General features: G+C 44.9%; 1 protein-coding gene across 1 annotated transcript; it reads left to right on the top strand.

Moving 5' to 3' along the window:
• Positions 1-259,324: 259,324 nt before the first annotated feature.
• On the top strand, positions 259,325-863,296 carry LOC138267863 (collagen alpha-1(XXI) chain-like). Its single transcript, XM_069217091.1, has 30 exons — positions 259,325-259,499; positions 516,553-516,675; positions 551,491-552,060; positions 608,202-608,367; positions 618,292-618,517; positions 619,310-619,483; positions 622,615-622,692; positions 639,832-639,843; positions 639,933-640,016; positions 662,132-662,185; positions 662,610-662,663; positions 671,229-671,282; positions 674,527-674,571; positions 677,482-677,535; positions 680,954-681,007; positions 686,205-686,258; positions 726,612-726,665; positions 732,389-732,433; positions 741,182-741,235; positions 788,524-788,577; positions 788,688-788,741; positions 791,401-791,472; positions 819,847-819,882; positions 847,131-847,175; positions 847,267-847,299; positions 848,717-848,863; positions 852,094-852,148; positions 854,342-854,530; positions 857,235-857,312; positions 862,221-863,296. The coding sequence occupies exons 2-30, from the start codon at positions 516,555-516,557 to the stop codon at positions 862,412-862,414; spliced, it is 2,910 nt and encodes a 969-aa protein (XP_069073192.1). The 5' UTR covers positions 259,325-259,499; positions 516,553-516,554; the 3' UTR covers positions 862,415-863,296.
• The last annotated feature ends 79,785 nt before the right edge of the window (positions 863,297-943,081 follow it).

A 943,081-nucleotide genomic window follows, 5' to 3' on the forward strand; every position in this document is an offset into this window, starting at 1 on the left:
GCTGTCAGAGGCTCAAAGGGGGCACCCGTCAGGCCAGCCAGGGTGGCACCAACCCCTGCCAAGGCAAAGAACATTCCGCCACCTGGAAAGGTGAAGAAGGGGACAGCATCCAGTAAGGTGAAGGAGCCACAACCACCCAGCAAGGCCACTTCAAAGACTCCAGCTGCCAGGCCCAAGGTGACACCACCATCTGCCAAGGGCAGGAAGGGGCACAAAACACCAGCAAAAGCACTTCAGCCGACCGAGTCTGCAGGTGAAGGCCTGGTGGCTACCAGTACAACCGCCACCTGCACCGCCACCTGCAGCGCCACCTGCACCGCCACCTGCACTGCCACAAGCACTGCCACCTGCACCGCCACCTGCACCGCCGCAAGCAACACCACTGTCAGCACCAACAGCCCCAGTGGGCAGCCGTTCGAGGCTGCAGGAGAAGGGCTGGAGCCTCCCCCCACCACTGGCAGCACCGGCACCCGATCCGCGGCCAGCACCGCCACCTGCACCACCGCAAGCACTGCCCCAAGCACCGCCACCTGCACCGCTGACAGTAGCACCACTGCCAGCAGCAGCAGCCCCAGTGGGCAGTTGTCTGAGGCTGCAGAAGAAGGGCTGGAGCCTCACCCTACCACTGGCAGCACCCCCACCGGCACTACCACCACTGTGCAGTTTAGCCGCCGGCAGAAGGAGTGTAGCCCTGCCTCCATGGACTATCATGCATCCTGACCACTGCAAATCTCGTGGCTCTGACATCCAGGTGAGGAACTATGACCTGGCACCCCCCAAGCGCTGCATCACTGGGCACAAAGGCCCCTCCAAAGGCATCCACTCACCCTATCCTTGGCAGGATGAATCACACTGGGCACAAGGCCCCCTCCAGAACCAGTGGATTAAGGCATCCACTCACCCTATCCTAGGCAGAATGAAGCACACTGGGCACAAAGGCCCCTCCAGAACCAGTGGAGAAAGGCATCCACTCACCGTATCCTTGGCAGGATGAAGCACACTGGGCACAAAGCCCCCACCAGAACCAGTGGAAGAAGCCATCCACTAGAGAGACTGTGGCCTTTTACTCCCCAGGTCCGAACAGTGGGCAAACCACCCACTTGAGAGACTGTGGCCTTGCACTCCCCAGGACCAAGCAGTGGGCAAACCACCCACTAGAGAGACTGTGGCTTTGCACTCCCCAGGACCAAGCAGTGGGCGAACCACCCACTAGAGAGACTGTGGCTTTGCACTCCCCAGGACCAAGCAGTGGGCAAATCACCCACTGGAGAGACTTGAGAGACTGTGGCCTTGCACTCCCCAGGACATCGCTGTGGGCATGGAGCCCCCTCCAGGAGCAGTGGCATTGTACCATCTTCCGGCTGAGGTGTCCCCCTTTCCCCGTCCCCCTGCGGTGCCTGTGTGTTTTCGACTTGATGCCCCTGCAGTGTTATCTCCGTTTTGAGGCAGGAATCAAGTATGGGCTTGGCCTATGTGTCATGGCCCAGTGGGCCACGGACTATTTTTGTTTGGACATTGTCCCTCATTTTGTATATATTGTACTTACTGTTTATTAATTTATTTCTCTAAATTTCTATTACTATACTAATTTGACTCAATTCCTTTTGTCCTTGGGTTATTCCAGAGGGTTACGGGGTGTATATGTAATGTTGTTGCATGTGTTTTGTGTATGGTGTTGGGGATGTTGCGTGTTTCGTGTGTGTGTCACTCTCTTTTTCCTCCCCCCTCCCCTGTCTACTAGGTGCTGTACTCACCGTGGTCGTCGTCGTACTCCTGATATATGAGAAGATGGATAGGACGTGCAGTTCGGGCTCCATGGCATCCTGGTTCTTCCTTGAGTGTCGAGAGGTGAGTGGTTTCCCTTCCAAGTACTGTTTCCACTGTGCTTTTGATGGCGTTGGTACCGCTCCGGAAAAGCTGGGGGATGGGTGTGTTGTAATGGGGTGGGCAGTACATTGTCTTCCACCTGGCTGTTGGCGGTTACCGCTGAGGTGTTTGTTGCTACAGCCGTGGCAGTCGAGTGCTAAAGTGGCTATATGTGTTGGCGGTTTCTGCCGTGGTCGTGATGCCATTTTTTTTTACCGCTGGCCTGTTGGCGGTTTTACCACTGCTTTAACTACGACCGCCAGGGTTGTAATGAGGGCCTATGTGTTGTCCGAAAAAGGTTTTCATGCATGTTTGTGGCTTGAGCAAGGGCATTAGGTTACTGAGAAAGGAGGTGCATTAGCATTTCCTGGCTATGTAACACTTAGAAATTACTGAGAACCTCAGGCAAGTACTTTATGAGATGAAATCCCCTCCAAGACTCGCACAATTTGAGGCGCTTAATACTTGGGAACATATGGGTCATCAGAAACAGAGAGATAAGTATGAGAGTGAAATGGGAAAAATTGGAACACTTACAGAAGCACAGTGGGGTAGTCAGCAGAAACGCTTGGAGAGCAGATGTCATTGAAGGAGTTAGGCTGAATCCAGCCATTACTGGTAATGAAGGAGAAAGCACCAAACTAAAGAATAGGAAAAATACAGAAAAAGCAGAACAGACAACAGATACTTAAAATAAATCTGAAACTTCTGAAAGTGGTTTGGATGATAATTTTATAAATCAGTTATTGTTAAATCATCCGCCTCCATACAATTCTGAGCAGATAGGAGTGCCAGGTGAGACGTTAAGAAATGTGACATTTGATGTGCCTTCTGCACCAGTTGAAAAGACCACAACTCAGACAGTGCTAGTTTTAAATGTGAGTTCAGTAGGACATCCTTCTAATGCAAATCAACCAGTTCAGAGCTTTACTAAAAATCAGTCAGTGCAGAGTTCTAACACGAATCAGCCAGCACAGAATTTTAATTCAAATCAGTCTGTGACAAATTTCAGTTCACATCAGCCTGTTCAGAATCCTAACCCAAATCAACCATGATAAGGCTTAAATACTGTCTTGGCAGGACAGAGTGTATGAATGACAGTTCCACAGAATCCAATTAATTACATGAACCCAGATGCATTAACAGTTCAAGTGAAAATAGGTCCAGTTATTCCTTTGAATGATCCAGAAATGACTGGGAATAATTCACACACATAAAGGGCCTCATTACGAGTCTGGCAGATCGGATTACTCCGTCACATACGTGACGGATATCCTGTTCACTGTATTTCAAGTTCCATTATATTCTATGGAACTTGTAATAAGGCATACAGGATATCTGTCACATTTGTGACGAAGTAATCCCCTCCGCATAACTCATAATGAGGCCGTAAATGTCCCAAATGTTCAGAATGTGCTGAATGCCTCAGTTGCATCAAATCAAATCAGTGCACAGGGATTTGTAAGCCTCAGTGGTTCAGAGGTGGAGAGAATGAATTAGCTTCTAAGAACTTTGACCCCTACACAGATTTCAGGTCCGACTTCAAAAGCAAGTCAGACAGGATTTACCCCTTACTTTGTGCCAAGATCAGAACCTGCTAAGCAAATCAACTATAGTACCCTGAATAGAAGGTTACTCTTTAACACTCCAGAAGATATGTCTATTACAAGTATCTGAAATCAATCAATTACAGGTCATCCAGGAACTGACACATTACAGAATAATCAAACCATTTTCAGGCGTTACTGCTCAGCAGTTAAATGGTTGGCTGAATAATTTGATTCCTGAAGGTGCAACAGGATGAATGAGTTGCAGTGCAAGAGCAGAAAACACCAGAGAGAGAGATAGACTTTTGGATATACCCTGCTTGAAATTAGAATGAAACTAGATGATATTGGGAAATGTAGACATAGTTTACTTAGAGATTTAGATTGTAGACGAACTGAGGTTTGTGTACAAAGACATTACAAAACATGCAGGTCAAGCACATGATAGACAAGCTGAATTATCACAGAAATATGATGTTGATTTAGAGAAATTGAAACCCTTGAAGAGTATGTACAGAGTAGATTTCAGTGACAATGACATATTGAAAATGTAACCTCCTGAAATGAGATTGCAGATTAGAGAATAGGCCACTTACATTCAGAAATGGGGAGCTTTAGATAAGTGGGAAGGAAGAAAAGAAGAACAGAATTGCCTCTGCCAGGAGCAAATCAAGCTGAGGGACATGTAAAGATGCTTCCCATTAGTGAAACTCCTGGTAGAGGATATGTGCATGCACCTTTGAATAAGAGTGATATTTTGTCTTTCACAAATGATTACCCGAAATTGAGAGAGAAACCAGTGGAGTGGTGTAAGCAGACAGAACAATTTGTGAAACTTTCAAGGAGCCTGTAGGAATATTTGAATACACTGTGTGTCATTGTGGTTCGGAGTGATTTATGGACTGAGTGCAAGGTTGCTGTTGATTAGCCTGACAGTCAACCTCCCAGAGATCCAGTGACAAGTGAGCTGTCTGAAAAGGTGATGAAAAAGTATCACAAAGTAATTGGCTTTCTGAAGAACAAGGTGTCCCCAAAGATACTGATTGGCTGAGGATTGACAGGACGACTCAGGATTCTAAGGAATTGATACATTCCTATTATGAGAGATAAAAGCAGGCTTTCAGGCATGTCAGTTATACTGAAGCCATAAAAGTGAACAATATGGGCCATTTTGCATTCAGATGTATGCAAGGATTGAAGCCAGACATAAGTAACATGATACAGCAGCATTTGATTTGTTGGCAGAACAAACCAATTGATGTGATCCTGTGGTATTCAAGATACTGCAGCGATGAATTGGAATTGAAGCAGAAAAAGTTGAAGGAGAAAGAAATGGTGATGCAATTCAAAGCTGCACAGAAAGCTTGTCAGAATCAACAGTTTGCAGGAAATACTGGTGAAACGCAGGAAACTCAGGTGATGCAAGGTAACAATTTCCAGTAGCAAGGTAGAGGACATGGTGTTTCCTCAGATCAGAATGGAGTTATTGATGTCTAGGCCTTAAAAAGAACCAATCGGTGTCACAGGTGCGGCCAGTTGGGCCATTGGAGAAGGGAGTGTCCCCTTAATGGTATGAATAATCAGGTAGAGAGTAATGGAGCTGTGCAAGTGCAAGGCAATAATCAGGCTCAACTGCAGAGAGTTCGGAGGCCTAGATGATAGAATTCAATTTGTTTTAAATACAGCAGATGCAAGTTTCACAGTTACCGATGCCCCAAAAACAGACAGATGCTTTATGACAGAATTTGAATCAGGTTACAAATGTAGATGTACATCAGTTGACACCACAATTTCCCCTAATTGATCTAAGTGATGATGAATTTGAGACATTTTTCAGTTAAAATGCCCCGAAGAGGAAGGGGAATGAAAGCTGGGTGCTTCCTTGGAAGTGGATCAACATGGTCCATATGTGGATGGTGATGTAAATGGTCACCATGTGTCCTTTCTACTAGACACAGGTGCCACACGTTCTACTGTTAGAACAGCAGAAGTACCAAACTTGCCCCTTTCACGAAAGAGAATTCAAGTTGTTGGAGGTGCCATTAAACAATTATCCAACCCAATAGAAGAATCTGTGTATGCAAAAACAGGTTCCTTTGAGGATGAGCATCAATTTGTGGTATGGGACTCAAGTCCTGTACGTCTTCTTGGGTGTGACTTGCTATGCAATTTAAATTGTTTCATCGTTTGTACACCATGTGGTATTGAGACCCACATGAGTGATGAAGAAGCAGCATTTAACATTGTGAATCAAATCCAGAGTGTCACATTGTACCCAATGTTGACATGTAATGACTTGCCCGAAGATTTAATAGATACTGTGTCCCCTGAAGTTTGGGACTTTTCAGGTAAAGAGATAGCACTCATTAAATGAGTTGAGCCTTTCAAAATAACTGTGAAACTGAATGCTGGGTACCCGAGAACACCCCAATACAACATGACGCCTGAAGCAATTGCAGGAATTACTCCATGATTGATTAAGTGATAGAACAGGGAATTCTAAGAGAGATAATGGGAAGTCCATGTAACAAATACTACATCATCCAGGATTAGTGCAGAATCAATGAGATTGTCGTTCCATGTTGTACCAAATCTAGCAGTGATTTTATTTCAAATTCCATGTGAAGCAGAGCGGTTCAATGTGATTGACTTGTGCCAGGCATTCTTTTCCATACCCTTGCATGAGGAAAGACAGTTTCTCTTCATGTTTCAGTTTGGAAGTCGTATTTTGGCATGGGGCTGAGTCCCACATGGGTATACTGAGAGTCCATCAATTTTAAACAGATCTTGAAAAAGAATCGGGAGTTACTAAAAAGGCCCGATCATTCAGTCTTAGTTCAGTGCATTGATGACCCACTAGTGACATCAAATACTCAAGAATCCTGTAGGAGAGATACAGTTGCCCCGTTGAACCACTTAGCTGAGAATATTTGAATACATTCATTGGGGGGGACATAAAGTTTCCCCAACTAAATTGCAGTAATGTCAGAAAGTTTTGTACTTAGGTCACCACATTTAGAAAGGGACAAGGAAGGTGTTGCAAGAAAGAATCTCAGCAATTCTGAGAATCCCCCAAAGACACAGAAAGAAGTCAGGATATTTCTGGGAATGGTTGGCTACCATCACAAGTGGATTTTAAACTTTTCCTTTTTGGCCACACCTTTACAGAGGTTGACACACAGAGATGTGTCTGGTCCGGTACCATTGGATGACTACTGCAAACATGCATTCTCAGAGCTGCGAGAAAATCTCTGTTGTGCCTCTGCTCTGGGAACACCTGATTATAATAACGTTTTTACTTTGTACTGCTGTGAGAGGAAGGGATGCGCTCTCTCAGTTTTGACTCAAATGCATGGAAATACCAACAGACCTGTGGCATATTTTATCTCTTGATCCTGTGGCATCAGCATTGCATTGCTATCTGAAGTCAGTTCCTGCAGTAAGCGCCAGCATAGACCAGTGCAAATGCATTGCTGTGGGTCACCCTTTGAATGTTTTTGTGCCCCACTCAATAGAAAGTTTGTTAACCCGCACCAAAACTCAGCATCTTATAAGTGCACGTCTGGCCCATTATGATCAGGTCATACTCACTGCTCGGAATGTCAATCTCAAATATTGCAATATTTTGAATCCAGCTACCCTTTTCCCAGTTCCTGTGAATGATAAGGATGTAAATGATGATTGTACTGATGAAATTGAGCCTAACTGTCTAGATGCTACTGAACTATGCACCAAGCCAAGAACTGACATTCAAAGTATTCCCCTACCTGAAAATGATTATGTAATGTTTGTTGATGGCTCCTGTTTAAGAGACAATGATGGTAGCCTGAAAGCTGTTTATGCAGTCTGTACAGTCTCAGGTGTAGTCTAAGCCTCCTGGCTTTAAGGAGTCTTTTCGGCTCAAGTATCGGAACTAGTTGTTCCTACTAGAGCATGATATATTTCAGAACAGTTGAAGGTGACAATTTTCATCGATAGTCAATATGGCTTTGGTGTTGTTCGAGATTTCGGACAGTTGTGGTCCTAGAGAGGATTTATGACTTCTTCTGGCTCACCAATTCACAATGGAGACAAGATAAATAACCTCTTAAATGCCTTACAGTTGCCTGCCCAAATTGCGGTTGTGAAGTGCTCTGCTTACTGCAAAGTCACTGATTATGTAACTCTCTACAACAACTATGCTGAGGAGGTGGCAAGACACTGTGCTTTGAATTGTTCTGCCTTGATGGAGAGTACTCTTATGAGCCAAATGATGAGACATTATAATCCTCTATTAACTGCTAGAGGTACCTGGGAAGACGTTAAGATATTGTAGGAAGGAGTGTCAGAGGAGGAACAGCAAGGTTGGATTAGGGCAGGTTGTGTCAAAAAAAGATGAGAATTGTGTTTTGGTTTCAAGTGATGGAAGAGTTGTGATGCCTAATAGTTTGTTTCCATCTATGGCTAGGCACTACCATGGTCCCGCTCATGTTTGTTGAGATACTATGGTTAGGACTTTCATACAAACTTGGTTCAACTTCAGATTCAGATTGATGGCAGAGGCCCTATGTCATAGATGCATCACATGTCAGCACATGAATGAAGGTAAATGTACAGCAGTCACACTGAGTCACATAGGCAGATCAGTAGGACCTTTCAACAGGATGCAACTCGGTTTTAGGGTGCTTCCCATGTGCAATGGACTGAGATACGTCTTGGTTATTTTATGCATTTTCTCTCACTGGGTTGAGGCTTGCCCAACCAGGAGGAATGATAGTCTCACAGTACCAAAGCTGTTACCTGAGTTGATTCTGAGGTTCGAATTTCTGACTTCTTGAGAATCAGACCGAGGGGCACACTTTAACAGTGAAGTCCTGAAATTATTATGTGCAGCATTACAAGTTGATCAAAGACTACATTGCAGGTACAGGTCTGAGACATCTGGATTGGTGAAGTTAATGGAACTTTGAAGTCCAGATTGGCAAAAGTATGTGCCTCCACCTCTCTGAAATGGCCTGACACATTTCCTCTTGTTTTGATGAGTTTATGTAGTACTCCAGACAGAAAGACTGGCCTGTCCCCACATGAAACCATCATGGGGTGCTACGAGCTTGCCAGTTGTACCTGCAAATGCACTTGTGAACATCTCAGATGACTTGGTACTGGTTTATTGAAAAGGACTAGCTGATATGGTTCGTTCTGTGTCTCATCAGGTTGAAAAGGCTACCGTACAGCTGCAGCAGGAGCTCTGCCTTGACCTGTGCACAGGTGGCTGAGTGATGGTAGAAAAGCACGTGAGGAAATCCTGTTTAGAACTACATTGGAAGGGTCCACACGAGGTTGTGTTAGTGACTACAACAGCTGTGCAGTGCGTTGATCTCCCCAATAGGGTACAGGCGTGTCACACTCACAAAGTTCCAGGTTTCCCTGATGATACAACACCGGTCCCTGAAGGGTTTGTTACAGTGAGACAGAGTGACCAGGTTAGTCAAGTTGTTGGGGATGTGCAAGTGACTGATACAGCACAATTGCCGTCTGAGCAAGTCAACAGCAGTGGTTGGTACACAAGGGTCGAGAGAGAAACAGTTGCCTCTGCAAAGCTCAGATGCTAATGAAGGACCTAGTGATGTAGCAAAAAGAGTTGTGTTCAGAGACAAATGGCTAAATGAGAAAAATGGTAGTACAAGTGCCCCTTCGATACCAGAAGAAACCGAGGAATCTGGTGAGAGCAACAGTGATACAGATAAACCAGTAGCTTGCAGATCAAAGGGAAAGAGAGTTCCTAGTCAGACGTACACATCACCTGAATGGACATATTTTGCAGTACATAAATGGGGAAGGAATTTACAACCTTTTGCTTTAAGAATACATATTCAGTTGAACATTCTTGGATTCATTCTTGTGGCAGAAATGAACGTTGAAATTTTGTTGCCACTTGATGAACTGAGACATTATATCCTGGGTGTGTTTATTGACGGTTTTTGAACCGCGCATTTAATAGAGACATTTGCTCTTTTTTTAGAGGCAATTTAAAGAAGAGTTTTAGTTTTAGTTTTAGTTTTCATGATTTTTGCTTTGCTCATAATTAAAAAAGGACTGAGACAGTTGATATTTTGCTGCTGCAACTGCATTTTGTCATTGATAGATTTTTGATTTTTTGGTCTGAAGTTAGAGAACTCATGAAGTAAAACAGAAATAAGAGTAGTAAATGTAAACACTTATGTGTAGGATTGCTAGTTGTGACAGTGATAATATTATTTTGTTGCTCATACGAATGAGTTTACCAACATCTATTAGTTCAGAAAAGGTTAAATCCACAAGTGCCCCAAGTTTAACAAGTCCTATAGCAATCAAAACGTCCTTGTTTAATGAGAAAGATTTACATGCAGATGGTTCCAGAGGTGATTTGTCTACAAATGTATATTATATGAATATGTAAATACTGGAGAAGTTAAAGACTGTTACCTCTGCACTCAATTGCCTTCATTAGTTACTGAGGGAATACCTTATCACAGTATCTGTAGGAGGCTGGATCTTTATATAGAGGATAAAAAAGATGTGCACTGTGCAGAGAGTCCAGGCAACTCCACTTTGGTATCCAGAGGTAAAAAGCAGACCACCTGATGCTCTGTTTTTGTGGTGGTGTGGATGAGCAGTTAGGCTTATCTTGGAGATGTGCTAAGCATTTGTTTTACTCACAGTATCAATAAATGTGGACACATACTCAAAAGAATAACTTGAGACCAATTTACAAACATACATACTTCAGATTTTTATCAAATGTTTGAGACCAAGATCATCAATTTATTGTAAGTACTTTTTTGATTATGATTTTTCAAAGCTTAAAAAAAATGTTCAGTTTTTGTGTATAATTATGCACCGTAGGAATGAATGGGGAATCATTAAAAATGCATATAAAATCATGCAATACTTTCACAAGTGTCACCTTCTATTTTTAGGTTGAGGTCATTGAAATGTCCTGCGGGCCAGGTGGAGAAGTTTGGGCAGTTCCCAGGTTCAAGCGGGAGAAGCAGCTGAAAGTCTTAAAGTTGGTACACAATGGAGACGGGGACCACTTGGAAACACACTGCATAGATGGACTTAAAGGTAAGTCCGGTTGGTCTTCTTGGAGGGTTTAGTCGCAAGGGGTTAGGGACTGCTACAGCACAGCTAGTTTGTTGATGCAGGAGTCAGGGGGGCAAGGTGTAGCACAGTTTAGTCAGCCAGGTGTCGTTTATCTTGGGGTTCTTGGAGCCAGGAGCAGGTCACTTTGGGGGTAGATTGCAGGTCAGCAGGGCCACTCTGGGGGGTGGTTCTTGGGTGCCCTGAAGTCCCTTGATTTGTGCTTGCTTCTATGCTTTTGAGCATCTGGAGTGGACTTTGCTTCTGGGTGTTTGATGTTAGGGGACCAGTACCCAGGGAAATAGTACGTCTCAAGCCCTGAAAGTCCCAGTGCCACCAAACTTTGCACACTGCTAGGTTTAGTCCTGGTCTGTTGTGTGGATTTTGGTTGGGCTGCCTCATCCAGGTCATTGGTCATCAGCTGGTCAGCAAAATGAACTTCACTGGTTCCTTGCCTGCAATGTGCAGTAGAGTAATACCTTCACTTTGAGAGAGATTCTTGGCAATTGTCAGAAGTCTGGAGGTATTCTGGGGTGTTGTAGAGTCCTTCAGGCTTTGAGGGACACCTCAGCAGTGATTGTAGAGTCCTTGGAGCAGCAGGCATGGTGTGGAGCCTTTTTCTTTGTGCAGCAGGACTTCTGTTCTCGTGCCTTGGGTCTTTTTTGTTCCTGGTTTTCTTGTGTCTGTTGAATCTGATCTGTTAATCTAGGGATGCCCACTAAATATTGCATTTAGGGGGCACTAGGGGAGTACCTAGCAGTGGCCAATGGGCCACTTATCTTAGTGTGGCTACACCTACTAAGTGACCACTTCCTGTTTGAAGGGGTCACCTCCCTAACCTTGATCGGCTATTTTCCTGCCATCCAAGATGGAAGAAAATGAAATGGAGTGGTCACTTCACCTGCACACCTGATGGGTGGTGCAGGCTGGGGATGGCCACCACTCCTGTCCTTGCTAGTTTTCCTGTCTGTTTTCCCACCCAAAGTGGTGGGAAAACTGTTGGGTGACTCTGATTCCTGAGAGCAATTCTCACCCTAGCAGTTCAGAATTGTTTCTGGTGGTGACAGGCTGGTTAAGATCAGTCAGCAACCATGCCAGGGCTGTTTAGGCTTTGCAGGGGGCACCACTAAGTTGTCCGCTGGGTACATTTTATAAAAAATCGTACACTGGCAATAGTGTGGGTTTATTATTCTGAGTTGTTTGATACACCAAACAATCCAGGGTTCAGAGAGGCCATCATGTGGGGGAGGAACTTGAAATGACCAGCACCCAGCACATGCATTTGCTATGGCTCCTCTGTACACTTACTATGTCTTAAGGTTTAGAAAAGACACAGTAGGAGCAGATTTCTTCATGCACACATATGCTTTCACATGCATTATAGTGCACCCTGTATTGGGGTTGTAAGGCCTGCAGAGGGGTGGCTCACCTATATTGCATGTAGGGTTAATGGATATGGCTCTCTGGGAGAGTGCCATGCTGAGTTAGTGTGAGAAAACAGGGCTGATTGCAGAGGCCCCATAACTTTTTGCCCCCATTCTCCTCTTTTTGCTGGTGTTTTCCTGACTTTGATGGTGCCCTGGGTACTGCTAACCAGTCCCAGGGCCTGTGCTCTGTGTAAAATGGATATGCAAATTAGGCTAATTATAATTGGCTAAGTTAACCTACCTATAAGTCCCTAGTATATGGTAGGGCATGTAGGTTTAGGGACCACAGCATAGGTGGTGCACACCTAGGTGCACTGCTGAGGTGCCCAGTGTCATTTTAAAGGCAGGCCTGCTTTGCTGGCTGCTTTTAAATTAAAGTTATATGCAAATTCGACTTTGGAATTAAAGGTACTTCCAAAGTCTTAAACTACCTTATTGTTACATATAAGTCACCCCTAAGGTGTGCCCTATGTGCCCCTAGGGCTGGGTGCCATGTAACTATAAGCAGGGACTTTATAAAAATAGATTTATAAGCCCTGGTGAGGTAAAAACAGCCAAATTCGTTTTTCCCTCATTGAAGTAAATGGCCTTCATAGGCTAGAATGGGCAGACTTTATTTTAAATTTTAAAGTCTCCTTAAATGTTGCATACCAAGAATTTGGTATCAAATTAATTGTTGTAATAAATCCTACAACTTCCAGTTGTTGGATTTAATATAACTAGTTCAGGTAAAAAGTTTAGACTTTACCTAAAAAGTTGCCAATTTCAGCTCTGCATTGTTTTTGCTGCTGTGCTCTGATTGGCCAGCCTGCAGCAGCTTCTGCCAGGCTACTTTGATGAGGTGTGAAGTGGCCTGGCTTCACACAAAGGAATGTGCTTGGGGGAGAGAATCTCCCCTCAGCAGATGGTGAGGCAGGAAGGGGGAGGGCTGCCAAACTGGTCTTCAAAGGCAGAGAAGGACATTTGCAGCACCCAGCAACACCCCCACATCCTGCAACCCCAGACAATTAGGTGCCCCCTTGATTAGATTAGGAGAGGGCAGGAGAGGGGTGTGTTTATGATTTTTAGCCACACCAGTGGGTGGGCTCAGCCAGATGTAACCTCCAAAAATCAGATTCATCCATGTTGGATTTTTAGAGACTGTTGCCTTCTGGGATGGATTTTTGCCACACTTCCCAGGAAGTTGTCATCACAGGGGGACGACCCTGTCCCTGATTGGAGAACCAGGGCCCCCCTGCTTTTCACCCAGGAGCAAGGATAAAACTGGCAGACCTGCACCCACGCCTCAGATCCCCACCAAATTTCAAGAAGAAAGAACTTAAGGAGAAGAAGGACTGCCCTGCTGGACCCCTGGCCTGCACCTGGAACCTGCACTCAGAAGGACTGCACCAGCTGCACACTTGGGCTTCACCACAAGAAGGACTTCAACTGGTTCAAGGAGGGACTCCCTGTTTGCTACAGGTGAAAAATTGCTAACCAGAGTCCCCTGCCCCAACTCCTGAAGAAAGCGACCAGCTGACCACTGTCCAGTGGCCAAAAAGGAGTTTGCGCCAGGTGCTTTCTGGGAGTTGAAGTCCGCACCCCCCAAGGACCATCACAGAACTTCTGGACCCTTGGCGTGAGCTGTGGACCCCAAAAGAACCTTAAAAGAACATCTGGGTGAAGCCCCAGAAGTTTGGAAAAGATTTGAGAATTTTTGGAAAAAAGCTCTAGAGAGGGACCGACCCGCCGCGGAAATTCTAGCCGGCTTGCCTCAACCGCGACCCGGCCTGACTTCGTGGTTCGTCCCGGTAAAGAAAAACATCCAAAAAAGAGACTAAGTCCGAAGGTAAAAAGTTGACCGGGACCTCCCAGCCATCGTATCCGAGAAGGGCTCCATGGACGTCGGATCAAGATCCAGGTTTACCCCGGTCGAAGGATTTTCATCTCGAAAAAGCGACTAAGTCCGAAGGTAAAAGTCTCCACTGAGGAAACCCACATTGCGTATCCGGACAAGGGCTCCAGGAGGTCGGATTCAACTGGCAGGTTCGTCCCGGTGAAGAAAAACTTCCAAATAAAGACTAAGGGGGTGATTTTAACCTTGGCGGACGGCAGAGGCCGTCCGCCAAGGTACCGCCGTGAAATGACCGCACCGCGGTCAAAAGACCGCGGTGGCCATTTAAACATTTCCGCTGGGCCGGCGGGCGCTCTCCGAAAGAGCGCCCGCCGGCCCAGCAGAAATGCCCCTGCAACGAGGACGCCGGCTCAGAATTGAGCCGGCGTAGTTGCAGGGGTGCGACGGGTGCAGTTGCACCCGTCGCGTATTTCAGTGTCTGCAAAGCAGACACTGAAATACTTTGCGGGCCCACTTACGGGGGCCCCTGCAGTGCCCATGCCATTGGCATGGGCACTGCAGGGGCCCCCAGGGGCCCCACGGCACCCCCTACCGCCATCCTGTTCATGGCGGGTTTCCCGCCATGAACAGGATGGCGGTAGGGGGTGTCTGAATCCCATGGAGGATTCAATGGGGCAGCGGTAAACCGGCGGGAGACCGCCGGTTTACCCTTTCTGACCGCGGCTGAACCGCCGCGGTCAGAATGCCCTCGGGAGCACCGCCAGCCTGTTGGCGGTGCTCCCGTGGTCGGTGACCCTGGCGGTCACCGGCCGCCAGGGTCAGAATGACCCCCTAAGTCAGAAGGTAACTTTTTAACCGAGGCCTCCCACGACCTGTAGCCGAGCAGGGCTCCATCGCGGTCGGCCTGAAAGTTTGACTTTGCCCCGGTTGGCGCTTTTTGTTTCTAAGCGCTAGAAAAATAGTAATTCTTTAAAAATTCATATCTCCGGTTCCCCTGAACCGATTTTAATCATTTTTGTGTCATTTTAAAGATAAAAATATAAACTATTTTTATAAATTGGTTTTGGATTTTTAAACTGTTTCCTGTGTTTTATTTGATTACTGTTTTGTGATATTTGAATGCTTTACACTTTGGTGGTCATTCTGACCTCGGCGGTAAAAGGCGCCTACCGCCGGTCAGAAATCCTCCATAATCCCGCCGCGGTCGCGGAAACCCGCCACGGTCATTCTGACCCGCAGAAGGCAAACCTCCGAAAATCCGACAGCCACAACAGACCGCCAGACCAGCGGTCGGCGGAAAAGTGGAGGTGACAAAACCTCCACCGTCACGCCAACAGAAATACGCCCATGCCATTACGACCCACGAATCCACGCGGCGGTCTTTCAAACGCGGTATTCCATTGGCGGGACACACCGCCGCGGTCAGAATACACACAAACGAACAAAACTCAGCCACATTGGCCGATTTGAATACCACACACCTGATACACATACACACACCACTCCCACACACACAATACAATATAAAACACACACCCACATCACCCACAAACCCCTACGACCAAAAATTCTGAAAGAAGGCCAGAGCGAGACACCACCATCCACAAACTAGCAGCCACAGCCACTCCACACCATCACCCACACACTATCCACACACAAAACAACACACACCACCACACTCAACACACTTAACTACACATACTCCACCCCACACATCATACACACCACCCCATGGCACCCCAAAGACACCCCCGCTTCACAGACGAAGAACTCAGGGTCATGGTGGAGGAAATCGTTCGGGTAGAGCCCCAGCTGTTCGGCACACAGATCCAATACACCAGCATTGCCCGGAGGACGGAGCTATGGCAGAGGATTGTCGACAGGGTCAACGCTGTGGGACAGCACCCCAGAAATCGGGAAGACATCAGGAAGCGATGGAACGACCTACGGGGGAAGGTGCGTTCCATGGTATCCAGGCACAACATCGCCGTGCAGAAGACTGGCGGAGGACCCCCACCTCAACCCCCACAATTTACAACATGGGAGGAGGAAGTCTTGAACATCCTGCATCCTGACGGCCTCGCAGGAGTCGGCGGAGGAATGGATACTGGTAAGTTGAAGCTTCACTACTGCTTCCCCCCCACCTGCATGCCAAATCATACCCCAACCCTCACCCCCATCCTCGAACCCCACCCTCACCCCCACCCTCATCCTCACCCCCACCCTCACCCCCACCCCCATCCTCACCCCCACCACCATCCTCACCCCCACCCCCAGCACACCTATTCCCTGCCAATGTCTCACCATCACAACCCACACATCCAAAAACCTAGGCCTGCATGCGTCCACTAAGCATGGACACCCATCACCAAAGCATGCCCAATGCATATACACATCCCCCCCACAAGCCACCCTCACCAAAGCACCCACACACGAATGCCAGCACTTGGGGACACGGGAACCCACAGATACACCCATATGCCACACATTGAAACTATAACCATACCTCTATACCCCTGCAGGACCCGACCGTCAACACACCGCCGCGGAGGGCCCAGAATTCTCCACACCCCCCACCCAAGAGGCCGTCAGCGATGACAGCTGCTCTGTCGACCTGGACACCGATGACCAGCCCGGACCATCGGGGACCTCTGGACAGTCGGTTCCCCTCACACAGGCCCAGGCCACTACAGACCCAAACCCCTCTGGGAACACCAGCACAGCTCCCACCCAGCGGGCCCATGCCTCTGTCTCCAGGGCGCGTCAATCTGCGGTGTGTCTACCACTACAGGGCACCCAGGATAACCCACCACCCCAACAACAACAGGGACCTGGGGGCAGTGGTAGTGGGCACACCGGCCAGGGGGCAGAGGCCCAGGGAAACAGGGCAACTCGGAGGGCAGCTGTGCGACAGGGGGGGGACGGGCCCAGGGAACCCACTCTCCACGAGGCCCTCACCACCATCATGGGAGCATACAACCGCTCCCAGGAGACGATGGCGACGGTACTGGCCCGGTTCCAGGAGATCCAGGTACTGCAGGAGGAACACTATCGGGGGTACAGGGAGGACATCAGAGCCCTCACCTCCACCCTGGTTACCATGGTAGGGCTGCTGCAGGACCTCATCAACACCAGGACGGACACTCAACAACACCCAAGGGCCCCTGCCACTAGCCTGGACCAAGAACAGCCAACCACCTCCGCCGGCGCTAGTGGACAGGAGGCCCCCGCACAGCAGCAGCCCACCAGACCCCCACCTCCTGCAGGAGAAGAACCACCCCGCAAGAGGGCCCTGAGATCTCGCAAGAAGACAGAGTAGGATGTCAAGACCCCCGCCAGCAAAGGATACCACCTGATGTCATCCCACTGTCCCACATTGTCACCCTGTCCATCCTTGAACTGCCCATGCTCCATCTCTCCACAGGCCTCTGGACAATGCACCTGTGTGACTGTTACTCTGGACTCTGCCATGGACATTCCTTCACCATAGCCCCCACCCACTTGAAACCACCCATCCCATTTTGAGCACTTAAATAAACACCTATTTGCACAAAACTATCTGGAGTCTGGCTGTGATTTCAATATATTGTAATTGACATGACAGTGCAAATATGTCCTTGTACATAGTGAAGTCAACAAACAGCTGCCACAAAGCTGTAGTCCATGGGGAAACGAAGCACAGGACTCGTAGTGGGGACCACAGATCTGAAATAGGGAGGGAAAAGCCACAACTCAGTCATCATACACTGGGGCAAATAGACAGGCAGCAGAGATGCAGGAGAGTAGTTCACATTTACTAAATTATCTTTGAATTGTTACCTGTGTCCTATTGGAAGTACTGTTCAATGATTCTGTCCCTGTTGTCTGTTTCAGCCCCGTCGTCTTCCTCCTCATCACTCTCCTCAGGTTCCACCGCTGCCACAACACCACCGTCTCGACCATCCTCCTGCAGGAAAGGCACCTGGCGGCGCAAAGCCAGGTTGTGAAGCATGCAGCAGGCCACGATGATGTGACACACCTTCTTAGGTGAGTACATTAGGGATCCACCTGTCATATGCAGGCACCGAAACCTGGCCTTTAGGAGGCCAAAGGTGCGTTCGATCACCCTCCTAGTACGCCCATGGGCCTCATTGTACCGTTCCTCTGCCCTGGTCCGGGGATTCCTTACTGGGGTCAGTAGCCACGACAGGTTGGGGTACCCAGAGTCCCCCAATAGCCATACACGGTGTCTCTCTAGCTGTTCCATCACGTAAGGGATGCTGCTATTCCTCAGGATGTAGGCGTCATGCACTGACCCTGGGAATTTGGCATTTACATGCGAGATGTACTGGTCAGCCAAACACACCACCTGGATGTTCATTGAATGGTAACTTTTTCTGTTCCTGTACACCTGCTCCCTGTCTCTTGGGGGAACCAAAGCCACATGGGTCCCATCAATGGCACCAATGACGTTGGGAATATGTCCAAGGGTGTAGAAATCACCCTTCACTGCAGCCAATTCGCCCACCTCAGGGAAAATGATGTAGCTCCTCACGTAACACCTTCGAAAACATGGGCTGAGACATCCCAGAAGCAATTCCCACTGTTGTCTGAAATGAACCACTTGCCAAGAAATGGAGTACTGACAGGACCTGCACCAGAGGGGGAATCCCTGTGGGTTGGCGGATGAGGGACATCAGGTCGGGCTCCAGCTGGGCACACAGTTCATGTATAGTGGCACGGTTAAGACGGTAGGTCAGGATAATGTGGCGTTCTTCCATTGTCGACAGGTCCACCAGCGGTCGGTACACGGGAGGATTCATCCGTCTCCTCGCCAAACCCAGCGGACGGTGCCTAGGAAGGACAACATGGAGCACACAGTCAAGCAACCCACAGGTACGTACTCACAGCTAGCACAGTAAACGATTCCCTATGCAGTGAATGGCGTGTCTGAGTGGCTATGCAAGGCCTAGGCCTGTGTGACGCAGTTGAAATTGAGCCATGTGGACCCTCGAAATGGCGGCTGCCTGACCTGTGAAGTGTGACAATGGGATGTGAGGTCAATGCGCTGGCGTGGCACACCGCGGCGGGCGGCGGGCGAAGACCGCGGCGCGAAGCCGCATTGGTTAACATTGAAGCCTATGGGTTTCAGGAGCCAATGGCGAAGGGCGCCGGCGGTGGCGGTACGCACCACTGCGGACGTGACCGCCATTTTCTATCTACTTATCCACTTGCGACTTGAACTTTCACAGGAGAGGACCTATACTGCAAGTGTTGCTGTGACCTCGGTCTGGAAGGGACAATGGCTGCTGCGCCTGGGGAAAGGGCCCCTGCCTTCACTGGAGAGGAGTTGGAGAAACTTGTGGATGGGGTCCTCCCCCAGTATGCGCTACTCTACGGTCCTCCAGACCAACAAGTGAGTTTAATTCAATCTGGATTTGGGGCCACTGGCTGGCTTGGGGGCCTGGCGGGGGGCCTGGTGAGGATGGGGGGGCATGTTGGGCCTGGTGGGGGGCCTGGCGGGGATGGGGGGCATGTTGGGGCTGGCGGGGGGCCTGGCGGGGATGGGGGGGCATGTTGGGGCTGGCGGGGGCCTGGCGGGGATGGGGGGGCATGTTGGGGCTGGCGGGGGGCCTGGCGGGGATGGGGGGCATGTTGGGCCTGGTGGGGGGCATGGCGGGGGGCCTGGCGGGGATGGGGGGCGTTGGGCCTGGCTTGGGGGCCTGGCGGGGGCCTGGCGGGGATGGGGGGGCATGTTGGGGCTGGCGGGGGCCTGGCGGGGATGGGGGGGCATGTTGGGCCTGGTGGGGGGCATGGCGGGGGGCCTGGCGGGGATGGGGGGCGTTGGGCCACTGGCAACGAAAATGCAGACAAACTTGAACGTGGTATTTCTCCCTCCCTGTACGTGTCACATAGGTCCGCGCCCATGAGAAGATCGGGATTTGGCGTGCCATCGCCAAGGAAGTCCGGACCCTGGGGGTCCACCATCGACGGGGCACCCACTGCCGCAAGAGGTGGGAGGACATCCGCCGCGGGACCAAGAAGACCGCCGAGTCTCTGCTGGGGATGGCCTCCCAACGTAGGTGGGGTGCCTGCCATCAACTGACCCCCCTGATGTTCCGGATCCTGGCGGTGGCCTACCCTGATTTGGATGGGCGCGTGAGGGCAGCACAGCAGACACAAGGGGGTGAGTACAAGCATTATCTACTCTGTTGTCGCGCAGTGGAGGTGTCTGGGTGGGGGAGGAGGGCTGTGGGTCCCCCTAGGCCAGGGCGATATCTGTAGGCTGGGCACCCCCGTAAGCCCCTGTGTCCCCAGCCACCACCCTCAGTAGTTTGTCAGTACAGCCATCCCTGGGCCGTGTCATCCATGGGTGCAGTTGTCAACTCTAGGCGTGTAGGGCATGTTCCACGGAATGCGTAGCGGACCCCAAGTGCGCAACTTAGTGCAGGGGGCATCTGTGTCTGTCATGTCCGCTAACTGTACCGGAGATCCATGTACTCAATATCCCTTTATTTCTCTCTCCCCCCCCCTTTTTGTTTGTCTTTCTGTGCTTGTGTGCATCAGCATCATCAGGCGGAGGAGAAGTGGCATTGGGGCAGGAGGGAGCTGCATCTCACATGGCCCAGGAGGGCCATGCCACAGAGTCAGACTGGACCAGTGAGACGGAGGGCGAGGGGAGCTCCACAACGGGGACGACTGGACCCTGCAGCGACACGGACACGTCCTCGGAAGGGAGCTCCCTTGCGGGGGTGGCACCATCCGTGCCCCCCGCCATTACAGGTACAGCCGCCACCCAGCGCACCATCTCCGCCCTCCCAGCAGCCCCTCAGCGTTCGCCCCGTGCCCGCTCTGCCAGGAAGCCGGGCATCTCCTTCGCCCCAGGCACCTCAGGCCCTGCCCCTGTTACCCCCGCTGCCCTCAGTGAGGAGGTCATTGACCTCCTCCGAACGCTCATTGTTGGGCAGACTACCCTTTTGAATGCCATCCAGGGGGTGGAGAGGGAGGTTCATCGCAGCAATGCGTACCTGGAGGGCATTCATTCGGGTCAGGCTGCCCATCAGCGATCGTTCCAGGCTCTGGCCTCAGCACTGACGGCAGCCATTGTCCCTGTCTCCTGCCTCCCTCTACTAACTCCCTCCTCCCAGTCTCCTGTTCCTCTGCCTGTCCCACCCACACCATCAGACCAGCCTGCACACACCTCAACACCCAAGAGAAGCTCATCCAAACATAAGCACCACAGATCACGCAGACATTCACACACGCAACATTCCGATGCAGACATGCCAACAGTCACTACCACCTCTGTGACCCCCACCTCCTCGTCTCCCTCCTCCCTCCCTGTGACGTCTACACTCACACCTCCATTCACCTCACCATCAGCCAGTGTTTCCATCACCAGCACACCCTCCACTCCAGTCCGCACACGTGCAGTCACCACCCCCACTGCCATTTACACGTCCCCTGTGTCCTCTCCCACTGTGTCTGTCACCCCCTCTTCCACACCACACAAACGCAGCCACCCACCCACCCAACAGCCATCCACCTCACGACAGCCTATCCCTCCTGCACCTGCACCCAAAGACAGCAAACGTGACTCACCTACAACCACATCCTCTCCCTCCACTCCCATTCCCACTGTACCTACCACTCTCCATTGTCCCAAGAAACTCTTCCTCGCCACTGCTAACTTCTTTCCTGACCCTGAGCCCCCCCCTCCTTCTCGTCGGGGTAAGAAGAGCACCTCAGCCACCACCAGCCCTGCAGCCCCCTTGACAAGGGTGCAGGGGTATTGGAGCCCACCAGCCCGCATGTCTGGATCTTCGCCCAGCAGCAAGGGGACAGCCAGCCCACCCCCTGGGAAGAGGAGCAGAAGGCGGAAGGGGCGCCGCAGGAGCCCGGCTTCTACATCCCCCCCGGACACCACCCAGAGACAGTCACCAGCCACAGCTCCAAAGGGAGGAAAGGGCCACAGACTCCCGACTAAGGAGGGCAAGGGCAGCAAGTCGGAGAGGTCAGGCAGCAGGCCTGCTGCCCAGGAGGAGCCCACCACCCCCATAGCCGCTGCCCAGGGAGGACCCAGCCCAGCTGGCCAGGAGGGCCCCACCACCCACAGCCCAGGTGGGCATTGAAGGAGCACCATCCCCGCTGCCCAGGAGGGCACCACCAGGCAATGAGCAGTTGGCCATAGACCGGCCGCCGTCTCAAGCCCCGCTGAACTGGGCCCCGCCGTCTCAAGCCCCGCTGAACTGGGCCCCGCCGTCTCAAGAACCGCTGAACTGGGCCCCGCCGTCTCCAGCACCGCTGAACTGGGCCCTGCCGTCTCCAGCACCGCTGAACTGGGCCCCGCCGTCTCAAGAACCGCTGAACTGGGCCCCGCCGTCTCAAGAACCGCTCCGCTGGGCCCCGCCGGGCCCCGCCGTCTCAAGCACCGCTCCGCTGGGCCCCGCCGTCTCAAGAACCGCTGAACTGGGCCCCGCCGTCTCAAGAACCGCTGAACTGGGCCCCGCCGTCTCCAGCACCGCTGAACTGGGCCCCGCCGTCTCCAGCACCGCTGAACTGGGCCCCGCCGTCTCAAGAACCGCTGAACTGGGCCCCGCCATCTCAAGAACCGCTCCGCTGGGCCCCGCCGTCTCCAGCACCGCTGAACTGGGCCCCGCCGTCTCAAGAACCGCTGAACTGGGCCCCGCCGTCTCAAGAACCGCTGAACTGGGCCCGCCGTCTCCAGCACCGCTCCGCTGGGCCCCGCCGTCTCCAGCACCGCTGAACTGGGCCCCGCCGTCTCAAGAACCGCTGAACTGGGCCCCGCCGTCTCAAGAACCGCTGAACTGGGCCCCGCCGTCTCCAGCACCGCTGAACTGGGCCCCGCCGTCTCAAGACCCGCTGAACTGGGCCCCGCCGTCTCAAGACCCGCTGAACTGGGCCCCGCCGTCTCAAGAACCGCTGAACTGGGCCCCGCCGTCTCCAGCACCGCTCCGCTGGGCCCCGCCGTCTCAAGAACCGCTGAACTGGGCCCCGCCGTCTCAAGCACCGCTCCGCTGGGCCCCGCCGTCTCAAGAACCGCTGAACTGGGCCCTTCAAGGCAAGACCCGCTGAACTGGGCCCTTCAAGGCAAGAAGCGCTGAACTGGGCCCTTCAAGGCAAGAAGCGCTGAACTGGGCCCTTCCAGGCAAGAACGGCTGGCCCTTTGGCAGACGTGGCAGGGCAGGATCTGTCTCGGGCAGGGCTGCAGGATGTCCTCTGGCCAACATGCCTCCTCCAGTGGCAGTGGGGTCTGTTATGGACTGTTTGGACTGTGGCTTTGCACTCCCCAGGATGGCCCAGTGGGCAGGCCACCCACTGTATGGACTGTATGGACTGTGGCTTTGCACTCCCCAGGATGGCCCAGTGGGCAGGCCACCCACTGTATGGACTGTATGGACTGTGGCTTTGCACTCCCCAGGATGGCCCAGTGGGCAGGCCACCCACTGTATGGACTGTATGGACTGTGGCTTTGCACTCCCCAGGATGGCCCAGTGGTCATGGAGTCCCCTCGTGGATCTGGCGTCGTGTACTCAAGTCGCTGAGGTGCCCCCCCTTCCCTTCCCCCTGAGGTGCCTGTCCTATTTTCTTTCTGATGCCCCTGCAGTGTTCTCTCCGTGGAGTTCTTGTCGTGGGACTGGGCCTTGCCCCTTTGCACAGGACCCCTGTGGTCCACGGACAGTGGTTGGACTACATTTAGTAGCTGTATATATTTTGTACATAGTTTATTTATTTATTGGGATTACTGGTGTCCATATTTCAATATATCTGCCCGTTTATGATCTCTTCTTTTGGTCTTTGCATTATTTCGGGGGGGGGGGTTTGTGGGTTGTGACAGTGATCTGTGGGAATGCATTGATGTGTGTGTTGTAGTGGGTATGGGTGGGTGGGTGTGTGCCGGTAATCTTTTCCCTCCCCTGTGTCGTAGGTGCAGTACTCACCGATGTCTTCCGCGCCGCCGGGCGTGCTCCTGGTACATGAGCAGGTATAGGAGTGCGGGGATGACCTGCAACTCGGGTTCCATACTGCCGGAATCTCGCGTGGAGTGCGTAGAGGTGAGCGTTTTCCCGTTCGTAGTCTGTTTCCGCCGTGTTTTTATCGGCGGTGCTCCCGCCCCGGAAAAGGTGGCGGATTGGTGGGTCGTGATAGGGTGGGCGGTACATTGTCTGCCGCCTGGCTGTTGGCGGGGACCGCCGCGCTGTTTGTTTGTTCCGCCGTGGCGGGAGGAGTGTTAATGCGGCGGGCTGTGTTGGCGGTTCCCGCCAGGGTCAGAATTGCATATTTTGGACCGCCGGCCTGTTGGCGGCTTGGCCGCCGCATTATCACCGACCGCCAGGGTCAGAATGAGGGCCTTTGTCTCCTAAGTTAAGCCTTGACGCTCGTTGCCAAGCTACCAAGGGTTGAGCTGGGATTAATTTACTGAGACCTAACTGTACCTAGGTGGAGGTTAGTGGCTTGTTGCTAGGTGTAGGTACCTACCTGCCCTACCAATAACCCATTTTCCAACATAATTGGAAGCAGCGACGGGATCCTGTACTTGTGTTCAATATCGCGTTACAGTTTTAGGTAAAACAAATTAAAAATCCTTTAAATTGTCCTAGTGCAAAAATTGTTTTTAATTTTTAATTTGGATTAATTTCAATTATTGAATTTTTGTAATTTTTCTAAATTCTTGTTTCCAATTTTTGCAAAAAGTTTTTGTTGACACAAAACTAGGGAACCATGGAGCTTGATCTGGCTAGCCTACCCACACTGACAGTAGTCCAGCTTAGGGGGTTGTGTATTGAAAGAGGGTTGCCTGCAACCACTGATCTCAGGAAGCAAATCCTGATCACATCCCTGACAGCATGGGCTGAGGCCCAAGAGGTAGAGTCAGAAGAAGCTCCAGAGGAGGGAGAAAGAAGGGAGGATGCAAGCTCTAACCACTCAGGGGAGGGAAGGCATCTGAGCCCAAGTGAGGATGAGGAAGAACGGTCCTCAGTAAATACAGTCACTAGGGGCAGATCCAAAGCTAGTGGTGGGAAGGGGGTCCTTTCAGGAGGAGAGAACCCATCCATCAGAGAAAGAGAGCTGGAGGCCCAGCTAGCATACATAGCTTTGGAAGCAGAGAAGCTGGCCCTAGAAAAGAAAAAGTGGGCATACAAAGAGAAAAGAGATGGAAGCAGCGATAAAGAAGCTGAGGTGTCCATGGGTGGGGGAGTTTGCCCCAGATTACCCAAGGGGGTAGTTCCTGCTTATGTAGAGGGGGATGACATAGATAAGTGGCTGGGGGCCTTTGAGAGGGCACTCCAAATGAGAAGGGTTAGGCCTCAATACTGGGGTTCCCTTTTGTGGGATTTGGTCCCCAACTTAGGGAGGGATAGGCTTCTGACCTTAAGGGGGGAGGAGGCAGATTCATACCCTAGTATGAAGAGGTGCTTAGCCAAGAAGTTTGGTCTGACCCCAGAGCAATATAGAATGAAGTTCAGGGACACCCAGAAGGTCAGTACCCAGTCTTGGGTTGACTTTGTGGACATTTCACTAAAGGCACTAGAGGGCTGGATTATTGGTAACGAAGTAGATACTTATGAGGGGTTATACAATCTGATCATGAGAGAGCACATCTTGACCAATTGTATCCAAGAAAGGTTACGCCAGCATCTAGTGGACTCTAAGCAGACCAACCCTAGAGAGCTAGGGGAGGCAGCTGATGAGTGGTTGAGAACCAGGGTGGTTGTCAAGTCCCAGGGGGAAGACTTCAAGAAGGGGGGGACAGGTCCCCAAGAACCTAAGGAGGGAGGTGGTAAGCCCACCACAGAGACTCCCTCTGTACCCCAGAACCCTAAGAAGGAGGAGAGTAAATCCCACTCTGACCAGCAGAGACAGTTAGACCCAGGGTTAAAAAAGCTCTTGGACAGTAGGGCTTGCTTTGACTGTTAGCAGACAGGTCACTTCAGAGGAGATGCAGCCTGTCCAAAGAAGGTGGTTAGCACTGGGCTGTCCAGTGTAGCCATAGAGGAGGATTCCTCAGATAATGAAGTCCTCCTAGCATTGTGCTGGGAGACAGGACCAGATGGTAAGCTGGTGATCCCTGAGGGTGGGAGTAGGCACTTCCACCACATTCAAGTGAATGGGATCCCTACCACTGGCCTGAGAGACACCTGTGCCAGTCACACTATAGTGAGTGACCGGTTAGTGACCCCAGACATGTATGTCCCAGGAAAGACAAAGAAAGTCAGGATAGCCACAGGGGAGGTCACCTCCAAACCTGTAGCCATAGTGCCCCTAGAGAGGGAGGGTATCCTTGACTGGATTAGGGTGGTAGTCAGTGCTGACCTTCCCCTAGATTGTATCCTGGACAAGGACCTCCCAGAGGTGAGTCTGATCACAGATGGGGTTGTCGCCCAGGGCGCCCCCCCAACCCAAAGTCCTGGGGAGTCAGTCCCTACAGTTAGGAGACAGGGGTCCCCAAGAAAAGGAAAGAAGAAAAGGAAGGGTAGGCCACTCTTAAAGAGAGTTCCAGGGAGCCAAGGGGCTTCTGCCCCAGTAAGGGGGGAGCCCAGAGTTGGCACTGGTGAGGCCTCACCTGACCCCAAGGAAGTCCTGAGTAGTCAGGCAGCTGTCCAGATGCAAGGTGTTGCCCCTGCACTGACAGAAGGGAGAGTGGAAGGAGGGTGTCACCCACAGGAGGTGGTAGCCCCCCACTCTAGACAGCAAGAGGGGTGCCAGGACCCCAAAGATGCCCCTAAAGCAGCTCAGTCACCTGTCAGTGGAGAGCTTAGGGTGTGGTTCTGGGTACTGACAGCTGTCAGTAGCCTCTGCTGGGTGCTAGCCTTTCTGGCAGCACTATACTTGGCCTGGGAGGCAGACCCCAGGGCCAATAGCAAAGTAGGCCCCCTGACCCTATTGGTCATGGTGGGGTTGCTCAAGTGTTGGGTGACCTCTTTGGGTAAGCTAGGTGTTGCCCTAGCAAAGTTTGGAGTAGGGGAGGTGGGCACCTCACTACCCAAGTTGGCAGAGAGAAAGGAGGAAGACCCCCCTAGAGGAAAGTTTCAGTTTGAATTGGGTCCTTTTACTGTTGGGATGGCTTCACTACCCATAGGGAGTGACCCTGACAGGAGGATATAAGGCAGAGTAAGCCCTGCAAAGGGACAGCCAGTTTTCTTCACTGTCTTCCTCGCCTAACAAGCCAGGAAGACTCTCCCAGGGTTGGGCTGAGTCTCCTGGGCGTGTGGGCTGGGGGGGGGGGGGTTGTGTGAGAAAACAGGGCTGATTGCAGAGGCCCCATAACTTTTTGCCCCCATTTTCCTCTTTTTGCTGGTGTTTTCCTGACTTTGATGGTGCCCTGGGTACTGCTAACCAGTCCCAGGGCCTGTGCTCTGTTTAAAATGGATATGCAAATTAGGCTAATTATAATTGGCTAAGTTAACCTACCTATAAGTCCCTAGTATATGGTAGGGCATGTAGGTTTAGGGACCACAGCATAGGTGGTGCACACCTAGGTGCACTGCTGAGGTGCCCAGTGTCATTTTAAAGGCAGGCCTGCTTTGCTGGCTGCTTTTAAATTAAAGTTATATGCAAATTCGACTTTGGAATTAAAGGTACTTCCAAAGTCTTAAACTACCTTATTTTTACATATAAGTCACCCCTAAGGTGTGCCCTATGTGCCCCTAGGGCTGGGTGCCATGTAACTATAAGCAGGGACTTTATAAAAATGGATTTATAAGCCCTGGTGAGGTAAAAACAGCCAAATTCGTTTTTCCCTCATTGAAGTAAATGGCCTTCATAGGCTAGAATGGGCAGACTTTATTTTAAATTTTAAAGTCTCCTTAAATGTTGCATACCAAGAATTTGGTATCAAATTAATTGTTGTAATAAATCCTACAACTTCCAGTTGTTGGATTTAATATAACTAGTTCAGGTAAAAAGTTTAGACTTTACCTAAAAAGTTGCCAATTTCAGCTCTGCATTGTTTTTGCTGCTGTGCTCTGATTGGCCAGCCTGCAGCAGCTTCTGCCAGGCTACTTTGATGAGGTGTGAAGTGGCCTGGCTTCACACAAAGGAATGTGCTTGGGGGAGAGAATCTCCCCTCAGCAGATGGTGAGGCAGGAAGGGGGAGGGCTGCCAAACTGGTCTTCAAAGGCAGAGAAGGACATTTGTAGCACCCAGCAACACCCCCACATCCTGCAACCCCAGACAATTAGGTGCCCCCTTGATTAGATTAGGAGAGGGCAGGAGAGGGGTGTGTTTATGATTTTTAGCCACACCAGTGGGTGGGCTCAGCCAGATGTAACCTCCAAAAATCAGATTCATCCATGTTGGATTTTTAGAGACTGTTGCCTTCTGGGATGGATTTTTGCCACACTTCCCAGGAAGTGGTCATCACAGGGGGACGACCCTGTCCCTGATTGGAGAACCAGGGCCCCCCTGCTTTTTACCCAGGAGCAAGGATAAAACTGGCAGACCTGCACCCACGCCTCAGATCCCCACCAAATTTCAAGAAGAAAGAACTTAAGGAGAAGAAGGACTGCCCTGCTGGACCCCTGGCCTGCACCTGGAACCTGCACTCAGAAGGACTGCACCAGCTGCACACTTGGGCTTCACCACAAGAAGGACTTTGCCTGGCTTCAACTGGTTCAAGGAGGGACTCCCTGTTTGCTACAGGTGAAAAATTGCTAACCAGAGTCCCCTGCCCCAACTCCTGAAGAAAGCGACCAGCTGACCACTGTCCAGTGGCCAAAAAGGAGTTTGCGCCAGGTGCATTCTGGGAGTTGAAGTCCGCACCCCCCAAGGACCATCACAGAACTTCTGGACCCTTGGCGTGAGCTGTGGACCCCAAAAGAACCTTAAAAGAACATCTGGGTGAAGCCCCAGAAGTTTGGAAAAGATTTGAGAATTTTTGGAAAAAAGCTCTAGAGAGGGACCGACCCGCCGCGGAAATTCTAGCCGGCTTGCCTCAACCGCGACCCGGCCTGACTTCGTGGTTCGTCCCGGTAAAGAAAAACATCCAAAAAAGAGACTAAGTCCGAAGGTAAAAAGTTGACCGGGACCTCCCAGCCATCGTATCCGAGAAGGGCTCCATGGACGTCGGATCAAGATCCAGGTTTACCCCGGTCGAAGGATTTTCATCTCGAAAAAACGACTAAGTCCGAAGGTAAAAGTCTCCACCGAGGAAACCCACATTGCGTATCCGGACAAGGGCTCCAGGAGGTCAGATTCAACTGGCAGGTTCGTCCCGGTGAAGAAAAACTTCCAAATAAAGACTAAGTCAGAAGGTAACTTTTTAACCGAGGCCTCCCGCGACCTGTAGCCGAGCAGGGCTCCATCGCGGTCGGCCTGAAAGTTTGACTTTGCCCCGGTCCTGGTGCAACCAGATGACCCGATTGGCGCTTTTTGTTTCTAAGCGCTAGAAAAATAGTAATTCTTTAAAAATTCATATCTCCGGTTCCCCTGAACCGATTTTAATCGTTTTTGTGTCATTTTAAAGATAAAAATATAAACTATTTTTATAAATTGGTTTTGGATTTTTAAACTGTTTCCTGTGTTTTATTTGATTACTGTTTTGTGATATTTGAATGCTTTACACTATGTCTCCTAAGTTAAGCCTTGACGCTCGTTGCCAAGCTACCAAGGGTTGAGCTGGGATTAATTTACTGGGACCTAACTGTACCTAGGTGGAGGTTAGTGGCTTGTTGCTAGGTGTAGGTACCTACCTGCCCTACCAATAACCCATTTTCCAACAGTTAGTTTGCAACTATAGATTCACCTTGTCAGGCACTTGCAATGGCAGTCTGCATGAGGCTGGTGTGGGGCCTCCCAGAGTGGCACAATTGGTGCTGCAGCTCTGGCAGTTCCTCTTCAGTACCCATGCCCTAGGTACCAGGGGTACCATTTACTAGGGGCTTACAAAGGTGGTTGATGTGCCAAACATAGTACAGTTCTGGGGAAAGAGATTTGGCCCTGGGAACCTGTTTAACAGGAGCCTAGGGCACTTACAGTTTGAAACCACATCACTTTCTAGGCAAAAGGTGGGGAGCTACCATGACAAATGAGTCCCTTTCTCACAGTATCCCCTTGACTTATGGAATGTTATCTAGTTTATTATTGACTCTTTTATATCAGCAAGAATATTTCTAGTATTATTATTCAAATAATGATCTTGTGTTCTCATTTGCCCTCATTAGGAAAGATTTGAGCAGCATTACCAAAGCTAAAAACATTGACACAGTGGGAGGATTCTCTGAACCTACCTTGCCATTTTGTTCAGTTTATGCCCATAGAAACAATCTGACCTGTATTCTCATCACAAGAGAAAAGGAGTTTATAGGACAAGTTGAAGACAGAAGAAAAGCAATGAAAGCTAATGTAAAGAAAGGAGTAGTTCTACACACTTGGGGTAGCGAAGAAGAAGCCTATTCATTAGTAGAGAGTCAATGATCACTTGCCTGATATTGGCAATATGTAGAGAAACTGCGTGTATATAGACCTAAATCAAAGACCGAGACAAAATTTGTAGGGACTAGTGAAAGTAGACATCTATTTTTGCTTAAGAGTGTTTGGACGTGCATGTTAACTGGACAAGACCCCGCCATAATAGGTGTTTATTTCATCTGTAGGGAATATGCTTATTATAAACTACCTAAAAATGGGATTGAAAAGATTTTCTAGCAGTAGTTTTTCTAAAGATGTATCATGTGGAGCATTTCAACGATCATGTTTGGGATGAGAAGTCAAATACCAGAGTTAAAACACATTCCAGTGCTTCAGAGAATTTAAGACATAACTCTGGTGCCATAATTCCATCTGTGGGAGCGATCCTGAATATTCATAGGATATGGAAGCTGTAAACAATTGTAGATAAGCTATCTACAGATGCAGCAGCTGCCTTCATGTTTGTAGATACAGAAATAGTTAACGTAAGATCAATGGGTTTTCAAAACTGACATGCATTAGATATCTGTCATGTGAAAGAGGGTGGAGTTTGCAAAATGTTGCAGGTTCAACAGTGCTGCCCTTACATTTCGGACAATAGTATGGAGCTGGTAAGTATATTCTGAATATGACAAATCTGTAGGAGGAAATGAAGGAGTTAGAGACAACAAGTGTCTGGGAAGCTACAGGTAGTGTTTTTTCAGCAGTTGGAATGTGTTTTGGAAGCTTAGGGAGAGGAATCGTTGGTACTTTTCTGAGACCTATATTGGTAATAGCTTCTTGTGTCTTAATTGCACCTGGCCCCTATAAGTTATAAAAGAAGCTGAAAGAGATGAGATCAAAGAGAGGAAATGAAAGGAAGAAATTGAGCTGGAGATTAGGAGGAGCATATATCATAGTGACATTAAACAGGGGAGTCCAGAATATCTTTCCTGGAAGATTTTGATCTGTCTCATTGAAAATGAGAGATGGTATCCTGATGTGATGCCTTGGTTTGTCATCAGAGGGGGGATTGATGTAACAGACATGGTATTGCTACCTTTGATGTAACAGTGATCATATGTGACAATCTATGCATTGTGTTAATTGAAGCATTAATAGATTTGCTGTAAAGTGGTACACTGAAAGCCTATATTGATGTGAATTCACTGTAGGTTACTAAATTTGAGAGTGGTGGTATAACCTTAAAACTTCATGCATAATCAATTAATTAAATTCCGTGTGAATCCCTATAGTGTTAATTAATGGTTTGCATTAAAACAATAATGATTTTTTGAATAGTAATGGTCTACAATGTTACATGCAAAAGTTGAAAATGCAGCTTTGCACTATAATTAAAGCAATGTATTAACAGAATTATTTATTTTTAAAACTATTGTAACATGGACACCGACAAAAGAATAATAATTGTGAATTTATAATTCTGAATGTTATATTTGCATAAGTGAATGTGCAATTTTAATTCACTTTAGTTAGCTTAAGTGAGGCCTCCAAGGCCCTGTCTTCTGGCTGTGTAGAAAAATGTTTAGTCACTTTTCTTTCAGACTTCATTCCCATAAGAATCTAGCTTGGAAATAGATTGCCTATTGTTTTAGACATAGTGAGCCTGAAAAACTAAACTTGAGTCCAGTACATTCAGGAACTGTAGAAGTAAAATGTCTACATTTTTTTCAACCCGTCCGGATGATCTAAGATGGATGCCATTCGTATGTGGGTAGTGGGAATCTTTCCTGATATTGCAGTTCCATGTCGTAGGATTGACAATGTTTGGACAATCCCAGCTTCCGAGTCATGTGGAGTGATGGATACGAGAATCATCTTGCACTATGGACTTTAATATACCGTTCCCCTTTTGGGCCAGTGGCAGTCTCTCTCCAGACCCCACTGCAGCAGCCTTCTCACCCTTCCCATTAGGAGCAGACCCTTGGACTCTGAGACCTACAGACCTCTCTACCCTTACCCTTTATTCAAATGCTTTGCTGAGACTTAGTATTTGTACCCTGTCCTCAAGAAGAAGACTCTTGACTGAGCTTCTGAAATGCTGATGCCCTCCTCTTTTATTTACTTTTTGGCAACCTTGGTTAGTCACCTTTTTCCCCAGATGTCATTTTTCCAAATTCTTTTTTCCTTTTTTTTTTTACTTTTGTCCACGTGTTTTAGCTCAGCAAATATAAACTTTTAACTTGCTAATCTGTAGGGTTTTCTCCTGCCCTGGCAAGCTGACTTTACATTCCCTTGATACTTAAAGGAACGGAACAGCACTTATTTTCTGTACATCATATTATTCCTTTGTTGAACGTTTAGTACTTTTGATATTCGTTTGTTTGAATCTTTTCCATAACCTTGGTCAACCAATGGGGATTCTTTTTCTTTATAACTTTGTTTTGTGAATTGTCTACATGACTTTGAATCTGAGTTTGTTTTAAAACCCTTAACTTTATTTCAGACTGGAGCTCTCCTTGTGTGGTCAAAAGAGATATACTGTAATTTAAATTGTGTTGTTTGAATGGATCTTGATTGAACGATTCCTCCACTTCTTCATGCTGGGTGAAAAAATGTATTGACCTTGATTAAAGCATAACCTTTGGGAAGAAATGCTTAAGCATTTGTGTATTTCTGAATTCCTGTGAGTTGGGTAGGACACACTGAAAAATGGAAGAAAGAGACTCTCCCTTTACCCTTCCAAAGGTTGCTCTGATTGATATCTTACAAAGAAAGGGCCAAGACATATCTCAGGAAGGAGATGGAGCTTATAAGAGAATCATAAAGAGTAGGGCTAGGAGCCTGAGATTAACTGTTTGATGCACATATCACTGTGGCTGACATCCAGGTGTGAACTCTGGTCACTCCCATGAATTGTATTGTGAGTCAACCAGCTACAGCTTGTTACCTGCTATGACAGACATCCTTTCAAGGGGAAAGAAGAAAACTAGAGGTGAATACTTCAAAAGAAGCAGAATGCCAAAACAAAACCTAAAAACTCAGACCCCAAATCAAATTTTCGTGTCGGGAAATCGGCTATAAGAAGGTGAGGTTGAGACCCCAAACGTTGTCATCTGCCAAGCAACCAGGCGGACTGTGTGAGGAGAGGAAGCTCTACAAGACTTTTCTCTGTGACCAGGACTGAGGACAAAGGCCTACTTTTCTCTCTGCTGGGTGAGGACACATCACCCAAGGAAACTAAGGCCACCTGCTCTGGAGCCTGGAGCACCAGTGGCTGGCCGCTTGCCAAGACCAGTGTGTCCTGTGAGGAAGGATAGAACTTTAGAGGGAGTGAGGTCCAGTTGGAGCCCTACTTTGATGACTCCCTGTGAGAGGTGTGAGGATTTGGTTGTTCACCAATTGGGCAATAGCCTGAGCAAAGGACTGTCAATTTGATTAATTCAGAGAAACATATTTCAACCAAAAAGGTTAAGATAATTGTTACACTAACATATTTGTAGTAACAATGATATGGTTGGAGACAAGACCTCTGCCTTCGCCATAACCAAGAATGTCCACCTGGCAAAGCTAAATGATCCCTCGAGTATCTAGGGAGTGTGTGCTACACTAAAGCCATGTTATTACATCATGCTGTATTTAGCTGGAGGGTGGGCCCATCCTCCACACTGCACACTATGGTAGCTGGAAACAACCTCATACCATGGAGTGATAGTTACTTCATTACTATATCCAATAAAACAAATAAATCCCGGACAATTCAAATACTCTTCATAGAAGACTTAAAAGATAGACCCTCATCTTCCGACTCAAACAACGTTTTTAGTGAGGCTGAAAGCCCTATAAGGGAAGCATGCAATGTATGCCTTGTTTGAGCTATTCTATACGTCATTTCATGGTATAGTGAATTTTGAAAATTTGATTATAACAGGCGACTGAAATATTCGTCAAAATAAGAGACAGCTATTTAGATAGCAATTCATTAAGCAACCGCACGCTCGACGTGCCCAAGAACTTCTCCTTTGTCCCGTTTCTGTGAGTTAATGTGATAACACAATGAACTTGAGCCTCTTCTACTCGTAACGTCCCGAGCAGTGGAACGGGTATGTGAGTCTTGCTGACAGATGTGGATTAATGAGGCCTCGTGAGTTCGGATTTTGGTGAGATACGGATCACGCAATCCCGTTTCGCTTTTTCGACTCGGCGCCATGTTTTTTGTGTTAGGGCTGGGTAGCAAAAAGACTTCGCCGAGGACGCTATTGCAGGACTTATGAAGCTTCTCGTGAGGGTCTTTTTATTACTGACCAGGCTATATGCTAAAGTGGCTAAAGTGCATACATATTTAAGGGCAGGCCCCCAAAGTTTTACTGAGGAGGTCTCTGGCATTTGCCGTTGTGGCTTACTTAGTTTTGATTCCACTTCAGGCCTCTTTATCCAGCACACTACATGCCCTATTTCTTTACCTCACTTTTGATGTTCTCTTTCGCCTTTATCGTCATGGTTTTGCTATAGTTCCGTTCCTTTTCCATTCTCTATGTTGCTCTGGGCCAGAATCTGATGGTGAACAATAAAGTCCCCAACCCCCAGATAAAGAGTGTAAGGGCACATCACTTGCAAACAACCGCATACATTCGCACTCCATGTACACTGCTTTGAAACGGAGGAGAAACTCTGTACAAGTTGCTCAGGTTTTATGTGAGGTGTGCACAATGGCTGGAAATGCTATATAGGTAAGGAATAAAGCAACATATTGTGTACTTTGTTTTTTTAAGTAACAGTCGCATGTGATTTTTCAGGGCGGAGAAAAATGTAAAGTACGTGCAAGACAGTAGCACTCAGGCGTGTCGCGTGGTGGGCATTATGGCTAACCACACCATGCATGTTTTTCAAGCCATCAAGCAATCATTAAAACAAAGTCACTTCTTGAAGGCGTGTTACTTGTCGAAAGGATCTAGCAGATAGCAAGCCGCTCGGCGCCTGCTTAACTAAGAGGGAGTCTGTCATCACTAACGTGAGTGGAATGGAAACGAACTGTTACCTCGGTAACAGTTACCTACAGCATGTACATTTACTTCTTGGATGCTCCTATTTCACATTTATAGGTGCCTTATATTTCTTTTCTCAAGTTATGCATTAGAGTATGACGTTAACTCTGCAAGGTTTTGGTATATTTATCTTTCATTTATATATTTGATGTGTTGCACAGCGCTACAAGCTGCTTAAAGTGGCGTCAGAGAGCTCAAAGCCGTAACAGTCCAAGTGTATGTATGTCAGTTTGTAGAACCCTTATAAATTACCTAAGTCTTCAAAGTGCCACTCAGGGGCATATTTATACTCCGTTTGCGCCGGAATTGCGTCGTTTTTTTTGGCGCAATTTCGACGCAAAACTAACTCCATATTTATACTTTGGCGTTAGACGCGTCTAGCGCCAAAGTCCATGGAGTTAGCGTCATTTTTTTACGTGGACACCTACTTTGCGTTAATGAGATGCAAGGTAGGCGTTCCCGTCTAAAAAATCGACTCCGAGGCATGTGCGTCAGATTTATACTCCCGGGCAAAAATCACGCCCGGGAGTGGGCGGGTCAAAAAAAATGACGTACGGCCGCTTTTGCGCCGTTTTTTTAGCGCCTGCAAAAGGCAGGCGTTAAGGGACCTGTTGGCTCTGAAGGAGCCCAGAGGTAACCTCCCATGCCCCCAGGGACACCCCCTGTCACCCTTGCCCACCCCAGGAGGACACCCAAGGCTGGAGGGACCCATCCCAGGGACATTAAGGTAAGTTAAGGTTTTTTTTTTGTGGCATAGGGGGGCCTGATTTGTGCCCCCCTACATGCCACTATGCCCAATGACCATGCCCAGGGGACAGAAGTCCCCTGGGCATGGCCATTGGGAAGGGGGCATGACTCCTGTCTTTGCTAAGACAGGAGTCATTTCTATGGGGGTTGGGAGTGAAAAAAAAATGGCGCAAATCGGGTTGAGGCGCAAAAATTGCCTCAACCTGACTTGCACCATTTCTTGACGCCCAAGCTCCATTTTCCCCTACGCCGGCGCTGCCTGGTGTACCTCGTTTTTTTTAACGCACACCAGACGGCGCCGGCGGCTAACACCGGCTAACGTCATTCAATAAATACGGCGCCCGCATGGCGCTTCTGAATGGCGTTAGCCGGCGCTAATTTTTTTGACGCAAAACTGCGTTAGCTCAGTTTTGCGTCAAAAAGTATAAATATGGTCCTCAATGTCTTACGGCCAAGGAGCACAGGTCACGTTTTGGGAACAGGAGAGCGACGACATCACATGAAAGGCCCAATCAACAACTATTTGTTCAACCTGAAAACCTTTTTACTTGTAAGATGTTTTTCTGAAATGTCTGAATTTTAATAATACAATCACTCTGCTTAGTGTTTTAGCTACCTAGTATCTATTCATTAGCCGTCATCTCACCTATTTTTTTTAAAAAGAAAAACTGTTACACTATTCCCGTTTTTCCTAACCTCTCAGTTCCACTCCTAGAAACCAATACATTGTAAGGAATACTGCATTTTCTTTCTGGTTTTACATGAATGAAACAGGAAAGATACCTATTGGTGTTTAATCACTGCCTTTTAATCTGAAAAAGTTTTATTTAATCCAAATTCCATATTTCAAAGTTCATTCTAAACATAGAGGTCAATTCTCCGAAATGTTAGGCATTTCAAAAGTGACCTCACACACCGTCTGGCAACCAGTGACATCACAGGATTGATGCCTTCTGCCTTCTTGCTTCCTGATTTCAGGAGTAGCAAGGGCTGTTTGAGGGGCAGTTGAAGTGCAAATCAGAGCAAATCAATTGATGACAATGAATATAAGGATTGTGACATGATAAAACGTATTTTTTCACTTTTACAAATTAAATATGGATTGAAGTATTTTGAGTTATAGAGTGTACCACGGTGTATGTCAAAATACCAATCACAACAAGCATTGGCAAATCTAATAGGTCTCGCCTATGCAAGAACTATTGGCTTTGTCAACGTGTTTTAGCCATGTTGTTCAGCTGGGCGGCTGCTCAATCGTGACCAGCGGATGGATGCTAATTAAGCAAACGAAGTTGAAAGTGAAACCAGGCATGATCACCAATGTGAAGCAAGGACACAAGTCTGACCATGATGCCAACCAATGGTAACTAATGGATGTGCTGAAAGCTCCTCTTTACAGGTATTTTTTTTTAAGATAGAAGAGATCAATGCCAAGTAGCAGGTCCTGGGCGCTGCCTGCAGGCTAGACCTAAACATGTTGCTGGACATTAACATTGTGACCAGAATGCCCAATATATCACTTACAAATCTATCGCCCATTGGTTATAGATTTTTTATTGTTATCTCCTATGGGGAGATATGTTTTAAACAATAGTTATGGCATAATATTTTTGTCAAACGATATTTAGACAACAATATTCTGGTACCGTACTCTATGACTCAGTGTGCCCTCTTTAGTTAGGGAATAGCTGAACATTGTGTACCTTAATTGCAGTCTACATTTCCTAGCTACATTCCGTAGTTACTTTAGATTCCATTAGTATCACTGCTAAGGCTTCTGGGTAGGGCAAACTGAGCTATACTGAGGATACTTCTATGAAGAGAATTGTTTAGATTGTTTTTACAGCTTTCAGAGGGTTTTGGACAAGCTGCAAGTGCAGAGGAGTAAAATCTGAGTCTCTGAGGCAGTGCACTGCAACATTCTATTTTTTTCGAGTCTGGTGCCAGGGTTCTGGGAACTCAACAAGCAACACCCACCCATCTCTCACCTGTAACCTGTTGGAACCCTGGTGGTGTTTGGCATTGGATGGTGCCAGCCAGGGCTTTACATGGGCTGAGTCCCTCAGGGTCTCAGAGCCACTAGTAATTTAAAACAGACTTAGAAACTGGGTTCCCATCTGGACACATATGTATTTCCTTAACGTTATTAGGAAAAACACTGATAATTTCAGAGCAACTAATTGAAAAAAGCCATTTAAGATAATCAATGTCAATGATTTAGTTCCTGTTTATGTTTCACATTTGGTCTAATTTTGCACTCCAGAAAAGTGCTAGCTATTTCCAGGATGTTTTGTTTTTGTATTTTTTTTGGGTAGCAAATTAGGGCCTCATTACGAGTTTGGCAGTCAGACTGGCAGACCGCCATGTTGGTGGTCCTGAAAAGACCGCCATGCTGGTGGTCCCCCAGGCTGCTGCATTACGAGTCATACAGGCAGGGCCAAGTCCACCTAGCAATAAAGGTAGACCACCAGTGGTGCGGCGGCATGGATATAGGCGGTCCGACCTGCACCGCAGTCAGCACCGCGGCCAACCACAGAACATATTACAATCACACATTCGCCATGGTAGTCCCCTTTCGGCAGTCAGCCAATGGCGGTCGACCAACTGCACATTAGATGTATTAAAAAACAGTACAACTGACACACATTGGCCAAGTGGAGACACCTGCAAAGGACACTATAAAACACACCCATTCATTGACCACAATCCTTTGTATGTCCACTGGAAGACAATGAAGCCCAAGCAATTTTTTTTGTAGAGTACATAGATTAAGCACCCCTTTTTTGTCCAGTCACACCCTATTGCACTTCTTCTATTAAGTAGGTCCCCATCACCCTTTTTTTCCCACCGTGTCACGTGTAAAAAATCCCAGTTTTTCTGAAGATGAGTTGCGAGTCATGGTGGATGAAATCATAAGAGTAGAGCCACAATTGTTTGGAGCTCAAGTCCAGCATACTCCTCTCAGTAGGAAAATTGAAATGTTGGACAGGATCAACACAGTGAGTGCTTTAGACAATACCCTGCTCACAAAGGAGGAAATTAGAATTCCCTGGTCTACAGCTACTAGCTGCAGGCCAAGAAGACTGCCAGTGCCCCTACCAGTGCCCCATTAATACTCTTTCCGTGGGAGGAGAATATCTTGGTCATCCTGCATCCTGTGAGCTTGTCAGGAATACCTGGGGGGAATGAAATCTGGTAAGTTATAACACAAAAAATGTCTCAAAAATGCTGTATCATGATTGATCACAGCTTACCTTTTGCCACTGGCTTGCTCATGTAACCCACCAACATTCAATACCCAGAGTATCTGAGTTTAAACACTGTCAATGTGTATCATAGGACCCAGCATCACAGATACCAAGGCCTATCATATGCCATATGTCCAAATGCGCCCTGGAAATCTCAAAATAACAAAAAAACATTCCAGGATCCATTGTATGTCCCAAAATAAAAATGTATGCTTAAACATAAATGCAGCCTGCCTACAGATATGTAATTCACAGCAGCTGTCGAGTGTTGGGGAGTAGAGAGAGCGACCTGACTGCAGCTCCCAGCATGACCTGTTTCAGTATCTCCAACCACCAGCCCACTGTTCACTTGTCCAAAAACCCCTGTTTGTCATCTCACAAATTAAGTTTACTTACCTGGGGGGAGAACATTTGTCAAGAATTGAGGTGCAGAGAGAGTGACCTGACTGCAACTCCCAGCGGGCCCTGTTTCTGTAACTCCAACCATCAGCCCAGTGGTCACTTGCCCCAATACATCTCTAAGCAAACTCACAAATGCATTTTACTTACCTGGGAAAGAACATTGGTCAAGTGTGTATAGTAGAGAGAGTGACCTGACTGCAACCCCCAGCATGCTCTGTTTCTGTAACTCCAAATACCAGCACATGTTCCCATGTCCAAAAAACCCTGTTTGTCAATTGAAGTGTACTCACCTGGGAGTGATCAAGCACAGATCAGGCTCAAATCAGAGACATGTCTGTCTACTTAGCTCCATCTTGACTTGCTATGCCAAGATGAAACTATTGAAGACAGGAATGACACCTTACTCAGTGTGTACAACAAGTTTTCCTAAGGTCTTAAGATGCATCACCAGATTGGAATCAGCAGCAGACATATTGACACAGCACTGCACACATGACCACTCTAGTCACATATAGAACAAAGTCCTGGGTCTGCATGCATCCCACTCAACAAGGGTTCCAAATTGTCTAAGCCATATCTTGACTCTCCACTGTGTTGGCTGCATTGGTGGTACAATGCTATTTTCAGGCCATCCTCCAAAGTGCAACTGATCTGCACATCTTAGCAGCTGCTTGATTCAAATTGGGTTGGCATGCTTCACACATGTCATGTCAAATCTCCCAATACCATGGTTCCTTGCCACAATTGAGTTAACTACAACTTAACTTTGTCCAAGATCTCTGCTTACTGTAATACGAAACCGTTGGAGGTAGGTGTCACAAGGCAACCAGTAACAATGTATGTTTTACATCAACAGGTGGGTCTGTCGCTGGGCACCCAAAGGCCATGGAACAGACTGACGCTACTGCCCTGGATGAAGCCCTCAGTGACAAGAACACTCCTGGACATCTGGATGTGGAGAACGGTTCTGGCCCATCTGGGCAACTTGGTCAGACGGCAACAGTGAGTCTCACTATGCCCACAACATCACCTCCCAGGCCTGTTGCTTCAACATCCCAGGCAACCATTTGCCCCTTCAATCTGTGTACCTATACAGTGTACACCATTTCGTGCCCCCCAGTCCTGGATCTTGAGTTGCAGGAGAACGCTTTGGGCAATGAGGGTCGAGGAACAAGTTGGAGAGGGCACCCTGTGGCAAGGGCATATGCCAATGGGGGTAGGGTGCATGGGAGGGATAATGCTGTCCTGTGGGGTGAGGCCACTGTGGCTACTCTTGGCTAGGACACCATCAGCCTCGCCTTGGGGGTCTATCAGGAGTCCCAAGGCATGATGGGTCAGGTGTTGACCGAACTCTGGCAAATCAAGCAGCTACAGGGGGACATGCAAAGGGACATGCGTGAACAGATGGAGGCCACAAAACCAATATGGGCTCCCAACAGGGGTGTTGAGGGACATACACACCACCCTGAGAAGGGCTTTTCAAAACCAGTCTACACCTTCCTTTGGCTCATCACAGTGTCGTGTGGTCAGGTTTATGTATCCTTTGCGCGTTGCTTCAGGCGTTAGGCCTTTGTGCACCTTGTCCTGGATGTATTTTATTCCTTTGCTTGCAGCATTGAGCCTTGTTGCACTTTGCTCTAAATGCATTTTATTTAGCTTCGTACTGTTATTTTTCAAATAGCCAGTTCTACGGTCTTGTTTTATTTGTGATACTGTTTAGCCTACTTCAGCGCTGGAGTTCTCAATAACACATTTTTTGCTCACTCTGGGCTCCAGTCAAGGATACAGTCTGGTACATTGCCGATAGACGTGGTAGGAGTTTAGTCTTTGGATACATTCTTGCGTAGGGACATTTTGTGATCACACTGACATGTTAGTTATAAAAACACTTCCTTGTCCTAATGCACGGAAGAGGGAGATTCCGACCAGGGAACCACAACTAGACGCTGACTGCCTTGTTGCAGATGGTGAACCAGATCACAGACCTTTGCTCAGGTATGAGGGTTGATATCTTCCTGGGGAATCTGAAAGGCAAGTTAGTAGCTTAACATGCTGTGCTCGAAATATAACCTACTGAGAGAGAATGGAATCTATTAACACCATTATAGTGTTGTTTTTATGTTTCACTCTCATCGTGACTATTTCAATTCTACTGTGTTGTATGGTTCTGGTTATTGCGGCCCACGCCTTATTATCTAAAATGCAGTCGTTTTATTAAAAACAATATATAAAACTTAAACTGCCTATGTAATTTGTATATGAGATCATACTGTAAATGAGAGAGTTGGTTGGGACCTGAGTGACCACGACTTCCCTGAGAAGTTCTAAAGATGTCATGCGCTCGGCTTGCTAATCATCCCTCCCCCTTGGGAGAGATGAGGCACTGCTAGTTAGCCGGAGCAAAACCGGATTGAAGGTGACAGAGGTCCTTCCAAGTGGGTCAGACTCAGTCCCCCACACCAGGAACGATCCTTCTACCTAGAAATCCAGTAGTCTCATTTAGGATAATGAGAGCCCATGCGACATGGCGCCACCAACGATTGGTCTGGCTCTAATTTTCGGGTCCGACTGACTCTCCTGGTCTCATATATATATTGACTCCTCGGTTCCGTTAATGGAGACGTCCGTGGCACTGAGGACTTCCTCCACCGCAATATAGGTAGATCCTATTTTTTTGTGGTTGGTTGTTCAAGCTTGAACTCTGAAAGGAAAACCCCGATATTGGTGTGCCTTCTCTGAACTAGCGCTGTTTTCATAATGGCGAATCCCAAAGTAATGAACATCGCAGTTAATATGCGACACCCGCTCACGGTGCATCTGTTGGCACATGGTCTGACGAACCAGGGGGGTCCGGTCACGTTTGTGGTGGACGCCCATGCAGCCTATAGAACAGAACTCTTTTATTCTTGGGTCGTATTTCCGGCAGTTGATGGGGCTTCACACACATTTCATGATTACACTGTTGCGAATGCCCCTGGACAATACAGGGCATATGCATATTTAGAGATACCTTTATCTTATCAAGAACATAATAATTGGCTTGATGGCGCCCTCCCACACACCATAGTATCAGTTAGGTTAGGTCCACTAAGTAATGATGGTCCTACCTGGCCTTTATTGGCTACATATACACCACATCCTGCGGTTGCTCAATTGGCAGTGGCTGAAGTTCGTCGGTTATATACAGAATTAACGGCTACATATAGATGCTTAGTTCAATTTGTGATGCAGACACTAAACACAAACCCAGCATGTGCTGCTCCGGCACTACCACATGCAGTGGTTCCGGGTATCAATCCGGCCGCTGTGCACTCAGTTATGGGCAAAGTACCGGCTAAACGAGAGGAGACTCCATTTTGGCTGGCGCAAAAAATTAATACGCTGGAAGCAGTATTTCCCCATACGGGACCTCAGGATAAACATAGAATATTGACAATGTGTTTGCCGTTTGGTATGGTTCCTACCGTGGACCATTGTAATACATGGGGCACGGTGTTTGCCGCGCTCTACACTACAGCACACGGTACACCGGCATTGGCTAATTTACCGGAAGTGCTCAAACAAATTCAGGATGAATATGGGGCTGGCCCAGCCTTAGATTTAGGGATGCAACTGATGGGTAATTTTGCCACGGTTTCTTCTATTATATTGAGTAATATAAAGGGGGAGGCAGTGGCACTAGCAGTGCTTATGCGTCTTCGAGACGTCCCGCAACTAAATCAGGAGCGGGAACTGCCGAGAATAATAGCGGAAACATATTCCAGTATCAGTCGTGATAGCCTAGGGGCTAGACCGCAAAAACCACAGTTTCAGGGTAAGAGTAGTAGGGATGCTACTAAACAACAGCAACCTGAGGGTGCTAAAAAGCGCTGGGAGAAAAAACAGCAAACACCTAAAAAAGAAAGGGGAGAATCTCCGCGACCGGAGACCCCGCAGGCTAGGTATAATCTCAGAAATAGGGATAATTTGAAGACGCCTGATAGATATCAATATACTGATACACGCCAATCTCGTTCCTTTCAGGACTCATCGGAAAAGAGAAATGAGAGAGGTGGGCGGTCAGAGCGGAGAACTGAGTACGTGAAACCGAGACAGGACTCACAACGCTCATCGGAGGTTTCTGTCAAGAAGGACGAGAAACCGGTCCAACAAAAACAGCAGTTTAAAAAGAAAAAGGTGGCGGTGGTCTCAGTTAGACATGCCGCACAAGAAGAGTGTTCTCTTGAAGAACAAGACATGGGCAATAGCGCTGTTAGACAGCGCGGCAGAGGTCACAATAGTTCACCGGAATCTTCTAGAGCATCTGGAGGTGAAAGCAAATGATGACTTCATACAAGTCGAAACAGCAGATGCGTGTCTCTGATCCCGATAGAGTTTATATAGTAACTTTACAATTGGAAGGGGACATTGAGCGCACTATAAACGCCATCTTTTGGGTTCGTGTAGTCTAACTGTATGACATTCTGCTAGCCGAACAGGATTGGCCCCCAGACTTTGTTCGCGACTGTCCAGTTGGGTAGGAGGTGATTACACCTTCATTCTCACCACTTGTTCCGGGAGAACTCACAGAGTCCTATAGCATCAAATGGGCTCTGGCACAAGCACCCGCCTTATATAGAAATCATGTGGGGTGGGATAGGGATTCACCTTATCATGTATTTCCAATTAAGGGCGAACCTCAGCCACAACCGCAATATCCTATAAAACTTGAAGCAAGGGCATCGGTAAGGAACATTCTTACAGAATTGGAGTACCAGGGAGTAATTGAACCCTGTGTCTCGCCGATGAATAATCCCTTATTCCCTGTAGCTAAACCGGACCATTCTTATAGGATAGTGGTGGATTATAGACATTTAAACGGACATGCACGCACATATGCTATACAAAATTCACATAGCGCGGCACTCATGAATAATATTGTGCGTAAAAAATACAAAACCACTTTGGATATCTCGAATGGTTTCTTCTGCCAGAATATGGCGTCTTAAAGTAGGGATTTTACTAGTTTTAGTGCGTTTGGCTCTCAGAATTTTTTTTGTCGTTTGCCTCAGGGGTATAAGAATAGCCCAGGACTGTTTTCGGCTCGTGTCACTGAAATTTTGCACGAGTTGGACCCTGAAGCTTTGTCATATGTCGATGATATATATCTGACAGATGACGAGTTGCTACAACATTTAAGGCGGGTAGCCCGCATTGTTGTGGGATTTGCCGAAATTGGCTACAAATTTAACTTAAAAAAGTCGAAAATTGCCTTCCTCAGCGTCATTTTCCTGGGATATGAGCTGTCGAATGAGGGTAAGAGTCTAGCGCCACACTTTTTGGAAAAATGTGCACGATTGCAACCTCCTAATACGATTAAGAAACTCCAGTCGTTGTTGGGATTTCTAAATTTTGGCAGAACTTACATTCCTGATTATGCTACACGTATAAAGCCTTTATACGAGTTGATTCGCCCAAATTTTTCGAGTGGATTTTGGACGATTGAGCATACACATATTCTTCGAGACTTGCAAACTGATCTCTTAGCTGTAAAACATTTGCACACACGGGACAATAAGACACATCTGGTCATCAGAGTAATAGATGGGGCCGTTGGGTTTACGTATGTCACCTTTAATGTGGGTGAGACAGTCCCGATAGGATACAAGTCTCACTTGTATTCTGCTGCAGAACAACGTTTTGCACAAACGGAGAAAATTATCACTGCTGTACAGATGGCTGTGATTAAAGAAAGACCTCTTGCCCAGGGCCAACGCACCATTGTCGTTTCCCCGATTCCAGCCTTAGAGGCTGTTACGAAAGCGAGTGTTCCTAATGCGAAAGCACTACACCCGCGATGGATACAATGGGCTACGTCTTTGACAGCCACTGATGTAGATTACATTTTTGACCCAAAACTGCAGACTCAAGAATTTCTTCAATATGAAATGGAGTACCCAGTTCCCGCTGGCACGTTGCCTATTGATCAAAATCAAGTGGTCATGTATACTGATGGCTCTGCGCTACCTGCGGTGGGAACTAAACAGCAGTATTCCGCTGCATGTGCGGTGGTGAGCGGCTATATGGAGGGGGAGAAGTTTTGCCCCCAACATACTTATACACAGACCTTGGGAGACTGTACGGCACAGTTGGCTGAGCTGAAAGCTCTGTTATTAGCCTTGGAACATGCGGATCCAGCACAGTTTACACTGCTTGTTTGTGATTCCTATTACTGTGTTTAGTCTTTCAATGAATATTTGCATTACTGGATGTTAAATGGGTTCAGAGATTCCAAGGGCAACACCATCAAACACAGGTTACTGTGGGGCAAGGTTGTGGATCTGAAAGAAACGCTTCCTAAAGTACATGTTGTGCATACACTTGGACACCAGCGTGTTGGAATACACGTTGCTGGAAATACTTTGGCTGATGAAGCCACGAAATCGGCAGTGGCAGTTGCCACTGTAGCCGCAGTAACTCGTTCGAGTTCCAAACCAGACACAGAGATTTTGGCTGCCATAAGGGCTACGGCTGATGGCACGCCATATCCTAAAGGATTCCCTTCAAAATATCATTATTCCATGGTGGTATGCTGAACGCTGAGGTTAAAATCCCAGGCGTTGGTGTACGCGATATGCCCAATAAAATTGTGCGACCTCAATTGATCACTGCAGCTCATGAGGGGGCGGCATCTGCACATGCTGGCGTGGCTGCCACAATTTCACTCTTACAGGCCCGTTACTGGTGGCCTGGTCTCTATAAAGAGACGAAGCAGTATGTCCTTTGTTGTGTCATTTGTCAACAAATTAAAGTTTCCATGGCTAGACGCCCGCAGCAGACGCCCCTTCTAATATCGAATAAACCATTACAGTGTGTGTACTTGGATCATTGTGGTCCGTTGACCCCAGATAGTGCATACAAATATATATTGGTAGCTGTAGATTGGTGCTCCAGATTTGTGTCGGTCTGGCCACAGCGCTCGGCTGACGCTCAGACTGTTATTAAAGATTTGCGCATCTTTGTCGATACATATGCAGTTGCGGCTTTTCATTCGGACCAGGGCCCTGCTTTTGCCTCTAAGGCATTCAGGGACACCATGGCTTCGTTGGGGGTCCAACTCCAGTTCTTGTCTCCATTTCATCCTGAGGGAAATTCTGTCCTGGAGCGTTTAAGTCACGATTTAAAGCAATCCTTAACGGCCAGAGTTATAGGTACGGGTCGTAGCTGGCTAGCCCACTTGTATGGAGTACAGAGAGCACTGAATAACTTGCCTAGAAGGTCCCTGGGGGGGTCGTACTTCATATGAGTGCCTGTTTGGAACACAAATGTATGTTCCTGATCTAGATGGTCCTGGTGTGGAGGCGGCGGATACGCCCTTTGACATAAATGATCGTGTCACTGTTTTGCAGGATTTACAACAATTCCGTGAAGATAACTCTTCTGCCAGTGCTGCCTCCACAGGAATTAAGGATGAACCAGTAACGCCTACTGGTTGGATTCCCAGAGTTGGGGATCTTGTGCGTGAAAAGGTCGCAGTGAAAAAAGAATTTGGCCCTTCATATCGAGCGCCAGTCCCTGTACTAGGGATCCACGGCACAAGAAGTGTGATTTTGCCGCCGTTGCAAGGGGCCAAAGGAAATCGCTTTGTATCCATCGACAATGTCAAGTTACAACATGTGGCCGATTCTGCACAGCAGACCAAGAGGAACGCCCAGTAGTTCCCGAATCCCTCTCACTACTGGGGATGATGTTCCGCTGCAGGTGATTTGCACCGATGCTGTTTCCTCTCCGAGCTTGGGGAGGGTGGAAGATGATCTTGCGATTGCTCCACACACGGCTAATCATTTGGAATATTTTGATCAGGTTGCTGTGACTACTGATGTTGCTGAAGCTGTTATCTACAGTGTACCACGCCGAGAGACGCAATCTGCCCCTTTGTTTACGGTTGCACCTTTTGCGAGAACTGCCTCCGGCTGCATTAATAACAATGATGATGCCGTGCCGGACTCTTCGTCCTCCTTAACACCAGCCCTGGGTCCATGTAAGCTGTTGTATTGGCTCAAACATATGTATTTTGTTTTTCCTTGGAACTATCTGTGGCTTTTTATGACTGTGATGGCTTTTTTCCTGTGGCTGGGGTTTGTTGTCACCTTTTTGTTGGTGATACATGGTCATTTTCTTCCTGAACGATCTGAGATTGAGCAGGTGGAGAAGGTGTTGAAACCGCATTTTTCATCACACATGGTTCGAAGGGACTTGTCCTCTGTGAACATTTCTGCTGTACCAATTCCGGATGGGATTGTGTGGGATAGAGTAATGTTTGATATATATGGTCCCACTGAAATAATTCAAATACCGTATGTTCTCAAATTATCAATGAATTATATCATTATACCAGGCATTGTATCTGACGATTGGGATGTGAAGACAGTTGATTCTATGTTGACAGAATTGCAGTATTATACTGTCTATGAGAATGAAGATGCTTACCAGTTTAGAGATAATTATGGTGACATGTTTTGTTATAATTATTATGGACACCACTTTATTCATAAAGCCAGTAGCCCTAAATCAATATTTGAGTATATGCAATGGGAAAATTGCCCGACTCCTCCACAGGGGAGTTCTAAAACTTATTATGATAAATTTGCATATTTTTCTGGCCATCATCAACAGAATGCTAAGTCATATTATTTTCGAGTTACTCCGCATGCTAATAGGCAAATGTTGTTGACTGATACTAAGGGCCATATTTATACTTTTTGACGCTAAACTGCGCTAACGCAGTTTAGCGTTAAAAAAATTAGCGCCGCCTAACGCCATTCTGAAGCGCCATGCGGGCGCCGTATTTATAGAATGGCGTTAGCCGGCGTTAGCCGACCGGCGCTGCCTGGTGTGCGTGGAAAAAAACCACGTACACCAGGCAGCGCCGGCGTAGGGGAAAATGGCGTATGGGCGTCTCAAAATGGGGCAAGTCAGGTTGAGTCAAAAAAATCGCCTTAACCTGATTTGCGCCATTTTTTTACGACGCCCAGCCCCCATTAACATGACTCCTGTCTTAGCAAAGACAGGAGTCATGCCCCCTTGCCCAATGGCCATGCCCAGGGGACTTCTGTCCCCTGGGCATGGTCATTGGGCATAGTGGCATGTAGGGGGGCACAAATCAGGCCCCCCTATGCCACAAAAAAAAAAAAATACTTACCTGAACTTACCTTAATGTCCCTGGGGTGGGTCCCTCCATCCTTGGGTGTCCTCCTGGGGTTGGCAAGGGTGGCAGGGGGTGTCCCTGGGGGCAGGGGAGGGCACCTCTGGGCTCATTCTGAGCCCACAGGTCCCTTAACGCCTGCCCTGACCCAGGCGTTAAATTCAGGCGCAAATGCGGGTTTTTTTGCCCCGCCCACTCCCGGGCGTGATTTTTGCCCGGGAGTATAAATACCACGCACATGCCTGGGAGTCATTTTTTTAGACGGTAACGCCTCCCTTGCATATCATTAACGCAAGGAAGGAGTTCACGCCAAAAAATGACGCTAACTCCATGAACTTTGGCGCTAGACGCGTCTAACGCCAAAGTATAAATATGGCGTTAGTTTTGCGTCGAATTTGCGTTGAAAAAAACGACGCAATTTCGGCGCAAACGGAGTATAAATATGCCCCTAAATTACTGTATTCCAATTTGTTTATATCCAAACTATCTGTTGAGGGGTATGAATACTGGTCCAAAACTGTTTGAAAAGGGTTTGGGGAACGAAAAATTGGCAAATGCGGGGTAGGGACACATTGGGCCATATTTATACTTTTTGATGCTAAACTGCGCTAACGCAGTTTAGCGTAAAAAAAATTAGCGCCGTCTAACGCCATTCTGAAGCGCCATGCGGGCGCCGTATTTATAGAATGGCGTTAGCCGGCGTTAGCCGACCGGCGCTGCCTGGTGTGCGTGGAAAAAAACCACGTACACCAGGCAGCGCCGGCGTAGGGGAAAATGGCGTATGGGCGTCTCAAAATGGGGCAAGTCAGGTTGAGTCAAAAAAATCGCCTTAACCTGATTTGCGCCATTTTTTTACGACGCCCATCCCCCATTAACATGACTCCTGTCTTAGCAAAGACAGGAGTCATGCCCCCTTGCCCAATGGCCATGCCCAGGGGACTACTGTCCCCTGGGCATGGTCATTGGGCATAGTGGCATGTAGGGGGGCACAAATCAGGCCCCCCTATGCCACAAAAAAAAAAAAAAAAAAAACTTACCACAACTTACCTTTTCTTCCCTGGGATGGGTCCCTCCATCCTTGGGTGTCCTCCTGGGGTGGGCAAGGGTGGCAGGGGGTGTCCCTGGGGGCTTGGGAGGGCACCTCTGGGCTCATTCTGAGCCCACAGGTCCCTTAACGCCTGCCCTGACCCAGGCGTTAAAATCCGGCGCTAATGCAGGTTTTTTAGTCCCGCCCACTCCCGGGCGTCATTTTTGCCCGGGAGTATAAATACGACGCAATAGCATCGCAGTCATTTTTTTAGACGGGAACGCATACCTTGCATCTCATTAACGCAAGGAAGGTGTTCACACAAAAAAATGACGCTAACTCCATAAACTTTGGCGCTAGACGCGTCTATCGCCAAAGTATAAATATGGCGTTAGTTTTGCGTCAAATTTGCGTCGAAACAAACAACGCAAATTCGGCGCAAACGGAGTATAAATATGCCCCTAAATATGCCCCATTGTTTAGGGCATTTATTATACCTGTCCAGATGATTTTCTTAAATGACACTGTACAACAGACTCGCTGTTTAGGCTTAGCAACGATTAGGGAATTAAATATGCCTGGCATACCTGTCCCTTCCAAACTGAAAGATTGGCAACATTATATTAATGCCACGTTTAGTGAGCTTACAGACTGGGTCCAGAATGGTACGCTTAACACTTCATTGACACGTCCAGGCGGGTGGTTATTGTGGCCCATAGACACTAATGAGTGTCATCAACGTTTTGTCACCTCCTCAGGGGGTTTCAGGACTAGTAGGGCAGACCCTCGCTACATATCACCAGAACATGCTGATATCATTACTACATATAGCGTGGGGAAACTTTGTCAACAATGGTTAAAGTCATCCACGCTGGATGCAGTTAAGACACATCTCACGTTACTATCTAATTATACTGACTTACAAGGTTTTTTGTCAGGTCCAAGAGTGCCCCAGAAGAAAAGGTTTTTGTATGAAGTTTATAATGAGATATGGAAACTTTCACAACAGGAGGCACCGGCCCGGTTGAGGCAGATAGATCAGGAGAATTTGAAACAAGCATTGTCTGTTGTAGATAATGGAATGCATACCTTGTCCGACCGTGTATATACGATTGACAACATTGTTTCCTCTGCTATAGACATTATTAGATCGGATATGTCTTCTTTATATCATGGGCAGAGTCAGACGCGGTCCATTATGCAGTTGGGTTGGACTCTACAGACATTGAAGGCGGGTCGCGTTCCGTGGCAGCACATCAAAGCCAGGGAGATTTTTTTTTCCTATAATTTGACGCGTCAGCAGCAGCTGATGGCAAAAAAGGAGGCAACATATGTGATGTTGAATATTGAAAAGTTGGAGAAGTTGCCTTTTACTGTGGCTGAGATTCCGTCAGATGAATGGTTGATACACGGGGTTATAAATTTGCCTATTTCCACTCTGCAATTCACTTCTTGTTTGAAGCATATTCCGGTGGGCAGATATGAGAAGTTGGGAGACAGTTACATACATGAGGTGTGGGAGCTTCCCTTTTTATACAGATGTCTTAATGGTATGAGGGAGGTTTTTCTTAGTGGTAGCGAATGTGAAACTTCTGTCAGCCATTCGATGGTTTGTAAGCAGCTGTCCTTGCATGGGGCGTGTAATGCCTCGGTTGCCAATTTGGCTTGCTATCTGACGGGAGTTCCAGTCCCCGTGATTAAAAACACATTCCAGGTGCTTTCAAACGGCAGCTACGTCCTTCTTAACAGTGAAGCCTGTTGTGGCATGCGTGCCGGAATAGTTTACGTGGTCGTTGTCACCAAGGCCGTTATGTGCTGCGGAAATGTGTTGTTTCCCCCCACTCAATTTAGGGAGGTAGCAGACATCTGGCCTCACATTACTACTTCCAAGGTGAATTTCGACAAGTTGAGTCGACTAAAGGCTCTATTGTTTCAAAAGCATGTGGCCCTTACATCTGCACGCGAGACCTACGCACTTCAGGTGGCGAGGTCATCAGCAGAAATACAGTCCCTTTTAAATACTAACTTTCCGAGTCACTTTGGTGAACTCGTGGGACGTATATTTAATGCTTCCAATGTGCTGGAATTGCACATTTTTTAAAAGCCGTTGGTGTTGGGTTTGCTCATGCCTTCTCTTCCATATTCGGTTTGATACCTTTGGCTATTCATTCTATTTTCGGAAGCATCTTTGGGGGATTTCCGATAACTTTGGCTTTATTGTCTGGTGTTTTGCTGTTGCTGTTGTTCTTCCGCAATGGCTGTCCCACCGCGACAAGATCCAATATGGGCGCTCCCATCAGCGCAGCTGTGTCGTGAGCGCATGATGCAGCATTATGGAACACACCTGCTCCATGATAGTATTTGGAGTGGATTTTCCGGTGTTGACATCTGCCGAAGTGGAGGATATCCTGCTTTCCGTGACTTCCATTTGAAATTGGGTTGTCCTCTAAATTGACATTATTTTGATTCGGCTTTTACCGTCACATGCTTGAAAAATGTAAATATAGATCTATGCTTTGCTGTCCTCTGGACTTGTCAAAATATATTGTGTGTATTTTTGTATCTGGGGCATATTATTAGTGTTTTTCGTTCTGTTTAGAACCACTTACTACCGACAAGGGGAGGGTGTAGTGTGGTCAGGTTTATGTATCCTTTGCGCGTTTGCTTCAGGCATTAGGCCTTTGTGCACTTTGTCCTGGATGTATTTTATTCCTTTGCTTGCAGCATTGAGCCTCAGTGCACTTTGCTCTAAATGCATTTTATTCAGCTTCGTACTGTTATTTTTCAAATAGCCAGTTCTATCGTCTTGTTTTATTTGTGATATCACACTGGTTAGCCTACTTCAGCGCTGGAGTTCTCAATAACACATTTTTTGCTCACTCTGGGCTCCAGTCAAGGATACAGTCTGGTACATTGCCGATAGACGTGGGAGGAGTTTAGTCTTTGGATACATTCTTGCATAGGGACATTTTGTGATCACACTGACATGTTAGTTATAAAAACACTTCCTTGTCCTAATACACGGAAGAGGGAGATTCCGACCAGGGAACCACAACTAGACGCTGACTGCCTTCTTGCAGATGCTGAACCAGATCACAGGCCTTTGCTCAGGTATGAGGGTTGATGTGTTCCCGGAGAATCTGAAAGGCAAGTTAGTAGCTTAACATGCTGTGCTCGAAATATAACCTACTGAGAGAGAATAGAATCTATTAACACCATGATAGCGTTGTTTTTATGTTTCACTCTCATCGTGACTATTTCAATCCTACTGTGTTGTATGGTTCTGGTTATTGCGGCTCACGCCTTATTATCTAAAATGCAGTTGTTTTATTAAAAACAATATATAAAACTTAAACTGCCTATGTCATTTGTATATGAGATCATACTGTAAATGAGAGAGTTGGTTGGGACCTGAGTGACCACGACTTCCCTGAGAAGTTCTAAAGGAACTATCCTGCTACCTAGAAATCCAGTAGTCTCATTCAGGATAATGAGAGCCCACGCGACATGGCCCATCAACATCGGTGCCAGCCACTGGAAGGTAGGCCCTGCCAGAGAAACAACAAGCCCCAGACACCCCTGCCTCTGTAGCAGCAAATTACCCCAGATGCAAGCGGGGTCGTCCAGCAAAGAATCCAGGAGGTGCGGATGGCAAGATACCCACACTGCCAGTAAAAACCCTCTTCTTACACATTCACTCTGGACTGAACCACCTACCATTTCCAATGGGAGGAGTACTCTGGACTTTGGACTCCCAATAGTATGTCATCTAATCCAATGATTTAATTCACCAGGACTGAACCCTTCACATTCGATTTTCTGTTGAGACATGTCATGTATATCTTCTGATAATTATAGCTGCACAATGAAATCACCCTTCACTGACTACCTGTCTGCTGTTTTGATTTCATATTTAGCCATGTAGGTATATCAGACCATGTGAACCATACAATGATGATCCAAGGTACTTGTTCAAGATGGGATATGTTGCATGAACACAGGGTCCAGCTCAGAATTACAACCCTTCCACACAAACACATACATACAAGGGTCTGCTCAAACTAACATTTTTATCACAGTGTTCAGCACATAGGCTGTCAATATGTCTGCACTATTAGAAATCATGAATGATTAACTCATACAGAGTAAAAGAACATATTGACCGGTACAAACCACCAAAACACGGAAAGAAGGGATTTATCAGACATTGGCACTCATTACACCGCCCGCCAAGTTGGAACCACCGTGGGCCGCCAATGCGGCCGCACTCCCGCGGTGGCCATTATGACATCCCCGCTGGGCCAGCAGGGATGTCGGCCGCAACATGAGAGCCGGCGGTGTTGCGGCTGTGCGACAGGTGCAGTTGCACCTGTCGCGCATTTCACTGTCTGCTGTGCAGACAGTGAAAAGCTGTGTGGGGCTGTGCCAGGGGGGCCCCTGCACTGCCCATGCCAAATGCCTGGGCAGTGCAGGGGCCCCCAGGGGGCCCACGACTCCCCTTCCCGCCAGCCTTTCCATGGCGGTTCCTACCGCCATGAAAAGGCTGGCGGGAAGGGGACTCGTAATCCCCTGGGTAGTGTTGCAAGCAGCGCTGCCCTGGCGGATTACAACCGCCGGGACCAACGTGGCGGAAAACCGCCGGGACCAACGTGGCGGAAAACCGCCGGTCCCGGCGGTGCGACCGCGGCGCTTCCGCCGCTGTCGTAATCCCCAAGTTTGTACCGCCAGCCTGTTGGCGGTGCAACCTCCAAAACAGCCCTGACGGTCTTTGACCGCCAGGGTTGTCATGAGGCCCATAGTCCTGTAGAATAGGCAAACATTGATGTGGTTGAGGTCATCAGCTTGAGCCTTATCAATGTACCAAAGTACCAAAGTAATTTGTCACATAATCCAAGATACAGACAGATGGCAGTACAACAGTTCCTGATCACAGGGCCATCATAATCCAATGCCCATGCATCTGGTGGTATGACACAAACATATGCCAATGTAGTGGCACAGGCACTGTGGCCTACAATGATGAAACACATCTACAGCTACATACAAGTGATACAAAAAGAGTGTTACGCCAATGTGAAGGAAAAATGTCCTGGTCTTAAGCTATGACTACATATTTTATGACCACATGATGACACATATGATGCATCAGGCCCACTATAGCACACAAAACAAGTCCAATGGGCACTTATGACCTTCCACCCAAACACTGTGCATGCTGTCCTGGCACAGATCTCATACACCCAAACTCTGTGCCCTACATTATCTGGAACAATCCATGTCCACTTCATATGTCATAACAACATCACATACCTGCCAATGTCACAACTCTGACATGCCCACATGAAGATGTCATGGTGGTGGTACCTGTACAATGAACAAAACAAGGAGTATAGGCTTGAAACCATCCATATGACACAAGTCACATAGCAAGCATCTGGAAATCAAACTACATTGCAAGGAAACGGACACAAACAAAGTAACATCATCAAGGTAGGGATGTGTCAAAAGCTATCTTATCAAACAGCCTTTGGTTGATTATTGCAGAGTATCAGCTCCCTAGCTGTATCACAAACACTCAACTCCACACATTCTTACAACTACTGATTATTGTACAGTCACAATCATCACATACACTTATGAGAAGTTACTGTGGATTAGATCCTCTCCCATGTCAGCTCCTTCCTCCTCACCACTGTCATCCTCAGTTGGCATATCAGGATTTTCACCCGGTGGCACTACAGGCTCACCATCGTCTGGGATATGCAGGATATTTCTCTGCAGGGAGATGTTGTGGAGCATGCAACATGTCACAGTGATCTGGCACACTTTCCTGGTAGAGTATAGGAGGGCTCCACCAGTCCTGTTCAGGCACTGAAATTTGGCCTTAAGGAACCGAAAAAGCCACTCCACTTCCCGCCGTGTTCTTCCATGTACCTCATTGAAGCAGACTTCTCCTGGAGTAGTTGGATTCCTCAGCGGTGTCAACAACCAAGGACGGTTTGGATATGATGAGTCTCCTTTTAAGGAATGAGACATAAGTGCAACAATGAGTCATTCACTTCATGATTGTAGTATCTGACATTGCTCACACACAACCAGGACGGACGTGACTAAACGACCAACCAGACCCTCTTTGGGTGCAGTTGTGACATCAGCTGGGGTATAGTGCTATTTCACATTATGAAGGAATCATGGGCTGATTCAGGATAGCAGGCACCCACATTTGAAATGTAGAGATCCGCCAAACAGACAACTTGCACATTGATGGAATGGAAGATCTTCCTGTTGCGATAGGCTTGTTCAGTGGCCTGCGGTGGCACCAAGCCAACATGTGTGCCATCAATGGCCCTCACTACATGTGGGAGGTGAGCAAAACCATAAAAGTCAGCCTAAATATTGGCACGTCGGGGGAACCTGCTATAGCTGTCCATGTGTTTCAACATTGCTGAGAGGAAATCCTTCAACACCAGACTGAACATAGGATGGGACATACCAGAAGTTAGAGCCACTGTATGTTGCAAGGACTCTGTGGCTAGGAAGTGCAATACTGACATGACTTGTACATTGGGTGGTATGCCGGTTGGATTACTGTTAGCTGGCATCAGGTCTGGCTCCAACTGACGGCATAAGTTCACTATTGTTTGCCTTTTCAGCCGGTATAACTGGATGATGTGGCATTCTTCCATGGTCTGAAGGTCTGGCAGTTGACGGTAGACAGGAGTTTGTCACATCCTCCCTCTCGTAGGTGTGACAAGACATGATTTGTAACATTAGCCAGTGTGTCCACAGCAACATACATGATGCATGGCAATAATATCATGTGACAAAGCATTTCTGACTGGATAGACATGACACACAGTACACATCCCAGCTGGCAAGTACATAAGGGTCACATGTGACCCCCATGGTTGTCAGCACATGTCCAAAACATGGATTTGGGCGAAACCCAACTATCTGCTACACTATTGCCCCTCGAAATGTGACTCTATTTTCTGACCGCCAAAAATACTGTTGCGATGGTGGCCTGTGCACCGCCGTCATATGTCATCTATGCCCTACAACACACTACTCTAGTGGTTGTGTAGTCGCACCTACATGACAAGACAGATTTAGGATGTTGCTGATGATATAACACTTGTATTGTTGCTGTGACACATTTTATAGGGCCATATACAGCATTTCAAGCTGCCAAAATGGCAGATGTCTCACCTACTCCATTGGACATCAAGAACCGCCCGCGTCTGCCAGAGGAAGTCGATCTTGCGGTAGGCAGTTCCAACCGTGGCAGGCACAGCCATAGGCTAACGTTGTTGCCTGTGGCAGTCGCGGCCCAATGGCTGTGTCCATCAGTGGTGATGGCCGTGTAGGTGGCAGACGTGTACACCGCGTTGTGCAAATTCAATCACTTGACTCCTGACACTGCTGCCAGCAACACCTCCACTACTTCAGCTGCTGTGTGTCACCTCTGGGAGCAATCATGCCACGTCCAGCAGGTGAATGGGCCCCTGCCTTCTCTCAGGAGGAGCTGGAGAGGCTTGTGAGTGAGGTCCCTCCCCTGTATGGACAGCTCTATGGCTCACCAGAGGAGCAGGCAAGTACCCCATTGGCACAATTGACTCTGTTCAACACCATCCTTTTCCTCTTCACAGCCTACAATGATTCCCTGTGTGCCAGTTAGACTTCTTGTGTGCCTGTTGTAGCAGTCTGTGTGGCATCAATGGGATGTACATGATTCAGGTATTGGTGAACAATTGTACGTATTATGTCCATTCACACTGTGTTGTGTGATATGTTTTGGGGTCCTAGATCCTCTTTGAGTTGGATGCACATAACTAGGCAAGAAAACCTTACTGCCATGCAATGACATTTCTTTGTTTATGATGGTTGTACATGTTAGACAACATGTGTTTACATGACAGCATGAGCTGTGTATGCATCTTGTCTGTGTAAAAGTGATGATTTTGTAAGCAATGTGTATTGTGCCACATATCTTTCATCCCACATCTGGCCTTTCCAAGCTGTTGTTTGGAATGCATGTCCTGATTCACTGTGGCCTTCAGGTTGCCACACAAGCGGCAAGCCACATTCCTGATGGCCACATGATGTACTGTCATGCACTGATGTGATGGAAATGTGAGTGTGATGTAGGTTCTGTATGCACAGCTTGCAGAGACTTGGGCCTGTAAAATGTATCTCCCAGTATGGGACCTATTCCAGGCTGTGGGAGAGACACTGTGGCTATGCAACTGTGGCACTGTGCCCAGTCCCCGTAGACCTGTAGATCCTGTCATGTGGCCAATATGAGGCTCTAGAGGCAAAACTTGCCCTAAATGCCTCAGTTCATTGACTAGATTAGGAATGGGTACTGAGGTAAATCCCAGAAGTAATCCATATGTGCATTTTGCATCATTGGCAATGTGTGTCTTTGACTAATGACAGGTCCCTTACTCCCACAGCTTTGTTGTCACCTTCACAGAAGTCATATTTGTCCTATACAGGCTTATTGCATAAATTACAGACCCACAGTGCAGACAGTGTGTAGATTCTTAGGGAGGCCATGACATGTGACTCAGTAGCTTGGTTACATAGCAGAAATTGTACAATTGTATGTTGGATGCCATCTCTGTAGTTTAGAAACATATGTCCAGAGGAGTGTTCTGTGGTACAGGTACATACCACAGAAACCCACCTTGAAGTGGCATGATTCTGCATTTGGTAGGCCACATGTACACACATGCACAGGAAAGACACTTTCCGTACCCACCATGCCAGACATGTCATTATCAGACAAATGTAAGGGTGAAGTCTGTACTATGCTAGGGACTAGATGAAATGAGTCAATCTTCCAGAGTGTAAATGTGTTAGTCCAGTCAGGCCCAAGGAGTTTACATATAGGTCACATAGGTTTGTAGTGTTTCATTGTGGCTCACATCACAGTAGTTGTTGCTAGAGCATGGGCTACCTGATGTCAGTAGGCTTCCTTAGTCATTGTAGGTCATGAACAGGGTAGTGGTTTAGTCTGTAGATGGTTACAATAGTGTGTAGTCGTCCCTGTAATTATTGGCATGTGTACTTTACACTTGTGGTGGGTTGACAAATTGACAATTTTTTGCTTGGTGTTTCAGACATGTGCGTGACAAAAACATTTCGGCAAAAACTTGTGATTGTAATCACTTGATTTGTCTCTTGCATCCATACAGGTAAACGCCCATCAGAAGAAGGAAATTTGGAGAGTCATCACCCGGAAGGTGAGAACCTTGGTGGTCCACAGCTGGTGCTGCACCCACTGTCGCAATAGATGGGAGGACCTGAGACGCTGAGCCTGGAAGATCATGGCGGTCCAACTGGGGCTGTCCTCCCAGCGAGGACGGGTGCACGTCGGACTATGACCCCCCCAATGGCCTGCATTCTGGCGATGGTGTACCTGGACCTTGATGGGCATTTGAAGGGAACAAGCAGCCACAAGTGGGTGAGTACAGGGCCTATTCCTGCCTGTCACATTGGCAAGTTAATATGTTAGGTTCTGACATCTCCCCCTGGTGATTAGGGATGAGCCATGGTTGGCATAGTAGAAGAGTAACTTTTTGTGTCGATATGTGATGTGGTTCATACTGATGTGCCTTGCCTATTGGCCCAGGGACCTAGGACCCAACTGTGTACAATCCACAAACAATTTGCTCTCCAGGGACAATACACATCTGTGTACATTGATCAATCAAATAATGTTTGTGGTTGTAGTGGGTGTAAATTCGATGCTACAGACAACTACTCCTCAGTGTTACAGGCTAATGATAAAGAAGTGATGGATCACTGTCCTCAGCCCAGTGTCTGGTCAAATGATTAAACTGGCATCTGCCCCCCAGAGGCCACTCGTCTTCAGTGTGTGACGAGTGCTGGTGCCTCACTACTGTCTCTACTGTGAAGATGGCCATCATACATGTAAGAGGGCATACATTGTTCTTTCTGTGCAGCTACAGAGTAATACTTTCCCTTGGTAAGTGGGGAATGTCTATTGACATGATTTATGTGCCATCATTTCTTGTGATATTGTGTTAGCATGTGTCCCTTTCTATTGTGACAAAATGTGCACACTGCTGTTTCATGTATGGTCTACCTGTGTTTATGGGATGACTTCTGTATTCCTTCACATATATGCATGACAACCTGTGTTTGGAATAGGACATTTACAATGGGGCTACATTTCATGTGGTGCCACAGACAGGAGTAGGTCACCATTGATTGTTGGCTCACAAATACCCTCACCCATCATACCATGTCATTTGACATGCACAACTGAAGTAGCAATGAGGGAAATGACAGGTGGGACTAGCGTTTTACACACAATGTGCATTTCCATGCCACTGATGTGGTATCATGTGGAAAAGTGCACTGCACATGTGTAATGGGGAATGTTTGTTACCTGGCTGGTGGCATGCATCATGGAGTGACTTGCAGTTATGTTGGAATCACATGTGGTTGGGTATAACCATTCATGCACAGACATCTGGATTTGCAGGACCAAAATGGAGACAGTAATGTAGCTTCCCATTGGGTAACATGTCGGGGGCCTTCTACAAGTACTTGCAAATCTCTGGGCCTCTCCAAAATACAAAGGACTAATGGCATCTACTGATGCAATCAGACTATGTAATTGTAAGGGGTGCCAGACATTATTGGTGATTTACCTGGGGCTTGCTGATTCACTGTGTGGTGGATTTTAGAGACATATCTCTCTGACAATTTGCACATTTTGTCTACAGTGTACATTTCCATTCCAAATGTGTAGACTATCTGAGTAGCATTAGTACTACCTCCATGACTCAGATAGGACAAATTAGACATGGCGAAGTGTACATTGATGATGTGTTTCCAGGTTGACATGAGTATTTCCATGTCACCTTCTCCAGGCTGCTGACTGCTGTCAGCAACATGGCAGATGTAGGGAGCATCGTTTCTTATGGTTGTGTTATTGTGTATGTGACAAATAGATGTCTGCATGACCTTGTTTGGGATCTGTGGGAATAAACTTGGCATTGGCCTATATTGTAAGCTAACAGGTAACTGAGGTATGCTCCATGAGGCAACACATTGAAGGTGATGTGGTCACCTACTTGTTCAATGGTTACTGTGATTGCACATCTTCAGCCATGCAACTGTAGTTGTCTGAGATCCTGATTTTCCTGTGGGCAACTGTTGACTGTTCAGATGGCATGCATGCATATAGTATGGTACATGTAGGAGGCACTTTGATGTAGTTTGCTGCTGGGGTCTACTTGACGTCATGGTAATGTTTGCTAATCACAGCTGTTGTTCAGGTGGGATCAGGAACATGTGGTGACCCTTTTCCTCTTTGTATTTGCAGCATCAGCCTGGGCAAGTGAGAGACACAGGGTGCAACCATGTGGGAAACCATCTGGTTATGGTACCTCAAGGTATGACACCACCAACATGGAGGAACCCAGTGGCCCGGAGGGTGAGGGGAGTGCCACGGAGGAGACAGGATCAACATCATCATCATCATTGGATTCTTCCTCCAGTGGCCACCCCCTAATGGTGGCGGACCCATCAGCACCTGATCCTGTACCATCATTGTCCGCCACCCCAGTTCTATTGCCATCTTCCCTGTTGCTCCCCACCCAGTTGGCCGTGCCCGCTCACCCAAGAGGGTTGGTGTCTCCTTCGCCGCAGGCACCTCACCCCAGCCCCTGTTGCCCCTCCTGCCCTTAGTGAGGAGACTATTGACCTCCTGAGGAGTATCTCTGTGGGGCAGACTGCCATTGTGAATGCCATCCAGGGGTTGGTCAGCCAACTTCAGCAGACCAATGCTTTCCTGGAAGGCATTCATAGTGCCATGCTTGGCCTACAAACATTTTTTCCGGCTCTGGCCTCCTCAACAGTCACCCCCCCCACAGTCCTCCCCCTTCCACTTCCCTCATACCACTCCAAATCCCTTATTCCCCTACCTGTCTGAAGCACACAAAAACATCAAAACGCACCCACCTCAACACACACAAGCAGCCCACATTGACACAAACACCACAAGACACACTGGCATGCAGGCACTCAACATACACCCAGACACACCACATCAGCCACCACTTCACCAGACACCCCTTCACCCCCACCAACCCACACACCATATCCAGCATACCCACAGACACCACCGCAACAGCAAGTGACACATCCACCACACCCACCATACACCCAGACACCACCCCAACACACACAGACACATCCACCACATCAACCATACCCACAAACACCACCCCAACACATGCAGACACATCCACCACATCCAGCATTCCCGCAAACACTGCCCCAATAGACACACAAACATCCACAACATCCAGCATACCCACAAACACCACCTCAACTGACACACACACACATCCACCACTCCCACAGCACCCAGCACCTCCTCCTCCCAACCCCCAAAACAATCAAACGCCCGCACACAAAACAGACACTACCCAAACAGAAACATACCTCACACACACACACACACGCAAGGCATCTACACCCACACACAGGCACACAGGACGACCACTCCCACAACCTCCAAAGCCCCAACCCTTTCTGCATACCCTACCCGTTTTCCCAAGGAGAGTTTCCTTTTTGAGCTTACCCCTGTTCCCCCCAACCTCCTCCCAAACCCAAAAGGCCATCACCCACATCCCAACCCATCCCTTCCACATTTAAGTCCTCACCTGCCCTCCCCGCAAACACCCATGCCACTCCCCCCAAGAAGAAGCCCACCCCTCGAAAGAAAAAAAAACCCTGCTAAACCCAAACCCATCCATCCCAAATCAAACCCCACCAAAGGATGATCCCTAAGATGCCTGCCTTCCCACTTGATGCACCTACCTGTAGAGGTCCCCTGGCAGAGATTGGAGTCAAGTGTAGGCACAGTAATGTGCATGGACATCCAATTAGACTGCATTTTTTCTAACTCATTTGGATAGAATAAACCCACGTTTTTGTTTTCTGGGTACACATTTGTCCTGCAACTCCTTTTCCATCTTTATGTTGTTCCTGAGTAACTTGTGGTATATGCCTTCAGTTGTGTGTGTTTCAACCTGATTGCTGATTCATTTGCTGTTGTTTGCAATATGTAACTTTGTGGGCAGTGCTGGTGTCACTCAAGGCAAAGGTAGATTTTGACTGTTTGGATATGTGGGTGTTAACCCAAATGGGGTGTCATTGTATTGTGTTATGTTTGGTATGGTAGGTATTTCATCTTGTGTTGTTCAATGTCAGCATGTATCGGTTTAGACTTGTCCCCCGATATGGACTGCACATTAATCTCATGTGTGGAAGTTAGAGTTTTGTTTGTCCACACATGGAGGGTGTTCAATTGTTCTAGCTTCCTTTGCATTTGACTGAGCATGTGTCCATTTTGATGTGTGCACCTTGTTGCTGCTTTATTTAGTTGTATGGCTCATGCAATTGCTGTTGTATTTGCTTACTTGACTTGCACTTCCACAATATGCAGATAGGCATGTCACTTGGGTCTACTATTGCTTGTCCCTGAAATACATGAAGGGCCAATTCGTGTGCAAATTCTGTTTTAGGGGCATGTGCAAAGTGTAATGCGACCCAGGGCAGGGTCCTACTATGAGTGCTCCTGATGCCCCTATCCCTATTGTGCAGGTATTATTTGCATAGTGAGCTTTGGATATTTGCCTCTCAAACTATTGTGCATCCCATTGACCTTCCATTATGTAGCAATGTGGGTGATGTGTGGGTCCATTGCAGGGCTGTTTCATGGAAGGGGTATTTTTTGTTCCATGACACATCCATACATATGCGAGTTCAATCTGCTGACAGTCCATGGCATGCGTGCAATATAAGGGTGTTAGTTGAATTGGTAGATGTGATGCTGATATGGTGTTGCTGTTGTGTGACACAATGTTGTATACACTTCATTGTGCTCAAGATGGGCAGACATGTGTTGTTGTGCAGTATGGAAGTGCAGTGCCAGTGACCTGCCCAAAGGGGGCGTTTTGTGGCTGTGAATGTGTCATTCTTTGGGAATGACTCCGACTGTGTACTTGGTGCCCATAGCGTGACCCCCATATCATGTGGACAACGGTGTGACGACCTGTTGTTGAGATTCATTACACATTTAGGTGTGTGTACTTACTGTCGGTTGCATTCATGGCAGTGTGTCTTTTGGGCACCTTTGATGAGCAGCAGCAGGACGTGTATGATGGGCTCCATGGCAGCACAGGATGTGTGAAGCTGCCTGCAGGTGAGTTGCTTCCTTTATGCACTCTGTTTCCGCCAGCTAGGACATGGTGGTTGGACCGTCACGGTCACATTGTCGGTGTGCAACATCGGAGCCAGTGAGCCGGTGGAAACATTGGCCCTGATGGCCTGTTTGCCCTGCCTCGTCACCTTGGCGGTCTGCCCTGCCTGGCGGTGCCGGCAGGACTGTGACAGTCTTTGCTCTGTGGACCCGACAACATTGTAATACAGTGGTCAGGCCGCCGCGGTGATGACAGTTGAACCACTGCCGCCGCCATGGCAGTGCCTAGACTGCCAAACTAGGAATCAGGCCCTTAGTCTTGTACAGTGCATACTTTGACCTGAGTCACCTGTAGGTGTTCATAAGGGGCTATGATTGAGAGCTCAGGAGTTGAGGCTGAAGGCAGTGTGAGGTTCTAACATTGTCTGTCAGTGGGTCAAAAACAAGTTCAGAATACATGGTTGTCCAATCCTTCGCCCCTCTCAAGTTTGCAGAGACAAACATTGACAAAGCCAGTAATCCTGGCTGGTTTTAGGTATTTGTCAGTTGCTGTGTTTTATATATCTGGGTGTAATAGCTGAAAGTTCAGTAAGACACCAATATACTGAATGGGTTGGATACTATGGAAATCACTGAAATTGAGTTTGCGTTTTAAGCTATGCCTATAATTACATAGGCCACGTCCCTTTTAGTGACCTCCCCACACACTTTTTTAATCACACTTAAAGGCCTGGGGCCAGCAGATGGACAACAAATTCTTTGCCCAGGCCCCTGTGTCCCCATGTCATAACATTACAATGTTTACTAGGCAAATAAGACAGCCCACTCCACATGATACTGAATTCCTCATGTGTGTGTGGTCACCCCTTCCCACTGCCTAATCATACTGAGGGATGGGTAAAGCCAGTGAAAGCACCATATTTGTCTGCTGTACTCGTATTTTTCTGCTGCACAAGTGGTCCCAATTTACAACAATTTTAACTTACATTGCCCTATGTTGTTTGTTCTCCTTTTTTAAGGTAGTTTATCAGATGTTATCACATTACAATCTCATGAAAAAGGATTATTTGATCTCATGTTGGCCTTAGCTTTTCAGCAAATCACAGTTAATTGGAAATCTCCTTTTAACATATCTGCAGTTTTGTGGAATAACGTATTAGATACTGATTTTGCTTCTTCATGCAGACCACATGTTAATATTTGTTTATATTGGTCTCCACTAACAAATGTTCGAAATAATATTGCTAAACAATGTGTTCAATACATAAATTCAGAAAATTGTAAACCTCCATAATTTGTAATCTCTCTGTTCTGTTTTCAAATACATGGTACTTATTTTTCCTATTATATTTATTTATTACTATATCCTTCTACCTGTTCTCCAAATGTAGATTTATACTTCCTCCCCCTTTTTTGTTTCTCTCTCTTTATACTCTTTTTCTTTTCCCGCTGAAATCCTAAAATGTATACAGCTTTTATTTTTTTATGACTGTTAAAAGTTCTATAATTTTATCGTTTATATTTGTTTGTATTGAATAGTTTTTCCATCGTTTTTATTCTAAAATAAAGCTCTTTTTTCTCTCTATTGCTAAGTAGATTTACTGCTGTCTTCCTCTCTGTATTTATCTTTGTCTCTGTCAATCTCTTTCTGCCTTTTTCCCGTCTCCACTATATATGATTTTCTCACCCTATACATGTCTCTGTTTTTTTCTGATTCTGTATACTTTTCTCACTAATTCGCGTGTTTTATCTCACCCTCCTTTGTTGCGTCGTCTCTCCTCACTCTATTTCCCTCATTATATTCCCTCTGTCTTCCTTTCTCCTTTTACTCTCTCTATTTCAACACCCACTTGTCCACATATCCACTTGACGCGCACCTCAGTGTCCTGTTGCACCCACATGTTTGTGAAAATGACACGTGGAAAAGCTGAGTTTCTAAAATATCGAGCGATTAACACTGATCTGTGGGGTTCAGAGGCCGCTATGCTGTTAATCAGGAACGTACTCTGACCTTGTTGATATTATTTCTGTTCTACCTATATACTTCCAAGCTTGACCCGAAGTTCCTCTGAAATACCACACACATTTTTTTCACTTTTTTATAGCGTGATCCTGGCCGAGGGAGTGGCATTAGAGAGCTTTACAACAGAATCATACTAGCTCGCTTTTCTAGGCAATGCGAGATTAAGTGATTCCCCCAGAAGGACGTTGAGGCAAGACCGAACCTGTTGTCCCATGTTTCAAGGTTGACTATGTAGTCACTAGGCCTTGTGTCTCCCCGTAATCGCTAACCATATGAAGCCTGCAGTAATTTATTATTTCGACACCTTATAATGTTTAGCAGCAGTTTTTCCTTAGGTCCCAGTTGACCCCTCTGACCTCTGCCAGACACAAATACATCCGTTCTTCACCCTTTGGCTTCTCTGTCAGGGGCTACTGAGTTTGCACAATTCATCAGTACAGTGAATTGTCAGCAGCCGTAATTGAGTGGGGCAGGGAAGGAATTTGGGTGGTTTTGAGTTTGGGAAGAGTCTATGCAGAATGTGGTGAACACTCACACTCACACGCATGCAACATTGAGGGTATTCACAAAACGTTTTTAGGTCATATCTCACAGCGGAATCGAACACAAATATATCCCCACAATGCTGGAGGAAGTTATTCAGGAAAAGAATGGTAGTCACTTAATTTTCTTGGGTTTCTAGAGGCTCAGGGGTGTAGCTTGGTCAGTAAGATTCGGAGGGGGTTGAGCTTCAGATTTCCCGCCAATCACGCTGACTTACAATGTTATAGTAGGCATGGGAGGGGCTTAACAGACAGTGGAAAGGGAGAGGTATGTGAATTGGTAGGAGTACAAAGTAAGAGAAATACAATATTTCGTAAAATAATTAACATTTTTAGGGCTTTCAAAACAGAGATGAGAGAGTTTGAGTGTGTGTTTGTCAGTGTGTGTGTGCATAAATGCCAGGTGAAATCCAACAGACACCTCACCATACCCGACTGAAAGCACCTGTGTGCAACTCTTCTTCAGTAAATACATCAGGTGGGTGTAACACTCCAACCGTCTCCCCTACCCCCTGAAGGTACGCCCCTGCTCAGGGGAAGGGTTTCTATGTGGGTAGAACTGTGCTTTTGCACGTCTGCCAAATGTTCTACAGTTCATTGCTATTTACACAATCTTCAAATAAGCTCATGAAGAGCAAAGAGCATGACCAGTGCTTGTTTTGTGAATAAGTGCTATTGAATGTCAGGATTGCAGAACACCAAGGCTGCCTAGTCTTGATTCCACCTTGTGTCTCTTCAACCCACCACCAGATGCTCACTGCCTGTTTTTCTCACTCTTATAGGTAATTTTTTAATTCCTGCTTTGTCCCTTTGTCATTGTCTGTCTTTCTCTGCCTCCTTCTTTTCCCCATTTGTGTTTCTCCCTCTTTTGCCCATGGTGAAAGTTTGATGATTAAAAAAAGTGCAAGTCCCCAATAATGACTGCTCGTGGGCCCACCCTGCACCCAGCAGCTCAAATTAAGCACTTAGACCCATATTTATAGGTTTTGTGGCGCAGGACACCTTGCTGCACTGCCCTGCGACACAGGGAAAGTACAGGAATACTCCTTATTTATCCAATACGGTGCATCCTGTCCTTTCTGCCTGCTCTGGTTCCCTTTTGGCAGCCCAGCGCCAACGCAGATACTCTTGCACCAGGGTACAAGGGTGCCTGCGTCACATGCAGGATTGTTTTTGTGTAGTGCAGGACACCTTCCTGCACAAAAACAATCCTGAGAGGCTTTTTCCTATTTCGTTGTGTGCCTCATAAATAAAGATATTTTGTCTCTCCTGGGGAGGACTATCTTTTTGGTGCATTCCGAGGTTTATCAAATTTGGTTAATCTGGAAATGTATCAGAAACCATGGGAGTTGGCTGGCAACACCCACGCAACGCCCTTGGCTGACCTACCTTGAAAGATAGTAAGGCAACACAGCTATTTGCGCTGTTTTGCCTTAGTCCATATTTTTGAAGTCATTCAAAACCATGCAAACTGGCTTTGTATCGCTTCAAAAATATGACTTAGTGGTTTGCCCCACGTATGTGGTGTGCAAGCATGGCACAAATCGCTCATAAATATGCCCCTCATTAGGACTGAAATTCTATTAATTGCATAGATTTCCATATAAGCGACTATTGAAAACTGGCAATCAGCAAAAAGGCTAAAACTGTGCAAACCATAGAAGTCCATGATGTGTGGATGTAGATATGTTTCCATGACTCTGGCCTATATTTTTCTATTTGTTGGTTAGTCACAGTTTGCTTGGGGTTAGTCTAATGTCTATAACGTTTTATTTGCCCTATAAGTTACTGCGTGTTGAATACATGTAATTCCACTTCCTCTTGCATCAAATTGTTTTGCAATTTGATAAATTCAATTTTAATTTTCAAACCAAACAGTTGTTTTTTTACTTTGTTGCTTCGTTAGGGTATAATAGTTCAATCAATATTAGTAGATATACAGGTAGAATAGAAATGACTTACTTGCACTGTACATTTGAAATACTATGCTACCTGTCCTATAGAAACGGTTTTACAAACATACATGGTATTGCGTTAATAAATGCAATACTTTATTTCTTTAATCAGGGGCAGCTCCTCCATAAGGGCGGAGGAGCGTCACCACCCCCCTCGCCAGCAGCAGAAGCTGCAACGCTTTCACCACAAAGGAATAATAAATTAGGTTTATTATTCCTTCGTGGTGAAAGGGGCAGGGCGTAGGGGATGACAGCCTCGGAGGCGAGTGCACAGAGCACTCCTCTCAGAGCGCATGTGTGTTTGGCCGTCCATCTCGGAGTGCAAGGTAGCTTCTCTCCAGCCCAGCAACAAAGTCGCTGGGCTGGAGAGAGCCTACACAGGCTCCCAGTCCGCCTGGGAACGCCCTGGCTGGGTGCTCCCAGCCAATCCTGACGCGCTCTGAGCAGCGTCAGGATTGGCGCAGGGCAGGCTGGGAGCCTGTTCCTGTAGCAACCATGAGGGAAAGAGAAGCAGCATGTTGCGGCAACGGATGAGATACGTTTTTTCCTTTATTTATTTTTTTATTATTAGTAAATATCCTGTTCCCCCTCCATTCCCCACACGCCTCATCCGCCCCGCCACCCCTTTTCAATAGGAGGGAGCCGCAACTGATTTTAATGCTAACCGATTTTCAGGATACTTCCTCACGAGCTGCTTGGTCAGAGACCACATGGATGGAAACTTCTTAGAAGGTGTTTGAAGCAACCTGGGAGTACCTTCCCCACCATGACTGGAGCAAAAATAATTCACGCCCTTAATCAGAAAAAAATCTATAAAGCAAAACTCGATAGTACTTTCATAAAGAGAGTGCCTGGACTCTTTCAGCAAGATAACCAGAATGAATGTTAAAAACAAGATTAATAGAAGCTAGCAGAAGCTGGCATTGCAACCAAGGGAAGGGATAGTTTGAATGTGGAGGGCAATATTATGTAACATGACTGTCTTTCTGCCAAGCAAATAGCAGAGCTTCTGCAGGGTGCATAATGGTGACAAGAAGTGACAGCCACTAACTTCAGTTTTTCAGTGTAAGGAGACAACACCATCACTGCCATCAGCTGTGCAGTCTTTGCCTGTGGGAAACCCTGTGGAAATGTAGTACCGCTCTTTACTGCAGAAAGACACACATTCTGAATGGTAGAAAACACCACGATTACACCAGTCTTATCCTAAATGTTTTTTTTGTGAAGCGGAGGGATGTTGGGGAGCCTTACTGCTACCACTGGCATGCGGTGGCAAATCCAATTGCGCCCCTCTAACCTAGGCTCAATGTAGGGTGGGAGGAGATACCACATGCTGCAACCACCAAAAAAAACACCTTTTTGACCCGGTAGGAAATCTCCTTGGCCAACCACTGGAGCAGAGATAGATTCCTCCCGTAAACCCTCTCTGCTCATGATTTCTGGTGGGGGCTAATAGATGCCACCTGTTTTGGTGGGCAGTATTTTCAGTAAGAAGGATCATGTTTTGATTTGCTGAACTAGCTGACTTTCATTCTTAACAGGGTAAAGCTCCATTGACAAAAATATACGCTGCTTCAGTGATTAGAAATGGATATAAATGAATCTGGGAATATTGGGAGGAGTGGCAAGCAGAGTTGTCTTTAAAGCTAAATACAGCAATCAAAAAGAAATGAAGGAGTAGTAAAAAAGTTAAATCATCTATTTGTGACATGGGTGAAATGTTCATAGACCAGACAACAAAGCCACATATAATCTATTTGATTTTATACTCTTTATAAATCTGTGGGCACCCACTAAAGATATCTGGGTCACAAGGCGTATAGAAATTTTGGTTCAACATTCATTGAGATCACGGTGTGTAAATAATTATAAAGAGTATTCCTGGAGCACATATTGATATTATATGCTACCTAAAACACGGAGAGGGAGGTTTCACCTTCACCATTGAGATTTGATACTTGGCTACAGTGAGCGAAACTTACTGACTTCGCACTGGGGTGTTTCCAGTCATATCTGTGAAAGGCGAGACATCCTTCCCGCCTATCAGGCGGAACATCTGGTGACATAAAAATGGCATTCAAGGTATGGCAGGAAATGGTTCACGGCATGGGGATTGGCGAGTGAGTGGAATAAAGCTTTCGGGACAGTGCACGGGGCACAAATCGGTCTTAAAAAAGGCATTTGTACATGGATGGAAAAGACAGCTCATTTACCACTGTACTGTACAAAAGGCGGGGGTAGTGCAAAGAACGTGCCTGGGGTGGGGGCTCTGATGGGGGACAGCCACTGAGCAGCAGCTGTCCACCATTTTTTCCCCACAGTAGTGAGAATGCATTTCTAGATTATTTTATTGGGGTCTGTATTTCTAGATTATTTTGATTGAGATCTGTATTTTGCACGTTAATGTTTTACATTTTTTAATACGTATATAAAGGGTGGATTAACTTTGTGACCTGTGCACCTATACCTAAATAAATAATAAATCTATTTCAGAGTTTATTCAAACTTTGTGAGTCAATATATTTCGCGCAGTGGTACAGAGACCTTCTCGAATACTTACATACCCAAGGGACAACATGCCTAACGAGCATTCGCTGGACCATCGATGTTTAAAGAATGTGCACCATAACAATATACATTTAAAGACATTTTGAAACAGCTAGCATTAGCAGAGGCGCTATCGAAATCTCCTATGCTCAATACACGTCCAAAAACAAGAGCTAACCAGCCCTTTCAAAGACAGTTTTGCGAAACAGTTTGCCAAAGGACATGGTAGAAAATAAATCAATGTCAAGAAAAGCAAAAACTCTTCAAAGGACATCCCTTCAGGCATTATATTCTAATAGTTTTCCAACACATATCTCCTTTCAGTGAAGCCGTTACCTCTGAACGAGTTCTGAAGGTGATATTGTATGCTTGTCTATCCTGAGAGTTAGGTACATCTTCCAAAGATGCTCGATTTGCTCTGGAATATATACGTAAGTATTTACAAGCAATAAAAATATAAGTATGTAATCTTTAAAGAGAATGAGTTGCTACTGCTGTCAGTAGGTACTACTCAGAGGACATTTAATGACAGCACTCACGACATACTATACTAAATATAGCGGCTGAGGTACTCTGGCCATCCATCCATCTATCCATCTATCCATCCATCCATTTTTCTTTCTTTCTTTCTTTCTTTCTTTCTTGCTTTCTTTCTTTCTCTCTTTCTTTCTTTCTTTCTTTTTTCTTTCTCCACAAAAAGACTCCACATAAGGTTAGAAAAAGAGATTATATTTGTATGAGCTAAACAAGACCGAAACAGAAAAAATCCAATAAGGAGAAGTCAAGATATGAAATGTTAAAGAATAAACTGAAATGTAGTGAATAAAAGCATAAAGTGCCAACCAGAGATATCTGGTCGCACTAGACTGGGTTAAATCCGGAAGTTCAGGCTGACTGTGATTGAGTGTGAGTCGTATACCATCCCAGACACGTCCCGCTGAAGTTTTACCTTCTCAAGTATTGGCGTGGAAGAAGTTTGAAGGCACAAAAAGTCATCCTGGTGTCATGGACAGGTGGAGTAGTGCCTCGTGGATGTGAGCTGCGATGCTTGTTCTGTGAAGAGACCAACTTGAGGTGACTCACCCTGATTCTTTGGGTGAGCGACGTGGTTCAGGGCCGAATGAGCCCATTTGCGTTTGCGAAGAGCACAAAAGCTTGATTTCTGGAGCCCCAAAACCACTTCCCTGGGCCTAGGACCTAGGACCTAAGAGGCACCTCTTAGGGTCAGGAGCTGATTGAATGTGGGTCCAGGAGCAGTGGGTAAAAAGTTAGAAGTCTTATGTGTCCCTGAGACTTCAGTAGAACAGAAGGCCAGCAACCTATCCCTTTGAGTCACTCTCGGGTCCAGGGTTCAAGATGAAGTTATAGGTCCAGTTCTTCTTCCTCAGGTCAGCAAGGCATTGGACAGCACAGCAGAAAAGCAATTCTTCCAGAGCAGCAGTTCAGCAGAGTAGAAGTCCTTGTAGCAGCATAGCAGTCCTTCCTTAGAGAGTATCCACAGGTCCAGAAGTGTATTGAGTTGATAGCGTCAGAGGTCAGGTTCCACTTCTTATACCCAGTTGTGCCTTTGAAGTGGGAGTGACTTCAAAGAAGGGTCACTGAAGTGCACAGAGGTCCTTTCTTCCTGTCCTGCTCAGGACTTACTACATGGGGGGTATGCTGCTCTTTGTGTGGGGACATAACACTATCTATCCAGGTGTAAGTGTGAGGCTATGCCCTGCTCCTCCGTCCTATGCTGCCCAGGAAGGCCCATCATGATATTGATAGCCCATCAGTAACACCTAAGCTCCCTTTGTGTGTGGCTGACTTGAGAGAATGCATAAGCCCAGCTGTCACCCCCACCCCACACTTGTATTTCGAGACAGGCTGCAGGCACAGGGAGCTAAGAACTGGAAAATGCTAACTTTCTAAAAGAGACATTTTGAAAATTGTAACAATAAACCTGACTTCACAACTAAAGAGGATGTATCATTACAAATCCATAAATGCTAAACATGAAATAGCTACTCCTTCTCAACTAGGAATTACAGCTTATTAAATGTAATAAGGAAGCCCCAATGTTAACCTATGAGCGGGGTAAGCCTCACAGTAGTGAAATATGATTTTGGGAGTTTTCCACTACCAGGGCATCCAAAACTTAAAAGTATATGTTTTACCTTTCAAATATATAGCACCCTGCCCTATAGGCAACCTAGGGCCTAGCTTAGGGGTGAATTATATATAATAAATGGGAAGTTTAGGGCCTGGCAAGATATTTTAAATGCCAGGTCGACATGGCAGTGTAAACTGTACATACACATTCTTCAATGGCAGGTCTAAGATATTTAAGGACCTGCCTTGAGTGGGTGGCACAAGCAGTGCTGCAGTCCCACTAGTAGCACCTAATTTACAAGTCCTGGGCACACATAGTGCACTTTACTAGGCATTTAAAAGTAAATTAAGTATGCCAATTGCGGATGTACCAATCAAACCATATTTAGGGGAGAGAGCACATGCACTTTAGCACTGGTCAGCAGTGGTAAAGTGCACAGAATCCTAGAGTCAACAAAAACGAGGCAAAAAAAGAAGGAGGAAAGCAAAACGTTTGGGGTGACCCTTCAGAGTGGGCTATTTTCAACACCTAAACACCCCAATTTATACCTTACATAGTTGTGCCTCTGGATCTCTTCTTGATCTAGTGGTAAGCGACTACCCTCCCCATCAATAACTGAAAAATGTAGCAGAGTAGAATTCAAAATAGAAACGTGGACTTAATAACTGAGTTCTAGATCAAAATAAAGGGTTTAAAATATTTATTACAGAATTGTTAATATAAACAATACATAAGAAATGCATAGGTTGCCTTGAAGGCGCAAATACAGAGCACAGAATCACAAATCATAATAAAACCCCAGTTTTAGGCAATTAAATCTCTCCAGATTCTATGTGTCAAACTCATAAAGAGCACTGACAGCATCCTAAGGGAGAAAAAGAAAGTATGAAAATAATTCAACAGAGTTTCGGAGGAAAATGAGAAGTCACCTCCAAACGTTCAAAACCAAGGATTTATATATACAATCTATGCATAACGACTGGCAGAACTGTAGATTTAGCATGGTATGATCATGGTTAGTTCACATTGGCAAATCCAAAAACATCCTTGTAATTACAACATCTTAACATTAGCCCATTTCTTAAGGTAAGAGAAATCATCCGCTTGCTTCCTCAGCAACTGCATTCTGTGGATGTACAATATGATACCTTTCTCATACATTAGTTCATGGAATTGTGTTCCTCTGCAAGCCTGCATCAGAACTTCCAGCGGAAGTCCTGCAAAATGATATCCAGGTACACAATGGAAAGTTTCAGTCACAATACATGCTTTTCATATACACTCACTGTTAGAAATGGGGTCTTTGGTTGACAGTCAGGTTACCCCCTGTTCAAGCAAGGACCCTCACTCTAGTCAGGGTAAAAGAGAATCACCCTCAGCTAACCCCTGCTTACCCCCTTGGTAGCTTGGCAGAGCAGTAGGCTTAGCTTCAGAGTGTTAGGTGTAAAGTATTTGTACCAACACACACAGTAACTTAATGAAAACACTACAAAATGACACAACACCAGTTTAGAAAAATAGGAAATATTTATCTAAACAAAACAAGACCAAAACGACAAAAATCCGACATACACAAGTCAAGTTATGAATTTTTAAAGATTAAACTCAAAAGTAGCGCTTAGAAACACAAAATTCTTTGATGAGGTGTTAACACGGCATCATGACGGAGTTGTTCCCAACAAGCTGACACCAGCAGCGCCGGACACGGAGTCATGTAGACTCCCAAGTACAGTATCTTTGGTGAAGAGTGAAAACAAGCCGATGCGTGAAGTCGGGGATCGCGGCGTCTGTGCGAAACATTGAATCCGCGCACTTCGAGCGGCGTCAGTCACGACGTGGTGCGGCGACTTCCACGGAGTCGCGGACATCAGTGGGGCTGCAGCGGCATTGGGCCTGTGAAGGTCATCACGTTCCAGTAAAGATCACAGAGTCGGGTGAAGGCGGTGTCACCAGATTCAGCAGCGGAGTCGTCCGAAGTCGATTTCCTTCGATTTCCACCAGATTTCCTTTCTGGGGCCCAGGAACTGGATAGGGCACCACTTGTCAGAGCAGGAGTCTCTCCAGAGACTCCCTGCTGTCCCTGAGACTTCAAACAACAGGAGGCAAGCTCTAAATCAAGCCCTTGGATATTTCTTCACAAGAAGGAAGGCACACAAAGTCCAGTCTTTGCCCTCTTACTCTGGCAGAAGCAGCAACTGCAGGATAGCTCAACAAAGCACAGTCACAGGCAGGGTAGCACTTCTCGTCAGCTCTTCAGCTCTTCTCCAGGCAGAGGTTCCTCTTGTTTCCAGAAGTGTTCCTAAGTCTGTGGTTTTGGGTGCCCCTCTTATACCCAATTTCTCCTTTGAAGTAGGTCTACTTCAAAGTAAAGTCTCTTTTGAATGTGAAATCCTGCCCTTCCCAGGCCAGGCCCCAGACACTCACCAGGGGGTCGGAGTCAGCATTGTGTGAGGACAGGCACAGTCATTTCAGGTGTAAGTGACCACTCTTCTCATCCCTCCTAGCACAGATGGCTCCTCAGGAAATGCAGACTACACCCCAGCTCCTTTTGTGTCACTGTCTAGTGTGAGCTGCCACCAGCCCAACTGTCAAACTGACCCAGACAGGGAATCCACAAACAGGCAGAGTCACAGAAATGGTACAAGCAAGAAAATGCTCACTTTCTAAAAGTGGCATTTTCAAACACACAATCTTAAAATCATCTTTACTAAAAGATGTATTTTAAATTGTGAGCTCAGAGACCCCAAACTCCACATGTCCATCCACTCCCAAAGGGAATCTACACTTTAATCAGATTTAAAGGTAGCCCCCATGTTAACCTTGCAACAGTGAAAAACAAATTTAGCAATATTTCACTGTCAGGACATATAAAACACATTACTATATGTCCTACCTTAACCATACACTGCACCCTGCCCTTGGGGCTACCTAGGTCCTACCTTAGGGGTGCCTTACATGTAAGAAAAGGGAAGGTTTAGTCAAATTTACAGTTAAAACTGCACACAGACACTGCAGTGGCAGGTCTGAGACATGATTACAGAGCTAATTATGTGGGTGGCGCAACCAGTGCTGTAGGCTCACTAGTAGCATTTGATTTACAGGCCCTGGCACCTCTAGTGCACCTTACTAGGGACTTACTAGTAAATCAAATATGCCAATCATGGATAAACCAATCAACCATACAATTTACACAGAGAGCATATGCACTTTAGCATTGGTTAGCAGTGGTAAAGTGCTCAGAGTTGAAAAGCCAACAGCAACAGGTCAGAAAAAATAGGAGGCAAAAAGATTGAAGATGACCCTTCATAGGCAAAAAAGTCCAACACTCACCCTTTATTTTAGAACAGGATGCTCCACAGAAACTGTGAAATGTGAAGACTGTCAGTGGGTCTCTGGAGAGGGAACGTGCAAGAGCAGGATGAGCAGAACATCAAAAACGTCATCCATTCTATTAAAATTGAGTCTTGTATGAAAAAGGTGGTCTGACTAAATTACATTATTAATCACACTTCTAAAAACTGTTACAACCTTATGTATCATTAAAATCATTAATTCACACAAGTAATTTGTCACCTAAAATTACACATGAAAATCTTTAACATAGGTACATGATCCACAGAGCAAGGAACATAGATACAGCTCACCAGCAGCACCTGCTGAACCTGTGAAAGATCCTTGAACTTTATAATAGAAGAACTGAGGCCCAGATTCAAGAGGGCCTAGCGCCTCCTTTCACCACATCAGTGACATTTTTTTATGGCACTAATGTGGCCCAACAAGGCCAAATTCACCATGCCATATTTACAAAGTGGCACAATGCATGCACTGTGCCACTTTTTAACCCCTTGCGCCATATTAAGCCTGAGCCAGGCATAATGTATGCAAAGGGGGCATTCCCCCGTCAGGGGGCCGCAAAAATGTCCCAGTGGAATCTATGATATTCCACTGTGCCATTTTTAGCGGGTACTTTTAACACCTGCACAGAGCAGGCGTTAAAAGGGGGCATACCATTGTTTTCAATGGGCCCCTATGTACTCTGCAGGATTAGTGCCAGAATTCTAGCCCTACTCCTGCACAGTACATAAATAGTGTCAAAAATGTTGATGCTATTGGTCCTCCCCTGTGCCATGGTGTGCCTTATATTAAATACGGCACACACATGGTGGCGGTAGGGGGTTCTCGGGGGCACAAGAAAAGAGGCACTGCATTGGATGCAGCGCCACTTGTCTTAAATTCGGGCCTGATTGTGCTAATACTTTGACCAGAACCATTCCTCTCACATACGTTTTTGGTTGCCAAAAGGGCATCCTCCTGGCTGAAACGTTCCTTTATGACTCTGCCTGGGTCACCAAACTTCAAAGGTCCTGACCTGACTTTAAAGTCACATTGCCAGCACAACCCCATGCTTCATCCTGCCTGACAGATTTTTCATCCAGAACAGAAGTTTTAGAATTTCGGAAGTTAAAAACCATGACCAACAATAGCCCCAGCTTCACTCTGTCCCCATTCACTCCTTGGTTTCAAAGTTCTTTTTAGGTCCTAAGATGGAAATTTGTTATTTATAAGGAGGTTTCTTGTATCCCAATGGCTATCAATAAAAGGTGATTCCCATTGTTCCTTAGAAAACAATTTTTTTAAATGTTATATCCCCCGAATTGTTTGATTGTTTTCATTTGTTTTGCATTTTACCGATAACATTTTCTTGTTTAAATTGAACTTCTTGTGACCTCCTGAATTTTTTATTTCTTTAGGTCTAGTGTTTGCTTGTTGTTTTATAACAACAGATAATTTGCATACTTGTCTCTGAAACATTGAGTTAGCACTAAGGCAAAGCCATGAATACAGAATCAAAGACACCCATAGGGAAGCCTGTTTTATCCCTGTGGATATCTCTATTTAGACAGTGTTTAAGTTTATCCGCAGCTCACATCAAGACAAGGGCCTCTCTATTCATCAGTCTAATAGTCACGTTCCTTACAACTAGCAGTTTGTTTGGGCAAACTACACATTAGTATGTTCATCTGATTTCTTTTCTTGTTTTTTTGTAGAATTAAAACCTGGTCCCAATGCAAGGGTACTTGAGTACTTACTGCAAGAGTAATTGAGTGCTTTATAGTAGATAATATGCCAATGTCAAAAGGGAGTATAGTGAACATAGTGACAACTGATCAACTTAACAAGGATATGATAGGTAACATCAGAGACTCAGGTAAAAACACAGTTGATCAGTTGGAGTTGATCATTGGCAGATATATCATAGAAAGACAATACATTTGTAGCCATCTTTTGAAAATGGGAAAAGATAGGAAAATGAAAATCAGACGATGAAACGTACAAGTACATCTCCACAATGTAACACCCTCCCTTTCCAGCCACAGGTCCCACTGCCACCTGGCAGCCAATGCCAGAGACAGACAGCCCTCCACAGGATGAAGGCCCCAGTGGATGTCTGGAAATTGTCGACCTGCCTGGCCCCTCTGGGACAACTGGACAGACAACCACCACAAGCCTCACCCATGTGGAAACCACAGCACAGCCAACCCTTCATCCCCAAACCTGTGTCCCAAGGACAGGTCAATCAGAACTGTGCCCCACAGTACAGGGACCAGAGTCAAGCCCACACACCCAAGAAGATGAAGGTCCTGGTGCAACGGGGAGTGGGAACACTGTGCCAGGGACACAGGCACAGGGGGCCAGGGGCAGTGGGAGGGTACCCACAGCAACCAACGGGCCAGGAGGCCATCTCACAAGTTCTGGGAGCATACCACCAGTCCCAGGACACTATGGGCAAGATCCTCGCAACCGTCCAAGAGAACCAGAAGCTGCAGAGGGAATACCACCAGGAGGCCATGGAGCAGTGGCAGACCCTCAATGCCACCATGACCTCCATTGCAAGGATACTGAAGGAACTGACCACTATCCTGCGTGCGTCCTCCACTCACTAGCAGGCCCCTTCCACTAGCCACATGCAGCAGCTAGTGGAATGGAGGCCCTGCCAGAGGATCCGCAAACTACCAGCACCCTTCACCCTGTACCTGAGAACCCCACACGCAAGAGAGGACATCCATCCAGACATCCTGTAGGACCAGATGCCAAGACCAGGACCACTGCCAGGAAGCAACCCTCTCCTGAACATTCTCCCTTGTCTGTCACTGACACACCCTGTTGACTGTCCACTGTTATGTCTACATTTTCCCATGGGCCCTTGGATACTGGACCTAGACTACCTACAGCTGGGACAACTACTCTGATGATTACACCAACCATGACACCACTCATCCCCCGTTGCACTTGTGAATAACATTAAATTTGAGCACAGCTACTGCCTATGTGTCTTTATTGTAACAAGTAAGATTTTCTGTTGTATAACATGTCATTACTGTCAAACCATTGTCCTGCAAATGTCTGTGAGATAGACAGAGGAGGGCGCAATATGCAGCATGGTAGAGCAGACATATTCAGGATACATGTGTCAAGGGAGCCAGCAGGCAAGGCAGGAACCAGAGTTACACAACACAAACGTCCTGCAAATAGAATGAGACAGGGACAACTATCACAATAGGAGTCAGTGAAGGCCATTCAACACACATGCTGTACAATTCTCAATCCCTAATGTGATTTGGCAGGTGAAATCACAAACCATATGCCCATGTCAGATATACATTTCCAAGACATCCATACCCAATGGTTCTTCCCCTCACAGCTGACAAAACTCAACTAAAGGCATGTTCCACAGTCAGTAGCAGTTGGGTTACACATTCTCCCATTGTGGACTGTGAGGACAAATAGCAATACTGATGACACCACTATCTTAGGCACTACAATTGCAGGTGACAAAGCAGTAGAGGGACATAGCACATGGACAATAAATTACATTAGTGATGCTACACAACAGCAGAGTGACAATAGCACTCACATTTGAACAGTAACACCTCCGCTGATGAGCAAAATGCCCCTCCCCCCAAATCCACCCAGAGGGTGAGCTGCACTCAACACCTCCACTGATGACGGACACCAGGATGAGCGTACAGGTCACATACAGAACACTTCACACACACCTGTTTCTCATGGGAAGTATTGTTAAATTAACTCTGCTCTAGAGTCAGCTGCATCCTTATCATCTTCCTCCTCATCACTCACTATGTCCCCTTCATCAGCCACTGGTCCAGCTGTCACCTCCTCTACATCCAGCAATGGGATGTGATACCTCATGGCCAGATTGTGTATCATGCAGCAGGACACAACAGTCTGGCAGACTTTAAGTCGTTTGTAGAGTAGGGCACCTCTGGAGACATGTAGGGAGCGTGGAATCTGGCCTTAAGTAAGCCAAATGTCCTCTCGATGACACACCTCATCCTACCGTGGGGCTCATTCAAATGGTTTTCACCATCTGTTGTCAAATATCTCACAGGTGTCAGCAGCCAGGGGAGGTTAGGGTACCCAGAGTCACCTGTGTGCACAAAGGTAGGACACATCTCAATACCGGTGGGGACACAGGGCACATTTTGAAGAGAGGAGAGTTTACAGTGGCACACATTCTATTGGATACATACCGATGAGCCAGGCCCGGTCCCTTTGTAGTTGTGTCATCATGTGTGGGAAGTTGCTGCTCCGCAGAATGTATGAGTCATGTACAGAACCAGAGAACTTGGCCATAACCTGTAAGATATATTGGTCAGCGAGACACCTGCACATTTATGGAATAAAAGATTTTCCGGTTCCTGTACACTTGTTCGTTTATCCTGGGTGGAACCAAGGCAATTTGGGTGCCATCTATGACCCTTATCATATGAGAGACATGTGCCAAATGGTAGAATACAGCCTTAATAGTGACCAAATCCGCACGATGAGGGAACCTTATGTAGCAGGACAGATGTTTGAGCAAAGCACGCAGTACATCCTTCAACACATAGATGAACATCGGCTGTGACATCCCTGCTACCAAGCCCACTGTCATCTGAAATAAGGCTGAGGCAAGGAAGTGGAGAACTGACAACACCTGTACTAGGAGAGGATGGCATAGGAATGATGTATGCCAGGCAACAGATCATGCTCCAACTGGCTACACAGCTACATGATAGTCTGATGGTTCAGACGATATATCTGTATGACGTGCCTCTCTTCCAGGGTAGCCAGGTCAACTAGGGGCGGGTACATAGGGACATGTCTCAACATCACCATTGCACCATATCTGCGAATAGGAGAGAGGAGAAGTCAAAAGTTGATGTATACGATGTGTGGACATTGTCAATCTATGCAGTAGTCATTATATATCATCCATGACGCACCTAAAATTCATCTACTATTCACTTATTGCATGTAAAATGGCAGCCGCCTGTCCTGCATGCATAGGACAGTTAAAAGTGACCTAATTCTGCCAGCTTTAGATATCATGGCGGTAGACAGTCTAAACCGCTGTGTAACTCCTCATTGGAAAACATTGTTGCGTATGGGAGACTAGGGCCAATGGTGATAACCTCTGGTGGTGACGGTCATGTACGTGTCGGGCGTGACTGCCATTTACTGTTACATAGCTCACTTGACTCCTGACACCTGTGCAACAAGACCTCCACTGCATGTGCTGCTGTGTGCTGACTCTGGAGGCCAATATGCTATGTCCTGCAGGAGATAGGGCCTCAGCCTTCACCCAGGAGGAGCTGGACAAGCTTGTGGACGGGGTCCTACCCCTGTATGGACAGTTGTAAGGGGCACCAGGGCAGCAGGTGAGTCTCATGTCACTGTCATGTGTGATTGTAATGTGTGTTAGGATGAAAGGCGTTGTGATGAGGCAGACGGAGTAGATGCATAGAGATGGGTGAGGTCTCTGAGTGTCTGAGTGTTAGTGGTGTGATGACACGTGAGTGTGGTCATGAAATGTGTCTGATGTGTGATCTCCACTGCTGACCCTATAATACCACTCTACCTGACTTTGTCCTTCTATTTATGTGACCCATGCAGGTCAGCACCCATCAAAAGAATGGCATTTGGCATGCCATCACCAAGCAAGTGCAGACTCTGAGGGTCCACAGCCATCAGAGCACCCACTGCAGAAAGCGGTGGGAGGACCTGAGACATTGGGTACGTAAGACCACAGAGGCCCAGCTGAGAATGTCCTCCAAACAAGGTAGGGATCCCGTTGGACCCTGACCCCTCTAATGGCCCACATTTTGCCTATTCTGAGATGGACAGACACTTGAGGGCAGCACAGAAGCCACAACGGGGTAAGTACACACTGACATCTCGATAATGTTATGCCTGTATGGTTTGGGTTAACTACTAGTGGAAAACTGTAGCGTAGGTCATTGTTAGTTGCACGCCGTCTATGGGTATCAGTCTCCCTGGCAGGATTGGTTCAAAGATGTGTGCCCATACCTTACAGACAGTGACCTCTGAGGGCATTAACTTCCAATTTGGGATTTGTGGGGTCAACCTCAACAAGGTTTAAGAGTCCAGCTCCTACCATCAGCATCAGTACAAGTGAGATATCAGGGCATTGCCATCAGTATCAGCCTACCACTGTGACAGAGGTAATTGGTGAGTCCTCAATCAGCTGACATGTACTGTATGTGTAGATAGCCACAGTGGGCCCAGATGCCATTGGATCAGTGGGCATGCTACCTAACCATGCAGGATTCTGTTGAGTAAGGGATACAGGAATGTCTCCACACACGACCATGATTATGTGCCAAGCACTGGGCATGTGTGACTAGGATGACCCTCATCAAGTACATGAGTGCTACTGTTCCACCATTAGCAGTTTACTTTAGCATTGCTGTAGGTTCCTGCATGGTGTCCTACTGTTGTAGCATGTATAGGTGAGGGCATGGCCTGCCATGGCATAGCCGCAGATAATTATGTTGTTACTCTGTGTGTATGTAGGGTTGGTATTGACCCATTGTACCCTGTCTTTCTCTGCCACCCTCCCTCCCTCTCCCCCTCTGTCTTTGTGTGCATCAGCATCATCAGGCGAAGGAGAAGGGGCACCAGCAAATGGGGAAGCTGCAGCCCACGGGACCCAGGAGGCAGATACCAGCAGAGCTGAGGGGACTAGTGGGACAGAGGGCGAGTGGAGTGCCACGGGGGAGACAGGATTGACGACTACATCTTCGGATTCCTCCTCCAATGGATGCTCCCTGGTGGTGGTGGACCCATCTGAGACAATCCCAGCACCATCCTTGTCTGCCACCCCCCTTATCAGCACCGCCCTTCCTGTAGCTCCCCACCCAGTTACCAGCTCACCCAGGAGGGTGGGCATCTCTTTCACCACAGGCCCTCAATGAGGAGACTATTGACCTCCTGAGGTCCATCTCTGTGTGGCAGTCAACCATCGTGAATGCCATCCAGGGACTGGCATCTCAGATGCAGCACTCCAATGCCTACCTGGAAGGCATTCACAGTGCCCTTGTTGCCCTGCAGAGATCCTTTCAGGCTCCGGCCTCCCCATTGATGGCAGCCAGTGTCCCTTCTTCTTCTGTACCTCCTCCAACTACCTGTTCCCAATCTCACAGCCCTCTCCTCTCACCCATCCAAGACACACCTTCATACCAACATGCATCCACATCAACAGACACGGATCGCAAGGAAAAACACAAGCACCACAAAATACACCACCACCATGCACACCGCCATGCACACACACAACAGACACATGCAGACAGAAGAACATCCACTCCCTACATGAACTCCCCCACCACCTCCCCCTCACAGACACTACACCACTTATCTCTGCAGTCACCACATTATAGCTCCCAGATCCTGCAACAAGTGCCCTCATTCCCACCGTCACAACAATAGCAGACCCCCATTCATGCACCCCATACACCCCATGCATACTCAGCATGACGGTCAACACCCCCACATGCAGCACATCCACCCTACCTGCAGACGCCACCACAACATACATTCACACATCTACCCTGCCATCTTCCTGCCTCTCCTCCCTCCTCCTCCCACTACAGCTAAACACCCACACTCACATACCCAACAGTCACACAGCACACACATGACATCCACGCTTGCACCTGCACCCAAGGCACCTCACCGTACATATCTCACAATTACTCCATCTCCCTCCACTCCCATTGTTTCTCCCATGACCAACCTTATGACCCTAAAAACATTTCCTTCATGAGTTTTCCCTTTTCCCTCCCACTGACCCAGTACCCCCAAGTGCCCTGTTCAACTCCCCAAATACCTGCCTTCCACATCCCAGTCCTCCCATGGTCCACCTGGTACTAGCCATGCCGCTCCTTCTACCCCCACAAAGCCCAAGGTTACCCCTCCCAAAGCAAAACCTAAGCCCCCTCCCTCAAAATCAAAGTCCAAACCTAAACCCCCACCCCAACCCAAACCAAAGAACCCCCTCCAAACCCAGACCAAAGGACCCCCCCCTCAAAACCCAAGCCCCCCACCTTGGTCCCCCATCACCCTGAGGCGCCTGCATGCCCCATTGATGCCCCAGCCATGTGGAGGCCATTTTGCAGTCAGGAGTCAAGTTGGGGCCATGGACATTGCCCTGTGTGCCTGGGGCACACGGTCCAGTTGGACTGGCCAGTAGGCCTCTGTTGTTTATAGTTTTCATATTTATTCAGATTGCTCTTTAATATATCTGCACCAGGGACCCCTTGGTGTTGAGGGTAACATACTTGTCCTTGCTTTCTCTCAATGTGTATGTGTTGCTTATGTCCGATTTGTTGTGTGTGGTGTGTGTATGGATGTGTGTGTTGGTTTGGTGTCTTCGTCGCTGGTTCTGGAGTTGTTTGGCCAGCAGGAGCATTGGGAAGACTTCCAGTTCAGGTTCCATGGTGGCTGTGGATGTGCCTGTGTTCCTGAAGGTGGGTGTCCCCTTTTATGCTGTTTCCGCCAGGCTTTTAGTGGCGGGGCAACAGCGGCGGATATCCTTGAGGTGTGCGACCTCATAATATGGTCGGTGGAAACATGCTCCCCATCGGCCTGGAGATGCCTACCGCCGGCCACCGCGGCCTGCCTGCACTGGCAGTACTGGTGGTGACTTGGCTGTGTTCCGTTGGAACACCGCCGTGGTCATAATATGGTGGTCTGCTGTGCCGGGCCCATAGCGGTGCGAGCTCCACCTCCACTGCGGACCGCCAAACTCGTAATGAGTGCCTGATTCTCTTATACTGCTTCTCATCCACTCATTCTCTCTCAATCTCTCCCTCTCTCTTTCTTTCATCCTGCCTGTCTCACTCTCCCTGTCTAGCACTTTAAAGTGCAAGCATGCATGTGAAATTATGAGGCCTATTTCAATTTAAATTTAGCTGTAAATGTACATTTATGACTAAATTTACATTTTTCAAGCATTCCAGGAATTCACAATGGGACTACTGATAGGCATAAATGGTTTTAGCAACGATCTCTGCATGCATAATTCAAAATCATTGAATAGTAAGTAGGAGTGGGCAGAGCTCAGGGAGTTCCACTCCACGGAATTCCACAGAATTGGTTTAAAATTCTGTGGAATTCTGCAGAGTTTTGTGAGCTTTGGAGTGCCGTCTGCCCTAGTGGCACCCCAGCTTGAATGCACCTACTCTCAGAACCGCTAAGCAGGGCCAGGCCCGACCCTGCTTAGTACTTCTGAGATCGGGCACATTCAGCCTAGGGCCATAGGCAGCAAAAGCTGCTGTTTCAGGCCTCTTGTGCACCAGCCATTGCACCAGCACTAAAATAAATGATGATTTACCCAGGGCGTTCCAGGGTCCTCGTTTCCAGCGGCCTGGCTCTCTGCCTCTCTCTGCTCCCTGGCTCCTGGCAGAGGGAGGCCTGGATCAAGAGCTGTCACTAGAAGCAGCTCCATGTCGCCGACATGGAGTGAGTGCACACTGTCTGCATCCCAGTTATAGGCCACACAGTGCAAGCGCAGACTGTGTGTGCTTGCGCTGTGTGTCACATTACTGGGCTGCAGTGCAGACGCATTGAGCTCCACTCCGCTGCTGGGGCAAGCGGAGTTTTTGGTTGAATTCTGTGCTCCAATTGGAGAGTGGAGCAGCAAAAACTCTGTTAGCTCTGCCTGTGGAGCAGGGCACACTGCCCACTCATAATAGTAAGAAGGCATTGCTGTTTGTTCTTTGCCTTGGAAGTTTGGGAACAGTCACAAACATATTCTTTTGTGGGTATTTCCAAACTTCTGTACAACCCTTTCACATTCTAGAAATGGTCACAGATTTACTCCTTCACATACCAGGAGTAATTCCCTGTCCAGGGTAGGAAGGGACCCTCAGATTGGGAGGGTTTAGAAAAAGGGCTTTGCCCAACGAGTAAAATATTTGCCCCACAGAGAAAAATTTTGCATTTTCACAGCAGGCTGTATTCCCCCTGCTAGAACTCACAGGTGAGAATTCCACACATGAGGAGAAGGATCCAGTGGGAAAGGTCACTGTAAATAACCTCTGGTACGCCTGCAAACCTGTGTGTGACACAGCATTCTAGTCATACTACCAGGATGTTTGTGAAGCAGAGAATGCACATAGGAATATGTTCAGACCGAGGTAATAATCTTTGTTTATATTTCATGTTTATTTTAATGAATAGGCCCCTCTGTCATTTGGCTGTTGTACAGGCAATATTATAGCTGTTCCATTTGTGCATGATCTTAATCTTAATATAGTGCACACATATTGCAAATAGCTAATATCATTGCAGTGATATTGTGATGTTATTTACATTGTGGTATTTTTTTATTGCAGGTAAGAATATTTCTTCTACTTTTCTATGTTAAATTATCATTGTATTTAATATGTTTATAAATACTGGTGTACATGATGTGGTGTATTATATTAATTGTTTAAGGGATTTATTAAGCATTTTAAATGTTTTCATTATGTATAATATTTTGATTTTTTATGTGTTTGGAGGGGGTTGTAGCATTAATAGGGGAATTAGTAGGAAGTGTTTTAATATTTTTTTGTTTCTTACATTTTTTTAAATGATTTAGTTTGAAATGATATGTCTTTATTGTTTTGGCAATAATGTAAAATGCTATAATTATAACAAACTGCATTATGTGGGTATTTGGTAGTCTTTAGTTTTTATGATAAATTATGTTAATTAATTGTTAAATATTTTTGCACTGTATATTTTTGTGCAATGTGTTTGTAAGTGTTTTCACTGTAAGAAATTATAGAAATAAAAAATGTTATGTTGATAGAATGCGATTAACATTGGAATGTGAATATTAAATGTACTGCTGTACCCCTCAAAGAATAACTTTATCCCCAGTGTAGTTACATTTGTAGTGGGAATTGTAAATCTGTCCCCCAAAAGTCCAACATTTTCTTAAATGTGGTTAAATCTGGAGACTTGTAAATATGAGCCCCAGTAGTCTAACACTTCCCCAATGTGGTTAAGTTTTGAGTGGGAATAGTGAATCTAATCCTCCAAACTCCAACGCTGTCCCCAATGTGGTTAGGTTTGGATTGGGAATAGTATTTCCGAAATCCCTATCCCCAAAGTCAAACCCATTTTCCCAATGTGGGTACGTTTGGAGCGTGAATAGTAAATCAAACCCTCCAGTGCCATACACTTTAACCAATGTGATTGAGGTTGAAATGAAATGCTAAATGTATGTTACATAGCCAGGGTTTACTTTGGTTAAAATGGTTAGTCTGAGGTTGATATAATTATATTTTATTTTTTAAATAATACCAACTTTGTTTCACATTTACTATTTGTAAACTTGTTTAAAATAAAAAAAACTGTTTATTTTAAGAATTACTATTCAAATCCGTTATTTTTATAATGTTTTTCATAGATATTTACATGCATTCAGGTTTCAATTTTTCATATCATATTTTCATATTTTCAGTGTTTATATAATAACAAATAACACATACTGTAATTAAATTTGTTGTCATTTTTGTCACAACTCAATTGTGTGCCCTATGTACAGTGGGTATTACTTGCCAACATCACATCATTACTTCCACTTCCACTGTTGCACCTTTCCCTCTCAAATGCTCCCTCACATCTACCTTCCATTAGGCCTGAACCATTGATCCTCCTGTGTGTGTTGCTATGCAAGTCTCATCTAGTTTGCACTGAAGATATCACATGTCAGTAAAAGTCAAGCTCAATTGTGAACCATTAGGTTGTATCATCATGCACTTGGGTTCCATTCTACTTGTTGTTGTCAATTACCGTTCGCACCTGCTGCCTGTTCCTGTTAAGCCATGACATTTGTATTTAACAGGTCACTTTTCCCAGGTTCCTTTGGAAGCCTCATGTGAGACAGGTGCCCCTTTGGAACACTCTTGACTTCCTGTATAAATAGCCTCTCTGAACTGGCATTGGCGCTTGACCTCGTACCTGTATCCGAAGCTTCGCGAGATTCTTGCACTCACCTCCTGAGTCGCCTGGATCCCCAGTGTTCCTGTTCAGTGCAAGCGTCATTTCTGCACTCATCTCCTGAGTCGCCCCAACCTACCTTGCTTTGTTCATGTACAACTTTGTTTCTGCACCATCTGCCAAGTCTTTCAGAAACCACCTGATGTTCTAGTCTTCAAGGTCCTTTCCGGTTACTCTGAGATCTTGACTACAGAGAACCCTCCAGTGTCTCCCTCTATGAGCTATGATTCCATCTCCTCTTAAATGTCTAGGCAGGACACGCCTGCTACCTCCAAACTCCCATAATATGCTTTCCAGGTTAAGTACTTGGCCCCAGATCAGTGCACATGAATCTTTAGTAGTCATAGCAGGCCTGTCTGTTATCTCCTTGCTTCTGCCTCTGGACTGTTGCTCCAAGGCTTGTTTTTCTGAACTAAGTTGATCATAGACTAGAGACTGTTTCCTGAAACAACCTCCAATTTATGTACAGAATGTGTTACCGTGTTTTCTACCAAGTCGTGGGAGTGTTTATGACCCCAGCCTTGAAGCAAGTGTTACTGTGTTTTCTAGTGTACCTTGGGAGTGCCCAAGTAACATAAGGAATTTTTGTTTTTCGATTGCCTTGAGAATGCCTTTTAACTCTAATCCATGTTTCTAGCACAACTTTGGAAGTATCAGTGATTCCAACCTTGTGGCTAAAAGTAATCTTGTTTCATACATTGTCGTGTTTTCAAGTGTAAGTCAATGTACAGAGTATAATCCTGGGAGTGTCAATAACTCAAACCTTGTGACAAGAAGAATTCTGTTTCATGTGAATTTACATTTTCGAGTTCTGACCAATGTATAGAGCACAACCTTAGGACATTCAGTATCACAACCTTGTGACACACCCAGTTTTGTTTTGAGTTCATGTAATTCTGAATATAATCCATTTCTGAGAAATAAGCAGGTCTCAAACATAGCTTGAGAGTGTTTACCATCCAACCTATGTACCAAGAGAAACCTAGGCCCAGATTTAAGAGGACCTAGCGCCTCACTAAGCCACATTAGCATCATTTTTTTTTACGCTTATGTTCCCAACGAGGCCAAAATTGTCGCACCATATTTACAAAGTGGCACAATGCATGCATTGCGCCACTTTGTAACCCCATGCTCCACATTATGCCTGTGGCAGGCATAATGTATGCAAGGGGGGCGTTCCCCCATTGGGGGTACCTCAAAAATGGCACAGTGAAATCTAAGAGATTCCACTGCGTCATTTTTTGCTGCTACTTTTAACGCCTGCACAGAGCAGGCATTAAAAGGGGGCACACCATTTCTGTCAGTGTGCCCCTATATACTGTGCGGGATAAGCACCAAAATGTTGGCACTAATCCTACACATTACATCAATAGTGTCAAAATATAGACGCTATTGCCCCTATCCTGCGCCATTCTATGCCATATATTAAATACAGCGAACACATGGTGGCGGTAGCGGGGCGCTAAGGGGTGCAAGTAAAGTGGTGCTGCATTGGATGCAGCACCACGTTTCTCAAATCAGGCCCCTAGTTTTGGAGTGCCATTAACTACAATCTATGTTCTGAGTTTTCGGTGGAGTGACTTAACTCTACCTAGTACTTCCAGTTCTTTTTCAAGAGTTCCAGAAGATTCCAATAGGGTATCTGATTCATCTGCTCTCATGCCATGATTATTTAAGAAACATGTAAGTCTGAAATACCAACAGTATCATCTTGTAACCTATGTAAAGAATTTATGCACTGATGGTAATTGCCTTTTCTTGTTCTTTCCATGGCATTGTGTTTTCACGATAACGAGAAGTGCTGATTCGCAAATATCCATCTTCGATTAAATCAGAAGGTCAAGATGTAATACCCTGTTAAGCAGAGTTGCACAGTGCAGAGCAGAAACAGTGCCACAAGTATTCTCCTTTATTATTTTGTCCCGTCCCCTTCTAGAGGTCAGGGAGCATTAGGAGTTCTATCCTAGGCTAGGCTTCTTCTAGATTTGGGAGTGGGGTCCTAGCATTGAATCCAGTGTTGCCTCCGTGGTTGGAACAAGGTAAGTGTGTGACAATTTGGAAAATTATTTTTAATATATATTTACATTTTCTAAGAAAATGTATTAAACAGTTTTTACATATATTAAAATATTTCATCTACTGTCTACATTAATTAGAAAATAAATACATAATTTTCATTTATTTATTCCATTCATTGGTGTAGGAAGAAAGTATTTTTTCATTTCCATCTTTCCACCATTTCTTTTTTACTGTTTGCTTTAGTTTGTAGTTTGTTTTCAATGTTTTTGAATGCTGGAGGCTCTGCAGATTAGCAGTTCTCATTTACTGTTCTCTGTTAAAGGTAAGCTTAATTTTAATTTCTTCTCTAAATTTATTTGAGCTTTAGGAGGAGGTATATGGTTAGCTAAGTTAGTATTTGTATACTTCTTTGTTTTTAGGCCATTGTTAATGCATGTCTTTCCTGTAGTTGTTTGAGGCACATGCGCTAGACCTAAATCTGTTTTTATTATATATGTATTTTAATTTTAGAGAGTATGGTATATTTTAACTATTTTTATATATTTTGAATTGTTTGTTATTCTTTTTATATCAGCATATTTGTTTTTTTTTCTGGAGTTGAGAGTTTGTTTTGGGTAGTGGATGTGTTTATTTGTTTTACATGGAAAAATATTTGGATTTTTTTAAATAAATGTTTATATTTTTCCTGTTTTTTGTGTTTTGATAGAGAGAGGGCTGAGTTGACCTACCCGATCTCCTTTTGGTGCTTGACTTGATGGTGAAACCAACTGCATCCCCCCTCAAGCTCTAACACTAAAATCTTGCCAAGTCACTGGGCTCTGTAACTGTTGTTCACACAAGCAAACCTCACACAAGAATCAAATACATATTTTAGTGAAAAGGCGGGATGTATAATATTGAATGTGCTTGAATATAACTATAAATGTAATAACTAAAGTTACCTGGGGTACACCTGAAAAAACATGATGTCCCAAAAACGACTCTTGTGAATTCTTTCTTTCCTTACATGGGAAATAAAAAGGAAAATACTTAATTTATACTAGAATTAAACAGCATAAAATTATCTAAGGAAGAAGAAAAAACTTATGGCATCTATACAAAATTGGGTTGTCAAACCAAAGCTCCTGTTTGTAGCTCATAAACTCAGCAAGGCTGCTCCCAGTCTTCCGACTGGATGCTTGTGTGTAACTAGAAACACCTGTCATGTTACAATACACTTATATACTTATAAGCATACAATCTGTGCTCAATTTCAGTACATTGTTGGAAAAGACGCAGAAAGGTTGCAAGAATATGTAAATTTATGTGTGGGTTAGACCACACTGAGCACTATATTAGAATGATTTAAGGAAACAGCATTGTGGTGCCGTAAATGTGGTCTCAATCTATATTAGCATGGGGGCTAGTGGCTACTAAGTGAATCTTTGCAGAACCTTGGAGACTGCATTGTTGATATGGGCAGGCAACCATATTTATATACTTTCTAGTGTGGTCCTATAAAAGAGAAAGAGTCACACACAGAGCAAACTTCTGAGCAAAGTAGACATCACTTCCTCTTAAGGCGGTGCTGCGTTTTGATATTGCTGAGTTTTCTTGATAATGGGCATGTTCAAGAGCTCCGTTGAACGCTTAAGGCTTTTTTATTTAACCCCTTCACTGCCAGGCCTTTTTCCCCTCAGGTGCCAAGCCTTTTTTTGGCTATTTGGGGCAGTTCGCACTTAGGCCCTCATAACTGTTTGTCCACATAAGCTACCCAAGCCAAATTTGCGTCCTTTTTTTCCAACATCCTAGGGATTCCAGAGGTACCCAGACTTTGTGGGTTCCCCTGACTGAGACCAAGAAATTAGCCAAAATACAGCGAACATTTCGTTTGTTTTTAAAAAAAATGGGAAAAACGGCCTGCAGAAGAAGGCTTGTGTTTTTTCCCCTGAAAATGGCATCAACAAAGGGTTCACAGTGCTAAAATCACCATCTTCCCAGCTTTCAGGAACAGACAGACTTGAATCAGAAAACCCAACTTGTCAACACAATTTTCACATTTTACTGGGACATACCCCTTTTTTACAATTTTTTGTGCTTTCAGCCTCCTTCCAGTTAGTGACAGAAATGGGTGTGAAACCAATGATGGATCCCAGAAAGATAAATGCTTCTGAAAAGTAGATAAAATTCCGAATTCAGCAAGGGGTAATTTGTATAGATCCTACAAGTGTTTCCTACAGAAAATAACAGCTGAAATAAAAAAATATTGAAATTGAGGTGAAAAAACTACAATTTTTCTCCACGTTTTACTCCGTAACCTTTTCCTGCAGTATCAGATGCTTGAAAGCAATATACTGTTACGTCTGCTGGACTCTACTGTTTACGGGGATATATAGGGCTTGAGGTTCATCAAGAACCCTAGGTACTCAGAGTCAATAAATGAGCTGCACCTTGCAATGGGTTTTCATTCTATACCTGGTATACAGCAATTCATTTGCTAAAATATAAAGAGTGAAAAGTAGGTATCAAGAAAACCTTTGTATTTCCAAAATGGGCACAACATAAGGTGTTGAGAAGCAGTGGTTATTTGCACAGCTATGAATTCCGGAGTGCCCATACTACAATGTGAATTACAGGGCATTTCTCAAATAGACGTCTTTTTTACACACTATCTTACATTTGGAAGGAAAAAATGTAGCGAATGACAAGGGGCAATAACACTTGTTTTACTATTCTGTATTCCCCCAAGTCTCCTGATAGAAATGGTACCTCACTTGCATGGTTAGGCCTACTGCTCGCAACAGGAAACACAAAATGGACACATCACATTTTTACATTGAAATCTGACATGTTCTTTGCAAAGTGCCTAGCTGTAGGTTTTGGCTTCTTGCTCAGCCAGCACCTAGGGAAACCTACCAAACCTGCGCATTTTTGAAAACAAAACACATAGGGGAATCCAAGATGGGGTGACTTGTGGGGCTCTGATCAGATTTTGTTACCCAGAATCCTTTGCAAACCTCAAAATTTAGCCCAAAAAACACTTTTTCCTCTCATTTCGGAGACCGAAAGTTCTGGAATCTGAGAGGAGCCACAAATTACCTTCCACCCAGCATTCCCCCAAGTCTCTCGATAAAAATGGTACCTCACTTGTGTAGGTAGGCCTAGCGCCCGCAAAAGGAAATGCCCCAAAACACAACATGGACACATCACATTTTCACAAAGAAAACAGAGCTGTTTTTTACAAAGTGCCTAGCTGTGGATTTTGGCCTCTAGCTCAGCCGGCCCCTTGGAAAACCTAGCAAACCTATTTTTTCAGGCCCTGGATGAGACGTACTGTTGCATGCCAGTGTGGAGTCTGAGAGACCATGGAGCAAGGCTTTATCATCATCCAGATATAAGGGTAGAAACACTTAAACAGCAGTAATGAAGTCACTTTCTGGAATAAATTGTTTTACTTTCTTTAGGAGAGAGAGCTGGTACCAGGCTGTGTTTTTTTTGGCAATGTGTTCTTTGGAGGGTGAGGCTGATATCCAGGGTGAATCCAACCAACTTGGCATTGAGCGAATGGAAGGGTTCCAAACCTTCAAGGTTCATGTCATTGAGTCAGGTTTTTTAGTGTTCATTGTTTGCTGTTCTTGCAAATAACATTAATTCTGTCTTGATTGGACTGAACTTCAGGTAGGGGGCAGACATCCAGATCTGAGTGAGTGCAGGGAGTGCTTGGAATGTTGAATGTCTGAAGCAGAGGAAACTTTCCAAGTAGATTTGTGTATCATCTGCCAGGCAAAACCAAGTATCCACAAACCAATTAAGTGTTGGTTTACATGTGGGGTGGACGTAACTGGCATAATTTGTTGTAGCCTAGTTATGGTAAAATAGTGCTAAATGCAACAGAAAAGAAACAGCAGCAGCCAGAAAACACGTGTGTTCTGTTCCTGTGCTCTTGGATAGGCATTGTTGCCCAAAATGATACAAAATTACATGAAAGAGTGAAATTGCATAATTTTTTGCAATTTTGCATTGGAAGAGTAGTGCGAAATTACCAATATTACTCAGATTACTCCTGCATAGTTAATATTTGGACAGGCCTTGTTTACATGCTATCTGAGCTGATGTGGAAAAGCTGTTGAATGATTACCTTTTCAAGGTGAAGTTAGCTCAAGAGAAGAGTCAAATCTGCTTATAAAAACAGGTTCAACAAATGTTATTTCTGGAAAAGAAATGTGCATGTTTAGTTGGCATTACAACTAGCGTAATGCCTGGGTGACAGGAAGTAATTGAAAGAACAACTCAAACTGATAAAATGGCAAACAAGTAAGCCGAAAAACAGCATCCTGGGAAAGCCTATTTACATGCAAATATCACGGAGGAGTGTTCATTAAGCCAAAAATTAACTTGTAGTTCCACTTTGTGATGGAGCGCAGTAGAAGTACTTCCTTTTTTAAATATATTTGAGGTTTGGTGGCTTTTTAATAAATTAACTAGTTTTCTCAAGTTCATGAGCTGCAGAAATGCTATACTAAGCCAAGTCTACATCTGATCAGTGAAGGCTTTAGATGGACCTCACTAACTAACTGTCAGCACGTCTATGAAGAGCATCATTCAGAAGCGCCAATTGCATGTCAGCATATCATTAGCAAAAATATTGCCTGAGAAAAATATTGTGTCCTAAATATTATCCACAAAAATAATGCCCCATTGGATATAGGGAACAGATTTTCTATTACTAGGAGGTGGCTGTTGTCAAAACATCAATAGTCATCTCGGGGGGGGGGGTGAAGCTCTGTAACAGAATGAATAGAAACATATCCCTACTATGTTGCTAGATTTGTACTGCAGACATCATAAGTTTACCAAGCATGCTGGAAGCTTAACATGTGAGAATTATAGCAAGGTACAAGGCACGCGCAATTCCAAAAGACCATGACCTGCATCTAGGATCCATGGGGATTACTGCATGCCATCCACAGTTGATACTGTCCATAGGCATATTGGGCAAAGAGCATGGGCACAGGGCCAGGCTATGTGCCCTGTACCATCAGCATGGCAACAACCTGTGCTCTGACAGCATTACAGAGATAGCAAAAGTATGTTGTTACACACCCCAATCAATTAACTAAATACTTTTTCAGGGGGTGTTAATTAATTACTGTCATTAAACACGCATTGGCAAAGCCAATAGGTCTGATGTTGGTCCCCAGCCTTCTGGCAGTTCTTTTTTTTGTTTTGTCATGGTTTCACAAAACTTTTTTGTTTGGGAATATACCAGGCCCTCATCAATCTTGGAATTCCCAAATGAGTCGCAAGGGAACTGCCTCGTCAATATTCATGAGGCAGGTCGCAATTTTTGACCCCTTCAGAATGGCCTGCACTCAAAGGGATGGTGGTCTCTTGGAGTTAGCAGACCACCATGTCTGTGATTGCTTTTTAAAAAAAAGCATTTTTTTTAATGCAGCCAATTTTCCTTAAAGGAAAACGGGATGCATTTCAAAATTAAAAATGAAAAGTGTTTTCCCCTTCCCATTTGCAAATGGGTTACCACCTCCTTCAAGCTGTCGGTAAAAGATGAATGTTTTGCGACCACATTCTGGTCTCAAAACATTCATACATGCCCCTGTGATTCGCTATTAGGAAGGGACACCTTTTACACACCCTTTCCTAATACCGAATCGCTAAGTAGGGTTGGTTCATGTCCAAAGGATTTTACGTCTGCAAAAACATTTGTATATGTGGCCCTATGTTATACACATAAAGAAAAAGAAAGAAAAAATAGAAACAAAGAAACAAAGAAAGAAAAATTGAAAGAAAGGAAGAAAGATGTTCAGAGCACCCCAGCTGCTGTTGTTTGTAGTGCAGTATGGCATGAGTATTGTCATTAAATTTCTTCTGAGTAGTACCTACTGAAAGCAGTAACAACTCATTGTTTTAAAGATCACATAAATATTTTTTCAAGAAAGACAGAAAGAAACAAAGGAAGTGCCCTGCGATCACGTTAGGCTCAAAACACAGGCAACACTAAAGTAATTATAAAGTAAAAACAAAAAACACTGGCACTAAAGGGGTTAGCTTGTGTGCGGATATGCTCCTTGTGAGAGAGCACAATGCAGTCACTCAAAGTGAAGTTAACTAGTGCTTAAGTAGGCTGTCCCACTGCCCCATTCTATATGCAGTAGTGCATGTAAGCAAAATGTGAATGACATAACAAAAGATCAATTGATTTTGAGAGGTGGCTGAATTCCCTTTATGTAAGTATATTATACATATTTTAGTAAAGTTAAAAGGTCTTGATTAATGTCAGACCTAAAAAGGACCTACCTACTCACATTGTTAATTGCACATGTGAGTTTATCTCACGTGCACAAATAACCTTTTTTATGAGTGTAAATGCATTTTGCATTTCTAAAAGGAGGTTTTAAGTCAAAGTTCAACAAGACTGCAGTAAAACTTCCAAAATGTACAACCTTATAAGCTATGAGCCTGGAATGTCAGATCTGCTGGCTAAGCGACAAGCAGGCTTGTTCCATAGCATTTTACAGTGTCAGTTATAAAAGCTTTCAACTTTGGCACTGGAAGCTTCCTCGAAAGTATGAGCGCAAACATAATAAAAGATTAACAAATAAAATCAGTAGTCAGATATATTTTGCTATTATTCTCAAAGACTTTAGTAGGTCTCTTAGAAAAACACTCGTTCACACAAAAGTGAAAGGTAACCTTGTATTGCTTGATAAATCTTATATTACTGTTCCTTAGCCCCCCCCCTCTTGTGTGGCACAAAGACAAAGCAATATCAAGGGGTTATTGGAAGCAATTTGCCAGAAAAAAGTCTCTTTCTGCTATTTTGACTGTACACACATTACCTTCTTCTGGATTGTCTCTTATTTGTTTATTTGAGCAATGTCTAATATTTTTAAAATTCACTATTCATACACGAAAAACTATTATTGATTTATTTGGCAAAATGTGTGACTTGGAAGTGCCTGTTGCACTGAGGATGTATTTTCCTTCCCTGGTATTGTCAGTATCAAAGTGTAAATTACTACAAAAGTGTAATTTACTGCAAGAGTGCAGTGTGTGAATACCTAAACAGTAGTACATTTACTCAGAAGTGTAAGTTACTATAAAAGGGCAGTCTGTGAATAGCACTTTGCAGCACATTTTGTAGTACTACTGTAATACTGCAAACCTTACCACAAAGTTCATGCAGTTTGTGAATCAGGCCTATAACCATGACGCATGCTGTACCCAGTAATTACTGTACCACGTGGTAAGCATCATTACAGTGTGCAAATTTCTGACTCCATTCCCTCAATACCTATAATGTGCGCCGGAGGGTATTGACGACTTCACAACTGGAGTTCACCCCTGAAACATGTCTAGAAGTTAATGAGGTGGGAGAATCTGATATTTAGGTCAGATTTTGTAAAAAGTGCTAATTTTTAACCATGTTTCTGAAACTACATTGCTCTGAAAGAAACATCTGTTGAACTCATCTCATGTATAGATATTAATAGAATCACAGGCCCTCATTATGACTGCAACTGTCTTTTCCCAAGACCGCCGCGGCCGCCGGAAGACCGTCAGTGCTGGCGGTTTTCCGACCACCGTATTATGACTGCCACCGGATATCCGCACCACTGGCGGTCGGATATCCGGCAGCATTCACTACTGCGGCGCGTAGGTGGTTCCACTGCGGACACTGCCATGGCAGAAAAAGAGCACCCACAGAATTGCAACCAGTAATTCTGTATGGCGGTCTTTTTCAGGAGTAGCGGTGCAGGCAGTGGGAGCGTCGAGTCCCATCCCCTCACAGAGGAGCACTTTGTCAGATAAGGTAAGTGTTGTACGCAAGGGGAGGGGTGTGGGGGGTGTTAATGGGTGTGTGTGAGTGTGTGTATGCATGTGTGTGCATGTGGATGGGGTGGGGATGTGTGCATGGGTGAATGTGTAAGGAGTAAAGGGGGGTGTTGGACTTTTTTGCTTTTGCAGGGTCATCCCCAATCTTTTTGCCTCCTGCCTCCTATTTTTTTTCTGACCTGTTGCTGTTGGCTTTTGAACTCTGAGCACTTTACCACTGCTAACCAGTACTAAAGTGCATATGCTCTTTGTGTAAATTGTCTGTGATTGGTTTATCCATGATTGGCATATTTGATTTACTAGTAAGTACCTTGTAAAGTGCACTAGCTGTGCCAGGGCCTGTGAATCAAATGCTACTAGTGGGCCTGCAGCACTGGTTGTGCCACCCACACGAGTAGCTCTGTAATCATGTCTCAGACCTGCCACTGCAGTGTCTGTGTATGCAGTTTTAACTGTAAATTTGACTTGGCAAGTGTACCCAATTGCCAGCCCAAACCTTCCCTTATCCTACATGTAAGGCACCCCTAAGGTAGGCCCTAGGTATCCCCAAGGGCAGGGTGCAGTGTATGGTTAAGGTAGGACATATAGTAATGTGTTTTATATGTCCTGACAGTGAAATATTGCTAAATTCGTTTTTCACTGTTGCAAGGCATGTCCCTCTCATAGGTTAACATGGGGGCTACCTTTAAATCTGATTAAAGTGTAGATTCCCTTTGGGAGCGGATGGACATGTGGAGTTTGGGGTCTCTGAGCTCACAATTTAAAAATAAATATTTTAGTAAAGTTGATTTTAAGATTGTGTGTTTCAAAATGCCACTTTTAGAAAGTGAGCATTTTCTTTCTTATACCATTTCTGTGACTCTGCCTGTTTGTGGATTCCCTGTCTGGGTCAGTTTGACAGTTGGGCTGGTTGCACCTCACACTAGACAGTGACACAAAAGGAGCTGGGGTGCAGTCTGCATTTCCTGATGAGCCATCTGTGCTAGGAGGGAGGGGAGGAGTGGTCACTTACACCTGAAAGGGCTGTGCCTGTCCTCACACAATGCAGTCTCCGACCCCCTGGTAAGTGTCTGGGGCCTGGCCTGGGCAAGGCAGGATTTCACATTCAAAAGAGACTTTACTTTGAAGTAGGCCTACTTCAAAGGGGAAATTGGGTATAAGAAGGGCACCCAAAACCACAGACTTTAGATCACTTCTGGACATCAAGAGGAACCTCTGTCTGGAGAAGAACTGATGAGCTGAGGAGAAGTGCTGCCCTGCCTGTGACTGTGCTTTGTGGAGCTATCCTGCAGTTGCTGCTTCTGCTAGAGTAAGAGAGCAAAGACTGGACTTTGTGTGCCTTCCATCTTGTGAAGAAATCTCCAAGGGCTTGATTTAGAGCTTGCCTCCTGTTGTTTGAAGTCTCAGGGACAGCAAAGACGTCTCTCTGCCAGCACCTGGAGTCTCTGGAGAGACTCCTGCTCTGACAAGTGGTGCCCTATCCAGTCCCTGGGCCCTTGAAAGTAAAGATGGTGGAAATCCAAGGAAATCGACTTCGGACCACTTCGGACCAACAGCGCTGCTGAATCCAGTGACGGCACCTGCAACCGACTGCGTGATCTTCTCTGGAACGCGACGACCTTCGCAGGCCTGATGCTGCTGCAGCCCCGCTGAAGTCCGCGACTCCGTAGAAGTCGCTGCACCACGTCGTGACCGACGCCGCTCGAAGTGTGCGGATTCAACATTTCGCACCGACGCCGCGATCCCCGACTTCGAGCATCAACTTGTTTTCACTCTTCACCAAAGGTACTGCACTTGGAGGTCTACACGACTCCATGTCCGGTGCCGCTGGTGTCGGCTTGTTGGGAACTACTCCGTCACGACGCCGTGTTAACACCTCATCTAAGCATTTTATGTTCCTAAGCGCTATCTTTGAGTTTAATCTTAAAAAATTCAGAACTTGACTTGTGTATGCCAGATTTTTGTTGGTTTGGTCTTGTTTTGTTTAGAAAAATATTTCCTATTTTTCTAAACTGGTGTTGTGTCATTTTGTAGTGTTTTCATTAAGTTACTGTGTGTGTTGGTACAAATACTTTACACCTAGCACTCTGAGGTTAAGCCTACTGCTCTGCCAAGCTACCAAGGTGGTAAGCAGGGGTTAGCTGAGGGTGATTCTCTTTTACCCTGACTAGAGTGAGGGTCCTTGCTTGAACAGGGGGTAACCTGACTGTCAACCAAAGACCCAATTTTTAACAGGGGGTGTGAGTGAGTGTGTGCAGGTGCATGTTTGTTTGTATGTCTATATGATGAGTGTATGCATGCGTGTGAGATGTGTATGGGTATGTGTGTGTGTCTATGGGGTTGTGTTAGACTTGGCATCCTTTGCGTGGTCTCCCCTAACTTTTTGCCTCTGTTTCCCAGGTTGTTGATGTGTGCTGGACTCTGTTTTTGCTGTTTTTGTTACTCTGGGCACTTTACCATTGCTATCCAGTGCTAAAGTGCAAGTGCTCCTATGTAAAATGTATGTGTAATTGGATTTCAATGATTGGCATATTTGATTTACTGGTAAGTCCCTAGTACAGTGCACTAGGGGTGCCCATGGCCTGTAAATCAGGTGCTACTAGTGGGCCTGCAGCACTGGTTGTGCCACCCACATTAGTAGCCCTGTAAACATGGCTCAGAACTGCCACTGCAGTGTCTGTGTGTGCAGATTTTAACTGCCAATTCGACTTGGCAAGTGGACCCACGTGCCAGGCCTAAACCTTTCCTTTTCTTACATGTAAGACACCCCTAAGGTAGGCCCTAGGTAGCCCCATGGGCAGGATGCAGTGTATGTTTAAGGTAGGACATATACGAATGCGTTTTACATGTCCTGACAGTGAAATACTGCCAAATTCGGTTTTCAATGTTGCAAGGCCCATCTCTCTCATAGGTTAACATGGGGGCTGCCTTTTAAAATGATTAAGGGGTAGATTCCCTTTGGGAGCAGATAGACATGTGGAGTTTGGGGTCTCTGGGCTCACTACTTAAAAATGCATCTTTTAGTAAAGTTGGTTTTGAGAGTGTGTGTTTTAGAAAGTAGGCATTTTCTTGCTTAAACCATTCTGTGACTCTGCCTGTTTGTTGATTCCCTGTCTGGGTAGGTTTGATAGTTGGGCTGGTTGCACCTCACACTAGACAGTGACACAAACGGAGCTGGGGTTTAGTCTGCATTTCCTGATGAGCCATCTGTGCTAGGAGGGAGGGTAGGAGTGGTCACTTACACCTGAAAGGGCTGTGCCTGTCCTCACACAATGCAGTCTCCGACCCCCTGGTGAGTGTCATGGGCCTGGGCCAGGCAAGGCAGGATTTCAAAAACAAGAGAGATTGTCCTTCGAAGTAAGCCTACTTCAAAGGCCAAAATGGGTAGAAGAAGGGCATCCAAAACCACAGAGTTTAGCTCGCTTCTGGACATCAAGATGAACCTCTGCCTGGAGAAGAGATGAAGAGCTGAGAAGAAGTGCTGCCCTGTCTGTGATTGTGCTTTGTGGAGCTATCCTGCAGTTGCTGCTTCTGCCTGTGCAAGGGGACAAAGACTGGACTTTGTTGTGCATTCCTGCTTCTGAAGAAATCTCCAAGGGCTTGTCCTGAGCTTGCATTCTGTTGTTAAAGTCTCAGGGCCATCAAAGACTTCTCCTGCCAGCACCTGGACTCTGCTGAGACTTCTGCTCTGCCAAGTGGTGCCCTATACAGTTCCTGGGGCCTTTGAAGGTGAAGCTGGCAGACCAAGGCTGAAATTCCATGCACAGACCGCCGTGCGGGGAAAATATTGATGCACGTTCTGAGACGGCCCTGAAAAACAACGCGCCGCCAGCTTCGCTGCTGAAATCAACGCTCCACCTGCATCGCAGCTGGAAGATCGACACATGCAGCTGGAGAAACGACGCGCAACATCCGCTGATGGAGGCTGATAACGTCTCAACCCACACAGCGCGGTTTTGCTGATACCGTGTGGCAGGATTTTCTACGCAAACCTTGCTGGGTGCAGAAAAATGATGCAAAGCCTGCCCAGCCCCCAGTGCTTGGACGGATCAACGCATTGCTCTCCTGCGGAGATGAAAAATGACACACGCCGACCCGACCGGAGGAGAATGATGCACGGTTTTGCTTGTGGGTGAGAGATCAACGCATTGCTAGCCTTTTCCGACGCACACTCACTTGTGCGTTTTATTTTTACGCTACCCAGGTACTTTTCAATGCTAACAGTGTTTTCACTGTTTTCTCAAGGATGTAAGACTCTTTTGCTTTTAAAATTGATAACTGTGTTGTGCCATTTTGTATTGTTTTCACTGAGTTACTGTGTGTGTTGGTACAAATACTTTACACCTAGACTCCGAATTTAAGCCTGCCTCCTTGTGCCAAGCTATCAAGAGGGTGAGCGGGGTTAACTGAGAGTGATTCTCCTTTACCCTGACTAGAGTGAGGGTCTTTACTTGGACAGGGGTTAACCTGACTGACAACCAAAGACCCCATTTCTGACAGGGTAAATGTTGTGAATGCTGGCAGTGTCTCTACTCAGAATAACCTCGTTGGTTATCTGACTCCCACCGGGCTGCAGGTGGAAACCTCCAGCCTGATGAGGACGCAGTAAAGCGGCGGTATGAGCGGGGACGCTGCGGTTTGGAAGTGGCCAAACTGCCACCGTCGTAATATGGAGGTCCCTCATAATGAGGGCCATAGTCTTTTGTCGTTTTCTTTTTTACAAATGTCATACTTTGAAATATTTTGTTTTATTAAGGGGTCACCTAGCCTCATGTATGGGTCTACCAGTCTTGGGGGCATATTTACAAGAAAGTGGCGCAATTGTTCCAGATGCACCAGTTTTCTTGCGTCGCCCCAGCCCCACCTAACGACACCATGGTTGCGCCGTATTTGCAAAATGCCCCTTGGTGTCTTAATGGAAGCACGTGCGTCACATGTTCAGGCATGCAACTTTTTTTGTTTCAAATATTATAGTCTGAAATGCTTTGCATCATATTTATGATGCTACTTGTACTCATAAATATGTTTGCTACTGCAATGCTGTTTTCTCTCTGTTTCTTTCTCTTGGGATTCAAGCACAGGTTCACCACAAGGGATGGATCTATCTTGCGTTTACATTTTAGAGTTCAGAACAAAAAAAAAAATCTTTCCATGCTTCTCTGGAACAACAATTCTGCACCCTAAACCTTAAATTGTTAGTGGGTCAGGTTGCACCTAGCTCCTGGCGTTTCGTGCTCTGGAAAATAACCCTAATCACATCTCTTTATTAGAAATGTAAGAAATATACCCTATTTTATCTGCAAAATTGTTGCTAGACAGCTGCTTCACTCATAGCAGCTGGCTCTTGATTTAGAGTTGGATAGTAACTGAAAGTCCTGTGATTTCTTGAATAAGTGCTAAATTTAGAGGAATGTCCGACAGTGGAATTTCCCTCATCATACCTTCTCTCCCGTAGACAAAACAGTGGATTATCCACCAGACTTAGGTCTGCGTACAGGAATCAGGGGGTTTAACATTTCCCATCAAACTCTAAAATAGGCTATTATGGTCTCACTTAGAGATGACATGTCTGGCAAAAATCCATTGAGGTGGTTTGCTCCGCATCTCCCGTCCCAGTGGCATCCAGCCCATCCTATTTGCAGTTACCCACAGGTAGGGATTTTTTTGTTCAAAATGTTTTTTGTCGGCACGGAGCCCGCTATTTTGTAAGAGCTTTGGTAACAAAAAGTATTTCTTACCATAATTGACCAGTCTGCGTGGTGGCATGGCAAACAGGTCAAAGAGATGGTCTGCATTTGAAAAAAAACGTTCCCTTAAATGCTTCTGTTTTTTTCCCCAGTTCAAAGGGGAACATTGTATTCTTTTTCCTCTCAAGGACCATCAAGATAATGGTGGCTATGTGCAGGCAAAAACATAGTGAACATCTAGTTGAAGGCCCTTTATCTAAATCTGATACGCCTTCCAAAAGCATTTTCACTGGTGTTTACTGAGTCCCAGTTTTTGTAAGACTGGAACCCCTGGAAACACTATTTTCATTAAATATTCTCTTCCCTCACTTCTAAATAAGGCAGACCTATATGTGGCAGATGACCTGATGCCACTCCTTAAACTATGCCCTCGAAGTCTTCACTAAAGTGAAAGCAGCTGCCCATAGCGCCACCTTTCTTCCTGGTAGTAATACATGTCAGGGTACAGCTGAAAGAAAGCAGAATGCTGTGTACAGACTTATCATCCCTCAGATGCAAGTGTATGAGTGGGGTTAATGACATGACCTAAGATTTTCCAAAACAAAAAGAACCACTGGTGGTGTTGGATTGTTGGGAACGACTCCATCAACGACACCATGATAGCCCTGGTTGGAGCTATGGTGTTTTCTAGGCGCTTTAGTTGGATTTAATCATTAAAAATTCATAACTTGACTTGTGTACATTGGATTTTCATTGTTTCAACAGTATCTTAATCAGATAAATATTATTTATTTTTCTAAACCTGTGTGGTGTCTTTTTGTGGTGTTTTCACTATGTTATTGTATAAGATCTGCACAAATACTTTACACATTGCCTTCTAAGTTAAGCCTGGCTGCTCAGTGCCAAGCTTCCAGAGGATGAGAACAGGATAATTTGGATTGTGTTGTGACTTACCCTGACTAGGATTGTGGTCCCTACTTGGACAAAGGTGTATACCCCTGCCAACTAGTGACCCCATTTCTAACATTGGTGACAGCTGTGGGATAGGACTTGTGTTTGTGCAGTGCCATACAATAGCTACGTGTACATTATCTACCCAAAGTCAAAGGAAACCAGAGCTACTGGTAGATGGCTCTCGCAATTGTCGGCGACTATGACTTGGTGGAATGTGTTCGGTAGGACCTGCTCTGTTGACAACAGCTGACTCCTGACACTGATCTTGCTGGCTCCTGGGTCACGCATAGCCTCCACCGTTGCCCATTAATGGTGACCCACTGCCTATACTTGGAAGTATTAGCAGGCATGTGGGCTTTTTGAATAGAATATTGTTTTGTGCCAAGTATTGAACATTGTCCTTGTGTTTCCAGAAGTGTCCTTTCAAAGGTTACCGCCCCAACACCACCTGTACTTACATTACTCTGAGCAAGTATTCTGACCACAATGTTAGAATGAATCCTACGTGGTCACTGATCCAATTAGTTCCTGCATGTTTATGCTAACACAGTACATCTTGATACCCAATATTGTTAAGGGTAGTAACTCATAAATGCTTCTGCTCGCTGTGTTTCGTTTGGTAACACAGCCATACTGAATCATCTCAGTTTATTTCATCTGTGACTCCTGCTTGTTGATTCCTGAGATTTTTATAAGCTACTACATTAGGCACATGGCTGTGGGAGCATCAGAGGACTAGGCACACAACAATCTAATTTCCTTCCCTGGTGTATAGTTGTCTTCAGTATCCCCTATAATTGTGAAATAAACCTGCATTCATGGGTTTTGCATGAGTTAGGATATTTATGAGGGGTCTCAACTCACTCATATTACTCCTGGCCTCCCTCAATAAAGGTAATAAGTAACATGTTATACTCTGTGCATCTGCATATATGTGTTATGCTTTGGTACTATTTCATGTGTATTTGTTTTAACAAAAGATATTTAACCAAACCCAGAATGCAAGGGTGTTCATTTGTACAGCTCCGACAAGATATCATGACATCTAGTAGAGAGATTTTTCATGTGGTGTGTAAACTAATAATTACCTGCAACCTGTGAGACAGTAAAATGCCTCATATCCATTTTGCTGTACTGTGGTAGTAAATTTGGGTTTGCCCATTGCACTACAATCATAAATATGTTAATGTGCCAAGTTAGATGAAAATTTAAGTACACATGTTACATTGTAAACTTACTAAACGTGGAACTTCACCAGTTATATTTAACTGAAGTAACTATAACACTCCCTTGCGATGCACTGCTTCTTACCTCACATATTACATCACTCATGACATGTTCTATGACATCATTAATAACATGAATGCAACATCCTAAATGACATCACTGATGACAACACTGTGCATGACGGGGTCAAGGGTTATAGTTATTTCAGTTAACTATAACTAGTGAATTTTAGTGTTATTTTTAATTTAACATGTAAAGTTTTAACAGATATTTTCACCTAGCTATAATATCACTTTAACCTTTGTTTTTCCAGTGGAAAAAAGGAAAAACAAATACATATGTGTATATATATATATATATATCTATATATATATATATATATGTACATATATATATATATATATATATATATATATATATATATATATATATATATATTGGTTTTATTCATTGCCATTACTATGCCAAAATGCCCGTCAATGCATCACAATGCTTGCAAATCTGTGTATTACATTGCATGAAGATTCATATATCACGATGCATAACTGTACTGTTCCTGGTGATACATGTGTGTGCACTGTTACACTTAACACAACAGCAGTCATTTTGGCATTTTTAATTTACCATTCTAATATGGCCGATGGTCATTTTAGAATACTACATTAAGGCCCGTATTTATACTTTTTTTGCGCCGCATTTGCGTCGTTTTTTGACGCAAAAACGGCGCAAACTTGCAAAATGCCATTGTATTTTGTAGGTTTGCGCCGTTTTGCGTCAAAAAGCGGCGCAAATGCGGCGCTAAAAAAAGTATAAATACGGGCCTAAATATAAAAAAAGAACAAGAAACTGACACAGCATTACAAAAAAAGTCAGTGGATGTACTTTGCTGCAGTCAGTGCCTTGTAAATAAATAAATAAGTAAATAAATAAGTATACATTAGTAATTGAAAATGGAAAAATAGGGCATCTGAGAGCATGGGAGAAAGAGAAAATAGAGTGTGCATGGAGGGACAAAGGAACAAGCGAGAGAGGGACAAAAGTCAAATGAAATAACGTCCTTTCCATGGAGTGCTGAAAGTTAAAGAAAACATTTTCCCTCTAATTTATTTTTAACACATTGCATTTTTCATATACAGACTTGCACTACCATGTGTCAGTGATTAGCGGAACATAACATCCACCATAGCCATCAGAGTGATGAAAGCATACATTGACCACAATTACAATATAAATGCACAAACTTATGTAGGAAGTTGAGTCCGTCATACATTTGGTTATTAAAATTTATGAAATGCAAACTGTGAACTAAGGCGAACAATCCCATCACTCCCCTTCTCCGAGCTAGACATCGTCACTGTGTTGATCCGTGTGTCTGTATCATGCAAAGGGGTCGTAACTGCAAAATGAAGGTGGAGCTAGTGGGAACAGTGATCCCACCGTGTCCTGCCAACAACTGTAGAGCGAGTCATAAGAACTTGTCTGTGACAATGTCCAGCGATGAACACTCGTTCGACCAAAACTGCAAAAGAAACATTAAAACAAAAAAACAGTGTGTGCATTCGCTCTTGGGGTGCGTGGCTATAGGTCTGCGAGCTTGTTCTAACATGGCAACCGCTCTGGAATCCAATAATTGCAGGTGGGGCATATATGGAAAATAGCATTTACGGAAATGGTGAATCTTAGTGCAGCTGTGGGGGCAGCATACAGACACAGTTATCTGTCACTGAAGGACCGCCACCACTCTCCTTTATGGGGTTACTTTCATAATGTCATTTGCAGTAGTGTCTAAAGGAGGTGGCACCACAAGTCCCCCATACCCACTTATGCCCCCCAGGCAACAGTACTCGCAAAATTTAGCCCCAAGACTTTGTTGGCAGTCTGTGGGGTGATCGATGGGAACAACGCCATGCTGCCCCTGGAGTCAGAGTCCAAGGCACTGCCCAGTGATGAGCTGGTAGTGGGGTGGCTTGGTGTTTTCAAGAGAAGTTACTGACATAAGTGCAGCTCCCTGGCCCTCGAGAGCCTGCCGTGGAGATGGAGCTATACTCACCTGAGTACGGGACATAGGCCCTCAATGTCGTTTCTGAGGTGAACATTGTCCCTTTAGCATCATTGGCTGTGAGAACCCGGGGTTGCATGAATTGGTAAACTGCTGTTCCACCCAATCTCATGGCACCTCCTGGGTGTCGAAAAAGAAGTAACGCTGCTCATGGATAACTTTGAGTCTGGCTGGGAACAGTAGGCCGTAGTTGAGACCTAATATACTCAAGTGTCATTTAACTGCCTGATAGGAGGAGTGTTGATGTCGGACTGCAAGCGTATAATCTGGGGTTAGTGGGATTCGTACATTATCCGTTATGGTGGAAGGCGTCTCTCTTGTGCTCCAGAGGAATACATCCTAGTCTTTGAAGTTTAGTATGTGGGCCATCAAGGGGTGCAGTGGTGCACCCGGCAGTGACCTCCTTGCAGGGACACAGTGTGCCATCTCCACTGTGAACATGCCTGAAAAGCCTGTTGATGCTACTGTGTTCTGGAGCCAGATCTCCATGTATTGTGTTGCATTGGGACCCTCAACTTCCTCCTGAATATCAATGATTCTGATCAATGAATGATCTTGGCCAGCCCGCCTTTCTGCATCCTCTTCTTGCATCCTCTTCTTGCTCCTGAAGCATATCAACCTGTCTATGGAGTTGGGCAACAGTGGATGTCTGTTCCATTTGCCAGAGTGTTAAGGAGGAAAGGGTTGCCTCATTAGTTTTTAGTATGTCAGACAATTTCCTATGATCATCTTGAAGTACACTAATATCAGTGGTGATAGCGTCTAGCCGCTGCTTAGTAACCACTCTGGAGTCACGTATCTCCTGCAACGTATCTCCTGCAATATGACGTCCAGTTTATCCAATGGAGGGCACAATATTGTGGGCGGCATACAGACTTTTGGCTCCATTACAGGGGAGTATTCTGATGAGATGGACTGGGAGCTGGAGTGATTGAGAGGCTTAGTAATTTTGTCTCTAATGCAGCCGATGCTGCATATGATATGGTGGCAGCATGTGGGGAGATATTAAAGACAGGCAACAGTGCGCAGTGCCCTGGTTAGTCCAGCTCTGGAAGGCTGTGATAGCATTCCTCAATACTTTGATGGAAGGGTAGGCAGTGCAGATGAGAATAAACATGCACAGACTTCTGCTTTCCTCATGAGGAACGTTGTGGGAATTCAAGTATACTGCCCAAGGTAGCGCTCCAGTTCGTGGCTCATGTGGTGACAAACAATATAGGCCTCCTTCGGTAGGGTGAGGTAGTAAGGCCACTCTGATTCACTAGTCTCTGGCCGGGACATCTCATTGTGGTAGGGGCATTAGGGAGGGCATAAGGAAGGTCTCCTGCAGTGGCAGCGTTACATTGGATATGCCAGGAGGGTAAGGATGATTTGCAATCTCTATTCGGAACTGGGCTATGCATGATATATTGAAGACTGAACAGTAAGTGTGCTAGGCCCACCGGGGGAACATCCCTGTTCAGCCTGTCCATCCCAGACCAGGGTGTGAGCAAAGGGGCTAGCCAGTGGCCTCCATGATCCCGGGTGGGGTGGCATCAAGTATCATGCCTCCCGGGTGTTCAGGTGATGTCACCACCAAATTTGGTAGGGGAGCGGTCGCCGGCCTCCAGTGCACACTGCTGTACTGCAGGCAAACAGGTTCTGTGCTCATCTGCAGCAATCACTTCCGGCTCACTGTTGGGTGCAGGGCTGCCTCCAGTGCCTCTTCTCCCACTGCATTCCTTCCCACTACCAGGCCCTTGTCTCAGCCTCCTGCCATTTCCTGTGGCTCTTGATGGCATAGAGCTCTGCACTGTAACGTTTGTGGGCCTCGTAAGTCTCCACACATAGACAGGGGGGATATACGCCAGCATTCTCACTGTGTCTCTGGTGACCCTGAGGCAATGTCTTTGGGGTTATTCTGGCCAGCGAAGCCGCACTGCAACTTCCCCTAGTCGATGCAGATGGAGTCTGCCAGGTTTCATGTGGGGCATGTGTGATGATCAGTTGATCAGTGCCTGTCTCACTTGTACGCGGCAGCATCGGCCTTCACAGGACCCAACAGACCCAGCTGAACATTGGCGGGCCATGAACTCCGTGCAGCTACGCCCTTATCGGTCCCTCAGCCTTGCGACATAAAGTATTTTCACTGCTGACGCCAATTCTCACTCTCTGCTTCCCCGCTCCGTTGACACCACCAGGACACCCTCATAAAGGATCAGTTGCCCACAGCTTTGGGGGTTTCACAACAAATCTTTAGGTGATTGAGTACGCAACTGGTGATATAAGCCTATTGGTGCAGCAGGCAACACCCTTGGGCCCGCAGGACTTCAGAAACTGGGCATGCCGCCTTGCTGCTAGGCCTGGTGATCGCGGTGGTGTCCCAGGCAGTAGAGTTTGCTCGCTGACAGCAGCATCTGGTGCAGTAAGGATGGGCGGCCTAAGGTGCTTTTCATCATGTGGGATGCCCCCTCTTCTGCCTAATAAATAAGGATGAGAATTAATGAGGCAATACAGGAATTGTGATCACTTTCCACTCTAGGATATACTTTCTACTGAAAACATATGCCAATTTGTAAAAGTTACAAGAAGATGGCCCCAGCACTTGTAATACTGATGACAGGATACCATCCATGTTTTGATTGGTTTATCACGACCACCAATCTTTAAATAAGCACCTGGAGGAGAGGGTAAGTATTCTCCACCCACTGGTGAATGCAGTATGTTATTACACCCACTTGCAGAGTGGTGCTAGGAGGGGTGATTTTAGGGCCACTTTGTATGTTGCACAGAATCAGTTTGCCTCTCAATAGCCTCTTTCCCCCAAAGCCTAGCTCTACAATAAGCCCACCATATTTCATGGAATGAGGACTTTGAAAATGAAGAAACATACAAAATGTGCATACAGTGACCCATTTTAGAAAAGGGGGCACACAAGTGATAATAGCAAAGAGCATGAGCACTGCACACAATTGGATCAAGTGGCTGTTGCACTCTCAATGCATTTTCAGGAATATGGTCTCTGGAGTGTGCACCACTATAAAAAACTGGAGTATTGGTTGAGGGTGGTGAGAACCCACCTCAAATAATAATCACAGTCCTTGTCAGGGTGACCCAAGTAAATAAATAAACCTGTGCTTAACCCTTTAGTAGCTTGGCACAAATACAGTCAGGCCTAACTTATTTTTTTTTTAATTTAAAGTTCAAAATAGCATTAAAAATGTTTGACCTAGACCTGGTCAAAGTCAAAAGTTAAGGCTGACAATGACGCAGAGTGGGCTGGATACATGGACCAGGTTCATCACAGTGAAAAGATTTCCCTTCTGACATAGGGCCTGATTTAGGATTCGGAGGATGAGATACTTTGTCACAAATGTGACAGATATCCTGTCTGCCGTACTACAAGTGCATTATATCCTACGGCACTTCTAAAAGGGTGGACGAGATATCCATCACATTTGGGACAGAATATCCCTTCCTTCAAACTCTAGATCAGACCCTTTGTCTCAAGAATGGAAGTCAAAAATCCTCAGCGAGGAAAGGCAGGAGGCTGTGACTGAAGAGGGCTCCATGTCATCGGAGAGATGCTAGACGAGGTCTCGATGAAGCAACTGGCGTTTGGCAGGAAAAATCTGAGCGGAAGAAATTTGAATTCTGCATCCAAAAAAAGGTCCCTCAATCTGCCGGATAACTTTCATATTTTGCCCATTCAAGGTTTGTAACTGCGGACTTAGTAACTTTTTTAGAGCTTGGATTCTTCCAGCATGGCAAGGCTGCAAGCTGTAGCCAAAGGAGTCTCCACAAGGCCAGACACCTTCTCCACAAGGTCTCCCTTAATCAGGTTTGCTTCTGCAGAGAAAAACATAGCTGGATCAACCTTAATCTTTGGCCCAGCGTTGATGCAGCTTCATTGGATCACATTGCCAGGATGGTAGTGGTCCCCGTCAGTTCTGAGAGCAAAAAGCTGCCAAAATCTTTCTAGGTCCCAGAAATCTTCAAAAGAACTACATTTTGACACAAGGCCAAGGGTCGAGGACCTTCAGGACAGCACTTGGAGCTCAAGGCTCACAAGAGCAGAAGCCATCAGCAGGGCCCAGGGCAGGTCTGGTTGGAACTGATCAATTGGGCAGTTGCAGGAAGAGAGGCCTCCGGAAACTTCTTGTGCCGCTTTAGCTCAAACAGGAAGTCAGCCAGAAGTGAGCCTTAGAGTCACTTCTGAGGTCCTGGTTCAAGGCAAGCAGATCCAGTGTTCTTTCCGGTTCTTCAGACCAGAGGGCAGTTCTTCTAACTCTTCAGAGGCCCAGTACTCAGAAGTAGGGCACACGGGATGCCACTTTTATGCCCAGTTCGAGCCTTTGGCAGGGGGAAACTCCTGTTACTGAATCAGATTCAGGAGGCTGAACATGGGGACAGCCGCACATTCCTGATACCATATGATTGGGGGAATGATGATATGTAGAGACATATTGACAATCAATGGTTGAACCTCTATGTTCTAGCAAAAGCAAAACATTTAAAATGGATTTAAATGATTTAGAAATCATTTTAATAAAGGACTGTGGAAAAGAACATTTCCATAACAGAAGTTTGTGCCATAATATATGTAAATAAGATCTCCTAAGGATGTGGATGATCTATGTCATAATCATTTTTTGAAACCCTATTAAGAGGCAGATATGGATGAAAATCTCAAGAAGGTAATATGAAATCATTTATTCAGGGAGTATGGATTGCCATTTATTTCTCAAAAACTCTGAGGAAATCCGTTGTGATGGCAGTGATATTTAATGAATGCTTGGACACATGTATGAAGCAGAAGGCAAGTCGTACGCTAGCGTGTGATTACGTTTCCTGTCTAGAGATCAGGTTTACTCTAGGTTTGTGCTTGCGCAAGTTTAAGCCGTGCAAATAGCAATGTTACTCCACTTCCCAAACAAAAGGTTTTTACTACTGAAAGTTGACTTTTGCACAGCATCAAAGCTGGTCTGGGTCACAAGGTGGCAGCTATGTAGTAGCTGACTGTTTACATGACTAAGTGCTGACATTCAGAAAGATATTAAAAGGGGAAGCATCTATTTATGTTACTAAATTAAAGGGAAATAAGCACAGAAGGTGTCCCCACCACTAAATTTTAAGAGCATCTTCATAGTAAAGACATTGTGCAACAAAAATGAAAATAATATGGTAAAGAATCTTCAGAACTCAAAAAGGTGTGTTTCTCTGACATGTGGAAGTGTTTTGCCTTAGTTCACCGAGTATAGTACTTCTCTGAGTGGCATTTATTAGAATTGTTAGTTTTGAAACAAGAGCTTAGAAACATTCACACCCTCCATCCCATTTCTGATGACAATTCGATTAATGAACCAAGAGCCAAGTCAGTTGTCAGGTACACCCTCTCCGTGGCCTACGTTCTTAATATACGTAGAAGAACATCATAATCCATTAAATCAATCACGAGAGACGTTTTGTACAGGGCACACCTTAAACTCATGTGTTTCAAGGTGTTCTTATGTGTGATAATGAAGAAAAAGGTTTCAGAGTCCACACCATATACATGCGTCACTCCCCTATGCCTACCTTACTCCCCCCCTGCCAGCCCAGACCATACTTTAGGCCCCTGGATAAATGTTTGCGAGGAGCCATGGTATATTGCATATGTTTGCGAGGATCCATGATATATTGCATATGTGTTATATTATATGCAATATATGATTTATGCAGACTCACACAGCCTACACAGCTTATCATTGTGGGGGTGTATGTGCATGGGAGGTTGTACCTCAAGATAAAATCTTATGCTAGACATTGATGGCTCGTCTTTGTGCTAAAGCACAAGACTGAAGATCAGGCAAAAAAGGCGTTTTTGTGTGACCAGTGCTCCACTGCGTGAAGCATAGTACATCTTGGGCTTGGTTGTTTCAATGTGAATGTATACTTGAATTGGTGATTGGTGTTTCAGGAATGACTCAATAGCTTTGCTAGAAGAAAATAAGCATTGGTCACTAATTGCTATTGAGGATCTCAAACAGCTTTAAATTTGATGTCCACTAAATAGTTCAAGACACAGTTTTCTATTTCAAAGGCTCATCAACTTGATTGCTTCTCTGGCCTCGAATGCCATCTGGAGGCGATCTCCCCTCAATTACTTTACCTTTTTCTTCTCTTCCTTCTTCTTACTCCTGCATTGATTACAAATTTACAAATACATGTGGCCAGGCCTTGCTGGTTAGCTTCGAGCTTGGATCAATTACCTTTTTCTGATCATGCACATGCGAATGCCTGTCTTCACCCGATGAACGCTTCTCCTCAATCAAGGAATGGCATTCCAATAATGTGCTTCTGTCAGATGTAAGGCTACTTGAAGAGAAAATACATTCCATTCCAGAGTATTTTATTCTCAGTTCAACCCCATAAATGTCGGTTCCAACAAAAGAGGAGCGCTGAAATCAGCTTGGTGGGAGAAGAGGAGTAAACGTGCTCGAAAAATATAAACAAGAGAGCAGAGAAAATTTTTAAAAGCGTCAAAAACTCAACAGTAGGAAGAACAAACGCACTATATTGCTGTGAGAGCAAAAGATGTTAATGCTTTGAAAGATCGTAAGGAGAAGTGTATCAATTGGCCGTATTCACCAATTGATTCAGTTACTACTTGTGTTATATTCCTGAACTAGGTTTCATTTTCCCTGGCCTTCAGGGAATAAGACATGGAAAGGTGCCTTGTGTATTGAGGCCAACATGCACAGCCTAAGAGCATACGTCAAGGCAACGTCTCACATAAGCCAATCTGAGCAGGCAAACTGGTGATACGTTTTTGAAATCCACACACAAAGAGGAGGATTAAGGTTTTGTGTGATGATAATGAGAAAACCTTAACAATAAACGAACAACAGTATGGGCGTTTTATCAATATAAATAAATATTCTTCCACCTGACAGAGGCCAAGATGGCTCTGGGCACTGCCCTAACTCAATGGCGTAGCCACTTTGGTTCAAGCAAGAAAAATGCCACTTGACTGCTTTTTGAGTTGTAATATGAAACAATATTTACGGTTCAGTGCCCCCTCCCCCCAGGCTAATGGACCCCTGTGCCACTATAGTTATGCCCCTGCCCCAAATGAAGATTATTTGAGCCAGATAGTATAGTTCAAATGTTCGACCTATCCATTGACATTTCGGGGGCATTGTGATGTAAGGGCCTTCATCAAACTTTATCTTGTGGAGTAATCACTCGCATTGAGATTTTTAAAACGGTATGCGCTCAGTAAGCCTTTAAGTGTTTCTTTTTTTGCTCCACTACTTGCCAAAGGCGTGCATTTTGTCAACAGAAATAACCTTCCCCACTGTAGGCTAAGTAAAGGCCATAAGCGGGAAAATATATTAACCTCCATATTTCTATTTTGACCTGGGCCTTTTTTGTTCCTAATTTGGGCTTGGCCCTGTGCATGTTGTATTGTAATATAGAGACTGTCAGATGAAACTTTGAGCTCATGCTGATGTTTCGCTCCTGTGTGTGGCACGCATAGAAAAATTGTAGTCAACAATGCCTGCAGTAATTCATGATTCTCAGGTGGTTACAAAGTGAACTGGGTAAATACTGAAGAACTCCCATTGGCAGCTGCATGTCTTCCCCACAGCTTGGTACTCTTGTTCTCCAGAGGGTTTAAATCAGCTGGGTGTCTCCCACATTTTCACTACTGTGGAAATTTTGTAGGTCATATGTTTTTTGTGATTGTAATTTTACCAGTTACAACAACCGGAACAGTGTTATGACAAACACCGGTCATGATAGCAATAAATCCAGAGGGACTCTTCGTCCACCGATCCCTCCCAAGCAGTCATTGGATAAAGGCCAGTGACCCACCTTGACAGTGTACCAATGAAATGCATGCGCCACAGTTATTAAGGATCATGGCCCATCTCAAGGTCCACGTTGTGTGCTCCGTGGTAAGGGTTACTGTTATGGATTACCAGAAAAGGGTTGGAATCAGGTTGCACATGTAAGATTGGGTCTGTTGGATATTTCTGCAAATTGGTGAGTAAGGGCTACTAAATGTCCCAGGGCGTGGAAGAGAGGGACGGGAGTTCATAATACAATGTTAGTTGCTCATTACAGTGTATTAAATCTGCAAACCAGTCCTTGAATTCGGGTGAGCGCCCGCTTCCCCAGTAACATGCCATCCTTCTCTTGACTAGTAGTAATGCAGTGCCGCATACTGCCTATATGAGGTGGATTGTTTCTTGACATGTCCTAGTAGGGCCAACAGTGGAGTTAACTGCAGGGCTTCTTCCAGCACGATAGACAGCACAGCTTATATTTCGAGCCAATAGGATTGTATTGCCCCACTGGACTATGCTAAACCTAAAAAATCTGCACTAGCCCTCCCACATCAAATTCACTTATTGTCCGGTTGCTGTCCAAATTTATATCGGCTGGTGGGGATATTATCAGCTCTCTGAAGAAATTTATAATGAATGATTCGGAGGCTGCTGCTTTAGGATATCTGGCCTTTCTGTGAACAACAATGATGCAATTGCTCATACGAGATGGCAGCGCCAAGTTCTGCCTCACATTTCTGTCGAGCCTTGCCACTAGAGTCTGATAGTTTTGCCTGTGCAGTTTGATAAACAAGAGAGACTATATGTTTGGTACTCCTGACCTGTACATGGTATACGTGTATGCAGGGTGGAAGGAGAATCATACTCTTGCTGTACGTTTAAGTCAACTTTATTCTGGAGAGCAGGTAGTAACAATTATCCCCATGCTAGTCCAGCTGCCAACTCCCTGTCTTAGCTGCCGTGTCTCTCAGCTCCCCTTCCGTTCTAGAATGGAAGCTGTCAAACACTGGCACGCAACAGCTTACATATACAACGCATCCCACTCCTTAAAACGAACATACAATACATAGAATACATTTGTTATACACACTATACACAATATACTGTAGATCTTTCCTAAGGTATCTAGGAAAATGCATAACAAAACACAATTACCCCATGACAAAATGTTGATTTTTTTTGGTTATACAACAGGTCTACGCTGTGGGTAAATGTGGTTGGAGGTAGTTCGGTATGTTCCTTAGAACCATTCCCATCATCTTGTATTCCTCTATATGTATCTCCCACTTCACATCCATTACTGCCTTGCATTCTCTCATTATCACTGACAACCTCCGACTACAGCCACTCATAGGTAGCAGTTGACCCATTGTGCATATCTTTATTATGTTTCCACTTTAAAATCTTACTACACTTTGCCAACCTCCCCATGTGCCACACCTTACTATCACTCAATAAGGCTGAAAACACGCATTGTTTTAACTTGAAGATGACTAGAAAACTTGTTGTTGCCTTTTTTGTCTTCATTCCCAGTTTTACCTTCAGCCTATCTCCTGGTGATAACTTTACTTATTTCACATTATGCCTTTGGCTGTAGTTAACTTTTTGTGCTTTCAAAATGTTACTTTTGACCATAGCAGGAGACCATTTGCTCTGAACCTTCAAATTCATCCAAGCGCTATTGTCTTTAGTGAAAGGTTCTCTACCCCTGAGTATTTTAAAGGGACTATAACCAGCAAGTGTAGGATTTATCCTATAAGCCCACTTCATACTTGCCAGTTCCTTTTCCCAGTTCATGCCCGCATTGATTGCTGCCTGTACAGAACCCATGATAACTCAGTTAAATCTCTCAACCATTACCAGCAGGATAATATACTGGGGTGTGTTTCTCTTTTATTCCATTCCTCACCAGGAAATTTTTCCACTTTTCAGATACAAATTGAGAACCATTATTACTCAGTATTAATGTAGGTATTCCTTCTCTCAAGCATACACAAGCATACACAAACAAAATTACTTCTGACGTATCGACTTTCTCACACACCTTACATTCAGACCATTTTGAGTAAAGATCTGGCAGGACTATGATATACTTGGGTTCACCCACTGAATTTAAAACAGGTCCTAGAATGTCAATAGTTAACTCCTCCCAACGATTATCAGGGCAACCACATTCACCCAAAGCCTGTCTACAAACCTTTAAGGACTTGTCCGCATTGGTGCACCTCTCACAAGCACGTACCATTCTTTCAACATCACCATCTAATCCAGGCCACCAATATGGAGCTTTCACTCTTCTTTTTGACTTTACTATGCCGACATGACCTTTGTGCGTAAGTTTAAGAATTTTTTCTCTGAGATCTACAGGGGGAATTATCCTATCACTTCTCATGAGAAAACCCTCTAAAGACAATTCATCTTTAGCTTTCCAAAATTTCAGGCATTCTTTTGGTAACTTGTTTTTACCCAACCATCCGTTAGTAACAAATTTTGTTACTGTTTTCAAAACTTCACCATTGCCATAGGCTGTCATCCAATCCTCTTTTTTTTATAATATCACTGTCAATATTTGCAAAATGTATTTTTTCACCCCCATAAGAGCCACACTGTATTCATCCCATTCACTTTCAAAATTGTTTTCCAAGGGTAATGGTGACCGACTTAGGAAATCAGCCACTTTATTCTTGTTGCCAGGTAGATATTCAATGTTATAGACGAAGTCTAATAACATTTTAGTAATGCGGGGCATAGCTTTACCTATACTAAAATACGTTAATACTTTAACTAAAGGCTTATGGTCAGTCTGTAAGGTGAACTTAGACTCCCATAAATATTCCCTACATTTTTCCAAACCCCCAAATGGCCGCCAAGATCTCTATTTCTATAACAGAATATTTCTCTTTCGTAGAGGTTAGTGCATGCAAAGCAAATGCTATTGTGTTTTCTAAATCTTCATTTGATTTTTGAGTCAGAACAGCACCAACCCCTTTACCACTAGCATCAGTGGTTAGAATGATTTTTTTTAAATTGTCAAAACCGTGTAAGGAAATAGCTGAACAAATATTGTGTTTAATATGTTCAAACTCTTCATTTAAACTTCTGTTCCATATCAATTCTTGTTTGTTCTTAAGTAATTGTCTCAACTCATAGGTTTTTGAGGAAAAGTTTCTTACACATTTAGAGCAGAACTCAACTAGTCTTAAGAAGGACCTCACCTCATCCTTTGATACTGGAGCAGGAGCTTCCCTGATCGTTGTCACAATACTCTTTTTTTTGTGAAATACCATTTCTTTCAACATCATGTACTAAGTATGTCACAGATTTCATAGCAAATTTGCATTTTTTGAGTTCAGTTCTCAACCCATTGGTGGCAAGTCTTCTTATTACTAGCATCAATCTAGAATCATGTTCTTTTTTAGCCTTTCTATAGTGAGTAGATCATCCTGAAAGTAGGTGGCACTATCCAAGTCACTGAACAACTTGCTGCTGAAGCAAGTCCAAAGGGCATGCGAACAAATGTGTAACAGCCAAAGAGTGTAATAGAGGAAGTTAGTTTCTTACTAGATTCATGTTGGGGAACTTGATGGTACGCAGATATTAAATCTATTGAAGAAAACCACTGAACACCTTTAGATTTTGCTAATAATTCATCTATGTTTGGGAGTGGAAATTTATCCACTACAATGTTTTTGTTCAGTTCTCGTAAGTCGACGCAAAGTCTGATCTGCCTGTGATTCCCGGGCTACCACTAAAGGAGCTAACCATTCGGCATTTTCTATGGGCTCTATAATTCCACTCTTTCCAATTTATCTAGATGCTGCATTCCTGCTTCTCTTATTTTCTTAGGGATGTTCCTCACTTTGTTGGATACAGGCACAGCTCCATCCCTCACTACTATTTTATGTTTACATTTCAAAGGTTTCCCAACTTTGCCTGAAAACACTTCTGTTAACTTCCTTAGTAAGTCTTCTTGTATTAATTTCCCAGGTTTCACTAGTGACAACACTTGAGTTTTGCTGTTGGGATCTAGTATAATGCCTAAGGCTCCTTGATCCATCCACCCCAAGACTGAAGGTCCTCTTTCAGCTACATACATGTTCCTTGTGCTTTCCTCCCTCTAAATTTAAAAGTTAATATTTTATATCCTACCATAGGAATTATTTCCCCCATGAACGTAACTGGATGTTCATTAGAAGGTAAAAGGTCATTCTCCACAAACTTTGCACATTTTTTTCCCCAAATCTCCTTACATATAATAGTATATGGTGACCCTGAATTGGCTACAATTTGATTTTGCACACCACCAATATTAACATTACAAATCGTTTTCCTTTTTTTTATCAACTCCTTACAATGTCCTCAATACGCAAAATACGGTCTTCATCTTCAGATTCATCAACTACAATGGGATTTTATTGCTCAACCATTTTACACTCGTTGTTTTTTTTTTAACAAACTTTGGCAAAATGTCCTAAAATGCCACAAAATTAGCATTTTGATTTTATTGCTGGACAATATTTATCTTTGGGAAAGTGTCCTTTATCCCCACATCTAAAACAAACTGGACATTTATCCACTCAATATTTCACCGGTCCTGGTCTTTGTACAAAATTCTTGGTATTATCACCTCTTTTCTCCTCATTGAATACTTTACATACAGATTCTACTTCTTTACCATTTTGTATCACTGCTTTAGCACGACGCTTAGAAAGTTCTGCCTTCTTTACTATGACAATTATCTCATTCAGAAAGGCATCTACACAAACCCATAACTTTTCTTGCACGCTGTTATTATTAGAGTGCATAATGATTTGATCTCAAATGAGTTCATTGTCTAATTTTCCAAATTTACATGTTATTGCCAATTTTCTGAAGGCAGATACATAGGCCCTCATTACAACTCTGGCGGTCGGTGATAAAGCGGCGGTAATACCGCCAACAGGCCGGCGGTAAAAAAAAACAGAATCATGACCATGGCGGAAACTGCCAACACAGACAGCCACTTTAACACTCCGACCGCCACGGCGGTAGAAACAAACACCACGGCGGTTAATGCCAACAGACAGGCGGAACACAATGTACCGCGCACACCAATACGAGGCACCAATCTGCCAGCTTTTCCGGGGAGGTACCAACGCAATCAAAAGCAAGGTGGAAACAGGACACAGAAGGGAAACCACTCACCTCTCGACACTCAACAATGATCCAAGACGCCATGGAGCCCGAACTGCAGGTCCTGCTGATGTTGGTCTACCTCCTCATCTACCAGGAACATCAAAGATGGCGGCGGCGACGACGATGGTGAGTACTGCACCTAGCACATCGGGGATGGGAGGAGGGAAAAGAGAGTGACACACGCACGCAACACCCGCACCCCCCACTCCCCACCCACAACAACACACACACACACATATCCAATCACAGATACACCCCGTGACCCCCTGGAAGAACGCAAGGACAAAATGAGATGAGTTTAACAAGTGTAATATTCGAACAATCAGATAGCCCAAGATAACTTAAAATCATCAGTATATACAAATATTTACAGCAAGTACACAAGTCCGTACACTGTCCCATTAAATGTCCGTGGACCAGTGGTCCCGAAGCCCACACATGACACCTGCCTCAAAACAGAGAGAACACTGCAGGGGCATCAGGTCGAAAAAAAACAGGCACCTCAGAGGGAAGGGGAGGGGGGCACCTCAGCCGGATGATGGGACGACGACAATGCTCCTCGAGGGGGATCCATGCCCACTGCTTGGTCATGGGGAGTGCAAAGCCACAGTCTCTCAAGTCTCTCAAGTGGGTGCTCTGCCCACTGCCTGGTCCTGGGGAGTGCAAAGCCACAGTCTCTCAAGTCTCCCAAGTGGGTGGTTTGCCCACTGCTTGGTCCTGGGGAGTGCAAAGCCACAGTCTCTCAAGTCTCTCAAGTGGGTGCTCTGCCCACTGCCTGGTCCTGGGGAGTGCAAAGCCACAGTCTCTATAGTGGATGCCTTCTTCCACTGGTTCTGGAGGGGGCTTGGTGCCCGGAGTGCTTCATCCTGCCAAGGTCTGTGTTAGTGGATGCTTTTCTCCACTGGTTTTGGAGGGGGCTTGGTGCCCAGAGTGCTTCATCCTGCCAAGGTCTGTGTTAGTGGATGCTTTTCTCCACTGGTTCTGGAGGGGGCTTGGTGCCCAGAGTGCTTCATCCTGCCAAGGACTGGGTTAGTGGATGCTGTTCTCCACTGGTTCTGGAGGAGGCTAGGTGCCCAGAGTGCTTCATACTGCCAAGGACTGTGTTAGTGGATGCTTTTCTCCACTGGTTCTGGAGGGGGCTTGGTGCCCAGAGTGCTTTATCCTGCCAAGGACTGTGTTATTGGATGATTTTCTCCACTGGTTCTGGAGGGGGCTTGGTGCCCAGAGTGGTTCAATCTGCCAAGGACTGTGTTAGTGGATGCTTTTCTCCACTGGTTCTGGAGGGGGCTTGGTGCCCAGAGTGGTTCATCCTGCCAAGGACTGTGTTAGTGGATGCTTTTCTCCACTGGTTCTGGAGGGGGCTTGGTGCCCAGAGTGGTTCATCCTGCCAAGGACCGGGTTAGTGGATGCTTTTCTCCACTGGTTCTGGAGGGGGCTTGGGGCCTAAAGTGCTTCATCCTGCCAAGGACTGCCTTAGTGGATGCTTCTCTCCACTGGTTCTGGAGGGGGCTTGGTGCCCAGTGATGCTGCACCTGGGGTGTGGCAGTTCCCATTCCCTCACCTGGGTGTCTGAGACACGACATTTTCTGGTAACAGGTAGCATGATACTCCATGGAGGCAGAGCCACACTCCACCTTGCGACGACTTAGGCTGCAAACTGCTGGTAGTGCCAGTGCTGGTGGTGGTGCCTCAAGTAGTGTGTGCAGGGTCCAGGACGTCTCCTGCAGGCTCGGACGGCTGCCCACTGGGGATGCTGCTGATTTCTGCTCTAGTGGCACTGGCTGGGCACCTCGTGGGGCAGGTGGCGGTGTCTGCGGCGGGGTCTGCGGCGTTGAGGCTGCCGGGACTGCCCGTGGTGCAGGTGTCTGTAGTAGTGGAGGGAGACACCAGGCCTTCTCCAGCAGCCTCGGAAGGCTGCCCACTGGGGATGATGCTGGTGACTGTCATTGTGGCAGCTGCGATGCAGGTGGTAGTGCAGATGGCAGTGCAGATGGCGGTGCAGGTGGCGGTGCAGGTAGCGGTGCAGATGCCGGTCGTTGCGGCGGTGCTCACCGTGGTACAGGTTGCTGGCCTGTCCTGAGAAATGGGGGTCACCAGTCCCTAACCCGGAGGCTTCCTGCCCTGAGGTGACTTTCCTTTGCTCTTGTGTCCCTTCCCCATCTTGGAAGTTGCTGCTGGGACCTTAACACTGTCCTCTTTGGTTCTGGATGAGGCCTTGCTGGGTGGGTGGTGCGGCTTTTCTCTTCTGCATGCTAGCCCCTTCTTAACCTAGGCAGGTGGCGGAATAGGGTGGTCCTTGGCTTCAGTAGGTGGCACACTGGCAGCCCTGATCGGTGCCCCCTTCTATCCTCCCGGGCTTGCAGGGACCAGAGTCAATGATGATTTGGTGGCTGAGGTGCTGGTCTGGCCTCTAGACAACCTGGCCCTAGGTGAAGGATGGGGGGAGGTGTAGGGAAGAGGTCAATGGCAGCCAGGAAAAGTTTTTTTGACACACTGGGACAGGAAGATGGAGGGGGTTTCAGAGTGGAGGAAGAGGTATTGGTTGTAGGAGTTGTACGTCTGCTGAGTTTGGGTGAAGGTGCATGGGTTGGAGGTTGTTGTGAGGTGGATGGCTGTTGAGTAGGTGTGTGCCGGTGTTTGTGTACTTTGAGGGGAGGGCTCACAGACACAGGGGACGTGTGAATGGTAGTGGGGGTGGTGATTGCACGTGAGGGGTGTGTAGTGATGGGCGTGCTGGTAATGGAGGTAGTGACTGTGGATGTAGTGCATGCAGGTGTGAGTGGAGACGAGACTGGAGGGGAGGTCGAGGAGGTGGAGGAGGGGGACACAGTGGCAGCAGTGGATGTTGGTGTATCTGCATGGGTATGGTGCTTGTGTGAGTGCCTGTGGGATGTGTGGTGCTTATGTTTGCCTGAGCCACTTTTGTGTGTTGATCTGTGTGCATGCTGGTCTGATGGTGTGCTTGGGTTAGGCTGAGGTAGAGGGGATTGGGTCTGCGTAGTGGATGTTGGAGGGAGAAGGCTGGACACAGGGACAATGGCTGCCATCAGTGCTGAGGCCAGAGCCTGAAATGCTCTCTGTTGGGCTGCCACGCCAGAGTGAATGCCCTCCAGGTATGCATTTGTTTGCTGCAAATGCCAATCGACACCCTGGATGGCATTAAAAATGGTTGACTGCCCACCAGTGAGGGATCTCAGGAGGTCAATCGTCTCCTCACTGGGGGCAGCAGGGCTGACTGGGGCAGGGCCTGAGGTGCCTGGGGCGAAGGAGAAGCCCACCCTCCTGGGTGAGCGGGCACGGGAAACACGCTGAGGGGCTGCTGGGAGGGAGGCGTTGGTAGGGGAGTGGCGGCTGTACCTGTTGTTGCGGTGGGCACAGAGGTACCTGCCACTGCAAGGGAGCTCCCATCAGAAGAGGAGTCGCTGTCGCTGGTGTCCCCTCCTGTCCCCATCGTGGAGCTCCCCTCGCCCTCCATCCCACTGGTGCCTTCAGACTCCGTACATTCACCCTCCTGGACCAAGTGGGATGCAGCTCCCTCTGTCTCCGGTGCCTCTGCTCCTCTGCCAGATGATGCTAATGCACACAAGGACAGGGTGAAAAAACAAAAAGGGGGGGAAAGACAGAGGAGACACATGGTCAATGTCAGCAACACCACTACCGTTGGTGGGCACAACACACAGGGAGCAACCCTATGCACTAGGCCATGCACTAACAGTTCTGAGGAAAATCACCTGCCCATGGGGGACTATGCCTAACCCCATATGCAGCACACCTGGAACCCACAGGAGGCTGACTAGTTGTAGATGGCCACTACCACTATTGGGGTTGGAGTGCCACATAGCCTGCCTAACAAGGGACCTACCCTACCAAGTTCGCCCTGGCCTAGGGGAACCCACAGCCCACATCTCCCACCCAGACACCTCGTAAAGCGCGCAGAGTCAGCTGAATGAGACTGTACTCACCCCCTTGTGGCTGCTGTGATGCCCTCAAGCGACCATCCAACTCCGGATATGCCACCGCCAGGATCTGGAACATCGGGGGGGTCATGATGCGACGGGCACCCCTTCCACGTTGGGAGGCCATCCCCAGCTGGGCCTCTGCCGTCCTCTTGCTCCAGCCGCGCAGGTCCTCCCATCTCTTGCGGCAGTGGGTGCTCCGTCTGTGATAGACCCCCAAGGTCCGCACTTCCCTGGTGATGGCACACCATATACCCTTCTTCTGGTGGGCGCTGACCTAGAGGAAAGGTAAAGTATGAAAGGAACTTACTCCCCCATCCGGTTCGTCATACTCATTGGCCACCAGTTCCCACCCATGCCCTACCACACATACACTCACCATCCTCACGTGCAGGCCTCAGACCCCCCACATGTACCTTCCATCCACACCACTCCATACATTCATGTCCCACGCATCATGCTCACAGTTTACTCACCTGTTTGTCTGGAGGACCGTAGAGTTGCATTTACTGGGGGAGGACCCCATCCACTAGTCTCTCCAACTCCTCCACAGTGAAGGCAGGGGCCCTTTCCCCAGACTCTCGAGCCATTGTTGCTTCCAGACTAAGGTCACAGCAGCACTTGCAGTGTAGGTCCTCTCCTGATGAAGGTCAGGTATCAAGTGAGTGAACAGATAGAAAATGGCGGTCACGTTCGCGGCAGTGCGTACCATCACCGCCAGCGTACAGTCACCGCCAGCGTACATCGTCATTGGCTCCTGGAACCCATAGGGCCCAATGATAACCAATGCTGAATTGAGTGGCGGTCTTCGACCGCCTACTGCGACATTGCACAACGCCAGCACAGTTAACTAATTTCCCCTTGTCCCTCCTTACAGGTCAGGCAGCCACCATTTCAGGGTGGCACATGGCAGGGCACCTAACTGTGTCACAGCACATTTGGGCACAAATATGGACAGACAACGCCACACACGGATTTATTCACATTAGTACAAAAACCGTTGTGCAACCTATGTGGTACATGACCCACTGATCACCATTCTCCTCCATAGGGCACATCCACTGGGGCAGATGATGAGATGGCATCATCCTCCAGTGTTACAGACCCTTGGTGGACCTGTCGACAATGAAAGACAGACACATCATTATCACCTACAGACTGGATCGTGCCACAATCCAAGAACTGTGTGCCCAATTGGAGCCAGACCAGATGTCAGCTATCTGCCACCCCACAGGTGTCCCCCCTCTAGTGCAGGTCCTGTCAATGCTCCATTTCCTGGCCCGTGGCTCCTTCCAAACAACAGTGGCCATGGCATCAGGGATGACTCAGCCAATGTTCTCTAACTTTGTTGTCCAGAGTGTTATCTGTCCTGCTGAAACACATATGCAGCTACATCGTTTTCCCCCAGGTGGAGGATTTGGCCACAGTGAAAGCTGACTTCTATGCCCTGGGACATATCCCCAACATCATTAGTGCCATTGATGGTACACATGTGGCATTTGTCCCCCCGCAGGAATGAACAGGTATACAGAAATCATAAAAGCTACAATTCAATGAATGTGCAGATGATGTGTTTGGCAGACCAGTACATCTCTCATGTGAATGCCAAGTATCCTGGCTCTGTGCATGACGCTTAGGCCCATATTTATACTTTTTGACACAAAACTGTGCAGGCGCAGTTTTGCATCAAAAATAATACCGCAGGTTAATGCCATTTTGGTGTGCCGTGGAGGAGTCAAATTTATACTTTGATGCACGGCGGCGCAAACCACAGGTGTGAGTCATTATTATTGACGCACACCGCAGCGTCAAGTCGTAAAGCAAAACACCGTTAACACGGCGGAAATGACTGTGGGTCGATTTACAACAGTCCCATGGGGGCATGCTGCCATGCCAACGATGGAGCAAAGGTAAAGCCACGCCAGGAGGGAAGGGCACAACATAAAACTGACATCCCGGCACACGTCAGCCACCATACCCCCTACATTAACTAGGGCCCTATTAACAACCTCTAGCCATACCGACAACTGGAATGTAACTGCGAAAACAGTTGCCACTACCACCTCCGCTCTGTGTGCAGCTCAAGTAGCCAATTGCAGTAACTTCCCCATGGATCATAAACACCTAAATTAGTGGGTTGATGATGACAACTCCAGTAATCCCCTGAAACAAGACAAAGGCCCCAGTCCTGTCAAATGTCAATGCCCATAGTTGTCGCAAACATCAGCCAATGTCATCAACAATAGGAGCTACACAGCACTAAGGACATATCCATGCTGCATATGTCAGGGTCCATCCTGTGCCTGGGTCACAATGTAACATCCCAAACGTCATACTGCTCAGACAACAGCATTGAGGGGGAGGACACATGTAACTGGTCACTGAAATACACCTGCACAATCAGAGGAGGAAATAGGACACTGATACGATTATCAGGGCAATCCAATGTACCACACATTCCCAACATCAGCTGTACACATTACCAATGCCAACATCCATATCGTGCCATAACAATGCAATGCATAGGATACGCTACATGTCAACTACATTTAAGTGGATGTGAAAGATCAGAGACTGGGGCAGGTCCAGATTGTCAAGTGTGCTTCCAGGGCCATCAGAGCACCCACAGCCAGTGAAAGGCCTCACCATGAGAATGGATGTAGACGGAGGGTTGAGTAGGACAAGAAGGTGGCAATTCACTATTTGGCCTAAAATAAGACTAGAGGAGATGATGCTGAGAAGTCCAATAACTTAATACTATACATGTGACATGCAGGTGGGCCATTGGCCTGGGAGAATGCCCATCTGAAAGACTGGAGCAATGAACACGAAACAAGATCACAATGTGAAATCATCACAAGGCAGGCATGTCACATCACTAATGCCACAACACAGACACACTAATTGTACCCCATTTCTTTGCAGAGGAAGATGGATCTCCTGCGGACATGCCTGTCCCAGAATACCCTGATGACATGGATGACGAGCTGACAAACATTCCCCAGCAGACCATCCAAGAGGTCCTTGGAACCCTCCAGACCCCACCTTCAGTCACAAGGAGGAGCACAGAACAAGCAGCCATCACAGAGGACCTTCCCACCACCCCAATTGTAAGACTTGCCAGCTCCAATACAGTTGAGGACTCAGATGACACAGGCATCAGCTTTGAGAGAACTGTAGTTGGGAACAGCGGGAGCTGGCCAATGAGGTGTGAGTAGGGATGCAAACTATGGAAGCCAGCCTAGATGGAGTGCGTTTGTGCATGATGTCATCTGCAGATCAGGCAGCAGCTATGCAAGCCCTAACATCTATCTTGCAGGAACAGCAAAAAAGCCTGAAGGAAATCAGCACAGCTGTAATATAGTTGACCCAACACCTACAACAGCAATCCTGTCAATGCGTGCACGAATGCAACATTGAACCCCTCAGGGCCGACCTGGCTGCCTACCATCGTGATGTGGCTGCTATTCTTAAGAATCAGCAGATCCTCCTTGCTGTAGTACTGCCCTTAAGTCCTTCACAGGTAGCAGCGACCGGGATGTCTGACTCCACGTCTTCTAACACTGAGGTGTGTGTTGCCCCTTCACAACTACCGCCAACAAGGACAGAGGAGGCAACACACACATCAGAAGAAGAAGACATGGAACAGATCACATTCACACGTAAAAGTACCCGGAAGCACTAGTCCCTGCCACATGGCCAACTATTACCACGGTCCTGCGTTTTGTAACATGCCAGTCTTACAACAACTCTACTTAATGGCTGTTCTGCTAACCACTGTATATCTTGTCAGCCTGCCCAGTGATTGTCTCTCTCTTACTCATTGGCAAATCCTGTCCCTCTGCACTGTCTGAAACATCACCCCAGCATGTCAAAAGCATTTTCTTAACCCCTTGTGTAGGATCACAATGTAAGATGTCACTCTAATGGACTCACAATCATGGACAATGTACATATAGCACTTTTCAATAAATAGCACTTACACAACAAATCTGTCTCTGGGTAATGTGACACATCAACTGTGCAGTAGATAACTAAAATAGGCCTACTGTCAAATAAGGTAGCTTGTCAATACAATTGTCCTGATATTATGTAGTCAGATAAATCTGCACAGTGGCCAGGATTGCATCAGACTCTGCCCTTCCTGAGGGTAATATCGGATGAAGTGAGAAACCATACACCATCATGCTGTGTTGGACAGAATAATGCTTCCTCAAGGGATATCTAAGTCATCAAATAGTGGCAGCAAAATGTTGTCACCATGCAATACTAACACATATAACAGTGCACACAAATCTAAGCTAACACTACAAAAACTGCATGAATTAAGCTGTCTGAATTTACATCCAAATAGGTAATCATGCTGAACAGTGTCACAAATGATCTATGTGAGTCATGAAGACAAGACTACAAGAGTGCTTACGACAACTCATCTTATAAGGGTGTCCTTGAACATTACACTGCAGTCAGACCTAAAAATGTTCCCAAAATACCAAGTCTGAAAGCACTGTTTGTGACGTAGAAAACATACTTATCAACAAAAACATGTTGGGATCCATATTAACTGTGATTGGTGGTTGCAACAAATGGTGGAATCTTTGCAAGGTAGCTCTGGGGTAGCTGCCAATCTTACAGCTCAGTTGGGATTTGTTCGTAGCATGGGACACAAATGTAATAGAACAAAATTCATGTACACTAATGCCAAGGCCATGATCAAGTAGCATTTAACACATATTGTAAAGGGTTAACTATATATTTATTAAATGGTAATCACAGAAGAGGAAACTGAGGGAAAAGTCTTACCTACCCTAATCTACCCTGATTACTCATTACCTACAACTGTCCGTAACTAACCTAACCTAACCTAAACGTACCTATCACATGTAACAAAACGTTCTAAACATCAACCCCCAACCCCCCTTATGAGACGGGACACATGGAGGACAACACATACTAACCTAAACACATAATACTATACTATCCTAAACAAATATATATTTGTTTGTATTTCTTTAATTTTTGTTTTTTTTGTTTTTTTTTATTAAATACACAAGAACCCCAGCATGGCCCCCCCCACCCACCCATCCACACACTTAATAAGTAAAAATAGAAAGAATCAGGACCCCCACCCCCCACCCACTAACACTAAATAAACTAACAGACGATACTAACCTAACACTAAGCCCCATAAGCCCACTAAGTATGAGAACAAGGAAAGAGGAGGGAGGGGAGGGAATCATGTACATTGTCATCAAAGTCTAGAGGTTGGCCCTCCGGAGGGTCCACTTTATGGCCTTCACACGCCTGGTAATATGATGAACATCCCGGATCAGATTACTGATCTTCCTCAACATACAGTACATCTTACGATCCATTTCGTGGAATGCTGCTGGGTCAAGTGTTGGAGCTGGGGCAGTCTGGGTACTGGCGGAGGAGGTTTGTGGTCGTGTAGAGCCAAGGCCAGTGGGCTGTCCTGAAGCTGTTGCAATGCTGGGGCCTGGAACTAAAGCAGACTTTGGGACAACAGTCCCAGCTGTGGGTGGTGCCACCTGGGTGGAACTGGTGGTTGTGCTGGTGGTGGCTGTGGTGGGCAAAGTAGGGTCACCCTGTGGAAAAGCCCTCCATGCTCTGGAGGCCCGGTCATGGCGGTATCGACGGGCCATCCTCCTGAACCCCGACTCTACCAGCAGGATATGTTGGTATCGCATGGCCCGCTGCTGGAACTCACGGACCTGGTTGGGTGTCATGTTTGCAGCTGTGAAGACAAAGGAAAATAATGGACATTAGGAACTGCATTGTCTGAAATGGCACAACAAGTAAATCAGACAATACATCTACTGTACATGTAACAGCTCATATCACCATACAGATCACTGAATGTCCCTGAGGAAGAACATGGCAGGCCAGCCTACAAAGGTCATATCATACATAGCACATCCAAAACCTACGAGATGGGTAACAACTGGCATTGACTTGCCATCTGAGTTCTGCAAGTTATCAGCTATCAATCATGCTGCATATCCTCCGCCAATACCTGGGCTACAGATGTCAGTGTACAGAATGCAAAACTAAAGCCACATGGTCTGCAAGTTGTAACTGGACTTGCCAGTATAGTACCCATGTGCCATACCTGAGTGTGTATACTAGGTTCCGACCAAACAATCACTTATTCAGATGTATATGTAACATACTGGTAGCATCAGTCCTAGGTACCCTATTCACAAACCCATGCCTGTGTTTGGGGGGGCGGGAGGTGGAGAAACAACGAACAATTCCAAACAACATGGACACCCAGGAGTGTATAGAAAACTCCACACATGTTTGGCTCTACACACACACCACAGGTAAGGTCTATCAACAATTAGGAGTCTGCAAACCCTTGACCAATCATAGCACCACACATGTTAGGAAATGCACAGCTTGGTACACAACACATAAATCCAGTAAGGCATGACTTACACCAGACACAGAGTTGCAAGAACACCCATGATCATGATTAGCATGCACACCTAGGCCATTACACTCAAGTTCAACATACCTGTAGCACTACATGTGGAAGTACATGCTGCTAGGAAGTTATACCTACAGTTGAATAAGTACTTTGGTGAATAGGGAAGCAGAAGTCTGTTGGAAAGCGATTTGCAGTACCAATCTGGGAGAATGTGGGTCTGACAGGCTGACTAAATCTGAGCTGAGTTCCAGTGGGACTCTTGTTGATACAAGTGTTAACCACATGTCTCACCCCAGGACTCATTGTGGGGCCTACAGGAATGACCTACAATCCCTAGATAATACAATCGGATAAGCCTTGGCCAACTCAACATTTTTAAGAAACTGAAATCCCACTCATGGAACAAGACAAACGATTGGCCAGCGCATCACACCTTGCTATGTGTTCAACACACAGGAGTCCATCACACATCACCAGCAAACACAACACATAACAGACATATCAACACTTACTGGAGTGGTCGGGGTCCTCAAATGTAGCCACCTCTCCCACAGTGTAGGGTGCCGGTCCACCTGTAGACATGGAAGGAAGAAATGTGCTCAGAATCTGTGCACTGATCAACAATTTCAAAGACATATACAATGTGTAAGCTGAATAAGGAAATGACAGCCATTCAGACATGATGATACTGCATCTGATATATCACGGCCAACATGTACATAGCATGGGTCTCCTGTGACAGTTACACACATATCTGCACACATGCAATGGCCCTAACTATCATGTGGTAGCAAACATGCTCCGTCATTAGTGATCAAAAATAATAATGGAGTGTAATTGTCTCATCATGTGCATCAAAGAGAGACATCCAAAGCCTGGTTACGTGAGGACTGCATTACCAGTCAAACAGCCAATGTGTCCATGACACATTTATTACACATAGGTACAATGTACAGAGGGGCAGGGACTTTTGTAAGCCCTCCTGTTGTTACAGTTTCTTCATTTGATGTGGGCCAGCAATAGTGATTTGCACCAACCATGGGGATGTGAACCCATGTGCATACCTTTGGACTGCCATCCCTAATTGGAATGTGGCACATCAAACTCCAAATACCAGTCTAAGATGTTAGCTGAGGGCACCTTACACCTTTTCACGATGTTTTCAAATCCATATCTGACATGTATCCAAAAAGATGAAGGACCACAATGATCCCTAACATTCATAGAACTTCCGTGAACGCTTTCCTTCCACACTCACTAGAATCACATGAGACATGTGTCTGGGCCACTTTGCTATCATCAATTGACGTTAAGCCAGCACTCATTTTCTGCATCATGTAGTGTTTCTAAAGTCAGTCTAGCTATTGCGTCAACAAAGTTAGCCAATATTTTAGTACATCTTTACTTCTCTGGCAAATGTGACCTATATAGACATGATTGGCCCCTATTTTGTTTGGTTGTCTGGCACAAAGGCGGCACCAATTTACTTAATGGAAAAGTATCCTGTAAGTTTGCAGAGCACGTGCTTCCTGACAACTAGCAATTGTGATCCTTCACATAGTGCATCAATCACCTGTATGTTTCCGCAGCATTACACACAGTCAGCAACTTAGCTGGCAGATATTGTACAAATCATCTGATGTCACTACAGAGCATTTAATCGTGCACATTTACATGATTAGTACTCACAAACAGGGCCACCAATCACGATTCCCAGGTTGTCCAGCAGATCTTGCTCCCTGGTGATGAGGTCAGACCACTGGTGCTTCAGCTGGTGGTCACTCCTCTGGCTGGCATACACGTGCTGCAGGTGATGCAGCACCTTTCCCCACCGGATTCTGTGCGCCTCAGTGTGGTATCACCCTGCCTCGATCATGAGTGGTAGGAAATGGCACACAAGCCATATAAAGCCCCCCAACTCCTCCTCACCCATCCTGCCTAGACGTGGCCTACCAGACATCTCGGCAATGAAAAGGGGAATAGGGGATAAAGAAGTAGAAAGGGGAAAAGGGGGAAAGTAGGGGTACAAAAAAAGAAGAAAAGTAAACTTAACCACTAAAAGAGCCCAACTATTCCCAAACTAGCACTACCCACAACAGACTCCCACAAACAACAAAAACACTAGAATACTGGACAAATGTAAACAAAACACACTAGTACACTATACAACAACAATATTTATTTCACAAAATGACAATTGAGATAGCACACAGGACACAAAATCACTGGACACCACTCTAAAAACAGCCACACAGTCTAGAAGATTCACAAACTTCAAAGTGAAAGTGAAAGTACACCCACTGTACATAATCTGTAAACAGGATATCCTATTACATCACTTCCTGCATAAAATGGCCGCCGTTTTTCGCGTTATGCGTCATATTTTTTCACGCATACAGTTTGTGAGTCATATTTTTCGAAGCACAAGAGTGAAAATTAGGCCGCATCCAAATAATGGTAAATAGTCTGTACAATTATTTGGATGCAGGCTAATTTTCACTCCTGTGCATCAAGAAATATGACGCACAATCTGTATTGGTGGGAAAAAATGATGCATAACGCTAGCAACGTCAAAATTTCAGTGCATGAACTGGTTTTGGGCATTTTTTCACTTTTTATGTTATGTTACATTTGTGACACATCAGAGATAGGCTGATTGCATCCACTTTGGTGTTGATGGTGTATGTTCACATGTGAGACATCATACTGCAGCGGACCATTACCCCCTACTTCCTTAACAGGATTTTGACGGTTTGCTGACGCATGAGATGGCCATATGTGTGGCCTACATATATGTATTGCACAAATTGGGCATGTTTGGCATCAGGAGAGGATAGCAAGGTGACGCACATAAGTACAATTCCTCAATGCCTATGGCTCAATGTCTGTGCAGTGGCAACTAATGTAGTTGTTGACCGAGTGTATGTGCATCACAAGATGCATTATTGAACATATGCTTGTATGAATGTGAAGTTAATGTGTCCATACCTTAGATGCAAGTCATTGTGGAAATGAGAGAGGACATGTGTTAGTCATACATGTAGCAACATCCGTTATGTGCACTTCCAAGATTTTGGGTAACGTAGACACCACAAATGACAAAGCATGCACCAGATAGATGGCAGACGCTTGTTCATGTCAATGGTCCACAATTTCACCATCCTATGTCCTCGATTTTTGGTAACAGCTTCCTAGGCACTTGTTGGCGAATCCCACAGTGAGTCAGACACATGCATTGATGAAGTGGGTACCATGTAATTGGCCCAGACAGCCAAAGGTGAACCACAAATATATGATGACGCCACAGTGGAGGTCATATAACTGAGCCACAACTCTCCAGTGGCTGTGGTGGACCAGCAGACAAGGCAGCACGTGTCCACATATTTCCAGTGATCAATTCCACAGAGGTGTCTTGTTCATGTGTGTGGTCCAATGCTGATCCTGTATATGTTAGGGGTGTATATTGTCATAGTTAGGTCCAGGTCTCATCATGAGTCAGTCGCAGCTATTCATATATCTACTGAGGATCCTTTGTTGATCAATGTGAGTAAAGTGGATGAGGACATGAGAACCTACATGGAGATGGTCCCACCCTGTCACTGAAGACGTGTAATGAGACTGTCAACAGGGCAACCCTGGTGTGCTGAGTGAGATATTGTCTCAGGTGTCATGTTCCGGCAGGTGTCATTACAACATTTGTACACTGGTTGGCCTCTGCAATTCCCACTGCCTCTGGGAAAGTCATAGCCTCTGTGCTGATTATTCTTGCAGCTAATCACCACACACGGCCCATCAATATGTTGTGAGCAATGTAATTCTGTGTGTGAACTGTCAGGGTCCTGACATGTGTGGACTTTTCATGGACATTATCAGAGGTTGCTGATTCTGCTGAAGGGCCCGTAACCAATCCCTGCATTCGGCCCTGGAACACTGTCACACTTTGTCGTTCATGCATAAATGAGACCCAGACAAGGGATGGGCCATGATTTTTGGTATTCACAGAGGATTTAACTAATATGGTACAATTAAAAGGCAGATGATGCTATACAAAGTATTTGGGTATGCATTGATGAAGCACATGACCAAATACCCTCTGAGGAATGAGAGGTTTGGTAAAGCAAGTGTGGTACATATCTAGCCACAGGGAAACTTTAGGGTGACGCACAGACAGATGCCAGTCAGGCTGACAGGATGCAGGGTGAATCAGGATCCAGCAATTTCACAAGTTACATAATCAGTGTTCTGACTAAGACTGTTTGGAGGACAAACTAGACTGTTGACATGTAAAACTGTATATGTCCTGTGTTTTTGAAGGTGACACATGAACCCAAGGGCTGTGTTACACGGCTAAATTAGTAGCAATGCTTAATGATGTATTTGACAAAATGGCAACTCCTATGCTGTTCCAGGCTTCAGCAGGGGCAGTGCATGTTGAGATGGGTAGTGTGCATGGAGGTGATCACAGGTGTGGGCTGCATCAGTTTCTCACAAGTCCTGTAGGAGAGATTTGCATTCTAATGGTCAACAGACATTTTCACATGGGAAGCAATCTACAGGTGCTAACAGGGCTTATAAACTAGAAGCCAGTGTATTAATTAACCTGACGTCCATGCCGTCAGATGTACTATGACAATGGTATACCATAGGAAAGGGTGTGGCACACTGGAATGCTATTATTAGTCTGTGTGTGTGGAGGAGGGAATATCGGGGTACACATCTTACTATTCCAGGGACCTCTTCAGACAGGTGGGTTGTGACCAGGTGCATGGGTGTGTCAGGAGTTAGGAAATGAGCTGACATGTACATGAAATGTCAAGTGCACAATGCTGCTCATATGTGTGGCACTTGTGCTGTGTATGTTCTGATTCTAGGGAACTCTAGTCACAGATAGTCCTTGCAAAGATTGGATGCAGTTGGACTTACTGCTGTCAAGGGTCTGGTCATACATTCTTGTTACTGATGCAAAAGCACATCAACTGCCTCATGTATGAGGTGTGTTTTCCCCTTATTGAGTGATGGTGTCTTAGTTGTGAGCCATATGCTGCGATGAACCATGTTTCCAACATGTATATGTGAAATAGGTGTGGTCCTCTGCTATTGCCTTTCAAAGGTAAAATGTACAGGATGTATGTCATTTACAGCGTGTGTGTATGTAAACCGTTGTATGGTACGCATCACATTTGCTCTGGGATTTTCAGTGTCCTAATCGGTATATCAGCAATGCTCCATGAGGCAACACTCTTATTCTGATAGTTAGAGATAAAGGTGTGCAAAAATGAATAGCCAAACCATGATATGGTGATTAATATAGGTATTTATTTAAATTAGTTCATAAAGTGGTGATGGTGATTATATTTAAAAGAAATTGTTCACAATATGTTGCCGCCTACGCAAACCAGCGGCCGCGTTTTGTTGTTCCCCCTCATGTTGCAGGCCACCATCCTCCTCTTCCTCCTCTTCAGGCATGTGTGGCTCTGGTTCCAGGAGGGGAATGTTCCTTCTTATGCAAATGTTGTGCAGAATGGCACATGTTAGAATGATCTTACAGACCATTTCCGGGGAATATAGGAGGCTACCACCAGTGATGTCGAGGCACCAGAATCTCGACTTGAGGATGCTGAAGGTCCTCTCGACTATGGTGCGTGTCCTCCTATGTGCGTCGTTGTAGGCACGCTCTACTGCAGTACTCGGGTTGCCAAATGGTGTCATTATCCATGGCTGGATGCCATACCCCTGATCAGCTGCAAGAGAACATGAATGGGATCATGTTGATGTAGCTAGCCCCATTGAAATAACCTTGTATGGCAGTAGTTTTCTTGTGTTGTCTGTGACTCTTTTGTGTTATTGTGTCGCATCCTAGGCTTGTAGGATGTACCATCTGCATTGTATTGTTTCCTTGGCTGGACGAGTGTTTGGCTGCTGACCAGCTGTCAGCAGTATGTTTTGGGATTTGCAGCACAGTGTGCCCTCCCTAGAATTGTGACTTGTGATACAGGTGTCCCTGTGTCTTCATTGGGGGTGAGATGATAGTTCCATACACATGGTTAAAATCGACAGTGTTGTTAACACGTCCATATCAATGTACCCTGGACATCACATACCTTGAGACTTATGCAATGGATTACTATAAACATAATTGAGACGCTTACAATTTGCAAGGTGACATTTAGGCAACCCACTCCAAACGTTGTGATCATTGACGTCTTAACATTAGGCTGTACAGTAATTTCAGATGTGTGACAGGTTCAACGGTGACCTAAGAAACATGGCTAGCGATGTCACAACCTCAGTGTGATCCTGTCGACATGTTGCTGTTGTGGTGTATGTGTTGTGTGTCCTAGAGTGTTGCTGTGCAGTGTGTATATAAGTGGGTTTTTGTACTTACCAACAAGTAGTCCATTGCCATATCGTCCATCCTGGAAGTGTTGATTGATGGTGCTGTGACGGAGGATGAATGAGTCATGGACACTCCAAGGATATTTTGCCATGATGCTGGTGATCAATCCTTGGTGATCGACAATGGCATGCACATTGATGGAATGTGTGTGCTTCCAGTTGCGGTAGAGGTGTTCAGTTGCAGCAGGTGGCACAAGGCGTACATGTGTGCAGTCGATTGCACCAAGGACGTGTGGGAAGCCACTAATGAGGTAAAACCCCTGTTTTGTTTACTGCTGCTTCTGCAGTGTGTTAGGGAAGCAGATGTGGCGGGTGTGAGTCCAATGATGGCTTCCAGTACTTTGGGCAAAAAGGCAGAGAATGATGGCTGTGATATTCCGGCAACCAGGGCACCGGTTGTTTGAAAAGAGCCACTTGCCAGCATGTACGGCAAGCAGCTTGGTTTCTGTTGGGATGGTGCGGGGTGTCAGCAAGGTGGGTGCCAACTGTGGCTCTATGTTTTGCAGCAGCTGCTGAATGGCCTGCCAGTTCACCCTGTACCTCTGGATGATGTAATGTTTCCTGAGGTCATGAAGGGTTGTTCTGGTGCAGAATATCCTCTTGTGCCTTCTGCGCTGCCTTTGGGGTCCCTGCTGGTGTTGTGGTAGCTGCTGTTGTTGCTGCTGGGCTCTGCTTCTGCGTGCACGCTGGATGAAAAGCACCTACATTTCTCCCTTTTGCTGCTCTGCTGCTCTGCTGTTGCTTCTGTGTGTTCTGATTAAATACAGGTGTGTTTGCCCCATTTTAACGCCTGCCCTGACCCAAGCGTTAAATTTTGACGCAAATCGGGCTGTGCGTCATTTTCTGGCTCCGCCTCCCGGCCGTGTGTCATTTTTGCCCGAAAGCATAAATACGACACACAGGCGTTTAAGTCATTTTTTGGACGGGAACGCCTACCTTGCATGTGATTAACGCTAGGCGGGTTGCCGCATCTAAAAAATTACGCACACAGCGTAATTTTGTCATCCGCGGGCATCAAAGTTTAAGTACAGGGCAAGGCTTGCGCTGAATGTGCGTCAAAACTTTTGACACACATTCAGCGCAGACGGACTATAAATATGCCCCTTACATTTTGAGGAATAGCAGTGTCCCTTATGTGGTAGGCCAACTCCAGAGGCACTGGGTGTGGCTAATAGGTGAACCCAAGGTCCCCACACAGTGTGAGTAGGTGTCTGGGTATGGGGTAGTCCCTAAGGGTTGGTATATGTCTAACAGATATCCCTTGACATTTCCAGGTGACTCTGGTTACCACAGCCTCTCATGGCTACTGAACCCAGTGAAGAATGCCAGGACAAGGGCAGAGGAACGCTATAATGAGGCACATGGGTGAACTAGGAGGATTATTGAGCGGACTTTTGGCCTCCTGAAGGCCAGATTCGGGTGCCGCAATCTAACAGGTGGCTCCCTATACTACTCACCAAAGAAGATGTGCCAGATCATCGTGGCATGCTGTATGTTGCACAACCTGGCTTTGTGATGACAGGTGCCTTTTCTGCAGGAGGATGGCCCTGGTGTTGGTCTTGTGGCAGCCTGTGGACAGTGAGGAAGAAGAGGCAGAGGAAGAAGATGTTGAGAACCGAAACAACATCATCATGCAGTACTTCCAGTGAGACACAGGTAAGAGACTGTTACTGCTCATCTCCTATCTGACTACTGTATGACATTGTATAAGTCAGCCTTTTTACCTCTGTGTATGGACCCTGGCAGTTCACTTTGGCTTTCCTTTTCACAGATCTGGGTCCCACATTCTGCCTTCTATATGTTTACTGCTGCCCAACAACTGTCATACTTTGGTATGTGCAAATGAACATTTACATTGATAATTGTCTAAGAGGTTGTCATAATATATTTGTGAAAGTATAGACTGACTCCAGATTGTTTTGTAATTTGAGGGTGTTTATTTACGGGCTAATATGTAGAGGGGGTTGTGCAATGGGCTGGGGTGATAGTGGAGGAATATCCATGGTAGAGTCCAGTCTCTTGGTATCACAGGTGCATTATCCAAAGGGGCATAGGAAGTGGACCAATGGCAGTTGAAGGTGGACAGGGTGACAGAGTGGGACAGAAGGATGACAATCAGGAGAGTCTTATTTCCTGGCGGGGTCTTGGCAATGTTCTCTGTCTTGTGCCTGGATCGCAGGGACCATTTGCGGGGTGGTTTTCCTTCTGCAGGGGGTGGGGTGCTGGTGGCCTGTTGTTCCTGTGGCGGGACCTCCTGTCCACTAGTGCCGGCGGACGTGGAAGGCTGTTCATCATTCTGCTTGGTGTCAGGGGCCCGATGGCATGCCACTGTCTCCCTCATGGTGTTGGCCATGTCTGCCAGCACCCCTGCAATGGTGACCAGGGTGGTGTAAATGGACTTCAAGTCCTCCCTGTTCCCCAGGTACTGTTCCTCCTGCAACCGCTGGGTCTCCTGAAACTTGGCCAGTACGGTGCCCATGGTCTCCTGGAAATGGTGGTATGCTTCCATGATGTTTGATAGTGCCTCGTGGAGAGTGGATTCCCTGAGCCTGTCCTTCCCCTGTCGCACAGCAGTCCTCCCAGCTTCCCTTTTGTCCTGTGCCTCTGTCCCCTGAACCGTATACCCACTGCCACTGACCCCAGGTTCCTGATCGTCCTGTGTTGGTGGGTTTGCCTGGGGTCCCTGTAGTGGTGGACACACTGCTGATTGACATGTCTTGGGGACACTGGCATGGGCCTGCTGGGTGGGTGCTGTGGCGGTGTTTCCTGAGAGGGGAGGTTCTGTGGTGGTTTGGGACTGTGGCAGGGTAACTGACTGTCCAGAGGTCCCTGATGGGCCGGGCTGGTCATCTTGATCCAGGCGTGCAGAGCTGCTGTCGTCACTGTGGGCCTCTTCTGTGGGGGGACTGGATATGGCTGGCACCTCCTGTCCGGTGACGTTGTGTAGGGCTCCTGTTGGGTGTAAATGCATTGTTATTGTATCTGTGTGTGCCATCTTCTGCAATGGGTATGTTTCCCTCTACTACTGTGCTTGCATTATCGCCTTGGCCCTTGTGTGAGTGGTGATTGTGTGGGGTGGGTAAGTCTCTCCCTTGGACATGCCTTGGTGGTGGGTGTCCATGCATTGTTGTCAAGTGCATGGCTTGGTTATAGGATGTGTGGGTTGTGCTAGTGGGGTATCTGTGAGGTGTTGGGGGTGATCGGTGTGAGGGTAGGGGTAGACGTTTGTGAAGGCATGCAGGTAGGGTGGGGCGGATATAGTAGTAAAGATATGACTTACCAGAGTCCAGTTCTCCTGCTACTCCTGCGATGCCCTCAGGATGCATGATTGCCAAGACTTGCTCCTCCCATGTTGCTAGGTGTGGGGGAGAAGGTGGGGGTCCACTGCCAGTCCTCTGTATGGCTACCTGGTGTCTGGATACCACCGAACGTACCCTGTAGGTCGTTCTACCTCTTCCTGATGTCATCCCGTGTTCTTGGATGGTGTCCCACTATGTTGACCCTGTCGACAATTCTCAGCCATAGCTCCATCTTCCTTGCAATGAACGTCTGCTGCACCTGTAATCCGAATAGCTGTGGCTCTACCCAGATGATTTCCTCCACCATGACCCTGAGCTCCTCCTCAGAAAACCTGGGGTGTTTTTGAGGTGCCATGATGTGGTGTGAGTGATATGTGTGAGGTGATGGTTGATGTGATGTGTGGGGTGATGTGTTGGAGTGTGTTCTTTGAGGTGCGTGGATGGTGTATGAGTGATGGTGTTGTGTACCTCTGGATGCTGGTGTTGTCGTAGCTTTTCTGTCTCCGCTTCTTCCAAAAATGTTGTTGTAGAGGTTGTGGGTAATGTGGGTGTGTGTTTTATAGTGGTGTGAGTATGTGGTGTGTGTGTGTGTGTATCAGATTTGTGTATTTTGGATTGTCCAATGTGATTGTGTTTTGTAGGTGTGTGTGTATTTTGAGCGCGGCGGTGTGTACCCCCAATGGATTACCGAGGTTGAATGTCCGCCGCGTTGATTCGTGGCTCATGATAGTGTGGGCATATTCCTGTTGGCATAACGGTGTGGGTTTTGGTACCACCAGTTTATCACTGACCTTTGGTGTGGTGGACTTGTATGGGTGTCTGTCTTGTGGAGGATTTCTAAGTGTGGGTCATAATACCCGTAGCGGATTTCCGCCGCGGACACTGTATGGTGGTGGCTGTTGGCACGGCGGTAGGCGGCATTTACTGCTAGGGTTTTAATGAGGGCCATAGTCTTCGACTGTTTCATCCTTACTTTGCTTATGTTGAAAGAAATTAAGGGGGTTATTCTAACTTTGGAGGAGGTGTTAATCCGTCCCAAAAGTGACGGAAAAGTGACGGATTTACCACCAGCCGTATTACGAGTCCATTATATCCTATGGAACTCGTAATACGGCTGGTGGTATATCCGTCACTTTACCGTCACTTTTGGGACGGATTAACACTCCTCCAAAGTTAGAATAACCCCCTAAATCTTTCGATAGCAGCACAAACAATAGGTTGGTAATATACATCCAGACCTTCCAGTGCATATTTGAACACCTCAGGATCATCAGAGGCTCTTGTTTCTTTCCATTTGTGTATACACTCTTTGACCTTCAGGTCCTAAGCTGTGTAACAGAATTCATTTTTTCTGACATTAGAAAATTCTTCCCCACTTTCATCTTCAATGGCAGCAATATAATTAAGGAAATAGTCCTTCCAATCAGACCATTTTATTGCTTGTTCGTTGCCGTGGGAAGACAGGGAGCTGGGGATGTAAGTCAAAATGCTTGTGCACATGTTTCCTAATCCTACAAAGTCCAAATGAATAATTAAACTTGGAAGTTCTACATGCAATATACCTAGCTAACACACAATTATAGTACAGTATACCTAATGATTTATAATATAACGTGCTCAAAATATACTCAAAATAATTGCTTGTATACCTCTACTACCCTTGACCTTACTGGTGTGTGCATCACCGAATTAAATTCTGGACAGTATTGTGCGCAATGGTGATGTACTAGTGTGATGGTGTGCACCACACGATTAATTCTTAGCTATTTTAATTTTTAACCGGTTCTGTGCCTTGGACAAGATGATCTTGTCCAAGGCTACAGTTCCCCTGTGCCTTGGACGAGATCATCTCGTCCTAGGCACAGGGGAACTTGGGGGCGCGCTAGCGCGCCCCCGTGCACCCCCCTCCCCCCCAGGCGGGGATGGAAGGGGAAGACCTTCCCCTCCCACCCCCGCCCCCCTCCACTGCAATCCGATGACGTCAGCGCGCGCACAGCGCGCTGACGTCATCTAGTGCTGCCGGGCGCGCTGGAAGCCATTTGCTTCCAGCGCGTCTTCGGAGGAGGACCTGTAAGGTGAGTCCTCTCTGTTTTTGGGGGGCGGGGGGGTTGAGAAAACAGACACGGTGGGAAAGGAAAGGGTTTTTCCTTTCCCCCTGTGTCTGTTTTCACAAGATTCCTGCTCCACGATCGCGGGCAGGGCCCGCGATCGTGGAGCAGGAATCTCCACTAGCCACCAGGGATTTTCTTTTTGGGTAAATTTGGGGGTGACCCCTTGGGCAAGGGTCGCCCCCCCCGGGGGCAATTTTTATTTGTATTTGGCCCCCCCCTGGGGGCAGATCTGCCGATTTTTCAGCGGATCTGCCCCCAGGGGGGGGCGAAAACCATTAGACACCAGGGATATCTTTGTTTATGTGTGTTTTTGGGGGCGACCCCTTGGGCAAGGGTCGCCCCCCCCCGGGGGCAATTTTTATTTGTATTTCGCCCTCCCCTGGGGGCAGATCCGCCGTTTTTTCGGCGGATCTGCCCCCGGGGGGGCGAAAACCACTAGACACCAGGGATATGTTTGTTTATGTGTGTTTTTTGGGGGCGACCCCTTGGGCAAGGGTCGCCCCCCCCGGGGGCAATTTTTATTTGTATTTTGTCCCCCCCTGGGGGCAGATCCGCCAATTTTTCGGCGGATCTGCCCCCGGGGGGGGGGGGGCGAAAACCACTAGACACCAGGGATATGTTTGTTTATGTGTGTTTTTGGGGGCGACCCCTTGGGCAAGGGTCGCCCCCCCCCGGGCAATTTTTATTTGTATTTTGCCCCCCCCGGGGGCAGATCCGCCGATTTTTGGGCTGATCTGCCCCCCGGGGGAGGGGGGGAAAAACCACTAGACACCAGGGATTTTGTTTTTATTGTTTATTTTGGGGGCAACTCCTTGGGCAAGGGTCGCTTTTTTTTTCTGTTTCGGCCCCCCCCCCCGATGGCAGACCAGCCATTTTTTGGATGATCTGGCCTGGGGGGGGGGGGTGGAAGCACACTAGGTGCCAGGGATTGTGTTTGGTGTGTGTTTTGGGGGCACCCCTTGGGCAACGGTCGCCCCCCTAAGGTGGGGAAAATTTGTATTGCCCATCTCTGCCCGTAATTTTGTAGGGCCATCTGCCCCTAAGGAGGGCAGAGACCACCAATACGGCAGGGATTTTTTTGTTTTGTGTTGTGCTGGGGGTGCCCCCTTTGGGAAGGGTCGCCCCCTGAAAGGGGGCACAGAGGTGTTGTCCATTTCTGCCTCCCTTGGGGTCAGATTGGCCAATTTTTTTACACCCATCTACCCCCGAGGGGGGCAGGATCCACTTAGGTACCAGGGACAACTTCTAAGTTCTTGGTGGTGGGGTGTTTGTCAACTGGCAAAGTATTTGTATTTGTGATTATAACAATTTATTTCTTCTTTTTCTTCTAGTTCAACGCTTTTGCTTCCTTTGCTGTGGATCTTTGCGGTTTTGGCAGTAGTTGTCCTGTGGTTTGCATAGTTGCATGTTTTAGGTAAGTGAAAGCAATTTACTCCAAAGGAGTATTGTTGACATGTTTGTAGGTGGTGTACTAAATGTTTGACATTGTCCTTAGATTTGAGCACAGTGATGTTTGTGTTGTCATATGTCTAAATTGCTTTTTTCTTTTTTCTTTTTAGTGGGATATCATTGGTGATTGCTGTCTGTGCAGAGTAGTTGCTTGGTGAGTAGCTATTTCAGGCAACTGAGTGGTATAGTTTTTTGTAGTACATAACTCTTTGTGATAAAGCTACACTTTGTTTATTACTTATTTTAGTGCTAGTTGTTGTTGGCAATCCATTTGTTGTTAGGATCATGGCTAGCCGCAAAGTGACCGCTCAGCAGGTTGTTCGCATGCTCTTTGAGTCGTCTTCAGACCATGATTACGACACTGACTCTGCATCTGAGGCAGAGGAGGAAGCAGGAGATTCTGGAAGTGAGTTTTCTGTCCGAGAGTATTCTTCTGATGAGGAAGCTACTTTCAGTGCAGACGAAGGGCCTGTGTTAGAGGAGGACATTGATGTGCCAAGAGTGCAGCAGCCTGGGGCTGCAGGGTTTCCCATTGGAAGACCTGACACCTGGATTGCCCCAAACATGGAGCAGCCACAGTTACCTGCATTTACTGGTCTCCCAGGGTGTAGAGTTAATACGGAAAACTTTCTGCCTGTCCATTTCTTTCACTTGTTTATGGACGATGTATTTTTGGAAGAGATTGTGGAGCAGACAAATGTGTATGCAGAGCAATATTTGCGGGACAACGCTGCCAGACTTAAGCCTCAGTCTAGAGCTACTCATTGGGTTCCCACATATCTGGAAGAGATGAAAAGGTTTTTAGGTTCGTCTTTTTTGATGGGGTTGATCAGGAAGCCGTCACTGGCTTCTTATTGGTCTACTAGTCCCTTGATGGCAACTGCTATATTTCCTGCAACTATGACACGTAATCGGTATTTGCTTCTTCTTCGTATGCTGCATTTTGTAGACAATGCTTTAGCCTTGCCACGAGATCACCCTGATTGTGACCGCCTTTTTAAGATTAGGCCTGTCCTTGATCATTTTGTGGATCGGTTTTCAGAGGTCTATGTCCCAGGCAAAGAGATAAGTGTGGACGAGTCTTTGGTCCTTTTCAAGGGGCGTTTAGTATTTAAGCAGTACATTCCTAGTAAGAGGGCACGGTATGGGATTAAATTGTATCTGCTGTCAGAAAGCAGTACAGGATATGTGTATAATTTCCGGGTCTACACTGGTAGGGATTCCAGTATTGACCCTCCTGGTTGTCCGGCCACTTTTGGAGTTAGCGAAAAAATTGTGTGGGAACTTGCTAGACGGCTGTTTAACAAAGGTCACCATTTGTACGTAGATAATTTCTACACTGGAGTGCAGTTGTTCAAGGAGTTGTTTAGGGTGGACACTGTTGCTTGTGGCACAATCCGTTCTAACCGGAAAGGCTATCCAAGGGAGCTTGTCTGTAAAAAACTTGAGAGGGGACAGTGCAGTGCCTTGCGGAATAATGAGCTGCTAGCTCTGAAATTTTCAGACAGGAGGGATGTGTACATGCTATCGACCATCCATGATGAGAGTACTTCCCCTGTGGCTGTTTGGGGTCAGGTTGCGGAAGTGCGCAAACCTGCGTGCATTTTGGACTACAATAGGCACATGGGTGGTGTTGATAGAGTAGATCAGAGGTTAGAACCTTACACTGCTCTTCGTAAGTCATATGTGTGGTATAAAAAGTTGGCCCTACATTTATTTCATTTGGCAACTTTTAATGCCTTTATTGTATACAAGGATTGTTTACCCGAGTCAAGGATGACATTTGTTCAATTTCAGGAGTCGGTGATAGAAAGCCTTATTGTGGTGGAACCGGCAAGAGTTCCTAGAGTAGAAGTGGTGGAGGATGTGGCTAGATTGAAAGATCTGCACTTTCCAGATGACATTCCTCCCACTCCCAAAAAAGACATGCCCACAAAGAAATGTAGAGTATGTGCCCGGAGATCAATCCGGAGGGAGAGCCGGATGTACTGCCCCGAATGCCCTTCAAAGCCTGGGCTGTGTGTGCCCAGCTGTTTTAGAAGTTACCACACAAGGAAAAACTTTTGGGAAATACCGTGAGCGTAAGCTGTCTGTTTTATATTTTCATATGTTTCACGGTTGGCATCTGTTGTGTATTTAGTTAGAGCTTTTGTGTTTGTAGTTTTGTGCTTATTTTATAATTAGTAGTTTCTTTGTTGTTTATAAATTAAAAAAAGTGATTGCGGTGTGCGTGGGTTGGCGCTTGGCTGGCGGTGTGCGTGGGGTGGCGCTTGGCTGGCGGTGTGAGTGGGGTGGCGCTTGGCTGGCGGTGTGTGTGGGGTGGCGCATGGCTGGCGATGTGCTTGGGGTGGCGCTTGGCTGGTGGTGTGCTTGGGGTGGCGCTTGGCTGGCGGTGAGCGTGGGGTGGCGCTTGGCTGGCGGTGTGCGTGGGGTGGAGCTTGGCTGGTGGTGTGCGTGGGGTGGCGCTTGGCTGGCTGTGTGCGTGGGGTGGCGATTGGCTGGCGGTGTGCGTGGGGTGGCGCTTGGCTGGCGGTGTGCGTGGGGTGGCGCTTGGCTGGCGGTGTGTGTGGGTGGCGCTTGGCTGGCGGTGTGTGTGGGGTGGCGCTTGGCTGGCGGTGTGCGTGGGGTGGCGCTTGGCTGGCGGTGCCAGACAAACGGCAGTCCACACTCCCATCAGCTGGTGTGATTCTTGTATCAGGCATGTGGGCGTATGTAAGTGATGGGCCCTTGAGTGGCGCGGTCTGTCGATGTGAGTGTTGTAATGTGCTGGGCCCGTGGCTGGCGGTGTGAATGGTCTTGTGCGTGTCATGTATGAAAGGTGTGTGAATGGACTGTAAAGCGGTTGGTGCCTTGTCGCGGCTTTACAGCTCACGAGCTGTGAGTCATTGGTTCACTTTTTTGCCTTTCACTTATTAGCAGTGCATTTCATTTTTGTGAAATCTCTTGTTAATAAAATTTGATCCACTGAACCATCACTCACCCTCGTGCCAAATCCAACCAGTATGTGTTGTAAAAAATGACAAAACCTGCTCCGCTGTAATCAGGCGTCGCAGCACACCTGTGACACGCTAGGTGCCTCGGGTGGGACCCCGATGATGAAGCATGCCACCAACTTGGTTGGTGGGTGAGGGGTCTTCTTCACATAACCTAAGTGTGTTTCTTTTCACAATTTTAGTGTTTGGCACATCACGGATGTATGTGCACACATCAAAGTGATATATTCCAAAAATACCTGTGTTTGGGGGGGAGGGCCCACCTATGTCTTTGGTCCTGGGTGCGGCCTTCATGTAGGGAAACCTAAAAAACCCAGAAACTTTTTAAAACTAGGCACCCCAAGGAGTCCAGGGAGGTGTGGCTTGCGTGGCTCCCCTAACATTTTCTTACCCAGACTCCTCTGTAAACCTCAAAATTTGCATAAAAAAGCATATTTTCCTGATTTTTCTTAGTAGGATCACCGCTCCAGCACAAAATTCCTACTCACCCAGTTTTCCCCTCAGTCTCCCAAGTAAAATGACACCTCACTTATGTGGGTCCCCAAAGCAGAGTCCGTCTCAAGATGTATAAAAGAATATGCCCTTATAAACTTGCTGTGCTATCCCTTCTATCCCTTCAGGTTTTGGGCCATATTCTGTTGCAGGCACCTGGCCCACCCACACAAGTGAGGTATCATTTTTATCGGGAGACTTGGGGGAACGCTGGGTGGAAGGAAATTTGTGGCTCCTCTCAGATTCCAGAACTTTCTCCCACAGAAATGTGAGGAACATGTGTTTTTTTAGCCACATTTTGAGGTTTGCAAAGGATTCTGGGTAACAGAACCTGGTCCGAGCCCCGCAAGTCACCCCATCTTGGATTCCCCTAGGTCTCTAGTTTTCAGAAATGCACAGGTTTGGTAGGTTTCCCTAGGTGCCGGCTGAGCTACAGGCCAAAATCCACAGGTAGGCAATGTTTTCTTTCAAAAATGGGATGTGTCCACGTTGCGTTTTGGGGCGTTTCCTGTCGCGGGCGCTAGGCCTACCCACACAAGTGAGGTATCATTTTTATCGGGAGACTTGGGGGAACGCTGGGTGGAAGGAAATTTGTGGCTCCTCTCAGATGCCAGAACTTTCTGCCACAGAAATGTGAGGAACATGTGTTTTTTTAGCCACATTTTGAGGTTTGCAAAGGATTCTGGGTAACAGAACCTGGTCCGAGCCCCGCAAGTCACCCCTCCTTGGATTCCCCTAGGTCTCTAGTTTTCAGAAATGCACAGGTTTGGTAGGTTTCCCTAGGTGCCGGCTGAGCTACAGGCCAAAATCCACAGGTAGGCAATGTTTTCTTCCAAAATTTTGGATGTGTCCACGTTGCGCTTTGGGGTGTTTCCTGTCGCGGGCGCTAGGCCTACCCATGCAAGTGAGGTATCATTTTTATTGGGAGACTTGGGGGAACGCTGGGTGGAAGGAAATTTGTGGCTCCTCTCAGATTCCAGAACTTTCTGCCACAGAAATGTGAGGAACATGTGTTTTTTTAGCCAAATTTTGAGGTTTGCAAAGGATTCTGGGTAACAGAACCTGGTCCGAGCCCCGCAAGTCACCCCATCTTGGATTCCCCTAGGTCTCTAGTTTTCAGAAATGCACAGGTTTGGTAGGTTTCCCTAGGTGCCGGCTGAGCTAGAGGCCAAAATCTACAGGTAGGCACTTCGCAAAAAACACCTCTGTTTTCTTCCAAAATTTTGGATGTGTCCACGTTGCGCTTTGGGGTGTTTCCTGTCGCGGGCGCTAGGCCTACCCACGCAAGTGAGGTATCATTTTTATTGGGAGACTTGGGGGAACGCTGGGTGGAAGGAAATTTGTGGCTCCTCTCAGATTCCAGAACTTTCTGCCACAGAAATGTGAGGAACATGTGTTTTTTTAGCCAAATTTTGAGGTTTGCAAAGGATTCTGGGTAACAGAACCTGGTCCAAGCCCCGCAAGTCACACCATCTTGGATTCCCCTAGGTCTCTAGTTTTCAGAAATGCACAGGTTTGGTAGGTTTCCCTAGGTGCCAGCTCAGCTAGAGGCCAAAATCTACAGGTAGGCACTTCGCAAAAAACACCTCTGTTTTCTTCCAAAATGTTGGATGTGTCCACGTTGCGCTTTGGGGTGTTTCCTTTCGCGGGCGCTAGGCCTACCCACGCAAGTGAGGTATCATTTTTATTGGGAGACTTGGGGGAACGCTGGGTGGAAGGAAATTTGTGGCTCCTCTCAGATTCCAGAACTTTCTGCCACAGAAATGTGAGAAACATGTGTTTTTTTAGCCAAATTTTGAGGTTTGCAAAGGATTCTGGGTAACAGAACCTGGTCAGAGCCCCGCAAGTCACCCCATCTTGGATTCCCCTAGGTCTCTAGTTTTCAGAAATGCACAGGTTTGGTAGGTTTCCCTAGGTGCCGGCTGACCTAAAGGCCAAAATCTACAGGTAGGCACTTCGCCAAAAACACCTCTGTTTTCTTTCAAAAAAATGGGATGTGTCCACGTTGCGTTTTGGGGCGTTTCCTGTCGCGGGCGCTAGGCCTACCCACACAAGTGAGGTATCATTTTTATCGGGAGACTTGGGGGAACATAGATTAGCAAAACAAGTGCTATTGCCCCTTGTCTTTCTCTACATTTTTTCCTTCCAAATATAGGAGTGTGTGTAAAAAAGACATCTATTTGAGAAATTCCCTATAATTCACATGCTAGTATGGTCACCCCGGAATTCAGAGATGTGCAAATAACCACTGCTCCTCAGCACCTTATCTTGTGCCCTTTTTGGAAATGCAAAGGTTTTCTTGATAGCAATTTTTTACTCTTTATATTTCAGCAAATGAATTGCTGTATACCCGGTATAGAATGAAAACGCACTGCAGGGTGCAGCTCATTTATTGGCTCTGGGTTCCTCGGGTTCTTGATGAACCTACACGACCTATATATCCCCACAACCAGAGGAGTCCAGCAGACGTAACGGTATATTGCTTTCCATAATCTGACATTGCAGGGAAAAATTACAGAGTAAAACGTAGAGAAAAATTTATGTTTTTTTCACCTCAATTTCAATATTTTTCTTTTTCAGCTGCTATTTTCTGTAGGAAACCCTTGTAGGATCTACACAAATGACCCCTTGCTGGTTTGCAAAGGATTCCGGGTAACAGAACCTGGGCCGAGCCCCGCAAGTCACCCCATCTTGGATTCCCCTAGGTCTCTAGTTTTCAGAAATGCACAGGTTTGGTAGGTTTCCCTAGGTGCCGGCTGAGCTAGAGGCCAAAATCTACAGATAGGCACTTCGCAAAAAACACCTCTGTTTTCTTCCAAAATTTTGGATGTGTCCACGTTGCGCTTTGGGGTGTTTCCTGTCGCGGGCGCTAGGCCTACCCACGCAAGTGAGGTATCATTTTTATTGGGAGACTTGGGGGAACGCTGGGTGGAAGGAAATTTGTGGCTCCTCTCAGATTCCAGAACTTTCTGCCACAGAAATGTGAGGAACATGTGTTTTTTTAGCCAAATTTTGAGGTTTGCAAAGGATTCTGGGTAACAGAACCTGGTCAGAGCCCCGCAAGTCACCCCATCTTGGATTCCCCTAGGTCTCTAGTTTTCAGAAATGCACAGGTTTGGTAGGTTTCCCTAGGTGCCGGCTGAGCTAAAGGCCAAAATCTACAGGTAGGCACTTCGCCAAAAACACCTCTGTTTTCTTTAAAAAAAATGGGATGTGTCCACGTTGCGTTTTGGGGCGTTTCCTGTCGCGGGCGCTAGGCCTACCCACACAAGTGAGGTATCATTTTTATCGGGAGACTTGGGGGAACATAGATTAGCAAAACAAGTGCTATTGCCCCTTGTCTTTCTCTACATTTTTTCCTTCCAAATATAGGAGAGTGTGTAAAAAAGACATCTATTTGAGAAATTCCCTATAATTCACATGCTAGTATGGTCACCCCGGAATTCAGAGATGTGCAAATAACCACTGCTCCTCAGCACCTTATCTTGTGCCCTTTTTGGAAATGCAAAGGTTTTCTTGATAGCAATTTTTTACTCTTTATATTTCAGCAAATGAATTGCTGTATACCCGGTATAGAATGAAAACGCACTGCAGGGTGCAGCTCATTTATTGGCTCTGGGTTCCTCGGGTTCTTGATGAACCTACAAGACCTATATATCCCCACAACCAGAGGAGTCCAGCAGACGTAACGGTATATTGCTTTCCATAATCTGACATTGCAGGGAAAAATTACAGAGTAAAACGTAGAGAAAAATTGATGTTTTTTTTCACCTCAATTTCAATATTTTTCTTTTTCAGCTGTTATTTTCTGTAGGAAACCCTTGTAGGATCTACACAAATGACCCCTTGCTGAATTCAGAATTTTGTCTACATTTCAGAAATGGTTAGGTTTCTGGGATCCAGCATTGGTTTCATGCCCATTCCTGTCACTGACTGGAAGGAGGCTGAAAGCGCCAAAAATTGCCAAAATGGGGTATGCCCCAGTAAAATGCCAAAATTGTGTTGAAAAATTGGGTTTTCTGATTCAAGTCTGCCTGTTCCTGAAAGCTAGGAAGCTGCTGAGTTTAGCACTGCAAACCCTTTGTTGATGCCATTTTCAGGGGGAAATCCACAAGCCTTCTTCTGCAGCCACTTTTTCCAATTTGTTTGAAAAAAACGAAATTTTCACTGTATTTTGGCCAATTTCTTGGCCTCCTTCAAGGGAACCCACAAAGTCTGGGTACCTCTAGAATCCCTAGGATGTTGAAAAAAAAGGATGCAAATTTGGCTTGGTTAGCTTATGTGGACAAAAAGTTATGAGGGCCTAAGCGCGAACTACCCCAAATAGGCAAAAAAAGGCCTTGCACAGGAGGGGGAAAAGGCCTGGCAGCGAAGGGGTTAAGTGTGCACATCACCGTTTGCATAATTTGTCGAGGGAGAGATAAGCTTTACCATCTCATAAGTCCCTTACGTGTGCGTGTAGATGTCCGATTACACACTAGCAATATGCACACAGTGTAACCTTTAAACTCTCCGTACATCCATGCTGGAGGGAAAGATGCACGTAATTGCCTGATTCCAAGATGGCACCACACACGCAAAGCACGTCAAAGACACATTGTATCACCCGCAGGAAGTTTAAAGTGGACAAACGGCAGGTCGTGTGACAGCCGTATATAAATTCACGCGCAAGGAAAGTGTGGCATAATGTCCACAATTGCCATTGGCAATAACATCTCACCAAATATTGGTGTGCTTTCAGTTGAAGTGGAGATTGAAAATCCAGCACGCCGTCATCCGACAGCCACAGATACCTGCTCTCCAGAAGCTGTCAGGGAACGAGTGAGGTAGAGGCACTGTGATGGGTCCGCTCATCGTCAATTTGTAGAAGGAGAATCGTACTATTGCTGTAAGTTTAAGTCAACTTTATTCTGGAGAGCAGATAGTAACAATTATCTCCGTGCTCCTCCGGCTGCCAACTCCCTGTCTCAATTTACAGCTACCCTTCCATTCTAGAATGGAAGCTGTCAAACACTGGCACGTGACACCTTACATATACAACATGCAGGTAGGAGGTTCTGCCGGGAAACCCAGAACAGCAGGCCTGGAGCTAAATTTCAATTTAAGGTATGTGAATGTATCTAAAAGGGTTACAGGTATGTTGCCCAGGTAATCCAATTTTGTGAAAAAAGGGGCTATTTCGAGAGAGATCTCCTCAGTGAGTAAGCCTTCTAGTTCTAAAGTGAATCCTTCACAAACTGGCAGTAATGGGTGATATTCAAGTGGAAGAGGTGGAGAATAAATAAACTTCTTACCTACCATCTGGAAGAACCCCTCCTAAGCTTTATTGTTATAGGCAACCATGGACGAACCCACAGTGGTTTCGTTAAGGGGATCCCTATGAAGGGGGAGGAGGGATAGGTACCATGTAGCCCATCTCAACAGCTAAATGGGGAAAGAAAGAAGTAGGGTTCCTGTTCCCTATCCGCTGCCTCAAATCCACCCTTCTGTAATGAATAAAGGAGCGTTTCCCATTTGATCCAGGGTTGTCCACCGGCCTATGTCAGGCAGATCAGCTGAGCTCTCAATGCGACAAAAATTATTGTGAAAGGTCAATAGAGATGTTTAGAAAGAGATACAGGAGCTCTGGGAAGAGTCCCATCTTCATTAAGGCTATACGTATTGCAACAGATGGATGGAGGCAGATCCAGTGGGTGATCTGATCTGTGATGGTATTTAATGCTGTTCCGTAACTACCCTCTAACACCTTATCTTTGTAATAATGTATCTGTACTCCCAGATATTTGAGGTCATCAGTGCACCAATGTGGAGGGAAATCTGGAGTGAAGGGAGTTGTAACAGTGGTTAAGGGAAATTGTTGGGACTTTTCGTAGTTAATATGTATGTCAGTTAGGCCTCCAAATACGATTAATTCCTGCAGCATTCTATTTAAGCTCAAATGTGTTCCCCAAGATAAAGTGTGATGTAACCAGCGTATTGAGATATTAATAAGTGCTGACTAGGGTCCCGCAGCGCAAAGTCTTGGTAGTTTTGCTTTTGTTTGGAAGCTAAGGGTTCCACAGTCAGGTCAAATAACAAGAGTGAGAATGGGCAGCCCTATCTGGTGGCCCTTGATAGCTGAAAAGGGTCTGATACTGCCCCATCAGTGCGTACTCTGGCAGTAGGTCTTGTGTATAACAATTGAATCCAGGATAAAAACAGTCTGGGAAAGTCAATTTGAACAAGCATTACCCGCAAATAATCCCATTCTAGTGAATTGGGTGCTTTGATGGCATTTAAAAATACCACCACTGCATTCAAACTAGGGTCTCTATCCTGTATAACTGATTTTGTTGGTCATATATAACCCCACACAACATTATCAGCACTATGCAAGCTATTGAAGTGATCCATGACCATGGAGAGACAAGACACCGCGGGCCGAGTGCCTTTGTATATCATGAAGGTGACTTAAAATATCCTTATAATTTAATGTGGAGGAGTATGCTGTCCCTTATAATATGTAGGTTTTCAGTGTTTTAAAAGTTATTTTCAAATAACTCGATCTATATTTTTTTGTGGGACATAAGCAGAATGCATAGAAATAATCAGTACTGGCCAAACTATTCACTCATACATCTGGGAAAGTTGAAAGCTCTGTGGAGGGTTTAACTGGTTCTCCCGCTCCTCTTTATTTCTGGATACCATTTTCTACCCTTAATCCTTTCCAATACTATCCTATATATACCTATTTTACACGTCTCTTTACTTCACCTCTCACCACCTTCCCCCACACGGAGCCCTGAAAATGTTGATGTTTTATGTAACACTAATGCCCCCTGTCTCAATGTTCACTGCAGCTTCCTGGACAGAAAATGTAAGGCCATGCGTGGAACTCAGAGCACTTTCTCTGTGTCCCCAAAGAAATAAAACTATTTTACCAACTCTTGACAACACGCAGAGACAGTGTTTGTGATTCTGCACTCGAGGTTCCCTCATACAGGTGGAAGACAGCCATAGCATATGTTGGGTCATAGTGACGTCACCACCCACCTGTAATGAACATTATAAGCCACTCTGTGTCTAAGTTGCTAATACAGTGGTTTTCTGACTGTAGACTGCCTTTGCAATAAAAACTAAAACTCAAAGGATTATATGGTGGTAATAATATAGCAATATTAGTATTGCGACTGGGAATGTAATGCGGGCTCAAAGCCAAGGATGCTAAACACTAGAGAGTCTGTCTCCTTCAAACTTGCATCTAGGCCCACCCTTCATGGATTAAATCAGTAGGTTTACCCACTGATCTGCCTCCACTGGAAGAAGGAAGCATAATAGACAGAAGGGAAAGTAACTGGAGGTCTTTCCTTGTGTAGGACCTGTCTCCCCCAACATCCTGGTTGGGTGTGCGAGGGATACAGCAGTTTTTCCCTCTATTGGTGATAGGCTAGTGCACTGCCCCTCCATTTGCCCCACCACTGGAGAGAGTAAAGCACTGTAGGATCTGGGGACATTTTTGTCACCTTTCTGTGAAGTGTAAATGTGAATAATTCAACACCTTGGGCACTGAGACTGGCAGAAGGACACTGTTGAAAAAGGAACTACTTTTTCCAAAAGTGCATCTCCTGAAAAACTTTTTTTGCTTGGACACTGTGGCAGGATATTAAAACCAAAGTAAGAATCTTTCTGGAAAGGCCATTCATGCTCTTCTGTAATGACTACTGGTCAGGAATCACGGGCCTGCTGCAATGATCAAGCAGCTGCTCATTTGGAGGAAGCACCATTAGAAAGGGTAGAGTCTCCTCCTTCCAACAGGACAGCTTCCATCCATCTGTATGTCTGAGGTTCCATCAATTCAAGCCCTTTTTTGACCCTATAAGACTTTAACGCATCCCTACTGGTTCGCTGGTGCGAGAAATTGGGTTGTTGGTTGAGGGGGGTGAAACACTGCTCAAGCAACGGCCATAATCCTTGCCGGGGTGAATCACAAAAAGTCACTAAATTAACCTGTGCTTAACTGTCAGTTATGTTGGCACAAAAGCAGTCAGCCTAATTAGGAGGCAATGTATGAAATATTTATGCAGCACTTAAACAGTGATAAAGTGAAAACAAGAGACAAGAACAATCCAATGCCAATTCATAAAAATAGAGTAAATGTTAATAAATTATTTGACACCAAAATGACAAAAATACAATTAGTAGAACTGGAGTATGAATGTTTAATGTTTAAAGTGAAAAATAGAACCTAAAAGATCAAAGCACTACAGCAGACATCTAGTTATGTCTGGGGCAAGGTCGAAAGTTATGGCCGACCACAATGGAGCTTGGTTCAGATCCACAAAGTAGATTGGGCCTAGTCTCCGCTTACCTTCAAACTTAGAAGAAATGTTTTAAAAATAGTGCAAGAAGGTAAAGTTCAATGAGGCAAGGCAACCAGTGGTGTCTGAGGAGTAGGCGTCACTATCGGGGAGACTTTGGAGGAAGTTTCCTTTGTTTGAACTTAATCTCTTTTATGGATGTTGAAAATCTCCAGTGGGACGGAGCTGCAGGCTGTAGTCAACGAGGGCTCCACGGGGCGTGTCCTGGCCGTCCCGCAAGATGGCCGCCACACTGTGAGGCTCTCCCTTGTGGGGGACTTTATCAGCGCTTTTATCCTGGCAGATCAGCTGCCCGCCTCCTAATCCTTCCTGAGTGCTGCAGGGGAAGGGGTGGGGAGTCTGCGGGCCGCTGTGAGGTGCCAGTTAGGTGCCGGGGGCCGTGCTGTCCTGTGTGGCCCTGCCGGGTGGGCCCTGATTGGCGCACGGTGCACGTGGGCCTCGGCGACGCCTGCTTCTTCGGCTGCTGGAGGCCGGGCTGGTGAGTGGCGTGGTGAGCGGCCCCTTTCTCCCTTTCTCATCTTGCCCCCACGATTGGGAGACGGGGGACCCAACGGCAGCCCCTTCGGCCTATTTGGCCGACACCCTTGATGTTCTGCTCCCGCGTGACCTGGTCAACGGCTTGGTCGGGCTGCAGACTCCTGCAGGAGCGTTAGCCTGTGGCTGGTCTGAGGGCTGATGCCTCCTGGCGCCCCCTTGCTTTGGTGGACTCGGGGGGGCTGCTGGTGCCCTGTGACAGTGGGGGGGGGGCGCCTCTTGAGACACCTGGGCTGTGGACCTACCCCCCCTTTCCTGGAGTTGGCAGGCCAGCAATCCTGAGCCTGGCCTCTCTGGTTAGGCAGGGGCCCTGCTACTGGTGACCTGCGGGGCCTGATCGGTGGCTCGGTTCGAGCCACATGGCGACATGTGTGGGAGTGCTGCTGCTGTGGGCCACTGTGACGGACTTCTGTGGCTGCTGCTGGGTGTGGTGGATGTGGGCCTGGTGCCTCCCTCCTTCTTTGCTGTGGTATGAGCAACGGGCGGGAGTGAGTGCCCGGGAGGAGCTTCTGTCCTTTCATGGCCCTATTTATCTGGTGACTTCTATTGGTGTGGAGTGGTGGGCGTCTCTTTGGCTGCCAGACTGGTTGGCTGGGTAGAGGATGGGAAGGCGGACCAGAGGCAGCCTAAGCTTACTTTTAATGGTGGGAAAAAGAAAAGCGTCCAGGCCGGCCGGTCAGCCGATGACCTGCCGCTTGAGAAGGATGCCTCCGCGTGCTCCGTGAAGGTTATGTTCTTAGACCTCAAGCATAGCCTGGCTGACATTGACGCCAAGCTCATCCATTTAACTGAACAAATGGATTGTTTAAAGGAACAGGCAGATGGTTGTGATGCCCGCTTTGAGCACCTGGAATCACGCACCTCCGATCTGGAGGACAATCGCCACGGAGACAGGGAACAGTTGCTGTGCATCGAGCGCGTATTGGAGGTGATCCAGAATAAAAATGAGGTCCTTGAGGCCTGCTCCCACCATAATAACATCCCATTTTGGGCCTCCCAGAGTCGACAGCCATGTGACGTATGGAGGACTATGTCAAGGCCAGGCTTTCTGCGTTATTCCCTGGCAAGCCCTTCCGAGTGTTGATGGTGGAGAGGGCCCACAGATCTTTGGGGCCGTGGCCTCCGCCAGGGGCTCCGACACACCCTATTATTGTACGCTTACTGAACTACAGAGATAGGGATACTATACTTAGACTGGCCAGATAGCGTCGACCTGTGATCTATAATAACACTGAACTGAGTCTCTTCTCTGACTACACTCCTGGGGTGCAGGAGGTCCATAAGGCCTTCTTGCTGGCCAAATGCACTCTGAGCCAGACCGATGCCAAATACTCCCTCATTTATCCAGCTAAACTAAGAGTGCAGCATAAGGGCAAGCTGCACTTTTTCCCTGACCCGAAACTGGCTGCTAAGTACACTAAATCTGTCTGTAGGGCTGCTGGCGGAGAGGGTGACGCTCTTAGTGACAATGACTGAATTAATTCTACTGTTTGGGGTCCCTGTGGCCCTGTCTGGTGTCTTGTGGCCTGCAAATTTGTTGTTGATTTAAATGTTGGTGCGGTCTTTTCTGCTATACACCTTACATTGTGAGTCCCCTTGCCCTTCCATTCCATTTGGGATGGTTCTCGGATGGCCTCGCTGACGGCCCATTGGATGAGTCCATTCAAGCTGTTTATTATCATGTTGTGGGATGTGTTTTGGGGCGGGATTGTAGTACTGACCCAATTGGGGGGTCAGCGTGGGTGGAGGTCGGTAATGTTGTGTACTTTATTTACTCTCCTTGCCTTTTTTCTCTCCTGTTCCTTTCTCTGCATGCAGCTGATGCCTCTATTGAGATGGTACGGGGAGTTGTGTCTTTTGATAGATTGCTGGGATGGCACAAAAAAGCGTAAAGCCTGTACGCTGCCTCACTTGGAATGCTCGTGGGCTGAATGATGAGGGGCGTAAGACGAGGTTGCTGTCTGCCTGTATGCAGCGACATGCGATCAACATCTGTATGCTGCAGGAGACTCACCTGGTAGAAGCCACAAAACACTCGGTGAAAGCTGGTTGGATTGGTGAGTGTCACGCTGCCATTGTACACAAGATATGCACAGGGAATGGCGATCTTGATATAGAAGGGGCTGCAATGGCGTACTTAAAAGGTGCCTGTGGATCCGAATGGTCACTATGTAATGTTGCAAAGAACACTGCTAGATAGACCATGTAGGTTGGTGTTGATCTACGGCTCAAATACTGATGACCCTGAATTTTTTGGGGAAGTGTGGTGACTGATTAGCTCACTGGGTCCCGGGTCCCTGCTGTTGGGGGGGGGGGGGACTTCAACGTGGTACTGGACTTTGTGGCAGATCGTGAAAGCCAGGCTAGACCACAGCACGTGGCGGCTGCTAAGGCCTTGTTTCTTGTGATGACTGCAGGTGCTTTGGTGGACCTATGGAGGGCAAAACGTGAAACTGACAGGGAGGGTACCTGTGTCAATTATGTGCATGGCAGTTGGTGCCGTATAGGTATATGGCTCGGCACCTGGGACATAGAGCTCTGGACGCATTCAATTGAGCATAAGGCCCGTACCTTGTCGGATCATTTGGTGGTCATGCTGGAGTTGCTTGCTCCTGGAGGCCCCGGTCGTGCCTTTATGTGGAAGCTGCCCCATGGTGCACTTGGAGATCAGGTTTTTAGAGATGAGATCCGTGACACCATTGTGCACTACTTTGCTGAGAATCAGGGTTCTGTGTCCTCTCCGAGCACCGTGTGGGAGGCTTTCAAGGTAGTAATTTGCAGGCTTTTCCTCTCTAAACAGCATGAAGTGCTGAAGGCGCTAAGGCAGGACTTGGCAAACCTAGAGGCCCAGCTTGCTGAGCTCGAAAAACGATTGGTCTCTGACTAGTCTAGTGACCTGGCTGAACTGAGAGGAAAGATAACACAGTATGAGGAGAGCGCTCTTCATGAGGTTTGTTTCCTTGGGAAAGATGCTACAGAGAGAAGATATGGTGAGAGGTTCGGCCAAACGCTGCCAACAATGCTTCGTAAGCCGTGGGCCAGTAATTATATTGTAGAGCTGACTGATTCGACTGGTGTGCGGCGTACCAGCACTGAGAAATCAGTCGAGCCCTCACTGATTTCTATTTTGACCTGTATGCTGAGCACTCGGGCTGAGATCCGCGGCTGCCACTGACTACTTTGAGGATATCAGCCTGCTGTGGTTTGAGAATTCACAAAGGCAATATCTAGACCCTCCCTTTTCAGTGGATGGTGTGATCCAGGCTATCCACAGTCTGCCTGGTGATAAGGCCTCTAGGCTGGATGGCCTGACGCCGTCCTTCTATAAGGAATATGCAGATATATTAGCGCCGCACCTCCTGGAGGTGTATACGAATGCTCTTGAGAACAGTGTTCTCCCGGCCTCGTTGCAAGAGGCTCTCATTGTGACTATTTTGAAGCCTGGGAAGGGCCCGTGCTGTTGCGATTCGTATCGGCCCCTATCATTAATCAATATAGATAATAAGATTCTGGTGAAACTTATTGCGGTCCAACTGCAGCTCTGCTCTCTTCCTTGGTGCTGCTGGATCAGTCCGGCTTTGTGACGGGGCGCTCTACTTTGTATAATCTCTGCACCTACTTTGCAGTATCTAGCATGATCGATCCTGATGACCATGCAACAGCTGTGTTCCTTGATGCCACTAACACCTCTGTCTGTCTTGCATGGCCGTATATGTTCACTTTGTTAGCTCGTGGGGTTGAGTCCTAGATTTATTCAACTGAATCACCTGCTGTACTCGCAGCCATCCGCCTGGCTGAGAGTCAATGGGACTATTTGTGACCCCTTTTCGATTGCTAGGGACACTCGCCAGGGATGCCCACTCTCTCAGCTGCTTTTCACAGTAGCGATCAAACCGCTTGCGGCACGCCTGAGACAGCACCATAACCACAGGGGACTGGCATTTCAACAGCGTCCAATATTGATCTCTATGTATGCAGACGATGTCACCCTATACTTTCGCGATCTGCAGCTGCACCTTGATGCTCTGCTTGATGAGATAGTTTCTGGGATCATCATCAACTGGTCCACGTCGGTAGTGCTGCCCTTGTCCGAGGCTATGGTGCGGTGCCCCTCTAGATATCCCCTCAGCTGGGCTGATGGACCGGTGTGGTGTTTAGGTATCTGGCTGAGTAGGGATATTAATACGCTTTGGTCAGCAAATTATGGCAAAGCTATTGCATGGTTGGAAGATAAGGTGGAGGTGTGGCATTCATTGCCACTCTCACTGACGGGTCACATAACGATAGCGAAGATGGTTATTCTGCCCAAATTTCTGTATTTATTTATCAATCTACCTCTTGTCCTTAGAGTGAGGTTTCTGAAGCGGCTTAGGTCTGAGCTTGTGGATCTGGCCTGTGCTGGTCGGCAGCCCAGAATTTCATGGGAAAAACTGACACTTCCGCTTGAACTGGGCGGTTTGGCGGCCCTGGATCTAGAACTTTATTATCATTGCATGCAGGCTCATTTTCCACATTTTTGTCTGCACCCTATACGATACCTGCTACATTTGGCACCTGAGTGTGACGCAGTGTGGCCTGATAGGCTGCCGCGGGTGCTTAGCAGCCCGATCAGACCGAGACCGTGAGGGGTTGATACTGTAGCTTGTACAGCGAGGGCCTGGACTGCGCTGTTGCAGCACGCTGTTGTGCGAGAGCCCTTTGCGCCTTCGATGCCGGTGCAAGATGTTGCGGGCATGCCGTTGTCGGAGGATGTCCGACTCTATGAGAATCTTCGAGCATCCAACTTAACTACTTTACGATCTTGGTTTTCTGATGGGATGTTTATCTCCTTGGAGGCTGCACTTGGTGATATGCATAATACTGCACTGCACCGATTATTCTTTCTCAGAATTCGTGCCATGCTCCGTGTGCATTACCCCTGCTATCCTGGAATGCTCCCGGTTTGCAGAGCGATGGAACTTATATATCAAAAGCGATCCCTGCGCAGGCTTATCACAGGTCTATATGTTTGCATGCAGAATGCGGTGGCTGAGACTGAGATTAAAGCTAAAGCCCACTGGGAGGTGGACATAGGTGAAACCATTCCTGATGATGAGTGGCAATGATGCTGCGCACATATGAGAGAGCTGTCCCCTAACTATAGACTGCACTTTATTCACTTCAATTTTTTACATATTCTCCACCCTGTAGATTGAAAAGTATGGGTATTCGAGCTGATGCGCACTGCAAGAGGTGTCTGGCTCCTGAGGTGGACTTCTTGCATCTCGTGTGGAGTTGTACGACGCTGAGAGAATACTGGACAGAGGTGTTGCGGGCGACTGAGGAAATTACTGGACTCCTTTTGCCGCTCACCCCTAAGCTTGCTCTTTTGGGATATGTCAAGGGGATTCCCTCCACGCACAGGCTCCCTGTTGCTGTGACTGGTTGCAGGATGCTGCACACTGTCAGGAGTAACTAATGATATACAGGTAACTTATGCATGAGGGTTCCTGTACGAGAGATATATGGGCCCCCCTGCGATCATTTTTGGAGTCCCGAGCATCGAACAACATAAGGTTGCCCAACGCTTCCCACTGATTATGCAATAGCTACGGTCCCCTTACATGCCATTCAATTACTGCTTGCACACCTGTTGGTGATTTGACGGCTGCGGTGTTCCCTGTCCCATCTCTTTTTTGTTTTCTCTTTTTCTTTTTCATCATCTTGCTCTTTGCTCTTCCTCCTTTCCTATTCCTCCCCTTCCCCTTCATTGTCTGCATCACGATGTTTTAATGATGCGGTTCTGTTTATACAGCGCCGAGCGGCGGCATGCGCCTTCTCCTTGATTTATACTTATGATGGTTCATGCGACTCCAGTTGCGCCTTGTACTCTACTCTTTCCATAATCTGTACATGTTAACCTCAGAGCTTTGTTCTGTTTGAGTTTTGTTACTAATAAATGCAAACTAAATAAAAACAATTCTTAAAAAACAAGGACTCCACGAGGTTGGATACCCCTTCTATGAGGAGGCAATGAACAGGAATTGATGCTGCAGAGAAAAATGTAGCGGGAGCTACTGCAAAGTCAGGCTGACCGGTTATGCACCTTGGATGGAAAGGCAAACAGGTAGGTCCTTGTCTCCTGTTGGTTCTCAGAGCACTTTTTGCCTGAAAATGTTTTTAGTCCCAAGTTTAGGATTTGGGTTATCAGTTCACCTTTGCACCACTTCTAGCGGTTTAGGACTGGAGGGGGCAACACTTGGAGGGTCAGGAGTCACTCAGGCTGGGTCCAGGATTTGGTTTCGGATGGTTGGAGCCTTTTATGTCCTTGAGGCTCTGAATAGAAGGCCAGCCAACCAGCCCTTGGAGTCCCTCTGAAAGTCCTGGGTACAAGCAGAAAAACAGGTTTCAAACAGCAGGGCAGTCCAATGAAATACAGGTTCCCAGTCAGTAGGACAGTTCTGTAAGAGCCCTTACACAGGTCCAGAAGTGTACTGAAGTGTGGGTATGAGGGTCCTATTGTTAAACCTGATGCCAGATTTGAAGTGTAAGAAACCTCAGAAGTTTCCCCCCCCACAGAAGTGTTGGACATTTTCTATCTCATTGTCCTGGCCCCAGTCTGTCTACAGTCATGAAAGGCTTGTTTGAAGTTCTTTGTGTGTGAGCTGAGACAGGGTCTTTGAAGCGCAAGTAGGGATGTGCACACCCCTGTACCCCCTCATCCTGCTCCTAGTTCCTCCATTGTGTGGCTGTCTGGGAGGAATACACAAAGGCCAACTACCCCTAGTTATGTGACCCACAAAACAGGCTGCAGACACCAATAGCTATTACATGAAAATACCAAATTTCTAAAAGTGCTATGTTCAGAATTGTGGCTTAAAATCTGACTTTACCATTAAAGCGAATTTTAGATTACAATTCCCTAGAAGCCAAATATGACATTTCCACCAGCTCCTACGCAAACATTTCACTTTTGAAATGTAATAAGGTAATCCATTGTTATTCTATGGGAGAGGTTGGCCTCACAGTAGTGAAAAATACATTTAGGAGTTTTTCATCACCAGGGACTGTAAAGTGTAAAAGTACATGTCCAGCTTTTTAAATTCAATGTACCCTGTCCTAGGGCTTTTTTAAGGCCTACGTTAGGGGTGAGTTATCTGTAGTGTTTATTTTGCCAAGTTGATTTGGCAGTTTAAAGCTTCACTGGTAGGCCTGGTTTAAGAAATTGGGTTACTGATTGAGAGGGGTGAAACCCTACTGAAGCCGCAACCACAATCCTGGTCAGAGTGAGGCCAAGCAGACTCCAAATTAACCTGTGCTCTACAGTCTGGTAGCTTGGCACAGAGCAGTCAGGCTTAACTTTGAGGCAATGTATGAAGTATTTATGCAGCACTTCAAACAGAAATAAAGTGAAAACACAAGTCTTTAGAACACCCACAAACATGCTGAACACCCCTCTACAAGGCCTCTGCGAAAGCATCTCCAATTTGTTTCACAACAAAATCCTTAGTATCTACACCAACATCAACCCCAACACAATACACAAGAGCTGATCAACCAGCTTCCCACCACCACCATACTGGACTACCAGATCACAAACTGAACACCCTTTACCCCAGAAGACAATGCTGAAATCATGAGAACAATCCACACCGGGGCCCCCACTGACACCTGCTCCCATCATCTCTTCAATTTTGGAGGAACTATGATCAACTACCACCTAATCATCATCATCAACACCTCCATCCATAGTGGAACCTTCCCTGACAACTGGAAACATGCAGAAATCACAACTCTCCTGAAAACCCCCCACCACTGATGCAAAGGAGGTCTGCAACTAGAGCTCAACCTCTTTAACGTTTACATGGCACTGTTTGTTCATATCATAAGATCCTACAGAATTAACATTTATCTTAAGCAAACAACACCCAGCTCAGCCTCTCCCTCCGAGACAACAACCATACTACCAGGACCAACTTTAGCACCTGCATGTCCCAAGTAGCTAACTGGATGAAACAGAACTGCATAAAGCTCAACACAGATAAAGCTGAAGTTTCTGATTTTCCGCAACACACGCTCTCCATGGCCCAACAGCCCTGTGGCCCACCCCCCCCAGACCATCCAAAAAAAACTCAGTATCATTGTTGATGACAAACTCACAATGGACAAGCAAGTGAATGCTATCACCTCCACCTGCTTCTTCATCTCTTGCATGTGTCTCTAAATATTCCACAGATCTCCACAGACACAGACACCAGGCGCACGGTTATCCAGGCCCCCATCACCAGCAGACTGGACAATGGCAACGCACTCTATATCAACATCAGAAATCAGCTCTTACAAATACTCCAGAAACCCAAAATGCCACTCATCCTCATAATCCTGCACAAAGTTCTCATTACACTCCACCTCACAGAATTACAACGGCTGCCAATCCAGAAGTGATGCCAATTGAAACTGCTGACCTTTGTATACCAAGCTCTCCACTATGTCGGACCTGCCTACCTCAACCACCGCTTGAACTTCCATCACCCACCAGGCATCTGTGCTCAGCCTCATTAATTCTCGCGCACATACCCAGCATCTGCAGGAGCAAGTCGGGAGGGCGCTCCTTTTCCTATATCACCTCCAAATCCTGGAATGACATTCCACACCACATTAGGACTTCCCCATCCTTTCTCAAATTCTGTAAAAAACTATTCAACTAGGAGTCTGCTCGGCCCACCCACCTATTCCTGCACAAGGACACCCCTTGGACAATAAGTGTGCTCCACAAATCCTCATAAAATAACATAACATAACAAGGAAAATCTCACACCAATTTAGAAAAATTTTAATAAATTAAACAAGGTCAAATGACAAAAATCCAATCACTTGAACGAAAGATATGCACAGGAGATATGCACTTTTAAAGATTTTAACTAAAATAGTGCCAAAAAAGACAAAGCCCTAACTGTGGGTGTCTGGTCGTGCCAAGACGAGACAAAGTCACAAGTTCAGGCTAACCACGATGGAGCACAGTCCAGGCGCAGGGACCCAGTTAGGCCCGCTGAACAAGAGTACCTTAAATCCTGGAAGGAGAAACCAGCGTATGCCCTCAAGAAAGACAAGAGTGTCTAGAACCATGTAGTAAGTGATTTGCTCAGATCACAAACCAATTCCAATCTACTTTCACATTGGAATTTAACCCCTTTGTAAGCCATTACAGCTATGGATGTTGCAAAGCATGTGCACTCACATTGACTGTAGGAAAGTGCCCTTGGTGGCATGGCTACCAGCCCACCTTTTGCCTGATATGATATTGATGCCAACTTTGATTGAGAGTGTGCTGGGACCCTGCTAACCAGGCCCCAGCACCAGTGTTCTTTCCTAAAACCTGTACCTTTGTTTACACAATTAGCACACCCCTGGCACCCAGAAAAGTCCTTTGTAAAAGGTACCCATGGTACCAAGGGCCCTGTGGCCAGGGAAGGTCCCCAAGGGCTGCAACATGTATTATGCTACCCCAGGGGACCCCACACCAAGCACATACACATTGCCTTTATAGCTTGTGTGTGTTGGTGAGGAGAAAAAGACAAAGTCAATATGGCACCCCTCTCAGGGTGCCATGCCCACAAACCACTGCCTGTGGCATAGGGAAATCACTCCTCTAGCAGTCCTTACAGCCCTAAGGCAGGGTGCACTATACCACATGTGAGGGCATAGCTGCATGAGCAATATGCTCCTACAGTGTCTAAATCCATTCTTAGACATTGTAAGTGCATTGGAGCGATATTTAGTACATGGTCTGGGAATTTGTCCTTACAAACTCAACAGCTCCATAATGGCTTCACTGAATACTGGGAAGTTTGGTATCAAACTTCTCAGCACAATAAAAACACACCGATGCCAGTGTTGGATGTATTGAACAATGCACCCTTAGGGCATCTTACAGATGCCCCCTGTATTTTACCCAATCCTTTAGTGCAGGACTGCCTGGTCTGTGCCAGCCTGCCACTAAGAGTTTCTGGCCACATGGGGTGAGAGCCTTTGTGATCTCGGTGGCAAGAAACAAAGCCTGCACTTGGTGGAGGTGCTTCACACCTCCCCCTTGCAGGAACTGTAACACCTGCAGGTGAGCCTCAAAGACTCAGGCCTCTTGTTTCAGTGCCCCAGGGTACCCCAGTTAGTGGAGTTGCCTGCCCCCATGCAAAGCCCTACTTTTGGCGGCAAGTCCGTTGGGAAAATTAGGGGAAGGAGTGACCACCCCAGCTAGGACCACCCCTTAGCGGTCCAGAGCTGAGGTGTCCCCCTCCCGGTAGAATCCTCATTTTAGTTTGGAGGACAGGGACCAATAGGGTTAGGTTTGTGCCCCCCTCCCCAAAGAGAGTGGACACAAGAAGGGTGTTGCCACCCTCAGGGTCAGTAGCCATTGGCTACTGCCCTCTGACCCCTGTAACGCCCCTAAATCCAGGATTTAGGGGCTCCCCTGAACCCAAGTCGTCAGATTCCTGGTGACCTCACAAGAAGAAAGACGAAGGACTGCTAAGCTGAAGCCCCAGCAACGAAGAGGGAAGATGAAAACTGACTTGGCCCCAGTCCTACCGGCCTGTCTCCTGCTTCAAAGAACCTGCAAAAGAAAGCGTTGCATCCTGTGGTCCCCAGCAACCTCTGCCAAGCTTCCAGAGGACTGCCTGCATCACAAAGGACCAAGAACTCCCGTGGACAGAGGTCCTGTCCAAGAAGAAATGACATCTAAGGACTCAAGAGCCAGATCACTCTGCACCTGGCACCCACTGCCTGTGTCCAGGTGGCCCAACCAGCTAGAGAGGATTCCCAGGCGATTCCAAGCAAGTGCCCACCCTGGGTTGACCTCTCTGGTCCCCCACTATGACGCCTGCAGGGTCAATCCAGTGGACCCTCATGACCGCGAAAGCTCTTGACGAAGATATCTGACGCCAAAAGGTACACTTCACCCGCAGTCCCCAGGCCTAGGATAATCCATCCTTCAGTGCATCAATGTTCAGCAGGCAGCCCTCCTACTTGTCCATCCTGTGGTTTTCCAGAACCGACCCCCAGGAGCTAGTCTGCAACATCTAAGTAACCCCCGGGGTCCGCTCATAGGAAAGCATCGGGAGCCTGATGCTCTGTTTGCACCCTGTGCCGCTGAAAGTGTGAGTTTGGTGCCTACTTGTGGCCCCCCGGTACTCCTCTAAACCCCTCAGGTTTGCCCTCTGAAGGCACGGCTACCTACCTGCAAGCAGATCTGAAACCAAGTGCCCCCAGTCTTCATAGGAGCCCATGTTAAACTTGACCTCTGCACCCGGCCGACCCTGTGTTGCTGGTGGTGGGTGTTTGGGGTTAACTTGAACCCCAAACAGTGGACTTCCTAACCCATAAAAACTGGAACTGTAAGTGTTGTACTTACCTTCAAAGCATACAAAATTTTCTTTCCCCTAGGAACTGTACTGAAAATTGCACTGTCAGCCTTTAATCCAGATTATTGCCATGTATTAAAATTTTTTACAATTTACCAATTCCAAACAAAGTGGTATTGATACATATGTGAAATGCGTATTAATATATGTACTTACCTGCAACTTGAACCTTGTGGTTTATAGAAATAATTAACAAAATATATATTTGCTATATTAAAACCATTGGTCTGGAGTTAAGTTACACCATTTGTAACAGTATGAACGTATTCTACATCATTAATAGTCCCTGTGATCAATGGTATGTGGGCCAAATGTGCCAAAAAATGAAGGCCAGTATATTGGAACTCTATAGCAGGAAATGTTACAAGGTGTAGGGGGCCCCTCTCGTAGAACACTTTGCCACTCTTAACCACCCTGTAGAGATTTTTAAGTGGTTTGTGATGAAGAAAATTACATCTAACCCAAGAGGAAGGGATGTTTCCAATTTACTAAACATGAGAGAATGAAAATGGATACATCTTCTAGACACGGTCTCGAATGGGCTTAATGAGTTTGAGGAAATTACTAGACAGGTGGCGACAATGAACAATGGCTAAACTGCTTTCTAGCTCCTTTGTGGCTACCTGTATGCCAAGTGATTCATCCAATTGTTTTGACCTCAAACACCATTGGTGTATGTTTCTCATAAGTTCTTATCACTTGTAACTCTGCATAGCGTCTCTTTCCATATAGTAAGGCTAATGTTAGATTGGCAAACTGTTCTCATATTTGGGCACTTTATAATGTGCTTAGTCCAGAGATGCAGATTTTTTGTGATACATGTACCATTACTGTACACAGTAACCTCTCATACACCTGAGAGTAGTCTGACCCACCATTTTATATTTGTTGCCCAAATGTGTGATCTAATTATCCTTTGTATGGGTGCATGATTGTTTAAGCTCTTTTAGGATTTACCAATATTTTGTTATAGGGGGATATTGGTATCGACTGCTAAAATAGAGATCTTTTGTTTTTGATTTATTTGATCTCGGCTCACCACCCTTGTGATTTTTTGACATTAGCATAAGTATAGTGATGGTTGCAATTAGATTTTATCGGGAGACATAGGTATAGACTGCTATAGAATGGATTCATTATCTTGGTTCTAATTGGTTTCGACTCATCTCCCTTAAGATAACTCAATATGGTTATTTAAGAATCTATGGGAGTTTTTGATATGACATTTTAGTTTAAATATGGCGCCTTTAATGAGTTTTTATTTCTTGCTCCATTCTCTGTTTTTATGAACCACTATGGAATAAGTATGTTGACGGTTTCAATGAAACGTTATGGGAAGACATTGATATCGTTTGCTAGAATAGTGTCTATTGTTTTTGATTTAATTGGTTTTGACTCACCTCCCTTCAGATTATTTGGAATAATTATGTAAGATTTCATGAGAGTTTGGATATACAATGTTATTACAAGACAGGAGGCTCCTATTATGCTTCCTTCTCTTGCTTTAATTTCAATAGCAGCCAAGACAAAATTGCACTAACATAAGAACTACAAATCCCATGAATCAAGAAAGTAGATGTCATACATAAAGTCATAAAGAAATAACCAATAGCAAGCCCGCAAACCCAATAACTGTCTTAACTGCAAGCAACAAGCCCTCTTTTCTTGCTGCTCGCAGTCAAGATAAGTTCCATTTCTTCTTTGATGTGTATAGCTTTTCTTATAGATATTCTCAGTGTTTCTGGTTTGTTTTTCTTTCTCTTTAGTATAGTGGTAATCTAAAGCGAACGCCTCATTCGCAGGCCGTTCCGAGAGCCGAACGCTCTTTCAGAATGTTTGGCTCTCCCACCGTTGAACTTCTGAGGTACGCACCTTCACTCAAACGCTTACCTCAGTGAGATTCATTTTGCTTCGACAGAGCGTCCTGTCAGTTATTTCTTCTTGTTTTCCTCTGCAATCCAAAGGCGTTTTCTTCCGGCTCTACGAGCGGTTCAACACCGCATTTCCTTCGTCTTTGCCCGATAGGCAATTTCTATTTCAGACGGAGTCGGAGAGCAAGTCACACCTCCTCGAGCCTTTTTTGGCTTTAGGGGGAGTGTCTTTCATTCTTTACACTCCCCCTGCCCGCGCCCATTGCCCACAGCTCATTTTAACCCTTTCTTTTCTGTTTCTGGACTTTAGTGTATAATTTACTTTTTCTTTAGCCTATTTTTCAATTTGTGAGCTTTTCTGCCTCTAGAAATTATTGAACTTTAAAGAAAATGTCTAAGAATTCTTTTGAGGCTCCTAATAATATTGATATTCATGATTTGAATACTTTTATACATGATACTGTTCAACAGGCTGTGTCAACATCCATGTTGCAGATGTCAAAAAAGCTGGAAATATCTTTAAAAAAATTGGCTACCCAAAATGCTAACGCTACTGCGACCAATTAAAGGGAAAAAGCATACTTTGCCCAAAGTACAAGCTATGTCAGGCGCTGATGAGTTTTCCCAAATTTCTGGCCCTTCCCCCCGTAAGGAGTTTCATACGGTGGAAAAGGGTCCCTCTCCCTTAAATATTATACAGTTGAGGGACACAGATGATCATTTGGAGTGTGATGATGGGGAAGACGATGATATCCAGGGTTTTGATGACCTCTGGCAAGGGCCTCTAGAGAACAGGCAAAAAATGTCTCTTTCTGACTCAGATCTTTCTTCTAACTGGAATGATCTCACTGTTCTTGATGCTTTGGGGGAACCAATGTTTGATCCTACTTTAATACACCATCCAAATTCTACTGAACGGTTCCCGTCTGAACATGTGGCGGATTATGTGTTGCTTCATTTAAGACATTCTTTGGACAAATCCACGAGAAACAAACTGCGTTCTGAATGTCCCCGTCCCTCCCTTACTCATAACATCACTTCCACTCCCGTTATTGACCCTAATATGGTACTGTTTTTCTCCAAACATGGTAAAGACCCTAAAAAAGGGGTTGATAGGGTGTGGTCCGTTTGCCAGGACAGACTTTTAGACCTGGTTGGTCCTCTGACTACATTTCTTGATTTGGCTGAAGAAGTCAGGTTGGAAGCCTCACAAATTGACCCAGCTACCCATTCTAACTGGGCCCAATGGGCAGTATTCATTTTGGGCAATGCGAACACCGCTATTTCCCAGGAGAGACAAAAGAGTATTTTGTTAAAAATGGATCCTAAGTTGGGCAGCCTTGCTTCCAGAGAGGAAGGACAACAAGCTAATGGTCTGCTTTTTGGGGACTCATTTATAACAGAACTTAGTAAATAAGTTTCTACCTTCGCGACTATGGATAAGGCTCAGGTCTCATTGAAGAAGATTTTCAGCTCCAGGGTTTTTGGCAGGGCCGGTAAAGAGAGGAGCCGCTTTACTAGCCGCTTCACCTCCCGTGGTGGCAGTTCCCTCAGAGGCTCCTCGTTCTATTCCCCTGACTTCAGACTTCAGTTCTACCCTCAAAGAGGGAGGGGGTTCAGGAGCAGAGGCGTCCATCAAAGAGGATGACAAGTCTCAGGTAAGACATTTAGATTTTGGCCCTCATCCTGTGGGAGGTCGTTTGGCGCATTTTCTTTCAAATTGGTACCACATTACTGCGGATCCATGGGTTCTTCAGACCATTCAAGGGTATTGCATAGACCTGTATCAAGTCCCCCGCCAAACTCGTCTTCCTTCCCCTCTAAGGTTTTCCCAGGAACAATCATGTTTAATCAAACTGGAGATTCTGTCTTTGATTTTTTAAAACATAATAGAGGAAACATGCCTTCACCCCTCAGGGTTTCTCAGTACTATTTTTCTGGTCCAAAAGAAAAACAAAAAATTTCGTCCTGTGATAAATCTGAAATCGTTCAGCAACTATGTCATTTACAATCATTTCAAGATGGAGACTATTCTCCATCTCAGAAACATTTTGATGGCCGACGACTGGTTTGTTCATCTAGATCTCCAGGACGCTTATTTTGCTATTCCTGTCCATCCTTTTTACAGGAAATTCTTGCAATTTCAGTGGGAAGGCTCGATCTTCCAGTTCACAGCTCTTCTTTTCGGCCTCGCTTCCGCTCCTTGGTATTTCACAAAGGTGATGAAGCCGGTGGTAGCTCATCTAAGAGCTCAGGGAATAAGATTGATCATTTATCTAGACGATTTTCTCATTATGGCTCAGAACAAAGACACCCTGTTAGAGCATTTACACATTTGCCTTCATCTCTTGCAGTCCCTAGGTTTTTTAGTAAATATGGAAAAGTCTTCTCTGGTTCCCTCAACTCAGGTGGAATTTTTGGGGTTCCTTATAGACTCCAAAACTACATCCCTGTCTCTACCCCAACAAAAAGTGAGTCGTATCAAACACGAACTTCGGCAAGCCCTCACTCTTCCCATTCTCTCTCTTCGATCTCTGGCAAGAACTGTAGTCCTCCTAGCCTCTTCCATTCAGGCCATATTTCCAGTTCCTCTACAGTACAGAGCCCTTCAGAGGTTGAAAATTCATCATCATTGCAAAGGTCTTCGTTACTCGGATATAATTCAGTTGGATCAGGACTCTCGAGCAGAGTTACAGTGGTGGCTCGACCATTTGGAAGCATGGAACAGAAGAGCAATTTTCTCTTCGGCCCCAGATCTAGTATTAGAATCCGATGCAAGTCGGACAGGTTGGGGTGCAAGATGTGGCAACGTCTCAACTGGGGGCATATGGTCAGGGAAGGAGTCTGCACTGCACATCAATTGTTTAGAGATGCTTGAAGGCTCCTTTGCACTGAAGACTTTCGCAAAGGACAAGGTAAGTTGCTCTATTCTTTTGAAGATGGACAATATTTCTGCAGTAAAGTACATCAATCATCTTGGAGGAACGAAATCCAAACCTCTTGCGGATCTAGCCATAAGCTTTTGGGAGTTTTGCCTTCTTCGGAAGTTGTCGGTCAGGGCGCAATATTTACCAGGCAAAAATGAACACAATAGCGGGTTGGTGTTCACGGCATCTAAAAGATTCCAGCGAGTGGCGTCTTCATCCTTCAATATTCAATGAACTTTCTTCGAAGTTCGGTACCTTGATGATAGATTTGTTTGCTTCTCGATTGAATTCTCACCTTCCAAAGTTTTACAGTTAGAGACCGGATCCTCAGGCTTTTGCTACAGAAGCTTTCCTCCAGGATTGGTCTTTCCATCTCAATTATGCCTTTCCTCCTTTCATGATGATAGCCAGGGTATTGGCCGAGGTTCGTCGTCAACGAGCCTCCCTGGTGCTAGTGACTCCCTTTTGGCAAACCCAGCCTTGGGTCCCTTTGGTTCTGGAGTTGTCAATCGACTTTCCGGTTCTGATTCCAACCTTTCCCGAGCTCCTTCTCGATCTGGTGGGTCGTCCTCATGATATGATTCTCGACCATACTTTAACTCCGGTGGCTTGGAAGATTTTGGGTCAGCCTGGAGAACCCCTGGAATTTTGGAAGAAGCTGCCCAGTATATCCGCCACTCTTGGGCTCCAGGAACGTCTAAGGCTTACAAGTCTGCTTGGTTGGTCTGGAGTAGCTGGTGCTTGGACAGGCATTCAGATCCCTTTTCAGCCGATGTGACTTTAGTCATTAAGTTTTTAGCTTCTCTAGCCTCCCAGGGAAAGGCATATAGAACAGAGATCTGCTATTTCTGATGAACATATTCAAATAGATGGTAAACCTGTTGGTGAACATCCTTTGGTGTGCCGTCTTTTGAAGGGAGTAAGATTTTCCAATCCTCCTGTTCCTAGTTATGGGATGTAATTTGGTTTTAAATTTGTTTAATTCTTGGCTCGATAACAAATTTCTCTCTCTGAAATGCCTTTCAGCAAAATTAACACTGTTGTTATGCTTGGTTTCTTTGAAACGTGTTTCTGATGTTAGAGCTTTGGATGTATCATCCGTTCAGTTCTCTCCTACTAATGTGTCCTTCAGAGTTCATAGAAGGACAAAAACAAATATTTCCCTGATTCAGTATCCGTATTTTCCTTCACATCCTAAACTCTGTGTTGGTAACTGTTTAAAAGTTTACATTGCAAAAATTGCGGATTTAAGAACGTCCTCCTCTCCCCAGTTACTTATTTCCTTTTCCAAACCTCATAAACCTGTCTCTTCCCCTACCCCTGCTCGTTGGGTTAAGTGGGTTATGACCCTCGCGGGTATTGACACCAGTTCCTTTGGGGCACATTCCGCCAGAGGTGCTATGGCTTCTAAGCCCCTCTGGGCCGGAGCTCGTTTGGAGGACATTCTTCCAGCAGACTGGTCTAATGTTTCCACTTTTAGAGCTTTTTATTGTAAAACAATTTCTACTGTTGCAGATTCTGTTATTAACATGCTTTAAACAAGCATAATAGGAGCCTCCGGTCTTGTAATAAAATTCAGATTCTCCTAGCTTTAGTGAAGGAAAGTCTAGATTTTATTAAAGACACAGAGGCGAGTATAATCCCACCGCTTTTAATAACCCTCCCATTTCTTTTTTCAGTGCCGGCTCCCCATGCACAACTCGCTTCGTCTTGATGATGTTTGTTCTATTTCCAAGACCCTTCCTCAGGAAGTCTCTCCATCTGACTCTCTTCAGGATCATCGGTTAATGCTTTCCTGTCGTTCTGAAGACCACCCGAATTCAATTTCTCCATCAACCCTGGACTTTGCGAAATACCTTTTTACGCTATTGATGGGGTTTTCCTTAATTTTGGTTATTATTCCTTTGTTTCGTTTCCCTTGACCTGCTCTAGCAAGAAAAGAGGGCTTGGTGCTCGCAGTTAAGACAGTTATTGGGGTTGCGGGCTTGCTATTGGTTACTTCTTTATGACTTCATGTATGACATCTACTTTCTTGATTCATGGGATTTGTAGTTCTTATGTTAGTGCGATTTTGTCTTGGCTGCTATTGAAATTAAAGCAAAAAAAGGAAGCATAATACTCGCCTCCGTGTCTTTAATAAAATCCAGACTTTCCTTCACTAAAGCTAGGAAAATCTGAATTATAACTTCAATATGGTGCCCACAATGAGGACTAACCTTTTGGTCCTTTCTCAGTTTCAATATGGCGCCCACAATGAGGGCTACCCTTTTGGTCCTTTCTCAGTTTCTTTGTATTACTATTGAAACATTGTATTATTAACCTTCAAGTTTCAACACCATTGGAGGGTGTTGGTGTCTCAAATTTGTATGTAACAGGCAACATATCATTAACATTTTGGGATAGGTTTAGTTCTGGTAGTTGTTCCGACCATTAAATTGCTTCGCGTTATAGGTCGTTCTGAGTTTTTTAGTCCGTTTTCTATGACCACGTTGCTTTGAATATAAGCTCTTCCGCTTTTGACATTGGTTAGTGTACTCGTGACCAATACATACTTGGCATGGATTTTCCTCATTGGACGCTATTAGATACATAGGTGAGATGACTAATGTCATTATATTTTAATTTTGATGCGATAAATTAGTAGGTCAGCTTTTTCATATGTTATGTGTCATTAATGTGTTGAATTTAAATATAACTTGCATGCTAGAAACAGCGGTACAAACAACTAAGGTGCTTTTATAATTTTTGTTTACCAGTCATACACGTCATGGATTGAGATTTTGGATAACTGGCACTGAGCTGATTGGCCGGCAATTACACATTATATGTTGATCAACGTATTTGATATTACTATTAAAGAATATTTTTGATTTTCTGAGTTTCCAGGTATTATTTTAAACCTTTTTTTCACTGAAAAAGCATGTGAACACGGTTGCTGGTAAGGGTGTTTTTTTTAGGGGAAACTATATCTTGTTTACTTTTATTTTCAATCATTTCGTTCTTCATATTCATTGTGGTTTCTGCGCTTTGTCTGTTGCATATTTTGATACATCACTTGGGTATTCGCAAGTTTTTACTAACTTCATGGAGTGATTTTCGGTTGTGATCTTATGGGCAGCCACAGATCTTTATTTTGTGAACATTACACCTTGAAGTCTTTTAATTTAAGGTGTTTGAGTCTTATATTTTCTTTTGCGGTTCTCCATTCCCACTGGGTTTTGGTGGAGGTTATTTACGGATTATTATTTTGTACTATCATGCTTATATGGAGTTGATTTGATGAAATTTCAGCCTTGAGGAAGTCATAGGGGTCTTCCCCAAGACGAAACACTTGTTGGCTGTTTAGCTGTATCAGAAGGATATTGAGAATATGCTATCTGGCTGAGATAGAAGAACACTGTCATAGTTGGAGAACAAAATGTGCAATTATATGGAATAAATCACAAAGACTAAAGAACCACACGGAGGACTCAACACATTTCTTTTCCTCTTTATTCTTGAATGGACTTTATTTGAAGATTATGATATCTTGCTATGTGGATGTGCTTGTTATTCTCCCTTTCAGGTTCCAAAAGAATTGGTTGTACCAAGATTTGTTACTAATTATTTAATTTATGTGCTACTTTAGCGAGTGCCCTTATGTTAATGTTTTTCTGGGGATACCTAGATAAGCTTATCCTTATATGTTCCTGATAATGCTTTTCACAAAGCAAGGAAAACACACATCCTTGTTGCCATTTTTTGGTCCACTTGAAAATTGATGCAATGTATTCATATTCAAATCATTAGACCAGCATCATCACAAATTAAATGGTTTAGGCATACATTGCCTTTACCAGTACCCATTTTCGGGAATTTTCTTGACAGGATCAGCAGCACAGACCTATCTTGCATGATTATGATTCTGTGCACAGCATTAGAGCGTGCATTGAGGATGCAGCCATTTTGGGAGTAGGCAGTTCCCCTGCGACACTGGTGTGCATGCTCACGTTAAGGGGGTAATCCTTTTTTATTTTCCGGTAGAGTAGCGCCCTTCGCTTAGCCATCCTCTTTAGTATCAGCAAGCGGCCTCGGGCAGTTAGTGTTTTCTAGTGTTTCCCTGTCCGCATTTTTAAGGATTATTCTATACCCACTTTTAGGTTCATTTGCACATTGTCACCATGGTTTTATGTAATTTTTGCGGGCCATTCCGGCTAACGTTAAGAGAAGGGTTCTCCACAGCATTAATTCTGCACACGGGAAATAGGATCTTCTTTTCAATGTTCTCTCGTGGGCAAAATATTTTTTCTCATGTAGAAGACTCTGTTTCTTCTTAACCAGCACATCTGGGCCTGCTCTATTCCCCTAAGACCCTGGAGAAGAATGAATACCTGTCCTTGATTGAAGTAAAAATCTTACAGTTTCCAGGGTTAAAAGGGGAATGAGAAGAGTTTCTGAATGCCAAATAACAGGGCATTCACAAACTTCCAAAGCTAACAACATTTTGGAAAGTCAATTTCGCCCCTCCTATCTTTTCAGACTTATTTGTGGGGAAAGCTCTCCACTTGTGGCTGAAAACTATAAACACATAAAAGGGCCTACATCTATCCGGAATTCCTTTGTCAATTTTTGGCAGGCATAAACTTACAACCAAATTTACCTTAGCAAAACAAAGGTCCATCATATTTTTGAAGGAAGAGTGAGAAAAGGAGTGTGATGATACTATGACTATTTCATACAGGAGAAATCCTTTCAAAATGTGATATCTATTATATTGAAAATTAGCAGAGAGATTCTCTTTATATTCAGTACATGTTAAATTATGTAATATGTAGGTCTGAGCCGAACTCGCAGAGATTTACTCTGCTGAATTCTTCAGAGTTTCAAAAAAAAAACAGTAAGATTGTGTGGAGCTCTGCGAATGGGCGGAAATCATGATCATCTGACCATTTAAGATTCTTTTCCAGGCCAGTAGAATGTTCCTTAGTGAAGTTCAGTGTAAATGGCACCAAGTGGTACACAAGGGTGCGGTCATTTTGTTTTGTCTGCTTCTTTTCCTCTTTCCTTGCTGGCTGCAATCCATCTCAATCCAAACACATCTGCTCTTTCTTAGCCTGAATCTCACCTTTTTTGTACTTATTTTGTTACTGCCTAATTTTCCCTGTGTTTATTTTTTTGTTCACTTTACGTTTTTGTTACTTTTTTGTACTTTGTTTTTGTTTAATCCTTATTCCTCTTTCCTGGCTCATCCTTTGTCTGTTCTCCTCCTTTCCCTCCCAACTCCGCCTCAATCCTTCCCCCTACAGCCCAAATGACAGAAGCAGTCGGCACGGGTGTCACCTACACCGCATGCAGGCATCGCAGAAGGGAAGGGGTGCGGCCCGCACCATATTTAGTGAGGCAGAGGTGGCAGCACTCATTTTTTGGGTGCAGCTCCACCTCCCAGACATGCTGGCAACAGGTGTCAGGCCCGACAAGGGCTGTGGGGGTGAGTGTGGCAGTGTATGCGCCACTGCACTAGAATCACTCACACCCTGCAGCAGCTGACGCACCATTCAGAAGATATCATTGACTAGAAACAAGACCTGATTGACCTGCTGGGCACTGAGGTTGCGAGGCTCGAGTAAATATTATTTTTTTTCTAGAAATTATAATATTTTTTTTTCAAGTAGCATGATCACAGGTAGGTAAGTTTATGTCATGGTTTTTATATTATTTATATAAGAGGTTGGTATTTTGAGGTAGTTAAGAGATAAATTAGGAAGTACAGATAAATAATAATTCAACATTTAAAATTATCTGGATTTGGAAAGAAGTCAATAATATGAGTTGGGTTATGTTTAAACTTTTTATTAAATCTTTTAGTCGTTAAGTTCTTTTATTAGCAATTCATCAATATTCCATACAACTACAGAACAATGCCTGAAATGTGTTCCATAAATCTAATCCCTAGAAAACATTAACATTACTCATATCGAACTCTAGTCTTGAAATGTGAAAGCATAAAAACTGTAATAGAACTTTCCATGTAGAGAGGCTCAAGAAACTCTTTAAAGTTTCAATAGCCTAAAATCAGAGAAGAATTAAGTTACTCTTTGAGTGAATCTAAGATGCATCACAAAAGAGTCAAATCAAAAAGTATCTGAGGAAAGTGCTCTCGAGAGTGTCAAAGAGAGTCTCAGACACACTTTTTTCCATAGGGATTTTGAACAGCAATAGTACCCAAACCACTGGATGCAACTACTCCATATTTGGCAGAAAGGTAGCTCTTGGTTCAGAAAGCATCCTTTCTCAGTAGTTTTTGAGAAATTAAAGAAAATACAAATTTGTATGTATAGGGACGCGAAGGGTCTGTGAACGCTCATGATCTCGTGCTGCGATCTGATTGGCTGGCAACACTACAACGAGGACATTTTGGCAGCCCTGTTGGGAACTTTGCTGCAGCGGAGTCCCAGAAACAAATGTAAAAAACAATAAAAAGGGCCAGAGTAGGTACATTCTGACCCCTTAGCTCTGGTGCTGGGATCCCAGAGGGGTGGGCTTCCTGGTGCCATTCAAGGCTTGGGGAGGCGGGAAGGCGTGGCCTCCTCCTGATATTATAGATTAGTGGTTTCGGAAGGGGAGCCACCTTGCCCCCTCCCTTAAAAGAATCAGCCCAGGGGGTGGGCTTTCTGGGGCATTTTCAGGCTTGAGGATGGGGGGTGTGTGCAGTCCCCACATGTTATACATTTTGGCCCTTGTGGTGGGATTCTCTGCCCCCTCAATGCCCCCAAAATAATAAATGTTGACCTCAGGTGTGGCTTTGGAAGGGAAGCTACAGGGTGGGTTCTCTTGGGCCCCTAGTGGCTGGGGGAGGAGGGCACATGTCACCCCTCCCCATAAAAATAGACATCAGCTCCAGGTTGGGCTCCCCTAGATCTCTAATGGCTCAGGAAGGGGGTGACACTCCCCCTAAAAAAAAAAAAAAAACCCTGGGGTAGGCTCCCTGGGGATAATAATGAACAAAATGCAACCCAGACACCATCTTTTTTGATTTCACAAGAGTCTCACAGGATCACTGCATTTTTAGGCATTTTTTTGGCTCCAGGTGGTCCATCATGGGGCCTAGGGGGTCAGAGTATCCCTAACCTGCCCCATATATAGTTTTTTAAACAACTTCAGAAGAGGGGACAAAGTCCAGAAGTTCTTAAATTGCTACCGCCAACATTTTTGCATGTAGCTTACAGCCAAACAGGGCACTTGCTCTTGCGGGGGTGTCACTTCTGTGGGAGCGAGATGGCCCTGGGGAAATCCTTGGGCCAATCAAAATGCTATATTTTTATAACTGGTGCTCCAGGGAGAGTCTTTGTGACTCTTGTGTTCACATCCGCCAGAATATACCATTAATTTGCACCCTTACTTTGTCAAAAACTACTGGACAGATTTACACCAAATTACAAAAAGCACAATCTCAGGACTAAGATTTAGCTTTCTGCCGAATTCTGTGGAATTCTTTTCAGCAGTTTTTGCTATAGCCTTGTCTAATGAAGTCTATGGAAAATGCATGGTGATTTTACATTTTGGGACTCCCCAACCATTTTTCTCTGCCCCCATTAGGCAGATCACCCAGAGCTTTCCAGGAAGGAACTGAGAGGAATAAACTTTCGTTTTAGAAAGTTTACTGATGATTCTTCAAATGGGAACAAAGTTATAAGCAAACCAAAACATTTTCCATTTATGGAAAAGCAGACCTAATTATAACTAATTATGTATCATATTAGTTGAATTTACAAAAGTACATATATCTTACACCGGTTAATAATAGTGTGCATAATCATTATTCACAAACAATGTAAGTATATATAAATATAATTATTAATGTCAATGTGTTCATTTATTTAAAAGAAATTATATGTATGTATTGATTGTGTACTTTGTGTGTGTATCTATATAAATATTCACTGAAGCAATCAAAGGTTACAGGGACGTTATAGCTAGGTTCTGAATTTACTTGTACAAAACCATAGAAATTTAGCAGTTATAGTTAGAGTTATGTTAAGTAACTATAACTCACACCCTAAGGTAACTATAACTTGCGCCCTTGCCATGAGACATGAGTTTAAGTGTTGGACTGCTGACTCCACAATTTTAGAACACTACTAGATCAAGCTTGTGAAGATTCTCCAAGGACATGGACTGAGCTTGTCTGCTGTTTAGAAATCTCAGGGACTTCATCGGCCAGCACCTGGGCTCTCTTGCTGAGACCCACTAATTTGCCAAGTGGTGCCACATCCAGTCTCTAGTCCCCTAGAAGGAGAAGCTGGCAGAATCTGTGGGAAAATCCACGCATCGGAGTTGAGCAGCAGAAAAATCGACATAGTGCCTGTACCACAGCTGAAAAAATCAACGCAGCGCCAGTGAAATTGACCTATCGCCAGCTCAGCATGGATTCATCGCTGCTGTGCATCTGGATTTTCTATGCATTGTCCCTGGGCGTCAAAATCTTCAACATCATCGCACTGACCTGAGGCTGCTTGTCCGGAAACCGACCATTGCTTATCTGGTGGAGAAACAATCGGCGCCCGGCCTCACTTGCGAGTAAGAAATAAATGCATTGCTTGCTTTTTCGATGCACGCTTGCCCATGCAGCTTTATTTTTGATGCATACCAGGTACTGTGTGCTAAAACAGCACATCCATTGATTTCTATGGATTAAGACTCTTTTTTTACTTTAAATATTCATATCTTTGCTTTTGTATGTTGGATTTTTGTCATTTTGGTCTTGTTTGATTTGGATAAATATTGGTTATTTTTCTAAACTGGTATGGAGTAATTTTCTGGTGCTTTCACTGTGTTACTGTGTGTGTTTGTGTAAATACTTTACACATTGCCTCTGAGATAAGCCTGACTGCCTGTGCCAAGCTACCAAGGGGGTGAGCAGGGGTTATCCGAGCTGTATACCTCCCTTACCCTGACTAGAGTGAGGGTCCCTACTTGGACAGGGTGCAAACTGACTGGCACCTAGAAACCCCATTTCTAACACTGACCAATTGCCCTCATTCTATTTCTGTGCTGTTTTAGGAACACGTAATCTTGTGGTATGAAGGGTTTGTTCATTTTAATCATGGGCAATCGCTACACAGTTTAAGGTAAGAGACTGGTTCTTCTGACTGTGACAACTGCGCCAGCTGCACTGAACACACGCTCAGCAGACACACTGGCTACCAGACAAGCTGGATATTTTATTGCCAGCCAGCTGAGCTCTGGCCATTGGTGCATCTTCCCATACCAAAAGACCAATGTTTTTTGGTCCACGTAGACCTCTTTTGGGTCATCCGGATAGTACTGGACCATCCTTTGAATGGTCATTTGTGCTGCTCCTGCCTCATCCTCTTTTGCCTTTGCCTCTGCACTTGACTTAAGCCCTGCCACTTGAAACCAAGCCATTGCAGAGGTTGGGTAAGATGCTTCTGTTGCTGGTATTGTTGTTGCTGGTGTTGGCTGCTGTGAGACAACAGCCTTGCCCTCTCTGGAGGTTGAAGGCTGCACTCCAGTACTTCTGCCTGGGACTCTAACCTCAAGCCATTTTCTCCCATGTCTCTCACTTGTTGAACAATCCACATCTTGTATAGTGAAACATCCCCTTCTGAAAAATAAATTTAAATGGCCAGTATTTTTGTACCGTGGATCAAATATTGTGGCTTAGATGTACTCTTTGGAGGACAGGAACAGCAATTCTGGTGAAGTAGGTCTGGCTGGGAACCTTCCATTTCAGGTAGATGGCTGCCACAAATAAATCCCACTCTTTCCACAAAAGAAAAAGAGAAGAGATCCAGCGCTAACAATTTAGCCACCTTCCGGTTCTATAAACATTGGTGGTTGCATTCATAGGGCCCCTCCTGCCTCAACATGCCTATAGCAGTAGCTTGGGGTGCAACTGATGCAGGTGGCCTCCAGAGAGAACCAGGAACATCTTGGAGAAATTGCTGTATGCGGTAGGGTCTCCATCTGAGTCTTGTGCCATTTCGAGGTTGTTGATGCAGGTGATGCTGGCACACTGCTAGGGACAGGGTGGTTCCTTTTAGAGCTGTCACTCTCTTCTTCCTCATCACCTCCCACTGTTATCAGAGCTGATTCCCTTCTCTCATCACCACCACCAGGCATTTTTTAAAGCGTTCCTCCCACCAGATTGCACAATGTTTTTTCATATGGGTTGTTTGTCCTCCAGTACCATAATGTGAATCTAAATGGAGCATATTGCAATGTTATCCTCCTGCTTGCTAATCATAAAGAAGTTCCAAACTAGGGATGAGAACCTTTTTTAGGGTGCCACTGCCAATACCTGAAGAACTGGAGGTCTCAACAGGGGCCTTACAAAGATGGAAGCTGGCGGTTGTGGTTGAACCAGTGCCACATCCCTCTGAGCAAGTTGAATAGGAGGGGTAATGTTGGTGTCCTCTGAGCTGGGTTCCATACTAACAATCACTGGCTTGTCCCCATCCCTTTCCATAATTGCAAGACTTTCAGAAACATTATTTTTCCCTTACCTCTCATGGCAGGTCTCAGACTCAGCCAGGATCCAATCCATGTCTAGATCATCAAAAGGGCAGCTTGGAGAAAATGGTGGAGGACCCTTTCTTTTTCTTGCTTGAGATCGTGAAGCCAAAGGTTTAAGAAGAAGTACATCTTTGCTCAGCAGGAAGCTCAACATCCTGTTCTGTTCCTACTTCAGGAAGAAATATTGCTGGCTGTTGTCCACATTGCTCAGTTTCCTGCAACGATTGGGTACTTTCTGGCTGAGACAATTCAATTTCAGTCTCACTGCTCGTTGCCATTATTTCAGTGGCTGCCTCACTGTGAAACATGGGTTTGGGCTTAGGTTAGGGTGGTGTGCCGCTGTTGTTGCAAGAGTGCTGCTTCCAGCTTGTTGCCCAGAGGATGGTGTAGAAGGCACACAAAGGTGCCTGAAAAAGGAGGAGTGTGGCAAGCCAATGCAACAATCTGCTTCTTCTACTCCTGCCCACCTTCTTGGCAGCATTTTTCTTTGGGGCTATCTTCAAGCTCTGTCAGTTGACATGTACCTGTACAAGCAGAAGAAAAGGAGGAGGCATATCACATTGTGTGGTCACATCACTTTATGATGGCCTTCTGTCTGTCAGTACTGTAGGTGATGTGTCTTGTGTATCTAAAAGCAGACAAACCAGAAAAACATTTAGTGAAACGTGGCATTTTTGCAGTTTGAATTATTCATAGTGTAGACACTATAATTTAGCGAGGTTATCCTAAATAATTAAAAACAATAGCGTATTGATTCCAATCCACACCATAACATAATATTCAAGAATAACAACACATAGATGTAACTGTTGCTTTATGTGCATCTAAGAGGATACATCTGTGGCAGACAGCGGGGTGCGGGGAATATGGAATAATTCTTAAAAAATGAATACTGGTGTGTGTTGATGGCAGACAGGGGGTGCAGAAAAAATTGCCCCCCTGCCTGCCTGCCTGCCTGCCATAATGCTGGCGTGCACCTGTGGCAGACAGTGGCATATGGGGAAAATGGATCCTTAAAAAATGAATGCTGGTATGTGCCTATGGCAGGCAGAGAGGGTGAAGGGGGAATCATCCTTAAAAAATAAATGCTGGTGTGTACCTATGATAGGCAGTGGATGCAGGGGAAAATGGAATAAGTCTTGAAAAATAAGTGCTAGTGTGTGCCTATGGCAGGCACAGAGTGCAGGGACAGTGGAATAATCCTTAAAAATGAATGTATGTGTGTACCTATGGCAGGAAGGGGTGCACAGGGAAAATGACATAATCTTCAAAAAAAAAATGAATGCTAATGTGTACCTATGACAGAATGCTGATGTAAGCCTAAGGAAGGCAGAGGGTGCAGGGGAAAATGGCACAATCCTTACAAAATTAATGCTGATGTGTGTCGATGACCTATGTCAGGCAAGGGATGGAGGGAAAAATGTAAAAAATAAACATTTGCTGGTGTATCACCAGGGACTGTGAGAAATCCATTGGGAGACAAGGAGGTGCATGGATAAATGGAATATTATATAAACACTGTTCATATATATACTACAATGATCCCCAAGCAAATTAAACTGATATCCTGAAAAAAAATAAAAAATGAACAAAAAATGGCAAACACCTCTTCTATCAGTGTCCCTAGAAAATGGTTTAAAATTGGAAAGAAGGGTTAATACACTAGGTGGCTGGCTGAAAATGGCCGCCGGCCACATGTTCAAACAACAGGCAAGCAAGGAAGCACAGACAACAAAGAACACATGCAGGCCTATGGCAAAAGCACACTGACTGGCTGCAAAAAAATGCCCGCTGGCCACATGGTCAGACAACACCAACAACCATGAAGGAGGCATGGACAACAAAGAACACATGCAGGCCTATGGCAAAACCACACTGACTAGCTGCACAAAACGGCCACCGGCTACATGGTCAAACAACAACAGCAAGCAAGGAGGCATGGACAACTAACAACATATGCAGGCCTATTGCAAAAGCACGCTGACTGGCTACACAAACTTGCCACTGCCCACATGGTCAAACTATAACAAAAAGCAAGGCAGCATGGACAACAGCAACACATGCAGGCCTATGGATGGACATTGACTACACAAAATGGCCACCAGCTACATGGCATGGAGAACAAAGGCAAAATAGTGGTGTATGCCAAACACACACAAACCCGAGCCAGACAAAGGAGCATGATGAACAATTAAGAAAATGCTATCATTAATTCGGCAATGCCAAAAATCAAAATTAAGGCAGCTATAAAAATGTTTACAACAGCACACATCCTCTCAAGGCATGATATCACCTCACCAAAATACACTTTTAGCAGAAAAAAGTGAAATACAAACAAATCATCTTTCCTTTAATGCAGTGCCATCCATGGTCTAAATCATAGATGTTTTTAAACAGCATAAACCAATGATTAGTAGTGGCTGGATGGCCCATAGGCAGAGTAGGCCACATAGTAAAATAAATGGATAGTGCAAATTTAACAAGCCTGGAGAAAATTTACTTAACTGTACAGCCTTTTTCCCTGATAAAAGCCAGGCCACCCACCACAACCACAATCAAATTTAAAAAATGTATAAAAGTACAAATAAAAATATCTGTGCATGCCCTTTATCAGAAAACAGCCTTATCCAAAAGTTTTTGAACTTACTTGTAATGTCACAAAAAAAGTCCTTTAAATCCAATAGTATAAATGCAGCAGGAATTGCAGACAAAGGGAGTGATCCTTTCCCCTTGAGTTCCAAATGAAAAGTGACCAGGAGATAGACAAAGCACTTGGAGGAACCTTCTAGACAGAAAGAGGAAGTTGGTGTCTCTGGGGCACATCCCTCATGCTGAATAGAATAATAAGATAAAAAATGCTTTTTGCACTAAAAAACATCCTGAACCATCCATTGTGTAGAACATCAACACAAAGATGTGTTTTCAAGTTGATTTAGCTGCTTCTTGAGTAGAAACTCTACTCAAGAAGTGGTTCCGGCAGCTCGCAATTGCTGGCATCAGAAAATGGCACCAGACGGCTCTGTGGCAACCAGAAATCGAGCTAATGGATGGCAAATCTAATTCGCATTCACAAACGTGCGTTTATGAAGCCTCATGTGCACTAACAGGAATATAATTCTACCAAGCGCCGGATGGCAGAATTTGACAGAAACTCCATTTTATATGCTTAATGCAGAGTTACCAGAATTCCACCAAGTCTGAGAGCGGGATTATATTTCCACCCGGGCATAGTAGTATATACTGTATATATGGAGGTGCATATCTACTAACAAATGCCGTTTTTACAGCACATAATACACAGTGAATTGTTTTTGACCCTTATTAAAAATGTGTTAGTTACTATTCAACTCAATATTTCTGATTTTATTGACCTAGGAATATTACATTTTGACCCTACAAACAATCAAACATACACACTGCTGTTTTCATGTTGATGTTTACAGTGTGTTAATACTCCACTTTTCACTAGAGAGTAACATGTGGGTTGCAGGCCACATAATATCCACTGCAACAAAATCCTGAACCCACTAAGCTAACCTAGAAGGATTTGAATCTGACCTGCATGTTACATTCAGTTTAAATCTGATATATTAACCCATTAAGCAATTGCATAATGATAGACAGCTGCAGTCTGAAGATCATATACAGGTCTCTACAGGAAGCTCATCAATCACCTGAGCTATCTTACTGGTAATACAATCCAAGACTTGCTGGATATAAATATATCTCAGCAAGTGCTTTTTTATTTTAAGCTATCCTCCCAATGAATACACAATGGGTAAAGGGTTATTTGCTTAAAATCCTTACTTCTATGGTCGATTGCAGCCGGAAGGCCACAGATTAGAATCTTGTGACAAAACTAGTTTCATGGTTCAAGGTTGAATGTAGTTGGATAATAGTAACATCTGTGTTTAACAGTGCTTTCAAACATCAGGGCTCTGGTAGCAAAGTAAAAAATAACTTCACATTTATGAGGTCACATGCATACGTACATGACTATTTATGTGCTTAGTGATTGTATGTGACAATGTGTGCTGCTAAGGAGCAGGTCACTTTATTTGAAATGGGTGGGACTGTAAATCCAGACTATGCCCTCTACAAAAAGTAATGCACTGGTACCCCAAGAAAACTGTATTAGGACTCAACAAATGTTAACAAAAAAAAATAAAGTTCACCTCACCTCACATGGTTCTCCCACAAACATAATTGCTCAACAAGGCACCCTCCTCAACATCAGTTTAGCAGAGTATCAAAATAAGTAATTCGGACTACTCAATAATTAAGGTCTAGACCAGAAGGAAAAGTTAGAGTTTTATTACAAAAATCATACAATTACAGAAAGATACCATGAAGGCTAAAATGCAGAGCTATTACAGAGGACTCAAAAATCTGAAATTATTCTAAGTCCCAAATGAGCATCAAATCAGAAAAGGGTGGGGCAGCATCCCTATTAGCATCTGCAAAAGTCAGAAATCTTTTTGCTCACCCCCAATATCAAGGGGTCCTTATACCCACTTTTTCTATGCAAATTAGTTTAAACTGTGGATTCATCACAACATGATCACAAGTAACAACCCTTTAGCAAATCAACAGAAATATAGTCAATACTTTAGCAAATAAGAACTATCCCATCTAAGGAAAGCATATTGCATCATGGCAAACATGACAGCACGATAATGTTGACAAAATAGCGGCATTTGGAAGGTAAGCGAGTCGGGTTAATCACAAATATATTGCCAACCTTAGCAGGTTGGTTTGTAGATTGGTGGATATCGTTTGATTTGTAGTTCAAACATGGGGCAGCCCTATAAATAAATATAGAAGTGCTATTAAGTGCTAACATTGGCAACATCGGCAATTAAACTCCTATACGAGCAATAGGACGCTACTATTATTAACTGGCAGTACAGTTTGTGTTAATGTTTTATAACATCATGATACTAACAATATTTTGACCAACCTGCACATTATTATATAAAGAACCTCATTAATTTGACTAGGGGTTGATTCATATCTATAGTTAGTAGTTTGAAAGACTATCAACAATACATTGTAGAAGTAAGTTATATTACTATTGATATTTTAGAGGGATGGAGTGCAAACAATGGTGCTCCCAGATGACCATCTATTGATGAACTAGCAAGGTACGATAATCTTAGGACTAAATACTGAGAATAAGTATTCTTATGATCATTAAAGGTCAGTTCATATAATTTGGCAATACTCACATTGGTGTGCATGTACATAGGGTATGCATTACCTCACCTAGTATAATTTTAACTTGATGCAATTCAAGAGACAAGTATTTAACTACTTTGTAGTACACATTATATTATATATTACTATTTAAGTTATACACGGGTGATTAATACATACATAATTCTAATTGGAATTCTGGTGAGATTATATCACTACCCACTTAACACCGCAAGGTGAACTAATATGATTAAAACCATTGTTGCATTTCATACTAAATTCTTTTGCTATATACTATCACAGCCCTGATGAAGACCAGAGGGAGATACCCCTGAGGAAACACGTGTTGGCTAAATTGATGAACTCAAGGCTGTGGCCAAATTGATGAACATAAGGTTGTTTTACGTTGGAGATGTGAAGTTCATATTACCTGAGTTAATGAACATTTGATGGATCTATGTCGGACTTACTAAATTGATAAACATTAGGTTTCTTTAGGTTGGAGATCGAATGTGAAATTCACATCACTTGATTTGATGAGTACTTGATGGTACTTTGTTGGACTTACAGTGGATGCCACTCATATGGACTGTGTAGATAATTGCAATAAACATTGTATAAAACAAAAAAACGATTAATATTTATTATATATTGTGAGATTCACGAATTGTAATCTAAAAGCTGGGTGAGTACCTGATAATAGGAATTTAGTTAAAACTGTGGATTCATCATAACATGATCACAGGTTATAGCCCTTTAGCAAATCAACAGAAGTATAGTCAATATGTTAGCAAATAAGAACTATCCCATTTAAGGAAAGCATATTGCATCTTCTGTACTGCTGCCATCAATATGAAACCCTTTAAAAATATCAGTTCACACAATGAATGGGGCTTGTTTATCCAATGGAACTACACTCGACCTTAAATGTGTCAACATCTCTGGAACACTACAAATTTTATCAATATGCCTTGTATTCATTACAGTGAGAAAAAAACATTGCATCGGATGCCTTTGCTATTGCAGAACCTTTAAAAAGAGAGATGTGCGGGGAACCTGATGAGAGGGATGAATGCACGAGTGAATGAATGAATCAGCATCAATGTTATTAAAAAATCAGCATCCATTTTATCAAATAATTTCACCTAAATGTGGAACACCTAATTTATGTTAATAAACACATTTTTATATCTCATAATAAACTAATTTCAACCATAAATACAGTAACTTATCAATTGCATACTGGAACAATCACAAAAACATTAATACTCCTTTTTTATTTATTGCACAAAAGGTTATATTTTAAAATACTTCCACATTATCTATCAATCATATTCATTTTGATTGCAGGGAACCAGTGCATACAGCAAGTGTTTCTTCAGATCAGCAACATAACTCCAGTTCAAAAGACCACATGTAATTAACACATGCTTTGTGGCAATAAACTACTTTCTTAAAGCTGCAGGAAAAAAGAAAAACATAATAAATATAATGCTCATATTTTTAAACACAAAAACATACCTATGTTATACCGTTATAAACAAAGAGGCATGCAATATGTGCAGAGACTATAAAATGGGTGTGGCCAAAGAAGCATACCTAAGACCCCTCCACCAATAATGTGACCTATATAACTAAGAGTGTGGTCTAATACTTCTAAAAAGGAATAATGTAAAAAAACAAATTTGACAAATAACTGTGATAAGCAGGCAGCAAACTAAGGAGCTCATTTACAATAAAATGACGCAGTGTGGCGCTGCAAGCCAGCTTGCTGTGCTGCGCTGTGTCATTTTGAAAGTAAAGGGATGCATTGTATTTACAGAAATACGATGCATCCCTGTACTTTGCTCAGCACTGGCGCACAAACTTCTGCCTACCGCCAACGCAGGTACCCTTGCACCATGGTGCAAGGGTGCCTGCATTGCAGGGATGATTGTATATGTGCAGGAAGGGTCACCTTCCTGCACATGAACAGTCATTAATGGCGTGTTCCTCTTTCTATGCATGCTGCACAATGCAGCATGCATAGAAAGAGAGAAAAACTTCAAGAAATAATGTTATTTATCTCCCTTGCACCTCTTTAATGCCACCCCTGAGCATGGTGTAGGATTCAGACGAATTCCCAACATTGTAAACCTGGGAATGCATCAGATTCCATCAGGTTCCATGAATGTTGCGTGGGAACATCCACAGCAACACCCCTAAATGCCCCTTTCATGCCATCTTATGCATGAAAAGGGGCCATATTTACAAGGTCATTAAAAGCCACGCCAGGTGGCTTCTCATGGCCTTGTAAATCTGAGCCAGCACACTGCTTCACTGGAGCATCTAAAAAATGACGCTCTGGGGGCGCAGTGTCACTCTAGGGCCTTGTATATGAGGTCCTATGTATTTAACAGTTTAGGTAGAACCATTATTATGGGCCATAAGTTATAAAATACCTGACAAGGTAAATCTAAAAGTGACCAGTGCCAATACAGTTTGCTACCTCTACCCCTGGAGGGCCAAGCCTGCAAAGAGGATAACCTGGTTATTCAACTGGGTAAAAGTATCTTAGGCCCGGGCAACTAATGGTAATCAAAAGTATACACAGTGTTACTTTGTCACCATACCACAAAGGGGATGTCAGGTTGCTTTGTATTGCAACACCAGCATTTGACACTTAGGCACAGACGCTGTTTGATCAGCAGATGGAAAACAGAAATAAGGTCCTGGGGCAATATCTGTTTTTTCTTTTCCAGGGCCCAGACTTGGCAGGTTCTGGCATACATAAATCATTGGCTATATAGAAGAAATGTTGCTTCTTTCTCTAGTCCTGAACAAAAGCCTGAATTAAAGCCATCATTACAAAACTAGGTACGAATATGATTTGGCAAACAGTGAAACCAGAAAACAATAACAAAAAATAGACATGATCAAGATATCAAAGGTGTTTAGGCTCCTGATTGCAGATGAATAGTCCAAATCATACATTTAGGGGATCCTAAATGTGTCAAAAGGCTTGTTCAAAAAATGTACCTTCTGTGCTTTCGTGAAGGGGGGTAGACTGGGAATGCTCTCTAGAAAAAGACAAGGGTTGTTGCATAGGTGTGAACCTAAAAACCTTTACGGGCTTTCCTTGCCCGTGGAAGTAAACTTTTTGTTTTATTCTTCTGATCCCCTGGGAGCAAATCTAACAATTGTAGGACCAGAGTAGTGGTGTGTCCTGGCTTCTGCAGATTGAAAGATATCCTTGCCTTTTGATTTGGGATCATCTGAAGTTCTGTATATTTTTATTTGTTGCACCACCATTGAGGGTAATGCTATTGGCCAATCAGCAGATTATGAATACTTTGGTGAGTCAATGCTTTGTCTGGAGGAGTGATGAGAAACTCCTTAACATTGACATCTGGCACATTTTATGACAGCTGGGAGTTTGTGCTAAAAAGAGAAGGCCTGATTGACCCAAAGGTATTTTTCATTTTGTGTGTTCGGATCAGGATATCTCTATATTCCCCATGGGAAAGAGATAGTGGTGTTTATTTCTTACCAGTTTTGGTTCCATTAAGGCCTGGGATGTTTTCCTTCGTCCAATAATGGATAAGAAATCTGACTTCATTTCAATGTTCCTTCCTGTTTCTTTTCCAGATGTGTATATGAGTATCATCTGTGTACTTTCAAATGGCAGACAGTGCTGTGAAATTATCTCCACCTGGTTTCAGATATTGAAAGAGAAGAGGAGAGAGAAAGGTGATCTCCATAGGAAAATAATTTAAAGGCTGAGATGGAGGGACCCAATCTGATCTGCTGGATCTGATCTGACATGAAGGATCAGGCCCACCATAATGTTGTGAGTAAGATGCCAGTCCATTTTCCCAGGCAATCAAAACGAACCTTGTGGTCCACTGTGTTCTATGCAGCTGACATGTTGAGCAGAATTCTGGACTTCCACTGTCAAATGAGATTATGAGATCCTTCATAGACTATGGCCCTCATTACTACCCTGGCGGTCGGTGTTAAAGCGGCGGTAATACTGCCAACAGGCTGGCGGGAAAAAAAATGGGATTACGACTGTGGCGGAAACTGCCAACATAGACCGCTACTTTAACACTCCGACCGCCACAATGGTATAAACAAACAGTGTGGCGGACACCGCCAACAGACAGATGGGAGACAATGTACCGCCCACCCTATCACAACACGCCTATCCACCACCTTTTCTGGGGCGGAACCAACGCGAATAAAAACACGGCAGAAACAGTACACAGAAGGGAAAACACTCACCTCTCCACACCCCACGAGGAACCTGGACGCCATGGAGTCCGAATTGCAGATACTGCCAGCGATGGTCTTCCTGCTCCTCTATCAGGAGCTCCAACAACGGCGGCAATGACCACGGTGAGTACTGCACCTACAACACAGGGAAGGGGGGATGGAAAAGAGAGTGACACACACGCAATACCCCCACCCCCACCCTCACCCACAACACCATACACACAAACACATGCTGCAACATCACATATACACCCCCAACCCCCTGGAAGAATGCAAGGAAAAAAGGAAATGATTTGAACGAATGTAATCATGTGAAATATCATTATCAAAATGCAAAATCCAGTATATACAATTATGTACACCAAATACACAAGTCCGGATAGTGCACCAATCATTGTCCGTGTACCACTGAGCCCAAAATACATGTGCGAGGCCCACACTAGATACCTGACTCCAAACGGAGAAAACACTGGAGAGGCATCACATAGAAAATATACAGGCACCTCAGGGGGAGGGGGAGAGGGGCACCTCAGCCTGATGAACGCACAACGCCACTGCTCCACGAGGGGGCTCCATGCCCACAGTTTGGTCCTGGGGAGTGCAAAGCCACAGTCTCTCAAGTCTTTCCAGTGGGTGGTTTGCCCACTGCTGCATCCTGGGGAATGCAAAGCCACAGTCTCTCAAGTCTTTCCAGTGGGTGGTTTGCCCACTGCTTTATCCTGAGGAATGCAAAGCCACAGTCTCTCAAGTCTCTCCAGTGGGTGGTTTGCCCACTGCTTTATCCTGGGTAATGCAAAGCCACAGTCTCTCAAGTCTTTCCAGTGGGTGGTTTGCCCACTGCTTTATCCTGTGGACTGCAAAGCCACAGTCTCTCCAGTCTTTCCAGTGGGTGGTTTGCCCACTGCTTTATCCTGGGGAGTGCAAGGCCACAGTCACTCTAGTGGATAACAGTCTCCACTGGTTCTGGAGAGGGCTTTTACCCAGAGTGCTTCATCCTGCCAAGGACTGAGGTTGTGGATGTATCTCTCCACTGGTTCTGGAGGGGGCTTTGTGCCCAGAATGCTTCATCCTGCCAAGTTCTGAGGTAGTGGATGTATCTCTCCACTGGTTCTGGAGGGGGCATGGTGCCCAGAGTGCTTCATCCTGCCAAGGACTGAGGTAGTGGATGTATCTCTCCACTGGTTCTGGAGGGTGCTTTGTGCTCAGAGTGCTTCATCCTGCCAAGGACTGAGGTAGTGGATGTATCTCTCCACTGGTTCTGGAGGGGGCTTGGTGCCCAGAGTGCTCCACGTGCAGTGTGGCCGGAACAATACACTCACCTGGGTGTGTTTGCCACGAGATTGCCGAGGTACAGGTAGCATGATACGCCATGGAGGCAGAGACATACCCCACACTGCTGCGGCTTCGCATTCCATATGCAGGTGACAACTGTGATGACAGTGATGCTTCATGGAAGTTGCCCAGGGTCCTGGAACTAACTACCAGCCTTGGACGACTGACCACTGGAGATGGTAGCCATGTCAGCGGTGGTGCCACTGTCTGAGAACGTTGCGGGGCCGCTGGTGGTGCTTGCGGCGGTGCTTACGGCGGTGTCAGTCGCGGCAGTGCTTGCGGCGGTGTCAGTCGCGGCAGTGCTTGCGGCGGTGTCAGTCGCGGCGGTGCTTGAGGCGGGGTCTGTGGCGGCGGTGCTTGCGGCGAGGCCTGTGGCTACGGTGTTGGCTGCAGGGTCTGTGGCGGCGGTGCTGTCTGCCAGGTCTGTGGCGGTGCAGGTGGCGGTGTTTTCCAACGTGCAGGTTGGCGTCGACGTGGACAGAAGGTGTGACACTGGTCCCTCAGTCAGTGCCACGATGCCCTCTCCTGACCTGACCTGCCCTTCAGTTTTTGGCCCTTCCCACCTTTGATGGTGGCGCAGCTGTCTTGCCACTATCCCCTTTCGTTTTTCCTGACCCCTTGGTGGCAGGTGTTTTCGGCTTCTCCCTCTGGGATGTGAGTACCTTTTTCACCTTGGCAGGTGGCGGAATGTCCTTGCCCTCAGTCCGTGGCACACTGGCAGCCCTGATGGTTGGTGCACTCCATGACCCCGCAGTTGCTGGCACCACTGTGCCTGGGGATGTGGTGGCTGAGGTGCTGGGCTGGGACCTGGAAAGCCTGGCCCTAGGGGGAGGACGGGGGGGAGGTGTAGGGAAGAGGTCAGTGTTAGCCACAAAACGTTTTTTAGACACACTGGAAAGGGTAGATGGAGGGAGTTTGGGAGTGGAGGTAGAGGTAGTGGTTGTAGGAGGTGTACGTCAGCTGAATTTGGGTGAAGATGCATGGGCTGGAGGCTGTTGTGAGGTGGATGGCTGTTGGGTGGGTGTGTGTCTGTGTTAGTGTACTTTGGGAGGAGGGCTCACAGACACACTGGTAGAGGACACTGGGGATGTGTGAATGGTAGTGGGGTGGTGAGTGCACGTGAGCGGTGTGTGGTGATGGGCGTGCTGGTGATGGAGGTAGGGGCTGAGGATGTGGTCCATGCAGGTGTGAGTAGAGACGAGACAGGGAGGGAGGAGGGAGATGAGGAGGAGGGGGACACAGTGGAGGCTGTGGATGTTGGTATGTGTTGCATGGGTTTGATGCTTGTGTGAGTATCTGTGAGATGTGTGGTGCTTATGTTTGCCTGAGCCACTCTTGTGTGTTGATGTGTGTGCATGCTGGTCTGATGGTGTGCTTGGGATAGGATGAGGTACAGGGGATTGGGTCTGGGTGGAGGAAGTTGGAGTGGGGAGGCTGGACACAGGGACAATGGCTGCCATCAGTGCTGAGGCCAGAGCCTGAAATGCTCTCTGTTGGGCTGCCTGGCCAGAATGAATGCCCTCCAGGTATGCATTTGTTTGTTGCAAATGCCTCTCAACACCCTGGATGACATTCAGAATGGTAGACTACCCAACAGTGAGGGATCTCAGGAGGTCAATAGCCTCCTCACTGAGGGCAGCAGGGGTGACTAGGGCAGGGCCTGAGGTGCCTGGGGCGAAGGAGATGCCCACCCTCCTGGGTGAGCGGGAACGGGACACACGCTGAGGGGCTGCTGGGAGGGCGGTGCTGGTAGGGGGTGGTGGCGGCTGTACCTGTTCATGCGGTGGGCACAGAGGTGCCCGCCACCTCAAGGGGGCTCCCAACAGAGGAGGAGTCGCTGGTCTCTTCTCCTGTCCCCGCCGTGGAGCTCCCCTCGCCCTCCGTCCCACTGGTGGCTTCAGACTCTATTGTTTCGCCCTCCAGGGCCAAGTGGGATGCAGCTCCCTCATGCTCCGCTGCCAATGCTCCTCCGCCTGATGATGCTATTGCACACAAGAACAGGGAGACTACAAAAAGTGGTGGGGGAGACAGGAGAAAGACGTGTCCAGTGCATGCAATACCACTATCATTGGCGGACACAACAGACACAGCAGCCCTCTGCACTACGCCATGCACTTATAGTTCCTAGATTAATCACATGCCCATGGGGTACAAGGCCTAAGCCCGACTGCTGCACACCTGGAAGTCACAGGAGCCTGACTAGGTGTAGATGGCACTAACCACTAGTGGGTTTGGGGTGCCACAGAGCCTGCCTCACAAGGGACCTTGCCTACCAAAATCACCCTGGTCTAGGGGAACCCACTGCCCACCTCCCCCACCCAGACACCTCGTAATGTGCGCAGAGTCAGCTGAATGAGAGTGTACTCACCCCATTGTGGCTGCTGTGATGCCCTCAAGCACCCATCCAACTCCGGATACGCCACCGCCAGGATCCGGAACATCAGGGGGGTCATGGTGCGACGGGCACCTCTCCCACGTTGGGAGGCCATCCCCAGCTGGGCCTATGCCGTCTTCTTGCTCCAGCGGCGCAGGTCCTCCCATCTTTTACGGCAGTGGGTGTTCAGTCTGTGGTGGACCCCCAGGGTCCGGACGTCCTTGGGGATGGCACGCCAAATAGCCTTCTTCTGGTGGGCGCTGACCTAGAGGAATAGTACAGGGGGAAAGGAAAATCATTACCCGTCTGGACCGTCATACTCATTGACCCACGTTCCCACCCTTGCCCTGGCGCACATACACTCACCGTCCGCACAGCAGGCCTCAGCCCCCCCCTCCATTTATCTTCCATCCACACCACTCCAAACAGGCATTGCCCATGCAGCATGCTCAGAGTGTACTCACCTGTTTGTCTGGAGGACCGTACAGTTGTGTGTACTGGGGGAGGACCCCATCCACTAGTTTCTCCAGCTCCTCCGAAGTGAAGGCAGGGGCCCTTTCCCCAGACACATGAGCCATCGTTGCTTCCAGACACAGGTCACAGCAGCACTTGCAGTGTAGGTCCTCTCCTGTTGAAGGTCAGGTATCAAATGAGTAAACAGACATAAAATGGCGGTCACGTCCGCAGCGGTGCGTACCGTCACCGCCGGCGTACATTGTCATTGGCTCCTCAGACCCATAGGGTCCTATGTTAACCAATGCTGGATTGCGCCGCGGTTTTCGACCACCCACCGGGACGGTGTACAATGCCAGCGCAGTCACCTCATATCCCCTTGTCCCACCTTACAGGTCAGGCAGCTGCCATTTCAGGGGGCCACATGGCATTAATATTAACTGCGTCACACCAATGTAGGCCTTGAATACACACAGTTACAGGCACATTGCAGATTAATAAATGTGTGGAAATGACATTTTGTGATACCTCAGAGTTGGCTGACTCTCTGCTCGCTGTTCTCCTCCATAGGGCATGTCTGCTGGGGCAGGTGATGAGATGGCGGCATCCTCCGGTGTACAGACCACTGGTAGACCTGTCGACAATGGTAGAGAGACACATAATTGTCACCTACAGACTTGATCGTGCAACAATCCATGAACTGTGTGCCGAGTTGGAGCCAGACCTGATGTCAGCTATCCGCCATCCCACAGGAATCCCCCCTCTAGTGCAGGTCCTGTCAGTACTCCATTTCCTGGCAAGTGGTTCCTTTCAAACAACAGCGGCCAGTGCATCAGGGATGTCCCAGCCAATGTTCTCTAATGTGTTGTCTGTCTTGCTGAAACACATGCGCAGCTACATCGTGTTCCCTCAAGTGGAGGATTTACCCACAGTGAAAGGTGACTTCTATGCCCTGGGACATATCCCCAACATCATTGGTGCCATTGATGGGACCTTGGTACCCCCCCCGTAGGAGTGAACAGGTCTACAGAAACCGGAAGAGCTACCATTCTATGAATGTGCAGATGGTGTGTTTGGCAGACCAGTATATCTCCCATGTGAATGCCAAATTTCCTGGCTCAGAGCATGACGCTTACATTTTGAGGAATAGCAGCATCCCTTATATGATGGGGCAACTCCAGAGGCACAGTGTGTGGCTAATAGGTGAGGACAAGGACCTTATACACTGTGAATAGGTGTCTGGGTATGGGGTTGTCCCTATGGGTTAGTGTGTGTCTAACAGTTCTCCCTCCATATTTGCAGGTGACTGTGGTTACCCCAACCTGTCATGGCTACTGACCCCAGTGAGAAATCCCAGGACAAGGGCAGAGGAACGCTACAATGAGGCACATGGGCAAACTAGGAGGGTGATTGAACGCACCTTCGGCCTCCTGAAGGCCAGATTCCGGTGCCTCCATATGACAGGTGGTTCTCTCTACTACTCACCAAAGAAGGTGTGCCAGATCATCGTGGCCTGCTGTATGCTGCACAACTTGGCTTTGCGATGCCAGGTGCCTTTTCTGCAGGAGGATGGGCCAGCTGGTGGTGTTGTGTCAGCTGTGGAGCCTGTGGACAGTGAAGAAGAGGAGGCAGAAGAAGAGGATGTCGACAACAGGAACAACATAATCATGCAATACTTCCAGTGAGACACAGGTAAGAAGATGTCACTGCCTCCCATATCTCATACTATTATTGGAACTAGCATAAATCTGTCATTTTCACTCAGTGTATGGACCCTGACTTGTCACTTTGCCTTTCCATTTCACAGATGTGGGTCCCACTTTGTGCCCTCTGCTATATTTCCTCCTGGTCTACAGCTGTGTTACATCGGCATGTGCACAAGTAAATTGCCATTGCTATATTCCATGGTTATTGCAATTACACGTTTGTGAAAGCACAGACTGACTCCAGATTGTTTGTAATTGAAGTGTGTTTATTTCTGTGCAAATAAGTGGAGGGGGGTTTAAAATGGGCCGGGGGGATGGTGGAGGAATGTCCATGGCAGAGTCCAGTCTATTAGTTTCACAGGTGCATTGTCCAAAGGGGCATAGGAAGTGGAGCAATGGCAGTTGAAGGATGGACAGGGTGACAAAGTGGGACACAAGGGTGACATTCAGGGAGGTCTCATTTCCTGGCAGGGGTCTTGGCAATGTTCTCTGTCTTGTTCCTGGATCTCAGGGACCGTTTGCGGGGTGGTTCTCCATCTGCAGGGGGTGGGGTGCTGGTGTCGTGTTCCTGTGGCGGTGCCTCCTGTCCACTAGCGTCGGCAGAAGTGGAGGGCTGTTCATCATCCAGGCTAGTATCAGGGGCCCCTTGTTGTGCCACAGTGTCCCTCCTGGTGTTGACAAGGTCTTGCAGCACCCCTGCAATAGTGACCAGGGTGTTGTTTATGGACTTCAGGTCCTCCCTGATCCCCAGATAGTGTTCCTCCTGCAGCCGCTGGGTCTCCTGAAACTTCCAGTACCGTTGCCATCATCTCCTGGGAATGATGGTAAGCTCCCATGATGCTGGAGAGGGCTTCGTGGAGAGTGGGTTCCCTGGGCCTGTCCTCCCCCTGTCGCACAGCAGTCCTCCCTGCTTCCCTGTTTTCCTGAGCCTCTGTCCCCTGAACCGTGTGCCCACTGCCACTGCCCCCAGGTCCCTGATTTTCTTGGGTTGGTGGGTTTGCCTGGGTTCCCTGTAGTGGTGGACACACTGCTGATTGATGTCTTCTGGGGACAGAGGGATGGGCCCGCTGGGTCGGTGCTGTGCTGGTGTTTCCTGAGGGGGGACACTCTGTGGTGGCTTGTGCCAGTGTCAGGGGAACCGACTGCCCCGAGGTCCCTGATGAGCCAGGCTGGTCATCTTGATCCAGTTGTGCAGAGCTGCTGTCATCACTGTGGGTCTGTTCTGTGGGGGGACTGGATATGTCTGGTACCTCCTGTCCAGTGACGTTGGGTTGGGGTGCTGCAGGGGTGTAAAGGCATGATTATTGTATCTTTGTGTACCATTGTGTGCAATGGGAGAGTGACCCTGTACTCCAGTGCTTGCATTCTTGTCTTGGTCCTTGTGTGATATTTGGTTTGGGGTCTGTGTGGGTATCTGTAGTGGACATGCTTTGGTGAGGGGTATCCATGCTTTGGTGTTGCATGCAGGGCTTGGTATTGGGATGGGTGGGTTGTGATAGTGAGGCATATGTGAAGTGTTGCAGTGATGGGGGTGAGGGTGGGAGTATGTGATGGCATGCAGGTGGGGGGGTATGAGGTAGTAAAGACTTGACTTACCAGAGTCCAGTCCTCCTGCTACTCCTGCGAGGCCCTCAGGATGCAGTATTGCCAAGACCTGCTCCTCCCATGTTGTTAGTTGTGGGGGAGGAGGTGGGGTCCACCGCCAGTCCTCTGTACAGCAATCTGGTGTCTGTAGACCACGGAACGCACCTCCCCCGTAGGTAGTTCCACTTCTTCCTGATGTCATCCCTAGTTCTTGGATGCTGTCCCACTGCGTTGACCCTGTCGACAATTCTGTGCCATAGCTCCATCTTCCTTGCAATGGAGGTGTGCTTTACCTGTGATCTGAATAGCTGTGGCTCTACCCGGACGATTTCCTCCACCATGACCCTGAGCTCCTCCTCAGAGAACCTGGGGTGTCGTTGAGGTGCCATGATGTTGTGAGGGTGATGTGTGAGGTGGTGTGTGTTGTGATGTGTGAGGGGATGTGTTGGTGTGTGTTATTTGAGGTGCGTGGATGTTGTGTAAGGGATGGTGTTGTGTGTCTGTGGATGCTGGTGTTGTTTATGGTGGTGTCTCTGGCGTGGTTTCAGAAATCTGGTAGTAAGGGTTTGTGGGTGATGTGCGTGTGTGCTTTATATTGGATTGGGTTTGTGGGTGTGGTGTGTATATGTGTGTCAGGTGTGTGTATTTTGAATTGTCCAATGTGGTTGTGTTTTGTAAATATGTGTGTTTTGAGTGCAGCGGTGTGTACCGCCAATGGAATACCATGGTTGAAAGACCGCCGTGTGGATTCGTGGGTCGTGATAGTGTGGGCGTATTCCTGTTGGCGTGACAGTGGACGTTTTGTTATTGCCAATTTATCACTGACCTTTGGTGTGGTGGACTTGTGTGGGTGTCTGGATTATGGCGGATTCCGAGCTGTGGGTCGTAATAGCTGTAGCGGAATTCTACGGCCGCAGCGGTATGTTGGCGGTCTTCTGCACAGCGGTAAGCGGCATTTACCGCCAAGGTGGTAATGAGGGCCTATGTGGCCCTATGTGTTTGAAACCTCACCTGTAATTGCTGAGAAATTATTCTTTTGTAGACGGTTCTAAAGCTGGCAGGTTACCTCACCCTTTCTGATCTTACTCAGAAAAAGAGGGATTAGATATAAGTGTTTTTTTTGTTGCTTTTTGTCACATTAACATGTTGGTGTGACCCTTCTTGGAGACAAGAGTTCATCAGATCAGTAAGGGTTGAGGCTAGTGTTGATCACTGCTGTCAAGCAAGGTTTGAGTAGAATGTTTTTACCTCTCCATCCGAATTAACAACTTGGTTGCAGGCTATTGTTGAAATAGAGAAAAATGATCTCACGATTCTAGGCAATAGAGATTTTGCTTAGTCAGCCACAATGAATTTCTGCATTGTCATGACCTTTGCCTTAAAAAAGAAGTGTAAATGGCCCTCACCGAGTTGATCCAAGAGTGATGGAGATTCTTAGTTACTTCAGCTTTGGTCATTTCACTGATAATCCTAAACAGGCTTCTGGCTCAGGTAGCTGTCATCCCAAGGCAGATTTGCATATGGCTGGGTCTAGTCCGAGGTGGCATGGTAGTCAATAAAAACAATGATATGCGGCCAATGTAATTACCAGTGGCAGAGATTAATTCAAGCATTCAGCCCATCCTTTCTTTGAATTCTTTAAAATGCTGTCCTAAATTTGATGGGTTTGCTCAGTAATTGGCCCCATGTTCACTGTGCCACTGGAATGAAGCACATCTGACTGAAGAGGCCCAAATAAGCCAAACCTGGCTTTGGGTTCCTTGTGTTTCAAGCCAGAGAGGATCTGGCTTGGCAGTCCGAACTGGACTGTTCCTGTTAGAGCAGGACCAGGGCGGATTTGCATATGACTTAGATTAATCTGAGGATACAAGATGGGCCAAAAAAATGATGGCCTAGGAAGCTGCCCGATTAGTTACTAGTGGCTGAGATTTATTCAAACATTGAATCCGTAACTTTCATATATTCTTCAATGTGAGGCACAACTATGTGGCATCATAAGATCTCCTTACAAACCATTCTGCATTATTCAATTTCCTCAGAAGTGTTTTTCAACATGAAATTCATGTTTTAAAAGGTACTGATATTTATCATCTCAAATGCAGACATATGTGTATTTATGAAACTTTGTGCAATCTCTTCTTTTAAGTGATAACTACAATGAGCGGGAAGGGAAGGAAATTATATTTTAATTAATCTTGTAAGCATAGTTATGATAGTTACATTTTTATTAGAAGCCTGTAGTTTTCAGGAAACAAAAGACTTGGCTGACTAGTCACATCAAATATGATACCTATTCTGCAAAGTTCGGTGCCTTCAGTAAAGCCTCCACACACATATTTCAACTAGAGGTACGGCACAGATATGCCCACCTGTCTGGTGGTGATCTCTTAATTGAGCAGGCGGTCTCCACCTGGGGAAAGAAGACATGGCCTTGGTTGATGTTACAGGACTCCTGCTAGGACCTAATTTACCCCCTTCAGATCTGACATCCATAATTGTTGAAGGTGTTGGGATGTTATAGCCAGCCACATAAGGAGAAATAAGAACCAGACATTCATTCCACACCGAAATGAGATGCACTAAAAGAATATATAGACTGTGAGCAAGACCTATATATCCTGAGCATGTGTAGAAAACTGTATCAAAGAGGAAAATAGGGAAAGCGAATGATAGCCAGTGTGGCCACAAATAAACCAATAGACTACTCTCCAAGCCTTGTCTGGAGAAGTAGCTTTGCAACATGGCGTTTCTTTCAAAACAAACCAGTCCAATCATGTGATGACTAGTTTTGTGACAAACTTCTAGAATACCTGCGAAGGAGAGACAAGTCAAGGGAGGAGGGTGGGGAAGTGTAATTGCAAGTATATTTGTAGATATGCACCTCCATAAGTACAATTGATGAGTCAGTATACTTTTCAGGCATGGTATATAAGGAGGTTGTAGACAGTGCAGTTCATGCTTTACCCAGAGCAGCATGTTCCTGACTACCTTCTTCTCCAATGATAAAGACCTGGTCCCCCTTGCTAGATTACTCAGGATCATATTTATAGGTTGTATATTCTTATTAGCAGTGCTGCTTGCTTCTTCCAGGACACAAAGACCTCACTTGCCTGCCCTACAGACCCAGTTTTCACCATTATAGTGGTTTCCCTTCTTTCTCTGGAGTCCGTAGAACCTGATGCAAAAAGCAGGGTTTTACAATGTTTGAGGCTGAAACATACTGTGGATACTGTTTGATTCTCTACAACCAGACACCATTAAAGATTTACTCTGATCAACTGGTTGTAGTCAAGAGTGAGAAATACACTGTGATGTTTCTGAGGCTTGAGGTGGACCCAGGTCAATGCCTCTACAAAGACACAAAAAGTCAATGGTAACCTAAAGCAACCCCTAGTCAAGAATGCTTACAGCATTGCACTCATCTTTATAGTTCTCAGCATACCATTCCCAACTGCTAAACGTGTGTCACTGGAAGAAGCTGAGCTGCCAATTGAAGAACTTAAAAAGAATGAGTACATCTCTTCTGTCTACCTCAGTCTGATGTCATGATTACGCATGCACCTGCTATTCATAAATCTATAAATATATCTTGATAGAATGGTAGATAAAGCCCATGAGCAAGGGATGTTATTGCTGAAAGAGTGATTAAAGACAGTGGTGATTAGAGGTCCCCACAGATCAATATTATACTTGATGAGGTCCATCAGTACACCATCTGGCTTTTCTGCCTGGGCTCTGCCGAATACCAACCTTCATTTCCGGTACTGGTACAAGAAATGGTGCTGAGTGGGATAATCTGCCATGCAGAAGTTCCCCCAGACTATGCTGGGGCTAGACAGCGCTAAAATGCGAGAGGCACTCTCACCCTGAGATGTTACAACTCAAGAGTGGGCTTTCCAGGGCATCCCTTTGTCTAATCTTGTTGACTATGTCCCAGAACATGTATTGCTATTTTTTGCTACTATGGCATGTTCCAGAAGCTCTCAGTCCCTCCTATGGAATTCATCCTTTCCAGCCTTCAAGTTGCTTTTATAAAACTTCTGGGCTTCTCGAACCTCGACCCAGCCTTTTGGGATAGATACAAAGGACTTTCTTAACCTGTGGTTTGCTGCTGAACAGTGTCTATCAAAACACCGTTGATCCCCTAAGTTAGACCGAATAGGTTTCAACAAAACGTTTCAGGTATCCTGGGTTAAATGTTCATAATGAGCTAACATGGTGTCCCTACTCGTACCTGACAGACAATTGAGGATAAGCCTGAGCTGTGTCTTCAATAATGTAGCAAGGGTGTCCCTTGGTTCCTCTACATGCCAGATAAGCCTGATTTCCTTGTTCGCAAGATGGGTGATAGAGATGACCTCTGTGGGATGATTAATCTTACTCACTAGGAGATGACCCATAGCTCAAAAAGCACTGTGGTTCCCCGATTCTGTCTCCACAACCACCCCCTTAGAGAACCAGACCAAAACATATAGTTGATGTCCTAGGCCTGACTGTGTCCTGTGTATGAGGCTATAGGCAGTGGCCACTGCAAATCTCAATGGGGTTGGGGGACGGGGAAATATTTTTTCAAAAAACGTCCCGGTCCTACTGCCAGCCGCCTCACTCCTCTTTGCTCCTGATGGTGACCCAGCAGTCCATGTGACACCAGCTCAGTCTACCCCACGCAGTCCTGGTGCTGTTCTCATGTTATAACTATCATGAGAGCAGTGCCAAGATTGGTGTGAGCGGCTTGGTCAGCCACTCAGACAGTGCGTTGGAGTCTGTGCTGATTCTCCAACCCTGCTGTGCAACGCAGCTGGGTTGGAGAAACCTAAGTAAGCATGTTTGTGTGGCCGGCCTGAGACAGCTGGCCAAACTGACATGCACACTTAAGTGCACTCCACTCCTCACCCTCCCTCACATGGCCCAGCCTCGCCCCTCCCTGCACAAGTTGGCTCAGTCAGGAGGTGAAAAATAAAACAATAATAAAATATTTTTTAGCTGCTGGCTCTTAGCCAGTGGGACAACGCTCCTGCGTCACTGCGAAACAACCCAACCCATCTAAATAAACCCTTTTGACAGGAGAACATCTCCCTTCTATAAGTTAATAGCCTAGCCCTATTTTAGGCCTAGAAGTACTCAAGGCAGAGTGCATGTTATTGAAAAGTAGGACATGGAGAAATTTAAAGTTAACACACCCTTATAGTGACTACCCTAAAAGCTATTTTCACTGTAGAAAGGTTGGCTGGCCCATATAGACGCACTGGTAGGCAATATTAATATTAATTCTGCTATCTCAGGGAAGGGACAAAGTAAAAATAATAAAAGATCTGTAGTTAATCTTTATTAAGAGCCTTACTTAATGGTGAAGTTAGATTTCTCATAAATAGTAACGAAAATGGACTTACGTTTTCCTTGCCTGAATCTTCTGAAGGCTATATTACACTAGTCTCCAACTGCCACCCGTATAGTAAATGGCCCTGATGAGGTGTGAAATTTGCTCCCAGGAACAGAGTCAATGGCCTGGGTGTGGTGTGATGTTTTGTCCTTCTGGCAGAAAAGACCAGTTGGGCATAGCTCAGGAACTTACTTACTTCAAAGGGGCCTACCATGTCACAAGCCAATGTCAGATGACAACTGCACAGGGCCCATCCTTTACATACCAGTCAGGCAGTGGGAAGAAAGCTGCACCCAGAACAGGTTTGGAGTGACCAAAGAGGAAGGGATTTCCTGCTACCCTAGCCACACCTCTGAGTGGGAACACAGGCTCTGCACAAGGGAGAATGGTTTCTCCATCTTGAATTTAGTGAGTGAGGGGCATTGTGGGATTGCTCGCAGCAGGACACACAGGAACTGCAGTAAAAGTGGGCAGGGTTAACCTAGGGAATCTTATAGCCCTTTTTGCTAGGGAGATACCAGGAGTCAACCCCTAGCTCCACCCACAAGTTAGTGCTAGGCACAAATGTAGCATCCCAAGACATCTTCTTCAGAACACATATGGACCTGTGGAAGAACATAAGAAGGACTGTGCCGCCTCTGTGAAACCTGTAGGAAAACCTAAAGAGCTGGGCCTGCTCCCATGTGTAACTAGGACAAAAAAGATGGGCTTCAAGTGTCGGTTTCTGACCCTGTGTGTAAGCAGCACGGCCACAACAAGCTGCAAGAGGCCTTTTTCTGAAGAGCTCAGCTGACCAGTACCAACTTGACCTGTGCTGGACCCTACTGCTGACCTCTGCTGGAGTGAGTCTTAAGTCCCAAGTAGTGTTCCTGAGGTCCTGGGACCAATGTATGTGTGTAGCTCGACTTCTCCTATCATCACTGAAAAGCTGGGACTTAGAACATTTTTGGATTACAAGACCCCTAGAGAAGCAGGACAAACCTGCCAATTCAGTCCTCCCAAGGAAGGTTGCCAGTCAGTTGAAGAAAGAGGTTTACCCTGCTCAGAGCTTCTCCATAGCAGCAGGACCTGGCTGAGAAATTATATCATCTCATGGATCCCTCTTCTGATACAACCCACAATCTTGCGCCAATAGAGGAATCTGAGCTCCAAAAAACATACTAACAGTCTGATTTAGATATTGACGGATGTATTACTCCGTCACAGCGTCCCATCCGCTGAAATCTAAATTCCATTATATCGCATGGGATTTAGATTTCGGTGGACAGGATATCCTTCACTGTTGTGATGGAGTAACATGTCCGCCAATATCTAAATCAAGCCCTAAGTCTGAAGTTAGAAATAGTGACTGAATGAAGATGCCAATACTATCCAACTGGTGAAGGACCGCCATGGAACCAAAATTTAAATTTTTCCACCCCAAGCAGTTAGGATCAAACCCAACGGCTTCAACAGGACCTCGTCCAAAGTCCCCCTAGGCATCAGACCTATTCCCCACCTCTAAAGACCCAACAGCAACCCTGGAACCTAGAGCTTCTCCATTCTCATAGCATGTGAGAGAAATGTGGATTCATTTGGCCATAGTTTTGACATAATAGGTAGAGAGGGAGCAAAACCCAATTTTGTCTCGCATGCAATGATGAATGGCAACATTATTCAGGCTCTGGGTCAACCAGCAGCCAGGGATTCCTACAAACTTTCAGCAGTGACTGGTGCTTTTAAAAAGTGGTGGAGCAGAAAGTTAAATATAAAGTCCAAGCGAACATGAATCAAACATGGGGGCGGGAGGGGGCAGAGCTCTTTTTTCCATCACAATAACATTTGAGAAAAAAAAGCTGGCTCTAATTTTGTTTTTGAAAAGTGAAGCTGTACTCACTGTCTCAGCACTCTCAGTGCAGTCACAAAAACACATCACTCACCCTGCACTCACACAGACACACTGCCCCGCTTACCCTGTACTCACAGACGCACACTGCTTCATTCACTTTACACTTAAACAAGCACATCACTCATCTTGCACTGGCAAGGGCACACCACTCATCCAGGACATTTACATCACTTACTCAGCACTCATGAGGCATACTGCTCATCCAGTGTGCTCATACAATCACACGTCTCACTCTGTGCTCACACAGGCGAACCATTTACAACACTCACACAAGCAACCCATTCACAACTCTCACTCAGGCAAACCTTTCACCCATACAGTCTTACCACTCACTCAGTGGGCTCTCATTACTCACCCTCCACTCATACATGCACACTGCTGACCCTGCACTCATACAGTCACACAACGCACCCTACAGTCACACAGGTTCATCACTCACCATTCCACCCTGCATGCACACACACAGCTCAATAAGTGGCAGCTCTAAATCCCTCCCTGCCCCCCACCCACTTAAGGAGAGCCCTGCAGTGTGTTGAAGAGGGGGTTTTGTTGCGGGTGCCAGGCAGAAAACCAAAACGGATGGAGCTGATGGCGACCGCCTTGGAAGTGCTGATTGGGGGCAGGGCAGATATGTTCTATCCTCTGTCTTTACAGGCTGTGCTGAGCCCATGAGACCAGTATTCAGAACAATGACTGCTGTTACATAGCAGAGAACTGACGTTCCAGAACTTTTTAAAAACATAGCAACAGTTTCTGTTCTGACTGCTTGTCTCTTAACCCCTTGTGTGCCTGGGATGTAACGTTTACGTCCTGGGCAGCACCGCTCGGGTGCCCTGGACGTAACCATTACGTCCTGCACCTGGCCCTCCGGGGAAGCCCTAGCGCTCCCCCGAGGGCCTCCCAACCCCCTCCCATGGGCAGGGATGGAAGGGGAATCGCTTCCCCGTCCACCTCTCTGCCCCCATCTACTGACGTCAGCGCGCGATTGCACACTGACATCATTAGAGGCTGCCATCACACTGGTAGCCATTTGATTCAAGCATGAGGAAGGAGAAACAAGGTGAGTTTCTCAAGCGGCCATTGGGGGGTTGTTAGTGGAAGAGTCATCGGGGGAAAGGAAGGGCCTTTCCTTTCCCTTGATGTCTTTTTCAGCATTCCTGCTGCCCGATCGTGATACGATCGGGCAGCAGGAAAGCCCACTAGACACCAGGGATTTCAGTTTTGGTCAGTTTAGGTCAGTTTCATTAAGCGGGGAGTGGCCCCTTAGGCAAGGGTCGCTCCCCTAAGGAGGCATATTGGTTATCGCTGTTTCTGCCTCCCTTGGGGGTACATCGGCCTCTTATTTTTAGGCCGATCTGTCCCAAGGGGGGCAGTAGCCACTGGAAGCCAGGGATTGTTTTTGTGTGTGTTTTTCTGTGTGGGGCGGAAGCCCCTTGGACAAAGGTCACCCCGCAAAGGGGGAAAAGCACCTGTTGGGCAGTTCTGCCCCCAAGGGACCATCTGCCCCCAGCGGGGGCAGAATCCACCTAGCGCCAGAGATCTTGTGTGTGTTTGTGGGGGGGGTCAGCCCCTTGGGCAAGGGTCGCCCCCCAAAGGGGACAATATATTTTATGAAATTTCTACCCCCTTTGTGGTCATATTGGCCTATTTTGTTTAGGCCCATTTGCCCTCAATGGGGGCAGAAACCACTTAGCACCAGGGATCTTGTGTGTGTATGTGTGTTTTGTGTGCGTGGGGGGTCCCTTTTGGCAAGGGCCGCACCCCCAAAGGGGGCACAGTACCGATGGCCATTTGTGCCCCCCCCCCTCCTTGGGGGCAGATTGGCCTAGTTTTTTTAGGCCCACCTGTCCCCGAGGGGGTTAGAGACCACTAGACACAGGGGAAAATTTCTAAATGTTTGGTGGCAGGGTGTTTGTCACCTGGCAAAGTATATGCATTTGTGATTATAACAGTTTATTTTTCCTTTTTGTTCTAGTTCAAAGCTTTTGCTTCCTTTGCTGTGACTCCTTGCAGTTTTAGCAGTGGTTGACCTGCAGTTTGCGTAGTTGCATGTTTTAGGTAAGAAAAAACAATTGACCTCAAAGGAGTACTGTTGCCATGCATGAATGACATTTTTGTAAGTGGTGTACTAAATGCAGGCTTGTGTGTGAAATTGTCCTTTGATTTGTGCACAATATTTGTTTTGTCTTATGTCTAATTTTCTTTTTTTTCTTTTTAGTGGGATATCGTTGGTAATTGCTATGTCTGTGCAGAGTAGTTGCAGGTGAGTCCAGCTTTTTTAGGCAAGTGAGTGGTATCGTTTTTTGACTACATAACTCTTTGTGATAAACCCACACTTTGATTATTACTTATTTTAGACAGTGCTGGTTGTTGTTGGCCATCCATTTGTTGTTAGAAAGGATCATGTCTAGCCGCAGTGTGACCACTCAGCAGGTTGTTAGTATGCTTTTTGATTCATCTTCTGATCATGATTATGAAACTGACTCTGCATCTGAGGCAGAGGAGGGAGGGAGAGATTCTGGCAGTGAATTTTCTGTCCAAGAGGAATCTTCTGATGAGGAAGCCACTCTCAGTGCAGATGAAGGGTCTGTTTTTGAGAAGGACACTGATGTGCCAATAGTGCAGCAGCCTGAGGCTCAAGGTTTCCCATTGGAAGACCTGAACTCTGGGTTGCCCCACACATGGAGCAGCCACAGTTGCCTGCCTTTACTGGTCTCCCAAGGTGTAGAGTGAAAATGTTTTGTCTGTCAATTTCTTTGAGTTGTTTATGGACGATGTATTTTTGGAAGAGACTGTTGAGCAAATTAATTTGTATGCGGAGCAATATTCGAGGGATAACCCTGCCAGACTTAGGCCACAGTCTAGAGCTACCCAGTGGATTCCCCCAAATCTGGAAGAGATGAACAAGTTCTTGGGTTTGACTTTTGTGATGGGGTTGATAAGGAAGTTGTCACTGGCTTCTTATTGGTCTACTAGTCCCTTGATGGCAATGGCTTTATTTCCTGCAACCATGACTCGTAATCGGTATTTGCTTCTTCTTCGGATGCTGCATTTTGTTGACAATACTTTAGCCTTGCCACAAGATCACCCTGATTATGACCGTCTTTTTAGGATTAGGCCTACCCTTGACCACTTTGTAGATCAGTTTTCAGAGGTCTATGTTCCAGGCAAAGAAATAAATGTGGACGAGTCTTTGGTCCTGTTCAAGTTTTGGTTTTTAGGCAGCACATTCCTAGCAAGAGGGCACGGTATGGAATTAAATTGTATATGCTGTCTGAAAGTAGTACAGGATATGTTTATAATTTCCGGGTCTAAACTGGTAGAGATTCCAGTATTGACCTTCCCCCGGTTGCCTGCCCACTTTTGGAGCTAGCGAGAAAATTGTGTGGGAACTTGGTAGACGACTGTTTAACAAAGGTCACCATTTGTATGTAGATAACTTCTACACTGGAGTGCAGTTGTTCAAGCAATTGTTCAGATTAGACACTGTTCTTGTGGCACAATCCGCTCTAACCGGAAAGGCTATCCAAGGGAGCTTGTCTGTAAAAAACTTGAGAAGGGACAATGCAGTGCCTTGCGGAATGTTGAGCTGCTAGCTCTGAAATTTGCAGTCAGGAGGGATGTCTACATGCTAACTACCATCCATGATAAGAGTACTTCACCTGTGGCTGTTTAGGGTCAAATTGCAGAAGTGTGCAAACCTGTGTGCATTTAAGACTACAGTAAGAACATGGGTGGTGTTGATAGAGTAGATCAGAGGTTGGAACCTTACACTGATGTTCGTAAGTCTTACGTTTGGTATAAAAAGTTGGCCATACATTTGTTTCATTTAGCAACTTTTAATGCTTTTATTGTGTTCAAGGATTGTTCCCCTGAGTCAAGGATGAACTTTGTTAAATTTTTCGAGTCAGTGATAGAGAGCCTTGTTGTGGTGGAACATGCAAGAGTTCCTAGAGTAGCAGAGGTGTAAGATGTGGCTAGATTGAAAGATCGCCACTTTCCTGATCAGATTCCTCCCACTCCCAAAAAAGACTGTCCCGCTAAGAAATGTAGAGTCTGTGCCAGAAGAGGTATCCGGAGGGAAACTTAGATGTATTGCCCCGATTGTCCTTCAAAGACTGGGCTGTGTGTGGCCCGCTGCTGTTTCAGGAGTTACCACACCAAAAATAACTTTTGGGAAATACCATGAGTGTAAACTGCCTGTTTTATATTTTCATATGTTCAGTTTCATGGTTGGCATTACTGTCATGTATTTGGTTAGAGCTTTTTGTTTTTGTAGTTTTGTATTTATTTATAATTAGTTAGTGGTTCTTTGTTTTTTTTTAAAAAGTGATGGCGATGTGTGTGGAGTGGTGCTTGGCTGGCAGTGTAAATAGTGGCTTGCTGTTGGCCACTGCAACACACTGCTAGTCAAACACCAGTCCACACATTCCCATCAGCTGGTATAATTGCTATGTCAGGCATGTGGGCGTATGAAAGTGATGGGCCCTGGAATGGCGCTGTCTGTTGATGAGAGTGTTGTGATGTGCTGAGCCCGCGGCTGGTGGCGTGAATGGTCTTGTGCATGTCATGTATGAAAGGTCTGTGAATGGACTGTAAAGCGATTGCTGCCTTGATGCGGCTTTGCAGTTCATGAGCTGTGAGTCATTGATTCAGTTTTTTGGCCTTTCAGTTCTTAACAGTGCATTTCATTTTTGTGAAATCTCTTGTTAATAAAATTTGATTTACTGAACCATCACTCACCTTCATGCCAAATCCAACCAGTATGTGTGGTAAAAATGAAAAAACCTGCTCCACTGTAATCAGGCGTCAAAGCACACCCGTGACATGCTAGGTGTCTCGGGTGGGACCCCGATGATCAAGCATGCCACAAACTTGGTCTTTTTAACATAACCTAAGTGCATTTCTTTTCACAATTTTAGTGTTTGGAACATCACAGAAGGACGTGGACACATCAAAATGATCTATTACGAAACTACCTGTTTTTCTAGGGGTGGGGCACGTGCGTTTTTGGTCCCAGGTGCGTTGGTCATCTGGGGAAACTACCAAACCCAGACATTTTTTAAAACTAGACACCCGGAGGTGTGGCTAGCATGGATCCCCCAACATTTTCCTACCCATGCACCCTGCAAACCTCAAAATGTGCTTAAAAAAGCATATTTTCCTCACTTTTCTTTTTAGGATCACCATGCCGGCACAAGTTTCCTACCACCCAGCGTTCTCTTCAGTCTCCCACGTAAAATGATACCTCACTTGTGTGGGTCCACAAAGCAGAGTCAGCCTAAAAATGTATGAAAACAATTGTGCTTATCAACTTGCTGTGCTATCCCCTCAATCTCTACACGGTTTTTGGGCCTTTTCCTGTTGCAGGCACCTGGGCCACCCACACAAGTGAGGTATCATTTTGATGGGCTCATGTTGTGTTTTGGTGCATTTCCTGTTGTGGGCACTAGGCCTACCCAAAAAAGTGAGGCACCATTTTTAATCAGGAAACCTGGGAGAATGCGGGGTAGAAGGAAGTTTGTGGCTCCCCTCAGATTCCAGAATTTTCCATCACCGAAATGTGAGGAAAAAGTGTTTTTTTTGCCAAATTTTGAAGTTTGTAAAGGATTCTTGTTAACAGAAACTGGTGAGAGCCCCACAAGTCACCCCATCCTGGATGGGCGAAAATCCACAGCTAGGCACTTTGCAAAAAACAGGTCAGTTTTCTTTGGGAAAATGTGATGTGTCCCCATTGTGTTTTGAGGCATTTCCTGTTGCGGGCACTGGGCCTACCCACACAAGTGAGGTACCATTTTTATCAGGAGACTTGGGGGAATGCTGGGTAGAAGGAAATGTGTGACTCCTCTCAGATTCCTGAACTTTCTATCATCGAAATGTGCGAATAAAGTGTTTTTTTTGCCAAATCTTGAGGTTTGCAGAGGATTCTTGGTAACAGAACCTGGTCAGAGCCCCACAAGTCACCCCATCCTGGATTCCCCTAGGTGTTTAGTTTTAAAAAATGCACAGGTTTGGTAGGTTTTCCTAGGTGCAGGCTGAGCTAAAGGCCAAAATCCACAGCTAGGGACTTTCAAAAAAACACGTCAGATTTCAAAGTAAAAATGAGATGTGTCCATGTTGTGTTTCCTGTCGTGAGCATTAGGCCTACCCACACAAGTGAGGTACCATTTTTGGGGGGAGATTTGGGGGGACAAAGAATAATGGAAATGTTATTGTCACTTGTCTTTCTCTAAATTTTTTCCTTCCAAATGTAAGACAGTGTGAAAAAAAGACATCTATTTGAGGAATGCCCTGTAATTCACATGCAGGTATAGGGACCCCAGAATTCAGAAATGTGCAAATAACCACTGCTTTTCAACACCTTATCTTGTGCCCATTTTGGAAATACGAAGGTTTCCTTGATACCTATTTTTGACTCTTTATATTTTACCAAATAAATTGCTGTATACCCAGTATACAGTGCAACCCCATTGCAAGGTGCACCTCATTTATTGGCTCTAGGTAGCTAGGGTTCTTGATGTATATCCCCACAACCAGAATAGTCCAGCGGACGTAACAGTATGTCGCTTTTGAAAATCTGACATGGCAGGAAAAAGTTACAGAGAGAAGTGCCTGTTTTTATCACCTCAATTTCAATATTTTTTTATTTCAGCTGTTATTTTCTGTAGGAAAACCTTGTAGGATCTACCCAAATGACCCCTTGCTGAATTCAGAATTTTGTCTACTTTTCAGAAATGTTTAGCTGTCCAGGATCCAGCATTGGTTTCACACCCATTTCTGTCACTAACTGGAAGGAGGCCAAAAGCACAAAAAATAGTAAAAATGGGGTGTGTCCCAGTAAAAATGCCAAAATTGTGTTGAAAAATGTGCTTTTCTGATTCAAGTCAGCGTGTTCCTGAAAGCTGGGAAGATGGTGATTGTAGCACAGCAAACCTTTTGTTGATGCCATTTTCATGGAAAAACCACATGCTTTCTTCTGCAGCCCTTTTTCAGTATTTTGGCTAATTTCTTGGTCTCCTCCAGGGGACCCCACAAACTCTGAGTACCTCTAGAATCTGTAGGATGTTAGAAAAAAAGGACACAAATTTGGCATGGGAGCTTATGTGAACAAAAAGTTATGAGGGCCTAAGCACGAACTGCCTCAAATAGCCAAATAAAGGCCTGGCACCTGAGTGGGAAAAGGCCTGGCAGTGAAGGGGTTAAATGTCTGTGGGTGTCAAAGAGGCAATAGAGGCTTCCTGTGGTGTTTACTGACATAAGGAATGTGTTCAGAAAGCTGTTAAAGAACTGCCTTGCGCAAAAGGACTTTCTCTGGAGCTCTGTCTCTTCAAGCTCACAGGTGGTGCCTAGTGTAATGGCGGTTCCTGAGTACTTGTGTGAGCAGGGGGGACGTCTGTCAATGAAGCAGAATTGGAGGGGATGTAAACCCAAAGAAGAATGTTTTGCCATGCTAATGCCACCGAGCTGCTATGAAAAGATCCCTGCAGTATGGGCTGCTCCGTACACTAATTTGTACCTATTGTTCGTGTACTTCCTCGAAAATTAAAAGACAGATTTAAAACGTTGCAGTGTAAACAAACAGCTCTCGGCTCTCACCTTGAGAATAACAAGTGGCAAATCTGTTTATCTACCACTGCGCATAATGTTCCCACTTCCTTCCAATACCTGTGGTGATGAGGGACTGCTGTTTTTATTCGTTCTGGCGATCAATAATCTTCAAATGTGGCCGCCCTTAAATATGTCTTGGGGCTAGAATGCGCTGTAGACAGAGGACTTAACAAAGCCTTTTCAGCACATGAAACGAGAGTATGCCTGTAATGAAGTCAGAAAACAGCTACTCGCCAGGGCCTAGAAACACACTCTGGGCTAGAGATGACACAAACACAAATCTCTTCTCTTCAACATCATGTGGGGAAATTAATCGCGGAAAACTTTACAAGGAACAGAAGCATGTCCAATCACTGTATGTCTTAAAATTAAAGTCATACATAGATTGGCCGTGTTCTGTACCAGCATTGCCTTCTGAGCACTGACAGTGCATATACAATCCAGCCTCAACTATATTAAAAACAACCAATCCGTATGTTGTTTTCACTACTAAACAGGATGAGAGCACAGCAAGGATTGGTGTGAGTGGGTTAACCCAGCGCTCCAAAGGAGATTGGGCAGCAGTGCTTCCATCGGCTTCTTAGCAGCGTGGGTTCAAGAAGCCTAAAGTACGCATGGCTAGTTGGCCACAGTTGAAGGCCTGTCCAACCCGACGTACACCAGGCTTTGGCTGCTTACTGCCAATCAGCAGGATTGGCCACGACCAGCCCTACCTAGGAACTTGAACAACACAACACTGAACTAATGCACATTTGGTTAATGCCAATGCATGTGGGGGCTTGCCACAGGGGTGGGGGTCAACGGCTCCACACTCCAATGAAGAAACCGCCCCTGCAAACTCTACATATTTCTGAAACCTAGGTACCCAGACAAATCCAGGATAGCATAGCTTGCATGGATCCAACTATGTTTTCTTACCGAGAATGCCCTCAAATGTCAAACATTTGCTAAAATCATGCATTTTCCTCACATTTCTGTGAAAAAAAATCTGAATCTGCAGGTAATTCCAAAATTCCTACCGCTCAGTTGTCCCACAATTCTCACAATAAAAACTACTCAGTTGGTGTGGCTGGCCCTATCGGAATAGGACAGGAACTGATGAAAGCATAGACCATGCAAAAACTGCATTAACTTCATATGGTCACCTTTTGAATACATTTCTGTTGCAAGCAACACACGTTCTAGCACAGCACCTTGCCAGGAAAAAAACAGAATTTTACTGCATTATCGTTATTTTCTCAGTTCCCTCCAGCAGAATCCACAAAGTGTGGGTCCCTTTATAATCCCCAACCTGTGGAAAGACAATGATGCAAAATTAGCCTAACCTTTAGTAGAAAAACATTTATAAAGGATTATGCATGAAGTGCTCCAAACATCAATCAAAGGGCTCAGAACAGGGGATGGAAAAGCTTCAGAAGCTAAGGAGTTATAGTGTTTTGTGCACCTGAAAAGTTCCAAAGCACATTTGTGAATGGGTAGCACCACTGTGAGAGTGTTGTAGGGGGCAGAATGTGGGTCTGTCATGTGGTTATATGGGTAGAATTTCAATGAGCAGAGGTGGCTTAAATGCGTAGCTTTACTAAGAGTGCGGGAATGAGGAATTGAGGGCAAGAGTTGTGCTCTTATTACGATTATTATTGGGATATGATGCTTAGGGATTTCAGCTGGTGTATGAAAGAGTACAGAGTGTGGCATATGTGTGAAGTGTTTTGTCTTCTTGTGTGTGTGTCCGAGACTGCTCAACTCTGTTGGTGCAAGGGTTATGTTACACATAGGCAAGTGTTTTGGAAATATGGAGGAAGAGGCGTGGTTTGTATCATATAGTTGAAACCATTTTGAATACGTAGCACCCAGAGGTGAAAGTTTCTACCCTTAGTGGTCCATGCTTCCATTGACTATGGAATAATTTCTGGGTTCAAATGAGGAACGACCCAGACTTCTTTAGGACATTCTCTAGGGATTTACCGAGGGGCAAACTGTAGGAATGGGCCCCTTCAAAATGGACACCGAAACATGCTAAAGTTTGGATTGAAATGACCAATGGCAATGGGCATCATTCAGCCAAGTAGATTTTCCTGGGGCCCACCCAAGAACAGCAATGGAACAACCTGCAGGAAAGGTCTTTAAGCAACTAGTCTTACTGCACACTTTGAGTGGCCGACCCGGGAGTGTCCCGGAAGCATACAAATGATGGTGTTGCTCCGAGAAGTCTCTCAGCAATGGCACGGAGCAACACTTGATCAAGTGTACTACTGGGCCTGAAAAAGGGAGGATTCGTAATAGTTTGTCAATAAACAACGTTTGATTATCCTTTTATCAGTGCATCTGGTAATACTTTTCTAACAACAAATAGGACCTAAATGCTCTTTTCCTGAATGACTCGTAAATTAACTGCAACTAGGTTTTGCATGAATACCAGGCCTGCATATCATCCCTTTTCATTGAACACATGTTAATGGGGTCAACGGCAATAATTAGGCATAACATAATGTTTAGATCTCTCTGTTATTTTAAATAAGTGAGCTCTTTCTAAAATAAAACACGTGCCCTCCCGGTGCAGTAGGATGTTCCTTTGTAGGAAAAAAACCCACACCAGATGAAAAATAGAGCTGAGAAAACAGCTTTTGGGACATAAACAAAACGTGGATCCCAACCTGTGTGGCACACAAAAGATTGAGGGATGTTTGGTCCTATCTATGCCAGTTTTTAAAAGCATTGGCCCACATTTACTAGGATCCACACAGTGCAGCACGGCACTGTATCTGCAGCGATGCAATGTGTGTACTGTGATCAATAGCGCAGAGCTATATTTGGTAACAGTCGCGCGCTGATGATGCCGTCAGTTGCTTTAAAAAAGCTTTTTTGTGCAATGCTAAACATTGCATTAGGGCGAAATGGCAACATTGTAATTGTAATTATATTTATATAGCACTTACTAGCCTTGATGAGGTGTCAAAGCGTTTTTTGACGAGTAGCACGCTACTCCAGAACCCAAGAGGAATTAGTGTTGGATTAGTATAGGGAAATATGAGTATAGTATTAGTATGAGTTAATTTGAGAGAAGGATATGCGAGTTTGTTAGTTGGATTGACAAGAGTACTAAAGGGATAGTGGAAGGAATAATCCAGAAGTGTTAATTGAGAGTTTATCGGAATAGAATGAGGGATGGGAGATGGAGGAAGCATGAGTCTGTGGAAAGGGGTTAGGAAGATCATAGTGGTAGAAGGTGTTTTGGATGAGTCAAAGGTGGGATAAATGAGGAAGAATTTAGTAGGGCTGTTTGGAAGATCATACTAGTAAACTGAGGTTTGGGGTGAGCTACATGCAGTAGAGGAGGGAAGAGCTTAGGCAGGGTTATTTTGGAGAACAAAGTAGTAGAATGGGTTTGGGATGAGTCAGAGTGGGGATGGAGGATAGATTGATAGAGACATAGGGCCTGATTACAACTTTGGAGGACGGTGTTAAACCGTCCCAAAAGTGGCGGACATACCACCTACCGTATTACGAGTCCATTATATCCTATGGAACTCGTAATACGCTAGGTGGTATATCCGTCACTTTTGGGACGGTTTAACACCGTCCTCCAAAGTTGTAATCAGGCCCATAGTGTGATGGGGAGACAGAGTAAAGATTACAAGAAAGTACATTTTATCTTATTGTTTTTTTTAATTAATTTATTTTATAATGTTTTTTTATTTATTTAATTTAATTTTTTTCTATAGTACAGTAGGACTAGAGTGATAAATACATAGATATGTAACTACATAGTAAGGGAATATATGTGTAAGGAATATAATAATGGGAATAATAATATGAGATGTAAAGTTTTATTCTATAAACACAGACTCATGATTTGCAATATTTGATGTTCATTTATAGGTGTACTTTTCTAACATTCATTTATCTTTCCTCAATTTTTCAATGGTGAAATGCTTGCTGTTAAAATAGTGGAGATAACATTTGCTCATTGTGATATAAAAAAGAAAGCAGGGATTCATAAGTATCTGATATAACAACTTAACTAGGAGATGTGCAATGACCTATGAACATGTTAAGCATAGAATAATATACACATATACATGTATATGCCCACACATATACATATACACACATGCACACAAACACACACATATATATATATTTAACCATGAGTAAAATACATTTCTTAAACCAGCTTAAAGAGTAGGTGTATATTTTATTAATATGAAATAGTAACTATACATATTTCTTAAAGAACTATATATATCTAGAATATACACATGATCAGATTATAAATATTTATCAACAGAGGCATATGCAGTCCATTGTTGTTTGGACATGGTGGCTATAAAGGAAAGAGCCAACTCTTGAGTAGTCTCCTGAAGACAAGATTGTTATTAGTGGGTCTTATATTTGGGGATAATGAATTCCATAATTTGGATGCTTGAACAGAGAAGGATGTGCCACCTATTGTCTTTTTCTTGTGCAGTGTTTTCTTGTCAGACTGCGTGTCAATCTTGAGTGGAGGTTTCTTTGTTGAATGTATTTTGTCATTTTGTTTTTGATGAAAAGCAGTTCCATTCCATGTATAGCTTTGTGGGTGATACAGAGCACCATCTTGCTCAATATTTGCCCACTAAGTATACTCTCCAGAACAAAGTTCAACACAAGAACAACTGTTCAAAGGCAACCCATCTTAAAAGATAATTTTATGCAAATAATACATCTTCCATACAGGAATGTCATGTGATATTCCTCTGTTCTGGTTTGGGTTGGCGCTAGGATTTCATGCAAAGCTAGGTCACGCTGTTTTAGTAGATTTGGGTTTGTGAAAACCTACAGAAGTTTGCACTGTTTCTCCCTTTATGCCCCCTTTGAATGGATGCTAGAGCTGCTCCACGAGGAAAAGCCAGGTTGGCCTTGGCTAGCTTCAAGATTTCAGCATGAAATAGATTTTGTGCGTGAAAGCTGATTGATTCTGAATTACAGAGCACTGCTCATCGTTGTGTATATGTTTATACATTCATAAATTAAAATGAGGTAACTTTACAATTTAAAAAATTAACTTACCTGCAAAGTAGAAACCTGCAAAGTAAAAGTCTTAAAATGTACCTGCAACTTAATATGTCCCTGTGTAACTCCATGATGTAATAATTCCTGATGTGAAAAAATGCAAAGTAATAAAGTAATGCTAAGCCTCTGAGCCACCTCCTGTCTTCCCGTCAGCTTAATGCTTCACAAGATTATTTAATGATATACTTCACAACAATCTCTGATCAAAAGAGGTGGCATTTTTTAGGTTTCAAAACCTCTAGCTTTATGATGGAATTAAAGGTGATGACATCACATGATCTTTGGCCACATAAATATCACAGGGGCTATCATCAAATGGCATGAATCTAAAATTCAGATCAAATGACTAAGCAACTTGCCATCTAGATACAATCAAGATAAATAAGTAAATTGTATGACTTAAAAGAGTAACCATTGATCTTGTGAGAGGTTTTGTGCATTTATAAAATTATGTATTATTAACATTGTGCAAAATGCCGATCTACATTTGAATTACATGGATGTACTTATTTGATCCACTTACCTTTGAAACAAGTTCACTATGACATGTTAACATGCCTTTTCCTGACTTTTAAGCAAGCCTCGGTTAAGCTTCAATATCATTTTGTTCAAAATTGATGTCTCATCCAGCACATTCACCATTAACTATTTCAACAGCACATAGTGCAGTGAAGTCATGTTTGTTTATTTCCATTGATGTTGTTCTTGCTGGTCTCAAAGAAAGCGTTCCAACACGGACTCAGCAGTGCTTTTATCATTTAAGGTCTTCTACTGGCTCCCTGTACTTTATTTACTCACAATAGTTCCCTATTATTTTGTAACTCACTTGTCTTGCCATTTTCAGACGATATTAGGATAGAAGGGTTCATGCTAATGTAGTGGGATAGTGCTTAGATAGAAAAGCAATTTGATATTTAATTAAACTGTGCTGAACTGAAATCTTTTCTGCACACACCAAGATGAATTTGCACTGTTAGTTATGTTCTGTGAGAAAATTTTAGCTATAACCCCTCACATTTGGCTGTGAGACAGATGACTCTGATGCTACTAGGGATACTGTCCAATTTCTTATTGGTTTTGCTGCTCATTCGAGACATTTTTCTTCTCATTGAGCTTACTGATATGTATTCCTCTATTACCAACAGCCTTCATGGCAATGACCTGTGCCCCTACTTTTTACAATTGGTGTATTATACTTTTTGAATTGTGTAACTTATCTTTCTAAAGTACTCTAATTTCTTCCCTACAATTCACTCAACGTGTCTCTTCACACTTGATTGACTATATTTTTGATATGTTATGTCGTGCCTTGTTTCAGAACGCATTGCCTCATGAAATTGAGGTTTAACAACGTCCCGACCAATACACCTGTGGGCATGTTATTAAGGTGCCTTCTTGGTTTATAAGAATTTAGGGGTTCCCCGCACCCACAATCTCTGTTTCTATTCTTAACCTCACTACTATCAGTGCAATATGGTGATGCAAAGCATGATTATTAGAGTTTTGAGTGGTATTTAGCTGGCTATTGGTAATTCTCTTCCCGCTTAAAAATGTGTCTATGACTTCCTATCGAGATCAACCCACAGCTTTCTCAAAAGTAGAAGGATAAGCTTGTTTTTTCTGCATGCTGTAACATTGCTGACAATGCAGAAGCTTGCCTTCTAAGTGGGATTGGCAAGTATCATGCTAACTCTAAACCAATCAGCTATGCACTGTTACATCTCATTTCCTCAGTTGCCTGGAGGACCTCAGCTGTAAATATCATCAAGCTAATTAATCCCCTGGTTTAAATCTACACGCCAGTGCTGAATCAGCTGAGCTCTAAGATAGCCACCAAATAACTTAAATATTCCAACCATATTGCATTGATCAGACCTATTCTGCCCTTTGATCATCACATTTTTAGGCCTGTCATCATGCGTAATAAAATCTTTTCAAGCAGACCATAACAATCAGCAACAAACCTCAGTTCTGTAAGTCAGACGTAGTTCAGCCATGCTGAAGAAATCAAAAGCCAATCTTTCTTCTTTCTTCTAAGTAATGCCTTGTGTGGCAGCTGTCTTCCTTCTCCAAATTCATGGAGAATCTGGCATTTCACAGACTCATACCCAATATGTGCACTTAGGTCGATTTGATCCTTTCAATCCTTGACTCATGCTCATCAATTTAGTGCTGCCGCTCTCTATCATGTCTTAAACTGTATTATATCGTCTCTTCGAAAACGTTCTATCCTCCCTGACCACCTAAGTTTAATGGTTGCCTTCAACACGGTAGACCATTCGATCCCATAAAACACTCTTTGAACTCAGGGATTGTTAGCACTGCCCTTGATTCATTCATCACAAAACTCTTATTCGATTCTCTCATTGTGCTCAGCCTGTGCATGCTCAGTGGGTATCCCTTCATATCCACTTCTAACCCATCTACTATTAACATGTTAAAACTATGAAGTACATGTCCTCCCAAGGTGACATAATTTCCTCTTTTTGCTTGTTTTATATTCTTTAACCTGGTGAAATCCAGACTTTCTTCTCTGTCCCCTCCATCAAACCTCTGATTCGCAAACTGTCTGCAGTCATTACCCACTGCATGGTTTTATGCTATTTTATGCTCATCTTACCTAAAACTGAAATAATCTATTTTTCAATCCCCATCAACATCATCTTTATCTTCCTTAAACCCTCTTATCCCTTTTCTTTGGTTGCCCTTGCTCCTTCTACGTGCTAAAAAGTATGGTGTGCATTTTGACACAAAAATTCACCTGAAATCTATAATCTGTGCTATCGGAGTTTGTGGTATCTGCATTTGCTGTGGGGAGTGAATCTGCTGTTGGGGAAACTGCACTTGTTGCTGGCGAACCTGCATTTGGACTGTTCCAGTTGGAGCATTCATGCTTTGATTTCGGGGTCTTTGAACTCTCTGATTTTGAAATTGAATGTTGTCAACCATCTCTACAACACCACAACCTTGCAGCTAATTATTTACGTTACTAAAGGGACACTCCCATTTAGAAATGTCTGATATTGTAGCGTGCATGACAAGGAACCATTTTCTTCATGTTCTGGGCATCAGCCAAATTCAGATCTACTTGAATTCCACGACCTCTACCTCTGAACTGAGGCACCACATTGCCCTGCTATTGTGTTCTCTGCATTACATTCACCAATCCCTGTAATCCCTGCATATCTACTGCTTGGGCAGACTTGATTTGCATCACCATTGCCTTTTCCCTCAACCTTTTCTGCTTCAACTCAATTTCATCACTACAGTATTTTGCGTAATGTAATACTTCATCAATTGACTTTCCTTGCCAGCAAATCAAATGATACTTAATCATATTGCTAATTTAAGGCTTCAATCCTTGACTTAATCTAAATACAAAATGAATCATGCCTCTTAGTTCAATAATCTCTGTGCCACTGGACTGCTCAAATGCGTGTAACAATCTCTCACAATAGGCATGAACAGTCTCCTTTGACCCCAGAGATGTCCAGTCAATTCCTTGCCAGTCAATTTCTTTAGGGGAAATTTTAGTTTTTAGAAATGAAATCACCTTATAATAGGTTTTCATCACCTCTTCAGATGAAGCACCTGTTACTGAATCCCTTAGCGGCTCAGACATTGGTCAATCAGCACTCTGCTTACACTCGACCCACAAATCTGCTGGAGCCACAATCTCAAATAAAGTGTTCTAATCTTCCTTCAAACACTTTGTAAGCTTGACAGACCTCTCTGTTTTTTGGTACGATTCCACTGGTTTTTCCCTCAACTTTGGATAATCATTTCTAGACCACAGTGTTTCACTTCTGTTCCATCGGACATGAACAAAATTCTCTCCCAGAATTTATCTCATTGGTATCATTTTACAACTTGCTCAGCCTGTTGTACATCATTTGAAGATGCAGTCAGCTACTTCTTCTGATCTCTTTTCTTTGACCATCTGCCTTCCCATTGATCTAATGCTCCCCATGTTTGAGTGCTCTGAATCAACTTTTTAATGTGGATTTTCATTCCAGGTAATATCAAGCTCGCAATGTCGCTCAAATCAAATTCTAATCTGTAAATCTTCTTCAATTGTTTAGATTTATTCATTTTGATTTTATATTTCTCAGCCAAATTAGTTAATTTCTCATAAATCTGTCCTGCTTGAAGAGTAAGTAACATCCTTGCCCATGAAGTACAACTCATTTTCATTGTAAGAATCTAATCTGTCCAGTTCAAGTGTTCCCTCAATTATTTCATTTAATTCCAATTATAATCTGGCCACGTTCAATGTTTTTTCTTCCCCCGGCATGTTTCCTGGAATTGATACTCCACTCAAGTTGTCTAACTATTCAGTCAATTGTACTGATTACCCTTGTAAACTAATGTTATTACCTCTAGTTAGAGACTGTGGCTGAATACAGGATGTTCTCTTAACCTGCTCCTGAGCTAATACAGAGGAACCTGTAGAGCACGGGTGACATGTCACATCAATCAGTGGACCTACTCTATCATATGTTTGTTCCAGACTAAATGAATCCATAAGGGTCATGGCTGGTACAGTGGAGCTCAGTCTCTCCATTTCTGCATTAGCTCCAAAAGGTGAATTCATTGCTGATACTGGATTTAGAATCTGAAGACCACTCTCATCATTACCCTGAGCATACAACGGGACTACTTGACCTATGGTTACAGGAACTGTTAATGCTTCTGGTCCTGACACATTTGACTGATTTTGCAGGAACATTAATCCTTTACTTTGGCCAGTTAATACTTTACCAAAAGCTTAATTTGACTGATTCGGGTGATATTCTGTGGTGTCATTACTGGGGAATACATAGGCATTGTCTGTCTCTGGTTCATGACTTGTGCAGCTGTCTGTACATAAGGCATGGACTCAAATTGAATCATTCTTGCATTCTGTATTGGCTGTGGCTAACTGGAACTGGGGCATTCTGAACTTTGTTAACATATGGAACTGTCGGATAAACTGCTGGCACCTGTGCAACATTAGCAGTAGGTACATTTGGAATGATCTGAACCTGGCTTTGCCAAACTGAGACTGGGACAACATTCAGGACTACACTCTGACTTGCTGATGAAACTGCATTATGTGGTGTGGGACGATTCTGCAACAACTGAGTTATAAAATCATCATCCGAATCACTCTTGACATGTGCTATGCTTTTATTTTCACCCAATTTCTGTTCTGTATCTTCCTCAGATTTCTTTTTGGCTTTAGGTTTAACACTTCCATCACCTTCCTGAGTAATTGTTGGGAACAGCTTCACTACGTTTAATGTATCTGCTCTCCACATTCTTCGCTCTGCATCCCACCTAGCTTCTGCTACTGTTTTTCTGCTTTCCTCATTCTCCTTTCAAATTTCTGAGCCTCTTTTTGTCTTGCAACTAATTCCCAAATAGCAAGTGCTTCAAATTCTGCAGGTCTAGGAAGGGGCTCTGACTCATACAACACCCTCCTCAAATCCTCCAATATTCTCAAATTAATGGATCCGTCACAGGGAAAAGCTAAAGTATCTTCCCTCTCAGTTATTTTGCACAGTTGATCTAGCCAAAGACATGCTGAAACTCCTCTCTCCTCCATTACCTCAAATGGTGGTGTACCCTCAGGTACAGTAGGCTCACTCTCTCTAACTGGAATAAAAACATCTCCTCTCAACGCGTTCATTAAAGCTTTAAAAAACCTAATTTTTACACAACTTTAATTCACAAACACAAATACTACCACACTATCCAAGCGTGGACCAAATGACATCACACTCAATTCGTTCAGCAGCTGCGACTCACTTCAGATCTGTCTCATACACCTCTCACACAAAACCCTAAATCCAAATATTCTGAGAACAAAACCAAATCCTGTCTGCTCACTACAAGCAGGACTCAATTGCTTTGAAAGCTGTACAGAACTTTCAACTGTGGCCTTTCGTGCATGGCTTTCTTTTCTGGCTATGGCTTTCTCATATGTTCTGTTCACTCAGGATTCACCAAATACCAACCAACAACACACATTCAAGGGAAATCTACTGATATTGTCGACAACGTTCAATTGACCAACACCTTACCTGCAGACAATGAATTAACCAAGTATCTCCATACACTTTTACAATACTCCGTAATCTTAGGCCTTCCAGGGCCTGTCAACAACAACAACCACATGGGCAATTTATGAGCACAAAGTGCAACATTCACTTGGAATACACCAACACCCCACTCTCTTACTTGGAGTACGCGAACTTCCTACTCAATTGCCTGAAATATGTAAACTCCCTACTCATTTCATACATCACATTTCAATGTGATTTAGCCAAAACATTGCAAGCACAAACCCTACTCAAAACACACGTACACTTGTACCACAACGCTGGAATTTCATCAACCCTTACACTTCACCAAGAACAACTCACAATGTGTGCAAAATTCTGACTCTCCTCACAAGACAAAACCATAACTCTGCTACCCAAAACTGTTGGCGCATTGTGCCAGGAAGATTTTCTCCCCGCATTAGGTTCAGAGACCACAAACGCGCAGGTGAGACACAATCACTATTTTCACCTATTGAGGTTTACTCGATCTTTGGACTTGATGAAGAGTGTAGTAGTCAGAATCATTTAATCACAAATTAGTGCCGTAAACCATAAACAATTTTATACACCATGAACAATTTAACACAAATCAAACTCTAAACTGGATAAAATTTCAAGCTTTATTCAATTCCAAATTCAATGTTGCATATAGGCTGCACAAAACTAAGTTATAAACATACATAAGAACCGTGGGCTGAGCAAAACGTCTGAAAATATTTAACCTACTAAACATCAATACTGTTAAATAGTCCTAAAGATTAATATAGATTAGCAATAGCACAATATGCATAATGTCAGATTTCAAAGCAGACGATGGTGAAATCAGTAAATCATCAAAATACAGTTTTTGACATTCAGATTTCGGATTTCAGGGCTGGGCCATTCTTATCACTAACACAAATTCAGACTTGCATGAGTAGAAACTGGCTAACACATACGGGCAAAAAATAAATTAATAGAAAGACAAAAATAATTTGAAAAAATCATCTCATTAGGGCAACTCACTATAAAAATATGCTGGTGTAATTATCTAAACTGAAAACAAGACAAGAAACCACATTTAGTTATACCTCTCCTCATGGGGAAGCAGACAGTAATACTTCATCAAGGAGGACGGTCACTTTGTTCCGGCGTCAGTTGACAACAGCATGTGGCCATGCTGGTGGATGGCGGTAAAGTGTTGCTGCTGCCAGCAGCAGAGCCTCACCAATAGACCGCCGCTCGCCATATTGTGAGAATTAACACAGCCTTGCAGTGTTCTGCTGGCGGACGCTGCTGCTGGCAGCAGAGCTCCGTCCCCTCTCCTACCGGAGGACCCCCTGAACACAGGTAAGTGGGTGCTCTGACAGGGGAGGGTGGTGGGGGGGTGTTGTGTGTGTGTGTGTGGGGGTGTGTGTGTATGTCTGTGCATGCGTGTATACAGGTGTGTGTTGCATGTTGTATGTGTATGCATGTTTGGGGGTGAGAGTGCATGTATGTTGAGTTGTGTGAATGCATGTCTGTGTGTATGTATGTAAGTGTGTGCGGATGTGTGTGTGAATGGATGTATGCATGCACGGATGAATGTGGGAATGGGTGTGTGTATGCATGTGTGATGGGAAGGGCGTGTATGAGGGGGGTCTGGAGAGGAAGGGGGAGGTGGGGGTGAACCTGTGGAGGGGGGTGGGTAAGATCCCTATCAGTGACAGGGAAGGGATTCTCTGTCACTCATAGTGCCTACTGCCATGGTTTTCGTGGCGGTAAGGAAGCCTCGTAAACCATAGCGGTAGGCGGGGTCATAATCCCGTAGGTGGTACAGTGACGGCTGCCGGGATGGAGATTGATGTCTCCAGCTGACACCTGTTACCGCCGTGGCAGTCAGTGTGGTACATTGGCGGTTTGGCTTCAGCCAAACGGCCAATGTCATAATATGGAGGAAAGTACCGCCAGCCTGTTGGCAATACTTTCCTCCATATTACCGCCGACCGATGGGGTTGTAATGACCCCCATAATGTTTACCCGATGGTGGCCACATGGTCCACCATCATTTAAACGTGCACATTTTACAACTCGTGTTATTTTCTTTGTTAGGCTTTTAAATGTATGTTAATTAATTAGCATATATATATATTAACAACATTTGACCTCTCTCACAAGTGAACAAGTTTTTACCTGTCAATGTTACATCTTCTTAAGCCCTCAGAGCCGTATGCCTAGTCCATGAATCTGCAGTGTATGGGAAACAGACTGGGTTTCACCGATCAAAGCTTCAAGAGATGAACAACTATTAATATTGTCTCATATTTGTCAGAAACCCATCAGGATAATTTAAAGATATGGGATCCATATTTTGTTCTGAGAAATCAGAGATAACCACAACTGCATTTACATATTACAATAAATTATTTTTTACAAATAATCAAGACCATAGTAGAAGCAAGACGATTAGCGTGAATATAAGTATCACATTACTGTAAGGAAAAATGTAGAAAACGTAAACCAATAGGAGACACAAGAAATGTTAAAATGTGTTCATTCATGATAATGATTATATGTTTTGTGGTGTATGAAAACTGGGACCCACTGACTCTGAAGTGGGTAAGGATCAGTTAAATAATGTTACATAGTTCACAGTGTAGCCTTCAAGCAGTGCTTAATATTTGAAAAGGTAAGTGCAAGGATCCATTTTTGCCATAGGAGCGTATCATTGGCACGGCTGAACGTGGGGAGGTGCCATTTATCAGGAATCCTAATCTTGATTTCGGCTCATGACTTTTCTGTCCATCACCCCCCTTTGCCTGTCTCTTCATTTCACTCTTGCTCTATGTCTTAATCCATGGTTTCTCGGATTATGGCTGGTTTCCTATATTTCTCTTCCTCCTGCCAGCCGCGGCTCCTCCATGAGAATGGAGGACCGTCACCTCACTGAAATGCCCAAAGAAAAGCCCCAGAAATGAAAAATAAAATGATAATGAAGTTAATTAATTACCATTACCATTTTATTTTTCGAACCCATCCCGAACTGACTGTCAGGACGGAGTGGGGGCCTGCTGGGTGGCAGCAGCAGCAGGGAGCAGTGGTGGGCTGCTGTGCAGTTTAAAAGTGCACATGCATGCCTCTTTGGCCAGCCGTCTTGCGACAGTCAGCCAGACACGCACATTTTAAACCTCTCTAACCTGTCGTAGACAGCTGGGTTACAGAAAGCACAGGCCTCCAGAGCACTTGAGAGTGCTGAAAGAGGCAACTCCCTCCAATTCTGACGCTGCTCTCATGCTGATTGCCAGCATAAGAGCAGTGCCAGGATTGGTTAGGGGAATTTGCAGGAGCTCTCGTAACCTGGAGAAGACAGAAGAGAGCACGCACCGGAGCAAGGACGTCATGCAGCAAGCAAGGTAAGTGACTCTTTTTATTTATAGTTGCCACTCAGCTTGCATGCATGCACCCACCCACAACCCACTTGCCCGCCCCCAACTCTTACTAGTTGCCAGCAGCCGCTGCTCCTTCTTTCTCCCTTGTCTGCCTTTATGTCTTCAAGCAAACTCACCATGAGAAACCATGTACACAGCGGGGGGAGGAGATGGGGTTTGCTAAAGTCTGAATCAATGCAGTGCAACATCCAATATTTGAAAATGTTTAGGGAAACATCGATAAATTTCTATTCTCATCACAATGCTTTTCCACAGCTACAGATGTTTACCCAACACAACTAACAACATCTAAATGGATTTATCATTGATGTGAGCACTAGGTAATTCAAGATGGAAAACTAACTCTCAGCTGTCAGTACGATCGACAAGAATGTTACCCTCAAACGACTAACCTTGAATTACCAACTGTGTGGGTCTCGCTGACTCCCTAAAAAAATATTATTTTAAAGAGCTGTGTTTCTTAGAACAAACTCATATCTGTCCATCCCAGACTAAAAGAAGACTTCTTGGTAGGTAACAATGGTAATCCTTGGATTTGAACAGTAACACAAACACATTCCTGAAAATGTTGGTATAGCCACATATTTTTCAGTAGCCCTTGTGTATTTTTGTCAGAGATCTTTCAAATGGGTGATAGTGTTTGTCTGCTTGTTCCATGAACATGTCTTACTTTCCAGGAGTCAAACACTGACAAGATGACTGAGCTTCTATTTATGTCTCTCAGAGCTGACCCCTGGCTGCTTTATTGAGGGAACCCTCCAGCCCAATGTTTGAACCTAAACTCATTCTTGCACATTTATAAACTGCTGCTGTTCGATTCCATCAGCAGAGGTCACGCCATATCAGTAAATCATCCAAGACATGACTGATTCCCTTTCAGCTGACACGATCACAGATGGACATTGCGTGCAGCTTTGATTGAACTGATGAGTTAAGAGGTCAAATTGGAAAGAACTAGGAGTTATTTATTAGTGAGAGACCCTTGGGGTGAAAAAAGCTAAAATGTTATTACTTCATTTTTCCTGTAAAGTGGGCAAAGTGGTAACCTAACCAAATTAATGTCCACCTGAAAGAGTTTGAAAAGCAAAACATAGTAACAACACAAAGCTACGCGGAAGGCAAAATGCCCTGGTTCTGAGGGAGTGATTATGCTAGAAAAGTGCGTAATTATAAGAGGAATGGAATACCGATATAAACATTGCTGCATATTATCCAAACACCTTTTCGACACTATTACCATTTTATTAACTTAATGTGAAATATATTTAATAACCTACATCTCTACTGTTAACATTGCTTCCTTCTTAGCACTTGAATTTTGCCTAGTGGGCGCCATGTTTAAGGCCCCCACTCGACAAACACTTTGTTCAGTAACAACAGCCTTCCAAAGAAGGAGTTCGTTTTCCTTGAATCAATACGAAATTGCCCCATCTGCCAGCCGCTCTATGTACCGCTGATCATAAGATGGTGTAAGCCAATTGGAGGGCTTTTTTACACCAATTTTTATTGACAAAGGCATGATAGCACAATGTAACAAGTTGCATGGCTGGGTATAATTACAGTTGGCATACAAGGCAGGCCCAGAAAGTGATAGTCAATTCAGGAGTGTATTCAGGATCAAATATGTCTCTCGCAATGGGCCAGAATGGCGGTGTGAATGCGTGGTAAGGTCAATTGGTCTTCAAAAGCAAGGTTAAGCCTTTAGAAACTAGCAATAATAAAAGGAAGTAGGCCCCGTCCCTAGGCCACTGGAAACTCACCAATACCCTTTTTTTTAAACACGGCAAACAAGGACATTGATATCAAAGTTCAGGTCCATGGCGTCAGGAGGGGATTGGACGGGAGAGTAGGCAGCCAGGCAACAACACATAGAGGGTGAGGTTCCATATTAGCCTAGGGGAAGGGAGGGTGAGTGAGGGAGGTTCAAGTGCCAATATGTGCAGAAGTCTCTAAGAAGACAGGTACTGTCTATGGTACGAGGCATGAAGTCACTGAGAACCAGTGACCTGATTCAGGGAATTTTTGCAGCCCTCTGTGTTCTTCTCTGCAGAGCATGGTGGTTTCCATTTGCACCCAATTGGTGGGCTCTGTGCGCTAGTATAGAATCAAGGGAGTACTGGCATACTTCCACCACATTGGTATGGCTCTTTTGGCTTTAAGAAGTGCAAGGTCAGTGAAGTGGGTCATGGCTTTGCCAGTTTTGGGGGGGCAGGCTCAAGAGGCATTGCTGGGCATGGTCCAATCATTCCCTTCCTGTAGCTCTTGATATGTCAAACAATATGGCATCCCAGTAGGGCCGAAGGCCCTGCAGGTCAAGAACATATGGAGTAAGTCCGCCAAGCTTGCTCTACACCTAGAGCATTTGTCGGTAACTCAAGGATAGATGCGATGTAGACGTTGAGGGGGTCAGGTAGGTCCTGTGTAGGATACAGAATTGTATATGTTTGAATCTGGGATTGCTGGCGATCTTACAGCGGGTACTCTAACACTTTGAGCCACTCTGAATTGTGAAATGGTTGTCTCAGTGAATCCTCTGACCTTAGGTGGGGTAGTGCCTCTAGATGGTTGTATGCAAAGGCTCAGGATTTCCATGTCACAAAGCATCTGCCATGCCCTATGGAGTGTAATGTGTGGAGCAGGTGTTTGGCCCTTTCTGAGCCATTGACTCCCCAGTGTCGCTGTAGCATCACCTGGAGATCCCCATCGGACAGGAAGGGTCCCTCCTGCAAGCTGTGAAGTTCTTGGAGCTCCTGAAAGGGCAGCAATATTGTCTCTGCAAAACCTTGGCAAGTGTCGTGCTACCAGCTTCTTCCCATGGCCCCACCCAACAGCTGTTCATTCTGCCATCTCCCAAGGTCAGGCCCTAGAGCAGTATTAACATGGTGTAGGATCTTGTAGTGGTGTCTCTTGGAAAGCCCCTTTGCAGGCACTCATGGGCTTTGTGTAGGAGGAGTGAGCAGAGGCCTCATATTTGGCAGCCCTGGAGGCGCAGGTGTAATAGAAGGCCCTCTCGAATCCCATCCTGGGGAATCCCTGTCCCGTCTATGTGGTATCCTGCTAGCCAGAGGGCCACCCACTAGAATTGGGCAGCCAGATAGTAATGTGTGAAATTGGGGGCTCCCATGCCTCCTCCGGTGATGGTAATTGCATTGTATGTAATGCCACTTTTTTGCCTCCCAGGTCCAATATGAGGTCGAGGACCAAAGAGTCTAAGCATCAGAAGGTCCTTCCTAGGGTCGCTACCGGTATGTTGATAAAATAGTACAGCAGCCAGGGTAACATCACCATTTTGGATAGGGCCACTCAGTCTGCCTTCAACAGGGGAAAGACCATCCAGATTATGATCTGGGAGCATAGGGACCCTAGTCTCCTACCAAGATTCCACTTCATGATTTCTACCGCTTTGTGATAGATTTGAATCCTTAAGTAATTCAGAAAAGTTGAGTATTATGCAGTGAAGTTGGTTATGCTTCACTATGTAATACTCTCACAATAAGCCAAAGATGATCCTTTGGATTCACAATAATAAATCCTTAGCTCAATCCTGGTGGTGTGGCAAAGAGCCGTCAGCCTTTACTAGAGGAACATGTGCTAGCATTTCAGAGTACCAACATGGATAAGTAATTGACATGGCTCAAAAGAAATCTGACAACAATTTATAAAAATAAAGCAGATGTTTATATAAATTTAAACACCATAACAAAATAAATCAAATATGTGTAACCAGAGTGATGGATCTTAGAGTGAAAATAAAATCAATACATTGACAAGCTATTAGAATTTTACCATTATGTCAATGGGGAAAATCACTAGTGACACTCTGCCACTTGCAGGGTGAGTTCAGGGGAGCCCACTGGTAGTTAAGGTTGTGCAGGTCGGAGAACCAAGCTGCAACAGTCAGACCAATTTTACATGGCTCATGGGGCCCGGGTGCAGAGGTGTCCTGGCTGTCCTTTATGCTGATTTCGGGAGCCGTGGGTGCTGAAAAATTGTACTTGTGACTCTCGGTCACTTGGAGTTCGAATTTGTGGGAGCCCCCTGGGGATTAAGCTTGTGTGGGCCCCTCCTTCAGGATTCACCAGGCAGAACAACTCCACCTAGCTTGGTGCAGAGGTGTGCTTGGCTATCCTTGGTGCTAAACGGGAGCTGCGGTTGCTGATTTTACCACTGTGGTGGTGCAAGTGAGGCAATGGATGCAAAAGCTTGACAACAAAGCCACTGGTGATGTCGGATGCAGGTGTTGCGGAGTGCTCTCAGGTTGCAGCATGGAGTAAAGATGGTGAGAACTGAACTGGCCACCAACAAGCCTTGGCAGTGAAAACAGTAGCTGGGATGACTGTACATCACCCCACAAATGGCAGATTGCCTTTAGCAAACCAGACTCTGATAAAGAGTCTGGGAGGTCCCTGTCTTGTGGGAAGACAGGGGTTGATCTAAGGGCTTCTGCTGATCTCAGGCCAACTGTCCATTTCTCAGTGGCTTGGCCTGTCATGGAGCCACTCTTGTCCATTGCCTCCTGCAGCATCAACTCGGGGAGAGGTTGGGAATGTCTCAAAAGTTGGTGGGCCTTTTTGTCCATGGTGGAGCTCGAACTACACCCAGGCCCCAGCTTGGTTTTCAAAGAAATGAGTGAGGTTGTCTGTCATTATTCACAAGTGTGAGGGGAAGATGAGGACATACTTAAGGCCAAGTTCCCATAGCTCCTTCTTGACCTCCGGATAGGAGGCTCTGAGCTTTTGGACCACCAGGGTGAAGGCAGAGAAAAGCATCCCTTTGGAAGAGTCCACTGTGATGGGTTCTGATAGCCTGGCCTTGCGGAGTACAGTCATGTTCTCAGAAATGTACCATTTTAGCCACCACTGGTTGGGGGCTATCTGGTTGGTGTGCCCATTCCATGGTGTACATCAGTAAGAGGCCGGTAGGTTCCACCAGGCCCTTCAACCAGGATTTCACATAAGTGGTGGAGTTCGCTCCCTCTACACTCTCAGAGAGGCCCACCACTCAAATCCTGTTGTAACACACCTTGCCTTCAGCGCCTTTGGCTCGGTGTTCCAGGAGCTGCACACGCTCTGCTAATTGTGTAAGCTGGGCTGTTTGATCCTCGGTCTGTGGAACAATATCTTGCAGCATAGAGGTGTTGTGGTGTATTTTTTCTGATAATTTTCAATGGTTTTTGCTTATCGCCTGCAGATTCTTTATTTTGGGTTCTAGAGTGTTTTGTGAATTGCAGATCTCAGCCAGTATCAGGTCAAGTTTATCCGGTGCAGAGTTTGTGGTGTCTGAAACTGAGAAACATGATTTCCTCTATAGCCATACAGTGAGGCCCAGCTGTAGCCCTCAATTTGGTTTTTACCTGGACCTGCACACTTTATCCCAGGGTGAAATGGCTCCAAGGGTCAGCTGACTGACCTCCTGTTTTGAGCTACAGGGACATAACAAGCACCAGAGGCTCCCTGCAACTGCCCAGATGATCTGCTCCCTGGACCTGACTGAGCCCTGCTGGAGGGAGTTCCTGACCCCCAAGAAGTGCCACCTAGGTCATGGGCTCTTGGTTTGACCTCATATGAGCACCTTTCCAAAGAAAAGGAGAAATTCTGAAACTTTGGGCTCTTTGCAAACGTGAACGGGTCATGTGGAGCCAAGATGTTGCTGCCCACTCCACCTACCAACACAAAGTTCCAGCAAGCTTCACTCTTGTGTCACAGTGACCATCAACAATGCCCGACAGCGCAAGGTCTGCACTTTGCGTTACAGCATTGACAGTTTGTGGTAACTGCCAATGCGAAACTCCAGCAATGACCATCTGCAACACCTGACAGGATCTTCACACTACAGCATGGACTGTTCGTGATGCCCGACCTATTCATCACACTATATTGACAACCATCTGTGTCACTCTCCCTGGTCCTCGTAGCACGTTCCACCATGAACAGAACTCTTTGCACTACACTTTGAAGTTAGCTCCTGTAGCGCGGCTTACTTGGTCACTGTATCTGGCCCACCCTCCATATCAGTCGGCCTGAACTTGCGACTTTCGCCTGGTCTGGCACGACCAGATGACCGCAAGTGGTGATTCATGCTTTTAGGCGCTTTACTTACCTGAAATCTTTAAAACTACATATCTCTGATTCTACTGATTGTATTTTTGTTGGTTTGGTGTTAAATAATTACAAAAGTTTACTATTTTTTACTAAACTGGTATGGGATTTTTCTTGCATTGTGTTTTCACTTTATTTAGTATTTGAATTGCTGCATGAATACTTTAAAATATGTATGTACGTTAAGCCTGACTGCTTTGTGCTAAGCTACCAGAGGGTTAAGCAAAAGCGAAATTTGGGGTTTGCTTGTGACCTGACCCTGACAGAAATTGTGGCTGCTGGTTGAGCAGGGTTTCACCCCACGCAATCAGTAACCCAATTTTCAATAAGTTGAAGAAGTGATAAGTCCTTTTCTTCTTCCTTTTTAAATGATTTTATTGAGGTTCATAATGCAACAACAAAGTATTTAAAGTATTATGTTACCATGTCAAGAAGCAAAGGAACAAGTAGTCCTGTGCAGCTATGTGGTCTCCCCCAGGCTATATTGGTGTGTCTTCTAAGCATTATGATATTCAATGGAGAAGATTGATAGCTGATTGATAGCTGTCAGCTATAAGCATAATAGGAGTACAGGGCCTACAATGTATTTAACTAATGGGTGATAGCGGGAAGAGTAGGAAGGAGGAGTGGGAGGGGCAGGAATACAGATATAATGTCAAATGCCATAACTGAGGAGAAGGGATTTCACTCCGCAGCATGTCCTAAATGTCCCAGATCCTCAATGCAATTTATTGGTTTCAGTAGTCTGAAGCTGCAAGCAATAAGGGACCACATAGTGCAGGGGTGAGAAATGGGGCCAAGGAGACCTCAGGTGCTGTTCCCACACATGTGGGAACTTGCCATTATGTAGGAGGAACATAACAATGTAGGCAAGTGCCCCATATGTGACCAAAACCCTCTGTTTTGTCTTGTAGCCTATGTTTGAGTCTGAGAGGTTCTATTGTCCATTTGTCCTATGAGTGAGTCCAGGGCAATCGCCAGTGTCTTCTAACATAAATGTTGGTGTTGGACATGGTTGTAACCATCCATCTCTGCTAATGGAATATGGATCAGGCTGAGTTTGAGGTGTTGTGTGGGAAGGTTAGTGGCCACCAGCACACATCAAACTTCCCTTCAAAGTCTGACACTCAAGGCCATGTCACAATATATACAACAAATCAGAGGCTCAGGACCTGAACCTCCAGCAGGGATCATTGGAGCAAAGCTTTGATTTACATAATTTGGAAGGGCACCAATATAAATTGTGCAAGATATTGAAGAAGGTATATTTAAGATGGGCCTCATGTTATTCCATGTCGTGTGTTGTGCAAGGATAGCCATTATTTTTCTGAGTGTTCAGTATCAAGAAATGCTTGTTATGGAACCCCTTGGTTTGTTTTTCGGTAATTCAGTAGTACTGATAGGTAAGTATTACAGTTTTTATCTTGCCCCATTTTTCGATATGAGAAAGTATAAAAGATATTGGGAGAATAATCGGGCCAGGCCGCTACCAATTAAACAGCCAGTAAATCAGTTGCCAGCACCGTTAGCAATGGGAAAATGGCAGGTTGAATTTCATACATGGTTCTTCAACTGATTTAACTGTGTAGCCTTGTCTCACATCATCTAGTGAAGTTATGCCCACATCTGATTTTGGAATGTCCATCTACCTATCATCAATCTTGCATTGCATCAGATCAGATCCCCATTATGTATGTACCTGTGTGTTTTGACCATTTTATGAACAGACATCAGTGATCTGATCTGTGGGAGGGGTGTTGGATCACATGAGTGATATTTATAAGGATATCCACGTTAACCCGATTTTATGCCCATATACAGTCTCTCAAGTTTGTCCTACAATTGGGGGTGTTTGCTGTCCCAGATCAGGTAAGTCAGAGTTGATGTATCAGGAGGTAGAGAACATATCCAGTAGTCTTAAGCCTCCAGATCTCTTGTCTGCATGTAGCTTTGAGGTTGTAACCCATTATTTCCTTCCCATCCATACAGAGTCCTTCATGTGGTCACTGATTGTCCTCAATATTGATACTGGCATTGGGAGAGACAGCATCTCAAGTAGGTAGGTATGTCATAGGGCTACCTCATTTTAATCACCTTAATTGCCCCAACATGGAGAGTTGTAATTAATACCACCAAGTAAAGTCACTATCTGTCTTGTCCATTATTAATTGTAAGTTTCCAGTACTGTATTTATCAGGCCCCTGTTAATTATGGCTCACAGATATTTCAAGTTAGACGTCAACCATCTGAACCATCTATTGCTGCTCTTATGATGGCTTTGGATGGAGGGGACCACAAATTTATCCAAGTGTAATTTATACCCCCAAAACTAGGAAAAGGACCCAATCAGCAACATTAGACTAAACATTGCTGAGTTTGGGCCTTTCAGTGTGAGAAGTATGCCATCGGTGTACAGTGTAATCCTGGAGTGTCTCGCAGCAGTGTTCACACCCCTTAAAGACTCATTCTGCCTGATAGCTGCTGCCCGTGGCTCTAGTTCAAGCAGGTACAAGAGGACGGAGAGTAGAAGTTCCTATGTCACATCCCTATAGATGGGGAAAGTGTTCAATATGAAGCCCCACAATCAACCTGTAAAAAATGTAAATGTAAATTTGCACTTGTATAGCGCACTACTCACCCGTTAGGGTCTCAAGGCGCTGTACTCATACCGCTATGGAACCCCTCCTGGCTTTTCCCTGTGAGGTGCCCACTCCTGGGCACCCCCAGGGTGAAGCCAGGCATCCAAGAAGCTGTTGGGGCCGTTGTGGAGATTAAGCAAGCTATTGCCCAGAGTTGCAGAGTGGGACCCATTAATTAGATTAGGCACGAGGCGAGAATTATCCGGTCCAAGGGAATTGAGCCTAAGACCTGCCAAAGCCGGACTTGAACCCTGGTCTTGAGCCAGATCTCTGTCTCAGGGTCTGCCGCTCTAACCATTGTGCCACACTTCTGCCAACCTGTGCCATCGGGTCATTGTAAAGCCATTTCACTTTTTCCAGAAAGCACAGAGCACTCTTTCAACATGGTCAAACTTTTTTTTCTGTGTCTAACGAAATTCTCATTATATCTTTGGGGCCCTCTTTCAAATGCCTGAGTTTTATAGTATCTGTAAATGATTTCTAGATGTTCTATCTGGCACAAAGCCCACTTGCTAGTCATGCATTAGTCTAGGGATGACTTTCCTGGAGTAATTCAACACGATTTTCAAGTGCATATCAAGTAGGGAGATAGGTACAGTGTTATGATTGCCTCGCTAAATTCTGCACAAAGGGCCCATATGTCCTCTGCCTCCTTAAAAACATTCTACAGGATGGGGCAATCAATGTTTTGTTGAGCCAAAAGATTTTGTTCAGCAGGCTATGACCATCCAGCCCCTTGCCCTACGGCAAGTCATAGACCATTCCTTCTATTTCATCAACTGTAATCTCTCCATCTAATTGTGTCTTGCCTTTTCAGACAGCATAGGATGGTGAATGCACTTCAACAAGGCCATTTCAGCGTCTGATGTATCTAGGAGGTTGGAGTTAAGAGAGATGGATAAAACTGCAATGGTTTTTGTGATTTCCTTATGCAGATGTGAGGGTGTGGGAGCTATCATACACCACAGATATAATTACCTTGCCTGGGTTTCCCTCTGCCTAAACTGTATGCCAAAAGTTGGCTCCCTTGTTTGACTGGTTCGTAGAGGTGCTACCACATGTGGGTTATCACATATTCCACTCTTTTCACAAATAACCCCTTCAGGTCAAATTTCCAGTGCTGAAGATATGTGCATAGGTCTAGGGAATGGGCTCTATTGCACCCAGCCTTCAAAGATCAGATGTCATTCTAAAGCAAGGAATGTTTACCCCTAAATTTGTTCTTGGTCAGGGCCGCATCTGTCCTTATGCATTATGTTGTCTCTGAGAACTGCCTTGCCCTCTCCCTACAGAGTGTGAAGGAGAAGAGAGAGCCCTTATTCAGACACAGGGATAAAAGTAGGTGGTCCCCCAGTATTAACTTTTCCATCTGATATTTAAAGTGGAAAAATTTCTCCTCTGCTGTTTGGAAATAGGGAGAGATGATCCAAGCAGAGACCCAACATGTTTAGTGAGTGGTCACAGCTACTTTCCTCCTATATGGAGCAATCCCGGTTAGTTGCAACAAAGGACAACAACATGTCAAATATGGAAAAGTTGAATTCAAGCCAAAAATGACTCTAAAGCCAGACTGCGTATTTTCAAGAATTTGCCCTCATATGGACAACTTCTGAGCTCATAGATATTTACTACTCCAACATTATTCCCTACCAGCACATATCTTGCCCACAACCTTTAAATTAAAGATGCAAAAACAGTGATTTTGGAGCGGAACCCATCACCCAGCAACTCCAACTTGTGTTTATGAGCTGTTACTTAGAACCAGCAAGCACACTGTTGTAGATTTGGGACAATTTGCATAGACACAGAGAAGGCAGACATATTCTGTCCTAATATCACTCCATGGACGTAAAACTAGAAAAACACACCAATGGGGCTATTTTCTGTAAACAATATTTAGGAGACAATATTTGTATCAGGTGATATTTATATATACAACCAACTGAAATTCCCTGTGGTCTATTATGATGAAAATGGATTTCTTCATCCACTTCGATGAGGTTTCATATCGAAAAAGCAAAGCCAAAATAATTTTCAGTCTGACAAAATACCCTCCTTTCTCTATTCTCTGAGGCATGAAACCAGAATGTCCCACGTCAATAGGATATTGGAATACACAGCTTAATACAGAAGACAGGCTGCAAAATCAGACCTATGAAGGAAAATTCTACGCTGGTGACCATGCGGTGACCACAAAAAGGGGCCATGATGCTATGAATTAAATATAATGCAAAACATCTGCAAAACATCTGAGTATGTGATGATATCCTCATATAACGTCAATATTAAAACAGCAAACTACTGACAACCACTTACCAAGACAATGGCAAGTATGTTATTACATATCTGGGCATTTATAGACCGGCCATTTTCTCAAGCACATATTAGTTCAGTTTTGAATAGAAGAGAAAAATGTTCATATTTCTTTCAAAAACATAGTTCAAACAATCTCTAAAGAAGATCTTTTCTGTTCATGTGATTGTGATTTAAGGCCTGCTAATTTGTGTGAAATACAATTACAAATTGGAAAGAACGTACAGAAAATTGTTTACCATTACTTTTCAAAAAAGTATGTTTTAGGGCAATACAGGATAACATTAGAATATAGCACAATTTAAAAAAAGTCATAAAAATTCCAGAAATGCTTGCCGGTACACCAACTGGGAACAGCCCATTTTCCCTGGAGAATTTCAAATAGTACCTATTCAAGAGGATTTGTACCAAAGGCTAGCATAATTCTGTCAGCTATTCATTATTTGCCAGAAGCTATATGTCACACAGGAAGATGCAGAACAAAATTCTCTATTTTTATACTTCTGACTATGGTACTGCACCATAACTAACCTCTGTTTACCAGGTAAAAAGCCAAATTGGAAGGAGCTAAATTTTAGTCACAAGGGACCGATTAATGAAGAAGGAAATTCTGCAACTGTATGTCTATGAACAGTTGCAGATGTATTGCCTTTTCTTAGACACTATTAACCCCAGTAGTGTGACTGAAAAGCTACGCCAGGTTCAGATTGCCAGATGTACTATCCAGAATATCAAGCCATTCTTTCCAGGGTACTGTGATTCCTACTGTGTAGAATTATCTATAGCAGAGAACTTAACACAGTGGAACGGCGCTCCCTGCACAAATGCAAACTTTTTTTCTACTCAGGGAAAACATATTTACCCTTGGAGAAAGCTCTTCAGCAAATATTAAGGTTGCCCACTCCCCTCCACCTCTTGTACGGAGTTCCACCAACCACTGGCTGTAGAAAATGTATGACGCTATATGTGGAAAGCCTGCAAAAAAGTGTTTGGTAATGTCCAAAAGTATTCCGTTTCCTGGATCGGAAAGGCACAGAAATGAGTTTTGGAATGCCCACAAACGTACAAGTTTCTGTGTATTTCCAAACCTCTAAAGCAAATCTCACCTTGGAAAATCTTCTCACCCTTTATGGAAGATATTCAAGAGTGTATTTCTCTCCGCACTCGCTGTATAAATCTGCACTCATATATTTATTTATACAGTGCAGGTATCCCCTTGTGAATTGGAAGCTATAACAAAAGCACATTTGGTCACGAACTAACATTTGTGAACAACTTTATGTTTGTGAATAGGGCCCAACTTTCCGAAATAATTTTTCAGTTTTTTAGAACAACTGTAGGTAATTTTTCGGACATAACGAACTCTACATTATGAGTGTGGCACTGGAACGAATACAACTATCCAGGGAATTTTTGAATAGATTGATTGGGTTAATGCACATATAAACATACACCACGATATTCGTCAGGCAACACTTTTTTGTCACATGGAGAATGTACTGCACAACCAAGCACATATGTGGTAATCTATAATGGCAGAAAGGCATCAAAGATGCTAATTATTTACACATGATCACTAGTTTCCAACAAATTAATTCGTCATGTGAAACGAGCCTCTAATCATTTTGTGGGAAAATAGAGGAGAAAATAATGGCTTTGTTTGAGACAATTTTAATTGTATTCTGCAAAAATGAGCAGACAGCATAAAAGCCAAAGACAGTACAGAAATTGATATTCAATGTCTACGATACTATAGGAGAAGCATTAGATCACACAAGTTCAGTTTAATCACTGCTGGCAAGAATTTCAGGACAGCTCTGAATTAGAAAGGTATTTTATTAACAAACCTCGTTACATCTCTTCAATATACACTTGTGTGACATTTGCTATAACTCTCTCTTTTTATTTGAATTAGAACTGCTACTTAGAGCAAAGAGTGTTTTTCACATTGACTTTAAGCACTCTTCACGAAGGGCAATTGTTACACGACATTTTGGTAAAATTACATCTTTCACCTTCTTCAACCACATCTTTCCCAGCTCCATCACCATGGACTCTTCTGTTTTCTTTCTCTTCACTGTCTAGCTGACACTGGAGTTTATGACCTCTAGCTCTTACACCATTGGTAATGGAAAAGGTCTAACACAACCTCATACTTGGCCTCTTTCCTATGGGTGGCATAATTTTCCTTTTGCACTTTTAATCTGATTATTACTGAAGATAATGCAACCTCGCAAAGGCTACTGAGCAATAAGCAAATATACTAATCAGACTTGTTGCTTCATGTAAACATAATATTATATGTCCTTCTCTTTCTGAAGCCCGTCAAGTAACTGCTAAAAATCTTTCATGAGTGTGTCGATGGGGAGCAAAATATTGTTGTGAAAAGGGAACTGGAGGACAATTGCTGTCAAAGTTTTGTAGTGTTATAAATGGAATGCGGAGATAATACCACCAAAAATGAAATCCTGCATGCCACTGAGCTGCACCTATAGATCTCAAAATAATTGTTACTCAGTTTCCATGCTGGAAACCGTGTGACACTCCGGTTCATATTTAAGGCATGATTGCCTGCACAAGGAGACAGGCAATGAGACCAGAAGTCATGCCCGTTGCCAGATGCAAAGGAGAATGGCATCTGGGGTTCAGATATGTTGAAATTAATGTCCTACTCCTCTTGTATAAATAGACATTTTAAAAGCTGCCGGAGCACTGCATAGTTTCCAAAACGGCAAATAGCAACACGTTTGCTGCTGATAGGTAGTTTGGTCTGTGTAATGCTCATGCTTTCATCTTGGTGGTCTTAGATCCTGCATCCTGTGTGTCATGGTACTGAATTGTTATGTATCTCTGGGGATTCTTGTTCAGATGAGTATCATTTTGCTACCACGAAGGAGGTAGTTTTGCCAGGTTTTATTTACAAAAAGTTTTTATATAAATATTAACAAATAGCCAGCAGCCAATAATACAGGCATGGACACCTAGCTATTGTGATTCCACCTATAGATGATACATACCATTACAACTTGAAAGGGGGAATTGACATTTACTAGAAATCTCACTGAAGTTTGCAAATTGTGTGACAATGAATAGGGCAATGCTGTGAAGTTTTTCAATCACTATGTCTAAAATATGTTAGAATACATGGTCAGATTTATCACTGTATTCAGCTGCCCTTGCATCATGCATGGTGTTGTAAGGGTAACACAATACTTAAGTCAGATTTACCATGTAACGAAGTTCACCTTTTATGGCACTGCGTTGCTTGGTAAATCTGGAGTAATATTGCTGCCTTGCATTACTCTGCCCTGGGAAGGTATTCCATGGGGGTGGGGTCTGGGTGTTCCCACACATCCAACCATGGACTTTGGCACATTTTCCAAGACTGGTAAACTTTGGAATGAGTCAAAATGTTATGCATTCCCAGGGAAGGCTTAGTGAGGAGAAATACCTTTATTTCTCCTTGTTGTTTCCTGCTTTATGCCACACACTTAGAAAGAGGAAAAAGCCTCTAACTGCAGGCACCTTTGGTCCGTGGCACAATGGTGCCTGAGTTCGTACTAGGGAGCAGATTGTGTGCCAGCGCAGGCAGAGAGCAGGAATGTGCCATATATTGGTATTCCTGCATTTTTGGTATTTGCATTCCTGCTCTTTCACTCAGTGCAGCGCAGCACGTTGTCTTGCAGTGATGCCCTGTGTGAAACATTAATAAATCTGGCCTACAATGTCCATGGATTTGTCCTTGAGTCATAATTAGGACTTTGCTATACATGTTGGGGCTACTATTGGACAGACTGACAGTGGATATGTTTAAAGTTATACTTTTTCTTTGATTCAAAATAGTACATTACAATGACTTACTTGTTTTTTATATGTCACTGATTACCTCACTGGATTTGCTGAGTTTGAAAATGATTTGAACATACCTTGTGGGCCATCGCTTACTTAATAGGATATGCAGAGCTTGGATCACATACACAGTAGAATATCCATTTATAAATGCGTAATTGTTATTTTTTTCAATACTTTTTTTTTGCAAGTTTTTTGCTTATTTATAAAGAGAGTTGTGAAATCAAAACCTCATTTCCTGGGTCCCACAAATACACATCAGCCAAAATGTCTACCTCCACAGCCAGACACCTAAAGCTCGTAAATCAATCAAATAAAAACATGAAGGTTATTCTTGTCCAGATTTTAATATAATCCATCATTGCATTTGTGAATGCCTTTCCAATTCAACAGTCTTTATGGTGTATATTCATGAACACACACAAAGTTTTCATTATAAAGTCTTTTATTCCATTTTTGTCATGATTGTTACAGATTAAAGGGAAACAGCCAACGCATTTTTCCCACAATGTGGGGCTTCTTGAGGGACAAATGTATTTAATATTCTATCAATATATGTTGAATCTGGATGGGAACCTATTTTCAACACCTGTTGAAAAAATTGAAGAAAGCCCAATTTGGCACTGTTTTATGAATAAATGCAGTTCTATTGAAAGTCTAAATCTATGTGCAGATGTTCTTTGTTTATAAATTTATATTGAATCCCAAGCATGTTCAGATGCTTGATGTATGCTGTTTGTACACCAGTGTTAAGACATAATGATATATCAAAGTCATGGAATACTTTTGGTTCTTAAGATCTGCTAATTGTATGGAGCACACCAAGATGTTATAGGGCATGACTATATTTATTCTGGAGAATTCTGTTTTCTCATTCAAGGATCACTGGGGCCAGTGGACTGCCAATGGCTCAAAGTATGCTTCATCTTATGCAAACCTTTTATACATCAATATAAGACAAAGCATGCCTAGGCTAAAGATTTTACCCTATTTATTAAATGGAATCACTGTTCTCGCAGATTTATCGATGATATCCTGATGTTTTGGATGTGCACACTATTTGAATTAAAATTGTATTGTTGATCATTAATGCTAACAATTACATTAATCAACTGAAATGCTAACAGTGAATGTCAGCAACTGTTGTTTTCCCGAGTGTTGACTTTTACATTAACAGTGGCAAAAGTGAAAGTGGTTTGTCTACAAAAGAAAGTGCTACAAGATAAGTATTACTTGTGAAACATAATGAAACTATCCATGTAAGAAATTGGTTTGTTTGGTGATTGGGATGGGAACCCTGGTCAAGCAACAACCACAATCCTTGTCAGGGTAGGACACAACTTAACTTGTGCTCACCCCCTTGTTAGCTTGGCACAGATCAGTCAGGCTTAATTTAGAGGCAATATGTAAAGTATTTGGGCAACACTTCAAACAGTGAAACAGTGAAAACACCACATAAAAACTATCCCATGCCAGTATAGAGCAATAGAGCAAAATTTTATAAATAAAGCAAGACCATATCGTAAGAATTCAATCAGTAGAACCGGAGTTATGAATTTTTTAAGAATAATCTGCAATATAGCACCTAAAAGCATAAAGGAACAACCATGGATATCTAGTCGCATTGGATTGGTTCAAAGTCAAAAGTTCACATTGACCGCGATGGAGCACAGGTCATATACAGTCCTAGGTCAGTCCCACAGAAGTTTTATCTTCTCAAGTTTTGTGCCAAGAGTCCCATTCTCACTGGAGAGGGTCACAAGGAGCAAAGAGAGCATCTCCGGCAGTGGTCAGCATGGCGCGAGGAGCAGGCAGGGTGGGCTGGAGCTTCGTGTTGGCGGTCCTGTGCGTTGATTGATGCTTGCTGTATGAAGAGATGGGCTGAAGGTGACTTGCGCTGGTTTTCAGGGCAAGGGCCACGGTTTTAGTGCAAACTGTCTTACTCAATGTCACAAACAGCCCAAAAGCTTGATTTAAGAGCCCACTTAGCCACACCAAGGGTCCAGAACCTGAAAGGTATCACTTAGGGGGTCAGGAACTCACTGAAGACAGGTCCAGGAGCTGTAGGGGAGCCTTTTTTGTCCCCAAGGCCCAGATCGGGAGGCTAGTAGACTTGCTCTTTGAGTCACTCTGGGTCACGGTTGCAAGATGGGTGACAGGGCTAGTTCTTTCTCCCCCGGCAGGAAGGCAGCAGGTCAGCACAGAAGAGCAGTAGCTCCTTCAGAATAGCAGTCCAGAAGAATGGCAATCCTTTCAGCAGCACAGAAGTCCTTCTTCCTGTCAGAGACTTCACAGGTCCAGACGTGTACTGAAGTGGTGGTGTCTGATGCCCTTCTTTTATACCTAGGTGCCCTAGTTCAGGAAGGTGGGAGAAGCTTCTAGACAGTGTCTTTGAAGTGCATGGAATTCCCTACCTCCACGCCAGGCTCCAAGCTGGATGAAGTGCAATGCAGCGTCATTCAGCTCTTTGTGTGAAGAGAGGACACAGCCTATTGATGTGTAAGCTGGGCTGTTGTCCAGCTCTTCCCTCCCATCCTGCCAGTGATGACCCATCCAGTCCGCCTAAACTACCATTGTCTGTGGCTGTTTAGGAGGAATACACAAAGCCCAACTGTCAGCTACACTCAGTCATGTGACCCAGGGAAGCTGCAGGCACCAAATGGCTAAGGCTAGAAAATGGTAAATTTGTAGAAGTGGCATTTTCAGAATTGTAATTTAAAGTCCAACTTCACCACCATAAGGTAGGATTGTTCATTACAATTCCAAAGACACCAATCATGACCTGCTCCCATTTGGAAATTACAGCTTATAAAATGTAATAAGGCAACTCCAATTTTATTTTATGGGAGATCTGGCCTTCTAGTGGTGACAAATGAACTTAAAGGGATTCTGCTACCAGGACAGTTAAAAGTTAAAAGTACGTGTCCTGCATTTTGAAGACATTGCACCCAGCCCTCTTGGTGAACTATATTTAGTAAAAAAGGAAGGTTTGAGCCTGGCAAAAGCTTATTTGTCAGGTCGAAATGACACACAGGCACTGCAAGGGCATATCTGAGACATGTTTAGAGGGCTACTTAAGTGGGTGACACAATCATTACTGCAGGCCACTAGTAGCATTTAAATTACAGTGTCTAAGTACATATATAACCACTTTACAAGGGATTTATAAATAAATTAAATATGGCAACTGGATGCAAGCCAACATTACCATGTTTAGAAGAGAGAACACATGCACTTTAGCATTGATTAGCAGTGGTAAAGTGCTCAGAGTCCTAATGCCAGTGAAAGTGAGTTAAGAAAATAGAGGAGAAAGGCAACCTAGATCTTGAGATTTAATTCTATAGAGCACTTTCACAAAACAGAATGTTAAGTCACATCCTAATGAAAGGCATTACTCACACAGCAAGTGGCCTGCATACCTTGTCGAAGCTTGACTATTTCCTGGTGCCCCACATGCAGGTTTCTGATATAGGAAACCCTGCTTCCTTTCCAGCGGGATTTCAAACATTCATTGCTGTGTATGACGTAAAACACCAAGACGATGATGCAGGAGATGGGGTGGAGACTGGATGCCCATCCAGTAAAAAAACAGGCACAAATAAAATGTAAAAATGTGGGCTCAATGGCTTGTGCATTTTTTTGCCCCTGGTGCACTTGGGTACTGCAGAAGGGGCAGAAATGCAGAAGTTCATAACCAAAGGACCATTTAAGGAGGTAGTGCAGGGCTCACAAAAGTACTCCCCAGAATTCCACATTCCGATCCATTCCCCCTCCTTAAAGGGAGCTGGACAACAGGCTGCAGTGAGAGAAGGAATGGTGAAAGAAGAGTTTGACTTGGTGACTTTGTCTTTCAATGTTGCCCTAATCCCCAGAGCACACAATAGTTCGTGATTACACTTTCTACATTGTTGCAATTCATTTATCTCTCCAGATCTCTGCTAGGTGCACCTAAAGAGAGTGGGTCGAGTGCAGACAAGGTCAGTGTGACAATGTGATTTAATACAGCTTTAGGATTGACCAATTAATATAGAAGAATAAAAGAGAGGATGTATGGATTAAGGTTTACCTTAACGCAGACAGGTAATAAAGAACTAGGGGCCAGATGTACCAAAGGATTTCACCCATTCTGTGTCTATGGGAAAAAGCTTTCGTACATATGGCCCTAAATGCAATGTAAAAGTCCTCCAGACAGGTCTAACTCTAATCCATGTAGGGTCTACAACCCTTCTGCAGCATGACTCATACAGGGGACACACACTGTCAACTACTCACTCTCCTACATCCAGTGTTTAATTTCTAACAAAATAAGTGCCAGGGGCCTTGTCAGGACCCCACTACAGTTTGCATTTCTAAATGAGACAAACAGTGCCACTATGTGGCAGACTTTCCTAAGTGCTGGTGTTGACAATTAACTGCCAGCACTGGAAATCGCCAGCTCAAATTATTCACTGCCTGCGTCTGATTGTGTCAGAGTCATATCTAATTGTTGTCACAGTGGCAGGTGGTGTCTTAAAGAATGCAGTGTCACATTCTCTCAAAAGACATTTCAATCTGGCTTCATAGCTTGTTTTGAAAAAAAGACTTCCTTACCTGGCATGTGGGATAACTACCTTCAATTCATTGATGTGGGTGCTGCATCACTATGTTAGGGTTTGTACACAGCAAAGAGCATGTCCCCTCTCACTGCACTAGTGGGTTCTGTAATAGCTCCCTTTTAAACTTACTATTGAAAGCCTTTCTTGTTATCTCACCTTCCCCCCCCCCCCCTAGGCTTCTGTGTATGTTGTTTAATGTGCTGTTTTGTTTACACATTGGGCCTTGCTTTTACCAAGGCTTCTTTAAAACACTCCTCCCTAGGCCATGTGTTAATCCAACTCATTTGCATAATAACTGAAACTCTGCACACCTTTCAAGAACATGTGCAGCATGTGAGGACCACACCCAGCTCTTCAAACCACACCCAGCTCTGCACACCTTCCAAGAACATGTGCAGCATGTGAGGACCACACCCAGCCCTTCAAACCACACCCAGCTCTTCGAACCACACCCAGCCCTGTCTATAAAAGGCATCCCCCGAGCCTCACCCAGTGCTTGTGCTCGTCTACCTCCCGCTTACCTGAGAACAGATCCCTCGGCGCTGGCACTCCTGCTCTTTACAGACTTTCTTTGACTTCAATTGGCGCAGCTGCTGGCTCTTCCTTCTTCCGGTTTCCGGTTCCTCTTTGCCTCAGCCTCTCTCCTACGAGTAACCTGCAAAAGAGAAAGAAGACAAGGTTAGACTGATCAGTATCTCTTGCCAGCAACAAGTAAGTGCAAAACTTTTTATTACCTGAGGGAGCTTTGACGGCAATTTCTGGATTCGTGTATAGACAGTTTGAGGCGAAGTGCCTTCCACGAGCATTGTGATTAAGGCTCTTTGTTGCAGGATTATTTTGCAGGACTTTGTGAAGCGGACATTGGTTTTTTTCATGGAACTTTTGGGAATCGAACAGTGGAAACCATTGACAGCAAGGAAAACAGTAAATCATGGACTTGCACAAATTACATGCTGTATTTTGATGTAAAAGTACAGTTTGTTTTATAAAAGATTCTGGAAATATGCGAAAAGTGAGTCTGCTATTGGGAATTTAGGCTTTAGTTATATTATGATGAATGTTTGATATTGGTAATTCTGATAACGGTATTTGTTTAATTTTTTAGAAGCTTAACAGTAATAGAAAACACATCCCAGAGCAGTAACACATTCCAAACCTGGAAACTAGAGACCAGGATCCAAGAGGTACTTTTAGAAGAGAATTTCCAATAAATAAAGGGATAGTCAGGAACCCATTTAGGAATAGGTTGCACTTATCTGTTCTTTGTTTATGTTTCATTAGGCACCAGTTTCTACAGAAGTCAGAAAGGGCCGCAGATTTGTGCAGCACTTCAACAGTGGAAACGCAAGAACGGTGTTGTCTCTCTTTTTTTTATTTTATCCACTTCCCCCCTTCCCTTGAGCTTCTGTTCTTAGTGCACTGTTTTAAAAACTAGTGTGCTGGAACAAGCAGTTTCAGGGTGGGGTCGGATTGTCTTCAACCTCCATCAGAACTGAACAAGAACTCAGGTGAGCTGGGCTTTGACAGAAGCACAAGCCTTAAAAAATAATTTCAGTTCTGGTGGACGATGAATACCGGGGAAGAAATAGAGGGCATTGACGTCACGGATATGGCGCAGGCCCTAAATGAGGACTTGGCTCATAATGAATCAGTGTCTGGCATCTTGCAACATATGCAAGAGGAAATAGAGAGATTAAAGATGGAGAATACCTCTTTAAAACACGATTTAAGCAGGTATAAATTTAGGGGATCTCAGTGGAACACAGCTTCTACGCCTTTGTTTAAAACCTCCTCAGAGACAGGGGCGCCATCAAAACATACAACTTTGCCTTCCCCAGTTGAGGTTACTGTTAATGTTCCTAATGTTGTGCCCTTAGCAGCACCTGAACGTTTTCATGGAGATAGTAACAAATTCCATGTTTTTATCAATCAATGTCAATTACACTTCATTTGTAAGCCACAACAGTTCCCTACTGATGATACGAAAGTGGCATTCGTCTTGTCTTATTTGGGTGGCACAGCAGCCAATTGGTCAATTCCTTTCGTGGATAGAGATGATCCCATCCTCCATAATTAGAATCAATTTAAACGTACCATGACCAGCCTTTTTGCAAAACACACTGTCATGCAGGCAAGTGATAATGAGCTTTTAAATCTTAAACAAGGTAACAAGGATTTATTGACCTATCTCACTAGTTTTAATCGTTTACTCACCGAGACACAGTGGCCAGAAGAAAAGCGTGTCTCCCTTTTTTATAAAGGTTTGAGAGACGAGTTAAAAGGCGCGCTGGCTCATATCGTTGATTTGCCAAAAGACTATTCAGACTTTGTAGATTTAGTTGTGAAATTAGAACATAGACTAGGAGAAAGAAAGAGAGATAAATACAGACTGGAATCACGGTTAACTTTTATTAGACACGAGAAGAAAGACACAGATAATAAACTCCCTGAACCAGAGCCTATGCAAATAGGGACACTCAGAGGTCCACTCACATCAGAGGAAAAAGAAAGAAGGAGAACATTTCAATTATGTTTATATTGTGGCAGGGCAGGTCACTTTGCCAGAGAATGTCCAGTAAAGCCTAAAACTCCACGAAAGGGTGCTGTTTCCTCCACCTCCTCAACTGAATCGGGAAACGATTAAGCTCGACAAGGGGAGAGGTTACTTGTTCGAGAAAACATCTTAATCAAACCTCTAATGCTGCAGCCTTCAGGGTACCGCACATACCTAGACATTTCATAATTCAGGTCGTTTTAATTGTTACTACCCAAGTGAGGCATTCTCTCCCTGTCCTACTGGACTCAGGGGCGACAGGAAATTTTGTGGATAATAAGTTAGCTGAAATCTTAGGACTTCCTATGTGCCTAAAGCCTTGTCCAGAAGCAGTATGTGCAGTGGATGGGTCAGAATTGACCTCTGGATTAATCACAAAACAAACAAGTCCACTTGTTATGGTCTGTCAGAACGGGCACACAGAGGTGATTAGCTTTGATCTGATAGATACTCCTAATTTTGGTTTGATTCTCGGGGTACCCTGGTTAACAACTCATAACCCAAAAATTGATTGGGTGAATAGAACTGTTACTTTGGATTCCTCTTTCTGTAGAACCAATTGCTATCAAGAAGCAGGTACAGAACAGAGCACAGTATTACACTGTGCTAGTGTTACACAAGATGAACCAAGTCTCCCTCCTGAATATTCTGACTTTAAAGACGTCTTTGATCCAGTAAAGGCTAGTGTGCTGCCCCCACATCGGTCTTATGACTGCCGTATAGATCTTATCCCAGGGGCCCCTTTACCTAATAACAGAGTATATGCTTTGACTGACGAAGAAACCAAATACTTAAGAACCTACCTAGATGACCTACTACAGTCTGGGTTCATCCGTCATTCCACATCTCCAGTGTCATCTCCACTCTTTTTTATCCCGAAGCCGGATAAATCCCTGCGCGCGTGTATCGATTATAGAGGACTAAATAAGGCTACAATAAATAATAAATATCCTCTTCCTCTAATACCTGTGTTGTTGGATCAATTAAGACATTCTACTGTATACACTAAACTAGATCTGCGGGGAGCTTACCACCTGGTCCGAGTAAAAGAGGGGGATGAGTGGAAGACAGCTTTCAAGACAAAGTTTGGTTTATTTGAGTACACAGTAATGCCCTTTGGGTTATGTAATGCCCCTGCGGCCTTTCAGTTCTTTATAAATGAGGTCCTACACGAATTCCTGGACGTTTGTGTCATAGTATAGATAGACGACATCCTCATTTACTCTAAGAACTCAGAAGAACATACCCAACATGTTCGTGCAGTATTATCAAAGTTAAAAGAAAATCATCTTTTTGCTAAGTTAGAAAAGTGTACTTTTAATGTCAACAAGGTGGACTTTTTAGGATACTGCCTGTCACCTCAAGGAATAACTATGGATGTAAAGAACATCAGTGCTATTGCTGATTGGCCAGAACCATCCTCTGTAAAAGATATTCAGAAATTTCTGGGTTTCGCCAATTTTTATAGGAGGTTTATTGCACATTTTGCAGACATTGCAGCCCCAATAACTACCTTGTTGCGGAAAGGGCAACGATTTCTTTGGACTGATGAGGCGGCACACGCCTTTCAACTCCTAAAACAAAAGTTCACTTCAGCCCCAATTCTGAAACATCCTGATCCTGACTTGCCCTTTTTTGTTGAAGCGGATGCTTCACAAGTAGCTTTAGGAGGAGTTCTCTCTCAACGAGATGCAGTAGATGGCCAGTTACATCCTATAGCCTTCTATTCCAAAAAGTTATTACCAGCTGAACAAAATTACACTGTGGCTGAAAGGGAACTACTAGCTATCAAAGTAGCCTTTTCAGAATGGAGGCACCATTTAATGGGAGCCAAGTACCCAGTTACAATCTTTTCTGACCATAAGAACCTACAGTTTTTTGGATCACTTAAAGCACTAACACCACGTCAGATGCGCTGGTTAAATTTTTTTAGCACATTTGACTTTGTTATAACCTATAGACCAGGTGCACAACAAATTCAATCTGATGTGTTATCTAGATACGGACATACCTCAGACATGAAACAAGATAAAATAGGAGAACCCATTATTCCTCCCCAAAAGTTGTTGGCACCAGTACAACAGAAGGATTTCATCATAGATCTATATAATGCACACATGCAAATAGCACCTCAGGATTGGTTAAAGGATTCCCATAACACAATACAACGAGCTTTATTGTATCACGACAACATGCTGTTAGTGCCCACCTCTGAATTACAAATACAGGTGATAATTTGGCATCACGCCTCACCGTTGGCAGGTCATCCTGGTTGGGTAAAAACCCTGGAAAATGTGCAAAAACACTTTTGGTGGGACACTATAAGAAAGGACATTAAGCAATTTGTCACTACCTGTCCAATTTGTGCAAGACATAAATCTTCTCATAAGGATCCTGACGGCTTGTTAATACCAATGCCAACACCCAAACAACCTTGGCACACTGTGAGCGTAGACTTTATTGTAGGTTTACCACCTGTAAAATCCTTCACAACAGTGTTGGTTATAGTGGATTTTTTATCTAAAATGGCACATTTTGTACCATTACGGAAATTACCCACGGCGGCAGAATTTGCCGATATTTTTATAAGGGAAATTGTGCGATTACATGGTTTGCCAAGCAAAGTGGTCTCAGACAGAGGGAGCCAGTTCAACTCCAGATTTTGGAAAAAATTATGTGAAAAACTGAAAATAGATGTGGCCTTATCCACTGCTTTCCACCCAGAGACAGATGGACAGACTGAACGACTGAACCAAACCTTACTTCAAACGCTACGTTGTTTATTGGCTGATTATTCTAGTGAATGGTTGGAAGCTCTTCCTGTAGCAGAGTTTGTTTATAATAATACTGAGCATTCAGCTCTACTTTGCTCACCATTCTATTTCTTCCAGGGGTATCATCCAAGAGCTATACCCATTTTGTTAGAAGATTCCCTGTTGCCTACAGTAACGGATAGACTAACGAGGTTAGGTGACATACAAGACAAAGCCAGGAAACATTTATTAAAGTACAAGGAAAGCATGAAAAGACAAGCAGACAAACACAGGTCTGAGGCCCCAATGTATAAAATTGGTGACAAGGTATGGCTCTCCACAAAAAACCTAAACATAGAGGGATCCCGAAAGCTGCAACCACGTTTCATTGGACCCTTTAGTATAACTGCCATAGTAAACCCGGTAACAGTAAAATTAGATTTACCAAAAGAATATCCAGTACATACTACATTCCATGTGTCCTTGCTTAAGCCGTACAACTCAAAAACCCGACCTGAACCACCACCTCCACCCACACCAATTAAAGGAAATCTGGAATATGAAGTGAAAAGCATAAAAGACTCAAAAAGAATTAGTGGACGTCTGTTTTATTTAGTAGAATGGAAAGGATATGATGAATCTGAGAATTCATGGGAACCAGCATCATATGTACATGCCCCACAGCTGATTAGACGGTTTTATTTAAAAAATCCAGGAAAACCCCGTCCTGTAGGAGGGCCTTTGAGGGGGGCAACTGTTAGGGTTTGTACACAGCAAAGAGCATGTCCCCTCTCACTGCACTAGTGGGTTCTGTAATAGCTCCCTTTTAAACTTACTATTCAAAGCCTTTCTTGTTATCTCACCTTCCCCCCCCCCCCCTAGGCTTCTGTGTATGTTGTTTAATGTGCTGTTTTGTTTACACATTGGGCCTTGCTTTTACCAAGGCTTCTTTAAAACACTCCTCCCTAGGCCATGTGTTAATCCAACTCATTTGCATAATAACTGAAACTCTGCACACCTTTCAAGAACATGTGCAGCATGTGAGGACCACACCCAGCTCTTCAAACCACACCCAGCTCTGCACACCTTCCAAGAACATGTGCAGCATGTGAGGACCACACCCAGCCCTTCAAACCACACCCAGCTCTTCGAACCACACCCAGCCCTGTCTATAAAAGGCATCCCCCGAGCCTCACCCAGTGCTTGTGCTCGTCTACCTCCCGCTTACCTGAGAACAGATCCCTCGGCGCTGGCACTCCTGCTCTTTACAGACTTTCTTTGACTTCAATTGGCGCAGCTGCTGGCTCTTCCTTCTTCCGGTTTCCGGTTCCTCTTTGCCTCAGCCTCTCTCCTACGAGTAACCTGCAAAAGAGAAAGAAGACAAGGTTAGACTGATCAGTATCTCTTGCCAGCAACAAGTAAGTGCAAAACTTTTTATTACCTGAGGGAGCTTTGACGGCAATTTCTGGATTTGTGTATAGACAGTTTGAGGCGAAGTGCCTTCCACGAGCATTGTGATTAAGGCTCTTTGTTGCAGGATTATTTTGCAGGACTTTGTGAAGCGGACATTGTTTTTTTTCATGGAACTTTTGGGAATCGAACAGTGGAAACCATTGACAGCAAGGAAAACAGTAAATCAAGGACTTGCACAAATTACATGCTGTATTTTGATGTAAAAGTACAGTATTTGTTTTATAAAAGATTCTGGAAATATGCGAAAAGTGAGTCTGCTATTGGGAATTTAGGCTTTAGTTATATTATGATGAATGTTTGATATTGGTAATTCTGATAACGGTATTTGTTTAATTTTTTAGAAGCTTAACAGTAATAGAAAACACATCCCAGAGCAGTAACACATTCCAAACCTGGAAACTAGAGACCAGGATCCAAGAGGTACTTTTAGAAGAGAATTTCCAATAAATAAAGGGATAGTCAGGAACCCATTTAGGAATAGGTTGCACTTATCTGTTCTTTGTTTATGTTTCATTAGGCACCAGTTTCTACAGAAGTCAGAAAGGGCCGCAGATTTGTGCAGCACTTCAACAGTGGAAACGCAAGAACGGTGTTGTCTCTCTTTTTTTTATTTTATCCACTTCCCCCCTTCCCTTGAGCTTCTGTTCTTAGTGCACTGTTTTAAAAACTAGTGTGCTGGAACAAGCAGTTTCAGGGTGGGGTTGGATTGTCTTCAACCTCCATCAGAACTGAACAAGAACTCAGGTGAGCTGGGCTTTGACACACTACTTGTGCTTTTGGAATTCTTTGTAGCCTTTGGCACGGTGGATCACCACCTGCTAGTAGAGCTCTTACCACAGTTTTATGGACACCAGAAACCCCCTTAAGATGTTTTTCTCTTTTTAAATAACAAACATAGCAGGTCACAATGCTTCTAACAAAACAAAATGATGATGGACGGAGTGCTGACAATGCAAACACTCACCCCCAGTCACAGATCTGGGTTTAATCCATCGTTTTTTTGCTGCCCATGCCATTTCAGTTTGGACCCAGCCATATGCAAATCAGTCTTGACCCTGTTCCCTATGGGAACAGTCCAGCCCGAACTGCCAGGCCAGGTCTTCCCTGGACTGGAAACAAGCATCCTGGGACCGGTTTCGGAGTTTCACCCCTCATCAGCCAGGCTAGCTTGAATCCAGTGGCATGGGAAGCACGGGACCCACGTCTGGGCATACCCTTCCCACTTAGGGCGACATTAGCAAAACAAAATGATGATGGACGGAGTGCTGACAATGCAAACACTCACCCCCAGTCACAGATCTGGGTTTAATCCATCATTTTTTTGCTGCCCATGCCATTCCAGTTTGGACCCAGCCATATGCAAATCAGACGTGGGTCCCTTGCTTCCCATGCCACTGGATTCAAGCTAGCCTGGCTGATGAGGGGTGAAACCCCGAAACCGGTCCCAGGATGCTTGTTTCCGGTCCAGTGAGGACCTGGCTTGGCAGTTCGGTCTGGACTGTTCCCATGAGGAACAGGGTCAAGACTGATTTGCATATGGCTGGGTCCAAACTGGGGTGGCATGGGGAGCAAAAGAACGATGGATTAAACCCAGATCTATGACTGGGGGTGAGTGTTTGACAATGTTCAGCATTCCGTCCATCACTTGTTGTTTTTCCACAATGCTTCTAAGACAGAGTTAATTATTCTTTGTTGTGAAGGGAGACCTTCCTTAACTTCTCAACCCTCAACCAACAGAGAAAATCTTGACATAATTTTAGATGCTGAATCGTCCATTGAACCACTGATCACTGCTGTGGTGAACTATTACTTCCAGTCCTGGCACCAAGCAATGGTACCACACCTCCTCAGTATTGTAGGAAACGGACTTTCTACCATGAAAACAGTGAATTATCTTCAAGGCTCTTCCAATGGAAGCAAAGAAATCAATAGTTGAGAGTGATGGTATTGGGAGGGGAAACTTTGGTTAGAGGGGTGTGACTCCGACATGGAACAATAATTTGTGGCATCTGCCCCTGTCAGACTGCAGTGCCGTGGTGGATGGATTGCTAGGCCTATGTTTTCCAGAGGTAGGAACAACAGAAGGCCCCCCCCCGTCAAAAATACAGCAATTCCGCCATCCCAGAATGAGAACTGTGAGGTTGGTGATACAGGAGCTCTCCTATATGACCTGAGAGGTGAAAACACCCCGTGGGCAAATCTGGTAAAATTACATTTTACCCATTTTTTACAACCTCATCGCACACAATAGTGGAAAAGATATTGAAACAATACACCACTACATTTCATAAGATACAATGTTTTCAAAAAGTTCGTCTTGACTGTACCTGGTTTGAGTAATGGTTGGCGTCTGGAAGACACTGACACATTTCTATGCAAAATTCATTGAGCTTGACTGCATAGAGGGGGATAGACGAAAATGTAAAACAAATATCTTTTCAAATGTCATACTAATGATAAATGTTCCCACATGGAAACCCACGTGTAACACCCACAGTTTACGCTCCCTGGGTGCTTCCTTGCTTAGCACACGTCTCCCTGCGTTTCAGTGTCTTTGCCTCACACTGTAGATTGGTAAAGAGTGGGGCGGGGGTGGCCCCTTCAACGGTGTGTGCTCGCTGTGACGTCAGGGCGTGGGTAGCCCCAGGGCACACTTTTTATGCTAGACCTGCGGCATGGTGCTGTGTTCTGTTACATGCAGCCTGCAGAGCCTCGCGCTGATTCCTTCCAGCAGAGACCAGCACCTGGACAGCAGGAGCTCCGCGTCCCTCACAGCTGCGAAGATTCACTTCATCCCTGCGCTCCATTCACCTACCATCGGAAACACTGTGTGTGCTCCGGCAGGGTGAGTTATTTTATGGCCTCAATCTATGTCTCGTTGATTTACGACCACGAGTCCTTAGTAGTTTAGGCAAACTGTCTCTTAAAGCAAGAAAAATACCGGCTTTAGTAAAAGTGTATGGAACTCAATGACAACTTTCTGCTTCTGTGAGAGTACTTTGGAACAGCTTTGCAAAACATTCGTCAGGCTAGCACAAAGTACAGGGCCATGGCATGTAGTTCTTTTATGGTATGTGTAGAACTCCGCGTGCAAGTGCCATTGCGCACTTAAGAGTTAAAGTGAGTAGTCGTAGTTTTGAAATGGTGCAAACCAAATGATCATCTATAAAGATGTGTTTATGACTACTTTAAAGGGTGGGGACTCGATGATTACTTCGACGCGATGACGCCGTGGCTTTCGCTTGTACCGCTTTATAGTATAGATACGTTTACCTGCACATTAAGTACAGCTTATCACCCCTCCTGGCGTGACCCACTGTGCCTGCACGTGTACCTGCTCCCTCACCCCGGTGTACTGTAGGCAGCAGCTTTCCTCATGAGCACGGCGCTAGCACCTGGACATCACTGTACCAGAAATTATTTCACTTCTGAAAATGGAGATTGTTTGGGGGTGGAGAACACCTGGCCATGGCTGAAGATTCCATCCGCTTGCTCCTTAAACAGTTGGTGCCGTTAGGGATGAGTGGCTGGCCATATGAAGCGTGTGCTTTGTAGTTCAACATCATGCTTAAAACTCTGTCACTCAATGGCAATCGAGGGCAGCTATACCTTCGTTTTCATTGTCAATGGTTCTGACGTTTGTGCCAGGTAAACGGTAGCCATAAAATCATTTTGTATTACTACTACCAATTCAAATTGTGAGCGTGATCCCAAGGTATGTGTCAGCCATCGTCCATTTAAAACGTGCGAGTGAGACTTGTTGCAATAGTTCCTTCCCCAATTTCAGCTCCGTAAAAGCAACTGCCTAACACATTCAGTATAAAACAAGCATTGGCAATGTCTGTACGTGTGGCTTTTTTGTAGAAGCAGAGTGACACACAAAATCCATTCAAACGATGTAGATGGGATGTATGTGAGCTGTGTGCATTTATTCGGGGCTATGCACAAAGGTATCTTACAATTGTGAGTAACTTACACGTGTAAGTTTACTCTTACACTTTTGAGTAACTTTATTACTTTGAGCTGTTCACAAAATTAGAGTGTAAACTTACTCAACATTGTAGACTTACACGTCTCCCCCCCCCCCCCGAAGAAAGGGGTGGAGCCAAATTTAAACTTATATAAATATCATACAGGGAAACCTACACAAGTTTAACCTGAAAGAAGTGTCAAAATATTTTTAGATTAAGTATTATTTTAAAACTTTATATATATTTATTGATTGAACTTTATATTTTTATTTTAAATGTAGAACAAAAGAGAAACACTGTAGTAACTTTAGAAGTGCAGTTTGTGACTAGCAATAGGCTTACTCTTTTGTAGGTAGTTGCACATCCCTCCATAAACCCCTGCCTGACCCTCCCTCAATCCCCCGTTACTCCTTCCTAATCCCCTCCCATTTAGTTGTAAGTATTGCCCAATTTCCAGCCACTCCCTTCTATCCTGCCCACATTTACTATTAAAACATGTACTACCTTTGCGGAGACTCTGCAGTCGGGCAGAGATCTCCGCACAAAAAAATATAGAAGAGGTGGAGGTGGAACATAGGTTGTGAGAGAAAATAAGTGCAAAGACCAGTACTACCTCATGCTTACTGTATCTATCGCCCCACTGGACAGCACTCAGCAGAGGATATCGCCCACCTATCCTCATTACAATGTGATGGTTGGAAAATTCGAGCATGCCCTGACAGCTACTATTGGAAAAGGGGAAACTTGAGAAGGCCATGATGATTACTAAGTGCCACACTCTGCAGTCTATAAAGAAAGGAGCAACACACTTTATGTTGCCAAAACACCGGCATGACCATGGGATGCAGTCAATTAACATCACCCTGTTGCACCACACTAATGTCCTTCTGCCATGCCTATAAGCGCTTCATGGGCACCACACACAATGAGACCCCTCAGGACTGGCTTTAAAATGTGTGCACATTGCAGAGGCAGGTCGCACACTATCATACAGTGAAGGTTACGGATTGCATCCTGGCATACCTATTGAGTCAATTTGTGTGTGCCCACCTCTTGCTAATAAAATCATGGCGAAGACAGAATAAAGGCACACAAGTGTACATCACACATCGCCCGCACAGATAGTGAAGCAATTTCTTTTTTGTGGAAATATATGAGTGCACCAATTCACAATTTGACACACCGCTATAGTGTCATCCTAATTTATGGAGTAGTGAGGGCAGATATTCAATGACCAGGTAACTCTCTGCTCCCAAGTTCTGGCAGTTAACCTTTTGTTGTCGCAATCACCCCTATCTTTTTGGGCTGCCTGTCTGTCACGGTTTGTTGAAAAGTTCATCAATCATTCTGAAATACTGTATTTAAGTTGAATAAACAGGAGAACGTACTCTGGCAGGTTTGAGCAAAAACATTTGATCTCTCATTGTGGCAAAATAAACAAGGTTTAGGGAATCAAAACGATTCAGTGCAGCTCTTTCTGGCAACATGCTAAAATTAAGTAAGATTTTAAAATGGAAAAGGCAACCATTAAACTCGGCTGTAGTTTTTCGTCAATGTGTTGCCAATTTTTTTTCATATTCTTGAAAGTCTGGTTTCAGGTTACATGTAGCGCACACATGCAGTGCATGAGGTCCCTCCAGAATTACTAGGGGGCTCCGAGTGAGACGAGTGTGCGTTACAATATGTTAAGTTATTTTCGTTTGGGGACGTATTTTGAGAACGAAATAGAGCAGCACATTATTTTATTAGTTGTTTTTCTAGAAGTGCTTTGTATATTTTTCTATTAAAAGATACTTAAATAGATAATACACATGTCGGCCCAGTTTCTCTTAAGTCTGGGAGGTGATATTTTCCATTCCAAATGAGACAGTGCGTGCCTAAACCTATACATAAAATAAGCACTTGGTTAACATGCGCCAGCTATTGGGTGAAGGACTGGAACCGTCGAGTACGAAAACAGGTTCCAGGGCGGCGGGGTTAGCCCCCCTGCACGGGTTCCAGTTCCCACCAGGCCTGTGTGTCACTCGTGGCACCCGACGCAGCAAGAAGGGCATCCGGGTGAACCAGGAATCAGGGACCAAGCCAGCGAGTGCAGCCATATCAGGATACATACAACCAAGGGGCCCCTACGACCCACTACAGCGGGCCAGGCAAGTCCACTGAAAGGTGCTTCACTTCTCCGTCAGTCTCAGGGGCAGCATGCAGGTGAACAGGTATGGGCAGACCACAACACCGCAGTTCACCCAACGGACTTCCGTAGAGTACTCACTGGTCGCAGCCTAGAGACAGGAGGGTGAGCCCTCACTGGGGAGCCCAAGGCTCACTACCCCCACAGGTGGCGTCACCTGTCCACCGAGGCGAGGCCTGCAGCACCACATGAACATGTCCACAGGGAGCCATGGGCGCCCCCGCCCCCCCCCCCCCCCCCCCACTCACCCCCGCGTCCCCACTCAGCGCACAGCAGGGGCTGGACATTTACAGTCCAGCCACTGCTGGGGCTCCAGCCGATGTCACCCCAGTTCGGCTGCACCCTGGGAAAGACCAAGCCTCAGGCATCCGCGGCCAGCACTGGGGAAGAGGTGTCCTGTCCACTCAGCCTCCCTCCAATCTGGACTGTCCTGCTCCTGCAGCAACCGTCTCGCAGGGCCTCACCCTCCACCGGCTCCAGCAGGGCTTGCACGGGCCCCCAACACCAGGTCAACCTGCCCCTCGTGTGCTGACCAGGGGGCCCGCTCTCATGCCCCGCCTGCCTTCTGCAGCTCCTCACCTCCTCTCCTCCCATCTCCTGGGGAGGGGGGGGAGGGAGGGTAGCGGTCATTACTCCCGGTAGGTCTCCTAGTCGCCTTCCACACGGCAAGAGGTGCGCGAATTTGGCCCCGGGGTATCGTCCAACGTGCCGACACCAAGGCCCAGCCCCTCACATCAGGGAGCCCAGGTGCAGGCAGCGCTGGTTGCACAGGCAGTCCCAGCGTCCCCGGGCTACACCGCCCAACAGGCCCACGCACAAGAAAGCCCCGACCCCACTTCCAGGCGGCTGGGCTCTCGATCGCCGGGTCTACAACAGGATATTTGACAGGCTGACCCAGAGCTCCTGAGTTAGGTGGTCGACATCTTAGCCAGTTAGACTATGCCCCAGCCATGGTTTTTCTGAAACATTGTCGTGGCAGCTGCCAACCCCTTGCAAAAAAAATAATAATAAAATAAAAAGCAAAATATATATTTTTGCTCTCCAAAACCACACTTTACCAAAGTAGTCAGTGGCTCTAAAGGGAACTAGTTTGTGTGCAAAAGTGCTGCTTGTGAAAGAGCAGAATGCCATCACTCTCAGTGAAGTTAGTCAATGGCATAAGTTGTCTGACCTGTTGCCCCATGCTGTGTGCTGTAGTGGGCGAAATTAAAATCTGAGTGGCACAACAATAGACCAATACATAAAGAGGCGGACTGAAAGCCCTTATAAGTGAGTATATTATACACATAATTGTACTCAATTTTTATTACACTAATAGTGAATAATACAATGTCATTTACTACTAGTATAACAACACATTTGCAGAAAACAAGGCGTGGAGCCCCAAATGACACACATAAGGATGAGCAGCCCCTGTGTTTCTGGCACTGATTTTGCCACCTGAGTCCGGGGTCGCAAGTGCTGTGCCAGTGGTTGCAAGGCAGAAGCCAGGGGTCGCAGGTACAACCTCTGACACCCCCTAAAGGACATCCATGATTGTAATTTTATGGCCACAATGGTTAGGTGGCAGTAAGTTTTTTCTTTTCCTTTTATATTTGTGGCATATCGTTGTTTAAAAGTAAAAAAAAAACTATTGCTCCAGCTTGTGAAGGCCATACTTATTGGCTTTGCCTACCTTTGTCAGAGCTAGCTTCAGTAACCTATTGCATAGGTTTACTTTGTCGGAGGGTCACCAGTTCAGGTTGGGGCATCCCTTTTGGGGCAGAGCCAAGGCTAATTTGCATATTGTTGGCCATGTCTAAATTGGCATAGATGAGCTAAAAAGCAGAATTAAATACAGATGGTTTGTGGTATTTAAGTGCTTCTTAGTGTAAATCTGATAAATTATTGCCTAATTTCGATGATCAGAATGGGTTGAGAAATCTTGTGAAATTCTGGTGCTATTCAGGACACTGGTGCCAGTGTCTGCTGAGCGATGTGTGAAATATCAATATCTTGCAGCATTTTTATGGCAGAGCATAATGACACACATGTATTTGTGTCACAGTTTGGGTTGTAAGCAACTAGAGTTTAACTTTCTGCCAACCTATTTCTTTGTCTGCTTCTGTTTACTAAATTTGCCCCACCAATTTTAGGTTCATTTGCAACATTTCAAACAGACATTTTTTTACCCTGTTTAGGACTGGCTTGAGAGTAACAGTGAGTGAGTCACAAAAAATATATTAGAGTAGGAGTGAGTACAAGTGAGTGACACAGTATGAATGAGTCAGAGGAAGAGCGAATTTGAGTGACTGTGAATATGTAAATGCTAGAGTGAGCTATAGTATGTGACAGTGAGAGAGAACTATAGAGTGAGAGTAAGAGTGAGTTCAAGAGAGTTAGTGACAATGAATGAGTCAGAGCAAGTTAGTAATGATGAGTAGGTGAGAATGAGTGATTGAGTCAGAACACGTTAGTAATGATGAGTAGGTGAGAATGAGTGATTGAGAATGAGTGATGAGTGAATATATGTGAGTGAACATAAGTGAATATGTGGTATTATGCTTGTGATTCCGCACCTTGCCCTGACATATTGAAAGTAATTATTGTCTGTTGGAAAATAGCAACTCTTAGCATGATAGGCAACTGTGACAAAATGCTGAAGCCTAGAGGTAATTATTGACATAAAGGTAAAACACTTGTACAGGCATACTAGAGGTAATTGAAACTGAAAGCAATTATTTGGATAACGGCAAACTACTGGTACTGACATACTAGAGGCAATTCTTGGCATATAGGGCACACATGGAAAATGCTGGAGCTGGCATAATTGATTAAATTCTTGGCATATGACACCCATAGTAAAATTCTAGCACCAGCACTTTGGAGGTAACTATTGCCATGACTGTGGTCAACAATGGCATATTAGAGGACAGTAACCATGACAACGTGTTGGCCCTAACACACTGAGGTATTTTTTAGATACTGGTCACCCATGGTATATGGATGGCATTAATAACAACATTCTGGCCTTGGTATATTGTATGTAATTTCTGGATGAAGAGGGTACCAATGGCAAAATGCTGGCTCCTGCACAAGTGAAGTCATGTTTGGCAAATGGGGGGACACCCACAATGCATTCTGAAAAAAATATTTAACTCCTCTGGAGTGACAGGTTTCATTGAGTTGACACACTATGAAAGAACTTGAACGTGTAATGAGTGTCTTTTCAGAGCTTGTGGCTTTTTAACAAATTTATGTAAAAACTGTGGTTTAAAATGCACTTTTCAACCCCATTAAAAAAACAACTCTTTGCACTTGCTTCATGCACTTACTACATTTGAGGGCTAGCATTATGCCTTTTAAATTTTAAGGGTCACATCAGCACCCTAATATAGGATATATCTAAAAATAAACATGTGTCCCTGATGCCTTGCTATAGTAATAATTCAGTTATTATAGAACTTCAGTGATATTACTTACTGTGGTGTTGTCAGTGTTAAGGTCATGTGACTTGACCTCCTGGGATCCTTCAGGGTAAAAGGTTATATGATGCCAATACAAGTGATGTCTATAATGTCAAAAGGCATGTGGAGTCACTGTAACCTAAAGACATAATTTAAACACAAAAAGATGATTGACAAAATGAAAAAAACAGTTAAAGGATGAAAATAAAATTGCACTGGAAAAAATAAAGTATTGGTGGCTCACCAACCCTGGCACTGAAGTGTGCTTCTTTTTAGGTGTATGCACATATGTAATCAGGTGAAACATTGTCACTTGTGGTGCAAGAGTAGCTAAAGTGGGCTGACCCATTGTCCCATTCTTGATGCTGATGTGGGCAGAAGCTACATGTGAATAGCAGTTAAGCAGGCAATGAGTAAAGACGGCTGACTCAAATCCCTCTAATATGTTTATGTATTTTTAAGTATTTCGTTTTAAAGACATGATGCTAGCAAAACAGTTTAAACTGTTTCTAAGTCAGTCCTAGCAAACGATGGACATATCTTTAAAGGTATAGGGGTGTCACTGCCTATGAGTAGAGAATGTGATATAGGTGCACAAAAAGCAGTTTCTAACTAATCCATTCCTGACTACCCTGCTTTCTAGAAATTATCTGTATGAACGGAAGCCTCAAAATCGATGAATGCCATTTGATAAATGTACTGTTTTTCAATATGTATTCATCAAATGGCTTTTACATTAGGATCATATTGTATCTGTCTCTTTATTTTGTATTTGTTTGTTTGTTTTAAAAGCTTATCAGCCATCTTCTCCTACAGTTGACCTCTTCCTCTTAAATGTTTCTGCTGTTTTTTGTTGTCTGCTTCTGCATATACCTTAACTCCTCCTGCACCTCATCATTTCCTCCCACTTACCATCCATTTTCAAATGTTTGCATCTGCCCCTCTCCCTTTCTTCTCAAGAATAGATCTCCACTTCCCTTACCTCCTCTATCCCACAACCCCTTGCCACTTTCCTCTTTTGCTACTGTTCCTCTAGCACCCTCCTTCACTTTATTTTCTTTCCATATTGTCCTCTTCCTTTCTTAATTCACTTTTTTGCTGAGATTTATACCGTACTATATTCTTGGTCTCCATTTCTTCACTTCTGTCATGGTAAAAACAGAAAAAATACTTTTGTTATGTAAACCTAACACAAAATGTTATGTTGACATTTACTATCCAATTCAATTCAAATCATTGTTTCTGTTGGATAGTTTCAAAACGTAACACAGTGTTCTATGGGTGGCACATGGGTGTTGCTATATCACCACCCATGGGTTGTGATGCAAATTCCTGTCTACAAACATTCGCAGATAGGAATTTGTACCAAGCTCTTAAGACTGTGGCCCTCATTCTGACCTTGGCGGGCGGCGGAGGCCGCCCGCCAAAGTCCCGCCGTCAGATTACCGTTCCGCGGTCGAAAGACCGCGGCGGTAATTCTGACTTTCCCGCTGGGCTGGCGGGCGGTCGCCTTCAGACCGCCCGCCAGCCCAACGGGAAAGAGGCTTCCACGATGAAGCCGGCTCGGAATCGAGCCGGCGGAGTGGAAGCTGTGCGACGGGTGCAGTTGCACCGTCGCGTATTTCACTGTCTGCGCAGCAGACAGTGAAATACATGTAGGGGCCCTCTTACGGGGGCCCCTGCAATGCCCATGCCAGTGGCATGGGCACTGCAGGGGCCCCCAGGGGCCCCGCGACCCCCCCTACCGCCAACCGGATCCCGGCGGTCCGACCGCCGGGATCTGGATGGCGGTAGGGGGGGGTCGGAATCCCCGCGGCGGTGCAGCAAGCTGCGCCGCCGCGGAGGATTCAATGGGGCGGCGGTACACTGGCGGGACCCCGCCAGTGGTGCCGGTCCGACCGCGGCTTTACCGCCGCGGTCGGAATCCCCATTGGAGCACCGCCGGCCTGTCGGCGGTGCTCCCGCGGTCCTCCGCCCTGGCGGTCAAAGACCGCCAGGGTCAGAATGACCACCTGTGTCTTTCCTATTGTACTACTTTTCATGCGTGCTGCATTGAAGAGCACACACACAAAGCAGATAAATTGTTCAAGGATGGTTTTTGTAATGAAATGTTCCACTTCCAGGAACTATTCCTTACAGAACATACGCACACCCTTTCACTATGACACAAGGGTGTGTGCATTGGCACATAGAAGCCTAAGCTGCGCCAGGGAGAGAGAAAAACAGCGTCACATCCTCGTAGACATAGGGCCTGATTCTAACTTTGGAGGACGGTGTTAAACCGTCCCAAAAGTGGCGGATATACCACCTACCGTATTACGAGTCCATTATATCCTATGGAACTCGTAATATGGTAGGTGGTATATCCGCCACTTTTGGGACGGTTTAACACCATCCTCCAAAGTTAGAATCAGGCCCATAGTGCTGTCTGCTCTCTATTTTCATGTGACTTAGGGTAACAACTTAAATTGCTGTGCTGGATTGTGTGAATTTTTCATAAATCTTGGTCTAAAATGCTCACTTAGAAACTGATGGACTGGCCACCAAACCGATGGAGTGTCAGGCACATTTTCATCAAAAGTGCTCCTGTAGAAACAACAGAAGTACTTCAATTAAGAATGGTCTCCATCCTAGCAACTCAGTCAGCATTTGTCTTTTAATTATACAAATCCCCAAAGCATGACTTTTTTTTACTAAACAAAGAAACAACAATCAGGCACCAAGGGTGTTTTCTTCTAATGCATAGGTGACAGTTTCTCTCGTTCCTGACTGCCATGCCTTTGAAGGCAGGTACCAGTAGGAGAATATATTACTGTCATAAACAGGGCAGGCTTGTCGATGCTGGTAAACCGAACGCCATGTAGCAGTTGGATCAGAGACAAAGGCCCACATTTAGGGGGGCCTAGCACCATTCCAATGCCACATTAGCATAATTTTTGTTATGCAAATGTGGCGTTCGACGGCCAAAAATGCTGCGCCATATTTATAAAGTGGCACAATGTTCAAAAGGCTGTATTACAAACTAGTATACAGGTTAATGTAAACAATCCTCAAAAACAGACTATAGAGATACTGGACCACCATAGGGTGACCTAAACATTGGAAGAAACATAGGGCCCTCGTTACAACCTCGGTGGTGTTCTCAAAAGATCGCCGAGGCAGCGGGTGCCAGAATACCACCAGTGCTGGCGGTATTTCTGTCTCCCTATTTCGACTTTTCCGCTGGGCCAGCGGACAGTAACAGTGTTACCGTCCGCTGGCCCATCGGAAAAGTCACATCAACATTGCTGCCAGCTCGTAATAGAGCCTGCGGCAATGCTGATGTGCAGCGGGTGCAAATTCGGGCAGTGAAATGCGCGATGGGGCAATGCCTGGGGGCCCCTGCACTGCCCATGTCAAGTGCATGGGCAGTGCAGTGGTCACCAGGGGCACCCCAACTCCCCCTTACCACCAGCCTTTCCATGGTGGTGTTTACGACCGTGGCCAGGCTGGCGATCAGGGACTCATAATCCTCAGGACAGCGGCAATATAGTGGAGGGGCCGGCGGTATGGCCGTGGCCATTGCGTCATAATAGCTGGACGAACAATGGCAGTCTGTTGGCGGTGTTACCGCCAGCTTAATGCCGGCCGCCAGGGTCATAATGAGGCCCATAGTCTTATCAACATTGAACATACAAGGCACTCTATACATGCTACACAAAACAATAACAGAACTACTTGATTGTTACTAAATACATGTAAACCGCCACTCAACATTGAAACAAATCAAATGCATCAAGTTAATACCAATTAGGAAATCTCTAAAGGAATGTCACTAACTGCCGTATACCGGGTAAGTTAGATTTGGAGGCAAAAAGTAAAAAGCAAAAATATTTTGGCAAAGTAACCTCTGGGCCACCTGAAGACTAACTGAGACTGGTAGAACATAAGTAAAAATAGACAGCATCAATATTTGAAGTTCTTTAGAGAGTCTTCTCAAAGGGTCAGGAAAATCCTAAGTCTAACTTTCAGGATAAAAGATAGTTGAAAAGGAAAACACAAGCATTTATACCTACAGAAGTCCATAGGGATATTTAGTCCATGCAAAATGGTCACCAGAAATAGTGACAAAAAAGGGCAAAGGAATTCAAGAAGGTCTTTGGTCATCAGCTTTAGAGAAAAATGACAAAGTGCCCTTGGGGAATGAGCAATGCTTGAGGATTCAAGTGAGGCAAAAAGAGGTCTGCTCTTAAGCAGGACCAAGCAAAGAGTGCTCTGAATTCATCCAGGAATGATCAATTAAAATCCACAAATTGTTCTGATTCGTTGAAAAGTTCCCAATTTTGGATCAAACAATTCCATCCTCCAATCGGAAAATATCACATGTTGGGCATCTGCACCAATTCAAAATTCTCCTAACATTGTCATGGGAAAGAGGTCCATCTTCTTCGCCTGTACTCAGTTTATAACTATTTTATTAGACAAAGGAACATGCTGTAGAGTATTTTGTAAAAGGTCTCTAGCATCAAACGTTACAGTAGTTGTATGGCCTCAAGAACAGTCACGTTACTTACCCATTATAAGAGCAATGAAGGCTGCTAGTACTGCAACATAGCTAGGTCTCCTGGCCTTCAACGTCTCTTAGTGGCACATAGAAACATCTTTGGATTTATGCACAAATCACAATCATTTTTGAATGTCTAGCAATAGGCAAATGAATGGCTATCTGCTAAACATTGATTAACACCTTAGTTAATCAGGATTTTTCACAGCCAGTGCTGAAACTTTTTTTTTCATGTTTTGGGCACTTCGTGCTTAGGTCTTCATAGCTTTCCTCCAAATGCGCCTCCCTTTTTAACAGCATCTTGGAAATTCTAGATATGCACATGATTTGTGGATTGCCTTGGTGGAAACCGAGAAAAATAGGCAAAATACAGCAACTGTTTGCTTTTTGTAGAAAAAAGAGCTGTGCAAGAATATATATGCATTTTCCCATAAAAATGGGAGTCAACATAAGTTTTGCTATTTTAGAATAATCATCCTCACCTTTCAGAAATAAGCAGAGTTGTAAAAGTTTTTTTTTTTTTTTTTAAACCATAGTTGTAGTTTTTCACACTCATGGCAGTTTCAATCTCCTTATGGTGCAAACTGGTTTGAAACCAATAGGTAAACCTCAAAATCTACACATTTCCGAACACTAGACAAAATTCCAAATTCAGCAAGGGTTCATCAGGATAGACATTTTTTCCCTTTGTCACTAAAGAACTATTTTTCTGAAATGCTGGAGAAAACACAATAAACAGGCCTGTCACTGACAGGGAACTAATATCATGCAAACATGATCAAACCTCATAAATTCATTCACAGCCCTCCTTAGCCATGCAATTTTGCACATCGGTAAGGAAGCTGATTCAAGTAAAGGCATTGGTAAAGCTAATAGGTCTCGCTGACGTCCTATAGGCATTGCCAATGTTGTTTGTCTTGTTTACAGCAGCGTGGCTGCTGTGCAGCATGGCTGAATGCATAAAAAGTGCTATGATGCATCATGTAAGGGCTGCAATGCTTGGTCCTGCATCAGGTTGCATCGCTATGTGTCTGTTCTGATGAGGTGCTGTGAGCGCTGTGATGTGAGGTCCTGTGTTGAGTTGCGGCGGTTCTGTTGAGGCAACTGTTCAGGGGGCTGCGAGGTGCTGAGATGTGAGGTCCAGCATCGCTCTGTGTTGAGTTGCATTGCCCTGGGTCGGTACAGAGGAAACCCACAATTGAACCAGAAGGAATACACACTGAAGCCAACCAAGGGTCTAGGACCTCATGGGGCACCTCTTGGTAATCGAGAATCACTCAAACAGAGGCTAGCAGCAGGGCACAGGCATGTCCTTTTGAGTCTGGGCAGATGCAGGGCAGGTCTCCGGAGCTTGTTATGTCCTTGTAGCTCAGAACAGGAGGCCAAACAGCTAGCCCTTGGAGTCGCACTGGTGGTTCTGGGTTCAAGGAAGAGGTCCAGTCTTCCTACCTCAGCAGCAGGGCAGTCCTCCATGCATCAGGGCAGCAGAGCAGTTGTTAGACATCTATGCTCTAGGCTGGTCCTCCCATAACATTTTGCCTGTTTCCACCATCTTTTCAGGATTTTTACTCTGTTGGCCTTGGGTCTCTGTGCACTTTATCACTGCTGACCAGTGCTAAAGTGCTTGTGCTCACTCCCCTAAACATGGTTTGATTGACATATACCTAATTGTATAATTTAATTTACTTGTAAGTCCCTTGTAGAGTGGTGTACCATATACCCAGGGCCTGTAAATTAGCCGCCATTGTTCCTCCTGCAGGATTCTGACCCCGCCTACCGCCATGGTTTTCGTGGGATTCGTAACGCCACGAACACAATGGCAGTAGGCCATATCAGTAACTGAATTACTTTCCTGTCACTGATAGGATCTCCCCCCTTCGTTCCCAGTAACCTCCCCCACCCCCTACCACTCCAGACACCCTCGTCAGCCCCCCACATTCACACTCCTTCACACACATGCATACACACACCCATTCCCACATGCTTACACACATGCATACATCCATTCACACACACGTCCGCACACACTTTCAAACATACACGCAGACACGCATTCACATAACAAAACATTCATGCACTCACACCTCCATACATGCACACACGCATTCAACACGCAACACACACCCACATGTATGCACACACATTCACACACCCCCACACATTCACACAACACCCGCACCCCTCTCCCCTGTTGGAGACCCGACTTACCTGGATCCAGGGGGTCCTCCGGCAGGTAACGGGATGGGGCGCTGCTACCGCGAGCAGCGCCCGCCAGCGGAACACCTTCAGGACGTATTATTGGTCATAATACGGCTGGCGGCAGTCTATGTCATTACCGCCATCTGTCGGCATGGCCACAGCCAGAATTCCGCCATTCTTGTGGCGGAAATCCGTCTGTGGTCATAATATAGCACGGCTGGTAGCTGCAGTGACAGTCTTTTGGCAGCAGTCGCCGCGGCGGTAGGCGGTTTTTAGCGCTGATATCAAAATGAGGGCCTAAGTCTTGAGGAACCATGGGAAACTCAGTTGGGTTTCACTCTAAGGAAAAACCTAGCACCTACATTTTTTCAGCTGAAAGATGTGATTGCAAGAACTTTAAATAAAATGGGTAATGTCTGTACCATAATTTATTTGTCTCTTAACTGCCAGGCCCAAGAAGAGTTTTTCCCAATCCGCCAGGACAGACTCCCATCATGTCTCATTGGAAGGCAGAAGAACTCTCACGCTGTAAAAGAGAGCTCCAAGATCTCTGCTGTGTCGTTACTATTCCCATTACCTATTCAGCACTCTATCTCCTTGTGAGTGGGTTTACTCCTTGCTGTGTATTGTCCTCATTGTAGGACATTTACGTTTTACGCACATTGAGGTAGATTCCTACCACTGTGCATTCTCACTCGAACGAAATGTTAAGGAGGAGTGACCATCTTACAGCGAAGGCCATTCATGAACGGGACACTATGGCAGGAGGTTGAGAGGGGGAGCATGAAGTCAAGTGTGACGTTTACTATGTGTGGATTGTGGATTTTAATTAAGACGGAGTTTCTTAATTCGAGGGACGACACCTGGTGTGCTAAGAGGCATGCAGCAGAACAGTGATAGTAACTTAATAAGTTGTACCTCACTAATACTCATTCAGCATACAGTATATAGGCTCTTCTAGACAGAATAGATTTTTCTGACCTGTTCTTAAACTATACAACAATTGTTCCTTAAAGCAAATGGAATCTCTCTGTACTGTGATGCACTGTTGAGCGGACGCTATATGTTTGTATGTGATTATTTTCATTCGCATGTCAAACGACAGCCTGTGCTGTTCCAGCATGGGGTGTCATTTCTTCTTCCGACATCCATTATCTACTTCCATGATGAGGCTTCACTTTAGGCGGTTCCTATTTAGTCCTACTGTGCAAGCGTTCATCCGTGAAGGGATATTTCCATTAGAAGCCCCCCCTTCCCCTCACAAATATGTGGATCCTGACAGGATAAGAATTGCTCACGCGGGCACTGGGGACTTGTGAATAGAACACATCAAACAAAGCAGACACATGACAAACGCTTCCTGCACATCATGAAGGAATATTCATGCAGCAAAAAGACAGACATCTGTTGTATCTTTAACAGTACTTTTAAACCATCTCGCTGGAGAACACCAATTTTGGAAAGCTGGATAACAATACAGACATGCTCGTATTTTTTCTGTAATTTATTTGATACAGTTTAACTTTTTCTTAATACTTTTATTTAAAAAAACAAGAAAAGCAAAAAAATAACGTACCATGTTGTACATCTTGTTCGACGGCTAGATGAGTCTACTTGCCCAAGTCATCGAATTGAGAAATCTTCAATTTCAAATGTTTAGTGACACGTCCAGGTTTGCATATGACTAGATAATGCGCCAGGCTGTCAGGGAATATTGTAAAGGGCCTGCAGTACTTGTATTTTGAAGGAGAGAAAGCGTCCTTTGTCTGAATGACACCATAACAACAATGTTATTAAAGGGAAAAGGCAGTGTAGTCCTTTTCAATTGGCCGGTATCAACAGCACTGGCCCCAACATCTACAAAAAAGTGAAAAAGCTTAGCATCATTTTTGACCCAATTAAATGAATTGGTCAAAAGTACTAACTTTCAACCCTCCATACTCAGAAACAGCCAACCATTCCTCCAGGCTTCCCATCAGGTAGAACTGACGAGATGGTTGGTGACAGACCTAACTTGATTATTGCATTAGTGAATGTAATTGCCTCACAAAAAGATCTCCAGGACCAAGTGGCAAGGCTTTGGCTCGAAAGAAGCGACCACATAAATCCTTCCAAAGGCTACTAACCTACAAATTACTGGGAGAACTGGTTGCTAAGCAGCCACATTACCAAAGAAAGTACCTTGTAAAGCGTTCCCACCATGACTCGGGTTGCACAAACCGAAAATGTTCAAAGGAAAGCCCTTGTACCTTCAAGTATGAAGTCTATCTGCCAGCATCTACCAAGAGAGATATTCTCATACCATCCCATCTGTACCTCACTATACTCTCCTATGAGCCGCCATTTCTTAATATGACCCAACAAAGTCACTCGGGCACAGGTGACCTCATCTTTACCCCCCTGTACAGTCAGTTCCAATAATCTCCTGATAACCATGCAGAAAAATTACCAGTGTACTGGAGTGCTTTGAAGTGACTGTAAATCAACAAAATAGTTCGACAGTAAATAATTAGAAAGAAAGAAAGAAAAACAGTAAATTTGTTCCTGCAAACAACTAACCAAATACCCATCAGAGTAATAAAAAGGTACTGCACTAGTTATAAATAAACAGAGAAATAAAAAAAAGCATTTAACGAGAGAGCAAAGTAAACCAAGCCAAATAGAATGGAGTGGTGGTAGGCAAGAAACGAATTATGGATGAAATGGAAAAACAAACTATGTAAAAATCCAATTGTGGTGGTGAAAGGCAAAACACGTCAACCAGAAGTATTTTAGAAGTGGATTAAGGAATCCATCACTTTATTTTTCTATTTATTAAAAAAAAAGCCTTGTTTTCTAAACAGCAGGTGGTATTATAAAAGGCATTGTTTAAACATAGAGACTTGCTTTATTAAAAGGAGTATCACATATATTATAAACCTCCAAACGCAGAGCGCTAAGTCACTCACTCTTGTCACCAGACACTGCGGTAATTGCATAGGTAGTACTGAAAAACTGTATAAGTATAAAGCAAAATCCCACTCCAATTTCTGTCCACAGAAACTGTCAAAAATTACTAAAGTATACTCTGGGCCTGATTTAGATTTCAGTGGACGGGTTACTCTTTTACACCAATAACGGAATAACCTGTCTGCCGAAATCTAAATCAGGCCCTTTGCCTGCATTCAGAAAATTCACTAGGGGAACATTGTACCCAAAAAAGGACCTGGTGCAGCATGCTAGAGACGCATGGTGGCAAGCCCTGATTGGTACGGATTCAGTGGCATTGTATGGTTTTGCATTAAACTTGCTTCTTCCTCTTCTGCTAGTAGCATAATATCAGATGCGGAAGAGGTCCAAATTGTGCCTTTGTTGCTCCAGTCACAAGACTGAATGAGTTCCCACCTGTTTCTTAAAATAAAATGCTCTATTGTCAGATTGGTGTAGTGCTGGCGGCAGGGTGAGGACAGGCACCGGAAAGTTGCCCCCTTACCACAGGCCTCATCGCCCCACAGGTGCTCTATTCCTGCTACATATTGGGGGCCAAATTTATTAAAGGTTTTGCATCAGCCTGCACCTGGCAAGGGGACGCAATGTGATGCAAAACCTAAAATGAAATTTACCCAGCCACGAAAGGCCACTCACCTTGCGTGCTCCTGCATGGCTTGATACATCTAGAGTAATGCAAGGCAGTCAGTGCTTGAAATGGAAAAATAGAAGTGCAGGTACTCTGTACCAGACTACCTACTTGTTTCTGAGAAGTGCCGGTACTTTCCTATGGAAAGAATTACGTTTTTCTGGAGAAGTGTAGGTACTCTCTCTCAAAATAAAAAAGTGCCGGCACTCAGTACCGGAGAGTACCGGCTCATTTAAAGCACTGAATGCAGTGCAGATCGCTGTCTTGTGTTACTCTGAGGCAGGGAGGTGTCCCATGGGTGGAAAGTGGGCGTTCCCACGTATCCACCCATGGATTCTGACACATTCTCAGATTTACTAACACTGGTAGACCTGGGAATGCGTCAGAATTGCATGCCTCCCCACCAGAGCCGCAGTGAGGAGAAACATCTTTATTTCTCCTCGTTGTTTCCTCTTTCTACATGTGCTGCATTATGCAGCACACTTAGAAAGAGGAAAAATGTCCCTGAGGATTTTTTTATGCAGGAAGTTGTCCTTTCATGCCCAAAAACAATCCTGCTAACAATGCAGGCGACCTTGCACCATGGTGCAAAGGTGTCTGATTTGACGCTAGGCAGCACATTGTGCACCAGCATAGGCAGAAAGCACTAATGCCCCACGTAACGTTACATATGGTGCATTCCTGACCTCTCCCTTTCAAGTGCAGCAAGTTCACTTGCTCCATTGCGCTGTAGAAAATTAGATACATCTCTCACCAGTCCTAGCAGATAAATATGCAAGAGTGAGTTTTCTGTCCATTTATGCCTTGTGTTCGGTGCTGGCCGCCTACACCACAGCATCCATCATTGTATCTTTGAGAAATGAACACGGACAGTCGCCTGACCTTCCACAAGGCTGATGACAAGCTTCCTTCCACAGATTTTCCCGACTGGATTTAGATAACAAACTGTAAACATCACTTGTGTGAACCCTTTATTTGCGGGCTTTTTCTGCATCTTTGTGTTGAGTTTCTTTGGTGACAATTAGGTAATCTCTTCACAACTGCACAAACCACGCTGGTACAGTAAGCGTCACTTGGTGGTCAGTTTGGCCTGTTTGTCCTAATAGGCGGATTTTACATACTCTAAAAGTGCAAATCGAAAATGTTCTTTAGGCATGCGAGTGTTAGCGCCACCATTTTCAAAATGGACTTGGAGAGAATGTTTTCATTTTCCTATCTTGTCTGTGATTATTTGCTGAATCTTTATCTCATGTAACACAGAGATGCTATGGAGTGATGACGCAGAAATGAAGGTTTTACATTTATTAGCGCATAAACGTAGTGCTGCAATAATCAAGTGTGACTTTAACCGAACTAATAAAGATTGTACGGGGACAAAATGTGCCCTCAGAGTAGTTTGCCAACATTTATAAGCGTGCTTTATATAACGTGATGTATTAGAATTGTGCTAATTTGACATAATCGTAAACGTGTGCCATGATTTGCTTGTTTGAAATGTTTAGCTTAGCATAACTTTAGTGGAGGCTTTGGCCTAGTTGCCTTGTCTCACGGTTTAGATGCTCGTGTTTTTCCAATGTGCTAATAAAACGTGTATTCTTGCTTGAAGCTGTACTTTTCCAGTGAGATCGTTCACATGCTTATCTTTAAGGTTTCGTGCCAGCCTGGCATCTTCTTCTTTCCTCCAAGGTCAATCTGCAGGTGCGGACAATGGAAGCTCTGAAAGTGAGTTAATTGGTAAAATATGTTGCAACTTACGTTCCCGACTCCAAGGATAATGTATGCCTAGGTAGAAGCTTGTGAACTGTAGTTTTTGATTGGACAATTTGAAGCCAACCTATGAACCCTCCACTGGAAGACCCTACTGGATTTGAACTGTTGTCTATTTAAACCCGGTGCACGAGAAGAAAGCAGCTATTTTTTTTGAGGACATTACCAGCCATTTTTTAGCCATTTGCATTAGCATTTAGCGGACATTATAGCCATTAGCCATTATTGCCATTTTTGCCAGACATTTGACATTGGACACTATTGCCCATTGCAGCTATTATGGCCCATCTTGCTGCGACGCCATTTTTGAAAGAAACTTTGATGCTTTCTCTAATCGAGAGAAAGAGACTTTAAGAAATTCTCGCCCTAGAGACTTTAACTTTGATTTGCCCTTTGCATGAAGTAGTAGTTTTGTCCTTTTATCTTGCTGCTGTGAGGCAATTGCCCCGTCCACCCTGCCCCTTTGTCCCGTCCATGCTGATCGGAAACCAGTACCTGTGAGACGAAGACTTCCTTGAATGCTGATTGAATTTGGTAAATATGAAAGGAAATTGTACAATTGCATTGTGTTTTCTTTTTAGGTAACCAACTGCTGATTTTTGATAAGAGCCCTAGTTAGGAGTTTTCCAAATTAATGTTGCTAAATTGTTTTTGCATGAAATCCCACATGCAGATGCTAATTTGAGGTTAGATGAGGATTCATTTGGTGCACGATGCAATTTGAGACCTTGTTATGCTGACTAATGTATGCAATTAGCCCATTACAGATTGTAGTTTTAGTGGTTTGCGTTGCTATTATCGAATGCATTGTTATTCAAATGCTGCATAGATTGCATCTGTTTCGTCATTATGGACAGCTATTAATGTTCATTTACATATATCATTTGGTGTTGAGACACATTTATATCGTGCTAGCTTTGTTAATATAGGGAAATAAATGCATTAACTTTGAATAAACTGGTGTGGTTATTCATGACCGAAATGTCATGGTTCGCCGAAATGTTTTCTGGATTAATTGTGAAGTGTTATGTTGATCAGGGCATTGCTTATGTTCGTTATTGATTATTGATTTGATTAAATTGATTTCTCTCGGGTGAAGAGAGCCCCACTTGGTCAAAAGATTCATCGACCTAAGAGCGTCCAAATACAGGTAATTTATTAGGTCGGAACGCTCTATCAGTAGATGGTAGCAGAGGACGGTTTCGCTCTTTGGGACCCCATTCGAAAGGTATATGGTGTTGAATTAACGGTTACGCTCTTTGAGACCCCACTCGAGAAGTTGAATTAGATTTTTCTTGGGTAAAACAGATTGAGAGAATGATGATGGGCTAAGTCCCCCGCGACTTTCCTGGGATCTCGGAGCTTGCGAATGGAGAGAATAGAGGTGTGGAATCAGCGTTGGCGGTACTAGTGATGGTATGAGTGAAGTTAGGATTTTGCGCTTGCACAGCTTATTGCCGCAGATTGTTTGAAAAGGTTGCGAGGATTTTAGAGAATAGCGGAGGTGCGACTCCGAGTGTGAGAGTAGGGAAGTCGTCGAACTTCATGTGCGTGTGGCGCTTTGTGCAGAAAAAGGTCCACGTGGTTGTTGTTGTTGAGACGGGCCCTGCGAGGTCAAGAGACTCCGGAGTATGTTGAAAAGTGTATGAGACACTTGTTTTATGTTGTGGTCTGGTCGGTTTAATAGGTTGACCGGGCGTGGGCAACGAGTCGGTACGTGTGTTTAGGGAGTGAAAGAAACTTCGACTTCGGGCTTTGACAAATTCTAAGTGCACTAGAATAGATCATTGACAAGTTGAGAGCAAAGTCTGCGGGTCAGATTTGCTTGCGAAAGTGGGGACCGAGAAAGATGGAATAACAGCCGAGGCTAGTGAAAAATCCCTAAGGTCCTGAAGCGATTGTGTTACCCTTCCTGTAGTAAACCGACGGATCTGTTTTATTATTATTTGGTTGCTCGCGATACATGCTAGAAGTTGTTACGAGAGGAGCTGAGTGAAGGAGGACAAGCCGCGAGGCTTTGTCAGCCGCAGTGTGTGTGAGTGTGACGTCACTAGGAGCCGCGCTGGGATAGGTTGGTTGGTGAGACGGGTCGCGCACGGATTGGACGCAGTCCGTGGGGCTCGATTGGAAGGGGAAAGGCAAGTGAAGAGTATTCCGGGAATTAAAGTCACCTATTGATTACAAATTTTGTGAAATAAAAGACGAGAAAATGAAATTTTTTAAAGCATTAAAGAGCGCGATGAAGGGGGAGTCTTACATTAAAGCGAGCGTAGGAGAGGAGACGCCACCCGAAGGTACACCAGCTTACATTGTAATGGAGGAAAAGGGGGTAGCTCCGTGCCTTTGGCTAAAGCAATGGCACAAGCTGACAGAGAAACATGGGAGCGTAGCGTTCCCGATCCATGGGACATTCAATATAAGGATCCTAGAGAATTTGAGATTCGCAATGTACGACATGAAGGTACCTCCAAGGCCAGCACAGTTTGAGGCTCTAGCGATTTGGGAACTAATGGCTAGACAGCAACAGCAAAAGAAGTTCGAGACCAGGATAAGAAAGGTAGAAAAGACACTAGCGGACGCTAGGTGGGATAATGCACAGAAGGTATGGAGGACAGATATATTGCAGGGGATAAAATTGTTCCCCGCAATTACTAAGGAAGAAGAGGCGACAGGCAAGAAAGCTACCTGTAAGACAAACAGGAGGTGTTCCAAAGATAGAGAAGACGAGTCAGATGATGAGGAGTTCATCATGCAATTGCTGAACGACCGTCCACCACCTTATGTAGAGAGAGAACAAGGTCCAAGTACCAGTTCTGCCCCTCCGGCACCGGTACAGAATAATGAAATTCCGAATTCAGAAACGTCATTGGGATCTAAGGACCCGAGTTTACTGTTCACCCCGCAGATACCGCAGGTTAGGAGAATATATCCAGATGTGCCTATGTTGAAAACAGCAGAAAATTATCAGCCGCAGGTCCCAAGGTACTACAGCAGTGACAACAGTACAGGAATGATTCTAGATCCAACCGTAATGGGAGTACAGAATGGTCGCAACCCAACATTGGCACAAGCTGAGTCAACCCAGCTTTTGATGCCTCAAAAGCAGATGCAGGGGGGAACCGCACATGCTCAGATGACGGGGAGTCAGACGGGCATGCCGGCAATGATGACCCTTAGTGTGGGAATGAACATGCCTCAGAATATGGGGAATGGACAGAACCCAGATGCGATATCCCTACCCATTACTGTAGGTCCACCGGTACCTTTGTACACCCAGCCTAACTTGGGTATGAGCGGTCAAGGATTAGTGGTGCAGAATGGGACGGAAAGGAGGTGCATAGAAAACACTCCAGAGACAACTTCGATAGTGGCTCAGCCAACTGGATCTGGGTCCTTGATGGAGTTTAGTCCCATATGTGCTCAGTCAACAGTGGTGAGGTCGAGTCCCCCACTGATGATACCGCTATCATCGCACACTGAAAAGTTGCCGCAACCATCAATGGCAGTCGATGTGAATGCTACACTGATGGGGTTGAATGCGCAACAGCTAACACAATGGTTCAACAGTCTGAATTCCACACAAAGCTCAGCCAGTGGGAAGGGAGAGGACTATCTGAATAGGGTCAGATTGAACATGGAAGCAGAAGAATTGGTGGAAGGGACTATGGGTTTGAATAGGTTAGAGTCCTATTCGGAAGAAGAGCTGAGGTATCTATGTCCCAGGATTACGAGAGAAGTGAACAAGGTACATAGAAGGTTGCAAGAAATAGCTGACAAAAACGGGGTTGAGATAGACAAAACAAAACACTTGAGCAGGAGCTATAGATTGGATTTCGGGACCACAGACTTTGAACACATGAGGTCAGCAGGCATGAAAACGCACCTTAGAGAATTGCTGCAGAGTGCACAAGTGTGGAGGTGCTTAGACAAATGGGAAAGCAGGTGGGCAAAGAAAAAGGAAAAGAAGAAAGACAGTGTCCCAGAGCACAATGAGAAAAGACCACAGAGTAGTGATGCAATAACCATGTTACCAATGAGGGAGACAGCAGGGGGAAAATTAATACATGTACCGTGGCACAGAAGCGACATTCAGTCTTTTACGGATGATTTTCCCAAACTGAGAGAGAAACCGATTGAATGGTATCAGCAGACTGATAGGTTTGTGAAGCTTGCGAAATGTCTTTGGGAAGACCTGAACACCCTCTTTGAAATTGTGGTTCCGGCAGATTTGTGGGAAGACTGCAAAAGGGCTGTAGGTTGGCCGACAAGTGAACCAGAGAGAGACAGGGATACGGGTGCACCGTCACCTATGGTGATGAGCTTGTACTATAAGGTGATTGAGCATTTGAAGACGAAGGTTGCCGCGAAAAATGTGGATTGGCAGAAGATTGATCGAACTGCCGAAGAGGCTAAAGAGTCGATTCATGGTTACTATGAGAGGTTGTTGAAGGCATTCAAGAACTACAGTGGCACGGAAACGATAGAGGCGAAGGACATGCTTCATTTTGTGTTTAGATTTGTGGAAGGGCTGAGACCAGAGATAAGTCAGATGATAAAGACGCATTTGATTTGTTGGCAGTCGAAACCGATTGATGAGGTGTTGAATTATGCGAAATACTGTAGCGACGAAATTGAAGTGAAACAGAAAAGGTTGAAAGAGAAAGTGATGATGATGCAACTTAAAGCAGCTCAGACAGGTTTGCAAGGGTTGCAAGGGTTCCAACAGCAGGTACCGCAGCCGCAGGGAAATATGGTGTTTCAGCCACAGGCGAGAGGCAGAGGCAGAGGAGGCTTTGGGAGTAATGGTCCGGATTTGAACACTGTTGCGATTCCGAATGGTGTGCAGGCAATGAAAAGGGTGATGCCGTGTCACATGTGCGGAATCGTCGGACATTGGAAACGCGAGTGCCCGATGGTGGTGCAGGAAGGTGCAGGTGTTGGTCAGCAAAACAATGATGTCAATGCATTCCAGACAATGAGGGGACCGAAAATGAGAGGTCCAAACCCAAATTTTCAGACCATAAATCAGCTGCAGGGATTACAGCCCATGCAGCCGCAGCAGATGCAGACGCCCCGTATGCAGATGACGCAAATGCAGCCAATGCAACAGCAGTTTCCTATGGTACCTAATCAGCAAATGCAAATACCTTTGGCACCAATGAGTCAGCAGCAAGTGATGGTTCCTCCACAGGTCTCGGGTCAGGTGATGAATACAAATGGCACAGTACAACAGTTCCCATTACACAGTGAGAATGGAATAAACAATGTATGGGGGAGTGAAAGTTCAGATGAGGAGGGAAACTGTGTGCTTGCAGCATCCTTGGAAGTTGATCAAAAGGGTCCGTATGTGGAGGGAAAAGTTATGGGTCATAGTGTTTCATTCTTGGTTGACACAGGAGCCACACGTTCCACTGTTAGGAGCATTGAAGTACCAAATTTGCCACTCTCAGGGAGAACAGTTCAAGTAGTGGGAGTAGCAAACAGGCACCTGACGAACCCAATAACAGATCCAGTACCAGTCAGAATTGGTAACTATCAAGGGTCACACAGTTTTGTGGTATGTGACTCAAGCCCGATAGCACTGTTAGGGAGAGACCTATTGTGCAAATTGGGATGTTCGATTATGTGTTCGGTCGATGGAATTAGAATTCAGACGAGCAGTGATGGGGAAGAAGAGGAAAGTGTAGGAGGCGATGAGATGGAAACTGTCGATGAAGAATATCCTCTGATTAACCTTTTTCCGATGATAACTGAAGAAGATATTCCAGCTGAATTACGGGAAACGGTCGGAAAGGAAGTGTGGGATATGACAGGAAAAGAGGTGGGATTGGTGAAAGGAGTGGAACCAGTGAAAGTGACAGTAAAACCCAATGTAATATTTCCCCAGACCCCACAATACCACATGGCACAAGACACCCTCATGAAAGTCGCCCAACTCATTGACGAGTTTGTAAAACAGGGAGTGCTGAAGGAAGTGTTAAGCAGTCCATGTAATTCACCAATCATGGGACTAATAAAGCCGAGTGGGAAGGTCCGAATCGTGCAGGACTTGAGGAAAATAAATGACATCATAGTTAAATGTTGCCCTGTAGTACCGAATCCAGCTGTGATAATGTTTCAAATCCCTTGCGATGCCGAGTGGTTCTCAGTCATTGACTTGTCACAAGCGTTCTTTTCGGTGCCTCTTCATGAGGACAGCCAATTTCTCTTTTGTTTCAAATTCTTAGACAGAGTTTACAGTTGGTGTCGAATTCCTCAAGGGTTTTCGGAGTCACCATCAATTTTCAATCAGATTCTAAAGAAAGACTTGGAAGCGTTAGAATTGCCATTTGAGTCAACCCTAGTACAGTACATTGATGACTTACTGATTGCAGCTAAGACAGAAAGTGGCTGCACAGCCGACACTATTGCTCTACTGAACCATTTGGGAAGGAATGGACACAAGGTGTCTCCTTCAAAGTTGCAGTTCTGTCAGAAGAAAGTGAAATACTTGGGTCATCAAATAGAGAAAGGGTCACTGAGAATAATGAAGGAAAGAATAACAAGTGTACTTCAAATGAGTCCACCAAAGACGAGGAGGGAGGTGAGGAAGTTTTTGGGGATGGTGAGCTACTGTCGCCAATGGATTCCCAACTTCTCAACTCTAGCAAAACCTTTACTGAAACTGACCCAGAAGGATGCCTTGGATGAAATTGAGCTGAAAGGAGATGAGATGGATGCTTTTATTGAATTGAAAGAATGCATGTGCAGGGCTCCAGCTTTAGGTATGCCTGATTACACAAAGCCTTTCACATTGTTTTGTCATGAACGTGATGCATGTTCTTTGTCTGTCTTGACCCAAGCCCATGGTGCCATAAACAGACCAGTAGCGTATTTTTCAGCTACTTTGGATCCGGTCGCAGCAGCACTTCCAGGGTGTTTGCGCGCCGTAGCAGCAGTTGGTATCAGCCTCACTCAGAGTGAAGGAATAGTGATGGGACATCCATTAACAGTCATGGTCCCTCACTCAGTTGAGATACTTTTGACCCGCTCCCGAACGCAGCACATGACTGGAGCAAGACTCACAAGGTATGAAACAATAATTCTGGGCTCACCGAATGTGCAGCTGAAAAGGTGCACTACGTTGAATCCAGCAACCTTGCTTCCCGGTGAAAATGCTGAAATTGAGAACGCTGAAGACGTCGAGCATGACTGCCTTCAGGTGACTGAATTTTGCACAAAACCCCGACCTGACAATAAAGATACTAAGCTTGATGAAAATGACCAAATTGTTTTTGTTGATGGGTCATGTTTAAGAGATGCATTGGGAATATTGAAGGCAGGATATGCTGTATGTACTGTAACAGGTGTCTTGGAAGCGTCCTGGCTTCAAGGAGTCTATTCCGCACAAGTAGCAGAGTTTGTAGCCCTTACAAGAGCATGCCAACTGTCCACATTGATGAAGGTTACCATTTATACTGATAGTCAGTACGGGTTTGGAATAGTGCACGACTTTGGGCAACTATGGTCACAGAGAGGTTTCCTGACCTCTTCAGGTTCCCCAGTGAAAAACGGGGAGAGAATAAGGGAATTGTTACACTCCATTCAAATGCCAGCCGAAATTGCAGTGGTAAAGTGTAGTGCTCATACAAAAGGACAGGACTATGTTTCCCTGGGAAATGCATATGCGGATCAAGTCGCAAGATTTTGTGCCTTGAACTGTATATTGCTCAGGGATGAATGGAATTTGATAAGTGAGCCAGAGCTCGAACCAGCTGAAGCATTTGCCTTGAAGGTCGTGGATACAATGGATGAACTAAAAGCATTACAGAATAGCGTCAGGGAGGATGAGAGAGTTTCCTGGATTAAGTCACAATGTACAAAGAGACCAGATGAGTTATGGGTTTCAAATGAGGGAAAATTTGTTTTACCAAATTGTCTCTTATCGCAGCTAGCGCGGTTCTATCATGGGCAGGCTCACCTAGGGAGAGATGCCATGATAAGATTGTTCAAAACTGATTGGTTTAACCCCAAATTTCGTCAAGCTGCAGAAGCAGTTTGCCATCGTTGTGTCATTTGTCAGCAGATGAACCCAGGAAAGGGAACAGTTGTGAACGCGAGCCACATTGGCAGGGCGAGCGGCCCGTTCAGCAGAATGCATATGGACTTTATTGAAATGCCTGTGCATGGAGGTCTGAAGTATGTGTTGGTGATTGTGTGCATTTTTAGTCACTGGATTGAAGCATACCCCACACGTAGAAATGACAGCCTTACAGTTGCAAAACTATTGTTGAGGGAGTTGATACCACGTTTCGGATTCCCGATCTCTTTAGAATCAGATAGGGGAAGTCACTTCAATAACGAGGTGATAAAGTTACTTTGCGCAGCGCTGAACATTGAGCAAAAACTGCATTGTAGCTATCGCCCAGAGGCCTCAGGACTGGTGGAACAAATGAATGGTACACTGAAATCAAGAATGGCGAAAATATGTGCATCGACAAATTTGAAATGGCCTGACGCATTGCCTTTGGTGTTAATGTCAATGAGAAACACCCCTGACAGAAAGACTGGATTGTCCCCGCACGAGATTCTCATGGGCAGGGCCATGAGACTTCCTGCAGTTCCCGCAAACGCGCTTTTGAATATTACAGATGATATGGTATTAGACTACTGCAAAGGTCTGGCTGACGTGGTTCGCTCTTTCTCTCACCAAGTGGAAGCAACCACCTTGCCACCGATCCAAGGTCCAGGACACACACTGAAAGCAGGTGACTGGGTCGTGGTAAAGAAGCACGTGAGGAAGTCGTGTCTGGAACCCCGTTGGAAAGGCCCTTTCCAAGTGATCCTGACGACCACTACCGCTGTGAAGTGTGCGGGAGTTCCCAACTGGATCCACGCCAGTCATACAAAGAAAGTGTTGTGTCCCACAGATGAGGAAGTTGAAGCGCTGAAACTGCCAGTTCCTGATAACAAAGTGACGAGCGCTGAGACAGAGCAAAACAGAACTAGAAGCGAACAGGCAGAAATAGAGGAGAGAGAAATATTCTCTGAGGACGAAGCAACAGATTCACTTGGGGAAGACCAAGGTGAAACCTCAGACAGCGACGAAGCAGCTGAAGGCAACAAAGAGCCTGAAGCAGCTGAGGGTAACAAAGAGCCTGAAGCAGCTGAAGGTGACAAAGAGCCTGAAGCAGCTGAAAGTGACAAAGAGCCTGACGAAAGTTACGGTGACAAAGGGCTCGAAAGAGGTGAGGAAGCAGGAGAGCCTGATCAGAGGAGGGCTTTCCCAGAAGCAGACGGTACAGAAAAAGAAAAGGAAAACTTGATTGACTCCCCAGAAAGAGGGGATAAGGCAGAACAGAACGAAACTGTTCAAACTTCTTCAGAAGAGATCGCAGGTCCATCAAGTGGACACAGTGCAAAGAGAAGACCAAGTATATCGCCAGTAAAACTAAGAACTAGAGAAAAGTTGAACGACAGTGAAGGGCCAAGAGTGAAAGAGAAAAGAAAGGTAGTGTCTGTCGTGGTACCAACATCAAGTGAAGGAAAAGACTTGGCCAAAGAGGAAAGTACCAGTGAGGCAGAATCAAAGAGAGAGGCAAAATTGAAAAGGAAAAGGATACCAAACAGGAGATATTCCGGTCCAGAATGGGCATATGCAGTCAATGACGATTGTACTGACAAATTTGTATCTCTTAGCCTCGAGAACGAAGAAGAAGAGATAGCAATAGAAAAGAAAAGTTTTATGGACTCTATTGACTGAAAAAAAAAAAAAAAAAAAAAAGGAACTGATAAATGACATTGCTTGCTATAATCTAACGTGATACAACCAGCTGAGACATTGCTAAACCGGATGAGACATTTGCTAACTTGATAAGACTTTGATAACCTGATTGACTCTTAAACCCGATTTGAGACAATGTTGAACTGATAAAAGACTGAGTTATTGATTGAACTTTGAAAAAAAAAAAAAAAAAAAGGAGACTGAGTTATTGCCGAATTGAGACAAATGCTGCTAACCGATAAGTGACTGGGCTCCTGAAGAAAACTGTGTGAACATTGCGCTCGTTCAGCTTTGTAACTAATTGCTAAATCGTTTTTTTTATAAGTGCTTCTAGCTCTCTGATTCTATACAGATCATGACACAAAACAGTAGAGTGAAATATTGTAAATATGCGTGTATAGGCTTGATAGCTGCATGTGTACTAATAATAATGGCAATAGTGCTTGCAACGCGTGGTAAGGGTGAGAATGAGAAAGTTGATGCTTCTACTTCTGTTCCTGTTACTGTCACTGAACTAACCGCATTGAAAAGACTAGAATTAGATGAGAGACACTTGCATGATAAGAAGGAGCTTTCGTATAATGTTTTCTATCCCTTACTAACAGAATATGTTGAGACTATGGATGCAAAAGATTGTTATGTGTGTACACAGATACCGACATCGGTAAAAGAAGGGGTGACTTATCACCACATGCCTCTTACATATGGGATTACATGTAGTATAGTAACTTCTAGGTTTTATGGTCAAACTAACATACAGTATTTTTACTCAAATTATGATGTTACCTTTGCATATGTTCCTATAATAACGCAACTAAGCCAGATTGCTAAAGATTGGGATGCTAAAATAATGAGGGAATTTTTCGAGCCAATGCAACCTTTTGAAACAGCTCACGCTCATAGGGAAAACCTTACCTGCTCGCTCTCTGCAGTAGAAATACGTTTTTTAGATCGCACAGATGATAGAAGGGCACAAATGAATGCGAAATTAGAAAAAGAGTTAAGTAAAAGGACTTCAGTAGATAATTATGCTTTTGCCGCAATAAAAACACAAGGAAGAATAGCTTTAGATGGTTGGCATGTAGGGAAATTTTGTATATATCGTGGTGAATCTTATTATGATAACATTTTCGTGGGAGCGAGTGAATGTAAACATACGTTTATCTTTAAGGCCAAATGGACATTCATGCTGAACGGACTTGACCCTGTCATACCGGGTGTATATTACATTTGTGGGCATAATGCCTATTATCGTCTTCCAAAAGGATGGTGGGGGAGATGTTATTTGGGTATAGTGTTCCCAAAGGTTTATCAACTGGATGACCTATCAGTGATTCCAAAGACGTCTGGATCTCATCGTATCCAGAAAAGAGAGACCGCAGCTGCTGTGGTAGGAGATATATTTGGAGCCATGATTCCTTCATTGGGAGTTGTGTTGAATTCCATCAAAATAAGAAAGTTGTCTACTATAGTGGATAACATGTTGACAAAGTTTTCAGGTGCTATAATCCTGATGGATGCTGAACTTGCAGCGGAAAGAGCTATGACTCTTCAAAACAGGCTTGCCCTAGACATTCTTTTAGCAAAGGATGGCGGCGTTTGCAAAATGCTTGGTGCGCGCCACTGTTGCACGTATATACCCGACAACAGTGTGAAGATTAAAACAATGCTTGCAAATTTAACAAAAGAGAGTGCAGACTTGAAGGAATTGAAAGAACAAGGAGTTTGGGAGAAGGTTGGAAAGGGAATTGCGTCAGTGGGAAATTGGCTTGGTGGCATTTGGAATGGAATATTATTAAAAATAATACAGGGAATACTAATAGTACTGATTTGCATCTTTGGAATTTGGGGAATAAAAAGGGGAATATTAATGATCATGGCAAGAATTAAAAGAAGGAAGGAAGAGAAAATTATGAAAAGAATGGCAGAAGAATACAAAGCAAAAACAAGGGGAACTAAAAGGCAAAGAGAACTGACAGAATTTTAATGGAATAAAATTTGTGGGCATAGTTTTGTGTGATGACAAGTAGTCATCAGAGGAGGGATTGATGACGCAGAAATGAAGGTTTTACATTTATTAGCGCATAAACGTAGTGCTGCAATAATCAAGTGTGACTTTAACCGAACTAATAAAGATTGTACGGGGACAAAATGTGCCCTCAGAGTAGTTTGCCAACATTTATAAGCGTGCTTTATATAACGTGATGTATTAGAATTGTGCTAATTTGACATAATCGTAAACGTGTGCCATGATTTGCTTGTTTGAAATGTTTAGCTTAGCATAACTTTAGTGGAGGCTTTGGCCTAGTTGCCTTGTCTCAGGGTTTAGATGCTCGTGTTTTTCCAATGTGCTAATAAAACGTGTATTCTTGCTTGAAGCTGTACTTTTCCAGTGAGATCGTTCACATGCTTATCTTTAAGGTTTCGTGCCAGCCTGGCATCTTCTTCTTTGCTCCAAGGTCAATCTGCAGGTGCGGACAATGGAAGCTCTGAAAGTGAGTTAATTGGTATGCACAGTCCTTTATTTGTAGATAAAATAAGTGCAGGTGCCTGTCTTTTTTACGATACTGCCGTTCGCGCTGCCAAATGCCGGGCTAGCCGAATACAACCCTGCCTTGTTTTTATTCTTTGGAAACTGAGCATGGTATAATGCGAAGTGGAGCAAATAACAGCATCCATCAACTTTCTTACACAATATGTATGTATTTTGCCAAAAACATTGCCGCAATCACAACCACAACACAAAATGACCTGGTCTCTTCTAGTGGTGAACCCTTGCGCATACATGCAAAATGGGTGTACCGGGACTGGAACAGTGTTAACATTGGTAGGAGTTGGGGCCATGACCGGTCACAAAAGAAGATGGTGGCGAACTAGGGAGGCTCCCACACCCGCCACGTACCCCAGCGGTAATCCGGAGTCAGGAGCAGACCTGAAGGTTGGCACATCCCAGAGCTTGCCAGGGGATGTTAGCGGGCATTCGCAGGGTGACACCAGAGCTGCCCAGACGGCCGTGGGACCTAGTGTGAACTTCCTAAGTGCAGAGCAGCGAGCGAGGCGCTGCGGCGCCCAAGCTTGTGGGTGACAGCCGTGGAGGCTGGACCCGGGGTCACTCATTGCAGTGGTGGAACACAGAGGGAGTGTTGTATTCTTTTATTACGTTTATGTGGGGTCTCTTTAAAGAATCTGGAAGTGGAATGTAAATACGTGGGGATATGGAATGGAATGTGAGGGTGGAACGGGAGGCCATTGTACGTTGGAAATTGTAGAGAAGAGAAGCGCTTGTTGACACGGAATAAAACCTATAAAATATAACCGGTTCCTGCGTCCTGCTTACTACTGAAACTGGCGACGAAAGTCTGGAGAACCCTTTTCTTTGCTGCTGCCAGATGAAGCTGGAGTTCGATAGATCCTACTAATTATCGGACACCCCATGAAAGACGTCGGAAGGGAAAAGACGTCAAATCGCCAAAAGACGCTAGTTTCAGAGACGTGCCTACGTCTTCCGACGGGCAAGTATACTTCTGCCCTCGGGTGTTTTTTTTTATTTTTTGTTCCTTTCGACAACGTTACGGGAAGCAGGAAACTGTTGCAGTTGGGGTTGCCTAGCAACCAATGATGCTTCTCTGCGCGAGCACGTTTTGTAAAATGCTCGCTTCGTGTATTTCTCATTCCCAGTGTTTAAGCCTATTATAGTTGCTTGGCAACCGAAGATGCTTATCATTGTGGACCCCAATTAACTTTGATTGTTACTGCGAAGTACTGTGATGTGGCATACACCTTAAACAACTTAGGAACTATTGGATATTAAAAGCCTCTACTAATTATTTACAGACTATGGGGGTCAATCCAAGCTTGGCGGGCGGCGGGAGCCGCCCGCCAAGCGGGAACCGCCAGAAGACCGTACCGCGGTCAAAAGACCGCGGCGGTCATTCTGGGTTTCCCACTGGGCTGGCGGGCGACCGCCAAAAGGCCGCCCGCCAGCCCAGTGGGAAACACCCTTCTACGAGGAAGCCGGCTCCAAATGGAGCCGGCGGAGTGGAAGGTGTGCGACGGGTGCAGTAGCACCCGTCGCGAATTTCAGTGTCTGCTAAGCAGACACTGAAATTCAAAGTGGGGCCCTCTTATGGGGGCCCCTGCAGTGCCCATGCCATTGGCATGGGCACTGCAGGGGCCCCCAGGGGCCCCACGACACCCCTCACCGCCATCCTGTTCCTGCGCCGCCATGGGGGATTCCTCAGGGCAGCGGAAAACCGGCGGGACACCACCGGTTTTCCGTTTCTGACCGCGGCCATACCGCCGCGGTCAGAATGCCCTTAGGAGCACCGCCAGCCTGTTGGCCGTGCTCCCGCCGACCCCGGCCCTGGCGGTCAAGGACCGCCGGGGTCGGAATCACCCCCTATGTTTTTTTTTTTAAGGAACTGTATTGTGGCAAGATCTATAAACTGCTCTGATACTATTTTTATTTATTTTTTAAAAGGGAAAACAAACAAATCTTAACCAATATGCAATTTGAGCTTCCTGCGAAATTTTTACAAATAAAAGGGGACGCACCCATTCCTTGGTCTAGGTGGAAGGAAGAATTTTTGACTTACTTAAAAGCAATTGATGAAGATGGGATGTCTCAAGAGAGGAAGAAGAACATTCTATTACATTGTTTAGGCTCGGAAGGGCAGCTCATTTTTAGAACATTACCACAAGTAATAGTTAATGATGAGGAAATTGATTTGTTCAATGATGCATTATAAAAACTTGAAAATAGATTTAAGCCAACCACAAGCATTTCATTGAACAGATTTAAATTCTATACTAGAACTCAACAGGAAGGTGAAGCGTTTGATGAATTTTTGACGAGTTTACGCAGTCTACCTATGCACTGTAATTTTGGACCCAGGACTGATGAGATGATCAGGGATCAGATCATCGTACATGTGAGGAGCAAAAGGATTCAAGAGCAATTATGGGTGATGGGGGATCCAAAGTTACAAGACGTAATAAATACGGCCAAAGCACTGGAACAATCGGAAAAGTGGATGAGGACTGTACAAAAAACTGAGAAAAGTAACTCATCGAACTGGGATGTGGTCGGAGCTGTTGGCAATAATACTGGCTATAATAGATTCACATTAAAGGGTACTACAGGAAACAAGAAGGATGATAGAAATAAGAAAATAGGTAGAATGTCATGTTATAGGTGCGGGAGTTTGAGTCACATTGCAAATTCTACTCAATGCCCTGCGATTGGTAAAGAATGCAACAAATGTGGAAAGTCTGGACACTTTGCCAGAGTGTGTAGGGATATCAAAGGTGGTGATGGAAATGATAGGAGGAAAATATCGTATATACAGGATGAGAGGGAAAAAGGGGTAGTGCTTTCTGTTAAAAATGATGTTATTGACAAAACTGGAAAAATTGGGAAACAGCCTAAGTGTACAATAGTTGTAGAAGGTCAGGAACTGATGGCGGATTCTGGTTCTCCTTGGACAATCATCACGTATGATTATTTTGTGGAAAAGTTTAAGTCGCTGTGGGGTGTATCTGACTTAGCATCCTCAGATATAGTGGCTGAGGGGTTTGATGGTACAACAATCAATATTCTCGGATTTGTGGAGACATCTGTGGGTTTTAAAGAGCGTGCTGCTGTGATCAAAATGTGTGTTGCTGAGAAAGGTGTTAATGTCCTGGGATGAGGGATCAAGTTGAATTGGGCATAATTCTGAACCCCAGGGCGATTGAACCAGTGATGCTGGTGGGGAGCTCCTGTGCAAGGCGCTGACCTCCTGGAGTACTTAGGGTCCCAGAGCCGCCGCAGGACAGCAGCAATAGTTGCAGCCTAGGTGGGTTCCGGGGAGAAGACTGAGATGGTATTGCCACGACTCCTGGAGGGACGATTTGAAGCCCGAAATGTGGCAGCTTGACCGTGCACCCACTATAAGCACAGGCGTACAGTGAGCTGCACGGTCGACTTACTCCTACCCTGAGGCAGCAATAGCAGTGGAGGTGACTGGTGAGACGGAAGGCCATGGAAGGAGAGTTGCCTCGGCAACCAGCTGGGTGGTTCTCCCAGCAGAATTGCTGAGCAGGGCCCTGAGCCTTTGGGCGAGGCCACCCTCGAGTAGAGAAGCGAGACTGAGGCCTCCAGCACGGCACGTGACACAGGGATAAGAGATGCCATCCTCTAAGGGGGCACAGGGAATCAATTAGCCCAAGGGGACTTTCCAGCTTTTTTGTGGATAGCACCCTATCCCCTTGCTGAACAGGAGCTTCGAGGGAGCACAGCGCCGTCATGGGGTGGACAAAGGCAGCTAAAGTGGTAAAAAGGGTGCAGAGAGTGAGTTCAGTGACTATTGGGGAAGCATTCGGGGTTGCACAGCAGCAGCAAGCTGGCACCCAGGTTAAGCTGGTCTTGATCCTGAATTGTGTGACTGATGCCCAGGAGGTGATGGGGTGTAAAACTGACAACTTTTCTGTAAACCTAGGCATACTCCAAGATGACCACTGTAAATTTGCAGACAAGGTGAAACGTAAAGCAGAGAATTTCAAGGAAGTGGGCCCTACTTTTAAGGGTTTGCAGACCAGGGTGGCTGACCGACTGTACACACTGGAGCTCTTGGATCAGTAAGCCAAGGATGTCAAAGGGTGCAGTTGATTCAGTAACATGCAGATCGATGGGCTGCGCAAGAAAGTGGAGGGAACAGGCATGGTGGCCTTCCTTGAGGCATGGCTGAAGAAGAATGTTGCAACCCAGGGAATGTCACCATTCTTTACCCTGGAGCCGGTACAGAGGGTGCCTATGTACTTGCCACCACCAGGAGCACCCCTGGACCTGTTGTGGCCAGGCTGTTCCATTACTGGGACAGGGATTTGATACTGCAGAAAGCCCGGGAGACACATGACTTCCTCATTGACCAAGCCTCAGTGGCAATATTCCCAGATTGCACTGTGCTTGTTCAGCCATAGCATGCCTGTTTCCTTGCAGTGAAAAAGGAGATAACGGAGGCTGGAATAAGGCATATATTCTTGTTCCCTGCCAGCTTCAAAGTCATGCTAGGGGACAAAATGTTGTTATTCAATGATCTCCGATTGGCTTGGAATTGGATCTTACAAGGCCAGCATTGGCTGAGAGCATGGCAGGGAACTGCCCAAATGGAAACATCAGTGTCAGAGAAGCCAGCAAAAGAAAAGGGCAGTGAGCCCAGACCACAAACAGGCTCAGAGGGGAAGGGCAGCGACGCCGAATGTGGCATTATCCTTGTCAAAATTTATCAACCCAATCTTTGGAAGACAATAGTGCAATGACTTCCTCAGAACATTTGGATTCTGACACTTTACTGGAGGAAGTCACGGTTCAACTGCAAATCACCCCCAGGATGGCAGATGACATGTGATGTGACTGCAGCTACCTTACTAAATGAGTACTTTCTGTGCCCTTTCTGGCCTCGAGGGATAGGCCTTCTATGTGAGTGGACATAAGTGGTGCAGCTGCATGAAACGGCTGCCTGACTGGCCCTTCGGACAGACAACCTTTGTGTTACAGGGCAAATTGACTCCGGATTCAAATGATCCTGCATCTTCTACATGTGTGTGGTCGGTGGTGGAAAGCTTCCCAGTCTGACTAAGATGGAGGCCACCTCTTCTTGGAAACCACAATGCAGCATGGTGGCATTAGGAGTTTCGGTTGTACCACTCTGTTTGCATCAGGATTGGCACAGGGCAGGCTGGGAGCCTGTGCCTGGAGAGACAACACGGGAGAGAAGATCGACGCGCGGCCAGAAACGTACTTTTTGAAAATGTTATTTTAATAAACTTAAATGTATTAATGCACCCCAATGCCCCAACGCGTGCCGCCCCTCCCCAGGAATCCCCGCGAGCTGCAACTGCCTTTGGAGGCCCTAAGGACACATGTCAACAAGGATGGTCAATATGTGATAGTGGTGGGGAGGCTTAATGGACTTAGGATAGTACTTGGTATTGTTTATGCCCTTAATATGGGCGAAGTGTAGACTCTTACAACCTTGTCTGTGGCCATCTTGTAGAACCCTGATGTCCCTATGTTGCTGGGGGGTGACTTTTACTATGTACAACTAAGTGCTTGATAGATCTTCTCCCCCATTTGCAGATTTTCCATGGTGAGATTTGCACTGCCAGATTAGCAGGACCACTGGTTGTTACGGGATGTGTGACATGAGCGCAATCCGAAGCTGAAAGAGTACTCTGTTTACTTCCCAGTGCATAACCTGACCATCCGCTTGGAAACAGTGTTATGCTTAGCGAGCCCTGCTGTACAGGTTGACAGTGCTTAGTACCTTAGTCCAACACTGTCCAACCATAATCATGTGCGTGTGGACCTGCAGTGGGAGTACTGTATAGTGCCTATACCTATCTGGTGACTTAAGCCTTGCTACCTATCCGAACCCACTTTTAGGGACTCATTGGTGTAGGTGATTCCAAATTATTTTTTAAGAGAGAATATACACTTAGGCCCTCATTCTGACCTTGGCGGGCGGCGGAGGCCGCCCGCCAAAGTCCCGCCGTCAGCTTACCGTTCCGCGGTCGAAAGACCGCGGCGGTAATTCTGACTTTCCCGCTGGGCTGGCGGGCGGTCGCCTTCAGGCCGCCCGCCAGCCCAGCGGGAAAGAGGCTTCCACGATGAAGCCGGCTCGGAATCGAGCCGGCGGAGTGGAAGCTGTGCGACGGGTGCAGTTGCACCCGTCGCGTATTTCACTGTCTGCGCAGCAGACAGTGAAATACATTTAGGGGCCCTCTTAAGGGGGCCCCTGCAATGCCCATGCCAGTGGCATGGGCACTGCAGGGGCCCCAGGGGCCCCGCGACCCCCCCTACCGCCATCCGGATCCCGGCGGTCGGACCGCCGGGATCTGGATGGCGGTAGGGGGGGTCGGAATCCCCTCGGCGGCGCAGCAAGCTGCGCCGCCGTGGAGGATTCAATGGGGCGGCGGTACACTGGCGGGAGCCCGCCAGTGGTGCCGGTCCGACCGCGGCTTTACCGCCGCGGTCGGAATCCCCATTGGAGCACCGCCGGCCTGTCGGCGGTGCTCCCGCGGTCCTCCGCCCTGGCGGTCTTTGACCGCCAGGGTCAGAATGACCGCCTTAGTCTCCCATACTAACATGTAATGGGACACCTTCAAAGCAGTCATTTGAGGGCATTGCCTCAGGCAGTCTGAGGGGGTGGAGCGATCACATCGGGCAGAATTAGCCACACTTGAAGTAACCCCACAGTGACTTGAGAACGAGAGAGCCCTGAAGCCCAGCAGACCTTTAGAGAGGAATGTGAGAAGCACCTGGAGATATAGGGAAGGTTCCACTCTCTGAAATGAAGGAAACACCTCAATATGACGCTTCCTCAGTATGACTGATGTGGAGGGTGGGGGTATGCAGGTCAGATGCTGACTTGGTTCATCCAACCAGGGGCTAGGGGGAGTCCTGTTACACAAATAACTGACCCGGTGGGGGGGCCAAGATTTACTCTCAAGGAGAAATCCACAAAATATTTATTGACCATTACAGAGATCTATATATGAGAGCACTCCATCCTCAGAGGAGATGCTGGAGTCATTTTTGAGCAGGGCCACACTAATTAATTTACTGGATGGGGAGCGGGAGGTGCCGGGGACTGCTATTGCAGAGCCCAAAATTAGATTTGCTTTTCAGGAGCTGTCCCAAGGGAAAGCTCCAGGGATGTATGGTCTGCCGGTTGAGTTTTACCAAATGTATGCTTCCCATTTGGGTCTGAAACTAGCATAAATGTATGCTAATGCAATGGATTGTGGTCACCTCCCGGGCACGACTAGAAAAGCCCCCATATCATCGATACCCAAACCCATGAGTGATGCTCTGGGTGCAACAGCCTACCAGCCTCTGTTGATGTTTAATTTGAATTATACAATTCTTAGCAAAATACTGACGAAAAAGGCTCCAACCCCATCTTGCAAACCTGATCCACGAAGACCAAAATGGATTCATCCCTAAATGTAATACCTCACACAATACACAACGCTCGTATTGTATTCTTGATGAAACATCGGGGGCACTGCATCCTGAGGCAATGATATTTTCTGTAGACCTACAGAAGACATTTGACACAAATGCAGTGGCAACACTTGTAGGCTGTCATGTATAGAATGGGCTTGGGGGAGGGATGAAACAGATGGGTTGGACTGCTGTATGCAGATGTGCAGGCACAGGTACATACAGGCAAGTGCATTTCTGTTGCTTTGGAGGTCTATTGAGGCATGAGACAGGGTCATCCTCTCTCCCACATGCCATTTGCACTGGCTGCAGACCCCTTTGCTTGTTTGTTTGAATTCATTGCATGAGAGGGAACACATAATTTCACTATATGAAGACAAACTGCTCATATATTTGAGACAGGCGAGTTTGGGATCCCGCAGAGTGTCTCCTGCGTGGAGGCCTTTGGCCACATTCCTGGACCCCTGATGAATTGGTGAAAATCTAGTGCTTACCCTGTGTCCCCTGGGCTTGCTGAGACCCTGGCAGTAGTATTAGATCTTGGCCTAAGATCGGAGCCTAGGGTCCTTAAATATCTGGAGGTAAAGGTATATCATTAAGACAGGGACATCAAGGAGGGAAATCTGGGAGGAGTGCTGCATACACTCTGGAGTAACATCACATTTTGGAGGACTGAGGCCCCCCATTATGGCTTGTGTAGCGCTGACTAAAGTGGCCTTGCTGCCTAGGAGGCTTTACTATTTTGTACTATTTTTCCTATCTGGATACCAAGGGCATGGTTGCAGACAGTCAGCAGCCTGCTTAGGGATCTGATCTGAGCTGAAGAGAGCACACAGTTGTACGTCAGTACTGATAAATCATGAAGTACACTGTTCCAAAGAAACAAAAATACAAATAAGACACAGGGGTACTTTATTATCAGGAGCAAAGAGAGCCCTCACACATTCTTTCGGATGTCAAGAATCATCATTGGGCAAGCTCCTCGTCTGACTGGCGCTGCAATGTCTGACAGGACATTGGAACACTCCTATAAGTACATCCACAACATGCGGTTAAAATTCACAACAATTCAGTTATCTGCACTGCCCATATCTTGCCCTACGCATATTTTGCTAGATGCTACAGACTTGGGCAGTTCCACATGCTCCCAGGTAGATGGAGATTTTTTTCACATGCAGGGCTGCCCCATCATTGAGCGCTTCTGGATGTTGGTGACAAGGGACCTAGAGTGCACCCTACCACGGTAACAACTCCAGGCAGCCGATATATGCCTGCTGGGATTATATAAACAAGACTAGAAAAACAGGCAGGAAATAGGTATCTTGACTTGGACCTGGTAATTGTCTACAGAGATACCACAAGGTATTGCAAATCCCCCCAGGACCCCCACACAGTTGATGGTGAAAAGAGGTGGAGACCTAGATGCTGGCAGAGGAATAGGCACTGCGGGCAGAGGAATATCAGGGGGTCTGCTAGCGACCTCTCGCAGACTAGTGGGCAGAGGTGATAGCCAGTTTCCTGGACCAGAACCCATAGGCTGTGGTGGCTTGGGGCAATGGCAGGTGATGAGTGCCCCTGGCCTTCTCTGTATCTCCAACCTAGGGCATCAATTCTCCCATGCCATGCACAGTGCCAGGGGAACCAGATGGCCCTGTCATTTATTAGGCAATTAGCTCCATTGGGTTACCCACAAAATGTTTGGGATATTGGTTTCAGTGTATGTTTACTACGCTTTAATTGGTGAAAGTTGAAAAGTGGAGTATTGCATGTCAAGCATGATTAAGGCAGCAATGGTAGATAATTGGAACATTCTAACTGGAATGATTTGTAAGTAGTACAATGATAAGATGCATCCGGGCTGGGCAGATGTGCTGCATGCCACATTACTCACCCCCTGTTTGTCTGTCAATTACATTTAGGCTGTATGACATCTTGCATGTACTTGGATTGACATCCACAATGTGTAAATTTCAAAAGCTAATCCAGAAACTTTAAAAAAAACATTGCTAGGATTTCATGTAAAGCTAGATCTTCTAAAATAATACTAGCTGGCTTTGTGTAAACTCCTAGCCCAAACTGAACCCAGGTACAAACTATCAGCAAGCGGAATATCACATACTATTCTCACAAGTAATGTATACTTTTATAAGAATTAGACATTAGAGGCCATATTTACAAGAAAGTGGCTCATCACTAGTGATGCGCCACTTTTCTTGCAGCCCCCTTGTGGCCCCTAAAGGCACTATGGTAGCATTGTATTTATAATACAATTCACCATGGAGCATGTTAGGGTAGTGGCGTCATTTTTTTTATGCTATTGTAACACTATACTGGATTAGCGTAAAAAAATATATGCTATTCCAGTATAGTGTTAAGAGGCCTATTGAAATCAATGGGAGCCTTATTTTAACACCTGCTTTAAGCTAAAATAAGGCTAGAAATGGTGCAATGGAATCTTGTAGATTCCCTTGCACCGTTTTTAGCAACCCTCTAATGAGGGAACACCTCGTTTGCATACATCATGCATATAATGTGCATGATGTGGTGGAAAGGGTTTACAAGGTGGCGCAAACTTAGCTTGTGACACCTTGTAAATATGGGACTATGGTAGTTGCCCATTAGTGTCACATTTATGCACAAATCTTGCCACAAATGTGATGCTAAAGGGCGCAAGGGCCTTGTAAATCTGGCCCAAAATGTGGCTTACCCTTGGGCAGTCTTTATCATGTAGAATTAGTTCTGGGGAATGGACCTCAACTACAAATGTCACACAAGAACCTTCTGCTTTGTACTGTGGCTCAACGCATAGTATCATGTTAAAACCACAATATTTGTATAAAGGTGACCACTGACACTATGGCCCATATGTATGAAAAACGATGCACACGCAGTTGTGCGTCATTTTTTTTTTTTACACGAGCTAATGCCATCCTTGCGCTATATTTAAAAAGAGACGCATGATGGCGCTAAAGAATGGTTAGCGTCTAAAAAAAAGACACTAGGTGGTGATGGATGGTGTGAGGGGAAATGGAGCTAGTGGGCCAAAAATGACAGTAGGCTGATTAGCGGCAAAATAACTGCCACTAGTCAACCAAGCATCATTTTTTGATGCACAAGCAGCTAAAAAATTACTCCTGTCTAAATATAGACAGGAGTCATTACCACAACCCCAATGCCACCCACAGGGGACCAGTATCCCCAGGACAATCCCAACAGACCCAGTGCCAGCCAGGGGGCCCCATTTAAGGCCCCCCCAGAGGCACACAACACACATACACGTAAACCTACCTGGGATGGGCTCCCTCCTCCAGTAGTGTCCCTGTGGTGTGGGTGGTGGTGATGCTGGGGTTTGGGGTGGGCATCTGTGTGCGCATTCCATGGTGTTCCCCCATGGAAATGAGCCAACCAGCATTTTAACGTCTGGTCTGACCAGGCTTTCAATTTTGACGCTAAACGGCCTTGGCGTCATTCTTTAGTTCCACCACCTGGGTGCTCGTCGTTTTAGCGTCGGGAGTTAAATATGAGGCTGGGGGGCTAGCGTCATTTTTAGAAAGGAAACGCCTACCTTGTATATCATTGTCACAATATGACGTAAGGTGGGTTGTTGATTCCTAAAAATGTCGCTAACTCAGATATTTTGATACCAGATGAGTCTAGCATTAAAATATAAAGATGGAGTTAAGTTAGTACTGCTTTGGAGTAACAAAAATGTCCCCTAGGTGGCTCTAACTTTACATAAATATGGAACTATCAGTGCAAGACTATTTGTAAATATGACACTTCCCAATTTTTTTCTGTTCATGTAATGGAACACAGCAAATGTTCACACTACGATAAACAACTTGCATTAAATCTTGGCCTTAGTTTTGGGTTGTAAATGAAAGTGCATTGTAAGCAGTGCAGGGCAGAGTTGAAAGCATGTTTAATACGCCAGCAGAGTAAAGTGGATTAATTTAGCCTGATATTTCTCTGAGTTAGTGGTTTATTTTCAGAAAGCTCAGCTTGGAAACAGAAAAAGACAAACCTTGTCCATTGTTTCCGAGTTGAATTATTTGGCCCGGGTCCTATAGACTGATGTTGCGGAAATCACTTGACAGAAAAAAAGCACAAACCAAGTTGCATGAAACAGGGAACATGAATCATGATGACTTGTGAAGAAATTGGAAATTCAGGTCAAGACCCGTTTCCGCGTTGCAATGATAGGTGCTGGCCTCTGCCTGTCTGAATTCTATATGCCTGCACTCTCGGGGGTAAGAGCGTATGACAGCAAGCAGGGGCCCAGTGAGAAGCATCCCGCGGGGGTCCCCACACATTAAACAGATATTTTCCCTCTTCAGTGGCCCAAATCAGTGGAAACGCTTTGCTAATGCAGGGGTGCAGCTGGGGACTTTCAACATCTGCGTGCATGGAAAGCTGTACTCAGTCTGAAAGTCATTAGGAGTCTTCAGACACTTTTTCGTCAAATTCTGACCTAAACTCAAGTGAAACCCGGCTACATTCAGTGTCCGAAGGGAAGTTTGCCTGTTGACACCTTTAAATGCAGATTAATGCGCTTTGGTCATGCATGCTTCCGAAAAGACCAAATAGCGATTGGTTAACATAATTAGGAGGCCCAGGAACTTCTGGAAATGACTCCAAGAAGAATAGTTGCACGAAATGTATAGCCAGTGCCAGTGGAATTGTGCATCGGGAGAGCCTAATTACGCGGCAGGGTTGAGCAAGTTATGCAGTAAGAAAATGCTAATTATGCGGCCTAAGGTGGCAATTTTAGTGATAGTGTTACTTAATTATTTTGTGATTTTTAAACTTGCTAGAACTGTCTGGGCATTGGTTACACCTCATTTTCGCCAATTGAACACCCAAATATAGCAATAAGCAACATAAAAATGGCCAGTCAACCTTTGCAAAGGACCTTCCACTTCACCACACCACAACACTGTGTTTTTAGTAACTTTTGAACCGTCTATGCTAGAAACAATTTTTTTGTTAAAATTTGCAGATTATGTAGCATATGATGAATTAAGTGGCAAATGCAGCAAATTTATAAGTATACAAAAATCACTGCGGCCGCACAATCACATAATTCCAGGTGCCCTGTTTATACAAATGAAAAGGTGTGGGTTCACTAAAGACCCCCAATGCATATTTAATTGCTTCTAGCCACTCCTAAGTCACCGATAAATGATAGACCAGTGGCAGATGAACCCATGATCACACAGCATGTCAATGGCATAGCTAATTCAAAATCCACTGGCTTCTCTGCTCGACTACACCTCGTTTGTCTCTCACAAAAGCAAGGGAAGCATTCAAATATATTTTTGATATGGTGGTTGAAGGAGCTGAGGATATAATTCAGATAATTTTGTTTATATTTTAAAGAACCTTCGAAAGGCAGTAGGAGTAACTTGTATGGATCTGATTAAAATAAGAAATAACTAAAATAAAAGCATGGACAAAGACCTCCACCTCCTCCTAAACGTGCTTTCCTACTTTCTTCTATTCACTGCCATTCCCAGTAACACGTCTGGAAAGGTGATCCCGTTGGCCAGTGGTCTCTTTAGCAAATCTGGGGGGTGATCAGTTTTCCACCCCATTCTGGAAGGAGAGTTACTCCAGGCCTGTGCTAGATAATATCTCCAATCATTTCCCGGGTTGTAAAGGATCAGAATGGAGTTTACAAATGCTCACAAACATATGTACTTCTGGGTGTTCTCGAACATCCGAGGTAAACCATGCCCTGGATCGCCCACTTACCACCCCTTGAATGAGATTTACGTCTGTGAAGTTCTCTTTATGAGTGGCCCAGATCTCCACGTTCCTTAATTAGTTTATGTGTCCCAGAAATCAGTTTCTGAGTTTGTAGCAAGAGTAGAAAAAAACCTCAGACGTAGATGTACGTTTAAGATTGATTTTAGCTTTACGATGACTAGGGCCAAATAAGTATACAAACATGTCCTCTGCTTTTTAGAATGGAATATGCATTTGAAACAATGCTTAGTTGGTACGTTGTACTTGTGTACAACAAATTCAAGAAAAACCAAAGCCTCAGAAGATCTACTTAAATTAAAATGGCACCTGTTAATAATAACATAGAAACGAAAATATGTTTATGAAGTTTTCTTCTTTGTATACGCACCACGAGCAAACAATATGTGGTATAGTTTGGGAGCTCTAAGGTACAGTCACTAGGTCATTTACCTGGATATTTCTACCCTTTCAGATATGTATGGTAAAGGCACTTTTCTATCTGCCCACTGTGCCTTTATTTGCAATTATGTAGGAGTGGTGGAGATGCTCACACTGAAACAAATGGTGTGGTCCTTGGAACTCAGACAAACCTGAAGAAACCTAAACATGGGTGAGCAACTCTCCTGTGGGCTACCAAGGATGTTTATGGAAACTACTGCGGGGAATAGCATAAATCTTAATGCAGTCAGTTAAGTCTCATTTGTTAATGGTCTCTTGTCTTGGCATGACCTTTTGAATGTTTGATGGAGGAGGGCAGGATCTGTCAGCTGCGCATGCGCTGTCTGCACTTTAACACTGCCCTATTGCCTTTCGTTCTTGTTGTGCTTCCTTTTTATTGGTGCATTTTACTAAGTGTCCCTCCTTTGTGTGCTTAGTTCCCTCCTAGGCGATTTCAGTAAGAGAACATTTTTGTTGGCCATTACAATACGTTCATGCAAGTTCATGCTTCCTCCTGTTACAGCGTGCAATGGCCCCTCCTCCCTCCTCTCATCTGGTTTCTTTGTGCAATTATCTCCTGCATTGTACCTACATTAACGTTTTACTGTTATATACTTTGCAAAGCAAAATCACATTGAAATCAATTTGAAGGACATAAAAGTGAATTCACATCATTAGCAGACTTCCACTGTTTCCAGAACATCACCCTATGCCATTTATACATTATGCGTACAGCCCAGCACTTTTTTCAGTTGTTCTTCTACCAAGAACAATCTGTTTTTGACCTTTCAATGATTGTTCTGTTTTTAACTCATATGTGGCCGTCATCATTTTAATGAAATATTCCTCTCTCCCATTTTTGATGACTTGGGCTTGTTATCAGTTTTACTTTGGTAGTAGTTGGTTTGTTTTGGGCTTGTTTTCAGGGTGAAATGCGCTCATTTCAGACATGGAAACACCATTTTCCTAGGATGAGTCATTTTCCTGACTATTCCCTTTGTGACTTTGGCTGTTGCTTGTTCAGAAGCTCTTGGAAGACCCTGGTGTGTCTTTACTTGTGGAGACCCAACCCACTTGTCCTTATCTTGCAGCTGCATCAGTTCAGTCTCTGTTCGAGAGAGCCTCCTGGTCTGTAACTGAGTCACAAGAATGTCACCACCTATAGCCCCTGCTCTGCCCACCCTCCCGAGCATCCTGACTCTACCCCAGGCTCGGGACAAGTACTGAGTTGCTGTTGTAGAAAGGGACTTGGGAGCACTGGACTCGGGCAGCCAGGTCCTCTCCATTTCTTCCATCTGACCTTGGCTGCTCGTCACTGTCCGGGGCCCTACCAGAGAGGTGAGGATGACCAGCTGCTCCCGTCTGCACCTAATGCTCTAGGGCACTCAGTTCGCATTTAGATTGTGCACCCAATACAACACAGTAATGCTTTCTTGGCATTGTTACACTTAAAGGTATTCCTGGAGTTTGCTTGTGAATACTGTTTATAGTTTTTGGATGCATAGTTTGAACATTATATACTGAAAGGAAAGGCACAGATTCTTTGTGTAACCTACAAACTTGGTGAAAGGTTCACCTCTGGCAATGTTAACCTTCTGTGTTGCGTATCCTTTGGGTATGAAATATATTGGTACACGCAGTGACATATGAAGAACAATAACACTGAAGTGTTTTCACATAGGCATTCCCATTTTGACAGTATACCCAACATTGTAATCATTAACAATATCCAACATGGTCAAACATTTCGTACTTTTTAAAATTGGCATAAAGGTCTTCTCCTTACTGATTATGTTGACTTAATCAGCTTAAGTCAGGGTCCTCCCTTATAAAAACATATTAACTATTATTGATGTATGTCTAGTCGGTGAATATCATCAAGCCGTGTCAGGTAATTGCAGACCTGTTACAATTATCTGTCAACTTTTCAAGCAAAAATTAGGGTGATTTTTTCCAGTGCTACAAAAATCCTCGGACTGGCCGATATACTGACGGATGTTCCCGCGTGTTTGCCTGCTCAGTCCCTTGTTTGCTGTAGCCAAAATTGCCAGTCTGTTTGTTCATATTTTCCACAATCATGTTTTGCTCTTGCTTTCAATGGATTAGTGCTCATGGTGTAACTGCATAAAGGTACATTTAGGAGTAATATTTTACATTTTTTCTCCACATTTATATTGAGAAACATATAGTTCAGGTTTCTTGCAAGGATAACGAAGAAACGTGTAAAAGGCAGAGTGAAACAGGTATACATTCCAGAGTAATTTATACAAACGCCCGATCTGCAGCTCTAAAGTGGACATGAAAATGAGAGGACTAGATTATTCCGGGATAATAGTCAACTTTGATATGTTATGTTAGTTGCTTGAAGAGCTCTCAATGCTGGTCATCAGCAGTACAAAATGTATCCACCAAGGAGATATCTATATTCTTTCTTTAAAAAAGCTGTGCGTTTTCGGTCTTGCTGCTGCTGATGTTACCACAATGCTGTGCAAGTTCTAATGTGAGATAACATCAATGAAACTGAAACTTGTGAATGCGCCAATATCTTGTAGACCTTCTCAGGGGGATATTTAGATGATGAGTTTCAGGGATGCATAAAAGGTATTGCATTAGATTATTAAACATCATTTAACTTCTTGGGGCAATTACACTTGGACATAAGATGATGGTAATATTCCCCAAGTCCAGCTCATTGACATCTACGCATAGAGCACAGCTAGATAAATGTTTGGAAACACTTGTATAAAGTTTCTAAGCAACCTAGATCCATTTTATGCTAGCTGCCATCTCTTTATGTTTCCACTTCTTTCTTATGGCAATTGGTAAGGACAAGTAGAAAGGAAGAAAAAACAAATGGATTACACTAGAGGAGGTTGCACTTTAGAGGGCTTCACTTTCTTGACATGATTTATTTTAGCTAGTTATGTGCTGTTATAGTAAATTAATGTATAAAGCATGCATACCTAGAAGCGCCTTGGTGTTGAGAAAGACACAACTGCTGTCCAGAATGCAAAAAAAAAAAACCTTTCAACTAGTCAGGCCAAACACATGCTAAAACAAGTCAATGTACAACCCCATCTGTAAAAGTTTGTGGAAAATTAATAAAGAGGCTTTAGTTCCGACAGCAATAGAAAAGTATTCCAATCCCTTGGTACTGAAAAAAACAGCTCGCTAAATACAGGTATTCTAACTTTGGAAACCCAGAGAACAAAGATGGAGTCTCTGTGTAAATGCCACCCAAATTTAGCTGCAAGTAAGTGTGCGCCGAGTAAAAATATGACCATGGCTTTAAAACACACTGTGGAAGACTAGAGGCCGTTTGAGGGGCTAAAATGGCTATTTCCGGACTGAAATGGGGTACTACGCAGTCTCAGTTCCCAAAATCCAATCTGGAATGATCAATGCATTCACTACTGGTAAATGATGGCAGGTGGATTAGGGTGATGAAGTCCTGGGAGCTGTGGAGCCTGCCTGCACTTTTTAAAAATATCCGTCTAACCATGGTTCTGTGTGGTGTTTACAGCACAAAGCACACAGTGCACACAAAGTTTGCCGGCATTCTCACAGACAAGCCCTCCAGATTCTTTTACATTCTCCCTATGCTTTTAGGGCATCACAGTGCCTGAAAGCCCCATATTTACTTGTAAAACAAGAGCATTAAAGAGGCTGCTTCCTTTCATGGCCACATAAAAGGCAGACAAATGGATGTGGCTTACTGGTGGAAATCCAAATATTTTTCACGTGTACTCCTAATGAAAACAGCAGTGCAGGAAATGAGGGGGTCCACCCAGATCCTGCTGCTGTTATGGGTCTGGTTTTCTACCTGCCCCAGTGAAGTAGGATGAATTTGTCCTCCTGTAATCTGCTGATGCGGGACACATTCGTTAGCACGCATACGTTCCATGCATTCCGTCAGGAGAAGCTACCTGCAGGTGCTGACTATAGGTTCTTAGTTTAACCTCCTGTCATGTCCAACACAATGGCCTCACTTAAAGTAAAGCGCTATCAGCCCTTCTTTTGTTGGAGTCTCATCCTGGCTGGGAGCTACATGGTGCAGAGAACCCAAATTCCATTGAAATAAAGGGAAATAAATGGCAGCTTGTTATCAGTTCACATGTGCTTAAAAGAAACTATGAATTGGAGGCAGGATTTTGACTTTGTTCAACCCACATATGTAAAACATATGCGTGTACTGTAATAGTATCAGATGTTTCTGCCTCTTTGAGAAATTACACTAATATACATTTAAATAGCGCATTTCTTTCATAATATTATTCCTTTATAACTTAGGGTGTTAGCGCACATATTATGCAGAGACAATTATTCATACAAGTGTATAAATCATAGTACAGGAAATGTTTAATAAGACAATGAAGGTTATTACAATGTGTAGGATTCTCATGTCCTCAATATGTTCAGACATTATGGGCCTGATGTACGAAAGGATTTAGGATTTCTTAATGGACCGAATCACAATTTCGGTCCATTAAGAAATGCTAAATTGCCTTTTCAGATGTACAAAGGCCAATGGGGAATCGCAAAAAGGAAATAGGAAATAGGGATTTCCCATTTGCTATTTCCTAAGCACATGTACAAAGCATTTCCTAAATGCAAAATGGGCATTTAGTAAATTGTATGACCATTGAATTAAAGTTGATGGTAACCACGTGCAAGTTTACAAAATGCAGAAAAATGCATAATGCATTTTTGAAAGTTCCATGTAGCGTGCAAATGCTAGGGCATTTGTGCACTTTAAATGTGCACCACTTTTTTCTGGGTAGCATCCAGGGGGTACGTAGCTCTCTAGGCACTCTTGGGTTTGCATTTCCTAATTTGTGATTTCCTATTAGGAAATGGCAAATTCGGAAATGCAAAACCATTTCTGCCTGTGGACCTTTAGCCCTCTAGGAATGGATAGGGTGGCATTTCTTAATTAGTGATTACTTAATAGCAATTCCTAGTATGTAGGAATCACTATTAGGAAATGTCTATTTTTCTACATTGCATTTTGCATTTCCAAAATAGCTATTTCTTATAATTCACTATTTAGGAAATGAACAATAGGAATTACGTTTACCAGGCCCTATATGTTGAGTGCTTGGTTTGGAGAAACAGAGTCAGAATTTAAAATGTAACACAGCGAGGTTTGTCAGTACTAATAAGGCTTTATTACTACCCAAAGGCACCCTTTGTAGCAACATTTTAATGACTGCTGGTTCCTGCAGCTCACTCCAGCTGGCACCTTAAGCCTAAATATTTTAAAATGTTATTTGTGAAAAATGAAGTCAGGATTTATTGTAAAAGTTGGCCTTTTTGCCAATAACTTTGCAGCTGTTGTTTTCAAATAAGTGTATTAGCTGACTGTAAGCCTCTGCTTTTCATGGCTCTGCCCATCGTGACTCCACCCCCTTTTCTGCTGCCTCAGCTTAATAGTGTGTTATTTTTTTTGATTACCATCACAAAAACAGAGCCTAATGTGGTGCGACCGTGATTTTTCTCAAAGGACAGCATAAAGTCACCTCATCGTCTCCTAGATATGGCCGAAAGTCATCTAAATTTGGAAATGCTATTTAAAAATGTCTGCAACTTTAAATGAAATGGTGGTATTCATTTCAGTATTATCTCCTAATGCAAGCCAACAGTTAGAGAGAAAGCCGACCATGAGGTTTTATGATACTTGTTGAAGACGCCGCCGATTTTGCGTCAAAAAACGACAAAAATGCCGCGCTAAAAAAGTATAAATATGGGCCTTAGTGCGCACACACTTTATCAATGATCTATGTCTAACACGTTCATTGATGTGAAGCTCTCCATCGTATTCAGTCTTCATGAGATTTCCCGCACCTCGCAGAAAAATCAAGGCCCATATTTATGGATTTTGACGCAAGACAGAGTTAGCACATTCTTGCGTCAAAATCTATTGTGCCTGCTAGCACCATTACATAGCGCCAACCGGGCACCATATTAATGGAATAGCACACAGTGGCGCAAAGGACAGGTTAGCGTCTACAGAAAAGACACTAGCCGAGGGGAGGAAAGAATGTGTAATCATCAATACATCAGTGAAACTCTAAATCAATCACTGCAAGAACAATCAATTGCTACATTTCATTTAATGATGTTCAATCAAACGATAAAATAGCCTAGATCAAACAATATTGGACATGTCAAAACACTTCTAGACAAAAATTACATGTCATACAAAACATATAGGACAAACATAATTGTGCATAAGTAAACAGAAACTATTATTCATACATTTCAATTCATCAAAAATGTACTCCAATGGATTTTTGGGACACGTCGAGCTGCAAAGATAAATATGGAGTTAATTTTGCACCGTTTTAGCCTCAAAATAAGGGGCATATTTATACTCCGTTTGCGCCAAATTTGCGTCGTTTTTTTCGACGCAAATTCGACGCAAAACTAACTCCATATTTATACTTTGGCGTTAGACGCGTCTAGCGCCAAAGTTCATGGAGTTAGCGTCATTTTTTTGCGTGAACACCTTCCTTGCGTTAATGATATGCAAGGTAGGCGTTCCCGTCTTAAAAAATGACTCCGATGCATATGCGTCGTATTTATACTCCCGGGCAAAAATGACGCCCGGGAGTGGGCGGGTCTAAAAAACCTGCATTAGCGCCGGATTTTAACACCTGGGTCAGGGCAGGCGTTAAGGGACCTGTGGGCTCAGAACGAGCCCAGAGGTCCCCTTCCCTGCCCCCAGGGACACCCCCTGCCACCCTTGCCCACCCCAGGAGGACACCCAAGGATGGAGGGACCCACCCCAGGGACATTAAGGTAAGTTCAGGTAAGTATTTTTTTTTTATTTTTTTGGTGGCATAGGGGGGCCTGATTTGTGCCCCCCTACATGCCACTATGCCCAATGACCATGCCCAGGGGACATAAGTCCCCTGGGCATGGCCATTGGGCAAGGGAGCATGACTCCTGTCTTTGCTAAGACAGGAGTCATTTCAAATGGGGGTTGGGCGTTTTAAAAAAAAATGGCGCAAATCGGGTTGAGGCGATTTTTTTGCCTCAGCCTGACTTGCACCATTTTTGGACGCCCATACTCCATTTTCCCCCTACGCCGGCGCTGCCTGGTGTACGTCGTTTTTTTTCACACACACCAGGCAGCGCCGGCGGCTAACGCCGGCTAACGTCATTGAATAAATACGGCGCCCGCATGGCCCTTCAGAATGGCGTTAGCCGGCGCTAATTTTTTTGACGCAAAAATGCGTTAGCGCAGTTTTGCGTCAAAAAGTATAAATATGGCCCTAAATGAGGCTAAAACGTCGCAATGCAAGCATAAATATGCACTCAAGTGTCCTCTTTGTCAGGGCATGTCCTGGCATGAAGAGCCTGCGCCCCTTTGACTCCATATCAGTGTAAGCAAACGTATCCACTCAACGCTGTCAGCTTTTGTGATATTACTTCAGCAAACATGTCAGCGGTTCACTGAGGTGCTAAAATGGCGCCGGGAACATGCCTCGCCGTTTCCAATAGACCCTTAACAAACATCGGTACCGAACGGAAATAAATTAAATTTTTGCAGTGTACCGCTTAATCCTTCACTTTTATAAACAATGAAAGCGTGTGGAATTTTCGTACTTAATGAGCGTGTTTATGTATTCTATTTCTAACTCAATTTTTATATGCAAAAAATCACAAAGGAAAGATTAGGTACAGACAAACGAGTTCATTGTTACAAGAAAAAGGAGCAGTACGCCAGGAATTTTCAAAGATCTAAAGAAGTAGCTTTCAAGGTGTGGCTGTTTTCTTTCCTGTTTTAGTAAAAGAGAGTCGTGCCGAGCCCACTCCATCATACTTGAGATGTGAACATTTAGGATACCTGCTTCTGGCTTCAAGTGTTACCTTTGGCCATTAATAACTTACCTTACGTTCGATGACAGACAACAAAGAACTAAACAGACCTCAATCTTGCTGACTGCTAACGTAACGTGCACATAGCACCAATGTAATCAGATTTAACTTTCATAGAGAAACCCACTACCTGTAAATGTCCCGTGAAGATGTTCTTTATTATACCATAATAAATTCGAATGATATCTTGTAAGAAGTTAAATATGAAACTCCAACAAGAACAGCTCAGATAAAAGGTCAAAGACCCTGGGTTAATAGTACGTGTTAAGGAAAATTCCACATACTTTGCATTGGTGGTTGCACAAAAACCCGAGGAAGGGAAGAACGATTTTCAAACCCTGCTCATGGTGTGAGTTTATAAAGTTTATCTCACCTACAAAATGGGGAGCTCATGAGAATGACAGTATTATAGAATGTGGCACGTGAAGCAACAGGTCTCAAACCTGCGTTTAAATGTACTAGAAATCACAACACGTCTAGCATTGAGAGCACATCAGAACCAGCTATGTGATAAGGAATCCTGATTTCCATAAATATCACAAATAAGCAAGGAGTAAATTGCAAGGAATAAGTAAAAGCGCACAGACACCCTAAGACCTTATGATTATGTCGATTTTACTAGTTGGTAGTTTCCTCCATGGGTAAATGTTGATTCCACGCAATTCGAGAGTTCCCCATAGGCAGCATTTCTCTAGTATTCTGAGTTCCAGACGCTTACTCACACCCATGCATTTACAAACATGCACATACACACCCATTCACAACTCTCACTTATAACAAATTCATACATTTATACATACACACACACACACCAAATATTCCAAAACATAATACTTCTCTGCCCTTTAGCTCGCAAATAGGAAGCCTTGGAGGTCCCAGGAGGGTTGGGACTGCTATCTTCCCTCAATGGCTGACCCCATCCCACTCTTCACAGGGTGAAATGGGGTCAGTGAGACTTGCTGACCCCACCCCACTCTGTGAGGAGATGTCACAGATTGGCACTCGGCCCTGGGCACTTCAGGGCTTAAAACTGAAGTGCTCAGGTCTGAGGTAATCAATGACTCTCGCCCTTATCACAAGGGGAGGGCCTAGAGGCACTTTTGCCAGGCCAAGAAAGCCACACCCACAGGGCTGTGAAATCCTCAGCCTAACAAAGGTCTGATCAGGCAGCCACGAGCCTGCACATTTAGTGCATATCAAGCTTCTGGCTGCCTGGCCTGAACAAGAAGAGTGTCTGTCAGGCTGCCCTTTGCTCAGCCTGACAGACATTCTTCTTCTCTGGAGAATGGTTAGGGGGTGTGGCGCCTTCCCCCTTATGGTCATGCTGCAGCTGGTCTGCAAACTGATTTCCAAATGTTCCCTCCTAATTCTGAGGACTTTTCCTGGTATACATTTCATTTTCTTTTCACGGGTGATATGGAAAATAATCTATAGGTGCTACTTTTCCTACTCCATTGGCAATCCTGAATCAGACAGAATGTTCAATAATTTTCAGCCAAATTGTGATTATCTCTAAACCTAAAGTGCAATTCGAAGTAATACATTACAGACAATCCATGAGATGGAACTGAATCAGGAAGTTAACACGAGTCTTTCAGATCTGGGAAATGACCATCATAGATTTATTTACATCAAAGGAAACAAGATTAAGGTTAAAGCACAAACAACATTAAGCTTAAGGGAATGTATGGTTGTAGAATTGCTACAGGATATATTCATTTGTTTTCCACTGATCCCACTGATTCCGTAGGTGATTGAGGGTTCAGACACTGTCAAGAATACTCATTGCACCAATATGGCCCTGGTAAACCTCGGGACGTATCCCTTGAAGTGATGCATGGTCTTTTTCTGAGCTGGGCACACCCTTAGTAGATGCTCCTGATGCGGACCATGATGGTACACCATATTACAGACTACACAGCTCTCCCTAATGCAGGTACAAAATCACGACAGCACTGGGAAGAGTACACTAATGAAAAACAGACCAACAGTCTCAACTTGTCAGATTTTCTCTGAAGCATGAGTGGTCCAACTTCAAATAGGGGCACTGAAACCCCTACAGGTGGTTTCAGAGTGTGACTGCATCCACCTAAGCAGGGTTTACTCAGGGGTCCCAGAACCTGAGGCACTCTCTCAAGAGGCCAAGGCAGGGTGCACCAACTGTGAACCACTTCCTATGTGAAGCATAGTCAGTGTGAATCCCACAACCCTTTTTCACATTGTACCTATTTCAGTAAAGGGACATAGACATAGACACAAATTAGTTCCTTGTGTACATGTGACCATGTCCATATACAATTTAGAGGATGACCACTTTTCATTATGCTGGTGCATATTTGCATTAATAATTAAAGATAGTAATATTTCCAATGGCACGTCAGGTTTGTAGTTTCAACTTTTTATTTCATTTTTTACTAGTTGCATGCAGAGATATTTCATTCATATCCCAAATGCATATTACAAAACATATGTCCCTTGTCCTTTCTATGGGTTTGGTTCCCTTAAGTCTGCATGGAATTTGCTGGCATCTAAGGTCTGCTTTTTGACTTTCCCTGTGGTACTTAAATCAAAATCAAGAGGATGATCAGTTTCTAAAACAGCTGCCTTCTTGTGCAATTCTCTCTCTTCTTGCCTATGCCTTACTGGTGATCATTTGATTTCAATAAAATGCCTAAAACCCATCTTTTTACTTTCTAATTCTATCAGTTTATGCAGTCTTATTGCCAGGGTGCTTTGTTGGAAATTGCATGCTTTACAAAACATGATTCAACATAGCACGTTCCAGAAGGAGATCACGGCTTATCCCTTTTGGCCCACAATATGGTAGATTAAATAGTGTTGTCTCCATTGTCTCTAATGCTGCTGCAGTTGCATGACACAATATTGTGGAAAAAAAATTTGATTCACCAAACTTAGTGAAAATAATATTGTTTTTAAATAAAATCGCCATTCTATACTTAATTACAAATAACAAAAATGTTGATGCAAAAAATATTGTCATCAAAATAGTATATATATGTATATATATATAAAACAATATCAAACACACGTTATGTGTATATTGAAACCAAAAATATTGTCTTTTAATTAAATACATGAAAAATATAAAAAAAAACTAAACACACAATTTTGACTACAGTGATATCATTAAAACTAAGTAAAATATTTTAAATCATAAACTCCTTTTTCTAATCAAATAAATATAAAAAATAATAAAGAAACTATATAAAATCAATAACATTACAACAACAAACATAAAATTATTCACATATATAACCGTATCTATTCACGATACATTTACTATTAAACATAAACACATTTAAGAAAACAAACATTATTACAAGAAAATAACTATTACAACCTGCATTCAAAATAAATACATAAAATTAAGCATTTAAAATATATTAATAATAAACAACATACCAAATACACTAATTTAAGAGTAAAACAGAAATACTAATTAGCATCCACCAAAAAGGTAATAACTAGTAAAAATTTAAATCAAACCAGACAGAAAGTACCTATAACATTTACCATAAAACAAACTAACCAGTAAAAACATACACATAATTAAAATAAATCGCAGAACAAAACCTCACTATTTTTCTCATAAGAACTTAACAACTGCAAGAAAATAACAATCTGCCAGACTGCATGAAGAAAAGCCAGAAGGAGTACTTCAAGAAAATAACAAGGCACCTTCACAAGTAAGATTAATATTTCAAAGAACTATAATGTAATCTGATACAATTTAAAACACAAACCTATAAATAAATTATTAATAATGTCTCTCTGTTAATATTTATATTAACCCTTAGATACTAAAGAACCACTTCATCAAAAATAAAGTACCGCACACCGAGAAATCCAACCCCACAATGAGCACCTGGAGAAAGACAATTTAAAAACAAGTAAATTAAACAGTTATATTAATGAAACAATTCCTATAATTAAACTGAAAACTTAAATCCCACCACCCCCAAAACTAATCAAGCCTATACTTTTAACATGTGATTAAAACAAGCATTTTCTCACCAACAAAAAATAAAAGCCCACCTGACCCAAATTTTGATGACATGAAAAAAGGATAATCAAGCGTATCTTAAAACAACAGCATGTTTAAGTATAAAATGTAAAGCATTTCAGAGCATATTTAAATTACATTAGCAAACAAAACAAATGGTTTTACCATGATCATTAATTTTAAAATGATACTACTTTCAGACAGAATGGTAAAGAGAGGCATATGTAACACATCACAAAAGGCAAACAACTGCTTTTAAACATGGGAAACACATACAGCCAAGAAATCATGAGGTACGAGAAAGTGAATTGGAAATGTTCTACATTTTATACAAATGCTTGTTATCGGAGGGCTAAAACCAAAATAGATATTGTAACTAACGTGAACTAATACAACCACCTTTTAATATAACAGAGATAGAGGTAAGGTCTGTACTTCAAGATCTAAAAGAGGCACGCTCCAATTCCAAACAGACGACTGCTAAAATTAAAAAAGAAATACTCCCCAAAGTACCTAAGCACATTAACAGGTTGATTACAAGTTTGGCAGTTGGAAAAACCCAACCGCCAAACTCCCAATGAGGAGACCACCACGGCGCTGGCAGTCTCCCCACCAGTCCATTTCAAGTTTTCCACTGGGCTATCCGCCAGTCAGCCCAGTGGTAAACATGCCGCAGCATTGGACTCGGCTCCACACAGAGGTCAGTCCAATGCTGTTGCACAGCCCCCCCCGCACCATTGGATTGCGCACCGTCTGCTAAGCAGACAGTGCTCATTCCAGCAGTGTTTAGGAGGGGGCCCCCAGCACTTGTTCTCCACCAGGCTTATCATGGCGGTTTAATCACCATGAAAAGGCTGGTGGATAACATGGTTGTAATCAGCACAGCGGCGCTGACTTCAGCGCCACCATGGCTGATTAAAACCAAGACCGTGGTCATCCTGTTGGGATCAAAGATCCTGGTGGAGACAGTGGTCTTTTGGTGGTCCGACTGCCAGGATCGTAATGTGGCAGTCAGACCACCACAACCACAGGGGTCTGACCGCCACCGCGAGTCTGGCTGTTTTCGGCCTTCCAGACTTGTACTAGGGCCCAAAATGTAAGCTACTAGCAATTCCTACTTTAAAATGACTAATATAATGTACTACAAAAGCCACAAGTCAAACTCCTGCTGCCCCTAGACAATACCTAGACAGATAAATTCTAGAAGACCTAACCAATTCACATAACAACAAACTCTTTCTCCTACACAACAAACATAATAACTACACAAGAATGATCATACTTGCAAGTTAAACTAACCTCTTAAGACTAAGCCAATGTGAAACATAGAAGATGGGCAGAATGTTTAAAGTAAGCCATTCATGTTGAATATCATAATATATCATTTATTCACTACTGCCTAACAAACAAAGTGCAACTTTTAAACCACATCAGAGTAAAAACTAACAACTACTCTCCTCACAAAATCGTAATGGATTTTAAACAGACAATGATACAAAAAATGCATAAACTATACCCACACACAGACAAACAAAGCTGATAATACCACTTCAACCAAAACACTTGGAAACCTCTGCGAAAATCTGCCTTAAGTGTACAATAGGCAACAAACAGCCAGTTAGCCTTTGAAATTAAAATGTTAATAGTTCTTGCATATGTACCTGTAACAGGCACAGCTAATGACTACAACATGCTAATAGAATCACCATTTTCCAAATAAATAAACAAAAATATAGTCAACTAATGGACTACTTTGAAGACACTTGGGTTGACAGACAGCATCACTCCGGATACAGACGCCAACCCAAATTTCAAATACCATGGTGGAACGTTTATCACGGCACCATGGCTCACCAAGCCAAAGCCAACAACACAGTGTAATGATCATGCAATACCTTCCAAGCCACACTAGCAGGAACCCAAACAATACTCTTCAGATACATAGAAGTCCTCGAAAAATTCAAAGCCGCCAACAACTAAGGATAGGACAGTCAGTAAATCAAATCAAACCAAAAATCACTAAACCAACCAGGGAAATATATGAAATGCTGTAATTCAAAGTTAGACTCTTTGTAAATAATAAAGAGGTAGAGTACCTAGAAATGATAATTAAATCACTATTACAAACTTCCTATCTACCAATCTACTCACAATTAAAATACACCAGAAACAAACACCACTGTAACATAAAAAGTGGTAAATATATATATATATGAGAATGATTATTTTTATAAATCAATAAAGTACAAAAGAAGACTGAGAAATAAAAAAAATATATTTTAGAACTTAATTAAGAATACTCTTAGGAAAACCAAAAAGATACAATATTAAAAATATAGAAAGCTGCTCAGGAATTAGAAGAAACACATATAAAATAAAATGTTCCAGTTGAGTGACAGCAAAATCAATACACATATTAAAATATAATATTTCCCACCCATAAATACATAAAATATCATACCTACTGGTGTTTAGCTGAAGTTGTTGGCCCAGCACGAAAACCCAATCCACAAAACTGTAAAAAACAAGTATAAATGTACATTAAATATAATAAATAAAATACAAAAATTAAACATATCTAAAAGTCTTGATATATAGTTATTATTGTAAAAAAATATAATACAAAAGTACAAATTATAAAATATTTTTCTGTAGTCTTTGGACAGTAAGGGGCAAAATGTACTATTTCCAATCCAATGTAAATAATTTGGGGAAGCTGTTAGACACTGAAGAAGTTCAACCTATTCCCACTCCATGGTAAGTCATTTTCGGGAAAGTGTTGGTCACTAAAGGGGTTCAACATACTATTGACACTTCAACGTAAACCATTTTGTGGAAGGTGTTGGATACTAAAGAGGATAAATGTACTGTTCTCGCTCCAAAGTAAACCATTTTGGGGGAAGGTGTTGGTCACAAAAGTATTCAACATGCTAGTACCACTCCAATTTAAGCCCTTTTGGGGAAGCTCTTAGACACTAAAGGGGTTCAACTTACCATTCACACTTCAATCTAAACCATTTTGGGAAAGCTGTTGGACACTAAGGGGGATAGACTTACTATTCCCACTCAAATTTAAACCATTTTAGGAAAAGTGTTGGACACTAAAGGGATTCAATTAACTATTCCCACTCCAATGTAAAGCATTTTGAGAAATGTGCTGGACACTAAGGACCATATTTATACTTTTTTAGTGCCGTATTTGTGCCTGTATTTTGTAAGTTTGCGCCACTTTTGCGTAAATAAATATGGGCCTAAAGGGGTTCAACATACTATTTCCACTCCAATTTAAACCACTTTAGGGAATGTGTTGGAAATTAATTGGTTCAATTTAATATTCCTTCTCCAATCTAACTGATTTTGAGAAAGGTGCTGGAAAAAAGGGGTTAAGTTTACTATTCAGACTCAGTTCTAAACCGTCTCTGGAAAGGCGTTAGATACTAAAGGGATTCAGTTTATTATTTTTACTCTCCTGACATGACAATGGCAGCTGCTACTTAATCTGGGTTTGTGTAATGTGGGACACAGAGATTTGCAATTACATACAGCATGCTCCATGCTCTTTGAGTATGCTTGTGTTTAAATGACTGAAAATACCCTCATATCTTGTCCGAGTGAAGACTTGACAATGTGCATTTCTCTCCTAGTAAGGTTTATGGCATCATTGAGCCAACCAGAAGCTGAATAATGAACAATGGTGTCAGAGCTGGCACACACTTTTGGTGTTACGATTTGCCCTGGCCTTCTGTCTAGATGTATTGCAAGTGCGTCCAGTTTGCCATTTTGGTGTCCACCCCACCAGGTGAGCACATGACATTATTAGAGATGTTTTCTCTGTGTTCAGTTTGGTATGGGGCACAGCTGTAGCTGTGATTACCCTGCAATGGTACTGATAGTGGGCCATTGCATAGCTTTCATTGCCATGGACTGTTACATGGTAGACAATTCAATTTTGTTTAAGATTATTTGGTTCACATGCAAGACATTTCAAATTTAGTGCACAGTTCTGGTTTTGTTAAAGTTGAAACAGTGGCTTCTGGGAGTTGTAGTGCTGTCAGTTCCAGGACTTCACATGCCCTTCCCAAACCCTGTGGCCCAAGGTGAGTTTACTTGACCTATGGCATGGCAGTGAGGAGTATTTGGAGATTTGGACGGGGGTGGGGAAAGGTGATGAGTAAGCATGCAAGATATAACTGTTTGGTGACATGAATGTTGTTGTGACTTACCCGACTCCACTCTCCCAGCTATTCCTTTCAGGCCCTCAGGATGCAGGATGTCCAAGACCTTCTCCTCCCATGATGTGAATTGTAGGGGAGGACGTGGGAGCCCACCGCCAGTCTTGAGGACTGCCAGCTGGTGCATGAATGCCGTGGAACGTACCTTCCTCCTGAAGTCGTTCCACCTCTTCTTAATGTCCTCCCTTGTCCATGGGTAACTGCCTACTGAATTCACCCTGTCGACTATACATTTGCCACAACTCCATTTTCCTGACTATTGATGTTTGCTGGACCTGTGCTCCGAATAAATATGGCTATACCCTGACAATTTTGTCCACCATGACCCTCAACTCATCATCAATGAAACATATGGGGGGTTTTTGTGGGGAAATGGTAGTGGTGGGAAAGACGGTGAGGTAGTGTTTAAATTATGAATAATGGTTGTGATAAGGTGTTGGTGCTGAGATGTGAGTGGGTGACATTTGTTGTGTATTGTGTGCGTTGTAAATTGTGTGATGTGTATGTTGTGCAAATGTGGGATGTGTGCTGAGTTTGATGTGTAGGGGTGTCTATTGTTTATTTTGCTATTTCTTTCAATTTTGTTTAGTGTCTGGCTGTGAGTGGCATTCTGTTTGCAAAGGATTGCAAGAGTGTAGGTGTGTCGGGTGTGTGAATGTGTGTCAGGTGTGGGGTATTCAAACTATCTAAAGTGGTGTAGTGTTCTGACTGATGTGAATTCAGACTGCCGCATTTTGCACCGTCAATGGTTTTCCGCCATGGAAGAACTGTTGTGGTGATTTGTGGATCGTATTTAGATCAGTTGATTTTTGTTGGGCTGGTGGTGCTGGTGGTCGGACCGCCTTTTTTCCATCCTCCAGTGTCCTGGTGGTTTCGGGATTTTGGCATTTCTTTGGCAGGCTGTGTAAATCTTAACATGCCGGTCGGATGACATGGCAGTGTTTTGGCACCCCCAACCACAGACATCTTACTGTCAGACCACCAAACTCGTAATAACATAACTTAAACAAATAAACATTCACTCATTTTTTTACAATTGAAATGAACAAATTTAAAACATAAAATTTAAAATTAATTAAATCAAAAACCATTTACATATAGATATTTATAACCTAAGATTTTAAAAATCTAAAACTATTAAATATAACATTGAAAATGTAATTTATAGAAAGAAACATTACTTATGCAAACATACTTGAAAATCTTCCAACCCTTTGCCTGTATCCACGTGGTTTCCCGCTATCAAAACAGTTATTACGCAAATCATTTTATTTAAACATCTGTCAATAAAAACATTTTAAAATTAAATACAATACATACTATATTTACATTTTAAAATAAATATACATAACATTAATATACATAACATTAAACTATTTTAAAACGAAAAACATATAATACATTTTAAAACTACCTACAAGTATTTTACAAAAATATCTTTAAAATGACTTTCTATACAAGATTATTTTAGTAAACTGTATATTTTGCAACTATATTAAAAACAACACTAAGAACAATATTTATGCCAACAATATTTTTTACATCACAATATTCCTGCGTCATGAAATATTTTTTCCAATATTCTGTCCAAACACTGCTGCCACTGCATCATCTGTAGGAACTGATCACGAGGCAGGCAGCATTGATGGATCAGAAGACTATTAGGTGTGTTTAAGATCCCTTTGGGGAGGTGGAAACACCTGGCATGTTGTATATGTGCCTATGAAAAAGAGAGTGTGTTTTTGTCTTCTAGCAAATCATACTTGGCTGACACGCAAACCATGAGACAAAACTTAAGGGCTGATCATGTGCTCGGCGGACAGAACCAGGTCATAATCAGCAGGGCAAGCTGGCTGATTGTGACCTGCATCCGCCGTCAATCCATCGGATCACCAATCCCGGCAGAGACGGCAGTACCCTGGCAGTCTGGCTGCCAGGGTCATAATGTGGAGGTCAGACCGCCACAGCAGCAGCGGGCCTGACTGCCACTGCAAGTCTAGTGACCGCCAAACTTGTAATCAGGCCCAATGTGTAGCTGCGTCTTCAGACACAACAACACTCAGGGCACATGTGTGACAGTCTATGAGAAAATAATTTATGCAAGCGGCCGCCATTCCCACAATGAGTCATTTAGAAGCATTAGTGTTTTTTGCATTTTTAATTTTACATTGGAGTAGCAAGGATGCCATGGGTCCTAAATGCAAACAACAAAACCAGCCAACATGCCCTGGTTGGGTATTAAAATAAAGGTATTAGTGTGTTGCAGAGAGCCCCTCAGGCCCTTGAACACTTGCCTCTGCACCTACTGTGCTGTTGATAGTTACTCCGTGTATCTGCAGCTACAAAATAGAAAACATTTTAGTAATTAAATATTTTTAGCTAACCTTGAAATAATGATCCCTTCAATGTTCTACCACTCAAACCTTGGAATATAAATGTAGTTCTTACTGTGTCACCTCCATATATGGTTACGCACATAACTCTGGTTTTGAATTTTAAGTAGCTTTTTAAATAGAAATCGCTTAGTTGAATTAAGGACTTACAACCGAAGGCACCTTCTTGCAAATCCAAAATGACTTCCAAAATTTTTGATAAAGATACTATCCTTTTTTATATCAACAAAACAGTAGTTAGCAGCATTCTTTCTAAGCCCCACCTGAGATGCCACTATATATTACATTTTAGAAGGACACACATAATATTTGAGAGTTCCAATCTCTGGACAACTACCTGTAGCTTTTAGACCGCCACATGGATATAATGCTGTCAATAAGGCTGGGTCTTTTAGATACAGAGTAACCCACATTCATGTAAGTTATAAATTAGAAAACAATTACAACAAGAACAGATTTTATGAGGAAAAGAGCCACAATCTTGACTATTTTAGGTATCATATTCCAACAAGGAGAAGCAGCCACATGAAGTTCTGACAATATGTTGACATTACATTAATGCACGTATTTGCAACAAGAACAGGAAGCAGAAATAGGAACTCTTCATTCCCTTGCACTTTATACACCTCTTGCACTCTGTAGTCACCTCATCTCTTTTCACTCTACATCCTCCCACTTTCATTGTACCAGTAATGTTAGTTTTTTTCTAGCAAAAATGTGTTTACCAACGTTCACTAACAAACAACACAAGTACAATAGGGACAGAGGCCATACCAGCTTCCCTAACACAAAGAGAGTCACATGAAAGGTAAAAAGCAACATATGTCTTCTGACACTAACAAAACAGTTAGATGTGCAACAAAAGTGCAAAATTCTCTATATGAGAGAAACAAGCATCATCTGCTTCAAATCTTGTCCTGCCTCTTAAAGTTATTATTTAAGCTTGTGAACATCATTTGAAAACTGCAGGGAAAGTGAATTATTATTTGGGGAGGTTGACAGCCCACTTCAAGGAATAATCAGAACTATTGTCAGGGTGAACCCCCAAAATCAATAAATAGACCTGATTTCAATCTCCTGGTATCCTATCATAGGGAGGATACAGGCTTCATTTAGAGTGTAAAGTATTTATGCAGTATCAAGTCAAAGTGCAAATTAATGAAATTCCCAAACTAAATTAGATAAATTGAGTTAAAATGAATAAACACAATGACACCAAAAATGACAAAAATCCAAAGTGGGAATCTGGAGATATAACATTTTAAAGTTTGAAATAGAAATTTCACAGAAACAAGTACATTTCCGATGCTAATCAATTGTCACAGTAGACCAGGGCCTAAGAGTAATTGGAGACAGACAGCAATGGATCACAGGTCGGACACTCCAACCAGGTTAGTCATTGTCAAAGAATTTACCTTCTGACTATAGTTCGTTCAGTCCCAGTACACCAAAGGAGTATAATTCTAAAGCCCTTCAAGACCTTTGGGGATTCACTTTGAGACTCAAGCTTTGTCAGGTAGAGCCCAATAGCAGGGTCCAGTCTTGGTTCAGTTGCTACTGGTCAGCTGGCTACTTCCAGGAAAAGGCTAGCAGCTTGTTGCTACAAATAGGTGGTCAGCTAACTGATCCTTGAGTTCACTTCTTTGTGCAAGATGGGGTAGGCCCAGTCCTCCGGGTCCCTCTCAGGTCATAGACAGCATGACTAGTCTTCTTCTGATCTTTCATAGGTCCTTCAAGTGTTTTGAAGAGGGTGCCTGGAAATCAACATTTATGCCTGGAACCAGCTAGTGGGGGTCTAGTGACTGACTCCTGGGCATGCCATAACCAACCAATGGGGTAAATGTTTTGGAGGCCAACCCTACTAACGTTTTCAGGAGTTCCTGTTTGCCTTTGTGGAAGCAGAGCCAAAATGCCATGTGTTTGGCATTTTCAAGATGGTTGAAGGTTTTGGCCACACCAGACTTGGGCTCAGGTGGCCCAGGTTGTAGGTGGTGAGAGCACTATGGCAATCCCAGTGTCCTCCAACACCTAACAATAAAAACCCACAACATACCTAGAGACAAACGCAGGCTCCTTCAGCAACCAGACAGTGGGGAGAGAATTATATTTGGCATCATGTTCTCTTCCTTTCAAATTTGCCCCAAATGTTACATGTGGCTCAACAGACTTGTCAAGCAGGATTTGTGGGTGTGTTGTCAAAAGCAGTCTCAGAGACCCCACAGTACATATTTTGTGGAGTTCAGAGGAGTCATCTCTGCTTATTCAAGTCAGCCGAATATTTCATCCTGCAAATGATTTTATCTCCAATTTCAGACCTATTGAAACCTGGGCATTGGCTAAGAGCTGGCAGAGGCTTATGTTATTTAGCCTTTGACAGTTCAGGCAGGTAAGGGGTAACTCTCTAAAATTTACTTTTCCTTAATATTGAGTCCGCCATTGAATTTAAATTTTTAATATCTATTAAACATATTTGTACTCTGTTTTCTACACAGGACAGTGAATTGTGGGCATTGTCACTGTAGGGATATGGTAAATTAATATTCTACATGTCCTACTTTCAAAACCCCATGCATCCTGTCTTGTTGGATACAAGGCCTACATAGGAGTGACTTATTAAATGTTGTCAAAAAGGATTATTTTAACAGGCCACACTACAGTTTTACCCTGCAACAGTCAGGCTACACAAGGTAGACCTGAAGCTATGTTTGTACTGCAATGTTGGTGGATGGCACAACAGGTGCTGAATCCTCAATTAACATTTAACTTCCAGGCCCTGGATGCACTTTTACACCATATACTCGGAATTCAGAAAAAGGTTGATTTTCTATGAATACCTAGCCCAAACAACCCTTTTCACTTTAAATTAACAATGCCCTTTCCACATATGACATGGAAAATAATGCCTACTCCAGTGGGATGGTTGTTTCCCCAGAACACAGGGCATGTTCAGTTGCATATAGCATTATGCTGCCTCTTTAGATGCCTTATATTGCAGTTCAATAACAACTTCAGAATACACACAAGGCAGCAGCATTGACAAAAATCTTGAAGACAAAGCATGATATGGGAAGAGAGAAAGCAAAGCCTGCTTCTGCATATTGGTAGGGAGTCTACAGCTTATATACAGCATTGAAGAAAAGAAAGCACAGGGCTGGACAGGGACTAATTTGACATCTGTCTGTTGGAGAAGAGATAAGCGCACACAACATTTCTTCAAATAAAGGACTGCCATCTGTATATAGGTAGGAACAGCTTTTAGTCCAAGCTCATATACATTATTTTCCCGTCTTTTCAGTTGCAGGGTGAATACTGTGCACATTAGGGTTTGCATGCACAGGGCCTTGTGGACATTAGGACTGTAAATAAAGTTTTTTGTAGTTGATTTTCAAGTGTTCAAGGCACAAAAGACCATACAGTGCAAGAATTACTTTCATATTATTGATTACTATATAATTTGCTTCACATAAATAATTCTCTGCACATGAAGCTCATCAAAACTTTCATGTTTAACTGTTTTTGCTCAAAAGCTCTTTATAAGGTTTTCAATAAGCAGTACAGTAACATAGCAAAAAGTTGCATAGTATTGGTGTCATTTCTGAGGCAAACTTGATACATATATTCACATTACAGTGTTGAACAGGTGCAACATATAGAATAGGAATAATAAGCTATGGAGATAGTGGCCAAAGAGGCTTACGATAAAGGAGACATTCCAGGGAAGAAGCTGGGAGACACCATGGACTTTACATGCAGAGATTTTAAAATGGATGTCTGTGCTGACTGACATGGGAACATAGTTGCAGGGCCCTCTAAACAATACCTCCCTCCCCTGAATCTGGTATTCTTTAGATCTCTGAGAAAGAGCAATCAGGCTGTGTTTGGCAGAATAGAGACATGAAGAGCAAGAGACCACCAGGCACAAAAGTGAAACAGAACAAATTAAAAGCATGAGAAAGGGGCTCATGTGTAGCTTTTTGGCCCTCACATTGAGTTTAGCGGATGGGAAAGCTCGTCCACCAAACTCACAACAGGGTGGCCGCCGCTGTAGTGGTGACAACCCCACCGGACCTACTAGGAGTTTCCCGCTAGGCAGTGGGCTGAAACCTTGTAATTGAGCCTGTGGCAATGCTGGTTCCTGCAGGGTGCACCACAACCCTCGCAATGTTCACCCTCTGACTAGCAGACAGTGAACATTGTGATGGTTCTGGGGAGGCGGGGCCCTGCACTACCCATTCCAAGTGCATGGCCAGTGCAGGGCCCCCCGTAACCCCCTGCACCTGTTCTCCACCAGCCTTTTCATGGTAGTTTCATCGCCATGAAAAGGCTGGCAGAGAACAAGGTCATAATTTGCAGGGCAGAGCTGAATACAGTGCTGCCCTGGCAGATTACGGTCTCCACCACTGCCAGGCCATCAGGATCATGGATTCCGGTGGTGCTGGCGGTACCCTGGTGCTGTGACCGGCAGGATTTTTATGTGGTGGTTGAACCACCACAGCAGCGGAGGTCCTGACCGGCACAATAGGGCTCGTGGTCTGAAGACCGCCAGCCTCAAAATGAGGCCCTTAATGTGTAATAAATGTGTAGTAATGCATCCAATGTTATGTTAGGCTCAATTTAAATGTATTTTCTAAATGTCTTGTATATATCAACAGAAAGAGTTGGCAGCAAGTGTCCTTCTATGTATGCTGTCTCCATCTCCATTATTGCAATTATATGAAATTCTGCATATGCAAATTAAACAGCCAACCTATTGTTGGAGTTTTCTTGGGCTCCTGAACAAAATAAGCTCATGGCAGAACTTCTCCCTCTGCTCCCCTTCTGCACTCTCAATCTCAAAACCCATAGAAAACAGCTGGGACCAGCATGTCACATGACGTAGCTTCTCTTTTTTTACAAGATCCACAAGGCCTTTGTACGTCTGCTTCCACACAAGGGGAAAACCACCTCTAATAGATTGCCTGGTGTAAGAACATGGGTTATTACCAGAGGGCAGTAAATACCCACCTCAAGTAATAATCACATTCCTTGTCAGTGTGAACCACTTAATTCACTAAATAAACCAGAGCTCAATACCCTTGTAGCTGTGTCAAAAAGCAGACATGCTTTACTTAGGGCATTGTGTAGAGTGTTGATGCAGTACCAAAAGAGTAATAAAGTCAAAATATGAAATAATGAAATTCTAAACCGAATTAGAAATATAGAGAAAATTAATTAAGCAAAATGAAACAAAATTACTAAAATCCAAGTGATATGAATCTTTAACGTTTTAAGTAGAAATAGCACCAAGTAGAAAAATGTCAATGATAATCAATGACAATTGAAAACAGGACCTAAGCGCAATTCGATGGTGACATAGATGGAGCGCAGTACAGATACACTAACCTGGTTTTCCATGGTCAAAGATTTTACAGTCTGACTTTAGTCCTTTAATTACCAAACAACCACAGGAATACACTCCTAAACCCCCTGCCCCCAGTACTCCAGTTGAAAGCACCAACAGAAGAGACAAGTCCAGGTCTAGTTGCCACCGGTCACCTGGCCAGTTGCAGGAAAAGGTCTCTGGTAGCTTGTTGTGTCTCTGTAGCTTTAAAAGGAGGCCAGCCTTATGACTCTTGGAGTCGACTTCTTTGTCCTGGGTACAAAAGGGACACCAGGTCTAGTCTTCCATGCTACTCTCGGGTCTCACACAGCTGGTTCAGTCCTCTTCTGATCTGACACAGGAGTGTTTTGAAGTTGAATCCTGGAGATGTCACATTTATGCCTGGCACAAGCTTGTGGAGGGAATGATCCACAAGCCATCCCATCAAGGGCACAACATAACCTTCCCACACCGAAGGCCATTTATCTCCATCTAGGGAACAAGTTTGCACCTTGTTCACACCAATGAAATGCTAATTACTGGCTGGCAGAAGTAAGAGAGCAAAATTCATATTTAGCTTGAAGGGACTTCAGACAGGGCAAAGGTGACTTTCTGAAAGTAATTTTTCCAAAATTGTTATTACAAATCCTACTTTACTAGTGAATTGGACTTGTAATAGGTATCTACAAATGTCCAAAAATTACAATTCTAGCTGTGTCCTAGGCAGCAATAACATTTAGTAAACTTAATATTGTATCCAAATGCTTTCCTTTGGAACAGCAAACACTGCTACATTGAAAATATGTTTAATATTAAACTTGCATATGTCCTATTTTTAAATACCATGTACCAAGAAAGATTTAGGCCTGTCAAAGGGGGTTATTTTGATAGGTTGAATTTGCAGTTTACAACTGCACAGCCAGCTTCAATGGTATGCCTAGAGAAATGCTTTACAGTGCAACTATAGTACAGCACAGTGAGTGTATCAGTCCAGTGTTTACATTTAAATTACAGATCCTGGGTACGCTTGGTGCTATTTCCTCAGGACTTATAAGTAAATTAACTGTACCAATCAGGCATATACCTGTCGCGTAGGCTCTCATTATTCTAATGAGACTACTGATTTTGAGCAGCAAGATCGTCCACAGTGTGGGAGACTGAGTCCGACCCACCGTGGGTGACACCTGTCACTCCAAATCCAGGTTTTGCTCTGGCTAACTAGCAGTGCCTCATCTCTACCAGAAGATAGGGATGATTAGGCAGCCGAGCGCATGACATATTCGGCTTCTCAGGGAAGTCGTGGTCACTCAGGTCGCATCCGGTTTTCTCATTCACAATACGGTCTCATATATAAATGACAAACAGAAGCAGTATTTGTTTCAATGATTGGTTTAATAAAATGACTGGATTTTAGATAGCAAAGTGTGAGCTGCAATAACCAGGACGACACAACATGACAGTATTAAAATGGTGACGAGAAGAGTGAAGCATAAGAATAACGCTATCATATTGTCACTATGATTGATGGATTATTTCCTATCTAAATCATAATCTGAGCACAGCATTTTATGCTCTAATTCTGCCTTTCAGGTTCCTCTGGGAGGACATCAACCCTCAGACCTGAGCAAAGGCCTGTAGTCTGCGTTAGCATCTGTAGCGAAGCATTCAGCAATCAACATACAGTCGTGGTTCCCTGGCTGGAATCTCCCTCTTAATGTGAAATGGGACTAGGAAGTGTTTTTATAATAACACAGATGATGTTGTAAGAAAATGTCCCTACGTAAGGATGTGTATTCCCTACGAATGTTGGAGACTAAACTTCTACCACGTTCACCGGCAATGTACCAAACTGTAGCCTTGAATGAAGCACAGAGTGATCAAGAATGTCTTGTTTGAGAACACAGTGCTTAACTAAGCAAAAACAGTTAGATAGATTAAAATAAAACAAGACCGTAAAACTGGTTATTGTAAAACTAACAATGCGAAGCCGGATAAAGTATATCTAGGTTAAAGTGCACAGCGGCCTAATGTGTCAAACTAACGTGCATGGAGCTATTTCTAAAATGGCTACACAACATACCAATTTGACATGCTGAAAGGAGGAGCTTAAGTACTTTACCACTGGTTAGTCAGGGCAAGATGCATACAGTGATATAGTTAGCAAGAATAGGGTTCAGCAAAAAAGTCAAAAGGGGTGACCCTGCAGAAAGGACAAATTTCTAACACCTGGGTAATCCTTGTTTGGTTTTGAAGGGCCTGTATCTTCAGTTATTGTTCTAAGGTTTCTATGACATAATGTCACCAAAGAAATATTGCAATACTAAATATAGCCCAAAAACATTGAGGACACAAATATCAATTTTAGACACTTTTTTTTATAGAAAGTAAAACATATTGGCTACAAAAATGAAGTGGACTAAAATATCATCTATAAGTAGGTAAATACCTACAAAGCTACAATTAGAAGCATTAGCAATTGGTGCCATAAAAATAGAAAACACCTCCTTAAGACCCCTGAATATAAATATTTTCCATTAGATTAACTTAAAGAATATATCATCTTATAAAAATATTACACTTACAAATATGTAAATTAAATATACATCTTAGAATTTTAAAACACCAGGGGCGGCTCCTCCATTAGAGCGGAGGAGTGTTACCTCACTAACTAAAATGTCCCGAACCAAGCGTCGGGCCTGCTGAATGGCAGCATCAGGGAGGAGTGATGGGCTGCCCTGCACTAGTTTAAAGTGTGCACGTCTCTTTGGCCAGCTGTCTTGTGACAACCAGCTAAACATGAGCACTTTAACCCTCTGACGTCTCTTGAGAACAAGCACAGGCCTCCAGTGTGCTCAGGAGCATCGAGAAAAGCCTCTCCCTCCAATCCTGGCACTTCTCTTGTGCTGGTTAACAGCATGAGAGAAGCACCAAGATTCATTAAAGAAGATGGCAGGGACCCGCCCTCGAAGCTCGATGAGAGAATAGGACCAGAGCCAGGAGGACATGTTGTCTGCTGCATTTGAAGTAAGTGGCTTTTTATTTTATTATGTACCACACGTGCATGCACCTACCCTTGACCCATTTCCCAACTCTACCTCTTTTGGAGTTGGCAGCTGCCACTGAAAAAATTCAAATATATTCTTTAGAATAAATGTAAAAAACATGATAAACATAATATTGAAATGTATTTTATTATTGAATAAATATGAATAAACATGAACAAAAAATACTAAGAATAATTAGGAGTCATTTCTGGTAGAGTGTCACTGCTAGTTTGTGAGGGATGTGAGAGTGATGAGTGGTGGTTTAAGACTACTACTCTGTGAGGGGGTTGGGAGTGCTGTTGGTAGAGTGTGACTGTTAGTCTGTATGATGGGTGAGAAAGCAATATGTGATTGCAAGCACATGGGGGCTTTGAGAATGCTGTCACTAGTGTCAGATTGTTACTCTATGAGGTTTATGAGTGCTGTCCGTAGTGTCCGACTGCTAGGCTGTGAGGAATCGATGAGTGCTTTTGGTAGTGAGTGACTTCTACTCTTGTAGATGTGGGTGTGCTAGAAACTGAGAGGTGTAAGAATGATTCTCTTAGTTTGTGACTGGGACTCAGTGAGTGTGTGAGAGTGCCTCCAAAAGTGTGTGGCTTGTAGTCTGAGAGAGGTGTGAGAGCCCTAATATTTTGCTTTTTTACAATAAGGACTTTAATAGTTAGCTGTGCATTTTCATTGAGGCTGTGGCTGAAGACACTTTGTGAACTTATTTTTGATAGATACATGCTACTCTTGAAACATGCTACCGCAATTGTTTCCAAGTGGAGTCTACTTCCTCTACTTGTAAGTCTATCCAATAATTTGGTGAGTCATTAATGATTCTGGCTTTCTGAAAATGTGCCCCCAACTCACAAGCTTCTCCGCACAGATAATTGACCCCCCCACTTCTTTTGCCTAACCAGTTGTGCTTATTGTTATCACCTAGCACAAGTGAAGAGAGCCTCGGACAACTTTTTGCCTACAGGCACTCACCCACTGCTCTGGGACTCTACCTCTGACCTCACAGCAGATTATAGCAGCTGCTGCTCTACCTAGCTGATGCTGGTCCAGGTGCACCACTGCTGAAGCCACTTCTGCTTGCTCGCACACAGAGGGTCTGATTCACGAATGTGAATTAAAATGTTTTGATTTACTCATGTGTAAATCTACTCCTACATCCATGTGTAAATCTACACTTTTTTGCTATCCAACATTTCCGAGTTCACATTTACACTTCAGTGCATACTTACATGTCTTCACCCCCTTAAGTCAGGGTGTGGAGAATCTAAAAGGATTTACAAGTGTAAAGTCACCTCAAGTAACTTTACATACCTAGGTGAAGATCTCCAATAAAAAGGCACAAATCTTATTATTGAAAAGTATAGGAAAAGTTATTTAAGTTTACTATTCTTAAACAAATGGCAAATATTTTAATGTGTAATATGAATGTAAATTAATTAAAATAAAATATTATTAACCCAGATCTAATAATATAATGTTACAGCATATAAACTCATCAAATAAATGTGAATCAAATAATTAATTGATTAAATATATTATTTTGAAAATATTTAAAAAAATAATTAGAAATGTCCCACTCTTGCTAATATTTTTATTTTGTATTTAATATTTATATATAACATCTGAAACTTGAGAACCCTAGGGTTCCCTGCTATTTTTGCATAATTAATGTAGAACTCTAAGCCTCAAAGGGTATTGTTTTGACCTATACGGTTGCTCCCTTGTGTCTGAACCAAAGCTATCCCTCTCTGACAACCTCTAATAAAAGCAAAATATATCAGGGTTTTCTTTTATTCATTGCAGGTTGACTTGAATGCCACTGTACCAATCTAAAGCTGTAATACTGTGCCTGAAATGTTAAAAGGATTTTGGCATTTTTCAGCTCAGCTTGTCTTAGCATGTTTCTCCCTAAATCCCTTCTTACATTTCTTTGAACCCCACCTCATTTAGTAGTAGACAACTAAGTAAGAAACAACCATGGCCAGAGATCTCTGCATAGAAAAGACCAAAGATGCAGCGAGGGAGATCCCCCCATTAAATGTTTGACAATGTTCAGCATTATATCCATCATCTTTTTGTGTTGCTATATGTTTACACAATTATATATTAGCAAGGAGGTGATTAATTAGAGCCCAGCTTTCCTTTTGTTGCTCTTCCATATCTTTCCCTTGGCTATACCCACACAGATTTACCATTAGGGAAACATTTCTTGCTCATTCATGTTGCTGAGACTTTAAAATTGCATGCTGCAAAGCTCTAATTTAGCATTTGTACCTCAAATGTGTCGCTTAGCACAATGCCAAAATATTGATCTGCCAATCACATACGAAACAACTCCTTTAACATGTTTGTTCATTTTTGTACAAATACTTCTACTTTAAACATGATTGCTGATATCTGTAACACGGGCAAATAATTATACCAGTGTTTACAGCAACTCTGCTGTTTTACACTGGAATGGTTCAAGTTGAATTCATCGTAACTAATCACTCACAAATGTATCCCTAGGATGTATTTCCCGCGTATTGCGTTGTTTTAGGTCTGGCCTAGAAACAACCTTAGCTTAATACCAGCATCATGTTTTCCAAAAATAACCACAATAAAATGTCACGCATATATAAATAGAAGGGCTTTTTGTCAGCCCTTTTTATCCAGTGGTCTGTTAAAGTGTCATCCACATTTTGCATCCACCCACCGCAGTATGCAGCATAGGGCAGGACTCAGCAATTTTTTTCCAATGGCTGTGCTGCTTAGTGAGTGACAGCGTTTTGACTGATCACCTCTGTATAGGCTGCTCTTCAGTGGCATGGTGGATATGCCTTGGCTGCTGGGCCTTTCCTTTATTTATATCTGATTTCCATTTTAGTTTTTTGCACATTGATTTTCACATTGATTGTTTGCAAACAAAAGTATATAAAAATGCATCACTGCCAAGGCCACAATTTTAGGGTTTGCCAATGCCTGTTTTGTTTTGCTAATACAAGGGTGAGGTCCCCTTGACCATTTTGAGTTGTTTTCTTGCTAATATCCCTCTCCTTTATTTATATCTGATTTCCATTTTAGTTTTTTGCACATTGATTGTTTGCAAACAAAAGTATATAAAAACGCATCTCTGCCAAGGCCACAATTTTAGGGTTTGCCAATGCCTTTTTTGTTTTGCTAATACAAGGGTGAGGTCCCCTTGACCATTTTGAGTTGTTTTCTTGCTAATGTCCCTCTCCTTAACATGTTGAAGTCAACAGCATTCTTTCTTTTGTGACCTATCACCTGACCATTTCCCATGGTCGGTTCTTCTCTGTCTGCCACATGGCCATAAATTGACCTGAGAGTAGCTTCTTGGTGGCTGGGCTCACGGCCCCGTTCCTATTCCTTGCACTGTCTAACATAATGGATATGGTTTTAGTAGGGTCTTAATCTGCTCTGAAATATACATGATGAGCGTGCCACTTAGCATCTCAAATGTATTGAAATCAATGGCCTGAGAGTGGTACCTATGTTGATCCATTGACCATCCCCAGTGCTTAATTTGAGGCAGTGGTTGGTTGTGGGGGCCACTGGTACTCATTTTTGGGGACTTGCATTTATTTTTCCCCATTGGACCTTTCTCGAGAGCAAGAGAGGCAAAAATATGCAAAGAAGAAAGATGAAGGAAGAGAAAGACAGAAACAACACCACAAAGGGAGAAAGAAGGACCTATAGGGCTGAAACAAAGGGGAAATGGATGTCTGGTAATCGATTAAAGATACATGAGGTGAATTCCAGTCTATGCAGCCTTGCTATTCAGCACACTAACATTTAATAGCGCCATCCATGGCTTCTGAGCAGAGCTTCAGGTATTGCTTCTTTTACAAATTAAGCACTGACCACCCCCACTGCTCACCAACACACCTTTATTTACCACTTGTCATCTGTCAGTTTTGATTCCAGTTTTTCTCATGAGCTTCTATACCACTCCACCTTTGCTTTTTCTATGCATGGGTGCTCTTTAGTACACATAAGCAAAATGCATTGTAGTGATAAGGAATGGGACATGTGGATGTGGGTATTGGAAGCACATATTTGTCACCTAGATTCAAAGAATGCATATTTCTGCTTCGCTTATGGTTGCAAACAAGCTGAATTGTTCCTCCTGCATGCAGGCCACTGCTGTTTACCTGCTTTTCGCCTCTAAACGAAAAAAAAGCCATAAAAGGAATGATACATTGCTCACAAAGTTGTGAAGATTTTGGCAGGTGTTTAGTAACATGTGAGGATGAAAATAATGCAATTATTATAAATGCAATTTAATCGACTTATACTGTCCTATAAATATAGTGAACATGAACAGAGCTTGTGGTATTCTGGTGTTCTCCACCACTCAGGAAGTTGGAAACAGCTTCTGATAGCTGCGGAGAAGTGTACTGACCTTGGACTGGCTTGGGAAGCGCTTATTGTTAGTTTTTTGGCCATAAATAAGTACGAGTGAGTTAGAGATGCTGTTTTTAAGTCTGGGTTTTTTCAGGTCAAACAGACTCATTGCTAACAACATAAAAAGAGTGGGCTTTGGCCCCATCGCGTGAAATCATTGCCTTTCTTCCACTAGCCTCCTTCAGGCACTGGCTTGAGGCTTTGTCTTGGTTCAGAAAAGTGCTACTGACTGTTTGGGTGCATCTGTCTGCCTACATTCAAGTGCTTGCACTGAACTGCATGAGAGGCTGCCTTACAACAATAGCCTTCTCTGACCACTTTGCTGTCTGTCCACAGCACCATGTGTTAGCACATGAAACAACCTAGACCTATTGACTTTGCCAATGCATGCTACTGTCAAACAGTCACATGCTTCAAGCTGCCATTCCTCTTATCTTTGTCCTATCCAACTGTGAGAGACAGGCCTTCTGACCAGTGGTAGGGGTTTCCATGCTCGCTATCTCATCCTTTCTCCAGAAAGTAGTTGTTTTCAGATAGGTCAATCCCTTGAACAGGCTAATAGATTTGGGGCACAGTGTGCCAAACACCTGCCTTTAATTGACAATGCCCCAAGCCAAAGGGCCTTGTAAAGGTGCTACATCTTTTTATGGTCTCCAAACATGCCTTTAATTCAGGCTGTGTCAGTTTATGACAGGCTGTCAAAGACAAAAAAGGTAATGGGAGGAAATCTTGTAATAAGTCTAACCACTCCAACCACTCAGAGTAACATTTCAATCCATCTTTCTTTTGCTCACCATGCTGCTTCAGTTTGAACCCAGCCATATGCAAATCAGTCTTGACCCTGCTCCAACAGGAACAGTCTAGCCTGAATTGACAGGCCAGGTCCTCCCTCACAAATCAAAAACAACTAGAGCACTAATCCATAGAGTATGCTAAACCTCCTACATGGAAGGAAAGTGCAAGGCTCATTTTTTTGTATAACCCTCACCCACCAGGGTTACCCCTTGGTGGCATGCTTCATGATAGGGTTCTTCCCATTCCGCTGCAAAAACAAAACGGCATGATCAAAAGGGGAAGAAATGTAGAAAGTGTTTGTGGTTTTAATGTCCCTTCTTTCTACAAGGTCTACATGTTTCAAACTACCCTTCCCAGTGGCTTTCGTCAGGGCCAATGATACCACTCCTAGTTAGACTATCCAGCAACAGAAAAGTGTAGCAACTTCACACACTTCACATGCACAAATACATTTTTCACCTACTTGATGATATATTCTGCGGTACCAGTAATATATAAGGAGATAATTAGCCTGCCATGTTATATGGCACATTCATATGAAACAAAATGCTTCACACCAGTATGATAGGCATGGGGTATCATGCATTTTGCCTAAAAGCACCTTGAAGTGGCTATAGATGTGTTCAAATCAATTCACTTGTCACTGGAATTTACATTTTAAAGATAATGGGCCTGATCTAGGATTTGGCAGATGGATATTCCATCACAAACGTAACACTTGTAACAATGTGGATGGGAAGCGTCCACAATATCTGTTACGTTTGTAATGGAGGACCTGTCTGCAAACTCTAAATCAGGATCATAGTCATATTTGGTGCATAATTAACTAGTGGAGGCTGGTGACACTTGAAAGCGGTGTGGTCAGCATGATGAATATTTTGACCCATAGACAGGCACTGTGAGAAACCAGTAATGCCTTTAGGCTCAGGCCCAAAGCTCAGGCCCAAAGCTCTCAATCGCGGCTCGATATAAACATTGTTTGTAACGGACCATGACTAAAAACTGTGGAGTTGAGGGTGAGGGCAGCGTGATGTTCAATTCTCACAGTGCCCGTCACTGTGTCAAAATGCATGGTTAACTTAAAAATGAATAGCACACCTACGCAGTGGTTGTGCGTCATCTGTGTTCTTTTTCCAGACGCAGCAGTCTGTGGCTCTGAGCACGGGGTCTCGGAGCCAACTCCCCTAACTTATGCAGACTCTGCTCTCATGCTATAAATAGCTCAGATTCAGAGGTTTAAAGTGTGTATATTAGGCTGGCCATCCCAAGACAGCTGTTAAAACACATGTGCAATTCAAAATGGAGAGGCCACCATTGCTCTTTCCTGCTGCCAATCAACAGCAATGCCCCAACCTTGCCCTCACCCACAGCTCGGGCTGGCAGCAGTAAAAAATAATATTTTTCACGTTTGCTGCGCTGCAGCAGAGGAGAGGTGATGCTCCTCTGCCCTAATGGAAAGGCTGCCACTATGATTAACGCCCAATTTCCCATGTGGAGGAGCACTGATAAAGGAATGAAATGCTTCTGTTCAAGGAATGTTTATTCTCTGGAGTTCAAGTTCAGAGAATAGACCTGAGTGGGTGTAGGCTTTTAAAAATGTACCCTACCAGCACGCCTATGAGGTTCCGTGTAGGCACTGACTTGGGGCCTGATTTAGATCTTTGTGGAGGGAATACTCTGTCACCAAGTGACGGATATCCACCTGCCTTATTATGATCGCCATAGGAGGATCACAATAAGGTGGACGAGTTATCCATCACATTTGTAACAGAGTATTCCCCTCTGCCAAGATCGAAATCAGGCCCATGTGCTTCACAGGAGCAATAGAATCTTTACATGAGAAAATTTTGAGCTTTTTGAATGTCAGAAGAGATGTAAAATGTGAGCCGTTTAGCTGAAAATCCTTAAAATTAAATCATTTTCACCCCCATAAGTTGCAAAAATGCAGCCCACTTCAGCGTGGCATTTAAAAAAATGTTTTGGATGTCCTCCCTCTTAGTTCCTAATTTAGCACATTTTCCAGACAGTAACTTTGGCCTTGTCACCATTGTGTATTCTCCTAAGTCCGTTGGTGCCCCTTAATTGTACTGCATCACTTTAGTAGCTTGTGGCGCAATCTTTTACAGTGAATAATTGACAGAAGGAGGCTGTGGTATTAATAGCAGGTGACACCATGCCAGTCTCCAGTCATAAGTTTGCATCACACACTTTGGAAAATAGTGTAGTCTCTAGTGAAAATCCCATGATGAACCATGTTGAGTAAGATTAATGCCTCAAATCTTCCCATGGTTTGCATCACTTTGGCAGTTTTGATGTTTTATATTAAATATAAACTAGAGAGGTAAATCACCAACTGCCCATTTGCCAGAGGCATAATGCATGCTCCAAGGAGTACACAGCATGGTGTAAGCTATCAATAATTCATGTTTATTTCAGTTAATTCTAACCACTACATACAAAACAATACAACTGATGGTTGCATAGTAAAAGAAAATATGACTGTTAATAAAGAAAAAAAATGCAGAAAACACATATTATATGTCTAGCCAACGTGCATAAAAAGTGCAAAAAACTGTAATGTGCCTCTTAACATGATGATAGCTATTATGCATTAACAACTACCCTTGATCTGAATTTGTAAAAGAACAGACTACACTTGGAGGGAATTTGGAATGAATGGACAATAGTCAGGGCCACTGGAATTATGCAGCAGGGGAGGGCCAAATTATGTGGCAGGGTTGTGTAGATTATGCAACAAGAAACGGCAAATCATGTGGCATAATGCAGAACATTTTGTCATAGTATTACTTCATTATTTTGTTTTTTTTACAATTGTTAACACTGTCTGTGAATTGGTTTCACCTCATTTTAAAACCCACATACAGCAGGTGCAGTCGAGTGAACTTTCTAAAGCACAAGCAGCCCACATTGACCCAGCACAACCATCACCTGTCAGAGAAGAATTACACTCAAAAGTTATTTCAAGGCAATCTCCATGTTACCCTATGAGAGAGATAGACCTTAATAGTGAAAAACGAATTTAGCAGTATTTCACTATCAGGACATGTAAAACACACTGGTACATGTCATACCTTTCAAATACATTGCACCCTTCCCATGGGGCTGCCTTGGGCCTACCTTAGGGGTGACTTGCATGCAGTAAAAGTGCCAGGTCGAAATGGCAGTTTAAAACTACACACACAGGCACGACAATGGCAGGCCTGAGACATGTTTGCAGGGCCACTCATGTGGGTGGCACAATCAGTTCTGCAGGCCCTCTAGTAGCATTTGATTTACAGGCCCTGGGAAGCCCTGGTGTACTTTACTAGGGACTTACTGGTAATCAAATAGGCCAATCATGGATAAATCAATCACCAATACCATTTAGACTTGGAGCATTGGTCAGCAGTGGTAAAGTGCCCAGATCCAAAAGCCAGCAAAAACTAAATTCAGCCCAGCATCAAAAAAAGGAGGTCAAAAGCCAAAAAGACAGGTCGGAAACATTAGGAGGAAGAAGGCAAAAGGTTTGAGGATAACACTGCAAAAAGGGCAAGTCCAACAACCACTCTTTGACAGCACTGGATGTCTAGAGGGCAAAGTCATCCTTCTGCATATTGACGAATCAGTTACTTCAGTAGCGCTCTGACATTGATGAATAGCTTTCCACCTTTGCCACAAGGTTAAGAAAGAGTTGAAACTTCACAAAGTAGAAGTCCTCATTGAGAGGGCACAAAGAAACCTAAGCAACCTGAAACTGTGTGGATCTGCATTTATTTGAAGGTGCCCAGCAGATGATCAAAGAGGTATTAAAAGGTCTCCTTGGTGTGCTGAACGTGAGTGATGACATTTTGATGCATGCACAATACTAGACAGGCACTTCCCTCTCCTCCGGGTGATGTTTGCCAGGCTGAAAGAACATGGTTTAACTCTCCACTGGGAGAAGTGTGAATTCCTTAGAGGTGACATCAGTTTTTTGGGTTACTCATTCTCTGACTGGGGCATAGGTACTGACCCGGACAAAGTTAAAGACATTTGAGACGCCCCTGCACCCTCATCTGTGTCTGGTGTCCACAATTTCCTTGACATGGTAACGTTCCACTGGTGTTTCATGAAAAACTTGTCAGATATCACAGGTCCCCTCCGGGAGCTCATCAAGTCCACCAGCCCATGAGTGGAGGGGAGGAGCAACAACAGGCATTCAGAAACACTAAGGAAGCACTGCCGGCAGCAACTACATTAGTATACTTTGACCCTAAGAAAGGCTCTCAGCTGGTGGTGGACGCCAGTCTCACAGGGCTAGGAGCAATGCTAGCCCGACATCAGGAGTACGGAGAGTGGGCACCAATCACATACATGAGTCAGACACTCACGCCACCCAAGCAAAGATATTCTCAAATAGAGGGAGAGGCCATTGTGATTCATTGGGGGTGCCATCACTTCTACATATACTTGTATGGACATCCTTTTACCATCTTCACAAACCATAAACCACTTATTCCTAGTTACGGGGGTCCTCATCCAAACCTCTCCTGAAGAGATTCACAGTAGAATATCAGCCAGGTACTTACAATCCAGCTGACTTCTTGTCACGCCACTCCTGCCAGGCTACCCCCTCTTAAGCAAAGAAAGCCCAAGGCTCCAAAGAGAACATCCGTCTGGCACTCAACAGGTCCAAACCTATCCCCATGTCCATCTCAGATGTTGTTGAAGCTATCAAACATGATGACTGTCTGCAAATTGCTATATAAGCAACTCTGTCAGAATACTGGTGGCTTCTCTGTTGCCCATCTGTGTGTCATACAAAGGAGGCCAAATCAACTCCCCATCATTGCATCATGACAGACAGAAACTATACATCACAGGGGAAAACGGCCTCATGCCGGGGTACACACATAATCCTCCCTGACAGTGAGGCAACGATCCGTTCTCCTAGCGCATGGAGCCCATCAAGGTGTGGTCAAATCCTAAAACAGACTGAGGAGCAGGGTCTGGATTCCACGCCTTGATCAACAAGTGGAGGAAATTGTCAAATGCTGCTCCGCCTGCCATGCAACTGGCCAGCCAGAGCCTCTAGCACCATTCATAAAAAATGTGGTCCTACTGATCCAATGAGTCAGTGCGGATTTTGGGATTCTCACTGATGACTCCCACATGCTCTGACTAGTGAATTAATTTTCTCTGTATCCCGAATTGGAAGTTGTGCTGACCACTTAGGCATCAGAAGTCATCCCAAAGATTGAGAAAATGATGATCACCATATTTTCTTGAGGAAATGTGCACTGACACCAGCCCACCTTTCAGTGGCTATGAGTGGCCTAGTATCTACGTACTAGGAATATGACACACTGTTGCATAACACCTAAAGGCCTCAAGCCAATGGGGAAGTGGAACGTTTTGTAAGAACACTAACAAATGTTATCTGTATTGCTGTGGGAGAGACTAAGAATGTAGAAGGTCTGATCTACAATTTCTTACGAGAATATAGACTCAAACCTCACTCCACCACGGTATTGGTCTGAGCAAGTTGTGCTTTGGACATACATTGACAGACACCATTCCCCATTATCCCATGTGGGCTAACCAACCAAATCCCCTTACCAGCTATGACTCCAAAATAGCCTGCAACAATGAATATGATTCACAACAGCAGCATGGCAATAAATGCACTCTCCATTTGGGAGATAGAGCCCTCCTAGTCAAAGATCGCCATCCAGGTGGAAAGTTCCAAGTGCCTTTTGACTTTGTCCCTTGGACAATTACTGACATTAAAGGCACATTGGTAACCACCAGGAGAGGGGCAGACACTGTCACCCAGAACATCTCTCAGTTTGAAAGAGCACCTGGCATGCAGTAATCTGTTAGATGGAGACACGATAGATGATGTGTCCATGAACAGCCCCACCACCCTGATGAAGTTGTGGACAGGGCCACCAATGGCACTACAGTGACTGAGAGGTCACCCCTGGCCCAACCAGCTCTATCTTCACCAACCATGGAGCCGATTTTGAGTGAGCAGAGCCAAGCAGCGGTCCAGCTCCCTCACCAATAGGGCTGCCCACGAATCTACCTGATAAGCAGCTGAGGGTGGTATCACTTGAGGATCAACTCTGGTCCCTTCTGGTGTGATGCAGACTTGCTATTTGACTGAAAATATTCAGCCAGAACAGCTGTTCCAGAAGTCATGCACATGCCCATGCCAGTCTGCGGATCCTGTTTTCAAACTTATTGATTCTGTATTATTTGTGTATTCTGTTTCATGTAGCTGTTTTTCATTTCTATTGCAAAGGAGAAATGTAGTTCTCTTAAAAGGAGCACATTCAACTTTCCTACTCTTTCTGCCTGACACACTGGGATCGTGATCAGACCTCCGACCTACCCGTCCTACCTGTCCCTGCACCATAAGTGCATAACTTGGGCACTTCACAAAGTCACTACCCCTCTGGCATTATGGGGGGGGGGGATTTAGCCACACGGGCAGTGGCCTCTGTTCTTCTGGCATTCTGTGTGAGGGGGCCCGAGGAGGGCCAGCCTGTGGTCCTCTGTCAAGTCCATATTTCCCCCCACCCAGGGAAGCATATGAGGGGAGCACCTGCTGGAGACAGTTCTTTGGGGAAAGACCTTGACAAAGGCCGGGTGGATGCCGAAGATGTGACGGCCACATATGTAGCAGCCGCGCAGGGACTTGGGCGGCCTACTCGTGTTTCTTTCCATCTGCTAATAATCGTATTGCACAACATACACAGTTTTTATGATATATGGGATACTGCTCTATGATTTGTGCACAATATATATTATATATATTTGTATATAATATTATGTGGAGTCTCTTTTGTGGTGTATTTATTGTGTCACAGGTGTGAGTGTATTGCGCAAACGTTCACACATGACCTCTGAGGATGCCTGACTGCTTTATGCCAAGCTACCAACTGGATGAGCACAGGTTCTCTTTGGTGTGTAACTGACTCAGCCTGACTTGAGTGGTGGCTCGGCCTGGCTTGGGTGCATAACATAGCCAACCAGAAATCCCATTTCTAACACCACACAAAGCCACTTTGTATGGCCTTGAATGGCCCCATAAATATGGAGTAAGGCAAGGCAGCGCAAATTGCTGTGTTGCTTTACTCTGCATTAAGGAGGTGTACCATCGGTATTGTGGTGGTTGTTTCCACGCAAAACCTATGTGTTTTGACACATCCCCAGATTTACAAGACCTTGTAAACCTGGGGAGGCACCAAAACCCTACGCCTTCCCAGGGATGGTGCAAGGAGTAGAAATAGGTATCCCTTCCTGCACAAAAACAATCCTGTATGCGACACTGGCACCCTTACACCATGGTGCAAGGGTGCCTGCATTGGTGCTAGACTGCTGAAATTGAACCAGTGCAGGCGGAAAGGACAGGAATGCATCACATGCCATAGATACAGCATGTTCTTGCCCTTTCCTTTTGACGCAGGACAGCGCAGCAAGGTGACTTGCCGCGCTACCTAGCACTGAAATTCTCTGTGTCCGTGTCGTTTTTTAAAAGCGCTTCACCAGAACGCTACAGTGCTTACTTGAGGATGGTCTGCTTCCAAACAAAAGGTAACAGAGTCGTGACAAGTTTTAATGTTAAAACTAGTAAAGGTAGTGCTTAGCCACGTTCTGCGCTCAAAGAGTAAAGAAGGGCAAGAACATAAACTATGAACTAGTGTTTCCGTTTGCCACACACAGAGTTTGAACTCTGCGTGGCTGAATGCTCAGCCAATTTTGCTAAAAGGTCCAAGGCGGGGAAAAAGACCACAACGTAGCTGCATTAGTCTTATTTTGTAGGACGCTTGATAGGTGTCAGCTAGGTATTTCTGGGGGCGAAGGACTTTGTAGGTGTTAAAGACTGTCCATGCATGGGTTATTTTACGGACTGGTAATTTATCGGTGAAAAAGGTTATTTGTTTCACCATTTGTGCGGCACCCTCTTCAATGAGTCAAATGAGGTGTTGAAATCCCACAGACCTTCTGGCCCTAAAGTTGTTACGACTGAGTTAAAATAAAAATACAAATAAATGTTTCAATAGTTTGTTGGATTCTGATGCCCTGGCTTCATTTCTACCCAGATGTAATATTTGAGGAAGTATTTGTGAGGGTGGGGTATTAAGCTTCTGGGCATCTTTTCAAAATACAAGCTAAAACAATTGACATTTTTGGGCTTTTTCAAGTGTTCCAAGAGGGAGTGAAAGGATTTACTAAACATCGAAGCGTCCCAAGCTATTTTACTCCCTGATATAATTATCTTGTCTTTCACTTAAATGGGTTTTGAGATGACTTTGCCCTAGCTAAAACATTCAGCATGAAAAGACTAACATCTGCTTTTATCATGATCTGCAAACAATTCAAAATGCCCAAAATATGCATCAATGCTGCGTTCATAGATGAAGCCTGACATGGTGCAGTTTTTATAATGATGGCCTATCTGCTTCTTAAATATGATCCAATTAAGCCTGACATTTGAGATAAATACAGAGAACTGCGTTTTCTTTTGAGCTGTTGCATCCCGGTGAATTAACTATCACTGCGTTTTGGACACCAGTTCCATGCTGAAAACGTGTTTTGAGTTGAGATTAGCCAGCAGAGAATACAATTGCTCACAGAGTTCTGGAAGGCCCCTTCTTGTTATGCGAGCTCTTAACACGTTCTACACATGTTTACATTTTCAGTCTTAGAAGCAGCATTAGCAAGAGACAAATTACAAATTATGAATAAGGAAAAAAGAATTTGTCACCTGAAATTTTCTTTTTGAAACATTTATAGAGAAGGTGCTGCCAGCTCAGCTAGCTCCTAAATTTCACCTCTTTACAGGAAGGAGTAGGGAGGTATTCGGGTGCAGTACATTCCCTTGGCAAACCAATGCTTAATTGAAGGAAAAAAGGTGCAAAGGACAAAGGGGCAAATTTATACTGTTTTTGCACTTAATTTGTGTCATTTTTTCATGCAAATTGAGCGCAAACTTAACTCCAAATTTATATTTTGACACTAGACACGTCTAGCGGCAAAATATTGGAGTTAGCACCATTTGTTGTATGCGTGCACCTACCTTGCGTCAAGGAGATGCAAGGTAGGTGTTACCATCTAAAAAATGGTGCTAACCCAGAGCCCCATATTTGTCTCCCCCGTGCTAAAACATTTATAGAGAAGGTGCTCCCAACTCAGCTAGCTCCTAAATTTCACTTCTTTACAGGAAGGAGTAGGGAGGTATTCGGGTGCAGTACATGCCCTTGGCAAACCCATGCTTAATTGAGGGAAAAAAGGTGCAAAGGACAAAGGGGCAAATTTATACTGTTTTTGCACCAAATTTGTGTCATTTTTTCATGCAAATTCAGCGCAAGCTTAACTCCAAATTTATATTTTGACACTAGACACGTCTAGCGGCAAAATATTGAAGTTAGCACCATTTGTTGTATGCGTGCACCTACCTTGCGTCAATGAGATGCCAGGTAGGCGTTCCCATCTAAAAAATGGTGCTAACCCCAGAGCCCCATATTTATCTCCCCCGTGCTAAAATGATGCACGGTGGGAGGAAGGCTCAATAATTTGCACCATTATTTAACGCCTGGGCCAGACCAGGCGTTAGGGGACCTGTGGACCCATTTCAATGATTAAACACTATGGAATGGGCTCACAGGCACCCACCACAAGCCCCAGGAACACCCCCACCCACACCAGTGGGACACCAGAGGTTGGGGGACCCCATCCCAGCTAAGTAGGGTAAGTAGAGGTAAGTATTTTTTTAAAATTAAGTGCAGTTGGGAGCCCTGAAATGCCCCCTCCTGCATGGCACTGCATGGCACTTGGTGCAATGGCCATGCCCAGGGGGCCCTGGTCCCTTGTGCTGGCCATTGGGGTGGTGGGCATGGCTCCCGTCTTTCCTAAGACAGGAGTCATGTTTTTGGTGGTTGTGCGCCAGGAAATGGCTCTAGTCTTAATAGAGGCAGTTTTTGCCTCTAACAAGGCTAGCTTCATTTTTTGGCGCATAACCCCCTCATTCCCTACCGCCACCCCACCCAGCTAGTATCTTTTTTTAAGATGCTAGCCCAAGTTTAGCTCCGGCTTGCGCCATTCCATTAATATGGCACCCGGCTGGTGGAATGGTGGAAACCGGCGCTATACCTTTTGTCACAAAACTGCGTTTGCACAGTTTTGCAGCAAAAAGTATAAATCTGGCCCAAAAACCTCTAAGGTACTAGACACTTGCACTGCCGAATGCAGAGGCTGCTGAATTCCAGGGCTGCTTAGTTTTGATTCCATCTTATGTCTCTCTTCCACCTCCCTATATTGCTTGCCTCTTTCTTTAACTTTTGCAGATTTCTTCTATCGCTATTATCTCCTTTTGTCACTTTTTTCCTTTCATTCTATTCCTCTTTATTCATCCCTTCGTATTTTCCTCTTTTTTGCTCTGTTCAAAGTTAGGTGGTAAAAAATAAGCTTTGATCCTAACAAAATGAGTGCAGGTGCCTACCAGCTACAGTCTGCAGCCACTGGCACAGAATAAGTTCTGCAGTACCAATTACAGTGCTTAATTTGTGCTGGTGTTTTCTGTTGTTCGGTACCAGCATTTATTTATGAGAGCACACTACATGGTCGCACTCTCAGTCTACTTGTTTTAGCACAGCATGAGTGTTTAGCAATTCATTGTACTACAAAATATCAAATCCCACACTTCAAGACCATTCTTCAGCTTGGGATGATCTGCAATAATCAAAATGTCACACTTATTTAAGTGTGATGGTTAGTAGGTAACCATAGTCTGCCATTTGGCAGCAGCTGGTGCCCACTGTTATGCAATACCTTGGGCCCTGGCACTTATTGTTTTTTTTAGCAAACACAGCACTGACCAATTCCTCCAATCCCTCCCTCAGGTAAACGGCAATCCTCCTTATGTGCTGTACCCGTGTGAATGCGGAGGTAGCCTACCATGCTGGTTTTGTGCTGCACCTCTTGTAAAATGAGGAAAGTTGCTATGGTGGAGAAATATCTAGATGCCCGCTTACGCTAGCCATCTGCCTAGGCTTGTGAAGGTGATCCTACAATTATAGTACTATCTGGGAGGGAGGAGCTGATAGTGGGTTTTATGGTTGATGGGTAGGATTCTAGACACTTTCAGACAGGCCTTTGTCTGGGTTTCCTTTTCCTGGGGAAGGAAGATACAGCATATTTGGTTATTTTCCTTACAGTGTCATCTGATTGTACTGCTAGCAATTAGAGGTGCCACAAAGCAAAATGTCACCCATACTGTCACCATTACTACATTTGCACTCTTAACTACTATTAGAAATGGGTTCTCTGGTTGGCAATCAGTTTGCACTCAGTCTAAGCAGGGACCCTCACTTTAGTCAGGGTAAAGGAGAAACACACCTGGTTAACTCCCAGCTCACACCCTTGGTAGCTTGGCATTAGCAGAAAGGCTTAACCCTAGAAGCAATGTGTAAAGCACTTATACCAACACACACTGTAATACAGGTATAGGTAATATTTATCTAAATCAAACAAGACCAGAACAACAAAAATCAAACCAACACAAGTCAGGATATGAATTTTAAAAATAATAAGAATCTTAATCCTTAGAAAACAGTGAGAATGCTGTTGTTACACAAAGTTCCTGGTTTGCATCAAAAATAAACCCGCACGGGCGAGCGTGCATTGAAAAAGGCCAGCGATGCATTGATTTCTCACTTGCAAGCAAGACCTTGTGTCGTTCCTTCTCCGGTCAGGTTGGCGTGTGTCATTTTTCTCTCTCCCACAAGAGAGCAATGCGTTGATTCCCAGATGGGCACATTGGGTCCGAGCAGGCGTTTTCAAACCCAGCGACGTTGCATTCAAAATCTGGTCGGGTGGTATCAAGAAACCATGCTGCATGGGGCTTGAGTCGCTTTCAGCAACCGCTAGCGGGTGTTGCGTGTTGTTTCTCCAACCACGATGCATCGATCTCCCAGCTGCGATGCTGATGGAGCGTTGATTTTAACTGCAAGGCCGGCGGTGCGTAGTTTATCAGCCGCGTTGCGGATGGTGCGTTGAAAGTTTCTCTGCACGGCTGTCTGTGTGTGGATTTCTGTCCTTTTCCACCAGCTTCAACTTTCAAGGGCCCAGAGACAGGTAAGGGCACCACTTGGCAGGGCAGGAGTCTCAACAGAGAGTTCAGGTGCTGACAAAAAGAAGTCTCTGATGTCCCTGGGACTTCAACAACAGGAGGCAAGCTCAGTTCAAGCCCTTCGAGAGTCTTCACCACTGGGAAGTCACACAAAAGTCAGTCCTTGTCCTCTCTCAGGCAGAAGCAGCTACTGTAGGCCAGCCCAGCAAAGCAAAGTCACAGGCAAAGGGGCAGTACTCCTCCTCCAGCTCTCCAGCTCTCCAGCTCTCCAGCTCTCCAGCTCTTCTCCTTGGCAGAGGTTCCTCTTGGTTCCAGAAGTAATCTAATTTTTTGGGGGTTTGGGTTCAGTACTGATACCCCTTTCTGCCTTTGAAGTTGGCAAACTTCAAAGGGAAGTCTCTCTTGTTTTCACGATCCTGCCTTGCCCAGGCCAGGCTCCAGACTCACAACATTGTGTGAGGGCAGGAACAGCTCATTCAGGTGTAAGTCATTGCTCCTCCCTTCCCTCCAGCTCAGATGCCTCATCAGGATAGGAAGGCTACACCCCAGCTCCCTTCAACAGCTCAACTGTCAGTTTGACCCAGGCAGGCAATACACAACCAAGCAGAGTCACAGAATGGTTTAAGCAAGAAAATGCCTACTTTCTAAAAGTGGCATTTTCAAAGTAACAACCTAAAAACCCACTTCACTAAAAGATGTATTTTTAAATTGTGAGTTCAGAGACCCTAAACTCCAAATTTCTATCTGCTCTCAAAGGGAATCTGCACTTTAACGTTATTTAAAGGCAGCTCCCATGTTAACCTATGAGAGAGATAGGCCTTGCAACAATGAAGACTGAATTTAGCAGTATTTCACTGTTAGGACATGTAAAACACATATGTACTTGTTCCACCTTTAAAATACACTGTGCCTTGCCAATGGAGCTACCTAGGGCCTACCTTAGGGGTGCCTTACATGTAGAAAAAGGGAACGTTTAGGCCTGGCAAGTGGGTACACTTGCCAGGTCCAATTGGCAGTATAATAACTGCACACACAGACACTGCAGTGGCAGTTCTGAGACATTTTTGCAGGGCTACTCATATGGGTGGAACAACCAGTACTACGGGCCCACTAGTAGCATTTGATTTACATGTAACATCAAGGAACAAGGTGACAGTGAAACACACAGCAACATTTATCAACAAATCCAAGGGCAGAGGCCATGCCATGACTTATTATAATCGTAAAAATTGGTGAAAAGTCATAAGACGAGATCCCCTTTGGATATGTAAATAAAGATAACCTACAACATTGCAGATTATTGTCAGTGGGACTGGAAGCACATGGAGAATAAGAGCAAGAAGATAGTAGAGGTCTCTAAAGTTTTGGCAGGCAGGCGACCAACCTGTCCATTGGGTTGTCAAAGTCCCTGGCCTCTGTCACTTCCTTGGTAGAAGACCACCCACCATATTTATAGCTCTCCACCTGCCTGGGGGTGATCTTTATACCGAAAGTGACTCCGCTCTGAAGGTTTATGCATCAGCTCGATGCTAATTGGTGCTTTTTCCATCCGCTCGGAACTCTATTTTAATTTTCTCAAATAAACTTAGGAAGAGGAGGTTAGTGTGAGAAAAACAAAAAAATAATGGCCCTGATGTGCAAGTTCATTTCTCCTAATGTGAGTACCCTTGATTGTTTTCCCAGGGCCCTAATGTTTTACAAATCCGATCCAGGTAGTGAAGACATGCATCCGGACTGTGACAGACTTAAATAGAGCAGATTAAAATACATGAAATACAGTGACCCTTAGGTAGAAGGATCACATTCTTTAAATGGTCGGTTCAAATGGAGCAGGAGAAACAGGAATTTGATAGGTTGGAAGAACCACTGATTTATGGTGGCTCTCTCATCAGGCTAATTCTAAATAAGTCCCAAAATTAAAACCTAAAGTGCTTCCATGGGCCAAAACCGCTATTAGATCAGGTATAAAAACACACTTTTGAGTATTGCAGTGGAAGCTTGTGAGATGACACCACCACATAGAAAAACTGTTCAGTGGTATGGCCTATTAATACTCTGTAAAATGTAAAGGCTCTGATTTACCAAACGGTTGTACAACAGACCACAGCAACTAACATTATTTTGTTGGGTTGCGTGACAGGAAGAGAGCAGGAAAGTGCCATATCTTCACAGGTATAGCACTATCTTACTCCCTCCATAGCACTGGCGCTCAATCAGGCTGCCGAGCGCCACACACAAACCTTTGCACCTTAGTGCAAACATGTCTGTTTGAGTCTAGCATAGTTTTATACTTTGAAGGTTCACTTTAAGTATAAAATACTATGCTTAGACTAACTTTAAAACCCTTCTCACTTTGAAGTGTCTGCTATACTGTGCGGCACACCTGCAAAATGAGAAAAGTTATGAGAAATAAAAGAACTTCTCCTTTTTTAACACCTTCTTCAAAGTGGCATTCATTTTTGGTGCAAAACCCTTTCTGCTGGTGTTACTAGGCAGCGTTTTGTGCCAAAAGCCATGGGTGATTGCATGTGAATGGACTGCTCCCTTGGCACAGAGTAGTGCAAAACAAATCTTCGAGCTGCTTTTTATTACTTTCAGGCAACTTTCAAGGAAATTAAATCCAACAAAAAATATTTTGCACAGGTTTGTGTCACTTTTGTGATTCAAGCCCAATGCAAAAGGTTTGTAAATCTGTTCCTATTAAATTTTTTACTCAAGTAGTACAAGAGGCACTTGAAAAAGTAAGCAATAATCAATCGATTGGGAAACCAGGCTCGTTTGTCGGCTAAACATTTGGTGGTTCTGGGGAAAAATCATTTAAATGCCCTGTGCCTAAAAACCTAAGGCCCACATTTGTGGGAAAATGATGGAGAGCGACGCTGCGCAAAATTGGCAGCAACGCTCTCCGTCATTTTTGCAATGCAGGGATGCGCCTTATTTAATTCAATATGGCGCACCCCTGTGTTGTCCCCTGTGCTGGCACTAAATTTAGCTACCAGCACCAACGCAGACATCCTTGCACCATCGCATCACTAATGGCACTTTGGCACTTCTGTGTGTGCTGCAGAATGAATTAATTCAGAATTTGTAAAGTGCGACATATCACTTGTGAGAGTCTCAAGGTGCTGATTTGTAGGCACGCGGAAATTAAGGGCCACATGTAAAAAGATCCGGTTTGCGAGTCGCAAAACCGGATGTACAACAGTGTACTTTACACTGTTTGTGAATCCCAATGGAGTCGCAAATGACCTACCTCATGAATATTCATGAGGTAAGTTGCAATTTGCAACCCCATTGGGAATGGCCGCCCTCACAGGGATGGTGGCCTGCTGGAGACAGCAGACCACCATGTCTGTGACTGCTTTTAAATAAAGCAGTTTTTTTATTCCCTTAAAGGAAAACGGGATGCATTTCAAAATCAAAAAATTAAAAAGTTTTCTTTTCATTTTTTCAGAGCAGGCAGTGGCCCATGGGACCACTGCCTGCTCTGAAAAAATATTTTCGCTGCCATTCAGAAAGGGGAAGGGGTCCCATGAGGACCCCTTACCATTTGCGAATGGGTTAGCACAAGTTTGAAACTGGTGCTAACATCGATTGTTTTGCGACCTCATTCATGGTCCCAAAACAATCATACATACCATTTGGATTTGGTATTAGGAAGGGATGCACTTGACACACCCCTTCCTAACAGCGAATCGCAAAACGCAAACTGCGATTCGGTAACAACTTACCGAAGCGCAGTTTGGGCTTTCTACATCCCAAAAATCATTTTTCAAGTCGCAAACGGGCTGATTCTGCAAATCAGCCCCTTTGCAATTTGAAAAATGCTTCGTACATCAGGCCGTAAGTGATTTGCCCAGAATCACAGAATGTTAAGCCGACATTGAGACTCAAACATGGTCCCCCCAACTCAAAAGTCAGCAGCTAAGTCCGTTATTCCACTCCACATGTTTTCAGTTATCCATTCGTCAATCCCTCCAGTCTCATGTCCTCATTCACTCATCTGCCCAACCATCCAAAACGCACACACTAAGAACCCACACACAAAGACACACACGTACACACGCTCTAACACTCATAGATCAATAAACATGCAAGCATGTTCATTTATACAGAGGTCTATTCTTGGCTTTATCAATGCATATTATAATGGGTAACATTACGGTTTAAAATTCTAGAGAACATTGTATGAATTAATGGATATTTAAAACATATCCTGCCACTAAGTGCAAGAAACCTTTCTTCTGAGCTTGAAAGGAAAAACCATCTACCTTGGCGAAAGTTTGATTGAAGCATCTGCAGTGAGGTATATGTTTCCTGTTACTTGTCCCTTCCGGGTCACAGAGTACGCATTCTTCACTTTCACCGAAAGCTCTTTATATGTTCAGGAAGTTATTTCAGCTGCCCCAACAGCCTTTCTTGGATATTTCAAAAAAACGACATAGTGAAAAGCATACGCCTTTGTGACGTGACAAAGCCTACAACAGAAATTAATTGTTTTTGTAATTTGAGCGTTGAACTCATCACGTTTCATTTAAAAACCTTTCTGAAATGTGCTCTGATGTGTAAAAAAGTGAAACTGATTTCCATGTAAACCAAGGAGTTAAATCTTTTTAGACCATTTTTCTTACATGTATGTGTAAACCATAAAGTTTTTCATTAACACATTGCCTAAGTCTGCCAACTCAGGCCAGAAAAATAAAATTCAAGGGCTAGTGGGTCAATCACTTTGCATTTATTCTCGGCAATTACATTTAGTATAAGTCACCAAACAACGAAAAGAAAACTTGTGCAGTACTAACAGCAATATATCAATAGATCAGCAGTCGAACTATTTTATGAGGAATATAGCCGCTCTGTTCCCTTTGTAATTGAACTTGGTCGGTGAACAAGACGAGCAACAGGCCTCTTATTTCCACGTCTTTCGTGTATTCCAACTGCTTAAGGCATCCAGTGAGTGTACGACTACCCAGTGCTTAATTTGAGCCAGTGGTTGCAGTCGGGGTCCGCCAGCACTCATTTTTGGGGACCAGCACTTATTTTTGCTCCTTAGACTTTGACCCAGAGCAAAAGAGAGAAAACACACAGAAGCAGAAAGAAGGAGGAAAAGAAAAATGGAAATATCATGGCAAAGGGAGAAAGCAGGGTTGATAAAGAATATGCAACTGTGACATATAGGTAGGCTCTCCTGTTTCAGGTTTAAAACTACAATAACTGATAAAACCACACCAGAGGGCAAACAACCCTCATAGGTGCAAAAAGATAAACACTGATAAACACCTGCACAACCACTTTCTAAAATTACATTCAAAGAAAGGAAAGTGAGAATGAGTCATTTTTTTCTTCCTGAAGATGTAACTTTCTTTTAGAAGGTAGTGGTAAGAAAGACTGGTCTAAGATTATTCTTATTGTCTTTTGTTCTTTAGGTATGTAACTAATATTGTTTCTTCTCCCTTTTGTTTCCAAATGTGTGTGCTTACATTAAAAGTGTGGGGTTTAGTAGCATTTGTAGGTCTGATCTAATTATTATGTACACTTTAGAGAATCTAGGAATATTAAAACCATATTTGATCTTTTGGCAGTGTATAATTGTGTCACTGATTTATGAAATGGCTGGCTCATAGGAATTTTGGACATTATGTACTATCACATTTACCTACAGACACTGAATGGGTAAAACATTTGATGCATCAGTACCTTTTTCTAATAAGGTAGTATTGATAGCAGACCACCTTCCAAACACCTCAGGTTTTAAACATTGCATGCAAGGACTTATGACAGGTTCCTGTGAAAGACTGATGTCATAATGCTTTTGGGATAGTGGTGAAAACATGAAACAAGGCTTTCTGCATACAAAATTCATAGCTGCAAGGTGCCTCATTGTTATGTGTGATACAATAAGCTCATCTTGATTTTTTTACCCAACTTTTCATTACTGCTGTGGTCTTTGAACTTATAGTTACAATGTTAAAAACAAAATCAGTCCCAGAATTAAATATGATGCCTGGTAAAAGGTCAGGACTGACTTAAAGTGAGACATTTGTCATGGGAACAGTTGCCAGCTATAAATGGCCACACTACAGCAGGACCACCTTTATGTAGCCAGACAAAGAGCGCAGAAAAGCAGTGGTGAAAATGTTTAGAATTTCACTTATCAGGTGTCTTAGAATACAGGGCTGTGAATTAATATGGTGTAATTGAACACACTCACACACACACACACACACACACAGACGCTTTGGGCCATATTTATACTTTTTGACGCAAAACTGCGCTAACGCAGTTTTGCGCCAAAAAAAATTGCGCCGGCTAACGCCATTCTGAAGCACCATACGGGCGCCGTATTTATTGAATGGCGTTAGCCGGCGTTAGCCGACCGGCGCTGCCAGGTGTGCGTGAAAAAAAACGACGTACACCAGGCAGCGCTGGCGTAGGGAAAAATGGCGTTTGGGCGTCCCAAAATGGGGCAAGTCAGGCTGAGGCAAAAAAATCGTCTTAACCCGATTTGCGCCATTTTTTTGGGGCGCCCAGACGCCATTAACATGACTCCTGTCTTAGCAGAGACAGGAGTCATGCCCCCTTGCCCAATGGCCATGCCCAGGTGACTTATGTCCCCTGGGCATGGTCATTGGGCATAGTGGCATGTAGGGGGGCACAAATCAGGCCCCCCTATGCCACAAACATTTTTAAAAAAAATACTTACCACAACTTACCTTTTCTTCCCTGGGATGGGTCCCTCCAGGGGTGGGCAAGGGTGGCAGGGGGTGTCCCTGGGGGCAGGGGAGGGCACCTCTGGGCTCATTCTGAGCCCACAGGTCCCTTAATGCCTGCCCTGACCCAGGCGTTAAAAAGAGGCGCAAATGCAGGGTTTTTTGCCCCGCCCACTCCTGGGCGTCATTTTTGCCCGGGAGTATAAATACCACGCACATGCCTGGGAGTCATTTTTTAAGACGGGAACGCCTACCTTGCATCTCATTAACGCAAGGAAGGTGTTCACGCCAAAAAATGACGCTAACTCCATGAACTTTGGCGCTAGACGCGTCTAACGCCAAAGTATAAATATGGAGTTAGTTTTGCGTCGAATTTGCGTCGAAAAAAACAACGCTGATTCGGCGCAAACGGAGTATAAATATGCCCCTTTATGCTTAAAACAGTTTAACATAAATACATTTGTCATGTTGTCTATGGGAAACCACTAACCGCACTAAACTACTTCTTCTCCTTTAAATTAAATATGTGCTTTATAACAATCACTGTAAAAAACAACTAAGGGTGATCATAACTGCTGTATAGTAATTACGTGAAATTACAACAAAATAACAAGATTACACAGAATTACACAATGACTGTAACCATACATTTAGCACTATTTTCCTAGTGCAAAATGCACCCTTGCATCCAAACTGGACCAAGGGATGCATTTTGACCTAAGAAAAGTGCAACAGAACATGTACAGTAGCAGGAAGCTGCCACTCACACAGTTCCTGTACGCTTAGTGTAGGCATTTTTGTGCCAGATTACTCTAAATTACACTAGTGCACATATCACATAATTTTCAGTAATTTCACATCACAAATTTAACACGAAATTGCTGAAATTACTCTGATTACCACAACATAATTAAAATTTTGCTACACCTAAAAACAACATATTTTGTGAGAGCTGGAAAAATACAGTTTTTGTCTGTTTTGGGGTTGGGACAAATGAATATCCACTGATAACTAATTATTTCAAAAGGTTTGAAAAAAACTGAGTAAACACCACTGAAATCCACAAAAATAAACACTGAAAGCTAGTCAGCCTAAATAGAGGATTATGGAATGGCTGGTGGTCGAATAAAGAGCCATCAGGTGGAATCAATATTACACTGCTTTGTTATTTGGCATGCCAACAATAAATAGTGCCAGCTGTGGGATTCTGAGCCAAAATTTGGGCCAGGCATTTAGTTTGTTTACAAATAAAGCACTGCGGCACAGCATTCCTGCTTAATGATTATTACACTAATCCAGCCAGTGGCCTGTGCCCCATCCTCTCATAGCTCCTATTGTGCCTCAAACCCTCTCAACATCTCATCCTACAATGATACTATGGGCGCCTCTTAAACTTTTTTTCCCTGATTATGTAATGTGACACTCAATTTGTGCCTACCTTTGTAATGCATTCTACTATGACATTGCTATGGCTCTTTTCACTAACATCATGGCCAAGTCCAGGAATCTATTGCCCACCTTGCACTTTGGGCATCAAAATAGCAGCCCAGGCAACGCTCTGGTGTGTAGATGATGATGCTGAAGATGAGATGTTTATCCCTCAGCTCTGATTTAATTAACTACACAAGTAGTCCTCCTGGTCACGTCAATATTTTTGTTGTTTATTCAGTGTGATTGAGGCTCCTTGATGTTTCAATTAGAGTAGCATATTTTCCCTCTCCACCAATAATTTCTGTTGATATTAGCCATCACCTACCATGGCTAGTTATTGGTTACATAGTGATGTGTCTTGCGGGTTTCAATCATCATCTTCCTAATTCCCAAAACTGTTCTAATGCAGTGCCCGCTGACTGCCATTGTAAAGGCCTTCCATTGCAGGAATGTACTTGACCAAGTACCTTTGCTCTCCCAGAAGAAATGTTGCATCACTTTGCCCAGCAAGTCTCTGAATGCCTGATCTCCCAGTGTGGCATTCTGAAGCATCCAGGATGGAATAGATGTGTTGTGTTTAACTCAAGTGATAGCCAGGAGTAATGGATGATGACCAAATAATGTTCTACTAAGGTATTCAAAGTGAATTTGTGTAGACTGAAGCAAGGTTGAACACTATATAGAATCAAATCTGATTTGGAGATTTGCATGGGGAATAGAAGGATTATTCTTTTACCCCTGGAAGTAATAGCCTCTGTGAGATTGTAATCCGTTTGTCCCATCTAAGTTGCTAGTCCTAGTGGCCTTCTTGACAGTGTGCCCATTATTAGGGAGCACAATTGATCCACACAGTGTCCACTGTAGAATTATAGGGCCCCTCAGGACCAAAGGCACATCAGGCCACTGAGCCAGGCATCCCAAAAGAACTGCAGGAAAGTTTTATTAATTTTGGGTGTGTGTGCTACTCAACACCATTACCATCCCATCTAATCGATATTAACCTTCCTTCTTCGTGAGGTTAAGCCCCTCTAAGCACAATAAGTAGAAATGAGAGTTATTTAAATCTTTGGTGACCGAGTCTATTCCCCAGGCATTCCATGTTAGGATCATGTACTTATTTAGTTTAACTCATGTCTGACTTGCTGGGCCTTGTTCAGCAGCTGTAATGCAGCTGTTGCCATCTTTCTGGTTAATCTTTTTTACCAAGTGTTTCTCATCCCAAACATCTTCACCCTCTCCAATCATCTTCTGATTTTGACAGCCAGAATTTTGGAATGAAGTAAACCCAATTCCATTGACTTGGGTCAGGGAATCAAATATGCTCCACCTAAGAACACTTACATAAAGGCTGTATTTTATCTTCAATCACAAGGGCAAATATCTAGGGGAGAAGGTTGCCACTATCTATGCAACCTCTGATAAAGTGCAGCTTATCACCCAGAGGATCTCAAGGCTCTGTGGAGAAGGATGCGGATCAGTTACAGAGCTAGGTGTTGTGGTCCTTCCTGAACCGGATAGCGAGGGGGATTGCCTGAGTGGAAGAGGCAGCATGTTCCAGGTCTTGCCCGCGAGATAGGAAAAGGATCTTCCTCCAGCTGAGTTCTTATGGATCCTTAGGGTGGAGGCTAGGGCCAGCTGGGTGGAGCAAAGCTGTCTGGTGGTAGTGTAGAAGGAGAGGCTGTGGTTGAGGTTGGTAGGTCCGATGTATAGGGCCTTAAATGCGTGAGTGAGGAGCTTGGAGGTGATTCTTTTGTTGACTGGTAGCCAGTGGAGGTCTGTCAGGTGTGCGGGGATGTGGTTGTGGCTGGGAATGTCCAGGATGAGTCTAGCCACAGCGTTCTGGGTTCTCTGGAGTCTTGTTTGGAATTTCTTGGTGATGCTGGTATAGAGTGTGTTGTAGTCAAGCTTGCTGCTGAGGAGAGGCTGGGTGACTGTTCTTCTTGCATCAATGTGGATCCATATGAAGATCTTTTGGAGCAGGTGAAGCGCGTGGAAACACAATGACGAGAAAGTTGATGAGTCCCTAAAGAGTAGGGAACTGTGATTTCCAAACAGGACAGAGTGAAGGGAAGGAAGTGTGCTCAAAGGTCATCTGCCAATTTTGAGGACACAATGGGAGCTCAGGCTCATCGGTTGTGGAAAATTAAGAATCATATTTGAAACTCGAGCAAAACAGAGTGTTGCCCTGGATATCCATTTGGCAATCATTATGTATGAATTAAATTCACTGTCTCCATGGCCGCTGCCTCTTTCAGCCTTGGTCTGACCCTGATTACATTCCTTTGTGTTGTGGTGTCTGTTTTTTCTCTATCTTTGGAGCTTCGGGGGATTGAGGGCTGGCCAACTGTAAGCCATCTTAACCTGCTTCATATATGTTGAACCAGTCTGTTTCGTGATGCTCAGTGAAGTTTTGCCACCAATGATCACCTTCAGTGCCACAGAGAACAATAGCATGTTGCGTATTCCCACATCATGCAGGTACATCTTGACCTTTGTGAATGATAAACTTTTATATTGTACCAATGCTGTGTCATAGGAGAAGATGATTAGTGCTGTTTTTCACCTTGAAAAATAATCCTATGGAGCAGATGTACCACCAATGGACTGGAAGCTGTCCAATGGAGAGTGATGTACCAGAACCCTGTTTGCTATCTCTAGTACATAGAGGTTAGGAAGTTATTGATGTGCCACCTTACTTGACAGCCAGTTCTCCAGATAGCTCAGCATGTCCAGTGCACACTTCCACAGTGAACATAGTGAGTTCACTGTGATATTATTCTTCCCACCCCTAGGATGCTGACTTTATTGTCTCCACTACTGATTTAGGGCTATCCAAGCTACCCAATGATGCTCCTCAGGTCTTGCCATGCCCGCCTGCTGCTTCTTTGTGCTGCTGACTGCCAACCTGTGTGCCCTCTGGGCCTTAAGCTAGGCTCTGCTCTCTCCTCTTCTCTCTATGGCACTACCAAGGAGTAACAAGCCAAAAATGTTTGAGGAGAAGGGAACGGGTGGTAGGCGAGATGGATTGCCCCTCTGCTGTTTGTGCACTAGTAGCTAAGCAACTGTTCTGCTCACTTTTGTGCACGTACATGTCCTAGACTGCAGTTAGCTTCTGAGGCTCACAGCATGTGGGCCAACCTCTGTCCTTGCTGTACTGGTAGCTACTCGCTTGGACCTCGTTTGTCCCTTGTGGAGTCTGACTCCGCTCCAGTATCTGCAACATCAGTCAGTTGACCACTTCAGGCTTTAACACAACTTTGCCTGTTATGTCAGAGGACCAAGATTGGTCCTTCCCTTAACATATAGATTATGGAGACTCCAAACCATAGATGGAGGTAAACACTGTTACATCTCACTTTCCAGAACCCCTCTCTATTAGCCAGTGCCCCTATAAATAGACCTGGTTATGTCACTTGGCAGCCACATCCATTCTAAAAAGACATCACAAGGTTGGGGATTAAATTCCTCCTAGAGCCAAAACAAAACAAAGCATACAGCATGCAGTCAAGAAAAACACAATGCCAGTCCAAACACCAACCTATGAACAACTTTAACTCATGATGTATCAAAGTCTCGGCACCGCTGAGTGGGCATAGGATTCACACTCAAATTGTACCTGCCGGTGCTGATGACCCACTCTCATCTCTTCTGACTCCATCCGCCCTTCACCTTGTCCTCCCTTTCTTCTTCTCCTCTGGGGAAACTTTAGGTTGATTCTCCGCATGCAGATACAGTGAAATTACACTTTATCACTGTCATCCACCTCTGCATCATTGCCTACCAAGTCGCACTCACTAAACCTCTCATAGGCTGCACAAACTTCTCGAAGTAGCTCACATTTTGTGTCATCGTGCCCTGTCTTCTGCTGGCATAAACCATTGTACCATCTGCCTCACCTCTTCTGGCTCATGGTGCCATTTCACTGACGACAAATGGTAGTGACGTCTGCACTATCAAGAGATGTTGGTGTCTAAGTTGGGTGATGGAGGATCACATCCTGAACAGAAAGCCCAAAACAAAGCTGACTCAGAGTCCACCCGATGGTGGCATTGGGCACATGCCTGTGAATGGATGCTCTATTCCAGGATATGATTCTGTGCACGAGAAATGGGGATCGTCTTTGTAGTGCAATGTACAAATATTTCAGCTTCTGTCAGTAGGCTTGGGGCCAGCTGGGCATCACTTTCACATACCATATTCCTAGAGGGATGTATAACAGAATCCTGAATGCCATTACAACGAATGGCTTTATAACGCAAACATTTACAACAAAATGTATTACGATTCTGTCTTTACAACGAAAGTATTTAACACTTAAGTATAAACCCTATATATATATATATATATATATATATATATATATATATATATATATATATATATATATATATATATACTGGAAGATGCAGGATCACAAGAAAACAACAGCCAGCCAGGGCAAAAATCTGGATCCCAAAGGATACAATGAGCCACAAGAAAATGTAATATCCAAGAAAATGTTGCCACCAGGCAGTTATAGTTAGGACCTAGTTTCCATAGGAAGAGTGTTTTTTGTTTTGCCTACTACTTTGGTGTCGCTTGATGAATCTTCACACATTTTTCAAAATGTATACTTTGGTAAGTTCTTCTTCTGTCAGGAAAGTTTTGGGGTGATCCATCAAGTGGGGGCTGAGAAAAATGGGGGGGTTCCAAAACACGTTTTCCCCATTAATTTTTCCGTAGGACATTTAGACGCGCCTACGGCCTGAACCACTGGACAGAATTACACCAAATTTGGAATGAAGCTAGATTCTGTTCCACAGATCACACTTTTCGTGGTTTGGTGTAAATCTGTTTAGTAGTTTAGGAGTGATTTAAGGCCAAAAATATAGGAATATAGGGTTGCGAATCCTCTACAAATCCAACTGTCCCGTACTGATATCTGGTTGGCTGCCAACACTTAAACAAGGAAGTGTTGGCAGCCATCTTGGGACTCAGCTTCAGCCGAGTCCCAGACAACGCCAGGGCGAAAAAGCATTTTTTTAAAAATCTGACAAATCCACAGGTGGATCTGTGGATTTTTCCAAGATCAAAAAATAAAAACGTCTCCCAAGCTTTTTTTTTTATTTGCCCAATGGTAGGCCAGGTCCCGGGGGCATTTTGTGTTAATGTAGGGGGGCATAGGGCCCCCCCTTCTTGAGGACCACCACCTCCCTGGGGCAATTGAGTTAATGGGTGCAGGCCGTGTGGCTTCCCCGCACCCCCGGGACCGTCCACCAGGGCAAAATACTTTATAAGGTGGGGGAGGCCCTATGGCCTCCCCCACAGCCCCGGGAATCACCACCCCAGGGCAAAAATGGTTTGATTTAGTTCGGGAGGCCCAATGGCCTTCCACACAGCCCCGGGAACCACTCAGTGTAAAAGTTTAACAAAACAAAAGGAGGTCATTTTGGGACCCCCAAGAACACAACCTCCCCGGGGCTACACTAATTTATGAGAGGGAGGGCTGTGTGACTCCCGCACTACCCCGGGGATGACCACACCCTGGGGCAAATATTTAAAAAAAGAAAGGGGGTACGTATGAGACCCCCAAGCCCTGGGGACTACCACCTCCCCAAGGCTATGTCCTTGTTGGAGGGGGGCTGCGCAGCCCCCATGGAGCCACTGATGGCCCTGGGGACGGCCACCCCCAGGGCTGGCTCCTGCTATATCCTGGGGTGCCCAACCAATGCATGCAGAGGACAGAGATGAAAGGCTTCAGCAACCACGGAGATGCTGCTTAAAGCAACTCCCTGCTTGCTGAAGCATTGTCAGCATGAAGGAAGTCCTAAGACTTCCCATGGGCTACCAGATAGCCCATAAGGGCATTTTTATTAAATATATATTTTTTTAAAATAAGAAATAAATAAATATGGATAGCTCCCCCACGGTCCCTGACAGCCCATAAAGGACTAAGAAAAACATTTAAAACAATAAAAACGTTTGGCTCAGTGTGAAGGTCGGTAGACCTTCCCACTGTATAGTCTGGGTTCAAGTCCAGGTGGACTCATTTCCCTTTTTAAAAAAAAATAAAAGTTAATTACTACACATTTTTTAAAATAATAAATACATTCTTTATTGTAAATTGTACAGAAATATCTCATTCTAAGTATATCAGATATCAAAGCCTAAAAACAATTCTCTCTCTCCCTCTCACTTTCTTTCCCGCTTTTTGTCTCTCTTTCAATCAATTTCTCCCACTCATACACCCACTCAGACACTTATGCACCCACTCACAGACCCAGTATTGCACCTACTCACAGACCCACTCAGACCCTCATGTACTCACTCGCTCACGGCCCCAGTCAGACCCTCACGCATCTATTCACAGACATAGTCAGACAGTTACGCACCCCCTGACACACCCTCTCAGACTGACACACCCACTCACAGAGCCACTGACACCCTCATGCACCCACTCACAGACCCGCGAACACACTGACACACTCACTAAAACACTGATGTTCGCACTATCACACCCAGACAGACAATCTGACAACCACTCTCACCACCAGATACACCCTTTTTTACACCTATTCTTACAATTCCTGCCTCGCACAGGCAAAGGGCAATGTGCAGTATGGGGTTGGGTAGTATTTAAAAAAAAACATAGAAATTCACTGAAAATACCAAAGGTTACAGGCACGTTATAGTTAGGCTCACATTTTAAATGTACAAAACCTTAAAAATTTGCCAGTTATAGTTAGTTACCTCAACTAACTATAACTCATGCCCTAAGGTAACTATAACTTGCACCCTCGCCATGCACTGCTAATTATCCACAAATTACGGCACTCATGACATTTGATAACATCATTGATAATACAAATGTAATATTTTCAGTAAACTTTTTGGCAAAAACCTGTGCATGGCGGGGGCGGGAATTATAGTTACCTTATGACACGAGTTATAGTTAGTTGAGATAACTCTGATTATAACTGGCAAATTTCTAAGGTTTTGTGCATTTAAAATGTGATCCTAAATATAATGTCCCTGTAACCCTTGATTTTGTAGTGAATATATATCTATATATAAATATGTATATATATATATATATATATGTATATATATATATATATATTTCAAGAATATAAATAGATATAGTTTTTTATTTTTATTTATATATGTATATATATGTATGTATGCATGTGTATATATGTATATATATATATATATATATATATATGTATATATCTATTTATATCTTATGTGTGTATATATATATATATATATATATATATATATATATATATATATATATGTAGCTTTTAGCCAACAACCCCTAAACCCTAAAATAAAATCCTTCCCACCCCAAAATTCCCTTACCACCCAAAAATTCATACTCACCCTAAACCCTAAAAGTTCCCTTACCACCCAAAAACCCATACCCACCTGAAAACCTATAAATGCACTTAGCATTCAAAATCCCACACTCACCCTAAACCCTTATCACCCAAAAACCCATACCCACCCTAAAACTTAAAAATTCCCTTACTAACCACAACCCCATACCCACCCTAAAGCCCGAACATTCATTTACCTCCCAAACACCTATGCCCACCTAAAACCTAAGAGTTCCCTTACCACCCAAAAACCCAAGCCCTTCCTAAAACCCTAAAATTCCCTTTCCACCTAAAAATGAGTACCAACTCTAAACCCTAAAATTTCCCATACCACCCAAAAACCCATACTTACCCTAAAACCTGAAAATTATCTTACCACCTAAAAACCCATACCCACTCTAAACCCTAAATATTCCCTTACCACTTAAAAACCCATACCCATCTAAAACCTAAAATTTCCCTTATAACCCAAAAGCACATGCCCACTCTAAACTCTAAAAAGCCCCTTACTTTACCACCAAAAAAACAAAAAATATTATATACACACATATATATATATATATATATATATATATATATATATATATAAACAATATTTTTTTTTTTAAATATATAGACAGATATAATATACTTACCTTTACCATGATTTTATTTATAAAAGGCATCCGTTGTAAAAAAATGCTCTTTGTAAATAATTTCATTGTAAAAGCCTTTCGTTGTAAAAGCATTTCCATTATCAGGCCTTCATTGTAAAAGCTTCCAGTTGTTCGACGTTCGTTATAAATGCTGTTTCGCTTCGTAGAGATCTCAAATATGCAGCAACCTCATGCTCTGGAAATAGGGACCCGTTAGTGGTTTCCAGCTGTTTGACCAAACCATGGGTTGGTAGTATTTTTTTCCAGCTTTGGGATGATATCCTCAGCTGAGGTGCTTGTCGCAGTCTCTACCCCTGAGTATTTGGAGAAGGCAAAAATTGCAAAGAGTAGGTGCTAAGCATCTGGAAAACTGCCAAAATCAGCACAGCCCAGACCCAGGGCTACTCTGGAGTAGCTTGGTTTACCTCTGGGCAAACCTGCTTCCTCCCCATAGCTTGACTGGCACACTCTTTGATGAAAGACTCCACTCCTTCATCCGTGAACAGGAATGACACCTTATTGCTCAAACAACCCATTGGGCTGGCATCAACCACCACTTCCTTCTAGGGTCAAAATACACTAAAGTGGTATCAGCTGACACTGCCTCTTTGGTGAGCTCAAACACTTTCTCTTGTTCCTCGACCCAGAATCAGGGGGTGTTCACTTTTAATAAATCTATTATTGAAGCAGTGAAAGTTGTGAGGTTACTGTTGAATCTCCTGAAATAATTTATCATGACTTGAAAACTACGCACTACTTTTAAGGAAGATGGAGCGCCCCATGGCCTTTGCGTCTTTTACCTTCACAGGGCCAGGGACCACTCTAACAGAAGAAAACTAGGACCCAAAAAAAACTGAATGAGTTTTTGAGGAACTCACACTTTGTCTTGTCTAGAGTCAAACGGCAGTCTTGCAATCTCTGCAGTACTTTTCTTAAGCATCCATGTTGTTTCTCTACTGTGGTGGCACTAGAGATACCAAAGATCAGAGTCTTGTACAGTTTCATCCTCACATGGGTCAAGAAGGTGGAGATATATCTTGACTCCAGGCCCAACAGTATTTGATGGTAACCCAAAAGTAGATCATTCTTGGAGAACCGTGGCCCTCCACTGAGCTTCCCCACAATGTCATCTACGGTAGGGGTACAGTGCCTTTCTTTTTGAATGGCAACAATAGGAGTTGCATGAACACACAAATACCCACTTCCCCTTGTTGTTGGGGATTTGTGTCACTACAATTGGAGACACCCATGTGTTGGGTTCTTCCACAGCTTTGATGATGTTGGCTGCTTCTAACTTTTTGAGTTCCTCCTCCACTTTAGGGCAAAGGTGAATGGCCACCCTTCGATGCCACAGCGCTGTGGGCGAGACTATGACTATATGATCAATATAGAGCTGAACCTGTTTACCTTTGAGACACCCTATTCCTTCATACAGATTTGGAAAACTGTCTAACAGCTCCTCTAGCCCAGCATGATGGGCCTGGAGGGCAAAATGTTTCAGGTTCAGTTCTTGAGCTGTGCAGCAGCTCAGAAGAATGTCTTGCCCAGCTTATATGACATACACTGTGGTAGGTGTCCTTGATGTTCAAGTGTTGTTGTAAATACTCCTTGGAGCTGCCCAGTGTGAGGATGTCGGCCAACGGCTTGCCCGATTCTTGCAGGATTTACTCACATAGCTTGGTCCATGCACCTTTATATTACCTCTGTGTGCATCTCTTCTGGTCTGTCTTGGAAAGTGCAGGGTCTGGCCAGCTCTTATTGTTATGTGTTGAATCTGTAAATGGATTTTTCGGTTTCTATATTCTCCTGGAGAAACACAAACTTCTCGTAAGCTGCATTTGCCATCTTCTTGAGGTGCATATTAAGAGCTTCTACCAGTGTGGCTTAGTTGTCTGGGGGCCCAGCTGCGCTGAGGGTTTTCAAAAGCTTGTATATTTCAGCCCCTAGCAGGTGCATAGGGAGTGAGCATTTCTTTTCGTTGTCCACAGCAGTTTCTGCTAAATACAGGTCTAGACGTTCCACCCATAACTTCCATCTTGAGGCTTGCCCTGATGGAGGGCGAGAGAATATAAAACGTTCTAACACGGGGATATTTGCCATTGACACTTGTGCAGTTCGCTGCCATAGCTGCTGCCAGTGAGACCTGCTTATTTGTGCTGTTTGATGGAGGCCCACTCACTGCGTCTTGTCCTGGCAGTATTGACCATCACATTCCTGCCAGGGGATGGTGATTGGTTTTGCTTCTGGTTGTGTTTTATTCTGATGGGTTTACTTTTTCTCCCTTCTGGGTCAAAGTGATTGTTTCCTCAGTACGTTGTTTGTTTGTTTTTCTTTGCGGATGGGCGGCCTCTTGTAGAGACTTGTACCTGCCTTGCCCTCTGTTAGCCTCGAGTGTTGTCATCATTAGTCCCCCTCTAGCCTGCGGGCACGTCTGCCTGCCGCTCAGCCGAGCATCAGGTGGGCTCCTTTCTTCCGCGCTCAGCTGCGGCAATGAGCCCAAGAGACTCGCACCTTTCAGTGATTTTCGTGGTGGTACTTCTCCCCGGGGATGGCGGTGACCCCGTGAGCGGGGCAGCTTTCCGGTTTCTGCTGGGTTCTTGGTTGATCTTGTGATTGCCTGCGTTGCCGGAGCTCTCCTTTCAGAGGGACGGCCCCCCTTGCCCTGGGCTCCGTCTCCTGCTTGTGGTGAGTGCTCAGTCTCTCTTTGGGCTGATGGCACTGACAGTCCTTCAGTGAGGCGGACATTCCAGATCCCGCCCTCGTCTGCCAAAATGTCAGGGCGAAACGTCGAGGCGGGTCTCTCCCTTGACTTAAAAAATGACGGAAGGCCATACAACATGGCTGGAGGGAAACACTCCTTTAACCCTAGCCTTATCGACTTGTGGTTGGCGTCAGGTGCCCCGCTGTTTTTCCTTGTTTTTTTCTCCCACATAGAGTATCCTTCAGCTCCAGATGGAGTCCAGGATGCCCTTTCCCTCATGTTTAGTTTCCAGGATGTATGGGGGTGTATGGGAACGGGCCGTGAGTTAATTTTCTGGTACATGAGCCACCGGCCATACCTCTCGCTCAGTGTACCTTACTAGAGCTTCTAAAGAACGCTGAAAGGGGCTCCTTTGGTGGGAGAACACCGATCTGACAAAATTCATGTTGGAAGTAAAAGGATTAAAAAGTATTGTTCTATAAATTTACAAATGTACAAATTGTAGCTTGAAGTTTCTGTACTATTGCAATGTATTTAAAACCAGTAAGACATGGCATGTATTGACAAATAAAGATGAGGTTTTATTCAGTTTTTATCACTTTACCACCAATGGACATTTAGCAACGTAAACTTCCGTATCCTGAGTGACTTGTACCCGCTTGACAGCATTTCAGCAAATGTACAACTGCTTTATTAAAGTATTTGCTGACACGTATTTACACATGCTTAGGAAAAATTGTGCAAATAGGGTTGGTTCTGTCGGGTGAATTTTCACCTCCATCAAGAAAGAGACCACCTGTAAAAGTGTTCTTATTCACGGTGAACAGTCAATCGTATATATATTTGTTTGCATGCATGGCTCCTTGATTATTACATTCTTCAGAGGACAATGCGAGAACTGGACTGCATTGTGCATCATAAACAACCCTCCTTCTTACTTCGGTACCTTTGAGAACAACCATTGGCAAAGTCAATAACCTTGGCTATTTTATGTTAAAAGTATTTCTTCATTGATTGGCAAGTTTGTGTGCATGAATGGGTGACTGAGTGGGTGAATTTGTGAATGTGTCAACAGTTAGATAGGTGAGAGAATGCACAGATACATGTGTGAAGGCTGAATGCATGCATCAGTTTTCATGGGTATATGGTTGGATAAGTTCGTTTAGGGGTGGATGATTGGATGAACTTGTGAATGCATCAGTATAGGGGTAGATGTAGGCAGGTAGTAATGTTATAAAAATGACAGGAAATAACAATGGTATGCCCATGCAAGCATTACACCAGGGCTGATGTAATATAGCATATTATACTGTAATACATTATATAGTATTGCATTTCATAGTATTGTTGCATTCTACACTTTAACTGCATTTTAAAGTATTTTGCATTGCATAGTACTGCATTGCATAATATTGTTGCAGTCTATGTTACTTTGCAATTTATAGTATTCCATTGACTAATATAGATGCCTGTTGTTGAACAGTATTGAACTGTATAATATTTTGCATTGTTGTATAGTACTGCATTTAATTGTATTGTTGCATTGCATAGTATTACATAGCGTATTTGTATTGCAAAGTATTTCATTTGCCCTGATTAGTTGTATAGTATTGCAGTGAATTGTAAAGTTTCACTGCACCGTGTTGCATGCACTGCACTGCACTCCAGCCTCTGGTGGAAGCAGCCGAGTAGGCTCAGAGAAGCAGAGTTGAGGCACAAGAGAGAGGAGAGGTGAGCTATAGCTGTTAAGTCAGCAATGGTGTGTAATATTACAAGTCTACTTAGAAGCAAAATAAGTTGCTTCAGCACCAGAGTCACTGGTCAAAACATAACTAAAATGCAACATTAAAAAGGAAAATACATGCTAACAATCTAGTACTCCAAAGATTAATCCTCAGCGTTTCATGCAGAATAAAAGGTGAACTCATTCTTGTGCTGAGGACTGTGATGCCCACCGCTGTTCTGTGTTTTATGGCTCTATTTTCTCTTCCATCGGGGGAACATCCTTTTTTACGACTTTTTTTTTCCGAAAGTCGTGGTTAACGAAAGCGCAACAACGCTTTTTTTAACCACGACTCCGTTTTTTTGTGCCTTAACTACGTATGTTCTGAACAACGAACATGCGTGGTTAAGGTACAAAGAAGTGAGTTGGCGAAGGTAAGTGGTGGGTTTAGGTTTTGGGGAGGGGGTGGGTGGTCAGGGGATTTTAGGTTTTGGGGTGGGGTTGGGGGGGAGGGGTGTTTTTGGTTTTGGGGAATGGGTGGGGGGTCAGGGGGTTTTAGGTTTTGGGGTGGGGTTGGGGGGGTGGGGTGTTTTTGGTTTTGGGGAGTGGGTGGGGGTCAGAGGGTTTTAGGTTTTAGGGTGGGGTTGGGGGGGTGGGGCGTTTTTGGTTTTGGGGAGTGGATGGGGGGTCAGGGGGTTTTAGGTTTTGGGGTGGGGTTGGGGGGGTGGGGCGTTTTTGGTTTTGGGGAGTGGGTGGGGGTCAGGGGGTTTTAGGTTTTGGGGTGGGGTTGGGGGGTGGGGCGTTTTTGGTTTTGGGGAGTGGGTGGGGGTCAGAGGGTTTTAGGTTTTGGGGTGGGGTTGGGGGGGTGGGGTGAGGGATGTAGGGTGAATGGTGCCTATTGCTAATGATTTTATCAGGAATGCCTTTACAACGAAATATCGTTGTTAAGCCATTCGTGGTAAAATCATTAGTAGTAGCAACGAGGTCGGTGTTCCGACCTCGTTGTTAAGGCAGTAGTTGTGTTTGAAGTCGTTGTTTCGTCGTACAGTCCTTCCATCGAGCACATAATGGTTCATGTAATACAAAAAGAAATGAGTACTGATCCTCTGGCATATAATCAGCACCCTAAATAAACTATAGGTGGTACATAAAACAGGCCTTTATCTGTGTTCTGTTGTTACACTAGTCATGGTTAATAGGAAACTTCAGTGATTCCACTTTTTGTGATGGTGTAAGGGTTAAGGTCAGGTGACATCAGCTCCTGGGAAGATTGAGGATCAAAGGTCAAATTATGACACTTCCAGTGATGTCACTAAAGTCAAAGGTTATGTGATGTCACTTCTGCTGCACCCGGCATTTTGGCTAATCAACGCCCATGGCATTCTCTGTGTATAGTGCCACCCGGCATCTACTATACATTGCTGTCAGCACATACCCGAGGGCCAGGTGCAGTTTGAGGGGATAAATAAAGGCTGAGTGGTCGCTCAAGGTCTCTTTGAATACAGTCCACTCAACACATGTTATTGAGTCTTTTTAAATCCCTGGGGCCTGATAGTGTATAAAAGAGAGTGTTGCACACCGGTGACGAAGGCAGTGATGGCCCGCTCACACAATGCATTGCCATGGCATATGGTTTCAGAAGCCACCCACGTAGCTGAGGTTAGGGAGAGTTGTGAGCCGCTCCATGGCCTCATCGAGAGTCAGTGTCTCCCCGCCGCATGCTGCATTGCCCCATGAAGTCAGGAGAGCCTCCGTCCACATCTTTCAAGGCCATACTCCTGGTGGGCGGTCCAAGTTTCCTTGCTGTGGAGGAGTGTCTTAGCCTCCTGTGCCTCCCAGAAGGCCATACACTGTGGCAGCTACCCACCACGCCCATTTCCTGTCAGAGGCGTGCTGGGCCTCACTCTGCTGCACAGCATAGCAGCATTGCCACCTGTTGGTGGGCGAACATCACTTGACCAGGCCTTGTGGCAGCCCAATAAGGTGAGTCCAGGCATGCCTAGTGAAAGTGATCACGGAATAAACAATAAGGAAAACAAAACAAAACAAAAAACTGAGGGGGAGGTCAAGAACAACACGGTGCAGGAGACACCAAGGCAGTTGAGAACCCAAACTGTGCACACCTCAGGAAGGTTAGGCGGGCATACCAGCATACAGACAACGGTGCCTCATCTGGGCATTGCAGATGCCCAGATGAGGCACTTCATGAGACTTTACATTAAAGTACTGTGTTTTGGCCACATGCGCCATATTAGTGGCGTAAGGATGGTGCTCCCCAGTCACCCAGTGGAAATTCCATTTAAAGTGGGGCAGGAGGCACAAGGGTGCAGGCGAACACCAGTGGCACTGGAAGGGCGTGGCAGGAGAGCTGTCCAAGTGAGCAGAGGACAGCCCCCCAGCCTGCCCTAACAGTTGAGCCTCACCACTGCTCACACCCGTACACACCACCTCCGAAGGAGAGGGCCCGCAAGCTGACCACAATGTCTCAACAACAATAGGACCAAGCCCAGGCTGCCCCTGCCTGATGCACTTGCTCTTTTCTAGCTGCACTACCACCATTCAATCAGTTGACAGACCCTGTGACATCTGCCCATGCTGGAGCAGATGGATTGGGCGCCTGCAACATAACGTTTGCACCACCCAGGAGACAGAAGGTTCCATAAAGAGGTCTCTATTGCTCCACTTTGGGGGTGCCGAACAGTACGACCTGTTTGAACATCTACCAGAGACTGGTGGAGTTGAGAACTTTGACTCCCCAGGTGTGGCACTGAAGCTCCACTTTGACCTCCAACTCAATCAGGGATATGAAAGGTTGAAACTAAGACAGGCTTGGCAGGAAAAGGATAAGTTTGTGGATGCCTTTTATTCATGATTCTGTAAACTACCAAGCACCTGCAGAGATATCAACCAGACCAATGAGATTGGGGAACAACTAATCCAAGGCTGCTGATGAAAGGTTCTGCAGAAGCTCATACTGAGTCAGCTGGGCATTTCCCTGGACAACATCCAGATCTTGGCAAGATCCTATGAGCTAGCTGACAGCTGCATGGGCGATGTGGAGGCGGCACTGGTAGGAGGTGTGACTCCAACAAATACGGCCCAGGGGCTGAAAGTACAGGTAGAACAAATAGATACCATTCAAAAGAAGCCTGGAAAACCCTGAGCCTTGCCTTTGCCCAAACAAAACAAGAAAAGATGCAGTAACTGTGGCCTAACACATTGCATGCCAAATGTGTGCCTGGCTCAGGGAAAAACGTGATCAAGATGTGGGCATATGAACCACTTCGCCAAGGTGTGCAGGAGCAGTGGACACAACACAAGCACCAGTTACAGAGTAAAGGGAAAGGCATCCCTTTGACAACTCTCTCCAGGAGGATAAGACGGGACGCACAGGAATGGCACGGAGCCCGACAGGGTGCCCAGACGATGATGATGAGGAGGTATTCACTATCTCTTTTGCTGGTAGGAAAGGTAATCGTAAGCGACCCCCATCAATGTCGGTTGTTGACATCGATGGAACAAACATCAAGGCGCTAATAGACACCGGCACCTCATTAAATGTCATAGATTCAACCCAATTGATCACTCCACAACCAAAGTTAATGCTAACAAAAGCCAGGATCTACAAGTATAGGGGTACCATACCACGGTCACTGAGAGGTGTAGTAGAGGTCCTGGTGGTGAGTGAAGGAGAGTCAACGAGAACACAGTTTCACAAGACAGAAGGGGACACTGACACTTTCCTGGGGTGCCACATCACAGACGACCTGGAGCTTGTGTTCCTCACGTAGCAAATATATGAGTCGCATGCTGCGAAAATTATGTGTGAGATCCGCCAGTTGTGCTAGGAGCTAGGGCGGCTGAAAAACTTTCAAGTTAAACTACAAATTGACAATGAGGTGAGACCCACAGCGCTCCACCTCCAGAGGGTCCCATTCCACTTAGGGCTGCTCGTGGAGAAAGAACTATGGAACCTAGAACAACATGGATTAATTGAGAAGGAGGCCAAGCCTACCCCATGGGTCTCCCCTCTAATATTATCCCCCAAGCCGAAACACCCAGGGCAATTAAACTATGTGTGGACATGGGGCTCCCAAATAAAGCCATTCTAAGTGAAAGACACCTGCAGTTGACGAGATTGTGGCAGACCTCAAGGGGCTCAGTATTTTTCAAAACTAGACTTTAATGCACGATACCACCAATTGGAACTCACCCCATCAAGTAACTATATAACCACCTTTTCAATTCATGTTGGGCTCTGTAGGTACAAATTACTAAACTTTGGCATATACGTGAGACCCTCTCCGTCCTTGTCCAAGTGCATAACATCAGTGATGACACCTTATTACTCTCCAACACGCCTGAAGAACACCGTGTGTGGCTCTTGGCGGCCCTGAAGCAGCTGGCAGACTGTGGACTGACATAACACAAAAAGAAGTGTTCATTGTCAGAGAACTCTGTAGAGCTCTTTTGGCACTTTTTTCTCGTGAAACTGCCTGCAAGTCGACACGAAGAAAGTAGAGGCCATCTCAGACATGACCATACCACAAAATGCATCTAAAGTCAGAAGCTTTCTCGGGATGGCCACTTACTGTGGTCGGTTCCTTCTAAATATGGCCACCCTATCAGAACTGCTGCAACATCTGACAAGAAGTAACGCCTCATGGAAATGGAATGCCTGCACAGACCTTCCATTCTGGAGAGTGAAGGAGGCACTATTGAAAGATGCCACTATAGCCTACTTTAACCTAAGGTGTTGAACGGAGTTAGTGGTGGATGCTAGCTGCTGGGCCTGGGATCAGTCCTCCTGCAAGAAAAACACAAAAGTATGTGGGTCCGATCGCCTATACAAGCAGAGCCCTGTCGGACACAGAGAAAAGATAAGCACAGATCGAGCTTGAGACGCTAGCCATCTGGTGGACGTGCTGCTACTTCCACTTGCGTCTCTGTGGACAGCAGTTACGCATTGAGATGGACCACAAGTCTCTAATCCCCGTTTTTGCGGATATTTCCCGACATGTGACCCCGGGCATTGTTCCTGGAGGAGATAATAGAAGCCACCATGATGGACACCAGCATATCAAAAGCCAAGGATGCACTCCTAAAGAAGCAATGGCGCAACTTCCTAGATGGCACAAAAATCTGACAGCCGTCAAGCAGACATCCATACGCAAAATATGGAGAGTCAGAGATAAACCAAGCACACATGCTGAAGGACTGCTTCTGCGAGGGTGGCAAATATTCATACCCAAAAGCCTGTGGGAGATAGCAGTTGATCTGGCACACCAAAGCTATCAGGACATCATAAAAACTAAAGTAAGACTCAGAGACAAAGTGTGGGTTCCCAGCATGGGCAAGTTGGTGGATGATAAGGTCCGATGCTGTCACTAGTGCACAATGAGTGGAGCTCCTCTGCCCGCTCCGGTGATCACAGAAGAACCAAGCTTGGCACCATGGTCACGAATAAAAATGGACTTTGACAGTTTTCCCGATGTCTGACTGACGGCTGTGATGATCGACAGTCATTCTAAATTCCCTGTTTTGGAGGTGGTGTTGCCCACCACTTTCTCAAAACTGAAACCAGTGCTGGAGAAGACATTTGCAGTACTGCGCATACCGATAAGATAAAAATGGACAACAAGGCCTCCTTTCAAGGAAAGTACTTCCAGTGATATCTACTGAGCCACAACATCAAGCACTGGAAGGTAATGCCACAATGGCCACAAGCCAATGGACAAGTGGAGCGTTTCATGCCCACCCTGAACCAAGCCCTACGAATTGTTGTCAACCAAGCGAAAGATGCGGAGTGCTGCCTATATTAGTTCCTAAGAACATTCAAGCAAACACCACACAGCACCACAGACTGTGACAAGAGTAACCTGATAATGAGGAGACCCCCCTCGGGACATACTCCTAACTGGTCCAAGCTAAAGTCCAAACTTTCTTGACATCCAAGTCACACAGTAAAGAAGGAAAACCACGAACAAGAGAGTGAGCCGAGATTGTCATACAGCAAGCCCAGATTATGCGATTGGGAACCAGGTAGTTATGCATTACAAGTACCCAGGTAGGAAGTTCTGTACTCGATTCAAGAAGAAGGTGTGGAAGGTGGTGAAAATAAATGCACTATGAGCACAGTACAGCGTGGCCGTACCACGGTCAACAGAAATGTATCCTTGTTTATGTGTGTTGGAACTCTGGAAAAGGAGCAAGAGAATGACTAAGATAGGATGGTTAAAGTGCCTTGTGAGGATGAAGTAGTACCTGTCCTGTGGCCTGAAGCGGAACAAGATGGCTGGGGAAGTGCAGAAGCAGCGCTGAAGACTAAAGGCCTGAGGTATCCTGGTGGGCATTGCAAGAGGAAAACACACACGCCCAAGAAAGCAGCACAACGACCAACCTATCTGTGGAGAAGGAGCGGGAGCGAAGGAGCCAGAAATATGACTTCCAGCCCAATCCTGCCACCCAGTCAGAGACTGAGAAACTATGGGGCATATTTATACTCTGTTTGCGCCGGAATTGCGTCGTTTTTTTTGACGCAATTCCGACGCAAAACTAACTCCATATTTATACTTTGGCATTAGACGCGTCTAGCGCCAAAGTCCATGGAGTTTGCGTCATTTTTTAGCGTGGACACCTACTTTGCGTTAATGATATGCAAGGTAGGCGTTCCCGTCTAAAAAATTGACTCCGAGGCATGTGCGCCGTATTTACACTCCCGGGCAAAATTCACGCCCGGGAGTGGGCGGGTCAAAAAAAATGACGTACGGCCGCTTTTTTGCCGTTTTTTAGCGCCTGGACAAGGCAGGCGTTAAGGGACCTGTGGGCTCGGAAGGAGCCCAGAGGTGCCCTCCCATGCCCCCAGGGACACCCCCTGTCACCCTTGCCCACCCCAGGAGGACACCCAAGGCTGGAGGGACCCATCCCAGGCACATTGAGGTAAGTTCCGGTAAGTATTTATTTTTATTTTTTTGTGGCATAGGGGGGCCTGATTTGTGCCCCCCTACATGCCACTATGCCCAATGACCATGCCCAGGGGACAGATGTCCCCTGGGATGGCCATTGGGCAAGGGGGCATGACTCCTGTCTTTGCTAAGACAGGAGTCATTTCAATGGGGGTTGGGAGTCGAAAAAAATGGCGCAAATCGGGTTGAGGCGAAAAATTTGCCTCAGCCTGACTTGCCCCATTTTTTGGCGCCCAAGCTCCATATCCCCCTACGCCGGCGCTGCCTGGTGTACGTTGTTTTTTTCCACGCACACCAGGCAGCGCCGGCGGCTAACGCCGGCTAACGTCATTGATTAAATACGGCACCCGCATGGCGCTTCAGAATGGCGTTAGCCGGCGCTTATTTTTTTGACGCAAAACTGCGTTAGCGCAGTTTTGCGTCAAAAAGTATAAATATGGCCCTATGTATACTGCACAAGCAGTGGAATGTCTTATGTTTTTTATTTGTTTTTGTTTTTGTGTTTATTTAGTTCTACTGTTTTAATAAAAGTTGCAAGGGATGTAGAGTGCCAACTGGTCTCTACTTTATATTGTTGTCAGCACACACCCCGAGGGCTAGGCGCGGTCCGAGGGGATAAATAAAGGCTGAGTGGTTGCTGGAGGCCACACTGCATGCAGTACACTCAACACGTGTGATTGAGTCTTTTTTTAACCCCAGGGCCTGGTGGTGTATAGAGGAGAGCATCCACACTCTGTTTATGTTCAAGAAGTAAGGTGTTTGACTGCACCATTACTAAATAAATCAGGGGGCTTATTTACGAGGGATTGGCATAGGGCAGTGCTGCAAGTCTTGCTGTGCCGCCCTATGCCAATGTGAAAGGGCAGGAATGCAACATATTTATGAAATATGGTGCACTTCTGACCTTTTCCCTTGCACTGGTGCACAAATGGCTGCCTAGCGCCAACGCTGGCATCATTGCAACTTTGCACTGTTGCATGCAGGACTGTTGTTGTGAAGGAAGGGACACCTTTCGGCACAAAAACAATCCAACAAGACGTTTTCCTCTTTCTTCTTTGAAGGAGAAATGAAAACATTTCTTCTGATTGTGCCTGCTCTGGGGGGTAGTAAGGTTTTGGTGCTTCCCCAGGTTTACTGGCTCTTGTAAATCTGGGGAAGCATCAAAATCCATGGGTGTTGCATGGGAAAACCCATCACAAAACCCATGAAATGCCCCCCTGGCACAGAGTAAGGCAACTCAGTGACTTGGGCTGCTTTGTCTTAGCCCCTTATCTATGAGGCCATGCAAAGCCACGCAAAGTGGGTTTGTGTGGCCTCATAGATATGGTTGAGAGGCTTGCGCTGCCGGAACATCAAAAAAGTGACGCTCTGGCAGCGCAAGCCTCTTGGAAATGTGCCCCTGGGTGTGTACATTATGTTCATTTGAAATACACCTCCCGCTGCATACAGTTTGCTACAAAAATAACATAATACATTATCAGTGCACCACATTGTATGCAGTAAAGATAAACTTACAAAATTTCAAAAGTTCACCAATTTTAATGTACCATGCTTATATTAAAAAATTATCTCCCTAATTTAAAAAAGTTTAGAAGTGCAAATAAGCATTTCACATTCATTTTTTATTTTTTATGAAGAGAAATATATTACAACACTAAGAAATGTACTAGTATAAAAGTAATAAAAGCACATTGCATTATTGTTAAATTGGTAAAATTTGTATTGCAAATTGATGTGGCTACGAGTTTGTGAATTTCTACCCACTGTCGTATTAAATTCTGTGAAAGCACGCTTTTTTATTGCACAATTCACAAATTATTTATCCGTTAATTTTAATCGTTGGAGCACACTGAAATGCATAGACCTGTGTGATTTCGAAATTTTAAATCAAAGCCACGTTCGATTTCTACATGCATCAAAAATAATGGCTTTGAAAATTGCTCATGAGCTCATGTAGGCAGCATTTCTGGAGGTATGGAGAGCATCCAGACAGATTAAACTTGACTAACTGGTAAAAAACATTAATCCTAGGCTTTCACTGCCAGATGTGCAGCAAACAGAGTGAACAGTCATCAGCGCCTGCACACATTTTCCTGATCAGCTTTGAGGCACAAAAGAGTGTTCCCAATTCACCACGCGCTATCGAGTTTCAATTTTTCTTTCTTCCAACTCTCTAAAAAAAGTATCATTGGTCCTACAAAAGAGGGTCTGGAGTCAAAGTCTGTGTGCTTTTTAGGTGAAGCATAACGTTCGACTTGTTGTATACTTTTAAGTATACTTATACTGTAGGTTCAAGCGATTTCAAGCAATTTTGTTTGTTGGTTCCAGTGTCATTTAAAATTCCTTGCTTGCTAGTGGTCAGTTCTGCCTCCTTGTCCTGAATTTTTCTCTTTGGGCGCAGCACCATCTACTATCTAATTACGCTATGTCCTGTTTATCTCTTTTGTAGGGGACTTTTTTTTCAGTATTTGCTTGTTGGTCTTACACTGTGGGAGTGTGTTCAGTCCCTCTTCCCCACCAGCTCCCTCTGCAAACATAAAACCAACATCAGAGGGAGGCTTTTCCAGTCCCCCTCCTTTATCTGAGCTCCCAGTTTGGCTTGGAATGGAGAGCTTTAATTTCTTCTTTGCCTCTGACATAGCCATAAAAGACCAGCTGCTGTGCTCCGATCGGAGCTGCTTCTAAGGTGTGCCCTGCTGATAGTGACTGAAAGCACGATGTTTGTATGAACATGATCCCACAAGCCTGCATTAAAATACAGTTAAAATGAAACTTACAGTTTATTTACACAAACTAAATACACTGTAAAAAATGAGAAACAGGCACAAAAACGTACAGAAAACACTGCGAGGGCCGCTCTGGGCCCCACAAGGCTATAACTGGCATTGCCTCTTTAAGGGGTCCCTTGAAACCACCCTCGCGCTTCACGTGTTACATACAGAAAACACTGCCTGTGCAGCTCTGGGTCCCACAAGGCTATAACTGGCATTGCCTCTTTAAGATGTCCTTTAAACCGTCCTCGCTCTCTAAATGTTGTCCTTTCTGTCCTCCCTTCCCCTGCATCAGTAATTTCTGTCACCTTTTGACGTGTTTGTTAACTTTTTTAATTCTTGGCAGCAGTCGAACGCTTTGCATGACCCTGTTACATGGATAATTGCAATTTTGCCAATACGTTTCAGTGCGAGTGAACTTCTGTTTCCCTTTCTGAAAGTGCATTTTTATGCCATAGTTTGTACTGAATGAGAAAAGTTTTAACAAAAGGCGCGCTTAAATAAATGAAAACAACGTGTGAGCGGTGTCACAGACGGTGCCTCGAAGCCTATCACATCAAACCGTACTAGCGCTAAAGAAAGAAAGACTGCAAGGCAGTCTCCAAAGCCCGCAAGACAGCTCGTTTATGTGAAACTTTTACTTTTCAGTTTATGTGGCAAGAAATGTCCGGTTAGTTATGTGAAACTCTTTTACTTTTCATATTCAATTTATGTGGCAAGAAAAGTCGCTTGTTTTTATTGCCAGTTTCCTTGTGTCTTCTCCCTCTGCCTCCTTTAAATCTATCCGGTCCAGGAGGGCTGGAATTTACAGAGTAGAGGCTGCAGCGAGACATGCACTGTGACTTTACATCCACAGCCCTCAGGAAGCCACCCAGCCAAGGCAGCCGATTGAACATATTTTTCGGGGAGCGACTGTCATTTCTTTTGATGCTCAGACTTTTTAAGTATTCTATCTGGCCAGAATTTATCAGAATATTGGAAAAAGCAGACTTCATAAAAGCTACTTATACTAAGAACAGCTTTTCCCTGTAGAATGACCATTTTCTTCATTTTATGGCAGCGTTTGGCATATTTCCACTTCCTTTTACATTAGTTAATAATTTTTTCTTATAGCCTATTATACATTCTTCTTTAAACAAAATTAGAAAGGAAACTTGATGGGTGGTAAGGAGTCTGGGGGCATATTTATACTCCGTTTGCGCTGAATTTGCGTTGTTTTTTCCGACGCAAATTCGACGCAAAACTAACTCCATATTTATACTTTGGCGTTAGACGCGTCTAGCGCCAAAGTTCATGGAGTTAGCGTCATTTTCTGGCGTGAACACCTTCCTTGCGTTAATGAGATGCAAGGTAGGCGTTCCCGTCTTAAAAAATGACTCCCAGGCATGTGCGTGGTATTTATACTCCCGGGCAAAAATGACGGCCGGGAGTGGGCGGGGCAAAAAACCCCGCATTTGCGCCTCTTTTTAACGCCTGGGTCAGGGCAGGCGTTAAGGGACCTGTGGGCTCAGAATGAGCCCAGAGGTGCCCTCCCCTGCCCCCAGGGACACTCCCTGCCACCCTTGCCCACCCCAGGAGGACACCCAAGGATGGAGGGACCCATCCCAGGGAAGAAAAGGTAAGTTGTGGTAAGTATTTTTGTAAATTTCTTTTGTGGCATAGGGGGGCCTGATTTGTGCCCCCCTACATGCCACTATGCCCAATGACCATGCCCAGGGGACATAAGTCACCTGGGCATGGCCATTGGGCAAGGGGGCATGACTCCTGTCTTTGCTAAGACAGGAGTCATGTTAATGGCGTCTGGGCGCCCCAAAAAAATTGCGCAAATCGGGTTAAGACGATTTTTTTGCCTCAGCCTGACTTGCCCCATTTTGGGATGCCCAAACGCCATTTTTCCCTACGCCGGCGCTGCCTGGTGTACGTCGTTTTTTTTCACGCACACCTGGCAGCGCCGGTCGGCTAACGCCGGCTAACGCCATTCAATAAATACGGCGCCCGCATGGCGCTTCAGAATGGCGTTAGCAGGCGCTAATTTTTTGGGCGCAAAACTGCATTAGCGCAGTTTTGCGTCAAAAAGTATAAATATGGCCCCTGATATTTACAACAACTTCTAAAATCTCCTCAACGCATTAAAAAAAAGCTCATCCAGGCAGTACTGATTTCTTTTCAGCAGTAAACGATGGGACGGCACATTCCTTACTGGAACCGAGTGATCGCAATGTGTGTGGCACAAGCAGTTTGTGCTTCAGTGCTTATGAAGGAAAGGGGATCGAAAGGCAGAGTGGAGAGGATTCCCACTTACCCATGATGCCTTCCTTCCTAGGTACCAGTGAATCCGTCTATCCACCATCTATCCACACACCTCACCCGCTGCTAATTTTGCCTATCGATCTACTGACTTAGCTGCCTCATAAACCTATCTACACTCTTTTATTTGAGAAATCTGGCAGTTCTTTAATATAGGTCATCTCCCATCTTACTTTATATTAATATCTTATAGCATATTATAACAGTACCTCATGTTTTGGTAAATGGCTGACGTTCTCCTTCCATTTCAAAGTCATATCCAAACAATACACTCGTTTCTAAGTGCTACTCCAAATTATATAATTTCATCAGTTTGTTATAGGAGTGCTTTGTGGTTAGAACAGCAGCAGCACTTCAAGGAAACTTCACGGTGTTGTTTCAATGTCAATGCAGCAGCAGGAAGAGCTCTTGAAACATCATTACATCAGAGTGACTGAGTTAGTGGGGGGTTATACAGTGAAGACTGTCTGAGGCGACTGAGGTAGGTTATCACTGGAGGCAGCCAAGAAAAAGCCAGATGCAAAATATCATAGAGACTTAGGCCCATATTTATACTTTTTTAGCACCGCATTTGCACTGCTTTTTGATACAAAAGTGGCACAAAATTACAAAATACAATTAGTTTGCGCCGCTTTTGCATCAAAAAGTGGCGCAAATGCAGCGCTAAAAAAGTATAAATATGGGCCTTAATCTTGGTGCTTTGTGAAAACTTGATGCTGAGACACCAAGCAAATCAAGTGGGCAAAGAGCTATTGTCAAGCAGTAAGAACTATGGCCCTCATTACAACATTGGCGGTAAATGCCACCTACCATCCGCCAACCGCATTATGACCGTAGATGGAATACTGCCAGAAGGCTGGCGGTATTCCGTCAACGGACATGGCAGCGGACGGCAGTAAGGTGACGCTGCTGCCAGCAGCAGAGCCACGCCAGAAAAACACCACCAACCGTATCATCAGCAATGATACGGCCTGGCGTTTTGCTGCCGGACGCTGCTGCTAGTAGCAGTGCACGTCCCGTCTCCTGCTGAAGGACCTTCTGCAAGCAAGTAAGTTGGGTTCTCTGACAGGAGACGGTGGTGGGGTGTGTGTGTGGGGGGTGTTGCGTGTGTGTGTGGGGGGGGTGTCTGTTTTTGCATGCGGTGTGAGTTGCATTGAATGAGTGCATGAATGACTGAATGTGAGTGTACGTGTATGTTGTGTGTTGTGAATGCGTGTGTGCGACAATGTATGTTGTGTGTGTTGCGGTGTGTGGGTATGTATGTGTGCATGCGTGGGTGGATGTGGGTATGCGTGTGTGTATGAGTGTGTATATGTGTACGTGTGGGTGTGTAAATGTGGGGGGGCAGGAGAGGGAGGGTGAGGGATACTCTGGGGAGGGGGTGGGGACGGGGGTGACCCCTATCAGTGCAAGGGAAGGAATTCCCTGGCACTGATAGTGCCTACCGCCATGGTTTTCGTGGTGGTACACTTGCCACGAAAACCATGGCGGTAGGCGGGGTCATAATCCCCAGGGTAGGATTGTGACGCCCGCCTGGCTGGGTACCAAAGTCTCCAGCCCAGCGGCCATTATCACCCTGGCGGTCGGTGTGTTAAAGTGGCTGTCTGTCTGGGCAGTTTACGCCGTGGTCATAATTCCATTTATTTTACCGCCGGCCTGTTGGCGGTATTACCGCAGCTTTATTACCGACCACCAGGGTAGTAATGAGGGCCTATGTGTGGCCAATGGTTCTTGAGAGTGTGACGCATGAGCAAGAAGCCCTCTTCTGTTGCTAAATGGGTGCAGAGCCACAGGATCTTTTATTCTAAAAAAACTAGCAAATCAGCATTCAACCAGAGGAGTCACGTATACGCAGAAAATGACTTTTCAGAGCTAAGAAGTTTGACAACTGTTAGACCTGGCATCCTTGGCGTAGTTTCCCCTGAACATTTAGCCTTCAGACCTCCTGTTTCTGCTGACTTCCCTTTTTTCACATGTAAGGATTCTACCTACTTTATCACTGTTAACCAGTGCTAAAGTGCTCGTGCTTTCTCTAAAACATGGTAACATTTGCATAAACCCAGTTGGCATATTTTATTTACTTGTAAGTCCCTAGTAAATTGCACTATCCGTGTCCATGGCCTGTAAATTTCATGGTGGATGTTTCACCTGCTAAAAGCAATCCTTGTACTTGTTGTTTTTGTGTGCTACCGAAAAAACACACAAAAATGTGTATTAGCTAGTGCATGATGGTCTCTGCTGAATTTTATGGTGGCTGTTAGCCTGATAAAAGTAATCCATGAGCTTGTTTTCGTGTCCCATTCCCAAAATAATAATATAAAAATATAATAATTAATGACAATATTTTAATTTTTTGCTGCAGATAGAGGAAGTAGGTAGATGGAAGTGCTTTAGTTATATGTAGGGCCACTGGATTTATGTGGCAGAGAGGACCAAATTATGTGGCAGGGTTAACCAATTTATGTGGCAAAAAAAGTCAAGTCATGCATTTACAATACCAATAGCTCTATCTCAAGCAATTGTGAGACCTATTGCATTGCAAATGCTTGCTGGTAAAGGAACCAAAGTTTGCAAAAGATGAAGGCTCAGATTATGGACTGTCCAATTAATTAGGATAGGTGCTGTAACTCCAATCAGCACACACATACCAATTATGAATTATCCGATAAGGAGACCATCCACACATTTTTCCCTGATAGGTTTTAGAATGCCGAGCCTGCCACAATTTAGCAGGTTAAAATGTCCAGCAAATAACATGAAACGTGGGTTTTGGTGAGGTAAACTAAAAATCTGCATGTTATGCCTCATTTTGAGGTCAATAAACATCACTGGGTGTTATATCGATAAATTCTGCTCCCTTTGTTGTTGGAATATACTGGATAAAATAAATAGTGCACCTTTTTCCTGACAGCCTCTAATCAGGCTCTTAATGATGTATTTTTAAAAGCATTAGTCCTTAGCATCTGTCGAATTTCACATAAAGCTGTAAGAGTAGCCCTTATGGATGTCAATTCTGCGAAGTGCCAGGGTTAACAGAAGTGAGATCATGCGCCCTTTGACCTCCACTTTCACTCCCAGACACATACTTACACATACACACAAATAGTACTTACACACACTCTCTCTCACATAAACACACTCACCCGCAAGCACACACACAGCATAAATTTAAAAACATTTACTTACCTCAGCTGCCTTGGAAAGGCATATTCACGTTTTATTTACACTAACAGTGAATCATTTAAAACCATTCACTATTAGTGTAATAAAACATTGACAGAAAACAAAGGGCGGAGTCCCAACTGGCGTCCATAAGGACGAGCTGCCAATGTGTTCCTGGCACTGAATTTGCCACGTTTGAAGCAAGGGGTTACAAAGGCAGTGCCAGGGGTTGTAATGGAGGGGGAATAAACATTCATTTAATTAAAGAAAAAACGTACCTTCTCTCGCCGTCGCCCCACTCCTGTCCTCCCTCACTGCAGGTAGACACGGGCTCCCAGCCTGCCCTGCGGCCAATACTGACGCTGGTCAGAGCAACATCAGAATTGGCTGGGAGCGCCCAGTTAGGGCACTCTGAGGCAGGCTGGGAGTCTGTGCAGGCTCTCTCCAGCCCGGCAACTGTGTTGCTGGGATGGAGATACCCTACTGCGCATGTGTGTTTGGCCGGCCTGAGACAGCTGGCTAAACATACAAGCGGAGTGAGGGGGAGTGCTGAGCACTCCCCCTCGCTGCTCGTCCCCTCCTTGGCCCTACCCATTTATCAGAAAATGGTAATAAACTCAGTTTATTCTTATTTTCTGGTAAAGGTTTAGCAGCTGCCACTTCTGACAGGGGGGTGACGCTCCTCCGCCCTAACGGAGGAGCTGCCTCTGCTCCCTTCTATGTTTAGATCTGGTCTTAGCCAAAACCTTGTGATTTCACTTAAATATGAGTAATATACTTACATAGAGGGCCTTTCAGCCATCTCTTCATCCATTAGTCTGTTGTTGTGTCATTGTTCACCCACTACAGCATACAGCCTGCAGCAGGAGGTCAGTCAATTACCTTCACTTTGAGTGACTGCATTCTGCTCTCTCACAAGAAGCTCATCCCCACACAAGCTTCCCTTCAATGCCAGTGTATTTATGGTCGAGATTGACAGCAGCTATTGCCAGACAATTATAAGAGCAACACTAGAGAGGAGCTTTGAATCCACCCACATTTTGAGAGCCAGGAGTATATGGTTTGATTGGACAAAAGTGACTGAGCACACAGATGATAATTTTGTTTATTTATCCAGCTGCTTGAGTTAGAACTTTCTAGGGCACCAACTTAACTTGTAACCCCAGATTGTGGCCATTGTTCCATATTAAGTTTTCCTCGTTTACTGTTTTCTTTCTATCCGTTTTCTTTCCTTCTTTCTATCCTAATTTCCTTCCTCCCTTCTTTCCTAATTTATTTTCTTCATTCGTTCATTCTTTCCCTTTCCTTTCTTTCTTTCTTTCTCTTGCCTTCTTTTTTCTTTCTTCCCCTTTCCTTTCAATCTTGCCTTATTTGATTCTTGCCTTGCCTTTCCTTTTCTCTTTTCTTTTCTATTTCCTTCTTATTTTCTGTTTCTTTGTTTCTTTTTCTTTTTTTTCTTTCCTTCTTTTCTTCCTGCCTTCTTTCTTTCCCTGCTTTAATTCCTTCCTTGTTTTTTTCTTTTTTTAGAAAGAAAAGAGGATTGCAGTCAATGCCAGACTGGTTTAATTTTCAAGGTCTGTGTTAAACAAGACATTTCGATTCAGCTAAAATTATGTATACCATAGTTATATATAGGGGTTTCAGCCAAACATTATTCATTAGTCTGTTTTTACATTTGGCTTCAACCCACTCCAGCATGCATTACGGGGCAGTGGCTGACTTAATTGTGAGTTATGGCATGCTGCCTTTTCACAGGGAACACATCCAGATAAAAAGTAATTCCCTTCAATGCATGGGACTACAGCGGTAGTTTGTGCGTCCTTCTCTCTTTCTTTCCTTCTCTTTCCTTTCTCATTTTTCCATTTTCTTTCCTTGTTTCTTTCCTTTATTCTTTCCTTCTATCTTTCCTACTTTCCTTCTCTTTCCTTCTATTTCTTTCCATCCTACTCTCTTTTTTTCATTCTGTTTCCTTTTTTGTTTCTTTGTTTCTTTCTTTTTTTTGTTTCTTTCCATTGGCTGACTTCACTACAAGTTATGACATGCTGCCCTTTCACAGGGAACACATCCAAAGACAAAGTAGTTTCCTTCAGTGCTAGGGGGTACTATGGTAATGTGTGTGTGTTTTGAGACCCAAAAACGTTTTGCCTGTGTAGGAAATTGGAATATTAGTAGTGTGGCATGTACAAGCAATAGGTCCACAATACAAGCAATAGGTCCACAATTGTCCTTACTGGGAACCAAACACCCCACTGTAGCGCTTGACTCTCACAGGGTAGCGGAGCAGTCCAAGGCCTACTCAGAGGAGGTGGTGTGGTTTAGTAATCACCATTCACTGACACAAAATAATAACACTCAATAAATGATTGTCCAGTCAGTACTTTTTCTTTTGTAAAAGGTGAAGTACACTTATTACACACACACTACTAAATGCTATGGAGAAATATACAAGCATATACATTGGCAAAAGGAAAATACCACATATAACATTGCATGATCACCAGTGACCTCCTAAAGGGGACACACAAAAATATCAAATGTGTTCTGGGATTTGTCATGGTTCATAGGTTAACACCACCATTTTGTACTAAATTAAAACACACACACACACATACACACACTCATATATATATATATATATATACCTTTAGCAACGAATATTGTCATCATTGTTGTAACCAGTAAAGCATTTGTCATGAGTGGAACATGTGTTTGTGTATTCTTTTATACCACCCAGCTGCGAAGATAAAAACAGCCCCTCAAGAGAATCACATTGACATAAAACTGCATTGCGCTATGCACTTTGCCCCTAGAGAGCACTTTAATACCAATACTGCATTTACCCATCCTTAAGCATTAACATGGCCCTTAAAGGGTGCAGCACTCCCAGTGTAGAGCAAAAGCTCTAGCCTTAGGAGTGCTTGAAAACCTAAGGAGAATCCAGTGGTGGTGGTGAATGTTTTGGACTCCCCACCCCCCCCCCCCCCAAATTAGGGTTGGGACTCCTCAAAGTTGACCTGAGGAAAGGCTGCACCTTCCTTAACTCATTGGTGATGACCCCCTCATTCTAAGGCTACCACAAGGGGAGAAATCGTTGAAAGTAGGGCAAAAACATTCCAAAATGAGCCGGTTCTGCAAGTCATTATGGGATGCTTCCTCGCGAGTGAAGTGAATATTTTATCGATGGCTCTCCTGCAGTACTGGTGAGAGCTGCCTCAAATTTTCAGTTTGTTACTTTTTATTTTTTACTGGCCTCAAGCTGCGATTCCGGTCTCGGGGTGCCCGGTCCCACCTGGGTCACCCTGTGTGGATTGTTTCCTGCATAGGGAGACAGCTCGGGGAGCCCAATCTGGATGTTCCTGCTGGCTCTCCACAACACTAGTACTCCAGCATGCTGCTACAGGAGTCAGCTGCACTCTTCTGGCCTGCATGCTCCTGCCGGCAGACACGCGTGGCTGTGGCTGGCCTCTGGCTCCCCTCATTCATGGGCATGGGGAGAGGTGTGGGCCAATTACATGGGAGAGCGCCTCAGCACTTCCCCTCCTCTCCTCCTTTCACTGGGGCGAAGGATGGTGTCCTGACACCCTCTTCTGCCTTTGTGGGCCCTTCACAGCTTCAGGTAAGTGCAAAGGGGCTTCTCCACATCAGTCAGCACTCGGGTCCGAGGATGGGGTCCCGGCCCCCTAAACAGGAATATGCCAGAGGGATGGGATCCCTGGGTGGCAAGAAGAAAGAGGAGATAGGGTCCTCACAAATGTCCTTTCCCCAGAAGTAAAAAGACAGCTTCTTTCCACCGACCCCGAGCCCTGGCCCACCCCAGGGAAAGTTACCTGCCGGGCTGTGGAGCCTCATGTGCGACAAGGCAGTTAAAGGTCAAAGGTAGCCAAACTTTAAAATGCCATAACTCAGGCCCCTTTGAGTTTATTTGGTGATCCTGGGCTAATTTTACTCCTGGTGATGATCTCTAGCCACCAGGGGCAGTTGCAACAACCCTCAGCTCCAAATTGGTGCAGTTCTCAAGAAACCGACCCTCCTGGTTTCCATTACCAGCTCTCTTTCTGATCTTGGTTTCTGGGCACAGAAAAGTCCAGAGCTTGCCTCCATCTGGTCCTCAAGGGGGGTAAGAGGTCCAGCCTTAATGGCCCTTGGGAAGACCAACTGGTCCTGGGGTCAATGGGGCAGAGTCCTTAATCCTAAATGCGGGTTAGGGGGTCCCTCCTCCCAGTTCTCCATGGAGGTCCAGGATCCAGCAGTGAAGTGTATAAAAATCTGCAAGCAAGAGAGATTCTCCCACTTCTGCAAGAGTTTTTAAAGGGGAGAGGAAGGTTATGGAAGTCAGGCACCCCAGGCCAATTATAGGGTCACACATCACCTCTCCACTTCTTTCCAGCCCTCCTGTACAGCATGCTGGGACACTCCAAAATGGCATAATCCAGGAGTTACTGGTCACATCAGCTCCTTAGGTCTCAGCTTCACCCTTCACTGCCAGGGACCTGAATACTAGAATTTCAAAGAGAGCCCTCCAGTGGATTGACCACCATTGTCTGCGCGCTCTCCTTTGTTCTGTAGGCTTGAGCAGGCTCATCCGTGGAACAGTGTGACAGCTGAGTGATTGATGTACATCATCCTCCCACCTCTTTCCTCCTCTGGAGCTAGGATAGGTACTGCTAATTGCTTCTTTTGTGTGGGCAGCCTTTGTTCCTGCTGCTGTAGAGAGATGTAATTAACTGGGCACAACAGGGTGACAACACGCCTGGACTCTGATCCTGAGCTGCGCCAGGGAAAAATGAAAACGCTGGATGATCCATAAGGATTACATATATCATTTTTAGGGGTTACATAATTGATTTTTCCGCATAGGTTACATTACAATTCAAGACGTCAATGGTCTCTGTAGGCTAAAGGAGGGTTAAACTGCACTCTAAGGCAGTTCTCTCTCTGTATGTAGAATGGGTTATCACTGTAAACAAAACAGTAAATCAAACTGACTTTCTTTATTAGTGTACACCATCCTTATTAGGCCTATCCTGAGTGAATACTTAATTCTGCAGAGTCCCCTTTGTGCCAGGTTACGTATAAGTAATTGCTGGGCTGTGCACAAAAGTAGTTTCCCACGTTCATCCTGCATGTGTGCACTTGTTCACCTGTAACCAGCCAAGTTCCCCTTAGCCTTGCTGTGTCGCAACAACCTTGTTTTAAAAAGTGAACACTGGCAGTAAACATGCGCAGTCTGTTTGCCATGTTTATTACTGTGGGTGAGACACCGTTAGTGAGACTCACCCACAGTAAAAAGTCCAAACCCAGGTAGTCAGAAAAAGCAAAAAAATCCAGGCATACAGAAAGGACAGAATCGAATTGTAACAGCATGTAGCAAATCATTTTCTTAGATTAATGAGGGCCCAGATTTTTTCCAAACAAGGAAGTTTTGTAAAAACCATGACAAAACAAGAATTGCCAGAAGGCTAGCTGCCAACACTGGCCTTATTGGCCTTGACAATGCTTGATTTGCATGTGTCGTCTTCTAAAGATAATGCACGATGCATGGCCACATCTACATAATGTCGTGAGGTTACTGCAAGGTAATCTGGCCTCTTTGTTAAGAACCTTGAAGATAAAGAAGGGAGTGTTGAATTGGATGTAGGTTTAGGATAGTAGCAAAAAAGATCTATTAGAGTTATGGTTAGTTGACTACATGGTATGGGTACATGATAGACTACATTCAGATGTCCATTTCAAGCAATGATGTGCCTACCATTGGTTTCTGGTTTATTAGAGGTATCCCAAAGTATGCACAGTAGAGATATCAGCTGTCACACAGATAATACAAAGGACAGGTGACACTAACTTGCCATTAACAAATGAAAACCAGAGTATGTTCTCTGTATCCGTCACAAATCAGGTTAAGCACAGATGCCTGAGAACCTAGGATATCCTTTTCTACTTACTTCCTCAGTTTTTCACTAGTTTGGTTTGCTATGGCATCCTAAGACCTCTGCTGTTATCCAGAAGTGTTTACGTCTCAACACAGTCCTATCTGGTAGCTCCACCCACTGAACACCCTCTTGATGCAAAGTATAGCAAAGCAGTGCAAAGCAGCACAAAACACTGATTTGTATTCTAGACATTTTTCTAGTGAAAAACAAGTTTTGTGCAGAAAATTAAACAACAAGCCAACACTTTGCACTAGTTTGCATTGCTGTTGGTGACTTTTGCATCCATGCAAAATATTGCTAAATCTCGCCCTTCATGTGTTGGCGAACTGGCACTTTGCTTTCGGTTTTAAGGTCAATTACTTACCTAATTTGTTCTGTTACAGAAATTAAAATGTTTCTTTGGGATGTTAAAGGCACAATCAGTTTACTAATTTAGCACAACTACTTGTGCTGTTTTTGCCAATTAATTTGTTTATTAGAGGATTATATGCTAGTTGTCATCACCATTCAAACAAATCATTACCGCCACATCTTCCATTCCTTGTTCCCTTCCTGACAGTGACTCATGCTGCCTCTCCAAAAGCACCACTGAAGTTCTTTGCTTCTTACCTAGAAGGTATTTTTCTCCTTTAATTTCTCCTTGCTTTCTTTCCCACATGTGACCCAACTGTATCTCCTCCTAAGTTGTTTTCTCTGTCCACATAGACCTTGGACAGCAAGTCTGTGGGAAAGGCATCATTTTATGGGCAGGCTACTTTTCGGGCCATTTAGGTCTCCCTGAGTTATTTTTTATTTTGAGACAGATTTTATTTTTATTTTCTCTTTCATGGGTTTTTTGTCTCTCCAGTGAAGCTGGGTCAAGCAGAGGTAGGGGGTGATATTATGGTCTGATGGCATCTGGGTAGATGCACCTGAATGGCACCCAGCTGTTATGCACTGGTGCCTGATGAAGATAGTATTTGAGCAGCAGTACATGTAAATTGTTAATTGAGTGCTGCTCTTTGCTGAGTATTTTTGTGGACTTTGCATCTTGTCAAGGCCTCCTGTACATGTTTATGTAAGTGTGTGGAAGGCCATCACAGGCACCGCAGATGATGCCATTTCCATCCTGTCTCTCCTAAGACAAACCAGGCTCCCATTTGTTTGCACAGGATGCCCCGCCATCTGCAGAAATTAGGGCACTGGTTTCCAAGGCTGTTGCTGATTCTTTGTCTACTGGTGTATGGGACCAGATGCACTCTTCCTTTACGTCCTTTGTGGAACAGGGCAAGGGCCAATGGCACAGTCCCATTTCATTATTATAGACTAGGTCAACCTGATGTAGCAACATGTGAGTTATAATCTAAGGGATAATGTTGGTCTTCCTGCCTTACAGGAGTAGCAGAGGGATGGGGTGACATTTTTGACAGGTTTTACCAGCTCTTTTACTAACATTTCCCTATCCAGAAGTCAGAATGGAAGGACCCTGAGAAAATGATTCAAGTTCATGGTCAAGGTTATTTGGTTGATGGGGAGGATATGGAGCTGGCTGACGCTGCTTTTGTGGACTCAATGCCACCAAATCTGTCCGGTAGGGTGTCAACGGTTACTGTGAATATGACATCTAAGACTCTGTGGGCTGCAAGGTGAATGCCACCTGAATGACAGACTATGTAGGGTCCAGTTTGTCACTAAGAAATTGTGTTCATGAAGCCTCTGTGGCTGAAACCTTAATGAAGAACTTTGAGTCTCTAACTTGATGCAGGGTGAAATGTACTGTTCTGAAGTGCTTTCCATGGTGGAGTAACAGGTGGATTATTAGCCCAATGTGCTGCTTTAGTCCAGTTGGGACAGATTCATTTACTAATGGTTTTGCTGTGGCTGCATGAAGGAAAATCTGGGTCAGAGATGGCATACTGATTCCAATCGTAATGTGTATCTTCCCCATTTGGGGGATCTGGAGTAATTGGCTTTGAAGGCATTTGAGAGCAGCACGTTTGCCTTCACTTTCTGAGCAGGTCCAAGTCTGACTCTTTCAAGTCTTCTTTTATGGCAACCATTCTAAAGGCTCCTCATTCAAGTTTTATATTGGTAAATGAAATGTCTCACTTTCCAGCACAGGCTCTAAAAAATCAGCAGTGCCGGTGGCACTGACAGTTTCTGTGGACTATCACACTGAGATTGGTTCAAGCAGTGGAGCCCAGGCTGGTTTGTCTCTAAGAATAAGTCATATGCAGGGTCCTTCAGGGTGATATTCTTGATGTAATCAGGAAGCGTGCTCTGGTTCCGGTATCTCAAGCAGGGTCTTTATTTCTATCTATAACAGTAGTGGCCCCGGGTCACCAAAGTTAAGAAAGGGCTCAGATTTGTGCTCAACCTGAAAAACCTGAATACATGAATTTTTAACATCTGATTCATCTGTATCCCCAGTTTTCCTGTGCATGAAAGGCAGTATAATTTCACTGTGTTGCATCTGGCCTGAAGACAGGTTCCACAATGTTGACCAAAATCCTGGTCCTGCTGGTTAGGCTTGTGCATGCATAAGCCATTGATAACTTCACTGGCTTATCAAAGATCCATCTGTGAAAAGGGAGGACCCTCATAAAACGACGGTGTGTGGTTTGTTGATGAAGCTCAGCTTCCTGGACAGTCTTCCAAAATTACATCTCAATCCAGAGTCCTGGTCCTGATCCTTATCCTACAGTCCCAGTTGACTGCATTATTGGAGTCAACAGTGGCTTCTGTCCAGATCTAGCTCATAATCGTGATCCTGAGGCATGTTACAATTTGCTACCATAATTGATGCATCTAATGGGTTATTGGAGCCAGAGTCGGAGGACTTTGATCAATTGGGGGTTGTGTTTCTTGCTCTCTGATGTCTGTATTGTCGGATTTGTGAAAGGGCGGACCACCTAGGTCTTGACCATGGATGACAGTGTTTCAGGCTGTGGTATGACTCTCAAAGACTCAGGGCCTGATTTAGCTCCTGGCAGTAATACCGGCTTCCAGTGCAGCAGCGGTCCCAAGTACTCCATCAACCCAATGGTCTTCCATTCCTCCACATTTGGATGTATTGCAGCTGACCCGCCGACCAGCGTGACAGAGTGCTTTTCTTAGCCAGCTGGCTGGTGGTCTCCCGATGACCATATTCAAATGTTACAGTTCTTCAGCTTGTATGCTGGCGGCGGATTGCTGGTGACACAAGACCATTGCGGAAGGCGTACAATGGCAGTGGCTATTGAATCAAGGTGACTGGCACACACACACACACACACACACACACTGTACCTTAGCCCTCTGTGTCCACCTACACAACACAGTCTGTACACACTATTATCCATTGCCATTCAACCACAACACAACATGTTCATGCTGGAAACACACATTGTTATACATCCATGACACAATATACACGCACCATTGATACCACACACATACAACACAACCACAACAACCAACACAACTACACACCCATTTACACAAACACACTCACACAAAAGCACAACTGCACACATCATGACAATGACAACCACACAACAACACTCACCTGAATTTTGCACACAGAAATACAACACACCACCAAACATACACAACGTCAGACCCATATGCAAGTAGCACATGTACAGATACAACCACATCACCCACTCCCGCTCTCCCCACTTCGACCAGCTAATCCAATCCCACACACACTTACACATACTGACTCACATACTCAACTGGACTCACAATATCACAGGTACAAGTTCCCTTCCAATGTGCACACATGGAGATGGTGACAAGTTTGATGCCAGCATTCATTTGGAAATGAATACTGACACCACAATAATAATTGTGAATGTGTTTGATGTGTGTCTTGTACCAGTGTGTCCCGATCAGTCTCTGACACAAATGTGTTCCCTACATATGAATGTCACAGGTATTTAAAAAAAATAATGGTGACATGTATAAGACTGCAGTGGCCCTGAGAAAATGTGCAGTGACCAAACAATGTACACAGGTACACAGATAATGCGGGATCCCTACCTTTGAGTCCGGTGATGGCAGGGTTGTTTGTCCTCTGTTGCCCAGTGGCAGCAGTGATGGCGGATCCTGTCCAGTTATGTCCAGTCAAATACAGACGTGGAAACAGGAAAAAAGGTAAGTTATTTCCTAATTTCCCTTCAAATCCACCAACTCAGATGTGGAGGTAACACCGCGCAGTTGACAGGAAGGCACACCGTAATCTGCTCAGCAGGAAAGGTGGCTGGAGTCCCGCTGCCAGCCACTATTTCCAATGGCTCTGATGACATGGGGGAAGATTCCTGGAAGAGTCAGCAGTTCATCAGTAGTCTTTCATCTATGAAACCGCCAACAGTTGAGAAATGTAAAAAAAGACTGGTAAGTGAAAGTAGGAGTCGAGATTTCTGATTTCCCCATGAGAAAACTATCGACAGAAATCTCTAATGTGAACATTAAAGCATAACTTAGGCTAGGACAGCAAAGATTTCTTTAAATCTTTGGGTGTGTCAGACGGCCAGGAACTGTCCGACACAACTGTGCTCGTATGCGTTGGACAGCTCCTGGCCATCTACGCACATGACACTAGAAATCCCGGGCACCAGAGGGATTTCCTTTACAAAGAAACAGCCTCCCCAGCTCCCCACGCTGTTTCTTTGTTTCATTGAAATGATGATCAGCGCATGTGGTGCGCTGACGTAGTTTCAATTAAAACAAAAGTGAAATGAGACAATACCCTCATTTCACTTTCTCTTCAGCTGTGTCTGTGGTGCTATCTCAGCCCCCTCCAAGCACCAATCCAGATGGGAATGGTATTGTTGGAAAGGGGAGAATCTCCGCTTCCAATGGTACTTTTTCAAAGTGGATCCTTGCTTGGGGATCGTCCAATAAGGGTGATCCCCAAGCAGGGATTCTCCCACTAGACACCAGGGAGGGGGAGCGGCCCTTTAGGCAAGGGCTTTTGCACCAAGTATTTTTTGGGGCATAATTCTGTCTTTCTGCCCCCAACGAGGCAGATGGGGGCAATAGCCCCCGATCTGCCTTATGGGGGTGGGGGGCAGAAAGCACACTAGTACACCAGAGAATATTTTTTATAATTAGTGTAGGGGTTAGGGCTGCCCATGATGGGCCTGTTAATGCCCCATCCCCCCAAAAATGGGCAGTATTTCTGCCCTCTCTTGGGCGGCAGATGGATGTAATAACCCCTGATTGGGGGGGGGGGGGGGCAGAAAGCCCACTAGGCATCAGGGAAAAAAACTAGTGTAGGGGTGGCGGGCTGCCCTGAATGGTCATGACTATGACCCCACCCCTTCAAAAATTGGGCACAATATTTCTCCTCTCTGTTTGGAGGGATGGGACAATAGCCCCAAATCTGCCCCCTCCCCTGGGGGGGGCAGAATGCCTACTAGACCCCAGGAGCTATTAGAGGTGGGCGCTGCCCAGAACGGGCATAGCAATGCCCCCACCTCCCAAAATAGGCACAGTCTTTCTGCCTCCTCAACCCCCTGCTAATTAAATCATCTCATCCCAGTGGCAAGCAAAAGGAGATTAGTTTTTTTTTGGTATTGATTTCACATATGGGCCAGCAGAGCTTGTCTAATTCCCAATATTGTCCCACTTACAATGGTGAACTGCTGAACATTTTGGGCTTGGGTAGACTGCTGCCTGGAAAAACCTACCAGACTCAGTCACTTCTGAAAAAAAGACATCTGGGAAAGTTCAGGGTGGTGTGCTTCAAATGCACCCCACACCATTTTCTTACCCACAATGCCCTGCAAACCTCCAACTTGGCTTAAAGTCAGGCATTTTCCCTACTTTCTGTGATGGGAACTGTCAGAATCTGCAGGAATCTACAAAATTCCTCCCACCCAGCATTGCCCTACCTATGCTGATAAAACTCTGCCCCGCTTGTGTGGCTGGGCCTAGCACCAGTGACAGGAACTGATCCAATAACGGTCAATAGGAGTCTCTATGTAAGCAGTCCCATGGTCCTTGGTTTGACCCATTCCTGTCATGGCACTAGGCCCAGCCACACAAGTGAGGCAGCCTTTTTATTGCCATAGGTAGGGCAATGCTGTGACTTTCTACAGATTCCGTAGTTTACAATCACAGAAATATAAGGCAAATGTGTGATTTCAGGAAAAGTCTGAGGTTTGCAGGAGATTGTGGGTAAGAAAGCCTAACAGGATCTATGCATGTCACACCACCCTGGATTCCCCTAGGTGTCTAGTTTTCAAAAGTGTAGAGGTTGGCTAGGTTTTCCTATGTGCCGGCTGAGATAGGGTCGAAAATCTAGAGATACCCACAACTGAAAAACAAGGTCAGCTTTCAGTGGAAAAATGTGATGTGTCCATGTTGTGTTTTGGGCCACTTCCTGTTGCAGGCACTAGGCCTACCTACACAAGCAAGGTACCATTCTTGTCAGGTGACTTAGGGGAATGGCAGGTGGAAAGAACTTTATGGCTCATCCCTCCATTACAGAAATGTGAGGGAACTGTGTTTTTAATCAAGGTTTGGGGTTTGCAAGGGATACTGGCTTAAACAAACCTGGTGAGACGCACACAAGTCAGCCCACCCTGGATACCCCTTAATGTCTAATTTTCAAAAATATATAGACTGGCTAGGTTTTCCTAGATGGCGGTTGAGCTAGGGTCCAAAATGTAGAACTACCCACATTGGGGAAAAAGGGTTAGATTTTGGTGGAAAAATGTGATGTGTCCTTGTTGTGTTTTGGGCCATTTCCTGTTGCAGGTACTAGGTCTACCCACACAAGTCAGGTACCATTCGTATCGGGAGACTCGTGGGAACATAGAATAGTAGAACATTTGTTATTACCTATTTGATGTTGCTGCATTTGTGCCTTTCAATTGTAAGAAAGTGTATAAGAAAGATGACATTTTAAATGATACCCAAAAATTCAGAGAGGTACAAAATACCACTGCTCCTGCACTCTTTTTCTTGTGACATTTCAGAAATACGTAAGTGTGCATAATACCCATTTTTCACTCTGCCTATTTTGCTATAAGTATTGGTCCATACTTGGTACTCAATGGAAAACCATTTTACAGTGCAGCTCAGTTGTTGGCTCTGGGTACCTCAGGTTCTTGGAAAACCTGCAAGCCCTATACATCCCCACAACCATAAGTGCCCTGCCAATGTGACAAAACGTTGCAGATGAAAATGTCTTCACAAATGCCCATTTTTTCTACTCATTTTCAATATTTCTTTATTTCAACAGTTATTTTCCTTTTGAAAACCCTGAGGGATCTACTAATATAACCCATTGCTGAATTCAGAATGTTATCTACTTTTCAGAAATGTATAGCTTTACTGAATCACCCACTGGTTTCACACCGTTTTTCACCACAAACTGGAAGTAGGTTGAAAGCACCACAAACGGGGCAAAAATGCTAACTTCTAGAAAAATTCTTAAATTGTGGTACAAAATTTAGTTTTTTGATTCAGCTCTGCATGTTCCTGAAAGTTGGGAAGATGGTGACTTTAGTACAGTAAACCATTAGAAGATGCCATGTTTTGGGAAGAAACCAGACGCTTTTATCCAGAGCACTTTTTCAACATTTTTCTCAAAAAAACAAAAATGTTGCTATATTTTGCCTATTTTTTACAGCCCCGTCCTCATATCCTTGGCACCTATAAAATCCCCAGGATGCTGGATACCTTACGTGTACAAAACGTTATGGAGGCCTAAGCATGAACTGCCCCAAATAGCCAAATAAAGGGCTCAGCACTGGGGGGGGGGGGAGGCTTAGTAGTGAAAGGGTTAAGGACATATTGATCCAGTCACTATGTGCAAGCTAAAACTTACAACCTTTCAGTGAAGATAGCTGGAAATTTCAGAACGATAAATGAAATCTCCAACATCTGTTAATTAAAAGGCCAACGTTTGAGGATATTGGAATGAGGCATTAAAGAGTGTCCAGGGGCTGTATTACTCGAAAATGGTTCACTGTCCCAATCCACACTGGGTGCATCTTAATCAGTTGTCCCTGAGACAGTCCATAACAGTGAACAATTTTTTTTTTAAATGTTTGCTGTTCTTAGTTCAAGAGTGAATTTGAGCCTTATCCAGGGAATGAGGAGCATTGAAATACAGACTAAAACCGCTAGTAGAAAGTTCTTAATCTTTAGACTTCGGTAGAATCTCATGAATTCATTACTGAAAACGAGGATCCCTGTCAAAGCAATTTCTTTGCTTTGGACCTCAAAACAATAGGCAAAAATATATAAATAAATATACAGCAAACAAATACACAAATTATGATATTTATTTTTCAATTCACTAATAAAAATGTACAAATCGAAATTTTGTAATTTTGTTTTTAATAGGAATGTAGGAGCTTTTCAAAATGTTGCTTTACTTCTAAAAGACGAAGCGATAAGCTAGACATAATCATATCACTTTGTCTTTTTAGTTCCTAATGCACATTCTCTTTTTTGTCTGCACATAACAGAGCTGCTTTCAATTACGCCACCAATCCCTCATACTACATAACTTTTGCTGTTTAGCATCAAGATAGGGATTGCAACTTGATGTTTTGCTTATAATTTCAAATCCCTTCACTTTTACAGTGTAACATGGTGCCACTGCACCTGTTGCACATATGTAAGCTATGCCCCGGAACTCTATCTTTCAGTATAGGGGCACTGGGCTGCTTTTATAGAAGGGTCAGGGATCCTCAGCAAATGGGTGAACTATGTGACTGTATTTGCCTGAAAGTTTATGCTGGGGGGTGAGTAGGGCACTCTTGCTGCATCCCAAAAGGGATCCTCCTAGGGGGCACTGAGTATGTTCCTCTTCCGCTGTGGTCCACAGTCAATGTTCCTCTTGCTCTGTATTCCAGAGTCAATGAGGCTGCTGAAACAACATGTTTGCCCTTGAGTCCATGGCAGTAAAATGGCATGGGGACGGAAGCAAAGCCATTCCCTTATTTGCATGGGACCACACCCCTATGCAAATGAGAGAACTCACTGTAGAGGTAATTCAAACACAAAATGTTTGTAAGCTTAGACTGCATTATAGAAGGGGACTTGCAACCATCTCAGGCTTCTTGTGTAATTCGTAAAAGCCCCAGGGTGTGCAAATGCGTGTTGCACCCCTGAGGCACATATGCAGTATAAAACTAGGTGGTGTCGGGCATAGATCGCCTCAAAAACTTAACTTCTGATCTGCTTTAGCTTTGTAGATAGCATGTATGCATTAGGAAATGAGACAATATAGAGCCAAAAGTCTGGCCCCACTAGAAAGAGACTAGGCATCCCAAGCAGAAGTGGCTCGAGCGTTGACCCTGCCAGCAGCAGCAGCGGCAAACCTTTTACAATAAAAAGATAATAAACTGTGTTTCTTATCTTTTTATTGTAAAAAGGATGGGACCATGAGGCGTGACAGGGAAGAAGGGGGAGTGCACAGCACTCCCCTCAGTGTGCATGTATTTTTGGCCGGCCGTCTCAGGCTGGTCAAACACACATGCGCACTGTGCTCTCTCCCGGGTTGGAGACAGCAGGCAGAGGCTCCCACTCTGCCTCGCTGCACCAAGCCAGGGTGCTCCAGCCAATCCTAATGCTGCTTTCATGCTACCAGCAGCATAAAAGCAGCATTAGGCTTTGTCGCAGGGCAGGATGGGAGCCTGTGCCTGCTATAACGACCAAGGAGCGACGAGGAAGGTACGTTTTTTATTATTGTACAGGGAGTGCAGAATTATTAGGCAAGTTGTATTTTTGAGGATTAATTTTATTATTGAACAACAACCATGTTCTCAATGAACCCAAAAAACTCATTAATATCAAAGCTGAATATTTTTGGAAGTAGTTTTTAGTTTGTTTTTAGTTTTAGCTATTTTAGGGGGATATCTGTGTGTGCAGGTGACTATTACTGTGCATAATTATTAGGCAACTTAACAAAAAAAAATATATACCCATTTCAATTATTTATTATTACCAGTGAAACCAATATAACATCTCAACATTCACAAATATACATTTCTGACATTCAAAAACAAAACAAAAACAAATCAGTGACCAATATAGCCACCTTTCTTTGCAAGGACACTCAAAAGCCTGCCATCCATGGATTCTGTCAGTGTTTTGATCTGTTCACCATCAACATTGCGTGCAGCAGCAACCACAGCCTCCCAGACACTGTTCAGAGAGGTGTACTGTTTTCCCTCCTTGTAAATCTCACATTTGATGATGGACCACAGGTTCTCAATGGGGTTCAGATCAGGTGAACAAGGAGGCCATGTCATTAGTTTTTCTTCTTTTATACCCTTTCTTGCCAGCCACGCTGTGGAGTACTTGGACGCGTGTGATGGAGCATTGTCCTGCATGAGAATCATGTTTTTCTTGAAGGATGCAGACTTCTTCCTGTACCACTGCTTGAAGAAGGTGTCTTCCAGGAACTGGCAGTAGGACTGGGAGTTGAGCTTGACTCCATCCTCAACCCGAAAAGGCCCCACAAGCTCATCTTTGATGATACCAGCCCAAACCAGTACTCCACCTCCACCTTGCTGGCGTCTGAGTCGGACTGGAGCTCTCTGCCCTTTACCAATCCAGCCACGGGCCCATCCATCTGGCCCATCAAGACTCACTCTCATTTCATCAGTCCATAAAACCTTAGAAAAATCAGTCTTGAGATATTTCTTGGCTCAGTCTTGACGTTTCAGCTTGTGTGTCTTGTTCAGTGGTGGTCGTCTTTCAGCCTTTCTTACCTTGGCCATGTCTCTGAGTATTGCACACCTTGTGCTTTTGGGCACTCCAGTGATGTTGCAGCTCTGAAATATGGCCAAACTGGTGGCAAGTGGCATCGTGGCAGCTGCACGCTTGACTTTTCTCAGTTCATGGGCAGTTATTTTGCGCCTTGGTTTTTCCACACGCTTCTTGCGACCCTGTTGACTATTTTGAATGAAACGCTTGATTGTTCGATGATCACACTTCAGAAGCTTTGCAATTTTAAGAGTGCTGCATCCCTCTGCAAGATATCTCACTATTTTTGACTTTTCTGAGCCTGTCAAGTCCTTCTTTTGACCCATTTTGCCAAAGGAAAGGAAGTTGCCTAATAATTATGCACACCTGATATAGGGTGTTGATGTCATTAGACCACACCCCTTCTCATTACAGAGATGCACATCACCTAATATGCTTAATTGGTAGTAGGCTTTCGAGCCTATACAGCTTGGAGTAAGACAACATGCATAAAGAGGATGATGTGGTCAAAATACTCATTTGCCTAATAATTCTGCACTCCCTGTATTTTTTGTTTGTCCTCCACCCTAAACCCCCATTCCCCCAACCCCCGCGAGCTGTAACTGATCCTAAGAGCAGTTAAAATTCATTAATGGGTTTTTGAAACTAGCACTTTAACCATGATGAAGAGTAACTTTCAGACTGAAAAAGGGAGAGGGAAGGACCCGTTCGAGGACATAGTTTGTGACTTCCTTGGGAAGCAGATTTAAATGTTTCCTAATAATGTGTATTCCTTTCTGGAGGAGGTGGAGTGATGTGACAGTTGGAATTTAACAAGGTAGGAAAGGAAGACTGTTATCACACCTTATAGTCAAGTAAGTTATTGGCAATTCACTTCCAGTGAAAGACCTGATTATTAGTATGTATACAATAAATACGTTTAAAAGGAAAAAATACCTAGTACATGAACAGCAATAAGCTTCATCCGCTAAGTGGAAATTCACATGACTAGGTGAAGTGACGCAAAAAGAACCAAGAGAAAACAACTCAGAAAGGCTTCCTACACCTCTATTATGTGAAACACAGACACAAAACATTCAGCAATATTTTCTTTGTGAGCAGAAAGTTCTAATAAACTCCAGAATGCCCACAAGAAAGGGAAAAGATGCTTACAGATAAAGTGACTGGTAGTGCCCACTATATCAGAGCAGGAGAAACATAATTTACAACACAGTCTTTACCACACAATGCCTTTACCCCACATCCTTTACTACGCAATGCCTTCACCACGCACCACTATATATATATTTCACAACCAAGTCACTTCATAACAGACGGGAACCAGGCTTCCTAAAATTCTCACCGCATGAATGACGCCGGCACCGCCAATCCAAATCCAAAAAGTTTTCTCTTTATTTCATTATACAAAGTATAAAGTGCTGAGTGCTAATTCCAAAATCAATGGAAACGCATTTCGGCCTGAGCCTTCGACTGGCCATAGTGTTGTGTGCAACACTGGTGTATTTAAATCATGTGACCACCCACCATACACCAATTAAAATCCATTGTTTAGTTTTGATTGCTAATTCTTTCATTGTCTCTCTCACTTTCATTTGTCATACTTCTTGCAATTTTATCCATTTCACTGATTATGATAAGGTGCTGTTATTCAATATTATTTAACAATTTAAAAGTCTTTTAAGCATTATTATCCATGTCCCTATCTCCAATTTTAACCTTTTCTTACAAACAGGTAAAGTACCCAGTTCTACATGATTTCATATTATGAGACATGGTGAACAAATCATTATAATTAATACCTAGACTCCTGTATCATATTTTAGAATTTTATCAGTAGTTTCTCATTTTCCTACCTCATATCAAACAAGCTTAGTACGAATGTCTTACCTTTTCTGGAGAACACATTTATTTCTTTAGATCTGGAGGTGATAAACCAAAGATCTTATTAACGGATCTTTGCCAAACTCTCCTTTTTACACCTTATATATCATCATCCCAAAGAATTTTACCAGCACTCAAGGGAGCCATAAAAGGTTCAATGGACATCTAAATCTAATCAAGAATCTGGCTACATTTAAATACTCACAACCCATATATTATATCTATCTGGTGTTTGTTTTTGTGTTTTCATGTACTCTTCCCATGTACACAATAGTTCCAAAACATGTAAATAATATGTTTTTTTCCAAAATACCTATCTAGGTCATTTGTTCTCAGTGAAGTATGTCTGAATCATATGCTTTCAAAATCACATTCTATTCTCAAATGATATGTTTATGAATCCATTTTCATTCCCTTTTTGGTACTTTTTTCATTTAGCAGTGGCTGGTATTTATTTATTCCATCTGAGTCATTACAAATATTTATCTTTCATAAATGTCTATGTAGTTCTGCATCCGTGTTTAGACTCCAGGGCATCTCACTTCCAATCAGGATAATCCACTTAGATTCCATTATCCTTAATGTGTGTTCACTATCTCCTCCTCTAGCATTCTGTTTGATATGTTGAATGCCATAATATTTTAATCCCTTTTGTTCACCCTGAAGTTGTTACCAAATATGTTTTACCATTGGATATGTTGGATCCTGATTGTTTATTGTCCTGAGGTGCTGTAATATGCACATTTTTAGTTTATTCACTGTACTACCCATGTATTTTTGACCACAGACACACTCCAGTACATAGATCACATAGGGAGTTTCACAATTTATTATTTCAATAATTTTCATTATTCTACAGTAAATTGTTTTAAACTGCGTCATATTCTTCCCAAAGGTGCATGCTTTACACTTTGTACATTTCCAAAAGCCTTGTTGGTTACACATCCGCCAATTTGATCTATTTTTCTTCTGTGGAATCATGTAACTGCTTGTTAAGTGGTCACCCAATGTCAGTGCTCTCCTATAAGTAATTGATGGACAATTAGGCAAAGATTCATATAATGTTTCATCCAATAGTAACAATTTCCAGTTGACTTATAACAATTTCTTCATTTGACTGCCTGCATCAAAGCTCATGATGTATCTCACATCATTCATTTTTGAGTAATCATGATTATTTTAGATTTTAGGTATCAATAATTAATCTCTCCTACGTTGCATTGCTCTTCTTAAATCATCATTCAGGACTGATCTTGGATATCCTCTTTTGTAAAATCTCTCATACATATCATCCATTTGGACTTTCAATTTCCATTTCCTCTGTACAGTTACGTTTCACTCTCAAAATTTCTCCACATGGTTCACTCCACTTTAAAGCCTTCGGGTGTCCACTATTTGCATGTAACAAGCTGTTTGCACTTGTTTGTTTCCTATGCATTTTTGTACATATTTTCTATTTTTAATATACACCCCAACGTCTAAATAATTGATCTCCATCATTTCATATGTAAACTTCAGCTGTTGAGGGTTACCATTGAGAGAAGTTATAAACTACACCAAAGTCTCTTGTCCCCCTTCCCATATGAGAAAGAGATCATCCATATAGCGTACCCACAAGATAATATGATCTAGTATTTCTTCGTTATTCTCTTGCCACACTACTTCTGATTTCCATATGCCCATCAAAAGATGTGCATATGTTGGTGAAAACGAAGTCCCCATGACCGTTCCTTATTCTTGTAAGTAATATTTACCATCAAATATGAAGGCATCGTGGGTCACACAGTACTATAACATTTCTATTAACATTTCTGAATGTTCCAAAAGGCTGATGGATCTAGATCTTAAGAAATATCGACAGGCTTCCAAACCATCTTTATGTTTGATTGAAGTATAGAGAGAAACAACATCAATCGTAGCCATTATATAGTTATCTTCCCAAGGTATGTTATTAATCCGATTAAAAAAATCCATAGAATCCTTTAAGAATGATGGAAGGCTTGAAACATATGGGAACAAGAAGATGTCTCTGAATCTGGAAGTGTTCTCAAGTAATGATCCAATTGAACCTACAGTTGGACGTCCAGGTGGATTAAATATATTTTTGTGAATTTTTTGACAAAAAGTATATTGTGGGAATGATTGGATGATCCGTTGTAAGACATCAATATTCTTCTTTCTCCAATAATCCTTTATCTAACCATATCTGTAATTTCTGATGATACTCCACAATATATGTTTCCATGGGGTTCCTTTTCAATTCACTATAATTTTCTTTTTTTTACAGTTGTCTTTTGGCTTCCTTGATGGAGTCAATGCTATTTATCAATATGATATTCCCTCTTTTATCCGATGGTTTAATGACGATTGTATTGTCTTCTCGTGAATCTTTCAATGCACTCCAATCTTCCTGGGTCATGTTCAAATATCTACATTTTCTAGATTTCTTTGACAATCCTACAGCCATCTTTGTTAATCCATCTGTCATTATTTCTTGAAAAATATCTATCTTATTCCCAGCTGGAAGTTGGGGGAAGAATTGTGATTTAGGTTTATATTGACTGGAAATAGTTACATTTGTTGGTAAACCCAAAGAAGGACATCGTTCATGGTCAGATACGTTTTTATAATTTATTTTCCTTGGATTTACTTCTGATTCTTGTTCTAAGGCCAGCAAAGTTCTTAATGATCCAAAATCTGATGTTTCCAGTGGAGATATCCATTGAGATTTGGTTCTCAATTTTAATTTCCTGGAAAATTTGTATAAATCAATCCTAGCAGTTGCTAGGTCCATAAATGTAATCTGACAGAAACTCTGTCCCGTATTCAATAGTTTCAGATGTTTGTCTTCAAGGCATTTAGAGGAAAGATTAATCACCACATTCTCATCTATTATCACTTCTTTCACTCCTAAGCTACAACTCAGTTTTTGCCCCTTCCTTTTCCTCTGTGATCTCCTTGTCCTTTTTGCCCCATCTTGTTATGTGTTCCTCTTCCACGTCTTCTTGTTTCCATATGATACAGCCTCATTTCTACAGGGAAGTCCAATTTTGGTTCCCCCACTGTTTGTGACTCGTCCCCGAGCTCACATTGGAGCTTTCAATGCTTGAAGGGGCTTTATCTTTTTCGATTGTTCTATCCATGTTTTGCTTACAATAGAAGGAGTCAAAACGCTTTGCAAATGTGAATATTCTTCCTGTCGAATAATCTATCTTATCCCTATTGAATTTCTTTGCTTTTTTTTAATTGTATCTCCTTTTCATGTTTCTCCAATCTTTTCTCCATTTCTTCTATTATCTTGCTTACATCTTCCGTAGCTTGTATGGACTGTGCTTGATCTTCAATATCCTTAATTTTCAATAGAGTCTTCTCCAATTTACGCTCCGCTTGTGTTATAAGGGTCTGCATCAATTTCATGGAGCATTCTGTTGTATCTGTTTGCCACTATCTAAGTAAGTCCAGATCCATATCATTTAAAGTTGGTAATACAAAGATTCCTAATCCTCTTGGAACTCTTCCATTTTCAATGTATTTTTGTAATGTGGACTTCTCCCTTTATTTATCTCCATTATTTTCGCTTGTTCCAATTCTTTCATTAGTGTATTAAGAGGTAATTCACAATTTCTTGAAGTAGTTAGTTCTTGTACATTTGTCTCTCCTCCTTCCTCAAATAAGGTTTTCATAATTTGTTCCCGTTTTGAAATTCTTTCAGCCATCATTAGCGATCTAGTAGTAATTCTATATATAACTAACTCAAATCTGGATGCACTCCGCACTTATATCTAACATATACTTGTTCCATTTCTTTTCCCAGGTTTGGTGTTGGCTCTCTCAATTGTTAACAGTTTTTTGCGTGTTATAATGTAACATCTAAAAAGGAGAGATAACAGTTTGAGGTACACTTCCAATATTTTTAGACAAAATCCTTCCAAATATTTTCATTTATTTAATAGCACTGATCATTCATCTGTTTTTAAGCCTCAAACTTAGAGGTATTACTTTATAGAGTTCTGTCTTGTGAATGTTCTTTTATTAATTCAAGCAAGCACAGTCATGATTATCAGGCATCACGTCATCCCACAAGAAGACAACAAATTAATTGCAATTTCTATCGGCAACGTTCCCCAAAGTAATTTTAGGTCAATGCTTACCGTCGGTGGTGCTGGAGGAAAAGCTCATACTGTCCGTCTTCAACATAGGATTCTTTCCTTTTCTTGCTTATCCAGAAAAGACATAAACCACACTCAGAGGTCACTCAGCTGGCAATATGTATTTGGAAAATTGCTTATTCTGGCACAGAAAAAGCTTTACGCATTCCAGTCTCACCAACCTTGTTCACAAGCATATTTACACAGTCCATCACCAGTGTTTATATGTCATTACCATTACTTAAACAGACATTACCATGTTAAGAAAAAGGAAAAAATGAAAAAGCCCCTTGTGTTGTGTTATTTATCTACAATTGCATGTTTTTAATGTGTTTTGCACTTTTTTTTTATTGGACTCTGATACACCGGGAATTAATAAAAGTGACATTATATCAAATTAAATTGAGTTGCAGTTTGTGCCTTTGCCGTTGTGTTTGTCAGGAGGAGAGACTGTGCTTATTTTGAATAAATATTTATATTTTTTTCACTAAAAAAATAAAGGTTACAGGGACATTATGGTAAGGTTCAAAATTTACAGGCACAAAAGGAGAGAACTCCAGCTGTTAGAGCTTTTCAACTAACCATAACTCATGCCCTAAGGTAACTATAACTCGCAACCAGCAATGCACAGTTTTCTCATCAATAGTTTTACTGAAAATGTTGCAGTGATATTATATGTAAGATCGTAGAAGATGTCATGACTGATGTAGTTTGTGGGTAATTAGCAGCGCATGCCGAGGGCCCAAGTTTCTATGGTTTTGTACATATAAGTTTTGAACTTAACTATAATGTCCCTGTAACATCTGTTTTTAGTGACATTCTAAGGTTTTTTAAATTTTGTTTCCTAACTTAATGCCCCTGCAACTTTTGCTTTTTTCAGTCAATTCTATTTTTTTATATGTAAAGTAAATTGAATTACCATACATTAATTCAACCTCAGCCGCACACAGCAGCTAATCCCTCAAAGGCAGTCAGCACAGGAGGGGAAACACAGCCCCCATTCGTGGGACAATTCCGTCCCCAAGTACCCATCCCCCTTGGCCTGCCTCCTTTTAAAGGGGAGGGGAGCATACAGCCCCTCTCCCTGGACCAATTTTGGCACTGGGGACCCCATCCCTTGGGGCCTACTCAGCATCATTTAAATTGGGAATAGGGGTAAGCAGCCCCCCTTCTCAGGCCAACATTGGCCCCGAGGACCCCATCCCCTGGGGCCTGCCCAGTATTTAATGGGGGGAGAGGGGCACGCAGCCCCCATCCCCGGGCCAATATTGGCCCCAGAGTCCCCTTCCCCCAGTGCCTCACCACCATTTAGAGGTGGAGGGCGGCATGCAGTGGCCCCAGGAAAACCCATCCAATGCAGGCCTTACCTTAAATTGTTGAGTGTCAAGGACCCATCCAGGGCACCCATTTCCTCCTTGTTGGAGGCACAGGTGGGGCCCCAATTCCCCTGCAGCCCCAGCCGGCTCCCAGCCTCTAGCAAGAGCCAGCATTGCTCCCAGTAAGCAGAGAGCAGGTAAAAATGCAGCTCTCTCTGTGTGGGAGCAAGCTTTCATCCATGTCCCATTCTGCAGAGCAGCGGGCACAGAAACAGTACTCCACTCCCAGCAAGGGGGAGAAATGTTGACAGCTCCTGCTTGCTGGGAGCGGAGTTAGTTTGCTCTTTCTTGGAAGGAGCAGTCATGGCTCATACCAAGCAAAAGCAAACAGCTATCTCCAGAGGGTGAGCACCTCTGGAGTTAGCAGGAGTCAGCCCTGAGGGGTGGTGGTCTCCAGGGCAATTAATGGCTCCAGGAGCTCCTTAAACTAGCCCGTGCCGGCCCGGGTAGGTGGTGGTCACTGGGGCTGTATATGGCCCAGGAGGGGAGATGTGCAGCCCTATCCCATTTTTAATGCATATTTGGCCCTGAGGAGGTGGTGGTCCCTGGTATCCATGTAGTCCACTCAGGGCCCCCATTAGTGATTATTTACTCCTTGGGAGGTGATGGTCCCTGTGGCAGGTCACTGTGGTAGACCCTGTGGTCCATGCCAATTCCCTCCTTTATTATAAAGCCGCAGGGAGGTGGTGGTACCCAGGGCTCCATCAGATCTATCGAGGGAGCTCTAAACACCCCCTCTCATTTCCTTATAGAGCCCTGGGGAGGTGATGGTCCTATGGGATAAAAAGAGCCCACGGAGGGGGGTACCCATGTGCCCCTTCTTCATTTTGACAAATACCCTCATGCCCCCTGGGCCTGGCCCATTAGGGGGCTTTTCTGAAAACAAGCGCAGAGACCACGCTTGTTTTTGTTAAATTTTTGCCATGGATTTACGAATCTGCAGTGATTTTGCTGCAACCGATTTAAGAAAATGTTTTTGAGCCCTGGCCGGGCCCAGGAGGACCCCAGAACCAAGGCTAGGGGATCAGGGCATTAGTAGCCTGCACCTTTTTTCTTTTTTTAACATTTTTGTTTTGAATGTGAGCCCCAAAATGGCTGCCAACACTTCCTGGCTGAAGTGTTGGCAGCCAGTCAGATCTCTGCACGAGATCGGGAGGATTCACGAAGTGTTCAAGCACCTGGATATGCAAATTTGTTTTTTTAAATATCACAAAAACTACTGAATGTATTTACACCAAATAACAAGAAAGGGTGCTTTCTGGACCAAGACCTACCTTCTTGCCAAATTTGGAGTAATTCTGTCCGGTGGTTTGTGCTGTAGTCGTGTTCAAAATTCCATGGGAAATCGCACGGTGAAAAAGCATTTTAGGACCCCCCCCTTTTATACGCCCCCCCCCCCACTTCACGAATCACGCCAAAACATTCAGTACTGCAGCTTAACCGGCTGTCATAATAGTTTTGAAAAATTTGTAAAGATTTGTCAAAAGGCGTCAAAGTTATTGGCAAAACAAAAAACACTTTTTCTATGCAAACTAGGCGCTAACTATAACTACCTACTGGAGTATATGTATAGATATAATCATATATATATATATATATATATATATATATATATATATATGTATATATATATATATATATATTTGATAGATAATCACTGAATAAAACTACTGAAGGTTATAGGGCTTTATAGTTAGGTTCAGATTTTATACATGCAAAACCGTAGAAATTCAAAGTTGTACCTATCTCAAGTAACTATAACTTGTGCCCTAAGGTAGCTATATCTCATGTCCCCACCATGCACAGTTTTCTCATCAATAATTTCACTGCAAATGTTGCAGTGATATTATCAATGCTGTCATATAAGATGTCATAACTGATGTAATCTGGTGGGCAATTAGCAGTACATGAAACAAGCAGTGCACCCAACCCCCCCGCATTCAGCCAACGCCACACTCCGCATGGCCTTTGAGTCGGTGTTCAACACCCGAATGCAACCAACTGCATGCTATGCACCACATTTGGCCATGTGGGGGGGGGATGAGGGGTTGACCAGGGCCCAGTGGCCAACCCCCCAAAGGTGGCCATTTCACTGTGTGTGCACAGAGGTAGCCACAGGGCCTGTCCTTGTTGACCTCCGGGCCTTTTTATTTAAAGAGAAGAGGGCTGCGCAGCCCCCCTTCCTGAGTTTGTAGGGCCCTGGGGAACCCATTCTCTAGGCTACTAATCAAAATTAATGGGAGGGACACACAAATCTGTCAAATTCAACCCCAAGCACCCATCCCATCCCCAGGGACCTGGCACAATTTTAAGGGGGATGGGGACACATGACCTGCCTCCCAGTCCCCCTTTTTGCCCAGGGGACCTAATCACCCAGGGACCCGCGCATTTTTTAGAGGGAAGGGGCATGGGCCCTCCCTTCCTGGGTGTATGTGGCCCAAGGGACCCACCAGCACCAAGCAACAAATTTGAGGGGGAGGGGAGCACACAACCCCTCTTCCAGGTCTATTTTGACCCGGGATCCCATCCCCAGGGCCCAGTCAACCAAGGGTGGGTACTCTGGTGCCCACCTAGGGCATCAACCACACTGGCCCTGCATCCCCAGCCAGCTCCCTGCATCCAGTAGGTGCCAGCATTGCTCCAGCCTGCAGAGAGCAGCTAAAAACGCTGCTCTCTTCATGTGGGAACAATCTTTTCATCTGTTTCCCTGCCCACTTCATTGCAATTTTCAAGCTCCCATCCACTGGGAGAGCCTAAAAAGGGAAAGAGCCCCCAGGCAGGGGATGCCGAGAAAATCCTGCACTAGCATAGAAAAAAAACCAAGAAAGACCACCCGGACTTCCCAATCCCTAAACAAATTAACTACATCCTGTTCTGTTAGTTGGGGGAAGATATTGACCTGAGGTGTGGGGTCCTGTTGGTGATGAAGCAGGGCCTTCTAAAAACATGTGACCTTTAACCTGGGATTTGAAGTGAAGTTAAAGCCAGAGAGCTCGTTGACTGGTCACAGCCTATGCTGTGAAGGTGCTAGGACAGTGAATTTATTTTGATAAGGGAGAGTACATCCAACCTGATGACAGTGGCAGTCTGGCCCTTATTACACCGGTATTTCTGAGGCTGAGCACTTTTGCAGTAAACCTCACAGGCTTGGAGATCAGGTTATCTACCAATCTTCTCTCCCAAGAGCAAAAAAGTTAGCGAGTTGCTGACACCTCTAGGTTTCCACCCATACTGAACAGTGGGTCAGCCCCTCCATGAGTTTGAATAACTGAAAACTATATCCCAGTACAACACTCTTATGTAAATGTCTAGAGTTTAACCATTTTTGCCTGTGTGTGCACATCAACACTACTAAAAACCGTATGCACTTCCTCATGGCATATAGGTTGTGCATTTGTGCATTATGTGTTAGTTGTGGTGAGACTCAGTGTGCCCTAAAAATAGTAATTGGGTCATACTTATAACTGTGCAAACATGACCTTTGTTATTTTGCACATGCACACTTTCAAATTAATGCACACACTTGGACATAGACTATGTCAAATTGACCTACACTAGCACTTGTGAGTGTGATTGAGGTGCAGCTCAATAGTGCCTCAAAACGTGCTGGCCAGATACCACAGTACCTCTCACTGAAAAGTAACCGAAGGAGACGCTGGGGAGACCAGGGAAAGAGTACAATGAAGCCTGGAAATTAGCGCCTACAAATGTGTCACCTACGAACTAACAAGAGCTGGAAGTTGGTACCAAGTACTTTGTTGCTAGAATTACTTATTGTGCTATATAGTTAGTAATTTTGTGTCAATGTCCAAGAAAAGCCTCCGGTGTTGTTGAGGTGACTGGAAGGGTTGACTTTGGAATGGACTGTGCAGTGCTCATTCACTAGACCAGTGACATGTCAAAGATATCCTTTTTCAAGTTCTTCATGAACGCCTTTCTTTGAATTGATTCAGACTCACTGCCACATGCAGCTATGGACAACACATGTGGTTCATTTTCCGGCAGCGCATGACTTAAGCATTTTTCTTCAAATACAAGATCCTGTAATACTTTTTCAAGCTAATTCAGGTCTGGGAATCTCCCCTAGGATGTGGCCTTTGAAGGTCCTGCTGGAATGATTCTGAGAAACTACTAAGAAATTCGCTGAATAGGTTATGCACTCATGTCACCTGCTACATTTTGTACTATTGAGGTGTTGTCATTGAGGGCTTCTGTTGAGTCAGTCTGAGACTGTATAACCAACACTGGACAATATATGAGACTGGGTCAATAAGTCATGATCGAAGATACAAAAAAGACCAAAGTGAACTTCTCTCAAAGTTTCAAACCTTCACACCCAGACAAGGCACTTTTACTCGTAGCTAAGCCTGCGCTTTGAGCCCTTACCCTCTAAAAATATTCATAAGGGCAGTAGGACTTTTATTACAAGTTCCTCAGAAATACTTGGATTGGATGCACACTGTGTTTGCGCTGATCTCAATATTCGCGGTTACGTGGAATTACCACAGATCTGAGATTTTTCCTAAAACCATATTCCACCCGGTAACACCATGTGAATTTTGCACGTGGAAATGGGTCATAAACAGTTATATTTTGATATCTATGGTATCACATTTATTCTGAGGTGAAATTGCAGCAGATAATGGCAGACCTCAATTTAATGAAGGCCCGATGAGAAGTTCTGAGCACGTAAATCCTTCTTGAGATTATAATGGACTACCTTTAAAAACGCCAATAAAACAGTTGTCTATCTGTATTTTTTCTTTGTTACTTTCATCCCTTCTTTTATAATTATAAGTACGTGATGCAAATTTCATTTTTAATGCTAACCCTCGCCAGGCCCGTAACTTCTATATGTCTTCACCAGAATGTACTATTCTTATGAATTTCTAGATCTGCGTACACTTTGGTCAAGTTAGTGCTTCAGTTCGGCCACTGTACTCAGTAAACAGGCAAGGGGACACCTCTTACCACACAACTGTCCGAAAGTATCTGGGGTCTAGTGTTACAGAAGCTCAGCTACAGTGTGTTAAGTCTCCAACGCTTTTGCACCCCTTATCCCAGCCATTGATTTACTCACGATGCTAAAGATTTTCATTACATTCATATCCTCCAATGACTCACGTGTCTCTTGCTCGCCCACTCTCATCTTCACCAGCGTTCTGAGTGCAGGAGGCCTTAAGGAAAACTGTAATTAGTACCGTATCTGCTCCATAGGGAAGGGGTGTAGGTGCAGAACGGCATAAAGAGAGAAGGTCTTCCGCAAAAGGCAGGATTTCCGTTTTTTTCACGAACCGTGTCAGAATAAAAGCCATTCTAGGATTTGGGTCCAGACATTTCAGAGTTGCGTGCACAGTACACACATTCAGTCCCTTCTATACTTGACATTCCTTGTTAGATTTCAGGTTGCAGCGGGGAGTATATAGGAGAAAAGGGGACGGTGACGTTTTGAATTTTATTCTCCACGTTACTAGAAGTGAATGAATGTGTTTGAGGGCCATATAAAAGTGATCCGATTTCATCATATAGTCTGACTGCTTTATTTTGTGGTCTTTGAAGTTTGTCAATTTCTTTCTTATGGGTTCCGGTGTAAATTGTAATGATATAGTTAAACTTAATCCAAACCAAAGACTTGGCTAGCTGAATTTGACGTGGTACATGGAACAGAGGGAGGCTCCTTTTTTAATAGCATTCTGTAAGATTGGTGTTTTTTTCTACTCTTGAAATCTACTAGTTGTGTTGTTATTTTATGCCAAACTTCAAAGTCTTTATAACTTTCTTCTTTTGAAAACCGAAGTCATGGCAGGGCATGTGGTGTTCAGAATCTTTGCAATGACTACCTGTTCCTGGACGATTCCAGCTTTTTCCTGTTTGTGGTTTGTGTTAAAGTACCAGAGAGAATGTGTTTTGCAGTAGTGTTCTGTGTAGCGCCCTTCAGCCAATCACCGGGGCCTGTTAACACAAATGGTGTTTGGAAGTAGCATTGTGATCTACTCCTTTGCTAGCCACAACTAATTGTAGTGTTGGACAACCAGTTTGCACACAGCTCGCTTCCCCCAATCTCATGATGATGATATAATCTGATAATGGAATAATTATTGGTATTATGATCTGTTGATATGGTTAATAAAACCATAATAAACCAACAGATAAGCAGCAAATAGTAAACACTTATCATGTATTATCTTTCTAGTAACAGATAACAGGGATTGTACTTCACAAAATCGACCTGCAATGATATAGACAGTAAGATATCTACTACAGAATATCTACTACCACAATATAATCTACTACCACAATATCTTCTGAGTAAGCTTACTTAGGTGAGAGTAGATTTACTATTCGAACTCCACATCTATGTACCTTGATGATAATGTGTGAGTCGATATTTTACAGTGATAGTGTTGCAGGTCGATACTTGAAATCCAGCATTCAGGGGCAGCGGCTCTTCCCCTCAGTGCGCATGTATGTTTGGCCAGCCATCTCTGGCCCGCCAAACACACATGTGCACAAGGGCTCTTACCCGGCACTGTGTTGCTGAGTTGGAGAGAGTCTGCGTTGGAGTGCCCAGCCATGGCCCTCCAGCCAATCATAACTCTGCTCTGCGCAGCGTCATGGTTGGCTTAGGGCAGGCCATGAGCTCAAGGTGACCTCAAGGTAAGTTTTTATTTTTATATATACTTTTTTATTTGTGATTTGCTCCCCCCTCTCACGCACCGTCACTTTGCCCAGTCACCAGCCGCGACTGCCAGGACTGTGGTATCACCCCGCCAGGACATTTTCATATTCATTGTAACATATCCTCTGTTTTGTTGACAGAGAGTCTACTATTATGACTTTTATTAACCCAGGTGGCACATGCCATTCCAAATTCAAGAGTGAGTAACTAGACAAATCCTGATCTTTAAAAGTGCTACCTAAGCCAAGAGAGGTTACTCATAAAGTACCTGGCAGCTTTAACGATTAGTAAGAAACTGCAACATACTCTGCTGTTAACATGAGCTCTCAAGCAATCCACTCTCCATCCCACTGGAGCAACCTTGATTACCTCCAACACAATTCCTGGGAGCGATAAATCTCACCACCATCGATGAAAGGATTGCTAAAAGCAATATGCATTTAAAGTGTAGTCCCAGTGCCCTCCTTTTCTGCCTGTGATAAAATGCCCTTAGTTGTATTCTGGTTGTGTTGCATAGTAAAAGATTGCTGAGTCTGGGTACTTGTAAAAGAAGAATGTTTCAATATTCAGACCAACTGAGGAGCCAGTGGTGCTATCCAAAGGCATGCCATTTTCTTTCCTTATGCTGATAGGGGACTCTGGGACTAACGGTGTAAAAGGTGGTGCAAGCACCCAAGATATCCTTGATGGAGTACTTACAGAGATCGGGCAATAAAGGGGACACATTTAATTTCTTGCAGTGCTTGCTTTGAGTTCAAAAGCAGCCTTGCAAAAGTAAGGCTATTTCGTCAGATAAACTGCCCTAATTCTTTAAACATGGACATCTGTGCTTGCTTTGACTTTTTCTGATTGGAAAGTGAGAGTATTTTTGTAGGTTGAACCCAGTGGCTCTGAGGTACTGGAGAGTGGAAGTAGGTTAAAGTATGTAGAAGATTTTGAAATAGACATGCAAATAAAAACATGTGTGCTCCACAAGCTAAGCTTTGAAAGATTTTCTCCATATTAGGAATTCACAGATGAGTTACATTATCTATTAATTTTCAAGTGTAATGTGAATAAATATTTTAAGGCCAAAATAAACCAAGAAACAATCATTTTAACTTATGTGATGTATACAGGAGTACAACTGCTTGTTAGAAATGGGGTCTTTAGTTGGCAGTGGTTTGCACCCAGTCCAAGCAGGGACCCTCATCTAAGATAACCCTGGTTCATCCCCTTGGTAGCTTGGTACAAGCAGTTAGGAGTATCTCAGAGGCAATGTGTAAAGTGTTTGTACACATACACAGTGACACAGTGAAGACACCACTAAAGTACTCAATATCAGTTTAGAAAAAGAGCCAATATTTATGAGTATAACAAGACCAAATCGACAAAAATCCAACATAGGCAATCAAAGATTTGAATTTGCAAAGATTAAATCTTAGTATAGCACTTAGAAACATAACAGTTCCAACTGGGGCTATCACAATGTCTTGATGGAGTCGCTTCTAAGGGAACAGAAGAGCGTGCAGGCCGGTCACGGAGTCACACGGATCCCAGGGACAATACCTTGGAAAATGAGAAAATATTAACGTTGCACAGATTTGGGGAGGTAAGGCGTTGCTAGAGATGATGCAGCATTGGTTCCTTGCTGTTACTGGGGAGGTGAGTTGTTGGTTCCTTACGGTTGCAGGAAAGGTGATGCAGCATTGGTGGTGAGGTGTTTGTTCCTTATAACAAGGTGGGATCAATGGATCCAGCAGGTCAAGACGCAAGGTGTTGACTTTGCGGTGTCACAGTCCCGCGGCAGACATGGCTGCAGGTGACTCAGTACTCTGGACTCACCTCAAGCTGTGGTGGGACTTCAAAGGCACTGCAGAGGCATTGGGCCTGTAGCATCAGTCGCGGTTGTTGCACTGAGCTGAAACCACAGCTCCGGTGCAGGCAGCTGCACTGAGTCTGACAGTGGCACCAGTTCCAAACTCACTCTGGGGTCGATGTGCTTGTTACTTCTTGGTTACACCAGAACTCACTCCCAGGGGCCCAGGTACTGGATCTGGCACCACTTGGTGAGTTAGGATTCTCAGCAAGAGAACCAAGGTGCTAACAGATGAAGTCTTTGATGTCCCTGAGACTTCTTAACAGGAGGCAAGCTCAGTCCAAGCCATTGGAGATCATTTGGAAGCATTATGTAGAAAGCAGAGTCCAGTCCTTTCACTCCAAGGATAGAAGCAACAAGCAGCAGGCCAGCACAGCAAAGCAACAGGCAGATTGACAGTCCCTCTTGCAGCATCCAGCTCTTCTTCCTGGCACAATGTGCTCAGTGCAGAAGGATTTTAAGTTTGTGGGGTCAGAGATCCAGTACTTATACCCATTTCTGCCTTTGAAGTAGGCAAACTTCAAAGAAAAGTCTTTGTAGTGAACAAGACCTGGCCTTTCCTTCCCTGGCCCCAGACACACCCCAGGTGGTTTAAGACTGCTTTGTTTAATGACAGGCATAGTCCTATTCAGGTGCAAGTGTCACCTCCTCCCACCACTCTAGTTCAAGAAGCCCATCAGAATATGCAGGGAACCCCTCTGCTCCCTTTGTGTGACTGTCTGGAGTGAATTCACAAATAGCCCAACTGTCATCCTGACCTGGACGTCTATTCCACAGACTGGCAGAGTTATAGAATGGTTAAGGAAGAAAATGCCCACTTTCTAAAAGTGGCATTTTCAAACTTATAATTTAAAAACTAACTTTTCCAGAGTTGCCAACTTGCTTTAAAGTCATGGCAAACACCATGGTCCCAGTCCTGCGTTTCAATTAAAGAAACAACTGCACTGGATGAGTTGCAGCCTCATCGGCTAGAATAGCACGTAGTAGACAAGCTCACGTGGGGATGTATTAGGCATATGGCACACTTTCCCTGTTTGCACCATAGTGCATCTTTCGAAAGGTGCGCCAGCACAATCAGGGACAATGTTTCTATTACAAAGAACGTGCGGCCCCCAAGGCAGCTGTGAACTTGAGCTGCCCTCGGGGCATGGCATTCAAGCAAAATACGGAGTGGCTGCTTCAAAGCAGCCCCATGTTTCACAGTGCAAGCAGCCTGCCACCTGCACTTGGGAGAGGGGAAAGAGATCCTTGCAGACGGGTGCAGTGGTTTACTGCACCTGCCTGCAGGTAGATGTCTGTGGGGTCCATGGACCCACTTTCACCCCTTGAGAGGGTGAATTTAGGAGTTGCACTGAAAGTGTGCCACTATTTTGTGGCACACTTTCAATGCACCACATAAGGACAATTTTGCCTCTGCTTCCCCTGCCTTAATACAACGAGGAGGCAAAGTGATTCCCTCATTTGCGTGTTGCATGTGCACCAGTGTTATCTGTATTACCAAAAATAACACACAAGCATCTGTGCCCCCTTCTTTAATACCATTTTGCCCCTGGGGTGCACAGAGCATACACATGAGAGTGGCACCCAATGTATAATATGACACCTGGTAGCAATGATTTTTGTCCTGCTGGTAAGGCATGATCTGGCACCCCCATTAAGGAAGCATGGGATGGTATGCCTGTTTGAAACTAGTCTCAGCACAATATTTTGTGTGTTTACTCATGATGCATTTCCGTAAAACCACATTTTATACCATTGTATTGGTACATGCATTGCCCTATATGACACCTTGTTTATTGGGTACATAGACCTACAAATGGCAGCACTTGTCAAGCAAAATAGGCCACTCTGGTATTTTTACTACACAATAAGACAATATTATTGCCAGCTGATGACACTCAGATCCTCCTCTATGGGTGGTGAGGACCTCAGTGCATCTGCAGACTTCGTTATTTCTTGGAGCTAGTATGGAATTGGATGACACACACTTTTCTGAAGCTTAATGTGTCTAAAGTATTGTTGATTGCTTGCCTTCCCATGTGTGGGACGGCAGGTTATTGCATCAATACATACTTTAGTCTGAGAAGAATTCAGGAATAGTGGTTGATTCTAATCTTGATCTGTCCAAACAAGCCTGGCTGATGGAGGGCGATACCCTGAAACTGGTCCCAGGATGCTTGTTTACGGTCCAGGGAGGACAGGGCCCGGCAGTTCCGGCTGGACTGTTCCAATGGGGAACAGGGTCAAGACTGATTTGCTGGCTAGGTCAAACTGGGGTGGCATCGTGAGAAAAAGACTTGATGGATTAAACCTAGATCTGTGACGGGCGGTGAATGTTGTTTGGTTCAGCATTCCGTCCATCATTTGTGTTTTTTGCTTTTGTCGCTCTAAGTGTATGCCCAGACGTGATTTCCGGGCTCACTGTGCCACTGGATTTAAGCTAACCTGGCTGATGAAGGGTGATACTCTAAAACCAGTCCCAGGATGCTTGTTTCCGGTCCTGGGAGGACCTGGCCTGGCAGTTAAGGCTGGACTGTTCCCATGAGGAACAGGGTCAAGACTGACTTGCATATGGCTAGGTCAAACTGGGGTGGCATCGTGAGAAAAAGACTTGATGAATTAAACCCAGATCTGTGACGGTGTGAATATTTGATTGGTTCTGCATTCTGTCCATCATTTGTATTTGTTTGCTTTGTTGCCCTAAGTGCTTCTGTATGCCCAGACGTGGGTCCCAGGCTCACTGTGGCACTGGATTTAAGCTAGCTTGGCTGATAAAGGGTGATATCCTAAAACCAGTCCAAGGATGCTTGTTTCTGGTCCAGGAAGGACACAGCCTGGCAGTTCGGGCTGGACTTTTCCCATAGGAAACAGGGTCAAGACTGATTTGCATCTGGCTAGGTCCAAATTGGGGTGGCATGGTGAGCAAAATAATTGATAGATTAAACCTAGATCTGTGACTGGGGTGAAGGTTTGATTGGTTCTATATTCCGTCCATCATTTGTGTTTGTTTACTGGAGCCAAGCTAAAGCCTACTCTACGCATATTTTAAAGAATTGTGAAAATATATATATAATTCAAACAGCTGCTGTTAAGCCAGACCTGAAAAGGGATCTTTGCCTTACATTGCTAGCCCATTTTTATGAAACATTTAAAATTGTCATGCACCAGCATTTGGTGAATTTCGCCATTCACAGACATACTACTGAGGTGTTGATGAGAGTATGTGGGAAGCTGTAAAAATCTGGTGAAAAATACAGAAAGTGGTTTTGAGTGCACATAAAGCTATTTTCACATTTAGAGAAAAGTAATGCATATCATGCCTATTAGTACTAGACCACAAGCAACACGCTAGTGCCAATTTTACACATTTATTGCAGAAAAACATACAGAAGTAATGTGCGGTCCTCTCTTGGCCGTGACAGACAATCCTGAGACTGGAATGGGGTTCTATATTGCTTTTATTGTACTTTTCTCCAGGTCATTTAGAACTCGGTCCCGGTTCCAGTGGTCTCAATGAAAGTCCTGCATCCCCAGGCAGTTCTGCATCTTCCATCCTCCTGACACCAGCACTAGGCAGTCTTGGAACTCCAGCAGGTTTAACGGGTCTTGTCCTTCTACCTGAAAGGAGGTGTACAGCAGCCTTTAAAACAAAGTATAGGACTTGTATTAATGGGGAGAATAAACACTACTTTGCCACCTTTTTCCTCGTGCTGTCACCAGTAGTACTCAGCATAGTGCCCACAACTCACCACCTGATGTACATGTGAAAAGACACCTGTGTGTTTTTATTTGGTGGGTTTCCCCAATTATTCACTGCTTTGTGACCCGTAGTCCTGCCCACCTCCTCCATATGGTGCATGCACCAGCCCAAAGGACTTTCCTGAGGCTGTGACCCTCCTCCAAAGCAGCGTTCGGTGCTACAGTGTCCGCCTGCTCTCCTGGATGACTGGACCTGAATGCAGTGCTCTTATTGCTCCCATCATTTCTTTGCCCGAAGCAGGTTCCCTTACTTCTTCTTTGGCCTCCATCTCCATGTTACTTCCATCCTTGTCTTTTACCTCCTGACACTCCTGGTCATTTGTCCCCATTGCCTTGCTCACCACAATCCTGACAGATTCCATGGAAACATGTGCCACTCCCCAGTGTCCATGCCTTCCTCAGGCCACATGACATAATTGAGGCGCACTAGAGCACTGGAGTGTTTTCTGCTCTGCCTAACATCCACGGCCATGTTGGAAGTCCCAGGGATCTCAATCACCATACTACACAATGATTGCACATTTATCTCTAATTTTGTGAAAATGTAATTGTAGCAAATCAGTTTTTTCTGCATTTCAACCCAACATTTTTCATAATTTTCTGGTACCTATAGTTGTGGCTTTTCATCTCTGTGCACTTTAACACAGCTAAACAGTAGAAAAATGGTTGTATCCTGACAACTGGATGCTTCTGCTGCTGGATTCTAGAGTATGGATTCCAGGAGGCAGAATGCAGACAGTTATGGAGGAGATAGGACTGAGAAGGGGCTGTTCCATGAAACGTAATAAATCTATAGCAACGTTGTCTGTCCACAAGTCTTAAGAAAATGGCAAAGGGGATAGGATGTGGTAAAGCTGGCTGCTGCAACAACATGTTGTAAGAAACTTGACTGAGGACATTGTGAGAGAATGACCCCCTGGCTCAGGTGTCTTGTGTGGTGCAAGCAATCGGTGACTTGGCCCACATTCTGACATGCAGTGGTGTGACTCTTGTAATACTGGTGAGTTTAATAAGTAGACTTCATAGGGATAAAAATTTGGCAAGTTTGCAAAACCAATAGGTATATGTAAAGTCGGATTGATGAAGGTCTGTTCTGTGCTGTTAGACTGTGTTTGAGCCAATATCTGTGCATGTATGCACATGTAAAGGCAGGTCTTGTTGGGAGCCAGGGACCTGCAAGTTCTTGGTGCATTGACGTACGTGCTGTGTCCAGATGCACAAAGTACCATAGATATAGCCTCAGAATCCACGTCAGCACATTGAGGGAAAACAGGCTAACACCACTGCCTGAAGATAAAACAAGGGCGTGCTTACAGAGACGGGAGATTCATTGAATGCAGTCGGGGGCATAACCTACCCTCAGGATTCAACCCTAGGAGAATACTGTGAAACATTCTCAGACAAGACTGAAAAAAAAAACTGTGTCATTAACCCCTTCGCTGCCAGGCCTTTTCCCCCTCCTGTGCCGAGCCTTTTTTTGGCTATTTGGAGCAGTTCGCGCTTAGGCCCTCATAACTTTTTGTTCACATAAGCTACCCACGCCAAATTTGCGTCCTTTTTTTTCCAACATCCTAGGGATTCTAGAGGTACCCAGACTTTGTGGGTTCCCCAGAAGGAGGCCAAGAAATTAGCCAAAAAACAGTGAAAATTGTGTTTTTTTTTAAAAAATTGGAAAAATGGGCTGCAGAAGAAGGCTTGTGCTTTTTTCCCTGAAAAGGGCATCAACAAAGGGTTTACGGTGATAAAATCACCAGCGTCCCAGCTTTCAGGAACAGGCGGACTTGAATCAGAAAACCCAATTTTTCAACACAATTTTGGCATTTTACTGGGACATACCCCATTTTTACGATTTTTTGTGCTTTCAGCCTCCTTCCAGTCAGTGACAGAAATGGGCATGAAACCAATGCTGGATCCCAGAAACCGCAACATTTTTGAAAAGTAGACAAAAATCTGAATTCAGCAAGGGGTAATTTGTGTAGATCCTACAAGGGTTTCCTACAGAAAATAACAACTGAAAAAGAAAAATATTGAAATTGAGGTGAAAAAAACATAAATTTTACTCTACGTTTTACTCTGTAACTTTTTCCAGCAATGTCAGATTTTCGAAAGCAATATACCGTTACGTCTGCTGGACTCTTCTGGTTGCGGGGATATATAGAGCTTATAGGTTCATAAAGAACTCTAGGTACCCAGAGCCAATAAATGACCTGCACCCTGCAGTGGGTTTTCAATCTATGCCGGGTATACAGCAATTCATTTGCTGAAATATAAAGAGTAAAAAATAGCTATCAAGAAAACCTTTGTATTTCCAAAATGGGCACAAGATAAGGTGTTGAGAAGCAGTGGTTATTTGCACATCTCTGAATTCCGGAGGGCCCATACTAGCATGTGAATTACAGGGCATTTCTCAAATAGATGTCTTTTTTACACACTGTCTTTCATTTGGAAGGAAAAAATGTAGAGAAAGACAAGGGGCAATAACACTTGTTTTGCTATTCTATGTTCCCCCAAGTCTCCCGATAAAAATGATACCTCACTTGTGTGGGTAGGCCTAGGGCCCGCGACAGGATATGCCCCAAAACACAACGTGGACATCACAGAAAACAGAGCTGTTTTTAGCAAAGTGCCTACCTGTAGATTTTGGCTTGTAGCTCAGCCGCCACCTAGGGAAACCTACCAAACCTGTGCATTTCTGAAAACTAGAGACCTAGGGGAATCCAAGATGGGGTGACTTGTGTGGCTCGGACCAGGTTCTGTTACCCAGAATCCTTTGCAAACCTCAAAATTTGGCAAAAAAAACACATGTTCCTCACATTTCTGTGGCAGAAAGTTCTGGAATCTCAGAGGAGCCACGAATTTCCTTCCACCCAGCGTTCCCCCACGTCTCCCGATAAAAATGATACCTCACTTGTGTGCGTAGGTCTAGCGCCCGTGACAGGAAACGCCCCAAAGCGCAACGTGGACACAGCCAAATTTTTTAAGGAAAACAGAGGTGTTTTTTGCAAAGTGCCTACCTGTAGATTTTGGCCTGTAGCTCAGCCGCCACCTAGGGAAACCTAGCAAACCTGTGCATTTCTGAAAACTAGAGACCTAGGGGAATCCAAGATGGGGTGACTTGCGTGGCTCGGACCAGGTTCTGTTAAACAGAATCCTTTGCAAACCTCAAAATTTGGGTAAAAAAACACATGTTCCTAACATATCTGTGGCAGAAAGTTCTGGAATCTGAGAGGAGCCACTAATTTCCTTCCACCCAGCGTTCCCCCACGTCTCCCGATAAAAATGATACCTCACTTGTGTGGGTAGGCCTAGCGCCCGCGACAGGAAACGCCCCAAAGCGCAACGTGGACACATCCAAATTTGTGAAGGAAAACAGAGGTGTTTTTTGCAAAGTGCCTACCTGTAGATTTTGGCCTGTAGCTCAGCCGCCACCTAGGGAAACCTACCAAACCTGTGCATTTCTGAAAACTAGAGACCTAGGGGAATCCAAGATGGGGTGACTTGTGTGGCTCGGACCAGGTTCTGTTACCCAGAATCCTTTGCAAATCTCAAAATGTGGCTAAAAAAACACATGTTCCTCAAATTTCTGTGGCAGAAAGTTCTGGAATCTGAGAGGAGCCACAAATTTCCTTCCACCCAGGGTTCCCCCACGTCTCCCGATAAAAATGATACCTCACTTGTGGGGTAGGCCTAGCGCCCGTGACAGAAAACGCCCCAAAGCGCAACGTGGACACATCCAAATTTGTGAAGGAAAACAGAGGTGTTTTTTGCAAAGTGCCTACCTGTAGATTTTGGCCTGTAGCTCAGCCGCCACCTAGGGAAACCTACCAAACCTGTGCATTTCTGACAACTAGAGACCTAGGGGAATCAAAGATGGGGTGACTTGTGTGGCTCGGACCAGGTTCTGTTACCCAGAATCCTTTGCAAACCTCAAAATTTGGCTAAAAAAACACATGTTCCTAACATATCTGTGGCAGAAAGTTCTGGAATCTCAGAGGAGCCACAAATTTCCTTCCACCCAGCGTTCCCCCACGTCTCCCGATAAAAATGATACCTCACTTGTGTGGGTAGGCCTAGCGCCCGCGACAGGAAACGCCCCAAAGCGCAACGTGGACACATCCAAATTTGTGAAGGAAAACAGAGGTGTTTTTTGCAAAGTGCCTACCTGTAGATTTTGGCCTGTAGCACAGCCGCCACCTAGGGAAACCTACCAAACATGTGCATTTCTGAAAACTAGAGACCTAAGGGAATCCAAGGTGGGGTGACTTGTGTGGCTCGGACCAGGTTCTGTTACCCAGAATCCTTTGCAAACCTCAAAATTTGGCTAAAAAAACACATGTTCCTAACATTTCTGTGGCAGAAAGTTCTGGAATCTGAGAGGAGCCACAAATTTCCTTCCACCCAGCGTTCCCCCACGTCTCCCGATAAAAATGATACCTCACTTGTGTGGGTAGGCCTAGCGCCCGTGACAGAAAACGCCCCAAAGCGCAACGTGGACACATCCAAATTTGTGAAGGAAAACAGGTGTTTTTTGCAAAGTGCCTACCTGTAGATTTTGGCTTGTAGCTCAGCCGCCACCTAGGGAAACCTACCAAACCTGTGCATTTATGAAAACTAGAGACCTAGGGGAATCCAAGATGGGGTGACTTGTGTGGCTCGGACCAGGTTCTGTTACCCAGAATCCTTTGCAAACCTCAAAATTTGGCTAAAAAAACACATGTTCCTCACATTTCTGTGGCAGAAAGTTCTGGAATCTGAGAGGAGCCACGAATTTCCTTCCACCCAGCGTTCCCCCACGTCTCCCGATAAAAATGATACCTCACTTGTGTGGGTAGGCCTAGCGCCCGTGACAGAAAACGCCCCAAAGCGCAACGTGGACACATCCAAATTTGTGAAGGAAAACAGAGGTGTTTTTTGCAAGGTGCCTACCTGTAGATTTTGGCTTGTAGCTCAGCCGCCACCTAGGGAAACCTACCAAACCTGTGCATTTCTGAAAACTAGAGACCTAGGGGAATCCAAGATGGGGTGACTTATGGGGCTCGGACCAGGTTCTGTTACCCAGAATCCTTTGCAAACCTCAAAATTTGGCTAAAAAAACACATGTACCTAACATATCTGTGGCAGAAAGTTCTGGAATCTGAGAGGAGCCACAAATTTCCTTCCACCCAGCGTTCCCCCACGCCTCCCGATAAAAATGATACCTCACTTGTGTGGGTAGGCCTAGCGCCCGCGACAGGAAGCGCCCCAAAGCGCAACGTGGACACATCCAAATTTGTGAAGGAAAACAGAGGTGTTTTTTGCAAAGTGCCTACCTGTAGATTTTGGCCTGTACCACAGCCGCCACCTAGGGAAACCTACCAAACCTGTGCATTTCTGAAAACTAGAGACCAAGGGGAATCCAAGATGGGGTGACTTGTGTGGCTCGGACCAGGTTCTGTTACCCAGAATCCTTTGCAAATCTCAAAATTTGGCAAAAAAAACACATGTTCCTCACATTTCTGTGGCAGAAAGTTCTGGAATCTGAGAGGAGCCACAAATTTCCTTCCACCCAGCGTTCCCCCACGTCTCCCGATAAAAATGATACCTCACTTGTGTGGGTAGGCCTAGCGCCCGCGACAGGAAACGCCCCAAAGCGCAACGTGGACACATCCAAATTTGTGAAGGAAAACAGAGGTGTTTTTTGCAAGGTGCCTACCTGTAGATTTTGGCTTGTAGCTCAGCCGCCACCTAGGTAAACCTACCAAACCTGTGCATTTCTGAAAACTAGAGACCTAGGGGAATCCAAGATGGGGTGACTTGTGTGGCTCGGACCAGGTTCTGTTACCCAGAATCCTTTGCAAACCTCAAAATTTGGCGAAAAAAACACATGTTCCTAACATATCTGTGGCAGAAAGTTCTGGAATCTGAGAGGAGCCACAAATTTCCTTCCACCCAGCGTTCCCCCACGTCTCCCGATAAAAATGATACCTCACTTGAGTGGGTAGGCCTAGCGCCCGCGACAGGAAACGCCCCAAAGCGCAACGTGGACACATCCAAATTTGTGAAGGAAAACAGAGGTGTTTTTTGCAAAGTGCCTACCTGTAGATTTTGGCCTGTAGCACAGCCGCCACCTAGGGAAACCTACCAAACCTGTGCATTTCTGAAAACTAGAGACCTAGGGAAATCCAAGATGGGGTGACTTGTGTGGCTCGGACCAGGTTCTGTTACCCAGAATCCTTTGCAAACCTCAAAATTTGGCTAAAAAAACACATGTTCCTAACATTTCTGTGGCAGAAAGTTCTGGAATCTGAGAGGAGAAACAAATTTCCTTCCACCCAGCGTTCCCCCACGTCTCCCGATAAAAATGATACCTCACTTGTGTGGGTAGGCCTAGCGCCCGTGACAGAAAACGCCCCAAAGCGCAACGTGGACACATCCAAATTTGTGAAGGAAAACAGAGGTGTTTTTTGCAAAGTGCCTACCTGTAGATTTTGGCCTGTAGCTCAGCCGCCACCTAGGGAAACCTACCAAACCTGTGCATTTCTGAAAACTAGAGACCTAGGGGAATCAAAGATGGGGTGACTTGTGTGGCTCGGACCAGGTTCTGTTACCCAGAATCCTTTGCAAACCTCAAAATTTGGGTAAAAAAACACACGTTCCTCACATTTCTGTGGCAAAAAGTTCTGGAATCTGAGAGGAGCCACAAATTTCCTTCCACCCAGCGTTCCCCCACGTCTCCCGATAAAAAAGATACCTCACTTGTGTGCGTAGGCCTAGCGCCCGCGACAGGAAACGCCCCAAAGCGCAACGTGGACACATCCAAATTTTTGAAGGAAAACAGAGGTGTTTTTTGCAAAGTGCCTACCTGTAGATTTTGGCCTGTAGCTCAGCCGCCACCTAGGGAAACCTACCAAACATGTGCATTTCTGAAAAGTAGAGACCTAGGGGAATCCAAGATGGGGTGACTTGTGTGGCTCGGACCAGGTTCTGTTACCCAGAATCCTTTGCAAACCTCAAAATTTGGCTAAAAAAACACATGTTCCTAACATTTCTGTGGCAGAAAGTTCTGGAATCTGAGAGGAGCCACAAATTTCCTTCCACCCAGCGTTCCCCCACGTCTCCCGATAAAAATGATACCTCACTTGTGTGGGTAGGCCTAGCGCCCGTGACAGAAAACGCCCCAAAGCGCAACGTGGACACATCCAAATTTGTGAAGGAAAACAGAGGTATTTTTTGCAAAGTGCCTACCTGTAGATTTTGGCTTGTAGCTCAGCCGCCACCTAGGGAAACCTACCAAACCTGTGCATTTCTGAAAACTAGAGACCTAGGGGAATCCAAAATGGGGTGACTTGTGTGGCTCGGACCAGGTTCTGTTACCCAGAATCCTTTGCAAACCTCAAAATTTGGCTAAAAAAACACATGTTCCTCACATTTCTGTGGCAGAAAGTTCTGGAATCTGAGAGGAGCCACGAATTTCCTTCCACCCAGCGTTCCCCCACGTCTCCCGATAAAAATGATACCTCACTTGTGTGGGTAGGCCTAGCGCCCGCGACAGGAAACGCCCCAAAGCGCAACGTGGACACATCCAAATTTGTGAAGGAAAACAGAGGTGTTTTTTGCAAAGTGCCTACCTGTAGATTTTGGCCTGTAGCACAGCCGCCACCTAGGGAAACCTACCAAACCTGTGCATTTCTGAAAACTAGAGACCTAGGGAAATCCAAGATGGGGTGACTTGTGTGGCTCGGACCAGGTTCTGTTACCCAGAATCCTTTGCAAACCTCAAAATTTGGCAAAAAAAACACATGTTCCTAACATTTCTGTGGCAGAAAGTTCTGGAATCTGAGAGGAGAAACAAATTTCCTTCCACCCAGCGTTCCCCCACGTCTCCCGATAAAAATGATACCTCAATTGTGTGGGTAGGCCTAGCGCCCGTGACAGAAAACGCCCCAAAGCGCAACGTGGACACATCCAAATTTGTGAAGGAAAACAGAGGTGTTTTTTGCAAAGTGCCTACCTGTAGATTTTGGCCTGTAGCTCAGCCGCCACCTAGGGAAACCTACCAAACCTGTGCATTTCTGAAAACTAGAGACCTAGGGGAATCAAAGATGGGGTGACTTGTGTGGCTCGGACCAGGTTCTGTTACCCAGAATCCTTTGCAAACCTCAAAATTTGGGTAAAAAAACACACGTTCCTCACATTTCTGTGGCAAAAAGTTCTGGAATCTGAGAGGAGCCACAAATTTCCTTCCACCCAGCGTTCCCCCACGTCTCCCGATAAAAAAGATACCTCACTTGTGTGCGTAGGCCTAGCGCCCGCGACAGGAAACGCCCCAAAGCGCAACGTGGACACATCCAAATTTTTGAAGGAAAACAGAGGTGTTTTTTGCAAAGTGCCTACCTGTAGATTTTGGCCTGTAGCTCAGCCGCCACCTAGGCAAACCTACCAAACATGTGCATTTCTGAAAACTAGAGACCTAGGGGAATCCAAGATGGGGTGACTTGTGTGGCTCGGACCAGGTTCTGTTACCCAGAATCCTTTGCAAACCTCAAAATTTGGCTAAAAAAACACATGTTCCTAACATTTCTGTGGCAGAAAGTTCTGGAATCTGAGAGGAGCCACAAATTTCCTTCCACCCAGCGTTCCCCCACGTCTCCCGATAAAAATGATACCTCACTTGTGTGGGTAGGCCTAGCGCCCGTGACAGAAAACGCCCCAAAGCGCAACGTGGACACATCCAAATTTGTGAAGGAAAACAGAGGTGTTTTTTGCAAAGTGCCTACCTGTAGATTTTGGCTTGTAGCTCAGCCGCCACCTAGGGAAACCTACCAAACCTGTGCATTTCTGAAAACTAGAGACCTAGGGGAATCCAAAATGGGGTGACTTGTGTGGCTCGGACCAGGTTCTGTTACCCAGAATCCTTTGCAAACCTCAAAATTTGGCTAAAAAAACACATGTTCCTCACATTTCTGTGGCAGAAAGTTCTGGAATCTGAGAGGAGCCACGAATTTCCTTCCACCCAGCGTTCCCCCACGTCTCCCGATAAAAATGATACCTCACTTGTGTGGGTAGGCCTAGCGCCCGTGACAGAAAACGCCCCAAAGCGCAACGTGGACACATCCAAATTTGTGAAGGAAAACAGAGGTGTTTTTTGCAAAGTGCCTACCTGTAGATTTTGGCTTGTAGCTCAGCCGCCACCTAGGGAAACCTACCAAACCTGTGCATTTCTGAAAACTAGAGACCTAGGGGAATCCAAAATGGGGTGACTTGTGTGGCTCGGACCAGGTTCTGTTACCCAGAATCCTTTGCAAACCTCAAAATTTGGCAAAAAAAACACATGTTCCTCACATTTCTGTGGCAGAAAGTTCTGGAATCTCAGAGGAGCCACGAATTTCCTTCCACCCAGCGTTCCCCCACGTCTCCCGATAAAAATGATACCTCACTTGTGTGCGTAGGTCTAGCGCCCGTGACAGGAAACGCCCCAAAGCGCAACGTGGACACAGCCAAATTTTTTAAGGAAAACAGAGGTGTTTTTTGCAAAGTGCCTACCTGTAGATTTTGGCCTGTAGCTCAGCCGCCACCTAGGGAAACCTAGCAAACCTGTGCATTTCTGAAAACTAGAGACCTAGGGGAATCCAAGATGGGGTGACTTGCGTGGCTCGGACCAGGTTCTGTTAAACAGAATCCTTTGCAAACCTCAAAATTTGGGTAAAAAAACACATGTTCCTAACATATCTGTGGCAGAAAGTTCTGGAATCTGAGAGGAGCCACTAATTTCCTTCCACCCAGCGTTCCCCCACGTCTCCCGATAAAAATGATACCTCACTTGTGTGGGTAGGCCTAGCGCCCGCGACAGGAAACGCCCCAAAGCGCAACGTGGACACATCCAAATTTGTGAAGGAAAACAGAGGTGTTTTTTGCAAAGTGCCTACCTGTAGATTTTGGCCTGTAGCTCAGCCGCCACCTAGGGAAACCTACCAAACCTGTGCATTTCTGAAAACTAGAGACCTAGGGGAATCCAAGATGGGGTGACTTGTGTGGCTCGGACCAGGTTCTGTTACCCAGAATCCTTTGCAAATCTCAAAATGTGGCTAAAAAAACACATGTTCCTCAAATTTATGTGGCAGAAAGTTCTGGAATCTGAGAGGAGCCACAAATTTCCTTCCACCCAGCGTTCCCCCACGTCTCCCGATAAAAATGATACCTCTTGTGGGGTAGGCCTAGCGCCCGTGACAGAAAACGCCCCAAAGCGCAACGTGGACACATCCAAATTTGTGAAGGAAAACAGAGGTGTTTTTTGCAAAGTGCCTACTTGTAGATTTTGGCCTGTAGCTCAGCCGCCACCTAGGGAAACCTACCAAACCTGTGCATTTCTGACAACTAGAGACCTAGGGGAATCAAAGATGGGGTGACTTGTGTGGCTCGGACCAGGTTCTGTTACCCAGAATCCTTTGCAAACCTCAAAATTTGGCTAAAAAAACACATGTTCCTAACATATCTGTGGCAGAAAGTTCTGGAATCTGAGAGGAGCCACAAATTTCCTTCCACCCAGCGTTCCCCCACGTCTCCCGATAAAAATGATACCTCACTTGTGTGGGTAGGCCTAGCGCCCGCGACAGGAAACGCCCCAAAGCGCAACGTGGACACATCCAAATTTGTGAAGGAAAACAGAGGTGTTTTTTGCAAAGTGCCTACCTGTAGATTTTGGCCTGTAGCACAGCCGCCACCTAGGGAAACCTACCAAACATGTGCATTTCTGAAAACTAGAGACCTAGGGGAATCCAAGGTGGGGTGACTTGTGTGGCTCGGACCAGGTTCTGTTACCCAGAATCCTTTGCAAACCTCAAAATTTGGCTAAAAAAACACATGTTCCTAACATTTCTGTGGCAGAAAGTTCTGGAATCTGAGAGGAGCCACAAATTTCCTTCCACCCAGCGTTCCCCCACGTCTCCCGATAAAAATGATACCTCACTTGTGTGGGTAGGCCTAGCGCCCGTGACAGAAAACGCCCCAAAGCGCAACGTGGACACATCCAAATTTGTGAAGGAAAACAGAGGTGTTTTTTGCAAAGTGCCTACCATCAGATTTTGGCTTGTAGCTCAGCCACCACCTAGGGAAACCTACCAAACCTGTGCATTTCTGAAAACTAGAGACCTAGGGGAATCCAAGATGGGGTGACTTGTGTGGCTCGGACCAGGTTCTGTTACCCAGAATCCTTTGCAAACCTCAAAATTTGGCTAAAAAAACACATGTTCCTCACATTTCTGTGGCAGAAAGTTCTGGAATCTGAGAGGAGCCACGAATTTCCTTCCACCCAGCGTTCCCCCACGTCTCCCGATAAAAATGATACCTCACTTGTGTGGGTAGGCCTAGCGCCCGTGACAGAAAACGCCCCAAAGCGCAACGTGGACACATCCAAATTTGTGAAGGAAAACAGAGGTGTTTTTTGCAAAGTGCCTACCTGTAGATTTTGGCTTGTAGCTCAGCCGCCACCTAGGGAAACCTACCAAACCTGTGCATTTCTGAAAACTAGAGACCTAGGGGAATCCAAGATGGGGTGACTTATGGGGCTCGGACCAGGTTCTGTTACCCAGAATCCTTTGCAAACCTCAAAATTTGGCTAAAAAAACACATGTACCTAACATATCTGTGGCAGAAAGTTCTGGAATCTGAGAGGAGCCACAAATTTCCTTCCACCCAGCGTTCCCCCACGCCTCCCGATAAAAATGATACCTCACTTGTGTGGGTAGGCCTAGCGCCCGCGACAGGAAGCGCCCCAAAGCGCAACGTGGACACATCCAAATTTGTGAAGGAAAACAGAGGTGTTTTTTGCAAAGTGCCTACCTGTAGATTTTGGCCTGTACCACAGCCGCCACCTAGGGAAACCTACCAAACCTGTGCATTTCTGAAAACTAGAGACCAAGGGGAATCCAAGATGGGGTGACTTGTGTGGCTCGGACCAGGTTCTGTTACCCAGAATCCTTTGCAAATCTCAAAATTTGGCAAAAAAAACACATGTTCCTCACATTTCTGTGGCAGAAAGTTCTGGAATCTGAGAGGAGCCACAAATTTCCTTCCACCCAGCGTTCCCCCACGTCTCCCGATAAAAATGATACCTCACTTGTGTGGGTAGGCCTAGCGCCCGCGACAGGAAACGCCCCAAAGCGCAACGTGGACACATCCAAATTTGTGAAGGAAAACAGAGGTGTTTTTTGCAAGGTGCCTACCTGTAGATTTTGGCTTGTAGCTCAGCCGCCACCTAGGTAAACCTACCAAACCTGTGCATTTCTGAAAACTAGAGACCTAGGGGAATCCAAGATGGGGTGACTTGTGTGGCTCGGACCAGGTTCTGTTACCCAGAATCCTTTGCAAACCTCAAAATTTGGCGAAAAAAACACATGTTCCTAACATATCTGTGGCAGAAAGTTCTGGAATCTGAGAGGAGAAACAAATTTCCTTCCACCCAGCGTTCCCCCACGTCTCCCGATAAAAATGATACCTCACTTGTGTGGGTAGGCCTAGCGCCCGTGACAGAAAACGCCCCAAAGCGCAACGTGGACACATCCAAATTTGTGAAGGAAAACAGAGGTGTTTTTTGCAAAGTGCCTACCTGTAGATTTTGGCCTGTAGCTCAGCCGCCACCTAGGGAAACCTACCAAACCTGTGCATTTCTGAAAACTAGAGACCTAGGGGAATCAAAGATGGGGTGACTTGTGTGGCTCGGACCAGGTTCTGTTACCCAGAATCCTTTGCAAACCTCAAAATTTGGGTAAAAAAACACACGTTCCTCACATTTCTGTGGCAAAAAGTTCTGGAATCTGAGAGGAGCCACAAATTTCCTTCCACCCAGCGTTCCCCCACGTCTCCCGATAAAAAAGATACCTCACTTGTGTGCGTAGGCCTAGCGCCCGCGACAGGAAACGCCCCAAAGCGCAACGTGGACACATCCAAATTTTTGAAGGAAAACAGAGGTGTTTTTTGCAAAGTGCCTACCTGTAGATTTTGGCCTGTAGCTCAGCCGCCACCTAGGGAAACCTACCAAACATGTGCATTTCTGAAAACTAGAGACCTAGGGGAATCCAAGATGGGGTGACTTGTGTGGCTCGGACCAGGTTCTGTTACCCAGAATCCTTTGCAAACCTCAAAATTTGGCTAAAAAAACACATGTTCCTAACATTTCTGTGGCAGAAAGTTCTGGAATCTGAGAGGAGCCACAAATTTCCTTCCACCCAGCGTTCCCCCACGTCTCCCGATAAAAATGATACCTCACTTGTGTGGGTAGGCCTAGCGCCCGTGACAGAAAACGCCCCAAAGCGCAACGTGGACACATCCAAATTTGTGAAGGAAAACAGAGGTGTTTTTTGCAAAGTGCCTACCTGTAGATTTTGGCTTGTAGCTCAGCCGCCACCTAGGGAAACCTACCAAACCTGTGCATTTCTGAAAACTAGAGACCTAGGGGAATCCAAAATGGGGTGACTTGTGTGGCTCGGACCAGGTTCTGTTACCCAGAATCCTTTGCAAACCTCAAAATTTGGCTAAAAAAACACATGTTCCTCACATTTCTGTGGCAGAAAGTTCTGGAATCTGAGAGGAGCCACGAATTTCCTTCCACCCAGCGTTCCCCCACGTCTCCCGATAAAAATGATACCTCACTTGTGTGGGTAGGCCTAGCGCCCGTGACAGAAAACGCCCCAAAGCGCAACGTGGACACATCCAAATTTGTGAAGGAAAACAGAGGTGTTTTTTGCAAAGTGCCTACCTGTAGATTTTGGCTTGTAGCTCAGCCGCCACCTAGGGAAACCTACCAAACCTGTGCATTTCTGAAAACTAGAGACCTAGGGGAATCCAAGATGGGGTGACTTATGGGGCTCGGACCAGGTTCTGTTACCCAGAATCCTTTGCAAACCTCAAAATTTGGCTAAAAAAACACATGTTCCTAACATATCTGTGGCAGAAAGTTCTGGAATCTGAGAGGAGCCACAAATTTCCTTCCACCCAGCGTTCCCCCACGCCTCCCGATAAAAATGATACCTCACTTGTGTGGGTAGGCCTAGCGCCCGCGACAGGAAACGCCCCAAAGCGCAACGTGGACACATCCAAATTTGTGAAGGAAAACAGAGGTGTTTTTTGCAAAGTGCCTACCTGTAGATTTTGGCCTGTACCACAGCCGCCACCTAGGGAAACCTACCAAACCTGTGCATTTCTGAAAACTAGAGACCAAGGGGAATCCAAGATGGGGTGACTTGTGTGGCTCGGACCAGGTTCTGTTACCCAGAATCCTTTGCAAATCTCAAAATTTGGCAAAAAAAAAACATGTTCCTCACATTTCTGTGGCAGAAAGTTCTGGAATCTGAGAGGAGCCACAAATTTCCTTCCACCCAGCGTTCCCCCACGCCTCCCGATAAAAATGATACCTCACTTGTGTGGGTAGGCTTAGCGCCCGCGACAGGAAACGCCCCAAAGCGCAACGTGGACACATCCAAATTTGTGAAGGAAAACAGAGGTGTTTTTTTGCAAAGTGCCTACCTGTAGATTTTGGCCTGTAACTCAGCCGCCACCTAGGGAAACCTACCAAACCTGTGCATTTCTGAAAACTAGAGACCTAGGGGAATCCAAGATGGGGTGACTTGTGTGGCTCGGACCAGGTTCTGTTACCCAGAATCCTTTGCAAATCTAAAAATTTGGCAAAAAAAACACATGTTCCTCACATTTCTGTGGCAGAAAGTTCTGGAATCTGAGAGGAGCCACAAATTTCCTTCCACCCAGCGTTCCCCCACGCCTCCCGATAAAAATGATACCTCACTTGTGTGGGTAGGCTTAGCGCCCGCGACAGGAAACGCCCCAAAGCGCAACGTGGACACATCCAAATTTGTGAAGGAAAACAGAGGTGTTTTTTGCAAAGTGCCTACCTGTAGATTTTGGCCTGTACCACAGCCGCCACCTAGGGAAACCTACCAAACCTGTGCATTTCTGAAAACTAGAGACCAAGGGGAATCCAAGATGGGGTGACTTGTGTGGCTCGGACCAGGTTCTGTTACCCAGAATCCTTTGCAAATCTCAAAATTTGGCAAAAAAAACACATGTTCCTCACATTTCTGTGGCAGAAAGTTCTGGAATCTGAGAGGAGCCACAAATTTCCTTCCACCCAGCGTTCCCCCACGTCTCCCGATAAAAATGATACCTCACTTGTGTGGGTAGGCCTAGCGCCCGCGACAGGAAACGCCCCAAAGCGCAACGTGGACACATCCAAATTTGTGAAGGAAAACAGAGGTGTTTTTTGCAAGGTGCCTACCTGTAGATTTTGGCTTGTATCTCAGCCGCCACCTAGGTAAACCTACCAAACCTGTGCATTTCTGAAAACTAGAGACCTAGGGGAATCCAAGATGGGGTGACTTGTGTGGCTCGGACCAGGTTCTGTTACCCAGAATCCTTTGCAAATCTAAAAATTTGGCAAAAAAAACACATGTTCCTCACATTTCTGTGGCAGAAAGTTCTGGAATCTGAGAGGAGCCACAAATTTCCTTCCACCCAGCGTTCCCCCACGCCTCCCGATAAAAATGATACCTCACTTGTGTGGGTAGGCCTAGCGCCCGCGACAGGAAACGCCCCAAAGCGCAACGTGGACACATCCAAATTTGTGAAGGAAAACAGAGGTGTTTTTTGCAAAGTGCCTACCTGTAGATTTTGGCCTGTACCACAGCCGCCACCTAGGGAAACCTACCAAACCTGTGCATTTCTGAAAACTAGAGACCAAGGGGAATCCAAGATGGGGTGACTTGTGTGGCTCGGACCAGGTTCTGTTACCCAGAATCCTTTGCAAATCTCAAAATTTGGCAAAAAAAACACATGTTCCTCACATTTCTGTGGCAGAAAGTTCTGGAATCTGAGAGGAGCCACAAATTTCCTTCCACCCAGCGTTCCCCCACGCCTCCCGATAAAAATGATACCTCACTTGTGTGGGTAGGCTTAGCGCCCGCGACAGGAAACGCCCCAAAGCGCAACGTGGACACATCCAAATTTGTGAAGGAAAACAGAGGTGTTTTTTTGCAAAGTGCCTACCTGTAGATTTTGGCCTGTAACTCAGCCGCCACCTAGGGAAACCTACCAAACCTGTGCATTTCTGAAAACTAGAGACCTAGGGGAATCCAAGATGGGGTGACTTGTGTGGCTCGGACCAGGTTCTGTTACCCAGAATCCTTTGCAAATCTAAAAATTTGGCAAAAAAAACACATGTTCCTCACATTTCTGTGGCAGAAAGTTCTGGAATCTGAGAGGAGCCACAAATTTCCTTCCACCCAGCGTTCCCCCACGCCTCCCGATAAAAATGATACCTCACTTGTGTGGGTAGGCTTAGCGCCCGCGACAGGAAACGCCCCAAAGCGCAACGTGGACACATCCAAATTTGTGAAGGAAAACAGAGGTGTTTTTTGCAAAGTGCCTACCTGTAGATTTTGGCCTGTACCACAGCCGCCACCTAGGGAAACCTACCAAACCTGTGCATTTCTGAAAACTAGAGACCAAGGGGAATCCAAGATGGGGTGACTTGTGTGGCTCGGACCAGGTTCTGTTACCCAGAATCCTTTGCAAATCTCAAAATTTGGCAAAAAAAACACATGTTCCTCACATTTCTGTGGCAGAAAGTTCTGGAATCTGAGAGGAGCCACAAATTTCCTTCCATCCAGCGTTCCCCCACGTCTCCCGATAAAAATGATACCTCACTTGTGTGGGTAGGCCTAGCGCCCGCGACAGGAAACGCCCCAAAGCGCAACGTGGACACATCCAAATTTGTGAAGGAAAACAGAGGTGTTTTTTGCAAGGTGCCTACCTGTAGATTTTGGCTTGTAGCTCAGCCGCCACCTAGGTAAACCTACCAAACCTGTGCATTTCTGAAAACTAGAGACCTAGGGGAATCCAAGATGGGGTGACTTGTGTGGCTCGGACCAGGTTCTGTTACCCAGAATCCTTTGCAAACCTCAAAATTTGGCGAAAAAAACACATGTTCCTAACATATCTGTGGCAGAAAGTTCTGGAATCTGAGAGGAGCCACAAATTTCCTTCCACCCAGCGTTTCCCCACGTCTCCCGATAAAAATGATACCTCACTTGAGTGGGTAGGCCTAGCGCCCGCGACAAGAAACGCCCCAAAGCGCAACGTGGACACATCCAAATTTGTGAAGGAAAACAGAGGTGTTTTTTGCAAAGTGCCTACCTGTAGATTTTGGCCTGTAGCACAGCCGCCACCTAGGGAAACCTACCAAACCTGTGCATTTCTGAAAACTAGAGACCTAGGGGAATCAAAGATGGGGTGACTTGTGTGGCTCGGACCAGGTTCTGTTACCCAGAATCCTTTGCAAACCTCAAAATTTGGGTAAAAAAACAAACGTTCCTCACATTTCTGTGGCAAAAAGTTCTGGAATCTGAGAGGAGCCACAAATTTCCTTCCACCCAGCGTTCCCCCACGTCTCCCGATAAAAATGATACCTCACTTGTGTGCGTAGGCCTAGCGCCCGCGACAGGAAACGCCCCAAAGCGCAACGTGGACACATCCAAATTTTTGAAGGAAAACAGAGGTGTTTTTTGGAAAGTGCCTACCTGTAGATTTTGGCCTGTAGCTCAGCCGCCACCTAGGGAAACCTGCCAAACCTGTGCATTTCTGAAAACTAGAGACCTAGGGGAATCCAAGATGGGGTGACTTGTGTGGCTCGGACCAGGTTCTGTTACCCAGAATCCTTTGCAAATCTCACAATTTGGCAAAAAAAACACATGTTCCTCACATTTCTGTGGCAGAAAGTTCTGGAATCTGAGAGGAGCCACAAATTTCCTTCCAACCAGCGTTCCCCCCCGTCTCCCGATAAAAATGATACCTCACTTGTGTGGGTAGGCCTAGCGCCCGCGACAGGAAACGCCCCAAAGCGCAACATGGACACATCCAAATTTGTGAAGGAAAACAGAGGTGTTTTTTGCAAAGTGCCTACCTGTAGATTTTGGCCTGTAGCACAGCCGCCACCTAGGGAAACCTACCAAACCTGTGAATTTCTGAAAACTAGAGACCTAGGGGAATCCAAGGTGGGGTGACTTGTGTGGCTCGGACCAGGTTCTGTTACCCAGAATCCTTTGCAAACCTCAAAATTTGGCTAAAAAAACACATGTTCCTAACATTTCTGTGGCAGAAAGTTCTGGAATCTGAGAGGAGCCACCAATTTCCTTCCACCCAGCGTTCCCCCACGTCTCCCAATAAAAATGATACCTCACTTGTGTGGGTAGGCCTAGCGGCCGCGACAGGGAACGCCCCAAAGCGCAACGTGGACACATCCAAATTTGTGAAGGAAAACAGAGGTGTTTTTTGCAAAGTGACTACCTGTAGATTTTGGCCTGTAGCTCAGCCGCCACCTAGGGAAACCTACCAAACCTGTGCATTTCTGAAAACTAGAGACCTAGGGGAATCCAAGATGGGGTGACTTGTGTGGCTCGGACCAGGTTCTGTTACCCAGAATCCTTTGCAAACCTCAAAATTTGGCTAAAAAAAGACATGTTCCTAACATTTCTGTGGCAGAAAGTTCTGGAATCTGAGAGGAGCCACAAATTTCCTTCCACCCAGCGTTCCCCCACATCTCCCGATAAAAATGATACCTCACTTGTGTGGGTAGGCCTAGCGCCCGTGACAGAAAACGCCCCAAAGCGCAACGTGGACACATCCAAATTTGTGAAGGAAAACAGAGGTGTTTTTTGCAAAGTGACTACCTGTAGATTTTGGCCTGTAGCTCAGCCGCCACCTAGGGAAACCTACCAAACCTGTGCATTTCTGAAAACTAGAGACCTAGGGGAATCCAAGATGGGGTGACTTGTGTGGCTCGGACCAGGTTCTGTTACCCAGAATCCTTTGCACACCTCAAAATTTGGCTAAAAAAACACATGTTCCTAACATTTCTGTGGCAGAAAGTTCAGGAATCTGAGAGGAGCCACAAATTTCTTTCCACCCAGCGTTCCCCCACGTCTCCCGATAAAAATTATACCTCACTTGTGTGGGTAGGACTAGCGCCCAGCGACAGGAAACGCCCCAAAGCGCATCGTGGACCCATCCAAATTTGTGAAGGAAAACAGAGGTGTTTTTTGCAAAGTGCCTACCTGTAGATTTTGGCCTGTAACTCAGCCGCCACCTAGGGAAACCTACCAAACCTGTGCATTTCTGAAAACTAGAGACCTAGGGGAATCCAAGATGGGGTGACTTGTGTGGCTCGGACCAGGTTCTGTTACCCAGAATCCTTTGCAAACCTCAAAATTTGGCTAAAAAAACACATATTCCTAACATTTCTGTGGCAGAAAGTTCTGGAATCTGAGAGGAGCCACAAATTTCTTTCCACCCAGCGTTCCCCCACGTCTCCCGATAAAAATGATACCTCACTTGTGTGGGTAGGCCTAGCGCCCGTGACAGAAAACGCCCCAAAGCGCAACGTGGACACATCCAAATTTGTGAAGGAAAACAGAGGTGTTTTTTGCAAAGTGCCTACCTGTAGATTTTGGCCTGTAACTCAGCCGCCACCTAGGGAAACCTACCAAACCTGTGCATTTCTGAAAACTAGAGACCTAGGGGAATCCAAGATGGGGTGACTTGTGTGGCTCGGACCAGGTTCTGTTACCCAGAATCCTTTGCAAACCTCAAAATTTGGCTAAAAAAACACATATTCCTAACATTTCTGTGGCAGAAAGTTCTGGAATCTGAGAGGAGCCACAAATTTCTTTCCACCCAGCGTTCCCCCACGTCTCCCGATAAAAATGATACCTCACTTGTGTGGGTAGGCCTAGCGCCCGTGACAGAAAACGCCCCAAAGCGCAACGTGGACACATCCTAATTTGTGAAGGAAAACAGAGGTGTTTTTTGCAAAGTGCCTACCTGTAGATTTTGGCCTGTAGCTCAGCCGCCACCTAGGGAAACCTACCAAACCTGTGCATTTCTGACAACTAGAGACCTAGGGGAATCCAAGATGGGGTGACTTGTGTGGCTCGGACCAGGTTCTGTTACCCAGAATCCTTTGCAAACCTCAAAATTTGGCTAAAAAAACACATGTTCCTAACATATCTGTGGCAGAAAGTTCTGGAATCTGAGAGGAGCCACAAATTTCCTTCCACCCAGCGTTCCTCCACGTCTCCCGATAAAAATGATACCTCACTTGTGTGGGTAGGCCTAGCGCCCGCGACAGGAAACGCCCCAAAGCGCAACGTGGACACATCCAAATTTGTGAAGGAAAACAGAGGTGTTTTTTGCAAAGTGCCTACCTGTAGATTTTGGCCTGTAGCACAGCCGCCACCTAGGGAAACCTACCAAACCTGTGCATTTCTGAAAACTAGAGACCTAGGGGAATCCAAGGTGGGGTGACTTGTGTGGCTCGGACCAGGTTCTGTTACCCAGAATCCTTTGCAAACCTCAAAATTTGACTAAAAAAACACATGTTCCTAACATTTCTGTGGCAGAAAGTTCTGGAATCTGAGAGGAGCCACAAATTTCCTTCCACCCAGCGTTCCCCCACGTCTCCCGATAAAAATGATACCTCACTTGTGTGGGTAGGCCTAGCGCCCGCGACAGGAAACACCCCAAAGCGCAACGTGGACACATCCAAATTTGTGAAGGAAAACAGAGGTGTTTTTTGCAAAGTGCCTACCTGTAGATTTTGGCCTGTAACTCAGCCGCCACCTAGGGAAACCTACCAAACCTGTGCATTTCTGAAAACTAGGGACCTAGGGGAATCCAAGATGGGGTGACTTATGGGGCTCGGACCAGGTTCTGTTACCCAGAATCCTTTGCAAACCTCAAAATTTGGCTAAAAAAACACATGTTCCTAACATTTCTGTGGCAGAAAGTTCTGGAATCTGAGAGGAGCCACAAATTTCTTTCCACCCAGCGTTCCCCCACGTCTCCCGATAAAAATGATACCTCACTTGTGTGGGTAGGCCTAGCGCCCGTGACAGAAAACGCCCCAAAGCGCAACGTGGACACATCCTAATTTGTGAAGGAAAACAGAGGTGTTTTTTGCAAAGTGCCTACCTGTAGATTTTGGCCTGTAGCTCAGCCGCCACCTAGGGAAACCTACCAAACCTGTGCATTTCTGACAACTAGAGACCTAGGGGAATCCAAGATGGGGTGACTTGTGTGGCTCGGACCAGGTTCTGTTACCCAGAATCCTTTGCAAACCTCAAAATTTGGCTAAAAAAACACATGTTCCTAACATATCTGTGGCAGAAAGTTCAGGAATCTGAGAGGAGCCACAAATTTCTTTCCACCCAGCGTTCCCCCACGTCTCCCGATAAAAATGATACCTCACTTGTGTGGGTAGGCCTAGCGCCCGCGACAGGAAACGCCCCAAAGCGCAACGTGGACACATCCAAATTTCTGAAGGAAAACAGAGGTGTTTTTTGCAAAGTGCCTACCTGTAGATTTTGGCCTGTAACTCAGCCGCCACCTAGGGAAACCTACCAAACCTGTGCATTTCTGAAAACTAGAGACCTAGGGGAATCCAAGATGGGGTGACTTGTGTGGCTCGGACCAGGTTCTGTTACCCAGAATCCTTTGCAAATCTCAAAATTTGGCTAAAAAAACACATGTTCCTCAAATTTCTGTGGCAGAAAGTTCTGGAATCTGAGAGGAGCCACAAATTTCCTTCCACCCAGCGTTCCCCCACGTCTCCCAATAAAAATGATACCTCACTTGTGTGGGTAGGCCTAGCGCCCGTGACAGAAAACGCCCCAAAGCGCAACGTGGACACATCCAAATTTGTGAAGGAAAACAGAGGTGTTTTTTGCACAGTGCCTACCTGTAGATTTTGGCTTGTAGCTCAGCCGCCACCTAGGGAAACCTACCAAACCTGTGCATTTCTGAAAACTAGAGACCTAGGGGAATCCAAGATGGGGTACCTTGTGTGGCTCGGACCAGGTTCTGTTACCCAGAATCCTTTGCAAACCTCAACATTTGGCTAAAAAAACACATGTTCCTCACATTTCTGTGGCAGAAAGTTCTGGAATCTGAGAGGAGCCACGAATTTCCTTCCACCCAGCGTTCCCCCACGTCTCCCGATAAAAATGATACCTCACTTGTGTGCGTAGGCCTAGCGCCCGTGACAGGAAACGCCCCAAAGCGCAACGTGGACACAGCCAAATTTTTGAAGGAAAACAGAGGTGTTTTTTGCAAAGTGCCTACCTGTAGATTTTGGCCTGTAGCTCAGCCGCCACCTAGGGAAATCTACCAAACCTGTGCATTTCTGAAAACTAGAGACCTAGGGGAATCCAAGATGGGGTGACTTGTGTGGCTCGGACCAGGTTCTGTTACCCAGAATCCTTTGCAAACCTCAAAATTTTGCTAAAAAAACACATGTTCCTAACATATCTGTGGCAGAAAGTTCTGGAATCTGAGAGGAGCCACAAATTTCCTTCCACCCAGCGTTCCCCCATGCCTCCCGATAAAAATGATACCTCACTTGTGTGGGTAGGCCTAGCGCCCGCGACAGGAAATGCCCCAAAGCGCAACGTGGACACATCCAAATTTGTGAAGGAAAACAGAGGTGTTTTTTGCAAAGTGCCTACCTGTAGATTTTGGCCTGTACCACAGCCGCCACCTAGGGAAACCTACCAAACCTGTGCATTTCTGAAAACTAGAGACCAAGGGGAATCCAAGGTGGGGTGACTTGTGTGGTTCGGACGAGGTTCTGTTACCCAGAGTCCTTTTGCAAACCTCAAAATTTGGCTAAAAAAACACATGTTCCTAACATTTCTGTGGCAGAAAGTTCTGGAATCTGAGAGGAGCCACAAATTTCCTTCCACCCAGCTTTCCCCCACGTCTCCCGATAAAAATGATACCTCACTTGTGTGGGTAGGCCTAGCGGCCGCGACAGAATACACCCCAAAGCGCAACGTGTACACATCCAAATTTGTGAAGGAAAACAGAGGTGTTTTTTGCAAAGTGACTACCTGTAGATTGTGGCCTGTAGCTCAGCCGCCACCTAGGGAAACCTACCAAACCTGTGCATTTCTGAAAACTAGAGACCTAGGGGAATCCAAGATGGGGTGACTTGTGTGGCTCGGACCAGGTTCTTTTTCCCAGAATCCTTTGCAAACCTCAAAATTTGGCTAAAAAAACACATGTTCCTAACATTTCTGTGGCAGAAAATTCTGGAATCTGAGAGGAGCCACAAATTTCCTTCCACCCAGCGTTCCCCCACATCTCCCGATAAAAATTATACCTCACTTGTGTGGGTAGGCCTAGCGCCCGCGACAGGAAACGCCCCAAAGCGCAACGTGGACACATCCAAATTTGTGAAGGAAAACAGATGTCTTTTTTGCAAAGTGCCTACCTGTAGATTTTGGCCTGTAGCTCAGCCGCCACCTAGGGAAACCTACCAAACCTGTGCATTTCTGAAAACTAGAGACCTAGGGGAATCCAAGATGGGTGACTTGTGTGGCTCGGACCAGGTTCTGTTACCCAAAATCCTTTGCAAATATCAAAATTTGGCAAAAAAAACACATGTTCCTCACATTTCTGTGGCAGAAAGTTCTGGAATCTGAGAGGAGCCACAAATTTCCTTCCACCCAGCGTTCCCCCACGTCTCCCGATAAAAATGATACCTCACTTGTGTGGGTAGGCCTAGCGCCCGTGACAGGAAACGCCCCAAAGCGCAACGTGGACACATCCAAATTTGTGAAGGAAAACAGAGGTGTTTTTTGCAAAGTGCCTACCTGTAGATTTTGGCCTGTAGCACAGCCGCCACCTAGGGAAACCTACCAAACCTGTGCATTTCTGAAAACTAGAGACCTAGGGAAATCCAAGATGGGGTGACTTGTGTGGCTCGGACCAGGTTCTGTTACCCAGAATCCTTTGCAAACCTCAAAATTTGGCTAAAAAAACACATGTTCCTAACATTTCTGTGGCAGAAAGTTCTGGAATCTGAGAGGAGCCACAAATTTCCTTCCACCCAGCGTTCCCCCACGTCTCCCGATAAAAATGATACCTCACTTGTGTGGGTAGGCCTAGCGCCCGTGACAGAAAACGCCCCAAAGCGCAACGTGGACACATCCTAATTTGTGAAGGAAAACAGAGGTGTTTTTTGCAAAGTGCCTACCTGTAGATTTTGGCCTGTAGCTCAGCCACCACCTAGGGAAACCTACCAAACCTGTGCATTTCTGACAACTAGAGACCTAGGGGAATCCAAGATGGGGTGACTTGTGTGGCTCGGACCAGGTTCTGTTACCCAGAATCCTTTGCAAACCTCAAAATTTGGCTAAAAAACCACATGTTCCTAACATATCTGTGGCAGAAAGTTCAGGAATCTGAGAGGAGCCACAAATTTCTTTCCACCCAGCGTTCCCCCACGTCTCCCGATAAAAATGATACCTCACTTGTGTGGGTAGGCCTAGCGCCCGCGACAGGAAACGCCCCAAAGCGCAACGTGGACACATCCAAATTTGTGAAGGAAAACAGAGGTGTTTTTTGCAAAGTGCCTACCTGTAGATTTTGGCCTGTAACTCAGCCGCCACCAAGGGAAACCTACCAAACCTGTGCATTTCTGAAAACTAGAGACCTAGGGGAATCCAAGATGGGGTGACTTGTGTGGCTCGGACCAGGTTCTGTTACCCAGAATCCTTTGCAAATCTCAAAATTTGGCTAAAAAAACACATGTTCCTCAAATTTCTGTGGCAGAAAGTTCTGGAATCTGAGAGGAGCCACAAATTTCCTTCCACCCAGCGTTCCCCCACGTCTCCCAATAAAAATGATACCTCACTTGTGTGGGTAGGCCTAGCGCCCGTGACAGAAAACGCCCCAAAGCGCAACGTGGACACATCCAAATTTGTGAAGGAAAACAGAGGTGTTTTTTGCACAGTGCCTACCTGTAGATTTTGGCTTGTAGCTCAGCCGCCACCTAGGGAAACCTACCAAACCTGTGCATTTCTGAAAACTAGAGACCTAGGGGAATCCAAGATGGGGTGACTTGTGTGGCTCGGACCAGGTTCTGTTACCCAGAATCCTTTGCAAACCTCAAAATTTGGCTAAAAAAACACATGTTCCTCACATTTCTGTGGCAGAAAGTTCTGGAATCTGAGAGGAGCCACGAATTTCCTTCCACCCAGCGTTCCCCCACGTCTCCCGATAAAAATGATACCTCACTTGTGTGCGTAGGCCCAGCGCCCGTGACAGGAAACGCCCCAAAGCGCAACCTGGACACAGCCAAATTTTTGAAGGAAAACAGAGGTGTTTTTTGCAAAGTGCCTACCTGTAGATTTTGGCCTGTAGCTCAGCCGCCACCTAGGGAAATCTACCAAACCTGTGCATTTCTGAAAACTAGAGACCTAGGGGAATCCAAGATGGGGTGACTTGTGTGGCTCGGACCAGGTTCTGTTACCCAGAATCCTTTGCAAACCTCAAAATTTTGCTAAAAAAACACATGTTCCTAACATATCTGTGGCAGAAAGTTCTGGAATCTGAGAGGAGCCACAAATTTCCTTCCACCCAGCGTTCCCCCATGCCTCCCGATAAAAATGATACCTCACTTGTGTGGGTAGGCCTAGCGCCCGCGACAGGAAACGCCCCAAAGCGCAACGTGGACACATCCAAATTTGTGAAGGAAAACAGAGGTGTTTTTTGCAAAGTGCCTACCTGTAGATTTTGGCCTGTACCACAGCCGCCACCTAGGGAAACCTACCAAACCTGTGCATTTCTGAAAACTAGAGACCAAGGGGAATCCAAGGTGGGGTGACTTGTGTGGTTCGGACCAGGTTCTGTTACCCAGAATCCTTTTGCAAACCTCAAAATTTGGCTAAAAAAACACATGTTCCTAACATTTCTGTGGCAGAAAGTTCAGGAATCTGAGAGGAGCCACATATTTCCTTCCACCCAGCTTTCCCCCACGTCTCCCGATAAAAATGATACCTCACTTGTGTGGGTAGGCCTAGCGGCCGCGACACAATACACCCCAAAGCGCAACGTGGACACATCCAAATTTGTGAAGGAAAACAGAGGTGTTTTTTGCAAAGTGACTACCTGTAGATTGTGGCCTGTAGCTCAGCCGCCACCTAGGGAAACCTACCAAACCTGTGCATTTCTGAAAACTAGAGACCTAGGGGAATCCAAGATGGGGTGACTTATGTGGCTCGGACCAGGTTCTGTTACCCAGAATCCTTTGCAAACCTCAAAATTTGGCTAAAAAAACACATGTTCCTAACATTTCTGTGGCAGAAAATTCTGGAATCTGAGAGGAGCCACAAATTTCCTTCCACCCAGCGTTCCCCCACATTTCCCGATAAAAATTATACCTCACTTGTGTGGGTAGGCCTAGCGCCCGCGACAGGAAACGCCCCAAAGCGCAACGTGGACACATCCAAATTTGTGAAGGAAAACAGAGGTCTTTTTTGCAAAGTGCCTACCTGTAGATTTTGGCCTGTAGCTCAGCCGCCACCTAGGGAAACCTGCCAAACCTGTGCATTTCTGAAAACTAGAGACCTAGGGGAATCCAAGATGGGGTGACTTGTGTGGCTCGGACCAGGTTCTGTTACCCAGAATCCTTTGCAAATATCAAAATTTGGCAAAAAAAACACATGTTCCTCACATTTCTGTGGCAGAAAGTTCTGGAATCTGAGAGGAGCCACAAATTTCCTTCCACCCAGCGTTCCCCCACGTCTCCCGATAAAAATGATACCTCACTTGTGGGGGTAGGCCTAGCGCCCGCGACAGGAAACGCCCTAAAGCGCAACGTGGACACATCCAAATTTGTGAAGGAAAACAGAGGTGTTTTTTTCAAAGTGCCTACCTGTAGATTTTGGCCTGTAGCACAGCCGCCACCTAGGGAAACCTACCAAACCTGTGCATTTCTGAAAACTAGAGACCTAGGGAAATCCAAGATGGGGTGACTTGTGTGGCTCGGACCAGGTTCTGTTACCCAGAATCCTTTGCAAACCTCAAAATTTGGCTAAAAAAACACATGTTCCTAACATTTCTGTGGCAGAAAGTTCTGGAATCTGAGAGGAGCCACAAATTTCCTTCCACCCAGCGTTCCCCCACGTCTCCCGATAAAAATGATACCTCACTTGTGTGGGTAGGCCTAGCGGCCGCGACAGAATACACCCCAAAGCGCAACGTGGACACATCCAAATTTGTGAAGGAAAACAGAGGTGTTTTTTGCAAAGTGACTACCTGTAGATTTTGGCCTGTAGCTCTGCCGCCACCTAGGGAAACCTACCAAACCTGTGCATTTCTGAAAACTAGAGACCTAGGGGAATCCATGATGGGGTGACTTGTGTGGCTCGGACCAGGTTCTGTTACCCAGAATCCTTTGCAAACCTCAAAATTTGGGTAAAAAAACACACGTTCCTCACATTTCTGTGGCAAAAAGTTCTGGAATCTGAGAGGAGCCACGAATTTCCTTCCACCCAGCGTTCCCCCACGTCTCCCGATAAAAATGATACCTCACTTGTGTGCGTAGGCCTAGCGCCCGTGACAGGAAATGCCCCAAAGCGCAACGTGGACACAGCCAAATTTTTGAAGGAAAACAGAGGTGTTTTTTGCATAGTGCCTACCTGTAGATTTTGGCCTGTAGCTCAGCCGCCACCTAGGGAAACCTACAAAACCTGTGCATTTCTGAAAACTAGAGACCTAGGGGAATCCAAGATGGGGTGACTTGTGTGGCTCGGACCAGGTTCTGTTACCCAGAATCCTTTGCAAACCTCAAAATTTGGCTAAAAAAACACATGTTCCTAACATTTCTGTGGCAGAAAGTTCTGGAATCTGAGAGGAGCCACAAATTTCCTTCCACCCAGCGTTCCCCCACATCTCCCGATAAAAATGATACCTCACTTGTGTGGGTAGGCCTAGCGCCCGCGACAGGAAACGCCCCAAAGCGCAACGTGGACACATCCAAATTTGTGAAGGAAAACAGAGGTGTTTTTTGCAAAGTGCCTACCTGTAGATTTTGGCCTGTAACTCAGCCGCCACCTAGGGAAACCTACCAAACCTGTGCATTTCTGAAAACTAGAGACCTAGGGGAATCCAAGATGGGGTGACTTATGTGGCTCGGACCAGGTTCTGTTACCCAGAATCCTTTGCAAATCTCAAAATTTGGCTAAAAAAACACATGTTCCTCAAATTTCTGTGGCAGAAAGTTCTGGAATCTGAGAGGAGCCACAAATTTCCTTCCACCCAGCGTTCCCCCACATCTCCCGATAAAAATGATACCTCACTTGTGTGGGTATGCCTAGCGCCCGTGACAGAAAACGCCCCAAAGCGCAACGTGGACACATCCAAATTTGTGAAGGAAAACAGAGGTCTTTTTTGCAAAGTGCCTACCTGTAGATTTTGGCCTGTAGCTCAGCCGCCACCTAGGGAAACCTGCCAAACCTGTGCATTTCTGAAAACTAGAGACCTAGGGGAATCCAAGATGGGGTGACTTGTGTGGCTCGGACCAGGTTCTGTTACCCAGAATCCTTTGCAAATCTCACAATTTGGCAAAAAAAACACATGTTCCTCACATTTCTGTGGCAGAAAGTTCTGGAATCTGAGAGGAGCCACAAATTTCCTTCCACCCAGCGTTCCCCCACGTCTCCCGATAAAAATGATACCTCACTTGTGTGGGTAGGCCTAGCGCCCGCAACAGGAAACGCCCCAAAGCGCAACGTGGACACATCCAAATTTGTGAAGGAAAACAGAGGTGTTTTTTTGCAAAGTACCTACCTGTAGATTTTGGCTTGTAGCTCAGCCGCCACCTAGGGAAACCTACCAAACCTGTGCATTTCTGAAAACTAGAGACCTAGGGGAATCCAAGATAGGGTGACTTGTGTGGCTCGGACCAGGTTCTGTTACCCAGAATCCTTTGCAAACCTCAAAATTTGGCTAAAAAAACACATGTTCCTAACACATCTGTTGCAGAAAGTTCTGGAATCTGAGAGGAGCCACAAATTTCCTTCCACCCAGCGTTCCCCCCGTCTCCCGATAAAAATGATACCTCACTTGTGTGGGTAGGCCTAGCGCCCGCGACAGGAAACGCCCCAAAGCGCAACATGGACACATCCAAATTTGTGAAGGAAAACAGAGGTGTTTTTTGCAAAGTGCCTACCTGTAGATTTTGGCCTGTAGCACAGCCGCCACCTAGGGAAACCTACCAAACCTGTGAATTTCTGAAAACTAGAGACCTAGGGGAATCCAAGGTGGGGTGACTTGTGTGGCTCGGACCAGGTTCTGTTACCCAGAATCCTTTGCAAACCTCAAAATTTGGCTAAAAAAACACATGTTCCTAACATTTCTGTGGCAGAAAGTTCTGGAATCTGAGAGGAGCCACCAATTTCCTTCCACCCAGCGTTCCCCCACGTCTCCCAATAAAAATGATACCTCACTTGTGTGGGTAGGCCTAGCGGCCGCGACAGGGAACGCCCCAAAGCGCAACGTGGACACATCCAAATTTGTGAAGGAAAACAGAGGTGTTTTTTGCAAAGTGACTACCTGTAGATTTTGGCCTGTAGCTCAGCCGCCACCTAGGGAAACCTACCAAACCTGTGCATTTCTGAAAACTAGAGACCTAGGGGAATCCAAGATAGGGTGACTTGTGTGGCTCGGACCAGGTTCTGTTACCCAGAATCCTTTGCAAACCTCAAAATTTGGCTAAAAAAACACATGTTCCTAACATTTCTGTGGCAGAAAGTTCTGGAATCTGAGAGGAGCCACCAATTTCCTTCCACCCAGCGTTCCCCCACGTCTCCCGATAAAAATGATACCTCACTGGTGTGGGTAGGCCTAGCGGCCGCGACAGGAAACGCCCCAAAGCGCAACGTGGACACATCCAAATTTGTGAAGGAAAACAGAGGTGTTTTTTGCAAAGTGACTACCTGTAGATTTTGGCCTGTAGCTCAGCCGCCACCTAGGGAAACCTACCAAACCTGTGCATTTCTGAAAACTAGAGACCTAGGGGAATCCAAGATGTGGTGACTTGTGTGGCTCGGACCAGGTTCTGTTACCCAGAATCCTTTGCAAACCTCAAAATTTGGCTAAAAAAACACATGTTCCTAACATTTCTGTGGCAGAAAGTTCTGGAATCTGAGAGGAGCCACAAATTTCCTTCCACCCAGCGTTCCCCCACATCTCCCGATAAAAATGATACCTCACTTGTGTGGGTAGGCCTAGCGCCCGCGACAGGAAACGCCCCAAAGCGCAACGTGGACACATCTAAATTTTTTGACGGAAAACAGAGGTGTTTTTTGCAAAGTGCCTACCTGTAGATTTTGGCCTGTAGCTCAGCCGCCACCTAGGGAAACCTGCCAAACCTGTGCATTTCTGAAAACTAGAGACCTAGGGGAATCCAAGATAGGGTGACTTGTGTGGCTCGGACCAGGTTCTGTTACCCAGAATCCTTTGCAAATCTCAAAATTTGGCTAAAAAAACACATGTTCCTCACATTTCTGTGGCAGAAAGTTCTGGAATCTGAGATGAGCCACAAATTTCCTTCCACCCAGCGTTCCCCCACGTCTCCCGATAAAAATGATACCTCACTTGTGTGGGTAGGCCTAGCATCCGCGACAGGAAACACCCCAAAGCGCAACGTGGACACATCCAAATTTGTGAAGGAAAACAGAGGTGTTTTTTGCAAAGTGCCTACCTGTAGATTTTGGCTTGTAGCTCAGCCGCCACCTAGGGAAACCTTCCAAACCTGTGCATTTCTGAAAACTAGAGACCTAGGGGAATCCAAGATGGGGTGACTTGTGTGGCTCGGACCAGGTTCTGTTACCCAGAATCCTTTGCAAACCTCAAAATTTGGCTAAAAAAACACATGTTCCTCACATTTCTGTGGCAGAAAGTTCTGGAATCTGAGAGGAGCCACGAATTTCCTTCCACCCAGCATTGCCCCACATCTCCCGATAACAATGATACCTCACTTGTGTGCGTAGGCCTAGCGCCCGTGACAGGAAATGCCCCAAAGCGCAACGTGGACACAGCCAAATTTTTGAAGGAAAACAGAGGTGTTTTTTGCAAAGTGCCTACCTGTAGATTTTGGCCTGTAGCTCAGCCGCCACCTAGGGAAACCTTCCAAACCTGTGCATTTCTGAAAACTAGAGACATAGGGGAATCCAAGATGGGGTGACTTGTGTGGCTCGGACCAGGTTCTGTTACCCAGAATCCTTTGCAAATCTCAAAATTTGGCTAAAAAAACACATGTTCCTCACATTTCTGTGGCAGAAAGTTCTGGAATCTGAGAGGAGCCACGAATTTCCTTCCACCCAGCGTTCCCCCTCGTCTCCCGATAAAAATGATACCTCACTTGTGTGGGTAGGCCTAGCGCCTGCGACAGGAAACGCCACAAAGCGCAACGTGGACACATCCAAATTTGTGAAGGAAAACAGAGGTGTTTTTTGCAAAGTGCCTACCTGTAGATTTTGGCTTGTAGCTCAGCCGCCACCTAGGGAAACCTACCAACCTGTGCATTTCTGAAAACTAGAGACCAAGGGGAATCCAAGATGGGGTGACTTGTGTGGCTCGGACCAGGTTCTGTTACCCAGAATCCTTTGCAAACCTCAAAATTTGGCTAAAAAAACACATGTTCCTAACATTTCTGTGGCAGAAAGTTCTGGAATCTGAGAGGAGCCACAAATTTCCTTCCACCCAGCGTTCCCCCATGTCTCCCGATAAAAATGATACCTCACTTGTGTGGGTAGGCCTAGCGCCCGCGACAGCAGACACCCCAAAACGCAACGTGGACACATCACATTTTTTCATTGAAAACAGTGCCTACCTGTAGATTTTGGCCTCTCTCTCAGCCGGCAACTAGGGAAACCTACCAAACCTGTGCATTTTTGAAACCTAGAGACCTAGGGGAATCCAAGATGGGGTGACTTGCGGGCTCTGACCAGGTTCTGTTACCCAGAATCCTTTGCAAACCTCAAATTCTGTCTAAAAAAACACATTTTCCACACATTTCAGTGACAGAAAGTTCTGGAATCTACCCAGCGTTCCCCCAAGTCTCCCGATAAAAATGATACCTCACTTGTGTGGGTGGGCCAGGTGCCTGCAACAGAATAAGGCCCAAAACTTGTAAAGATAGAGGGGATAGCACAGCAAGTTTATAAGGACATATTCTTTTATACATCTTTAGACTGACTCTGCTTTGGGGACCCACATAAGTGAGGTGTCATTTTACTTGGGAGACTGAGGGGAACACTGGGGAGTAGGAATTTTGTACTGGAGTGGTGATCTTACGAAGAAAAGTAAGGAAAATATGCTTTTTTAAGCACATTTTGAGGTTTACAGAGGAGTCTGGGTAAGAAAATGTTGGGGGATCCACGCAAGTCGCACCTCCCTGGACTCCTTGGGGTGTCTAGTTTTAAAAAATGTCTGGGTTTGGTAGGTTTCCCTAGATGAAGGCCACACACAGGACCAAAAACATAGGTGCCCTCTCCCCCCCAAACACAGGTAGTTTTGTAATATATCGTTTTGATGTGCCCACATACGTCCGTGATGTGCCAAACACTAAAATTTTGAAAAGAAACACACTTAGGTTATGTGAAAAAGACCCCTCACCCACCAACCAAGTTGGTGGCATGCTTCATCATTGGGGTCCCATCTGAGGCACCTAGCGTGTCACAGGTGTGCTGCGACGCCTGATTACAGCGGAGCAGGTTTTGTCATTTTTACCACACATACTGGTTGGATTTGGCACGAGGGTGAGTGATGGTTCAGTGGATCAAATTTTACTAACAGAAGAGCTTTCACAAAAATGAAATGCACGGTTAGTAACTGAAAGGCAAAAAACTGAACCAATGACTCACAGCTCGTGAGCTGTAAAGCCGCGACAAGGCACCAACCGCTTTACAGTCCATTCACACAACTTTCATACATGACACACACAAGGCCATTCACACCGCCAGCCACGGGCCCAGCACATTACAACACTCACATCGACAGACAGCGCCACTCAAGGGCCCATCACTTACATACGCCCACATGCCTGATACAACAATCACACCAGCTGATGGGAGTGTGTGGACTGGTGTTTGGCTGGCAGTGTGTTGCAGTAGCCAACAGCAAGTCAATATGTACACTCTCAGCCAAGCCCCACTCCACACACAATGGCATCATTTTTTTTTTTTTTTAACAGAGGCACCCCTAACTAAGTAGAAAGAATTAAGGGCCAGATGTAGCAAAAATAAAAATTGCGACTCGCATTTTGCGAGTTGATGCGACTCGCAAAATGCGAGTCGCAAATTGGAATCTCAGAAACAAAAGCGATCCGATTTTGCGACTCGCAGCCGGACTCGCAACGCTGTGTGCGAGTCCGCAGTTTGCGAGGTCGCTGTTTGCGAGTGTGCAAAAAACGAACTCGCAATTAGCGAGTGGGTGTCGCAAATTGCGAATACCTTCAAAATTGCTTGCAGGTGCAGCAGAACACTCCATAAATCATACCAGAACACTCTGGAAACACTTCCTGGCACATGATGATGACATCACAGCCAGGAAGTTAACAAATACACCTGGGAGGAGGGCTCAACAGTGAGCAGTGTCTCTGCCACTGACAGTAGGGTGCTGAGGAGTGGTAGGCACAGCACCATGGACGCAGCAGGGACCAGCCAGGCTGGCAGGAGGGGCAGGAGATCATAGATAACAGCCAGGACAGATTAATGTGGCACATGGCGTTAATGTGCCACATGACTGGTTGGCATTTTCCTGCCCATGGACAATTTCAACTTGTATATAGTTTCTTCATGACATTAATAAAACAGTTATTTTTGTTCCACTTAACAAATGGTTAATAGGTGAGTATGGTGGGAGTTGACACGTACCGTCCAAAATATTGCGTTGCAATGTGGTCCCGTCTCAGTCTGCCTTGATTAGCTAGACTCCTATCCCCATGATGGCGATGTGGTTGTTCTTGCTCTTCATCATCAGGATCTGGGTCTGCAGGGGTGAGAGGTAGCCCACGTCGGGTGGCTATGTTGTGGAGGATGGCGCATGCGACCACAATTTTGAAAGCGGTAATGGGGGTGTATTGGAGGGCGCCTCCACTGCGGTGGAGGCATCTGAATCTTGCCTTCAGCAGTCCGAAGGTGAGCTCGATCAGGTTCCGGGTCCTCTTATGCGCATTGTTGTATTGCCTCTCTGATTCAGTTCTGGGTGTTAAAAACGGAGTCATGATCCAAGGCCTGAGAGCATATGCACTGTCACCTGTTGGGCACAAAAGTACACGGTTAGGAAGTCCAGATTGTCGTGCACAGTGACCTGTGTGTATGTCTGCAAGTTTCTGTGGCTCTACCTAGGAGGTAACCGTCTCCAAATTCCCCACGTTCCAGGCGTTGATGTATCCCACTATGCCGAAAAATGTGTGAGTCATGGGTACTGCCAGGAAACTTAGCTACGATGTCCGTGATGACATAATGGGCATCACAAACAACCTATATGTTGAGTGAGTGGGTACACTTCCTGTTGCGGAAAATGTGTTCCAGATTAGCAGGGGGGGCATATTTGAATGTGTGTCCCATCTGCACACCCTATGACATGAGGAAAGTGGGCAATGCGGTAAAAGTCCAGCTTGGTGCTGTTAATTTCTGCCTCATTCCTTGGTAAGTATATGAAGTGAGACATGTGCGTGACTAAGGCATCTAGGAATGCCCTGAGGAACCTTGACACTGCACTTTGGGATACCCCACCTGCCACGGCAATGACCCCCTGATAGCTCCCTGAGGCCAAGAGGTGCAGTGCGCATAGTACTTGCACATGCGTAGGGATGGCGCAGCCACGCAGAGTCTTGTGTTCTAGCTGTGGTTTCAGTAAATCTATTAATTCTAGAATGGCTGCGCTGCTAAGGCGGTATTTGTCATAGATCTCCTCTTCAGTTTGCTGAAAAAGAGTCTGCCTGGTTCTATATATCTTCTCCTGTCTGTGGCCCCTCCTCCTCCTCTGCTGGGCTGCGTAGACTCTCCTCCTCACTGCTATCAGGTATATCTCCGCCATCTTGAGTAACCCAGATGCCTTCTGGGTCCCCTTTTATACTTTGGTAATGGTTACCACCTGCTCTGAGTTAGTGGTAAATGGGACATGCAAACTGGGCTTTTTGCGACTAGTCGCAATTTGCGAGTTGCTATTGCATATGGGTTGCGACTCGCAAATTGCGACTTGCAATTTGCGGGTCGCAAAATGGGGTCGCACCGGATGCGACTCGCAAACGGGTCCCATCGCTTTTTGCGAGTCGGAAATGGGCTTTTTGCATCCCATTTCCGATTTTGCACTGTCGCAAATTGCGATTCGGCCCGTTTGCGAGTCGCAATCGTTTGCTACATCTGGCCCTAAAAAACTACAAACACAAAAGCTCTAACTAAGAACATGACAGAAATGCTAACCATGAAACTAAACACATGAAAATACAAAACAGACATGAGTTTACACTCATGGTTGTTCCCAGAAATTCTTCTGGGTGTGGTAATTCTTAAAACAAGCACTGACACACAGCCCAGGCTTTGAAGGACAATCTGGGCAGTACATTTGAGTCTCCCTCCGGATACCTCTTCGAAAACACACTCTACATTTCTTAGCTGGAAAGTCTTTTTTGGGTGTGGGAGGAATGTGCTCAGCAAAGTGGCGATCTTTCAATCTAGCCACATCCTCCACCACTGCTTCTCTAGGAACTCTGGCCTGTTCCACCACAATAAGGCTCTCTATCACTGACTCCTGAAATTTCACAAATGTCATCTTTGACTCTGGAGACCTATCCCTAAACACAATAAAAGCATTGAAGGTTGCTAAGTGGAAGAGGTGAAGTGCTAACTTCTTATACCAAACGTAAGACTTACGAATAGCAGTATAAGGTTCCAACCTCTGGTCAACTCTATCTACATCTCCCATGTGCTTATTATAATCTAAAATGCACACAGGTTTGCGCACTTCAGCAACCTGGCCCCAAACAGTCACAGGGGAAGTACTCTCATCATGGATGGTACTTAGCATGTAGACATCCCTCTTGTCTGAAAATTTCAAAGCTAGCAGCTCCTCGTTCCGCAAGGCACAGCACTGTCCTCTCTCAAGTTTTTTACAGACAAGCTCCCTTGGATAGCCTTTCCGGTTAGAACGGATTGTGCCACAAGCAACTGTGTCCACTCTAAACAATTCCTTGAACAATTGCACACCAGTGTAGAAGTTATCTACATACAAATGGTGACCTTTGTTGAACAGACGTCTACCAAGGTCCCACACAATTTTCTCAGTAACTCCAAAAGTGGGAGGACAACCAGGGGGGTCAATATTGGAATCCCTACCAGTGTACACACGGAAACTATACACATATCCTGTCCTACTTTCAGACAGCATATACAATTTAATTCCATATCGTGCCCTTTTGCTAGGAATGTACTGCCTAAAAACCAAACGACCCTTGAAGAGGACCAAAGACTCGTCCACACTTAACTCTTTGCCTGGAACATAGACCTCCGAAAACCGATCTACAAAATGATCAAGTACAGGCCTAATCTTAAAAAGACGGTCAGAATCTGGGTGATCTCGTGGCAAGGCTAATGCATTGTCAACAAAATGCAGCATCCTAAGAAGAAGCAAATACCGATTACGACTCGTGGTCGCTGGAAATATAGCTGTTGCCATCAAGGGACTAGTAGACCAATACGAAGCCAGTGACGGCTTCCTTATCAACCCCATCAAAAAAGTCAAACCCAAAAACTTTTTTAACTCCTCCAAATTTGTGGGAATCCACTGGGCAGCTCTAGAGTGTGGCCTAAGTCTAGCAGCGTTGTCCCTCAAATGCTGCTCCGCATACAAATTAGTCTGCTCAACAATCTCTTCCAAAAACATATCATCCATGAATAACTCAAAGAAATTGATAGGCATAAAGTTCTCTGTATTGGCGTTAAACCCCGGGAGACCAGTAAAGGCAGGCAACTCTGGCTGCTCCATGTTTGGGGCAACCCAGACATCAGGTCTTATAACGGGAAACCTTTCAGCCCCAGGTTGCTGCACTATTGGCACATCAATGTCCTCCTCTAAAACAGGCCCTTTATCTGCACTGAGTGTGGCTTCATCATCAGAAGATTCCCCTCCAACAGAAACATCACTGCCAGAATCTCTGACTTCCTCCTCTGCCTCAGATGCAGAGTCCGTCTCATAGTCATGATCAGACTGTGACTCAAAAAGCATACCAACCACCTGCTGAGCCGTCATCCTGCGGCTAGCCATAATCTCTCCTGCTAAAATTAACTGTACAAATTCACCACCAACAACCAGCACTGTGTAAGACAAGTAACAAAGTGTAGCTTTGTTAGTAAGAGTTATAAACTCACAAACTATACCGCTCACTTGCCTGAAAAAGCTTGATTCACCAGCAACTACACAGCAATCACCAATGATATCCCACTAAAAATAAAGAAAGAAAGGCAAATTAGAAATAAGACAAAACAAATATCATTGTGCACAAACCTAAGGACAATTTCACACACAATCCTGCATTTAGTACACCCCCTACAAACATGTCATTCATGCATTGCAACAATACTCCTTTGGAGTAAATTGTTTTTACTTACCTAAAACATGCAACTGTGCAAACTGCAGGTCAACCACCGCCAAAACCGCAAGGAGCCACAGCAAATAAAGCAAAAGCTTTGAACTAGAACAAAAAGGAGGAAAACATTTTTTAGCACAAATGCAAAGACTTCTTCAGTTGACAAACACCCCACCATCAAACATTTAGAAATTGGTGCCTAAGTGGATTCTGCCATAGGGGCAGATGGGCCTACTAAAAGAATAGGCCTGTCTGCCCCAAGGAAGCCAGAAAATACCTTTAGTAGTGTGTCCCCATGGAGAGCGACCCTTGCCAAAGGGGACAGCCCTCAAACAAACAAAAAAACAAAAAAACACACACAACACTATCCCTGGTGCCTAAGTGGCTTCTGCCCCCCTTGGGGGCAGGTGGGCCAAAGAAAATAGGCCCATCTGCCCCCAGGGGGTGTAGAAATGGCCAACAAGTCAATGCCCCCCTTGGGGGGGCGCCCCGTGCCCAAGGGGACGCCCCCCCACAAAAATAAACAAATAAAAAAAAATCCCTGGCGTTCTAGTGGTTTCTGCCCACCTTGGGGGCAGACCAGCCTAAAAATAATAGGCTGATCTGTCTCCAAGGGGTGCAGAAATGGCCTGGGTACATGTGCCCCCAAAGTGGGGGGCGACCCTTGCCCAAGGCCCCCCCCATCCACTAACACACACACACACACACACTATCCCTGGTGTCTAAGTGGCTTCTGCCCCCCTTGGGGGCAGGTGGGCCTAACAAAATAGGCCCATCTGCCCCCAGGGGGTGTAGAAATGGCCAACAGGTCAATGCCCCCCTTGGGGGGGCACCCCGTGACCAAGGGGACGCCCCCCCCACAAAAATAAACAAATTTAAAAAAATCCCTGGCGTTCTAGTGGTTTCTGCCCCCCTTGGGGGCAGACCAGCCTAAAAATAATAGGCTGATCTGTCCCCAAGGGGTGCAGAAATGGCCTGGGTACATGTGCCCCCAAAGTGAGGGGCAAACCCTTGCCCAAGGCCCCCCCCATCCACTAACACACACACACACACACTATCCCTGGTGTCTAAGTGGCTTCTGCCCCCCTTGGGGGCAGGTGGGCCTACAAAAATAGGCCCATCTGCCCCCAGGGGGGGCAGAAATGGCCAACAGGTCAATGCCCCCCTTGGGGTGGCGCCCCGTGCCCAAGGGGACGCCCCCCCACAAAAATAAACACATAAAAAATAATCCCTGGCGTTCTAGTGGTTTCTGCCCCCCTTGGGGCAGATCAGCCTAAAAATAATAGGCTGATCTGCCCTCAAGGGGGGCAGAAATGGCCCTAAAAGACATGCCCCCCAAAGGGGAGCGACCCTTGCCCAAGGGGGCGCCCCCCCCATCCACTACCCACACAATCCCTGATGCCTAAGTGGCTTCTGCCCCCCTTGGGGGCAGATGGACCTAAAAAAAAAAAAGGCCGATTTGCCCCCAAGGGGGGCAGAAAAGGCCAACAGTTCTCTGCCCCCTTGGGGGGGGCGGCCCTTGCCCAAGGGGGAACCCCCCCCACATAAATACACATAAAAATAAAAAACCCTGGTGATCTAGTGTTTTCTGCCCCCCTTGGGGGCAGATCTGGCTAAAAAGTAGCCAATCTGCCCTCAAGGGGGGCAGAAATGGCCCTAAAAGACATGCCCCCCAAAGGGGAGCGACCCTTGCCCAAGGGGGCGCCCCCCCATCCACTACACACACAATCCCTGGTGCCTAAGTGGCTTCTGCCCCCCTTGGGGGCAGATGGGCCTCAAAAAAATAGGCCGATCTAAAGGCCAACAGTTCTCTGCCCCCTTGGGGGGGCGCCCCTTGCCCAAGGAGGCACCCCCCAACACATAAATGCTCATAACAATATAAATCCCTGGTGATCTAGTGTTTTCTGCCCCCCTTGGGGGCAGATCTGGCTAAAAAGTAGCCAGATCTGCCCCCAAGGGGGGCAGAAATGGCCGTAGTAATTGCCCCCTAAAGGGGAGCGACCCTTGCCCAAGGGGCCGCTCCCCGGAAGACAAAAACACGAAAGAACAACAACAACAAAAAATCCCTGGTGTCTAGTGGGCATTCCTGCTGCCCGATCGCAATGCGATTGGGCAGCAGGAATGCTCAAAGAGACACCGGGGAAAAGGAAAAGCCTTTCCTTTTCCCCGGTGCCTCTTTAGCCCCAACCCCCCACCCACCGGGAAGAGGAACTCACCTCTTTACTCGTCGCCGCACAGGAAGCAAATGGCTTCCTGTGCGGCGAGGATCCCATAATGAAGTCAGCGCGCGATCGCGCGCTGATGTCATTATGGGGGGGTGGGGGGTCGGGGGTGGAAGGGGAAGGGCTTCCCCTTCCATCCCTGACTTTGGGGGGTGGGGGGGAAGCACACAGAGGGAGCGAGAGCGCTCCCTCTGGGCTGTGTGCCGAGGACGTAGTGGTTACGTCCTCGGCACAGCAGCACTGTGCCGCGGGACGTAACCACTACGTCCGCGGCACAGAAAGGGTTAATAATCGACAATGGAGGGTACCTTTACAATTTTAAGTTGTTGTTTGAGGGTAGACATAGTGTACAGTGATTATTTCCACAGCATTCAGTATTTATTGGTGATATTATAACCTACCTATAGTTAGCCCCTAGAGTGCGGGCGTTGGCCACTGGCCGATGCCAACTCCACCACCCTGATGTGGGTCACGACTAGTGGGTGACACCAGGGAGGGGATTTTTTTTTTTAAGTACCACGGGAGACACGGAAAATCTTTTGTGTCTCCCCCTGCCCCCCCACCCGTCCCTTTGTGACGTCTGCGCGCCGCGAGGTGCGCTGACACCATTGTTTTGTTTTCCCCATCAGAGCAGGAAGCGGCCTTGTCGCAGCGTCCTGCACCAATGGGGCAAATGGCCCCAAACGGCCTTCCCGACGTTTGGGAAGGCCTCGTTTGAAAGTTTTAAACAAGGCCTTCCTGAACAGGTTTCCTCGCCCACAACTGCAGCATAGCTGCAATCAAGGGCCAGGAAACCCCACTAGACACCAGGGATTTTACTTGGGGGGGTTTGGCCCCCTGTGGTATCCTAGTAATGCGCAAGTACGTGTCTTCTGTGCGCGAGAGATGAGAGAATGTTGAATTCATTATGGAATGCGGTGTGAGGCTTATGGAATGGAGAGAGTGAGAGCGACAGTTGACGGGAAGCGGAGAGGACGGTGGCTGGTGTAGGGATTTATACGTGTCTACTATCTTAATAAACCATCTTATCAGCACTTCGGTTATTGGTGTTCTTCCGGCGCCTGTAAATACCCTGCTGACAATCTTACACCCCCTCGGGAAACGGGCCGGTCCCACCTGGGGGCATATATATATATTTTTTAAATAGGTAAATCTAGATCCAGGTAGATAGATATAGATAGATATAGATATAACTATCTATATAGATATATCTATCTACAAAGAGTGTCCCCAATTTAGTTCAGCCCCAAATTCCACCGCCCAGATCGTATTGTGGAGACATCAAAATTATCTATCACAAAGTGAGTGTAAGGCAGGCACCTATGTTTTTGGTCCTGGGCTTGGCGGCCATATAGGGAAACATAATAAACCCAGACATTTCTGGAAACTAGATATCCTGGGGAGTCCACAGAGGTGTGACTTGTATGGATTTCCCAAAGTTGTTTTACCCAAAATACCCTGCAAAGCTCAAATGTTTAATAAAAGCTCTATTTTTTCTTGCATTTCTGTCACACAAACTACAGGAATATGCTGGGATTCACAACATTCCTAACACCCAGTGTATCCCCACCTGTCTTGATAAAAACACTACCCCCCTTCAGTGCCTGTAACTAGTGCCTGCATCAGGAATGGATCACCCCAGGGTCAACAGTTGCCCTCATGTAAGGACCAACATTGATCGTTGTGTAATCTATTCCTGTCACGGGCATTAGGCCTACCCTCACAAGTGAGGTACCATTTTTATCGGGAGACTTGGTGGAATGCTGGGTGGAAGGATATTTGTGGCTCCTCTCAGATTCCAGAACTTTCTGTCACCGAAATGTGAGGAAAAAGTGTTTTGCCAAATATTGAGGTTTACAAAGGAGTCTTGGTAACAGAACCTGGTGAGAGCCCCACAAGTCACCCCATCTTGGATTTCTCTAAGTGTCTACATGCACAGGTTTGGTCGATTTCCTTGGGTGCCGGCTGAGCTAGAGGCCAAAATCCACAGCTAGGCACTTTCCAAAATAACACGTCAGTTTCCAATGTAAAAATGTGATGTGTCCATGTTGCGTTTCCTGTAGTGGGCATCAGGCCTACCCATGCAAGTGAGGTACCATTTTTATCAGGAGACTTGGGGGAATACAGAATAGCAGAATAAGTGTTATTGCCCCTTGTCTTTCTCTACATTTGTTCCTTCCAAATGTAAGCCAGTGTGTGAAAAAGACGTCTATTTGAGAAATGCCCTGTAATTCACATGCTAGTATGGGCACCCCAGAATTCAGAGATTTGCAAATAACCCCTTCTTCTCAAGACATTATCTTGTGCCCATTTTGGAAATACAAATGTTTTCTTGATATCTATTTTTCACTCTTTATATTTCAGCAAATGAATTGCTGCATACCCGATATAGAATGAAAACCCATTGCAAGGTGCAGCTTATTTATTGGCTCTGGGTACCTAGGGATCTTGATAAACCTACAAGTCCTGTATATCCCCACAACCAGAAGAGTCCAGCAGACGTAACGGTACATTGCTTTAAAAATTCTGACATTGAGGAAAAAAAATAAAAAATGGAGAAAATGGCTGGGGTTTTTTCAGCTCAACTTCAATATTTCCTTTATTTCAGCTTTTATTTTCTGTAGGAAAACCTTGTAGGATCTACACAAATTACCCCTTGGTGAATTCAGAATCTTGTCTACTTTTTAGAAATATTTAGCTTTCTGGGATATAGCATTGGTTTCACACCCATTCCTGTCACTAACTGGAAGTAGGCTGAAAGCACAACAAATAGTGAAAATGGGGTATGTCTTAGTAGTATGCCAAAATTGTGTTGAAAAATGTGTTTTTCTGATTCAAGTCTGCCTGTTCCTGAAAGATAGTGATTTTAGCACTTCAAACCCTTTGTTGATGCCATTTTCAGGGAAACAAATACAAGCCTTCTTCGGCAGCCCTTTTTTCCCATTTTAAAAACAAATAATGAAATTTGTGTTGCATTTTGGCTAATTTCTTGGTGTCCTCCAGGGGCACCCACTAACTCTGGGTACCTTTAGAATCCCTATGATGTTGGAAAAAACGGACGCAAATTTGGCATGTATAGCTTATGTGGACAAAAAGTTATGAAGGCCTAAGCGTGAACTACCCCAAATAGCCAAAAAAGGGATCAGCACTGGGAGGAGGGGGGCCCCAGCAGCTAAGGGGTTGAATACAGATGCCTCATCTACAGTAGAGCCTCCCAATGTTCTGGAAAACCCTGATTCTCCAGTCATCGTGTGGGAAGAATTGTGAGAATCTTTTGAGACGTATCTTGAAGCCATAGGTGGGGAAGCATTTCTAGCCACCTGAAAATTAGCCATATTGAAACACAGCTTAGGCATTGAAGGAAGAAAACTTTTTAAAACCTTGCATAAGCCCACACAAGGAGTGTTAACAAAACATGACGGGTGGAAGCGTCAGATGTTGAGGAGGTGGAAAATGATGAATACGCACACGCCATAAAGGCGTGAGATGAAAATTCCGGCAAGAAATTGAGTGTAGTGGTAGAGAGACACAAATTCTCTTCCAGGTTGCAACTACCTGGGGAAAATGTGGAACAGTACATTTCTGTGTTGAGAACATTAGCCGCAATGTGTACATTTAAAGATCTACATGAAGAAGTTATAAGGGACCAATTCATAAACAGAACCAGCAGTGTTAAAATTCAAGAAAAACTGCTGGACTTATGAGGTCCTTCTTTATAGAGGGTCATAAACATAGCAAGATGTATAGAAAATACTTTAAGGTATTTGAAAGAACTTAGGGGGTCATTACAACATTGGCAGTAAAAGGCGCTTACCGCCGTGCAGAAGACCGCCAATACACCGCCGCGGCCGCGGAATGCCGCCACAGCTATTATGACCCACATCTCGGAATCCGCCGAAAGTCAGACACCCACACAACACCGCAACACCGAAGGTCAGTGATAAACTGGCGAAAACAAAACCTCCACCTCCACGCCAACAGAAACACACCCATGCTATTACGACCCACGAATCCACGCGGCAGTCTTTCAACCACGGAATTCCATTGGCGGTACACACCGCTGCGCTCAAAATACACACACATCTCCAAAACACCGCCACATTGGACAATTCGAAATACACACACCTGACACACATACAAACACCACTCCCACACACCCAACACAATATAAAACACACACCCACATCACCCACAAACCCCTACGACCACAAATTAGAGACGAAGGCCAGAGAGACTGCACAGCCAAGACAACACCACCATACAGAGGCACACAACATCATCACCCAACCCACATCCACGCACAAAACACCACACACCACTACACATCACCACACACATCAACACTCACACCGCCCCACAAATCACACACACCACCCCATGTCACGCCAAAGACACCCCCACTTCTCTGAGGAGGAGCTCAGGGTCATGGTGGAGGAAATCCTACGGGTAGAGCCACAGCTTTTTGGCTCACAGGTACAGCACACATCAATAGCCAGGAAGATGGAGCTATGGCAAAGAATCGTGGACAGGGTCAACGCAGTGGGACAGCACCCAAGAAATAGGGAGGACATCAGGAAGAGGTGGAACTACCTATGGGGGAAGGTGCGTTCAACGGTCTCCAGGCACAACATTGCGGTTCAGCGGACTGGCGGCGGACCCCCACCTCCTCCACAACTAACAACATGGGAGGAGCAAGTCTTGACCATCATGCATCCTGAGGGCCTCGCAGGAGTCGGTGGAGGATGGGACACTGGTAAGTCAAATCTTAACTATCATATCCCCCACCAGACCTGCATGCTATCACACACCCCCACCCTCACCCCCTCCCCTATCACTACAACTCCTCACTAATGTACTCATTACACAAACCACCCATCCCAACACCAAGCCCTGCATGACATAACTAAGCATGGACACCCAGCACTAAAGCATGCCCACTGCACATACCCAGAATACCCCCCTCAACCACCATCACACAAGCTCCCACACAGGAATGCTTGCACTGGGGTACACGCTCACCCACCCATTGCACACCATTACACACACACATGCAATAATCATGCTCTTATGCCCCTGCAGGAACCCGAAGGACCGTCACCACACCGGAGGGTCCAGACAACACCACTCCACCCCCAGAAGAGGCCCACAGTGACGATAGCAGCTCTGCCCTACTGGATCCTGATGACCAGCCCGGACCATCGTGGGCTTCGGGACAGTCGGTTCCCCTTGCACAGGCACAGCCCAACACCCACCCAGCGGGCCCAAACCTCCCTACCCAGGACAGGTCAATCAGCGGTGTGTCCACCACTACAGGGAACCCAGGCTAACCCACCACCACAACAACAACAGGGACCTGGGGGCAGTGGTAGTGGGCACACCGTCCAGGGGACGGAGGCACAGGAACACAGGGGAACTGGGAGGGCTGCTGTGCGACAGGGGGCGGACAGGCCTAGGGAACCCACTCTCCACGAGGCCCTATCCTCCATCATGGGAGCATACCACCACTCCCAGGAGACGATGGCGACGGTCCTGGTCAAGTTTCAGGAGACCCAGCGCCTGCAGGAGGACCAGTATTTGGGATTCAGGGAGGAGCTCAGGACCATCAGCTCTGCCCTGGGCACCATCGTAGGGGTGCTGAAGGACATACAGCAGACCTTGAGGGACACCGTGGCACTCCAAGGGGCCCCTGACACTAGCCAGGACGATGAACTGCCCACCACCTCCGCCGGCGCTAGTGGACAGGACGCCCCGCCACAGGACCACCACACCAGCACCCCACCCCCTGCAGACGGACAACCACCACACAAGCGGTCTCTGAGATCCAGGAACAGGACAGAGCAAGATGGCAAGACCCCGCCAGGAAATGACACCACCCTGATTGTCCTCCCACTGTCCCACCTTGTTACCCTGTCCATACTTAAACAGCCCCAGCTCCACTTCCTATGCCCAGATGGGCAGTGCACCTCTGAGACTAATAGACTGGACTCTGCCATGGACATTCCTCCACCATCACCCATCACCATTTTACCACCCCCTCCAATAATAAGCACTTCAATAAACACCCTTGAAACACAAAACAATCTGGAGTCAGTCTGTGATTTTGAAAATGTGTATTAGCAATGGCGGTGTGATAATGCATTTCCCATTGTAAAGCTAACATACCTATGTCACACATCACAAGTACTTGAAGGATGCAAGCAGATGACACGTTGGTAACCACACCTGTGAAACAGTAATCGAAAGGTACAACTCAGTTACCAAATAGTGGTTGAAACCGACAGACAGGATAGAGGTAGACCTGTGAAAGTTAATGTAATGTCAAACATGAAAATGTTCTCACCTGAGTGTCACTGGAAATATTGCTGTATGACTGACTCCCTGTTGTCGTTGTCTTCTTCCTCAGCTCCCTCCTCATCACTGTCCACAGGCTCCACAGGCTCCACAGCTGCTACAACACTGTCATCTGGATCATCCTCCTGCAGAAAAGGCACCTGGCGTCGCAAAGCCAGATTATGAAGCATGGAGCACGCAATGATGATGTAGCACACCTTCTTCGGTGAGTAGAATAGGGATCCACCTGTCATATGGAGGCACCTGAACCTGGCCTTCAGGAGGCCGAAGGTGCGTTCGATCACCCTCCTAGTCCGCCCATGGGCCTCATTGTACCGTTCCTCTGCCCTGGTCCTGGGATTCCTCACTGGGGTCAATAGCCAGGACAGGTTGGGGTAACCAGAGTCTCCTAATAGCCATACACGGTGCCTCTGGAGTTGACCCATCATATCAGGGATGCTGCTATTCCGCAGGATGTAGGCGTCATGCACTGAGCCAGGGAACACAGCATTTACCTGGGAGATGTACTGGTCTGCCAAACATACCATCTGGACATTCATTGAATGATAACTCTTCCTGTTCCTGTACACCTGTTCACTCCTGTGGGGGGGGACCAGAGCTACATGGGTCCCATCAATGGCACCTATGACGTTGGGGATATGTCCAAGGGCATAGAAGTCATCTTTCACTGTAGGCAAATCTGCCACCTCAGGGAAAATGATGTATCTCCTTACGTGTTTCAGCAGGGCAGACAGCACTCTGGACAACGCGTTGGAAAACATAGGCTGGGACATCCCTGATGCCAAGGCCACTGTTGTCTGAAAAGACCCACTAGCAAGGAAATGGAGCACTGACAGCACCTGCACGTCAGGGGGGATTCCAGTCGGATGGCGGATTGGTGACATCAGGTCTGGCTCCAACTGGGTACATAGTTCCTGGATTGTGGCACGGTCAAACCGGTAGGTGACGATGACATGTCGCTCTTCCATTGTCAACAGGTCCACCAGCGGTCGGTACACCGGAGGATTCCGTCATCTTCTCAACTGTCCCAGCTGACGGTGCCTACGAAGGACAACAGCCACGAATCAGTCATAATTCCTCCAGGTAAGTACCCACAGTTACACACAAGACTACACCACTCACAAAACCCTTCCTGTATGTGTGTTGAGTGTAGGCCTAGCTATGTGTGACGCACAGGTAAATTAAGCCATGTGGGCCCCTGAAATGGCGGCTGCCTGACCTCTAAACTGGGACAATGGGATTGTGGGGTAACTGCGCTGGCGTTGCACACCGTCGTGGTAGGCGGTCGTAGACCACGGCGCAAAGCTGCATTGGTTAACATTGGACCCTATGGGTCCCAGGAGCCAATGAACAGGTGCTCCGGCGGTGATGATGCGCACCACCGCGGACGTCACCGCCGCGGACGTCACCGCCATTTTCTATCTGTTCAATCACTAGATACCTGACCTTCAACAGGAGAGGACCTACACTGCAAGTGCTGCTGTGACCTCGGTCTGGAAGCGACGATGGCTGCTGTGTCTGGGGAAAGGGCCCCTGCCTTCACTGTACAGGAGTTGGAGAAACTGGTAGACGGGGTCCTCCCCCAGTACACGCTACTCTACGGTCCTCCAGACCAACAGGTTAGTACACATGGAGCATGTTGTATGGGCTAGGCCTGGGTGGAGAGGGCTGGTTGGAAGAGGGAAGGGGGCAGAGTTCATAGAACATTAATGCATGGGAATGAATGGGCCACATGGCCAGAGTAGAGAGGGGGCCACTCACAACGACGGTGCAGTTGGTAATGACTGTTCCTCTTTCCTTTTGCATGTCGTGTAGGTCAGCGCCTACCAGAAGAGGGACATTTGGCGTGCCATCGCCAAGGAGGTCCGGACCCTGGGGGCCCACCAGAGATGGGGCACCCACTGACATAAGAGATGGGAGGACATTCACTGCTGCAGCAAGAAGACGGCGGAGGCTCAGCTGGGGATGGCCTCCCAACGTGGGAGGGGTGCCCGTCGCACCATGACCCCCCTGATGTTCCGGATCCTGGCGGTGGCCTACCCTGAGTTGGATGGGCGCTTGAGGGCCTCACAGCAGACACAAGGGGGTGAGTACAACCTCATTCTGCGGACTTTGCGCGCAGTAGAGGGGTCTGGGTGGGGGAGGTGGGCTGTGGGTGTCCCTAGGCCAGGGCGAGTTCTGTAGGCAAGGCCCCTACGTAATGTAGCCCATGTGGCACTCTACCCCACCTCAGCAGAGTGCCAAGTCGAGGAATAGTTGCCCCTGTGGCATCCATGTGCGCAGATGTCCACCATTGCCATGTAGGCCATATCCCAGAAATTGCATGTGCAGAGGGCAGGAGCACGGCGTAATGCAGGGGGCTGCTGTGTCTGTCTTGTCCGCCAACGGTAGCGGTATGCCATGCACTAAAACTCTCTTTCTACTGTCTCCCCCCCTTTTTCTGCTCTCCCTGTCCTTTTGTACATCAGCATCATCAGGCGGAGGTACAGTGGCACCGGAGCACAAGGGAGCTGCATCCCACATGGCCATGGAGGGCCACACCACGGACTCAGAATGCACCAGTGGGACGGAGGGCGAGGGGAGCTTCACGTTGGTCACCGGATCACCAACCAGCGACACGGACTCGTCCGTCGATGGGGGCTCCCTGTGGTAGCGGCACCATCTGTGCGACCCACTTCTACAGGTACAGCCGCCACCTCCCCTACCAGCACCACCCTCCCAGCAGACCCTCAGCGTTCGCCCCGTGCCCGCTCACCCAGGAGGGTGGGCATCACCTTCGCCCCGGGCACCTCAGGCCCTGCCCCAGTCACCCCTGCTGCCCTCAGTGAGGAGGCCATTGACCTCCTCAGGTCACTCACTGTTGGGCAGTCTACCATTGTGAATGCCATCCAGGGTGTAGAACGAGCGTTGCAATACGGTAATGCATTCCTGGAGGGCATTCATTCTGATCAGGCTGTCCTTCAGCGAACCCTGCAATCTCTGGCCTCTGCACTGATGGCAGCCATTGTCCCTGTGTCTAGCCTCCCCCCTCCAACCTCCTCCACCCAGACCCAATCTCCTGTACCCCAGCCCATCCCAAGCACACCTACAGACCAGCATGCACACAAATCAGCACACACAGGTAGCTCAAGCAAACATAGGCACCACACAACCCACAGGCACTCACGCAAGCCTCACCCACGTACAGACACAGCAACATCCACTGCCTCCACTGTGTCCCTCTCCTCCTCTTCTTCCTCCTCCCTCCCAGTCTCGTCTACACACACACCTGCATGCACCACATCTACAGGCCCCATGAATCGCACAAGGACACCCAGCACCACAAGCCGCTCACCTGCACTCACCACCTCCACTGCCATTTACACGTCCCCTGTGTCCTCTCCCAGTGTGTCTGTGACGCCCCCTCCCAAAGTACACAAACGCCGGAAATCACTCACCCAACATCCATCCACCTCACAACAGCCTCCAGTACCTGCACCTGCACCCAAAACACCTAAAGAGACACCTCCCACAACCACCTCCTCTTCCTCCACTCCCAGACCCCCTCCAACTACCCATCCCAGTGTTCGTCAGAAACTGTCCATCTGCAAAGTTGACCTTTTTGCCCCCACCCCCCCTCCAATTCATCAGTCCCGTCGTAGCGCCTCAGCCAAAAAGCCTCCAATACCAGTGGTGCCTGTTCAAGGTTTGTGGAGTGCACCGGCCACCAGGGTAGGCAGTATGACCAGGAGCCAAGGCACTGGCAGCCCACCCCCTGTAAAGGCTCTAAAATTGGAGAGTGGACGACGGGACCGTGTGAAGACTCCTGGTGGGAAAACAACTCACATGGGTTCCAAGGGGATTGGAGAGTCAGCTGTGACTCCCCCAAAGGTGGTGAAGAGCCAGAGGAAGTCTGCCCAGCCTGTTGTGAGTGTCACGGCGGAGAAGTGCGCCATCATTTCCGGCGGTCGAGACACAACCGCCAGCACCGTCGTCACTGGTCCAGAGACCACCACCAGAGTCATTGCCCGGGAGGGCACAAGTATCGTCACTGGTCCAGAGACCACCGCTGTAGTCATTGCCCAGGAGGGCACAAGTATCGTCACTGGTCAGGAGACCACCGCCGGAGTCACAGCCCAGGAGGGCACAAGTATCGTCACTGGTCCACAGACCACCGCCGGAGTCATTGCCCAGGAGGGCACAAGTATCGTCACTGGTCAGGAGACCACCGCCGGAGTCACAGCCCAGGAGGGCCCAAGTATCGTCACTGGTCAGGAGACCACCGCCGGAGTCATTGCCCAGGAGGGCCCAAGTATCGTCACTGGTCAGGAGACCACCGCCAGAGTCACAGCCCAGGAGGGCACTTGTATCGTCACTGGTCCAGAGACCACCGCCAGAGTCAATGCCCAGGAGGGCCCAAGTATCGTCACTGGTCCAGAGACCACCGCCACCGCCGGAGTCATTGCCCAGGAGGGCCCCCGCTGCCACAGCCCAGGTGGGCTATGATGGATCGTCATGCCACACACCAATGCCCAGTGTAGGGAACGTCATGCCACACACCAATGCCCAGTCTAGGGAACGTCATGCCACACACCAATGTCCATACCAGAACCGCCATGTCAAAGCACCGCTGAACAGTCCAGAACCGCCATGGCAAAGCACCGCTGAACAGTCCAGAACCGCTATGGCAAAGCACCGCTGAACAGGGCAAAGACCGCCATGGCAAAGCACCGCTGAACAGTCCAGAACCGCCATGTCAAAGCACCGCTGAACAGTCCAGAACCGCCATGGCAAAGCACCGCTGAACAGTCCAGAACCACCATGGCAAAGCACCGCTGAACAGTCCAGAACCGCCATGGCAAAGCACCGCTGAACAGGGCAAAGACCGCCATGGCAAAGCACCGCTGAACAGGGCAAAGACTGCCATGGCAAAGCACTGCTGAACAGGGCAAAGACCGCCATGGCAAAGCACCGCTGAACAGGGCAAAGACCGCCATGGCAAAGCACCGCTGAACAGTCCAGAACCGCCATGGCAAAGCACCGCTGAACTGGGCAAAGACCGCCATGGCAAAGCACCACTGAACAGGGCAAAGACCGCCATGGCAAAGCACCGCTGAACAGGGCAAAGACCACCATGGTGAAGATCGCTGAACAGGGCAACGACCGCCATGGCAAAGCACCGCTGAACAGGGCAAAGACCGCCATGGCAAAGCACCGCTGAACAGTCCAGAACCACCATGTCAAAGCACCGCTGAACAGTCCAGAACCGCCATGGCAAAGCACCGCTGAACAGGGCAAAAACCGCCATGGCAAAGCACTGCTGAACAGGGCAAAGACCACCATGGCAAAGCACCGTTGAACAGGGCAAAGACCGCCATGGTGAAGACCGCTGAACAGGGCAACGACCGCCATGGCAAAGCACCGCTGAACAGGGCAAAGACCGCCATAGTGAAGACCGCTGAACAGGGCAAGCACCGAGTAGGAATGAATAGACCGCCACATCAGGCATCCTTATCCCATGTGCAGCTGGGACAGTGACAGGACAGGTACTTTCACGGGGAGACTCATCCAGTCTGGGCACCAGTCCCCCTCCAGAACCAGTGGAGACCTGCATCTACTTGAGAGACTGTGGCTTTGCACTCCCCAGGATGGCACAGTGGGCAAGCCACCCACTGTAGAGACTTGAGAGACTGTGGCTTTGCACTCCCCAGGATGGCACAGTGGGCAAGCCACCCACTGTAGAGACTTGAGAGACTGTGGCTTTGCACTCCCCAGGATACATCAATGGGCATGGAGCCCCATCGTGGATCTGGCTTTGCTGTCATCCGGCTGAGGTGCCCCCACTTCCATTCCCCCTGAGGTGCCTGTAGTATTTCTATCTGATGCCCCGGCAGTGTTCTCTCCGATTGTGGTCAGGTTTCCTTTGTGGGCCTCGCCCATGCATTTTTGGACTGTTGGTGCACGGACATTGTTATGTACAGATCTGCACTACTTCTCGTAATGTATATATTTATGACTGATTTTCATATATATCTCTGTATATTTTTGTATGACATGTATTATGCCACATTACAATGTTTGACCGAATTTCGCTTTGTCTTTTCATTCTTCGGGGGGGGTTGTGGGTTGTTACTGTGATTTTTGTGAATGCATTGGTGTGTATTTTGTATTATGCGAGGTTGAGGGTGGGGGTGGGGGTGTTTGGTGGGTGTCCCCCTTACTTTTGTCTCCCCCTCTCTTATATCATAGGTGCAGTACTCACCGTTGTCTTCGGCGCCTACGTAGATGTTGGTCGTAGAGGAGCAGAAACACAAGGGCAAGGAGTATTTGAAGTTCCGGGTCCATGGAGTCCTCGTTCCTCGTGGGATGTGTTCAGGTGAGCGTTTTCCCATTGTAAAAGCTGTTTCTGCCATGTTTTTATCCACGGTGAATCCGCCCCGGAAAAGGTGGCGGATTGGCGGGTTGTAATACTATGGGCGGTACATTGAGTTCCGCCTGTCTGTTGGCGGTGACCGCCGCGCTGCTTGTCTGTACCGCCATGGCGGGCGGTGTGTTAAAGTGGCTGTCTTTTTTGGCGGTTTCCGCCAGGGTCATAATTCCATTTTTTTATCCGCTGCACTGTTTGCGGTATTACCGCAGCTTTAACACCGTCCGCCAGGGTTGTAATGACCCCCTAAGTGAGGATCTGCACATGGAAAACAGTGGCAGTAGCAAAGTGAATGTGGTACAGAAATCTAAGAGAATGCTGTGGGTGTCGGGCAAAGCATCTGCTAAGAGAAAAAAGGGAGTGTGTTACCGATGCAGTAGTATTTAACACACCACTGATGCTGAGATATGTCCAGCCTCAAAATTAAAATGTTTCATATGTAAAAGAATGAGACATTTCTCCTGTATGGGCAATTCAGAAAATCAAAGTAAAGGAAAAAGAGTTGTAAATGTGATATATGACAACGAGGAGGATTACTCTGATGAGGACAGGGATGACGACAAAGTTGAAGTTTTAGTAGTGTGCCAGAATTTTGTAGGTGATATACAAGAGGGATATCATCCTCCAAAGTGTGCCATTATAGACAAGAGCATATGGAAGGATTTAGGGAAATGCAGGTTGACTTCTCCTGACATAGAACCCGACGGATATTGTGGAATGAAATTACCATTGCTGGGTAATTTCATTAGTAGAATTGCATACGAGTGTAGATAAGCAGAGGAAAAATCTATGTGGTGGAGAAAGGGGAAGTTCCTTTGGGGTGGAGAGATCAGAAAGTGATAGGTATTGGTCTTAACTCCAATCACCCTGAACAGGTGCTGCTTACTGAAGAAACAGACAAGACACATTGGTGCATTATATATCCCAAGTTGTTCAATGACAGCTGTGGGTGTCTACAAAATGTGAACATAGCATAATACTAACATCTGGTAGTGTTCCAAAAGTACACAAGGCAAGGAATTTACTTTGAGGGGATCTGTCAAAGAAGAACTGGACAGATTATGTGTGGCTGGGGTGATAGAGCCTATAGGATCATTGGAGTGGCTTAGTTTAATTGTTTTAGCACGCAAATCTAATGGGAAGTTGTGCATACGAGATCTAAATCAAAATGTATGGGTTGACCGTCACCCTTTGCCACACATAAACAAGATGATTTTGAGTATCAAGGAGGGCTACATAGCTTTCCTCCATAGACCTGTCTAGTGCAAATCATGAGGTGATTTCCACCATAAGTCCAAACACCTCACATCATTTATAACACCCAAAGAAGCATATCAATTTGTGATCATGCCATTCAGGTTAGTATCAGCTTCCACAGTCTTTCAAAGACCCATAAGTAGTGTACTGAAAGGAATTCCAAATGTAATAGTCTTCCAGGATGTCATTTTGGTGTGGGGTGCTAACTTAGAACATCACAATTGTACCTTAGATGTGGTGTTAGAAAAACTACAAGAAGTTGGATTGACAGGTAGCATGGATAAATGCAAGCTAAGAGTAAAGCAAGTAGAGGGTCTGGGGCACACTCTGTCTGGAGAAGGTGTATGTCAAAAATTGAAGCTGCTCAAAGCCTTTGAGTGTGCACCTGCATCCATAGATAAGGAACTCGAAGATGCTTGCATGTTGGTGGGGTGTAAGTTACTTTAAAACATATTTTTGGGGGACTACTTTTGAATTACGGACTGATCATAAACCTCTGGTCGATGTATTCTCAACAAAAGGAGCAGAAAAAGCTACACCTAGGATCGCTAAGTGGCTGTATCGATTACAAAAATACAATTTCACATTGAAATGTGTTCCTGGCATACATTTTGTTAATGCGAACTGCTTGTCGCATTTACCCTTGCAAGACACAGAAGAGAATGCAAAAACTGATGACAGTGATGAGTGGTTAGTAGCCAGTGTGAATGAGTCATGTGGTGGAGCAATAATTGAGGATGAGTGGAAAAAGGCAGTGGAGGATGATGACATATGGAAGCAGATTAAAACATGTTTACCTAGTACCACTAGTCAAACTACGAGTGTCAAGAAAAGTTTGGAGGATGGTGTGGGATGAGTTATCCTAAGTGGGGGGAGTATTAGGGAGGAATGGGAGGTTGGTGATGCCTACTGTGTTGAGGACCAAAATATTGGAATAGTTGCTTGAGGGTCATGGAGGTATGACTGGTATGAAGAAAAGGGCCCACATAAATGTTTGGTGGCTGGGCATGGACAAGGATATAGAGAGGTCTGTGAGACATTTTGTAGCATGCGCATGCGGTGACAAGCCTCACAGAGTAGATAAATCTGCCATGACACCTACTTAGTTGCTTGAGAAACCTTGACAAAGTCTTTCTATGGGTCTATTTGGACTGCTCAGTAGCAGCGGATTTGAAAGAAAGTATGCAATTGTGTTAGTAGATTATTACTCCAAATGACCAGAGGTGGTGTTTTTGAAAGAAATGAAAGCTTCTAGTGTCATAAATGTTTATGAAGAAATCTTTAGAAGGGAGGGCTACTCTGAGTGTATTGTAACTGAAAATGGGCCACAATGTGTTGACAGTGAATTTCAGGAATGTGTGAAGGAAAAGGGGATTCTACATCATAAGACAGCAATTTATAATGCTAGGAAAAATGATCTTGTTAACACTGGTAGGTAGATGTCCTCCAATTGGTGGCTAGTGCAAAAGATAAATCTAGTACCTCTACCATGAAGATGAAGGCCCTGCTGGAAGAAGAATCCTGACTCCTGGTTCCTGCTGGACCAACTGGACTCCCACAAGGGCTCCTGACTCCTGGCACTCATGCACTGCAACTGCTTTCCAAGGGTCAAGTGATGGGCCTCCTGTTTACCTGCTTCAGGGACACAAAGCAAGAAAATGCCTTATTCCAAGAAGAGCCAGGTGACTGAAGAGGACTAGACCCTGTAACTCTCCTGTGACTCAGAAGACATCTGGTGCCCAGAATCCTTCCCTTCCCTGAGGTAGTATGGACTGCAGGACTGGCCTAAGCAGCTTTTCCAACAGCTGGAGATTAACTCTAATATTTCACTTAATATAGATTGTCAACCAACAATCTGTCTTATTAGGGGAATAATTTGTATTTTCAGCTTGATACAGCTGCCTCAGCTTTAAAACAGTTCTATCGGACTCAATCTAGTTGACTAAATCTAGCTAAGCAACCCTCATTGTCTCCTCGATTCCCTTTCTATCCATCTTGGATCAAAAAGACGAAATTGTTGGTTTTCTGATGAATTCAAATCACTGTAGCTGGAAGGAGCAGAAAGACAGTGGTGCAGAGAAGATGACTTAGGTAAAAGAATAGTACATACTAATTGTGCTGCAACATTCAAATCCAGTCAGGAAAACTAAGACAGTCGATTTGTCAGATTGCAACATTCAAGCTCCCAATTTATTAACATGTTTTCATATCAATGCAGAACAACAAGCACCCGTAGCTTCCTTAAGCAATTTACAACACTTTTAACAAATCTGTGACAACCTTGCAAGATTCTTCCTCAGTGAGATAACAGTGAAGTATAAAAACATCCTTCCACAGATAAGCCCCCTATCACAACTCATGGTATTCGAACTATGGCGTCTTTAAACTTTTTTACATCATGTAAGTAACACTATCTTGATGTTGCCTATGTGCGTTGTTATCCCTCTTGGTCCTGTCTGGACGCACTCCCAGGCAAATGTATGACATTTATCTAACCTTATTACAAAACGCAGCTCCTTTTTTTGTTCAATTGGTTTTAGGGCAATCTATCTTCTCAACTGCCTGAAAACCACCATTGAAAAAACATTCTTTCAAAACTCAAGATATCAACAACCTTCAAATTTCCCTTTTGCCATTTCTTGTGAAACTATTGGAAAACTGTTTTATACACTTCCAGCAGTTTACCAGATGGAATAACCTTGTGGATGCCTACCCAGTTGGATTTCTTAAAGGTCTTAGCGAAAAACTGGTGATTACATTGGTTTTCGATGACCTACCCTGTTTAGTGAACAAGGGTGATGTTGGTGTGCTGGTACTTTTAGACATCTCAGGGGCCTTAGGCTCAATTGCCACTTCATGCTGAACGAAATCCTACTGAAAGCAGTGCAGTAAAGTTCAAGTCAACAAATGGATGTGTCATTTTTTTCTGGACAGTGCAAGTCTCGTAGTGGTCAATTCTGTTGCCATTGATTGTCAACTCATCTATGTGACCTAGCTTCCATTCTACAACATATAGAGGCCAGCATTTCAATGTATGCAAACAACACCCCATCATTATTGGCTTGTCCAAACTAAATGACGCGTCCCTAAAAAAAGTTCCAAATAGCCAGACTTACAGTCACCATTTAACATGCTGTTCGATATCAGAAAGAGACAAAATTGAAGTTACTTATTTTCAAGGCCCACTCGTTCTGGTTCACGACATGCTGTCTTGAATGTATGCAACCTCTTCAATTCCCAGCAAAGCCTGCATGTAATCTGTTTATTTACCTTGATACTAACCCTACACTTGAGTCACAAGTCACGGTTGAGAGATGTTAGGCTACATTATCAATCAGAGCTGTGTTCACCACATCAAATATAACGAATGTCTGCTTTGTTATTGAACTCTCCCCTTGGCTTCTCCCATTGGGTGCCACTAAATCTACATAAAGCTTACACCACGATGGCTGTCCTGGTCAACGAAGTGCCAGGTGGGGGTGGGGTGGGGTGTTTACTTGAACTCGAAGGGAGGGGTGAAACAGCCCAGGGCTTCCTGGTTGAGCCTGGGCCTGCTGGTCCATTCTTGTGCCTGTTTTCATGAATGCTGACTTGCCAGGTAAAGACATCTGACAATCGCCTGTTGCCCCTTCTGACCCTCGGCCGTAAATCCAGAGGTGGGTTACTGGCAGAGTAAACGTGCCTTTTGAGAAAAATTCTGCTGCGAGACTTTCTTTTTTGTAGTTACTGGATATTTGAGCCAGAAAAATGTAAGATATTCTAAGTGTGATGAATTGTTTTCAGCGGCTACTATTAGGCAGCTTTTATTTGACCGTCACTTGGCCCATAATGACAGCTCATGCTAAAGTTGCAGTAAAAACAGAAATCCTTTGACTCTAATTGCCACGTGTCGAACAGAGACAGCTGGACGGAAAACAATAATATCTGGAACCCGGAAATCTGAAATTCTATCAGGACATGCAATGAACGTATTTGACATGTTGCAGTGCATCACAGTAATATGCTGGACATGTTCACCTAGCAGAGAGTGGGCGCAGGACCTGGATCATAATGTGCCAAGAGACGATTTGCTTGGTAGTGTGAAAATTACAAATGTCCATTTCAACTCAGTTAAGTACTCTAGATGTAAAACGTAGAAAACATGAATTTTGTTATCTGTTCTAGAATTGCTGAATGTCTGCCAACTAACAGTTTAAGCTGCTAAACTGTTCAAGAGGTCATTGTCAATAGTCAGAAACGATCCCCTACTGCTCTTTTGTTCTAGGGCAACACTAATTAAGTATTAGAACCCTTAGCTGAGGGAGCTAACAATGTTAATGTCCTTTACTGAAGAGCTTTGACTGCTGGTTTTTGCCAATCAATACATTATCAGGAAAGGGGCATATACATGCTGCTAATGGTAAGCAGCATGTGAGTCTTCATAGAATTAACACTGATCCTCCCAATCCTACCCTCTCTAAAGGCTACAAATATGCAAAATTCCCCTTTCTGCTTTAAATTTCTGCCCAAGACTTTCACTGAGCCTAGAATGCACACAAATAGCATTTGGCATTTCTACCATGGCCCAGTACAAATGATAACCTTGGTATTTAGTCACTTTATTGGTTCTCAAAATCCTCCTGCAAGCATTGACACCAAAGGCCAGGCAGAGCAATGAGACCTGGGGCTGTATTGGAAACAGGGTACAGAAGTGCAGCCAGTAGGCATACCAGTCTTCTGCACCCCGGGACACTGCAGTATTACAGAAGAAGGTACAGACGCTTGTTCGCCCTCTTCTGCAATACAGATATCGCTGGTGCACATAAAACGTCCATACTATTTGCATGGTTTGCTGGGGTTTTACATATACTATGTGAGGTGCACTTCAAGGGACGAGAACAGGAGCCAAAACAATTCTTGTGTATCCACCTACTGTCTGCTTGCTGGAAACCCCTGCTAGGTTCTACCAGTCTTCTGTCTCGAGGTTTATTGCGGCTACAGTGACTGCTTCAAACTGGATTTTAGTGATAGATGTGGAAGAACACTAGTATTACCATAGTACACTCCCCACCCACACACAACACTCAGAGACCAAGTTTTTTGTGACTTCCGCCATCCTGAAAATGTCCAAAGTGGGTAGGATTGGCCGAAGGAACTTTTACCCCATTGGTTAGCAAATGCTCAGGAGTCATTCCCACCCACTAGTTTGTGCCTGGCATAAATTTAGGATCCCCAGTCATTCATTTCAGAGATCTCCTGTGTAAGACCAGAAGAGGACTGAATCTGTTGTCTGAGACCTTAGAAGAGCTTAGGAACCTTGAAATGCTTTCCGTTTTGTTCCTAGGACAAAGAAGTAGACTCCAAGGGTCATAATACTGCCGTTCTGTTAAAGCTACAGGGGTACAATAAGCTACAAAGAGGCCCTTTTTGCAGCTGCGTGGGTCCCTTGCTCACTGTGCTGCTGAATTCAAGCTAGCCTGGCTGATGAAGGGTGATACCTTGAAACCGGTCCCAGGCTGCTTTTTTCCGGTCCAGGGAGGACCTGGCCTAACAGTTCGGGCTGAACTATTCCCATGGGGAACAGGGTCAAGACTGATTTGCATATGGCTGAGTCCAAACTGGGGTGGCATGGTGAGCAAAAAAACAATGGATTAAACCCCGATCTGTGACTGGGGTGAGTGGTTGAAAAGTTTCAGCACTCCGCCCATCATCCTTTTGTGTTGCTAAAGTTGCCCTAAGTGGGAAGAGTATGCCCAGACGTGGGTTCCTTTCTCACTGTGCTACTGGATTCAACCTAGCCTGGCTGATGGAGAGTGATACCCTGAAATTGGTCCAAGGATTCTTGTTTCTAGTTCAGAGAGGACCTGGCCTGGCAGTTTGGGTTGGACTGTTCCCATGGGCAATAGGGTCAAGACTGATTTTCATATGGCTGGGTCCAAACTGGGGTGGCATGGTGAGCAAAAGAACAATGGATTAAACCCAGATCTGTGACTGGGGGTGAGTGGTTGAAAAGTTTCAGCACTCCATCCATCATCCTTTTGTGTTGCTAAAGTTGCACTAGGTGGAAAGGGTATGCCTAGACGTGGATCCCTTGCTCACTGTACCACTGTATCCAAGCTAGCCTGGCTGATGAATGGTGATACCCTGAAACCGGTCCCAGGATGCTTGTTTCCGGCCCAGGGAGGACCTGGCCTGGTAGTTAGGGCTGGACTGTTCCGATGGGGAATAGGGTCAAGACTGATTTTCATATGGCTGGGTTCAAATTGGGGTGGCATGGTGAGCGAAAGAACAATGGATTGAACCATGATCTGTTACCTGTTACTGGGGGTGAGTGGTTGAAATGTTTCAGCACTCCGTCCATTATCCTTTTGTGTTGCAGCTGCTGCTCAGCTGACCAGGGTCAACTGGACCTGGACTGGAGCCTCCGTCTGGCCTCTTTCTGTCACCCTGTGAGCCTCTGAGTCTCTAAGGCCCATATTTATACTTTTTTTTGCACAGCATTTGCGTCAAGTTTTGTTGCAAAAGCAGCACAAACTTACAAAAAATAATTGTACTTTGTAAGTTTGCGCCGCTTCTGCATCAAAAAATGAGACAAATGCAGTACAAAAAAATATAAATATGGGCCTAAGTGCCTCCCTGAGGTCCTGGGCTCCTGTAGAAGTGAACTACTCTGGTGGACTGGGACTCAGAACTAAGGGCCTGACTTAGAGTTTGGCAGGCAGGTTATTCCGTCACAAATGTGATGAATATCCCGCCCCGTATATCTGACCTAGGCTTCACTGCAGTCAGCGTCAAATTGTACCTATCTTACAGTCTACTTCGACCATTGACTACTATTGGAATTTTGTGCTTCTTGGTCCTATCTTTACTCAAAACATTAAAAATTGAAATCTCCAGTTCTCCTTATTTAAGTATTGTAATTTTGGTGTAATTTTGTTTATTACATTTTTTTATATTTTTTCTAAATCAGTTTTGTATTTTTTTCTTGTTTTGTATTTCAACTTTGTTACAGTTTTGTAATTGTATACATACTTTACACATTATCATAAGTTTATCCTCTCTGCTCTGTGCCATGGCTACCAGGGCGTTTAGCTCCTATTATTTGGTGACAATAACCCCTTCCCCGCCACAGACGTAATGGTTAAGTCCAGTGGCACGGCGCTGAGGCGCCAAGGACGTAACCATTACATCCTGGTATAGGCCCTTGGGGAAAGCACTGGCGCTCCCCCCAAGGGCCTCCCATTCCACCCCCCCCGGGGCAGGGCTGGAAGGAGAATCGCTTCCCCTTCCTCCCCTGACCTCCCCCGCCCCCGTGACATCTGATAACGTCAGCGCGCCAATACAAGCTGACCTCATCAGAGGTCAACTCCCGTCGCGCTGGACCCAAGAAGAAACTGATTAGTTTCTCCTTGGTACGAGGGCAGGGGAGGCAAAAAGGCATGAAAAGGGAAGGAAAGGCTTTTCTTTCCCTTTTCATGTCTCTCTGTGCATTCCTGCAGCACGATCCCACCATTTTCTTACCCACATAGCAATCGTGCTGCAGGAAGCCACTAGACATCAGGGAATTTCTTTTTTTTTTAAAATTGTCATAAGGGGAGCGGCCCCTTGGGCAAGGGCCGCTCCCCCAGGGGGGTATTGTATTTAAGGCCATTTCTGCCCCCCCCCCACTGGGGGCAGATCGGCCTATATTAATTAGGCCGATCTGCACACAGGGGGGGCTGAAGCCACTAGACACCAGGGTTTTTTTATTTATTTTTATTTATATTGATAAGGGGAGCCACCCCTAAGGCAAGGGTCGCTCCCCGGGGGGGGGGGGGATTTTTTATTAGGCCTTAACTGCCCCCCAGGGGCAGATCGGCCTAAATTGACAAGGCCGATCTGCTCCTGAGGTGGGGCAGAAGCCACTAGACACCAGGGATTTTTTAAAATTTATATTGATAGGCGGGGGCGACCCACTAGGCAAAGGGTTGCTCCGGGGGGGTATTGTTTTTAGGCCATTTCTGCCCCAAGGGGCAGATCCACCTATTTCTATTAGGCCGATCGGCACCCGGGGGGGGGGCAGAAACCACTTAGGCACCAGGGATTGGTGTTTGTGTATGTGTGTGGTTTGTTTGAGGAGGCAGCCCCTTGGGTAAGGGTCGCTCCCCATGAGGGCACATTACTGTTAGCCATATCTGCCCCCCATGGGGGCAGATCAGACTATTTTTGGAAGGCCAATCTGCCCCCAAGAGGGGCAGAAAGCCCACCAGAGACCAGAGAAGATTTATTGTTCAAAATAAGAGGTTGAGGGTATGGCCATACCCCCATCCCAAATAAATGGAGGCAAAGTTGTTCTGCCCACCAGTGGGCAGATGGAGCAATTACCCCCAATCGACACCCAGAGGGCAGAAAGTCTACTAGATGCCAGGGAATAAAAAATAAAACAATTGTGTAGTAGGGGCTACCAACTAGTATGGGAATGGTTATGTCCCCACCCCAAATGAAGGGGCTTACAGTCTTTCAGCTCTCCCCCCACACACTAAAACATCTTATCCCATGGCAAGCAAGAGGACATTTGATTATTTTGGGTTTTGGTTTTACATTTGGGCCATGAGAGCTTGGTTAACTCTTAAAATCATCCCACTTGGAATGGTGAGGGCTGCACTTTTTGAACTTTGGGACGCTGCCATGAGGAAAAACTAAACCTTTGCGTGAGTCTAGGGTGGTGTCCTTCACATGCACCCGCACCATTTTCTTACCCACAATGCCCTGCAACCTCCAACTTTGCTGAAAATCACACATTTTTTCCACATTTTTGTGATGGAACCTTCCGGAATCTGCAGGAATCCACAAAATTCCTACCACCCAGTATTGTCTCATCTATACCGATAAAAGGTCTGCCCCACTTGTCAGAATAAAAAGTTTTTTTTCAAACTGGCCTTTTGGACCCGCGTGGGTTCCCCCTCAATTTTGATATGTTTTTGGTTCTTCCCAGTCACAGGCACTTGGCCCACCTACACAAGTGAGGTATCATTTTTACTGTTAGACTGAGGGGAACGTTGGTTGGTAGGAAATGTGTCCTGGTGCGGTGACCCCGCACAGAAATGTGGGAAAAATTAGATTTTCTAGCTAAATTTGAGGTTTTCCTCAGGTGTTTAGATTACAGAAATGTTTGGGTTTGGTAAGTTTCCCTATATAGCGGCTGAGCCCAGGACCAAAAACGCAGGTTCCCCCGCAAAAACGGGTAGTTTAGTATTTGATCATTTTGATGTGTCAACATAGTGTTCATAAATTTAAAGACTCAGTGACGGCCCTTCCTTTAGGGCAGAGGGGCCACCCCCCCCCCCCACCTTTTGCCCCTCATGAAGGGTGTCTGTCAGGCTGAACAGAGGTCAGCCTGACAGACACTCTCCATGTTCAGCTCAGGCAGCCAGGAGCAGACATACGCGATTTGCACACACTTCTGGCTGCCTGAGCTGAACTTTGCTGGGCTGAGGAGGTCACAGCTCCTATGGACGTGACCTTCTCGGCTCAGCAAAGGTACCTCGAAGCCCTCCCCTGGGTGACGAGGAAAGCGTCACCAATTGACCCTCTCCCTGGGCGCTTCAGGTTTAAGCCCTGAAGTTCCCAGGGCGAATGTCAATCAGTGACACTTCGTCACAGAGTGGGGTGGGGGTCAGCAGTCTCACTGACCCCATCCCACTCTGTGACGAGGCTGGGACTGCTGCCTTCCCTCATTGGCTGACCTAAGATCAGCCAATGAGGGAAGGCAGCAGTCCCAACCCTCCTGGGACCTGGATGTTTGGTGCGCGCGTGCATGTTTGAGTGTTATGAGTGTTGTTAATGGATGTGCGTGCGTGTCTGTGTGTGAAAGAATGAGTGTGTGTGTGTCCCGCCCGCCCCTCTCCCTCCTAAAGCTGCCGGCCACCACTGTAAAGACTGTGATATATGATTATACCGCATTTAAGTAGACGAGTAATTTTCCATCAGAGACGGTATTAATCATCACTACCTCAATTGGAGGTTTGAAAAGGATTCTGGGTAACAGAACCTGGTGAGAGCCCCACAAGTCACCCCATCTTGGATTTCACTAGGTGTCTAGTTTAAAAAAAATTGCAGGTTTGGTAGGTTTCGCTAGGTGCCGGCTGAGCTAGAGGCCAAAATCCACAGCTTGGCACTTTGCAAAATACAGCTCTGTTTTCTTTGGGAAAATGTGATGTGTCCATGTTAAGTTTTGGGGCATTTCCTGTCACAGGTGCTAGGCCTACCCACACAAGTGAGATACCATTTTTATCAGGAGACTTGGGGGAACGCTGGGTAGAAGGAAATTTGTGGCTCCTCCCAGATTCCAGAACTTTCTGTCACCGAAATGTGAGGAAAAAGGTTTTTGATGCCAAATTTTGTGGTTTGCAAAGGATTCTGGATAACAGAACCTGGTGAGAGCCCCACAAGTCACCCCATCTTGGATTCCCCTAGGTGTCTGGTTTTCAACAATGCACAGGTTTGGTAGGTTTCCCTAGGTGCCCGCTGAGCTAGAGGCCAAAATCCACAGCTTGGCACTTTGCAAAAACCAGCCCTGTTTTCTTTGGGAAAATGTGATGCGTCCACATTGTGTTTTGGGGCATTTCCTGTCAAGGGCGCTAGGCCTACCCACTCAAGTGAGATACCATTTTTATCGGGAGACTTGGGGGAGTGCTGGGTGGAAGGACATTTGTTGCTCCTCTCAGATTCCAGAACTTTCTGTCACCAAAATATGAGGAAAAAGTGTTTTTTTAGCAAGATTTTGAGGTTTGCAAAGGATTCTGGGTAACAGAACCTGTCGAGAGCCCCACAAGTCATCCCATCCTGGATTTCCCTAGGTGTCTACTTTTATAAATGCACAGGTTTTGTAGGTACCCTAGGTGTCAGCTGGGCTAGAGGCCAAAATCTACAGCTAGGCACTTTGCAAAAAACACGTCAGGTTTCAATGTAAAAATGTGATGTGTCCATGTTGCGTTTCCTTTCGCAAGCATTAGGCCTACCCACGCAAGTGAGGTACCATTTCTATTGGGATACTTGGGGGAACACAGAGTAGCAAAACAAGTGTTATTGCCCCTTGTCTTTCTCCAGATTTTTTCCTTCCAAATGTAAGACAGTGTGAAAAAAAGACGTCTATTTTAGAAATGCCCTGTAATTCACATGCTAGTATGGGCACCCCGGAATTCAGAGATGTGCAAATAACCACTACTTCTCAACACCATATCTTGTGCCCATTTTGGGATACAAAGGTTTTCTTGATACCTATTTTTCACTCTTTATATTTCAGCAAATGAATTGCTGTATACCCTGTATCGAATGAAAACCCATTGCAAGGTGCAGCTCATTTATTGTCTCTGGGTAGCTAGGGTTCTTGATGGGCCTACAAGCCCTATATTTCCCTGAAACCAGAAGAGTCCAGCAGACATTACGGTATATCGCTTTAAAAAATCTGACATTGCAGGAATAAGTTACAGAGTAAAACGTTGAGAAAATGGCTGTTTTTTTCATCTCAATTTCAATATTTTTTTGTTTCAGCTGTTATTTTCTGTAGGAAAACCTTGTAGGATCTACACAAATTACCCCTTGCTAAATTAAGGATTGTGTCTACTTTTCAGAAATGTTAGCTTTCTGGGATCCAGCATTGGTTTCACACACATTTAGTTAAAATGGGGTATGTCTCAGTAAAATGCCCAAATTGTGTAAAAAAATTGGGTTTTCTGATTCAAGTCTGCCTGTTCCTAAAAGCTCGGAAGCTTATGATCCTTTGTTGATGCCATTTTCAGGGAAAATACCACAAGCCTTCTTCTGCAGCCCTTTTTTCCCATTGTTTTTTAAATTAAAGTTTTTGCTGTATTTTGGCTAATTTCTTGTCTCCTTGAGGGGAACCCACAAACTCTGGGTATCTCTAGAATCCCTAGGATGTTGGAAAAAAGGATGCAAATTTGGCATGGGTAGCTTATGTGGAAAAAAAGTTATGAGGGCCTAAGTGGAAACTGCCCCAAATAGCCAAGAAAAGGCAGCAAAGGGGTTAAGGGTTCAGGCTGACAAGGGTTGTGGCTATACCTTGAAGTGGGTAGTCAGCCACCCCAAATAATACTTGAATGTCCTACAGATAGATCGTAGAGAATCAAGAAATACCACAAGTAACATGAGTGAGCTTACTTGTAAAACGGCTCAATCACAAACTTGTAATATTGAAGGCTGTGAAGTTCTTGACCTGCCCCTTTGCTAAAAGGCTTGTTTTTATGCCACATCAGTGACAAACGTTGAAAATTGCGAAAGGTAACTTTATGTGATAATGTTATGTTATGCGATTTGTAAAGCGCATGGCTACCCTGAGGCTTCCCAGCGCTAGCGGACCAGATCAAGACTAACATGAACAACAATCAGTTCTATAACAGCCAGGTTTAATGCTGCCACATCCGTGTAGATCTCTTTTTAAATTACTCTTTCATACCTGGTATAGGTACAGAATACTTACTGACACGTCATGACACATGGAATGATAGACAGGCACCAATTGACTAAAAGTAAGGAGATTTGTGTTTATCCTGAGCAGACACAATTGTAATTATCCTCAATGATAAGTATGGAGCTTTTAAGGCATTTAGAAGAAACTATGGCCCATATTTATACTTTTTTGCACCACATTTGCGTCACTTTTTGACACAAAACCAGCACAAAAAAAGTATAAATATGGGCCTATATTGGTGGATTGTAGGTTTGTGATGATGCACGTGAGTGAGTGTATTGAATAAGTTCATAAGACCTTTTAAGATGGGAGGAATACATTGATTTGCATTACATTATTCAGTGGAAGGGACCTACTTGTCATTTTGCACATTAAGAAGTATTGATAATTTCTGTAGGGATAGGTGGAAGTGAATTTTTACTAATGTGTGCATGCGCTTCTGGCAGAACTACAGGTGTTTCAAGAACTATGTGCGGGCACCCACGTGAAAACTGAGAACTTTGCAATACTTTTACAAAAAATGTCAAATGTTACTTTGGATATCATTACATCAAAAGTCAATACTTCACATTAATTACACTGAGAGTCTATACATTGGAAAGGATTTTACATCGAGTGTTTTTACTTTACATTACTAAAGATGTTTTTAATTACATATGTTTTTATTTTTTAATAAATTATTTAATATATTTTCAGTCTCATTATGTAATTTGAAATTTTAATTTTACATTACTTAGATCGCTATGTCTGTGTTTTTATATCTATCTATCTATCTATCTATCTATCTATCTATCTATCTATCTATCTATCTACATAGATACAATAACATTGGCACCGTTTTACAGATCTTCACAACATTTTCAAAATGTATTCTTTGGTCAGTTCAGCTGCAGTTTTGAAAGTTTCGGGGTAATCTATCAAGCAAGGTCTGAGTAAAAAGGGGGGGGGTTTTCAAAACACTATTTCCCCCTTCTATGTCAATGGGATTTTTCAAATTTGTGAAGAGCCCGAATCGCTGAATGGAATTACACCAAATTTGGCAGAAAGCTAGCTCTTGGTCCAGAAAGTGTGCTTTTTGTGGGAAGAAAGTACACACCTGCTAAACTTCTATTGGTGTTTAGTAACGGAATGCTCCCAATGCTTGGGAGCCATTTAGCGAATCCCCCCTACCTTTACTGATTCATTGTTCTATTCTATTTTAACTCTTTCACCTCTGAGATGAATTACTTGTAATATAAGGGAATGGCAGTGAGGTTGAATTGCCTTCATTCTATGGTGATAAAAATGCTAATACAATGTATGTATGTTAATATGTTTGTTGGCGCACAGGGGATTTTGCCCACATGAGCTTTATTAGACCACCCACACATACAGCCACTTTAACACTCCAACCGCCACGGCAGTAGCAACAAACACTGCGGCGGTAACCGCCAACAGACAGGCGGAAGTCAATGTGCCGCCCACCCCATCACAACCCGCCCATCTGCCAGCATTTCCGAGGCGGTACCAACGCCATCAAAATCACGGCAGAAACAGTACCCAGAAGGGGAACCACTCACCTCTCGACACTCAACGAAGAACCAGGATGCCATGGAGCCCGAGCTGCACGTCCTGCCCATATTGGTCTACCTCCTCATCTACTAAGAGTACGAACAGCGGCGGAGACGACCACGGTGAGTACTGCACCTAGTACACAGGGGAGGGGGGAAGGAAAAAGAGAGTGACACATGCACACGCAACACCCCATCCCCCACCCTCGCCCACAACATCATACACACAAACATATGCATCAACATTACATTTACACCCCGTAACCCCCTGGAAGAACGCAAGGACAAAAGGAATAGAGTCAAATTAGTGATATTTTAGAAATAGTCAGATATACGTAATAATTTTAAAAACAGTATTTACAAAAATATGCAATATGTACATAAGGCGGTACATTGTCCACTCAAAATGTCTGTGGGCCATTGGGCCAAAACTCATAGGCCAAGCCCACACTTGACTCCTGCCTCAATACGGAGAGAACACTGCAGGGGCATCAGGTCAAAAACACACAGGCACCTCAGGGGGACGCGGAAGGGGGGGGCACCTCAGCCGGAAGATGGAATAACGCCACTGCTCCTGGAGGGGGCTCCATGCCCACAGCGATGCCCTGGGCGGAAAAGGCCACAGTCTCTCAAGTGGGTGGTTTGCCCACTGCTTGGTCCTGGGGAGTGCAAACCACAGTCTCTCTAGTGGGTGGTTTGCCCACTGCTTGGTACTGGGGAGTGCAAAGCCACACTCTTTCTAGTGGGTGGTTTGCCCACTGCTTGGTCCTGGGGAGTGCAAGGCCACAGTCTCCCAAGTGTTTGCATATCTCCACTGGTTCTGGAGGGGGCTTTGTGCCCAGTGTGCTTCATCCTGCCAAGGATAGGGTGAGTGGATGCATATCTCCACTGGTTCTGGAGGGGGTTTGTACCCACTGTGCTTCATCCTGCCAAGGATAGGGTGAGTGGTTGCCTTCTTCCACTGGCTCTAGAGGGGGCTTTGTGCCCAGTGTGCTTCATCCTGCCAAGGATAGGGTGAATGGATGCATATCTCCACTGGTTCTGGAGGGGGCTTTGTGCCCAGTGATACAACACTTGGGGTGTGGCAGTTCACAGTCCCTCGCCTGGGTGTCTGAGGCACGAGATTTGCAGGGACCAGGTTGCATTATAGTCCATGGAGGCAGGGCTAGAACTCCATCCAGCGGCAGCTATGGCTGCAAACTGATGGTAGAGCCGGTGCTGGTGGGGGTGCTGCCAGTGGTGGAGGGAGGCTCCAGCCCTTCTCCTGCAGCCTCGGACAGCTGCCCACTGGGGCTGCTGCTGCTGGTAGTGGTGCTACTGTCAGTGGTGCTTGCGACGGTGCCTGCGGCGGTGCTAGCGGCGGTGCTAGCGGCGGTGCTAGCGGCGGTGTAGTTGGCGGTGCTGGCCGTGGTGCCGGTGCTGCCAGTGATGGAGGGAAGCTCCAGCCCTTCTCCTGCAGCCTCGGACGGCTGCCCACTGGGGCTGCTGCTGCTGACAGTAGTGGTGCTTGTGGTGGTGCAGGTGGTGGTACAGGTGGCGGTGCAGGTAGCGGTGCTTGTGGTGGTGCTAGTGGTGGGCCTGCTAGCGGTGCTGGCCGCGGTGCAGGTAGCAGTGCTGGCGGTTGTGCTGGTAGCCACCAGGCCTTGACCTGCAGCCTCAGACGGCTGAAGTGCCTTGGCTGGTGTTTGTGCCCCTTCCTCACCTTGGCAGATGGTGGTGTGACCTTGGGTCTGGCAGCTGGAGTCTTTGAGGTGGCCTTGCTGGGTGGTTGTGGCTCCTTCCCCTTGCTAGATGCTGTCCCCCTCTTCACCTTGCCAGGTAGCGGAATGGTTTTGGCCTTGGCAGGGGTTGGTGGCACACTGGCTGGGCTGACCGGTGCCCCCATTTGATCCTCTAATAGCTTCAGGAACCACAGCGGACGTTGACCTGGCGGCTGAGGTGCTGGGCTGGATTCTGGCCACCCTGGGTCGAGGGAAATGACGGGGGAGGGGTAGGGAAGAGGTCAATGTTTGCCAGGAAAAGCTTCTTAGGGACACCAGGGCGGGAAGAGGCAGAGGGTTTGGGAGTGGAGGAAGAGGGAGTGGTTGTAGGATGTGTCTGTCTGCTGAGTTTGGGTGCAGGTGCATGGGCTGGATGCTGTTGTGAGGTTGATGGCTGTTGGGTGGGTGGGTGCTTCCATTTGTGTACTTTGGGAGGAGGGGTCACAGACACAGTGGGAGAGGACACAGGGGACGTGTGCATGGATGTGGGGGTGTCGACTGCCAGTAAGGGGTGTGTTGTGATGGGCGTGCTAGTGATAGAGGTAGTGGATGAGGATGTAGTGCATGCAGGTGTGAGTGGAGTCGCTACTGGGAGGGAGGTAGATGACGAGGAGGAGGGGGACACAGTGGATGTTGGTGTGTCTGCATGGGGATGGTGCTTGTGTGAGTGCCTGTGAGATGAAGTGTGGTGCCTGTGTTTGCCTAAGCCACTTTGTGTGTTGATTTGGGTGAATGCTGGTCTGAAGGTGTTCTTGGGATAGGCTGGGGTTGAGGGGATTGGGTCTGGGTAGTGGAAGTTGGAGGGGGGAGGCTGGACACTGGGACAATGGCTGCCATCAGTGCTGAGGCCAGAGCCTGAAATGCTCTCTGTTGGGCTGCCACTCCAGAATGAATGCCCTCCAGGTATGCATTTGTTTGTTGCAAATGCCTCTCGACACCCTGGATGGCATTCAGAATGGTTGACTGCCCAACAGTGAGGGATCTCAGGAGGCCAATAGCCTCCTCACTGTGGGCAGCAGGGCTGACTGGGGCAGGGCCTGAGGAGCCTGGGGCGAAGGAGATGCCCACCCTCCTAGGTGAGCAGGCATGGGAAACATGCTGAGGGGCTGCTGGGAGGGCGGTGCTGGTGGGGGGGTGGTGGCTGTACCTGTTGTTGGGGTGGACACAGAGGTGTCTGCCACCGCCAGGGAGCTTCCATCGGAGGAGGAGTTGCTGTCTGTGGTGTCCCCTCCTGTCCCCGTCGTGGTGCTCCCCTCACCCTCCGTCCCACTGGTGCCCTCACCGTCGGTGGATTCGGCCTCCAGGGCCATGCGGGATGCAGCTCCCTCCATCGCCGGTGCCTCTGCTCCTCCGCCAGATGATGCTAATGCACACAAAGACAGGGTGACAAAACAAAAAGGGGGGGAGAGACAGAGGATAAACTTGGTCAATGCCAGCAACACCACTACCGTTGGCGTACACAACACACAGGGAGCGGCCCTATGCACTAGGCCATGCACTACCAGTTACTAAGATGGTCACCAGCTCATGGGCTACAATGCCTAACGCCATTAGTTGCACACCTAAAACCCACAGGACCCTGCCCAGTAGTAGATGGCCACTAACACTATTAGGGTTGGAGTGCTTCAGAGCCTGCCCAGCAAGGGACCTACCCTGCCATGTTCGCCCTGGCCTAGAGGCACCCACAGCCCACATCCCCCACCCAGGTAAACATTAGCGCATGCACAGTCATGATTCTGAATCTGTACTCACCCCCTTGTGGCTGCTGTGATGCCTTCAAGCGCCCATCCAACTCCACATAGGCCACCGCCAGGATGCGCAACATCAGGGTGGTCAGGGTACGACTGGCACCCCTTCCTCATTGGGAGGCCAGCCCAAGCTGGGCCTCCACCGTCTTCCTTGCCCAGCGGCGCAGGTCCTCCCACCGTTTGCGGCAGTGGGTGCTCCGCCTGTCAAAGACCCCCAGGGTCCGCACCTCCTTGGCGATGGCACGCCAAATACCCTTTTTCTGATGGGTGCTGACCTGCATGGAAAAGACAGCAGAAAAGGGAATTAGTTAACCATCCGGAACGTCACACTCATGGCCCACCAGATCCCTCCCATCCCCTGACACACATACATTGACCACCATATATGCAGCACTCTGGCCAGGACGCCTCAGCCCCCTCGCCCCCACATGTGGCTTACACACACAGCAATCCATACATTCATGGCCCACGCATCATGCTCACAGTGTACTCACCTGTTTGTCTGGAAGACCGTAGAGTAACTTGTACTGGGGTAGGAAACCCCATCCACCAGTTTCTCCAACTCCTCCGCAGTGAAGGCAGGGGCCCTTTCCCCAGGCACATGAGCCATTGTCGCTTCCAGGCACAGGTCACAGCAACACTTGCAGTGTAGGTCCTCTCTTGTTGAAGGTCAGGTAGCAAGTGAGTGAACAGATAGAAAATGGCTGTCACGTCCACAGCGGTGCGTACCTTCACTGCCGGCGTACATCGCAATTGGCTCCTGGAACCCATAGAGCCCAATGATATCCAATGCAAAGTTGCACGGGGGTCGTCGACCGCCTGCCGCAACTGCACACAACGGCAGCGTAATTACCTCATTTCCAGTGGTCCCTCCTCAGAGGTCAGACAGCCGCCATTTCAGGGGGGCATAGGGCATGGCACCTGACTGCGTCACAGCAGACATTGGCACAGCAACTAACTCTCGGATTCACATACAGGTTCTGTAAAGGAAAAGATGCATCACTATTTCAATTGATGTGTGAATATGACCCTCTGCTCACTGTTTTCCTCCATAGGCTTCAACCGCTGAGGATGAATATGAGATGGCGACATCCTCCGGTGTACAGACCCCTGGTGGACCTTACGACAATGGAGGACAGACACATTATCATAACATACAAACTTGATCGGGTCACAATCCAAGAACTGTGTGCCCAATTGGAGCCAGACCTGATGTCAGCTATCTGCCAGCCCACAGGTATCCCCCCTCTAGTGTAGGTCCTGTCAGTGCTCCATTTCCTGGCAAGTGGTTCCTTCCAAACAACAGTGGCCATGGCATCAGGGATGTCTCAGCCAATGTTCTCCAATGTGTTGACAAGAGTGTTGTCAGGCCGGCTGAAACATATGCGCAGCTACATCGTATTCCCCCAGGTGGAGGATTTGGCCACAGTGAAAGCTGACTTTTATGCCCTGGGTCATATCCCCAACATCATTGGTGCCATTGATGGTACGCATGTGGCATGTCCCCCCCCCCCCGGAGAAAAGAACACGTTTTCAGGAATAGAAAAAGCTATCACTCTATGAATGTGCAGATGGTGTGTTTGGTGGACCAGTACATCTCCCATGTGAATGCCAAGTATCCTGGCTCTGTGCATGATGCATTTATCTTGAGGAATAGCAGCATCCCATATGTGATGGGCCAACTCCAGAGGCACCGGGTGTGGCTATTAGGTGAGCCCAAGGTTCCCACCCAGTATAGGTTGGTGTCTGGGTATGGGGTTGTCCCTAAGGGTTAGTGTGTGTCTAACAGGTATCCCTTGATATTTGCAGGTGACTCTGGTTACCCCAACCTCTCATGGCTACTGACCCCAGTGAGGAATCCCAGTACAAGGGCAGAGCAACGTTACAATGAGGCACATGGGTGAACAAGGAGGATAATTGAAAGAACCTTTGGCCTCCCGAAGGCCAGGTTCCGGTGCCTCCATCTGACAGGTGGATCCCTGTACTACTCACCCAAGAAAGTGTGCCAGATCATTGTTGCATGTTACATGTTGCACAACCTAGCCTTGAGATGCCAGGTGCCTTTTATACAGGAGGATGAGCCTGGAGATGGTCTTGTGGCAGCGGTGGAGCCTGTGGACAGTGAGGAAGAGGAGGCAGGGGAAGAAGATGTGGACAACAGAAGTAATAAAATACAGCAGTACTTCCAGTGACACAAAGGTAAGACACTGTAACTTCACTTTACATTTCAGTTTTCTATTGGAAATTGTACATGGCAGCCTGATTTCCCTATGTCCATGGCCACTTACTGTACATTTTGGCATCTCTATTTTCAGGTCTCTGTGGCCCACTCTGGCTCCTGGTATGTTTACTGCTGCCCACTAAAGGTAATTACAGTGTAAATTTAACTGTACCTATGACTTGCAATGCTTTGATGATGTTGAACTAATACATATTTGAATCATTTGACAGACTTCAGATTTGTATTTGTTCCAAGGGTGTTTATTTACGTGCTCATAAGTAGAGGGGGATGTGCAATGGGCTGGGGTGATGGTGGAGGAATGTCCAGTTAGAGTCCAGTCTTTTGGTATCTCAGGTGCATTGTCCAAGGGGGCATAGGAAGGGGGGCAATGTCTGTTCAAGGTGAACAGGGTGACAGAGTGGGACAGAAGGGTGACAATCAGAAGGGTCTTATTTCCTGGCGGGGGTCTTTGCAGTGTTCTCTGGCTTCTGCCTGGATGGTAGGGACCGTTTGCGGGGAGGTTTTCCTTCTGCCGGGGGTGGGGTGCTGGTGGCCTCTTGTTCCTGTGGCGGGGCCTCCTGTCCACTAGTGCCAGTGGAGGTAGAGGGCTGTTCATCGGTGTGGCTAGTGTCAGGGGCCCTTTGGTGTGCCACTGCCTCCCACATGGTGTTGGCCATGTCTGCCAGCACCCCTGCAATGGTGACCAGGATGGTGTAGATGTGTTTGAGGTCCTCACTGATTCCCAGGTACTGTCCCTCCTGCAGCCGCTGGGTCTCCTGCAACTTGGCCTGTTTCTGGCCCATGGTCTCCTGGGAATGAGACCCAGGATGTTGGTGAGTGCCTCCTGGAGAGTGGGTTCCCTGGGCCTGTCCTCCCCCTGTCGCACAGCAGTCCTCCCAGCTTCCCTGTTGTCCTGTGCCTCTGTCCCCTGAACCGTGTGCCCACTGCCACTGACCTCAGGTCCCTGATCATCCTGGGTTTGTGGGGTTGTCTGGGGTCCCTGTAGTGGTGGACACACTGCTGATTGATGTGTCCTGGGGACAATGGCATGGGCCCGCTGGGTGGGTGCTGTGGTGGTGTTTCTTGAGGGGGGAGGCTCTGTGGTGGGTTGGGACTGTGGCAGGGTAACCGACTGTCCAGAGGTCATTGATGGGCCAGGTTGGTCATCGTGATCCAGGCGTGCAGAGCTGCTGTCGTCACTGTGAGCCTCTTCTGGCGGGGGACTGGATGTTGCTGGCAAGTCTTCTCCGGTGACATTGAGTAGGGGTGCTGTGGGGATGCAAATGCAGTGTTATTGTATCTCCATGTGTCATCTTGTGCATGGGTGTGTTGCCCTGTATGGTTGTGATTTCCCTGTCAGTTTTGCCTTGTGTGCGTGGTGATTTTGTGGGTTAGGTGATTCTCTCTACTGGGCATGCTGTGGAGATGGGTGTCCATGCAGGTCTGTGATGGGGGTCCGTGCATTGGTGTTACATACAGGGCTTGGTATTGGGATGGGTGGGTTTTGATAGTGGGGTGTGTCTGAGGTGGTGGAGTGATGGGAGTGAGGGTGAGGGTGGTGGTATGTGATGGCATGCAGGTTGGGGGGTGATAGTAGTAAAGTTTTGACTTACCAGAGCCCAGTCCTCCTGCTACTCCTGCGAGGCCCTCAGGATGCATGATCGCCAAGACTTGCTCCTCCCATGTTGTTAGTTGTGGGGGAGAAGGTGGGGGTTCACCTCCAGTCCTCTCTATTGCTACCTGGTGTCTTGCAACCACGGAACGTACCTTCCCCCGTAGGTCGTTCCATCTCTTCCTGATGTCATCCCTTGTTCTGAGGTGCTGTCCCACAGCGTTGACCCTGTCCACGATTCTCCGCCATAGCTCCATCTTCCTTGCAATGGACGTCTGCTGCACCTGTGATCCGAATAGCTGTGGCTCTACCCAGATGATTTCCTCCACCATGACCCTTAGCTCCTCCTCAAAACATGGGGTGTCCTTGGGGTGTAATGGATGTGGTGTGAGTGGTATGTGTAAGTGTGTGTGGGGTGATGTGTTGGGGTGTGTGGTGTGAGGTGTGTGGATGGTGTATGGGTGATGGTGTTTTGTGGCTCTGATTGAGTGGGTGCTTCTGGCTGGTCTCTCTCTGTTTGCTATCTTTCTTTTCGTAGAAAGGGTTGTGGGTGTGGGTTTTATTTTGGATTGGGTGTGTGGGGTGTGTATGTGTGTCAGGTGTGTGTAGATTGAATTGTCCAATGTTGTGTAGTTGTGTTAGTGTTTTGTTAGTGTGTGTGTATTTTGTGAGCGGGTGTGTACCGCCAATGGTTTACCGCGGTTGAAAACCCACTGTGGTGATTCGTGGGTCCCGATACTGTGGACATATTCCTGTTGGCGTAACAGTGTGGGTTTTGCTACCGCCAATTTATCACTGACCTTTGGTCTGGCGGACTTGTGTGGGTGTCTGTATAGTGGCGGATTTCTCAGTGTGGGTCATAATACCCGTAGCGGAATACTGCCGCGGTCACGGTATGTTGGCGGCCGTCAGCACGGTGGTAGGCACCATTTATCGCCAGGGTTGTAATGTGGGCCTTAGTCTGTTAACTATGTTTTGTTGCTCTCGTGATTGGCTTGCACTATATATTTTTGAAAGGAATTAGACCCTCTGTGGACTTTTTTTTTCTCCATTTGCAGGGTCATCTCCAATCTTTTTTCACTGCCACTTCGACTTGGCATTTAAAAGTGCTTGCCAAGCATAGAACTCCCCTTTTTCTACATATAAGTCACCCCTAATGTGTGCCCTAGGTAACCCCTAGAGCAGGGTGCTGTGTAGGTAAAAGGCAGGACATGTACCTGTGTAGTTATATGTCCTGGTAGTGTAAAACTCCTAAATTCGTTTTTACACTACTGTGAGGCCTGCTCTCTTCACAGGCTAACATTGGGGCTGCCCTCATACATTGTTGAAGTGGCAGCTCCTGATCTGAAAGGAGCAGGAAGGTCATATTTAGTATGGCCAGAATGGTAATACAAAATCCTGCTAACTGGTGAAGTCGGATTTAATATTACTATTCTAGAAATGCCACTTTTAGAAAGTGAGCATTTCTTTCCACTTAAATCTTTCTGTGCCTTACAATCTACGTCTGGCTGGGCTTGGTTGACAGCTCCTTGTGGATTCACTCAGACACACCCCAAACACAGGGTACTCAGCCTCACTTGCATACATCTGCATTTTGAATGGGTCTCCCTGGGCTGGGAGGGTGGAGGGCCTGCTCTCATACAAAGGACAGCCACACCCCCTACTGGGACCCTGGCAGACAGGATTGAACTGAAAGGGGACCTGGTGCACTTCTTAGCCACTCTTTGAAGTCTCCCTCCCTTCAGAGGCACATTTAGGTATAAAACAGGGCCTCTGCCCTACCTCATCAGACACTTGCTGGAGAAGAAACCTGAACCAGAAACTACATCCTGACAAGAAGAACTGCCTGGCTTCTCAAATGACTCACCTGTCTGCTTTCTACAAAGGACTGCTGCCTTGCTGTTGGCCTGCTGCCTTGCTGAACTCTTGCCTGGCTGTGAAAGTGCTCTTCAAGGGCTTGGATAGAGCCTGCCTCCTGTTCCCTGAAGTCTCAGGACCAAAAAGACTTCTCTTTTTCACTTGGATGCTTCGTGCGCCGAATCTTCGATGCACAGCTTGTTCCGCGGCGAGAAAAACGCTGCACGCTGATCGACGCAATGCCTTCGGGACGACCGGAACTTCGACGCACGGCCTCGCAAGGACAATGCCACCCGACCTCCAGAGGAGAAATCGACGCGACGGCTGCCGTGAGAGCGAAACTTCGACGCGCAGCCCCGCAGAACGACGCGCAGCCGGAAAACAAGCAGAAGAATCCACACACAGACCCGGGACTTCTGGTAATCCCTGCGATCCACAGAAAGAGACTGTCCGCGCGCCAGAAAATGACGCACGACTCCCCCGTGTGAAAAATAACAGCGCAAGTACGTGTGTGCTGGAGAGAAATCGACGCACACACCATTTTTCCACGTATCTCTTCTTCTGTGGCCCTCTGAGGAGATTTTCCACTCCAAACCAGGTACTTTGTGCTTGAAAGAGACTTTGGGCCTGATTCTAACTTTGGAGGACGGTGTTAAACCGTCCCAAAAGTGGCGGATATACCACCTACCGTATTACGAGTCCATTATATCCTATGGAACTCGTAATACGGTAAGTGGTATATCCGCCACTTTTGGGACGGTTTAAAACCGTCCTCCAAAGTTAGAATCAGGCCCTTTGTTTTTTACAGACTTAAGACACTTTATATCACTTTTCAGTGATATCTCTACAAATTCACATTGCAACTTTATTCGTTTTGACCTACAAATATCCTGATAAATATTAAATATTTTTCTAAGCACTATGTGGTGTATTTTTGTGGTGCTATATGGTGGTATTGTATGATTTATTGCACAAATACTTTACACATTGCCTTCTAAGTTAAGCCTGACTGCTCGTGCCAAGCTACCAGAGGGTGGGCACAGGCTAATTTTGGATTGTGTGTGACTTACCCTGACTAGAGTGAGGGTTCTTGCTTGGACAGAGGGTAACCTGACTGCCAACCAAAAACCCAATTTCTAACACCAGGCCTAAACCTTCCCTTTTCTTACATGTAAGACGCCCCTAAGGTAGGCCCAAGATAGCCCCATGGGCAGGATGCAGTGTATGTTTAAGGGTGGTCATATACTAATGTGTTTTATATGACCTGAAAGTGAAATACTTCCAAAATCGGTTTTCACTGTTGCAAGGCCTATCTCTCCCATAGGTTAACATGAGGGCTGCCTTTAAATATGATTAAAGCGTAGATTCATTTTGGGAGCTGATAAACATGTGGAGTTTAGGGTCTCTGAACTCAAAATTTGAAAATACATGTTTTAGTGAAGTTGATTTTCAGATTGTGTGTTTGAAAATGCCACTTTTAGAAAGTAGGCATTTTCTTGCCTAAACACTTCTGTGGTTCTCTTTGTTTGTGGATTCCCTGTCTGGGTCAGTTTGACAGTTTGGCTGTTTGCACCTCTCCTCTAGATAGTGCCACAAAGGGAGCTGGGGTGTAGCCTCCATATCCTGATGGTCCAACTGGGCAGAGGGGAGGGGAGGAGTGGTCACTTACACCTGAAAGGCCTGTGCCTGCCCTCACACAATGCGGTCTCCAACCCCCTGGTGTGTGTCTGGGGCCTGGCCTGGGCAAGGCTGGATCTTGAAAACAACAGAGACTTTCCTTTGAAGTAGGCCTACTTCAAAGGCAGATAGGGGTATAAGAAGAGGACCCAAAACCCCTGCAAATCAGATCACTTCTGGAATCAAGAGGAACCTCTGCCAAGGAGAAGAGCTGAAGAGCTGAAGTGAAATGCTACCCTGCCTGTGCTTTGTGGAGCTATCCTGCAGTTGCTGCTTCTGCCTGTGAAAGGGGACAAAGACTGGACTTTGTTGTGCATTCCTGGTTGTGAAGAATCTCCAAGGGTTTGAACTGAGCTTGCCTCCTCTTGTTGAAGTCTCAGGGCCATAAAAGACTTCCCCTGCCAGCACCTCGAGTCTCTGCTGAGACTCCTGCCCTGCCAAGTGGTACCTTATCCAGTTCCTGGGCACTTGAAAGATGAAACTGGCAGATCAAGACTGAAAATCCCTGCACCAAAGTGCGGGGAAATTTTCAACACGCCTTCCGTGGCTGATAAACGATGCGCTGCCAGCTACACAGCTGAAATCAACGCTCCACCTCCATCGTGGCTAGAAGAGCGACGCAACGTGACTGGAGAAACGACGAGCAACACCGGCTAACTGAGGCTGATAACAATGCAAACTTCACGCAGCACAGTTTTGTGATACCGTGCAACTGGATTTTCAACACAACATCTCCGGGTGCGGAAAACAACACAAAGCCTGCCCGGACCTGAGGTGCCTGCCCGGATCGACGCATTGCTCTCTTGCGGGAGAGGAGAAATGAGAGATGCCGACCCGACCGGAGGAGGAACGATACACGGTCTTGCTTGCGAGTGAGAAATCGACGCATCACTGGCCTTTTCTGACGCACACTCACCCATGTAGTGTTATTTTGATGCTACCCAGGTACTTTTGTACACTAACAACGTTCTCACTGTTTTCTAAAGGATTTAAGACTCTTTTGCTTTTTAAATTCATAACTTGACTTGTGTATGTTGGATTTATGTCATTTTGGTCTTGTTTTATTTAGATAAATATTACCTATTTCTCTAAACCTGTGTTGTGTCATTTTGTAGTGTTTCCATTGAGTTACTGTGTTTGTTGGTACAAATACTTTACACATTGCTTCTGAAGTTAAGCCTGCCTGCTCGTGCCAAGCTACCAAGGGGTTGAGCGGGGATTAACTGAGGGTGATTCTCTTTTACCCTGACTAGAGTGAGGGTCTTTGCTTGGACAGGGGGGTAACCTGACTGCCAACCAAAGACCCCATTTCTAACACCCTGCATTTGAGAAAGGCTGTGAAGCCAAAACGCGTTGTTATTGGCATCACAATAAATCAGCTTTTTGACCTTTCAGGAGTGCCCTGGTTTATTAAAATAATTAATTATTAATATATATACATTCAATGAAAAAACAAAGGTTAAAATGACGTTATTGTTATTTGAATATTTCAGTGATAACATTAACATATTGAACAAAAATAACATGGATATTCACCATCTATAGTAAGGAGCGCTAGCTATAACTTGCAACCCCGCCATGCACTACTTAGGACCTCACATATGGCATCACCCATGACATGTTCTGTGACATCATTTATGACATCACTGACAACATCTCAAATTACATCCTTATTGGCATCACTGATTACCCGCATATTGGTCTATAAATTACCATGACATTAGAAGTCTGACAGTAAGTACAAAATAGCTCAGCAGAATATCAGCCATCATTACTGCCATCACAGATACAACGTCCTTAGGTGTAGAAAGCATGAATTACGCACAACATTGACCCTATACATACACTTCACAGCTAGCAATGTTCACATTAACAATCAACCACAGATATTTAGGAAACTCTCATTGAGTTTGGTGTTCAATCTGTATACAACTGTTCAGACAAAGCCAAGTTCCTAAAACTAGTGAATGTCACCTCCACAAAAAAATGACCTACTATGGACAGTTTCTATCTGTATCAAACACCTAAAACTCACTGAACCTACATTAAGAAAGGAAGGTGAAATGAGTAGAGAACTGGGTGTTGTAAACAGCGCTTACTCAGTGGAGAAAGTTTACTTTATACTACAATGTTTGCAAACAGTGAAAACTTTCATAAGAAACACACCCCAGAGTAATAACAAGTATCTACTAAGAACAGTAAACACTCTAAGCCAGTGGTTCCCAACCTTTTGACTCCTGAGAACCCCCACTGAATCATTACTGGAATCCGGGGACCCCCAAGCAATTTGTACGATTTAAATTTCAAACATTAAAACAGTAATTCGCAAAAACTACACCAACAAGTACACACCAAACAAATAGTCGAACTACTAAAGATATTGAGGCCCATATTTATACTTTTTGACGCAAAACTGCGCTAACGCAGTTTTGCATCAAAAAAATTAGCGCCGGCTAACGCCATTCTGAAGCACCATGCGGGCGCCGTATTTATTGAATGACGTTAGCCGCCGCCGCCGTCTGGTGTGCGTTAAAAAAAACGACGTACACCAGGCAGCGCCGGCGTAGGGGAAAATGGAGCTTGGGTGTCAAGAAATGGGGCAAGTCAGGTTGAGGCAATTTTTTCGCCTCAACCCGATTTGCGCCATTTTTTTTCACTCCCAACCCTCATAGAAATGACTCCTGTCTTAGCAAAGACAGGAGTCATGCCCCCTTGCCCAATGGCCATGCCCAGGGGACTTCTGTCCCCTGGGCATGGTCATTGGGCATAGTGGCATGTAGGGGGGCACAAATCAGGCCCCCCTGTGCCACAAAAAAAAAAAAAAAACACTTACCTGAACTTACCTTAATGTCCCTGGGATGGGTCCCTCCAGCCTTGGTGTCCTCCTGGGGTGGGCAAGGGTGACAGGGGGTGTCCCTGGGGGCATGGGAGGGCACCTCTGGGATCCTTCAGAGCCCACAGGTCCCTTAACGCCTGACTTTTGCAGGCGCTAAAAAACGGCGCAAAAGCGGCCGTACGTCATTTTTTTTGACCCGCCCACTCCCGGGCGTGAATTTTGCCGGGAGTATAAATCCGACGCACTTGCCTCGGAGTCGATTTTTTAGACGTGAACGCCTACCTTGCATCTCATTAACGCAAAGTAGGTGTCCACGCTAAAAAATGACGCAAACTCCATGGACTTTGGCGCTAGACGCGTCTAACGCCAAAGTATAAATATGGAGTTAGTTTTGCGTCAAAATTGCGTCAAAAAAAACGACGCAATTCCGGCGCAAACGGAGTATAAATATGCCCCTAATTATTTTATATTGAAAAAATATGTAAAAATCAAAACATATTATTGGGAAGCTTGGAGCTGTGCCTCGGCGACTAACTTTTTAATGTTTGGTTTTATTTAGGAAATCTGAATCCTGAAGTCAGTTTCTATATTTCCAAACTGATTTCTATTTTTATATTTTAGGTACATAAGATATGAGAAAGCTTTTTTACATAAATATTTGGTGGAGAAAGGAAATAAAACCATAAGGACCTCTCATCTTTCCATAGTCTCTTTGTCACATGTAATTCATTTGTTTTATAGCATCTCTCTTAGCAGTGTAGGGTGTTGGAGCACTTTATAGGGGACTACAAGGTGTAAAATTCACATGTCATCCACAATGGTAGGTATTTTCTAATAGTGCTTGGTCTGGAGAACCACAGACTCAGGATTCAGAATGCAACACAGTGGTTAGCATTGACTTTAATAATAAGAATGTATTTCTACGCAAGCAAACTGGGAAATAGCAACTTTCTTATTTTTTGTCATGCAGTTTGCATGCAGCTCTTTAATGGAAGTTCATAGCTCACTGTGCTAGATTAAGATTGTAACTGCACAGTAATAAAAGAATCTATGTGACAAAAGCAGTAACCCACGGTCTTATGCACATAAAATACTATTCTTTGCATGATAAACGTTCTTTGCAGCAAGCATATTAACCATCTGCACTACCTTTGGGTCAAAACTGACACTAGAAAAAACTCCCATCTCTCTCCAGTGGGTACGTTAATCACCAGAGTTATCTAGACCCTTTTATTTTTGCCTGAAATCTGATGGATGTATTAGGAACTTTGCAGTGCTTTTAAAGCTGCTACACATAGGAAGTAATAAATATAAAAACATGCATGTGTTTGTCAGAGACCGCAGCTGGAGAAGTGCCTCCTTGCAGACCCAGGCGTGCGGACCCCCTGGGAATGTGTCACTGACCACTGCGGGTCAGTGGACCTAAAGGTTGGTAATCGCTGCACTATGCAACAGTTGTCAAACAAGGCACTATTTGCTAAAAGTAACCACGGGCCAGATGTATGAAAAAGTTTTGCACTCGCAAACTGTGCGGATCGGTAAATTTGGCCGTTTGCGAGTGCAAAACAGTGGTCTGCGATGCATGAAAGGCATTCGCAGACCACAAATCAGAAATCACTAAAATTGCGATTTCTTCCGTTGCGACCTGGAAATTGCGAGTCCCAATTTGCGATTCGCAAATTCCAGGTCGCAAGGCTATGCTGCAAAAAATCACAAATTGCGATTTTTCTCAGAATGGCATTTTGCACATGCAAAATACCATGATATGCAACCAGGTGGTAACCTGGTGCAAAATTTTAAAATGCAGTTAAACTGCATTTTTAAATTGAACATGTAAAGCACACATGCCCTTTTGGCATGTGTGTACCTTACATGTTGCAAAAAATGATTTTGGGGTGCAGCAGAGGGGGCCTTAGGCCCCCAGCACCCTGGCCTTTTGCATTTCCAAAATTGCGATTTCTGGTTCAGAAATCGCAATTTTGGAAATGCAAAAAATTCTCAGCTATGGGCCAACAGGCCCGTAGCTGCGAATGGCGCCGGTATCGCAATTTGCGATTCGGTAATAGCATTTGCGATTTTTAAGAAATCGCTATTACCGAATCGCAAATGTGATACATGGCACTTTGCGAGTCGGTAATAGCGATTTCTTAAAAATCGCTATTTCCGAATAGCAAACGGCCGTGATGATACATCTGGCCCTTAGTTCCTATCGACTCATTCAGCTTTACCTGTGATGGAAAGCAAATGTATTAAACTAAACTGTTATTGTGTCTCTGTGATAAAAGGGAATGAAGGGAATGTGTGTTATTTCATTATTGCCTCATCCTATTCTTCAGTTTCCAGTAAGACACTAAAAAAGGGAAAACAAATATTGGGTGATCTTAATCTCTCACTTGTATACACTAGTCATGGCCAGTTGTTGCTTTGACAAATGGCAGTTTTGGAGGAGCAGACCTGTTGCTACAGATCATTTGCCCTCAGAGAACCTTTTTCACCGGTTTTTCATAACTCATTTAGAAAGATATTATATGCACTTAGTCTCTGTTTTAAAATTGTAAAAGATCAAACGAATATAGCTTTCTGGGGCTGTGATGAATTTCTATGTTTGCACCGAATTATATGCTCTACTGACGGATAACATAAAAATATACATTATAGGAAAATAATTTAGAACTAGAACACCAGGGCGCATCAGGGTTTCTGGAGCTATTCTGACTGATGTCTCTGCAGGGCAGGCACCCAGAAGGTTATAACAACATATGAACTTGTTCGAGAGGCCAGTAGAATTGTTTTGGATGTAGTGCATGCAGAGGCACTCTCCCTCAGACACTTTAACAGTAAACACAAGTGTGTTCATAACTCTTGACCCACTCCACAGACTCCTTTCGAAATGAAATACGTAACATTACAACTTTTGCACACACATCTCCATACACATAACGTAATATATAGCTCAATGACTGTATCAGGCACTTCCAATTCAACCCATTAACCGATGCAAACTATTAATAAAAAATAATTAATGACAAAAGACAGCTTTGATTTCAGTCGACGAGAAACTCACTAGCGTAATGGACACAGATCACCTTATCTGAAGAAAATCAAACCAGACATCTGTGAACCAATGCAGATCTCCCACTAGACATACAAGGACCCATGCAGATAGACCCACACACAAAAGGGGATGCCCCCAGATTTTCAGGAACCTATGCACTCAAACAGCATATCCACATCCAGCTACCCACACAGATAACATTACATTCACGGACGTAGGCACACAGACAACACAGCGAGGGTCACACATACGAAGAGTATGCCAAGATACACACACACAGCTCCACACAACACACACAGACCTGCCAACTTAAACAAGCCTATGCAAGAGCCATTGGATTTACCAGTGTCTATTAGCCATGTTGTAGAGCAGTGCAGCTGCTGGGCAGCATGGCTAAAAGTTATAAAAATGCGGACAGTGAGTGACATATAACGATTTTTTTTTCTTATGGTGGGTGGGGGTGAACAACAAGGACAAATAAGGAACAGGCAACATAAACAATGAGCAGAGGAATGGAGGAAAATGGTAACAGGACAAAAAGGTTCAATGACCAGCCAGCGCTGCCTGCTGGAGGCTTTATAGAGTCCTAGTAAATGCTCTAATTCACAGGAAAATACACTCTTCAAAATAAATAAGTCATCCCGTTTTCAACTTAGGAGTCAAACTCTAGAAGTCACAACAGAAAGGCAGATAGATCAACCTGTAACTATCCTTTCTTATACAAAGAAACAGTTTGTAAAGATATTGTAGTTGTGTAAACGGTAATGCCTTGGGTATTCACGTTCTAAACCTTACTTAGAAATTTGGTTGGTTTGTAGGTAAAAAGTCATCCCCATTCTCAGATTCACCCTGTAGCAAAAAATACATTGATAGCTTCTGCTGGCTTAGGATATGGTGGAACTGACGTCAGAGGTGGCCTGGATGATAACCCATGTGTAATGATCTCGATGCAAGATCATCACGAATGGCATGCATTTATTTTTATAGCAATTATAGTGGACAACAGGGAGTGGGGGCGGGAGTGGAAGAAGCAGCACGGACAAGGGGGTATGGAAGTTGGAAGAAGCAATACAGACATGAGGGTGGGAGGGAAACGAAGCAGCATGAACACTGGGGGGTGGGAGGGAAAAAGCAACACGGACAAGAATGCCAGGGAAAGAAGAAACATATAAAAAGTACCTCAATCACAGAGCAATCAGCAAAAGAACAGAATTGCACTTGATCCATGCTCCAGGCAAGAGAAGAAGAAGTGAAGCTGTCACATGCTGGTCAATTAGAAGGCAGAAAATAAGAGTTACAACGAAGCCAACTAATGGTAAGGAAGCGGGCTTACTCCTGTAAGAGACCGCCAGGGGCTGCATCATGTGCCTGTCAATGAATGAAAGGCAAAATCAACATATACTCAGGGAGAAGACCACTGGACTACGGTGCAGCAACTGGTGCTATGCTTGGACTCAGACCCTCGTCAGTCAAGCAACGGTCACATGTCTGTCACAACTCACACTTGTCTGCCGTAAGCCTCATCTTAAATAGTGCCTCAATCTCAGTGTGGTGCCACCAAGATCTACTTTTTTGCCTGACAATACCTCTGTGATTGAAGCGGTTTACCTACCTAAGACAGTTCATTCCTTGCCTCCATAATATATTGTGTCTCTATTCACCGCCTCCCCTGCAGAAAAGTCCCTGATGTATCTAAGAAGGAACCCTTGCACCGCATGCTTGCAAGCACCCCTCTCTCTATGCTGATTGGTGTAGAAATGTTCAGTTGTGCTTTGAATTAGGTTGCAGTGCAATGGTGCTGGATGACGTTCAGACTGTTTCCTAGCAGACCAACAGCTGGCTACCAGCAAAGCCTAAGGTGTTTCTTGTGGCGCATTAACTTTTATCTGGATCTGGCCACCTCCATGGCACCTGTGCCTGTGCTCTAAGCATCTATGCCTGACCTGCCAGTCTTTGTAACAATCATCACTCATATATAGTGCTTGGAGGATTGAACTCCCAAAGGTTCCTCTATAGCAACATATTTGTTAAATATGAGACAGTGAAAAAAGAGGTGGCACTGTGTCTGGAGCTTTCCCACAATGCCTGAGAAGGTAGGGGCTCATACCAAGCGATCCCTGTGGCACTGCTTCTCTTCAACTGACAGCAGTGGCCTGGGGAACAGATGGTACTAGGGGAATGGGAAGTTGAAATACAGGTATAATGGGAGAAAGAAAGGGTGAGAAAGCAAAGGTGAGAAGAAAAGGCAAGGCTACTTGCATAAGGACTAATGTATTAAGAGTCCTATGCAGGAGCGTAACACAGGCCCATGCAGCCCCTGTGGTGTGTGGGGGGTAGCCCTTAAGGGTCCCCCAAACCTTGAGGAGGTCCACTCAGCCCAAGTCCAATTAATATCTGTGGAATATGGGAGACTCAGGAGCCCTTCATCACATTCTGCAGTAAGACTCCATCATTTTGCATTATGGCACAGGCCCCATGGGAATGGAAGGGTTTGTGATGCTGTCTGTGCAGGATGACAGAGGAAGTGACAGGCTGTGACTGTTGGAGAAAGGATGGAGTGGTCACATTTCCTGAGATGGGAGAACATAAAATATGGTTTGTCAGAATGGGAAAGGAAGTGCTAGGGTTTGTGGGGATGAGAGAGGGGTGGATAGGCTATGTAGAAATGAGTAGGTAAGAAGGATGGGAGAGGTGTGGTAGGAGCTGTGAGAATAAAAGAGAGGGAATCATTATAGGGTCCGTATGGAAGAAAGAGGGAGTGATAAGATCTTTAGAGATATCTGAGTTAGTGAAAGGGGCTGTGCAAGTGGGCAAGCATGAGAGAGGGATTGTGAGGATGGGAGAGGGAGTGACAGTGACTGAAAGTAAAAGAAAGGAGGTGGTCAAGCTAAAAAGAGGGGCATTATGAGGAATTTAATTTCAAGCCTGGCATAGTACTGTAACTCGGCATCCCAAAATATCAAATTGTTTTATCCTAGAATAGAACCCATATAGAGGACAAAGTGGTGAACAAGGCACTCAGTGGGGAGCTGTGGATTGAGTCTGAGGGTAGTTGGGAACAGATTGCTATGCATGTATGAGGGACCTACCGCACCCCAATCAGGGCTACTTTTTAGTGCATCCACTGAGAGGAAGTAGGGCTTGTTTTCCTTCCTTCCTTGTATTAGGGTCCATGGCATCCTTGCTGTGACACGTATACACGCAATCAAGACAGGACACAAGTTGGCACAAATATATAAGCACAGGAGAGACAGACTGATGGACAAAAGGACAGTTCACAATATTTATTTGGGAAGATTCAGAGTCAATTACCACTAAAATCACACTTGTAATGAAGAATGTAGTGCTGGGTGAATGCATCTTTAATACCTGGCCTTTTGCTGAAAAAAATAAATTCTACTCCTTGAAGGAAGATCACTTGTAAGTTGCAATTCTCTGCTCTCTATGAATCCATTTAGTCCTTGGTCACTTTGTTATGAGTCTACACATGCAGCACTGATTTTCGACACTTGCATCCCTCTAGGATGAACATGTACTAAATTTAGAGTTGTCAGATCTCTTGAGGGATATTTAACAATGAAACATAATATCCTAGGACTCTCGTTATTTGAACAAGACTGCTGGATTCGGTGCGGTGGCACCACTGCTTGTGGGTGACTGATTCAGTCCAACACCATCTTGACAACTGTTGACCCAACCCTTTCAGCTAGCTGGCAGCACTTCACCCACACATAGAAAGCAAAGGTGATTTTTGGCAACCTGACACATGATACTTAGTGACCTCTCAGGGAAGTCATGGTTGACAAATCATACCCCTTTCTCTCCTTAGCAAAGGTCTCATACACACACGTAGGCCAAAGAAAAGATGCAAAATGGTTTTCAATACATTTACTGAAAAGACTGCAACCTACGATAAAATAAATGAGCTTCAATTATTAGGGCAATGAGACATAGCAAGATTAGGACTGTTATGATCAGTGAGAGAAAATACGCAACCCAAGCAAATTGGAATAGCATGTACATAGGAATCCTACCTAACCCCTAACTTCTAGTGAGAGCATAGCGGTAATAGCCCAATCTGTCCGTACTTAGTCCATGAGAGGAGCACCCACCCTCACTACCTAAGAACAGGGGTCTGCCCACAGTCTCCTTGGCTGGCTGTAGAGACAAGGCTGAGGTCAGTAGTGAAATGGCATACATTGTGGATGGGTATCCTGGCTGGAATGACCTCCCTTTTTTTCCTTGGTCTGTACGAAGGTTTTATGAGAAACATGTTTCAGTTCTGTGATATAGGCCTAACGTGGTCATGTGCCTAAGTGTTGGACTGTTTATGTACTCTTATGGAGACAATCCTAGATGGATTATCATGTACTGTTCTCGTCAGCCTTGGGCAGAAGTACATGGTGAAATGTTGTGCACGAAAATAATCATAACACTTTGCAGAATCACAGCTGATTAGGAAAACAACCTCCCCGCTGAAAAGCAGTCTGACGAAAATGAAAACATGAAATTAGAGCATACACCTGGGTAAAAGGACACAGGTTGCATGCCTAATCTAAGCTAAAGCATATGTGCCCAAGCACGGTGCAAAAATTAACCCACAACAATATGTGGAACCTTTGTGTGCAAATGCTGACATTTTGGGTGGAAACTTCCTTATTCAGATTCTCAGTATCAGTGGATGTTTCCATTAGCAGAACGATTTACATTTGTGTATGATTTATCCAATTTTGTTGATTGCTTTTTGAGATAACTCTCCGACTAGGGGGTGAAAGAATTGTCTCCTGAGCAGTTTTTCTCCAAAATGGTGGTGGGAACCAAAAAACCTGTATGCTTATGGGTATTCACAAATGTCTTGCAGATTCTTTTCTACCTCAGTAATCAGGAACACACCTCAAATGTAAGAAGCAAATATAACCAAAAATTGCATATGTGTGTAGAGGTAGACGATTCTCCACAAGAAAAATAGATTGCTTTTAGCAGAGAAGTTTTTAAAAATTTGTGTTTTTAAGTAATTGTTCGTCATACAGACCACCAATTGCAATGCAGCTAAGGAACCATAACTATGCTGGAGCACTATGATTTGTGCACATTTCAATTGCACACTCATCCGGATTATGTGAACACCTGAAAATAAGTAAATCTTAATTGTACATCTATTATCAGCACCATTAGAATAGTGTGATCTATGAATGTTGTTTTAATCTCAATACATGAAACTTTGTCACACTTAGCACACGTAGCCCCTGACATACTTGGCACACAATGCAACATCTGCTTACTAATTTGCATGTGATTCTAGCATAAATGCATCATAATATTTAAAAAGTTGCATAAAGGGTTTAGTGGTGATTAACTCATTTTGATTAAGTTAACTGGTCAATTTTGAGGTGTTTATTACTGTTAAAATGGTGACAATTGTTCCCAGATGGTGTGAACATCCTCCATTGATCTATAAGGCACCTTCTGGCGAGATAAATATATAAACAAGCAATGACAAAGCAACAGCTCTGGGGCCGACTACCATTCCTTTGGCTTGGCCATGCTTGTTTTGTTTTGTAATGAGTTTTGTAAAAATGTATTAGGAGTGGTGTTGGAGGCAGGCTGGGGCTCCACAATTATAAAAAAAAACTGAACATGTTAGTTAAAAACAAAAATATTTTTGGTCTAATAAAGCATGCATTGCCATAGTGGTCCCTAGCATTGAAGGAAATTGCTTGGTGTGTGGATGTGCTCCTTGTGAACGAGCAGAAAGCCACCCCCCACGTTGAGGTCAGTAATGGCTGAAGTGGACTGACCAATTGCCCCCTGCTGTATTCTGTAGTGTGTAGAAAAAAATGTGGATGACAGAGCGACCTACAAATGGATGAAGCAAGCTGGCTAAAATCCCCTATTGGGAAGTATAGTATACATACTATTTTAGAAAATCTCTAAAGATCTTGGCAAACGCCTGACCTAAAAATGTGCATTGTAGAATATTATTCTGCAGAGCTGTTTCTTAATGAAAAGAGGTGCTTCCAGATGTATTTTAGTCTTAACACATTCTAAAACTGAAACTGATGAGAATTGTTAAATCACAGGATGCACAGAATAGTGCTGTACATGTCAGGAAAAGAAGTGAATACACATAAGCTCACTGCGAAATTGTACTTTACTTCGGGGGTACAAAGGACAGTGCAAATAATATAGCGTTTCTTTACAATCTTAGGACAAAAAATCATAATTTTTTGGTAAAAGTCGTTCTTAATAGGAGGTTCTGTCTGTATACTTTTCTTTCGCAGGAATAATATGCGTTTTGTATAGCAGTTGGTTTCGTTTTGTAGCAATGAGAGCTAAACAGTGAAATTAGCTCAAAATTATTGCTAGAGATTGTGCTGTATAAATGAATCATACTTCGCCTCTCCTTTGCCACATCATTTGGTCAACATTTGTTCATAAATTCATCCTCCATTGCCACATAATTCTAGTAGCTCTGTCTATGTCGCATGGATTTCTGTATCATTTGTGACTTCAGCCCAAAATATATTCAGTCCTGGCCTTTTCTTTTCTGCATCATTGGTATCAAGGTTCCAAATGAGTCAAAAGAAGGCAAAAATATTACAAATCCTAGAAGTTACTAATTTCATAAGTGAAAACCAATCACAAGAAAACTGGATACTGATTCACAAAGATAAACTGACACTTTTTTATTTTCACAAACTTTGATTTAGTAAGTTTATGACTGTGGAGACTCTGCAATCAGGGCGGAAAAATCTGCCCATGAAAAGGTTTGGCAGGTCTATCTTTTAATCTGCAAAGTTGTCTGCCCTGACTTACTCTCCGCAGTCCTAAACCTATTATTAACTTCTAGTTTGTGAATACAAAAAATTTAAACTTACACAAAAGTGTGATTATACCTGTGTGAATCAGGCCTATAGTTTATGCGTGCATGGAGAGAGCGTACAACTTTAGTTATACACAGCAGTCACACAGCAGTCACATGCATTAACAGTAACAGGTTTAATTGTCTCCAGGAAATATACATTTGATGTTTACAATGTTGCCTATTTTACTCAATTTAGTTATCCTGCTTTGGTAATTACCATTTTGTTTCAAACTTGCTACATACAACATAAATCTTTTATTTATCTTTTAATCTTCTTACCTGGGAAAAGGTGGGGATAGCACTTAGCTGTTTGTAATAACAGAGTTGAAGTTAGTGAATGAGGAGGGAACCTAACATTTCTTAAAAAGAAAAGATATGGACCCTCATTACAACCCTGGCGGACGGGGGAGAATTGGCGGTAATACCGCCAACAGGCCGGCGGAAAGAAAATGGAATTATGACCATGGCGGTTACCACCATGGTCATCCTCCACTCCGACCGCCGGGCTGGAGACTTCGGTCTCCAGCCCGGCGGCTGTCACCAGACCTCCGGCGGTATCACGACCCTGCATACCGACATGGATTTTGGGTGGTTTGGAACCACCACAAAATCCATGGCGGTAGGCACTATAAGTGCCAGGGAATTCCTTCCCTGGCACTAATAGGGGTCTCCCCCACACCCTTTCCCCACCCCGGGGTCCTCCCCCCACACCTCCAAAGGTGGCAGGACCCTCCCTCCCCACCCCTACCCCAACATGCACAAACACACACCCCCTCCCCACCCCCACCCCTAACATGCACAGACACACAACCCTACACGCACACATACACTGCAACAACACATACCCGCACACATACAGACATGCACACAGACGACCTGCACACATTTCCCATACACACAACACACCCTTGCATGCATACACGCACTCACACAACCCACGCACACCCCCATGCACACACACAACACACAACACCCCCCGACCCCCCTCGCCTAACGGACAATCAACTTACCTTGTCCGTTGATCCTCCGGGAGGGGACGGGATCCATGGGGGCTGCTCCACCGCCAGCTCCCGTCACCAGAACACCGCCACACCGAATCATGGGATGTGATTCGGTGGGCGGTGTTCTGATGACGGGGCGGTGGAGGTGGAGCAACCTCCACTTCCCCGCCGACCGCCAGTATGGCTGCTGGCAGCTCTCCATCCAAAATAGGACAGAGGGCTGCCAGCAGTAATAATACGCAGCGCAGAAAACCGCATGCACTGGCGATCTTCAGCGCAGCGGTTCATGAGGGCCATAATGTGAACCAAATATCATTCTCAAAGACCTTATAAAATAATTAACAATGATGGAGTCAAATTGTTTTGATGTACCCTATTTTTACACACACAGCTAATTGGTGAAATAAAGAGCACCAGCAAAGCCAATAGGTCTTGTCCACTAAAACTATTGGCTTTGCCAATTCTTTTTGGTTTATGGAATAGGAATATGGCCACTGCAAATGCATGCGCACCTATGGTGGCCAATTGTGAAAGCATTTTATTTTTACAAATTCTGTGGAAAGTTGGCCGCTGTGTATGTACGTGCATCCATGGTGACCATCGAGAGTGCCATCCAAAGATTAGTAAGGCAACTTTCGGGGAAAAGAGTATGTTGTGTACAGGTGGAAAAAGAAGAAGGGAATAAAATAAAAAAGGGATGGACCATTAACAGAGAGGGGGGAAGGATGGGGGAGGGAAACAGAGCAAGGAGAACAAAATAATGCCTCAATTGAACTGTATCAAAAGGTGGTGGCTCCACCAGTGGAAAGGTACTTCAACCAACCAAGACACTGTGAGATGAAAATGCATCTGGGTGGGACAACCAGAAAAATAAGGAGGATCGCTATTAAATTAAAAAGCCGGGAGGTGAGACTGACCATAATCCATCCAGTAATGAGCAGAGGCGGACTCAAAACCTACTCTATGTATATGTAATGTATTGGAAGTGATAGGTCTTGCCAACAGACAGCTAAAGATGTCTTCAGCGGAGACCATACAGGAGACTTTGATTTCTTGTTCAGTAGGTCACTTGGGCTGATAACAAAGAGATGGAACACACTAGTCATTAGAAGCTTTGATTATCTTTATAAAGACACTAAAAATGTGTGCATCATTTTGTTCTTGAAATATGTAAGTAAAAAAATATAATCAAGTATTTTTCATATTTTTTTCAATCACCTTCAAGGCATAATTGTGCTTTGATGAGTGTAGAACGAAACATCTACAGCCATCACTTTCCTACATATTTAATAACTTTTGGAAGTTAGTGATGTGCATAAACTCTTATGGTTATGTTCTGATTCTCTTAATGTGATGTAGCATTATGCACTCAGGGGCATATTTATACTCCATTTGCGCCAAATGTGCTTCATTTGTTTTACGTAAATTCAGGGCAAATCTAACTCCATATTTATATTTTGATGTTAGACATGTCTAACGTCAAAATATTGGAGTTTGCACCATTATTTAGATGTGTGAACCTACCTTGCGCCAATAGGATGCAAGGTAGGCATTCCCATCTAAAGAAATTGTGCTAACCCCATAGCCCCATTTTTATCCCCCGTGCTAAAGTGATGCATGGGAGGGAGGTGCGGCTAAATAATGGTGCAAAGCTTGCTTTGCACCATTATTTAACACCTGGGTCAGACCAGGCGTTAGGCACCTGTGGACTAATTTCCATGGTTAAACACCATGGAATGGGTCCACAGGTGCCCTCCTCAAGCCCCAGGAACACCCCACCCACTCCAGAGGGACACTAGAGGATGGGGGACCCCCATTCCAGGTAAGTAGGGTAAGTATAGGTAAGTATTTTTTAGAGTGCCATTGAGGGTCCAACTTAGGGCCCCCTGCATGGCACAGGGTGCAATGGCCATGCCCAGGGGACGCTGGTACTCTGTGCTGGCCATTGGGGTGGTGGGCATGACTACTGTCTTTTCTAAGACAGGAGTCATGTGGTATGGATGGTTTTGCATCAGAAAATGACTCTAGGCTGGTTAGAGGCATTTTTTTGCCTCTAACCAGACTAACGTAATTTTGTGGTGCAAAACCCCCTTCTCCCATACCGCCACTCAGCTCAGGTAATTATTTTTTTTAGATCACCCTTTGCACCGGCTTGCACCATTCCATAAATATGGCACCTGGCTGGTGCTCAGGAATGGTGCAAGCCGGTGCTCAACGTTTTGATGCAAAACTGCATTAGTGCAGTTTTGCATCAAAAACTATAAATATGCCCCTCGGCCCCAAACAATTTCTGACTGGTGTTATTTCACACTTATTGTGGTATCTTAAGCCAGAGCTAGGTGTAGGCAGTTTTACCAGCATATTACAATTCCTTATTTCTGAGGAGTGTAACATTGGCAAAATGGGGTTTCTTTTTTATTTTGTGGAATTTTGTTGTGTTGTGGTGGTGATGGGTTCTTTTGTTTTCAGCTGCTTTATTTTGGTTCTTCAATATTGGAATGTGATGCTGTATTGTACTATAGTTACTGTGTCTCTGTTCTGGCTTGACTATTTTCTTGTGTTGTTTATTTCTAACAAATGAAGCAAAAATTCCATCAAAAAGCAGCACATGTCTTTACAGTTCCTACAATATGTAACCATTTACCACTGACTAAGTCGGTAAAATAATCCTGCTCCTACTCTTTAACTGTTTAAAAGACCAATCAACTTAAAACTGAGGCAGGGACTATGAACCTTATTACATAATAGGAGCATTGCAAGTGCTAATTCAGGACAAGGTCTTTGCCACAGTTTTTAGTTGACTGGTGTCTTAAATAGCTAACGAGTCGGAGCAACACTATTTTACCGCCTTGGATACTTCTAGCAAGTATTTGCATGTCACTGAAAGTTTAAAAGGCTCAGCAGGTTTTATCTTGTAGCTGCATTTGTTGAAATGTCTAAAGTAAACTACAGAACATGCCAACATAATCAAAACATAACAGGGCAAAAACAACAGTCAAAAGAGAATGCAACACAACAACTGTAATACAAAATAACAAATGTCACATTGCAATAATGAAGCACAAAACACATAAGCACAAAAATACAGCAGAACATATCACCACCAAAGACATGAAATAGAGCAAGTCAAACATATTTTGTGATCTGTCCACATTTCATAAGTTAGCACTTCTAGTGTTTATGTTATATAACCCAATGCATATGAACACTATGAACACTACATATAAATATTGGATACTTGTGTTTTGTGTTCAGTTCTTTATTTTGTGTCTAAGTCATATTATGGTCACTTATATAAAAATCAAATCATTTGTACTGTGGTATTAGTCATATTGCTGAAATACAAAAACACAGAATGGGTCCATTATTGGGCATGAAAAACCTCACATAATTCTCCATACTTTAACTGTTAATGTGTAGTGTTTATTCTGTTAGAGCAGTGAGTCTACAAAGGTGGATTTGTAATAGTTATCTACAATGAATGCTCCAGAGAGGCAGTCTGATTTTTGCTGTTTATTTATCTCTCCTTTACAGCGATGACAGGAGCCCAGCTGGCAGTCAACATGAGGTTATGGATTGTAAAATTAATAACAGTATCTTTGTCTATCAACTTGCTGGTTGCACAGGATCTAGAGGAGGTGGAAGATATCCAAGCTGGTATGTATGCTGTTAGTGGAAAAGTAAGAACATCAATGTATTTTGTTAAAAACTGCATTGAATTGGGGGCATTTTCTCATCTTTCCACAAATGGTTCCTTCTACAGTTCCATGCTTTCATCAGATTACCTTCTTATACCACCCTGGACCTACAGATAGATGCTTGCTGTGTTCTTTCAAGTGCAATGCCCTCTGAGTGGTTTTATGATTTCCAAATTAGGTGCATCAGTTGTTGCAAAAGACAGTATCAAAACCTGTATTTTCCTCTAAACCTTTTATGGAAGATATAAGTTTTTTAAATATAGGCCTTTCCAATTTAGAAACATGCTCGTTGTCAACATTCTACAACCACATTTCTACTCATTCATTGACGTATGTAACAGTTATATTAGCTGTTCCAAACAATACTGTTACACTGTTCCAAAAAGTGGTTTTCATGCAAAACAACCAATGACACTGTTGAGAGCAAATTTAAATGTTTCAAAGGTGAAGGCAGAATTCTTGATCAATTGCTTACATATTCTTCCCATTTTCTATTCATTCATTTCAGCAGCAATGAAACATGAGAAGAAAGAATAGAACTAAACCTATACTGCACTTTATCACAATTGAGATGAAAAAGAGACCATTCTCACACTGATTTACAGAATTTGAAATGCAAAACTGTGTAACTCTGCATGCCTTTCACAGTATCCTACTCCTGTACTTCTCTTGTCTATTTATTGATCAACAAGAACTCAAACTTCCTTGATGAAACACACTTTAGAGCCTTTTCACAAACTGCATTTTGTAGTATGTTTGTAGAAACACTAACCAACATGCGGAGGTTTATGCCTTTGTCTCTAAAATATATTTTATGCGGAGATCTCCACCCTGTCTGTGGAGATCTCTGCACACGTAGGTGTATGTTTTACCTGGGGTTGGTAACATGTAAGTGCACACTTTTGGGTCACTTTATACTTGTGAATGGTGAATAACTAAAAGTAGATCAAAAGGGATCAAAGTGTAAGAGTATACATGTGTATATTTACTCACATGTACTTTTACCTTTGTGAATAACTGCCATTGTATTTTAGAAAGTACAGTGCAAACAAGTGGAGTACAAAATTATAAAGGTTAAAAAGTAAATTTTTAAATGTTGTGGTTAACTTGTATGTCTAAACAAATTCAAATATATAGAGGGAACAAAACGTAGGTTTTTTACAACAGTTTTTCCGTTACAAAATGTTGTCTCTTTACTGCCTTTTTTAACACTCTCCTGCACTTTCTTTTTTCACCATCACTTACACCTTCATTACATTAATACTAACTGTAATCCATCCAATCCTTTAACCCAAACTAACCTTAACCTCATCCTGTATTCAAATCATTATTCGGTTTGTAACACCAACCCTTACTCAAACACCAGGTCCTAGTCAAAGCATGCAGCTTGTAGAACTGTCTGCCTTGGTGGAAGCCACGAAAGGATCAAGATGGCCTACTGCTTAGTTTAAATGACGTTTTTAATGTATTATTATGCATGAGTATGCATAAGGAATTGACAAAAAGTGAAAATGCCAGTGCTTAATTTAAGTTCAACATAACACTTTACAGTGTGCAACAATGTGCAAACCAAATCCTGCTAGGGTTACTTGTGGCATCCTGAATAGGCTTCTGTGACCATCTCCGTCCGCTACAAGTAATGTACATTCCATCCACAACAAGCACTGGCAAAGCGACTAGACCTGTCTTAAAAATGAAAGTGCCTCTTCAGCCACTGATGAGTGCAGGATCTCAGCAAGTCAACATACATGCCCCCTTTCACCCTCCTTGCACTTACACAACCCTGTATCACCCTACTTATTCATTCTTGCATACACACTCTAACCAATAAAACAGGCACAATTTGAACAAGCATGCGGAAGATAGATTAAAAAAATAAAAGTAGAAAAAGGAAAATATGCCACCAAAACTTGGTGGAACTATGTTTCCAATAGAAAATTTAATTAAAATTAAACATAGAAGCCAGTGGTTGTCTTGCAGCGATATTGTATATGACACATCATTATTTTAAAATCCAACATACCTACCGCATTTAAAAGCAATGTGCTGGTCATCTGGGAGCAAAAAGAACAATGATGCACTAAGCCCAATAGCATTCCAAAATGGCCACTCAGTATACATTGCACTGGGTGGCCAACTTTGAATGAAAAGTATACTTTATATAACTATTACAGAGTGGCCAACATAATGCTTCTAAACATGATTGTTCAATTGGAACAGTAAATTCAATGAAACACTATGAAGAGTGTGATTCTAAGGTGGCCACCTAGTTTAGGAACAGTGGCCAAAAAGGATGCTGCACACTTAAGATGAAATAAGTGGCAAGCAAGCTGTCTCATAGGTTTGTCCCAAAAACTAAATCTCAGGCCACATTTACAGAAACTGGAGCACACACATTTTCAGCTGGATGTGCACGTGTGATGAGGCAAAATACATTTTCATAGGGCAATAGAGCCTTTGGCAGAAATGGGCTAACCCATTGTCCCATGAAGTATTTTGGCATGGGGCAAAGCAATGACACCCAAACAGACACAAGAGAGCTGATTCAAAGGCTCTCTCTGTATGTATATGTATGTCAGCTACACCTGCCAGCCCTATCCCCCAAGATGGTCAAGCAAGGATAGTCACAGTGCAAATCTTCTATCTCAGGGTTTGTCAAAGGAAATAACCAACACCAAAATCATTGCTTGCTACAGTAATCTATGTGATCCCATGTAATAAAATGCCAGTCTATAGCCTTCAACAGAGTGTAATAATAATCCACCCTTAAAAAACTCCTGACTTTAACAAATGCATTTCACAATAAGTAATACAGCCTTCTATTTGTGTTATAACTTTTCATAATAATCACCTGATTTAACTTTCACAAATGAACCATTCAAGCATAGAGCCTTCCTCACTGGTTGTTCACCAAAACCATCTGAGGCATCCTTCATTAATTAACCTGCCACGCATCAGGTAGACAGTCATAGAATTACTTACATATATATAGATATATATTTACAGTTGGGAATACAGTATACCACCCCACTGAAAAGGGCCTAACAATGATTGGCTCACAGCAAACCTTTAACTCCTAGTGTATCTCAGATGGGGTTAACCAACACCAAAACCTTGCCTTCTACAGTATTCTGTGAGATTCCATGTAACAAAATATTTTGTCTGCAGCCTTTAACATGGTGTAATGACAATACAGACTTAAAGACTACTGTTGTTAGCAAACACTTTTCACAATAAACTGAACCGGCTTACTGCCTCTGTCATAACTTTCATAATAAACCTTTCAGACTCTTTACATCTGACTTAAATGTACTGAGAGAACCAATCAAGCCTTTAGGCTTAATCATTAGCTTGTCACCATAACCAATGCAGGCCAATGGAATTCTGCATAGGCTTTCCCGTAAGGCAACCCTCAGGCATACAGTCATACAATTATAAATATACACAATATTACAGGAGACAAATCAATAATCCACTGCTCCTAAAAGTATTAGCAGAACTAGCAAAGTGCATATCTTCTAACCGAAGGTTTGTCAGAGTGGGTGACTCGGGTGGGGCGAGGGGGTAATGGGGACCAACACCAACCTACAGTATATTTGAGAATCCATTTAATGCAGTACCTGTCTACAGGTTTTAGCACAGTGCAATAAATAGCTACTCTTATAGCCTTAAAGCCTTTTGGCTTTAACATATTATTTTCATAATAAATGTCAGGCCCACTGAGTTTGTCATAAATGTTCATAATAAAAAGATTAGACCTGTGGCTTCTGAAATAACTTTTCCAAATGAACCAACAAGACCTCCAGTGTTTGACACTGGCCTGCCATCATAACCAGCTCAGGCTTACTGGAATCCACATAAGCTTTCTCAAAAGGCAACTATTGGTATACAGTCATAAAATGACACATATGTACAACATTACAGTTGACAAACAAATATACAAGCCTTCCTAGAATGGCATAATAAAAGTTTTCAAAGTGCACCGTCAACAAACTCCTTGCCTTCTATGGTAATATGTGAGATCTGTGTAAATACCTGTCTCCAAGCCGTAAGAATAACAACAATCCACCATGAAAGGGCTTTTGGCTTTAACACATGATTTTCACAATTAATAGTTTGTGCCTACCACCTTTAGCAGAAATTATTCATAATAAATAGATCAGCCCAAAAGCCTGAGCAACGGCTTGTAACCATAAACAAGTCAGTCCTGCTTTAAGGCGCACAAGCTTTTCAACAAGGCACAAAACTGCAAAACAGGCACACTTTTCAAGGGAAAGCTCTCGACTTCTTCCCAATCAAACTCTGAACTCAAGGAGATCAATATTTGTGTGAAGCCAAAATTCCTCTCTCAGTAGTCATAAAATTACAACTATGTACACAATACAGCTGGCAGAACAATACACACCCTTTCCTTAAATTGTATAGCAAAAATTCCCAAAGTGCAAATCTTCCAGCTCGAGGGTTTGTAACGCGGATTAACCATGACCGAATCACTTGCCAACTATGATTTGGTCATATAAAAAAATACCGGTCTGCAAGCTTTAATACAGAGTAAAAACAATCCACCTTTGTTTGCTTCTTGATTTTACTGTAAGTTTTTCACAATAAAAAGTCAGGACAATTGCTTTTATCATAACTTCGTAATAAACAGATCGGGCCTACAGCCTTGATCACTGGCTTCCCAACACATCCAACACCAATATGAGTCCTGCAACAGCAGCACTCTCAAGCCAGACCTTAAAAGAAACAATGTGCTGGAGATATACAAATATTAGTTCAATTCTATCTATAGAAGGAAGCTGAGATTCGTTTGAACATACATAGCATCCAGCTTCCTGTCAAGATTTCAAGAGCTTAAATCCAGAGGGGAAACCTTTTATGTTTTAAGCGACTCCATGTGCTACAGGTTGAGAGGGCTGTGTGTTGTATTCAAGTCTTCTGTAGTGGTGTATTTACTATTTCCATGGATGTTTGCCAACCATGCAGTAGAAACAGATTCTCCTCCAGAGTGGGTCCAGCTTGGGCTCATTACCATAATTTACAGTGACTGTGAATGAAAGTACTACAATGTGAAAACAGATGGATCAAAGGGCATGAGTGGGGAACCAAGTGTAAACCACTATTCCAGCTTTGGCAACCTGTGACTGCTCAATTTACGATGCATTTTAAGAAAATCCCTTTGGTTAATGAGCCCGCTCTACACAGGGACCTGGAGCCAACAGAAAGCTGTGATCAGCCAACAATGATCCGATGACTACACACAATACACAGAAAGGAATTCACCCCATGCCACAATGATTACCATACTTCGGCTTGATGAAGAAGTTTGCACTCGTGAATTAAGATGCTTTTGAAAGTGCGTTGGGGGTTTCTTTTAGTTGTTAGGTCGTAGGAACAGCAACACAAATCGTTATTTTCTAAACTCTCACGTGTTTAATGGACCACTCAGCATCTTCTGGTCTTTCACAAATGAGCAGAGCAAAACATGCTTCTACAAAATTGAAAAATGTAAGCCTTTTTAGAACCATTTAAGCCTTCTGAAGAGGAGAGTCATATATTGAAGATGATGTTGTGTTTTTTTCTACAATTGCACTGCAAGCTACAAACCGAATGCTTCTAGGCCCTTCAGATGTAGATTTATCCCTCGTGAATGGTGCAGTGGAAAACACTGGAGCTTGTAATGCTGTCTTTTTATACCTGTCGCAAAGCGACCTGACTAAATAATTAATTTGGCAGGTCACAGTTTGTGACCCCCTGTGAAAGACTGCCAGTGCATGGGATGAGGGACTGCAAGGTACAGCAGACCCACAACCCTGCATTTACTTTCTGAGATGGGAAACTTTTTCAGCAGCCTGTGTCCAAAAAAGGCAAAAAAGGACGAGCTGCTTCAAAAAATGTTTCTTTCTTGGGTGGGGGTGGGGGTGGGGGAAAAGAGTGGCAACTAGAAAGAGGATGCTGCTTTCACGCTCAACCAATCAACACACGATAATATGGTGCAAGTTTTTAAAAGAATTTTGAGAGACATCTGTTGAATATAATAGAAAATCTCATGATTTTGCATTTGATGAACTGTGAAACATGAAATATTTTGGAGCAGGCATTGGGACAGGAATACAAGAAAATGAGCATGAGGTATTAACCCCTTTTGCTGTTGAAAGCTGCCAATCGGTAAAATCACAGGCTTTGCGGCTGCAAAGGGTCATTTCGTAGTGTACGAAGGATACATTGAGAGTCGGAAATAACTTTTTGACTCAAAAAATGCTCTTTGGGACTGATTGCATTTTGGTTGGAGGAGGGACAGTAGAGGGGGTTCGATCTACTCCAGTTCCCTTCCTCCTACCGAAATGCAGTGGAAGGGTGCTTTGTGGCCGCAATTAGATGAATTAGGCCCTTTACAAGGAACACAGCACTATCTCCCCAGATGAGGCATAAGCCAACTTACTCCCAGAACATTTCTAAGGAAATGATAACACTGATTACTCTTTTAACCTATTAATGTGATCACTGAATGACTCTAAAACCCTGACCCAATACATTCTCACAAGAGGCATTGGCAATGCCAATAGGTATGGTTTATGAATGTACTGACAAATCAGACCTAAAAATCCATGTAGGTTAATACCTGCCCTCCTTCCATCTGTGCTGTTGCCAGAGATAAGGACCATAAATTATCTAGATTTCTAAAACACGCTGGGGCTTATTTACAAGCCGCCACCGGACCATCACTTTTAGTGACAGTCGGGCGGCGCACAGTGGCGCATACTGTAAGGCCATATTTTGCAAGTCCACCTAAAGCCACCCTGTGGAGATTTTCATGCCATTGTAAATATGGACTGAGGCAATGCAGTGCAAATTGCTGCGTTGCCTCATCCTGTGACAGGGACTCGTGCCATGGGCGTTTCGGCTGGTGTTCCCATGTAACACTCATGGCATTTAGCACATTCCCAGCAGAGGCGTAAGGGAGGTGCAACGAGAAGAAATGCCTTTATCTCATGATTGTTTTTGTGTGGAAAGGTGTCCCTTCCTGCCCAAAAACAATCATCCTTTGAACCATGGTGCAAGGGTGCCTGCATTGGCGCATAGCAGCCCATTGTACACTAGTACTGGGGAAAAGGACAGGAGTGCGCAGTATCTCATGGATATGGCACATTCCTGCCCTTTTTTCTTTTACACAGGGCAGCTCAGCAAGATGGCTTGCGGCGCTGCCCCATGCCAAACACTTGTAAATATGCCTATTTGATTACATTGAAATGGCATGGGGTGCCTCTAACATTTCAAGCTCAGCAACTTGATTAATAAACAAAATGAACACCGCTGTGTGGAGGGCAAGTACTTTTTATGTAAGTACACAAATTCTGCCTAATTAAAATATGTGCTCCTGGCTCCCAACATGTAGGCGGAGTCAGAGGCGTTCTCTTGGTTATAATCACATAATTGTCTGGTGACAGTTGCAATGTAAATCCAGACCATAACCAGGGATTCATGTAAAAGGTCTGTGGGATTCATGGATGTTCCTCAGAGATAATAAAAGGGGCCACCTTCACGTAACTAGTGCTGTCCGTCAGCTAGTCAAAGATGTTTATGCCTAAAACATGCAAAATGCTCAGATATGATGTATTAAGAAAGCATTCAAAAAACATTAACAAAATCTTGCATAAAAACACATTCACTTACTGCCAATTAGAATTTTGAATATGATTATTTGATGCAGTGCAATTAGTTTGTCTGGGCCAAAACAGATTTACAGGCAGCAATGTGCATTTCTCATTACCTAAATGTAAGGCATCTATGAGTAATGTTCCAAGGAGAAAATTAATATCTTGATGTTGCCAAGGTCGTAGGCACTCATGTCTCAGTTTTACAAACCCTGACTGGCACACAATAATTCATTACTCCAATGTTTCTCATAATTGGTAGCAATCACCTTCTACCTTGTGTTTTAGACATAAGAGAAAAAACTGAAAATGCACCTCAGAGTCTTCAATTCCGGAACATGTATACAATGTTGAGAATGGAGAGCAAGGAATTCCCAAAACTGGGTAAAAAGGCAAGAGTTATTGCGCCACACCAAAATGTAATATATAGGGCTTTGGCCACCTTGGAGTCTACCACATGTAAATGTTTTGTCTCAGTTAGCCTGCACAAGCTTGGGCTGCTTAGACTTTTAGTTTTGGACCTACTTTTATAACTAGCACTGCCCCAGAGAAAATCGACTCAGAGCTAACCACAGAAGTGCAATATCTAGATGCACTGAAGACTTTATACATATTTAAACTACCTAAGAATCGGGCATAGACATGCATGACTGACGCTCTCTTCCTGGGCTCTTGCATGCTGGGCATGTGTCCTGCCGTCTGAGACGCTGGTGATGCCGAAGAAAAGAGGAGGTGTAATCAGAGGATATCAGTATGCTATCAGTGGAGGAGCCTCCATGACCATAAAGGAAAAGAAAGGAGAGTGGCCTCGAAGGACTATCAAATGGCAAGATGACAGTAAGTGGTGTCTCACAGCACCTGAGGTGAGAGAGAGGGCACCAGGGCCTGCCCAATATGCTAAAAGACATAATGATCTCCCCGGCAGATGTTTGTGCAAGCTACACTGGAGCACGTGTGGATTGTGGTGAATTGGGACAAAGGGAGTGTGGCTGGGGGGAGCCCCAGTGAGAGGTGGCAGCTGACAGCAGGCTTGGTAATAGGCCTTCCCACTTTATGAAGGCAGAGAAAGTAAAGTATAAAGGAGCAGTGGCCATCATGATGGGGAAGAGAACAAAGAGCATGAAACAAGTTTTTATTACCATTAAGGCAAGGACCAACAGGCCACTGAGTTAAGGGACACTACAGGGATGAGTGAATTAGCCAAGAGTCAGTAGGAGATAATGGGAGCACTGCATGCTGTTGGAAATTGGGCTATCAGTTGTGTGGTCAGCACAAATAATAGTTCCTCAATTGCTCTCAGAGGGGGCCAAACACCTTATTGTAGCACTTGACTCTCACAGGGGATGGGGGGGGGAGCAGTCTAAGGCCTACACAAGGGAGGTGGTGTGGGCTTAAAATCACCAATCACTGGCACACAATATTAACACTCAAAACATGATTGTCCAACCAGTACCCTTTCTTTAGAAAAAGGAAACACACATTTAGGGGCATATTTATACTCCGTTTGCGCCGAATTTGCGTCGTTTTTTTCGACGCAAAACTAACTCCATATTTATACTTTGGCGTTAGACGCGTCTAACGCCAAAGTTCATGGAGTTAGCGTCATTTTTTGGCGTGAACACCTTCCTTGCGTTAATGAGATGCAAGGTAGGCGTTCCCGTCTTAAAAAATGACTCCAAGGCATGTGCGTGGTATTTATACTCCCGGGCAAAAATGACGCCCGGGAGTGGGCGGGGCAAAAAACCCCGCATTTGCGCCTCTTTTTAACGCCTGGGTCAGGGCAGGCGTTAAGGGACCTGTGGGCTCAGAATGAGCCCAGAGGTGCCCTCCCCTGCCCCCAGGGACACGCCCTGCCAACCCTAGCCCACCCCAGGAGGACACCCAAGGATGGAGGGACCCATCCCAGGGAAGAAAAGGTAAGTTGTGGTAAGTATTTTTTTTTAAAAAAATTGTGGCATAGGGGGGCCTGATTTGTGCCCCCCTACATGCCACTATGCCCAATGACCATGCCCAGGGGACATAAGTCACCTGGGCATGGCCATTGGGCAAGGGGGCATGACTCCTGTCTTTGCTAAGACAGGAGTCATGTTAATGGCATCTGGGCGCCCCCAAAAAATGGCGCAAATCAGGTTAAGACGATTTTTTTGCCTCAGCCTGACTTGCCCCATTTTGGGACGCCCAAACGCCATTTTTCCCTACGCCGGCGCTGCCTGGTGTACGTCGTTTTTTTTCACGGACACCTGGCAGAGCCGGTCGGCTAACGCCGGCTAACGCCATTCAATAAATACGGCGCCCGCATGGCGCTTCAGAATGGCGTTAGCCGGCGCTAATTTTTTTGGCGCAAAACTGCGTTAGCGCAGTTTTGCGTCAAAAAGTATAAATATGGCCCTTAATATGCACACTCTACTAAATACTACACAGTAAGTTACAAATCTATATTGGCAGATGGAACATAACATAGATGATATTGTGTAATCACTGGTGACCCTCTAGAGGAGTTCCAATCCCTGGACCCCCCAGCACCGAAAGGTGACCCTTAAGAGCGGTTACCCAAACATATTAATTGAGTTCCAACAGCCGTTATGTAATCACAAGATATTACTTGGGCATGAATCATTATTATAATGGTGATAGCACTGTACAAATAAAACATATGCAATCATCATGAAAGCCAATAAAAGATTTATCAAGAATTAACATTGTTTTTGTGTCACTTTTCATAAACTTGGCATGAACTGTAGTGATCAGAATAACTCCATCAGGACATCACAATAAAACAACATGGTGAAAAAGCATTGCACGATAACCATACAATCAGCCACTAAAAGGCATACCACATGAAACAGCATTACAAAATAGCCATAAAATCAGCCCCTAGAAAACATAGTGCATCATACAGTTTAAGGCCCTTTGGATATTCTAAAATGCCATCATATACAAGGACTCTAGAAAACAAATTATTCCCAGCTGTAGAGCAAAAGGTCCAGCCTTGGGAAAACTTGATAACGGTATGAATAGTTGAGGAGGTGGTGATTTTGGGGTCCCTCTCAACCTAGGGTGGGGACTCAGAGGATGACCCAAAGAGTAAGAACTCCTCATGCTGAGGAATTTGGTGGTGGTCCGATTGTCTAAGGACCACCACAAACAAAGATATGGGCAAAACTGTGTTTTGAAAGAAATGCCCCACAATGCATTATGAGGCGAGTTTCCTGAGTGCAGTGAACATTATAGTATCGGCTCTCCCGCTGAGCTGGGGAGATCCACAGTGATTTTAGAGTGGTGTTTCTCCTTATTTGGGCCTCGTGCTGCATTTTCCAGGCTTTTGGTTGGGGTCCCCGGTCCCAGCTGGTCACCTTAGAGATTGCCTTCATTGGAGAGCAGCACAGGAAGCCCACCCCAGCTGCTCTCGCCAGCTCCCCCCACTTGCAGCATGACTGCATGCTGCAATGGGAGCTGGCACCATTTCTGTGTGTCTGCTCACTCCAGCAGGCAGATGTGTAGGGTTGGGGTAGCCTCCTGCTGCTATCATGGGGCCCAGGTATGCGGTCCTGGGTCCCTTCGATTTTACGATGGGGAAGTGCGACGACGCATCCCTGCATCATTGCGGTGCTTGGGGTTCCAGGGATGGGGTCCTGGTCCCTACAATATGAATCTGCCCAGGGGATGGCATACCGAAGCAAGTTAGGAACACAGGGATGGGTGTAGCAAGGAGATGTGGAACCAGCGTTGGTGGCCTGATGAATGTGGGAAGTTACCAGTCCCCACTGTGGCTACCAAAAATTTGGGAGTGATCTTTGATGACACTTTGAGCTTTAAGCCACAAGTTAATGCAATAGTCAAATTTTGCTTTTGGACATTAATAATCCTGAGGAAAATGTTACCTTTTCTGAAACAGGAGGAAAGAATCACTGTGATTTTAGCCTTGATTATGTCCAGACTGGACTATTGAAACTCATTGCTGCTGGATATTGATATGTTATCCTTGGGGAAACTTCAGCTAATCCAGAACAACGCTGCTAGACTGATCTTGAACCTTCCACCCTTGGCCTCGGCCACTCTTAGTCTTAAACGGCTACACTGGCTCCCGGTGGGTAAGAGGATTATTTTTATAACCCTCTGCCTAAGTTATAAAGCGCTACATGGGGGCGGAGCAGAATATTTGGCTGAGAGACTGAGGTGGATTCTCAGATCCAATACTTCCTACCGTATTCAGGTTTGCCATACTCGCAGAGTCAGATGGGGAGATAGAGCCTTTACGGTAGCTGCAGCCAGGTATTGGAACTCGCTACCTTTGGCTGCTAGGAAAGAACAGAATTTTTTGACATTTAGGAAGCGGCTGAAGACGTGGCTGTTTCCACAGTAATCCTGGTATGCCATCTGAGGGGGTTCTTCCCTTCATGCCTCTTTTAGCGCTTCGATGCCAAGGCAGGAACGCGCTCTATAAATACCCATATACATACATACATACATATAAAGTGTATTTCTATGATGGGACACAAATGAAACACACCAAAATACCACAGTAAAGTAGGCAAGGTGTTTCTACACAGGGAAAATATTTTTCCTGTGGAGATAAAAAAAATCAAGTGTGCAATTGAACATTTTTACACACTAGAGTGAAGGAGAAGTTTTTGCCTGGTCCAATTCCTGCTTGAGAACAATTTTCAAATTGAAGTACTCCTGAAATACTAACACTGTTTAAGATTTCCAGTGTCAGGATACCCTCGAGGGTGATAGTACACTTAACAAATACACATAACATAACATATTCCTGGAAGTCTTTGTGAATTGAATAATAATGTAAAATATATTCCAAATGTAGGAGCGATACAAAGTTATTAAGCCTCTGACTTTTAGAATCCTAGAGCTTCATTTATGAAGCCAGTGGTGCAGGGTGGTGAAGCAAGTGCCTTGCTGCACCACCCTGTGCCCCTGGGTGAGGGCAGAATTGTGCTGAATCTTGTAGATACGGCACATTTATGTCTTCTCCCTCTGCGCTGGCATACATATTGCTAGCTGGCGCCTATGCAGACACCCTTGCACCATGGTGCAAGGGTGCCTGCATTGTGGAGATGATTGTTTTTGTGCAGGAAAGGACACCTCCCTGCACAAAACCAATCACAAGAGGTGTTTCCCTCTTTCTGCTCTTTCTGTGTGCTGCAGAATGCAGCACACATAAAAAGAGGAAAAAAACAGGGCAAAATAAAGATATTTCTCCCCATTGTGTCATTCTTACGCCACCCCTGAGGTGGTGTAGGAATCTGACACATTCCCGGACTTGTAAACCTGGGAATGCATCAGATTCCTTTCGGTTCCATGGGTGTTGTGTAGGAACACTCCAAGCAACACCCATGGAACGCCACTTTCATGCAGTGCTATTCGTTAAAGGGGGTCCATATTTGCAAGGCCATGAAAAGCCAAGCAAGGTGGCTTTGCATGGCCTTGTAAATATTGCCTGGTACACTGTGCCACCGGAGCATTAAAACAATGACGCTCCAGTGGCGCATTGTGCGCAGTGTACTAGGGCCTCGTAAATGAGATCCTGAGTTTAGTGATTTGGGCCTTTTGTGTGATAGTAGAGAACTGTCATCCAACCAATTCTCATACCATACAGTATAAGGCACAGTGATTTTTCCCAACATGAAGCAGTATCTAAAGATGTGGAACTCAGAAGAAGCTCAGATTCCTATACCAGGGGAACATTACACACTAATTTAGAATATTTAGTAACATTAGTGTCTTTCTTAATCAAAGAGACTGCTTGCTATAAGTAGGCTGTGTTTATTTTTGGTTTTAATTCTGACCTCATTAGTGATTGAAAAGCTTATATTGTAAAAGGGTAAATCAAATAGATGCGTGCATGTGTGTGTTCGTGTGTGTGTTCGTGCGTGTGAATAAAACAACCTGCACTCTAGTTCAAGTGTGAAACAAGAGAGATGATGAATGTATACATGTTTTATGCAGTGCTTAATTTGTAAAATAATGAAGTCCAAACCTCTGCTCATAAACCAGTGTTTTTTAAACGTCAGAGCACCTAATACCAAGGCTGTGTAGTTTTGAATCAACCTCATGGCTTTTTCAATCACTAGCAGACAAAAATATACAATTTTAGCTTTTTGGTGCAGATTCCTGCACTTTCCTTTTGCAAAGTTTTTAATACCTTTCTCTTCCTCCTTCTTTCCTCTGGTGATTATTCTTTTGTTAATTAAATGTTTTGCTTCAATATCAAGTTATGTGTATCTCTTTCTTTCAAAAGAAGCTGTATCAGCAATTTCAAACAATGTATCTATTGTTGTCTTTTCTTATGAGAATTTTACTTTTATGCAATCCATTTAGCATGCAGTAACGAACACCTGTGGAAACACTTTGTGTGCATTCTTATTTGACTCAAGCCCACACTTGGGGATGGAGGAGCACATCTGTGCATTCCCCAGTGACATCTATAAAACTTGAGCACACAACTGGAATGAAGACATATGTCATTTGTGGGCCTGCCTGGATAGATTGGAGAGAGAGGTTATGACACTTGGCCTCCCTGAGGAGAGTTGGTCAAAAGAGGCAAAAAACGCTTAGCCTCCTATCCACATTACCATGGTGTGTTCAATATATCTGAAGGGACACTGCTTCTCAAAGAAGGCGCCCGAGCCTCTCCACTGGCGGAAAATAAATGCCGGCTAGTGGTAGCACGTAAAATAACTCTAAACGCCGTCGCATTTGAGACGGAGATATTGGCTGAGACGAGACGCGAATAGTAGCAGCTCCGAAGCTCTGCGTTAATGCAAGAGCCGTGAATCACACGTGTGTGACTTGATAGCACAAGTAAGTGGATTATTTTTGCCGCAATGGGCCTCGGATATAATGATAATTTTTCTGGGAACATTTAATGATTGGTTCCATCGTTTGTATGTGCTTTATATATATTTTTGTAGAGACAACGCCTCCTCATATAAGACGCCTGTATTGAGGTAGTGATACTCTAGTAGATAGGTAAGAGAATTGATACCAGACACAACACCACCTTTGCATGTATACCTGTGGTTTCGACAGCAGTAATGAGCGGTGGCTCTGTTGGTTTCCTTCCTTTTCTGGGCAGAATTAATCAAGAGCATTAGCAGCATTTGAAAAAGTGGAAACTAAACACAACAAAAATAAAGGTATGACTCACTGCTTTCTTCACCGCGGGGGCTACATGGCTAACCTGCATGTTAATTAGTAAATTGAGATACGTGGTGGTTGTGGCATTTTTTCCAGCTTAGGTTTGCACATACATAAGACGGCGGTGTGAGTAGGGATCAATTGAGGCATGTTCTTCTGTTGGGTGCTTACAAAGAAATTTCACCAAAGGGATATTGATGTATTTTTGGTTAACTTCGACACTGATACATATTACACTTGGAGATGCATGATGTAGATATTTGTTGAAGAGGTACGATTTTAATTTGTGTGTTAATTTTTGTAGAGGTGCCAGTGCCCCCTGACAGTCCTGATGAGGCCCTGAATGACGAGGCTGAAAGACGTCAACATCTTTCTAGTGGGATCAGGGGCTATGAAGCTAATGAATTTATAAACAAAATTGTTGTTGCACTACACAATACCTTTGAAAAAGTATTTAGGTATTCCACATCTGGGTGCAGTTAAAACCCTTGATCATCACAGCTTGTGGGATCACATTGTTAATTGTGTAATAGTGACCGCAATACAAAGTAATGTTGATGGGCATAACCCTCCTTTTGGTTATTTATGTTATCTTTGTTGATTCATGTGACAAATGTTTGTGATGTAAATGTGATGTGTATATTTATGTTGTAGAGATAGAATATGTGATGGATGATGTTATTACGAGTTGTCCTTTACAAATAAATTAAAAAATAAGGAAAGTAATTTACCCATAAAATCAATAGTGAATACTGGTTTCTTAAAGTAATGAGTAGATTTGTCCCTGCCTGCTACTCTTTGTTATTGCACTTGGCCTCTCTAAGCCAGATCATGGCCCCACTAAAGATTAAGACCTGCATTCCACAGCCCCATGGCTGACAGGTCTGAAATTCAGGGGAGATATCTGTGGTTCAAAGGGTTACCCTCTAAACCTTCCCTAACCTCAAAGGCACACTACAGTATAACTACTGGTGCCCCACTGCAGCAAAGTAGAGACACACTTGCAGGAATGTGGTGCACACTGCCAGAAGAATCTATTGTACACAAGGAGTAACTACTGCCCTATGAAAGGATCACACACATCTTCCCTGCATTGTGGTTGGCCTGGGCAAACAGGTTGCTGCTGTGTGGCACACTGAAAGGTGCTCTCCAAGGGCGTGCTGGCTTTTCCCCCTGTTCTTTTGTGGAGGTCTCAGGGACTTTAAAGACCTCCAGTAAAGGATCTACATCTTCTACCTGTGTCATCTGGAAGGCAGTGTCCTCTTAAGTGACTACATCATCTGCTGGACCTCACCTGGTAGCAGCAGTGTGGGTGTGGAACTAAGTATTGAAACTAGAGACCAGATTTGCCTGGTGAGGAGCCTTCACAGTACTGTCCGCATTCAAGGAGTGGCCCTTCATCATGGGGGCATGACACGCATCTGTCAAGCGTCTGGTTGGAACTGAGCAGATTAATGGGTTGCGTGACACCACATGGCCTACCTTTTTCTCTTGTGCGACACCTGACTGCATGCTCATTGTGTGCAGTGCGGTGTCCGATTCACCCGGAGGTAGAGGGTGTACCCTGAGCAATGTTGCATTCTACCTCGTGGGGCACAGCTTTTCCTGCATCTGTGTGTGTGTGATCGGCTCTGTCTGGTGCGACTCAAGCCAATGCACACCGGATGTTGTGCCTCATTTCAGGGAGGTACGGCATTGGTAACTTTCTGTGTGTGACTAGAACTGGGTGGTGCGACTCATTTCATTACACACCAGAAGTTCTGCCTCATTCCAGGGTGGTACGGAACTGATAACTTTTTGTGTGTGTCTGGAATTGTCTGATGCGACTCAAGTCATCGTGCACCAGACGTTGTGCCTCAGTCAAGGGAGGTATAACATTGGTACTTTTTCTGTGTGTCTGAAGTTATCTGGTGCAACTTAAGTCATCTCACACCAGGTGTTCTGCCTACTTCCAGGGAGATGTGGACGTGGTAACACTTCATGTGCAACCGGGACTGTCAGGGGTGACTCGAGGGAGGTGAAGATTTGGTAGCTGTATATTGGAGTGCCTGGCTGGCCTGGGGACCACTGTGAACAGTGGGTGTCCCAGAGAGACCCTCTCCCGTGCTTGTCAGACCCGGGCCCCTACCAAAGGCACGGTGCGGAGACCTTTGAGTGAACTCCCCAAGTGGTGGCCAGATCTCCATTTGTCAACTATTGCTTGAACAGCTATTATTTCTTTGCTTCCCCCCACTCTGGCTCTGATATCCTCAATAACTATAATTCCAGCCAAGAGTGGCCTAGTATCCATGAAAAGGATCTTATTATCTCTAGCCCATGAGGGGGCGGGTAGTAGAAACTGGTTGTAGGATGGAGGAAGGTTTGGACGTGGTGGGGGCTCTGCGAGTGCAGTGATCACTAGCCTACCAGTTATCAGTGCACCGCATTATGGAGCTTGGAGCAAGCGTGAGTGAGTGCATGTTATACTAGCCTGCCTGATATCCATGGCACTGCATAGTGGTGCAGAGCGACTTAGTGGGAGTGACTGCCTGTGATCAACTAGACCACACGGTGGAGTGGCGTACACATTGTTTCTTGGTCTAAGGACTATCACGGTTGACATTGGGTTTTATCTGTGTGGCCTAGGCCAAGGAACTATCTATAAGTTCTGCTGTTCTCTGTATGCACACATTGCTGCTATCGTTGTGATCCGGGGTTCATCCTAGAATTGTGTGACATTGAATTGGGGAAATTGTTATAGTGGGTCTCGTGCTGACAGCGTGTTGGCACCTCATGAGGATGCTGGGAGGGAAAGTATTATTTTTCTCACGTGTACATTCTGCTAATGTCGTTTTAACACAGTTGGATCCGGACCTGCTAGTAATATTTCAAATTGTGAGTTATGCCCATATTGACATGCTGTTCATGTTGTGTTAATTAATGTGTGTTGAATACACACTTTATTTACATACACCTCATGTGAAGTCTCTTTTGTGACACTCATTGTATTTATTGTGTGGTAGAGTTCTGCCAATACTTTACACATTGACCCTGGGATAAGCCTGACTGATCTGTGCCAAGCTACCCAAGGGTTAGCGCAGGTTATACAGTTAGTGTAATCAGCCACCCCTGACGGGAGTGGTAGCTTCTGCCTGGCTAGGGCCATACCTAAGCCAACCAGAACACGCCACCTCCAACACCAGGCATCCATAATAAATAATGTAAAAAATGTATGTTTTTACACATGGTCATGACATTTCAGGATGGAATGAGAACTAATGTCACCTACCCAACACGAGGTAAGAAGAGGTCCACACTGATGACTCCTTGTTTACTACCAGGCGCTGGTGTTAAATGGAGTAAAAGCATGGTCTGCAGAGGACTTTGGTCATCATACAAAAACATTCTACACCAGATAAACAATTTCTACAAAATACATTGCTATCTAACATCCTTAAATGTACCTCTTCTAATATATAAATGGATTTAAAGGTGCCTTGCGGCCCCAGAGAGACCTCTGACCGGAGGGTGGAGGAATAAAAAAAATGAACAATTGCATACACTTATCTCTCTCTTAAACTAACTAAACAACGACTTTTAAAAAAACAAAAAGTAAAACTTTACACAAAATGATCTCTCATTATGTGTGATCATTATCTACTAAAACTGACTGAAGAACATCGACCAAATAAACTTCTCGCTAAAATTACTCCTTCTGCTCTTCACCATTCATTCTACATCCGAACTGCTGAAAAACCTATTTTCATCACAACAAATGGTCAAGATTCTCTCTCAGAATATGCCTGCCCACTTGACTAGAGAGATTACACATGTTCCACTCTTAAGCTTCATAACTTTGGTATTCACTTGCTCACTTAGCTCATTGACTGTTCCAGTGATATTAGAAAGAGCACTGCAATCACAATGCCTCTCTTGAAATAAATGCTTTAGTAGATCCTTCACACTCCAAACAATATTTGACTTACTGCTAACATGCCATAACCCCGCCCTCCTTATGGCAGGGCAATGGGGATATTTTATCAGCTGCATTAGTATGGGATTGACTCTCTCAAGGAACAGAATCAGGACCCAGTTCCATTACTGACGATTTGTGGAGTGAGCTTAAGCATCAATGACAATGACTTTCGGCTAGGTCATTTCATCTCACACAGCACTTACCGGCAGAGACTATCTTTGAGTTACTTTTTCCTCGACTGTAGATCATAGGTAATCAGAATGGCACTTGTAGATTCTTTATTGATGGATATTACCTTCTGCAATCCACAGGGGTCTATTTCATCCACCCTTCTTCTTAAACTTTAAGTAACCAGGTTGATTTTGAGCACTTGAGTATCACCTATGTAAATACCCCCCATATCGTGATGAGATTCCATTATGACAGTTCTCAACAACATTTTAGATATGCACATTTGAAAATGAATCGTGAATGTGCAGAAATATATTTAAGCTTTAACTTTGACACATCTAAGATCCTCTTGGATGACACTTTCAGATGTGGCTAGAATTCTAAAATTCTATTCTCACCCTATCCTTCAATTAACATCCTGAGTCATATTTGATTGAACTGAGTCAATGCAGCCCAAATTTCGATAGTTATCGAGGAAATCTTCAAGTATCTAAAAGTCCTCAAGGGGATTTAGAGTTGCTAGCTTCCCCCAGCATGATACCCACCCTGAATTTTTACTTTTGCTATTGGATTTTGCTCATGCCATTTATCTTTGCTAGCCCAATTACCAAATTAGGCATACTGAGCATACACGCATGTTCACTATTGAGAGCCAGGGTGTCTGACCACATCTCATTGCCTCTGTGATCACACGATTGGGTGGCAAGTACTCTTCTTCGATTTACAAGCCAGCCACTCTGACAGCCCCCATTTCACATACAATAAAACACTAAGGGCCAGATGTAGGAAACGTTTAGCGACTCGCAAACGGCAAAATTTCCTTTAAGGAAAACGGGCTACACTTAAAAAAAAAAAAACTGCTTTATTGAAAGCAGTCACGAACATGGAGGTCTGCTGACGACAGCAGGCCTCCATGTTTGCGAGTGCCTATACTCGCTATGGGGCCGCAATTTGCGACCCACCTCATGAATATTTATGAGGTGGGTCATTGCGACCCCATAGCGAGTTGCAGTCGGTGTCTGAGACAACGTACTGCATACCAATTTGCGACTTGCAAATTGCGAGTCGCAGGGACTCGCAATTTGCAAGTCGCAAATTGGTTCTTTGCTACATCTGGCCCTAAATACCTTCATCTATTAAATCTGTGATGCAAATAACTATCACTATTCTTACTACAAATCACAAACCTCTGGCGATTCTGTGCAGGTGAGAAAAGAGGGTGAAAACTTAGACAGTAAAAGCATACATTCAAATATATAAACTGCAAAAATACCAGCTATACATTATTATACGCCTACAAAAAAGTAGTTTTTTACATTGCTAAATTCATCTACACTCAATCCTCAGCCATTATAATACTAATTAAGTTTACTATTCCTATTCCAATAGCAGTATATTTGTTTGTATGGGCTATGGCACGTTTTCTAGTGCAATATTTCTGTGTAATCAATGTTCTGTCAGTCTTTTGTGAGTCTATAGTTTTAAGTCTATACATTTCAGCCTGAAATTCCTTTTGCTACAGGTACTAGGTCCTTATCGTAATTCTCTGGAATCTGGATTACGATGGACCTCCTAATGAGGCCCTCATGGTGTGCCTATGCTTTGAATGCCAAGTAGATCAAGCAGTGTCTACTTTTATAAGTAGGGTACATCGTTGATACTCAGAACTGTAAAAGGTTTCACGAATGGCTATCAGGGAGGAGATTTCAACCTTATTTAGAGCTTGATAGATGGGATACTGCTTCAAACGTTGGACATATCCATTCTGCTGCAGCACAAGTATTTTAATACAGCTTGTGGGACATCTGTTGGGTTCTGTCCTTCGTGCGTTCTGCGCGACAGGACAAAGGAATGTAGAATGTGGGCAAAAGAATGTTGGGTCGGATTTGGTTTGTGGCTGTTGCGACAGGGAATGGATGCGGACAGTCGGAGGGAGAAGCTGTATCGTTGTAACTTGAAATAAAATTATACTTCAATCAACAATTGTGTCCGACATCAATACCTTTCAGTGGCGACGAGGGTCCATGTGCTGACATCGTCCCATGGCCGTATGAAGATTCATATTTGCCTTGAAGATTCGTGTTGTCAGCTTTTCCTTCCAACGGTGTGTTGGCTTCATTTCAGAAGTTCCTTGCAGAGAACCGCTTTCTGCCATCAACGTGCAGGTAAACTGGAGGTGCTGTGCCGTTGGGAGAGAGTAACATTTTTTAAGGAACTCTCTCTCCCACCCCTACGTCATCGCGTATTTAGTACGCGCCCCTGCGCGTCTAGTGCGCATTCTGGCAGCCATATTTCTGCGGTGACACCACTCCTGTGTCATCGCGCGCCTAGAACGCGCTTCCGCGCTCTTGCATATTACGGTGGCCATATTACTGCGGGTCACGGTGACATGCACACCTTTAGCGGCCATTTTGGAAGTTTGACCGCGCAAATGGCAGCCATATTACAGCGTGTCACAGTGACACGCACACCTTTAGCGGCCATAGTGTGGTTTATATTTGGCGCTAGACCACGCAGTTTGATTCCATCACTTCCTTGTTCTACGGCGCGTCACAGTGATGTGCACACCTTTCTTTTCTATTCTAAGGTACAATTAAACTAGAGTGCACGTTTTCTTCGTCATTTTCTGGAATTTGTTTCTGCTGATGTAGTTTTCACCACGCTTTTAAAGGATTTGGAAAAAAAGAAGAGAACTATGAAACACTTTGGGGGTGATTCTAACCCTGGCGGTCGGTGTTAAAGTGGCGGCCAACCCGCCAACAGGCTGGCGGTCCAAAAAATGGAATTCTGACCCTGGCGGGAACCGCCAACACAGCCCGCCAACTTAACACTCCGACCGCTGCGGCGGTACAGACAAACAGCGCGGCGGTCACCGCCAACAGGCAGGCGGCAGACAATGTACCGCCCACACTATCATAACTCACCAATCCGCCACCTTTTCCGGGGCGGGAGCACCGCCGATAAAAACACGGCGGAAACAGACTACGAACGGGAAAACGCTCACCTCTACGCACTCCACGAAGACGGAGGACAGCATGGAACCCGAATTGAACATCATACCTGCTCTCGTCTACCTTCTCATCTACCACGAATACGAAGTCCGGCGCAGACGACAACAGTGAGTACTGCACCTACGACACACGGGAGGGGGAGGACGAAAGGTTACGGGCACACACATATGGGCCCCCCAATCATGTACTCACCAATGCAGAGCACCAAGTCACAGTGACACCACCCAAACACCCCTGAAAAATGCTAGGACATAATCATATTTGGAATAAATATTTATGTACCAAAAAGCTCCTGAAAATTATCGTACAACCATGAAAGATATCCACAACAAAACAAATGACATACACATCAGTGTATAACTGAAGTACCAAGTCCTGCACATCCTACCAATTCAGCATGTCCGTGGGCCAAAGTCTTGAGAAACAAGGGCAAAGCCCACACAGGAGACCTGAGTCCTTTGGAGAGAACACTGCAGGGGCATCAGATGTAAAAACTACAGGCACCTCAGGGGGAAGGGAAGGGGGGGGCACCACAGCCACATGAGTCCACAACGCCAGATCCACGAGGAGCCACCATGCCCACTGTTCAATCCTGGGGAGTGCAAAGCCACAGTCTCTCAATGTCTCTACAGTGGGTGGGCTGCCCACTCGACCAACCTGGGGAGTGCAAAGCCACAGTCTCTCAATGTCTCTACAGTGGGTGGGCTGCCCACTGTGCCATCCTGGGGAGTGCAAAGCCACAGTCTCTCAAGTCTCTGCAGTGGGTGGGCTGCCCACTGGACCAACCTGGGGAGTGCAAAGCCACAGTCTCTCAATGTCTCTACAGTGGGTGGGCTGCCCACTGTGCCATCCTGGGGAGTGCAAAGCCACAGTCTCTCAAGTCTCTGCAGTGGGTGGATTGCCCACTGGACCATCCTGGGGAGTGCAAAGCCACAGTCCATCATGTGGATGACAGTCTCCACTGGTCAAGGAGGAGGCATGGTGGGCACAATGAACCATCAACGGTGCTTGAGACGGCGGGGCCCAGCGGAGCGGTGCTTGAGAGGAAGGGCCCAGCGGAGCGGTGCTTGAGACGGCGGGGCCCAGCGGAGCGGTGCTTGAGAGGAAGGGCCCAGCGGAGCGGTGCTTGAGACGGCGGGGCCCAGCGGAGCGGTGCTTGAGACGGCGGGGCCCAGCGGAGCGGTGCTTGAGAGGAAGGGCCCAGCGGAGCGGTGCTTGAGACGGCGGGGCCCAGCGGAGCGGTGCTTGACAGGAAGGGCCCAGCGGAGCGGTGCTTGAGACGGCGGGGCCCAGCGGAGCGGTGCTTGAGAGGAAGGGCCCAGCGGAGCGGTGCTTGAGACGGCGGGGCCCAGCGGAGCGGTGCTTGAGAGGAAGGGCCCAGCGGAGCGGTGCTTGAGAGGAAGGGCCCAGCGGAGCGGTGCTTGAGACGGCGGGGCCCAGCGGAGCGGTGCTTGAGACGGCGGGGCCCAGCGGAGCGGTGCTTGAGACGGCGGGGCCCAGCGGAGCGGTGCTTGAGAGGAAGGGCCCAGCGGAGCGGTGCTTGAGACGGCGGGGCCCAGCAGAGCGGTGCTTGAGACGGCGGGGCCCAGCGGAGCGGTGCTTGAGAGGAAGGGCCCAGCGGAGCGGTGCTTGAGACGGTGGGGCCCAGCGGAGCGGTGCTTGACAGGAAGGGCCCAGCGGAGCGGTGCTTGAGACGGCGGGGCCCAGCGGAGCGGTGCTTGAGAGGAAGGACCCAGCGGAGCGGTGCTTGAGACGGCGGGGCCCAGCGGAGCGGTGCTTGAGAGGAAGGGCCCAGCGGAGCGGTGCTTGAGAGGAAGGGCCCAGCGGAGCGGTGCTTGAGACGGCGGGGCCCAGCGGAGCGGTGCTTGAGAGGAAGGGCCCAGCGGAGCGGTGCTTGACAGGAAGGGCCCAGCGGAGCGGTGCTTGAGAGGAAGGGCCCAGCAGAGCGGTGCTTGAGACGGCGGGGCCCAGCGGAGCGGTGCTTGAGAGGAAGGGCCCAGCGGAGCGGTGCTTGACAGGAAGGGCCCAGCGGAGCGGTGCTTGAGACAGCGGGGCCCAGCGGAGCGGTGCTTGAGAGGAAGGGCCCAGCGGAGCGGTGCTTGACAGGAAGGGCCCAGCGGAGCGGTGCTTGAGACGGCGGGGCCCTGTTCAGCGGTGCTCTTCTGCACCGCGGGCCCTGTTCAACGGTGCCTATCTCCACGGCGGGGCCCTGTTCAGCGGTGCTTGAGACGGCGGGGCCCTGTTCAGCGGTGCTCTTCTGCACCGCGGGCCCTGTTCAGCGGTGCCTATCTCCACGGCGGGGCCCTGTTCAGCGGTACTCTTCTGCACCGCGGGCCCTGTTCAGCGGTGCCTATCTCCACGGCGGGGCCCTGTTCAGCGGTACTCTTCTGCACCGCGGGCCCTGTTCAGCGGTGCCTATCCAGCAGGTCAAGGGAGCCCGACCTGGCCTGGACTCCCTGTTCAGTCGCCCTCGGACCGTGACGTATCTGGACCCTTCGGGGACGGACTCCTGGCCTCCTTAGTGTCCTCCTTCGCAGCTGGGATGTGGCATGTGGGGTCCACCTTCTCTGCGCTCCTGCTGCCCTTCCGCTCCTTTGATGGGGCTCTCGGGCCCTTGCCTCCCCCAGATGGTGTGGGTGGTGAAGTGGCCGCACATTGCTCCTTGGGGGCAGCCCTGTCGGTCCTCGCACGGCGGTCCTTGGTTTTGCGGGTCCTCTTGCCGGGGGGGGGCTGGACGTGTCCTTGCTGCAGCTCGATGTGTCACTGCTGGCAAAGGGTGGGCTCCAGAACCCAGGCACAACAGTGACACCCGAAGCTGGGCTGGTGGTGGCTGCGGTGCTCTTGGGACTCTTTGAAGATGGATGGGGGAGGTCATCGGGGGGAAAGAGGTTAAGGTTAGCCAGGAAAAGTTTTTTAGGGCCAAGGTAAAGGGTAGGAGTAGTGGAGATGGAAGTGGAGGTAGAGGAGGTGGTTGTAGGAGAGTCAGGTGTGCTGTCATTGGGTTAAGGTGCTGGTGCTGTAGGCTGTCGTGAGGTGGATGGCTGTTGGGTGGGTGGCTGCCTGCGTTTGTGTGTCTTGGAAGAGGGGGTGACAGACACAGTGGGAGAGGACACAGGGGACGTGTACATGGCAGTGGGGGTGGTGACTGCACGAGTGTGGACTGTACTGGAGGGTGAGGTGGTGATGGAAGCACTGGCTGATGTGGGGGTGCATGCAGGTGTGAGTGTAGACGTCACAGGGAGGGAGGAGGGAGACGAGGAGGAGGGGGACACAGGGGTGGCAGTGGCTGTTGGCATGTCTGCATCTGGGTGTTGCTCGGGTGAGTGTTTGCGGGATCTGTGGTGCTTGTGTTTGGATGAGCTGCTCTTGGGTGTTGAGGTGTGTGCAGGCTGGTCTGATGGTGTGGATGGGATAGGCTGAGGAACAGGAGACAGAGACAGGCTGGAGGCAGTCAGAAGAGGGAGGCTGGAAACAGGGACAATGGCTGCCGTCAGTGCTGAGGCCAGAGCAGTGAACGCTCGTTGATGGGCAGCCTGACCCGAATGAATGCCCTCCAGGTACGCATTGCTCTGTTGCACCTCCCTTTGCACACCCTGGATGGCATTCAGAAGGGTCGTCTGCCCAACAATGAGCGTCCTTACCAGGTCAATGAGCTCCGCACTGAGGGCAGCAGGGGCAACAGGGGCAGGGGCTGAGGTGCCTGGGGCGAAGGAGACGCGCGCCTTCCTGGGCGAAGCGGCACGGAGCGAAGACTGAGGGGCTGCTGGGAGGGCGGGGCTGGTGCGCTGGGTGGCGGCTGTACCTGTAGAGGCGGGGTGCACGGATGTTGCCGCCACCCCTAGGGAGCTCCCATCCGAGGACGTGTCGCTTTCGCTGCTCTCACCAGCGGTCCCCGTCGTGGTGCTCCCCTCGCCCTCCGGATCACTGGTGCCCTCGGTGTCTGTTCCTGGGCCCACCGGGGCCTTGTGTCCTGCAGCTCCCTCGTGCTCCGATGCCATATCTCCTCCGCCTGATGATGCTAATGCACACATGCACAAGAAGATGAAGAGAAAGGGTGGGGGGAGAAAAAAGAAGACCAGGTTGAGTGCTTGCAATGTCAACACCGTTGGCGGAGAGGACAGACACAGGTGCCTAATGCACTAAGCCGCGCATTCGGGGTACACTACTCAGTACTACTGACTAAGACAACAGGCCAAGAGATGTCAAACGCGCACATGGGAGATGCTGGACCTTCAATGGCTGTACTTGTCACCCTACAGAGGTGGGGGCCGGGGGCACAGGGCCATGCCTAAGGGAGAGGACTACACTACAGAAAGCGCCCTGGCCTAATGTCACCCACAGCCCTCCTCCCCCACCCAGACGCCTCCACTGCGCAGAAAGATAGGAGAATGTTCTGATACTCACCCCCTTGTGTCTGCTGTGATGTCTTAAAGCGCCCATCCAATTCAGGGTAGGCCACCGCCAGGATCCGGGACATCAGGGGGGTCATGGTGCGACTGGCACCCCTCCTAGGTTGGGAGGCCATCCCCAGCAGTGTTTCAGCGGTCTTCCTTGTTCCGCGGCGGATGTCCTCCCACCTCTTGCGGCAGTGGGTGCCCCGTCTGTTGTGGACCCCCAAGGTCCGGACTTCCTTGGCGATGGCACGCCAAATATCGATCTTCTGATGGGCGCTGACCTATTAGACATGTACAGGGTGGAAAGGAGGAAATCATCAATGGCCTGCATGTTAGATGTAATTGCCCCCCCCCCCCACTTTGCCATATGGCACATGCTCTCATCTGTCGGGCGTTGTACTCCTCATTCGCCCCCCACCCCACCCCACCAACTTACATCCACCCCAATCCACACAGGCATAGCCCATTCCATTAGCACCCGGGGTACTCACTTGTTGGTCTGGAGGACCGTAGAGTAGCGCATACTGGGGGAGGACCCCATCCACGAGCCTGTCCAATTCTTCAGACGTGAAGGCAGGGGCCCTTTCCCCAGTCACAGCAGCCATTGTATCTTCCAGACCGAGGTCACAGCAGCACTTGCAGTATAGGTCCTCTCCTGTGGATGATCAGGTCTCGAGTGATTAAGCAGATAGAAAATGGCGGTCACGTCCGCGGCGGTGCGTACCGCGGCGGTGCGTACCGCGACCGCCGGCGCACTTCGTTATTGGCTCCTGAAACCCATAGGCTTCAATGTTAACCAATGCGGCTTTGCGCCGCGGTCTTCGACCGCCTACCGCCACGGTGTGCCCCGCCAGCGCAGTGACCTCACATCCCATTGTCCCACTTCACAGGTCAGGCAGCCGCCATTTCAAGGGCCCACATGGCTTAATTTTGACTGCGACACACAGGCCTAGGCCTTGCATTGCCACACATACACGCCTTTCAACCCATTGCCATTCTTTAACTGTGCAAGCTGTCTGTACGTACCTGTGGTTTGGCTGACTCTGTGCTCCATGTTGTCCTTCCTAGGCACCGTCCGCTGGGACTTGGGATGAGAAGGAGGAATCCTCGCGTGTACCGACCGCTGGTGGACCTGTCGACAATGGAAGAACGCCATATAATACTTCGATACCGACTTGACCGTGCCACTATCCATGAACTGTGTGCCCAGCTGGAGCCAGCCCTGATGTCCCCCATCCGCCATCCCCACAGGGATTCCCCCTCTGGTGCAGGTTTTGTCAGTCCTCCATTTTTTGGCCAGTGGGTCATTCCAGACCACAGTGGCCATGTCATCTGGAATGTCTCAGCCTATGTTTTCAAAGATTTTGAGCAGAGTGTTGTCTGCCCTGATGAAACTCATGCGGAGCTACATCATTTTCCCCGAGGAGGGTGACTTGCCCACAGTGAAGGGTGATTTCTATGCCCTTGGACATATCCCCAACATCATTGGTGCCATTGATGGGACCCATGTGGCTTTGGTACCCCCAAAAGACGATGAGCAGGTGTACCGAAACAGAAAGAATTATCATTCGATGAATGTCCAGGTGGTCTGTTTGGCTGACCAGTACATCTCCCATGTAAATGCCAAGTTCCCAGGGTCAGTGCATGACGCGTATGTGATGCGAAATAGCAGCATCCCCTATGTGATGGAGCAGCTACAGAGACAACGTGTGTGGCTAATAGGTGACTCTGGTTACCCCAACCTGCCGTGGCTACTGACCCAAGTAAGGAATCCCCGGACAAGGGCAGAGGAACGCTACAATGAGGCCCATGGGCGTACAAGGAGGGTGATTGAGCGAACCTTTGGCCTCCTGAAGGCCAGGTTTAGGTGCCTGCATATGACTGGTGGATCCCTAATGTACTCACCAAAGAAGGTGTGCCATATCATCGTGGCGTGCTGTATGCTTCACAACCTGGCTTTGCGACGCCAGGTGCCTTTCCTGCAGGAGGATGGTCCAGATGGTGGTGTTGTAGAAGCCGTGGAGCCTGTGGAGAGTGAAGAGGAGGAAGACTCTGAGGACGACACAGACAATAGGGACAGAGTGATACAACAGTATTTCCAGTAACACCCAGGTAAGAATCACCCACGCCATTTCACAATTGCTTCTAGCCTCCTGCATCTATACTTTCTGTAGTTCCCCACAGATGTTTTTTATTAATTTATGCCTTTCCCTTCCCTTCTCAGTGCTGTCTGACTCAGTACCTGACTTCTGCTTGGTTCGCCCATGAAATACAGCGTATTGACATTGGTATGTTGTCATGACTAATTGACAGAACAGAAATTGAACAGTAATATGTTATCCCTTTGTTAATAATACAGCATGACTCAAAACAGGTTTGTGTGCAAAATGTGATTTATTTACAGTGCTAGATACCGGTACATGTGATTCTAAGGGTGATGGGTGGGGGTGGAGGAATATCCATGGCAGAGTCCAGTTCTCAGTCTCACAGGTGCATTGTTCTTTTGCCTGTGGAAGGATGGAGCATAGGCAGTTCATGGTTGGACAGGGTGGCAATGTGGGACAGTGGGAAGACTTGAGGGGGTATGTCCTGCTGGCGGGGGTCTTGACATCCTACTCTGTCTTTTTCTTTGGTCTCAGGCTCCTCTTACGGGGTGGTTGTTCTTCAGCAGGAGGTGGGGTTCTGGGGGGCTGTCGAGGTGTTGGGACCTCCTGTCCACTAGCGCCGGCGGAGGTGGTAGGCTGTTCCTGGTCCGGCCTAGTGACAGGGGCCCTGTGTGGTGCACCATGGTCCCGCAACGCGTCCTCTATCCTGTGGAGGGCCAGGACGATGGTCCCCATTGCGGTCCCGATGATTCTCAGCTCCTCCCTGAAGCCCATGTAGCGTTCCTCCTGCTGTGCCTGGATCTCAGTGAACCTGGCCAGTACCGTCGCCATCGTTTCTTGGGAGTGGTGGTAGGCCCCCATGAGGGTGGTGAGGGCCTCTTGGAGAGTGGGTTCCCTGGGCCTCTCCTCCCCCCCTGTCGCACAGCAGCCCTCCGAGCTGCCCGGTTTCCCCCGGCCTCTGTCCCCTGGCCGGTGTGCCCGCTCCCACTGCCCCCAGGTCCCTGTTGTTGTTGGGGTGTCGGGTTAGCCTGGGTGCCCTGTAGTGGCGGACACACCGCTGATTGAGCTGTCCTAGAGACAGAGGCATGGGCCCGCTGGGTGGGAGCTGTGCTGGTGTCGGCAGAGGGGGTCGGGTCTGGTGTGGCCTGTGTCTGGGTGAGGGGAACCGACTGCCCAGAGGTCCCCGATGGTCCGGGCTGGTCATCAGGTTCACTGTCGACAGAGCTGCTATCCTCAGTGTGGGCCTGTTCCGGTGGTGGGATGGACACTTCTGGACCCTCCTGGCTGGTGTGTTGTCGTTCGGGTCCTGCATGGGGTAAGAGAGTTTGGTTATTGTTTCTGTGTGTGCAATAGCATGCGTGTTGTGGGTGCCCTTGTCCCCCAGTGCAGGCATTCCCTGGAGGGAGGTGTTGTGAGGGTATTTAGTGGGGGGGAGGGGTTAGTGCAGTGGTCATGCTTAGGTGATGGGTGCCCATGGTTTGTGTTGGCATGCAGGAGTTGGTGTTGGGATGGGTGGGTTGTGCTGGTGAGACATTGTCAGGAAGAATGTGTGCTGGGGGGTTGGGGGTGAGGGTGGGGGTGTGGGTTGGCATGCTGGTGGGGTGTGGGGGATATAGTAGTTGAGATGGGACTTACCAGAGTCCATTCCTCCGGCTACTCCTGCGAGGCCCTGAGGATGCAGGATGGTCAAGACCTCTTGTTCCCACAATGTAAATTCGGGAGGGGTGGGTGGGGGTCCGCCACCAGTCTTCTGGGCCGCGATGTTGTGCCTCGAGACCATCGACCGGACCTTCCCCCGTAGGTCGTTCCATCTTTTGCGGATGTCGTCCCTATTCCTGGGATGCTGTCCCACCGCGTTGACCCTGTCCACGATCCGCTGCCATAGCTCCGCCTTCCTGGCTATACTGGTGTGCTGCACCTGCGAGCCGAAGAGCTGGGGTTCCACTCTTAGGATTTCCTCCACCATGACCCGGAGTTCTTGGTCCGAAAAGCGTGGATGCCTTTGGGGTGCCATGGGGTGGTGTGGGTGAGGTGTGGGGTGGTGTATGTGATGAGGAGTGTGTTGGTGAGTGGTGCTTTGTGCTACTATGTGGTGTGTGTGATGGTGTAGTGTGCCTCAGTGTGTCTTGCTTTGGATTGTCTGCTGTGTCTCTCTCTCCTTCTCTCAGTATTTGGGGTCGCAGGGGTTTGTGGGTGATGTGGGTGTGTGTTTTATAGTTGGTTGATTGTGTGGGAGTGGTGTGTGTATGAGTATCAGGTGTGTGTTTTTCAAATTGTCCAATGTGGCTGTGTTTTGGTGATGTGTGTGTATTCTGACCGCGGCGGTGTGTAGCGCCAATGGAATACCGCGTTTGAATGACCGCCGTGTGGATTCGTGGGTCGTAATGGCATGGGCGTATTTCTGTTGGCGTGACGGTGGAGGTTTGGTCATCTCCAGTTTATCGCTGCCCGCCGATGTGGCGGGATGCAGTGGAGGACGGATTTTTGGAGGTTTGGCCGTTATGGGTCAGAATGACCGTGGCGGTTGACCGCGGCCGCGGCGGTGTTATGGCGGTCTTCTGACCGGCGGTAAGGGCATTTTACCGCCGAGGTCAGAATCACCCCCTTTATTGTATACATGTTGTAATCTTATTATTTTAATTTTTCTTCACCTTCAGTTTATTTTAGGTTCAATTTCTTGTTGTATTAAAACGCTGTGCTATGCAACAATCTATTTCTCTGCCACCTCCTTTTGTTCCCAATCCGTCCTCCCCTGACGCTGATTGGGAACAATGGAAAGAGGCATTTGAAGCATATTTAGATGCTCTTGCCTTGTCAATGAAGGACGGAAAATTTTGAAATATATACCTAAGGTGTCTGTTTTAACTATTGAAGGTGAAGGGGATGGTGTTGAAGATGAATATGGTACTGCTATTGAGTCTTTGGATGTAAGATTTAAGAAATGTAGAAATGTTACTTTAGAAAGGCACAAATTTTACAATAGAAATCAAGCCGATGGTGAGTCTGCGTCCAGTTACGTTGGAGCTTTGAGACTTTTAGCAGTCATGTGCAAATATAAAGAATTTGAAGAGGAAATGATAAAGGATCAGCTAGTGAAAAAAACTAACAACAAGAAAGTACAAGAAGCTTTATTGTCTACGCCAAATTTAACTTTACAAAAAGCATTGGAAATTGCCACCAGAATAGAAAGTACTGTTTCGTTCATGGAACAAATGTCAGTTTCGGAGATCAGAAATCAAACCCCCCATTCAGACGTATTTGCTGTGAAACCTAAATATAAAAAAAACAACAAGAGTGAGGGTACTTTACAAACTTCTGGGGGAAAAAACGAAAAAAAAACTTTCAAACCCTTAGAATGTTACAGATGTGGCAGCACTTCTCATTTGGGCAATGCCAAATTTTGTCCGGCCGTCAACAAAATGTGTGGCAAGTGTTACAAAAAAGGTCATTTTGCAAGAGTGTGTAAATCTAACAAAGTTAACAACGCTGAAAGATCGAATTCCAACCGGGTCAATAGCGTGGTTGCTAATAATTGTGTTCCTTCCAGCAGCGATGAGGAAGAAGTGTTTTTAGTGCAAGAGAACGAGAATCCACATAAGAAAAGACCATTCTGTTCTGTGGAAATAAATGGTATCCAAGTCCAGATGATGGCTGATTCGGGTTCGCCATTCACACTTTTGAGTGAGAATAAGTGAACGATTTGATTAAAAGTCATGGGGTTATTTTGAATCAGTGTCATATTCGGCCAATAGGATATGGAGGTAGTTCAATTGATGTGCTCGGAGGATTTCAAGCTGAAATCAAATTTAAAAGTAATGTCATACGGTCTACCATATACGTTGCCAAAGATGATGCATGCTTATTAGGTTGGTTTGACCAAGGTAAATTAGAATTAATATTGGATCCAAACAATCCGCAACAGGTTATACTGAAAAGTGAGTTCATGCAAGTCTCTACTGTTATGAGTGATAAATGGGAAGCGTGTTATCCTGAAATCTTTAATGGTGGTGTTGGTGTATTCAAGGGATTCACTCATAAAATTAAAATTAACGAGGGTGCTCAACAGAAAGTTCATAAAGTAAGTAAAGTTCCACTCACCCTTAAAGATGATTTTAAGAAAGAACTGGATAAATTGTGTTCTCAGGACATAATAGAACCAATTGAGTCTTCTGATTGGGTTGCTCCTGTAGTCCTGGCTCGCAAAACGAATGGACAGTTGCATATGTGTGTTGATTTACGCGATCTTAATGATCAAATTTGGGTGGATCAATTTCCTCTACCGGACGTATCTGAAATGTTATCTTCAATTAAGGGTGCTAGGGTATTTTCTTTGCTCGACATGACGTCAGCATAACATCAAATTAATCTACATCCTTACTCTAGACACTACACTGCTTTTATTATACCATTTGGTTTGTTCCAATTTAAACGCATGCCTTTTGGGCTGGCGTCTGCATCCGCGGTCTTTCAGAGGACTGTAGATAGTATGTTTAGGGAACTGAGTAGTGTAAAAGCTTTCCAGGACGACATTTTAGTTTATGGGAAGGATGTGCAGGAACATGATGAAAGATTGGGTTGTGTTTTAAACACCTTAAAATTGAAAGAAGTAACTTTAAGTCCTACAAAATGTCGTTTTGGAGTATCTGCTGTTAATTATCTAGGTTTCGAATTGTCGGCTGATGGTATCAAACCCAAAGGGAGTTTAGTTCAAAATTTTGGGAGTCCAGAGAACAAGGACCAATTGAGGTCTTTCATGGGTTTGGTAGAGTTTTACGCTCGATGTATTCCAAATTGTTCAGAAAGGATGTATAATTTGAGGAATCTCCTAAAAAAGAATGTTAAGTTTGTGTGGGACGAACACTGTAATCGTGAGTTTGAACATATCAAATATGAAATTGCTCAGGCAATTCCCTTGAAACCGTTTGACACCAGGAATCATACCATCATCATGACTGATGCCAGCCAAAAGGGGTTGGGAGCTGTGTTGTTACAGAGAAGGGATGGCAGGGAAGAAGTGGTCGCATTCGCATCAAGGAGTCTGAAGGGTGCTGAAGCGACGTATTCAGTAATTGAACGCAAGGCTTTGGCATGCTGGTGGAGCATTAATCACTTTAAACAATATGTGTGGGGCTCGAGATTCACAGTAAGAACTGATCATAAACCGTTGGTTCGATTGTTTACTACTAAGGGTGCTGAGAAAGCTACTCCTAGGAAAACAAAATGTTTTGGCTGATTGTTTGTCTAGGTTGCCTTGCACTGATCTGTTAGCTGAGTCTTCTGCTGACAATGATCCTAAGAACGGTGATAATGATATCGTTGTATGCTCTGTTAACGAGCAATTGGATGGTGCGTTGAGTGAACATGAGTGGAGGAATGCGTGTGAAGAAGATCACAAGATGAAATTGGTCATGAATACTGTGGTCTCAGGATGGTCACATTGGTCCTCAGATGATGAACTAAAGAATAAGTATAAACATGTCTTTGACGAGTTGTCAGTTATTAGAGATTTATTATTTAGGTCCAAGCAGTTAGTTGTGCCAAGTGGGATGAGGAAAAAAGTTCCATGTTTAGCACATGAGGGTCACATTGGAATGCGAGCCATGAAACAGCAGATAAGAGAAGGTATTTGGTGGCCTGGGGTTGATAAGTGTATAGAACATTTTGTAAGAGATTGCATATTTTGTGCTACCAGTGATAAGTCCCAAGTTACTGTACCAAGTCCGATAGAAGCAGTGTGTGTGCCAGACAAACCGTGGAGTAAACTTGCGATTGATATTATTGGGCCAATGAAGTTGTCTCATGGGATCCAAGAATATGGGATGGTTTTAATTGACTATTACAGCCGATAGCCTGAAGTGGAATTTGTGAAGATTCCTGACACTAATAATGTGATCCAATGGTTAGAAGGTATTTTTGCTAGAGAGGGCATCCCTGATGAAATTTTGACTGACAATGGTCCCCAGTTTACTTCTATGCAATTCATGAAGTTCATGCAGTTTTTGGGAATCAAACATTTGAAAACCTCTTTGTACCATCCAAGGAGTAATGGCCTTGTGGAGAGGTTCAATAGAGTCTTAAAGGACAAAATTCAGTTGTCCAAAGCGAGCGGACTACATTGTAAGTCTGAATTGGCAAATGTTGTAACTTGGAATAAAATTATACTTCAATCAACAATTGTGTCCGACATCAATACCTTTCAACATCCACCATATTGTTACAGTGTTTCCTGTCCACCAAACTCTAAATACCTCTCTTTTTCGTCATAAGCACAGTGTTTTCCGAATAAGTATGCTCGTAATTGCAAATACTTTTTTGGTTTTCTTGGCAGGTTGCAGAACTGCAGTCAATGACCTGGTTTTCATCGTGGATGGGTCTTGGAGTGTTGGCTACACCGATTTCAATACCACTAAAAACTGGCTTGTCAATGTTACCAGTGGATTCGATGTTGGCCCTTCCTACACACAGGTGGCTGTGGTACAGTACAGCGACACCCCTCGTCTGGATATATCCCTAGGAGAGCACACATCTATCCAAGAGCTGATACCCGCCTTAAGGGCGATAAAGTACATGGGCGGAAACACACAGACTGGTCATGCCATCCAATTTGCAACAGAGAAGGTTTTTCCTTCATCACAAAGAAGTAATGTAGCCAAAAGAAACAGAAACAGAATTGCAGTTGTAGTTACCGATGGAAAGTCCCAAGATGTTGTTATAAACTTCGCTGAAACTGCTAGGTCCCAAAACATCATCATATTTGCAGTGGGTGTGGGTTCTGAAATAACAAAATCTGAGCTGGTGGCTATTGCCAACAAACCCTCATCGGCATATGCCCTGTATGCAGAGGATTACACGACAATAGAGAGGATTAAAGAAGCGATGCAGCAGAAGATATGTGAAGGTAAGTCATTGTTTTGTTTTTATTATTTGCGTGTTTAATACAACGCTCTTGTATTCCTTCTCCTGCACTCTTTTCAGCACGCTATCAAGCATTTATTGCTTGTGGGTGGGAATCGTAGGGTAACCTTTATAAGAATACGATTCTTTCGGTAAGGAGAGATCTTCGGATTGGACTGGTGAAGGCGGTCCTGTATCTCTTGCAGAAAGGGACTGTGCCAGCTTGATTTCTTCAGACTGGAAATACTGCCATGATCGCCATTTCCAAATTCATTTTTTTTAAAACACTCTATTTGTTAACAAGAGCACACCCCTAGCAACAAATAGCCACACGTTTTTCAAAATTTGGCCAGGAACACTTCCAGTCTTGCACAAATAATATATAAGAACAACTGACTTCTCATATTCACAGGGAGGTAATAAGGTCTTAGGGGCCTTCTCCAAGGTATGATGAGAGGGTCATCACGCACCGTCAGCCACTGGCTGTGTGCAGGTAACATTCTTCTCTGGCTCCTTTCATCCTTCTTTTACCCTGTTTTTTTATTTTCTTCTGTGCGCTTTATTTTTCCTTCTTTCACACTCTGATTCAATTCAAATCACTTATTTTCTTTTCTTTGCATTTTTGATCACTTCATGTTTGGTTCCATTGCCACCCCACCACTGTGGCATGGTATCTACTTTCTTGGAGTGGTATTTATCAGCTCTTGTTTCTGTCTTGTGACCTGCAAGTCACATATTGAAGGTTCAAATAGCCATCAAGAACTGTTTAATCTGTCTAGTGTGTGGATGTGTTAACGCAGAAATTTTACTAATAAATATTCATGTACTCTGAATGTTAAGTCTGCCTAGAAAATGGATTATTATAGATAAATAATTCACAACATTGAAAATGTGCCCACTTGAGTGACTGCCAGTCATCACGAAGTCCTTATTAACTGCTTATTAATATGAAATGTTGTGCTCATGTTTAGATTAATGTAGTAGTATATTATATTAATGGTCATGTATTATGTATTTGCTCTACAAATCATTGGCCTTAAGTTAGCAAGGTCTTGGGCCTAGTTGCACAGCCTCATGTCAAGTTGCACTGTTTAAACGAATCACACAAAATGGCTGCATAGAGAGTTAGACTTGTATTTTCCACCACGTTGAGCAGATGCTAGTAGCTAAATTTCTTTCCCATGAGAATTGCTTGCTAGAATATGTTGTACAGGCTACTGAAACTGTTAAAGCAGAAATCTTGGCTATATTTTAGTTACAACAAACTAGATAGCGGATTTCATGCTATAGGTCAATGAATCTTTTAAATTTGCTTTAAAGAAAACATCAGAGGCAATAAATCAAATATCAAACCACGTACCATACATCATTATAAAGCCAATGAAGACTCACCATGATCAATGCGACCATTAATAACCACACCAGTTTATTAAGAAGTTAAAATATTTATTTCCCTAAATTAACAATGCTAAAGTCACAACTGTTATTCTCAAGTTCAATTGATACATGTGAAGAAACAATAAAGGCTGATTGAGTTGTCATATAAATCTAAGCTTAATCAAAGCATTGAGAATTATTATTTCAATAGAGAATACACAAAACAATAGCAATAGAATCTGAGCAAGAGAAACTGAATACATTTAATCAACAAACAAACTGTTCATGAGCATGAGAGTAACACCCCACTAACCACTAATTAGTATAAGCATGTTGGGCTTCAGGTAAAAAATTTAGGGCCATATGTATGAACACTTTTTCCCATTAACACAGAATGGGTAAAAACCTTTGCTACATCTGGCCCTTAGTAACATGAATTTAGAAAACATCTAGCTATGGCACTATCAAAACAGCATCAATTTTAAAACAGTAGCAGTTGGTACCTGGGAAACAAAAGACAAATAACAATGCACAGATCTCTCATAATTACCTAGACCTAGGGTAATCAGCAACCAGGTTATAACTTCATCAGGAGGACAACAGTGACAGTGTCAGCATCAGGACAGGAACAGGGAAAGGGGGATGGTTTAGAATTTGGACAATAAGATTACTAAACCATCAGGGCATTAGTTCAGTATTGAATTATGCATAGTAAACTCAGAAAATAATGATAATAAATCACCAGAATGTCAGAAGACTGACCGGCAAAGCATTAAGATCCTCATTACAACCCTGGCGGTAAATCCCGCTTTCCTCCGTGCTGAAGACCGCCAACATACCGTTGCGAGGGCGGAGGAATTCTGCTACAGGTATTACGACCCACATCTTGGAATCTGCCACAATACAGACACCCACACAAGTTCGCCATACCAAAGGTCAACGATAAACTGCTGAAACCAAAACCTACAAGGTCACGCCAGAAAGAATACGCCCACACTATCACGACCCACGAATCAACGCAGCGGTCTTACAACCGCGGTAATCCATTGGCGGTACACACCGCCGAGCTCCAAATACACACACATTTACAAAACACAACCACATTGGACAATTCTAAATTCACACACCTGATACACATACACACACCACACCCACACACTCACAACACTATAAAACACACACCCACATTACCCACAAACCCTTACAATGACATTTTTTTAAAACCACTGAGAGAGAGAGAATACCAAACACAACACCAGCATCCACAGGCACACAACACCATCACTCATACAACATCCACACACCTCAAACAACACACACCAACACCACACATTACACAGCACAATAAACAGCACCTCACACATCACCCACACAACATCATGGCACCTCAAACACACCCCAGGTTTTCTGAGGAGGAGCTCTGGGTCATGGTGGAGGAAATCATCGGGTAGAGCCACAGCTTTTCGGATCACAGGTGCAGGACACCTCCATTGCTAGGAAGATGGAGCTATGGCGGAGAATCGTTGACAGGGTCAACGCAGTGGGACAGCATCCAAGAACACGGGATGACATCAGGAAGAGGTGGAACGACCTACGGGGGAACGTGCGTGCAGTGGTATCCAGACACCAGATTGCTGTACAGAGGACTGGCGGTGGACCCCCACCTCCTCCCCCACAACTAACAACATGGGTGGAGCAAGTTTTGGCAATACTGCATCCTGAGGGCCTCGCAGGAGTAGCAGGAGGACTGGACTCTGGTAAGTCATATCTTATTTTCCAAATACCCACACCCCACCTGCATGCCATCACATACCCCCACCCTCACCTCCATCACTCAAATACCTCACATATGTCCCACTGTCACAACCCACACATCCCAATACAAAGGTCCTGCATGCAACACCTGTGCATGGACCACCATTACCAAAGCATGTCCAGTACAGATACCCACACAGACCCCAAACCAACTATCACAAAAGGGCAAATACAATTATGCAAGCACAGGAGTAGACAGTACCTCACTCAATTCACAATATGGCACACACAGATACTAAAGCTATGCATTTACACCCCAAAAGGACCCATACCCAACATCAACAGACAGGAGGTGCGAGACATATCCAGTCCCGCTATAGAAGAGGCAGACAGTGATGACAACAGCTCTTCACGCCTGGATCAAGATGACCAGCCCGGCCCATCAGGGACCTCTGGACAGTCGGTTCCCCTGCCACTGTCACAAGCCACCACAGAATCTCCCCCCTCAGGAAAAATCAGAACAGCACCCACCCAGCGGGCCCATCCCTCTCTCCCCAGGACACGTCAATTAGCAGTGTGACCACCACTACAGGGAACCCAGGCAAACCCACCAACCCAAGAAAATCCAGGAACTGGGGTCAGTGGCAGTGGGCGCACAGTTCGGGGACAGAGGCACAGGATAAGAGGGAAGCTGGGAGGACTGCAGTGCAACGGGGGGGGACAGGCCCAGGGAACCCACTCTCCACGAGGCACTCTCCAACATCATGGGAGCATACCACCATTCCCAGGAGACCATGGGCACGGTACTGGACAAGTTTCAGGAGACTCAGCGGCTGCAGGAGGAACACTACCTTGGGATCAGGGAGGACTTGAAGTCCATTAAAAATACCCTGGTCACCATTGCAGGGGTGCTGGCAGACCTTGTCAACACCATGAGGGACACAGTGGCCACAAACGGATCCCTGACACTAGCCTGTAGGATGAACAGCCCTCCACCTCCTCCGTCGGTAGTGGACAGGAGGCACGGCCACAGGACCAACAGGGCACCAACACCCCACCCACTGCAGAAGGAGAACCACCCTGCAAACGGTCCCTGAGATCCAGAAACAAGACAGAGAACATTGCCAATACTCCCACCAGGAAATAAGACCCTCCTGAATGTCACCCTTCTGTCCCACCTTAAACTGCCATTGCTCCCCTTCCTATGCCCCACTGGACAATGCACCTGTGAGACCAAGAGACTGAACATTCCTCCACCATCCCTCCAGCCCATTTCACACACCCCTCCACTTATTAACACAGACAGAAACACCCTTGAATCACAAAACAATCTGGAGTCAGTCTGTGCTTTCACAAATGTGTAATTACAACCTCTCTTAAATATAGCAATGTCAATGTACTTGTTCGCATACCAATGTTACACAGTTGTAGACCAGCAGTAAACATAGCAGAGGGCACAAAGTGGGACCCAGACCTGTGAAATGGAAAGCCAAAGTGACAAGTCAGGGTCCATACACAGAGGTAAAAAGGCAGATTTATGCCAGGTCCTACAACAGTATAAGATGTGGGAAGCAGTTCCATCCTCTTACCTGTGTCTCACTGGAAGTATTGCATTATGATGTTGTTACGGTTGTCTACACCTTCTTCTTCTGCCTCCTCTTCTTCACTGTCCACAGGCTCCACAGCTGCCACAAGACCATCAGGCCCATCCTCCTGCAGAAAAGGCACCTGGTGTTGTAAAGCCAGGTTCTGCAACATACAGCATACCACGATGATCTGGCACACCTTCTTCGGTGGGTAGTATAGGGATCCACCTGTCAGATTGAGGCACCGGAATCTGGCCTTCAGGAGGCTGAAGGTGCGCTTTATTATCCTCCTAGTTCGCCCATATGCCTCATTGTAGCGTTCCTCTGCCCTTGTCCTGGGATTCCTCACTGGGGTCAGTAGCCATGACAGGTCGGGGTACCAGAATCACCTGCAAATGTCGAGGGATAACTGTTAGACATCCTCCAAACATTAGGGAATCTCCCATACCCAGACAGCAAATGAAACTGTGTGGGGACTTTAGGCTCACCTATTAACCACACACAGTGCCTCTGGAGTTGCCCGATCACATAAGGGCTGCTGCTATTCCTCAAAATGTAAGCGTCATGCACTAAGCCAGGATACTTGGCATTCACATGGGAGATGTACTGGTCTGCCAAACACACCATCTGCACCTTCATTGTATGGTAGCTTTTCCAGTTTCTGTACACCTGTTCATTCCTGTGGGGGGAGGGGGACAAATGCCACATGTGTCCCATCAATGGCACCAATTATGTTGGGGATATGTCCCACTGCATAAAAGTCACCTTTCACTGTGGGCAGATCCTCCACCTGAGGGAAAATGATGTAGCTGCGCATGTGTTTCAGCAGGGCAGATAACACTCTGGACAACACGTTAAAGAACATTGGCTGTGACATCCCTGATGCCATGGCTACTGTTGTTTGAAAAGACCCACTTGCCAGGGAATGGAGCACTGACAGGACCGGCACTAGAGGGGGTCTGTACACCGGAGGATGCCGCCATCTCATCAACTGCCCCAGCGGATGTGCCCTATGGAGGAGAACGGTGAGCAGGGGGTCATACACCACATAGGTTTCACAAGGCTGTTTAGCTCAATCGTAAGATTTTCTCTGTGTGCCTTTGTCCGTCCGTATTCCTGGCCTCAATAGGTGTGATGCAGTTAGTTGGCCTGCCATGTGGCCCCCTGAAATGGCGGCTGCCTGACCTGTAAGGTGGGACAAGGGGATATGAGGTAACTGCGCTGGCGTTGTGCAGCGTCCCGGTAGGTGGTCAAAGACCACTGCGCAATTCAGCATTGGTTATCATTGGGCCCTATGGGTTCCAGGAGCCAATGACGATGTACGCCGGCAGTGACGGTACGCACCGCCGTGGACGTGACTGCCATTTTCTACCTGTTCCCTCACTTGATACCTGACCTTCAACAGGAGAGGACCTACACTGCAAGTGCTGCTGTTACCTGCGTCTGGAAGCGACAATGGCTACAGTTTCTGGGGAAAGGGCCCCTGCCTTCACTGCGGAGGAGTTGGAGAAACTGGTGGATGGGGTCCTCCCCCAGTACACGCAACTGTACGGTCCTCCAGACAAACAGGCGAGTAAACTGTGTGCATGGTGGATGGCACATGATTGTATGAAGTGTCGTGGATAGAAGAGACAGGGGTGGGCGACAGGCCAGCATGTGAGGATGGTGTGTGCATATATTTCTGGCCCAGGGTGGGAAGTTTGTGGCCAATGTGTGAGAAGAAATGTACGGGGGAGTAACATCCATTCTTACTTCCCTTTTCCTCTAGGTCAGCGCCCACCACAAGAAGGGGATTTGGCGTGCCATCACCAAGGAAGTGCGGACCCTGGGGGTCTACCATAGACGGAGCACCCACTGCCAGAAAAGATGGGAGACCCTGCGCCACTGGACCAAGAAGACGGTGGAGGCCCAGCTGGGGATGGCCTCCCAACGTGGAAGGGGTGCCCGTCGCACAATGACCCCCATGATGTACCGGATCCTGGCGGTATCATATCCTGAGTTGGATGGGCACTTGAGGGCATCACAGCAGCCACAAGGGGGTGAGTACACTCTCATTCAGCTGACTCTGCGCACTTGACGAGGTGTCTGGGTGGGGGAGGTGGGCTGTGGGTTCCTCTAGGCCAGAGCAGACGCCCAAAGGTAGATCCATTGATTTGCAGCCTCATTCCTAGTCCAACCCCAAAGGTGGTATTTTCCCTCTACACCTAGTCGGGCTCCTATGGGTTCCAGCTGTGCATGAAATGGCTCTCAACAGAGTCCCCCATGGGCATGTGCTGTTCCCCTGCCCTGTTAGTGCATGGCTTAGTGCATAGGGCTGCTCCCTGTGTGTTGTGTCCGCCAACGGCAGTGGTGTTGCACGCATTGACCATGTGTCTCTTGTGTCTTTCCCCCCCTTTTTGTTTTGTCACCCTGTTCTTGTGTGCATTAGCATCATCTGGCGGAGGAGCAGTGGCACCGGAGCAGGAGGGAGCTGCATCCCACATGGCCCTGGAGGGTGAATTTACAGAGTCAGAAGGCACCAGTGGGACGGAGGGCGAGGGCGAGGGGAGCTCCACAACAGTGACAGGCGCAGACACCAGCGTCAGCGACTCCTCCTCTGATGGGAGCTCCCTTGCGGTGGCATGCACCTCTGTGCCCACCGCATCAACAGGTACAGACGCCACCCCTCCTACCAGCACCTCCCTCCCAGCAGCCCCTCATCGAGTTTCCCGTGCCCGCTCACCCAGTAGGATGGGCATCTCCTTTGCCCCAGGCACCTCAGGCCTTGCCCCAGTCAGCCCTGCGGCCCTCAGTGAGGAGGCTATTGACCTCCTGAGATCCCTCACTGTTGGGCAATCAATCACTTTGAATGCCATGCAGGGTGTTGAGAGGCATTTGCAGCAAACAAATGCCTACCTGGAGGGCATTCATTCTGGTGTGGCGGCCCAACAGAGAGCATTTCAGGCTCTGGCCTCAGCACTGATGGCAGCCATTGTCCCTGTGTCCAGCCTCCCCTCTCCAACTTCCTCTACCCAGACCCAATCCCCTGTACCTCAGCCTATCCCAAGCACACCATCAGACCAGCATGCACACTCATCAACACACAAAAGTGGACATGGCAAACATAAGCACCACACATCCCACAGGCACTCACACAAGCACCATCCCCATGCAACGACACCAACATCCACTGCCTCAACTGTGGCCCCCTCCTCCACATCCTCCTCCTCCCTCCCTGTCTCATCTCCACTCACACCTGCATGCACTACATCTTCATCCACTACCTCCATTACCAGCACGCCCATCACCACACACCGCTCACGTGCAATCACCACCCCCACTACCATTCACACATCCCCTGTGTCCTCTCCCAGTGTGTCTGTGAGCCCTCCTCCCAAAGTACACAAACGCAGGCACACACCCACCCAACAGCCATCCACCTCACAACAGCCTCCTGCCCATGCACCTTCACCCAAATTCAGCAGACGTACACCTCCTACACCCACTCACAAACCCCCTCCATCTTCCCTTCCGAGTGTGTCTAAGAAACTCTTCCTGGCTAACATTGACCTCTTCCCTACACCTCCCCCCCATCCTTCCCCTAGGGCCAGGCTGTCCAGGTCCCAGCCCAGCACCTCAGCCACCAAATCATCCAGCACAGTGGTCTCAGCAAGTCCGGTCACATCACGGGCAGCACCCATCAGGGCTGCCAGTGTGCCACCTAGCGAGGCTAAGTAGCAGGCCATTCCGCCACCTGCCAAGGTGAAAAAGGTGCCCACATGCCAGAGGGAGAAGCCGCACCTAACACCAAGCAAGGGCTCCTCCAAGCCAAAAGGAGAAAGTGGCAAGGGACCAGAACGACATCAAAGATGGGGAAGGGACACAAGGCGAAGAGCAGGTCAGGACAGGGCACGGAGGTTCCGGCTGCGGGACCAGAGTCACCCCTTCTGTCAACCAGAACATCAACCTGTACGGCCTTGGACACCGCCACCTGCACCGCCACCTGCACGTCTGGTGCCTCAGCAACAGTCACCAGCATCATCCCCAGTGGGCTGCCATCCAAGGCTCCAGAAGACGTCCTGCTGTGTCCTGCCACAGGTGCAGACACATGCACCACCCCCAGCACCTCCGCCACAGACACCGTCGCAACCACCGCCACCAGACCTGCGACGTGTTCAGACAGTGCCACCACAGCTGACATGGCAATCATCCCCAGTGGGCAGCTGTCCGAGGCTGCAGGAGACGTCCTGGACCCTGCACAGCGTACATGAGGCACAACACTAAGCAATGTTTGTACCTGCAGGTGGCAGGCTAAGTCGCAGCAGGTTGGAGTGTGCCTCTACCTCCATGGAGTATCATGCTACCTGTTCCGAGGCATTCTCGTGGCACACACACCCAGGTGAGGGAATGGGACCTGCCACACTGCATGTGAAGTACTCTGGGCACAAAGCCCCCTTCAGAACCACTGGAGATTCACATCCACTACCTCAGTCCATGGCAGGATAAAGCACTCTGAGCACAAAGCCCCCTCCAGAACCAGTGGAGATTCACATCCACTGCCTCAGTCCTCGGCAGGATGAAGCACTCTGGGCACAAAGCCCCCTCCAGAACCAGTGGAGATTCACATCACATCCACTACCTCAGTCCTTGGCAGGATGAAGCACTCTGGGCACAAAGCCCCCTCCAGAACCTGTGGAGACTGACATCCACTTGAGAGACTGTGGCTTTGCACTCCCCAAGATAAAGCAGTGGGCAAACCACACACTGGAGAGACTTGAGAGACTGTGGCTTTGCACTCCCCAGGATAAAGCAGTGGGCAAACCACACACTGGAGAGACTTGAGAGACTGTGGCTTTGCACTCCCCAGGATAAAGCAGTGGGCAAATCACCCACTGGAGAGACTTGAGAGACTGTGGCTTTGCACTCCCCAGGATAAAGCAGTGGGCAAACCACCCACTGGAGAGACTTATGAGACTGTGGCTTTGTACTCCCCAGGATAAAGCAGTGGGCAAACCACCCACTGGAGAGACTTGTGAGACTGTGGCTTTGCACTCCCCAGGACCAGTCAGTGGGCATGGAGCCCCCTCGTGGAGCAGTGGCGTTGTCCGTTCATCCAGCGGAGGTGCCCCCCCCACCCCTTTCCCATGAGGTGCCTGTTTATTTTCCATCTGCTGCCCCTGAAGTGTTCTCTCTGTTTCGACTCAGGTATCTTGTGTGGGCTTCGCCGATGCATTTTGAGACACTGATCCACGGACAATGATTTCATTCATATCCGGAACTGTGTAGTTGGTGTACATATTTGTATATACTGATATTTGAATTTGGCCTATCTGATATTTCAATGATTACACTTGTTACAATCATTTCCTTTTGTCCTTGCGTTCTTCCAGGTGGTGACGGGGTGTATATGTAATGTTGCTGCAAGTATTTGTGTGTATGGTGTTGTGGGTGAGTGTGGGGGTGGGGGTTTTGCGTGTTGCGTGTGTGTGCCACTCTCTTTTCCCTCCCCCACTCCCCTGTGTGCTAGGTGCAGTACTCACCGTTGTCGTTGCAGGCGTCTTTGCTGCTCCTGATACAAGAGGAGGTAGACCAGCATCAGAAGGACCTGTAACTCGGGCTCCATGGCGTCCTGGTTGTTCGTAAAGTGTTGAAAGGTGAGTGGTTTCCGTTCCAAGTCCTATTTCCACCGTGCTTTTGATGGCGTTGTTACCGCCCCGGAAAAGGTGGCGGATAGGCGTGTTGTAATACAGTGGGCGGAACCTTGCCTTCTGCCTGTCTGTTGGCAGTTACTGCTGCGGTGTTTGTTTCTACCACCATGGCTGTCGGAGTGTTAAAGTGGCTGTCTATGTTGGCGGTTTCTGCCATGGTCATGATTCCATTTTTTTTACCGCCGACCTGTTGGCGGTATTTCCGCTGCTTTCACATCGACTGCCAGGGTTGTAATGAGGGCCTAAGTGTCAAAGTGACAGATCACACCAAATACACAACATGAAGTCTCGGGAGACCAGGAAAGAATGTGCTAAATGACAAGTGGTGACTGATAATAAATTAAACTTACTAAACATTTTTCATTGGACAAGAACATCATGCAAAGAAAGAACATCCAATTACAAAGACATTAGGTATCAAAAATGCACTGAAGGTGATACAACAATTATTTGCAAGCCACAGATTGGCTTCTGCTCTATTGGTTATGCTAAATGTATCCTGCACACTTCCTTCTCTGGCCGCGATCTGTAGGCCCTTTTGTTTGGCATCTTCTGGATTTGCTTCTACTAGACAGTGGTTACAAAGATATGGAAAAAATTTCTCCGCACCATTTCCTAGAGAAAAACCCATGGCTTAGAAACATAACTACAGACAAATATACAAATTCAATGAATGAAGTCTGTTAAACAACTGACGTGAAAGTATACAAATGTTTCAACAGTGGGAACATCAAGTGTTAGATAACTTCGCACGGTGGCCTTGTCTGCTTGAGGCCCAACAGAGAACAAGAAATACTCGTATTATTTCAGCATTTATTTTAGCAGAGAACATGTTCTTAGAGACAGAATATTTTTCATAACAGCGTAAGTTCAATGTGCAGGCCTTTCACTTGATGGTTGACAATAAAAAGGCACTTTTTGTTTTTAACATTAATTTTTATAGTCAAATTATTACACACATTTGTACATAAGTATGATTATGTAAAAGTCAATTATTCATGCTATTTTTCGGCTCTCACAATCGCTCCTCTGATGACTATTTATGTCATCACAGAAAAACCCCAAATAAATGTATTTATTTCAATGCACAATTTAAAACCTAGTTTCATTAACATTTTGGAAAATGTTCTTTCTTCTTGAATTTTTTCCATAAAGTTCTTCCATTTGAATATCTACTCTCCTCTGATTCTTTTCAAGTCTTCTTATTTTGATCATTCAAAATAATTTGTACATTCCCCAAATTCCAATTAGACAAAACACAATAATTGAAATCCATTTTACTAATTTTAATATAATACCTTCTCCCAGGTTGCCAATCCAAGTTCCCAATGATGCAACTCACTTGCCTGCCTTTTACCAAATATTATTTTCAGTTCATTCTTTTAGTTCTGATTCACGTTTCATTAAATTATTCAAACTTCTAACTAACTTGCTATTGTCCGGTATGTATGAGCAACAGTGACGCAGACCAAGCAATTTACAAACTCCGCCCTATTTTGCTAAGAGTATGTCTAACTCAAGGCGGTTCTGAAGCGTCATAGCTCTTGTCGCAGCCATTTCAATATCTAAAAGGAGAAGAAGCTCCTGAAAAATACATTAACATGTTATCCACTATTGTAAACAACCTTTGTATTTTCATTGAATTCAGAACAACTCCCACTGAAGGAATTATTACTCCAAATATGTCACCCACAATGCTAGAAACTGATTCTTGCTTGTGTCTAGGTTGTAATTCTGTAAATTTAGTAAACGTACTCAAGTCATCCAGTTGGTACATTTTCAGGAAGACCATTCCCAAACAACATGTGCCATACCATCCTCTAGGAAGATGGTAATAGGCATTTTTCCCACAGATGTAATAGATACCAGGCATCGCTGGATCCTGACCATTCTGCATAAATGTCCATTTACTTTGAAATAATAACACGTCTACATTCACTCGTTCCTACATATATTCCATTAAAATATGATTGCGGCCTATATATACAAAGTTTACATATATGTTATGCATCTAAAGCTAACATCCCTTGTTTAGTGATGTCAGTGTAAGCATGATCATTTCCAGGGCTTTGTTGAACTATTCCCTTATCTATCTTAGCTTTCATCACCCTTCTTCTTTCCTCAGTGTTCTCTAAGAAGCTCTTTTCAACAGGTGTTGGTAAGCAGGTTAGGTTATTACGGTATGCATACACCGTCCCAAAGGTTAATGTAGGTTTAAAGAATCCTCTTAATAAAACTATGTCATTATTCTTAGCTACTCTACTCAAATATCTGATTATGGGTACAAAGGAAAATACGAGGTCATGATTCGAATACAAATATTGAATACTCTCGATTATAGAACCTTGTTAGTAAAGGACTTCAAGTTATGCCATAAGTTAATGGCAGACTGTGATATGAAATTCCCTCCTCAACAGAAATTGCCAAACCAATACCTTGCAACGTCTATTCTTAATGTGTTGTTTGCTAAAGTCTCCCATGGTCTTTAAGGAATTAAAAGTAAACGCATATACAAAAGTATGACTATGCAGCAAAAAAACAAAACAAAATCAAAAGACAAAAAATAAATATTCAATTCTTCAATTTTCAATCTTCTTTCATCAATCCCTCCTGATTTTTCTTTTCTTTTTCAAAAGTTCATTCACACTATCAGGACCCTTTGTCAAAGTTCGGTATAAGTTGTCAAAATCAGTTTAGCAGCTTGTCAAATTAGGTTATCAAAGTCTTTTCAGGTATGATTCACCAAAGTCTTTTTGTCTTCTTCTCAAATTCATATGTATTTATTTCCACTCAAATCACTTTTATCTTCATGTGCCAAAATATAGACCTGGAATGTCTTTGTCAAAACAAAAATTCTTCTTGCCATCCATTAGTAGTTGCAAATGCCCATTCAGGACCAGAGTATCTTTTACTGGCAACTCTTTTCCTTTTCAATCTTCAACCACTGTTTGCTTCTCCTTCACTCAGATCTTCTCTGTTTAGCTCGTTTTCTTCCTGAATTGGTGACACCACGTTAATCTTCCCTGCCTCTGAGCTTGTCTCCGGCCAGTTGTCACCTTTCAGAGGTTTTCTTGTTAATGCTCTTTTCAGAATTGAACACAAATTCTTCTCCTTCGATTTTCCCGCAACTGGTTCAGGAGGAGTCAAACGCTCTTTGCTTGGACCTGTCTTAACTACTTTTCCATTGGGGTCAGTCACTTGTTCAGTCTGGGTGTTCAGACCACCTTCTGTAACCGATACCCTCCTCTGAGCGGGTTCAGTCTGGAGAAGTTCTTGCTCTCTCACTGTTTGATTTGAGGATAATTCCTCCTAATCTTCCAGGACACCCTCCACTTCCTCTGACACAGGAGTGGACAAATTGACTGTAGTATTTTCAGGTGCAGCCTCCAGCTCTTCTCTTTCTCTTTCTTGACCTGAAATACGCTTAGGTGCACGTAATCTCAACAACTCTTCTTCTTGCTCTGTTGGATTATTCACTTTCCGAGTGTGACTTGTGTGGATCCAGTTTGGTAGCCCTGCAGACTTTACAGCTGTGGTTGTTATTAATATTACCTGGTAGGGTCCTTTCCACTGCGGTTCCAAACACAATTTTCTCAAGTGCTTTCAGATCACAACCCAATCACCAGCCTTCAGGTTGTATCCTTGGCCTTGAGGTGCATGGAGTTTGGTAGTTTCCACCTGATGACAGAATGATTGTATCACATCAGCTAGACCCTTGCAGTAGTCTAACACCATATCATCTGTAATATTCAGAAGAGTATTTGCAGGTATAGCTGGCAATCTCATAGATCTTCCCATGAGAATTTCATGGGGCGATAGTCCTGGTTTCTTGTCGGGGTGCTTCTCATTGACATTAGAACCAACGGCAAAGAATCTGGCCATTTCAAATTAGTGGATGCACACATTTTTGCCACTCTCGATTTCAGAGTGCCATTCATCTGCTCTATGAGTCCTGAAGCTTCTGGGCGGTAACTATAATGGAGTTTCTGTTGAATATTTAAGGCTGAACAGAGCAAATTAATCACTTCATTGTTGAAGTGGCTTCCCCTACCTGATTCCAAAGTGACAGGGAAACTAAAACGCGGAATTAACTAAGTAGTAACTTTGCTACTGTAAGACTGCCATTTCTCCTTGTAGGGTAAGCCTCAATCCAATGACTGAAAATGCACACAATTACTGACACATTTTTCAAACCAGCACGTGTAGGCATCTCTTTGAAATCCATTTGCATTCTGCTTAATGGTCCTCCAGCCACGCTAATATGTCCCATATTGACCACTGTCCCTTTGCCAACACTCATTTGTTGACAAACAATGCACCTATGGCAAATTGCTTCGGCAACCTGTCTAAGCTTTGGATTGAACCAATGCTGCTTGAAACAGCGGACCATAGCATCCCTACCTAAGTGGACTGTCCATGATAGTATCTGGCCATTTGAGTCAGTAGACTACTGGGCAGTACTACCTTCCCTCCTCCTGTAATCCACACATTATCATCTCGCTACACACACTTGAGTTTCTGCCAGTCTCTGCGTTCCTCTTTGGGAATGTTATCTTAGAGATCCTTTAACTCTTCTAAAGTGTTAATAATTAGCATGCTAAAACTCGCATAGACCTCATCATTTTCAGGCAACAATCCCCAGTTTAATTTGAAGGATATGCCATTCAATGCGCAAAATGTTGCGACTTGATCCGCATATGCATTACCCAATGACAGGTAATCTTGTGGTCTCTGATGTGCACTGCATTTCACCACAGCAACCTTTTCTAGCATTTGAATGGCTCATAACAATTCATGAATTCTCTCACCATTCCTTATTGGTGAACCAGGAGAGGTCAAGAAGCCTCTCTGTGACCATATAAAGTCATGCACAATGCCGAATCGATATTGACTGTCTGTGTAAAACTTTCATTTGATTTGAAATTTGGCAAGCTCTAGTAAGAGCTACTAATTCTGCCACTTGTGCAGAAAACAATCCTCGAAGCCATGAAGCTTTTAATATGCCAGTAATACTACATACTGCATGTCCTGCCCTTAATGTGCCCACATTATCTCTCTCAAGCAGGAACCATCAACGTAGATAATTTGGTCATTTTCTTCCAGGCAAGTATCTCTAATATCGGCTCTTGGTTTTGTGCATAATTCTGTAATTTCCAGACAATCATGTTCAGTATCATCCAATTTGTCAGAGAAAGTATTCTCAATCGGGAGCAAGGTTGCTAGGATAAGCACCGGCCATCTCTTAATGGTAAAATTTGGAGACCCCAAGATTGCGGTCTCATATCAGGTCAGCCTAGAGCTGGTCAGATATTGTGTTTTAGACCAGGTAAGCAAAATCTCAATTGAATGTGGTGCCATAATAGTGAGAGGATAACCCATCACTATGCTCTCGCTCTGAGCGGGGCTCTGCTCAACTGCTGCAACAGACCTAAAAATTCCTGTTAAGGCTGCTGTGACCGGATCCAAAGTGGGTGAAAAATATGCCACTGGGCGATTTACACCGCCATGAGTCTGAATGAAGACGGACAAAGAACATGCATCACGTTCATGGCAAAACAGTAAGAAAGGCTTAGTGTAGTCAGGCATACCTAAAGCTGGAGCTTGATACAAACTTTCTTTCAGATCATCAAATGCTTCCATACAAGCTGCCTCCATCGATACAGGATCAGAAACATCTTTATGAGTCAGCTTCTGTAGGGTTTTTTTAAGAATCGAAAAACTCGGGATTCACTGGCTGCAGAAGCCAACCATTCCTAAAAACATCCTCACATCTTTTTGTGTACTCAGTGCTGTCATTTGTAAAATTGTAGCTACTCTCTCTCAAAAAATATTCCTAGCTCCCAAATATTTTACTTCTTTCTGACAGTACTGCAATTTAGCAGGGGACACTTTGGGGGTCATTACAACCCTGGCGGTCTTGACGGAAGCACCGCCAACAGGCTGGAGGGGCTTCCAAGGTCATTACGACCGCGGCGGAAGCACCGCGGTCGCACTGCCGGGACCAGCGGTTTCCCGACACATTTGCCCCGGAGGTGATAATCCGCCCGCTGCCCGGGGGATTACGAGTCCGTTTCAACCGCCAGGAAAAGGCTGGTGGTACGGGGACTTGCGGGGCCCCTGTGGGCCCCTGCACTGCCCATGCCACTGGCATGGGCAGTGCAGGGGCCCCCTGACAGGGCCCCGTGCAGCTTTTCACTGTCTGCATAGCAGACAGTGAAAAGCACGACAGATGCAATTGCACCCGTCGCACGGCCGCAACACCACCGGCTCCATTTGGACCCAGCTCCTGTGTTGCGGCCAAGATCCCAGCTGGGCCGGCGGGCGGAAACCAGGAAAATGACCGCAGCGGGAGTGCGGCCGCATTGGCGGCCGCCCGGCGGTCAGATCTTCGCCAAGGTCATAATGAGGGCCTTTATGTCCATTGTCTCCCAGGAAATTTAACAAAGCAATCATATCATATTTACACCCTTCTTTTGTCTTGGATGCAATTAACAAGTCATCAATGTATTGCACTATTGATGACCGATAAGGCATCACTAATGATTCCAAATTATTTTTCAAGATCTGGTTGAAAATGGATGGTGACTCTGAAAACCCTTGTGGAATTCTACACCAGCAGTAGACTTTGTTCAGAAGTTTAAAACAGAAGAGACATCTGTTGTCCTCATGAAGAGGTACATAAAAGAATGCTTAACATAGGTCCACCACAATGAACCATTCAGCATCGCATAGGATCTGAAACATAGTCACCACTTCTTTTAAAATTCCTTTCTCCACAAACTGCTCTATTAATGGTATCACACCCTCATATACTTCAACTGTCATTGGATATTGTGGAGTCTGAGGGAAAACTGCATTTGACTTAACTACGACTTTAACTGGATCTGCTCCTTTAATTAACCCGATGTCCTTCCCTGAAAGATCCCAAACTTTTAACTTAACAGGCCTTCACAAATCAACAGGAAGATTTTTTACTTCAAAAAGAAACTAATCAAAGAGTTTCCTCATTCACTGGCTCATGAAAACTAATTAAAGGAAATTCTTCGGACTCTGACTCATTGCCGACAGTGGGTGTCAAATCTTCCTCATCATCACTGTTTGTTTGAATTTCAATTCCTTCATCAGTACAAGTAATTGAACATTTTGTTTTGCACAGTAAATCTCTTCCCAGTAAAGACACAGGACTTAAATCACAAACCACGAACTTGTGCAAACCCTTAAAATTACCCATTTTAACCAAGACCGGTTCTGTAATTGGGTTCATCCAATATTGATTAGCAACTCCCATAATCTGAACTGTCTTCCCTGACAAAGGCAAATCTGGAACCTCTGCAGATTTCACTGTCAAGCGGGTAGCTCCAGTATCAACCAGAAAAGAGACTTTGTGACCATGCACTTTTCTCTTAACATAAGGACCTTTCTGATCCACTTCTAAAGAAGCAGCCATCAAACATTTTTCCTCATCTGAACTATCCGACAGCCAGACATTGTTTATTCCATTCTCACTGTATAAAGGAAATTGGTGTACTGCATTATTACTCTGATTCATTTTCTGAATTGTGACCACTTGAGAAAGCATCACCTGTTGCTGATCTATAGGAGATTGTGGTTCCTGTAATTGTCTAGGCATTTGAATTTGTTGTGCAGGCCCCATCTGCAATTGTGGCTGCATCTGTTGTAATTGGGGTAATTGTACATGTTGTTCCTGTGGTTGTACATGTTGCATAGGCTGCATGGGTTGTAAGGGTTGGAAACACTGCATTAAATTTATATTATTCTGGAAAGTTGACCTCTTCTTCTTGGTCCTCTCATATTCTGAAAAGCATTGACATCATTCATCTGTTGGACAACACCTCCCTGATTTAACTTTGGACACTGCCTTTCCAGGGTCCGACGCCTCCGCAAATGTGACAAGGAAAAAATTTATTTCCCTGAGACTCTCCCTGTATCATGACAGAATTCAGATCCACACCTCAACACTTCCCATCGACATTCCTCCATGTCCTCTACCTCTGCCTTGATTCTGAAACATGCCACTTCCCTGTTGCTGCTATTGAATTGGAATCCTCCCTGAATCCCTGTTTATATAGCCTTGATCTGCATCACCATTGTCCTTCAACCTTTTCTTTTTCAATTCAATCTCATCACTACAATATTTTGCATACTGCAACACCTCATCAATCAGCTTTGCTTGCCAACAAATTAAATGATTTTTGATCATCTGACTAGTTTCTGGTCTGAGTTCTTCAACAAACCTGAACACAAAATTAATCATGTTTTTCGGCTTAATTGTTTCAGTTCCACTGTAATGTTCAAATGCTTTTAACAAACTCTCATAGTATGCATGAATTGATTCCTTTGCTTCCTGAGCTGTCCTATCTATGCGTTGCCAACCAATGTTTTTTGGCAAAATTCTCATTTTCAGGAACTCAATGACCTTATAGAAATATTTCATTACTTCAGGAGATGGTGCACCTGTTGATGAATCTCTCAGGGCTCACTTGTTGTCCAATCTAAACTCCTCTTACATTCAATCTATAAACCTGTTGGAACAACTATTTACAAAAGAGTGTTCAAATCCTCCCACAGGCATTTTGCAAGTTTCACAAAACTATCTGTCTGCTGATACCATTCTATTGGTTTCTCCCTCAACCTGGGGTAATTATTTGTAAATGACAAGATGTCACTCCTTTTCCAAGGGACAAGTACAAAATTCCCTCCTGGAATCTCTCTCATTGGTAAAACGTTTATTGGCTCTTTAATTTGTGATTCATCTACAGGAGGAGTATCTTCACCTTTCTTCGGCCTTTCTCTTTTTTTGACCCATCTGCCTTCCCATTTTTCTAATGCTCTCTAAATTTTTACTTTCTTAAGTAGCTCTTTAAGATGTGTTTTCATCCCTGCAGACCTCATGTGTTCAAAATCTTCATCTTCAAAATTTAATCTATAACTTCTTTTCAGGCTTTTAGTTTTCGTAAGCTCTATTTCATATTTATCTGCTAACTCTTGTAGTTGCTGGTGCACTTCTGCTGCTCCCTCTCTAATTAATGGACACAAATATCTCAACTCAACTTCGGTGTAAGACTTGAGTCTATTTACTCCCATTGTCCCTTCAAGAAGCTCACATGCTTCCATCGACAATCTTGTCCGATTTATAAATTCCTTTTCTTTGGATCAATTATCTGAGGCACTCATTCCTCTTACCACACTGTTAATTGTTGTGCTGTCAAACCCTGTAATGAACTATTACTAGGTTGCATACTCAGTAACTGCTGCTGGTTCAAACTAACAATTTGAGGAGTTAACATTTTCAGCTCAGAAACAATTTGCAATCCTGCCAAATCCGAATTCCTAATAGGGGTTAAGTCTATTAGTGATCTCTATTTTTTTTTTAAACTGTGTTCTCGGTGTAATTAACCTAGTGTTTTCATTCTGTATTTGAACTCTTTGGTCATCTGCACTATTATTGCCTTGAGCAAATAAAGGTACAGATGGACCAATTGTGATAGGAATTGATACCGCATCCGGATTTATTCTTGCCCCAACGTTCTGTGTTTGTGTAACACCAGTATTCTGACTCATTAATACAGACATGTCAGTCTGTGTACTTGTTGAGGGAGTAAACTTCAGAATTTCCTGTGTCTCCATTCGTGGCAACAGTAATGGAGTTGGTTCTGTCCAAATCAACATCGTCTCCTGTAAAGTCTGTCCTGAGGATACTACTAGATTAGTAGCTGTATTCATAATCGGTACATCTGGGGAAATCCTAGGAACACTAAGTTGTGTCAGCTGTCTATTCTAGTGAACCTGCAACTGTATTTCTCACGCATTCGGCAGATTGAAGCTGCTCTGCCTCGGTATTTGCATAGAAGGACCATTCTGCACTGAGCTCTGGTTCATGTCAGGATTAACCTGTATGGAACTCTCAGTCAGATTATTCTGTACAGGACTCTACACTAAATTCTGTATTGGACTCTGTGCCACTGTAGTTGGTATTGGCGCAGTAGGGTTAATACCACTTGTACTCAGACCTTCTTGAGCCACATAAGGTGGTGAACGATTTCTCAGTATCTGTAAAATAAACTCATCATCATTCTATTCCTCATTATTAATCAAAGACCTTTCAGGTTCTTTTGATGTCTGTTCCTCATCTGATGAAGAAAAACTCATTTTAGATTTCTTTGTAGCTTTCTTTGCATCTTTCTTACTGTCTTTAGACATTGCAGGAAGCAACCTAATACCTTGTAAGGTATCCATTCTCCCCTGTTTTTTGGTCATATTCCCACCTAGCTTCTGCTAGTGACTTCTCTGCTTTTCTCATTTTCAGCTCAAAATTGAATGTCTGTTGTCTAGGTACTAGCTCCCAGATCGCTAGTGCTTCAAACTGAGCTGGTCTTGGTGGAGGTCTTAGACCATACATCAACTGTCTCAAATTTTCCAAAATTCACAAATTAAATGTCCCATTTTCAGGAAACGTTAAACACCCTTCTTCCTCTGTGATTTTAATCCAATGTTTTAGCCAAAGACATGCTCAGGAGCCTTTCTCCACAATTACAATGTATGCCAGAGTACCTTCTTGCGGACAAATTTCTCCTCGTCTAGCCGCAATGTACTCATCTCCTCTAAGAGCACTTTTTAAAGCTTTGAAGAACTTCACTTTCATAAATTTATTTTAAAACTCAATAACCAGGAAGTGACTGTAATACCACAATCCTTTTCATCTCTCTCCTCAATCAATTACGCTTCATGGTTGTCCACCAAACCATATGCAACCATTCTCACTAACCAATCTATCCCAGTGCGGCACAGAAGTGACGTCACTGTCACACACAGTGGCTGACAAAGTCTTGCGGCTTGTCCTCCTAAACTCAGAAACACTCAAAACTAATACTAAATTAATTGTGAGCACTTCATCAAAACTCAATAATAAAACAAATTTGTCTGTTTACTACAGGTAGGGGAAATCACAACCACTTCAAGAACCTGATGGATTTTTCACTGATGGCTTTCGCTCTAGCAGCTTCTCTTTCTTTCTCAGTTGCACAGATTCGTAAGCAAACATTTACCTGCAAATTTCACTCTCAACCGACCATTGGATACTGTCCTGGTGCACATAGGACTCGCCAAATCTCAGTTGAAAAGACCTAACACTCAATTTGACTCATAAACTCGACTTACCAACCACGCTCGATTGGCCTACTAAAAGACAAATTACAACAAAAAAAACAAGTGTCTCATTACACTTTTCAATATACTCCGGAGTCTTAGACCTACCCTGCAAGGTACGTATACCAATAACCATGTGGACAATTTTTGAGCACCAAGTGCCACACACATGTGAAGTTCGCCAACTTCCCTACTCTCACACTTCAGAGTACGCTGACTCTTCTTTAACCACATTTGGAGTGTACCAACTCCCCTAAAGTCTCACAAACAACTTAAATTAGCTAAAGCTGTGCAAGCGCATAATCTACTTCATTCAAACTGACAATAGAACGCTGAGAACACTCCCCATCAACATATGTAAACTCCAAGGACCAGGGAAAATCACTTTGGGCATTTAGGGACACATCTTCTCCATATCATACAACTTCAAAAACAATAATCAAAACAATCAAATTGATTTACAGAAATTCTGACATCATTTAAAGGGATACTAACCATCAAATTCTGCTACCAAAACTGTTAAAGCAGAAATCTCGGCTACATTTTAGTACAACAAACTAGATAGCAGATTTCATGCTATAGGTTGATGAATCTTTTGGATCCGCTTTAAAGAAAACGTCAGAAGCATCAAATAAAAAATCAAATAATGCACTATACATCATTATAAAGCCAATGAAGACACACCATGATCAATGAGACCATTAATAACCACACCAGTTTATTAAGAAGTTAAAATGTTTAGTTCCCTATATTAGCAATGCTAAAGTCATGAATATTAATCTCAAGTTCAATTGTTAAATGTAAAGAAACAATAAAGGCTGATTGAGTCGGCGAATTAATCTATGCTTAATCAACCCAATGAGAATTATTATTTCAATAGAGAATACACAAAACAATGGCAATATAATCTGAGCAAGAGAATTTGAATAGATTGAATCAACAAACAAAAAGTCAGTAATTGTTCCTGAGTATGAGAGTAACACCTCACTAACCACTAATTAGCATTAGCATGTTAGGCTTCAGATAAAATATTTAGTAACATGAATTTAGAAAACATCTAGCTATGGGGCTATCAAAACAGCAGCAGTATTAAAACAGTAGCAGTTGGTACTTGGGAAAAAAAGACAAATAACAATGGCCAGATTTCTCATAATTACCTAGACCTAAGGTAATCAGCAACCAGGTTATAACTTCATCAGGAGGACAACACGTCAGCATCAGGACAGGAACAGGCAAAGGGGTAGGGTTTAGAATTTGGACTTTAAGATTACTAAACCATCAGGGCATTAGTTCAGTATTGAACAGGCATAGTAAACTCAGAAAACAATATTAATAAAGCACCCGAATTTCGGTAGACTGACTGGCAAAGCATAAAGTGTCAAAGTGACAGTTCACACCAAGTACACGAAGTGAAGTCTCTGGCGACCAGGAAAGAATGCACAAAATGGCAAATGGCAACTGACTGAACCTTGCCTTCTGCCTGTCTGTTGGCGGTTACTGCTGCGGTGTTTGTTTCTACCGCCATGGCTGTCGGAGTGTTAAAGTGGCTGTCTATGTTGGCGGTTTCTGCCATGGTCATGATTCCATTTTTTTTACCGCCGACCTGTTGGCGGTATTTCCGCTGCTTTCACATCAACTGCCAGGGTTGTAATGAGGGCCTAAGTGTCAAAGTGACAGATCACACCAAATACACAACATGAAGTCTCTGGAGACCAGGAAAGAATGAGCTAAATGACAAGTGGTGACTGATAATAAATTAAACTTACTAAACATTTTTATTGGACAAAAACATCATGCGAAGAAAGAACATCTAATCACAAAGGCACTGCATATCAAAAATGCACTGAAGGTGATACAACAATTATTTGCAAGCCACTGATTGGATTCTGCTCTATTAGCTACACTAAATGAATCTTGCACACTTCCTTCTCCAGCTGCGATCTGTGGGCCCTTTTGTTTGGCATCTTCCGGATTTGCTTCTACTAGACAGTGGTTACAAAGAAATGGAAACATTTTCTCCGCACCATTTCCTCAAGAAAAACACATGGGTTAGAAACATAACTACAGACAAATATGTGAATTCAATGAATGAAGTCTGTTAAACAACGGACGTGAAAGTATACAAATGTTTCAACAGTAGGAACATTAAGTGTTAGATAACTTCGCACGGTGGCCTTGTCCGCTTGAGGCCCAACAGGGAACAAGAAATACTCGTATTGTTTCAGCATTTATTTTAGCAAAAAACATGTTCTTAAAAAGACAGAATATTTTCCATTACAGCGTTACTTCAATGTGCAGGCCTTTCAGTTGATGGCGGCCCATCAGAAAAGCACTTTCTGTGTTAATATACATTTTTATAGTCAAATTATTTCACACATTAGTACATGAGTATGATTATGTAAAAGATAATTATTCACGCTATTTCTGGGCTCTCACAATACTTTGTAGAATTTACTGTGTAAAGGCGATGTTCCCAGGAACTAACAATAGATGCACTGACTGGAGTATAGGGTGATACAAAATTGTTACCTCACAAGCCCGACGATGGGAACAGGAGAAGAGGAGCTAATCATCGACATGTGAAAGAGAGTATATTTATGTCTTAGATTTGGGGTTCTACTTTCATTGGATTAAATGTAAACATAAGATTATTTGACCAACAACAACGTGGGAAGATGTCCTAGGGAATCTAACTTAGCCAGACTGTACTGAGAAGAAAACACACTTTTTTTCCTAACTGCACGGAGAGGAGAGAGCTCACTTTTTTCTAACTCTGTTGCCAATAAGCAAGATTCTGATTATGTCAGTTCCTGAGACATTTCTATCTTGAACTTTATTGCTGAGTCCCGATGCCTTAATGACAGAACAGATGTCCAATTGACGAACACTGTTGCAGCTTGCTGAACCGCACTGAGGCAAGGTATAAGGCTAAATTATTGATCTCAATGTCATTTGCTTTTGTCTTTAGGTACCAATCACTAATTTTGATAGAGCCATAGCTAGATGTTTTTCCAAATTTGTGTTGATTAAATTGTTTTGGATGAAGCCCAAAAATGATGTTCTAATCAGAAGGTTAGCTAGGAGATTCCCAGAAGATGCTTGCTAACTATTAACAACAGTTGATGTATTTTCTTTGCCACATCTAAATGTATACTATTTCTATTTCACAGTTATTCTTGCTATTGATTTGTACTGTAACTCTTGAATGTGCAGTGATCCATGCATTGATTAAATTGAGATCCTTTAGATGATTCGGTCAATCAGTATTGTTCCTGTCTGTTTACCCTTTGATTCTGAGATACGTGATATTCGCATTGTTAATATATATATTTATGGCCAAGGGGTAATGGTGCATGGACATTACTGACTCCCAAGATTATTGATCCCATTGATTGCTATTGTTATTGATTGGTATTGCAATTGAATATTATGGTGGGAATTACTCTTAGCACAGTCAAAAGGTCCATCAAACTTATAAATCAATGACAAGAAACCAAATGAGGTCAGACGCGCTAACAGGTGCTTCCCTACGCCCTTGCCTCAGGTTTATCTGTCTGGCAAAACTGCGAGCACCTGTAGGTGATGCGGTGTGCATTAGAGGCAGTTGCACCATACAATCCACCCCACGGTTTGCAATCAAGACTCCTTATAGCAGGTTGGGAGTGAGTTGGTGGATCACACCCCCTAGAGCATTTTGAGAGAAATGGGCCTAAATGTTATTTCTTGTAGAACTTTTTTGAAAATGTGTAGGTTTTAATTCCCAGGTTTTTCGGATCTATTTGAATAGAACCAAAGTAGTTAGAGGTGTGCCACACTACTGTCGTAGATTACCTATACATTACAGATCTTGCAGGTTCGAGCAGCATTTTTATCCCTCCAATTAAATATATTGGCATAGTTTAAGTTGCCCATGACCCCATAAGTGTACACATTGGCATTTAGGGGGTGATTCTCACCCTGGCGGGCGGCGGAGGCCACCCGCCAGAGTTCCCCCCTCCAGAATACCGCACCGCGGTCATTAGACCGCTGCGGGTATTCTGGGTTTTACACTGGGCTGGCGGGCGACCGCCAAAAGGCCACCCGCCAGCCCAGTGTAAAACAACCTTCCCACGAGGATGCCGGCTCCGAATGGAGCCGGCGGAGTGGGAAGGTGCGACGGGTGCAGTGGCACCCGTCGCGAATTTCACTGTCTGCAATGCAGACAGTGAAATTCATTGTGGGGCCCTCTTACGGGGGCCCCTGCAGTGCCCATGCCTCTGGCATGGGCACTGCAGGGGCCCCCAGGGGCCCCACGACACCCCATACCGCCATCCTGTTCCTAGCGGGCGAACCGCCAGGAACAGGATGGCGGTATGGGGTGTCTGAATCCCCATGGTGGCGCAGCGAGCTGCGCCGCCATGGAGGATTCAGAAGGGCAGCGGAAAACCGGCGGGAGACCGCCGGTTTTCCACTTCTGACCGCGGCCGAACCGCCGCGGTCAGAATGCCCTGCGGGGCACCGCCAGCCTGTTGGCGGTGCCCCCGTCATTTTAGCCCTGGCGGTCGACGACCGCCAGGGTTAGAATGACCCCCTTAATGTTTGTTTGTGTTGCCACAGCCCCACAACATGCAATTGGCATTGTTTACAGCAATAACAGAGGGACATACTTGGTTGGTAGGCGCAACAAACCTGTCTATTATCTTACTGCTGATAAATTGCATAAAACCAAACCATAAAATGTCTGTTTGGAGAGGTGAAGGGTCCTGAACTGCTGTGGCGCCCTGCAGGTTAAAAGTATAGTGGGGCGCGATGGTGCCAAGCTCACCATACTTTAGGCTCCCCCAAGTGCAGCACTTCTCTCCCGTGTCCACTAGCAGGAATGGAAGGACTTCCTTCATGCTCAGTGGAACGGGATTCCAATCAATCCTGGAGCTGCTCTCATGCTTGCTTCCAGCATGAGAGCAGCTCCAGGATTGGTGGGAACAGGCTAATCCAGCACTCATTTTGAGGCTGGGGGCCTGTGCCAGCAATCCCCCACCAGTTTGATAGCCCTGGCATTGCTGGGTCAACAGTGCGAATGTCAGGCTGGCCATAGCTAGACAGCCAGACAGCCTGACATGCGCACTGTAAGGGGCAACAGTGTTCCTGCAATTGCATGATTCAGCCCCAGCCCATTCCCTAACACTTGCACTGTACACAGCGCGAGAATGAGAGCAAAATTAAATGGCATCATTATGCCATTTTGTTTATGAGTGCCTGCTGCACTTGCAGCAGGTAGGGTGGCGCTTTTCCGCTATTAAGGAGGTTCAACTGCAAATAAAGCTGAACTATATTCATTGTCTGTAAGGAACAGCAGCCTAACCAGCCTCAATATTCTGGGTTGGCTTAAACTACATACTTATTTATGGGGCCTCACAATGATGGACATATATACCATTGCATCTCAGGCTTTAGTTCATGCAAGACTAATGTTCACCTTGATTCCCCTTTAGATTCTTCACACCTTCTCCCTTTATTTGTTAACATTACTTCTACCAGTTCACCTGTAACTATCAAAACTACTGCTTTAATTCGCTCACATTCTCTTGCATCACTCTCTCTTTGTCCGTCTGTCCTACGCTTACCTCTGCATGTTCCAGCTTTGATCCGCACCTCCCCCATGTCATTCTCCCCCTCTTATTCTCACCCAGTTGTGTCTCATCTGCATATCTTGGATTCTCTCAGCTCTATATCATCCAGTCTCCATTTCACCTTCTTCCATAATTTTGACCACTTAGTTTCCCTAAATCTCTACTCTCTCACTTAGTAAACCTTCTCTTTATCACTGATTTTCTCACCATTGTCACTGTATCAAGCTCACCTCTGTTCGCGCATCTCTGATCTTCTTATCATTATATTTCTTTTTCCTGCCTAACAGCACCTCTTTCATTCTTTTCTCCAAACCATTCTAGTTTTTCTCACCTCTTCCTTTCTCATTATCTCCTATTCCTACTATAATTTCCATTTTCGATTATCAGGCTTCTACTGTAATATCCACCCTGTTGTTCTCATCTCTGTCACTTCAAATGTTTTCGGAAGATCACTTAATCTCCCACACAACTGTCCTTTTCATTTGCATCCTTCCCATACTGTATACCCGATCACTGTTATCTCCCTTTTCCTTGCAGTTTCTCCACTCATCCTGGAAAGCCTCTTTGTACTCATATACCTCGTTATCAGTCTTGCACTGAATATATCTATCAATGACCCTCTTTCTATCTGTCTCCTACTCTATGTCAATTTCCCTATACTGAAACTTCTTTCCTGGCCTTTGTCCCATTCTTTATCCTTTCTCTTACTCGAACCATTATTACTTTCAGTTTCATTTTCCCTTCTTTTTGATTCCATTTGTTCTCTTTTTTACAGCACACACACACGTCGTCCCTTTTCTCACATTTCTTCATTCTCTCTTCCTACTCATTTTGTTCCCTTTTTCATCACGGTCTTGTCCGTTTATTTAGTTTCCCCTACATGTCTTCCTTACTCTGCTTTTACTTTACTTATTTTAGTTTTCATGTTATCTCCTTTTGTTCCATCTTGCACTTTCTCACTGTCTTTTTCCTTGCTGTTACTTCCTTCGGTTTCCTTCTCTTCCTTGTTTCTCCCATTGTTTTATTTCCATTTCCATTTCCTCTTCTCTTTTATCCTTTACTTTCTTTCCACTCCCTTTATTTTCCTATTCATTCTTTCTCCCTGAACGTCCTTTATTCAATGTCTCTTTTTGTTTCATTGGTCCCCCAGTGCTTTACGCATTTCCACTCATCTTCACTGTCTTATCCTGTCAGCATGTTGAGTCATTTGTTCCCTGGCCTCTCAACAATGTTCAGCTAGCAGCAGCAGTGCAAGTTTCATTCGCACAACCAAGTACAGAACAGGCAGTGTACAAATTCCTGCATGAATTAAACACAGAGTACAGGTACAGCACAGGGAACAGCAGGTATGCTAACCCGCCGTGCCATGCCATTTCTGACACCTTCAGCAAGTCCTGGCTTTTTATCCTACAAGACTTTACAAATTTAAAATGTTAAGACCATGTTTCTAAAGGAACCTTAAAAACACCAATCCCAGAAATCAGTGTCATTGTCTGAAATGCTAGGAAGGTTGAAAGCATCATACTTGACATGTGCAGTTATTACCATTATAAACAGAGCTAGACTGCCATCTGTATAAGTGATAAACACATAAGCGAGGACAGATGCTCCTAGAGTGGAATCAAGTGCTAAACAGTTCGATCATAATCTACCAAATACATTTTCATTAGTCAGCAACAAAACTTGTACATTAAAAGTCAATTAGCTTTAACATACAAACTCCCCAGTGATGTGTATAATTCAAAATGTGCATGTTAAAAAATACTTTAAGTTTATTTTAGGGATCTATGAAATCTGCATTACAGTGGTGACTAGGGCTATTAAACCGATAAAGTAGCCCCATGACTGTCACTCATATGATTTAAGTGATCAACTTACAGTTAGAGTACAGCTGCTGAAAGATGGTTAGCCAACCGGTGGCCTCAATGTGCAATGCTGCGAGACCTGGGGTCACCAGGCCTTGGTACATGATAAGCAGCTGGTGCATTGTCCGGGTCAGTGTAATCTCTAAAAACAACAGACAATAATTTGTAGGGCAGTTAGTTCCCTAAGGCATGGGTAGAATTCTCCAAGTATATGAACTGCCCTGAAAAAACATTCTCTATCCGGACGAATGGTGCAGCTCCCCAGCACTCCTATTACAGTAATTATGGTAATCTGTAGGGCAACACAGATACATGCCTCACAATGACCCGGTGTAGGCCCAGGGAGCCCGGTGCCCCTATTCAGTGGATTACAGTATTTTTGGTGGAGGGTAAAATCTCAGATGGCGGCCTGGTGCAGCACTCATGGTTCCTTATCGAGGGCTTCTTCCTTCGTGGTTCAGATGGAACAGAGAACCAGACCCAGCGCCAAGTGAGGAGAACCTGGGGAGACATGCAGCAGGAAAACTATGTGAGAGACTTCGCTCAGTCCCTCTGGCCTCGGATGCGCAGGCCACTGAGACTACTGCCTTTCTTCAGTCGCAGCCCACGTAGTGAGGGTAGTTGCCTCGGGTGGGAAGAGGAGGTCCCTTGTCCAGGTCACACCAAGTTCTCCTCTGCCGGGGTGGAGAGCTTGGAAATTTGACGCTGCAGTAGGTCCTTGGCAGCAAGAACAGGAGGTGGGGTGGTACGTCACAGAGGTTCCGGCTGCCAGTTGGCTGGAAGAAATGGCACTAGCAGGCCTCTTGTCAGCCCGGAGTCCCCAATCCAAGTCGGGTAACAGTTTCACTTAGGTGGAGCTGTGGTCGCTCCCTCTGGCTCTTCTACAAAGCAGCGAATCTGAGAGGGTCGCTGAGCAACAACGCAGCCTGCAGGCCCAGAGAGCATCAAAGTGCTCTGCATGCACTGGGGGAAGCAAAGCTATGAACCGCTTCAACCTGCGCTAAGATCACCCTAATACAAGTGCTCTTCATGTGCTGCATTAAACCAACCTCAGGAGCAGGACCCAGCACTCCCCCTGTGCAGGACTCCTTGTGGGGGGCACTTGGAGGGGGCACAACAGGTGTACGCAGGCCAGCTCACATAAACCAAGGATTGTAGTGGTGGTTCCTCCTGGCAGTCCTTGGAGTGCAACCACAGTCAGTAGGGCAGCTGGCAGAAGGGCAACATACAGAAAAGCAATCTGGATGAATACTTTGGGCCACCCAACAGACACCAGGCAGCAAGGCAATAGAAGAAGAGCAGTCCAAATGAGTGCTTTGCGCAGTCCAGCAGTCCTTCTGACAGAGGTTCAGTCCCTGATCCAAAATTCAGGGGTCAGCCCCCTGTACCTATACTCAAAAATGCCTGGTGGTAACTTCAAAAGAAACCTCTCAAGTGAAGCACAACACCCTCTTAGTCCCACCCTGTCTCCAGACATCAGTAGGGGGTTTATTCAGTCCATTGTGTTCAGGTCGGACATAGCCTATTCACATGTAAGGTGTGAATGACCCTCCCTCTCTCCAGCCCAGGAAGACTATCAGTATGCAGATGCCTCTTCTGTCACACCCAGCCCCTCCTGTATGATGGCTGTCTGGAAAGTATGTGCCAAGTGCAGCTGCCACTCTGCCCTAGACATGGATTAGAGTCAGGCTGCAAAAGCACTAGAGCGATAAGCACAGAGAATTGCCCACTTTCTAAAAGTGTCATTTCTACAATGGCAATAAAAAATCCACCTGTACCAATAAGCAGGATTTCTCACTCCCATTCCAAACATGCTAAACATGCCCACACTATCCCTCATAGATCAGAAGATACCACTTAGACATATGTCAGGGCATTTCCAATGCAATCCTATGAGAGGAGCAGCACTCACAGTAGTGAGGAACTAAATAGGATATTTTTCACTACTAAGACATGTAGTACATAAAAACATGTGCCCTACATTTTACATACTCATCACCCTGCCCATAGGGCTATCTAGGGCCTGCCTCTGAGGTGACTTAGGTGTAGTAAAATGGGAGTTTAGGCCTTGCCTAGTAGTTTGACTTGTCAAGTCAGTGTGGCAGACAACTGTGCACACAGGCCCTGCAGTAGCAGGCCTGAGACATGTTTGGAGGGCTACATCTGTGGGTGGCGCAATCTGTGCTGCAGGCCAAAGTAGCATCTAATTTGAAGGCCCTGGGAATACGTTATACCACTTTACAAGGGACTTACAGGTAAATTAAATAAGCCAAGCAGGTGTAAGCCAATTAAACCAAGTTCTAGGGGAGACAGCATGTGCACCTTAGAACTGATAATAAGTGGTAAAGTGCCCATAGGGGTCAGGAAAATTGGAGGAGAAAGGCAAAAGGTTTGGGGATAACCCTGCAGGAAGGTTAATTTCCAACAAGTGTGATTTCAGTATGAACGTTTTAAGATAATACCCACTAATGCACAGCTAGCGTAAGATTCTTTGGGCTGGCTGCACAGGAACATGTGCACTAACGGTGGTGCACAAGTGTGTAGGTTGAGCATGTGAGACTACCATGTGACCTAGCCTGGTATCTGCACACAGGTAGCCTGTTGCTTAGGCCACACTTCAAGACGTGGTGCTGACCTGTTCAGGCCTTATACTATATATGGGAATTAACAGTCTGAGTATGTCATTTTTGCGTGCTTAGGGTATGATACACTATGGGAAAACTCTACACTAATGTACAGTTATGCCATACTTAGTCCTAGAGAAGAGTGCGATACACCATTCAATTGGTAAATCAGGATACCAAATGAGATTCTATCAATAATGTCCACATATCTGCCCTCTATGTGGGACATCAAGATTTATCATTTTTCCATGACTCAGATTCTAAATAGATTTGAGGCTCTTGTTTCCCTTCCTGGGCCAAGTTAATTACTCTGCTGGCCAGCTGGAGGATAAAAGGCCTCCCCACACAATAGGGCCATTTGTCACTGCGTTGCCTCTTCCTGAGAAAGGAAAGGCTAGGAGCAGAATCTACATGTGATAATTACTTTTCACACTAAGCCTGGCCTGAGAAGGTTCCACCCCACAAAAACTAAGGACGGCAGCACGACCTCTGGACCAAGTCACAGGAGAGGCTCTCCTTTGATGTTTTTGGTGGGAGGAATCAGGAAGCTGTGGAAGTTAAGGATGATGCTCAAGCTCTCAGAGAAAGTCTTTCACTATACCACTTGAGGGCACATCTTCCTAATCCCCAAAATGATGTTCATGGAGGTTTGGTTAGGAATGGATGATGAGGTATCACTCTTGGATTGGGCAGAAGTGCCTTGTTTCTGAAACTTTCAACCCCCACCTAAAAATGTTTGCATGAAGGATATACCTTCAGAACCAGCGCATCACTCTTGGAATCAACACATCCTCTGCTACAGGAGCAGAAACAATGCATCGCATTTGGGACCAGTGATTTGCCCTCAGAACTAATATCCCACTTTCTACTGGCAACTGAACAAATCATTCTTTGGGGTCAACCAATCCAACTGTGTGAACGTAACTGGAATGAGCATCTGTGGTGGGTTCTCAGCTTAGAGAAGTTGTTGAAGCTGGTGCGGAGGAGGAGAAAACTTTCACTAAGCAGTGGAAATGCCTCTTAAACTACTTCAGTAAGGGTTACAGGGAGCTGTTGTGCCCAAAGCGCCTCTGGGCACTGAGACTCCTTAGCCCCATCAAGCTTGAGGCCTATTGAACTGCAATCTGTCAGGGTCATAGAGACCGGCTGGACCCTGGTGTGGTTTGCAATGAACTCTAAATGGCCTACTTCACAATTGACGCGGTGTGGAAATTTTGTGCGGGCTAAGTGCGTGGGGGAGGCAGGGCAGACCTTAATAAAAGCAGAAATATGTCATAATAGATCAATGCAATGCCATTAAAATCATTAAGGATTGTACCATTTTAGAATTAACCTCATTTGGGCCTGTAATAATGCACTATTCAATGTGTGGTCAATAAAGCATTTCAAAACATTACAATAAATAGTATGCATAGTCTTGCTTTTATTATTATCCATGCTGCAGTAGTTTTAGGATCCATCAATAGGAGCACAGTGCACAGGCTCCAAAAATGTTGAACCATGGCCCAGCTTTTTACACAGTCATCTATGTGTCCCCATAGGAGACTTAGGGCAAGGCATTTTGGGTACACTTTTGTTGGCTGCTACAGATCTGGCAGCTCCTACAATGCACAATGAAACCATTGGTGATGCCTTTGCCCTGTTTGTGGTACCAGCAGCAGAAAATGTTCAATGGGTAGGCCTCCTCCACTGAACGACCCAACAGAATCATCTGTATGCACTGAGGAAAGTCAGAGCCTGTAATATGCTTTATAGTAGAGAGAATTGAGGTCCAGAAGGGTTGTATCTTGGGTCAGGACTAGAGGATGTGTGTTAGTGAACCCTCCTCCCTACATTCCTTCCAACCAAGAGGACCATGACCTCTCTTTTATTTTAGTTAGATGGGTCTGAAGGTAATGCCTTCAATAGAGTATCTGAAGGGTGGTCTCCTGCCATCCCGAATGTGGAGCATAGTTGGTTGCCAACGTCAGAATTTCCACGCACTGCTGATTGTTCAGTGTGATAACTAACTCCTTCTCCTAGGCTCACTGGTAAGGGTGTTTAGTAGGGCGTGGCCTAGCATGGAGCGTAGCGTACACATTGGAGATTGCATGCTTAGCATCTGTGCAATGCAGGAGATACTTTTCAAAAGGGGTGAATGCTCTTGTACCTCCTTTCCGGATTCCAGGATCTAACAACCAGTGATGTAATTGCAGATAACAATATCTCTAAGAGGTGACACTCTTACTTCAAATGATCAAATGACTTGAGGGAACTGTGTGTGTACATCCCAGTTTGTGTTTTACACCCTTTCGTGTTTTTCACACCTTGTTGTATGGTGTTCTAGTCAAGCCCAGAATAAAGTCACTGTTGCCCCAAAGAAGTCAGAAGGGGAGGGAAAGGTGGTGAGACCCCATCTGACCCCCACCCTGTCCCAGACCGCCAAGGTCACCCTCATGAAGGGAGAGATGTAGAACGTTTCTTTTCTCAGACCTAGGTTGTCAGGGAATTTCCAATAAGGGATCGCCGCCACAGTGTGATCAATCATGCATAAATGTTTTTCCGTTTCCCTTCAGGTCAAGTGTATAACATAATGTAAATTGACCACAACATAATAGTAGGTCAAATTAGGAACCTCTTGACCCCACCCATAGATGCAATGAACTCTGTCTTTGACTGATCCTCTCTGCGTGACCTCCTCAGATAAAATTGGCACATAACGATTGGAGGTCAGCTATGTATTCCTTCGGTTTTCAAAGTGCCAGTGGCTTCAAAAGATGGAACAAATAGGACAGATTCATCATTTTGTATGCAGCAATCTTTCCAAGAAGTGAGAGGGATCTGTGCGTCCAACTATTACATTCACAGCGGATACTACATTAAATACGCTAGAGGTTAGAGCTCTAGTTTTAACCGGTGTAGGAGCCAACGCAAGGCCCACGTACTCAATGTGGGTTGTTGCCCATCGGTGGGAGGCGACTGCCTGTGCCTGTTGTATTACTGAATGTAGGGTTATATATTCATAATTTCAAATTTGTTAACGGTAATCTTCAACCTCAAAATTTCTTGATAACGCTGTAATTCTTGCAGCACCCAGGGGATAGAGGCTAGGGGATTGGTCAGAGACAGGAGGATATCGTCGGCGAACATAGTCATTTTAAGGTCCTGTTTGCCATACCTGATTCCCTTAATCTGGGGATTGTTTCGGATATGTTGCACCAATCATTCCAATGTGAGAGCAAAAAAAAGAGAGGAGAGAGGGCACCCCTGTCATGTGTCTTGTTTTATGTGCACCCAGTTGGATAAGAGACGTTTGACCCTGATTCTAGCTTGAGTGGCCTGATAGCCAGCTATGAGCCAGGACATGAATGTGAGATCAGACCCACCTCCATCTCACTCAACACGTCAGCCGTGAAAGCCCAGTCAACGAGGTCAAATGCTTTCTCAGCATCCAGTGTGTCCATGACCACATGTTTAGTGCCGGTGGTGTCAATGTCAAGGAGGTGAAGGGCCTTTTTGGTATTCTCACTTGCTTGGTGTGAAGGAATAAAACCCGATTGGTCCGGGTGTACCGGATTCTCTAGCATGGATTGTAGCCTCAAGAAAGCTTTCTTACTGAGGACCTTGGCATCAGTATTAAGAAGGGAGATGGGTCCAAATGACTCGTAATCCATGAGATTTTTATTGGGTTTAAGAATAAGAGCAATAATGGAGTCATTCATGGAGGATGTGACTGCCACGATACTCAAGAATCATGTTATATACTTTTAGGAAGATCTACAGCAAAGTGCAACTAAAGCTACTGTAAAGCCATCTGGGCCAATCATCCTGGAGGATAGTAACTTAGATATAGCTATTAAGATTTCTTCTTTTTCGGGGCGTGGCCACGGGCGTCAAGATGGCGGTCGCACTCTAAGAGTGCTCGGGACCCCTCCGTCATCCGCCCGAAACCTGCCACCATAATTGACCCCCTCGAGTCTTCAGCCGAGATTCGGGGGCTGTAGGGGCGCTTCCTGGCCCCCGTGGGTCCAGGTCCGAGGCCCGAGGACGGCCGAATAGCGCGGGGAGAGAGGCTGTCGCGGGCTCCGGCCCGCACTGCGGAGAGGAGGCGTCTGACGCTCCGGACCGGAGCGCGCTCCCGCGGCGAGCATTGCCGGCCGAGAACTCCTGAGGCCGCCGAAACTGCGGCGAGGGATACCTTCCTCCCCCAGCGCACCTGGGGGGAGCCGCAGCTGTCTGAAGCCGTGAGAGACCACAAGAGAGGAAAGCGGAGTTGCGCCGCGGGGCTCCGTGATCGGAGCGCCCGAGAACGGGCGGGAGCTTGGGACCCGGAGGACCGAGCGCCCAAGACTCGAATCTGGAAGCAGCAGGGCGTCGCTTGAAGTGGTGAGGCCCGGAGACCAGGAGGTAGGAGTGATCGTACCCTAGGGCCGGAGCCCCAGAGGTTGCAGGGAGACATAGAGGAGCGCCGCTGCGGGCCCGAGCAGGCGCGGTCCGCGAGGTGGGGTGCTCGCGTGTCCCGGGGCGTTGCCTGACCGGCACCTGGATGGCTGATAAAGGCAGGAGAATACAATGAGAGGCTGAAACAAGTGAAGAGGAAGCGGGGGAGCGCTTGGGGCCCACCGACCCTGCAGGGGACACTGCATCTATAAAAGGACCTAAATACTAAGGCAGACCCTGGCTGGCGGAGGGGGTGAACCCTAATCAACATGAGTCTGCGGGGGAGGAGCGGAGAGTCGTAGGAGAACCCGTGCCCTCCTGTGCGGGGGCCGAGGTGGCGAGGGCCCGGGCGCTGGAGGGGCTCGCCTTGTGGTCTGCGCCCAGCGAGGCATCAACTACTTAAGACTGGCCACGAGACACTACCCTCTGAAGGCGCGGAGGTAATAGGAGGGACACCCGAGGAGGGTTCGAGGTGTCCGAGAGGACCAGCGGATCGCCAGGGCCCTTGACTTACAATCGAAGAAGGAGGGGGACCCCCCGCCAGCCAGCTTGGTCTTGGAACCTCCAGGCAGTAACACAATCAACCCTCTTCCCCCCATGGACTGACTGGAGACTCTAGTGTCCTTTTGGTGGGGCCATCCGACTAACGGACCCCCTGCCAACCGAGTCCCCCCCGGAGGTGATCAACTAGATTCGGAGCGGCCTCGGAAAGAAGGGGCACGAGATCCTTGACGCAGCTGAACTTCACACACACAAAGGCGTAACTGCGCCCGATACACAGAGCAGACACCATGGGGAAAGACAGAGCCTCCAAGCAGACGCAATCATCCCAGCAGAAAATAGACCAATTTACTACTCCGGCAGCTCCCTGAGCCGGAGGTGATGCCCCACCCTCTGACCAGGCCGCAGAAGGGGTCAGCACCATCCTGCTTGTAATTCAAACCTCACAACGTGCAGTGGAATCCAAAATTGGACAGGTGAGAGAAGAGATGGGCCTTGTGAGGCAAGACCTTAGAAATGCGGTGGGCCGAATCACAGAGGTGGAGACCCGCATCTCGCAAACCGAAGATGACCTGGCGGATCTAAGAACCAAAGTGGCCCAGCTGCAGGCGCGGACTGGAGAACTCCACGCAGAGCCGAAGATGCCGAGAACCGCTCCAGGCGCAACAACTTGCGCTTCGTTGGCGTGCCGGAAGGAGCGGAGGATGGTAGGCCTGCCGAATTCCTAGAAACATGGATTAAATACTGGATGCCAGAGAGCTCTCTTTCGCCATGGTTTGCGATAGAGCGAGCGCACAGGGCCCTGGCCCCAAGACCCCCACGGGGGGCCCATGACGACCCCTGATTGCGCGCTTCTTCAACTTTAAGGATCGTGATGCCATCCTCAGGGAAGCCAGACGCTCCCCCAACTTCCTTTGGGACAATCAGAGAATCTTGGTTTTCCCGGACTACACCTGTGAAGTCCAAACTAAACGCCGCTCATATGAACAAGTGAAGCAGAAGCTGAGAGCGATGCAACTATCATACATTCTCCTCTTCCAGGCACGCCTGAAGGTAATGCTAGCGGGCAAGGCACATTTTTTCGAGTCACCCGAACAAGCGTGGGACTGGCTGACGGAAGAGGGTTTGGGAAATCGCAGAGGCCCAACTGACCCCCCCAGGAATTCAGGTGGGACGCAACCGGGTGTCCGGATGGACACGAGGAGGGGTCGGAAGCGTACCAGATCCAGACGTGGTAGGCTCAGAAGCCCCAGCCTCCGAGCAGAAGAGGAACCCCACCTTACTCGAGACCCCCCGCCGTGGGGGGATCCGACTGACTGCCCAAGAGATCGGGCTATGGGGGAGGACAAGATAGAGGATCGTCTGAGCCAATCTCCTGAACTTGGTTGATGGTGTCCCCGCGCATACCGGGCTCCGGCTCACTGAGACCTACCGGTAGCCCCAGGTACCATTCCACGTTAATGAGACAGGGTAACATGGATGTCGCCAATTTGCTGCACACCCCAAAGACTTTACTAAAGGTGGGGGTTTCTCACTAACTAATTGCAACTGATCCGACACACAGGAGGGGTCCACCACTCCACTCAATGGCAGTCTATACGACTGTATTGCCCGGTTGGGCTCTAGGGGGACAGATGCTTCAAGGGTAGAAGTATGGGGTGGGGGGAGGTTGGGATGTTTAAAGCTCACGTTAGGGCTTAGTGTAGTGGTTAAGACAAGTTACCGTAACAACATCGACACCTATCGTATAAACCCTCCTCAGTCAGTATGTCCATCTCTGGTTCCCAGATTGAGTCCTCGAATCCTCACCACAAAGGTATGGCACAAGTAAGTCCCCCACTGACACAGATTCTATCTTGGAATGTTAACGGCCTTCTAGATAAGATCAAAAGATCCGCAGTGTTTAGCGCGCTGCGCAGATACGCCACCACAGTGGTCCTTCTGCAGGAGACCCACCTACTTGGAATCAAATGCCCCTTCCTTGCACGGGGGGGTTTTGACAAGGTTTTTCATGCAGGATTCGCTAGAGGTTCCAGGGGGGTGGCCATCCTATTTCATCGCTCACTTCCAATAGTAGTTACCTCCACTACATCGGACCCGCAGGGTAGATTCGTAACGGTGACGGGTACACTACGCGGATCGACAATTAACTTTGTGTGTGCATACGCTCCCCCAGTTGGCTTTGAGGCCTTCTTATTAAATCTACGCCGGACGCTCACTGACCTCCCACAGGGACTCACGCTCATAGGGGGAGATTTTAATTCTGTGTTAGACCCCAACTTAGACGTTTCTGGCCCCGTCTCCTCGGTTAGAGCCGGGAGAGCATCCAGCTTAAGCGGATGGGCTACTAAGCTGGGACTGTGTGAGGTATGGAGGACATGGCACCCCAGGGCAAGACAATACACCCACACTTAAGCGGCTCACCACTCTCAGGCAAGAATTGACCTGGAGTTCATGCCTGCACTGGACATCTCTAGAGTCACTGGCGCAGAGATATTGGCCCGAGGAGTCTCAGATCACTCCCCAATACGCATCTGAATGGGGAGTGCAACCCCCAATCAACGCCCTACGTGGCGCATGAATGCATGGTATTTGCAGGACGATGATTACACCTGTGAAATAAGGGAACACCTTACCCAATATTTTGATCACAACTTGGGATCAGTTCAGTCTCCAGGCACGATCTGGGCGGCATGTAAAGCCACTCTTAGAGGCTACGCGAAGCATCGCGTTCGCGCTCGGGAGAGAGCTCGGGACCAGCGGGTGACAGCCCTTGAGACAAGGGCCCTTGCACTGGAGCGGTCTACGACCACTGCCGCGTCGGCTTCAGTTCTGAGACGCCTAACAGTAATTAGTGAGGAAATAAAGCAGACGGTACTCGAGGCCGCAAAACATGCTTGGAGGGCATCGGCGGCCCGTGTCTATGGATGGGGTGATGAAAACGGCAAACTCCTTCATTGGTTGGCCTCGAGCCCCTTGGCCAACAGAGTTGTCCCCGAAGTAGTGGACGAGGCAGGCTTGGTCGAGAGAACCCCCAGTGGAATTGAGAGGAGCTTTGCCTCCTACTACGCTAAGTTATATGCAGTGCGTCACCGCCCGCTAGCTGAAAGGGAGTCCCCTCTCCTGAACGATATTACTCTCCCTAGTATCTCACATACGACTAGGATGAGCCTGGATGAAGCCATAAACCTGGCCGAAATTACAACAGCCATAGCTGGCCTGGCATCGGGTAAAACACCCGGACCGGATGGCTTTCCGGCTGAGCTCTATAAAAGATGCGGGGACATCTTAGCCCCCCACCTTCTTAACATGTTTGATGAAGCAGAGAAGACTGGCCGCTTCCCCACTGGAATAGACCAAGCCACAATAGTGGTGATCCCAAAGACACAGCCGCCCTCACCCAATCGCTCGACTTACAGACCAATCTCCCTGCTAAACGTGGAGATCAAAGTGCTATCAACAGTACTTGCTACAAGACTGAAAGCGGTGCTCCCCACACTGGTACACCCAGATCAGTGCAGCTTTATGCCTTCCCGCAGCACGAGACACTGCATAAGGAGGTTGCATGTCTCGCTGGCTCAACACGGCACCCTGACTCGATCCCCCCTTGCTCTCCTCCTGATAGACTTTGAAAAAGCCTTCGACACAGTGGACTGGTCATATCTAGAGCAAGTCCTAAGAAAAAACAGCTTTGGGCCCAGGTTTTGAGGCCTTGTTAAACTACTTTACTCCAATCCAACCGCCTGTATTCAGATAAACGGTGTGGCCTCCTATCCATTCCCTATCCGTCGCGGGACACGGCAAGGATGCCCGTTGTCCCCGCTGCTCTTCGCCCTAGCGATTGAACCGTTGGCCACGCTGTTGAGAGAGGACCCGCTGGTGACGGGCTGGGCATGGCCAGCGAGCCCGGAAGACCGGGTAGCATTGTACGCAGATGACGTTCTCCTCTACCTTTCCAACCCAGCGAGGAGTGGCCCCCGTGTCTTAGAACTCCTGGAACTCTTCTCACAGGCCTCGGGTTTAACCTTAAATCCTAGTAAATCCCTGCTGATCCCCCTGCACCCCTCTAGAGACTGCATAAGCTGGCAGGAAAACATCCCAATCCGCCGTAACAGTTTTAAATATCTAGGAGTCCATATAACGCTGCTTCCTGAACTAACATGGGAACTTAATATCGCACCACTCCTTAAGAAGACCAAAAAAGATCTTCAACGCTGGCGGGATCTACCACTCAACATACTGGGTAGAGTCGCATTATACAAGATGATGATACTCCCCAGGTTTTTACACCAACTGCAGAACTTCCCACACCGAATCCCCCGGAAATGGTTTAGCGATATTGAGTCGACTGCGCGTCAATACCTATGGTACGGCTCCCGAAACAAACTATCCCTTGTTACATGTCAAAGGGACATCTGTGAAGGGGGACTGGGGATGTCCAACATTTAGTTTTACTACCTGGCCATGCGCCTACAGGTGATTAACGACTGGCTATCCGGGGGCTGGATGGACACCACATATAGATTGGAGCTCCAGGCGCTGGGTTACAATGGGGTTTTCGATGCTCTATACGGGGGAACGATTCCACAAACTATCCCTGAAGTCACTGGGCTGGTGTTGATGGGGTGGCGAGCGGCACAGAAGACCACGGGGTGGTGGCCTTGACTAACGCAACAGACACCTCTCTGGCAGGGGAGGTGGCTGAGGGAAGTTTCCACGCTGGGGGGGTTCCGGAAGTGGGACATTATAGGGATATCCACGCTGGGGGATGTCTGGGGAGACTCACAAATCCGGTCTTTTGAGGAACTTCACATTCTTTAAATAAGACCCAATTTCATAAGTACCTTCAACTCAGGCACGCCTTGTCAGTACACTTACAATTGGGGGACAACATCCCAGAACACAGCCCTCTCGAGGCGAAGGTCATGATGGGACACCTAAACAAAGGAGGGATCTCCCAGATTTATCGAGTCATCCTTACAAATACCTTCCCCCCCTTGAGAAACTTCACCGGAAATGGGAGGGTTGGGTGGTCCCCTTGGAAGACCTAGATTGGAGAGACGCGCTGGCAACACCCCGAACATTGGCCATATCTTCACGATTTCAAGTGTTACAAACCCTCTACTTACACTCAGCCTACCTCACCCCCAAAAGGCTCCACCAAGCTCACCTCCGCCCCACAGATGAGTGCCCCCGTTGCTTTCAGGTAGGCGCTGACTTCTTCCATATGATTTGGACCTGTCCAATTATAGAGTCATACTGGGGGTCAGTCCTGGGGGAGATCTCTGAAGCCCTACAGACTGAGATAGAGGCATCCCCGATCCCGCTTTTGTTGGGGGCCATGGATGGGATGGGGCTAAGCAAAGCCAGTCGCACTTTCCTGGGTAGGGCATGCTTGGTGGCGAAGAGAGACATCATGTCAGATTGGAAGGCCGCAAAAGCTCCGACCCTCGCCAAATGGAGACGAGGAATCGACTGGTGCGCAAGATGTGAAAAACAAATATATGAGGTGAGGGGATGCCCAGACAAATACAACAGAGTATGGGGAAACTGGGACAGTCAACTGGACGGCTGATTAACTTATTAGAGTAGAACTCCCTGGAGACTCCCTAGAGATACCGTTTGACCCGCAGGAAGTGACGCAACTAGCTGCAAGCCCTGATCTGTAATAACGGAAGGGCCAGACCCACAAAGGGTGGTGTGATGACGAAGTGGAACCCCAGCAGATAATGTGGCAACGGGGACTGCAGACCCCACGCTCGAGTGATGGGACCAGACCCAGACTCTAATCCACATCCTAGACCACAAGGAACTGGACAGGGTCATTAAGGTTATTAAGGTCATTAAGACTATTAAGACGAACATCTAGGATGTAGAAGATGTTATATCCTAAAGATGGTGTTGAGTTGTCGGTGGTTGTCGGTATTTGTTTACTTTGTTTTCTTTGTTTTCATTGTTGTAATGTGTTTATGCTGTTTCATTTAAAAAAAATGAATAAAAATCTTTATAAAAAAAAAAAAAGATTTCTTCTTTTTCAAGTGGGCAGGCCAGGGTCTCCCTCTCTGAAGGGCTTAGTTTGAGTAACTGAGCCTCCACAAAGTAACTCAATCCCTCCTAGAGGTCAATGCTTTGGTTTGTGTATAGCTGAGTATCAGAGTAATGAAAGCATGCTGTCTTTTCGTGGGTGTCAGTGCACATGGTGCCCTGTTTGTGCTAAACTTAAGGTATAGTAGCCCTGGCTCAGTGAGCCCACAGAAGATTTTCCATCATCCGGCCTGATTTGTTGCTGTGGTCATAGTATTTATTGTCAAGTTGTGCAAGAAGGTACATGGACTTGTTGGCTTCAAGGCCCCTGAGTTAGACCCTAACCACCAGGATTTTCCTCCATATTTTAGGGGAGTAGGTTTGCTTATGTTTCATCTCGAGGTCCATGCCCAGTTTAAGGCGTAGAGCCTCACGGAATTTATGGAGGCATGAGGGCTCCACTATGAAAAGACCTTGGAGGACTGACTTCAGGGCATCCCAGAGGGTGGACACACTGACTTCTCCAGTACCATTATGAAGGAGATACTCTTTGATTCCCTTTGTGGTGTTTTGCTGTTGACGCCAGGTCCCTTGGGAGATCATCTCAGGCCCTCCAGGTTCCGACTGCTCTTGGTCTCATACAGACCATATCCGTCAACTTGCAAGAGACTGAGTTGTGATCAGAGAGTCTGATAGGGTGCTGGTTGGAATCCTTCAGTGTCAGGAGAAAGCATTTATTTAAGACTATGTAATTGAGTCTTGAGTACGTCTTGAGAGCACCTAAATAATAAGAATAATTTCATATGAGAGGGGTGATGGGTTCTCCATGCATCCACCAGCCCCAGGTCCTCTAATTGTGTCTTGCCCACCACTGGCAATGCTGCAGATTTTCCTCTCCCAGTGTTGTCAGCAACAGGGGTAGGGTCCATAACTAAGTTAAAGTCTCCAACAATAATTATAAGCATGCTAGGCCAGGCCAATAAGGTGTGGATCATCTCTGTGAGAAAGGGTTCTGGTTCCTGATTGGATCTATACACTGATGCTATTGCAAATGGCTGCCCATGAAGTGTAACTCGAATGGCAACAATGGACCCTCGTTATCTCGAAGTTGCTCTTTCCCTATCATAGGATGGATTAAGATACACACACCATTGGTTTCTTGTGACCGGAGGAGAAATATTGACCCGGGAAGTCCCCAGATTTCAGAAGGTAATGGTCTAGCTTCAGTAGGTGGGTTTCCTGTAGTAGCATTATATCAGCTCAGAGAATGGAGAATTTGCATACAATTAAATGCTTTTTGCTAGGGCTGTTCGGGCCCTGAACTTTGTAAATAAGAAGGTGGTGCGCATTACAAGGTTACTAAGCGACAAGGCGGGGCCACAGGTAACCAAGATGACCAGCAGAGTAGTGGCTGGATGCAGACGACTGTTCCCTCCCAAAGCCCTAATTTCCCCAAAACAACACTGAATAAGAACACAAAACAAACAAAGAAGAACAATGTAGCTGGAACATTCTCTATGTGCCTTCTGAATGACATCTGCACTCCAATATGGAAGAAACGTTCAACCCTGACGGGAATAACGTCTATGTCAACACCATTCAAGGACATGTCCCACACAGGCCAGCCATGCCTGCTTTCACAGCAAAACATTCCTAAGTCTGCTGTGGGCCCTGGCAGTACTTACATCGTAACTCAAGCACCTTGACGATCCGATGTCAGGATCAATTAAAGGTCATCTTATGGTCTGTATTAGACCTGACAGCCTTAGGTCTGGGGGTGATCTTCCCCCAAACCTTTTGCCTGCTTGCCTCATATTTTTGCTGACCAGTGCTAAAGTGCATGTGCGTCTCCCGTAAAACAGGGTAACATTGGTGTGTACATAACTGGCATATTTAATTTACTTATAAGTCCCTTGTAAAATAGTATACCATATCCCCAGGGCGTGCAAACTGAATGCTACTAGTGGGCCTGCAGTACTGATTGAACCCACCTAAGTAGCCATTTAAACATGTCTCAGGCCTGCCACCTTAGAGCCTGTGTGTGCAGTTTATTGCCATTTTGACTTGGCATTTAAAACCCTTTGACAATTCTTAAAATCCCCTTTTATTAAAAATAAGTCACCTCTAAGGTAGGCCATAAGGTAGGACCTAGGTAGGCCATAGGTCAGGGTGCTCTGTAAGTAAAAGTTAGGGCATGTAATTTTAGATTTTGCATGTCATAGTAAAGAAAAACACCTAAATGAATTTCCCATCACTGTGAGGACTACTCCTCTCATAGGCTAGCATTGGGAATGCCTTAACATTTTTTAAAGCTGTAATTCCTGATTATAAAGGGGTAGCAATAGCATGTTTCATATCTTCGGAAAGGTAATGATAAATCCTCTTTACTGGTAAAGTCGGATTTAACATTACTGTTGTGGAAATGCCACTCTTAGAAAGTAAAAATGGAGCAGAATAGGAAAACTCCATGCAATTCTTGAATAAATGAATGATATAATGTAATTGTGTTTATAGTACTGTGTTTTGTTATTGGTTTGATGTATAATATAGGATTGATGTCCTTTGTTTTTTTAGTTTGTGGGCTTAAAATATTGTCCAAAGTGTGGTGTTTGTCTTAAGAATATGGAAACTGTATAAATGTGTTTCTTAAAATGACTAAAGGTTTAACTAAATAACTTAGATCAAACGTCTAAGTTTACGACTTTGGGAATTCACAAAGGACATTTACGAGTATTATCTTTACATCGCACTCTGGATAGTGTAGTACTCGTAAATGCCCTTTGTGAATTTCCCAAAGTTGCAAACCCTAGACTGTTGTTCTAAGTTTAGACCAAAAGTTTAAGTTTACCTTTGTGAATCAGGCCCTGACCCCACCAAATAGGACACTTCTGGACCTACTGCTGCACTCTGTCAGAAGAATCGCCGTATTGCATCAAGGACTGTTACTCTGCTGGACTGCTGACCTTGAACGACTGCTTTTCTGCTTTGCTGACCTGCTGCCTGCTGCTTTCTGACCTTTCTGAGGGAGAGCTGGACTCTGCCTTGCACCGCAAAGTGCTCTCCAAGGTCTTGTTGGCTTGCCTCCTATTGCTTGAGATTCAGAGATATCAAAGTCTCTACCTCTAGTTCTGTGTCTGGTTCACTGGAAGAGGATCCAGATACTTGCACTAACGAAATCAATGCATCCCCTGCCTGCTGGAAGCAGCAACCGATGCATCGACCTTGCTGCAAGAGTGAAACCGGTGCATCACAGTTAGGGCCTAAGCAGCACTTCTGGAACCCCTGCATCAACCAATGCATCCCCTGCCTGCTGGAAGCAGCACCCGGCGTACCGGTGTTGATGCAGTACTGAAATTGCTGCATTGCGGCCATCACTGAAGGAAGATTGACGCATCCCTTCAACAGCATGAAGACATCTGGTACATCGGCTTCAAAATCATTGCATTGTGGATTCAACATTTGTCTTAGGAAACCAGAGCATCGCCATCAACAGAAAAATCAAAGCATCCCGCGATTGCGGGAGTGACATTAGCGCATCTACCGACGCAATGTCCCCGCATCTCAGGCTTGCAACCAGGATTTAGGTACTCTGGGGCATATTTATACTCCGTTTGCGCCGAATTTGCGTCGTTTTTTTTCGACGCAAATTCGATGCAAAACTAACTCCATATTTATACTTTGGCGTTAGACGCGTCTAGCGCCAAAGTTCATGGAGTTAGCGTCATTTTTTTGCGTGAACACCTTCCTTGCATTAATGATATGCAAGGTAGGCGTTCCCGTCTTAAAAAATGACTCCGATGCTATTGCGTCGGATTTATACTCCCGGGCAAAAATGACGCCCGGGAGTGGGCGGGACTAAAAAACCCGCATTTGCGCCGGATTTTAGCGCCTGGGTCAGGGCAGGCGTTAAGGGACCTGTGGGCTCAGAATGAGCCCAGAGGTGCCCTCCCAAGCCCCCAGGGACACCCCCTGCCACCCTTGCCCACCCCAGGAGGACACCCAAGGCTGGAGGGACCCATCCCAGGGAAGAAAAGGTAAGTTGTGGTAAGTTTTTTTTTTATTATTATTTTTGTGGCATAGGGGGGCCTGATTTGTGCCCCCCTACATGCCACTATGCCCAATGACCATGCCCAGGGGACAAAAGTCCCCTGGGCATGGCCATTGGGCAAGGGGGCATGACTCCTGTCTTTGCTAAGACAGGAGTCATGTTAATGGCATCTGGGCGCAAAAAGAAAATGGCGCAAATCGGGTTAAGACGATTTTTTTGCCTCAGCCTGACTTGCCCCATTTTTGGACGCCCAAACGCCATTTTTCCCTACGCCGGCGCTGCCTGGTGTACGTTGTTTTTTTTCACGCACACCAGGCAGCGCCGGTCGGCTAACGCCATTCAATAAATACGGCGCCCGCATGGCGCTTCAGAATGGCGTTAGCCGGCGCTAATTTTTTTGCGCAAAACTGCGTTAGCGCAGTTTTGCGTCAAAAAGTATAAATATGGCCCTCTGTTTTCCAGGCCTGCGGGGCTCCTATACCTGGCCCGCATTCCATCGCAGGCAGCTTGAACTGGTCCAGTGTGAGCTCAAGTAACCTCTACATTGGTAAGTGCTAGAACTCTTTTATTCTTCTAAAATTCATATCTCAACTTCTACTCATTGGATTTTTGTTGTTTTGGTCTTGATTTATTTATACAAATATTGTCTATTTTTCTAGCCTGGAGTAGAGTCTTTTTGGGGTGTTTTCATTGTGTTACTGTGCATATGTATTGCACAAATACTTTACGCATTGCCACTTTAGATAAGCCTGATTGCTCTGTGCCAAGCCACCAGAGGGTGAGCACAGATTATGCTTTAGTGTATATCTGACTTACCCCGACTGGAGTGGCCATCCCTACTTGAACTAAGTGCACACCCCTGCCAACTAAAGAAACAATTTCTAACAGTCTGAACTAGAGGTCAACAAGGACTGCAGGGTCAGCATCAACATGCCACTAACTTTGCACATGTTCAAGGGCTGTCTACCATTCTACAAGGATTTCCTCCTTTGTGGTGATGCCCCTTATGTGCCCCTTTGGTACTTGTGTTCATTCTTGGCATTTCGGTTGGAGTGGCTCTCTTGGGGCATCTGTCTCTGGCACTGGTGAGGGTATATTTGAAAACTGAGCACAAGTCTTCCAGAGATGTGAGGGACCAATTCTTACTCTGCCATTCGAACAGTATACGAAACGAATGTCCCCAATGATATTTAACCTTGTTTTCACACAGTAACTTTGTAATTGGGTATAACAATCATCTCTTGATCAGTGTGATCGGAGATAGATCCTGAAAGATTTGAATATTGTTGCCATTGTATCTTATCGGGCCACTGCACCTCACAGCTTCCAATGACATCTCTTTATCTTTGAAGTAGTGAAAACACATAAGAATGTCAGGAAGGCATTTTGAGGCCACATTTCAGGGCCTGCATCTGTGTACCGTAACAATGCACTGGGGAACTGGCCCATTGAGGAGGGAGTCCGCCAGGTTTTGAATGAAAGCTTTCATGTCCTAGCCGTCTTTGCCCAGGGACATCCCCAAATCCGAAGGTTGCATCCGCGAGACCAGTTTTCAAGATCTTCCTGCTTCTCTTGGAGTGTAATCAATTGGTCAGTCATAGTGACCAAACTGGAGTGATATTCCTCAGGCTCCAAGGTACGCTCATTTTGGGTTGTTTCTAGTTGACCACTCTAATCCCCAGTTCTTGTAGGACTTTCCGGAGCTGTGATCAATTCTATTTAAGGTTCACCTGGACTGTGCCCAATTCAGCCTTAATCTCTGCAAAGATGTGGGTCACACCTGGTTGCTCCCTGCTCTCGACCCTGGACCACTGCAGATGGCACCGGTGCCACAACTGTGGAGTTTCCTTTCTGGGTGGAGGGAGTGAGTCTGGAGTAAGACCTTGATAGTAGAATCATGTTTATGCCTAGTAGTGGTCATGCCGCAGGTCTTGCTTGCAGCCGGAAGCCTCTAGTCCCATACACTGGCCAGGGACAGTCATAAGCCAAGTGTACCCACCACCTGATCACCCGAGTTCCCCTAGAGGGCTGTCGGAAAGGGGCACCATGGTCAACCCTCTTGGTGATTGATGTGCTAGCGTCATTCGATCTCAAGAGTTTGGGAGGGGCACAGTGGCGTAATGAAGCTCGGCAACAGTCTACAAAGTCACCACTCACGGTCCCTCTGTCAGTATCACCGCAATCCCCCAGTAGCCATTACTATACTGTCAATTAGGGGGATATAAATTCACACTCCTCCATCTCTGCTGGCCAAGGGGCAAGGAATAACCCAATCCTGTCCAGCACCACTGCAGGAAGCTCACCATGTATGGTTTGGGTCCTTCTGTAACACTGTCTTCTACCACGGCAGCTCCGGCAGCCTGAAATCTCTGAAAGAAGTGTACATGTCCCCAAGCACACCTCGATCACAGGGGCTCAGATCTCTGCCTTCTCAGTCCCTAGCACAGTCTGATACTCAGAGGGCTCTGATGGTAGAGGAGAGGGCCCGTCCCGGGCTGCAGCCCTTCACCACTTCTCTGGGGTCTCAAAGCAGGTTTCCAAGTTGTGTAAATGTCCAAGTAAGACATGGTTCCATGTAGCTCATGCAGTGCCGGGCCTACGCCCCTCAGAAGCCTCCCCATGCACCAGCCCCTCTCTCGCTGGGGCCATGCACGCCAGCAACCTTTAGGGCACAGCCATCTTGCGACATCCCCTGTGACCCCAGGTTTTGTCCTCCAGTGCTTCAAGGAGCCCAAGACTGCACATCAACTGGCATGGGGGCCTCACCCGCCAGTTGCGATCAGTGGGGACCTCAGCTAGTGTTGTTAGAGATGCGGCCTGTCCAGCCCCGGGTGAGTGCTCCCACCTTGGGCTTGGCCACACCCTGATCCTTCTGCTTTTATTAAAGTAGTGACACCCTGACAAAGCTGTTATGACTGCCTTTTGATGAATGGTTTGTATTGAATGGTGTATGTGTAGGGTTACTGTGGTTATAGCAATCATGTTTCTCTAGGGATGTGACCTATTAGGAAGGGGGTCAACATAGGTATTTCCACCTGCCATCATGTATATATTTTTTTAATGAATGTGCAGTATCGAGTACTGTGCACATAATGAGGTACTTTTCCTTGCAAAAGGACCCAAGCTGCACAAAACTGAAAAGGTTCAAATAGGCCAAAACTGCTTTTCAATTGTTTGGGTTCCTGTTCAGAGTAGCTCTGGCCTTGCCGTTTGGGCTGGAATGTTCCTTTCTTGATGAAGACTGATTTGCTTATGGCTGGATCCTGTCTGAGGTGGCATGTTGGGTGAAAGAATGATGCAGTGGAATGCAGCCTAGAGTAATTACCAGTAGCTGAAATTAATTGAAACATTTCACCCCAATACTTTTTATATAACTCAGAGTGACATCATATTTGCGAGGGAAATGCCCGGACATGGGTCCTGTACTCACTGTGCCTTAGGACTCAGGCTACACCTGATTGAAGAGGCCAAATAGGTCGAAACCAGTACTTGCTTGTGTTTCTGTTCAGGTAGGGCCTGGCCTGGAGGCGAGATTTGGACTATTCCCACTCGAGCAGGTTCAACTCTTATTTATATAGGGCTGGTTCCTGTCTGGTGTAGTATAGTGGGTAAAAGCACAGTGGACCAGAACATGGCCCAGAGTAATTACCAGTGGCTGAGATTCATTAAAGCATTTCCCCCATAACTTTTGTGGTGTAACTCTGTACTATTTGTAATGAGGGCCTTAGTTGTTTTTGTTGCTTTTGTGTCTCACACACTGTAAAAACAAAGGGAAAAGATAGTTGCCTTAATTTGCCTCAGAACATTTAATGATGTATCATTGATTTAATGCTCAGATCTGCTCTAGTATGCCTATTTAGGCACCATTTTATTTATGTCTGTGAATGGAGTTGTCCTTAGGCAACCACAGTTAATACAAAGGACAGGAAGCTCTGCTCTTATGTCCTAGTGTTTATAATAGCCAGTCTCACACCCTCAGAGAAGGTTCTCAAAAGAAGCTTCACCTCTTAACCCAATGCAGTCTTTTTCTCGTAGGATTCTCATACCTAAATGATGGTGGTTGGGGAATTAAATAGACAAAATTGGTTCTGTGCTCTTATATTACAGTTCCTAGGTTGAACTAGCACAGTTAATCCCGACAGCAGATGAGTTGGCCTTTTCCTACTCTCCCCCAGCACTTATAGAGGTTACTGATCATGAGTTTCCAATCATTTTAATTTGTGAGCATACAGACCAGGATATGCACATGGCAATCAGGATTGGCTGAGTCCAAGGCTTAAAGATAACCTGTTTGGAATCCCTTTAAAATGGATGGGAGAATAATATACTGTCACCCAAACGTTTGGCACATACAACCCAGTATTTTCTGGCTCAGATTTTTGCAACACTTTTGGAATGTGTGTAAATCACTAAGCCCCTCAGATAAGAGTCTCAAAAGAAGCTTCACCTCTGAACCCAATGCAGTCTTTTTCCCATAGGATTCTCATACCTAAATGATGGTGGTTGGGGAATTAAATAGACAAAATGGATTCTGTGCTCTTATATTACAGTTCCTAGGTTGAACTAGCCCAGTTAATCCAGACAGCAAATGAGTTGGCCTTGTCCTTCTCTCCCCCAGCATTTATAGAGGTTACTGATCATGAGTTTCCAATCATTTCAATTTGTGAACATACAGACCAGGACATGCACATGGCAATCAGGATTGGTTGAATCCAAGGCTTAAAGATAACCTGTTTGGAATCCCTTTAAAATGCATGGGAGAAAAATATACTGTCACCCAAAAGTTTGGCACATACAAGCAAGTATTTTCTGGCTCCATTTTTGCAACACTTTTGGAATGTGTATAAAGCACTAAGCCCCTCATTACAAGGCTGTGATGACGGTCGGACCGCCACCGATGTGGCGGTCCAACAGCCACATTACGACAGTTGTGCTTCGGTATGACTGCCAGCACCGCCACTTCTCCTCCACTGAAGGGGCTGGCGGCGCTGACAGTTCTAATCCGCAAGGACAGTGCTGCAAAGAGAACTGCCCTGGGGATTATGAGTCCCTTCTCAGCCCACAATTACCTGGCAGTAGCCCCGCCATGTAAAGGCTGGCGGAGACAGGGAGCCCCATGGGGGTCCCTGCACTGCCATGCACTATAGCATGGGCAGTTCAGGGGCCCCCATGGCCAGCCCTGTCACACTTTTCACTGTCTGCTTTGCAGACAGTGAAAAGCCCAATAGGTGCTGGTGCACCCTATGCATCGCAACATTGCCATCTGCTCTAGTATAAGCCCGTACTTCAATGTTGTGGGCTGTTTCCTGCTGGGCCAGTGGGTGGAAACTCTGTTTTCACCTGCTGACCCAGCGGGAAACTCTAAATGGGGGCTGTGGGAAGGGGACCGCACTGGCAGTAACCCGACCGCAGGACTTTGGCGGAGGGCCTTTTCGGTGCGCCAAAGTCATAATGAGGAGCTAAGAGTTGTAGGTTCCCAGAGAGGTAAAACTAATTTTGTTATACTGACTAGATCACTGTCAGAACCAGAAATACAAGACAGTGGGACACCACTTGCATATAGATTAATGGAATTCTCTCTCAGTTAGCACTAGAAATGATAATCTCTGAGAAATCACTTGTCTGAAACTGTATCCTTGATGCTGTAGTACCTGGGCTTTGCTGTTCTTGTGTGAGGCGGAAATAAAAGATTATTGAATAATAGAGGGTTTTAAGTGGGATGTTATTTTAACATCTCAGAGGAGGATATCTATGGTTTAAATACAATGGCTGTTGCCAACATAAACAGGCCATTCTCTCCAAACATTAGGAGGGTAGATTTTATGTCTCAAAGAAGTGGAAGACTTTGGGGAAAATAATATACCCTAGGACAAGGCCTGTAACTCTAGTAGCCACGTAACAGATACACTGTTTTTTATTAACATACGTTTATTAAAGGGTAAGGAAGAGCATAAGGAGTCTCACTTTAGGTCACTTTTGTGGAGAGAGGGATCATGAGAGGTGCTTGTCTGTACAGCCACTTTTTTCTGGCAGGGTATCCTGACTTTTTTTGTTCCTCACCAATATTTGTCAGTACCCTCTATGAATTTGACACTGAGAATTTTGAAGGACTTTATGAACTAACTAGGATTCCATTATAATTTATGATTCTATATTATTGAGCCTTCTTGGCTAAAACTTTACATTTTTCTGTAATGTTCTATTAGTAATTCTTTATTAAATCTTATAGCCTAATTCTGATCTAGAGCTCAGTTCTTGAGTGATCCTAGTTTCTAAATTGGTTTTATTTTGCCAAATTTGCCCGATTGAAGGTGAGGGTGGTCTTTTACTGCAAGATCAATGAGAAGGGTTGCATAGCTGAATTAAAATTTTAGGGTTTTGTGATATTGGGTTTCAGGAAATGATTGGGGTTCGGCTCACACAATAGTCATAATCAGTAATGTAAAACTGTACATTTTCATCGAAAATGAAAACAGAACACTACATTTGAATATTATAAGAAAGGTGATTTCTAATTTTATTTGAGCACAAATATTACACCTGAGGCGCTTTTAGGTCCCTGCAACTACGAACATACTAAAAAAGACTTAGGCCCTCATTCCGACATTGGCCGGCGGCGGTCGCCGCCGGCCTGTCGGGGGCCGCCAGAATACCGTTCCGCGGTCGAAAGACCGCGGCGGTGATTCTGACTTTCCCGCTGGGCTGGCGGGCGGCCGCCTTCAGGCCGCCCGCCAGCCCAGCGGGAAAGAGGCTTCCACGATGAAGCCGGCTCGGAATCGAGCCGGCGGAGTGGAAGCTGTGCGACGGGTGCAGTTGCACCCGTCGCTTATTTCACTGTCTGCGGAGCAGACAGTGAAATACATTTAGGGGCCCTCTTACGGGGGCCCCTGCAGTGCCCATGCCAGTGGCATGGGCACTGCAGGGGCCCCCAGGGGCCCCGCAACCCCCCCTACTGCCATCCGGTTCCCGGCGGGAGAACCGCCGGGAACTGGATGGCGGTAGGGGGGGTCGGAATCCCCTCGGCGGCGCAGCTAGCTGCGCCGCCTTGGAGGATTCCTATAGGCGGCGGTACACTGGCGGTTGCCGGTCCGACCGCGGCTTTACCGCCGCGGTCGGAATGCCCATTGAAACCGCCAGGGTCGGAATGAGGGCCTAAGTGATGAAGGCAATACACAGTTGCAGGCTTGGCAAGTTAATCTTCATCTACGTACTACTATAATGTAAGATCACCAAAATACTGAGGTGCATAAAGGAAGCTGGCCACAGTGTCAATACCTTGCAATAGTTAGCACTAGACAAACCAGGAAGACCAGATGACAGTTAAAAAAGAAGATAGAGGCTTGCATTACTGTTCATGAGTGATAAAACAAAAGCTGAAACCTAGAGACTGTTGCCTTGACCTTCCCGCTATGTGAGCGATTGTACAATTTTGGGATAGGTAATCTCAGATTACAACCATCATATTTATATTAAATATGTACTTGTCAGAAACGAACCACAGAGAACATGATAAAGAAGAGGAAATCCATATAGAGTTGGGCAGAGGAAGTGGTAATCACACAATGAATAATTCTCCAACGGCAGAGAATCCTTGATTGGAGTATTTATCACTTCCTTCAAAAAGCAGTTCATTTTTCGTTACCACACAACTCTATATTAGGCCTTTACTTTGGGATTAGTAAACAATATTCCTGACTGTATGGAGGGCAAGCATTAGGAGAAAACGTCCAAGAAAAATAACTGTGGCAAAATGAAGCAGAGAATTGAAACGGGTAGTGGAAAGAGAAACAGGAGAACAATAAAGGCAATATGTGGTACATTCCACCACAGCGTATTCCGAAGTGCTAGGCACCGCCCAGTAATTGATGAACTCTATTTTTTTTAATTTAGCAGGATTTATACCATACTGGGGTAAAGCAAGAGGTGCAGTAAATAGAACATGATTGAGGCATGAGGGATGAAAGTGGTATATATCTGACAAATTCATAGAGAGTAGGCCACTCATTGTTTCCTACAGACGAGGAAATATTAAAGACAATGAAACAGAAGGACATTGAGAAATCTTCGTAAGGCACAATGCCAATGGACTTCTCCAGTGGAGTAATTATCTCATTGCTTTCACAACCACACAGGTGAGCTCAGTTAGCTCCACGCTTTAAACTATATACCATTACAGCTCACTGTTTTTATTTCAGCAAAAACTATGTGAGGAGTAGAAGTGACACCACACCATCACCACCAAGACAATATCACAAGAATTCACTTTACGTGGCTGTTCCCTAAAAGATTTGAAAGATGTGACATCATTTAAGCTTTGGCCCTCTGAAAAAGTAGAAAAAGAATACAATAAGTGTAAATTACTCAATATTCTCAAAAATGCTAAGACTGTAGTTGTGGATGACAACAGGCTCTCTGCAGGTCACACTTGAAACACACGATTACCCACAACCATCGGTTCTTGTTGCCCAGAATACCTTACCGATAGCACTTAGATTGTTTCTATTTTTGAAGGATGGATATCTCGGGAGTATAGTGTTTTCAGTGGCAAACCCCTAGACGACGTCCATGCTAAGGCCATCTTGGTAATGAGAATCAGCAGCTCATGCAGCAGTAAATTACTGCAGTTCTGCAAAGGTCATTGGAAAGCATTGTTCTAAACTGCTAGAGGCACATTACCCAATACATGCATTTTAGTACAATAGTTCTCATCAGGGGAGGCTCCTCCACTATGATGGAGGAGCGTCGTCCCACTGCCAGCGGTAGCATCTGCAAAACCTTTACAGTAAAACCATAATATTATTACTGTAAAAAGGGGTGGGGCCACGGGCGTGACAGGAACAGAGGGGGAGGGCACAGCACTCCCCTTCAGTGCGCATGTATGTTTGGCTGCCGCCTCGGGCAGGCCAAACATACATGCACCCTAGGCTCTCTCCAACCCGGCACTGTCGGGTTGGAGACAGCAGGCAGAGATCCCCACTCTGCATCTGAGTGCCCTAGCGGGCACTCCGTCCCATCCTAACACTGCTTTCATGCTGTCAGCAGTATGAAAGCAGCGTTAGGATTGGATTCAGGGCAGGCTGGGAGACTGTGCCTGCTGTGGAGGACCGGAGCGGATCGGAGCGGCAAGGTGTGGTGCAGCAAAAAAGGTACTTTTTTTTATTATATATTTTTTTGCCCTCCACGTGCTGTGTTGCCCAGCCCCTTTTCCCTCACGTAAGCTGTGACTGATTCTCACAAACGTTCCCTATGTTGCACAGAAATGGGCATAGTTTATTACAAAGTAAAAATATTAAAGTGAAGGTAAAACACAAGTTGGGTTCTTCTTAAATCTGTGTTTGCACTTGCACAAGTCTCCTGATTGCATTAGAGCAACAAAGAGAAAAAATGATCTACAGCAAGTCAATGAATATAATGCCGACCCTAACCTGAACAAATCCCAATTAGCAGGCCGAAGAATAAATCAGTGCTCTTTTATCTCCCACAGAATCAGTGTGTCCCACCAGAATACCTGTTGCATCACGAGACGAGAAAGGATTTGAACTTCTAGTGGGGATGAAAATTCACAAGAAGGGGAGAAAAACTGCTGGATCCTTACTTTCTGAAAATGCATATCTCCTCACTCCTGATGTCGATGTGACGGAAAACACAAGGTAACATTTTGAAACCCATTGGGCAGGAAAGTTTACTTCATTTAGATTAATCTGCTTATCTGGCATCATTTATGCACTTTTCAAATATTTCAATTTTTCACCTTTTTTCAATTACCATCGGCAGTGTCTAATGAAAATTGATTGACAGGCATGAAGCACACGGGACACCTGATCAAGTTATGAAAATAATTAAATATTTTTATCTAAATGGATATACATATACATCCAAATATATATTTAGATATATATGTATATGTATATATATATGTATATATATATATATATACACACACACATATATATGTATATATGTATGTGTATGTATATATATATATATATATATATTTATATATATACATACATATAGATATATATACATATAGATACATATAACTGAAAGTAAGCCTCCTAGGCATAAAAGAAACTGCACTCCAAAGTTCTTAGATGAAAAAATTGATTTAATGGCAACGCGTTTCGATCAAACGATCTTCTTCACAGCCCATACATATATTACCTTAGGCAGTTGCCACTAGGTAGTTATAGTTCGGACCACGTTTTTTGTTTTGCTAATAACGTTGGCACCGCATGATGATTCTTCACAAGATTTTCTAAGAAAATACACCGCTTACTTGAACTACTGTCTGGAAAGTTTCAGGGTGATCCATCCCATGGGGGCCGAGGAATAGGGGGGTCCCAAAACACTTTTTCCCTATTCATTTTTCCGTAGGGATTTAGAACAGGATAGTGCCGAAGCTACAGGTTGGAATTACACCAAATTTGGCAGAAAGATAGGTCCTGGTCCAGAAAGAGACCTTTTCTTCTTTTGGTGTAAATCTGTTCAGTAGTTTTCGAGAAATTAAAGAAAATCCAAATTAGTATATCTCGGGATGCAAAGGATTCGCAACACTCCCGATCTCATGCTGAGATCTGATTGGCTGCCAACACTTCAACAAGGAAGCCGTTAAAGTGTTGGCAGCCATCTTGGGACTCGGTTGAGGCCAAGTCCCAGAATAAAGGAATTAAAAAAGGGACCATGGTACGTAAACCCTGACCCCTTAGCTCTGGTGCTGTGGACCTCCCCCAGGACTAAAAAGCATGTTTTTAAACATTTTTACCACAAATCTGCAACAGGATCATGAATCCGCAGTAAAGAAAATGTAAAAAAAAAACAAGAACAACTCCTGTGCTTGTTTTTAACTGAGCCCCCGGGTGGGCCAGGTCCCTGGGGCACTTTCTTCTTTTTAAGAGGCCACAGCCCTGGGGACCACAACCCCCCTGTGGTGAATTATAAAATATGAGTGAGGGACTGTGCACCCCCTGTGCACAGGAGAACACCAATCCCAGGGAAAAAATGATTTTAATAAGTGGTGGAGGCCCGATGGCCTCCCACACAGACCCAGGGACCACCATCTCCTGGGGCTATAATGAAATATGAACAGGGGGTTGCGCAGCCCCCTGGTGCCCTGGGGACCACCACCCCTGTGGCAAAAATGCTTTTAATAAGTGGGGAGGCATGGTGGCCTCCCTCATAGCCCCGGGGACCACCACCTCACAGATGCCATAATGAAATATGAGAGGGAGGCCACCTTGCAGCCCCGGGAATCACCACCTCCCTGGGGCGCATTCTAAATAATGTAAAAGGGGTCCGTTTCGGACCTCCATTATCCCCAGGGACCACCACCTCCCCAAGACTATGCCTACGTGTGATGGGGGTGCATGGCACCCCTTGAGGAGCCACTTTTGGCCCTGGGGACCACCACTCCCCAGGGCCAGCTCATACTGTGATCCGGGGAGCCCAGCCCTGGATATAGCTGCTTGCTGTGGCTTGGCTTCAGCTTTCAAGCTGCAGCCATGTCAAAGCAAACAGGCTGATTTTTGACAGAAGTATCTGTAAAACAGGTCCCGCTGTCAAAAACGGGACCTTACATCTCTGTTCCCTGCACTCAGGTATGTGTGCAGGGAACAAAGATGAAAGGTTTGCTTCAGCAACCATAGAGCTGCTACTTAATGCAGCTCCATGGTTGCTGAAGCTATGGGACCACGGGGAGGCCTTGAGACTTCCCCTGCAGTCCCAACTAGCCCGTGAAGGGATTGTTTTAAAAGAAAATAAAAAAATGCATGGACAGTGGGGGAGCCTTTGAGGGCTCCCCTGTGGTCCCAGATAGCCCATAAGTGGCTAAAAAATGCAAAAGAGATATTTATAGCTCAAATGTGAAGGTCACAGACCTGCACACTGAGCACTCAAGGTTCGAGTCTAGCCGTACTAATTTCCCTTTTATTAAAGTAAAAATATTTAAGGCTCAAACTGAAAGGTGATCTTACTCTTTTCAAATTGTGCAAAAATATCTCATTCTGAGTATGTTATATATCAAAGCCTAAGAAACTTGCTATCGCTTTCTCTCTCACTTTCAATCTCTTTCTCCCACTCACATACCCACTCAGACATTTATGCACCCACTCACAGACCCACTCAGACATTCATTAAGCCACTCGCAGAGCCACTCAGAGCCTTGTGCACCCACCCACAGCCCCAGTCAGGCCCTCACTCACCCCCTCACAGACCCAGTCAGACAGTTATGCACTCACTCACAGACCCACTCAGAGACCCTCACTATGCACTGTTACCTTAGGGCACGAGTTATAATTAGATGAGATAACTCTAACTATAACTCGTGAATTTCTTTGGTTTGGTAGGTTTAAAATGTGAGCCTAACTATAACGTCCCTGTAACCTTTGGAAAATAAAAATGTATTTGTCAATTAAAAAGAGTAAGATGACCTTTCAGTGTGAGTCTTAAACATTAGAATAAAAAAAAAAATACTGGAGAGAAACGACCAGGGCCACACCTGGATTCAAACCATTAATGCTCAGTGTGAAGGTCAGCGACTTAACACTTGAGCTATTTATCCTTTTTTATAATAGATATTTTTAGCAGCTTATGGGCTATCTGGGACTATGGAGGAAGCCTCTAGGCCTCCCTCGAGATCCCTGACTATATTTATTTATTTATTTTTCTTTTAATGCCCTTGCAGGCTGTCTGAGACTATGAGGGAAGCCTCAAGGCCTTCTCCGCGATCCCTGACTATATATATATATATATATATTTTTTTGTAATATACCCTTATGGGCTATCTGGGACAGCTGGGGCCCTCAAGGCCTCCCCTGCAGTCATGGTCTGTATTTATTTATTTATGTTGTAATATGCCCTTAAGGGCTATCTGGGACCGCAGGGGGATTCTCAAGGCCTCCTCTGCGGTCCCATTGCTCTAGCAAGCGGGCTTTTAAGAGCAGCTGTCTGGTTGCTGGAGCAATGTTTTTATCTCTGTTCCCTGCACACATATCTGCATGCAGGGAACAGAGATGAAAACTCTGCTTTTTGACAGCGGGACCTGTTCAACAGGTCCCACTGTCAAAAAGCAGAATGTTTGCTGTAACTTGGCTGCAGCTGTCAAAGCTGCAGCCAAGCCACAGAAAACAGCTAAGTCTCTGGGGTGGGCACCCTGGGACATAGTAGGAGCCAGCCCTGGGAGGTAGTGGTCTCCAGGGCCAATGGTGTCTCCATGAGGGGGGCCATGTGGCCCCCCTCCAACGTGATAGCCTTGGTACAGTGGTGGTCCCCAGGGCTTAGGGGTCTGAAATTGACCCCCTTTACATTATTTCATATTTGCCCCGTGGAGGTGGTGGTCCCCGAAGCTGTGGGGGTGCTGGGTGCCCCTGTGTTTTAAATATTTAAGGCCCCGAGAGGTGGTTGTCCCCAGGGCTGTGGTGGGCCACGTTGCCCCTGCATACTATTTACTTATAGCCTTGGGTAGGTGGTATTCCCAAGGGCTGCAGGGGGCCCTGCTGCCTCCCCCACATTAATACTGCAGAAAGCCCCAGGCAGGTGGTGGTCCCCTGGCCTGTGAGGGAGGTTTATGGGCCTCCCCTACACAATTTAAATATAGCCCCGGAGAGGTGGTGGTCCCCAGGGTGTGACAGGGCTGGGCCGCCCCCTGTTACAAATAAATGTTGTCCCCGGAATTTGGCCCACCTGGGGGCTTGATAAATATGAAGCACAGGAGCCCCACTCACACATCCAGTCACATTCTCACACACCCACTCACTCTCACACACCCACTTACAGACCCACTGACAGCATCATGCACCACTCACAAGCCCATGCAGACACTGACACACCCACATAAGCACTGATCTTTCCACTCTCACACCCAGACAGACACTCTCACAGTCACTCTCACTCTCAGATACACACTCTCACACTTATTCTGACACCCAGAGAGGCTGAGGTCAACTTCTGCTGCTCACGGCCAAAGTGCTGTGCACAACATAGAGACGGGTGGTTAGGGGAGTTGGTTGAGGGTCTGGCTGCAGGCCAAGTCTTGCAGGCAACCTCTGCTGCACATGTGTGAAGGCTGTGCTGGGTGTAAGGTTGGATGCTTATAGGGAGTTGGCCTCAGGGGCTGGCTGCAGGCCAGGCCCAGTGGCCAACTACCGGCATGCCTGGCCAAAGGCCATGCTCGGCGGTGTTTGGATTAACGTGAAGTAATGAAAATAACTATCCATTAAAAAAAACATAGAAATTCACTGAAAAAAAAACAAAGGTTACAGTGACGTTATAGTTAGAAAATAGAATAAAAAAAAAACTGAGAAATTCACTTACAAAAAACAAAGGTTACAGGGACGTTATAGTTAGGCTCACATTTTAAATGTACCAAACCATAGAAAGTCACCAGTTATAGTTAGAGTTATCTCAAGTAACTATAACTTGTGCCCTAATGTAACTATAACTTGCGCTGAAGTTGGTCGCAGCCTCTTTTTCTAATTTGTAGGGTAATTAGCAGTGCATGGCGAGGGCCTGTCAGTGGGTCTGTGAGTTGTTGCATAAAAATCTGAGTGGGTCTGTGAGTGGGTGTGTGAGGGTCTGACTGAGGCTGTGAGTGGGTGCACAAGGGTCTGAGTGGGTCTGTGAGTTGATGCATAAGTCTGTGAGTGGGTGTGTGAGTGAGAGAAAGAGATTGAAGGAGAGAGAGAGAGAGAGAGAGAGAGAGAGGGGGAAAGAGAGTCAGAGGGAGAGAGGTAATTAGTTTTTTATGCTTTGATATGTGATATACTTAGAATGAGATATTTCTTCACAGTTTGAAAAGAAAAATAGATTTCTCAATTAAAAGGGTAAGAGCACCTTTCAGTATGAGCCTTAAACACTTGAATGAAAAAAAATGAAAAAAAAGGAGGCAAACGACCAAGGACACACCTGGATTCAAACTCTCAACGCTCAGTGTGAAGGTCTGCGACATTCGCAGTTGAGCTATTTATTTTTCTTTTATATATTTTTTTGCCCTTTGTGGGCTATCTGGGACCACAATGGGGAGACTCAAGGCCTCCCCAATGGTCCCTGACTATATTTATTTGTGTTTTTGTAATATACTTTTACGGACTATCTGGGAACATGGGAGGAGCCTCAACACCTTCCCTATGGTCCCTGACTATATGTATTTTTTTTTTGTACTATGCCCTTACAGGCTATCTGGGACTGGAGAGAGAGCCTCAAGGAAGGCCTCCCCTGTGGTCCCTGACTATATTTATTTATTCATGTCTGGTGGAGCTTCAAGGCCTCCCCTGTGGTCCCATTGCTCCAGCAAGCATGCAGCTGATTTTAACAACAGCTGCCTGGTTGCTGGAGCATAGCTTTTATCTCTGTTCCCTGCACACATATCGGCTTGCAGGGACTAGAGATGAAAACTCTGCTTTTTGACAATGGGACCTGTTCTACTTCAACAACATCACTATCAGTACCACTCATAACTTTCCTTACTTCACTCTTCAACAACTTTGAACATCCATTGGTTTCTGTGTCTTTCCAGATTTCTCAATAACTTCACAATTCGTCTCAAATTTGCACCCTATTGTATAATTGTCTTTTTTGCATTTTAGCTTTGTCATCAGCAGTACATAAGGCTTACAAATCCTTCTGGTTTGTAAATTCACTAGCAGTTTACTATCCACACCCTCTAGCTTCTCATATCCATGACAAGCTCCCTTTCCTGCTTTCAAATTGATAAGCATCATCTTATCAACCATCAACTTCGAAGTCATAGTACAATTAGTTCTTGAATCATTAAGTTGCTGCAAATTCACTTCACTCGTTTAATCCCTATTCAGAGCATCTTTTGTTACACAATTTTGTGGGCCTCCGGATTTTTAGTCTCCAAGCTACTAACTCACCAGCCTTATTATAAGATGGTGGTCTCAGTGTCAATAATGCATTCAACACCTCATCCTTTCCATCAGAGTTATTATTTTTCTTCATAAGCTCCTTTAATTTACTATTTGCCTTATCCTCATCTCTCACAGGGAACACACCCATAGTTTGCAACATTTTGGTATACCATACCTTCTTCTTTAAACACAACTTAGCACCCTTTGTTTCCTGAACAGCGTTGCCAACTTGGCCCTTCAACATTTTCTGAAGTGCCTTGATATTGGCTCTAACACCCCATTCAGTCAATGCTTCAAACCGTGAAGATTTGGGATGTGAACCTGTATTAAACAAGCATGATCTCAGGCAAATAGTTTTCTTTATATCAAAAGTATCATTCACTGGAAAATAGAGCTTTTTATCATTCTTAGTAACCGTGTGCCATTCTTTAAGCCACAAGCAAGTGTGCATCCCATGGTTCACAATCATCTCATAGGCAGGACTTCTAACTGGCTGTGTGGAGTGTGCTTCTGCTAGTGAGTTTGATTTAGATTTCAGCCAACTAGCACTCATTGTAAGTTTCAAACAGTCTTCACAGAATACTACACAATCAATGCAGCATAACCACAACACAAATCCTCGAACACAATGATTCATAAAAAACGACAATAAACCTGTGTCTATGTACAGGGAAACTGGACAGGTATCAAATTCACTACAAGAGCAGTAGCGCTTCAAGGTAGTATGTAATTACATATTGAGAAAGGCTTTGACCAGCAATGGCGTACCCTTGGACTTGGAATAGTTTACCTTCAACGTCTGCACACATAAAATACCACTTTTCCACTTCAAATTAGTACACTCACGAGTAGAATCCTAAGGAAATCATAAGCTCAAAAACTTGGCACTGAACCTTTTAACTTCCACAGACATTATTCTCTCACTGGCCAGTTCTCCAAACTCCAAAATTTCCAGATTAAATGCAAAGCAGGAGGACAAATGAATCACAACAATATTTCCAGACATACCATCACCAATGGCCAAAAATATACCAGTGCACAAAACACAATACCATAACCCAGCACAGAGGCAATCATCAACAACAAACCCAGTGCCAAAACAAGCCATGATATACACACCACATCACCATGAACTCATACTCACCAATCTTGAGAAGATTGGATTGAACCAGCAGTTCACCTCTCTGCCAGACTCCAACACCGGACCTCTTCACACCAGGACAGTCCACTTGTCCATGGATCATCAATCCACAGGAATCTCCACAAGGGTCTTATTGTCTATTAATTAGCCTCCAATTAACCTTTTTGTTCACATTCCTCCAAAAACTGATTTATATTTAATAAATAGGCCTACACTAATTATAATTAACTGCCTGAAATTCTCCACCAGAAATAGTTGCTCCTCAAACTCAATTAGCATTGAGGAGAGTACATTTGTAGGAGTGGGAGAATCCTGTGCTCAAATAATCAGTCAAGACCATAAAGGAAAATTGTGCACAAATAGGTATCTTCCAATTATCAGGCTGCAGATTTATTCAAATGTCAAATTAATAAGTAAAATGTTAGCATAAGAAGACAATTCATCAAATAATTAAATAATAATTTGATGTGCCCTTTTTCGAAATTACATAGCCAAAGCACAAATGGCAATCATCAACTTAATAATAACACGCCCTAATACATAACAAACCTCACAACATGTAGCCCTCTCTGGATAACAAGCAGTTCTATCTAGTGCAGCAATGGAATGATAAATGAAAAAGAGAGAATGAGTGTGTTTGTGCATGTGTATGTATTCTCCTCCCCAAATAGCGGTGCAAAAGCGGCGCAGACTTACAAAATACAATTGTGTTTTGTAAGGTTGTGCCGCTTTTGCATCAAAAAATGACGCAAATGCGGCGCTCCAAATGTATAAATATGGACCATGGTCCTCTGTACCTTAAACGGCATAAGTACCTAGAGGATTGATGTAACACATATTCTACTTGGCTGTAAGTGATTCATCGGTGTTATATTAATTTAGAAATACATTTTGATGCATTAGCCAATAGCTTTGAAAACTGTTTGCCTCGACAAAAAGTTTCAAATGTTAAGAAACAAACCAATGTTTAAGTTGATAACAGTCTGTATGTTTGGGCAGTCACTGGTGTTCATCAGTGCAGGCATTCCCTCCCTGTCCACTAATGGGTTCGTTTAAAAACGATTTGACTGCTGAGAAGAACACTTAAGTGATGGGTGTAATGCTTGCAAAAGTCTCAGCCACTTGTAATCACTTGAGCATATAAAGCTCTGGAACGACGCCGAAGCGATTGCAAGTGGGTGAGACTGTTTCAAGCATTCCTCTCAATACCTTTGTGTTTCACTCCATCCAACGCCGTAAGTACAACAGGTGTGTCAAGACATGATCCCTTTGATCACGGTGCTGCAAGGCTCAAGCTGTACCTCACTGATGAGGTTCGAACTAGTCCGAAACCAATTTGGGGGTAAACGTTATGTCTAAAAACAATTAGCTACTATTTAGACAATAACGTGGCGAGGGAGCCTAGATAACCGATTACTGCAAAAAAATTAGAACGTGTGAAAGCAAGTAGGTTCCTATAGGTAGAATATATTTCAATTGTACTTTAAAATTCCAGTTAGAGATCAGGCACAACTAATTCTGCCAACACAATTGGTCCATGTCACAACTTATTAGTTGGCTGATATATCAGAATACTCTCACAATAGTGTTTTGGTGGCCAGGAACAGAAAGTACCTCTCCACCGGAGTTGTAGGTCAGAACGGTCCTCTCAAAGTATCTGACTATTGTGGATCTCAACCACATCTCTGTATCCAGTGCTTAATTTGCTGATGGTAGACTGGCTCCCATTTTGGCGGGCTAAGACTTATTTTTCATCAGCAGGCATAGGGGAAAGGTAGAAACAAGAATAAAGAGAGAAAACAGAAAAACAATGACTTATGGAGAATCTAAAGATGGAAAAGAACCTGTAGGAGTGAGATAAAGAGACAGGAAGTGTGGAGTGGTTGAAGAAAGAAAAATGAGGTGCCACCAGGGAAACATGGAGATGGGTGGTTAGGGGTGTTGGTTGAGGGTCTGGCTGCAGGCCAGGTCTTGCCGGCAACCTCTGCTACACACGTGTGAAGTCGTGCATGGTGTAAGGTTGGATGCTTATGGGGGTTGGCCTCAGGGGCGGCTGCAGGCCAGGCCCAGTGGCCAACTAGAGCCAGGCACGGCCAAAGGCCATACACAGCGGTGGTTGGATTAACATGTAGTAATGAAAATGACTATCCATTAAAAAAAACAGAGAAATTCACTAAATAAAACAAAGGTTACAGGGATGTTCTGGAGAATCTAAAGATGGAGAAGAACCTGTAGGAGTGAGATAAAGAGACAGGAAATGTTGAGTGGTTGAAGAAAGAAAAATGAGGTGCTATCAGGGAAAGACAGCCATGGTATTAGGCAACTCCAGACTTCGGTGCTCCAAAAAAAAAATTGGGGCCGCACACTTATGTTTTTCCAAATTGAGCACAGTCTATTATCCAATCCTAGACCTTGTGAATTTGCTTTATGACAATACTTAACAAGGAAGTGACTATAATTACAGAATGTTTATGACAGATGTTGCTAAACAGTGTACATGCAGACTTAAATACTGATTATGAGAAAACATATTTACTTTCAACAGAAAACGTATTTTCTTTAAACAGGGACATATTTCCAGAAGGCCTCCCCCCTTCCTATGTTTTTGTGGCGACCATACGTTTAAGGTCTCTCGCCAGTGCTGAGAAGTTTGACCTCTGGAGGATATTATCCAAGGCTGGGGTGGTGCAGGCAGCTGTAAGTCTGGACAGACCAGGAAGTTCTGTCGTGGTCACTGCCCCACGGACGAACTCAGCGTCTCAGACATTGCGCTTTCAGAGCCCCAAATTACAGGTACTGTATGAAGTTTTTCTTTTTGCCGTCCACGCTCGTTCTAATTTCATCAGAAAATATGATGCTTTTTAATTCAATGAGAACTCAATTACGTGCTGGTGAAAATGTGTTTTGCTGCACCTTGTCAGCTACAGGAGCCAACCTACGATAAATATGCCATAATTTATAAGTTTGTTTCAAAGCTTTCTAAGAAGACTCGGCTAGCCCTTACAATAGTCCTTCTATCCCCTATATTTGGCCCTTCCTTAGTTCGAGTTTCTATTGGCTTAGTTGAGTATAAAAATTGTTGCCTGCATTCTCCGCCTCTTAAAAAAGGAGAATTCTAATTATCTGACGTTTTCTTCAACATGAGTACGATTCTTATTTTAACGTTTTCCCCCATTCTGGTGGAAGAACTTATCTGCAAGTTCTAACTAGAGTGGTGGGTCCATAAGGTACAGTCGTAGAACAAGCAGCCTTAGTGTGCCACCTAGCCAATTTTCCGAATGATAACAAAGTGCCCTTTTTGCTTGTGGTTGAGGAGCATTCTAGAGGCAAAATGTTGTTTTGTCTAGAGCGCCCATTATCTGTACAATGATCATTGTTAAGACACTTCTTGCTGATGATTGTTGTTACTATGCGCATCATTCAAGGTACACTACTTTATTTCACATGACCTGATCTTGTCTGAGATGCAAGTTTTGCGTTTTTGCTCTATTTTACTATCCAGGAAACCATTTTCCGTGGGTGGAGTTCGCTCACTTAGCATTTGCATGTCTCGTCTTATCCTCTTCCTTTTCAAAATGTCTCCAGAAACTATTCGACGAGGAGTGGCATCAACTCAAGATCCTGGTGAGAGAGAAAAATATCAGTGTATACCTGGATGACGTTTTCATTCAAATGGGAACCCTGGAGGAGAGCTTGCCCATCTTCATTAATGGCAAAACTCAAGTGGGGAAGCTGGTGGCATCAGACGCGTCAATAACAGTATGTACTGCAGTGTTTGTACAGTGACCCCCCTCTGTTTATCGAAAGGTCCTCTATACTTATGCTATTTCAAAATGTCTTCTGAACTTTATTCTTGTCTCTGCCCTGGGGATCATCGACACAATGCCTTTGAGTAAAGGGGCTTCTACCTGATAGTCATTCACTTATTTCTTTTACTCTGTAAAGATGTGAATTGTGTTTTCAGGGTACACTGTGGCTATCTGAAATTCAGAAATTATAAGTAATTGAAGAGTCTTAAATTACAAAAATGTCAATATTTGTGCTCTGTATCATGCTAGCATGATTTTCTATATCATATGGAAGATTGTGCAAAATCTACAGATAAGGATTTTGTTAAGATTGAGCAATCCGTGAATGTTTTAAACACACGAGTAGGTTCCTTCCCTTGTTACTTCCCTGCCCCACAAATCCCAACCATGCACATTAAGTTTATGAGAGAAGCAACATTTAATGGTGCTCCCCATTCTGTTAAACTAATGTGCACTGGATACACTGGAAGCAGCGGACGCTGGAGTTGAAGTGGTTTGATTTCCATATAAATATTATATAGTACAATGTTCACAAACTATTGGAAAATACATTAAATAATTATCATATGTGTCTCCATTTCATAGATGAATTGGAGCTTATCATGTCTAGACCGGATGATAAGGTATTGCCATCGTAAGCGCAGCACGCACTCAGTGGCCATCTTAATGCTAATGGTACCTTGTGAAATCAACTTCATTAGTGCAAGTACAACCTAGGATTTTAAGGCATTCCTAAATCTAAAAGTCCCTTTGGTGTTTTGGATCAATTTGGTGTGTTCACTCCATAGTGAAGACTGTCATCTACAGGAATCGTTTTAGGAAGTGGAATAACCAATAGAATAGCAGAGGACAAGTAAAGACATGTCTGGGGTGATAGAAAACAGTTTCCCAAAAACAGATGGAATGCTGGGGGGGATGCGCCCAATGGCTTTCTTGCACAGATGCATTTAATGTTTTTGGTGATGTTATAAATGAGATCCTCACTGCTGCATCCCCATTCCTGAAATAAAGAACATAATCACAAACTGCTCTTTGGCTCACTTCGAAGATTAAAAAAAAATGAAACCACCTGATCAAAGGGCATACACAAAAGTAAGCTCATCAGAGTCCCCAAGACAGAGTGGTATATGCGGTGATCTAAAAGAGTGCACTAAAGCATCGCTGAGGCATCCTGGGATGGTTCACCCTATGGGTTAAATGAGGGACTCAGCCCTTTACGAGATATATCGGTGCTCCCTGAAGCCTTTGACACCAAGCGCCACCATATTGTTTTTGACAGTTGGCCAAGGGTGATTTCACTGATGCCCAGACAATTAAATTGTTTGTGGATGAAATATTGTCTCTTTTTACTAAGAGAAGCCTCTCCCATATGTAATGCCCCCGAAGTTCTTCACTGTCTACTATGATCTTCGATTACTAATAACTCACCTTTTCAATATCATTTTCGATTAACCAGTCTCTGCACTCAGGGATGCAGATAACACCCAACAATATTTTGGCGCAATAATACTTCTGTCAAAGCATTACAAATATTATATTTTATTTACAATTTGTGGCAATTGCCTACAAAATAACAACTAAAAAAAATATGGAGCAAATTATTTTGGGTTTGAAGGTAGAAATATTTTGTCGCCTTACCTTCTTCTGAGTTTCATGGCATGAGATCCCAGAATTTAAGAACGTTAAAAACTAGGGGTCATTTTGATCCCTCACGAATTAGCACTATTATTAGCAGCTGATTTCTTAGCGGTGTCAGCAGCCAGTAAGTTGTATCTTAGCTATTGCAAGGCCCAGTACTATGGCTTGCCTTCCTGCCAACCTAGAAATTTGCAAAGAGTGCAAATGCTCCTCGATGTATTTATCTGGGCTTTGGGAAGAAAAAACGAATAACACCAGAAAGGAAACCTATTTACTATTCTCCTGGTTGATGATAGAATCATTTTTAAAATCACCTGCTTGTTTTCAATTGTAATCATTATTTACATTTTAAATGTTAATAATTTTGCTGTCCCCACCCTTTTAATACGTAGGCTAGCCCCCATCTTCCTACTCACCACTTGCAGAGTAAAGATAAAATTACTTTAGTCATCCCTCCCTTTTCACATTTGCTAGGGAGATTCATCAGCTTCATCATTTGTGACCTTCAAAAAGCAATGGAAACTGAACTGATATAAGCAGTAGCATGTTAGAAGTGCAACAAGCGACCATTGTATGGTCCATTGCTAAAGTGTAATCAGTCAATTAGTCAGTCAGATAGCCCTGACCAAAAGCCACAGAGATGTTTGCTGAGTACATTTTTGGACAGACAACCAGTGCAATGATGATAATGCAGTGGACATGTGCACTTCAGTGTTCTGCAGCACCTGTGCTACTCCATTTTGAATCTGTCCCAATCAATCCTTAGCTACAGTGAGGTATAGTATGCAGCAGTAATCCAAGTGAGATGAGGTGGATTGATTCAAATGAGCATTTTTGTGGGAGAAGAAGACTATTTCTTGTCAAAATCCACAGTAAAAAAAATGGTTGTGAAACTGCTTTAATCTGGTGGGGAATAACAGTTTTGTATCAAATTTCACTCTAAAGTCCTTCGCGTCTTGTATCTAACTTCAGGATGGTCATAAGGCCAAAAGGAATTATTGACAAAGTTGTTTTTTAGATGGCAGTCCAATATGTCTTAATGCCCGTCAATGTTATCCATTGTGGTACCCAAAATCCCCGCTGTACCGCTGAAGAAGCTTCTGAATGTCAGCAGTGTACAATGGAACAGGAAATCCAAATTATTGAAATAGGCAAGCAAAAGTGGACGAGGGGGAGAAAGTTCACAGGTCGAAGGTGCCCCAGATATTAATCATTTCTTTGCTGAATAAGAGGGAAGAACAGCACCAACTGAGAAATGTTAACAAAATATTTGGTTTGAGGAAGAGCTTCGTGAAGGATCCCCACGGGGTAGAGATCGACCAAGAATGATAGATGGTCGAAGGAAGCAAACATCAACAGGTCTTGTACTTGAAACTATAAAAACATTTCACATGAGACTGTGCTTTGCTTGAATAACAAACATCTTTTTGTCTTATCATTCAGATAGAAATCCAGAAATTAAGACTGTACTGCGACCCCCACCAAAGCGAGCGAGAAACTGCTTGTGAAATTTACTCAGTGGTAAGTTGTAATTCTTCCCCACTTTTAGTCCAGAAAGTCAGTTGTCATTGTTTCCCAGTCAGAAGGAATGGAGGGGATTGTCTAACTTTACTACATGGGTCAGATCCACAAAGAAATTTGAAGGAGTGTAAAATGCTCCATTTGCATGTGTGCTTATAAATGTGTATGTGATGGCTTTCGTAATTAGAGTGCAGTTATGCTATATGTAATGCAATGACTGTTGTGGAATAATTCAATTAGCAGTGTTCGAAAATCAGCATTTAAAGGTATACAATGTGGTGCTTCATGTCCATTACATAGCACATGATTAGTAAAGAATGCAACTTGCAAAGTGCATGTATAATATATGCAGGTGGTGTCTGAAAACACAGTAATGGAAATGCCAAAAAAAAAGCTGTCAGGATATATGTCAAGTCAAGATGAAACAAGTGAAGATCTAAAGCCTGCAAGAGGGGAGCAGGACAAACACCTAGGAAAATGTTGATTGTCATTGTGGAGGTGATCTCTTCTTTATACTTGCTGCAGCTACGCTAGCAGGCATGCAAATGAGTCAGTGATGCAAAATAATACTGTAAAACATCACATGTGGATTACCTTTCAGCTGCTAAATGCAACAATGCAAATTCCAAAATCCATTTCCAATAATCAGTTGGGCACCTGGACCTGAAATGATCATCATGTCTTGTAGGTTACCACCCCCCCCACCCCCCCCACCCCATGTTCTTGTTTGAGCACTGATTGCTCAGGTCATGTCTGTATAATTGATTTGAGACTTAAATGCTCTAAATTGGAATATATTCCATGTTTTTGCATGAACTTCCTTGAGTTTATTGATTGTTGGAATCTGTTTAGATGCCATTTGGACTTCTAAGCAGCGAAATTACTAAATAGTCCCCACTCCATGTCAGTTCTCTGATACATTGAACGTTTTTGCCTTCAGATTGGCTATTTCACATTTTTGTAAGTTAGGTGCCTCATAATTACCATTAGTACAAGGTGCTTAGAAGTTAAATTCCAAAGTGAGCCTCTATCAAAAGCTTTCACCATTTACATTTAGAGAAAATACTAACAATAAGAGCTGAGAAGCAGTGATGCCACACTGTAGTTCATAATGGTTGTTAGAAGTGAAAATAAGTCACTTTTGTACAATTTAAATAATGTATACACTACTGTGTGAATCAGCTGTAAGCCTGCATTTAAAAAGTATGCACAATAGTTCACTGGTAATTCAATTCGATCTTCATTCATGGTTTGGAACTCGAAGAGGTCCACATTATCAAAACAATACAATTCCCAATATCATATTCATACCTCATAAAAATAGAAATAAGCAATAGTAAAATTAATCAATGCCAACAATAAAACAAATATTGCAATAATTAATTCATAAAGATTCATTAATTCATTAAGTCAGCTACCCAAAATCCCATAAATAACAGCCTTTTTAAATTCCTAACAAAAATATAGGAGCAATCCAAATCCTAGATCGAATAGGTACATAGACCTTAAAACAATAAAAGTGCAACCTAAAGGATTATGGGGGTTATTCTAACTTTGGAGGAGGTGTTAATCCATCCCAAAAGTGACGGAAAAGTGACGGATTTACCACCAGCCGTATTACGAGTCCATTATATCCTATGGAACTCGTAATATGGCTGGTGGTATATCCGTCACTTTACCGTCACTTTTGGGACGGTTTAACACTCCTCCAAAGTTAGAATAACCCCCTATATATATATATATATATATATATGTATATATATATATATATATATATATATATATATATACACTATGTACTCCTCGATACTCTTGCCTTAATAAGCCCCCCCCTTGACATGGCAATAAGTCTAGGATGTACACATGGAACCCACCCCGTCACCTCAGCAGTAATGAGAATTCCATTAATATAAATTCATAAATCATTCAAAAAATGTAAAATACTAATATAAATGACAGCATTCTTGGGAGAAAAGAGAAACTCTTGTGCAGATTCAACAGATGTTAACCTAATCTGTAAAAACATTGGACATAAGTAACAACATCGTAGTGGTAACATTGCAGGATAGACAAAGACGGCATGATTAAGATATTGACATCCTAAATAACAAAAATTACATTCTTTCCCCATTTCTCCGAAAGAGGACCAGTTTGCAATTATATAATTTAATGGAAGAAAATACATTTGGAATAAGACCATAAAGTGCCAGAGGCCATGGTCCAAATTCCAAAACATATGCTTCTGGGCTACCTTTGGACCACTATCCGCGGTTATCACCTGTAACCTTTTCTTACTAATAAAGTATGTAAGATCTCTTTGCTAACTATCAGAACTTATAAGGCCTTTAAATAAAAATTTCAATTCTAGAGAAGAAAGAGAGGCCATAGCCTCTTCCTGCAGGCCTAAATGAGTCAAGGTCAGGCCAAAATCACAAGAAAACAAATATTTTCATACCTCAGTACCAAAACTCTTTCGATTCATGAGGCTTCTCATAGACTTCTTTTCACTGTTCTTCAGCTGGTAGCCCCACTGAATCACCGTGGCCAGACCTTGTACATAGGATATTATCAATCTGAATTCCAGCCTAATTGCTGGCATCGGAACAACTGAATTAAAACTACAAACCTTGCATAGTATTTCCCCCTCCATTTGCTCTGAAAAGCCCCATGTAGCCACATTATCAGATTCTATGGCATACAACAGAGTCGGGAGGACTTTCGCCTTGAAGACGGAGAGTAGGTGCATAAAATGCCTTCGCCCCATTGCCTTATAAAAGGCACATGAACCATTTGCATGTGAGGAAGCCTTGTCTGAGCAGTTATCAATATGTGCCTTATCGAGGATGCTACCTGAAACCACTTTCCCTAAATAGGGATAGGATTTTACAATTTCCAGTTTGTCTGTGCCTATGCCCCAGACAAGACTGTAGAGCTCCAAATTTTCTGCTTATCATTATTAGGATCATACTCTTGATGTTGTATAGTCTTGGAGGGACAACATTCTGTTCCCCAAACCCCAGGTGTTAAATCCATAATTACAACATTGTCAGCATACATCAGACAAGGCAAAGGATGGCCTCCTATATTTGGAGCATCTTCATTACTGGCTGCCAGAAAACTGGGGAGATTTGAAACATATAAGAAACAAATTAATGGGGCACCCTTGTTTCAGCCTGTTTTGTGTTGGAACCACCTCAGATAAACCATGGTCACCTCCTAACAGCACCTGGCATCAGGTAGAAGAGTACAGGGCAATTATTAATGAAAGAAGTGTGTCAGGAATACCCAGATTCAATATTTTTTCCAGAGAAATGGCCAGTTGACCCTGACAAAGGCAGGAGAGAAATCAATGATTGCCACTCTAATCACTGTATACTTTTCAGCAATAAGTTTTCAACGTACAGATATTATCCAAGATGCAATGTTTTTCCCTAAAACTGGCTTGCTCCATACGGGGGATTTTTCCTTCTGCCACCCACTCTGTAAGATTCTCCAATAAGCTCCTGGCAAAAACTTTCCCCATCGTAACTAGTAAAGCAATTTGTCGATAGTTAACAGGAAGATGTCTAGGACCCTTTTTATGAAGAGAGATTAATATGCAGCTAGACCAAGGAGGGGGAGTAACCCTCTGCTGGTAACAATGAGAAACAAGCATTTGCAATGGGTTTCACGTTTGCTCGAGTTAGAGCTATTCGCGTTGTAAACTCCTAACCGGACTTTTCTTGCCTCATAAACTGGAAATTAAAAGTCATGTAATTTCACATAAGGGAGTCAATTTAAAGTGCCACACCATGAGCGTGAAGGTGACTAATCAGAACAATCAGAACAAAAGGACCGGTCTGGTTTCGCCTTTGCATAGTCAAAAACAAAGCACTGTGTAAAACCTTGAATTTGCGAAGGAGTAATAGGATAAACAATAGAATTAAACTTGTAGTCATGAAAAGCACTCAATTACTTCAGTGTGTCCTGGTGCTCCACAATTCCCTAAACATCCGGGGAAGGTTATTGGACACAAAATTGTGGGTGGGAAAACACCATTGCCCACCTTTTAAACTGGACTGAAACCACAATTCTGTCATCACTGATTTTGCTGTTTTATTCTTCTAGAGAGATGGTGTTGTCTCTGTTTCTTGTACCTTCTACATGTCTTCCCTTCATGAAAGAAGTCCTACAGCAGGCAGTGTTCCTTCTTGTGAGTCAGCATAAGGCCATCTTTCTTGGCCTTCAGAAAAGCTTTTCAGGTACAAAGATTTAGGATGAAACTGGAATCAGCAATCCTCAGTCCTTCACCGTGCAGAAAGAAATTCTTCCAGCAGGGTTGACTGTTTCTATCTTAGCACAAAGATCTCTATTACTGGAAAATTGATAAGCAAATTAATGAAAAGGTGTCCCTCCTCTGGTCTAGGGAGATCCTCTGCTGGGACAGAAAAGTCCCTTACATAGTGAGGAGCGTGCACCAGGCACTGAGTACCCCATCTGCAATGATTTCTAGATCCCTGATGTTCATTTTGTTGTCCTGGGTGAACACGGATCAAGTGTGTGCACCATGACATAAAACTGTCTTATGGATTGTGTTACTGGAGCCAGGCATGGGTGCCCAAAATCCACCCTCATAGTGGTGAAAGGCTACTGCCTTTTCCAAGAGCACAGTGGTGGCAGCATGCTGTGTAGTATCAATTAAAATGAACAGGCCTTTTTACCTGTGTCACTGAAGAGGCCTACAGGCTTACTCATGTTAGGTTCTGCTGCTCTGTGCTTAACACACCTTTGGCCTACACCATTAATATGTAGTGCTGTGCGGTGCATGTGTGTTATATACTTGTGCTGGGTGTATGTGTGCCTGTGAATGGTAAAATACATGGAAGAATCTGGGTTTCATTTTTGAAGACCCAGGGCTGACTGGAGGAGCACGAGGAGGTAAAGGAAACCCCTAAGGCAGATTTGTGGATTCCTGCATTCCTGGGAGCTGCATAGGACACACACTGGAAGAAAGAGAAGCAAACCCTCCAGCACCTTTTAAAGGGTGCTCTTTGATTCAGAGAGAGGCCACTGGAAAAATGCCTGGGCAAATATCAGGAAGGAGATGGGGCTGAGTAGTGTTGCGGCACTGAGGTAACCTTTTGATATGCATATCACTGTGGCTGACATCCAGGTGTGAAACTCTGGTCAATCTATGGTCTGTGTTCTGGGGCTATAAGATTTGGAGTCCCTCCTTCTATGACAGTCTGCTTTCTGGAGGAAGGGCAGGGCCAAGGAGTGAGCACTTTTAAAGGTACCAGACCCCCTACATCAACTTCAAAGATTCAGACCCTAAATCACATTTGGTGTTTGGAAATTGACTATAAGACTAGGTGAGCGAAGACCCCAATATAGTCCACTGCCAGGCAGCCAGATGGGCTGTGCATGGAGGGGAAGCTCTGCAAGACTTCTGCCTGTGACCAGGGCTGGAGGCTAAGGCCTGCCAATCCCCCTGCTTGGTGAGGGGCCATCACCCCGGGACAATCAAGACCACCTGCCCCTGGAGCCTAGAGCACCAGTGCCTCCCTGTTTGCCAAGACCAGTGAGGCATGTGAAGAAGAGGAGAGTACTGGATGGATCATGATCCAGTGAGGGATCCTGGTGAGTGGATCCCTGTAGAGAGGTGTTAGGAGAGGACTGCTGCAGGGATCAGGTCATTGACCATGTGTAGTTTCAAGTTGGCAACCTTGTCTCACTACCATTCTGATTGGGTCATCGGCAGTGTGTGGTGTGTAAGTCGGCAACGCCATCTGCCAGAGGGCACCACTGAAAAATTGACCATGCCGATTGAGCCATCGCTCATGTGAGGTGTGTGAGCTGGCAACACCATATGCCAGAGGGGCCCACTGTAAAGTTAACCATGCCGATCAGACCATCATCTTTATGCAGCGTGTAAGTCGGTGACTGCGCATGCCAGAAGGGCCTGGCATGAAGTTAACTGTGCTGATCGGGCCATCACCCATGTGTGGTGAGTAAGCCTGTGACCCCTTATGCCAGAATGAGCACCGTCAAGTTAACCATGCCAATCAGGCCATCACCTGTACGCAGTGTGCAAGTCTGTGACCCCACATGCCAGAAAGGGCTGCTGTGAAATTAATTGTGCAGATCAGGCCATCACCAGTGTGCTGTGTGTAAGATGGTGACCCTATCTGCCAGAGGGAGTCACCATGAAGAGGAATCTCCTGCTGTGCCAATCGGGCCATTTGCAGAGTACAGAGCAGGTATGGTGACCCTGTATGCCAGAGGCCACAAAAAGGCACAAGGATCATAGTTTGGTACATACCATTGTTGTGAGGAGAGGCCGCCATAATGACCATTCGGGTCAGTGCTGCAACTGAGAATCAGAGTCAGAATCTGTCAAATTCTGGGCCGTATTTATACTCCGTTTGCGCCGAATTTGCGTCGTTTTTTTCGACGCAAATTCGACGCTAAACTAACGCCAACTAACGCCATATTTATACTATGGCGTTAGAGGCGAATAGCGCCAAAGTTCCCGGAATGTGCGTCATTTTTTAGCGTGAACCCCTTCCTTGCGTTAATGATATGCAAGGGAGGCGTTCCCGTCTAAAAAATGACTCCCAGGCCTTTACGTGGTATTTATACTCCCGGGCAAAAGAGACGCCCGGGAGTGGGCGTGGCTAAAAACGGCGCATTTGCGCCGCTTTTTAACGCCTGGGTCAGGCATGGCGTTAAGGGACAAGTGGGCTCAAAATGAGCCCAGAGTGCCCTCCCCTGCCCCCAGGGACCCCCCCTGCCACCCTTGCCCACCCCAGGAGGACACCCAAGGCTGGAGGGACCCACCCCAGGGACATTCAGGTAAGTATTTTTTTATTTTTTTTTTATAATTTTTTTTGGCATAGGGGGGCCTGATTTGTGCCCCCCTACATGCCACTATGCCCAATGACCATGCCCAGGGGACAAAAGTCCCCTGGGCATGGCCATTGGGCAAGGGGGCATGACTCCTATCTTTACAATGATAGGAGTCATGTTGATGGGGGATGGGCGTCGTTAAAAAATGGCGCAAGTCGGGTTAAGACGATTTTTTCGACGTAACCTGACTTGCCCCATTTTAAGACGCCCATGCGCCATTTTCCCCCTACGCCGGCGCTGCCTGGTGTACGTGGTTTTTCTCGCGCACACCAGGCAGCGCCGGTCTGCTTGCGCCGGCTAACGCCATTCAATAAATACGGCGCCCGCATGGCGCTTCAGAATGGCGTTAGCCGGCGCAAAACTTTTTGACGCTAAACTGCGTTAGCGCAGTTTAGCGTCAAAAAGTATAAATATGGGCCTCTGTCACCCCACCTGTGATGAAGGCAAATGAAACCAATGGTCCCATCATAGGAGTGCTGAGGATGCCGAGCCCTGGCCCCTGCACAGCCACGTGTGTAATACAACTGAAGACAGCCGGTGTAACCGCCACCTCCAATACCTGCTGGTGTGAGTAAGACTGTTTCAAGGACAGGAAGGCTCTACTGGAAGATGTCTGCCAAATAGGACTTTTGGAACACTTTTGATTTGTTTAACATAGTCGAGGTGGGTTTCCTGAGACTTAGCTGCTAGTGTGGCTTAACCTGAGTACCATCAATAGTGAATAAGGAATAGCCACTTCTGCTAGAGAGAGGACTTAGTGAACCAGTTGTGAAGATCCGGGCATACATTCTTCAGCTACTTTTGTTACAAGCACATTTATTACAAGTCAATGAAACTGATTTTAGTAGGCCACAGTTTCTCAAAATGCATTCACGTTTCAAGTGTGGGAAATTGTTTTGTTTAAGCTCAAAAACTCAATACAGTTATCTTTCCATGTGGCCCTAATTGAGCAAGACAGGTCATCTCTGTACTTACATTTTTACTTCCAAAAGACCATTTTAAATAATCCATGATCACGTTATTAGATCTATTTAATTTATGATTATCTCATTTGTGTCCTTTTAACTAGAATTGTATCATGTCTGTTTACTGACTAATTTCTTAGAGGGAGGAGTTGGTGCTACATTTTATGTATCAAATATATTTTTGACGAATGTCTTACTGCTTGTGCCAAGCTCCCACGGCTAGGTTTGTGTTTCCTCAACCATGCCATTTTTTACTCAGTTCTGCAATACAGATGGATACTCACCTGTGGAGAGGAGACTGCATCTCCTCCACTCACAGATTGTCTGCCAATTAGATGCTTGTCAGAGCTCCTGCCCATGCTCAGAGCTCCATTGCTTTGCGTAGGGCATAACCCCCTACTCGAATGCATCATTGTGCTTTGCTAGTTGGATTACTTCCACCACGGTCCCTCTGAATAGCCCGATGTAGATATTTAAGTAATTATCTTAATCACTTATACGTTTTATCCTTACACTTACAATACGCTCTTCTGGTGTCATTTTAATGCATCCCCCGTTGACTGGAGAAGTTAAACCTATGCATCTACATTTTCCCTTCATCGTTTTCCAATACAGTTTGTATTCAGTAGCTCATAAAATGTCCCTTTATTTTTATGATGTTGGTTTGGACTTTACAGTCATTATTCTTTACCTGCACCGCTTTGTGGTGAGTTTTATTCTTTTACCTGCCTAGCATTTTCTGTAAGAAAACTTTCGACCTCAGCCTTGCTACTGAGTCACAATGATACTTAAATGCTCTCTTTGGTTTTCCTCTCGGGAATCTCAGTCATCCGATTGCTGATGGAATAGTCTGCCTGAAGGCTATCATTCTTTCATGTTTATTTCTTTTTTTTTAGATGATAGCCGTGCCTAATTGTGTATTGGAATGCTGCAAAATAAGACGAGATAAAAATGAATGCAACAAATAATACAGTAATAAAGTAAAGAGTATAGAAACGTTAAACTATACAATTTCCAACAAGACATTCATATATTTCATAAAACACAAGAAATTTAAATTTGTTTCAACATTGGCTATTAGTTTAGGATCTAAATTACAATTTAACATCATTTTTAATCTTCCAGCTTATGATTTACTGGAAAAGGCACCTATGCTGAACTGTGAAGTACCAGCAAGTAGCACATTAAAATGCATGTCAGTGCAGTTTTCTATGCTAGCTTTTATCTCTTCTACATTTATGACTGAAACTTGTCACAGTCTGCCGATGCCACTGACACGAGGAACAGATCTAAACTTTACGCTCTATCAGAAACAAAACGTCTTCAGAAAACTAAGGCCAGGGTCATTGGAATTATGCCTCATTTGCCACATAACTAACAACTGCTACATAATTTGCAGATTAAAAAAAAATCAAATCCTGTCTCAAACAGATCAAATGTTGATAAAAACGCAGGCAGATATGTTGCTGTGCACATATGTGCACAATGTTGAGCCTTACCCCAACAAAGGGGCACTTCAAATTCAGAAACTGCATAGCCTGCAACACTACAGCCACTACAAAAACGTTTCAATACAAAGCTTTACTCCAGGAATAGGATGTCTTTTCCAATTATAATTCACCAAATATGATCTACTGTGTCTGTTGCCCTTGTAAGCACATTGATATTGGTCAAACTACTCAAAAAGATCAATCTTATGAATGATGACCAGTGAATTTTCAGTAGCTGATTGTGATAGATTTCGAGTGGTAAAGTAGTACTAATGCGGTGAAACCTTTGGCAACGTAGTGTTTACATGGGTAAAAAAAGACTAATAATGAAGTAATACTGTCACAAAATGTGGTGCATCAAGCCACAAAATGTGCCTTCTCTTGCTGAAACGCAAGTTAGTCCCCTCCTGCTTCATAATTGCAATGACCCCAGTTAAGCCTTCGCAGACTGCATAAGTGGAAATATACAGCTACTGTTAGAAATGTCAGTCAAGCCAAGTATATTTTATGACTGTTCACTTGACTGATATTGGTAGAAATTAGGATGTGCACAGTGGTTCACAGAAGGAAAAAGAGTTCTTAGGCTCTCACTGCAGGTGGCCTCAATCTAGGAATTGCTGCATGTGGTAATATTGCATCTGGTGTTACAGATGCTGCAGGCATCAGTAATATTGGATAGGTGTTTCACCGGAGGAACTTAATCTGATTTAGGTTTGTAGGAAATTAGGCATGAGATGCAAAAAGCAGTTCAACTGCACCAATTTCTGTAAGCAAACTCAGCTCCAGGCCCTTTCCCATACATAAAATTCCCAGCTCAACTTGTAGGTCTTGACCCCAGAAAGAAATGTGGTATTATCACCACTGCTTAATTTGAGCCAGTGGTATTGGTGCTCAGCACCAACACTTAACTATCAACACTGGGCCTTATGACAGTCCTCTTTATGGTGGGGCCGTGTATCTAATTATGGGTTGAAAACAACAACAGTTAATAAGTGGATATATATTAAAACAGACTAATACCTGCCACCCAAGCCATTTTTGTAGCATTTGATGGCTTGGAGTAGTGTGAATTATCACACATATAAGAGTGTGATGATTAGAAGTTGTGTTGGTACTGTTATTTGCAGCACTGGCAGGGGGAATTGGTGGTGCAAGCTCAGTGCCCTCCTGACAAGGGCCCTGGCACTTATTTTTTGACAAATTAAGCACTGGCCACATTTGGTAATACTGTTGTCACTATAGGGCAATTTAAGGTGGAGAATCATGTTTCTGTCCATAGGGCTACACTAGAGATTGGTACCTGATGATTCAGAAACATGTTTTGCACACTTAGGGGCATATTTATACTCTGTTTGCGCCGAATGTGCATAAAAAATGTTGACGCACAATCGGCACAAACCCTGCCCCATATTTATACTCTGACGTCCGACCCAGCGGGCGTCAAAATTCCACCATGTGCATCATTTTTTAGAAGGGGGAACCAGCCTTGCGTTAATTATATGCAAGGTAGGCGTTCCCTTCCAAAAAATGACTTTAAGGCCTGTGCCCCTTATTTATACTCTGACGTCATTTTGACGCACAGGAGTGGGTGGGCCTTAAAAAACAGCGCACGGCCTGATGTGCGCCGTTTTTTAATGCCTGGGTCAGGGCAGGCGTTAAGGGACCTGTGGGCTCGAAAGGAGCCCAGAGGTGCCCTCCCCTACCCCCAGGGACACCCCCTGCCACCCTTGCCCACCCCAGGAGGACACCCAAGGATGGAGGGACCCATCCCAGGGAAGTAAAGGTAAGTTCAGGTAAGTATTTTTTCCGATTTTTTTTGTGGCATAGGGGGGCCTGATTTGGGCCCCCCTACATGCCACTATGACCAATGACCATGCCCAGGGGACATAAGTCCCCTGGGCATGGCCATTGGGCAAGGGGGCATGACTCCTGTCTTTGCTAAGACAGGAGTCATGTCAATGGAGTTTGGGCGTCAAAAAAAATGGCGCAAATCCGGTTTGAGGCCTGAATTTTGCCTCAGACCTGACGTGCACCATTTTTTGACGCACAACCCCCATTTTCCCATACGCCGGCGCTGCCTGGTGTGAGTCATTTTTTTTTTACGCACACCAGTCCGCAGCGCCGGCTAACGTCATTCCATTAATAAGGCGCCCGCATGGTGCGTTGGAATGGCGTTAGCTGGCGGTAAAAAAATTTACGCACAACTGCGTTGGCGCAGTTGTGCGTCAAAAAGTAGAAATATGGGCCTTATTGCCTTAATTCCCTTAATAGAGATTGGCTACTTACAGAAGTTTATTGGAGTAAAGCACATGCCTAGTTAACGGACAGACACCTTGATTTTTTTCATATAACAACAGAAAAAACAGGGTGGCCATTTAAACAACTCAACATACTTCATCTCCATGTCAGCAGCCTCAAAGCGGAGAGGAGATTGCATCATGAGAGTCAAACAATAATGAGTTAACTTCATTTGTATTATCCCAACAGCAACTAGGGAAGCAAATCCAACTTTACACTGGAGTGTCTACTGTCAGTGCTCACACAGGTGTTCCTGCCAGGACAGGTTTTAACGCTGGTGACGCCCAGTGCAAAAATCTTCGTTGGCACCCCCCCATGACCTTCTCCTTGAATTCCCTCACTGCCACCAGACAAAACAGCCCCTCATTGCTCATATGCCCCTCACTCACATACATTTAGGGGTAGATGTATGGAAAGTGGTGCTGCACCAAGTGCAGCGCACACTTTCCCTGCATCCCTTAGTACCCCCCTACCATCACCATGTGTGCACCGTATTTAAAATATGGTGCACCATGGCGCAGGGTAGGGGCAATAGCATCATTTTTCATGACGCTACTGATGTACTCTGCAGGAGTAGTGCCAAAATGTTGGCGCTACTCCTGCAGAGTACATAGGGGCCCATTCCCTCTTTTAATGCCTACTCTTGAGCAGGCATTAAAAGTGCTGTATAAAATGGCACAAGGAAATATCATAGATTTCCTTGTGGCATTTTTCCGGCTCCCCTTACGGGGGAACACCCCCTTTGCAAGCATTATGCCTGGCACAGGCATAATGTAGCGCAAAGGGTTACAGAGTGGCGCAATGCATGCATTGCTGTACTCTGTAAATATGGCGCTGGGATTTCGGTCTCATTGGGCCACATTAACATAAAAAATGATGATGTTAATGTGGCGCAAAGTGGCGCTAGAGCATTATAAATATGCCCCTAAATTTGAATAACAGCACTAGCAAAGACTGGCTTTACAAATCCACTCAGCTAATCACATAAAACACAGATCTGTTCTATGGGGCAGGCATAACCCTCTGCGCTACTTTATGAAGAATCAAAACTGCCACTAGACAAAACTTCCATCTATCTCTGTAGTAGAAACATTAATCACAAGAGTTATCTTTATATTTGTTTATTGCTGCCTGAAAGCTAGGCAAGGGGACGCAACATCAGGTGCTTTTATAACATAACGTATTGCTAAACAAAGCCACCCCTCCCCCAAGTAACTACTCACCCCCTCCAGGTCAGCGCCCAGTGCCACCACACCAGTCGCCCCCCCAACCAAAGCCGGCCCCGGCTCCTACCGTATGGACATGCGCAGAAGTCAGTTGCATGTTCGACAGAAACTAGTGTGTAAGAAAACAGCGAAATATAACTTTGTAGATGACAACAAAATCTGCCATTTCCAGATATGAAAAAAACGCGTCCATCTTAACACACTTCACTGGCCAAACATCCATAATGCCTACATATTGAATGAAACTACAATGTGACAATAAACATGGCAGGGCATGTGACCTCTAAATACATCCTGTGCACCTAAAAGCATTTGGCCGCACTGTTTTCATAAATGAAGAGGGGCACAAGCAACAATAAACATCGCCATGCCTTCTGATGTCATTTGTACACAAAAACCACATCTACATGTCACAAAACTGCCGTGGGTTAAAAGAAAATTCACTGGTAAAGTGATAACACCTCACATGGGCCCACGTCTCTCTTATGCGTGCTGAGGCACAATCCCACTAACTACAGACACACATATCTGTAACACGAATTATTGGAAAAGGAATAGAAGATATGTTTTTATGAAGCACACTTCGTATCTCCATCAGATGAAGTGTAAAATAGAGTTTGAGAAATGTGCCTAAAACCCACAAGAACCAGTATGTAGATTATTTAGAAACAGTGCAGAGTACATTCCAAAATCATGTCCAGCCTTGTCTAGGATATACAAAATGGAAGATAGAAATACTGCTTCCACCACTGTATAGAAGAAACCACAAATTATGTTTTTATATGTTATTTGTCCTGGATGGGAAGTTTTTGAAGGTACTGACTACATATTAGGGGTTCCTTTAGAGGTGAGGGAGTAGAAGAAGGAAGAGAATATGAAACAAATAGAACCTGCTCAAATTACAGACTATTAAAGCCCTGTGCTAGGGTGTGTCATGGGGGTTACGGTGGTACAGAATAATTGGTTAGTTAGCTGTTTGGACTAAAATTTACTCTGCAGGTTAGACTGCCCTGAATGCTTGACTGCATGTGAAATTGATATCCCGACTTTCACATTTGCCCTGACATCCCAATAATGTAGTGTGTGCATGGAGGCCTGTGTCTGTTTCTTTTAATGAGAGTTTTAGAACCTGTTCCATCACCTGGAGGGGTGCACAAAGCATGCACTCATAATGAGTGTAAAACTACTGTTCATGCCTACGGTGAATCACGTAATCCGGTTGTGGCAGTATACCAAGTGTGGTCATAATGTTGTCTCTGTAAGGGTAAGAAGAGTCTACAGAGCCCTCTCATTTAAAGCTCCACTTTTATGTGAACCCCAGAACCTTGCTCTGACATTCTGTGTGCATTTTGAGTTGTGTGTATGTGCAGTGACTGTGTAACATGTATATAGTGGTAGGAGTCTGTGTTTGATAGGAGTCTGAGTACTAGGACCAGTAGGCTCCATTTTGAATGGCCTCTGGTGTAGCATGGCTCAAGATGGAGATTTTTACAGTTTTACAAGACAATGAAAGTGTATTGAGCATTCCTGTGGATGGAAGGTGGAGATCCACACACTGAAGAGATGTCAGATGGAGACAGAGCTGACTTTAGTAATTCAATGAGGATCTTGTTAGTAAAGGGCTGCTGATTAGTTCTTCCTGAGTACTGCTATTTGAAAGATGGTAGGGGTGAGTGGTGGGACTGCTGCTGACAGCTATGTGCACAGATCTCACAGTCCACTCTGCCCTCATTTTAGATACTCCTGCTTACAGCCAGCCACAGTGCTACCTACTGTGACACCCATCACCATGCACCAAGGCTGTGTTTGAGGAGCAGTCAGAAAATGGCATTTAAATTTAAAAGAGAGCCTCCCTTTCAGTTCCAAGTTCTTGATGAACAAATAAGGGAGTGCTTTGCAGAGATCCAAAAACATTGTTGTGCAGCCAGGGCTGCTGGACACAGGACAGCCGGTCTCTGAGTGGAAATCAGCTGAAGGCTGCACAAATTGTTGGAGAAGCCCAAGGCCTGCCTAGCCCCTTGAATCCTGTCTGCCTGCTCAAAGAGGGAACGAGAGTGTCTGGCACTGCAGCAGGAGAGATTACCCAGGAGGAGAAAGCAGCTGTATCCCCGGTGTGCAGAACAGCCAGATTTTGCTGACTGGCCTTTGGCTTGAAGCTGGAGTCGACCCATGTCCCCACATTGGAATCAAGTCTGAGAAGTGACCATGTGCTGCAAAACCTGGTGCTGCTATTCCCAGCTCCAATTGAAGCCTTAGGAGGAGCTGCCATCACCTCTAAAGTGGAAGCCTGGTGTCCGCCAAGAAGCTACACCTGCCACATGAGCAGCCTGTGTAATCCTGACTCAGAGGCTGCGACTGCCCTCACTGTGCACTTCTTGGTTTCTGCCCAAAGGTCACATATGACAAGGTGGGCACTGACCAGGCAGCTCTGACATCCTCACCTTGAGTCCTGAGGGAAGCCGCTGCTAAAGTCCCTTGTCTCCGGAGTTGCTGCTGATAGCGCAAACCAGATGAATGCCCACCAGTACAGCACGCCTGTGAGCAGGTAACAGGGCCACACACATGAAAGACTGAGCTAGTTGGGCAGATGGTATTCTGCTGCAGGAATATTGACTGTTACCTCTACAACCCCTTTTTGGATACGAATTGCCAAACTGAACTATGAAATACTCTGCATGACTAGAGACCTAGTGAACTGCACCTATGTCTATGCTTAGTTGAAGTGTATGGTCCAAAAGATATATGGAGGGGGCCATATAGGCGTATTCCTTCCATTGTGAAAATGCATGTCAGATGTTAGTTTTTGTGTTGACTGAAGAATATATGTGACAAAGACAGTTCAGTCACTTCTACTGTTAATTTGTGACTGGTGCTCACAGCTAGGGAGTAGTGGAACAGAAGAGTGAGAGTTACGGACTAATTAGAGGATTGTTTAGTGTACTTGACATGTAGCGGTTGTGGCTTGCCTCAAAACAAACTTTAAAGTCGCAGGATGTTGGTTGGCCTTGCCCCATAGCTAGGGGCGCATGCTCGAGTGCCCATTCACCTCAAATTCCAGTTTTCTTTTCTAAAATGTTGTGAAATCTCTCATCTCCCCCTTTGCATATACCTTCCACAACCAGAGGCCTTCTACCTCGATACCTGTGACTGCTGTCTCAAGGCTTTGCTTCATGCCATCCATTGCGGTAAACATCCTGGGGACTGCTTTGATCCCTTGACACTACCCAGTGATGCTGCTCAAATGACCCCAGAAAGTATGTGCACTCATAGCAGACAGTGGCGTTGACCTAGACTAGATGTAGGAGTCTCCTCTACCTGCTCTACCTTACACCTTCAAGAGCACATGGTAATATAGGTAATGCACGCACATCCTCCTATGTCATGTCAGTACCCCCTGAGCCGGATTGGGGAACCAAAAGCACCTCTGGTAAAAAGAAATGCTCAAACCGGCCCCCATTGTTCAGTCTCTCTCTCTCTCTTTCAAGCCATCCATTCTCTTTCACCCATGGTCTACTCTCTCTCTTTTTCATGTCTGATCACTCTCTCGCTCTCTCTCTGTTCTTCAGCCTCCCTGTGCCTATTGCAATTAACTTCTAGGGAAAGTGACAGAGGCACCAGGAGCGGTCATGGGCTCCAGCCCACGGGGAAATGCTTGGTGGAATAACGGGCCTGTGAGGCCCCGAGTACCCTCTTCCATAGTAGACTCAGCAGTCAACCAAGCATCCATGATACTTGCCTTCAACATGAAGCCTTCTGCCCTCTCTCTGCTTAGTGACACTCCACATTTCCCTTGGCAGTCGCTGTTCCATTCTGTCCATACCCAGCTGTGTTTGCATATGCATCAAAGAAACATCAAGGGATGGGCTGCTTCAATGAAGTGCTAATAGTCCGTGAATTCCAAAGCCACTGTAACTTTTTTCAGCAAGTTATACAAATACGCAGCATAAATATTCGTCTGGATCCCTTTGGTAAATGTGCTGTCGATGTTTCCATTGGTCCAATTCCATAATGTTGTCCCTATGATATTAAACAGCGACACCGGGCTGCGAAAGGTCCTTATATCAAGTGTACACCCAGCCTAAAAAATAGAGACCTGATTGTGAAGTTTTTAGGGGCATCTGGCAAGAATGAAAGCTGAGAAAACACTCCTACAGGAGGAGTAATGTTCGGCATGTTTTGGGAATAGTCCTATGAGCCTTCTGCATTCTCTCATGCGTGGCCAGACTCGGTAGTGATATTAATGAACTTTTCTTTTCCTTCTATTTCTGGCAGGATGATAAAAGGGTAAGTACAAATCAAATTACATGTCTTATTTACAGTATAACTTGAGAGAAGTTTACTTGCCTAATTTTTTTTAACTTTTCCTATGGCAGTGCCCGTTGGAGAGAGTCTTACCTGCCTCCAACTGCCAGTGCCCTGATGGTCAGCCAGGAATGCCCGGTGTTGCTGGACCAAGCGTAAGTCTAGAGAGCACCGTTCTTTGACCTGTAACAAGTTATTTCAGATTGCAAAGGTGTTGTTTTTAATGGAGCCCAGTGTGGAATAAGTGTGCAAGTCCCTGAGCAAACAGTTGCATTTATAGTTGTGGTGCGCAATTTGCATAATTTATAGATGTAGCAAAGGTTTTTACCCATTCTGTGTCTATGGGAAAAAGTGTTTGTACATATGGCCCTAGTTTCTCGTAAACTTTTCAGGAAAAGTACGTGAAAATACATGGGATTTTGCAAAGTCCAAATCTGGCATTTAGAGCTGTGTTTTAGAGTGAAATATGCCGTTGTGTCCATTTTGAACAGAAGGATGTATTTCATTCAAAAAATAGTGTCAAAACCACAAGCTGCGCTAACAACCATTTGCGTTCTGAACCTGTGCATTGTTCCCATGCTTCTGCGCTATAATTTTGCAATGAATATAGCATCAGAGCCGGACTGACCGAAGCGGGCGTCGGGCATTTACCCAGGAGAATGGGAAGGTTGGGGCCGGTTTTACAGAGATGGGGGGGTCGGGGTGCAGTTTTTCTATTGGAGCCGGTTTTGCAAACGTGCTGTAATATTGGCTTTCAGTAATAAAAGCAGCAGAGCAGCAGTCTCCACCTCATCTCCCCAGAGATGGTCCAAGAAAATTGCCAGGGCTGCTTTGGGTTCCCAATCCGGCCCTGCACAGCATAACTATATAATGTGGAGTAATGTCCTAATTTCAGGAAATTCGGGTTAGAGGGGTAAATCAAAAATCACGGACTAACCTGAATTACATGGGCTTAATTTAAATTTCGCCTGAACTAATTCATAATTCCAAGGATATGCTTTTCTGTGAAGAAGCAAGCTTGTTCAACATCATTCAAACATTTACATTCTAAAAAACGATAAAATTATCCATTCCTCACATAATGGTAATCAGGTGTAAACATACGACACCCCAAAATACAATTGTGGGTTTTTGTACTGTACACTAAAAGGCAACAGTGACCCAGCACGCGCTTCACAACATTATTCAACTATCAATAGTATGTATCATACTCAACTTCATTCTCAGATGTATGGACAAGGAAATAAAGCATGTAGGAAGAAAAGGTGCATACAATAAAAACGAGTATTGGCAAAGCCTTTAGGTTTGACGTTTGCACTCGAGTGCTAATAAAAGTAATAAAAAAAGCCTAATCTAGTGGGAAACTATTTAAACAAGCATTGGCAAAGCCAATAGGTGTCACGTATACAAGAACTATTGGCTTTGGCAAAGTTTTATGCCATGTCGTATACCAGTGTGGCTGCTGTTCAGAATAGCTAAAAGTTAGTGGTGTGGACTGTCAGAGTGGAAGGAGGGAGTAGAGTGTTGTAGAGTTGAGTAGTCGGGAGTAGAGTTCAATGGTTCAGTGGCAGAGAGTGTTGGAGTGGATTGGGGCAGTGGAGGTTTGGATTGGAGCAGTGTGGGGTGGATTGAACTGGGGTGGATTGCATTGAGGTGAGGTGGATTGGATTGGTGTGGGGTGAATTGCACTGGAGTTGGGTGGACTGGTGTTAGGTGGATCAGATTGGGGTGTAGTGGAGTGGATTGGAGTAAGTGGGGTGGATTAAGGTTGAGTGGGGCGAATTGGGTTGAGTGTGATGCATTGGATATGGATGGATTGGAATGCAGTGGGGTGGAGTGAATTGGGATGCGGTGGATTGGATTGGGGTCAATTGGAGTAGGTGGGGTGGATTAGAGTGGAGTGGATTGTGGTGGTTTGAAGTGGGTTGGATTGGACTGGTGTCAATTGGATTGGAGTGGGGTATTTTGGATTAGTGTGGGGTGGCTTGGATTAGTGTGGGGTGGATTGATTGGCAAGGGGTGTACTGGATCGAAGTGGGATAGATTAAGGTGGCTTGAAGTGGGGTGGATTCATGTGGACTGAATTGGACTGGAGTGAGGCAGATTAAAGTGAATTGTATTGGAGAGGGGTGGATTGGATTGGAGTGAGATGGACTGGGTAGCAGTGGACTTGATTGGAGTTGGTGATTTGGATTGAGTAGGATGGGTTGTATTGAAGTAGGGTAGGTTACATTGGAGTGGGGTGGAATGGACTAGAGTGGGGTGGGGTGGATTGGACTGGAGTGGATTGGGGTGGGGATGATTAGATTGGGGTGAGGTGAGTGTGGAGTGGTGTAGATTGAACTGGGCTGGATTGTGGTGCATGGTTTGGTGTGGGGTGGATTGGATTGGTGTGCGGTGGACTGGAGTGGAGTGGAGTGAATTGGGATGGAGTCGGGTTGATTGGATTAGGTTGAAGTGAGGTGGATTGGAGTGAGGCAGATTGTTTGGATTGGAGTAGAGCAGATTGTTTTGAATTGGAGTGGGGCAGGTAGGAATGGGCAGATTAGGGTGGTTTGTAGTGGAATGGATTGGAGTGGGGTGTATTGGGTTTGTGTGGGGTAGATTGGATGGGAGTGGTGTGGATTAGAGTGGGGTGAATTGGGATGGAGTGGGGTGGATTTGATTGGGTGAGGTGGATTAGATTGGAGAGGGGCATATTCATTTGGATTGGAGTGGGGCAGATTGGAGTGGGGTGGATTTGAGTGGGGTAGATTGTTTTGGATAGGAGTGTGGCAGATTGGAGTGGGACTGATTGGAGTGTGGGAGAGTTGTTTGGATTAAAGTTAGGCAGATTGGTGCAAGGTGGAAATGAGTGGCGCAGATTGTTTTGGATTACAGTGGGGAAGATTGGAGTGGGTCATATTGTTTCAGATTGGAGAGGTGCAGATTATTTTTGATTGGAGTGAGGAGAATCGGAGTGGGGCAGATTAGATTGGGGTGGGTTGGAAGGAATGAGATGGATTGGAGTGGATTGGATTGAGATGAGTGGTTTGGATTGGAGTGGGGTGGATTGGTGTGGGGTAAAGTGGGGTGGATTAGGGTGAATTGTAATGGGGCAGATTGGGGTGGATTGGGATGTAATGCGTGATTATGTGGTAAAGAATCATTTCAGAAATTACAAATAATAAAGAAATAGTATTGCTTTGTAGTATTTCAAACAAGTTAATTGTAATCTTTTGAAAAGAGCGCTCACAAGCAAAAACAAAGAAAATATGAGTTGAAAGTGAGAAAAGACGCCATGACAAAAGAAAAGGAAGTTTGCTTTAAAAAAATAAAACTTTGCAATTTGGTTTGTCCTGCTTAGCACGTTTCTGCCAGTCACACAAGCCTTCAGTTTGGAGGGCACTAAAAGTAAACAAAGCTGCCAAGTTTTCAGATTGCTTATGTGTGACATTTTCATGCTTTCAGCATTCTTATGAGTAACATTCTATTGCCAAATGTGTGACACTTTGATTGGCACTGTCTTGTAAGTAAAATCAAGTAATGAAGACCATGTAAAGAGATAAATATCAAAATAACTTCTTGAGCAATGAGAGACTCAAAAAGGCCCTTGAAATTGCTGCAAAACCCCTGTAACAGAGAACCAGAAACCTACCTGGTGGTTAATGCACTTGCAGGCGAACTCTATGGTAGGTTAGTCACACACTTGACTCATCATGAAATAGCACAGAGGGTTAAGGCACAAGGTATAACATGCAGGTGACACTTATATTTTATGCAGACTGCTCAGTGGGTTGATGTCCTTGCTGGAGTGTTTTGTGTAATATCAGAAGGTTATACGTTATAATCATTGTGCTACAGCTCAATGAGTTCGAAACTGGCATCAATGAGCTACATGGAAACATAAATGAATGAGTGTAGAATGTTACCTTTTTTTCTGTCTTTCATTATGCTAAGGATGGTTAGAAGCTATGAAGACATTTCTAAGTGCTATAAATACACACATATTAATATATACACAAGCATATCTTCACACAAATTCATGTATTAGCTACAAATGTTAAAAGTTATATATACGATTTTTAGAAGATGTTCAAAACCATAAAGTGATAAATACTCTAGACTCAGTAAACAGACCGGCCTATAGCCTGCTGATACTTGCGTGGGGTTGAAATGCACATCTCACTTCCAAGTGTCACATACCACGAAATATACAGGAGCGCAACTGCCTGTGTTATTTGCAGCACACAAAAAAGACTGATTTCCTCATCTGATTGATTTATTAGGCCAGCTTAAAGACACATATTGACCACGGGACTGTTAATGACTTGCGTGCAACTCTTTCTGCAGTGTTAAAAACTGCCTTTGTTGTAACCCGCTATAACTCCAGCAGCCTTGGCACAATGGAAACGCCTGCATATGTTGCAGCTGTAGCCAACATTCTTCCTACCTCTCTGTTTTACGCCAGCCAAGTAAAGGGGTCTACTTTATAAGGCATCTGACACGCGTAACAAATAAAGGTGGATAACAAGCCATTAGCCTCCAAAATAAAACTATTAACAGCAGAAGGATACAACACTGGCACGCTTACAATAAATGAAAATTGGGGCATTTCATTTTTCAGTTTTAAACAGGTAGCTGCTCCTTGTTTCAATGCAGGGACTAACTCTAAAATAAGTTACCCTAACCCCTGATTTGTGGCACTTGGCAGGGCTAAGTTAAAAAAAAGCATAATAGTACCTCGATCACATTGCGAGCAGAGTTAAAATTAAGTTCAATCAATCAGTGCTTGTTCCTCTGTGTAGAGCAACGTAATTCATCAAGGCATGCCCAGCATCAAAGCTGTCAAGAAGAGTGTCGCAAACCATGCGCAACAGACCGGCTCCAAGCCCTTTACTGCACACAACAGAGTCTCGCAAGCGAGACACATGCACTAGCGCTTGCAATCCCAGGCTTGATCTAAGAAAGGATTTCATTGTGTATGCAATGAATCAGATAATTAATTAATTATGTGATGAGAGATCATTCTTTTTAGATGTGAAATAGTCACTCATTTTTCCAATGGTGGTGGAAGGATACACTCAAGTATTCCTTAGAAAGAAGATGAGACCAAACTGTTATTGAGGGATGAACCAAGAAGTGAATGGTCATATCTCAGCAAGGGCTGCAGCTTCCTGAGTAAAAGATGCCAACGGCTGGAGAAGGCTGCAGCCAAGACCATCAGAGTATGTATTGACTACACTATGCTCACCATGAATGCTCCAAGCACCATTACATGTTGACCCAAAAAAGATGATGGTGACAGGGAACAGGAAAGGAATATTTGACCATGAATTGGAGTTAGTGATATCCGAAGAGTTGCCAAGACTATCTTTTTTCATTCTGGTGCAGAGTAATGAACTGTATTGTGTACTGTTTTGTTATTCCGGAACAGACAGAACAATTACTGATGGTCGCGGGTTCCTGTCATGTCTATGAGCGGCACATAGGTGATAAGCATTTTCGGCAAATGAGATGCCAATTTGTAAATTAATATTTTTTTTCTTTTTGCTTTTTCTTCCATACTTATTACAGTAATTTGCTGCAGCTAAGATCAGGGGGTTGGGCGGTCCAGTGTGTCATTGTTCTTTGAAGCAAGGTAGGAGAACGACTGGTGGTTCCCGCTTAGTGTCCAACAGAGTGCTTGCATAGCAATGAATTACATTTCCCTACCGCTCCCTTTCTCTGCTCCACACAGCGAATGCATGTACGATTGCACATTTGTAGATGCCAGTCTTTATATGTGTTAGCAAACTAAATTGAGTCCTATTGGCTTTCCAGATTCTTGTTTTAGCTCCCTACAGGCCATACAATTTAAGGGGTGGACTAGAAAGAGAGAGCCTCCATTTAATCTGTGTTTGGTTTTAAAAAAGTGTTATATTTTTCCATTTGATTGAAGGGAGCCGTGACAAAGTCTTGAGAAGAATGCACATAGGTAGATAACACCTTGATAATTGCTTCTAAAAGGTGTTTTTGGTTTTAGTTGTAGTTTGTATGTACACGTTTTCGTCCCTGGCAAGAGAGTGGTGGCATCACACCATTCTTGTCAAAGACATACTTCTAGCAAGTCTTTTTCATTGGATCACTATGCAGGAGTAAGGATGAGCGAGCAGGAGTTCAGCAATTATGCATGTTCGTCATCGGGCATTCATGATTTACCATGAGGGCAGCGACCTATACAGGAAAGGTATTGGCCACACCTATATCACCCAAACTGCACTCATTTTACGCGGTTTAGCAACATTTGCCTTCAATTACATAGAATATCCAAAGTCAAGGGTTAAACCAAAACAAATTAGATGGAGAGCAATCTATTTTCTTCAAATACATTTACAAAACATAAAATGTAAAAGAGATAGATTAAAAGCACTTCTTACACCCCTGCTCTCTTGCTGACACACATATATCGTTCAACGTATTTTCCTTCACCTTGTTTGATTCTCTGGCCCATTATGTTCTCTTTCCTTTTTTGTACTCCCCGCCTTTATTTTGCTCCCCTTTATTCTGCCACCATCTTCCACAGCCCTATTTTCCACTATCACCTTCTACTCACCGTAATCGATCTCTCACTCACTTTTGTTCTCATTCATTCACCCCTCTAACCCTTCTCTCTCCTGGTTCTTTTCCAGCAAGTTTGTTTTCGTCTTTTCCTCTCTTATTTACCTCACTTTCTTGTCTCAAATTCATTTGTTCAGTTTGTTTTTTTCCTGTCACCTTCTTGGGGCCTTTTTACCCCTCTTTTTATCTTTCACTTTTCCTGGATACTATATTTTGTGCTCTCATGTTCGTGGTCTAGGTTTTATGTAATCTTTATTCAATAGATGAGAGGGAGAGTAGGGTCTACAAGAAAGTTAGAGAATGTTTAAGGTTCAAAGCAAGTAGGTTTACTAAATGTTAATAGATTACAGAATGCAATATCAGATTAGTCTTGATTAATCAAAATGTGATGCTTCACGTAATATGACATTCAGTTCAAGTCAAAGTCTTATAAATCAGAGGATGAGCCAGCCTGGGATCACCTTAAAAGGGAAGACAAAGGTTTTAGAAATGGGGTCTTTGGTTGACAGTCAGGTTACTCCCTGTTCAAGCAAGGACCCTCACTCTAGTCAGGGTAAAAGAGAATCACCCTCAGCTAACCCCTGCTTACCCCCTTGGTAGCTTGGCAGAGCAGTAGGCTTAACTTCAGAGCGCTAGGTGTAAAGTATTTGTACCAGCACACACAGTAACTTCATGAAAACACTACAAAATGACACAACACCAGTTTAGAAAAATAGGAAATATTTATTTAAACAAAACAAGACCAAAACGACAAACATCCGACATACACAAGTCAAGTTATGAATTTTTAGAGACTAAACTCAAAAATAGCGCTTAGAAACAAAAATGCTTCGATGAGATGTTAACACGGTGTCGTGACAAAGTCGTTCCCAACAAGCCGACACCAGCGGTGCCGGACACGGAGTCGTGTAGACCCCCAAGTACAGTACCTTTGGTGAAGAGTGAAAACAAGCCGATGTGCGAAGTCGGGGATCGCGGCGTCTGTGCCAAATGTTGAATCCATGCACTTCGAGCGGCGTCGGTCACGACGTCGTGCGGCAACTTCCACGGAGTCGCGGACTTCGGCGGGGCTGCTGCGGCGTTGGGCCTGCAAAGAGCGTTGCGTTCCAGCGAAGGTCACGGCGTCAGGTGCAGGCATTACCGGATTCAGCAGCGGCGTCGGTCTGGAGTCGTCCGAAGTCGATTTTCTTGGATTTCCACCAGCTTTTCTTTCAAGGGCCCAGGGACTGGATAGGGCACCACTTGTCAGAGCAGGAGTCTCTCCAGAGACTCCAGGTGCTGGCAGAGAAAAGTCTTTGCTGTCCCTGAGACTTCAAACAACAGGAGGCAAGCTCTAACTCAAGCCCTTGGAGACTTCTTAACAAGATGGAAGGCACACAAAGTCCAGTCTTTGCCCTCTTACTCTGGCTGAAGCAGCACTGCAGGAAAGCTCCACAAAGCACAGTCACAGGCAGGGCAGCACTTCTTCCTCAGCTATCAGCTCTTCTCCAGGCAGAGGTTCCTCTTGGTTCCAGAAGTGTTTCTAAAGTCTGTAGATTTGGGTGCCCTTCTTATACCCATTTTAGTCTTTGATGTTACCTTTCTTCAAAGGGGACTCACACCTACTTGTGAAATCCTGCCTTGCCCAGGCAAAGCCTCAGACACACACCAGGGGGTTGGAGCCGGCATTGTCAGAGGCAGACTCAGTCCTTTCAGATGAGAGTGACCACTCCACCCCTCCCTCCTAGCAGAGATGGCTAATCAGGAAATGCAGGTTACACCCCAGCCCCCCTTGTGTCACTGTCTAGTGCGAGGTGAAAAACAACCCAACTGTCAAACTGACCCAGACAGGGAATCCACAAACAAGGCAGAGTCACAGAATGGTTTAAGCAAGAAAATGCTCACTTTCTAAAAGTGGCATTTTCAAATGCACAATCTTAAAATCAACTTTACTAAAAGATGTATTTTTAAATTGTGAGTTCAGGGACCCCAAACTCCACATGGTCATCTACTCTCTAGGGGAATCTACACTTTAATCATATTTAAAGGTAGCCCTCATGTTATCCTACGAGAGAGACAGGCCTTGCAACAGTGAAAAACGAAGTTGGCAGTATTTCACTGTCAGGACATATAAGCCACATTACTATATGTCCTACCTTATCCATACACTGCACCCTGCCCTTGGGGCTACCTAGGGCCTACCTTAGGGGTGCCTTACATGTAAGAAAAGGGAAGGTTTAGGCCTGGCAAGTGGGTACACTTGCCAAGTCGAATTTACAGTGTAAAAATACACTTACAGACACTGCAGTGGCAGGTCTGAGACATGATTACAGGGTTACTTGTGTGGGTGGCACAACCAGTGCTGCAGGCCCACTAGTTACATTTGATTTACAGGCCCTGGGCACCTCTAGTGCACTTTACTAGGGACTTAACAGTAAAAAAAATATGCCAATCATGGAGAACCAATTACGTACACATTTTAAACAGGAGCACTTGCACTTTAGCACTGGTTAGCAGTGGTAAAGTGCCCAGAGTAACCAAAACAGTAAAATCAGAGTCCAGCACACATCAACAACCTGGGGAACAGAGGCAAAAAGTTAAGGGAGACCACGCCAAGGATGAAAAGTCTAACAAAAGGAAAGTCAGTTCTCTCATTTGGGAGAGCACTCTAAAATTTCCTGCTTTGTTCTGGGACATACTAAAAGGATCGTTGGTGATGATGGGATGATGGGCTGCATTCTCTTAAATGTCCTCCGGTGGCAGTGTAATTTAATACTTATTGAAAGTTAACTCTCTTCACCAGTTGTTATTGTTTACCTCCCAGGTTGTGTTTTAGCTTACATGAGCAAAGTGAAAGTAAACTCTCTTCAGCAATTCTACTTGTTTACCTATCAGTAAATGTGGGTTAAACGGCTATTACATATACCTGTACTGTCATTTAGTACATGCTGTAGGAAAATCGGCACAGGGTTAACATGATTTTTCAGATGTAACCGTCATTGTGATGGCATACCTACGAAGTCCCAGACAGGGTTATGCCCACTTTCCACAGGAAGTAGTCATATAGGGGTGCAGTGACCCCAAGGGACAGTAGCCTATTGGCTGCCACCCTACACTTACCGAACTCCCCTAAATTCAGTATTTAGAGGAGCCCCTGACTCCAGAGAAACAGATTCTGACAAACTCAAAAGACCAAGGACACTGAAGAGCAACGCAAGCAGAGAAGAGAGAAGAAGTAGCTGACCTGGTACCAACCCCTCTGGCCTGTCTGCATCCTTTGTCAAAAACTGAGCCAAAGTTGACTCATCCTGCAGCTGTTGACTCCAGAAACCCGGGAGGACTCCATGCCTTTGATAAAGACACAAGACCTCCCATGAACAGTGGACCCGTTCTCCTACAACCTCCAAAGAAAGGACTCTGAGGCCCTTTGAACAGCCAAAAACCAACACCCTAAGCCATCAATGCACCCGTTACCTACAGCCTTAGTTGAAGAGGGCCACTGGTGTCAACAAAGTCCCCCAGTCCCCGAGTTGAAGTCCATATTGGTTTCACCCCTTCTGGTCTCCCTGACAACGCATGCAGCCTCTGCATGCAGGCCCCCTCTACCACTACTGCACTGGTAACAAAAATCCAACACCTGAAGACACCTCTGCACATGTCACCCATGGGCCGTGGAGAAGAGGACCAAAGGAGTCCCCCTGTACCTGAGCATCATGAGGCCTGAGCCCTGCTGTTGGTTCAGTCCGACTGGCTTCCTAGCCAGAGCCTGCAGCCTTTTTCCGCAGAGCCAGATCTCCATTGAAACGCTTTGGGTTCCCGATGCTGTTTTGCACCCTGCCGCCATTGTGCTGCTGGTGGTTCCTGCTGGTGCTGTCTTGGACCTTGCCCATCACTCACCTTAACTCCTGCAGATAGCTTGTAAGTCATTGTACTTTACCTGTTTGCAGAACTTGTTCTTCCTTCCATAGGATAACATTGCAGAACTTAGAAATTGCACTAAGTGCCCACTTTTTAAAGTGAAAAGAATTTATATTTAAAAACGTACTTACCTGAATGATTTTTCTTTGATGCCTAAACATATATAAAGATACTTTCTATAAATTGGTGTGTATCTCCTTTTTGAGTCGTATGTCTCATTTATTGACGATATTTGTAGATGTCTTGCACTCCTCTGTGCACAACCACACTACCACCTAATAGAGCCCTTTGGGATTGCATAGCAAGCCCCTGACTACTCATGAGGGAACCCCTGGACTCTTTACACCGTATATCTAGTTATTGATATATCACATAAAGAGCCAGCTTCCTACATTGCTGACAGCAGTGGGTTACAAGACTTGACATTTGTTGTACCACTTGGTTGATATGTGATTCCACAGAGGAATCCAAAAATTTACTCTAGTTAAACATTTTCTTTCTGATTTTTAGACTGTTTTAAAATTGTTTTAAAATAGTTGTTAAGGCCTTGGTAAAACTGTTTAAATGTTTTTTAAAAGTAAGTTAGGCCTTTAGAAAGTACTTAGCATTTTTTTAAGTTCCTTAAAAAGTTCTCAACTACTTAAAAAACCATGTCTGAGCAAGGGCCTTGCCAGGAACTCAACCTGGCACCCTGTCAGCACCTTAGGATACCCTAACCTAAGGAACGCTGTAAAACATGGAAACTTGCTATGGGACCTAAACCCACGAAAGCTGATCTGCAGCAGTTGCTGGAAAAAAAATAACAAGGCCTTAGCAATAAGAAATCCCCCCACTGGGAAAGAGGATGATAACCCAGAGGTGGATGAGGTTGACAATGACTCAGTCACTTCCCACTCAGACAGTACCTCCACTGAGAATGCTGCCAGTAGTGCCTCAGAAGAAGTAGATACTGAAGATGCAGATCTTCCAAATCTAGCCAAGAGGATAGCATTAGAGGCTAAACTCTTGGCTATACAAAAGGAAAGAGCTTACATTGGTCTAGAACCCATCTCTGGTGGTAGCAAAAGTATAAATAGGGATGAAGCTTTTGACCCTAAAATCCCCAAAAGGATTGTCCCAAAATACTCAGGAGGTGATGATATCACCAAATGGGTTTCTGCCTTTGAGAGTGCCTGTAAAATGAGACAGCTTAACAAAACGTATTGGGGCTCTCTTCTTTGGGAGCTATTCTCATGGAAGGGTAGGGATAGGCTTCTGTCACTGAATGAGGCAGATGCTGAACCCTATTACCTGATGGAGGACACCCTGATTGAGGGTGTTGGAGTCACCACTGAAGAATACAGGATCAAGTTCATGGAGACTCAAAAAACCCGGAGTCAGACCTGGATAGATTTTGTAGACTTTTCAGTGAAAAAACTAGGTGGCTGGTTAAAAGGTAACAATGTGCATTTCTTTGATGGGCTATATCATTTATTGAACAAGGAACATCTGTTAAGTAATTGTGTTCAAGAGAAGTTACATGAGTACCTCGTAGACCTAGGTCTGCTTTCTTCTCAAGAGTTGAGAAAGAAGGCAGGCCACTGGGTCAAAACAAGGGTGACCAAAACAACCACTGGTGAGTGTGACCAAAAGTAAGAGACCAAAAAGCCTCACCCCCCCCAAGGGAAAGAGGGTGATCAAACATAATATAAAATCAAAAACTCTACTAAATGCCCTAAAAACCTGCTCAGGAGGTTGGGCCCCAAAACTCTATACTAAACTGGAGACCTTATCTGTCCCAACAAAATGAATGCATCTAGTGCACCTGCAGTAAATGCAGTGGTAGGTCTTCAGATGGGATTCCAGGTGGGCCATGACCATGTCGGTGAGCCCACTAATGCAACTCTAGTTTCAGAGGATGGGGTGGATATAGCTGCCCTGTCTGTCTGCCCCAGTAATCTGGAAAAGAACAGACAAAAGCCACATGTCAATGGGGTTAGAGTAGAAGAGAGACACTGGTGCCAGTGCAACCATGGTGACTGAGCAACTGGTGTCCTCAGAGCAATACTTGACTGGTGTGATATACACAGTTCTCAACACTGATAATCAGGCTAAGGTGCATCCCATGGCAGTGGTGTCCTTAGAATGGGGAGGGGTTACTGGATAAAAGAAGGTGGTGGTATCTCCTCCAGTTCATGTACAATGTCCGATAGGCAATGATCTGGGGTTCTCAGCATGGACTGAGGTCAAAAGAAAGACCCATGCAGCTTTGCGGAGTATACCTGAATGAGTGTGTGTGAAAAACAGAGCAGAGTTCAGAGCCAGGGTGAACAAGAAGAGCTGTAGCCTGGTATTATGGCCTAAGCTTCCAAGAGAAAAGGCAAGAAGACAGGGAAACAGCTTCTAAACAGATACCAGATCAGGTTCCTTCACCTCAGGGAGAAGACCTGTCAGTCCCAGAGGGAAGTGAGTCCTAGGAGCTGCGGTCTTACAAGGCAGAGCTATCGGGCCCATGGGGACCCTCTAGGGTAGAATGTGCCAGGGGCAGAGGACCTGTCCCACTCTTGAAAGCCTGAGACAGCAAGCTGCTGATCAGGAAAAAGAAAATGTCAGTTGCTCCCACAGGACCTATTTTGAGGAGGGACTCCTGTACACTGAAGGTAGAGACCCCAAACATGGTGCCACTAGGAGATTAGGGGTGCCTCCGCAGTATAGAGAGTTCATCCTCATATTGTACCATGACAACACCCTAGCTGGGCATCTTGGCCAGACCAAAACATGGAGTAGGTTGGTGAACCACTTCTACTGGCCAGGCATGTCCCTGAAGTGAAGGACGTTTGTAACTCATTTGCTACCTGTCAAGCCAATGGCAAGGCAGGTGGCCCCCAAAGGCCCTCTTAATTCCACTTCCAGTGGTTGGAGTTCCCTTTGAAAGGGAAGAGATTGACAGTGTCGGTCCCCTTGACTCTCCAACTCCATCAGCTAACAAACTTATACTGGTAGTAGTAGATCATGCTACCAGGTATTCTGAGGCAATTCCCCTAAAGGCTACTATTGCTCCTGCAGTGGCTAGGGCCCTCATTGTTATATTTATCAGAGTGGGATTTCCAAAGGAGGTGGTGTCAGACAATGGTACAAACTTCATGTCTGGTAACCTAAGACACATGTGGACAGTATGTAGAGTGACTCATAAGTTCACTACCCCTTGCCACCCACAAACCAGTGGTCTTGTTGAGAGATTTAACATGACAACGAAGGGCATGATTGGTGGACTCCCTGAAAAACTCAGAAGGAGATGGGGTGTCTTACGACCATGCCTGTTTTTCACCTATAGGAAAATGCCACAGAAGGAAGTAGAGTTTTACCCCTTTTAACTTTTGTTTGGTCATTCTTTAATGGGACCATTGTGTCTAGTATGGGAAGGTCAGGAGAGATGTCTCAAAGTGCCTAAACAGGACATTGTGGATTATGTGATTGGCCTTCTCTCCAGAATGGTTGAATACATGGAGAAACTAAAAACCTTGAGGCCAGCCAAGAGTTCCAGAAGCTCTAATATGACCATATGGCTGCACTGGTGGAGTTACAACCAGGGTAGAAGGTGTGGGGCTTGGAGCCTATGGGTCCTAGTATTTTCCAGGACACATGGAGTGGGCCCTACCCTATCCTAGAAAGAAAAGGGGAAGTCACCTATCTGGTAGACTTTGGCTCTTGGGGGAGCCCGAAGATGGCCATCCATGTCAGTTGCCTTAAACCCTATCACGACAGGGCTTAAATGACCATGTTCATGGTCTCAAATGAGGATTAGGAAGCAGAGAGTGAACATCTCCCTGCCCTCCTCTCCAACAATCCTAAAGATGGGTCAGTAGAAAGAGTGATCTTTTTAGACACCCTCTCTGACCAAACAGCAGGCTGCCTGCAGGCAAGTCCTGCATCAGTATGTTGAGCTCCTGTATTTGACCCCTGGTCAGACCAACTGGTGTGCACATGATGTGGACCCTAGGGAGGGACAGTCTACCTGTGAATAACAAAATATACAGGCAGTCTGATCATGCCAAAGAGAGCATCAAAGCTGAAGTCTGCAAGATGCTGTAATTGGGAGTCATTGAACCCTCTGAGAGCCCCTGGGTGGGCCCAGTTGAGTCTTATGGCCATATGTACAAACACATTTTCCCATAGACACAGAAGGGGTAAAACCCTTTGCTACATCTGGCCCTTAATCCCTAAACCTTACACCCAGTGTGGAAAGAAATAGATGAGGTTTTGTGTGGACTATAGGGGACTCAAAGAAGTAACCAAAACACTGATGCACACCCAATACCTAGGGGTGATGAATTAGTTAACTGATTAGAGGCAGCCAAGTATCTCAGTACTTTTGATCTGACATTTGGGTACTGACAGAAAGTTCTGACCACTGAAGTCAAAGACAAATCAGCATTCTCAACCCCAGATGGGCATTATCAGTTTACTGTTATGCCCTTTGGACTAAAGAATACGCCTGCTACCTTCCAAAGGTTGGGAAACAAAGTCCTTCATGGTTGGAAATCTTTTAGCCCAGCTTATCTTGCCAGGATCACCTAATCCACCTTGATAAAGTCCTTGAGGCTCTGAAAAGTGCAGGCCTCACTATCAAGGCAAGTAAGTGCCAGATAGGGCAGGGCACAGCTGTGTATACTTGGGCCACCTTATAGGTGGAGGCCACGTTAAACTTTTACAACCTAAGATCCAGACAATTCTTGACTGGTAGCTCCAACCAACCAGATCAAAGTCAGGGCCTTCATTGGCTTCACTGGATACTACAGGAGGTTTGTGAATGGATATGGGCCCATTGTGGCTCCCCTCACAGAACTGACCACCAAACATATGCCAAAGAATGTAAACTTGGCAGTGAGCTGCCAAAAGGCTTTTGACACTCTGAAGGAAGCAATGTGCTCAGTAACAATTATGAAAGCTTCAGATTATACAAAGCAGTTCACAGTGCAGACAGATGACTCTGAACATGGCACAGGAGTGGGTCTATCCCAAACCAATGATGATGGCCATGACCAACCTATTGCTTTCATTAGCAGAAAGTTACTTACCAGAGAACAGCCTTGGCGTGCCATTGAGAGGGATGCTTTTGCTGTGGTTTGGTCCCTTAAGAAGCTGAGGCCATACTTGTTTGGCTCTAACTTTTTTGTTCAAGCTGACCACAGGTCTCTTGTAGGGAACTGGGTCCTGGTACAGTACACCCCCACTTTTCCTGGTTTTTAGATTCAACTTTGACTGAAGTGCACTGGGTTCCTGCCAACCAAATCCCCAGTGCCAGTGTTCCTTTCTTAAAACAAGATACCAGTCACTTGATCCCCAAGTGACCTTGCCCTTCAGCCCCTATCAGTCTCTAGTAAATGGCACCATTTGTACCTAGGGCCTCGGTATTGAAGAAGGCCCCTCAGAGCAGCATCACAACTTGTGCAATTCTGAAGCACCCAGCACCAAGCTTATGCAGACTGCCATTGAAGACTACGTGACAAGATGCTCCCAAAATTGAAAACACGGCCTGAAACACAGCCAGTGTGCTATGTCCCCAAACACTGCATACAACATTTGTAAGTCATCCCCCTAGCAGGCCTTACAGCCCTAAGGCAGGGTGCATTATATTAAACGTGAGGGCATATGTGCAAGAGAAAATATGCCCCTACTATGTTTTTTTGATTCTTAGACATGGTAAGTGTACAGGGAAGCCATTTTAAATGCATGTGCTGGACACAGGTCGCTAAGGGTTCCCCAGCTACATGATGGCTTCTCTGAACCCAGGGATGTTTGGTATCAGACAACTCAAAATAATAAACCCTCACTGATTCCAGTGATGGATCTATAAAGAAATGTACACAGACGGCCCCTTAGAGGTGCCCCCTGAAAACCTTCCAGCCACTATTGTACTGACTCACTGGTCCTGATCAGCTCAGCCACCACAAATGCGTTTCTGGCCCCCCAAGGTGAGAGCCAGCGATCTCGAGGGCCTGAGACAAAAGCCTGCTCTGGGAAGAGGTGTGACCCCCTCTCCCATGCAGGATGGAAATTCCAGGGTGGGGAGCTTCAAAGACCTTGCCACCTTTGTAATACGACCCAGGTCTCTCCCGATGGTGGAGCTGACCAGCCCCCTGTCCTGACACCACTTTAGGTGGCAGCAAAGGCAGGAAAAGTTGTTGAATTAGGAGTAGGGCCCACTTCATGCCAGTCCCACCCCCTAAGGTGGTTGAGCTCAAGTGGACATTATTTTTCAAGTTCTTCCATCTTGCTCGGAAAGAATTAGGCCACTAGGATTAGGGTTATGCCCATTTCCCAGCAGACGTGGTCATAGGAAGGGTGTAGTTATCCACAAGGTGGTCAGCCCATTGACTACCACCTGGAATTCCCTGTAACACCCCTAAATTGAGTATTTAGGTGGCACCACTGAACCCTAGAACTCAGATTTTGACAGCCTAAGAAGACCCAGATAAAGAAGAGTTGAGCCCCCAGAAGAGGAAAAGAAGAAGCCGCTTACCTGGACCAAATCACTCAATCCTGCCTGCTGACCTTGAAGGATCCTGTACAAAAAGCTAACTCGTCCAGCCTTCAATAAAGATTCGAGTCTCCCATGGGCAGCGGACTTGCCCAGTAAGAAAGAAACTCCAAAGAAAAGACTCCACACCTGCTGGACCATGGGAACCCGACACCAGAAGTGACCACTGCACCCTCTGTCCCCGACCCAAGGTAAAGCCAACCAACAGTGCCAACATGGGTCCCCAGCTGCCCAGCGACTGCGTCCAGTGTGGTTTCACCCGTCTTAGACTTTCCTGAGATGCCTGCAGCCTCTGCACTCAGGCCCCCTCTCCAAAGGCTTGTGGAGTGAGAAAATCCAACATCTACAGTAACCACTGCAACTGTGACCCCAGCTGAGGTGGGTCATCAGTACCAACAATGTCTCCCGGCTTCTAAAAGCTCACATCCACCCTGGGTAAAAACCTGCCGGACTCCCCCACGACACCTGCAGCCTCAACACACAACACCCTATGACCAGAGAGTGTCCCTGGACGTGAAAACCCGACAACATAGCATCCATCGCTCCTGGGCACAGGAGAAGAGAACCAATGGTGCACCTACGTCGCAGAGGACACCAAGTGTACTACCTACCTGCTCGTTGTCCCTGACTGGCTACCTAGCCAGAGCCTGCAACCTATCTTTATGAGGACCAATCTCCCCTAGGAAACGATTGGGCACCTGATGCCCCAGTGGCGCCCGGTGTGATCTGTTGGTGTGATTCTCATCAGTGCCCAGAATTTACCTTAACTCCCTGAGATTGGCTTAGTAAGTCATTGCTAACACTGTGTTTGCTGAACATTGTTTTCTTACATAGGATAACATTGAGAAAACTCGGATATTTGCACTGTGTCTATTTCCAGAATTTCAAAGTATTTATGCTTTAAAGTCTACTTACATGATTCAGACGTTCTTGGGTTTGAAATATATATATAATAAAAAGAATTGTTATTTTTCTGAATTGGTCTCAGATTACTATTTGAGTACGTGCCTCATTTATTGTCTCTGTGAGTACAACTAATGCTTTGCACTACCCCCTGATACGCCTAACTGCTCGCCCTCACTACCACAAATAGAGCATTATTCCTATTTACTTTTGCCTTTGCAATACCTATTGGGGATCCATTGGACTCTCTGCATAGTGTTCTTCATTTTAGTGCACTATATAGAGTGCCAGCTTCCTACACCTCTCAGATGGCTAATGCAAATGAAAATTGAAAACCCCAAACTGTTAAGGTGGTCCATCTCCTTTCATTTTACAGTGGAACACAGACCAGGGACTGACCATGTCAATGCAGATGGCCTTTCCAGGTTCTTCAACTTAGAAGATGAAAAGTTTTTTGGGAAAGGTTAGTCTCATTAGTTTGGGGAGGGGGCATGTAGGAAAGTGCATCTTTTTGTCATGGTTACCCCCACTGTTTGCCTGGTACATGATGTGATTTCGACTGATGTAGGAAAGTGCATCTTTTTGTCATGGTTATCCCCACTTTCTGCCTGGAACATGATGTGATTTTGACTCAAAGTGCACTGGGGTCTGCTAACCAGGTCCCCCGTTTTTTTTTTCCCAAAACGGTGCAATTGTTTTCCCCAATTTGCAAATCCTTTAGCACCCTCTGTAAGTCCTAATGGTACCCCTGTTACCTAGGACCTGAGGTACTAAAGAGGGTCCCTAAGGGCTGCAGCACAAATTGTGCCACCCTAAGGGACTTTTCACCAAACACATGCCAGACTGCTATTGCAGGCTGCATGACTCACAGCAGACAAAAATAAAAACACAACATGTCACACATCCCTGTGTACCATGTCCCCTACCACTGCATGTAATATCTGTAAGTCACCCCTACAGCAGGCCTCACGGCCCTAAGGCAGGGTGCTTATTGTTACATGTGGTGGCTACATGATGGCTCTAGTGAAGATAGGGATGTTTGGTATCAAACATCTCATATTGATAAACCCAAACTGATTCCAGTGATGGATTTATCAATACATGCACCCGAAGGGCACCTTAGAGGTGTACTTGCTGACTGGTTTATGCCATGCCTGCCACCTGAGACACTGTTCTGACCTCCTAGGGTGAGAGCCTTTTGCTCTCAGGAGGACCAGAACAAAGGCCTCTCTGGGAAGGGGGTGTAACCCCCCCCACAGGATGACCTGCTGATTAGCCTTCCTAAGGGGACAAGCCTCAATGTGCTGCATCCTTTGGAATACACATCTTACTACCCCTCACAGGAGAGGAAGTGGACCCTCTTGTCCAGAACCCTTTTGGCACCAGGACAGGCAGGAAAATTAGCTAGTCAGTTAGGTGTGCTACCAGCAGGCTTGTACCACCCCTGAGGTGGGCTAGTCTAAGATGAACATGATTTTTCAGAGGTAGCCATCTTTGTGATGGCATACCTAGGAATTCTGGGACAGGGTTATGGCCTCTTCCAACATTGGCTACTATCCTACACTCTCCTAACGCCCCTTAATTCAGTATTTAAGGGAGACCCTGGCACAGAGAAACAGATCCTGCAACCTAAGAAGACCAAGGGCACTGAAGAGCCGTGAAAGCAGAGAGGAGAGAAGAAGCAGCTTACCTGGCTCCACCCCCGCCGGCCTGTCTGTATCCCGTATCGAAAACTGCACCAAGGTCGACTTGTCCCGCAGCTGTTGACTCCAGAATCCCAGGAGGACTACCTGCCTTCGATATAGACCCAAGAATGTACGTGAACAACTGACCTGTTCTCCTATAAACTCCTAAGAAATGACTCTGAGGCCCCTGGAACCACCAAAACCCGACACCCTAAGCCATCACTGCACCTGTTGCCTCCGTTCTGAGCTGAAGAGTTCACCAGTGTCAACAGGATCCCCCAGCCTTCCAGAGTTCGAGTACATCATGGTTTCACCCATCCTGGACTCCCTGACGACACTTGCAGTCTGCACACAGGCCCCCCTCTACAGCGACAGCTCTAGTAACAAAAACCCAATGCCTCAAGACTCCTCTGCACCTGTCGCCCTTGGGCAGTGGAGAAGAGAATCAAAGGGTCCCCCTATACTGGAGCATCCTGAGGCCTGAGCCCCACTGTTGGTTCAGCCCACCTGACTCCCTAGCCATAACTTGCAGCCTTTTTCTGAAGAGACAGATCTCCATTGAAACTGAGCCCCCGACACTGTTTTATACCCAGCACCTGGTCGCCCTTGTGCCACTGGTGGTATACTGCTGGTGCTGCCTTGGACCTTGCCCATCACTCACCTTAATTCCCAGAGGAAGGTCTTGTAAGTCATTGTACCACACCTGTTTGAAGAACCTGTTCTTTCTTCCATAGGATAACATTTCAGAACTCGGAAATTGCACTACATGCCCACTTTTTAAGGTGAAAATAATTTAGATTTAAAAATGTACTTGCCTGAATTATTTTTCTATGACGCCTAAATGTGTACAAAGATAATTGCTATTTTTATAAATTGGTGTGGATCTCCTTCTTGTGTCACGTGTATCATTTATTGACTATTGTGTGTATTTGTAGATGTCTTGCACTCCTCTGTGTTATAGTACTATGTAATATAGCACTTTGAGGTTACATAGCAATCCCCTGTCCACTCATAAGGGAACCCATGGATGCTTTAGATTGTAAATCTAGTTATTGATATAGCACAAAAAGAGACAGCTTCCTACAGTGGTAACTTGGGGTGTGGCATAAGTTTAAGGTATTGATCACAGTCCATGATTTCTGTTTGTCTAGTATCAATGGGGGCAATGAAAGTCAATCCTTGCATCTGGATAGTGAACTTTGGCTGAGGTTCCCTAAAGATGGACATTTTGTTTGTGAAGGAGATACGGAATATCTGCTGGTGTGCAACACGGCTAAAAGTACATTAAATAAAAAACATCATGATGCGGCCAGCTTATTGCTTTTATTTTTTTATATTTTCAGTGGCCACTGTGCAACATGGCTGAAAGTAAAGTGAAGGATTTAATTAGGTTGAGAAAGGCTATATTGTTTGTAGACATTCTGTAATGAAGGTGAAGTGAGAAACCTCTTTGCAATTAAATAATCAATTCCTCTAAGGAAGAGAATTTTTAAACTCAAAATGTATCTATGTATACTAAACTGGTTTTGTGTGTGCTGCTTCCCGTGAGCACTACTACAATTTCCATATTTGGTTCAAATCAATTGTTTTTTTTTAAAAGAGATACATTAGGAGGGCCAATTCTCATTTTGAGAAATTGGTGTTTTGTGGAGTATAATTTGCTGTCAATGCTGAAGCTACTTTCTATCTGTGTACGGGATAAAGCACCTGGTATACCATAGACTATTTAGGAACTGGAGGTCACCAAGGAGTTCGGTGACCATATGGAAGAGAAAAACCAAAGGTCGAGTTCCTTTATAAGGAAATGGAACGCTCGGGTGTGGCAGATGGTAATTTATCCTTATAATACATTGTGGCACCATCACCCTTCACACAGACCTCTTACATCTTTGATGTTTTAATCTTTCATATGTAAGAAATAGTATGGTTTATGACAAGAATAAAAGCACAACATGTAAGTGTGAAATGAAAACACCAAAAAGTGTTAGTAATTTGTGACAAGAATATACTAGAATTAATTTAATGTAAGTCTGAATAAAAATGTTGTTGCTCAGATTGTGTGGAAACATGCAGAGGGATTCTGTTTTTCTTATATTGACCTATAGAGTGAAAAAAATAAACATGTTGCTATACATTTCCCCTTTTTTCTGATCACCTATTGGTTTCGAAACACAGATAAGAAGAACAAAAGCTAATTCTCAGTATCGTTGTTTATACTACAGCTGTAATATGCTCAGTCACTTGGCTTTCACTTTGACTGCTGACTCTGGCAACAGACATTATGACGTCTCAACTCAACCGTAATAAATTATTACTATTGAGTAGCTACATCATGTTCTTATTACAGATGACTGGATACGTCACAACGCAACTGTAAGCAGGAAAACAGAGACAGGCTTTTATACAGGTGTTGCAGGCTTCCATGTATTATAAAGAGTTCTCAATGAGTGACCACTCTTTTGAATTGTTAAGTGTGCTCCGTCTATCACTTGTTGTGGCATCATGGGACAAGGCTCATAGGTAAGAAAAGGAGTCAGCTACTGATCATTCATGATATATGGCTAATTATGTTGCACACACTGGGATCACTGGGTAAATGGTTCAGACGTCTGCAAACGGTAAAGTTTGTAACTGTAAAATAAAATGCATGCTTTGAGAATATAACCCTATTTTCTTTTATGGACAGGGCATCAAAGGGCGTCAAGGCGATCCAGGGCCATCGGGACCTGATGGTAAGCCTGTGAGTACGTTTTTAATATTCCATACTCTTTTGGTATAAGTAATTCAATTATTCACAACTACAGTGCAAGACACTTTCCTGTTTTGAAGGCAGACGAAACATTTTGACATACTTGTGTGCCTCATCAGTAAAATACTACTTATACTACCTGCATAAGGTATAGCGTAGTAGTGGCTTGTGCCCCGCACCCTCAAAGTGCAGGTGAGAATTAAATGTTCCTGAGTTTTTTCAGTGAAGTCACTCATTCGGAAAATGCCAACGTATACAATAATAGTCTTAAATTGGGAAACAGATGAGTAACAGTGTATTATCGACCTTCAAACGTATTTATAGGGAGTTCTAACTATATCACACAGTTAACTTGAGCATCTGCTGTAAATGAGGGTTTTAACTATGTTGTATGACAACTATTTATATTTTGCAGGGTTTTCCAGGTGCATCCGGTGTACCAGGCATCCCTGGCACTCCAGGAGAAAAGGTAGGTTTATTTCATTAATATAAGAAAAAAGAAATATGCAGAGGCCACTTTGAAGAAGGAGTTGAACTATGCATGTGCTTTCAAGGGTAAGCTGGACACTTTATCACTTGGTGACAATCTTTAAAAAAAGACATTTAGCAAGTCATAAGAAAGAAAATACTGAATAACCGTATTCAGTCTAAAAAGGTGGCCACCACCAACTTTGGATCTGGGGCTGGTGTAAGTTGATTGTAAAAGTAGAAAAATGTCCAGAATTGAGTTATTGAAACATTGTACAATCTACCAATCATCTCATGTAAGCATCCAGGGGAAAAGTAAAAATGTCTAAGGAGGTCGACGGCTGAAAACAGTGGACTGGCTATAGAGGGCTTTGAGGAAACTAGTGCTCTGCCACTTGTGTTCCAAACATGATCATAGCACGCCATGAATCAGGATTAAAATTCATTGCCACCCTCCCATTCATGCAAAGCTCGCCCAGCTTAGAGACTCTGACCTAGGAATGCTCAATGGGTATACTTAACTTACTCAGCAATGCCTCTATGATCATTGGAGTGCACCAAGAGCCAGGTGTCCATGTTTGTATGAAGTGTGTCTTGTCCAATTCTAACAAAATAGCAGAGGACATCTGCCCTTGAACCCTTTATCTATTTTATCACATTGTAAATGAGCTTTGACATATAATGTATGCGAATAGTAACATCATGAAGATGTACAGCCTTGTCTAATAAAATATTGAAAGGCACTCGTAGAGAAGGCTCCCCCTAATGCTACAAGAGTCACTTAGATTCATGAGGAAATAACAGGTGCAAACCACCTCTGGTCAAGTAAAATTAGCTTTGGATATCTACTGTTTGCTGATTATGACTTCGCAGGTAAGTAATGAGAAAAACAGCAAACCGTTTTTAGGTCTGCCATTAGCCAAGACCTTTTGTTTTTCCAAAAAATATCATAACAATATTTGCATGCATACGCAAATAGAGGGGCTATTAGTCCACCCTCTTTATCCATTTGTCCACTCATTTGTCATTCTCTCAAAATATCTTATTTGGTTAAAAACCTTAAAAAGCTCTATATAAATAAAAAACACTCAGTATCACAAAATGTATTCTCTTCATAGCAGCAAAACACATCATAGCATGGGGGAATAGGAGGGGAAAAAAGCTCAGCAGATATTTGAATCAAGAGCAGGCCAATGACAGAAACCTAGAGAATGGTCTGCTATGCTATCCAACTCAATCAGTTGATGAATCAGGATTTGTAAAGCATTGCTAATCACCGAACAGGCTGTCCAGGTGCTTACAGGTCCCGGAGTCTCATTCAAAGACCTAGGTCTTTGGAGCCTTTTAAAATTCTGAAAGTGAGGTGATGGCCCGAAGTTGCGTGATGAGGCTGCAGAAAAAATGGATGGAAAAGCAAGGAGAAAACAGTGAAAGTGAGGTAAAAGAAAGGAGAAGGCACACAAACAGAGGGGGATAAAGGAAAGAGAAAGCAGTGAGAACAAGTGAAAAGCAAGGCGAAGGCACTCAAAAAACAGGGGAAAAAGCAAGAAGACAGGAGCAAGAGCGTTGCAGGAGCACAGGGAAACCTGCATCTGCCCAATGGGGTTGCGCTGTGGCCTTCATTATGTAGGTTCTGAAAAGAGGGAGGGGCACTAGGAGGCAGGGCTAGGTGGGAGGCAGAAAATAACAACTGGCATTCGGGAGCAGCAAAGAGGGAAAAAGGAAGGAGAAAGCAGTGAAATCGAAGGGAAAAGTGTGGAGACAGCACACAAAAAACAGGGAAAAGCAAGAAGAAAGTACTCAAAAATAAAAACAGGGAGGAAAACAAGGATAAAGCAGTGAACATGAAGGAAAAACAAGGAGAAGGCACAGAAAAACAGACAAAAAAGCAAGGATAAAGCGGTAAAAATGAGGGAAAAGCAAGAAGGCATGCAAAAAATGGGGAAAAAGCAGGAAGAAAGCAGTGAAAACGAGGGAAAAGCAGCAATTAATGATTTTCTCTAGCATGTTTCCTATTTTAATAATAATGTAATACTCTGTGTCTTGAAGAATAAAGTTTGAACAAAAAAAATTCAATGTTGCAATCAGCAGGTCAAAAAAGGCAACAAATGCTCACAATTTTTATATAGGCCTGAACACTTCTTTTGTCTGCTAGATGCATTTAAAAAATAAATGAATAAGTTGGGCGATGGGGCTTCTGGAATTACCACTTTTCATTGAGAAAGAGAGTGCACAACAATGTTATACATTATATTATCTATGCAAGTGTCTCACAAGTAGTCACTTAAGGACTCAAGACATTGGGCTTGATTACATCCTTGGCGGATGGAATACTCCATCACAAACGTGACGGATATCCCGCCCGCTGTTTTACAAGTTCCATAGGATGCAATGGAATTTGTAGTACGGCGGATGGGATGTCGGTCACATTTGTGAAGGAGTATCCCATCCACCAAGATCTTAATCAAGCCCATTGTATCTGAAAAAGGATGGGAAAATAACTACTGATGAAGAACTTTGTGGGATAAACCTGACTTGACATCACCTGTGCACAAATAGCCTTCATGACAAAGTATTAATTAATCTTTCTGCCCTCTTAAAATATATTTAAATATGGAGGACATCTAAGTATGTTATAGACAAATGCATTCCCAATGTTAATTAATTATATACATTATCTCAATATGTGCAAATATCTCTCCATTTTAGTGTGTTACTGCAGCATTCATGGGGGATAATGTGTCAAGGTCTGCACGTCTCTTACCGCCGTAGGCTGCAGTACTTGGAGAGACACCTGGTTTCTTACTGGTTCTGGACTGGCCAAGATAAGGGCGACCCCTTCTAGTAGCCACGTGCTGCTTACTAGAAAAATGCCAAGGCAGAACGTACCCTCCAGAAGGAGTCCCAGAGGAAAAACCCAAGTAATGGGAAAAAACCTTCATCACAGGAACTCCTGAAAAAGAGGAAAAAATAATGAAAAAGACAAAATAGAAATCAAATCCGCCGGGAAAAATGCAGGAGCAAGAAGAAACAGGAGCGAAGATCCCCACCGTGACGGAAGTGTTTGCAACGCAAGGAAGGAGGGAACTGCAGTGCTTATATACCATGAAACAGGAAGTGATACCATCTTGGATTGGAAAAAAAGCCACATAGAAATAAATGACGAAGAAAGACAAGTGAAAAGGAACAAGGCATGCTGGAAAGACAACCACCACAGAAGAAAACAATATGGATGACCAAGAAGAAAGAAGACGTGAACACAGAAGAAAAAGAAGAAAAAAGAGGAAAAAGAAAAAGGACCCAAGTAAGGTAAGTGGGAAGGGAAAGTCAGGGAGGCTGCCAGGGACTGCGGCGCGACCCAGAGCACCTCTGTGCAAAACGCCAAACGAGCATCAAAAAACGAGCACCAAAAAACGAGCACCAAAAAACAGGCTGCGGCAGTTCAAGCGTCCCGAAATGCGGCCGGCCGGCCTAACTGCCGGCTGAAATACGGACGCCGAAGTAGTCCACTGCATCACATAATGTTGCAGGAGCTACAAATCTATAATTACATAGAAAATACATGGTTTGAGTCAACCTTGGAATGGTATAGATCCATAATGTTCTAGGCAATATCGATGCTGATTCTTAACAAATCTGCATGAATTTGTGTAACAATGATAATTCATTTAAAAATAGCAATTGTAATAGTAACAATAATAATGGTAATAATCATATTAACCCTAAAACAAATAAATACATTGTGGGCTCCCACTACAAGTCATCTGTTAATTCCCATCGGTCCGGTACCATGAGTTAGAGCGCCCTTTGGAAATATGGGGTGTCCTGTCTTGTTTCCCTCTGAGATTTTGGTTGTTCAAAGGAAGTGAAAACATTAGGGGAAAAGTTGGGTGTTGGGGGGTTTGAAGAAATGGGGAGTAGCCTGCTGAATCAGCTCTGGAGTTACTGATTCACCAAGTGTTTTCCACTTTCTCAGTGAACCAGGAAATTAATAGGACCACCAGTTAAGTAAACTTTGAGTGTGAAGACTAACCAGGTGCGGATCAGGGGTATTCAAAATAAAGCACTTTTGCCCTGATTACAACTTGGACTATTAATTATGTCCCATGTGTAAACCCCTGTTTACGCACAGGACAGAATTACGAATTTGGTTTTAATCAATGCATCCCATAATTATCGGATATGTTAAATAACCCAACATTCGTTAAATTTCGGCAGGTTAAACTTGCTAATAGTTAACCGGGAAATATGTACGGTGTTTACTGTACCATGTGGATTTTAATATGTTAAGCACCAAATTCCACGTTATTCCCCAATAACTTGTAATAGATGCTTGTGTCGTTATTTATCAGATGCGATAAATAGCGTGTTTACTTGTAATCAGGCCTTAACAAGTGAAATAAGTATGGTATTTACTGGACCATATGGATAACTTGTAATAGATTCTGTGTCTTTCACCCAATAAATAACAAACCCCAGGGTATTGTAATTTACCAGGAGCGACAAATAGCCACTTTGCTTGTAAGCAGACGGAACGTGTTCAAGATAAAAGTTTTTACAACTATTCCCTGCTAGTTTTTAAAGTTCCTCCTATCAAACCTTACTTGGTGCTTCTGCATTAGATTTCCTGTCGACTCCTAAGCCACGTTCATGGTTACTCAGGCACGTTTTACCAACGATGATCCGCTGAAAGAAAGCAAGTTCTGAAAACAGTTACTTGGACTGATAGTCGAATTGCAATTAAAAGCCAGCTACTAAAACCTTTTTCTCACTTAGGTAATGAGGAATTAGAGAGATTTTGACAATAGATGGAGTTTACTGCTATGGAAAAACTTCAAGTATGGTGATTTTTCTGCAGTCACGACTTTTAGATTAAAAGTTAGGGGTGGGAGCATGGGCCTTTCTGGAAATGTCAATGGATGGCTTTGGGGGAGGTAGTAAACACCAACAACTGTTTAATTTTGTGGGTATTCACAAACATTACACAAGCATACTTGTACACATAAGTATATTCCTAAAAAAAAGAAGGGCATAATTGTGCACGAGTGCTCAAAAAGGTGACATGATACCCCGTTTGCACAATCGTGACTGAATTCAATGTTTAATTTGACAAGCCAAACTAGCAAATTTTTTAAATTACAGCTGCACTTGCAACCATTATCTCCTTCTAGCCCCTACCTATTCCCATCTCAAATGTCCTGGTTGATTGGGCTGTTGCTTTACCCAGGGCTTTGACAGCCTTACACTACAAAAACAATCAATCAATCAAATATTTCTAGAGCATGGCAAATCACCCATGAGGGTCTCGAGGTGCTGGAAACTTCACCTTTTCTAAGAAGTGGACCCCGAGATGATTAAAACATTAACTTAGCCTACTCACAACCATCAACAACACTGTCAAGACCAGCCCATTAGTAATCTGGGTATTATGTATGCTAGTATCAACTCAAGCTCCACAGAGCAATTAATGAGGCAAGAAAGTGCTTTATTGCAAAAGAATTATAACTGCTCATTGCCTAACAAAGGAATTTGAAAAGCAAATATCTTACTATGTAACTTTTCAGCCTTTGTGAGTATTATTTTCCTATCTTAAGCTCTTTGCTACTTTATTCCAGCCACGTAAAAGAAAAAACACTCGCCATGGAGATGTATATCCGTGCCACCCTACTTATTTCGCTGGTCCCTCAGATAATATAATAATAATGTCTTCAGTTCATGTGACAGTTTTATTCCCCTCAAAATATATTTTGGTTTTATTCTTCTTTTCCTTTAAAAAAAAAGAACACGTGGCTTCAGACAGAAATGTCATCTCACCTGCAGATGTATGACCACCAACTTCAAGTACATGCTTTTGCCCATCCTGTTTGCCATTGAACGGCTTCTTTGGAACATCTACTAAAGAAATCCTCCCTGTTGCCACAACAATACATGGTCATATTCAATTAAGTTTTCCTAACCGAGTCGTAGTATTGGCTGCCTATCTTCAACTTCTAGATTTTGTTGACTACAACATTCTAATTGACCTTGCCCCAGTAGGTTTTAATCAAGGTATTGGTATAACCAGTGCTGATCCATATGAGATGACCTACAAATGCAGGCTGACTTTGACAGAATGCTCCGCTTGGTTCTTCTTGATCTTTAGCACTCTTGGATATGGTTGGCCACACCATCTTACTCAACAAGCTAAACCAGGAAGTGCCTTACATAGGGCGTATGTGGTTCTCCTTTTATATCCCCTGCCGAACATCTCAAGGATCTATCAAGACTGCAGCTCCCACAGAGTCCAGTGTAGTCCACTAGGCAGTTGGTTCTCCCACATAGGATGTAGTCCTTTACCTTTTGTGTACCAAAAGAAATACCATCCTTGGAAAGCACTTCCAAATGCTGCATACAAGTGGAGAACAGGGCAACAAATGCCTCAGGCTAATTCACAGCCATGTCAGGAAGAATTCACATTTCTTTTAATGATTCTTCTTGTTCTGCTATTGTCCTGATGAGCTGGTGGTTAGGTGCCATTTTATCCAGTGTTCTATCCTGTAATTGGACTTATTTCCTGGGCCATCATACACAGCGTTAGCCACCTCACCCTTACAGCACTTCCTGTCTTAGTTGGCTAAAACTGTCCCAGAAACCATTAGTGAAAATGGCAACTGTAAGATTCCCCTCTTCAGAGCTCCTAGTCCCACCCCATTACCAATCCTATGCAAAGGAGGAACCACCACCTCTTCCTGATCTAGGAGCAGATCCTCCCACTGGTGGAAGAAACACATGCAGGTGATTTAATGCAACACAAAGTACAGTTTAAAGGTTACTTTTCTAATGTACTCTTAAAAGAAATCTACCTTCACAATTGTAAATGTTTTTTGATAAACATCAAAAAAGACATTTGTAAGATAATACTAGCAGTTTCTAACTGGTGCTCTGAAAATATCATTTTAATTACATTAAGATTTCTTTTTATTAAAAATCTATCTTTACCTTTTTGCTGAAAACAGCATTTTGCAGCTAGCCAGTATAGGGCCATACTTTATCTGGCATGTCAACACTATATGAAATAAGCATCCAATTGCGGGCTACAGAACACACATAGATGAAAATGATCTTATGTGTAATAGTAGGGTTTACTACATGAATGAGTTATGTTCTCTTTCATGTTCTACTGCAGGATGTAAACCCGTGGTCAGCCAGGCCACAATGGTGAATTTAGAGCCAGACTTTTCCAGTAAGAAAAGTAGGTAGTGTAAAAGTACACTGCAAACTACATGTGAATTTTAACTTGCATACCAGTGGTGCATTTCCTGTCCCAACTTACTATGACATTATTGGCAAATTATTATTAACCAGTTAAGTGTTAACAGTTTTACCTCATGCTATAGGAGCAGATTAAATGTACTATGAGACGAACAACAGTTTCACAGACTCCAAAATCCAATCTGATGTCATCCTAATACGATCAACAACCAGTGTATAAAAAAAAAAAAACATTCTCAGGAGATCATGTAGGACAGGCAGCATTGCTACAGCTCCATATGGGTGCTTTGAACAATTATTTATTTATGTACAAATATGTGACAATATTCTAACCTCTGATGGCTCCTTAAAGCCCATCTACAAATTTCCTGGTGTCTGGCTCTCTTCCTGTTCTCTAACTTATTTGTCCTAATCCTTCTGCCTCTAGTTGTTCTCTTTGCTTTGTGAATGAGGATCTCCCTCTCTCACAAGAGGCATAGAGGCAAATCCTGCACCCTCATCTGATGCCCTGGGTCTCTCCCATCTCTCATTCCTCCTCATCCATTAGTGATCTGAGTTTCTCTCATGCCTCCTTCTCCCAGACCTCGATCATTTCTTGGTCTCCCTGTGTGCTCGCCTTCATCAACCACCTGTCACTTCACATCCCAGTGGTTTTCTTTAGCTCACTATTACTCATTCAGCTGCACTCTCTGCTCTCTTTCATTTCCCTCATCTCTATTTGATCTGTATGCAACCTTAAGCCACTAGGGAAAATGAAGAGAAGCACATACCAGACTCCCTTGTTGTTAAGCACCCCATTCGAAATACTCGGCATTCCATGGCACCCAGCAACTACTGTGAAGCACGCAGAATCATAAAGGGTTATTTCTTCCCTAGGGATCCCCATCACATGATTCAGGTTGTGTAGGTATTGATGATATGCTGGGCCCAGCTCAAACTGCAATTTTTAGAACTAGAGGCACACCTGCATGCACACCTGGTGGTCATTTTGGCCATTTTTCCGAGTGCTGTGGAGTGTGTCCCTCACATTCGTACATAAGGACATACCGTTTCTCAGGAAAGAGTGACATTAAACCGTAAAGCCTAATTTGTAATGTTAGAAGATGTTAACAGGATATTTCATATTACGGATCATCACCAGTGAATTTAAAGCCATGAAATAATATATTTTCTAAATACTTTAGTAAAAAAATGAAAATCGTTTCAGTGTTTCACTTGAGCAGTTTATCGGTGATTATTGTATCATAGATGTGTCTAGCAACGACAGTTTAAGCCACGTTTGTTGACAAGAGAATGTATTATTTGTTCTTTTTAGGGTCCTCGAGGGCCAGTTGGGATGAAAGGAGAACCTGGCGTACAAGGATTAAAGGTGAAAAAATACCCTTCTGAGCAAATTACTATTATACCCATTTGACTTTCATTGTTATGGTGCAAATTAGTAAGCATGATTCTTGAACGTCAAGTTATGACTGATTTGGAGGTTGTCAATATGGGACATGTTCCCTGCCATCGCAAACACCCTCCCAGCTTTGTAACCATGGGCATTCCATAGCAGACATGGTGTTGGAAGGGCCAGCCTTTTTAGGACACAGCGGACTGCTCCGTGTTTATGCAGAGCATGGAGGTCCTGAACAAGATATTGTGTGGCATTGTCCTCACACAATGAGAGAAACCTCCCAAGATGTTGGGGACGTTGAATTCTGTCTTTCCCAAAACCAGATCACCCCAAGAGGGTATGTGTTTGTCTTTGTGAAAAAACAAAGTTTAACTACCAACATTGTGTAATTTTTGTCAATTTGTTCTCTCATGCAAGTGGAACAATTTTTTGACATAAAATGGCTGCCTCACTTGTGACAAAACTTACATTTAACCTATTGACTGGAGTGGAGGAGGCAACGTCTTTGATGCCCCTTTTGTTAAGTGGCTAGCAAGCCACACCACAAATGTGACCCTTTGTTTCACAGTCTGTACCAAATTCATATTTGGTCTGGATCCCTAGCCGGGAAAAAAGACAAGTTGATACACAGCTTTGCTCCAGATTCCGTCTTGATTTCATAACCATGCACTATGATAAGTCTTCCTCAATATAAATACATTTTAATTTCAGAACAAATGACATTAAATAAACAACAACAACACAGCTTGAGTTGTCTATGAAGACCCTTGGTGCTCGGAGATGTAGAAATCACCATTGTTGAGTTTTAATCATCCATAACATTGTGTTGTATATGGCCCCGTATGCACCACCTGTAAGCTGATCCTCTGGAAGAACTCAGGCGAGGGAATGGAATAATGGAGGAGTCAATGCATCCTTCCTCATGCCACGTTTACCTCCCTCAGGCTGTATTCTTCCCCGCCTCCGTCCTACAACTCTCATTAACTCTGCCCCCCCCCCTCAAAAAATACAGAACATCACAAAACCTGCCATTATCCTACTCTTCCCCGCCATCACTGGCAACACCCTTTCAGCCGAAATAGCACAAATAGCATTACCTTCTGACCTGCCACCCTCCTATATTTCCTTAAGCAGTGTAAATTCCTTCTTCCCCTAAAAGATAACAAAATATACTATAACATCCTGTCACCATCCGACCACCCTTGGTAATCCTCTGCCCAGCCATTTAGTATGATTATTTTAAACCCCGAGTAGCTGGCCTCTTGCTAGCCTCTTTTACTGCAGCTAAAGCTTTCCTGACTGCTGGTCTCTCCTCTTTCTAATTACAGATTGGAGAGGCAGCACCATTCTGACAGCTGCACACAGTTAGTCGCATTGGCACAGGCGGAAGTTGTCCTGTCAGCCGCTGGGAGGAGCGAGTGTGCCCCGCCCCACAGCTGACAGGACAAACAACAAATGCCAACCTAAGAGAGCCATTCCCCTTCCCCCACCACCTGCCTCAGGTCTGCAAGGACCTGAAAGAGGCCGGGGAAGAGAGCAGATCCCATCTCGCCATTGCCCACTACATTCGGGCCTCAAAATCCCCCGTCGACATTGGGTAAAAGACATAACAACGAAACAACTTGACTTTTTCACTGCTATAAGGTAATTGCAGTGCATAAATAGAATTTAACTCTAATACCCAAGCTAATGACTTTTTATGTAACTCATACACTAGCTTAAAGTATAGCCGGAACTAGAGTTATTCCAGCACTCTCTTTAAGGAATATGGTTTTACTATTAACTTTTTTTGTACTAAACAGTATAAAAGATGTATTTACGTACCACTTGCCAAAATGAAGAGAGCATGAGCATCAGTGCACAAAAGTTCATATTAATTCCAGATAAACGGTTCTCACATGGTGTAATATGGGCGTTTGTGTAGAAGACTATATTAACTTAAAATATGCCAGAACTTTAAAGCACGAGAGTTGCCAGAATATTAAAATCCCCATTACGTGAACCATACCTCTAAACACACCGAGTACACAAAGCACCTTCCAAGTGAAATTCATGTAGATCACTGTCATCTGTGCTTGTGCTTAATGCTGCTCGGAGCCTGGTGTAGGAGGATGCATGAATGCCTGCTTGGGCGAGGCAGCTCTCCACCAATGGGCCTCACCGAGTTAACACACCCCAGGGGAGGCAAAGAGCCCAGCAAGACACAAGTCCCTGCCACACTGTCATCCGCCTGCTACAGCAATGTGGTCTAATGGGCACCTACCGGCGCGGCTCCTCCATAGGGGCGGAGGAAAGTCGCCCCCCTTCCAGCAGCTGCAAACCTTTTCCCAAAACAGGATCATAAACTCTGTTTCTGATCCTGTTTTGGGAAAAGGGGCAAGGCCACAGGGTGTTGTGCACTGAGGGGGAGTGCACAGCACTCCCTCTCAGAGCACGTGTCTTTGGCCAGCCGCCTCGTGCCGGCCAAACACATATGCGCACAGGTCTCTCTCCAGCCCAGTAACATGTTGCTGGGTTGGAGAGATCCTGCACAGGCTCCCAGTCCACCAATCTTGGCGCTGCTTTGAGCAGCATCAGGATTGGCCACAGGGCAGGCTGGGAGCCTGTGCCTGCAGCCATGAGGAGACAGAGTAGAGCGAATGGAGCAGCGTGGCAGAGGAGGTAACTGCTTTTTAAAAATTATTATTATTATTTTTTAATTTAATTTAATCACCTAACCTCCCCCCCACACACACGTACCACCTCACCCCATCCCTTCTGTTGAGTGGGAGCCGCAACTGGCGCCTAGAACTGAAATCCACAAAAACATACCTCCTAGCATAGAAGGAAATCTGTCTTTTGTTTCAAACAGAACAAGGCTGAAGAGGGACTTTTATGTAAAGGGGTTGGATCTTTGACAGTACAGGGGAAAAAGCTCGAAATCCATGACTAAATGAATTCACAGGGAACATCTACTTACTATTCCAAGGGCATAACTCGAGTTGTGGACCTACTCATATCATCAGAAGTGTGATGAGGAAGACAGACAGTGTGATAATGAATGAGCTGATAAAGTTTATATTATCTGAGTACCAGGAGTGATAATGAGAAGTTCCACCACACAGATCGGAATTCCAGTGTAATCCCTGTATGAACATGCCTATTTTATATGTAGAACAACTTGCTTTAAGGTTGATATGTACCATAAAAAATAACTGCTCTATTTTATATTTTATAGGGGGAACCAGGTCTTCCTGGTTTGCAAGGAGTAGCTGGAGCAAAGGTACAGTTTTGATGCCAGTCAGCCTTCGACAAACTGTTACATTCTAAATTGAAGTGCTACATTCTGAGTCCTACACAGCACATTAGTACTACTTATTGAGACACCACTGTAGGCCATCTGGAAATTATGTTTTTTTTTTAATGATACCATAAGTGTAAGATGGACAGTCAACTGTGTTAGCGATATTCGCATACTTTATCAATGCCAACACAATTTCAGACGCTTTTCGAGTCACTTGAAGACTCAACAAGGATCGCATTTAGACTAAATGTATTTTACTGATGGCAATGGGGGGTGCTCAGTGATGAGGAGAAAACATTTACCTGGTAGAGTAAATAGATATGCAAAATATATGAACCCATTTTTTTTGTGTTCTCATTGTTTTGCAAAACCTTTTAGCTACAGCTCTGAAGGAGGATACAAAGGGACATATTTACAATAACACGATGCACCACTTTTCTTGCCCCCCCCCCACCAGCACCTAATGGCACCATGGTAGAGCAGTATTTATGATACGGCACACCATGGTGGTCATTAGGCCAATAGCGGCAGCACTTTTGACAGTATTATAGCGCTTTGCTGCACTAGTGTAAAAAATGTTGACGCTAGGTCAGCAAAGTGCAAGGAGGCCAATAGGTTACTATGGGTGCGTCATTTCAATGTCTGCTTTGAGCAGGTGTTAAAAATGATGCCAATAATAGCGCAATGAAATATTGTAAATTTCACTGCATCATTTTTGCAGGGCTCCTAGCGCCAGAATGAGGGGGTGTTACATTATGGTGCCATAATGTGGCTTAAAGGGTTGCAAAGTGCCACAATGCATGCATTGGGCCACTTTGTAAATATGACGTGTCAAAAAGGCCTCCTTAATGCCAAATTAGCATTAAAAATGATGCTAATGTGGGGTAAGGAGGACCTAGGGTTTTTTAAATATGTATCAAAGTTTCTTCTACAGTCCTTTACCTCTCTCTATCACAGTATACTACATTGGGTTGTTATATGTGTAACCTTCCTGTGAAATATGTAGTATTCTTGCTGAGATAGCTTGAGAGTATGTTTCCTAATCAAAATCCAATAGGCAACTTGTTTGCAATCAGCAACTTAGGTGCCTGGACCTGAAACTTGACCTTTTTTACTGTGTAGTCCTCATGTTTAGTTACACAAACCCTCACACCCACTTCTTTTGCTAGGTCTGTACTGTTCCCACTGCTGTTTTCTCTCCCTGTCTGTCTTGTACCATTATATTGATGATCCTGGACTTCTTCCTCTGCCTCTGTCCTTCTGCACATACTGTAGTTACCAATGAGTGACAAATCCTCATGCCTGGTACTTGTAGGACACCTCCCTCTAAGGCTGGAATAGATGTCACTCACTTACTATTTATTGCCATTTTTGAACCTGGAATACCATCACCCCTGTTCTGTTGACCTGAGACATCCTCCACTCTCTCCTCTGAAGCTGTATCCTGGAGAACTTATCTTCTGCTTGCATCTATTGTCTGGCAGACTATGCAATGAACAACAGATGTTTCCACTAAGACTGCTCCTCAAGGTAGATTAGTCTCTCTTTCCTGGAATGGTATCTGTGTTAACTAATGCATAACACCCCCTCATTACATAGGCATAACTTGTGCTCAAACACTCCAGGCACAATATCACTACTTCAAACACATGCACTACTTGGCACAGCTTTGGTTGAATGGTGAACTCCATTGAGTTAGGCCCTAAATTATTTCACTGTAACACATTATGCATCAATAATTGTTGCTGTGTTCACATTTGGGTGTACAATGCATATCTTGTTTTACAACATATGTTTTGTGAGCCATAAACCACCTTTAGATGGAGAAACAGGATAGACCAAGGCTTGCTCGGTTCCTATCACCATATGCCTTGTTTCTGAGACTGTGAATTGAAATTTGCTTTAGGGGAGCAGCTTTCTTAAGGTGTTGCTATGATATAGGAAATTGATGGAGAGGTAATGGCTCGGTCTGCAGATTACCAAGTTTTAAGCTACTTAGGCCCAGATTTAAGAGGGCCTAGCGCTATCCTATTGACGCATTAGTGTAATTTTTTTATGCTGATGTGGCGTTAGATGGCCAAAAAAGTAGTGCTATATTTACAAAATTTACAAATGCATGCATTGCGCCACTTTGTAATCCCTTGCACTACATTATGTCTGTGATAGGGCATAATGGATGCAAGGGGAGTTTTCTCCCATTAGGGAGGGCTAAATAAATGGCTATTCTAAGAGATTTCTTTGCATCATTTTTATCGGCGTTTTATAATGCCTGTTCAGAGCAGGCGTTAAAAGGAGGCTCCTATTGTTTTCAATAGGGCTCTGGGTGCTTTGTCCTGCAAAGCACCAAACTAGCGTCACAAATTCTGATGCTAGTTCCTTAACTACCACCATTGTGCACCGTATAATAAGTACGGCGCACACTTGGTGGCATTAGGAGGTGCTAAGGAGAGCAATATATGTGGTGCTGCACTAGTTGCAGCGCCACTTTTCATAAATCTGCCTCTTATAGCGGCAGTTGATCCTGATTGATTCTAAAGTGCTATCTGATTTTGTTTATGTTTTAAGTCTGTTTTGCCAGATACCTCTGATTGTCTTTTTAAAAATTTGTAAAGCTTTTATCTAAATAGATTGGTGTTCTTAACATGCAATAGAAATTATTTAGGACTCATGTTGTGTTCTATTTGTCTGTATGGTGTATGTAGTGTGTTGTTTTATGATCTTTTCCTAAGATCGAATAAAGTTATATATGATTTGAACTGAATGTGAAGTTTTGCTAGCCAGTACTTATAGCCGTCTTCTGTTGTGGCCTATACCTCTTGATGCATTTGGAGAATCGTGAACATACATTATTTATGCAGATTGGACTAGTAATGTTGGATTACCTTTCAGGGTCCTGAAGGTCCTTCTGGGCAAGAAGGAAGAGTAGGAATTCCAGGAAAGAAGGTAATAATTCTTAGAGTATTTGAGGTTACGTTATCCATTCCATCCATCACATTTTGTGTTTTCTCAAAACTTAAGAAAGTGGTGTAACTTACTTGCTCTTGTCACGCATATTTACACTGTTCATCTTTGCATTTGTATTAGCAATTACCATGTACCTGATATAGACACAAGATTGCATCTGAACCAAACTAGCAATCCTCAGTGTTACAGGCAAGCAGGATGGACGTGGTCACCATAGCAGCTGTGTCAACCTCAGAAAATAGCTTACCAGAACCCCCTTTCTAACACGTCTTCTCATATTTAGCCAACCAAAGTTCTTTAAAACTGCTGCAGTGGAATCGTTTTATAGAATTTCCTTTTCCATATCAATTTGGCATGAAAGGACATACAAGTTTTGACTCTCATCTGCAATATCTTTGCATCTATCGGGTACTTAACAGGAAAAAAGGCCCTCATTGGAAGAATGTCAGTGGCCCTACATAGACTTAGACCAGCCAGCCCGGAGGACCTCAAACATTGACCTATTAAATATACATGAAGCATAGAAGGTTCCTATAAGGGTAGTACAAGAAATGTATACAAGATCCTCCAAAACGTTACAGTCCGTTGGTCACGACTTGAAGCAGCCCTCCTATATCAGGATCAAATTAAAACTTAAGTGGGGAAACCCCACCAATTTCGAGTTCTAATATATCTATTGATCATAAAGTGAAACAAAACATCATCTTTTCAAAAAAGTTTTATTTGAGATCTGCTTTTGATACCACTTTAGAACATCCCACGATTCTGAAACCTGATCACAGCCACTTTGAAGCAATGAGATTCAGATCATATTAACTGCCCTGAAGAAGCAGTCTTAAGTGCTGTAAAACACGTCTTGTTGTTGCAAAGAAGATCTACCCTTCTTTTGCTTGTTTTTATGTAATATACTGTGTTGCAATCCATGTAAATATATTAATATTAGTGTAAGTTTAAGAAATAAGATTAAGCAATGAGCATTTCTTCACCTTGTAAAACCACTTGCGAGTTGTGCAACAATTTCTACCTGCTCAGAGGATGAGAAAAGTGCCGGAGTAAACCTCCAAACAGGTAATAGGTTACAGATTTTTTTTCATATCTATGTTTCATTCATGAATGACCTTGAGTTAGACACAAATCTCTCCAACAGTTAGTATTGACTATTAACCCGCCTGGCCACAGACTCTAGGACTTTGTTATTAAAAATCGCACTTTAGAGAAAGTACAGTCTTTCTTATATTTTGGCTGTATTTTTCATAACTCACTGACTTGGATCTAGTTATGCTAGACTCGTACTAAGAATAATGAGAGTGTATCATAAGCTACAGGCATGCAGGCAATGCATCCCATGTGTGACCAAGCAGTGTGTGGCTGAGCACCATGCTGAGTGTGTATTTGACCGCTTCCGTAGCACAGACCAAACTGATATTTCCGCACTTGCATTACCCAGAGGAGTGCTCTGCAAGTAATATGGAGCAGCGGGCAGCAAAGATGACAGGGGAACAGCTGAGTACAACATGGAATTAAAGAATTCAAACGTTAGCTTCTCTATTTTATAAATAACTCAGTGGAGGAGTTTCAGAAAGGAGGCGTGGCCAAGCTGTAATATTTGACTTTAGTGGTGTATCCTGGGAAACCTACTGGAAATTCTCAATCCAAGATGGAAGAACGGTTTTTACAGTGATGTGAGTTGCTAATTAAATTATGTATGAGGAGGCATCTAAAGTGACAAATGTATCACAACACATTTGTTCCTACATTTATTGTGTTCATTATCCAGTTGCCACTATCTTTGTCTCAGATTTGTTTTTTAACTGGAGACTCTGCTCGATTTCTTCTCAATTCTTCTTATTTGGCTCTTCCTCCTCCCTGATGTCAGTGGGAGCTTGGTGCCATGTTATTCAGCTCAATATAGGCCTTCATCCATATGCAAGAGCTATAAGATTGTATAGAAGGATTTTTGTCTCCGATATGGGACCCCCTTAAAACGATTATCATTATTTTTAAGCTACATTTTTAATGTACAAGGTGGCAAAGTGGATGCAAGAAGAAGTCGCTGTTCGGTAGGCAAGAAGGCGATTCACTAGTCCTTCTCAAAGTCCAGTCCTTGTCAACTTATTGCATTCAAGGAAGTTTAGCTTTATGCAATCACAGGCTAGGAAATAAATAAATGAAAAATATGTTCGCTATTTATAAAAGTAAGCATATCTCATATGCTTCTTATGGTGCTGCAGTTTGGGGGTTTACCAATAACACTAGTCTACAGGTGGAGGAAAACAGATTTGTTAGAAGATTCTTGAGAGTACAATAAAATATACCCTAAGTTTCCTACAGTGAGGAACTGAGTCTAAGTCACTTTAAAGATGCTATTAAGCTAGGACCTCTTCTTTATGCATTTCTGACTCCCTGCAGCACAGCTGAACCATAAAATTATCTTGGGCTCTGTGACTTTGGACACCGGTCACAAAAAACAATGGCTCAAACTTTATAAAGATGCCTGTATGGAATCAGGAAGACTTGATTTGTTTGTGACCCCTTGTGAGATTGGGGAAAAAGATGAACTGGGGGTCAAGTATATCTTTCTGCAGTAAAGGAGGTATATCAGGGATATCACTAAGATAATAAAGCAGTCAGTAAGGCCCTTTATCATTTAAAAAAAGACTCAGTGCTAGAGCCTTATTTGATTCTGGTTCACAATACGTAAGAGCAGAATGCATGAAAAAGAGTTAGGATGGACCAATGCTGTCGTTTCCAAAGAGCTGGACTTCTTTACATTTCTTGAATTTATGCTCCTTTGAGTATAGCTCAACGCAAACTATGATGCAGTTCATATTTCTGTCATTTTTACACATCTGCATAGTTAAAATATCGTTTGCATTAACTATGATATGAAATGATATCAGTTGTAGACCAACTTTTTTAAATTTGCAAATGCTATTTACTCCTATAATTTATCATAAGGGCCATTTTCTGTACAGTGCAGTTAAAGTAATGGCTAGTGTAGCTGAGTGGTCGATCTTTCAGGGTTTTTAAAGGTGTGTCAGATGTTGATCAATTTGATGATTTTACCTAACAGATATAGTAGCATTCCAAGGTCCATGTATTATTCCCAATTTCGAGGACTAGTAATCTCCCAATTCAGTGGTGGATTTACCAGGCAGAATTGTTAGTGTCAGCCCAAGTATCTCCACACCTGAATTCCAGGCAACTCGTAGTGAGGCCTAATATTTCAAAGAATTATGTGAACGTTGTACCTGTGCAGAATTACAAAATAATGTTAGATATGATAAAAGGTCAGGTGTGCGGGGATTGTGCACACAGATGTCTGTGCATGGGTATGTGAGGGTTGACACACCTGTAAAGTTTTTGCTTATTTCTTTATTTCATGTGACAATTACAGGGAAGCAAAGGAGACAGAGGAGCTCAAGGGTTTCATGGGCATCAAGGACCACCGGTAAGTCAAGAACAGTATTTTTTTAAAGGGATCTGAGTGTTTACAGATCTGTCTTCTCAACTTCTCAACTTTTCTATTTGCTAGGTTATCATTCCTCCTTGTTCATCAAACTTCCACCTTGGGCTCTATGCTTAACTCTGTTTTTCATTTTTGTTTTGTCATCCTTCTGACCTGGCGCCTCAGCTCCTCGCATTAATATTCCATCTCACTGTACTATTTTAATGGTCCCACCCCCTCTATCTGTCTTCCCTGATTACTGTGCGTATGTGTGTACTGTATATATATATATGGATATATAAATATGCTAGAAGCTGAAAGATCACAAGAAAACAACAACCAGCCAGGGCAAAAATCGGAATCCCAAAGGATACAATAAGTTACCAGAAAGTGAAATATCCAAGAAAGAAGTGACTCAAACAGATGGTCTCACCAAAGAACAACAATATATTTCAACTACGACGTTTCAGCTTCCACCTTCCTCAGGTAGAACAAGATGATTTGCTCAGTGGCTGCACAGCCGATACTGCTGGATTTTCAAAAAGCATCATGAATGAAGATTCCAATTGGAATGTGGAATCACCTGAGAACTCTACAGATATGCAGAAATCAAGTGGTAATATCAATGATGTTCAGTCCATCTGGATGCAGTGATTTTAAACGGTACATCCAGAAGTTTTCTCTGATGCCCAGTAGTACTTCCTTAAAACATGTTCCACAGGGAAAATCTTCAAATCTGACAGTAAATGTTCCACAAGGTTAAAACGATTGGCTACTGGCTGGTCAAGTTTCTTGTTAATGATTGCTGATTTGTGGTTCCTGAATCGTGTACGGAGGTCATTCACTGGCCTACGTATTGTTTTTTTTACATCTTGGCACTGAATCACATAAATAATGCATGTTGAGCGACATGTAAGATGTTGTCCTATTCCATAGGTCCTTCTTGTAACAGACCTAGTTACTGATGATGTTTGTAAAAAGTATTCATATGTGATGCACAGCAATGAACTCCTGCATTGTTCAAAACCACATTATTATTTCTTCTAGGATAAGACACTATAATGTAGTTAAGTGATGTATATTCTTACACTATCTGTGACTTTTTGAGAAATAAAAACTATGGGTTTGAGTCGCCAAAGTAAACATACAGTGTTGTGTAGGTTTACGATTTTTTGCTATTCTGAAAGGTATTTTCCTAGTAGTATCATTGCGAAAGCAGAGTCACCTCATACAAAATAGGACTGTTCAACCCTTTTGTGTACAAAAACTTCACAGTCTTAAAGATATTACCAGTGGTGGCTGCCGCAAATCTCAAGGGGAGAGGTGGAGGTGACAGAGACGGAGGGTGGGGGTGAAAATAAAAAAATAAATAAACTAAACTTACCTTAACGCCACCGTCTCCTGCTGTGTCGCTCTCCTCTTCCCTCTATGTGGTGTCCCAGCATTCACTGGGTCACCAGCACAGACTCCCTAGCAATCCTGGTGCTGCTTTCATGCTATAGCTAGGATGAAAGGAGCATCAAGATTGGGCTGAGTGGCTTGGACTGCTGCTCAGACACAACCCTGGGGCCTGCACAGTTTCTCCAGCCTGGCTGCAGGAGAAACCTAAGAGGGCATGTGTGTTTGGCAAGCCTGAGACTGCTGGCCAAACACACATACTCACTTAGGTGCACTCTCCCCTACTCCCCTTCCTCCCTCCCCCCTTTCCCACGGCTCGCCCCTCACTTCACATGCTGCTGGCTGAGCCAGCAGCATAAAAATAAAATGATAGTGAAGTATTGTTTTATGTTTCTGCTGAGATAGGGGGGCAATGCTCCTTCGCCATTGTGAATGAGCCGCCCCTGGATACTACTAGTAAAAACCTTTGTGAAAAGTGTAAGTTTACCTTTGTGAATCAGGCCCATTGCATTTACTAATGAATATTTGCCATGCAGGTCAATAATACTCCTATATTTGATCTCCAGCAAGTTGTGAAACGAATTAGTGATGAAAGTCAAGGCAAACTGGTGAAGTTTCCTTAAGACTGGATTCATGTTCTAGCTGTGCATGAGACTATCACTGGGATTGATGGTGTATCTTAATTTGCAGGGAAGCACAAATCATCACATAATTTTTAGCAACCTCATGTAGCTCATGCCTAGGGTCTATGTGGTGCTCATAGCAAGGTGCGTGTTTTAGACTGGACTGGAGATCATGTGAGCATTCTAGGTTGTGAATTAGGAGAGTGTACGGCATACTGTGAGAATGTAAAGCATACTCTGTGCTCAACCAGTTGTTAGCTTCTATACCTACCCTGCAAGCAAATGTGTCAGTTGGGAAGCTGGAGTTTAATAAAGGGGACATCTGACCATTGCCCACAGTTTATTGATAATACTCAATTAATTGTATATCTTAGCTGTTCATTGGCAAAATATGACCTATGAAGCCTTCCTATCTTCCTCGTGCAATACCTGTCTTTCTACTTCTCAAACTCAGGGTCAAATTACTTTTTTAATGCTGACACTTAAACATTTCTAATAGCACAGGAAGGATTCTGTGCATCCGTGAAGCATCCTTAGCGAGGGAGTCAGTTGGGAAAGGAGATGCTGTGGGCCGATGTAGAGGTGGATGTAGAAGGAAGGCCAAACTATTTCCATCAAAGAGATATCTGGAAGTATTTCTGTTTGTGGCTTCTCCTCTGGATGAAAACGTTTTCCAGAAATAGGGGACAAATCTTTTACCGAAAGTTAACTCTAAAAATGTCAGTTAAAACATACTGTTTTTAACAAACATTCACCAATTGTAGTTGCCTTATGCAACTATAACTATAACTTGTGCCTTAAAGTAACTGTAACTCAAACCATCGCCATGCACTGTTAATTACCTTCCATATTGCATCACTCATGACATGTTCTATTGCATCTTTCATAATGTGACTTCAACATTTGAAATGAAATAATTGCTGAAAACATTATGCCTGGCGGGGGTGCTAGTTATAATTAATTTAGGGGACAAGTTATAGATACTCGAAATAATTATAACTGGTGAAATTCAGTGGTTTTGTTAATTTAAAACTGCATGTTTTAACTGACATTTTTACCTAACCATAACATACATTTAACCTTTGCTTTTTCAGGGAATTTCTAAGGTTCTATAAAATAAAGTAACATATTATTACAATTCCTAACAATAATGTCACTTTAACCAATGTTTTTTCAGTATATCTATCTATCTATCTATCTAGTTTTGAGCAATTCATGCTCATACAAATTGTATTTTCATGCTGTGGAGAATCCATGGAGCCAATAGATTTCATAGAGACATCTGATTGGCTGCCACCACATAAACAAGGATGTGGAGTGGCAGCCATCTTAGGACTCTGGACAAAAATACATATGGGGGCAGGGTAGAGATACGCCGACCTCCTAGGCTTGATGGTGGGGTCCCAGAGCGACCCTGCCTGAGGCCAAAAGCATTGTCTTTTGTAATTGTGCAGTAAACCTTGGACCAGAAATTCCACAGAAAGCCCATGATAGACTCTCCTCTCATCCACCCCATAGTATTTTCATGACATAGGATCCAAGTTATAGCAACTTAAAGACAGGCATGCAATTTTAAAGACTTTATAGCCTCCAGTGTAATGTGTTGATTATCCTGATAGTTTGATCAAATATCTTGACTGTGGAAGCTCAATGACATGCATCATCAATCACTGCTTTGATAGGACATGAGAATCCAACTAATATTGTATTCGGGGATGGCACAGAACCGGCTGAATTCCTGGCTTGCAAGTTTGCTTTTGTGTAAAAAAGGTTTCTGATTGGCCACATGAAACAAGGAGGTCTCCCAGCAAACTTTCAGTGCACTCAGGAGTTGCTCCTTCAGGCTGGCAGAGATCTCTAAATATGGCAGGTGATAGTCTGCCCATGTATAGTCAATGACCGCAGGAAGACAACAGGCCACTCACTAAGCCATAAATGAGACCTTAGTTGCCGTCAGTAGAAACAAAGACATACTTTAATAGCTGGCAGAAAATGAACATAATATGAAAACAGTTCACTTTTGCTGTATGCATACACTGAATAAGGCATGTTGTTTGTGTGTTGTGTCTGTTTGTGTGTCTGTGCATGTGTGTGTGTGTGTGTGTTTGTGTATAGTGGAATGGAAGTCTGTAGATAGTTACAGTCAGTAAAATTAAGCCCTGACCACAGCTGTGCACTTGAGTGGTGTAACATGAACATAAATAGGACACCCTTATCTACTTGCCTGGTGCATGTCTCATTCTGAAGAACCTTTTTGAAGACTTAATAGTAGTTAGTCTACATAGGTAGAGACAGCTCACAATTCATAATTGTGTGTTAGTCCCCTACAGAAAAGATTCTCCATTTTCTGCAGTGGTATTGTACACAAATATATATGGCTGTATGGGTTCAGTGTTTAACAAAACTTTATCTGTTTCACACATTGAATTTGAATAGGCAAAAGGTTGACTCCTGGAACTATGCAAGACTACCACTGGGCTACTGCCCATTAAAGAAAATTTGGCAGTGACTGGATTCCAGTGACATCACCACCAGTAGACAGGAGGACTGATTCTCATTTGCTTGGGAGCATGAGCCATACAACTCTGCTCACATGGGTTGCACAATCAACAAATAATTCAGTTCAGGATTATCTTGCTAGCCTGTGGCCATAAAGCACCTCAAATGTACATCAGCATTCTGCTAACCTATATTTTGTTGGTGTGGGCAGATACCACCAGCAGATTCCTATGAGACCCTATGGTACAGGGAAGACCACAGTGGGGCATGTGAGTGCTTGGGAAAGCAGTACAGAGATGCTGTCTCAACAGAGGGGATGAATGAATGCCCCCTCAGAGAGACGTTTACACCCAGTATGCCGTGAACCGCTTGGGGTTAGATGGCCAGACAGGTATAAAACGGACCACCTCACTTCTTTCACTTTAACTATCTACTTCTGTTTTTAAGTCTTCCACACCGTGTTACCACAGCTGTATGGGGCACATCTTGTTTTTGGGTCTAAAATTACAAACAAAGGAATTCCTTCTTGCTCTGTACTTCACAAACTCTATTTCTGAAACTTAGATAATGTTTTTTCCTGACAACAGAAACTACTACAGCAGAATGTAGAGTATAGTGTGTGCTATAGGTGCTTTCTAAAGAACCCCCGGTCTCTAAATATTGTCTTTTACATTCCACAGGGTGAACCAGGGTCTCCCGGAAGAGATGGAATTCCAGGGTTAAACGGTTTAAAGGTCAGCTCTGTGTATTGTTAGAGAATGGTGATTCAAGTATGTTTTGGCCTAATTTTTAGTATTGCATCATATGCTTCTGATGTCACACTCCAACAAGGTTGTGTTTAGTGAAAGATTTGTGAAACAAATAGTTCCAGAATTTTATGCTCAGTATTTTTGAGTGATACCAATAGAAGGTACTTTTTACACACACACAAATACCATACACACAGTACATGTAATTAACTAAACGTGGAACAAATGTGCTTTTCTGCAGATAACTTTTATAGCAAAAAATAATAATTCGGATGGAAAAACTCCTTCATATATACCCCTATAAAATATGATGTTGCTCCCATCACGTTTCCACCCAGAAACACAATTACTCCCTGTCTTATCCAGGTGACTGGTTGACACCTGTGCGGTATAACTCAATAAGGACGCTCAATGAAGGACCACACGCCAATTATGAATACAATTTAGCTTTACTAGAATTTCAGGTAAATGTATGCATTTAGAAAAGCATCTATTTATATATGAGTACACTACAAAGAGTATATATATATATATATATATATATATATATATATATGAGCAAAGAGTTCATTGACAGATATAAGCTTTGATTAACTGTATACCAAAATGATTCACACTACGATGTTCAGGAAGCAAAATATAAATGAGCTGAATACTTCAGATAAGCTTTGATTAACGGCATACCAAGATGCATGTTTCAATTACTGCAGCAAGCCCACACTATGATGTTCAGAGAGCAAAATATAAACAAGCTGAATACTTCAGATTATAGACACAGTTGTTCAGAAAGCATAATATAGACAAGCTGAATACTTCAGATTAGAAACACAGTGCAAGCATAATAATCAATCATAATAATATAACAGAGAAACAAAGGCCTTTCATCCCTGGGTGGAACTTAACTTAGTCCACGAAATGCTGGGAAGCCCTCTACCGCCCGCTTGGACCTCTCTCCCCCTCGAGCGTCACGGTCTCTGAACAGCAAAACAGGGAGGCAGCACTGGGTCTGAAGATGACAGTTTTCACAACTCCATCTGCGAGCTTCAATTCACAACTCCATCTGCGAGCTTTAATCCCCTCACCCGCCTTTCAGTGCTTAAATAACCTTGGATTCTATCCCCTTCCAGCATTTTCTAGCTATGTTATCAGCACGTCTCTTGGCTGCTCAGCCATTCCCTGGCCATTGTTTTCATTCCATCTTTTTACTGTGGTCTCGTTCTCAAGGTTGAGACGGAATCTCCTATACAACCTGTTTCTTACACATGCAGCCGCGAATAAGTTTATCTATGGAATGTCATTAAAAAAAAAAGCTTGAAAGCGAACATCGTGAATGTTTCCACGTTGCTCGGGCTTCAGCAAGCATCACGCTCATCTACACTGTTCAAGCTAGTTAACCCTTTGCGTCACAATGTCTTCCGCACCTTTCCTTATACTGATCTCTCCCGCTAAGAGCAACTGTGCATACATTTCTAGGATTTAGAAAACCCACAGAGGGGATTTGATTCCTAAAAACTTGCGAGTCTACAGGCATTCACACACTTTTAGGGTGACCCGCACAGAAGCACCTACAGTACCACCTCCAACTATAAACGTATGAAAATATCAATTCCACCATCCAGTCCGAATTAATTATTCGTAGATTATTGAACACACGTAGGGTCAGATTTAAGAAAAGTGGCGCTACATTGCATGTAGTGCCACTTTTCTTGCACCCCCCTACCGCCACCATGTGTGCACCGTATTTGAATATACGGCGCACCATGGCACAGGGTAGGGGCAATAGCATCAACATTTTTGATGCTATTGTACTTTTCAGGATTAGTGCCAAAAATGTTGGCACTAAACCTGAAAATTACATAGAGACCCATTATAAATAATGATGTGCTTCCTTGTAACGCCTGCTCTGTGCAGGTGTTAAAAATGCCCTAATGGAGGAACGCCCCCCATGCATACATTATGGGGGTGCATGCATTGCGCCACTTTGTAATTCTGCTGCGGCGATTTTGGCCTTGATGAGGCACATTAGCGTAAAACAACATAGGCTAATGTCGTGCAAGGAGACGCTAGACCCTGTTAAATCTGGGTCCTAATGGCATATATGAATTTTCAGTAAGTAAGAGTTATTTGCATTGATGGTAGCCATCATTACTGTTTTACATTGATCTAGCGCTGTGACTGTCTCCTGCCTGCTAGATGTTCCTACATTATCTGAGGAAACACTTCTGAATTTATTGAATTGGCCCAGAACAGCTGACATCACAGATTTATAATGCTTAGTGGCAGTAGAGCATACATAAGCCGGTGCCTACTCAGGGGAACCACAGTCAAACATCATTCATTCATCTTGCTGCATTGTGTTTCACTTTAATTAGCAGCGCTAAAAGTTATCCAGTTCATGTCTCCCACTGCACAGCTGTACCTATGTGAAGAGATTCTCAGAGATGATTAACAAGTTCCCTTCATGCCAGGAAGATTTTCCTTTTTCATTGATTTATTTATATATTTTAATATTCAAAACCTAAATGTGTTTTTTTCATACTGAAGGGCCAGAGCCTCGAATGTTAATACATGCCACAAGGCTTTTTGGGACTGTCCTTCCCATCAGGGGACAGTTTCAAAAGAAGAATAAGACTTTTAATACAGAACAGCTACATTCTTCATTCAAATTGTGCACACAAAAGAGTTAAGGGGCATATTTATACTTCATTTGCGCCAAATTTGCATAATTTTTATTAATGCAAATTTGGCACAAAACAAACTCCATATTTACATTTTGATGTTAGACACTTCTAACGTCAAAATATTGGAGTTTGCACCATTTTTTAAATGTGTGAACCTATGTTGCATCAATGAGATGCAAGGTAGGCGTTCCCATCTAAAAAATGGTGCTAACCCCATAGCCTCATATTTATCCCCTGTGCTAAAGTGGGCTAAATAATGGTGCAAAGTTTCCTTTGCACCATTATTTAATGCCTGGGTAGGACCATGCATATGGAGCTTGTGGACCCATTTCCATGGTTAAACACCATGGAATGGGTCCACAGGTGACCTCCACAAGCCCCAGTAACACCCCCACCCACACCAGAGGGTGGGTGGGGGCAGTTTTGCACCAAAAAGTATAAATCAGGGCCTAAGTCTTTAAGAAGCAAAAAGGGGCCTCTTGCAAGAACAAAAGGCCATGGTTTCTACTTTTTGGGGCAAAACTGCACTAATGCAGTTTTGCACCAAAAAGTGTAGGTTACTTTGGAGAAAGTAGACCCAAGGGTGTATAGCATACTGTTCCTTATGTTTATATCTTAAAATGTTTAGGAATTGTTAGAAAATACCACATTGTTGAGACATTGCGGTTGCATTCCTTTTAATTCACAATATTTCCCTTTGTAATAATGTGGTTATGGTGCCATAACCCCTATTTTTTATATGTTTTAAATGATTTTGAAAATACAACTGACTAATACAATGTTTAGCAAGTGGAGAACATTTCTGATTTATTTCTGATGTTCATTTTAAGTTTATGTTGTCTAATCTTTCTTATGTATTCATTCTTGCCTATACAAATCTTGCTGCATGCACATTTGCAGGCCATGGTGTCACAGGTATATGTTTAGGGGCTCCTGTTTCAAGTCCGTGTCAAATATAGTGTTTTTTCAGTGTTTTCAAAACTTGGAGAAATAACTGGTCTTCATTATTAAACCACTTTTGCTCCATAAAAAAAATGTTTTTTCTGGTGCTTTCAGAGAATGTTTGTTTTATTACAGTTTTTTTATTGGCCCAGTATTTTATAATATATATGTAACATATGAGTTTGAGTTCATTTGATCTTACCTCAAAGAAAAAAGGGTTTTCTAAAGATTGCTAGAGTCCCTTGTGACATCAGTTTTGGTCATTTGGATGTTGCATAAGAAACTTTAAAAATATATATATATTTATTACGTTTGGGCGCATGTGCTTTTATTGCACAAAATGTAGTGTTATAACACCTTATATTTCACAGAAAACGCATGTGCTTTTCTACCTCTATGCATAACGCTTGCTGGTTATTGTCCCGTAATGAGGGTCTGTGTAAACTAGTTCTGCTTATCTGGGAAGCACTGTGAACAAACCAAGACGAGATGTTTCAGTCTAAAAAACGCACTGAGATAATTTTATATTCATTAATGGGTGTTAGCACTTACATGTTTCAGTTCCTTATTCTTTCATTGGTTAGGCAGAGAGGAAACAGCCCATGTTTACCTCACAGAGGCACATTTAAGAGAAACCTTAAGGTAATATAGCCCTACAAATGTAGTTATTAGGGGTTACACAAAATGATCAATAACTGTTCAAACATGATATAACAAATTAGGCAATTTACTAGGAATGTTCAAGGCCAAGAGGAGCTTACATATCTTGGGTAAGCCTCTCAAAATGATTAATTACTTTGACCTCCAAAGGAACAGGATTATTTCTGTTTTTTTAATTCATTTTTTTTGTTCATGGCTTTTGCAGATTTTTTATAGTTTCCTGACAAAGGCATTGTACTATTCACTAACCACTTTTATACTTCCTTTCTTTTACTCTATTGTAATGATACCATTTGGTTAGATTTAATTTTTTTTATCTTAATGTAAAATCTGTGCGCCTAGGGACTTTTTTAAGACATGCAATGAAAATATTAGCCCATTGTCAACAGCATCTAATTTGCAATAATTTCCTTGGTACACCTTTTTAAGTTTACCACTCAAAACACAAACATCATCTTCTGGTGCCTTTTAATAGTACTCTTTTATGAGGGTACAGCTTAACTCTGCTGCTTCAGTCTGTAATGGAACAGGGCCCTACTTTCAGCTTCCACATTGTTGTTGCTCAAGATGTTGCTTCATTATGGCATTTTCTTTGTAGAACAGTTATGGGCAACCGACACAAAGTGGTCTAACTATTACCAATCACTTCCACTAACAAAAAGCTAGCCTATTATCTTTTGCAATGCTTGTTAATTGTTCTGTGACCCTGCAGCATTATCTAAGAAGATTCATCTTCGAGCAGCCCATCTGTACACCATTAGCATAATCTTGTGTAATTCCTGACAATTCATGTTACGATTGTTACTCAAAATGCCCAGGATGGTGCCATTACATCACATTGCATAATATCACACCAGTGACTGGTCCTTTGTAGCTCTGGCTTCATATAACTTAGATGTACAGCCAGCTTAGTTGTTGAGAAGACCTCATGTTATCAGTTGTCTGAAAATGCACATTAAATAGCTTTGGGTAATTAAAATGTAGTTCAGGTAATAATCCTGGTGTGGGATCACAGGAAGCATGCGAACAAACCAAGCACATCACATGCGAGTTTGCACTATTTGTTAGCGGACAGTGTGTCCTCACACCAAAAGTGGACATGAGGATGGATTCTAAACAAGTTCACCATGCTGAAGCTGGCATTTGGCATTGTAACTTGAAAATTTATATAGTTTTTGGGTCTTTGTGAATAATTTCCAAAAAGTAAATTGTGAAAATGTCACCCAGGCGTACCTATTTGTGCAGGATAGCTAATATGCTCCAAAGTATATATGTTGCCTCCTCAGTCATAGAGGTGCTTCATCTTTGCTCTTAGTTGCCAAGTTTCCCAGGTCCATGAATGATGTACTGTCCAGTCCAGGTATTTCCAACTGAATTCTGGGAGCTGTAGTCCTGTTTTATAATGACATAAATAAAACTTTAAGTCCCAGAATTCAAAGTTAAAACCTGGAATGGAGCGTACATCACACATGGAGCTAAGGAACTTGTCAGGGCTGTATAAGTGATAAAGACACCATTCACAGCAACTTAAAAGAAAATCAACATTATATTGTTCAACAACCTTAATAAGTCAATTCACTGAGTCTGCCTATCTAAAATATGTGTTACACCCCTTTCTTTTGTTCTTAAACTAGATAAATACTTCCTTTTAAATTCCATGACCCTCATCACGAGAGGCCTTTTCCTTGGTGATTCCTGCACAAACTCCTTTTTGTGCATGGATCCACATCCCCTTAATGTATGAGTGGAAAATATTCAGTATATACTATTACATGCAAATGCTGGTGCTGGATACCGAAATCTGCATGTTATGCCCCATTTTAAAGGTCTTAACCCAGAAGATGTGATATTTATTGCACCTGTTAAGTTCTGATCATTGAAGTATCAGAATATGAGAGGTGCAATAAGTATCACAGCAGACAATAGGTCACCAGTAATAAGGGTCTAGGCCTCTGCATCCTTATAAAACTGTTTGACAAACTAGTGTTTTCCATTCCTAACTATTGAGTCTGATGCAGCAGACTGGCACATCGAGCCAACAGTTGGATCTGTTCTACACATTTTGTAATCAGGTTTAATTGCAACACATTTTTGCAATCCCCAGCTCTTCATTTTACCATTTAGAAAGAATTTTATGCTATAAATAGTGTCTATTTGTTAACAGGGCATTTGCCACTTTAGGGCGATGGACAGCTCATTGAGGCCCAACACACTACCTTCACAGCATGGGGGACGTCAACTGGTCATCCAATGTATTAGAAAATTAAATGTTTCTGGTCAAAACACTAGAATCATTTTCTTTTCTAAAATCATAGTTGAGACACTGGGTAAATGCTTACCTTGTGTCCCTTAATTGATTATTTTTGTTTTGCTGTGACACAAACTGACATCACAGCAACACAAAAGTGAACGCAGCCGGCGCTAATGGTGCAGACTGCTTCCAGTTTTGATAGTGCCAAGGGGCTTAATTCTGCCCCTGAAAACAGATCAACACATGAGTGTGGAAGGGCCTTGTGGATCCCTGCTTGAAAATCACCCTCTGAGAGCGATATTCACACAGGGATTCATCCCACGAGTTATCAGGGATATGTTTGTTTGGAGGGGAAATGGTCCCTGGGGCAAGGCCAGGGCTCTCCCCTTCTGGTCACAGCATAATAGTCTTTCTGCCGCCATGGGGATGGATAGGGTTGTTTATCCACAATCTGTGGGGAGGAAAGCCCAGTGGACAGAAAAAAAAGGACAAAAGAAGGATTGGGAGCATCCAAACTAGGCATCAGGCCATGTCTCCTCCCAGAACAGCTTTTTTGCCTCTTCAATTAGATAGATTGGAGGTCTTACCCCTCCAATCTGACTCTAGGTGGCAGAAAGCCCATTAGACACCAGGAATAAGAGCTACCAAAACAAAAGAAGGAGTGAGGGCAGTCCAGCCTGGCATCAGGCCATTCCGCACCCAAGAACATGTGGAACTGTCTTTCTGCACCGCTGAGGTGGATTGGGGGATATACCCTGAAAGTTTCTTCCCAGGTGGGACAGGAAGCCCACTGGACACCACAGGCGAAACAAAATCAAAGGAGTGGGCCTGCCAAATCAGACGTCAGTTTGTGCCCTTTCATTCTGCTAACGCGTCCCTTTATGATAATTTATTACACATCAGGACTCGTTTTAGGCCAATGAATCTTTTGACCAAGTTGAGAGAGCCCTTAGGACAAGATAGCCAATCAGTATGTCAATCAATACGTCAATAATGTCATCAATATTTATTACAACAATGCATTTCACTTTAGTCAGGGACATTAATTAATTAAAGACACCACCATGATGTGGCAGTCATGAATAACCACACCAGTTTAGGAGACTTTCATCAAAACCAAGAAGCAAAACAGCATAGTCACAATATGGCAACTCTGATAAGATTTCATCAAGGCAAGGATCACAAACATCAAAACATAACACAGCGTGAATATAGATCTACTTTAGCAGAGTGTCATTAACGCGTCGGTTCAACAAAGCATAGATTCAGTCGTTTGTCTATTTGCGTCAGGTTAGTGAACCTGTCCTAACCACTGATTAGCATTGGCATGTTGGGCTTCAACCAAAACAATTTAGAACACCAATTTGGAAAACATCTAGCTATGGTCTCTGTCAAAAGTAAGCAGTTGGTACCTAGAAAGGAAAAGCAAACCTTTCTCTTTTCGACCTTTCACTTTTAATTTTTCACTTTTCAACCCCGTGTCCTTTGTGTGAACTCTCCCAAATTTCATTAAACATTTTCTCCCTTTCACTTTCCTCGTTTCTTCTATTCCTTTTGGTCCAATTTCTTCTAATTTTCTCCTTTATTTTGCATGCTCCCCATAGACCCAATAAACAAGCCAGGACAATTAATAGACCCCCTAATATGTTTGCAAGCACCCAATTCCAAATATTGGTAAACCAGCTTCCTACTCTGGTAATTCCATTTCCAACTTTCTCCCAAACTCCGGGTTCCTTCAAATCTTTCAAATCTGCACTATCTCTAGTTAGGTTAGTAAGCATACCTCTAATCTTTCTAATATTACCTGGAATAAACGAGCGACAATGACGCTCGTTGAGCATCTTACAGACTCCGCCGCTCTTTGCTAAAAGAATGTCTAAAGCAAGCCGATTTTGAAGAGTCATAGCTCCCTCTGCAGCAAGTTCAGTATCCATCAGGAGTATAGCCCCTGTGAAATTTGTCAGCATGTTATCCACAATAGTAGACAACTTTTGAATCTTTAGAGAGTTTAAAATAACCCCTACTGAAGGAATTATGGCTCCAAATATGTCACCAACGAAAGCAGCAGCTGTCTCTCATTTTTGTCTAGCATTTTGTAAATAGACATTTTAGGTATTTGCTTTAAGTCATCAATCTGGTAAATCTTTGGGAAAACTATCCCCAAATAACATGTCCCATACCATCCCTTAGGGAGACGGTAATAAGCATTGAGTCCACAGATGTAATAGATCCCAGGGATCGCTGGATCCTGTCCATTTAACATGAATGTCCATTTACTCTGAAACAAAAACACATGCCTGCATTCACTCGTTCCCACAAATAAAGTGTCATGATCAGATTTCGGTCTATATATACAAAGCCTACCTACATGCAATGCATCTATAGCTAATTTTCCCTGTGTCTTTATTACGGTGTAAGCATAATCATTTGCATATGTGCGTTTCTCTAGCCCTTTTTCTAACCTTTCTTTCAGTGCTTTGCGTCTATCATCAGTGTGTTCTAAGAAGCTTTTCTCTACAGGTGTTAATAAGCAGGTCAGATTGTTGCGGTGTGCATAAGCTATGCCAAAGGTTAGTGTCGGCTCAAAGAAACCCCTAACTAATTTTATACTATGCTCTTTAGCTAACTTATTCAAAAACTCAATCACAGGCACAAAAGAAAACACTACATCCAGATTTGAATAAAAATATTGCACATGTTCCTGGTCATAGAATCTTGTTAGTAGCAAGCTACAACTTATCCCGTAGGTTGAAGGCAGACTATGGAAAGTGACTCCTTCTTGTACTGATGAAGGAATCTTTGTGCACACATAACAGTTTCTCGCATCCATAGTGTCAACATACTCATTTAGCAAGCGTTAGAAGGCGTTGGTAGAGAGTTCCCCTTTTGAATTAGTTCCCTCTTGCAAGTATTTAGTATTAAGCTCGAACTTCTCCTATGGTGTTAGTGTAGCAGTCTCAGGTTTTGAAGCATAATATCACTTTCTTATCCAACCATGGCATTTCCACAATCACACCCACAATTATTATTGCACACACAATACCCAATATAACACTTAACCAACCACACACTTTACTCTTTTTGCTATTACCCCTAGTGTAAGCCATGATTTGTAAAGAATCAGACAGAAAATAACTCAAAACAAACAATTAACTTGAGGACGATTAAAAGCTTTCTTTTTCTTTTTTTTTTTTTAATGCAAAAGTCTCTCTTTCTCTCTTTGCGTTTATTTACAGCGTTTCACTCACCCCAGGACCCTTTGTCAAATCAGGTTTAGCAGTTTGTCATAATCAATTATTTTTTTAGAGTCAATTCAGGCTTTATATGTCACATCCGGTAATTTATAAGTCTTTTTTCTCAGCTTTCAGCTTTCAATTTCAATTTTAATTTTAACACAGTCTTTTCTTGTTTGAATTCAGGTACCGTAGTATTGGCCTGGTACTTCTCGATCAAAGCAAAATGCTAAGAATTCTTGTTGCCGTTCAGATGACGTTGCATATGCCCATTCAGGACCTGCGTACCTTCTGTTTGCAATTCTCTTTCTTTTTAGTCTGCTTTCACTTTGCAACTCTCCTTCGCTAAGATCCTCTTTACTGGTTGTGTCAATTTCTTCCTCTATTGTTTCACTTGGGACGACCTCTTTCCTTGCAGCTTGTTTCTCTGGCCAGTTATCACCTTTATGCGTTTTCTTCCTGCTTGGCCTTTCAGGACGCTGAACAGCACCCTCTTCTTGTACTATGGTGTTTTCTCTTGATGGACCTGAATTGGCTCAGTAGGTATCTCTGTGTTTTGATCTGCTTCTGCTCTCTCCCCCTTGTCTTCTGGGTCTGTAACGGGTTCAAGCTCTAACCCGTATCCGTCTTCTTCTGGGAGAACCTCTCCTTGTTGCGGTTCTCCTGCTGCCTCTACTGAGATAGGCTCACCATTCTCATTCACTGTTTGAGGGACTAGGCCGTCCTCAGTGGGCTCTCCTGCAGTCTCAGTTTCCTTTTGAATACTCTCCGGCCCTGAGACCTCCCTCTCTGGAGCTGTTGTTTCGGGCACTTCAAGTTCCTCATCAGTTGGACATGTTACCTTCTTTGTGTGACTGGCATGTATCCAGTTTGGAACTCCTGCACACTTCACAGCAGTGGTTGTTGTCAGTATTACTTGATATGGCCCCTTCCAGCGCAGCTCCAACCACAACTTCCTTACATGCTTCTTGACAACCACCCAGTCACCGGCTTGCAGAGTGTGACCTGGATCATTGATTGGTGGCAACGTATTGGCCTCCACCTGGTGGGAAAAAGAGCGGACCACATCAGCCAAACCTTTGCAGTAGTCCAACACCATATCATCCGTGATATTCACAAGAGCATTTGCAGGTACCGCGGGCAACCTCATAGCTCTGCCCATGATTATCTCATGGGGAGATAATCCTGTCTTCTTGTCGGGTGTGTTTCTCATTGACATCAATACTAAGGGCAATGCATCTGGCCATTTCATATTGGTAGCTGCGCACATTTTTGCCATTCTCAATTTCAAGGTACCATTTATCTGTTCCACTAGTCCTGATGCTTTGGGGCGATAGCTACAATGCAGCTTCTGCTCAATGTCTAATGCAGCACACAAGAGCTTTATCGCCTCATTGTCGAAATGACTGCCCCTATCTGATTCTAAAGAGAGCGGAAAACCAAACCTTGGTATTAACTCTCTAAACAACAGCTTTGCTACTGTGAGGCTGTCATTCCTACGTGTAGGGTAAGCTTCGATCCAATGACTGAAAACACACACAATTACCAACACATACTTCAAGCCTCCACACACAGGCATTTCAATGAAATCCAATTGCATCTTGCTAAACGGACCTCCAGCTCTCCCTATGTGGCTCAGAGTCACTACAGTCCCTTTTCCCGCATTCATCTGTTGTCAGATGATGCACCTGTGACAGGTAACCTCTGCGGCTTGTCTGAATTTCGGCTTGAACCAGTCAATTTTGAACAATCTGATCATTGCGCCTCTCCCAAGATGTGCCTATCCGTGGTACAACCTTGCAAATTGTGACAAAAGACTGTTTGGTAAAAAACAATTTCCCCTCCTCTGAGACCCACAAGTCGTCAGCTCTTTGTACACATTGCATTCTCTGCCAGGAGCGTTTTTCTTCCCTGCTAGCACGACCCTGCAGTGATTTCAATTCATCTAATGTGTCAACAACTCTTAATGCAAAGTTTAAGCATGTTTCATTTTCTGTTTGCGGTAACAATTCCCACTGACCCTTGAACGATATACAGTTCAATGCGCAAAACCTTGCGACTTGATCTCCATAGCCATTTCCCATTGACACAAAGGGGCATATTTATACTCCGTTTGCGCCGGAATTGCGTCGTTTTTTTTTACGCAATTCTAACGCAAAACTAACTCCGTATTTATACTTTGGCGTTAGACGCGTCTAGCGCCAAAGTCCATGGAGTTTGCGTCATTTTTTTGCGTGGACACATACTTTGCGTTAATGATATGCAAGGTAGGCGTTCACGTCTAAAAAATTGACTCCGAGGCATTTGCTCCGAGGCATCTCCCGGGCAAAATTCACGCCCGGGAGTGGGCGGGTCAAAAAAAAATGACGTACGGCCGCTTTTGCGCCGTTTTTTAGCGCCTGCAAAAGGCAGGCGTTAAGGGACCTTTGGGCTCTGAAGGAGCCCAGAGGTGCCCTCCCATGCCCCCAGGGACACCCCCTGTCACCCTTGCCCACCCCAGGAGGACACCCAAGGCTGGAGGGACCCATCCCAGGGACATTAAGGTAAGTTCAGGTAAGTCATTTTTTTTTTTTTTTTTGTGGCATAGGGGGGCCTGATTTGTGCCCCCCTACATGCCACTATGCCCAATGACCATGCCCAGGGGACATAAGTCCCCTGGCCATGGCCATTGGGCAAGGGGGCATGACTCCTGTCTTTGCTAAGACAGGAGTCATTTCTATGGGGGTTGGGAGTCGAAAAAAATGGCGCAAATCGGGTTGAGGCGAAAAATTTGCCTCAACCTGACTTGCCCCATTTTTTGACGCCCAAGCCCCATATCCCCCTACGCCGGCGCTGCCTGGTGTACGTCGTTTTTTTCCACGCACACCAGGCAGCGCCGGCGGCTAACGTCATTGATTAAATACGGTGCACATGGCGCTTCAGAATGGCGTTAGCCGGCGCTAATTTTTTTGACGCAAAACTGCGTTAGCGCAGTTTTGCGTCAAAAAGTATAAATATGGCCCACAGTCTTGTGACTTAACATGAGCATTACATTTCACCACGGCAATTTCAAGAGGTAACTGAATCGCATGCAACAAATCCTTAATCTGTTCGCCATTTTTCACTGGTGAACCAGAAGAGGTCATGAAACCCCTCTGTGACCATAATTGGCCAAAATTATGTACAATTCCAAATCCATATCTGCTGTCAGTATAGATAGTAACTTTCAGATTTTCAGCTGCGTGGCATGCCTTAGTAAGGGCAATTAATTCAGCCACTTGTGCAGAATACACTCTTTCGAGCCAGGAGGCTTCTATAATACCGGTGATTGTACACACAGCATATCCGGCTCTCAGAATTCCGACTGAGTCTCTCAAACATGATCCATCCACAAACATAATGCAGTCATTTTCCTTTAACTGCGTATCTTTGATGTCAGGTCTGGGTTAGGTACATAGTTCTGTTACCTCAAGACAATCATGCTCCACTTCCTCCGTGTTATTAATCTCAGTGTTTTCAACAGGAAGTAGAGTTGCCGGGTTCAATACAGTACATCGCTTTAAGGAGACATTAGGTGACCCCAAAATAATTGTCTTGTATCGGGTAAGTCGGACATTTGTCATGTGCTGGGTTTTAGTTCGGGTTACAGAATTTCAACTGAATGCGGAACCATTACTGCTAGGGGATGTCCCATCTCTATGCCTTCACATTGTGTGAGGCTCTGACCAACTGCTGCAACTGCGCGCAAACAACCTGGTAAGGCTGCTGTCACTGGGTCCAGAGTAGCTGAAAAATATGCTACGGGCGGTTTGCACCTCCATGGACCTGTGTTAAGACAGACAGAGAACAAGCATCACGTTCATGACAAAACAGTAGAAAAGGCTTTGTATAATCAGGCATACCTAAGCCTGGTGCCCTACACATGCACTCTTTCAATTCTATGAATGACTCAAGCTCTTCCTCAGATAAAGTTATGGCATACGGTTCATCCTTAATTTCCTTGCCTGTCAGCTTTATCAATGGTTTAGAGATAATTGAAAAGTTGTGAATCCACTGACGACAGTAACCCACCATTCCCAAAAACATTCTAACATCTCTCTTTGTTGTCGGGGGGTTCATCTGCAGTATGGCCGTCACCCTCTCTTTTGATATTCTCCTGGACCCTTTCTCAATCAAATGCACTAAATATTTTACCTCTCTCTGACAGTACTGAGGCTTCTTCGGGGACACTTTGGGGGTCATTCTGACCCCGGCGGTCTCAGACCGCCGGGGCCAGGGTCGGCGGGAGCACCGCCGACAGACCGGCGGTGCCCCTCAGGGCATTCTGACCGCGGCGGTTCGGCCGCGGTCAGACAAGGAAAACCGGCGGTCTCCAGCCGGTTTTCCGCTGCCCTTGGAATCCCCCATGGCGGCGCAGCTTGCTGCGCCGCCATGGGGGATTCTGACACCCCCTACCGCCATCCTGTTCCTGGCGGTTCGCCCGCCAGGAACAGGATGGCGGTAGGGTGTGCCGCGGGGCCCCTGGGGGCCCCTGCAGTGCCCATGCCAATGGCATGGGCACTGCAGGGGCCCCCGTAAGAGGGCCCCACTGTGTATTTCAGTGTCTGCAATGCAGACACTGAAATACGCGACGGGTGCAAACTGCACCCGTCGCACCCCTGCAACTACGCCGGCTCAATTCTGAGCCGGCGTCCTCGTTGCAGGGGCATTTCCTCTGGGCCGGCGGGCGCTCTTTTGGAGAGCGCCCGCCGGCCCAGAGGAAATGTCTGAATGGCCGCCGCGGTCTTTTGACCGCGGTGCGGTCATTTGGCGGCTCCCTCCAGGCGGGCGGCTCCCGCCGCCCGCCGGGCTCAGAATGAGCCCCTTTATGTCCTTCCTTTTCCAAATGGTTCAGTAAGGCAATTGTGTCATACCTACAGTCATCTTTCGTTCTGGACGCAATAAACAAATCATCAATGTACTGCACCAGAGTCGAACTGAAAGGCAGTTCTAGCGACTCCAAGTCCTTCTTCAATATCTGATTGAAGATGGAAGGTGACTCTGAAAACCCTTGAGGAATTCTGCACGAACTGTACACCTTGTCCAGGAATTTGAAACTGAATAAAAATTGGCTGTCCTCATGAAGAGGTACCAAAAAAAATGTTTGTGACAGATCTACAACTGTGAACCATTCTGCATCACATGGAACCTGGAACATAATCACTGTTGGATTTGGCACTACGGGGCAATACTTTACCACAATCTTGTTTACTTTTCTCAAATCTTGTACAATTCGAACCTTCCCACAAGGCTTTTTAAGACCCATTATTGGCGAATTACATGGGCTGCTCAATACCTCTTTCAGGACACCTTGCTTTACAAAGTCCGCAATTATCTGTGACACCTGAATAAGGACATCTTGTGCCATGTGGTACTGCGGCACCTGGGGAAACACTGCATTTGGTTTCACTTGTACTTTAACCGGTTCTACTCCCTTTATCAGTCCCACTTCCTTTCCTGTCAGGTCACACACTTTCTCTGTCGCAGTTCCTTGCAGCTCAGCTGGCAAGTCAGTTATTGTAAGCATCGGGAATAAGGTTATCAAAGGGTAATCGTCATTTACGGTCTCTGTTTCTGATTCTGAAAACTGCCCATCATCTCCCTCATCATCACTGTTGATTTGCACTTCAATCCCTTCATTAGAGCAGGTAATTGAACATTTCGTCTTGCCCAGTGAGGCCCGTATTTATACTTTTTGACGCTAAACTGCGCTAACGCAGTTTAGCGTCAAAAAGTTTAGCGCCGGCTAACGCCATTCTGAAGCGCCATGCGGGCGCCGTATTTATTGAATGGCGTTAGCCGGCGCTAGCAGACCGGCGCTGCCTGGTGTGCGTGGAAAAAAACCACGTACACCAGGCAGCGCCGGCGTTGGGGAAAATGGCGTTAGGGCGTCTTAAAAATGGTGCAAGTCAGGTTGACGAAAAAAAATCGCCTCCACCCGATTTGCGCCATTTTTAACGACGCCCAGACGCCATTTACATGACTCCTGTCTTAGTAAAGACAGGAGTCATGCCCCCTTGCCCAATGGCCATGCCCAGGGGACTTATGTCCCCTGGGCATGGTCATTGGGCATTGAGGCATGTAGGGGGGCACAAATCAGGCCCCCCTATGCCAAAAAAATATATAAAAAAAAAAAAATTATACTTACCTGAACTTACCTGAATGTCCCTGGGATGGGTCCCTCCATCCTTGGGTGTCCTCCTGGGGTGGGCAAGGGTGGCAGGGGGGGTCCCTGGGGGCATGGGAGGGCAGCTGTGGGCTCATTTTGAGCCCACAGGTCCCTTAACGCCTGCCCTGACCCAGGCGTTAAAAAGAGGCGCAAATGCGGGGTTTTTTGCCCTGCCTACTCCCGGGCGTGATTTTTGCCCGGGAGTATAAATACGACGCATTTGTGTCGCAGTCATTTTTTTGGACGGGAACGCCTACCTTGCATCTCATTAACGCAAGGAAGGCGTTCACGCAAAAAAATGACGCTCTTTCCTCATACTTTGGCGCTAGACGCGTCTAACGCCAAAGTATAAATATGGCGTTAGTTTTGCGCCGAATTTGCGTCGAAAAAAACGACGCAAATTCGGCGCAAACGGAGTATAAATATGCCCCTAAGTCTCTTCCCAGTAGGGACACGGGACTTGAATCACAGACTACAAACTTATGCAGTCCCTGGAAGTTGCCAATCTCAACTTGTACCGGGTCGGTAATCGGATTTGTCAGGTACTGGTTTGCCACTTCTACCACTCTTATGGTACGCCCTGACAGTGGTAATTTCGGAACCTCTACACTTCTGACTGTAGAGCGTGTAGCTCCTGTGTCAACCAAAAATGAAACCTTGTGACCCATCACCTGCCCCTCTACATAGGGTCCTCGCTGATCTACTTCTAGGGATGCTGCAAGCCTGCACTCCTCACTGTCTGAACTGTCATCCGACCATTCATCATTCATTCCATCTTCACCACGCAATGGGAATTGCTGTACTGTGTTATTTTAGCTCATCACTTGACCTGTGACCTGCTGAGGAAGCATCACCTGTTGCTGTCCCATTGGAGCTAATGGTAATGGCATTTGCTGTCTAGGTACCATGGGAACCTGCTGTTGTACCTTCTGCATTTGTGCTGGTTGAACACTCTGCATTTGTATTTGCTGCATGGGCTGTAACCCCTGCATCTGGACCATGTTATTCTGGAAGTTTTGATTTTGACCTCTCAATTTTGGACCCCTCACATTTTGAAATGTACCGACATCAGTGCTTTGTTGAACGACACCATCATGCACCATATTTGGGCATTCCCACTTCCAATGCCTAACGCCCCCGCACGCGTGACATGGTGACATCTTTTTCATTTCCTTCGCATCATTTTGAACCACAACAGTATTCAGGTCCGGACCGCGATTCACAAAACCTCGACCTCTCGGATGTGCCTGAAACATGACATTCCCTTGCGGTTGCTGCTGTACCATCTGTTGGATTCCGTTTCCCTGTCTACCTGCCTGTGCTGCCGTAATCTGCATCACCATCACTTTCTCCTTCAACTTTCTCTGCTTCAGCTCAATCTCGTAACTACAGTACTTCGCATACTGCAGCACCTCATCAATAGGCTTCGCTTGCCAACAGATCAAATGATTCTTAATTATCTGGCTAACCTCTGGTCTCAGCCCTTCAACAAATCTGAACACAAGATGGTTTATGTCTTTTGGCTCAATAGTCTCAGTGCCACTGTAATGTTTGAACGCTTTCAACAACCTCTCATAATAAGCATGAATTGATTTTTTAACCTCCTGTGAGGTCTGGTCGATTTTCTGCCAATCAGTCACTTTCGGCGACACTTTCTGCTTCAAAAACTCAATCACTTTATGATAGTATTTCATCACCTCCTCAGATGGTGCTCCAGTCACCTTATCCCTTGCTTGTTCCTGTGTCGGCCAGTCTACACCCCTTTTACACTCAAGCCATAAGTCAGGTGTAACAATGAACTCAAACAAGGTATTCAAGTCCTCCCAGAGACACTTCGCAAGCTTCACAAACCTGTCTGTCTGCTGATACCACTCTATCGGTTTCTCCCTCAACCTGGGATAATCATTTGTAAATGACAGAATGTCTCCCCTAGTCCACGGTACATGGATTAGAACCCCACCAGCTGTTTCTCTCATCGGTAACATCTTTGCTGATCCCGTATCTGGTGAAGCTTTAGCCTGACTTGATCCCGGACTGTCGCTTTTCTCCTTGTCTCTTTTCTTTGCCCATCTGCCTTCCCATTTCTCTAGAGCTCCCCAAATCTGCGCACTTTGCAGTATTTCTTTAAGATGCGCTTTCATTCCGACAGACCTGATGTGCTCAAAGTCCTTAGAGTCAAAGTCTAATCTGTAGCTTCTTTTCAAATGTTTAGTATTCCCAATATCAATATTATATTTGTCTGCCAGGTTCGCCAACCTCTGATGTACCTTACCTACTTCTTTAGTGATTTTGGGGCACAAATATCTCAATTCTGCTTCTGTGTATGACTCTAATCTGTTCACCCCCATTGTCCCTTCCACTAATTCAGCAGCAGCTTCCACACCCAGTCTTACAAAGTTTAAGTAATCATCTCTCTCTGCGATCACTGTAGCAGGTTGTGAAGTTTTGTTATTTCCCAGCCACTCGTTTAGTTTCTGCACGGAAAAACCTTGCAATTAGATATTTCCTGCCTGCATTAATGGTGTCTGTGATGTCTCCACACTCATTGTCTGCGGGGCTAACACACTTGACCCTACTTGTCTCACTGACTCTAAAGGAGCCCCAACTGGGCTAAGGCTTAACAGAGATCTGAGGTGTTCGGCTGTTTGCGATCTTGATTGGTTCCTGTGAATCCCTCTCTCATTATCTCCTGGGTCCCCACCCCTTGATCACATGTGTCAGGTTTACCCTGTGCATACAGTGGTACAGGTGGACCAACAGTAATTGGTAACGATATGGCAGCTGGTGTCTGCCCTGATCCCAAACTCCGTGGAGCAGAAACTCCCAAAGCTTGGCTCCCACTGGCTGGTGTAGGCACGAATGGGGATCCTGCCGCTGGACTATAACTTGGAATCAGCTGTTGCTGCGGCTGGGACAGCAATTGCGGAATTGGCTCAATCTGTACCAGCTTCGATTTTGTGTATATCGGATCAGGCGGCACTATTAGATTCATAGTAGTCTCTAGTACTGGGACGTCTGGATAGATTCTCTGTATCTGAAGTGGAGGTTGCAACTGTATCTGCATGTCTGGTGCAGTGGGTACACTGACACCATTCTGTATCAAACCCGAATCACCAGTCTGTATTGTATCTGTAACTCCCTTCTCCAGCGTCTGGTTCCCAGGACCCACACTAGTGCTCGGGGCATTGTCGTCTACTGCATAAGGTGGCGGGCGATCATGCAATAACTGATTAAGAAACTCTTCGTCGTCTGAGTCGTCTTCTTCCATCCAGGACCTCTTAGTCTCTTTAGGCTTATTAGAGTCTTTGTCTGTCTTGCAGGTGGCTTTCTTTCCCTGTGTCTAATCTCCCTGTGTTATTGCTGGAAACAATTTGAGTCCAACAACTATTCCCCTTCTCCACATTTTGCTCTCATTGTCCCATCTAGCCTCGGTTAAGGTCTTTTCTGCCCTCCTCATTTTTCTCTCAAATTTCTGCTGTCTTTGCTTAATAGCCATTAAATCCCAGACTGCTAATGCCTCGTACCGAGCTGGCCTTGGAGGTGGCTTTTGTACACTTAACATCCACCTCAAATTCTCTAAAACTCTGGTATTGAACATTCCGTGTTCCAGAAACGCCAAACATTCCTCCTTTTCTGTCAATTTGCTCCACTGTTTCATCCATAAGCAAGGTGTGACTCCCTTCTCCTCCATTTCTATATAAGCTGGAGTACCCTCAGGCGGTGTAGGCTCTCCTTCACTCGCCATAATGTATACGTCTCCTTTCAGAGCGCTCCTAAAAGCCTTGATAAAGTTCATCTTTGCGTCTTTACCTTGTTTTGTATTTAATCAGGAAGTGACTTTAATTCCCAGGACACTCTTCACCCACCTTTCTCAACCTATTGCCTCTCGCGGATGGCTGCCAATCCGTGCGCGACCCCTCTCGGCAGCTGACCTATCCCAGCGCGGCACCACTGACGTCACACTCACACACTGTCTTGCGGCTTGTCCGCTCCTCACTGGATTCACACCAAACTAATGCAAAATTACGGCGAGCACTTTTAACACAACAACAACTCAAATATGCTGGTTTACTACAGGAAGGGTACACAATCGCTTTAGAACTTTACAGAGATTTCACTTGAAGCCTCGGCCGCTACTCTCTCCTTGTCAGTCCCCGCGTACGCAAGCAGAATTCGACCTGCAAATCCTACTCTCGATTGTCAATGGTTCGTTCTAGTGCACTTTAGAACTTGCCAAATCTCCATCGAAGGTTTTTCTCACACATTTAGACTCAAACTCGACTTGTCAACCATGCCCGATTGACCTATTAAACCGCACAAATTACAACATAAACCCAAGTGTCTCCTACACTTCATCAATATACTCCGGAGTCTTAGACCACGACAGCCCGTACATTAACAACCAACCACGTGGATAATTTTTTTGAGCACCAAGCGCCACACTCACATGAAGTACGCCGACTTCCCTACTCTCATACTGCGGAGTACGCCACTCCTACTAAAACAACATTTACCTTGCCTAAACACACACAACTTCACAGATCACCTGCAAAATGCATAAGCTGAGCAAGCTCAAATTCTACACCACACATGCTAAGACGCCGAGAACATTCCCAACTCACTTAGGCAGGCTCCGAGATCCCGGGAAAGTCATGGGGAATTTCAGAAACACATCATATTTCCAACTTGCATTATCTCCGAAAAACAATCTAAACAATAATTCTCCGTTGTAGGGCCCCAAAGGGCCAAACCATCACTCTGCTACCAGTCCTGCTAACGCGTCCCTTTATGATAATTTATTACACATCAGGACTCATTTTAGGCCAATGAATCTTTTGACCCAGTTGAGAGACACCTTAGGACGGGATAGCCAATCAGTATGTGAATCAATACGTCAATAATGTCATCAATATTTATTACAACAATGCATTTCACTTTAGTCAGAGATAATAATTAATTAAAGACACCACCATGACCTGGCAGTCATGAATAACCACACCAGTTTAGTAGAATTTCATGAGTTTTATTCCCTATTAATTACAATTCTAAGAGCAAATGTGTTAATCTCAAAACCAAGAAGCAAAACAGCATAGTCACAATATGGCAACTCTGATAAGATTTCATCAAGGCAAGGATCACAAACATCAAAACATAACACAGCGTGAACATAGATCTACTTTAGCAGAGTGTCATTAACGCGTCAGTTCAACAAAGCATAGATTCCGTCGTTTAGTGAACCTGTCCTAACCACTGATTAGCATTGGCATGTTGGGCTTCATGCAAAACAATTTAGAACACCAATTTGGAAAACATCTAGCTATGGTCTCTGTCAAAAGTAAGCAGTTGGTACCTAGAAAGGAAAAGCAAACAGACAAATCACAATTTCATTGTCATAGTTACCCTCCAAGGTTTGGGTCAGCACTCAGGTTCAGTCTTCGTCTTCAGGACATCAGTCGATTCGCCATCAGTAAAAACTCAGCTCCGGGACAAAAAGGGGCACTTCCCTCATAAGGAGGTAAAGTGTAAATGGGCAATCTAAGGAAGTGGATGGTTTTTAATAAACCAATCAGTCACCAAACAGAGTGACAGAGTTTCTGGATAAAATCAATAGCATTCCCTATCACCTCTCTCAGGCTCCCTGTGTCATGGGTTTTTATCCCTTTTTCATTATACATTCCCCTAAAATCTAATTGGCTAAGGGGTTGCACCCCACTATCTCTACCCAATTAATTTTGAATTAGGTCATCAAATGTGTCACCCCACGATAGTTCACAGACAGTTTATTGGTCCATATGATTGACGTCTTCAGAGGTAGCACGTCCGGTATGATTTCATCCTTCTGTAATTCTTTGCACATCTTTTGGTCAGTAGCTCCATTGTCTTCACCGGTTTAAACGACCTTGTACATTATATTAGTCTACACTGTTGCATTTCGATTAAACATTTCCACAAGCAATATGAATTTCATGAGAACGGATCCATTATGGTTACATTCAGCTTCTAGTTTGAAGAAAACAAGAGGTCATGTCCTTTTGCGAGTCAGCACACTGCACGTTAGAAAAACACATTTAATATGAGAGCCAGGCAGCTAAGCTTCGGCTCATGCTAACTTAAGGCCTACAAGATTTATTTAGCATAACTTTAATAGCATAGTCATTAATAATTAGTGCAAACCATTCTTTAATTCAAATATTCATAGGCATTGGTCATTTTTATGAATCCACGTATACATTGGCGGCCACTCCCCGTGGTCACATTTCAAACGCATGTTTTAGTGAAACAGGTTAATACAATTTCTATGTGGCATTATCACACATTAGTTCATAAACATTTCACGTAAATATAGATTATATAAGCTACGCTCTCTCAATACAACAGATCTACCAGTCGTTCTGCCCTCACCAGAAAGCAGATTGTCCTGTAGAAATGCCACTAGACACCAGGAAAACAACCATCAATAGGCATTCTAGAATGTTTTTTTGTTTAATCATGTCAGCTCTGGTTTTGAGATGCACTGTGAGCTCATGACCCGGATGGCTCCTTTGAGCTCTATAAGAAATTGGATGATAGTTTGTTTACAGTTTCTTCATACGTTCTTCATTTCCTTGTTCCCTTCTTTTGTGCTTTTTTCCTTTTCTTCCCTTCTTTCTCTTTTTCACCAGCCAGTTCTTTTATTTCCCATGTTTCTTTCATCTCTTATATATTGTTTTCCTTCCCTCTATCCTTCTTTCTGACTTTGTCCTATCTTTCTTTCCTTTTTCCTCCATATTCTTCATTCTGTCTTTTGTTCCTTCTGTCATTTCTTCTCTCCATTCTTTTTATATAATTTTTCATTTCTTCTATCAATTCATCTTGCCTTCTCTCAATGGATTCTTCTTTCTTCCTTTCCCCTTCTATCCATCATTCAACCTTCCGTCCATCTTTCCTTCCCTCATGTACCTATCCTTATCCCTTTTCCATCTGTCCATCCCTTCCTTCTTTTCCATCCCTTATGTCATCGCTTCCACCATCTGACAATCCTTCTTTCCATCCTTTCTGTGCCATCACGTCTGTCCTCCCTCCCTCCACCCGCCCCTATTTCCATGCTTTTCTATTTCCATGAACCCCATTGTACTATTCTGTTGAAGTGGCATTTATAAGTGATGGAGCATTTGGGCCACTTCCCTGAAATCTGTCCAGCGATAGACCTTTTTTGGTCGACTCAAAAGACATTGGGAGTTAGCATTAGTCACAACAGATTCCAATTACAGTGTAACACATTAAGCTACACAGTAAGATCTAGGAATCATAAATAAAGTTAAGAATTTTATTGCAAGTTAACAGTCAGGGTAATGCAAGTCAATCTCAAAAACATGCTATAAAGATACCAGATAACGACAGGATAACCAAATCTTCTGAAGAAGTTTAGCACATCAGCGTAAGGCATACAAGAAGGTCAGTTACAGCAATACAGAACATTAGCAGTAAGATGTGGTGCTCAGAGAAAAATCTTCAATTCTCTCTCCTAAACATGAGTAAGGTCTGAAGTTACCTAACTCGGGGCCTAAATAAATCAAAATTCTAGTCTAAGGAAAAATCTCAAAAGGTCAGAAAAATGCTAGTAAAATAATAAAATATGTTCAAGCATTTAGGGAAGGTGTCAGCATTTCAAAATCTCAGTCATGAGTCTTCTAAGAATCAGGAAATAAGTGTCAGCCTAAGCCACACTTAGCAAGAAACGATATAATGAAAAGAAAAGCTAGAGGTCTATACCTCTCAAAGTCCAAAGGGATTGAGCACCAACTACCCATGTGAACACTAATTAATATCATACAAATCCTTCTACGCAACACTCCTTGTTCACACCATCAGGGGATCCCTTGTCCTTTTCCATTCTCAGGTTGTAAGTTGCAACATCCACGCCTTCTCCCAGAGTAGTCCTGAGACATATGTAACAAACTCCGAACAGGGATTGTCAGCTCAGGCTCTGTTTCTTCATTTTCTTCCATCAATGTCTATTTCTCAAGCTCTCTATGTCTAAGCAAAAAAGGAAAACAGTATTTCATTTGAAAAGAAATTCAGGCCTAGTCCAGACAACTTAAACATGCAGAACAATTCTGCACATTTAAAATGTGTGTCACTGCGCAGATGTAGCTTCAAATAAATGTAAATGTCAGTACATAAATTCATGTTAATTTCATCTTACAGTTTAAGTAAAAGCAATGCAATTCGAAATACATGAGTATAAATGTAACTGAGAACTACATTTTAAATTCAAATGTGAAAACATTAGAGCAAATGTTACATAATTTCTTCCTGTTTTTAGTGATGATCCATTTCTGTAGCAAGGTGGCAGTATTATGAGTTATGACTGGGGAGTCTTAGCATGTAATAGTAACACGTTACCCAGAAGTGGACCTCGGGTTCACACTCGTAAACCTTAACTCAGTCCTCGTAGTGTGGCAGTCAGACTGCTTAGAGGAACACATGTAAAGCATTTAACACCCACATGGATGATAAGTAAATGACACTACTCAAGGGAAACCCAACACCACAGATTTTTACCTTAATTTAGACATAAAAATGAACTTTTTATCTTACAGACAACCAGAGTTGTGAATTTTTAAAGAGTTGAAAAATAGAGTACTTTTAATGTCAAACAAATCCCATTGAAGTCAATGGGGGAAATCTCAGTGTACACTCTGTCACCTGTAGTATGAACGCTGGAGAACCCACTTGGAGTTAAGGCCTTGTAGGTCCCTAGACCAAGCCTCAATAGTCAGTTTCTAGTTATCTTGCCCAGGGAGCCTGGGTGCCGAGGTGCTCTTGCTGTCTTTGGTGCTGATGGGATTCCCGGATGCTGCCAAAATGCAGCACTTGACAATAGCACACTTGGGGGTGGACTCTCACTCTACCCTTGGAAAGTAGCGGCCTTTAGGGTCCCAGGACCTGGATTCCACAGCTGGAACCTCGCCACCCCATCCTGTGGCTCTGGGTGCAGAGGTGGCCTTGCACCTGTCAATCACAGGGACTGGTCATGCCAAAGATGCATTGCTGCTCCTCTCGAAGTCACCTCCTTTGAAATGCAGATTCTCAGAAGTGGGGTCATTGCTGACATCGGTCACTATGCTGGGGAACTGCTCTGGAGTCTGTGTTGTCCGAGAAGCTGCTGGTTACTGGACTGGCGACAGAAAAGTCTTGGCACCGGAAAAAGTAGTCCACAGTTACTTTGTTGGCTGAAGGTCATCCGGAAAGGAGTAGTGGCTTGAAACGTGGTCGGAACCTCACTACCACTCCTAAGGTGCAGGTCACCAACTTTCTTTGGGCTCCTCAAGAGGGGCCCGATGGGTTGTACTTCCAGGGATGCAGCATGACGATTCCTCTGCAGGTTGCAGGTGACTGGTAGCAACAGTCAGGAAAGTCTGCATTAGGTTCTGGCATCCACTGGAGTCCCTCTTGCTGGGAGCAACAAGTTTTCACCACAGGTGCACGTTGATAACAGTTCTAGTATATGGTCTACTCATGGCACTTAAGTGTTCTCTCTTTGTGCTGCGGCAAGGTCCAAAGTACTGTTGTCAGATCGGCATCTTTGTGCCTCTTCTCAGATTCAAAGTCAGAATGGAGGTTCTGGTTCCAGGGAAGCCCCTTAAATCCTGGTTTAGAGGGTGCTAAGGGTGTGGGGGACAGTGGCCAATAGGCTACTGGTCCCTGCGACTATCCCGCCCCTGAAGTGATGACTTTTCTACCCAGAACCCACTATTCCTGAGGTTTGCCAACATGTCAAAACTCTTCTTCCGCCATACAGACCTTAGCCTACCCCAGAGAAGATGCTAGTCTTTGGGGGGGTGTACGTCTCCTGCATAACTAATTTTCCCACCTGCCGGCTTGGTCAGGATGGGGCGGGCTTTGTCCTTGAGTGGGGGACAAGGGATTACACATCAAGTTCGGTGAAGCCTTTGAGGATCACTGCCTTGATTACTGTAAACTCTAACCATTCTGGGAGGGAGGAGGTATTACCTCCTTCCTACCCAGGTCCTTTGTCTCTGTCCTGGTGAAGTCTTAGCATGACCCGCAGGAGGGCAGACTCATGTCTTGGTGGCAAATTGCTCAGGAAACCCTGCCTAGCAGGGGAAAACTGTTATCTTGGTGGGTGTTCGAAATGGGGTCTTTGGTTGGCAGTCAGGTTACCCCCTGTCCAAGCAAGGACCCTCACTCTAGTTAAGATAAAGGAGAATCACCCTCAGCTAACCTCCGCTCACGCCATTGGTAGCTTGGCACGAGCAGGCAGGCTTAACTTCAGAGTTCTAGGTGTAAAGTATTTGTTTCAACACACACAGTAACTTAATTAAAACACTACAAAATCCAACATACACAAGTCAAGTTATTAATTTTAAAAGCAATACAGTCTTAAATCCTTTTGTAAACAGGTAAAACACTGCTAGCGCTGAAAAGTATTGGGGTAGCATCAAAATAACACGCACGGGCGAGTGTGCATCGAAAAAGGTAAGCTGTGCATCGATTTCTTACCTGCAAGCGAGATCGTGCATCATTTCTCCTTCTCCTGTCGGGTCGGCATGTGTCAGTTTTCCTCTCCGCAGGAGAGCGATGCGTCGATCCGGGCAGCACTCCAGGCAGGCATTGCGTAATTTTTCCATGTCCAGCAGGTTTGCGTAAAAAATCCTGCCGCACGGTGATAGAAAATCTGCGCTGTGTGGGTTGCGACGTTACCAGCCTCCGTTAGGGATGCAGCCCATCGTTTCTCCATCCGCGAGCATCAATCTTCCACCCGCACTGCAAGTGCTGCATCAATTTCAACAGCAGAGCCGGTGGCGGGGCGTTTCTTCAGCCGCGTCTCAGAGGTTGCATTGGAAATTTCCATGCACGGTGGTCGGTGCATGGATTTTCACTCTTGGTCTGCCAGCTTCACCTGTCAAGGCCACAGGAAGTGGATAGGGCACCACTTGGCTTGGCAGGAGTCTCAGCAGAGAGTCCAGGTGCTGGCAGGGGAAGTCTTTGATGCCCCTGAGACTTCAACAACAGGAGGCAAGCTCAGAACAAGCCCTTAGAGATTTCTTCACAAGCAGGAATGCACAACAAAGTCCAGTCTTTGTCCATTTTAACCAGGCAGAAGAAGCAACTGCAGGATAGCTCCACAAACCAGAGTCACAGGCAGCGCAGCACTTCTCCTCAGCTATTCAGCTCTTCTCCAAGCAGAGGTTCCTCTTGATTTCCAGAAGTGATCTAAAGTCTGTGGTTTTGGATGCCCTTCTTATACCCATTTTGGCTTTTGAAGTAGGCTTATTACAAAGGAAGTCTCTCTTGTTTGTGAAATCCTGCCTTGCCCAGGCCAGGCCCCAGACACACCCCAGGGGGTTAGGCAGAGCCCTTTCAGGTGTGAGTGACCACTCCACCCCTCCCTCCTAGCAGAGATGGCTCATCGGGATATGCAGGCTACACCCCAGCTCCCTTTGTGTCACTGTCTAGAGAGAGGTGCAAACGACCCAACTGTCAAACTGACCCCGACAGGGAATCCACAAACAGGCAGTCACAGAATGGTTTAAGCAAGAAAATGCTCACTTTCTAAAAGTGGCATATTCAAACACACAATCTTAAAATCAACTTTACTAAAAGATGTATTTTTAAATTGTGAGCTCAGAGACCCCAAACTCCACATGTCCATCCGCTCCCAAAGGGAATCTATGCTTCAATCATATTTAAATGATGACCTATGAGAGGGATAGGCCTTGCAATAGTGAAAAACGAATTTGGCAGTATTTCACTGTTAGGACATATAAAACACATTAGTATATGCCCTACCTTAAACATACACTTCACCCTGCCCATGGGGTGCCTAGGGTCTACCATAGGGGTACCTTACATGTAAGAAAAGGGAAGGTTTAGGCCTGGCAAGTAGGTACACTTGTCAAGTTGAATTGGTAGTTTAAAACTGCACACACAGACACTGCAGTGGCAGGTCTGAGACATATTAACAGAGCTACTATTGTGGGTGGTACAACCAGTGCTGCAGGCCCACTAGTAGCATTTGATTTACAGGCCCCGGGTACCTCTAGTGCACTGTACTAGGGACTAAGCAGTAAATCATATATGCCTATCATGGATAAACCAATTACATACACATTTTGTATAGAAGCACTTGCACTTTAGCACTGGACAGCAGTGGTAAAGTGCCCAATGTAACACAAACAGCAAAAACAGAGTCCAGCACACATCAACAACCTGGGAAACAGAGGCAAAAAGTTAGGGGAGACCACGCCAAGGATGCCAAGTCTAACAGTGGGCATCCTCAAAGGATGCCATCAGTGTACATGCTAGCTAATCCTGGGCATGAGAATTGCGCTCAGGGTTAAAATGCACAGTGTTTGTTACCAAACACGGGTGGAATCTCCCAGACCATCATGGAGCTGGACATCTGGGGACTGCCCAGGTGCCTGCCTATGTTATGCTATGGTCCGCTGGTCACGTGCGGTACCATTACGTTTTAAATGCTGCCACAGGGCCATATATGCTTGTGCATATATGTCCACACTCATAACACAGGCCACCCTGCCTCCTGGACTAAAGGAGGCCTGCCTTAGAGATAACTTGCCTGTGCTATGGCAGTGAAGGGACTCTGCCTGCACTTAGGGGCATATTTATGGAAAGTGGCGCTGCACCAAGTGCAGCACCACTTTCCCTACGCCCCTTAGCGACCCCCTACCGCCACCATGTGCATGCCGTATTTAAAATATGGTGCACCATGGCGCAGGGTAGGGGGCAATAGCATCACTATTTTTTACCCTATTGATGTACTCTGCAGGAGTAGCACCAAACTGTTGGCCGCTACTCCTGCAGAGTACATAGGGGCCCACTCTAAAGAATGGAATCCCCCTTTTAGCACCTGCTGTGAGCAGGCATTATAAATGCAGTAACAAATGGCTCTAGGAAATCTCATAGATTATTCCTAGCGCCATATTTTCGCCCCCCCCTATCGGAGGCATACATTATGCCTGGCGCAGGCATAATGTAGTGCAGAGGGTTACAGAGTGGCACAATGCATGCATTGCCCCACTCTGTATATACGGCGCAGGGATTTTGGCTTTGTTGGGCCACATTAATGTCAAAAATAATGACGTTAAAGTGGTGCAAGGTGGTGCTAGGGCATTACAAATATGCCCCTTGGTGTGGGCAGAGTCGAACTCAAGCAGGCATCCTAACTGTGCAGGCTGACATGGCAGCTCTGCACATTTACTTTTACTTGGGTCAAACAGGATGGCACAATCAGTGCTGCAGCCCTGGTGACCTAGCCAATTGGATTAGCAAGCATCTCAGTACAATTTAAGGGAAAGAGCACAGGTACTGAGATCTGGTTAGCAGGTCACAGTACATTTTCAGGTCAAAAGAAACAGCATCAAGCATCAAAAAGGTGGGGGTGTCCCTCCAAAAAGGGGACTTTACAACAATTTCAATAACAAGAGGATGTTTTTTTTTCCTTTCTTTAAACTACGGTTCATTCAATAAAGTTAAGGCACACAATGTATATGAACCTCTAGTTCTACAGTGAAAAAACCTCAATAGAGGGTTCAAGTGCAAAATACTTCACATTAATGTTAGAACACACAGATTATGTAGTGCTAAGTGCACATATACATTGAGTCTTATGATGTGGAGTGATGGAGCGTTTTCAAGAGCTTTTTGTGGAGACCGGCGTCTTCCATCAAGATCAAAGGCATCATAAACAGCAATGTAAAGGTTTTGTGCAGCACAGTAATTGACAGCTCCCAGGGACACCCACTTCTCGAACACTCAAGCTGCTAAAGTCGAGAATTCATGACTTCTTTCCTTTCGGTTCACTCTTGTACTACAAACTTCCCAATAGAATCTTAAATACATGTAACATGTTTCAATGTCATATGTTGACAGCTTAAGATAAGGAGATGCGTCTCAAGTGAAATTGCATTGAAAGACTTCAGGGATTACTACCTTTGTAATCTAGATCTAGAAGACCACCTGGCGGTCTCCGAAGGCACAGAGGACGTTCTGCTTACCCGCTCCCCTGCCCAGACGCCTCGTCTGTCAGTCTACCCTGCTGAGGAGAGCCAAAACAACACAACAAGAAACGCGTTCATAGGTAAATAGAAAAAAAGTCGCGAAGCTCGTGATGCCAAAGAAAGCACTGATAGGAAGATAGCGTATACACTGCTCCGCGTGGTGGCACTTTATTGCTTCGGGTACTGCCCGCACAATCGGCAAACACCATAAAATGAAAACCAGTCTCGAAAGAGAAAAATAAATGTGCGTGTACAGTATATGTACGAAATATCACTTCAGCACCTCTGTACTTTTTTCTTTAAGATGAAGAGACATGCAGAAATGTTGAATGTAACATTCACTACTGTATTTTACAAGGACATCTAGATAACTTTATTCCTACTCTAAAAATGCTCATACCACGCATGCCTTGTAACATTTTTTTGAAGCCAAATCTCTCCAATAGATGACCCCAAAGTTCAAATTGAGGCAAACACATGTTTTGGGCCAGTTGGCCTAGGGCTACCCCACGGCTTGTAGGGGCATGTTTAGTAACATGTGATGTAACTCAATGTACAAGGGAACTTGCTGCGTGGTGTGAAGGGGAGACATTTGTGCAGTGCCACATTACAAAGATATGGCGCGGTTCAGCTCTGTCCTAGCGCTGCCGCACTTGTAGGTACCCAGGCCCATATTTATACTTTTTGACGCTAAACTGCGCTAACGCAGTTTAGCGTCAAAAAGTTTTGCGCCGGCTAACGCCATTCTGAAGCGCCATGCGGGCGCCGTATTTATTGAATGGCGTTAGCCGGCGCAAGCAGACCGGCGCTGCCTGGTGTGCGCGAGAAAAACCACGTACACCAGGCAGCGCCGGCGTAGGGGGAAAATGGCGCATGGGCGTCTTAAAATGGGGCAAGTCAGGTTACGTCGAAAAAATCGTCGTAACCCGACTTGCGCCATTTATTTTCGACGCCCATCCCCCATCAACATGACTCCTATCATTGTAAAGATAGGAGTCATGCCCCCTTGCCCAATGGCCATGCCCAGGGGACTTCTGTCCCCTGGGCATGGTCATTGGGCATAGTGGCATGTAGGGGGGCACAAATCAGGCCCCCCTATGCCAAAAAAAATTATTAAAAAAAAATAAAAAAAATACTTACCTGAATGTCCCTGGGGTGGGTCCCTCCAGCCTTGGGTGTCCTCCTGGGGTGGGCAAGGGTGGCAGGGGGGGTCCCTGGGGGCAGGGGAGGGCACTCTGGGCTCATTTTGAGCCCACTTGTCCCTTAACGCCATGCCTGACCCAGGCGTTAAAAAGCGGCGCAAATGCGCCGTTTTTAGCCACGCCCACTCCCGGGCGTCTCTTTTGCCCGGGAGTATAAATACCACGTAAAGGCCTGGGAGTCATTTTTTAGACGGGAACGCCTCCCTTGCATATCATTAACGCAAGGAAGGGGTTCACGCTAAAAAATGACGCACATTCCGGGAACTTTGGCGCTATTCGCCTCTAACGCCATAGTATAAATATGGCGTTAGTTGGCGTTAGTTTTGCGTCGAAATTGCGTCAAAAAAAACGACGCAATTTCGGCGCAAACGGAGTATAAATATGCCCCCCAGTGCTAAGGCAGGCGCCATAATGTGCAGGAATGTGTTTGTGCAGGAAGGGATGATTTCCTGCACAAACACAAGCCCTAGAGGCTTATTTCTCTTCCTATGAATGCAGAACACTTTGAAAGAGAACATAACGAGGCGAAATAAACATATTTCTCCTTGTAAGCCCTCTCTGTGGTAGGTGCACCCTTTTGGCCCAATCTCAGGTTTGTTACCTTTAGGAAACCCGAGATTATATCAAATGCCATGGGAATACCCATGAAATTCCTACCACAGTGAAATGTAATGCAATGCAGTTCAAGAAGCTACATTGCATTACATTTCTTTACAAAGTCACTTAAAGAAGTAGAAACCGCCCATTGGGTGCCTTTGTAAATCCCATTTAAGGACTTTCATTGCCTTTCTTTGACTTGCTATTTTATGGAGCAATGGTCCCTACAAAAAGCATACAAAAAGTCTAATCAAAACAAATAAATGTAATCACAATGTCAAACATTTATTGAAAATGTTAGCATAGTAGGTAGTGCAAGAGGAGTTTTAAGAGTTTTCTTGGTCTCAGGCAACTTTGCAATGACATTTATGCATATTATTATTATATGCCACAATTCATGAAGACTCAAACCAGCCCTATGAGGTCAATTTAAACAAACCAAGGGTCTGTTGTTCACAAATGTCACAGTGAAGTTCCTTGACAGCGAGAAATCTTTTAAAAACCCTCTTGCACGACCCACTGTGCTAACATTTTCAATAAATATTTTTAGAAAATATACAATACTTTGACATTTTTCTTAAATTTCTTTGATTTGTATATTTTTTGTAGGGACTGTTGTTTCTTAAAATACCCTTGTATTGCCCATGTTTTTTTGTTAAATTGCGACGACATGCATCCCATAAGGACAAACCAAGTCTTTAGTAAATCTTTCACATAGTCTCTATACATGAAGCCTACTGCACAACATTGATTCTCTCTTTCTGCAGCAGACATAGAAAGAGTAATAAATCTCTTTGGATTGTTTTTGTGCAGGAAATACAAAAACAGTCCCACCCTTGCTGCAGGCACACGTGTGCCATGGGGCAACAATGCCTGCATTTGATTTAGGCAGCCACAAGTGCACCAGTGCTAGGAGAGAGCTGAACTGCTGCATATCTTTGCAAATATGGCGCATTTCAAGGGTCTCCCTTCCAACTGCATGGCATGGAACCTTAATAATATATGCCCCACTATCTCTATGAAAATGCATCTATAACCCGTGATTCATACCATCACAGATTTAACTAACTCATAATGACAATAATAAGGATGAGCAATTTAACAGGATCCTTTAAGGCTTGAGTCCCCACCCTTGACAACTATTCAGTCGGAGATTTCAATTGCCTCAATTGCTAAGTCCCAGTCCAATTGATCAAACTCTTCTTTTGAAGACTTATTTGGTGGTGATAGTCCATCAGACCCGCTGTACCATTGGGAACGACCCTTTTTGTGAAGTCTGCGTAACAGGTTCAGATAGGGAAGAGGCCATTTGATTTGATTGTGTGGATGTATCTAATGAAGTTCTTGACATGGAGTAATGGATTCCATCTTATTGCTTTGATCTCCCATTTTATTCGCCATGAACGTCTTGTATTCGGACCTTTGCAGTGAATGGAGCCTTCTGTTCAGGGTGAGCAACTTGTGCTCTGTTTAAATGGATTGGTATTTATATTTCCAAATTGTCATACGTGTAAGATTGATACAGCAGCTATGTGTGTGAAGGTCTCCTGTGCATTTGCACAGATTACAGATGTGGATAGTAGGAATACATATTTGTCCCACATGTTTGTAAATTGTACTGTGTGATTTAAGATTACATATTCTTCCTAGCAGCCTCTGCTTTGAGACAAAATATAATTAAAAATAGCAAATAAATAGTACCATTTCAATAGAAAGTGTTGCCAAAACCTGATCTTTAGATTATAGCTTGTGACCACGATGAATTTGAATTTGAATTCCTGTCATCTATTACTGTTACAGCAGTTATGAGATATGGTACATATTCTGACTGAGCTTCGCTGAAGGGCATTCCAAATTCATATACATTTCAAAGCACTTATTACCCAAGATGAGAGGGAAGAAATCTATGGAGGGTGCAGAGTGAGGACATCTAAGACATAAGGCACTCCGAACAACAATTCAAAAAGCTACTCTTAGAAGAACCAGTGGAGCACAGAACTGTATGATGCCTTGTTCCAAGAAGAGGTTTCATTTGATGCTTAGGTGACTGCATTGAGAGTCAAGGGATGGAATCACCATTTTGAATTTTTGCGGCATCGGATCCTCGGACAGTTTTGATGCCACAATCATGTACCTAAGAAAGGTTAGGCAATACATTGTCTGGAAATCCAAGCTTATGCATTTTATGAAGAATGACTAGACTTCTTCACCGATCACTGAGTGGTTTACAATTTAGAATGCTGTGCTCGATCTACTACAAGGAGAAAATCCACATGAAGAACCGCAGTCTTTCAGTGCATCAGGGCCTTTCCACTATCTCCAAAGATACTTATGTGCTACATGTCACTTTTACTCACTAGACACCTACGTTCCTCCAGCTAGGTATTTATACTTGGGGCCTTATTTATACTTTTTGGTGCAGAACTGCACTAAGGCAGTTTTGCCCCAAAAAGTTTTGCACCAGCTTGCACCATTTTTTAGCACCAGCTGGGCACCATATTTATGGAATGGTGCAAGCCGGTGCAAAGGGTAGGCTAGCTTTAAAAAAAATGACGTTAGGCAGTTTTGAGTCAAAATAAATTAATCTGACCAGATTAGCATCATTTTTTATGCTAAGGGGCATATTTATACTCTGTTTGCACTGAATTAGCGTCTGTTTTTTTTAACTCTAATTCAGTGCAAAACTAACTCCATATTTATACTTTGGTGCTAGACCCGTCTAGCACCAAATTTATGGAGTTAAAGTCATTTTTTGGAAGTGGAAACCTACCTTGCCTTAATAAGATGCAAGGTAGGCGTTCTCGTGCAAAAAAATGACTCTATGGCTTTAACACCATATTTATACTCCCATGTAAAAATGGTGCAAGGGAGGGAGGAGGGGTCAAAAAATGGGGCAAAGCAAGCTTTGCCCCATTTTTTAAGACCTGGGTCAGGGAAGGGGTTAGGGGACCTGTGGGCCTATTTCCATGGTGCAACACCATGGAATAAGCCCAGAGGTGCCCTCCCCAGGCCCCAGGTGCATCCCCACCCACACCATAGGGACTGCGGAGGATGGGGGACCCTATCCCAGGTAAGTACAGATAAGATTGTATTTAATTTTTTTTTTTTTTGTTTAAGTGCCATAGGGGGCCCTGAAATGGGCATGGTAGGTTTAGCACCATAAAATGACGCTAATCTGGTTAGAGTCATTTTTTTTTACTCTAACCTGCCTAAAGTCGTTTTTTGGTGCTAAACCCTCTTCCTCTATACTACCAGCCCCACCTGACTAAAGTCATTTTTTTTTACTCTAGACTACCCTTTGCACCGACTTGCACCATTCCATAAATATGGTGCCCGGCTGGTGCACAGAAATGGTGCAAGCCGGTGCTAAACATTTTGGTGCAAAACTGAGTTAGTGCAGTTTTGCAGCAAAAAGTATAAATAAGGGCCAATATTTTGTAAGTTTGCGCCACTTTTGCGTCATAAAATGACGTTAATGCGGTGCAAAAAAAGTTTAAATCAGGGCCTTGGTGCTAGATGGGTCTAGCACCAAAGTATAAATATGGAGTTAGATTTGCACCGAATTAGAGTAAAAAAAAATGACGCTAATGTGGTGCAAACGGAGTATAAATATGCCGCAGAGTATAAATATGCCCCTAAATATGGCGTTAAGGCCATAGAGTCATTTTTTGCACGGAAACGCCTACCTTGCATCTCATTAAGGCAAAGTAGGTCTCCACTTTCAAAAAATGACTTTAACTCCATAAATTTGGTGCTAGAGGGGTCTAGCACCAAAGTATAAATATGGAGTTAGTTTTGCACCGAATTAGAGTAAAAAAAAATGACACTAATTCGGTGCAAACAGAGTATAAATATGCCCCTTGGTCTTTTCAGGATATGGTGTACAGTCACAGAGCAAATCCTGTCAGCGGTAACCAATAAGTAGTAAGAATGCAATATCCCCCAATCTACATCCTCCAAGCTCACTGTACTCTTTGGCCACCTAGATCAATAAGGTGCCTGGAAGGGGTGAGCTCCCAACAAGTGAACACACAGTCCCTCCAGGCCATCAAAAAATTAAAGGCTAAAAGTTACAAATTGTTTTTCACTGCTCCAATATTGTGCACTGTGACAATGCTAACACCAATGTGAGGTATGTATTTCTGGTTCCTAAGGCAATTAATGGTTTTCTGGCAGGAACTGTAGTTTACCACTGATGTACCACTGAGTCACCAGTACTGGTGCACCTGACCTTGATAACCAAGTTACACCCTTTGGGCACTTGACTGACTTTTCATTAGATGAAAAGTGAGGGGGTCACTGCTTACTTTAACTGATGGTTGGGGTTGGAGCCTCCAGCAAAGCATAACACTGTAACTAAAGTACAGTGAACTTAGGGCCTCATTACGAGTCTGCGAGTCAGACAAGCTGACCACCAGACTTGTGGTGAGGAGACCGCCGCAAAGCTGGTGGTCTCCCCACCAGACCCATTGCAAGGCTTCCACTGGACTGATCAGTTTCCTCTGGTCAGTCCAGTGGAAACTGTGTGGCGGCATTGGTCTCGGCTCCACATGGAGCTAAGGTCAACGCTGTTGCACAGGGGACCCCTCCAGCACCATCGTAATGTGCACTGTCTGCACAGCAAACAGGGCACATTCCTAGGGTGCTGGTCCTGGGGCTCCCGACATTGGCTTTCCACCAGCCTTTCCATGATGGGGTCCCCGCCATGGAAAGGCTGGCTAGAAAGCTGAGTTGTAATCAACTAGGCGGCACTGAGTTCGGCACCGCCCTGGCTGAGTACATCTTTGACTGCCGTCACCCCATCAGGAACCATGTTCCTGGCAGGGACGCCAGGCCCCTGGCGGGTCCGCCACCAGGTTTATAATGAGAGAGTCAGACCACCACAGTTGTGGCAGTCCAACCGTCACCGCAAGGCTGGCGGTCCTTGGACCCTAGCCTCGTAATGAGGCCCTAAATGTCCAGCCAGTGCATTTAATTCACAGAGTAATATTATGGCATGTATGCTCAGGTAAAATAAGCAGTGAAAAAAAAAATAACCTAGAAAACAATAGGTGCTTGCACCTTCTGTTGCAGAGAAAGAACATACCAAAATGGCTTATATGATTAATAGCAGAAACATGAAAGTTTGAGTCACCATCCAAGACTCAAATGTGCAAAGTGCTGGTATTTGTGTTTGTGCTCAGCCCACTCAGGTATTTTGACAACTCTCTTGAAAGGTGTCAAGCTTCCAAAAGGCAAAAAGGCATTGATGTAAGATAAATAATTTAATCTTAGAAGCTTGGCATTGTATAAAGCGATTTTAGAACATGTCTTACTCTCACAACCCTTTGTTCAAATGCACATTTTCACATCACCCTATCAGGTCTGGTTCTACATATGGTAGAAGAAAATGCAGATTTCTGACAATAATCCAACTGACCATGAGCAATTGGTGTCACACTAGGTTTAGGGTAAAGGGAGGTTCTTGACTAGGTTCAATTCCTGGTATTGACACACAAAAAAGAATCCAATGTTTCGAGAGAGTTGATGGTGAGACCTATAATTGCCATTTTACAATAGAGACATCAGAGAAACGGTGGTTCTGATCATAACTAAACACTAACCCAACTGCTGTATAAAGTCAAATGCTGCTATATGCGAGGGAGTGTATAGTGAATATTACCTTCTGGGGACAAATTAATGGGTTTTGATTTACAAAGCGACCTTTAGTGGAATTGTTGGGGAAAGGAGTCTGTGAAGGTGCAGGATGAGTTCCCTGTCTACGCTATGGAAAACTGTCACCTCTTGAAAGATGATGTCAGATTTAAGTTCTGTTTGGGAGGTGCAATAGTTACTAAAAGTTAGGGAAACTAAGTCCTGATGGAAAGAAATTGAAATCCGCCAACAAGGAGAAGTATATGTCATCAAACAGAAAGGAAGAAAGAATTATATAATAATAATGTAAGTAACAGATAAAAGGGTGGTTACTGAGGGTGCAGTGGTTTGTGACAAGACAACAAGCCACTGTCCTGCAGACCCAAGTGCAATAACAAAACTTACAAAAAAACAAAGATGCCTCTGTCCACCACAGTACATTTAAAGAAGTATTGACGAAGCAAATAGGTCTCACCTTACTGTCCTGTTGACAGAGAAGTTGCAGAACAAACTAAATATGGACAAAGAGAGCTATCAAACAAAAATCATGCAATTAAGCGTGACAACAAAGGAAAACAATGAGTTGGGACAAAGCCACCTATACATTCTTGGTCTAGTCCACAATAGGGAAAAAGGTATGTGAGACCTAAAAAACAAGCCATGATAGTCACAGTAACACTCAGAATGCGCCACAGGCAAGAACAACCATGTCACTGATGCAGAGGCGAACTATATCAGCAGCACAGAGACCAATATATTTATGTATAATTACAAAGAGAAAGATGTGGTCCTATAGTATGAGAGCATGTGCACAGTTTAAGGAATGATTATGTTTAGCTGACTGCTGCAGGCACTTCACATAGATACTGGGATCCAGTTCAATCTCACTTCTCGATTAGGCTTGCTCAAGGGCTTCAGCGGAATCAAGAAAATCCTGACAAGGTTGAGGAAGAGGCCATTTAGGTGTATCTAGATAGACAGGTATCCCTTAACTCATCTGATAGACCTGGCAGCTCTTGGTGTGGTTTCCCTGTACTTTTTGCTTCAGACCTCCTGTTTTTGGACCCTGTGCTGCAATTCCCTTTGGCTGGATTTGATACTCTGGGCACTTTACCACTGCTAACCAGTGCTAAAATGCATGTGTTCTGTGTCTAAAATTGTATTGGCGATTGGTTATCCATGATTGGTATATTTGATTTACTAGTAAGTCCCTACTAAAATGCACTAGAGGTGCACCGAGGCCCTGAAATCAAATGCCACTAGTGGGCATACAGCACTGATTATGCTACCCACATGAGTAGCCCTGTAAACATGGGTCAGACCTGCCACTGCAGTGCATGTGTGTGCAGTTGTAAACTGCCAATTCGACCTGGCAAGTGCACCCACTTGCCAGTCCAAAACCTTCCCTTTTTGTACATGTATGGCACACTTTAGGTAGACCCTTCGTAGTCCCCTGGGCAAGGTGCAGTGTATTCTAAAGGTAGGATATGTACTGATGAGTTTTACATGCCCTGATAGTGAAATACTGCAAAATGTGTTTTTCATTATTGCAAGTCCTAACTATCTCATAGGTTAACCTAGGGCTGTCTTTAAATATCTTTTCAGGGTCGTTTCCCATTGGTAGATCGAGATATGGAGTTTGGGGTCTCTGAACTCGCAGTTTAAAAATACTAATTTTGTTTGAGTTGGTTTTTAGATTATCTGTTTGAAAATGCCACTTTTAGAAAGTGTGCATTTTCTTGCTTAACCATTCAAAATATGGGCCCTTGTCTTTCAAAGCATGCTGCCGAGGAGAGTCAAAACAACACCACAAGAAAAAGGTTTCCTTACACAAATACTAAAAACCGTGAAGTCCGCGGTGCCAATAAGCACGCTGATATGAAAGATTTCGGTGTGGACAGTTCCGCATGGAGACGTCTCAGAGTATAGCTAGAGGTCTTCCCACGCTATCATGTGAGCATCTTGGGCTGAATGCGTCCACAAGGGAAAGGCTGCGGAACGAGATGATACGGTCTCGTGCAGTGACGATGCAGTTAAGGGCGCAGCAGGTGCTTCAGAGGTTTCAGTTGGAGAATGGCCAGTAATGAAACCCTTTAGCAACCGGTCCACCAAACTCTAAATGATTCGTCTAGATTTTTTTTACATGCTCATTTATCTTTAGATGTGTCTCATTGCAAAGTGTGGGGCATTTTAGAACCCAAACTTTATATAACACTTTGCTGGATTAGAGTGAATAAAGAATGCTAATGGCATATGGCAAACCATTTACCAGCAACTTCCGACATTTTCAAACACTACAAAATATCATCCACTTTGGGAGTATGAAAAGGCACACAGACTTTTAGAGATTTAGAAAGTGAAGACTTTCCATCGAAAACGCATTTTCATCAGGAGGTAAAAAATGTATGTCTTCAAGTTATCTATTATCTAATCATAAATATAAAGAAAAAACTATTACACGGCATTTTCCATTAAAAGTATTTCCTTCTCCCCTAGTTCCCGTCACATGTCAAGTATTCCTGGTTGAAAATCTTTGTGAAAATAACAAAGTTGTCACTATATGAGTAGTCATCTCTATAAAGTCTCAAAACAAAAAGGCTTATCCAATTATCAAAGAAGCATTACCACTTTGTAAAAGAGAGAGTCAATGTTCCCACAAGTTTGTAAAACCCTTGGGATATTTGTATCCGGTTCCCCACTGGGGAACCAGGTGAATATGTTTTGCTTAGCTGGTATACTGGATGCAAATTTTGCAGTTCAATATTTCAGCTGCAATACTGTGACCCCCTCCATCACATGGACTTTATTTGAAAAGTTACAATCAATTTACTACTCTTACATGATTATATTTACAGTTATCACCTACATTTTTATAATAGGTGCTATATTCTGTTATATATTAACAATTATTTTTATTTTTCCAGGGAGAATCAGGACAGCCAGGTCAACCTGGAGCAGATGGTGCTTCAGGACTACCGGTAAGATTGTTCCCGAAAACTTTAACAAGTTACCTTTCATCAGTAGAGCCTGTTTTGTGGTCACAAGAAGACATATTGTGTGACTAACAGTGTATTATGGCCAAACCAAGGACTGTGTGACATTTTTGTCATGCACTGACTTTTAAATGCCCTTTACACTGGACTTCTGCATAGACAGATCTACAGAAGGTCCACAGTGGGGCTGTGCAGCTGTACTCAGGTTGAGAAATGCCCACGTGGCACCGGCCGGAAACCCCTCTACTGGCTTCCTGTAAAACAGTGAGTGGAGTTTAAGACTGTCTGACTGGCCCATATACACATTACCAAACAATCATTTAGAAACGCAATAGGGTTGACCCAAAAGGGACAACCCCTACAAGCAACTCACGGAAACTAATTGAAAAACAATTTGATAGAAACATGCCAGGGCTGAAAGATTAAAAAAAGGCAAATGACAAAATACAACACTTTCCATGTCTGTATGGAGCTCATCATCCTCATAGACCAGTGATGGTCAACCTAGGGCCTTATCAAGGCAGTTTACAGGCTATCCACTTCATAAAATTAGCGAACAATAAATTCAAGCAAATGGCATGGTCCTTTTCTAGAATTTGGCAGACAGAATAGTTTGCTACAAATGTGGTAGATGTTCTATTCACCTGATTTCAAGTGAATTATAGGAAATGGCACTGAGAATATGAAGGTCGGGCCATCCACCTATTTTTGACGGAGTACTCTGACCACCAAAGTCTAAATAATTCCCATACTCTAGCATGAATTTTGACCAAATACATGCAATGCCCTACTGCATTTGTTTGTTTCTCCCCTCTTGCTTTCCGATCCTCTGTTGTTGAAATATTGGTTCATCCTTTGACCACGCCACTCTCAGTTCCTCTTCTTCCCTTTTAAGATCTTGCATGAAACAGCGCATGTGCTGTTTCTTGTGAGTCCATTGTTCTTTAAAAACAAAATCTAAAAAAAGGGACTTACAGCCCATTCATTGCTTACCCTTTGTGGGCTTGCTCGACAATTTATTTTCTCTTTCTTTTATTGTTCAGCACAGCAGCTAGGCTGGTTTCATTTTGCCATCTCACTTGCTTTAGATGGCTTTGGCCGAATTTTGGTTTCAGCACTTTTTATTTGACACAGAGAGGGAAAACAAGCATTTGCAAAGCCAATAGATGTTGCCTATGTGAGGTCTATTGCCCTGGTCAATTTTTTTTAGCCATATTGCACACAAGCGTGGCCGCTCTGCAACATGGCTGACAGTAAAGAAAATAAAGCACCAAGGGCCACATGTATGAAGATGAAGTTTTGCGACTCGCACATTGCAAGTCTTAGCAACTTGCAGTTTGCGACTCGCAAAACCTGATGTACAACAGTGTCATTGACACTGTTTGCGATTCCCAATGGGGTCGCAAATGACCTACCTCATTAATATTCATGAGGTAGGTCGCAATTTGTGACCCTATTGGGAATGGCCGCCCTCACAGGGATGGTGGTCTGCTGGAGACAGCAGACCACCATGTCTGTGACTGCTTTTAAATAAAGCAGGTTTAAAGGAAAAAGAGATGCATTTCAAAAACAAAAATGAAAAGTTTTCTTTTTATTTTTTCAAATATTCTCACTGCCATTCACAAAGGCGGACCCCTTCCCGTTTGTGAATGGGTTAGCACCAGTTTAAAACTGCTGATAACTGCAATTGTTTTGTAACCGCATTCACGGTCACAAAACATGGTACATCGCACTGCGACTCGCAATTAGGAAGGGAACGCCCCTTCCTAATTGCAACTCGCAAACCTATTTTGCAGTTCGGTAAATAGATTACCGAATCGCAAAATAGGGTCTGTACATACCAAAAAGTTTTTTTCCTGTCGCAAACGGTTCGATTCTGTGAATCAGGCTGTTTGCAACAGGAAATATGGTACATACATGTGCCCCTAAATTAGCTTTAGAATACCTTGCATTGTTTCATATTACATTTTTATGTTTAGCACTTTTGCAAAGGTGATACAAAGGCTGTTTTGTTGCAGCTCACCTGCCTTCTTCAATTTGTATTAAGGGGCTTACTGAGAAATTGATTGGATACTCCATCACAAATGTGGCAAAAGTGTGTTATAGCCTAGAATACTTGTATTACGGTGGACACGTCTTGATAGAAAATCCCTTCTGCAGTGGCGGCCGGTAATTTTAGGAGGGAGGTGGGCGGACGGGAAGCACACTCACACTCAAACTTATTCATTCACACATGCACGCACACACATCATCAACACTCATCAACATTCAAACATACATGCACGCACCAAATATTCATTTAAAAAACACACACACTTACCTTCAGCTCGGAGGTCCCAGGAGGGTTAGGACTGCTGCCTTCCCTCTCTGGCTGACCTTGGGTCAGCCAATGAGGGAAGGCAGCAGTCCCAACTTCGTCACAGAGTGGGATGGGGTCAGTGAGACTTCTGACCCCTCCCCACTCTGTGACGAGGTGTCACTGATTGACACTCGCCCTGGGCGCTTCAGGGCTTACACCTGAAGCACCCAGGTCGAAGTCAATCAGTGACACTTCCCCTCATCACCAAGGGGGAGGGCCTCAAGGCACCTTTGCTGAGATGAGGAGGTCACGCCCATATGAGCTGTGACCTCTTCAGCCCAGCAAAGTTCAGTTCAGGCAGCTAGGAGTTTGCGCAAATCGTGCATGTCTCGCTCCTGGCTGCCTGACCTGAACATGAAGAGTATCTGCCAGGCTGACCTTTGCACAGCCTGACAGACACTCTTCATGAGGGACAAAAGGTGGGGGGGCGTGGCCCCTCAGCCTTAAAGGACAGGCCACGGCTGCCCTTCTGCCAAACTCTAAATAAGGCCCTTAGCATCTTTTGTCGAATTGTCCACTTTGCTGCATACACTTTGACCTTCATCTGTCTGTCCAATATTTCCAAATTATTATCTGACTCGAGTAATGCACAAGAATTCTGACAGTAAAACCTCGGTCATTGCTTTAACTGTAAGAACATTTTTTAACTGAATTCGTAAGCAGTAGTAAACAGACAATAATCAACATTTTATTCGAAAATTCTCATCAGGAAATTACAAAAAACAGTCAAAAAGTATAGAACTGTAATTTCCAGTAGTTTTCCCAGGATCCAATTATGAAAGCATTTGTTTTTGCATTGTAAGAGAATGGATGCACTTTGGTCCTTGTTGTGCCCCTTGTGCGACAATATGGCCGCTTGCTTGCCAGGCCATGTTAGGCTCGATGTATACTCGTGAAGGCAGTGACATGGCCTATCTCCAATTTATTTTGCCTTCGCTGAAGTTGCAGTAGTATTTTACTTGCTGTGCTGCCGTGTCTTCTTCCGTTCTCCAGCATGATGGGGCACATCAAGCTACGCAATGTGCCTGATTTTTATATACATCCTTTGTTATGTCTGAACTCCCACAACCAACTGAAAGCCATACAGCGCCTCTCCTGAAGGTTGTGACTGTGACTAGGGAAAAGTGAAATATTGTTACTGGGTTGCTGCCAAGTTCCCTATCTTTGTGTTGATTTCATTCAGTTGATTTTACTCTTAAGGCATATTGTTTAGTGTGACTTTCAACCAAAGAAAGAGAGAAATGTATTCATAAACGTTTTCCTCTGAAGGTTAGATAGATGGCTCGAAAAGATGTATATTCCACAGAGCGTTCCAATACAGATGAAAATCCATATAGAAAGCAGTTTTTATGATATCTGTAGGAAATCGTGGGTTAACTGTTTTACACGGAAGTGTGTCACAATAGGCAAATTTCCTACAGATAATGTGTGACACTGAGGTGTCTTACTCCATATCCTTATGTCTCCGCCTTAGTGCTGACCTAAATTGATCAACAAAGGAGAACGGTATCTTCTGTCAGATGACCTTCAACTTTTTACTAGACGGGAATGAAAATTGAGAAAATGCATAGGTCTTATAAGGACTCCAGTCAAAAAATAAATTTAATGCTAGAGCATTTGGATCTCGTCTTCATCTAAGAAGACATGGTGTCTGCGTGCTGAGGATGTACCTCATCTCTTAGCTATTCCCTGAAAATCACCTGTCTAACAACTAATTTCCTTCATCTATTAAATGACTCTTATAGCATACCTTGGTTCCTGTATGGGTTGAGGAGTTGGCCATGTAATAATTCAAATACCGTCTTTCTGGGAAGTATCATTGTAAGATCTCGTTCCGTTTCTGGTTCCCTTGCTACTAGGTACACTTAAATGGGTGTCGTACACTGATCACAGCGCCAGAACACTTACATAGGGCATTCGCACTGACAGTACAGTCACATAGTCTTCCTGCATTTGCTAGTTCAGAATGTCTTTAAGACATTAGCTCTTGGAATTCTGGCACTTGTGGAGGTTCCTCGGGCACTGTATGCCTTCTCAAGGTGAAAATTATTTGCTGGGTGCAATTTTTGCCCCTGAGGTTATTGCACTTATACTTACTATCATTGTGTCTGATCCACTCTCTGATAGTTCCAAGGCCAGTTCATCGTGGCTGCTATCCATCTTGTTTCTTTCTGTCAAGATTTTCCTGCCCTAGACCCATATAAGCACTGCATCATCACATGTCTAATAGATTCCTCCCCTGAGACCTCAGAATCTAAACTACCATTGAAAGTCTATGTTTTAATGCCAAGCACCTATTTTGCTACATTTAATCTATCACTTTCAAGCATGAAGGCCAATCTTCTACAATGCGAATACAATCCAGTATCAAATAGTCTGAAGATTCTACCAAGATTGGCAAACGATCTCATTAATGTTACTTTTATTCTTCCATTTCTTCTCGTCACTGCATTCCACGGACCATCCTTCTGCTATCACTATTTGTGTCAGGACAGATTGTTTACCTTGTGAACTTGATCTGCAGCCAAGACTTGATATTAAACTTGAATTTACCAAATTCAATCTACAATAAATTCAGAGGCCCCACTTTAATGTACCATAAGTAAAGAAAGACATACTGCACATGGCGGGGACCAGCAGCTTCATCATATTTGGTGCTAAGGTAGCATCACAAAATAGACACTACTTAATTTATGCAGTACCCATTATGTGATGCCATACCTATTAATGACATGACTTAACCCGGCATGTAACAGGCAATGCAATTCAATGTAATGTTCAGTGGATTCCATAAAGATGCAATGCATGTGTGTGCCATAGTCTGGCACCTCAGCCACTTTAATCCTACAGGTGATTGGCTCTGCCTGTATTATGGCTTGGGATCCAAGTGGCCTTGTTATTTATGGAGGTGCAGGGTGGTCACAGTTGTCTTTGGTTGAGTCAAATTGTGTAAGCAAGGCTCAGGTGGAGACCACAACAAGTTTACTGTTAAGGGTCGAGAAGAAAAAGCCATGGCCGGGCCTATGTGGTAAGGAGTAGTAGGGCATCATATCAATCAGTATGGGGCTGATGGCAGGGGGGGGCAAAACTAAAAATAATTGGCCTTTTTTCAAAAGAACATCTCTCAGCACTACATTCAGCTTGTGTATAATAAGGACCAGGGATTTTTTCTCATTGAGTTGATAGCCCACAGAAAATGAAGCATAATTTCTCACAGAATTTGAGACATTGCAGGATTATACAGGCCACAGACTTGTTTATCATAGTTAGATAAAAAAGCAGTTTGCTGGCAATATATGATCTGAAAAAGCCTTGCCCAGTATGAAAATAACTATCTCCTTTATTTTAGGGCTTTCGTGGACCACCGGGGCCTTCTGGATCACAGGGAATGAAGGTAAAACCAAATTGTTTCTTTAATAATAGAGGGCTTTCCATTATGATATTGCATTTTTCTTTTAGTTATACCTATTACCCAACATTTCAACCTGCCTCATGATCAATCAAACGGCATAGCGACTGTGGTCTCTACTAGCTGATCCCTGCCTGCTTGGACATTACCTGAAAGTTTATTAATTGGCAGAGAAGACATTTGATATATGCTCTGTTTACAATATTGTTTCCAAGAATGAAAAAAACAATAATATTGTGAAATCGGAGGTGCTTCCATGCCCTACACCCAGGTCCACACAAACAAGAGCCGAAACTCTTAATACGATCACTCCCTTCACGAATTGTCCATTGTTTCTTAGATTCACAAAGATACCTATGTGCCATTCTTCAGATTGTTAATGTAACTGATATTGACATTTTTATTGTTACTAAGCATTTACACAATTTTTTAATCCAGGGAAGCCCCACAGAAACTAAACTGTTCCCTGGAAGTCATGCTTATTCAAAAGACACTTGCAATAAAATAGTTACCCATCTTATCTTCCACAAAATCAAAATATTGATCCCACCTCCAAAGCAAATGATTGCACACATAATGTGGAGTGTCAATAAATGTGTAGACAGTTGTAAGGAAAATGGAAAAGTCTGGATAATGTTTAGGACATGCCTTCTGATGTGATAAAACAGGAGACAAGGGCGGGAACTGGGTGAAGCAAAATGGTCAACTGCTCCTTACTGGAGCTCCTCCTAGCCACTAAATAAAATCCTGCGTAATTGGCACCCCTCTGGCCCCAAGATTTATGGGAAGTCGTTGCCTGACAAGGGGAGACTCTGATGACCAGTTTGCCGCTGTGATGCAGACTCGGATGCCATAAATTGTGGTGCCTGCACTGTGCAGCCAACGGCCTATGATAATACACTGAGAGAGGTGCTGAACCATCCCTTCCGGGGTACCTGTGCTTGCGGGCGTTGCTGCCAGAGCTGAAGTTGTAAACCCTGATCTTAGCACCTAAGAGACATTGACAGGGATTGCTGTTGCTGTGGGGACCAGCGGACTGGGATAGTGTGAGCCCGCTTTGAAGGGAGACATTGGTACCCCACTTAGATAGCTTCAGAGACTCAGTGAAAGTCTGCGGGTTTGCAGGCTCACCACCCGCCCCCCCAGGATGCTTCAGAGAGTACATTGAGGGCCACTGAAGGCAATCGGATGGTGCGGCCTATTGGGGGTGGGCTGGGATCTTGCATTGCTGTGCCACAAGCCCTTGACTTGAGACCTAGAGACTGTGAAGGATACTGCTCCTTCAGACCCTTGTTGTGACCCAGGATGGGGTGCTTGTGGCCTGAGCGGCAGGGCCGTGACGTGCTCCCGTCGACAGACCGGCGTGTGGGCTGGATGACTCTCTCCCTCTCCCTGAGGATGCAGGTGAGTTAAAATGAGCATGAGGACTCTGCGGGGATATATACTGATGTGATACTGCACCGGGGTAGTGATCATTGGAAGCCCGAGGCACGCAACGAGAATAGACGCTGTCATATGTGCTGAGACTCCCCTGTGTCAAGCTCTGTTACTCCACGCCTGCAACTGAGCTGACTGATATGCAGTGTTTGCCCCAGAAATGATGCCCCCTTAGCCCCGAAGAGCGCTGGGTTGCACTACCCAGGGGAGCCTGGATATACAGTGGCAATAAAGTTGCACCATATTGTGGAGACTGAGACTGAACAGTGATATTGATCTGCAGGCCTAGCACCGCACATTGCTAGAAGTCCCCTGATCAATATTGACACTGTGCACTGGGAGCTGTTGGTGCCCATCGATACCCCCTGTGGGGGCACTGTCCCTGGAGTATTTATAGAGCATGCATACGGTGAAAGTTAGGGACTCTCCTTGCTCTGCCTTGTGACCTGGTCAAATAATAATTGACCCTGGAGTTGACTTCGAGGGTGTGACTTTGATGTACTCCTTTGGGAAGACAAGGGGGCCCCTCTGACAGGAGGTTTGACCGTGGATAGTGCCCCAGAAGGCTTGGAGTGGTTGGGAGGTACTAGGCACATGGCGTGTGCTGAGGTCGCCATGATGAAAGACAAGGTGAGGAAATCAGCTCAGGCCAACCAAATAGTGAACTACACACACTTACTTGGACAATCTGGAGAAGGTTCTATTGAGAGACTTGGATGACTTGAGTTGATGGCCAGACTGCTGATGGCCCCTCACTTTCAGATCTAATGGCTGTTATAAAGGGATCCTGGATGGAAATGGTTTAAAAAATAGATTCAGTAACAATAAACTCTAATCTACTTAGGGCCGACCTCCACAAAGTAGCAGTATGCGTCACAACAACCAAGGGGAACATTGAAGACCTGCAGCGAGAGGTTGTTGAACTGCGAAACGCTGTGTCATCCTTACAAAAGCTCACGGTCAGACTGGAGGTACGCATTGAAGATTCTGAGAGAAAGTCCAGGAGAAATAATCTACGCTTTATATGATTTACTGAGGAGGTGGAGGGTCGTCATGCAGAACTCTTTCTTGAAGATTGGCTTACCACATCCTTGCACCCACAAATCTGTCTAAATTCTTTACCGTCAAAATGGTGCATCGGGCGTTGGTCTCTCGCCGAGCCAGGGTACACCGCGGTATGCCCTCATTGCTCATTTGTTCAACTTTAGACACAGTGACACAATTTTACAGCATGTACAGATGAGGGGCCCACTGAAGAGTCGGCCTATAGCAGTGTGCTGAACTATACCCAGAAGGTCCAGAACCAACAGAAAACAATTCTTGACATCAAAAAACATATATGAGGCCTTAATCAGAGCACCAGCCTGATGTTCCTGGCAAAACTTCGAGTGGTGCATGAAGGGAAAGTGTACTACGATTTCATGGCAGAGGAGGCCAGTGACTGGCTTGAGTCAATGTCTCACTGCCGCCGCAGTGTGGTGTTCTCTAACGAAGCACCTAGTTGTTTGATGTTTGTGTTCTTGGTTTGATAAGTATATACAACACTGGGAATGGGGCGGGATGCACAAGTTCATGCACTGCCCACTGTTAGTGCAAGTTTGCATATCTGCCCTTTGGCGGGGGAGTTACAGAGGAAAGATGTTTTGTTCTTTTTATTGTTTTGGGGTATTGTTAGCTGCATGCATGAATGGTGGTGGTGTTGTGTGAACGGATGTTAGCTGTTGGTGTGCTGGGATGAGGCCCACTGGGTTATCCAAGCTCTAAGACAATTTCACGATACAAGAAATATCTTAAATGTGGTATACACATTTCTGATGTGGAGTGTCAAAGGATAAGCAAAATTGGACAAAAGGCGCAGAGCCCATGCATACCTCAAACAATACCAAGACTCCATAGCCTTCCTACAGGAGACCCATGTGTGGGGGGACTGTATCCCAAGTTTCCGTAAGAGATGGAGGGTACAAGTATATGCAACCTCATATTCTGGATATGCCTTCTAAGACCCCGGGAGGTAATAGGAGGTGACACCCTCCTGGCAGAATTCTATGACAACTGTGCTGATGTAATCACAGATAAAGTACTAGAGGTGTATTAGGAGTTGCTTCAGCGTGGATGCCTTCCTGCAACCAGGCGCGAGACCCTCATTGTACTGATACCAAAACCAGGCAACTACCTGGTTGAAGCCTCCTCAGACAGACCGCTGTCGCTCCTTAAGATGGATGGTAAAATATTGAGTGGACTGCTGGCTGTTCTCCTGCTTCCGTATCTCCTGACACTTGTGCATGAAGATCAATGCGGCTTTATTCCACAGAGAAGCACCATGTATAATCTTTGTTGACTGTCTCATGTGATCCATGCCCCACACCTAAGTGACAACTCCTATGCACTGGCATTTCTAGATATTGAACAAGAGTTTGGTTATGTTTTATGTGGATACCTCTGGTGCATTCTGGAATAAGTAGGATTGGGACCCAAATATATAACCCGGATAAAATTTCTAGTGGGTGTTCCCGTGGGATACAGAGGGAATACACTATATGGGCATTAAGATAGCCTATGCTGAGCAGACGTTCTTGGAACTAAATTTGGGCATAATCCTAGAGGGCCTACGACAGTCAATATGATTTTGGAAGGATTTTCCTCTGTCATTGATTGGTGTAGCCTCGCTGGTTAAGATGGTGGTGTTACAGTGGTGTCTGTATACCCTGCAATTCATCAAATTGGAGAAATTAACAGTCGAGTTGCTCTGGTCCACTAAAAGAAAAATAATAAGCTTCACTATGCTGAAGCAGACCTGGGACTGGAGAGGATTGAAGCTCTCTAACATTAATATCTATTATCTAGCAGCTCACCTGCAACACATGGTGCATTGGCTAGATTAGGGAGATAACTGGGAAAATAAACTTCTGGTGGGCTCCCATGGGGATAGTACACTCCCTGAGCTGCTCGCATGGTGCTCAGATACTGGAGGAAATGCCATCCCTGATGCGAAATGTGGGTCGGTGTGGGAATGAGCAGTGACGAGGGTCCTGCATCACACACCATAGGCATGTTATATGCTGCTCTGGGCATAGAAGCCATTTACGGTTCTAACAGTGGTGATGTCTGGGAAAAAATGACATGAGGAGTGCTGCAAGGCTTTAGGAGATCTATGCCTAGGTGGCCAGGTCATCATGCAGGAGGATACAATAGCCTTGTTCACGCTGGGCGCAGGCCAATATCTACAATATGCTAAGATATTGCCAACAGCCCATGAGAAATGGCCCTGAACCATTGTCCTCAGACACTGCCGGCACTACTTGCACTCTCTGGAGGACATAGACTAATATTGCACATATAATTATGTACCGCGAGTAGACCTACCGGTAAAAATACCAGATGCACAAAGGAGATGGGAGGAGGTGTTGGCAAACCATTCAAGGCAAAAGACTGGGAAAAGATTCATATGGGTGTGTGTACTGTAAGCTCCAATGCCCGTTTTAAACTTATACAACACAACTACATGCACCAAGCATATCATGGGCCCAGGACCTGGCATGCCATTTACCCCACATGCTCTGACCAGTGTGCTAGATGTGGAACCACTGCTGCGGACTTCATACATGTGGTGTGGAGCTGTCCCTCGTTAGCCCCTTACTGGAGGGAAGTGGTGCAAAGTTTAAACAATGTGATTGGCTGGGGGGTTCCATATTCCCCACAAGAGATATTACTGGGATTGCTCTCTGCCCCATTTACTAGGAAACATAGTCATAGGTTTGTGTCATTGGGCTTGCTGCTGGCAAAATGACACAGTGCTATTAGAACGAAGCATGTGAAAGGCGTTGAATGCCTTGGAGACGATTTGGCTGCCTAGGTGCAGATGGTATCAGATCGGCTAGCTGCCAGAGTGGCGCCAACTGATGCAGAGCACTAGATTATAAAAGGAGACTGCACGTAGGGAACGGGTATTATATGGGCTGACAACCTAATGTGCTTCCTCTTGTGATATGTAATAATAAGTGAGGATGAGACGGAATTTGAGAACTGTGGGCCTACAGGATATAATAACTGTGATACATATATGGATTGACAGTGCTCAAGTGTTGAACTATCTGCAGCTGGGGGGGAGATGGGGATATTTTGTGTGTATCATGTGTTTTTGTTGCAACATTGCTGAGTATATCTTCTTGCAAAAAGATTTAGCTGTAATGTCTTGATTTTATGAAACTCAATAAAGATTAATATTTTAAAAAAACAAGAGACAAAGAGGAGAAAAGTTGGATCTGTGTTTTATTCCGCTTTCTCACTAATACGTTGGGCAAACACTTTTTCCAGGTGGTAAATTTTAAAATCAACATTCTCAAGAAATTAGGTTGCCATTCCTTACAGTGTTGTGACCCATCCCTTTGATGACCAACAGCACAAAATGCTGCTATATCTGTTACTTCTTATATAGCTCATCCTTAGTAATGTCACAAATGTCTTGAGGAAAGGCAGTAATCCAATCTGAATGTCCATTTTCCTGGCTCCAGGACATAAATAGGATCATCTCCATATGGGAGACTGATTAAATTATGGTGTCTCAGTCACATGATCTACAAAGGTATATGCAAATTCCTAATTAATCCTCTTAAATTGTAGTGTCTAAAGAACTAATTGGGTGACACTCACTTTGAGAGAATATCAGGCCTATGGTGTACAAGCTTCATTATTTTATTTTACAGCGCCGTATCTAGGTGAAAAAGGAAAAAAAATACATATTGAAGTGAGACTTTTCCAAACAAAGTGAAATGTCAGTTGTGCCACTAGAAGAAGTTTCTAATACTCCTTAATTTGTTTAATTGTTTCATACTACCAGTTCAGGCATGCTTTCGACCAGCATTTCAGCAGCAATGAAAACTGGAAAGAGAATTACTTTATACACACACACACACACCAGAGGCAGATCTACTCTGGTATGCATTTTTTGTGTTTGCACTAAGGATAGAGTGGAGGCCAACATTTTTAGCTGGTTCTTTTCATATGGTGATTGCTTAAGTCTACTCAGAAATTCATTTAATTAGTTTCCCCAATTGCTAGAAGGCAAACCAACAATTCTGGAAGGTGTATTTAATATGTACATTGATGAAATCATTGCTGCTTTATGTGTCAATAAGTGACCAATAATTTTCACAGGTTTTTCCAATGACAAGAATGCAGACTAGCGTTTCCATCTATCTTATTCATTTTGAATGTTGACCAATACATGACATAGGTTACACATATTGGAACAATTGGCAAAGACTTATTTACATAATACACTAGGAACACAGGTTGCTATTTCTTGTCTGTAACATAGAGACCTTTAAAATAAAAACTTATTGATTGTTTAATACATGGATCATGAACTTCACAATGGGTACAAGTGAACTTCAAAATGGGTACAAAGGAAACCAACCTATCTGGGTGTCATTTCAATATCATGCACAAATCACTGTATGTAGTCCTGAATATCAAATACAAAAATATCAACCTACATAATATGAAGGTCAAAATATCACATCTATATTTTTAACAGCCCTCTACTTACAAAAATCAACCAAATTATTGATCACCCAAAATATTTAAAGTAAAAAAAATATTGAATACAATTTATAGGTTACAATAATATTGCATTTTAAAATTAACGTTAGAATTGACAGCAATAGCAAAAACCAAAATATAATGTAAACAATATAGTTTTAAAACAATAAATGTATTTGAATATAATTCATTTTAAAACATTACATATTTACTTAACAAAACAAAGATCAATTAAAAAATTGACATACTTTTTGTAATCTTTGTTTTATCTGAAAAACTAAAACTAAATATCTTCACAAATATGTTTTAATTTTAAAAATATTCAATATTTAAAATAAATCTGTCAAAATGTAAAACAAGTTTTGATATTTTAAAACAAATTAACATATATTTTGGGGTGTCAGATTTACTGTTCCCACTCCAAACTAAACAACATTGGGGAAGTGTTAGAACCTGGTTATTTGTTGTTTTGATTCTGAACAGAAAATAGGCTTATAGATCAATCTATTCTCCTTGTGTCTCAAAATTAAATCAATGCCACATGTTCTCTTTTTTTCGTTTGGTAGTGCAGTACTAACCGTGTGATATCTGTGGGTACATGTCTTCCCTTCTTATCGAGGCCCCCCACCAGAGGATTCTCAATACTGCATCTAATACAGGACATATGCTGTAAAATTCTATATCTTGCAGCTGGTCTGGTTTTGCCTGTATACAATCATTTTTGGGGGCAGATGACATAATGTGCCAGAATTAATTGAACAACACTTCCTATGTTTTTTCAAGATGCAGTTCTCTCAAAGCTTTCGTGGACCTCCATCACAAGTAGCAGGGCCACGCTTTTACCAATGAAGCTCCAACATATGTTATGTGGATCAGTATAGCTGAGACATAACTCAGAAAAGCTTTGCACAGCTTCCCTGTTTGTTCCATTGAAGGGAGATCCAATACTGCTGGAAGACAAGAACCTTGGTTCTGTATCAGGAATGAGGTTGAGCCTCAGTGTCATATGAAACATATCAGATAGGCATTCACTAATGTTTCTCTACAATGGTAAAGCAATGAATATCCAAATGTCCCAGCTGCTACCTCATATTTTGTGTCTCTTTTATATTTTATAATAATGATGTACATTCAGTAAAATCTTCTGTGAGTAAAATAGTAGGTATTAACGTATCTGTTCAAAAATATATTTTATTTACTGTACTATAAGGTTTCTTACGAGAAAGAGAAGTATTCCAATCATGTCCCCTACATTTATTAAACACTACACAATGCTAACAAGAAGATATCAGGAACTATTCAGTGGTTCCTAAACACATTTCCTGCCTGGTCGTGTCACAGGTCTGAATTTTGTCAGTGTCATCTTCATTCATGTGCATGAGTGAAAGGAGGGCAAGAACAAATTTCTCTTTTTAAAATGTTGAAAAATCAGTTCCTCAGGTGAAAGTTAAATCTAGGCAAATACTAAGATACTGATTTAGAGTTGGCGGTTTAGATTACTCTGTCACAAAGGTGACGGATATGCTGTTGACTGTATTACCATATGTATATCCATTTTATCCTATGGAAATCGTAATACGGCGGATGGAGTAACATGTCTGCCAAACTCTAAATCAGGCCCTAAAAGATTTTACAATTCCTCTGACCACTATAGGATTTTGAACACTATCCTGGCATGGACCTTTGAGTATCAGGTAATACCCTTACACATTTGGCATATAATCCACTATATTACCTAATGCTTGTACTTTTTAGGGTGAAAGAGGAAACCCAGGGCAGAAAGGTTCAAGTGGAAGTTCAGGTCCAAAGGTAAGTGCTATTTTTATTAACTGGAAAGCACATGTGATATCTGTTGTTATCATAAACATGGAAAGATCTGGGAAGTTGGGGGAATATCAAGAAGACAAGGGGCCCCAATGTAGGGGTTTAAAGACTGGTATGTGGCCGAAGCTGAGAGGACAACTTCTGTATATACAACTAATGTACTCAAAGAAGATTAGTTTGGAAATATAGAAGGGACCGATGTTTAGATCCTGTAACCTAAAAAGTATGCTTGAATTTTCTGATGCCTACAGTTCATAGATAATATTGACTTATGTTTGAAAACGGCAAAGCTAATAAAGACATTTTTAAAATATATACATATATTTTGACTTAGTCCCACAGTTGTGGTTATTTACTCCAAATGACAAAATAACAAACACAAGGGGCTTCATTCACAAATGACTAAATCGCAGCAAACTCTTTGTGAACAGAATCATTGGGTTTCAGCCTATCACAGCATGGCTGCAAAAGTTGTACTCCAGGTTCTGACTTAAAGTAAAGATACCACAAAAACAGGGACTTGTTCTTATTTACTAAGCACAACATGAATGTCTGGGTAATTTTGTGCCTTGAGTGTGTAGAACAACACAATAATAAATAAATAATGGGGTAGGTTTGGGTGGAACAATTTGTTTTATAAGTTTGTGGATTTCCACAAATGTGTAAGTTTGTGGGCATTTGCAAATTCCTGTCAGATCTTTCCCCTGGTAAGTGGTCAGCGATTTACCCCAGCAAAAGGCAGGGGAAAAGCCTGCTTTTGGATCACCCCTAAACTTGGTGAGGTGAATGGCAAGAGGTGTCTTCAATTGGGAAAATGGTTTCAGCTTGGAGAATAAAGGCACCAGCGTTTTGAAGCAGAGGTTGAGAGTCAGAGTTGGTGTGAGAGGAAAGACATCACACTTAAGCATTGGCTCACAATGGGGTATTGCACATAAGTCACAAGCAGAAAGTGTAGTGGGTTGCCATTTTGCCTTAGAAGTAGTGAGATAAGGGCGATGATTACGAGTTTGGTGGACTGGAACACCTGTCCGCCAAACTCCGGGCAAGGTGGCCGCCACTGTAATGGCAACCTCCCCGCCGGACCCATTATGACTTTTTAGCTGGGCTAACTGGCGGGAACCAAGTTCTTTTCTCCGCCAGCCTTTTCATGATGGTGAATCCACCATGAAAAGGCTAGCAGAGAACCAGTTTGTAATCAGCAAGGCGGCGCTGAGGTCAGCGCCACCCTGGCTGATTGCAACCTGCACCCGCCATTAGCTAATCAGGATCTCTGATCCTGGGGGAGATGACAGTAGGTTGGCAGGCTGACCTCCACAACCACGCCGGTCCAACAGCCACAGAGAGTATGGCAATCCGAGGATCACCACACTTGTAATCAGGCCCATGGTCTTGAACGCTCCATAAAGCAGATGTGTGCTTATCACAGATTTGGCAGTACACACAGAGGCCCAGATTTAAGAGGGCCTAGCACATCCTTGCGCCACATTCGCAATTTTTTTTTAATGCTTGTGTGGCCCAAAGAGGCCAAAATCGCAGTGCCATATTTACAAAATGGCCCAATGCATGCATTGTGCCACTTTGTAAATCCTTGCGCCACAATATGCCTGCGTCAGGCATAATGTATGCAAGGAGGGGCGTTCCCCCTGTTGGGCGCTAAGGGGTGCAAGAAAAGTGGCGCTGCATTGGATGCAGTGCCACTTTTCTTAAATCAGGCCCAGAGAATGCTAGAGCCATGCTTTGATTCATTCATACTATCCAAATTCAAGTGGATGCCCTCTCTCTGCTTGAGTTGGACACGTAGCATTATCATGTCAACCATCATTCATAATAAGTTTAGACATGCGCTAGTGAAGTCCATGTTATATATGAGATAAGGTACCCCTTCAGGATATTTCAAGTCACTGAGGAGTGCTATGACTGTAGAGAGGAACGAGACCAAAGGCCGAGTTCCTTTATGAGGTGATGGAACTCTGAGGTGCATTGCGAAATCAACATTATGTGTGACAGGGGGTAATTAATTAATAAATGTGTATTTATTTAATGTGAAAGATCGCATGTTTGCAAACATGAAGAATTAAATAGAATCTGTATTACAAAATTAAACCCATCAAAAAAAGCTGTTAGATAATTGTTGCAAAAATATATTACAATTGGTTCAATTCGAGTCATTTTTTAAAAAAAAGGCACAGTAGCTCTGAATGTGTAGAAACATGCAGAAAGATTTTAAGTTTTCTATAATTACCTAAGGAAAGCAAAACAATTAACAGGTTGCTACATAAATATCTTCTTTCTGCTTGCTGCTGTGCAGGTAGACAAACAGAGCAGGAGAAAGAAAAGCAATGTGCTTCAATTATGCTCTGTGGCATGGCCTGCCTTTCCCCTTGGCTGCTGGCTCTGGCTAATACATTATTACAGTTGAGTTCTGATAGTTCCTTTATAATGGGCTACTGGGTGAATTACAAGTCACTGATTATAAAGAAATTAGAAAAACGTTTTTATTACAGGGATTGCAGAATCCCATGTTTTATAAATGTATCACTGGCACTATTGCAATAAGGGATGAAAGACTGGTAATTTGTAGACACGTCACTGTCCACTAATATGAAAGAGCCACGATCCTCCATTTCCAGTTAAGTGCTGTATTCTCTGTTGACATGTTTAATGATTAGATTGCAGCAATGGTTTTAGACATCAGGCCCACTTCAACGGAACACATCTTATTCAGGTATTTCGAATATCACTAGAACACAAATTAGATGTTATATATTATGTCATATTTCAGGTGCATATGATATTGGTGGTGGAATACATCCATCTGAACTAAATTGATTTTTCCATGGCATAGTAGTCCCCCACTACCATTGACTGATTAGCCCACACATGGGAAGTATTGAAAAGACAAGCGCATACTGGTTACTGAGGATATAATTCACTAAATAAACAATAAGGGCCATATTTAGGAGCCCCTTTCACTTCCTTGCGGCACATTAGCATAATATTGTTTCATTCTAATGTGCCCCAACAAGGCCAAAATCGCAACGCCAAATTTACAAAGTGGTGCAAAGCATGCATTGCACCACTTTCTAACCCTTTGTTCTACATTATACCTGCGCCAGGCATAATGAATGCAAAAGGGGTGTTCCCCCATTAGGGGGGCAAAAAAATGGTGCAATGAATCTTTGAGATCGCTTTGCATCATTTTTTAGGCACTTTTAATGCCTGCTCAGAGCAGCCTTTAAGGAGGCACACCATTGTTTTCAATGGGCCACAATGGGCTTTGCAGGATTAGCGTCAACATTTTCGATGCTAATCTTGCAAAGCTCCAAACTATCTTAAAAATGTTGACACTAGTTCCTCTAACTACCATCATGGTGCAGCGTATCTTAGATACGGCGCACACATGTTGGTATTAGGGGGGGCGCAGGGGCAAAGGAAAAGTGGCGCTGCACTTGGTGCAGCACCATTTTTCTTAAATCAGGCCACAAGTACAAACAGCACAAACAGAACTGGGCCAAGTCCCTTTGTGAGATAATAAAGGCAGACTCTTCTTTGCTACACCTTCGTGCAGACAGTAGTTATAATTGCACATTTCACCCAGCGTCTTCGCATTTTTTGGTGCTAATGCATTTAGTCTACACTTGATAACATCCCCTATATCTTTTCCTTTATAATCAGAAATCTATAGTGTGTCATTTTCAATTTCATATAAATCCTTAGGACACAGCCTTAGTAATTACATCCTTCCACATTTCTTCAGCACTAATAGGTTGTGGCTTTCAGTAGTGACACACGCAAACAGAAGCACACGAAACTCTTTGCACCCTGACACTGACAAATTAAACTAAAACAAAGTTATACACTTCAAAGATACTGAATTAAACGTCCTGTGGGCACGTTCATGTAGACTAATATTCAAAAGTCGGCAGAAAATGTTAACTTTTATTTGATGGTAATACCCTTAGTGAGGCCCAAGACAGAGTACCTGAATGAACAAGCACTGGCAATGCCATTTTGTCAGGCATTTTCGTAGGGGAAGTGTTTGTTAAGAGCTCAACAACTTTGTGTGTGTTGCCCCAGCTGACCTATAAAGGAAATCCTGTAATGAAGCAATACAATGGGCTACAACGATATGGAAGCTTGGAGTAGGGTCTCTTTGCTGAACATACTGCAGTGAAAGAGTTGTTTGTAAAATCAAACAAGACATTTATAAAAGTAAGTTAGCAGTTCTTTTCGCTGTAAGGTGTGAACCTAAAACGTAAACACGCCAATATACTGCGTGGCAGATTATTTTGTGTGCCTGCATCTTTACTCTGTGAACTGTAAACCCAACGACATCATAGACAGTATGACAGCAAATTAAAACACATTGATTAATAAAGGTGATTAGTGACTACCACAGTCCTCAGGCATGCAAACAGCAAGCTACCTAAACAACAAACTAACAAACATAGATGACAAAATAAAATGTTGCTGTGCCAGCAAAGTAAATTCATCAGAAAACAACACTTTATGACAATTACAAGCTACACATCATATTGCATCTGAAACAAAAGGTTTACTTGACAATCCATCACCAAAACCTAATGGGAGTACTTATGGGGCAATGTAAACATCCACAAAATGTTATAGCCTTTACATGCTGTGTTTCAAAACAATGTAAGCCGTGGAAAACATATGGAGGCCAAAGGGTGAGACAGGCTGACCCAAAATCCACTCTCTCTGTACTACTTTATGTTCTACCCTTTTGAGGAAATGATGCCATGAGGTCATCCAAATGACTGAGGTCTCTGTAGACAGATATAAAACAGAGGAAAGGGTGTAACATTCATTGTGAAAAAGATTGAAAGGAAAGCCAGACCCCTCTCTCAGGCTAGTAAGTAGCCTTTTTTTCAAGCCTGCTTTTCAACATTTAGGGTAGCAGGTGCATCAGACTCGTCCTACTGCTTCTTTTACCTTTAACTGATTCTTCATCAATGTGTCAGAAGTTTACATGTTTAAAGGTCTGGAATCTACTGACTGCTTCATAGATCAAAATTCTCAAATAAGCTATGGCAAAATGGAGGTGTTAGAGCTACACTTAAACATTTCTGCTGTTTTCATGACATTACACTCTTGCTGCATTTGTTATTGGGGACTCCATCCCCAACAAAACAACACCACCTACACCAGGAGGCGGGGCTCCATTGTGAAGTGCCCATTGTATGGAACGCAGCATGGACTGCTAAAAGACTCCATCCCCCACAATGCAACACCACTTACCCTATGAGGCAGAGGTTCATTTTGAAGTGCCTATGGTATGAAACGCTGTACGGACAGCTTGAAGACTCCATCCCCCACAATGCAACACCACCTAGCCCAGGAGGTGGGGCTCCCTTGAGAAACACTTTTAAGCGCAGGAGGGTGCATGCGGAGGGGAATGCTGCACAGACAGCTTAGAGACTTCATCCCGCATAATGCTGCACCACCGAGCCCAGGAGTTGGGGCTCCATTGTAAAGCAGTTTTAAGTACAGGTGCCTGTTGCTTGTGATGCACCCGGGCCAAGACCAGGCCGAGAATGGGCTTGTCTGCACCCATCTAAGCCCCAAAGAGGTTGAGCTGCCCCATTTCTCTTTTGAGCACTATAAAAATCCTACGCTTGTTGGTTTTCTGCAACCATAATAGAGGGACAGGGAAGTACTAATACAAGTGTAAGAGAAAAGCAACTAATTCAAGGGGTGGGGGAGAGTGAAAACAGTTTCTTCAATTACCAATTTCCTCAACAGTGTAATGAGTGTGATAAGCGCAAAGACTGACTTGTTTGAGGAAAAACTAGAAGGTCAGCCCCAATCTATGCTCCTATCAGTAGAGGTTGAACCACTGACTCTGTTACTTCATCAGGGAAAACGAGATCCCCAGTAAAAACTGATAATGACCAAAGATCATTGAGCAGTCCTTGCATATCTAATGACTCTCTATTAATCACTCCAGAGAGCGCTCTGCAAGTTGATAACTCATCCTCATCGAAGAAAAAGAAAAGGGATGAAATTGGTGTCACATGGACTGTTACCAAAAGTACTGTTAAGCAGCTAAACTACTTTAGAAAGTCAAGAAGGAGAGGGGATTAAATGATTCCAGATATTACCAAAATCCAGGACCGAAATGGTCTGTACCAGGCTTTATGCAAACATCTTAATAGAAGCCTATCAATATTTGAACAAAGAATTAAGGGCCAGATTTACAAGCCCCTAGTGCAACCTTGTGCCACATTAGTGTCATTTTTTTTAGCACTAATGTGGCTCAACGAGGCAATTTCCAATGCGCCAGATTTACAAAGTGGTGCAATGCATCCATTGTGCCACTTTGTCCCCCCCCCCTTGTGCCACATTATGCCTGCATCAGGCATAGTATATGCAAGGGGGCGTTCTGGCATTAGGAGGCCCCAAAAATGGTGCAATGAAATCTACAAGATTTAATTGTGCCATTTTTTGCATCATTTTCAATGCCTGCTCAAAGCAGGCGTTAAAAAGACACACAAATTGAAATCAATGGGCCTCCTTGCTCTTTGCTGCATTTAGCACCACAATAGCATTAAAAAAAAATTACGCCACTGGTGTAACGTGCTCCATGGTGTGCTGTATTGTAAATACAGCACACCCATGGTGTCGTTCGGTGAGGGACACAGAAATCTGGCGCATCATTACTGATACACCAGATTCTTGTAAGTCTGGGTCTAAATGCTGTTGTGACAAGGTCCTAGAAAGGGTGAACATTTTAAAGCAAGGTTTCCTTGAAAGCTTGACTAGTAATAGATCAAATGCTAAAATTGTGCACACACACACACCCCATAAGAAAAGTCTTGCAGTCAAAATTCAGGAACGTCTAGGAGGTGACCTGCTCAGGCAAATGATGGGAAACAGAACCGTCAGTTGGAGAAGATGAATGATAACCCCGTACCTAGGGAGGTAATGAAGATACAGGAGGTCGCCTCTCAACCAAGACTCAGGCAGGCTAGTGCTCCTATAATATCTACCTCCAGCTCATCTTCACCTTGTTTCGTTTCCACCCTCCTAAGAAGTCTGTGGCCTCCACGCTATCCTCAAATGAGTGCTACATCCATCCTTCCTATTTGATTGGGATAGGACCACATCAGTGATGAACTGCGAGTTCTCGCCTGCACAAGTGGATTCCTCGAGAACTACATATGGTTAGTGCTGGATTGGGAAATATATAAGTACCAGAGATCACAGCTCTCCCAGGTGCCCAAAGTGTGTGCTTCAAATGCCAGGGTTGCCAAATGTCAAGGTGCCCACTCACATCTCTATGTCCTCATTTCTGGCACAATTCAGATGTCAGCAGCACCACCACTGTGCACAGTGCTCCCTTTCATCCTAGACATGCCTACACAGTGCTTCAAAAATAACAAAACATGCATTGGGGTAAACAACTCACTTCATCTCAGTTTGGGTTTTTATTCCTTGGATACTGGAATACAAATCATTGCTATCAGGTGTGTTAGTCTCATAAACTGAATGTAAACAAACCAAGGTGCAATACCCAGAATGCATTATGGTGTCACATTTGCTGCGCATTATAACAGCAAACACTTTCCATAGAGAGCTCACATCAGTTAGGAATTGATGCACAGAAGAATGATTAAAGAGAAATGTTATGAGTCAGGTCAGGAATCCACTTGTGAGCAAGAGATGACCATTCTAAACAGATCAAAGAGCGAGCACATCCTTCCTTTACTAAGATTAAAATGAAAAACAAAAGATTTCCCCAACAATTGTAGGCCCAAGCATAAAAATCAAAAATCAGCTCGGGACATCAAGCAGATGTTTGTTTTGCAAACCTCGAGCATGGTAAAAGACTTGCAAATCTATCTACTGTTGTATAGCTATTTTTAGCCATGTTTTAGGCATGTTATTTTAGCAAACCAGGTGTGCCATTGTGCACATTAGCCCAGTTACATTTTATTCAGCAGCGCTTTATTCTTCTAGCATTAGCCACATTTGCAGTGTTGTTTTATTTTCTCTGTCTGTTTGTTCTTTCGCCTAGGAAAGAATCATGTTCTTAGCACAGCATTAATTTCACTTTGTGCTTTCCCCAAGGCTGCAGTTAGATAGGGTTGGCGGAAAAAGTGGTACGCTGTGTCTCCAACATTCACAGGAACATACATATCCATTCACGGGGACCTTTTCTTAGAAAATCAGTTGTTTTATTATAAAACACTTCTCAGTCCCACATACGTTAGAAGGAGATTCCAGCCAGATTACCACAACTGCATGCTGATTGCTGAATGTCTTCGCTACAGCTGCTTGGTTAGACTGTTGAATACCTAGCCTATATGGGGACGATGCCTCTCTAGACCACAGGCTTCGATGCTCGGGTATGGGGATGATGTCACCCCAGGGGAATTAGGGCTTATCATGCTGTGCTCTAACATAGCATAGGTAGAAAATACATATATATTATTCCAAGTGACAGTATGGTGGGACTGTTTTTGTGTTGCACTCTTCTTGTTACAATTTTGCTTCTAGTGCGTTTTATCATCCTAGTTATTGTAATACATACCTTTTTATCTAAGATGCAGTTACTTCAATACACCTTATTGAACTATACTCTGCTTCTGTTTGTCTTTGCCTGTGTGAGGCTAATGTAACTGAGAGAAAATGGTGAGATCTGATCAGCCACAATTCCTCTGAGGAGTTCTCTCTGTCATGCGGCCAGTTGCCACAATCATCCCCGCTCTCAGGTGGAGATGAGGCACTGCTAGTTGGCCGGAAAACTCGGATAGTGCCGACAAGTGTCACATGGTGTGGAATTGTGCTCAGTACCCCACTATTCAGGTGATTCTGCCACCCAAATCCAAAAGCTCATTAGGACAATGAGAACCTACGTGACACTACCAGCCCATACAGCCCCAGCACCAAACATCACTCCCTCAAAACCAAGGGTAAAAAAACACACCGACACACATCGCACATCATCTCTATGCCATTGGTATGTGACAGGCCCAGAAGTGGGTGAAGGCTAGAGACGGACCAGTCAGAATTGGGCAGGGCTGTGGGTGATGGTCATAAGGTGGCATCATACAGACCCATGCTGAGAGATGGTAGTAGCATGATCCAGTCAGCAGGATTCCCTTAAGGACTTTCCATACTCCCAATTTCTGTCCATGCCCTCTGGCTGGCAGCAGCAAGGGATGGCTTGGTTTGCTGGTTTGGGCCATTAGGGCTCAACTGACCCCAAGCTACTCAGCAGTGCATGGACAAGGCAGAAGAAGAATGGTGCATATTCATGAAACAAACTGCCAGAAATGTCATACAGTGAGATGGCTTGTGCCACAAGCTGTGGCAACCCTCCCTGACTCTATTGTCTCACACACTCCATACAAGAGTCTGAGAGCCGGTTCCCTCCAGGCCAGCTAGTGCAGCAATTGAACTATAGGAGTGAGTCACCAGTGGCTTCCACTCTGAATGTGGTAACCACACCCCTGTCTCAAAATATAAGCAGTGCCCACCAGCAAGCATAAATTTAACCTATAGTGAATGGAACGCTTTTTACCTCAAACTTGAGGTTCTTTATGTCTCTGCAGGTCATTAGGTGGTCTTTAACAGTTCTGCATAATACCTCTATGGGAAAATATAGCTGGAAAAAATATGTATTCCACCAAAATATTGTTTAAAAAATATCACAGGACACAAATATTGTGTTCAAAATTTTGTGATGTCAAAAATATTGTAGAACAGAACATAGAAGTTAAGAGTATTGTTAAGTTTTCTTAAATATTGTTTTTTTAATATAGTTCAAAGTGAAATTGTTTTTAATTATTTAGTTGAACTTTATTAGTTGTTGTGTTACAAGTTCCTATTATTTCAATGTTAAGTATGTATAATTATTTTAGTGTGTTTTTGTCTTTTTGATTTTGTAATATATTTTAAAGTGTTTTTTGATTTGATGCCAATTTCTTTGTGTTGGTTGTTGGGTTTGTAGGAAAATAACACCCAGATTTAAGAGGGCCTAAAGCCATTCTAATGCCACATTAGCATAATTTTTTTATGCTAATGTGGCGTTAGAGGGCCCAAAACACCGAGCCATATTTACAAATTGGCGCAATGCTTGCATTGCGCCACTTTGTAACCCATTGCGTTGCATTATGCCGGCACCAGGGGGCGTTCCCCCGTTAGGGGAACAGAAAAATGCTGCAAAGAAGTCTAAGAGATTTCCTTGCATCAGTTGTTTTGGCACTTTTAACGCCTGCGCTGAGCAGGCATTAAAAGGAGGCTCCCATTGGTTACAGTGGGCCTCTGGGTGATTTGCAAGATTAGCGTAATCATGTTTTATGCTAATCCTGCAAAGCTAAGAACTAGCGTCAAAAATCTTGACTCGAGTTCTCTTACTAACGCAGTGGTGCGCCTTATATTAAAGACGGCACACACTTGGCGGCGTTAGGGGCACTAAGGGGTGCAAGAAAAGTGGCACTGCACTAGGGCAGGCACCACTTTCATAAATATCCCCCAAATTATTAAAGTGGGAAGTATTATAGCCACTTAAGTGCTAAACTAGACCATCCCAACTTTAGTACTCAAGGCAGTAATTAAATAATTTTATGACTGTGGAAACTCCGGAGTCAGAGCAGAGAAACACACACATATAAAGTAATGACATGACAATCGTTTTATATGTGGCGTCCCCAACACAAGTGCAGAGTCTCTGCAGTCATAAAATTACTATTAGGAAAGGTAAACTCGTAGTTTGTCAATACCAAAAAAAGTAAACTTACACAAAAGTGTAAGCATACCTTTATGAATCAGGCCCTCAGTGTGTAATAAATAGCCTTTTGAATGGTGGTTGTTATTATTATTTGAAGACCTATGCATAACTTTAATCTTGGTTTTTCAGTGAATTGCTAAGGTTTTTAAAAAAAAGTTAAAATCTTACTACCATGCTTATAAATAACTCGTTTTTTTCAGTGACATTTACTGTTCTTTTAACTTAGGTTAAGATCCTAAAACCATATGTTTGAAGCAAACCCCCTACTGCACACAGCCTTTAACCTTTCGCCTCCGACCTTTGAAGGTGTGGGGTTGGCCATAGGCTGCGTTCAATCCCCAGAGATTGCCAACACTCAGCCAGTGGCTAGTCGACTGTAGACCCCAACTCTATATATATATATATATATATATATATATTTATAATTTTTTTTTTTTTATCCAGTCCTGCAGGACTCTTACCAGGGCACATGGGTCCATGCTGCCTCCTGCGAGAGTACTCAGGGGGCCAGCCCTGTTGATGACTCTTGCCAGGGTACCGTAGGGGCGGGGCCCCATTTTGTGTTTTAAATTTAAGGCTGTGGGGGTGAGCCCTCTTGGACTACCCTCCACCGGATGTATGACAGAACTATGCATGCCTTTACAACATGACCATTACCACCCATATGGCTTTACCATGCATGCCTTAACTACACAAATTTTTACCACGCATGCCTTTACCATGAAAATTTAAGTATTTTGCAGGTAGTAAAAAGCATCATTATAAGGTAAATGATGTATATATATATATATATATATATATATATAGTCACTTAAAGAATCAAAGGTTACAGGGACGTTATAGTTAGGCTCATATTTTAAACGTACAAAACCATAGAAATTCACCAGTTAGAGTTAGAGTTACCGCAAGTAACTATAACTCCTGCCCTAAGGTAACTATAACTCACGCCGCCGCCATACACAGTTTTTCGTCAAAACTTTTACTGCAAATATTACATTGATATTATCAATTATATTATCAAAGATGTCTTGAGTGCCGTAATTTGTGAGGTAATTAGCAGTCATGGCTAGTGCCCATGTTATAGTTACCTTAGGGCATAAGTTACAGTTACTTGAGGTAACTCTAACTATATCTGGCGAATTTCTATGGTTTCGTACGTTTAAAATGTGAGCCTAACTGTGATGTCCCTCTAACCTTTGGTTTTTTAAGTGAATTTCAAAGTTTTTTTTAAAATTATATTTCCTAACTGTAACTTCCCTGTAACTTTTGGTTTTTACAGTGAATTTCTATTTTTTTTTTTTAAGTACTGTAATTTTCATTATTAAACGTGAATCCAACCACTGCGAGGCACGGCCTTTGGCCGTGCGGGCAGCAGTTGGCCACAGGGTCTGGCCTGGTGCCAGGCTCAGAGGTCAACACCCTATAAGCACCCAACCTTGCACCATGCACAGCCTTTGCCCATGCACAGTGGAGGTTACCCACAAGAACTTGCCTGCAGACAGGCTATGTGGCCAGTCCCTTTAACCACCCAAACCCATGCTGTGCACAGCCCTTTGGTCATGCATGCGGAAGTTGGTTGTGGGCTCTGTGGGTGTCAGGATAGCTGTGAGAGAGTGTATCTGGGGGTGATAGTAGCTGTAAGAGTATCTGTCTGGGTCTGAGAGTGTGTACATCAGTGTTTTAGTGGGTGTGTCAGTGTGAGCACAGGTCTATGATTGGGTGCATGAGGCTGTCATTGGGTCTGTGAGTGGGTGTGTGAGAGTCTTATTGGGTCTGTGAGTGGGTGTGTATCTGTGAGTGGGTCTGTGAGTGGGTGCTTGAGGATCTGACTGGGGCTGCGAGTCGGTGCACAAGGCTCTGAATGGGTCTGTGAGTGGGTGCTTGAGTGTCTGAGTGGGCCTGTGAGTGGGTGCATAAGTGACTGACTGGGTGTGTGTGTGGGAGAAAGAGATTGAAAGAGAGAGAGAGAAAGTGAAAGGGAGAGAAATAGCAAGTTTTTTAGGCTTTGATGTATGATCTACTTAGAATGAGATATTCCTGCACAATTTGAAAAAAAAATATTTGTTATTTAAAAAGAGTAAGATCACCTTTCAGTTTGAGCCTTAAATATTTTTACTTAGTTGGTTGTGACCTCTGTGGTTGTCAGAATAGCTGTGAGAGGGTGCATCTGGTGGGGTGATAGTGGCTGTGAGAGTGTCTGTCTGGGTCTGAGAGTGTGTACATCAGTGTTTTAGTGGATGTGTCAGTGTGAGCGCGGGTCTATGATTGGGTGCATGAGGCTGTCAGTGGGTCTACGAGTGGGTTTGTGAGAGTCTGAGTGGGTCTGTGAGTGGGTGTGTAACTGAGAGGGTCTGTGAGTGGGTACTTGAAGACTTGACTTGGGCTGCGGGTGGGTGCACAAGGCTCTGAGTGGGTCTGAGTGGGTGCTTGAGTGTCTGAGTGGGCCTGTGAGTGGGTGCGTAAGTGTCTGAGTGGGTGTGTGAGTGGGAGAAAGAGATTGAAGGAGAGGGAGAGAGAGAGAAAGTGAAAGGGAGAGAGATAGCAAGTTTTTTAGGCTTTGATGTATGATCTTCTTAGAATGAGATATTCCTGTACAATTTGAAAAAAAAATTATTTGTTATTTAAAAAGAGTAAGATCACCTTTCAGTTTAAGCCTTAAATATTTTTACTTTAAAAAAAAACAAAATAGGGAAACCCATCTGGTGGGACTCAAACCCTGAGCCCTTAGTGTGAAGGTATGTGACCTTCACACTGAGCTATTGAATTTCCTTTTCGATTTTTTCCTTATTTGAAGCCCTTTATGGGCTATATGAGATCGTGGGAGAGCCTTCAAAGGCTCCCCCATGGTCCCTGCATTTATTTTTCTTCATTTTATAAAAAGCCCTTTACGGGCTATCTGTGACCACAAGGGAAGTCTCAAGACCTTCCTCGCAGTCCCAATGCTCCAGCAAGCAGGCAGCTGCTTTTAACATCAGCTGTCTGCTTTCTGGAGCAAATCTTTCATCTCTGTTCTCTGCATGCATATCTACGTGCAGGAGACAGAGATGAAAGGTCTGTTTTTTGACAGCAGGACCTGTTTGACAGGTCCCGCTTTCAAAAACTGGTATTTCAAAGCTGCAACCGAGCCACAGCAAATAGCTATGTCCCGGGGTGGGCACCCAGGAGTTGGCCCTAGAGGGTGGCTGTCCCCAGGGCCATTAGTAGCTCCTTGGGGGGGGGGTGCGGCCCCCCTCAAATTTTTTAGAGGCCCTAGGGAGGTCGTTCTCCCCAGGACCCCCCTTACTTGCACCAGGGAGGTGGTGATCCCTGGGGCAGCGGGGGGCACACACCCCAACATATTCATCATAAGCCCCGGGGAGGTGGTGATCCCCGGGGCATCGTGAGAGGGCCAGGCGCTCACCCCCCTGCATTATCATTAGATTGCCCTCTGGACTTGGCCCACCCGGGCTCTTACAAAAGACAAAGCGCGACCTCTGCTCCATTTTTGGTTTTTTTTCCGAAAATCCACTGTGACTGGATGTAAAATAAAAAAAAATGCTTTTCAGTACTGGGGGTCCCTTTGGGACCCCAGCAACAGAGCTAAGGGGTCAGGGTGTCTGTACCCTAGCCCTTTTTCTTTGCTTTTTTTTACATTTTCCTTTGGGTCTCAGGTCAAGCAAAGTCCCAAACATGGATAACAACACTTCCTGGTTTAAGTGTTGTCAGCCAATCAGATCTCAGCACGAGACTGGGAGTGGTTGTGAATCATTTTTGTCCCTATATATACAAATTTGGATTTCCTTTAATTTCTCTAAAACTACTGAACGGATTTACACCAAATAACAACAACCATTTGCAATGCAAAAGGTCTCATGTTTACTCAAGTTGAAACTATTAGCGGTGTAAACTCTTAACCAGACTTTTCTTGCCACATAAACTGAAAAGTAAAACTGTTTCACATAAGCAAGCCGACGGCCGCCATGAGCACAAAGGAAACACACAAAAGGAAACAGAGGTTTGCTTGCAGTGAAACGTTTCGGCAAAAGTGCAATTATCCATGTAAACAGCAAAAGTGCAATTATCCATGTAACCGGCAAAAGTGCAAATATCTATGTAACAGGGACGATGTCATGTAAAAGAGCTTGACTACTGCTGGTTCGCTCCAGGCGGGCTAAAAACCAGAAAAGGCATGACGTATGCATGCATTTCACTAATAAAATCAAGCAAATTTTTAAAGGCAAACCCATGAACCCACATGGGCATGGTTACAAGCCCGTAGTGAGATAACAACAGGCACAGAGCACTTTGCGCTTGACCCTAAAAAGTCCTCTTTCTGGACCAAGAGCTACCTGCCAAATTTGGTGTAATTCCACCCAGTGATTTCGGCACTATCGCTGTTGAAAATCTCTATGGAAAAATGAATGCGGGAAATGTTTTGAGACCACTCCTTTTTTCTCAGCCCCCGCATAATGGATCACCCTGAAACTTTCCAGACAGCAGCTGAAGTGAGAGTGAAAGTGTTTTTTAAAATTTGGTGCTGAATCATGAAACTGCGCCAGAGTTATTAGCAAACCCAAAAAAGTGTTTTCTGTAGAAAGTAGGTCCTAACTATAACTACCTAGTGCTGCCACTAGATGAAATATATATATATACAAGTGCAGAAATAGAGATGACTCTTTCCTCGTGAAAACTGAGCCGTGTTCTGAAAACCGGGAGAGAGGTGAGGCTCTATCCTCAGGGGACGAACGCAGGAGGAAAAAAGGGAAAAAAACAGCAGCTGTCTCAGGGGAAACGAAGAATCAAATGAAGCGCTGAGAAAGAGGAGAAGCTGAGCCGCGCTTTGGTAACCGAAGGGACACTGCATCCTGGGAATTGGAGGACGGAAATGAAGATTCCGAGTCCTCCACCCTGCATAACAATAAATAAACAACTGTAGCAAACACTGTGTTCAATGGAAAGAAAAATATAAGGAGACTAACGGTTTCTTGCTTTAAAGTCGCATTTACTGAACAATGTGAGAAAATGCCGGGAAAAAGGGAAAACAACTGATGCAAGTGCTTTCCGGACATCTTCACTGTGTATGTGGAATTAAGCCCAGCAATGATTTCAATCCCTTTTTATAGTTTTGTCTTCAACAGTGTAAAATTAAAATTACAATCCAAGAGAAAGTGTTCAGGGCTGCAGTAAAAGGATTGAAATACAGGACATGGGCACACAGAAAAGAACAGTGTTTTAAGAATAGTAAAACAATAAAAATACAAAAATGAAAAACACTGAATCTTACCAAAATTTGCCACAAAGATCGCCTACCACTCAGTCTGGGAGTGTTTTTCGGATTATCCATCACTCGAAAAAGTCTGAGTAATACAGAAAGTGAATATAGGTGCAATAGTGCATTCGAACTGTGAGTAATTATTACTGGAACTGATATCACTAATAATGTCTGAAAGAATTGCAAAACGAGAACAAATAATAAAAAATCTGTTTGAAGAAGAAGGAGCAATAAACGTACAGGAATTAGGTAGAACAAGGGATCAAGAATTACCTCTTAATCTATTTATGAAAGAATTGGAACAAACGAAAACAATGGAAATTAATAAATGGTGGGAAAAAGCTACACTGCAGAAATACATTGAAAGTGGAAGAGTCCTGAGAGGACTAAGAATTTTCGTCCTACCAACTTTAAATGACATGGACACAGACTTATTGAGACAATGGAAAATGGATACTCCAGAATGCTCCATGAAATTGATGCAAACTTTAATAACACAAGTTGAACAAAAATTGAAAAAAACTTTATCAAGAATTAAGTAATTTGAAGAAAAGTTGTAATCTATGCAAACAACGGAAGATGTGAGGAAGATGATAGAGGAAATGGAAAAACGACTGGAAAAACATGAAAAAGAAATACAATTGAAGAAAGCCAAAAAAGTTAATAGAGACAAGATAGATTATTCAACAGGAAGTATTTTTACTTTTGCAAAACGCTTTGATTCCTTCTATATGAAACAAGACATGGATAGGATAGAACAATTGAAAGAGAGAGGGTCTCTTCAAGTATGGAAAGTTCAGATGCAAGTTCGGGGGATGAAATACAAACAGAAGGGAGACCAAAAATGGATTTTTCAGGGGAAATGAGACTGTATCACATGGAAACCAAAAGACGTGGAAGGGGAGGACAAAACAGAATGGGACAAAGAGAACAAGGAGATCACAAAGGAAGAGGAAGAGGAAAGAAATAAAGAAGAACTTAGGGACGACATTAGATGAGAATGTAGTGATCAATCTCTCATCTAAAAAATTAGAAGTTAGACATTTAAAGCTTCTAAATAAAGGCCTAAACTCCTGTCCAATGACACCAATGGACTTAACAACAGCAAGAATTGATTTATATAAGTTCTGAAGAAAATTGAAATTAAAAAAATTCTTTGGATCTAAAAATAGGGAACAGAGAATAAACACATCCCAGGAAATATCATTGTTAACAGCTAAGGATTTGGGGCTCTTAAGGACCTTAACTGACTTGGAACAGGAATCAACAGGAGACCTTGAAGATGAGAATCATGAAGATTTATCAGATCATTAATTTTGTTCTGCACTAGGATTGTCGACGGATGCTACAATCTCTAGTCATTTCAAACCCAAGTCACAGTTCTGTCCCCAATTGACGGCTGGAAACAAGATTGATGTGTTTCAGGAAATAATGATGGATGGGTTTACAAAAATAGCCCTGGGACTGTCAAAATAAATCTGAAAAAAACAAACATTATGAGAACACAAATATGACACCAGAGGATTGGGGTGGATTGAAGGACCTGCGGAATGACAACGCAATCATCAGTAAACTCTCAGACAAGGGAGGAAACATTGTATTATTAAATAGTGATGATTATATCAAAGAAGCCAAGAAACAATTGGGAAAGAAAGAAAATTATAGAGAACTAAAAAGTAATCCTATGAACATTTACATGATGGAATACCATGGTATTTTAAAACAATGGATAGAAAAAGGATTGCTAGAAGATGAAGAGTACAAGTACTTAAAAACAGACCATCCGGTTACTCCTAAAATATACTTCCTGCCAAAAATCCATAAAAATGGTACAAATCCACCAGAGAGTCCCATTGTAAGCTCCATAGGATCTCTTCTGGAGAATACTTCAAGATTTAATGATATATTCTTGTTTCCCTATGTCTCAAATCTTCCATCTTACCTGAGAGACTCTATGGATGTTTCAAATAGGATTAACAACATACCATGGAAAAAGAATTATATCATGGCTACAATTGATGTGGTTTCCCCATATACATCCATTAGACACATGGATAGGCTAGAAGCTTGTAAGTACTTTTTGAGATCAATATCTATTAGTTTATTGGAACATTCTGAAATGTTATTAGAAGTGCTACGGTACTGTCTGACCCATAATGTATTTATGTTTGATGGTAGATACTATCTACAGGAACAAGGAACAGCTATGGGGACCTCTTTTGCACCCACATATGCAAATCTTCTTATGGGCATGTGGGAGTCACAAGTGGTTTGGCAAGAAAATAATCAGGAAATGCTAGAACATGTTGTCTTATGGGTATGTTACATCGATGACCTCTTCTTGATATGGGAGGGGAAAGAGAGCCCCTGGAACATTTCATAAGATCTTCAAATAATAATCCCCAACAATTAAATTTTACATATGAAATAAGTGAGCTGGAAATCCATTATTTGGACATTGGTGTATACATAAAAGATGGAAAAATCTGTACAAAAATGCATAGAAAACCGACCAGTGCAAATAGTTTTTTGCATGCAAGTAGTGGACATCCAAAGGCTTTAAAATGGAGTATACCAGATGGGGATTTTCTGAGAGTCAAACGTAAATGTACAGAGAAAGTAGAATTGGAAACCCAAATGAATGAGATGTATGAAAGATTCTTGAAAAGATCATACCCAAATTTGGTTTTGGATGACGCACGAAAAAGAGCGATGCAACGGAAGAGAGATGATCTCTTGGTCCCCAGAACAAAAAACTGTGACTCAAACACAAATACTATACAATACATTATGCGCTTTGATGCAGGAAGTCAGAAAACAAGAAAACTCATAAATGACAAGTGGAGATTGCCATTATTGGATGAAACACTGTCTAAATTATTACCTAATCATCTGTCGATCACATATAAAAGAGCACCAACATTGAGTGATCACCTAATAAGCAGACACATGATCTCCAAAAAGAAAAATGCAATGAACTGGCTGAGTGATAAACAACAAGGTTTTTGGAAATGTACTAAATGTAAAGCATGCACGTTTGGCAAAAATATGACGCAATTAAAAAAATTAGATGGGAAGATCATGAAAATCATGGAAAGAATAGATTGAGAAACCCCCTTCGTGATTTATGTTCTGGAATGTATATGTGGCAAGAAATATGTCGGTAGCACAGTGAACAAGTTGAAACTACGAATTCTGCAACACATAAGAGCGATAAACAACTAAGACCTGACATACTCAATAGCGAAACACATATGGGAACAACATCAGGGTGTCCAAAAAGGGTTGAGATATTATGGCATCCAACACATTAAACAGATTGAGAGGGGAGGGGACCGAGAACAAAACATGAGGAGAATGGAATCCGAATGGATCATTCTGATTGGAACTGAAATATTGTGGGACCTGAACATAGATGCAGAATTACATAGACACCTGTAAGAGACAGGGAATGAGAGGAAAAAAGACATCTGGAAATGAGACAGGAATTGATTTTTTCATCTATCTCGAACTTGTATATAAAAAAAGTGGACCAAATCACGAAACAAGTAACTTTGTAGTTCTTCTAGATTTTCCCGTTATAAGTGTCCAAGATGAGCTCCATTTGTCCTTTTATTTAAAGGTACTTTACAGTGAATCAAGAATCCCAAAATGAGAGGAGGTAAAAATTTAGCAGTATTCATAGAATAGATGTACCTTTAAAATGAAAAAAAATTCTGTCCTATGCATTCCACAGATGTTGGAATAAGGTTGTGTAGAAATAGGTACTTTACTCAAACTTTCTCGCTCTAGCCTTTTTCCCTTTCCCTTTCCTTCTCTTCTTCATCTTCTTTTTCTTGCCTTGAACATGTTCAAGATGAGTTGAATTTGTTCTCATGCTCAAAGGTACTTTACAGTGAGTCAACAAATCCCAAAAAATCCCAAAATGATGGGAGATGAAAACCTGATAGGATTCATAGAACAGATGTATCTTTAAAATGAAAAATAATCCTGTTTTTTGCACTTCATAGATGTGTGGAATGTGAATGTTTAGGTATAGGTACTTTACTTAAACAACAATAACTAGAGAGGAAAAAAAATCAATAGAGATGGAGTAAATAGAAGTATAATTATATATGGATACATTTGAGAACTAAGTATCATATTTTGAAGTACATCAAATTATACTTTTGATTCAACAAAAAATATCAGTGTTTAACACAAATCTCCGTTACAGACAAAAAAACTTTATTTTGGGTGAAAAAAGTGATAATGAAATGCCATTTTAGTGATATGTAATGAATATGGATTTTAATTGGTGGATGGTGGGTGATCACATGACTTAAATACACCAACTTCACAACTAATTCTATGGCCAGTCGAAGGCTCAGGCCGAAACGCGTTGCCATTTTTGTTTGAATAGCACTATGCACTTTGTACTCTACAAGAAATAAGAAAATAAATTACCTTTCGAGTTGATGGATGCTGCCAGCGTCATTCCTGCTATGAGAAGCTGGTAAATATTGGCTCTCTAATGCTGTGTAATGATTTTTGTTTTATATATATATATATATATATATAGATATATATATATATATATATATATATCTATATATATATATATATATAGATATATATATAGATATATATACATATATATATATATACACATACATATATATATAGATATAGATATATATACTGTATATACACACACACATGCATATACACACTTACTACAAAATATATTTTCGTTGTAAAAGAAGGCAAGGTAAAGGCATATGCGTGACATAAATGTGCGTGGTAAAGACATGTGTAGTAAAGGCATGTGCGTGGTAATGGATGCATGGTAGAGGTATTGCATGGTAATGACAGCATTGTTAAAGCTGTTTCCCACCTCGACCTACAAAGGCCACGTTTCTTTACCCTATGATGGCAGCAGTCAGATTCCTTGGTATCAAGGGATGATGGGTCCCATTGAACCGAGACCACCAATGAGAAAAAAAACCATTGCGGCCAATCAAAATATACTTGACTTTTACCACCAACTGTCAGATTGCTCTATTATTTAACATTTTTTTAAACATCTAAACAGATTTATACCAAATCACAAAAAGCACTTTTTCTGAGTAAATATAAAGGGCCATATTTATACTTTTTGACGCAAAACTGCGCTAACGCAGTTTTGCGCCAAAAAAATTAGCGCCGGCTAACGCCATTCTGAAGCGCCATGCGGGCGCCGTATTTATTGAATGGCGTTAGCCGGCGTTAGCCGACCGGCGCTGCCTGGTGTGCGTGAAAAAAAAACACGTACACCAGGCAGCGCCGGCGTAGGGAAAAATGGCGTTTGGGCGTCCAAAAATGGGGCAAGTCAGGCTGAGGCAAAAAAATCGTCTTAACCCGATTTGCGCCATTTTTTTTTGGCTCCCAGACGCCATTAACATGACTCCTGTCTTAGCAAAGACAGGAGTCATGCCCCCTTGCCCAATGGCCATGCCCAGGGGACTTATGTCCCCTGGCCATGGTCATTGGGCATAGTGGCATGTAGGGGGGCACAAATCAGGCCCCCCTATGCCACAAATTTTTTTAAAAAAAAATACTTACCACAACTTACCTTTTCTTCCCTGGGATGGGTCCCTCCATCCTTGGGTGTCCTCCTGTGGTGGGCAAGGGTGGCAGGGGGTGTCCCTGGGGGCAGGGGAGGGCACCTCTGGGCTCATTCTGAGCCCACAGGTCCCTTAACGCCTGCCCTGACCCAGGCGTTAAAAAGAGGCGCAAATGCGGGTTTTTTGCCCCGCCCACTCCCGGGCGTCATTTTTGCCCGGGAGTATAAATACCACGCACATGCCTGGGAGTCATTTTTTAAGACGGGAACGCCTACCTTGCATCTCATTAACGCAAGGAAGGTGTTCACGCCAAAAAATGACGCTAACTCCATGAACTTTGGCGCTAGACGCGTCTAACGCCAAAGTATAAATATGGAGTTAGTTTTGCGTCGAATTTGCGTCGAAAAAAACGACGCAAATTCAGCGCAAACGGAGTATAAATATGCCCCAAAGTTTTCTGCCAAACTTGGGGCCTCATTATGAGTCTGGCGGTCCAAACCCCAGACCTCCAGACCAATGGAGAGGAGACCGCTGCAGAGCTGGCAGTCCCCCCCACCCCACTGCCTGGCCTATTACAGGGCTTCCACTGGGCAGACCGGTGGAAACCTCTGAAATCAAAGGTTTCTGCCGGTCAGCCCAATGGAAACCGTGTGGCGGCATTGGCCTTCGCTCCATAAGGAGCCGAGTCTGATGATGTTGCACAGAGGGTACCCAACCACCCTTGGAATGCGCACTGTCTGCCGTAGACAGTGTGCATTCCAAGAGTGCTGGGCAAGGGGGCCCCACCCATAAACTTTCCAGCTGAGCTGAGGTGTATGAGCTAGGAGATAGGGTCATATAGATCTGGCTCATTGTATGCCCGACCAGCAGTGAAGCACTAAACTAACCACAGTCCTGTTGCGGGACGTCTAGTGCCTCTCACCCCCACTTATTTTATTTGAAAGTATAATGCTCCCACCTCTAGGAAACCATACATTGCACTGAGTAGGAACGTACTGCTATTCCGCCATAGGGCTTAGCAGGGGCGTAACGCAGGCCCATGCAGGGGACGTCAATCCTTCAAGAGGTCCCCATTCTGCCCAAGGCCAATGAATATCTGTGAGGTATGTGAGACTCAAGGGCCCCGAATCACATTTTTCAGGGAGCGCTAGCACGTTATGTAAATGTGGATCAGGTAGTTTACTTTTAGGTACTGACGAGCTTCTTTACGTGCATGATGATTGCAGACCCTCTTCAGTTTGTTTGTCAGCTTTAAAACGTTGCCAGTTGCTTTTCCCTTCAGTTGCATTTTCCTCGATTGGGATGCAGCGCTAGAACTGTTAAAATTCTTGCAGCTGGATATCTACTGCCATCAAGCGGAAGGATAATGCAAAGCTCAACCAACCATAATGATAAAAAAGAAAATGCACGTGAAAGAAAACCCCTTGACAGCTTGTAATGAGACTGCTTCTTTGCAGAAGGAAAGCCAGACTCCCAAATGAACCTAGAACAAAGAGCTATAATATTTCGGTTTCCCTAGTGCCCCATCTACACAGAACTTCGGGCCTGATTAAGGAAAAGTGGCGCTACATCCACTGAAGCTCCACCTTTCGTGCCTTATGCCTCCTAATGCCACCATGTGTGCTCCATATCTAAGACACGGCGCACCATGGCGATAGTTAGGGAACCAGCGTAAAAAATGTTGACGCTAGTTTGGCACTTTGCAGGATTAGGGCCGTATTTATACTCTGGTTGCGCCGAATTTGCGTCGTTTTTTTCGACGCAAATTCGACGCTAAACTAACGCCAACTAACGCCATATTTATACTATGGCGTTAGACGGTTCGGGCGCCAAAGTGCCCGGAGTGTGCGTCATTTTTTAGCGTGAACCCCTTCCTTGCGTTAATGATATGCAAGGGAGGCGTTCCCGTCTTAAAAAATGACTCCCAGGCCTTTACGTGGTATTTATACTCCCGGGCAAAAGAGACGCCCGGGAGTGGGCGTGGCTAAAAACGGCGCATTTGCGCCGCTTTTTAACGCCTGGGTCAGGCATGGCGTTAAGGGACAAGTGGGCTCAAAATGAGCCCAGAGTGCCCTCCCCTGCCCCCAGGGACCCCCCTGCCACCCTTGCCCACCCCAGGAGGACACCCAAGGCTGGAGGGACCCACCCCAGGGACATTCAGGTAAGTTCAGGTAAGTATTTTTTTTTTTTTTTTATAATTTTTTTTGGCATAGGGGGGCCTGATTTGTGCCCCCCTACATGCCACTATGCCCAATGACCATGCCCAGGGGACAGAAGTCCCCTGGGCATGGCCATTGGGCAAGGGGGCATGACTCCTATCTTTACAATGATAGGAGTCATGTTGATGGGGGATGGGCGTCGAAAAAAAATGGCGCAAGTCGGGTTAAGACGATTTTTTAGCGTCAACCGGACTTGCGCCATTTTAAGACGCCCTAACGTCATTTTTTCCCAACGCCGGAGCTGCCTGGTCTACGTGGTTTTTTTCCACGCACACCAGGCAGCGCCGGTCTGATTGCGCCGTCTAACGCCATTCCATAAATACGGCGCCCACATGGCGCTTCAGAATGGCGTTAGACGGCGCAAAATTTTTTGACGCTAAACTGCGTTAGCGCAGTTTAGCGTCAAAAAGTATAAATATGGGCCTTAGTGTCAAAAATGCTGACGCTAATCCTGCAAAGCACATTAAGACCCATTATAAATAACGGTGTGCCTCCTTTTAATGCCAGCTCTTTGTAGGCATTAAAAATGCCGCAAAACTGGTGCAAAGAAATCTTTTTGATTTCTTTGCGCAATTTTTTCGCCCCCTTCCCAATGGGGGGAACGGCCCCCTTGAATACATTATCCCTGGCATTGGCATAATGTGGCTCAATTAATGAATTGCGCCACTTTGTAAATATGCTGTGGCACTTTTGTCACAATATCGCCACATTGGCGTAAAAAAAATGAAGCTAATGTGGCGATATATGGCGCAAGGGGCTCTTAAGTCTGCCCCTTCTTATTTGAGCGATGTTTTGAGGTGGCGATCATTTTTGACACCTAACTAAAAATACTTTCTTTTCTAAGAGTTTACATAAAATGGAATGGAACAAATAACGTTCCACCGCTTTAAAATATGAATACGAAATTGTGTTTGAGGTAAAATCATTTTGCTCTCTTGGGTATTAGGGAGTTAGCATTTTTTTTTATCTATATTAAAAACGAAATTACCTAAGAAAAGTGATTTACCAACAAACGAAGTTTTATAATGCTGTATTAAGGAAATGGTTTCACTGTCCTTTTCATCCATAATTGGCGAGGTGTTTTATCGAATATGGGCCCATATTTATACTTTTTGACGCTAAACTGCGCTAACGCAGTTTAGCGTCAAAAAATTTAGCGCCGTCTAACGCCATTCTGAAGCGCCATGCGGGCGCCGTATTTATGGAATGGCGTTAGCCGGCGCTAGCAGACCGGCGCTGCCTGGTGTGCGTGGAAAAAAAGCACGTAGACCAGGCAGCGCCGGCGTAGGGGGAAAATGGCGTTAGGGCGTCTTAAAATGGGGCAAGTCAGGTTGAGGCAAAAAAATCGCCTCAACCCGATTTGCGCCATTTTTTTCGACGCCCAGGCGCCATTTAAATGACTCCTGTCTTAGTAAAGACAGGAGTCATGCCCCCTTGCCCAATGGCCATGCCCAGGGGACTTATGTCCCCTGGGCATGGTCATTGGGCATAGTGGCATGTAGGGGGGCACAAATAAGGCCCCCCTATGCCACCAAAAAAAATTAAAAATATAAAAAATTATACTTACCTGAACTTACCTGAATGTCCCTGGGGTGGGTCCCTCCATCCCTGGGTGTCCTCCTGGGGTGGGCAGGGGTGGCAGGGGGGGTCCCTGGGGGCAGGGGAGGGCACCTGTGGGCTAATTTTGAGCCCACAGGCCCCTTAACGCCTACCCTGACCCAGGCGTTAAATAGTGGCGCAAATGCGGGGTTTTTTGACCCGCCAACTCCCGGGCGTGATTTTTGCCCGGGAGTATAAATACGACGCATTTGCGTCGCCGTCATTTTTTTAGACGGGAACGCCTTCCTTGCATCTCATTAACGCAAGGAAGGCGTTCACGCAAAAAAATGACGCTATTTGCCCATACTTTGGCGCTAGACGCGTCTAACGCCAAAGTATAAATATGGCGTTAGTTTTGCGCCGAATTTGCGTCGAAAAAAACGACGCTAATTTGGCGCAAACGGAGTATAAATACGGGCCATGATGTGGAGAAAACCCTTCTGGATCCCAGGGCTTATTTGCAAACGCAAGAATGACCGAAAAAACAGTTTTTCCATTAATTGTTCCGGTGCAGTCTTGACCTTATCAGTTCTCTGATGCGTGAATGTCTGGGCGTGAAGACCGACTCATTAAAAGTAGCATTTATGAACCGGAAGCATTAGCCATGCTCGGGACTATGTTAAAGCGACTGGATATCAGACTTCATGTACACTTTAATTAACACGAGTGTGGCTGGCTGTATTCCTGGCGTATCACAGGGATAACTACAACCATGAACAAGTAGCAAGCAAAAAGCAGCTCAGTGATTAGTTTGTAAATAAAAACGTGCTGGTGCCCAAAGCTCTCCTCTGAACCATGCGGCTGCTGTAATTAAGGTGCGTATTTATACTTGGCTTGCGCTGTTTTGGCATCAAAAATTCGGACGCTTGACCCATCTAGCGTCAAAATATAGGGGTTAGCGTCATATTGTGGATGCGTCAAACTACCTTGCACTAATTAGATGCAAGGTAGGAGTTCTCGTCCACGATATCACGCTAACCCCCTACCGCCTTATTTATACTCTAGTGCAAAAACGACGCGCACGGAGTAGGCAGACCAAAATAATGGTGCTAAGCCTGCTTAGCGCCATTATTTAATGCCTAGGTCTGACCAGGCATTAGGGGACCTTTGGACCCATTTCCAAGGCTAGACACCATGGAATGGGCCAACAGATGCCCATGCCAAGCCCCAGGAACACCCCCACCCAAACCAGAGCGACATCATAGGATGGGGGACCCCAACCTGGGTAAGTACCGGTAAGCTTTTTTTTTTCCTCTGCCATTGGGGGCCGCTTAAATGGGGCCTCCTGCCTGGCACTAGGTATTATGGCCTTACCCAGGGGACACTGATCCCCTGGGCTGGCCATTGGGGTGGTGGGCATGTATTTACAAAGACAGGAGTCATGTTTAGGTGGTAGTGCGTCAGAAAATGACGCTAGACTGTTTAGCGACGTATTTATTACAGCTTACCAGCCTAGGGTCATTTCTGGCCCACTAGTGCCTTTTCCCCTCCTGCCACCCCCTCCCCAGCCAGCTAAAGTCTTTTCTTTAGATGCTAGCCTGTCCTTTGTGCCCCCTTGTGCCATTCCAAAAATATGGCACCCTGCTGGTGCTAGCAGGCACTATGGATTTTGATGCAAAACTGCGTTAGCGCAGTTTTACGGCGAAATCCATAAATGTGGACCTAAATGTGCAAGCACAGAATACTGAGCTAGCGTAATCCCAAAGCCATCTCAGGCCTCTTTAATCCATTTACGGCCACTCCCTGTCCCTTCAGCTCACTCTTATAGCTTTCTGCTTTCTCCCTTTGTGACGCTTTTTAGTTTTTCTCGTCCTCCATCTTTCCCATATGCGTGGCTAAGCAGTGCAGAGAGTGTTTGCAGAAGGTGACTGTGTCTGCGGGTCTCCAGGTGGCCAAGGAGCTATGAGAGTGTTTGCAGCAAGTGGCTGTGTCTCCAGGACCCTAGGCAGCCAAGGAGCACAGAGAGTGTTTGCAACAGGTGGCTGTGTCTGTGGTCCCTCCAGGTGCCCAAGGATCACAGAGAATGTTTAAAGCAGTTGTCTGGGTCTGCAAGCTCCCTGCCAGCCACGGAAAAAAGAGAATGTTTCAAGCAGGTGGCTGGGTCTCTGGGCCCGCAGGTGGCCAAGGAGTACAGAGAGTGTCTGAAGCAGGTGGCTGGGTCTGCGGGCCACCAGGTGTCCAAGGAGAGCAGAGAGTGTTTGCAGTAGGTGGCTGTTTTTGCGGGTTCCCATGGGGGCAAAGGAATGCAGACAGTGTTTGCAGCAGGTGGCTGTGTCTGTGGGCCTCTAGGTGGCCAAAGAGCGCAGAGAGTGTTGGCAGGAGGTGGCTGTGTCTGCCGGCTTCTAGGTGGCCAAGAAGCAAAGAGAGTGTTTGGAGCAGGTGCCTATGTCTGCGAGCCCCTAGGCAACCAGGAACGCAGACAGTGTTTGAAGTAGGTGGCTGTGTGTGCGTGCCCCAAGGCAGCCAAGACAAAAAGAACAGATGATGGACGGAATGCTGAAAAACGCAAACATTCACCCCGAGTCACAAAGATCTTGGTTTAATCCATTGTTTTTTTCTCACCACACCATCCCAGTTTGGACCCAGCCTTATGCAAATTAGTCTTGACCCTGGTTCCCATGGGAACAGTCCAGCCCGAACTCCAAGCCAGGTCATCCCTGGATCGGAAACAAGCATCCTAGGACCGGTTTCAGGGTAGCACCCTTCATCAGCTAAGCTAGCTTGAATTCAGTGGTGCAATGAGCACGGGAACCACGTATTGCCATACACTTCCCCCCTTGGGGTGACAAAGGCAAAAAGAACAGATGATGGACGGAATGCTGAAAAATGCAAACATTCACCCCCAGTCACAAAGATCTTGGTTTAATCCATTGGCAGCCAAGAACCACAGGGAGTGTTTGAAGCAGGTGGCTGGATTTGCGGGTCTCTAGGTGGCCAAGGAGCACAGACAGCGTTTGAAGCAGTTGGATGGGTCTGCAGACCCTAGGAGGCCAAGAAACACAGAAAGTGTTTGAAGCACATGGTTGTGTCTGTGGGCCCCTAAGCGGCCAAGGAGAACAGAAAGTGTTTGAAGCACATGGATGTGTCCGTGGTGCCCTAGGTGGCCAAGGAGCACAGAGAGTGTTTGCAGCAGGTGGCTGGGTCTGTGGGCCACCAGGCATTCAGGGACAGCAGGGAGTGTTTGCAGCAGGTGGCTGTGTTTGCAGGGCCCCAGGCGGCCAAGGAACGCAGAGAGTGTTCGCAGCAGGTGGCTGTGTCTGCGGGTCTCTATATGGCCAAGAGTGCAAAGAGTGTTTGCAGCAGGTGGCTGTGGCTTTCTAGGCTACCAAGCAGCACAGAGAGTGTTTACAGCAGGTGGCTGTTTCTGCTGGCCTCCAGGAAGCCAAAGAGTGCAGAGAGTGTTTGCAGCAGGTGGCTGTGGCCTTCTAGGCCACCAAGAAGTGCAGAGAGTGTTTGCAGCAGGTGGCTGTGTCTGAATGCCCATGCGGCCAAGGAGTGCAGAGAGTGTTTGCAACAGGTGGCTGTGTCTGTAGGCCCCTAGGCAGCCAAGGAATACAAAGAGTGTTTCAAGATGGTGCCTGAGTCTGTAGGCCCACAGGTGGCCAAGCAGCACAGAGGGTTTGCCATTGTAGGTGTAGTTTTTCCAGGAGAGGTTGCGACTATAGGTTGTAAGGAAATGCATCCTTGGCATAGTTACCCCCTAACTTTTTGCCTTTGCTGATGCTAAGTTTTGATTGAAAGTGTGCTGGCACCCTGCTAATAGGCCCCAGCACCAGTGTTCTTTCCCTAAACTGTACCTTTGCTTCTACAATCGGCACAGCCCTGGCACTCAGATAAGTTCCTTGTAACTGGTACCCCTGGTACCAAGGGCCCTGATGCCAGGGAAGGTCTCTAAGGGCTGCAGCATGTCTTATGCCCTCCTGGGACCCCTCACTCAGCACATGCACACTGCCTCACAGCTTGTGTGTGCTGGTGGGGAGAAAATGACTAAGTCGACATGGCACTCGCCTCAGAGTGCCATGCCAACCTCACACTGCCTGTGGCATAGGTAAGTCCCCCCTCTAGCAGGCCTTACAGCCCGAAGGCAGGGTGCACTATACCACAGGTGAGGGCATATGTGCATGCCCCTACAGTGTCTAAGCAAAACCTTAGACATTGTAAGTGCAGGGTTGCCATAAGTTCCATAATGGCTACACTGAAATCTGGGAAGTTTGGTATCATACGTCTCAGCACAGTAAATGCATACTGATGCCAGTGTGCAATTTATTGTAACATGCACCCAGAGGGTATCTTAAAGATGCCCCCTGAATACCAATCCGACTTCTGTGTGGGGCTGACCAGTTTCTGCCAGCCAGCCACAACCAGACGAGTTGCTGGCCACATGGGGAGAGTGCCTTTGTCACTCTGTGGCCAGGAACAAAGCCTGCACTGGGTGGAGGTGCTTCACACCTACCCCTGCAGGAACTGTAACACCTGGTGGTGAGCCGTCTGTTACAGCGCCCCAGGGCATCCCAGCTAGTGGAGATGCCCGCCCCTCCGGCCACTGCCCCCACTTTTGGCAGCAAGGCTGAAGGAGATAATTAGGAAAACAAGGAGGAGTCACCTACCAGGCACCACAGCCCCTAAGGTGCCCTGAGCTGAGGTGACCCCTGCCTTTAGAATCTTAGTTTTGGAGGATTCCCCCAATAGGATTAAGGATGTGCCCCCTCCCCACAGGGAGGAGGCACAAAGAGGGTTTAGCCACCCTCCAGGACAGTAGCCATTGTCTACTGCCCTCCCAGACCTAAATACACCCCTAAATCTAGTATTTAGGGACACCCCAGAACCCAGGAAATTTGATTCCTGCAACCTGAACTAAGAAGAAGGACTGCTGACCTGTAAACCTGCAGAGACGACGGAAGACTACAACTGCTTTGGCCCCAGCCCTACCGGCCTGTCTCCTGACTCGAGAAACTGCAACAGTGACGCATCCAACAGGGACCAGCGACCTCTGAAGCCTCCGAGGACTGCCCTGAACCTAAGGACCACGAAACTCCTGTGTGCAGCGGCTCTGCTCAAGAAACAACAACAATCTTGCAACTTTTCTGCAACTTTTAAAGACTTCACGTTTCCTGCCGGAAGCGTGAGACTTCCCACTCTGCACCCAACACCCATGGCTCGAGATCCAGAGAACAAACACCACCGGGAGGACTCCCCGGCGACTGCGACCCCGTGAGTAGCCCGAGATGACCCCCCTGACCCCCACAGCAACGCCTGCAGAGAGAATCCAGAGGCTCCCCCTGACCGCGACTGCCTGTAACAAGGGACCCGATGCCTGGAACCAGCACTGCACCTGCAGCCCCCAGGAGCTGAAGGAACCAAACCTCAGTGCGGGAGTGACCCCCAGGCGACCCTCTGCCTAGCCCAGGTGGTGGCTGGCCCGAGGAGCCCCCCTTGTGCCTACCTGCACCGCTAGAGTGACCCCCGGGTCCCTCCATTGTTTCCTATCTAAAACCTGATGCCTGCTTTGCACACTGCACCCGGCCGCCCCTGTGCCACTGAGGGTGTGTTTTGTGTGCTTACTTGTGTCCCCCCCAGTGCTCTACAAAACCACCCTGGTCTGCCCCCGAGGACGCGGGTACTTACCTGCTGGCAGACTGGAACCGGAGCACCCCTGTTCTCCATAGGCGCCTATGTGACGTGTAATGACCTCATATAGGCTTGCCATTACGCCTTTGTGTTTTCCCCGACGTCTTCAGATAGGTCACCACGGGTGAAGTCTGTAGTCCTCATTGGCAATGCTAGCATGCTGTTGCAGACAGTGTTTGAGTTGCAGGTATCTCCATTCCTGCCGTGGATGGAGTTTGAATTCATCCTGCAGCTTGGCGAAGGATTTGAGCTTGTCGTACTCTAGGACCTGGGGCAAATGGGCAATGCTGGCCCCACTCCACTGTGGCCAGTTGAGAACCGTTCCACCTATCCGCAGGCTGTTGTTGTTCCATATTTGGGCCTGGGTGTGTAGGAAGGGATGTACCCCGAGCAAGCAGTGGGCCCTCTGCCATGCCGTACATGTTGCCTTCAAGATTGGGTTTGCTTAACTAGGGGATAAGGGATTTTTACAGTAGAGCCCACCGAGGCCTCCACTATGGGAAAGCAGCGTCTTCTCCACAGATATCCATTGCAGTGGCTCCATTGACACTGGCAGTGCGGCAGCCAATGGCGACAGGTGTAGGGCTAGAGCGTAATGCTCCACCGAGGGGAGCCCCGTTCCCCCATGTGATCGGCACACCATCAGTTTGGCTGACAACAGTCGTGGGCATGCAGAGCCCCACACGAATGCTCTAATTGCTGCATCAATTGGTCTCAATGTTGAGAGAGGTACTTGAAGGGGTAGCAGGCCCAAAACATAAGTGAAGCGTGGTACCATGACCATTCTAACTGCCTGTATCTTGCCCCACATGGAGAGGCCTAGATGAGTCAATTTCTCGAAGTCGAGCCTCATGCGCGTGATGAGGGGGTCATACGCTTTAGGCTTTGGTTGACTAGTACTCCTAGATATTTGAGGCGTTTCGGAGTCCATCGAAATGGGAATCCAAGTAGTGCGGATTTCGTTGTCACCTGTGAGAGGGGGAGGGCCTCGCTTTTGTCCCAGTTCACTCGGTAGCTGGAGAGGGGTGCAAATGTGTCAATGACCTCCAACAGGGCTGGCAGGGAACGCTCCAGGTTGGTTAAGGTTAGGAGGACGTTGTCAGCGTATAAGTAGATTTTACAATTTCCGGCCGGCAGAGGGAAACCCGCTATCGAGGGGGAGTTACATATAGCAGCTGCTAGCGGCTCCATTGCCAGCAGGAACAAGAGGGGCAATAGGGGACATCCTTGCCGGGTCCCTCTGCATATGGGAAAGGGGTCCGAGAGGAATCCCCGCAGTTAACCCACGCCGTAGGGTGTTCATAGAGCAGACGAACTTTGGAGATAAACTGGTCCCCCAAGCCGAATTTCACCAGTGTCGCAATTAGGTACGGCCATTCTATCCGATCAAATGCCTTCTCAGTGTCCAAGGATAGGGCTAATGCGGCCTTCGGTGCATTCCTAGCCTCCCATAGGGTATGGCAGAGGGTACAGAGGTGATTTCTGGATGTTCAGCCTGGCACAAATCCCACTTGGGTGTGATGTATTAAAGATGGTATGACTTTACACAGGCGATTCGCTAGAACGCTGGTCAGTATCTTAATGTCACCATTCAGGAGGGATATAGGCCAGTATCTACTGCAGAGCAGGGGGTCTCGTCCTAGTTTCGGTATGACCGCTTTCGTGGCAGTGTTGGAAATCGCACCCAGAGAGCCTGTCTGACAAGCCTCGTTCAGCACTCTGTGGAGGACATCCAGCATCTCCTCCCTCACCCATTTATAGAATTCCGCAGGGAATCCATCTTCTCCAGGCCATTTATGTTAGGGGAGCTCAGAGATGACCTGCATAATTTCCAGCCGGGTAATGTCCCCTTCCAAAAGGTTACAGCCCTCATCAGAGAGCGAGGGTAAGGCAATGTTGGTGAGAAAGGCCTCGAATTGGGCGGAGGTGGATGTGGATTCTGGGATGTAGAGGTGCCGGTAGAAGGTTGCAAATTCATTGACTATCTCCTGTGGGTGCGTGAGTGTCTCTCCTGTGCAGGCGTTGATGGCTGGTATAGCTAGGGTTGCCGTTCTCTGGCAGAGTTGTGCTGCTAACAGGCGACCAGCCTTCTCCTCCTGTTTGTAGTGTCATCCTTGCAAGCATTGCAGCGCGTATTCAGCTTGGGAAGTATATAGTTTTTTCAAGGCCATGCGGGTGCGGTCCAATCATCTACTCTGGTCCGTATATTGTCACATTAAGTGCCTGATGTCAGTTTCCAGAGTCACTTGTGCTTTTCTTTCCTTGTTTGCCAGTGCTGCATCACACATCATTTGTCCACGTATGGTCACCTTGGTCACCACCCACATGACCCTCTTGGATTCCACAGAGCTGAGGTTATCCTGGACATAAGTGGATGTATGAGCTCGCAGTTTTGCCTTCCAGTGTGGGGAGCGATAACTTTGGACAGCAAATCGCCATGGTTTACAACCCGGGGACACCAGGCCCAGCTAGACAGCTAAGTGGATTGGGGAGTGGTCCGACAGGCCCCCTTCCAGTATGCGGGCTTCCTGGGCATGAGCCACTATGCTGTGTGAGATGGGAAAATAGTCCAAATGGGATTCGGTGCCGTGCGCTGGAGACAAAAAAGTATATTCTCTGTCAGCCGGGTGTGTCAGCCTCCAGGAGTCCACCAGACCGTTGTCCTGCAATATATCTGACTGTAGGGCCCTGTCACTGTTGTTATTTATGTCTAGAGGTCCAGTACTGTCCAATACTGCATCTCTAGTCAGGTTCTAGTCTCCCCCAATTACGTAGCGAGTGGCCCCAATTTCCGGGAGAAGGCAGTTGGTTCCTGCGAGGTGGGGATGCAACTAAATAACGCTGTTCCCACCCAGTCCCGGTACAGTTTGTCGGATTTGGCCCTATCAAGGTGTGTCTCTTAAAGAAGGGCTATATCGGTCCGTTTAGAGTTGAGGTATGAGAGTATTTTCTTCCGTTTAATGAAGTGAGTTAGGGTTGGGGGACGAAGTGAATGTTTAGGGGAGGGTAGAGGTCGATATGGGAGATAACCGTTAAGGGCTGGGTAGGGTAGGTGGGTAGTGGTGGGGGTGAGGTATGGGACGCCCAATGAGTCCCGGCTTCCGAAGAGAAGGGCTGACGTGGGTAGGTGGGAAAGTGGTGGGGGATTCAGGGGAGAAGAAGGGTCAGGGGTGTAAAGAGAAGAGAGAGATAGAAAGGCACCAGGGGGGAGGGAGAAAGGAAGTCGGGGGGAGAGAAAGGAGAAGAGAGAAGGGGGAAAGACAAAGAAGAAAAAGAAAAAAAAGGCGGGAGGGGTAGAAGAATAGTAGGAGCAAACCCAAAAGATATAAGATTGGCAATACAAGCCTTAAATAGGGGAAAGGGGAGGGGGCAGAGCAGAAAGCCCCACGAGTCCTGAACTGTAGTCTGCGGGTCTAAGCCTAAACCTATGGAGCCCTGGCACTTGGCCAGCGGGCCTCCGGCCGGGAGAGGAAGCACAAGACACACCAGATTCATCGATGCAAACGCCTGGGGGCATATTTATACTCCGTTTGCGCCGAATTTGCGTTGTTTTTTTCGACGCAAATTCGGCGCAAAACTAACGCCATATTTATACTTTGGCGTTAGACGCGTCTAGCGCCAAAGTATGAGGAATGAGCGTCATTTTTTTGCGTGAACGCCTTCCTTGCGTTAATGAGATGCAAGGTAGGCGTTCCTGTCTAAAAAAATGACTGTGACGCAAATGCGTCGTATTTATACTCCCGGGCAAAAATCACGCCCGGGAGTGGGCGGGGCAAAAAAACCTGCATTTGCGCCTCTTTTTAACGACTGGGTCAGGGCAGGCATTAAGGGACCTGTGGGCTCAAAATGAGCCCACAGCTGCCCTCCCATGCCCCCAGGGACCCCCCCCTGCCACCCTTGCCCACCCCAGGAGGACACCCAAGGATGGAGGGACCCATCCCAGGGACATTCAGGTAAGTCCAGGTAAGTATAATTTTTTTTTTTTTTAATATTTTGTTTTGGCATAGGGGGGCCTGATTTGTGCCCCCCTACATGCCACAATGCCCAATGACCATGCCCAGGGGACATAAGTCCCCTGGGCATGGCCATTGGGCAAGGGGGCATGACTCCTGTCTTTACAAAGACAGGAGTCATGTAAATGGCGTCTGGGCGTCGTTAAAAATGGCCCAAATCGGGTTGAGGCGATTTTTTTGCCTCAACCTGACTTGCCCCATTTTAAGACGCCCTAACGCCATTTTCCCCAACGCCGGCGCTGCCTGGTGTACGTGGTTTTTTTCCACGCACACCAGGCAGCGCCGGTCTGCTAGCGCCGGCTAACGCCATTCAATAAATACGGCGCCCGCATGGTGCTTCAGAATGGCGTTAGCCGGCGCTAAACTTTTGCAGTTTAGCGTCAAAAAGTATAAATACGGGCCCTGATGTCAGCAGAGCAGCAAAAACCCAACGTGTTAGCACGTAATGGGGGCCGATGCAACGCAGTGCCGCAGGAGGACCGGCGCAGCGGAGAGCGCTGTGACGAACGCGGCGGGTCACCCAGGAGTGGGGTGGAGGTCTGAGGAGTGGGGGCATGAGCAGTGGCAGTATCAGTATCATTGCCACTGCGCGGGTTGAGTGACAGTTGGTCCGTGTAGCAATGGTGGTGTGCAGCTATGGGGATGCGGCAGCGTTAGGACATCGGGGTGGGTGGGAGGGGTGTCCATCGACACACCTGCTGGAGTCCATTCACCTCGCCGTATGGTGACTCCCAGGCAACAGACGTGAGACGTGATGTCCTGCGGTGGGTGCAAGCAGCATGGGGGATACTATGGGCCCACGGGGGCCGGACAAGCAACACTAGGTCAGGGAGGGGTGCAATTGGTTCGATCAGTGCAATCGGGGCAACCTTGGGGGGGTAAGGGAAGAGCGCAGTCATGGGGGGAGGGAGGGGAGCAGATGGAAGGTAGGGAGAAAAGACGGGTGGTTCGTGACCACTTCAACATTATAGCATTGGTGCATTAAGACATCAAACAACAATCTTCTGAGTGTGAACAAACTATGGCCCATATTTATACTTTTTGACGCTAAACTGCGCTAACGCAGTTTAGCGTCAAAAAATTTTGCGCCGTCTAACGCCATTCTGAAGCGCCATGCGGGCGCCGTATTTATGGAATGGCGTTAGACGGCGCAATCAGACCGGCGCTGCCTGGTGTGCGTGGAAAAAAACCACGTAGACCAGGCAGCTCCGGCGTTGGGAAAAAATGACGTTAGGGCGTCTTAAAATGGCGCAAGTCAGGTTGACGCTAAAAAATCGTCGTAACCCGACTTGCGCCATTTTTTTTCGACGCCCATCCCCCATCAACATGACTCCTATCATTGTAAAGATAGGAGTCATGCCCCCTTGCCCAATGGCCATGCCCAGGGGACTTCTGTCCCCTGGGCATGGTCATTGGGCATAGTGGCATGTAGGGGGGCACAAATCAGGCCCCCCTATGCCACAAAAAATAAAAAATAAAATACTTACCTGAACTTACCTTAATGTCCATGGGATGGGTCCCTCCGTCCTTGGGTGTCCTCCTGGGGTGGGCAAGGGTGGCAGGGGGGGTCCCTGGGGGCAGGGGAGGGCACTCTGGGCTCATTTTGAGCCCACTTGTCCCTTAACGCCATCCCTGACCCAGGCGTTAAAAAGCGGCGCAAATGCGCCGTTTTTGGCCACGCCCACTCCCGGGCGTCATTTTTGCCCGGGAGTATAAATACCACGTAAAGGCCTGGGAGTCATTTTTTAAGACGGGAACGCCTCCCTTGCATATCATTAACGCAAGGAAGGGGTTCACGCTAAAAAATTACGCACATTCCGGGAACTTTGGCGCTAGACGCGTCTAGCGCCATAGTATAAATATGGCGTTAGTTGGCGTTAGTTTTGCGTCGAATTTGCGTCAAAAAAAACGACGCAAATTCGGCGCAACCAGAGTATAAATATGGCCCTATAGGGCTTGGAAAACCAGAAGGCACGTTAGGTCCAGGACTCAGGCAGTCTTGACGGGTACTGAACAACATAGTGGTCTATCTATCTTCCCCTTCAAACCTGTAGGAGTACATTACATTACAACAGTAAAACAATAAATGCAACATATATATGTGGGCAGGTACTCATCTATCTGATACAGTGGGGAGTCAATTGGTCCAAGCCCAGGAGTCCAGGGTCACCAGCAGCTTGACTCTTGTGGTACAGTGGGTGACTTTGATTTCAGGTGGGTGCTGTGGTATGCTTCAGGGGGGAACAAGACTTATCCACCGCATGCAGTACCTGTCCTCTGTCATCGTGGTTCTTCATTAGTCTCTTTAGGTCTCTCCCCCTGGGATGTAAGTCTGCAGTAAGCCGGTCTGTCCCTCTGGGCGCAAGGCTCTGGGACGACACGCTCTGAGCCACTGCAGAAAGGTCCTGAGGCTGGGTCGTATTCGTAGTGTCTTTGGACACACCGTTTTTTGTGATCCACATTATCACCGGTTCAAACAGGCCTTATTTCACCTCCAGCTGACGCAGCCTGGGTCGGAGGGCCACTAATGCCTCCCTACGTTCACTGGTCTCTTTAGAGAAGTCCGCTGTAATCCAGGTCTCCTGCCCGTCCATCCAACATGGTCCATGCATGCGGGCTATTTGTAGGTGTTGGCGGGTCTGAGTGTGTCATAGGAGGCAGGCTATGATTGGGCGGGGGTGATTGGCCGCATCTCATTGCTTGGGGCCTAGTCTGTGCACTCTTTGAAACTCCAGGGGGGGTTCGAAAGTCAAGCCAGTGAGCTTTGGTAGGGTCTCCCCCAAGAAGGAGTGGATATCTGTACCTTCAATGTTTTCAGGAAATCCAAGAAACCTGACATTGTCTCTGCGGCTCCTATCTTCTAAGTCTATCATCTTGCTGCGGAGATACAGAAGTTCCTGGTCCCTGTCCCGGGAGGAGGTGATATGTGTTTCCACCGCCGCCACAAGCTGTCCTAGCCCCGTCACTCGGGACTGAAAGCCTTCGATATCTAGGCATATGGATTTTATTTCCGTCGTCAGTGAGGCCATAGCATTGTCCTTCCCCTCCAGTCTGCGACCCACTGCCGAGACCTCTTGAAGGATACTGTCCATGGTTGTCTCCTGTGTTTGGTCTGCCATGCTGTGGGGCTGAGTAGTTGGATGCACCTCTGGGGCTGGGGGCGGTGTCCTTGAGTGCAATAGGTCTTCGGAGAAAAGTAATTGTCTCACCGGCTTGCCTGAATTCTTTCTCGACGACCTGCCGCCTGGCATCGCTGGCTCTGTGGTACGGATATGGCACGGTGGTTTGGAGGCTCAGGAGTCTCTCACTTAGTGTTGGTGTGGGTCATAGCTGCTGCGTAGGGGTGAGTGAGCGAACGATGCGGAGGAGGATTCTCGTCCCTCCTAGCAGTAGGTCCGGCGTCTAGTGGAGGCCAGGTGTGGTCCGCGGCATAGCCAGTGCCTAGAGAGAAGGAAGGGTCTTGACTCGCAGGTATGAGTCCAATGAGTGGGTGAGGTCCTGTGCGGGAGGTCACCCATCCTCAAGCAAAGGTTTTGACACCCTGCGCCAGTAGGTCCACAGATCCCATAATATGGATGATGGAACAGCTCCTGACAGGTTCAGTGGCCCATATCCTGTGTTCCCCCGTCTGTTGTGCTCAGTGGGGGAGAGGGTGGTCGACCCGCGCTGTCCGGTCGCAATGACGTGGGATGGTTGCTCTTATGGGTTCCTGGCAGGCCTGGTGGGTCGCGCTTCTCTTGGGCTGTATGCACAGTGGGGAGGAGGGCGAGGGACTAGTTGGCTGAAGTCGCTCGCCACCACTGCAGAACAGCTGCTGTTGTGCCGCCTTGCACCAGTGCACTCACTCTCTCGTCTCCGCACCATCAAAGGTCACCAGATAATCGCCCTAGGGCAGGGCTCCTCGCCTCTCAAGAGGCAGGCACCCAGTACTCACCTCCGTCTTGGTGCCCAGCATTCCGGCTTCATTGAGTCCACTTGGCAAGGCCTTGTGCGTGAGTGCTTCCAAAAGAGAAAGAAAAAGGGGGGAGGGATCGATAAATGTGGGGGACAAGGTCACTGGTGTTGGAAGCGACCCCTTGTTGGGGCCCTTTCATGATGAGTACCCCTTTCGGGGTTGCCGAAGTCATCCCGTCCTCCTCCGTAAGCCGGGCTGGGTCGCTACACAGGCCCAGGCACAGGCCCCGTTGGAGCGTTCTTTCCCCAGGTGCACGGGCCCTCGGTAGGTGCAGGCGTTCGGAGCTGCTGCCTTCCTCTGTCTCCGGCAGTGCCGATCCGGCTTGGGCCTAGGTGCCCCCGCCCCCTGAAGACAGCCCTCCGGGGGGGGGTAGGATGAGGCGAAGGGGAGGCAGGGTCCTGGGTGTTGGAGGCCACTCACTGCCGAGTCCCCACCACAGCGCACACTCCTCCCGGAGCCGCCCAGCGCCTACTCACTTTCTCCTCCTTTCGTGCCAGGCTGAATTAGCGCGGGAGACCTTAGCTCCGGCCGAGGTCATAGGCCGCAGCCGAGCGGTCCGCGCATGGAATGGTTTGCAGGTGCATGCCGTGTTCGGGGAGCGGTCCCCCCATGGCGTTGTCTCAAGTCCTGTTGTCGGCAGTGGAATGGAGAGGCACCCCGCCCCCACAGCGCCTCCACTCCCGGGTCCGAGGCCCGCCGCCTTGCAGAGCCCCGTTCTCAGGCGGCCATCAACGCTTGTAGACAGACAACGCCAAAACAGATGTGTTATGGTGGGTCCCTGCTTGCAGAGTGTCCTGCTTCCCGCTATCACCACTTCTACCTGCAGAGAGTGTTTGAAGCAGGCACTAGATCTGCGGGCTCCCATACAGCCAAGGAACACAGAGAGTGCAACTAGCTGCTTTTGTGGGACTGCAGGTGGCCAAGGAGTGCAGAGAGTGTTTGTAGCAGGTGGCTGTGTCTGTGCGCCCTAGGGAGCCAGGAATGCAGAGAGTGTTTGAAGTAGGCGGCTGTGTCTGTGAGCCCCTAGGTGGCCAAGGAGCACCAAGAGTAATTGAAGCAGGTGGCTGGGTCTGCGGGTTCCAAGTCCGCCAAGGGGCAAAAAGAGTGTCTGAAGCAGATGGATGGGTCTGCATACCCCAAGGAGCACAGAGAGTGTTTGAAGCAGGTGCGGGATCTGTGGACATCTAGGCAACATAGGAGCAGAGAAAGTGTTTGAAGCATGTGTATGTGTCCGGAGGCCAATAGGCAGCCAAGGAGCAAAGCGTGTTTGCAACTGATAGCTGTGTCTGCAGGCCCCCCGGGTGGCCAAGGAGAATAAAGAGTGTTTGCAGCAGGTGACTGTATCTTCAGGCCTCTAGATGGCCAAGAAGCAGGGAGTGTTTTCGAAGCAGGTGGCTGTGTCTGTGGCCTCCCAGGGCGCCAGGGAGTGCAGAGTGTGTTTGCAGCAGGTGGTTGTGTCTGTGGGCCTCCAGGCGCCCAAGAAGAACAGAGAGTGTTTCAAGCAGGTGGCTGTGTCTGTAGGCACCAAGGCTGCCAAGGAGCACAGAGAATGTTTGCAGCAGGTGGTTACGTCTGTAGGCCTCTAGGCAGCTGTGTTTTGTGAACTCGGGTGAAGCTGGACTATTGTGAATAGGAGTATGAATGAGGTAATCAGGTTTTTGTGCATTCAGTCCAGAGAGAGGGACAGTGCCCGCCATAAGGAGAATGGCTGTGCTTCACTAGATGAGTGGTTAATTCTACAGAATAAGAGTCCAGTTTGCAGATTGTAAAGGGCAATACCAAGAGCTCAGAGTGGAACTGCACACAGTGCAGCCCTGAGCGGCCTTGGTCCTGCCACAGTGTTATAAGAAGCAAGACTGGGAGAAGATCTCCCTTGAATAAGACCAGTAAGATGGTAGTGCCCAACACATCAAGAGTAGATTAGACATTTGTGAACCAGATAGGTGAGATAGGGCTCTGGAAAGCAGTGGTGCTGGAAACATTTTCGGAGTGGGGATTCTGCGATCAATGTCACATATCTGAACTCATAAGGATACTGAAAACTCCAAGCATCTCTCAAAGAACAAGTGTTGCAAATGAGCGACGCCCATTCAGCAGGAGAATGGTAAGGGTGTAGTATGTAGCTGGTGTTGCATTTTGAAGCACACTGTCACAAATATATTACTAAAGCATTGGGCAGCAGCATAATTCATTAACAGATAGCACATTTCCATTTGAAATGACCACTAAATTTGCATAGAGATACATTTTTAATTTTAAAACTATAGGGCACACAAATGATAAGGTGTGGACATCAGGGGTCAGTAAAAAAAATAGCATTTGCACATTAGCAAATAAAGTGTCTGGATTAGAAAATCTTTGTTTCCATCATACTTCAGAATTAGGAAAAAATCCTTGCTTGTTCTATGCTAACTTTATTTATCTTGAAATATTTGCAGTGTATTTATACATATTTCAATGTTGTTGTCTGTTAGAAGAAATTACATATTATAACCTTTCTTTCACACCAGCAGGAATGTCACATAGTTCACTTTACAAAATCCTCACAGTTTCCAGCAAGAGATAGAAAAGTAAACACCTGTCTCTGCTAAAAGAATATGCAGCAATTTTTCAGAAGATGACCTGAGATTTGATATTTGCCTTTGAAACTACAGCAAATGTGTCAAGATAAAAACAAAATGTAAAGTTCTAATGTTCATTCACCTTCTGAACTCGAGCAAGGTTATTTTGGAGGTGCTGCTACAACCCCCTACTTCCAGTGCCTTTGACAGAATGGCCCCTGCTCCAATGACCAGGTTATATTAAGCCACTGTCAGTTCTTAAATCTGCATGCTTATCAGTGGTTGTATGACATTACAATGTGGCCCAAACCATGCATGTCTTTACCACACATTTTTTCCCTTGAATTCTTTTCCCATGCATATGCCTTTATCATGCATGCCTTTACTACGCATGGAAGTTCTATTTAAGGTAAGTATCACTAAGGGAAGTGTTTTTTTCTATCTATCTATCTATCTATCTATCTATCTATCTATCTATCTATCTATCTATCTATCTATCTATCTATCTATCTATCTATCTATCTATCTATCTATCTATCTATCTATCTATCTATCTATCTATAGATATCTAAATATCTATAGATAGATAGATAGATAGATAGATAGATAGATAGATAGATAGATAGATAGATAGATAGATAGAAAACACATATATATATATATCTAACACAAAATATAAAACACATATATATATATATATATATATATATATATATATATATATATATATATATATATATATATATATATATATATATATATATCATTACTAGGTAAATTATATAAATGTGTATTTATATATGTGTGTGTGTGTGTGTGTATGTATATATATATATATATATATTACCTACTCGGGGTTGCCAGTAGGTAGTTATAATTAGGACCATTTTTTCCATTGTGTTTTTTGTTTTGTCAATAACTTTCGCACGTGTGAAGAATCTTCACAAAATTTTTTAAACATGTACTTTGGTCAGTTCAGCTGCAGCTGTTGAAAGTTTTTGGGATATCCATCAAGTGGGGCCAAGAAAAAGTGGAGTCCCAAAACACTTTTTCCCCATTTTACATCAATGGGATTTTTCAAATGTTTGAACACTATTACAGTCTGAACCACTGAATGGAATTACACCAAATTTGGCAGAAAGCTAGGTCTTGGTCCAGAAAGCAGGCTTATTGTGATTTGGTGTAAATCCTTTCAGTAGCTTTGGCTAAATTAGAGTTTAAAAAATATAGCTATAAAGGGACCTAGATCCTCCGGGGATCTAACTGTCCCTGTGCTGGTATCTGATTGGCTGCCTACACTTCAAGCAGAAACTGTTGACAGCCATCTTTTAAAAAAAAAGTAAAAAAAGAAAAGGGGCCCGGGAAAGGACACCCTCACCCCTTAGATCTGCCAGGGTTAAAAAGCATTTTTTAACACATCAGAAAAATCTGCAGATACGGATCCGCAGACTTTCATCACATTTATAAAAAAAGGGCAGTTCCCTGCCCTTTTCTTTTAATTAGCAGCTGGGTGGGCGAGGTCTTGGGGGCATTGGTGGCTTAAATAAAGGAGGGGGCACACAAGGCCCCCCTCTTAGGGATTCTATTACCCCCAAGGGCCGCCACCTCCCTGGGACGATCAGAATGAAAAATGCAGGGACATCACATGGCACCCATGTGCTACAGGGACCACTACCTCCCAGAAGCAAAAGAATACTTTCATATTAGGTTGGGCATATGGGCTCCCTCATAGCCCTCGGGACAGCCACCTCCCCGGGACTAAATAGGAAGTTTGTATGGGGGGGGCTGCATATCCCCCTGCAGCCCCGGGGGCTGCCACCTCCGTGGGGCTAAATGTGAAGTTTCTGTTGGGGGCTGCACAGCACCTCTGCAGCCCTGGGTACCGTCACCTCCCCTAGGCTTACATTATATATTATTTCGGGGGCTGTGCGCCCCCCCTCAGACCCAAGGACCACACTACCCTGGGGCAAATTACTTAAATTAAGGGGGGGCTGTGCGGTGTTCATCTGTTTCCCTGCATGCAAATATAAGTCAGCTAGGACTGCAGGTCCTTCAGACTTCCCCACACAGTCATAATATATATATATATATATATATATATATATATATATATATATATATATATCTCTCTCTCTCTCTCTCTCTCTCTTTTTTCTATCCCATAAATGGATGGCAGAAAGACAGAGAGATTATTATTGCAATGATAATTCCATGCAAGTACTTCAAAGAGTCAAACTAGCAAGATTTTTGGCAAGTTACGTTTGAATGCAGAGCAGAACAGAGTCACTTATGGCCAAATGGTCAAGGTCTTGGGCTGTGACTCAGTAGGCTGAAGATTCATATCCTAGTATCGCTTGGCAGTGTGTCTGTTTACTTTTTAGTGTTTTCACTGTTAAACATTTCTAGTGATGGAACGTTGTTTTTTTCCCCTCGAAATCTTTGGGTTGAATGTCATATCTAAATCTTTGTAGTGTACATTAAGGAGTCACTGCTGGCCTAGTATTTAAGGTCTCAGACATGCACGCTAAAGGTTTTAAGGGTTCTAGTCTAGGAGAGTCTGTGGTCATTTATTGCTTTAGATTCTCTTCAACTATAAGTATAATCTTTTTAATTGACAAACACATTTTTCTTTTCAATTTGTCCGGAAATATCTTATTCTAAGTATATCATTCATCAAAGCCTAAATAGCTCTCTCTTACAATCTCTCACTTTCTTTCTCTCTCTCAGGGTTGGGTGGTTAGGAGGGTCGACCGCAGGGACTGGCCACAGGTCAGGCCCTGAGGCCAACCGCAACTCACATGGCTGAAGGCAATGTGTGGCACATGGTTGGGTCATTACAGGGGTTGGGAACAGGGCCTGGCCAGCCAAATGCCTCTAGGCATGGCCAAAGGCTATGCACAGTGGTGGTTGGATTAACGTATTGTAATGAAAATTACTTTATGTTAAAAAACATAGAAATTCACTGAAAAAAAGATCATAGGGATGTTATAGTTAGGAAATAGAATTAAAAAAACATAGAAACTCAATAAAAAAAACAAAGCTTAGGACGTTATAGTTAGGTTGCCATTTTAAACGTACAAAACCATAACAATTCACCTGTTATAGTTAGAGTTATCTCAAGTAACTATGACTCATGACCTAATGAAACTAAAACTCATGCACTTGCATGCACTGCTAATTACTCCACAAATTATGGCACTCATGGCATCTCTGATAACATCATTGATGATGATATCAATGTAATATTTGCAGTAACATTTTTGACAAAAACAAATGTGCAAAAAACGATAACGTCTCTGTAACCCTTGTTTTTTTTAGTGGGGTGGCAGACCCCCACACCCCTTTTTTTAATTACCCTTACCACCCAATACCCTTACCCCCAAACCCTAAAAACACTCTTACCACTGAATAGCTTTACCCACCCCTAAACGCCAAAATAAACCCTTAGCTCCCAATTTCCTTATCCACCCCTAAACTCTATAAACACCCTTACCACCCTATACCTTTGCCCATCACTAAACCTTAAAAAAAATATGTATATATATATATATATATATATATATATATATATATATATATATGCATGCTGTTGCCGAAACGCGTAAGGATTTTTTGTCTTGCTGCTCAGAAATGCTATTAAATGCTTGAATTTTAACATGGACTGGTGCCTGGGCTTTTAGTGTTTGGGAGATATATTCTGTGGGATGCTTTGCCCCAGTAACCCAGGCCACCCTGCAGGGTCTGTGGCCCCTTACGGAGCAGGAGGTGACAATGTGTATATATATATATATATATATATATATATATATATATAGAGAGAGAGAGAGAGAGAGAGAGGGAGAGAGAAAGAGAGAGAGATTAGATTTTGGGTAACAAACCCCCAAACCTCCCTTTCTTAATTACCTTTACCACCCAATACCCTTACCCATCCTTAAACCCTAAAAACACCCGTACCGTCCAATACCCTTACCCACCATCCTTTACCCCCACCCATCCATAAACCATAAAATACCTTTACTACCCTATACCCCTACCCACCCCTAAATCGCTACCTAAACCTAAGACTCCTACCCTACCCTAAACCTAAAACCTTAAATATGCACATACACATATATAAATACACACACACATTTATGCTTAGCTAGACTTCCTATGTGTGGTAAAGCTATGCAGGGTAAATGCACATGCGTCATAAATATTTGTGTGGTAACAAATGAATGGTAAAGGCGCTGTGTGGTAATTTCCACATTGTAAAATCTTTTTCTCTTAACAGCCAGATGCTCTAGGCAGGCACACTTCAGATGTTCCCCTAGGGGTCATAGCGGGGATAGACCTCACTCAAGCCTACTTGAGCCTGTGGTATCTTACTCCTAAGTGCTACCACCTCAGAATAGGTGTCCATTTCTCTGTTTTTAACCCCAAGGAAAAATGCAATAACTCTCCCACCGTGCAGAAGAGAAAGACTTGTAAAAATATGTCATGTGAATGAGTGGGTCATAAAGGCCTGTATAGAGTAAATATTTATACTACTACTATGACTGGAATGTGAATATTACCTCGCAGTTTCAGATAGCTGAGAGTATGAAACTCAGCTGCTGAGTGAAGAGTTTGCCTGGAGAGTATATGTAAAATAAAGCTTCTTGGACCCCATTACCAGGTGGAGGCACTAAGGGCCTCATTACGAGGCTGGCAGTCCAAGAACCACCAGCCTCGCAGTGACAGTCAAACCGCCATATTACAACCCTGGCAGGCAGACCCACCAGGGGACCGCCATCTCTGCCGGGAACGTGGTTCACGATTGGTCGATGGCCAGAGCTGAACTCAGCGCCGCCGTGCTGCTTACAACCCCACTTTCTGCCAGCCTTCCCATGGTGGAAAGGCTAGCGGAAAGCCAGTGCAAGGGGCCACAGAAGGGCCCCTGTGCTGCTCATGCCCATGGCTTGGGCAGTGCAGGGCCCTCCTCCCCGCCCAGCACCATCGGAGTGTATATAGAATGACCTTGTGAATTTGTTATTTCTACACATACAAAACCAAGTCCACTTTGTATGCTCATTAAGGTCTGTGTCATATTCAGGCATGTATCCAGGACGGGTGGTTGCCACAGATGAAGGAATCCAGAGGTGTACAATGGAAGCACTGCTGTGATGCCGCTGTGTGCAGTGTGGTGTGGTGCTCACGCTGCTGAGAGTGCGTGTCTGTGACTCTGTGCCCCTGTATCCAGTGCCAAGAATGGATGACATATCTGCTTCTGTGCCCAAGAATGTGCTGTGACCAAAACAGCAAAAGAAGGACGGGCAGAAGGATCTATGAATAGAGGACTGTGTATGCAGTTGAAGGAAGGCCACATTATAGCACTGTTTATTTGTGAGATTCTAAACCATACAATATTTCAGAAAGTCAGAAGTGAGGCCGATGGGGTATGCCAGTGCCCTGGCTTCCCGTGGGCGCGACCGACCTGCTAAATAGTGTTTTGATGCTGCACAGCCAATAGGAGAATAGTTAACAGTCACCAGTTGTGAGCATGCTCGGTCAGTGGGCTTGGGGAGCCCACCACAACAGTGAGACTGCGCCTGCAGACCGAAAACAGCAGAGCATTCCAAGACCTAGCAGCAGTCAGAGGAGCAGTATATTATATAATTTATATGGTATATATAATGTATACTTGTAAACAACATATGTGTTCTAATCTCCCGTTTAATTTTTTAGGGAGATAATGGAGCCATGGGCTTTACTGGAGCAGAAGGACCTCAAGGGCCAAAGGTACCATGATGTATCCAAGTGTTCATGTTTAGGCGATTTGTTCACTCCCAAATTGTGTGACCAGCCAATAGAAAATCTTGTCATGTGCTAAACTCTCTTTTTCTAATTAGGGGGTTGCGGGTGATGCCGGATTGCCCGGATCTCCAGGCCTTCCAGGGCAAAAAGTAAGTCCACTTCCTCATTTACTACAGAAAGCTGTAAGGGCATGTGCACAAACTGGATCGTTATATAATCCCCACAGCTCCATAAGCAACACACAGCACCAGGGGGCATATTTATACTCTGTTTGCACCGAATTAGTGTCATTTTTTTTTACTCTAATTCGGTGCAAAACTAACTCCATATTTATACTTTGGTGCTAGACCCCTCTAGCACCAAATTTATGGAGTTAAAGTCATTTTTTGAAAGTGGAGACCTACTTTGCCTTAATGAGATGCAAGGTAGGCGTTCCCGTGCAAAAAATGACTCTATGGCCTTAACACCATATTTAGGGGCATATTTATACTCTGCGGCATATTTATACTCTGTTTGCACCGAATTAGTGTCATTTTTTTTTTACTCTAATTCGGTGCAAAACTAACTCCATATTTATACTTTGGTGCTAGACCAATCTAGCACCAAGGCCCTGATTTAAACTTTTTTTGCACCGCATTAAAGTCATTTTATGACGCAAAAGTGGCACAAACTAACAAAATATTGGCCCTTATTTATAGTTTTTGCTGCAAAACTGCACTAACTCAGTTTTGCACCAAAAAGTTTAGCACCGGCTTGCACCATTTCTGTGCACCAGCCGGGCACCATATTTATGGAATGGTGCAAGCCGGTGCAAAGGGTAGGCTAGAGTTTTTAAAAATGACTTTAGTCGGGTGGGGCTGGCAGTATAGAAGAAGAGGGTTTAGCAGCAAAAAATGGCTTTAGGCAGGTTAGAGTAAAAAAAAAATGACTAACCAGATTAGCGTCATTTTATGGGCACATGGCCATTGCACCATGTGCCATGTATGGGGGCCCATTTCAGGTCCCCCTATGGCACTTTCAAAAATAAAATGCACTTACCTGTACTTACCTGGGATGGGGTCCCCCATCCTCGCAGTCCCTCTAGTGTGGGTGGGGGTGCCCCTAGGGCCTTGGAAGGGCGCCTCTGGGCTTATTGCATGGTGTTCCACCATAGAAATAGGGCCACAGGTCCCCTAACGCCTGCCCTGACCCTGGTCTTAAAAAATGGGGCAAAGCAAGCTTTGCCCCATTTTTTGACCCCTCCTCCCTCCCTTGCACCATTTTTACATGGGAGTATAAATATGGTGTTAAGGCCATAGAGTCATTTTTTTGCACGGGAACTCCTACCTTGCATCTCATTAAGGCAAGGTAGGTTTCCACTTCCAAAAAATGACTTTAACTCCATAAATTTGGTGCTAGACGGGTCTAGCACCAAAGTATAAATATGGAGTTAGTTTTGCACTGAATTAGAGTAAAAAACAAATTACGCTAATTCAGTGCAAACAGAGTATAAATATGCCCTTTAGCGTCAAAAAATGATGCTAATCTGGTCAGAATCATTTATTTTGACTCAAAACTGCCTAACGTCATTTTTTTTTTTAAGCTAGTCTACCCTTTGCACCGGCTTGCACCATTCCATAAATATGGTGCCTAGCTGGTGCTAAAAAATGGTGCAAGCCGGTGCAAAACTTTTTGGGGCAAAACTGCCTTAGTGCAGTTTTGCACCAAAAAGTATAAATAAGGCCCCAGGTGTGGTTAAAACAGGGCAAGGATATCCCTCATCTCTTCATCAGAGAATCACTGTTCATTCCCTCCCTCAGTGACTACAAAAATATAGTTCATTCTAAGATGCTAATTTATTACATTATTGCATACCTTAAGGTGTGTAGTAAAATATCTGTGGTAAGTTGTTCCAATAAAAATATGCTTTAAATTGGGATCATTGGACATTTGTGTCTGAAAATTGAGGGCAGTGGCAGAACCTGTATGGGATACTTTGCTACATTTATTATTAAGGATAGGAAGGGATTGATTCAGGGGCCAAAGGGGAGGAGAAGGGGCTAGGAGGGAGGTAGTAAATCTGTGTTACACTCATAAACTTCAGAAGTAAGTTAATGCAATCACTTTTTATGATCATTCCCACTATGGACACACGTAACTGCACTTGAAAATACGGTTGGAGCGAACATATTTCACATGAGGAAACGAGAAGCAAACTCTCCCATATTTTAAAAAAGTAAAGGAGAGACATTTTTACCACAGGGAAATATATTTCCTAATTTGAGAGGAAAAAACAACAAAGGGGTATTGTATATGCTAATTCACAATTTTCTGCTTTCACATGCGGATTGTCTTCTGGAATAAGTATAGGGTCTGAGCATTATCGTGAGCATCTAGAGCTTGCTTACAATTCCATGGACACTCATGGGGATTTTCATATTTCTCAAAAAGTCAAAAATCTTCTCAGATTTAGAAATTAACATATAATAAATACGTGTATATCTTTAAAAACCTTTTTTTGACTCAGCTCCCATGCTCTCAAGTCAGATTTAACGTATTAGCTGATACCTGTAGTATATGGAACTGATATAACACATCTAACTATATTTAGAATAAATGAATAGGCTACAGTACGTTAGGTAATGATATTGTATTTTATCTCATCTCATCAAATACTATGCTATTGGATGCTTTGCTATGCTATTTCATAATATATTATGAGCCGGCCAGTATTTATCCTTAGAGTCTATGCCGTCAGGCTACTTTGTCAGCAAGAACTAATGCTGAAAAAATGGATTATTGTTCTTACCAACTAATATTTACTTTTAGGGATCGAAAGGAGAACCAGGAATTGCAGGGCAACCCGGCCTGATGGGCGCGCATGGTCCCGAAGGACATAAGGTAAACCAGAGAAGCTCATGTTGTTTCTCAATGTTATTTGCTGTTAACGTAAAGGATTCAATTTATCTGCAGCGCAGTAAATGGTATTCCTAGCACACACCATCTCCATGACATTGGTGTGTGACAGGCCCTGAGCCAGTGGCGTAACATAAACTCCTGCAGCCCCTGTGGTGGTGGTGGGGGGGGGGGGGAGAGGCTGACCTCTAGGGGGCCCCCTCAGCAAAAATGGTAAGTAGAGGGCCGGGGAGGGGTGCCCCCTCTATGTACTTTGCAGGGGGGCACCCTCAAGTTCCGTTACGCCACTGCCCAGAACAGGGTGAAGGCCAGGGGCCAGTGAAAACTGGACAGGGCTGTGCGTGATGGCCATCAAGTGGCACCATACAGACCAGTCCTGAGAGTCGGTGTCTGTGCCGTCGCAAGCCAAAATCCCGATAACCAGTCATATAGAAGTGATAGGTTTTACTGTTCTGCTGTAATTGTCTGGTCACCTGTTTTTCCAACATCTTAGCCTCAGTCTGGAGGTTTGGGGGTCAGCCTGGCAGGTTGTTGATATCAGCAGTGAGCCTATTTAGAAAGTGTCTAGCACATTTTTAATTGTGATAGCGCCGTGCCACTGTCAAGCCAAGAGTTAATGATGTAGCTCCAGGCAAGAATGATATTTAAATTCATTACACAGCTCGGTATGAGTTGATGATGCTTTGTTAGTCCTCTATTTTGGTTATTATTTCGGATGACCTTAGCCTAAGAGATAGCAAAGCTGGTGTTCTGATAATAGGAGGTGTGACTTAGAAGGCAGTTGTCAGTGACTGGCTTGCAGTTTTTTCCTTCATCGTTCAGACCACTGTTGCAAAACATTGAGATTAGTCGACTGCCAGCCTTTAGAAGATGTTGACCACATCTTTCGTTCGGTCTGATATCCTGATTTATTGAAAAATATTAAATAATTCTGTGAGGTTGCGGTTAGCATACGTGGGGCGAGCACTATACTAGACTTTCTTTTGGTGGAACATTGCTGTCTGGAGGATCTTTCAATGGATTTTGCACAACATTTTCAATTTCTCCAAGACAGATGTATCTCACTGCCATCCCTATACTCTCCCCTATATTTTCAGATGTGGCAGGTCTTTTTTGAACCATTAGTTTGCTAACTTACAAACATATTTGACTTCTTTTCCATGAGAGAAAGTAACAACATCGAACGTTCTTGTTATTTCTTGGTCACAGAAGGCGTAATAAGAGATGCATTCAAGGTATTCATGTCACATGTGTACCATTTCCTTTGTTTCTGCAGGCCTCGCTCTCATTCGGGTTGGTATTTTCCATTAAAATGTCCGGGATGATTACTTGGAGATGATGTTCTATATTTTGGCTCATTTTCCGTTCACTGCATGGCTGTCACTGCTGGTGCAAGGAAGCTCTAATGGTTTGTTTTTGCCCAGTTGGAACATCCATCCACAGCAGATGGCAGGCCCAGGGGTGTTTATGTGTCTGCTGTGTACTGGGATGGATGACTTCTGTCTCAAGACTTTTCTGCTCAATCCTCGCTGCCCGAGGGTGTGTGCTTAAGATAGAAAGTCTAGCTGGGTCTCCGAGTGTTTATGAGGTCCAAGCATAAGTAACCACGTCGATATAAATGCTAGCCTAGATTGTGTTTACAAATGTACAACGAATATTTAATCAATTCGAGTTTCAACATCTAAAAATAAAAAAGAGAGAAAATATTTCTGTAATTACTCCTGAGAGTTAAGGCATCTCAAATAACCAGTGAAGTGAGTTAGCATCTTCATTTCTTTATTCAAAAAGGTTTCTAACTTCAGTTATTTCAAGAACACAAAACAGAACGCCAGGGCTATTTCCAGGTTTAGTACACAATTCCTGTTTGAAAGAACCAGAATTTATGGAATTCTATCACACAAATCCACTTCCTTCAGCTTAAAATCTGCTACTAAAACACTCATTCAGAGAATGGTAAAATGTGTATCCTGCATATAACAGTATGTGGTACAAATCCTGCTAGAATGACTCCTTAATGATTCCCACACCCTCTGACTATTTACAAGCTATAGTTTGGTGAAATTTCCAGTCAGAAAAGTGGTGAAAATGCAGCATTACATTTTGAATTGGTTGTGTTAACTCTGACTCCCAATGTAATTACCTATTTCCTAGGCTCCCTTAGAGGACAAATTAAAAAAATACAGTATTCCCACACTTCAAAGTTACCACTACCCATAGTATTAGCAGCTTTAGGTGTGGAACTGAGGCACTATTTAGTCAGTGAGATACGTGGGAAGGGTTGTCGTGGGGGTGAATCTCAAATTTCCTAATTAGGATAGCAATAGAATGCACAGTGGAGGTGTGAGATGACCAAGGTTTGGGATAGACTGTCCCATAAGGAACAAGGTCAGTACTGATTTGCATGATGTTGGCCTCTTTATAGAGTCGAACAGTGGGCAAATACAGTATGTTGGAATGTTCCCCCAAGTGATTTCCAGTGGTTAGAAAATTTGCAAGTATTCATCCCATCACCTTTGGGGTGTTTGATTGTCAGTAGCATGCCTGGAAATATCAGACTTGCACAGCTTTCCAAGCCTACTACACGCATTGTTGGTAGAATTCCAAAAAGTAATCAATTTGCACCCAATCAAGGGGTGCTTCCATGGATACAGATTTACTGCTTTTTTAGTAAACCAGTCAATACATTTATTTTAAGTTCCCATTCCAAAATATGTACAAGCTAAAACCTCTTAGCAAAACATGAATGAAGAGAAAAAACAACATAGACATAGGAGGCCAAACTCAGGTTCTACAGACAACTACCAGGCCAATAATTCATCTGTGTAAGGGTGTCAGACCTCAAACACTTCCCTGCCGACCCGAATCCACACCCCTTTGTGGGACTACTGCATTGGTATTGCTGCTCATGTTCGATTATGGACCTATGCAGTCAGTCGATCAGAGGTCGATTAGAGATAAAGCAGCAGGACGGACACTATTGAAAAAGGAGTGAACTTTGAAGATATAGTAGATATGTGGGTATTCACAACCCTCTCCAGTGGCATTCTGTATCCAATTTAAACATAAAATAATATAGCCTGAAATAATAGCATAAATGTGTAGCGAAGGAACACTTAGAAATATGTTCCCCAGATAGAGATTTTAAGAAAATAAAAAGTAATGGTTCATTTGTACCTTGCATGAATGTCAACAAATTACATTATATTTAGTAAAATATGCGTGCAATTTAATGAGAATCATGTTTTCGCCTAGGTTCACACTTTCCTTGTATAATAGTGCCACCTAGTGTGCATATAAGTGATTCGAGGTTAAAAAACATTTAAAACAAATGTGACCAACTAATTTAGAAAAAAATAAACAGCTAGCAAGATAAATGTGAAATTAAGTGGAACTTCTGAAAATATGTTTAGCGTCAGATTCATAATACGATTTCCTCTTAAAATCCGTGAATTCCAGCCATTTTTCTGAGTATATGTTTTATCAGGTTTGACTTGTGAGCAGGGGCGTAGCTTCAGGGTGTGTGTGTGGAGTGCTACACCCACCCATTAAATGGATTTCCCTTTTAAATAGTTGGGTCCAGATGCTTTCAGTCGAATATGGTGAGGTGTCTGCCGGATTTCACCAGGAATTTTGGCATACATTAAGACAAAAATGCGCACACACTCTCCCAGCTCAGTTTTTAAAGTTGTCAAAAAATGTGACAAAATATTGTGTTTTCCCTCACTTAGGGGCATATTTATGAGAAAGTGGTTGTAAGGAAATGCCTCCTTGGCATGGTTGCCCCCTGACTTTTTGCCTTTGCTGATGCTATGTTTACAATTGAAAGTGTGCTGAGGCCTGCTAACCAGGCCCCAGCACCAGTGTTCTTTCCCTAACCTGTACTTTTGTATCCACAATTGGCAGACCCTGGCATCCAGATAAGTCCCTTGTAACTGGTACTTCTAGTACCAAGGGCCCTGATGCCAAGGAAGGTCTCTAAGGGCTGCAGCATGTCTTATGCCACCCTGGAGACCTCTCACTCAGCACAGACACACTGCTTACCAGCTTGTGTGTGCTAGTGAGGACAAAACGAGTAAGTCGACATGGCACTCCCCTCAGGGTGCCATGCCAGCCTCTCACTGCCTATGCAGTATAGGTAAGACACCCCTCTAGCAGGCCTTACAGCCCTAAGGCAGGGTGCACTATACCATAGGTGAGGGTACCAGTGCATGAGCATGGTACCCCTACAGTGTCTAAACAAAACCTTAGACATTGTAAGTGCAGGGTAGCCATAAGAGTATATGGTCTGGGAGTCTGTCAAACACGAACTCCACAGCACCATAATGGCTACACTGAAAACTGGGAAGTTTGGTATCAAACTTCTCAGCACAATAAATGCACACTGATGCCAGTGTACATTTTATTGTAAAATACACCACAGAGGGCACCTTAGAGGTGCCCCCTGAAACTTAACCGACTATCTGTGTAGGCTGACTAGTTTTAGCAGCCTGCCACAAACCGAGACATGTTGCTGGCCCCATGGGGAGAGTGCCTTTGTCACTCTGAGGCCAGTAACAAAGCCTGCACTGGGTGGAGATGCTAACACCTCTCCCAGGCAGGAATTGTCACACCTGGCGGTGAGCCTCAAAGGCTCACCTCCTTTGTGCCAACCCAGCAGGACACTCCAGCTAGTGGAGTTACCCGCCCCCTCCGGCCAGGCCCCACTTTTGGCGGCAAGGCCGGAGAAAATAATGAGAATAACAAGGAGGAGTCACTGGCCAGTCAGGACAGCCCCTAAGGTGTCCTGAGCTGAGGTGACTCTAACTTTTAGAAATCCTCCATCTTGCAGATGGAGGATTCCCCCAATAGGGTTAGGATTGTGACCCCCTCCCCTTGGGAGGAGGCACAAAGAGGGTGTACCCACCCTCAGGGCTAGTAGCCATTGGCTACTAACCCCCCAGACCTAAACACGCCCTTAAATTTAGTATTTAAGGGCTACCCTGAACCCTAGAAAATTAGATTCCTGCAACTACAAGAAGAAGGACTGCCCAGCTGAAAACCCCTGCAGAGGAAGACCAGAAGACGACAACTGCCTTGGCTCCAGAAACTCACCGGCCTGTCTCCTGCCTTCCAAAGATCCTGCTCCAGCGACGCCTTCCAAAGGGACCAGCGACCTCGACATCCTCTGAGGACTGCCCCTGCTTCGAAAAGACAAGAAACTCCCGAGGACAGCGGACCTGCTCCAAGAAAGGCTGCAACTTTGTTTCCAGCAGCCTTGAAAGAACCCTGCAAGCTCCCCGCAAGAAGCGTGAGACTTGCAACACTGCACCCGGCGACCCCGACTCGGCTGGTGGAGGTCCGACGCCTCAGGAGGGACCCCAGGACTACTCTGATACTGTGAGTACCAAAACCTGTCCCCCCTGAGCCCCCACAGCGCCGCCTGCAGAGGGAATCCCGAGGCTTCCCCTGACCGCGACTCTTTGAACCTAAAGTCCCGACGCCTGGGAGAGACCCTGCACCCGCAGCCCCCAGGACCTGAAGGACCGGACTTTCACTGGAGAAGTGACCCCCAGGAGTCCCTCTCCCTTGCCCAAGTGGAGGTTTCCCCGAGGAATTCCCCCCTTGCCTGCCTGCAGCGCTGAAGAGATCCCGAGATCTCTCATAGACTAACATTGCGAACCCGACGCCTGTTCCTACACTGCACCCGGCCGCCCCCGCGCCGCTGAGGGTGAAATTTCTGTGTGGACTTGTGTCCCCCCCGGTGCCCTACAAAACCCCCCTGGTCTGCCCTCCGAAGACGCGGGTACTTACCTGCAAGCAGACCGGAACCGGGGCACCCCCTTCTCTCCATTCTAGCCTATGTGTTTTGGGCACCACTTTGAACTCTGCACCTGACCGGCCCTGAGCTGCTGGTGTGGTGACTTTGGGGTTGCTCTGAACCCCCAACGGTGGGCTACCTTGGACCAAGAACTGAACCCTGTAAGTGTCTTACTTACCTGGTAAAACTAACAAATACTTACCTCCCCTAGGAACTGTGAAAATTGCACTAAGTGTCCACTTTTAAAACAGCTATTTGTCAATAACTTGAAAAGTATACATGCAATTTTGATGATTTGAAGTTTCTAAAGTACTTACCTGCAATACCTTTCGAATGAGCTATTACATGTAGAATTTGAACCTGTGGTTCTTAAAATAAACTAAGAAAAGATATTTTTCTATATAAAAACCTATTGGCTGGATTTGTCTCTGAGTGTGTGTACCTCATTTATTGTCTATGTGTATGTACAACAAATGCTTAACACTACTCCTTGGATAAGCCTACTGCTCGACCACACTACCACAAAATAGAGCATTAGTATTATCTATTTTTACCACTATTTTACCTCTAAGGGGAACCCTTGGACTCTGTGCATGCTATTCCTTACTTTGAAATAGCACATACAGAGCCAACTTCCTACATTGGTGGCAGCGGTGGGATACAAGACTTTGCATTTGCTGGACTACTCAGCCAATACCTGATCACACGACAAATTCCAAAATTGTCATTAGAAATTGATTTTTGCAATTTGAAAAGTTTTCTAAATTCTTAAAAGACCTGCTAGGGCCTTGTGTTAGATCCTGTTTAGCATTTCTTTTAAAGTTTAAAAGTTTGGTAAAAGTTTGAATTAGATTCTAGAACCAGTTTTAGTTTCTTAAAAAGTATTCCAACTTTTAGAAGCATAATGTCTAGCACAGATGTGAATGTGGTGGAACTCGACACCACACCTTACCTCCATCTACAGATGAGAGAGCTAAGGTCACTCTGTAAACTAAAGAAAATAGCAATGGGCCCCAAACCTACCAAAGTACAGCTCCAGGAGCTTTTGGCAGAGTTTGAAAAGGCCAACCCCTCTGAGGATGGCAACTCAGAGGATGAAGATAGTGACTTGGAGGGAAATTCCCCCCCTCCAGTCCTACTTAGGGAGAGCAGGGCTTCTCAAGCCCTGACTCCACAAATAATAGTCAGAGATGCTGGTTCCCTCACAGGAGGGACCAACAACTCTGAAATCACTGAGGATAACTCCAGTGAAGAGGACATCCAGTTAGCCAGGATGGCCAAAAGATTGGCTTTGGAAAGACAGATCCTAGCCATAGAGAGGGAAAGACAAGAGATGGGCCTAGGACCCATCAATGGTGGCAGCAACATAAATAGGGTCAGAGATTCTCCTGACATGTTGAAAATCCCCAAAGGGATTGTAACTAAATATGAAGATGGTGATGACATCACCAAATGGTTCACAGCTTTTGAGAGGGCTTGTGTAACCAGAAAAGTGAACAGATCTCACTGGGGTGCTCTCCTTTGGGAAATGTTCACAGGAAAGTGTAGGGATAGACTCCTCACACTCTCTGGACAAGATGCAGAATCTTATGACCTCATGAAGGGTACCCTGATTGAGGGCTTTGGATTCTCCACTGAGGAGTACAGGATTAGGTTCAGGGGGGCTCAAAAATCCTCGAGCCAGACCTGGGTTGACTTTGTTGACTACTCAGTGAAAACACTAGATGGTTGGATTCAAGGCAGTGGTGTAAGTAATTATGATGGGCTGTACAATTTATTTGTGAAAGAACACCTGTTAAGTAATTGTTTCAATGATAAACTGCATCAGCATCTGGTAGACCTAGGACCAATTTCTCCCCAAGAATTGGGAAAGAAGGCGGACCATTGGGTCAAGACAAGGGTGTCCAAGACTTCAACAGGGGGTGACCAAAAGAAAGGGGTCACAAAGACTCCCCAGCAGAAGGGTGATGAGACAACCAAAACTAAAAATAGTAAAGAGTCTTCTACAGGCCCCCAAAAACCTGCACAGGAGGGTGGGCCCAGAGCCTCTTCACAAAACAATGGGTACAAGGGTAAAAACTTTGATCCCAAAAAGGCCTGGTGTCATAGCTGTAAACAGCATGGACACCAAACTGGAGACAAGGCCTGTCCCAAGAAAGGTTCCACTCCAAACTCCCATCCAGGTAACACTGGTATGGCTAGTCTCCAAGTGGGATCAACAGTGTGCCCAGAGCAAATCAGGGTTCACACTGAAGCTACTCTAGTTTCTGAGGGTGGGGTGGATTTAGCCACACTAGCTGTCTGGCCGCCTAACATGCAGAAATACAGACAGCAACTCTTAATTAATGGGACTAGAATAGAGGGCCTGAGGGATACAGGTGCCAGTGTCACCATGGTGACAGAGAAACTGGTTTCCCCTGGCCAATACCTGACTGGAAAAACTTACACAGTCACCAACGCTGACAATCAGAGAAAAGTACATCCCATGGCAATGGTTACTTTAGAATGGGGAGGGGTCAATGGCCTGAAACAGGTGGTGGTCTCCTCAAATATCCCAGTGGACTGTCTGCTTGGAAATGACCTGGAGTCCTCAGCATGGGCTGAGGTAGAGCTAAAAACCCATGCAGCAATGCTGGGTATCCCTGAACTGGTGTGTGTGAAAACAAGAGCACAGTGCAAGGCACAGGGTGAAAAAGTAGAGCTGGAGTCTGGAAAAATGGCCCAGCCTACCAAGAGAACAGGAAAGTCAGCTGGGAAGCCAACTGCACCACAGCAAAAGAAAGGGAACCTCTCTTCTCAGGAAGAAGTTCTGCCCTCTGAGGGAACTGAGCCTTTGGAGCTTGAACCTTATCAGGTTGAGCTCTTAGGCCCAGGGGGACCCTCAAGGGAGGAGCTGTGTAAGGGACAAGAAACCTGTCCCTCTCTTGAAGGCCTTAGGCAGCAAGCTGCTGAAGAGTCCAAAGGCAAGAAAAATGGAACACATAGGGTCTATTGGGAAGATGGGCTCCTGTACACTGAGGCCAGAGACCCCAAACCTGGTGCCACTAGGAGAGTGGTAGTGCCTCAGCTGTTCAGAGAGTTCATCCTAACATTGGCCCATGACATTCCCCTTGCTGGACATTTGGGACAAACCAAGACGTGGGAGAGGTTAGTCAACCACTTCTACTGGCCCAATATGTCCAACATGGTTAAGGAGTTTTGCCTCTCCTGCCCCACCTGTCAAGCCAGTGGTAAGACAGGTGGGCACCCAAAGGCCCCCCTCATTCCACTTCCAGTGGTGGGGGTGCCCTTTGAAAGAGTGGGTGTGGACATAGTTGGTCCACTGGAACCTCCCACAGCCTCAGGAAATATGTATATCCTGGTAGTAGTGGATCATGCTACCAGGTATCCTGAAGCTATTCCCCTTAGGTCGACTACTGCCCCTGCAGTAGCCAAGGCCCTCATTGGTATCTTTACCAGAGTGGGTTTCCCTAAGGAGGTGGTGTCTGACAGAGGTACCAACTTCATGTCAGCATACCTAAAGCACATGTGGAATGAGTGTGGAGTGACTTATAAATTCACTACGCCTTACCATCCACAAACTAATGGCTTAGTTGAGAGATTCAACAAGACATTAAAAGGCATGATCATGGGGCTCCCAGAAAAACTCAAAAGGAGATGGGATGTCCTCCTGCCATGTCTGCTTTTCGCTTACAGGGAGGTACCACAGAAGGGAGTAGGGTTCTCACCCTTTGAACTTCTGTTTGGTCATCCTGTAAGGGGACCACTTGCCCTTGTTAAAGAAGGCTGGGAGAGACCTCTCCATGAGCCTAAACAGGACATAGTGGACTATGTACTTGGCCTTCGCTCTAGAATGGCAGAGTACATGGAAAAGGCAACCAAAAACCTTGAGGCCAGCCAACAACTCCAGAAGTTTTGGTATGACCAAAAGGCTGCACTGGTTGAGTTCCAACCAGGGCAGAAAGTCTGGGTTCTGGAGCCTGTGGCTCCCAGGGCACTCCAGGACAAATGGAGTGGCCCTTACCCAGTGCTAGAGAGGAAGAGTCAGGTCACCTACCTGGTGGACCTGGGCACAAGCAGGAGCCCCAAGAGGGTGATCCATGTAAACCGCCTTAAGCTCTTCCACGACAGGGCTGATGTCAATCTGTTGATGGTAACAGATGAGGATCAGGAGGCAGAGAGTGAACCTCTCCCTGATCTTCTGTCATCAGACCCAAAAGATGGTACAGTAGATGGAGTGATCTACTCAGACACCCTCTCTGGCCAACAGCAAGCTGATTGTAGGAGAGTCCTACAACAGTTTCCTGAACTCTTCTCCTTAACCCCTGGTCAGACACACCTGTGTACCCATGATGTGGACACAGGAGACAGCATGCCTGTCAAGAACAAAATCTTTAGACAGTCTGACCATTTTAAGGAAAGCATCAAGGTGGAAGTCCACAAGATGCTGGAATTGGGAGTCATTGAGCGCTCTGACAGCCCCTGGGCTAGCCCAGTGGTCTTAGTCCCCAAACCTCACACCACAGATGGAAAGAAAGAGATGAGGTTTTGTGTGGACTACAGAGGGCTCAATTCTGTCACCAAGACAGATGCTCATCCAATTCCAAGAGCTGATGAGCTCATTGATAAATTAGGTGCTGCCAAATTCCTAAGTACCTTTGACTTGACAGCAGGGTACTGGCAAATAAAAATGGCACCTGGAGCAAAAGAAAAGACAGCATTCTCCACACCTGATGGGCATTATCAGTTTACTGTTATGCCCTTTGGTTTAAAGAATGCCCCTGCCACCTTCCAAAGGTTGGTGAATCAAGTCCTTGCTGGCTTGGAGTCCTTTAGCACAGCTTATCTTGATGATATTGCTGTCTTTAGCTCCACCTGGCAGGATCACCTGGTCCACCTGAGGAAGGTTTTGAAGGCTCTGCAATCTGCAGGCCTCTCTATCAAGGCATCCAAATGCCAGATAGGGCAGGGAACTGTGGTTTACTTGGGACACCTTGTAGGTGGAGGCCAAGTTCAGCCACTCCAACCCAAGATCCAGACTATTCTGGACTGGGTAGCTCCAAAAACCCAGACTCAAGTCAGGGCATTCCTTGGCTTGACTGGGTACTACAGGAGGTTTGTGAAGGGATATGGATCCATTGTGACAGCCCTCACTGAGCTCACCTCCAAGAAAATGCCCAAGAAAGTGAACTGGACTGTGGACTGCCAACAGGCCTTTGACACCCTGAAACAGGCAATGTGCTCAGCACCAGTTCTCAAAGCTCCAGATTATTCTAAGCAGTTCATTGTGCAGACTGATGCCTCTGAACATGGGATAGGGGCAGTTTTGTCCCAAACAAATGATGATGGCCTTGACCAGCCTGTTGCTTTCATTAGCAGGAGGTTACTCCCCAGGGAGCAGCGTTGGAGTGCCATTGAGAGGGAGGCCTTTGCTGTGGTTTGGTCCCTGAAGAAGCTGAGACCATACCTCTTTGGGACTCACTTCCTAGTTCAAACTGACCACAGACCTCTCAAATGGCTGATGCAAATGAAAGGTGAAAATCCTAAACTGTTGAGGTGGTCCATCTCCCTACAGGGAATGGACTTTATAGTGGAACACAGACCTGGGACTGCCCATGCCAATGCAGATGGCCTTTCCAGGTTCTTCCACTTAGAAAATGAAGACTCTCTTGGGAAAGGTTAGTCTCATCCTCTTTCGTTTGGGGGGGGGTTGTGTAAGGAAATGCCTCCTTGGCATGGTTGCCCCCTGACTTTTTGCCTTTGCTGATGCTATGTTTACAATTGAAAGTGTGCTGAGGCCTGCTAACCAGGCCCCAGCACCAGTGTTCTTTCCCTAACCTGTACTTTTGTATCCACAATTGGCAGACCCTGGCATCCAGATAAGTCCCTTGTAACTGGTACTTCTAGTACCAAGGGCCCTGATGCCAAGGAAGGTCTCTAAGGGCTGCAGCATGTCTTATGCCACCCTGGAGACCTCTCACTCAGCACAGACACACTGCTTACCAGCTTGTGTGTGCTAGTGAGGACAAAACGAGTAAGTCGACATGGCACTCCCCTCAGGGTGCCATGCCAGCCTCTCACTGCCTATGCAGTATAGGTAAGACACCCCTCTAGCAGGCCTTACAGCCCTAAGGCAGGGTGCACTATACCATAGGTGAGGGTACCAGTGCATGAGCATGGTACCCCTACAGTGTCTAAACAAAACCTTAGACATTGTAAGTGCAGGGTAGCCATAAGAGTATATGGTCTGGGAGTCTGTCAAACACGAACTCCACAGCACCATAATGGCTACACTGAAAACTGGGAAGTTTGGTATCAAACTTCTCAGCACAATAAATGCACACTGATGCCAGTGTACATTTTATTGTAAAATACACCACAGAGGGCACCTTAGAGGTGCCCCCTGAAACTTAACCGACTATCTGTGTAGGCTGACTAGTTTTAGCAGCCTGCCACAAACCGAGACATGTTGCTGGCCCCATGGGGAGAGTGCCTTTGTCACTCTGAGGCCAGTAACAAAGCCTGCACTGGGTGGAGATGCTAACACCTCTCCCAGGCAGGAATTGTCACACCTGGCGGTGAGCCTCAAAGGCTCACCTCCTTTGTGCCAACCCAGCAGGACACTCCAGCTAGTGGAGTTACCCGCCCCCTCCGGCCAGGCCCCACTTTTGGCGGCAAGGCCGGAGAAAATAATGAGAATAACAAGGAGGAGTCACTGGCCAGTCAGGACAGCCCCTAAGGTGTCCTGAGCTGAGGTGACTCTAACTTTTAGAAATCCTCCATCTTGCAGATGGAGGATTCCCCCAATAGGGTTAGGATTGTGACCCCCTCCCCTTGGGAGGAGGCACAAAGAGGGTGTACCCACCCTCAGGGCTAGTAGCCATTGGCTACTAACCCCCCAGACCTAAACACGCCCTTAAATTTAGTATTTAAGGGCTACCCTGAACCCTAGAAAATTAGATTCCTGCAACTACAAGAAGAAGGACTGCCCAGCTGAAAACCCCTGCAGAGGAAGACCAGAAGACGACAACTGCCTTGGCTCCAGAAACTCACCGGCCTGTCTCCTGCCTTCCAAAGATCCTGCTCCAGCGACGCCTTCCAAAGGGACCAGCGACCTCGACATCCTCTGAGGACTGCCCCTGCTTCGAAAAGACAAGAAACTCCCGAGGACAGCGGACCTGCTCCAAGAAAGGCTGCAACTTTGTTTCCAGCAGCCTTGAAAGAACCCTGCAAGCTCCCCGCAAGAAGCGTGAGACTTGCAACACTGCACCCGGCGACCCCGACTCGGCTGGTGGAGATCCGACGCCTCAGGAGGGACCCCAGGACTACTCTGATACTGTGAGTACCAAAACCTGTCCCCCCTGAGCCCCCACAGCGCCGCCTGCAGAGGGAATCCCGAGGCTTCCCCTGACCGCGACTCTTTGAACCTAAAGTCCCGACGCCTGGGAGAGACCCTGCACCCGCAGCCCCCAGGACCTGAAGGACCGGACTTTCACTGGAGAAGTGACCCCCAGGAGTCCCTCTCCCTTGCCCAAGTGGAGGTTTCCCCGAGGAATTCCCCCCTTGCCTGCCTGCAGCGCTGAAGAGATCCCGAGATCTCTCATAGACTAACATTGCGAACCCGACGCCTGTTCCTACACTGCACCCGGCCGCCCCCGCGCCGCTGAGGGTGAAATTTCTGTGTGGACTTGTGTCCCCCCCGGTGCCCTACAAAACCCCCCTGGTCTGCCCTCCGAAGACGCGGGTACTTACCTGCAAGCAGACCGGAACCGGGGCACCCCCTTCTCTCCATTCTAGCCTATGTGTTTTGGGCACCACTTTGAACTCTGCACCTGACCGGCCCTGAGCTGCTGGTGTGGTGACTTTGGGGTTGCTCTGAACCCCCAACGGTGGGCTACCTTGGACCAAGAACTGAACCCTGTAAGTGTCTTACTTACCTGGTAAAACTAACAAATACTTACCTCCCCTAGGAACTGTGAAAATTGCACTAAGTGTCCACTTTTAAAACAGCTATTTGTCAATAACTTGAAAAGTATACATGCAATTTTGATGATTTGAAGTTTCTAAAGTACTTACCTGCAATACCTTTCGAATGAGCTATTACATGTAGAATTTGAACCTGTGGTTCTTAAAATAAACTAAGAAAAGATATTTTTCTATATAAAAACCTATTGGCTGGATTTGTCTCTGAGTGTGTGTACCTCATTTATTGTCTATGTGTATGTACAACAAATGCTTAACACTACTCCTTGGATAAGCCTACTGCTCGACCACACTACCACAAAATAGAGCATTAGTATTATCTATTTTTACCACTATTTTACCTCTAAGGGGAACCCTTGGACTCTGTGCATGCTATTCCTTACTTTGAAATAGCACATACAGAGCCAACTTCCTACAGTGGTGCATCGGTGTTGATGGACCACTTCTCTTGCGTCGCTCTTGCCCCACCTAACAACACCATGGTTGCACTGTATTTACAATACGGCGCACCATGGCGGTCGTTACCACAACAGTGTCAGAATTTTTTATGCTGTTGTAGCGCTTTGCTACACTAGCGTCAAAAATTTTGACAGTAGTGCAGCAAAGCATAGGGAGGCCCATTGGTTTTAATGGGTGCATCATTTTAATGCCTGCTTTGAGCAGGAGGTAAAAATGATGGGAAAAATGGCGCAGTGAAATCTTGTAAGTTTCACTGCGTCATTTTTTCAGGGCCCCCTGCATCAGAACGACTCCCTTGCATGCATTATGCCCGGAGCAGGCATAATGTGTCGCAAGGGGTTTGCTAAGTAGCACAATGCCTGCATCTGGTGCGGGGGAAGGCCACATAAGCGCAACCTTAGCATCAACAAATGACACTATGGCAGCACTAAGACGGCGCAAGGGGCTTGTAAATATGCCCCTTTATTTCGTACTAATCCGCATTTCTTCCCACAGCCCCTTAGACCCATTCAATTCAACCTGCTTGTTGTATAATGTATTTAAACACTACGGGGCATATTTATACTCTGTTTGCGCCGGAATTGCGTCGTTTTTTTTGACGCAATTTCGATGCTAAACTAACTCCATATTTATACTTTGGCGTTAGACGCGTCTAGCGCCAAAGTCCATGGAGTTTGCGTCATTTTTTAGCGTGGACACCTACTTTGCGTTAATGAGATGCAAGGTAGGCGTTCCCGTCTAAAAAATTTACTCCGAGGCATGTGCGCCGTATTTACACTCCCAGGCAAAATTCACGCCCGGGAGTGGGCGGGTCAAAAAAAATGACATACGGCCGCTTTTGCGCCGTTTTTTAGCGCCTGGAAAAGGCAGGCGTTAAGGGACCTGTGGGCTCGAAAGGAGCCCAGAGGTGCCCTCCCATGCCCCCAGGGACACCCCCTGTCACCCTTGCCCACCCCAGGAGGACACCCAAGGCTGGAGGGACCCATCCCAGGGACATTAAGGTAAGTTCAGGTAGGTATATATATATATTTATTTTGGTGGCATAGGGGGGCCTGATTTGTGCCCCCCTACATGCCACTATGCCCAATGACCATGCCCAGGGGACAGAAGTCCCCTGGGCATGGCCATTGGGCAAGGGGGCATGACTCCTGTCTTTGCTAAGACAGGAGTCAATTCTATGGGGGTTGGGAGTCGAAAAAAATGGCGAAAATCGGGTTGAGGCGAAAAATTTGCCTCAACCTGACTTGCCCCATTTTTTGGCGCCCAAGCTCCATATCCCCCTACGCCGGCGCTGCATGGTGTACGTCGTTTTTTTTTTCACGCACACCAGGCAGCGCCGGAGGCTAACGCCGGCTAACGTCATTGATTAAATACGGCGCCCGCATGGTGCTTCAGAATGGCGTTAGCCGTCGCAAATTTTTTTTACGCAAAACTGCATTAGCGCAGTTTTGCATCAAAAAGTATAAATATGGCCCTACATGCCAGCCTGATTGTCTGAAACTATGAAGCTCCCCCTAATCTTACAGATCAAGCTCCGCCCCTGCCTGTTAGATTTTTTCCTCAGTATCACACGTGGTTTTCCGAAATGTTGTAAAACCATACTCTACTATGGACAGGTTTTTAAACTGGATCTGTGATAGTGCTTAACTGTTTTGTAGTTTGTTAGGTTTTCCAATACAGAAATATACACAAAATAAAATTACAAGATTGTTTTTACAGAAACATTTCATTGTGTTTTCAGAATCATTAAAGGAGAGTATTTGGGTAGGAATAAGAAGGGCAGATACAGACCTCTTCTGGGAGTAGGCGGTCAGTTAACATGAGAGATAATGCAGGAAAAATATTTTTTTCATCCTTCTTTTGAAAATGTCGGACATTGGGTTCGTCCTGATTAAGGGTGGAATAGAGTTCCAAAGCTTGGGAACAGATCCAATTCAGGATTGTTTCATTGTCTTCATTTTTTGCAGATATGGAGTGGAACAATTTGGGAGTAATGCATGAAAGGTTCAAGATGCATTTGCCTTTACATCGGAGTCAATTCAAGGATATCAGTACAGGTGTATGAGTGATGAGACCAATCTCACAGCTATATGGAGCAGCTTTCAGGGGGGTATGGTGGAGTTTAGGAACATCTGGTATTGAGGACTTTCCATAGTCAAGGATTGAAAGAACTACTGATTGGATAATTTGTTTGAAGTCTTTGGCAGAAATAAGGGTGTAATTACACGGTGAAATCGGGTTTGAGGAAGTGCACCATTTGTAGTTGGTATGAGATTGAAGTTCAAGATTCTTGTCTGGGAGGAATCCTAAGGGGTTTGCCCAGTTTACAGTGGAAGGTTGATTGCCACGGATATTGAGGCACTGGGATCTAAGAGCTCACAATCTTAATAGAGCAGTAAAGGAAGCTCTGCTGCATCAACTAATGATCAGATGCAGATACCTGTTTCATGAAATTAGCTGGGCCACAACATAGCGTTGTACGCTAATGAAGGTGAAGGGGAATTTACATTTAAGAATTACACAATTACATAACAACTCACACATTAATAATTGCATTACAATTCACATATTTGCAATTATTTTGGCATAAGGAGATTGAACAACTTTCTTATGGTTGCCCTGCAAGTCAATGAATAGATTATTATTTAAGTGTGTTTAAATAGACACTAGTTAAGTGTGTTGTAATGTGCTGTCTTGTCATACCTTCCCTCATCTGCTCTCCCTAGCTATGAGGTCATGGAATGTTGGGGTGTCATTATAAGGCTAGATTGGTAGTTAGGAAGAGTGGACTGAGCAGAGAAGATGCTGCTTCTGGTGAAGTAAAGAAATGGGAGGAAGAGGAATCAGTGGAAAATTACAGAAAGTAAGTCATTCAGTCAGTAGTCACATACAACCCTATCAACACAAAAGTGAAAAAAAAAACTATAATCTGGCCACCACACCAAAAGGAAACCAACAAACACCACAACACACCTCTAACACTGTCACAACTAAAAATGGATCCATTGTGGATGCCACTGATTTAGCATGGCACAAGGTGAGGATGAGTACAGCTTCATCCAGACAGTGAAAGTGTATTTCAGTGCATTCCTGTGGCTGGACGGTGGAGACCCAGGCACTGGGATGAGGAGTATGGGGGCATGGCTACCTTAATAAGTTCAATGTTTGCCTTGTTAGCAAAGGAGTGCTGATCAGACCTTCTGGGGCACTGCCATTGGAAGATGTTAAGGCTGTACTTTCTGTAGATCAAGGTGACGAAGTTGCTACGCAGGGCCTGCACTTTTGTGCGTCACCGATTACTGCTTCAGGACAAACGGTATCAAAAAACTCAAGTTCTATTTTGTCCATGTTGTAGACATGCCTGCTTGGAACCAGCCCCGTTGCTACCTGCTTAGAAGAACCTTATTTTTCATAAAGGGTGTGTCAGAAGGGCAACCTGAAAATTATCTTAGAAAGAAAATCAGTCCAAACCAGTTCTGAAGCTTCAGACAGTTGTTCCAGATCCCCTGTCTAGAAAACATGTATGAATGTATAATATAAACCAACTCACTTTGTTCCAGTACCATGTTCTCCTTGAACAAGGAACTCCACCACATACTCGAAGAGCTGCAGTGCAACCAGGGTTGGCATCTGCCTGACACTTAGGGGTATATTCATACTCTGTTTGCACCAGATTTGCGTCATTTTTTTTTATGCAAATCCGGTGCAAATGTAACGCCATATTTATACTTTGGCGCTAGACCTGTCCAGCGCCAAAGTTATGGAGTTTGAGTCATTTTTTGGACGTGAAAACCTACCTTGCTCTAATGACATGCAAGGTAGACGTTCCCGTGCAAAAAATGATTCTAAGGCATGTGCGCCTTATTTATCCTCCCGCGTCATTTTGACGCACAGGAGGAGGCGGACGTTAAAAAATGGCGCCCAGACGGATTTGCGCCGTTTTTTAATGCCTGGGTCAGGGCAGGCGTTAAGGGACCTGTGGGCTCATTTCCATGGTCTCCGACCATGGAAGCAGTCCACAGGTGCCCTTCCCTGCCCCCAGGGACACTCCCTGCCACCCTCGCCCACCCCTGGAGGACACCCATGGATGGGGGACCATCTTCGGTAAGTAGAGGTAAGTACATTTTATTTTTATTTTTAGGTGGCATAGGGGGGCCTAACTTGGGCCCCCCTACATGCCACTGTGCCCAATGGCCATGCCCAGGGGGCATGAATTTTGTCTTTGCTAAGACAGGAGTCATTTCCATGGGGGTTGTGCGTCAAAAAATGACGCTAGTCAGGTTAGAGTCATTTGTTTTTACTCTAACCTGACATGCACCATTCTTTGACTCACAACCCCCATCTTCCCTGCGCCTCCGCTGCCCGGTTATAGTAATTTATTTTGACGATAACCAGGCCGCAGCACTGGCTACCGTCACTCCTTAAATATGACGCCCGGCTGGCGCTTTGGAATGGCGGTAGCCGGCGTTAAACTTTTTGACGCAAACCTGCGCTGGTGCAGGTTTGCGTCAAAAAGTATAAATATGGGCCTTAGTCTCCCAGAGGTGAGGAGACATTAAAAGTCAAAACTACTACTGGATGAGGGTCTGACTAAACAGCTTAGAAGCCTACCTGCTGCAAGAGGGAAGGGCCCTGCCTAATGCTGAAAAAGGTGAGGCTGTCCAGGAAAAGTAGCCTAGTGCATTCCCGGTATGAGGAGCCCCAGAGAAAGCTGATGACTTAGGAAAGATATCCAGGAGTGACCTGTGTTGAAAAGGGGTCCTCTGGTCTCTCAGTGCAGTTCATGAGTGAGTTGTATCAAGATTGTAGTAGAGCATGTACATCTATGAATCCTGACAGGCTGCTGCTGCTGAGGAGAGGAAAAATGTGTTGCTGCCTAAGCAAAGTGCCCTGAACTGCACAGAGGCAGCAAATGCTCCCAAAGGCATCAATACAAGGAACTCAGCCTGTACGCAGAAACTGCCACTGTTGTACACCTTACTGCAGGAAATCGGGAGGGCTGCCACTGCTCACTGTTCTACAAGCTGTGTCCTCAGCTAGGAAACCACCACTGTTTCCCTGCAAAAGAAGAGTTAATCTGTTAGGACAGCAGTGCAAATTGTGTTCTCCTAGACCAGGCTTGGGCGTTTTACAAGACTTTCAAACATACTTCTTCATTCCTGTCAAATCCGGTTTGGACAATTTGGCAGCTGTGAGGTGATTTGGACATTGCTTATTACTTAGTAATCTGTTTGTCTGCTAATTCTAATTTATAGCGGCCATTTAGAATGAAGAAAATTAATTGTCTTAGAGTCCTAATGAGCCTGTGGGCGTGGCCATGCTGGTGACCAAGATGGCCACATACAGCTAAAGCTCTGGCGAAATCAGCCCTGCAAAAGGATTTGATGGGTCAAATATACCATTCCTGAGCACCTGTGGTGCTCCTCACTGCACCCTCAACATCAGGAGCTCAGAGTGTGGCAATTCGGAAGGGGCAGTGCACCACTTAGACGTTTGGCTGCATAGAGCTCCTGGCAGCCCTGGCCACTCCTCAGAGGCCGCGTGGTGACAGGGGGCCGCAGGTGAGCCTGAGGCGCAAGGTCACTGGACCTTGCTGGGCTGCCTGTACTGCTCCTACATCCTCCACGGGGGGTCGAACCCTCACCACAGCCGACAATTGAGCAGGCACTGCTCTCCACTCTGAAGCCGCACTGACAATTGGGTGAGGCCTGGATCTGTCGGGGATCATTGATGCGGCCTAGCTGTGTGGCCGATGCCCCTGTCCACCCAGAAGCAGGGCTAGGGGCACAATGGAATGCATCTACAACTGAATGGTAGGGCGGCAAGATTCCTTTTGATCCTCTGCACCTTGGACAATAAATGCTCTACAGGCATTACTAGAGGCCTGCGGAAAAAAAGGCCTACATCATCAGCCTGTACTTTGCAGTTCCCCTGACCTTCTGACAATCTTGGTGTTGGAGGTTCTGCTGCCCTGATACACTTTGTGAAGCTCCCCCTCCTACACTCATGCCTGGATCCGACTCTGGAGACTTGTCTCGCCCACCCCTCCACCATGACCTGGGTGTAGCAAACTCATCCACCCTGCCTCTCCATATGCCGGCAGCAGCAGCCATGGGGGCCCACAGTGGGAAGAAATTCAGACACCATAACTTCACCCTCGCCTTCCAGCAATGGTCAGAACCAGAGACCCCCATCCCCTGCAACTGCTGGCTGTAAGCTCCCTATTGACCAAGAGCCCCTTGACGGCACAACACCCTGAATTATATCCTTTGGTCACTTACGGCAGGCCTCATCTGACTCAGTGGTATGCTTTGATGCAGTAAATCGCTCACTGGCATCAGACAAGGTGGGTGGAGATCCAAAGAAGTGCAAGTTACCCTTAAAAAAAATCCAAAGAAACCCATGTGCCTGAGATAGTGTCTAATATGGAGACTGGGACGACAGGGGGCCCCAATACCAGACAGCTGACTGGCATTGGTGCCATTATGGCCAAACTCCAAGCTGGCTTCCATGATATAGATGCCAAGTTCGACACTCTCACTGGGTGCCTTGATCATATGGGGGAGTGCCTGGACTGTCAGAACACTCCACTGAATAGAGCAGAGCCACCAAGATAGCTAAGCTCCTAGAGAAACTAGAACTCAAAATGGTAGGCATCAAAAATGGAGACTTAGAGGCCTGCGGCCAACGCAACAATATCCGCATACTGGGTATAGCAGAATTCACAGACACAGGCTGCCCAGATCTATTCATGGAACACCTACTCTATGAACTTCTTTGTCACCAAAATGTAATGTCCACCTTGCTGTAGAGTGGGCGTACAGATTCCTTGGTCCACGTCCCATTCCCGGCACAACCCCACAGCCAACTGTTGCCCAACTCTTCAATTTTTGAGACCGAGACATAGCCCTGCGACTAGCGCAAGAGCTGGGCCCACTCTAGTACCATGGACAACAAGCTCCCTCTTCCTGGACTTCATGGTGGCAGTCCAGGAGGCCACCGCAAATTCACCAACACCAAGGCAGCACTGCGGAAGCTTGAATTCTGCAATAGCATACTTTACTCGGATCATCTATGGGTTGACGTTAATGGCAGACTACACTTTTTTTTACACCCTGGCAGAAGCCCTCATGTTCTGTAAGCAACAGGCTAAAGATTAGACCTCTCCTCAGCGTACCGTACAAGGTCGCTTCCCTTCCGATTCACAGCATACTGTCAGCATAGGTCTATTCCCTCCAGATTGATTTCAGCTGACTAGTCTGGGACACTTATTCTCCACCCTCCAGAACTGACCTTTAGAACTACCTTGCAGGGGACCTCTGGACTGCCCAGGATGCAGCACCCCAAAATACATTTCATCAGTGAAAATGTGCTACACATCTCTCCCATCTTTATTGGACCATTCTGCAACAGGGGTCACCCACCGACGCCTTACTACCCCCCCTGAGGTGTACACCTCACTGGTATTTTTGAGAGAGTTTCTTTTTTGTTGGACACCTTTCTTGGGACTCACCAGGCATGTTTTTGCCCGGTGGGGGAGGGGCTAGGAGGTTTGGTTGTTGGTGGGCTGTTTTTGGACATTTGCATCCTTCAGTGGTAGAAGACACTTTACTTACACAATATGAATGTGCTTGGGACACACTACTAGACGGTGGTCACACCGGATACAGGTAAGTCCATAGTGGATCTTACATTCCTCTCATGGAACATTAGAGGCCTTAATAATCCCTGTAAGGGGAAACAAATGCTACAATACCTGACTAGACATAGCACACAGATAGTCTTCGTATAGGAGATGCTTCTACCACCTGGGAACCACAAACACTTTTGCTGCATCGTGGGGCCCACACCAATATTTTTCAAGTTATAGCTCTTACCCCCGTGAAGTCTGCACGTTGATTCACAAAAACCTTCCTTTCTATCCCTATGCCAGCTTCCTTGAAGATGGTGCTAGTTACATCCTAGAGACTGCAACCCTATCCAGGCAGCGTATATTACTGATTAATGTCTATGCCTGGAATATTGACACTCCTGACTTCTTCCAGAAACTACTATCCCTGATAGAGCGCAGAGACACCGATCACATCATACTGGGTAGAGACTCCAATATGCTCCTCGATCCCATAATAGACCCTGTTTGCTGAGCATACTCTGTGACATTTCAATGCTTACACGCTCCGAAACCCCTGGCAGTTGTGACGCACTCCTACTCCGACATACACATTTCACTCCGCACTGCACAAAACATGGACTTGTATCAACTATTGGCTCATATCTGTTACACTTGCTCCATGACTGGGCTCAATTTCACACCCTAAACGCATGCTCTCTCACCACTCTCTGGTTCACATGGGCTACATATTCCCCATGAGGAGGCCTTGATCGCCAGTGGCTCTTTCCATGTATGGCAGTGCACAATGAGCTGTTCCACTCTGAACTCCGCTACGCAATCAAAGAATACTTAGGGGCATATTTATACTCCGTTTGCGCCGGAATTGCGTCGTTTCTTTTTACGCAATTCCGACGCAAAACTAACTCCATATTTATACTTTGGCGTTAGACGCGTCTAGCGCCAAAGTCCATGGAGTTTGTGTCATTTTTTAGCGTGGACACCTACTTTGCGTTAATGAGATGCAAGGTAGGCGTTCCCGTCTAAAAAATCGACTCCGAGGCATGTGCGACGTATTTATACTCCCGGGCAAAATTCACGCCCGGGAGTGGGCGGGTGAAAAAAAATGACGTACGGCCGCTTTTGCGCAGTTTTTTAGCACCTGCAAAAGGCAGGCGTTAAGGGACCTGTGGGCTCTGAAGGAGCCCAGAGGTGCCCTCCCATGCCCCCAGGGACACCCCCTGTCACCCTTGCCCACCCCAGGAGGACACCCAAGGCTGGAGGGACCCATCCCAGGGACATTAAGGTAAGTTCAGGTAAGTGTTTTTTTTTTTTTTTTGGTGGCATAGGGGGGCCTGATTTGTGCCCCCCTACATGCCACTATGCCCAATGACCATGCCCAGGGGACAAAAGTCCCCTGGGCATGGCCATTGGGCAAGGGGGCATGACTCCTGTCTTTGCTAAGACAGGAGTCATTTCAATGGGGGTTGGGAGTCGAAAAAAATGGCGCAAATCGGGTTGAGGCGAAAAATTTGCCTCAACCTGACTTGCACCATTTCTTGACGCCCAAGCCCCATATCCCCCTACGCCTGCGCTGCCTGGTGTACGTCGATTTTTTCCACGCACACCAGGTAGCGCCGGCGGCTAACGCCGGCTAACGTCATTGAATAAATACGGCGCCCGCATGGCGCTTCAGAATGGCGTTAGCCGGCGCTAATTTTTTTGACGCAAAACTGCGTTAGCGCAGTTTTGTGTCAAAAAGTATAAATATGGCCCTTAGGGGCATATTTATACTCCGTTTGCGCCGGAATTGCGTCGTTTTTTTTGACGCAATTCCGACGCAAAACTAACTCCATATTTATACTTTGGCGTTAGACGCATCTAGCGCCAAAGTCCATGGAGTTTGCGTCATTTTTTAGCGTGGACACCTACTTTGCGTTAATGAGATGCAAGGTAGACGTTCACGTCTAAAAAATCGACTCCGAGGCATGTGCGTCGGATTTATACTCCCGGGCAAAATTCACGCCCGGGAGTGGGCGGGTCAAAAAAAATGACGTACGGCTGCTTTTGCGCCGTTTTTTAGCGCCTGCAAAAGGCAGGCGTTAAGAGACCTGTGGGCTCTGAAGGAGCCCAGAGGTGCCCTCCCATGCCCCCAGGGACACCCCCTGTCACCCTTGCCCACCCCAGGAGGACACCCAAGGCTGGAGGGACCCATCCCAGGGACATTAAGGTAAGTTCAGGTAAGTGTTTTTTTTTGTTTTTTTTTGTGGCATAGGGGGGCCTGATTTGTGCCCCCCTACATGCCACTATGACAGAAGTCCCCTGGGCATGGCCATTGGGCAAGGGGGCATGACTCCTGTCTTTGCTAAGACAGGAGTCATTTCTATGGGGGTTGGGAGTCGGAAAAAATGGCGCAAAGCGGGTTGAGCCGAAAAAATTGCATCGACCTGACTTGCCCCATTTCTTGACGCCCAAGCCCCATATCCCCCTACGCCGGCGCTGCCTGGTGTACATCGTTTTTTTCCACGCACACCATGCAGCGCCGGCGGCTAACGCCGGCTAACGTCATTGATTAAATACGGCGCCCGCATGGTGCTTCAGAATGGCGTTAGCCGGCGCGAATTTTTTTGATGCAAAACTGCGTTAGCGCAGTTTTGCGTCAAAAAGTATAAATATGGCCCTTAGAGCTCTATTAGGACTCAGTCACCTCACAGGCCACCCTGTGGAAGGCATTTAAGGCCTATATCTGAGGCGTGTGTATCTCTAAACGGGTGCTATGTGAAATTTGTAGAAGCCTGACCTGAATAGAGAATGAGTTAGCAGATCTGGACCATGCAGATGCCCAATAACGCCATAGCCCATAAGTACACAGACAAACCGCCGTATTAGCTGCATACCGTGATCAGGCTGAGCACAAGGCAACTTTCCTGGGGAAGTATACCAGGGCCTAATGCTATGGGGAGGGGCGGGAAGACTGGACCACACATTGGCTAGATTGCTAGAGCTATATAGAGGTGCCTTAAATGTCCCAGATTTGCATGAAACCAATGAGACATTGGGTCAATGATAATATAGACATCCATGCTGCACTGCTTAGCTACTATAAACACCTCTACTCCTCCTATCTGGCTGGGGGATCCACCGACCAGGTGGCCTATTTAGCAGAAGTGGATATGGACTGGCTCACAGATGCACAATGGCAATTCCTCAGTGAACCAATCTCAGTGAAGAGCTAGTGCAGGCAATTGATTCGCTGGATGGATCCATAGCCCCAGGCCTGGACCAGGACAGGGGTGTTTTACAAGACTTTCAAACACAATTTAGCTCCATACCTGCTTGCCTTGTACGCAAAGTTGCTAGACACTGGGGTACTCCCTCCAACGCTGCGGGAGGCAGTGATCACCTTGCTTTTGAAATCCGGTAAAGACCCAAAATACTGTGGTTCTATCAGCCACTATCACTGGTTATTTTCGATAATAAGGTACTGGCTGGGCTGGAAGATGACCCTGAATTGTGTGGAACACATTTGTACTTCAGTACGAGTGTGGTGGATTTGGTGTTCCACAGTTCCACTTGTTTTATTTTGCTGTCCAATGTCAATTTGCCTACCATTGGTACTATGCAGATGCATACCTCCCCTACTCCAAATCTGAAGTAGACCAGGATGTCCTGGGACCGTTGCTTTTGATACTTACCACATGGTTCCCACTTGACCCAACAAACATCCCAACCTTCTTTACAACTAGCTAGACTTGTTGGAAGCTTAATCAACTCTTTGGTGGTGAGCTTCTTTATTCCCCAGCACTACTCCTGGCAAACAACCACTGGTTTTTCATAACACAGGAGAAATTGGACCAGCGCACGCGAGCACAACAAACCTTGCACACCTCCACGGAGCTTTTCCCAGACATGTGAGTGCTTTCAAAAACAGATTATGTCATATGTACCAATGCCACTCACATGGATCATTTCATGCTGCAGTGCCTCCACAGCACCCTGTGAGCCCCGATTCCATCATACCCATTGACCCAAGAAAAGTTCACCTCATTGACACTAGTGATCTAAGACAGCAATGAGGGCAGGCTAATCTCCAAACTGTACTACACCTGCATAGCTCTCCTGCCGATGAGCAATGGGAAACTTAGAGGCACTTGGGAAGTGGGCCTAGGGCACACCCTGACTGACAATATTTGGTATGCCTGTTGTGCCCAAGCACACCGTAAACTTATACACACTAAGAGGCAGAATTAAGAGCCCGTCGCTCCATTTTAGCACTGCCTTAGAGTCATTTTTGTGATGCGTAGACGGCGCTAAGGTGGCCTTTTTCATGCACAATATTTACAAAGTGGCGCAATGCATGCATTGTGCCACTTTGTAACCGTTTGCGCCACATTATGCATGCTCCATGAGTAATGTATGCAAAGGAGGCCCACAAAAATGGAGCAATAAATCTACAAGATTTCATTGCTCCATTTTTGGCATCACTTTTAACGCCTGCTGAAAGCAGGCATCAAAAGGACGCACCCATTGTAATCATTGAGCCTCCTTGCACTTTGCTCCACTAGCGTCAAACTTTTTGACGCTAGTGGAGCAAAGCGCAACAATTGCGTCAAAATCTTTTACTCTATTGTTCCTAATGCCGCTGTGGTGCGCCGTATCATAAGTACGGCACACACATGGTGGCATTAGGGGGTTGCAGGGGTGCAAGGAAAGTGGCGCTGCCTTGGATACAGCACCACTTTTCTTAAATCTTGCCCTAAATTCGTACACAGAACCTATGTCACACCCAACACACTGGCATGACTTGACCAAGTGAAGTCTTGTAACTGCCCGGTACTGTTGGGGCTGACTTTACCCACATAATGTTGACATGCAGAAATATTGAATCCTTCTGAAAAGATGTATTAAATTGGTTAGCCTCGATGACAAACACCACTCTTGAACCAAATCTCTTACTAACATTGCTGGGTTATGTTCAGGACATACCTAAGTCGGCTCAACGGTTCACCGCCATTGCACTGCTTCTGGCCAAACGCAAGATTGCACTCACCTGGGGGAGCAGGAGCTCACCCTCTGTTAATGCCTGGTTAAAGAGTTTAATGTACTATGACACTACCAGCGAACCGTATGCTTCACTTGAGCCTCCAACCGCCAGACCAAAACACATCTGGCAGCCGCTGCAAGACTACCTGCAGACGTGGGAGTCCTCAGAAATGAATTCCTGAAGTTGAGTGAGTGGAGAATTTTAGTGAGTCTCCAGCAGACCTAGTGGACCCTAGTTCATACACAGTTGCAGTGACCTACATTACTGTCTCATTAATTCACCTATTGCTTTCCCTTCTTTACATGTACTAGGATTTGCTGCCACTATCACGTCACTCGCTGTTTCCGGTGCCTTCTACAGTGTAATGTTATGTAATACAAATTGTATTGTTCTCTGTGCTCCAGAGTTATTGGTGTGCTGTCTATGACAACCCACAAATTGACACATAAATTTAAAGAAAAGAGTCATTATGCACCTCATGTATTGATGGTGATCTTTTCCTGGGATTTGAACACATTACAGAAGGTGTTACAGTAGCCGGGGTCCTAGATGACTCATATCTCTTGATGCACATTCTTCTTAAAGAATTATTGAAATCAACAGTATTTTGTTTGTCTAATTAATCTAATTCTCAGTTTTGGGGACTTGTATACATTTGACCACGTTAGACTGAAACATTGACATTGGTTTGGTTTTAAACTTCACCTTCCCTACTTGAATTTATTACTTAGACGGAGAAGGATGTAATTGTTTATTAGCAGGCTTTTGTAACACATTTTTTTGTTTATGTATTTTATGTTGTTCACCTTGTGCAATGTGTGATTTCTATGTATGCTGTCTTCTTGTCTCCTTATGTCTTTAGTTTTTAAATGCATATTTATTCAATAACAAAATTACAAAAAACATTTGTATTTTTGGAATGTTTTAATTTAAGACATTCATTTATGGTTTGATAATAATAATTACATTAATGTGTTTGATTGATAGGATATGAATAGATTTCTTTGAAAGCATTTTCATGTAGAGATATTGCCGGACCCATTTTCTGGGGTTTATTGGATGGGAAGACCATAGTATGAGCACAACACAGCACCCATAATATTGCATGCTGTGATATACTAAATGTTGACACAGATAAACAAATATATTTGTTGCAACCCATTCAAATAAATGAAACATCTTAGAGGACATAGAGGATATAATGGAAGATACAAACATTGGCATAAACCACAAGATTTTCTTCCATTTTCACAAGACTGCACATAAGATGGTAGAAAGCTAAACAGCACAAATGCATTCTGCATATCAGGAAGCCCAGCTGAACATGAGATGGAAGCAATCACGACCGGTTAACACAATTTCAATAAATATGTTTAGCACTGTATTGAGATTTGTAAAGAAAAAATTAAAAGTAAAGAAAGACTTCTTCACAAATCTAGCTAACTAATTTCATTCTGTCTCTTGTAGGGTGCACAAGGAGATGATGGCATGAAAGGAGCACAGGTGATATTTCTGCCCTTGCAAATTTTGAAGCATGTCAATGTATTTTACTTTTTCCATTATTTCACTTGTAGAAAATAGTTCTGATATGTAAACCATTTTCTCCTCATTTCACAGAAATCTATCCCCATGCCACCAGTTGCCTCTCTATGTAAATTGGAGAAGCAAATATATGCACACTGAGGTCAGCTTGAGAGCAATCAGCTTTATTTATAGTAGTGGTGATAGAGTTGAGGGGCATATTTATACTCGATTTGTGCCGAATGTGCGTAATTTTTTTTTAACGCAAATTCAGCACAAAACGAACTCCATATTTAGATTTTGATGTTAGTCCCGTCTAATGTCAAAATATTGGAGTTAGCACCATTTTTTAGATGCGTGAACCTACTTTGCGTCAATGAGATGCAAGGTAGGCGTTCCCATCTAAAAAATGGTGCTAACCCCACAGCCCAATATTTATCCCCGTGCTTAAATGATGCACGGGTGAAAGGAGGGGCTACAAAATGGTGCAAAGCTTGCTTTGCACCATTATTTAATGCCAGGGTCAGACCAGGGGTTAGGGGACCTCTGCACCCATTTACATGGTTAACCACCATCCCCTTCCCAAGCCCTAGGAACACCCCCTCCCACACCAGAGGTATCCCATCCCAGGTAAGTAGGGTAAGTATAGGTATTTTTATTTTTTTAAATTAAAGTGCCATTGGGGGCACAATCTGGGGCCCCTTGCATGGCACAGGGTGCAACGGCCATTTCCAGGGGGGAACCTGGTCCCCTTTGCTGGCCATTGGGGTAGTGGCCATGACTCCTGTCTTTTCTAACACAGGAGTCATGTGGTATGGATGGTTTTGCATCAGAAAATGACGCTAGGCTGGTTAGAAGCATTTCTTGCCTCTAACCAGCCTAAAGTCATTTTTTGGTGCAAAACCCCCTTCTCCCATACAGCCACCCCCACCCGGCTAACGTCATTTTTTTACGCTAGCCCACCCTTTGCACCCGCTTGCACCATTCCATAAATATGGTGCCCGGCTGGCGCTCAGGAATGGCGCAAGCCAGTTCAAAACTTTTTGATGCAAAACTGCATTAGTTCAAATTTGCATCAAAAAGTATAAATATGCACCTCAGTGTGCAATACAATAGATGATAAATTCAAAGTTACAATGTCCGTTTTAACATTTCAATAAACTGCTTAAATAAGGCAGTATAAAAAATAGTATAAAGAAAGTCCAGGTTACCGGCCCCCAGATATATAGAATACAAAACATCATTTAGGAAAATCTTAATGCATTATCATTTTAGTTAGTTTTTCCCTCCTGTTCACATAAACTTAACAAAGCTACTAATATTATTAGACTTCAGTCCCTCATAGAAACATAGTTCCATTGTCTGGTTCACTTTTTTAATACCTACTTAACTAAACATTATTTTTCGATATTTAACTCTTGCATGGAAAGAGCAGGTCAAGAGTGGACTATATGCTCAATGTCTTCCAAGGCTTTACCATGGAATCAACATATACTGTGAACGGGTTGTTCATGTGGTCAAGCTCCATAAAATGGAAAAACGTGCATGTACAACAACTGTAGTCTCAAAAAAGCACGCTTAGTTTAGACACTAAGATTTAGCTCTAGAGAGTCTTTTCTACACGTGCTTTACATGTGAGAGTATGTTTGATATTATTTTTTAAAAGACAGATTTCTGAAATTTCCTTAAAAATTTTCAGTTGGAATTTAAACTGCTGGATTGATAAATGCATAAGATCTTGCCTATTACAAAGGTTTAATATTCCCGTACTACAAAGCACTTTTCCGTATAGACAACCAAGCGCGGCTTCTCCGTTTGGGCAGAGGAGCGTCGCCCCCCCCATCCAGCAGCAACTGCTGCAAATCTTTACATAGAAAGGATAATAAACTGTGTTTAATATCCTTTCCATGTGAAAGTGGTAGGGCATTGGGGGTGGCGAGCTGAGGGGAGTGCACTGGGCACTCTCATCAGAGCGCATTTATGTTTGGGCGGCTGTCTTGGGCCAGCCAAACATACATGCGCACAGGGCTGGGCGTCCCAGTCAGTCCTGACACTGCTCTGAGCAGTGTCAGGATTGGGCGCAGGGCAGGCTGTGCCTGCAGCAGTGACGGGGGAGGAACGGCGCGGGAGTAAAGCAGGTAAGTGATTTGTTTTATTTTAATTTTATTAATTTTCTCCCGCACCACTCCGTGCCCCCTCCCACATCCCCGGACCCCACCCTGTCCGAAAAAAGCCCCCAGAGCCGCTTCTGTAGACAACCCAATTTGTTTTTCAATGTATCTTGCTCTGCCTTAAAAAAGTTGAAAACATAGATTCATAGCTGTTGGTCTGCAAGAGCAGATGGAGCAGTTACATCAAATTCTAAATAAGTTTGAGTTTGAGGGGTAGATTGCCTTAGTAACATGACATATGTTATCTTGTATTTCTAACTGTTAGGTGTTGAAAGTCATTTTTGTTGTTATGTGCTAGTTATCTTGGAAGGATATGCGATGGACCAATTTTAGTCTGCCTATGCCCGCTCCCTCATTTTTTTAGGGTAGTGGTATGAGATTTAACCTTCAGCACCATTTGCAGTGGACTTTAGGGGAAGTTCAGTAGGTCAAACAAAGAGTTCCAATGTACAGCACATGTTTTAGAGGGAAGCATAGTGTCCTAAAATCATCAACATCAGACAGGTTAAAATGGGGGACGACAACAACAATGGGATCATCATTTAAAACACTGCTCATCAATGTGGACAGAGGGGAGGCTGTGGAAGTAAAGCCTGCCCCTTTTACATGGGTAGTAAAACAGATCACATATACTGCCTGCCAACATTTGTTTCACCTGGGACTCCAGTGATGTATTGTGAGTAATTCAGTCCACCCTGCCATGGGTGGATACATGATGGTTGTTAGCCCCCTATCCTGTTGGTGAAGTGCATATGCCTACCCTATAAAACCATAATAATTTCTATAGGTGAATGTCACCACTTACTGTGGTTAACCACCAACTGTGTGGCCGAAGGGGTAGGGATTTTCTGATAACAGCAACCACAACGTTTTATCTTATGTTCCCTGTGTCTGTACCCATAGATAGATTTGTTTATGTTGGTACACAGGGAGTCAGCAGAAGTGATATTGCAAGGGTTGAACATTATATTGCTGTTATGATGCTTTAGGAATTTGCTGCCATTTGATTCTGCAATTTGAAGATCGACTATCAGGAAGTCACAGTGCTTTGGTGGGTTTTTCACAAGTGGTATGACTATTATGATGTTCTTGGCATTGTTCTGTGCTGAGTGAATCTCAATTAGATGGGAAGTTGCTTGTAGGAAAGTAGCCTCTTTCTAGACTGGTTACCCTCACCTTTGGCCTGTTTGTCAGTGCATTTCACTGTGTTCACTGGGATCCTGCTAACCAGGACCCCAGTGACTGTGCTCTCTGCTCCAAATTTGATTGCTGGTAACTTTGTATCCCCACAATTGGCATACTGGTGCCCCTATGTTAGTCCCTAGTATGTGGTACCTAGGTACTCCAGGCATTGGGGCTCCAGGGGATCCCTATGGGCTACAGCAGTCATTCTGCCACCCATAGGGAGCCCATGCAAACGGTTCTTCAGGCCTGCCATTGCAGCCTGCGTGAACCAGGTGCACGCACCCAGTTTCACTACAGGTCACTGCACCAGGTCACTGTAAGTCACCCCTATCGTAGGCTCTTTCAGTCCAGAGGGCAGAGTGCAGATACCTGTATGTGAGGGCACCCTTGCACTAGCAGAGGTGCCCCCATGAACTCCAGCCCCATTTTACTGGACTTCGTCATTGAGTGGACAACATTTTATTTGTGTACCGGACATATGCCACTACCTATGCCCACCTACATAGTGGTAACTCCGAATCTGGGCATGTTTGGTATCAAACATGTCAGATTCCTACCCTAATACTGTTGCAAGTATTGGAAGTATGATTCCATGCACTCTGGAGTCTCCATAGGGGGCCCCCAGCATTGCTACCACCAGTCTTACAGGGTTTTCCCAGGCAGCCCATCTGCTGTGACCCCTCAGTCAGGTTTCTGCCCTCCTGCTGCTTCATCTGATCAAGCCCAGGAAGACAGAACAAAGGATTTCCTTTGGGAGAGGGAGGTAACACCCTCCCCAAGCCACTGGTTTTGCTTTGAAGGGCACATTTGATGCCCTCCGTGCATAAACCAGTCCAAACCTGTTAAGGGACCCCCAGTCCCTGCTCTGGTGCGAAACTGGACAATAGAAGGGGGAGTAACCATCCCCCTGTCCATCACCACCCCAGGGGTGGTGCCTAGAGCTCCTCCAGAGGGTCCCTGGGTTGTGCCATTTTGATTACAAGGTTGACAAGGAACTCTGGGAGCACCTGAGTGGCCAGACCAGGCAGGTGACGTCACAGGCACCCTCTGATAGGTAGTTATCTGGTTAGGTGACCGAGCCTGCTCTTTGGGCTATATAGGGTCCTCCTCTGGGGTGGGTCCTCAGATTCAGCTTGCAAGATTCCAGCAGGACTCCTCTGCAACCTGTGCTTCGACTTCTGGCCTTCAGGAGCACGAATGGACCCTCCAGGAACCTACAATCTGCAGATCCACAAGGAAGACTCTTCTGCAACATTATATCCAGAATTCCTGCCAGCTTTGCAACATTTCCAAGGCTGTGAATCCTCAGAAGACTGCAACTCTTCAGCCTGCACAAGAAGAAGAAAGAATCTCCCTTGGGGTGAAGGCATCACTCCCCTGTAACTACAGGTACCTGGCTGCAACGACGACCTGCTGCGTGGATCTCCCCTCATCCTGAGTGGCGTGGGTCCTGCATCACAGGTGGGGTTCCAGAGAGTTGCCCTGGTCCTCTCTACCAGCTGTCGCACTTTGATGGTGGTAAGTCCTTTCCACTCCACGCATGACAGTACCCCCGTGCACTAAGTCCTTTTCAGTTGCCAAGGTTTGTTTGTGTCACCTCCAGGGGGAACTTCAGGTGACGTGTACCTCCAGGTCCCAGCACTCCCACCTGCATCTCCTGGGCCTCTGCGTGGTCCTCTGACTACGTGGCAACTTCTGTGGTGCTGCCTGGGCTACTTCTGTGACTTCTGTGTCCCTGTCCTGTGGGACACCTGTGGGTGCTGCCTATGCTCCTGTGGGCCTTCTGCAACGTGGAGGGCTCCCTGTGACTCACCCACCTGGGTAGAGTCCTCCTGCACCTTTGCTGGTCCCCGACAGCACCCCTTTCTTTACCTCTGACCTTGAGTTTGCCTTTGCCAAGGCGTGTAGGAAATCCTTCACCGACATCCATCTGCAATCCAGATTCCAGCATTGGACACCTTTTGCATGCATCAGGAACTCTTCTCCAGCTTCTGTGCTGCAGTGTTGACCTGTCTTCCTTCTTTGTCGACCAACTCTAAAAGGTACCTCTGGGTGGGTAGTATCTCCTACTCCCCCTGGACTCCACAGACACTTCTGGATTTGGTCCCCTCTCTCCACAGGTCTCCATCTTCGGTATTCCACTGCTGGTTCTTTGCAGGCTGTTCTGGGTGTCTTCTTTTTCCTCTTTTCATCCTTTGGGGTGGTTTTCGGGAAATCCAGTGCTTTACTCCTACATTCCTGGCCACTGGGGGGGTAGTACATTATTTACCTGTGTAGTTTCCTAGTACTCCCATCTCCCCACTACATGATTTACTTACCTAGGTGGGGGTCCTGTATTCGCATTCCACTTTCTTAGTATACGGTTTGGGATCCCCCTAGGGCTACTATTGCTTATTGCTATTTTACACTGTTTTCTAACCTTTTTATGCCTGTTACTGTTTATTAGTGTGTGTATATATATATATATATATATATATATATATATATATATATCGTGTATTTACTTACCTCCTAATGGATGGTTGCCTCTATAGTATTTTCTAATACTGTGTTCCAAAAATAATTAATTTTTGTACAACCAAGTTTTCTTTCTTGTATGTAAGTACTGTGTGACTGTAGTGGTATTGCATGAGCTTTGCAGATCTCCGAGATAAGCCTTGGCTGCTCATCCACAGCTACCTCTAGAGAGCCTGACTTCCAGACACTGCCTACACTTCACTGAGAGGGGATACCTGGATCTGGTATAAGGTGTAAGTACCATAGGTACCCACCACACATCAGGCCAGCTTCTTACATTGGTTAATTGGAAAGTATGACTTCAGAGTTTTTAAGTGTTCATATTTATTTATTTTTGTTTAGTTTCATGATGTACAGTCCCTTACGTTGAGGAAGATTTTCTTGGTTCTTGACCGTAAAACTTGGGTTTTCTTAATTATTTTGTTAGATGTACACAGGTGTCCTGATCCATGTTTGTGAAATATATGTATGGCAAATTCCTGGAACTGGAGCTTTTGCATTATTAAGCATGTGTTGTGCCTTGTTTCCTAGGTTTGTTTAATAGGGTCATTGGGTGTGTTGTGTTTTGTGTGCTGTATGTAGAAGGAGATGGGTTGTATGCTGGTGTTACAGCATGGACAATCAGCAGATGTAAAGTGCTTTTGATGTGGGTGATGCTTAATAATGTGTGCCTAGGAGTATTGTTCATGGGTTGTACAGACAGAATCGGATGGCCAGCGTGTAATACCCGTTTATCTTTACTACTGGCGAGGGGCAACAGAAAGGAGGTGGATTCCATGGACACAACAAGTGTACTCATTTTTGTTTGGTTGTGTAAGGGGAAGGGTGGGAAAGAAGAATCTTGTTCATAATTGATGGTAGATGTCTAGGTGAGTTGTTGGGTAATATCTGATAGCAAGGTCTTTATTATCAAGACAATTTATTGAGCTTTTTAAAATCATACTTACTGTTTTAGAAAGGAATATAAAGTTCCATGCAAAAAAAGTAAATGTATTCTCAAAATATTTTAGATAGCAATTTGAAAAACATTTTTAAAGTGGCTGCTGTGGGAGGCGTGGCCAAGATTGTAGTGGAGCAGGAGGTGCTTTCCACTCCTCCGCTGCCTAGACTACCTATTGCTGCAGATTGTGAGGCCCTGGAACAGGCTCCGGTTGCACAGTGTTCTCCTCCCACCTGCCATAGCTCCGGGGACTCCGCAGGGGTCCATGGCTGACTACGGGTCACATGTGCGGAAACACAGCGGCCCGGAGGCTGACCGCAGCTCTCTTACGATAGCAGCCATTTGATGGCAGCCGTTGGAACATTGAGGCCGGCAGAAGAGACACGGAATGCCTCCTCACACAATCACCACCGGGAGAGCATGCTGACACTTTCAAGCTCCCCGGGCCCGACCGGAGGCCCCCAACCTGACCCAGGACATACCGGTGAGATCCTGCGGCACATGGGCTGGGAGCCCAGGAGAAGCAACATGGTGGCCCCAAGCCGTTGGCCCTTACTCTGCGCTGCACTCTAAACCCAGGCACCTACCTCGTTTTACGTGAGCTGCGGGTAGAAGGCTCCCTGTGGAATCAATACAGGGACGAAGGTGCCCCTGCCTCACCAGCTGTGAGACCAGACCCAGGCGGGCCTAGGAGTGGGTCCTCTTGCCCCACTGAGATGTTGGGGGCCCTGCAGAGACTTTGCGGGTCCAACTGAATCGCATATAGGTGGATGGGCAAACAACCATCTGAGGAGACCAGAAGGGAGCCATAAAACCTAAGGGCTACAACTGATCTGATTTCCTGACTGATCAGCAAAGACTGAGAACGGAGAGTACAGTGCTGGTACTGGTCACCCTTCCCCCAATGCAAACAGGCCTGGACCACCACCCAGCGCAGTGAGTACAGGGGCTCCAATCTGAGAGCTACAGTCTGGAGTGGATTAGTACGTGGGCGGTTAGGGTCGGCTAACCAAGAGATCCTCCCCCATACATGCACTAGATCACAGTGTCCACACCGGTCCCACCTGCTGTAAGTGGGGCGAAACTTGCAACCATCCCTGGCCCCTTGCAGATTGTCGGAGGGAAGACTTGTTGCCAAGGTGACTTATGAAAAAGTGGAACCACAGGCTAGAGCAACTCGAAGGCCAGAGAATCCCAGTCCCACATCACCCTATGAGCCATAGCGGCAGCAATGGGTAAATGCGATCAGTCAGTGCGTGACATGCTCACCTGCTCCACATCAGCTGCCTCCCGAGATCCACCACCAGCCTCCCATTGGCCCCCTCAGACAGATGCAGAGTGGGCTCCTGATGGAGATCAGGCCCCAGTGACTTGGGCCTTCCTGGTCTTCCTGTTCGGGGCCTTCCCTCAAAACAGACATCCAGGACCTCAAAAGAGACATTTCTCAGGAGCTGTACAAAGTAAAGCAGGACCTATTGTCAGTGGGGGATCGGGTCTTCTCCCTGGAAGACGCCGAGGTTGCCAGAGGTGAAGAAATGAAAATGCTGCGGCAGGAGGTCATCCGTCTTCACGAGCAACACAATGCCCTGCGGTCTCAGGAGGAAGACTTTGAGAATAGAGCCCGGCAGAAAAAACGTCTGCCTTTGGTGGGTTTTGGGTAGGCTCTGAGGGCTCCGATATCCAGGCATACATGCAGGCCCTGTTTCACTTGATCCAGGGCTGGGCTGAGGAATCTGAGCATACGCTGGACAGGGTAAATCGAGTCAGCCACCCTGGAGGTACTAACTCCAAACTGGCAGACATTTTAGCCTGCGTCCACAACTTTCAAACTAAAGAAGACATGCTGAGGAAAGCCAGAACCCAGCAACCTGTCCAATTCTGGGGACACCAAATTAGCCTCTTCTAGGACATTTTGCTCATTACCCTCCAGAACCGCAGAGATTTCAAGCCGGTCACTGATTCTCTGCATGCCAAAGAGGTGTCCTATGGATGGGGGTACTCCTTCAGACTGATCTTCTGTTGGGAGGGTCAACTTGTTCAACCCAGGACACTTAGAGAAGTATGCTGCATTCTCGACTGGCCAGGGGACTCCCTGCCTCAATCCATGCAAGGCTCACCCCGGAACTCCCCCACACGCCAGCCGCAACGGCAGAAAGCTGCTAAACACAGAAAGCACCCACACTCTGTCCCTTAAGAATGCGCACAAGAGCAACAATCAGTGCTGGACAGTTTGGCGTCTGGGACTGGCAAGGCTCATCCATGAACTGTAAAACTGCATAATATGCTCCTCAACTACTTGAATTACACCAGGCACTACACTTTCATACATGGTCTGTGGCAGCGGGAGGCCTGCAGAATTACTACACCTACTGGCTCTCATGCCCTGCCCGTCTGTTTGGCCCATGTCCACCTTGCGACTATCCATTGCCATTGTCAATGGACTTGTTAATATTTATGTTTTATTAACAATGTCGTTGGGAAATTGTTTATCCTTGTTTTTGCTCCTTCACACTACACAAACTACGGGTACTTCCCTGCAGGCCCAGGTGACAGCTCCTGCCCTACATCCCTCGCACCATGGCAATCAACCTGTGCAACAGATCCCTGTCCCCTCTCTTTTTTCAATATCCTACAGCTTAAAGTTACAAGCCTCAATGTCTGAGACCTCAATAACTCGACAAAATGCATTGCTGTCCTGTCATTCCTGGAATGCTCTGGTAGCGACATTTGCCTCCTGCAGGAGACCCACTTACTCTTCAGAGATGAACAAATTATGAAATCCAGTTGGTTCCTGTGCCAGTATTGGTCCTAAGGCCCTGAAAAGAAGAGGGGTGTGGCGATGCTACTCTCTAGAGGTTTCAGGGGCAAAGTCTTGACTAAGGTGGCTAAGATCAAAGGGTGCCTTATTGCTTTTCGACTACAGTTGGGCAATTTTCGTGTTACCCTCGCTTCCATCTACACACCCAACAAGCACCAGGAGACATATATTGAGAGGGCCAACTCCTTAGCACTACAATCCCCAGATGCTGCTGTACTGGTGAGAAGGAACATGAACCTAGTCATGAACACGGACTTAGATCGCTCTGGCCAATGCTCTGTTCAGGCTGGTGCCTTCTCGCAAAAGGGTCTTCAGTGGCGGTCTGACTGTGGCCTAGGGGACAGCTGGTGCCTTTTCCACCCCAACACTCAAGACTACACATATTACTCCACAGAACACAAAACCTATGCCCGCATCGATCACTTCTTGGCATCTAGGCCATCGTCCAGGATGTCTATATTGACCCCAGGTCCTTATCGGAGCATGCACACCTCTCCTTGGTACTGCAGTAGGTGCAGGTCTGTAACAGCCCTCTCACTGAAGACTCAGGGGTAGCCTCCTTCAGTCTCAATCCACAATAGAGACATTGCGGGAGGTGATCGCCAACTACCTCCGAAATAACACCGGTGAGGCTCCACCAGCCTCCATATGGGAGACACAGAAGCTGGTAGTCAGGGGGAACTCATCGCTATCTCAGTGGCTGATAATCACCACCGCAAAGAAAAACGTTTGAGTCCAGAACAGAAAGTGTTGGAGTTAGAGGCCAAACATAAAGGGATGGGAGCCCCGATAGTGTGGCAGGAGTTCGAAAAAACACGCCTGCTCCCCAAGCACCTAGACCTTGATAGGGCGGAATATGCAATGGCATAGCTAAAGCACAAATTTTACTTGGGAAGCAATCACTGCAGCCGTATGCTAGCACACCGACTTCAGAACAGAACCCAGGAAGAAACTATTAAAATGATATGCACCAGCACAGGCAGGAAGTCCATAGTGACACTTCCACTGCAGCAGCATTCCACAACTTTTGCAGTACACTATACAAAGCCACTGACATCCCAACTTCTGACCTTCCAAGATATTTTGAGGGGTATCCGGTCTCTCCTCTGCTGCCCCATGACTCTGAGAGCCTGGAGAAACCCATCCAAATTGAGAGGGTGATCTCAGACATTGCCCATCCGAAGTTCCCCAGGCCAGACAGTTTTACTCCACAGTTTTATGCCAAGATCTGGCTCCATTGCTTACTCCCCTTTTTAACTCTTTCGCCAACATCGGGCCCATTGCTGACTCAATGCTGGAAGCATCCATCTCCATCATCCCAAAGCCCAGCAAAGACTCAGCCCTCTGCGGGTCTTACAGATCTATATCACTCTTGAATATTGGCACCAAACTGTTTACTAGCATCCTGGCACGCAGCCTCAACCCCCTCAGACTGAGACTGGTCGACCTGACAATGCCGGCTTCATGCCGAACCGCTAATGTGGGAATAATACCAAATGTATTGTGAATTTAATGGACAAGATCTGACGCTCCCAAAAGGACGTCATCCTTCTTTCCATCCTCACCAAGAAGGCATTAGATAGGGTTCATTAGCCCTAGCTCTTTGAGATCTTGAAACAATTTGGCCGCAAGGTCAGATTTCAATGCAGGATCCATAGTGTCTACAGCGCCCCTCGGGCATCAGTGAGAGTCAACACCATGCTGTCCAAACCCTTTCCCATCCGGAGTGGTACCAGGCAGGGGTGTCCTCTCTCCCCTCTCCTATTTACCCTGTATATAGAGCCTTTTGCCCAAAGAATTTGAGACTACCCGGCTATCACAGGCATCTCCTTTGGTGGTGACTGCCACCTCATTAGCAAATGCACGAATTACATGATTCTCACCATCACTGATCCGGAGTGATCCCTGTCAGCCCTAGTGACGGAGCTCCACTCTTTTGGAGAGGTTTCAGGGTTCAAGGTAAAAATGCAGAAAACCAAAGTCCTGAACCGCCACCCCAGGAGAACCACCTTTGTTCCCTGTTCCCTTTCGAGTTGGCTAGGGAGTATATATCCTACCTCAGCATTAAGCTGGCCCACTCAGTGGCTGGAAAAGCAACACTAAATTATGCAAACATCACTTCTCATGTCCAGTTCGATTTAGCCAATTGGCACCGCTGACAACTATCATGGCTGGGTAGGATTACAGCCATTAAGGTGACAGTCCTCCTCCGGATCCTCTACATCTTTCAGGCCCTTCCACTGACTCCACACAAACACATCCTTAGATCTCTGCAGCTAGGAATCAACAAGTTTATCTGGGATGGGAAGAAACCACGTCTTCACAGTCACCTACTCTACCTCACAAAGCATGAAGGACAGCTTGCAGTACCCATCGTGACCAGGTACTACCAAGCCTCTCAGTTATGCTTCATGGTGGAGTGGAGCCAACCAGCCTCCTTGAAGCACTGGTGCTTTATGGACTAGGCAGTGGTGGGCTCCCACATATGGAAGGAGCCTTGGCTCCCACGTAAACACCAGGCATGGGGACTCTTCACCAGGGGCTGGTTCCAGGTTCAAGGTCTGGTATGCAGTAGCGATAAGGGCCAGATTGACTTCTTTCCCTTCTTCCATGACCCCAACTCTGACTAACCACGACTTTACACTGAGTATGCACCCCGAATTGTTCAGACGCTGGCAGAAAGGAGGCTGCAAGAGTATAGGCTGCCTCTTCAACACTCAGGGGATAATCCTGTTCAACCAACTGAAAGCTGATTATGCTTATTCTCTAGAGGAAGCAGACCGTATCTCCTACCTGCAAGGGAGACACTAGGGGGCATATTTATACTCCGTTTGCGCCGAAATTGCGTTGTTTTTTTTGACGCAATTTCGACGCAAAACTAACTCCATATTTATACTTTGGCGTTAGACGTGTCTAGAGCCAAAGTCCATGGAGTTAGCGTCATTTTTTAGCGTGGACACCTACTTTGCGTTAATTATATGCAAGGTAGGCGTTCCCATCTAAAAAATCGACTCCGAGGCATGTGCGTGGGATTTATACTCCCGGGCAAAAATCACGCCCGGGAGTGGGCGGGTCAAAAAAAATGACGTACGCCCGCTTTTGTGCCGTTTTTTTGCGCCTGCAAAAAGCAGGCGTTAAGGGACCTGTGGGCTCTGTGCCCCCAGGGACACCCCCTGTCACCCATGCCCACCCCAGGAGGACACCCAAGGCTGGAGGGACCCATCCCAGGGACATTAAGGTAAGTTCAGGTAAGTGTTTATTTTTTATTTTTTTTGTGGCATAGGGGGGCCTGATTTGTGCCCCCCTACATGCCACTATGCCCAATGACCATGCCCAGGGGACAGAAGTCCCCTGGGCATGGCCATTAGGCAAGGGGGCATGACTCCTGTCTTTGCTAAGACAGGAGTCATTTCTATGGGGGTTGGGAGTGAAAAAAAATGGCGCAAATCGGGTTGAGGCGAAAAAATTGCCTCAACCTGACTTGCCCCATTTCTTGACGCCCAAGCTCCATATCCCCCTACGCCGGCGCTGCCTGGTGTACGTTGTTTTTTTTAACGCACACCAGACGGCGCCGGCGGCTAACGCCGGCTAACGTCATTCAATAAATACGGCGCCCGCATGGCGCTTCAGAATGGCGTTAGCCGGCGCTAATTTTTTTGACGCAAAACTGCGTTGGCGCAGTTTTGCGTCAAAAAGTATAAATATGGGCCTAGGTTTTTCAACCTACCATTAGACCACATGCAGAGCTCCCTCATACCTTATGAAAAAAGAGTCTTCCTTAACCGCTTCTGTGCCTTGGACGAGATCATCTCGTCCAAGGCTACAGTTCCCCTGTGCCTTGTACGAGATCATCTCGTCCAAGGCACAGGGGAACTTGGGGGAGCGCTAGCGTGCCCCCCCCGTGCATCCCCCTCCCCAAGGCGGGGATGGAAGGGGAACAACTTCCCCTTCCACCCCCACCCCCCCCCACACCCTCCCCTGTGACGTCAGCGTGCGAGCGCGCGCTGATTTGTCACAGGGGCCTCCCCCATCGCGCTGGAAGCTCTGCTTCCAGCGTGATTGAAAGAGAAATGCAAAAGCATTTCTCTTTCAATCACTGGGGGAGGCCCGGAGGGGCTTCAAAGGGAAGGAAAAGTATTTCCTTCCCTTTGAAGTCTGTCCGAGGGTTTCAAAATCCGGATTGCTTGCAATCCGGCTTTTGAAACCCCACTAGACACCAGGGATTTTTTTTTTTTTTTATGAAATTTCCATAAGGGAGCAACCCCTTGGGCAAAGGTTGCTCCCATGGGGGGCATTTTTCCGGGAAGGCCTTTCTGCCCCCAAGGGGGGCAGAAACCTCTAGGCACCAGGGACCATTTTCTTTTTTTTTTTTTTTTTATGTTTCATTTTATTTTTTTAGGTGGGGAGCGACCCCTTAGGCAAGGGTCGCTCCCCTTGGGGGAAAATTATATTTAGGCCATTTCTGCCCCCTTGGGGGCAGATTGGCCTATTTTGATGAGGCCAATCTGCCCCCAAGGGGGGCAGAAACCACTAGACACCAGGGAGTTTTTTCTTTGCATGAATTTCACGCAAGGGGAGCGACCCCTTAGGCAAGGGTCGCTCCCTGGGGGGGCAAATTTATTGTAGGCCATTTCTGCCCCCCCTGGGGGCAGAAACCTCTAGGCGCCAGGGCAAAAAAAAATTTGTGTTTTTTTTTTTGTTTGTTTGTTTTTTTAGAGATGGGGAGCGACCCATCAGGCAAGGGTCGCTCCCCTGGGGGGCAAATTGTATTTAGGCCATTTTTAGGTCAATCTGCCCCCAAGGGGGCAGAAACCACTAGGCACCTGGGATTTGTTTTTTGGCGCCAATGTCACGCAGGGGGGAGCGACCCCGTAGGCAAGGGTCGCTCCCGGGGGGGGGGAGTGGGGGGGGGGGGCAAATTTATTTTAGGCCATTTCTGCCCCCCCTGGGGGCAGATCAGCCTATTATTAGGCCGAACTGCCCCCAGGGGGGGCAGAACCCTCTAGGCGCCAGGGCAAACATTTTTTGTGTGGTTTTTTTTTTGTTTGTTTGTGTTTTTAGAGATGGGTAGCGACCCATCAGGCAAGGGTCGCTGCCCTGGGGGGCAAATTGTATTTAGGCCATTTCTGCCCCCCTTGGGGGCAGATTGGCCGATTTTAGGTCAATCTGCCCCCAAGGGGGCAGAAACCACTAGGCACCGGGCATTTGTTTTTTGGCGCCAATGTCACGCAGGGGGAGCGACCCCGTAGGCAAGGGTCGTTCCCAGGCATGGGGGGGTTGGAGGGGTCAAATTGATTTTAGGGCATTTCTGCCCCCCCCCCGGGGCCGGCTGAGCTAGAGGCCAAACTCCACAGGTAGGCACTTTGCAAAAAACACCTCTGTTTTCTGTGAAAAAATATGTTGTGTCCACGTTGTGTTTTGGGCCATTTCCTTTCGTGGGCGCTAGGCCTACCCACAGAAGTGAGGTACCATTTTTATCGAGAGACTAAGGGGAACGCTGGGTGGAAGGAAATTTGTGGCTCCTCTCAGATTCCAGAACTTTCTGCCACAGAAATGTGAGGAACATGTGTTTTTTTAGCCAAATTTTGAGGTTTGCAAAGGATTCTGGGTAACAGAACCTGGTCCGAGCCCCACAAGTCACCCCATCTTGGATTCCCCTAGGTCTCTAGTTTTCAGAAATGCACAGGTTTGGTAGGTTTCCCTAGGTGCCGGCTGAGCTAGAGGCCAAAATCCACAGGTAGGCACTGTTTTCTTTCAAAAATTTGGATGTGTCCACGTTGCGCTTTGGGGCGTTTCCTGTCGCGAGCGCTAGGCCTACCCACACAAGTGAGGTATCATTGTTATCGGGAGACTTAGGGAACGCTGGGTGGAAGGAACTTTGTGGCTCCTCTCAGATTCCAGAACTTTCTGCCACAGAAATGTGAGGAACATGTGTTTTTTTAGCCAAATTTTGAGGTTTGCAAAGGATTCTGGGTAACAGAACCTGGTCCGAGCCCCGCAAGTCACCCCTCCTTGGATTCCCCTAGGTCTCTAGTTTTCAGAAATGCACAGGTTTGGTAGGTTTCCCTAGGTGCCGGCTGAGCTAGAGGCCAAAATCTACAGGTAGGCACTTCGCAAAAAACACCTCTGTTTTCTTCCAAAAATTTGGATGTGTCCACATTGCCCTTTGGGGCGTTTCCTGTCGCGGGCGCTAGGCCTACCCACACAAGTGAGGTATCATTGTTATCGGGAGACTTGGGGGAACGCTGGGTGGAAGGAAATTTGTGGCTCCTCTCAGATTCCAGAACTTTCTGCCACAGAAATGTGAGGAACATGTGTTTTTTTAGCCAAATTTTGAGGTTTGCAAAGGAATCTGGGTAACAGAACCTGGTCCGAGCCCCGCAAGTCACCCCATCTTTGATTCCCCTAGGTCTCTTGTTTTCAGAAATGCACAGGTTTGGTAGGTTTCCCTAGGTGCCGGCTGAGCTAGAGGCCAAAATCTACAGGTAGGCACTTCGCAAAAAACACCTCTGTTTTCTTCCAAAAATTTGGATGTGTCCACGTTGCGCTTTGGGGCGTTTCCTGTCGCGGGCACTAGGCCTACCCACACAAGTGAGGTATCATTTTTATCGGGAGACTTGGGGGAACGCTGGGTGGAAGGAAATTTGTGGCTCCTCTCAGATTCCAGAACTTTCTGCCACAGAAATGTGAGGAACATGTGTTTTTTTAGCCAAATTTTGAGGTTTGCAAAGGATTCTGGGTAACAGAACCTAGTCCGACCCCCGCAAGTCACCCCATCTTGGATTCCCCTAGGTCTCTGGTTTTCAGAAATGCACAGGTTTGGTAGGTTTCCCTAGGTGCCCGCTGAGCTACAGGCCAAAATCTACAGGTAGGCACTTCGCAAAAAACACCTCTGTTTTCTTCCAAAAATTTGGATGTGTCCACGTTGCGCTTTGGGGCGTTTCCTGTCGCGGGCGCTAGGCCTACCCACACAAGTGAGGTATCATTTTTATCGGGAGACTTGGGGGAACGCTGGGTGGAAGGAAATTTGTGGCTCCTCTCAGATTCCAGAACTTTCTGCCACAGAAATGTGAGGACCATGTGTTTTTTTAGCCAAATTTTGAGGTTTGCAAAGGATTCTGGGTAACAGAACCTGGTCCGAGCCCCGCAAGTCACCCCTTCTTGGATTCCCCTAGGTCTCTAGTTTTCAGAAATGCACAAGTTCGGTAGGTTTCCCTAGGTGCCGGCTGAGCTAGAGGCCAAAATCTACAGGTACGCACTTCGCAAAAAACACCTCTGTTTTCTTCCAAAAATTTGGATGTGTCCACGTTGCGCTTTGGGGCGTTTCCTGTCGCGGGCGCTAGGCCTACCCACACAAGTGAGGTATCATTTTTATCGGGGGACTTGGGGGAACGCTGGGTGGAAGGAAATTTGTGGCTCCTCTCAGATTCCAGAACTTTCTGCCCCAGAAATGTGAGGAACATGTGTTTTTTTAGCCAAATTTTGAGGTTTGCAAAGGATTCTGGGTAACAGAACCTGGTCCGAGCCACGCAAGTCAACCCATCTTGGATTCCCCTAGGTCTCTAGTTTTCAGAAATGCACAGGTTTGGTAGGTTTCCCTAGGTGCCCGCTGAGCTAGAGGCCTAAATCTAGAGGTAGGCACTTCGCAAAAAACACCTCTGTTTTCTTCCAAAAATTTGGATGTGTCCACGTTGCGCTTTGGGGCGTTTCCTGTCGCGGGCGCTAGGCCTACCCACACAAGTGAGGTATCATTTTTATCGGGAGACTTGGGGGGACGCTGGGTGGAAGGAAATTTGTGGCTCCTCTCAGATTCCAGAACTTTCTGCCACAGAAATGTGAGGAACATGTGTTTTTTTAGCCAAATTTTGAGGTTTGCAAAGGATTCTGGGTAACAGAACCTGGTCCGAGCCCCGCAAGTCACCCCTCCTTGGATTCCCCTATGTCTCTAGTTTTCAGAAATGCACAGGTTTGGTAGGTTTCCCTAGGTGCCGGCTGAGCTAGAGGCCAAAATCTACAGGTAGGCACTTCGCAAAAAACACCTCTGTTTTCTTCCAAAAATTTGGATGTGTCCACGTTGCGCTTTGGGGCGTTTCCTGTTGCGGGCGCTAGGCCTACCCACACAAGTGAGGTACATTTTTATCGGGAGACTTGGGGGAACGCTGGGTGGAAGGAAATTTGTGGCTCCTCTCAGATTCCAGAACTTTCTGCCACAGAAATGTGAGGAACATGTGTTTTTTTAGCCAAATTTTGAGGTTTGCAAAGGATTGTGGGTAACAGAACCTGGTCCGAGCCCCGCAAGTCACCCCATCTTTGATTCCCCTAGGTCTCTTGTTTTCAGAAATGCACAGGGTTGGTAGGTTTCCCTAGGTGCCGGCTGAGCTACAGGCCAAAATCCACAGGTAGGCACTGTTTTCTTTAAAAAATGTGGATGTGTCCACGTTGCGCTTTGGGGCGTTTCCTGTCGCGAGCGCTAGGCCTACCCACACAAGTGAGGTATCATTGTTATCGGGAGACTTGGGGAACGCTGGGTGGAAGGAACTTTGTGGCTCCTCTCAGATTCCAGAACTTTCTGCCACAGAAATGTGAGGAACATGTGTTTTTTTAGCCAAATTTTGAGGTTTGCAAAGGATTCTGGGTAACAGAACCTGGTCCGAGCCCCGCAAGTCACCCCTCCTTGGATTCCCCTAGGTCTCTAGTTTTCAGAATTGCACAGGTTTCGTAGGTTTCCCTAGGTGCCGGCTGAGCTAGAGGCCAAAATCTACAGGTAGGCACTTCGCAAAAAACACCTCTGTTTTCTTCCAAAAATTTGGATGTGTCCACGTTGCCCTTTGGGGCGTTTCCTGTCGCGGGCGCTAGGCCTACCCACACAAGTGAGGTATCATTGTTATCGGGAGACTTGGGGGAACGCTGACGCTGAGTGGAAGGAAATTTGTGGCTCCTCTCAGATTCCAGAACTTTCTGCCACAGAAATGTGAGGAACATGTGTTTTTTAGCCAAATTTTGAGGTTTGCAAAGGATTCTGGGTAACAGAACCTGGTCCGAGCCCCGCAAGTCACCCCATCTTTGATTCCCCTAGGTCTCTTGTTTTCAGAAATGCACAGGTTTGGTAGGTTTCCCTAGGTGCCGGCTGAGCTAGAGGCCAAAATCTACAGGTAGGCACTTCGCAAAAAACACCTCTGTTTTCTTCCAAAAATTTGGATGTGTCCACGTTGCGCTTTGGGGCGTTTCCTGTCGCGGGCACTAGGCCTACCCACACAAGTGAGGTATCATTTTTATCGGGAGACTTGGGGGAACGCTGGGTGGAAGGAAATTTGTGGCTCCTCTCAGATTCCAGAACTTTCTGCCACAGAAATGTGAGGAACATGTGTTTTTTTAGCCAAATTTTGAGGTTTGCAAAGGATTCTGGGTAACAGAACCTAGTCCGACCCCCGCAAGTCACCCCATCTTGGATTCCCCTAGGTCTCTAGTTTTCAGAAATGCACAGGTTTGGTAGGTTTCCCTAGGTGCCCGCTGAGCTACAGGCCAAAATCTACAGGTAGGCACTTCGCAAAAAACACCTCTGTTTTCTTCCAAAAATTTGGATGTGTCCACGTTGCGCCTTGGGGCATTTCCTGTCGCGGGCGCTAGGCCTACCCACACAAGTGAGGTATCATTTTTATCGGGAGACTTGGGGGAACGCTGGGTGGAAGGAAATTTGTGGCTCCTCTCAGATTCCAGAACTTTCTGCCACAGAAATGTGAGGAACATGTGTTTTTTTAGCCAAATTTTGAGGTTTGCAAAGGATTCTGGGTAACAGAACCTGGTCCGAGCCCCGCAAGTCACCCCTCCTTGGATTCCCCTAGGTCTCTAGTTTTCAGAAATGCACAGGTTTGGTAGGTTTCCCTAGGTGCCGGCTGAGCTAGAGGCCAAAATCTACAGGTAGGCACTTCGCAAAAAACACCTCTGTTTTCTTCCAAAAATTTGGATGTGTCCACGTTGCGCTTTGGGGCGTTTCCTGTCGCGGGCGCTAGGCCTACCCACACAAGTGAGGTATCATTGTTATCGGGAGACTTGGGGGAACGCTGGGTGGAAGGAAATTTGTGGCTCCTCTCAGATTCCAGAACTTTCTGCCACAGAAATGTGAGGAACATGTGTTTTTTTAGCCAAATTTTGAGGTTTGCAAAGGATTGTGGGTAACAGAACCTGGTCCGAGCCCCGCAAGTCACCCCTCCTTGGATTCCCCTGGGTCTCTAGTTTTCAGAAATGCACAGGTTTGGTAGGTTTCCCTAGGTGCCGGCTGAGCTAGAGGCTAAAATCTACAGGTAGGCACTTCGCAAAAAACACCTCTGTTTTCTTCCAAAAATTTGGATGTGTCCACGTTGCGCTTTGGGGCGTTTCCTGACGCGGGCGCTAGGCCTACCCACACAAGTGAGGTATCATTTTTATCGGGAGACTTGGGAGAACGCTGGGTGGAAGGAAATTTGTGGCTCCTCTCAGATTCCAGAACTTTCTGCCACAGAAATGTGAGGAACATGTGTTTTTTTAGCCAAATTTTGAGGTTTGCAAAGGATTCTGGGTAACAGAACCTGGTCCGAGCCCCGCAAGTCACCCCTTCTTGGATTCCCCTAGGTCTCTAGTTTTCAGAAATGCACAAGTTCGGTAGGTTTCCCTAGGTGCCGGCTGAGCTAGAGGCCAAAATCTACAGGTAGGCACTTCGCAAAAAACACCTCTGTTTTCTTCCAAAAATTTGGATGTGTCCACGTTGCGCTTTGGGGCGTTTCCTGTCGCGGGCGCTAGGCCTACCCACACAAGTGAGGTATCATTTTTATCGGGGGACTTGGGGGAACGCTGGGTGGAAGGAAATTTGTGGCTCCTCTCAGATTCCAGAACTTTCTGCCCCAGAAATGTGAGGAACATGTGTTTTTTTAGCCAAATTTTGAGGTTTGCAAAGGATTCTGGGTAACAGAACCTGGTCCGAGCCACGCAAGTCACCCCATCTTTGATTCCCCTAGGTCTCTTGTTTTCAGAAATGCACAGGGTTGGTAGGTTTCCCTAGGTGCCGGCTGAGCTACAGGCCAAAATCCACAGGTAGGCACTGTTTTCTTTAAAAAATGTGGATGTGTCCACGTTGCGCTTTGGGGCGTTTCCTGTCGCGAGCGCTAGGCCTACCCACACAAGTGAGGTATCATTGTTATCGGGAGACTTGGGGAACGCTGGGTGGAAGGAACTTTGTGGCTCCTCTCAGATTCCAGAACTTTCTGCCACAGAAATGTGAGGAACATGTGTTTTTTTAGCCAAATTTTGAGGTTTGCAAAGGATTCTGGGTAACAGAACCTGGTCCGAGCCCCGCAAGTCACCCCTCCTTGGATTCCCCTAGGTCTCTAGTTTTCAGAATTGCACAGGTTTCGTAGGTTTCCCTAGGTGCCGGCTGAGCTAGAGGCCAAAATCTACAGGTAGGCACTTCGCAAAAAACACCTCTGTTTTCTTCCAAAAATTTGGATGTGTCCACGTTGCCCTTTGGGGCGTTTCCTGTCGCGGGCGCTAGGCCTACCCACACAAGTGAGGTATCATTGTTATCGGGAGACTTGGGGGAACGCTGACGCTGAGTGGAAGGAAATTTGTGGCTCCTCTCAGATTCCAGAACTTTCTGCCACAGAAATGTGAGGAACATGTGTTTTTTAGCCAAATTTTGAGGTTTGCAAAGGATTCTGGGTAACAGAACCTGGTCCGAGCCCCGCAAGTCACCCCATCTTTGATTCCCCTAGGTCTCTTGTTTTCAGAAATGCACAGGTTTGGTAGGTTTCCCTAGGTGCCGGCTGAGCTAGAGGCCAAAATCTACAGGTAGGCACTTCGCAAAAAACACCTCTGTTTTCTTCCAAAAATTTGGATGTGTCCACGTTGCGCTTTGGGGCGTTTCCTGTCGCGGGCACTAGGCCTACCCACACAAGTGAGGTATCATTTTTATCGGGAGACTTGGGGGAACGCTGGGTGGAAGGAAATTTGTGGCTCCTCTCAGATTCCAGAACTTTCTGCCACAGAAATGTGAGGAACATGGGTTTTTTTAGCCAAATTTTGAGGTTTGCAAAGGATTCTGGGTAACAGAACCTAGTCCGACCCCCGCAAGTCACCCCATCTTGGATTCCCCTAGGTCTCTAGTTTTCAGAAATGCACAGGTTTGGTAGGTTTCCCTAGGTGCCCGCTGAGCTACAGGCCAAAATCTACAGGTAGGCACTTCGCAAAAAACACCTCTGTTTTCTTCCAAAAATTTGGATGTGTCCACGTTGCGCTTTGGGGCATTTCCTGTCGCGGGCGCTAGGCCTACCCACACAAGTGAGGTATCATTTTTATCGGGAGACTTGGGGGAACGCTGGGTGGAAGGAAATTTGTGGCTCCTCTCAGATTCCAGAACTTTCTGCCACAGAAATGTGAGGACCATGTGTTTTTTTAGCCAAATTTTGAGGTTTGCAAAGGATTCTGGGTAACAGAACCTGGTCCGAGCCCCGCAAGTCACCCCTTCTTGGATTCCCCTAGGTCTCTAGTTTTCAGAAATGCACAAGTTCGGTAGGTTTCCCTAGGTGCCGGCTGAGCTAGAGGCCAAAATCTACAGGTAGGCACTTCGCAAAAAACACCTCTGTTTTCTTCCAAAAATTTGGATGTGTCCACGTTGCGCTTTGGGGCGTTTCCTGTCGCGGGCGCTAGGCCTACCCACACAAGTGAGGTATCATTTTTATCGGGGGACTTGGGGGAACGCTGGGTGGAAGGAAATTTGTGGCTCCTCTCAGATTCCAGAACTTTCTGCCCCAGAAATGTGAGGAACATGTGTTTTTTTAGCCAAATTTTGAGGTTTGCAAAGGATTCTGGGTAACAGAACCTGGTCCGAGCCACGCAAGTCACCCCATCTTGGATTCCCCTAGGTCTCTAGTTTTCAGAAATGCACAGGTTTGGTAGGTTTCCCTAGGTGCCCGCTGAGCTAGAGGCCAAAATCTAGAGGTAGGCACTTCGCAAAAAACACCTCTGTTTTCTTCCAAAAATTTGGATGTGTCCACGTTGCGCTTTGGGGCATTTCCTGTCGCGGGCGCTAGGCCTACCCACACAAGTGAGGTATCATTTTTATCGGGAGACTTGGGGGAACGCTGGGTGGAAGGAAATTTGTGGCTCCTCTCAGATTCCAGAACTTTCTGCCACAGAAATGTGAGGAACATGTGTTTTTTTAGCCAAATTTTGAGGTTTGCAAAGGATTCTGGGTAACAGAACCTGGTCCGAGCCCCGCAAGTCACCCCTCCTTGGATTCCCCTAGGTCTCTAGTTTTCAGAAATGCACAGGTTTGGTAGGTTTCCCTAGGTGCCGGCTGAGCTAGAGGCCAAAATCTACAGGTAGGCACTTCGCAAAAAACACCTCTGTTTTCTTCCAAAAATTTGGATGTGTCCACGTTGCGCTTTGGGGCGTTTCCTGTCGCGGGCGCTAGGCCTACCCACACAAGTGAGGTATCATTGTTATCGGGAGACTTGGGGGAACGCTGGGTGGAAGGAAATTTGTGGCTCCTCTCAGATTCCAGAACTTTCTGCCACAGAAATGTGAGGAACATGTGTTTTTTTAGCCAAATTTTGAGGTTTGCAAAGGATTGTGGGTAACAGAACCTGGTCCGAGCCCCGCAAGTCACCCCTCCTTGGATTCCCCTGGGTCTCTAGTTTTCAGAAATGCACAGGTTTGGTAGGTTTCCCTAGGTGCCGGCTGAGCTAGAGGCTAAAATCTACAGGTAGGCACTTCGCAAAAAACACCTCTGTTTTCTTCCAAAAATTTGGATGTGTCCACGTTGCGCTTTGGGGCGTTTCCTGACGCGGGCGCTAGGCCTACCCACACAAGTGAGGTATCATTTTTATCGGGAGACTTGGGAGAACGCTGGGTGGAAGGAAATTTGTGGCTCCTCTCAGATTCCAGAACTTTCTGCCACAGAAATGTGAGGAACATGTGTTTTTTTAGCCAAATTTTGAGGTTTGCAAAGGATTCTGGGTAACAGAACCTGGTCCGAGCCCCGCAAGTCACCCCTTCTTGGATTCCCCTAGGTCTCTAGTTTTCAGAAATGCACAAGTTCGGTAGGTTTCCCTAGGTGCCGGCTGAGCTAGAGGCCAAAATCTACAGGTAGGCACTTCGCAAAAAACACCTCTGTTTTCTTCCAAAAATTTGGATGTGTCCACGTTGCGCTTTGGGGCGTTTCCTGTCGCGGGCGCTAGGCCTACCCACACAAGTGAGGTATCATTTTTATCGGGGGACTTGGGGGAACGCTGGGTGGAAGGAAATTTGTGGCTCCTCTCAGATTCCAGAACTTTCTGCCCCAGAAATGTGAGGAACATGTGTTTTTTTAGCCAAATTTTGAGGTTTGCAAAGGATTCTGGGTAACAGAACCTGGTCCGAGCCACGCAAGTCACCCCATCTTGGATTCCCCTAGGTCTCTAGTTTTCAGAAATGCACAGGTTTGGTAGGTTTCCCTAGGTGCCCGCTGAGCTAGAGGCCAAAATCTAGAGGTAGGCACTTCGCAAAAAACACCTCTGTTTTCTTCCCAAAATTTGGATGTGTCCACGTTGCGCTTTGGGGCGTTTCCTGTCGCGGGCGCTAGGCCTACCCACACAAGTGAGGTATCATTTTTATCGGGAGACTTGGGGGAACGCTGGGTGGAAGGAAATTTGTGGCTCCTCTCAGATTCCAGAACTTTCTGCCACAGAAATGTGAGGAACATGTGTTTTTTTAGCCAAATTTTGAGGTTTGCAAAGGATTCTGGGTAACAGAACCTGGTCCGAGCCCCGCAAGTCACCCCTCCTTGGATTCCCCTAGGTCTCTAGTTTTCAGAAATGCACAGGTTTGGTAGGTTTCCCTAGGTGCCGGCTGAGCTAGAGGCCAAAATCTACAGGTAGGCACTTCGCAAAAAACACCTCTGTTTTCTTCCAAAAATTTGGATGTGTCCACGTTGCGCTTTGGGGCGTTTCCTGTCGCGGGCGCTAGGCCTACCCACACAAGTGAGGTATCATTGTTATCGGGAGACTTGGGGGAACGCTGGGTGGAAGGAAATTTGTGGCTCCTCTCAGATTCCAGAACTTTCTGCCACAGAAATGTGAGGAACATGTGTTTTTTTAGCCAAATTTTGAGGTTTGCAAAGGATTGTGGGTAACAGAACCTGGTCCGAGCCCCGCAAGTCACCCCTCCTTGGATTCCCCTGGGTCTCTAGTTTTCAGAAATGCACAGGTTTGGTAGGTTTCCCTAGGTGCCGGCTGAGCTAGAGGCTAAAATCTACAGGTAGGCACTTCGCAAAAAACACCTCTGTTTTCTTCCAAAAATTTGGATGTGTCCACGTTGCGCTTTGGGGCGTTTCCTGACGCGGGCGCTAGGCCTACCCACACAAGTGAGGTATGATTTTTATCGGGAGACTTGGGAGAACGCTGGGTGGAAGGAAATTTGTGGCTCCTCTCAGATTCCAGAACTTTCTGCCACAGAAATGTGAGGAACATGTGTTTTTTTAGCCAAATTTTGAGGTTTGCAAAGGATTCTGGGTAACAGAACCTGGTCCGAGCCCCGCAAGTCACCCCTCCTTGGATTCCCCTAAGTCTCTAGTTTTCAGAAATGCACAGGTTTGGTAGGTTTTCCTAGGTGCCGGCTGAGCTAGAGGCCAAAATCTACAGGTAGGCACTTCGCAAAAAACACCTCTGTTTTCTTTCAAAAAATTGGATGTGTCCACGTTGCGCTTTGGGGCGTTTCCTGTCGCGGGCGCTAGGCCTACCCACACAAGTGCGGTATAATTTTTATCGGGAGACTTGGGGGAACATAGATTAGCAAAACAAGTGTTATTGCCCCTTGTCTTTCTCTACATTTTTTCCTTCCAAATATAGGAGAGTGTGTAAAAAAGACATCTATTTGAGAAATGCCCTGTAATTCACATGCTAGTATGGTCACCCCGGAATTCAGAGATGTGCAAATAACCACTGCTCCTCAACACATTATCTTGTGCCCTTTTTGGAAATACAAATATTTTCTTGATAGCAATTTTTTACTCTTTATATTTCAGCAAATGAATTGCTGTATACCCGGTATAGAATGAAAACGCACTGCAGGGTGCAGCTCATTTATTGGATCTGGGTTCCTTGGGTTCTTGATGAACCTACAAGCCCTATATATCCCCGCAACCAGAGGAGTCCAGCAGATGTAACGGTATATTGCTTTCGATAATCTGACATTGCAGGGAAAAGTTACAGAGTAAAACGTAGAGAAACATTTATGTTTTTTTCACCTCAATTTCAATATTTTTCTTTTTCAGTTGTTATTTTCTGTAGGAAACCCTTGTAGGATCTACACAAATGACCTCTTGCTGAATTCAGAATTTTGTCTACTTTACAGAAATGTTTAGGTTCCTGGGATCCAGCATTGGTTTCATGCCCATTTCTGTCACTGACTGGAAGGAGGCTGAAAGCACAACAAATTGCAAAAATGGGGTATGTCCCAGTAAAATGCCAAAATTGTGTTGGAAAATTGGGTTGTCTGATTCAAGTCTGCCTGTTCCTGAAAGCTGGGAAGCTGCTGAGTTTAGCACCGCAAACCCTTTGTTGATGCCATTTTCAGGGGAAAAACCACAAGCCTTCTTCTGCAGCCACTTTTTCAATTTTTTTTTAAAAAAACGAAATTTTCCCTGTATTTTAGCCAATTTCTTGGCCTCCTTTAGGGGAACCCACAAAGTCTGGGTACCTCTAGAATCCCTAGGATGTTGGAAAAAAAGGACGCAAATTTGGCTTGGTTAGCTTATGTGGACAAAAAGTTATGAGGGCCTAAGCGCGAACTGCCCCAAATAGGCAAAAAAAGGCCTGGCACAGGAGGGGGAAAAGCCCTGGCAGCGAAGGGGTTAAAAAGACAGACAGACGTTTTCTCACAGAGCTCTATACACTACTTGGTGGAGCAGTGCCACCAGCGAAGACAGCGGGACAGAAGAGGTGGGATGCAAAGCACTTTCTGTTAAAACATCTGTGGAAAACATCTACTACCGGGCCCATCACACTGTTCACAATAGGGCTAGCACAGAGATGGCATATGAAATAGTCTCCTACGCGTACCTCACATCAGCTCGGAGCTGCACGTGGATCCTGAATCAATAGGCGGACTGTTGGAGGGGGTGTGGAGGAATAGGCACTTTCGTACAGCTGCTCTGGCATTGCTCGAAATGAGTCCGCTATTGGGGGCGTCTTCTGAATGACACAGACAAGGCCTTAAACACCAGGATACCAAGGTTCCCAGCCTACACTGTCCTGGGGCTCCCCAACCCTCTAACCTATACCCTGCACTCTCGGAGGGAGAAACAAATGGCGCTGGCTCTGGGGGCTACTCACCAAGTCATTCAGACATGGTATCTGACTACACAGCATGGCTCCATAAACTGTGTTACATCTTGAGGATGGAGAACCTCTCCCTCTCAGTTGCCCCCACTTGCACAACACAGAGAGTTTAGGCATATGTTTACAGTATGAGCGTCAGTAGTCGTATTAGGTCATCAAGCTACAGAATTATGCATCACCTCTGGAAATGTACAATTACAAACAAAAAAAATGTATTCAGATTTTAAAACTTATCTTCCTATTTCTTTTAGGGTGAAAGGGGAGAAGTAGGAGTTCCTGGAAGTCCAGGACTTAGGGTAAACTTTCATTTATATCCCCATTATTCATATGACAGTTTTCAAGCAATGACAATTTAAATAATTCACATAATTCAATTTTAATTTGCAGGGTGAAGCAGGCGTTAAGGGGGCAAAAGGAGAGGTATGTTATTTCTACAGCTTATGTTTTACTTCAACCTGAATATACAGAAAGTGAAGTATGAAGTGTTCTGTATTCCTATAGGACCCTAACTATAGTCATAGGCCTTCCAGTGACTGCTCCTGTTGCGACTCTTACAATTTAGCACACATTTGCTTAATCTCTTCCTCATAGATTCGGAACGCCCTGTTGGACCAATAAGGGCTTTGATTTAAAATTTCTTTCTAACTTTCCACACAAGAAAGCACTTTGCTGTGTTACTCTTCTTACACTTTTTATAGCTAGGCCGAATAGCTAACCACCTCTTTTTCTACGTGTGTGAATTTTAGCTTGTTCTCTGGCCTCTTCCTAGGCTGCACTGTTTTGTTCTAGGGCTAGCATGTAGCCATTAGACGTGACAACAGAGATATTTTCATCATTTTCTGATGAGCCAGAAATGAAATAATCCTTTACTTCAGTGAGCTCTTGCAACTGTCCTAGATTACTGATATTATATACTACCACTGATGTTTTCCTTAAATTCAATTGTTATCAGCATTGGATAATATTGGCATGATAGGAGTGGATCGGAAATTATTTAATATAAGAGAATTGCAGTGCTGGTGAACATAAATCCATTCTTAAATCTCCATAACTAGCACCAGAGACTTGGTGGCACTGTCAACAAATCCACAGATCATCAATGCTGACAATAGTGGCAGCAGGTTCACAACAATGTCAGACCTGAGTTACAAAATGAAAAACTGGATCACATAAGTTTCAAATTTGATAATCCCTCACCTAACTACTGATGAGTTGTGGCGTCTGTGTTAAGTAATTCAAACAGAGCACTTATTAGTAAGAGACACAGTGAAAATTGACCCTCATAGTCAGATTTCCAGCCATATTCATTCTTATACGTATAAAGGCAATCATTTGACACTTTGGTCTGAATTTAAGAAAAGTGGTGCTGTATCCAATTTCTTTGCCCCCCCCCCCCCCCACCCAACACCACCATGTGTGCACTGTAGTTATGATACAGCGCACTATGGCAGTATTAGGAACAATATGGCTCTTTGGACCATTAGTGTTAAAAATGTTGATACTAGTAGAGGAAAGTGCAAGGAGACCCATTGATTACTTTCAGCAGACGTTAAAAATGACACCAAAAATGGCGCAATGAAATCTTGTAAATTTAATTGCGCCATTTTCGCGGCCCTCCTAGCACACGAACGCCCATGCATGGCGCATGCATAATGTTGCACAAAGGGTCACAAAGGGTCGCAAAGTGGCGCAATGCATGCAATGTGGTAAAAAATGACACTAGTGTGGTGCTAAGCCTTCTTAAATTTGGCCCTGAGATTTTTATTTTACGAATTCTGAATATGAGAAGCGCATTTTAGTTAATTTAATATATTCTCAACTATGTATTATATTTCAGAAAGGCGATTCTGGCGACACAGGAGAGCCAGGAGCAGAGGGGAAAAAAGGAGAAACTGGCTTCACCGGCCCGCCAGGGCCACGCGGATTTGTAGGTGGAGAAGGGCCACAAGGAAGACCAGGACTGCCAGGATTCCCAGGAAAGCCTGTATGTATTATTCAGCTTAACTAACAGACTACTGCGAAACTTAAGCAAAAGGTGGCTAGTCAGTTTTATTAGCTGTGCAGTACTAGGAGCCAAGACACGTGGGATATCATTTTTTAATCTTTAAGCACACAAAAACACATGATGCCAAAAAGAAGTTATCCTGAGTCATATATTTTATATATTTTAATTTGTGTGTGGGTGTATATTGGACATACTGCTGTTATTTGTATTGGGGCTGTTTATGGGTTTAATATTACTTATGTTTTAATTTAATTGTTTGTTGCAACGGTGCAATCTTATTGTTTCGGCCTCTGTCTTAGATCTTTCTGGTCCTCAAGGTTTTATTAAAACATTTAAAGGGCATTGAAGAGGACTGAAGTTCACTTCCTCACAAACAACACCACTGCAATGTTTTAAGTGAACATGAAGGGTAGAGTGGGCTCCATACAGTTGATTAGAGACACAACAGAACTGTGAGACTGGACTTTAGACTGTGGAATTGGTCTGCAGCTCTTCTGGCAAGGGAGGAGAATATACCTAAATTTCAAGGCAGGCTGGTATTTTCGACTCACGAGTGAAAGTTGCCACAGGAGATTGTTCCATCTGTGGGATACATCAAGCATTGATCTTTTTGCCCCAAAGGGAAATATCTAATCATGCTTGCCACCCATTCCACTACTGAAGAGGATGATTTATAAGACTATGGTGGTCATTCCAACCCTGGCGGTCCATGACCGCCGGGTTGGAGGACCGCGGGAGCACCGCCGACAGGCCGGCGGTGCTCCAATGGGCATTCCGACCGCGGCGGTAAAGCCGCGGTCGGACCGGCAACACTGGCGGTCACTCGCCAGTGTACCGCCGCCCATTGGAATCCTCCAAGGCGGCGCAGCTAGCTGCGCCGCCGAGGGGATTCCGACCCCCCCTACCGCCATCCAGTTCCCGGCGGTCCGCCCGCCGGGAACCGGATGGCGGTAGGGGGGGTCGCGGGGCCCCTGGGGGCCCCTGCAGTGCCCATGCCACTGGCATGGGCACTGCAGGGGCCCCCGTAAGAGGGCCCCTAAATGTATTTCACTGTCTGCTGCGCAGACAGTGAAATACGCGACGGGTGCAACTGCACCCGTCGCACAGCTTTCACTCCGCCGGCTCGATTCCGAGCCGGCTTCATCGTGGAAGCCTCTTTCCCGCTGGGCTGGCGGGCGGCCTGAAGGTGGACGCCCGCCAGCCCAGCGGGAATGTCAGAATTACCGCCGCGGTCTTTCGACCGCGGAACGGTAACCTGACGGCGGGACTTTGGCGGGCGGCCTCCGCCGCCCGCCAAGGTCAGAATGAGGGCCTATATGTCACAAGGTAGATGAGACTCTCATTGTCCTGTATTGGGTTAGATAGCTGTGGCATCCAGACCTTTGACATCTCAGTTGCACTCCTCCTCATCCTCCCTTTACGCTCCCATTCCAAGCCACCTGGAGCGGTCTTCTCTTAGGGAATACCACATCAGCCAACTTTGACTTCACAGACTCCAAATTACTGAATGTAGAAACATCTGACACATACTAACAAGGTGAAGATTTGCATCGGGTAAATCCTGCACCAGAAAAGCTGTGATGGAGAGAGGGGCAGGGACTGTAGGTACAGCACTGTCCCTTTTTGCTTTTCCCTCTTTCGCAATGAGTCCCACCCTTTTTCTATAATATTAAGGGCACACTTGCAGATATATTAAAAATATGTGCTGTTTCTAACCATTAATTCTCTAGAGATTCTTAAGCACTGTCAGCTAAAGTGATGTGGAGAGCATCTCACAATTTTGCTTTGTGGAATAACCATCCTTTCAACATAGAACCAAAGCTGCAGAGTAATGAACGTTTTAAAATAAACACACAAAAGCGACTCAGTCAGGTTTGAGGTGCCAACCACAACCTAATTTCCCATGTACCAGGACAGAGAGAGTTGTCATCACACAGTTTCTGTAGCAAACAGTGTTCCCCCCTCACCAGCCAATGTCACATCAAGACCATGGCTGCAGCCAATAATTAATTTGTGCTGGTGGTTGCAGGTGGGACCCACCGGCACTAATTTTTGGTGACCGGCACTTATTTTTTATCATCAGATTTTGACTCAGAGCAAGAGAGGAAAAACCACCAACGGAGAAAGAAGAAGGAAGAGAAAGATGGAAAAAAGCCTAATAAAGGGAGAAGGCAACTACCTGCAAGAGTGAGATAAAGTGGCAGAGAGTGCCTGGTGGTAAACTTATTGAGACATGGAGAGGAATAACGTCTAACCATAGTATTTGTCACGCCAACAGTTTGTAGCACTGACACGGGCATCTGAGCAAAACCCTGGGCCTGTCAGTTATTCTTTTACAAATTAAGAACTGCCTGTAACAGCTCTGGTGCGCTCTGCGCTGTCTGTGCTGCCGGAGCATGGTGGTCTCAGACATTGAATCTACAGGGAGCCAACAACGGAGGGTGGTCAGCAGCTTGTGGGAGGCCCTTCTATTTCTTGGAGAGGCAAACACAATGGCTACCCTGGTACAGTTAGGTTAGCCGCCTTTTGGAGTCTAAATGACCTCGTAAATAAGTTTAATGAGGTTTCCAGCCTGCTGCAGGAAGTACTAAGGGGCCATAGTAGGATGGGGAGGATCTAACAATAGAATTCTATATATGAATGTGGTCGTTTCCACCTAAAGTAAGCACAACCTTAGCAAGCAGCTGATGTCCTGATGAATAGCATGATAGGGTTAGGGTTCCGAGGAGTGTATACTTTATTCCCATACCACACTGCTTTGCTCTTTTTGTCTCTTCATCGTCATTATACACTTTAAATCCAAGAGGACAAGAGTAGTGTTCTCCCATCTTTTTCTGACAATATCTAAATAAGCAGCTTTTCTGTGCACTCATAGACTGGCTACATTTTTAACTGTAATAGTTATACAGGAATGCTTTTTAACACATGTCATGTTAGGGCGAAAAGGGATAACATTGCCTTAAAAAGATGGCTCAGATTTAGGGATGAGCCAGACTTTATTTTAAAAAATCAGAATTTGTAAGACTCTTCCTCAGGTTACTCAAATTTTCATCAACAACCTGGTGGGTAAACACATGCTTGATTTAGCTAGTATAAAACCTATTAGATTTGTTCTTGGTGTACCAACAAATACACAATGTTCTGCTTGGGAATAGGTAACTGATGGAACGTCCGAAGCCCTTCATCTGTATTTGTTTTGTTCCATTTAGGGAAAATCGTTAACAGAAGACCACATTATAAAGCTGTGCACCAACATTCTGCAGAGTAAGTACACTCATATGCAAGTTATTGAACACCTCTCTTGTTCTGGATCACTTATCTCTGCTCCTTTCAACATGTCTCCTTACTTGTTCCTCTTTGTCATTCTCTTTCATCCTTTCAAGTCGTCTCGTTGTTACTTTGTAACAGATTCATCTCAACAGCCTTTCTACGGGCCTCATTTTATGTGCCTACATCTGACCTCATTTCTTTGCCTGGACAGTTAACTAACTTAGATGTTTCCAGTATTGACCCATGAAGGCCAAAGGTACACCAGATGAGATAACTTTGCTTAAAATGAATGGAAATGGTAATAACCGGCTTAGGTTCCCATCTAGAGTTTAGCAGGCAAGGTATTACCCCATAAAATTGGGGAACTACCCTTTACTCCAAACTGTTTGTCCCCCCGTTCTACTTACACTTAGGCGCACCATCATGTTTCTGCTGGTGGTGACCCCACTTCCTCTGCTAGAGGAAACCTTACACCAACATCTGAGAGGCGTATCGACTAAGTACCTCAGTCTGACTGCCCTACGTAGGACAGAGGTATTTTTTTTCTGTTCAGAACCGCAGAAAAGCCTGATGGTTGTGAACAAATAATAAGGCGAATACTGCTAGCAGGATCATTTTTTTTTTTTTTTATAAAACAAAACTAGTTTGTTGGGAGTTTGTTTTGAAAAACACAAGAATTTGCTGAGTGGCACATAAATCATGGTAGTCGCTCGTCAAACTTTCAGTGCCGTCAGAGTAGCCACCATGGTGGTAGCTCCTCTAAATACATAGACAACTCCACCTGGCGGACAGTGGGCCATCCATCAGTTTCTAAATGAAGGCCTTAGTCATTAGTTATCCTTAAAATCTCTCTAGGCTCTTGCACTTCAGGATTGTTGTTGGACACCCCTGTTCTAAATATTGCTTCTTAAGGACTCCTCACTAAAGTACTATTAGAAGTAGGCATAAGAGGTTGCCACCAAACAATGCATATTTGTCCTATTTGTTCATTTTATTTAACAACTGGAATCAAGCTAAGTACAACATTATTTCATATGACCACTTTTTATTCGCAAATCCTGCAAGAAAATGCATTATCATCAATCAGGTGATGGATTAAAGAAAATTACACATTGCCCTAGCATGATGGAGCTAAACCTAATCTGCCAAGACCATGTCAATGAGAAGAGCCCCCCAACCCTCATTACATTGGAATGAGATCTCTAGATCAGACTGCATGGGGACACGAAAACTGGGTCAGCATCAATGCGATGTGTAGCATAGTTAGTGTCAATGGCATCTGGTAGGAATCCCTCTGAATATCTTGTCTGAGTGAGATGTATTTTTAGAGATCTTGTAGGACCCCTGACGCAGGTGTGTTCCCAACAATAGATAAGAAGGCATGCTTGGGGCAGCAGTTATATAAACAATTACCTGAATAGATACATTATGTTACTGTCCCACAAAAGTGGGAAAGTACATGATGTAAATACCTACGTATCTCATTTATCTTTGACACGGATAGTGACGCCTTTACAGAATGGCACTGATAACATGAAACTAAAACTTCTTCCTAACTATAAACATGGCAGCCATCTTGGAAGAAATAATTAAATAAATGTGTTAAAACAGAGCAAGCTAAGTAGGTTAAAAGTCACTAGGTGACGGGGGCACAGGCCTGCAAGCCAAAGGCTAAGCTAAATTCCTGATCCCCATTAAGACTAAATAGGATCCACTACAGTAGGCTCACGGGGCCATGTCTGACATACCCTGCTTATTCTCTCTTATGACACTGAATTGTGTTGTAGCATTTGTATAGCGCTTTCCTACCTCATGTTCAGGTCACAAAGAATACTATGGTCCCCCCCCAAACAGCAGAGTGCCAGTACAGTTGAGTGCCTTTCTTTTATATTGAACTTTAATCATGCAGTTGTACATTTATTTGTTACACAAATGGTGAATACTTAGGATTGCTGTTCACCACTCCCCACCTGGTTCTTTTTTCACATTGATCTATGGTTCAGGCCCGTTAAGTAATTATCTATGGAATTAACATAATACAAAGCACAGCAGATTAAGATTTTGTTCCTTCTTCAAGATAGACATGGATTGAAAGATAAGAAAATAACATCTTCATACAAATGTAAGACTGATAGGCTAGGCTGAAGGCATGGAGTCACAATACATTTATCATGTTTCTGTTTGCAGACCAGCTGCCTTCCTTTCTTCAGAACCTAAAGGCCGACTGTCAAACATGTGAAGGAAAACAAGGCTTGCCTGGAACTCCAGGGCTTCAAGGAAGGACAGGTGACAGAGGACTGCCAGGATACCCAGGAAGACCGGGGAGGCAGGGGTATCCTGGCCTACAGGGTATTCAGGGAGCACAAGGGCTCACAGGTAACGCCATATTTGCAGTATGTTTTTAATTTAGGGTTTTGGGCAGCACAGCATGTCTCATTTCTGCCTCCTCAGGACACTTTGAATGAGTTGAAACAAAGATGTCAATGAGTGGTGCACAGTCTGAGAACCCTGTTGATCCAGAAGTCGATTGCATTCGCAGAACACAACACAGAAAATGTCCACATTCAGTGCAAATTTACTGAGACAGTCTTTGTAGATTACCTAAACATTTTAGACTTTTTTGAGGAAATTGTACGAAAACAATGGAAATTCGTTTTGAATACATTTTCTTGAGTTCAGTATTTGATTGCATCACTGGCCTCTGTTTACAAATCATGCCTGTTTTTTTAATGCAGAGAAAAAGTAGATAAAAATACTGATCTCCTTTTTGTACCTTCATTTTAACCTTAAGTAATTCCTCTCTTTAAAGACCATCTACTCTCAGCGTTGTTATCTTCAAAATATCTCATGGGTGTTCTCTTTCTAAAATGCCTTTGCCTATTTCAATTTAGTTTGTTCATAATAATTTGGTCCATAGGCAATCATTCTAATCATTAATGCCTGGATAAAAGGCAAATTATTGTGCAAAGGTTTAGGATAGCTGCTGTAGTGTTGCTGTCAGTATCCTTAGTGTAAAGAGTATAATATTCTTCCCCTTGACTAAAATCACTTTCATACTGAGATAACTCACATATTATTCACTGACAAGTGGGAGTATATTTAATTCTTTGGTTAACCCCATTCAGTGCCATGATGTTCTTTCAAGAGACATCCAAGTTTGTTTCTATATCATGAAGATGTCAATATATTGTAAAACAAATCTCTAGCTTTCCTTTTCATTCATTTATTGGCAACACTTACGTAACTTCAAAATGATGCATGAATAAATTAGCATCTTCTGAGTCATTGTCAGAACCCATCGAGATCCAAGTTATTTGCATATAAAAATTCTCCCTCTGTTTAAATACATTTTACTGCAAAATATTATGCATCAAGACCTTAAGCAGAAGTTTGATTCATGCTTTTTAACGATTGTCAAAGGTTATTCCATTCAAACGTCTAATCTTCCATCGTGCTCTATCAATATGTACAATGAAACCACATCTAGTTGTGAAGCTTTGCAAGAAAGGTCGTGGCTCAAATGAGAATCCTGCACCTCCCTTCCTATCGATCAGAATGAGAACAAGCAGAGAGCCACAGGGAGAAAAAAGGGTGATGGGAGTGAAGTACAGAGTGACACACAATTGGTGCTTTTCTCGTACGGCCCTTCAGGAAGCAAGGCCAGACTTCACAACGGGAACATATTCAAAGGCATAAATATCGCATCAATGAAGACAAAGCAGTGCAAATAATACAGGTTCACAAAGGAAAGTGATAGTACCAAACTCTGGTGCATGGTGTTGTGATGAGCTCAACAGTGACCTGGATATAGGTGCCAAACCTTGGGCCTGTAATTGGTAGAGTAACAGTCCTGCCTAACCCTACTTCACAAGGGAACCAAATAAAGTCAAAACAAGAAGGGAGCAGGTGGCAAACTCTTGAAAAGAGAGTCACACAACTATCCAAGAAGGTGTCAGGCAGCTACTGCATGCTAACCCAGTGCCTATGAACACCTCTTCATAACAAGACACAGACTATGTGAAATTGGCCTGGAAGTAAATGAGGTTAATGGTCTATATTTCCTTCTAAGTTTCCACCAGGCTATTCAACAGTTTTTCTAGTCAAACTTAATCCCTCTTAATTTCACCTGTGCAGAGGTTCTTGGGACTTGTAGTTTTAGTTATTTTAGCTTATTGCTTGACTCAGAATTGCCCACGTGTCGTTCATACTGACTTTTCGAGCATTTCGAGACACTCTTTTTCTTAATTCTGACGCTATTGTACCCAACAATGCTTTTTCTATAACCAATTTTCGTAATTTATAAAGAAAATCTATTGTGTGTCTCACGTAAATAGACATAACATTATACATAAGTAGAAACGGCATGTAGCAATGGTTGCAGGAAAGTATCCATGTGCATACTGATTTGAATCAACACTTGAGATGATGGGTCGACAAGGCTGATCCGAAATTGATGTGTGTATTCTTGGCAGCATATAAATAATGGATCTTAGTCGACTGGCTGGTAAAAAGTAACTATGGTCGAATATAGAGTAGCGCCTTCGTTAAGCGAAAGTTTTTATCACTGGTATATTACATATCCTCTTTTACTTCTACTCTGATGAAGAATTTCTTTCTTCAGAAAATGAGGCGTTATGTAATGCTTTTGAGCATTCTTCCACAGTCCCTCGAAGCTTATGTCCAATGTTCACCTAAAATCGAGGTGGGGACTAGGAAAGGCATGTAGGAAATAATATTGACTTTTACAAACGGACATAAAAAGGCAGCCTTTCTCAAAGGAAGAGCTATTGTATTTAGCTATGTCTACAAAATTTTCTAGGCCCGGGAATGCAAAAGAAAAGGATGTCTTTTAATCCTGCCTTTGATGTCCTTTAATGACCATCATTATTCCCTTCAGCAGCACAACGTACAGATTTATGTAATTACTGAAAGTGCAGTGCACTGATATTGCATATTATCACAGCAGTAGCAGTGACAATCTCTGATTTCACCAACCAGTGCAGTCAAGTAGTGTGACAAGAGCTGGCTATGTGGACCAACAGTTATCTAATTACATATTTTTATTTTATTTTATATACAGGTGAAAAGGGACTGAAAGGTGACAGAGGTGTCAAAGGAGAAAGACAAATCGGACCACCCGGACCTCCAGGCCCAACGGGTAATGCGTCAAAAGTATTTTTTCATTAGATGCCAAGATGAATATTCCTTTTGTAGTTATTTTATAATAGAGTTCAATATCACATACATTATTAGTGCTGAGTATAGTAGCAAACCCGACTGTAAGCACTTTTAGAGTTCTAGTGGGACCTGGGTGCAGAAGAGAAACCCAATATTAAAACACAAACACACACCCCCCTTGGAACTGAGTGGTAAAGATAACATTGTCATTTAACTAAACTAGAATTTGTTTAGTGTGCAACCCAAAACAGCATGGATCCATATTTTTAAATGTATTCAAATGATCATGTGGTGGGTGTCACTCGATGCGCATCCATTCACGCAGTCACATCATATGCCAATATCCAGCAATATCAGGCCAACGTAATATCTTTAGTATCCAGCCATTGTCATTTCTATTTAAAAAGACGTGAACGACTGTCCTACTGTTTACACTGTACACTACTCGTCCATGAGACTGTCTTTATCGGGTGGTAGAATGAGATCTAATGTAAAAATACGTTGGTATTAATAAAATGCTGATAATAAAAAGAGGCTAGGCCCAACGGCTCCGCTCCTAATTGAATTTGAGAAGGCCTTTGATACTGTGGAGAGTCCCTTCTGGAAGATGTGCTGAGATGCATGGACTTTGGGTCTTTCTTCCACACTCATTGCCTTCTTGTACGCTACCCCTACCGCTCAGATTCAGGTTAGGGTGTCCTCTCCCTGCCGTTTCCTATCCACAGAAGCACCCGACAGGGTTGTCCCCTGTCTCCATTGTTATTCACCTTGGCAATTGAACCTTAGGCGCTCCTCATTAGATCTGGCACCTGAATATGGGGATGGTCCTGAGGGGGGCTTCAAGGAGTACATAGCTCCCTATGTGGATGATATCCTGCTGTTTATTGGAGATCCACAGTGGTTGGGCCCAAGATGCCTGGAGATTCTTCTGCTCTAAGGAGAGGCCTCAGGATTGTAGGTCAACTTGACCAAATCTCTGTTGGTACAGGTTGGGGGGATGCAGGTGGACATTCTTGGTCTCCCACATTCCTGACATGCTGTGTCCCTTTCAGATACCTGGGCATTCATGTCTTCCGCCTGCCAAATTTGGTATAGAATCTTAACTTTTAGCCCTTTATGACCGGACTGACTAGAAGCCTACAGAAGTGGGGTCGTCTGCATTTGAACCCCTTGGGGCAAGTAGCATTGTTTACAGTGATGTGTCTCCCATGTTTCTTGTATTTTTTTGCAAACATTCCGCACCCATTCTTGGAAAACGGTTTCAGATGTTGACATCGAAGATCACTACCTTTTTCTGGGCAGGGGATCGCAGCCGAGTGGGCTTTATCAATGGCAGGCAATCTCCTTATGATGGAGTACTGGGAATTCAGGCTAGGAACGGTTCGACTTGTGGGCCATATTGCAGAAGGGGGCGTAAATCGCTACAGGTATCATTCTTTCCCGGGACGCACAGCGATGCACTGATACACTTTTAAAGAAAAATATCGAAATAAAATAAATTTTTGCATTATTGAGTTTAGTCAAATATCATTTGTTTTAGTTACGAATGGTGCAAACACGAACTTTAATCAATGGATTAAGTGTACCAATTTAGATCCATGCTATACAGGTTTATACTAAACTAATTATTGTTTATTTTGATGACAATAAATATATTTGTGCCACGAAAATGAAAATGTGGCAAATGTATTTTACAGGCGGAAACAACTAGTCATGGGCCCCTTCTGTGTGACGTTGCCTCTCATGAGTCATGGCCCCCAAAGGTAATAAAGAGGATATTGCTCTCTACCCTTGCAGTGAAAATATACGTGAGACAGTAACACTTGCTGTTTGGTTTGGAGCAAGTATAACAGTAAACACATTCACACTTTTATTATTACAGTACTAATGTGTTGTCGCAGTAGAGTGCAAGTGACGAGGTTTTTTTTGTTTTGTTTTTTTCCCCCCGCGGGTTGAAGTAAATATATATGGTGCAACACTGCCATCTACTGTGAAAAAAAAACTAAATTCATTTTCGATGGAAATGATTTTTTTGATCTAGAATTGTTAAAAAGACAAAAAGGATTGAAAAATTAATTACTCCTGGAATTCATGTCTAAGTAATGAATTGATCTTATACAAATCCCATGGAACAGTGAATCGTAAATCCCAGACCAGAGTTGCAGCCCTCTACTACCTATTAGGGCATCTTACTGAACTTTTAACCAGGACTCAGCCATCCAGCTGAAGGAACGGCTTTGCACATCTGAAGGGAATACATCACCCACTGCCTAGGGTGATGGTGGTCCTGATGAGTGGTGGAAGAAATTATACTGTTACCAAATGCTTCAAACGAGAGGGACAGGTTATCTTTTTTTCTAAACATCTGTGACCTTTCAAGGAGCACCAAAAATGCCCCATGGACATCCAACATAAGCCACCACAATTCTTCATCTGAGATAGGAAAATAGATGGAAGAAAAACCTCGTTAGAACTATAAGCCTAGAACCAGACATTGCATTTAGACCTCAGGACACGCCACTAGAAGCACGTACACAGGAGAGCGCACAGGTCCCCCAGCATCTGCTTGACAAAATAGAGAATAGAAATGTAGTTTTCATTGCCATTAACATGGGATCAATGAGTTCTATTGTAAAAGGAGTGCCTATTGGGATACCATTGGCTTTGTAAGGCTAAGGAATTCCTACAACATCCAGCCACCAGGTTTACTAGTCCTGAAATCAGGAAAAAAAAATATGCCAGAGCCGGGTACTGGTGGATGCAGTGAAAAGATCTAGGAAAGGCATGCCAAAATTGAAGCACAGAGGCAAAAACTGCTACGGGTAACAAGCAAACGTGTGCGAGGAATAAAAGATGCAACTAAACATGTCCTCACCCCTCCCAACTTTGATAAGTTTTCCAACAACTTCTAATTCAATTTCGCCAGTTTACCAGTTTGCCATGGAACGATGTCCCCACCCAAACCATTAGGTTTCATGCCCTGCCATGACTGCAGAAAGCAGATGTCGGTTATGGTCCCACATGAGGTGAGTCTTTAGTGTTTGGGCTCAGGCCACCACTATAAGTAAAAAACAATTGTATCCTCATTCACCCAAAGGTGATCAGAGACCTGTAAGTACAGCTGTATGTCCCTCAACACAAGGAGAAACTGGGGTGTTCCTGCTCCCAATTCAAATTGTGTGAGTTGCCACTACTGATGCCGGTAATGGCTTCTACTGTGGCCATGCAAAAAGAACAGAAGATATACCGAATGCTGATCAATGTCAAACATTCACCACCAGTCACATATCTGGTCCTAAATCCATTGTTTGTTTTGCTCGCCACTCCATTCCAGTTTGGACCCAGCCCTATGCAAATCAGTCTTGACCCTGCTACCCATGGGAACAGTCCAGCCTAAACTGCCAGGCCAAGCCCTCCCTACACCAGACACCAGCATCCTAAGACTGGTTGCGGGGTGTCACACCTCATTAGCCAGGCTAACTTGAATCCAGTGGCATAGCAAGCACGTGACCCACGTCTGGGCATAACCTTCCCACTTAGTGCGAAAAATGCACAAAAAAAAAAAAAACGGTGGCCCTAGACTGATCCCTACTACATCAATGCTGGTACCTATGCCACTGGTGCCAGAAGATGATCTAGTGCCAACACCATTGACGGACTCCGAACCCACTGCAGCTGCAGCTTACCCATATGAAATCTCAAATGTTCAATCCGTCATCAAGCAAACTGAGTATAACCCAGAGCTTCTGCCAAAGATGGCTCACCCTCACTATACTGATGATGGATTATACATTAATTTAGAGAATGCGCACATGCTTGACACCTCGCCAGAGAGAGCTTGATTCACTACATTGGTCACCAAAGAAAGAGAGTGCCTTATTTGCTGTGGCGGTCCAGAGGTCTGTTGTTGCACCAGAATTGCAGTTACCCTCAATCGAGACCAAAAGAAATGAGTTCACAGAAATTTTAATGGCATGTGCAAGCCACTTCTGTGCCCTTCCAGCTTTTCAATAATGCCCTCACTGATTCTTTGATGGCCACTTGGTTGAAGCCTTGCTCTTACCCGCAGGAATAGGCAGGTGGCCAGATGTCACAGGCTCATGCCTGGTGACCCACCCCAGAGATCCTTTGTTCCAAGAGGATTGAGGGTTTTGGCAAGCACATTTCCTTCTACCGGTCTAGCATTGCGATCTGTAAGTGCAATTTTGTTTACTGGGACGTTACACACATGCCCTGTGGGACACGGCCAGTGCGATCTTGGTGGTAGTCCTGGAAGACATTGGGGTCTCTTTGGCCCAGGCAATTCATGATGGACAGGATACAGCCATGTTATCAGTGCAGGTCTGAATATTATGGATTGCCTAGAAAAGGCAGTCAGGACTTGTGTTGTACTTCATTGTCACATGTGAATGTGTTCCCCAGGACTCACTGGAATGCATCAGCCTCCTTTATAATTTGCCTTTTGATTGGTTCCACCACTTCAACGAGAACACAGACTATGCATTGGAGTACTTTAAGGACTCCAGAGCTACTGTATGCTCTTTAGGACTTTTGACACCTACTTAACAGTTTCAAAATAAATTCAGAAAATTTAGAGGCTATTCCAATGAGCTAGCATATAGACAGATAATGCCCTAGTCCATTAATTTATATGCAGCAAAATATCTGGAGAAGGATTGGCCACTTTCATAACTCATAAATGAAAATAATTATGAATGGGGCCAACCAGCAGTAGTTAAGGGGGTCTTCAGGTTCTGTGTTCATCAAGAAGAGTGTTATGATTTATAACAAAGCTTAAAAAAAGTATTAGTGTAATTACCAAAAAAGGTAGGTTGAGATTGCCAGACAGGATTTTTATAAACAAAAATTCTTTCATGTCTGTACACAGGCTCCCAAGGACCCCCGGGACACAATGGTGAAGGTCTACCAGGTCCTCCTGGAAACCCTGGTATGGATGGAACCCCAGGCACACATGGAAAGCGTGGACTTCCTGGAATCAATGGTGTTTGTGACTTGTCATCCTGTTACACTGCCTACAACATGAGAGAAGACCCTTTCAGGAAAGGCCCCAACTTAAATTAATTCTTCTGAGCTGCCTGTAGATTCAGTGAATGCATGGTATCTGATGCGCCACACTGCCTCCAGCCACCCTATGGGGATCCACCAAACCTATAACGAAAGGTTGAAGCATTAGTCTCAGGAAGGAAGCTGCTCTCTGTGAAATTAACTTTATACAATTGTTATTGTTATTCATGAAATTTGTAAAGACATACTGTGTGTTCTGTTGTTTTCAATGATCATTATTAAAGTAAATTTAGTGAAACATTAAGGTAACTTTATCCTTCACTTAGAGTATTGTTTGTAAAGAGCAGGGTCTCTATGAAAGAATGAATTAAATAAATTTGTTAACATCACTTGTAACGTACCTGCATGTCCTGGCACTGAAAAATGAGCTGGTAACTGGATGAAGAGGAGGTTTATGGGAACAAAAATTGAGGAAAGAAAGAAAGTTCCAATGTTTTGCTGCCAGAAACGAGAGGCATCTGCCTCTGCAAACCAAGACACATATTCAGCAGTTTTATGAAGACCCCTATTCAGGACATCGAATCATATGACTCTTCACTTTGAAGATAGTGCCCATCTTCAAATAATCATTTTATATTTCAGGACTATCTATAAAGGAAGTGGTTATTTATCCGGCCACTATTTAACCTGCAACCAGATAAATAGTGCTGAAGAGGTCTTTATTTAGCTGGACATAAGCGAAAAAAGATTCCAAGAAATGGCAGGGAAGTGGCCAACTTGGAATGGGCTTGCAGGGAAGTGTGCGAATATTATGAAAGTAAGTACATGTACAAATGTACAAAGTAAGTGCAAAAGTAAGTGTGTGAATTAAGTTGAGTTGTTTACAGGTAAAATAAAACAGCAAAATCAGTGTTGAAATCAAACTTCTGTTCTAGGAGCTTCAGGTCATGGCACATAGATATTTTGTGCTATAGGTATTTTGCTGTTTGTACATGAGTCTTTAAAGTTATGTCTCCAAAGTTGTCTCGAAAAATAATGAGTATGTTTTTGATACTCATGAGAATATATGGTACTTTCAAAATTCATGATCCTCCTTTTAATGATTTTTGAGTGCTTGGATAATTTTGCGGACTCTTATTGGAAGCCTTGTGCTTATTTGGGCTACTTTGTAAGTAACAGGAATTGCGCTTGCTTAGTAGCAGTAACAGCTAACAGGGAGTGCAGAGAGACAGATGGTATCTGGGCCATAAAGACGGGGGCACTTACATAAGTCACTTGGTGCGAGGGTGCACTTGCAGGTGGTAAACTGGGTGATGAAACAATAATCAGGTATCTGCGGAGCACGGTAAGTGAAAGCAGGGACAAGGTAAGCAAAATATCTGGGTAATTCTTAAGGGAAGTGTCAAATCACTCCGCTGAATAAACAAACCTTTTAACACTATTCACTCTGCAGGGTGCGTTTCTGGCACAGATGTCCAGAAGTCCGATGTCATGAGTGACCCCTGCAGTCACACTGGCATTTAAATCACCCGTCAATGTATCTTGGGAGTTGTAGTTTATTTTTTGCCATGTTAAGGAGTGTTTTAAGTGGTCTGGGTCTTGCCTCTTCTAGGCTCGGATTTCTGTCCTTGCATGCTTTGTCTCAGCAAAAGATAACTAGAAGCCAAATAAATAAATACATAAATACAAATATGTGTGACAATCTTGAAGCCTATACTCAACTCAGTCATTGTTGGGGAGACACGAGAAAAGGAGGACCAGTACGAAGAGCATGACAACCTGTCAGAGGATACGGACCAAAACCAGAAGGGCTAGAATGGCCAGAGCCATGAGAACCAGGACAAAATGGACCAGGACCAAGGAGACCTAGCTGGCAAGGACCAGGGTGACCAAGGAAAAGGAGAACTAGGAATAAATTGACATGGAGGAACAGGACCAGGAGAAACATAACTAGGTGTAGTGGGGCCAGGTTGTGAAGAATTAGGGCAATACGTAGGAGGACCAGGAAGACATGGACCAGCAGGATGAGGAGGGCTAGAAGGATACAAGAGCACTGAACCGGTCAGGAGGGACAAGACAGGGCAGGACTAGGAATAGCAGACACAGATGGACAGACCCGTACCTGGAAAACAAGAGAAGGGAGGAGCATGACCGCAGAGATCAGAAAAGAGAGGAGGAAGTGACAAGCAGCAAAAGGATCAGGATTGGAATGACCACAACTAGGTATGGTCATGGCTAGCAGTATCAGGAGGCAATAAATCAGCATGCCCAGGAAGAATAGAAAGACCTAGGAGATTTCATGCCCCATGGGACCAGGATCAGAAGGCCAATGAGGATCAGACTCATGAGGACCCTAACCAAGGATGACAGGAACTACATGGACAGCTCCATGAGAACTAGGAGGACCAGAGGGATAAAGACAAGGAAGACCATACTTTGGATGTCCACTATTAAGAGGGCCAGGACAAAGAGGGCCAGGATCAGAGGGACAAGCACAAGGTGAAAGAGCCAAACCAAGAAGCTGACTAGGATACAATAGGTTATAATATACTCAGGTTGGAACTGTTAACCTTCAGAATCTGGGTCTATTAGAAATATAATTCCAGAATTCCAAGCAGAATTATTCGAGAATGATAGAAGGGAGCAGTGGCACCAGGGGAACTAGGAGCACTAGGTAAACTAAGACCAATGGGACTATCACAAGAACATCATATGCAGGAGGGCCAAATAGGTACCAGAACTAAGCATATCAGGGCTACACGGACCAGGGAGATCAGGAGCAGAAGGTTTAGGAAGGGATAATCTTAGGGACTACTTAAACCACAGGAGGACTGGGGACCAGAATTAGGGTGAAGTTATTCAAAAGGTACATGGCAAGGAGCATGTGAATTAGGAAGACCAGAATCCAGAGAGCTACGAGAACTATAAAAAGCTACTGTGATTAGTGGTGGGCCGGGACAATTAATTTTGCAGAACCATGAGGACAAGTATTTGGAGTGCTAAGAGACCTAGGACCAGGTGGTCTGGGGACAGATTGAGGGAGACTGTTAACATCAGAACTAAAAAGAAAATGGCCAAGAAAACCAGGACAACCCAAGCCAGGAGGACAAGGATTAGGAAGGTCACGCCTAGAAAGAACAGGACACAAGATGGGCGAAGGGGACCAACAGGACTAGACGCTGCGTACTAAGAATCAGATGGACAGAGTAAGGAGGATCAGAAGGACCATGGCAAGGAGACCAGGTTTAAGAGTACCAGAAAAGAACAAAACGAGGAAGGGCCAGGTAAAAGGGAACATGGAAGGACCAGGAGCCCAGGAAGACCAGTACCAAGAAGGATAGACATAGGCATACAGAAACCTACACAAGGAGCACCAGGACACAGTGGATCATGTTCAATGGTCACAAAATCAGGAGGACAGCGAGGAATGTTACCAAAGATCCTACAGGACTATTCAGTCAATTCCTTGTGATAAGTTGAAGCACAGTATACACAGATCCCAAATAAAGGCAAACACTCTCAGAGGTTCAAAGTATCCAGATCAGGTTTAATGAGATCATCACTGCTATAGAACACAAGCATTAAAGATCCCCCACTATGCACAACCAACAGCTGTATATACTTGCGCAGGTGAACTCCTTAGCCTTCCCCAACCTGCTTATAAGTCTGTCTCCATTTTCAGCCTATAGGATTGAGACATTGCAGCACTTGTTAGGAAATCCAGCAAATCTGTAAAAGATGCAGAAGCTTATTCTCAGAATCTGTTCTTTTTATTCTCTTTTCGTGTCCCAGAGATTTCGCTGGCTGCAAGGATTATGTGTTTGAACTGCCTCTGGGCCCGATTCACAAAGGTAAACTTAGACTGAAAGTCTAAGTTTAGACCAATAGTTTAACTTTACTAGTAGTAAAATTAGACTTTTGGTCTAAGTTTATACTTTTGGTCTAAACTTAGACCCAAAGTCTAAACGTAAACCAAAAGACTAACTTTACTATGAGTTAGGTTAGACATAAGGTCTAAACTTAGACTTTTGGTCTAAGTTTATCTTTGTGAAACCGGCCCTCTGTGTTCTTGTCAGATATGGCCACAGATTGAGTCAGGCGAGCGTATTTATGAACTGACTGAGTTTTGACCAGGCAGCTGACGAGTGACCTGTTGAACTTTGTCATGTGCAGCAAAACAAAGAATACATTTTCTTGAGCTAGTGCAGGGCAGTGGTAAAACATCATGTATTATCCTCCCATCCACAAGACCAGGGCAAAGTAGACTAGTGGGGCCATCACAAGGGGACCAGACCAGGAAGATCCAGGTACACAGGCCCCAGAGGATTGAGACCTTGTACACCAAGAAATGGAGGGCAATGGATGAGGAGGAAAAGGAAAAGGAGACCAAAACAAGGCCTGGAAGGTTACAACTGCCAAAGGCAAATACTCACTGGAGAACCAGCCAGAGGACTGCAGAGACTGGCCACCTATATGCATGTGGCCTAGGTCTCCTCCCTCATCTGCTGAAAAAAACTGCCTGCCGCGCTGCTATTGACCCAGTCGCCTGTGTGCCTAGTGAAGGTGCCACCGTGATCCCACAACATTGGAGCAGCTGATGCAGGAGCAGGTTTGCAGAATGCACCCATCAATATCACAAGAGCAGCATCTTAACACAGCTGGTAAAATGTAATCTAGGAGTTAAAATACTGAAAGTCTAAATGGACAGAGACAAAGGGGGTCATTACGACCCTGGCGGAACAAGTCCGCCAGGGCCGTGGGACGCGGTGGCACCGCCGACAGGCCGGCGGTGCCCCGCGGGGCATTCTGACCGCGGCGGCTCAGCCGCGGTCAGAGAAGGGAAACCGGCGGTCTCCCGCCGGTTTCCCGCTGCCCCAAAGGAATCCTCCAAGCCGGCGCAGCATGCTGCGCCGGCATGGGGATTCCGACTCCCCCTCCCGCCATCCAGTTCCTGGCGGTTCTCCCGCCGGGAACCGGATGGCGGGAGGGGGAGTCGCGGGGCCCCTGGGGGCCCCTGCCGTCCCCATGCCTATGGCATGGGCACGGCAGGGGCCCCCGTAAGAGGGCCCCTAAAAGTATTTCAGTGTCTGCAAAGCAGACACTGAAATACGCGACGGGTGCAACTGCACCCGTCGCACCTTCCCACTCCGCCGGCTCTATTACGAGCCGGCGTCATCGTGGGAAGGGAGTTTTCCCCTGGGCTGGCGGGCGGTCTTGTGAAGACCGCCCGCCAGCCCAGGGGAAAACTCGGAATACCCTCCGCGGTCTTACGACCCGGAGCGGTATTTCGGAGGGGGGAAGCCTGGCGGGCGGCCTCCGCCGCCCGCCAGGCTCGGAATGAGGGCCAAAGTTTCTGATCTTATCCATAGACCATACGCTTTGCCTTTGTGAACTCGCATCAGCACAAACTGTTGAGCTGATCTATGCTTTCGCCACTGGGGCCAGCCAGAGAGAATTGCACCTGTCTCCAATCAGTACCTATCCCCATACTTCAAATTATGGAAGACAGACATTAGAAGAACTTCTAATGCTGGGATAGGGCAACGTGCTTCACTAAGATTTGTAGATGTGATTACACCCCAGTAATTGTATTCCTACTTGAACTGTGCAGTATTTTGTTTTGTTGTGAGCTTAAAGTACTTTCTTTTTACTAAGATAACAATTGCATTGAACAATATGTTTTTTTTAGTTTGTTGGTTGACTGTTAAGTTCTGCTCTATTGGCCTCTTAGAGTTTTAGCTTAGAAATAGTGCTTGTGTATTATGTCGAAATAAAGACCATGTATAATGTCTATCAAATTTATATATTGACTTGCACTTAAATGTGAATATGTTTTCTTTACATTCCTATAAGCAGCAAATGTCCAAAGTGTTTACGATTCCAGTAAAAGTCACTATAAAATATAGATATTTTAAAAAGTGGTGTTTTCTTCTTCTGCTCTTTATCTATGCAAGAACGAGTGATGATAGAGCTGGATATGTGCATGCCACATCAATTATTTTGATATTTTCAAAGTTCTTTCTCAAAAAAGCATGTTGCTGCACAAATATCCTACTAGTAGAGCAGTCATTTTACTATAAAAAATGTTAGAAAGTATTTTCAGTGTTTTATTTCCTAATATTGGCTGCAATATGAAGGGGGAAGCAATTGGGAACTGGGGGAGCCAGTCACTGTGAGAAATGCAAGCAATGCAATTGGTTTAGGAACAGGCTACTTTGCAACCTATTGGACTCAATGTGTCTGCATTGTATCAATGTCATGGGGAGGGTATTGTAGTTCAGCTAGTACTACTTTCTTCTGTTGAAGGCTCACTGTTTTATGGCCCCAATGAAGGATTCTGGACTGTTGAATGGTGTATCTCTAGGTAGTATTGGAGGGATTGTCCTTGCTGTTCCACACATACGATTTTATATAGATCCAATTAGAGAATGATGATACATAAGCTGGACTCCATCAAACTTTACACGTTTCAGCAACACTCCATGCATAAACACACCTTCAAGATTGGAGCATTCCTCTGAACCTCTCACTTCATATATGTACTTCTCAGGTAAGCCTGGCTACAGGCTCTCAGTCTACCAACCAGACACAACCACATCACCAAGAATATGGTTCCTGACTGCAAATGCAACTTGACCTCCATTAAAACTCTCTGCTTCACTTCATGCTTAAGGACAACCTCAAGTTTGCTATGGAAGGATTGTAGCACATTTCTGACCCTCATGCATGATACACAGGGGCATATTTATACTCCGTTTGTGCCGGAATTGCGTCTTTTTTTTTACGCAATTTCGACGCAAAACTAACTCCATATTTATACTTTGGCGTTAGACGCGTCTAGCGCCAAAGTCCATGGAGTTAGCGTCATTTTTTAGCGTGGACACCTACTTTGCGTTAATTATATGCAAGGTAGGCGTTCCCGACTAAAAAATCGACTCCGAGGCATGTGCGTCGGATTTATACTCCCGGGCAAAATTCACGCCCGGGAGTGGGCGGGTCAAAAAAAATGACGTACGGCCGCTTTTGCGCCGTTTTTTAGCGCCTGCAAAAGGCAGGCGTTAAGGGACCTGTGGGCTCTGAAGGAACCAAGAGGTGCCCTCCCATGCCCCCAGGGACACCCCCTGTCACCCTTGCCCACCCCAGGAGGACACCCAAGGCTGGAGGGACCCATCCCAGGGACATTAAGGTAAGTTCAGGTAAGTGTTTTTTTTTTGTTTTTTTTTGTGGCATAGGGGGGCCTGATTTGTGCCACCCTACATGCCACTATGCCCAATGACGATGCCCAGGGGACAGAAGTCCCCTGGGCATGGCCATTGGGCAAGGGGGCATGACTCCTGTCTTTGCTAAGACAGGAGTCATTTCTATGGGGTTGGGAGTGAAAAAAATGGCGCAAATCGGGTTGAGGCGAAAAAATTGCCTCAACCTGACTTGCCCCATTTCTTGACGCCCAAGCCCCATATCCCCCTACGCCGGCGCTGCCTGGTGTACGTCGTTTTTTTTAACGCACACCAGACGGCGCCGCCGGCTAACGCCGGCTAACGTCATTCAATAAATACGGCGCCCGCATGGTGCTTCAGAATGGCGTTAGCCGGCGCTAATTTTTTTGACGCAAAACTGCGTTAGCGCAGTTTTGCGTCAAAAAGTATAAATATGGGCCACAATGTTTCCCACATAGGCTCTAGAATATGAACTGTGCACAACAAACAGGGTAGCTTTTTCATCTGATGATCCTGAAGAGCTCTGGGGCCTTATCACGGGCATGACCCACTATACAAATCTTGACATACAAAGTAATAAGTGCCTCTTCCTCTTCTTTTAGAATCTTTCCTGGATTCTGTAGCCATGAATCACTAGTCAGACCTGTGTGGACTGATCAAGGATGTTTTGTTAATTTCAGGCCAGGCAGTCACCCATCTCCATCTGCTCCCACCGCTTTAGAGACCACTAGCTACATAGTAAGCAGGGCAGAAGTGGGTTTTACTGAAGCAGGAGACAATGTAATAAAGTGAATACGTTGTCAGTTTCCTCCTCATTCACCAAATACAACTGGTTTAAGGGAGGTAGATTTAGGAAGCAGTATGTACAAGCTAACACGTCCACCATGAACTAGGCAGTGTGCTGTGAGAGGGCCACCAATTTGTGCAGCACAAACCCATGCTCAAAATTATGCCATTATTTACCTACTATTGGTGACCCACACATACTCAACTTCCATACATGATATAGTTTGCGTATCTGGACAGTGAGTAGCTAATCTCCCTACAGTGATACTGGTTTAAATTCTTGTGCCCATTCAATATGAATCTGCTTCTGCTAGGACCAGTCACCTTGTAGACCAATTTGGGTGTCCTCCAACTGTGGCAAACTGAAAAACAAGTGGATATGGCACTGCATAGGTCACGCCATGATTGTTCAGTTCACCAGGAGATTGGTGGAGTTGGAGACATAGGATAACAAGAAAGACTGACATGATAGGATGGAATAGAATTTCCAGATCCATGCAGAGGCATTTCCTTCCATTTATTTAGTTAAACCTTTCTGATCTAGGAAGTGCAATGAAAGCATCAATGAAATGTCACACTTTTTTACTCCCTCAAAATCTCCTGATTGTTCTGAGGGCACTTCAAATGTTTGCATACGTTTCACTAATACATTTGTTGTTTGTTCCACAAGTACTACAACACTGGCATAAAGAAACATTTATTTTTCAATCTGTATGACACAGAAAGTGACCTGTATATGATTTACATGTAGAAAATATAAGAGTTTCTGATGTTCAACACGCAGGGTGCCTATTCGGCTTTACTTGTTGACTTTATATTCTGCCAACTGGCTGTATGAAATCAGAGCTGCACTATTTCGCTTAAAACCCGTAAAGTATTTAATAAGAGGATAAGCAATAAACATGAGTTTGGAACGTCAACAGTGTCAGCATATTTATACAGCCAATGCATAGGAGCTGCCTTTCAAGAATCACATACTTGGACATTATTAGCGTATGCGGGATATATCTTTCATCCACTGTTCCTGAAACTTCTTTATAAAGGAATTAGAGTCACATTACCATGTCAATTCCACCAACAGAGCCAATTAGTCGTATTTAATAGTTAATTACCAAAGATAGCCATGAAGGCATCTGCCAAAAACAGCAAAGGATATTTGGCCAGGCACATAGATTCAAATTTTTTAGGATATGCAGTTTTTCTTCCTCTGTCGTGAGATTGTAATGAAGCCTCTCAGTAATACTGTCTAAAGAACCCTGTATTATTTGTTCTACTTCCAAAAAAGCACAGTAGCACAGAAACTAGGCACCACTTTTTTCCCACCACCTCTTTTCACACCCAGCACACACGTTTGTCCTGGCACTCCCTTTTGCACTTCCCTGCGTTAGTTAGTCACTGTCACATTAAAAAAAAAAAAAAAATTCTATCATGTCACGTTCTAATAATTTATGTTTTTCAGAGGATCAGTTGAGAGTCATGATGGATGAAACCATAAAAGTAGAGCCCGATTTGTTTGGAGCACAAGTCCAGCGTACTCCACTCAGTAGAAAAATAGAAATGTGGGACAGGATAGTTTACAGAGGGAGTGCTGTAGCCACCACCCTGTGCATAAAAGGAGGACATCAGGAAGAGGTGGAATGACCTCAGGGGCAAGGTCCGTTCCCTGGTCTCCAGGCACCAGCTGCAGGCCCAGAAGACTGGTGGAGGCCCTCCCAGTGCCCCATTACATCTCTTTCCCTGGGAGGAGAAGGTCTTGGCCATCTTGCATCGTGAGGGCTTGATAGGAATACCTAGGGGAGTGGAGTCTGGTAAGTCACAACAATAAAAATGCCACCAAAATGTCATGCCAGACATGCTCACTGCTCACCGTTTGCCACCTTTACTGTCAATCCACTCACCAGCCCAGTGTCCACCAGTCCATAGGCCCCTGTTTGGCATCTCACAATTGAAGTGTAGTCACCTGGGGAGAGAACATTTGTGTACAGTGTGTGTACTACAGGGAGTTACATGACTACAACTCCCAGCAGGCACTGTTTCACAACTCCAAACACCAGACCAGTGTTTCCTTCTCCACTTACTCTTGTTTGTTAACTCTCAATTGAAGTGTACTCACCTGGGAGGATAACATTAGCATAGTGTGTGTAGTACATGGACTGGCATGAGTATAACTCCAAGCAGGCACTGTTACTGTTACTCAAACCACCAGCACAGTGCTCCCTTCTCCAAATACCCTTGTTTGTCAACTCCCAATTGAAGTGTACTCAACTGGGAGGACAACATTTGTATAGTGTGTGTAGTACAGGGAGTTGCATGACGTCTAGGGCCAGAAGGCACTGTTAGTGTAACTCCACCCAGACAGCCCAGTGTCCTAATCTCCATATACGCATGTTTGTTAACTCACAAATGAAGTTTACTCACCTTGGAGGATAATATTTGTATAGTGTGTGCACTAGAGAGCGTGAGCTGATAGCAACTCCCAGCAGGCCCTGTTTCTGATATTCCAGCCACCAGCCCAGTGTTCATTTGACCATATACACATGTTTGTTAACTCACAAATGAAGTTTACTCACCTTGGAGGATAACTCAAGCGTTGGGAAGTGTGTGTAGTACAGGGAGTTACATGACTGCATCTCCAAGATGGCCCTGCTTCAGTAACTCAACACACCAGCCCAGTGGTCACTTGTCCAAAGAGCACTTTTTGGTGTTTACTCACCTGGGGGAAAAACATTTGTCAAGCATTGGGGAGTACTGAGAGTGACATGACTGCAACTCCCAGAAGGCACTGTTTCTCAAACTCCAACTCCAACTACCAGCATGTGTCCACCTGTCCAAATACCCTTGCTTGGTAATTCTCAATTAAAGTGTACTCATCTGGGATGATACCATTTATATAGTGTGTGTAGTAGTGGGAGTGATCTGACTGCAACTCACAGGAGGCACTGTTTCACTAACTCAAAACACCTGTCCAGTGTTCAGTTGTCCAAATACCCTTCTTTATGAACTCACAAATGAAGTGTGCTCACCTGTGGGGATAACACGTATCAAGTGTATGAAGCAGAGGGAGTGACATGACTGCTAAGGTCAGGAGGCGCTGTCTCTCCCACTTCAAACACAATGCAGTGTTCTCGTGAACAAATGCCCCTGTGTCTTAACTCTCAAATTAAGTTTACTCATCTGGGAGAATAACATATGTATGGAACGGGGGAGCAGAGGGAGTGAACAGAATACAAAACCCAATAGGCCCTGTGTCCCTAACTGCAAACACAAAAACATCTGGGAGGATAACATCTGTCAAGTGCAACTCCCAGGAGGCCCTGTTTCAGTAACTCCAAGCACCAAAACAGTGGTCACTTGTCCAAATACCCTTGCCTGCTAACTTTCGATTGAAGTTTACTCACCTGGGATGGACCAAAATACAGATATGCTCAACTCTGAGATGTGTCTGGCTATCTAGTTCCAGCTTGACCTGCTAACCCACGATGAAACTATTGAGGACAGAAAGGACACTTTACCCAATGTGCAAACAATGATCAAAAAAGGCCTCAAAATACCTAACCATAATGGTATTGGCAGCAAACACATTCTCAATGCACTGACCACATGATGACTCTAATCACATAAACAAGAAAGTCCTGGGCCTGAGTCCTGAGTCAACTATGCCTCAAAAAAATGACCAAAGACATATCTTGCCTAGACACTGTTTTCCCTGTACTGGTGGCAAGATGGCATTCTCGAGCCATCCTCCCAAGGGCTAATGAGGGAAATTAACACCACCCTGATCAGGGATTAGCTACAACACACTACCCCTTCCTTTGGCACATCTACACCAGGCTTTTCATTGGTGCCAGCCTCTGGAAGGGAAGCCCTGTTATGGGAAGAACCCACCCCAGACACAACTGCCTTTATAGTAGTGGACACCCAGCAAAGACTCCAGAAGTTGCGGATTACAAGACACCCACCACTGCCAGCAAGTGATCGCTTCCAAAAGGACCTCCATTGTACGCCACATATTCACTCTGTTGACTGTTCTTCAACCACCTTCCATTTTCAATGGGAGGATTACACTGGACTTTGGACTTCCAATCTTATGGCATCTACTCCCATGATTTCATCCACTATGACTGAACCCTTCACTATTCTTTTCCATCATGCCCCAATAATATTTTGTGCACAAACTTTCAATAAATCCACTGATCACAAAGGCACTGTCTGCTTGCTTCTGTTCCACATTTTGCTATGTAGAAATTTGAGACCATAGGAATCAAATGAGGAAAACACAAGATACTAATGCAAGAATGGATATGTTACAGGTGCAGTGCCCTGGTAAGGATTACTACCAACACACACAAACACATTGCTACAAGTGTTTGGTGACAAGAAAAAAATATTCCAGTGTAAAGCATTTAGGCTGTTGAAATGTCTGGATTGTCATAGCCATTCTTGGCTGACTCATATTGTGTCAAGATACACATACCAAGGTACAGTCCCCAGACCACAGAAGTAGGAGCCTTGTCAGACACTGTCCTGTGGAATAGCCAAACTGAAAAGTGGACGGTGTTGCCAGCTTGAGCCTTATCATATACTACACCAAGGAAATCCAACATAACATAAACCTAGGTACAGACAGAGGGCAGTACAACAGTCCTTGATCACAGGCCCATTATAATACAATGGCCATGCATCTGGTGGTATGATACAAACATATGTCAGTCTTATGGCACAGGCACTGTGGCCTGCAATGATGAAACACATCTACAACAACATACAGGTCATACAAGAATAGTGTTTAGCCAATGTGAAAGGTGAATGCCTTGGTTGCAAGTGATGACAACATATTTCATGCACACATGATCACACACATGATTCAATCTGCCCAATACAGCACAATAAACAAGTCCAATGTGCACTTGCCTACCTAAACACTGATAAAGCTGCCTTGGCACAGGTCACATACACCCCAAATCTGTGACCTAAGTTACCTGGAACAATCCATGTCCACTTTGTATGTCAGAACTGCATCAGATACCTGCCAATGTCACAACTCAGAAATGCCTACATGAGGATGTCATAGTTAAGGTAACTGACCAAAGACAAAATAAGAAGTATAGGTTTGAAAACATACCTATTACACAAATCACATATTAAGCATCTGGAAAGGAAATTACATTACAATGAGACTGACACAAACAAGATTGCTACTTGAAGGTGGGGATATGTGAAAGGCTAACTCTTCAAGCACCCTTTGGCTGAATATTGCAAAGTATCAGCTCCCTAGTTGTTTCCAAAACACTCAACTTCACACATTCTCACAACTACAGTTCTTTGTACATGTACAGTCATTACATCACATGACATTCTTACACTCACGAAAAGTAGCTATTGATGAGATCGTCCTGCAAGTCACCTCCTTCCTCTTCACCACTGTCATTCTCAATTGGCATTTCATGAGTCTCCCCCTCCTCAGGGATGTACAGAATATTCCTCCACAAAGTGATGTTGTGGAGCATGCAGCATGCCACAGTGATCTTACACACTTTCCCGGATGAGTAGAGGAGGACTCCACCTTGTGGTCCAGACACCTAAATCTGTCCTTTAGTAGCCCAAAAGCCTGCTCCATTACTCACCCTGTTCTTCCATGGGCCTCTTTAAAGTGGACTTCCCCTGGTGCAGTTGGAATCCTTATTTGCATCAACAATCAAGGAAGATATGGATATTCAGAGTCTCCTGTTATGTAATGAGGCATATGTGCAACAATAAGTCTTTCACTTCACGATTGTAGCTCCTGACATTGCACACACACAAACAGGACAGATGTGGCTGTGAAATGTAGAGATCCACCAAACATACAACTTGCACTTTGATGGAATGGAAGTTCTTTCTGTTGTGGTATACTTGTTCGTTGGACTGCATTGAGGCCAAGCCAACATGTGTGCCATCAATGGCCCACTCCACGTGTGAGAGGCATTCAAAACCATAAAAGTAATCTTTCACATGGGCTAAATTCCGATGTCGGGGAAACTAGATGTAGATATCCAGGTGTTTCAACATTGCTGAGAGGACATCCTTTAACACCAGATTGAATACAGGTGGAACTGTCAGCTGACAGGACCACTGTATGTTGGAAGGCCCCGGTGGCTTGGGAGTGCAATACTGACATGACTTGTACAATGGGTGGTATGCTGGTTGGATAATTGAAAGCTGACATCAGATCTGGGTTCAACTAATGACATAAGTCCAATATTGTTTGCTTATTCAGATGGTAAAAAAGGATTATGTGGCATTCTTCCATGATCTGAAAGTCTGGCAGTGGACGGTAAACAGGGGGTTGTTGCACCCTCCCTCTCCCAGGATACCTATGTATGAAAAGACATGATTTCTAACATTAGTCATTGTGTCAACAGCAACATTCATGATGCATGTCATTGACATCATGTGACAAGGCATTTCAGAAGGGATAGACATGGCAACCAGGACACATCACAGCTCCAAAGAACACATGGGTCACATGTGACTCCCATGGTTTTCCACAAATGTCTACAACATGTAGCTGGACCAAACTCAAAGACATGCAACACAATTGCCCCTTGAAATGTGACTGGATATCCTGACCGCTAAAATGACAATCGGCAGGGTAGGACTGTGCCCCACTGTCAGAGCCAGCTTTAGTGCTGGGGGCACCCTGCGCGACAATGTTTGTTGGCACACCCAATGATCACCTACACCACGGATTCCATCACTACCACCGTTTAACAGTGCCCCTGTAGTCTCCATAACTACTCTCTCAGATGCATTTAATTAATTTTGTAGTGCCACTCATTTCAGTGTAGTGTGTCATAGCACTTTACATCACACACACATTACACAGAGACAATCAGTAATAAGAAATGTTACATAAGACAGAGGACTAAAAGATATAGGCCCTCATTACAACATTGGCGGTAAATGCCGCTTACTGCCGCGCAGAAGACCGCCAACACACCGCTGCGGAATTCCACCACAGCTATTAGGACCCACAGCTCAGAAACCGCCAAAATCTAGACACCCACACAAGTCCGCCACACCAAAGGTCAGTGATAAACTGGCGATAACAAAACCTCCACTGTCACGCCAACAGGAATACGCCCACACTATCACGACCCATGAATCCAAGCGGCGGTCTTTCAACCACGGTATTCCATTGACGGTACACACCGCCGCGCTCAAGATACACACACATTTACAAAACACTACCACATTGGACAAATCGAAATACACACACCTGATACACATACACACACCACAAACACCCACCCACATTACCCACAAACCCTTACTACCCAAACATTTGATGAGGGCCAGAGAGACAGCAAAGCAAAGACAACACCATCACACATACACACCCATGCACAAAACACAACACACCCCTAAACACCAACCCACACATCACAACACACATCACCCCACACATCACCCACACCACCCCATGGCATCGCAAAGACACCCCAGGTTTTCTGAGGAGGTGCAGGGTCATTGTGGAGGAAATCATCCGGGTAGAGCCACAGCTATTCGGATCACAGGTGCAGCACACCACCGTAGCTAGGAAGATGGAGCTATGGTGCAGAATCATGGACTGGGTCAACGCAGTGTGACAGCTCCCAAAAACTAGGGATGACATCACGAAGAGATGGAACGACCTACGGGGGAAGGTGCGTTCCGTGGTCTCAAGACACCACACTGCGGTTCAGAGGACTGGCAAAGGACCCCCACATCCTCCCCCACAACTAACAACATGGGAGAAGCAGGTTTTGGCTATACTGCATCCGGAGGGCCTCGCAGGAGTAGCTGGAGGAATGGACTCTGGTAAGTTAAATCTTTAACTACTTAATCCCCCACCCTACCTGCATGCTATCCATACCCCCACCCTCGACCTCACCCCCATCACTCCAACTCCTCACATATGTCCCACTATCACAAACCACACATCCCAACACCAAGCCCTGCATGCAACAACAAAGCATGGACATCCATCACCAATGCATGTCCACTACACATACCCACACAGACCCTTAAACAATTATCACACAAGGTCCTACACAGGAATGGAAGCACTGGGGTACAGGGTCACCCACCCATTGCACACCATGGCACACACAGATGCAATAATCATGCCTTTACACCCCTGCAGGACCCCTACCCAACGTCACTGGACAGGAGGTTCCAGACATGTCCACTCCACCCACAGAAGAGGCCCACAGTGATGACAGCAGCTCTGTCCAACTGGATCTAGATGACCAGCCTGGCCCATCTGGGACCTCGGGACAGTCGGTTCCCCTCACACAGTCACAGGCCACCACAAAGCCTCCCCCCTCAGGAAATACCAGCACAGCACCCACCCAGCGGGCCCATACCTCTGTCTCCAGGACACATCAAGCAGCAGTGTGTCCACCACTACAGGGAACCCAGGCTAACCCACCACCCCAAGAACAGCAGGGACCTGGGGCAGTGGTAGTGGGCACACGGTTCAAGGGACAGAGGCCCAGGAACACAGGGGAACTGGGAGGGCTGCTGTGTGACAGGGAGAGGACAGGCCCAGGGAACTCACTCTCCATGAGGCCCTCTCCAACATCATGGGAGCCTACCATCATTCCCAGGAGACGATGGCAACAGTACTGGCCAAGTTTCAGGAGACCCAGCGGCTACAGGAGGAATAGTATTTGGGGTTCAGAGAGGAACTCAAATCCATCAATACCGCACTGGGCACCATTGTAAGGGTGCTGAAGGACCTCGTGAACACCAGGAGGGACACTGTGGCACAGCAAGGGGCCCCAGACACTATCCTGGACGATGAACTGCCCACCACCTCTGCCGGCGCTAGTGGACAGGAGGCACCGCCACAGGACCACAACACCAGCACCCCACCCCCTGCAGATGGAGAAACACCCCGCAAGCGCTCCCTGAGATACAGGACAAAGACAGAGAACAATGCCAAGACCACGCCAAGAAATGAGACCATCCTGATTGTCATCCTCTGTCCCACTTTGTCACCCTGTCCATCCTTAAACTGCCCTAGCTCCACTTCCTATGCCCCTTTGGACAATGCACCTGTGAGACTAATAGACTGGACTCTGCCATGGACATTCCTCCACCATCACCCCTGACCATTTTACAACCCCCTCCACTATTTAGCACTTAAATAAACACCCTTAAATCACAAAACAATCTGGAGTCAGTCTGTGCTTTTGCAATTGTGTATGTGCAATTACTGAGGGAAATAGCAATGTCCATTGTATTGTCAACAATCTATGTCACACAGCTGTAGTCCATGAGGTAACATAGCAGAGGTCACACAGTGGGACCCACATCTGTGAAATCGAAAGGGAAAGTGACAAATCAGGGTCCATACACTGGGTGCGAGCACTTTTATCAGATTTAGGAGGCAGTGATGTCTTCTTACCAATGTCTCACTGGAAGTATTGATGGAGAAAACACCAAACTCTCTCCAGTAAGCACATTAATCTCCAGATTTATGTTAAAATTTTTATTGCTGCCTGAAAATTTCTGGAAGCAAGGAACGCTACAGCAGAGGCTTTTAAAACTACAATATAGTTTCAAGCATGGCACCGCTTTCCAAAGCCAGCACCCGGTTCAGTATCAGCAGTCACACTGCCCTGGGGTTGGCCCTGCCCAGTATTACAGGCCAACTGTGCCCTGTAACATACAATGGTGTTTGATTAGTAGAACATACATGACAAGACAGGATAAGCAGGTTTGTGAGCTCAAAACAACATTTTCCGAGGTGTGAAGCAGTTTATGAAGCCCAATACAGCATTTCAGGCCTCTAAAGTGGTGGCTGCCTGACTTACTCTACTAGACATTGGGAACTGCCCGTGACAGCTGGCGGAAGTCGTCACGACGGTAGGCAGTTCCAACTCCAGAAGAGATGGAGAGGCTAGTGGATGAGGTCATACCCCTGTATGGTGCACCAGAGTAACAGGTAAGTACCTCATGTGCACAGTTTTCTTGGTACTTCACCATCCATTACTTCCTCACAGGCTGTGGCATTTGTGTACCAGGTTGACTACTCATGTGCCTGTTACAGTCTGTGTGGCATGAATGGGATGTACAAAGTGCAGGTACTGGTGGCTAGTGCCATATGTAAAGTTCAGTCATATTGTGTTGTGTGAGTTTTTGGGTTCCTATATCCTCCTTGTGTTGGATGCACATAACTAGGTGAGGAGACATTACTCCCATCCAATGACATCTCTTTCCTCATGATTGTTGTAAATGTCAGACAACATGTATGTGCATGACAGCATGAGTTGAGTACGCATGTTGAATGAGCCAGTTAAGAGTAATGTTAGCAATGCGTATGGTGCCACAGAGATGTCTTAACACATCTGCCCTTGCTAAACCGATGTTTGGAAGGCATATCATGATTCACTCTGCACTTCAGGTTGCCACACACACCACATGCCAAATTGCTGCTGGCTATATGATGTACAGTCATGCATGGAAATGTTGGGAATGGAGGGTCATGTAGGTTCGGTATGCTCAGCCTGCAGACCAGGGCCTGTCAACAGTATCTCTCAGTATGGGTCCTAGTCTAGGCTGGGGTATAGTCACTGTGGCTATGTAACTGTGGCACTGCACCCACTCCCTGTGTCTCAGCAAATGTTGTCCTGTGTCCAATATGAGGCTCTGGTGGCAAATCCTGCCCAGAATGCCTCAATGGTGTCCAGAGTCACTCATCTGTGGACTGTGGATTCAACACAACCTCACCCCCATGGACGGCACAGTATCCAGCGCATCCTTGAGCATCTTTGAGCCTGCATCCCTCAGCATCAGGACCGCTCCATTATCGCCTATGGCAGTCATCCTGTAAAGTTTGGATCTTGCTCTAAAAACACTCTGGTGGCCAGATAACTGCTCAAGGTATCCTCTCTGGTCCGCTGGACATCTGTCCTGCCAAACTTGGGGCCTGATTTAGATGGTAGTGGTAAAGGCCCCGCTGTTGAGTTTTCAACTGAGAACCCATTTGCTGCCGTGACGGTCCGCTCTCCATATTTAGATGTTGGTGGTCCCATAGTTGAAAGCCTGCATTCAAACTGCCGTCTCTGCCACGAAACACCGCACAGGTCGACGGGGAGAGGGAAAAGTGGATGCCGGCAGGACTCAGTCACCCATACCATCATGCAGATTTGGATGCGCCTTAGTGCCAAGACAAAAGTGGCGGTCTGACTTCCACTTCTGGGTTGGCGTATTGCAGAGGAAACGGGTGAAAACTCACCTTTTCTCCTGATTCCACTTCTGTTTTCAACTGGATATGACTGGACTACACCTGCTGTCACTACTATCATCAACTCACAGAGAAAACACTACCCTGGACTCTGCAGAAGGGACCCTGCATTGCCAAGGTACATTGAGTGGGCACTGCACGGGAGGTCGGGACGACTGCAGGCATATACGAGTCACAGTAATTTGTTTTACTCATTGTGACATGCACATGTGGAGGAGACAATTGTGTCACACATGGCTGGGGACACACTGGCACAACATGCACACTGCAGACATCTACACATGTCATTGTGGTGTCAGTATTTATTGCCAAATTAATGCTGTCACCACAATGATGGTACATTAACACTTGTCAATGGTGTCTATGTGTACCAATTGCAAGGGGGCCTGTACTGGTAGGTTTGTGCCATCTGTTGTGTATATAAGTCAGTATGTGTATATGTGTGTGTGTGTGTGAGTGTTTGTGCAATTGGTTTGGCTGGTTGAGGTGGAGGGAGCTTGAGTAGGTGGTGTGGTTGTATCCATATGTGTGTCACTTGCATGTGAGATCAATGATGTGTATGTTTTGTTGTTGTATGGCACATTCAGGTGAGTGCTCTTGTGTGGCAGACATTGTCATGCTGTGTGAGTTTGTGAAGATGGGTGTGCAGTTTTGTTGGTTGTTGTAGTTGTGTCATGTGTGGGTGACGTGTCAATGGTGTGTGTTTATGTTGTGTCGTGGATGTATGTCAATGTGTGCTTTTGGCATGAACGGGTTGTATTGTGTTGGAATTGTAATGGATGACGGTGTGAATGTGGTGTCTTGTGTAGTGTGTAGTGCAGAGGGAAACATATGGCTAAGGGACAGTGTGTGTATGTTACTTACCTCTATTCCATAGCTCCTTCCATTGAATAAAGTCCATTGGGTCCCGCTGATGTCTCCCTCTGTCAGAAATCCATCACTAGTCCCCCACTTACAGAGCTGTAACATCTAACTATAGCGGGTGGAACACCGTTGACTTGATGGTCTTTTTAGGTCTGCCACTGACGTGGCTTCGAATTAACAACATCAAGAGCTAAATAGGCCCTTGGTCACCCAACTCAGGTTGGAGTTGCCTAAATAAATTTCCCAAACTTATCAAAAGTCACTAAAGTTTTGGTTGACCACTGCTTGTTTGTGGTTGATTATTAGAGAGGGGGTTTCTAGTTGGCAGTCAGTTACACCCTATCAAATAGGGACCCTCACTCTTGTCAGGGTAAGGGAGATAAACAGCTCAGATAACTCCTGCTCACCCCCTTGGTAGCTTGGCACAAGCAGTCATGTTTATCTCAGAGTCATTGTGTAAAGTATTTGTACAAACACACACAGTAACACAGTGAAAAACACCACAAAGGGACTCCACACAAGTTTAGAAAAATAGCCAATATTTATCTAAATCAAACAAGACCAAAACGAGAAAAATCCAACAAACACAAGAGAAGATATGAATTTTTAAAAGTAAAAAAGTCTTACTCCCTAGAAATCAATGGGTGCATTGTTTTAGCTCAAAGTATCTGGTATGCGTCAAAAATAAAGCCGCACGGACGAGTGTGCATCAGAAAAGCAAGCGATGCATTGATTCCTTGCTCGCAAGTGAGGCCTTGCGTCGATTCTTTCCTCTCAGGGAAGGAATACGTTGATTTCCAGACAAGCTGTCTCAGGTCTGTGTGGTGATGTGGAAGATTTTGATGCCAAGAGTCAATGCATGGAAAATTTTGATGCGCAGTGTGAAGGGTCTGTGTTCAGAACAGGCCCTGCATCGATTCTCCAGCCACGAGGCAGGCGAGGCGAATTTTCAGCCGTGGGACGGGTGCAGCATAAATTTTCTGATGAGCACACTGTGGTGTGTGGATTTTCCATTGCAGGTTACCAGCTTCCACTTCTAAGGGCCCAAGAACTGACACTTAGCAAGTCAGGACTCTCAGCAGAAGGGCCCAGGCACTGTTAGATGACGTCTTTGATGTCCCTGAGACTTCAGAACATGGGGCAAGCTCAGTCCAATCCCTTGGAGAAACTTCATAATTAGGATTTCAGAAAGCAAAGTCCTTCCTCAGGCAGAAACAGCGGCAGGCCAGCACAGCAAAGCAACAGGCAGAGTGGCAGGTCCTCCTCAAGCATCAAGCTCTTCTCCCTGGTAGAGGTTCCTCTTGATCCAGAAGTAATCAGAAATTCTGGGGTTTTGAGTGCAGCTGTTAGGTCCTCCCTCCCACTCTAGCTCAAGAACTCTCATCAGGATATGCAGAACACACTTCAGCTCCCTTTGTGTCACTATCTAGAGTGAATTCACAAACAGCCCAAAAGTCAGCCTGACGCAGACTTGTATTCAGCAGCCAGGCAGACGCACAGAAGAGTTAAGCAAGAAAATGCCCACTTTCTAAAACTGACATTTTCAAACAATCTAAGAACCAACTTCACCAAAAGATGTATTTTTAAATTGTGAGTTCAGAGACCCCAAACTCCAAATCTCTATCTGCTCCCATTGAGAAACTGCACTTAAACGATATCTAAAGGCAATCCCCATGTTACCCTATGGGAGAGATAGGCCTCGCAATAGTGAAAACCAAATTAGGCAGTATTTCACTATCAAGACATGTAAAACACAACAGTACATGTCCTACCTTTTAAATACACTGCACCCTGCCCATGTGACCTAACCTAGGTGTGACTTACATGCAGTAAAAAGGGAGGTTTGGGTCTGGCAAGGGTACACTTGTCAGGTCGGATTGGCATTGCAAAACTATACACACAGACACTGCAGTGGCAGGTCTGAGACATACTTACAGGGCTACTCATGTGGGTGGCACAATCAGTGCTGCAGGCCCACTAAAAGCATTTGATTTACAGGCAGTGGGCATCCATATTGCACTTTACTAGGTACTTACCAGTAAATCAAATGTGCCAATCATGGAAAACCAATTACCAATATCTTTTAGACAGAGAGCACTTGCACTTTAGCACTGGTTAGCAGCGGTAAAGTGCTCAGAGTATCAAAAGCAGCAAAAACGATATACAGCACAGGATCCAAAAACATTGGGTCAGAAGCAAAACAAGTACAGGGAAACCACGCAAAGACCTGACAGGTCTAACATTGATGCTAAAGTTGTTTGTTCCTTTAAAGATCTATCGGCCTCATTACGAGTTTGGCAGACCAATCCCTGGACCGCCAAACTTGGGGGGAGGGTGCCACTCCCATGGCAGTGGAGTCCCCCCCTGCCCTATTACATTGATCCTGCCGGTCTGACCAGTAGGAACATTGCAATAGAGCCCTCCTGTCAGTCACAATGGTAGGAACAGTGCTACGAGATAGCACTCGGTTCCCTTAAAGGAGGCAAGTGCAATCTTGGAGCACAGAGGGTGCCGACCAGCACCCTCAGAACGCACACTGTCTGCAAAGCAGACGGTGCTGGGCAGTGGGGCTCCTGCACTGCCCTTGCCATGGGCATAGGCAGTGCAGCTCCCCTGTGGCCCCCTGCACACCCTCACCACCAGCCTTTCCATGTCAGTGAAACCGCCATGGACAGGCTGGCAGTGAGGGGAGTTGTAATCAGCCAGGCGGCGCTAAGTTCAGTGCTACCCTGGCTGACTACAACTCTGACCGCCACCATGCTATCGGGAACCATGTTCCCAGTGGGGATGGAGGTCCACTGGTGGGTCTGCCCACCAGGGCTGTAAGTGGGCAGTCGGACTGGCCGGAGTGCGGCAGTCCGACTGTCAGCGTGAGTGTGACAGTCCTCTGACCCCTACACTCGTAATGAGACCCTATTTCTCTGGAACCTTCTGGTGGAAGGTTCTGTTGGAAGATCAAGGTCTTTAAAGATACATATAAATCTAATTTAATTTCTCTAACTTGGTGTCTTGTTTCTTTCGTGTTGTGTGACTTTCTTATTCTGTTGTTTGGTGTTGTTAAATGCTTTACACTTTGTTCCTTTGCTAAGCCTTACTGCTTGCATCCACAGCTACCCAAAATAGAGCTTAAGGTTGAGGTATCTTAAGACAATATTTCTGAATGTACTGCAAGGTAGGGCTACCCAGCCAAACCGTATTGTACATTCCAAATCCTCACAAGCAGGAATATTTGTGGAGTATGTGACAGCTCTGTAATGGGCCTCATAAGACGCTGTGTATTACCCCTTGGTATAATGGTGTGGCATTCTGTATCTTCCAAATAAACTTGGAAACATTCAAACAATCTCTCCAATGGCTATTGGGGCCTCTAGACCTATAGGTTAAGGCTGTCCAAGTGCAAAGTGCATTTAAGTCAGTTTTAGCACTAACATGCATCATTAGGTGGGTGGCAATTGTGTTCACTCCTTATTTGCAGTTCTATCTTGTGGTAAGTGCCTGTTGAAATCTGTGCAAGGATATTAATACCTATTTTCAGCTGTTTAGAGAAATGTCTCCATTATTTACCTGGATACTAACCAAATTGTGGATACTGTCAGCAATTTAGCCAGCAGCCTAGTAAAAAAGTGAAACTTCTTTGCTATCTTAAAGACCACCAGCCAAATTGTACATAATTTCTGTTATTTAGACAGAGTTCAGGTAAATAATGAAGTTTATCTGCTATTTCCATGGCCGCTAGCAAAATTATGCATACATCTGCTGTTTTGCCAGCAGCTAGGTAACTCAGGAACGTTCATAACAATTTTCATGGCCATTGGACATATAGTACATCATTTTTGCTATTTAGCCATCGGCCTGTTGAATCATGAAGTTTCTTTGTTTACTTGCTTGGTCACTGGCAAAACAGTGCAAAAAGTCAGCTATTTAGCCAGGAGCTGTACGAATATGAATTTTGTTATGGGCTTTCTTACAATGCCTCTTGATGTTCTGAGTTATGTCATCTGGACTTAGGGCCTCATTTAGATCTTGGCAGTATTACCACCAACCCGCTGCTGCAGGGGACCCAAGTACTCGGTCATGTCAACGGTGTTCTGACTGCTATATTTAGATGTATCGCAGCTGAACCACCAACTGCCATGATGTAGTGCTCTTCCCAGCCGTGAGTTTGGCGGGCGCCGACCATATTTAGATGTTATAGTTCTTCAGGCGAGTACTGGTGGCTGATGGAGGGAGCCCGTTGCAGAATCCAATGCACAGTGTACAAAGGCAGTGGCCATGACTAGAGGTAAATGACACACACACTGTACCTTATCCATATGTACCCACCTGCACAACACACTACGTAACACACTACATACACACTATTATCCATTGCCATTCTGCCACAACATAACACACACATACAGAAAATACCCATTGCCATACATCCATGACACAACCTACAACCACAATAGATACTCCACATACATGTAATACAACCACAACAAACACTACTACACACTCATCTACACAAACACCCTCGCACAAAAGCACAACTACACTTATTATGACGACTACAATATAACAACACACACCTGAATGTTGCACACTGCAACCCAACACACAACACAAAATACACAATAAACATCGGAATCACATGCATGTGGAACACATACTGACACAACCATATCATCCACTCCAGCTCCATCAACCAGCCAATCCATTTGCATACACACCCATACGCGCACTGACTCACATGCACAACTGGAAACACAACATTACAGGTACAGGTCCCCTTACAATGTGCATAGAGGGATATAGTTGAGAGTGTGATGTTATTGTTATTGTGGTGCTAGCATTTATTTGGCAATGAATACTGGTATAAAAATAGCAACTGTGTATGTGATTGATATGTGTCCCCACCCATGACTGACAGAGTTGTTTTTCCAACATATGCATGTCACAGGTATTATTTTTTTTAAAATACTGTGACATGTATATAACCGTAGTGGTCCCGAGCTCATGTGCAGTGAACACACATTGTACATAGGTAATGCGGAAACTCTACCTTCGACTTCGGCAATGGTGGGGTCATTTGTCCTTCTTGGTTCAATGGCAGCAACAACGGCAGGTCTTGTCCACTCGTGTCTAGCTGAAAATCGAAGTGGAAACGGGGAAAAGGTAGGTTTTTCAATCCTCCAACTCACGTGTGGGGGTAACACCGCCACCGTTGGCAGGAAGGCCCATCATAATCTACTCGGCGGGAAGGGTGGCTGGAGTCCCACCACAAGCCACTATTCTCAATGGTGCGTTCAACACAGGTCGAGTTTTCTGGTGGAGTCAGTGGGACTCAGGTGGTCTTTCGCCTATGGGACTGCTAACATCTAAATCAGCCAGGGGGACCGGCAAAGCGGCGGAAGGGATTTCCAACAGAAAACCAACGGTAGTCTGTTGCCACCAAGATCTAAATCAGGCCCTCAAGACTTCGACCAGTATGGCATGCAGTTTGATTGCCTTCCAGCTTCGACTTATCAGTCTCAGCTCTGACTCAGTGGCTTTCATGTTCGCAATCACATCCCAAAATATGATGCTCTTAACGTTAAATCCTTTCCCATGTGCAATGGTGGGTAATCCGCACTCAGAGTGAAGATGTATAACTATTCTTCCATATGACATGCTTATTAAGGGGTCCAGATGGGTAGAAAACTTAGGGCATTTTGTAGGTCACAGTAGGCTGATGGGTCTCACCCTCTCTCTCTGGTCCTTCTTCTCTGGTTCATCCTCAAATGAGCAATCCTTTGTCATCATTTCACCTTCTTCCCTGGTGTTGGCAGCTCTTCATTCAGTATCTCTTTCTCCTTGGGCCATTATGTTCCTTTCTGGGATGTGGATGGGGAGATGCAACTTGTTTTTCCTCCTCATTAGTATATTGCCAGCTCAGGGCCTAAGGTGTAAGAACTCTAGGCTTTATTAGAGTTTGGCCAGTTTCACTAATGTGGTACTCTGTCAAAATGTGATGACTATCCTGTTCACCGTAGTAAAAGTGCTATAAGCTATTATGCACTTGTGACATGGCAGACGGATATCCTCCATGTGGATGATGGATTATCTAGTAGCCAAATCCTAAAAAGACCCTCAAGGAAAAAGACAGTCCTAGCCACATCAGAAATATAATTGTCTTGAAAATAGGTAATTTAGGTTATTTATAAGGATGATAGCACACCTACCAAAAAGTGGTATTCTTCTTCATAGGGCTCCTCCCAGTAGCAGTACTGCCAATGTGGCCTATAACACTACTAGTCAGGGGAACATTTATGGATAGAAAATCAAGGGGGCCTGTTGGACTTTTTTGCTTATGCAAGGTCATCCCCGATCTTTTTGCCTCCTGCCTCCTATTTTTTCTGACCTGTTGCTGTTGGCTTTTAAACTCTGAGCACTTTACCACTGCTAACCAGTGCTAAAGTGCATATGCTCTCTGTGTAAATTGTATGGTTGATTGGTTTATCCATGATTGCCATATTTGATTCACTAGTAAGTCCCTAGTAAGGTACACTAGAGGTGCCAGGGCCTGTAAATCAAATGCTACTAGTGGGCCTGCAGCACTGGTTATGCCACCCACATAAGTAGCCCTGTAATCATGTCTCAGACCTGCCACTGCAGTGTCTGTGTGTGCAGTGTTTACTGTAAATTCAACTTGGCAAGTGCACCCACTTGCCAGGCCTAAACCTTCCCTTTTCTTACATGTCAGACACCCCTAAGGTAGGTCCTAGGTAGCCCCAAGGGCAGGGTGCAGTGTATGTTTAAGGTAGGACATATAGTAATGTGTTTTATATGTCCTGGCAGTAAAATATTGCTAAATTCATTTTTCACTGTTGCAAGGCCTGTCTCTCTCATAGGTTAACATGGGGCTACCTTTAAATCTGATTAATATGTAGATTCCCTTTGGGAGTGGATGGACACGTGAAGTTTTGGTCTCTGAGCGCACAATTTAAAAATACATCTTTTAGTAAAGTTGATTATAAGATTGTGTGTTTGAGAATGCCACTTTTGAAAAGTGAGCATTTTCTTGCTTATACCATTTCTGTGACTCTCCCTGTTTGTGGATTCCCTGTCTGGGTCAGATTGACAGTTGGGCTGGTTGCACCTCACACTAGACAGTAACACAAAGGGAGCTGGGGTGTAGCCTGCATATCCCGATGAGCCATCTGTGCTAGGAGGAAGAGGAGAAGTGGTCACTCACACCTGAAAGGGCTGTGCCTGCCCTCACACAATGCAGTCTCCAACCCCCTGGTGAGTGTCTGGGGCGTGGCCTGGGCAAGGCAGGATTTCACATTCAAAAGAGACTTTACTTTGAAGTAAGCCTACTTCAAAGGAGAAATTGGGTATAAGAAGGGCACCCAAAACCACAGACTTTAGAAACCCTTCTGGAAACAAGAGGAACCTCTGCCTGGAGAAGAGCTGAAGAGCTGAAGAAGAAGAGCTGCCCTGCCTGTGACTGTGCTTTGTGGAGCTATCCTGCAGTTGCTGCTTCTGCCAGAGTAAGAGGGCAAAGACTGGACTTTCTGTGCCTTCCATCTTGAGAAGAAATCTCCAAGGGCTTGATTTAGAGCTTGCCTCCTGTTGTTTGAAATCTCAGGGACAGCAAAGACTTCTCTCTGCCAGCACCTGGAGTCTCTGGAGAGACTCCTACTCTGCCCTGTGGTGCCCATCCAGTTCCTGGGACACTGAAAGGAGAAGCTGGCAGCCTAAAGACAAGGAAATCCCCGCACAGAGCACCATGCGTAGAAAAGATCGACGCAACTCCGATCTGCGGCTGAAGAAACGACGCGCCGCTGGCTCTGCAGCTGATAAACGTCACTCGCAGGAAACGCGACCGAAGAACTGATGCACACAGCAGGTGAAACGACTAGCAGCATTGCTGATGGAGGCTGGGAGATCACAACCCACGATGCAGGGTTTTCAGATCTTCGTGCGGCTGGATTTCCGGCAGCTGTGCGGGGAAAAACAACGCAAGGCCTGCCTGGACCCGAGGGTGCTGACCGGATCGATGCAGGGGGTAACCTGACTGCGGAGAGAAGAAATGACACGCCCGACTTGGCAAAAGGAGAAACGATGCACGGTCCCGCTCGTGAGTGGAATCAAAGCATCGCAAGCCCTTTTTTACACACACTTGCCTGTGCTGGGCTATTTTTGACGCGCCCAAGGTACTTTTTCACGCTGACAGCGTTAGTGGGTGTTTGAAACTACTTAAAGACTCTTTTTGATTTTTAATTGATAACTTGAATTGTGTATTGTGGATTTTTGTCGTTTTGGTCTTGTTTTGTTTAGATAAATATTTCCTATTTTTCTAAACTGGTGTTGTGTCATATTGTAGTGTTTTCATTGCGTTACTGTGTGTGTTGGTACAAATACTATACACCTAGCACTCTGAAGTTAAGACTACTGCTCTGCCAAGCTACCAAGGGGGTAAGCAGGGGTTAGCTGAGGGTCATTCTCTTTTACCCTGACTAGCGTGATGGTCCTTGCTTAAACAGGGGGTAACCTGACTGTCAACCAAAGACCCCATTTCTAACAGGGCCTATAATATTAGGTGTGGTGGGAGTAGAAAAAACAATTGATGTGGCAAATAAATCAGTCACATTTTGTTTAATTGTTTTTAGGTTGTCTGTGCCATATAGACTAGAAAGAATCATATTTAAATCAATCTTGTCCCGGCCACCAAAACAGAAGGTCAAATTAAAATACCTAGTTGAATTAATCAGTAAGATGCAGTTTGAGTCTCAATTGCACAGCAAGCTCACGGACTACATCTGGGCACACCAGTACCTTTCCAGTTACAACTGAATGCAGCCAGAGACATTGCTAGAATGTAAGATGAATACATACATGCCTTTTCATCATTCACTTTTTGTTTGCCTCTGAACCAAACTTAAGACATCTGCTTTGCAAAATCTTCCAGGACTGCGAGAGTGGTGAGTCTGCATCATCTGTGCCATCCCTTACTTAATGAGAGCATGTATTGCCCATGCCCTGCTCAAGAGAGGCAAAGAGAAGATTCCCGTGACTTGACTGGATCTACCTTCTCACTGCCAGTGCTCCCAGTCTGAAATTCAGTAATTTTATTAATCAAGGTTTTGAAAAAGCTCTGCTGCTGCTGCACTGCGGGAAATCTGACCATGAGCTGGACTTTTGACGTTTCTCTTTTGACAAGGTGAGGAGCACGCTTAAAACTCAGGAGGAAGACCTTATTCTGTGACCTGCCCTTGAGAAAAGGAATCAGTATTGTGTGAGAAGGGGATCAGCTGACCCTTTAAAGGAGGACAAAAACCAATATCCAGTGGACTAAAGGCTGGTTGGCAGTCATGTGAAAGAAGTGAGCCACCCAGGAATAACGAGGATCTCTAAGTCATCTGCTTTGCAAGAGGCTTTAGGTCCTGCATAAAACATTCCACAACTGCCAGGAGTCGTGAGCCTGACCTCCAATATATCATCTTTGAATATGTGGAAGGATGATGTTTCCCACCATTTTCAGTTTAACAGGGGTCAAACATGTGGATCTTTCTATAGTGCTCTCAGCCTTCGGTTAGTGTCCCACTGGCTGATGATAGATCCCTTAATTAATGGAGCATTTGAATCATCTCTCTAACCCTTATAGCTCCAGTGATAGCACAGATGCAATTGAACTGCTACCCTCATGCCCAGGCTCCCAGTTGATAGAATGAACTGTCCAGTGGGTGTGCAGATCCTATGGATTACTGTGTTCTCTGACAACATAAATAATAGTTTAGAACCTTGAGTGGGCACTAGCCCATTTTCAGCACTATCATTGTACTGCTTGAACTTTGACATTGAAGCTCAATACTAACAGTTCATCGATTCAAATACTGAGTGCATGTTATACGAGTGGCTAGGTGGACAGCCTCTTTGTAAAAAGTTATCAGGACTGATGTTAATTCAAGCATTCTTTTATTATATTTTCTAAGTGCAATGCCTTAAGTGCAGCATCTATACCCTCACAGAGATCCCTTAGCACGCTGTGCCAAATGACTTAACCTACATCCTTCTGATGAGACTCAAGAAGGCTGGAACATGTTGAGTTTGCTGTGTGTTTCAATGCAGAGTGGAAGTGGACTGATAATTCTGGCTGGACTGTCCCCATTGGGATGGCTCCATGAGTGATTGGCATATGGTTGATCCTTGCCTGAAGTGGTACAGTGAGCAAAGCATGATGGAATTAATCTAAGTGTGTCATCTGTCCCTTTTTGTTTTTTCGAAAAGATATGCCACCCATTATTAACAAATGACACTTAAGTGCTTCCTGAAAGTGGAATACGTTATTGACAGTTTTGCCAAAAACTAAGAATTGTAAGCCACAGGGCATGGCCAAGCAAAGTCACTATATATCTCTGTGGCTGTCATCCTATCTAGAGCATTGAGCCCATCAATCAAGGTTTGAAGAGCATGACTACTCACACCTAGGGTCTCAAGACGCTGAGTGGGGGAGGAGCATCCATGGCTCAGTCGAATAGCCAGGTCTTGAGGTCCTTCCTTAATTGAGGCAGGGATAGAGCTTGCCTGAGTTGCAAAGGCAGGGAGTTCCAGGTCTTCCTCCAGCCATGTTTCTGCAAATGCATGGGCTGGTGGCCAGGGCTAACTGGGCAGAGCGGACATGTCTGGTGGGTGTGTAGAAGGAGAGGTGGTGGTTAAGGTATTCAGATCTGGCGTTGTGGAGGGCTTTGTAGGCGTGGATGAGAAGTTTGAAGGTGGTCCTCTTGTTGATTGGGAGCCTGGGTATGTCTCGTACGTGGCTGGAGATGTGGCTGCGACGGGGATGTTTAGGATGAGTCTGGCGGCAGCGTTCTGGATGTTCTGGAGTTTTCTTTGGATCTTCAGGGTGGTTTCGGCATAGAGAGCGTTGCCATAGTCGAGTCTGCTGCTGACAAGTGTGTGGGTGGCTGTTTCCCTTGATTCTATGGGGATCCAGAGTGAAGAGTTCAGGATGATGCCAAGATTTCTTGCATCAGTTGGGAGGGGGGAGTTTTGAGTGCCGTGGGCCACCAGGACTCTTCCCAGGTAGAGGCTGTGGGGCCCATGATGAGGACTTCGGTCTTGTCAGAGTTGAGCCTGAGGCAGCTGTCCCTCATCCCGGCAGCAACTGCCTTCTTTCCATTGTGTAAGTTGTTCTTGGTGGCCTTGGGCTCATTGGTGAGGGAGAGGATCAGCTGTGTGTCGTCTGCGTAAAAGACGATGTTCAGACGATGGTTGCGAACAAGGCCACGTAAACGTTGAAGATGGTGATGTTCAGGGAGGAACCCTGCGGCACTCTGCAGCTGATCTCGATGTGTTCTGACTGAAATGGTGGGAGCCTGACTCTTTGAGTTCGGCCGGTGAGAAAGTAGTAGATCCAGTTTAGGGTTTTGTCATGGATGCCTGCGTTGTGGAGCCTTGCATGGACTGTGTGGTGGGGGACCGTGTCGAATGCGGCCGAGAGGTCTAAGAGTATGAGGGTAGCAGTTTCTCCTTGGTCAAGTAGGATGCGTATGTCATCTGTGGTGGCTAGTAGAGCAGTCTTGTGCTAGGATTGTTTCTGAATCCTGATTGGGAAGGGTCCAAGATATCGTTCATTTTGATGAATTCAGAGAGTTGCATGTTCATGGCCTAGTATATGACTTTTGTTGGGAAGGGGAGTAGTGAGATTGGCCTGGAGTTCTTGAGGTCTGTTGTGTCCACGGATGTTTTTTTCAACAGGGGATTTACATCTGCATGTTTCAAGTCTTCAGGGAAAGTGGTGGACTGGATGGAACAGTTGGTGGTGTGACAGAGTTCGGGTGCGATGGAAGAGCTGGCTCTGTTATAGATGTGGTGAGGGCAGGAGTCCGAGGGGGCTACGGAGAGGATGCTCTTCATGATCCTCAGGGTGTCATCCGTGGTGAGCGTGGTCCATTCGTTCAGAGTCTGCTGGGGTCTGGGGCGGTCGGGTTCAGTGGTTATGGAATATCCAGTTGTCCTGTTGTCATTACAACGGGACAACTGGACATTATATACTCCCCAGAACACAGATGTTTGCAAAGCTGGTAGTAAAGTGAAACTACATTCACAGAAACAGAGATCCACATCCTGAAGCACTTTGTGAGAAACTTTGGCATTTTCCCATCCCATAAGCTCACATTTACACCACTGCTCAAGAGCTGACCACTGTGAGTGTGGGGCTCATAGTAATATACCAGCCATACAAGTAGAGTGAAATATGTAATTGGTTGATTTGGAAACAGATATAGGTTTCTTTGCATCACAATCAGAATTCAATAAAGGTCCTTTCACAGACATTCGCAAGTGAGACTAGCTGCACCAGTCCATGATAAAATGGCCATCTGCCATCAAGAATGAGAGAGTACATCATTGTTCAATGGACGTGCATGAGCCAAGCCCTTCCAGCAAATCAAATCCCCACTGTTGTTTACACACTCTACTATCACATGAACAAGTAACAAAAAACTCTCAAGGCACCTAATATTCTAAGTAAAATATAAAACATGTATTGAAATCCCTCTGAACAAATTAGCTTATTAGGCCATGCAAGTAAACCCAAAACACCTTTCCAATTGTCAGAAAACACATTAGCTTTGTTAATTAACTGGAGGCTGAAGCAAACCAAAATGTAGCAAGACAAGAAAGAACCAAGTCCTCTCCTTCTAGGACTGAGAAAGTTTGATTGATAATAGTTACAGACCTCATCAAAACCCAGTGAAACCACAGGTGCCTGTCCTTCTTTCTAGGAAAAACCCTCCAGGCATTGGTCCCCTTCAAAGCCATTACTAGCTACTCTGCCAAACTAACCACTCTCTAAACCTTGTGATAATCAATTTGTCACATTCACAAGAATGCCACAATTCTCTGTTAAAATAGCTAAGTCCTAGCACCGTTTTTTTAGCACTTGACAATAACCTTTATTATGAGTGGCCCCGTAAGTAGAGTGATGTTTATTGGACCAGATAAAATCCGACCCTGTATGCTCAAAATTTATCAGGTGTGATAAATATTAATTAATTATTCGTTTAGTGGGATAACAGGCAGATTTTGGTGTTTACAGCACCAAAATCCACTTATGCCTGTCAATACTAGGCATACCAGCAGGTGTGACCTGTGGATATTTACCACAAATCTCATAACTGTGATATTCACAGTAACAGTTTTCAAAGTTATGACCAAAAGATTCACTAGTTTTGTGAACTTGAATAAAAGACAGAAAGGCTTCATGAAAGTGGGACGAAGTCTTGAAAATCTGATACTGCTGCAGAATATCATAAAAGGGGCAATGAAAAATAAATACTCACTAGTAGTAGTGCTCATAGATATTTCAAAACAATTTGACTCTCAGTCACTATCACATCATATGGAGTATCAAAGTGCAAAGAGTTATGTCATATATTTGAGATCTAATTAGAGACTTGTACACATATTCAACAATGCACTTCAAGGAAAAAACAAAGAATCTACATTAGAAATAATAATGAAGTCTGGGTCAAACAAAGTGACTCAATTTCTCCACTGTTAATTAATATTGCTGTGGACCCCCTAATATGTGAGGACACATGGGTTTTTCATAAGCTTTCACAAAGACAACATTCTGCTGAATAATTGTAAACCATGGCACTTTGAATAACAAAAGATTGATTACATACATCCAGGTGAAAGTGAGAAGTACTTTTGATTGAACTGTGATCCTCCTTCAGTGCATGCACAAACCACAGACTTTGGGCCAGACGTATCAAGGTTTTTTGCATTCGCAAATGGTGCGAATGCAAAAAGCCAGTTCAGAATGTATGAAAGACATTCTGAACGCAATTTTAAGGAATCGCTAAAATAGAGATTCCTTAAAATTGCGACCCTGTTTAGAGAGTCGCAAATTGCGACTCTCTAAATAAGAAATCGCAAATAAGGATTGCTTATTTGCGATTTCTTAGCACATGTATGAAGCCATTCCTAAATGTGATTTGGGCATTTAGGAATCGCTATTTACCACCAGGTTGAACCTGGTGGTAACTATGTGCAAAATTAAAAAATGCATTTTAAATGCATTTTTAAAATGTACATGTTAAGCACACATGCCCTTTTGGCATGTGTGCACCTTACATGTCCCAAAAAATAATTTTGGGGTGCAGCAGAGGGGGCCTTAGGCCCCCAGCAACCTGGGGTTTTGCATTTCCACAATTGCGATTTCTAGTTAAGAAATTGCAATTTTTGAAATGCAAAAAATTAGCAGATATGGGCCAACAGGCCCTTAGGTGCAAATGGGGCCGGTATCGCAATTTACGATTCGGTAATAGCATTTGCGATTTTTAAGAAATCGCTATTACCGATTCGCAAATGTGATACATGGCATTTTGCGAGTCGGAAATAGCGATTTCTTAAAAATCGCTATTTCCGAATCGCAAAAGGCCTCCATGATACATCTGGCCCTAAATGAGGAGTAACAGTATTGACTAAAACACTTGACAGTCTACTGCTGAAGCCTACACAAAAGGTTAAAATACTTTGCCAATACCTGGTTCCTAAGCTGTCATTCAAACTGGAAATGGTAGCGCTGAAGCAAAGACCCTCGCATGAGAACAGAAAATAAAGAAAGATGTCAAGATCTATATGGACCAACCTGATTAAACATGCAATGATTTGCTGTACTGACAAAGATGAAATAGTGTCTCAGGGAAAACAAACCTCTGCACAACTATAATGATCAACAAAGTGAACAATCTAATGTAGCTCAGAAAAACTCCAGACTTGTACATTGCTCACACTTACATGTACACAGGAGATATAATAAATTATAGAACTCGTAACATTATCAAAAAAGCTTGGCCGCTATAAGTTAGTTATTCCTGTGGTAAACCTTTTGACACATTCTGCTCGAAAAACAGTCAAAAGGATTGTGAGGCTCCTCTTTCATGGTCTGTACTCATACCGAAAATCAAGATCAAGCAAGCTTATGCCCCTCTGCTCTGCTGAGGTTTTCTGTGTTCCCTGAGCACACATTAGGAAACCTGCATTTTCGTTTGATAGATGGCTCGCCCCAGTGAAACTCACCATCTGCCACTGTCCCCTGAGTGGGTCATGCCAGATGGCCACTGGGCCCTTGAAGGCTTGCCCCACCCTATCACCAGGTAAATTAAAAAACAATAAGAGTAGTGGTAATTCACTGGCAGCCTAAGGGTTTTAAACTTATCCTACACTTCTCATGTTTCTTCACAATGCCAGACTAGAGTCAAGCTCAACAAGGCCTTTTTTCCCCACTGATTCTACCGAGCTCGTTCTCTTGGCTGAGGTTTAGCTAGATGTAGGGACAGTGGGAATCTCTTCCTTCCATTCATGCATGTCCCTAATTAGATAACGAGGCATTTGGCTATTCTTGTACTTCTGTGCAGTGGCTCATTCTGGTCTATTATTGCTGCTCATCAGAGTCAAATTGTTCTTTCTCCCAACAACACAGTTTGTTCCGGAGTGCAACTACACTTCAAGTTGCCCTCACAGAATCTTTAATCATATATTGGATACAGACAGTACACCCTCCAGCAATTCTATAGCAATTACTGTTGCCTATTTCCTACTGCACTTCTGGATCTTCTGATTACAAATGACCTGTGAAGTGTAAGGTTTGGTTAACATATGATTAGTATACAATATTATGACCTCTGCTGAATATGTGTATGTATATTATTATTAATTCTGGCAAATGTTATATCATGCAGTGAGGAATTCAGTAATGAGATTTCTAACTTACCTTTGCACATACCTATATTAACAAATCCCATCATCTATAATCAACTAATTCTAATACCATGTGCAAACGCTATATATTATCAAACCCTAATATTTAATAACGTTAACGTAGTCTGAATTCAGACTAAATTACAATACTAAACTAGTATGTTTCAACATTTCTAATATTAACGTTTTAGTTGAAACCTAATACACTATTCAGTATACATTTATAGAGCTTTGCTAATCTATTAATTGTTCATGAAATCCTGGCACATTTTCACATTGTGATAGTAAGGCATACATTTTTCTTGAAGGTAAATGGCATTTGCTTTCCTAGATCAGTTACAGCAGCATCATTCCATTGAGGCAGCATCCGCTAAAAACCTACAATAAAACCATGACGTTTCACAGTCGAACAGTTTATTTTGGTTTCATGAGATAATTTACTGTAATAATTGACTTTACTTTCACACACTTGTTCAGGGGGATTCTGTGAGTTTTTGTAACAGGTCAAAACATCAATCATCACAGCACTACCATCTTTGGTGAAGGCTACATTAGGTTTTCTTAATTCAGCTAGACTAGTCTGTGAATGACGTTCTCTGAATGTTAGCCAACCACATATTTTTCCCAGGTTACTGAGTAGCTACAGACTTGTGTCTTTTGATTTTTATGTCCTTTGTTTCAGGACATGTACCTGACAAGTACAATTTTATTGCAAGACCTGAGGCTCCTATTATGCTTCTCTGTTCTTGCTTTAATTCAACAGCAGCAGTTAACAACTAAACAAAAAACTGCACATCCCAGGGGTTTGGAGTACAGCCAACAAATGGGAGAGAACTATTTGGCATGACAGTAACTAATAACAGTATGGTAATACCTATAACATTGAATCGGACCGCAAACAGTCCTCTTTTCTTGCTGCCCACAGTCAAGTTTAGTATTGCATATATTTACATGTTTTTTACTTGGTTTTGTTTAAAGTTGACTTACATGTTATATTGTAATTTGTTTAAATTGCACGAGTGGGCCTCCGTAATGTTTTCCTCTTCGTTGGCATGATGCTGCACTCCCTTGAGCCCTTTCTCCAAGCGCATGGATGTGTATCGGTCTGCGACTGCCATTTTGTTTCACAGCCTAGATGCGCATTGTTTCCTGAGGTCCCAATCACAGTATTTTCTTTAAGACAGTCTTCCCACTGTCTGCCTTCTCTGACACTGTTTCTTTCCAAAAGAGCCTTCCCACTCTCTGCCACCCTTCAGAGCAGTCTTCTGCCTCACTCTTTATCCCATCTCAGAGGCGAGGCTTCTGCTTCCGCCTCTTAGCTCCTTTTCCCTTGTCAGCATGGCTCCTTTTCCCAAGCAGTAACACCCATGGGAGGACCGTCGGTTCTTTGTCCCACATTCTGGAGTTCACCCTTGCCTGGTAATGTTTCCATTTAGAATGGAATTGGACAGTTCTCCCTTTTTACAGGAGAATGAGAAGGAAGAGAATAATATTATAAAAGACAATTTGAATAACTTCATTCAAGTCTTAGTGGAGCAGGCCGTGGTGGCCTCCATGGACAAAGTGACTCAAACATTGATAATACAGTTATAAATTGTATTTCCAGTTTGGTTTTGGCCCATTCTGTGGTTGAAAGCAGAAAGCACAAAACTTTGGGTTTTTCCTATTGCGTCTACTACTAAAGCTATGTCTAGATCTAATATTGCACTATTGACTAGTGAGGTTCCCTCACACAAGGCAGATGATGTAGTTCCTCACAGGCCTTCTTCCAAGGAGGAGAATAACTCTTTATCTCCCACAAAATGCAAATCAAAGTCCAAACATGGCACTGTTATATCATCACCTATTTTAGTCACTCATATTCCGGACACGGATGATGATATTAGGGATCTGGATTCAGATAATGACAAAAATGGAATTGGAGATTCTGATCTGTTTTCTGCTCCTACTCCTAAAAAAACTCAAACTATTCTCCCTCCTTCTCATGATCCATTTGTCCCCAATCTAGTGTTAGACTCTGAAGGTGTCTCAGAGCTTGACCCCAATTTGATCCGCCATCCCAATTCCACAATTTGGTTGTCACCAGACCATGTGGAAGAGTACATTTCGTCTCACTTACGTTTACCCCTAGATAAGCAAACAAGGACAAAATTGAAATCGAAATGACCTAGACCTTCACTATCTACAAAAATTACAGTCACTCCTACTATCGACCCCTCTATTCTCACATTTTTCACTAAATGTGCCAAGGATCCACAAAAAGGAGCAGACAAAGCTTGGTCCACATTTCAGGCAAACATTTGAATGTGGTTGGGCTCTTGACCTGTATTTTTGATTTGGCGATTCAGCATCTCTGGGCCAGTCCTTCATTGACCCCGAAACTCTGTCCCTATGGATACAAAGAGCCTTATGCCTGCTAAGGAATGTTAATTCTGCAATTACACATGAGCGTCGTACGGGACTGCTATTAAAACTAGACCCTAAGCTAGTTAACCTTGACTCTAGGCCTTCTGTTGGGGGATTCATAAAAGAACTGGGCCCATATGTGTCCACCTTCCAATCCCTTGATAAGCTGCAACAATCTCTGAAGAAGGTCTTCTCCCAGGATGTTTTTGGCAGGGCCAGTAGAGGCAGGAACCACTTTACTAGCCAACATTTCCATAACCAAGGTTCCAGATGCTTCTTAAATTTTGGATTTCAATACTTCAACCCTCAATTCTACCCACAGAGAACCAGGGGCTTCCATGGCCAGGGACACAAAGGCTCCTGATATAATCCTCAAACCTACCTCAAGATGTTCTTCTCGTCTTGCCGTTGGAGGCTGGCTTCATTTGTTCCTTCCAAAGTGGAATTCTGTAACTTCAGATCCATGGATATTGAACTCTGTCCAAGGCTACACTATAGAACTGTATTCGAAGTCTTTTGAAGCAATGTATCCTTCTCCCCCAAGATTTTTTCCGAAATGTCCCTTCTTATTTCTCGAGAAGTTCTTTCCCTTCTACAAAATACAGCTATTCAAATCACCTCTCCCGATCTCTCAGGTTCTCTCAGCTTGATCTTTCTCGTCCAAATGAAAAACAAGAAAATGAGACCAATCATTAATCTCAAGTAGTTCAACCAGTTTGTTGTTTATCAACATTTCAAGATCCATCTCAGAGACTCATTACTTCAGCACAATTGGATGGTTCGTTTAGACCTTCAGAATGCCTATCTTACTGTGCCCATTTCCTCAGCTCACGGAAACCTTCTCCAACTTCAGTGGCAAGGTCAAAGCTATCAGTTTTCTTCTCTTCTTTTTATTTTTTCCTCAGCCCTATGTGTTTTACCAAGCTCATGAACCCCGTGGTTGCTTTTCTCAGAATCCAAGGCCTTTAACTCATAATCTATCTGGACGATATTCTTTGAATGCATCGAAATCAGTCTACCATTCTTTCTTAGGTTTAACTGACTTGTTCCATTCTATCAGATCTGGGTTTTATAGTCAACACAGAAAAATCAATACGGATCCTACCAAACAAATAGAGTTTCTAGGGCTTCCTATAAACTCTTCCAAGGCAACCCTTCATCTTCCTTCAGCAAAAATAAAGATGATCAAATCTGAAAGTCTCCAGATTCTTCTGTGTTCTGAGTATCTCTCAGAACTCTAGCGAGAATTATGGGTCTTCTCTCTTCATCTATAAAGTCTACTTTCTAGGCCCTCTTCACTATCGGGCTCTTCAAAGAGTAAAAATCTTCCACTTACGCAAAGGACTAGCCTACTTCGTGTCTGTCATCCTAGATCCAGAATCACACCTGCAGCTTAAATGGTGGATAGACCATTTAGATGCCTAGAATGGCAGAACTATCTTTGCCGATCAGAAGGTCAGACAGGGCGCCGATTGTGGACCAATCTTGACTTGGCGGTACATGGTCTGGCGAGGAATCCAGATTGGACATCAACTTTTTAGAGATGCTTGCACACTCTTTTGTGAATCAAAGCCTAACAAAAGACAGGGTTCATTGCTCTATCCTTCTTCGTATGGACAAAATCTCTGCAATCCAATACATAAATCATCTGAGCGGAACCATATCAAAACCTTTAGCGGAACTGGACAAAAGTTTTGGGGAATTCTGCCTCCAAAACAACATTTCTGTACTTGCAGAATATTTGCCAGGAGATCTCAACTCTGTAGCAGTCTGGCATTCATGCCACTTACAGGACTCGAGCGACAGGAAGCTTCATCCTTCACTATTTCAGTCCCTGCTTCACAAATGGGGTCCCTTCCAAATAGACCACTTTGCTTACAGACTTAGGCCCTCATTACAACCCTGGCGGTCCAAGACCGCCAGGGCTGTTTTGGAGTTTGCACTGCCAACAGGCTGGCGGTGCAAACTTGCGTATTACGTTGGTCCCGGCGGATTACGAGTCCCCCTCCCGCCAGCCTTTTCATGGCGGTAGGAACCGCCATGGAAAGGCTGGCGGAAAGGGGAGTCGCGGACGCCTGCACTGCCCATGCCTTTGGCATGGGCAGTGCAGGGGCCCCCTGGCACAGCCTTTTTCAGAAAAGCGCGACAGGTGAAACTGCACCCATCGCACGGCCGCAACACTGCCGCCTCCATTTGGAGTCGGCTCCTATGTTGCGGCCGACATCCCCGCTGGGCCGGCGGGCGGAAACTCGGTTTCCGCCTGCGGGCCCAGCGGGGATGTCTTAATGGCCACCACGGGAGTGCGGCCGCATTGGCGGACACACATTGGTTACAACTTGGCAGGCGGCGGTTGCCGCCCGCCAAAGTTGTAATGAGGGCATTAATCATTGACTTACTCTATTCTTCAGTTGGCACCCGTATCCCTTAGCTTCAGATGCCCTTCTTCTGGAGTGGTCAATGATCAACAGAGTCTTGTCTCAGGTCAGACACCAGAAAGCAACGATCATTCTAGTGGCCCCGTTCTGGCAATCACAGGTTTGGTTCCCTCCTCTTCTGGAATTATTCATCGATTTTCCAGTCCTACCTTCTTTCCCTGACCTCCTTTTCAACCCATCCAATCTTCTTCACAAACTGCTGTTGGACAATTCTCTAACTCTTTCTGCTTGGAAGATTTCAGGACTTCCCAATCTTTCCCTACCATTTTAACAGAATCTTTAATCTGCATCAATAAATCCCGGGCTCCCAGGACTACCAAAGCTTACAAATCAGCTTGGTCTTTATGGACAAGCTGATTTGTGGGAAAATCTGTCCCTCCCTTTTCAGCAGATATAACTTACATTGTTAATTTCCAAGCATCCAAAGCTACCAGAGGGAAAAACCTATTGTACTGTTAACCTTTACAGATCTGCTATCTCTATTATTCACCCCTACATCAATGGAAAACCAGTGGGGAAACATCGACTAGTTTGTCTATTGAAGGGAGTAACATTTTCTAAATCTCCTGTTCCTAATTACAGTAAATTGTGGGATGTAACTGTTGTGTTAAACTTGTTTATTTCATGACTAGATAATGTCAACCTTTCATTGGAAATGTTGTCCAAAAAACTCACCATGTTATGTTTAATATCTATAAAGTGTCTGTCTGACGTTAGAGCTCTGGATATTTCATCTCGTCAGTTTACTCCAACAGGTGTGCTGTTTTTACAGTTCGTAGACATACAAGACATACAAGACAAATCTAACTTCTGGTTTTAATCCCTATTTCCCCGATCAACCTAAACTTTATGATGGACAATGCCTCAAAGTTTATGAAAAGAAATCAATTGATCTTAGAACATCCTCAGATAATCAGCTGCTCATTTCCTTCAGGAAAAACCATAAACCAGTTTCTTCCCCTACCCCTGCCCACCGGATTATGTGGGACATGTTACTAGTGGGTACTGATACCTCCATTTTTGGTGTTCACACTTCTAGAAGAACCATGGCCTCAAAAGCCGTTTGGGCCAGCTCAAGACTAGAGGATATTCTGAGATTGGCTGATTGGCATAATGATAATGGAGGTCATTACAACCCTGGCGGACGGTGTTAAAGCGGCGGTAAGACCGCCAACAGGCTGTCAGTCTTTTTTTTAGTATTATGACCATGGCGGTTACCGCCATGGTCATCCGCCGCTTCTCCGTTCAGCCCGCCAGGGCGGAGACGACCGCTGGGCTGGAGACCTAAGTCGCCACCGGTATTTTGACCCGGCTTACCGCCGTGGATTTCCAGCGGTAGGAACCGCAATGAAATCCATGGCGGTAAGCACTATCAGTGCCAGAGAATTCCTTCCCTGGCACTGATAGGGGTCTCGACCACCCGACTCCCTCCCCTACACCCCCCACCACCCCTGCCACCCCCCAAAGGTGGCAGGGCCCCCCTCCCCACCCTGAACCCCAACATCACATAACTCACACACACACGACACGCACGCACCACCAACACACACACACACACCGACATACATGCCTACATCCACACACTCAGTCAGACACGTACACCCATATACAGACATACACGCACACTTCCATACTGAGGAAATTTGATTTTTAATACGATCGTATCGACCCGCCATTTTGTGGCCCGCCGCCATTTTATGTTGCCTTCACTCAGGCAGCACAGCGAACGAAGTCCATTCTGCCTTTTCTGCTTATTCTGCAACATGGTGTTCAAAACAGCCTTCTGCCTCTATCTTTACAAGGCTGGTATTAAGGTCTGACCGAGTACACTAATCCCTGTCTGGTTTTCTAATCCTTGTTTCAACTATCTGTAGGCTCACACTATTCTCCGCCGATCTTATCTTATCGTCTGGCCTTCGCTGTCCTTTGCTAGTATTCTCTCATTTCACAACTGTCCTCCAAACGCACACAAAACTTATCGCACCACATGCAACTTCGTTGTGGATCAGTTAATGAATTAGTTCAAGGGAGGGGTGACAAACACAGCTGGAGGGGAGGCAACCTTAAGTCACTTGATACTTTGTTTTCCAATTCCTTCTATTGGTGCTGTCTTGTTTTCCGACATTTCTATTGGCTCTGTTCTATCTTTACATTATTCTTACTGGCTCCTTTCTATGTGTTCTGGGAGTGTATGTAGTTAATAAATGGTTTTTATACGGTATATAAGATTGTGCGCCACAAAGTAAAGTGGCAGTCTCCTGAGAACATACCTTGTGTACTTCTTGGACAACTGTACTAGCTGCAGCTAATAAAATCTGATCTTTTACGCCTGACAGAGTGTCCCGTGTCTCTGTTAGTTGAGGCAGGTGAATCCAAGGAGATTTTAGGCGTACCCTGCGCCGCCAGGCCCAAAAGGTTCTGGTTCTTCAACTGGCGCCCAACGTGGGGCGGCTTCAGCGGTACCGGTTCTGCCTGAAGGTCGTGAGGAACCCCGCAAGAAAATTCTGGAGGAATCGCGAGCCACGTCAAGCGACCCCTGTATGTCGAAGTGGTCCGAAGGTCTTTTTCAGCGCGGTTACTCCTTCCTGACGGCTACTGACGACTGCTGCCCTGACTGCCGCCCTGCCTTGGCCCTTTCTTTGATGATGTATGGTAAAGCGAGACGATAGACGGGCCTCTGTTGGTGTAAGAAGACATCCTTAGTTAAGTATTTGGTGGGTCGCGCCCACAAATTTTGGTCTTTGTTTTGTCCTTAGGTCCTTAGATTTGGCCATTGCAGTGGCCAAAGCCGAGGGGTAAGTGCATTTGTGCTGTGTAAACTGAAAGTTTTACCCCCTTGATGTTTGTGAACAGCCAGTAAAAATCGTGAGATGTCTGGTCTGACTAAGTTTGGAAAACTTTGTTGCTTTGGTTGTAATAGGGACTCCCAGCTTGAGGACTCCTGTCCGATTCCTTCGGTTGGAACTCCCACATATGAGCTCTATTCTAAACATGGTGTTGGTCCTATTGCCTTTAATAAGACATGGACCCGATATACAAAGAAAGATGGTGTTTTAAAATGGCCAGAAAATGGTAGTTTCGAAACTGATGTGCTAGATAATTTAGAAGCAACGTTATTTAAAAGAAAAGCCCGGCCGGCAATGTTTGACTCTTTTCGCCTTTGGCGTAAGGAAGCCAAACAGAGAGAAATTAAACAAGCAAAACGAGATAGGAAAACACAGGGAATGACGATTATACAGGCTGCTCAGCAATTCAAAGATGATGAAATAGATAATGCAATGGAAATTTCAGACAGACAGCATCGAATGGCAATAGATAAATGCTATCCGACGTTGCCTATCTCTTCCCTTGATAAGAGAAAAGATTTTGAGGAAGATTCCTTAATGTCCCACTTATTGAAATTGCCTCCGCCCTATGTACAAGGTGCTAATGCACCCCCGATGTTACAGCCTGTTCAGCCGCCAGTTGTGCTTCCGCCTGCTCCAGCTTTTCCACATTTGCCTCCTCAAGTATTGCCTATGCCAGCTTTGCCTTTAACTCCTTTGCCTTCTGCTCCTTTGGCAAATCCTAATGCTCCTTTAGTTAATTCACCTAATACCTTGTCCCCTATCCTTATGTCAAATTCTCCATCTATGCGTAAGCGATTTACCGATACTGTCTCTGGTCTCTTATCACCTTTCTTTGAAGCTTTAAATGTGTCTCCAGCTTTTTCTCGAAGACAGTCTCGTAGTCAATTCCCAGACTCCGAAGAGCGAGAAAAATTGGACTCACTTGCTTGTAGATGGATCAAGAAGGGTCCCCAATATAGTACGTCTGATATTATGTCCACCTTTCTGCAATGGAATGCACCTACGCAGAGATATGTTTTTAAAGTTATGTGCGATACTCTCGCTAAAGAATGGGAGGATATGAATTTGGGTTCGGTCCCACAGGATCTGTTAGATGTTCAGGCTGACTTTGACAAAGGGCTTATTGTGGGTCCTAAGGTTGAAAACGCTGTCAGAACACTTATTTCTTTCAGATCCCTATTGTTCTCACAGACTTTTCCTGATTCTGATCCTTCAGTTAGGACAACACTGAAAAACTATCCCATGAGAGAGGTTTCTCCAATATGGAAGGAAGAAGTTGCAGCAGCAGGTGCTAATCCAGCTATCCCTGCGCATTTTCAGCGCATATGGATACATGTCCCCTGGAAAAGGTCTGAAGTTTTAGCACTTAAACAGTCACTACCAGATTCACGCAAAAATCCTGCTGGTTACTATAAAGAGTTGTCGCAAACAGTTGATGCATGTACTATGAATCTAGCAGATATTGACATGTTGATGGGAAATGTAGTTCCACAGACAATATGGGCTAAAATTCGTAGAGAGGATCACGCTCAAGAATTAGGCGGCGATTGGAACGCTATTATTGCCGCAGATAGAGGTCAAGTAGGTGGTGCAAAGCCCGACGCTTTGATCTCAGAACTCCCTGGTAGGATTATTACATTAATGAAAACAATGATGCCTGCTTTGAGAGTTAATTGGGATAAGCTAGCAGCATGTAAACAAAAGAAAGATGAAAGTGTTTCCGATTTCTTTACCCGATTCGAGGAGACATTCATTGATCACAGTGGTCAAGATATGGCTACAGAAGGGGGACAGCGATTATTTGTGGATAAGTTCGTATATAACTTACTTCCTGAACTATCACACAAGCTAAAAGACTCCGAGAGTTCATGGGCAGTTTCTTCTTCCGCCCAGATATTGGCTACTGCACAATATTATGAAAATAGAGACAAAGAAGAAAGGGAAAAACAAGAGAAAAAGACGAAAGAATTAAAAACTAAAGTTCTCTTGCAACAGGCTTATCCTCCTCGTTATGTTCAGCCTCAGTTTCAACAGCCTCCGCAGTTTCAGAGGTTGTATCAAAAGCCTGAACCATTCATTCCAAGACCTTTGCTAGGTCCCAATCAATGTGCTTATTGTAGGGAGGAAGGTCATTTTAAGAACAATTGTCCGGCATTGTTGCAGCGTAATGGAGCAACATCTGCTTCACGAGGTCGTGGTGGTCTTCAGTCAGCAAATAGAGGTAGAGGTCGAGGTGTGTTAACCCAAGGGCAGCGTTCTTTTGTTCCTCCAAATTCCGGAAATTACTTTGATCAGCAAAATGTTAGGTCTACACAGTATTACAGTGAGGATCAGTATATTGAAGGAGGAAATGAAAGTCTTCATTTTGAATAGGACAGCCATGGACAAAGTAAGGGGGTTACGTCAATTCCAGTGGATCAGAATGGACCTTATGTTAATGTCACTACAATGGGTGTTTCAGAGCCATTTCTTTTAGATACTGGTGCCATGAGAAGCTCTATCATTCATTCTAAACTCCCTGGCGCACCTTTGTCTGGCTTAACAAATGTATCTGTAGGATTTTCTGGCGCCCCTGTTCGCAATCCAGTTTCTTGCCCTTTGCCTGTTTCAATAGGCCCTTATGATTTAGAAGCTCCGCTTCTTCTGACGAATGGTTGTGGTGAAAATCTGTTGGGTTTAGATCTATTAAAAAGAATGCATGCTACGATATATTGTTCACCTTCTGGTGTATACCTCACTCTAGGACAGAAAATGACTAGTCCAATGTACTTATCAAAAGATCAATTCCCACCTGAATTGCTTTCTCTTCCTGAAACGCTTTGGGCTACGGGTCCGAATGACGTTGGTTGTCTTGAGATCCCACCTTATGTTGTTACTCTTAAGCCCAATGTTGAAATGCCACGTATTCCGCAATACAGAATCTCTACTGAAGGTGAGAAAGCACTTCTGGAAATTGTCCATGATTTGAGTCAGAAGGGTGTGGTTGAGGAAACGAGAGGAAATACATGTAACAGTCCTGTTCTTCCGGTTCTTAAACGCACTGATCCTTCTCAGCCTCCTGTTTATCGTTTTGTAATTGATCTTCGGGAGGTAAACAAGATTGTCGTACCGCAGTTTCCTGTAGTCCCAGATATCACTGCTCTGTTGACGATGATACCTTCTACAGCGACTTGGTTTTCAGTTGTTGATTTAAAGAATGCTTTCTTTAGTATTCCCATCGCCGAAGAGAGTAGAGATATTTTTGGTTTTTCCCTCGGAGGCCGAAGCTTCCGGTTTAAACGCGCACCTCAAGGTTATTGTGAAAGTCCCTCTGTTTACAGTCAAGCTCTAAAATGTCATCTTGATGCCTTTTCCTTACCGTCCGGTGCCGCTCTCATTCAGTACATGGATGACTTATTAGTTGCCGCTGATTCAGAGGAGATTTGCAAAAACGTGACCGTTGCACTGTTGCGTCATTTGTTTGATCTGAATCACAAGGTTTCTCCTTCTAAATTACAATATGTCTGTCGCGAGGTGACTTATTTGGGTCATCTCTTGTCAAAGGAGGGACGACGATTGACCCCCGAACGAATTCAGGCAATTGCACAAATGTCAGTGCCATCCACACAAAAAGAGGTACGTGCCTTTTTGGGCATTACTTCTTATTGTAGACAGTGGATTCCGAGTTTCTCTTTATTGGCTAAACCGCTGTTGGCGCTAACTTTAAAAGATACGCCTCAGCCTCTTCCGTGGACTGACGAATGTCAGAAGAGTTTTACTGATTTGCGTATTGCTTTGTGTTCTGCTCCTGTATTGGGTACTCCTGATTACAGTAAGCCCTTTACGCTCTATGTCCACGAAAGAGAGGGTTGTGCATTGTCAGTCTTAACGCAGCGTTTTGGAGATCAACAGCGACCATGCGCATATTTCTCAGCTACGTTAGATCCAGTAGCTAAAGCATTGCCTAGTTGTCTTAAGGCGACAGCGGCAGCAGCAATTTCTATTCGACAGTCTGCTGGAGTAGTACTAGATAATACTCTCATTGTTATGGTGCCACATGCAGTGGATATTTTACTAAATAGGACAAAAACGCAGCATCTTACGAGTGCTCGGTTGTCCGGATATGAGCTGACGCTTTTGGCTAGTCACATACACATCAAACGATGTAATACCCTGAATCCAGCTACTTTGTTGCCTCTTCCAGAAGAGAGAGATGTCTCTGAACAGCATGATTGTTTTCTCCGTACTGAAGAAGAGACTAAGGGTAGAATTGACCTAAAGGACACGCCATTAGTGAATCCAGATGGAACACTATGGGTAGATGGTTCTTGTTTCAAGCTCCCGAATGGAGATACAGTTTCAGCCTACGCTATTACTACTTTGCATACGATTGTGGAGACAGCACGCATTAGACATAATTCAGCTCAGGCAGCTGAATTGATAGCCTTAACTAGAGCGTGTGTGTTATCCGAAGGAAAAAGAGTAAACGTGTACACTGATAGCCAATACGCTTTTGGTGTAGCGTTTAACTTTGGGCGTTTATGGAAGGAAAGAGGATTCTTTACTTCCCATGGTACTAAGATACAACATGGTCAATTAGTGACTGAACTTCTTGAGTCACTTACAATGCCTACTCAGATAGCGATCGTGAAGTGTAGTGCACACAAAAAGATTGTGGACGATGTTGGTCGAGGAAATGCATTTGCAGATGAGGTAGCGAAAAAGACAGCCAGAGACAACACAAGTCGAATGTATGTTGCAGGTCCCGCAAACTGCGTAAGAGAAAAGGGAATGTGTGAAGATACAGTAGAGAGTGTGAAATCAATTCAAGGAGAAGCTACGGAGAATGAGTTGAGAAAGTGGAAGGAAAGTACAGGAATGTTAGATGAGATGGGATGTTGGGTTGAATTATCAGAACATCAACGTTGGCTGTTACCAGATGCTTATGTACTACCTGTAGTTACTATGGCACATGGTCCAGCTCACCTAAGTGCAAAAGGAATATGTAAACTTCTGGCTCCAGTGTGGCAAAATGAGGGGATCCCAAAGTGTGCAAATAATGTAGTAAAACATTGTATTGTTTGCTTGATGTACAATCCGGGAAAGGGAACCCCAACTCCAGCAGGTCATTTTGCTCCTCCAACATATCCATTTGAGGTGTTGCAGATCGATTATATTCACATGGAACGATGCAACAACCTCAAATATGTTCTGGTGGTAGTATGTGCTTTTTCTAGATGGGTAGAAGCCTACCCTCTGAAGGACAATACTGCTTTATCAACTGCCAAAATACTTTTGAAAGAATTCTTCCCTAGGTTTGGTTTGCCGCGCATTGTCTGGAGTGACAATGGGAGCGAATTTGTGGGTCAAGTCATGCAAAAAGTTTGTGCAGGTCTTGGCATAAAACAGAAGTTCCACGCGGCGAATCACCCACAGTCGGCTGGTTTAGTAGAATGCTACAATGGAACCTTGAAGCTTAAAATTGCTAAGGTGCAAGCTAGCACAGGACTTAATTGGCCTGATGCTTTACCATTGGCTCTTCTGTCCACCAGAACAGCAGTACACTCTCGTTTGGGGCTTAGCCCTTACGAAGTGATATTTGGTCGCCCAGCTAATGTATGGGGAGTTCCTCGCCCTAAGAAATACTCAGACTTGCCATACCCGATGTTGATTGACTACTTGCATGACCTTACAACTAAATTGCGTGTTCTTCATCAACAGGTTCAGAGTGCTCTACCAGAGGCTTCCACAGACCCAGGTCATTGCATCCGACCAGGTGACTGGGTCTGCACGAACAATTTCCAACGACAGAGAAATTTGGAGCCCAGATGGAGAGAGCCACGCCTGGTTCTTTTGACCACAAGAACAGCAGTTAAAGTCGAAGGAAAGAAAAACTGGGTGCATGCCGTGCACTGCAAGAAAGTGCCTTTGCCCTTGCCTTTCGATCAGTGGGTCCGTAGAGGCATCAGTGACTCTGAAAGTGAGAAAGTTCCGCAATTTGTACCATTCAGTGATGCGCGTCTAATTGGAACACTTTCTGAGAAAGAGGACGACGACATCCTTCAAGAAGCAATACCATCGCATCGTCGCTTGAACACGACAAATCCAGGAACATTGTTTCAAAACCAGACTGCCTCTGGACAGGAACGCTATAATTTGAGACCAAGACCAAAGAACTTGTAAATTTCTCTCCTATGTAGTACTCTATCCCGGTTGCAGGGTCACGGTAGGAGTCTTAGTTACGACCTGAGTAAGTGGCAATAGGCCTGCAGGACCTCACAGTGTCATAGGACGGTAGATAATCGTGACTACAGTGATTGAGGAAGATTGCCGTGAGCATCCACTTAGAAAGATGGAGGCTACATTAGATAAAAGAGAAAGTAAAAATATAAAGAATAATTGTAAAGAAATATATAGTCGTTGTAGTATTGCTCTATGCGTCATTATATTGTCGTGTATTCTTTTGGCATCTGTAAACTGGATCATTATTACTCTGCAGCAAAAAGTTGTCTCTTCTCCTACCTCTACATCTTCTTCTACTATCTCTCCGCACCTATTTCACACTCTTCCCCAGCATGAACTCATCAGAAGAACTGAATACTTTAACAATTCCTTCGTCCAGTTGTTACATCAACATCAGTTAGTGATCAATACAACTGACTGTTGGGTGTGTGGACTCATACCACATACGGTAGAAAAAGGAATGCCATATTTAGTTCTTCCATTCTCCTATGAAGGTTCCGCTTGGGCTTATTTTGTCATTTTCAATAATGCATATCAAAGTAAAATTAAACAACCTGTCAGTTCACATAGTGTTGGTTCAGATTTCAGTCATAGTTTATTGATAAAGGGAATGGTAGCTATGGCTAAAATCATGAAAAAAAGTGAAGCTTCCATAGATGAAAGAAAAGCATATACCAATTGGAACATAACTAATTACATTTCCAGCCTCAATGATAAGGTTAAGCAAGGAAAATCTCCTCCGATACGGGTCATACCCCAACAAGGAAATTTCTGTCTGCAAATAAATGGTAGAACTCCAAACACCGGACAAAGAGAAAGTTTATGTTCCCATACATATGTTTATTCAGCCCTGAATTCACCGCCGTTAGTACCATCTCAAGGTACATACTTCGTTTGCCACGATAGGGCTTATACATGGTTGCCAGCTGAATTCTCTGGTACTTGTTATATAGCCTTTCTTCTTCCCCCTACATACACCGCTCCTGCGAACCATCATAAAAATAGATATGGCAGAGGGATTGTGGATTCGAAAGACACAGCAGGACAAGAGGGAGGAGATTTCCTCAAAGGATTTCTTCCCTTCTGGGGTCCAATGGCCAACAGCAGAAATATAAGGCAATTGGTTCGTGTCGTAGAAACCACCATAGACATCACTGTAGGAGCTTTAAGTAACATTACAGCTGAACTACAGGCTGATCGTCTTATGACCTTGCAGAACCGTGTTGCCTTAGACTTTGTTCTTGCGGACCGTGGTGGAGTATGCAAATTGATCGGATCAAGTTGCTGTATTTTCATACCTAATGACGCTCCGACAGTATACCAAGCTATCTCTAAGTTACACATAATCTCCGAGTCGATTCATCAGGACGAAGGAGATTGGTCCTTTTCAGAGTGGTTTTGGGGATTACTGTCCAAATGGGGTTGGAAGGTATTGACATTCTTTGGAGTAATTTTAGCTTTTATATTCTCTTGTTGTCTTTGTATGCACTGCGGTCCTGCCATCTGCAACCTATGTGCTACTGCATGTATTCCCAAACCCAAGTCACAAAGAGCAGAGAATATCAAAATGATGGTACAGCAACAGCTTGATGACCTCATGGCCATAGACATCGACTCAGATTAACATGAGTTTGTGTATCTTGCCTGAGTTCTGGCAAAAGGAGGGTCTGAGGAAATTCGATTTTTAATACGATCGTATCGACCCGCCATTTTGTGGCCCGCCGCCATTTTATGTTGCCTTCACTCAGGCAGCACAGCGAACGAAGTCCATTCTGCCTTTTCTGCTTATTCTGCAACATGGTGTTCAAAACAGCCTTCTGCCTCTATCTTTACAAGGCTGGTATTAAGGTCTGACCGAGTACACTAATCCCTGTCTGGTTTTCTAATCCTTGTTTCAACTATCTGTAGGCTCACACTATTCTCCGCCGATCTTATCTTATCGTCTGGCCTTCGCTGTCCTTTGCTAGTATTCTCTCATTTCACAACTGTCCTCCAAACGCACACAAAACTTATCGCACCACATGCAACTTCGTTGTGGATCAGTTAATGAATTAGTTCAAGGGAGGGGTGACAAACACAGCTGGAGGGGAGGCAACCTTAAGTCACTTGATACTTTGTTTTCCAATTCCTTCTATTGGTGCTGTCTTGTTTTCCGACATTTCTATTGGCTCTGTTCTATCTTTACATTATTCTTACTGGCTCCTTTCTATGTGTTCTGGGAGTGTATGTAGTTAATAAATGGTTTTTATACGGTATATAAGATTGTGCGCCACAAAGTAAAGTGGCAGTCTCCTGAGAACATACCTTGTGTACTTCTTGGACAACTGTACTAGCTGCAGCTAATAAAATCTGATCTTTTACGCCTGACAGTGTCCCGTGTCTCTGTTAGTTGAGGCAGGTGAATCCAAGGAGATTTTAGGCGTACCCTGCGCCGCCAGGCCCAAAAGGTTCTGGTTCTTCAATACAGACATACACGCACTCATTCCAAAAACACGCAACACCCCCGCAAGCATACACGCACTCACACACCCCCTCTACATACACAGACGCACACCCCCATGCACCCACACAGCACACAACACACAACACCCCTCCACTAACGGACGATCGACTTACCTGTTCCGTCGATTCTCCGGGAGGGGACGGGAGCCATGGGGGCAGCTCTGCCGACACCACACTGCCAACAGAACACCGCTGCGCCGAATCACAGGACGTGATTCGCTGGGCGGTGTTCTGTTGGCGTGGCGGTGGAGGTGGAGCAACCTCCACTTCCCCGCCGCCCGCCAGTATGGCTGTTGGCGGCTCTCCATCGGAAAAAGGACAGAGAGCAGCCAACAGTCATAATACGCCGAGCGGCAAACCGCCACTACTGGCGGTCTTCCGCACAGCGGTCCCTCAGCGGTCATGTTAAAAGACCGCCGAGGTTATAATGACCCCCAATGTGTTCTTTACTTTCTATTGTAAACTTGTTCATAACGCATCTTCTGTTGTAGCTAGTATGCATTAAAAATACATAGTAGGAGCCTCCAGTCTTGCAATTAAATTTAGATTTTCCTAGTAATTTATGAAGGAAAGTCTTAATTTTATTAAAGGCACGGAGGCAAGTATTATTCCTCTACTGTTACATTAACTTCATCTTGTTTTCCTCCCTGACAGCGACTCCAGCTCTTCTGCCTACTTTATCCTAAGGAAGGTTTTACTCTGACTACTTCTCCAGGACGACCATGTTCCTCTACGATAGTGCCACATGTCCAGAGTTCTTCTTCTTCTTCTTCAGTGGATGTTTTCGTGGGTCACAAAGCTATTGACTTTTCCAAGGAGCTGTTGACTGTGTTTTTGGCACTTTTGATTGTTTTATCCAGTTTTCCTTTATTCAAGGTTTATACATAACTTCTTGCACAAGAAAAGAGGACTGTTTATGGTAAGTTGAGTGTTATAGGTACTACCATACTGTTATTGGTTACAGTGAGGCTATGTAGTACTCTCCCATTGGTAGCTGTACTCCAGACCCATGGAATTTGTAGTTTCTTTGTTTAGTTCTTAACAGCTGCTGTTGAATTATAGTAAAAACAGAGAATCATAATACTCACCACCATGTTTTTAATAAAATGAAGTCTTTCTTTCATAAATTATTAGGAAAATCTTTGTTGTTTCACATACATCTTTGCAATATCTACAAGTAGCGAATGATCAATACCTCCCTCTGGATATCACTTATCTAATGTTCATTACATTTGCTATTAGCATAAGTGCACCTATTCAATGATTTTATTTTAGTTTCAAGTGCTTCATAATCCAAACATTTGAGGTTGAGTTGTTTTCTAAGTATTTCATACCTTCTGCTTGCAGAGGCAGATTTCTCAATTTTTCAAATTCTTCTTTTCTACAGTTATAAGAGGCTAACAATTGCAATGAGCAGTCTGGGAATCTGATGTGTGATAATTTGAAGTTGTGAATTTTGATAATGTGATCAATTCTATCATTTATTATATCTCCTGCATACATGTAAGTGTGAGCAATGTACAAGTCTGGACTTTCACTGAGGTAAATTAGATAGTTCACTTTGTTGATTCCTATAGTTCTGCAAAGTTTTGGTTTACCTAAGCCACTATTTGATCTGTTTAAGTACAGCAAACCATTGCATGTTTAATCAGGTAGGTCCATATAGGTCTTGACATCTTTCTTTATTATCTGTTCTCATTCAATGAGGGACTTTGATTTTGTGCCTTCCATTTCCAGCATAGAAACGAGGTATTGGCAGAGTATTTTAAACTTATGTGTGTGGTTGAGTCGTAGACTGTTAAGCTTTTTTATCCCATACTGATACTACCTCATTTATTTTGCTGTTTTTTGCATGGGGGATCCAAGTTCAATCCAAGGTACCTCTCACTTTCACCTGAATGCATGTTATCAATCTTTTGTTTTTCAAATTGCCACATTTTGCCATTATTCACTAGAATTTTGCCTTTATGATGATTTTAAAAAATCCCATGTGTCTTTTTGACCTTTAATTGCACGCCTTTTTTTGCTCACTAAGGGGGTCATCCAACAGGCTGGCGGTGCACCGCCGGGCATTCTGACCGTGGCGGTACAGCCGCGGCCAGAAGCGGAAAGCCGGCGGTGTACCGGCGAGTTTCCGCTGCCCATGGGAATCCGCCATGGCGGCGCAGCTTGCTGCGCCGCCATGGGGATTCTGGCACCCCATACCGCCATCCAGTTCCTGGCGGTTCACCCGCCAGGAACAGGATGGCGGTATGGGGTGTCGTGGGGCCCCTGGGGGCCCCAGCAGTGCCCATGCTAATGGCATGGGCACTGCAGGGGCCCCCGTAAGAGGGCCCCATAAAGAATTTCAGTGTCTGCTTTGCAGACACTGAAATTCGCGACGGGTGCAACTGCACCCGTCGCACCTTCCCACTCCGCCGGCTCCATTCTGAGCCGGCTTCCTCGTGGGAAGGGTGTTTCCCGCTGGGCTGGCGGGCGGCCTTTTGGCGGTCGCCCGCCAGCCCAGTGGGAAACCCAGAATGACCGCTGCGGTCTTTTGACCGCGGTACGGTCTTCTGGCGGTTCCCGCTTGGCGGGCGGCTCCCGCCACCCGCCAAGCTTAGAATCAGGGCCTAAGTGATCTTCAAGTTAGTGCTCATGTGTTCCCATATAATACTGAGTATTGCTATATCGTCTCCAAAGGTGAAAGTAGTGATTTGTTAAATAAAGACATCTGAGCCAAATGTAAAGCCCTTGCTGATTTTCTGAAGATCACGTATTAGAGGGTCAATGACATTATTAAACAACAGTAGAGACACTGAGTCACTTTGTTTGACCCAGACTTCATTATTATTTCAGGTGTAGAGTCTTTGGTTTTTTCCTGGAAGTATGTAGATGAATATGTGTAGAAGTCTCTTATTAGATCTCAGATAATTGACGGAACTCTTTGCATTTTGAGACTGCCTATGAAGTGATAGTGACTGACAAGTCAAATTGTTTTGAAATATCTATGAACACCATTGCAAGTGAGTATTTATTTGTAATTGAACTTTTTATAATAATATGCAGGAGTTTCAGATATTCAAGGTATCCTCTCACTTTCACGAAGTCTTTCTTTTATTCTGCATCACAAAACTAGTGAGTCTTTTAGTAAATACTTTGAAAAAACAACTGTTACTCTAAATATCAGTTATGAGTTTTGTGGTAAATATCCACAGGTCAAACCTCCTGATATGCATGGTATTGACAGGCATAAGTGGCTTTTGGTGCTGTAAACAGCACAATGATGTCACTTTTTGATCCTTTGATATTAGCTCTTCCTACTATTGAGAAGCAGTATTTATCAGCATTGGATTGTTTATCTGCTAATATAGAATGTGAGCTGGGTTTAGACCATAATGAGACAGATGAGTTTTACTTGACTGATGATCTGTTGTTGCAACAGTAACCCTGCTCAGTACGAGAGGAACCACAGGTTTCGACATCTGGTGTATGTGTTTGGCTGAGGAGCCAGTGAGGCGAAACAACCATCTATCGGATTATGACTGAATGCCTCTAATACATATACCGGAAAGAAGATGGAAGGGGGGAGCCTCCATTGCCTTTAATGCGCTGCATGTTTGTGGGGCGCCTGGTGCTAAATGATTTGTAGACAACCTGATTCTGGGCCAGGATTTCATAGGCAGCAGAGCAGCTACTTCCCTGCAATCTACTGCAAGCCGTCCTCTAAGCCAAGCTTTCGTCTCCATCTGTGGGTGCGGATGTTCCCCTGGGGTCCCTCTACTACCACATTGGTGGGAGGGATGAGGTTTAGGCCTGTGAGATGCTGCCTCCACCACATGCAGCATGGCACAGGTGCCTCCCCCTCCTACCCTCCACCACCATGTGCAGGGATGGGGGCATGATCCCGAGCAAGTCAGCAGTATGACCAGATGGCTGGAGCAGGCACTAGAGTTTCTCCTGGAGGCAAGAAGCTGGTGGGTGGCCCTAAAGAAGGAGCCTCTTGAGCACTGGCCTTGTGGTCAGATGCCGCCTTTGGACTGTTGTCACCAGGTAGCCCAAGCCATCTTGTCACTGGACTGACTGATCAGATGACAAGTTTGTGGCTGGCCAATCAGATGACCAATCAATGGCTGGCCGACCAGATGACCGGAGGGCTAGCCAGCACACCTAACTCTGACTTGTGTCTTTCCCTGGATTGTGTAAGCCCACACGTTGTGGGTGCTTAATAGTTGAGAAAAAATGGATTCCCATGCATGCGCAAGGAGAGAGAGAGGTTAGCTTGGCCTCAACCCTTGTTAGCTCCCTAGGCTTGGGCACCAGGTGGAAGGGACAGAACCAGGGTACCCTGAGCTGATGGACTGGGGTGATAATTCCTACTCAGGGCATGGTGGCTGCAGACTGGAGAGGACTATCTTGTTCCTCTGGATTTTAGAGACAGAGACGGGACCCCCGTGAAAGCCCAGCCACCAGGCAGATTCCGGGACAGGATGTCTTGAGACAGAGAATGAGTCTTTCGCTCTTGCAGGCTGAACAGTTCAAGTTCAGTTCAAGTCATCCAGCAATGAGAAGTGGGCAACGACATGGTTTTCACCTGGAAGACCTGTTCCCTACAGCTAGGACTCCAGGCACCAGGCATGGTTCCCTTCGCTCCCTAGAGCAGGGTGGCATTGGACCAAGAAGGAGTCTGGGGCTTCTGTAGGCTGAACAACTCTTGTAATCCCTTATGAGAGGCAGGGGAAGCAATGGCTTTTGCCCAGGAGGCCTGATCCTCATAGGCCAATGGTTCCAGTCAGAAATTCCTACCTGGGGCCGGGTTGTGCCCCAGCAACAAGGATTTGCCTGGTTTTAAGATGTCCACCAGTTTCCATGTCAGCTGCGTGTTGGCAAAAACATCACCAGTGATGTTTCATTCTCAAGGCCACTCCAGCTAATGGACAAGTATGGGTGTGTCAACTCAGTCAGCTATGTCACAATCTAATTTGAACTATGCCCAGGCCTACTGAAGATGCTTTGTCAATAAATATACAAAAATACAACCCTATAGCTGTTTCTATTGTGACTCTCTTGAAGTGACAACGATCCAACATTCTAACAGAATAGTAAAGAACTCATAAAGTCATTGCAACCATGATTCCAATTAGAGATTAAAAAACGTCCTCAAACAGTGCACAACTTGCTGGTTCCTTGTACTCATGAAACACATGTCCTTTCAACATAAGTATTGGTGCACTTGAAAACATTGATGCTGGCCTCCAAAGGTAACCTAATGCAGATGATTTCCTATTCTGCCAATGAAGTAAATAACCTCATCAACAGACAATAAATCTCGACATACATGAGAAATCAAAGAGCTGACTTTAAATCAAGAAACTCAGTTGAAATGATCAAACTGAAATCAAAATAAATGAATGATGTTTTCTAGTAGGTTTTGATTGATAGGTAAGGAAATTAGTTTTCCTTCTGATCCATAAAGCCATCGTCCCTACAATGTTGCTTACTAACAATTGTAATGAAGGAAGGTGGTTCAGAACCACAATGGAAATCAGGGACCAATAGTACACCTTGCCCATCCACTTCAACATACAACAGCAGAAAATCTCATATGGTGTCCTTAAATGCTGACAATGCCCTGGTGTGTTTCAGGAGCAACTGCAAGAGAGTAGCAGAAGTGGCGAGAGTAATCAGTGCCTTTAAAGTGGCCTCAGGGTCAACTGGTTGAAATCTTACATGTTCCTATTAAATCCCCGCTGCCCTGCACAAGTTCTCGAAGGGGACAGGCATTATCTCTGCTGGAAGAGTTTGTCTTTCCGTTAGCTAGGCATCCACATTTGTCACACTATTACATTTCTCCTAGATAGCAACCTGAAGTGAGCGGTCTCCTCACTTGAACCCCTGATAACATTTTAGAAGGTCCTGCCCCTGACAGTCCCAGAAAGAGTAGCTCTCACTAGTATGGTGATGCTGCCAAGACCACTTTATTACGTTTCTAATCTGCTGATCCAGGTATCCAGGAGCCTCTTCCAAACACTAGATGGGATGATAGGAGACCTGATCTGGAACAACAGAAGGGGTGCGCTGGCAAAGTTCAAGCTCCCCACAGATAGAAGAGGCTTGAGCTCCCCAGACTTGGAACACTATTATCTTGTTGCACAGCTACAGTGGCCTGTTACATGGTTAGCTGGCCCTCACTCAATCCTTGGCACACAGTTGGTGTTAGACATCATCAGTAGAACTTTTGTGCCCAAAGCCTCCTTAATGGAATCCTACAATAGACTAATGCACATAGTATTCAACACATCGCACAGCCCTAAACATCTCCTTCAGTGTTGTAGAGTATGCATCAGGGATTAACTTGAGGTGCTTCCATTATTTTGTTGAGAGCCTCATCTCCAGGCCTGCCAAGACGTGGAAGAATTCTGGAATTGGCAGCTTGGGCAACTCCCCAAGATGAAGTTTTGATTCTATTTGATACACTGGCTGAACAATATGAAATTCCTGCTGGCCAATTCCTGAAACATATGTGCCTAGTTGTCGCACATGGTACCGTATGGGGCATCACTGACATTGAGTCTACCCCTCATCCATTGCTCCAAATGCCATTTAACATTGGATCTGGATGTAGACTGATTTCTTGGCTTGTTAAGGCAATTTCTGACCAAACTGTAGCTCCCCTATCAGAACTCCATACCAAATGGGACACTTTCAAAGGTCACCTTAACACTCAGAAAGAATGGGTGAAAAACACTCTCCCACCCACACAATATGTCATAAAATGCCAGGTTCCAATACATTCACTATAATATTCTTCACCAAACATACTTAGTTCAGCTGTGTTACCACCACCTCCGATTGTTTTTTGTTGCCTTGCTCCAGACACGAACATTAAACATATGTTTTGGAACTGCTCCATTGTTTATGCTTACCTGCAGAAGATCTGCAACATATTGGTTTTCATAGCAGGTCTTCAGGGCTTACTCAGCCTAGAGAGCTATATTCTGGGATTGTGTAAGCACCCCAAGACAGGTAAGGTAGTGATTCGGGTTTTAGACCTAGCCCTATTGTTGGCCAGAATCTCTTTCAGAGAGGAAGGCATCTCCAAATTGTGCACAACAGTTATTCAGTGGGCACAGGTTTAATCATTAAGGTATCCTCCCTAGTCCATATCTCCCAATGGTGCACATATTTATTGAGTGGGCACAAGTTGAATCATTAAAGTATCCTTCCTGGCCTGCACCTCCCAATGGTGCACAACTGCTATTCAGTGGGTGCAGGTTGAATCATTAAGGCATCCTCCCTGGTCCGCACCAGCCAATGGTGCACAAAGGTTTTTCAGTGGGAGCAGGTTGAATCATCAAGGCATCCTCACCGGTCCGCATCTCCTAATGGTACACTACGGTTATTCAGTGGGCGCAGGTTTAATCGTTAAGGCATCCTCCCTGGTCTGCATCTCCCAATGGTGCACAATGGTTATTCAAGTGGACGCAGTTTGAATCATTGTCCCTGCCCTATTGCTGTCTTATGGGGTGAGCTCATATTCTCCTTCCAAGAGTATGCCCAGGGTGACACCTGACGCCGATAGATAGAAGTGGAGGTATATAGTTTGCCTTGACCTCGCAAACTTACACCTTGTAACCTGCAGAACAAACTAAACTCCTCTTGTTCCTCAACATTCTATGACATTCTGTACATTAAAGGCACTTCATGTACACCAAGCCGGGGTCTAATTTAATCCTTCTGACAGGCAGTGAGGGCTCAGGACATAATCTATTGAGTGACATTCTCCTTGACTAGCCCTCTGCTATATCCAACATACACTAGGTTTGTCGCTGTTGAGGTTTTTACCTTTATTGGAATTATTACATGTTTACTTTGTAGAGCAATATAGTATGCTACACTATTACAGAAATGCCTGTTTTACTTTATCACATCTCCATGATTGTCAAAATATTAGTCATGACACTTGTGGACTGATGCCGACGACTAGCTACACAATGTAATCATGACCATGCCTTATGATGATACTATTATGTAACTTTCCTGAATATTATATAAAAATTGCAATTTAATTTCTGTTAAAAAAAAAAATCAGCATTCGTGTTGGGTAAGAATACTCAGGTTAGTATGGTAAACATTATTTTCTGAAATCTGATTTGCCAGTTTGTTAAACTGATGGTGCATTGAGTAACCTTTGATAACCTTTCGATATTACACCTGATTCATCTTTTCAGAAGCTTTTTCATACATTATTTAATGGGTCTAGGGAGCTACAACATTGCAGGTTGTCTTAATATACAGACTAAGTGCCTGATTTAGAAATTGGCAGAAGGCCTACTCCGTCACAACAGCGACGGATATCCCATCTGCCGAATATAAACCACATAGGAAATAATGGGATTTACATTTTGTCAGACGGGATATCCGTCGCCGTCCGCCGAAATCTAAATCAGGCCCCAAATTATAGATCATAATTCAAACCAGGAAGAGGCTTCACGCATCAGGGAGGAAAAGGTTATGATAGTCAAACATAACAATTATAAACTTTGACGATAGCTTTCTGAGTATTTGAGACACCTTCTGACTTTAGAAGGGATTATACCAAAATCGGGATTAAAATGGCACCTCTTTGAAAAGATAAGGAAATCTTTTATTCTTTCTGAGCTTTTGTGAATTTTTAACCAAGATTTACTCTCAGTAACTGACCACTAGGGAAAGTTACAAATAACACCAGAGCTTGTCCAAGATCCCACTTCCAGTGCTCCGGTGCTATCTCTAAACTAGTGACAACAATAGTGATGTACATTTAAAAGATGCTTTACAATTTTTTTGTCTGAAGTGTGACTTTGTGGTGAAAAATATGTCAGAGAGAGCACTGTTTACAGAAAAACCCCAAATCTGGTTAAAATATAAACATGTTTGATTGCTTACAATGGTCACATCAGGGATGAAAGTGTCCTCTTTACACCCTATGCAGTCATACAACTTGCAACTTTAAAAGTGGGGAGCAAAATACTTTATAGGGGCTCAGGCTCATTCGTCAACTTGAACAAGCAATTGCTAAAGACCTTTCAATAAACAGCAGCGTAGCCTCCTTTGAACCATCTTGATAGACCCTGACCCTAGCAGAAAAATGATCAACAGACATCGGCATTTACTAAGGGAAGTAGATATCAACCACCCTTTGCTTGCCTATGAAAAGAATAAAGCATAAGAGATTATGTAGTAAGAGTTTATACGGAACAGAGAAGACAATGACCATATCAAAGGCTTGGGGATTCCTGGCCAAAAATGGTCACTTTCAGTATGGGAATTGTCAAGTTTGTAAACTTACGGATGACAAGAAAGTGATTGAGGTAGCAGGATGCACTATACAAATGAGGGGTCTTTCAATATTTATAGTAAGAATGTTGCATATCTTTTTGTAAGTCCATGTGAACTAATGTACGTTGGTTAAACCACACAAATGGTCAAACAGAACATTTCAGAAAAGTCATGTAAGATGCAAGACTAAAGGAGCACCACTGCTAAAGCACTATACTGAGTCACAACATACTCCCACCCCTTTTACTTTTATTTTGCTTTACTCTTTTTGCTTTTGTTTTCCCTATTTCCCAGCCCATTTTTTTTTCCGTTCCTTATTTTCTCTCCTTATCCTTCACTATCACATTTCTCTCCCCTTTCTAATATGCTTTCTTCTTTTCTTTTCTTTTCCTTTACACTGTTTTCTTCTTGCTCCCGAACCATTCTTTCTGGAGTAAGAAAATTGGGGAATCTGTATAATCAAGATGGCCGCCGTGATGAGTGGTCTAGTGTTCAGGGAAGAACTGTGGGGAGATAAGAGCCTGACGCTCCCTGCACTTCCTTTCTGACTCTTTAGCTTTTGGTTGAAGATGCCTTGAGCGTTACACGCTGCAAGACACAGACCACATGAAATGTGCTAGGAATTTATTTCCTACATAGTGATAAGGTGAGGGAAAGACTAATTGCGGTTCCCCATGTTGTAATTTGGTGAAACAGATACATAGAACATGTTTTAAAACAGAACGGTGTTAGAGTTCACAATATTGACTGATTCACCACTCGTGTTACCATCACTTGAGGAGATCACTTGCAAATGTATTGCCCGCACTATAAATGATGGATGGAGTAACAGTGTGGTCATAAACGGCTAACAGCTTTAATAATTCACAGACAGTAAATATATTGCTATGGGTTGAGCTGCAGATGACATTGTTCACAGGCTTCTACCATGATCTGATGATAAATATACCTTGGTTTCTGAGTCTTTCTTATGAGCTATGTATTCATTGTAGTTGGATTCTAGGAGCCAGCTAGATATAAGCATCCCGTACAGGTATGATGCATACTGCCTGCAGGTAGTTTTCTACCTATTAAGTATCAGTTCATTAGGACAGATTTGTCTGAGGTATGTATTTAAAACCCTCTCTCTACATTCTGTACCAATTGGTGTAGAAGAGACATACAATCATGGTGTTTCGGCAGAGCAGAGTAGCTTTTACTAAGTTAGTAATTAAGGAAACCATCAAAAGGATAAAACTCACAAGGGCGGCTGGCCCTGATAATGTGCCGTCAGTTATAATAAAAACGAATATTGCATTGTGGGCCAGGCTGTTTCCCCTGTCTTCCATGAAATCCTGACAACAGGAAGATTTCTTGAGAGTTGGAAAGGGGCTGTGATAAAACCAATCCACAAAAAGGTGTTTATTCTCTTCCGGGAAACTATAAGCAAATTTACTTGCTGGATTTAGGTGTCAAGATTTTCTCCAAGATATTATTGAAGATGATTAAGGAATGGGTGGATGCAAATTCTATCATTCCTCTGGGGCAAGGTGGTTTTAAGGAAAGTCACTCGACCATTGATCACTGTTTTAGCTTGTGGGCCACTGCAAAGAAATCTATAGAGGGGGGGGAACTTTATTGTTGTTTTGTTAATTTTAGCTCAGTGTTCGATTCAGTTGATCGGGTACTGCTGTGGGAGATATTAAAGGGATATGGAATACCAAACAAATTGCTTTTATTTCTTAAGGAACTGCACAAGGACAACTGGGCCCAAGTGGAGCTGGATAGTGCAGGCTTACTTTCAAGGAAAATCAGCTTTAAAAATTGACTCAGGCAAGGATGTGTACTGGCCTCCACCTTGTTTTCTCTGTTTCTTGCTGTCTTACCTGAAGCCTTAAGTTTGCCAAATGCCTTCAGTCCCCAAATGAATGGCAGAAATATTAGTTGTCTTTTGTAGGCAGGCGATTGTGTGATTTCTGATCGGACAGGAATTGGTTTGCAATGGAAACTGAAAACATTTGGGGATTATTGCATAAGGAAAAAAATGAAAAATAATATGGAAAAAACTAAAGTGCTCAAAATAGGGAAGCAAGGTATGAGTTGGACAATTAATAATACAAAAATAGAGAGAGTGAGCATATATAAATATCTAGGAGTAAGGTTTTCACAGAGTTTAGGTTGGAAGGACCACCTTGCCTCCTCGCAAGATGAAGCACTGATGTCAATAGCAGGTCGAAGGAGATTTGATAAATGATATGGGGGCCCCTCTCTCTGACCAGTATCACAAGCCTATCAAGCAAAATGTAAGCAAGGAGCAGAGGTGATGGGTAAAGGGGGTAAAAAGAAATGGGATTTGGTAGAAGGAAAGTGTCTGAAAAGGCAACTTGGCCTCCCTACCTTGACCATGGCACAAGCGATTTGAATAGAGACAGGTTTATTAGGGTGGACACAAACCGCTTGTGCGGGTATGTTAAAATTCTGGATAAGAATTGATAGCGTAGAAATATCGAAAATCTCCCAGTTATGTAAAAAGGAGATACTGCAAAGTGAATTAACTTGGGCACGGGGTTAGCAGAAAAATTCTGGCCTGCGCCAAGTTACTGAATATACAGGTAACAAGGGGGAATGGATGAGATGGGTGTGAGTAAAGCAGAGCTTAAAAGCCTATTAAAACAGGCCTCCAGGGCTGAGGATCTCTTGTATGTGAGTAATAAAAGATCAGTTTTGTATTTGCTAAGTTCCTGGGAGAATGATGGAATATTCCCCTATTTGGAAAAGATTCCAAAATTTAATATGCATCACAGCATATTAAGGTTTTGCTGTGGAATACATTCAGACTTTATGTCATGCAACCAGGAAGGTCTGCAAAATGAACAGAAAATGTGTCAATGTGGTCTTAATGGAAAAATGAATTCAGTCCATATCCTGATTGATTGTTGTTCTTACCCCAACGGAAAAAGTACTTAAAACTTATTTTTTTTAAATATGGTATTAGAGAAAGAGGACAAGCGATCGACCTTTTAATGGAGATGAGAATTTTAGATTTGACATGCACTGGGTTGCTTTTTAATCACCGTGGAGACAACGCTGAGAGATAATAATGTGGGTTAATTATTAGATTGAGGAAGAACAATTACCTTATAAAGTAGGTTGTCTCGATATAGTTAGGATATGCTTTATTATATTTATGATCTAGTGTTTAATTGTGTACAGTGGATTTTAATGTGATTAGGTGTTTTACCAATGTTTTAAAAGGCTATGGCCTAAATAAACATGTTTTTGTTGCTGTTAAATTCGGTCTAAGAATATTTAGTGCAGACCACAAGAACATCTGCTGTGCAGTAATTGGCCTTATTAGACGTTCACAAAATACAAGAAAAGATATTGACTTCTTATTTATAAACAGACGGTGGCCTGGTGATAGTTTTTATTCATTACCTTGGCAATTTACTGAATATGTTGAAGAATAACATGACTGGTTTATTTGATCTATGATTGTTTTAATTGATTATGAACTATTGACAAGTTTCATCACCTTAGATGTTCAGTGTTAATTTTTACTGGTTGTTTTTAGTTTGTAATTGCACTGTGTATTTTGTTATACGTTTTTGTGTACTTTTATGACAGTATTGCCGAATAAAGTAAATGTTTGACTGACAATTGGTGTTGTGCCAGATGGCACATTTTGTTTCCTGAGGAGAGCCCTGTAAATTGTGTATAGGGTTGAAACCTTTGACATTTTAATATGATTGTCTGAGATTAAACCAGATGTGAAAAGTAATCAATGAATATATATTGAACTGTTGACCTTTATGCAATTCTAAGGCATGCCATCTGTCTTAGATGTATCATTGTAAATATTGAATATCACTGCACCTTTAAGCACTGCGCCAATTGCACTTATGTTGATACAATGTTTTATACCTTTTTTGTGGAATAAATGAAGTGCACATTTTAAGTGATAGAGTTTTATTGACTGGCTAACGAAAGAGTCCCACTGGACCATTTTTGTTCGTTCTCGCCCTTTAACCTGGTTCTGTTATAGGGCATAAAGTTCAGGTCCTGTGTTCTGATGGAGCGTATTGGCTGCTCTCCTAAAATCAGTCCGGTGATGAACCTTTTTTGGTCAAAGCAATAGATGAAGGGAGTTAGCATCAGTCACAACAAATTCCAATGAACAGTGTAACACATTAGGCTACATAGGACCAGGACTCAAAAAATAAAGTTAAGGATTTTATTACAAGTTAACAGCCAGATTAAATCAGTCTCAAAAACATGCTTTAAAGATACAGTACCACAACAGGATAAGCTAATCCCTTGAAGGCGTTTAGGCACATCAATATAAGGCGTACAAGAAGTTCAGTAACAGCAATATAGAAAATCAGCAATAAGATTTAGTGCTCAGAGAATACATTTTGATTCTCTCAACTCAGCACGAGTAAAGTCTCAAGTCATCTAGCTAGGGACCTAGATTCTTCAAATTCCTAAGTCTAGGGAAATCTCAAAAAGTCTGGAAAATGCTAGGAAAAGAAAAATTTGTGGAAACACAAACAAGAGAAGGTGTCAGCATTTTAGCAGCTTGGTCAAGAGTCTTCTGAAATCAGGAAATAAGTGTTATCCTAAGCCACCCTATGCTAAAGGGACAGTATGAAGGTAAAAGGCCATAGGTCTGTACCTCGCAAACTCCAAAGGAAAAATCTGCCTCGAATGAGTGTCCAACAACTTACGTGAACACTATGTAATACCGCGCAAACTTTCTTGAGCGACACCCTTGGTTCACACCATCAGGGGCTCCATTGTTCTTGCTATTCTCAAATTGTAACGTCTCAGTACGTGGACTGTCATCTCAAGCTCTGCCTCTCCATGCTCTTCCATCAAGGTCTCTTTCTCAGGTTCACTACTACTAAAACTATACAACATCTATTCCGAAATTAACATTTCATGTGAACATTCCTGCAATGAAAACGTCATGTAGGCAGAAAAGAAAACCGAATCTCAGGTTAAAAGAAATTCAGGTTTAGTCAGGACAACTTAAATGTACAATACAATTGTGCACATTAAAAATGCGTGTTAAGGGGCACATATAACTTGAAATAAATCAGAAGGTCAGTACATTAGACCTCATTAATCTGATGTTACAATTTAAGTAAAAGCATTTCAAAATACTTGAATATGAATGCATCTAAGAACTAAATTTAAATATGAAACATTAATGCACATGGTTACCTAATTTCTTCAATGAATACATTTGATAATATGAGGGTGGTTTCTTACCCTTTCTTGAAGCCACATTTTATTTTTAAAAGATTAAGGCACATAGTGTACATGATTTCCTAGTTCTACAGTGAAGGCACTTCAATAGTGCAACACTTTCCTTAATATTGTTAGATCACACAGTGTATATGGTGCTAAAAGCACATACATATAGCGTCTTGTGACGTGTAGAGGTGGAATCAAATACGCATTTCCAAACTCTCATAGTGAATCAAGCCATCACAATAATCTCTAAATCTTTTATCGGATAGACCACTCAGAGCCTTATGGATGTTCTCAAAATGTATCATCTAGATTCCTTCAGCGGCTTTATGTTAGAGACATATCTGCACTGTCTGTCTTCTAACTCAACTTCTGCTCTTTTTCTCTTTATTCCCCTGTTCAGCTTTGCACGTTTGTATCCCTTATAAATTCCAGACAAGTTCAACCCACAAAGAACAATAATCAATAAAGTTTTCAAGATACTTCCAACAATTCCGCTCCTTACATTTCCAAACCATCTTCCAACAGCAGTAAATCCATCCCTGTTGCTTCCCATGCACCTGTTGCTTCTAACACCTTTAAATCTTTCAAAGTAGTGATGTCTTTCATATATTTCCTCAAGTCCTTACTATTGTCAGGGATGTAAGTGCAACATTATTGAACTTTTAACATCCACCAAACTCTTCCCTCCTTCACAAGAAGAATGTCTTATGCAAGTCTATTTTGCAAAACTATTAATTTTATCGTTATTGTTTCAGAATCTACAACTAATAATGCACCTGCTGTACTCATGGACAATTTATCTACAATGGTTGACAACTTTCTTATCATAATGTCATTCAAAATCACTCCCATAGATGGAACCATTGCACCAAAAATCCAAAAATGTCTTCTACAATTATTGAACCACTGGCACATCTTTTACCTTGGGTATTTGCTTCCCACACAGGATCATTAAAATGCTCTACATGATAAATCTTGGGAAAACTATACTAAATATCATATGCCATACCATCAATTGGGCAACCTAAAATAACCACGATCTCCAGAAATATAATAAACTGTAGGTATAGCAGGATCTTGTCCTGAAAACACAATTCCAACTGTAGTTAATTTCAAAGGTATGATCACACTCACACTCACTCTTTCCCATAAATCTTGTGTCAGCTGAAGCTCTTTCTCTAGATGTGCACAACTTCTCTTTATGTCGCCAATCTAGTGCCAGTGCAGCTTGATTTCCTGCAGCTAAGTGTCCAACTTCTTCTCATTCCCACTGATGTCTAATTTTAACTTTCTCTGCCTTCAATTTCATCCCTCTTCTTCTGTCTTTAACTAAATTCAGAAAATCCTTTTGGACTCTTGTCAGTACACATGTCAAATTGTTTCGGCGACCATAAACAGTATCTGTTTCTATGGTCTTTGCTTTGGGGTTTTTGTTCAAGTGTTTAAGAATGGGAATGTCTGAAAAGACTGTCAGCGATCTAGCTTTGCACATTCTAGGGCCCATCCCAGCTACGCAGCTCTTGCAGTGCTTCTTGTGCTATATTATGGGCAGCTCCCTATTCCCGAGTGGCTCATCACTTTAGTAAGTCAAGCTGTGGCAAACTACATTCTGCACGCTCTGTGTGATGGTGGCTTCAATGTTCTACTCAGCTGATTTAAGTTATGCTGATGTGTACATTCTGCTCACAGTTGAAAGGTCCTGCTTCTTTTTCACAGTTGTGGAGCCCTGAGAACTCCACTTCCCAGCTGCCTCAAAGGGCAGCCATATTGGAGGTGGCCCAACCTCAAATAGGAGGCCCGCTCTGTGACAGCTGCTCACTATTCTGCAGTCGTCATTGGAATAAGCTCCGATCCTCCAATGAGTTTTGTTTTCTGGCGGCCTTCCCAGCTCTCAATAGTTGCGCTTACGAGCGTGACAAACAGTCTTGATTCCAAGCATTCCTTGGCAGAGCTTCTTCTTCCAGGGATTGACACCCGCAGTGGTCCCGATTGTAGTCCTGCCGGCTCCCATTGAGATCCAGACTATCCAGAAAGTTCCCCCTACCTACGCACGCTATTTGCACAGCAGGCCGTGCTCTGAGCGGTAATCCCTTCAGAGGGAAGAACAGCTTGCATATATTTTCAATGGCTGTATTGGGTGATAAGATCGCCATGCAGTGTAAGACAGTAAATCCAATTATTCTTCGCTTTTCACTTGCAAGCGGCTGTTCCGAGCCTCTGGATAGAGGCTCAGTTTTGTCTTTCTACCATTTTGCATTATGATTGGAATGTGTGTAAACTACTTTCAAAAAAGGGCATTCATGATAGCGTGTAATTGTGTTTTAAGAGACTTGTCAGAGTGAAAACAGTGCCTATGCCTGTTTGAGTGTGTGTGACGGCTTAAGGAGACCTTTGTTGTGATATTTCGCAGTATGAGCTGAATCATAGTGCAGTAAACAGCATCCTATTCCACAACCATCATACCAGTGAATTTCTCTACAGTGCGTTTCTTGGCACAACGCTGAAGTTGTCAATACAAGCATTCCTAGAACAGCCTTATTATTATGATTCTATTATTTGTGTACTAACATTTTTCATTACAGAACTCCGTTCCCCCGACATCTTCCCATGCCCTTCCCTTCTCCTGGCCACTCTAATACTCAGCGCCTTAAAGGTACATTGAGTTGGAGCTACCTGCAGGTGGGCCCTAAAGAACATCATGCAGATCCTGAGGAAGACAGCTACCCTGACAAAGACTAAGGGCCTGATTGAGATCTTGGCCGACAAATTACTCCTTCACAATGGTGACAGATATCCCGTTTGCCAAAATATAAATCCCATCATAACCTATAGGATTTATATTTCAGCAGATGAGATATCTGTCAGCGTTTTGATGGAGTAACTCGTCCACCAAGATCTCAAGCAGGCCCTAAATCATAATTGGAAAAATAATACTGAAACTGTTCTTGTTCATACAGAAGACTCATCAACAAACTACAAGTAACACAATAAGTCAAAGGAATATGGTGATACGTTTTTCCTTCTGCAGCTGATGCAGGTAACTGTGTACATACATAGCAACCCCTTGCATCCACAGTGTCTATGTACTCTTAAAGCAATCCATAATAAGCATTTGATGAAAGATCTCCTATAGAAGCATCTATGTGCAAGTCCTTCTCTTCTAGTATGTGCATGCTATCATTAGTAGAAATTGGGGCCCTAGGGGTACTTGTAGATCAAATATTCTCTATACTACAATATGTAGATAAGCTTAATCCTATAAACAAAGCAATCATTACTATAACTGTCACAACTAATACTCCTGCAATTATGCATCTATGTGTACCACTGTTGTTATTAATAGGCTCCCTGATTTCTCTGATTTCAAATGGTTTAATAAAGTGCACCAACAGCAAAAGTCCACTCATTAGCTTCACACTTGTACAGAAGTGTCAACCAAGGTTCATGCACCGGAAGTCACACTTTATTTACAAGGCATTTGTGAATATTTCTTAGCCCTACTCTGTGTTCTTCTAAATTACAACCCTGCTGTTCTCCTGCAGACTCAGACCTTGGTACTCTTCTTTTTTCCCTACAAAGTCTAGTTAATGTCTCTAATAAATGCACAGTTTAAATTCACTAATGATGACATCCAGGGTAAAATGTCTCAGTCTGTCTTGTAGCAATAGAATTTCAGAGCTCTGTTCAACCACAAAGTTCAGTTCAAGGAGGCGCAGTTGAATCTGGACTGTTATCACAAATGTCAAAAATTCTCTTTCCCAGCCATTGGCAGCAAAATTGGTCCATTCAGGTGTAGAATGCTTCAGACAGGGTACGCTTGCTCTTTGATCTCCACACTGCTGGCCCTTCAGCATCACTGCCACTTTGGCCACATTCATCAGTTTTTTGCCTGGGGTAGCATGTGGAATGTCAACAGTCATGTTTAACCTCATTCTTAATACCTTCATCATTCACAGGAAAAAGCAATACACTTGCAGGATTCAATGTCATACATTTCTTGAGAGTCATGTTCGATGCAGCAAGTATGATCTGCTCATACAGCGTCAAATGACTGTTTGAGGGATGCTGAGTTTTGGTACATGTTAACAGTTTCTCTACAGGGTGGGGAACAAAGACATTCAAATGATGACCCAAATCAAGGCACTTGCTCTGTTCAATGCTGACACCTGTCGCTGCCACAGCATTAAGACCGTCGGACAACACAGCAGCTACTGGGTAAAGTGCAACCGTCGGGCAACACAGCAGCTACTGGGTAAAGTGCAGCTGAAGAATATGCAACAGGTCTGTGAGCATTCCTGTGCATCTGAGTTAGCAATGACAGAGCGCATACCTCCCTCATACTGCATAAAAAAGTAAAACATTTGTTGTAATATGGCATTCCCAAGCCAGGAACTCGATAGTGACTTTCTCCCAGCTCTGCAAAGACACACATGCAAATGTTCTCCAATGGTACCCAATCTGACACATACCTGTGTGTCAGCCTCTGTAAAGGCTTGGCAATTAGGGAAAAGTTTGGAATCCCCTGGCTACAGTACAGTACATTCCCATGAACATTCTGACTTTTTTCTGAGTTGTTGGTGGACTCATCTACAGAATCGCCTAGATTCTTTCTTGTGACACCTTCTTTGCTCCTTTCTCAATGTTGTGGCTGAGGTAAAGAACTTCTCTCCTACAGTAATGCAATTTTGTCAGGGATGGTTTATGTCCATTCTCCGCTAAGTGGTTGAGCAGTGCAATGGTTTCATGTTTGCAAGCTTCTCACGTTTTGATGCCACTAACAAGTCGTCAATGTCCTGAACCAAGACTGACTTAAAAGGCAACTTGGAAGACTCCAGATTCCTTTTAAAGATCTGATTAATAATGAATGGGCTCTCCGTGTACCCGTGTGCGATTTGGCACCATGCAAAAACACATCTTCAAACCAAAATGCGAAGAAGAACCGGCTATCCTCATGGAATGATATCGAAAGGAAGGCTTGGCAAAGATCAATCACAGTGAACCACTCAGCCTCACATGGAATTTTGAATACAATCACAGCTGGATTCTGTATAAAGGGACAGCAAGAAACTACAATTACATTAATCTTATGCAAGTCCTGCACTTTGCACTACTTGCCACATGGGTTTCTCTAAACCCATAATTGGGGAATTACATGGACTCCCCATAACCTGCATCTGGATACCTTGCTGAATCATTGAATCAATCACAGGAGTAATCCCAGTAACGGGTTCAGCGGTCAGATTATACTGTGGGATTCTCCGATATTCCACATTAGGTTTCACTGCTATGCAGATAAGCTCAACTTCTTTAATGAGATCCATTTATTTCCTTGAAAAGTCTTAGAATTCAGGTAGTACTGTGTCTCTCAAATCTTGGGGTAAATCATCGTTTGTCAGCATGAGGTACAATCTGATATCTGAATTCTGGCTTAGAAATGTAAAGGCAATGTCCTCACCATGAGTTTGCAATTCAGTGCCTTTCAGGGTACAATGAATAGCACAATTAAGCTTGCACAAAAGATTGCGTCCAAGCATATTCAAAGGACTTGAATCACACACCACAAATCAGTGATTCTCTTCAAAAGTTCCTATTTTCACAGGTAACTTTTCTGTTACATAATGAGTCAATTGTTTATTAGCAACTCTTACAACTTGGATTCTTTTTCCCAAAAGGGGTAGGTTGGGATCCTCTGTTGTTCTCACAGTAGATCGGGTAGCACCAGTGTTGATCAAGAACGACACCAGTTGGCCATTCACTTCACCTCTATGAATGCAGCACTCTGGTCCACCTCTAGTGATGCACACTCTTCCTCCCCCATCAGGCACCGTCCTTGTGACAGGTCTGAATAGTAATTCTTATCTGCCTGTATCATAGTGTACCTTTGAGTCATACCCTGATTCACAAAAGGGTTATTGTTTGCACATTGTGGGCCTGATTTGGATTAGACCTGGGAACATTTGCATTCTGTTGTGGCATTGGGGCTTGTGGAACCTGATTCCTAATTGTTGAGGGACATTACAATTTTGAGTTCTCTGTCTCGGTACATGCTGTGCCTGAACCGGGTTATTACTCTGAGTCTGTATAAATCCACCATTCTCAACCTGGTTCTCATTCACCGTGTTATTAGCATTGAAAGGACATTCCTGCTTCCAAAAGTCCCACCCTTCAGAACACGTTGGAAGAATTGGTTTTCTTCAACATAGCCACATCAGTTCCTGTACTCTGATCAATTAGGACTTCACAACCTCTACTCTACTGTTGAAATCCATTACTACCTGTCATCACCGGGACTCTTTGCTGATACCCATCCTCCATAGGATCAACATTCCCTACAAAATGTTGATTCTGACCTTATTGTGCAGCTTTCATTTTAGCCACCATTAGCCTTCCCGTCAATTTATTTTGCTTCATTTCCAATTCATCACTACAATATTTGGCATACCTCAGAATTTGATCAATTGATTTACTCTGCCATCAAATCAAATGTTGTTGGATCATCGAGCTAATTTCAGATTTCAATCAATGCACAAATCTGAATACAAAATGCTCCATACCTTTGGTTTCAATGGTCTCCGTCCCACTATACTGTTTAAATGCCTGCAACAATCTCTCATAATAAGAATGTATTGACTCTTTAGACTCTTGAGTTGTTCTGTCATTCTTAACCCAATCAATGTCTTTTGGGGACACCTTCGATTACGAAAATATAATCACCTGATGATACTTTCTCATCACCACTGGAGACAGACCCTTTGTTACTGGATGTCTCATAGATTCTCTTTCAGGCCACTCCACATCTATCTTACATTCGCCCCATAAATCACTCAGGATCACAGTTTCAAACAGGGTATTCAAATCTATCCACAGGACCTTTGAAATCTTCACAAAACTGTCAAGCTGTCTATGCCATTCCACTGGCTTTTCTCTCAATTTTGGAAAATCACTTGTGAATGACGCAAGATCACTTCTACTCCAGGGCATGTGGACATATCCCCCACCAGGAACTTCTCTCATAGGGAGCATGTGATTATCTTCTTCTTCTACCTCTGGTCCAAGCAGAGACAGTCCTAATCTCATTTTCTTTGGTTCCTTCTTCTTTACCCAATTACCTTCCCATCTGTCCCGTTCACTCCATTTTGGAAAATAACCAATCAATTCCCTAATCTGCAACTTCATTCCTGACGGTTTCAAGTTTGGGAGATCTCTGTCCTTGAATCTTAAACAATAACTTTTCTGTGACGCTTTGGACTTACTCAAATCAATGTCATATTTCTGTGCTAAATCTGATAATTTCTCATAAGTCTGTCCTGCACATCTAGCAATATCCTACATATGAACAAGAGGTCATATCCTTGGAAAGTATCTAATTGACACGTCAAGGGTTCCATGTATCATTTGATGTATTTCCAATTTTAATTTAGCCACATCTATTGTCTTTTCTCTCTCTTGGGTTTGAAATGTCTTTCTGCTAGGCCCTTCACTTCCTTCTGGACTATTTATGCCTTTGAACCAATCATCTAATTCTTGAGCAATAAGACCTGGTTGCTCTCCTGAGATATTTAATATTATTCCTACTTGAGAGGTACTCGGATGTGCATAACCTGGTGAATTCCAAATGGACGTCTGAATTTGGTGAACTGAAGGGCAAACAAATTTTTAACCCACAATCCTCTGTTCAATTTCACAACCAATACAATTGCGACTCTCTATGACATATTACACCAATACCAGAGCAGCTTTACACCAACCGATCTAAACCAGTGTGGCAGTCTGTGACGTGAGTCTCACTCCTTGCAGCAGCTCTTCCTCCTTTACAAATTTCATGATCACTCTCTCACTCAACAATCAATGCACAAAAAACAACGTGAGCAACTTCTTCAACTAACTTTGTCTGTTCCTCTAATGAAACTAACGTTTCATTCACTTCAAGAAAGGGTCTGAAGCAATGCTTTCTGACCCACCCTGACTCACACTCAAATTAAACGTCGACCAGCAGGGTCTCACTCGGATTGATAAAGTTCCTCCCTGTGTACTGAGATTTACTATACCATCCTCACAATCACACAAAGATAAATTCCCTATCCAATAGTGTATCCAACGATGTCTCACAACCAACACCACAATACAGCAGACAAGAACAACAACAAGTGTATTCCACTCTTTTTATCTATACCAGGATCTTAGGACACAACGGACCCAATAAGTGCCACATTCACTCACAAGTCAAAATATCTCTGCAGAACACCACACAATCACTGCAACACCCAAAAGCTAAGCATGAGCAATTGCAATATTCACACCTACGATGAGTTGTAACAGCGCTGGAACTCTTCCGAACTAAGCATTTGGGCTGGATTGAGCAATTTCTAAATGAGACACCCTAACTCCCTCACTTCAGTGACAACCAAAAATCTGCTACCAATTGATGTAGCATATGGCTGCTCGCCTAAAATCAGTCCAGCAAGAACCTGCTTTGGTCGATGTGATAGATGCAGGGAGTTAGCATCAGTCAAAGAAATTCCAATTAACAGTGTAACACAGTAGGCTACACAGGAAGGACCATAACTCAGGAATAAAGTTAAAGATTTTATTACAAGTTAACAGTCAGGTTAAAGTGAATTGGTCTCAAAAACATGCTGTAAATATACAGTATCACAACAGGATAACCAAATCTCTTGAAGAAGTAGAAGTTTAAGGGCATCAGCATAAGGCATACAAGAAGTTCAGTTACAGCAATACAGAAAATCAGCTATAGGATTTGGTGCACAGAGAACACATTTTGATTCTTTTCCCTCAGCAAGAGTAAAGTTTCAAGCCATCTAGCTAGGAACCTCAACTAATCAAATTCATAAGTCTTGGGAAACTCTTAAAACATCTGAAAAATTAGAGAAAAAGAAAAGTTATTGAAACACAAAAGAGAAAAGGTGTGAGCATTTCAGAAGCTTGGTCAAGAGTCTTCTTAAAACAGGAAATAGGTTTTAGCCCAAGCCATACACTGCAAAAGGGACAGAATGAAGGTAAAAGCCTAGAGGTCTGTACCTCTCAAAGTCCAAAGGAAAAATCTGTGTTGAATGAATATCCAGAAACCTATGTAAACATGAATTAATACTACACAAATCTTCTTGAGCAACACCCCTTGTTCAAACCTTTAGGGGCTCCATTGTTCTCACTATTCTCACATTGTACACTGAAACATTCTCCATTTCTCCCAGAGCAGTCCCGAGAACGATGCTTTCCTTTGACACATGTATCAATCTCAGTACATGGTCTGTTATTTACCCTCTGTCTCTCCATGATCTTCCATCGAGGTCTCTTTCTCAGGCTCACTATCACTAATAAATCACAACAACTATTCCCAGGCAAATATTTCATGTGAACGTTTTTGCAATGAAAAAGTCATGTAAGCAGAAAAGAAAATAACATCTCTTGTCGAAAACAATTTAGGCCTAGTCAGGACCACTTTAATATACAACGCAATTGTGCACATGCAAAATGTGTGTTATGGTGCACTTATAACTTAAAATACATCATAATGTCAGAACATTAGTCCTAAGTAATCTCATGTTAAAGTTTAAGTAAATTCAATTCAAAGTACATGAATATAAAAACATCTATGAACTACATTCAAATTCAAATATGAAACATTAGGGCACAAGGTTACATGATTTCTTTTCATTTCTAAAGTAAATACATTTGATAATATGAGGATGGTTTCTTATCTATTTCATTTAAAAAGATTAAGGTGCACAGTGTACATGAGTTCCTAGTTCTACAGTGAAGGCACTTCAATATAGAGTTCAAGTGCAACACTTTACATTAATATTGTTAGATCACACAGAGTATATGGTGCTAAGTGAACATACATATTGCGTCTTGTAATATGTAGGAGTCAGGGATGAGGAACATAATAAAAAATATCTACAGGTCGCTTCATAAATCTACTTGTCCTTTAAGAAATCTACTTGTCACTATGATGCCATGTAGTGCGACAATAGATTCCAGCAGTAATCTCATATAAGAGCTCTAATAATACCCTCTCTGATTATGCCAGGGCTAACACTATAGTAGGGCTTGAATACTAGCAATTTGCTTATTTTGCCAACTTTCTGCAGATCTATATACTGAGGGCAGAGGAAGTAGTAGGCATTAGTTCCAGGGTTGAAATGCCCTTTTGAGTCTGTGAAAAACTTATTAACTTGCATGTTTTAAGGGTTTTCATTAGCTATTCTCTAATCTTTTCCCATACCGAGAAAGGTTGGAAATTACTCCTGACCAGGGTGAAAAGTAAAACGTCTTCCAGGGTTGGGTTAATAAGTGGTTGGAGGGAAAGTGAATTTGTAAAAGCTTGACAGACTTTCACATGAGCAAATCTACACATGCGTTAGACTTTTCATCCTTGGTGTGGTCTCCCTTAACTTTTTGCCTCTGTTGGCCAGGTTTTTGATGTGTGCTGGACTCTGATTGTGCTGTTTTTGTTACTCTGGGCACTTTACCACTGCTAACCAGTGCTAAAGTGCAAGTGTTCCTGTACAAAATGTGTATGTAATTGGATTATACATGATTGGCATATTTGGTTCACTAGTAAGTCCCCAGTAAAGTGCACTAGAGGTGCCAGTGCCTGTAAATCAAACGCTACTAGTGGGCCTGCAGCACTGGTTGTGCCACCCACGTAAGTAGCTCTGTAATCATGTCTCAGACCTGCCACTGCAGTGTCTGTGTGTGCTGTTTTTAACTGTAAATTAGACTTGGCAAGTGTACCCACTTGCCAAGCCTAAACCTTCCCTTTTCTTACATGTCAGACACCCCTGAGGGCAGGGTGCAGTGTATGATTAAAGTAGGACATATAGTAATGTATTTCATATGTCCTGACAGTGAAATATTGCTAAATTCGTTTTTCACTGTTGCAAGGCCTGTCCCTCTCATAGGGTAACATGGGGGCTACCTTTAAATAGAATTCCCTTTGGGAGCGGATGGACATGTGGAGTTTGGGGTCTCTGAGCTCACAATTTAAAAATACATCTTATAGTAAAGTTGATTTTAAGATTGTGTGTTTGCAAATGCCAAATTTAGAAAGTGAGCATTTTCTTGCTTATTCCATTTCTGTGACTATGCCTGTTTGTGGATTCCCTATCTGGGTCAGTTTGACAGTTGGGCTGGTTGCACCTCACACTAGACAGTGACACAAAGGGAGCTGCTGTGTAGTCTGCATTTCCTGATAAGCCATCTGTGCTAGGAGGGAGGGGAGGGGTGGTCACTCACACCTCAAAGGGCTGTGCCTGCCCTCACAGAATGCAGCCTCCAACCTCCTGGTGAGTGTCTGGGGCCTGGCCTGGCCAAGGCAGGATTTCACATTCAAAAGAGGCTTTACTTTGAAGTAGGCCTACTTCAAAGGAGAAATTGGGTATAAGAAGGATACCCAAAATCACTGACTTTAGAAACACTTCTGGAAACAAGAGGAACCTCTGCCTGGAGAAGAGCTGAAGAGCTGAGGAAGAAGAGCTGCCCTGCCTGTGACTGTGCTTTGTGGAGCTATCCTGCAGTTGCTGCTTCTGCCAGAGTAAGAGCGCAAAGACTGGACTTTGTGTGCCTTCCATCTTGAGAAGAAATCTCCAAGGGCTTGATTTAGAGCTTGCCTCCTGTTGTTTGAAGTCCCAGGGACAGCAAAGACTTCTCTCTGCCAGCACCTGGAGTCTCTGGAGAGACTCCTACTCTGCCCTGTGGTGCCCATCCAGTTCCTGGGACCCTGAAAGGAGAAGCTGTCAGCCTAAAGAAAAGTAAATCCATGCACAGAGCACCGTGCGGGAAAAAGATCGACACAACTCCAATTGGCGGCTGAAGAAATGACGCACCGCCAGCTCTGCGGCTGAAAATTGACGCTCGCGGGAAACACGACCGAAGAATCGACGCATGGATCAGGAGAAATGACGCGCAGCATCGCTGACGGAGGCTGGGAGATCGCAACCCGCGCTGCATGGTTTTTGGATCATCGTGCAGCTGGATTCCCGACCCAAGTACCGCTGGGCATGTAAAAACAACGCAAGGCCTGCCCGGACCTGAGAGTGCTGACCGGATCGACGAATCGCTCTCCTGCGTGGAGAAGAAACGACACGCCCCGATCCGACAAAAGGAGAAACGAAGCAAAGGTCCCGCTCATGGAATCAACGCATCAAAAGCCCCTTTTTGACGCACACTTGCCCGTGTGGGGTTATTTTTGACGCACTCAAGGTACTTTTTCACGCTAACAGTGTTAGTGTGTGTTTAAAACTACTTAAAGACTCTTTTTGCATTGTTATTGATAACTTGACTTGTGTATTGTGGATTTTTGTTGTTTTGGTCTTGTTATGTTTAGATAAATATTTCCTATTTTTCTAAACCTGTGTTGTGTCATTTTGTAGTGTTTTCATTAAGTTACTGTGTGTCTTGGTACAAATACTTTAAACCTAGCACTCTGAAGTTAAGCCTTCTGCTCTGCCAAGCTACCAAAGGGGGAACGCAGGGGTTAGCTGAGGGTGATTCTCTTTTACCCTGACTAGAGTGAGGGTCCTTGCTTGAACAGGGGGTAACCTGACTGTCAACCAAAGACCCCATTTCTAACATTGCTGATCAGCGGTTGGGATTTGGACTTGTATTTGTACTTGACATACAGTGATTAAGTGTACACTAATGTTTTGAGTGCAGACCACTACGTGACTACATACTACTTGTTTAGTGATCTTTGATTTATTTCTCTTTTGCTTGGATTTTTCCCTACATTCATTTTTGTGGTAATCTTTGATTGACTTCTGAACTTCATTTGGGAACTTTTCTGCTTTTTAGAACTTTGCACTTTTGTTGACTTTTCATCATGTCTCAATCTGGAGATGCATCAGTTGGAGCTGGAAAAATAGGATACCTATACCAAGGCCTAGCTAAAGCAGTTCTGTAAAGGTTTTGACTGCCCCATTAAGAGCTCATCCAAGAAGGAGGAGCTGCAAAAGACGCTGAGGGCCTGGGTGACAGCCAAGAGCACTGAAGGGCACACAGAGGATGAGGAGGAGGAAGGCAGTCCTTACACAGTGGTATTGTGGGTGAGCCTGTTATGTCCAGGGAGAGGGTCTCCAGGGCCAGTAGCAGTGTCTCATCGAAGGGTCTGACCCCTGAGGAATTGCAGGACAGACAGGCAGAGAGGGAGCACCAGAGGGAGTTGGAGAAACTGAGGATGGCCATTGAAGAGAAAAAGTTGTTGTTGGCTCATGAGCTTAGCTTGAGGGAGCTGGAGTAGGGATGGTGGCAGCCACCTCACAGTGCAGCATGAAAGGAGGGTGCACATTCCTTAAGATCTTGTGAAGGATTATGAAAGGGAGGACGACATATACTTGTGGTTTAAGGGGTATGAGTCTGCTCTCCAAATGAATCTAGTCCCGGAAGCTCATTGGGGGGGCGGGTCTGTGGAAGCACTTTGAGGTAGAGGGGAGGGATACACTGACAGTCCTATGGAATGCTCAGACTCTCACCTACTCTAGCATGAAGGATGCCTTGCTTACAAGGTATGGTCTTACCCCTGAGCAGTACAAGGATAAGTTTAGATCCTACAAAAAGAAGGAATCCCAAACATGGTCGGAATGTGTTGATTCTTATTGCAGGTCACTGGATGGTTGGTTGAAGGGCAGTAAGGTAACTACATATGAGGGGCTTTACAATCTGATTGTTTGGGAGCAGTTGTACAGTTTATGTTTTCCAGAGCTGCACCAGCTCCTGATTGACAGCAAGCTGACTGACCCCAGGATGCTTGCGCGGGAAGAGGACCGCTGGGAGAGCACCAGGGTCCAAAAGAGGTATGGGGGGAACCACACCAAGGGTGGGCAGGGTCCCTCCCAGAAGAAAGGGGGGTAAGGGTAAACAGGGGGAGTTCT

This window comes from Pleurodeles waltl, chromosome 2_1 (assembly GCF_031143425.1).
Source record: "Pleurodeles waltl isolate 20211129_DDA chromosome 2_1, aPleWal1.hap1.20221129, whole genome shotgun sequence".
Lineage (NCBI taxonomy): Eukaryota > Metazoa > Chordata > Amphibia > Caudata > Salamandridae > Pleurodeles > Pleurodeles waltl.

Excerpts from the sequence above, each read along its gene's own strand:
- LOC138267863 (XM_069217091.1), top strand. The coding sequence starts at position 516,555 with ATGACAGGAGCCCAGCTGGCAGTCAACATGAGGTTATGGATTGTAAAA. Across the intron at positions 618,518-619,309 it reads TTCAGAGCCCCAAATTACAG|AAACTATTCGACGAGGAGTG; the intron begins GTACTGTATGAA and ends AAATGTCTCCAG. Across the intron at positions 677,536-680,953 it reads TAGGAATTCCAGGAAAGAAG|GGAAGCAAAGGAGACAGAGG; the intron begins GTAATAATTCTT and ends TGACAATTACAG.